This window comes from Phyllobates terribilis, unplaced genomic scaffold (genome assembly GCF_046119375.1).
Source record: "Phyllobates terribilis strain yellow unplaced genomic scaffold, ASM4611937v1 Scaffold_84__1_contigs__length_6523798, whole genome shotgun sequence".
NCBI classification, from domain to species: domain Eukaryota; kingdom Metazoa; phylum Chordata; class Amphibia; order Anura; family Dendrobatidae; genus Phyllobates; species Phyllobates terribilis.
Genome location: NW_027362844.1, coordinates 791,454 through 1,932,095, shown reverse-complemented (window position 1 = coordinate 1,932,095; position 1,140,642 = coordinate 791,454). Strand labels below are relative to the sequence as shown.

General features: G+C 46.0%; 294 non-coding genes and 26 pseudogenes across 294 annotated transcripts; all 320 read right to left on the bottom strand.

Annotated features, from left to right (window-relative positions):
• Positions 1-538,276: 538,276 nt before the first annotated feature.
• LOC141197558 (U2 spliceosomal RNA) lies at positions 538,277-538,467 on the bottom strand. Its single transcript, XR_012269805.1, has one exon. It is a non-coding gene; the product is annotated as a U2 spliceosomal RNA (small nuclear RNA).
• A 6,097-nt stretch (positions 538,468-544,564) lies between these two features.
• Positions 544,565-544,749, bottom strand: LOC141197552 (U2 spliceosomal RNA). Its single transcript, XR_012269801.1, has one exon. It is a non-coding gene; the product is annotated as a U2 spliceosomal RNA (small nuclear RNA).
• A 6,470-nt stretch (positions 544,750-551,219) lies between these two features.
• LOC141197478 (U2 spliceosomal RNA) lies at positions 551,220-551,410 on the bottom strand. The gene has a single exon (XR_012269730.1). It is a non-coding gene; the product is annotated as a U2 spliceosomal RNA (small nuclear RNA).
• A 1,115-nt stretch (positions 551,411-552,525) lies between these two features.
• LOC141197477 (U2 spliceosomal RNA) lies at positions 552,526-552,716 on the bottom strand. The gene has a single exon (XR_012269729.1). It is a non-coding gene; the product is annotated as a U2 spliceosomal RNA (small nuclear RNA).
• Positions 552,717-553,831: 1,115 nt separating this feature from the next.
• LOC141197476 (U2 spliceosomal RNA) lies at positions 553,832-554,022 on the bottom strand. Its single transcript, XR_012269728.1, has one exon. It is a non-coding gene; the product is annotated as a U2 spliceosomal RNA (small nuclear RNA).
• Positions 554,023-555,137: 1,115 nt separating this feature from the next.
• LOC141197475 (U2 spliceosomal RNA) lies at positions 555,138-555,328 on the bottom strand. Its single transcript, XR_012269727.1, has one exon. It is a non-coding gene; the product is annotated as a U2 spliceosomal RNA (small nuclear RNA).
• Positions 555,329-556,443: 1,115 nt separating this feature from the next.
• On the bottom strand, positions 556,444-556,634 carry LOC141197535 (U2 spliceosomal RNA). The gene has a single exon (XR_012269785.1). It is a non-coding gene; the product is annotated as a U2 spliceosomal RNA (small nuclear RNA).
• A 1,115-nt stretch (positions 556,635-557,749) lies between these two features.
• Positions 557,750-557,940, bottom strand: LOC141197474 (U2 spliceosomal RNA). Its single transcript, XR_012269726.1, has one exon. It is a non-coding gene; the product is annotated as a U2 spliceosomal RNA (small nuclear RNA).
• Positions 557,941-559,055: 1,115 nt separating this feature from the next.
• Positions 559,056-559,246, bottom strand: LOC141197516 (U2 spliceosomal RNA). The gene has a single exon (XR_012269766.1). It is a non-coding gene; the product is annotated as a U2 spliceosomal RNA (small nuclear RNA).
• Positions 559,247-560,361: 1,115 nt separating this feature from the next.
• LOC141197472 (U2 spliceosomal RNA) lies at positions 560,362-560,552 on the bottom strand. The gene has a single exon (XR_012269725.1). It is a non-coding gene; the product is annotated as a U2 spliceosomal RNA (small nuclear RNA).
• Positions 560,553-561,667: 1,115 nt separating this feature from the next.
• On the bottom strand, positions 561,668-561,858 carry LOC141197471 (U2 spliceosomal RNA). Its single transcript, XR_012269724.1, has one exon. It is a non-coding gene; the product is annotated as a U2 spliceosomal RNA (small nuclear RNA).
• Positions 561,859-562,973: 1,115 nt separating this feature from the next.
• Positions 562,974-563,164, bottom strand: LOC141197469 (U2 spliceosomal RNA). The gene has a single exon (XR_012269722.1). It is a non-coding gene; the product is annotated as a U2 spliceosomal RNA (small nuclear RNA).
• Positions 563,165-564,279: 1,115 nt separating this feature from the next.
• Positions 564,280-564,470, bottom strand: LOC141197468 (U2 spliceosomal RNA). Its single transcript, XR_012269721.1, has one exon. It is a non-coding gene; the product is annotated as a U2 spliceosomal RNA (small nuclear RNA).
• A 1,115-nt stretch (positions 564,471-565,585) lies between these two features.
• Positions 565,586-565,776, bottom strand: LOC141197467 (U2 spliceosomal RNA). The gene has a single exon (XR_012269720.1). It is a non-coding gene; the product is annotated as a U2 spliceosomal RNA (small nuclear RNA).
• A 1,112-nt stretch (positions 565,777-566,888) lies between these two features.
• Positions 566,889-567,079, bottom strand: LOC141197466 (U2 spliceosomal RNA). Its single transcript, XR_012269719.1, has one exon. It is a non-coding gene; the product is annotated as a U2 spliceosomal RNA (small nuclear RNA).
• Positions 567,080-568,194: 1,115 nt separating this feature from the next.
• Positions 568,195-568,385, bottom strand: LOC141197465 (U2 spliceosomal RNA). Its single transcript, XR_012269718.1, has one exon. It is a non-coding gene; the product is annotated as a U2 spliceosomal RNA (small nuclear RNA).
• A 1,115-nt stretch (positions 568,386-569,500) lies between these two features.
• LOC141197543 (U2 spliceosomal RNA) lies at positions 569,501-569,687 on the bottom strand. The gene has a single exon (XR_012269793.1). It is a non-coding gene; the product is annotated as a U2 spliceosomal RNA (small nuclear RNA).
• Positions 569,688-572,096: 2,409 nt separating this feature from the next.
• Positions 572,097-572,287, bottom strand: LOC141197464 (U2 spliceosomal RNA). The gene has a single exon (XR_012269717.1). It is a non-coding gene; the product is annotated as a U2 spliceosomal RNA (small nuclear RNA).
• A 1,115-nt stretch (positions 572,288-573,402) lies between these two features.
• Positions 573,403-573,593, bottom strand: LOC141197463 (U2 spliceosomal RNA). The gene has a single exon (XR_012269716.1). It is a non-coding gene; the product is annotated as a U2 spliceosomal RNA (small nuclear RNA).
• Positions 573,594-574,708: 1,115 nt separating this feature from the next.
• On the bottom strand, positions 574,709-574,899 carry LOC141197462 (U2 spliceosomal RNA). Its single transcript, XR_012269715.1, has one exon. It is a non-coding gene; the product is annotated as a U2 spliceosomal RNA (small nuclear RNA).
• A 1,115-nt stretch (positions 574,900-576,014) lies between these two features.
• On the bottom strand, positions 576,015-576,205 carry LOC141197461 (U2 spliceosomal RNA). The gene has a single exon (XR_012269714.1). It is a non-coding gene; the product is annotated as a U2 spliceosomal RNA (small nuclear RNA).
• Positions 576,206-577,320: 1,115 nt separating this feature from the next.
• Positions 577,321-577,511, bottom strand: LOC141197524 (U2 spliceosomal RNA). The gene has a single exon (XR_012269774.1). It is a non-coding gene; the product is annotated as a U2 spliceosomal RNA (small nuclear RNA).
• A 1,115-nt stretch (positions 577,512-578,626) lies between these two features.
• Positions 578,627-578,817, bottom strand: LOC141197460 (U2 spliceosomal RNA). Its single transcript, XR_012269713.1, has one exon. It is a non-coding gene; the product is annotated as a U2 spliceosomal RNA (small nuclear RNA).
• Positions 578,818-579,932: 1,115 nt separating this feature from the next.
• LOC141197542 (U2 spliceosomal RNA) lies at positions 579,933-580,119 on the bottom strand. The gene has a single exon (XR_012269792.1). It is a non-coding gene; the product is annotated as a U2 spliceosomal RNA (small nuclear RNA).
• A 2,412-nt stretch (positions 580,120-582,531) lies between these two features.
• LOC141197458 (U2 spliceosomal RNA) lies at positions 582,532-582,722 on the bottom strand. Its single transcript, XR_012269711.1, has one exon. It is a non-coding gene; the product is annotated as a U2 spliceosomal RNA (small nuclear RNA).
• A 1,115-nt stretch (positions 582,723-583,837) lies between these two features.
• Positions 583,838-584,028, bottom strand: LOC141197456 (U2 spliceosomal RNA). Its single transcript, XR_012269710.1, has one exon. It is a non-coding gene; the product is annotated as a U2 spliceosomal RNA (small nuclear RNA).
• A 1,115-nt stretch (positions 584,029-585,143) lies between these two features.
• Positions 585,144-585,334, bottom strand: LOC141197455 (U2 spliceosomal RNA). The gene has a single exon (XR_012269709.1). It is a non-coding gene; the product is annotated as a U2 spliceosomal RNA (small nuclear RNA).
• A 1,115-nt stretch (positions 585,335-586,449) lies between these two features.
• On the bottom strand, positions 586,450-586,640 carry LOC141197454 (U2 spliceosomal RNA). The gene has a single exon (XR_012269708.1). It is a non-coding gene; the product is annotated as a U2 spliceosomal RNA (small nuclear RNA).
• Positions 586,641-587,755: 1,115 nt separating this feature from the next.
• Positions 587,756-587,946, bottom strand: LOC141197453 (U2 spliceosomal RNA). Its single transcript, XR_012269707.1, has one exon. It is a non-coding gene; the product is annotated as a U2 spliceosomal RNA (small nuclear RNA).
• A 1,115-nt stretch (positions 587,947-589,061) lies between these two features.
• Positions 589,062-589,252, bottom strand: LOC141197452 (U2 spliceosomal RNA). The gene has a single exon (XR_012269706.1). It is a non-coding gene; the product is annotated as a U2 spliceosomal RNA (small nuclear RNA).
• Positions 589,253-590,370: 1,118 nt separating this feature from the next.
• Positions 590,371-590,561, bottom strand: LOC141197451 (U2 spliceosomal RNA). The gene has a single exon (XR_012269705.1). It is a non-coding gene; the product is annotated as a U2 spliceosomal RNA (small nuclear RNA).
• A 1,115-nt stretch (positions 590,562-591,676) lies between these two features.
• Positions 591,677-591,867, bottom strand: LOC141197450 (U2 spliceosomal RNA). Its single transcript, XR_012269704.1, has one exon. It is a non-coding gene; the product is annotated as a U2 spliceosomal RNA (small nuclear RNA).
• Positions 591,868-592,982: 1,115 nt separating this feature from the next.
• LOC141197578 (U2 spliceosomal RNA) lies at positions 592,983-593,168 on the bottom strand. The gene has a single exon (XR_012269817.1). It is a non-coding gene; the product is annotated as a U2 spliceosomal RNA (small nuclear RNA).
• Positions 593,169-596,121: 2,953 nt separating this feature from the next.
• LOC141197449 (U2 spliceosomal RNA) lies at positions 596,122-596,312 on the bottom strand. The gene has a single exon (XR_012269703.1). It is a non-coding gene; the product is annotated as a U2 spliceosomal RNA (small nuclear RNA).
• Positions 596,313-603,475: 7,163 nt separating this feature from the next.
• Positions 603,476-603,666, bottom strand: LOC141197448 (U2 spliceosomal RNA). Its single transcript, XR_012269702.1, has one exon. It is a non-coding gene; the product is annotated as a U2 spliceosomal RNA (small nuclear RNA).
• A 1,115-nt stretch (positions 603,667-604,781) lies between these two features.
• On the bottom strand, positions 604,782-604,972 carry LOC141197446 (U2 spliceosomal RNA). Its single transcript, XR_012269700.1, has one exon. It is a non-coding gene; the product is annotated as a U2 spliceosomal RNA (small nuclear RNA).
• A 1,115-nt stretch (positions 604,973-606,087) lies between these two features.
• LOC141197563 (U2 spliceosomal RNA) lies at positions 606,088-606,274 on the bottom strand. Its single transcript, XR_012269809.1, has one exon. It is a non-coding gene; the product is annotated as a U2 spliceosomal RNA (small nuclear RNA).
• Positions 606,275-612,466: 6,192 nt separating this feature from the next.
• LOC141197445 (U2 spliceosomal RNA) lies at positions 612,467-612,657 on the bottom strand. The gene has a single exon (XR_012269699.1). It is a non-coding gene; the product is annotated as a U2 spliceosomal RNA (small nuclear RNA).
• Positions 612,658-613,775: 1,118 nt separating this feature from the next.
• Positions 613,776-613,955, bottom strand: LOC141197566 (U2 spliceosomal RNA; annotated as a pseudogene).
• A 794-nt stretch (positions 613,956-614,749) lies between these two features.
• Positions 614,750-614,841, bottom strand: LOC141197601 (U2 spliceosomal RNA; annotated as a pseudogene).
• Positions 614,842-615,956: 1,115 nt separating this feature from the next.
• LOC141197444 (U2 spliceosomal RNA) lies at positions 615,957-616,147 on the bottom strand. Its single transcript, XR_012269698.1, has one exon. It is a non-coding gene; the product is annotated as a U2 spliceosomal RNA (small nuclear RNA).
• Positions 616,148-617,262: 1,115 nt separating this feature from the next.
• LOC141197443 (U2 spliceosomal RNA) lies at positions 617,263-617,453 on the bottom strand. Its single transcript, XR_012269697.1, has one exon. It is a non-coding gene; the product is annotated as a U2 spliceosomal RNA (small nuclear RNA).
• A 1,115-nt stretch (positions 617,454-618,568) lies between these two features.
• Positions 618,569-618,759, bottom strand: LOC141197442 (U2 spliceosomal RNA). The gene has a single exon (XR_012269696.1). It is a non-coding gene; the product is annotated as a U2 spliceosomal RNA (small nuclear RNA).
• A 1,115-nt stretch (positions 618,760-619,874) lies between these two features.
• LOC141197440 (U2 spliceosomal RNA) lies at positions 619,875-620,065 on the bottom strand. Its single transcript, XR_012269695.1, has one exon. It is a non-coding gene; the product is annotated as a U2 spliceosomal RNA (small nuclear RNA).
• Positions 620,066-621,180: 1,115 nt separating this feature from the next.
• LOC141197439 (U2 spliceosomal RNA) lies at positions 621,181-621,371 on the bottom strand. The gene has a single exon (XR_012269694.1). It is a non-coding gene; the product is annotated as a U2 spliceosomal RNA (small nuclear RNA).
• A 1,115-nt stretch (positions 621,372-622,486) lies between these two features.
• Positions 622,487-622,677, bottom strand: LOC141197438 (U2 spliceosomal RNA). Its single transcript, XR_012269693.1, has one exon. It is a non-coding gene; the product is annotated as a U2 spliceosomal RNA (small nuclear RNA).
• A 1,115-nt stretch (positions 622,678-623,792) lies between these two features.
• LOC141197437 (U2 spliceosomal RNA) lies at positions 623,793-623,983 on the bottom strand. The gene has a single exon (XR_012269692.1). It is a non-coding gene; the product is annotated as a U2 spliceosomal RNA (small nuclear RNA).
• Positions 623,984-625,098: 1,115 nt separating this feature from the next.
• On the bottom strand, positions 625,099-625,289 carry LOC141197436 (U2 spliceosomal RNA). The gene has a single exon (XR_012269691.1). It is a non-coding gene; the product is annotated as a U2 spliceosomal RNA (small nuclear RNA).
• Positions 625,290-632,433: 7,144 nt separating this feature from the next.
• Positions 632,434-632,624, bottom strand: LOC141197434 (U2 spliceosomal RNA). The gene has a single exon (XR_012269689.1). It is a non-coding gene; the product is annotated as a U2 spliceosomal RNA (small nuclear RNA).
• A 1,115-nt stretch (positions 632,625-633,739) lies between these two features.
• On the bottom strand, positions 633,740-633,918 carry LOC141197561 (U2 spliceosomal RNA; annotated as a pseudogene).
• A 789-nt stretch (positions 633,919-634,707) lies between these two features.
• LOC141197600 (U2 spliceosomal RNA) lies at positions 634,708-634,799 on the bottom strand (annotated as a pseudogene).
• A 1,115-nt stretch (positions 634,800-635,914) lies between these two features.
• On the bottom strand, positions 635,915-636,093 carry LOC141197548 (U2 spliceosomal RNA; annotated as a pseudogene).
• A 789-nt stretch (positions 636,094-636,882) lies between these two features.
• Positions 636,883-636,974, bottom strand: LOC141197599 (U2 spliceosomal RNA; annotated as a pseudogene).
• Positions 636,975-638,089: 1,115 nt separating this feature from the next.
• On the bottom strand, positions 638,090-638,280 carry LOC141197433 (U2 spliceosomal RNA). Its single transcript, XR_012269688.1, has one exon. It is a non-coding gene; the product is annotated as a U2 spliceosomal RNA (small nuclear RNA).
• Positions 638,281-639,395: 1,115 nt separating this feature from the next.
• On the bottom strand, positions 639,396-639,586 carry LOC141197432 (U2 spliceosomal RNA). The gene has a single exon (XR_012269687.1). It is a non-coding gene; the product is annotated as a U2 spliceosomal RNA (small nuclear RNA).
• Positions 639,587-640,704: 1,118 nt separating this feature from the next.
• On the bottom strand, positions 640,705-640,895 carry LOC141197431 (U2 spliceosomal RNA). The gene has a single exon (XR_012269686.1). It is a non-coding gene; the product is annotated as a U2 spliceosomal RNA (small nuclear RNA).
• A 1,115-nt stretch (positions 640,896-642,010) lies between these two features.
• LOC141197572 (U2 spliceosomal RNA) lies at positions 642,011-642,211 on the bottom strand (annotated as a pseudogene).
• A 6,155-nt stretch (positions 642,212-648,366) lies between these two features.
• Positions 648,367-648,557, bottom strand: LOC141197430 (U2 spliceosomal RNA). The gene has a single exon (XR_012269685.1). It is a non-coding gene; the product is annotated as a U2 spliceosomal RNA (small nuclear RNA).
• Positions 648,558-649,670: 1,113 nt separating this feature from the next.
• On the bottom strand, positions 649,671-649,861 carry LOC141197429 (U2 spliceosomal RNA). The gene has a single exon (XR_012269684.1). It is a non-coding gene; the product is annotated as a U2 spliceosomal RNA (small nuclear RNA).
• Positions 649,862-650,976: 1,115 nt separating this feature from the next.
• Positions 650,977-651,167, bottom strand: LOC141197428 (U2 spliceosomal RNA). The gene has a single exon (XR_012269683.1). It is a non-coding gene; the product is annotated as a U2 spliceosomal RNA (small nuclear RNA).
• Positions 651,168-652,282: 1,115 nt separating this feature from the next.
• Positions 652,283-652,465, bottom strand: LOC141197584 (U2 spliceosomal RNA). Its single transcript, XR_012269822.1, has one exon. It is a non-coding gene; the product is annotated as a U2 spliceosomal RNA (small nuclear RNA).
• A 794-nt stretch (positions 652,466-653,259) lies between these two features.
• LOC141197598 (U2 spliceosomal RNA) lies at positions 653,260-653,351 on the bottom strand (annotated as a pseudogene).
• Positions 653,352-654,466: 1,115 nt separating this feature from the next.
• On the bottom strand, positions 654,467-654,657 carry LOC141197427 (U2 spliceosomal RNA). Its single transcript, XR_012269682.1, has one exon. It is a non-coding gene; the product is annotated as a U2 spliceosomal RNA (small nuclear RNA).
• A 1,115-nt stretch (positions 654,658-655,772) lies between these two features.
• LOC141197583 (U2 spliceosomal RNA) lies at positions 655,773-655,955 on the bottom strand. Its single transcript, XR_012269821.1, has one exon. It is a non-coding gene; the product is annotated as a U2 spliceosomal RNA (small nuclear RNA).
• A 794-nt stretch (positions 655,956-656,749) lies between these two features.
• LOC141197597 (U2 spliceosomal RNA) lies at positions 656,750-656,841 on the bottom strand (annotated as a pseudogene).
• A 1,112-nt stretch (positions 656,842-657,953) lies between these two features.
• Positions 657,954-658,144, bottom strand: LOC141197426 (U2 spliceosomal RNA). Its single transcript, XR_012269681.1, has one exon. It is a non-coding gene; the product is annotated as a U2 spliceosomal RNA (small nuclear RNA).
• Positions 658,145-659,259: 1,115 nt separating this feature from the next.
• On the bottom strand, positions 659,260-659,452 carry LOC141197564 (U2 spliceosomal RNA). The gene has a single exon (XR_012269810.1). It is a non-coding gene; the product is annotated as a U2 spliceosomal RNA (small nuclear RNA).
• A 2,118-nt stretch (positions 659,453-661,570) lies between these two features.
• On the bottom strand, positions 661,571-661,761 carry LOC141197424 (U2 spliceosomal RNA). The gene has a single exon (XR_012269680.1). It is a non-coding gene; the product is annotated as a U2 spliceosomal RNA (small nuclear RNA).
• A 1,114-nt stretch (positions 661,762-662,875) lies between these two features.
• Positions 662,876-663,066, bottom strand: LOC141197511 (U2 spliceosomal RNA). The gene has a single exon (XR_012269762.1). It is a non-coding gene; the product is annotated as a U2 spliceosomal RNA (small nuclear RNA).
• A 1,115-nt stretch (positions 663,067-664,181) lies between these two features.
• LOC141197580 (U2 spliceosomal RNA) lies at positions 664,182-664,371 on the bottom strand. The gene has a single exon (XR_012269819.1). It is a non-coding gene; the product is annotated as a U2 spliceosomal RNA (small nuclear RNA).
• A 2,950-nt stretch (positions 664,372-667,321) lies between these two features.
• On the bottom strand, positions 667,322-667,512 carry LOC141197422 (U2 spliceosomal RNA). The gene has a single exon (XR_012269678.1). It is a non-coding gene; the product is annotated as a U2 spliceosomal RNA (small nuclear RNA).
• A 1,112-nt stretch (positions 667,513-668,624) lies between these two features.
• On the bottom strand, positions 668,625-668,815 carry LOC141197421 (U2 spliceosomal RNA). The gene has a single exon (XR_012269677.1). It is a non-coding gene; the product is annotated as a U2 spliceosomal RNA (small nuclear RNA).
• A 1,115-nt stretch (positions 668,816-669,930) lies between these two features.
• LOC141197522 (U2 spliceosomal RNA) lies at positions 669,931-670,121 on the bottom strand. The gene has a single exon (XR_012269772.1). It is a non-coding gene; the product is annotated as a U2 spliceosomal RNA (small nuclear RNA).
• Positions 670,122-671,236: 1,115 nt separating this feature from the next.
• On the bottom strand, positions 671,237-671,427 carry LOC141197521 (U2 spliceosomal RNA). The gene has a single exon (XR_012269771.1). It is a non-coding gene; the product is annotated as a U2 spliceosomal RNA (small nuclear RNA).
• Positions 671,428-672,542: 1,115 nt separating this feature from the next.
• On the bottom strand, positions 672,543-672,733 carry LOC141197525 (U2 spliceosomal RNA). The gene has a single exon (XR_012269775.1). It is a non-coding gene; the product is annotated as a U2 spliceosomal RNA (small nuclear RNA).
• A 1,115-nt stretch (positions 672,734-673,848) lies between these two features.
• LOC141197520 (U2 spliceosomal RNA) lies at positions 673,849-674,039 on the bottom strand. The gene has a single exon (XR_012269770.1). It is a non-coding gene; the product is annotated as a U2 spliceosomal RNA (small nuclear RNA).
• A 1,115-nt stretch (positions 674,040-675,154) lies between these two features.
• LOC141197559 (U2 spliceosomal RNA) lies at positions 675,155-675,344 on the bottom strand. The gene has a single exon (XR_012269806.1). It is a non-coding gene; the product is annotated as a U2 spliceosomal RNA (small nuclear RNA).
• Positions 675,345-681,519: 6,175 nt separating this feature from the next.
• LOC141197519 (U2 spliceosomal RNA) lies at positions 681,520-681,710 on the bottom strand. The gene has a single exon (XR_012269769.1). It is a non-coding gene; the product is annotated as a U2 spliceosomal RNA (small nuclear RNA).
• Positions 681,711-682,825: 1,115 nt separating this feature from the next.
• Positions 682,826-683,016, bottom strand: LOC141197420 (U2 spliceosomal RNA). The gene has a single exon (XR_012269676.1). It is a non-coding gene; the product is annotated as a U2 spliceosomal RNA (small nuclear RNA).
• Positions 683,017-684,131: 1,115 nt separating this feature from the next.
• Positions 684,132-684,322, bottom strand: LOC141197419 (U2 spliceosomal RNA). The gene has a single exon (XR_012269675.1). It is a non-coding gene; the product is annotated as a U2 spliceosomal RNA (small nuclear RNA).
• Positions 684,323-685,437: 1,115 nt separating this feature from the next.
• LOC141197418 (U2 spliceosomal RNA) lies at positions 685,438-685,628 on the bottom strand. The gene has a single exon (XR_012269674.1). It is a non-coding gene; the product is annotated as a U2 spliceosomal RNA (small nuclear RNA).
• A 1,112-nt stretch (positions 685,629-686,740) lies between these two features.
• Positions 686,741-686,931, bottom strand: LOC141197417 (U2 spliceosomal RNA). The gene has a single exon (XR_012269673.1). It is a non-coding gene; the product is annotated as a U2 spliceosomal RNA (small nuclear RNA).
• A 1,115-nt stretch (positions 686,932-688,046) lies between these two features.
• Positions 688,047-688,237, bottom strand: LOC141197416 (U2 spliceosomal RNA). The gene has a single exon (XR_012269672.1). It is a non-coding gene; the product is annotated as a U2 spliceosomal RNA (small nuclear RNA).
• Positions 688,238-689,355: 1,118 nt separating this feature from the next.
• LOC141197415 (U2 spliceosomal RNA) lies at positions 689,356-689,546 on the bottom strand. Its single transcript, XR_012269671.1, has one exon. It is a non-coding gene; the product is annotated as a U2 spliceosomal RNA (small nuclear RNA).
• Positions 689,547-690,661: 1,115 nt separating this feature from the next.
• Positions 690,662-690,852, bottom strand: LOC141197414 (U2 spliceosomal RNA). Its single transcript, XR_012269670.1, has one exon. It is a non-coding gene; the product is annotated as a U2 spliceosomal RNA (small nuclear RNA).
• Positions 690,853-691,967: 1,115 nt separating this feature from the next.
• LOC141197413 (U2 spliceosomal RNA) lies at positions 691,968-692,158 on the bottom strand. The gene has a single exon (XR_012269669.1). It is a non-coding gene; the product is annotated as a U2 spliceosomal RNA (small nuclear RNA).
• Positions 692,159-693,273: 1,115 nt separating this feature from the next.
• On the bottom strand, positions 693,274-693,464 carry LOC141197495 (U2 spliceosomal RNA). Its single transcript, XR_012269746.1, has one exon. It is a non-coding gene; the product is annotated as a U2 spliceosomal RNA (small nuclear RNA).
• Positions 693,465-694,573: 1,109 nt separating this feature from the next.
• Positions 694,574-694,764, bottom strand: LOC141197411 (U2 spliceosomal RNA). Its single transcript, XR_012269667.1, has one exon. It is a non-coding gene; the product is annotated as a U2 spliceosomal RNA (small nuclear RNA).
• Positions 694,765-695,880: 1,116 nt separating this feature from the next.
• Positions 695,881-696,071, bottom strand: LOC141197410 (U2 spliceosomal RNA). Its single transcript, XR_012269666.1, has one exon. It is a non-coding gene; the product is annotated as a U2 spliceosomal RNA (small nuclear RNA).
• A 1,115-nt stretch (positions 696,072-697,186) lies between these two features.
• LOC141197493 (U2 spliceosomal RNA) lies at positions 697,187-697,377 on the bottom strand. The gene has a single exon (XR_012269744.1). It is a non-coding gene; the product is annotated as a U2 spliceosomal RNA (small nuclear RNA).
• Positions 697,378-698,492: 1,115 nt separating this feature from the next.
• LOC141197560 (U2 spliceosomal RNA) lies at positions 698,493-698,680 on the bottom strand. The gene has a single exon (XR_012269807.1). It is a non-coding gene; the product is annotated as a U2 spliceosomal RNA (small nuclear RNA).
• A 6,192-nt stretch (positions 698,681-704,872) lies between these two features.
• LOC141197408 (U2 spliceosomal RNA) lies at positions 704,873-705,063 on the bottom strand. The gene has a single exon (XR_012269665.1). It is a non-coding gene; the product is annotated as a U2 spliceosomal RNA (small nuclear RNA).
• A 1,112-nt stretch (positions 705,064-706,175) lies between these two features.
• On the bottom strand, positions 706,176-706,366 carry LOC141197407 (U2 spliceosomal RNA). The gene has a single exon (XR_012269664.1). It is a non-coding gene; the product is annotated as a U2 spliceosomal RNA (small nuclear RNA).
• Positions 706,367-707,481: 1,115 nt separating this feature from the next.
• LOC141197576 (U2 spliceosomal RNA) lies at positions 707,482-707,710 on the bottom strand (annotated as a pseudogene).
• Positions 707,711-708,470: 760 nt separating this feature from the next.
• Positions 708,471-708,562, bottom strand: LOC141197593 (U2 spliceosomal RNA; annotated as a pseudogene).
• A 1,115-nt stretch (positions 708,563-709,677) lies between these two features.
• LOC141197406 (U2 spliceosomal RNA) lies at positions 709,678-709,868 on the bottom strand. The gene has a single exon (XR_012269663.1). It is a non-coding gene; the product is annotated as a U2 spliceosomal RNA (small nuclear RNA).
• A 1,115-nt stretch (positions 709,869-710,983) lies between these two features.
• Positions 710,984-711,174, bottom strand: LOC141197404 (U2 spliceosomal RNA). The gene has a single exon (XR_012269661.1). It is a non-coding gene; the product is annotated as a U2 spliceosomal RNA (small nuclear RNA).
• Positions 711,175-712,289: 1,115 nt separating this feature from the next.
• Positions 712,290-712,480, bottom strand: LOC141197403 (U2 spliceosomal RNA). The gene has a single exon (XR_012269660.1). It is a non-coding gene; the product is annotated as a U2 spliceosomal RNA (small nuclear RNA).
• A 1,115-nt stretch (positions 712,481-713,595) lies between these two features.
• LOC141197581 (U2 spliceosomal RNA) lies at positions 713,596-713,798 on the bottom strand (annotated as a pseudogene).
• A 2,443-nt stretch (positions 713,799-716,241) lies between these two features.
• Positions 716,242-716,432, bottom strand: LOC141197402 (U2 spliceosomal RNA). The gene has a single exon (XR_012269659.1). It is a non-coding gene; the product is annotated as a U2 spliceosomal RNA (small nuclear RNA).
• Positions 716,433-717,547: 1,115 nt separating this feature from the next.
• Positions 717,548-717,738, bottom strand: LOC141197401 (U2 spliceosomal RNA). The gene has a single exon (XR_012269658.1). It is a non-coding gene; the product is annotated as a U2 spliceosomal RNA (small nuclear RNA).
• Positions 717,739-718,853: 1,115 nt separating this feature from the next.
• LOC141197570 (U2 spliceosomal RNA) lies at positions 718,854-719,033 on the bottom strand (annotated as a pseudogene).
• A 794-nt stretch (positions 719,034-719,827) lies between these two features.
• LOC141197595 (U2 spliceosomal RNA) lies at positions 719,828-719,919 on the bottom strand (annotated as a pseudogene).
• Positions 719,920-721,034: 1,115 nt separating this feature from the next.
• On the bottom strand, positions 721,035-721,225 carry LOC141197526 (U2 spliceosomal RNA). The gene has a single exon (XR_012269776.1). It is a non-coding gene; the product is annotated as a U2 spliceosomal RNA (small nuclear RNA).
• A 1,115-nt stretch (positions 721,226-722,340) lies between these two features.
• LOC141197400 (U2 spliceosomal RNA) lies at positions 722,341-722,531 on the bottom strand. Its single transcript, XR_012269657.1, has one exon. It is a non-coding gene; the product is annotated as a U2 spliceosomal RNA (small nuclear RNA).
• A 1,115-nt stretch (positions 722,532-723,646) lies between these two features.
• LOC141197398 (U2 spliceosomal RNA) lies at positions 723,647-723,837 on the bottom strand. Its single transcript, XR_012269655.1, has one exon. It is a non-coding gene; the product is annotated as a U2 spliceosomal RNA (small nuclear RNA).
• Positions 723,838-724,953: 1,116 nt separating this feature from the next.
• On the bottom strand, positions 724,954-725,144 carry LOC141197397 (U2 spliceosomal RNA). Its single transcript, XR_012269654.1, has one exon. It is a non-coding gene; the product is annotated as a U2 spliceosomal RNA (small nuclear RNA).
• A 1,115-nt stretch (positions 725,145-726,259) lies between these two features.
• On the bottom strand, positions 726,260-726,450 carry LOC141197396 (U2 spliceosomal RNA). The gene has a single exon (XR_012269653.1). It is a non-coding gene; the product is annotated as a U2 spliceosomal RNA (small nuclear RNA).
• Positions 726,451-727,565: 1,115 nt separating this feature from the next.
• On the bottom strand, positions 727,566-727,756 carry LOC141197523 (U2 spliceosomal RNA). The gene has a single exon (XR_012269773.1). It is a non-coding gene; the product is annotated as a U2 spliceosomal RNA (small nuclear RNA).
• Positions 727,757-728,871: 1,115 nt separating this feature from the next.
• LOC141197395 (U2 spliceosomal RNA) lies at positions 728,872-729,062 on the bottom strand. Its single transcript, XR_012269652.1, has one exon. It is a non-coding gene; the product is annotated as a U2 spliceosomal RNA (small nuclear RNA).
• Positions 729,063-730,180: 1,118 nt separating this feature from the next.
• On the bottom strand, positions 730,181-730,371 carry LOC141197394 (U2 spliceosomal RNA). Its single transcript, XR_012269651.1, has one exon. It is a non-coding gene; the product is annotated as a U2 spliceosomal RNA (small nuclear RNA).
• Positions 730,372-731,489: 1,118 nt separating this feature from the next.
• On the bottom strand, positions 731,490-731,671 carry LOC141197544 (U2 spliceosomal RNA). The gene has a single exon (XR_012269794.1). It is a non-coding gene; the product is annotated as a U2 spliceosomal RNA (small nuclear RNA).
• A 524-nt stretch (positions 731,672-732,195) lies between these two features.
• On the bottom strand, positions 732,196-732,311 carry LOC141197589 (U2 spliceosomal RNA; annotated as a pseudogene).
• Positions 732,312-733,426: 1,115 nt separating this feature from the next.
• LOC141197392 (U2 spliceosomal RNA) lies at positions 733,427-733,617 on the bottom strand. The gene has a single exon (XR_012269650.1). It is a non-coding gene; the product is annotated as a U2 spliceosomal RNA (small nuclear RNA).
• A 1,115-nt stretch (positions 733,618-734,732) lies between these two features.
• Positions 734,733-734,923, bottom strand: LOC141197391 (U2 spliceosomal RNA). Its single transcript, XR_012269649.1, has one exon. It is a non-coding gene; the product is annotated as a U2 spliceosomal RNA (small nuclear RNA).
• Positions 734,924-736,038: 1,115 nt separating this feature from the next.
• Positions 736,039-736,229, bottom strand: LOC141197390 (U2 spliceosomal RNA). Its single transcript, XR_012269648.1, has one exon. It is a non-coding gene; the product is annotated as a U2 spliceosomal RNA (small nuclear RNA).
• Positions 736,230-737,344: 1,115 nt separating this feature from the next.
• LOC141197389 (U2 spliceosomal RNA) lies at positions 737,345-737,535 on the bottom strand. Its single transcript, XR_012269647.1, has one exon. It is a non-coding gene; the product is annotated as a U2 spliceosomal RNA (small nuclear RNA).
• Positions 737,536-738,650: 1,115 nt separating this feature from the next.
• On the bottom strand, positions 738,651-738,841 carry LOC141197388 (U2 spliceosomal RNA). The gene has a single exon (XR_012269646.1). It is a non-coding gene; the product is annotated as a U2 spliceosomal RNA (small nuclear RNA).
• A 1,115-nt stretch (positions 738,842-739,956) lies between these two features.
• LOC141197386 (U2 spliceosomal RNA) lies at positions 739,957-740,147 on the bottom strand. Its single transcript, XR_012269643.1, has one exon. It is a non-coding gene; the product is annotated as a U2 spliceosomal RNA (small nuclear RNA).
• Positions 740,148-741,262: 1,115 nt separating this feature from the next.
• Positions 741,263-741,453, bottom strand: LOC141197533 (U2 spliceosomal RNA). Its single transcript, XR_012269783.1, has one exon. It is a non-coding gene; the product is annotated as a U2 spliceosomal RNA (small nuclear RNA).
• A 1,115-nt stretch (positions 741,454-742,568) lies between these two features.
• On the bottom strand, positions 742,569-742,759 carry LOC141197385 (U2 spliceosomal RNA). The gene has a single exon (XR_012269642.1). It is a non-coding gene; the product is annotated as a U2 spliceosomal RNA (small nuclear RNA).
• A 1,115-nt stretch (positions 742,760-743,874) lies between these two features.
• Positions 743,875-744,065, bottom strand: LOC141197384 (U2 spliceosomal RNA). Its single transcript, XR_012269641.1, has one exon. It is a non-coding gene; the product is annotated as a U2 spliceosomal RNA (small nuclear RNA).
• A 1,115-nt stretch (positions 744,066-745,180) lies between these two features.
• LOC141197383 (U2 spliceosomal RNA) lies at positions 745,181-745,371 on the bottom strand. The gene has a single exon (XR_012269640.1). It is a non-coding gene; the product is annotated as a U2 spliceosomal RNA (small nuclear RNA).
• Positions 745,372-746,486: 1,115 nt separating this feature from the next.
• Positions 746,487-746,677, bottom strand: LOC141197487 (U2 spliceosomal RNA). The gene has a single exon (XR_012269739.1). It is a non-coding gene; the product is annotated as a U2 spliceosomal RNA (small nuclear RNA).
• Positions 746,678-747,792: 1,115 nt separating this feature from the next.
• On the bottom strand, positions 747,793-747,983 carry LOC141197382 (U2 spliceosomal RNA). Its single transcript, XR_012269638.1, has one exon. It is a non-coding gene; the product is annotated as a U2 spliceosomal RNA (small nuclear RNA).
• Positions 747,984-749,098: 1,115 nt separating this feature from the next.
• Positions 749,099-749,289, bottom strand: LOC141197381 (U2 spliceosomal RNA). Its single transcript, XR_012269637.1, has one exon. It is a non-coding gene; the product is annotated as a U2 spliceosomal RNA (small nuclear RNA).
• Positions 749,290-750,404: 1,115 nt separating this feature from the next.
• On the bottom strand, positions 750,405-750,595 carry LOC141197501 (U2 spliceosomal RNA). The gene has a single exon (XR_012269752.1). It is a non-coding gene; the product is annotated as a U2 spliceosomal RNA (small nuclear RNA).
• Positions 750,596-751,710: 1,115 nt separating this feature from the next.
• On the bottom strand, positions 751,711-751,901 carry LOC141197380 (U2 spliceosomal RNA). Its single transcript, XR_012269636.1, has one exon. It is a non-coding gene; the product is annotated as a U2 spliceosomal RNA (small nuclear RNA).
• Positions 751,902-753,016: 1,115 nt separating this feature from the next.
• Positions 753,017-753,207, bottom strand: LOC141197488 (U2 spliceosomal RNA). The gene has a single exon (XR_012269740.1). It is a non-coding gene; the product is annotated as a U2 spliceosomal RNA (small nuclear RNA).
• A 1,115-nt stretch (positions 753,208-754,322) lies between these two features.
• On the bottom strand, positions 754,323-754,513 carry LOC141197379 (U2 spliceosomal RNA). The gene has a single exon (XR_012269635.1). It is a non-coding gene; the product is annotated as a U2 spliceosomal RNA (small nuclear RNA).
• A 1,115-nt stretch (positions 754,514-755,628) lies between these two features.
• On the bottom strand, positions 755,629-755,825 carry LOC141197565 (U2 spliceosomal RNA). Its single transcript, XR_012269811.1, has one exon. It is a non-coding gene; the product is annotated as a U2 spliceosomal RNA (small nuclear RNA).
• Positions 755,826-758,260: 2,435 nt separating this feature from the next.
• Positions 758,261-758,451, bottom strand: LOC141197378 (U2 spliceosomal RNA). The gene has a single exon (XR_012269634.1). It is a non-coding gene; the product is annotated as a U2 spliceosomal RNA (small nuclear RNA).
• Positions 758,452-759,566: 1,115 nt separating this feature from the next.
• Positions 759,567-759,757, bottom strand: LOC141197377 (U2 spliceosomal RNA). The gene has a single exon (XR_012269632.1). It is a non-coding gene; the product is annotated as a U2 spliceosomal RNA (small nuclear RNA).
• A 1,115-nt stretch (positions 759,758-760,872) lies between these two features.
• LOC141197375 (U2 spliceosomal RNA) lies at positions 760,873-761,063 on the bottom strand. The gene has a single exon (XR_012269630.1). It is a non-coding gene; the product is annotated as a U2 spliceosomal RNA (small nuclear RNA).
• Positions 761,064-762,178: 1,115 nt separating this feature from the next.
• On the bottom strand, positions 762,179-762,369 carry LOC141197374 (U2 spliceosomal RNA). Its single transcript, XR_012269629.1, has one exon. It is a non-coding gene; the product is annotated as a U2 spliceosomal RNA (small nuclear RNA).
• A 1,115-nt stretch (positions 762,370-763,484) lies between these two features.
• Positions 763,485-763,675, bottom strand: LOC141197500 (U2 spliceosomal RNA). The gene has a single exon (XR_012269751.1). It is a non-coding gene; the product is annotated as a U2 spliceosomal RNA (small nuclear RNA).
• A 1,115-nt stretch (positions 763,676-764,790) lies between these two features.
• Positions 764,791-764,981, bottom strand: LOC141197532 (U2 spliceosomal RNA). Its single transcript, XR_012269782.1, has one exon. It is a non-coding gene; the product is annotated as a U2 spliceosomal RNA (small nuclear RNA).
• Positions 764,982-766,096: 1,115 nt separating this feature from the next.
• Positions 766,097-766,287, bottom strand: LOC141197373 (U2 spliceosomal RNA). The gene has a single exon (XR_012269628.1). It is a non-coding gene; the product is annotated as a U2 spliceosomal RNA (small nuclear RNA).
• Positions 766,288-767,402: 1,115 nt separating this feature from the next.
• On the bottom strand, positions 767,403-767,593 carry LOC141197372 (U2 spliceosomal RNA). The gene has a single exon (XR_012269626.1). It is a non-coding gene; the product is annotated as a U2 spliceosomal RNA (small nuclear RNA).
• A 1,115-nt stretch (positions 767,594-768,708) lies between these two features.
• Positions 768,709-768,899, bottom strand: LOC141197371 (U2 spliceosomal RNA). The gene has a single exon (XR_012269625.1). It is a non-coding gene; the product is annotated as a U2 spliceosomal RNA (small nuclear RNA).
• Positions 768,900-770,014: 1,115 nt separating this feature from the next.
• LOC141197370 (U2 spliceosomal RNA) lies at positions 770,015-770,205 on the bottom strand. Its single transcript, XR_012269624.1, has one exon. It is a non-coding gene; the product is annotated as a U2 spliceosomal RNA (small nuclear RNA).
• A 1,115-nt stretch (positions 770,206-771,320) lies between these two features.
• On the bottom strand, positions 771,321-771,511 carry LOC141197369 (U2 spliceosomal RNA). The gene has a single exon (XR_012269623.1). It is a non-coding gene; the product is annotated as a U2 spliceosomal RNA (small nuclear RNA).
• A 1,115-nt stretch (positions 771,512-772,626) lies between these two features.
• On the bottom strand, positions 772,627-772,817 carry LOC141197368 (U2 spliceosomal RNA). Its single transcript, XR_012269622.1, has one exon. It is a non-coding gene; the product is annotated as a U2 spliceosomal RNA (small nuclear RNA).
• A 1,115-nt stretch (positions 772,818-773,932) lies between these two features.
• Positions 773,933-774,123, bottom strand: LOC141197367 (U2 spliceosomal RNA). The gene has a single exon (XR_012269621.1). It is a non-coding gene; the product is annotated as a U2 spliceosomal RNA (small nuclear RNA).
• A 1,115-nt stretch (positions 774,124-775,238) lies between these two features.
• On the bottom strand, positions 775,239-775,429 carry LOC141197366 (U2 spliceosomal RNA). Its single transcript, XR_012269620.1, has one exon. It is a non-coding gene; the product is annotated as a U2 spliceosomal RNA (small nuclear RNA).
• A 1,115-nt stretch (positions 775,430-776,544) lies between these two features.
• LOC141197364 (U2 spliceosomal RNA) lies at positions 776,545-776,735 on the bottom strand. Its single transcript, XR_012269618.1, has one exon. It is a non-coding gene; the product is annotated as a U2 spliceosomal RNA (small nuclear RNA).
• A 1,115-nt stretch (positions 776,736-777,850) lies between these two features.
• LOC141197363 (U2 spliceosomal RNA) lies at positions 777,851-778,041 on the bottom strand. The gene has a single exon (XR_012269617.1). It is a non-coding gene; the product is annotated as a U2 spliceosomal RNA (small nuclear RNA).
• Positions 778,042-779,156: 1,115 nt separating this feature from the next.
• Positions 779,157-779,339, bottom strand: LOC141197546 (U2 spliceosomal RNA). Its single transcript, XR_012269796.1, has one exon. It is a non-coding gene; the product is annotated as a U2 spliceosomal RNA (small nuclear RNA).
• Positions 779,340-781,332: 1,993 nt separating this feature from the next.
• LOC141197485 (U2 spliceosomal RNA) lies at positions 781,333-781,523 on the bottom strand. Its single transcript, XR_012269737.1, has one exon. It is a non-coding gene; the product is annotated as a U2 spliceosomal RNA (small nuclear RNA).
• A 1,115-nt stretch (positions 781,524-782,638) lies between these two features.
• Positions 782,639-782,829, bottom strand: LOC141197362 (U2 spliceosomal RNA). Its single transcript, XR_012269616.1, has one exon. It is a non-coding gene; the product is annotated as a U2 spliceosomal RNA (small nuclear RNA).
• A 1,115-nt stretch (positions 782,830-783,944) lies between these two features.
• Positions 783,945-784,135, bottom strand: LOC141197361 (U2 spliceosomal RNA). The gene has a single exon (XR_012269615.1). It is a non-coding gene; the product is annotated as a U2 spliceosomal RNA (small nuclear RNA).
• A 1,115-nt stretch (positions 784,136-785,250) lies between these two features.
• Positions 785,251-785,433, bottom strand: LOC141197545 (U2 spliceosomal RNA). Its single transcript, XR_012269795.1, has one exon. It is a non-coding gene; the product is annotated as a U2 spliceosomal RNA (small nuclear RNA).
• A 1,993-nt stretch (positions 785,434-787,426) lies between these two features.
• On the bottom strand, positions 787,427-787,617 carry LOC141197360 (U2 spliceosomal RNA). The gene has a single exon (XR_012269614.1). It is a non-coding gene; the product is annotated as a U2 spliceosomal RNA (small nuclear RNA).
• Positions 787,618-788,731: 1,114 nt separating this feature from the next.
• Positions 788,732-788,922, bottom strand: LOC141197359 (U2 spliceosomal RNA). Its single transcript, XR_012269613.1, has one exon. It is a non-coding gene; the product is annotated as a U2 spliceosomal RNA (small nuclear RNA).
• A 1,115-nt stretch (positions 788,923-790,037) lies between these two features.
• On the bottom strand, positions 790,038-790,228 carry LOC141197358 (U2 spliceosomal RNA). The gene has a single exon (XR_012269612.1). It is a non-coding gene; the product is annotated as a U2 spliceosomal RNA (small nuclear RNA).
• Positions 790,229-791,343: 1,115 nt separating this feature from the next.
• Positions 791,344-791,534, bottom strand: LOC141197357 (U2 spliceosomal RNA). The gene has a single exon (XR_012269611.1). It is a non-coding gene; the product is annotated as a U2 spliceosomal RNA (small nuclear RNA).
• Positions 791,535-792,648: 1,114 nt separating this feature from the next.
• Positions 792,649-792,839, bottom strand: LOC141197356 (U2 spliceosomal RNA). The gene has a single exon (XR_012269610.1). It is a non-coding gene; the product is annotated as a U2 spliceosomal RNA (small nuclear RNA).
• Positions 792,840-793,954: 1,115 nt separating this feature from the next.
• Positions 793,955-794,145, bottom strand: LOC141197355 (U2 spliceosomal RNA). The gene has a single exon (XR_012269609.1). It is a non-coding gene; the product is annotated as a U2 spliceosomal RNA (small nuclear RNA).
• Positions 794,146-795,260: 1,115 nt separating this feature from the next.
• LOC141197353 (U2 spliceosomal RNA) lies at positions 795,261-795,451 on the bottom strand. Its single transcript, XR_012269607.1, has one exon. It is a non-coding gene; the product is annotated as a U2 spliceosomal RNA (small nuclear RNA).
• Positions 795,452-796,566: 1,115 nt separating this feature from the next.
• On the bottom strand, positions 796,567-796,757 carry LOC141197352 (U2 spliceosomal RNA). Its single transcript, XR_012269606.1, has one exon. It is a non-coding gene; the product is annotated as a U2 spliceosomal RNA (small nuclear RNA).
• Positions 796,758-797,871: 1,114 nt separating this feature from the next.
• Positions 797,872-798,062, bottom strand: LOC141197405 (U2 spliceosomal RNA). The gene has a single exon (XR_012269662.1). It is a non-coding gene; the product is annotated as a U2 spliceosomal RNA (small nuclear RNA).
• A 1,115-nt stretch (positions 798,063-799,177) lies between these two features.
• LOC141197351 (U2 spliceosomal RNA) lies at positions 799,178-799,368 on the bottom strand. The gene has a single exon (XR_012269605.1). It is a non-coding gene; the product is annotated as a U2 spliceosomal RNA (small nuclear RNA).
• A 1,112-nt stretch (positions 799,369-800,480) lies between these two features.
• LOC141197350 (U2 spliceosomal RNA) lies at positions 800,481-800,671 on the bottom strand. The gene has a single exon (XR_012269604.1). It is a non-coding gene; the product is annotated as a U2 spliceosomal RNA (small nuclear RNA).
• Positions 800,672-801,786: 1,115 nt separating this feature from the next.
• On the bottom strand, positions 801,787-801,977 carry LOC141197528 (U2 spliceosomal RNA). The gene has a single exon (XR_012269778.1). It is a non-coding gene; the product is annotated as a U2 spliceosomal RNA (small nuclear RNA).
• A 1,115-nt stretch (positions 801,978-803,092) lies between these two features.
• Positions 803,093-803,283, bottom strand: LOC141197349 (U2 spliceosomal RNA). Its single transcript, XR_012269603.1, has one exon. It is a non-coding gene; the product is annotated as a U2 spliceosomal RNA (small nuclear RNA).
• Positions 803,284-804,400: 1,117 nt separating this feature from the next.
• On the bottom strand, positions 804,401-804,591 carry LOC141197527 (U2 spliceosomal RNA). Its single transcript, XR_012269777.1, has one exon. It is a non-coding gene; the product is annotated as a U2 spliceosomal RNA (small nuclear RNA).
• A 1,112-nt stretch (positions 804,592-805,703) lies between these two features.
• On the bottom strand, positions 805,704-805,894 carry LOC141197348 (U2 spliceosomal RNA). Its single transcript, XR_012269602.1, has one exon. It is a non-coding gene; the product is annotated as a U2 spliceosomal RNA (small nuclear RNA).
• A 1,112-nt stretch (positions 805,895-807,006) lies between these two features.
• On the bottom strand, positions 807,007-807,197 carry LOC141197347 (U2 spliceosomal RNA). Its single transcript, XR_012269601.1, has one exon. It is a non-coding gene; the product is annotated as a U2 spliceosomal RNA (small nuclear RNA).
• Positions 807,198-808,312: 1,115 nt separating this feature from the next.
• Positions 808,313-808,503, bottom strand: LOC141197346 (U2 spliceosomal RNA). The gene has a single exon (XR_012269600.1). It is a non-coding gene; the product is annotated as a U2 spliceosomal RNA (small nuclear RNA).
• A 1,115-nt stretch (positions 808,504-809,618) lies between these two features.
• LOC141197534 (U2 spliceosomal RNA) lies at positions 809,619-809,809 on the bottom strand. The gene has a single exon (XR_012269784.1). It is a non-coding gene; the product is annotated as a U2 spliceosomal RNA (small nuclear RNA).
• Positions 809,810-810,924: 1,115 nt separating this feature from the next.
• Positions 810,925-811,115, bottom strand: LOC141197345 (U2 spliceosomal RNA). Its single transcript, XR_012269599.1, has one exon. It is a non-coding gene; the product is annotated as a U2 spliceosomal RNA (small nuclear RNA).
• Positions 811,116-812,230: 1,115 nt separating this feature from the next.
• On the bottom strand, positions 812,231-812,415 carry LOC141197582 (U2 spliceosomal RNA). The gene has a single exon (XR_012269820.1). It is a non-coding gene; the product is annotated as a U2 spliceosomal RNA (small nuclear RNA).
• Positions 812,416-818,805: 6,390 nt separating this feature from the next.
• Positions 818,806-818,996, bottom strand: LOC141197512 (U2 spliceosomal RNA). Its single transcript, XR_012269763.1, has one exon. It is a non-coding gene; the product is annotated as a U2 spliceosomal RNA (small nuclear RNA).
• Positions 818,997-820,111: 1,115 nt separating this feature from the next.
• LOC141197344 (U2 spliceosomal RNA) lies at positions 820,112-820,302 on the bottom strand. The gene has a single exon (XR_012269598.1). It is a non-coding gene; the product is annotated as a U2 spliceosomal RNA (small nuclear RNA).
• A 1,115-nt stretch (positions 820,303-821,417) lies between these two features.
• LOC141197491 (U2 spliceosomal RNA) lies at positions 821,418-821,608 on the bottom strand. The gene has a single exon (XR_012269742.1). It is a non-coding gene; the product is annotated as a U2 spliceosomal RNA (small nuclear RNA).
• A 1,112-nt stretch (positions 821,609-822,720) lies between these two features.
• On the bottom strand, positions 822,721-822,935 carry LOC141197556 (U2 spliceosomal RNA; annotated as a pseudogene).
• A 6,376-nt stretch (positions 822,936-829,311) lies between these two features.
• LOC141197342 (U2 spliceosomal RNA) lies at positions 829,312-829,502 on the bottom strand. Its single transcript, XR_012269596.1, has one exon. It is a non-coding gene; the product is annotated as a U2 spliceosomal RNA (small nuclear RNA).
• Positions 829,503-830,617: 1,115 nt separating this feature from the next.
• Positions 830,618-830,808, bottom strand: LOC141197341 (U2 spliceosomal RNA). The gene has a single exon (XR_012269595.1). It is a non-coding gene; the product is annotated as a U2 spliceosomal RNA (small nuclear RNA).
• Positions 830,809-831,923: 1,115 nt separating this feature from the next.
• LOC141197340 (U2 spliceosomal RNA) lies at positions 831,924-832,114 on the bottom strand. Its single transcript, XR_012269594.1, has one exon. It is a non-coding gene; the product is annotated as a U2 spliceosomal RNA (small nuclear RNA).
• A 1,115-nt stretch (positions 832,115-833,229) lies between these two features.
• Positions 833,230-833,420, bottom strand: LOC141197339 (U2 spliceosomal RNA). Its single transcript, XR_012269593.1, has one exon. It is a non-coding gene; the product is annotated as a U2 spliceosomal RNA (small nuclear RNA).
• Positions 833,421-834,535: 1,115 nt separating this feature from the next.
• Positions 834,536-834,726, bottom strand: LOC141197338 (U2 spliceosomal RNA). Its single transcript, XR_012269592.1, has one exon. It is a non-coding gene; the product is annotated as a U2 spliceosomal RNA (small nuclear RNA).
• Positions 834,727-835,841: 1,115 nt separating this feature from the next.
• On the bottom strand, positions 835,842-836,026 carry LOC141197550 (U2 spliceosomal RNA). The gene has a single exon (XR_012269799.1). It is a non-coding gene; the product is annotated as a U2 spliceosomal RNA (small nuclear RNA).
• A 524-nt stretch (positions 836,027-836,550) lies between these two features.
• LOC141197591 (U2 spliceosomal RNA) lies at positions 836,551-836,666 on the bottom strand (annotated as a pseudogene).
• Positions 836,667-837,781: 1,115 nt separating this feature from the next.
• Positions 837,782-837,972, bottom strand: LOC141197337 (U2 spliceosomal RNA). Its single transcript, XR_012269591.1, has one exon. It is a non-coding gene; the product is annotated as a U2 spliceosomal RNA (small nuclear RNA).
• Positions 837,973-839,084: 1,112 nt separating this feature from the next.
• LOC141197513 (U2 spliceosomal RNA) lies at positions 839,085-839,275 on the bottom strand. Its single transcript, XR_012269764.1, has one exon. It is a non-coding gene; the product is annotated as a U2 spliceosomal RNA (small nuclear RNA).
• Positions 839,276-840,390: 1,115 nt separating this feature from the next.
• Positions 840,391-840,581, bottom strand: LOC141197336 (U2 spliceosomal RNA). Its single transcript, XR_012269590.1, has one exon. It is a non-coding gene; the product is annotated as a U2 spliceosomal RNA (small nuclear RNA).
• Positions 840,582-841,696: 1,115 nt separating this feature from the next.
• On the bottom strand, positions 841,697-841,887 carry LOC141197335 (U2 spliceosomal RNA). Its single transcript, XR_012269589.1, has one exon. It is a non-coding gene; the product is annotated as a U2 spliceosomal RNA (small nuclear RNA).
• Positions 841,888-843,002: 1,115 nt separating this feature from the next.
• Positions 843,003-843,193, bottom strand: LOC141197334 (U2 spliceosomal RNA). The gene has a single exon (XR_012269588.1). It is a non-coding gene; the product is annotated as a U2 spliceosomal RNA (small nuclear RNA).
• Positions 843,194-844,308: 1,115 nt separating this feature from the next.
• On the bottom strand, positions 844,309-844,500 carry LOC141197567 (U2 spliceosomal RNA). The gene has a single exon (XR_012269812.1). It is a non-coding gene; the product is annotated as a U2 spliceosomal RNA (small nuclear RNA).
• Positions 844,501-850,570: 6,070 nt separating this feature from the next.
• LOC141197333 (U2 spliceosomal RNA) lies at positions 850,571-850,761 on the bottom strand. Its single transcript, XR_012269587.1, has one exon. It is a non-coding gene; the product is annotated as a U2 spliceosomal RNA (small nuclear RNA).
• Positions 850,762-851,876: 1,115 nt separating this feature from the next.
• On the bottom strand, positions 851,877-852,067 carry LOC141197330 (U2 spliceosomal RNA). Its single transcript, XR_012269585.1, has one exon. It is a non-coding gene; the product is annotated as a U2 spliceosomal RNA (small nuclear RNA).
• Positions 852,068-853,182: 1,115 nt separating this feature from the next.
• Positions 853,183-853,373, bottom strand: LOC141197329 (U2 spliceosomal RNA). The gene has a single exon (XR_012269584.1). It is a non-coding gene; the product is annotated as a U2 spliceosomal RNA (small nuclear RNA).
• Positions 853,374-859,062: 5,689 nt separating this feature from the next.
• LOC141197328 (U2 spliceosomal RNA) lies at positions 859,063-859,253 on the bottom strand. The gene has a single exon (XR_012269583.1). It is a non-coding gene; the product is annotated as a U2 spliceosomal RNA (small nuclear RNA).
• Positions 859,254-860,368: 1,115 nt separating this feature from the next.
• On the bottom strand, positions 860,369-860,559 carry LOC141197327 (U2 spliceosomal RNA). The gene has a single exon (XR_012269582.1). It is a non-coding gene; the product is annotated as a U2 spliceosomal RNA (small nuclear RNA).
• A 1,115-nt stretch (positions 860,560-861,674) lies between these two features.
• On the bottom strand, positions 861,675-861,865 carry LOC141197480 (U2 spliceosomal RNA). The gene has a single exon (XR_012269732.1). It is a non-coding gene; the product is annotated as a U2 spliceosomal RNA (small nuclear RNA).
• Positions 861,866-862,980: 1,115 nt separating this feature from the next.
• On the bottom strand, positions 862,981-863,171 carry LOC141197579 (U2 spliceosomal RNA). Its single transcript, XR_012269818.1, has one exon. It is a non-coding gene; the product is annotated as a U2 spliceosomal RNA (small nuclear RNA).
• A 2,602-nt stretch (positions 863,172-865,773) lies between these two features.
• Positions 865,774-865,964, bottom strand: LOC141197326 (U2 spliceosomal RNA). The gene has a single exon (XR_012269581.1). It is a non-coding gene; the product is annotated as a U2 spliceosomal RNA (small nuclear RNA).
• A 1,115-nt stretch (positions 865,965-867,079) lies between these two features.
• On the bottom strand, positions 867,080-867,270 carry LOC141197325 (U2 spliceosomal RNA). The gene has a single exon (XR_012269580.1). It is a non-coding gene; the product is annotated as a U2 spliceosomal RNA (small nuclear RNA).
• A 1,118-nt stretch (positions 867,271-868,388) lies between these two features.
• Positions 868,389-868,586, bottom strand: LOC141197569 (U2 spliceosomal RNA). Its single transcript, XR_012269814.1, has one exon. It is a non-coding gene; the product is annotated as a U2 spliceosomal RNA (small nuclear RNA).
• An 11,135-nt stretch (positions 868,587-879,721) lies between these two features.
• LOC141197324 (U2 spliceosomal RNA) lies at positions 879,722-879,912 on the bottom strand. The gene has a single exon (XR_012269579.1). It is a non-coding gene; the product is annotated as a U2 spliceosomal RNA (small nuclear RNA).
• A 1,115-nt stretch (positions 879,913-881,027) lies between these two features.
• LOC141197541 (U2 spliceosomal RNA) lies at positions 881,028-881,214 on the bottom strand. The gene has a single exon (XR_012269791.1). It is a non-coding gene; the product is annotated as a U2 spliceosomal RNA (small nuclear RNA).
• A 2,412-nt stretch (positions 881,215-883,626) lies between these two features.
• On the bottom strand, positions 883,627-883,817 carry LOC141197323 (U2 spliceosomal RNA). The gene has a single exon (XR_012269578.1). It is a non-coding gene; the product is annotated as a U2 spliceosomal RNA (small nuclear RNA).
• Positions 883,818-884,932: 1,115 nt separating this feature from the next.
• On the bottom strand, positions 884,933-885,123 carry LOC141197490 (U2 spliceosomal RNA). The gene has a single exon (XR_012269741.1). It is a non-coding gene; the product is annotated as a U2 spliceosomal RNA (small nuclear RNA).
• A 1,115-nt stretch (positions 885,124-886,238) lies between these two features.
• Positions 886,239-886,429, bottom strand: LOC141197322 (U2 spliceosomal RNA). Its single transcript, XR_012269577.1, has one exon. It is a non-coding gene; the product is annotated as a U2 spliceosomal RNA (small nuclear RNA).
• A 1,115-nt stretch (positions 886,430-887,544) lies between these two features.
• LOC141197483 (U2 spliceosomal RNA) lies at positions 887,545-887,735 on the bottom strand. The gene has a single exon (XR_012269735.1). It is a non-coding gene; the product is annotated as a U2 spliceosomal RNA (small nuclear RNA).
• A 1,118-nt stretch (positions 887,736-888,853) lies between these two features.
• Positions 888,854-889,044, bottom strand: LOC141197321 (U2 spliceosomal RNA). The gene has a single exon (XR_012269576.1). It is a non-coding gene; the product is annotated as a U2 spliceosomal RNA (small nuclear RNA).
• A 1,115-nt stretch (positions 889,045-890,159) lies between these two features.
• LOC141197319 (U2 spliceosomal RNA) lies at positions 890,160-890,350 on the bottom strand. Its single transcript, XR_012269574.1, has one exon. It is a non-coding gene; the product is annotated as a U2 spliceosomal RNA (small nuclear RNA).
• A 1,118-nt stretch (positions 890,351-891,468) lies between these two features.
• On the bottom strand, positions 891,469-891,659 carry LOC141197318 (U2 spliceosomal RNA). The gene has a single exon (XR_012269573.1). It is a non-coding gene; the product is annotated as a U2 spliceosomal RNA (small nuclear RNA).
• A 1,115-nt stretch (positions 891,660-892,774) lies between these two features.
• Positions 892,775-892,965, bottom strand: LOC141197317 (U2 spliceosomal RNA). The gene has a single exon (XR_012269572.1). It is a non-coding gene; the product is annotated as a U2 spliceosomal RNA (small nuclear RNA).
• A 1,115-nt stretch (positions 892,966-894,080) lies between these two features.
• LOC141197316 (U2 spliceosomal RNA) lies at positions 894,081-894,271 on the bottom strand. Its single transcript, XR_012269571.1, has one exon. It is a non-coding gene; the product is annotated as a U2 spliceosomal RNA (small nuclear RNA).
• A 6,134-nt stretch (positions 894,272-900,405) lies between these two features.
• LOC141197315 (U2 spliceosomal RNA) lies at positions 900,406-900,596 on the bottom strand. The gene has a single exon (XR_012269570.1). It is a non-coding gene; the product is annotated as a U2 spliceosomal RNA (small nuclear RNA).
• Positions 900,597-901,714: 1,118 nt separating this feature from the next.
• LOC141197314 (U2 spliceosomal RNA) lies at positions 901,715-901,905 on the bottom strand. The gene has a single exon (XR_012269569.1). It is a non-coding gene; the product is annotated as a U2 spliceosomal RNA (small nuclear RNA).
• Positions 901,906-903,019: 1,114 nt separating this feature from the next.
• On the bottom strand, positions 903,020-903,210 carry LOC141197313 (U2 spliceosomal RNA). The gene has a single exon (XR_012269568.1). It is a non-coding gene; the product is annotated as a U2 spliceosomal RNA (small nuclear RNA).
• A 1,115-nt stretch (positions 903,211-904,325) lies between these two features.
• On the bottom strand, positions 904,326-904,516 carry LOC141197312 (U2 spliceosomal RNA). The gene has a single exon (XR_012269567.1). It is a non-coding gene; the product is annotated as a U2 spliceosomal RNA (small nuclear RNA).
• A 1,115-nt stretch (positions 904,517-905,631) lies between these two features.
• Positions 905,632-905,818, bottom strand: LOC141197539 (U2 spliceosomal RNA). The gene has a single exon (XR_012269789.1). It is a non-coding gene; the product is annotated as a U2 spliceosomal RNA (small nuclear RNA).
• A 2,412-nt stretch (positions 905,819-908,230) lies between these two features.
• LOC141197311 (U2 spliceosomal RNA) lies at positions 908,231-908,421 on the bottom strand. The gene has a single exon (XR_012269566.1). It is a non-coding gene; the product is annotated as a U2 spliceosomal RNA (small nuclear RNA).
• Positions 908,422-909,536: 1,115 nt separating this feature from the next.
• Positions 909,537-909,723, bottom strand: LOC141197538 (U2 spliceosomal RNA). Its single transcript, XR_012269788.1, has one exon. It is a non-coding gene; the product is annotated as a U2 spliceosomal RNA (small nuclear RNA).
• Positions 909,724-912,135: 2,412 nt separating this feature from the next.
• On the bottom strand, positions 912,136-912,326 carry LOC141197310 (U2 spliceosomal RNA). The gene has a single exon (XR_012269565.1). It is a non-coding gene; the product is annotated as a U2 spliceosomal RNA (small nuclear RNA).
• A 1,118-nt stretch (positions 912,327-913,444) lies between these two features.
• LOC141197479 (U2 spliceosomal RNA) lies at positions 913,445-913,635 on the bottom strand. The gene has a single exon (XR_012269731.1). It is a non-coding gene; the product is annotated as a U2 spliceosomal RNA (small nuclear RNA).
• Positions 913,636-914,750: 1,115 nt separating this feature from the next.
• On the bottom strand, positions 914,751-914,941 carry LOC141197308 (U2 spliceosomal RNA). The gene has a single exon (XR_012269563.1). It is a non-coding gene; the product is annotated as a U2 spliceosomal RNA (small nuclear RNA).
• A 1,115-nt stretch (positions 914,942-916,056) lies between these two features.
• LOC141197307 (U2 spliceosomal RNA) lies at positions 916,057-916,247 on the bottom strand. The gene has a single exon (XR_012269562.1). It is a non-coding gene; the product is annotated as a U2 spliceosomal RNA (small nuclear RNA).
• Positions 916,248-917,362: 1,115 nt separating this feature from the next.
• Positions 917,363-917,553, bottom strand: LOC141197499 (U2 spliceosomal RNA). Its single transcript, XR_012269750.1, has one exon. It is a non-coding gene; the product is annotated as a U2 spliceosomal RNA (small nuclear RNA).
• Positions 917,554-918,668: 1,115 nt separating this feature from the next.
• Positions 918,669-918,859, bottom strand: LOC141197306 (U2 spliceosomal RNA). Its single transcript, XR_012269561.1, has one exon. It is a non-coding gene; the product is annotated as a U2 spliceosomal RNA (small nuclear RNA).
• A 1,115-nt stretch (positions 918,860-919,974) lies between these two features.
• On the bottom strand, positions 919,975-920,165 carry LOC141197305 (U2 spliceosomal RNA). The gene has a single exon (XR_012269560.1). It is a non-coding gene; the product is annotated as a U2 spliceosomal RNA (small nuclear RNA).
• Positions 920,166-921,280: 1,115 nt separating this feature from the next.
• Positions 921,281-921,471, bottom strand: LOC141197304 (U2 spliceosomal RNA). Its single transcript, XR_012269559.1, has one exon. It is a non-coding gene; the product is annotated as a U2 spliceosomal RNA (small nuclear RNA).
• A 1,115-nt stretch (positions 921,472-922,586) lies between these two features.
• Positions 922,587-922,777, bottom strand: LOC141197303 (U2 spliceosomal RNA). The gene has a single exon (XR_012269558.1). It is a non-coding gene; the product is annotated as a U2 spliceosomal RNA (small nuclear RNA).
• A 1,115-nt stretch (positions 922,778-923,892) lies between these two features.
• LOC141197302 (U2 spliceosomal RNA) lies at positions 923,893-924,083 on the bottom strand. The gene has a single exon (XR_012269557.1). It is a non-coding gene; the product is annotated as a U2 spliceosomal RNA (small nuclear RNA).
• Positions 924,084-925,198: 1,115 nt separating this feature from the next.
• Positions 925,199-925,424, bottom strand: LOC141197557 (U2 spliceosomal RNA; annotated as a pseudogene).
• Positions 925,425-931,808: 6,384 nt separating this feature from the next.
• LOC141197291 (U2 spliceosomal RNA) lies at positions 931,809-931,999 on the bottom strand. The gene has a single exon (XR_012269547.1). It is a non-coding gene; the product is annotated as a U2 spliceosomal RNA (small nuclear RNA).
• A 1,119-nt stretch (positions 932,000-933,118) lies between these two features.
• Positions 933,119-933,307, bottom strand: LOC141197568 (U2 spliceosomal RNA). Its single transcript, XR_012269813.1, has one exon. It is a non-coding gene; the product is annotated as a U2 spliceosomal RNA (small nuclear RNA).
• A 794-nt stretch (positions 933,308-934,101) lies between these two features.
• Positions 934,102-934,193, bottom strand: LOC141197594 (U2 spliceosomal RNA; annotated as a pseudogene).
• Positions 934,194-935,311: 1,118 nt separating this feature from the next.
• Positions 935,312-935,502, bottom strand: LOC141197497 (U2 spliceosomal RNA). The gene has a single exon (XR_012269748.1). It is a non-coding gene; the product is annotated as a U2 spliceosomal RNA (small nuclear RNA).
• A 1,115-nt stretch (positions 935,503-936,617) lies between these two features.
• Positions 936,618-936,808, bottom strand: LOC141197301 (U2 spliceosomal RNA). Its single transcript, XR_012269556.1, has one exon. It is a non-coding gene; the product is annotated as a U2 spliceosomal RNA (small nuclear RNA).
• A 1,115-nt stretch (positions 936,809-937,923) lies between these two features.
• On the bottom strand, positions 937,924-938,114 carry LOC141197492 (U2 spliceosomal RNA). Its single transcript, XR_012269743.1, has one exon. It is a non-coding gene; the product is annotated as a U2 spliceosomal RNA (small nuclear RNA).
• Positions 938,115-939,229: 1,115 nt separating this feature from the next.
• Positions 939,230-939,420, bottom strand: LOC141197510 (U2 spliceosomal RNA). Its single transcript, XR_012269761.1, has one exon. It is a non-coding gene; the product is annotated as a U2 spliceosomal RNA (small nuclear RNA).
• A 1,118-nt stretch (positions 939,421-940,538) lies between these two features.
• On the bottom strand, positions 940,539-940,729 carry LOC141197300 (U2 spliceosomal RNA). The gene has a single exon (XR_012269555.1). It is a non-coding gene; the product is annotated as a U2 spliceosomal RNA (small nuclear RNA).
• Positions 940,730-941,844: 1,115 nt separating this feature from the next.
• Positions 941,845-942,035, bottom strand: LOC141197299 (U2 spliceosomal RNA). Its single transcript, XR_012269554.1, has one exon. It is a non-coding gene; the product is annotated as a U2 spliceosomal RNA (small nuclear RNA).
• Positions 942,036-943,150: 1,115 nt separating this feature from the next.
• LOC141197297 (U2 spliceosomal RNA) lies at positions 943,151-943,341 on the bottom strand. Its single transcript, XR_012269552.1, has one exon. It is a non-coding gene; the product is annotated as a U2 spliceosomal RNA (small nuclear RNA).
• A 1,118-nt stretch (positions 943,342-944,459) lies between these two features.
• LOC141197295 (U2 spliceosomal RNA) lies at positions 944,460-944,650 on the bottom strand. Its single transcript, XR_012269551.1, has one exon. It is a non-coding gene; the product is annotated as a U2 spliceosomal RNA (small nuclear RNA).
• Positions 944,651-945,765: 1,115 nt separating this feature from the next.
• Positions 945,766-945,956, bottom strand: LOC141197294 (U2 spliceosomal RNA). Its single transcript, XR_012269550.1, has one exon. It is a non-coding gene; the product is annotated as a U2 spliceosomal RNA (small nuclear RNA).
• Positions 945,957-947,071: 1,115 nt separating this feature from the next.
• On the bottom strand, positions 947,072-947,262 carry LOC141197509 (U2 spliceosomal RNA). The gene has a single exon (XR_012269760.1). It is a non-coding gene; the product is annotated as a U2 spliceosomal RNA (small nuclear RNA).
• Positions 947,263-948,377: 1,115 nt separating this feature from the next.
• LOC141197531 (U2 spliceosomal RNA) lies at positions 948,378-948,568 on the bottom strand. Its single transcript, XR_012269781.1, has one exon. It is a non-coding gene; the product is annotated as a U2 spliceosomal RNA (small nuclear RNA).
• Positions 948,569-949,683: 1,115 nt separating this feature from the next.
• LOC141197293 (U2 spliceosomal RNA) lies at positions 949,684-949,874 on the bottom strand. The gene has a single exon (XR_012269549.1). It is a non-coding gene; the product is annotated as a U2 spliceosomal RNA (small nuclear RNA).
• A 1,115-nt stretch (positions 949,875-950,989) lies between these two features.
• Positions 950,990-951,180, bottom strand: LOC141197508 (U2 spliceosomal RNA). Its single transcript, XR_012269759.1, has one exon. It is a non-coding gene; the product is annotated as a U2 spliceosomal RNA (small nuclear RNA).
• A 1,115-nt stretch (positions 951,181-952,295) lies between these two features.
• LOC141197292 (U2 spliceosomal RNA) lies at positions 952,296-952,486 on the bottom strand. Its single transcript, XR_012269548.1, has one exon. It is a non-coding gene; the product is annotated as a U2 spliceosomal RNA (small nuclear RNA).
• Positions 952,487-953,601: 1,115 nt separating this feature from the next.
• Positions 953,602-953,792, bottom strand: LOC141197507 (U2 spliceosomal RNA). The gene has a single exon (XR_012269758.1). It is a non-coding gene; the product is annotated as a U2 spliceosomal RNA (small nuclear RNA).
• A 1,115-nt stretch (positions 953,793-954,907) lies between these two features.
• LOC141197621 (U2 spliceosomal RNA) lies at positions 954,908-955,098 on the bottom strand. The gene has a single exon (XR_012269844.1). It is a non-coding gene; the product is annotated as a U2 spliceosomal RNA (small nuclear RNA).
• Positions 955,099-956,213: 1,115 nt separating this feature from the next.
• Positions 956,214-956,404, bottom strand: LOC141197506 (U2 spliceosomal RNA). Its single transcript, XR_012269757.1, has one exon. It is a non-coding gene; the product is annotated as a U2 spliceosomal RNA (small nuclear RNA).
• Positions 956,405-957,519: 1,115 nt separating this feature from the next.
• Positions 957,520-957,710, bottom strand: LOC141197530 (U2 spliceosomal RNA). Its single transcript, XR_012269780.1, has one exon. It is a non-coding gene; the product is annotated as a U2 spliceosomal RNA (small nuclear RNA).
• A 1,115-nt stretch (positions 957,711-958,825) lies between these two features.
• LOC141197620 (U2 spliceosomal RNA) lies at positions 958,826-959,016 on the bottom strand. Its single transcript, XR_012269843.1, has one exon. It is a non-coding gene; the product is annotated as a U2 spliceosomal RNA (small nuclear RNA).
• Positions 959,017-960,131: 1,115 nt separating this feature from the next.
• Positions 960,132-960,322, bottom strand: LOC141197504 (U2 spliceosomal RNA). Its single transcript, XR_012269755.1, has one exon. It is a non-coding gene; the product is annotated as a U2 spliceosomal RNA (small nuclear RNA).
• A 1,115-nt stretch (positions 960,323-961,437) lies between these two features.
• LOC141197619 (U2 spliceosomal RNA) lies at positions 961,438-961,628 on the bottom strand. The gene has a single exon (XR_012269842.1). It is a non-coding gene; the product is annotated as a U2 spliceosomal RNA (small nuclear RNA).
• A 1,115-nt stretch (positions 961,629-962,743) lies between these two features.
• LOC141197503 (U2 spliceosomal RNA) lies at positions 962,744-962,934 on the bottom strand. The gene has a single exon (XR_012269754.1). It is a non-coding gene; the product is annotated as a U2 spliceosomal RNA (small nuclear RNA).
• Positions 962,935-964,049: 1,115 nt separating this feature from the next.
• LOC141197486 (U2 spliceosomal RNA) lies at positions 964,050-964,240 on the bottom strand. Its single transcript, XR_012269738.1, has one exon. It is a non-coding gene; the product is annotated as a U2 spliceosomal RNA (small nuclear RNA).
• A 1,115-nt stretch (positions 964,241-965,355) lies between these two features.
• On the bottom strand, positions 965,356-965,546 carry LOC141197502 (U2 spliceosomal RNA). The gene has a single exon (XR_012269753.1). It is a non-coding gene; the product is annotated as a U2 spliceosomal RNA (small nuclear RNA).
• A 1,115-nt stretch (positions 965,547-966,661) lies between these two features.
• Positions 966,662-966,850, bottom strand: LOC141197547 (U2 spliceosomal RNA). The gene has a single exon (XR_012269797.1). It is a non-coding gene; the product is annotated as a U2 spliceosomal RNA (small nuclear RNA).
• Positions 966,851-967,375: 525 nt separating this feature from the next.
• On the bottom strand, positions 967,376-967,491 carry LOC141197592 (U2 spliceosomal RNA; annotated as a pseudogene).
• Positions 967,492-968,606: 1,115 nt separating this feature from the next.
• On the bottom strand, positions 968,607-968,797 carry LOC141197496 (U2 spliceosomal RNA). Its single transcript, XR_012269747.1, has one exon. It is a non-coding gene; the product is annotated as a U2 spliceosomal RNA (small nuclear RNA).
• A 1,114-nt stretch (positions 968,798-969,911) lies between these two features.
• On the bottom strand, positions 969,912-970,102 carry LOC141197618 (U2 spliceosomal RNA). Its single transcript, XR_012269841.1, has one exon. It is a non-coding gene; the product is annotated as a U2 spliceosomal RNA (small nuclear RNA).
• A 1,115-nt stretch (positions 970,103-971,217) lies between these two features.
• Positions 971,218-971,408, bottom strand: LOC141197617 (U2 spliceosomal RNA). The gene has a single exon (XR_012269840.1). It is a non-coding gene; the product is annotated as a U2 spliceosomal RNA (small nuclear RNA).
• Positions 971,409-972,517: 1,109 nt separating this feature from the next.
• LOC141197481 (U2 spliceosomal RNA) lies at positions 972,518-972,708 on the bottom strand. The gene has a single exon (XR_012269733.1). It is a non-coding gene; the product is annotated as a U2 spliceosomal RNA (small nuclear RNA).
• Positions 972,709-973,823: 1,115 nt separating this feature from the next.
• Positions 973,824-974,014, bottom strand: LOC141197615 (U2 spliceosomal RNA). Its single transcript, XR_012269838.1, has one exon. It is a non-coding gene; the product is annotated as a U2 spliceosomal RNA (small nuclear RNA).
• Positions 974,015-975,129: 1,115 nt separating this feature from the next.
• LOC141197614 (U2 spliceosomal RNA) lies at positions 975,130-975,320 on the bottom strand. Its single transcript, XR_012269837.1, has one exon. It is a non-coding gene; the product is annotated as a U2 spliceosomal RNA (small nuclear RNA).
• A 1,115-nt stretch (positions 975,321-976,435) lies between these two features.
• LOC141197555 (U2 spliceosomal RNA) lies at positions 976,436-976,631 on the bottom strand. The gene has a single exon (XR_012269804.1). It is a non-coding gene; the product is annotated as a U2 spliceosomal RNA (small nuclear RNA).
• Positions 976,632-977,556: 925 nt separating this feature from the next.
• Positions 977,557-977,688, bottom strand: LOC141197588 (U2 spliceosomal RNA; annotated as a pseudogene).
• Positions 977,689-978,803: 1,115 nt separating this feature from the next.
• LOC141197613 (U2 spliceosomal RNA) lies at positions 978,804-978,994 on the bottom strand. The gene has a single exon (XR_012269836.1). It is a non-coding gene; the product is annotated as a U2 spliceosomal RNA (small nuclear RNA).
• A 1,115-nt stretch (positions 978,995-980,109) lies between these two features.
• Positions 980,110-980,300, bottom strand: LOC141197612 (U2 spliceosomal RNA). Its single transcript, XR_012269835.1, has one exon. It is a non-coding gene; the product is annotated as a U2 spliceosomal RNA (small nuclear RNA).
• A 1,109-nt stretch (positions 980,301-981,409) lies between these two features.
• LOC141197611 (U2 spliceosomal RNA) lies at positions 981,410-981,600 on the bottom strand. Its single transcript, XR_012269834.1, has one exon. It is a non-coding gene; the product is annotated as a U2 spliceosomal RNA (small nuclear RNA).
• Positions 981,601-982,715: 1,115 nt separating this feature from the next.
• Positions 982,716-982,906, bottom strand: LOC141197610 (U2 spliceosomal RNA). Its single transcript, XR_012269833.1, has one exon. It is a non-coding gene; the product is annotated as a U2 spliceosomal RNA (small nuclear RNA).
• Positions 982,907-984,021: 1,115 nt separating this feature from the next.
• Positions 984,022-984,217, bottom strand: LOC141197554 (U2 spliceosomal RNA). The gene has a single exon (XR_012269803.1). It is a non-coding gene; the product is annotated as a U2 spliceosomal RNA (small nuclear RNA).
• Positions 984,218-985,142: 925 nt separating this feature from the next.
• On the bottom strand, positions 985,143-985,274 carry LOC141197587 (U2 spliceosomal RNA; annotated as a pseudogene).
• A 1,115-nt stretch (positions 985,275-986,389) lies between these two features.
• On the bottom strand, positions 986,390-986,580 carry LOC141197609 (U2 spliceosomal RNA). Its single transcript, XR_012269832.1, has one exon. It is a non-coding gene; the product is annotated as a U2 spliceosomal RNA (small nuclear RNA).
• Positions 986,581-987,695: 1,115 nt separating this feature from the next.
• Positions 987,696-987,886, bottom strand: LOC141197608 (U2 spliceosomal RNA). Its single transcript, XR_012269831.1, has one exon. It is a non-coding gene; the product is annotated as a U2 spliceosomal RNA (small nuclear RNA).
• A 1,109-nt stretch (positions 987,887-988,995) lies between these two features.
• On the bottom strand, positions 988,996-989,186 carry LOC141197607 (U2 spliceosomal RNA). The gene has a single exon (XR_012269830.1). It is a non-coding gene; the product is annotated as a U2 spliceosomal RNA (small nuclear RNA).
• A 1,115-nt stretch (positions 989,187-990,301) lies between these two features.
• Positions 990,302-990,492, bottom strand: LOC141197606 (U2 spliceosomal RNA). Its single transcript, XR_012269829.1, has one exon. It is a non-coding gene; the product is annotated as a U2 spliceosomal RNA (small nuclear RNA).
• Positions 990,493-991,604: 1,112 nt separating this feature from the next.
• LOC141197604 (U2 spliceosomal RNA) lies at positions 991,605-991,795 on the bottom strand. Its single transcript, XR_012269827.1, has one exon. It is a non-coding gene; the product is annotated as a U2 spliceosomal RNA (small nuclear RNA).
• A 1,115-nt stretch (positions 991,796-992,910) lies between these two features.
• On the bottom strand, positions 992,911-993,106 carry LOC141197553 (U2 spliceosomal RNA). The gene has a single exon (XR_012269802.1). It is a non-coding gene; the product is annotated as a U2 spliceosomal RNA (small nuclear RNA).
• Positions 993,107-994,031: 925 nt separating this feature from the next.
• Positions 994,032-994,163, bottom strand: LOC141197586 (U2 spliceosomal RNA; annotated as a pseudogene).
• Positions 994,164-995,278: 1,115 nt separating this feature from the next.
• On the bottom strand, positions 995,279-995,469 carry LOC141197603 (U2 spliceosomal RNA). The gene has a single exon (XR_012269826.1). It is a non-coding gene; the product is annotated as a U2 spliceosomal RNA (small nuclear RNA).
• A 1,115-nt stretch (positions 995,470-996,584) lies between these two features.
• Positions 996,585-996,791, bottom strand: LOC141197575 (U2 spliceosomal RNA; annotated as a pseudogene).
• A 6,155-nt stretch (positions 996,792-1,002,946) lies between these two features.
• LOC141197514 (U2 spliceosomal RNA) lies at positions 1,002,947-1,003,137 on the bottom strand. Its single transcript, XR_012269765.1, has one exon. It is a non-coding gene; the product is annotated as a U2 spliceosomal RNA (small nuclear RNA).
• Positions 1,003,138-1,004,252: 1,115 nt separating this feature from the next.
• Positions 1,004,253-1,004,443, bottom strand: LOC141197602 (U2 spliceosomal RNA). The gene has a single exon (XR_012269825.1). It is a non-coding gene; the product is annotated as a U2 spliceosomal RNA (small nuclear RNA).
• A 1,115-nt stretch (positions 1,004,444-1,005,558) lies between these two features.
• Positions 1,005,559-1,005,749, bottom strand: LOC141197537 (U2 spliceosomal RNA). The gene has a single exon (XR_012269787.1). It is a non-coding gene; the product is annotated as a U2 spliceosomal RNA (small nuclear RNA).
• Positions 1,005,750-1,006,864: 1,115 nt separating this feature from the next.
• On the bottom strand, positions 1,006,865-1,007,055 carry LOC141197596 (U2 spliceosomal RNA). The gene has a single exon (XR_012269824.1). It is a non-coding gene; the product is annotated as a U2 spliceosomal RNA (small nuclear RNA).
• A 1,115-nt stretch (positions 1,007,056-1,008,170) lies between these two features.
• LOC141197585 (U2 spliceosomal RNA) lies at positions 1,008,171-1,008,361 on the bottom strand. The gene has a single exon (XR_012269823.1). It is a non-coding gene; the product is annotated as a U2 spliceosomal RNA (small nuclear RNA).
• Positions 1,008,362-1,009,479: 1,118 nt separating this feature from the next.
• Positions 1,009,480-1,009,670, bottom strand: LOC141197536 (U2 spliceosomal RNA). Its single transcript, XR_012269786.1, has one exon. It is a non-coding gene; the product is annotated as a U2 spliceosomal RNA (small nuclear RNA).
• Positions 1,009,671-1,010,785: 1,115 nt separating this feature from the next.
• On the bottom strand, positions 1,010,786-1,010,976 carry LOC141197574 (U2 spliceosomal RNA). The gene has a single exon (XR_012269815.1). It is a non-coding gene; the product is annotated as a U2 spliceosomal RNA (small nuclear RNA).
• Positions 1,010,977-1,012,091: 1,115 nt separating this feature from the next.
• Positions 1,012,092-1,012,282, bottom strand: LOC141197562 (U2 spliceosomal RNA). The gene has a single exon (XR_012269808.1). It is a non-coding gene; the product is annotated as a U2 spliceosomal RNA (small nuclear RNA).
• Positions 1,012,283-1,013,397: 1,115 nt separating this feature from the next.
• On the bottom strand, positions 1,013,398-1,013,588 carry LOC141197551 (U2 spliceosomal RNA). Its single transcript, XR_012269800.1, has one exon. It is a non-coding gene; the product is annotated as a U2 spliceosomal RNA (small nuclear RNA).
• Positions 1,013,589-1,014,703: 1,115 nt separating this feature from the next.
• Positions 1,014,704-1,014,894, bottom strand: LOC141197540 (U2 spliceosomal RNA). The gene has a single exon (XR_012269790.1). It is a non-coding gene; the product is annotated as a U2 spliceosomal RNA (small nuclear RNA).
• A 1,115-nt stretch (positions 1,014,895-1,016,009) lies between these two features.
• On the bottom strand, positions 1,016,010-1,016,200 carry LOC141197529 (U2 spliceosomal RNA). The gene has a single exon (XR_012269779.1). It is a non-coding gene; the product is annotated as a U2 spliceosomal RNA (small nuclear RNA).
• Positions 1,016,201-1,017,315: 1,115 nt separating this feature from the next.
• Positions 1,017,316-1,017,501, bottom strand: LOC141197577 (U2 spliceosomal RNA). Its single transcript, XR_012269816.1, has one exon. It is a non-coding gene; the product is annotated as a U2 spliceosomal RNA (small nuclear RNA).
• Positions 1,017,502-1,020,100: 2,599 nt separating this feature from the next.
• On the bottom strand, positions 1,020,101-1,020,291 carry LOC141197517 (U2 spliceosomal RNA). The gene has a single exon (XR_012269767.1). It is a non-coding gene; the product is annotated as a U2 spliceosomal RNA (small nuclear RNA).
• A 1,115-nt stretch (positions 1,020,292-1,021,406) lies between these two features.
• On the bottom strand, positions 1,021,407-1,021,597 carry LOC141197505 (U2 spliceosomal RNA). The gene has a single exon (XR_012269756.1). It is a non-coding gene; the product is annotated as a U2 spliceosomal RNA (small nuclear RNA).
• Positions 1,021,598-1,022,712: 1,115 nt separating this feature from the next.
• Positions 1,022,713-1,022,903, bottom strand: LOC141197494 (U2 spliceosomal RNA). Its single transcript, XR_012269745.1, has one exon. It is a non-coding gene; the product is annotated as a U2 spliceosomal RNA (small nuclear RNA).
• A 1,115-nt stretch (positions 1,022,904-1,024,018) lies between these two features.
• Positions 1,024,019-1,024,209, bottom strand: LOC141197482 (U2 spliceosomal RNA). The gene has a single exon (XR_012269734.1). It is a non-coding gene; the product is annotated as a U2 spliceosomal RNA (small nuclear RNA).
• A 1,115-nt stretch (positions 1,024,210-1,025,324) lies between these two features.
• LOC141197470 (U2 spliceosomal RNA) lies at positions 1,025,325-1,025,515 on the bottom strand. The gene has a single exon (XR_012269723.1). It is a non-coding gene; the product is annotated as a U2 spliceosomal RNA (small nuclear RNA).
• A 1,115-nt stretch (positions 1,025,516-1,026,630) lies between these two features.
• Positions 1,026,631-1,026,821, bottom strand: LOC141197459 (U2 spliceosomal RNA). The gene has a single exon (XR_012269712.1). It is a non-coding gene; the product is annotated as a U2 spliceosomal RNA (small nuclear RNA).
• Positions 1,026,822-1,027,936: 1,115 nt separating this feature from the next.
• On the bottom strand, positions 1,027,937-1,028,127 carry LOC141197447 (U2 spliceosomal RNA). The gene has a single exon (XR_012269701.1). It is a non-coding gene; the product is annotated as a U2 spliceosomal RNA (small nuclear RNA).
• Positions 1,028,128-1,029,242: 1,115 nt separating this feature from the next.
• Positions 1,029,243-1,029,433, bottom strand: LOC141197518 (U2 spliceosomal RNA). Its single transcript, XR_012269768.1, has one exon. It is a non-coding gene; the product is annotated as a U2 spliceosomal RNA (small nuclear RNA).
• A 1,115-nt stretch (positions 1,029,434-1,030,548) lies between these two features.
• LOC141197549 (U2 spliceosomal RNA) lies at positions 1,030,549-1,030,730 on the bottom strand. Its single transcript, XR_012269798.1, has one exon. It is a non-coding gene; the product is annotated as a U2 spliceosomal RNA (small nuclear RNA).
• Positions 1,030,731-1,031,254: 524 nt separating this feature from the next.
• LOC141197590 (U2 spliceosomal RNA) lies at positions 1,031,255-1,031,370 on the bottom strand (annotated as a pseudogene).
• Positions 1,031,371-1,032,485: 1,115 nt separating this feature from the next.
• LOC141197435 (U2 spliceosomal RNA) lies at positions 1,032,486-1,032,676 on the bottom strand. The gene has a single exon (XR_012269690.1). It is a non-coding gene; the product is annotated as a U2 spliceosomal RNA (small nuclear RNA).
• Positions 1,032,677-1,034,989: 2,313 nt separating this feature from the next.
• On the bottom strand, positions 1,034,990-1,035,180 carry LOC141197484 (U2 spliceosomal RNA). Its single transcript, XR_012269736.1, has one exon. It is a non-coding gene; the product is annotated as a U2 spliceosomal RNA (small nuclear RNA).
• Positions 1,035,181-1,036,295: 1,115 nt separating this feature from the next.
• LOC141197573 (U2 spliceosomal RNA) lies at positions 1,036,296-1,036,498 on the bottom strand (annotated as a pseudogene).
• Positions 1,036,499-1,042,653: 6,155 nt separating this feature from the next.
• On the bottom strand, positions 1,042,654-1,042,844 carry LOC141197423 (U2 spliceosomal RNA). Its single transcript, XR_012269679.1, has one exon. It is a non-coding gene; the product is annotated as a U2 spliceosomal RNA (small nuclear RNA).
• Positions 1,042,845-1,043,959: 1,115 nt separating this feature from the next.
• On the bottom strand, positions 1,043,960-1,044,150 carry LOC141197412 (U2 spliceosomal RNA). The gene has a single exon (XR_012269668.1). It is a non-coding gene; the product is annotated as a U2 spliceosomal RNA (small nuclear RNA).
• A 1,115-nt stretch (positions 1,044,151-1,045,265) lies between these two features.
• Positions 1,045,266-1,045,456, bottom strand: LOC141197399 (U2 spliceosomal RNA). Its single transcript, XR_012269656.1, has one exon. It is a non-coding gene; the product is annotated as a U2 spliceosomal RNA (small nuclear RNA).
• Positions 1,045,457-1,046,571: 1,115 nt separating this feature from the next.
• Positions 1,046,572-1,046,762, bottom strand: LOC141197387 (U2 spliceosomal RNA). Its single transcript, XR_012269644.1, has one exon. It is a non-coding gene; the product is annotated as a U2 spliceosomal RNA (small nuclear RNA).
• A 1,115-nt stretch (positions 1,046,763-1,047,877) lies between these two features.
• On the bottom strand, positions 1,047,878-1,048,068 carry LOC141197376 (U2 spliceosomal RNA). The gene has a single exon (XR_012269631.1). It is a non-coding gene; the product is annotated as a U2 spliceosomal RNA (small nuclear RNA).
• Positions 1,048,069-1,049,183: 1,115 nt separating this feature from the next.
• On the bottom strand, positions 1,049,184-1,049,374 carry LOC141197365 (U2 spliceosomal RNA). The gene has a single exon (XR_012269619.1). It is a non-coding gene; the product is annotated as a U2 spliceosomal RNA (small nuclear RNA).
• A 1,115-nt stretch (positions 1,049,375-1,050,489) lies between these two features.
• LOC141197354 (U2 spliceosomal RNA) lies at positions 1,050,490-1,050,680 on the bottom strand. Its single transcript, XR_012269608.1, has one exon. It is a non-coding gene; the product is annotated as a U2 spliceosomal RNA (small nuclear RNA).
• A 1,112-nt stretch (positions 1,050,681-1,051,792) lies between these two features.
• Positions 1,051,793-1,051,983, bottom strand: LOC141197343 (U2 spliceosomal RNA). Its single transcript, XR_012269597.1, has one exon. It is a non-coding gene; the product is annotated as a U2 spliceosomal RNA (small nuclear RNA).
• A 1,115-nt stretch (positions 1,051,984-1,053,098) lies between these two features.
• On the bottom strand, positions 1,053,099-1,053,289 carry LOC141197331 (U2 spliceosomal RNA). The gene has a single exon (XR_012269586.1). It is a non-coding gene; the product is annotated as a U2 spliceosomal RNA (small nuclear RNA).
• Positions 1,053,290-1,054,404: 1,115 nt separating this feature from the next.
• On the bottom strand, positions 1,054,405-1,054,595 carry LOC141197320 (U2 spliceosomal RNA). Its single transcript, XR_012269575.1, has one exon. It is a non-coding gene; the product is annotated as a U2 spliceosomal RNA (small nuclear RNA).
• A 1,115-nt stretch (positions 1,054,596-1,055,710) lies between these two features.
• LOC141197309 (U2 spliceosomal RNA) lies at positions 1,055,711-1,055,901 on the bottom strand. Its single transcript, XR_012269564.1, has one exon. It is a non-coding gene; the product is annotated as a U2 spliceosomal RNA (small nuclear RNA).
• Positions 1,055,902-1,057,016: 1,115 nt separating this feature from the next.
• Positions 1,057,017-1,057,207, bottom strand: LOC141197298 (U2 spliceosomal RNA). Its single transcript, XR_012269553.1, has one exon. It is a non-coding gene; the product is annotated as a U2 spliceosomal RNA (small nuclear RNA).
• Positions 1,057,208-1,058,322: 1,115 nt separating this feature from the next.
• On the bottom strand, positions 1,058,323-1,058,513 carry LOC141197616 (U2 spliceosomal RNA). Its single transcript, XR_012269839.1, has one exon. It is a non-coding gene; the product is annotated as a U2 spliceosomal RNA (small nuclear RNA).
• A 1,115-nt stretch (positions 1,058,514-1,059,628) lies between these two features.
• LOC141197605 (U2 spliceosomal RNA) lies at positions 1,059,629-1,059,819 on the bottom strand. The gene has a single exon (XR_012269828.1). It is a non-coding gene; the product is annotated as a U2 spliceosomal RNA (small nuclear RNA).
• Positions 1,059,820-1,060,934: 1,115 nt separating this feature from the next.
• On the bottom strand, positions 1,060,935-1,061,125 carry LOC141197498 (U2 spliceosomal RNA). The gene has a single exon (XR_012269749.1). It is a non-coding gene; the product is annotated as a U2 spliceosomal RNA (small nuclear RNA).
• Between the last annotated feature and the right edge of the window lie 79,517 nt (positions 1,061,126-1,140,642).

The following is a 1,140,642-nucleotide window of genomic DNA, read 5'->3' as shown; positions in this document are numbered from 1 at the left end:
ACTTTGAAGGTCCCAGTACTTCATTCATTACATAGTCAGCTTATTGATTTCACTGGATACTGTGCAGTACCTCCTGTTTCCTTTGGTGGCAGTGCAGGAGAATTAAATGCTTGTTGCCAGATTTTTCAACAAATGGCTTATCGCTGAGATTGCCAGCAACAGATCATCCTTTAGTCGGCATATTGGGGCCCTTCTAACAAAAAGACATTAACTAATACAGACATTCCTTTTAAGTACAGAGCATATGCCAGTATACTATCTGCAAAGTAAAAAATAAATAAATTCTTAAGTGCTTAAAAGGAACGTGTCCTCTGTTGTTTAACCCCTATCTGCCCTACATGTATAGTGCATGTTGGGTGCGAGTGTGTGGAGTGGACTCTGCAACTCCACCCGCAATATACCTGCAGATTCCAGCTGTGTTATACTGCCGGTATTTGTCTGTAAAAGCCGCTATTAGAGCAGCTCTGGTTGCTGCTGTTAACCCCTTAGATGCTGCAGTAAATCCCTGACCGTGGTAGTTAAGGTGCGATGTCCCAGAGGTTCACCATTTTGGATGCCCATGGGATGTTGCCTTCCACCCCCCTTCACTAAGTGAAAGTGCTGCTTATGGATTTCAGTGGCAACCATGAGCCTGCTGACCGCCCCCATGGCTGCCATGTTGGTACATGAAAAAGTGGGATTGAAACATCGTATATAACCCAAAACATGTTATTAATGAAAACCTCAGCAATTAACAAGCCCTCATAAAGCTCTATCGACCGAATCGCTGAAATATTTTCACCATCAAAATAAAACTATACAAGTTTGATATCTGGTTTTTCAAGTTTGCTCGACATGAAGAATCATGTTCACAGGTCATTTTCACTGCACAATGAAACCTTAGAAACAAAACCCAAAAACAATGAAAAACGCAATCCCATTTAACTTCGCTTGGAATTTTTGTTCCAGTTTTCCAGTATATTGTAGGGTAAAAAAAACAGCCCTCATACAGCTATGTCACACGAAAGGGGAGAAAGAAGGAGAGGAACAAAGAAAAAGCCCAAAAACTAAAACTGTCCATGGTGAGAAAGGATTACATTAAATTTACTTTAAATGTCATTTTTTTAGAATTTCACTTTTTAACATCACAATCAAAAAAACCAATCCTGAAGTCTTACAATTTTCACACTGGCCACTAGTCCTAAGAATAGACTCATTGTGAAGGAAGGGTGAGGAGGTGAGCTGTGACTATCATTTCTTGTGAATGGTGGCTACTTTATCTGCTTTATATAGAGGTGTCATCTTTCATTGTCATTTTCAGTCATGATAATAAAACTGCTGAAAAATCTTCTGCATACAACAGGAAATATGAAACTAATTTTGGCCAGGGTGATAATTGCAGGATCTGTGGGTGTGTTTTTTTAGTTTAGATGGTTACTATAGTGAAAAAAAATAAAAAAATAAATAAATTTCATGTAAAAAGGTAATTTAAACAATTGGTTATTGTTTGATAACACATTCTCTTTAACTGCTCTTCTCTAATAAGATGGCAATATTGCACCGCTGCAAAAATAGGAAGAAGTAGTTTGTCAATTTTAAAGCTGCTTCTTGGAAACTAATGACTTAGTCATTGATATAACATCCTGAAAAAATGACTGTTCACTGTCTGTTTCTGAGAAATTAATTCAAAGGTCACAACCGATATGGCTGCACTTCCTATTATCACTTTTGGAAAGACAGACAGTGGATAATGATTATTTCTATTGTATATGATCTACGGTATATTCTGATTTGCTGAAAGTGAGATAAGTGACAAGTCTATTGGAAGTAGCAATCCTAAAAGTCAATATCGACCCTTTAACGAGCCTTGTCACATGACTTGGGATAAAAGGCAAACCAGAATCTCAATTTGCAGCCACGGTGTTTCAGGGTATTGCTCCTCGTCAGTACAAAGCATGAGATCCGATTTGACTGTATGAGAGGCTTCTCACTGGGATCTAAAGGGTCATTTTTCTCCTTGTGGAGATTGACATGCCTGGCATGCCAGTGTATATATAGATACTCGGCACTCAAATATTCATAATGATAATGCAATTCTTTATTTCATAAAGAAATCCCAAAATTCAATGTAACGTTTCAGCCTTATGCAAAAGGCCTTTTTCAAACACTGAGACATAAATGAAACAGATAAAGAAATCAATATTACAAAATTAACACCACAATAGAATTTTTTATTTTAATTTTTTTATTATAAGAAAATAACATCCTGTTGTATTGTTGAAATCACTGAGATTTATTTAAATATAAAGACATTATTATATAATGTCAAATTAATGTGGGAATTCACTTACTTCATTCAAAATAAATTACAATATGACCAATTACATTTCAATATCTCATATACAGTTGAAACCAGAAGTTTCCATACACTATATAAAAAGACACACAGTATATGCATGTTTCACTCAATATCTGACATGAAATCAGAATAAACCTTTCCTGTTTTAGGTCAATTAGGATTACCATCATTTGTAATATTTGCCAAATGCCAGAATAAGGAGAGAGCGAGAATGCAGTAAGTAATAAAAATGCTTAAAACAAAGTCAAAGCTTTCCATCCATTTCATTAGTATTTGGTACCATTGTCCTTAAAGTGAATGACTTGGGTGAAACATTTGGGATTTCCTCCCACAAGCTTCTCACAATATAAGGCTATGTGCCCACGCTGCGGAAATGAAGCAGAAAATTTCTGCTTCATTTCCGCACGTCCTCTCCCGGAAAAACACATGCGGAATTCCACGCACGTTTATCCTGCGTTTTCCACATGCGGAATTCCACGCGCGTTTATCCTGCGTTTATCGCGCGTTTTCCACATGCGGAATTCCACGCGGGTTTATCCTGCGTTTATCGCGCGTTTTCCACATGTGGAATTGCCTTGCGTTTTTTATTGCATTGCAAAGGTAATTCCGCTTGCGGAAACGCAAAATTAATTGACATGCTGTGGATTATTGCGCGCATCAAAAACGCTGCGGAAAAATCTGCAGCATGGGCATAGAACTTGCGGATTCCCCTTGGGGACCATGGGGGGCAGATTACCTAGCGTTTCACAAGCGTTTACCCTGAGGAAAGTCCGCAGCATATACGCTTGTAAAACGCTACGTGGGCACATACTCTTAGGTCGGAATTTGGGCCCATTTCTCCTGACACAACTGGTGTAACTGATCCAGGTTTGTAGGTCGTCTTGCTCGCACCGGCCTTTTCAGCTTTGCCCATACATTTTCAATAGGACTAAGATCAGGGCTTGGTGATGGCCGCTCCAAAACATTGACTTTGTTATCCTTAACCCCTTATTGACCAATAGACGTCTTTTTACTGGTCTGCAATATAAGAGACTAGCGTTCCCCGACAGGTGACTATCCTGTAGCGGTCACCTGTACATTATAGCTGACAACTTGCTGCATCAGCCATGATCAGTGTTGGCACAGACCATGGACGTTTAACCCCTTTGATTCTGTTGTCAATAGTGATTATAGAATCGAAATAGTTAACACAGTGTGGGGGCTTCATTTTAACTTTATCGGCACCTTGATATCTTGATTGTGTGGTCCTGATGTTTGCCTTGGCAGTTCATGGCCAAATAACTACCTTTAAAGTATGCCGGCTATAATTGCCTGTTCAGAAGTTATCAAAATCTAGATTGTAAAAATAAACTTATTCATTCTTGTCATTCCACTTTCCATTACTTCCTGAAAAGAACCAGAAGGGTTAATGAACTATATGAAAGCAATTTTAAATACGTTGAGGGGTGCAGTGTTTAACCCCTTTACCCCCGAGGGTGGTTTGCACGTTAATGACCAGGCCAATTTTTACAATTCTGACCACTGTCAATTTATGAAGTAATTACTCTGGAACGCTTCAACTGATCCCCCTGATTCTGAGACTGTTTTTTCGTGACATATTGTACTTCATGATTTTGGTAAAATTTCTTCGATATCACTTGCGTTTATTTGTGAAAAAAACGAAAATTTTGAAAATTTTGCAATTTTCAAAATTTTAATTTTTATGCCCTTAAATCAGAGAGATATGTCACACAAAAGAGTTAATAAATAACATTTCCCACATGTCTACTTTACATCAGCACAATTTTGGAACCAAATTTTTTTTTTGTTAGGGAGCTATAAGGGTTAAAAGTTGACCAGCGATTTCTCATTTTTCCAACAAAATTTACAAAACCATTTTTTTAGGGACCACATCATATTTGAAGTCACTTTGAGGGGTCTTTATGACAGAAAATACTCAAAAGTGACACCATTCTAAAAACTGCACCCCTCAAGGTGCTCAAAACCACATTCAAGAACTTTATTAACCCTTCAGGTGCTTCACAGGAATTTTTGGAATGTGGAAGAAAAAAATTAACATTTTACTTTTTTCACAAAAATATTACTTTAGACCCAATTTTTTTTTATTTTTGCAGGGGTAACAGGAAAAAATGAACCCCTAAATTTTTTGTGCAATTTCTCTTGAGCGCGCTGATACCCCATATGTGAGGGAAAACCACTGTTTGGGCGCACTGCAGGGTTCGGAAGGGAACGAGCGCCATTAGACTTTTTGAATGTAAAATTTGCTTGAATAATTAGCGGACGCCATGTTGCATTTGGGGAGCCCCTGATGTGCCTATACAATGGAAACCCCCCCACAAGTGCCACCATTTTGGAAACTAGACACCTTAGGGAACTTATCTAGATGTGTGGTGAGCACCTTGCACCCCCAGGTGCTTCACAGAAGTTTATAATATTGAGCCGTAAAAATAAAATTTTCACATTTTTCCCACAAAAAATGTATTTCATCCCCTAATTTTGCATTATCATAAGGATAACAGGAGAAATTGCACCATTAAATTTGCTGTGCAATTTCTCCTGAGTATGCCGATACCCCATATGTGGGGGAAAACCACTATTTGGGTACACTGCAGGGTTCGGAAGGGAAGGAGCGCCATTTGACTTTTTGAATGTAAAATTTGTTTGAATAATTAGCGGACGCCATGTCGCATTTGGGGAGTCCCTGATGTGCCTAAACAGTGGAAACCCCCCACAAGTGCCACCATTTTGGAAACTAGACCCCTTAGGGAACTTATCTAGATGTGTGGTGAGCACATTGGGAGACATAATAAACAAATCAGTAGCAGGTGAAGAATTGGTTTTATTTATTTTTTAAGCCGTTCCTCGTGCGGTATAAGTGAAGAGATTACTTTATTCTTCGGGTCGGTGCGATTACAGAGATACCAGATTTATATCGGGTTTTTATGACTGACAGCTGTAACACACTAAAAGACGTTTTTTTTTGTAAAATCTAGTTTTTGCGTCGCCATATTTTGAGAGCTATAATTTTTCCATATTTGGGCCGACAGAGTCATGTGTCATGCTCCGTTTTTTATTTATTTTTATTACGTTGTGCACAGAAGGAGTTAATTAGTGTGACAGTTTTATAGCTCGGGTTGTTTCAGATGCAGCGATACCAAATATGTGTACTTTTTTTGTTTTTGCATAAATATACGGATTTATCGGTTTAATATTTTATTTATTTATTTTGTGATTTTTTTTTTTTAGTAGTTTGAAAACATTTTTTGTTACTTTTTTTTTACATTTTTACTTAGTACCTGTATGGGACATTAATTTTTATTTTTCTGATCACTGATCTCATGTAATGTAATAGACATATATTACATTACATGAGATCTTTGCTGACTGTTTCACAGTCAGTGTCTCCTGCCAGGCTTCAGCTGCAGGCTGAGCCTGGCAGGACACCATATATGGCAGATCTGGAGGCGGTCATGTGACCTCCAGCTGCCATAGCAACGTCAGGTCTTGGAAGGTATCAGGGGTCGTCGGAGAGGTAAGTAGAAGACCCCCTTCTCCTCCTGCTGTCTTCTATATGCCGCGATCACTATAGATCGCGGCATATAGAAGACAGCAAAGGGTTAACATCACTGGGACATGATCCAATCAGGTCCCGATCATGTTCCCTGTCAGAGCTATCGCTCTGCACCGCACCCGTAGCGCTTGCAGGACCCTCGGGGTGCTGAGCACTGCGGGACCACCCACCGTTTTTAAGCGTCCGCGCTGCACAGAGCCCTGGCAGCGCCGACGTTTATCTACAGTGGGCGGTCGGGAAGTGGTTAAATTTAAAAAAAAAAGTTTTCACAAAGTAAAATAGAGAGTTACCTTTTTATTATCATCTAGGACTGTGTTCATACTTTCTAACCCTAGCGTATCAATAGGTCCATCAAAGATAACCCATTTTCTTTCCGGGGTCTCAGATAACGCAAACTCCCGGAAAGTATTAGCGACTATCCCATCGGTCCACTGCAAATGAAGAGAGGCATCAATAAAATTGCTCTTCCCATAAAATCCAATACAATCCCACAATTGAAAGGATTATTAAAGGGAACGCCTGGGATTATGATATTGATGATACACATGTATTGACTACACGTGGCCCCTATTGAAGTGAATGTGCCGGCACCGGGAGAGACCGCAAGTAAGTGATTTGCATATATGCGGTCACATGCCAACTAGAAGTGCGTGACCTCACTCAAAGCAAGTGTATTGAGTGAGGCCAGACACAGTCTAGTCAGAATGTGGCTGGAAGTATGCAAATTTATGCTAATTTCTGGCATAAATAATACAATTTGTTGCTTCCATGTCTGATGAGGAAAATAAAATTTTTGTGCAAACAGGGAGTAAGTCATAATAAAATGATTGCCCGGCAATGTATGGCTGGGGTCTATGTCTCTGAAGGAACCCCTTCTACCATGTCCATAAGCCATAAAAGGGGAGATTTTCCCATTTTCAGCAAAGATATTAGTATTATAAACAATAATTCCAATCATAGACGAACCTCATGTGACACTGGATCAAACTGCCCGAACAGCTGCCCCATGGTGATGGCTTTAGGGTTCACTGTCCGGTAAATCACTTTTTCTTCTTCGCACCCTCGCTCACTCATAAGAGACAGCGTATCAGCGAGGACGTGGAGGACCTTCGTTTTTCCAGAGAACGGCTCTCCAACCAACATAAAACTGTACGGGATAAACAAAATGCAGCATGGTCCATTGTATAAAATGGAAACAGCGAAGAATAAATCCCCCGTCCCATGGACTTCTGTAGTTCCAGCTTACCCGTGTCTGACAATCATCATCTCATACGTCTGGATCATGTCCTCCAGGAAGACCTTCTCGGGCTGGATGTTGTGTCCAGCACAGCTCTCCTGTGCGCATTCCAGTAAATCCTGAGCAAAAGGAAGGTAAAATATTTCATCAGTCTGTTTACAGTGGATCCAATTAGAGGTGGGAGAATACATTTTCAGGACCCAGATCAGTATTCTGTGGCCGCTGGACGGGACTCCTGAGAGCCGCCTCTTAGCTGCCGGCATCCCCGGCTCCTCTTCTGATTATATGGCCTGGTGTACATCATGCTGCAACCATAACGTCATGCCAGGCCGGCTAATCTGAAGAAGAGCCGGGGGGCAGGAAGAAATAAGGTGGCTCTCAGGGGTCTCATTCAGTGCCCACCACTGACCTGATGTCACGCACAGTGTAGGAAAGACAAAGTGCGACACAAAGGGGAAGGGAGCCCAGACACTAGGGAAAGAGGGAAATGGAAACCTCCTAGGCTGATCTGCAGTCACCCTGTCTCCCCTACCGACTCTATATTGGTTCCTCACCAATTGCCGCACAGGAACCTATCCCTGTATTTCCTTAGCGCTTGGCCCTGGATAGGGAAAGGGGGGTGAGCACTAGTCGATCCCCACTGACAACTAAAGACAGCAAGGGGAGACAGACACAGGGGAAGTAGCTTAGCTAGAGTCGACTTCAGAAAGATGGCACACACATCCTCTTAGCACCAGAGAGGAAGTAAGAACTGCACTTGCTCCAAGCCTTCACAAGGGGTCATGTGAATATCACTGGCACCTCTGTGTAGCAACCAGGAAGTATTTAAACACCAAGGCCTGATTGTCAATTAGAACAGGAGGGAGGTAGCCGCTGGGTCCTACAGTGAGACCGCTAAGAAGATGTGGCAGAGGAAATAAAATGCATAATTATATGCTTAATTGTAAAACACTGGGCAAAACTGTAACTGAAAAAGACCTGGGTGTATTGGTGGACGACAAGCTCACGTTTAGTGGCCAGTGTCAGGCAGCTGCTCATGAGGAGAACATAATTTTACCTCTATACAAGTCACTAGTGCGACCACACTTAGAATACTGTGTACAGTTCTGGTCTCCGGTGTATAAGAAAGACATAGCTGAACTAGAGCGGGTGCAGAGAAGAGCGACCAAGGTTATTAGAGGACTGGGGGGTCTGCAATACCAAGACAGGTTATTACACTTGGGGTTATTTACTGTGGAAAAAAGAAGGCTTAGAGGTGATCTTATTACTATGTACAAGTATATGAGGGGACAGTACAAAGACCTTTCTACTGATCTTTTTACTCTGAGGCCTGAGACGGGGACAAGGGGGCATCTTCTACGTCTGGAAGAAAGAAGGTTTAATCATAATCACAGACGGGGATTCTTTACTGTAAGAGCAGTGAGACTATGGAGCTCTCTGCCGCATGATATTGTAATGAGGGATTCACTGTTAAAATTTAAGAAGGGCGTAGATGCCTTTCTTGAAAAGTATAATATTACAGGTTATAAATACTAGATTCCTTGATAGGGCGTTGATCCAGGGAACTAGTCTGATTGTCGTATGGAGTCGGGAAGGATTTTTTTTCCCCAACGTGGAGCTTGGTGTTTGCCACATGGTTTTTTTTTGCCTTCCTCTGGATCAACATGTTAGGCTATGGGTTGAACTAGATGGACTTAGTCTTCCTTCAACCTTAAAAACTATGTTACTATGTCTGTAATGCCAAACGAAGGGATCTCCTGCAACCAACTGCAGGGCGACTGTCTGTCACATCTGACGCACCCATGACACCTGGCCATTGGATCAGTCTCCTGCGAATCGACTCATTCATCTAAAAAAAAAAAGTCTCCATAACCTACAACTAAACTAGCGATAAATCACTCACAGATGTTTTAACCATTTTTTTTTCTACATCAAATCATCTTGCATTGGAGGTATAGGTGAGCCCCCTTACCTCTGGTGCCCCTGTGCAGCTGCCCAGGTTGCACTAATGGGACCGGACGATGAGTAACAAGGTCATGTAACCCAATTCCAAAGCAGTGGATCAGGATCGGGTGATTTCAATGGGATTGGTCTACCATCTACTGTGTATGGGGGCCTCATGACAGATTATGTTGGGGGACATAAAAATCGGGCGATTGGAATTTAATCACCCGATCCTTACTTTCTGGCCCTGAAATTAGCAGCTGCCATAAGATTCTGGCAGCGACTCTGTCATAGAGAACAGAGGAGGGAGCATTCCTGAATATGGGGGAGCCGGGAAAGATAACGGTCATCTAAATGATAGCTGGCCCGCTATATAGGACCTATCACTTGCCATTAATATGCAGTTTTATTACCTGGTGTAAATGCCGCCGTTCTCCTGAATCCGGTGTTTTTCTTTTGCTCCTGCGCCTCTCCATTCCTGAGATATAGCCTCTTTATAGAAATCTAGTTCATAATTTTTAATAGCCAATTGGGCGTGGTCATCAAGTCCTCTCTGTGGGAGTCTTCAGGAAGGCCTTGCCCAGTTGGCTTAAAGGGCTAGAGGAGAGTGACAGATGTCAGGAACGGAGAGGAGCAGGAAGAAAAGAAAAACAATGCCGGAGTCAGGAGAACAGCGGCATTTACAGATTTATGGCGAGGGACAAGTCCTCTTTAAGTCTTGGAAAACCCCTTTAAGACACTATTATATTTTAATACCTTATAGTCGGCTTTCGGAAGTTGAATGCCAGGGAACAGGTCGCTGGTAATCCCATTGAACAGAGGAATATCATGAGACAAAAATTTGGGTTCGTTTACATCCTTAATTGACGGCAAGAGCTAAATAGAATGAAAAAGGATTAAATTATAAAATAATTCATATACAATATGACATGAAACAATATTAAAAGTGAGGAACCCCATTACAAAGGAGCCGTCAGTTCTTGTGGTATGTCTGTATTAGTAAAGAATAGTATTCTCCAAAAAATAAGTATGAAACCTCTTTTCCTAAAACTCTACATTGTATCGTCCCTCTGTTATACCTCCTGGAAATGTATGTGTAAATGATATATAATGTATATATAATCTATATAGGGGACAACCCTATACAATCTGACTGTGCCCAAACAGTGGTGACATTGTCAGACTGTGTAGGGGACTCGTTATTGACAGATTTCAATTAATTCCTACATTTCCAGGAATGATAAAAGAGGAATGGAACGCTGCTGAGTTGCACTAAAATATGCTGCAGAATTGTTTTTCCATAGGGAATACATGTGGCCTCTGTGTTGCACTGTTAATTGCCGGCTGCAGAATGAGTTAAGTGAGATACTGTCAGTGAACTCGCTTTTGCTGGCTGACAGGGAGTTTGTAAATGTTTTATCTGTCTTTTTCTGAGCTCCTCTCAGTTTATTTATGACCACAGACCTTATCAAAATTGAATGTGCAGGGAATCAAAAAGCCGGTGAAAGCCAAGCGATGCAACATTTTTAATAAAACCCAATTGTTAAAATGATTTTTAGCCTAAAATACATGTGTTTAAGTTAAAAATCAAAACTGTCCCATAAGATGAACAAGCTACGTGTTTAACAACTATAGTTTTGACACTTTTGCACAGATGAGATCTAACAAGCCAGGAACAGTAATGTGCAGAAATTATTTGTAAGTCTCTGTCTGCTACTATAAAATCATACAGATCTAATTTTTGTGATCCAAATGCTTCTCGGTAAGATGGTAATGCTATCCTATACGAGATGTAAAGCGACCAACAGTTCAGAACTTACAAGAATATCTTCATTTTCATGGGGGAATTTCAGCTTCAGATTGCCAGCAGCGGTCAGCACAGCCTTTACTGCACGCATCCCATAATCATAATGGAACTGGACAAGAGCGGCTCCGAGCACAGCCGGTAAGTCATTACCATCTTCACCGAGAGAGGTTTAGCGTGCAGAAAACCGTAAGAATAAAGGCAGATCTCCGCAATCAGAGCATAGTTGGGGACCATCATTGCTACAGTCCGGAAAAGAACCTGAAATGCGCAAACCAGATGGGTCAGTCAACAAATGAAACTAAATTACTGTAAACTAGGCATAGAGCCGGGGAACCCATTATGTCCATTTACACTATCCTCCACCCCAGACCTAAAAGTGATGTGTCTATTCCACATCAGAGGAAAGACAGTCAAAGTGTGGTTAAAGGGGTATTCCCATCTCCAAGATCCTGTCCCAATATGTAATAGGTGTAATAATAATAATGTTTGCAAATATCTCCAATTAGAAATGTAGTATAGTTCTTCTGATTAGCTATGTTGCTTACCCCCATGTGCAGGACATTGCAGTAGCTTAGGTATCCATGGTTACGACCACTCATAGTAACAGTTAGTTACTTGCTAGTGGTCGTAACCATGGATACCTAAGCTACTGCTATGCCCTGCACATGGGTTAAGCGACATAGCTAATCAGAAGAACTATACTACATTTCCAATTGGAGGTATTTGCTATTAATATTATTATTACACCCATTACATATTGGGATAGAATCTTGGAGATGGGAATACTCCTTTAACACTTTCCAAATCTCTCTCCACACCTCTACTGTGTCCATTTTGGAAAATAGGAGAACGGGACATCAATATTAAGGAGCTTGCAGAAATGAGGGCATCCGGTCTTGTGATTATACATAGGAAATGTACAATCTCATATAGGTTTGGGGGAGAATAATCCCTTTGATGAAATCTTATGTTTCTTTTGTAAACCTAGTATTTACTTGAAAGTTTGTGAACCCCTCAAAAATTTCTGTATTACTGCATAAATTTGACTTAAAGCTACATCAGTCTGTGAGGTCACAAAGGAACTCAAGGTAACCTCTAAGCAACTAAAGGCCTCTCCTCACATTAGCTAATGTAATTGTTCATGAGTCCACCATCAGAAGGACAATGAACAACAATGGCGAGCATGGCAGGATTGCAAGGAGAAAGGCAATGCGATTTAAAATGTCACTGCTAAAACTCACCTGGGCACATCAATAGGTAACTGGAATAATGCTTTGTGGAAGGATGAGGCCAAGATAGAGATTTTAAGTGAGAAGCTATATGTTTGCAGAAAGAAAATACTGCATTACAGCATAAGAAACCTCCTATCATCTATGAAACACAAAGATGGTAATCGTAACATGCTTTGGGCCTGTTTTGCTGCACTTGGCCAAGGACGGCTGCCATCATTGATGGAACAATGAATTCTAAAATCTATCAGCAAATGCTAAAGGAAAATATCAGGATATCAGTTCATGTACTGAATCTCAAGAAAACGTGGGTCATGCAGCAAGACAATGGCCCAAAGACACAAGTCGTTCTACAAAAGAATGGTTGAATAAACATAAAGTTTTGGAATGGCCGAGTCATAGTCCTGAGCTTAATCCTATAGAAATGTTGTGGAAGGACCCGATGCAAGGCACTGGGACTCTTTACCTTGAGGTTATCCGGCAGCTCAGAACGTCCCGCGTAGCCAGGATTCATGGTAATGGCTACGAAGTAATTTGGGTTAAGCTTCAGTTCTGTTCCTTCGAAGTTGAACATGTCCATCTTCATCTGGATGGCTCTCTGGGTGCGGAGAATCTGTTGGGCCACCACGGACAACACCTCCAGCTCAATACGGTTAAACTCATCAAAACACGCCCATGCTCCCGATGATGCCAGCCCTTGGAAAAACTAAAAAAAAAGTATATACCCAATACAGACCAAAAGTTTGGACACACCTTCTCATTTAAAGATTTTCTGTATTTTCATGACTATGAAAATTGTACATTCACACTGAAGGCATCAAATTATTAATTAACACATGTGGAATTATATACTTAACAAAAAAGTGTGAAACAACTGAAAATATGTCTTATATTCTAGGTTCTTCAAAGTAGCCACCTTTTGCTTTGATGATTGCTTTGCACACTCTTGGCATTCTCTTGATGAGCTTCAAGAGGTAGTCACTGGAAATGGTCTTCCAACAATCTTGAAGGAGTTCCCAGAGATGCTTAGCACTTGTTGGCCCTTTTGCCTTCACTCTGCGGTCCAGCTCACCCCAAACCATCTCGATTGGGTTCAGGTCTGGTGACTGTGGAGGCCAGGTCATCTGGCGTAGCACCCCATCACTCTCCTTCTTGGTCAAATAGCCCTTACACAGCATGGAGGTGTGTTTGGGGTCATTGTCCTGTTGAAAAATAAATGATGGTCCAACTAAATGCAAACCGGATGGAATAGCTTGCCGCTGCAAGATGCTGTGGTAGCCATGCTGGTTCAGTATGCCTTCAAATTTGAATACATCCCCAACAGTGTCACCAGCAAAGCACCCCCACACCATCACACCTCCTCCTCCATGCTTCACTGTGGGAACCAGGCATGTAGAGTCCATCCGTTCACCTTTTCTGCGTCGCACAAAGACACGGTGGCTGGAACCAAAGATCTCAAATTTGGACTCATCAGACCAAAGCACAGATTTCCACTGGTCTAATGTCCATTCCTTGTGTTCTTTAGCCCAAACAAGTCTCTTCTGCTTGTTGCCTGTCCTTAGCAGTGGTTTCCTAGCAGCTATTTTACCATGAAGGCCTGCTGTACAAAGTCTCCTCTTAACAGTTGTTGTAGAGATGTGTCTGCTGCTAGAACTCTGTGTGGCATTGACCTGGTCTCTAATCTGAGCTGCTGTTAACCTGCGACTTTTAAGAACCAAGAATATAAGACATATTTTCAGTTGTTTCACACTTTTTTTTTAAGTATATAATTCCACATGTGTTAATTCTTAGTTTTGATGCCTTCAGTGCGAATGTACAATTTTCATAGTCATGAAAATACGGAAAAATCTTTAAATGAGAAGGTGTGTCCAAACTTTTGGTCTGTACTATATAATCAAAAGATGTCAGCAGAACATCGGTTGGAGTCAGTTTATTATCTGCAATGGAGCAGCTTAACATTGTATGTACCTTTGACATTGCTATGTAGTCCAAACCATCAGAGCAGTTAAAGACCACACACTGCACGGCCAGCGCCTTGGCCAAATCTTTGGTGGTCTCAGTTTTTCCTGTGCCGGCCGGACCTTCTGGAGCTCCACCAAGATTTAGATAAAAAGCACCGATCTACCAATGAAACATGAAAGAACTGGTATGAAATATCAATAAACTTTCTAATAAGTTTCATGCATCATACAAAAGTCAAAAAGATTTCTGAGCATAACCCATCACATCATAGCAGAGTCCGCTAGCATCTGTCAGTGAGCGGAGTGATGACCAGGCGTGGGGAGTCGCCCAGGTACTCATAGGCGGACTTCACATTGCAGTTGATGATTCGCACTCTCGCATTCTCATTCTCCCAGTAATAGCGGAGTTGGGCAAGCCACTGGAAGTCTGTTTCATGAGAAACTCCTGAGCAATGTAGGAAAAGATAGTCAACCTCTAAGACACTGCAGAATCACAAGGGAGAGTTTCTAAAGGGAAGGTAAATGCACATACATTATAGGACAAAACTCCTAGTCACCGAATTCTGCTTTTTTCATTTAGTCCCATTGCCCACGGTGTATAACATCCGGACTCTCAGCCCCCAGTTTATAAAATCCGGCCTCTCGCCTCCCCCGGTGTATAACATCTGTCCCCTCGCTCCCTCCCCCTGGTGTATAACATCCGGCCTCTCGCCTCCCCCGGTGTATAATATCCGTCCCCTCAACCCCACTGTATAACATCCAACCTCAAGCCCTCCTTTGCATAACATCCGGCCCCCAGCCCCGGTGTATAACATCTGCACCCTCGCTCCCTCCCCCTGGTGTATAATATCCGTCCCCTCGCCCACGATGTATAATATCCATCCCCTCGCTCCCTCCCCCTGGTGTATAACATCCGTCCCCTCGCCCCCCGCCAGTGTATAAAATCCATCCCCTCAACCCCACTGTATAACATCCAACCCCAAGCCCTCCTTTGCATAACATCCGGCCCCCAGCCCCGGTGTATAACATCTGCACCCTCGCTCCCTCCCCCTGGTGTATAATATCCGTCCCCTCGCCCACGGTGTATAATATCCGTCCCCTCGCCCACGGTGTATAATATCCGTCCCCTCGCCCACGGTGTATAATATCCGTCCCCTCGCCCACGGTGTATAATATCCGTCCCCTCGCCCACGGTGTATAACAACCGTCCCCTCGCCCACGGTGTATAACAACCGTCCCCTCGCCCACGGTGTATAACATCCGTCCCCTCGCCCACGGTGTATAACATCCGTCCCCTCGCCCACGGTGTATAACATCCGTCCCCTCGCCCACGGTGTATAACATCCGTCCCCTCGCCCACGGTGTATAACAACCGTCCCCTCGCCCACGGTGTATAACAACCGTCCCCTCGCCCACGGTGTATAACAACCGTCCCCTCGCCCACGGTGTATAACAACCGTCCCCTCGCCCACGGTGTATAATATCCGTCCCCTGACCCCTGGTGTATAATATCCGTCCCCTCGCCCACGGTGTATAATATCCGTCCCCTCGCCCACGGTGTATAATATCCGTCCCCTCGCCCACGGTGTATAATATCCGTCCCCTCGCCCACGGTGTATAATATCCGTCCCCTCGCCCACGGTGTATAATATCCGTCCCCTCGCCCACGGTGTATAATATCCGTCCCCTCCCTCCCGGTGTATAACAACCGTCCCCTCGCCCACGGTGTATAATATCCGTCCCCTCGCCCCTGGTGTATAATATCCGTCCCCTCGCCCCTGGTATATAATATCCGTCCCCTCGCCCCTGGTGTATAATATCCGTCCCCTCGCCCCTGGTGTATAATATCCGTCCCCTCGCCCCTGGTGTATAATATCCGTCCCCTCGCCCCTGGTGTATAATATCCGTCCCCTCGCCCCTGGTGTATAATGTCCGTCCCCTCGCCCCTGGTGTATAATATCCGTCCCCTCGCCCCTGGTGTATAATATCCGTCCCCTCGCCCCTGGTGTATAATATCCGTCCCCTCGCCCCTGGTGTATAATATCCGTCCCCTCGCCCCTGGTGTATAATATCCGTCCCCTCGCCCCTGGTGTATAATATCCGTCCCCTCGCCCCTGGTGTATAATATCCGGCCCCTCGCCCCTGGTGTATAATATCCGGCCCCTCGCCCCGGTGTATAATATCCGTCCCCTCACCCCGGTGTATAATATCCGTCCCCTCACCCCGGTGTATAATATCCGTCCCCTCACCCCGGTGTATAATATCCGTCCCCTCGCCCCTTAGTGTATAACATACAGCCCTCGGACTTGTATAACATCTAGCCCCTTGTACCCCCAGTGTATAACATCTGGCCCCTCGGCCTTGTATAACATTAAGACTCTCGCCCCCAACCAGTGTATAACATCAATCCCCTCGACCATGGTGTATAATATCCGTCCCCTCGCCCCTCAGTGTATAACATCTAGCCCCTCGTACCCCTAGGGTATAACATCTGGCCCCTCGGCCTTGTATAACATTAAGACTCTCGCCCCCACCAGTGTATAACATCAATCCCCTCGCCCCCCCGGTGTATAACATCCGCCCTCCCATGCTGTGTGCTGTTACTAACATATGACAGAACGGCTGGTGGTGCAGAGCTCTCTGATACCAGCGCGGTCCTGTAATAGGAGCCACCGGGGTAACAAGTCTGGATATTACATTTCTTCCCTCCTAAATCTTCCCACATCACATGTGAGTGATATTATTAAGGAGTAGAAGGAACTGCAGCAACTCAGGAGACCCCGGAACATTACAGAGCAGGGTCACTGAGTGCTGAGGAGCAGAGGGCAGAACGCTTTCCTGACTCCATTGGTAACAACATCACCACAAACACTGCGCCCCCGCCAGGAACTTCATGGCCGAGCAGCTGCATGCAGCCTTACATCACCAAGCACGATGCCGAGCGTCAGATGGAGTGGTGTGAAGCCACCACCACAGGACTCTGGAGGAGACCTGTTCTGTGCAGTGACGGATCACACTTCTCTATCTGGCATCTGATGGACGAGTCTGGATTTGGTGAATGCCAGGAGAACGTTACCCTATTAACTGCATTATGCCCGCTGTACAGTTTGCTGGTGGGGGTATGGCCTTGTTTTTAGGGGTTGGTCTAGGCCCCTTAGTTCCAGTGAAAAGATATCTTAATGCTTCAGCACAAGACATTTTAAACAATTGTAGCTTCCAACCCTAAGGGAATAGAAGAGCAGAACTGTTTCACACACGTTCTCAACCTCAACCCCACTAAACACCTTTAGGATGATTAATTAGAAAAAATACTGCACAATGGCAGCATAAATATGTCACCGCAACATAGGGAAGAACAATGTCAGTCACACATCAATTACATTGCCATATGTCTGCTCAGGCTTAGAATGGCTGACCATTCGGAGAATTACATAATACCTACAAAGAAACCGAACAAAAGGTCATTAAAGGAATTGAAATAAAAACCCTTTATTAGTACATCCATGGTTATGGAAGGACACCGCACAGAGGAGGGCACACACACCATTGATAGAAAATATTACAAACCGCACCTAGGCCATCCAAACCACTGACTATAAAGAATATCAATTGTGGCAATGAGTCATATACGGGGATGCCGACACCTACAGATGCAAAAACATTCCTATACAGTTATATGAAAAAGTTTGGGCACCCCTATTAATCTTAAGCTTATTGTTTTATAAAAATTGGTGTTTTTGCAACAGCTATTTCAGTTTGATATATGTAATAACTGTTGGACACAGTAATGTTTCTGCCTTGAAACGAGGTTTATTGTACTAACAGAAAATGTGCAATCTGCATTCAAACAAAATTTGACAGGTGCATAAGTATGGGCACCCTTATCATTTTCTTGTTTTAAATCCTCCTACCTACTTTTTACTGACTTACTAAAGCACTTTTTTTGGTTTTGTAACCTCATTGAGCTTTGAAGTTTATAGCCAGGTGTATGCAATCATGAGAAAAGCTACTTAAAGTGGCCACTTGCAAGTTGTTCTCCTGTTTGAATCTCCTCTGAAGAGTGGCATCATGGGCTCCTCAAAACAACTGTCAAATGATCTGAAAACAAAGATTAATCAACATAGCTGTTCAGGGGAAGGATACAAAAAGCTGTCTCAGAGATTTAACCTGTCAGTTTCCACTGTGAGGAACATAGTAAGGAAATGGAAGAACACAGGGACAGTTCTTGTTAAGGCCAGAAGTGGCAGGCCAAGAAAAACATCAGAAAGGCAGAGAAGAAGAATGGTGAGATCAGTCAAGAACAATCCTCAGACCACCTCCAGAGAGCTGCAGCATCAACTTGCTGCAGATGGTGTCACTGTGCATCGGTCAACTATACAACGCACTTTGCACAAGGAGAAGCTGTATGGGAGAGTGATGCGAAAGAAGTCGTTTCTGCAAGCACGCCACAAACAGTCGGCTGAGGTATGCAAAAGCACATTTGGAGAAGCCAATTTCCTTTTGGAAGAAGGTCCTGTGGACTGATGAAACCAAGGTTGAGTTGTTTGGTCATACAAAAAGGCGTTATGCATGGCGGCAAAAAAACACAGCATTCCAAGAAAAACACTTGCTACCCACAGTAAAATTTGGTGGAGGTTCCATCGTGCTTTGGGGCTGTGTGGCCAATGCTGGCACCGGGAATCTTGTTAAAGTCGAAGGACGCATGGATTCCACTCAGTATCAGCAGATTCTTGACAATAATGTTCAAGAATCAGTGACAAAGTTGAAGTTACGCAGGGGATGGATCTTTCAGCAAGACAATGATCCAAAACACCGCTCCAAATCTACTCAGGCATTCATGCAGAGGAACAATTACAATGTTCTGGAATGGCCATCCCAGTCCCCAGACCTGAATATCATTGAACATCTGTGGGATCATTTGAAGAGGGCTGTCCATGCTCAGCGACCATCAAACTTAACTGAACTGGAATTGTTTTGTAAAGAGGAATGGTCAAAAATACCTTCATCCAGGATCCAGGAACTCATTAAAAGCTACAGGAAGCGACTAGAGGCTGTTATTTTTGCAAAAGGAGGATCTACTAAATATTAATGTCACTTTTCTGGTGAGGTGCCCATACTTATGCACCTGTCAAATTTTGTTTGAATGCAGATTGCATATTTTCTGTTAGTACAATAAACCTCATTTAAAGGCAGAAACATTACTGTGTCCAACAGTTATTACATATATCAAACTGAAATAGCTGTTGCAAAAACACCAATTTTTATAAAACATTAAGCTTCAGATTAATAGGGGTGCCCAAACTTTTTCATATAACTGTATGTTGTAATTATTTTTTTAATATGAACTATTGGCACAATAGTCAATGAATGCCTGAGTAGATTTGGAGCCGTGTTTTGGATCATTGTCTTGCTGAAAGATCCATCCCCTGCGTAACTTCAACTTTATCACTGATTCTTGAACATTATTGTCAAGAATCTGCTGATACTGAGTGGAATCCATGCGTCCCCATCCATCCATCCTGGGTAGGTGTATATGCCCCGCCATCCATCCATCCTGGGTAGGTGTAGATGCCTCTCCATCCATCCATCCTGGGTAGGTGTACATGCCCCTCCATCCATCCTGGGTAGGTGTATATGCTTCGCCATCCATCCATCTTGGGTAGGAGTAGATGCCCCGCCATCCATCCATCTTGGGAAGGAGTAGATGCCCCTCCATCCATCCATCCTGGGTAGGTGTAGTTGCCCCTCCATCCATCCTGGGTAGGTGTATATGGTCCTCCATCCATCCATTCTGGGTAGGTGTATATGCCCCTCCATTCATCCATTCTGGGTAGGTGTATATGCCCCTCCATCCATCCATTCTGGGTAGGCATAGATGCCCCTCCATCCATCCATCCATTCTGGGTAGGTGTATATGCCCCTCCATCCATTCTGGGTAGGCGTAGATGCCCCTCCATCCATCCATTCTAGGTAGGCGTAGATGACCCTCCATCCATTCATCCTGGGTAGGTGTAGATGCCCCTCCATCCATCCATCCTGGGTAAGGTGTAGATGCCCCTCCATCCATCCATCCTGGGTAGGTGTAGATGCCCCTCCATCCATCCATACATCCTGGGTAGGTGTAGATGCCCCTCCATCCATCCACCCATCCTGGGTAGGTGTAGATACCCAGGATGAATGGATGGATGGAGGGGCATCTACACCTACCCAGGATGGATGGATGGACAGGCATCTACACTTACCCAGGATGAATGGATGGATGGAGGGGCAAGTGTAGATGCCCCTCCATCCATCCATCCTGGGTAGGGGTAGATGCCCCTCCATCCATCCATCCTGGGTAGGTGTATATGCCCCTCCATCCATCCATTCTGGGTAGGTGTATATGCCCCTCCATCCATCCATCCTGGGTAGGCGTAGATACCTTTCCATCCATCTATCCTGGGTAGGTGTATATGCACCTCCATCCATCCATTCTGGGTTTGCGTAGATGCACCTCCATCCATCCTGGGTAGTCTATTCTGGTAGGTGTATATGCCCCTCCATCCATCCATCCATCCTGGGTAGGAGTATTTGCACCTCCATCCATCCTGGGTAGGTGTATATGCCCCTCCATCCATCCTGGGTAGGTGTATTTCACCCTCCATCCATCCATCCATCCATCCTGGGTAGGTGTATATGACCCTTCATCCATCCATCCATCCATTCTGGGTAGGCATAGATGCCCCTCCATCCATCCATCCATCCTGCGCAGTCTATTCTGGTAGGTGTATATGCCCCTCTATCCATCCATCCTGGGTAGGTGTAGATGCCCCTCCATTCGTCCATTCTCGGTAGGTGTAGATGCCCCTCCATTCGTCCATTCTCGGTAGGTGTAGATGCCCCTCCATCCATCCATAGTAGGTGTAGATACCACTCCATCCATCCATCCTGGGTAGGTGTATATGCCCCTCCATTCATCCTGGGTAGGAGTATTTGCCCCTCCATCCATAGTGGGTAGGTGTATATGCCCCTCCATCCATCCATCCTGGGTAGGTGAATATGCCCGCCCTTCCATCCATCCTGGGTAGGTGTATCGGCCTCTCCATCCATCCTGGGTAGCTGTATATGCCCCTCCATCCATCCATCCAGAGTAGGTGTATATGCCCCTCCATCCATCCATCCTGAGTAGGTGTATATGCCCATCCATCCATCCTGGGTAGGTGTATATGCCCCTCCATCCATCCACTCTGGGTAGGTGTAGATGCCTCTCCATCCATCAATCCATCCTGGGTAGGTGTATATGCCCCTCCATCCATCCATTCTGGGTAGGCGTAGATGCGCCTCCATCTATTCATCCTGGGTAGGTGTAGATGCCCCTCCATCCATCCATCCTGGGTAGGTGTAGATGCCCCTCCATCCATCCATTCATCCTGGGTAAGTGTAGATGCCCCTCCATCCATCCATCCTGGGTAGGGGTAGATGCCCCTCCATCCATCCATTCTGGGTAGGTGTATATGCCCCTCCATCCATCCATTCTGGGTAGGTGTATATGCCCCTCCATCCATCCATCCTGGGTAGGCGTAGATACCTTTCCATCCATCCATCCTGGGTAGGTGTATATGCACCTCCATCCATCCATCCATCCATCCAATCTGGGTAGGTGTATATGCCCCTTCATCCATCCATTCTGGGTTTGCGTAGATGCACCTCCATCCATCCTGGGTAGTCTATTCTGGTAGGTGTATATGCCCCTCCATCCATCCATCCTGGGTAGGAGTATTTGCCCCTTCATCCATCCATCCATCCTGGGTAGGTGTAGATGCCCCTCCATCCATCCACCCATCCTGGGTAGGAGTAGATGCCCTTCCATCCATCCATTCATCGTGAGTAAGTGTAGATGCCCCTCCATCCATCCATCGTGGGTAGGGGTAGATGCCCCTCCATCCATCCAATCTGGGTAGGTGCATATGCCCCTTCATCCATCCATTCTGGGTTTGCATAGATGCACCTCCATCCATCCTGGGTAGTCTATTCTGGTAGGTGTATATGCCCCTCATTCCATCCATCCTGGGTAGGCGTAGATACCTCTCCATCCATCCATCCTGGGTAGGTGTATATGCACCTCCATCCATCCAATCTGGGTAAGCATAGATGCCCCTCCATCCATCCATCCTGAGCAGTCTATTCTGATAGGTGTATATGCCCCTCCATCCATCAATCCATCCTGGGTAGGTGTAGATGCCCCTCCATCCATCCATGGTAGATGCGAATACCCCTCCATCCATTCTTCCATCCATCCATCCTGGGTAGGTGTATATGCCCCTCCATTCATCCTGGGTAGGTGTATATGCCCCTCCATCCATCCAGTGTAGGAGTATTTGCCCCTCCATCCATCCTGGGTAGGTGTATATGCCCCTCCATCCATCCATCCTGGGTAGGTGTATATGCCCATCCATCCATCCTGGGTAGGTGTATATGCCCCTCCATCCATCCTGGGTAGGTGTATCGGCCCCTCCATCCATCCATCCATCCTGAGTAGCTGTATATGCCCCTCCAGCCATCCTGGGTAGGTGTATATGCCCCTTCATCCATTCTGGGTAGGTGTAGATGCCCCTCCATCCATCCTGGGTAGTCTATTCTGGTAGGTGTAGATGCCCCCTCCATCCATCCATCCTGGGTAGGTGTATATGCCCCTTCATCCATCCATCCATCCATCCTGGGTAGGTGTAAATGCCCCTCCATCCATCCTGAGTAGGTGTATTTCCCCCTCCATCCATCCATCCTGGGTGAGTGTATATGACCCTTCATCCATCCATCCATTCTGGGTAGGCGTAGATGCCCCTCCATCCTGCGCAGTCTATTCTGGTAGGTGTATATGCCCCTCTATCCATCCATCCTGGGTAGGTGTATATGCCCCTCCATCCATCCATTCTCGGTAGGTGTAGATGCCCCTCCATTCGTCCATTCTCGGTAGGTGTAGATGCCCCTCCATCCATCAATCCATCCTGGGTAGGTGTAGATGCCCCTCCATCCATCCATAGTAGGTGTAGATACCACTCCATCCATCCTTCCATCCATCCATTCTGGGTAGGTGTATATGCCCCTCCATCCATCCTGGGTAGGTGTATATGCCCCTACATTCATCCTGGGTAGGAGTATTTGCCCCTCCATCCATAGTGGGTAGGTGTATATGCCCCTCCATCCATCCATCCTGGGTAGGTGAATATGCCCTTCCATCCATCCTGGGTAGGTGTATCGGCCTCTCCATCCATCCTGGGTAGCTGTATATGCCCTCCATCCATCCATCCTGAGTAGGTGTATATGCCCCTCCATCCATCCATCCTGAGTAGGTGTATATGCCCATCCATCCATCCTGGTAGGTGTATATGCCCCTCCATCCATCCACTCTGGGTAGGTGTATATGCCCCTCCATCCATCCATCCTGGGTAGGTCTAGATGCCCCTCCATCCATCCACCCATCCTGGGTAGGTGTAGATGCCCTTCCATCCATCCATTCATCCTGGGTAGGTGTAGATGCCCCTCCATCCATCCACCCATCCTGGGTAGGTGTAGATGCCCTTCCATCCATCCATTCATCCTGAGTAAGTGTAGATGCCCCTCCATCCATCCATCGTGGGTAGGGGTAGATGCCCCTCCATCCATCCATTCTGGGTAGGTGTATATGCCCCTCATTCCATCCATCCTGGGTAGGCGTAGATACCTCTCCATCCATCCATCCTGGGTAGGTGTATATGCACCTCCATCCATCCAATCTGGGTAAGCATAGATGCCCCTCCATCCATCCATCCATCCTGAGCAGTCTATTCTGGTAGGTGTATATGCCCCTCCATCCATCCACTCTGGGTAGGTGTAGATGCCCCTCCATCCATCAATCCATCCTGGGTAGGTGTAGATGCCCCTCCATCCATCCATGGTAGATGCGAATACCCCTCCATCCATTCTTTCATCCATCCATCCTGGGTAGGTGTATATGCCCCTCCATTCATCCTGGGTAGGTGTATATGCCCCTCCATTCATCCTGGGTAGGTGTATATGCCCCTCCATCCATCCATCCTGGGTAGGTGTATATGCCCCTCCATCCATCCATCCTGGGTAGGTGTATATGCCCATCCATCCATCCATCCTGGGTAGGTGTATATGCCCATCCATCCATCCATCCTGGTTAAGTGTAGATGCCCCTCCATCCATCCATCCATCCTGGGTAGGTGTATATGCCCCTCCATCCATCCTGGGTAGGTGTATCGGCCCCTCCATCCATCCTGGGTAGGTGTATCGGCCCCTCCATCCATCCATCCTGAGTAGCTGTATATGCCCCTCCAGCCATCCTGGGTAGGTGTATATGCCCCTTCATCCATTCTGGGTAGGTGTATATGCCCCTCCATCCAACCTGGTTAGGTGTAGATGCCCCCTCCATTCATCCATCCTGGTTAGGTGTAGATGCCCCTCAATCCATTCATACATCCTGGGTAGTCTATTCTGCTAGGTGTATATGCCCCTCCATCCATCCTGGTTAGGTGTAGATGCCCCTCCATCCATCCATCCTGGTTAAGTGTAGATGCCCCTCCATCCATCCATCCATCCTGGGTAGGTGTAGATGCCCCTCCATCCATCCATCCTGGTTAAGTGTAGATGCCCCTCCATCCATCCATCCATCCTGGGTAGGTGTATATGCCCCTCCATCCATCAATCCATCCTGGGTAGGTGTAGATGCCCCTCCATCCATCCATGGTAGATGCGAATACCCCTCCATCCATTCTTCCATCCATCCATCCTGGGTAGGTGTATATGCCCCTCCATCCATCCTGGGTAGGTGTATATGCCCCTCCGTCCATCCAGTGTAGGAGTATTTGCCCCTCCATCCATCCTGGGTAGGTGTATATGCCCCTCCATCCATCCATCCTGGGTAGGTGTATATGCCCTTCCATCCTGGGTAGGTGTATATTCCCCTCCATCCATCCTGGGTAGGTGTATCGGCCCCTCCAGCCATCCTGGGTAGGTGTATCGGCCCCTCCAGCCATCCTGGGTAGGTGTATATGCCCCCTCCATCCATCCAGTGTAGGAGTATTTGCCCCTCCATCCATCCTGGGTAGGTGTATATGCCCCTCCATCCATCCATCCTGGGTAGGTGTATATGCACCTCCATCCATCCAATCTGGGTAAGCATAGATGCCCCTCCATCCATCCATCCATCCTGGGTAGGTGTATATGCCCTTCCATCCTGGGTAGGTGTAGATTCCCCTCCATCCATCCTGGGTAGGTGTATCAGCCCCTCCATCCATCCATCCTGGGTAGCTGTATATGCCCCTCCAGCCATCCTGGGTAGGTGTATATGCCCCTTCATCCATTCTGGGTAGGTGTAGATGCCCCTCCATCCATCCTGGGTAGTCTATTCTGGTAGGTGTATATGCCCCTCCATCCAACCTGGTTAGGTGTAGATGCCCCCTCCATTCATCCATCCTGGTTTGGTGTAGATGCCCCTCCATCCATCCATCCATCCATCCTGGGTAGTCTATTCTGGTAGGTGTATATGCCACTCCATCCAACCTGGTTAGGTGTAGATGCCCCCTCCATCCATCCATCCTGGGTAGGTGTATATGCCCCTTCATCCATCCATCCTGGGTAGGTGTAAATGCCCCTCCATCCATCCATCCTGGGTAGGTGTAAATGCCCCTCCATCCATCCATGCTGGGTAGGTTTATATGCCCCTGACTAGCCCAGGGGAATGGGTATGACTCGGTACCCGGGCCTTTAGGGATGTCGCGGTGGTCGGCTCCCGGGCCCGTACCCTGGGGTCGCTCCTTTAAAAGGGTTGGTGATTTGTGAAGTTTATAAAAGAGTTTGTGACGCCACCTGTGGTTTCTGGTGAGGATCACCAGCGCTGCGCAGTCCACTGAGGCCGGTGATAAGGCAGCTCGATGGTATAGCTTCCCACAGGTGGAGCTAGGCCTCAGGGCAGCGTATGGACGGGGAAAGCAGGACGGAGAGACCCAGCCGGGTCAGAGCAAGAACAGGGACAGACACGATTGTCACTTCAGTACCTTTTACTGATGGAAATTCAGGCACGTCCCAGAGCACTGTAGGGTGAAGGGTGCACGTCAGGATCCTCCCCAATGAGCGGGTTTTGGGCCTCCTGTTTCTTGCCTCTGCGTAGTAAGTTTCTGACCTTCCTGGAGCAAGGCCTAACTTTGTCTCTGTCCTGCGCTGGCTGACCTTGTGGTAGGGCCTTTCTTGGATTACACGCTCCCGACTTAAGGGGCCTATGTGTCTCCTGGCTCTATTATGTATCAGCACTTTTGCAATACTGGGACTTGTAGTTCTCCAGGGATTCTGGTTATATCTTACTGGGTCGTGGAGATCCCGGTAAGCTTCGGACCCGATGTCCGGTAACTGCTTCTTCGGGGTGAGCTAGTTAAGCTCCTCTGCCCCCTATGTATTAACTCTCCACTCGCCTTCGGCCTACTCGGGCCCTCACTAGGCTATACACACTAACGGCAGCTTGCCGCGCTTCACCGATCTTATGGCGCCGGCACACCTAAAGCTCACCTCTCTGAGCTACAACTGAGTCTAGAACGTGCTCCACTGCAGACTGACCTCTCTCAGGCTTTTGCACTGCAGGAACTCTCTCAACAGGTTTGCTTTCTGTCGACTCCAGTCTAGACTAACTGCTGCCTGGCTCCACCTTCCCTTATATATCTATCCCTAACGGGCTCCCTCTGATGGTCTGAGGTGGAAGGTGGAGATGTGTGAATGGTTATGGGGGCCTCTTGTGGAGGAATCCATCAATACACCCTGCTAAGATCTGTGATACCAAGCGCAGCTAGGCGTCACACACCCCCCATCCATCCTGGGTAGATGTATATGCCACTCCATCCATCCCGGTCAGTATATGCCCCCCTCCATCCATCCATCCTGGTGGGTATATGCCCCCCCACCATCCATCCTGGTGGGTATATGCCCCCCCCTCCATCCATCCTGGTGAGTATATGCCCCCCCCCCCATCCATCCTGGTGAGTATATGCCCCCCCCCCTCCATCCATCCTGGTGAGTATATGCCCCCCCCCCTCCATCCATCCTGGTGAGTATATGCCCCCCCCCCCTCCATCCATCCTGGTGAGTATATGCCCCCCCCCCCTCCATCCATCCTGGTGAGTATATGCCCCCCCCCTCCATCCATCCTGGTGAGTATATGCCCCCCCCCCTCCATCCATCCTGGTGAGTATATGCCCCCCCCCTCCATCCATCCTGGTGAGTATATGCCCCCCCCCTCCATCCATCCTGGTGGGTATATGCCTCCTCCTCCATCCTGGTGGGTATATGCCCCCATATATTCAATGCGAAGGTAAAAAAAACAAAACAAACGCTTCTACTCACCTTCCACATTCCCACGCAGCGCTGTGTCTGTGTTGCCTGAAGATGTCGGCGGTGATAACAGCTGAGAGGCTGAGATCACCGCACGGCGCCGCTGCAGATACTCACTCGGGACGTCCACTCCTAGGCATTTCCTCCCCGGCAGTTCCTGTCATGGCATGCTCTGACTGAGCAGTGCGTGCGACGACAGGGGGAATGTACAGCTTACACTGCAGGCTCCACAAAGATGGCTGCAATCTCCTCCCACGGCTGCGACCTGAACAGCCAAGGGGGCGTGCCCAGGTCACAGCTAGAGGCAGGAGGAGCGGCCTGTAATGTTAGAGAAAGGGTCGGTGACAGACTACTGTCTCTTATGGCCAGGGCTGCCGTAAATGAGGTGTGTAAGAGCGCTTCTTACACACCCCCCAAATAAAAATGGCAGCCCCTAGTGGCCAATGTAAAAATAAATAAAAAACTAATAAAGTGGTACATTTAATTTTGTATTAAAAATAATTGATTACATAATTATTAATACAAAACATAAAATCGTGGCCCCTTCCCTGTAAGAATAGCACATGGCTCTTTTCACGTCTGGTTATTCTTCTAGCAGGTAGAATATGCTCCGTTATAGACCGTGGACAGGTTTACAGCTCTATTTATTGTGGACGATTGATCTGCAAATCAGAACGGAGACCGGTCCGATTTTCATCCGATTTGTAGATAAAGATCATCTATTGAAGTCAACGAGTCTGTCAGAAAAATGGCCAGAACCAACCATGTTGCCTGTACTGCTTGTTTTCCAGTGTCTATAGGCCGGGCAAGCGAGGCGAGGAAACCTTTAGCTTTTTACTTTACATATAAAAAAATATGCCCCACTGAGGAGAAAAACTGACACTGACCAAAATCAGATGAAAATTAGAAAAAAAACACTGATTAAAACCTGACATGTGAACGGGGCCTTAATCAGATGTCAGCAGGGTCGGACTGGGGTGTCTGGGGCCCACAGGGGACACTGACTCTATGGGCCACCTCCAGCAATATGCAGATCTCTCTTCTCTGCTCTCCCTGTTATACTGGAGCAGTGACTGGCGGCTCCTCACATCTACTCTGCACAGACTACAACAGGGATGGACAATTTCTGTAGTTTGCATGAAAGAGCTTCTTTGGTTAAAACAAGTCATCACAGATTCATGGGCTACACAGGATAGGTGATCACTTATTGATTGGAAGAATGGGGAAGTTTTATCCCTGACAGGACACTTATCCCCATTTTAAAATGCAGCGACAGGTGGGACGTCTGACCACAGCCTCATTCTTTCTCTTGGGGGCTTCCAAAAAAGAGCAGCGCTCACAGCCCCTGAGGGAATGAATGGATCAGTGGTCGAGTCGCACATGAGCTCCAGTGTAATGGGGAGAAAAGCTCCACAGTCTGCCGATCGCTGCAGGTCCCAGTAGTCAGACCCCCACCAATCAATAAGTTATCACTTATCCTGTGGAGAGGGGATTACTTGTTCTCCCCGGAGAACCCCTGTGAGTGCATCTCTGACGCTCTGCTCCAAGTATTTCATCTCTAAGGCCACAGCCCCACTATCAGTATTCAGTCAGGATTTTTTCTCAGGAGTGGGAGCCAAAACCAGGTGAGGAACAATCAGAGAAAAGGTAGAATAGAAACAAGTCACCAATTCTGTATTTATCACCCACTCCTGCTTTTGGCTCTCACTACTGAGAAAAAATACTGACCAAATACTGATAGTGAAGCCGTGGCCTCATGGAAAAAAATCTTTTCCTAGTTAATCTCAGCGAGAACAAATGACCGCCATACACAACATAATCCACTATAACAACACCAATAATATCACATACAAAAGGGACAAATCACCACACCATGACCAGACCACATATTACCACCACATAGTGACCAAATAATACACTACTGATCAGGAATACAAACCACAATACTAACAACACTGTCACTATACATATGAGCTCTGTATATAGTGTCAGTGTACAGGTAATACAGTGATCCCCAGTGACATTATAAACAGGATCTCTGTATATAGTGTCAGTGTACATGTAATACAGTGATCACCGGTGACATTATACACAGGAGCTCTGTATGTAGTGTACAGGTAATACAGTTATCACGAGTGACATTATACACAGGAGCTCTGTATATAGTGTATAGGTAATACACTGGTCACCAGTGACATACACAGGAGCTCTGTATATACTATATAGTGTAAGTGTACAGTAATACACTGACTCACCAGTGATGTCTCTAGGTGAAGTTCTTCATCTTCGCTTTTCCTCATCTGGCACAGTCCACCATCACTTCTTCCAGCCAGGAATCATCTCTGCAGAAAATAACACACAGTTATCAATAACTGATCTCTTTTAGAGCACATTCCCACTTTTCCCCAGGCTTCTACACTACACCAGTTTAAGAAATAAAGCGACATAGTGGCGCCCTGCACAGTAACAGGACCCCCCTTTTGTCCCCTCTTACGGAAAACAGTTTCCTAAAAATAAAATTATATTACAGAAGTAATAATGTCCCTAATTGGACTCTAAAGTAATAATGTTCCCCACTCGCCATCATAAACTAATAAAGTTCCTCAATCTGGCCCCTAAACAGTAATAAAGTCCCTTGTCCAGCGTGGCCCCCCATCTATCCATCCTGACCCCCCCCCCCCATATATCCATTCTGGTCTCCATGTGTCCAGCCTGCCCCTCCCATATATCCATCCGGGCCTCCATGTGTCCAGCCTGCCCCCCTTCATATATCCATCCTGTCCCACTCATATATGCATCCCACCCCACCCCATATATCTATCCAGGACCCCATGTGTCCAGCTTGCCGCCCTTCACCTCCATGTGTCCATCCAGGTCCCCATGTGTCCAGCTTGCTGCCCTTCACCTATATGTGTCCATCCAGGTCCCAATGTGTCCAGCTTGCCCCCCTTCACCTCCATGTGTCCATCCAGGTCCCCAACTTGGCCCCCTTCACCACAATGTGTCCCCTTATGCGTCCATCCAGCCCCCCCCCCTTCAGCCCCGTGCCTCCATCCATATGTCTCCCCATGCGTCCAACCAGCCCCCCCCTTTCAGCCCCATGCCTCCATCCATATGTCTCCCCATGGGTCCAGCCAGCCCCATGTCCCCATCCATGTCTCCATGGGTCCAGCCAGCCCCCCCTTCAGCCCCGTGCCTCCATCCATATGTCTCCCCATGGGTCTAGCCAGCCCCCCCTTCAGCCCCATGTCCCCATCCATGTCCCCATGGGTCCAGCCAGCCCCCCCTTCAGCCCCATGCCTCCATCCATATGTCTCCCCATGGGTCTAGCCAGCCCCCCCTTCAGCCCCATGTCCCCATCCATGTCCCCATGGGTCCAGCCAGCCCCCTCCCCTTCAGCCCCATGTCCCCATGGGTCCATCCAGCCCCCCCTTCAGACCCATGTCCCCATCCATGTCCCCATGGGTCCAGCCAGCCCCCCCTTCAGCCCCATGTCCCCATCCATGTCCCCAGGGGTCCAGCCAGCCAGCCCCATGTCCCCAGGGGTCCAGCCAGCCCCCCCCCCCCTTCAGCCCCATGTCCCCATGGGTCTAGCCAGCCCCCCCTTCAGCCCCATGTCCCCATCCATGTTCCCATGGGCCCAGCCAGCCCCCTCCCCTTCAGCCCCATGTCCCCATGGGTCCAGCCAGCCCCCCCTTCAGCCCCATGTCCCCATCCATGTCCCCATGGGTCCAACCAGCCCCCCCCTTCAGCCCCATGTCCCCATCCATGTCCCCATGTGACCAGCCTGCGACCCCTCCATATATGGATGATGACCAATGCTGGGAACACTCACCCAGAAAAACGTGGATATTGCACTTGACTTGAAGTTGAAGCAGGGAGAGCTGTAGCCAGACCTGCAGCCTTGTTTCCAGGGTGATGGTGAGAGAGCAGAGTGCTGGTCACCGCATACTCAGCCCAGGAGCCGGCTTAAAAGGCAAGAGAGCAGGAGAGAAGAGGGCGGTGCGCGGTGCTGGTGCGGTGTTCCATACCCGGACGGGAGCCGGTGTTACAAGGCCAATTCCAAGGGAGCAGGAGCCGGGACTGGAGAGCAGAGCGCGGCGTCGGCGTATCAAAAGCCGGCAGGGGAGCAGGGAGAGGAGAGCGCGACGTCAGCGTGTCACCTGACAACACACCACTGCCAGCCACCAGCGGCAAAGCAGAGCGCGGTGCGTGTCACCGCCCACCAAGAACACGTCCTCAGTCATGTGACTATGCGCGTCACCCGCTGTCACCACTGAATAGTATGAGCGCCGCACGCGACGCTACATTTCCTTCGGCTGCGCTTTTAAAGGGCCCGCACTTTTTAAGAGCCTCCGCTACCAATTCTCTCACTCTCTCATCGGGGCCCACCGGGAATTTTTCCAGCTATCACACCAGGCCAGTCCTACCCTGCGCGCTGGCATCGGGGCCCCCTCCTCAAATACTTACCTCTCCCGTTCCCAGCAACTCCTGTGTCTTCAGCGTCTTCGGAGTCTGTCGTCACTACCGTGCGCCCTCTGTCTTATCTAGCAATCCATAAGTATAATGCAATCTATAGGGCCATTATACAGCATGGAGCAATCTATGGGGCCATGATACAGCATGGAGCAATCTATGGGGCTATTATACAGCATGGAGCAATCTATAGGGCCATTATACTTATGGAGCAATCTATAGGGCCATTATACTTATGGAGCAATCTATAGGGCCATTATACTTATGGAGCAATCTATAGGGCCATTATACTTATGGAGCAATCTATAGGGCCATTATACTTATGGAGCAATCTATAGGGCCATTATACTTATGGAGCAATCTATAGGGCCATTATACTTATGGAGCAATCTATAGGGCCATTATACTTATGGGGCCATTATGCAGTATGGAGCAATCTATGGGGCCATTATGCAGCATGGAGCAATTTATAGGGCCATTACAGCATGGAACAATCTATGGGGCCATTATACTTATGGAGCAATCTATGGGGCCATTATACAGCATGGAGCAATCTATGGGGCCATTATACAGCATGGAGCAATCTATGGGGCCATTATACAGCATGGAGCAATCTATGGGGCCATTATACAGCATGGAGCAATCTATGGGGCAATTATACAGCATGGAGCAATCTATGGGGCCATTATACAGTAGGGAGCAATCTATGGGGCCATTATACAGCAGGGAGCAATCTATGGGGCCATTAGACTAATGGAGCAATCTATAGGGCCATTACAGCATGGAGCAATCTATGGGGCCATTATACAGCATGGAGCAATCTATAGGGCCATTACAGCATGGAGCAATGTATAGGGCCATTACAGCATGGAGCAATCTATGGGGCCATTACACAGCATGGAGCAATCTATAGGGCCATTACGACATGGAGCAATGTATAGGGCCATTACAGCATGGAGCAATCTATGGGGCCATTAAACAGCATTGAGCAATCTATGGGGCCATTATACAGCATGGATCAATCTATGGGCCCATTATACTTATGGAGCAATCTATAGGGCCATTACAGCATGGAGCAATCTATGGGGCCATTATACTTATGGAGAAATCTATGGGGCCATTACAGCATGGAGCAATCTATGGGGCCATTATACTTATGGAGCAATCTATGGGGCCATTATACTTATGGAGCAATCTATGGGGCCATTATACAGTAGGGAGCAATCTATGGGACCATTATACAGCATGGGGCAATCAATGGGGCCATTATACAGCATGGAGCAATCTATGGGACCTTTATACTTATGGAGCAATCTATAGGGCCATTACAGCATGGAGCAATCTATGAGGCCATTATACAGCATCGAGCAATCTATGGGTCCATTATACAGCATGGAGCAATCTATGGGGCCATTATCCTTATGGAGCAATCTATGGAGCCATTACAACATGGAGCAATCTATGGAGCCATTACAGCATGGAGCAATCTATGGGGCCATTATACTTATGGAGCAATCTATGGGACCATTACAGCATGGAGCAATCTATGGGGCCATTATACAGCATGGAGCAATCTATGGGGCCATTATACAGCATGGAGCAATCTATAGGGCCATTACACTTATGGAGCAATCTATAGGGCCATTACAGCATGGAGAAATCTATGGGGCCATTATACAGTATGGAGCAATCTATGTAGCCATTATGCAGTATGGAGCAATCTATTTGGCCATTATGCAGCATGGCGCAATCTATAGGGCCATTACAGCATGGAGCAATCTATGGGGCAATTATGCTTATGCAGCAATCTATGGGGCCATTATACAGCATGGAGCAATCTATGGGGCCATTATACAGCATGGAGCAATCTATGGGGCCATTATACAGCATGGAGCAATCTATGGGGCCATTATACAGCATGGAGCAATCTATAGGGCCATTACAGCATGGAGCAATTTATAGGGCCATTACCGCGTGGAGCAATCTATGGGGCCATTATCCTTATGGAGCAATCTATAGGGCCATTACAGCATGGAGCAATCTATAGGGCCATTACAGCATGGAGCAATCTATAGGGCCATTACAGCATGGAGCAATCTATAGGGCCATTACAGCATGGAGTAATCTATGGGGCCATTATACAGTAGCGAGCAATCTATGGGGCCATTATACTTATGGAGCAATCTATAGGGCCATTACAGCATGCAGCAATCTATGGGGCCATTATACAGCATGGAGCAATCTGTGGAGCCATTATACTTATGGAGCAATCTATGGGGCCATTATGGAGCATGGAGCAATCTATAGGGCCATTACAGCATGGAGCAATCTATGGGGCCATTATACTTAGGGAGCAATCTATGGGGCCATTATACAGCATGGAGCAATCTATGGGGCCATTATACTTATGGAGCAATCTATAGGGCCATTACAGCATGCAGCAATCTATGGGGCCATTATACAGCATGGAGCAATCTGTGGAGCCATTATACTTATGGAGCAATCTATGGGGCCATTATGGAGCATGGAGCAATCTATAGGGCCATTACAGCATGGAGCAATCTATGGGGCCATTATACTTATGGAGCAATCTATGGGGCCATTATACAGTAGGGAGCAATCTATGGGACCATTATACAGCATGGGGCAATCAATGGGGCCATTATACAGCATGGAGCAATCTATGGGACCTTTATACTTATGGAGCAATCTATGGGGCCATTACAGCATGGAGCAATCTATGGGGCCATTACAGCATGGAGCAATCTATGGGGCCATTACCGCATGGAGCAATCTATGGGGCCATTACCGCATGGAGCAATCTATGGGGCCATTACCGCATGGAGCAATCTATGGGGCCATTACCGCATGGAGCAATCTATGGGGCCATTACCGCATGGAGCAATCTATGAGGCCATTATACTTATGGAGCAATCTATAGGGCCATTATACTTATGGAGCAATCTATAGGGCCATTATACTTATGGAGCAATCTATAGGGCCATTATACTTATGGGGCCATTATACAGTATGGAGCAATCTATGGGGCCATTATGCAGCATGGAGCAATTTATAGGGCCATTACAGCATGGAACAATCTATGGGGCCATTATACTTATGGAGCAATCTATGGGGCCATTATACAGCATGGAGCAATCTATGGGGCCATTATACAGCATGGAGCAATCTATGGGGCCATTATACAGCATGGAGCAATCTATGGGGCCATTATACAGCATGGAGCAATCTATGGGGCCATTATACAGCATGGAGCAATCTATGGGGCCATTATACAGCATGGAGCAATCTATGGGGCCATTATACAGTAGGGAGCAATCTATGGGGCCATTATACAGTAGGGAGCAATCTATGGGGCCATTATACAGTAGGGAGCAATCTATGGGGCCATTATACAGCAGGGAGCAATCTATGGGGCCATTAGACTAATGGAGCAATCTATAGGGCCATTACAGCATGGAGCAATCTATGGGGCCATTATACAGCATGGAGCAATCTATAGGGCCATTACAGCATGGAGCAATGTATAGGGCCATTACAGCATGGAGCAATCTATGGGGCCATTACACAGCATGGAGCAATCTATAGGGCCATTACGACATGGAGCAATGTATAGGGCCATTACAGCATGGAGCAATCTATGGGGCCATTAAACAGCATGGAGCAATCTATGGGGCCATTATACAGCATGGATCAATCTATGGGCCCATTATACTTATGGAGCAATCTATAGGGCCATTAGAGCATGGAGCAATCTATGGGGCCATTATACAGCATGGAGCAATCTATAGGGCCATTACAGCATGGAGCAATTTATGGGGCCATTACCGCGTGGAGCAATCTATGGGGCCATTATCCTTATGGAGCAATCTATAGGGCCATTACAGCATGGAGCAATCTATAGGGCCATTACAGCATGGAGCAATCTATGGGGCCATTACAGCATGGAGTAATCTATGGGGCCATTATACAGTAGCGAGCAATCTATGGGGCCATTATACTTATGGAGCAATCTATAGGGCCATTACAGCATGCAGCAATCTATGGGGCCATTATACAGCATGGAGCAATCTGTGGAGCCATTATACTTATGGAGCAATCTATGGGGCCATTATGGAGCATGGAGCAATCTATAGGGCCATTACAGCATGGAGCAATCTATGGGGCCATTATACTTATGGAGCAATCTATGGGGCCATTATACAGCATGGAGCAATCTATGGGGCCATTATACTTATGGAGCAATCTATAGGGCCATTACAGCATGCAGCAATCTATGGGGCCATTATGCAGCATGGAGCAATCTGTGGAGCCATTATACTTATGGAGCAATCTATGGGGCCATTATGGAGCATGGAGCAATCTATAGGGCCATTACAGCATGGAGCAATCTATGGGGCCATTATACTTATGGAGCAATCTATGGGGCCATTATACAGTAGGGAGCAATCTATGGGACCATTATACAGCATGGGGCAGTCAATGGGGCCATTATACAGCATGGAGCAATCTATGGGACCTTTATACTTATGGAGCAATCTATGGGGCCATTACAGCATGGAGCAATCTATGGGGCCATTACCGCATGGAGCAATCTATAGGGCCATTATACTTATGGAGCAATCTATAGGGCCATTATACTTATGGGGCCATTATACAGTATGGAGCAATCTATGGGGCCATTATGCTGCATGGAGCAATTTATAGGGCCATTACAGCATGGAGCAATCTATGGGGCCATTATACAGCATGGAGCAATCTATGGGGCCATTATACAGCATGGAGCAATCTATGGGGCCATTATACAGCATGGAGCAATCTATGGGGCCATTATACAGCATGGAGCAATCTATGGGGCCATTATACAGCATGGAGCAATCTATGGGGCCATTATACAGCAGGGAGCAATCTATGGGGCCATTATACAGTAGGGAGCAATCTATGGGGCCATTATACAGCAGGGAGCAATCTATGGGGCCATTAGACTAATGGAGCAATCTATAGGGCCATTACAGCATGGAGAAATCTATGGGGCCATTATACAGCATGGAGCAATCTATAGGGCCATTACAGCATGGAGCAATGTATAGGGCCATTACAGCATGGAGCAATCTATGGGGCCATTACACAGCATGGAGCAATCTATAGGGCCATTACGACATGGAGCAATGTATAGGGCCATTACAGCATGGAGCAATCTATGGGGCCATTAAACAGCATGGAGCAATCTATGGGGCCATTATACAGCATGGATCAATCTATGGGCCCATTATACTTATGGAGCAATCTATAGGGCCATTAGAGCATGGAGCAATCTATGGGGCCATTATACTTATGGAGCAATCTATGGGGCCATTATACTTATGGAGCAATCTATGGGGCCATTATACTTATGGAGCAATCTATAGGGCCATTATACTTATGGAGCAATCTATGGGGCCATTATACAGTAGGGAGCAATCTATGGGACCATTATACAGCATGGGGCAATCAATGGGGCCATTATACAGAATGGAGCAATCTATGGGACCTTTATACTTATGGAGCAATCTATAGGGCCATTACAGCATGGAGCAATCTATGGGGCCATTATACAGCATCGAGCAATCTATGGGTCCATTATACAGCATGGAGCAATCTATGGGGCCATTATCCTTATGGAGCAATCTATGGAGCCATTACAACATGGAGCAATCTATGGAGCCATTACAGCATGGAGCAATCTATGGGGCCATTATACTTATGGAGCAATCTATGGGACCATTACAGCATGGAGCAATCTATGGGGCCATTATACAGCATGGAGCAATCTATGGGGCCATTATACAGCATGGAGCAATCTATAGGGCCATTACACTTATGGAGCAATCTATAGGGCCATTACAGCATGGAGAAATATATGGGGCCATTATACAGTATGGAGCAATCTATTTGGCCATTATGCAGCATGGCGCAATCTATAGGGCCATTACAGCATGGAGCAATCTATGGGGCCATTATGCTTATGCAGCAATCTATGGGGCCATTATACAGCATGGAGCAATCTATGGGGCCATTATACAGCATGGAGCAATCTATGGGGCCATTATACAGCATGGAGCAATCTATGGGGCCATTATACAGCATGGAGCAATCTATAGGGCCATTACAGCATGGAGCAATTTATGGGGCCATTATCCTTATGGAGCAATCTATGGGGCCATTATCCTTATGGAGCAATCTATAGGGCCATTACAGCATGGAGCAATCTATAGGGCCATTACAGCATGGAGCAATCTATGGGGCCATTACAGCATGGAGCAATCTATGGGGTCATTATACAGTAGCGAGCAATCTATGGGGCCATTATACTTATGGAGCAATCTATAGGGCCATTACAGCATGCAGCAATCTATGGGGCCATTATACAGCATGGAGCAATCTGTGGAGCCATTATACTTATGGAGCAATCTATGGGGCCATTATGGAGCATGGAGCAATCTATAGGGCCATTACAGCATGGAGCAATCTATGGGGCCATTATACAGCATGGAGCAATCTATGGGGCCATTATACAGCATGGAGCAATCTATGGGGCCATTCTACAGCATGGAGCAATCTATTGGGCCATTCTACAGCATGGAGCAATCTATGGGGCCATTCTACAGCATGGAGCAATCTATGGGGCCATTCTACAGCATGGAGCAATCTATGGGGCCATTCTACAGCATGGAGCAATCTATGGGGCCATTCTACAGCATGGTGCAATCTATGGGGCCATTCTACAGCATGGAGCAATCTATGGGGCCATTCTACAGCATGGAGCAATCTATGGGGCCATTCTACAGCATGGAGCAATCTATGGGGCCATTCTACAGCATGGAGCAATCTATGGGGCCATTCTACAGCATGGAGCAATCTATGGGGCCATTCTACTTATGGAGCAATCTATGGGGCCATTATACAGCATTGGGCAATCTATGGGGCCATTATACAGCATTGGGCAATCTATGGGGCCATTATACAGCATGGAGCAATCTATGGGGCCATTATACTTATGGAGCAATCTATAGGGCCATTACATCATGGAGCAATCTATGGGGCCATTATACTTATGGAGAAATCTATAGGGCCATTACAGCATGGAGAAATCTATGGGGCCATTATACAGTATGGAGCAATCTATTTGGCCATTATGCAGCATGGCGCAATCTATAGGGCCATTATGCAGCATGGCGCAATCTATAGGGCCATTACAGCATGGAGCAATCTATGGGGCCATTATGCTTATGCAGCAATCTATGGGGCCATTATACAGCATGGAGCAATCTATGGGGCCATAATACAGCATGGAGCAATCTATAGGGCCATTACAGCATGGAGCAATCTATGGGGGCCATTATACAGCATGGAGCAATCTATGGGGCCATTACAGCATGGAGCAATCTATGGGGCCATTACAGCATGGAGCAATCTATGGGGCCATTACAGCATGGAGCAATCTATGGGGCCATTACAGCATGGAGCAATCTATGGGGCCATTACAGCATGGAGCAATCTATGGGGCCATTATACAGTATGAAGCAAACTATGGGGCCATTACAGCATGGAGCAATCTATAGGGCCATTACAGCATGCAGCAATATATGGGGCCATTATACAGTATGGAGCAGTCTATGGGGCCATTATACAGTAGGGAGCAATATATGGGGCCATTATACTTATGGAGCAATCTATAGGGCCATTATACTTATGGAGCAATCTATAGGGCCATTATACTTATGGAGCAATCTATAGGGCCATTATACTTATGGAGCAATCTATGGGGCCATTATACAGTATGGAGCAATCTATGGAGCCATTATACAGTATGGAGCAATCTATGGGGCCATTATGCAGCATGGAGCAATTTATAGGGCCATTACAGCATGGAACAATCTATGGGGCCATTATACTTATGGAGCAATCTATGGGGCCATTATACAGCATGGAGCAATCTATGGGGCCATTATACAGCATGGAGCAATCTATGGGGCCATTATACAGCATGGAGCAATCTATGGGGCCATTATACAGTAGGGAGCAATCTATGGGGCCATTATACAGCATGGAGCAATCTATGGGGCCATTAGTCTAATGGAGCAATCTATAGGGCCATTACAGCATGGAGCAATCTATGGGGCCATTATACAGCATGGAGCAATCTATAGGGCCATTACAGCATGGAGCAATGTATAGGGCCATTACAGCATGGAGCAATCTATGGGGCCATTATACAGCATGGAGCAATCTATAGGGCCATTACGACATGGAGCAATGTATAGGGCCATTACAGCATGGAGCAATCTATGGGCCCATTATACTTATGGAGCAATCTGTAGGGCCATTATACTTATGGAGCAATCTATGGGGCCATTATACTTATGGAGAAATCTATGGGGCCATTACAGCATGGAGCAATCTATGGGGCCATTATACTTATGGAGCAATCTATGGGGCCATTACAGCATGGAGCAATCTATGGGGCCATTACCGCATGGAGCAATCTATGGGGCCATTACCGCATGGAGCAATCTATAGGGCCATTATACTTATGGAGCAATCTATGGGGCCATTATACAGTAGGGAGCAATCTATGGGACCATTATACAGCATGGGGCAATCAATGGGGCCATTATACAGCATGGAGCAATCTATGGGACCTTTATACTTATGGAGCAATCTATAGGGCCATTACAGCATGGAGCAATCTATGGGGCCATTATACAGCATCGAGCAATCTATGGGGCCATTATACAGCATGGAGCAATCTATGGGGCCATTATCCTTATGGAGCAATCTATGGAGCCATTACAACATGGAGCAATCTATGGGGCCATTATCCTTATGGAGCAATCTATGGAGCCATTACAACATGGAGCAATCTATGGAGCCATAATACAGCATGGAGCAATCTATGGAGCCATAATACAGCATGGAGCAATCTATGGGTCCATTATACAGTAGGGAGCAATCTATGGGGCCATTATACAGTAGGGAGCAATCTATGGGGCCATTATACAGTAGGGAGCAATCTATAGGGCCATTACAGCATGCAGCAATCTATGGGGCCATTATACAGTATGGAGAAATCTATGGGGCCATTATACAGCATGAAGCAATCTATGGGGCCATTATACAGCATGGAGCAATCTATGGGGCCATTATACAGCATGGAGCAATCTATGGGGCCATTATACAGCATGGAGCAATCTATGGGGCCATTATACTTATGGAGCAATCTATGGGGCCATTATACAGTATGGAGCAATCTATAGGGACATTCTACATATGCACTTGTTCTCTTCTCAAATAGGACACTAGTCCCCCAAGAAAAGACCTGAAGCGAGTATTTCAACCATAAAATCCATATTTTATTGACACATTAAAAATGAAGTGAAATAAAACAAATCACAGTGCTTCAAAAATACGAATGGGCAGATATTTGTATTAAATCCTACTGGTACTCAAGGTATAATGTGATCCGGTTTGCAGCATGAAGCTCACAATCGTTGCCTATTGCTGTCCCCACATAATGAAATATGTAATGATAATCAATATTACTTATAGCATATTTCTGTCCCCACATACTACAATAAATTGTGCAGTGATAATCACTATTGATATAACACGAGACTAAAATGCTGTTAATTACACACATGAAGGGGCTGCTGTGGTTAAGGTTATGAACCCATGGGGAGGTGTCCCGAAAGAATAAAGCATGGAAACCAACTGTCCGCAACAATGCAGCACAAAGTGGAGCCAAAAGTAAGAAGGAACCGAATGAAATACCCGAGTCAGTGTAATAATGCTGTCGCCCATCCGTGACCCCGACGTACGTTTCGAATATTCTTCTTCTTCAACTCCCTGAAGAACAATATTCGAAACCTACGTCGGGGTCACGGATGGGCGACAGCATTATTACACTGACTCAGGTATTTCATTCGGTTCCTTCTTACTTTTGGCTCCACTTTGTGCTGCATTGTTGCGGACAGTTGGTTTCCATGCTTTATTCTGTCGGGACACCTCCCCATGGGTTCATAACCTTAACCACAGCAGCCCCTTCATGTGTGTAATTAACAGCATTTTAGTCTCGTGTTATATCAATAGTGATTATCACTGCACAATTTATTGTAGTATGTGGGGACAGAAATATGCTATAAGTAATATTGATTATCATTACATATTTCATTATGTGGGGACAGCAATAGGCAACGATTGTGAGCTTCATGCTGCAAACCGGATCACATTATACCTTGAGTACCAGTAGAATTTAATACAAATATCTGCCCATTCGTATTTTTGAAGCACTGTGATTTGTTTTATTTCACTTCATTTTTAATATGTGTCAATAAAATATGGATTTTATGGTTGAAATACTCGCTTCAGGTCTTTTCTTGGGGGACTAGTGTCCTATTTGAGAAGAGAACAAGTGCATATGGTATATGAGTTTAACAACCGATAATAATTTTCAGGATTCCATGTGTGGAACTGTGTTGGTAAGGGACATTATACAGTATGGAGCAATCTATGGAGCCATTATGCAATATGGAGCAATCTATGGGGCCATTATGGAGCAATCTATAGGGCTATTATACTTATGGAGCAATCTATGGGGCCATTTTACAGCATGGATCAATCTATGGGGCCATTATACTTATGGAGCAATCTATGGGGCCATTACAGCATGGATCAATCTATGGGGCCATTATACTTATGGAGCAATCTATAGGGTCATTATACTTATGGAGCAATCTATGGGGCCATTATACAGTATGGAGCAATCTATGGGGCCATTATACAGCATGGAGCAATCTATGGGGCCATTATGAAGCATGGAGCAATTTATAGGGCCATTACAGCATGGAGCAATCTATGGGGCCATTATACTTATGGAGCAATCTATGGGGCCATTATACAGCATGGAACAATCTATGGGGCCATTATACAGCAGGGGTCAATCTATGGGGCCATTATACAGCATGGGCCAATCTATGGGGCCATTATACAGCATGGAGCAATCTATGGGGCCATTATACAGCATGGAGCAATCTATAGGGCCATTACATCATGGAGCAATCTATGGGGCCATTATACTTATGGAGCAATCTATAGGGCCATTACAGCATGGAGCAATCTATGGGGCCATTACAGCATGGAGCAATCTATGAGGCCATTACAGCATGGAGCAATCTATGCGGCCATTATACTAATGGACCAATCTATAGGGCCATTATACTTATGGAGCAATCTATGGGGCCATCATACAGTATGGAGCAATCTATGGAGCCATTATGCAGTATGGAGCAATCTATGGGGCCATTACAGCATGGAGCAATCTATGGGGCCATTATACTTATGGAGCAATCTATGGGACCATTACAGCATGGAGCAATCTATGGGGCCATTATACAGCATGGAGCAATCTATGGGGCCATTATACAGCATGGGGCAATCTATGGGGCCATTATACAGCATGGAGCAATCTATAGGGCCATTACACTTATGGAGCAATCTATAGGGCCATTACAGCATGGAGCAATTTATGGGGCCATTATTCAGCATGGGGCAATCTATGGGGCCATTATACAGTATGGAGCAATCTATGGAGCCATTATGCAGTATGGAGCAATCTATTTGGCCATTATGCAGCATGGCGCAATCTATAGGGCCATTATACTTATGCAGCAATCTATGGGGCCATTATACAGCATGGAGCAATCTATGGGGCCATTATACAGCATGGAGCAATCTATGGGGCCATTATACAGCATGGAGCAATCTATAGGGCCATTACAGCATGGAGCAATTTATGGGGCCATTACCGCGTGGAGCAATCTATGGGGCCATTATCCTTATGGAGCAATCTATAGGGCCGTTACAGCATGGAGCAATCTATAGGGCCATTACAGCATGGAGCAATCTATGGGGCCATTATACTTATGGAGCAATCTATGGGGCCATTATACTTATGGAGCAATCTATGGGGCCATTATACTTATGGAGCAATCTATGGGGCCATTACAGCATGGAGCAATCTATGGGGCCATTATACAGTAGGGAGCAATCTATGGGGCCATTACAGCATGGAGCAATCTATGGGGCCATTATACAGTAGCGAGCAATCTATGGGGCCATTATACTTATGGAGCAATCTATAGGGCCATTACAGCATGCAGCAATCTATGGGGCCATTATACAGCATGGAGCAATCTGTGGAGCCATTATACTTATGGAGCAATCTATGGGGCCATTATGGAGCATGGAGCAATCTATAGGGCCATTACAGCATGGAGCAATCTATGGGGCCATTATACTTAGGGAGCAATCTATGGGGCCATTATACAGCATGGAACAATCTATGGGGCCATTATACAGCAGGGAGCAATCTAGGGGGCCATTATTCAGCATGGAGCAATCTATGGGGCCATTATACTTATGGAGCAATCTATAGGGCCATTACATCATGGAGCAATCTATGGGGCCATTATACTTATGGAGCAATCTATAGCGCCATTACAGCATGGAGCAATCTATGGGGCCATTACAGCATGGAGCAATCTATGCGGCCATTACAGCATGGAGCAATCTATAGGGCCATTATAATTATGGAGCAATCTATAGGGCCATTATAATTATGGAGCAATCTATAGGGACATTATACTGTATGGAGCAATCTATGGGGCCATTATGGAGCAATCTATATGGCCATTATACTTATGGAGCAATCTATGGGGCCATTATACAGCATGGAGCAATCTATGGGGCCATTATACTTATGGAGCAATCTATAGGGCCATTACAGCATAGAGCAATCTATGGGGCCATTTTACTTATGGAGCAATCTATGGGGCCATTACAGCATGGATCAATCTATGGGGCCATTATACTTATGGAGCAATCTATGGAGCCATTATGCAGCATGGAGCAATCTATGGAGCCATTATGAAGCATGGAGCAATTTATAGGGCCATTACAGCATGGAGCAATTTATAGGGCCATTACAGCATGGAGCAATCTATGGGGCCATTATACTTATGGAGCAATCTATGGGGCCAGTATACAGCATGGAACAATCTATGGGGCCATTATACAGCAGGGGTCAATCTATGGGGTCATTATACAGCATGGGCCAATCTATGGGACCATTATACAGCATGGGCCAATCTATGGGACCATTATACAGCATGGAGCAATCTATGGGGCCATTATACAGCATGGAGCAATCTATAGGGCGATTACATCATGGAGCAATCTATGGGGCCATTATACTTATGGAGCAATCTATAGGGCCATTACAGCATGGAGCAATCTATGGGGCCATTACAGCATAGAGCAATCTATGAGGCCATTACAGCATGGAGCAATCTATAGGGCCATTACATCATGGAGCAATCTATGGGGCCATTATACTTATGGAGCAATCTATGGGGCCATTACAGCATGGAGCAATCTATGAGGCCATTACAGCATGGAGCAATCTATGCGGCCATTATACTAATGGAGCAATCTATAGGGCCATTATACTAATGGAGCAATCTATGGGGCCATTATACTTATGGAGAAATCTATGGGGCCATCATACAGTATGGAGCAATCTATGGAGCCATTATGCAGTATGGAGCAATCTATGGGGCCATTACAGCATGGAGCAATCTATGGGGCCATTATACAGCATGGAGCAATCTATGGGGCCATTATACAGCATGGGGCAATCTATGGGGCAATCTATGGGGCCATTATACAGCATGGAGCAATCTATAGGGCCATTACACTTATGGAGCAATCTATAGGGCCATTACAGCATGGAGAAATCTATGGGGCCATTATACAGTATGGAGCAATCTATGGAGCCATTATACAGTATGGAGCAATCTATTTGGACATTATGCAGCATGGCGCAATCTATAGGGCCATTACAGCATGGAGCAATCTATGGGGCCATTATACTTATGGAGCAATCTATGGGGCCATTATACAGCATGGAGCAATCTATGGGGCCATTATACAGCATGGAGCAATCTCTGGGGCCATTATACAGCATGGAGCAATCTATGGGGCCATTACAGCGTGGAGCAATTTATGGGGCCATTATCCTTATGGAGCAATCTATAGGGCCATTACAGCATGGAGCAATCTATGGGGCCATTATACTTATGGAGCAATCTATGGGGCCATTATACTTATGGAGCAATCTATGGGGTGTAGCGCCGGCGTCCCTGCCCTCTGCTAGGCAGGGACGCTGTTCCCCTCACCTCCCTGCTCCGTGCCCGGCGTCCTCCTCCCGCTCTGCTGGCAGCGCGCGCTCCTTCCCGGCCACTGTGCTTAGGGCGCGCGCTCTCCCTCCCTCTTAAAGGGGCTGCGCGCGCCGTCCTAAGGAGTCCCCGGCCAATGGCCGGAGGACTTCACCATATATAAGGCACCTCCTCCAAAATGGAGGTGCCCGAGCAATGTTGTTGCACTGTTCTACTCTGCTTCAGCCCTCAGGTCCCGTTGCCAGTTACCTGCCAGTTACCTGCCAGAGTCCTGCCAGAGTCCTGCCAGAGTCCTGCCAGAGTCCTGCCAGAGTCCTGCCAGTTATTCCTGCCAGTTATTCCTGCCAGTTATTCCTGCCAGTTATTCCTGCTACCTGCTTGCTAGCCTGAGGTCCGACGGTCTGCCTTACAACTCCTGTCAGTCTGTCTAAGGACCAGCTTGCCCGCTCACCTGGGAGCGCACATCAGCTACCTGCCTGCTTGCTAGACTGAGGTCCGACGGTCTGCCTTTCTACTCCTGTCAGTCTGTCTATGGACCAGCTTGCCCGCTCACCTGGGAGCGCTCCTCCGCTACCTGCCTGCTTGCCTGCCCGGAGGCTCCGCCGTCACGTGCTGTGACCACCAGCTATTCCAGAGACTCTTGCCCGCTCACCTGGGAGCGCTTCTCCGCTACCTGCCTGCTTGCCTGCCCGGAGGCTCCGCCGTCACATGCTGTGACCACCAGCTATTCCAGAGACTCTTGTCCGCTCACCTGGGAGCGCTTCTCCGCTACCTGCCTGCTTGCCTACCTGGAGGCTTCGCCGTCACGTGCTGTGACCACCTGCTATTCCAGAGACTCTCGCTTGCTCACCTGGGAGCACACATCCTCCATCTGCCTTGCTTGCCTACCTGGAGGCTCCGCCGTCGCGTGCTGTGACCACCTGCTATTCCAGAGACTCTCGCTTGCTCACCTGGGAGCACACATCCTCCATCTGCCTTGCTAGCCTACCTGGAGGTTCAGCCATCACAGGTCGTACCAGCCCGTTCACCCAGAGACTGCCCCGGTCACTTGCCGTGACCTCCAGCCCGTTCACCCAGAGACTGCACCGGTCACTTGCCGTGACCTCCAGCCCGTTCACCCAGAGACTGTCCCGATCACTTGCCGTGACCTCCTGCCCGTTCACCCAGAGACTGTCCCGGTCACCTGCTGTGACTGCCTGCCTGGTCGCCACCCGCTCCCTTACAAGGACCGCCCCCTTGTATAGTAGCTCAGAGGTTCCGCCTCCCAGACCCGTTACATGGGGCCATTACAGCATGGAGCAATCTATGGGGCCATTATACAGTAGCGAGCAATCTATGGGGCCATTATACTTATGGAGCAATCTATAGGGCCATTACAGCATGCAGCAATCTATGGGGCCATTATACAGCATGGAGCAATCTGTGGAGCCATTATACTTATGGAGCAATCTATGGGGCCATTATGGAGCAATCTATAGGGCCATTACAGCATGGAGCAATCTATGGGGCCATTATACAGTAGCGAGCAATCTATGGGGCCATTATACTTATGGAGCAATCTATAGGGCCATTACAGCATGCAGCAATCTGTGGGGCCATTATACAGCATGGAGCAATCTGTGGAGCCATTATACTTATGGAGCAATCTATGGGGCCATTATGGAGCATGGAGCAATCTATAGGGCCATTACAGCATGGAGCAATCTATGGGGCCATTATACTTATGGAGCAATCTATGGGGCCATTATACAGCATGGAACAATCTATGGGGCCATTATACAGCAGGGAGCAATCTAGGGGGCCATTATACAGCATGGGGCAATCTATGGGGCCATTATACTTATGGAGCAATCTATGGGGCCATTATACTTATGGAGCAATCTATAGCGCCATTACAGCATGGAGCAATCTATGGGGCCATTACAGCATGGAGCAATCTATGCAGCCATTACAGCATGGAGCAATCTATAGGGCCATTATAATTATGGAGCAATCTATAGGGCCATTATAATTATGGAGCAATCTATAGGGCCATTATAATTATGGAGCAATCTATAGGGCCATTATACTTATGGAGCAATCTATAGGGCCATTATACTTATGGAGAAATCTATGGGGCCATTATACAGTATGAAGCAATCTATGGAGCCATTATGCAGTATGGAGCAATCTATGGGGCCATTATGCAGCATGGAGCAATCTATAGGGCCATTACAGCATGGAGCAATCTATGGGGCCATTATACTTATGGAGCACTCTATGGGACCATTACAGCGTGGAGCAATCTATGGGGCCATTATACAGCATGGAGCAATCTATGGGGCCATTATACAGCATGGGGCAATCTATGGGGCCATTACACTTATGGAGTAATCTATAGGGCCATTACAGCATGAAGCAATTTATGGGGCCATTATACAGCATGGAGCAATGTATAGGGCCATTACAGCATGGAGCAATGTATAGGGCCATTACAGCATGGAGCAATCTATGGGGCCATTACAGCATGGAGCAATCTATGGGGCCATTACAGCATGGAGCAATCTATGGGGCCATTATACAGTATGGAGCAATCTATGGGGCCATTATACAGCATGGAGCAATCTATGGGGCCATTATACAGCATGGAGCAATCTATGGGGCCATTACAGCATGGAGCAATCTATGGGGCCATTATACTTATGGAGCAATCTATAGGGCCATTACAGCATGGAGCAATCTATGGGGCCATTATACAGCATGGAGTAATCTATGGGGCCATTATACTTATGGAGCAATCTATAGGGCCATTATACTTATGGATCAATCTATAGGGCCATCATACTTATGGAGCAATCTATAGGGTCATTATACTTATGGAGCAATCTATAGAGTCATTATACTTATGGAGGAATCTATGGGGCCATTATGCAGTATGGAGCAATCTATGGGGCCATTAGGCAGCATGGAGCAATCTATAGGGCCATTATGCAGCATGGAGCAATCTATAGGGCCATTACAGCATGGAGCATTCTATGGGGCCATTATACTTATGGAACAATCTATGGGACCATTACAGCATGGAGCAATCTATGGGGCCATTATACAGCATGGAGCAATCTATGGGGCCATTATGCAGCATAGGGCAATCTATGGGGCCATTAGGCAGCATGGAGCAATCTATAGGGCCATTATGCAGCATGGAGCAATCTATAGGGCCATTACAGCATGGAGCAATCTATAGGGCCATTACACTCATGGAGCAATCTATAGGGCCATTACACTCATGGAGCAATCTATGGGGCCATTATACAGCATGGAGCAATCTTTAGGGCCATTACAGCATGGAGAAATCTATGGGGCCATTATACAGTATGGAGCAATCTATGGGACCATTATGCAGCATGGAGCAATCTATGGGACCATTATGCAGCATGGAGCAATCTATGGGACCATTATGCAGCATGGAGCAATCTATGGGACCATTATACTTATGGAGCAATCGATAGGGCCATTATACTTATGGAGCAATCTATAGGGCCATTATACTTATGGAGCAATCTATAGGGCCATTATACTTATGGAGCAATCTATAGGGCCATTATACTTATGGAGCAATCTATAGGGCCATTATACTTATGGAGCAATCTATAGGGCCATTATACTTATGGAGCAATCTATAGGGCCATTATACTTATGGAGCAATCTATAGGGCCATTATACTTATGGAGAAATCTATAGGGCCATTATACTTATGGAGCAATCTATGGGGCCATTACAGCATGGCACAATCTATGGGGCCATTATACAGCATGGAGCAATCTATGGGGTCATTATACAGTAGGGAGCAATCTATGGGGCCATTATACAGTAGGGAGCAATCTATGGGGCCATTATACAGCATGGATCAGTCTATGGGGCCATTATCCTTATGGAGCAATCTATAGGGCCATTACAGCATGGAGCAATCTATGGGGCCATTATACTTATGGAGCAATCTATGGGGCCATTACAGCATGGAGCAATCTATGGGGCCATTATACAGCATGGAGCAATCTATGGGGCCATTATACAGCAGGGAGCAATCTATGGGGCCATTATACTTATGGAGCAATCTATAGGGCCATTACAGCATGGAGCAATCTATGGGGCCATTATACAGTAGGGAGCAATCTATGGGGCCATTATACTTATGGAGCAATCTATAGGGCCATTACAGCATGCAGCAATCTATGGGGCCATTATACAGCATGGAGCAATCTGTGGAGCCATTATACTTATGGAGCAATCTATGGGGCCATTATGGAGCATGGAGCAATCTAGGGGGCCATTATACAGCATGGGGCAATCTATGGGGCCGTTATTCAGCATGGAGCAATCTATGGGGCCATTATACTTATGGAGCAATCTATGGGGCAATTATACTTATGGAGCAATCTATAGGGCCATTACACTTATGGAGCAATCTATAGGGCCATTATACTTATGGAGAAATCTATAGGGCCATTATGCAGTATGGAGCAATCTATGGAGCCATTATGCAGTATGGAGCAATCTATGGGGCCATTACAGCATGGAGCAATCTATGGGGCCATTATACTTACGGAGCAATCTATGGGGCCATTATACTTATGGAGCAATCTATGGGGCCATTATACAGCGTGGAGCAATCTATGGGGCCATTATACAGCATGTGGCAATCTATGGGGCCATTATACAGCATGGAGCAATCTATGGGGCCATTATACTTATGGAGCAATCTATGGGACCATTACAGCATGGAGCAATCTATGGGGCCATTATACAGCATGGGGCAATATATGGGGCCATTATACAGCATGGAGCAATCTATGGGGCCATTATACTTATGGAGCAATCTATGGGGCCATTACAGCATGGCGCAATCTATGGGGCCATTATACAGCATGGAGCAATCTATAGGGCCATTACACTTATGGAGCAATCTATAGGGCCATTATACTTATGGAGAAATCTATAGGGCCATTATGCAGTATGGAGCAATCTATGGAGCCATTATGCAGTATGGAGCAATCTATGGGGCCATTACAGCATGGAGCAATCTATGGGGCCATTATACTTATGGAGCAATCTATGGGGCCATTATACTTATGGAGCAATCTATGGGGCCATTATACAGCATGGAGCAATCTATGGGGCCATTATACAGCATGGGGCAATCTATGGGGCCATTATACAGCATGGAGCAATCTATGGGGCCATTATACTTATGGAGCAATCTATGGGACCATTACAGCATGGAGCAATCTATGGGGCCATTATACAGCATGGGGCAATATATGGGGCCATTATACAGCATGGAGCAATCTATGGGGCCATTATACTTATGGAGCAATCTATGGGGCCATTACAGCATGGCGCAATCTATGGGGCCATTATACAGCATGGAGCAATCTATGGGGCCATTATACTCATGGAGAAATCTATAGGGCCATTATACTCCTGGAGCAATCTGTGGAGCCATTATACTTATGGAGCAATCTATGGGGCCATTATGGAGCATGGAGCAATCTATAGGGCCATTACAGCATGGAGCAATCTATAGGGCCATTATACTTATGGAGCCATCTATGGGGCCAGTATACAGCAATCTATGGGGCCATTATACAGCATGGAACAATCTATGGGGCCATTATACAGCAGGGAGCAATCTAGGGGGCCATTATACAGCATGGGGCAATCTAGGGGGCCATTATTCAGCATGGAGCAATCTATGGGGCCATTATACTTATGGAGCAATCTATAGGGCCATTACAGCATGGAGCAATCTATGCGGCCATTATACTTATGGAGCAATCTATAGGGCCATTATACTTATGGAGCAATCTATAGGGCCATTATACTTATGGAGAAATCTATGGGGCCATTATACTTATGGAGAAATCTATGGGGCCATTATGCAGCATGGAGCAATCTATAGGGCCATTACAGCATGGAGCAATGTATAGGGCCATTACAGCATGGAGCAATCTATGGGGCCATTATACTTATGGAGCAATCTATGGGACCATTACAGCGTGGAGCAATCTATGGGGCCATTATACAGCATGGAGCAATCTATGGGGCCATTATACAGCATGGAGCAATCTATGGGGCCATTACACTTATGGAGCAATCTATAGGGCCATTACAGCATGGAGAAATCTATGGGGCCATTATACAGTATGGAGCAATCTATGGAGCCATTATGCAGTATGGAGCAATCTATTTGGACATTATGCAGCATGGCGCAATCTATAGGGCCATTACAGCATGGAGCAATCTATGGGGCCATTATACTTATGGAGCAATCTATGGGGCCATTATACAGCATGGAGCAATCTATGGGGCCATTATACAGCATGGAGCAATCTATAGGGCCATTACAGCATGGAGCAATTTATGGGGCCATTACCGCGTGGAGCAATCTATGGGGCCATTATCCTTATGGAGCAATCTATAGGGCCATTACAGCATGGAGCAATCTATGGGGCCATTATACTTATGGAGCAATCTATGGAGTGTAGCGCCGGCGTCCCTGCCCTCTGCTAGGCAGGGACGCTGTTCCCCTCACCTCCCTGCTCCGTGCCCGGCGTCCTCCTCCCGCTCTGCTGGCAGCGCGCGCTCCTTCCCGGCCACTGTGCTTAGGGCGCGCGCTCTCCCTCCCTCTTAAAGGGGCCGCGCGCGCCGTCCTAAGGAGTCCCCGGCCAATGGCCGGAGGACTTCACCATATATAAGGCACCTCCTCCAAAATGGAGGTGCCCGAGCAATGTTGTTGCACTGTTCTACTCTGCTTCAGCCCTCAGGTCCCGTTGCCAGTTACCTGCCAGAGTCCTGCCAGAGTCCTGCCAGTTTCCTGCCAGTTTCCTGCTACCTGCTTGCTAGCCTGAGGTCCGACGGTCTGCCTTACAACTCCTGTCAGTCTGTCTAAGGACCAGCTTGCCCGCTCACCTGGGAGCGCACATCAGCTACCTGCCTGTTTGCTAGACTGAGGTCCGACGGTCTGCCTTTCTACTCCTGTCAGTCTGTCTATGGACCAGCTTGCCCGCTCACCTGGGAGCGCTCCTCCGCTACCTGCCTGCTTGCCTGCCCGGAGGCTCCGCCGTCACGTGCTGTGACCACCAGCTATTCCAGAGACTCTTGCCCGCTCACCTGGGAGCGCTTCTCCGCTACCTGCCTGCTTGCCTGCCCGGAGGCTCCGCCGTCACGTGCTGTGACCACCAGCTATTCCAGAGACTCTTGCCCGCTCACCTGGGAGCGCTTCTCCGCTACCTGCCTGCTTGCCTACCTGGAGGCTTCGCCGTCACGTGCTGTGACCACCTGCTATTCCAGAGACTCTCGCTTGCTCACCTGGGAGCACACATCCTCCATCTGCCTTGCTTGCCTACCTGGAGGCTCCGCCGTCACGTGCTGTGACCACCTGCTATTCCAGAGACTCTCGCTTGCTCACCTGGGAGCACACATCCTCCATCTGCCTTGCTAGCCTACCTGGAGGTTCAGCCATCAGAGGTCGTACCAGCCCGTTCACCCAGAGACTGCCCCGGTCACTTGCCGTGACCTCCAGCCCGTTCACCCAGAGACTGCCCCGGTCACTTGCCGTGACCTCCAGCCCGTTCACCCAGAGACTGCCCCGGTCACTTGCCGTGACCTCCAGCCCGTTCACCCAGAGACTGTCCCGGTCACCTGCTGTGACTGCCTGCCTGGTCGCCACCCGCTCCCTTACAAGGACCGCCCCCTTGTATAGTAGCTCAGAGGTTCCGCCTCCCAGACCCGTTACATGGGGCCATTACAGCATGAAGCAATCTATGGGGCCATTATACAGCATGGAGCAATCTGTGGAGCCATTATACTTATGGAGCAATCTATGGGGCCATTATGGAGCATGGAGCAATCTATAGGGCCATTACAGCATGGAGCAATCTATGGGGCCATTATACAGTAGCGAGCAATCTATGGGGCCATTATACTTATGGAGCAATCTATAGGGCCATTACAGCATGCAGCAATCTGTGGAGCCATTATACTTATGGAGCAATCTATGGGGCCATTATGGAGCATGGAGCAATCTATAGGGCCATTACAGCATGGAGCAATCTATGGGGCCATTATACAGCATGGAACAATCTATGGGGCCATTATACAGCAGGGAGCAATCTAGGGGGCCATTATACAGCATGGGGCAATCTAGGGGGCCATTATACAGCATGGAGCAATCTATGGGGCCATTATACTTATGGAGCAATCTATGGGGCCATTATACTTATGGAGCAATCTATAGGGCCATTTCATCATGGAGCAATCTATGGGGCCATTATACTTATGGAGCAATCTATAGCGCCATTACAGCATGGAGCAATCTATGGGGCCATTACAGCATGGAGCAATCTATGGGGCCATTACAGCATGGAGCAATCTATGCGGCCATTACAGCATGGAGCAATCTATGCGGCCATTACAGCATGGAGCAATCTATAGGGCCATTATAATTATGGAGCAATCTATAGGGCCATTATAATTATGGAGCAATCTATAGGGCCATTATACTTATGGAGAAATCTATGGGGCCATTATACAGTATGAAGCAATCTATGGAGCCATTATGCAGTATGGAGCAATCTATGGGGCCATTATGCAGCATGGAGCAATCTATGGGGCCATTATACTTATGGAGCACTCTATGGGACCATTACAGCGTGGAGCAATCTATGGGGCCATTATACAGCATGGAGCAATCTATAGGGCCATTATACAGCATGGGGCAATCTATAGGGCCATTACAGCATGAAGCAATCTATGGGGCCATTATACAGCATGGAGCAATCTATAGGGCCATTACAGCATGGAGCAATCTATGGGGCCATTACAGCATGGAGCAATCTATGGGGCCATTACAGCATGGAGCAATCTATGGGGCCATTACAGCATGGAGCAATCTATGGGGCCATTACAGCATGGAGCAATCTATGGGGCCATTACAGCATGGAGCAATCTATGGGGCCATTATACAGTATGGAGCAATCTATGGGGCCATTATACAGCATGGAGCAATCTATGGGGCCATTATACAGCATGGAGCAATCTATGGGGCCATTATACTTATGGAGCAATCTATAGGGCCATTACAGCATGGAGCAATCTATGGGGCCATTATACAGCATGGAGTAATCTATGGGGCCATTATACTTATGGAGCAATCTATAGGGCCATTATACTTATGGATCAATCTATAGGGCCATCATACTTATGGAGCAATCTATAGGGTCATTATACTTATGGAGCAATCTATGGGGCCATTATACTTATGGAGCAATCTATAGGGCCATTATGCAGCATGGAGCAATCTATGGGGCCATTATGCAGCATGGAGCAATCTATGGGGCCATTATGCAGCATGGAGCAATCTATGGGGCCATTATACTGCATGGAACAATCTATGGGACCATTATACAGCATGGGGCAATCTATGGGGCCATTATACAGCATGGAGCAATCTATGGGGCCATTATACTTATGGAGCAATCTATAGGGCCATTACAGCATGGAGCAATCTATGGGGCCATTACAGCATGGAGCAATCTATGAGACCATTACAGCATGGAGCAATCTATGCGGCCATTATACTAATGGAGCAATCTATAGGGCCATTATACTTATGGAGCAATCTATGGGGCCATTATACTTATGGAGCAATCTATGGGGCCATCATACAGTATGGAGCAATCTATGGAGCCATTATGCAGTATGGAGCAATCTATGGGGCCATTAGGCAGCATGGAGCAATCTATAGGGCCATTATGCAGCATGGAGCAATCTATAGGGCCATTACAGCATGGAGCAATCTATGGGGCCATTATACTTATGGAACAATCTATGGGACCATTACAGCATGGAGCAATCTATGGGGCCATTATACAGCATGGAGCAATCTATGGGGCCATTATACAGCATGGAGTAATCTATGGGGCCATTATACTTATGGAGCAATCTATAGGGCCATTATACTTATGGATCAATCTATAGGGCCATCATACTTATGGAGCAATCTATAGGGTCATTATACTTCTGGAGCAATCTATAGGGTCATTATACTTATGGAGCAATCTATGGGGCCATTATACAGTATGGAGCAATCTATAGGGCCATTATGCAGCATGGAGCAATCTATAGGGCCATTATGCAGCATGGAGCAATCTATGGGGCCATTATGCAGCATGGAGCAATTTATAGGGCCATTACAGCATGGAGCAATCTATGGGGCCATTATACTGCATGGAACAATCTATGGGGCCATTATACAGCAGGGGTCAATCTATGGAGCCATTATACAGCATGGGGCAATCTATGGGGCCATTATACAGCATGGAGCAATCTATGGGGCCATTATACTTATGGAGCAATCTATAGGGCCATTACAGCATGGAGCAATCTATGGGGCCATTACAGCATGGAGCAATCTATGAGACCATTACAGCATGGAGCAATCTATGCGGCCATTATACTAATGGAGCAATCTATAGGGCCATTATACTTATGGAGCAATCTATGGGGCCATTATACTTATGGAGCAATCTATGGGGCCATCATACAGTATGGAGCAATCTATGGAGCCATTATGCAGTATGGAGCAATCTATGGGGCCATTAGGCAGCATGGAGCAATCTATAGGGCCATTATGCAGCATGGAGCAATCTATAGGGCCATTACAGCATGGAGCAATCTATGGGGCCATTATACTTATGGAACAATCTATGGGACCATTACAGCATGGAGCAATCTATGGGGCCATTATACAGCATGGAGCAATCTATGGGGCCATTATACAGCATGGAGTAATCTATGGGGCCATTATACTTATGGAGCAATCTATAGGGCCATTATACTTATGGATCAATCTATAGGGCCATCATACTTATGGAGCAATCTATAGGGTCATTATACTTCTGGAGCAATCTATAGGGTCATTATACTTATGGAGCAATCTATGGGGCCATTATACAGTATGGAGCAATCTATAGGGCCATTATGCAGCATGGAGCAATCTATAGGGCCATTATGCAGCATGGAGCAATCTATAGGGCCATTATGCAGCATGGAGCAATCTATGGGGCCATTATGCAGCATGGAGCAATTTATAGGGCCATTACAGCATGGAGCAATCTATGGGGCCATTATACTGCATGGAACAATCTATGGGGCCATTATACAGCAGGGGTCAATCTATGGGGCCATTATACAGCATGGGGCAATCTATGGGGCCATTATACAGCATGGAGCAATCTATGGGGCCATTATACTTATGGAGCAATCTATAGGGCCATTACAGCATGGAGCAATCTATGAGACCATTACAGCATGGAGCAATCTATGCGGCCATTATACTAATGGAGCAATCTATAGGGCCATTATACTTATGGAGCAATCTATGGGGCCATCATACAGTATGGAGCAATCTATGGAGCCATTATGCAGTATGGAGCAATCTATGGGGCCATTAGGCAGCATGGAGCAATCTATAGGGCCATTACAGCATGGAGCAATCTATGGGGCCATTATACTAATGGAACAATCTATGGGACCATTACAGCATGGAGAAATCTATGGGGCCATTATACAGCATGGAGCAATCTATGGGGCCATTATACAGCATGGAGCAATCTATGGGGCCATTATACAGCATGGAGCAATCTATGGGGCCATTATACAGCATAGGGCAATCTATGGGGCCATTATACAGCATGGAGCAATCTATAGGGCCATTACACTCATGGAGCAATCTATAGGGCCATTACAGCATGGAGCAATCTATGGGGCCATTATACAGCATGGAGCAATCTTTAGGGCCATTACACTTATGGAGCAATCTATAGGGCCATTACAGCATGGAGAAATCTATGGGGCCATTATACAGTATGGAGCAATCTATGGGGCCATTATACAGCATGGAGCAATCTGTGGAGCCATTATACTTATGGAGCAATCTATGGGGCCATTATGGAGCATGGAGCAATCTAGGGGGCCATTATACAGCATGGAGCAATCTATGGGGCCATTATAGTTAAGGAGCAATCTATAGGGCCATTATACTTATGGAGCAATCTATGGGGCCATTATACTTATGGAGCAATCTATAGGGCCATTATACTTATGGAGCAATCTATAGGGCCATTATACTTATGGAGCAATCTATAGGGCCATTATACAGCATGGAGCAATCTATGGGGCCATTATACTTATGGAGCAATCTATGGGGCCATTACAGCGTGGAGCAATCTATGGGGCCATTATACAGCATGGAGCAATCTATGGGGCCATTATACAGCATGGGGCAATCTATGGGGCCATTATACAGCATGGAGCAATCTATTGGGCCATTATACTTATGGAGCAATCTATGGGACCATTACAGCATGGAGCAATCTATGGGGCCATTATACAGCATGGGGCAATATATGGGGCCATTATACAGCATGGAGCAATCTATGGGGCCATTATACAGCATGGAGCAATCTATAGGGCCATTATACTTATGGAGCAATCTATGGGGCCATTACAGCATGGCGCAATCTATGGGGCCATTATACAGCATGGCGCAATCTATAGGGCCATTATACTTATGGAGCAATCTATGGGGCCATTATACAGTATGGAGCAATCTATGGGGCCATTATACAGCATGGAGCAATCTATGGGGCCATTATACAGCATGGAGCAATCTATAGGGCCATTATACTTATGGAGCAATCTATGGGGCCATTATACAGTATGGAGCAATCTATGGGGCCATTACAGCATGGAGCAATGTATAGGGCCATTACAGCATGGAGCAATCTATGGGGCCATTATACTTATGGAGCAATCTATGGGACCATTGCAGCATGGAGCAATCTATGGGGCCATTATCCAGCATGGAGCAATCTATGGGGCCATTATACAGCATGGAGCAATCTATGGGCCAATTATACTTATGGAGCAATCTATAGGGCCATTACAGCATGGAGCAATCTATGGGGCCATTATACTTATGGAGCAATCTATGGGGCCATTACAGCATGGCGCAATCTATGGGGCCATTATACAGCATGGAGCAATCTATGGGGCCATTATACTTATGGAGCAATCTATAGGGCCATTATACTTATGGATTAATCTATGGGGCCATTATACTTATGGAGCAATCTATGGGGCCATTACCGCATGGAGGAATCTATAGGGCCATTATACTTATGGATTAATCTATGGGGCCATTATACTTATGGAGCAATCTATAGGGCCATTATACTTATGGAGCAATCTATGGGGCCATTATACAGTATGGAGCAATCTATGGAGCCATTATGCAGTATGGAGCAATCTATGGGGCCATTATGCAGCATGGAGCATTCAATGGGGCCATTATGCAGCATGGAGCAATGAATGGGACCATTACAGCGTGGAGCAATCTATGGGGCCATTATACAGCATGGAGCAATCTATGGGGCCATTATACAGCATGGAGCAATCTATGGGGCCATTATACAGCATGGAGCAATCTATGGGGCCATTATACAGCATGGGGCAATCTATGGGGCCATTATACAGCATGGAGCAATCTATGGGGCCATTACACTTATGGTGCAATCTATAGGGCCATTACTGCATGAAGCAATCTATGGGGCCATTATACAGCATGGAGCAATCTATGGGGCCATTATAATTATGGAGCAATCTATAGGGCCATTATACTTATGGAGCAATCTATGGGGCCATTATACAGTATGGAGCAATCTATAGGGCCATTACATCATGGAGCAATCTATGGGGCCATTACAGCATGGAGCAATCTATGGGGCCATTATACAGCATGGAGCAATCTATGGGGCCATTATACAGCATGGAGCAATCTATGGGGCCACTATACAGCATGGAGCAATCTATGGGGCCATTATACAGCATGGAGCAATCTTTGGGCCATTATACAGCATAGAGCAATCTATGGGACCATTACAGCATGGAGCAATCTATAGGGCCATTACAGCATGGAGCAATCTATGGAGCCATTATACTTATGGAGCAATCTATGGGGCCATTACAGCATGGCGCAATCTATGGGGCCATTATACAGCATGGAGCAATCTATGGGGCCATTATACTTATGGAGCAATCTATAGGGCCATTATACTTATGGAGCAATCTATGGGGCCATTATACTTATGGAGCAATCTATGGGGCCATTACAGCATGGCGCAATTTATGGGGCCATTACCGCATGGAGCAATCTATTGGGCCATTATACTTATGGAGCAATCTATAGGGCCATTAGACTCATGGAGCAATCTATAGGGCCATTACAGCATGGCGCAATCTATGGGGCCATTATACAGCATGGAGCAATCTATGGGGCCATTATACAGTAGGGAGCAATCTATGGGGCCATTATACAGCATGGGGTAATCTATGGGGCCATTATACAGCATGGAGCAATCTATGGGGCCATTATCCTTATGGAGCAATCTATTGGGCCATTACAGCATGGAGCAATCTATGGGGTCATTATACTTATGGAGCAATCTATAGGGCCATTACATAATGGAGCAATCTATGGGGCCATTATACAGAAGGGAGCAATCTATGGGGCCATTATACTTATGGAGCAATCTATAGGGCCATTACAGCATGCAGCAAGCTATGGGGCCATTATACAGTATGGAGCAATCTATGGGGCCATTATGCAGCATGGAGCGATCTCTAGGGCCATTATACAGCATGGAACAATCTATGGGGCCATTATACAGCATGGAACAATCTAGGGGGCCATTATACAGCAGGGAGCAATCTAGGGGGCCATTATACAGCAGGGAGCAATCTATGGGGCCATTATTCAGCATGGAGCAATCTATGGGGCCATTATACTTATGGAGCAATCTATAGGGCCATTACAGCATGGAGCAATCTATGGGGCCATTACAGCATGGAGCAATCTATGCGGCCATTACAGCATGGAGCAATCTATGCGGCCATTACAGCATGGAGCAATCTATGCGGCCATTACAGCATGGAGCAATCTATGCGGCCATTACAGCATGGAGCAATCTATGCGGCCATTACAGCATGGAGCAATCTATGCGGCCATTACAGCATGGAGCAATCTATGCGGCCATTATACTTATGGAGCACTCTATGGGACCATTACAGCGTGGAGCAATCTATGGGGCCATTATACAGCATGGAGCAATCTATGGGGCCATTATACAGCATGGAGCAATCTATGTGCCAATTATACTTATGGAGCAATCTATAGGGCCATTACACTTATGGAGCAATCTATGGGGCCATTACAGCATGGAGCAATCTATGGGGCCATTACAGCATGGAGCAATCTATGGGGCCATTACAGCATGGAGCAATCTATGGGGCCATTACAGCATGGAGCAATCTATGGGGCCATTACAGCATGGAGCAATCTATGGGGCCATTATACAGTATGGAGCAATCTATGGGGCCATTTTACAGTATGGAGCAATCTATGGGGCCATTACACAGTATGGAGCAATCTATGGGGCCATTATACAGCATGGAGCAATCTATGGGGCCATTATACAGCATGGAGCAATCTATAGGGCCATTACAGCATGGAGCAATCTATGGGGCCATTATACTTATGGAGTAATCTATGGGGCCATTATACAGCATGGAGTAATCTATAGGGTCATTATACTTATGGAGCAATCTATAGAGTCATTATACTTATGGAGCAATCTATGGGGCCATTATACTTATGGAGCAATCTATAGGGCCATTATGCAGCATGGAGCAATCTATAGAGCCATTATGCAGCATGGAGCAATCTATGGGGCCATTATGCAGCATGGAGCAATTTATAGGGCCATTACAGCATGGAGCAATCTATGGGGCCATTATACTGCATGGAACAATCTATGGGGCCATTATACAGCAGGGGTCAATCTATGGGGCCATTATACAGCATGGGGCAATCTATGGGGCCATTATACAGCATGGAGCAATCTATGGGGCCATTATACTTATGGAGCAATCTATGGGGCCATTACAGCATGGAGCAATCTATGAGACCATTACAGCATGGAGCAATCTATGCGGCCATTATACTAATGGAGCAATCTATAGGGCCATTATACTTATGGAGCAATCTATGGGGCCATTATACTTATGGAGCAATCTATGGGGCCATCATACAGTATGGAGCAATCTATGGAGCCATTATGCAGTATGGAGCAATCTATGGGGCCATTAGGCAGCATGGAGCAATCTATAGGGCCATTATGCAGCATGGAGCAATCTATAGGGCCATTACAGCATGGAGCAATCTATGGGGCCATTATACTTATGGAGCAATCTATAGGGCCATTATACTTATGGATCAATCTATAGGGCCATTATACTTATGGAACAATCTATGGGACCATTACAGCATGGAGCAATCTATGGGGCCATTATACAGCATGGAGCAATCTATGGGGCCATTATACAGCATGGAGTAATCTATGGGGCCATTATACTTATGGAGCAATCTATAGGGCCATTATACTTATGGATCAATCTATAGGGCCATCATACTTATGGAGCAATCTATAGGGTCATTATACTTATGGAGCAATCTATGGGGCCATTATACAGTATGGAGCAATCTATAGGGCCATTATGCAGCATGGAGCAATCTATAGGGCCATTATGCAGCATGGAGCAATCTATGGGGCCATTATGCAGCATGGAGCAATTTATAGGGCCATTACAGCATGGAGCAATCTATGGGGTCATTATACTGCATGGAACAATCTATGGGGCCATTATACAGCAGGGGTCAATCTATGGGGCCATTATACAGCATGGGGCAATCTATGGGGCCATTATACAGCATGGAGCAATCTATGGGGCCATTATACAGCATGGAGCAATCTATGGGGCCATTATACAGCATGGAGCAATCTATGGGGCCATTATACAGCATGGAGCAATCTATGGGGCCATTATACTTATGGAGCAATCTATAGGGCCATTACAGCATGGAGCAATCTATGGGGCCATTACAGCATGGAGCAATCTATGAGACCATTACAGCATGGAGCAATCTATGCGGCCATTATACTAATGGAGCAATCTATGGGGCCATTATACTTATGGAGCAATCTATGGGGCCATTATACTTATGGAGCAATCTATGGGGCCATCATACAGTATGGAGCAATCTATGGAGCCATTATGCAGTATGGAGCAATCTATGGGGCCATTAGGCAGCATGGAGCAATCTATGGGGCCATTAGGCAGCATGGAGCAATCTATAGGGCCATTACAGCATGGAGCAATCTATGGGGCCATTATACTTATGGAACAATCTATGGGACCATTACAGCATGGAGCAATCTATGGGGCCATTATACAGCATGGAGCAATCTATGGGGCCATTATACAGCATAGGGCAATCTATGGGGCCATTATACAGCATGGAGCAATCTATAGGGCCATTACACTCATGGAGCAATCTATAGGGCCATTACAGCATGGAGCAATCTATGGGGCCATTATACAGCATGGAGCAATCTTTAGGGCCATTACACTTATGGAGCAATCTATAGGGCCATTACAGCATGGAGAAATCTATGGGGCCATTATACAGTATGGAGCAATCTATGGGGCCATTATACAGCATGGTGCAATCTGTGGAGCCATTATACTTATGGAGCAATCTATGGGGCCATTATGGAGCATGGAGCAATCTAGGGGGCCATTATTCAGCATGGAGCAATCTATGGGGCCATTATAGTTATGGAGCAATCTATAGGGCCATTATACTTATGGAGCAATCTATGGGGCCATTATACTTATGGAGCAATCTATAGGGCCATTACACTTATGGAGCAATCTATAGGGCCATTATGCAGTATGGAGCAATCTATGGAGCCATTATGCAGTATGGAGCAATCTATGGGGCCATTACAGCATGGAGCAATCTATGGGGCCATTATACTTATGGAGCAATCTATGGGGCCATTATACTTATGGAGCAATCTATGGGGCCATTATACTTATGGAGCAATCTATGGGGCCATTATACAGCGTGGAGCAATCTATGGGGCCATTATACAGCATGGAGCAATCTATGGGGCCATTATACAGCATGGGGCAATCTATGGGGCCATTATACAGCATGGAGCAATCTATGGGGCCATTATACTTATGGAGCAATCTATGGGACCATTACAGCATGGAGCAATCTATGGGGCCATTATACAGCATGGGGCAATATATGGGGCCATTATACAGCATGGAGCAATCTATAGGGCCATTATACAGCATGGAGCAATCTATAGGGCCATTATACTTATGGAGCAATCTATGGGGCCATTACAGCATGGCGCAATCTATGGGGCCATTATACAGCATGGAGCAATCTATGGGGCCATTATACTCATGGAGAAATCTATAGGGCCATTATACTTATGGAGCAATCTATGGGGCCATTATGGAGCATGGAGCAATCTATGGGGCCATTATACTTATGGAGCCATCTATGGGGCCAGTATACAGCAATCTATGGGGCCATTATACAGCATGGAACAATCTATGGGGCCATTATACAGCATGGGGCAATCTATGGGGCCATTATTCAGCATGGGGCAATCTATGGGGCCATTATTCAGCATGGAGCAATCTATAGGGCCATTATACTTATGGAGCAATCTGTAGGGCCATTATACTTATGGAGCAATCTATGGGGCCATTATACTTATGGAGCAATCTATGGGGCCATTATGGAGCATGGAGCAATCTATGGGGCCATTATACAGCATGGAGCAATCTTTGGGCCATTATACAGCATGGAGCAATCTATGGGACCATTACAGCATGGAGCAATCTATAGGGCCATTACAGCATGGAGCAATCTATAGGGCCATTATACTTATGGAGTAATCTATGGGGCCATTACAGCATGGCGCAATCTATGGGGCCATTATACAGCATGGCGCAATCTATGGGGCCATTATACAGCATGGAGCAATCTATGGGGCCATTATACAGCATGGAGCAATCCATGGGGCCATTACAGCATGGAGCAATCTATGGGGCCATTATACAGTATGGAGCAATCTATGGGGCCATTATACAGTATGGAGCAATCTATGGGGCCATTATACAGTATGGAGCAATCTATGGGGCCATTATACAGTATGGAGCAATCTATGGGGCCATTATACTTATGGAGCAATCTATGGGGCCATTACAGCATGGAGCAATCTATGGGGCCATTATACAGCATGGAGCAATCTATGGGGCCATTATACAGCATGGAGCAATCCATGGGGCCATTATACAGTATGGAGCAATCTATGGGGCCATTATACAGTATGGAGCAATCTATGGGGCCATTATACAGTATGGAGCAATCTATGGGGCCATTATACAGTATGGAGCAATCTATGGGGCCATTATACTCATGGAGCAATCTATGGGGCCATTACAGCATGGAGCAATCTATGGGGCCATTATACAGCATGGAGTAATCTATGGGGCCATTATACTTATGGAGCAATCTATAGGGCCATTATACTTATGGATCAATCTATAGGGCCATCATACTTATGGAGCAATCTATAGGGTCCATTATACTTATGGAGCAATCTATAGGGCCATTATGCAGCATGGAGCAATCTATAGAGCCATTATGCAGCATGGAGCAATCTATGGGGCCATTATGCAGCATGGAGCAATTTATAGGGCCATTACAGCATGGAGCAATCTATGGGGCCATTATACTGCATGGAACAATCTATGGGGCCATTATACAGCAGGGGTCAATCTATGGGGCCATTATACAGCATGGGGCAATCTATGGGGCCATTATACTTATGGAGCAATCTATGGGGCCATTACAGCATGGAGCAATCTATGAGACCATTACAGCATGGAGCAATCTATGCGGCCATTATACTTATGGAGCAATCTATAGGGCCATTATACTTATGGAGCAATCTATGGGGCCATTATACTTATGGAGCAATCTATGGGGCCATCATACAGTATGGAGCAATCTATGGAGCCATTATGCAGTATGGAGCAATCTATGGGGCCATTAGGCAGCATGGAGCAATCTATAGGGCCATTATGCAGCATGGAGCAATCTATAGGGCCATTACAGCATGGAGCAATCTATGGGGCCATTATACTTATGGAACAATCTATGGGACCATTACAGCATGGAGCAATCTATGGGGCCATTATACAGCATGGAGTAATCTATGGGGCCATTATACTTATGGAGCAATCTATAGGGCCATTATACTTATGGATCAATCTATAGGGCCATCATACTTATGGAGCAATCTATAGGGTCCATTATACTTATGGAGCAATCTATGGGGCCATTATACAGTATGGAGCAATCTATAGGGCCATTATGCAGCATGGAGCAATCTATAGGGCCATTATGCAGCATGGAGCAATCTATGGGGCCATTATGCAGCATGGAGCAATTTATAGGGCCATTACAGCATGGAGCAATCTATGGGGCCATTATACTGCATGGAACAATCTATGGGGCCATTATACAGCAGAGGTCAATCTATGGGGCCATTATACAGCATGGGGCAATCTATGGGGCCATTATACAGCATGGAGCAATCTATGGGGCCATTATACAGCATGGAGCAATCTATGGGGCCATTATACAGCATGGAGCAATCTATGGGGCCATTATACAGCATGGAGCAATCTATGGGGCCATTATACAGCATGGAGCAATCTATGGGGCCATTATACTTATGGAGCAATCTATAGGGCCATTACAGCATGGAGCAATCTATGAGACCATTACAGCATGGAGCAATCTATGCGGCCATTATACTAATGGAGCAATCTATAGGGCCATTATACTTATGGAGCAATCTATAGGGCCATTATACTTATGGAGCAATCTATGGGGCCATCATACAGTATGGAGCAATCTATGGAGCCATTATGCAGTATGGAGTAATCTATGGGGCCATTAGGCAGCATGGAGCAATCTATGGGGCCATTAGGCAGCATGGAGCAATCTATAGGGCCATTACAGCATGGAGCAATCTATGGGGCCATTATACTTATGGAACAATCTATGGGACCATTACAGCATGGAGCAATCTATGGGGCCATTATACAGCATGGAGCAATCTTTAGGGCCATTACACTTATGGAGCAATCTATAGGGCCATTACAGCATGGAGAAATCTATGGGGCCATTATACAGTATGGATCAATCTATGGGGCCATTATACAGCATGGAGCAATCTGTGGAGCCATTATACTTATGGAGCAATCTATGGGGCCATTATGGAGCATGGAGCAATCTAGGGGGCCATTATACAGCATGGGGCAATCTATGGGGCCGTTATTCAGCATGGAGCAATCTATGGGGCCATTATAGTTATGGAGCAATCTATAGGGCCATTATACTTATGGAGCAATCTATGGGGCCATTATACTTATGGAGCAATCTATAGGGCCATTACACTTATGGAGCAATCTATAGGGCCATTATACTTATGGAGAAATCTATGGGGCCATTATGCAGTATGGAGCAATCTATGGAGCCATTATGCAGTATGGAGCAATCTATGGGGCCATTATGCAGTATGGAGCAATCTATGGGGCCATTATACTTATGGAGCAATCTATGGGGCCATTATACTTATGGAGCAATCTATGGGGCCATTATACTTATGGAGCAATCTATGGGGCCATTATACAGCGTGGAGCAATCTATGGGGCCATTATACAGCATGGAGCAATCTATGGGGCCATTATACAGCATGGGGCAATCTATGGGGCCATTATACAGCATGGAGCAATCTATGGGGCCATTATACAGCATGGAGCAATCTATGGGACCATTACAGCATGGAGCAATCTATGGGGCCATTATACAGCATGGGGCAATCTATGGGGCCATTATACAGCATGGAGCAATCTATGGGGCCATTATACTCATGGAGAAATCTATAGGGCCATTATACTTATGGAGCAATCTATGGGGCCATTATGGAGCATGGAGCAATCTATGGGGCCATTATACTTATGGAGCCATCTATGAGGCCAGTATACAGCAATCTATGGGGCCATTATACAGCATGGAACAATCTATGGGGCCATTATACAGCAGGGAGCAATCTAGGGGGCCATTATACAGCATGGGGCAATCTATGGGGCCATTATTCAGCATGGAGCAATCTATGGGGCCATTATACTTATAGAGCAATCTATAGGGCCATTACAGCATGGAGCAATCTATGCGGCCATTATACTTATGGAGCAATCTATAGGGCCATTATACTTATGGAGCAATCTATAGGGCCATTATACTTATGGAGAAATCTATGGGGCCATTATACTTATGGAGCAATCTATGGGGCCATTATGGAGCATGGAGCAATCTATGCGGCCATTATACTTATGGAGCAATCTATGGGGCCATTATACTTATGGAGCAATCTATAGGGCCATTATACTTATGGAGCAATCTATAGGGCCATTATACTTATGGAGAAATCTATGGGGCCATTATACTTATGGAGAAATCTATGGGGCCATTATGCAGCATGGAGCAATCTATAGGGCCATTACAGCATGGAGCAATGTATAGGGCCATTACAGCATGGAGCAATCTATGGGGCCATTATACTTATGGAGCAATCTATGGGACCATTACAGCGTGGAGCAATCTATGGGGCCATTATACAGCATGGAGCAATCTATGGGGCTATTATACAGCATGGGGCAATCTATAGGGCCATTATACTTATGGAGCAATCTATAGGGCCATTACAGCATGCAGCAATCTATGGGGCCATTATACAGCATGGAGCAATCTGTGGAGCCATTATACTTAAGGAGCCATCTATGGGGCATTATACAGCAATCTATGGGGCCATTATACTTATGGAGCAATCTGTGGAGCCATTATACTTATGGAGCAATCTATGGGGCCATTATACAACATGGAGCAATCTATGGGGCCATTATACTTATGGAGCCATCTATGGGGCATTATACAGCAATCTATGGGGCCATTATACAGCATGGAACAATCTATGGGGCCATTATACAGCAGGGAGCAATCTAGGGGGCCATTATACAGCATGGGGCAATCTATGGGACCATTATTCAGCATGGAGCAATCTATGGGGCCATTATACTTATGGAGCAATCTATAGGGCCATTACAGCATGGAGCAATCTATGGGGCCATTACAGCATGGAGCAATCTATGAGGCCATTACAGCATGGAGCAATCTATGCGGCCATTATACTTATGGAGCAATCTATAGGGCCATTATACTTATGGAGCAATCTATAGGGCCATTATACTTATGGAGCAATCTATAGGGCCATTATACTTATGGAGAAATCTATGGGGCCATTATACAGTATGGAGCAATCTATGGAGCCATTATGCAGTATGGAGCAATCTATGGGGCCATTATGCAGCATGGAGCAATCTATAGGGCCATTATACTTATGGAGAAATCTATGGGGCCATTATACTTATGGAGAAATCTATGGGGCCATTATGCAGCATGGAGCAATCTATAGGGCCATTACAGCATGGAGCAATGTATAGGGCCATTACAGCATGGAGCAATCTATGGGGCCATTATACTTATGGAGCAATCTATGGGACCATTACAGCGTGGAGCAATCTATGGGGCCATTATACAGCATGGAGCAATCTATGGGGCTATTATACAGCATGGGGCAATCTATAGGGCCATTATACTTATGGAGCAATCTATAGGGCCATTACAGCATGCAGCAATCTATGGGGCCATTATACAGCATGGAGCAATCTGTGGAGCCATTATACTTAAGGAGCCATCTATGGGGCATTATACAGCAATCTATGGGGCCATTATACTTATGGAGCAATCTGTGGAGCCATTATACTTATGGAGCAATCTATGGGGCCATTATACAACATGGAGCAATCTATGGGGCCATTATACTTATGGAGCCATCTATGGGGCATTATACAGCAATCTATGGGGCCATTATACAGCATGGAACAATCTATGGGGCCATTATACAGCAGGGAGCAATCTAGGGGGCCATTATACAGCATGGGGCAATCTATGGGACCATTATTCAGCATGGAGCAATCTATGGGGCCATTATACTTATGGAGCAATCTATAGGGCCATTACAGCATGGAGCAATCTATGGGGCCATTACAGCATGGAGCAATCTATGAGGCCATTACAGCATGGAGCAATCTATGCGGCCATTATACTTATGGAGCAATCTATAGGGCCATTATACTTATGGAGCAATCTATAGGGCCATTATACTTATGGAGCAATCTATAGGGCCATTATACTTATGGAGAAATCTATGGGGCCATTATACAGTATGGAGCAATCTATGGAGCCATTATGCAGTATGGAGCAATCTATGGGGCCATTATGCAGCATGGAGCAATCTATAGGGCCATTACAGCATGGAGCAATCTATAGGGCCATTACAGCATGGAGCAATCTATGGGGCCATTATACTTATGGAGCAATCTATGGGACTATTACAGCGTGGAGCAATCTATGGGGCCATTATACAGCATGGAGCAATCTATGGGGCCATTATACAGCATGGGGCAATCTATGGGGCCATTATACAGCATGGGGCAATCTATGGGGCCATTATACAGCATGGGGCAATCTATGGGGCCATTACACTTATGGAGCAATCTAAAGGGCCATTACAGCATGAAGCAATCTATGGGGCCATTATACAGCATGGAGAAATCTATGGGGCCATTATACTTATGGAGCAATCTATAGGGCCATTACACTTATGGAGCAATCTATGGGGCCATTATACAGTATGGAGCAATCTATGGGGCCATTATACAGTATGGAGCAATCTATGGGGCCATTACAGCATGGAGCAATGTAAAGGGCCATTACAGCATGGAGCAATCTATGGGGCCATTATACTTATGGAGCAATCTATGGGACCATTGCAGCATGGAGCAATCTATGGGGCCATTATCCAGCATGGAGCAATCTATGGGGCCATTATACAGCATGGAGCAATCTATGGGCCAATTATACTTCTGGAGCAATCTATAGGGCCATTACAGCATGGAGCAATCTATGGGGCCATTATACTTATGGAGCAATCTATGGGGCCATTACAGCATGGCGCAATCTATGGGGCCATTATACAGCATGGAGCAATCTATGGGGCCATTATACTTATGGAGCAATCTATAGGGCCATTACAGCATGGAGCAATCTATGGGGCCATTATACTTATGGAGCAATCTATAGGGCCATTACAGCATGGAGCAATCTATGGGGCCATTATACTTATGGAGCAATCTATGGGACTATTACAGCGTGGAGCAATCTATGGGGCCATTATACAGCATGGAGCAATCTATGGGGCCATTATACAGCATGGGGCAATCTATGGGGCCATTATACAGCATGGGGCAATCTATGGGGCCATTATACAGCATGGGGCAATCTATGGGGCCATTACACTTATGGAGCAATCTAAAGGGCCATTACAGCATGAAGCAATCTATGGGGCCATTATACAGCATGGAGCAATCTATGGGGCCATTATACTTATGGAGCAATCTATAGGGCCATTATACTTATGGAGCAATCTATAGGGCCATTATACTTATGGAGCAATCTATGGGGCCATTATACAGTATGGAGCAATCTATGGGGCCATTATACAGTATGGAGCAATCTATGGGGCCATTACAGCATGGAGCAATGTATAGGGCCATTACAGCATGGAGCAATCTATGGGGCCATTATACTTATGGAGCAATCTATGGGACCATTGCAGCATGGAGCAATCTATGGGGCCATTATCCAGCATGGAGCAATCTATGGGGCCATTATACAGCTTTGAGCAATCTATGGGCCAATTATACTTATGGAGCAATCTATAGGGCCATTACAGCATGGAGCAATCTATGGGGCCATTATACTTATGGAGCAATCTATGGGGCCATTACAGCATGGCGCAATCTATGGGGCCATTATACAGCATGGAGCAATCTATGGGGCCATTATACAGCATGGAGCAATCTATGGGGCCATTATACTTATGGAGCAATCTATGGGGCCATTATACTTATGGCGCAATCTATGGGGCCATTACCGCATGGAGCAATCTATAGGGCCATTAGACTCATGGAGCAATCTATAGGGTCATTATACTTATGGAGCAATCTATAGGGCCATTATACAGTATGGAGCAATCTATGAAACCATTATGCAGCATGGAGCAATCTATAGGGTCATTATACTTATGGAGCAATCTATGGGGCCATTATACAGTATGGAGCAATCTATGAAACCATTATGCAGCATGGAGCAATCTATGGGGCCATTATGCAGCATGGAGCAATCAATGGGGCCATTATACAGCATGGAGCAATCTATGGGGCCATTATACAGCATGGAGCAATCTATGGGGCCATTATACAGCATGGAGCAATCTATGGGGCCATTATACAGCATGGGGCAATCTATGGGGCCATTATACAGCATGGAGCAATCTATGGGGCCATTACACTTATGGTGCAATCTATAGGGCCATTACACTTATGGTGCAATCTATAGGGCCATTACTGCATGAAGCAATCTATGGGGCCATTATACAGCATGGAGCAATCTATGGGGCCATTATAATTATGGAGCAATCTATAGGGCCATTATACTTATGGAGCAATCTATGGGGCCATTATACAGTATGGAGCAATCTATAGGGCCATTACATCATGGAGCAATCTATGGGGCCATTACAGCATGGAGCAATCTATGGGGCCATTATACAGCATGGAGCAATCTATGGGGCCATTATACAGCATGGAGCAATCTATGGGGCCATTATACAGCATGGAGCAATCTATGGGGCCATTATACAGCATGGAGCAATCTATGGGGCCATTATACAGCATGGAGCAATCTATGGGGCCATTATACAGCATGGAGCAATCTATGGGGCCATTATACAGCATGGAGCAATCTATGGGGCCATTATACAGCATGGAGCAATCTTGGGGCCATTATACAGCATGGAGCAATCTATGGGACCATTACAGCATGGAACAATCTATAGGGCCATTACAGCATGGAGCAATCTATGGGGCTTTATACTTATGGAGCAATCTATGGGGCCATTACAGCATGGCGCAATCTATGGGGCCATTATACAGCATGGAGCAATCTATGGGGCCATTATACAGCATGGAGCAATCTATGGGGCCATTATACTTATGGAGCAATCTATGGGGCCATTATACTTATGGAGCAATCTATGGGGCCATTACAGCATGGCGCAATTTATGGGGCCATTACCGCATGAAGCAATCTATTGGGCCATTATACTTATGGAGCAATCTATGGGGCCATTATACAGCATGGAGCAATCTATGGGGCCATTATACAGTAGGGAGCAATCTATGGGGCCATTATACAGCATGGGGTAATCTATTGGGCCATTACAGCATGGAGCAATCTATGGGGTCATTATACTTATGGAGCAATCTATAGGGCCATTACAGCATGGAGCAATCTATGGGGCCATTATACAGAAGGGAGCAATCTATGGGGCCATTATACTTATGGAGCAATCTATAGGGCCATTACAGCATGCAGCAAGCTATGGGGCCATTATACAGTATGGAGCAATCTATGGGGCCATTATGCAGCATGGAACAATCTCTAGGGCCATTACAGCATGGAGCAATCTATGGGGCCATTATACAGCATGGAGCAATCTATGGGGCCATTATACAGCATGGTGCAATCTATGTGGCCATTATACAGCATGGAGCAATCTATGGGGCCATTATACAGCATGGAGCAATCTATAGGGCCATTACAGCATGGAGCAATCTAAGGGGCCATTATACAGCATGGAGCTATCTATAGGGCCATTACAGCATGGAGCAATCTATGGGGCCATTATACTTATGGAGCAATATATGGGACCATTACAGCATGGAGCAATCTATGGGGCCATTATACAGCATGGAGCAATCTATGGGGCCATTATACAGCATGGAGCAATCTATGGGCCCATTATATTTATGGAGCAATCTATAGCGCCATTACAGCATGGAGCAATCTATGGGGCCATTATACTTATGGAGCAATCTATGGGGCCATTACAGCATGGCGCAATCTATGGGGCCATTACCGCATGGAGCAATCTATGGGGCTATTATACTTATGGAGCAATCTATGGGGCCATTACAGCATGGCACAATCTATGGGGCCATTATACAACATGGAGCAATCTATGGGGCCATTATACTTATGGAGCAATCTATAGGGCCATTACAGCATGGAGCAATCTATGGGGCCATTATACTTATGGAGCAATCTATGGGGCCATTACCGCATGGAGCAATCTATGGGGCCATTATACAGTATGGAGCAATCTATAGGGCCATTAGACTCATGGAGCAATCTATAGGGCCATTAGACTTATGGAGCAATCTATGGGGCCATTACAGCATGGCGCAATCTATTGGGCCATTATACAGAATGGAGCAATCTATAGGGCCATTATACAGTAGGGAGCAATCTATGGGGCCATTGTACAGCATGGGTAAATCTATGGGGCCATTATACAGCATTGAGCAATCTATGGGGCCATTATCCTTATGGAGCAATCTATAGGGCCATTACAGCATGGAGCAATCTATGGGGCCATTATACTTATGGAGCAATCTATAGGGCCATTACAGCATGGAGCAATCTATAGGGCCATTACAGCATGCAGCAATCTATGGGGCCATTATACAGCATGGAGCAATCTATGGAGCCATTATACAGCATGGAGCAATCTATGGGGCCATTATACTTATGGAGCAATCTTTAGGGCCATTACAGCATGGAGCAATCTATGGGGCCATTATACTTAAGAAGCAATCTATAGTTCCATTATACTTATGGAGCAATCTATAGGGCCATTATACTTATGGAGCAATCTATGGGGCCATTATACTTATGGAGCAATCTATGGGGCCATTATACTTATGGAGCAATCTATGGGGCCATTATGGAGCATGGAGCAATCTATAGGGCAATTACAGCATGGAGCAATCTATGGGGCCATTATACAGTATGGAGCAATCTATGGGGCCATTATACTTATGGAGCAATCTATGGGGCCATTATACAGCATGGAGCAATCTATAGGGCCATTACAGCATGGAGCAATGTATAGGGCCATTACAGCATGGAGCAATCTATGGGGCCATTACAGCATGGAGCAATCTATGGGGCCATTACAGCATGGAGCAATCTATGGGGCCATTACAGCATGGAGCAATCTATGGGGCCATTATACAGTATGGAGCAATCTATGGGGCCATTATACAGCATGGAGCAATCTATGGGGCCATTATACAGCATGGAGCAATCTATAGGGCCATTACAGCATGGAGCAATCTATGGGGCCATTATACTTATGGAGCAATCTATAGGGCCATTACAGCATGGAGCAATCTATGGGGCCATTATACAGCATGGAGCAATCTATAGGGCCATTACAGCATGGAGCAATCTATGGGGCCATTATACAGCATGGAGTAATCTATGGGGCCATTATACTTATGGATCAATCTATAGGGCCATCATACTTATGGAGCAATCTATAGGGTCATTATACTTATGGAGCAATCTATGGGGCCATTATACAGTATGGAGCAATCTATAGGGCCATTATGCAGCATGGAGCAATCTATAGGGCCATTATGCAGCATGGAGCAATCTATAGGGCCATTATGCAGCATGGAGCAATCTATGGGGCCATTATGCAGCATGGAGCAATTTATAGGGCCATTACAGCATGGAGCAATCTATGGGGCCATTATACTGCATGGAACAATCTATGGGGCCATTATACAGCAGGGGTCAATCTATGGGGCCATTATACAGCAGGGGTCAATCTATGGGGCCATTATACAGCATGGGGCAATCTATGGGGCCATTATACAGCATGGAGCAATCTATGGGGCCATTACAGCATGGAGCAATCTATGGGGCCATTACAGCATGGAGCAATCTATGGGGCCATTACAGCATGGAGCAATCTATGGGGCCATTACAGCATGGAGCAATCTATGCGGCCATTATACTAATGGAGCAATCTATAGGGCCATTATACTTATGGAGCAATCTATGGGGCCATTATACTTATGGAGCAATCTATGGGGCCATCATACTTATGGAGCAATCTATGGGGCCATCATACAGTATGGAGCAATCTATGGAGCCATTATGCAGTATGGAGCAATCTATGGGGCCATTAGGCAGCATGGAGCAATCTATAGGGCCATTATGCAGCATGGAGCAATCTATAGGGCCATTACAGCATGGAGCAATCTATGGGGCCATTATACTTATGGAACAATCTATGGGACCATTACAGCATGGAGCAATCTATGGGGCCATTATACAGCATGGAGCAATCTATGGGGCCATTATACAGTATGGAGTAATCTATGGGGCCATTATACTTATGGAGCAATCTATAGGGCCATTATACTTATGGAGCAATCTATAGGGCCATCATACTTATGGAGCAATCTATAGGGTCATTATACTTATGGAGCAATCTATAGGGTCATTATACAGTATGGAGCAATCTATAGGGCCATTATGCAGCATGGAGCAATCTATAGGGCCATTATGCAGCATGGAGCAATCTATAGGGCCATTATGCAGCATGGAGCAATCTATGGGGCCATTATGCAGCATGGAGCAATTTATAGGGCCATTACAGCATGGAACAATCTATGGGGCCATTGTACAGCAGGGGTCAATCTATGGGGCCATTATACAGCATGGGGCAATCTATGGGGCCATTATACAGCATGGAGCAATCTATGGGGCCATTATACTTATGGATCAATCTATAGGGCCATTACAGCATGGAGCAATCTATGGGGCCATTACAGCATGGAGCAATCTATGAGACCATTACAGCATGGAGCAGTCTATGCGGCCATTATACAGCATGGAGCAATCTATGGGGCCATTATACAGCATAGGGCAATCTATGGGGCCATTATACAGCATGGAGCAATCTATAGGGCCATTACACTTATGGAGCAATCTATAGGGCCATTACAGCATGGAGAAATCTATGGGGCCATTATACAGTATAGAGCAATCTATGGGACCATTATACAGCATGGAGCAATCTATGGGGTCATTATACAGTAGGGAGCAATCTATGGGGCCATTATACAGTAGGGAGCAATCTATGGGGCCATTATACAGCATGGATCAATCTATGGGGCCATTATACAGCATGGATCAATCTATAGGGCCATTACTACATGGAGCAATCTATGGGGCCATTATACAGCATGGAGCAATTTATAGGGCCATTACAGCATGGAGCAATCTATGGGGCCATTATACTGCATGGAACAATCTATGGGGCCATTACAGCATGGAGCAATCTATGGGGCCATTATACTGCATGGAACAATCTATGGGGCCGTTATACAGCAGGGATCAATCTATGGGGCCATTATACAGCAGGGGTCAATCTATGGGGCCATTATACAGCATGGGGCAATCTATGGGGCCATTATACAGCATGGAGCAATCTATGGGGCCATTACAGCATGGAGCAATCTATGGGGCCATTACAGCATGGAGCAATCTATGGGGCCATTACAGCATGGAGCAATCTATGCGGCCATTATACTAATGGAGCAATCTATAGGGCCATTATACTTATGGAGCAATCTATGGGGCCATTATACTTATGGAGCAATCTATGGGGCCATTATACTTATGGAGCAATCTATGGGGCCATCATACAGTATGGAGCAATCTATGGAGCCATTATGCAGTATGGAGCAATCTATGGGGCCATTAGGCAGCATGGAGCAATCTATAGGGCCATTATGCAGCATGGAGCAATCTATAGGGCCATTACAGCATGGAGCAATCTATGGGGCCATTATACTTATGGAACAATCTATGGGACCATTACAGCATGGAGCAATCTATGGGGCCATTATACAGCATGGAGCAATCTATGGGGCCATTATACAGCATGGAGTAATCTATGGGGCCATTATACTTATGGAGCAATCTGTAGGGCCATTATACTTATGGATCAATCTATAGGGCCATCATACATATGGAGCAATCTATAGGGTCATTATACAGTATGGAGCAATCTATAGGGCCATTATGCAGCATGGAGCAATCTATAGGGCCATTATGCAGCATGGAGCAATCTATAGGGCCATTATGCAGCATGGAGCAATCTATGGGGCCATTATGCAGCATGGAGCAATTTATAGGGCCATTACAGCATGGAGCAATCTATGGGGCCATTATACTGCATGGAACAATCTATGGGGCCATTATACAGCAGGGGTCAATCTATGGGGCCATTATACAGCATGGGGCAATCTATGGGGCCATTATACAGCATGGAGCAATCTATGGGGCCATTATACTTATGGATCAATCTATAGGGCCATTACAGCATGGAGCAATCTATGGGGCCATTACAGCATGGAGCAATCTATGAGACCATTACAGCATGGAGCAGTCTATGCGGCCATTATACAGCATGGAGCAATCTATGGGGCCATTATACAGCATAGGGCAATCTATGGGGCCATTATACAGCATGGAGCAATCTATAGGGCCATTACACTTATGGAGCAATCTATAGGGCCATTACAGCATGGAGAAATCTATGGGGCCATTATAGAGTATAGAGCAATCTATGGGACCATTATACAGCATGGAGCAATCTATGGGGTCATTATACAGTAGGGAGCAATCTATGGGGCCATTATACAGTAGGGAGCAATCTATGGGGCCATTATACAGCATGGATCAATCTATGGGGCCATTATACAGCATGGGGCAATCTATGGAGCCGTTATTCAGCATGGAGCAATCTATGGGGCCATTATACTTATGGAGCAATCTATAGGGCCATTACACTTATGGAGCAATCTATAGGGCCATTATACTTATGGAGAAATCTATGGGGCCATTATACTTATGGAGAAATCTATGGGGCCATTATACAGTATGGAGCAATCTATGGAGCCATTATGCAGTATGGAGCAATCTATGGGGCCATTACAGCATGGAGCAATCTATGGGGCCATTATACTTATGGAGCAATCTATGGGGCCATTATACTTATGGAGAAATCTATGGGGCCATTATACAGCATGGAGCAATCTATGGGGCCATTATACAGCATGGGGCAATCTATGGGGCCATTATACAGCATGGAGCAATCTATGGGGCCATTATACTTATGGAGCAATCTATGGGACCATTACAGCATGGAGCAATCTATGGGGCCATTATACAGCATGGGGCAATCTATGGGGCCATTATACAGCATGGAGCAATCTATAGGGCCATTATACTTATGGAGCAATCTATGGGGCCATTACAGCATGGCGCAATCTATGGGGCCATTATACAGCATGGAGCAATCTATGGGGCCATTATACTCATGGAGAAATCTATAGGGCCATTATACTTATGGAGCAATCTGTGGAGCCATTATACTTATGGAGCAATCTATGGGGCCATTATGGAGCATGGAGCAATCTATAGGGCCATTACAGCATGAAGCAATCTATGGGGCCATTATACTTATGGAGCAATCTATAGGGCCATTACAGCATGGAGCAATCTATGCGGCCATTATACTTATGGAGCAATCTATAGGGCCATTACAGCATGGAGCAATCTATGCGGCCATTATACTTATGGAGCAATCTATAGGGCCATTATACTTATGGAGCAATCTATAGGGCCATTATACTTATGGAGCAATCTATAGGGCCATTATACTTATGGAGCAATCTATAGGGCCATTATACTTATGGAGCAATCTATAGGGCCATTATACTTATGGAGCAATCTATAGGGCCATTATACTTATGGAGAAATCTATGGGGCCATTACAGCATGGAGCAATCTATGGAGCCATTATACAGTATGGAGCAATCTATGGGGCTATTATGCAGCATGGAGCAATCTATAGGGCCATTACAGCATGGAGCAATCTATAGGGCCATTACAGCATGGAGCAATCTATGGGGCCATTATACTTGTGGCGCAATCTATGGGGCCATTACCGCATGGAGCAATCTATAGGGCCATTAGACTCATGGAGCAATCTATAGGGTCATTATACTTATGGAGCAATCTATAGGGCCATTATACTTATGGAGCAATCTATGGGGCCATTATACAGTATGGAGCAATCTATGGAGCCATTATGCAGTATGGAGCAATCTATGGAGCCATTATGCAGTATGGAGCAATCTATGGGGCCATTATGCAGCATGGAGCAATCAATGGGACCATTTCAGCGTGGAGCAATCTATGGGGCCATTATACAGCATGGAGCAATCTATGGGGCCATTATACAGCATGGAGCAATCTATGGGGCCATTATACAGCATGGAGCAATCTATGGGGCCATTATACAGCATGGGGCAATCTATGGGGCCATTATACAGCATGGAGCAATCTATGGGGCCATTACACTTATGGTGCAATCTATAGGGCCATTACTGCATGAAGCAATCTATGGGGCCATTATACAGCATGGAGCAATCTATGGGGCCATTATAATTATGGAGCAATCTATGGGGCCATTACAGCATGGAGCAATCTATGGGGCCATTATACAGCATGGAGCAATCTATGGGGCCATTATACAGCATGGAGCAATCTATGGGGCCATTATACAGCATGGAGCAATCTATGGGGCCATTATACAGCATGGAGCAATCTATGGGGCCATTATACAGCATGGAGCAATCTTTGGGCCATTATACAGCATGGAGCAATCTATGGGGCCATTACAGCATGGAGCAATCTATGGGGCCATTATACTTATGGAGCAATCTATGGGGCCATTACAGCATGGCGCAATCTATGGGGCCATTATACAGCATGGAGCAATCTATGGGGCCATTATACAGCATGGAGCAATCTATGGGGCCATTATACTTATGGAGCAATCTATGGGGCCATTATACTTATGGAGCAATCTATGGGGCCATTACAGCATGGCGCAATTTATGGGGCCATTACCGCATGGAGCAATCTATAGGGCCATTATACTTATGGAGCAATCTATGGGGCCATTACAGCATGGCGCAATCTATGGGGCCATTATACAGCATGGAGCAATCTATGGGGCCATTATACAGTAGGGAGCAATCTATGGGGCCATTATACAGCATTGGGTAATCTATGGGGCCATTATACAGCATGGAGCAATCTATGGGGCCATTATCCTTATGGAGCAATCTATTGGGTCATTACAGCATGGAGCAATCTATGGGGTCATTATACTTATGGAGCAATCTATAGGGCCATTACAGCATGGAGCAATCTATGGGGCCATTATACAGAAGGGAGCAATCTATGGGGCCATTATACTTATGGAGCAATCTATAGGGCCATTACAGCATGCAGCAAGCTATGGGGCCATTATACAGCATGGAGCAATCTATGGGGCCATTATACAGCATGGAGCAATCTATAGGGCCATTACAGCATGGAGCAATCTATGGGGCCATTATACAGCATGGAGCTATCTATAGGGACATTACAGCATGGAGCAATGTATACGGCCATTACAGCATGGAGCAATCTATGGGGTCATTATACTTATGGAGCAATATATGGGACCATTACCGCATGGAGCAATCTATGGGGCCATTATACAGCATGGAGCAATCTATGGGGCCATTATACAGCATGGAGCAATCTATGGGCCCATTATATTTATGGAGCAATGTATAGCGCCATTACAGCATGGAGCAATCTATGGGGCCATTATACTTATGGAGCAATCTATGGGGCCATTACAGCATGGCGCAATCTATGGGGCCATTACCGCATGGAGCAATCTATGGGGCTATTATACTTATGGAGCAATCTATGGGGCCATTACAGCATGGCGCAATCTATGGGGCCATTATACAGCATGGAGCAATCTATGGGGCCATTATACTTATGGAGCAATCTATGGGGCCATTACAGCATGGAGCAATCTATGGGGCCATTATACTTATGGAGCAATCTATGGGGCCATTATACTTATGGAGCAATCTATGGGGCCATTACCGCATGGAGCAATCTATGGGGCCATTATACAGTATGGAGCAATCTATAGGGCCATTAGACTCATGGAGCAATCTATAGGGCCATTATACTTATGGAGCAATGTATGGGGCCATTACAGCATGGCGCAATCTATTGGGCCATTATACAGAATGGAGCAATCTATAGGGCCATTACACAGTAGGGAGCAATCTATAGGGCCATTGTACAGCATGGGTTAATCTATGGGGCCATTATACAGCATGGAGCAATCTATGGGGCCATTATACAGCATGGAGCAATCTATAGGACCATTACAGCATGGAGCAATCTATGGGGCGATTATACTTATGGAGCAATCTATAGGGCCATTACAGCATGGAGCAATCTATGGGGCCATTATACAGTAGGGAGCAATCTATGGGGCCATTATACTTATGGAGCAATCTATAGGGCCATTACAGCATGCAGCAATCTATGGGGCCATTGTACAGCATGGGTTAATCTATGGGGCCATTATACAGCATGGAGCAATCTATGGGGCCATTATCCTTATGGAGCAATCTATAGGGCCATTACAGCATGGAGCAATCTATGGGGCCATTATACTTATGGAGCAATCTATAGGGCCATTACAGCATGGAGCAATCTATGGGGCCATTATACAGTAGGGAGCAATCTATGGGGCCATTATACTTATGGAGCAATCTATAGGGCCATTACAGCATGCAGCAATCTATGGGGCCATTATACAGCATGGAGCAATCTATGGAGCCATTATACAGCATGGAGCAATCTATGGGGCCATTATACTTATGGAGCAATCTTTAGGGCCATTACAGCATGGAGCAATCTATGGGGCCATTATACTTATGGAGCAATCTATAGGGCCATTATACTTATGGAGCAATCTATAGGGCCATTATACTTATGGAGCAATCTATGGGGCCATTATACTTATGGAGCAATCTATGGGGCCATTATACTTATGGAGCAATCTATGGGGCCATTATACTTATGGAGCAATCTATAGGGCCATTATGGAGAATGGAGCAATCTATAGGGCAATTACAGCATGGAGCAATCTATGGGGCCATTATACAGTATGGAGCAATCTATGGGGCCATTATACTTATGGAGCAATCTATGGGGCAATTGTACAGCATGGGGCAATCTATGGGGCCATTATAAAGCATTGAGCAATCTATAGGGCCATTACAGCATGGAGTAATCTATGCAGCCATTATACTTTTGGAGCAATCTATAGGGCCATTATACTTATGGAGCAATCTATGGGGCCATTATACATATGGAGCAATCTATGGGGCCATTACAGCATGGCGCAATTTATGGTGCCATTACCGCATGGAGCAATCTATAGGGCCATTATACTTATGGAGCAATCTATGGGGCCATTATACTTATGGAGCAATCTATGGGGCCATTACAGCATGCCGCAATCTATGGGGCCATTATACAGCATGGAGCAATCTATGGGGCCATTATACAGTAGGGAGCAATCTATGGGGCCATTATACAGCATGGGGTAATCTATGGGGCCATTATACAGCATGGAGCAATCTATGGGGCCATTATACAGCATGGAGCAATCTATGGGGCCATTACAGCATGGAGCAATGTATGGGGCCATTATACTTATGGAGCAATCTATAGGGCCATTACAGCATGGAGCAATCTATGGGGCCATTATACAGAAGGGAGCAATCTATGGGGCCATTATACTTATGGAGCAATCTATAGGGCCATTACAGCAGGGAGCAATCTATGGGGCCATTATACAGCAGGGAGCAATCTATGGGGCCATTATACAGCAGGGAGCAATCTATGGGGCCATTACAGCATGGGGTAATCTATGCAGCCATTATACTTTTGGAGCAATCTATAGGGCCATTATACTTATGGAGCAATCTATGGAGCCATTATACAGTATGGAGCAATCTATGGGGCCATTATACTTATGGAGCAATCTATGGGGCCATTATACAGCATGGTGCAATCTATGGGGTCATTATCCTTATGGAGCAATCTATAGGGCCATTACAGCATGGAGCAATCTATGGTGCCATTATACTTATGGTGCCATCTATAGGGCCATTATACTTATGGAGCAATCTATGGGGCCATTATACTTATGGAGCAATCTATGGGGCCATTATACTTATGGAGCAATCTATGGGGCCATTATACTTATGGAGCAATCTATGGGGCCATTATACTTATGGAGCAATCTATGGGGCCATTATACTTATGGAGCAATCTATGGGGCCATTATACTTATGGAGCAATCTATGGGGCCATTATACTTATGGAGCAATCTATGGGGCCATTATACTTATGGAGCAATCTATAGGGCCATTACAGCATGGAGCAATCTATGGGGCCATTATACAGTATGGAACAATCTTTGGGGCCATTATACAGTAGGGAGCAATCTATGGGGCCATTATGCAGCATGAAGCAATCTATGGGGCCATTACAGCATGGAGCAATATATGGGGCCATTATACAGCATGGAGCAATATATGGGGCCATTATACAGCATGGAGCAATCTATGGGTCCATTATACAGTAGGGAGAAATCTATGGGACCATTATACAGCATGGGGCAATCTATGGGGCCATTATACAGCATGGAGCAATCTATGGGGCCATTATACAGCATGGAGCAATCTATAGGGCCATTATAGCATTGAGCAATATATGGGGCCATTATACAGTATGGAGCAGTCTATGGGACCATTACAGCATGGAGCAATCTATGGGGCCATTATACCTATGGAGCAATCTATAGGGCCATTACAGTATGGCGCAATCTATAGGGCCATTACAGCATGGAGCAAGCTATAGGGCCATTACAGCATGGAGCAAGCTATAGGGCCATTACAGCATGGAGCAATCTATGGGGCCATTATACAGTATGGAGCAATCTATGGGGCCATTACAGCATGGAGAAATCTATGGGGCCATTATACAGTATGGAGCCATTATACAGTATGGAGCAATCTATGGGGCCATTATGCAGTATGGAGCCATTATGCAGCATGGAGCAATCTATGGGGTCATTATGCAGCATGGAGCAATCTATGGGGTCATTATGCAGCATGGAGCAATCTATGGGGTCATTATGCAGCATGGAGCAATCTATGGGGTCATTATGCAGCATGGAGCAATCTATGGAGCCATTATACAGTATGGAGCAATCTATGGAGCCATTATACAGTATGGAGCACTATATGGGGCCATAATACAGTATGGAGCACTATATGGGGCCATTATACAGTATGCAGCACTATATGGGGCCATTATACAGTATGCAGCATCATGTGGGGCCATTATACAGTATGGAGTTATATATGGGGCCATTATACAGTATGCAGCATCATGTGGGGCCATTATAGTATGGAGCAATCTAGGGGGCCATTACAGTGTGGAGCAATCTATGGGGCCATTACAGCATGGAGCAATCTATGGGGCCATTTCAGTATGGAACAATCTATGGGGCCCATTATACTGTATGGAGGTTTATGTGGGGCCCATTATTCTGTATGGAGGACTATGTGGGGCCATTATTCTGTATAGAGGACTATGTAGGGCCCATTACATTTTATAGAGGACTTTGTGGTGCCCATAATTCTGTATGGGGGACTATGTGGGGGCCGGGAATTGGATGTTTCGCCCCCAGCAGTTCGCCCCCAGCAATTCGCCCCCGGGTACATTTCGCCCCCGCACAGTTCGCCCCCAGGATGTTTCGCCCCCAGCAGTTCGCCCCGAACATTTCGCCCCCAGCTTTTCATCCCTGGATGTTTTGTCTCTAGCAATTTGCTCCTGGATCTTTCGCATACGGGAAAGACCTGCCTGAACTGAACTTTGGCAGGTTCGCTTATCACTAATAATACACCATATGAGTCTAAGATATAGAATTTTGATCAAATGATTTTTTTTTATTCTAAAACATTGTTTTCTAGATAAGTCATTTTACAAACAGACAGGAAAATAGTAGGATTTCATTGGTTACTAAGGAGGTCATGCCCCCTTGGTAGCAGAACGGATCCTGGCTCCCTGTGATAAATTCAGGGCTGCTTGTTCACAGCCCTCTGCAAAGCTCCCCTTCACCCTCCGCTCATGTGCTCTGTCCTGGACAAGAGGAGGGCTCCCCCCCGCCTGTGTAAAGCCGTTACAGGACGGAACACATGGGGGGGGGCTCTGCAGAAGGCTGTAAACCAGCAGCCCTTTATACATCATAGGGAATCTATTGTTACGGTAGTTGCATGCTCCTGTGCAGCCACAGCCTCTAGAATCCATCCACAAGTTCTGCTACTAAGGAGAAACAACCTCCTTAGCCACCACTGAAATCCTGCAGCACATGGAGCTTTAACTTGGAGGAGACTTTTCACACAGAAGTGAAGCTGCTGGAAGGTCTCCTTTGGAAATGAATATCATGGGCACAGGTACTATAACAGAACTTATGTTTTTTGGAGAGTTATGCTTTAACTGTATATATCAAAACTGTTGTAACAAGAAACATAAAAAGGTATAGAGGGGAAGGATTAGAGAAAAAGAGAAAAGACAAATTACAGGTTATAATGCTTGAATGATTTTACAGCTAAAAACACTGCTCTCAAAACATACAATATGTGACCATGAACTAAAATCCAAAGCTGTAGGCAATGCCTCTCAGATAATCCATCACGCTTCTATTATTGAAATCTTGCTCGATACGTTTAACCCTTGCTGAAATTGCAGCATACTTTTTGTTTCTTGCAGCGATGGGATTTCCTGCTATTATCTGAATAATTTCAAAACTATGGAGCTCTTGCTGATGTTTCAGACAGTTAATGAACCGGTATATATTTTGGAAAAGAGTACCACATGTTTCTCGAAAGCTACGGTGCCATCCTTCGACATCATTATTTGTTCGCTGTTGATCATTCAATGTTCGTTCATACACATTCCAGAGTTGAACTGGAAACAAAGGTGCTTGACGTCCTCTGCGATTCATTCGACCGATATTAGCTGTCTTCAAAATAGTTGGCGATAGGTATTGCTTCTTGTGGAAAGTCAGGATCTTCCACCAATTCTTCAAATGATTGCACAACATTCTGTGGTGGTATAAAGGCCAGGGCAGGTATCATGCGTATCCAACGGGCAAATTCATGGTCACCTTGGTATTGCATCTTGAGTCCTTCATTTTGAACTTTACGCCAAACCGACTGTGATAGGTGGAAAAAGCAACCAGTCTTCTCAAGGTTGGGGAATTCACTTTCAAATGCCTGTATTGCAGCTAGTTCAAAATCCAACATCAGGTTGTCTGGCTGCCGTCCAGGCTGCAAGTTCTTCAGCTCTTGCAGCAACCTCTGGTATGTAGAACAGCTCTGGTCTGTCAGCAAGGTGCACACTAGCAGAACAACAAGGCCGCTATGGACTACATGGATTGTGTACAGCTGCTTAAACAAGGCTGGTGTAGTGAAAAACATGCCATCAGCAAACCACTCTTTAGTTTGTGCCAATAGATGGAGATTGTCTCTTGTTCCAAATATCAACATACGGCTGTGTCCATTTCCTAATTTAAAATGAAAGTATTAGTAGAGGAAATAACAGAAAAAGTGTAACAAGCATCAAACAGATAATTTTGGGATGAATTCACAAAAAAAAATATCCTAATCAGAAGCCTCTGTTCATATCTCACATTAAAAACTCACATTTTGCTCCAGATTTTCTGATTTCATAACTGAAGCAAAATCTAGTGTAAAGGGGCCAACCAATACTTTTTGACAACATATATTGTCCCAGTGGAAAATGATATATTTTTATTTAAAAAAAAATGATGCATAATGGAATTGTTTTAATACAATGTTAAATAGTTAAGTAGCTTACCAGAGTCATGCAGAAGGTACTGCTGCTGGACACCATCAATACTGATCTCCTGAAACTCCTGGGGGATAACAAGTTGATCAAGGGTTTGAGGGAACCTTGGAATATTGCCAAGCTGCCTTGCTAATCGTATTGTTCTCTTCAGTGATGCTTTCCTTGGGAGAAGTGCTACAACATTAGAATGGGCTCCTGAAACGACGTCTGTGAGAATCTGTTGTGGTGTCTCCCGTGTTGTCCTTGCCCTGGTGACTGCCACATTAACAAGTCGGATTGCTTCAGGTCTTGCAGCTGGTGCTGCGTGACTGTGAAGATTGACTACTTTCACAACTTTGCCAGATTCTTCATTGGTCCAAACACGTCCCATGCAAGTCGACCGTTTTTCACATACCCAGATGGAATGGACATCATCAGCGGTTCGTTTGGAAAATAAGTAAATGTGATTCTCATGGACCAACTTCCTCCTTCCACGTTTGGACAGAACTGAATTCATATAGTTGTAGAAAGTGAATTGCTGTGGAAGCTGACTGATTTTTTGTGGCAGTACACTTCTCTCTTTGTGGAGATTTCAGACACTGCTATATTCTGATGTACAAATGGAATAAAAGCTAGTCTAATGTAACTTGCTGGACACCTGACCTGCTACTTGTTACATCTGCAACAAAACTTGCAACAAAGCAGGCCCATGCTGGGTCAGGTAAAAGTTGAAAATTATTTTGATTTTAGGCCTCTTGCACACTGTAATTTTAGAGTGGTTTCACACTTGTGTTTGGGGCCGCCAGAGGTCGATCCGCTCTGGATCTGACATCCAGCTGACCCCGGGGCAATGCTGGCATTCTGCTTGCATTGCCCATAGATGTGAACGGCTGGGTTCCGCGATCTGCAGCCGCCCGTTCGCTTTCGTAATACCGCATTCCGCTATCAGTGTCAGAACAAAAAGAAAAGCATTTTCTTCTTTTCATTCCGCTGCAGGTTAGCGGAACGGCGGCATTACAGAAGCGAACGGGAGGCCTGTAGTACATATGTAGTGGAAGTGTGAAAGCACCCTTATGCTGCCACTGTTTTAGAACTCCAAAGCACGTGCTTTACTAGCATTTTTGAGAGCACTTTTGTGAGCGCTCTCGGTAATGACCCATAAGATACAGGCTATTGATGAACGCTAAGTGCTCAAAAATAGCTCCTGTAATAAAATAAAAAGAGCTGGCCGAAACAACACCTCGCTTTTCCAGCCATTGACTTATATATTCAAAATTGGCAATCTTCTTAGCAATTTTCCAGTGCTTAGCACTTGGGAAAGTGCCTACTGTGAAAGAGGTCATAGGGCTAAAACACAAGGCCGAAATTCCCTGCCTAATTTGGGGCCAAAACATCTGGGGGCAAAAAGCTGGGGGCGAAATGTTCGGGGGCGAAACATCCTGGGGGCGAAATGTGCGGGGGCGAAATGTACCTGGGGGCAAACTGCTGGGGGCGAAACTTCCTAGAACCGTTTGAGGGTACCGTTGAATCGCTCACACAAACCATTGGTTTGGGGATGATACGTGCTCGATACCAGATGCTGCACCTGCATTTTCTTACATAGGGCCTCCATTAAGCAACACATGAACTGGGTCCCCTGGTCGGTAAGCATCTCACTGGGGAAGCCTACTCGCGAAAAGATGGCCAAGAGGGCGTCCGACACCTTATCCGCCCTAATTGAGGACAGGGCTACTGCCTCCGGATACTGGGTAGCATAGTCTATCACAGTAAGGATGAAACGTTTTCCAGAGCTGCTGGGTATGGCCAGTGGTCCCACAATGTCCACAACAATCCTCTGGAAAGGCTCCTCTATCACTGGCAAAGATATCAGGGGGGGCATTGGGAGCCGGCCCTGACTTTCCCACTCTGACATGTGGTACAGGAGTGACAGTAGTTCACCACATCTGTCCTCATTTTGGGCCAATAAAAGTAGTGAGACAGCCGGGTCTTGGTTTTGCTGACCCCCAAGTGTCCAGCAAGTGGAATCTCATGGGCGATCTGCAACAACTCACCCCTGAATTGGTAGGGGACGACCAGCTGTCTTCCCCTCAGCCACTCCTGTTGGGGTGTACAGGGAACTGTCTCCCAGTACAACCTCCTATGGTCCCACAATACCCTCTCCTTATCCGACTCGGAGGTGGGTTTCTCAGCGAGGCTCCTTAACGCCTCTAGGCTAGCATCTGAGTGCAGAGCTGCTTGAAACTCCTGGCTGGAGGAAGCCAGAAGTGAGGTTAAGGCCACGTCCTCACTGGGACCGGCTCTGGGTCCCTAACTGATTCCGTTATTCCTCTGTCCGAGGAGGGTCCAGAAGGCAGGGCGTTACTTGCGTTCTGGGCACTCTAACTGCGGGTAACAGCGGCTATATAGGCCGTCTCCCCGGGGAATAACACCGTCCCATCAGCCTGCGCGGCTATGCGTGCCACTTCCCCTTCCTCCCCATTACCTCAGGCGCAGTGCTACTTATGGGGCAGCTAGCATCAGCCAGATCACCGTCTGTTGTGACACTGGTCGCTGGCACAGCACCACCTGCTTCATGGTCCCCGTGCCTCTCTCCATTACCCATAGCACTGACACTTGCTCCTGCTAGGGGATCTTCAGCAATATCACCCTGCAGCGTGACATGGCTGAGTTCTCCTGTACCTTCAAATACATCATCATCAGGTAAAGCTTTGACATTCACATTATCAGCATTAACCTTAACAACTGTATCAGATCGGGCAGGGGTGTCAGGGATATAATAAGCAAATATCCTCCCCAAATCAGATCCCAACAAAACATTTGCAGGCAGGTTTTCAGATACTCCCACTTCCTTCACCCCACTCCCCGCACCCTAATCAATAAAAACCTGGGCAAGGGGCATCGGACACCACCAATCCCGGTGACAGTCAGGGTCTTTCCTGGAATAAGCTCTTCAGCGGACTCCATTTCGGGTCGGATGAGGGTTCGTTCGGCCCCAGTGTCCTTGAGGCCTACAGTGACAGTATCCACCACAGTGACAGACTGCAAGTTTTCACAGGCCCTCCCAACCGGCCCACCCACCAAAAGAATTGATGCATTAGGCCCTGGGACCTTGGATGGGGGGTTCTTCCTCTGCTTCTCTGGGCAAGTGGCGCTGAAATGACAAGTCTGGTTGCAGAAATAACACTTGCGGGCATCAGATGCAGGCCGGGCGTTGGTAACGGGGACAAGGCCTCCAGAAGGTCGGATGCTGGGGCAGGGATGGCGGTTGATGGCTTACCCCCTTTCCAGCTGGCAACGCCTGGCTTCCGCACCTCCGGTTGGCCTTGTAGGTGTCTGCGATCTGCGCTGCTTTATTGGCATCTGGTGGCTCCCGATCCATTACCTCAGTCGGACACAGATGCAGGAACTGGTCTTTCACCATCAGGTCCTTTAACTGCTCAAAGGTGGTCGCTGACAGTCCTTGGATCCACTGCTTGAAGTTGGTTCTGAGCCCATGCACCACATCGCTGTAACTGTCGTGCGGTCCACGTTGGAGGTTCCAGAACTTTTTACAGTACACCTCAGGAGTCAGTTGGAACCTCTGGATTAGGGCCTGCTTAATGGCATCATAGTTCCCATCTAGGCCCTGAGGAAGAGCCACAAACACATCCAGAGCTTTGCCTCGCAGCCCTGCAGTTAAGTACCGGGCCCACTGGTCCACAGGCAGCTGGTACTGTCTGCAAGTCTTTTCAAAACCCCTCAGAAAGGTGTCTAGGTCGCTGTCCTTTAACATCACAGGAAAATGCTCTGGACGGGGTTTAAACAGGGTCGCATTGTTGGTCTCACCGTTCCGTGAGGTGGATGGTGAGATCCTGAGCTGGGCCATCTGCAGTTCATGGGCCTTCTGAGCTTGGGCCTGCCGCTCGGCTCTCTCTGCCTCTGACTGGGCTTGGGCCTCCGCTCGTCAGCCTCCTGGTGCTGCTGAATTACTTTCAGCCGTCCTTCATGATCCTCTGCAGGAAGTTGCTGTAGAGCCATCTGCAGATAAGGGTCCAGGCTGCCCTGGTCGCTGACGCGGCATGCGTCTACAGGTGGGACCCCTGCAGCAGTACTGTCCATATCTTGGCTGACCCCTGGCCCTGCTGAGGTCTGGAGAAGGGCTTGCTCTGCCTCCAGTTGCGCCAGCGCAGCAGCCATTTGTTCTTTGTTTTTGCCGAGGGGGTCCATGCCTTTGGTTATACATATTCCAATAAGAGTGTCCATTTTCTGCTGGCTGTACCAGAACTCCCCAACAATGACCTTGATCACCAAAATACAAATAGAAAGAAAAAACGAAGAAGGGTAGGGGTGACTGCTGCACATACAGTATTGTCTCAGATCTAATAAACACTGAGTTCAATCTTCAAAACTTTTGTGCAGGGTCCAGGTAAGAACCGTGCAAGTTTTTAGTGAGAGGAATGATTGCTCAAACCAGATCACTAATGTCCTATGATCCCACCGCTTGCCACCAATTGTCAGGAAAACTTGGTCAGACCTTGCAGCACTCTGGCACCCCCTTATCCTGCTGGTGAAACACGGTATTGACCGAGGATAAGCAACAGGGCGCAGCTGCTCTCATTTATGTCGACTATTGCGGCACGTGATGTGACAGGATGTATATATACCACCAGTTCCGTCCAGGAACGTATATATACCTCAATCCCACCACCCTCAACCACAATATCACATAAATACACCGTATGCTGCCACCACCGATCTCTTAACAGGTGGATCGGGTACCCGTTCGGTAACGTGAATTAGCGGGTGAGGAACGGGTTTGCTCAACATAGGACAAGAAGAACGAAGCTAGTAAATAATAATTTACTCCTGAAAGTTGGCAGTGTTTGCAAAAGATATACAAGATATTATAAAAGACAATTTACATATATGCACAAAACAGTTATTAAAATAAAAGGGGTAAATAATAGCAAAACCTGCGCCACGAGGTGATGGTCTCAGATTCTGTGGGGGGGACGGCTCCCCGGAAATTAGGTGTGATTCCTCCACGCAGCTAGGAGTGCTTGCATCTGACGTCCCTGGGTCGGAATGAGCCAACATGGACGTTCTGGTTTTTAGTAAGGAGGCAAAACACTAGGACACACCCATGTTGTTTACCTCACACGGGGGCTCGGTTTTGTGAACCCACCCAGCTGCACAAGACATAAAAATCCTTCATCTTCCATATCTTGGTATGGGGGGGCCCACATCCAAGATGGATACATCATGTTTGCCGTCACCAATATTCACGGAGATTGATATCAAATTTGATATTTCTATGATGTTCAGAAGCTCAGAACCCATTTCCTAGGTTTCTGGTGGTTTCCCAGTTATGAAAGATACATCATAACTGGAAAAAGGTGAGCATCCCAAAAATGTGGTCCATGTGTTTGTGACAGTCATGTGCATTGTTAACCCCTTAACATTTGACGTACTAATACGCGTCTGTGCCCTGGGACTTAAGAGCCAGACCCGTATTAGTACGTCATGGCGATCGCGCGCGCATACAGGCTGTGCGGGCGCGATCGCCGCCGGGTGTCAACTGATTGTCACAGCTGACACCCGGTACTATGTGCAGGGAGCGGTCACGCACCGCTCCCAGCACATTAACCCCCGCGATGCTGCGATCGAAGTCGATCGCAGCATTGCGGTGGCAAGGGGAGGTGATCGCAGATACTCACCTCCTCTTCCGGCTTCCAGCGCTGTCTGCCGTGGCTTCCAGGATGTTGCCATGATGACCCGATGTTGTCATGACAACATCCGGGTCACCAGACAGCAGGAAGATTTTTTGGACATGCGCAGTGCATCTCCAAAAATCTTCTCCCTGTCCAGCGCTGACAGCCTGCATGACACAGGGATGGTGCTGCATTCCTGTGCCATGCAGGCGATCAGAGAAAAAAAAGTGAAAGTCCCATAGTGGGACAAAGTAATAAAGTATAAAAACTATCAGAAAGTGAAAAAAAAAATAAAAAAAATTGTAAAAATATATATATAAAAAAAAAAAAATAAAAAAAAAATAATCCACCAAAAATAAAAATATAATGTACCCATCAATGATTATTATATATATATAAAAAAAAAAAAAAATAATAAAAGTACACATATTTGGTATCGCCACGTCCGGAACAACCAGACCTATAAAACTGTCTCACTAGTTAACCCCTTCAGTGAACACGTTAAAAAATAAAAATAAAAAACGAAGCAAAAAACAATGCTTTATCACCATACCGCCAAACAAAAAATGGAATAACACGCGATCAAAAAGACCAATATAAATAAAAATGGTACCGCTGAAAAAGTCATCTCGTCCCGCAAAAAACAAGCTGCCATACAGCTCCATCAGCCAAAAAATAAAAAAGTTATAGCTCTCAGAATCAAGCTATGCTAAAAAATAATAAAAGCAATTTTATAGAAAAAATTATGTAAAAGTGCAAAACATAGAAATACGATATAAATGTGGTACCGCTGTAAACGTACTGACCCGAAGAATAAAGCTGCCTTATCAATTTTACCACACGCGGAACAGAATAAAAAAAAAACAAAAAAAACAATTCCTGAATTGTTGTTTTTTGTTTATTCTGCCTCCAAAAATCGGAATAGAAAGCGATCAAAAAATGTCACGTGCCTGAAAATGGCACCAATAACAACGTCAACTCATCCCGCAAAAAAAAAGCCGTCAAATGACTGTCTGCCAAAATCTGGAAAAATTATAGCTCTCAAAATATGACGATGCAAAAACTAGATTTTACAAAAAATGCGTCTTTTAGTGTGTGACAGCTGTCAGTCATAAAAACCCCATATGATTCTGGTATCTCTGTAATCACACCGACCTGAAGAATAAGGTCATCTAATCACTTATACTGCATGAGGAACGGCGTAAAAAATAAACTCTCGAGTTGGGTTAGGGTTGTGCTACGGTTAGGGTTGTGCTACGGTTAGGGTTGTGATGGGGTTGGGATTTTTTTCAAAAGTAAGAAAAAAAGATGACGATATGGCGACTAGTGTTGAGCGCAAGTGCTCGCTACTTGAGTTTGCATCGGGTGTTCTGGTATGCATTGAGTATCGTGGGTATTTGAGTGACATGCTCGAGTCTCCGCCCCATATGCTTCACGGCCCAAAAAACTTTGCGGGGATTGCCTGCCATGCACGAGCGATCCCTGCATGTTTTTTTTTGGGTGTCTAATAACCGTGAAACATCCGGACGGGGACTCGAGGATTTCACTCAAGCACACGCAGTACATGGTGCATACCTGAGTACCCGATGCAAACTCAAGTAGCGAGCACTTGCGCTCAAGACTAATGACAACTTATTCAATATGATGACCTAATGTTATCAAATTCTGTGTCGTACCTCCAAATGCAACATGGTGTCCACTAACAAATTGTCGGCTCAAATTGTTAGCGGACACCATGTTGCATTTGGAGAGTCCCTGTGTGCCCAAACATTGGAGCTCCCCCACAAGTGACCCCATTTTGGAAACTAGACCCCCCAAGGCACCTATCTAGATGCATAGTGAGCACTTGGAACCCTTAGGTGCTTCACAAATTGATTCGTAAAAATGGAAAAGTATTTTTTTTCCACTTTTTCATTTTTACGAATCAATTTGTGAAGCACCTGGGGGTTCCAACTGCTCACTATGCATCTAGATAGGTGCCTTAGGGGGTCTAGTTTCCAAAATGGGGTCACTTTGTGGGGGAGCTCCAATGTTTGGGCACATCAGGGGCTCTCCAAACACAATATGGCGTCCGCTAATTATTCAAGCAAATTTTACAATCAAAAAGTCAAATGGCGCTCCTTCCCTTCCGAGCCCTGCCGTGAGCCCAAACAGTGTTTTTTCCCCACATATGGGGTATCTGCGTGCCCAGGGGAAATTGCACAACAAATTTTATGTAGATACAAGTCTGTACATCAGTACAGGGGAGAACACAAGAGCGGTGTATGATCCGAGCTGCGGTAATACATTATACCTGTATAACAATTGGCGCAGGCTTTGGCACTTTCCGGTCTCCTTTCAGAGGCTGCCCGTTCTTCTGGGTCATCACTTGCTTGTTGCCATTTCCTAGAGCTTTTCTTGATGTTTTCCCACATGATACAGAACCGCGCACTTTGTCCTGGTGGCTTTTGACAAGTGACTTTACTTTAAGGAAATATAGATCATGTGAGGACGGTTCCTGAGCCAACCATGTGGAGCATCAATGGGCATGAAAGTGAAAGATTGCCAACACCAAAGCTGCAGAGGCAAAAGTCTTCCAATACACAAGGAACAGAATTATGCCCACCTGGATGTCAGGTGTACTAGTAATCCCAGCACCCAGCCCTCATGCCCAAAAGGACTACGTCATTTCAGCACTAGAAGTATTTCACGTGTCAAAACCCCACTGAAGTGGCACTTTAACCCCTTACCAACATGATTTGCAGTTACATCATATGCCAGCTCTGACTTCTTGTCTGGAAGATGATGGCTGTGATATTTAGCCATCATCTGCCTTTAATAGCCACATGTAGAGCAGAGCTCCACCTGTTAGAGATGGACAGCAGCATTAACAGCGAACTGAGAAGGGAGTCATGCCATGTGCCCAACTGTGCCCCTGTAACACGATCGTGGGATGCCATCACTGCCAGGAAGGAGTCTGCTGAAAAGACCCATGCCTGTCATGACAGATCTGTGAATGCTGGCTATATACTGCAGTATTGCTGTACATAACACAAGAAACCAGATGATTGCATGTTCACGTCCCCTAAGGCTATGTGCCCACGATGCAGAAATGCTCCGGATTTTTCCTGAGCCTTTCTGCATCTCTCCTGGCAGATAAAACGCATGCGGATTGTACATGCGAATAGTACATGCGGATAGTACATGCGTTTTTCCTGCCAGGGACATGCGGATGTGAAGCGTTCTTCACATGCATTTCTGCATGCGGGTTGACAAGCGCTTTTCAAGCGATTTTAGCATCACTTGGAAAGTGCTTGTCAACTTGGTCACACTATATAAATCCATGCAAATGGAGTGTGACCCGAGAGAATGTCAAAAAAATAAAAAATAAATCTATACTTACCTTGCGATGGCCCCCGGAGTCTTGCTTCACTCGGTGCTGACTGCCGGCAGATCGCGGTACAGTGCACTGAAGGACCTGCCGACGTCAGCGTCGCGTGACCAGTCACAAGAATATGACGTCAGCGCAGGTCCTTCAGTCCATCGCGATTTGCCGGCATGAGAGGAGGAGCGCAACGGGGGCCGCCAGAAGGTAAGTATCATATTTATTTTTTATTTTATTCTTTTTTTCACAGTTTCTATGGTACCTGGGTCTGGAGGAGAGTCTTCTCTCCTCTAGACCTGGGTACCATCCGCACATTGGAACACGTGAATTGCGCATCTACAAATACAGTGATGCGTAGTCCATGCGTTCTAATGCAAGTCAATGGCGTATTGCAAATGTGGTGCCAATATTCAAAAAGGGGACAAAAACTGAACTTGGAAATTATAGGCCAGTAAGCTTAACCTCTACTGTGGGTAAAATCCTGGAGGGTTTCCTAAGATATGCTATGATAGAGTATCTGAAGAAGAATAACCTCATGACCCAATATCAACATGGGTTTATGAGGGACCGTTCCTGTCAAACTAATCTGATCAGTTTTTATGAGGAGGCAAGTTCTGGACTGGACCAAGGAAATGCAGTGAATGTTGTGTATATGGACTTTTCAAAAGCTTTTGATACGGTTCCACACAAAAGGTTGATACATAAAATGAGAACATTGGGGATAGGGGAAAATATATGTATGTGGGTTAAGAATTGGCTCAGTGATAGGAAACAAAGGGTGGTTATTAATGGAAAACACTCAGACTGGGTCTCAGTTAACAGTGGGGTACCACAGGGGTCAGTATTGGGCCCCCTTCTTTTTAACATTTATTAATGACCTTGTAGGGGGCATATAGAGTAATATTTCAATATTTGCAGATGACACTAAACTCTGCAGGGTAATCAATACAGAGGAGGACAATTTTATATTACAGGAGGATCTGTGTAAACTAGAAGCTTGGGCTGATAAATGGCAAATGAGCTTTAATGGGGATAAATGTAAGGTAATGCACTTGGGCAGAGGAAATAAAATGTATAATTATATGCTTAATTGTAAAACACTGTGCAAAACTGGAACTGAAAAAGACCTGGGTGTATTGGTGGACGACAAGCTCACGTTTAGTGGCCAGTGTCAGGCAGCTGCTGCAAAGGCAAATAAAATAATGGGATGCATTAAAAGAGGCATAGATGCTCATGAGGAGAACATAATTTTACCTCTATACAAGTCACTAGTGCGACCACACTTAGAATACTGTGTACTGGTCTCCGGTATATAAGAAAGACATGGCTGAACTAGAGCGGGTGCAGAGAAGAGCGACCAAGGTTATTAGAGGACTGGGGGGTCTGCAATACCAAGACAAGTTATTACACTTGGGGTTATTTACTGTGGAAAAAAGAAGGCTTAGAGGTGATCTTATTACTATGTACAAGTATATGAGGGGACAGTACAAAGACCTTTCTACTGATCTTTTTACTCTGAGGCCTGAGACGGGGACAAGGGGGCATCTTCTACGTCTGGAGGAAAGAAGGTTTAATCATAATCACAGACGGGGATTCTTTACTGTAAGAGCAGTGAGACTATGGAGCTCTCTGCCGCATGATGTTGTAACGAGTGATTCACTATTAAAATTTAAGAAGGGCATGGATGCCTTTCTTGAAAAGTATAATATTGCAGGTTATAAATACTAGATTCCTTGATAGGGCGTCGATCCAGGGAACTAGTCTGATTGTCGTATGGAGTCGGGAAGGAATTTTTTTCCCCAATGTGGAGCTTGGTGTTTGCCACATGGTTTTTTTTTGCCTTCCTCTGGATCAACATGTTAGGCTATGGGTTGAACTAGATGGACTTAGTCTTCCTTCAACCTTAAAAACTATGTTACTATATAATGGTGGCGAAAACGCAGCACTTCCGCAAAATAATTGGTAGTGCTGTTTTTTTTTCCGCAATGATAATCCGCAGCGGAAATTTCCACAGCATGTGCACAGCACATGCGGATCATCATTGGGGAACATGGCAGGCCTTCTACCATGCGTTTTTTAAGCATTTCTGCAGCGTTTTTGTCGCTGCGGAAACACTTAAAAAGGAATCGTGGGCACACAGCCTAAGGGGACAAAAAGGAAAAAGTTTAATCTGAATATTCAAATCACTCCTGCCCCTCTATGACCCATTTTAAAATAAAACATATGGGCGTTATCCAATCAAAATATAAAAATAATTAACCTGATCAGTGAATGGCATAAAAACAAAAACCCTCATATGGCTGTATTGACAGAAAAATAAAGCTACTGCTCTTAGAAGAATAAGAAAAATGCAGAGCCGGGAAATAACATGGTCAGGAAGGGGTTAAATTCTGCCACTTCTATAGAAAATTGAACCCATTTCGCTGACTGCCTTCAATGGCAGCCAAATAAGGCAGAGGGTTAGAGGAATACCAACCTTATATTGTAGACTTCTAGGATGCTTAAGAAGTGGACAATCCCTTTAAGCTACATTGTGCAGACAAAGCCATGGCAGTGTAGAAGGCCGACAAGATCTCAGTGGAAAGGCTGCAGGTTTGCGTCTGCATTAGGCAAGTTATAGAGGTAGAAGTGTTGGGACCTTGTTGCTGTGCAGGTAGAATCTGGAGCCTCGGCAGCGTCCTGCGGAGCCCATACTACAGGGAGGAGGCGCAGCGCCATGTGTAGTAATCTGAGCAGGATAGTCAGTGTTCAGCCAGCACTGATGGAGACTGACACCCCAACTCATTACCCAATACATGACCGGCTTAAAGACCCTCTCCCATCAGAGCTTATCCTCTTACTATATTGTAATCAGATTATACAGCACTGCACTTACAGCTGCTCATTATACCTTTCTACTGGGCTAATTATTCTCTTTTCTCTGCTCTATGTAGAATTAGCTGGGTCCTCTCCTGACCCAGCCGCTCTCATCCCCCTGCCAGGGACTTTTGCAGTGACTTATGACTCCTACAAGGAAAACTGACCTCCTGTTTCTACATACAGCTTATAAATATTAGCAAAAATGTCCAATCACATTGTAAATATAACGACATCCAAAAATGTGTGCGTCCAATGGACATTCCACACGGACAGTGTAGAGCAGGGGTCTCAAACTCGGCTGGGTATATGGGCCGCATATGGAAAAAATTGGAATTTGGGGGGCCGCATTCTTTGCAGGTCAAAGTGACATTTTTAGTGATGCCATTTTTTTTGTATACACCGTCTGAACATTTTTGCTGTGTTTATTTTATTTTTTTATAGCTTGGGTCGTTACGGATGTGGCGATAATAAATGTGCACTTTTTGTGTTTACTTTAGTTTATATATTTAGTTTATATATAAAGCAGCATTTTTAGTGGCAAAATATTTTTTCATGCTTTATTTTTATTTTTACAATTTTGTTTCCCTCTTTTGGCCACAGAGTAATATAGTTTCAGAATTAGCACCATATATAGTAATTCTGGCAAACATCTAGTAATTTGCCCCATCCTGGTCCCCACCTTGTAGTAATATGCCCCATCCTGGTGGTCCCCATCTTGAAGTAACGTGCCCCATCATGGTGGTCCCCATCTTGCAGTGATGTGGCCCATCCTGGTGGTCCCCATCTTGCAGTAACGTGGCCCATCCTGGTGGTCCCCATCTTGCAGTAATATGCCCCATACTTGTGGTCCCCATCTTGTAGTAATGTGCCCCATCCAGGTCCCCATCTAGTAGAATTGTCCTCTGCGCTGTTCTTCACACACATAAAAAAGTAAAAAAAAAAAAAAAAAAAAAAAAAAGATTCCTTTCACCTGTCCCCCGTTCCCTCTGCTTCCTTTGTGCACATGTGGTCCGTGGGCCGCATGTTTGAGACCTGTGGTGTAGACGGTTATGTAAAAGAATGGGAAGCCACTAGGTGGCAGCACAACGTCACATAACAGGATTTTTTATCCAGATGGCTGTGAATCTACTAGTCATTAGGTTACCTGACTCAAGTAATCATTCATAGATCTCCACAGCCAAATGTAGATGTATTGAAGTAGAACAGTGAGAGCAGAACCAGTTAGGCTTGTATTTTACCAGTGAGATTCAGAAACACAATTTAAACTTCCTTGACATTACAATAATAAATACCAACCAAGGCCGGTTACCACAACACTGAAAACTGACAGCCACAAGTGGGTTACTATCCTGGCAGAGCTACCATCCGGCTCCCCTACATAGAGGAATACCGAAAAGCCAATATATACGCCTAAGGAGAAATTGCTCAACGGTGAATGAGTACATGATAAAATCGAGGGAATTACAAAAACGCTTCCTACAAAAGGGATATCCTAAAAAAGTGCTAGGCCAACGCCCTTACAAGAGACAGAAATTCTCTATTGACCCCTAAAGCACGAGAACAACAAGATAATGAGATCCATCTAATAGGAACCTACGACGACCGAAATCAGGGGGTGATGAACATACTCTATGATCTTTGGGCAATTTTGAGATCAGATAAAGATCTGCAAGATGTGGTCCCTGAGAGCCCCAGGGTCACATACAGGAGAGGCAGGAACCTTAGAGATCACCTTGTGCGCAGCCACTTTGTGGAGGACAACACGGGCAAAACAACGTGGCTGAGCAGTGACACCACGGGGACTTATAGATGTGGTGACTGCAAAGCCTGCAAATACATCTGTAAAAGCAAGAAATGTATCAGTGCCACAACCAAACTAGAAGACCAAAATCACGAATTCACAAACCGCAAGACGCAAGGAGTAATCTATATGGCAACTCGCCAATGTCCGATGAACTACATCGGCAAAACCAAAAGAGTTCCGGAGACGGATATTGCACCATATCGGTTATGTCAGACGTAGGGAGGACACAACTCTCTCGAGACACATGCTTGAGAAACACACCTTGGACCCGTTTTCTTTATACTTTCAAGCCATCGAAGTAGTACGCCCCCCGAGAGGAGGTAATTGGAACCAACTGCTGCTTCAGAAAGAAAGTAGATGGATCCATAGAATGAAATCCTATAACCCACACTACATAAATGAAACATTGTCCTTCTCATGTTTCATTGACACATAATAACATTTTCACCCCCTATGAAACCTCTTGAACCTCGCTAGACCTAAAAACTCTCTAAAATATAATATGTAGAATCCAGTCCATGTTCTTCATAATGGATATTGGTCCACATAACTATCAAATCAGAGCCATATAGGACCAAAACTATTAAAGTTATTATACTTTAAAATAACAAAATGACCTCTTGAACAAATTGAACTTTGATAACAATTTGGACAAATTTCATCAGAATTTCTTCCTTTGTTTTTAGATTATAAAATACTCATCTGAAGACTTAATAATACAGATACATCGATACAATCAGACACACTGATACAATCAGAATAAAAGTCATCCCAATGTCTATTATTATGGACATATTGATACGATCAAATGAAATGAACTTTGAGGAAATAGACGTCCGCAAGCGTTTGCTGGTGCGGAAGCAGTGACATAGCCAGATGGCATTTGTCACGATGAAAGGAAGTTCTGCATCGATCTAAGTGTAGGTGGGACGAGGTAGCACATGAAACAGGCAGATCTGTCTGTAAACCAAACAAATGACAAACTACGAACAAACACTATTAACAACTCATATCGCAACAAACTCGTAGAGACTACATTATAAGATGCAATGCAATATACCAGTCTCCTTCCCTAGATATAAAAGACATATTAATACTGTGAGATCGCAGTGCAGCCAAGACATCTCTGTGAGAAAAAGATCCTACTGGAAGAATGAGACGAGTCCCTGCATGATTATATGATCGCAACATGATACGCCTGCAACGCACCCTAGTCACTCGATTGGATGACAGAAGGGGGGCGCACAAGAGGGGGCACCAACTTTCCTATAAAGTCACGCTGGTTTAGCCGCCAGACGCTGCCGGCAACCCTGCCGATAGTACGATAAGTTTATTACAAAACTATCAAACCAAAAAAGATCATAGACTGTGAGCCCCTGATGACCATGAGAGTCTCATAAGAATGATGAAACGCGTAGGGCTGAGCATTTCTATAGAAAGTCCTACAAGAGATGATTAGCCAGGCTACCTCAATATAAAGCTCCTAGATCAGGAGAAACAAGCACCGCACCGGTATATGACGGCAGCACTATAAAGCCGTTCTGAAGAGAATAGCACAGGACATGGTAAAATGAAGATTATTAATGCCATTATCAGACTGCAGACTCACAATGAGGAGAAATGAGATGGCATGATTTCTAATAGCCAGAGGCTAAATTGAAAAGGGAGTTATACATATAAATAAAGAGATACCCCTAGGAATTGTGACTAATCCCTGGCCTCCCAACAAGACAATATATATAAATGGTTAGCCGGTGAGATAAATTAAAACCATACACAATAGTCCTATGTTTAGGATAATTTTAGGAAATTTGTCACGGATTTTGGACACTTAAAAAAAAATCCTTTTTAAAATATTGAATAAAGGTTATTTTTTATATTTTACTCCCATTGGATTTGACTGTGAAATACTGCAGAATTATCTTGGATCATATTTATACTATATAAAACAGTGAGGGGTCAATATTGGTTTAGTAGTTTCCATATTACTCTGGATAGGCTTCTCAGTGTCTGCGGCATGGCAGGCTGGATGGCAGCGTTCTGCTACGATCCAGCCTGCCATCTCAATGTAGCAGAGCTGGAGCCGTCGTGGGAACCATGGAAAGGTAAAGATGAGGTTTGTTAATTATTTTACTTCTATTGCAGGAGACATTGGCTTCAGCTGGAATGGGCGTGATGGTAAGTATGGTTTAATTTAGGATATTAAAGTATTGTGTGTTTATTTCAATTAAAAGATTTTATTCTGGGTGTTGGTGTTTTATTCACTTTCACTATGGGGTTAGTAATGGGCGCGTCTTATAGACACCTCCTCATTACTAACCTGGGCTTGATGTCAGCTGGCATTATAAGCTGACATCAACCCCAGCCCTATTACTCCAGTGCCACCGCTACAGGGCAGTGGGAGAGCGAGGCTAAGTGCCAGAATTGGCGCATCCTATGGATGTGTCATTTCTCGGGCGGCTGACGGCTGGTGTTTCTAGCCTGTGAGGCGGCCAATATTCATGGCACCCTTCCTGGGCTATTAATATCAGCCCCCAGCTGTCTGCCTAGCCTTTGCTAGCTATTAAAATAGGGGGAACCCACGTCATTTTTTTTTGGGTCCCCCATTTTAAGATGGCGGATACACAGGTGCAAAATACTGATGAAACAATCACTCACAACCTACAATTTCATGGAGGGGGTGACTGCCTAGTATTAGAATTGCACAAAGATAGGCTTGTATAGGGTGCTGTTCACACTAGGGTAGTGCACAGTATCCGGCCCTGGGCACGGAGCGGGTCTGGGCCATGGCTGCACCCCATCGACAACATAGGACCCGGCTCCGAGTCCCCCATCCCCCAGGGTAGGGCTTCCAGCGTCACACATCTGCTATCTTTATGTGGGCCTGCTGCATCCTGGTAGTGCATTTGGCTTTGAAGATCAGGCCAGGTAAACACTGCTGCCCTTTCCTTACCCCCAGCATAGTGAGCGGGGGTGAGGAGCAAGGGGGAATATGTGTGTGGAAATATAAGGAACAGGGGGGTAATGTGTCAGGAGACAGAGTAGGGGGAGAAAAGTTTGTGCGGGCACATAATAGAGACTGGGTAATGTGGAGAAAGGGTTAACATGAAGAGACAGTGTGAGGGCATACCAAAGAGGAGACAGTACATGTACTGATGGTGGTTCTGGTGATGTTGTACTGTACTGATGAGGGTTGTGATGCTGTATTTCTGCATACTGCTGGTAGTTCTATTGATGTATTTTTGTGCAGTTATTGGTTCTGATCCTGTACACATGGAACAGTCCATAACTTGTAAGATTACATGATACATGGCCATGTTAATAAAGTGTTGTGCTGTCTGAGAAGAGTTACTGTTTTTATTTGTTTTAGGAAAATTAAAGGGTTAGATCAAGTTTGTGATGAAAGTCTGCAATCACTGACAGCATACCTCTGAATTTTCACCGTGTGCATGTGCACTGCATGCGGTCAGGATTCTCTGGTGCTAGTGGTGAGAGCAGGAAGTCTTGAAACCACAATTATGCGAATTGCATACACATGATCACATGCCGACTAGACATGCATGGCCTCATTCTATACAAATTACTTGAGTGAGGCTGGTCACGTTTAGTTGGAATGTGGCCAGAAGTATGAAAATCTCATACTTGCACGCACATGACCTTTCAGGATTCTCCTGTACTGGAGGAAAGGTGAAAGTGTGCAGTGCATGCGCTGCGAGTATTCAGAAGTCTGCAGTCACCTAGAGTTCTTCCGACTTTAATCACAAACCTGGACAACCCTTTTAATTATACAATTAAGTACTGTAGCATGCCCAATCCTAAGAGTGTGTAATATACTCAATGTCAGGATTCAGCTCTGCTAGCTGGGTCCAGCAGACACCACATGACCACTCGTATGTGATTTTCATACTTACGGTTATGTGACAACTAGCCTTTAATCCTGCTTCTCTTTATGAAATAGGAGCTGTAGTTTTTGACTGAAATTGAGAGAATTAGGAAGAGTAGCTAGTCACGTGACTGTCAAAAAGCAAATCGTATATGAGCGTTCACATGACTACTATTCAAACTGCATGAGCGGTGTGTGTGGGGGGCGCCAAACTGAATTCCTGCTCCGGGTGCCGGAAAACAGATCTGCCTCTGTGCTAAGCTTGCAGATATGGTCAGAAGGTTCTGTAAGACATTGCTCTATAGATCAGATATTCTTCCAGAAACAAACCGCCTGGAAGCCTCCTTGTCAGATTTATGCTTAAGAACTAATTATATTTTACTTTAAATATTTCTAATAAAGAAAATAATCAATACAGTAATTATAATCCATAATATTCCAATATGTTCTATTACTTGTGATACGTCTGATATAGTCTAGCTTTATTAAATCATGTTTTGTTTCTGTAAAGGAAATCGAGGCTGAGCCTGCAGATATTGTTAGAAAGTTCTGTACCATGTTATTCTATAGATAAAATGTACTCACAGAAACCAGGCGTCTGGAGGTCTCCTGCAACAGACTTATCCTTGAGAACTAAGAATTGTAATGTTTAATCTGAACATGCATGGAAACTTTGTTACTGTGAGCCAGAACTTTGGTTTAGATACTGCACTCTTCTGTAACAGAGTAGCTCCCTCTCTCATTCATAGGGGTCCTGTATACACAATTTATGTCTCATCTCCATCTCTGAACTGTAACTATTATTCAAAATACATTTTTCTCTCATTCTAATCACCTGTGAATATGGATGTTTTGCTTGGAATACAGATTTCCATGTCATTTCATTATATTGTCTGGGCGTGCGTGGAAACTCCATGCAGGAGAGAAATTTACATTTATATACTTCACCCTTTTGCAAGAAGGCCGACCCACTGCTCATTCCTAGAGGTTTCTGTAGAAGTGTTTTTTATATCTCAGCCTTATCTATACTTTTTTTAATTGCAAGTTTATTCTAAATTAACCTCCATTTTATTCAATTACCTATGAAGACCTGGTTTGTCCAGAAGTCTGCACCGACTTCTGCTCTCAAGCTCATCCAGTGGCCAGTATCATTACGGCATGGCATCCAGTGGCCAGTATCATTACGGCATGGCATCCAGTGGCCAGTATCATTACGGCATGGCATCCAGTGGCCAGTATCATTACGGCATGGCATCCAGTGGCCAGTATCATTACGGCATGGCATCCAGTGGCCAGTATCATTACGGCATGGCATCCAGTGGCCAGTATCATTACGGCATGGCATCCAGTGGCCAGTATCATTACGGCATGGCATCCAGTGGCCAGTATCATTACGGCATGGCATCCAGTGGCCAGTATCATTACGGCATGGCATCCAGTGGCCAGTATCATTACGGCATGGCATCCAGTGGCCAGTATCATTACGGCATGGCATCCAGTGGCCAGTATCATTACGGCATGGCATCCAGTGGCCAGTATCATTACGGTATGGCATCCAGTGGCCAGTATCATTACGGTATGGCATCCAGTGGCCAGTATCATTACGGTATGGCATCCAGTGGCCAGTATCATTACGGTATGGCATCCAGTGGCCAGTATCATTATGGTAGGGCATCCAGTGGCCAGTATCATTATGGTAGGGCATCCAGTGGCCAGTATCATTATGGTATGGCATCCAGTGGCCAGTATCATTATGGTATGGCATCCAGTGGCCATCATCATTATTATACACACTATAAGCCTCCCAATTGGCATCAAGATAACAGAACAGTAGTGTTGCGCAGACGTGCGCTTGGATAAGGTGTCATCTGAGCATGCTCGGGTGCTAACAGATTATCTTTTGCGTGCTCTAATAATATGTTCACACCGCCACGGCTGCACACAAACTGGCAAGCCCTGCATGTATTGCGGCGGTCTAACAGCCGTGAGACATGCAGCCGCGGTGACGCAAACATATTTTTCAAGCACGCCGAAGATACTCTTAGCACCCGAGAATACTCGGATAACGCCTTATCGGAGCACGTTAGCTTATCACTACAGAACAGATCTGAACAGTGCTCAGGATTCTCCTCACCTAGCACCCTGCCGAGAATAATAAATGCCTGTAGCCAATTTCCAAAAGTCCCTCCTACATTGCTCACCATCCACCTCCCTATGCTTTTTCCCTGCTCCCACATTTCAGTGACGAAACACTCAAGTGGCAGTAAAGTAGATATAGCTGCAGTTTTCCTTTTCCAAATATTTTTAACTTCCATTTTTTAAATGAGGCCCTAATGGTCCTTGAAAGCATACACACACTCTCCCAAGTCAGACTTTGTTGCAGACGGACAAGCCTATTTTTGGTAACAGTCTCTGCTGCCACTGGCCAAGTCCCAACACATCCTTCTGCATCATCAACCCTAACAGACCATGCTGCTACAGGCCCCTCACACTGTGGTCCCAACTGCAACACCCGGTGGCCTAAAAGATGTACCCAGGTTACCGTACGTGAGGTGTGAAAGCGTGTAACTGGCATGTCTCACCGGAGGTCATCACCACAACCCACTAATGGTCCATCCTAACTGGCTCTGGGCACTCTGAGGACCTGATGCAAAGTATCTTCTGGATTAACGACCTCTGATGAAGCCTGCAATAATGAAAAATAATAATAATAAAAAAGTAAACGCTGCATTGCACCGAATGACCAGCAGGTGGCAATGAAGTCACAACATTAACTAGCCCCCTATTGTAGAAAACCTAAACACCATCAGGAGGTGCTGAGGCTTCATGAGAACGCGCCACCCCCAAACTTAAAAGGCTTTTCCACTATTCAGACAACTTCTCAATCACTGTTTCCCCTGAGTAAAATAATAACTATTCTACTCTGTGCCATTCCAGCAGTGTCAGCACTGGCTCTCCCGGGGTCCGCGATCCCTGCGGCCAATCAGAGGTGTCTTCACTCTCTCGTACTTTGGAGGAATTGACCGCTGCAGCTGCTCTCCCACTTCCTCCAGATGTCAATGATGTCTGTAGGAGAGGAAAGTGAAGCCAGCGCTGAATGTCACGCCAAAGATGGCTGCCCTCCTATTATATAAATCTCACTAGAACTCCACCACCAGCCTATCACATTCCTAGTTCCACATCCAACCTCCATATCAAACCCTGTAACAAACCCTTCATTACCTGGTCTTGTCAGGACCTCAATAAACCCAGCCTTTTTGAGGCCTAGTTCTGTACGGCCATTAATAATGCACTGGTGTAAATAATGTGTGTGAGGTAAATTGTGTGGAAAACCGGATTGTAATCAAGCAATGATTTCTTCAATTGGACTGCAATGTCCTGAACCATACGACTTGTACCAGTCATGTGACTTATGCTGCCCCAGGACTCCAGCCATATTGGCCAAAGCTGTGATATCACAGAGGCACATACCAGCATGTGGAAGCATGGCGACATAGCGATGACATCACAATGGCAGGTGCCAGAATGTGGAATCCATGACAGCGATGACATCACAATGGCAGGTGCCGGAATGTGGAATCCATGACAGCGATGACATCACAATGGCAGGTGCCGGAATGTGGAATCCATGACAGCGATGACATCACAATGGCAGGTGCCGGAATGTGGAATCCATGACAGCGATGACATCACAATGGCAGGTGCCGGAATGTGGAATCCATGACAGCGATGACATCACAATGGCAGGCGCCTACATACACAGGAGCGCAGGTGAGAGGAGACACACGGGAGCTCACAAACCACAAGGAAGGCAAGAAGAATCGATTGGAGAATAGGGACAGGAGAAGCCAAGAAGAACAGAATAACCCGCTTCTTAGCCTTCACTGAGCCATGACAAGACTGAGCGGATGGAAGCGGAGGAGGAGACCCAGGACCCCGTCACATCCACCTGACTGATGAGAAAGGTGAGAAATTATGTAGATTATGTAGCAGCATTACAACTATTCTCGTTACCCATAGCAACCAGTCAGAGCTCAGCTTTTATTAAAGGGGTATTCCCATCTCCAAAATCCTCTTCCAATATGTAGTAGGTGTAATAATAATAATATTAGATATCCATGCTTACAACCACCAGTTATCTAGTGGCTAGTGGTCGTAACCATGGATACCTAAGGTCCTGCAATGCCTGCACATGAGGGAAGAGACACAGCGAAGCAGAAAAACTATTCTACATTTCTAATTGGAGGTTTTTGCTAATATTATTATTACACCTACTACATATTGGGATAGGATCTTGGAGATGGGAATACCCTTTTAATCTCTGATTGCTATGGGTAACTAGGAGAGTTTGTTGCTCAGCTTTGATAAGGGATGACAGATTTTACTACACTAAGTGGATATCATTGGTGCTACCAGTGCAGCTGCACAGGGGGCTAATAGGTTAGGGGGTCACTCACCTTCATTTTGTTAATTCTGTGTATTGCTGTAGCAGTGCTGTGCGCGTATATTGATGCTGTGGGGCAGGGGCGTACATAGAAATCATCGGGCCCATAGCAGAAGTTTGAGTTGAGGCCTCCCCCTTCAAAAGATATTTAAAAAAAAATTATATTTGTTGGTGTCACAGAAGAGCAGATCTCACAACTTTCCAGCCTTTACATAGTAATTTTCCACCTGCTGAAGTCCTAGATTCCCCTCTCATTGCCACCATAACGTATGATGCCAACAAAAGTGCCCCCCAAACACAGTATGATACCCCCCATGGTGAATTCCTCTACCTTAACCTCCACATGTACAGTAGGGTCATCAAACTGTGCCCCCCCCCCCTCAACTCCCAAGGCAAAGTAAGGTGACCACAGCACAGTAATCCCCCAACTGTGACCCCCACACAGCCCTCCATGCAGTGTAATGGGCCTACATACAGTATAATGGCCCCACACTGTATAATAGTCTGCACTAGCCCTCCAAACAGTATGATGGACACCACATAGGTCAGAGTAATATTCAGCTCACCCTTGAAGGATTCCCAGCGGGTTCCATATAACGAAGCACAGGATCCAGACTCCGCCAGATGTAGATGCGAGGTGCACGAATTGAAGTGAATATCCAAATCCAGTACAAAAAAAGTCTTTATAAGAACGATTGAAACAATGGCATTGTTGTGACACACCATTTAGGTGTAGTTGGGGGTTTGGAAGGTGCACAAAATATGAGTCTAAGAACATGCAGAGTGTTCGAAACGCGTTCGGTGTTGCACATTTTCTGCACCTTCCAAACCCCCAACTACAGCTAAATGGTGTCACAACAATCCATTTGTTTTCTTACTGGAGCTGGATATTCACTTCAATCCAAGCATGATGGACCCCACACAAACCTTAACACTGTATAATTGCTTGCATACTGTATAATGGCCCCACACATAACCCTTCAAATATTATAATGGCCCCCCCACATAACCATTCACATATTATAATGGCCCCACATAGTATAACACGCCACCATAATCCTCCATACAATAAAATACTCACTATAGTCCTCCACAGAGGATAATTCACTTCCCCATGGTCCTCCTCACAGAATAATACACTCCCCATGGTCCTCCACACAGTAATATGCACCCGCCCATAGGGTAAAACGCAAACCCCCCCCGCCCATAAGGTAAAACTCAACCCCCCCCCCCTCCATAGGGTGAAACGCAACCCCACCTCCCCATAGGGTGAAACGCAAACCCCCGCCCATAGGGTAAAACACAACCCCACCCCCCATAGGGTAAAACGCAGCCCACAGTTTTCCAGTATTATGGGCACCACGTACTCACTGATTTTTTTTTTAAGAAAAATACAATACTCACCGCTCCTTGTTCCCCCACTGCTTCAGTCTCTGCAGCGCATATACTCACCTCAGCAGCTACACTATCTGACACAGCATGGAGTGCGATGAAGTGTCATCATCGTGCCCGCTGTGTCAGATGCAGGAGGGAGGGAGCATTAAATGCTGCCGTTCAGTCAATACCATGGTTAATCACTAACAGGGGCAATTAAGTGTCCTGGTAGCTACTTCACTCATGTACCTCTTCCCATCGCCCCATAGAAGTGATTGCTGAAGATTTACCATGGCAGTCAGGGGCCTTAAAGAAGGATTCAATCACTGCCATCTTAGTACTCCTATAAAGCTCGGCTTCACAAGAGAATGTCAATTAAACTACATGCATATACTGCAATAAAGAAAATTACAAAATATAGTATAAGGGGTTAAATGATCACATAAGTCCACCAAGTTAACTTAAAAATAAAGTAAAAATTGAAAAAGTTTTGAAAAATATGAACGTTTAAATTATACTTCAACCGTTATGTTAAAATACCCCCCAAAACATAAAATGAAATGCTCTTCTTCTCAAAAAAACACAATCAAAAGCAATGACATTTAATGCAACCCAAAAAGGTATCAAAAACGGGTCAATTCACTTGTATTGAGAGAGGCCGAACACATCCAGTCGGCACGTGATAGCGTGTATGCAAATTGCAATCTTGCGGCGCCAGTACTAGAGAAATTCTGACCGCTCGCACACTGTGCACTTTAAGGAGCCACAAGTCTGACTGCAGATGGCGCCCCAAACCTGGGCAAACCTTTTAATATACCCCAAAATTGTATCAATAAAAGCTACGCAAAATCACACCGTCACAAAGGTCCATCAACAGAAAAAAAAATGTAAAAAGGTCTCAGAATATGGTGACCCAAACCAATTTCTTTAGTGTTGTTACATAGTTGTTTAACCACCGTGGGAGATAAAACACCTTGAGTTTGGTATTGCGGTTATCTCAATGACCTGGAGAATTATATTATATTCTAAAAACAAATCCTTACAAGACAATAGTGGAATTGCTTTTCTCTCATTATTTCATCCCAACACAGATTTTGTTTCTCTCCACATTTCAGACATATGATAAATATATAGTTGTATAGTTTGTTTTTATCTTAGTGGTGAAAACATTTTATTTTATTTCATTTTGCAACAAACAAAATTCCTGGTTTCCCATTATTTTCTGTGTTGCCAAATATTTTCCTATTGGTAAAGCAAAATGAGGATTTAATTTGTGTGAGTGAAGCTCATGTTTTTAAAGACAAGTTTGGAGAACAAAGAAGATTTTGATTCTTTTTTAAAATCATTATTTGGGTATGTTATATGGTTATTAAAGGGGTAAATACTTGTTATGGTGCTAATATTATGGGTTCAATAATTTAACATTTTTATATGGCGATTTGATTAAATGATACTTAAGCATCTTAAATTTTTATACCGTTGAAATCGGATCGGGGCCCGTCTGCCCACCGGGACAGGCGATCGGGGCCCGTCTGCCCACCGGGACAGGCGATCGGGGCCCGTCTGCCCACCGGGACAGGCGATCGGGGCCCGTCTGCCCACCGGGACAGGCGATCGGGGCCCGTCTGCCCACCGGGACAGGCGATCGGGGCCCGTCTGCCCACCGGGACAGGCGATCGGGGCCCGTCTGCCCACCGGGACAGGCGATCGGGGCCCGTCTGCCCACCGGGACAGGCGATCGGGGCCCGTCTGCCCACCGGGACAGGCGATCGGGGCCCGTCTGCCCACCGGGACAGGCGATCGGGGCCCGTCTGCCCACCGGGACAGGCGATCGGGGCCCGTCTGCCCACCGGGACAGGCGATCGGGGCCCGTCTGCCCACCGGGACAGGCGATCGGGGCCCGTCTGCCCACCGGGACAGGCGATCGGGGCCCGTCTGCCCACCGGGACAGGCGATCGGGGCCCGTCTGCCCACCGGGACAGGCGATCGGGGCCCGTCTGCCCACCGGGACAGGCGATCGGGGCCCGTCTGCCCACCGGGACAGGCGATCGAACTACCCCTGGTGGGCGCTTCTAGAACTACCCACAGTGTAGTGTGTGGTTCTAATACTGTTCCAGTTGGGCTCTTCTAGAAGTACTCTTAGTGTGCGGTTCTAGAACTACCCCTGATGCAGGTGTGCAGTTCTAGAACTACCCCTGGTGGGCGCTTCTAGAACTACCCGCAGTGTAGTGTGCGGTTCTACTACTGTTCCAGGTGGGCGCTTCTAGAACTACATCTTGTGGGCGCTTCTAGAAGTACTCTTATTGTGCGGTTCTAGAACTACCCCTGGTGCAGGTGGGCGGTTCTAGAACTACCTCTAGTGTGCAGTTCTCGAACTACTGCTAACATGCAGTTCTAGAACTACCCCTGGTGCCCGTGGGGGCTTCTAGAACTACCCCTGGTGGGCGCTACTAGAACTACCCCTGGTGGGCACTACTAGAAGTACTCAGTGTGCAGTTCTAGAACTACCCCGGTGCCTTGAGCGGTACTAGAACTACTCCTGGTGCGCAGTTCTAGAACTTCTTCTAGTGTGCGGTTCTAATACTGCTCCTGGTGGGTGCTTTTAGAACTTCCCCTGGTGGGCGGTTCTAGAAGTACTCCTAGTATGCAGCTCTAGAACTACCCCTGGTGACGGTGGGTGCTTCTGGAACTACCCCTGGTGGGTGGTTCTGAAACTACCCCTGGTGCCGTGAGTGGTTCTAGAACTTCAACTAGTGTGCAGTTCTAATAATTCTCCTGGTAGGTGGTTCTAGAAGTACTCTAGTGAGCAGTTCTAGAAATACCAGTGTGTCGGTGGGCTCTTCTAGAACTACTCCTAGTGTGCAGTTCTAGAACTACCCCCTCGTGGGCGCTTCTAGAACTACCCCCTCGTGGGCGCTTCTAGAACTACCCCTCGTGGGCGCTTCTAGAACTACCCCTCGTGGGCGCTTCTAGAAGTACTCTTAGTGTGCAGTTCTAGAACTACCCGCAGTGCCATGAGTGGTTCTCGAACTTCTAGTGTGCAGTTCTAATACTGCTCATGGTGGACGCTTTTAGAACCATCAGTGGTGGGTGCTTCTAGAGGTACTCTTAGTGTGCAGTTCTAGAACTACACCTGGTGTCTGTGGGCAGTTCTAGAGCTACATCTGGTGGGCGGTTATAGAACTACCCCTGGTGCCGTGAGCAGTTCTAGAACTTCTTTTAGTGTGCGGTTCTGATACTGCTCCTGGTGGGCGCTTTTAGAACTTCCCCTGGTGGGCGGTTCTAGAAGTACTCCTAGTATGCAGTTCTAGAACTACCCCTGGCGCCGGTGGGCGCTTCTAGAACTACCCCTGGTAGGCGGTTCTAGATCTACACCTGGTGCCGGTGGACGGTTCTAGAACCACTCCTAGTGTGCAGCTCTAGAACTACCCCTGGGGGTGCTTCTAGAACTACACCTAGTGCCGGTGAGCGGTTCTGAAACTACTCCCGGTGGGCACTTCTAGAACTACCCCTCACGGGCACTTCTAGAAGTACTCCTAGTGTGCAGTTCTAGAACTACCCGCAGTGCCGTGAGCAGTTCTAGAACTTCTAGTGTGCAGTTCTAATACTGCTCCTGGTGGGCGCTTTTAGAACTACCCCCGGTGCCGATGGGTGCTTCTAGAACTACCCCTGGTGGGCGCTTCTAGAACTACACCTAGTGCCGGTTCTGAAACTACCCCCGGTGGGCGCTTCTAGAAGTACTCTTAGGGTGCAGTTCTAGAACTACCCGCAGTGCCATGTGCAGTTCTAGAACTTCTAGTGTGCAGTTCTAGACCTACTCCCGGTGCCGATGGGCGCTTCTAGAACTACCCCTGGTGCCGGTGAGCGGTTCTGAAACTACTCCCGGTGGGCACTTCTAGAACGACCCCTCGTGGGCGCTTCTAGAACTACACCTAGTGCCGGTGAGCGGTTCTGAAACTACCCCCGCTGGGCGCTTCTAGAAGTACTCTTAGGGTGCAGTTCTAGAACTACTTCCGGTGCCGATGGACAGTTCTAGAACTACCCCTGGTGGGCGCTTCTAGAAGTACTCCTAGTGTCCCATTCTAGAACTACCCCTGGTGCCGTGAGCGGTTCTAGAACTTCTAGTGTGCAGTTCTAATACTGCTCCTGGTGAGCGCTTTTAGACCTACCCTTGGTGGGCGGTTCTAGAAGTACTCCTAGTGTGCAGTACTAGGACTACCCCTGGTGCCGGTGTGCGCTTCTAGAACTACCCCTGGTGCCATGATCGGTTGTAGAACGTCTTCTAGATTGCGGTTCCAATACTGCTCCTGGTGAGCGCTTTTAGACCTACCCTTGGTGGGCGGTTCTAGAAGTACTCCTAGTGTGCAGTACTAGGACTACCCCTGGTGCCGGTGTGCGCTTCTAGAACTACCCCTGGTGCCATGATCGGTTGTAGAACTTCTTCTAGATTGCGGTTCTAATACTGCTCCTGGTGGGCGCTTCTAATACTATCACTGGTGGGCAGTTCTAGTACTACTCATTGTGCTGGTGGGCACTTCTAGGACTACCCCTGGTGGGCGGTCATAGAACTACCTCTGGTGCTGGTGGACGGTCATAGAACTACCCCTAGTGGGCGCTTCTAGAACTACCCCTGGTGGGCGCTTCTAGAACTACCCCTGGTGGGCGCTTCTAGAACTACCCGCAGTGTAGTGTGTGGTTCTAATACTGTTCCAGGTGGGCGCTTCTAGAACTACATCTTGTGGGTGCTTCTATAAGTACTCAGTGTGCGATTCTAGAACTACCCCTGGTGCAGGTGGGCGGTTCTAGAACTACCTCTAGTGTGCAGTTCTCGAACTACTGCTAACATGCAGTTTTAGAACTACCCTTGGTGCCCGTGGGGGGGTTCTAGAGCTACCCCTGGTGGGCGCTACTAGAACTACCCCTGGTGGGTGCTTCTAGAAGTACTCAGTGTGCAGTTCTAGAACTACCCTGGTGCCGTGAGCGGTACTAGAACTACCCCTGGTGGGCGGTTCTAGAACTACCCCTGGTGGGTGGTTCTGAAACTACCCCTGGTGCCGTGAGTGGTTCTAGAACTTCAACTAGTGTGCAGTTCTAATAATGCTCCTGGTAGCTAGCAGTTCTAGAAATACCCCTGGTGCCGGTGGGCTCTTCTAGAACTACTCCTAGTGTGCAGTTCTAGAACTACCCCCTCGTGGGGGCTTCTAGAACTACCCCCTCGTGGGGGCTTCTAGAACTACCCCCTCGTGGGGGCTTCTAGAACTACCCCCTCGTGGGGGCTTCTAGAACTACCCCTCGTGGGCGCTTCTAGAACTACCCCTCGTGGGCGCTTCTAGAACTACCCCTCGTGGGCGCTTCTAGAACTACCCCTCGTGGGCGCTTCTAGAACTACCCCCTCGTGGGCGCTTCTAGAACTACCCCCTCGTGGGCGCTTCTAGAACTACCCCTCGTGGGCGCTTCTAGAACTACCCCTCGTGGGCGCTTCTAGAACTACCCCTCGTGGGCGCTTCTAGAACTACCCCTCGTGGGCGCTTCTAGAACTACCCCTCGTGGGCGCTTCTAGAACTACACCTAGTGCCGGTGAGCGGTTCTGAAGCTACCTCCGGTGGGCGCTTTAAAACGTACTCTTAGTGTGCAGTTCTAGAACTACACCTGATGTCTGTGGGCGGTTCTAGAGCTACATCTGGTGGGTGGTTATAGAACTACCCCTGGTGCCGTGAGCAGTTCTAGAACTTCTTCTAGTGTGCGATTCTAATACTGCTCCTGGTGGTCGCTTTTAGAACTTCCCCTGGTGGGCGCTTCTAGAACTACCCCTGGTGCCGGTGGGCGCTTCTAGAACTACCCCTGGTAGACTGTTCTAGATCTACACCTGGTGCCGGTGAACGGTTCTAGAACTACCCCCTGGTGGGTGGTTCTGAAACTACCCCCTGGTGCTGTGAGTGGTTCTAGAACTTCTACTAGTTTGCAGTTCTAATAATGCTCCTGGTAGGTGGTTCTAGAAGTACTCTAGTGAGCAGTTCTAGAAATACCCCTGGTGCCGGTGGGCTCTTCTAGAACTACTCCTAGTGTGCAGCTCTAGAACTACCCCTGGGGGTGCTTCTAGAACTACCACTCGTGGGCGCTTCTAGAACTACACCTAGTGCCGGTGAGCGGTTCTGAAACTACCCCCGGTGGGCGCTTCTAGAAGTACTCATAGTGTGCAGTTCTAGAACTACCCGCAGTGCCGTGAGCAGTTCTAGAACTTCTAGTGTGCAGTTCTAAAAACTACGGCCTCGTGTGCAGTTCTAAAAACTACGCCCTGGTGGGCAGTTCTAAGAACTACGCCCTGGTGGGCAGTTCTAAGAACTACGCCCTGGTGGGCAGTTCTAAGAACTACGCCCTGGTGGGCAGTTCTAAGAACTACCCCCTCGTGGGCGCTTCTAGAACTACCCCCTCGTGGGCGCTTCTAGAACTACCCCCTCGTGGGCGCTTCTAGAACTACCCCCTCGTGGGCGCTTCTAGAACTACCCCCTCGTGGGCGCTTCTAGAACTACCCCCTCGTGGGCGCTTCTAGAACTACCCCCTCGTGGGCGCTTCTAGAACTACCCCCTCGTGGGCGCTTCTAGAACTACCCCCTCGTGGGCGCTTCTAGAACTACACCTAGTGCCGGTGAGCGGTTCTGAAGCTACCTCCGGTGGGCGCTTTAAAACGTACTCTTAGTGTGCAGTTCTAGAACTACACCTGATGTCTGTGGGCGGTTCTAGAGCTACATCTGGTGGGTGGTTATAGAACTACCCCTGGTGCCGTGAGCAGTTCTAGAACTTCTTCTAGTGTGCGGTTCTAATACTGCTCCTGGTGGGCGCTTCTAGAACTACCCCTGGTGCCGGTGGGCGCTTCTAGAACTACCCCTGGTAGACTGTTCTAGATCTACACCTGGTGCCGGTCAACGGTTCTAGAACTACCCCCTGGTGCTGTGAGTGGTTCTAGAACTTCTACTAGTGTGCAGTTCTAATAATGCTCCTGGTAGGTGGTTCTAGAAGTACTCTAGTGAGCAGTTCTAGAAATACCCCTGGTGCCGGTGGGCTCTTCTAGAACTACCCCTGGGGGTGCTTCTAGAACTACCACTCGTGGGCGCTTCTAGAACTACACCTAGTGCCGGTGAGCGGTTCTGAAACTACTCCCGGTGGGCACTTCTAGAACTACACCTAGTGCCGGTGAGCGGTTCTGAAACTACCCCCGGTGGGCGCTTCTAGAAGTACTCATAGTGTGCAGTTCTAGAACTACCCGCAGTGCCATGTGCAGTTCTAGAACTTCTAGTGTGCAGTTCTAGAACTACGCCCTGGTGGGCGCTTCTAGAACTACGCCCTGGTGGGCGCTTCTAGAACTACGCCCTGGTGGGCGCTTCTAGAACTACGCCCTGGTGGGCGCTTCTAGAACTACGCCCTGGTGGGCGCTTCTAGAACTACGCCCTGGTGGGCGCTTCTAGAACTACGCCCTGGTGGGCGCTTCTAGAACTACGCCCTGGTGGGCGCTTCTAGAACTACGCCCTGGTGGGCGCTTCTAGAACTACGCCCTGGTGCCGGTGAGCGGTTCTGAAACTACTCCCGGTGGGCACTTCTAGAACTACACCTAGTGCCGGTGAGCGGTCCTGAAACTACCCCCGTTGGGCGCTTCTAGAAGTACTCTTAGTGTGCAGTTCTAGAACTACCCCCGATGCCGATGGGCGCTTCTAGAGCTACCCCTGGTGGGCGCCTCTAGAAGTACTCCTAGTGTCCAGTTCTAGAACTACCCCTGGTGACGTAAGCGGTTCTAGAACTTCTAGTGTGCGGTTCTAATACTGCTCCTGGTGGGCGCTTTTAGACCTACCCTTGGTGGGCGGTTCTAGAAGTACTCCTAGTGTGCAGTACTAGAACTACCCCTGGTGCCGGTGTGCGCTTCTAGAACTACCCCTGGTGCCATGATCGGTTGTAGAACTTCTTCTAGATTGCGGTTCTAATACTGCTCCTGGTGGGCGCTTCTAATACTATCACTGGTGGGCAGTTCTAGTACTACCCATTGTGCTGGTGGGCACTTCAAGAACTATCCCTGGTGGGTGGTTCTGAAACTACTGGTGCCGATGGGCGCTTCTAGAAAAAACCCTGGTGGGCAATCATAGAACTACCCCTGGTGGGCGATTATAAAACTACCCGCAGTGTAGTGTACGGTTCTAATACTGTTCCAGGTGGGCGCTTCTAGAAGTACTCTTAGTGTGCCGTTCTAGAACTACCCCAAGTGCCGTGAGCGGTTCTAGAACTTCTAGTGTGCCGTTCTAATACTGCCCCTAGTGGGCGCTTTTAGACCTACCCTTGGTGGGTGGTTCTAGAAGTACTCCTAGTGTGCAGTACTAGAACTACCCCTGGTGCCATAATCGGTTCTAGAAATTCTTCTAGATTGCGGTTCTAATACTACCCATTGTGCTGGCGGGCGCTTCTAGACCCACCCCTGGCGGGCGCTTCTAGACCCACCCCTAGTGCCGGTGAGCGGTTCTGAAACTACCCCCGCTGGGCGCTTCTAGAAGTACTCTTAGTGTGCAGTTTTAGAACTACTCCCGGTGCCGATGGACGGTTCTAGAACTACCCCCGGTGTCGGTGGGCGCTTCTAGAGCTACCCCTGGTGGGCGCTTCTAGAAGTACTCCTAGTGTCCCATTCTAGAACTACCCCTGGTGCCATGATCGGTTGTAGAACTTCTTCTAGATTGCGGTTCTAATACTGCTCCTGGTGGGCGCTTCTAGAACTACCCCTGGTGGGTGGTTCTGAAACTACTGGTGCCGATGGGCGCTTCTAGAAAAACCCTTGGTGGGCGGTCATAGAACTACCCCTGGAGGGCGGTCCTAATACTGCTCCTGGTGGGCGCTTCTAGAAGTACGCCCTGGTGGGCGCTTCTAGAAGTACGCCCTGGTGGGCGCTTCTAGAAGTACGCCCTGGTGGGCGCTTCTAGAACTACGCCCTGGTGGGCGCTTCTAGAACTACGCCCTGGTGGGCGCTTCTAGAACTACGCCCTGGTGGGCGCTTCTAGAACTACGCCCTGGTGGGCGCTTCTAGAACTACGCCCTGGTGGGCGCTTCTAGAACTACGCCCTGGTGGGCGCTTCTAGAACTACGCCCTGGTGGGCGCTTCTAGAACTACGCCCTGGTGGGCGCTTCTAGAACTACGCCCTGGTGGGCGCTTCTAGAACTACGCCCTGGTGGGCGCTTCTAGAACTACGCCCTGGTGGGCGCTTCTAGAACTACGCCCTGGTGGGCGCTTCTAGAACTACGCCCTGGTGGGCGCTTCTAGAACTACGCCCTGGTGGGCGCTTCTAGAACTACGCCCTGGTGGGCGCTTCTAGAACTACGCCCTGGTGGGCGCTCCTAGAACTACGCCCTGGTGGGCGCTTCTAGAACTACGCCCTGGTGGGCGCTTCTAGAACTACGCCCTGGTGGGCGCTTCTAGAACTACGCCCTGGTGGGCGCTTCTAGAACTACGCCCTGGTGGGCGCTTCTAGAACTACACCTAGTGCCGGTGAGCGGTCCTGAAACTACCCCCGTTGGGCGCTTCTAGAAGTACTCTTAGTGTGCAGTTCTAGAACTACCCCCGATGCCGATGGGCGCTTCTAGAGCTACCCCTGGTGGGCGCCTCTAGAAGTACTCCTAGTGTCCAGTTCTAGAACTACCCCTGGTGATGTAAGTGGTTCTAGAACTTCTAGTGTGCGGTTCTAATACTGCTCCTGGTGGGCGCTTTTAGACCTACCCTTGGTGGGCGGTTCTAGAAGTACTCCTAGTGTGCAGTACTAGAACTACCCCTGGTGCCGGTGTGCGCTTCTAGAACTACCCCTGGTGCCATGATCGGTTGTAGAACTTCTTCTAGATTGCGGTTCTAATACTGCTCCTGGTGGGCGCTTCTAATACTATCACTGGTGGGCAGTTCTAGTACTACTCATTGTGCTGGTGGGCACTTCTAGGACTACCCCTGGTGGGTGGTTCTGAAACTACTGGTGCCGATAGGCGCTTCTAGAAAAAACCCTGGTGGGCGATTATAAAACTACCCGCAGTGTAGTGTACGGTTCTAATACTGTTCCAGGTGGGCGCTTCTAGAAGTACTCTTAGTGTGCCGTTCTAGAACTACCCCAAGTGCCGTGAGCGGTTCTAGAACTTCTAGTGTGCCGTTCTAATACTGCCCCTAGTGGGCGCTTTTAGACCTACCCTTGGTGGGCGGTTCTAGAAGTACTCCTAGTGTGCAGTACTAGAACTACCCCTGGTGCCATAATCGGTTCTAGAAATTCTTCTAGATTGCGGTTCTAATACTACCCATTGTGCTGGCGGGCGCTTCTAGACCCACCCCTGGCGGGCGCTTCTAGACCCACCCCTAGTGCCGGTGAGCGGTTCTGAAACTACCCCCGCTGGGCGCTTCTAGAAGTACTCTTAGTGTGCAGTTTTAGAACTACTCCCGGTGCCGATGGACGGTTCTAGAACTACCCCCGGTGTCGGTGGGCGCTTCTAGAGCTACCCCTGGTGGGCGCTTCTAGAAGTACTCCTAGTGTCCCGTTCTAGAACTACCCCTGGTGCCTTGAGCGGTTCTAGAACTACCCCTGGTGCCATGATCGGTTGTAGAACTTCTTCTAGATTGCGGTTCTAATACTGCTCCTGGTGGGCGCTTCTAATACCATCACTGGTGGGCAGTTCTAGAACTACCCCTGGTGGGCGCTTCTAGAACTACCCGCAGTGTAGTGTGTGGTTCTAATTCTGTTCCAGGTGGGCGCTTCTAGAACTACATCTCTTGGGCGCTTCTAGAAGTACTCAGTGTGCGATTCTAGAACTACCCCTGGTGCAGGTGGGCGGCTCTAGAACTACTGCTAATATGCAGTTCTAGAACTACCCGCAGTGTAGTGTGCGGTTCTAATACTGTTCCAGGTGGGCGCTTCTAGAACTACATCTTGTGGGTGCTTCTATAAGTACTCAGTGTGCGATTCTAGAACTACCCCTGGTGCAGGTGGGCGGTTCTAGAACTACCTCTAGTGTGCAGTTCTCGAACTACTGCTAACATGCAGTTTTAGAACTACCCCTGGTGCCTGTGGGGGGGTTCTAGAGCTACCCCTGGTGGGCGCTACTAGAACTACCCCTGGTGGGTGCTTCTAGAAGTACTCAGTGTGCAGTTCTAGAACTACCCTGGTGCCGTGAGCGGTTCTAGAACTACCCCTGGTGCCGTGAGTGGTTCTAGAACTTCAACTAGTGTGCAGTTCTAATAATGCTCCTGGTAGCTAGCAGTTCTAGAACTGCTCCTGGTAGCTAGCAGTTCTAGAACTACCCCCTCGTGGGCAGTTCTAGAACTGCTCCTGGTAGCTAGCAGTTCTAGAACTACCCCCTCGTGGGCAGTTCTAGAACTACCCCCTCGTGGGCGCTTCTAGAACTACCCCCTCGTGGGCGCTTCTAGAACTACCCCCTCGTGGGCGCTTCTAGAACTACCCCCTCGTGGGCGCTTCTAGAACTACCCCCTCGTGGGCGCTTCTAGAACTACCCCCTCGTGGGCGCTTCTAGAACTACCCCCTCGTGGGCGCTTCTAGAACTACCCCCTCGTGGGCGCTTCTAGAACTACCCCCTCGTGGGCGCTTCTAGAACTACCCCCTCGTGGGCGCTTCTAGAACTACCCCCTCGTGGGCGCTTCTAGAACTACCCCCTCGTGGGCGCTTCTAGAACTACCCCCTCGTGGGCGCTTCTAGAACTACCCCCTCGTGGGCGCTTCTAGAACTACCCCCTCGTGGGCGCTTCTAGAACTACCCCCTCGTGGGCGCTTCTAGAACTACCCCCTCGTGGGCGCTTCTAGAACTACCCCCTCGTGGGCGCTTCTAGAACTACCCCCTCGTGGGCGCTTCTAGAACTACCCCCTCGTGGGCGCTTCTAGAACTACCCCCTCGTGGGCGCTTCTAGAACTACCCCCTCGTGGGCGCTTCTAGAACTACCCCCTCGTGGGCGCTTCTAGAACTACCCCCTCGTGGGCGCTTCTAGAACTACCCCCTCGTGGGCGCTTCTAGAACTACCCCCTCGTGGGCGCTTCTAGAACTACCCCCTCGTGGGCGCTTCTAGAACTACCCCCTCGTGGGCGCTTCTAGAACTACCCCCTCGTGGGCGCTTCTAGAACTACACCTAGTGCCGGTGAGCGGTTCTGAAACTACTCCCGGTGGGCACTTCTAGAACTACACCTAGTGCCGGTGAGCGGTTCTGAAACTACCCCCGGTGGGCGCTTCTAGAAGTACTCATAGTGTGCAGTTCTAGAACTACCCGCAGTGCCATGTGCAGTTCTAGAACTTCTAGTGTGCAGTTCTAAAACTGCTCCTGGTGGGCGCTTCTAGAACTACGCCCTGGTGGGCGCTTCTAGAACTACGCCCTGGTGGGCGCTTCTAGAACTACGCCCTGGTGGGCGCTTCTAGAACTACGCCCTGGTGGGCGCTTCTAGAACTACGCCCTGGTGGGCGCTTCTAGAACTACGCCCTGGTGGGCGCTTCTAGAACTACGCCCTGGTGCCGGTGAGCGGTTCTGAAACTACTCCCGGTGGGCACTTCTAGAACTACACCTAGTGCCGGTGAGCGGTCCTGAAACTACCCCCGTTGGGCGCTTCTAGAAGTACTCTTAGTGTGCAGTTCTAGAACTACCCCCGATGCCGATGGGCGCTTCTAGAGCTACCCCTGGTGGGCGCCTCTAGAAGTACTCCTAGTGTCCAGTTCTAGAACTACCCCTGGTGACGTAAGCGGTTCTAGAACTTCTAGTGTGCGGTTCTAATACTGCTCCTGGTGGGCGCTTTTAGACCTACCCTTGGTGGACGGTTCTAGAAGTACTCCTAGTGTGCAGTACTAGAACTACCCCTGGTGCCGGTGTGCGCTTCTAGAACTACCCCTGGTGCCATGATCGGTTGTAGAACTTCTTCTAGATTGCGGTTCTAATACTGCTCCTGGTGGGCGCTTCTAATACTATCACTGGTGGGCAGTTCTAGTACTACCCATTGTGCTGGTGGGCACTTCAAGAACTATCCCTGGTGGGTGGTTCTGAAACTACTGGTGCCGATGGGCGCTTCTAGAAAAAACCCTGGTGGGCAATCATAGAACTACCCCTGGTGGGCGATTATAAAACTACCCGCAGTGTAGTGTACGGTTCTAATACTGTTCCAGGTGGGCGCTTCTAGAAGTACTCTTAGTGTGCCGTTCTAGAACTACCCCAAGTGCCGTGAGCGGTTCTAGAACTTCTAGTGTGCCGTTCTAATACTGCCCCTAGTGGGCGCTTTTAGACCTACCCTTGGTGGGTGGTTCTAGAAGTACTCCTAGTGTTCAGTACTAGAACTACCCCTGGTGCCATAATCGGTTCTAGAAATTCTTCTAGATTGCGGTTCTAATACTACCCATTGTGCTGGCGGGCGCTTCTAGACCCACCCCTGGCGGGCGCTTCTATACCCACCCCTAGTGCCGGTGAGCGGTTCTGAAACTACCCCCGCTGGGCGCTTCTAGAAGTACTCTTAGTGTGCAGTTTTAGAACTACTCCCGGTGCCGATGGACGGTTCTAGAACTACCCCCGGTGTCGGTGGGCGCTTCTAGAGCTACCCCTGGTGGGCGCTTCTAGAAGTACTCCTAGTGTCCCATTCTAGAACTACCCCTGGTGCCATGATCGGTTGTAGAACTTCTTCTAGATTGCGGTTCTAATACTGCTCCTGGTGGGCGCTTCTAATACTATCACTGGTGGGCAGTTCTAGAACTACCCCTGGTGGGTGGTTCTGAAACTACTGGTGCCGATGGGCGCTTCTAGAAAAACCCTTGGTGGGCGGTCATAGAACTACCTCTGGTGCTGGTGGACGGTCATAGAACTACGCCCTGGTGGGCGCTTCTAGAACTACGCCCTGGTGGGCGCTTCTAGAACTACGCCCTGGTGGGCGCTTCTAGAACTACGCCCTGGTGGGCGCTTCTAGAACTACGCCCTGGTGGGCGCTTCTAGAACTACGCCCTGGTGGGCGCTTCTAGAACTACACCTAGTGCCGGTGAGCGGTCCTGAAACTACCCCCGTTGGGCGCTTCTAGAAGTACTCTTAGTGTGCAGTTCTAGAACTACCCCCGATGCCGATGGGCGCTTCTAGAGCTACCCCTGGTGGGCGCCTCTAGAAGTACTCCTAGTGTCCAGTTCTAGAACTATCCCTGGTGACGTAAGCGGTTCTAGAACTTCTAGTGTGCGGTTCTAATACTGCTCCTGGTGGGCGCTTTTAGACCTACCCTTGGTGGGCGGTTCTAGAAGTACTCCTAGTGTGCAGTACTAGAACTACCCCTGGTGCCGGTGTGCGCTTCTAGAACTACCCCTGGTGCCATGATCGGTTGTAGAACTTCTTCTAGATTGCGGTTCTAATACTGCTCCTGGTGGGCGCTTCTAATACTATCACTGGTGGGCAGTTCTAGTACTACTCATTGTGCTGGTGGGCACTTCTAGGACTACCCCTGGTGGGTGGTTCTGAAACTACTGGTGCCGATAGGCGCTTCTAGAAAAAACCCTGGTGGGCGATTATAAAACTACCCACAGTGTAGTGTACGGTTCTAATACTGTTCCAGGTGGGCGCTTCTAGAAGTACTCTTAGTGTGCCGTTCTAGAACTACCCCAAGTGCCGTGAGCGGTTCTAGAACTTCTAGTGTGCCGTTCTAATACTGCCCCTAGTGGGCGCTTTTAGACCTACCCTTGGTGGGCGGTTCTAGAAGTACTCCTAGTGTGCAGTACTAGAACTACCCCTGGTGCCATAATCGGTTCTAGAAATTCTTCTAGATTGCGGTTCTAATACTACCCATTGTGCTGGCGGGCGCTTCTAGACCCACCCCTGGCGGGCGCTTCTAGACCCACCCCTAGTGCCGGTGAGCGGTTCTGAAACTACCCCCGCTGGGCGCTTCTAGAAGTACTCTTAGTGTGCAGTTTTAGAACTACTCCCGGTGCCGATGGACGGTTCTAGAACTACCCCCGGTGTCGGTGGGCGCTTCTAGAGCTACCCCTGGTGGGCGCTTCTAGAAGTACTCCTAGTGTCCCGTTCTAGAACTACCCCTGGTGCCTTGAGCGGTTCTAGAACTACCCCTGGTGCCATGATCGGTTGTAGAACTTCTTCTAGATTGCGGTTCTAATACTGCTCCTGGTGGGCGCTTCTAATACCATCACTGGTGGGCAGTTCTAGAACTACCCCTGGTGGGCGCTTCTAGAACTACCCGCAGTGTAGTGTGTGGTTCTAATTCTGTTCCAGGTGGGCGCTTCTAGAACTACATCTCTTGGGCGCTTCTAGAAGTACTCAGTGTGCGATTCTAGAACTACCCCTGGTGCAGGTGGGCGGCTCTAGAACTACTGCTAATATGCAGTTCTAGAACTACCCGCAGTGTAGTGTGCGGTTCTAATACTGTTCCAGGTGGGCGCTTCTAGAACTACATCTTGTGGGTGCTTCTATAAGTACTCAGTGTGCGATTCTAGAACTACCCCTGGTGCAGGTGGGCGGTTCTAGAACTACCTCTAGTGTGCAGTTCTCGAACTACTGCTAACATGCAGTTTTAGAACTACCCCTGGTGCCCGTGGGGGGGTTCTAGAGCTACCCCTGGTGGGTGCTTCTAGAAGTACTCAGTGTGCAGTTCTAGAACTACCCTGGTGCCGTGAGTGGTTCTAGAACTTCAACTAGTGTGCAGTTCTAATAATGCTCCTGGTAGCTAGCAGTTCTAGAACTGCTCCTGGTAGCTAGCGCTTCTAGAACTGCCCCCTCGTGGGCGCTTCTAGAACTGCCCCCTCGTGGGCGCTTCTAGAACTGCCCCCTCGTGGGCGCTTCTAGAACTGCCCCCTCGTGGGCGCTTCTAGAACTGCCCCCTCGTGGGCGCTTCTAGAACTGCCCCCTCGTGGGCGCTTCTAGAACTGCCCCCTCGTGGGCGCTTCTAGAACTGCCCCCTCGTGGGCGCTTCTAGAACTGCCCCCTCGTGGGCGCTTCTAGAACTGCCCCCTCGTGGGCGCTTCTAGAACTGCCCCCTCGTGGGCGCTTCTAGAACTGCCCCCTCGTGGGCGCTTCTAGAACTGCCCCCTCGTGGGCGCTTCTAGAACTGCCCCCTCGTGGGCGCTTCTAGAACTGCCCCCTCGTGGGCGCTTCTAGAACTGCCCCCTCGTGGGCGCTTCTAGAACTGCCCCCTCGTGGGCGCTTCTAGAACTGCCCCCTCGTGGGCGCTTCTAGAACTACCCCCTCGTGGGCGCTTCTAGAACTACCCCCTCGTGGGCGCTTCTAGAACTACCCCCTCGTGGGCGCTTCTAGAACTACCCCCTCGTGGGCGCTTCTAGAACTACCCCCCCGTGGGCGCTTCTAGAACTACCCCCCCCCCGTGGGCGCTTCTAGAACTACCCCCCCGTGGGCGCTTCTAGAACTACCCCCCCGTGGGCGCTTCTAGAACTACCCCCCCCGTGGGCGCTTCTAGAACTACCCCCTCGTGGGCGCTTCTAGAACTACCCCCTCGTGGGCGCTTCTAGAACTACCCCCTCGTGGGCGCTTCTAGAACTACACCTAGTGCCGGTGAGCGGTTCTGAAGCTACCTCCGGTGGGCGCTTTAAAACGTACTCTTAGTGTGCAGTTCTAGAACTACACCTGATGTCTGTGGGCGGTTCTAGAGCTACATCTGGTGGGTGGTTATAGAACTACCCCTGGTGCCGTGAGCAGTTCTAGAACTTCTTCTAGTGTGCGGTTCTAATACTGCTCCTGGTGGGCGCTTCTAGAACTACCCCTGGTGCCGGTGGGCGCTTCTAGAACTACCCCTGGTAGACTGTTCTAGATCTACACCTGGTGCCGGTCAACGGTTCTAGAACTACCCCCTGGTGCTGTGAGTGGTTCTAGAACTTCTACTAGTGTGCAGTTCTAATAATGCTCCTGGTAGGTGGTTCTAGAAGTACTCTAGTGAGCAGTTCTAGAAATACCCCTGGTGCCGGTGGGCTCTTCTAGAACTACCCCTGGGGGTGCTTCTAGAACTACCACTCGTGGGCGCTTCTAGAACTACACCTAGTGCCGGTGAGCGGTTCTGAAACTACTCCCGGTGGGCACTTCTAGAACTACACCTAGTGCCGGTGAGCGGTTCTGAAACTACCCCCGGTGGGCGCTTCTAGAAGTACTCATAGTGTGCAGTTCTAGAACTACCCGCAGTGCCATGTGCAGTTCTAGAACTTCTAGTGTGCAGTTCTAAAACTGCTCCTGGTGGGCGCTTCTAGAACTACGCCCTGGTGGGCGCTTCTAGAACTACGCCCTGGTGGGCGCTTCTAGAACTACGCCCTGGTGGGCGCTTCTAGAACTACGCCCCGGTGGGCGCTTCTAGAACTACGCCCCGGTGGGCGCTTCTAGAACTACGCCCCGGTGGGCGCTTCTAGAACTACGCCCCGGTGGGCGCTTCTAGAACTACGCCCCGGTGGGCGCTTCTAGAACTACGCCCCGATGGGCGCTTCTAGAACTACGCCCCGGTGGGCGCTTCTAGAACTACGCCCCGGTGGGCGCTTCTAGAACTACGCCCTGGTGGGCGCTTCTAGAACTACGCCCTGGTGGGCGCTTCTAGAACTACGCCCTGGTGCCGGTGAGCGGTTCTGAAACTACTCCCGGTGGGCACTTCTAGAACTACACCTAGTGCCGGTGAGCGGTCCTGAAACTACCCCCGTTGGGCGCTTCTAGAAGTACTCTTAGTGTGCAGTTCTAGAACTACCCCCGATGCCGATGGGCGCTTCTAGAGCTACCCCTGGTGGGCGCCTCTAGAACTACTCCTAGTGTCCAGTTCTAGAACTACCCCTGGTGACGTAAGCGGTTCTAGAACTTCTAGTGTGCGGTTCTAATACTGCTCCTGGTGGGCGCTTTTAGACCTACCCTTGGTGGGCGGTTCTAGAAGTACTCCTAGTGTGCAGTACTAGAACTACCCCTGGTGCCGGTGTGCGCTTCTAGAACTACCCCTGGTGCCATGATCGGTTGTAGAACTTCTTCTAGATTGCGGTTCTAATACTGCTCCTGGTGGGCGCTTCTAATACTATCACTGGTGGGCAGTTCTAGTACTACCCATTGTGCTGGTGGGCACTTCAAGAACTATCCCTGGTGGGTGGTTCTGAAACTACTGGTGCCGATGGGCGCTTCTAGAAAAAACCCTGGTGGGCAATCATAGAACTACCCCTGGTGGGCGATTATAAAACTACCCGCAGTGTAGTGTACGGTTCTAATACTGTTCCAGGTGGGCGCTTCTAGAAGTACTCTTAGTGTGCCGTTCTAGAACTACCCCTGGTGCCATAATCGGTTCTAGAAATTCTTCTAGATTGCGGTTCTAATACTACCCATTGTGCTGGCGGGCGCTTCTAGACCCACCCCTGGCGGGCGCTTCTAGACCCACCCCTAGTGCCGGTGAGCGGTTCTGAAACTACCCCCGCTGGGCGCTTCTAGAAGTACTCTTAGTGTGCAGTTTTAGAACTACTCCCGGTGCCGATGGACGGTTCTAGAACTACCCCCGGTGTCGGTGGGCGCTTCTAGAGCTACCCCTGGTGGGCGCTTCTAGAAGTACTCCTAGTGTCCCGTTCTAGAACTACCCCTGGTGCCATGATCGGTTGTAGAACTTCTTCTAGATTGCGGTTCTAATACTGCTCCTGGTGGGCGCTTCTAATACTATCACTGGTGGGCAGTTCTAGAACTACCCCTGGTGGGTGGTTCTGAAACTACTGGTGCCGATGGGCGCTTCTAGAAAAACCCTTGGTGGGCGGTCATAGAACTACCTCTGGTGCTGGTGGACGGTCATAGAACTACCCCTGGTGGGCGCTTCTAGAACTAAACGCAGTGTAGTGTGCGGTTCTAATACTGTTCCAGGTGGGCGCTTCTAGAACTACCCCAGGTGGGCGCTTCTAGAACTACCCCAGGTGGGCGCTTCTAGAACTACCCCTGGTGGGCGCTTCTAGAACTACCCCTGGTGGGCGCTTCTAGAACTACCCCTGGTGGGCGCTTCTAGAACTACCCCTGGTGGGCGCTTCTAGAACTACCCCTGGTGGGCGCTTCTAGAACTACCCCTGGAGGGCGGTCCTAATACTGCTCCTGGTGGGCGCTTTTAGAACTACCCCTGGTGGGCGGTTCTAATACTGTTCCTGGTGGGCGATTCTAGAACTACCTCTAATGTGCAGTTCTAGAACTACTGCTAATATGCAGTTCTAGAACTACCCCTTGTGCCCGTGGGGGTTCTAGAACTACCCATAGAGAGCGCTTCTAGAACTACCCCTGGTGGGCGATTCTAGAACTTCACCTGGTGTCTGTGGGCGGTTCTAGAGCTACACCTGGTGGGCGGTTATAGAACTACCCCTGGCGCCGTGAGCAGTTCTAGAACTTCTTTTAGTGTGCGGTTCTAATACTGCTCCTGGTGGGCGCTTTTAGAACTACCCCTGGTAGGCGGTTCTAGATCTACACCTAGTGCCGGTGGACGGTTCTAGAACTACCCCTGGTGGGTGGTTCTGAAACTACCCCTGGTGCTGTGAGTGGTTCTAGAACTTCTACTAGTGTGCAGTTCTAATAATGCTCCTGGTAGGTGGTTCTAGAAGTACTCTAGTGAGCAGTTCTAGAAATACCCCTGGTGCCGGTGGGCACTTCTAGAACTACCCCTCGTGCCGGTGAGCGGTTCTGAAACTACCCCTGGTGGGCGCTTCTAGAACTACACCGGTAGGCGCTTCTAGAGGTACTCTTAGTGTGCAGTTCTAGACATACTCCCGGTGCCGATGGACAGTTCTAGAACTACCCCCGGTGCCGATGGGCGCTTCTAGAGCTACACCCGGTGGGTGCTTCTAGAACTACCCCTCGTGGGCGCTTCTAGAATTAACCCTCATGGGCGTTTCTAGAACTACCCCTCATGGGCGCTTCTAGAAGTACTCCTAGTGTGCAGTTCTAGAACTACCCGCAGTGCCGTGAGCAGTTCTAGAACTTCTAGTGTGCGGTTCTAATACTGCTCCTGGTGGGCATTTATAGAACAACCCCCGGTGCCGACGGGCGCTTGTAAAACTACCCCCGGTGCAGTGAGCGGTTCTAGAACTTAGTGTGCGGTTCTAATACTGCTCCTGGTGGGCACTTCTAGAACTACCCCTGGTGTCTGTAGGCGCTACTAGAACTACCTCTGGTGGGTGCCTTGAGTAGTTCTAGAACTTCTAGTGTGCAGTTGTAATACTGCTCCTGGTGGGTGCTTCTAGAACCACCCCCTGGTGCCGTGAGTGGTTCTAGAACTTCTAGTGTGCAGTTCTAATACTACCCCTGGTGAGCAGTTCTAGAACTACCCCTCGTCGGCGCTTCTAGAAGTACTCCTAGTGTCCAGTTCTAGAACTACCCCCAGTGCTGTGAGCGATTCTAGAACTTCCGGTGGGCGCTTTTAGAACTACCCTTGGTGGGTGGTTCTAGAAGTCCTCCTAGTGTGCAGTACTAGAACTACCCCTGATGCCGATGTGCTCTTCTATAACTACCCTTGGAGGGCGGTTCTAGAACTACCCCTGGTGCCATGATCGGTTCTAGAACTTCTTCAAGTGTGCGGTTCTAATACTGCTCTTGGTGGGCGCTTCTAGAACTACCCCTGGTGGGCGGTTCTAGAACTACTCCTGGTAGTATACATCTATTCTATATTTTTCGATTTTAACTATTGTATGTACATTGGTGTGAGTGCCTGTCTCTAGGGTGTCTTACTTAACCTTGTATTTATTATAGGTTTTTTAATTTCCTATTTATGCATAATTTGACAATTTTGTTTGGTTGTTCTTGATTGGTTCTTTGACATTCCTAGTTTGCCTATGGGGTCAATGCACCAAAATGAGTCATCTAGCGTCAATGATCTTTAACCACCTTCACTGCACATGTCAGTGTTGTGCCCTTCTCCCCCCCACCCCCCAAATCGCTGCAAAGTCCCACCTGTATACTGGAACCCAAGACCACAAGATTACATGCTGGATCTCTGGCACTCGTGATGTCATGTGCAGGGGCCTTGGGAGCCTCCGAACACCACACTGACATCTGTCTGCTCTCCTCCACAACTGAGCAACATCAGAAACCCAGCTAACAGACATTGCTGTCACTGCAAACACTCATTGGATTAACTGACACGATGTCAGCAAGTTGCTGAAGATCTGGATACTGCAGCCATGAGATCTGTGACAGCATTAGGCAGATGGGACACTGCAGCTAATAGAGAGTAAGAGTGCAACAGAGATGGCCCTAAACTGTATTTAAAGGGTGTCAGGAAAACTTAGTCAGACTTTGCAGCCCTCTGGCGCCCCCTTATCCTGCAGATCAAACACGGTATTGACTGAGGATAAGCAACAGGGCGCAGCTGCTCATTTATGTCGACTATTGTGGCACGTGATGTGACAGGACGTATATATACCACCAGTTCCGTCCAGGAACGTATATATACCTCAATCCCACCACCCTCAACCACAATATCACATAAATACACCGTATGCTGCCACCACCGATCTCTTAACAGGTGGATCGGGTACCCGTTAGGTAACGTGAATTAGCGGGTGAGGAACGTGTTTGCTCAACATAGGACAAGAAGAATGAAGCTGGTAAATAATAATTTACTCCCGAAAGTTGGCAGTGTTTACAAAAGATATACAAGATATTATAAAAGAGACAATTTACATATATGCATAAAACAGTTATTAAAATAAAAGGGGTAAATAATAGCAAAACCTGCGCCACGAGGTGATGGTCTCAGATTCTGTGGCGGGGACGGCTCCCCGGAAATTAGGTGCGATTCCTCCACGCAGCGAGGAGTGCTTGCATCTGACGTCCCTGGGTTGGAATGAGCCAACATGGACATTCTGGTTTTTAGTAAGGAGGCAAAACACTAGGACACACCCATGTTGTTTACCTCACACGGGGGCTCTGTTTTGTGAACCCACCCAGCTGCACAAGACATAAAAATCCTTCATCTTCCATATCTTGGTATGGGGGAGCCCCACATCCAAGATGAATACATCATTTTTTTTTATTTTTTTTTAAGGTTGAAGGAAGACTAAGTCCATCTAGTTCAACCCATAGCCTAACATGTTGATCCAGAGGAAGGCAAAAAAAAAACCATGTGGAAAACACTAAGCTCCACATTGGGGAAAAAAATTCCTTCCCGACTCCATACGACAATCAGACTAGTTCCCTGGATCAACGCCCTATCAAGGAATCTAGTATTTATAACCTATAATATTATACTTTTCAAGAAAGGCATCCATGCCCTTCTTAAATTTAAAAAGTGAATCACTCGTTACAACATCATGCGGCAGAGAGTTCCATAGTCTCACTGCTCTTACAGTAAAGAATCCCCGTCTGTGATTATGATTAAACCTTCTTTCCTCCAGACGTAGAAGATGCCCCCTTGTCCCCGTCTCTGGTCTCAGAGTAAAAAGATCAGTAGAAAGGTCTTTGTACTGTCCCCTCATATACTTGTACATAGTAATAAGATCACCTCTAAGCCTTCTTTTTTCCACAGTAAATAACCCCAAGTGTAATAACCTGTCTTGGTATTGCAGACCCCCCAGTCCTCTAATAACCTTGGTCGCTCTTCTCTGCACCCACTCTAGTTCAGCTATGTCTTTCTTATACACCGGAGACCAGAACTGTACACAGTATTCTAAGTGTGGTCGCACTAGTGACTTGTATAGAAGTAAAATTATGTTCTCCTCATGAGCATCTATGCCTCTTTTAATGCATCCCATTATTTTATTTGCCTTTGCAGCAGCTGCCTGACACAGGCCACTAAACGTGAGCTTGTCGTCTACCAATACACCCAGGTCTTTTTCAGTTACAGTTTTGCCCAGTGTTTTACAATTAAGCATATAATTATACATTTTATTTCCTCTGCCCAAGTGCATTACCTTACATTTATCCCCATTAAAGCTCGTTTGCCATTTATCAGCCGAAGCTTCTAGTTTACATAGATCCTCCTGTAATATAAAATTGTCCTCCTCTGTATTGATTACCCTGCAGAGTTTAGTGTCATCTGCAAAAATTGAAATATTACTCTGTATGCCCCCTACAAGGTCATTAATAAATATGTTAAAAAGAAGGGGGCCCAATACTGACCCCTCTGGTACCCCACTGTTAACTGAGACCCAGTCTGAGTGTTTTCCATTAATAACCACCCTTTGTTTCCTATCACTGAGCCAATTCTTAACCCACATACATATATTTTCCCCCATCCCAATTTTTCTCATTTTATGTATCAACCTTTTGTGTGGAACCGTATCAAAAGCTTTTGAAAAGTCCATATACACAACATCCACTGCATTTCCTTGGTCCAGTCCCGAACTTGCCTCCTCAAAAACTGATCAGATTAGTTTGACAGGAACGGTCCCTCGTAAACCCATGTTGATATTGGGTCATGAGGTTATTCTTCTTCAGATACTCTATTATAGCATCTCTTAGGAAACCCTCCAGGATTTTACACACGGTAGAGGTTAAGCTTACTGGCCTATAAATTTCCAAGTTCAGTTTTTGTCCCCTTTTTGAATATTGGCACCACATTTGCTATACGCCAGTCGTGTGGTACAGACCCTGTTATTATTGAATCTTTAAAGATTAAAAATAATGGTCTATGATGTTACTTAATTCCTGCAGTACTCGCGGGTGTATCCCACCTGGGCCCGGGGATTTGTCAACTTTAGTGATTTTTAGATGCCGCCGTACTTCCTGCTGGGTTAAGCAAGTGACATTTAATGGAGAATTTTTGTTATCACTAATCATGTTTTCTGTCATGCGATTTTCTTGTGTAAATACGGTTGAAAAAAAAAATCATTTAGCATATTGGCTTTTTCCTCATCCACCATTTCACCCAGACTATTTTTAAGGGGGGCAACACTTATTTTTCAGTTGTTTACTATTTATGTAGTTAAAGAATATTTTGGGGTTATTTTTACTTTCTCTGGTAATGATTCTCTCTGCCTCAATATTTGCCGCCTTGATTTGCTTTTTACATAATTTATTTAATTTTCTATATTTATTTAATGCCTCATCACTACCTACATGCTTTAGTTCTCTAAATGCTTTCTTTTTGTCACTTATTGCGCCCCTTACAGCTCTATTTAGCCATAGTGGTTTCCTCCTATTTCTAGCATGTTTATTCCCAAAGGGTATATATTGTGCACAGGTACTATTCAGGATGTTAATAAATGTCTCCCATTTGCTTTGTGCAGCTTTATATCTCAGGATATTGTCCCAGTTTATTGCACTAAGATCATCTCTCAACCGTTGGAAATTAGCCTTCCTGAAGTTTAGTGTCCTTGTAACCCCTCTACTACACATCTTATTAAAGGTTACATGAAAATGTATTATTTTGTGATCACTATTACCTAAGTGACCCCCAACTCGTATATTTGATATGCGGTCTGGCCTATTGGTTAATATTAGGTCTAGCAGTGCCCCCCCTTCTTGTTGGGTCCTGAACCAGTTGTGAAAGGTAATTGTCTCTCATAGTTGTCAAAAACCTATTACCTTTGCTTGAACTACACGTTTCTGTCCCCCAACGTATTTCAGGGTAGTTGAAGTCTCCCATAATAATGACTTCTCCTTGAGTCGCTGCTTCATCTATTTGCTTTACGAGGATATTCTCCGCTACTTCCATTATTTTTGGAGACTTATAACAAACCCCTATCAGTAATTTATTATTTTTTCCCCCTTCCCTTATCTCCACCCACAGGGACTCTACATTTTCATTAGATTCACATATATCCTCCCGCAAGACAGGTTTTAAGGATGATTTTACATATAAACACCCCCCCCCCCCTCGCTTGTTTGTACGGTCATTTCTGAACAGACTATAGCCCTGTAAATTAGCTGCCCAGTCATGGCTCTCGTCCAGCCACGTCTCAGATATTCCTACCATGTCATAATTATTTTCCAACAAAATTAATTCTAATTTCTCCATTTTGTTGGTGAGGCTTCTGGCATTAGTGTACATGCATTTTATGTATCTCTCTGTACCTCTATTCCTTCTTACTTTATTGACTGTTCTAACCCCACCCCCAATTTCTTTATTTGTGCCCAGGTCACTATCTGCACTATCTTCCCCACCTATAAAATGAATACCCTCCCCCCACAATCCCTAGTTTTAACACTCCTCCAACCTTCTAGCCATTTTCTCCCCCAGCACAGCTGCACCCTCCCCATTAAGGTGCAGCCGGTCCCTAGCGTAGAGTCTGTAGCCAACTGAGAAGTCGGCCCAGTTCTCCAGGAACCCAAATCCCTCCTTCCTACACCAGTTCTTGAGCCACTTATTTATCTCCCTAATCTCCCATTGCCTCTCTGGCGTGGCACGTGGTACCGGTAGTATTTCAGAGAATACCACCTTGGAGGTCCTTGCTTTCAGCTTGCAGCCTAATTCCCTGAAATCATCTTTAAGGACCTTCCACCTACCTCTAACTTTGTCATTTGTGCCAATGTGCACCATGACCGCTGGGTCCTCACCAGCCCCTCCCAGTAATCTGTCAACCTGATCAGCGATGTGCAGGACTTGAGCGCCAGGTAGGCAGCACACTGTTTGATGATCCCTGTCTGTGACAGATTGCCCTATCTGTTCCCCTAATAATTGAGTCCCCCACTACCTGCACCTGCCTGGCCTGCCCTACTCTCCTATTTCCCTCTTTACTGGAGCTGACACTCCTCCGGCTTTCAGGAGACATGCCTTGCTGCAGCAGTGCTACCCCTGTACCATCACTTCCCTCATCTGCCAACTTTGCAAACTTATTGGGGTGTGCCAGATCAGGACTAGCCTCCCTTGCACTCTTCCCTCTAGCCCCCCCTTCTAACTGTCACCCATCTAATGGCCTCACTGTCCTGCAGCTCCAGACTACCACCCTCCCCCACATCTACCCCAGTGAGCTGCTGCTCAGTGAGCAGCAGACTCCTTTCCATGTTGTCAATGGATCTCAGTGTTGCCAGCTGCTCATTTAGATCCAGTATCTGGGCTTCCAAACGCACAACGTGCTCACATCTCGCGCAGCAGTAAACAACCCCGACCGGCTGTTCAAGGATTGCATACATGTGGCAAGATGTACACTGGATAGCATTGTCAATAATGGAGCTCATTTCCTAATGGGGATTGCAATAGACAGAATGTTAAGTAAAAAGAAAAGCAAAGAATTAATGAAATACAGACAGCAATTCAGTCCAAAGTCCTCCCTTCCAAACTTCCTGAATCCAAGTCACTGAAAAATAAGTCACACACTTACTTTCGTTCGCACTTACGCTCTGGTCACACTCAGCTCGTTCACACTCGCAAATTAAGAGATTTAAAGAGGTTTTGTTTGTTTTTTTTCCCCCTTTTCCAGCAATGCACCCTTCACCTCAATGCACTTCCAAAGGCAAGTTTGCAGCCACCAATATTGACAGAGATTGATATCAAATATGATATTTCTATGACGTTCAGAAGTCCAGAAACCATTTCCTAGGTTTCTGCTGGTTTCCCAGTTATGAAAGATACACCATCATAACTGGAAAAAGGCGAGCATCCCAAAAATGTGGTCCATGTGTTTGTGACAGTCATGTGCATTATTAAACTTGACATTAAAGGTTTGTACAGTTACACAATCGGGCTTTGGAGGGGAAATCCAGTGTAAACCAGTATTCTTGCCCTGGGCTGAGGTTTATGGCGGTTAGAAAAATTCCTTGTTTGGGGGAAGCAAGAGTAGAGTTCTATGGAGGTCCCTTCCAAGTGAACAGGGGGCGGAGATTTAAGACATCTCTGGCTGTCCTTTCAACATTTTTAAAACTAGGACAAAAATACATTTTGCCTGACAAAGGGAATGTCACCAGGTTTATTGCCACCTGATCTGAGCACAGCACAACGTGGGGACAAAGATCCCCAATTCCAGCGACGTGTTGCTCTCTGGGCTGACTGATGTAGTTTTGATAAGTGATCCTCCACCAGCAGGAGACTGCCACCAGAGGACTAGTAAAGCTGCTGCCATGAAGTCCAACCCTGTCCCCACAACTGATGAATAGCTCTGTACACTGTGCATTGGTAGCTTTCTGCCTATCAGTGGTGTGGGTGGGGTTATACAGAGCCCAGCATTCAGAGAATTTGTAGATCTGCAGCAGACACAGTTAGGGTATGTGCCCACGTAGCGTTTTTCAAGCGGATATGCTGCAGAATTTCCGCAGCGTAAAGGCTTGTTTAACGCTATGTTATCCGCCCCCCATGGTCCCCAATGTGATTACGCAAGTTCAATGCCCATGCCGCAGTTTTTTCCGCAGCGTTTTTGCTGCGGGGAAAAATCCGCAGCATGTTCATTCATTTTGCGTTTCCGCAAGCGGAATTGCCTTTGCAGTGCAATTAAAAACTCAAGGCAATTCCGCATGCGTTTATCTGGGAGAGGACATGCAGAAATGAAGCAGAAAATTTCTGCTTCATTTCCACAGCATGGGAACCTAGCCTTACTCTGAACTGCACCAAGCGATCCATCACTGTAATCAGGGTCTCTGCCCCTAAATCACCCTGCTCTCAGATGGGGCAGCAAAATCCTGGTGACAAATTCACTAACCCCATCCAGCTTCAGATGCAAGTATTAGAATTGATTCTGATGTTCAAAATTAAATGTAATGGCCAGTGGCTAATGGCAGGCAATAGGTACAGCAAAGTGTGGAAAAGTTACCTGCAGGATTGTAGGGAACAAACTTCTCAGTGTCGGGGTACTGCTGCTCGTCTGTCTTATCAGAAGTGCCAGAAACCTAGTGGGGAACAGGAACCAGGTCACAAGCTTAATTTATCCAGGGTTTACCATTAGGTTCTCCATATAGGATCTGAAAAGTAGTGTTGAGCCACCCCTGTAGTGTTCGAGTTCGGTTCGTCGAACACCCGTATGTTCGCCGAACACCTTCGAACACTGTTAAAACCAATGGCAGGCAAACAAAAACACATAGAAAACACCTTCAAAAGGTGTCCAAAAGCTGACAAACTGCTCAGAAGACACAACTAACACATGGAAAAGTGACAAATACATATAGTCATGCGAAAAGAAAAGAGGTGGAGGAGTAAAAGGAGGGGGAGACACAGAAATAGGCATGTCATGCCCTTCTAATGCCCAAAAAATGCGAAGCTAACACAGCCAGTCCGTTCCTGCCCGTGCGACCTCCGTGTCACCGGGTTTGTGCCAGAGCTGCAGTGGACCCTGACGGCCAGCCCCCCTCTCCCAATACTGGTGCCTGTCCGCTGGTGGGTCGAGCGAGCCCCCCTGCGGTGGAGGCAGGTCTAAGCTTTTTTAATTTAAATTGTCTCTGTAATTTGAATGAGTACACTTTAAATCCTTTTACAAGGATCTATTGGAGGGCAAGTCTGATGCCAGCAGCCGCGGGAATTCCAGCTCTAGTAGCGTCCACTAAAGCTGCGGCAGTTAAAAAGCTTTTATAAGATCGAGCTCGGCGGTCCACCGCAAGGCGTCCTACCGCCAGTCCCAGGCCCTGTGCCTTGGGGTGCCTCCCCGATGCTCTTCACTGAGTGTCCCGGGGGCCCGAGGCATTTCCTTTGAAAAAATTAAGTGTCCAAACTACAGGTGGTGCAGCTTGATTAACAGTTGGGACAATCTGCTGACTAGCAGACACTGCTACTAGGTCCAAAGTATTTCCTGGGCTAGATGCAGTTAAAAATTTGTAATTAGATACTCTCGTTGGATGCTGAGAAAGCATTCCATAGAGTCTCCTGGCACGCCATATATTATTCTCTTAAAAAGCTTGGGGTAGGGGTCTAGGGGACCCTTTTATAGGCAAAATCACGGCCCTGTATAGCAATACGTCACCTAGGCTGAAGATGAATGGAACATTTTCATCACCTTTCATAATCACCAATGGGACAAGGCAGGGATGTCCTCTGTCCCCTCTCTTATACATCCTAGTGATGGAGCACCTGCTCTCATCAATTCGCCATAACCCCAATATTAGGTGGATTGAGGTGGCAGGCACAAAGTACAAGTGCTCTGCATTTGCTGATGATGTCCTAGTATATATCACTCAATCACATATATCCATCCCTGCTGTTATGGCTGAAATAGATCACTTTGTTACATAGTCAAATTTTAAAATTAATGCAGCGAAGTCTGAGGCCCTCGATGACTCCCTCCCCAAATCCATACAGGATTCCATCCAGTCCAACTTTCCCTTTGCCTGGCCCTCACAGGGTATCAAATACTTTGGAATTCGTATTCATAGAGACCTCTCCCGTCTAACCATCCAAAACCTGACAAATTCAATGGACGAGAGAGTTCAGAAGCTCCTTTCGAACAAGGGGTCCTATGTGCAAATGTAGCATCACCTAGAATAAAGTTTTGAGTTGAAAACTGTTTGATTTCAGTTTGTAATAACCTGCTAATGCTTATAATTTCAAAAATGACCATTTTTTGTTCTTTATTAAAATGAAAAGGTTGATCGAAGAGTGTGGGGGATCTAAGAGTGTGGCAACCCAGTAGTCAGGATTATTTTGAATTCTGACAATCTAAGGGTCATGTTGCAGGTAGTGCAGCAAGAAGGCACTCCTGTGTCTTGCGCATCTAGGAGCCCCAATATTATTTTCCGGGCTAGATGCAGCAAAAAATTATTATTAATTTGAAAGCTGGTGGAGCTTAGTATAGATGGCCTAATAGAATCAGTACTGCAAACTGCTACAAGGCCCAAATTATTTTCCAGCCAAGATACAGATAAACATGATTAGTAATTTGAAAGCTTAAAACGGTTGGTGAGGTGATTTTAACAAATCCTCAAGCTTTACTCTCCCCAGGATGACACAGGGGTAGAAAAGTCGTTCCGGATCCATGATTTGTTCATCTTTATGAACGCGAGTCGGTCTACATTATCAGTGGAGAGCCCCGTGCGCTTATCTGTCAGCACACCACCAGCAGCGCTGAGCACACATTCAGACAGAACGCTGGCTGCGGGGCATGACAAGATCTCCAAGGCGTAAGTGTTGAGCTCCGGCCATTTATTCAGATTGAAAGCCCAAAAAGAGCAAGGGTCCAGTGACACAGTCATGGCTTCAATGTTTACTTAGAGATACTCCTGTACCATCGTCTCTAGGCGTTGACTATGTCAGACTTCTTGTCTCCTGTGGCCTTGCAAAGGATGGGCTAAAAAAGTGGTGAAATGATTCCGCAAAATTGATGTTACCAGCAGATACTGTGTCTGTTACGTTTTGAGTGCTGAACACTCGACGGTCCCACGGTTGGCAAGTTGGAACTGTGAGATTCACTACGTGCACCACTAGTGTTTTGTAGAAAAGCACATGTAAGATTCTGAAACAGTCTCTGCTGATACTCCTGCATGCGTGCATCTCTTTCTATGGCAGGAATAATTTCTGCAAATTTACTTTTGAACCGGGGATCTAAGAGTGTGGCAACCCAGTAGTCAGGATTATTTCTAATTCTCACAATTCGAGGGTCATGTTGCAGGTAGTGCAGCAAGAAGGCACTGATGTGTCTTGCGCATCCAGGAGCACCAAGTCCCTGTTGTGTTGGTGGCGAGGTAACAATAATGCTTCCTTCCTCTGCCCTCTCTCCCCAACCTCGCACAACAGAAATGTGATCAAGGTCTCCCTCATCTGATGAGTCTTCCATCAGTTCGTCCTCCACTTCTTCCTGGGCTCCTGCACCTTCCTCACTAGTTTGGCTGCTACCATGCACCCTGGTAAAACCATCTCCCTCACCCTCACATGCCTGCCGCCTTGGTGCTGCCGACCGTCTGGACCTTGCAGATGTTAGCCCTTCCGCATACAACTCCTCCTCCTCTACTTCCTCCACCTCCTCTTGTGCCACCACCTGACTCCGAATTCTGTTTAACATGTGCTCCAGCATGTAAATCACCGGAATAGTCATGCTGATAATGGCATCGTCAGCACTAAACATCTTCATCGCCATTTCAAAACTGTGCAGAAGGGTGCATAGGTCCCTGATCTGAGACCACTCCTCCAGCGTGATTTGCCCCACCTCTGGATCTCGTTGGCCCAGGCTATACATCAGAACGTATTGCACCAGGGCTTGTCGGTGCTGCCACAGTCGCTGCAACATGTGCAGAGTTGAATTCCACCGGGTAGGCACATCGCATTTTAGCCGGTGAAGTGGCAGGCCCAACGGCTTCTGTAGAGATGTAAGTCGCTGAGCTGCGGGATGCGAATGGCGGAAGTGAGCACACAGCGACCGTGCCCTCTGCAGAAGGCCATCTAGTCCGGGATAGTGGGCTAAAAATTGCTGGACAACCAGGTTCAACACGTGAGCCATACAAGGCACGTGTGTGACATTGCCCCGGCGAAGGGCCGCACCCAGGTTTGCAGAATTGGCGCACACGGCCTTCCCTGGTTTCAGGTCCAGTGGAGACAACCATTCATGAAACTGGTTCTCCAGAGCTGACCACAACTCCTCAGCTGTGTGACATTTTAAAGTAAAAACCGCCTGATGACGTTGAGCCCTGCTGCCAGCATAGTAAGGAGGTGTGCAGGATCCCTTCTGCGCAGTTAGAAAGCTTGTGGCATGACCAGACAGGCTTTGGGTGCAGGTGGAGGACCGAGAGGAGGTTGAGGAGGCAGAAGCAGTGGAGGAACTTCGAGATAAAGAGGATTGACGCACAACTCGTGGGGACGGCAAGACTTGGACAGCAGCCCCTTGTTCTGCTGTCACCATAGTTACCCAGTGCTCAGTCAGCGACATGTAACGCCCCTGTCCATGCCTACTCGTCCAAGTGTCTGTGGTGAAATGCACCCTGTCACACACACAGTTTCTCAAAGAAGCGGTGATGTTGTATGCGACATGCTGGTGGAGGAGCGCAGGCCCACCTTTCTTTGAGAAGTAGTGCCGACTGGGCATCGGGTACTGGGGCACTGCGACGGACATAAGGTCTCGAAAATCCTCTGTGTCCACCAGGCGGAAAGGCAGCATTTCTGTAGCCAAAAGCTTACAGATGGTGAAATTCAACCTCTTAGCTTTCTCATGGCTAGGAGGAAATGGTCTTTTACTTGTCCACATCTGAGGGCCCGAGGGCTGGTTGTTGTGCTTAGACGGGTTGAGAAGGGTGTCCCCGGCAAACTGCCGGTCTGTGATGAAGATGCAGGTGGACATGTTAGGTTGCCTTGATCCAGAGGTGGTGCTATCGATGTCGGACAGCGCTGAACACCAGCTGGTGTTTCCACCTCCAAAGAAAATGATGACCTGCCAATCACGCTGGCTGTTGCGGGTAAAGAGGTGGCAGGTCTGCGTCCCAAAACAGGTGTGACTGCTGTCCCCCCAGTCACAGAGGATGAAGAGGCCACAGATGCACAAGATGTGGCAGACGGTGGTTGGCCCGGCCGGCTAGGCCGCATTTTAGCACAGTGAGCTTCCCACTGCAACTTATGCTTCATATCCATGTGCCGGTTCATGCATGAAGTACTCAAACTATGTATTTTCTGGCCTCTACTTAGCTTTTGCTGACAAATGTTACAGATAACACAAGTTGGGTCATCCTTATCGATCTGAAAAAATGCCCAGGCTATGCAAGGCTTAGCACCCATGCGACCTGAAGAGCCACCACGACTTGTGGTCAGAGGCAGAGTTGTGTTTGAGGATGCAGTTGTTGACGTGCTTCCAGTACTATGTCTCTGTCCAGGAAGGCGCAACCTGACGTCGTCACTAGCATCCTCCTCCACCTCCTCTGCTGACCTCATCTCTTGGCTGACTGTGGGTTGACAGTAAGTGGGATCTCCAACCTCATCATCATCACCCTGAGTGTTATCACACCCGTCGTCCTCAGAGCCAACCTCTTCCTGCCCTGACAAAAAACTAAAGTTGTCGCTCCAATCAGGTATTTGAGTCTCATCATAGTCTTCCTCATTGTCTCCACCAACAGGAGTTACAGTTTGGGAACGAGGGTCTACATTATGGTCAGAACCTTCTGTGTCTTGTCCTGGATCCGACTCAAAGATTCTGGGCATCAGTGCAGATCATTTCCTCGTCTGGATTTACAGAAGCTCTGGAGCCGACCTCTGATTCCTAGGCTATAGTATGAGTAAACAGCTCTGCAGACTCAACCATCTGTTCTACCCCATACTCAGACGGGCAGCTGGAGACTTGGGAGCTGTGAGGAAGCAAGTGCGATTGGGGTGACACCTCTGAGGACTGGAGTATTTGTGATGTTGAAGTTGAGGTGGAGGAGAGCCCACTTGAAGGAGCACTTGATATCTGTTGAAGCACATGCTGTTTTTGTGCCTCATCTGGAATTTGTAGCGATTGGCATGGCCGTAAGAAAGGGATCTTATCACATTGTCCGCTAAAAGAAGTAGACATCTTAGTTTGGCTGGAAGATGGTCTTTCTTATGCAGATGTTACTGTTGCTTTTACACCTACCCCACGGGCACAACCTTTTTTTCCCTTCCCAACATGCCTATTCCCCTTTCCACCAGCAGCAGGCCTTTTTCCACTCATTTTGGTGGTTAACTAATTGACAACTCTGGAGTTGTTTGCACAAAAACAATGAATGGGAACCAAGCAGAGCTGAGTGGCCAAACTGTGGTATTAGCCCAAAAGTATTGGCTGGGCTAGATGCAGATAAAAATTATTTTGAATTTCCAACCTGGTGTAGGCAAGTATAGATGGACTAATAGAATGATGCTATGCCCAAAAGGTTTTCCTTCACTAGGTGCAGTAAAAAAAAATTGTATTCTATACACAGGTGGTGTAGCTTGCAACACAGATAGGCTACTCCACTGACTAACACACTGCAAGAGGCCAAAAAGGATTTGCTTTGCTAGATTTAGCCAAATGCTGTGAAAAAAACTTGCACAGCACTGGCACAGACCTGCCTGGCAAAAAGTGATAGGAACTGATATAATCTAGCCCTCAAAAGGACTGCAATCACAACTATTCCCTACTCCCAAGCTATCTGTAGATTTGTACGAAAATTGGCTTGAAATTAACACTGAAAGTATAGCGCACACAGCAACAGCGGTGCAGTCTAACACGCAGCTGCAGCAGTGAAAAAATGGTGGTGACGGGGAAAATGGCTGGGTCTTATAGGGCAAGGACATGTGACATACACTGCCAATGACACATGCCCTTGCTTGTGTGAAAAAAAGCAGTTCGCTCCGTGTGTGCGCTGCTGATAGGCTGACAGATTGCACCTCCCCACTGCAAATGCGGGAAAGAGAAAAAAAAATGGAGATCTTCATTATTTATTCAGAGATCCATCCCCTGTCCCTCCCCCCGCTGTACACTCAAACTCCGTATTAACATTAATTTTCAGCATTACTGAGAAAAAATCCAATTATGATTTTGGTGCACGAACAGTTATCAAACATAACCTCGAACAGCAGAATTATTTTCAAATTGTTCGTGTTCGCCGAACGGCTCGAACACCGCCCAAAACAGCTCGAATTTGAGATTGGCGAACAGTTCGAGTCGAACACCGCTCATCTCTACTGAAAAGGAGTCAGCCAAGTCCTTGTGGCATAGCTGTGGCCTGGCCATACACTGTTTGGCTAGCAGCCATCTCTCCCAACATACAGATGAGTTCTCATGTGTTCTGTGGGGAGGAGGGTAATCTGCTGCCTCTAAGCAATTTGTGCCTAGAGAACAAGGAGCAGGTATTTGAACTGAACATTTGTTAGGGCAGCTAGATTAGCCAGATATTAGCCCACTTTAATCAAACAGAAAACAATGGGACTTGTAATTGTGGTGCCCCTGATGGTTCAGTCACCACAGAGATAGTGCACCTCACCCAGAGGTGGTGTGGTGTCTCCTTCTCTCAGGTGAGGAGGTCGTGCTGCCCAGAACCCCAACACCCGCATTCAACACTACACTGCTCCAGGCCGGCTGGAGGGGCAACATGCATGAGCGCAACTGCTGAGCCCTGTCCCAGGCTGGAGTAGGGGGAACCCAGAGGTAGGGGGAACCAGTAGTGGATGTGGGTGGAGGAAATAGTTTAAGGGAGCACTATAGTAGTAGGTATATAAAGGGAAGCCATTTTAGGGTGGCAGGAGAGTTCGGTAGAGGAGTCAGTGGAGAACAGTCAGGGATCAGTGTCTCTTTAGGAGCTCTGCTCCACAAGCAGGGCCCAGTGCTAGAGGCCCAGGAGGGGAGCAGAGGAGTAGGCTCCGATCTAAGGAAGGGATCCTAAGGGGTACGGCGAGTGCAGGATGGCACCCGTATGCCCCGCATCTGTCAGAAGACCGGGATCGTAAGCAGCAGGAAGGGGACTGGCCCCTGGTCCAGCCATGTAACTCCAGGTCTTGGCTGGGAAAACCGGAGGCTTCTGGCTTATATAGTCAGTTGCCGAAGCCTCATTCTAATCCCCGTGAGGGACAAGCAGGTCCGGGAACTCCAACGTACAGGAGGGGCTTCAGAGCACCCAAATGGGATTGAGAGTGAGAAGCACAGGGCAGGAGGGAGAAAGACCCAGCGTGAAGACTGTCTAGCTAGGAACACAGAAAGTGGAGTTCTGTCAGGTGCTCCTAATCTACCTGAGGAAGTGCTGAACCCCTGCCTGGTGAACGCAGTGCGATGTGGGAGGCCGACAACTGTACAGTGCACCAATGGAACTGTCATAAGAACTGTGAGTAAAGACTCGGATGACTGCACCGCACTGCCTCCGTCCATTCTTTATCTGCGCCATCTTTCCCTCCCTGCACTACAACGCCTAGCGCAACTTTCACCGCCTTACACCGCCCTGGAGCAAGCTCTATCTGTGGAGAGCCACACCATCCCTGCTGCCGTAACACCAGCTCCAGAGGACTGCTCCGCAGCGGCAGCTCCCTTTGGCTGCATTCCACAGGTGGCGTCACAAACCCTTTCCCCAGATCCTCCAATATCTTCCCCTTTTTACTGACCGCCCTGGGTCACGGACCGGGCCAGCCACGGTGATATCCCCTATACCGGCATCCATAGGCCCAGCTGCCAGGGGGCACGTCAGCTCTGGAGTCACGAACAGGATACGTGACCAACCCGTTATCGGTGGGTGAAGTGTGCCTAAAGAACTGTGTAATGATACTGAATGTGGTGCCCGCCCCAGAAGAACAGGCGCCATTATGTGCGTGATCAAAGACAACAGTATGGAACCTCCCATCGTGGGCCGGGTCCCAGAATGGCGCCAAAAGCATACCCTGCCCCTTGCAACTGTGACTGTCCACATAGATGTGTCCGTCAAGGCAGGGAGACCGTCACAAGGAGTGACCGACAGCAGATTGCCATGGGACCGCCCCCGAAAGAGGAGGAGGAGTAGAGAAGGAATGGAGACAGAGTGTGGTCTTAACCAGTCTAGACGGACCGCACCCGGCAGCCAGCATGGACGGAAGCCAGGATCAAGCCTCCGCCTCTGGCCTGCTGCCGTGGCAAGCGACCCCCCTCACCCTGGAGGGAGAAGCCAGTAAGTTATCCCCGGAGGATGCGGAGTTCCTCCAGAGTGAGATTCTGGAGCTGAGCCAACAAGTGGAACGGGCCCAGCAAGCAGCGGTTACCAAGTGGAGGAGCGAGCTGTTGGAGAAGTTTGCAGCACGGCGTAGAGCAGCACAGGATGCCAGCAGCGGCACCCCAGGAGAGCCCGCTGAATACCAGGAAGCCGTGTGCAGCACATGAGCAGGTGGGAAGAAATCCCCTGTCCCGGGCGCTGCAAGCGCCGACCTGCTCCTGGGCCTCCTACACCAACACTCTCCGTACCCCGCCATGCCCTCCCTGGAGCAGCTGCTCAGCCCGGAACCTCCACCCCCGGGCACTGACTGAGGACCTTCCACTTGTTGCCCTCCCGGAACCTCCATTCCCGGGCACTGAAGTCAGGAACCTTCTGCTGGGTTCCCTCGCGGAGCCTCCACCTCCGGCACCTGAGTGGGTGTACGGCGCGCCGGGCTTCGATTGGTCCGCCAGGTTTGAGGACCAGTAGCCGTGTGCGCTAGTGTTGATCGAGCACTAAAATGCTCGGGTGCTCAAATCTCGGGCCGAGCTCGCCGTGATACTCGGGTGCTCGACCCGAGCAACGAGCCCAATGTTAGTCTATGGGAGACCTGAGCATTTTTGGCGCGGCACTGACGGCAGTCTTTTAAAAGCCTAACAAGTGCCCAAAACGATAGTGACAGTGCTCAAATGACATGGGGACAGCATGGGGATCGCCCCAGGAAGCATTTCTGATGCCCAGGTCACTGCTGTCAACAACGTGGTCAGAGGTATTAAGCCACTTTTAAGGGCTCACAATAAAACATTCAAAAATGAAACTGAAACTGCTTTCCTGTGAAATATGTTAAGGAACTTCCTTTCCAGGGTAAAGACTTGTGTATAAGGTAAAATAAATAACCCCCCCCACAAAAAAAATACTCCTCCACACCTTGGGCTATGTTAACAAGAAGCATTTTTTATGCGTTTTTGCACTTTTGTATTGCTTTCAACCGTGACAAATGCATTCACCGGGAAATGTCATTTTAACATTTTACAACCTTATCTGACCATGTGCTGTGTGACACATGCATACAGTGCTGAAAATACATGGGAACAGCATGGGGAATACCCCTGGAAGCATCTCTGCCACCCAGGTCACTGCCTAAAAGTGTGCCCATCAGAAGTGATCCTTGCCGCGTCAGAAGATGCAGACTTGCAACTATCCCCGTGCAAGTTCTTGTCCCAGAGCACTGTTCAATTGTACCTTCCCCATTCCTTGCAATGCAAGCGCAAGTATGCAGCCTGCCACCCATCCACCCCCAGGCTACAATACCATACTGCTTGCTTTCACTTGAAATTGGGCCTTTTAGGCATATGGAGGCGAAATCTGGCCACCACGTCATGGCTGCGTTGGCAGCCTGGAATCCATACTCAGTCCCCAGCCGCCAGGCAGCCGGGCGTCCACACTCGGTCCCCAGCTGCCAGGGTGCGGCCGGGTGTCCACACTGGGTCCCCAGCCGCCCCGCGGCCGGGTGTCCACACACGGTCCCCAGCCGCCTGGGGGCAGCCGGGTGTCCATAAACGGTCCCCAGCCGCCCCTATTTCTCCTGTCAACTTCCCCCCACACACTTTTCTTAGCCCAGCCTGCTTTAGGGCAGCATTGGACGAGACCACCAGAGAACCAGACTCCTCTGGTGGGCCCTGGCTTCTCCATCAGGGGAGTTGAGAGTGCCAAGGTGAGGAGCATGATGATGATGATAGAAGTTAGCATCTGCTTTGTTTTCTTGGAATGCAAGCATAAGTGTGCAGCCTGCCACCCACCCACCCCCAGGCTGCAATGCCATACTGCTAGCTTGCACTTGAAATGGGGTCTTTTAGTTTGGAGGAGGCCGAAGCTGGCCACTACCTCATGGATGCTTCGGCAGCGAGGTATTCATACTCAGTCCCCAGCCGCCCCTATTTGTCCCTGTGTGCCTTATACATAAGATTAAGCGCGTATACCAAAACATTACCTGTGCCCTCCCCAGTGCATTTAGTGGGAAGGACAGCCTATTCCGCTGTAGTGTGTGCATGCCAAACCCCTGTTCATGGTACATGCGAAGATGCCTCCCACCCTGCACCTGTCGTTGCAGACTTGCAACTATACCCGTTCAAGTCCTTGTCCCAGGGCAGTGTTCAATTGTACCTATCCCATTCCTTGCAATGCAAGCGCAAGTATGCAGCCTGCCACCCACCCACCCCCAGGCTGCAATACCATACTGCTTGCTTGCATAAACGGTCCCCAGCCGCCCCTATTTCTCCTGTCAACTTCCCCCCACACACTTTTCTTAGCCCGGCCTGCTTTAGGGCAGCATTGGACAAGACAACCAGAGAACCAGACTCCTCTGGTGGGCCCTGGCTTCTCTATCAGGGGAGTTGAGAGTGCCAAGGTGAGGACCATGATGATGATGATGATACAAGTTAGCATCTGCTTTGTTTTCTTGGAATGCAAGCGCATGTATGTAGTAGCGGCTAGGCCTGAGGTGGTCAGCATTTTGGCGCATATCCTACCTCCTCCGAGGATTTCTGGATGTTTTCCTGCTACTATCACAGTTCTATAACTCCCATTAAAAGCTTCAGATTATAAATGATGGATGAGGTAGTGGCAAAGGAGAAGGAGCAGGAGGAACAGGGACCATTCACATCAATATCAGGCCAGTCAACCACATATGTCTTGTAGGATATGTTTCTGTAACAAAAAGGAGCAGTTCGGCTACACAGTTATAGGGCATACAGTGAGTGCAATGCCTACCAAAAATTTTGAGGCACTCCAATGCCCCTTGGAAATGACATGGAGGTCAGAGGTCCTTAACTAAACCGTTTTTTCCATTTATACCAACTGGGTCTCCTGTACACTGTTGGCCTAAGCAGTGAATGTAAGGCTTTCCAAAAATTATGAGGAACTTGCAATGCCCCTTACAAGAGCCATGCAGTACAGCATATTACAAACATAAGTCCCATTATTGGGGAGTGGGTCTCCCATATTATTTGCTTATGCCTTCCAAGCAAAAGCTTCAAAAAATTAGGAGGAAATGCAGTGCCCGTTCGAAGACTCATGGAGGTCCCAGTAGCTTAACAAGACGCTTTTAATGCCCGTCAGAAGAGACGTGGAGGTTAGAGTGGTATAACAAGATGCTTTTAATGCCCCTTACAAGAGCCAGACAGTACAGCATCTTAAAAATATTATTCCTATTATTGGGGAGTGGGTCTCCCACAGTCTTTGCTTATGCCTTCCAAGCAAAAGCTGACAAAAATAAGGACGGAGGAACTTGCAATAATGGAAACACAGACCACGGTCACCCTGGTGGTATAGTGGTGGTGGAGGCTGAGGATAAGGAGAAGAACATAAAACAGCCGAAATGAGGAAGCGTATACCCATGTGTGGGTGTGAAGTGGTGCATGGGAATACACCTCCCGAAATAACACCGTGGATTTGACTTTATGTTACTCTGCTGTCATTTGGTGGTGATGAGAAGTCTGGCCCAATCTAGCCCTTGTTCATTTTGATAAGGGTCAGCTTGTCAGTTGACAGGAGAGTGCTTATCAGTTATAATTCCCCCAGCGGCACTAAAAACAAAGCTCCAATAACATGCTAGCGGCAGGGCAGGCCAGGACCTCCAAGGCGTACAGAGCGAGTTCATTCCAAGTGTCCAGCTTGGATACCCAATAATTAAAAGGCATGGAGGACGCTGGTACAGTCGGCAAGGTACTCCCTCACCATCTTTTGAAACTTTCCACTCCTTGTGAGAGTACCCCGCGCCTCAGGGTCTGAGAAAACTGTCTCAGAACGTTGACAGTGTTCCCCTGCCTCTACTAGATTGGAGTTGCCTCTCTCTCGCTTGTACGCTTTGGTTGGTCAACGAACTGTGACCTCTGCCACTAGCGTGTTCAGATAGGAATTTTTTTTAACAGTTCTGCAGCAAGGGCCTTCTGGTACAGGCCCATTTTTGTAGACCTCTCCACCTCAGGAATAAGACCGTGAAAGTTCTCCTTGTAGCGGGGGTCTACAAGTGTCACCAACCAGTAATGACTGTCACCCAACATTTTGACAATGCGAGGGTCACAGTTAAGGCAGCGCAACATAAAGTCAGCCATGCGTGCTAGACTGGTAACGGGCAAGATTTCCTTGTCCTCACCAAGATGACGACTGACCATGCTCTCCTCCTCCCCCCTGTCCTCCGGCCACCCACGCTGAACCGACAGTATGACACTTGTACAGGTACTACCATCTACAGCGCTTGATAACAGCTCCTGTTCCTCCTCCTCCTCCTCCTCTCCCTCTGTCCCCCAGTGCACGTTGGGATGAGATGAGGCTGGGCTGTGTGTAATCGCCCACTACGGCTTCTTGATCCATTTCATCATACTCTGGCTGCAATGCCTCCTCTTTAATTCTCTGCAGAGAGCGTTGCAAAAGACAGACAAGTGGGATGCTGACACTAACGATGGCGTCATCGCCACTCACCATCTTGGTGGCCTCCTCAAAGTTTGTCAGGATGGTACATATGTCAGACATCCAGGTCCACTCCTGAGGTCTTATGTGTGGAGTCTGACCTGAACATAGACGGCCTTGTTGCATCTGGTACACCACAACTGCTCTCTTCTGCTCACAAATCCTTTGCAACATGTGGAGGGTAGAGTTCCAACGTGTGGGGACATCACACACCAGTCAGTGTGCCGGAAGCTGCAAACGCTGCTGCAACACAGCAAGGGCGGCGGAAGCTGTAGCAGACTTGCGAAAATGAGCTGACAGGCTGCGTACTTTCACGAGCAGATCTGGCAACTCGGGGTATGATTTAAGAAACCGCTGAACCACGAGGTTAAGCACATGAGCCAGGCATGGTACGTGTGTGATCTCGCCTCGCCTCAGAGCCGCCACCAGGTTAAGGCCATTGTCACACACGACCATGCCGGGATGTAGGTTCAGCAGTCTCAGCCACAGATCTGCCTGCTCTTTCACAGATGTCCACAACTCACAAGCAGTGTGAGGTTTATCACCTAAGCTTATGAGTTTCAGCACAGCCTGTTGCCGCTTGGCGGAAGCAGTACTGCAGTGCTTCCAGCTTGTAACTGATGTGGTGATATCTGAGATGGAGGCTGAGGAGGAGGCTGAGGAGGATGCGCAGGACCTATACACTGTGGGGGCAACTATGACTGACATAGGGCCCGCAATCCTCGGTGTGAGGAGGACGTGTTCCGTCCCAAGGTCCGACTGGGTCCCGGCTTCCACTATGTTTACCCAGTGTGCCGTCAGAGAGATGTACCGTCCCTGGCCACAAGCACTTGTCCACGTGTCCGTTGTCAGGTGGACTCTCCCAGTAACTGCGTTGTTGAGGGCACGGCAGATGCTTTGGGACACGTGCTTGTGTAGTGCAGGGATGGCACACCGGGCAAAATAGTGTCGGCTGGGGACAGAGTACCGAGGGACGGCCACCGCCATAAGATTGCGGAAGGATTCCGTCTCCACCAGCCTAAAAGGCAGCATTTCCAACGCAAGCAGTCGTGAAATGTGCGAATTTAGGACTGTGGCCTGTGAGGAGTTACCTGCGAATTTCCGCTTTCGTTCAAAAGGTCTGGGATATGGACAACTGAACGCTGCGGTGGGACGTGGACGTGGATGCTGTTTCTTGAGAAACTGCCATAACAAGTGAAGACTGAGAGGAGGGGGAATCTTTACATGCAGTATGGACAGGGGATTGCCTTGCACACACAACAGGGGGTTCTATTGCACGCACAACAGTGGAAGAAGCAGTGGTGACACCCGCCGACACTGGTCGTGGACCCTGGGTTTCGCCCCACAAAGTCGGGTGCTTTGCTGCCATGTGCCTGATCATGCTGGTGGTGGTCAGGCTGGTAGTTTTGTCTCCCCTGCTGATGCTCGCATGGCAGGTGGAACATATGGCCTTTTTGGGGTTATCAGCAGAGTCTTTAAAAAAATTCCAGACTCTGGAAGACCTAAAGCTTGTACTGGCAACGTCCCTCGTGTTGGTGTTACGGGGAACGGTTGCCCGCCTTCTGTCTGCGGCCACCACACTGCTTCTTCCTGCCTGTTGGGGTACTCTGCCTCCCAACCCCTGTGTGCTGCTGACCTCGCTCTGCATGTCCTCCTGCCACGTTGGGTCAGTTACTAGATCATCCACCACCTCCTCCTCTTCCACTTGCACACCACGATGCTCCTCCTCACTTCCTGGCAATTGTGTCTCGCCATCGTCCACCTCTTGTGACAAATTGCCAGCGTCGACTTCCTCTGGCCGTGGCTGTTCAAATATTTGGGCATCGCTACATGGGATCTCCTCTTCCACCACTTCAAGCGTATCAGGCGAGGGGCACAAATATGGAAATGGACCAGTGAACAGCTCTTCAGAGTGTCCAAGTGTAGGATCAATTGCTGTCTGACGACACTCAGCATGGTGGGAGGAAGGAGCATCAGGGTGAGGAGGAGTATGCGGTCGAGACTCACGGCTACTAAGAGCTGACCGTGTGGAAGACAGAGCGGAGGTGGTGGTGCCCATGTAACTGGAAGTATTATCTGCTATCCAATTAATAACCTGTGCACACTGATCAGTTCTCAATACTGGTGTTGTTCTGTGCTTCCCTAATAATTCGGTCAAGAAGTGGGAGCGAGAAGATGTGGCGTTGGTTGTGGCACGTTTTCACCTTGGCCACGGCCCCGTCCTCTGCACGAACCATCACCAGAACGTCCAGTTCCACGTCCCTTGCCACACACCTTGCCCATTGTAAAGGAAGTAAAATAGCTTACACTCACACTATCAATGGACAAAGGGTAATAAAAAGTAGATTAGAACCGTGGAAGAGGAAAACCACAGTTCTATTTCTCTGGCCTACACCCGACTCTTTTAAACAATCTGAACAATCAGGGAGGAACTATTACTGTTTTTCTTTACGTAAAAAATACCAAAACCTGAATAATAGAGATTTTTTACCGTGGGATGGCAAAACCACAGTTATTGTTTACTGGGGTATACCAGACTTTTTAAAATAGATATAATTGCGGCTGAACAGTGAGCGACACACTCAAACCATGTTTTTTTTTTAGATACAAATGGGCCAAAGTGGATAATACAGAGGTTTGAACCGTGGAAGTGCAAAACACTTCTGTTTCTCTAGCCTACACCTGACTATTTTCAACAGATATATTTGTGTCTGAAAAATCAGACACGCTTTTTTTTTTGGGGGGGGGGGGGGGGACAAAAGGTTAATAAGATGGGTATTTGTACAGTGTGAAGGAGGGAAAAAAAAAAAAAAAGGATTTTTCCTGTCCCCTGAGACCTGGAGCTAAGTCCAGCAATTTCAGCAACAGGAGCACACAGGACTGTAATGCAGCGTTTGCTGGTATAACCACTGTGTCTCCTATACAGCCTGCCTGCCTGGTATCTGGGATGGATATTAGTCCTGAGAAGGACTGTTTGTTTGATCTGGCAGCCTTTACAGACCCTACACTAACTATTTCGCAGTTTATAGCTCTCCCTAAATCAGCAGCGCTGTCTCTACACTGTCTGATCCGGAGCGACTGTGTCCAAGATGGCGGCGCCCGGTTTTAAATACTCGAGGTGACGCTGTGCGGCCAACCAATCACTGTAATGCCCACAAACAACATGGCTGCGGCATTACAGTGACTGGCTGGCAATCCCTGCATGTTCATTGGCTCTGTAAAGAGCGCCAAACATACAGGGCGGAGACCCGAGCTCCCGCCCGAGTAACCCGGAAATGCTCGGTGCTCTCCGAACATCCCGAGTAGTGAGATGCTCGGGCGAGTACTGAGCAGTGTCGAGCATGCTCGCTCAACACTAAAAATGACCTCTTGAACAAATTGAAGTTTAATAACAATAGGACAAATTTCATCAGAATTTCTTCCTTTGTTTTTATATTATAAAATACTCATCTGAAGACTTAATAATACAGATACATCGATACAATCAGAATAAAAGTCATCCCAATGTCTATTATGGACATATTGATACGATCAAATGAAATGAACTTTGAGGAAATAGACGTCCGCAAGCGTTTGCTGGTGCGGAAGCAGTGACATAGCCAGATGGCATTTGTCACGATGAAAGGAAGTTCTGCATCGATCTAAGTGTAGGTGGGACGAGGTAGCACATGAAACAGGCAGTTCTGTCTGTAAACAAAACAAATGACAAACTACGAACAAACACTATTAACAACTCATATCGCAACAAACTCGTAGAGACGACATTATAAGATGCAATGCAATATACCAGTCTCCTTCCCTAGATATAAAAGACATATTAATACTGTGAGATCGCAGTGCAGCCAAGACATCTCTGTGAGAAAAAATTCCTACTGGAAGAATGAGACGAGTCCCTGCATGATTATATGATCGCAACATGATACGCCTGCAACGCACCCTAGTCACTCGATTGGATGACAGAAGGGGGAGCGCACAAGAGGGGGCACCAACTTTCCTATAAAGTCACGCTGGTTTAGCCGCCAGACGCTGCCGGCAACCCTGCCGATAAGTTTATTACAAAACCATCGTACTATCAAACCAAAAAAGATCATAGACTGAGCCCCTGATGACCATGAGAGTCTCATATAAGAATGATGAAACGCGTAGGGCTGAGCATTTCTATAGAAAGTACTACAAGAGATGATTAGCCAGGCTACCTCAATATAAAGCTCCTAGATCAGGAGAAACAAGCACCGCACCTGGATATGACGGCAGCACTATAAAGCCGTTCTGAAGAGAATAGCACAGGACATGGTAAAATGAAGATTATTAATGCCATTATCAGACTGCAGACTCACAATGAGGAGAAATGAGATGGCATGATTTCTAATAGCCAGAGGCTAAATTGAAAAGGGAGTTATACATATAAATAAAGAGATACCCCTAGGAATTGTGACTAATCCCTGGCCTCCCAACAAGACCATATATATAAATGGTTAGCCGGTGAGATAAATTAAAACCATACACAATAGTCCTATGTTTAGGATAATTTTAGGAAATTTGTGACGGATTTTGGACACTTAAAATCTTTTTAAAATATTGAATAAAGGTTATTTTTTATATTTTACTCCCATTGGATTTGACTGTGAAATACTGCAGAATTATCTTGGAGCATATTTATACTACACTGCTCAAAAAAATAAAGGAGACACTCAAATAACACCTCCTAGATCTGAATGAATGAAATATTCTCATTGAATACTTAGTTCTGTACAAAGTTGAATGTGCTGACAACAAAATCACACAAAAATCATCAATGGAAATCAAATTTATTAACCAATAGAGGCCTGGATATGGAGTCACCCCCAAAATTAAAGTGGAAAAACACACTACAGGCTGATCCAACTTTGATGTAATGTCCTTAAAACAAGTCAAAATGAGGCTCAGTATTGTGTGTGGCCTCCACGTGCCTGTATGACCTCCCTACAACGCCTGGGCATGCTACTGATGAGGTTGCGGATGGTCTCCTGTGGGATCTCCTCCCAGACCTGGACTAAAGCATCCTCCAACTCCTGGACAGTCTGTGGTGCAACGTGACGTTGGTGGATGGAGCCAGACATGATGTCCCAGATGTGCTCAATCTGATTCCGGTCTGGGGAATGAGCGGGCCAGTCCATAGCTTCAATGCCTTCATCTTGCAGGAACTGCTGACACTCCAGCCACATGAGGTCTGGCATTGTCCTGCATTAGGTTTCACCCAGGGCACCAGCATAAGGTCTCACAAGGGGTCTGAGGATCTCATCTCGGTACCTAATGGCGGTCAGGCTACCTCTGGCGAGCACATGGAGGGCTGGTAGGTCCTTTCACAAGCATTTTGGTCGTACTATCACTTCTGGTCGGCCTGGGCTTGCGTCATTGTCATGCACCAGCTGTGCCAAGGCCTGCATTTTGTCATGGAAGCGTAAGACATTCAATGACTGACACTCCAGGGGAGGCCAAGTCCCCTTCCCAGACCTCCTTCACCAGAGCCAGGCGCCCCGCGCACGCCAGTCGTACAGGAGCTCAAAAGGGAGAACCCCGTTGAGGCCCGTGGAACCTCCCGGTAGGCAAGGAGCAGGTGTGGGAGGTACCGCGCCCAGTCGTGCCCCTAGGAGTCAACCAACATCTTAAGCATCTGCTTCAGAGTGCCAGTTCGCACAGGCCATTGGTCTGTGGGTGGTATGGGCTGGTCACCAGATTTTGCACCTGTATTTGCTTACAGAGGGTCTCCATCAGCTGCGACATGAACTGGGTTCCCCGGTCGGTGAGCATTTCCTGGGGAAAACACACTCGGGAGAACATCTTCAGTAAGGCGATAGCCACCTTGTCTGCCCGAATGGATGACAAGGCTACCGCTTCCGGGTACCGGGTGGCATAGTCTACTACCATCAGTATGAAGAGTTTCCTTGAGCTGCTGGGAGTGGCCATCGGGCCAGCCAAATCCACAGCCACCCTCCTGAAAGGCTCTTCGATGATGGGCAGAGTTACCAGTGGGGCTTTGGGCCACCGCCCCACCTTCCCCACCCTCTGACAGGTGTAACACGAACGGCAGTAGACAGTTACCTCAGCCCCCAACCTTGGCCATTAGAAATGCTGGGCTAGCCTGGCCTTGGTCTTATGGATCCCTAGATGTCCAGCCATCGGAATTTCGTGTGCCATCTGCAACAAACTCCACCCTGAACGGATAGGGTACCACTAACTGTCGATCCCTGGGCCACGCCTCCGGTGAGCCTCGCTGGACTGCTACCCGGTATAGCCATCCTTGGTCCCAGACCACCCACTGGAGGACCGAGTTCGAGGGAGGCTGTGCCGCCCGCTCCTCACGAGGCTTCAGGCTGTCAGTCTCTAACGCCACCTGAAACCCCTGACTGGACATGGCCAGAATAGACAAACCTGCCACGTCTCCTGGCCTCCGTCTGACCCGGCAGCCACTTGGTCGGAAGGGGAGAAGCCGTCGGACTCCCGAGGGGCCACTAGGGCCCGGGTGCCGCCACTGCAAGCAACAGTGGCTACGGCCGCTGAGACCACGGGTAGCGCCCGTTTCTCCTCTGCTTCTGACCAAGCATCTGGTCTAAAAGGACTACCCTGGCCCTCTAACATCCTGGTTGTGGAGGAACCCTACCATGCGGCCTTACCTGGGAGCCCTATCTCTCCTGGAACTGCCCCGCCCTCCATGGCATGCTCCCCCTCTGCAGCTGTTTGCCCCTTGTCTGCCCCCTCTGCAACAACCTCACAGGACAAATTTCTCCAGCCTGCCGTATGGCCACATTCTGAGGCCTCATCACAGCTGACTTGATTGATCTTGTCCCCCATGGGGAGAGAGGTGTTAGGGGCTCAGGGTGGTAGTTGTGGTGAGGGGCTGCTGTGTTCCCACACTCTGGCTCCCTGATAAAGACACATGTCCCAATTCTCCTGTGCTCTGCATGTGGTGTGTAACACTCACGTTTTGGTCGCAGATCTCTGCTGTCTTCGGTTCTTCCACCTCAGGAACCACCGCACACACATTAGGGAACTTCCACTCCATTTTATAAAAAAGAACTTTACTTGAACGTTTGAATACAACTTCATACAGCATGCAGAATTGATCACATACACCTTGGCGATGGACAGCGCCGGCTTGATGCCTCCAATCCCGGAGCCGGCGAAAGTTTTATCAGGTATCAAATCCTAGGGTGACACAAGTTCGGGCCGCACAAGGGTCATCTCAGCACCGGTGTCTCACAGTCCCATTGCTCTGGCGTGGCCTATGGTAACAGTCTGAAAGTTGTCAAGGGACCTCCCACCACCCCCACTCACACACAAAACAGTGGACAGATTCTGGGACGAGGATCAACTGCTCTCATTAGGGCCCACATGTGATCGACCCAGCAGTCTGCAGGACACCACTGCATACTCTGGAGCTTCTTCCGGTATGACTCAGGAGTCAAGTTGTACTGCCAGACCAGAGCCTGCTTGAAGTCCTCATAGCTCAGGGTGGTCTCACTGTGCAAGTACCCAAAGATTTCCAGGGCCTTACCCCTAAGCTGAGGGGTTAGGAACCGGACCCACTGTTCCTCAGGCAGATGGTACTGATGGCAGTTTTTTTCAAATGCCAGCAAGAAAGTGTCCAAGCCCCCTCCTTTGTGCAGAAGGGAGAAGTCATTCGTCCATAGCTTCGGGACTCGGATCTCAGGGGACTTGCGACTGGCTGGGGCCTGCAGTTGGAGCTGGAACACATCTTTCTGGTGCTCGTGCTCCCGCTGACGTTCTGCCATGAGGGTCTCATAGGTGGCCCTGTCTCCAACCTGGAGACTCGCTAGGGAAACTTGTATGAGGGGGTCAGGTGGTGGGTAGCCCACTGCGGGACCGACCACTGGTGAATCTCTCTCTGGGGGGCCTAAGTTGGACTCCCCTTCTCTTAGAGTAACGTGGTCTTCCACCTCCTCAACACCATATGGTGCATTGGCCATCTCCTTGGTTTTGGCCCTGGTGCCACTGGCCATCCTTGCACTCTATGGTCAGTGACACCGAACTGCCACCTGATGCACCCACACACCCCTTACAGTATTTGCACTCGGACTGTCTAGTGCTGAGCTGATCTTAAGTGTCTGAGTATGCGTTACACACACACACACTATTATCTTGATCCCACCACTTGCCACCAATGCAAAGAAATTGGCAGCAGGAGGGACCCCACAGAATCCTACCACTGTCGGAACTGATGAATCCACACCCCACCACCTGCCTGACGTCACAATTACGTGAGACGGAGCATGTGGTACGGATCTGTCATTTGCACCATCGTGACATTCCGCACCCCCTCGAGGACGTGTAAGGTCAGATTGGTACAGTTCTACACAGACAATGGGACCTCTGCTTATAAAATATATAATTCCCGGCATGACTATATTCTCAACTACAGCTGGAACTTTTATGCTGAAAGGGGCCCTGCCCACACATTCCCCTGTCATGACTTCACTGTGGGCTTGGCACCACTTCATGGTTTTATTAAGATCTCCAACTTCCACAATAACTCCTCGCTGGTTGATCGCCGAAGTTTCCATGTAATATCACATTTCTTATTACAAATTTACCTTTCTTTAGAGACTAGAGGAGGTGAGTGAGGGGCAGGAGGCCGCGATAAGCGGCCCTACTGAACCCAAGTGTGTACTGTACTGTATTGTATTTGTATCTGTATTGTAATTGTATTGTATTCCCTAGTCCATATTTAATTGATCACCCCCGTCCATATTTAAATTGATTCCCCTGAACACCCCCGTCCATATTTAACTGATCCCTCTGACCACATTAAATTGACCCCCCGTCCTCATTTAATTGATCCCCGACCACCCCCCGTCCATATTAAAGTGATCCCCCTGACCACATTTAAATGATTGACCCCCCCAGCCCATAATTGAGTGATCCCCCTTGTCCTATTTAATAGATTCCCCTTGTCCACTTTTACTCATCCCCAGTCCCTATCTATTTGCCTTATCCCCCACCATATTTAATTAACCCCTGTCCATAATTGATTGATTCCCCAGACCACAATTAATTATTTCCCCAGTCCATATTTATTGATATTATTGATCCCCAGTCCTTAGTTAATTGACCCACCGTCCATACCTATTTATTTGCTTTACCCCCCATCCTATTTAATTAAACCCCCTGTCCATAATTAATTGATTCCCTAGTCCACAATTAATTATTTCCCCAGTTCATACTTATTGATCCCAGTCCATAGTTAATTGACACACCGTCCATACTTAATTAATCCACCTGACCCACTCAGCTGATTCCCCGTCCATACTTAATTGATACTTAATTGATCCCCCGTCCATACTTAACTGATCCCGCGCCGATATCTAATCAATACACTTGCACATCCCTAATTGATCCCAGTCCATACACCTATATATAAATAATTGTGTTTTGTACTTGTACATATATACTGACTGTATCCCCATATTTAGAATGACGTCCATGTTGGCCGGAGCCGTGCAGTGTACATCTTGCGCAATGTATGCATTCCCTGAGCTACCGCTTAGGGATCCATACTGCTGCGAGAGATGTGAGCATATCGTGCACTTGGAAGCCCAAATCCTGGATCTAAGTGCTCAGATAGCGGTACTGAGGAGCATCGACAACATGGAACGGAGTTTGCTGCTCACCGAGCAGACACTCAATGGGTCAACACTGGGGGTGGAGCTTAGTGGGGAAGCGCAGGCTGAACAGGCAGGGAGCTGGGTAACAGTTAGAAGGGATAGAGGGAAGAAGTATAGGAAGGCTGGTTCAGAACCGGCATTATTGGAGCACGACAGATCCTCTGACCGCCGGGGGAGTGTATGCTCCAGTAATGAGGGGGAGGGGGGAAGTGTAGGGCAGGCTAGACAGGTCCTGGTAGTGGGTGACTATTATTAGGGGGACAGACAGGGCAATCTGTCACAAAGACCGGGATCGCCGAACGGTGTGCTGCCTCCCTGGCGCTGGAGTCCGGCACATCGCGGATCGGGTTGACAGGTTACTGGGTGGGGCTGGCGAAGACCCAGCGGTCATGGTCCACATTGGCACCAATGACAAAGTGAGTGGTAGATGGAGGGTCCTTAAAAATGATTTCAGGGATCTAGGTAGGAAGCTTAGGGCAAGGACCTCCAAGGTAGTTTTCTCAGAAATACTACCAATCCCGCGAGCCACACAGGAGCGCCAACGGGAGGTTAGGGAGGTGAATAAGTGGCTAAAGAGTTGGTGCAAGGCAGAAGGGTTTGGGTTCATGGAGAACTGGGCCGACTTCGCTGTCGGCTACAGGCTCTACCGTAGGGACGGGCTGCACCTCAATGGGGAGGGTGCAGCGGTGCTGGGGAAGAAGATGGCTAATAGGTTGGAGGAGTTTTTAAACTAGAGACAGGGGGGGGGGGAACAAGGAAATAGGTGGGATGTGAGGCAAGCAAGGGGGAAGGGGAGAAGTGAATATAATGAGGGTGGAGAGGGGGGTGGGGATAGTACAGTTAGATCGTTAGAGAAGAATAGGATGCTAAATAACCCCAAAGTTTTATCTTGCATGCTGACCAACGCAAGAAGCCTGACCAATAAGGCGGATGAGCTGCAGGCGCTTATATCGGAGGAGAGGTATGACATCGTAGGTATAACAGAGACTTGGCTAGACGATAGCTACGACTGGGTGGTAAATTTATTAGATTATAGTTTATTTAGAAGGGACCGGAAACAGGGGAAGGGCGGAGGAGTCTGCTTATATGTAAGGTCACGTCTAAAGCCCAGACTAAGGGAAGATATAGGAGAGGGAGAAGAGGGGGGTCGAGTCCATGTGGGTAGAGATAGAGGGGGCAAAAAATAATAATAAAATATTACTAGGGGTCTGCTATAAGCCACCCAATATAACAGAGGAGAATGAGAAACTGCTATTAGGACAAATAGACAAAGTAGCAAAACCTAATGAGGTGATTGTAATGGGGGACTTCAACTACCCGGATATTGACTGGGAAACAGAAACCTGTAGATCGCAGAAAGGAAAAAGGTTCTTGACAAATATAAAGGATAATTATCTCTCCCAACTAGTGCAGGAACCAACGAGAGGGAAGGCAGTGTTGGACTTAATATTGACTAATAGGCCTGATAGAATAACTGAGGTACAGGTAGGGGGGCACCTAGGTAATAGCGATCATAATATTATCAATTTCAAAATGCCCTTCAGTAGGGTTATCAATAAGGGAACAACTAAAACATTAAACTTTAGGAGGGCGAAGTTTGATCAGCTGAAAGAAAACCTTCAACTTATAGACTGGGACAAAGTTCTTAATCAAAGGAATACGAATAGTAAATGGGAAACCTTCAAAAGAATTCTGAATACTCAGTGCGAGAGGTATATACCGTATGGGAATAAAAGGGCCAGAAATAAGAGGAAACCAATATGGTTGAATAAGAACGTAAAAGGGGCGTTAAATAGCAAAAAAGAAGCATTCAAGAGATTAAAACAGGAAAACAGCAAGGAGGCACTAATGTGTTACAAGGAAAAAACGAGAACCTGCAAAAAACAAAAAAATAGCAAAGGAGGAAACAGAGAGACGTATTGCTAGGGAAAGTAGATCAAATCCCAAACTGTTCTTTACGTATATAAATAGTAAAAGGATTAAATCGGATAATATTGGACCGATAAAAAGTGATGAAGGCAAAAATCATAGAGAAAGATAAGGATAAAGCTAATCTATTAAATAAATTTTTTTCGTCAACTTCCACAAAGGAAAAAGAACTAACAGGCGAAATGAGAAGTGACAAACTTAATCCTCCACCAAGTATGACAAATCTAACCCAAGCTGGGGTACAGAAACGCCTCAGTAACATTAAAATAAACAAATCACCAGGACCTGATGGCATACACCCACGGGTACTAGGGGAACTAAGTAATGTGATAGACAGACCGTTATATCTTATATTTAAGGACTCTGTTGAGACTGGGTCTGTGCCACTTGATTGGCGACAGGCGAATGTAGTGCCAATATTCAAAAAGGGAGCGAAAAGTGACACCGGAAACTATCGGCCGGTGAGTCTGACGTCCGTTGTGGGCAAAATTTTTGAAGGCTTTATTAATGAGGCAATTACGGAGCATCTTGATGCTAATAATCTATTAACCCCGAACCAACATGGATTCATGAGGAATCGCTCCTGCCAAACAAACCTGATTGACTTCTACGAGGAGGTTAGCTCTCGAGTAGATCAGGGGGAACCAGTGGATGTCGTGTATCTAGACTTCTCAAAAGCGTTCGATAGCGTGCCACATAATAGGTTGGTATACAAAATGAGAATGATGGGGCTGGGGGAAAATGTCTGCAAGTGGGTAGCTAACTGGCTAAAGGATAGAAGGCAGAGGGTGGTTATAAATGGAATATGCTCAGAATGGGTAAGCGTCACTAGTGGGGTACCACAGGGGTCTGTACTAGGCCCAATGTTATTTAATATCTTTATTAACGACATAGTCAACGGGATAAATAGTAAAATATCAATATTTGCAGATGACACAAAGTTATGTAAAACAATTAATACAAAAGAGGACAGTGCAGACCTACAGAGGGATTTGGATAAGCTGGGTAGGTGGAGCATTAAATGGCAAATGAGGTTTAACGAGGAGAAATGTAAGGTCATACATATGGGAAGGAAAAATGGAAATCACCAGTACTCACTGAATGGGAAATCATTGGGGAATTTAGTGATGGAGAAGGACTTGGGCATCTTGATTGATAGCAAACTAAATTGGAGTGCCCAAAGTCAGGCCGCTGCTGTAAGGGCAAACAGGGTAATGGGATGTATCAGAAGAGGTATAGCTGCAAAGGATGAGAACATTGTTCTTCCACTGTACAAAGCACTGGTCAGACCACACTTGGAATACTGTGCTCAGTTATGGGCCCCAATATATAGAAAGGATATAAATGAGCTTGAAAAGGTACAAAGGAGGGCAACAACATTAATAAAGGGAATGGAGGGACTGCAATACCCAGAGAGGTTGGCAAAACTAGGACTATTCAGCCTGGAAAAGAGAAGGTTGAGGGGGGACATAATAAATGTGTACAAATATGTTAGGGGACAGTATAGAGACCTTGGCCGGGATTTGTTCAAAAGGAGGGATATTACAGTAACAAGAGGGCATTCACTAAGACTGGAAGAGAAAAGGTTTCAGCACCAGCATAGGAAGGGGTTCTTTACGGTAAGAGCAGTGAGAATATGGAATTCACTGAGTGAGGAGACGGTAATGTCGGATTCACTACACCAGTTCAAGCGGGGACTGGATGCATTTCTAGATACCAGGCAGATTTCAGCATATACTTAAAAATAAAATAAAATAGTAGGTTGATACAGGGATTTATTCTGACTGCTGGTTTCAGAGTCGGGAGGGAATTTTTCCTCAGGTGAAGATTGGCCAAATCATTTGGGGTTTTTGCCCTCCTCTGGATCAACCTTAGCAATTACAGAACTAACAGGTCGAACTTGATGGACGCAAGTCTTTATTCGGCTTTACTAACTATGTACTATGTAGACATGACATATCTTCGGTTGGTCATTCCTGCCTTCTTGCATCATAGCGCACCCGTACTGTTCTCAGATAAGGAAAAATATGTATATTGTTCCTTAGCTAACCCTGCCACTAAAAATATGTATCCTATCACAATCAGCGTTATAGAAACTCCGATATTCCATATTTCATTTCAGTGCCTACCAGACTGCAGCTTGAATACATGTGCAAATGGAGATGAGCTAAGCTTCAAAGGAATTCTAGGAGCTGTATCCTTTTCACCCAGGTTTCAATTCATCACTCCTGTCTCCATTTTATATGGTGATTAGCCTGAACACTTGGTGGATCCTGCTATTTGCATATGGGCAATTGGGAAGAGTGTAAGCTCTTGCTCCTTTGACAAATGGTAGATAGGGGAGGAGGGAAGAGTGAGTGGGATTTCGGAGGGGGAGAAAGATTCTCAATATTTCTATGACCGTGACATTTCCCATTCTCTTGGGATCTCGAAAATCTAGATTATGAATAACTAGGACATGCTATAATTCAATACCGAGTTATGGGAATACTGTATCTGACACAAAGGGCATGCTGCATGGCTGGGGTCCAAAGGGGGTCTTGCTGTGGCAGCTTCTTGGCTGAGAGCTGCTGTGAGACATTTGTCACTCGCTGTCTCTCTGCCCCCTCCCTTCTTAGCTGCAGAAGTGTCCAGTTACAACTGTATGCTGTAGACCTCTACAATCCCGCCAAACAGGGCACAATGATTGACATGGGGTTAAATTTTCAATATTCTTCTCAAGGCAAAATCACATTAAAAAAAGATGGCATCACTTGCTAACTTCTGTGATCAACCAGTGAGAAGTTATTGCAGAAATTATAGATTTCATAAAACCATGATGGACAGATATGAGCTCACGTGAGGTCATCACAGGGGAGTGTGTGGGCAGGGCCACCCCTTCAGCATAAAAGATCCAGCTGAAAATGGGTCTATACTCATGCCGTGAGATACATATTTGTAAGCACAGGTCCTGCTCCATAACAGTCCATTGGAGCACCTCTCCTCCAGGTAAATTGAATAGTCTCTGATCCGTCTATTAAGTTCTTCCATTAATACCTTTTATTTTGTGTAACTGTATATGTATTGTACTGTCCCTCTTTGTAAAATCCTTTGTATATTTTTTCATAAACCCTGCCTCCTTTTGGATTAAATATAAAATGTATTAGTCCTGTTTCTTCTGTTCTGTAATCGTTCCTCCCCCGAAGCCATACGCTACCAGAAAGCAGGAGTCCGATCAGGCCTGTATTTAGAACTGATCGGTGGTGGCAGTGAATACTATTAATTGGGTTATCGTGAAGCTGGCAATGATCGTATGGGGGCATATACACATTCAATGCGTTGAAATTCGGAGGCGTGTACGCCATACGCTCACGGCTTGCTTGCCGGTAACTACATAGTGAGTAATCAGGATAGTCTGTGTGTGCAAATCCCTGACAAATTGGTGGCAGCGGTGGGATATTGTAAGATCTCGCCGATGCCTTCCCCCATAGTTCACTATCCAGCTACATCTAATTTTCCTACTTGTCAACTGGGCATTCTGCATATGGGCTGCTTAGATTGCCCTCTTTTGTCCTATTGCAAAAGAGGAGGTGAGAGGGGTGAAGGAATGCTCCTTTACTAGTGGCTTCAGAAATTGCAATATTTTCTATGACACGGTGCAATACCACATTATTATGCTATATAGTGAAAATACCAGTTTCCTTCAAAGCTCTGATTCAGATCAGTTCAAATATAGTCGAGACAGGGACCTTCAGCATGCCACCAGCTTTCATTTTAACTCATCGGCCTCATCCCAGAGCGCCAATGGGAGCCAGCGGCATTTAAATGGTTAACAGCTGCGGCCAAAACAAAGCTCTGACTGCGACTGTTAGAGATAAAATGTCAGCTATATAGAAAGGGTTGTCCACTACTCAAACAGCTCTCAATCACAATATTTCCTACATATAAAACAGCTATAATCACCTTTTGTGCTGTTGCTGTTCTACCCAAGTCTGCGCTTAGTCTCCCAGGACTCGAGTGACCTCATATCACGCAGTCAGTAGCCATTTCACTCTCACTTCCTTCAGACGAAAGGGACACCCTAAAGAAGTGTAATCTGCTGCTGCTCTCTGGCTGTCAGTTCTGTTCAAAGGATGAGAGAGTGATGCAGTTGTAGCGCCCAGAGGGTTCGGTCGCTACAGGGGTATTGCACCTTAATCAGAGGTGTGATATTCCACTCCCAGGTAAGGATGGAGTATGGACCAAGGCTCAGTTAGCTGCATACACACACTCCTCATTTCCGGGGGACAGTTCGCAGATGCTCCCATTTATTGCAGGCACAACTGACCATGTCCCTGGCTGGAGTGGGGAGGGGGGAGAGAACCCGGTGATGCAGGAGCAGAAGGGGACGGTTTCTGGAGCATAGGAAGGAGCTCATTGGTTGCAGGTCACCTGAGCTCAGACACAGTGAAGCAGATAAAAGGTGGGGGCCATCTTAGGAGAGTGTTCAGTCGGTTAGTTCAGAGAGGGAATAAGTTCAGCCAGAGAGGGCCGACAGGGAGCTGAGGCTCAGCTTGGGCTCAGCTCCACGAGGCAGGCCTAGAGAAGAGGCCGGGGCCAGGAAGGAGAAGAGGAGAAGGAGAAGGAAGGAAGAAAGGTGGAGAGAAAGAGGAGTAGAAAGGCTCCAGAAACAAGAAGGCAGAAGGGACCCTGAGAGAGAGAGAACTACATAACCGGACACTGGGATCCGAGGCTGTCAGGGTTGCAAGCCCGGCAGCAGATAACCTACCTGCGAGGGATTTTAGATCCCTGGGCCTGAGAAGCCTGGAGGCTCCGCCACACAGAGGGACTGGTACAGCACAGAGAAGCAACAGGTACCTAAGGCCCGAGTCGCAAGCCATACAGGCGTAGTACACGGCCAGCTCAGGGACGTGGGCTATCACACCACTAAAGGGGGAGATAGTCAGCAAGGGCAGAGAGAACGGTAGGCCTACCCACTCACCCTGACCAGTGGGGCTCGCCTGAATGTTCTCAGACACCCAGGCCCATTCCTACCCTGTACTCCTGTTGGGTCATAAGTACCACCTACAATAAAGACCCTGGACTGTTTGAAGTAGACTCTGGACCTTTATTATTGCGGCCTGCACCATCACCCCCAGCATCCTATTACCTGCTCTGAGGCTACACTCTTCCCGTGGGGAGTTATCCTATCCCTGTGCTGCATATCTACATCAGCCTCAGCGGTCTGCCTTGCAGCGGCGGTCCTCCCTGACCGCAATCCACGGGTGGCGTAGTCTGACATTCAAAACCCTACAAATAGATTGTCACAACATTTGGTCTGACCACCCTGAGCCACGGGATCAGGTTGCCACTACTACCCCCATCATCACACTGAAGCCCGGTTCCAAGTGCCCCACGGCCCAGGGGGTGAGTCACAGTCACTGATTGGCTGCAGGGATCCTATGATTAGTCATGCATGTGACTCGCCCCCTGAGCCGTGGGGTACCCGGAACTAGGCCTTCTAGTGTACGGTGCTGATGGGGGTAGTAGTGGCAACCCGATCCCGTGGCTCAGGGTGGTCAGACCAAATGCTGTGGCAGTCTATTTATAGTTTTGTGAATGTCCGACTACGCCACCCGTGGATTGCGGTCAGAGATAACCGCCGCTGCGAGGCAGACCGCTGAGGCTGGTATTAGTGTGCAGCACAGGGATAGGATAACTCCCCATGGGAAAAGTGTAGCCTCAGGGCAGTGAAAGTGAATGCTGGGGGTGATGGTGCAGGCGCAGCATAAATGACACAGAGTCCAATGATGCAGTCCAGGGTGTTTTACTCACAGTTGATATCCAAGTCACTTCTGTCAGCAAGGACTGCCCGAGCCGTGCTGTGTCCACCAGGTGAGGAGCTCGGTCAACCCCCAGGCAATTCAGGAGTATGGCACAGGACCCCCTTCTGTCCTTTCTCTGGCCTCTCGTGCCCCACCAGTGTCCTGACTTCTGTCCGGCTACCGCGGACCGTGTCGGGTAAGCATTGGCCTTCACTTCCCGCTATCCTATATGGTGCCTCCCTAGCAGGTTTAGCGGGGGGGTCGCACCAATAAATGGTCACAACCTCCGGTTCTTGGCTGAGGGTAGATTCGCCTCCACCAACTTAGGGATCCGGTACCTTTCCACGGCCTGACCCTTTCACCCGGTATAATGGGGTTTGCAATGGTTGCTGGCCGTTCTGCACTCTTAGGATCCCTCCTGCCTTCTTGTTTCTGGAGCCCTTCCACTCCTCTGTCTCTTCTCCTTCCTTCCTTCTTCTCTTCTTCTCTCTGGCCCCGGCCTTCTCTCTAGGCCTGCCTCATGGAGCTGAGCTCAGGCTGAGCTGCTGCTCCCTGTCAGCTCTCTCTCTTACTACTCCTACTATTCTCCTAGACTTGAGATGGCTCCCACCTTATATCTGCTTCTCTGTGCTGAGCTCAGGTGACCTGCACCCAATGCGCTCCTTCCTATGCTCCAGAAACCGTCCCCTTCTGCTCCTACACCACTGGGTTCTCTACCCCCTCCCCACTCCAGCCAGGGACATGGTCAGTTGTGCCTGCAAAAATGGGAGCACCATCGAGCTTTCCCCCGGAAATGGGGAGTGTGTGCAGCTAACTGAGCCCTGGTCCACACTCCATCCTTACCTGGGAGTGGAATATCACACCTCTGGTTGAGGTGCAATACCCCTGTAGCAACCGAACCCTCGGGGTGCTACACATGCCCCAGGAGACCAGACACAGACATCACTGGAATGGCGTTGGCTGCAGGGTTCCCGTGATATGTCATGCATGCTCCAGGAGACCAGACATAGACATCACTGGAATGGCGTCGGCTGCAGGGTTCCCGTGATATGTCATGCATGCTCAAGGAGACCAGACGCCGACATCACTGGAATGGCGCCCGCACCAGAGGAGAGCATAGCTGCTATTTCACATGATTGAAACCGTAATTAAGAAGGGGTTGTCTGAGTAATGGACAACCCCTTTATTTCAGTCTGCATCAGACACGTGTGGAAGGAGTTCAGCTCCTGAGCCGCCTCCACATGCGTTCACCTCAGCGCGGACGTACAGTTACGCCCATATATGCAAAGGGGTCAAATTCATATAAAACATTAAATGTTATTCTGAATTTATCTGCCTTTCATTCATTTCTAACAGTAAATCCTCATAGTAGTTGGTGCTCAGTTTTTCAGATTCAGAGCTCCAAATTTTCATAAGCAAAATTAAAGGGGAGGCATCATAAAAAAAGTTTTCTTTAAATGCATTCAAAAAAGTTGGCAATATTTTCCCATATCAAAATTTATATTTAAAATTAGAAATCTTAGAATTTTTTACACTGACCTCTGAGGCTATTCTATGTTCATATGTCCTGTTCTTTCAGGAAATCTACATTTACAGCAATAAACTCACTTAGACACTATGGGCCTCATTCAAATCCAGAATACTAGTGTAAAAAGCTTTGAAAAGTCACAAAGTTTTAGCGCAACTCGAAGCTGGGCTGAAATTGTGACTTTTTAGCGTTCACACTCCATTTTCACCCAGCCCTGATAAAGTGGGCACCAGCAAAATTTTATAAGCTGTGGCATTCTCTGTGCGACATATCTTACTCCAGTCACTGACTGGAGTAAGATTATTGGCAAGGCACACATGGAGACACACAAGGCGCTCGCTAGTTCTCTGATAGTCCTGATTCATTGACCTCTGCATGACTCTAGCACACCGACCTCATCAAGATTAGCATGAACACCACCGGTCTGAAGTCAGGGCCTCTGTTTTGCATTGAAGCGTCCAATGAGCTTGTACAAAGATCATTGGGTGAAGGGGAGTAAGGTCAGGTGTGACATCAACTGTGATTGGTGGAACCTGCGTTATCAGCTGTATGTTACCGGTCATTGTAATCCGGCCTCTGATAAAAAGCTTTGCTGAAAATTCTTCCAGAAAGGACAGAAGTAAATGTCTAAAATAGCCCTGGTGGCCAGTGTGAAAACTGCAAGATTGTGAGAAGAAAGTATGAAAACATTAAAAAAACACTCGGAAAACAAACTAATTTAAACATTTTCTGATGACTAGATCTGAGCGAATCCATTCAACGGGAATCAAGTTCATGTTGAATTTTTGTGCCTAAAATGAATGTCACCTTTTCAGACATTGCAGAAGATTGCATCAGTCAGAGAAGACGGGCTTTCCCAGAATGCCTTGCTGCCATCATATTAGGTCTCATCTGCATTGCACGCACGAGTTGTAGCAGTTTTAATGGATAGAACGTGTACTCAATGTATGGTGCTATTCACACGCCAGTGTTTTTACACACCCCTTGTGTCCATACAGAACACACAGAGCCATGTCCATTTTTTTTCCGGCAGCACGGATGACACGGAGGTCCAATAGTGGTCTATGGGTCGGTCAGTGTGCCATCAGTGTCCTGTGCAAGTTTAACATTGTATAGGAGAAGCTTTGTAATTTCTTTATCCATCGGTGAAAAACACTGATCGAAAACTGAGGACACCGGTACCATTTTTTCACGTACAGGTTTAAACCCTGCACATGTGAATGAGGCCTAACATAGTATAGATCAGACAATTAAGAAGGACTATTATAGCAAGTATAAAAGCAGAAGCAGGAAAGGAAGCAGCCATTTTGTGGTGAACCTGGATAGAGAAAAGTACATCACAGCTCACAGCCTAGCCATAGAAATAGGGAGAGAAAGCCATGAAACATGATAGAAAACAGACAGAGAGAGAGGGCGACATCAATGCAGTGAAGGGGATTAGTGTGTTAAGGAAAAAAGGGAATGGCGTCATACATGTTTTTCAGGGCAAGTAGAGGCTTTGGAAGACATTTGCAGAGAATGGAATTTCCTGGGAAAACTCTGCAAATGTAAGTTTCAAAAGTCTTGCTCATCTTTACTGATCGGTCATTATCCATTGGTGGCAGTTTTACCTATAGTATGTTCCCCTCCATACAGGGCAGTAACTCCCCTGTGGGCCTCATTGTTCCAGTTACCTTACACATCTTCCTTCCGTGTAGTGCACATTCCCATCATCTTCATGCTTTCCCATCCTGCACAGCCGGCTGCAGCGGAGGAGGATCAGGACAAATTCCTATCCTCCTCCTTGAGGGATAAGAGGGAATGTGGAGCCATCACCCTGCTCCATGCTGCTCTACTCCTCCAAGCTAATTACTCTAAAGGCAAACCTGTGACTGAGCTTTATATTAACTCTTCTCCTCCCGCCTTCTGGATGCTACATAGCTAATCTGTTGGGTTAACCCTGTAGTGTGTAAAGTGCTGAATTATACAACAGTGATATGTCTTCTACTCACAAAAATGGTGTAAGTGTGATGAGTGTTTTTGATCAGTTTCATCACAGTTTGGTCAGGGTTCATTAGCTTTTCTCAGCTGAAAATAAAACTGATGAATGTTTCTCCCCCTTCTCATAACCAACAGTCCATTTCATGACTGGCACACAGATGACATCCAAATGCTGTCCACATTTTTTGCGGCCTAATAGACTTGCATTGGTGATACTGTATATAATTTTGTGTGGACCACTTAGGCCTCATTCAGACATCAGGTTTTTTCATGTACGAGAAAAATGGAGCGAGTTTAATCAGTGATTTTTACCTTAGGTTGGTCAGAATTACATCAGTACTTTTCCCATCGGTCAGTCAAAAACGGACAAACTTCATCCGAGTTCTGGCCCATCTTTTAACAGACCCGGACACTTTCATTGATGAATTTGATCTGACACTTGAATCAATATAAAACATATCTCAATGAAAAATCATGGACATGTGAGCATCCCCATAGACTGTCATAGGTACACATGCTACCTGTGAAAAAAATAAAAAATAGCACAGAAACTAACAGGTGAATGAGCCCCAAGACTGTGAAAATACACTGGCATGTAAACAGGCCCATAGACATGGGTGTACATAGAAATCATGGGATCCCATAGCAGAAGTGCTAGTTGCCCCCCACCCAACAAAAAAAATAACATTCGACGGGGTCACAGAAGAGCATATCTCACAACTTTCCAGCCTTTAGAAAGTAATTTTCCTCCTACTGAAGCCCCAGATTCCTCTTTCATTGCATGTTTAAAGTATGATACCAACAAAAGTGCCCAACAAACACAGTATGTGAATTCTTTCACAGTACCCTGGACATGCACATAATGATGACCCTACTGTACTCGACTTCAACTCCCCCGGCAAAGTATGGTGACCGTGACACAGTGTGATCCCCCAGCTTTGGCCCCCACACAGCCCTCTATAAAGTATAATAGGTCATCATACAGTATAATGGCCCCACACCTCGCCATGCTGTATAATGGCCCCCACTAGCTCTCCAAACAGTACAACCAAACAGTGCAATGACCCCCACGGCCCTCCACATGGTATGATGGTCCCCACTCAAACCTTCACACTGTATAATTGCTTGCATACAGTATATTGGCCCTCACATAGCCCTCAACAAAGTATAAAGGCTCCCACATAGCCCTCGAAATATTATAATAGCCCCCACATAGCCCACTATATACTATAATGGGCCCCATATTCCTCCATATTGTATAATGCAAAATCATAATCTTTTATATAGTGTGCTGAACCCTATAGTCCTCCATATAGTATCATGCACTCCCCATAGTCTTCCATATAGTATAATGCACTCCCCATAGTCCTGCATATAGTATAATGCAATCCACATAGTCCTCCATACAGTATAATGCACCCCATATTCCTCCATATACTATAATGCACTTCCCATAATCCTCCATATAGTATAATGCACTCCCCATTGTTCTCCATATAGCATAATGCACTCTCCATAGTCCTCCATATAGCATAATGCACTCCTCCATATAGTAAAATGCACTCCTCATAGTGCTCCATACAGTAAGATGCACTCCTCATAGTCCTCCATATAGTATAATACACTCCCCATAGTCCTCCATACAGTATATGGCACTGCCGATAGTCCTCCATGTAGTATAATGCACTCCCCATAATCCGCCATATAGTATAATGCACTCCCATAGTCCTCCATATAGTATAACACACTCCCCATAGTCCTCCATATAGTATAATGCACTCCCCATGGTCCTATATAGTCCATACAGTATAATGCACTCCTCATAGTCCTCTATACAGTACTATGACCACCACAATGTGTTCATTGATTTAAAAAAAAAATACTCACCTCTCCTCCATGTTCTCCGCTGCTCAGGTCTATGCAGCAAGCATTCTGAAGTGCCTGCACATCTCAGGGCAGTGGATGCCATGTAATGATGTCATAGGGCCCGCTGTACTGAGACGTCAGATGCTGAGGAAGAATGACGAAGTAGGAAGTCACAGGCCCCATAGTACTCGCGTGGCCTATGTTCCAACAGTGAGCTTTTGGTTTGCTTTTGACACTAATTATTTTCTGTGGCAAAAACTGAGTGTTTTACAATTCAAGCAAAGTGGATGGAATTTATAGAAACCTCATGGCCACTGTGCTTTAATTTTATTCAGCGTAAACTGAGCTGCGGTGTGTGTATCAAATCCACATCATGTCAATTTCTCTTGTGAGTATGCTGAGTTTTATGTGTGCATTTTCCCCATAGATTTTCATTAGATGCCGAAAATCTGCAGGTAAAAACGCACATACATAGTCCTGCATATAGTATAGTGCAATCCACATAGTCCTCCATACTGTATAATGCACTCCACATAGACCTCTATATAGTATAATGCACCCCATATTCCGCCATATAGTATAATGCACTCCCCATAGTCCTCCACATAGTATAATGCACTCCCATAGTCCTCCACGTAGTGTAATGCACTCCCCATAGTCCTCAATGTAGTATAATGCACTTCCATAGTCCTCCATATTGTATAATGCACTACCCATAGCCCTCCATACAGTATAATGCACTACCCATAGTCCTCCATATAGTATAATACACTCCCCATAGTCCTCCATATAGTATAATGCACCTCCATTGTCCTCCATACAGTATAATGAATTCCCCATGGTCCTCTATACATTACTATGACTACCAAAATGTGCTCATTGATTTAAAAAAAAAAAATACTCACCTCTCCTCCTTGTTCCCCGCTGCTCCGGTCTATGCAGCAAGCATTCTGAAGCGCCTGCACATCTCAGGGCAGTGGGTGCCATGTAGTGATGTCATCAGGCCCGCTGTGCTGAGACGTCAGACGCTGAGGAAGAATGATAGAGGAGGAAGTCACAGGCCCCATAGTACTCTTGTGGGTTATGTTCCCACAATGAGCTTTCGGTTTGTTTTTGACAATATTTATTTGCTGTGGCAAAAACAGAGTGTTTTGCAGTTCAAGCAAAGTGGATGGGATTTTATAGAAACCTCATGGCCACTGTGCTTTAAAGGGGTTGTCCACTACTTTCACATTGATGCCATATCCATAGGATAGGGCATCAATTTATGTTTGCCCGGGGTCCCGCACACAGCATCCCCGCCATCAGCTGTTATCGGTGCCGGCGGTGGCCGCCGGCCGGAAGTGCTTACCTTCCGGTGACTCGTCGCCATGTTGTAGTGGTCGGCACTTGTTAGTGCACATCAAACTGCCACTCAATTGAATGGGAGGCGGATGTGCAGTACCCCGCGGCGGCCACTACAGATGGATGGCCAAACACCGCAGGCAAGTACTTCCGGCCGGTGGCCGCCGCCGCCAGCACCGATAACTTCTGATCGGCAGGGGTGCTGCGTGCAGGACCCCGGCCGATCATACATTGATGCCCTATCTTATGGATATGACTCGCCCCCTGGGCCGTGGGTTACCCGGAACCGGGCAATAGGGCAATAATGGGGGTAGTAGTGGCAACCCGGTCCATGGCTCAGGGTGGTCATACCAAATGTTGTGGCAGTCTATTTGTAGGGTTTTAAATGTCCGACTACGCCACCCGTGGATTGCGGTCAGGGTTAACCGCCGCTGCAGTGCAGACCGCTGGGGCAGATGTAGGTGTGCAGCACTAAGTAGTATAACTCCGCACGGGAGGAGTGTGGCCCCAGGGCAGTATATAGATGGATGATGGAGGGGATGATTCTGACCGCAATAGCCAGGAAACGGAGGCCTCTTAAACAGTTCAGGGTCTTTATTAGAACAGGTGAGACGACCCAAAAACAGTCCCGGCTAGGAGGGGGCCTGGATGTCTGAGAACAAGTGGGAAGCTGGCCCTGGTCAGGGTGAGGGTGAAGGCCTACCATGCTCTCTGCGCTCTTTCTGGCTATTTCCCTCCTTGTGGTGTAACAGCCCACGTTCCTGAGCTCACCGTGTCTTCTCGCCCGTATGGCTTGCAACTTGGGTCCCTTTCTACTCTTGGCCTGGTGCAGCTTTGCTGGTCCCTTCTGCTGTGGCGGAACCTCCGGGCTTCTTAGGCCAAGGAACATACAGTCCCCTGCGGGCTGGTTATTTGCTGTAGGACTTGGATTCCTAACAGCCTCGGACACCAAGTCCGGTAGATCAGTTTCTCTCTCAGCCAGGACAGGCTCTCCTCGCCTTCCGTCCCTGGCTCGTGGCTCCTCTACTGCCACACGACCTCCTCAGCTTCAGCTGAACTGGCTCTCCCTTCTCTGGGACACCTCTCACTCCAGAGACAGGTCGTCCAGAACTCTCTAACCCTGCCCCCAGTTCCAGCTTTTATAGGGTCAGCCTGCTCCCCCTACTGACTTGGGACAGGAGGTGCTGCATGCTAATGGTCCCTGACCAGAGAACCTCCCCCTTGCTCTCAGACACAGCTTTATTATACATTTGTGGCATCCAGGCCAGGGTGACACATTCCCCCCTAGTAAAACTTAGTACTCCGGGACTAACAGGAAACACAAATATAGGTTATAAACAACAACATAACATATGTACAAGTGCATTTTGTCCTTAAGGAAACGGCGCTTCCGCGACCGGGTGTCCATTTCACCCAACAAGGCGAAGTCTTTGAGCGATGTGGGGACCTGTCCAAAGCAAACCCCAAACGTTGGGCGTGGCTGCAAGGCAAAACTACCTACTTTGGACCACACGGGGCCACGCCAGACAGGTTTTTCTTCCGTGGCCGTCTTCGCAAGAGGCACCAACTGCAACTATCTACATGATAGTTCCGGTTATTCATCGTCCATAACCTGTCAGTCCATGAGCTAGAAAAACTAGAAAAACATAATTAATAACCAGGGTACAACATAACACATTAAATACATACATTATCCACTTAGATCTTCCAGCGAGCTGGCATTTGCCCCTTAGTGCTTCGGGTTGACCTACGTAACCCACTGTCTGGTGGTGGTCTAACCTGGTTTTTCTCACTAGCGCTCAGGGTGCAGTCACTGGCTAAACTTACAGGCAGGGCAGGCAGCTGTCTGCGGGTCCTCTGGCTTACCGCAGGCATGGCAGGCTCACTGTCAGCAGAGGGTTGACTCTCCTGGGCTGCTGGTACAGGCCCTTCTGCCTCTGGAACTGCTTGTTCTTCTCCACCTTCCTGCTCTGGTGTAGGTTGTTGCTGAGCCGGTTGCAGGAAATGCAGGACGGGTACCACTATGGCACCGTTTATTCGAGTCCAGGACTGAGGGAATTCTCCGAGAATGGTGCTGATCATTTCTTCCTTGTCCTCTGCGGGTTCAAGGTCACTTTGATCCTCTTCTGCACTACGGAGTTGCTCGGGGCACATTTTTAGGTGGTCTCTGGAGACGGTACTAGTGGTTTCTCCTCCATCCTTAGTGACCACGCACACCTTCGGGTTGTCGTGATCAGACTGCAGTACTGTGTAGGGTTCCCTTTCCCACTGGTCATCCAGCTTATGTAGCCTTCTCTTTCGCTTCAGAACCTGCTCACCAGGTTCCAGGGGACAAGCAGGGATGTGTTGGTTGAAGAGCCTCTCTTGCTTTTGTCTCGCCTGGGCCAGGCTCTTCTCCATACTCTCCTGTACCTTCTTGTACTGCAGTCGCCTTTCCGTATCCCAGTCCGCATCTGGGGAGGTGTCCTTGGGTGTTAGGACTCCCATCTCCAGGTCTATGGGCAGCTTACCTGGTCTGGCTCTCATCAGGTAAGCCGGGGTGCAGTTTGTAGCATTCACCGGGATATGGTTGTATAAGTCTATCAGGTCCGGCAGTTTTTCTGGCCACAGGCTGCATTCCTCCAGGGGCAACGTCTTCATGAGATCAATGACTATATTGTTCATTTTCTCACACATCCTGTTGGTTTGTGGGTGGTAAGGCGTTGTCCGAATCTTCTTACAGCCATAGAGGTTGCAGAACTCTTGGAAGATTTTGGCCTCGAATCCAGGACCTTGGTCTGTCAGGACCTGTTCTGGATACCCGTGTGGGTGGCAGAAGGTTTGCTGGAAGGCTCTGGCCGCCGTTTGAGCTGTCAAGTCTTTTACCGGGACCACCACTAGAAATCGGGAATAGTGGTCCATGATTGTCAGGGCATAAACGTATCCTGACCGGCTTGGAGCCAATTTGACGTGGTCCAGAGCTACCAGATCAAGAGGCTGCTTGGTGACGATGGGCCTCAAGGGTGTCTTCTGGCTGGTGCGGTCCTTCCTCCTTAGATTACAAGGGCCACAGTCTCTGCACCACTTCTCTACAGCCCCTCTCATGCTGATCCAGAAGAACCGTCCTCTTAGCAGGAACTCCAGTTTCTTCCAGCCGAAGTGCCCCGCTCTGTCATGGTAAGCCTCCAGGACCATAGCTGCATCTCGCCTTGGGACGACTTGCCAGGTCAGCTCGTGCGTCCGGTGGTTGACGAGTCTTCTGCACAGCTTACCTTCATAGAGGAACAGCCTGCTCTTCTCTTTCCATAGCTGCTTGGCTTCCTCTGGGGCATCCGGATCTAGACGGACGTCTTCTCGGGTCAGCAGGTCTTTCACCATGCGGACTGCAGGGTCACTATCTTGGGTCTTGGCCCAGCTGTGGTGAGGTAGGGGATTGATCATGATGGTTGTTAAGTCTTCCTCCTTCACGCGGTGGGAATATTGAGTGGCCCCATACCGGTGGAATGCAGGGAGCTGTTATGAACTGCTACAAACACTAAGGAAAGAAAGGAAAACTGTCCCTACCATAGGACTAAGCTGATTCCCTACGATGCAGTGGGGGACCTGTTCCTTGTGAACAGACCCGCCTAAGTCCCCGGCTAGTCCGAACGCTGACCTATAGATATAAGGGAGGGGTCCCTACAAGAACTAAGGACTGGGATATAGTTGGACACCTCCTAGCACAAATTGTAGCAGAGCAAAGACAAACAAACAAACAGAAGTACTAGTGGTCAAAAGACCAAGCAAACTACAGAGTAAGGTACAAGGCACCTGGCTAGCTTAAGAGTAAATGTAACACTGAAGTCCTGCAAGGCCAGGAGGGCGGAGCTGGATTATATAGGCAAAAAGTCATGTGACCAGCAAAATAGAAAAAACTAACAGGAGGGTTCTAACAGTACCCCCTCTTCAATGAGGATCCTCCGGATCCTCCAGGCCCAGGTCTATCAGGAAACCTCCTGTGAAACGCTCCGACAAGTCTAGGAGCAGAGACATCATCCGCCCTTACCCAGGAGTTATCCTCGGGACCGAAACCCTTCCAAGCGACGAGATACTGCAATCTCCCTCTATGCCATCTAGAATTAAGAATGCGAGAAATTTCATATTCACCTTCTTCCTCCACCGGAGGAACAGAGACAGTGGCGTCCCTATCAGAAACATCAGCTTTTTTCAATAAGGAAACATGAAACACCGGATTAATCTTCCAGGAGGTAGGAACCTCCAACCTAACAGCAGATTGGTTAACTACCTGAAGCACCTTAAACGGACCTACAAACTTCGGGCCCAATTTCTTAGAAGGAATCCTCAACCGCAGATTCCTAGAGGACAACCAAACCATGTCACCAACAGTAAACAAAACCTCTTGACGTTTCCTGTCAAAGTACCTCTTGGATTTTTTGTTGGCCTCTTGAAGGTTACGACGTACATCAGTCCAAACTCTCTCCAAATCATCGGAAAAATTCTCCTCCTCCGGCACAGCCGATACCAATTTGGAGAATGACCCAAACGACGGATGTCTCCCAGTACAACAAAAAAAAGGAGAACACCCAGCAGAAGAGGATGTATGGTTGTTAAGAGCAAATTCAGCCAGTGGCAGAAACTCAGACCACCCCTCTTGATTGTCAGCCACAAAACAACGCAAAAACTGTTCAACATCGTGGTTCTTTCTTTCTGTCTGTCCATTAGACTCAGGATGATAACCAGACGAAAATGACAAATGGACTCCCAACCTGTCACAAAAGGCACGCCAAAAACGAGCCACGAACTGAGGTCCCCTATCGGAAACAATGTCGGAAGGAACGCCATGGAGCCTGACAATTTCTTTAACAAAAGCCTTAGCGAGTGTCCTGGCGAAGGGCAGTTTGATGAAGGGAACCAAGTGACACATCTTGCTAAAACGGTCCACGACCACCCAGATAACAGTGAAACCCTCAGAGGCAGGAAGGTCAGTAATAAAATCCATAGCAAGATGCGTCCAAGAAGCACTAGGAACCTCCAGAGGGCAAAGCAACCCCGCAGCAGGAGCATGTGAAGACTTAGATCTAGCACACACAGTACATTGACGCACCCACTTAATGACTTCCTTCTGCCATCCAGGCCACCAAAAACTGCGACCTACAAGTCTCTTAGTCTCCGAAATTCCTGGATGACCTGCCAACCGAGACTTATGACACTCCACAAACAAATCTCTCATAAAGTTCCTAGGCACAAACAACCTTCCATGGGGAGTGTTAGATGGGGCATACTCCTGGGCTTTCAGAATCCCATCTTCCAAAACGGAGTCCAATGCTGCTATCACAACACCTTCCTGTAAAATGCTCTCCTCCTCCTCGCTACCAACCATGGGAGAAAAACTGAGAGATAAAGCATCAGCTTTTACATTCTTGGTACACGGGATGTAAGTAACAGAAAAATTAAACCGCGAAAAAAAAAGTGCCCACCTAGCTTGACGGGCATTCAAGCGCTTGGCAGCATCAAGATAGATCAGATTCTTACGATCAGTAAAAACCTGAATGGTAAATTTAGCACCTTCCAAGAGATGACGCCAATGTTCAAATGCGAGTTTAATCGCCAGCAATTCCCGATTACCGACATCGTAATTAAGTTCGGTCTCAGAAAATTTTTTTGAAAAAAAAAGCACAGGGATGTACTCCATCCTTGTTTTCCTGAGACAAAACAGCACCGACCCCCACCGAAGAAGCATCAACCTCGACCAAAAAAGGCTTGGTCTCATCAGGCTGCATAAGGATGGGGGCAGAACTGAACCTCTCCTTGAGATACACAAAAGCTTCAATGGCCTCAGTAGTCCACTGAACCGTATTCGCACCTTTCCTGGTGAGATCGGTCAGCGGCTTAAGAATTATAGAAAAATTCTTAATGAATTTTCTGCAATAATTGGCGAAACCCAAAAATCTCTGTATTGGTTTCAAACTAATAGGCCTAGGCCATTCCTGCACCGCCTGAACCTTCACCGGATCCATCTCAAAGCCCTCACTGGAGATAATGTAGCCCAAAAAACTAATTCTCTGCACAGCGAACTCACATTTCTCCAGCTTAGCAAAAAGTGAATTGTCGCTTAACAACTGCAATACCTCACGTGCGCTCTGCCAATGAGACTCCAGATCCGGCGCAAAAATCAAAATGTCATCCAAATACAACACCACATTCTTACCGATCAACGGTCTTAGGATGTCATTAATAAGGTTCTGAAAAAAAGCTGGTGCGTTGGTTCGACCAAAGGGCATAACCAGATTCTCAAAATGACCCACTGGAGTGTTAAAAGCAGTTTTCCACTCATCACCTTCCTTCATACGTAACAAATTGTATGCCCCCCGGAGATCAATCTTAGAGAACCACTTGGCCCCCACTAACTGGTTGAACAAGTCAGGAATTAATGGCAGTGAATAGGAATTGCGTACTGTAATTTTATTAATTTCGCGAAAGTCCAGACATGGACGTAAACCGCCGTCCTTTTTTTTTCCAAAAAAAAATCCAACAACCACAGGTGACTTAGAAGGTCTAATGTGACCGGCGGCCAAGCTTGTCTGTATGTATTCCTCCAAGGCCTTTCTCTCAGGGATAGTAAGATTAAATAAGCGACTCTTGGGAAGAGTTGCTCCAGGGACAAACTCAATAGTACAATCATAGTCCCTATGAGGAGGCAAAACTTGCAACTCCTCCTCTGAAAAAACCTTCCAAAAATCCTGAATAGGTACAGGTAATTCCCCTCTTTCCACAGCAGCAATGCGACCGTTACAACATCTATCATAACACTTAGGACTCCAAGACTTAATTTCATTGGTAGACCAGTCCAGTACAGGATTGTGCAATTTTAACCAAGGTAACCCCAAAACCACTGGAGCAGGCAAATTATTTAACCGGTTCCCGACCGCCCACTGTAGATAAACGTCGGCGCTTGCTGGGCTCTGTGCAGCGCCGACGTTTAAAAACGGTGGGTGGTCTCGCAGCGCTCAGGACCCCCAGGGTCCTGCAAGCGCTGCGATTCCGGTGCAGAGCGTTAGCTCTGACAGGGGACATCATCGGGACCTGATTGGATCAGGTCCCAGTGATGTTAACCCTTTGCTATGTTCTATATGCCGCGATCTATAGTGATCGCGGCATATAGAAGATAGACAGAGGAGAGGGGGTCGTCTTACTTACCTCTCCGACGACCCCTGATACCTTCCAGGACCTGGGGTAGCTATGGCAGCTGGAGGTCACATGACCACCTCCAGATCTGCCATATATGGTGTCCTGCCTGGCTCAGCCTGCAGCTGAAGCCTGGCAGGAGACACGGTGTGAAACAGTCAGCAAAGATCTCATGTAATGTAATACATGTCTATTACATTACATGAGATCAGTGATCAGAAAAATAAAAATTAATGTCCCATACAAGGACTAAGTAAAAATGTAAAAAAAAAGTTAAAAAAAAGTTTTTAAACTGTTAAAAAAAATCACAAAATAAATAAAAAATAAATAAAATATTAAACCAATAAATCCGTATATTTTTACAAAACCAAAAAAAGTACACATATTTGGTATCACCGCGTCCGAAACAACCCAAGCTATAAAAGTGTCACACTAATTAACTCCTTCTGTGCACACCGTAATAAAAATAAATAAAAAATGTGGCAAAAAAATATGCTTTTTCATCATATCGCCAAACAAAAAGTGGAAAAAAATGCGATCAAAAAGCAAAATAGAAATAAAAATGGTACCGCTGAAAACGTCATCTTGTTCCGCAAAAAAAAAGCCGCCATACAGCTCCATCAGCCGAAAAATAAAAAAGTTATAGCGCTCAGAATAAAGCATAAAATTGTTTTATTGTGTAAAAGCGCCAAAAAATAAAAAAAATACAGTAAGTGTAGCATCGCTGTAAATGTACTGACCCGAAGAATAACGCTGCCTGATCACTTTTACCACACGCAGAACGGCATAAAAAAAACCCCTCAAAAAACAATTCCTGAATTGTTGGTTTTTGTTAATTTTACCTCCCAAAAAACGGAATAGAAAGCGATCAAAAAATGTCACGTACCCAAAAATGGTACCAATAAAAATGTCAACTCGTCCCGCAAAAAACAAGCCATCACATGACTCTGTCAGCCAAAATATGGAAAAATTATAGCTCTCAAAATAGGTGATGCAAAAACTAGATTTTGCAAAAAAAAGCGTCTTTTAGTCTGTGACAGCTGTCAATCATAAAAACCCGATATGATTCTGGTATCGCTGTAATCACACCGACCCGAAGAATAAAGTAATCTAATCAGTTATATCACACGAGGAAAGGAGTAAAAAATAAATAAAACCAATTCTTCACCGGCTACTGATTTGTTTATTATGTCTCCCAAAGATCGCAGTAAGGCTCTGCCCACATTTATCCTGCGCTCTGCGCTGAGCGCTTACACAAGAGTTTCCGTGTAAATCTCTGAAATACGTGATTCAGACAAAACCCATGACGGAAGATTCCCTCTAATGAGGCAGATATAGGCCACTGTGGATGCCGTCTGGCCTGGGATCCCACGGTGTCATTTGTTTTAGGCGTGCATAAAAGTGCGGTTGGCCACAGTTTTGTGCACTTCTGAAAAAAAGGACACCGCTAAACAGAGGCCAGACGGAGTCCAGAGTAACTCTGCTGCCTCATTATAGTGAATGGATCCCGCAGGGGTTTCATCTGAATTACATCACTTGGAAATTTAGATGGAAACCCCGATGTAAGTGCTCAGCCTAGAGCGCCGGATAAATGTTACGTAAAATGTTCCCAATAAAAGCTTCAACTCAGTCCTCAAAAAAAGCTAGTCCCCACTCAGGTCCGTCATCTGTTAAAAATATAAGGGACTTCCAAGTTACTGGTAGCAGAAAGGCTCTGGAAAAGCGAAATGGCCCTTGCCCCCCAAAAGAAATTCAGAAAATGTTGTGCTCCCAAATTCAAATGCCTATTCTACAATAATTTGTTCTCCAATTGTCAAATAGCACTCCGTCCCCCCAGATCTCGCCGTATGGCTGAGCGGTACAATACAGCCACATATGGGGTATTGCCACTTTTAGTAGAAATTGTGTGACACATTTCGGCACCATTTTTACCCATTGCCCTGTGTGAAAATGTAAAATCTGAGGGTAAAACATTTTTTTGTGGTAAAAATATAATTATGCTTTTTTCACTGCCCAATGGTATAAATTTAAAAATTAAAAAATACTCACTACTTCCCTAGATTAATTCCTTGAGAGATGTAGTTTACAAAATGGGGTCACTTGTGGGGGTTTCTGCTGTTTTGGCATGTCAGCGACTCTTCAAATGTGACATGGTGTCTGCCACCTATCCCAGCCAACATAGCGCTCCTTTCTCTTCCGAACCCTGCCGTACACCAAAGCAGTGGTTTTCCCCCACATATGGGGTATCGGCGTACTCAGTGCAATTTATCCTGTTACCCTTATGATAATGCAAAATTAGGGAATGAAAAACATTTTTTGTGGGAAAAATGTGAAAATTGTATTTTTACGGCTCAATATTATAAACTTCTGTGAAGCACTTGGGGTGCAAGGTGCTCACCACACATCTAGATAAGTTTCCTAAGGGGTCTAGTTTCCAAAATGGTGGCACTTGTGGGGGGTTTCCACTGTTTAGGCACATTAGGGGACCCCCAAATGCGACATGGCGTCCGCTAATTATTCAAACAAATTTTCCATTCAAAAAGTCAAATGGCGCTCCTTCCCTTTCAAACCCTGCCATGCGCCCAAACAGTAATTTGCCTCCACATATGGGGTATCGGCGTGTTCAGGAGAAATTGCACAACAAATTTCATGGTGCAATTTATCCTATTACCCTTATGATAATGCAAAATTAAGGGATGAAAAACGGTTTTGTGGGAAAAATGTGAAAATTTTATTTTTACAGCTCAATATTATAAACTTCTGTGAAGCACCTTGGGGTTCAAGGTGCTCACCACACATCTAGATAAGTTCCCTAAGGGGTCTAGTATCCAAAATGGTGTCACTTGTGGGGGGTTTCCACTGTTTAGGCACATCAGGGGCTCCCCAAATGCAACATGGCGTCCGCTAATTATTCAAACAAATTTTACATTCAAAAAGTCAAATGGAGCTCCTTCCCTTTCAAACCCTGCCGTGCGCCCAAACAGTGGTTTGCCTCCACATATGGGGTATCGGCGTGTTCAGGAGAAACTGCACAATAAATTTCATGTTGCAATTTATCCTATTACCCTTATGATAATGCAAAATTAAGGGATATAAAACGGTTTTGTGGGAAAAATGTGAAAATTTTATTTTTACAGCTCAATATTATAAACTTCTGTGAAGCACCTTGGGGTTCAAGGTGCTCACCACACATCTAGATAAGTTCCCTAAGGGGTCTAGTTTCCAAAATGGTGTCACTTGTGGGAGGTTTCCTCTGTTTAGGAACATCAGGGGCTCTCCAAACGCAACATGGCGTCTGCTAATTATTCAGACAAATTTTACATTCAAAAAGTCTAATGGCGCTCCTTCCCTTCCGAGCCCTGCAGTGCGCCCAAACAGTGGTTTTCCCTCACATATGGGGTATCAGCGCGCTCAAGAGAAATTGCACAAAAAATTTTGGGGTCCATTTTTTCCTGTTACCCCTGTGAAAATAAAAAAAATTAGGTCTAAAGTAACATTTTTGTGAAAAAAGTTAAATGTTAATTTTTTTCTTCCACATTCCAAAAATTCCTGTGAAGCACCTGAAGGGTTAATAAAGTTCTTGAATGTGGTTTTGAGCACCTTGAGGGGTGCAGTTTTTAGAATGGTGTCACTTTTGGGTATTTTCTGTCATAAAGACCCCTCAAAGTGACTTCAAATATGATATGGTCCCTAAAAAAATGTTTTTGTAAATTTTGTTGGAAAAATGAGAAATCGCTGGTCAACTTTTAACCCTTATAGCTCCCTAACAAAAAAAAAATTTTGGTTCCAAAATTGTGCTGATGTAAAGTAGACATGTGGGAAATGTTATTTATTAACTATTTTGTGTGACATATCTCTCTGATTTAAGGGCATGAAAATTCAAAGTTTGAAAATTGCAAAATTTTCAAAATTTTTGCCAAATTTCCGATTTTTTCACAAATAAACACAAGTGATATCAAAGAAATTTTACCACTATCATGAAGTACAATATGTCACGAAAAAACAATCTCAGAATCAGGGGAATCCGTTGAAGCGTTCCAGAGTAATTACTTCATAAAGTGACAGTGGTCAGAATTGAAAAAATTGGCCCGGTCACGAAGGCAAAAACAGGCTCTGGAGCGAAGTGGTTAAAACATTATCTTTCTTATTATTCTAACATTTGGCAAATATTAAAAATTATGGTAATCCTAATTGACCTAAAACGGGAAAGGTTTATTCTTATTTCATGTCAGATTTTGAGAAAAACATGCATATGTGTCTTTTTATATAGTGTATGTAAACTTCTGGTTTCAACTGTATATATGTATATATGTGCACATCTCATTGCTATAGCAAATCAGTGGGAGTCATCAACAGTGATAAAATAATAGAAAAAAAGGAAGAAAATTGAATCCTTAGAGGAAAAGTAAGATGATTTGTCTAAAAAATGCCAGTGTAAGGAGGCTCGTAAGCTCCCCGGGGAGCCATTGCATGGTTTATAAGCCTCCTTACTCTGGCATTTCACTCTCCTCACTAGGATCTAAGGGGTAAAGTTTTTCCTTCTGAAGTCTCTCACACAGCTAAATCAGATCTCATGCTTTGCACTGCTGAGGGGCAACACCCCGAAACACCATGGCTGCAAATTGAGATTCTAGTTTCCCATTTATCCTAAATCATGTGGAAAGGCTTGTTAAAAGGTTGATATTGACTTTTAGGATTGCTACTTCCAATAGGTTGCACTGGAAGAGACAGTTTGCAAGTTTTGGGTAGAATTTCTCTTCAATAAAAATACTTTTTGATTACACCAGTGATTTTTTTCCTTTCTTACAGACTGGACCAGTCATTGGGGAAGCCCTCGCTGTTTCTTTCTGGATAGATTCCACTTCCTACCACTATGAAATGGAATAAATGCTATGTTTTAGAGAAATTAACAATAGTAATGGTAATAATCTGACACCATATGATGGCAAATCCAAGCAACATGCCGTCATTTGTAACAATGGGAAAGCCTTTTTTTAAGAGGTTGTCCAGAATAAGGATGCCATATTTCATCGCTTTGTGGAAAAATAGGTAAATCGTTTCTCATGTTATATTCTCTGAACTGTAAATCGTAAACAGTTTCACAAATTTGGTTGAATGCCAGTGGACCCAAAAAATGCTAATTTCTAATAGTAAATTTAAAAATGACTTTTTTTTACTTTTATTTATTTCCAGATAAAGTGAAAGATCGAGGCTCTAATACAATTGGGTCAAGATTGAACCGTGTCGAGGACAAGGTAAGAAAATAAGATAAAACCATATATATTTATATTATGCACAGCTACTACTTACACATACACACATGGAGTACAGGATATACAGACAATTACCACATACTACATACAGAATATTCCTCACTCTCTGAAAAAGTGTAAAATACATAATGGTGCATCCAGACACCAATTCTACAGCGCTGCTCATACACTGCAAAGAGTCTAAATACCTGTGGTCATCTGTGACTTGCACACACAAGTTAAGGTGGCCACACACAATAACTGAAAGTTGATTGCTGGTTCGGCCGTGCACTACCTCTCCCAACTCTCATACACGAGAAGGTTTGGCTTGGTTAAATGTTCATGTGTTTTCAAAGCGGAGAACTGTGAAAATCACTGCCAAACGGCTCTGGCAGCAGCTTATCACCTGAATAACAAAAGGGTCAGGCATTAAGGGTCAGGCAGTTTGAATTTTACCTCCTCTGACCTCATCTGTCAGGGAAGAGTCTGGATGTCCCCTTAGACTATTAGCTTAGTCTATTGTGTATGGAGGCTTAAAGGGGTTTTCCATTACTCAGACAACTCCTTCTCAATCCATATGTGTGTCCCCCAGTAAAATAATAACACCTATACTCACCTCCAGTGCCAGCACTATTCCAGCGGTGTCTGCACTGGCTCTCCTGGGGATTGCGTGTGTCATGGGTGTGTCAGAAGTGACAGACAGTCATCCTGCAGTTGGTTGCAGGAGATCTCTTCATTTGGCCCTACAGACAACTTCTTAGAATATGTATCTCTAGGACCCAGGGGCTAGCTTCCTCGGGCTAATTAACACCCTGGCCTGGATGTATAAATACCTGTTGTGAGCCAGAGGGAGGTGCCAGCGATATTCATTGCCCCTTGTGAAGGCTTGAGCAAGAGCAGTACTTCTATCTCTCTGGTGCTAGAGAACGTGTGCGCATTTGTCTGGAGTCGAGTAAAGCTAAGCGATTTTCCCTTGTTTGTCCCCCCTTGTTGTCTTTAGTGTTCAGTGGGGATCAACTAGTGCTCATCCTTTCTGTTCCCTAGCCTGAGCCTAATGCCAGGGATAGACAGGCTGAGGTATGCGTGCGGCGATTGGTGAAGAACCAATAAAGGGACATTAGTGGAGACAGGGTGACACTAGATCAGCCTAGGAGTTCTCCACTCCCCACTTTCCCTAGTCTGGGTTCCCTTTCCGTTTTCCCTTTGTGTTGCACTTAGTCTTTCCCACACCTTGCGTGACAGCATGACATTATGTCTCATGATTCCTAGGGGCAATCAGTGCTGACTTTACTCTCCCCGCCTTTGGCCAACTTGCATACATCCAGAGGAAGTGAGAGATGTTGCTGCTCTTACTTCCTCCGGATGTACAGGTATGTGCTATAACTGGAGGCAGGAAGAGTGAAGCCAGCGCTGATTGGCAGCAGGGATCACTTGACATAACAATGTCACGTGATCCCAAGGAGAGCCAATGCCGACACGGCTGGAATACTGGAAGGGAGTATAGGTGTTATTATTTTACTGAGGGCAAAAATATATATATGGAGAAGGAGATGTCCGAGTAGTAGAAAACCCCTTTAAGTGTTGGCTACTACTTTCATGGATGTGGACAGAAAGCTCTTTCTGAGTTCATTAAGTAGTTCAATCTGACAAAGGTTTCCAATAGAGTTGGTGCGAGTCAATTCGCAGGACCCAGTCCATCAGCCACATCCATAATCTGTGACGGCTGCATCGGAGCCCTGAGAACCACCTCCTACATCCCGGCATCCACAGCTGTTCTACTGATTAGCCGGCCTGATGCAATGTCACATATGCATCATGCTGTAACCATAAAGATGCAGCTAATCAGAAGAGAAGCAGGGATCTTGGAAGGTAGAAGGCAGGTCTTGAGGCTCCTGTCCAGCATCCAAAGATTACTGACGTGGCTGATGGACCCAGTGCTGCGAAACGAATCGCACCAACTATAGTTTTCAATTAAAACAACAATGTCTAAATGGCTAACCAATATTGCATTAAAGGATCAATCTACTTTATTTCTCCCCAAAACTGTGCCTCTCTTGTCCATGGGGTGTGTCTGGTATTGCAACTCAGTGCCCCATTGATTTGGTTAGGGATAAGCTACAATATCAGGCAGCGCTCATGGGTAGTGTAAAATGTGTATGGAGTGTGGTCTGTATCTATGCTATTTTCTTGTTTGAATTTTTTTTTATATATTTGTAGGTAACTCAAATGGATCATAAACTCAATCTCATAACCGATATGATTCACCACCTGATAGCAAACCAACAAAGCGGTCAGTCTACCAACAGAACACCGCACCGGAGCAACTCTCTGAACGACGGGAGCAACCTCTCCAGTACTCTGCCTACCTACCAACAGTTAACAGTGCCAAGACGAAACCAAGATAATGCATCTTGATGAACAAACACAAACTCGTTCTTCTACTGTCCTCAATGCAGATATTCATTATTTTAATGAATGCATTTATAAGCAGAAAGTAAAATGAATGATGAAATTAGACTGAGTATCGAGTAAGTGTGTAACACTGTAAAGGACGTCTTGTCTATTCTCTGTAGATCCTATCAGGGTTCATTGAAGGTTTCTTAGAGGAAGGGACATGGAACATATGTGTATTGCTCCATGTAGAAACATGCAAGAAAGCATCTGATACATTGATGAATCCTTTCTCAGGAAGATTGTAGCTCATCGGCCTGTGGGATCGTAAATCGCTACGGGTCGTGCTGTAAAACTGGCAATACAACTGAACAATTACCCTGATTTTTTTTATTGTATTAAAATACACTTTTTACATTGATTTTCAATTTTTGGGGGCCTAAAATGAAAATTCATTTGAGAAAAATAGAAATAAATATTGTACTGTAGATAATTACACTTCTTTTTTTTTACAATGTATTTTTGGTAAAAATGGTATTAAAGAGTTAATTTTTCTTTATGATTTCTGATCACAATTTTTTTTTTCTGGAATATTTTTTGACATCTGATCAAATGTATTGTATTTTCTCAAAAATGTTGATATTTGCACATTGATTGGTTTAAAACAGTGATGGCGAATCTTTTAGAGACCGAGTGCCCAAACTGCAATCCAAAACCCACTTATTTATCGCCAAGTGCCAACACGGCAATTTATCCTAAATATTGAGGTTTTACTGATACAAACAACTGATACAAAGAGCAGGCGAGGGCAGCATAGAGTAGCCACAGACAGGAGCAGGGGTAAGAGACTGCAGAAATAAAGAATGTGCTCGCCCACATCCTGGTATATATGCTGGCCCTCCCCTCAATCCTGGTATATATGCTGGCCCTCCCCTCAATCCTGGTATATGTGCTGGCCCTCCCCTCAATCCTGGTATATATGCTGGCCCTCCCCTCAATCCTGGTATATGTGCTGGCCCCCCCCTCAATCCTGGTATATATGCTGGCCCTCCCCTCAATCCTGGTATATATGCTGGCCCTCCCCTCAATCCTGATATATATGTTGGCCCCCCCTCAATCCTGGTATATATGCTGCCCCCCCCTCAATCCTGGTATATGTGCTGGCCCTCCCCTCAATCCTGGTATATATGCTGGCCCTCCCGTCAATCCTGGTATATATGCAGGCCCTCCCCTCAATCCTGGTATATATGCCGGCCCTCCCCTCAATCCTGGTATATATGCTGGCCCTCCCCTGAATCCTGGTATATATGCTGGCCCTCCCTTCAATCCTGGTATATATGCTGGCCCTCCCCTCAATCCTGGTATATATGCTGGCCCTCCCTTCAATCCTGGTATATATGCTGGCCCTCTCTTCAATCCTGGTATATATGCTGGCCCTCTCCTCAATCCTGGTATATATGCTGCCCCTCCCCTCAATCCTGGTATATATGCTGCCCCCCTCAATCCTGGTATATATGCTGGCCCTCCCCTCAATCCTGGTATATATGGTGGGCCTCCCCTCAATCCTGGTATATATGCTGGCCCTCCCTTCAATCCTGGTATATATGCTGGCCCTCCCCTCAATCCTGGTATATATGCTGGCCCTCCCTTCAATCCTGGTATATATGCTGGCCCTCCCCTCAATCCTGGTATATATGCTGGCCCTCCCTTTAATCCTGGTATATATGCTGGCCCTCTCTTCAATCCTGGTATATATGCTGGCCCTCTCCTCAATCCTGGTATATATGCTGGCCCTCCCCTCAATCCTGGTATATATGCTGGCCCTCCCCTCAATCCTGGTATAAATGCTGGCCCTCCCCTCAATCCTGGTATATATGCTGCCCTCCCCTCAATCCTGGTATATATGCTGGCCCTCCCCTCAATCCTGGTATATATGCTGGCCCTCCCCTCAATCCTGGTATATATGCTGCCCTCCCCTCAATCCTGGTATATATGCTGGCCCTCCCCTCAATCCTGGTGTATATGCTGGCCCTCCCCTCAATCCTGGTATATATGCTGGCCCTCCCCTCAATCCTGGTATATATGCTGGCCCTCCCCTCAATCCTGGTATATATGCTGGCCCTCCCCTCAATCCTGGTATATATGCTGGCCCTCCCCTCAATCCTGGTATATATGCTGGCCCTCTCTTAAATCCTGGTATATATGCTGGCCCTCTCCTCAATCCTGGTATATATGCTGGCCCTCCCCTCAATCCTGGTATATATGCTGGCCCTCCCCTCAATCCTGGTATAAATGCTGCCCTCCCCTCAATCCTGGTATATATGCTGGCCCTCCCTTCAATCCTGGTATATATGCTGGCCCTCCCCTCAATCCTGGTATATATGCTGGCCCTCCCTTCAATCCTGGTATATATGCTGGCCCTCTCTTCAATCCTGGTATATATGCTGGCCCTCTCCTCAATCCTGGTATATATGCTGGCCCTCCCCTCAATCCTGGTATATATGCTGGCCCTCCCGTCAATCCTGGTATAAATGCTGGCCCTCCCCTCAATCCTGGTATATATGCTGCCCTCCCCTCAATCCTGGTATATATGCTGGCCCTCCCCTCAATCCTGGTATATATGCTGGCCCTCCCCTCAATCCTGGTATATATGCTGCCCTCCCCTCAATCCTGGTATATATGCTGGCCCTCCCTTCAATCCTGGTATATATGCTGGCCCTCCCCTCAATCCTGGTATATATGCTGGCCCTCCCCTCAATCCTGGTATATATGCTGGCCCTCCCCTCAATCCTGGTATATATGCTGGCCCTCCCTTCAATCCTGGTATATATGCTGGCCCTCTCCTCAATCCTGGTATATATGCTGGCCCTCCCCTCAATCCTGGTATATATGCTGGCCCTCCCCTCAATCCTGGTATAAATGCTGGCCCTCCCCTCAATCCTGGTATATATGCTGCCCTCCCCTCAATCCTGGTATATATGCTGGCCCTCCCCTCAATCCTGGTATATATGCTGGCCCTCCCCTCAATCCTGGTGTATATGCTGGCCCTCCCCTCAATACTGGTATATATGCTGGCCCTCCCCTCAATCCTCGTATATATGCTGGCCCTCCCCTCAATCCTCGTATATATGCTGGCCCTCCCCTCAATCCTGGTATATATGCTGGCCCTCCCCTCAATCCTGGTATATATGCTGGCCCTCTCTTCAATCCTGGTATATATGCTGGCCCTCTCCTCAATCCTGGTATATATGCTGGCCCTCCCCTCAATCCTGGTATATATGCTGGCCCTCCCCTCAATCCTGGTATAAATTCTGGCCCTCCCCTCAATCCTGGTATATATGCTGCCCTCCCCTCAATCCTGGTATATATGCTGGCCCTCCCCTCAATCCTGGTATATATGCTGGCCCTCCCCTCAATCCTGTATATATGCTGCCCTCCCCTCAATCCTGGTATATATGCTGGCCCTCCCCTCAATCCTGGTGTATATGCTGGCCCTCCTCTCAATCCTGGTATATATGCTGGCCCTCCCCTCAATCCTGGTATATATGCTGGCCCTCCCCTCAATCCTGGTATATATGCTGGCCCTCCCTTCAATCCTGGTATATATGCTGGCCCTCTCCTCAATCCTGATATATATGCTGGCCCTCCCCTCAATCCTGGTATATATGCTGGCCCTCCCTTCAATCCTGGTATATATGCTGGCCCTCTCCTCAATCCTGGTATATATGCTGGCCCTCCCCTCAATCCTGGTATATATGCTGGCCCTCCCCTCAATCCTGGTATATATGCTGGCCCTCCCCTCAATCCTGGTATAAATGCTGGCCCTCCCCTCAATCCTGGTATACATGCTCCCTCTCCCCCCCAGCCATTGTGCATCCCATATTAAAAAAAAAAAAAAAACACATAATAAACCCTCCTCCTCACCTTCCTTCTTCTCCCGCGCAGCATCCTCTCCTGTAGTCGGCACATCTAGCTGAAGTGTATTGCAGCGCACGTACTAGCCAGGTCCGTGCGCGCTGCAGTACACGCTGCTGGCCAATCAGAGGCCAGCGACCGCTGGCCTCTGATTGGCCAGCCGACGTCATGCTGGCCTCTAATTTGCCGGCAGCCGCTTCTGATTGTCCGGAAGTCGCTAGCCTCTGATTGGCCGGCCAACGTCATGCTGGTCTCTGATTGGCCAGAAGCCGCAGGCCTCTGATTGGCCGGCCGAATTCATGCTGGCCTCTGATTGGAAGGAAGCCGCTGGCCTCTGATTGACCGGCCGACGTCATGCTGGCCTCTGATTGGCCGGCAGCCGCTGGCCTCTGATTGGCCGGCAGCGTGTATTGCAGCGTACGGGCCTGGCTAGTTCGTGCGCTGCAATACACTTCAGCTCGATGTGTTTCCGTCCGAGAGAGATCGCACATCTAGCTGCAGTAGCGGAGCTGGTGCCGGCACTCGGCGGCTCAGAGTTCTCCCCGCCGGCCCGATCCAGTAGCGCTAGTGCTGCGGCCATGGTGCCCCCCAGGAGGGCTCTGCTGCCCCCTCTGCACGCTGCCATAGGTTCCCAGCACTGGTGTAAAGCATTTCTTCTTTTACAGCTGACGACCCAAAATTGGGGATTTTCTGAAAAAAAAAATAAAATGGCCAGTATGCATTATATATGGTGGAAGTGAGAATGTATCATCTGGATAAGGGGGTGGTCTTCACAGAGGGGTCTATGGAGAGATGTCTCTTTATAAGGAGCACATAGCATGGAATACCGGGGGGAAGCCTTCTGGCTCCTTATGTTGCTCCAGTCCGGAATGCTCCACTATGGTCCATCCTTCTATAGTTCTTCTCTTACACTTTCTGCTGGTCGGTATATGGACGTATTCGCTCTATGCTGACAGGCGCTCCCTTAGTATAGCCCATGTAATGCACGGCACCACAATGTTGTAGGTTCTGACTACTGTGTAAAAAAACACCCACCCAGAGACCTGCCATAATCTTATAGTCTGGGTGTGAATATGCTGTAGGTAGAGCTACACTTTTGTTGTGGAAATTTTGGTAATTTTATTTACCTTTTTGCATTTAGGCTATGTGCCCACAATGCAGAAATGAAGCAGAAAATTTCTGCAGCATTTCTGCATCTCCCTGGCAGAAAAAACGCATGCAGATTGACAAGCGCTTTCCAGGCGATTTTAGCATCACTTGGAAAGTGCTTGACAACTAGGTCACACTGTATAAATTCATGGAAACAGCATGGATTTATATAGTGTGAACCGTAAAAATGAAAACAAATAAAGCTATACTCACCCCTGATGCCCGACGTGGCTGCAGCGCTGCTTCCTGTCTGGTTCCTGGATGCCGGCATATCGCGAGACAGAGCGGTGAAGGGCCTGCGGTCACATGACTGTGACGTCACCGCAGGTCCTCAAGCGATGCCGGCATTCAGAGAGAGCCGCCGGACAGGTGAATATAAACTTTATTTGTTTTTTTATTCTTTTTTTACAGGTACAATGGTACCCAGGTCTGGATCAGAGTCTCCTCTCCTCCAGAACTGGGTACCATCCGCACATAGAGACGCATAGAAGCCGCTTGTAAAAATGTACAGTCGCGGTTTCTATGCGTCTCAATGCAAGTCAATGGCGGGAGTTTCGCTGCGCTTCTGCAAAATTAAATGACATGCTGCGGATTTTTGTACGCAGCATAAACGCTGCGGAAAAATCCGAAACATGTGCATAGAACATGCGGAATCCCCTTGGGGACCATGGGGTGCGGATTACCTAGCGTTTCACAAGCGTTTATGCTGCGGAAATTCCGCAGCATAAACGCTTGAAAAACGCTACGTGGGCACCCAGCCTTACCCGAATGAGGCTTGTGAGAAATCCTTAAATATGCTGCAGATTTCTCCTGTATGATGCTGCCCAATCATAAGCAAGCAGCAACACTCAAAGAAAAGAAGAACACGCCCCCACCATAGCTCAAAGCGGGTTTCTTAGGGTATAAAGCTACGTTCTCACTATGAGTTTTTAGTGAGTTTTTACGCTGCATATTTTAGAAATAATGCAAGTAACCTATCTTAATGGGTGCAGAAATTCTGCAACATCAAAAACTCACCAAAAGCTCATCGTGGGAACCTAGCCTAAGATGTGTAATGATGGAGAGTCCTGATCTCCTGGTCTAACCTTCTGCATGATTAGAAAGCAGAGGTAACAGCTCTTAGACAAGGAAGGAGCCGCACAGCTGAGTTTCTCTGTGTCACATTACAAACCCTTTTATTGACTCTCCTGATTATGGAGTGTGCCAGTATCACACTTATGTCTTCTGTGCTCAAGCAACTTGTATTCTTTCTGCAGTGATATTAGGCTGTTATTACACCTCACACAGGAGCAGTGTGTTCTGGGTTACTTCTATGGTGAAATGCAATGACAGTCTGCTCTAATCTCACTGCAGAATGAGTACAAGTTGAGCACAACGGATCTAAGTGTGATACTGACACTGTGCTCTCATTTCTGGACAGGCAGTTTGGAATAGGTGCAGAACAGCAGAGGTGAGAGTGCCATAAGAGGAGGAAAGCTGTTAGAAAGGTTTGTAATGTTGCACAACTAAACTCTCTTGTGCTGCCCCTTCACCCACAGAGACCTTAACTGAAAGGTATTAGTCAGTTGTGTGCTCTAATCATGCAGGAGGTTAGCCCAGGAGACCAGGTCTGTATCCTTACATCTTAGACACTGAGAAATCTGCTCTAAGCTATGGTGGGGATGTGATCATCTTTCTTTTCAGTGTTGTCGTCTGCTTATAATTGGTCAGCATCATGCAGGGAGAAGAATTTCGCACCCCCAGTGAAAACTCTGATAACATCTACTTGGACTTAATTTTTTTTAACTCATTAGGCGCCAAATACTTTCATTGCTAATATCTCTGCAAATGAAAGATAAAATAGAAAGAGCATGGATGAGATACCAGGACACTGTGTGTGGCACTTTATTATTATTATTTATTATTCTAGCTCCATTTATTCCATGGTGCTTTACATGTGAAAAAGGGGGTATACATAGCAAACACAATTGCAAAAATCTTGAACAAAAACGCAATGGCAAACTGGTACTGGAGGAGAGAGAACCCTACCTGCGATGTCTCACAATCTTCAAGGGATGGGTGAGGATACAGTAGGTGAGGGTAGAGCTGGTCATGCAGCGGTGTGGTGGAGCAATGATTACTGCAGGTTGTAGGCTTTTCGGAAGAGGTGGGTTTTCAGGTTCCTTTAGAAGGTTTCCACGGTAGGCGAGAGTCTGATGTTTTGGGGTAGAGAGTTCTAGAGTAGGGGGGATGCACGGGAGAAATCTTGTATGCAATTGTGAGAAGAAACGATAAGAGGGGAGTAGAGAAGGAGATCTTGTGAGGATCGTAGGTTGCGTGTAGGTGTGTACCGGGAGACTAGGTCACAGATGTATGGAGGAGACAGGTAGTGGATGGCTTGGTATGCCACGGTTAGGGTTTTGAACTGGAGTCTCTGGGCAATGAGGAGTCAGTGAAGCATTTGACAGAGAGGAGAGGCCGGGGAGTAGGCGGAAGGCAGGTGGATTAGTCGGGCAGCAGAGTTTAGGATAGATTGGAGGGGTACGGGAGTGTTAGCGGGGAGGCCACAGAGCAGGAGGTTGTAGTAGTCGAGGCGGGAGATGATGAGGGCGTGCACTAGTGTTTTTGCAGATTCATGGTTGAGGAATATGCGGATCCATGTTTTTGAGTTGGAGTCGGCAGGAGGAGGAAAGGGCTTTGATATGTGGCTTGAAGGAGAGGTTAGAGTCCAGGGTTACTCTGATGCAGCGAGCTTGTGGGACTGGGGAAAGTGGACAGCCATTGATTTTGATGGATAGGTCAGATGGGGAGGCTGAGTGAAATGGGGGAAAGATGATGAATTCTGTTTTATCCATGTTAAGTTTTAGAAATCTAGCAGAGAAGAAGGATGAGATAGCGAACAGACATTTTGGGGTTCTGGTTAGTAAGGAGGTGATATCAGGTCCAGAGAGGTAAATCTGTATGTCGTTAGCATAGAGATGATACTGAAAGCCGTGGGACTCTATGAGCTGTCCCAGGCCGAAGGTGTAGATGGAGAAGAGCAGGGGTCCTATGACTTAACCTTGGGGAACACTGACAGATAGGATGCGAGATGAGGAGGTGGTGTGTGAGTGAGAAACACTGAAGGTTCTGTCTGTTAAGTATGAGTAGATCCAAGATTATTATGATCTGCAACATAAACTAGGGAAAGAAGGGGAGAGCTGTCCCCACAGTAAGACTAAGCTGAGTCCCTACGTTGTAGCAGGCAACCTGTTCCTTGTGAACAGACCCGCCTTCGTCCTCGGCTAGTCTGAACGGAGACCTATAGAGAAAGGAAGGGGTCCCTAAAAGAACTAAGGACTGGGACAAAAATGGGACACCTCCTAACAGAAGTTGTTGCAGAGCAAAAGAAAAACTGACAAAAGTACTAGAGGTCCAGAGGACCAAGCAAACTAGAGATAGATAGGCACAAAAGCACCTGGCTAGAAAGACAGTCTAAACAACACTGAAGTCTAGCAAGGCCAGAAGGGTGGAGCTGGAATAAATAGGAAGATGGTCACGTGACCGCAAAACACAAGATAGAAACAAAAACAAACAGGAGGGTTCTAACAGTACCCCCTCTTTTATGAGGATCCTCCGGATCCTCCAGGCCCAGGCCTATCTGGAAATCTCCTGTGGAAAGCTCTGACAAGTCTAGGGGCAGAGACATCATCCGCCTTAACCCAGGAGTTATTCCTCGGGACCGAAACCTTTCCAAGCAACGAGATACTGCAATCTCCCTCTATGCTCTCTGGAATTCAGGATACGAGAAATTTCATATTCGCCGTCTTCCACTACCGGAGGAACTGTGACAGTGGCCTCCCTATCCGATACATCAGCCTTTTTCAACAAGGAAACATGAAACACAGGATTAATCTTCCAGGAGGAGGGAACCTCCAACCTAACAGCAGACTGGTTAACCACCTGAAGCACCTTAAAAGGCCCCACAAACTTCGGACCCAATTTTTTAGAGGAAATCCTCAATCGCAGATTCTTTGAGGACAACCAAACCATGTCACCCACAGTAAACAAAACCTCTTTACATTTCCTGTTAAAATACTTCTTGGACTTTTTGTTAGCCTCTTGAAGGTTACAACGTACATTAGTCCAAACTCTCTCCAAGTCACCGGAAAAATTCTACTCCTCCGGCACCGCCGACCGCAATTTGGAGAACGAACCAAAAGACGGATGTCTCCCAGTACAACAAAAAAAGAACACCCAGCAGAGGAGGATGTATGGTTGTTAAGAGCAAATTCTGCGAGTGGCAGAAACTCAGACCACCCCTCTTGATTGTCTGCCACAAATCAACGCAAAAACTGTTCCACATCCTGGTTCTTTCTTTCAGTCTGTCCATTAGACTCAGGATGATAACCAGACGAAAATGACAAATGGACTCCCAACCTGTCACAAAAAGCACGCCAAAAGCGAGCCACAAACTGAGGTCTCCTATCAGAAACAATGTTGGTGGGAACGCCATGGTGCCTGACAATTTCCTTAACAAACGCCTTAGCGAGTGTCTTAGCGCAGGGTAGCTTAATGAATGGAACCAAATGACACATCTTGCTAAAACGGTCCACGACCACCCAGATGTCAGTGAAACCCTCGGACACAGGAAGGTCAGTAATAAAATCCATTGCCAAATGCGTCCAAGGCGCACTAGGAACCTCCAGAGGTCAAAGCAACCCCGCAGCAGGGGTATGGGAAGCCTTTGACCTAGCACACACCGTACACTGACGCACCCACTTGATGACTTCCTTCTGCCACCCGGGCCACCAAAAACTGCGACTGATAAGTCTCTTAGTCCCAGAAATTCCTGGATGACCTGCCAACCAAGACTCATGATACCCCACAAACAAATCTCTCCTAGAGGTTCTAGGCACAAACAATCTCCCATGAGGAGTGTTAGATGGGGCATCCTCTTGGGCTTTCAGAATCCCTTCTTCCAAAACAGAGTCTAATGCTGCTACCACAACTCCTTCCTGTAAAATGCTCTCCTCCTCCTCGGTACCAACCATGGGGGAAAAGCTGCGAGATAAAGCATTGGCTTTAACATTCCTAGTACCAGGGATATAGGTAACAGAAAAATTAAACCGAGAAAAAAAAAGTGCCCACCTAGCTTGACGGGCATTCAAGCGTTTGGCAGCATCCAAGATAGATCAAATTCTTATGATCTGTGAACAGGAAATTTAGCACTTTCCAAGAAATGATGCCAATGTTCAAACGCAAGTTTAATAGCCAACAATTCCCGATTACCAACATCGTAATTAAGTTCGGTTTCTGAAAATTTTTTTGAAAAAAAATCACAGGGATGTACTCCATCCTTGTTCTCCTGAGACAAAACTGCACCGACCCCCACCGAAGAAGCATCAACCTCGACCAAAAAAGGCTTGGTCTCATCAGGCTGCATAAGGATGGGTGCAGAACTGAACCTCTCCTTGAGATACACAAAAGCTTCAATGGCCTCAGTAGTCCACTGGACCGTATTCGCACCTTTCCTGGTGAGATCAGTCAGTGGCTTAACAATTATAGAAAAATTCTTAATGAATTTCCTGTAATAATTGGCGAAACCCAAAAATCTCTGTATCGATTTCAAACCAATAGGCCTAGGCCATTCCTGCACAGCCTGAACTTTCACCGGGTCCATCTCAAAGCCCTCGCTGGAGATAATGTAGCCCAAAAAACTAATTCTCTGCACAGCGAACTCACATTTCTCCAGCTTAGCAAAAAGCGAATTATCACTCAATAACTGCAACACCTCACGTACGCTCTGCCAATGGGAATCCAGATCTGGTGAATAAATCAGAATGTCATCCAAATACACAACCACATTCTTGCCAATCAAAGGTCTCAGGATGTCATTAATAAGGTTCTGAAAAAACGCGGGTGCATTGGTAAGACTGAAGGGCATCACCAGATTCACAAAATGACCTACCGGAGTGTTAAAAGCAGTTTTCCATTCATCACCCTCCTTCATTCGTAACAAATTGTATGCCCCCCGGAGATCAATTTTATAGAACCACTTGGTCCCCACTAACTGGTTAAACAAGTCTGGAATTAACGGCAATGGGTAGGAATTGCGTACGGTTATCTTATTAATTTCACGAAAGTCCAGACATGGACGTAAACCACCGTCTTTTTTTTTAACAAAGAAAAATCCAACGGCCACAGGCGACTTAGAAGGTCTAATGTGACCAGCAGCCAAGCTCGTCTGTATGTATTCCTCCAAGGCCTTTCTTTCAGGGATAGTCAGATTTAATAAGCGACTCTTGGGAAGAGTAGCTCCAGAAACAAACTCAATGGTGCAATCATAGTCCCTATGAGGAGGTAAAACTTGCGACTCCTCCTCTGAAAAAACCTTCCAAAAATCCTGAATAGGTACAGGTAATTCCCCTTTTTCCACAGCCGCAATGTGACCATTACAACATTTATCATAGCACTTAGGACTCCAAGACTTAATCTCATTAGTAGATCAGTCCAGTAAAGGATTGTGCAGTTTTAACCAAGGCAAACCTGCACATGCGGATTTCAATTGGGGAACATTGCTGCCCTTCTACCATGCGTTTTTCATGCGTTTCCGCGGCGTTTACGCAACTGCAAAAACGCCGCGGAAACGCATGAAAAACGCATCATGTGAACTCAGCCTCAGGCTATGTGCCCACGTTGCAGAAATGAAGCAGAAAATTTCTGCTTCATTTCTGCAAGTCCTCTCCCGGAAAAACGCATGCGGAATTCCGCACGCGTTTATCGCGCGTTTTTCATGCGTTTATCTCGCGTTTTCCACATGCGGAATTGCCTTGCGTTTTTAATGCATTGCACAAGGCAATTCCGCTTGCGGAAACGCAAAATTAATTGACATGCTGCGGATTTTTGAACGCAGCATAAAAGCTGCGGAAAAATCCGCAGCATGTGCATAGAACTTGCGGAATCCCCTTGGGGACCATGGGGTGCGGATTACCATGCGTTTTACAAGCATTTCCGCTGCGGAAATTCCGCATCAAAAACGCTTGTAATCCGCAACGTGGGCACGCAGCCTAAAAGCAAAAGTATAAATACTAATTATTTATCAAAGCTGGACAAAATCTAGAAACCATATAATAAAACTGGCATAAAATATAGTGCTGAACAAGAGTTTAGGGGGAGATGTACAACTGGCACTGGCCTTTAAAAGGGATTGTGTAATCGCACAAAACTAGCAAAAATGTAAAGTGCCTGTAAAACAAGGAACGTGCAATTTACCTCTTAGTAAAAATCCTATTCTTTCTCAAGAACGAGAGGAATTTTAATTTCATGATTTTTTTTTAATCAAATAATTTTTATTGAAAAACTCCAAATACAAATTTTCCATCTTTCAAATAACATACATGACATAGTAATTCCATAGTATAAAACATGAACAAAGTATCTGAACTTCAATTCCCTAACCCACCCTAAACCCAAATCCCAACACTCCAGAGAGAACCATTTTAGAGCAGTTCTAGAATAACGGACTACAGCATTCGTAGAAGGGGGAAGAAGATAAAAAAGTGACTAACAAAGGGATAGCAGCGTTTTAATTTTATCATTTACTGCTTGATGCCTGAGCCGGGAAGTGCACGCTTGAAAACTGTTGCAGGCTGCTGTAATCACAGGACACAAGCAAACAGCATGGCATTTCCTATCAGCAGGGAGGAAGTAAAGGGAACAGTAATGAAAGTCTCCTCCTACTCCGCTCCATAATGAAATGAACAGTGTGCATCCTACAAATGCGATGCATACAGCAAACAATTCATTTTCCATACACAGGTTGTGAGTTGACCACTGGATATATACATGTGTATAACTAATTACCAGAACTGGAAATCGAAAAAAAAGACGAGCAAGTTTGGGGTGAATCCTGCCTTCATTACTGCACAGCCGCTCATAGAGGGATCGGTGCTAGGAACAGCAGGAGTGCCGGCGATGTTCACAGATTTACCTGCTGCGGGACTGAAGGAGTCTGATAGTGTTCGGCTCTAAGCTTTTTACCTTGTTTACGACAGGAATAATTGAAAGCTGTGCTTCAAAGGCGAGGAAGAAGTTGGTCACTGTCTGCGCTTGAATACCCTTAAGAGGGGAAAAAAATATATATATACATATATACAAATACTGAAACATCTAAATGCATTAGAACATCAAACCTGGTGAAGCGGTAAATGACTTGTCCTCCAGGGATACAGGCTACTGTCATTCAGTAATTATTTAATAGGAATTTTACATTTTATGTGATCACCACGCTAGAATGTAAATGATGAAAACACAACACAACTCCTCACCATATGAAGATATTTTGTGTTTTAGGCTATGTGCCCACGATGCAGAAATGAAGCAGAAAATTTCTGCAGCATTTCTGCATCTCCCTGGCAGAAAAAAACGCATGCAGATTGTACATGCAGATTGTGCATGCGTTTTTCCTGCAGAATACATGCGGATCCACATGCGGATTCACATGCATTTCCGCAGATTGACAAGCACTTTCCAGGCGATTAGCATCACTTGGAAAGTGCTTGACAACTAGGTCACACTGTATAAATCCATGGAAACAGCATGGATTTATACAGTGTGAACCGCAAAAATTAAAACAAATAAAGCTATACTCACCCCCGAGGCCCCGGCGTGGCTGCAGCGCTGCTTCCTGGCTGGTTCCCGGCTGCCGGCATATCGCGAGACAGAGTGGTGAAGGGCCTGCGGTCACATGACTGTGACGTCACCGAAGGTCCTTCAGCGCTGCTGGCATTCAGAGAGAAGACGCCGGACAGGTGAATATAAACTTTATTTGTTATTTTATTCTTTTTTTTACAGGTACAATGGTACCCAGGTCTGGATCAGAGTCTCCTCTCCTCCAGAACTGGGTACCATCCGCACTTAGAGACGCATAGAAGCCGCTTGTAAAAATGTACAGTCGCGGTTTCTGTGCGTCTCAATGCAAGTCTCAATGCAAGTCAATGGCGGGAATTCCGCTGCGCTTCCGCAAAATTAAATGACATGCTGCGGATTTTTGTACGCAGCATAAACGCTGCGGAAAAATCCGCAGCATGTGCATAGAACATGCGGAATCCCCTTGGGGACCATGGGGTGCGGATTACCTAGCGTTTTACAAGCGTTTCCGCTGCGGAAATTCCGCAGCATAAACGCTTGAAAAACGCTACGTGGGCACACAGCCTTATAGAACAGCATTTCTGTGGAATAACACGACTGATTTACTGTGTATGCACCATAGCCTTCATTTGATGTCACTTACTGTCACCTGTCACCTTGCCCCAACTCTGCAATCCCCAATATCAGTCCATGACCTCAATGGGGTCACTATAAAATTCTAAAGGGGACTGGTCATGTCTTTATTAGAAAATAGATAAACTTAGGATAGAAACAATATGAGCATATACCCTGCTATAAGTAAGTAAAAAGCAATAGTGAATATATATAATATAGGGTACTTAGTAAACATGGTTTTTGATTTAAAAAAAGCCATCCCACCCACACCAAGGTGTACCCAGTCAGTTATGTGAAATATATAATAAAATACACTTTAGTACAATATTAGTGTTTTGTCCCTTTAAATCTGCTGCTACTTCTGTCACCATGGTAACTGCATTCATACTCGGCCAATAGGATTGCTCGGTTTGAATTTGGGAAAAAAAAAAGAGTCCTATATCGTCTGTTTGTTCCTTCTCATCTGAGTGTGAAGACAGACACCTGCGATCAGCGAGAGATTATAGGTATAAGACGTGATATAATATAACGGACGGAGCCACATCCCATCACACGCACTCAGCGACCACAACTGACAGGAGTCAGCACATTTACCAGACAATAAGTTATTATTCCCCAACACATAATACGCTGAGACACCAGTGGGGGGCGCCGCACTCGTTACATCTCCCATCTGGATGGATCCAGCGACGAGATCCTGATATTTCCCCCCAGCTCCGCTCCTCCATAGGGAATGGCCCAGATGCACGCAGAACGGACCGAAGTGTAATACTGCTAGAACTCTGCATGATATCACATCCTCCATATATACCACATAATAAAGGGGTGCTCCCACTGGGACAGGTCATCACCTATCCAGAGATCAGTGATAACTTGTTCCAACTAGACATCCCCTTTAATGGAAGAGATCACATCTCTAACAGTCAATACGCTATTCATTCCCAATCTTCCCTGGCCCCAGTAATGCCCCTGAGTATATCGCCAATATGAGCCAATCATCAAACCCTCTGCTGACTGTCCCCGATGTTTTATAGAGTTTGGAGACGTTGCTACAAGAGAAGATATCAGCGGACACCATGGGGGTGGAGTATTCTGCCAGCGATGGAGCAGGTAGTATCCACCAGTCTGTGATATCTGACCTTCCTCCATATTCTGCTCTTACATGCGTTTCTTCAGCTTTACCCCTTCCCGACATAACCAATTTATGTTTTTTTTCTGTTTTTTCCTCCGCTTTTTCCAACTTTTCTAACTTTTTGATATCTGTCCACATAGTGTGAGGTCTTGTTATTTTGTAGGATGAGCTGTCCTTATAAATGACACCATTCATTTACCACATAGTCCTAGAAAACGGGAAAAACATTTCAAGTGCAGTAAAAGTGCGAAAAAAAAAGCCTGACATTGTTTTTTCTGGGAACGGTTTTAACGGCGCACATTGTGTGGTAAAAATGACCTGGTAATAGGATCCTACTCCTCAGTGTGATTACAGCAAGACCAAACTTCTCCAATAGTTTTGGCAAAAGAAAAAAACTTTTTTTTGATGCTGTCACCATTTTTTCTGAGACCCGAAACATTTTCAGTTTCCGGGTTGATGGAGCTGTGTGGGGGCTTATTTTATGAAGGGCAAGAGGACTTTATTGATAACATTTTGGGACACATATGTCATGGTCATCGCTTCTTACAGGATTTTCTGCAGTATTGAGGCGAACGAAAAAATGCAATTTTGTCTTTTTGAATTTTTTTCTGGGTTCACTGATGTTTTTTTTTTTTTATATTTTGATAGATTGTATTTCTCTGAAAGAGACCAAACCACAAAATGTGTATATTTTTATTATCTTTATTTTTAGTGGGAGGTGAGTTGAACGTGTGGGGTTTTAATAAATATATATATACTTTTTTTCACTGTATTCGTATACATCATCTGATTGCTTGTGCTATATACAGCGATACCACAGTAATGCTCCATATAGCAAAACCACGGTCTTCTTTACAGCCCAAATGAAGCTTTATGATGACAGGCACGGAGGCTTCAGCAGACCCCCGGATGTCATAGCAGTCCATCGGCGCCCTATGATCGCGTCACAGGAGCGCCGGTGGGCGTATGGAACGACGCGTCCCAATGCTGGCGCGCTGTTAATGCTGCTGTTAGAGATTGACAGCAGCACTGAACAGGTTAACAGTGGTGGGCAGATCTTCGCTCCACTCGCAGCTGTTAGAGGCAGGTCCTGGTTGTTTGTCACAGCCATTATCTGCCATGTACGGGGCGAACTGACCCTGCTCCATACACCCGCTACTGACTTATACCATACATGTACGGCAGATGTTGGTAAGGAGTTAAAGCGGTTGTCCAGCTTTGGGGCCATTTTTTTTTACTTTAATGCAAGTATTTGGGGCTAAAATTGATTTCTGTAATTGAGTTTCATTAAAAATGTTGCCTTCTGTAGCATCTGTGCTGCACTGTCTATTGCTGGCTGCAAAATTAGCTAACTGAGAATCTATCAGTGAGCTCCTTAGTCTTAAGGGAGAGTTTGTAGATCTTTAATCTGTTTTTTTTTTCCTGAGTGCCTATTAGCTGATCTATGCCCAAAGAAAACACAAAACTTGAATGTGCAGGGAAACAATAAGTCTGTAATAGCCGGTGAAAAACACTTAATGAAACCTAAATGTAAAAAATTACTTTTAGTAGTAAATACATGGACATGAGAAAATATACACTGCTCAAAAAAATAAAGGGAGCACTTAAACAACAGAATATAACTCCAAGTAAATCAAACTGCTGTGAAATCAAACTGTCCACTTAGGAAGCAACACAGATTGACAATCAATTTCACATGCTGTTGTGCAAATGGAAGACAATAGAGGGAAATTATTGGCAATTATCAAGACACACTCAATAAAGGAGTGGTTCTGCAGGTGGAGACCACAGACCATATCTCAGTACCAATGCTTTCTGGCTGATGTTTTGGTCACTTTTGAATGTTGGTTGTGCTTTCACACTCGTGGTAGCATGAAACGGACTCTACAACCCACAGAAGTTGCTCAGGTAGTGCAGCTCATCCAGGATGGCACATCAATGCGAGCTGTGGCAAGAAGGTTTGCTGCGTCTGTCAGCGTAGTTCCAGAGGCTGGAGGCGCTACCAGGAGACAGGCCAGTACACCAGGAGACGTGGAGGGAGCCATAGGAGGGCAACAACCCAGCAGCAGGACCCCTACCTCCGCCTTTGTGCAAGGAGGAACAGGAGGAGCACTTCCAGAGCCATGCAAAATGACCTACAGCAGGCCACAAATGTGCATGTGTCTGCATAAACTGTTAGAAACCGACTCCATGAGAGTGGGATGAGGGCCAGACGTCCACAGATGGGGGTTGTGCCCAATGCCAGACCTCATGTGGCTGGAGAGTGTCAGCAGTTCCTGCAAGATGAAGGCATTGAAGCTATGGACTGGCCCGCCCGTTCCCCAGACCTGAATCCCATTGAGCACATCTGGGACATCATGTCTCACTCCATCCACCAACGTCACATTGCACCACAGACTGTCCAGGAGTTGGTGGATGCTTTAGTCCAGGTCTGGGAGGAGATCCCACAGGAGACCATCCGCAACCTCATCAGAAGCATGTCCAGGCATTGTAGGGAGGTTATACAGGCACGTGGAGGCCACACACAATACTGAGCCTCATTTTGACTTGTTTTAAGGACATTTCATCAAAATTGGATCAGCCTGTAGTGTGTTTTTCCACTTTAATTTTGGGGGTGACTCCAAATCCAGGCCTCCATTGGTTAATACATTTGATTTCTATTGATGATTTTTGTGTGATTTTGCTGTCAGCACATTCAACTTTGTACAGAACAAAGTATTCAATGAGAATATTTCATTCATTCAGATCTAGGATGTGTTATTTGAGTGTTCCCTTTATTTTTTTGAGCAGTGTGTATATATAATATAAACAATTACTGCAGCTTTAATGCTATTTATTACGTCTCAGGAGGAGGACGGAAGAGGAAGAGGACGGAAGAGGCGGAGGACGGAAGAGATGGAGGACGGAAGAGGCGGAGGATGGAAGAGAAGGAGGACAGAAGAGGAGGAGGACGGAAAAGGAGGAGGACGGAAGAGGAGGAGGATGGAAGAGAAGGAGGACGGAAGAGGCGGAGGATGGAAGAGGCGGAGGATGGAAGAGGCGGAGGACAAAAGAGGCAGAGGACGGAAGAGGGGGAGGACGGAAGAGAAGGAGGACCGAAGAGGAGGAGGACGGAAGATGAGGAGGACGGAAGAGGAGGAGGACGTAAGAGGAAGAGGACGGAAGAGGAGGAGGACGGAAGAGGCGGAGGACAGAAAAGGCGGAGGAAGGAAGAGGCGGAGGACAGAAGAGGCGGAGGACGGAAGAGGCGGAGGACAGAAGAGGAGGAGGACGGAAGAGAAGGAGGACGGAAGAGGAGGAGGATGGAAGAGGAGGAGGACGGAAGAGGAGGAGGACGTAAGAGGAAGAGGACGGAAGAGGAGGAGGACGGAAGTGGAGGAGGATGGAAGAGGAGGAGGACAGAATAGGAGGAGGAGGACAGAACTGCACCTTAAGATCCCTAGGGGGAAAGGGATGGTAGTAATATAGTGGTAGTATATCCATATTAGTGTAATATGAGTAATAATACTAGTGATAATAGTAAGAAAGTAATAAAATAACAGTAGTAATAGTAGTAGGTAGAATAGCAGTGTGATCCAGGGTCCTAGGACTGATCGCCTTTTCTCGGGGTCAAGAAGGAATTTTTCCCCTGTGACACAAATTGGCTGAAGGTGTCCTGGGGTTTTTGCCTTCTTCTGGATCAACACTGTAGGTATAGGGCAGTATTAGTAGTGATAGGAAAGAAGAATAATACTGTAATAAGATAGCACAATGTAATAATAACCATATCAAATAGATTTATAAAAACAAATTAAAATAACTCCAGTAGTACAATAATTAGTGTAATATTATATAACTTCTAATAACATTATTAGGTTTGATCCAGGGTCCTAGGACTGATCGCCTTTTGCCGGGGTCAAGAAGGAATTTTTCCCCTGTGACACAAATTGGCTGAAGGTGTCCTGGGGTTTTTGCCTTCTTCTGGATCAACACTGTAGGTTTAGGGCAGTATTAGTAGTGAAAGGAAAGAAGAATAATACTGTAATAAGATAGCACAATGTAATAATAACCATATCAAATAGATTTATAAAAACAAATTAAAATAACTCCAGTAGTACAATAATTAGTGTAATATTATATAACTTGTAATAACATTATTAGGTTTGATCCAGGGTCCTAGGACTGATCGCCTTTTGCCGGGGTCAAGAAGGAATTTTTCCCCTATGACACAAATTGGCTGAAGGTGTCCTGGGGTTTTTGCCTTCTTCTGGATCAACAGCTTTAGGCATAGGGATTTTAGTAATACCATTATTAGAATCACAAGATTAATAAAAAAAAATTAGAATTACATTTTTTTTAATTAGTTTTATAACAGTTACAATTAATTGCATTAATGCAATAATAATAAATAGTAAAAATGGTGGTAATAATAATAATACAAAAAACTAGTCCCAGTTAGTAAGTTAGTGTAATGTTAGTGTAGGGACCCATCTGAAGAGGTCGCCTTGACGTTGGCAGATGGGCTCGCACAATTTGCTCAAAATGTGCGCTAAGAACCTCATATTTCTATGTACAGGAGATCTAGCAGTAATACCATTCAGGAGATAGATATCTGTGTACACACATTTTGTTATATACTTTTGTGCAGCACACAGGGCAGGCATACAGGTACAGGGCGAGAGTGTTACAGTGATATTATAACTCGGCCTTAAGGATAAAATGCTGATAACTACAGATCCTGGAAACACATCCGAAACTAGACCTTGTAAGTAACTGGTTCCCAGCTAGTGGTAAATATGTACAGGGCAGTCCGGTACCAAGACCTGCTCTATAGGACACATTATCATCAGGCAGGTCCTTACAAGATCTGCGGCAGAAGTGTGGCTGTGTAACACAGTCCTGCTCCTGCCTCAGCTGCCCACAGTGGAGCCAACCTTGATCCTGGCAGCTTAATCCATTGTATGACACAGTAGGGGGCTTCCACAGCATTTAGGCACTTTAGACAGGAGAGGGAGGCATGATCATGGTGCCAATGAGTTTCTATGGCAGCTGAGATCTAACAATGGACCCCATGACGGCCATCTTACTGCTCCTATTAGACCCCGGCTGAGGAAAGGTCTATGAGGACACCGGTCAGACTTATGTCGCCTGCTCTGCACATATTAGAAATACCTAGGGCTGATTAGTTTGCCATTTGTAAATCTGATCCAGCAGCGCTGGGCTACCACTGACGTGATCAGGGCTGTTGAGCTCCTAGATTGGGCAGAGGAGCTCAGTATTCAGCAGGAGCTGGCCGAGGAGAGCAGAGCAACTTGCATGGGGCTGCTGCACAAGAAGCAACTCACAAGGTGGAGATTTACCCGGAGACGCTGTGCTCGGGCTGTGATCTGCTGTGCAGGCTGCATAGTAGATGCCTCGAAGGACCCTAACTTCACCCCTAACAGGCACAGCAGAGCTCGGACGGCTGCAAGTGAACGGAGAGCGGCTGATTAGTAACTGCTGCATCTCCTGCAGCTCAGATAAGATCCGCACAGAGCGGGGGTTCAGTAATGATGAATATGGGAAGTGTCCGCCCCTCACATGCCCTATATGCGGCCTCCAGAGGTAAAGTCTCCCCTGTAACCAGCGCCTCCTCCCACCTTCTCTGCTGGCATGCTCCATTACTTAAAGGGGATGTCGGAAGAAAACAAGTTATCACTTATCCACAGGCTCGGTGATCACTTACTGATCGTGGGGTCTGACCGCTGCGAGCCATCGTCTGATCGGGAAGGAATGGAAAGTCAGGGATCAACTGCAGCTCCATTCATTCTCTATGGGGCTCCGGAAAAGCCGAGCTCAGCGCTTGAATGCCACATAGGGAATGAATGGAGCGGATCCTGGAGTAATAACATGTCCTCCTCTCCTCAGCTTTCTGTCTGTGTAAGTGGCTCAGCCCTTGTCTCCCCTTCTGCTCCGGCTTCTGTGCTGGTCCTTGTGAGGAAGAGGAAACCCTCTGCCCTTCTGCTCCGGCTTCTGTGCTGGTCCCTGTGAGGAAGAGGAAACCCTCTGCCCTTCTGCTCCGGCTTCTGTGCTGGTCCCTGTGAGGAAGAGGAAACCCTCTGCCCTTCTGCTCTCAGTCCTCTGCGACTTTTCACAATCGCTCAGTGCACCCATTATATGTAATAAGGATCATTCTTCATCCCTTGTACAGCTTTCATCCCCCCCAGTCTGACCAGCGGACAAGATAATAAACATGTGAGTGGAAGGTTCACAATTATTAGATGTGTTGTGAATAGTCTCCACAGCATTATCCGGAGAAAACTGCAGGGTGACCGCTTGTGAAACCAGCACAAAATCCAGTGGACTGCGCTTCCCTGCCCCCCGCCGGTCTCTGTATCCTGGCATTCAGCTATTCCATTTGGTGCTTATTCTGGAAGGAAAACAAAAATGTGATGTTCTTACACAGACGCCTGAAGACGCAGCTTTTCATCATCCATGTTGGGCTGTTGTATGACGTGTGGATTACTCTGCTTGCTGGATTCTTGCATTACCACAAACACTGCCTTTATTTTGTGATTTCTGTGCCGCTTCCCACTTCTATTGGCAGTGTGATATATCAGCACGTGAGGGCTGCCACAATCATGTGTCAATAGGTTATTGCTGGAGGCCGTGATATAGAGACCATCCTGGACCAGGGAGGAGTTGGTACAGAAGCACCTAGACAGGGGGGTATAGGGGCTTCATTTCAATTTTAAACTTAGCTGGATTGTGTTTAGCTACAAGAATGGAAAGTAAAATAATAAAATCTTTATTTTTTTTTTCTATTTGGCAAAATCGTCCATCAGAGGTTTGGCCACTACCGAAAAGTTTTTGATGAACTTACAGTAGTAGCTGGCGAAACCCAAAAAACTTTGTAACGCCTTTAAGTCTTGAATATAATACCAATCCAGTACCGTCCGGACTTTGGCCAGATCCATGCAAAAACGGTGAATGATAAGAACTAACCCTGAATGGAGAACATACATTTCTCTGGTTTGACAAATAATTTATTATCTTTGAGTATCTGTAAGACCTGCCTGACATGTACCTGATGTGACTGGAGGTAAATAAATTAATATGTAATCAAGATTGGTTTGTTGTGATCTACCTGCCAGATGACTAAAAATGTCACTAACAGTGTTGAAAGAAAGCGGGAGCATTAGTCAACCCAAATGTCATCACAAGCTTTTCATAGTGCCCCTCAGGAGTATTGAAGGCCATCTTCCACTCATCTCCTCAATGTGAAAATCAAGGCGGGGGCGCAACCCCCAGTCTTTTTTTTTGACAAATAAAAACCCCACTGCAACGGGAGATGAAGAACGTCTTATATGGCCCAATGGTAGACTGACTGACCATGCTGTTCTGAACTGCCACCCTAAGATGGCTTCCCATTATATACCTACTGTATAAGTGCTCCCTCTAACGGCTTCCTCCACCCACACCCACTACTGGTTCCCCCTACCTTTGGGTTCCCCCCACTCCAGCCAGGGACAGGGCTCAGCAGCTGCACTCTGCATGTTGGATGCAGGTGTTTTGGGGGGTTCCGTGCAGCACTCCCATCTTACCTGAGTGAAGGGAGACACCACACCTCTGGGAGAGGTGCAGTACCGCTGTGGCGACTGAACACTCAGGGGCGCCACATTCCCCCCCCCGGTAAAACACAGCACGTCCGCGGGCTGGAACAGAGCAAAACCAGGCATAACTGACATGCAAAATTTTTAAGATGCATCCGCATATAAGACCATAAAACAACATTTCTTCCCTTTATGGGAGGCACATTTCTTTTAATGTTACTGGTTACATTATAAAACATCATAAGAGCATTGTCATATAAAACAATTTTCAAGACAGTTCCAGCACCAGGGTGCAACAGTAGCAGCATGAGGGACCCGTCCACAAACCCTCAACGTAGGCCCTGGGCATGGCTGCAGGGCATAGACGATCCAATCCTGGACCTCGTCTTCCGCCACGCCAAACGAGTTTTTGTTCTGAGGTATATTTGTAATTATAAAACCAATAGGATGCACTTTAAGAAGTGCTAAACTATGTACAATGTCAACGTCCGGCTTCTCACAGTCCTCAGCCTGTCAGTCTCTGTACCCTGACGGGTAACTGGGTAGCAAACATGAAGTCAACTGCACCCTTCCGGGCAACTTATGTACAGTCCAGTTAACTAAAACAGTTTAACAGTGGGGCCCCCTCCGGGGGAACCCCTGGTTTCTGCAGGCTGACCCAGCCTGGTCATCAGCCTCAGGCTGCAGGGGGACCAGGGATGAAGCAGCGCCAGCCACATTTGGGAAAGGGACATCACTCCTACCTGCTCCCGCGACTGCGTCAGCTCGGCCTGACACCTCCCGGTCTTTACGCAGCTTCTCTCCACCTCCTCTCCTCTTTCGGGGGCGGTCCCATGGCACTTTGCTGTCGGTCACTCCCTGTGTCGGCCTCCCCGCTTTGACGGACACATCTATGCGGACAGTCACTGTTGCAAGGGGCAGGGCCTGCTTTTGGCGCCATTCTGGGACTCGGCCCACGACGGGAGGTTCCATTCTGTTGTTCTTTAGCACGCACATAATGGTGCCCGCTCTTCTGGGGCGGGCGCCACATTCAAGGCAGAAAACACTTCTTTAGGCGCACATTACCCGCAGATGGCGGGCTGGTCACATATCCTGTTCGTGACGCCAAGTGGTGACTCGCTGCCCCCTGGGCCGCGGGGCACACGGCAGCCGGGCCTTATGGCTGCTTTGGGGAATATCACGGTGGCTGGCCTGGGGCGGTCAGTTCAAAAGGGATTATTTATAGGATTTGTCGTGAAGCCACCTGTGGTGTCTGGTGAGGATCACCAGTGCTGCAACAGTCCTCTGAGGCAGATGTTAGGGCAGCTAGAGATGGAACGGCTCCCCACAGGTGGAGCGGGCCTCAGGGCAGTGTAAATTGATGGAGGGTGCGCTGGGCGTTATAGTGCAGGGAGGGAAATGACACCAGTGAAGGAATAGACGGAGGCAACTCAGTGCAGTCGTCCAAGATTTTTATTCACAGTTCTTCAGGAAACACACAAGTGCACGTTACAGGTGAAGACCTCCCACGTTGCGCCGTGGTCACCCTGGCAGGGGTTCAATCCTTCCTCAGGAAGTTTAGGAATGCTTGGCAGAACCCCACTTTCTCGTGTTCCTACTTTGACCGTCTTCACACTAGGTCCTTCTCCCTGCTGCCCTGCGCTGCCCACTCTCAATCCCGCTCGGGTATGCTGAAGTCCTTCCTATACGTCGGATCCGGGACCAACCTCACCCCCTGGAGATTAGAATGCAGCAACCGATCCCTGTCTTCTGACAGATGCGGGGTGTACGGGTGCTGTCCTCCACGCGCCGTACCCCTGGGATCCCTTCTTAGAATGGAGTCTACTCCCTGCTCCCCTCCGGGGCCTCTATCCCGGGCCCTTCTTGTGGAGCAGAGCTCCTGCTGAGCCTCTGCTCCCAGACAGTCCTCACTGACCGTCTGTACTGTACTGACTGACCATTCTGTTCTGAACTGCCACCCTAAGATTGCTTCCCATTATATACCTACTGTGTGCTCCTTCTAACTGCTTCCTCCACCCACACCCACTACTGGTTCCCCCTACCTTTGGGTTTCCCCCACTCCAGCCAGGGACAGGGCTCAGCAGCTGCGCTCTGCATGTTGCCCTTCCAGCCGGTCTGAAGCAGTGTAATGTTGGATGCAGGTGTTTTGGGGGGTTCTCTGCAGCACTCCCATCTTACCTGAGTGAAGGGAGACACCACACCTCTGGGTGAGGTGCAGTACCTCTGTGGCGACTGAACCCTCAGGGGCGCCACATGCCCACGATGCAGAAATGCTCCGGATTTTTCCTGAGTGTTTCTGCATCTCCCTGGCAGAAAAAACGCATGCAGATTTTACATGCGTTTTTCCTGCCAGGGACAAACGTAAGTGAAGCGTTTTTCACATGCATGTCCGCATGCGGGTTGTCAACTGCTTTCCAAGCGATTTTAGCATCACTTGGAAAGTGCTTGACAACTTGGTCACGCTATATAAATCCTTGCAACCGGCATGTATTTATATAGTGTGACCAAGTTAATAGTTGAAAAAAAGAATAAAAATGGTAAAAAAAGAAAAATAGAATTAGACTTACCGGTAATTCTGTTTCTAAGACCCTCCACGACAGCACACCTGGAGGTAGCCTCCCCATCCTAATTAGGGACAGGAAAACAAGATGTTAAATAGCCCCTCTCTGCTACAATCCCCAGTGTTTTCAAAGGACCACACAGTATGAATGCTCTAAATATTTATTAACACTAAGGATTTTTCCAATCAATAAAGAGATGGAGGGAACTACCCATGCTGTTGTGGAGGGTCTTAGAAACCGAATTACTGGTAAGTCTAATTCTATTTTCTCCAATCCCCTCCATGACAGCACACCTGGAGTAATACCAAAGAATGAATTTTAGGGAGCGACAACAGCCTGAAGGACTTTCCTTCCAAATGCTAAGTCTCTATTAGATATTACATCTAGTCTATAATGCTTAGCAAAGGTATGGACAGACGACCATGTAGCTGCCCGGCAAATCTGCTCAATGGATGCACTAGCTTTTTCCGCCCAGGAGACCGACATAGCACTAGTAGAAAGAGCTTTCAAGGATTCCAGAGGAGGCAAATCTTGAACTATGTATGTTTCACAAATTGCTTTCTTAATCCAATTTGCTAGCGTATTTTTGCAATTTGCTTTCCTTTATTGGGGCCTCCATATTGGACAAATAGGTTCTGATCCTTCCTCCAGGTTTCAGTCTGCCTCAAATAGCGGATTATAGTCCTTCTTACATCCAACGCGTGGAATTCTTCTTCCTTGCTATTTGATGGATTTTGACAGAATGACGGAAGAATTATGGGCTGAGACATATGAAAATTAGACGACACTTTAGGTAGAAAAGAAGGATCCAACTGGAGGATGATCCTGTCCTCCAAAATACGACAATAAGTCTCTCTGATAGACAGGGCTTGGATTTTACTCACTCTTCTGGCTGTAGTCAGAGCTACAAGCAATGCCGCTTTCCAAGACAATTTGTCTATGTGTGCCTCGGCTATTGGCTCGAAAGGATGCATAGTTAGACCTCTAAGAACTACGTTGAGATCCCAAGGTGGAACTATTTTAGCTCTTGTTGGATTAATCCGAGAAGCAGCTATCATGAACCTCTTAATCCATCTGTTTTGGGCCAAATCAGCATCAAAATAGGAACATAAAGGCGAGACTTGGACCTTCAGCGTGCTTGGTCTTAATCCTTTAGACAGACCGTTCTGTAGGAAATCCAAGATTCTGGCCACGTCAGGCCGAAAGGGATCTAATGGACGAGGCTCATACCATAGCTTGAAAGCTTTCTAGATTTTTCCATAGATGGAATTTGTGACTGGTTTTCTGCTTTTCTGCAGTGTATGTGACTCGCCCCCAGGGGTGTCGCAGGGCACCCGGCAGCCGGGCCTAAGACTGCCTGCGGGGATTATCGCGGTGGCTGGCCCAGGGCGGTCAGTGCCAAAAGGAATTATTTGTAGGGAATTTGTCGTGACGCCACCTGTGGTGTCTGGTGAGGATCACCAGCGCTGCAACAGTCCTCTGAGGCAGATGTCAGGACAGCTTGAGATGGAACGGCTCCCCACAGGTGCAGCAGGCCTCAGGGCAGTATAAATGATGCAGGTTGCGCTGAGCGTTGTGGTGCAGGGAAAGCGATGGCACAGCAGGAGTAACGGACAGAGACAGGGGATTTGCTTCATTACCTTTACTGGTACAGCTGTTAGGTACGGTCCAGGGTACTCCAGATGAAGGGCGCACTTTTGGACTTCTCCCCAGGGAGCGGGTATAGGGCCTCCTGATCCGTGTCTGTCCCTATGTATGCTCCTGGCCAGCCTGCAACTGGGCATAGCTTATGTGTCCTGCTTTTACTTCACCAGATGCTCAGAAACAGGACCTCTGGTTGGTAACCACTTTCCCTGGACGTCGGGGCCTTCGTGGTTCCTGATCCTGTGTGTGTCTAGCCTTCAGGTTTGCCAGGGACTTGTAGTCCTCCTGGGATTCCGGTTATCCCCACTGGGTGTAAAGGGTCCCTGTAGGTGCGGACCCGGTGTCCGGTAGATATAACGGGGTGAGCTTATTGTGCTCCTCTGCCCCCTTGGTTTCACTCCCCTTTTTCTCCTTGCCGTCGGCCACACTCGGGGCCCTCACTACTAGGCAGCTGACGTGCTGCGTCTTCACCGCTATCTGAGCGTCGGCACGTTCTCAGGCTCTCTCTCTATCTGGGCTCCCTCTGCTGGTATGAGTTGGAAGGTAGAGGTGTTTGTATGTAGTGAGGGCCTCTTGTGGAGAAATCCATCCATGCACCCTTCTGGGTTCTGTGGCACCAATGCACAGCAGGGCGCCACATTTGGATCACCTGTACTGAGAAGCCTCTGGCTTTTCAGAGGGCGGTCTCAGAAGCCAAGCAGCTAGAGCCAAATTCTGAGGGGCCGGATGGAAAATCTGGCCCTAATGCAGCAGATCGTGGATTCGAGGAAGCATCAATGGATCATCCATTCTTAGACTGCTCAATGTTCCGAACCATGCTCTTTTTGGCCACATTGGAGCTATTAGGATAGTCTTGACCCCTTCCGACCTGATTTTTTGTAAAGTCCTTGGTATTAACAGAATCAGCGGAAAAGCATTAGCGAGCCCAACTTTCCAAGGGTGAGCGAATGCATCTATCCCTGTTGCTGAATCCTCGGGTTTCAAAGAGAAAAAGGCTCTTACTTTTGCGTTTTCCTGGTTCGCAAACAGGTCCACATCTGGGTATTCCCACTTTTGAACAATCATCTGAAATATCTTCGAGTTCATGCTCCACTCCCCTGGATGAATGTCTTTTCTGCTCAGAAGATCTGCATGATAGTTGTCGGAGCCCCTCAGATGCAGAGCCGATAAGGATAGTAGATTATGCTCCGCCCAGTGGAAGATCCTTTCGGAGATCATCTGTAACCTCCTGTTTCTTGTACTTTCCTGATGTCTCAAGTGGGCTACAGTTGTCATATTGTCCGAGTAGACTCTGACATGCGACCCCTGAAGCACAGTAGTGGCTGCCCATAGGGTTTCTTCCACCACTTTCATTTCTCTTAAGTTTGAGTACTGCTCTGCTATTTCTTGCGACCAGACCCCTTGGAAGGCCACGTGGGAGACTACTGCTCCCATCCCCTTTTGCTTGCGTCTGTTTTGACGGATAACAAGGGAAGTTGAATCCATGCTGAACTTTTCTCCAGATTTCCTGGACAGAGCCACCAATTTAAAGATGCTTTCACCTTCTCTGGCAGATGAATTCTGTTGGAGAGGGAACTTGGAGATCTGTCCCAACAGGAAAGGATGTAGTTTTGAAGGACCCTTGAATGCGCTTGAGCCCAAGGTACCGCCTGAATAGATGAGGTCATGGACCCGAGGACGGACATGGCGAATCTTAATGACACTCCGCTCTGGTTCTTTAGTGCATAAACTTTCGACCTCAACTGAATCTGCTTCTCTTTTGGCAGAAAAGAGGCTTGTTGCTGAGAATCCAGGAGAATTCCCAAGGAGGTCTTCCTGGTGGAGGGAATCAGATCTGACTTTTGGTAGTTTATCAACCATCCCAAGGATTCCAGGATCTGGAGGGTCATCTGGAGGTCTCTTTCCAAACTTGAAACCGAGGGAACCATCACCAAAAAATTGTCTAAATATGGGACGATGCAGATATTCAGTTTCCTTAGATAAACCTACTACCTCTGCCATGATCTTTGTAAACAGGCGGGGTGCTGACGAAATGCCGAAGGGGAGTACATTGAATTGAAAATGAAGTACCTCTCGGTTCTGAGTTACAGCAAATCTGAGAAATTTTCTGTAATCCGGATGAATTGGCACGTGGTAGTAAGCCTCTGGCTGGTCTACTGTTGCCACGACAAATCCTTTTCCAATCAATAAGCTGCCATTGAGGAAGGAAGCTCGCAATTCTGCCTCCTACCTTCTTGGCGTCATTGTCTGTCCTGCCTAGAACCTTGAAAGATATTCCTACCTCTTCCCCCTTTTGTGTAACTCCAGCGACCAGTTTTACCCTTGCCTCTGTACTGAAATGCTTGCTGCTGTTGTTGTTGAGGGAGAAGAAATGGTCTCTTTCTGAAACTTTTTGGATTCTTTGGCTCTGGCAGAGACTTCTTCTTGTCGGATGCTTTCTCCAACAACTCGTCTAGGACCGCCCCAAACATATACTCTCCTTTAAATGGAATGGAACAAAGCTTAGATTTTGATGCGTTGTCCCCACTCCACATCTTCAACCACAAAGCTCTTCTCGTAGAATTTGATAATGCTGCCAATCTTGCCGCAATCTTGACCGACTCCGCCAAGGCATCCGCTAGGAATCCAGTGGCCTTCTGCAGAAAAGGAAGAGATGCTAGGAGGTCCTCTTGAGTGGTACCTTTCCAGAGATGTTCCTCTAGTTGTTGGAGCCAGAGGAACATGGAACGAGCTACACAAGTTGAAGCGATATTAGTCTTCAGTGAAGCCGCCGATGTTTCCCATGCTTTCCTTAGAAGGCTTTCCATCTTCCTATCCATAGGATCTTTGAGCTGTGACGAGTCTTCAAAGGGAAGGGTTGTTTTCTTCGCAACCCTTGCCACCTGTACATCAACCTTCGGGACTTCCATCCATAGCTTAGCCGCCTTTTCATCTAGAGGGAATCTATCCTTCATTTCTCCTGCCATACTAAGCCTTTTCTCAGGTGACTCCCATTCATCCAAAATAAGACTCCAAATGTTGTCATGCACAGGGAACACTACCTTCTTCTTGGATTTCAGACCGCCAAACATTTCATCCTGAACTGTACTGGTTTCCTTCTCCTCTTCCACCTGCATCGTGTCTCTCACCTGCGACAACAATTCCTCCATATTCTCAGACGAAAAGTAATATTTCCTATCTTCCTCATGATCTTCACTTAGGACCCCTTCTTCCGGTTCCTCCATAGACCCTAATTCTGAATCAGAGGTCTCCCTAACCGTATATTTTCTCCTTTTGGGGGGAGATGGACCTTCAGCTCTGGCTTGTGAGAAGGAGGCTAGGGAAGATTGTATTTCCTGCCGAACCATTCCCCTGACTTCTTCCATAAGGGAAGGCTGTTCTTCCTTCACAATGTTGTCAGTGCATTTCCAGCAGAGGGGTTTCTTATGCCCTGAAGCTAGCTTTTTTATACAGATGGCACATTTGCGAACTGTAGTGCTTTCTCCCACTGTCGGTGCAGGATCCTTGTCTCCCTAAATTAAAAATAAAAAAAGGGGAGATTTAAAATATATTTAGGATCCTGCTCAAAAGAGAGTGGGGAATAACCTAGGACCTAGTACTTACTGGGGCCGGGTTAGCGCTGGGCTCTGCAGACGCAGGCTTTGGAACAGCACCCTCCATAGTAGCAGAATATTCTGTCCTACCTTAATGGAGTCTTCTCATCTGGGTCTTTTATAGGGGAGACCGAGATCCAGTGCCAAATTTTCACCTATCTAGTGAAGGATCCTCATTTTCAGGGCAAACCGCGGCTTCTCCTTTTGAATTTCCCGCCGCAGCCCCATGCGTTCCACGGTGGAACGCACCAGAAGTGACGTCCCGCTGGCCAAAAGCCTGACTTCCGGCACGCCGCCATGGAGGACAGAGGAGACTCCGGCCGGGGAGCAACAGGAGGCCCCCAGCCCCCAAAACCCTACTCGGCTTTACACGCAGGCGAGTGTGTGTGGGGGGGGTCCCGCTCTCAAGGAGACACGGGAGCTGCAAAGGAAGGAAGGTCGGAGGCGATCGCTCCCTGCAGCCCGGCAGGTAAATTTAATAGGGCCCTGCTTGCCGGCCGCAGGCACCCCAGGTAACCTCTTCATCCCATAGGGACAGGAAAACACTGGGGATTGTTGGGGGAAGGGGCTATTTAACCTCTTGTTTTCCTGTCCCTAATTAGGATGGGGATGCTACCTCCAGGTGTGCTGTCATGGAGGGGATTGGAGAAAATAATATTATACTTACCTTCTGATGGCCCCCGGTCTTTTCTCCACTGTGTCTGGTCTCTTGTATGGCTCGCGGTGGAGTGAAAGGACCTTCCATGACATCATTTAGTTATGTGACAGGTCATGCGACCGCCGTGACCTGTTGAACATCCGCAACAAGAGCACAGAGAAACAAATCAAGAAGAAACGTCACACTCACCGCAGTGTTGCTCAGGTTCAGGAGATACTTCTTTCCCTCGTAAGTGTAAAACAGAGACGCAGTCAGGGCCTTCACCGTAATCCCGCACTCCCTCTCCACCTGCAGCTTGTCCAGAACTTGCTTGTTGGAGGAGGCTTTTGGAATACAACCTGAGGGAAGGAGCGAGACACCAGAATCCACACAGTTAGATCGTAGTGGCAGTGTCTCCCTCCATACTAGTCTGTCAATGGTAGCTTGTTTCTGTGTTTTATATATGTATTTTAGGTGTGTAAACCCTCTTCATGTGTACAGCAGCCTGGAATAAACGCTGCTTAAAAAATAAATAATAGAGTAAGGCCTCATTCAGACTTTCATCAGCTTTGTTTTGCATCCGAGAAACTCTAAACTTTGATTTGGATCAAAATTCGACAGGTCAACGTGTTTCAGTGAAAAATACGCGGTCCACAGAAATATGTGAACAGCCCTAGACTATAATAGATATGAGCTCTGTGAAAAACATGGATCGAGCTCGTACGAAATCCAACATTTCATTCTATAAATCTACATAAATTAAGTAACGTGCCAAATTGCTTTTTTTTTGGTTTATGTTTTGCGTGTACGGAGGGAAAGTTCCCAGTGCTAGTGTCTAGCTCACTGATTTTCCTTGCTTGGTGCCTGACGTCCCAAAAAACTGACAGTGAGCTATCAATCAAGATACAGAGGCTGGTGCTGGGCAGGGAAGCAACCTTGGAAGGCTGAGGCTTGGTTAGTGCTCCGTTACACCCAGAGCACTCAGAAATGCAGCAACAGATAAAAGATATAGAGGTGTCTATGGATTTAGCTTTCCAAATCCTGCATGGTCATGAATGGGAATTGGAGGGAGGGGTATATCTGATGGATTCCCTTAAATTGTTAATTGGCAATTGCAGTTCACATAGTTGCATATTACTTAATCATTAGAGCTACAAAAAATTGCACTTCAAGCACCAGTAAAACAGAGGCCAAAAAAGATTCCTTAGAGGCATCTGATCACTATTAGTGATGATCGAGCGTGTTCTATCAACCCCTTCGGCAAGCACGCTCGGGTGCTCGCCGAGTATTTTGGCATGCTCGGCATTTCTTTTAAGGTCGCCGTGCCTGCAAGTATCACGGCTGTTAGCGTGCTCGCTGAATGGGTTCATAGAACACGCTCGATCATCACTAGTCACTATACATTAGTATACAATAAAAAAACACATATCACATAGTGAATAACACAGACACTATTCAATACAGCAGGGTTGAGGTGTACTTTGTGGGACAAAATTACAGCATTTTTGAAAGACGCCATTCACTTTACTGTGCAACATATAGAAAAAAAAGGGCAATGAATTCCAAATAAAGTGAAATGGTGCAGAAGAAAACAAAAACATGTTACTGCTTTTAAAAAATTCTAAACTTTGCAAACAAATTGTTTGGCTTGTGTTCCAATTTTCTAAGACCGTTTTTAATACCATTTTGGGGTACAACTTTTTGATTGCTCCATCAAATGAATAGTCGTAAGTTACTTACCGGTAACGGGATTTTTCAGAGACCATGACAGCACCACGAGAGAGGGGATCCGCCCACCAAGGAGAGGAAACATACAGGCTTAAAAGGGCGCCACCTCTCTCCCGCCTCAGTTTGGATTACAGAGCATTGAGAGGACCGCCAGGTTAATAAACACAGCAAACAATCACAAAATTGCCATACCAGACGAAACCTACTGAGTGTGAGATTATAATTAATAAAACGGGAGTGTTCCCACAAACGTGAAAGGAGGGAATATAAGGGTGCTGTCATGGTCTCCGAAAAATCCCATTACCGGTATGTAATTTAATATTTTATCGGTCGACCATGACAGCACCACGAGAGAATTACAGAGATGAAGTAATCTATTGAAGGACCACAGCCTGGAACACTCTTCTCCCAAAGGTGAGGTCAGCCGATACACCCATATCTAACCTATCGTGTCTATGAAATGTAGAGGGACAGGACCAGGTAGCAGCCTTAAATATGTCTTCTATCGAGACACCTGTCTTCTCAGCCCAGGAGGTCGCCACAGCCCGGGTGGAATGAGCCTTCAGCCCTTCTGGCCCTTCCTCGCCGCTAGATGTACAGACCAAAAGTTTGGACACACCTTCTCATTTAAAGATTTTTCTGTATTTTCATGACTATGAAAATTGTACATTCACACTGAAGGCATCAAAACTATGAATTAACACATGTGGAATTATATACTTAACAAAAAAGTGTGAAACAGCTGAAAATATGTCTTATATTCTAGGTTCTTCAAAATAGCCACCTTTTGCTTTGATGACTGCTTTGCACACTCTTGGCATTCTCTTGATGAGCTTCAAGAGATAGTCACTGGAAATGGTTTTCACTTCACAGGTATGTCTTGTCAGGTTTAATAAGTGGGATTTCTTGCCTTATAAATGGGGTTGGGACCATCAGTTGTGTTGTGCAGAAGTCTGGTGGATACACAGCTGATAGTCCTACTGAACAGACTGTTAGAATGTGTATTATGGCAAGAAAAAAGCAGCTAAGTAAAGAAAAATGAGTGTCCATCATTACTTTAAGAAATGAAGGTCAGTCAGTCCGAAAAATTGGGAAAACTTTGAAAGTGTCCCCAAGTGCAGTTGCAAAAACCATCAAGCGCTACAAAGAAACTGGCTCACATCAGGACCGCCCCAGGAAAGGAAGACCAAGAGTCACCTCTGCTTCTGAGGATAAGTTTATCCGCGTCACCAGCCTCAATAATCGCAGTTTAACAGCAGCTCAGATTAGAGACCAGGTCAATGCCACACAGAGTTCTAGCAGCAGACACATCTCTTCAACAACTGTTAAGAGGAGACTTTGTACAGCAGGCCTTCATGGTAAAATAGCTGCTAGGAAACCACTGCTAAGGACAGGCAACAAGCAGAAGAGACTTGTTTGGGGTAAAGAACACAAGGAATGGACATTAGACCAGTGGAAATCTGTGCTTTGGTCTGATGAGTCCAAATTTGAGATCTTTGGTTCCAACCACCGTGTCTTTGTGCGACGCAGAAAAGGTGAACGGATGGACTCTACATGCCTGGTTCCCACCGTGAAGCATGGAGGAGGAGGTGTGATGGTGTGGGGGTGCTTTGCTGGTGACACTGTTGGGGATTTATTCAAAATTGAAGGCATACTGAACCAGCATGGCTACCACAGCATCTTGCAGCAGCATGCTATTCCATCCGCTTTGCGTTTAGTTGGACCATCATTTATTTTTCAACAGGACAATGACCCCAAACACACCTCCAGGCTGTGTAAGGGCTATTTGACCAAGAAGGAGAGTGATGGGGGACTACGCCAGATAACCTGGCCTCCACAGTCACCAGACCTGAACCCAATCGAGATGGTTTGGGGTGAGCTGGACCGCAGAGTGAAGGCAAAAGGGCCAACAAGTGCTAAGCATCTCTGGGAACTCCTTCAAGATTGTTGGAAGACCATTTCCGGTGACTACCTCTTGAAGCTCATCAAGAGAATGCCAAGAGTGTGCAAAGCAATCATTAAAGCAAAAGGTGGCTACTTTGAAGAACCTAGAATATAAGACATATTTTCAGTTGTTTCACACTTTTTTGTTAAGTATATAATTCCACATGTGTTAATTCATAGTTTTGATGCCTTCAGTGTGAATGTACAATTTCCATAGTCATGAAAATACAGAAAAATCTTTAAATGCGAAGGTGTGTCCAAACTTTTGGTCTATACTGTATATGATAGAGAAATGGCCTCCCAATTCCATCTAGCTATGGTGGACTTCGTGACCTTAGACCGTTCCTAGTCCCTTGGTAGGATATAAACAATGAGTTATCTTTCCTAAAGCTTTTGGTAACTGAATGTTACCTAACCAGACATCTCCTCACTTCTAACGTATGTAACTCCACCTCTTTCTGGTTACTAGGATGTGGACAAAAGGAGGGTAGGAGGACTTCCTGAAGTCTGTTGAAACGAGTAGCTACCTTAGGGAGAGAGAGTGATTTTTAGACCAGATCCTGCCTATCATCCAGAATTTGAGTAAACGGCGAGGCCATAGACAGGGCCTGGATGTCACTAATGCTCCTGGCCGAGGTTAAAGATATTAAAGCGGTCTTAAGAGAGAGGGATTTAAGGGTTGCTGACTATTAGCTCAAACAGCGAGATAGTCAAGGCCTTTAGAACCAAATTTAAATACCAGGGAACCAAGCTGCTTTTAATAATGAGTCTAGATCTAAAAGCTGCCTTAATGAACCGAGAAACCCAGTAGTTACAAGCTACATCACAGCTATATAGGGCACCCAAGGCAGAAATCTGTACTTTAAGGGTGCTGGTGGATAACCCTAGTTCAAGACTTTTTTGTAAAAACTCCAAAGATTTGTCCTATTGGCACCCCCTCCCCATGAACCCCAGAACCAGAGAAAGACAAAAACTTTCTCCAACTTGTGGCATAAATCTGGGTTGTAACAGGTTTTCTCCTGTGCAGAATGGTTACTAGACCTTTGGAAAAACCTTTCTGATTTGGCAGTGTCCTTTCAAGTTCCACACCGTCAAGTGGAGGCCAGTTGCTTGAGGATGGAATATCGGACCCCGGAGAAGGAGATATGGAATCTCTGGAAGAACCCAAGGATCGTAGATGGACACCCTCCTGGGCCAAAAGGGTGCGATCAGCAGAACCCTGGCCTTGTCCTCCCTGATCTTTCTTATTACCATGAGAAGAACAGCCAACCAGGGGGGGAGGAGTCATACGCCAGGCTGAAATACCAACGAATCAGGAAAGCGTCCACAGCTAGGGGATTTAGGGAACACAAGATCTTTGTCTTCCGATTTAGTTTTGTGGCAAACGGATCTACCTGACCGGAGGCCCCCCCATCTTCGGCTATTTGGGTAAAAATTCCTTGATTTAGTTCCCATTCCCCTTGCATCAGAGGATAGCAGCTTGGGAAATCTGCTCTCATGTTTTCTTTTTCCCTTATATAGAGGGCCATCAGGGAAAGGAGGTGACTTTCTGTAATCTGGAAGAGATGATCTGTCACTCTCATCAGCGATCTTGACCATGTATCCCCCTGGTGGTTCACATATGCTACCGCAACTAGATTATCCAAGAGGATCTTTACATTCTGGCCTTGAAGGAAAGGTAAGAAATTATTCACCGCCTTGTCTACCGCCAGAAGTTCTTTTGCATTGGAGGAGAGACCCTTTTCGATATCTGACCAGGTCCCCTGGGCTACCATATCTCCCAGATGGGCTCCCCACCCTCTCGGACTCGCATCTGTGGTAATTGTTCTAGTGACCCTAAGTACCCAGGGAACCCCTCGAGATAGGTTAGGCTCATCCTGCCACCACTATAAAGATTTTACTGACTGGGGTGATAAGGACATCTTCCCTTCCAAGTGCCCCTTAAGAGAAACTTCATTATGTAGCACATCCCACTGTAGAACTGTGGCGCCCCTGAAGATTCGACCGACACAGGGATGCTGCACTTCTGTAATGGAGTGTAGTGTTCCTCCTCCGAGGTAAGAACAGCGTGATGGTCGGGACCCAACCTTTGCATCCAACACCACATTTCTCCACCAGAGGGGGCTAGTATGCACCAGGTGCTGCCCTCCTGGTTACAGGGAGACTGGGGAACCAAGAGTGAGGGGAACCAGTTAGTGGGTGAGGGTGGAGGACTTACAATTTAGTGACACTTTAAATTTCATATTTAATAAAAAGCCATCTTTGGTTTTGGTCTTTGTGCTGTTAATTACTGTGAGGTATTGTGATCTCCCACCCTGAACGTGGATCCCGTGTGAACCTACAGTGGATGGAGACACAGCCCTCATACCCCAGCCTTGGAACGAGGGGCAGGTTGCAGACGAGGAATGTCTCAACCCGGTCAAGGACCACGACCAAGAAGGCCCGGAGCTAAAGAGTGTAGCTCCACAGCAAATGGATCCCGGGGAGGATGCAGACGGAGCAGTGTACGCCACCTGTCCTCACCACCTGATATATTCAGAGGGAGTCCAGCTGCAAGAGGGGTACCGGCCCCCGACACCCGACCTTGCTACTCCATGTCCTGGTTGGTTAAGCCCGGTAGGCCCAGAGGATCCCATCGGGTATCGGAAGGAGCAGAGCTGCCACCCGTGCCCTTGTTCTGAGAGGAGTTCAGAGGGAGATCCGGCCTATCTACACACACACAGACAGGAGAGGATACGGTCTGTAGTTCAGGAACACTCAGGTGCGGGGTCCCGATTGAATGCTGGACTTGCTCGGAGGTTGTCGGACCCCGGTCCCTGGTGACCGCAGGACTCCGTGGGGAGCAGGGAGTCGCCTTCCTTCTGCCATCTCTAATGTGAGTAAAGCCTTGGAAATTCATCCCTATGGCCTCCGGACTGTTCATTACGCGCCATTCCGTGCGACGCCGCGTCCCTACTGCCGCACTACTACCCCCCCTTTATCCTGCTTTACCGGCCCTGAGGCCGCGCTCCGCCTGTAGGGAGCGGCGAGAACTTTAGCCGTCATGACTCCAGGCCTCAGCGGACTGTAGTTGCGCTGGTGGCGCATCACCAGACACCACAGGTGGCGTAGTCGACAATTACCACTCAACCCGGAAAGCCCTAGCATCATTTTCAATGTGACGGCCCTGGGCAAGGAACGGGTCCAGGCCACGACTGCACCCCTGTTCTCAACATCTGACCCGACTCCGAGTACCCCCATCTTCCCAGGGCAGGGCTGAGAGCGTCACATCACCATGTGTAGGGGTGGATTCAGTGAGGAGAAGTGAGAGGAGCAGGGGCTCTGCAGGAGCTCTGCTCGGCAGGCAGGCTCGGCCTGTCATGCCCAAGAAGGAGAGAGGAGTGGGAGCTAGGGAGGAAGGCTCCAGTAACTTAAGGGATCCCAGGGGGTACGGTGAGTGCAGGACGGCACCCGTACGCCCGAATCTGCCAGGTGTCAGAGGGATCAGGCTGCAAGAAGGGAACCGGTCCCTGGACTAGCCGAGTTACTTCAGGTCTCGGCTGGAAAACTTTCATTGTGCAGTTGCCACAACCTCACCTAAGCTGCCGTGAAGGGCACCAAGCAAGGTCCGGGAACTTCAAGTTGCCCAGAGGGATCTCAAGGTAACAGATCGGCACTTTGTGTGGCGGGGCGCATGGCAGGAGGGAGAAGACCCACCGCGGGAAGTCAGCTAAGAAAGGAACATACAGAAAGGGGGTCCCGTTAAGTGCTCTTGAAGTACGTGGGAGACTGCTGAGCCCCTGCCTGGTAAACGCAGCGCGACATGGGAGGCTGACACCTGTACAGTGCACCTGAGGAAGCTAAAGAACTATGAGTAAACTCGGATGACTGCACCCCACTGTTTCTGTCAGTTATTTCTACAACGCTATCGCTCCTGTACTACAACGCCCAGCATCACCATCTGCATCTACACTGCCCTGGAGCTGTGCTCTGCCTGTGGAGAGCCATGCCAACCCAGCTGCCCTAACATCTGCTTCAGAGGTCTGCAGCAGCGCCGGTACTCATTACCGGGAACCACAGGTGGCGTCACGAGACAAAACTGTTAACAAACCCTTTTTTTTTAAAGAGTGACCCCAGGGTACGGGCCCGTGACATCCGAAGAAGGCAAAGGCCCGGGTACCGAGTCACCCATATTCCCCCTGGGCGAGTCATACTACACCACACAGGAGAGCCGACAGATCCTCTATATACTACACCACACAGGAGAGCTGACAGATCCTCTATATACTACACCACACAGGAGAGCTGACAGATCCTCTATATACTACACCACACAGGAGAGCTGACAGATCCTCTATATACTACACCACACAGGAGAGCTGACAGATCCTCTATATACTACACCACACAGGAGAGCCGACAGATCCTCTATATACTACACCACACAGGAGAGCTGACAGATCCTCTATATACTACACCACACAGGAGAGCTGACAGATCCTCTATATACTACACCACACAGGAGAGCTGACAGATCCTCTATATACTACACCACACAGGAGAGCTGACAGATCCTCTATATACTACACCACACAGGACAGATCCTCTATATACTACACCATACAGGAGAGCTGACAGATCCTCTATATACTACACAATACAGGAGAGCTGACAGATCCTCTATATACTACACCACACAGGAGAGCTGACACATCCTCTATATACTACACCACACAGGAGAGACGACAGATCCTCTATATACTACACCACACAGGAGAGCCGACAGATCCTCTATATACTACACCACACAGGAGAGCTGACAGATCCTCTATATACTACACCACACAGGAGAGCTGACACATCCTCTATATACTACACCACACAGGAGAGCTGACACATCCTCTATATACTACACCACACAGGAGAGCTGACAGATCCTCTATATACTACACCACACAGGAGAGCCGACAGATCCTCTATATACTACACCACACAGGAGAGCTGACAGATCCTCTATATACTACACAATACAGGAGAGCTGACAGATCCTCTATATACTACACCACACAGGAGAGCTGACAGATCCTCTATATACTACACCACACAGGACAGATCCTCTATACACTACACCACACAGGAGAGCTGACACATCCTCTATATACTACACAATACAGGAGAGCTGACAGATCCTCTATATACTACACCACACAGGAGAGCTGACACATCCTCTATATACTACACCACACAGGAGAGCTGACACATCCTCTATATACTACACCACAAAGGAGAGCCGACAGATCCTCTATATACTACACCACACAGGAGAGCTGACAGATCCACTATATACTACACCACACAGGAGAGCTGACAGATCCTCTATATACTACACCACACAGGAGAGCCGACAGATCCTCTATATACTACACCACACAGGAGAGCTGACACATCCTCTATATACTACACAATACAGGAGAGCTGACAGATCCACTATATACTACACCACACAGGAGAGCTGACACATCCTCTATATACTACACCACACAGGAGAGCTGACAGATCCTCTATATACTACACCACACAGGAGAGCTGACAGATCCTCTATATACTACACCACACAGGACAGATCCTCTATATACTACACCACACAGGAGAGCCGACAGATCCTCTATATACTACACAATACAGGAGAGCTGAAAGATCCACTATATACTACACCACACAGGAGAGCTGACAGATCCTCTATATACTACACAATACAGGAGAGCTGAAAGATCCACTATATACTACACCACACAGGAGAGCTGACAGATCCTCTATATACTACACAATACAGGAGAGCTGAAAGATCCACTATATACTACACCACACAGGAGAGCTGACAGATCCTCTATATACTACACCACACAGGAGAGCCGACAGATCCTCTATATACTACACAATACAGGAGAGCTGAAAGATCCACTATATACTACACCACACAGGAGAGCTGACACATCCTCTATATACTACACAATACAGGAGAGCTGAAAGATCCACTATATACTACACCACACAGGAGAGCTGACAGATCCTCTATATACTACACCACACAGGAGAGCCGACAGATCCTCTATATACTACACCACACAGGAGAGCTGACAGATCCACTATATACTACACCACACAGGAGAGCTGACAGATCCTCTATATACTACACCACACAGGAGAGCCGACAGATCCTCTGTATACTACACCACACAGGAGAGCTGACATATCCTCTATATACTACACCACACAGGAGAGCTGACAGATCCTCTATATACTACACCACACAGGAGAGCTGACAGATCCTCTATACACTACACCACACAGGAAAGCTGACAGATCCTCTATATGCTACATCACATAGGAGAGCTGACAGATCCTCAATATACTACATCACACAGGAGAGCTGATAGATCCTCTATATACTACACAATACAGGAGAGCTGACAGATCCACTATATACTACACCACACAGGAGAGCTGACAGATCCTCTATATACTACACCACACAGGAGAGCTGACAGATCCTCTATATACTACACCACACAGGAGAGCTGACACATCCTCTATATACTACACCACACAGGAGAGCTGACAGATCCTCTATATACTACACCACACAGGAGAGCTGACAGATCCTCTATATACTACACCACACAGGAGAGCTGACACATCCTCTATATACTACACCACACAGGAGAGCTGACAGATCCTCTATATACTACACCACACAGGAGAGCTGACAGATCCTCTATATACTACACCACACAGGAGAGCCGACAGATCCTCTATATACTACACCACACAGGAGAGCTGACAGATCCTCTATATACTACACCACACAGGAGAGCTGACACATCCTCTATATACTACACCACACAGGAGAGCTGACAGATCCTCTATATACTACACCACACAGGAGAGCCGACAGATCCTCTATATACTACACCACACAGGAGAGCTGACACATCCTCTATATACTACACCACACAGGAGAGCTGACAGATCCTCTATATACTACACCACACAGGAGAGCTGACAGATCATCTATATATTACACCACACAGGACAGCTGACAGATGCTCTATATACTACACCACACAGGAGAGCTCACAGATCCTCTATATACTACACCACACAGGAGAGCTGACACATCCTCTATATACTACACCACACAGGAGAGCTGACACATCCTCTATATACTACACCACACAGGAGAGCTAACAGATCCTCTATATACTACACCACACAGGAGAGCTGACAGATCCACTATATACTACACCACACAGGAGAGCTGACAGATCATCCATATACTACACCACACAGGAGAGCCTAGAGATCCACTATATACTACACCACACAGGAAAGCTGACAGATCCACTATATACTACATCACATAGGAGAGCTGACAGATCCTCTATATACTACATCACACAGGAGAGCTGACAGATCCTCTATATACTACACCACACAGGAGAGCTGACAGATCCTCTATATACTACACCACACAGGAGAGCTGACAGAGCCTCTATATACTACACCAGACAGGAGAGGTGACAGATCCTCTATATACTACACCACACAGGAGAGCTGACAGATCCTCTATATACTACACCACACAGGAGAGCTGACAGATCCTCTATACACTACACCACACAGGAAAGCTGACAGATGCTCTATATGCTACATCACATAGGAGAGCTGACAGATCCTCAATATACTACATCACACAGGAGAGCTGACAGATCCTCTATATACTACACCACACAGGAGAGCTGACAGATCCTCTATATACTACACCAGACAGGAGAGGTGATAGATCCTCTATATACTACACCACACAGGAGAGCTGACAGATCCTCTATATACTACACCACACAGGAGAGCTGACAGATCCTCTATACACTACACCACACAGGAGAGCTGACAGAACCTTTATATACTACACCACACAGGAGAGCTGACAGATCCTCTATATACTACATCACACAGGAGAACTGACAGATCCTCTATATACTACATCACACAGGAGAGCTGACAGATCCTCTATGTACTGCACCACACAGGAGAGCTGACAGATCCTCTATATACTACACCACACAGGAGAGCTGACACATCCTCTATATACTACACCACACAGGAGAGCTAACAGATCCTCTATATACTACACCACACAGGAGAGCTGACAGATCCACTATATACTACACCACACAGGAGAGCTGACAGATCATCCATATACTACACCACACAGGAGAGCCTAGAGATCCACTATATACTACACCACACAGGAAAGCTGACAGATCCACTATATACTACATCACATAGGAGAGCTGACAGATCCTCTATATACTACATCACACAGGAGAGCTGACAGATCCTCTATATACTACACCACACAGGAGAGCTGACAGATCCTCTATATACTACACCACACAGGAGAGCTGACAGAGCCTCTATATACTACACCAGACAGGAGAGGTGACAGATCCTCTATATACTACACCACACAGGAGAGCTGACAGATCCTCTATATACTACACCACACAGGAGAGCTGACAGATCCTCTATACACTACACCACACAGGAAAGCTGACAGATGCTCTATATGCTACATCACATAGGAGAGCTGACAGATCCTCAATATACTACATCACACAGGAGAGCTGACAGATCCTCTATATACTACACCACACAGGAGAGCTGACAGATCCTCTATATACTACACCAGACAGGAGAGGTGATAGATCCTCTATATACTACACCACACAGGAGAGCTGACAGATCCTCTATATACTACACCACACAGGAGAGCTGACAGATCCTCTATACACTACACCACACAGGAGAGCTGACAGAACCTTTATATACTACACCACACAGGAGAGCTGACAGATCCTCTATATACTACATCACACAGGAGAACTGACAGATCCTCTATATACTACATCACACAGGAGAGCTGACAGATCCTCTATGTACTACACCACACAGGAGAGCTGACAGATCCTCTATATACTACACCACACAGGAGAGCTGACAGATCCTCTATATACTACACCACACAGGAAAGCTGACAGATCCTCTATATACTACACCACACAGGAGAGCTGACAGATCCTCTATATATTACACCACACAGGAGAGCTGACAGATCCTCTATATACTACACCACACAGGAGAGCTGACAGATCATCTATATATTACACCACACAGTAGAGCAGACAGATCCTCTATACACTACACCACATAGGAGAGCTGGCAGATCCTCTATATATTGCACCACACAGGAGAGTCGACAGATACACTATATACTACACCACACAGGAGAGCTGACAGATCCTCTATATACTACACCACACAGGAGAGCTGACAGATCCTCTATATACTACACCACACAGGAGAGCTGACAGATCCTCTATATATTACACCGCACAGGAGATCTGACAGATCCTCTATATACTACACCACACAGCAGAGCTGACAGATCCTCTATATACTACACCACACAGGAAAGCTGACAGATCCTCTAAATACTACAACACACAGGAGAGCTGATAGATCCTGTATATACTACACCACACAAGAGAGCTGACAGATCCTCTATATACTACACAATACAGGAGAGCTGACAGATCCACTATATACTACACCGCACAGGAGAGCTGACACATCCTCTATATACTACACCACACAGGAGAGCTGATAGATCCTGTATATACTACACCACACAGGAGAGCTGACAGATCCTCTATATACTACACCACACAGGAGAGCTGACAGATCCTCTATATACTACACCACACAGGAGAGCTGACAGATCCTCTATACACTACATTACACGGGAGAGCCGACAGATCCACTATATACTACACCACACAGGAGAGCTGACAGATCCTCTATATACTACACCACACAGGAGAGCCGACAGATCCTCTATATACTACACCACACAGGAGAGCTGACACATCCTCTATATACTACACAATACAGGAGAGCTGACAGATCCACTATATACTACACCACACAGGAGAGCTGACACATCCTCTATATACTACACCACACAGGAGAGCCGACAGATCGTCTATATACTACACCACACAGGAGAGCAGACAGATCCTCTATGTACTACACCACACAGGAGAGCTGACAGATCCTCTATATACTACACCACACAGGAGAGCTGACAGATCCTCTATATACTACACCACACAGGAAAGCTGACAGATCCACTATATACTACACCACACAGGAGAGCTGACAGATCCTCTATATACTACACAACACAGGAGAGCTGACAGATCCACTATATACTACACAACACAGGAGAGCTGACAGATCCACTATATACTACACCACACAGGAGAGCCGAGAGATCCTCTACATACTACACCATACAGGAGAGCTGACAGATCCTCTATATACTACACAACACAGGAGAGCTGACAGATCGACTATATACTACACCACACAGGAGAGCTGACAGATCCTCTATATATTACACAACACAGGAGAGCTGACAGATCCACTATATACTACACCACACAGGAGAGCTGACAGATCCTCTATATACTACACAACACACGAGAGCTGACAGATCCACTATATACTACACAACCCAGGAGAGCTGACAGATCCACTATATACTACACCACACAGGAGAGCTGACAGATCATCTATATACTACACCACACAGGAGAGCTGAGAGATCCACTATATACTACACCACACAGGAGAGCTGAGAGATCCTCTATATACTACACCACACAGGAGAGCTGACAGATCCACTATATACTACACCACACAGGAGAGCTGACAGATCATCCATATACTACACCACACAGGAGAGCCGAGAGATCCACTATATACTACACCACACAGGAAAGCTGACAGATCCACTATATACTACATCACATAGGAGAGCTGACAGATCCTCTATATACTACATCACACAGGAGAGCTGACAGATCCTCTATATACTACACCACACAGGAGAGCTGACAGATCCTCTATATACTACACCACACAGGAGAGCTGACAGATCCTCTATATACTACACCAGACAGGAGAGGTGACAGATCCTCTATATACTACACCACACAGGAGAGCTGACAGATCCTCTATATACTACACCACACAGGAGAGCTGACAGATCCTCTATACACTACACCACACAGGAAAGCTGACAGATGCTCTATATGCTACATCACATAGGAGAGCTGACAGATCCTCAATATACTACATCACACAGGAGAGCTGACAGATCCTCTATATACTACACCACACAGGAGAGCTGACAGATCCTCTATATACTACACCAGACAGGAGAGGTGACAGATCCTCTATATACTACACCACACAGGAGAGCTGACAGATCCTCTATATACTACACCACACAGGAGAGCTGACAGATCCTCTATACACTACACCACACAGGAGAGCTGACAGAACCTCTATATACTACACCACACAGGAGAGCTGACAGATCCTCTATATACTACATCACACAGGAGAACTGACAGATCCTCTATATACTACATCACACAGGAGAGCTGACAGATCCTCTATGTACTACACCACACAGGAGAGCTGACAGATCCTCTATATACTACACCACACAGGAGAGCTGACAGATCCTCTATATACTACACCACACAGGAAAGCTGACAGATCCTCTATATACTACACCACACAGGAGAGCTGACAGATCCTCTATATATTACACCACACAGGAGAGCTGACAGATCCTCTATATACTACACCACACAGGAGAGCTGACAGATCATCTATATATTACACCACACAGTAGAGCCGACAGATCCTCTATACACTACACCACATAGGAGAGCTGGCAGATCCTCTATATATTGCACCACACAGGAGAGTCGACAGATACACTATATACTACACCACACAGGAGAGCTGACAGATCCTCTATATACTACACCACACAGGAGAGCTGACAGATCCTCTATATACTACACCACACAGGAGAGCTGACAGATCCTCTATATATTACACCGCACAGGAGATCTGACAGATCCTCTATATACTACACCACACAGCAGAGCTGACAGATCCTCTATATACTACACCACACAGGAAAGCTGACAGATCCTCTAAATACTACACCACACAGGAGAGCTGATAGATCCTGTATATACTACACCACACAAGAGAGCTGACAGATCCTCTATATACTACACCACACAGGAGAGCTGACAGATCCTCTATACACTAAACCACACAGGAGAGCTGATAAATCCTGTATATACTACACCACACAGGAGAGCTGATAGATCCTGTATATACTACACCACACAGGAGAGCTGACAGATCCTCTATATACTACACCACACAGGAGAGCTGACAGATCCTCTATATACTACACCACACAGGAGAGCTGACAGATCCTCTATATACTACACCACACAGGAGAGCTGACAGATCCTCTATATACTACACCACACAGGAGAGCTGACAGATCCTCAATATACTACACCACACAGGAGAGCAGGCAGATACTCTATATACTACACCACACAGGAGAGCTAATAGATCATCTATATATTACATCACACAGGAGAGCCAACAGATACTCTATATACTACAGAACACAGTAGAGATGACAGATCCTCTATATACTACACCACACAGGAGAGCTGACAGATCCACTATATACTACACCACAAAGGAGAAATGTCAGATCCTCTATATACTACACCACAAAGGAGAACTGTCAGATCCTCTATATACTACACCACACAGGAGAGCTGACAGATCCTCTATATATTACACCACAGAGGAGAGCTGACAGATCCTCTATATACTACACCACACAGGAGAGCTGACAGATCCTCTATATACTACAACACACAGGAGAGCTGACAGATCCTCTATATAATACACCACACAGGAGAGCTGACAGATCCTCTATATACTACACCACACAGGAGAGCTTACAGATCCTCTATGTACTACACCACACAGGAGAGCTGACAGATCCACTATATAGTACACCACAACGGAGAGCTGACAGATCCTCTATATACTACACCACACAGGAGAGCGGGCAGATACTCTATATACTACACCACACAGGAGAGCTGACAGATCATCTATATATTACACCACACAGGAGAGCTGACAGATCCACTATATACTACACCACACAGGAGAGCTGACAGATCCTCTATATACTACACTACGCAGGAGAGCTGACAGATCCACTATATACTACAACACACAGGAGAGCTGACAGAACCTCTATATACTACACCACACAGGAGAGCCGACAGATCCTGTATATACTACACCACACAGGAGAGCTGACACATCCTCTATATACTACACCACACAGGAGAGCTGACAGATCCTCTATATACTACACCACACAGGAGAGCCGACAGATCCTCTACACACTACACCACATAGGAGAGCTGGCAGATCCTCTATATATTACACTACACAGGAGAACCGACAGATCCACTATATTCTACACCACACAGGACAGCTGACAGATCCTCTATATACTACACCTCACAGGAGAGCTGACAGATCCTCTATATACTACACCACACAGGAGAGCTGACAGATCCTCTATATACTACACCACACAGGAGAGATGACAGATCCTCTATATACTACACCACACAGTAGAGATGACAGATCCTCTATATACTACACCATACAGGAGAGCTGACAGATCCTCTATATACTACACCACACAGGAGAGCCGACAGATCCTCTATATACTACACCACACAGGAGAGCTGACACATCCTCTATATACTACACAATACAGGAGAGCTGACAGATCCACTATATACTACACCACACAGGAGAGCTGACAGATCCACTATATACTACACCACAAAGGAGAACTGTCAGATCCTCTATATACTACACCACACAGGAGAGCTGACAGATCCTCTATATACTACACCACACAGGAGAGCTGACACATCCTCTATATACTACACCACAGAGGAGAGCTGACAGATCCTCTATATACTACACCACACAGGAGAGCTGACACATTGTCACGGGTGTGTTGCCACGAAGATCGTCACGAGTACACAGCCTGACTTCTCGCAGCTGACTTGTTGGTGCTTTGTGTTTCTCGGCAGTGAGGGAGTTAATTCTCTCTCTCTCTCTGGGCTAGATGAGGTCCAGCCTCGCCCAGCTGCAATCAATACTTCTGTAGTGAGACTCCTTCATATACCTGCTGGTCTGTTTGGGAGGTGTCGGTGAAAGCATTTCATTCAGACTGACAGAGCGGATCGTGGTGTTTGGAGTTGCTGAGATAAGTGTATTTGGAAGTGTTTTTTCCCTTTCCTCGCTTTATCATTTATCTCCTTTCCCGTTGGTTTTCCCTCTGTTGTAGTTGAGAAGTTGTTTGTATGCAAGGTGGTTTTGGTTTTTCCCTTGTACTGTCTCGTTCGTCTAAATACTGTGTTTGGGCATATTATTTCTTGTTCCCTTTGGTTGTGATCGGGGTCCTTCTCAGGACTAGATTACTGAGGTGCAGGGATCTTCAGGAGGTAGGGGTTACGCTGGCGGCCTGGACCTCTGTACCTTTAACAGTACCTCCAGGTTGAGGGATTAGTCAGGGCCCCAGCTTAGGGTCAGCTTAGGCCCCCTACCTCCAGTATACAGAGACAGCGTGACATTTTCACCGACCCACTTAGTTTTTCTCCAGCTACTATGGATCCAGTAGCCGGTCTAGCTCGGCAATTGCAGAGTTTGTCCATGGAGCTGGCGGACGTTAGGTCCAAGGTTTGGCATCCTCAGGAGCAAGCCGGACCAGAACCTAAAGTAGCTCTCCCTGATAGGTTCACTGGGGGGCGGGACAAGTTTTTTGTTTTTCGGGAGGCATGTAAATTGTACTTTCGGCTGCGGCCTCGGTCATCGGGGAGTGAAGAACAAAGGGTGGGAATTGTCATCTCGCTCCTACAAGGGGACCCACAATCTTGGGCGTTCTCTCTTCCCCCGGGTTCCCCGGCTCTCCAGTCAGTGGATAGGTTTTTCGCTGCCCTGGGACTCGTATATGATGACCCAGATCGGATCTCCCTTGCTGAGTCTAAGTTACGTAGGATCCAGCAGGGAGATCGTCCGGCGGAGGAATTCTGTTCGGAGTTCCGTAGGTGGGCCACGGACACCCAGTGGAATGACCCGGCTCTTAGGAGCCAGTTTTGTCATGGTTTATCCGGCAAATTACAGGATGTGTTGGCACAGTATGACTCTCCCGTGTCTCTGGAAGCCGCTATGGCCCTCGCTATTCGCGTGGACAGACGGCTTCGGGAGAGGTGCGGGATAACTCTACCCCCTGTGATGACTCCACCTCCTACAAGGTCCCCTCATATGGTGGTTCCCCTGGTCAGTCCAGAGGAGCCTATGCAATTAGGAGGGACATCATTTCGGGGGAGGGGACCGGTGGTGCGCCATAAGGCAGGAAGGTGTTTCTTCTGCGGGAGAAAGGGACATTTTATTGGGGGGTGTCCATCCCGTCCCTTGCAGAGTGAAGAGTCGTCGGAAAACTGTTGATCCCAGGTTGTGTGGTGGACGGCAATCTGGGAGTAGGTATTTCGTCCCTAGGTTCGTCTCAGTTTCTCGTACCGGCGGAGGTGGTGGTGGGTACTAGAACTGAGAGGATATCTGTTCTTCTGGATAGTGGGGCCGGGGCTAATCTGGTTGATGCTCGGTTTGCCCGGGTTCAAGGTATGCGGTTGAGTGAGTTGGCTAAACCCATCCCCATATTCTCGATCGATGCCAGGCCTCTCGGGCAGGGAAGTTTTTTGCAAGTTGTGCATGACGTAAAACTTCAAGTGGGGGCAATACATAAAGAACTGTTGTCTTGCTACGTGTTGGAGGGTCTTCCCACTCCTATTGTGTTGGGCCTTCCTTGGTTAGCTAAGCATAACCTGGTTATTAATTGGCAAACCAGGGAGATAAGCCAATGGAGTAAATTCTGTAATAAAAACTGCATGAACACGGTCATTGGTGCGGTTACTCCTTGGGTCTTACCTCCATTTCTGGCGGACTTTGAGGATGTATTCTCGGAGAAAGGGTGTCAGGAACTACCTCCTCATCGCGTGTATGACTGTTCTGTAAAACTGCTCCCTGAGGCCAAGTTACCTAAAGCTAGGTTGTATAACCTTTCTGGTCCTGAGAGGCAGGCCATGAAGGATTATATCTCAGAAAGTCTGGCTAAGGGGCATATTAGACCTTCATCTTCACCGGTGGCTGCGGGGTTCTTCTTTGTTAAGAAGAAAGATGGAGGCCTACGCCCTTGCCTGGATTTCCGTGAACTTAATCGGATTACGGTCCGAGATCCGTATCCGCTCCCACTTATTCCCGATCTCTTTAATCAGATTGTGGGCGCCAAATGGTTTTCTAAGTTGGATCTCAGGGGGGCGTACAATCTGATTAGGATGAAGGAGGGGGATGAGTGGAAGACGGCGTTTAACACTCCGGAGGGGCATTATGAGAACCTTGTCATGCCATTCGGTCTGACTAATGCCCCGGCGGTGTTCCAACACTTTGTTAATGACATTTTTCGCCGCTTGGTGGGACAGTTTGTTGTCATATATCTGGATGATATCCTAATTTACTCGCCGGATCTGGTGTCTCATCAGGAGCACGTTAGGCAGGTGTTACAGATCTTGCGGGATAATAAACTGTATGCCAAGTGGGAAAAGTGTGTGTTCGCCGTACAGGAACTCCAGTTTTTAGGCTTCCTGGTTTCAGCGTCCGGTTTTCGTATGGACCCTGGGAAAGTGCGGGCAGTTCTTGAGTGGGATCGGCCAGAGAATCTTAAGGCACTACAACGTTTCCTGGGGTTTGCTAATTATTACCGGAAGTTCATTCGTAATTTCTCGTCCATGGTTAAGCCTCTCACTGACATGACTAAAAAGGGGACGGATTTTTCTAGGTGGTCTGACAAGGCTTGTCAAGCATTCTCCTCTTTGAAAAAATGTTTTGCCTCGGCGCCCATACTCATTCAACCTGATGCGTCTCAGCCATTCATTGTAGAGGTAGACGCTTCCGAGGTAGGGGTGGGAGCAGTATTGTCACAGGGTTCGTCCCCTGGTAAGTGGCATCCGTGCGCCTTTTTCTCTAAAAAATTGTCGTCCGCTGAGAGGAATTACGATGTCGGCAATAGGGAACTCTTGGCCATTAAGTTAGCTTTTGAGGAGTGGCGCCATTTTCTGGAGGGGGCTGTTCATCCGGTCACCGTCATCACCGATCACAAGAACCTGCTATATCTGGAGTCCGCGAAACGTCTGAATCCCAGACAAGCTAGGTGGTCATTGTTTTTTACCAGGTTTAATTTTGTCGTTACATATCGTCCTGGGTCAAAAAATGTAAAGGCGGATGCCTTATCTCGTAGTTTCCCGGGGGCCGGGAATACGGACGACCCGATTCCTATCCTTCAGGAGGGGGTGGTGGTTTCGGCAGTATGCTCTGAGCTGGAGGAGGAGGTATTGGAGGCTCAGGGGGACGCCCCTGTTGGACCTCCAGGGAGATTGTTTGTTCCAGATCAGTTGCGACAAAAGGTGATCGAGGCACACCATAACTCAGTTTTTGCAGGACACCCGGGGAGTAAAGCTACTGTGGATCTCCTCTCGCGTCGGTTTTGGTGGCCTAATTTACATAAGGAGGTGGTAACTTTTGTCGCGTCCTGTGGGGTTTGTGCGCGCTCTAAGACCTCACATACCCGTCCGTCTGGGGCCCTCTTACCTTTGAAGATCCCGGAGCGTCCTTGGACTCATCTGTCTATGGACTTTATTACGGACCTCCCTCCGTCTTCGGGTAAAACGGTCATACTCGTTGTAGTGGACAGGTTCAGCAAGATGGCACATTTTATCGCTCTTCCGGCTCTCCCTAATGCTAAAACTCTTGCGCAGGTGTTCATTGGGGAGATTGTGAGGTTTCACGGGGTACCCTCCGAGGTGGTGTCTGATCGGGGGTCTCAGTTTGTGTCTAAGTTCTGGAAGGCGTTTTGTGCACGGCGGGGGATGCAGTTGTCATTCTCATCGGCTTTTCATCCTCAGACCAATGGTCAGACGAAACGTATGAACCAGAGCTTGGAGACATATCTCCGGTGTTTTGTGTCAGAGAACCAGGAGGACTGGGCTTCTTTCTTACCTCTGGCAGAGTTTGCTCTTAATAATAGGCGGAGCGAGTCCACTGGTAAGTCCCCGTTTTTTGGGGCATATGGTTTTCACCCCCAGTTTTGTACTTTCAGTGGGGGGGGCTCTTCGGGGGTTCCTGAGGAGGAACGATTTTCCTCATCACTCGCTTCAGTATGGAGAGGGGTGCTGAAGAATCTGAATACTATGGGGAACCGATACAAACGTATGGCTGATAGGAGGAGAGTGTCTGGTCCGGACCTAAGTGTGAACGATCGGGTATGGTTGTCTACCAGGAATATAAAACTTAAGGTTCCCTCCTGGAAACTGGGTCCCAGGTTCATCGGGCCGTACAGAATCAGTTCTATTATTAATCCGGTGGCATTCCGTCTTGACCTCCCCCCTACGTTTAAAATTCACAACGTGTTTCACAGATCATTGCTTAAGAGGTATGTGGCGCCGGTGGTACCGTCACTTTTACCTCCCCCTCCAGTGGTTGTCAATGGTAACTTGGAGTTCCAGGTATCGAGGGTCATTGATTCACGCTTTAATCGCTGGTCCCTTCAGTACCTGGTTCATTGGAAGGGGTATGGTCCTGAGGAGAGGATGTGGGTTCCTGCGTCGGATATTAACGCAGACCGATTAGTTCGGGCTTTCCACACGACTCACCCGGATAAACCTGGCCCTGAGGGTCCGGAGGCCCCTCGTAGAAGGGGGGGTACTGTCACGGGTGTGTTGCCACGAAGATCGTCACGAGTACACAGCCTGACTTCTCGCAGCTGACTTGTTGGTGCTTTGTGTTTCTCGGCAGTGAGGGAGTTAATTCTCTCTCTCTCTCTGGGCTAGATGAGGTCCAGCCTCGCCCAGCTGCAATCAATACTTCTGTAGTGAGACTCCTTCATATACCTGCTGGTCTGTTTGGGAGGTGTCGGTGAAAGCATTTCATTCAGACTGACAGAGCGGATCGTGGTGTTTGGAGTTGCTGAGATAAGTGTATTTGGAAGTGTTTTTTCCCTTTCCTCGCTTTATCATTTATCTCCTTTCCCGTTGGTTTTCCCTCTGTTGTAGTTGAGAAGTTGTTTGTATGCAAGGTGGTTTTGGTTTTTCCCTTGTACTGTCTCGTTCGTCTAAATACTGTGTTTGGGCATATTATTTCTTGTTCCCTTTGGTTGTGATCGGGGTCCTTCTCAGGACTAGATTACTGAGGTGCAGGGATCTTCAGGAGGTAGGGGTTACGCTGGCGGCCTGGACCTCTGTACCTTTAACAGTACCTCCAGGTTGAGGGATTAGTCAGGGCCCCAGCTTAGGGTCAGCTTAGGCCCCCTACCTCCAGTATACAGAGACAGTGTGACACACATCCTCTATATACTACACCACACAGGAGAGCTGACACATCCTCTATATACTACACCACACAGGAGAGCTGACAGATCCTCTATATACTACACCACACAGTAGAGCTGACAGATCCTCAATATACTACACCAGACAGGAGAGCTGACAGATCCTCCATATACTACACTACACAGGAGAGCTGACAGATCCACTATATACTACACCACACAGGAGAGCTGACAGATCCTCTATATACTACACCACACAGGAGAGCTGACAGATACTCTATATACTACACCACCCAGGAGAGCTGACAGATCCTCTATATACTACACCACACAGGAGAGCTGACAGATCCTCTATATACTACACCACACAGGAGAGCTTACAGATCCTCCATATACTACACCACACAGGAGAGCTGATAGATCATCTATATATTACATCACACAGGAGAGCCGACAGATACTCTATATACTACACCATACAAGAGAGATGACAGATCCTCTATATACTACACCACACAGGAGAGCCGACAGATCCTCTATATACTACACCACACAGGAGAGCTGACAGATCCTCTATATACTACACCACACAGGAGAGCTGACAGATCCTCTATATACTATACCACACAGGAGAGCTGACAGATCCACTATATACTACACCACACAGGAGAGCTGACAGATCCTCTATATACTACACCACACAGGAGAGCCGATCGATACTCTATGTACTACACCATACAAGAGAGATGACAGATCCTCTATATACTACACCACACAGGAGAGCCGACAGATCCTCTATATACTACACCACACAGGAGAGCTGACAGATCCTCTATATACTACACCACACAGGAGAGCTGACAGATCCTCTATATACTATACCACACAGGAGAGCTGACAGATCCACTATATACTACACCACACAGGAGAGCTGACAGATCCTCTATATACTTCACCACACAGGAGAGCTGACAGATCCTCTATATACTACACCACACAGGAGAGCCGTCAGATCCTCTATATACTACACCACACAGGAGAGCTGACAGATCCTCTATATACTACACCACACAGGAGAGCTGACAGATCCACTATTTACTACACCACACAGGAGAGCTGACAGATCCTCTATATACTACACCTCACAGGAGAGCCGACAGATAATCTATATACTTCACCACACAGGAGAGCTGACAGATCCTCTCTATACTATACCACACAGGAGAGCTGACAGATACTCTATAAACTACACCACACAGGAGAGCTGACAGATCCTCTATATATTACACCACACAGTAGAGCTGACAGATCCTCTATATACTACACCACACAGGAGAGCTGACAGATCCTCTATATATTACACCACACAGGAGAGCTGACAGATCCTCTATACACTACACCACATAAGAGAGCTGGCAGATCCTCTATATATTACACCACACAGGAGAGCCGACAGAGCCACTATATACTACACCACACAGGACAGCTGACAGATCCTCTATATACTACACCACACAGGAGAGCTGACAGATCCTCTATATACTACACCACACAGGAGAGCTGACAGATCCTCTATACACTACACCACACAGGAAAGCTAATAGATCATCTATATATTACATCACACAGGAGAGCCAACAGATACTCTATATACTACACCACACAGGAGAGCTGACAGATCCTCTATATACTACACCACACAGGAGAGCTGACAGATCCACTATATACTACACCACACAGGAGAGCTGACAGATCCTCTATATACTACACCACACAGGAGAGCTGACAGATCCTCTATATACTACACCACACAGGAGAGCTGACACATCCTCTATATACTACACCACACAGGAGAGCTGACAGATCCTCTATATACTACACCACACAGGAGAGCTGACAGATACTCTATATACTACACCACACAGGAGAGCCGAGAGATCCTCTATATACTACACCACACAGGAGAGCTGACAGATACTCTATATATTACACCACACAGGACAGATCCTCTATATACTACACCACACAGGAGAGCTGACAGATCCTCTATATACTACACCACACAGGAGAGCTGACAGATCCTCAATATACTACACCACACAGGAGAGCCGACAGATCCTCTATATACTACACCATACAGGAGAGCTGACAGATCCTCTATATATTACACCACACAGGACAGATCCTCTATATACTACACCACACAGGAGAGCTGACAGATCCTCTCTATACTACACCACACAGGAGAGCTGACAGATCCTCTATACACTACACCACACAGGAGAGCTGACAGATCCTCTATATACTACACCACACAGGAGAGCTGACAGATCCTCTATATACTACACCACACAGGAGAGCTGACAGATCATCTGTATACTACACCCCACAGGAGAGCTGACAGATCCTCTATATACTACACCACACAGGAGAGCTGACAGATCCACTATATACTACACCACACAGGAGAGCTGACAGATCCTCTATATACTACACCACACAGGAGAGCTGACAGATCCTCTATATACTACACTACACAGGAGAGCTGACACATCCTCTATATTCTACACCACACAGGAGAGCTGACAGATCCTCTATATACTACACCACACAGGAAAGCTGACAGATCCAATATATACTACACCACACAGGAGAGCTGACAGATCCTCTATATACTACACCATACAGGAGAGCTGACAGATCCTCTATATACTACACCACACAGGAGAGCTGACAGATACTCTATAAACTACACCACACGGGAGAGCTGACAGATCCACTATATACTACACCACACAGGAGAGCTGACAGATCCTCTATATGCTACACCACACAGGAGAGCCGACAGATCCTCTATACACTACACCACACAGGAGAGCTGACAGATCCTCTATATACTACACCACACAGGAGAGCTGACAGATACTCTATATACTACACCACCCAGGAGAGCTGACAGATCCTCTATATACTAAACCACACAGGAGAGCTGACAGATCCTCTATATACTACACCACACAGGAGAGCTGACATATTCTCTTTATACTACACCACACAGGAGAGCTGACAGATACTCTATATACTACACCACACAGGAGAGCTGACAGATCCTCTATATACTACACCACACAGGAGAGCTGACAGATCCTCTATATACTACACCACACAGGAGAGTTTACAGATCCTCCATATACTACACCACACAGGAGAGCTGATAGATCATCTATATATTACATCACACAGGAGAGCCGACAGATACTCTATATACTACACCATACAAGAGAGATGACAGATCCTCTATATACTACACCACACAGGAGAGCCGACAGATCCTCTATATACTACACCACACAGGAGAGCTGACAGATCCTCTATATACTACACCACACAGGAGAGCTGACAGATCCTCTATATACTATACCACACAGGAGAGCTGACAGATCCTCTATATACTACACAACACAGGAGAGCTGACAGATCCTCTATATACTTCACCACACAGGAGAGCTGACAGATCCTATATATACTACACCACACAGGAGAGCCGTCGGATCCTCTATATACTACACCACACAGGAGAGGTGACAGATCCTCTATATACTACACCACACAGGAGAGCCGACAGATACTCTATGTGCTACACCATACAAGAGAGATGACAGATCCTCTATATACTACACCACACAGGAGAGCCGACAGATCCTCTATATACTACACCACACAGGAGAGCTGACAGATCCTCTATATACTACACCACACAGGAGAGCTGACAGATCCTCTATATACTATACCACACAGGAGAGCTGACAGATCCACTATATACTACACCACACAGGAGAGCTGACAGATCCTCTATATACTTCACCACACAGGAGAGCTGACAGATCCTCTATATACTACACCACACAGGAGAGCCGTCAGATCCTCTATATACTACACCACACAGGAGAGCTGACAGATCCTCTATATACTACACCACACAGGAGAGCTGACAGATCCACTATTTACTACACCACACAGGAGAGCTGACAGATCCTCTATATACTACACCTCACAGGAGAGCCGACAGATAATCTATATACTTCACCACACAGGAGAGCTGACAGATCCTCTCTATACTATACCACACAGGAGAGCTGACAGATACTCTATAAACTACACCACACAGGAGAGCTGACAGATCCTCTATATATTACACCACACAGTAGAGCTGACAGATCCTCTATATACTACACCACACAGGAGAGCTGACAGATCCTCTATATATTACACCACACAGGAGAGCTGACAGATCCTCTATACACTACACCACATAAGAGAGCTGGCAGATCCTCTATATATTACACCACACAGGAGAGCCGACAGAGCCACTATATACTACACCACACAGGACAGCTGACAGATCCTCTATATACTACACCACACAGGAGAGCTGACAGATCCTCTATATACTACACCACACAGGAGAGCTGACAGATCCTCTATACACTACACCACACAGGAAAGCTAATAGATCATCTATATATTACATCACACAGGAGAGCCAACAGATACTCTATATACTACACCACACAGGAGAGCTGACAGATCCTCTATATACTACACCACACAGGAGAGCTGACAGATCCACTATATACTACACCACACAGGAGAGCTGACAGATCCTCTATATACTACACCACACAGGAGAGCTGACAGATCCTCTATATACTACACCACACAGGAGAGCTGACACATCCTCTATATACTACACCACACAGGAGAGCTGACAGATCCTCTATATACTACACCACACAGGAGAGCTGACAGATACTCTATATACTACACCACACAGGAGAGCCGAGAGATCCTCTATATACTACACCACACAGGAGAGCTGACAGATACTCTATATATTACACCACACAGGACAGATCCTCTATATACTACACCACACAGGAGAGCTGACAGATCCTCTATATACTACACCACACAGGAGAGCTGACAGATCCTCAATATACTACACCACACAGGAGAGCCGACAGATCCTCTATATACTACACCATACAGGAGAGCTGACAGATCCTCTATATATTACACCACACAGGACAGATCCTCTATATACTACACCACACAGGAGAGCTGACAGATCCTCTCTATACTACACCACACAGGAGAGCTGACAGATCCTCTATACACTACACCACACAGGAGAGCTGACAGATCCTCTATATACTACACCACACAGGAGAGCTGACAGATCCTCTATATACTACACCACACAGGAGAGCTGACAGATCATCTGTATACTACACCCCACAGGAGAGCTGACAGATCCTCTATATACTACACCACACAGGAGAGCTGACAGATCCACTATATACTACACCACACAGGAGAGCTGACAGATCCTCTATATACTACACCACACAGGAGAGCTGACAGATCCTCTATATACTACACTACACAGGAGAGCTGACACATCCTCTATATTCTACACCACACAGGAGAGCTGACAGATCCTCTATATACTACACCACACAGGAAAGCTGAAAGATCCAATATATACTACACCACACAGGAGAGCTGACAGATCCTCTATATACTACACCATACAGGAGAGCTGACAGATCCTCTATATACTACACCACACAGGAGAGCTGACAGATACTCTATAAACTACACCACACGGGAGAGCTGACAGATCCACTATATACTACACCACACAGGAGAGCTGACAGATCCTCTATATGCTACACCACACAGGAGAGCCGACAGATCCTCTATACACTACACCACACAGGAGAGCTGACAGATCCTCTATATACTACACCACACAGGAGAGCTGACAGATACTCTATATACTACACCACCCAGGAGAGCTGACAGATCCTCTATATACTACACCACACAGGAGAGCTGACAGATCCTCTATATACTACACCACACAGGAGAGCTGACATATTCTCTTTATACTACACCACACAGGAGAGCTGACAGATACTCTATATACTACACCACACAGGAGAGCTGACAGATCCTCTATATACTACACCACACAGGAGAGCTGACAGATCCTCTATATACTACACCACACAGGAGAGTTTACAGATCCTCCATATACTACACCACACAGGAGAGCTGATAGATCATCTATATATTACATCACACAGGAGAGCCGACAGATACTCTATATACTACACCATACAAGAGAGATGACAGATCCTCTATATACTACACCACACAGGAGAGCCGACAGATCCTCTATATACTACACCACACAGGAGAGCTGACAGATCCTCTATATACTACACCACACAGGAGAGCTGACAGATCCTCTATATACTATACCACACAGGAGAGCTGACAGATCCTCTATATACTACACAACACAGGAGAGCTGACAGATCCTCTATATACTTCACCACACAGGAGAGCTGACAGATCCTATATATACTACACCACACAGGAGAGCCGTCGGATCCTCTATATACTACACCACACAGGAGAGCCGTCGGATCCTCTATATACTACACCACACAGGAGAGCTGACAGATCCACTATTTAGTACACCACACAGGAGAGCTGACAGATCCTCTATATACTACACCTCACAGGAGAGCCGACAGATCCTCTATATACTACACAATACAGGAAAGCTGACAGATCCACTATATACTACACCACACAGGAGAGCTGACAGATCCTCTATATACTACACCACACAGGAGAGCCGACAGATACTCTATATACTACACCATACAAGAGAGCCGACAGATCCTCTATATACTACACCACACAGGAGAGCTGACAGATCCTCTATATACTACACCACACAGGAGAGCTGACAGATCCTCTATATACTATACCACACAGGAGAGCTCACAGATCCACTATATACTACACCACACAGGAGAGCTGACAGATCCTCTATATACTTCACCACACAGGAGAGCTGACAGATCCTCTATATACTACACCACACAGGAGAGCCGTCAGATCCTTTATATACTACACCACACAGGAGAGCTGACAGATCCACTATTTACTACACCACACAGGAGAGCTGACAGATCCTCTATATACTACACCTCAAAGGAGAGCCGACAGATAATCTATATACTTCACCACACAGGAGAGCTGACAGATCCTCTATATACTACACCACACAGGAGAGCTGACAGATACTCTATAAACTACACCACACAGGAGAGCTGACAGATCCTCTATATATTACACCACACAGTAGAGCTGACAGATCCTCTATATACTACACCACACAGGAGAGCTGACAGATCCTCTATATATTACACCACACAGGAGAGCTGACAGATCCTCTATACACTACACCACATAAGAGAGCTGGCAGATCCTCTATATATTACACCACACAGGAGAGCCGACAGAGCCACTATATACTACACCACACAGGACAGCTGACAGATCCTCTATATACTACACCACACAGGAGAGCTGACAGATCCTCTATATACTACACCACACAGGAGAGCTGACAGATCCTCTATATACTACACCACACAGGAGAGCTGACAGATCCTCTATATACTACACCACACAGGAGAGCTGACAGATCCTCTATATACTACACCACACAGGAGAGCTGACAGATCATCTATATACTACAACACACAGGAGAGCTGACAGATCCTCTATATACTACACTACACAGGAGAGCTGACACATCCTCTATATACTACACCACACAGGAGAGCTGACAGATCCTCTATATACTACACCACACAGGAGAGCTGACAGATCCAATATATACTACACCACACAGGAGAGCTGACAGATCCTCTATATACTACACCATACAGGAGAGCTGACAGATCCTCTATATACTACACCACACAGGAGAGCTGACAGATACTCTATAAACTACAGCACACAGGAGAGCTGACAGATCCACTATATACTACACCACACAGGAGAGCTGACAGATCCTTTATATGCTACACCACACAGGAGAGCCGACAGATCCTCTATACACTACACCACATAGGAGAGCTGGCAGATCCTCTATATATTACACCACACAGGAGAGCTGACAGATCCTCTATATACTACAACATACAGGAGAGCTGACAGATCCTCTATATACTACACCACACAGGAGAGCTGACAGATCCTCTATATACTACACCACACAGTAGAGCTGACAGATCCACTATATACTACACCACACAGGAGAGCTGACAGATCCTCTATATACTACACCACACTGGAGAGCTGACAGATCCTCTATATACTACACCACACAGGAGAGCTGACAGATCCTCTATATACTACACCACACAGGAGAGCTGACAGATCCTCTATATACTACACCACACAGGAGAGCCGACAGATCCTCTATATACTACACCACACAGGAGAGCTGACAGATCCTCTATATACTACACCACACAGTAGAGCTGACAGATCCTCTATATACTACACCCCACAGGAGAGCTGACAGATCCTCTATATACTACAGCAGAGAGGAGGGCTGACAGATCCTCTATACACTACACCACAAAGGAGAGCTGACAGATCCTCTATATACTACACCACACAGGAGAGCTGACAGATCCTCTATATACTACACCACACAGGAGAGCTGACAGATCCTCTATATACTACACCACACAGGAGAGCTGACAGATCCTCTATATACTACAGCACACAGGAGGGCTGACAGATCCTCTATACACTACACCACAAAGGAGAGCTGACAGATCCTCTATATACTACACCACACAGGAGAGCTGACAGATCCTCTATATACTACACCACACAGGAGAGCTGACAGATCCACTATATACTACACCACACAGGAGAGCTGACAGATCCACTGTATACTACACCACACAGGAGAGCTGACAGATCCTCTATATACTACACCACACAGGAGAGCTGACAGATCCTCTATATACTACACCACACAGTAGAGCTGACAGATCCACTATATACTACACCACACAGGAGAGCTGACAGATCCTCTATATACTACACCACACAGGAGAGCTGACAGATCCTCTATATACTACACCACACAGGAGAGCCGACAGATCCTCTATATACTACACCACACGGGAAAGCTGACAGATCCTCTATATACTACAGCACACAGGAGGGCTGACAGATCCTCTATACACTACACCACAAAGGAGAGCTGACAGATCCTCTATATACTACACCACACAGGAGAGCTGACAGAGCCTCTATATACTACACCACACAGGAGAGCTGACAGATCCACTATATACTACACCACACAGGAGAGCTGACAGATCCTCTATATACTACACCACACAGGAGAGCTGACAGAGCCTCTATATACTACACCACACAGGAGAGCTGACAGATCCACTATATACTACACCACACAGGAGAGCTGACAGATCCACTATATACTACACCACACAGGAGAGCTGACAGATCCTCTATATACTACACCACACAGGAGAGCTGACAGATCCTCTATATACTACACCACACAGGAGAGCTGACAGATCCTCTATATACTACACCACAAAGGAGAGCTGACAGATACTCTATATACTACACCACACAGGAGAGCTGACAGATCCACTATATACTACACCACACAGGAGAGCTGACAGATCCTCTATATACTACACCACACAGGAGAGCTGACAGATCCTCTATATACTACACTACACAGGAGAGCTGACAGATCCTCTATATACTACACCACACAGGAGAGCTGACAGATCATCTGTATACTACACCCCACAGGAGAGCTGACAGATCCTCTATATACTACACCACACAGGAGAGCTGACAGATCCACTATATACTACACCACACAGGAGAGCTGACAGATCCTCTATATACTACACCACACAGGAGAGCTGACAGATCATCTATATACTACAACACACAGGAGAGCTGACAGATCCTCTATATACTACACTACACAGGAGAGCTGACACATCCTCTATATACTACACCACACAGGAGAGCTGACAGATCCTCTATATACTACACCACACAGGAGAGCTGACAGATCCAATATATACTACACCACACAGGAGAGCTGACAGATCCTCTATATACTACACCATACAGGAGAGCTGACAGATCCTCTATATACTACACCACACAGGAGAGCTGACAGATACTCTATAAACTACAGCACACAGGAGAGCTGACAGATCCACTATATACTACACCACACAGGAGAGCTGACAGATCCTTTATATGCTACACCACACAGGAGAGCCGACAGATCCTCTATACACTACACCACATAGGAGAGCTGGCAGATCCTCTATATATTACACCACACAGGAGAGCTGACAGATCCTCTATATACTACAACATACAGGAGAGCTGACAGATCCTCTATATACTACACCACACAGGAGAGCTGACAGATCCTCTATATACTACACCACACAGTAGAGCTGACAGATCCACTATATACTACACCACACAGGAGAGCTGACAGATCCTCTATATACTACACCACACTGGAGAGCTGACAGATCCTCTATATACTACACCACACAGGAGAGCTGACAGATCCTCTATATACTACACCACACAGGAGAGCTGACAGATCCTCTATATACTACACCACACAGGAGAGCCGACAGATCCTCTATATACTACACCACACAGGAGAGCTGACAGATCCTCTATATACTACACCACACAGTAGAGCTGACAGATCCTCTATATACTACACCCTACAGGAGAGCTGACAGATCCTCTATATACTACAGCAGAGAGGAGGGCTGACAGATCCTCTATACACTACACCACAAAGGAGAGCTGACAGATCCTCTATATACTACACCACACAGGAGAGCTGACAGATCCTCTATATACTACACCACACAGGAGAGCTGACAGATCCTCTATATACTACACCACACAGGAGAGCTGACAGATCCTCTATATACTACAGCACACAGGAGGGCTGACAGATCCTCTATACACTACACCACAAAGGAGAGCTGACAGATCCTCTATATACTACACCACACAGGAGAGCTGACAGATCCTCTATATACTACACCACACAGGAGAGCTGACAGATCATCTATATACTACACCACACAGGAGAGCTGACAGATCCTCTATATACTACACCACACAGGAGAGCCAACAGATCCTCTATATACTACACCACACAGGAGAGCTGACAGATCCTCTATATACTACACCACACAGGAGAGCTGACAGATCCTCTATATACTACACCACACAGTAGAGCTGACAGATCCACTATATACTACACCACACAGGAGAGCTGACAGATCCTCTATATACTACACCACACAGGAGAGCTGACAGATCCTCTATATACTACACCACACAGGAGAGCCGACAGATCCTCTATATACTACACCACACGGGAAAGCTGACAGATCCTCTATATACTACAGCACACAGGAGGGCTGACAGATCCTCTATACACTACACCACAAAGGAGAGCTGACAGATCCTCTATATACTACACCACACAGGAGAGCTGACAGAGCCTCTATATACTACACCACACAGGAGAGCTGACAGATCCACTATATACTACACCACACAGGAGAGCTGACAGATCCTCTATATACTACACCACACAGGAGAGCTGACAGAGCCTCTATATACTACACCACACAGGAGAGCTGACAGATCCACTATATACTACACCACACAGGAGAGCTGACAGATCCACTATATACTACACCACACAGGAGAGCTGACAGATCCTCTATATACTACACCACACAGGAGAGCTGACAGATCCTCTATATACTACACCACACAGGAGAGCTGACAGATCCTCTATATACTACACCACAAAGGAGAGCTGACAGATACTCTATATACTACACCACACAGGAGAGCTGACAGATCCACTATATACTACACCACACAGGAGAGCTGACAGATCCTCTATATACTACACCACACAGGAGAGCTGACAGATCCTCTATATACTACACTACACAGGAGAGCTGACAGATCCTCTATATACTACACCACACAGGAGAGCTGACAGAGCCTCTATATACTACACCACACAGGAGAGCTGACAGATCCACTATATACTACACCACACAGGAGAGCTGACAGATCCACTATATACTACACCACACAGGAGAGCTGACAGATCCTCTATATACTACACCACACAGGAGAGCTGACAGATCCTCTATATACTACACCACACAGGAGAGCTGACACATCCTCTATATACTACACCACACAGGAGAGCTGACAGATCCTCTATATACTACACCACACAGGAGAGCGGGCAGATCCTCTATATACTACCTGTGAAGCACCTGAAGGGTTAATAAACTTCTTGAATATGGTTTGAGTACCTTGAGGGGTGCAGTTTTTAGAATGGTGTCACTTTTGGGTATTTTCTGTGATAAAGGCCTTTTAAAGTCACTTAAAATGTGATGCGGTCCCTAAAAAAATGGTTTTGTAAATTTTGTTGGAAAAATTAGAAATCGCTGGTCAAATTTTAACCCTTATAGCTCTCTAATAAAAAAAAAGTAGACATGTGGAAATGTTATTTATTAACTATTTTGTGTGACATCTCTCTGATTTAAGGGCATAAAAATTCAAATTTTGAAAATTGCTAAAGTTTCAAAATTTTTGCAGATTTCCTTTTTTTTCACAAATAAACGCAAGTGTTATCGAAGAAGTTTAACCACAATCATGAAGTACAATATGTCAAGAAAAAAGAATCTCAGAATCAGGGGGATCCATTGAAGCGATCCAGAGTAATTACCTCATAAAGTGACAGTGGTCAGATTTGTAAAAATTGTCCCGGTCATTAATGTGTAAACCACCTTAGGTTGTAAAGGGGTTAAGCATTATATATGGGGATTGGAAGAAAATAAGAATTGTCCTTTATTAGAATGCATATAGAATAAATGTCCATCAAAAATAAAATAAAACCTGGTGAAAAAAAAGCTGGTGAAGTTTGAAGGATTGCTGTATGCAATTAGGCTACTTTCCCTGCATCTTTGACAGTGATTTAATAGCGCTATACCGCTGTTTTGCGCATGCGCTGATGATTCTAAGATGTTTCCCTTACGAAGAAAACGCTGGGAAGCTTCATAGCATGCTCGCGCATGCGCAAAGTGTTTGTTTTCCACTACCTTTCTGTTTTGACATGCGCATTGTACCCAGCAGGACGCCGATGTTGGCGCTTTTTTCACAAATTGTATGGGGTGAGTCATCAAGTGATCAATCATATAAAGCTGTTCTTAAATAATAATAATGACTCTTTTCATGTATTTTGTATGTTATCTTCACAGCACAGGCACTATAATGAACTTTAACTTGATTGTATATACTTGAATTGCCATTCACTCCTTGTATATCGTATCTCCATTATATGATATGCTCCTATTTGTATAATTACTGTTAACACTATTTGTAATTGTTATACTATATAAGGTTCACTATGTTCACTTTGTTAATACTTGAGAAGCTCACACCTGTCTGTCTGTCTGTCTATCTATCTGCCTATCTATCTGCCTATCACTCTCTCATTATGACATCAGGGTAAAATCTACAGTAAGTCACAGTGATGTGATGACATCATCACATTCTATATCCCAGTGTTACAGCCCAAGGGAAATCACTGCCTCACAGACTTACAAGGGTGAGGGAGTACCTTTTGTTTTTCGTGACGAACGAAGCAAAAATTTATTCTAAAATGGAGAGAAGACGAGCCCAAAGAGATCGGGTTCTGAGAGAAAGGAGAGGAATAAATGAAGAGCAGGTATTGTTGTTCGCTTTAGGGCGAAAAGACATTAATCTACCGGACATGGACCCTGACGCCTCAGAAATGGCGTCCAAACGACAACATTTAGAGAAAATGAGAAAGTCCAAAAGACAAGAGATCCTTATGACGCGCCCCCTGGGCCATATTCTTTAGGGGGAATATCCGGAGCCGGATCAGATGGGAGTTGTAGTCTTCCGAGTGGCTGTGACCCGGTCCGTGCCCAGGGTGTCAAACTCAGTTGTATGTGGCAGTCCTACAGATGTTATTAAGTTCTTTATTGTCGACTACGCCACCCGTTGTATTGCGGTCACTATGGCCGCCGCTGCAGCAGGGTCCGCTGAGGCTGATGGTGTTGGTGCAGCTTTTGGTGGTATAACCCCCAACGGGTGGGGTATAGCCTCAGGGGGTCAGGTGCAGAGGATGGGGGTTGTGGTGGTGCAGCATAGGTGTTAAATGAAGACAGAGTCGGGTTGTGCAGTTTAGGGTATTTACTCACTGCTGATGTTCCGGTCACTCCAGCTTCAAGTGACCACCCGAGCCGTGCTGCATCCACCAGGTCCTGGATCCAGCCAACCCCCAAGTGAGTCCGGAGCGTGACCCTGAGCTCTCCTTCTGTCCTTTCTCTGGCCGTCCCCACTAGTGATCCACCCAGGTCCAGCTCCCTCGGGCCTTCTGTTGGGAGACCCTTGGCCTTGGGTTCCCTGACCCTCCACGTGGTATGCCTTCGGGGTGGATGTGGTGGGTGGCCGTGGCAGACGCTGCCCACGGCCTCCGGTCTCTGGCTAGGGTGTGCTTTTGCCCCCACCAGCTTGGGTTCCGGTACCCTGATGCCGACTCTTCACCCGGGGATTGAAGTTGGGTTCTCAGAGTCCTCTCTTCTGTTTCCTCTGGGTCTTTCTTCTCTGCTCCACTCTCTCTCTGCAGGCTCATCTGGACCTCTGCTTCTTCTCTGACAGACTGACCGCTCTGCAAAGACTGACTGACCCTGTTCTTTGATGGTGCCCACCTTATATACACCCTCTATGTGTGAGCTCAGGTGACCAGCACCCAATGAGCTCCTATCTTTACCCAGGCTGCTCCCCCTATCTGCCCCTACACTACTTGGGATGTTCCACCCCCCTCCCACTCCAGCCAGGAACAGACTCGGTCGTACCTGCACATTTCTAAGTGGGAGTACCGTCGGTCTGCTCCTCGGAAATGGGATGTGTGTAGTGCATGCAGCCTACCGAGCTCAGGTCCACACTCCATCCTTACCCGGGAGTGGAATATCACACCTCTGGGTTGAGGTGCAATACCCCTGTAGCAGCCGAATCCTCAGGGTGCTACATTCCCCCCTGGTAAATCACAGCACGTCCTCGGGCTGTAAGACATAACACCAAAAACATACAAATTTTTGCATAAACATATAAAACATATAAAACAACATATATTAGCATAAAACTTTTCATATAAAACATTCTCGTCGCCTCTGGCTCCTCCTCCGGTCACTGTGCAACGTGTGACCGGGTAAAGTGCGACAGTCTCTCTAGACAAATGGTTTTCCTATAAAACTGGTAGGGGGCGCTTTAGGACGCGCAACTATATACAAATGGTAGTGGCCGCTCTCAGTCCTCGGCCAGGTATTAGGGAGGAATGACCGCTCTCAGTCCTCGGTCAGTGGGATTAAGGGAAAAACGGGTAACAGTTCACACTTGCTGGTCCCAACGGGGACTATATTAGCAACAGTAACAGTTTCAGTTCACGGTGCCCCGACGGGCAACTATATACAACTTCTGCTTCGCTGTACTTAGCGACGGCGTCCTCCTGCTCTTTCTTTATGGTTACCTCTAACTCTAGTTTCAGACCCGTCCGGGTCCTCTTGTTCTTCCTCCTCACACCGCAGCTCTTCCTCCGTCAGGCGATGCACATGGAGGGCGTAGGGACCTTTGGCACACTTGTGCCGGGTGAAGGTGACCTCATCCCCGATGTAAAGGTCACGACCTCTGTGTCCCTCCGGTAGGTGGGACTCAACGTCTCTCCTGGTCACGAAGACGTCGCCTAGGGTGCGGTGGTCTCGGATGAAGCCCCACCCATGCTGCATGTTAAACTTTATCACAGTCCCGGTGGTGCGGGGACTATGCGCTGCACGGGGGTCTCTCCTGGCCCGGCTCTTCTGCTCCGCGCTCCTTACTTGAGCTTGCTGTTCCCGGACCCGCCTCTCTCTCCGCTCCCTCTCGAAGTCCTCGAGCTGTTGGCGGCAGCACTCAGCACGCTCCGCTGCAGCTGCCCGAGTCTCTTGAGTGAACCCCATAAGATCTTCTCCGGTGGGGTCCCACTCAAACTGCGCTTCTGCTAGCGGGGGCGAGATCCTCTTTACGGGCTTTGGAGCCGGGATCAGGGGTTCATCCAGGGGTCTCTCTCTCCGGAGTCGGGGATGGTGAAACTCCGGTGGCCCTATAAATGGCTGCCCATCCGGGCACGTATGCTGGGCGTACAGGTCCTCTCCCAGATGCGGCACTCTTGGTCTTATGGGCGCGGTGGTGTTAGCGCCCGGGTTGCCCGGGCCTTGCGGCCAGGCCTGGGCTATCTGGAAGGTAAAGGGCACCGTAAGGACGGCGGCGCCCTGGGCTACTTGGCCCTGCGACCAGGCCGGGGGCTCCGCGGAGGTAGGGGGCGCTGTTGGTATTGCGGCGCCCGGGGGTACTAGGCCTTGCGACCAGGCTGGTGGTACTTCCTGCTTGGTCACGCTCGGGGTCGAGGCGTGTGACGTCACAGGGGTCGCGGCTCCCGTTTGAGGCCTAGTCTGCGGCGGTGACGTTGCAGCGACGGGCACGGCAGGATAGACTTCGGGCTCTGCGACGGGGAGCTGGGGCAGGTGCGCGGTTTCCCGGTTTGGGGTATAGACGTCCCCTTTACCTGCCTCCACTCGTTCGGCTCCCTTCTCGGCGCCGTCTCCGGCCTTCAATCCTCCCGCGCCATCCTCAGAGGCGGTCTGTTTCCTCGTCTCGGGTGGCGTGCTCCGCTGACAGGTCTCGGTCTGCTGGGCCATCTCACGGCTCCACTCCGCCAACGTCTCTCGCTGCACCCGGGCCATCCTCCTTGCGAGGCCCTCCAGAGCGGTCTGTGCACACTCCCGGTCTCGGGGGAGCTGTGCTAGGACCTCCACTAGGCCTAGTGGGGTCGTTGTTTCCAGCAGGCTCCTGACCAACGGGTCGGTGCTGCTCTGCTCTCCTACAGTCGTCTCCAGCAGGCTCCTGGCCAGCGGGCCGGTGCTGCTCTGCTCTCCCTCCTCTGTTTCTAGCAGGCTCCTGGCCAACGGGCCGGTGCTGCTCTGCTTTCTCGCCATCTCCGGGTAAGCTCCTCCGATATTCTTCTCCAGGCTTCTTGCCTCCGGGTGCGCTCGCTCCAGACTGCTCCAAGCGACACCCATCTTTGCTCTCTTCTTTCGTCTCCTCCCACCTCGAGGGCGGTCCCGGGGCCACTTGGTGACTGTCAGCTCCAGGGGCTGTTCTTTCACGCTGACAGACACCTCTAGCATCACAGTCTCTGTTGGTGGGGGCGGTTTCCACTTTTGGCGCCATTTTCGGTCCTGGCCCACGATGGGAGGCGGCCTCTCACCACCCTCTGGCACGCCCATAATGGCGTCCGCTCTTCCAAGGCGGGAAACCTTTGGAAATGGCGGGAATCGCTTCCCAGTGGCGGGAAACTCTGCAGATGGCGGGAAAAAGCTGTTAATGGCGGACAACCGGCTGGAATCGACTGGTGATGGGGTCCGATGGCGGGGACCCTCCGGAACCGGCAGGAGACTTCTTTTTGAGGTAAACTCATTCTTTTCTTCAGGCACGCAGTACCCGGTTGTTGTGGGCACGTAATCCTGCCGACTACGCCAAAGTTGACGCGCCCCCTGGGCCATATTCTTTAGGGGGAATATCCGGAGCCGGATCAGATGGGAGTTGTAGTCTTCCGAGTGGCTGTGACCCGGTCCGTGCCCAGGGTGTCAAACTCAGTTGTATGTGGCAGTCCTACAGATGTTATTAAGTTCTTTATTGTCGACTACGCCACCCGTTGTATTGCGGTCACTATGGCCGCCGCTGCAGCAGGGTCCGCTGAGGCTGATGGTGTTGGTGCAGCTTTTGGTGGTATAACCCCCAACGGGTGGGGTATAGCCTCAGGGGGTCAGGTGCAGAGGATGGGGGTTGTGGTGGTGCAGCATAGGTGTTAAATGAAGACAGAGTCGGGTTGTGCAGTTTAGGGTATTTACTCACTGCTGATGTTCCGGTCACTCCAGCTTCAAGTGACCACCCGAGCCGTGCTGCATCCACCAGGTCCTGGATCCAGCCAACCCCCAAGCGAGTCCGGAGCGTGACCCTGAGCTCTCCTTCTGTCCTTTCTCTGGCCGTCCCCACTAGTGATCCACCCAGGTCCAGCTCCCTCGGGCCTTCTGTTGGGAGACCCTTGGCCTTGGGTTCCCTGACCCTCCACGTGGTATGCCTTCGGGGTGGATGTGGTGGGTGGCCGTGGCAGACGCTGCCCACGGCCTCCGGTCTCTGGCTAGGGTGTGCTTTTGCCCCCACCAGCTTGGGTTCCGGTACCCTGATGCCGACTCTTCACCCGGGGATTGAATTTGGGTTCTCAGAGTCCTCTCTTCTGTTTCCTCTGGGTCTTTCTTCTCTGCTCCACTCTCTCTCTGCAGGCTCATCTGGACCTCTGCTTCTTCTCTGACAGACTGACCGCTCTGCAAAGACTGACTGACCCTGTTCTTTGATGGTGCCCACCTTATATACACCCTCTATGTGTGAGCTCAGGTGACCAGCACCCAATGAGCTCCTATCTTTACCCAGGCTGCTCCCCCTATCTGCCCCTACACTACTTGGGATGTTCCACCCCCCTCCCACTCCAGCCAGGAACAGACTCGGTCGTACCTGCACATTTCTAAGTGGGAGTACCGTCGGTCTGCTCCTCGGAAATGGGATGTGTGTAGTGCATGCAGCCTACCGAGCTCAGGTCCACACTCCATCCTTACCCGGGAGTGGAATATCACACCTCTGGGTTGAGGTGCAATACCCCTGTAGCAGCCGAATCCTCAGGGTGCTACACTTACACAGAGAAGGAACATGGAGAACCTCATGGCGTCTGACTCTGCTGCCTCCGCTGAGCTTCAGAGGGCCTTTATTATCTCCTTGAAAAAAATCGGAGATCTGGTCCCTGAAATAAGGAGGAGGAATAAAGAAGCCATCCTCAATAAGCAGAGAAACATCAGTGCAGAGATAGAGCTGGAGGAAGTTCTCCAAGAAACTCCAAGGCAGGTCTCATCCAAGGCTGAAAGCCAAGACACCCTGAACCTGCAAAGAGCTGCAGCCAAGAAAAGAATGAGGAACAGCAGAGACTGGGTTGTCCAATGCAGGAGACATCTGAGATATGCTACACCCATCATTAATGGGAATGGTGCCCTATGGAGGTCCCACTCATCAACCAAAACCATCTCCATCCTGGATTTTCTGTTCCATCTGAGTGTTTCTTCACCAGACAGATCAATGGATAAAGATGAACCAGGTAAGAAATAAACTTACTCAGTATAATAAGACTGGGGGTGAGGGGGATTATACTCCTAATATTATGTACAGGCCTCAATTATAAATGCTGACTAATGGAAGAACTGTCCTTGTTGCCCATAGCAACCAGTCACCTTTCAGTGTTCTATAGAATGTTGAGAAATAGAATCTGTGCTGTGAATCGTTGCTATGGGCAACAGGGTCAGTTTTGCTATTAGAGAGTTTTGATAAATGAAGGACCAAATATTAGACATTTCCTGCTCATTTACATAGTTTTGTTTAAAATTATAATATATGCGCTGGAGCTATATCTATTAACCCCCCTTTGACCGGAAAAACTTTCGCTTTTTTTCTTCCTTCTTCGAAAAGCCATAACTTTTCTTTTATTTGCATGTGAGCTTGCTTTTTTAGTGGACCGAGCTGCAGTTTTGAAGAACACTATTTATTTTGTCTTTCAATTATTTAGAAAAGAGGGGAAAAAAATCAAAGAGTGGTAAAATTGTGGGACGGGGGGAGGGATTCCGACATTGTTCTTTTCTATTGTGTTCATTGTGTGGTAAAAATGACCTCATAAAGTAATTCTCCATGTCAGAGACCATTGTGGTAATGCTGAACATGCATGGGTTTCCTTTTTACATAAGTGGTGGAAGAAAATTAAAAATGTAATAAAAAACATTGATTTGTGTCTCCATATTCTGAGACATTGTAACTTTGTGATTGTGATACCTCAATGGCGCAGTGTAAAGGCTTCTTTATTGTGTATGAAGCTGTAGCTTTTAATGATCCTTTCTTGGGTAGACAGGACATTACGATATCTTTTTATTGCTATTGTTAGATTTTTTTTTTTCTCATTTTAGTATTTACTGTTTGGGAAAATTATTTTTATATTTTTGTATAACGGACTTATACTAATGCCGTGATCCCAGTTATGCTTATTTTTCATTTTTTATTATTATTATTATTCATTAGGAAAGTTGTTTCATTCAAATTATATTTTTAAATAATTTTTTGGGTTTATTAATTTTTTTTAATTTATTTAATTTTTTAGTCTCCTTAGAAGACTTGAACCTGCAATTTTTTGATCGCTTGTACTACAAGTGCTTCTCACTAAATTAGAATATCATCAAAAAGTAAATTTATTTTTAGTTCTTCAATACAAAAAGTGAAACTCATATATTATATAGAGTCATTACAAACAGAGTGATCTATTTCAAGTGTTTATTTCTGTTAATGTTGATGATTATGGCTTACAGCCAATGAAAACACAAAAGTCATTATCTCAGTAAATTAGAATATTTTATAACACCAGTTTGAAAAATGATTTTAAAATCTGAAATGTATGTTCAGTAAATGAACTCAATACTTGGTCGGGGCGCCTTTTGCATCAATTACTGCATCAATGCCGCGTGGCATGGAGGCGATCAGCCTGTGGCACTGCTGTGGTGTTATGGAAGCCCAGGTTGCTTTGATAGCAGCCTTCAGCTCGTCTGCATTGTTGGGTCTAGTGTCTCTTATCTTCCTCTTGACAATACCCTATAGATTCTCTATGGGGTTAAGGTCAGGCAAGTTTGCTGGCCAATCAAGCACAGTGATAGTGTTGTTTTTAAACCAGGTATTATTTTTGTATTGAAGAACTGAAATAAATTAACTTTTTGATGATATTCTAATTTAGTGAGAAGCACCTGTATGTGCTGTAATGGAACTGTATCGCTGTATATGGCTATATTATATGTTATCATAAGAAATTAAACCAGGCTGGTCTAAACAGGAGGACAAAAGTGAAAGATATGGGTTTTCAGTAGGTCCAGATAGTCATTACAGTTAATTAACCTCTTGCAATTGTGACCTGGTGGGGGCTAATGGGTGCTGGTAGCAAATTGGCAATCACTTCATTTAAATACCACTGTCAGCATTGAAACGGTTAAGCCGCAGTAATCAGAGTGTGCTCCAGTCGCTGTATTTATTGGCACGTGGCAGCTATGTAATACAGCCGGTATCAGCCTGGTAAAATGCAGGCTCAGCGACTGAGCCCGCTCCATACACTTACCACACAACATGACAAACATTTCCATTATGTCTTCTCAAAGAGACTAACAAATCTTGTATCATCTCAGCAGGTGGAAGCCTTATGATGCCCTCTGACATAGCAGACATGCCAGCACATGCTGATGCCAGATCCCTTCTTTTACCCCAGAGAGAACTGGTTAAAATGGAAAATCCTGTTGACCTGTGCAGCCTTGAATTCCACAAAGATCTTGGAGTGGGAGGCTTTGGAAAGGTAAGTGTGAATTTCTCCTTCTCTGTGTTCCTCAATGTATCCTGCACCAGATACACAGGAGGATATACATATTCATTACAGGATGTTCATATGTAATGGTGATTGGGATAAACCAGTGATCCATTACACAGATCCCTATAATAGATGGGAGTTTGGTCTGATCTCCTTTGATTTTTCTCCAGGTCCTCTTGGCATCAGATCCGGTCAGCGGAGAACTGCTGGCTATTAAAATGATGGACAAGAGTCGTATTGATGAGGACACAATCTCTACAGAATTAGACATCCTCTGTATGGCCACTGGCTGCCGCTTCCTAACATCTCTGCGGGGGTTTATGGAAACACCATTAGAATATATATTAGCCATGGAGTATATGGCCGGAGGAGATCTGTTTCACCACCTGGCTCCATCTAATTCATTTGATATGGAAATGACGCGCCCCTGGGCCTGTGTCGCGCTGCGGTGCGCACGCGGGAGCTTACCCGGAGCCGGATCCGTGGAGGGTTGTAATCTCGTGGCGGTGACCCGGTCCGTGCCCAGGGAGTCAAACTAGACGGCAGTCTATTAGTAGTAAATAGTTGATGACTACGCCACCCGTTGAGTGCAGCCAGGAAGCTGCTGCTGCAGGGCAGACCGCTGAGGCCGGTGGTAGGATTGTGCAGCGTGATAGTATAACCCCCAACGGGAGGGGTATGGCCTCAGGGCAGCCGACGTGGATGATGGGGGGTAGCAGGAACCACTCAGAGACGGTACGGTGTAGTTCAGGGTCTTTACTGGTAACAACGACAGACCCTCCCGGAGTACTTGCTAGCAAACGGGGCCTGGTCAGTCTTTGAGCAGATGGGATCTCCCCTGGCCAGGCGTAGTTGTAGGCCTCCCAAACTGACTGTACTCTTCTGGCTACCTTGCTAGAAGCTGATGTAAGTAGCCCACGTCCCTGAGTGTACCGTGTGGTGCTCACCCGTATGGCCGGTGACTCGGGGCCTTCTAATGGCTTCCGCTCCACGATGGCGGTGCTGGTCCCACGCGTGTGACCGTGCCTTCGGGCTTCTGGGCCAGAGGACCTGAAATCCCCTGCCCGACGGATTCTGCTGCTGGGTAGGAGTTAGTCCCCACAGCCTCGGACTCCGGGTCCGGTAAAGAATCTTCTTAGTCAGGGCGAGCTCTGTAGCTGCCAGCCCCTGACTCCTTGTAACTCTGCTGTTTCCTATGCTGCTTCTCTTCTCCACTCTCCTTGTCTGACTCACCCTGCCTCAGCCCCGGGTTTATACAGGGGAAGTTCTTCCCCTCCCAAGACTGGGCAGGAGGTGTGGCATGCACAGGATCCCTGACCAAAGGACCTCCCACCTGCTCTCAGACATAATATCTCTATCACTGTGGCAACCAGACCCCTGGGGTGTCACATTCCCCCCTAGTGAAATTTAGTACTCCGGGACTAAACACATTTAGAAAAACATAACAAAGTATAACAATAACAATACTATAAGAAAAACACATAAGATGGTTACGGCGTGTCCGCAACCGGATGCAGTCTTTGAAGAAAAGCAAAGGTGTCCATTTCACCAACACAGGGAGACGTAACCAGGTAGGGGTCTGTCCTACCCCGAGTCCTTAACAGTCTCTAGTCCATCCTGGGTTACGCTCCAACTATATACAAGGATTCCCGGTAAATCCACCAAGGTTTCCTAAAAATAACTAGAAACACAAAATTATACACAAGCAACAAGACACAGAAAAACATAAATAAAACTATTTTTACACTTCAAATTCTCCAGCGTGCGGGTAACTGGCCTCTAGTGGCCCTAGTGGACCTACGGAGCTGACTGTCTGGCCCTGAACTACAGGGTGTAGGAGCTGTCAAGGGTAAACTGGGCAGCTGTCTACCGGCTCTTTGTCTCACTAGGGGTACGGCAGGCTCACTATAAGCAGAGGGTTGATTCTCCTGTTCTACTCGTGTGGAGTCTTCTGCCTCCTGGACCGGCTGTTCTTCCAGCTCTACCCGTTGCTCCGTAGGTTCTTGGGATGATGGTTGGAGGAACGTGAGTACGGGTACCACAACTGCACCATTGACTTGAGTCCAAGACCGAGGGAAGTCCCCGAGCACGGTACTAACCATATCTTCCCTTTCTCCCACGGGTCGATGGTCTTCTTGTTCCTCTTCAGGGTTCCTCAGTTGTTCGGGACACTTCTTCAGGTGGTCCCGGGATACAATGGCTGTGGTTTCCCCTCCGTCTTTACTGATGGTACAGACCTTCGGGTTCTCGTGGCTTGAGGGCAGTACGGTGTACGGGTCCTTCTCCCACTGGTCATCCAACTTGTGGAGCCGTCTTTTCCTCTTCAAGACCTGCTCTCCGGGTACCAGGGGAACAGCGGGAGCATACTGGTTGTAAGTCTTCTCTTGTCTTTCCCTAGCCTGACAGAGACTTCGCTCCACGCTCTCTTGTACTCTCCGGTACTGCTGCTGCCTCTCTGTGTCCCAGTCTGTTTCTGGTGAAGTGTCCTCAGGGGTCAGGACTCCCATTTCCAGGTCAACAGGTAACTTACCAGGTCTTGCCCTCATTAGGTAAGCCGGGGTACAGTTGGTGGAACCTACCGGGATGTGGTTGTATAGGTCCACCAGATCGGGCAACTTTTCAGGCCACAGACTGCGTTCTTCCAGGGGCAACGTTTTTAGAAGATCCATTACCACCTGGTTCATTTTTTCACAAAGTCCATTAGTCTGCGGATGGTAGGGTGTCGTCCTTATCTTCCGGCAGCCATACAGATTGCAGAATTCCTGAAAGACCTCCGCTTCAAAGGCAGGTCCCTGGTCCGTCAGCACTTGGTCCGGGTACCCGTGTGGACGGCAGAAGTGCTGCTGGAAGGCTCTAGCTGCTGTTTGAGCCGTTAAGTCCTTGACGGGGACGACAACCAAGAACCGGGAGTAATGATCCACGATGGTTAACGCGTAGACGTAGCCACTTCTGCTTGGGGTCAGTTTTACATGATCCAAGGCTACCAGTTCCAACGGTTGCCGGGTGACGATGGACTGCAGGGGAGTCTTCTGGCTGGCCCGGTCCTTCCTTCTCAGATTGCACGGGCCACAGTCTCTGCACCACTTCTCGATGGTTCCCCTCATGCCTACCCAGTGGAACCGCTCGCGCAGCAGGAACTCCAGCTTTTTCCACCCGAAGTGTCCAGCTCCGTCGTGGTATGCCTCCATCACCATGGCTGCGTCTCTTCGTGGCACCACTACTTGCCAGAGTAGTTCATGCGTCCGGGAGTTGACCATTCTGCGGCACAACTTCCCCTTGTAAAGGAATAGTCGACTCTTCTCCGCCCATAGTTGTTTGGCTTCCTCCGGAGCGTCTGGTTCAAGGCGAGCCTCCGGCCGAGTCAGCATCTCCTTCACTAGTCGGACGGCAGGGTCGCTGTCTTGCGTTTCCGCCCAGTTGTAGTGGGGTAAGGGGTTCAACGTAGCAGCCTGCTTACCCCTTACCCGGTGGGAATACTGGATAGTCCCATGACGGTGGAACGCAGGGAGTTCAACTTCTTCCAGTCCCTCCGGATCTTCTCCTTCGTCCGGCAGGTTGGGCATCCTGGACAGGGCATCCGCGTTAGTATTGGAGCGTCCTGCCCGGTATTTGATTGTGAACTCGTAGTTGGACAGACGGGCCATCCACCTCTGCTCCAGGGCACCGAGTCTTGCCGTGTCCAGGTGTATCAACGGGTTGTTATCTGTGTATACGGTGAACCGGGAAGAAGCGAGGTAATGCCTAAAGCGCTCGGTGACTGCCCATACCACGGCCAGGAACTCTAGCTTAAATGAGCTGTAATTCTCGGGGTTCCTTTCGGTGGGTCGCAGTTTTCGGCTGGCATAGGAGATTACTCGTTCTCTCCCCTGCTGAATCTGGGACAGTACGGCTCCTAGCCCGATGTTACTGGCGTCGGTGTAGAGGATGAAGGGCTGGCTATAGTCCGGGTACGCCAAGATTTCATCCCCCGTGAGGGCCATCTTCAGCTGGCGGAAGGACTCTTCTTCTAGCTCTTCCCATTTGAAGGGCGGCTTCTGGTTCTTGGCCTTCCGGGACTGGCCTATCAGGAGGTCCTGCATAGGCGCTGCCTTTTTGGTGAAACCGGGAATAAACCTTCGGTAGTAGCCTACCAACCCTAGGAACTGCCGCACTTCTTTTACGCTGGAGGGGCTTGGCCATCCCTTAATTGCGGTGATCTTATCGGGGTCGGGAGCCACTCCGTCAGCGCTCACCACGTGTCCCAGGTATTGCACCTTTGGTTTCAGGAGGTGACACTTGGAGGGTTTCACCTTTAGGCCGTAACTCGCCAGAGCTTCGAACACCTCCGCCAGGTGTTTCAGGTGGTCCTCATAAGTTTTGGAGTATACGATGACATCGTCCAGGTACAACAGGACCGTCTCGAAGTTTCTGTGGCCCAGACAGCACTCCATTAATCGTTGGAAGGTTCCTGGGGCGTTGCAGAGTCCGAACGGCATGCAGGTGAACTCGCTAAGTCCCATCGGGGTGGTGAATGCGGTCTTCTCCCGGTCCGCCTCTGCTACAGGAACCTGCCAGTACCCGCTAGTGAGATCCAAGGTAGAGAAGAAGTTAGCAGATCTTAAAGCAGCCAATGACTCCTCTATCCTTGGTAAGGGGTACGCATCCTTGTGTGTGATACGGTTGATTTTCCGGTAATCTACACACATCCTCATGGTGTTGTCTTTCTTTTTGACTAAAACTAGTGGGGCTGCCCAGGGGCTACAGCTATCCCGGATTACCCCAGCCTCCTTCATGTCTCGAAGCATCCCCTTGGCGTGTTGGTAGTGTGCAGGGGGTACGGGTCGATACCTCTCTTTTATGGGAGGATGATCTCCCGTGGGGATGCGGTGTTCTACCCCCTTGACCCGCCCAAAGTCTAACGGGTGTTTACTAAACACTCTCTCGTACTCTTGAACCACCCGATAGACTCCTTGTTTCTGATGTGAGGGAGTGGAATCAGTACCCAAATGTAGTTGCTGACACCAGTCCTCCATGTCTTTCTTAGAGCCGTTACCTTCCTCCGGGTGAGATGGAGGCAAGGGTTCCACAGATTGTATAGAATTTTGATTAGTGGTATATAATTTGGCTAGCGTGGCATACCGGGGCAGGTACACTTCCCTCTCCCCGATATTTATTATGCGAATGGGCACCCTCCCATGGCGTACATTGACCACCCCCCGTGCTGTCAAAATGGTGGGCCTACTGTCTGAGTAAATTGGTTCTACCATTGCCTGGTAATCTCTTCCTCTCAGACCAATAGCTGCCCGGCACCAAATCATCATTTCACTTTTTGGGGGCATGGCAATAGGAAAAGGGTCACACATTCTTACGCTACCAATCTCACCGCCGGAGAGTTCCACTTGTTGCCGTTGCATCAGTGCCCGGATCTCTTTCTGGAGCACCCGCTGCTCGCCGGAGCTGGCGTTCTTGGCAACCTGCTGTAAAAGGAAAATCACCTCTGCAAGACAATTTTCAATTACGTTAGTTCCTAGAGTTATTTTTGGGTGACTCTCATGTTTATCAATATCTACAATGATCAGTCCCTGTGCGGCCAGTTCGACTCTACCGATTTTGAGGGCCACCTCTTTAAATCCGATCTGTGGCACGGGCTGGCCATTGCTGGCGATGATACTCAAGTCGTCGTCAGGGTAGTGATAATATCCGAGTCATTCCAGTACTGCTTGAAGAGCACGTACGGGATGGTGGTGACCTGTGACCCGGTATCCAGTAGGGCACTCATGGGAATGCCATCCAGTACCACAGGCAAGACTGGACGTCCTCCCACATATCTGTCGCGCCAGTTCGATGGGCCTGGTGATCTTTTTCCTGGGGGTTGGCCCTCTACCCCAGGTTGTGCCCGTTTAAAGAACAGTACCTTTCCATATGTCCGGATTGATTGCAGCGGCGGCAGATGGGTCGTCCGTCCTCGCTGTATCGGTCACTGGGTCTTCCTCTGGCCGGTGGGGTCCTCCTTGGTCGACGCCACGGGATGTCCTCCGGTCCGGATGCCAGCTGGATCTTCCCTGGGGTGGAAACCTGTAAAGACTGCACAGTTCGGGTTAGCGCAGCAACGCTCTTAGCTAGCTCTTGGACCTGATGGTGTAGGTCTGGAGCCGGGTCATTGTCCAAAGCCTGCGCATCAGCTCCCACAGGCCCTGCTGACAAGGGTGCCGCCTCCTGGTAGTAAGTGGTAGTGGGGCGTCTGTGGGTCACAACGCCACCTGGTGTCGGTTCTCGGAGCACCCGGATGGCTCTGTCCTTGAACTGTGCAAAGTCCAGATGGGGATCCTGTAAGGCCATTGCCCGCAACTGGGTTCGGTGGGCATTGCAATATAAACCCTCTATAAATTGTTCAGTCAACAGCCTGTCCTCGTTTCCCACCCCATCAGGGTCGGTCTGCTTTATGGCCCTCAGGGCCTCTTGTAGGTTTAGTGCATAGTCCCTTATACTCTCATGCGCTCGCTGCTTGCACCCGTAGAATCTAAGCTTAATCTCGGCTGAGGTGCGGGTATCAAAGGTGTCCTTCAGCCGGGTTAATATCCCTGCGACAGTCTTCCTCCCAGGTGGCCAGGATTTTACTTCCCTTTTGGCTGCCCCGGTTAGTTGGGCCACCAGGATGCTCACTTTTTGCTCTTCTGTGAGGGGGTACACCTGGAAGAGGCTATCCAGCTTTTCTCTAAAGTCATGCAGGGTATGTGACTCCCCTGAGTACTGGGGTAGCCAAGCTGCTCCCGGGATATAGGGCATGGTGAAGGGCATAACTGCAGCAGCGGTAGCGCTGGCGGGGGTTGGGGCAGTGAAGCTCTCCTCCGTATCCGACATCTTCCTCCCCCCTAGTGGACCGTGGCCTACCTTGCGATGATCCTCTTCCGTAGGCCGCGGCTCCGCAGTGGATCGTCAGGGTTGAGGACCTTCCGTCGCGCTCCTGTGACGTCGGCGTCTGCTGGGCTCCTTCCAGGACCTTACGCAACGTCCGGACGTGAGGCGGGGCTTCAGTTCTCGCGCGCTTTCAGAGTCCACGCCCCTCTTCTTCCCGCGCGGCGTCCCCAAGATGGCGTCCAACGGCGGGAAAACTCCACGGATGGCGGGAAGAAGGCCGAAGATGGCGCCGGATGGCGGGAAACTTCACCGATGGCGGAAAGAAGGTAGAAGATGGCGCCGGATGGCGGGAAACCTCCACGGATAGCGGGAATCTTCACCACTGGTAAGTTTGAACAGTCTTTGCTTTTCAGGCACGCAGTACCCGGTGGTTGCGGGCACGAGATCCTGCCGACTACGCCAATTTTGACGCGCCCCTGGGCCTGTGTCGCGCTGCGGTGCGCACGCGGGAGCTTACCCGGAGCCGGATCCGTGGAGGGTTGTAATCTCGTGGCGGTGACCCGGTCCGTGCCCAGGGAGTCAAACTAGACGGCAGTCTATTAGTAGTAAATAGTTGATGACTACGCCACCCGTTGAGTGCAGCCAGGAAGCTGCTGCTGCAGGGCAGACCGCTGAGGCCGGTGGTAGGATTGTGCAGCGTGATAGTATAACCCCCAACGGGAGGGGTATGGCCTCAGGGCAGCCGACGTGGATGATGGGGGGTAGCAGGAACCACTCAGAGACGGTACGGTGTAGTTCAGGGTCTTTACTGGTAACAACGACAGACCCTCCCGGAGTACTTGCTAGCAAACGGGGCCTGGTCAGTCTTTGAGCAGATGGGATCTCCCCTGGCCAGGCGTAGTTGTAGGCCTCCCAAACTGACTGTACTCTTCTGGCTACCTTGCTAGAAGCTGATGTAAGTAGCCCACGTCCCTGAGTGTACCGTGTGGTGCTCACCCGTATGGCCGGTGACTCGGGGCCTTCTAATGGCTTCCGCTCCACGATGGCGGTGCTGGTCCCACGCGTGTGACCGTGCCTTCGGGCTTCTGGGCCAGAGGACCTGAAATCCCCTGCCCGACGGATTCTGCTGCTGGGTAAGAGTTAGTCCCCACAGCCTCGGACTCCGGGTCCGGTAAAGAATCTTCTTAGTCAGGGCGAGCTCTGTAGCTGCCAGCCCCTGACTCCTTGTAACTCTGCTGTTTCCTATGCTGCTTCTCTTCTCCACTCTCCTTGTCTGACTCACCCTGCCTCAGCCCCGGGTTTATACAGGGGAAGTTCTTCCCCTCCCAAGACTGGGCAGGAGGTGTGGCATGCACAGGATCCCTGACCAAAGGACCTCCCACCTGCTCTCAGACATAATATCTCTATCACTGTGGCAACCAGACCCCTGGGGTGTCACAGAAACATCAAGGTAAACTTCTAACAGCCAAATCCTAATAATCTGCTGCCCGTACATTGTAGTCCTAGAGTGTATGTAACCACTGATCCATCCTCTACTTTCTACTCCACAGACTCTTTGCGGCAGAAATGGTTTGCGGACTCCAGTTCCTCCATGAACATGGCGTGATACATTGGTAATCAGTTCATCTTCATAAATCTCTGTTGTCTCCTTACATATCTATTGTATAAAGTTATTTTCATGAATTATCCTCACAATCAGTATCTGCTCCTTCTCCCTTCAGTGACCTGAAGCCACAGAACATTCTCATCGATGACATGGGACATATAAAAATCTCTGACTTTGGCTTATCAGTCATGAATATGGGCGAGGATGACCTATTAGAAGAACAAGTTGGCACTCAGGGTTACATCGCACCTGAGGTAAAAAACATCCCAGTGTGATTGATGGCGATAGTAGGACTGAGTATTAATCTGAGTATCCTGCTCATATCTAATCACAGACTGGTCCTCATGGCCTCTGTGTGTAAATCCCCTCCCCGGTATATTCACCTCATCTCCTATATTATGTTCCCACAGATAATGGATGGAGAAGCCTTCAATCATCTGGCAGATTCCTTTTCATTTGGTGTCATCCTGTACATGATGATTGTGGGGAGCCAACCGTTCTATGGCAGCGGCACACTGGAGGAATACCACCGGTCTCTGCAGGAGGACGTCCCAGATATTCCAGACTGGATGCCCAACGATGCCCTTGACATCCTAGAAGGCGTAAGTAGGATCAGAGAAAGAAGGAAGATGAAGGACTATAAGGAAAGCTATAAGATATGATGTGGAGAGTCCATGGACATTGTGTAATAACGTATCAGTAATAATCCGTAATATAATGATTAATGGTCTCTCTCATTTTCCAGCTTCTTTGCAAATCTCCATCTGCCCGGTATGCTATATCATCCTTCATCCGAGAGCGCCCATTCTTCTACCCTATATACTGGTTCGACGTGGAGTCCGGCGAAGCCGACCCACCATTCCGATGGGGCGATGATGTAAGTATAGCACATAGGGACATCCATAGTGTTATCAATGCTCAGTAACACACACATCCACTATACACCTTATCATTATATCCCCCCGGTATACATTATATATGTGAGGAGACGATTCTCAGATGTGTATATTTCTCGTCTTAAAATGGAGAATAGCGGCGCACACCATATCAAATTACTTCTTTATTAATGTCCTTTAAAACATATCAGCAGGGAGAGAGAGAAGGAGCAGGTGTGGCTGGTCAGACAGACCCGACAATATGTTTTAAAGCACATTAATGAAAAAGTAATTTTATACGGTGAGTGACGCTTTTCTCTATTTTTGGACAGCAATTGTTTCCCCAGTCTGGGGTGTATTTAGCTGAGCACTACTGTGGTCCACGAACCCTTTCTTAATTGTGCAACTCGCAACATTGTACTCAGACTTTATGATAGTGCAGAATCGCCTAACTTTCTTTATTTTGAATATATTTCTCTCCTTACAGGAGGATTAGGCTGATATAAATCAGCCCCATTCCAGTAACATCTAGGAATGAAGCTTTCCATTAATCGGATGAGACAATTACACTGGACTTTCTTATTTACCGGACTGTGACAAACTTACCGATCTTCCACCACATAACATCAACGTAGATTCGAGCACCAAACATCCAGGGATTCATTCCGATCGCCATATTTGGGGTCAGGAAGGATTTTTTTTCCCTTGATATGAGGATAATCGAACAACGAGTCCTCAGGGTTATTTTTCGCCTTCCTCTGGATCAACATAGCAAGTAATTAAAGGCTGAAATTGAAGGATTTCTTTCAGCCATACTTCTATGTCACCATCTGGACGACTCATCTACAATGTGGTGGTAAGGAGACGACTATCAGATATGGACAGACAGAAGGCAGCCGCTGCTCCTTCTCCTACCAGACAGGAAAAAAAGAAGGTAGCGGCTGCTCCTTCACCTACCGGATATGGACAGACAGAAGAAAGCGGCTGCTCCTTCTTATAATTGGCCAAGTAAAGAGAGATGGAAGCGGCTGCTCCTTCTCATACTTGGCCATGTAGCGACAGAATGAAGCGGCTGCTTCTTCTACTACCTGGCTGTGGACAGAGAGAAGAAGCGGCTGCTCCTTCATCTACCTAGCCATGGTGAAACAGAAGGCCGTATGGTTGATCGCAGTGCTGTAGGAATCCAGGAAAACTCCAACTGCATAGATCACACATTCCTGCTCTTCTCCTCTCCGTCATGTGTGATCCAGACCTGAATGTCCAAAAACAGCTCAAGTGCAACCAAAGGCCTGAAGAGCGGAATCATCATCTGCTCCTTTCTATAGAAAGTGACTGTATCTACAGACTTTCTTTTTTCATCTTTGCATATTATTAACAACTTATATGCACAAATATATATATTGAACATCTATGGTGTTTCTGGTTAGATTATTCTTATATACAGAACTGCTTGTTGGTATGTTTAATAATATCATAATTGAGCGAACCTTTCAAGGGTTGGTTTGGTTCTGCTCGGCGAACTTACCGATGTTCGTCGAACGGTTCGACGAACATATCCGAATCCCATTGCATTCAATGGGAGGCAAAACCAAACGCATACACAACACGTTCAAAGGGACCGAAAAGCTGCCAAAACAGCTCAAATTATGGGCAGACACCAGGAAAAGTGGCATCAATTGACCCACAGTACAAATTTTATAATGGCACAGCAGCAGTCAGCCATGGGCCATGCATGAGGTATCAGGGTATGGGCCAGCATTTATAGCTTTGAATTTAACTTCAAATTAAGACGGGGTGGGTGAGGGATCGGTGTAGGCCTGCTGTGCTGGGAGCCCTGATACCACATGCAACAGTTCAACCTGCTTTTCTGGTCACCCACACTCAGGTGGCACAAACATCAGTTTCATAGACTACTATTGATAGAAAAATGTAAGGATAGTAACACAGGTAGTTGACTGAAAGTAAGTGCACGCCTTCCGATCTGAGAGCCCTAGCGCTACAGGCAACACACATGAAGGAGATCCAAAGAGGAGTCTCCAGATTTAAAAAAATTAAAGGCAGACACCACCAAAGTGGCATCAATTTCACCAGAGTAAAAATAGTATAATGGGGACCGACACCTCTTCCACTACAGGAAACCCAGCAGATGGAAACCCAACTTGGAGTCTCCATGTTTTGAAAAAATAGGGGCAGACACCAACAAAGTGACATCAATTTCACCAAAGTAGAAATAGTATAATGGGGACCTACTCCCCTTGCACTACAGGAAACACACCAGATGGACACTAGAGATGAGGAAACTTTCAAAGTTCGGTTCTGCTTGGCGAACTTCCCGATGTTCGCTGAACGGTTCGCCGAGCAAATCCGAATCCCATTGCATTCAATGAAAGGTAAAACCAAAAGCATACACAACACCTTCAAAGGGACCCAAAAGCTGCCAAAACAGCTCAAATTAGCTGCAGACACCAGGAAAATTGACCCACAGTACAAATAGTATAATTATTATTATTTATTATTACAGCGCCATTTATTCCATGGAGCTTTACATGTGAAAAGGGCTATACATAGCAAACAACAAGTACAATAATCTTGAACAAAAAAAAGAGTCACCGACTGGTACAAGAGGAGAGCGGACCATGCAAGCGAAGGCTCACAAACAATCTACTAGGAATGGGTGAGGATACAGAAGGTGATGGGGGACTTCAACTACCCCGATATAGACTGGGAAACCGAAAGCTGTAGATCTCAGAAAGGAAACAGGTTTCTGTCAATTATCAAAGACAATTATTTGTCACAACTTGTGCAGGAACCAACTAGAGGGACGGCCCTTTTAGACTTAATATTAACTAACAGGCCAGACAGAATAACTGAGGTGCAGGTCGGGGGGCACCTGGGAAATAGTGACCACAACATTATACAATTCCACATGTGCTTCAGTAGGGTGCCCAGCAAGGGAGTCACAAAAACACTGAACTTCAGGAGGGCAAAGTTTGATCAGCTAAGAGATGCCCTTCACCTTATAGACTGGGATAGTATCTTTAGTAATAGGAGCACGGATAGAAAATGGGACATTTTCAAAACAGTTCTACATAGTCACTGTAGAAGGTACATACCTTATGGGAATAACAGGGCTAGGAATAGGAGGAAGCCAATGTGGCTAAATAAGGAAGTCAAGAGGGCAATGAAAAACAAAAAAAGGGCTTTCGGTAAACTTAAACAAGAAGGCAGCGAGGAAGCGCTAATATCTTATAGGGAAAAAAACAAAATCTGTAAGAAACAAATAAGAATAGCAAAAGAGGAGACAGAGAGACTAATTGCCAAGGAAAGTAAAACGAATCCCAAACTGTTCTTTAACTATATAAACAGTAAAAGGATTAAAACTGATGGCGTTGGCCCATTGAAAAATAAGCTGGGTAAAATCATAGAGGGCGATGAGGGTAAAGCAAACCTACTCAATAGCTTCTTCTCCACTGTTTTCACAAAAGAAAACAATTTATCAGAGGAAATGCAGAGTGATAAAGTAAATCCTCCGCTAAATATCACCCACCTAACCCAGGGGGAAGTTCAGAAACGCCTAAATAATATCAAAATAGACAAGTCACCAGGCCCAGATGACATACACCCCCGGGTACTAAAAGAATTAAGTAATGAGATAGACAGACCGCTGTATCTTATATTCAAGCACTCTTTATGGACAGGGACTGTCCCACTAGACTGGCGCCAAGCAAATGTGGTACCAATATTCAAAAAGGGGTCTAAAAGTGACCCTGGGAACTATAGACCAGTCAGCTTAACGTCTGTTGTGGGTAAATTGTTTGAAGGATTTCTTAGAGATGCTATTGTAGAATATCTTAATGATAATAACTGTCTAACTCCATATCAACATGGATTCATGAGGGATCGCTCCTGCCAAACAAACCTGATCGCCTTCTACGAGGAGGTGAGCTCACAGCTGGACCGGGGAGAGTCAGTGGACTCTCTTGACTTCTCCAAAGCGTTTGATACCGTGCCACACAAAAGGTTGGTATAAAAATGAGAATGCTTGGTCTGGGGGATAATGTGTGCAAGTGGGTAAATAGCTGGCTGAGTGATAGAAAGCAGAGGGTGGTTATCAATGGAGTAAGCTCAGGGTGTGTCAGGGTTACTAGCGGGGTGCCTCAAGGGTCTGTCTTGGGCCCTATATTATTTAATATATTTATTAATGATCTAGTGGAAGGGTTGCATAGTAAAATAGCAATATTTGCAGATGATACTAAACTTTGTAAAGTAGTTAATACAGATGAGGACAAGGCACAGCTACAGGAGGATTTAGATAAATTGGGGAGTTGGGCCAAAAAATGGCAAATGGGGTTCAATGCCGATAAATGTAAGGTCATGCACATGGGAAAGAAAAACAGCAGTCACCCATACATATTAAATGGGAAACCGTTGGGGAAATCTGACATGGAGAAGGACCTGGGCGTCTTGGTTAACAGCAAATTAAATTGGAGTGCCCAGTGTCAGGCAGCAGCTGCGAAGGCAAATAGAGTCATGGCATGCATCAGAAGAGGAATAGGGGCATATGATGAGAACATTGTTCTTCCTCTGTATAAAGCGCTGGTAAGGCCGCACTTAGAATATTGTGCACAGTTCTGGGCTCCGGTGCTCAGGAAAGACATATTGGAGCTAGAGAGGGTACAAAGGAGGGCGACTAAGGTAATAAAGGGAATGGAGGGACTAGAATACCCAGAGAGGTTGTCAAAATTAGGCCTATTTACATTGGAAAAGAGAAGGCTTAGGGGAGACCTCATAAACATGTATAAATACATCAGGGGGCAGTACAGAGATCTCTCCCATGACCTGTTTATACCAAGGATGGTGACAAAGACGAGGGGGCACACTATGCGTCTGGAGGAAAGGAGGTTCCTGCACCAGCATAGAAGGGGATTCTTTATGGTCAGAGCCGTGAGACTCTGGAACTCTCTGGGAGAGGAAGTGGTGATGTCCAACTCACTTAAAGAGTTCAAGAGAGGCCTGGACGCCTTTCTTGAGAACAATAAAATTACATCTTATGCTTAGTTAATTAATCCAGGGATTTAATCTTACTGCCAGATTGGTGTCGGGAAGTGAATTTTTCCTCAGTGATGTAAATTGGCCTATACCTCATGGTTTTTTGTTGCCTTCCCCTGGATCAACGCTGCGGAATAGCTGCAGTGCACAAGAAATAGGCTGAACTGGATGGACACTTGTCTTTTTTCGGCCTTATAAACTATGTAACTATGTAACTATGTAACTATGTAAGATCAGAGTCAAGTTTGTAGGACTGGGGAGAGTGGGTAGCCATTGACTTTGATGGATAGGTCAGCTGAAGGGGTTGAATGAGATGGTGGAAAGATAATTGTGACATGCAGAAGCAGTGCTGTTGCTTCCAAAGCATCCAGCAACTGTTACAAATAACACAAGCACAGGAGACAGGAAGTGTTGTGCTTCAGAAGCATCCAGCAACTAGAGGGCTTAACACGGTCACAGGAGACAGGGAGTGTTTTAGCAGAGCCCCAGGGGGACTGTGGTGAACTTGTTATTGTAGTCTGGCTCAAGCCGAAGAGAGAGGTGGTGTGTATCTGACAGAAGGCAACTAAACAGGATTGAAGAGAAGACTGAAGGCAGATGAGAGGGGTGTCGGTACAGGGGTAGCACTGCTGCAGCAAGGCATGTCCCCTGAAAGCCGGAGGAGTGTCAGCTCCAGTAAGGGGGCAAATAGGAGAGCAGGGCAAGTCAGGCAGGTGCTGGTAGTGGGGGACTCAATTATTAGGGGAACAGATAGGGCAATCTGTCACAAAGACAGGGATCGTCGAACAGTGTGCTGCCTACCTGGCGCTCGAGTCCGGCACATCGCTGATCGGGTTGACAGATTACTGGGAGGGGCTGGTGAGGACCCAGCGGTCATGGTGCACATTGGCACAAATGACAAAGTTAGAGGTAGGTGGAAGGTCCTTAAAGATGATTTCAGGGAATTAGGCTGCAAGCTTAGAGCAAGGACCTCCAAGGTGGTATTCTCGGAAATACTACCTGTACCATGTGCCACGCCAGAGAGGCAACGGGAGATTAGGGAGAAAAATAAGTGGCTCAAGAACTGGTGTAGGAAGGAGGGATTTGGGTTCCTGGAGAACTGGGCCGACTACGCTAGGGAACGGCTGCACCTCAATGGGGAGGGTGCAGCTGTGCTGGGGAGAAAATGGCTAGAAGGTTGGAGGAGTGATTAAACTAGGGATTGGGGGGAGGGTGTTCATTTTATAGCTGGGGAAGATAGTGCAGAGAATGACCTGGGCACAAATAAAGAAATTGGGGGTGGGGTTAGAACAGTCAATAAAGTAAGAAGGAATAGAGGTACAGAGAGATACATAAAATGCATGTACACTAATGCCAGAAGCCTCACCAACAAAATGGAGGAATTAGAATTAATTTTGTTGGAAAATAATTATGACATGGTGGGGATATCTGAGACATGGCTGGACGAGAGCCATGACTGGGCAGTTAACTTACAGGGCTATAGTCTGTTCTGAAATGACCGTACAAACAAGCGAGGGGGGTGTGTGTTTATATGTAAAATCATCCTTAAAACCCATCTTGCGGGAGAATATATGTGAATATAATGAAAATGTAGAGTCCCTGTGGGTGGAGATAAGGGGAAGGGGAAAAAATAATAAATTACTTATTTCTTATAATATTTCTTATAATCTCCAAAAATAATGGAAGCAGTGGAGAATATCCTTGTAAAGCAAATAGATGAAGTAGCGACTCAAGGAGAACTCATTATTATGGGGGACTTCAACTACCCTGAAATACATTGGGGGACAGAAACCTGTAGTTCAAGCAAAGGTAATAGGTTTTTGACTACTATGAGAGACAATTACCTTTCACAACTGGTTAAGGAACAAACAAGAAGGGGGGCACTGCTAGACCTAATATTTACCAACAAACCAGACCGCATATCAAATATACGAGTTGGGGGTCACTTGGGTAATAGTGATTACAAAATAATAAGTTTTCATGTAACCTTTAATAAGATGGGTAGTAGAGGGGTTACAAGGACACTAAACTTCAGGAAGGCAAATTTCCAACGGTTGAGAGATGATCTTAGTGCAATATACTGGGACGATATCCTGAGACATAAAGCTACACAAAGCAAATGGGAGACATTTATTAGCATCCTGAATAGGACCGTTGCACAATGTATACCCTATGGGAATAAACATGCTAGAAATAGGAGGAAACCACTATGGCTAAATAGAGCTGTAAGGGGCGCAATAAGTGACAAAAAGAAAGCATTTAGAGAACTAAAGCTAGTAGGTAGTGATGAGGCATTAAATAAATATAGAAAATTAAATAAATTCTGTAAAAACCAAATCAAGGCAGCAAAGATTGAGACAGAGAGAATCATTGCCAGATAAAGTAAAAATAATCCCAAAATATTCTTTAACTACACAAATAGTAAAAAACTAAAAAATGATAGTGTTGGTCCCCTTAAAAATAGTCTGGGTGAAATGGTGGATGAGGATGAGGAAAAAGCCAATATGCTAAATGATTTTTTTCAACCGTATTTACACAAGAAAATCGCATGACAGAAAACATGATAAGTCAGTGATAACAAAAATTCTCCATTAAATGTCACTTGCTTAACCCAGCAGGAAGTACGGCGGCGTCTAAAAATCACTAAAGTTGACAAATCCCCGGGCCCGGATGGGATACACCCACGAGAACTGCAGGAATTAAGTAACGTCATAGATAGACCATTATTTTTAATCTTTAAAGATTCCATAATAACAGGGTCTGTACCACAGGACTGGCGTATAGCAAATGTGGTGCCAATATTCAAAAAGGGGACAAAAACTGAACTTGGAAGTTATAGGCCAGTAAGCTTAACCTCTACTGTGTGTAAAATCCTGGAGGGTTTCCTAAGAGGTGCTATACTAGAGTATCTGAGGAGGAATAACTTCATGACCCAATATCAACATGGGTTTACGAGGGACCGTTCCTGTCAAACTAATCTGATCAGTTTTTATGAGGAGGCAAGTTCCGGACTGGACCAAGGAAATGAAGTGAATGTTGTGTATATGGACTTTTCAAAAGCTTTTGATACAGTTCCACACAAAAGATTGATACATAAAATGAGAACAATGGGGATAGGGGAAAATATATGTAAGTGGGTTAAGAATTGGCTCAGTGATAGGAAACAAAGGGTGGTTATTAATGGAACGCACTCAGACTGGGTCTCAGTTAACAGTGGGGTACCACAGGGGTCAGTATTGGGCCCCCTTCTTTTTAACATATTTATTAATGACTTTTTAGAGGGCATACAGAGTAATATTTCAATATTTGCAGATGACACTAAACTCTACAGGGTAATCAATACAGAGGAGGGTAATTTTATATTACAGGAGGATCTGTGTAAACTAGAACCTTGGGCTGATAAATGGCAAATGAGCTTTAATGGGGATAAATGTAAGGTAATGCACTGGGACAGAGGAAATAAATTGTATAATTATATGCTTAATTGAAAAACACTGTGCAAAACTGGAACTGAAAAAGACCTGGGTGTATTGGTGGACGACAAGCTCACGTTTAGTGGCCAGTGTCAGGCAGCTGCTGCAAAGGCAAATAAAATAATGGGATGCATTAAAAGAGGCATAGATGCTCATGAGGAGAACATAATTTTACCTCTATACAAGTCACTAGTGCGACCACACTTAGAATACTGTGTACAGTTCTGGTCTCCGGTGTATAAGAAAGACATAGCTGAACTAGAGCGGGTGCAGAGAAGAGCGACCAAGGTTATTAGAGGACTGGGGGGTCTGCTATACCAAGACAGGTTATTACACTTGGGGTTATTTACTGAGGAAAAACTAAGGCTTAGGGGTGATCTTATTACTATGTACAAGTATATGAGGGGACAGTACAAAGACCTTTCTACTGATCTTTTTACTCTGAGGCCTGAGACGGGGACAAGGGGGCATCTTCTATGTCTGGAGGAAAGAAGGTTTAATAATAATCACAGACGCGGATTCTTTACTGTAAGAGCAGAGAGACTATGGAACTCTCTGCCGCATGATGTTGTAATGAGTGATTCACTATTAAAATTTAAGAAGGGCATGGATGCCTTTCTTGAAAAGTATAATATTACAGGTTATACAGTGGTGGCCAAAAGTATTGGCACCCCTGCAATTCTGTCAGATAATACTCAGTTTCTTCCTGAAAATGATTGCAATCACAAATTCTTTGTTATTATTCTCTTCATTTAATTTGCTTGCAAGGAAAAAACACAAAAGAGAATGAAGCAAAAATCAAATCATTGATCATTTCACACAAAACTCCAAAAATGGGCCAGACAAAAGTATTAGCACCCTCAGCCTAATACTTGGTTGCACAACCTTTAGCCAAAATAACTGCGAACAACCGCTTCCGGTAACCATCAATGAGTTTCTTACAATGCTCTGCTGAAATTGTAGACCATTCTTCTTTGGCAAACTGCTCCAGGTCCCTGATATTTGAAGGGTACCTTCTCCAAACTGCCATTTTGAGATCTCTCCACAGGTGTTCTATGGGATTCAGGTCTGGACTCATTGCTGGCCACCTTAGAAGTCTCCAGTGCTTTCTCTCAAACCATTTTATAGTGCTTTTGGAAGTGTGTTTTGGGTCATTGTCCTGCTGGAAGACCCATGACCTGTGAGGGAGACCCAGCTTTCTCACACTGGGCGCTACATTATGCTGCAAAATTTGTTGGTAGTCTTCAGACTTCATAATGACATGCACACGGTCAAGCTGTCCAGTGCCAGAGGCAGCAAAGCAACCCCAAAACATCAGGGAACCTCCGCCATGTTTGACTGTAGGGACCGTGTTCTTTTCTTTGAATACCTATTTTTTTTCCTGTACACTCTATGTTGATGCTTTTTGCCAAAAAGCTCTACTTTTGTCTCATCTGACCAGAGAACATTCTTCCAAAATGTTTTAGGCTTTCTCAGGTAAGTTTTGGCAAACTCCAGCCTGGCTTTTTTATGTCTCGGGGTAAGAAGTGGGGTCTTCCTGGGTATCCTACCATACAGTCCCTTTTCATTCAGACGCCGACGGATAGTACGTGTTGACACTGTTGTACCCTCGGACTGCAGGGCAGCTTGAACTTGTTTGGATGTCAGTCGAGGTTCTTTATTCACCATCCGCACAATCTTGCGTTGAAATCTCTCGTCAATTTTTCTTTTCCGTCCACATCTAGGGAGGTTAGCCACAGTGCCATGGGCTTTAAACTTCTTGATGACACTGCGCACGGAAGACACAGGAACATTCAGGTCTTTGGAGATGGACTTGTAGCCTTGAGATTGCTCATGCTTCCTCACAATTTGGTTTCTCAAGTCCTCAGACAGTTCTTTGGTCTTCTTTCTTTTCTCCATGCTCAATGTGGTACACACAAGGACACAGGACAGAGGTTGAGTCAACTTTAATCCATGTTAACTGGCTGCAAGTGTGATTTAGTTATTGCCAACACCTGTTAGGTGCCACAGGTAAGTTACAGGTGCTGTTAATTACATGAATTAGAGAAGCATCACATGATTTTTGAAACAGTGCCAATACTTTTGTCCACCCCCTTTTTTAGGTTTGGTGTGGAATTATATCCAATTTGGCTTTAGGACAATTCTTTTTGTGTTTTTTCATTGAAGACAAATTAAATGAAGATAATAATGCCAAAGAATTTGTGATTGCAATCATTTTCAGGAAGAAACTGAGTATTATCTGACAGAATTACAGGGGTGCCAATACTTCTGGCCACCACTGTAGTATATAATGGCCGACATATATTGCTCAATATAGTATCATGGCCCCATCTACTATATAATTGGCTTATCCCGTCTGTCTGTCCGTCCAGGAATTGCCGGCCGGACCAATCAGCGAAGCGGGATTTCAGAACAAGATGGCGGCCGTTAGCTCCATACTGTATATACTGGGCCCCATATATTGCTCCATACAGTATATTCTGGGCCCTATATATTGCTTCATACAGTATAATGGCCCCATATAGTATATAATGGCAGACATATATTGCTCCATACAGTATCATGGCCCCATATAGTATATAATAGGCCCCATATATTGCTCCATACAGTATATAATGGGCCCCATATATTGCTCCACACAGTATATAATAGGCCCCATATATTGCTCCACACAGTATATAATAGGCCCCATATATTGCTCCACACAGTATATAATGGGACCCATATATTGCTCCATACAGTATATAATAGGCCCCATATATTGCTCCACACAGTGTATAATAGGCCCCATATATTGCTCCACACAGTATATAATGGGACCCATATATTGCTCCATACAGTATATAATAGGCCCCATATATTGCTCCACACAGTGTATCATGGGCCCCATATATTGCTCCATACAGTATATACTGAGCCCCATATATTGCTGCACAGTATAATTTCCCCTTATAATATATAAAGGGCCACATTTTTTGCTTCATACTGTATATACTGGGCCCCATATATTGCTTCATACAGTATACACTTGGCCCCATATATTGCTCCATACTGTATATACTGGGCCCCATATATTGCTCCATACAGTACTTACTGGGCCCCATAAATTGCTGCACAGTATAATGGCCCCATATAGTATATAATAGGCCCCATATATTGCTCCATACAGTATATACTGGACCCCATATATTGCTCCATACAGTATATACTGAGCCCCATATATTGCTGCACAGTATAATTTCCCCTTATAATATATAAAGGGCCACATTTTTTGCTTCATACTGTATATACTGGGCCCCATATATTGCTCCATACAGTACTTACTGGGCCCCATAAATTGCTGCACAGTATAATGGCCCCATATAGTATAAAATAGGCCCGATATATTGCTCCATATAGTATAATGGCCACATATAGTACATAATGGGCCCTATATATTGCTCCATACAGTATATACTGGGAACATTGCTGCACAGTATAATGGCCCCATATAGTATATAATGGGCTCCATAAATTGCTAAACAGTATAATGGACCCAATATAATATATAAGGGGCCCCATATATTGCTCCATACAGCATAATGGCCCCATGTAGTATAATGACCATATATAGTATATAATAGGCCCCATATATTGCTCCATACAGTATAATGGCCACATATAGTATATAATGGGCCCCATATATTGCTCCATACAGTATATAATGAGCCCCATATATTGCTCCATACAGCATAATGGCCCCATATAGTGCTCCATACAGTATAATGACCACATATAGTATCTAATAGGCCCCATATAGTGCTCCATACAGTATAATGGTCCCCATATATTGCTCCATACAGTATATACTGGGCCCCATATATTGCTCCATACAGTATATACTGGGCCCCAGATATTGATCCACAGTATAATGACCCCATATAGAATATAACGGGCCCCATATATTGATGCATACAGTATAATGGCTCCATATATTATATAATGGGCCCCATATATTGCTCCATACAGTATATACTGAGCCCCATATATTGCTCCATACAGTAAAATGGCCACGTATAGTATATAATAGGCCCCATATATTGCTCCATACAGTATAATGGCCCCATATAGTATATAATGGGCCCCATATATTGCTCCCATACAGTATATACTGAACCCCATATACAGTTATATGAAAAAGTTTGGGCACCCCTATTAATCTTAAGCTTAATGTTTTATAAAAATTGGTGTTTTTGCAACAGCTATTTCAGTTTGATATATGTAATAACTGTTGGACACCGTAACGTTTCTGCCTTGAAATGAGGTTTATTGTACTAACAGAAAATGTGCAATCTGCATTCAAACAAAATTTGACTGATGCATAAGTATGGGCACCTCACCAGAAAAGTGACATTAATATTTAGTAGATCCTCCTTTTGCAAAAATAACAGCCTCTAGTCGCTTCCTGTAGCTTTTAATGAGTTCCTGGATCCTGGATGAAGGTATTTTTGACCATTCCTCTTTACAAAACAATTCCAGTTCAGTTAAGTTTGATGGTCGCCGAGCACGGACAGCCCTCTTCAAATGACCCCACAGATGTTCAATGATATTCAGGTCTGGGGACTGGGATGACCATTCCAGAACATTGTAATTGTTCCTCTGCATGAATGCCTGAGTAGATTTGGAGCGGTGTTTTGGATCATTGTCTTGCTGAAAGATCCATCCCCTGCGTAACTTCAACTTTATCACTGATTCTTGAACATTATTGTCAAGAATCTGCTGATACTGAGTGAAATTCATGCGTCCCTCAACTTTAACAAGATTGCCGGTGCCGGCATTGGCCACACAGCCCCAAAGCATGATGGAACCTCCACCAAATTTTACTGTGGGTAGCAAGTGTTTTCTTGGAATGCTATGTTTTTTTGCCGCCATGCATAACGCCTTTTTGTATGACCAAACAACTCAATCTTGGTTTCATCAGTCCAAAGGACCTTCTTCCAAAAAGAAATTGGCTTCTCCAACTGTGCTTTTGCATACCTCAGCCGACTGTTTGTGGTGTGCTTGCAGAAATGGCTTCTTTCGCATCACTCTCCCATACAGCTTCTCCTTGTGCAAAGTGCGTTGTATAGTTGACCGATGCACAGTGACACCATCTGCAGCAAGTTGATGCTGCAGCTCTCTGGAGGTGGTCTGAGGATTGTCCTTGACTGATCTCACCATTCTTCTTCTCTGCCTTTCTGATGTTTTTCTTGGCCTGCCACTTCTGGCCTTAACAAGAACTGTCCCTGTGTTCTTCCATTTCCTTACTATGTTCCTCACAGTGGAAACTGACAGGTTAAATCTCTGAGACAGCTTTTTGTATCCTTCCCCTGAACAACTATGTTGAATAATCTTTGTTTTCAGATCATTTGACAGTTGCTTTGAGGAGCCCATGATGCCACTCTTCAGAGGAGATTCAAACAGGAGAACAACTTGCAAGTGGCCACTTTAAGTAGCCTTTCTCATGATTGCAAACACCTGGCTATGAAGTTCAAAGCTCAATAAGGTTACAAAACCAATAAAAGTGCTTTAGTAAGTCAGTAAAAGGTAGGTAGGAGTATTTAAACCAAGAAAATGATAAGGGTGCCCATACTTATGCACCTGTCAAATTTTGTTTGAATGCAGATTGCACATTTTCTGTTAGTATAATAAATCTCATTTCAAGGTAGAAACATTACTGTGTCCAACAGTTATTACATATATCAAACTGAAATAGCTGTTTCAAAAACACCAATTTTTATAAAACATTAAGCTTAAGATTAATAGGAGTGCCCATACTTTTTCATATAACTGTATTGCTGCACAGTATAATGGCCCCATATAGCATATAATGGGCCCCATATATTGCTCCATACAGTATAATGGCCCCATATAGTGTATAATGTGCCACATATTTTGCTCCATACTGTATATACTAGGCACCATAAATTGCTCAATACAATATAATGGCCCCATATAGTATATAATAGGCCCCATATAGTGCTCCAAACAGTAGAATGGGCCCCATATATTGCTCCTCACAGTATATACTGGACCCCATATAATGCTCCATTAAGTATAATGGCCCCATATAGTATATAATGGGCCCCACATATTGCTCCATACAGTATAATGGCCCAATATAGTGCTCCATACAGTATATACTGGACCCCATATATTGCTACATAAAGTATAATGGCCCCATATAGTATATAATGAGCCCCATATATTGTTCCATACAGTATACTGGCCACATATATTTCTCCATACAGTATAATAGCCCCTTATAGTATATAATAGGCCCCACATATTACTCCATACAGTATAATAGCCCCATATATTGCTACATACAGTATATGATGGGCCCCATATATTTCTCCATAGAGTATATAATGGGCCCCATATATTGCTCCATAAAGTATATACTGAGCCCCATTTAATGATCCATACACTATAATGGCCTCATATAGTATATAATACGCACCATATATTGCTCTATACAGTATAATGGCCCCATATAGTATATAATAGGCCCCTTATATTGCTCCATACAGTATATAATGGGCCCCATATCTTGCTTCATACAGTATAATGGCCCCATATAGTATATAATTGGCCCCATGTATTGCTCCATACAGTATAATGACCTTATATAGTATATAATGGGCCCCATATATTGCTCCATACAGTATAATGGCCCCATATAGTATATAATGGGCCCTATATATTGTTCCATACAGTATATACTGGGTCCTCTAAATTGCTCCAAACAATATAAAGGCCCCATGTAGTATATAATGGGCCCAATGTACTGCTCCACACATTATATACTGGGCCCCATAAATTGTTCCATACAATTTAATTGCCCCATATAGTATATAATGGGCTCCATGTTTTGCTCTATGCGGAATATTCTGGGCCCCATAAATTGTTCCATACAGTATAATAGCCCCATATAGTATATAATGGCCTACATATATTGCTCCATACAGTATCATGGCCCCATATACCATATAAGAGGCCCCATATATTGCTCCACACAGTATATAAAGGGCCCCATATATTGCTCCATACAGTATATACTGAGCCCCATATATTGCTGCACAGTATAATTTCCCCTTATAATATATAAGGGCCACATTTTTTGCTCCATACTGTATATAATGGGCCCCATATATTGCTCCATACAGTATATACTGGGCCCCATATATTGCTCCATACAGTATATACTGGGCCCCATATTTTGCTCCATACAGTACAAACTGGGCCCCATATATTGCTCTATACTGTATATACTGGGCCCCATATATTGCTCCATACAGTACAAACTGGGCCCCATATATTGCTCCATACAGTACTTACTGGGCCCCATATATTGCTGCACAGTATAATGGCCCCATATATTGCTCCATACAGTATAATGGCCCCATATAGTGTATACTGTGCCACATATTTTGCTCCAAACTGTATATACTGGGTACCATAAATTGCTCAATACAGTATAATGGCCCCATATAGTGCTCCATACAGTATAATGGGCCCCATATATTGCTCCATACAGTATATACTGGACCCCATATATTGCTCCATAAAGCATAATGGCCCCATATAGTATATAATGGACCCCATATATTGCTCCATACGGTATAATAGCCCCTTATAGTATATAATTGGGCCCCACATATTGCTCCATACAGTATAATGGCCCAATATAGTGCTCTATACAGTATATACTGGACCCCATATATTGCTCTATAAAGTATAAAGGCCGCATATAGTATATAATGAGCCCCATATATTGTTCCATACAGTATAATGGCCACATATATTTCTCCATACAGTATAACCCCCTCATATAGTATATGATAGGCTCCATATATTGCTCCATAGAGTATATACTGGGCCCCATATATTGCTCCATACAGTATAATGGCCCCATATATTATATAATGGGCCCAATATATTGCTCCATAGAGTATATACTAGGCCCATATATTGCTCCATACAGTATAATGGCCCCATATATTATATAATGGGCCCAATATATTGCTCCATACAGTATATACTGGGCCCTAGATACTGTTCCATACAGTATAATGGTCACATATAGTATATAATAGGTCCCATATATTGCTCCATACAGTGTAATGGCCATATATAGTATATAATAGGCCCCATATATTGCTCCATACAGTGTAATGGCCACATATAGTATATAATAGGCCCCAAATATTGCTCCATACAGTATATACTGGGCCCCATATATTGCTGCAAAGTATAATGGCCCCATGTAATATATAAAGGGCCACATTTTTTGCTCAATACTGTATATACTGGGCCCCAATATATTGCTAAATACAGTATATACTGGGCCCCATATACAATATAATTGCTCCATATAGTATATAATGGGCTCCATAAATTGCTCCATACAGTATAATGGACCCATATATTATACAATGGGCCCAATATATTGCTCCATACAGTATATACTGGGCCCCATATATTGCTCCATAATGTATATACTGGGCCCAATATATTGCTCCATACACTTCTTACTGTGCCCCTTATATTGCTGCACAGTATTATGGCCCCATATAGTATAAAATAAGCCCGATATATTGTTCCATATAGTATAATGGCCACTTATAGTATATAATGGGCCCCATATATTGCTCCATATAGTATATACTGGGCCCCATATATTGCTGCACAGTATAATGGCCCCATATAGTATATAATAGGCTCCATAAATTGCTAAATACAGTAAAATGGCCCCATATAATATATAATGGGCCCCATATATTGCTCCATACAGCATAATGGCCCCATATAGTGCTCCATATAGTATAATGACCACATATAGTATATAATAGGCCCCATATATTGCTCCATACAGTATAATGGCCACATATAGCATATATTGGGCCCCATATATTGCTCCATACAGTATATAATGGGCCCCATATATTGCTCCATACAGCATAATGGCCACATATAGTGCTCCATACAGTATAATGACCACATATAGTATATAATAGGCCCCATATATTGCTCCAAACAGTATATACTGGGCCCCATATATTGCTCCATACAGTATATACTGGGCCCAGATATTAATCCACAGTATAATGGCCCCATATAGAATATAATGGGCCCCATATATTGATGCATACAGTATAATGGCTCCATATATTATATAATGGGCCCGATATATTGCTCCATACAGTAAAATGGCCACATATAGTATATAATAGGCCCCATTTATTGCTCCATACAGTATAATGGCCCCATATAGTATATAATGGGCCCCATATATTGCTCCATACATTATATACTGAGCCCTATATATTGCTGCACAGTATAATGCCCCATATAGTAAATAATGGCCCCATATATTGCTCCATACAGTGTAATGGCCCCATATAGTGTATAATGTGCCACATATTTTGCTCCATACTGTATATCCTGGGCACCATAAATTACTAAATACAGTATAATGGCCCAATATAGTGCTCCATACAGTATAATGACCACATATAGTATATAATAGGCCCCATATAATGCTCCATACAGTATAATGGGCCCCATATATTGCTCCATACAGCATACACTGGACCTCATATATTGCTCCATAAAGTATAATGGTGCCATATAGTATATAATGGACCCCATATAGTGCTCCATACAGTATATACTGGATCCATATATTGCTCCATAAAGTATAATGGCCCCATATAGTATATAATGATCCCCATATATTGTTCCATACAGTATAATGGCCACATATATCTCTCCATACAGTATAATAGCCCCTTATAGTACATAATAGGCCCCACATATTGCTCCATACAGTATAATGGCCTCATATATTGCTACATACAGTATATAATGGGCCCCATATATTGCTCCATACAGTATATAATGGGCCCCATATATTGCTCCATACAGTATATACTGAGCCCCATTTATTGCTCCATACACTATAATGGCCCCATATAGTATATAATAGGCCCCTTATATTGCTCCATACAGCATATAATTGGCCCCATATCTTGTCCATACAGTATATTGGCCCCATATAGTATATAATGGGCCCTATATAGTATATAATGGGCCCCATGTATTGCTCTATACAGTATAATGGCCCCATATAGTATATAATTGGCCCCATGTATTGCTCCATACAGTATAATGGCCCCATATATTGCTCCATACAGTATAATGGCCCCATATAGTATATAATGGGCCCTATATATTGTTCCACACAGTATATACTGGGTCCTCTAAATAACTCCAAACAATATAAAGGCCCCATGTAGTATATAATGGGCCCAATGTATTGCTCCTCACAGTATATACTGGGCCCAATAAATTGTTCCATACAATATAATTGCCCCATATAGTATATAATGGGCTCCATGTATTGCTCTATACAGTATATACTGGGCCCCATAAATTGTTCCATACAGTATATTATCTCCATATAGTATATAATGGGCCCCATATATTGCTCCATACAGTATAATGGCTCCATATAGTATATACTGGGCCTCATATACAGTATTGCTCCATACAGTATAATGGCCCCATAAAGTATATAATGGGCCTCATATAATGCTCCATACAGTATATACTGTGTCCCATATATTGCTTCATACAGTACAATGGCCCCATATATAGTATATAATGGCCGACATATATTGCTCCATACAGTATTATGGCCCCATATAGCATATAATAGGCCCCATATATTGCTCCACACAGTATATAATGGGCCCCATATATTGCTCCATACAGAATATACTGAGCCCCATTTATTGCTGCACAGTATAATTTCCCCTTATAATATATAAAGGGACACATTTTTGCCTCCATACTGTATATATTGGGCCCCATAAATTGTTCCATACAGTATATTATCTCCATATAGTATATAATGGGCCCCATATATTGCTCTTTATAGTATAATGGCCCCATAGAGTATATAATGGGATTCATATAATGCTCCATACAGTATATACTGTGTCCCATATATTGCTTCATACAGTACAATGGCCCCATATAGTATATAATGGCCGACATATATTGCTCCATACAGTATTATGGCCCCATATAGCATATAATAGGCCCCATATATTGCTCCACATAGTATATAATGGGCCCCATATATTGCTCCATACAGTATATACTGAGCCCCATTTATTGCTGCACAGTATAATTTCCACTTATAATATATAAAGGGACACATTTTTGGCTCCATACTGTATATACTGGGTCCCATATTTTGCTCCATACAGTATATACTTGGCCCCATATATTGCTCCATACTGTATATACTGGGCCCCATATATTGCTCCATACAGTACTTACTGGTCCCCATATATTGCTGCACAGTATAATGGCCCCATATAGTATTTAATGGGCTCCATAAATTGTAAAATACAGTATAATGGCCCCATATAATATATAATGGGCCCCATATATTGCTCCTTACAGCATAATAGCCCCATATAGTGTTCCATACGGTATAATGACCACATATAGTATATAATGGGCCCCATATATTGCTCCATACAGTATATAATGGGCCCCATATATTGCTCCATACAGTATATACTGAGCCCCATTTATTGCTCCATACACTATAATGGCCCCATATAGTATATAATAGGCCCCTTATATTGCTCCATACAGTATATAATTGGCCCTATATCTTGTCCATACAGTATATTGGCCCCATATAGTATATAATGGGCCCTATATAGTATATAATGGGCCCCATGTATTGCTCCATACAGTATAATGGCCCCATATAGTATAGAATTGGCCCCATGTATTGCTCCATACAGTATAATGGTCCCATATATTGCTCCATACAGTATAATGGCCCCATATAGTATATAATGGGCCCTATATATTGTTCCACACAGTATATACTGGGTCCTCTAAATAGCTCCAAACAATATAAAGGCCCCATGTAGTATATAATGGGCCCAATGTATTGCTCCTCACAGTATATACTGGGCCCAATAAATTGTTCCATACAATATAATTGCCCCATATAGTATATAATGGGCTCCATGTATTGCTCTATACAGTATATACTGGGCCCCATAAATTGTTCCATACAGTATATTATCTCCATATAGTATATAATGGGCCCCATATATTGCTCCATACAGTATAATGGCTCCATATAGTATATACTGGGCCCCATACACAGTATTGCTCCATACAGTATAATGGCCCCATAGAATATATAATGGGCCTCATATAATGCTCCATACAGTATATACTGTGTCCCATATATTGCTTCATACAGTACAATGGCCCCATATAGTATATAATGGCCAACATATATTGCTCCATACAGTATTATGGCCCCATATAGCATATAATAGGCCCCATATAATGCTCCACACAGTATATAATGGGCCCCATATATTGCTCCATACAGTATATACTGGGCCCCATATATTGCTGCACAGTATAATTTCCCCTTATAATATATAAAGGGACACATTTTTGGCTCCATACAGTATATACTGGGCCCCATAAATTGTTCCATACAGTATATTATCTCCATATAGTATATAATGGGCCCCATATATTGCTCCATACAGTATAATGGCTCCATATAGTATATACTGGGCCCCATATACAGTATTGCTCCATACAGTATAATGGCCCCATAGAGTATATAATGGGCCTCATATAATGCTCCATGCAGTATATACTGTGTCCCATATATTGCTTCATACAGTACAATGGCCCCATATAGTATATAATGGCCGACATATATTGCTCCATACAGTATTATGGCCCCATATAGCATATAATAGGCCCCATATATTGCTCCACACAGTATATAATGGGCCCCATATATTGCTCCATACAGTATATACTGAGCCCCATTTATTGCTACACAGTATAATTTCCCCTTACAATATATAAAGGGACACATTTTTGGCTCCATACTGTATATACTGGTCCCATATTTTGCTCCATACAGTATATACTTGGCCTCATATATTGCTCCATACTGTATATACTGGGCCCCATATATTGCTCCATACAGTACTTACTGGTCCCCATATATTGCTGCACAGTATAATGGCCCCATATAGTATTTAATGGGCTCCATAAATTGTAAAATACAGTATAATGGCCCCATATAATATATAATGGGCCCCATATAATGCTCCATACAGTATATACTGTGTCCCATATATTGCTTCATACAGTACAATGGCCCCATATAGTATATAATGGCTGACATATATTGCTCCATACAGTATTATGGCCCCATATAGCATATAATAGGCCCCATATATTGCTCCACACAGTATATAATGGGCCCCATATATTGCTCCATACAGTATATACTGAGTCCCATTTATTGCTGCACAGTATAATTTCCCCTTATAATATATAAAGGGACACATTTTTGGCTCCATACTGTATATATTGGGCCCCATAAATTGTTCCATACAGTATATTATCTCCATATAGTATATAATGGGCCCCATATATTGCTCCATAAAGTATAATGGCCCCATAGAGTATATAATGGGCCTCATATAATGCTCCATACAGTATATACTGTGTCCCATATATTGCTTCATACAGTACAATGGCCCATATAGTATATAATGGCCGACATATATTGCTCCATACAGTATTATGGCCCCATGTAGCATATAATAGGCCCCATATATTGCTCCACATAGTATGTAATGGGCCCCATATATTGCTCCATACAGTATATACTGAGCCCCATTTATTGCTGCACAGTATAATTTCCCTTTATAATATATAAAGGGACACATTTTTGGCTCCATACTGTATATACTGGGTCCCATATTTTCCTCCATACAGTATATACTTGGCCCCATATATTGCTCCATACTGTATATACTGGGCCCCATATATTGCTCCATACAGTACTTACTGGTCCCCATATATTGCTGCACAGTATAATGGCCCCATATAGTATTTAATGGGCTCCATAAATTGTAAAATACAGTATAATGGCCCCATATATTATATAATGGGCCCCATATATTGCTCCTTACAGCATAATAGCCCCATATAGTGTTCCATACGGTATAATGACCACATATAGTATATAATAGGCCCCATATATTGCTCCATACAGTATAATGACCACATATAGTATATAATGGGCCCCATATATTGCTCCATACAGTATATAATGGGCCCCATACATTGCTCCATACAGCATAATGGACCCATATAGTGCTCCAAACAGTATAATGACCACATATAGTATATAATAGGTCCCATATAGTGCTCCATACAGTATATACTGGGCCCCATATATTGCTCCATACAGTATATACTGGACCACATATAGTATATAATAGGCCCCACATAGTGCTCCATACAGTATATACTGGACCCCATATATTGCTCCATACAGTATAATGGCCCCATATAGTATATTATGGGCCCCATATATTGCTCCATACAGTATATACTGAGCCCCAGATATTGCTCCACAGTATAATGGCCCCTTATAATATATAAATGGCCATTTTTTTGCTCAATACTGTATATACTGGGCCTCATATATTGCTCCATACAGTATATACTGGGCCCCATATATTGCTCCATACAGTATAATGGCCCCATATAGTATATAATAGGCCCCATATATTGCTCCATACAGTATAATGGTCCCATATATTACTTCATACAGTATAATAGGCCCCCATATATTGCTCCATACAGTATAATTGTCCCATATATTGCTTCATACAGTATAATAGGCCCCATATATTGCTCCATACAGTATAATGGTCCCATATATTGCTTCATACAGTATAATAGGCCCCATATATTGCTCCATACAGTATAATGGTCCCATATATTGCTGCACAGTAAAATGGCCCCATATAGTATATAATGTGCCACATATTTTGCTCCATACTGTATATACTGGGCACCATAAATTGCTCAATACAGTATAAGGGCCTCATATAGTATATAATGGGCCCCATATATTGCTCCATACAGTATAATGGCCCCATATATTGCCCAGGGGAGGAAATTGTGCAACCCACCTCGGGGTCCTGGGATCCCCCAGTACCCCTGGAACACTTGTGTGCTGAAGATATAGCGGTAGCAAAACAAATGCTGAGAGAATAGTGTCATGTGTTCTCCAAAGATGACTCTGATATGACTCTGATATAGGCAGTATCCCGTCATTGCATTTGAAAATCAATTTGAAAGACACGACCCCAGTAACCAGAAGTGACATGTCTGTGCTAAAACCATTACATTGTGAAGTGAAAGAATATTCACAAGATCTCATCAAGAGAGGTTGGGTCCAAAAGTCGAAGTCATCTTATTCCTCTCCAATTTTCTGTGTTAGGAAGAAGGATGGTACGTTGTGACTCTGTTGTGATTACTGGGAGCTAAACCGAAAGTCAGTACCTGATCGACACCCGATACCAAAGATCCAAGATATGACGGATAGCCAATCAAGAAGCACCTGGTTCTCTGTCCTCGATCAGAGTAAGGCATACCACCAAAGGTTTGTCGAAGAGTCCAGTAGACCTTTGACAGCATTCATCACACCGTGGAGATTATATGAGTGGATCTGCATACCGTTTGGACTCAGTTCAGCTCCAGCATAATTTCAGATGAGCATGGAGTCATGTTTAGAAGGATTGAGGGACGATATCTGCCAGCCGTACTTGGATGACAATGTGGTACACAGCAAAACCTTCCGGGAGCATGTTGAACACGTGAGGACCGTATTTCAACGATATCAACAACATGGAGTTAAGTTGACCCCAAAGAAGTGTGAACTGTTCAAAAGACAAGTCCGCTTTCTAGGGAAAATTGTGTCCAGAGAAGGATATACCATGGACCCAGCAGAAATCGCTCCTGTACTAACCTTAAAAGACAGGCAGCCCTCGACCGTCGGGGAGTTGATGCAGATATTAGGATTCCTCTCCTACTATCATACTTACGTTCGGAACTTCTCCAGGATTGTCGCCGTACTATACCTCCTCTTGGGGGGGATAACAGAGACAACAACACTCACGGAGAAAAAGAAGAACGCGGGTAGGACATGGCTTAAAAGAAAGAACGCTGTTTCATCCCATCAGCCCATTCTCTGGACAGCCGACCACCAGGAGGTATTGGAAAAACTAGTAGACTACCTGGTAAAACCTTGGGATATCCTGATTTCAATTTACCATTTGTTCTTCATTGTAACGCTTCTCAAGTTGGACTGGGAGCTGCCCTGTATCAGCATCAAGATGGAAAAATGAGAGTGATCGGTTACGGTTCTAGAACGTTGACAGATGTCGAGAAGAAATACCATCTACATTCCAGAAAATTGGAGTTCCTGGCATTGAAATGGGCTATCTGAGAACGATTTAGAGATTAGTTCTACTAGAGGAAAGAGTTTGAGGTATGCACTGACAAAAACCCTTTGACCTATGTCCTTACTACAGCCAAACTGATTGCAACGGGTCAGAAATGGGTTGCTGAACTAGCTGACTTCAATTTCAGCATCAAGTACAGGCCAAAAAAATGCAATGTGGATGCTGACGGATTGTCAAGAATGCCACTAGAGCCTGAGGAGTTCATGCAAGAATGCTCGGAGGAAGTCAGTCTGGAAGCAATTGAGATCAGTACCCAAGCAGTACAAGCTTATCAGGAGGAAGACACACAATTATGGTATCCGTTGATGGTGGAAAACACCATAAAAACGAGAGCACAAGATCACCCCCGGTCTATTCAACAATTACCAAAACAGCAGCACAACGGGAAGATTAGATAATTGGTAGAATACTACTTTATGTGGACCAAAATCGGTTTCCAAGTAAACGAGAGAGAGCCAATGAGTCATCAGCAGTATCTGTTTTAATTAAAGAGTGGACGAAGCTCTACCTCACTGAAGACGGTATCCTGTATCGTAAAGGAGGACAAAAACGGCAGTTGGTACTACCCAGAGTATTCCATAGGTTGGTCTTCAAAGCACTCCATGAAAACATGGGACACCTGGGAGTGGAAAGGACAACCAACTTGATCCATGAACGTTTCTTCTGGCCGTACATACAGAGAGGTATTGAGAGGTACGTGACCAGGGAGTGTGCGTGTCTGAAACACATCAACACATCAACCCGGGCACCTATGGGAAACATCCAAACTACATATCCATTTGAGATGGTCTCAATAGACTTTCTACATCTCGAGACGTGCAAGGGTGGTTACTAATACATCTTGGTGGTGATGGACCATTTTACACGATTTGCTCAAGCATATGCCACCACCAATACATCGGGTCGAACAGCGGCAGAGAAGATCTTCAATGATTTTGCTGTGAGGTTTGGGTTCACTACAAGGTTACGCCACGGCCAAGAAAGAGAATTTGAGAACCAGCTCTTTGCCAAGCTCGGAAAGTACTGTAGAATTCAGAGATCCCACAAAACGCCCTATCACTCAGAAGGTAATGGACAAGTGGAATGTTTTAACCAAACATTATTGTCAATGTTGCGCACTTTAACTGCTGATGAGAAGAAAGACTGGAAGAGTTCTCTGTCAAAAGTGGTACATGCCTATAACTGTGCAAAGTCCAACGGGTTGCTCACCCTTTTTCCTATTGCATGGACGGTCGCCAAGACTGCCAATCGACATCATGTTCCATACTCCGGTGTCAGAGACTTACAGATTGTATCAGGAGTACGTTCGGAAATGGAAGGAACGGATGGCAGGGGCATACAATATAGCGCCCAAAGTAGTTACGCAAGGACTGAGCAAGAGTAATGAGTACTATGATCGAAAATGTTATGGAGCAGAATTGGCACCAGGAAGCCAGGTGCTAGTCAAGAAAGTACGTGAGAAAGGCGGTCCAGGAAAACGTTCGTACTGGGAAGACGAGGTGTATGTGGTCGTAAGAAGAAAAGCTGATGACAGCCCAGTGTATGAAATCCGATTGGAAATGGGAGACAAGAAAACCAGAATAGTCCATCGGAATTTACTACTACCCTGTGACTATCTCCCACCACAACAAGACTTCCCAGAAGTAGACTGACATCGTCCGAGATTGACTAAAAGACCGCCACAGACTGAAGCTCCGGAGGTGAATAGTGACCTTGAAAGTTCCGATGGAGAAGAACACACCATTGTATCTCTCGGACCAGCAAGGAGAGGGCTGTACCATCCTCAGGAGAGTTAACTAAACCCTGAGGCTCCAGAGTTCGTACCAAAGAGTATAGATGAAGTCCAATTCAGATCTGATGATCGCACACTGGCTCCTGAAGAGACCGATAGAGACTCAGGAGGAGCAAAATTACCAGACTGTGCGGAAACAAGCGACTCAGGAGAAGTACAGGAACTTACAGAGGCAGCTCCATGAGGATGCACGGGAAATGAGTGCGGCGGAAGAAACTTCTGTGACCGAAGAACCCGTGGTCTCTGAGGAACAACCCACCAGGAGGATGTCGACGCGAGAAGTGAGGAAGCCCATGATGCTGACGTATGAGACACTTGCTGAACCGAGTCAAGTGTCAAGGACTGTCGACTGGAAACAGGTATCTCTGCCTGTGGACTAGGTAAGCCCACTTGAGTGGTATTCACCAACGTGAGGCAGTATTGAAGATGTTGCCTGGTGGAAAGACTTGTTTTCATGCTTTGATTTTCCTTAAAAGACTTTGTAGAAACAAAGAACTGTTAAAGCATAGAGAGAGAGAGCTGGTTGAAGACGTACGAAAAGCTCCAGCTGAAGAGATGCTGAGTGTTTTAATTGTGTTAATTGTTTATTTCTTATAGGCATCCTACAAGAAAAAGGTTATAAGATTAAGTTGTTATCAATGTTTATGAACGTTATACTAATTTCACAATGCCAATTTGCATATAAAGTTATTCAACTTTCACCACTGTCTCAGAATTGGTTAGATTGATCAATTAAGACGAATGTCGAGGACGACATTCAAAAAGGAGGGAAATGTGTGGCATGCAGAAGTAGGGCTGTTGCTTTAAAAGCATTCAACAACTATTAGAAGTAACACAGGTACATGAGACAGGAAGTGTTGTGCTCCAGAAGCATCCAGCAACTAGAGGGTTTAACACAGTCACAGGAGAAGGGGAGTGTTTTAGCAGAGCCCCAGGGGGATTGTGGGGAAGTTGTGTACTGTCTGGCTGGAGCCAAAGAGAAAGGTGGTGTGTGTGTTCTGTATCTCACAGAAGCACCACTGCAAGTGAAAAGGATTCAAGTCAGGAGTGAAGCTAAGCACAGGTCAGGAAGAGTTCCTGAACTAACAGTGCAGAGTATTGTCAGGCAGACAGATAAGGACTGTAAGAAATGGTGTCACAGGGATCATCTCCCTCAGCAAACCCATCCCCCCTCCTCCATCTCCCTCTGCTGTAAAGAATGCTGTGTTCATTAATGTGCCTTTGCATTAGAACTGTGCTGTTCTGTACTACTGGGAAGACTGTGCACTGCTGTGCTGCTAAGGAAACTGTATTGTTTGTTACTGGAGTCTGTTGCTTATAAGACTTAACTTGCACTGGCTGTGCGGTTTCTTATTAAAAGCTACTGTTCTACCGTTTATAAGGACTCTTGTCAAGTGTGTCTGGTCACCAAGTGAAACAACCTACGTGTTTGTGCCTGAGGGTCAATACCCCTGTGTGCCTGAGAGAAGCTGCAGCACATGGTCTATGGTCTCCCTGAGTAACTGTTCCCCCAGGATGTAACCTGTTTCGCCCCTACCTGAACCTAGAGGCGTGCGTGTAACATGTATATGTTAAAGGGTGAGAATTTCCAACAATCCCATGTCTCAAACAATATTTAATACTAAGTTCTATATGGCATGTGATACTGAATATGTTATCTATGTTTTACAATGCCCATGTAAACTGTTATATGTGGGGAAAACAACTTGGGATTTTAAAACTAGAATAAACCACCATCGATATACAATTAGGAAAAAGAAATTAGATTTACCTATGTGAAAGCATTTTGTGGAATTGGGACAAAAATGGAAGGATCTTATGTAAGCACTTTATATATGTAATTTTTATGATGTGCTGGAATGTTTATTTATTGATATCATTGCTGCACCTATTTAATATATCAATATATACCATTGCACTGCTTGAGAAAGTTCCACACTTGGAACGAAACGTTGCCTTTTCACTATACTGTATATATATGTACAGTATATACTGTATATATATATACACCTATATTAAAAATCAGGATGGTGGGCCATCCAAATCTTGCACCGGGGCCCAACTGCCTCCAATCACACCACTGTTTAGGGCCACACTGGCATCAACTATAAATCACAAGGTGCTTGAACATTATATTGCTTTTTGGGTGGTTTAGTGGAACAATTGTTATGTGGACTGATGGCAATTATATGGAGCCTGGTAACCACAGTATATAATTAATAGGAGGGGAAGGACATCTCATAATGTGAGTCAAATCATTCTGTATTTGCACAAGCTATTAAAATGTAAAAAACACATTTATGTATCTACAAGTGACATGGACGCCAGAACCCATCATATATAAAATTAGATGAAGGCCCACCATACTGGCTCCATTTATGTGGCTTAGCAGAGCTGATTGTGGACAAATCTCTTGGTTTGCTTACAGGAACGTTTTACCAAAAGACAGAGGCAAGCTTGTGAGGAGCCATAGCACTCCGCAAAGGAAGGGCGGCAGCACCTCCTTATAAATTAAGCACCACTAGAATCAAATCAAATGGCACAGTTTAAACTCACCTGAGGGCGATAAAAAGATGTTCCTCTACCGAAATACAACGCCTAATTGTTGTGTTTAGGAACTAAAGGCCAGGATGAAGCTCCTCCAACAGGCGATCAATGGTTACAAGGTGCATGCGGCAAAATGAGAACAATTTGTCAGGGTTGCGCTGTAGCTCCCCATACAGCCAGTAAGAAGTGGCCTTTAGAGACCTGTTGGCTAAGCAGAGGATAAACCCATAGATTGAAACGCCTCCTTTGATCCACATCACTCTGCGTAGATCTCCAAATCACCTTGACACCACCCAGGTCTGAAGAACCCGCTCACCAGGGGTGAAGGATAAATTAGCCATATTGAGAGCTTGGTCAATACATCAGACCAACAATGAGTATTCACTCTGGGATATCCCAGCAAAATGGATGTGGTCTAATCCTATGACCTTATTGGGGTTGTTTTTATAGGGTTAGGATCATAGAGGACCTTCATTTTATAGGAAATTGAAGCAAAACAGACTAGAAAATTAGACTAGAAAAATTGCACTCAGGGATACTGGAGGCTGTGACTCTGTTCACTCATGTGTTCAGGCTAATGAGGAAAGGGCTTTACATGACAGTAGATAAAGCTGAAGTCTTTCTGTAAAGCTGAAATCCCCCAGCATTCCCTGCCACTTCAGTGTCTGTGCGGAGCTTACTCTGATCATTTGCATTAATGAGATGTCATCAGCCTCCGTACATTCATCTGATATAGGAATAACAAAATACCTTTCTGCGTTACAAGAGCTCATCTGATTGGGAGCCATCAATCCATCCAGCTTTCTGATTGTTTCCAAAACTTACCAGCAGAATTATAAATGCAGTTATTCACGTTTGAATCATCATCATAATAATAATAGAATGTGCTACAGTGGTTTCTACCTCTATTTCCTTGGTCCATTTTGTCGACCGAAGGACTTGCCAGTTTTTTACAATAGTATCAGCAGGAAATTATCATTAGATGACTAGTAAACCTGTTGCCAGGTAATCCAACATAGCCCCCACCACTGATTGGCAGCTTTCTGCCTATGCACAGTGTAGACAGGAAGCTGCCAATCAGTGGTGTGGGTGGTGATATACAGAGCTCAGCATTCAGAGAACCGCTAGATCTGCCGCAGATAAAACAGTGATGTTATTAAGTAGTAGCAATAAAATACAGCACTCCTGGTAATTGTAGGTCCCCGGATAGGATCCCAATCCGTATCAATCAAATAGTAGAAAGAATCCGTCACTCTGAGGTGAGTAGAGTGAAAAACGTGAATCTTTTATTGCAGTGGTCCATATGGACAGTGTGTATTACATGTAACGTTTCCATCATCAAAGACCTTTGTCAAACATATACTGTAGAGGCAACTGAATCGCCCTCCCTGGGCTATGGGGGATACTCGGAGCCGGGCCTTGCAGATGTCGCGGGGATGCAGTCGTGGCCTTGGCCCGTTCCGTGCCCAGGGCTGTCACATGAAAAATATGGGCAATTGGATGAGTGGTTGTTTGACTTCGCCACCTGTGGTTTCTGGTGAAGGCCACGAGCGCTGCAACAGTCCTCTGAGGCTGATGTTATGGCAGCTCGGTTTGGTACTACTCCCCACAGGCGGAGTAGGCCTCAGGGCAGTGATCAATGAACGATCTGTGTGGAGGTATGGTGGGTGCAGTGCCGCGCAGGAATAAACAAGCGGAGGCGGTGGATGAAGTCATCCTGGTCTTTACTCACTTTAGATGTACTTTCAGCCGCAAAGCTTCTCTCTGCTACACACGGCGTACTGCGGCCACCGGGTAGGGGGTTCAGCACTTCCCAGGTAGATCAAGGGCACCTGTCAAGACCCCGCTGGTGTGTTCCTCTCCTTTTTCTCTCCTCCCGCTTGTGTTCCTCCCTGGGATCCACTAAGCCGCCGGGCTTTTCCAACAGTGACGTGAAGTACACAGTCAGATATCGGGAGCCGGTCACCCCTCTTGCAGAAGGAATCCCTCTGGCTAAGCCAGAGTGAAGAATACAGGTGGCGACTCCGCTCCGTCCGTATTCCCCTGGGATCCTTTTGCCTGTGGAGCCTATCTCCTCTGCTCCCCTCCAAGGCCTTCTTAGAACAGGACCCTGACCGGGCAGAGAAACTGGTTAACCCTGACCCGCTCCTCGTCTCAAGGCCAGAGAACGAGGACCGTGAATCTTCAGCCAGCTGCAGACTCTTGCTGGACCCTGACAGAAGACCACAATCAAAAGACCTTGAACTAAAGATGGCCATTTATTATATATGGTTCTATAAGTGCTTCCTGTAAGTGTTTCCTCCACCCTCACCCACTACTTGGTTCCCCCTATCTTTGGTTACCCCCCATCTCCTCTATCCCGGGCCAGGGCAGCACCCTGGTCCATTTAGGCCCCCTACAGGACAGGAGTGGTGTAGTGTTGAGTGCGAAGTGGGGTTCTGAGTGATGCTCCATCCTTACCTGGGAGAGGAGATACCACATCTCTATCTGACGTGCAGTACCCCTGTGGCGACTGAACCCTCAGGGGCGCCACACAACAAATAAAAAAACAAAAGACTTAACATGAGAAATATAATACAGAACATGAAACTATAAAGATAGATATGACGTAATGCTTAAGTGAGGACCACAAGATCTGGCAGATACAGACACCAAGTCTATGAGCAATGGTGAAAAATATATATGTATTGCAGTTTGTAAGAGCCACCAAACAATATACATGAAGACCAGGGTTGGAGGTAGGCAGGTCCCTAACTCCAAAATATATATAGTGTAGAAGATACTATGTCTCTATGGGGAAATAAATATGCAGGGTACAACGCAAAATAGAAATAAGCAATACTTAACATGGGACTATAAAAAATGAAACAGATGGTACATAGAAGGTGGGGGGATTGAATGGTGGTCACAAAGAAGCCCCAAGTCCAAAGTCCACTGGAGAGTCCTGATCTAGAACTAATTTATCCCAAACTGTAAAATAAGATACAAAGCGGAACCTTATCATATACAGTACAGACCAAAAGTTTGGACACACCTTCTCATTGAAAGATTTTTCTGTATTTTCATGACTATGAAAATTTTACATTCACACTGAAGGCATCAAAACTATGAATTAACACATGTGGAATTATATACTTAACAAAACAGTGTGAAACCACTGAAAATATGTCTTATATTCTAGGTTCTTCAAAGTAACCACCTTTTGCTTTGATGACCGCTTTGCACACTCTTGGCATTCTCTTGATGAGCTTCAAGAGGTAGTCACCGGAAATGGTCTTAGAACAATCTTGAAGGAGTTCCCAGAGATGCTTAGCACTTGTTGGCCCTTTTGCCTTCACTCTGCGGTCCAGCTCACCCCAAACCATCTCGATTGGGTTCAGGTCTGGTGACTGTGGAGGCCAGGTCATCTGGCGTAGCACCCCATCGCTCTCCCTCTTGGTCAAATAGCCCTTACACAGCCTGGAGGTGTGTTTGGGGTCATTGTCCTGTTGAAAAATAAATGATTGTCCAACTAAGCGCAAACCGGATAGAATAGCATGCCATTGCAAGATGCTGTGGTAGCCATGCTGGTTCAGTATGCCTTCAATTTTGAATAAATCCCCAACAGTGTCACCAGCAAAGCACCCCCACACCATCACACCTCCTCCTCCATGCTTCACGGTGGGAACCAGGCATGTAGAGTCCATCCGTTCACCTTTTCTGCGTCGCACAAAGACACGGTGGTTGGAACCAAAGATCTCAAATTTGGACTCATCAGACCAAAGCACAGATTTCCACTGGTCTAATGTCCATTCCTTGTGTTCTTTAGCCCAAACAAGTCTCTTCTGCTTGTTGCCTGTCCTTAGCAGTGGTTTCCTAGCAGCTATTTTACCATGAAGGCCTGCTGCACAAAGTCTCCTCTTAACAGTTGTTGAAGAGATGTGTCTGCTGCTAGAACTCTGTGTGGCATTGACCTGGTCTCTAATCTGAGCTGCTGTTAACTTGCGATTTCTGAGGCTGGTGACTCGGATAAACTTATCCTCAGAAGCAGAGGTGACTCTTGGTCTTCCTTTCCTGGGGCGGTCCTCATGTGAGCCAGTTTCTTTGTAGCGTTTGATGGTTTTTGCAACTGCACTTGGGGACACTTTCAAAGTTTTCCCAATTTTTCGCACTGACTGACCTTCATTTCTTAAAGCAATGATGGCCACTCGTTTTTGCTTAGCTGCTTTTTTCTTGCCATAATACAAATTCTAACAGTCTATTCAGTAGGACTATCAGCTGTGTATCCACCAGACTTCTGCACAACACAACTGATGGTCCCAACGCCATTTAAAAGGCAAGAAATCCCACTTATTAAACCTGACAGGGCACACCTGTGAAGTGAAAACCATTTCCGGTGACTACCTCTTGAAGCTCATCAAGAGAATGCCAAGAGTGTGCAAAGCAGTCATCAAAGCAAAAGGTGGCTACTTTGAAGAACCTAGAATATAAGACATATTTTCAGTTGTTTCACATTTTTTTGTTAAGTATATAATTCCACATGTGTTAATTCATAGTTTTGATGCCTTCAGTGTGAATGTACAATTTTCATAGTCATGAAAATACAGAAAAATCTTTAAATGAGAAGGTGTGTCCAAACTTTTGGTCTGTACTGTATGTCAGGCCACTAACGGATGGAGCAGAACATGAGGAATGGGTGGGAAAGCAGGAGGGGTAGTTTTATTGTCATAAAAAAACAGAAGAGAGAAAGAGGTGGAAAATGAAACCATGCTAGGAGCAGATAAAAAGTGTAGAGGAAGGGAAAAAAACATAGGAAAAGACTGAATAAGAGGAAAGAAAAATAAAATAAAAATGAAAATGAAAAAAAATAAAGGAAAAAATAAAATTAATAAAAAATAAAATAAAATAAAAAAATAAAGATGAAAAAAGGGGAAAAATAAAGATAAAAGATGAAAAATAAAGAAAAATAATGAAAAATGAACCATAAGGAATAAAAAATAATAGGTTATTCAGAAAGAATAAATAATAATAATCAAAGAAATTAAAAAATATGTAGCAGCCCGATGTGCTCCAGGTTCCTAAATACATGGGATGATGAGATTCCTGATATAAAATGGATCAAGAAGACTGTCCTCCTGTCTTGAATAATAAATACTTTGATCTCTGTAATATTCACATAATTCCGATACTTCAATGTCCTATATATTAATACTAGATGGTGGCCCGATTCTAACGCATCGGGTATTCTACAATATGTACGCGGCCGACCGGGTGCATTCAGCAGAGCGTTGTTTAAATTTGGCGCCAAAATCGCTGATTGGTCGCGGCCGGCAACCGCGACCAATCAGCAAAACGGTGTTTAAATTTGGCGGCAATATCGGTGATTGGTTGCGGGTGGCGGCCGCGACCATTCAGCGAACTGTGTTAGTGAGGACCAGAGAGCTTGTTTAAATTTGGCGCTAAAATCGCTGATTAGTCGCGACCGAGACCAATCAGCAAAACGGTGTTTAAATTTGGCGCCAATATCGCTGACTGGTCGCGGCCAGCGGTCGCGACCAATCAGCAGAGCGGGGTTTAGATTTGGCGCCAATAATGCTGATTGGTGGCGACTGCGACCAATCAGCAGAGCGGTGTTTAAATTTGGCGCCAATCTCCCTGATTGTTCGCTGCTGGCGGCCGCGACCAATCAGCAGAGCGTTGTTTAAATTTGGCGCCAATCTCGCTGATTGGTAGCGGCCGCGACCAATCAGCAGAGCGGTGTTTAAATCAACGAACCGTATTACTGAGGACCGGGCAGCGTCGCCGTCCCTCCCTTCACACTTGCCGTCGGGAGATCAGCGGCCCAAGCCGCTGATCTCCCGACAGTAGCCGCATGGAGGTCAGCGGCGCCGCCCGTCGGGGTACTTGTGCTGCCAGCAGCGGGGAGATGAGCAGCTAGCGCCGCTCATCTCCCGGCTGCATCGCCGCTGACTTCCGTCCGGCAGATGAGCCGCTAACGGCCGCCATCTTTTTCTGAAATCCCGCGTCGCTGATTGGCCCAATCAGCGACGCGGGATTTCCTGGACAGACAGACAGGATAAGACGATTATATATATTAAATATTTTACTGTATTGCAGTTATCTATTGTTAAACGTGTGATACAATACCTGCAACATTGTTTTAAAATGGATATTTACTGATGTTTATAACAGGATTCGGATTTCTATTTTATTGCTGTATGTTTGTAACATTTATTATAAAGAATTCTTCAAGAAACGAGTTTAAAAAAAACAATAATAATTCTGCACACATAGATATTCTCATAAGAAAGACAAAACCTCACTTTTATTTTCCTAAATATTCAGGGTTCAGGTTTATTAACGTTTTAAATTGACCGACTGCACTGGAGTTGTTCAATATTAAAATGAATAATCAAAAATGCAAATTGAGCACACAGTGCATATATATATATATTTATTTATTTATAAGCAAAAGTTTGGTTCAGCATCCTCCAAATTTGATATCTATCTATCTATCTAATCCAAAAATATGGAGGCAGCACACAGTTGAAGAAATTTTTTTTTTTATTATTTAATAGCCCATGTGGCGACGTTTCGGTCCAGTATTGTGCACCTTTCTGAAGCTACATGGGCTATTACATAATATAAATTTTTCTACTTCATCTGTGTGCTGCCTCCATATTTTTGGATTATATAAGAGGACTGGTATATAACAGGGGGCTTTTCACCTAAACTTTTTGCTTGTGCTGTTTTTTATCTTTTTTCTTATCTATCTATCTATCTATCTATCTATCTATCTCATTGTGAGGTGAGATCAGAATGAAAATGATGTCACAAGTGATGTGATGACATCACCGCATTCTATATCCCAGTGTTCCGGCCTAAGGGAAATCACTGCCTTACAGACTCCCAAGGGTGAGGCAGCCCCTTTTGTTTTTCGTCACGAACGAAGCAAAAATTGATTATAAAATGGATAAAGAGAGAAGAAGAGCCCATAGAGATCGGGTTCTCAGTGAGAGGAGAGGATTAAATGAAGAGCAGGTACCATTGTTCGCTATTGGGCGAAAAGGCTTTATACTACCGGACGTGGACACTGACGCCTCAGAAATGGCGTCCAAACGTCAAACTCTGGACAAAATGAGAAAGACCAAAAGACATGAGATCCTTACAGAGAGAAGGAAAATGGAGACCCTCATGGAGTCTCACTCTGCTGCCTCCGCTGAGCTTCAGAGGGCCATACTTATCGCCTTGAAAAAACTCGGAGATCTGGTCCCTGAAATACGGAGGAGGAACAAAGATGTCATCCTCAATAAGAGGAGAAACATCAGCGCAGAGTTAGAGCTGGAAGAGGTTCTCCAAGAGACACCGAGACAAGTGACATCCTCCAGATCTGAAAGTCTGGAGGCACCGAAACTACAAAGAGTGGCAGCCCAGAAGAGGATCAGGAACAGCAGAGACTGGGTTGTCCAATGTAGAAGACGTCTCATCTACGCTAAATCCATTATAAATGGGAATGGAGCATTACGGAGGTCGAGGTCATCAGCTGAAAACATCTCCATCCCAGAGAACAAACAGCTGAGTGTTTCTCCACCAAACACATCACTGGATACAGATGGACCAGGTAAGATGGATCTGCTCAGTGTAATAAGACTGGGGGTGAGGAGGATTATACTCCTAATATTATGTACTGGCATCAATTATCAAAAGTGCAGAAAAACTGTCCTTGTTGCCCATAGCAACCAATCACAATGCGGCTTTCATTGTTCCATAGAATGTTAAGAGATGGAATCTATGTTGTGATTCGTTGCTATGGACAACAGGGACAGTTTTGCTATTGGACAGTTTTGATAAATGAGAGCCCAAATATTAGACATTTCCTGCTCATTTACATAATGCCATTTAAAATTATAATATTTTCTCTGGAGCTACATTTGTTAACCCCTTATTGACCAGGCAACCTTTTTTTTTCTCTCCCTCCTTTGAAAACCCATAACTATTTATTTATTAATTTTTCTGGCAATGTAGCTGTATGTGGACTTGTTTTTTTAGTGGCCGAGCTGTAGTTTTGAACATTATTTATTTTACCATTCAATGTTCTGGAACACGGGGAAAAAGATTTAATCTGTGGTAAAATTGTGGAAAAAAAGTGATTCCAACATTGTTTTTTTCTAGATGTTCATTGAGTGGTAAAAATGACCTGACAAAATGATTCTCCATGTCAGTTACAGCTATGATACTGCTGAACTTGCATAGGGGTTTCTAAAAAATATTAAGAATTTTATTTAAACAAATGCTTTGTGTGGCCATGTTCTGAGACATTGGAACTGTGTGATTGTGATCGCTGGATGGAGATGTGTGAGGGCTTGATGATTTTTTGCGTGGTGAACTGTAGCTTTTATTGATACCTTTCCTGGGTAGACAGGACATTGTGATATCTTTTTATTGCAATTTTTTAGGTGGATACAGCGCCCCCCAAAAATGCAATTCTAATGTTTAATTTTTTTATCATGTTAGTGTTCACTGTTTGCAATATTTAATTTTATATTTTTGTAAATCGGACTTATGCGGATACAAGATGTGCTTATAAATATGATTATAATTATGTCAATTTGGTGATTCAAATATTTTTTACATTTTCCCTTTTTTAAACTATTTTTTTTATTTACTTCACTTTTTAGTTTCCTTGGGGGACTTAAACCTGTGATTTTCTGATCGCTTGTACTGTATACTGTGGTAGAACTGTATATAGATAAATTGACATTCTCGTATGAAATTAAGCCAGGCTGGTCTTAACACTAGGCCAAAAGTGACAGACTGGGGCTTTCAGCAGTAGGCCCAGGTAGTCATTTTAAACAATTGACCCCCTGCAATAGTGTCCTGGGGGGTTAATAGGTGCTGGTGCACTCAAATCGGCAATAGCTTCATTTAAATATCACTGTCAGCATTGAAATGGTTAAACTACAGTAATTGGAGTGTGCTCCAGTCGCTGCAGTTATAGGCAAGTGTCAGCTATGTAATACAGCCAGCATCTGCCTGATATGGTGCATGCTCAGCTAATGAGCCCGCTTCATACATTTTATGCACAACATGACAAACATTTCCATTATGTGTTCGCAAAGGGTTTAATAAATCTTGTATTTTCTCAGCAGATGGAGGCCTTATGATACCCCCTGACATAGAAGACATGCCAGCAGAAGACCCCGGTGATGCTAGAATCTGTATTTCACCCCTGAGAGAAGTGGTCAACACTAATAATACTATTGACTTTGACAGCCTTGACTTCCAGAAAGTTCTTGGAAAGGGAGGCTTCGGAAATGTAAGTGTGAATTTATCCTCCACCATGTTCATCAATGTATCCTGCACCAGATGCACAGGAGGGTTGTACATATTCATTACAGGATTCTCATATGTAATGATATATGAGATAAACTAGTGAACTACTACACACTAATAGATGGGAGTTTGGTCTGATCTGTTGTGATTTTTCTCCAGGTCATCTTGGCATTAGATCTGGTTAATGAAGGACTTCAGGCCATTAAAATCATGGACAGAAGTTATTGTAGAGAGGACATATTCTCTACAGAGCTAGAAGTCCTGAGAATGGCTGCCGGGTGCCCCTACCTAATGACTATGCGGGCGTTTATGGAATCACCATTGGAGTATGTGATAGCCATGGACTATATGGCCGGAGGAGACCTGTTTGACCACATGGCAGATTCAATGCTGTTTAACACAAGGACAACAAGGTAAATGTCTTATACTGAATATTAATAATCCGTTGCCCTCGCACTGTAGTCCTAGAGCAATGGACAACGACAACAGGAGAAAATAATGACATGAAAAGGACACATGTGTGATCTCCTCATGTTCTCTGTATGATTGTGCATGTAACCACTGATCCATCCTTTCTACTCCACAGACTCTTTGCGGCAGAGATGGTGTGCGGACTCCAGTTCCTGCATGAACGCGGCATCATACATCGGTAATCATTTCACCTTCATAAATCTGTCACCTGTGACTCTCTGTTGTCTCCTTACATATCTATTGTAGAAAGTTCTTTCCATGAATTGTCCTCACAATCAGTGTCTGCTCCTTCTCCCTGCAGTGACCTGAAGCCAGATAATATCCTCCTCCAAGACACCGGACACATCAAAATCTCCGACTTTGGCTTAGCAGCCATGAATGTATTTGAGGATGGCATAGTGAAGAACAAGGTTGGCACTAAGGGTTACATAGCGCCCGAGGTAAGGAACATCTCTGTGTGATTGATGCCAATAGTAGGATTGAGGGATAATCTGATCCCAATGTATCCTGCTGATATCTAATCACAGACCGGTCCTCATAGTCTCTGTGTGTAAATCCCCTTCCCGGTATATTAAGCTCCTCTCCAATCTCATGTTTCCACAGATAATGGACAGTAAAGGCTACAACCATCTGGCAGACTCCTTTTCCTTCGGCGTCATCTTATATATAATGAGTGTAGGTGACCAGCCATTCTATTGCAAAGGCACAATGGATGAATACCACCAGTCTCTGCGTGATGACATCCCTTATTTTCCACCTGGGATCTGCTGTCATACCATGGACATCATAAAAGGGGTGAGTAAGATCAGATGGATAAGTATGATGGGGGGATTACTAAAAGAGATAGAAGATAAGATGGGAATAGTCCATAGACATTGTGTAAAAACTTGTCAGTAATAATACATAATATAATGACTAATGGTCTCTATCATTTTCTAGCTTCTCTGCAAATCTCCATCTGCCCGATCTGCCATTACATCATCCATCAGATCGCATCCGTTTTTCTATTCTATAGACTGGAGCGATGTGGAGTCCGGCAGAGCCGACCCACCATTCCCATATTGCTATGTAAGTACAACACATACAGACATCCATAGTGTTATCACTACCCAATAACACACTTACCCACTATACACCTTATCGCTATATCCCCCTAGTACTGTATATACTGTATGTGAGGGGCTGATTCTCAGACGTGTATATTTCTCTTCTTCCAGCAGGAGTATTAGGCTGATAAAAATCAGCCCCATTCCAGCAACATCCAGGAATGAAGATTTACATTAATCGGATGAGACAATTACACTGGACTTTCTTATTTACCAGACTGTGACAAACCTACCAAGCTTCCACCACATAACATCCAAGTAGATTTGAGCACCAAACATCCAGGGATTTATTCCGATCGCCATATTTGGGGTCAGGAAGGAATTTTTTTCCCTTGATATGAGGATGATCCAGCAACGAGTCCTCAGGGTTATTTTTCGCCTTCCTCTGGATCAACATAGCAAGTAATTAAAGGCTGAAATTGAAGGACTTCTTTCAGCCATACTTGCTATGTCACCATCTGGACGACTCATCTACAATGTGGTGGTAAGGAGACGACTACAAGATATGGACATAAAGAAGGAAGCGGCTGCTCCTTCTCCTACTTGGCCATGTACAGACACAAGGAAGCGGCTGCTCCTTCTCCTACTTGGCCATGTACAGACAGAAGGAAGCGGCTGCTCCTTCCTCTACCAGGCCATGGTCAGACAGAAGGAAGCGGCTGCTCCTTCACCTTCCTGACCATGGTCAGACAGAAGGCCATATGGCTAATCGCGATGCTGAAGGAATCCAGGAAAACTCCAACTATACAGATCACAAGTCACACATTCCTGCTCTTCTCCTCTCTCATGTGTGATCCAGACCTGGATGTCCAAAAGCGGCAAAAGTGTAAGCCGAGGCCTGAGGAGCAGAATCATCTGCTCCTTTCTATAGAAAGTCACTGTATCTACACACTTTCTTTTATCATCATTGCAAATTTGTAACAACTTTATTGCACAAATATATATATATATATGTATATATAAAACATCTAAGTGTCTTTTGTGCGTTTGGTTAAATTCTTCTCATATACAGACCTGCTTTTTGTTATTTTTATTAATATCATGATAAGGACAAGGTATTTTGGTGCCTTAGGCAAATGAAGCCTATGGTGACCCCCACCAAAGGAATAGGCAAGAAACTGAGGTAACAGGACCCCTAATACTGCACCTCCTCCCTCCGATCAGTCCGATAATAATCTCTGACGACCACTTCCACTCAAATTATTACTTTTCTCACCAAAAAAATACCAGCACAAGTAAAAAAAATGTGGCGTACTTTAGGGATGAGGCTTAAAAGGGAGCGCAATGTCAAAGTTCTATATAGAATCGTTCATTGTTTGTGGACCAATTACACATTACAAGGGACAAATAGCGTTATTCATCCCTGACATTCTATATTTTAAATGTCCTACCCAAGGATAGTGATGGAAACTAATATAGCTGTTAGTATAATGGAGGCCGTGGGTTTCAATTAAGGTCATGTGACAGATGCAACTTGTAACAAAACTGATGGCGTTTCTAGTGCCGTATTCCTGTGTGGCGCCATCCTGTAACAGAGAACACACCGGAAGTAGCCTGCGTCTTGTTGGAGTTACCGGCAGGGGAGGGAGCTGCTTATGTGACACCCCAGGGGTCTGGTTGCCACAGTGATAGAGATATTATGTCTGAGAGCAGGTGGGAGGTCCTTTGGTCAGGGATCCTGTGCATGCCACACCTCCTGCCCAGTCTTGGGAGGGGAAGAACTTCCCCTGTATAAACCCGGGGCTGAGGCAGGGTGAGTCAGACAAGGAGAGTGGAGAAGAGAAGCAGCATAGGAAACAGCAGAGTTACAAGGAGTCAGGGGCTGGCAGCTACAGAGCTCGCCCTGACTAAGAAGATTCTTTACCGGACCCGGAGTCCGAGGCTGTGGGGACTAACTCCTACCCAGCAGCAGAATCCGTCGGGCAGGGGATTTCAGGTCCTCTGGCCCAGAAGCCCGAAGGCACGGTCACACGTGTGGGACCAGCACCGCCATCGTGGAGCGGAAGCCATTAGAAGGCCCCGAGTCACCGGCCATACGGGTGATCACCACACGGTACACTCAGGGACGTGGGCTACTTACATCAGCTTCTAGCAAGGTAGCCAGAAGAGTACAGTCAGTTTGGGAGGCCTACAACTACGCCTGGCCAGGGGAGATCCCATCTGCTCAAAGACTGACCAGGCCCCGTTTGCTAGCAAGTACTCCGGGAGGGTCTGTCGTTGTTACCAGTAAAGACCCTGAACTACACCGTACCGTCTCTGAGTGGTTCCTGCTACCCCCATCATCCACGTCGGCTGCCCTGAGGCCATACCCCTCCCGTTGGGGGTTATACTATCACGCTGCACAATCCTACCACCGGCCTCAGCGGTCTGCCCTGCAGCAGCAGCTTCCTGGCTGCACTCAACGGGTGGCGTAGTCATCAACTATTTACTACTAAGAGACTGCCGTCTAGTTTGACTCCCTGGGCACGGACCGGGTCACCGCCACGAGATTACAACCCTCCACGGATCCGGGTCCGGGTAAGCTCCCGCGTGCGCACCGCAGCGCGACACAGGCCCAGGGGCGCGTCAACTTTGGCGTAGTCGGCAGGATTTCGTGCCCGCAACCACCGGGTACTGCGTGCCTGAAAAGCAAAGACTGTTCAAACTTACCAGTGGTGAAGGTTTCCCGCCATCCGGCGCCATCTTCTACTTTCTTCCCGCCATCCGCGAAGTTTTCCCGCCATCCGGCGCCATCTTCGACCTTCTTCCCGCCATCCGTGGAGTTTTCCCGCCATTGGACGCCATCTTGAGGACGCCGCGCGGGAAGAAGAGGGGCGTGGACTCCGAAAGCGCGCGAGAACTGAAGCCCCGCCTCACGTCCGGACGTTGCGTAAGGTCCTGGAAGGAGCCCAGCAGACGCCGACGTCACAGGAGCGCGACGGAAGGTCCTCAACCCTGACGATCCACTGCGGAGCCGCGGCCTACGGAAGAGGATCATCGCAAGGTAGGCCACGGTCCACTAGGGGGGAGGAAGATGTCGGATACGGAGGAGAGCTTCACTGCCTCAACCCCCGCCAGCGCTACCGCTGCTGCAGTTATGCCCTTCACCATGCCCTATATCCCGTGAGCAGCTTGGCTACCCCAGTACTCAGGGGAGTCACATACCCTGCATGACTTTAGAGAAAAGCTGGATAGCCTCTTCCAGGTGTACCCCCTCACAGAAGAGCAAAAAGTGAGCATCCTGGTGGCCCAACTAACCGGGGCAGCCAAAAGGGAAGTAAAATCCTGGCCACCTGGGAGGAAGACTGTCGCAGGGATACTAACCCGGCTGAAGGACACCTTTGATACCCGCACCTCAGCCGAGATTAAGCTTAGATTCTACGGGTGCAAGCAGCGAGCGCATGAGAGTATAAGGGACTATGCACTAAACCTACAAGAGGCCCTGAGGGCCATAAAGCAGACCGACCCTGATGGGGTGGGAAACGAGGACAGGCTGTTGACTGAACAATTTATAGAGGGTTTATATTGCAATGCCCACCGAACCCAGTTGCGGGCAATGGCCTTACAGGATCCCCATCTGGACTTTGCACAGTTCAAGGACAGAGCCATCCGGGTGCTCCGAGAACCGGCACCAGGTGGCGTTGTGACCCACAGATGCCCCACTACCACTTACTACCAGGAGGCGGCGCCCTTGTCAGCAGGGCCTGTGGGAGCTGATGCGCAGGCTTTGGACAATGACCCGGCTCCAGACCTACACCATCAGGTCCAAGAGCTAGCTAAGAGCGTTGCTGCGCTAACCCGAACTGTGCAGTCTTTACAGGTTTCCACCCCAGGGAAGATCCAGCTGGCATCCGGACCGGAGGACATCCCGTGGCGTCGACCAAGGAGGACCCCACCGGCCAGAGGAAGACCCAGTGACCGATACAGTGAGGACGGACGACCCATCTGCCGCCGCTGCAATCAACCCGGACATATGGCAAGGTACTGTTCTTTAAACGGGCACAACCTGGGGTAGAGGGCCAACCCCCAGGAAAAAGATCACCAGGCCCATCGAACTGGCGCGACAGATATGTGGGAGGACGTCCAGTCTTGCCTGTGGTACTGGATGGCATTCCCATGAGTGCCCTACTGGACACCGGGTCACAGGTCACCACCATCCCGTACGTGCTCTTCAAGCAGTACTGGAATGACTCGGATATTACCCGCTACCCCGACGACGACTTGAGTATCATCGCCAGCAATGGTCAGCCCGTGCCACAGATCGGATTTAAAGAGGTGACCATCAAAATTGGTAGAGTCGAACTGGCCGCACAGGGACTGATCATTGTAGATATCGATAAACATGAGAGTCACCCAAAAATAACTCTAGGAACTAATGTAATTGAAAATTGTCTTGCAGAGGTGATTTTCCTTTTACAGCAGGTTGCCAAGAATGCCAGCTCCGGCGAGCAGCGGGTGCTCCAGAAAGAGATCCGGGCACTGATGCAACGGCAACAAGTGGAACTCTCCGGCGGTGAGATTGGTAGCGTAAGAATGTGTGACCCTTTTCCTATTGCCATGCCCCCAAAAAGTGAAATGATGATTTGGTGCCGGGCAGCTATTGGTCTGAGAGGTAGAGATTACCAGGCAATGGTAGAACCAGTTTACTCAGACAGTAGGCCCACCATTTTGACAGCACGGGGGGTGGTCAATGTACGCCATGGGAGGGTGCCCATTCGCATAATAAATATCGGGGAGAGGGAAGTGTACCTGCCCCGGTATGCCACGCTAGCCAAATTATATACCACTAATCAAAGTTCTATACAATCTGTGGAACCCTTGCCTCCATCTCACCCGGAGGAAGGTAACGGCTCTAAGAAAGACATGGAGGACTGGTGTCAGCAACTACATTTGGGTACTGACTCCACTCCCTCACATCAGAAACAAGGAGTCTATCGGGTGGTTCAAGAGTATGAGAGAGTGTTTAGTAAACACCCGTTAGACTTCGGGCGAGTCAAGGGGGTAGAACATCGCATCCCCACGGGAGATCATCCTCCCATAAAAGAGAGGTATCGACCCGTACCCCCTGCACATTACCAACACGCCAAGGGGATGCTTAGAGATATGAAGGAGGCTGGGGTAATCCGGGATAGTTGTAGCCCCTGGGCAGCCCCATTAGTTTTAGTCAAAAAGAAAGACAACACCATGAGGATGTGTGTAGATTACCGGAAAATCAACCGTATCACACACAAGGATGCGTACCCCTTACCAAGGATAGAGGAGTCATTGGCTGCTTTAAGATCTGCTAACTTCTTCTCTACCTTGGATCTCACTAGCGGGTACTGGCAGGTTCCTGTAGCAGAGGCGGACCGGGAGAAGACCGCATTCACCACCCCGATGGGACTTAGCGAGTTCACCTGCATGCCGTTCGGACTCTGCAACGCACCAGGAACCTTCCAACGCCTAATGGAGTGTTGTCTGGGCCACAGAAACTTCGAGACGGTCCTGTTGTACCTGGACGATGTCATCGTATATTCCAAGACGTATGAGGACCACCTGAAACACCTGGCGGAAGTGTTCGAGGCTCTGGCGAGTTACGGCCTAAAGGTGAAACCCTCCAAGTGTCACCTCCTGAAACCAAAGGTGCAGTACCTGGGACACGTGGTGAGCGCTGACGGAGTGGCTCCCGACCCCGATAAGATCACCGCAATTAAGGGATGGCCAAGCCCCTCCAGCGTAAAAGAAGTGCGGCAGTTCCTCGGGTTGGTAGGCTACTACCGAAGGTTTATTCCCGGTTTCACCAAAAAGGCAGCACCTATGCAGGACCTCCTGATAGGCCAGTCCCGGAAGGCCAAGAACCAGAAGCCGCCCTTCAAATGGGAAGAGCTGGAAGAAGAGTCCTTCCGCCAGCTGAAGATGGCCCTCACGGGGGACGAAATCCTGGCGTACCCGGATTATAGCCAGCCCTTTATCCTCTACACCGACGCCAGTAACATCGGGCTAGGAGCCGTACTGTCCCAGATCCAGCAGGGGAAGGAACGAGTAATCGCCTACGCCAGCCGAAAACTGCGACCCACCGAAAGGAACCCCGAGAATTACAGCTCATTTAAGTTAGAGTTCCTGGCCGTAGTATGGGCAATCACTGAGCGCTTTAAGCATTACCTCGCTTCTTCCCGGTTCACCGTGTACACGGATAACAACCCGCTGACACACCTGGACACGGCAAGACTCGGTGCCCTGGAGCAGAGGTGGATGGCCCGTCTGTCCAACTACGAGTTCACAATTAAATACCGGGCAGGACGCTCCAATACCAATGCGGACGCCCTGTCCAGGATGCCCAACCTGCCGGACGGAGGAGAAGATCCGGAGGGACTGGAAGAAGTTGAACTCCCTGCGTTCCACCGTCATGGGACTATTCAGTATTCCCACCGGGTAAGGAGTAAGCAGGCTGCTACGTTGAACCCCTTACCCCACTACAACTGGGCGGAAACGCAAGACAGCGACCCTGCCGTCCGACTGGTGAAGGAGATGCTGACTCGGCCGGAGGCTCGCCTTGAACCAGACGCTCCGGAGGAAGCCAAACAACTATGGGCAGAGAAGAGTCGACTGTTCCTTTACAAAGGGAAGTTGTGCCGCAGAATGGTTAACTCCCGGACGCATGAATTACTCTGGCAAGTAGTGGTGCCACGAAGAGACGCAGCCATGGTGATGGAGGCATACCACGACGGAGCTGGACACTTTGGGTGGAAAAAGCTGGAGTTCCTGCTGCGCGAGCGGTTCCACTGGGTAGGCATGAGGGGAACCATCGAGAAGTGGTGCAGAGATTGTGGCCCGTGCAACCTGAGAAGGAAGGACCGAGCCAGCCAGAAGACTCCCCTGCAGTCCATCGTCACCCGGCAACCGTTGGAACTGGTAGCCTTGGATCATGTAAAACTGACCCCAAGCAGAAGTGGCTACGTCTACGCGTTAACCATCGTGGATCATTACTCCCGGTTCTTGGTTGTCGTCCCCGTCAAGGACTTAACGGCTCAAACAGCAGCTAGAGCCTTCCAGCAGCACTTCTGCCGTCCACACGGGTACCCGGACCAAGTGCTGACGGACCAGGGACCTGCCTTTGAAGCGGAGGTCTTTCAGGAATTCTGCAATCTGTATGGCTGCCGGAAGATAAGGACGACACCCTACCATCCGCAGACTAATGGACTTTGTGAAAAAATGAACCAGGTGGTAATGGATCTTCTAAAAACGTTGCCCCTGGAAGAACGCAGTCTGTGGCCTGAAAAGTTGCCCGATCTGGTGGACCTATACAACCACATCCCGGTAGGTTCCACCAACTGTACCCCGGCTTACCTAATGAGGGCAAGACCTGGTAAGTTACCTGTTGACCTGGAAATGGGAGTCCTGACCCCCGAGGACACTTCACCAGAAACAGACTGGGACACAGAGAGGCAGCAGCAGTACCGGAGAGTACAGGAGAGCGTGGAGCGAAGTCTCTGTCAGGCTAGGGAAAGACAAGAGAAAACTTACAACCAGTATGCTCCCGCTGTTCCCCTGGTACCCGGAGAGCAGGTCTTGAAGAGGAAGAGACGGCTCCACAAGTTGGACGACCAGTGGGAGAAGGACCCGTACACCGTACTGCCCTCAAGCCACGAGAACCCGAAGGTCTGTACCATCAGTAAAGACGGAGGGGAAACCACAGGCATTGTATCCCAGGACCACCTGAAGAAGTGTCCCGAACAACTGAGGAACCCTGAAGAGGAACAAGAAGACCATCGACCCGTGGAAGAAAGGGAAGATATGGTTAGTACCGTGCTCGGGGACTTTCCTCAGTCTTGGACTCAAGTCAATGGTGCAGTTGTGGTACCCGTACTCACCTTCCTCCAACCATCATCCCAAGAACCTACGGAGCAACGGGTAGAGCTGGAAGAACAGCCGGTCCAGGAGGCAGAAGACTCCACACAAGCAGAACAGGAGAATCAACCCTCTGCTTATAGTGAGCCTGCCGTACCCCTAGTGAGACAAAGAGCCGGTAGACAGCTGCCCAGTTTACCCTTGACAGCTCCTACACCCTGTAGTTCAGGGCCAGACAGTCAGCTCCGTAGGTCCACTCGGGCCACTAGAGGCCAGTTACCCGCACGCTGGAGAATTTAAAGTGTATAAATTGTTTTATTTATGTTTTTCTGTGTCTTGTTGCTTGTGTATAATTTTGTGTTTCTAGTTATTTTTAGGAAACCTTGGTGGATTTACCGGGAATCCTTGTATATAGTTGGAGCGTAACCCAGGATGGACTAGAGACTGTTAAGGACTCGGGGTAGGACAGACCCCTACCTGGTTACGTCTCCCTGTGTTGGTGAAATGGACACCTTTGCTTTTCTTCAAAGACTGCATCCGGTTGCGGACACGCCGTAACCATCTTATGTGTTTTTCTTATAGTATTGTTATTGTTATACTTTGTTATGTTTTTCTAAATGTGTTTAGTCCCGGAGTACTAAATTTCACTAGGGGGGAATGTGACACCCCAGGGGTCTGGTTGCCACAGTGATAGAGATATTATGTCTGAGAGCAGGTGGGAGGTCCTTTGGTCAGGGATCCTGTGCATGCCACACCTCCTGCCCAGTCTTGGGAGGGGAAGAACTTCCCCTGTATAAACCCGGGGCTGAGGCAGGGTGAGTCAGACAAGGAGAGTGGAGAAGAGAAGCAGCATAGGAAACAGCAGAGTTACAAGGAGTCAGGGGCTGGCAGCTACAGAGCTCGCCCTGACTAAGAAGATTCTTTACCGGACCCGGAGTCCGAGGCTGTGGGGACTAACTCCTACCCAGCAGCAGAATCCGTCGGGCAGGGGATTTCAGGTCCTCTGGCCCAGAAGCCCGAAGGCACGGTCACACGTGTGGGACCAGCACCGCCATCGTGGAGCGGAAGCCATTAGAAGGCCCCGAGTCACCGGCCATACGGGTGATCACCACACGGTACACTCAGGGACGTGGGCTACTTACATCAGCTTCTAGCAAGGTAGCCAGAAGAGTACAGTCAGTTTGGGAGGCCTACAACTACGCCTGGCCAGGGGAGATCCCATCTGCTCAAAGACTGACCAGGCCCCGTTTGCTAGCAAGTACTCCGGGAGGGTCTGTCGTTGTTACCAGTAAAGACCCTGAACTACACCGTACCGTCTCTGAGTGGTTCCTGCTACCCCCATCATCCACGTCGGCTGCCCTGAGGCCATACCCCTCCCGTTGGGGGTTATACTATCACGCTGCACAATCCTACCACCGGCCTCAGCGGTCTGCCCTGCAGCAGCAGCTTCCTGGCTGCACTCAACGGGTGGCGTAGTCATCAACTATTTACTACTAATAGACTGCCGTCTAGTTTGACTCCCTGGGCACGGACCGGGTCACCGCCACGAGATTACAACCCTCCACGGATCCGGCTCCGGGTAAGCTCCCGCGTGCGCACCGCAGCGCGACACAGGCCCAGGGGCGCGTCACTTACAGCTCTTTTGCTCCTGTCCTGGGCAGCGCTCAGATTGTCTTAAAGAGGCAAATACAATTCAGTGCAGAGAGGGAGCGACAGGCGGTGAGCGGTGTTAGTGACTCACTGAATGCCTGTGACTGGAGGAAGGGGCCGAAACAATGTCATTTTTTTTTTAAACTGAGCCCCCTCGGGGAGACAAGGGGTAGCGCCCTAGGCTAGTGCCTACCCTGCCTACCTGTCGAACCAGCCCTTATTATGAATCATGTTTGATAATTTTTTTGTGATCTTTATTAATTCATTCTTCATTCACTTTTTTCCTAATAAATACTATAATCAATGTAGTCTTGACCTATATTTATATCTGTATATGGGCACTTTGTGGTAGTAACAAATCCACATTGTATCAATTTTTCAAAGACCCCGGTGCTGTCATCTTTTTCATATGTTTTTATTATTTTCGAGGAGCTTTTCCACCCTAATGGCAATGTGCCCAGGGCATTCTGGTTAATACCAGATGAAGGGGAACGCAGTCTCCATTATTTGATTGGACTACACATGATAGGATGAGATACACAGCTCAGCAGACTGTATTATTTGATTGAACTGCACATGATAGGATTAGATACACAGCTTAAAGGGAAACCGTGACCAGAAATAACGCTATTAGCCTGCACATATGGGGTTAATCTGCAGGATAACAGCGTTATTATGCTGCCCGGCGCCTGCACTCAGCCAAATACGTGCAGAATCAAAGCTTTCCTGTATTATAAAAACACATTTAAAATACAGCTTCAACATCTGCACCAAAAACACATCAAATAAGGGAGAAAATTCATAAAAAAGGCAGCGAAAATGCAATAATGAGTATTTACTCTCTGTGTGAACTCGGCCTTAAAGACACCAAAAAAGCCAGATGTCATATAGTGATGCTTATGTAAAAATGAAAGAGTTCTGACTAATGTGGCGTCCCTGCAGGTCCAGTTGCCACAGAGGTACTGCATCTCACCCAGAGGTGTGGTACCCCACTCTTAGGTAAGGATGGAGTACTACCCAGGACCCACACATCTACATCCAACACTACACCACGCCAGACCAGCAGGCGGTGCAATATGCACTTGTTCACTGCGGAGCCCTGTCCCTGGCTGGAAGGGGGGGAACCAAGAGAGGGGGAACCATGTAGTTTGTGTGGATGGAGGAAGAAGTTCAGTAGAGCACAGACTTGGAGTCAGGAGAAAGAGTTGAGTGGAGAGGAGTCTGTGAGAGCTCAGGAGGAGCTCTGCTCAGGAGAGCAAGGAGGAGAGAGAGAGAGAGGAAAGAAGAGAGGAGCAGCGAGGAGGGTTCCAGGAAGACAGAAGGGATCCCAGAGGCACGGCGAGTGCAGAGGCAACCCGTGACCCCGAATTCACGCTGACGTGGAGGGATCAGGCTGCAGAAGGGGACCGGCCCCAAACTAGTTGAGAACAACCACTCTCAGCTAGCCAACCGGAGGCAGCAGCATTTTCAAGGTGTTGCAGCCAAAATCCACAATTACATCGCCGAAAAGGTGGCCGCATAGGGTCCAGGGGACTGAGAGCACGTCGCCCGACAAGACCCGAGGCCACTAGCTTGGGACACTGATTGTGAGGTGCAGGGCAGGAGGGTGAGAGCCAGCGCAGTGAGACGACCGAAAAAGGTACATAGAACGGGGTCCCGTGTAAGTGCTCCTGAGATACCTGAGGGTTTGCTGGACCCCTACCCCGGAGGACACAGGACGATGTTACACACCGGTAACTGTAACCTGGAGTCTTGAACAACTGTGAGTAAAACCTGAAGACCCACTGTGTCCTTGAATAATTGATGCGCCATCAACTGCCCTGCACTACACTGCACCGACAACATCTACCTCATAAAATCACCATCTACACTGCCCTGGAGCTAAGCTCTGCCTGTGGAGAACTGAACCAACTTTGCTGCGTCACCATCGGCTCCAGTGGATCTGCACCGCAGCGGTAGCCCTATATAGCCGCATACCACAGGTGGCGTCACAAAATATTATTCTCCAAAAACTTTATTCCCGTTTTACTTTTCCTTTAATTGACCGCTCTGGGTCGCGGACCGGGTCACCGCCACCATGACATCCCCAGCATCGACCGACCCGGCTACCGAGTACCCCACGGCCCAGGGGGCGCTTTAGATACAACTAAAAATGACAAAAATAAATCCAAGTCCCAATTTGAGATGAGCGGATCGATTTGCAAGACTCCGGTTCATGTTCCAGGGCAGTGGCACCTGGCAGGTAGACGGGAGGCCTGCGGATCTCTTACATTCGGAGTCTCTAGGACAGCCTTTGATTTGTCATGACTGTTATGACATCATCAGTCTGTAAAAAGTTGACTGTAAAAGTTTGAAGTTGTGAAATAGGACCTGCTGTACTATGAATGTTATGTGTTGTATTTAAGTTGATTTTCTCCCCTAGAATTAATGCAATCTTTTCCACTCTGATTCCTGCAGAATTTTAGAGAAAAACCTCCTTATAAATTGGAGTTGTATATACAGTTGACACCAGAAGTTTACATACACTATATAAAAAGACACATATGCATGTTTTTCTCAATATATAACTTGAAATCAGAATAAACCTTTCCCATTTTAGGTCAATTAGGATTACCATAATTTTTAATATTTGCCAAAATGCCAGAATAATGAGAGAGAGAGAATGTTTTAAGGCATTTTTATTACTTACTACAAAGTCAAAAGTTTACATACATTTCATTAGTATTTGGTGCCATTGCCCTTAAACTGAATGACTTGGATCTGACTTCCACAAGCTTCTCACAATAGTTGGTCGGAATTCGGGCCCATTCCTCCTGACAAAACTGGTGTAACTGATCCAGGTTTGTAGGTCGCCTTGCTCACACCTGCGTTTTCAGCTTTGCCCATAAATTTTCAATAGGATTGAGATGAGGGTTCTGTAATGGCCACTTCAAAACATTGACTTTGTTATCCTTAAGCCACTTTGTTAGCATTTTGGCAGTATGTTTCTGTAACATACCTGGCGGCGTCCTTGCATAGTGGTCCATCTCCCACTGTGCAAGAGCGCGCACTTGATCTCCAGTCCAGTCTGCTAGCCTGGCTTCCCTCCATGCTGTTTGCTTGCCTCTGTGTCTGCTGCTTAAGGGCGGCGCCCGATCACTTCCTGTTTCTTGTACCTGCTGCAGGCACACCCCTTGTGTGTTCTCAGCCTATTGCTGTCTGTCATCTGCTATTTAACCCAGCTACTCCAATGAATCCCTGCCTGAGCATTGTGTTTCATTCAGTGTGGTCTTTCACTCTGATTGTGCCAGGTCCCCTTCTGTGTTCTCTTGTCTGCCTATCCTGGAGGCTGTATTTCCAGGCCTGTCTGAACACGCTCCTTGCCTGTTCGTCTCGCCTTCTAGGGGCCGCATACCTAGACCCGCTCCTGTATCTTGTCTGTCCTGTCTGAACACGCTCCTGGCCTGTTCCTCCCACCTTCTAGGGGCTGCATTCCTAGACCCGCTCCTGTATCTTGCTACTGTGTCTGTTCTTGTCTGTATACTCTTCTAGCCTGTTTTCCCGTGTTTCTCTACGTCCGTACCTTTCCTTTTTCTGCACAGTCTGAACTCGTACCTAACTCCTGCTTGTTGTCACTGTACTCCCGGTTGTGAGTTTGTGGTCCACTCGCTACTTCACTGCAAGTACCCTGTGGGTATCTGGTTCTGCCTTTCCCTTCCTGTCTGTTCCGTGTGAACAGAGCCCTGTTCTAGCCTGCTCTGCCTTTGCTCACTGCTCCGGCGGTTCTAGCCTGCTCTGCCTTTGCTCACCGCTCCGGCGGTTCTAGCCTGCTCTGCCTTTGCTCACCGCTCCGGCGAATCTAGCCTGCTCTGCCTTTGCTCACTGCTCTGGCGGTTCTAGCCTGCTCTGCCTTTGCTCACCGCTCCGGCGGTTCTAGCCTGCTCTGCCTTTGCTCACCGCTCCGGCGGTTCTAGCCTGCTCTGCCTTTGCTCACCGCTCCAGCGGTTCTAGCCTGCTCTGCCTTTGCTCACCGCTCCGGCGGTTCTAGCCTGCTCTGCCTTTGCTCACCGCTCTGGCGGTTCTAGTCTGCTCTGCCTTTGCTCACCGCTCTGGCGGTTCTAGCCTGCTCTGCCTTTGCTCACCGCTCTGGCGGTTCTAGCCTGCTCTGCCTTTGCTCACCGCTCCGGCGGATCTAGCCTGCTCTGCCTTTGCTCACCGCTCCGGCGGTTCTAGCCTGCTCTGCCTTTGCTCACCGCTCCGGCGGTTCTAGCCTGCTCTGCCTTTGCTCACCGCTCTGGCGGTTCTAGCCTGCTCTGCTCTTGCTCACCGCTCCGGCGGTTCTAGCCTGCTCTGCTCTTGCTCGCCGCTCCTGGCGGTTCTAGCCTGCTCTGCTCTTGCTCGCCGCTCCAGGCAGCCTTGTCCTGCTCTGCTCTTGCTCCGAGCGGCCTTGTCTTGCTCTGCTCTTGCTCGCCGCTCCGGGCGGCCTTGTCTTGCTCTGTTCTTGCTCGCCGCTCCAGGCGGCCTCGTCCTGCTCTGCTCTTGCTCACCGCTCCGGGCGGCCTCGTCCTGCTCTGCTCTTGCTCCGGGCGGCCTTGTCCTGCTCTGCTCTTGCTCGCTGCTCCGGGCGGCCTTGTCCTGCTCTGCTCTTGCTCGCCGCTCCAGGCGGCCTCGTCCTGCTCTGCTCTTGCTCGCCGCTCCGGGCGGCCTCGTCCTGCTCTGCTCTCGCTCGCCGCTTTAGGCGGTCTCGTCCTGCCCTGCTCTCGCTCGCCTCTCTGGGCGGCCTCACTCTGCTGTGTTTGTCCGCCACATCTGTGGTTCTGTTCCTGAGTCCCACTGTGTACTGGGTCCTATCCCGCCTGTGTTCCTACCTGCTAGCGCCTCCCTGTCTGCACTCTAGCCGTGCTTGCCTGTACCCCCCTGCCTGCATACCCGCCTGCCTGCATACCAGTCGTGCCTGCCTATACCCACCAGTCTGTGTGCCAGCCTAACCTGTCTGTTCCTGTATTCCCCTGTGTGGGTCAACAGCTGTGTCCGGGGTCTGTCCTGGAGTAGCACCTGGTCCCTCTGCTCGGTTCCTCCTTGGTGCACTGGCATCGTATGCCGTCGTGCGACCCTGGTCGGATCGGGTGAATACCTAGTTACGCCCCTCCAGGCATTCACTCTCCGGCATGGTCCAGTGGAATCGCACGCACACGCCGCTCAGCCCGGGCGTGTGCATTACAGTTTCAGGTCATTGTCCATTTGGAAGACGCATTTCTTACCAAGCTTTAACTTCCTAGCTGATGTCTTGAGATGTTGCTTCAGTATTGTCACATGATCTTCTTTTCTCATGATGCCATCTATTTTGTGAAGGGCACCAGACCCTCCTGCAGCAAAACAACCCCACAACATGATGATGCCACCCCCGTATTTCACAGTTGGGATGGTATTCTTAGGCTTCCAAGCTTCTCCCTTTTTCCTCCAAACTTAACGATGGTCATTATGCCCAAAAAGTTCAATTTTAGTTTCTTCAGACCACAGGACAAGTTTCCAAAAATTAAGGTCTTTGTTCCTGTGTACATTTACAAATATTAATCTGGTTTCTTTATGTTTCTTTTGGAGTAATGACTTCTTCCTGGCAGCATGGACTTTCAGCCTATGTTGATACAGTACTCGTTTCACTGTGGATATTGACACAATCTTATCAGCTTCTGCCATCATCTTCACAAGGTCTTTTGCTTTTGTCCTTGGATTTATATTCACATGTTGGACCAAAGCACGTTCATGTCTGGGACACAGAACCCATTACCTTCCTGAGCAGTATGAATGCTGGACATTCCCATCTTGTTTGTACTTATGTATAATTGTTTGTACAGATGAGCGAGGCACCTTCAGGTATCTTGAAATTGTACCCAAGGATGAGCCAGACTTGTGAAAGTCCACATTTCTCTTCCTGATATCTTGGCTGATTTCTTTACACTTTCCCATGATGCTACACAAAAAAGAAGTGTGTTTCAGGTGTGCATTAAAATACATTCACATCCAAATTGTTTTTGCTCTTAATCCTGATTATTTATATCTATAATGCCACTGCTTAAAACCGTGGTCAGACGTGATATGATATTACTTCTGTAATAATCGCGACATTTTTTGGAGCATGCCAAATTTTACCCTCCATTTAAAGTCTGCAAGTTATGTGTTGTTCAACATATTCACACTTGGTCGCTGACCAATGCCACATCTATAAGGCCACTGCCTAAAACCATGGTCATCAGACATTATCCGATATTACTGCTGTAATAATCATGACATTTTTTGGAGCATGCCAAATTTTACCCTCCATTTAAAGTCTGCCAGCTGTGTGTTATTCATGCTATTCACACTTGGTCTATGACCAATACCACATATATAAGGCCACTGCCTAAAACCGTGGTCATCAGACGTCATCTGATATTACTGCAGTAATCATGACATTTTTTGGAGCGTGCCAAATATTACCCTCCATTTAAAGTCTGCCAGTTGTGTGTTGTTCATCCTATTCACACTTGATCGCTGACCAATACCACATCTATAAGGCCACTGCCTAAAACCGTGGTCATCAGACGTCATCTGATATTACTGCAGTAATCATGACATTTTTTGGAGTGTGCCAAATATTACCCTCCATTTAAAGTCTGCCAGTTGTGTGTTGTTCATCCTATTCACACTTGGTCGCTGACCAATACCACATTTATAAGGCCACTGCCTAAAACCGTAGTCATCAGACGTTATCCGATATTACTGAGGAGATAATCGTGACATTTTTTGGAGCAAGCTACATATTACCCTCCATTTAAAGTCTGCCAGTTGTGTGTTGTTCATCCTATTCACACTTGATCGCTGACCAATACCACATCTATAAGGCCATTGCCTAAAATCCTGGTCATCAGACGTGATCCGATATTACTGCAGTTATAATCGTGACATTTTTTGGAGCGGGCCAAAAATTACACTCCATTTAAAATGGGCAAAACGCTTGGCAAGGGACAGTGAAGTGGACGTAATGGTGATGGTGCACGCAAAGGCCTATGCCGTGGGCAAGCTGAAATTATGTCTGCTGAGTGAGCACAACAAGCACCCACATCATGGTCACCCTATCTTCCTGTCCCACTTTGTAGGGGGCAGCGGAACCCCACTCTTAAAGCCAGAGCAGTGTGAAAAGGTTGTTGGTTGGATAGCATATAATGCTTCCAGTCACTTTGCCACCACCACCACCGTCTTTCACACTGTCCAGTCTCAGTAGCCATGAGTATGGACTACATATTCCTCACCCTGATCCTCCTTACTCCCACTATGCCGAGTGCCCAGAGACAACTGATCCCACACTTGAACGCTCAGAAGAGCTGTTTACTTTCCCATTTATAGATTTGGGCCTCTCTCCTGGTCCGTTTCAAGTGGGGCAAGAAGAGATCACATGTAGCTATGCCCAAATATTTGAGCAGCCATGGTTACATAAAGGCAACGGTCGAAAAGTGCAATTACTGTCGCAAGAGGTGGATGATGATGATGAGACACAATTGCCAGCGAGTCAGAAGGAGGCCCAGGGTGCATACGGGGAAGACGAGGTGGGACATTAACATGAGGAAAGTTGCCAGTCCAACTGTTAGGTCTTCCAGAGTCTGGCTCTTTTTTAAAAACTGTCCAGTTAACCCAAAAAAAGGCTATTTGCAAAATCTGCCATGCCAGCATCATCAGGGGCAGCAAAACTACCAGCCTGACCACCACCAGCAAGCTCAGGCACATGACAGCAAAGCACCCGACTAGTAATGTCAGAGTCCAGAAACAGTGTCTAAGGGTGACAATACTGCCTGTACCGCTGTTGTGCGTGCACACCAATCCTCTGTCCATGGTGCAGGCAAAGATGCCTCCCGCCCTGCACCTGTAGTTTGACACTCACAACCACCACCATCAGCAACCACGTGCACATCCTTGTCCCAGGGCTGCATTCATTTGTCCCTGCCCCAGTCCTTTGAACGCAAGCGCAAATACGCAGCCAACCACTCACAGGCCATAGCACTAAACTGCCACATTTCTAAAATGCTTGCACTTTAAATATTGTCTTTTAGGCTCGTGGAGACACAATCTTTCTTCAACCTCATGGTGGCGGCCATCCCTCAGTACTCGGTTTCCAGCTGCCACTATTTCTCCCTGTGTGGTGTCCCTGCCTTACACAAGCACGTGTCCCAGATCATTAGCCGTGCCCTCAACAATGCAGTTACAGGGAAGGTCCACCTAACCACGGACACATGGACAAGTGCTTGTGGCCAGGAACGATACATCTCGCTGATGGCACACTGGGTTAATAGGGGAAGCCGGGACCCAGTCGGACGGAACACATCCTCCTGACGCTAAGGATTGTGGGCCCTGGGTCAATCAGGGTTGCCCCTACATTATAAAGCTCCTGCACCTCCTCCTCCTCTTCAGCCTCCATCTCCGAAATTACCACATCAGTAGGAAGCTGGAAGCACTGCAGTACTGCCTCGGCCAAGTGGCAACAGGCTGTGCTGAAGCTGATATGCTTATGGGACAAACCGCACACCTCTATGGTGTTGTTGACAGCTTTAACAGAGCAGGCAGAACTCTGTCTGTCACCGCTGCACCTACAGCCAGGCATGGTGAGAAAACCGGAGAAAACACGAGTAGTATAGCAAAGAACAAAATATATTTATTTATAATTAATCAACATGATAATAAAGGGTTACACAAAAAAGATAGTGGTAAGGCAAGAGGATCTAAAAAGGCAGTGCCAGACACAGTGACCCATGGCAGTAAAACTGCGAGGCAGTCCCAGATAAAAGGGCATCATCAAGTGTACAAGCATCAGGACACACCAAATAACAGTACATAATAGCAATACATGATTACAATAAATAACCCTCAATAGGGCACAAGTCAAAAGAAGGACCATATAGCATACACAGGTCTCAAGAGGTAATGGCTATATATGGAAATAGTATAATGTCAAGAACAGAAGTGCTGACTGCTAGGCGCCCATAAGATGCATGGGAACACAGGAAAATGCCCAAAGAGATGGAGAGAATCACTCACCCAGATAAATGACACCGGGTGACGGAAAGCCCGCAGACTGCCAGAGGGATCACAGAGGGTGCCGGCAGGTGAAAGCGCGCCCCGACGCGCGTTTCGCTCTTCTTTTTCAAGAGGCGCTGTTTAGTGTACCTGACAGGACCTGAATATATACACCCACCGCTGGTCACGTGATGGGTAGGGACGCGATTCATTGGTGTGGGACGGCGCGTGTCCTCGAAGCCGCGCCCCCCGCCGCACGCATCACAGCCACCAAAACCCGAGCGCGCGCCCGGGGGCGTGCCTAGGAAACGCCCCCAGGAGCGCGCCCGGGGCATGAGGCAGCCAGACACGGGCGCAGGAAAGCCCAGGATCAGGGGACACGCGCACCACCAATGGATAAGTGAGGATAACAAGGTGGAATATGCATAAAAGACAGAGAGCATGAAATACAAAAAACATCAAATAGGGTAGAATACTCACTGTCACAATACAGTAGATATAACAGATGACTGGGGCATCAATATACAAAGGATCCAAAAACAGTCACATGCGTGATTGAGAAAATTCCCAAAGTGGGTATAGATCACAGAGTATGTACATGGATACAATTCAACATAGAACCGCATTCCCCCAAAAAACAGGAAAGATGATAGTCATCAGAGGGCTCTTGAGAGATGCTCCAAGTTGTCAGCTGTAGGATATCTCGAGCAATAAATAAGACAAGGTCCATAAGGTGCACATAGTAAAGGGTTCATAGCCATAAGTCTAAAAGCATAAAAAAAGAAAAATAAGGAAAGCAGAATAAAAAAACAGGCTAAAAACTGAGGCACAAACTACAGATCGGAGAAGGTCAGCGCTGAGGGAGAGCATCACCAAGCAAAAGGGCCCAATCATAAAAATGAAGAAAAATTCAAATTTTCATTAAGGCCGCGCGGTACCAGGGTATCCAGGATGCTGATCCATCTGGCCTCTTTTTGTGCAAGGCACAATTTGTAATCACCCCCCCGAGAGCCCAGATGCACCACGTCAATCCCACGCACCATAAGACTGCGCGGGTCGCAGTCATGGGCTAGTTTGAAATGCCGTGGTAAGGTTCTGAGCTCTCGGGGGTCCGACACAGATCTAGCTGCGCTAATGTCCCGAACATGCTCCCGCACCCGAGTCCTCAGTTCCCTTGTAGTGAGACCTACGTAAATTTTATGACAACCACACGTGGCATAATAAACCACGTGTGTTGTACTACAGGAAATATATCTGAGGATTCGGTATGTCCGGGAGCCTTCTGAATTCATGAAAGAGGAACAGCGGAGCACATTAGCGCAAGCTACACAATGGCCACATGGATAGGATCCAACCCTGGGACCGCGCGACCCAAAATGATTAAGTACTGGTGGGACGTAATGACTGGAGGTGAGTAAATCACCAAGACTCCTGGCTCGTCTGGCAGTCATAAGTGGAGATTGTCCCACAACATCCCTCAGTGAAGGCTCCGCCCCAAGAACACTCCAATGTCACGAGAGGACCCGCCTCATAGAGTCCCACTCATGATTATAAGTGGAAATGAAGCGGGTCCTCCCAGGATACTCAGTCGGTGGCGATCTCGGAGGGGGGTATAATAGACTGCTGCGGGGGGTGCTGCGGGCCCTACCATAGCCACGGCCGATACAACGGTTACTATAGCCTCTTTGTCTGAAGCGTTGTGTCAAGACTGCCGCCTGCTTATCAAAGCTGGCCTCCGTCGAGCAAATACGCCTGATCCTAAGGAATTGTCCGACCGGGACGGCCCTGATGGTAGAAGGGGTATGGCCCGAGGCCGCGTGTACCAAGGAGTTCACAGCCGTGGGCTTCCTGTAGACGTCAGTCTGAATGAGGGAGTGCGAGTCCACCATCAGAGTGACGTCCAGGAAGTCCAAACGTGTGAGGCTGTGGGTATACGTTAGTTTGATACCCCACTCATTGATGTTAAGCCGCCCCATGAAGTCATCAAGCTCCTCCGTCGACCCCCGCCAAAAGAATAAAATATCATCGATGTACCTGAGCCATGCCACGACCCGGTCAGCGCCCCGGACACCATCGTCCCCAAAAATAGCCCTCTCCCAAGCGCCAAGGAAGAGGTTTGCATACGATGGTGCACAGGCCGCCCCCATGGCCGTGCCACGACGCTGCAGGTACACTGTGTCTTTAAAAAGAAAATAATTATGGCAGAGGATAAAACGGAGGAGCTCTAAGATGAATTCCCGTGAGGGGCCGTCCAGGTCGGAACCTCCAAGAAAGAGCTCGACTGAGGTCAACCCAAGATTATGATCAATGCAGGTGTACAAACTCTCAACATCGGCCGTGACCATAATAGTGCCGGGTTCCAAAGAGATGCCATCAACCCTAGTAAGGACGTCCGTCGTGTCCCGCACATAAGAGGGGAGGGTCCCAACGAGTGGTCTAAGGTGACTATCGACATATTGAGATATTGGACCGCAGAGACCTCCCAAACCGGACACGATCGGACGTCCAGGAGGATTAGTGGCATCTTTATGTACTTTGGGAAGTAGATAAAAAGTAGCAGTTTTAGGAAACCGTACAGTCAAAGCCCCCACAGTCTTCTTGTCTATGATACCCCTCTCGCAGGCCCGGGCCAGAATACCTTGCAGGGTGGCAGAGAAGGAGGCAGTGGGGTTATATGACAACTTGGAATAAGTGTCCTTGTCTCTTAACTGTCTCAAGGCCTCCCTCTCATATTTGTGGTGGGGCCACAGGACAATGTTTCCTCCCTTATCAGCCGGCTTAATGACTGTATCCTTCAGTGTTTGTAGTTGTTGTATCGCCACACGTTGGGCAGAGGTAAGATTATCTACCCTTCTTCGTGTGGAAAGTTTTTTGAAATCCTCCGCCACTAGTTTCACAAAAATTTCCACCGCCGGACATATAGACAAGGGAGGAAACCTTGTTGACTTCGGGTTCCTAGCCTGTGGTAACCCACCTGTGGGAGGAGTTGTTTGTTCAGCCAAGAGATCCTCCAGATGTTGCAAAGCCTCCTCCTCCGTCACCGCCGGGGCCTGATCACCATCCGACCTGAAATGGAGTTTTTTTAAAATCAGTTTCCGAGCAAACAGGTGGAGGTCCTTGAGGGCCGTAAAGTAATCGAATGAACAAGTTGGAGAGAATGATAGGCCCATACCAAGGACCTCCATCTGCGTCCCGGTTAAAACGTGACTCGTAAGGTTCATGATACGGAGCCCCCCACAGGGATCACCAACCTGAAACGGAACAGTCTGTTTCCTTCGATTATTCGATCTCGTTTGGATATATCCGGTAGATCGAGCAGCGGAGACCCCCTGAGAATCCACGTTAATGACAGGTAATTGGCCCTCACTCGAGGTTCCCGAGGCAATCGAAGTGGACCTTGATCGTGCAAGGGAGTTATTACGAGATCTCGATCTTATGTTAATAGTCGGTGACCTCCACCGGTACACTTTATGGTTGGACTTATCCAGTGTATCGCGTGATACACTGGATTTTTTATTCTGCTTTCCTTATTTTTCTTTTTTTATGCTTTTAGACTTATGGCTATGAACCCTTTACTATGTGCACCTTATGGACCTTGTCTTATTTATTGCTCGAGATATCCTACAGCTGACAACTTGGAGCATCTCTCAAGAGCCCTCTGATGACTATCATCTTTCCTGTTTTTTGGGGGAATGCGGTTCTATGTTGAATTGTATCCATGTACATACTCTGTGATCTATACCCACTTTGGGAATTTTCTCAATCACGCATGTGACTGTTTTTGGATCCTTTGTATATTGATGCCCCAGTCATCTGTTATATCTACTGTATTGTGACAGTGAGTATTCTACCCTATTTGATGTTTTTTGTATTTCATGCTCTCTGTCTTTTATGCATATTCCACCTTGTTATCCTCACTTATCCATTGGTGGTGCGCGTGTCCCCTGATCCTGGGCTTTCCTGCGCCCGTGTCTGGCTGCCTCATGCCCCGGGCGCGCTCCTGGGGGCGTTTCCTAGGCACGCCCCCGGGCGCGCGCTCGGGTTTTGGTGGCTGTGATGCGTGCGGCGGGGGGCGCGGCTTCGAGGACACGCGCCGTCCCACACCAATGAATCGCGTCCCTACCCATCACGTGACCAGCGGTGGGCGTATATATTCAGGTCCTGTCAGGTACACTAAACAGCGCCTCTTGAAAAAGAAGAGCGAAACGCGCGTCGGGGCGCGCTTTCACCTGCCGGCACCCTCTGTGATCCCTCTGGCAGTCTGCGGGCTTTCCGTCACCCGGTGTCATTTATCTGGGTGAGTGATTCTCTCCATCTCTTTGGGCATTTTCCTGTGTTCCCATGCATCTTATGGGCGCCTAGCAGTCAGCACTTCTGTTCTTGACATTATACTATTTCCATATATAGCCATTACCTCTTGAGACCTGTGTATGCTATATGGTCCTTCTTTTGACTTGTGCCCTATTGAGGGTTATTTATTGTAATCATGTATTGCTATTATGTACTGTTATTTGGTGTGTCCTGATGCTTGTACACTTGATGATGCCCTTTTATCTGGGACTGCCTCGCAGTTTTACTGCCATGGGTCACTGTGTCTGGCACTGCCTTTTTAGATCCTCTTGCCTTACCACTATCTTTTTTGTGTAACCCTTTATTATCATGTTGATTAATTATAAATAAATATATTTTGTTCTTTGCTATACTACTCGTGTTTTCTCCGGTTTTCTTATATTGTTTGAGAGTAGGCAATTTGAACTTGGTGCCGGACAACATGTCTTAGCACCATGTTCTACACCATAGTATTTATCTGGCCAGCTTTGTTTTCATGTATGCTTTTCTGTATTTTTACAGCTCCTACTTGGCCCATAATGGACTTTCGTGCGCGAGATACCACTTGGCTCGCGCAGTTAGATGAGTTATCTGGCAATGGGGGTATGGCGGTGCCGGATGCGGATCGTACGCTGAGGGAGAGCATTGCCAGTTTTAAGGCCCTAGTCAAACGGAGATGTCGCACCTGGTGGAACCACGCTTTCCTCACTAAATATATTGAGAAAGCTTTGATTCCTAGGGGTTTGAGGATACAGATCTTTCCCTCTTTTAAAATAGAAGATGAACACTTTAAAGATAACTGGGAATCCCTGGCAAACGAGTGTTCACTTGGCTTCTTGGGCCTTCTCAGGGAGCAAAGTGATAAATCCCTCAGGGATTTGGAAACAGAGATTGACCTCCTACAGGTGCAACTGAAGAAGGACTTACCCAGTGACGATCTGAAGAAACTTCAGGAGGAAATTGATTCTGATTGTCAGAAACTTGTCAAAGAGATTCAGGCTCTGAAAACAAAAAAATTTCAACGCGATACACTGGATAAGTCCAACCATAAAGTGTACCGGTGGAGGTCACCGACTATTAACATAAGATCGAGATCTCGTAATAACTCCCTTGCACGATCAAGGTCCACTTCGATTGCCTCGGGAACCTCGAGTGAGGGCCAATTACCTGTCATTAACGTGGATTCTCAGGGGGTCTCCGCTGCTCGATCTACCGGATATATCCAAACGAGACCGAATAATCGAAGGAAACAGACTGTTCCGTTTCAGGTTGGTGATCCCTGTGGGGGGCTCCGTATCATGAACCTTACGAGTCACGTTTTAACCGGGACGCAGATGGAGGTCCTTGGTATGGGCCTATCATTCTCTCCAACTTGTTCATTCGATTACTTTACGGCCCTCAAGGACCTCCACCTGTTTGCTCGGAAACTGATTTTAAAAAAACTCCATTTCAGGTCGGATGGTGATCAGGCCCCGGCGGTGACGGAGGAGGAGGCTTTGCAACATCTGGAGGATCTCTTGGCTGAACAAACAACTCCTCCCACAGGTGGGTTACCACAGGCTAGGAACCCGAAGTCAACAAGGTTTCCTCCCTTGTCTATATGTCCGGCGGTGGAAATTTTTGTGAAACTAGTGGCGGAGGATTTCAAAAAACTTTCCACACGAAGAAGGGTAGATAATCTTACCTCTGCCCAACGTGTGGCGATACAACAACTACAAACACTGAAGGATACAGTCATTAAGCCGGCTGATAAGGGAGGAAACATTGTCCTGTGGCCCCACCACAAATATGAGAGGGAGGCCTTGAGACAGTTAAGAGACAAGGACACTTATTCCAAGTTGTCATATAACCCCACTGCCTCCTTCTCTGCCACCCTGCAAGGTATTCTGGCCCGGGCCTGCGGGAGGGGTATCATAGACAAGAAGACTGTGGGGGCTTTGACTGTACGGTTTCCTAAAACTGCTACTTTTTATCTACTTCCCAAAGTACATAAAGATGCCACTAATCCTCCTGGACGTCCGATCGTGTCCGGTTTGGGAGGTCTCTGCGGTCCAATATCTCAATATGTCGATAGTCACCTTAGACCACTCGTTGGGACCCTCCCCTCTTATGTGCGGGACACGACGGACGTCCTTACTAGGGTTGATGGCATCTCTTTGGAACCCGGCACTATTATGGTCACGGCCGATGTTGAGAGTTTGTACACCTGCATTGATCATAATCTTGGGTTGACCTCAGTCGAGCTCTTTCTTGGAGGTTCCGACCTGGACGGCCCCTCACGGGAATTCATCTTAGAGCTCCTCCGTTTTATCCTCTGCCATAATTATTTTCTTTTTAAAGACACAGTGTACCTGCAGCGTCGTGGCACGGCCATGGGGGCGGCCTGTGCACCATCGTATGCAAACCTCTTCCTTGGCGCTTGGGAGAGGGCTATTTTTGGGGACGATGGTGTCCGGGGCGCTGACCGGGTCGTGGCATGGCTCAGGTACATCGATGATATTTTATTCTTTTGGCGGGGGTCGACGGAGGAGCTTGATGACTTCATGGGGCGGCTTAACATCAATGAGTGGGGTATCAAACTAACGTATACCCACAGCCTCACACGTTTGGACTTCCTGGACGTCACTCTGATGGTGGACTCGCACTCCCTCATTCAGACTGACGTCTACAGGAAGCCCACGGCTGTGAACTCCTTGGTACACGCGGCCTCGGGCCATACCCCTTCTACCATCAGGGCCGTCCCGGTCGGACAATTCCTTAGGATCAGGCGTATTTGCTCGACGGAGGCCAGCTTTGATAAGCAGGCGGCAGTCTTGACACAACGCTTCAGACAAAGAGGCTATAGTAACCGTTGTATCGGCCGTGGCTATGGTAGGGCCCGCAGCACCCCCCGCAGCAGTCTATTATACCCCCCTCCGAGATCGCCACCGACTGAGTATCCTGGGAGGACCCGCTTCATTTCCACTTATAATCATGAGTGGGACTCTATGAGGCGGGTCCTCTCGCGACATTGGAGTGTTCTTGGGGCGGAGCCTTCACTGAGGGATGTTGTGGGACAATCTCCACTTATGACTGCCAGACGAGCCAGGAGTCTTGGTGATTTACTCACCTCCAGTCATTACGTCCCACCAGTACTTAATCATTTTGGGTCGCGCGGTCCCAGGGTTGGATCCTATCCATGTGGCCATTGTGTAGCTTGCGCTAATGTGCTCCGCTGTTCCTCTTTCATGAATTCAGAAGGCTCCCGGACATACCGAATCCTCAGATATATTTCCTGTAGTACAACACACGTGGTTTATTATGCCACGTGTGGTTGTCATAAAATTTACGTAGGTCTCACTACAAGGGAACTGAGGACTCGGGTGCGGGAGCATGTTCGGGACATTAGCGCAGCTAGATCTGTATCGGACCCCCGAGAGCTCAGAACCTTACCACGGCATTTCAAACTAGCCCATGACTGCGACCCGCGCAGTCTTATGGTGCGTGGGATTGACGTGGTGCATCTGGGCTCTCGGGGGGGTGATTACAAATTGTGCCTTGCACAAAAAGAGGCCAGATGGATCAGCATCCTGGATACCCTGGTACCGCGCGGCCTTAATGAAAATTTGAATTTTTCTTCATTTTTATGATTGGGCCCTTTTGCTTGGTGATGCTCTCCCTCAGCGCTGACCTTCTCCGATCTGTAGTTTGTGCCTCAGTTTTTAGCCTGTTTTTTATCCTGCTTTCCTTATTTTTCTTTTTTTATGCTTTTAGACTTATGGCTATGAACCCTTTACTATGTGCACCTTATGGACCTTGTCTTATTTATTGCTCGAGATATCCTACAGCTGACAACTTGGAGCATCTCTCAAGAGCCCTCTGATGACTATCATCTTTCCTGTTTTTTGGGGGAATGCGGTTCTATGTTGAATTGTATCCATGTACATACTCTGTGATCTATACCCACTTTGGGAATTTTCTCAATCACGCATGTGACTGTTTTTGGATCCTTTGTATATTGATGCCCCAGTCATCTGTTATATCTACTGTATTGTGACAGTGAGTATTCTACCCTATTTGATGTTTTTTGTATTTCATGCTCTCTGTCTTTTATGCATATTCCACCTTGTTATCCTCACTTATCCATTGGTGGTGCGCGTGTCCCCTGATCCTGGGCTTTCCTGCGCCCGTGTCTGGCTGCCTCATGCCCCGGGCGCGCTCCTGGGGGCGTTTCCTAGGCACGCCCCCGGGCGCGCGCTCGGGTTTTGGTGGCTGTGATGCGTGCGGCGGGGGGCGCGGCTTCGAGGACACGCGCCGTCCCACACCAATGAATCGCGTCCCTACCCATCACGTGACCAGCGGTGGGCGTATATATTCAGGTCCTGTCAGGTACACTAAACAGCGCCTCTTGAAAAAGAAGAGCGAAACGCGCGTCGGGGCGCGCTTTCACCTGCCGGCACCCTCTGTGATCCCTCTGGCAGTCTGCGGGCTTTCCGTCACCCGGTGTCATTTATCTGGGTGAGTGATTCTCTCCATCTCTTTGGGCATTTTCCTGTGTTCCCATGCATCTTATGGGCGCCTAGCAGTCAGCACTTCTGTTCTTGACATTATACTATTTCCATATATAGCCATTACCTCTTGAGACCTGTGTATGCTATATGGTCCTTCTTTTGACTTGTGCCCTATTGAGGGTTATTTATTGTAATCATGTATTGCTATTATGTACTGTTATTTGGTGTGTCCTGATGCTTGTACACTTGATGATGCCCTTTTATCTGGGACTGCCTCGCAGTTTTACTGCCATGGGTCACTGTGTCTGGCACTGCCTTTTTAGATCCTCTTGCCTTACCACTATCTTTTTTGTGTAACCCTTTATTATCATGTTGATTAATTATAAATAAATATATTTTGTTCTTTGCTATACTACTCGTGTTTTCTCCGGTTTTCTTATATTGTTTGAGAGTAGGCAATTTGAACTTGGTGCCGGACAACATGTCTTAGCACCATGTTCTACACCATAGTATTTATCTGGCCAGCTTTGTTTTCAGCCAGGCATGGTGGTGTGTGACAATGGCCAGAACCTGGTGGTGGCTCTGAAGCTTGGCAACCTCGCACAAGTACCATGCCTGGTCCATGTGCTCAACCTAGTGATTCAGCGGTTTTTCAAAACTTACCCGGATCTGCCGGAGCTGGTTGTCAAAGTACGCCGTCAGTCTGCCCATTTCGGAAAGTCAGCTACAGCTTCCACCACCCTCGCTGTGCTTCAGCAGCGCTTGCAGCTTCCAGCTCATCAACTGGTGTGTGATGTCACCATACAGTAGAACTCAACCTTGCATATGTTGGGGAGGATTTGTGAGCAGCAGAGGGCAGTCGTTGAGTACCAGCTTCAATACGCCTGTCGGTATTCAAGTCAGCCTCCACACATAAGAGCTGATGAGTGGGCATAAATGTCTGACATCTGTGCCATCCTCCAAAACTTTGAGGACTCCATCAAGATGGTGAGCGGCGATGACGTCACCATCCTTCTTCTCTGTCTAATGAAACGCTTGTTGCTCACAATTAAAGAGGAGGCATTGCAGGCGGAGCATGATATGGAGCAAGGAACTATACAGGTTGATGCTACACAGCCTAGCCTCATCTCATCTCAATGCAGGTTGGGTGATAATGAGGAGAAGGAGGAACAGGAGGAGGAACAGGAGCTGGTTTCATGCGCTACAGATGTTACTACCCACACAACATTCATACCGCCTGGTCAGCGTGGATGGCGTGAGGAGAGGGAGAATGAAGAGGTGGAAAGGTGGAGGATGAGGAGGAGGAAAGCATGGACAGTCGTCCTCTTTGTCAGGAAAGGGAAGTCTTGGCTGTTGGCAGTCTGGCTGTTAGAATCTATGTTGTTTTACTATTGGCCATCTTGTTGTGGTTTGCTGGCTTCTAGTCTTTTCCTCTGGTGCTGGGTGTCTTGGTCACGTGATCTCTTCACTCTTTATTACTTAGCACCTGTCTCCCATTCCATGCTGCACATCAGTGTTGTTACGCTTGTGCTCTGGCTAAGTAGCCTTGTTAAGTTCTTTGTGCTTTGGACAATTGATTGCTTGGGACTTCTTGTTCCACCAGTTTTGTTCCCTTTTATCTTCGTTTCTGCAACTAACTTTTCTGTTAGGAGGTCTCCAGTTTTGCTCCCAGTCCTTAGATCTTTTAGGGACCCCTTTTCCCCTTCCTTCATGTCTTCGTTTGAGTTCAGTGCAGGAGTTTAGGTGCGGCTATTCATAATAGGGCACCCACTCCAGCGTAGGGTTAAGCTGAGTCTCAGTGAAGGGACAGCTTTTCCCTCCTATTCCTTAGTTCTAAGTTGCAGTACATAACAGTATGTCCCGCCCTGTTTAAAAAAAAAAAAGTTTTGTTTTTTTTTCTCCTCTCCTCTTCCTGGGTTATCTTCAGTATGTGTACCATCCAGGAGCTTGCTCAATGCTTGAAAGGATTGACTCTGGAGGTTGCCGATCTTCAGCAGTACATGAGTAAATACCCTGCAGAATGCTATGAAGAACTTAAGGTAGGATTACCTGAGTGTTTCTCGGGTAAACAACAGAATTTTTTTTCATTTAAAAACGCTTGTTTGTTGTATTTTCGGCTCAGACCTAAATCTTCTGGGAGTGAACTACAGTGTGTAGGCATTATTATTAGTGATGAGCGAGCACTAAAATGCTTGGGTACTCGTTGCTCGGGTCGAGCACATTGTAATACTCGGGTGCTCGACCCGAGCAACGAGCCCAATGTAAGTCTATGGGAAACTCGAGCATTTTTCAGGCGGCTCCACCCGGCGGTCTGCAGAGGGCCTAAAAATTTCCCAAATCGATGGGAACAGTGCCCAAATGACATGGGAACAGCATGGGGAAGACCCCTGGAAGCATTTCTGACTCCCAAGTCACTGCTGTCAACAACGTTGTCAGAGTATTACGCCACTTTTACGGACTCACAATAAAACATACAAAAACAAAACCAAAATGGATTTTCCTGGGAAATATATTAAGGAACATCCTTTCCAGGGTAATGACTTGTATATATGGCAAAATAAATAACCAAAACCAAAAATACTCCTCCACACATTGGGCTATGTTCACACGTAGTTTTTGATGCGATTTTGCACTTCTGCATTGCTTTCAGCAAAGACAAATGCATACACTGGGAAATGTCATTTTAACATTTTACAACCTTATCTGGCCATGTGGTGTGTGACACATCATCAGACACATGCATACAGTGCTGAAAAGACATGGGACCAGCATGGGGAAGACCTCTGGAACCATTTCTGACTCCCAGGTCACTGCCTAAAAGTGTGCCCATCATAAGTGATTCTTGGCGCATGCGAAGATGCCTCCCGCCATGCACCTGTCGTTGCAGACATCACCGTCCACGTCCTTGTCCCAGTGCAGCATTCAGTTTTCCCTACCCCATTCCTTGGAATGCAAGCGCAAGTATGCAGGCAGCCACCCACCCACAGGCTGCAATACTATACTGCCAAATTTTTGACAGCTGCTTGCACTTGAAATGTGGCCTTTTAGGCTCGTGGAGGCGGAAGCTTTTCATAACCTCATGCCTGCGGCGGCCGGGTGTCCATACTCGGTCCCCAGCCGCCACTGTTTCTCCCGGTGTCGTCTCCGCCTTCCACAAGCATGGGTCCCACAACATTACCAGTGCCCTCCCCAGTGCACTTACTGGGAAGGACCGCCTAACCACAAACACGTGGACAGGTGAATGTGGCCAGGGACGGTATGGAGCCACTCCACAGCTTTTTTTGCTGAGAGTTGTATTTAGCTCGGCGAAAGGTCTGGCATAGAGGGAAACCATATCTATTCTGGGTGTCATTTCTCCGTCACCAGGTTCCGGACATTGACACACACGACCATGCCTGGCTGTATGTTCAGCGGTGAGAGCCACAGATCAGACTGCTGTGTTACAGCTTTCAACAACTCTGCAGCGCTGGGCGGTTTGTCAATTAAGTATTAAGCATGTTATCTTCAGCACAGCCTGTTGCTGCTTGGCCAAGACAGTGCTGCAGTGCTGTCAGCTTGTGACTGATGTGGTCATTTCGGAGATAGTGGAGGAGGTGCATGAGCTGAACAATGTGATTACATTGTTGCTAAATTGGTGACGCTGCTTTTTATACTAAAGAAAGATCCTATTGTTTTGTTTTTTTTTATGTATTTTTTTAAGACAAATGCATTCACCGGGAAATGGCATTTTAACATTTTACAACCTTAGCTGGTAATGTGGTGTGTGACACATCATCAGACACTTCCTGTTTTATTTATGATGGAGGGACTCTGAAAGTCATAAAGCCTATTTTTATAGGGACATCAGACGGCCCTTACTATTCTTAAAAGGCCAGCAGTCGGCCCTAGCTATTGTTAGAGAGCCATCAGCCGGCTATGCTTTGTTGTTCCCATTATTAACAAGTGGGTCTCCTATACTGTTATAGCTTATCCAGTGACTGCAAGGGCTGCCAGAAATTTGGATGCAACCCAATACCCCTTTGAAGAGACATAGAGGAGGGTCTCAGTAAAAAAATGTTCCCATTATAAAGGATCGGGTCTCCTATAAGTGGTAATGCCCATGCTGTGACTGCAAGGGCTGCCAAAATTTGGGAAAAACCCCATTAAGAATTTAAAGACACATAGAGCAGGGCCACAGTAACAAGGTACGACATGTTCCCATTAGAAAGGAGAGGGTCTGCTATACAGTTATAGGGTATGCAATGAGTCCAATGGCTGACAATTTTAGGAAAAAACCCACTAAGAATTTAAAGACACACAGAGCAGGGCCACAGTAACAAGGTACGACTTGTTCCCATTAGAAAGGAGAGAGTCTGCTATACAGTTATAGGGTATGCAGTGAGTCCAGCAGCTGACAATTTTAGGAAAAACCCCACTAAGAATTTAAAGACACATGGAGCAGGGCCACAGTAACAAGTACGACATGTTCCCATTAGAAAAGAGAGAGTCTGCTATACAGTTATAGGGTATGCAGTGAGTCCAACGGCTGACAATTTTAGGAAAAACCCCACTAAGAATTTATAGACACATGGCCCCGGAGCTGGGCTCACTGAGTGACAGGACACCGCTCCTGAGCTCAGCTCCGGGGCCCGCTCGCTGGTGCGGCTCATTATCCCTGGCTCCTCAGCATCAGCGGTCAGAGAATTAAAGCTAGGGACACATAGGACATGTGAGTATAAGGATTTTATTATTTTATTCTTATTTTTACAGGTGGACACTGCGGGAGCAGACACTACTACCCTCATCATTGTCTCCTGCTGGTGCTGATCGCAGCACCGGTAGGAACCATGATGAGGGCAGTGTTCAGCACCCCGCGCATGGGAACAGTGCTAACTGTACAGTGATTCCCAGGCACCGTTCCGTGTGATCTTGATGCTGCTCAGGGGTGGCACATGGTTGCCACATGTGACACACAGGGAAACATGAGACACGGATATCTCTGGTACCGGTTTATACCGAAATATACGGACATGTGAAACCGGCCTAAATCGGCTGCGAAAAATCCTCCGAATAAACAAACTGCTCAATCGTCAGGTGAAATGATCTTTTGGGATGCACACAACATTATCATTCTTGGCACAAGACTTGTGCTGCCGAGAACAATGACAGCCAATGAACAATCGTCTAATACAGATCATTCAGAGTGTATCTGAAGCGCAGTATTCCTGTGTAAATTGTCTATTAACCCCTTAGTGACTGAGACAATTTGGACATTAATGACCAGGCCAAATTTTTGAATTCTGACCAGTGTCACTTCATGTGGTAATAACTCTGGAATGCTTCAATGGATCCCGCTGATTCTGAGACTGTTTTTAGTGACATATTGTATTTCATGATAGTGGTAAAAAATTTTGATACGACAATTTGGTGAAAATGTTGAAAATTTTGCAATTTTCAAACTTCTAATTCCTATGCCTTTAAACCAGAGAGTTATGTCACACAAAATAGTTAATAAATAACATTTCCCATATGTTTACTTTACAACAGCACAATTTTTATAACATATTTTTTTTTTGTTAGGAAGTTAGAAGGTTTAAATGTTGACCAGTGATTTCTAATTTTTCCAACAAAATTTACAAAACTATTTTTATAGGGACCACATCACATTTGAAGTGACTTTGGGAGGCCGATATGACAGAAAATACCCAAAAGTGACACCATTCTAAAACCTGCACCCCTCCAAGTCCTCAAAACCGCATTCAAGAAGTTTATTAACCCTTCAGGTGCTTCACAGGAACTAAAGCAATGTGGAAGCAAAAATGAAAATTTTTTCATAAAAATTTTACTATAGCCCCAAATTTTTTATTTTCACAAGGGTAACAGGATAAAATGGACCACAAAATTTGTTGTGCAATTTCTACTGAGCATGTTGATTCCCCATATGTGGGGGAAAACTATTGTTTGGGCACACAACAAGGCTTGGAAGGGAAGGAGCACCGTTTTGACTTTTTGAACGCAAAAAAGACTGAATCAAGAGTGGATGCCATGTCACATTTGGAGAGCCCCTGACATGAAAAACAGCAGAAACCCCCACAAGTGACAGCATTTTGGAAACTAGCCCCCTCAAGGAATAACACATTTAGATGTGAGAACAAATTTTTTTTTTTTTTTTTTACAAAAACACTGTTTTAGCACCAAATTTGGACCGAACAATTTGTTCTGCAATTTCTCCCGCATGTGGCAGCATTCTATATGTGGATATACACTACTGTTTGAGCACCCGGCAGGGATCAGATGGGAAGGAGCGCTACTTGGCTTTTAGAACGCAGATTCCTTTTGAATAGATTATGGGCTCCATTAGTTTAGCCCCTGAGGTGCCAAAACAGCAGAACCCCCACCCCCAGGTCACCCCATATTGGAAACTCCACTACCTAAGGAATTCATCTAGGGGTGTAGTGAGATTTTGAACTCATGGATGCCTCACAGAATTTTATAACATTGAGACATGGAAATTTGTTCTCAGTAGCGATCTGGGAGTCAGAGATGCTTCCAGGGGTCTTCTCCATGCTGTTCTCCTTCCATTCAGCACTTTTACCATCCATTTCATCATTTTCAGTGCCCCCCAGACCTCCTTGTAGGGTCTTCTGGAAAAATGCTTTGATTTCTCATTGACGCTCATTATACTCGTTACTTGAAATGAGCATCCAAGCATTAGAAATTGTTTAGGTCGAGTAACGAGCATCTGAGCATTTTAGTGCTCACTCATCTCTAATTTTTACCTGTGGATTTTCAGCATTTTATGCAATGCAATGCAATTCTGACTTTAAACTCTGAATGTCCACAAGAAAATTGACATGTTGAGGATTTCAAACACACACGGCTGGTCAGTTTACGCTATGTAAAAAAAAATTAAACAGTGGACCCCAGGATGGGGGACATTATACAAGGAAGGGGCCTAAGATGGGGGTTATTATACCAGCAAGGAGCCCAGGATGGGGGACATTACACCAGGAAGGGGTTAAGGATCGGGATTATTATACCAAGATGGAGGTCATTATACCAGGAATGGGCACAGTATACCAGGAAGGGGTCCAGGATGGGAGAAATTATACTAGGAAGGGGCTGGGAATTCTGGGACATGGTTATACAATGGAGGACATTATAACAGGAAAGGGTCCATGATGGTGTCAGGATGGTGTACAATATTACAGTAAGGGGCCCAGTACAGGAGACATTACACCAGGAAGCCCCCATGATGGGGGACATTATACCAGGATGGGTGACATTGTTACACGAAGGTACCAGAATGTGGAACATTATTACAATAAGGGGTCAAGGACAGGGGACATTATACCAGGAAGAGGCTCAGGATGGGGGACATTATTACTGGAAAGGGCTCAGGATGGAGGACATTTTACCAGAAAGAGTACAGGACAGGGGACATTATACAACCCCTGGCAAAAATTATGCTTGGTCTGAAAAAAATTACCCTTACTGAGTACCACATTTTTAATCTTGATTTCTTTTAGTGTTTCTTAAAGCCCTAAAGTTGCCATTTGAAATGACTTTAGTTTTGTGCCATGTCTGTGATCTGCTTTTTTTCAACAACATTAAACAACTGAATGAACATCCTCCGAGCCCGGTGATTCCATAATTTTTTCCAGGGGTTGTAATAGGAAGAGGCAAAGGATGGAGGAAATTATACCAGGAAGAGGTGTAGGTGGAGGTGACGCGCCCCCTGGGCCGTGGGGTACCAGGTGCTGGGCCTATGGATGCCGGTATGGGGGATATCACGGTGGCTGGCCCGGTCCGTGACCCAGGGTGGTCAGTAAAAGGGGGAATATGTATAGGGGATTTGGAAAGTTCTGGAGCCGTCCTCTGGAGCTGGTGTTACGGCAGCAGGGATGGTGTGGCTCTCCACAGGTAGAGCTAGCTCCAGGGCAGCGTGAGGTGTAATGGATAGTGGTGCAGGGAGAGACGGCAGGATGGTCCCGGAGGAAAGAAGGACACTCACACGGGGGTAAGCTTCTGTACCTTTACTGGTGATGTTGCAGGCACGGTCCAGGGTACTCCGGACAAGGGCGCACTTTTGGACTCTCCCTAGTGAGCGGGTATAGGGCCTCCTGATCCGTGGCTTTACTCGCTAAGCTTCTGACCTGCCTGGAGCTAGGCCTAGCTTGGTTGCTGTCTCTCTTTTGCACCTGCTGACCTGGTGGTAGGGCCTACTCTTGCAGATCACTCTCCCTGGATGCTGGGGCCTCCGTGACTCCTAGCCCTGGTACTGCAATCAGTATTTGGTGAACCTGGGACCTGTAGTCCTCCAGGGGTTCCGGTGGTTCCTACTGGGTATTGAGGGTCCCTGTAGGCGCGGACCCGGTGTCCGGTATATATCTCGGGGTGAGCCTGGTAAGCTCCTTTGCCCCCTTGGCTACTTCCTCCTTCTCCTCTATCCTTCGGCCACACTCAGGGCCCTCACTAGGCCTTCACACGTGCTGTAGGCCTTGGCTCGCTAAGCACAGCAGCCAGCTTGCTGCCTCTTCGCTGCTCTCTGAGCGTCAGCACGCTCTCTGCTCAACTCTGAGCTCTGTCCCTCTCTGTGTCTGAGAGACTCACTAACTAGACTGAGCTGCCTGGCTCCACCCTCCCTTTATATATCCCTGAAGGACTCCCTCTGGTGGTCTGAGGTGGTAGGGTGGAGGTGTGTGAATGTGTGAGGGCCTCTTGTGGAGAAGTCCATCCATGCACCCTTCTGGGTTCTGTGGCACCAGTGCACAGCAGGGCGCCACAGAGGGACATTATTACAGGATGGTGGTCAAGATGGGGGACAATATTAAAGAAAGCGGCCAGGATGGGGAATATTGCAAAATCATTGCAAAATGAGCAGAAATGCAGACATGCATTGCACACTTAGGTATAGTTGTGAGAAGAACCAAATTTGTTTATATTATGTGATGTATTGGAATTTATGAATGTGTCTATCATAATGCAATGGCAATCTGAACTGTGGGTACAGTATAGAAAGTATAGAGTAGTAAAGGCACAGACAAGTGATGCGAACAAAGGATGATTATTTCCTCCATCAACAGATGACTTATGAAATAATAATAATAATAATGAAACAATTTATATAACATAACCATTATATCCCTAAATGTATTACACTGTAGTAAAACAGATAACCTTTCCTAAGGCTAGGGTCAAACAAGCATATATGTCTCATCCAAGGGAATTGGGTCGATTAGACAAATCACACTCTGATAAAACTCTAATTAGAGTTTTATCAGAGCATGATCATAGTGTGTTCCGATTCTGTTAGATGAGAAGATGGAGAACAAAATTTCTCCATCTTCTCCATTATGTCAGTCCATGAAAATCGGACTGCACTCAAATGTAATCTGAGTGCAGTCCAATATTTTCCTTCGACTCATAGACTTGCATTGCCAAGTGCGCTCCGAATTTTGGATCAAACTAGTACATGCTGCAATTGTTTTCCTCGGACCAGCTCTGTCTGAGAAAAAAATCTGACATTTGCACAGCCCTATACAATAATAATGATCTAAGTGCGATCCTATGTTTTGTTGGATCACTCTAGGACTGATAATACGGTTGTCTGCTCAAGCCCTTAGAATAGGTCATCAATGTAAGAGTGATTGGGGTCTGACACACAGAAGCCCCACACAGGGCCAATTGTAGCTTTTCTGCAATCTAAAGGTCCGTTTACATGAACTGGCCAGTGGCACTATATGAACGCTGATCAATAAACTAAGTATCAATGGTTGTTTCAGTGGCAGTTTACGCAGGCAGACCAAAGCAAGCGATGAAAACTGAGTGATCGATCATAGTTCTCGGCAGTGTGAGACCTGTTTATCCAGGACGATGCCAAGCTGAGAATGATGATCTTTTGTTTTGCACAAAATATAATTTCCCCCGATGAATGAGTGTTTTACTGATTTATGGAATGATTGGCAGCCTGATTACACGTCAAGATAACAGTGAAACCAGCGTTTTGAACAATGCTTGCTCCTTACTAAGTGGTTTGTCCCTCACTTAGGGGCATCTCCATTTATACTGTGATTGATTCTTATAATTGTTATTATTGTTTTTGCCGTTTTCATTTAAGGTATTTATTTCTATCATAATTCTGGATGATTACATCGATATGAAATGTTTTGCTGTAGTTTAATCATGGTTCTTTGAATTTCCCCATCATGTCTGGTGTAAGTAGTGACATTTGTTGTCCTATATTGCAGCCCTGTCTGCCTGTGAGATGGAAGCTGAGAGGAAGCTGCAGACGTGTCAGTTATAAGCGCACACAGCTCTGCAGTGAGATCAGGAGAGCAGAGAGCGGCCATCACACATCACACTGGGAACTCCCCTTCATGTGAGATAAGGAGGCAGAGTTATCTTCCAGGCAGCGTCGTCCCCAGAGCCAGGAAGAGGTCATTTACATAAAGTGATAAAAGATGATTTATCAGCAACAAGGCATCAGATATGAGGCATACAGGCATCACTCTCCTCTGCAGTCCATAACCTATATGCCCATATTAATAGTTTACAGCAGGCCAGAATTGCTAATCTGGCGCACCGGGCATTTTCCCAGTGGTCCACGGATGTGTGCATTGTAGTAGGCCACGGGGCCCGCTGATCCGGCCACCGGCCCGCTGATCCGGCCACCGACCCGCTTTTCTGGCCGCTGGCCCCTTAAATCTGGAGGCACAGCCGTGATTGGGGCGCTCTGCGCCTGCACGCAGGGTTCACTATTTGAACCGCTGCATGCGTCACATATAAGAACACATCAGCGTTCTCTGTGGGAGGAGAGCGCGATCCTCTCTCCCGCCTTTACAACACCGGCTGCAGCTGTTGGTGCAGCGCAGCCCGGTGCCGTACCGAATCAGGAAGCGGATCTCTGCAGCTCTGCTCCTACCTGGGTGAGTACAGTGGCATGATGATGTATGCTGTTGTTTAGCCAGTAAAAAACATGTTTCTGGTACCCAGGGGTGGGGGGTGGGGGATGACCTCTGGGGCTGGGGGCTTACATATGGGGCTAGGGGCTGACCTCTGGGACTGGGGGATTACTTATGGGTCTGGGGGATGACCTCTGAGGCTGGGGGCTTACTTATGGGGCTAGGGGCTGACCTCTGGGGCTGGGGGATTACTTATGGGGCTGGGGGCTGACTACTAACTTCCGGGGCTGACTGATGTGTTTATGGATCTGTGATACATATTCAGCAGTTGCTGTGTGTCCTATGTGATGTATATGTGTCTCCTGTGATGTGTGTTTCATAATATAGTATAATGTGGTCTTAATTATAATGTAAAGTTGTGTATATACAGTACAGACCAAAAGTTTGGACACACCTTCTCATTTAAAGATCTTTCTGTATTTTCATGACTATGAAAATTGTACATTCACACTGAAGGCATCAAAACTATGAATTAACACATGTGGAATTATATACTTAACAAAAAAGTGTGAAACAACTGAAAATATGTCTTATATTCTAGGTCCTTCAAAGTAGCCACCTTTTGCTTTGACGACTGCTTTGCACACTCTTGTCATTCTCTTGATGAGCTTCAAGAGGTAGTCACCGGAAATGGTTTTCACTTCACAGGTGTGCCCTGTCAGGTTTAATAAGTGGGATTTCTTGCCTTATAAATGGGATTGGGACCATCAGTTGTGTTGTGCAGAAGTCTGGTGGATATGTGTCACCCTGGCCTGGATGCCACAAGTGTAATTAAAGCTGTGTCTGAGAGCAAGGGGGAGGTTCTTTAGTCAGGGGAACATTAGCATGCAGTACCTCCTGTCTCAGGCCAGTAGGGGGAGCAGGCTGCCCCTATAAAAAGCTGTTACTGGGGGCAGGGTTAGAGAGAACTGGATGGCCTGTCTCAGCACTGAGACTTGTCCCAGAGCAGAGCAGGGACAGAAAGTTGTATTGCACCTAAGAGGAAGTGTGGCAGGAGGAGAGCCACAAGCCAGAGACAAGAGGCGAAGAGAGCCTGTCTTGGCAGATAAAAGACTTACTTTACCAGACTTTGGTGTCTGAGGCTGGGAGGATTCTACATCCTCCAGCAGATAACCAGTCCGCAAGGGACTGTATATTCCTTGGCCTAAGAAGACTGGAGGCCCTGCCACAACCGAAGGGACCAGTAAAGCCGTACAAGGCTGGGAGCAGAAAGGAACCCACGTCGCAGGCCAAACAGGTGAGAATACACGGAAAGCTCGGAAACGTGGGCTGATACCCTATAACGAGGAGATAGCCAGAAGGAGCGCAGAAAGCACGGTAGGCCTACACCCTCACCCTGACCAGGGCCAATTTCCCCGTTGCTCTCAGACATCCAGGTCCCCTCCTAGCTGGGACTGTTTATGAGTCAGTTTACCTGTTTCAGTAAAGACCCTGGACTGCAACCTATTGTCTGTGTGCTCCTTTGCGCCTCCAGCACTACCAGTACTGGGACTCTCACCACCATCACTCCCACCATCCACTACACTGCCCTGGGCCGCACTCTTCCCGTGGGGAGTCACACCATCCCAGCTGCACACATCATCAGCCCCAGCGGTCTGCCTTGCAGCGGCGGTTCCTAATGACCGCAAATCCACGGGTGGCGTAGTCGGACATAATCAACAACACATAACGGACTACCACTGGCCTGACCACCCTGAGCCACGGAACCGGGTTGCCACTACTACTCCCATCGTTCCCCCTATTGCCCGGATCCGAGTGCCCCACGGCCCAGGGGGCAAGTCAGATACACAGCTGATAGTCCTACTGAATAGACTGTTAGAATTTGTATTATGGCAAGAAAAAAGCAGCTAAGTAAAGAAAAACGAGTGGCCATCATTACTTTAAGAAATGAAGGTCAGTCAGTCCGAAAAATTGGGAAAACTTTGAAAGTGTCCCCAAGTGCAGTTGCAAAAAACATCAAGCGCTACAAAGAAACTGGTTCATATGAGGACCGCCCCAGGAAAGGAAGACCAAGAGTCACCTCTGCTTCTGAGGATAAGTTTATCCAAGTCACCAGCCTCAGAAATCGCAGGTTAACAGCAGCTCAGATTAGAGACCAGTTCAACGCCACACAGAGTTCTAGCAGCAGACACATCTCTTCAACAACTGTTAAGAGGAGACTTTGTGCAGCAGGCCTTCATGGTAAAATAGCTGCTAGGAAACCACTGCTAATGACAGGCAACAAGCAGAATAGACTTGTTTGGGCTAAAGAACACAAGGAATGGACATTAGACCAGTGGAAATATGTGCTTTGGTCTGATGAGTCCAAATTTGAGATCTTTGGTTCCAACCACCGTGTCTTTGTGCGACGCAGAAAAGGTGAACGGATGGACTCTACATGCCTGGTTCCCACCGTGAAGCATGGAGGAGGAGGTGTGATGGTGTGGGGGTGCTTTGCTGGTGACACTGTTGGGGATTTATTCAAAATTGAAGGCATACTGAACCTGCATGGCTACCACAGCATCTTGCAGCGGCATGCTATTCCATCCGGTTTTCGTTTAGTTGGACCATCATTTATTTTTCAACAGGGCAATGACCCCAACACACCTCCAGGCTGTGTAAGGGCTATTTGACCAAGAAGGAGAGTGATGGGGTGCTACGCCAGATGACCTGGCCTCCACAGTCACCAGACCTGAACCCAATCGAGATGGTTTGGGGTGAGCTGGACCGCAGAGTGAAGGCAAAAGGGCCAACAAGTGCTAAGCATCTCTGGGAACTCCTTCAAGATTGTTGGAAGACCATTTCCGGTGACTTCCTCTTGAAGCTCATCAAGAGAATGCCAAGAGTGTGCAAAGCAGACATCAAAGCAAAAGATGGCTACTTTGAAGAACCTAGAATATAAAACATATTTTCAGTTGTTTCACACTTTTTTGTTAAGTATATAATTCCACATGTGTTATTTCATAGTTTTGATGCCTTCAGTGTGAATGTACAATTTTCATAGTCATGAAAATACAGAAAAATCTTTAAATGAGGTGTGTCCAAACTTTTGGTCTGTACTGTATAGTGTAGAGATGTTTATATGGTATGGTGCTGTGTTCATAGTGTAGTATATAGTTTAGAATCCACACTATATACACAGGCACATCCCTACACTATATAATATATATAGTATATAAACAGCTCGACTCTATATTCTTTTGCACAGTATATAGTGTGGAGCTGGGTATATAATTGATTGTAGAATATATTGTGGAGCTGTGTATGATTTGTATACTTCCCCTGCCCTGTATACATGGTGTCATTCTCAGTATCTGCTCTTATTATGTTTGCGTGTGTGTGTACATATGTAGCACCCCGAGGACTCGGCTGCTACAGGGGTATTGCACCTCGAACCAGAGGTGTGGTATTCCACTCCCGGGTAAGGATGGAGTGTGGGACAGAGCTCAGATAGCTGCATGCACTACACTCACCCCATTTCCGGGGTACAGAACAACGGTACTCCCACCAGATAGATGTGCAGGTATGACAGCGTCTGTCCCTGGCTGGAGTGGGGGGGGGGAGGAACATCCCAGTGGTGTAGGAGCAGACAGGGGAGGGACTCTGGGCATAGGTAGGAGCCCATTGGTTGCATTGTCACCAGGGCTCGGGTGTCAGAGGGAGTATATAAGGTGGGCACCATCTTAAGACAGGGTCTGTTCAGCCTGGAGGAGTGGAGAGAGGAGCTCAGCCAGAGAGGGCTGAGGGGGAGCTGTGGCTCCGTCTGGGCCCAGCTCCAGAGCTAGGCCTGAAGCAGAGAGGAGAGAGGAGGAAGAGGAGAAACGCGAAGAAAGGCCCAGAGACGCAAGCATGGAGGGAACCCTGAGATCCCACGAGTGAACTAAAACGGGTGAAGGGTTGGCAGAGAAGGGTACCGGATCCCAAACTGGTGGAGGTCAATCATCCTTAGCCAGGAACCGGAGGTCGTGGTCAAGCTTTGGCACGACCCCTTGCCACATCCACCAGGAAGGCACGCCACATAGGGTCAGGAAAGCCAGAGAGAGGTTTTGCCCCATAAGGCCCGAGGAAGCCGGACATAGGTGGGTCCCTGGTGAGGACGGCCAGTAGGAAGGAAGAGAGGAGAGCTCTGGACCACGCTCTGGAATCGCCTGGGAGTTGGCCGAGTCCCTGACCTGGTGGACGCAGCACGGCTCGGGTGGTCCTACTGTGCACAAGGATCTGATAAAGAACTGTGAGTAAAGCTTTTGAAACTGCACTACCAGACTCCGTGTTTCGTCGTCGCACCTGCACCACCAGTACTGGGACATCCGCACCATCACCCCCATCATCAACTCTACAATAGCTGCCCTGAGGCAATACTCCTCCCGTGGGGAGTCATCCCATCTACAGCTGCACAAACAACATCAGCCTCAGCGGTCTGCCCTGCAGCGGCGGTTTCATAACCGCAATCCACGGGTGGCGTAGTCGAACATTCTAACATCTACTGCTAAATTCCGCCACTTAGTTTGACACCCTGGGCACGGACCGGGTCACCGCCACGAGGACTACTACCCCTATCGGATCCGGCTCCGGGTAAGCCCCCGTGCGCGCGATGCCGCACGACTCAGGCCCAGGGGCGCGTCAACTTTGGCGTAGTCGGCAGGATCACGTGCCCGCAACCACCGGGTACTGCGTGCCTGAAGAAAAGTTCACATGTACCGTAAGAAGAAGTCTCCCGCCAATTCCAGAGGGTCCCCGCCATCGGACGCCATCTCGGGTCGTTTCCCGCCGTTTGCCCGCCATCTGCAGCCTTTGCCCGCCATTTACGGAGTTTCCCGCCATAAGGAGACGATTCCCGCCATCTGAGACGATTTCCCGCCCTGGCAGAGCGGACTCCATTATGGGCGTGCCAGAGGATGGCAAAAGACCACCTCCCATCGTGGGCCAGGTCCAAGAATGGCGCCAAAAGTGGAAACCTCCCCCACCAGCAGAGACTGCAATGATAGAGATGTCCATCAGCGTTAGGGGGCTGCCCTTGGAACTGACTGTCACCAAGTTGCCCCGGGACCACCCTCAATGGGGGCGGATAGGGAACAAAACAGAGAGGATGGGTGCGGCCTGGAGGAGTTTGGACAGATCGCACCCGGAGATGGAGGAAGAGTCTAGCAGCACCGACCCTGTGGTCCGGAACCTGTTGCAGGCTGCCACCCCAGAAGGCCTGGTGGAGATCCTGGCACAGCTCCCCAGAGATCGGAAGCGTGCACAGACCGCGCTGGAGGCCTTGGCCCGGAAGATGGCCCAGGTACAGCAAGAAGCGCTGGCCGAGTGGAGGAGAGAGATGGTCCAGCAGGCTGGAACCCGCCAGCAGAAGACGCCACCCGCAACGTGGAGCATGTCTGCCCCTGAGGATGGTACAGGAGGAACGGAGGCCGGAGACGACGCCACGGAGGGAGCCGCAGAGATGGAAGCAGGTAATGGGGACGTCATCACCCCGTGCCCAGTAGCCGCAAGCCTGCCCCAGCTCCCCGTCGCAGAGCCCGAAGTTCCACTCACCGCGCCCGTTGCTGCACCGCCGCTGCTCCCGACTAGGCCTCGAGCGGCAGGAGCCGCGGTCGCGCCCTCTGTTACGCCACGCCCCTTGACCCTGAGCGCGGCAAAAGAGGAAGTGCCCCCGGCCTGGTCGCAGGGCCGAGTACCCCCGGGCGCCGCAGTCTCCACAGCGCCCTCTACCTCCACAGCGCCACTGGCCTGGTCGCGAGGCTTAGTGGATCCGGGCGCCGCTGCCCCTCCAGCGTCCTCTTTCCCAAAAGTGCCATACTTGAACCCAGACAGGATGCCTACGGCCTGGACGCAAGGCCGAGTACCTCCGGGCGCCGCTGCCCCCACAGCGCCCCCGACCTCCACAGTGCTGCCCCTGGGCGAAGATCTGTTTGCGCAACATACCAGCCCGGACGGGCTGCCCTTCGTATGGCCACCGGAGTACGTCAACCCCCGACTCCGGAAGGAACGACCCCTGTGCGAGCCATTGATCCCGGCACCGGCACCAGCCAACATTGTCCCACTCCCGTTGGAGGAGGCCCAATTTGCATGGGACCCCACCGGTGAAAACCTCATGGGGTTCACCCAAGAGACCCGGGCGGACGCAGCCCGGCGTGAGGAGTGCTGCCGTCAGCAGTTAGAGGTCTTCGGGAGAGAACGGCGAGAGAGGCGAATCCGCGAGGAACGGCTGCAGGTCCAAAGCGCGGAGCAGAAACGCCGGGCCCGACGAAACCCCCGTGCGGCCCACGGTCCCCGCGCCAACGGGACCGTAATAAAGTTCCAGTTGGAGCACGGCTGGGGCTTTATACGAGACCACCGGACCCCCGGCGACGTCTTTGTCACCCGCAAGAATGTCGAGAGCCACCTGCCGGAGGGACACCGAGGTCGTGACCTTTACCCGGGTGATGAGGTCACCTTTACCCGGCATCAGTGTGCCAAAGGACCATACGCCCTTCACGTGCACCGGTTGACGGAGAAGGAGATACAGGATGAGGAAGATCAAGAGGACCCGGACGGGTCTGAAGACTACCCTCAGGAGGAGACAAGGAGAGGACACCGCTACTGAAGGGAAGTAGCATAAACAAAGGAGTTGTATATAGTTACCCCTCAGGGTACCAGAACTGTTACAAGAACTGTTATGTGAACTGCTGCTAATTGAAGTGTGGTCCCCGTTGGGACTAGTGTGGAGTTATCAAAAGGAACTGTTACCTGTGTGCCCCTATCCCTAACCAGGCTGAAGACTGTGAGCAGCCATTTTTCTTATTCCCCACTGGCCGAGGACTGAGAGCGGCCACCCTGTAAATAGTTGCGCTTCCTAAGGCGCCCCCTACTGGTTTTATAGAAGGACAGCGTTTCTACTTTAGAGCTAGTGACTGTTGCCCTTTACCTGGTCATAAGTTGCACGGTGACCAGAGATCAAGGACGTGTTGATCAAGAACGTTTTATATGAAGGAGTTTTATATTGAAAGTTTATGCTGCTAAGACTATAATATAAGAAGTTACCTGTAATGTTATGTTTTCTGATAATGTTTTTATAATGTTTTATATGTTAGTGTGTACTTTAAAATTTTTGTATGTCTAAATTGTTTTACTCTTTTCCAGCCCGAGGACGTGCTGTGATTTACCAAGGGGGAATGTAGCACCCCGAGGACTCGGCTGCTACAGGGGTATTGCACCTCGAACCAGAGGTGTGGTATTCCACTCCCGGGTAAGGATGGAGTGTGGGACAGAGCTCAGATAGCTGCATGCACTACACTCACCCCATTTCCGGGGGACAGAACAGCGGTACTCCCACCAGATAGATGTGCAGGTACGACAGCGTCTGTCCCTGGCTGGAGTGGGGGGGGGGAGGAACATCCCAGTGGTGTAGGAGCAGACAGGGGAGGGACTCTGGGCATAGGTAGGAGCCCATTGGTTGCATTGTCACCAGGGCTCGGGTGTCAGAGGGAGTATATAAGGTGGGCACCATCTTAAGACAGGGTCTGTTCAGCCTGGAGGAGTGGAGAGAGGAGCTCAGCCAGAGAGGGCTGAGGGGGAGCTGTGGCTCCGTCTGGGCCCAGCTCCAGAGCTAGGCCTGAAGCAGAGAGGAGAGAGGAGGAAGAGGAGAAACGCGAAGAAAGGCCCAGAGACGCAAGCATGGAGGGAACCCTGAGATCCCACGAGTGAACTAAAACGGGTGAAGGGTTGGCAGAGAAGGGTACCGGATCCCAAACTGGTGGAGGTCAATCATCCTTAGCCAGGAACCGGAGGTCGTGGTCAAGCTTTGGCACGACCCCTTGCCGCATCCACCAGGAAGGCACGCCACATAGGGTCAGGAAAGCCAGAGAGAGGTTTTGCCCCATAAGGCCCGAGGAAGCCGGACATAGGTGGGTCCCTGGTGAGGACGGCCAGTAGGAAGGAAGAGAGGGGAGCTCTGGACCACGCTCTGGAATCGCCTGGGAGTTGGCCGAGTCCCTGACCTGGTGGACGCAGCACGGCTCGGGTGGTCCTACTGTGCACAAGGATCTGATAAAGAACTGTGAGTAAAGCTTTTGAAACTGCACTACCAGACTCCGTGTTTCGTCGTCGCACCTGCACCACCAGTACTGGGACATCCGCACCATCACCCCCATCATCAACTCTACAATAGCTGCCCTGAGGCAATACTCCTCCCGTGGGGAGTCATCCCATCTACAGCTGCACAAACAACATCAGCCTCAGCGGTCTGCCCTGCAGCGGCGGTTTCATAACCGCAATCCACGGGTGGCGTAGTCGAACATTCTAACATCTACTGCTAAATTCCGCCACTTAGTTTGACACCCTGGGCACGGACCGGGTCACCGCCACGAGGACTACTACCCCTATCGGATCCGGCTCCGGGTAAGCCCCCGTGCGCGCGATGCCGCACGACTCAGGCCCAGGGGCGCGTCACATACATACACGCATAATATAATAATATATATATCTCAACAATCTGATTAATTGTCAAAAAATGGAGGACTCTTCTTTATTAGCCCATGTGGTTATGTTTCGGATTCATGTTCTGTTATGGAACTGAATTGTCGTCATAGAGGCTGGCATCTGCAGGGTACAAATGTATATATACAATGCACAGTACCACTCATCCTGTCCTGTATATATACAATGCACAGTACCACTCCTCCTGTCCTGTATATATACACTGCACAGTACCACTCCTCCTGTCCTGTATATATACACTGCACAGCACCACTCCTCCTGTCCTGTATATATACACTGCACAGTACCACTCCTCCTGTCCTGTACATATACACTGCACAGTACCACTCCTCCTGTCCTGTATATATACACAGCACAGCACCACTCCTCCTGTCCTGTATATATACACTGCACAGTACCACTCCTCCTGTCCTGTATATATACACTGCACAGTACCGCTCCTCCTGTCCTGTATATATACACTGCACAGCACCACTCCTCCTGTCCTGTATATATACACTGCACAGTACCACTCCTCCTGTCCTGTATATATACCCTGCACAGTACTACTCCTCCTGTCCTCTATATATACACTGCACAGTACCGCTCCTCCTGTCCTGTATATATACACTGCACAGCACCACTCCTCCTGTCATGTATATATACACTGCACAGTACCACTTCTCCTGTCCTGTATATATACAATGCACAGTACCACTTCTCATGTCCTGTATATATACAATACACAGTACCACTCCTCCTGTCCTGTATATATACACTGCACAGTACCACTCCTCCTGTCCTGTATATATACACTGCACAGCACCACTCCTCCTGTCCTGTATATATACACTGCACAGTACCACTCCTCCTGTCCTGTACATATACACTGCACAGTACCGCTCCTCCTGTCCTGTATATATACACTGCACAGCACCACTCCTCCTGTCATGTATATATACACTGCACAGTACCACTTCTCCTGTCCTGTATATATACACTGCACAGCACCACTCCTCCTGTCCTGTATATATACACTGCACAGCACCATTTCTCCTGTCCTGTATATATACACTGCACAGTACCACTTCTCCTGTCCTGTATATATACACTGCACAGAACCACTCCTCCTGTCCTGTATATATACACTGCACAGTACCACTCCTCCTGTCCTGTACATATACACTGCACAGTACCACTCCTCCTGTCCTGTATATATACAGTGCACAGTACCACTCCTCCTGTCTTGTATATATACACTGCACAGCACCACTCCTCCTGTCCTGTATATACACTGCACAGTACCACTCCTCCTGTCCTGTATATATACACTGCACAGCACCACTCCTCCTGTCCTGTATATATACACTGCACAGCACCACTCCTCCTGTCCTGTATATATACACTGCACAGCACCACTCCTCCTGTCCTGTATATATACACTGCACAGCCCCACTCCTCCTGTCCTGTATATATACACTGCACAGCACCACTCCTCCTGTCCTGTATATATACACTGCACAGCACCACTCCTCCTGTCCTGTATATATACACTGCACAGCACCACTCCTCCTGTCCTGTATATATACACTGCACAGTACCACTCCTCCTGTCCTGTATATATACACAGCACAGCACCACTCCTCCTGTCCTGTATATATACACTGCACAGCACCACTCCTCCTGTCCTGTATATATACACAGCACAGCACCACTCCTCCTGTCCTGTATATATACACTGCACAGCACCACTCCTCCTGTCCTGTATATATACACAGCACAGCACCACTCCTCCTGTCCTGTGCATATACACTGCACAGCACCACTTCTCCTGTCCTGTATATATACACTGCAGGTCTTTTTTTTATTGATAGAATAAGTACAGTACATGACAGAACAATAATACATTACAGGACACCAAACATATGAACAAAACAAGACGACAAATCACAGAAAATGGAAACAAAATAAATCCCCCCAGGAATATATACATATACAAGAAATAAATATTATAAAACCTATAAAACCTCCGGCCCAGCTTCATTCATACTACTATATACAATCCCACACAACGCTCACACTGTCCTATATACACATAAAACACCGTCCTATATACAAGATTATATACAATAAAACGCTAGAAACACAAAACACTAAACCTAATATAACGTATATACAACCGGAAACTAACACTAACCTACTAGTCCCACTGCCTGACCTTACAGTCACACCCTTACCGCACCTCATTTACACCACAGAAAACCAAAAATAACAATATATACAATAGTGACATGAACAATTTTAAACCTTTTTTTGTTTTGTATATTTTTTTTTTTTGTATTTTTTTTTTTATATTTTTTTTGTAATTTTTTAATATATATATAAAACACACACCTACACTAACTATCCCGCCACCCCTGATCCAGCTCTGGCCACAAAGTTCAGGATTACTCCGAGCTAGGATCAGACCCCAAAGTTTTTCCCCAGGCGGGGCCTGGACCAGGCCAGATCAGTCCTCTTATCACCGCTGATGAAGAACTTCCCCAAATCCCCCACCCAACCTATCTAAAACCCCCTATTATACATTATATACAATATATACAGAACACAACCTACACACTCACCATCCAAGGCTCAAGTTCGATGCCGGCAAACCTTCTATTCAGGAGACAGAAATACAAAACAAAAATCTAGGGTGGAAAGACATCAGCCCACCACCAGGATATAGGAGTACTACCGGACTAAGGCACCCTGAAGGAAAAGCCCCTCCAGAGACGGGCCGCCCTCCGGGCACCCAGTCTTTCATACTCCAGAGAATGTACCTTCACCAGGTCACCTAGGATGTTCCTACAGACTTCATCTACATGGAGGATTTTACTCTGCGTCGAAACTAAAACTCGTGCGTTCCACGTGAAATACCTGACCACTGCGCTGACTATGAATAAAGTGTCTCGGTCCCTTCTCCCAAGGTCTCCGAACGCTCCATAGGCCCACCCGGGGTAGGACAGAGTAGCCAGCCGCAGCCAACCAATGGAAGTCCCCACCCTGTTGTACACCTCTGTATTAAAGGGACAATGAAGCAGGAAGTGCTCCATGCTTTCCAGCACGTTAGCACAAGCCTGACGGGGGCAATTCCTGTCCTCGGAGCTCCTGTACTTCAAATTGTCCCTCACATACAGCTTACCATGGAAGCAGCGCCAAGTCAAGTCCCAGTACTTCTCGGGGATCCTGCTAGAATTTAACAAACTCAACCCAACCTCCAGATCCCGACTTGGGCAGTCTTTGAGGGCCAATGGACTCTGAAAATGAGAAACCAAGACCCTCATATCGAGGAGTTTCCTCGGGAGGGACCTCACCTCCCACATTCCCAGACCCCACCGGCGGATTATTTTCAGAACCGGGGTAACATAAGCCGGGAGATGCCCGTGTGGTGTGCGAAGATCCTTCAATCTTCCCCCTGTCTCCCATTCCTGGAAGAAAGGCTGAAACCATCCCTTGCAGGAGAATACCCACGGAGGAGCCCTCTCTTTCCAGAGGTTTGACACGTTCACTTTCAAGAAGGTGTTCACTAGGAACACCACGGGGTTCACTATATTCAAACCCCCTAGTCTCCTCGTGTGGTAAGTGACCTCCCGCTTGACTAGGTTCAGTCTGTTACCCCATAACATCTGGAAGAACAGACTGTAGACCCATGTCCAGAGAGGCTCTGGCAAGACACAGACGCTGCCCAGGTAGATTAGCAAGGGGAGCAGGAAAGCTTTGCACAGGCCAACCCTTTCCCTCAGGGTCAAAGAACATCCCCTCCATTGGTCCACTCTTTGGGCGACACCTTTGATTCTGCCTTCCCAGTTTTTCGTGGAGTAATCACCCTGGCCGAATTCGATGCCCAGGACTTTGGCATGTTCTTGGGGTTCGGGGAGGGTGTCCGGAAGATCAAACCCGGGATCTCCGCCTCCCAGCCAGAGACTCTCACACTTATCCTGGTTGACCTTGGACCCGGATGCTCCGAGTAGCGCTCCACTCGCTGCCTCCCCTTGCGAAGAAACAAATACGGTGACATCGTCCGCGTAGGCCACCACCCTCAGGATAGCCTCCGGTGCCGCCCCGCCCATCCGCACCCCCGCCAACGGTCCACAATCGATCCTTCTGAGGAAGGGATCGATTGCAAACGCGTAAAGCAAAGGGCTAAGAGGGCAGCCCTGACGGACACCGGATCCTACCCCGAAAGGTCGTCCAATCCACCCATTCACCAGAGGGAAAGTCTCAGCCCCTGCATATAAGGTCTTAAGCCTGTCCACAAACCCTCCAGGCAGACCATACCTCAAAAGAGTGGACCAGAGGTACTCGTGGTTAACCCGATCAAAGGCTTTTGCCTGATCCAAGGTCAGCAAGAACCCCTTCCAGAGGCCCGCCCTGCCTTGCTCCACGGCCTCTCGGACACCTAGAACAGCACTAAAAGTGCTACGGCCAGGAACGCAACAGTGCTGAACCTCCGAAAGGAGCCGGGGTGCAAACTTCACCAGCCTGTTGAAAAGTATCTTAGCCAAAATCTTCCTGTCCACATTGAGAAGTGCTATGGGACGCCAGTTCTCAATGCGTGACGGATCCTTACCCTTTGACAAAATGATCAAAGCTGACCTCCTTAACGATCTCGGCAGTGTGCCCGAGGAGAGACACTCGTTAAGCACCTGAGTCAAGAGGGGGACCAAAGAGTCCCAAAGGGTCCTAAAGAACTCGGATGTTAAGCCATCCGGACCTGGCGACTTTTTGGGCCTAAGCCCATCGATCGCCAGTCTCACTTCCTCTTCTTTGATCGCTTCTGCCAAATCGCCCAGCGAGAGGTCAGCCCCTGGCTCAGGAACAGATTCAGTCAGGAAAGCCGACATCCCGTCACGATCAAGCTCCCTCTTTCCCAAGAGGTGCGAGTAGTAGGAACTGACGACCTCCAAGATCACTGACCTGGACCTTCTCAGGGACCCCATACTGTCCACCAGCCCCGTCACTATCTTACTATTCACTGCCATCTTACAGTTTCTGTAAGGGTCGGGCGAGCAGTACTTCCCGTAGTCCCTCTCGAAAACCATAGATGCGTGCCTATCGTACTGACACCTCTTCAGCAAGGACTTCACTCTGGAGATCTCCTCGCGGCTACCTCCAGTCAAAACAAGATGCTCGAGTTTCCTCCTCAGGCTCTGATACAGGCGATCCCTGTTCAGGCTTCTGAAGTTTGAGAGCTGCCGGAAGAATCTCGCCACCCGATTTTTGAACATCTCCCACCACTCTGACTTAGTGTTACTTAGGCCCAGCAATGGTACCTGGCTCTGAAATAATTCCTCAAAAGAACGTCTTACAGCTTCTTCCTCAAGGAGTGACGAATTCAGCTTCCAATAACCTCTTCCCATCCGAGGAGTCTCTGTAACGTTCAGAGAAAACATAATCAAACAGTGATCGGAGAACTCCACCTCTACAACCGACAACGGTGAAGAGACGGCCTCCTCCTTCAAATAAAACCTGTCTAGCCTAGACCTGCACTGACTACCTCTAGAAAAGGTGAATCCCGTGTTGCCCGGGTTGTGCCGGATGTGGACATCCACCAGGCGAGCCTCACTCACTATCCTGTTTAACGCGACCCAGTCATAAGACAGCCGGTCTCCGGAACCTCCTCTATCACAGGATCTCGTGACATTGTTGAAATCCCCTCCGAAGACCACCTGCCGACTCGAAAATAAAAAAGGTTTGATCTTCAGGAAGAGACATTTGCGGTCCCACTTGGACTGGGGACCATAGATGTTAATGAGCCGAAGCTCTTGTCCCCCCATGGAGACATCTAGGATCAAGCATCTCCCCATTTCTAATTTGATCACTCGTCTGCATTCAACCGCTGCGGTCTTAAAAAGGACCGCCACCCCGCTATACGGCTCGGCCGCAAGAGACCAGTAGAAGGGCCCATGCCTCCACTCCCGCCTTGCTTTATGCAAGGTTGATATATCGGTCAACCTGGTCTCCTGCAAAAATAAAATGTCGGCGTCAAGTTGGCCGAGAAAATGAAAGGCCGTGTACCTTGCCACATCTGACTTTATGCTGCAAACATTAATAGTTGCCAACGTCAACGGGGTGGGTGCCGCCATCATGAATGGTTGAATTAGATAGCCTTTTTCTTCCCACCACTGACAGTCCCAACCTCTTCCTCCGATAATGACGGGTTTTTAGTGCGCTTAAGACAAACAGACTCGTCCATTCTCTCCTTACATACATTCTTGCCCCCGTCTGGTGGTCCTGGGTTAGTCGTCCCCCCAGAGGGCTTTGTATTTGCCCCCGAGAGGAAGACCCAGCCATCTCCTGAGCCCCAACCACCTTGTCCGCAACCTCCGGCCCCGGGTCCCCATTTCCCCCCTGCAGAGGGAGGTCCTGGAGAGCCCCGAACCGGTTGGAGAGATCCACCAGAGGGGGGGCGGCTGAACCCTCCAATGGCGCTTGGATCACGGCCAGAGAGTCAGAGGGGTCGCACTCCAAAGAGGCAGCTCGAGACCTGGTCCCCCTCCTACCTCTGGCCGTTTTCCTGTTACCCTTTTTCTTTTTCTGTGACCACTCCCCCTCTCCCTCATCTAGACTGTCACCAGAAGAGGGTTCCTGGGAAGACGTGGCGTCCTCTCGCTCTTCCCTTTCAAGTCTCTTGACCTCCTCGCTCAATTCACTGTCTTTAGGATCCTCAGCTGCAAGTGAAGTACCTGGGTCAGAGTTTAGGGACATTACTCCCTGCCCCCTGTCCCCACGGCGCTGCTCCTGCCGCCTGATGGTGGATGGCGGCAGCTTGCTCCTCACCGGTTCCCTGCCTCCCCGCCTCTACTGGTCCCTTCACCGGCAAGATTAGTCCTGGCTTTCGCCTGTCCCGCACTCGCCGCTTTCAGGACAGCATTGGCGAAGGAACGTGGAGAGCGACTGAACGGGTGACCGAGGTCACCACACAAGTTACACCTAATCCTGCGACAGGCAGCAGCAAGATGACCAAGGTCCCCACACAGTGCGCATTTCAGGGTGGTACATTGCGCACTGAAGTGTGTGGGGCTACCGCACCTGTGACAGACCTTAGGCTGCCCCCGGTAGAAAATCAAGATCCTATCCCTCCCCAAAAAGGTTGAGGAGGGGATATGGGTAATAGTGTTTCCCGAAACCTTCAATCTCACCATGAAGGTCCAGGCTCCTGACCAGTTACTATGGCCATTCAGATTCTTTTCGGGAATATTGGTGACCTCTCCGTATCGACTCACCCAGGTCGTAATGTCCATACAGGAAAGCGACTCGTTACTAGTCAAAATGGTCACTTTCCTGACTGAATCTTGGCGGGTTATTGCCAGGGGAAAGAGACCATGCCATTCGGGGCGACTCCGAGCCAGCTCATGGCGAGACCAGAAAAGCTCAAGGCCCTCCGGTCTCACGAAGCTGACATCGAAGTAGGAGGTCCCGTAGGGATGGATCAAGGCAAAGATGTCATATGCCGCAAAGCCCATCCCCAGCAGGAGCTCAACCACCTTCCACCTATCAGGACAGGCATCCTTGCTTACCCACTGGAGACGGACCACGTTCCTATGGTTACTCCTCTGCCCCATTGTCGACAGAGACCAGACAGTCTCTGCCCCTCTATCTCGGAAGGCTGAAAGACCATGTCTCTCTATCCAGAAAGACAGATCAACCTCCCTCCCCTCTATAGTGATGGAGCTCTCCCCTCTCCTCAGGGCGTCCAGGAGCTGCTGTTGCAAGTCACCATCCCCAGGGCCACCAGACGAGGGCGCACTACTACCCCCAGCACTGACAGCTCCTGAATAGCTTTTGGCTGAAGCCCCCGCCAATGCTGGGGGGGGCAGCGGGACCAGCACCTACTTTCCCCCCACCAACACCAGTGCTGCTCCCACCATTCACTTCACTACTACTCCCACCATTCGCAGGACCATTACTCCCATCATTCACTCCACTACTTCTCCCACCATTTGCTGCATCACTACTCCCACCATTCATTCCACCACTACCCCCACCATTTGCTACACCACTACTCCCACCATTCCCACTACTCCCAGCATTCATTCCACCACTACCCCCACCATTTGCTACACCACTACTCCCACCATTCCCACTACTCCCACCATTCACTCCACCACTACTCCCACCATCTGCTCCACCATTACTCCCACCATCTGCTCCACCACTACTCCCATCATTCACTACACCACTACTTCCATTCCCTTTACTTGTCACCCCATTACCTCTGCTGTTCTCTGCACCTTCCACAGTCACCTCCATTCCTTCCTCCCTTGTGTCTGGTGTCTCTGCACTCACACCTGCTGGGCCGGGGGAGGGGAGCACTTCCAGAGACTCCTTTCCTTGCAGCACCACACCCTTTTCCCTTTGGTTGCTGCTGGCTTTCTGCAGGTCGTCTCCTGGAGCGCCCTGCCCCCCTACTGCAGCATTTTGGTCCTTGTGCTGGGCAGACTGTTTGTTGGGCACCGCTGCCCGCCCTGCACCCACAGACTTTGGGGTCTTAGTGTCCTTTTTGGGCGCTGGGGCACACTGCCCCCCTGTCGCAGCAGTGTGCCCAGTGTTCCTCGCAGATGTGTTTTTCACATCCCTCCCGGCCCCCCCAGCCCCGGTGATAACTGGCTTAGCCGCAGAGGGCAGGGAGGGAAACTCCACAGAGCTTCCTATGTCCGGCGCTGTGAGTACCTCCACAGCCTCGCCCTCTGCACTGTTCCCTGCACAGATGGCAGCATCGCCGGACATCCTTCTCCTCTCCCCACCTTGCCTCTGCCTCGAGCCCACTGCAGAGCCCGTGTCTTTAGGTTTGGTGGGGTTTAAACAGAAGGTGGCAGGCTCAACATCAGACATTGGTACATACTTGTAACTCACCACCTCCTGTGCGGCTCCTCCGGTCTTCCTCTTCCTCCTCTTGGTCTCCTCCACTGGTTTGTTCTCACCGAAGGAAAACCGCGTCAGGTCCACTGGAAACTCCAGCAGTCGGATCTCCCTCAGCAATCCTCCTTCCTCCTCCTCCCCCAACACTCCAGCCTCTGCTGTCGGAGTCCTCTGCCCTGCAGGTAGACCACTTGGGCTCCGGCTCTGCCCCTCACTGGCTCCAGCAACTGAAACTCCAGTCACCTCTTCATCCTCCTCCTCCTCTTCACTAAGGACGCCGGTTGGCGGTTCTCCTGAGGTGTTTAACCCCTTCATTTCTGAGAACCACCGCTGGTTCTTAAACCTTTCCAGGAAGGGACCTGCGCTTTTCTCAATCCCCTCCCGGAGGAGCACTAACCTGACCATCTCATCTCTGAGGGCTTTAAACCTCTGGGAGGTCGCGGGTCTTTCCTTGTTGGACGCCCGGGTGTTCAGGACCCAGGCCTCCCTCAGCTCCTCTTTCAGCTGGGTTAGTGCTTTGCCGGCGTCCTCGTACTCTCGCAACATGGCGACCACTCGGGAGGAGAAGGAACTTGTGGACTCGCAAGAGCTCATCTCCCCCCAGGATCTTGCTGGGCTCTTGTTCCTGGGGTCTGGGGTGCCCCGGTCTCCCTCTCTGGGCGGGCGGTGAACAGTCTCGGGGTTGGAGTAGGTGGATGTACTCTTCCTCACCCTTCCCGATCTCCTCACTCCCTTCTGGGCCGGTTGTTGAGGCTCCTTCTCCCCCGCCGGCATAGACCGGGGGATAGGAGGCTGGGAAGCCATGCTGGCCTCCCAGTAGGCCTGCCTCTCCCTAGGGAGAAGAGAGGCAGACGACGACCCTCCTCCTGGAAGTGCTTGAGCTCAGGAGGCAGGTGCTACTCTCAGCACCACTCCTCCTGTCCTGTGTACTGTATATATACACTGCAAAGTACCAATTCTCCTGTAAACAGTATATACACTGCACAGTACCTGTATATATACATATATACAGTATATATACAGTCCTGTATATATACAGTCCTGTATATATACCTGTATATATACAGTATATATAGACTGTATATATACAGTCCTGAATACAGTCCTGTATATATACACTGTACATATACACTATATATATACACAGTCCTGTATATATACACTGCACAGTCCCATTTCTCCTTTCCTGTATATACTGTATACTGCACAGTACCACTTCTCCTGTCCTGTGTATATATGACTCGCACCCTGGGCCGTGGGGCACTCAGAACCGGGCAATAGGGAGACGATGGGGGTAGTAGTGGCGACCCGGTCCCGTGGCTCAGGGTGGTCAGACCAGTGGCAGTCTTTTAGATGTTTTAGATAATGTCCGACTACGCCACCCGTGGATTGCGGTTATTAGGAACCGCCGCTGCAGGGCAGACCGCTGGGGCCGATGATGTATGCAGCTGGGATGGTGTGACTCCCCACGGGAAGAGTGCGGCCCCAGGGCAGTGTAGTGGATGGTGGGAGTGATGGTGGTGAGAGTCCCAGTACCGGTAATGCCGGAGGAGTGAAAAAGCACACAGACAACGTACTGCAGTCCAGGGTCTTTACTCACGGTTAATATCCAAGTCACTTCTGCGGGGAATGACTGCCCAAGCAGTGCTGCGTCCACCAGGTGAGGGGCTCGGTCAACCCCCAGACAGCTCAGGAGTATGGCTCAAGACCCCCTTTTGTCCTTTCTCTGGCCTGCCTCACCAGTGACCCACTTTTGTCCAGCTACCGCGGACTTGTGCGGTTAAACGTGGGCCCCGTCCTCCGCTGTCCTATATGGTGCCTTCCTAGCAGGTTTGATGAGGTGTCGCACCAATAAATGATCACGACCTCCGGTCTTTGGCTGAGGGTTGTTTCTCCTCCACCAACTTGGGATCTGGTACCCTTAATCTGCCTGACCCTTCACCCTGGATTCTCGTGGGTTCTTAGGGTCCCTTCCACCTTCTTGTTCCTGAGCCCTTCTGTTTCTCTCTCTCTCTCTTCTTCTCCTTTTCTGTTCCTTTCTCGTGGAGCTGGGATGAGACGTAATCTCAGCTCCACTTCACCTCCTCTCTCTCTCTCTCCACTCTCCTCCTCGGCCTCTCACTAGGCCCACTCTGGAGTAGAGCTCCTACAGAGCCTCTACTACCTGTCTTCTCTTCTCTGGACAGAACCTAGATCTAAGATGGTGCCCACCTTTTATACCTCCCTCTAGCCATGAGCCCAGGGGACCAGCAACCAATGAGCTCCTATCTACGCTCAGGAACCAACCCCTATCTGCCCCTACAGCACTGGGTGTTCCACCCCCCTCCCCACTCCAGACAGGGACATAGTTGGTCGTGCCTGCACTTCTGTCTAGTGGGAGCACCGCTGAGCTGTCCCTCGGAAATGGGGTGTGTGTGCTGTATGCAGCTAACTGAGCCCTGGTCCATACTCCATCCTTACCCGGGAGTGGAATATCACACCTCTGGTCTGAGGTGCAATACCCCTGTAGCGGCCGAACCCTCGGGGCGCTACATATACACTGCACAGTACCAATTCTCCTGTATATATACACTGCACAGTACCACTTCTCCTGTATATATACACTCCACAGTCGCACTTCTCCTGTCCTGTATATATATACTGCACAGTACCACTTCTCCTGTCGTGTAAATATACACTGCACAGTACCACTTCTTGTTTCCTGTATATATACACTGCACAGCACCACTCCTCCTGTCCTGTATATATACACTGCACAGTACCACTTCTCCTGTCCTGTATATATATACTGCACAGTACCACTTCTCCTGTCGTGTAAATATACACTGCACAGTACCACTTCTTGTTTCCTGTATATATACACTGCACAGCACCACTCCTCCTGTCCTGTATATATACACTGCACAGTACCACTTCTCCTTTCCTGTATATATATATACTGCACAGTACCACTTCTCCTGTCCTGTGTATATACACTGCACAGTACCACTTCTCCTGTATATATACACTGCACAGTCCCACTTCTCCTTTCCTGTATATATATACTGCACAGTACCACTTCTCCTGTCGTGTAAATATACACTGCACAGTACCACTTCTTGTTTCCTGTATATATACACTGCACAGCACCACTCCTCCTGTCCTGTATATATACACTGCACAGTACCACTTCTCCTTTCCTGCACAGTACCACTTCTCCTGTCCTGTGTATATACACTGCACAGTACCACTTCTCCTGTTTATATACACTGCACAGTCCCACTTCTCCTTTCCTGTATATATATATACTGCACAGTACCACTTCTCCTGTCGTGTATATATACACTGCACAGTACCACTTCTTGTTTCCTGTATATACATATACACTGCACAGTACCACTTTTTGTGTCCTGTTGTCGTGAGGCAACATTAGACTTTGGTTGGGTTAATATTGGTTTATTATTTTCAATATTCCTATGATAAAATAAGAATAAATATTGGAAAACTAATTTAAACATCCCAAGTATCCCCTATCCTGAGAACTTTCCAATCACTGGGGGTCCGTCCACTGAGACCCCCATAATCCCGAGATCCAGAGCTCTGAAGAGCACCATGTTAGTGGGGCTATGGTGGATCATACACACTGCTGCACTATTCACATGTGGCTCATCAAATAACTCCTTAAAGGGAGTGATGAGGGGCACGACTAAGTAAAGCCAAATTTACTGATCTGGGGTAATGAGTGTTACAGTATGTGGGCTGGTGGGGTTTGTCTTGCAGGGCTGCTTTTTTGTCCCAGTCCGGCCCTGGTTTACAGAGATCAAATGGAGTTTTTTAAATTAATTTTCTCATTGTAATATTAATAGAATTCATATGAAATGAAGTGAAATATGTTGCAAAAGTTATTTTTATTATTGAAAAAAATATAAGATACTGATATTCAACTGTGAACTGGATACAAGGCACAAGATAAATGCATGAATACAGTGCAGGTTGGATTACTTTGCCTTATTTCGGCTTTGTGGAATTAAGTTCATAAAATAAGCACCTAAAAGAAGAAATCACACTAACAAACATGTGATGGGGCATCTCCTTAATGTCCAAAAGTGATCTGGTTTCCCAATAGTATATATTTTCAACCAGTTTATTTTTTAGAGAAATAACTAGTGCCTGATCCTTCTTCTGGAGGGATTGAAATGCCAGATCCTTCATTTTGATCAATTATTGTGTGCCAGATCCTTCTTCTGGAGGGATTGAAATGCCAGATTCTTCATTTTGATCAATTATTTTGTGCCAGATCCTTCTTCTGGAGGGATGACAATACCAGATCTTTCATCTTGACCGATTATAGTGCCAGATCCTTCTTCTGGAGTGATGATTATGCCAGATCCTTCATCTTGACCAATTGTTGCACCAGATCCTTCTTCTGGAGTGATGACAATGCCAGATCCTTCATCTTGACCAACTATTGCGCCAGATCCTTCTTCTGGAGTGATGACAATGCCAGATCCTTCATCTTGACTGATTATTGTGCCAGATCCTTCTTCTGGAGTGATGATAATGCCAGATCCTTCATCTTGACCGATTATGTCGCCAGATCCTTCTTCTGGAGTGATCACAATGCCAGATCCCTCATCTTGACCGATTATAGCGCCAGATCCTTCTTCTGGAGTGATGATAATGCCAGATCCTTCATCTTGACCGATTACAGAGCCAGATCCTTATTCTGGAGTGAGGACAATGCCAGATCCCTGATCTTGACCGATTACAGAGCCAGATCCTTCTGGAGTGATGACAATGCCAGATCCTTCATCTTGACCGATTATTGTGACAAATTCCTCGCCAGATCCTAATCCAGATCCTTCAAAAACTAAAAAATTCAATAGTTAGCAGCCATCAATTTCATAATTAGTTACTAAACAGCAAAAAAATATTAAAACTACAAAAGAACAAGCAGATTAGTATCCAAGAGCAGCTTTGTGTGTTAAGGAACACAACGCGCTGGGGTTTATTCACGTGGGAAGAATTAGATTATAAAACAGCTCAATTGGGGATATTTATTAAAATTATCAGAGAGAGGGCATGAATTTACTAGTCTTTAAAAATGTCACTAATTGCAGCAAATGTATCACATTGGTGTATGTGCAACCATGGTAGAAATGCAAAAATTCAGCCATTTTGTTCCTTATGCCACTTCATAGATAGTGTGCACATGAACATCAAGTTAATATATATCACATTATAAATTTGTAATTACTTGTTAAATTATTACATTTGTTCTTAGCAGTAAACTATAATATATACAGTAATTATGTTTAGAATACTCTAAATATTATAATATATACTATTACGATTACAATACAGTTATATGAAAAAGTTTGGGCACCCCTATTAATCTTAAGCTTAATGTTTTATAAAAATTTGTGTTTTTGCAACTGCTATTTCAGTTTGATATATGTAATAACTGTTGGACACAGTAATGTTTCTGCCTTGAAATGAGGTTTATTGTACTAACAGAAAATGTGCAATCTGCATTCAAACAAAATTTGACAGGTGCATAAGTATGGGCACCCTTATCATTTTCTTGTTTTAAATACTCCTACCTACATTTTACTGACTTACTAAAGCACTATTTTTGGTTTTGTAACCTCATTGAGCTTTGAACTTCAAAGCCAGGTGTATGCAATCATGAGAAAAGCTACTTAAAGTGGCCACTTGCAAGTTGTTCTCCTGTTTGAATCTCCTCTGAAGAGTGGCATCATAGGCTCCTCAAAACAAATGTCAAATGATCTGAAAACAAAGATTATTCAACATAGTTGTTCAGGGGAAGGATACAAAAAGCAGTCTCTGAGATTTAACCTGTCAGTTTCCACTGTGAGGAACATAGTAAGGAAATGGAAGAACACAGGGACAGTTCTTGTTAAGGCCAGAAGTGGAAGGCCAAGAAAAACATCAGAAAGGCAGAGAAGAAGAATGGTGAGATCAGTCAAGGACAATCCTCAGACCACCTCCAGAGAGCTGCAGCATCAACTTGCTGCAGATGGTGTCACTGTGCATCGGTCAACTATACAACGCACTTTGCACAAGGAGAAGCTGTATGGGAGAGTGATGCGAAAGAAGCCGTTTCTGCAAGCACGCCACAAACAGAGTCGGCTGAGGTATGCAAAAGCACATTTGGAGAAGCCAATTTCTTTTTGGAAGAAGGTCCTGTGGACCGATGAAACCAAGATTGAGTTGTTTGGTCATACAAAAAGGCGTTATGCATGGCGGCAAAAAAACACAGCATTCCAAGAAAAACACTTGCTACCCACAGTAAAATTTGGTGGAGGTTCCATCATGTTCATTGAACATCTGTGGGATCATTTGAAGGGGGCTGTCCATGCTCGGCGACCATCAAACTTAACTGAACTGGAAATGTTTTGTAAAGAGGAATGGTCAAAAATACCTTCATCCAGGATCCAGGAACTCATTAAAAGCTACAGGAAGCGACTAGAAGCTGTTATTTTTGCAAAAGGAGGATCTACTAAATATTAATGTCACTTTTCTGGTGAGGTGCCCATACTTATGCACATGTCAAATTTTGTTTGAATGCAGATTGCACATTTTCTGTTAGTACAATAAACCTCATTTCAAGGCAGAAACATTACTGTGTCCAACAGTTATTCCATATATCAAACTGAAATAGCTGTTGCAAAAACATCAATTTTTATAAAACAATAAGCTTAAGATTAATAGGGGTGCCCAAACTTTTTCATATAACTGTATATACTATTACTATTACCTATGGTAATGACCAATAGAATTATTGGAAAATAAGTTACACAATGTAAACTATCTACATTATGTGGAGGGCGACAATCGCAGAAGCCGTTCTTGTAGCAAGATTCATCAACAGATAGAAATATTTAACTGCTTGGTGTGTCCAAGAATGCTATCACACATAAAGCCACATAATGCCGCCTAAGCTGTGTCCAAAGTAAGGTCTACCCAGGGATTCCCCATAGAAGAGTCTGTAATTAATAGTGGAATTAAATGAACACATTGATGTTGGATTTATATTCTTACAGGATTACAACAATAGAGCATAAGATATTACCATACAAATATTACATATAATAAGAAGCAGTAAGAAGTCAGACAATAGATACATATAATGGAACATTGTGCATTTGAGTGTTTAATTAATTGAAGACATTGATGTTGGCTTTAGATTCTTACAGGATTAAACCACTAGAGCATAAGATATTATGATATAACTATTACATATACTAAGAAGCTGTAAGAAATCAGACAATAGATAAAGGAACTGGACTTACGAGTGGCAGAAAATATGGGAGTCACGCAGCAGAGGAGGAGAAGGTAAGTGGCCTGCATGGTGGTCCTCGCTTCTGTATGACTACAGGTAAGAAGTGAGGAGCAGATGGAAGAGGCCTCTTTATATAGGACTGGGACACTACATTTGGGGGAGGGGTCAGTGGTAATAGCTCCGCCCCCTTGTATCTAATGTAAATGACACTAATGGTTATGTGACACCCCAGGGGTCTGGTTGCCACAGTGATAGAGATATTACGTCTGAGAGCAGGTGGGAGGTCTCTTGGTCAGGGATCCTATGCATGCCACACCTCCTGCCCAGTCCTGGGAGGGGAAGAACTTCCCCTATATAAACCTAGGGCTGAGGCAGGGTTAGGGAGTAGAGAAGAAGTAGAGACAGAGAAGCAGCATAGGAAGAAACAACAGGAGCTCTGTGGGAGCAGTGTTACAAAGAGTCAGGGGCTGACAGCTGCAGAGCTCGCCCTGACTGAGAAGTTATCACCGGACCCAGAGTCCGAGGCTGTGGGGACTAACTCCTATCCAGCAGCAGAAACCGACCGGCAGGGGATTGCAGGTCCTCTGGCCCAGAAACCCGAAGGCACAGTCACACGCGTGGGACCAGCACCGCCGTCGTGGAGCGAAAGCTACTAGAAGGCCCCGAGTCACCGGCCATACGGGTGAGCACCACACGGTACACTCAGGGACGTGGGCTACTTATACCCGCCTCTAGCAAGGTAGCCAGAAGAGTATCGTTAGTTTGGGAGGCCTACAACTCCGCCTGGCCAGGGGAGATCCCATCTGCTCAAGGACTGACCAGGCCCCAATCGCTAGCCAGTACTCCGGGAGGGTCTATCTTTGTCACCAGTAAAGACCCTGAACTACACCGTACCGTCTCCGAGTGGTTCCTGCTACCCCCATCATCCACGTCGGCTGCCCTGAGGCCATACCCCTCCTGTTGGGGGTTATACTATCACGCTGCACAATCCTACCACCGGCCTCAGCGGTCTGCCCTGCAGCAGCAGCTCCTCAGCTGTACTCAACGGATGGCGTAGTCGTCCAACATCTACCGCTAATACAGCGCCACTTAGTCTGACTCCCTGGGCACGGATCGGATCACCGCCACGAGACTACAACCCTCAAGAGATCCGGCTCCGGGTAAGCTCCCGCGTGCGCAACGCAGCGCGACACAGGCCCAGGGGCGCGTCAACTTTTGGCGTAGTCGGCAGGATTTCGTGCCCGCAACCACCGGGTACTGCGTGCCTGAAAAAGACTGTTCAAACTTACCTGTGGTGAAGATTCCCGCCATCCGGCGCCATCTTCCGCTTCCTTCCCGCCATCGGTGGAGTTTTCCCGCCATCCGGCGCCATCTTCGGCCTTCTTCCCGCCATATGTGGAGTTTTCCCGCCATTGGACGCCATCTTGAGGACGCCGCGCGGGAAGAAGAGGGGCGTGGACTCCGAAAGCGCGCGAGAACTGAAGCCCCGCCTCACGTCCGGACGTTGCGTAAGGTCCTGGAAGGAGCCCAGCAGACGCCGACGTCACAGGAGCGCGACGGAAGGTCCTCAACCCTGACGATCCACTGCGGAGCCGCGGCCTACGGAAGAGGATCATCGCAAGGTAGGCCACGGTCCACTAGGGGGGAGAAGGATGTCGGATACGGAGCAGAGCTTCACCGCTTCAACCCCCGCCAGCGCCACCGCTGTTGCGGTCATGCCTTTCACCATGCCCTATATCCCGGGGGCAGCCTGGCTACCCCAGTACTCAGGGGAGTCACATACCCTGCATGACTTTAGAGAAAAGCTGGATAGCCTCTTCCAGGTGTACCCCCTCACAGAGGAGCAAAAAGTGAGCATCCTGGTGGCCCAATTAACCGGAGCAGCCCAAAGGGAGGTAAAGTCCTGGCCACCTGGGGGGAGGACTGTCGCAGGGATACTAACCCGGCTGAGGGACACCTTTGATACCCGCACCTCAGCCGAGATCAAGCTTAGATTCTACGGGTGCAAACAGCGGGCACATGAGAGTATAAGGGACTATGCCCTGAACCTACAAGAGGCCCTGAGGGCCATTAAGCAGACCGACCCTGACGGCGTGGGAGACGAGGACAGGCTGTTGACTGAACAATTTATAGAGGGTTTATATTGCAATGCCCACCGAACCCAGTTGTGGGCAATGGCCTTACAGGACCCTCATCTGGGATTTGCACAGTTCAAGGACAGAGCCATCCGGGTGCTTCGAGAACCGGCACCAGGTGGCGTTGTGACCCCCAGACGCCCCACTACCACTTACCACCAGGAGGCGGCGCCCTTGTCGGCAGGGCCTGTGGGAGCTGATGCCCAGGCTTTGAACAATGACCCGGCTCCAGACCTGCACCATCAGGTCCAAGAGCTAGCTAAAAGCGTTGCTGCGCTAACCCGAACTGTGCAGTCTTTACAGGTTTCCACTCCAGGGAAGATCCAGCTGGCATCCGGACCGGAGGACATCCCGTGGCGTCGACCAAGGAGGACCCCACCGGCCAGAGGAAGACCCAGCGACCGATACAACGAGGACGGACGACCCATCTGCCGCCGCTGCAATCAACCCGGACATATGGCAAGGTACTGTCCTTTAAACTGGCACAACCTGGGGTAGAGGGCCAACCCCCAGGAAAAAGATCACCAGGCCCATCGAACTGGCGCGACAAATATGTGGGAGGACGTCCAGTCTTACCCGTGGTACTGGATGGCATTCCTATGAGTGCCCTACTGGACACCGGGTCACAGGTCACCACCATCCCGTACGTGCTCTTCAAGCAGTACTGGAATGACTCGGATATCACCCGCTACCCTGACGACGACTTGAGTATCATCGCCAGCAATGGTCAGCCCGTGCCACAGATTGGATTTAAAGAGGTGACCATTAAAATCGGTAGAGTCGAACTGGCAGCACAGGGACTGATCATTGTAGACATTGACAAACACGAGAGTCACCCAAAGATAACTCTAGGAACTAATGTAATTGAAAATTGTCTTGCAGAGGTGATTTTCCTTTTACAGCAGGTTGCCAAGAACGCCAGCTCCGGCCAGCAGCGAGTGCTCCAGAAAGAGATCCGGGCACTGATGCGACGGCAACAGCTAGAACTCTCCGGTGGTGAGATTGGTAGCGTGCGAATGTGTGACCCTTTCCCTATTGCCATGCCCCCGAAAAGTGAAATGATGATTTGGTGCCGGGCAGCTATTGGTCTGAGAGGTAGAGATTACCAGGCAATGGTAGAACCAGTTTACTCAGACAGTAGGCCCACCATTTTGACAGCACGGGGGGTGGTCAATGTACGCCATGGGAGGGTGCCCGTTCGCATAATAAATATCGGGAAGAGGGAAGTGTACCTGCCCCGGTATGCCACGCTAGCCAAATTGTATACCATCAATCAAGATTCCATACAGTCCGTAGAACCCTTGCCTCCATCTTCCCCGGAGGAAGGTAACGGCTCTCAGAAAACAATGGAGAGCTGGTGTCAGCAACTACATTTGGGTACTGACTCCACTCCCTCACACCAGAAACAGGGAGTCTATCGGGTGGTGCAAGAGTACGAGAGAGTGTTTAGTAAACACCCGTTAGACTTCGGGCGAGTCAAGGGGGTAGAACACCACATCCCCACGGGAGACCATCCTCCCATAAAAGAGAGGTATCGACCCGTACCCCCTGCACACTACCAACACGCCAAGGGGATGCTTAGAGACATGAAGGAGGCTGGGGTGATCAGGGATAGCTGTAGCCCCTGGGCAGCTCCACTAGTCTTAGTCAAAAAGAAAGACAACACCATGAGGATGTGTGTAGATTACCGGAAAATCAACCGTATCACACACAAGGATGCGTACCCCTTACCAAGGATAGAGGAGTCTTTGGCTGCTTTAAGATCTGCTAACTTCTTCTCTACCTTGGATCTCACTAGTGGGTACTGGCAGGTTCCTGTAGCAGAGGCGGACCGGGAGAAGACCGCATTCACCACCCCGATGGGACTTAGCGAGTTTACCTGCATGCCGTTCGGACTCTGCAATGCACCAGGAACCTTCCAGCGATTAATGGAGTGTTGTCTGGGCCACAGAAACTTTGAGACGGTCCTGTTGTACCTGGACGATGTCATCGTATATTCCAAGACGTATGAGGACCACCTGAAACACCTGGCGGAAGTGTTCGAAGCTCTGGCAAGCTACGGCCTAAAGGTGAAACCCTCCAAGTGTCACCTCCTGAAACCAAAGGTGCAGTACCTGGGACACGTGGTGAGCGCTGATGGAGTGGCTCCCGACCCTGATAAGATCACCGCAATTAAGGAATGGCCAAGTCCCTCCAGTGTAAAGGAAGTGCGGCAGTTCCTCGGGTTGGTAGGCTATTACCGCAGATTCATTCCCGGTTTCACCAAAAAGGCAGCTCCTATGCAGGACCTCCTGATAGGCCAGTCCCGGAAGGGCAAGAACCAGAAGCCGCCCTTCAAATGGGAGAAGTTAGAAGAAGAGTCCTTCCGCCAGCTGAAGATGGCCCTCACGGGGGATGAAATCCTGGCGTACCCTGATTACAGCCAGCCCTTTATCCTCTACACCGACGCAAGTAACATCGGGCTAGGAGCCGTACTGTCCCAGATCCAGCAGGGGAAAGAACGAGTAATCGCTTACGCTAGCCGAAAACTGCGACCCACCGAAAGAAACCCTGAGAATTACAGCTCATTTAAGCTAGAGTTCCTGGCAGTGGTGTGGGCAGTCACCGAACGCTTTAAGCACTACCTCGCTTCTTCCCGGTTCACCGTGTACACGGATAACAACCCGTTGACACACCTGGACACGGCAAGACTCGGTGCCCTAGAGCAGAGATGGATGGCCCGTCTGTCCAACTACGAGTTCACAATCAAATGCCGGGCAGGACGCTCCAATACCAACGCGGACGCCCTGTCCAGGATGCCAAACCTACCGGACGTAGGAGAAGATCCAGAGGGACTGGAAGAAGTCGAACTCCCCGCGTTCCACCGTCATGGGACTATCCAGTATTCCCATCGGGTAAGGAGTAAGCAAGCCGCTACGTTTAACCCCTTGCCTCACTACGACTGGGAGGAAACGCAAGACAGTGACCCTGCCGTCCGGCTGGTAAAAGAGATGCTGACTCGGCCAGAGGCTCGCCTTGACCCAGACGCTCCGGAGGAAGCCAAGCAACTGTGGGCTGAGAAGAGTCGACTGTTCCTTTACAAGGGGAAGTTGTGCCGCAGAATGGTTAACTCCCGGACGCATGAACTAATCTGGCAAGTAGTGGTGCCACGGAGAGACGCAGCCATGGTGATGGAGGCATACCACGACGGGGCTGGACACTTCAGATGGAAGAAGCTGGAGTTCCTGCTGCGTGGGCGGTTCCACTGGGTAGGCATGAGGGGAACCATCGAGAGGTGGTGCAGAGACTGTGGCCCGTGCAACCTAAGAAGGAAGGACCGTGCTAGCCAGAAGACTCCCCTGCAGTCCATCGTCACCCGGCAGCCGTTGGAACTGGTAGCCTTGGATCATGTAAAACTGACCCCAAGCAGAAGTGGCTACGTCTACGCGTTAACCATTGTGGATCATTACTCCCGGTTCTTGGTTGTCGTCCCCGTCAAGGACTTAACGGCTCAAACAGCAGCTAGAGCCTTCCAGCAGCACTTCTGCCGTCCACACGGGTACCCGGACCAAGTGCTGACGGACCAGGGACCTGCCTTTGAAGCGGAGGTCTTCCAGGAATTCTGCAATCTGTATGGCTGCCGGAAGATAAGGACGACACCCTATCATCCGCAAACTAATGGACTTTGTGAGAAAATGAACCAGGTGGTAATGGATCTCCTGAAAACGTTGCCCCTGGAAGAACGCAGTCTGTGGCCTGAGAAGCTGCCCGATCTGGTGGACCTATACAACCACATCCCGGTAGGTTCCACCAACTGTACCCCAGCTTACCTAATGAGGGCGAGACCTGGTAAGTTACCTGTTGACCTGGAAATGGGAGTCCTGACACCCGAGGACACTTCACCAGAAGCAGACTGGGACACAGAGAGGCAGCAGCAGTACCGGAAAGTACAGGAGAGCGTGGAGCGAAGTCTCTGTCAGGCTAGGGAAAGACAAGAGAAAACTTACAACCAGTATGCTCCCGCTGTTCCCCTGGTACCCGGAGAGCAGGTCTTGAAGAGGAAAAGACGGCTCCACAAGTTGGACGACCAGTGGGAGAAGGACCCGTACACCGTACTGCCCTCAAGCCACGAGAACCCGAAAGTCTGTACCATCAGTAAAGACGGAGGGGAGACCATAGCCATTGTATCCCGGGATCACGTGAAGAAGTGTCCTGAACAGCTACGGAACCCTGAAGAGGAACAAGAAGACCATCGACCCATAGAGGAAAGGGAAGATATGGTTAGTACTGTGCTCGGAGACTTCCCTCGGTCCTGGACTCAAGTCAATGGTGCAGTTGTGGTACCCATCCTCACGTTCCTCCAACCAGCATCCCAAGTGCCTACGGAGCAACAGGTAGAGCTGGAAGAGCAGCCGGTCCAGGAGGCAGAAGACTCCACACAAGCACAACAGGAGGATCAACCCTCTGCTTATAGTGAGCCTGCCGTACCCCTAGTGAGCCAAAGAGCCGGTAGACAGCTGCCCAGTTTACCCTTGACAGCTCCTACACCCTGTAGTTCAGGGCTAGACAGTCAGCTCCGTAGGTCCACTAGGGCCACTAGAGGCCAGTTACCCGCACGTTGGAGGATCTAAGTGTTTAAGTTATTTTATTAATGTTTGTCTGTTATTGTTGCTTGTGTATAATTTTGTGTTTCTAGTTATTTACAGGAGTCTTTGGTGGATTTACCGGGAATCCTTTGTGTATAGTTGGAGCGTAACCCAGGACGGACTAAAGACTGTTAAGGACTCGGGGCAGGACAGACCCCTACCTGGTTACGTCTCCCTGTTTTGGTGAAATGGACACCTTTGTTTTCTTCAAAACTGCACCCGGTTGCGGACACGCCGTAACCATCTTTATGTGTTTTTCTTATTGTATTATTATTGTTTATACCTTGTTATGTTTTTCTAAAAATATGTTTAGTCCCGGAGTACTAAATTTCACTAGGGGGGAATGTGACACCCCAGGGGTCTGGTTGCCACAGTGATAGAGATATTACGTCTGAGAGCAGGTGGGAGGTCTCTTGGTCAGGGATCCTATGCATGCCACACCTCCTGCCCAGTCCTGGGAGGGGAAGAACTTCCCCTATATAAACCTAGGGCTGAGGCAGGGTTAGGGAGTAGAGAAGAAGTAGAGACAGAGAAGCAGCATAGGAAGAAACAACAGGAGCTCTGTGGGAGCAGTGTTACAAAGAGTCAGGGGCTGGCAGCTGCAGAGCTCGCCCTGACTGAGAAGTTATCACCGGACCCGGAGTCCGAGGCTGTGGGGACTAACTCCTATCCAGCAGCAGAAACCGACCGGCAGGGGATTGCAGGTCCTCTGGCCCAGAAACCCGAAGGCACGGTCACACGCGTGGGACCAGCACCGCCGTCGTGGAGCGAAAGCTACTAGAAGGCCCCGAGTCACCGGCCATACGGGTGAGCACCACACGGTACACTCAGGGACGTGGGCTACTTATACCCGCCTCTAGCAAGGTAGCCAGAAGAGTATCGTTAGTTTGGGAGGCCTACAACTCCGCCTGGCCAGGGGAGATCCCATCTGCTCAAGGACTGACCAGGCCCCAATCGCTAGCCAGTACTCCGGGAGGGTCTATCTTTGTCACCAGTAAAGACCCTGAACTACACCGTACCGTCTCCGAGTGGTTCCTGCTACCCCCATCATCCACGTCGGCTGCCCTGAGGCCATACCCCTCCCGTTGGGGGTTATACTATCACGCTGCACAATCCTACCACCGGCCTCAGCGGTCTGCCCTGCAGCAGCAGCTCCTCAGCTGTACTCAACGGGTGGCGTAGTCGTCCAACATCTACCGCTAATACAGCGCCACTTAGTCTGACTCCCTGGGCACGGACCGGATCACCGCCACGAGACTACAACCCTCAAGAGATCCGGCTCCGGGTAAGCTCCCGCGTGCGCAACGCAGCGCGACACAGGCCCAGGGGCGCGTCAGTTACATAGTAACATCAGATCTGGTGGTTACACTTCACATTACACATCGTCATAGATTATTTTATTTAAGTAGTAATTTATATTATTTATATTGTTGGTGACTTTTGTAAGTTTCTTCTGTTTTCTTCTGAATATACGGAGATGTATTGTGTAGCTCCAGCAATGTAATGATCTGTATAATTTGATTACTTTAACAAATATATATATTAGACTAAAAAGCATCAGGGCCCCTGCACACTATAGTATTACAGATCTGTACAATACAGCGACGTCCATAGAAAGTAATAACCAATCCTGAATCTGAAGCCTCATTCCTATATTACTATACACTGCAAAATACAATCCTATAACACTACAATCCTATCCACTCCATAATGGATAATGTCTACTGTATATATCCCCTAAGACAGACAGATTTCCCCACTATGTATAACAATGCGGATAAGGTGAACGATACAAAATCCATGGAAAATAACAATCTTTATTAGAGCATAAAAATATATAGATATACAATTAGAAGTGATACTGCACAAAGATTAGGAGGAGGAGGAGGATTGCAGCCCAGTTATAGTATAACAGAAGTAATGTGCATTTTATCCATAGTGGGCATAAACCAAAGTGGGACTAAGTAACCAAAATCATAAGTGCCCACTAGGTACACAATGAGAAAGATCAATCAAATGTGATCAAGTGGAAATGATGGAGATCGGGCAGCCACCCACAGCTTGATGCGTGTTTCACCTATCGCTTCCTCAGGGGGTGCGTTGTCATATACTGCAAAACAAAAGCCCAATAATTGCAAAATATCCTACTAATACTTCCATTCTATTAGTCCAAAAAGTAAAAAGCCTATTTGGTACAATACTTCTATTCAACAAACACTCAATCAGGTCAAAGAAGTATAGATGCACAAGTTTGATAAAAAGATTTGGAACTTTTATTGAATTATTTAAAAGAAATTTATAAAACACACATAAAGGGGAAGTGAACCAATGAAGGTGCCTGCAGTGCTAGTAACAAGGGTAGTCAATCATTTATTCTGTTTAACAAGACTTACAAAAGGAGATCATATCAATGAACCCAGTGATAAATACATGAAGAATTAAATAAATAAATAAGTAAAAGGATCAGTATCCAAAATTCATTCATCTAGTAAGCATTAGTGGATAACAAGTACATACCTTAAAGTATCCAGCATAGATAAATGTAGTCAAAATGCCATGAAAGTATATATCTATAAATATGTCAATAGGTCATATAGAGAGAAGCCATAAAGCCCACAAGTGGTAGACAAGTGTCAATATAGGGCAAAGTCAATCATGGCCCACAAAATACAGATGGTATCACCAAGCATAGAAATAAACAAATGGAATCATCAGGCATAGAGATAAACAGAATGTAAATAAAGACAATACAACCTTTCAACTGCAGGTAAGGACAGCTGTATTGTCTTTATTTACATTCTGTTTATCTCTATGCTTGGTGTTAAGTGTGTAAAGTGAGGGATCCTTTAAGCTTGGCCATGGACCCCCCGGGGCTCCCCGGAGCCCCGGGGCCCCGGGCGGTAGCCCAGATTGCCCTCATTATAATCTGCCTATGGTCCTAAGTGTTCCCCGGATAGTGGCCCCGGAGCTGCGCTCACTGAGTGACAGGACACCGCTCCTGAGCTCAGCTTCGGGGCCCGCTCGCCGGAGCGGCTCATTCTCCTCGGCTCCTCAGCGTCAGCGGTCAGAGAATTACAGCTAGGGACACATAGGACATGTGAGTATAAGGATTTTATTATTTTCTTCTTATTTTACAATGGATCCCACTGATTCTGAGATTGTGTTTAGTGACATATTGTACTTCATGATAGTGGTAACCAATTTTGATACGACAATTTGGTGAAAATTTTGATAATTTTGCAATTTTCAAACTTTTAATTCCAGAGAGTTATGTCACACAAAATAGTTAATAAATAACATTTCTCATATGTTTACTTTACATCAGCACAATTTTTAAAACATTTTTTTTGTTAGGAAGTTAGAAGGTTTAAAAGTTGACCAGCGATTTCTTATTTTTCCAACAAAATTTACAAAACCATTTTTTTAGGGACCACATCACATTTGAAGTGACTTTGAGGGGCCTTTATGACAGAAAATACCCAAAAGGAACTAAAGCAATGTGGAAAGAAAAATGAACATTTTACTTTTTTTCACAAAAATTTTACTATAGCCCCAATTTTTTTATTTTCACAAGGGTAACAAGATAAAATGAACCACAAAATTTGTTGTGTAATTTCTACTGAGCATGTTGATACCCCATATGTGGGGGAAAACTATTGTTTGGGCACATGACAGGGGTCATGAGGGAAGGAGCACCGTTTCGACTTTTTGAACGCAAAAAAGACTGAATGCCATATCACCATATTAAAATGAATGCCGTAATGCCATTATGAAAACAAAATGCCATATGAAAAAAGTGGATGCCATATCACATTTGGAGAGCCCCTGACATGCGAAAACAGCAGAAACCCCCCACAAGTGATAGCGTGACGTCTCTTACTCGAAAAAGCCCTTTTCTTTACCCTGGGAGATGGGGGACTCGGAGTCGGGTCCTGTGATGGAGAGATGGGGTGCAGCCGTGGCCCGGACCCGACCCGTGCTCAGGGCCGTCACATTAAATGAGATGGTGTGGGCTTATCCGGGTTGAGTGGCTGATTTACGACTACGCCACCTGTGGCACCTGGTGAAGGCCACCAGCGCCGCTGCAGTCCGCTGAGGCATAGTGTTACGGCGGCCAGAGTTATTACTACTCCCCACAGGCGGAGCAAGGCCTCAGGGCAGAGGGACAGGAACGATGGAGGGGGTAGTAGTGGAGGAAGAACGGATGCCACGTCGCACGGTGTAGCGCAGAATAAACAGTCCGGAGGCCATAGGGGTGAACTTCCAAGGCTTTACTCACATTAGAGATGGCAGAAGGAAGGCGACTCCCTGATCCCCACGGAGTCCTGCAGTCACCAGGGATGGGGGTTCGACAACCTCCGAGCAAGTCCAGCATTCAATCGGGACCCCGCACCAGAGTGTTCCTGAACTACAGACCGTATCCTCTCCTGTCTGTGTGTGTAGGTAGGCCGGGTCTCCCTCTGAACTCCTCTCAGAACAAGGGCACGGGTGGCAGCTCCGCTCCTTCCGATACCCGATGGGATCCTCTGGGCCTACCAGGCTTTACCAACCAGGACATGGAGAAGCAAGGTCGGGTGTCGGGGCCGGTACCCCTCTTGCAGCCGGACTCCCTCTGAATATATCAGATGGTGAGGACAGGTGGCGTACACTGCTCCGTCTGCATCCTCCCCGGGATCCATTAGCTGTGGAGCTACACTCTTAAGCTCCGGGCCTTCTTGGTCGTGGTCCTTGACCGGGTTGAGACATTCCTCGTCTGCAACCTGCCCCCCGTCTCAAGGCTGGGGTATGAGGGCTGTGTCTCCATCCACTGCAGGTCCACACAGGATCCACGTTCAGGGTGGGAGATCACAATACCTCACAGTAATTAACAGCACAAAGACCAAAACCAAAGATGGCTTTTTATTAAATATGAAATTTAAAGTGTCACTAAATTGTAAGTCCTCAACCCTCACCCACTAACTGGTTCCCCTCACTCTTGGTTCCCCAGTCTCCCTGTAACCAGGAGGGCAGCACCTGGTGCATACTAGCCCCCCTGGTGGAGAAATGTGGTGTTGGATGCAAAGGTTGGGTCCCGACCATCACGCTGTTCTTACCTCGGAGGAGGAACACTACACTCCATTACAGAAGTGCAGCATCCCTGTGGCGGTCGAACCTTCAGGGGCGCCACAGTTCTACAGTGGGATCTGCTACATAATGAAGTTTCTCTTAAGGGGCACTTGGAAGATGTCCTTATCACCCCGGTCAGTAAAATCTTTATAGTGGTGGCAGGATGAGCCTAACCTATCTCGAGGGGTTCCCTGGGTACTTAGGGTCACTAGAACAATTACCACAGATGCGAGTCCGAGAGGGTGGGGAGCCCATCTGGGAGATATGGTAGCCCAGGGGACCTGGTCAGATATTGAAAAGGGTCTCTCCTCCAATTCAAAAGAACTTCTGGCGGTAGACAAGGCGGTGAATAATTTCTTACCTTTCCTTCAGGGCCAGAATGTAAAGATCCTCTTGGATAATCTAGTTGCGGTAGCATATGTGAACCACCAGGGGGATACATGGTCAAGATCGCTGATGAGAGTGACAGATCATCTCTTCCAGATTACAGAAAGTCACCTCCTTTCCCTGATGGCCCTCCATATAATGGAAAAAGAAAACATGAGAGCAGATTTCCTAAGCTGCTATCCTCTGATGCAAGGGGAATGGGAACTAAATCAAGGAATTTTTACCCAAATAGCCGAAGATGGGGGGGCCTCCGGTCAGGTAGATCCGTTTGCCACAAAACTAAATCGGAAGACAAAGATCTTGTGTTCCCTAAATCCCCTAGCTGTGGACGCTTTCCTGATACGTTGGTATTTCAGCCTGGCGTATGACTCCTCCCCCCCTGGTTGGCTGTTCTTCTCATGGTAATAAGAAAGATCAGGGAGGAGAAGGCCAGGGTTCTGCTGATCGCACCCTTTTGGCCCAGGAGGCCCTGGTTCTCATGCCTGAGGAACATGTCCATCTCTGATCCTTGGGTTCTTCCAGAGATTCCATATCTCCTTCTCTGGGGTCCGATATTCCATCCTCAAGCAACTGGCCTCCACTTGACGGTGTGGAACTTGAAAGGACACTGCCAAATCAGAAAGGTTTTTCCAAAGGTCTAGTAACCATCCTGCACAGCAGAAAACCTGTTACAACCCAGATTTATGCCACAAGTTGGAGAAAGTTTTTGTCTTTCTCTGGTTCTGGGGTTGATGGGGAAGGGGTGCCAATAGGACAAATCTTTGGAGTTTTTACAAAAAGGTCTTGAACTAGGGTTATCCACCAGCACCCTTAAAGTACAGATTTCTGCCTTGGGTGCCCTATATAGCTGTGATGTAGCTTGTAGCTACTGGGTTTCTCGGTTCATTAAGGCAGCTTTTAGATCTAGACTCATTATTAAAAGCAGCTTGGTTCCCTGGGATTTAAATTTGGTTCTAAAGGCCTTGACTAGCTCGCCGTTTGAGCTAATAGTCAGCAACTCTTAAATCCCTCTCTCTTAAGACCGCTTTAATATCTTTAACCTCGGCCAGGAGCATTAGTGACATCCAGACCCTGTCTATGGCCTCGCCGTTTACTCAAATTCTGGATGATAGGCAGGATCTGGTCTAAAAATCACTCTCTCTCCCTAAGGTAGCTACTCGTTTCCACAGACTTCAGGAAGTCCTCCTACCCTCCTTTTGTCCACATCCTAGTAACCAGAAAGAGGTGGAGTTACATACGTTAGAAGTGAGGAGATGTGTGGTTAGGTACCATTCAGTTACCAAAAGCTTTAGGAAAGATAACTCGTTGTTTATATCCTACCAAGGGGCTAGGAACGGTCTAAGGTCACGAAGTCCACCATAGCTAGATGGAATTAGGAGGCCATTTCTCTATCATATACAGTATAGACCAAAAGTTTGGACACACCTTCGCAATTAAAGATTTTACTGTATTTTCTTGACTATGGAAATTGTACATTCACACTGAAGGCATCAAAACTATGAATTAACACATGTGGAATTATATATTTAACAAAAAAGTGTGAAACAACTGGGTTCAGGTCTGGTGACTGTGAAGGCCAGGTTATCTGGCGTAGCACCCCATCACTCTCCTTCTTGGTCAAATAGCCCTTACACAGCCTGGAGGTGTGTTTGGGGTCATTGTCCTGTTGAAAAATAAATGATGGTCCAACTAAACGCAAACCAGATGGAATAGCATGCCGCTGCAAGATGCTGTGGTAGCCATGCTGGTTCAGTATGCCTTCAATTTTGAATAAATCCCCAACCGTGTCACCAGCAAAGCACCCCCACACCATCACACCTCCTCCTCCATGCTTCACGGTGGGAACCAGGCATGTAGAGTCCATCCGTTCACCTTTTCTGCGTCGCACAAAGACACGGTGGTTGGAACCAAAGATCTCAAATTTGGACTCATCAGACCAAAGCACAGATTTCCACTGGTCTAATGTCCATTCCTTGTGTTCTTTAGCCCAAGCAAGTCTCTTCTGCTTGTTGCCCGTCCTTAGCAGTGGTTTCCTAGCAGCTATTTTACCATGAAGGCCTGCTGCACAAAGTCTCCTCTTAACAGTTGTTGAAGAGATGTGTCTGCTGCTAGAACTCTGTGTGGCATTGAACTGGTCTCTAATCTGAGCTGCTGTTAAACTGCGATTTCTGAAGCTGGTGACTCAGATAAACTTATCCTCAGAAGCAGAGGTGACTCTTGGTCTTCCTTTCCTGGGGCGGTCCTCATGTGAGCCAGTTTCTTTGTAGCGCTTGATGGTTTTTGCAACTGCACTTGGGGACACTTTCAAAGTTTTCCCAATTTTTCGGACTGACTGACCTTCATTTCTTAAAGTAATGATGGCCACTCGTTTTTCTTTACTTAGCTGCTTTTTTCTTGCCATAATACAAATTCTAACAGTCTGTTCAGTAGGACTATCAGCTGTGTATCCACCAGACTTCTGCACAACACAACTGATGGTCCCAACCCCATTTATAAGGCAAGAAATCCCACTTATTAAACCTGACAAGGCATACCTGTGAAGTGAAAACAATTTCCGGTGACTACCTCTTGAAGCTCATCAAGAGAATGCTAAGAGTGTGCAAAGCAGTCATCAAAGCAAAAGGTGGCTACTTTGAAGAACCTAGAATATAAGACATATTTTCAGTTGTTTCACACTTTTTTGTTAAGTATATAATTCCACATGTGTTAATTCATAGTTTTGATGCCTTCAGTGTGAATGTACAATTTTCATAGTCATGAAAATACAGAAGAATCTTTAAATGAGAAGATGTGTCCAAACTTTTGGTCTGTACATCTAGCGGCGAGGAAGTGCCAGAAGGGCTGAAGGCTCATCCCACCCCACCCCTCCTGGGCTGAGAAGACAGGTGTCTCGATAGAAGACATATGTAAGGCTGCTACCTGGTCCTGTCCCTCTACATTCCATAGACACGATAGGTTAGATATGGGTGTATCGGCTGACCTCACCTTTGGGAGAAGAGTGTTCCAGGCTGTGGTCCTTCAATAGATTACTTCATCTCTGTAATTCTCTCGTGGTGCTGTCATGGTCGACCGATAAAATCTTAAATTACATACCGGTAATGGAATTTTTCGGAGACCATGACAGCACCCTTATATTTCCTCCTTTCACGTTTGTGGGAACACTCCCCTTTTATTAATTATAATATCACACTCAATAGGTGTCGTCTGGTATGGCAATTTTGTGATTGTTTGCTGTGTTTATTAACCTGGCAGTCCTCTCAATGCTCTGTAATCCCAACTGAGGCGGGAGAGAGGTGGCGCCCTTTTAAGCCTGTAGGTTTCCTCTCCTTGGTGGGCGGATCCCCTCTCTCGTGGTGCTGTCTCTGAAAAATCCCGTTACCGGTAAGTAACTTACGACTATACATTTGATGGAGCAATCAAAAAGTTGTACCCCAAAATGGTATTAAAAACGGTCTTAGAAAATTGAAACACAAGCCAAACAATTTGTTTGCAAAGTTTAGAATTTTTTAAAAGCAGTAAAATGTTTTCGTTTTCTTCTGCACCATTTCACTTTATTTGGAATTCATTGCCCTTTTTTTTCTATATGTTGCACAGTAAAGTGAATGGCGTCTTTCAAAAATGCTGTAATTTTGTCCCACAAAGTACACCTCAACCCTGCTGTATTGAATAGTGTCTGTGATATTCACTATGTGATATGTGTTTTTTTATTGTATACTAATGTATAGTGACTAGTGATGATTGAGCGTGTTCTATGAACCCATTCAGCGAGCACACTGTCTAACAGCCGTGACACTTGCAGGCACGGCGACCTTAAAAGAAATGCCGAGCATGCCAAAATACTCGGCGAGCACCTGAGCGTGCTCGCCGAAGGGGTTGATAGAACACGCTCGATCATCACTAATAGTGACCAGATGCCTCTAAGGAATCTTTTTTGGCCTCTGTTTTACTGGTGCTTGAAGTGCAAATTTTTGTAGCTCTAATGATTAAGTAATATGCAACTATGTGAACTGCAATTGCCAATTAACAATTTAAGGGTATCCATCAGATATACCCCTCCCTCCAATTCCCATTCATGACCATGCAGGATTTGGAAAGCTAAATCCATAGACACCTCTATATCTTTTATCTGTTGCTGCATTTCTGAGTGCTCTGGGTGTAACGGAGCACCAACCAAGCCTCAGCCTTCCAAGGTTGCTTCCCTGCCCAGCACCAGCCTCTTTATCTTGATTGATAGCTCACTGTCAGTTTTTTGGGACGTCAGGCACCAAGCAAGGAAAATCAGTGAGCTAGACACTAGCACTGGGAACTTTCCCTCCGTACATAAACAAAACATAAACCAAAAAAAAAGCAATTTGGCACGTTACTTAATTTATGTAGATTTATAGAATGAAATGTTGGATTTCGTACGAGCTCGATCCATGTTTTTCACAGAGCTCATATCTATTATCGTCTAGGGCTGTTCACATATTTCTGTGGACCGTGTATTTTTCACCGAAACACGTTGACCTGTCGGACTTTGATCCAAATCAAAGTTTAGAGCTTCTCGGATGCAAAACAAAGCTGATGAAAGTCTGAATGAGGCCTTACTCTATTATTTATTTTTTAAGCAGCGTTCATTCCAGGCTGCTGTACACATGAAGAGGGTTTACACACCTAAAATACATATATAAAACACAGAAACAAGCTACCATTGACAGACTAGTATGGAGGGAGACACTGCCACTACGATCTAACAGTGTGGATTCTGGTGTCTCGCTCCTTCCCTCAGGTTGTATGCCAAAAGTCTCCTCCAATAAGCAAGTTCTGGACAAGCTGCAGGTGGAGAGGGAGTGCGGGATTACGGTGAAGGCCCTGACTGCGTCTCTGTTTTACACTTACGAGGGAAAGAAGTATCTCCTGAACCTGATCAACACTCCGGTGAGTGTGACGTTTCTTCTTGATTTGTTTCTCTGTGGTCTTGTTGCGGATGTTCAACTGGTCACGGCGGTCGCGTGACCTGTCACATAACTAAATGATGTCATGGAAGGTCCTTTCACACCACCGCGAGCCGTACAAGAGACCGGACGCAGTGGAGAAAAGACCGGGGGCCATCAGAAGGTAAGTATAATGTTATTTTCTCCAATCCCCTCCATGACAGCACACCTGGAGGTAGCCTCCCCATCCTAATTAGGGACAGGAAAACAAGAGGTTAAATAGCCCCTTCCCGCTACAATCCCCAGTGTTTTCCTGTTCCTATGGGATGAAGAGGTTACCTGGGGTGCCTACAGCCGGCAAGCAGGGCCCTATTAAATTTACCTGCCGGGCTGCAGGGAGCGATCGCCTCCGACCTTCCTTCCTTTGCAGCTCCCGTGTCTCCTTGAGAGCGAGACCCCCCCCACACACACTCGCCTGCGTGTAAAGCCGAGTAGGGTTTTGGGGGCTGGGGGCCTCCTGTAGCTCCCCGGCCGGAGTCTCCTCTGTCCTCCATGGCGGCGTGCCGGAAGTCAGGCTTTTGGCCAGCGGGACGTCACTTCTGGTGCGTTCCACCGTGGAACGCATGGGGCCGCGGGGGAAATTCAAAAGGAGAAGCCGCGGTTTGCCCTGAAAATGAGGATCCTTCACCAGATAGGTGAAAATTTGGCACTGGATCTCGGTCTCCCCTATAAAAGACCCAGATGAGAAGACTCCATTAAGGTAGGACAGAATATTCTGCTACTATGGAGGGTGCTGTTCCAAAGCCTGCGTCTGCAGAGCCCAGCGCTAACCCGGCCCCAGTAAGTACTAGGTCCTAGGTTATTCCCCACTCTCTTTTGAGCAGGATCCTAAATATATTTTAAATCTCCCCTTTTTTTATTTTTAATTTAGGGAGACAAGGATCCGGCACCGACAGTGGGAGAAAGCACTACAGTTCGCAAATGTGCCATCTGTATAAAAAAGCTGGCTTCAGGGCATAAGAAACCTCTATGCTGGAAATGCACTGACAACATTATGAAGGAAGAACAGCCTTCCCTTATGGAAGAAGTCAGGGGAATGGTTCGGCAGGAAATACAATCTTCCCTAGCCTCCTTCTCACAAGCCAGAGCTGAAGGTCCATCTCCCCCCAAAAGGAGAAAATATACGGTTAGGGAGACCTCTGATTCAGAATTAGGGTCTATGGAGGAACTGGAAGAAGGGGTCCTAAGTGAAGATCATGAGGAAGATAGGAAATATTACTTTTCGTCTGAGAATATGGAGGAATTGTTGTCGCAGGTGAGAGACACGATGCAGGTGGAAGAGGAGAAGGAAACCCGTACAGTTCAGGATGAAATGTTTGGCGGTCTGAAATCCAAGAAGAAGGTAGTGTTCCCTGTGCATGACAACATTTGGAGTCTTATTTTGGATGAATGGGAGTCACCTGAGAAAAGGCTTAGTATGGCAGGAGAAATGAAGGATAGATTCCCTCTAGATGAAAAGGCGGCTAAGCTATGGATGGAAGTCCCGAAGGTTGATGTACAGGTGGCAAGGGTTGCGAAGAAAACAACTCTTCCCTTTGAAGACTCGTCACAGCTCAAAAATCCTATGGATAGGAAGATGGACAGCCTTCTAAGGAAGGCATGGGAAACATCGGCGGCTTCACTGAAGACTAATATCGCTTCAACTTGTGTAGCTCGTTCCATGTTCCTCTGGCTCCAACAACTAGAGGAACATCTCTGGAAAGGTACCACTCAAGAGGACCTCCTAGCATCTCTTCCTTTTCTGCAGAAGGCCACTGGATTCCTAGCGGATGCCTTGGCGGAGTCGGTCAAGATTGCGGCAAGATCGGCAGCATTATCAAATTCTATGAGAAGAGCTCTGTGGTTGAAGATGTGGAGTGGGGACAACGCATCAAAATCTAAGCTTTGTTCCATTCCATTTAAAGGAGAGTATATGTTTGGGGCGGTGCTAGACGAGTTGTTGGAGAAAGCATCCGACAAGAAGAAGTCTCTGCCAGAGCCAAAGAATCCAAAAAGTTTCAGAAAGAGACCATTTCTTCTCCCTCAACAACAACAGCAGCAAGCATTTCAGTACAGAGGCAAGGGTAAAACTGGTCGCTGGAGTTACACAAAAGGGGGAAGAGGTAGGAATATCTTTCAAGGTTCTAGGCAGGACAGACAATGACGCCAAGAAGGTAGGAGGCAGAATTGTGAGCTTCCTTCCTCAATGGCAGCTTATTGATTGGAAAAGGATTTGTCGTGGCAACAGTAGACCAGCCAGAGGCTTACTACCACGTGCCAATTCATCCGGATTACAGAAAATTTCTCAGATTTGCTGTAACTCAGAACCGAGAGGTACTTCATTTTCAATTCAATGTACTCCCCTTCGGCATTTCGTTAGCACCCCGCCTGTTTACAAAGATCATGGCAGAGGTAGTAGGTTTATCTAAGGAAACTGAATATCTGCATCGTCCCATATTTAGACAATTTTTTGGTGATGGTTCCCTCGGTTTCAAGTTTGGAAAGAGACCTCCAGATGACCCTCCAGATCCTGGAATCCTTGGGATGGTTGATAAACTACCAAAAGTCAGATCTGATTCCCTCCACCAGGAAGACCTCCTTGGGAATTCTCCTGGATTCTCAGCAACAAGCCTCTTTTCTGCCAAAAGAGAAGCAGATTCAGTTGAGGTCGAAAGTTTATGCACTAAAGAACCAGAGAGGAGTGTCATTAAGATTCGCCATGTCCGTCCTCGGGTCCATGACCTCATTTATTTAGGCGGTACCTTGGGCTCAAGCGCATTCAAGGGTCCTTCAAAACTACATCCTTTCCTGTTGGGACAGATCTCCAAGTTCCCTCTCCAACAGAATTCATCTGCCAGAGAAGGTGAAAGCATCTTTAAATTGGTGGCTCTGTCCAGGAAATCTGGAGAAAAGTTCAGCATGGATTCAACTTCCCTTGTTATCCGTCAAAACAGACGCAAGCAAAAGAGGATGGGGAGCAGTAGTCTTGGCCTTCCAAGGGGTCTGGTCGCAAGAAATAGCAGAGCAGTACTAAAACTTAAGAGAAATGAAAGTGGTGGAAGAAACCCTATGGGCAGCCACTACTGTGCTTCAGGGGTCGAATGTCAGAGTCTACTTGGACAATATGACAACTATAGCCCACTTGAGACATCAGGGAAGTACAAGAAACAGGAGGTTACAGATGATCTCCGAAAGGATCTTCCACTGGGCGGAGCATAATCTACTATCCTTATCGGCTCTGCATCTGAGGGGCTCCGACAACTATCATGCAGATCTTCTGACCAGAAAATACATTCATCCAGGGGAGTGGAGCATGAACTCGAAGATATTTCAGATGATTGTTCAAAAGTGGGAATACCCAGATGTGGACCTGTTTGCGAACCAGGAAAACGCAAAAGTAAGAGCCTTTTTCTCTTTGAAACCCGAGGATTCAGCAACAGGGATAGATGCATTCGCTCACCCTTGGAAAGTTGGGCTCGCTAATGCTTTTCCCCTGATTCTGTTAATACCAAGGACTTTACAAAATATCAGGTCGGAAGGGCTCAAGACTATCCTAATAGCTCCAATGTGGCCAAAAAAAGCATGGTTCAGAACATTGAGCAGTCTAAGAATGGATGATCCATTGATGCTTCCTCGAATCCACGATCTGCTGCATTAGGGCCAGATTTTCCATCCGGCCCCTCAGAATTTGGCTCTAGCAGCTTGGCTTCTGAGACCGCCCTCTGAAAAGCCAGAGGCTTCTCAGTACAGGTGATCCAAATGTGGCGCCCTGCTGTGCATTGGTGCCACAGAACCCAGAAGGGTGCATGGATGGATTTCTCCACAAGAGGCCCTCACTAGATACAAACACCTCTACCTTCCAACTCATACCAGCAGAGGGAGCCCAGATAGGGATATATATAGGGAAGGTGGAGCCAGGCAGCTCAGTTGATTAGTGAGTGCTCAGAGTCAGAGCAGAGCAGGCAGGCTGAGAGAGAGCCTGAGAGCGTGCCGACACTCAGCGGTGAAGACGCAGCACGTCAGCTGCCTAGTAGTGAGGGCCCCGAGTGTGGCCGACGGCAAGGAGAAAAAGGGGAGTTAAACCAAGGGGGCAGAGGAGCACAATAAGCTCACCCCATTATATCTACTGGACACCGGATCCGCGCCTACAGGGACCCTTTACACCCAGTGGGGATAACCGGAACCCCAGGAGGACTACAAGTCCCTGACAAACCTGAAGGCTAGACACACACAGGATCAGTAACCACGAAGGCCTCGACGTCCAGGGAAAGTGGTTACCAACCAGAGGTCCTATTTCTGAGCATCTGGTGAAGTAAAAGCAGGACACATAAGCTAGGCCCAGTTGCAGGCTGGCCAGGAGCATACATAGGGACAGACATGGATCAGGAGGCCCTATACCTGCTCCCTGGGGAGAAGTCCAAAAGTGCGCCCTTCATCTGGAGTACCCTGGACCGTACCTAACAGCTGTACCAGTAAAGGAAATGAAGCAAATCCCCTGTCTCTGTCCGTTACTCCTGCTGTGCCATCGCTTTCCCTGCACCACAATGCTCAGCGCAACCTGCATCATTTATACTGCCCTGAGGCCTGCTCCACCTGTGGGGAGCCGTTCCATCTCAAGCTGTCCTGACATCTGCCTCAGAGGACTGTTGCAGCGCTGGTGATCCTCACCAGACACCACAGGTGCCGTCACAACAAATTCCCTACAAATAATTCCTTTTGGCACTGACCGCCCTGGGCCAGCCACCGCGATAATCCCCGCAGGCAGTCTTAGGCCCGGCTGCCGGGTGCCCCGCGACACCCCTGGGGGCGAGTCACATACACTGCAGAAAAGCAGAAAACCAGTCACAATTTCCATCTATGGAAAAATCTAGAAAGCTTTCAAGCTATGGTATGAGCCTCGTCCATTAGATCCCTTTCGGCCTGACGTGGCCAGAATCTTGGATTTCCTACAGAACGGTCTGTCTAAAGGATTAAGACCAAGCACGCTGAAGGTCCAAGTCTCGCCTTTAAGTTCCTATTTTGATGCTGATTTGTCCCAAAACAGATGGATTAAGAGGTTCATGATAGCTGCTTCTTGGATTAATCCAACAAGAGCTAAAATAGTTCCACCTTGGGATCTCAACGTAGTTCTTAGAGGCCTAACTATGCATCCTTTCGAGCCAATAGCCGAGGCACACATAGACAAATTGTCTTGGAAAGCGGCATTGCTTATAGCTCTGACTACAGCCAGAAGAGTGAGTGAAATCCAAGCCCTGTCTATCAGAGAGACTTATTGTCGTATTTTGGAGGACAGGATCATCCTCCAGTTGGATCCTTCTTTTCTACCTAAAGTGTCGTCTAATTTTCATATGTCTCAGCCAATAATTCTTCCGTCATTCTGTCAAAATCCATCAAATAGCAAGGAAGAAGAATTCCACGCGTTGGATGCAAGAAGGACTATAATCCGCTATTTGAGGCAGACTGAAACCTGGAGGAAGGATCAGAACCTATTTGTCCAATATGGAAGCCCCAATAAAGGAAAGAAAATTGCAAAAATATGCTAGCAAATTGGATTAAGAAAGCAATTTGTGAAACATACATAGTTCAAGATTTGCCTCCTCTGAAATCCTTGAAAGCTCTTTCTACTAGAGCTATGTGGGTCTCCTGGGCAGAAAAAGCTAGTGCATCCATTGAGCAGATTTGCCGGGCAGCTACATGGTCGTCTGTCCATACCTTTGCTAAGCATTATAGACTAGATGTAATATCTAATAGAGACTTAGCATTTGGAAGGAAAGTCCTTCAGGCTGTTGTCGCTCCCTAAAATTCATTCTTTGGTATTACTCCAGGTGTGCTGTCATGGAGGGGATTGGAGAAGATAGAATTAGACTTACCAGTAATTCGGTTTCTAAGACCCTCCACAACAGCATGGGTAGTTCCCTCCATTTCTTTGATTGGAAAAATCCTTAGTGTTAATAAATATTTAGAGCATTCATACTGTGTGGTCCTTTGAAAACACTGGGGATTGTAGCAGGGAGGGGCTATTTAACATCTTGTTTTCCTGTCCCTAATTAGGATGGGGAGGCTACCTCCAGGTGTGCTGTCGTGGAGGGTCTTAGAAACAGAATTACCGGTAAGTCTAATTCTATTTTTTTTTTTTTACCATTTTTATTCTTTTTTTCAACTATTAACTTGTTCACACTATATAAATACATGCCGGTTGCAAGGATTTATATAGTGTGACCAAGTTGTCAAGCACTTTCCAAGTGATGCTAAAATCGCTTGGAAAGCGGTTGACAACCCGCATGCGGACATGCATGTGAAAAATGCTTCACTTACGTTTGTCCCTGGCAGGAAAAACGCATGTAAAATCTGCATGCGTTTTTTCTGCCAGGGAGATGCAGAAACACTCAGGAAAAATCCGGAGCATTTCTGCATCGTGGGCATGTGGCGCCCCTGAGGGTTCAGTCGCCACAGAGGTACTGCACCTCACCCAGAGGTGTGGTGTCTCCCTTCACTCAGGTAAGATGGGAGTGCTGCAGAGAACCCCCCAAAACACCTGCATCCAACATTACACTGCTTCAGACCGGCTGGAAGGGCAACATGCAGAGCGCAGCTGCTGAGCCCTGTCCCTGGCTGGAGTGGGGGAAACCCAAAGGTAGGGGGAACCAGTAGTGGGTGTGGGTGGAGGAAGCAGTTAGAAGGAGCACACAGTAGGTATATAATGGGAAGCAATCTTAGGGTGGCAGTTCAGAACAGAATGGTCAGTCAGTACAGTACAGACGGTCAGTGAGGACTGTCTGGGAGCAGAGGCTCAGCAGGAGCTCTGCTCCACAAGAAGGGCCCGGGATAGAGGCCCCGGAGGGGAGAAGGGAGTAGGCTCCATTCTAAGAAGGGATCCCAGGGGTACGGCGCGTGCAGGACAGCACCCATACGCCCCGCATCTGTCAGAAGACAGAGGGATCGGTTGCCCCATTCTAATCTCCAGGGGGTCAGGTTGGTCCCGGATCCGACGTACAGGAAGGACTTCAGCATACCCGAGCGGGATTGAGAGTGGGCAGCGCAGGGCAGCAGGGAGAAGGACCTAGTGTGAAGACGGTCAAAGTAGGAACACGAGAAAGTGGGGTTCTGCCAAGCATTCCTAAACATCCTGAGGAAGGATTGAACCCCTGCCAGGGTGAACACGGCGCAACGTGGGAGGCCTTCACCTGTAACTTGCACTTTTGTGTTTCCTAAAGAACTGTGAATTAAAATCTTGGACGACTGCACTGAGTTGCCTCCGTCTATTCCTTCACTGGTGCCATTTCCCTCCCTGCACTACAACGCCCAGCGCACCCTCCATCTATTTACACTGCCCTGAGGCCCGCTCCACCTGTGGGGAGCCGTTCCATCTCTAGCTGCCCTAACATCTGCCTCAGAGGACTGTTGCAGCGCTGGTGATCCTCACCAGACACCACAGGTGGCTTCACGACAAATCCTATAAATAATCCCTTTTGCACTGACCGCCCCGGGCCAGCCACCGTGATATTCCCCAAAGCAGCCATACGGCCCGGCTGCCGTGTGCCCCGCGGCCCAGGGGGCAGCGAGTCACCACTTGGCGTCACGAACAGGATACGTGACCAGCCTGCCATCTGCGGGTAATGTGCGCCTAAAGAAGTGTTTTCTGCCTTGAATGTGGCGCCCGCCCCAGAAGAACGGGCGCCATTATGTGCGTGCTAAAGAACAACAGAATGGAACCTCCCGTCGTGGGCCGGGTCCCAGAATGGCTCCAAAAGCAGGCCCTGCCCCTTGCAACAGTGACTGTCCGCATAGATGTGTCCGTCAAAGCGGGGAGGCCGACACAGGGAGTGACCGACAGCAAAGTGCCATGGGACCGCCACCGAAAGAGGAGAGGCGGTGGAGAGAAGCTGCGTAAAGACCGGGAGGTGTCAGGCCGAGCTGACGCAGTCGCGGGAGCAGGTCGGAGTGATGTCCCTGTCCCAAATGCGGCTGGCGCTGCTCCATCCCTGGTCCCCCTGCAGCCTGAGGCTGATGACCAGGCTGGGTCAGCCTGCAGAAACCAGGGGTTCCCCCGGAGGGGGCCCCACTGTTAAACTGTTTTAGTTAACTGGACTGTACATAAGTTGCCCGGAAGGGTGCAGTTGACTTCATGTTTGCTACCCAGTTACCCGTCAGGGTACAGAGACTGACAGGCTGAGAACTGTGAGAAGCCGGACGTTGACATTGTACTTAGTTTAGCACTTCTTAAAGTGCATCCTATTGGTTTTATAATTACAAATATACCTCAGAACAAAAACCCGTTTGGCGTGGCGGAAGACGAGGTCCAGGATTGGATCGTCTATGCCCTGCAGCCATGCCCAGGGCCTACGTTGAGGGTTTGTGGACGGGTCCCTCATGCTGCTACTGTTGCACCCTGGTGCTGGAACTGTCTTGAAAATTGTTTTATATGACAATACTCTTATGATGTTTTATAATGTAACCAGTAACGTTAAAAGAAATGTGCCTCCCATAAAGGGAAGAAATGTTGCTTTATGGTCAAATATGCTGATGCATCTTAAAAATTTTGCATGTCAGTTATGCCTGGTTTTGCTCTGTTCCAGCCCGCGGACGTGCTGTGTTTTACCGGGGGGGGGGAATGTGGCGCCCCTGAGTGTTCAGTCGCCACAGTGGTACTGCACCTCACCCAGAGGTGTGGTGTCTCCCTTCACTCAGGTAAGATGGGAGTGCTGCACAGAACCCCCCAAAACACCTGCATCCAACATGCAGAGTGCAGCTGCTGAGCCCTGTCCCTGGCTGGAGTGGGGGGAACCCAAAGGTAGGGGGAACCAGTAGTGGGTGTGGGTGGAGGAAGCCGTTAGAGGGAGCACTTATACAGTAGGTATATAATGGGAAGCCATCTTAGGGTGGCAGTTCAGAACAGAATGGTCAGTCAGTCTACCATTGGGCCCTATAAGACGTTCTTCATCTCCCGTTGCAGTGGGGTTTTTATTTGTCAAAAAAAAAGACTGGGGGTTGCGCCCCCGCCTTGATTTTCGCGAGTTTAATCGGATCACGGTCTGGGATGCATATCCTCTCCCTCTCATCCCCGACCTCTTTAGAAAAAAATTTGGCTCCTACGATTTGATTAAACTAGACCTCAGGGGGGCTTATAATCTCATTCACATTGAGGAGATGAGTGGAAGATGGCCTTCAATACTCCTGAGGGGCACTATGAAAAGCTTGTGATGGCATTTGGGTTGACTAATGCTCCCGCTTTCTTTCAACACTGTTAGTGACATTTTTAGTCATCTGGCAGGTAGATCACAACAAACCAATCTTGATGACATATTAATTTACTTACCTCCAGTCACATCAGGTACATATCAGGCAGGTCTTACAGATACTCAAAGATAATAAATTATTTGTCAAACCAGAGAAATGTATGTTCTCCATTCAGGGTTAGTTCTTATCATTCACTGTTTTTGCATGGATCTGGCCAAAGTCCGGACGGTACTGGATTGGTATTATATTCAAGACTTAAAGGCATTACAAAGTTTTTTGGGTTTCGCCAGCTACTACTGTAAGTTCATCAAAAACTTTTCGGTAGTGGCCAAACCTCTGATGGACGATTTTGCCAAATAGAAAAAAAAAATTAAGATTTTATTATTTTACTTTCCATTCTTGTAGCTAAACACAATCCAGCTAAGTTTAAAATTGAAATGAAGCCCCTGTACCCCCCTCTCTAGGTGCTTCTGTACCAAGTCTTCCCTGGTCCAGGATGGTCTCTATATCACAGGCTCCAGCAATAACCTATTGACACATGATTGTGGCAGCCCTCACGTGCTGATATATCACAGTGCCAATAGATGTGGGAAGCGGCACAGAAATCACAAAATAAAGGCAGTGTTTGTGGTAATGCAAGAATCCAGCAAGCAGAGTAATCCACACGTCATACAACAGCCCAAAATGGATGATGAAAAGCTGCGTCTTCAGGCGTCTGTGTAAGAACATCACATTTTTGTTTTCCTTCCAGAATAAGCACCAAATGGAATAGCTGAATGCCAGGATACAGAGACCGGCGGGGGGCAGGGAAGCGCTGTCCGCTGGATTTTGCGCTGGTTTCACAAGCGGTCACCCTGCAGTTTTCTCCGGATAATGCTGTGGAGACTTTTCACAACACATCTAATAATTGTGAACCTTCCACTCACATGTTTATTATCTTGTCCGCTGGTCAGACTGGGGGGGATGAAAGCTGGACAAGGGATGAAGAATGATCCTTATTACATATAATGGGTGCACTGAGCGATTGTGAAAAGTCGCAGAGGAATGAGAGCAGAAGGGCAGAGGGTTTCCTCTTCCTCACAGGGACCAGCACAGAAGCCGGAGCAGAAGGGCAGAGGGTTTCCTCTTCCTCACAAGGACCAGCACAGAAGCCGGAGCAGAAGGGGAGACAAGGGCTGAGCCACTTACACAGACAGAAAGCTGAGGAGAGGAGGGCATGTTATTACTCCAGGATCCGCTCCATTCATTCCCTATGTGACATTCAAGCGCTGAGCTCGGCTTTTCCGGAGCCCCATAGAGAATGAATGGAGCAGCAGTTGATCCCTGACTTTCCACTCCTTCCCGATCAGACGATGGCTCGCAGCGGTCAGACCCCACGATCAGTAAGTGATCACCGAGCCTGTGGATAAGTGATAACTTGTTTTCTACAGACATCCCCTTTAAGTAATGGAGCATGCCAGCAGAGAAGGTGGGAGGAGGCGCTGGTTACAGGGGAAACTTTACCTCTGGAGGCCGCATTTAGGACATGTGAGGGGCGGACACTTCCCATATTCATCATTACTGAACCCCCGCTCTGTGCGGCTCTTATCTGAGCTGCAGGAGACGCAGCAGTTACTAATCAGCCGCTCTCTGTTCACTTGCAGCCGTCCGAGCTCTGCTGTGCCTGTTAGGGGTGAAGTTCGGGTCCTTCGAGGCATCTACTATGCAGCCTGCACAGCAGATCACAGCCCGAGCACAGCGTCTCCGGGTAAATCTCCACCTTGTGAGTTGCTTCTTGTGCAGCAGCCCCATGCAAGTTGCTCTGCTCTCCTCGGCCAGCTCCTGCTGAATACTGAGCTCCTCTGCCCAATCTAGGAGCTCAATAGCCCTGATCACGTAAGTGGTAGCCCAGCGCTGCTGGATCAGATTTACAAATGGCAAACTAATCAGCCCTAGGTATTTCTAATATGTGCAGAGCAGGCGACATAAGTCTGACCGGTGTCCTCATAGACCTTTCCTCAGCCGGGGTCTAATAGGAGCAGTAAAATGGCCGTCATGGGGTCCATTGTTAGATCTCAGCTGCCATAGAAACTCATTGGCACCATGATCATGCCTCCTTCTCCTGTCTAAAATGCCTAAATGCTGTGGAAGCCCCCTACTGTGTCATACAATGGATTAAGCTGCCAGGATCAAGGTTGGCTCCACTGTGGGCAGCTGAGGCAGGAGCAGGACTGTGTTACACAGCCACACTTCTGCCGCAGATCTTGTAAGGACCTGCCTGATGATAATGTGTCCTATAGAGCAGGTCTTGGTACCGGACTGCCCTGTACATATTTACCACTAGCTGGGAACCAGTTACTTACAAGGTCTAGTTTCGAATGTGTTTCCAGGATCTGTAGTTATCAGCATTTTATCCTTAAGGCCGAGTTATAATATCACTGTAACACTCTCGCCCTGTACCTGTATACCTGCCCTGTGTGCTGCACAAAAGTATATAACAAAATATGTGTACACAGATATCTCCTGAATGGTATTACTGCTAGATCTCCTGTACATAGAAATATGAGGTTCTTAGCGCACATTTTGAGCAAATTGTGCGAGCCCATCTGCCAACGTCAAGGCGACCTCTTCAGATGGGTCCCTACACTAACATTACACTAACTTACTAACTGGGACTAGTTTTTTGTATTATTATTATTACCACCATTTTTACTATTTATTATTATTGCATTAATGCAATTAATTGTAACTGTTATAAAACGAATTAAAAAAATGTAATTCTAATTTTTTTTTATTAATCTTGTGATTCTAATAATGGTATTACTAAAATCCCTATGCCTAAAGCTGTTGATCCAGAAGAAGGCAAAAACCCCAGGACACCTTCAGCCAATTTGTGTCACAGGGGAAAAATTCCTTCTTGACCCCGGGAAAAGGCGATCAGTCCTAGGACCCTGGATCAAACCTAATAATGTTATTACAAGTTATCTAATATTACACTAATTACTGTACTACTGGAGTTATTTTAATTTGTTTTTATAAATCTATTTGATATGGTTATTATTACATTGTGCTATCTTATTACAGTATTATTCTTCTTTCCTTTCACTACTAATACTGCCCTATACCTACAGTGTTGATCCAGAAGAAGGCAAAAACCCCAGGACACCTTCAGCCAATTTGTGTCACAGGGGAAAAATTCCTTCTTGACCCCGGGAAAAGGCGATCAGTCCTAGGACCCTGGATCAAACCTATTAATGTTATTACAAGTTATATAATATTACACTAATTATTGTACTACTGGAGTTATTTTAATTTGTTTTTATAAATCTATTTGATATGGTTATTATTACATTGTGCTATCTTATTACAGTATTATTCTTCTTTCCTATCACTACTAATACTGCCCTATACCTACAGTGTTGATCCAGAAGAAGGCAAAAACCCCAGGACACCTTCAGCCAATTTGTGTCACAGGGGAAAAATTCCTTCTTGACCCCGAGAAAAGGCGATCAGTCCTAGGACCCTGGATCACACTGCTATTCTACCTACTACTATTACTACTGTTATTTTATTACTTTCTTACTATTATCACTAGTATTATTACTCATATTACACTAATACGGATATACTACCACTATATTACTACCATCCCTTTCCCCCTAGGGATCTTAAGGTGCAGTTCTGTCCTCCTCCTCCTATTCTGTCCTCCTCCTCTTCCATCCTCCTCCACTTTCGTCCTCCTCCTCTTCCATCCTCTTCGTCTTCCGTCCTCCTCCTCTTCTGTCCTCCTCCTCTTCCGTCCTCCTCCTCTTCCGTCCTCCTTCTCTTCCGTCCTCCTCCTCTTCTGTCCTCCGCCTCTTTCGTCCTCTTCCTCTTCCGTCCTCTTCCTCTTACGTCCTCCTCCTCTTCGTTCCTCCTCATCTTCCGTGCTCCTCCTCTTCCGTCCTCCTTCTCTTCCGTTCTCCGCCTCTTCCGTCCTCCGCCTCTTCTGTCCTCTGCCTCTTCCATCCTCCGCCTCTTCCGTCCTCCGCCTCTTCCGTCCTCCTTCTCTTCCATCCTCCTCCTCTTCCGTCCTCCTCCTTTTCCGTCCTCCTCCTCTTCTGTCCTCCTCCTCTTCCGTCCTCCGCCTCTTCCGTCCTCCATCTCTTCCGTCCTCCGCCTCTTCCGTCCTCTTCCTCTTCCGTCCTCCTCCTGAGACGTAATAAATAGCATTAAAGCTGCAGTAATTATTTATATTATATATACACACTGCTCAAAAAAATAAAGGGAACACTCAAATAACACATCCTAGATCTGAATGAATGAAATATTCTCATTGAATACTTTGTTCTGTACAAAGTTGAATGTGTTGACAACAAAATCACACAAAAATCATCAATGGAAATCAAATTTATTAACCAATGGAGGCCTGGATTCGGAGTCACCCCCAAAATTAAAGTGGAAAAACACACTACAGGCTGATCCAACTTTGATGTAATGTCCTTGAAACAAGTCAAAATGAGGCTCAGTATTGTGTGTGGCCTCCACGTGCCTGTATAACCTCCCTACAATGCCTGGACATGCTCCTGATGAGGTTGCGGATGGTCTCCTGTGGGATCTCCTCCCAGACCTGGACTAAAGCATCCACCAACTCCTGGACAGTCTGTGGTGCTACGTGACGTTGGTGGATGGAGTGAGACATGATGTCCCAGATGTGCTCAATGGGATTCAGGTCTGGGGAACGGGTGGGCTAGTCCATAGCTTCAATGCCTTCATCTTGCAGGAACTGCTGACATACTCCAGCCACATGAGGTCTGGCATTGGGCACAACCCCCATCTGTGGACGTCTGGCCCTCATCCCACTCTCATGGAGTCGGTTTCTAACCGTTTATGCAGACACATGCACATTTGTGGCCTGCTGGAGGTCATTTTACATGGCTCTGGAAGTGCTCCTCCTGTTCCTCCTTGCACAAAGGCAGAGGTAGGGGTCCTGCTGCTGGGTTGTTGCCCTGCTATGGCCCCCTCCACGTCTCCTGGTGTACTGGCATGTCTCCTGGTAGCGCCTCCAGCCTCTGGACACTACGCTGACAGACGCAGCAAACCTTCTTGCCACAGCTCGCAATGATGTGCCATCCTGGATGAGCTGCACTACCTGAGCAACTTCTGTGGGTTGTAGAGTCCGTCTCATGCTACCACGAGTGTGAAAGCACAACCAACATTCAAAAGTGACCAAAACATCAGCCAGAAAGAATTGGTACTGAGATGTGGTCTGTGGTCTCCACCTGCAGAACCACTCCTTTATTGAGTGTGTCTTGATAATTGCCAATAATTTCCATCTATTGTCTTCCATTTGCACAACAGCATGTGAAATTGATTGTCAATCAGTGTTGCTTCCTAAGTGGACAGTTTGATTTCACAGAAGTTTGATTTACTTGGAGTTATATTCTGTTGTTTAAGTGTTCCCTTTATTTTTTTGAGCAGTGTATATTTTCTCATGTCATGTATTTACTACTAAAAGTAATTTTTACATTTAGGTTTCATTAAGTGTTTTACACCGACTATTACAGACTTATTGTTTCCCTGCACATTCAAGTTTTGTGTTTTCTTTGGGCATAGATCAGCTAATAGGCACTCAGGAAAAAAAAACAGATTAAAGATCTACAAACTCTCCCTTAAGACTAAGGAGCTCACTGATAGATTCTCAGTTAGCTAATTTTGCAGCCAGCAATAGACAGTGCAGCACAGATGCTACAGAAGGCAACATTTTTAATGAAACTCAATTACAGAAATCGATTTTAGCCCCAAATACTTGCATTAAAGTAAAAAAAATGGCCCCAAAGCTGGACAACCGCTTTAACTCCTTACCAACATCTGCCGTACATGTATGGTATAAGTCAGTAGCGGGTGTATGGAGCAGGGTCAGCTTGCCCCGTACATGGCAGATAATGGCTGTGACAAACAACCAGGACCTGCCTCTAACAGCTGCGAGTGGAGCGAAGATCTGCCCACCACTGTTAACCTGTTCAGTGCTGCTGTCAATCTCTAACAGCAGCATTAACAGCGCGCCAGCATTGGGACGCGTCGTTCCATACGCCCACCGGCTCTCCTGTGACGCGATCATAGGGCGCCGATGGACTGCTATGACATCCGGGGGTCTGCTGAAGCCTCCGTGCCTGTCATCATAAAGCTTCATTTGGGCTGTAAAGAAGACCGTGGTTTTGCTATATGGAGCATTACTGTGGTATCGCTGTATATAGCACAAGCAATCAGATGATGTATACAAATACAGTGAAAAAAAGTATATATATATTTATTAAAACCCCACACGTTCAACTCACCTCCCACTAAAAATAAAGATAATAAAAATATACACATTTTGTGGTATGGTCTCTTTCAGAGAAATACAATCTATCAAAATATAAAAAAAAAAACGATCAGTGAACACAGAAAAAAATTCAAAAAGACAAAATTGCATTTTTTCGTTCGCCTCAATACTGCAGAAAATCCTGTAAGAAGCGATGACCATGACATATGTGTCCCAAAATGTTATCAATAAAGTCCTCTTGCCCTTCAAAAAATAAGTCCCCACACAGCTCCATCAACCCGGAAACTGAAAATGTTACGGGTCTCAGAAAAAATGGTGACAGCATCAAAAAAAAGTTTTTTTCTTTTGCCAAAACTATTGGAGAAGTTTGGTCTTGCTGTAATCACACTGAGGATAGGATCCTATTACCAGGTCATTTTTACCACACAATGTGCGCCGTTAAAACCGTTCCCAGAAAAACAATGTCAGGCTTTTTTTTTCGCACTTTTACTGCACTTGAAATGTTTTTCCCGTTTTCTAGTACTATGTGGTAAATGAATGGTGTCATTTATAAGGACAGCTCATCCTACAAAATAACAAGACCTCACACTATGTGGACAGATATCAAAAAGTTAGAAAAGTTGGAAAAAGCGGAGGAAAAAACAGAAAAAAAACATAAATTGGTTATGTCGGGAAGGGGTAAAGCTGAAGAAACGCATGTAAGAGCAGAATATGGAGGAAGGCCAGATATCACAGACTGGTGGATACTACCTGCTCCATCGCTGGCAGAATACTCCACCCCCATGGTGTCCGCTGATATCTTCTCTTGTAGCAACGTCTCCAAACTCTATAAAACATCGGGAACAGTCAGCAGAGGGTTTGATGATTGGCTCATATTGGCGATATACTCAGGGGCATTACTGGGGCCAGGGAAGATTGGGAATGAATAGCGTATTGACTGTTAGAGATGTGATCTCTTCCATTAAAGGGGATGTCTAGTTGGAACAAGTTATCACTGATCTCTGGATAGGTGATGACCTGTCCCAGTGGGAGCACCCCTTTATTATGTGGTATATATGGAGGATGTGATATCATGCAGAGTTCTAGCAGTATTACACTTCGGTCCGTTCTGCGTGCATCTGGGCCATTCCCTATGGAGGAGCGGAGCTGGGGGGAAATATCAGGATCTCGTCGCTGGATCCATCCAGATGGGAGATGTAACGAGTGCGGCGCCCCCCACTGGTGTCTCAGCGTATTATGTGTTGGGGAATAATAACTTATTGTCTGGTAAATGTGCTGATTCCTGTGAGTTGTGGTCGCTGAGTGCGTGTGATGGGATGTGGCTCCGTCCGTTATATTATATCACGTCTTATACCTATAATCTCTCGCTGATCGCAGGTGTCTGTCTTCACACTCAGATGAGAAGGAACAAACTGACGATATAGGACTTTTTTTTTTTTTTTTCCAAATTCAAACCGAGCAATCCTATTGGCTGAGTATGAATGCAGTTACCATGGTGACAGAAGTAGCAGCAGATTTAAAGGGACAAAACACTAATATTGTACTAAAGTGTATTTTATTATATATTTCACATAACTGACTGGGTACACCTTGGTGTGGGTGGGATGGCTTTTTTTAAATCAAAAACCATGTTTACTAAGTACCCTATATTATATATATTCACTATTGCTTTTTACTTACTTATAGCAGGGTATATGCTCATATTGTTTCTATCCTAAGTTTGTCTATTTTCTAATAGAGACATGACCAGTCCTCTTTAGAATTTTATAGTGACCCCATTGAGGTCATGGACTGATATTGGGGATTGCAGAGTTAGGGCAAGGTGACAGGTGACAGTAAGTGACATCAAATGAAGGCTATGGTGCATACACAGTAAATCAGTCGTGTTATTCCACAGAAATGCTGTTCTATAAGGCTGTGTGCCCACGTAGCGTTTTTCAAGCGTTTATGCTGCGGAATTTCCGCAGCGGAAACGCTTGTAAAACGCTAGGTAATCCGCACCCCATGGTCCCCAAGGGGATTCCGCATGTTCTATGCACATGCTGCGGATTTTTCCGCAGCGTTTATGCTGCGTACAAAAATCCGCAGCATGTCATTTAATTTTGCGGAAGCGCAGCGGAATTCCCGCCATTGACTTGCATTGAGACGCACAGAAACCGCGACTGTACATTTTTACAAGCGGCTTCTATGCGTCTCTAAGTGTGGATGGTACCCAGTTCTGGAGGAGAGGAGACTCTGATCCAGACCTGGGTACCATTGTACCTGTAAAAAAAAGAATAAAATAACAAATAAAGTTTATATTCACCTGTCCGGCGTCTTCTCTCTGAATGCCAGCAGCGCTGAAGGACCTTCGGTGACGTCACAGTCATGTGACCGCAGGCCCTTCACCGCTCTGTCTCGCGATATGCCGGCAGCCGGGAACCAGCCAGGAAGCAGCGCTGCAGCCACGCCGGGGCCTCGGGGGTGAGTATAGCTTTATTTGTTTTAATTTTTACGGTTCACACTGTATAAATCCATGCTGTTTCCATGGATTTATATAGTGTGACCTAGTTGTCAAGCAGTTTCCAAGTGATGCTAATCGCCTGGAAAGTGCTTGTCAATCTGCATGCAGAAATGCATGTAAATCCGCATGTGGATCCGCATGTATTCTGCAGGAAAAACGCATGCACAATCTGCATGCGTTTTTTTCTGCCAGGGAGATGCAGAAATGCTGCAGAAATTTTCTGCTTCATTTCTGCATTGTGGGCACATAGCCTAAGGCTATGTGCCCACGTTGCATTTATGAAGCAGAAAATTTCTGCTGCATAAATGCAAGTCCTCTCCCGGAAAAACGCATGCGGAATTCCGCACGCGTTTATCGCGCATTTTTCGCGCGTTTATCACGCGTTTTCCACATGCGGAATTGCCTTGCGTTTTTTATGCATTGGACAAAGGCAATTCCGCTGCACTTCCGCAAAATTAAATGACATGCTGCGGATTTTTGAACGCGGCATAAACGCTGCGGAAAAATCCGCAGCATGTGCATAGAACTTGCGGAATCCCATTGGGGAACATGGGGTGCGGATATACATGCGTTTTTCAAGCGTTTACGCTGCGGAAAATCCGCAGCATATACGCTTGAAAAATGCTACGTGGGCACACAGCCTAAAACACAAAATATCTTCATATGGTGAGGAGTTGTGTTGTGTTTTCATCATTTATATTCTAGCGTGGTGATCACATAAAATGTAAAATTCCTATGAAATAATTACTGAATGACAGTAGCCTGTATCCCTGGAGGACAAGTCATTTACCGCTTCACCAGGTTTGATGTTATAATGCATTTAGATGTTTCAGTATTTGTATATATGTATATATATATTTTTTCCCCCCTTAAGGGTATTCAAGCGCAGACGGTGACCAATTTCTTCCTCGCCTTTGAAGCACAGCTTTCAATTATTCCTGTCGTAAACAAGGTAAAAAGCTTAGAGCCGAACACTATCAGACTCCTTCAGTCCCGCAGCAGGTAAATCTGTGAACATCGCCGGCACTCCTGCTGTTCCTAGTACAGATCCCTCTATGAGCGGCTGTGCAGTAATGAAGGCAGGATTCACCCCAAACTTGCTCGTCGTTTTTTTCGATTTCCAGTTCTGGTAATTAGTTATACACATGTGTATATCCAGTGGTCAACTCAAAACCTGTGTATGGAAAATGAATTGTTTGCTGTATGCATCGCATTTGTAGGATGCACACTGTTCATTTCATTATGGAGCGGAGTAGGAGGAGACTTTCATTACTGTTCCCTTTACTTCCTCCCTGCTGATAGGAAATGCCATGCTGTTTGCTTGTGTCCTGTGATTACAGCAGCCTGCAACAGTTTTCAAGCGTGCACTTCCCGTCTCAGGCATCAAGCAGTAAATGATAAAATTAAAACGCTGCTATCCCTTTGTTAGTCACTTTTTTATCTTCTTCCCCCTTCTACGAATGCTGTAGTCCGTTATTCTAGAACTGCTCTGAAAATGGTTCTCTCTGGAGTGTTGGGATTTGGGTTTAGGGTGGGTTAGGGAATTGAAGTTCAGATACTTTGTTCATGTTTTATACTATGGAATTACTATGTCATGTATGTTATTTGAAAGATGGAAAATTTGTATTTGGAGTTTTTCAATAAAAATTATTTGATTAAAAAAAAATCATGAAATTAAAATTCCTCCCGTTCTTGAGAAAGAATAGGATTTTTACTAAGAGGTAAATTGCACGTTCCTTGTTTTACAGGCACTTTACATTTTTGCTAGTTTTGTGCGATTACACAATCCCTTTCAAAGGCCAGTGCCAGTTGTACATCTCTCCCTAAACTCTTGCTCAGCACTATATTTTATGCCAGTTTTATTATATGGTTTCTAGATTTTGTCCAGCTTTGATAAATAATTAGTATTTATACTTTTGCTTTTAGGCTGCGTGCCCACGTTGCGGATTACAAGCGTTTTTGATGCGGAATTTCCGCAGCGGAAATACTTGTAAAACGCATGGTAATCCGCACCCCATGGTCCCCAAGGGGATTCCGCAAGTTCTATGCACATGCTGCGGATTTTTCCGCAGCTTTTATGCTGCGTTCAAAAATCCGCAGCATGTCAATTAATTTTGCGTTTCCGCAAGCGGAATTGCCTTGTGCAATGCATTAAAAACGCAAGGCAATTCCGCATGTGGAATACGTGAGATAAACGTACGAAAAACGCGCGATAAATGCGTGCGGAATTCCGCATGCGTTTTTCCGGGAGAGGACTTGCAGAAATGAAGCAGAAATTTTCTGCTTCATTTCTGCAACGTGGGCACATAGCCTGAGGCTGAGTTCACACGATGCGTTTTTCATGCGTTTCCGCGGCATTTTTGCAGTTGCGGAAACGCCGCGGAAACGCATGAAAAACGCATGGTAGAAGGGCAGCAATGTTCCCCAATTGAAATCCGCATGTGTAGGTTTGCCTTGGTTAAAACTGCACAATCCTTTACTGGACTGGTCTACTAATGAGATTAAGTCTTGGAGTCCTAAGTGCTATGATAAATGTTGTAATGGTCGCATTGCGGCTGTGGAAAAAGGGGAATTATCTGTACCTATTCAGGATTTTTGGAAGGTTTTTTCAGAGGAGGAGTCGCAAGTTTTACCTCCTCATAGGGACTATGATTGCACCATTGAGTTTGTTTCTGGAGCTACTCTTCCCAAGAGTCGCTTATTAAATCTGACTATCCCTGAAAGAAAGGCCTTGGAGGAATACATACAGACGAGCTTGGCTGCTGGTCACATCAGACCTTCTAAGTCGCCTGTGGCCGTTGGATTTTTCTTTGTTAAAAAAAAAGACGGTGGTTTACGTCCATGTCTGAACTTTCGTGAAATTAATAAGATTACCGTACGCAATTCCTACCCATTGCCGTTAATTCCAGACTTGTTTAACCAGTTAGTGGGGACCAAGTGGTTCTATAAAATTGATCTCCGGGGGGCATACAATTTGTTACGAATGAAGGAGGGTGATGAATGGAAAACTGCTTTTAACACTCCGGTAGGTCATTTTGTGAATCTGGTGATGCCCTTCGGTCTTACCAATGCACCCGCGTTTTTTCAGAACCTTATTAATGACATCCTGAGACCTTTGATTGGCAAGAATGTGGTTGTGTATTTGGATGACATTCTGATTTATTCACCAGATCTGGATTCCCATTGGCAGAGCGTACGTGAGGTGTTGCAGTTATTGAGTGATAATTCACTTTTTGCTAAGCTGGAGAAATGTGAGTTCACTGTGCAGAGAATTAGTTTTTTGGGCTACATTATCTCCAGCGAGGGCTTTGAGATGGACCCGGTGAAAGTTCAGGCTGTGCAGGAATGGCCTAGGCCTATTGGTTTGAAATCGATACAGAGATTTTTGGGTTTCGCCAGTTATTACAGGAAATTCATTAAGAATTTTTCTATAATTGTTAAGCCACTGACTGATCTCACCAGGAAAGGTGCGAATACGGTCCAGTGGACTACTGAGGCCATTGAAGCTTTTGTGTATCTCAAGGAGAGGTTCAGTTCTGCCCCTACCCTTATGCAGCCTGACGAGACCAAGCCTTTTTTGGTCGAGGTTGATGCTTCTTCGGTGGGGGTCAGTGCAGTTTTGTCTCAGGAGAACAAGGATGGAGTACATCCCTGTGATTTTTTTTCAAAAAAATTTTCAGAAACCGAACTTAATTACGATGTTGGTAATCGGGAATTGTTGGCTATTAAACTTGCGTTTGAACATTGGCATCATTTCTTGGAAAGTGCTACATTTCCTGTTCAGGTTTTCACAGATCATAAGAATTTGATCTATCTGGATGCTGCCAAACGCTTGAATGCCCGTCAAGCTAGGTGGGCACTTTTTTTTTCTCGGTTTAATTTTTCTGTTACCTATATCCCTGGTACTAGGAATGTTAAAGCCGATGCTTTATCTCGCAGCTTTTCCCCCATGGTTGGTACCGAGGAGGAGGAGAGCATTTTACAGGAAGGAGTTGTGGTAGCAGCATTAGACTCTGTTTTGGAAGAAGGGATTCTGAAAGCCCAAGAGGATGCCCCATCTAACACTCCTCATGGGAGATTGTTTGTGCCTAGAACCTCTAGGAGAGATTTGTTTGTGGGGTATCATGAGTCTCAGTTGGCAGGTCATCCAGGAATTTCTGGGACTAAGAGACTTATCAGTCGCAGTTTTTGGTGGCCCGGGTGGCAGAAGGAAGTCATCAAGCGGGTGCGTCAGTGTACGGTGTGTGCTAGGTCAAAGGCTTCCCATACCCCTGCTGCGGGGTTGCTTTGACCTCTGGAGGTTCCTAGTGCGCCTTGGACGCATTTGGCAATGGATTTTATTACTGACCTTCCTGTGTCCGAGGGTTTCACTGACATCTGGGTGGTCATGGACCGTTTTAGCAAGATGTGTCATTTGGTTCCATTCATTAAGCTACCCTGCGCTAAGACACTCGCTAAGGCGTTTGTTAAGGAAATTGTCAGGCACCATGGCGTTATCACCGACATTGTTTCTGATAGGAGACCTCAGTTTGTGGCTCGCTTTTGGTGTGCTTTTTATGACAGGTTGGGAGTTCATTTGTCATTTTCGTCTGGTTATCATCCTGAGTCTAATGGACAGACTGAAAGAAAGAACCAGGATGTGGAACAGTTTTTGCGCTGATTTGTGGCAGACAATCAAGAGAGGTGGTCTGAGTTTCTGCCACTCGCAGAATTTGCTCTTAACAACCATACATCCTCCTCTGCTGGGTGTTCTTTTTTTGTTGTACTGGGAGACATCCGTCTTTTGGTTCGTTCTCCAAATTGCGGTCGGCGGTGCCGGAGGAGGAGAATTTTTCCGGTGATTTGGAGTTTGGACTAATGTACGTTGTAACCTTCAAGAGGCTAACAAAAAGTCCAAGAAGTATTTTAACAGGAAATGTAAAGAGGTTTTGTTTACTGTGGGTGACATGGTTTGGTTGTCCTCAAAGAATCTGCGATTGAGGATTTCCTCTAAAAAATTGGGTCCGAAGTTTGTGGGGCCTTTTAAGGTGCTTCAGGTGGTTAACCAGTCTGCTATTAGGTTGGAGGTTCCCTCCTCCTGGAAGATTAATCCTGTGTTTCATGTTTCTTTGTTGAAAAAGGCTGATGTATCGGATAGGGAGGCCACTGTCACAGTTCCTCCGGTGGTGGAAGACGGCGAATATGAAATTTCTCGTATCCTGAATTCCAGAGAGCATAGAGGGAGATTGCAGTATCTCGTCGCTTGGAAAGGTTTCGGTCCCGAGGAATAACTCCTGGGTTAAGGCGGATGATGTCTCTGCCCCTAGACTTGTCAGAGCTTTCCACAGGAGATTTCCAGATAGGCCTGGGCCTGGAGGATCCGGAGGATCCTCATAAAAGAGGGGGTACTGTTAGAACCCTCCTGTTTGTTTTTGTTTCTATCTTGTGTTTTGCGGTCACGTGACCATCTTCCTATTTATTCCAGCTCCGCCCTTCTGGCCTTGCTAGACTTCAGTGTTGTTTAGACTGTCTTTCTAGCCAGGTGCTTTTGTGCCTATCTATCTCTAGTTTGCTTGGTCCTCTGGACCTCTAGTACTTTTGTCAGTTTTTCTTTTGCTCTGCAACAACTTCTGTTAGGAGGTGTCCCATTTTTGTCCCAGTCCTTAGTTCTTTTAGGGACCCCTTCCTTTCTCTATAGGTCTCCGTTCAGACTAGCCGAGGACGAAGGCGGGTCTGTTCACAAGGAACAGGTTGCCTGCTACAACGTAGGGACTCAGCTTAGTCTTACTGTGGGGACAGCTCTCCCCTTCTTTCCCTAGTTTATGTTGCAGATCATAATAATCTTGGATCTACTCATACTTAACAGACAGAACCTTCAGTGTTTCTCACTCACACACCACCTCCTCATCTCGCATCCTATCTGTCAGTGTTCCCCAAGGTTAAGTCATAGGACCCCTGCTCTTCTCCATCTACACCTTCGACCTGGGACAGCTCATAGAGTCCCACGGCTTTCAGTATCATCTCTATGCTAACGACACACAGATTTACCTCTCTGGACCTGATATCACCTCCTTACTAACCAGAACCCCAAAATGTCTGTTCGCTATCTCATCCTTCTTCTCTGCTAGATTTCTAAAACTTAACATGGATAAAACAGAATTCATCATCTTTCCCCCATTTCACTCAGCCTCCCCATCTGACCTATCCATCAAAATCAATGGCTGTCCACTTTCCCCAGTCCCACAAGCTCGCTGCATCAGAGTAACCCTGGACTCTAACCTCTCCTTCAAGCCACATATCAAAGCCCTTTCCTCCTCCTGCCGACTCCAACTCAAAAACATGGATCCGCATATTCCTCAACCAAGAATCTGCAAAAACACTAGTGCACGCCCTCATCATCTCCCGCCTCGACTACTACAACCTCCTGCTCTGTGGCCTCCCCGCTAACACTCCCGTACCCCTCCAATCTATTATAAACTCTGCTGCCCGACTAATCCACCTGCCTTCCGCCTACTCCCCGGCCTCTCCTCTCTGTCAAATGGCTCACCGACTCCCCATTGCCCAGAGACTCCAGTTCAAAACCCTAACCGTGGCATACCAAGCCATCCACTACCTGTCTCCTCCATACATCTGTGACCTAGTCTCCCGGTACACACCTACACGCAACCTACGATCCTCACAAGATCTCCTTCTCTACTCCCCTCTTATCGTTTCTTCTCACAATTGCATACAAGATTTCTCCCGTGCATCCCCCCTACTCTAGAACTCTCTACCCCAAAACATCAGACTCTCATCAGACTCTCGCCTACCGTGGAAACCTTCTAAAGGAACCTGAAAACCCACCTCTTCCGAAAAGCCTACAACCTGCAGTAATCATTGCTCCACCACACCGCTGCATGACCAGCTCTACCCTCACCTACTGTATCCTCACCCATCCCTTGAAGATTGTGAGACATCGCAGGTAGGGTTCTCTCTCCTCCAGTACCAGTTTGCCATTGCGTTTTTGTTCAAGATTTTTGCAATTGTGTTTGCTATGTATACCCCCTTTTTCACATGTAAAGCACCATGGAATAAATGGAGCTAGAATAATAAATAATAATAATAATAAAGTGCCACACACAGTGTCCTGGTATCTCATCCATGCTCTTTCTATTTTATCTTTCATTTGCAGAGATATTAGCAATGAAAGTATTTGGCGCCTAATGAGTTAAAAAAAATTAAGTCCAAGTAGATGTTATCAGAGATTTCACTGGGGGTGCGAAATTCTTCTCCCTGCATGATGCTGACCAATTATAAGCAGACGACAACACTGAAAAGAAAGATGATCACATCCCCACCATAGCTTAGAGCAGATTTCTCAGTGTCTAAGATGTAAGGATACAGACCTGGTCTCCTGGGCTAACCTCCTGCATGATTAGAGCACACAACTGACTAATACCTTTCAGTTAAGGTCTCTGTGGGTGAAGGGGCAGCACAAGAGAGTTTAGTTGTGCAACATTACAAACCTTTCTAACAGCTTTCCTCCTCTTATGGCACTCTCACCTCTGCTGTTCTGCGCCTATCCCAAACTGCCTGTCCAGAAATGAGAGCACAGTGTCAGTATCACACTTAGATCCGTTGTGCTCAACTTGTACTCATTCTGCAGTGAGATTAGAGCAGACTGTCATTGCATTTCACCATAGAAGTAACCCAGAACACACTGCTCCTCTGTGAGGTGTAATAACAGCCTAATATCACTGCAGAAAGAATACAAGTTGCTTGAGCACAGAAGACATAAGTGTGATACTGGCACACTCCATAATCAGGAGAGTCAATAAAAGGGTTTGTAATGTGACACAGAGAAACTCAGCTGTGCGGCTCCTTCCTTGTCTAAGAGCTGTTACCTCTGCTTTCTAATCATGCAGAAGGTTAGACCAGGAGATCAGGACTCTCCATCATTACACATCTTAGGCTAGGTTCCCACGATGAGCTTTTGGTGAGTTTTTGATGTTGCAGAATTTCTGCACCCATTAAGATAGGTTACTTGCATTATTTCTAAAATATGCAGCGTAAAAACTCACTAAAAACTCATAGTGAGAACGTAGCTTTATACCCTAAGAAACCCGCTTTGAGCTATGGTGGGGGCGTGTTCTTCTTTTCTTTGAGTGTTGCTGCTTGCTTATGATTGGTCAGCATCATACAGGAGAAATCTGCAGCATATTTAAGGATTTCTCACAAGCCTCATTCGGGTAAGGCTGAGTGCCCACGTAGCGTTTTTCAAGCGTTTATGCTGCGGAATTTCCGCAGCATAAACGCTTGTGAAACGCTAGGTAATCCGCACCCCATGGTCCCCAAGGGGATTCCGCATGTTCTATGCACATGCTGCGGATTTTTCCGCAGCGTTTATGCTGCGTACAAAAATCTGCAGCATGTCATTTAATTTTGCAGAAGCGCAGCGGAAGCCCCGCCATTGACTTGCATTGAGACGCATAGAAACCGCGACTGTACATTTTTACAAGCGGCTTCTATGCGTCTCTATGTGCGGATGGTACCCAGTTCTGGAGAAGAGGAGACTCTCATCCAGACCTGGGTACCATTGTACCTGTAAAAAAAGAATAAAAAAACAAATAAAGTTTATATTCACCTGTCCGGCGGCTTCTCTCTGAATGCCGGCATCGCTTGAGGACCTGCGGTGACGTCACAGTCATGTGACCGCAGGCCCTTCACCGCTCTGTCTCGCGATATGCCGGCATCCAGGAACCAGACAGGAAGCAGCGCTGCAGCCACGTCGGGCATCAGGGGTGAGTATAGCTTTATTTGTTTTCATTTTTACGGTTCACACTATATAAATCCATGCTGTTTCCATGAATTTATACAGTGTGACCTAGTTGTCAAGCACTTTCCAAGTGATGCTAAAATCGCCTGGAAAGCGCTTGTCAATCTGCATGAGTTTTTTCTGCCAGGGAGATGCAGAAATGCTGCAGAAATTTTCTGCTTCATTTCTGCATCGTGGGCACATAGCCTAAATGCAAAAAGGTAAATAAAATTACCAAAATTTCCACAACAAAAGTGTAGCTCTACCTACAGCGTATTCACACCCAGACTATAAGATTATGGCCGGTCTCTGGGTGGGTGTTTTTTTACACAGTAGTCAGAACCTACAACATTGTGGTGCCGTTCATTACATGGGCTATACTAAGGGAGTGCCTGTCAGCATAGAGCGAATACGTCCATATACCGACCAGCAGAAAGTGTAAGAGAGGAACTATAGAAGGATGGACCATAGTGGAGCATTCCGGACTGGTGCAACATAAGGAGCCAGAAGGCTTCCCCCCGGTATTCCATGCTATGTGCTTCTTATAAAGTGACATCTCTCCATAGACCCCTCTGTGAAGACCACCCCCTTATCCAGATGATACATTCTCACTTCCACCATATATAATGCAGACTGGCCATTTTTTATTTTTTTTTCAGAAAATCCCCAATTTTGGGTCGTCAGCTGTAAAAGAAGAAATGCTTTACACCAGTGCTGGGAACCTATGGCAGCGTGCAGAGGGGGCAGCAGAGCCCTCCTGGGGGGCACCATGGCCGCAGCACTAGCGCTACTGGATAGGGCCGGCGGGGGAGAACTCTGAGCCGCCGAGTGCCGGCACCAGCTCCGCTACTGCAGCTAGATGTGCGATCTCTCTCGGACGGAAACACATCGAGCTGGAGTGTATTGCAGCGCACGAACTAGCCAGGCCTGTGCGCGGCAATACACGCTGCCGGCCAATCAGAGGCCAGCGGCTGCCGCCCAATCAGAGGCCAGCATGACGTCGGCCGGTCAATCAGAGGCCAGCATCACGCCTGCCGGTCAATCAGAGGCCAGCATGAATTCGGCCGGACAATCAGAGGCTAGCGGCTTCCGGACAATCAGAAGCGGCTGCCGGCCAATCAGAGGCCAGCATGACGTCGACCGGTCAATCAGAGGCCAGCGTCTGCCGGCCAATCAGAGGCCAGCATGACGTCGACCGGCCAATCAGAGGCCAGCGGCTTCCTTCCAATCAGAGGCCAGCATGAATTCGGCCGGCCAATTAGAGGCCTGCGGCTTCTGACCAATCAGAGACCAGCATGACGTTGGCCGGACAATCAGAGGCTAGTGGCTTCCGGACAATCAGAAGCGGCTGCCGGCAAATCAGAGGCCAGCATGACGTCGGCTGGCCAATCAGAGGCCAGCGGCCACTGGCCTCTGATTGGCCGGCAGCGTGTACTGCAGCGCGCACGGGCCTGGCTAGTACGTGCGCGGCAATACACTTCAGCTAGATGTGCCGACTACAGGAGAGGACGCTGCGCGGGAGAAGAAGGAAGGTGAGGAGGAGGGTTTATTATGTGTTTTTTTTTTTTTTTAATATGGGATGCACAATGGCTGGGGGGGGGGGGAGGAGCATATATACCAGGATTGAGGGGAGGGCCAGCATATATACCAGGATTGAGGGGAGGCCCACCATATATACCAGGATTGAGGGGAGGGCCAGCATATATACCAGGATTGAGGGGGGGCAGCATATATACCAGGATTGAGGGGAGGGCCAGCATATATACCAGGATTGAGGGGAGGGCCAGCATATATACCAGGATTGAGGGGGGGCAGCATATATACCAGGATTGAGGGGAGGGCCAGCATATATACCAGGATTGAGGGGAGGGCCAGCATATATACCAGGATTGAGGGGAGGGCCAGCATATATACCAGGATTGAGGGGAGGACCACCATATATACCAGGATTGAGGGGAGGGCCAGCATATATACCAGGATTGAGGGGGGGCAGCATATATACCAGGATTGAGGGGAGGGCCAGCATATATACCAGGATTGAGGGGAGGGCCAGCATATATACCAGGATTGAGGGGAGGGCCAGCATATATACCAGGATTGAGGAGAGGCCCACCATATATACCAGGATTGAGGGGAGGGCCAGCATATATACCAGGATTGAGGGGGGGCAGCATATATACCAGGATTGAGGAGAGGGCCAGCATATATACCAGGATTGAGGGGAGGGGCAGCATATATACCAGGATTGAGGGGAGGGCCAGCATATATACCAGGATTGAGGGGGTGGCCAGCATATATACCAGGATTGAGGGGAGGGGCAGCATATATACCAGGATTGAGGGGAGGGCCAGCATATATACCAGGATTGAGGGGAGGGCCAGCATATATACCAGGATTGAGGGGAGGGCCAGCATATATACCAGGATTGAGGGGAGGGCCAGCATATATACCAGGATTGAGGGGGGGGGCCAGCATATATACCAGGATTGAGGGGAGGGCCAGCATATATACCAGGATTGAGGGGGGGCCAGCATATATACCAGGATTGAGGGGAGGGCCAGCATATATACCAGGATTGAGGGGAGGGCCAGCATATATACCAGGATGTGGGTGAGCACATTCTTTATTTCTGCAGTCTCTTACCCCTGCTCCTGTCTGTGGCTGCTCTATGCTGCCCTCGTCTGCTCTTTGTATCAGTTGTTTGTATCAGTAAAACCTCAATATTTAGGATAAATTGCCGTGTTGGCACTTGGCCATAAATAAGTGGGTTTTGGAATGCAGTTTGGGCACTCGGTCTCTAAAAGATTCGCCATCACTGCTTTAAACCAATCAATGTGCAAATATCAACATTTTTGAGAAAATACAATACATTTGATCAGATGTCAAAAAATATTCCAGAAAAAAAAAATTGTGATCAGAAATCCTAAAGAAAAATTAACTCTTTAATACCATTTTTACCAAAAATACATTGTAAAAAAAAAGAAGTGTAATTTTCTACAGTACAATATTTATTTCTATTTTTCTCAAAAGAATTGTCATTTTAGGCCCCCAAGAATTGAAAATCAATGTAAAAAGTGTATTTTAATACAATAAAAAAATCAGGGTAAGTGTTCAGTTGTATTGCCAGTTTTACAGCACGACCCGTAGCGATTTACGATCCCACAGGCCGATGAGCTACAATCTTCCTGAGAAAGGATTCATCAATGTATCAGATGCTTTCTTGCATGTTTCTACATGGAGCAATACACATATGTTCCATGTCCCTTCCTCTAAGAAACCTTCAATGAACCCTGATAGGATCTACAGAGAATAGACAAGACGTCCTTTACAGTGTTACACACTTACTCGATACTCAGTCTAATTTCATCATTCATTTTACTTTCTGCTTATAAATGCATTCATTAAAATAATGAATATCTGCATTGAGGACAGTAGAAGAACGAGTTTGTGTTTGTTCATCAAGATGCATTATCTTGGTCTCGTCTTGGCACTGTTAACTGTTGGTAGGCAGAGTACTGGAGAGGTTGCTCCCGTCGTTCAGAGAGTTGCTCCGGTGCGGTGTTCTGTTTGTAGACTGACCGCTTTGTTGGTTTGCTATCAGGTGGTGAATCATATCGGTTATGAGATTGAGTTTATGATCCATTTGAGTTACCTACAAATGTATAAAAAAAAATTCAAACAAAGAGAATAGCATAGATACAGACCACACTCCATACACATTTCACACTACCCATGAGCGCTGCCTGATATTGTAGCTTATCCCTAACCAAATCAATGGGGCACTGAGTTGCAATACCAGACACACCCCATGGACAAGAGAGGCACAGTTTTGGGGAGAAATAAAGTAGATAGATCCTTTAATGCAATATTGGTTAGCCATTTAGACATTGTTGTTTTAATTGAAAACTAGAGTTGGTGCGATTCGTTTCGCAGCACTGGGTCCATCGGCCACGTCAGTAATCTTTGGATGCTGGACAGGAGCCTCAAGACCTGCCTTCTACCTTCCAAGATTCCCTGCTTCTCTTCTGATTAGCTGCATCTTTATGGTTACAGCATGATGCATATGTGACATTGCATCAGGCCGGCTAATCAGTAGAACAGCAGTGGATGCCGGGATGTAGGAGGTGGTTCTCAGGGCTCCGATGCAGCGGTCACAGATTATGGATGTGGCTGATGGACTGGGTCCTGCGAATTGACTCGCACCAACTCTGTTGGAAACCTTTGTCAGATTGAACTGCTTAATGAACTCAGAAAGAGCTTTCTGTCCACATCCATGAAAGTAGTAGCCAACAGTTAAAGGGGTTTTCTACTACTCGGACATCTCCTTCTCCATATATATATTTTTGCCCTCAGTAAAATAATAACACCTATACTCCCTTCCAGTGTTCCAGCCGTGTCGGCATTGGCTCTCCTTGGGATCACGTGACATTGTTATGTCAAGTGATCCCTGCTGCCAATCAGCGCTGGCTTCACTCTTCCTGCCTCCAGTTATAGCACATACCTGTACATCCGGAGGAAGTAAGAGCAGCAACATCTCTCACTTCCTCTGGATGTATGCAAGTTGGCCAAAGGCGGGGAGAGTAAAGTCAGCACTGATTGCCCCTAGGAATCATGAGACATAATGTCATGCTGTCACGCAAGGTGTGTGAAAGACTAAGTGCAACACAAAGGTAAAACGGAAAGGGAACCCAGACTAGGGAAAGTGGGGAGTGGAGAACTCCTAGGCTGATCTAGTGTCACCCTGTCTCCACTAATGTCCCTTTATTGGTTCTTCACCAATTGCCGCACGCATACCTCAGCCTGTCTATCCCTGGCATTAGGCTCAGGCTAGGGAACAGAAAGGATGAGCACTAGTTGATCCCCACTGAACACTAAAGACAACAAGGGGGGACAAACAAGGGAAAATCGCTTAGCTTTACTCGACTCCAGACAAATGCGCACACGTTCTCTAGCACCAGAGAGATAGAAGTACTGCTCTTGCTCAAGCCTTCACAAGGGGTAATGAATATCGCCGGCACTTCCCTCTGGCTCACAACAGGTATTTATACATCCAGGCCAGGGTGTTAATTAGCCCGAGGAAGCTAGCCCCTGCGTCCTAGAGATACATATTCTAAGAAGTTGTCTGTAAGGCCAAATGAAGAGATCTCCTGCAACCAACTGCAGGATGACTGTCTGTCACTTCTGACACACCCATGACACACGCAATCCCCAGGAGAGCCAGTGCAGACACCGCTGGAATAGTGCTGGCACTGGAGGTGAGTATAGGTGTTATTATTTTACTGGGGGACACACATATGGATTGAGAAGGAGTTGTCTGAGTAATGGAAAACCCCTTTAAGCCTCCATACACAATAGACTAAGCTAATAGTCTAAGGGGACATCCAGACTCTTCCCTGACAGATGAGGTCAGAGGAGGTAAAATTCAAACTGCCTGACCCTTAATGCCCGACCCTTTTGTTATTCAGGTGATAAGCTGCTGCCAGAGCCGTTTGGCAGTGATTTTCATAGTTCTCCACTTTGAAAACACATGAACATTTAACCAAGCCAAACCTTCTCGTGTATGAGAGTTGGGAGAGGTAGTGGACGGCCGAACCAGCAATCAACGTTCAGTTATTGTGTGTGGCCACCTTAACTTGTGTGTGCAAGTCACAGATGACCACAGGTATTTAGACTCTTTGCAGTGTATGAGCAGCGCTGTAGAATTGGTGTCTGGATGCACCATTATGTATTTTACACTTTTTCAGAGAGTGAGGAATATTCTGTATGTAGTATGTGGTAATTGTCTGTATATCCTGTACTCCATGTGTGTATGTGTAAGTAGTAGCTGTGCATAATATAAATATATATGGTTTTATCTTATTTTCTTACCTTGTCCTCGACACGGTTCAATCTTGACCCAATTGTATTAGAGCCTCGATCTTTCACTTTATCTGGAAATAAATAAAAGTAAAAAAAAGTCATTTTTAAATTTACTATTAGAAATTAGCATTTTTTGGTTCCACTGGCATTCAACCAAATTTGTGAAACCGTTTACGATTTACAGTTCAGAGAATATAACATGAGAAACAATTTACCTATTCTTCCACAAAGCGATGAAATATGGCATCCTTATTCTGGACAACCTCTTAAAAAAAAGGCTTTCCCATTGTTACAAATAACGGCATATTGCTTGGATTTGCCATCATATGGTGTCAGATTATTACCATTACTATTGTTAATTTCTCTAAAACATAGCATTTATTCCATTTCATAGTGGTAGGAAGTGGAATCTATCCAGAAAGAAACAGCGAGGGCTTCCCCAATGACTGGTCCAGTCTGTAAGAAAGGAAAAAAATCACTGGTGTAATCAAAAAGTATTTTTATTGAAGAGAAATTAATCCTAAAACTTGCAAACTGTCTCTTCCAGTGCAACCTATTAGAAGTAGCAATCCTAAAAGTCAATATCAACCTTTTAACAAGCCTTGCCACATGATTTAGGATAAATGGCAAACTAGAATGTCAATTTGCAGCCATGGTGTTTCGGGGTGTTGCCCCTCAGCAGTGCAAAGCATGAGATCTGATTTAGCTGTGTGAGAGACTTCAGAAGGAAAAACTTTACCCCTTAGATCCCAGTGAGGAGAGTGAAATGCCAGAGTAAGGAGGCTTATAAACCATGCAATGGCTCCCCGGGGAGCTTATGAGCCTCCTTACACTGGCATTTTTTAGACAAATTATCTTACTTTTCCTCTAAGGATTCAATTTTCTTCCTTTTTTCTATTACTTTATCACTGTTGATGACTCCCACTGATTTGCTATAGCAATGAGATGTGCACATTTGAAACCAGAAGTTTACATACACTATATAAAAAGACACATATGCATGTTTTTCTCAATATCTGACATGAAATAAGTATAAACCTTTCCCGTTTTAGGTCAATTAGGATTACCATCATTTTTAATATTTGCCAAATGCCAGAATAATGAGAGAGAGATAATGTTTTAAGGCATTTTTATTACTTACTGCAAAGTCAAAAGTTTACATACACTAAGATTACTATGTATTTAAACAATTCTCGACTGCCCATATGATGATGCCATGTGTTTGGAAGCTTCTAATAGTTTTTTGGGCAACATCTGAGTTAATTAGAGACACACCTGTGGATGTATTTTAATGCACACCTGAAACACACTGCTTCTATGTGTAGCATCATGGGAAAGTGTAAAGAAATCAGCCAAGATATCAGGAAGAGAATTGTAGACTTGCACAAGTCTGGCTTATCCTTAGGTACAATTTCAAGATATCTGAAGGTGCCTCGTTCATCTGTACAAACAATTATATGCAAGTACAAACAAGATTGGAATGTCCAGCCATCATACCACTCAGGAAAGAGACGGGTTCTGTGTCCCAGAGATGAACGTGCTTTGGTCCGACATGTGCATATCAACCCCAGGACAAAAGCAAAAGACCTTGTGAAGAGGATGGCAGAAGCTAGTAAGATTGTCAGAGTGACAATTCACAGTGAAACGAGTACTGTATCAACATGGGCTGAAAGACCACTCTGCCAGGAAGAAGCCATTAATCCAAAAGAAACATAAAAAAGCCAGATTAATGTTTGCAAATGCACACAGGAACAAAGACCTTAATTTTTGGAGACATGTCCTGTGGTCTGATGAAACTAGAATTGAACTTTTTGTGCATAATGACCATCGTTAAGTTTAGAGGAAAAAGGGAGAAGCTTAGAAGCCTAAGAACACCATCCCAACTGTGAAACACGGGGGCAGCAGCATCATGTTGTGGGGTTCCTTTGCTGCAAGAGGGACTTGGTGCACATCACAAAATAGATGGCTTCATGAGAAAAGAAGATTATGTGGCAATACTGAAGCAACATCTCAAGATATCAGCCAGGAAGTTAAAGCTTGAGCAGAAATAGGTCCTCCAAATGGACAATGACCCGAAGCATACTGCCAAAATGGTAACAAAGTGGCTTAACCCCTTCATGACCAAACCAATTTTTTTTAAATCTGACCAGTGTCACTTTATATAGTAATAACTCTGGAATTCTTCAACATATCCCATAGCTTTCGAGACTGTTTTTTGTGATGCATGATACTTTATAATAATGGTAAATTTAGGCTGATATGGTTTGCGTTTATTTATAAAAATATCAGAAACTTGGCAAAAATGTTTTAAAAATTGCACTTTTCAAACTTTGATTGATTATGCCTTTAATCCCAATAGTCATACCACACAAAAACAGTAATAAATAACATTTCCCTCATGTCTGCTTTACATCAGCACCATTTGTAAAATGTTGTTTTATTTTGTTAGCATTTTAGAAGATTTAAAAATGTAGCAGTTATTTTTCATTTTTTTCAAGGAAATTTACAAAACTTATTTTTATAGGGACCTGTTCAGTTTTGAAGTGACTTTGAGGCTGCGTGCCCACTGTGCGTTTTTCAAGCGTTTTTGCTGCGGAATTTTCGAAGCGAAAACGCTTAAACGCTTGGTAATGCGTGCCCCATGGTCCTCACTGATAACCCGCATGTGCTGTGTGTTGGTATATGCAACAGTTGTGGACTTCTTTGTTTGTGTGAAGGAGGAGTTTATGCTGATCTGACAGTAGATGGCGATGTTGTGTAAAGTTTCCTTGTTTACTGTATTGTGAAAGAAAAAAAGTCTCTCTTGTATTTTCTATTTTGTTCTTACTTCCTGATGCAGTACTGTGTGACTGTGCGTTTTTTCCTTTACCTCATGTTCTGAGAAGTAAAAGCTTGTTATCCCATGTAATCTGCTTTGTGAAGTTTTATACTGCAACTGTGGGTATCCAGAAGCTGTGCAACACTGTGCACATGCTGCGGAAATTTACGCTGCGGATTATCATTGCGGAAAAATCTGAAGCATACCCATTAATTTTGGATAAATTTTGGACTGAAGGCATCAAAACTATGAATTAACACATGTGGAATTATATACTTAACAAAAAGTGTGAAACAACTGAAAATATGTCTTATATTCTAGGTTCTTCAAAGTAGCCACCTTTTGCTTTGATGACTGCTTTGCACACTCTTGGCATTCTCTTGATGAGCTTTAAGAAGTAGTCACCGGAAATGGTTTTCACTTCACAGGTGTGCCCTGTCAGGTTTAATAAGTGGAATTTCTTGCCTTATAAATTAGGTTGGGAGCATCAGTTGTGCAGAAGTCAGGTGGATACACAGCTGAGAGTCCTACTGAATAGACTGTTAGAATTTGTATTATGGCAAGAAAAAAGCAGCTAATTATAGAAAAAATGAGTGGCCATCATTACTTTAAGAAATAAATGTCAGTCAGTCCGAAAAATTGGGCAAACTTTGAAAGTGTCCCCAAGTGAAGTTGCAAAAACCATCAAGCGCTACAAAGAAACTGGCTCACATGAGGACCGCCCCAAGAAAGGAAGACCAAGAGTCACCTCTGCTTCTGAGGATAAGTTTATCCGAGTCACCAGCCTCAGAAATCGCAGGTTAATAGCAGCTCAGATTAGAGACTAGGTCAATGCCACACAGAGTTCTAGCAGAAAGAGAGAAGGACATTGAGTTTAGCGATAAAAAACATAATTTTTATTAATTCAATTTCTTAAAAACTTGCATACATAATTTAACATACAGTTTAAGATGTAAAGATGGGTACCCAGTGAGGGCTGAAGTGCCCAGGCGCACAGCACATACACAGGTCGCAGAGATCAGCTGCATTTATTGGACAAAAATGGGGCAGTACTTATAGCAGGCGCTTTGCAGAGAGAAAAAAAAGGGGAAGGGGGGGGTTAAACATATATTGGTAGTCCATACAATATTACGTGCAGAGGTCCATGTAATAATCTCCCCAATGAATCATAAAGTGCAGGTGTCTTGCGCAAAGAAAAATAAATAATAATAGTAGTAATCCATTCAATGTTCCATGCAAAAGCTCTATGCAATAGATTACCCAGTAGATTGTATAATCACAGTCCCTGCAATAATGTGCCACTAATGACAGGTGAGATACCTATACATGGGAGCCCTCAGTAAAGAATGTATTAGGCATGCCATAAAAGCATGAATATAAGAGGAGCTTCCCCAAAAAGTAGAGAGAGAAACAGTCAGAAACAATGCATACCCATGTGTGTGCAGCCCGCACCAGGTCGTCAGCCTATCCCCGAACCCACGCTCTCGCCGTATGGCTTCCTCAGAGTTCTAGCAGCAGACACATCTCTACAACAACTGTTAAGAGGAGACTTTGTGCAGCAGGCCTTCATGGTAAAATAGCTGCTAGGAAACCACTGCTAAGGACAGGCAACAAGCCGAAGAGACTTGTTTGGGCTAAAGAACACAAGGAATGGACATTAGACCAGTGGAAATCTGTGCTTTGGTCTGATGAGTCCAAATTTGAGATCTTTGGTTCCAACCACCGTGTCTTTGTGTGATGCAGAAAAGGTGAACGGATGGACTCTACATGCCTGGTTCCCACCGTGAAGCATGGAGGAGGAGGTGTGATGGTGTGGGGGTGCTTTGCTGGTGACACTGTTGGGGATTTATTCAAAATTGAAGGCATACTGAACCAGCAGGGCTACCACAGCATCTTGCAGCGGCATGCTATTCCATCCGGTTTGCGTTCAGTTGGACCATCATTTATTTTTGAACAAGACAATGACCCCAAACACACCTGCAGGCTGTGTAAGGGCTATTTGACCAAAATGAGAGTGATGGGGTGCTACGCCAGATGACCTGGCCTCCACAGTCACCAGACCTGAACCCAATCGAGATGGTTTGGGGTGAGCTGGACCGCAGAGTGAAGGCAAAAGGGCCAACAAGTTCTAAGCATCTCTTGGAACTCCTTCAAGATTGTTGGAAGACCATTTCCGGTGACTACCTCTTGAAGCTCATCAAGAGAATGCCAAGAGTGTGCAAAGCAGTTATCAAAGCTAAAGGTGGCTACTTTGAAGAACCTAGAATATAAGACATATTTTCAGTTGTTTCCCAAATTTTTTGTGTTAAGTATATAATTCCACCTGTGTTAATTCATAGTCTTGATGCCTTCAGTGTGAATGTACAATTTTCATAGTCATGAAAATACAGAACAATCTTTAAATGAGAAGGTGTATCCAAACTTTTGGTCTGTACTATATATATATATATATATATATATATATATATATATATATATATTATTTAGAATCATTTATTTTTATTTCAGACATGTAGTTCATACACATTCTAAAATATGTAGATCTATATTCTTTCTATTTGAACAAAGGAAATGTTTGATGCCTAAAAGGAGTTTTCATAAGTGATCTCTTGAGCAGCTCAGAGCTATGCAGTCTCCTTACTTCCTGATTTCTGGCAGGACGGGCTCTTCTCCCTGAGTGATAGCTCTGATGAGCAAGCACACAGCCACAGACAGTGAGAGCCTAGATACTGGGTGCAGGAATTGTGATTCTACAGGATGGATAAGAGCATCTCGTCAAAAGCCTAAAGGGAGAAGGCAGGGAGCAGCTAACTGGTGTATAGAAATGAATGGGCTGGACAGAGATAACGGTATGTTAGGAATTAACTTTTCTCCTGGAATGTGACTACTGCACACTCTCTACCAAGGTCTACTAGTGGCTGAACTCCATGGAAATGAGCTTTACACTATGTAAGATAAAAGCTCTCATTGCAGGAGAATGACAGCAGATAGAAAAAGCAAGTCAGTGGCAAACTTGCGCATTTTTATGCTGTTTAACTAATTAAAGCAACTTAGTAACTTGAGAATACCTGTTTATTGACAAAGGTGTTATGAGACTTAATGAGGTTGTCTGGTTTAGAAACCACTTGCACATACTTGGGGCACTATACAGGTTAATAGTGGGGATTCTCCGTTGTAAACCTGAACCCATTTTATGCAGACTAGAGAGCAGTTACATGGAGTCATTCCCACTTTGAAGGTCCCAGGACTTCATTCATTACATAGTCAGCTTATTGATTTCACTGGATACTGTGCAGTACCTCCTGTTTCCTTTGGTGGCAGTGCAGGAGAATTAAATGCTTGTTGCCAGATTTTTCAACAAATGGCTTATCGCTGAGATTGCCAGCAACAGATCATCCTTTAGTCAGCATATTGGGGCCCTTCTAACAAAAAGACATTGACTAATGCAGACATTCCTTTTAAGTACAGAGCACATGCCAGTATACTATCTGCAAAGTAAAAAATAAATAAATTCTTAAGTGCTTAAAAGGAACGTGTCCTCTGTTGTTTAACCCCTATCTGCCCTACATGTATAGTGCATGTTGGGTGCGAGTGTGTGGAGTGGACTCTGCAACTCCACCCGCAATATACCTGCAGATTCCAGCTGTGTTATACTGCCGGTATTTGTCTGTAAAAGCCGCTATTAGAGCAGCTCTGGTTGCTGCTGTTAACCCCTTAGATGCTGCAGTAAATCCCTGACCGTGGTAGTTAAGGTGCGATGTCCCAGAGGTTCACCATTTTGGATGCCCATGGGATGTTGCCTTCCACCCCCCTTCACTAAGTGAAAGTGCTGCTTATGGATTTCAGTGGCAACCATGAGCCTGCTGACCGCCCCCATGGCTGCCATGTTGGTACATGAAAAAGTGGGATTGAAACATCGTATATAACCCAAAAAATGTTATTAATGAAAACCTCAGCAATTAACAAGCCCTCATAAAGCTCTATCGACCGAATCTCTGAAATGTTTTCACCATCAAAATAAAACTATACAAGTTTGATATCTGGTTTTTCAAGTTTGCTCGACGTGAAGAATCATGTTCACAGGTCATTTTCACTGCACAATGAAACCTTAGAAACAAAACCCAAAAACAATGAAAAACGCAATCCCATTTAACTTCACTTGGAATTTTTGTTCCAGTTTTCCAGTATATTGTAGGGTAAAAAAAAACAGCCCTCATACAGCTATGTCACACGAAAGGGGAGAAAGAAGGAGAGGAACAAAGAAAAAGCCCAAAAACTAAAACTGTCCATGGTGAGAAGGGATTACATTAAATTTACTTTAAATGTCATTTTTTTAGAATTTCACTTTTTAACATCACAATCAAAAAAAACAATCCTGAAGTCTTACAATTTTCACACTGGCCACTAGTCCTAAGAATAGACTCATTGTGAAGGAAGGGTGAGGAGGTGAGCTGTGACTATCATTTCTTGTGAATGGTGGCTACTTTATCTGCTTTATATAGAGGTGTCATCTTTCATTGTCATTTTCACTGATGATAATAAAACTGCTGAAAAATCTTCTGCATACAACAGGAAATATGAAACTAATTTTGGCCAGGGTGATAATTGCAGGATCTGTGGGTGTGTTTTTTTAGTTTAGATGGTTACTATAGTGAAAAAAAAGTTAAAAAAAATAATAAATTTCATGTAAAAAGGTAATTTAAACAATTGGTTATTGTTTGATAACACATTCTCTTTAACTGCTCTTCTCTAATAAGATGGCAATATTGCACCGCTGCAAAAATAGGAAGAAGTAGTTTGTCAATTTTAAAGCAGCTTCTTGGAAACTAATGACTTAGTCATTGATATAACATCCTGACAAAATGACTGTTCACTGTCTGTTTCTGAGAAATTAATTCAAAGGTCACAACCGATATGGCTGCACTTCCTATTATCACTTTTGGAAAGACAGACAGTGGATAATGATTATTTCTATTATATAAGATCTACGGTATATTCTGATTTGCTAAAAGTGAGATAAGTGACAAGTCTATTGGAAGTAGCAATCCTAAAAGTCAATATCGACCCTTTAACGAGCCTTGTCACATGACTTGGGATAAAAGCCAAACCAGAATCTCAATTTGCAGCCACGGTGTTTCAGGGTATTGCTCCTCGTCAGTACAAAGCATGAGATCCGATTTGACTGTATGAGAGGCTTCTCACTGGGATCTAAAGGGTCATTTTTCTCCTAGTGGAGATTGACATGCCTGGCATGCCAGTGTATATATAGATACTCGGCACTCAAATATTCATAATGATAATGCAATTCTTTATTTCATAAAGAAATCCCAAAATTCAATGTAACATTTCAGCCTTATGCAAAAGGCCTTTTTCAAACACTGAGACATAAATGAAACAGATAAAGAAATCAATATTACAAAATTAACACCACAATAGAATTTTTTATTTTAATTTTTTTATTATAAGAAAATAACATCCTGTTGTATTGTTGAAATCACTTGAGATTTATTTAAATATAAAGACATTATTATATAATGTCAAATTAATGTGGGAATTCATTTACTTCATGCAAAATAAATTACAATATGACCAATTACATTTCAATATCTCATATACAGTTGAAACCAGAAGTTTCCATACACTATATAAAAAGACATACAGTATATGCATGTGACGCGCCCCCTGGGACATATTCCTTTTTGAGGGGAATACCCGGCACCGGATCAGATGGGGGGGGTTGTAGTCTCCGAGCGGCTGTGACCCGGTCCCGTGCCCAGGGCGTCAAGCTCAGTGTGATGTGGCAGTTCTACAGATGTTACTAAAGTTCTTTTGTGTCGACTACGCCACCCGTTGGGATGCGGTCACTGTGGCCGCCGCTGCAGCAGGGTCCGCTGAGGCTGATGGTGGGTGCGCAGCTTGGTGGGATAACCCCCAACGGGAGGGGTATAGCCTCAGGGGGTCAGGTGCAGAGGATGGGGGTTGTGGTGGTGCGGTGCAGCCAGCAATGAAGACAGACTCGGGTTGTGCAGTTAAGGGAGTTTACTTACTGCTGATGTTTCGGTCACTCCAGCTGCTAGTGACCACCCGAGCCGTGCTGCGTCCACCAGGTCCTGGATCCAGCCAACCCCCAAACAAGTCCGGAGCGTGGCCCTGAGCTCTCCCTCTGTCCTTTCTTCAGCCGTCCCCACCAGGGATTCACCTAGGTCCAGCTCCCTCGGGCCTTCTTTTGGGACACCCTTGGCCCTGGGTTCCCTGACCCTGCATGTAGTGTGCCTTCGGGGTGAATGTAGTGGGTGACCGTGACAGACACTGCCCACGGTCTCCGGTCTCTGGCTGGGGAATGTCTTTACCCCCACCAGCTTGGGTTCCGGTACCCTGATGCTGACTCCTCACCCGGTGTTCTAATTTGGGTTCTTGGGTCCCTTCAGTCTTCCCCCTCTGGGTCTTTCTCTGCTCCACTCTCTCTCTCCAGGGCTCTGCTCTTCTTCCTGATTCTGACAGACTGACCCTGATCTCAGTTGGTGCCCACCTTATATACACCCTCTATGTGTGAGCTCAGGTGACCAGCACCCAATGAGCTCCTAACACTACCCAGACTGCTCCCCCTATCTGCCCCTACACTACATGGGATGTACCACCCCCCTCCCACTCCAGCCAGGAACAGGCTCGGTTGTACCTGCACATTTCTAAGTGGGAGTACCGTCGGCCTGCTCCTCTGGAATGGGATGTATGTAGTGCACGCAGTCTATCTGAGCTCAGTTCCACACTCCATCCTTACCCGGGAGTGGAATATCACACCTCTGGGTTGAGGTGCAATACCCCTGTAGCAGCCGAATCCTCAGGGTGCTACACATGTTTCTCTCCATATCTGACATGAAATCAGAATAAACCTTTCCTGTTTTAGGTCAATTAGGATTACCATCATTTTTAATATTTGCCAAATCCCAGAATAATGAGAGAGCGAGAATGCAGTAAGTAATAAAAATGCTTAAAACAAAGTCAAAACTTTCCATCCATTTCAGTAGTATTTGGTACAATTGTCCTTAACCCCTTAAGCCCCGCGGGTGGTTTGCACGTTAATGACCAGGCCAATTTTTACAATTCTGACCACTGTCACTTTATGAGGTAATTACTCTGGAACGCTTCAACGGATCCCCCTGATTCTGAGAATGTTTTTTCGTGACATATTGTACTTCATGATTGTGGAAAAATTTCTTCGATATCACTTGCGTTTATTTGTGAAAAAAACGGAAATTTGGCGAAAATTTTGAAAATTTTGCAATTTTCAAAATTTGAATTTTTAAGCCCTGAAATCAGAGCGATATGTCACACAAAAGAGTTAATAAATAACATTTCCCACATGTCTACTTTACATCAGCACAATTTTGGAACCAAAATTTTTTTTTGTTAGGGAGCTATAAGGGTTAAAAGGTGACCAGTGATTTCTCATTTTTCCAACAAAATTTATAAAACCATTTTTTTTAGGGACCACATCACATTTGAAGTCACTTGGAGAGGTCTTTATGACAGAAAATACCCAAAAGTGACACCATTCTAAAAACTGCACCCCTCAAGGTGCTCAAAACCACATTCAAGAACTTTATTAACCCTTCAGGTGCTTCACAGGAATTTTTTGAATGTGGAAGAAAAAAATGAACATTTAACTTTTTTCACAAAAATGTTACTTTAGACCCAATTTTTTTTATTTTCACATGGGTAACAAGAAAAAATGGACCCCAAAATTTGTTGTGCAATTTCCCCTGGGCACGCAGATACCCAATATTTGGGGAAGAAACACTGTTTGGGCGCACGGCAGGGCTCGGAAGGGAAGGAGCGCCATTTGACTTTTTGATTGTAAAATTTGCTTGAATAATTAGCGGACGCCATGTTGTGTTTGGAGAGCCCCTGTGTGCCCAAACTTTGGAGCTCCCCCACAAGTGACCCCATTTTGGAAACTAGACCCCCCAAGGCACCTTTCTAGATGCATAGTGAGCACTTGGAACCCCCAGGTGCTTCACAAATTGATTCGTAATAATGAAAAAGTGAAAAAAAAAACACTTTTTCATTTTTACGAATCAATTTGTGAAGCACCTAGGGGTTCCAAGTGCTCACTATGCATCTAGATAGGTGCCTTGGGGGGTCTAGTTTCCAAAATGGGGTCACTTGTGGGGGAGCTCCAATGTTTGGGCACACAGGGACTCTCTAAATGCAACATGGTATCCGCTAACAAATTGAATGGAAAATCGGCTCAAATTGTTAGCGGACACCACATTGCGTTTGGAGAGCCCCTCTGTGTCCAAACTTTGGAGCTCCCCCACAAGTGACCCCATTTTGGAAACTAGACCCCCCAAGGCACCTTTCTAGATGCATAGTGAGCACTTGGAACCCCCAGGTGCTTCACAAATTGATTCGTAATAATGAAAAAGTGAAAAAAAAAAACACTTTTTCATTTTACGAATCAATTTGTGAAGCACCTAGGGGTTCCAAGTGCTCACTATGCATCTAGATAGGTGCCTTGGGGGGTCTAGTTTCCAAAATGGGGTCACTTGTGGGGGAGCTCCAATGTTTGGGCACACAGGGACTCTCTAAATGCAACATGGTATCCGCTAACAAATTGAATGGAAAATCGGCTCAAATTGTTAGTGGACACCACATTGCGTTTGGAGAGCCCCTCTGTGCCCAAACTTTGGAGCTCCCCCACAAGTGACCCCATTTTGGAAACTAGACCCCCCAAGGCACCTTTCTAGATGCATAGTGAGCACTTGGAACCCCCAGGTGCTTCACAAATTGATTCGTAATAATGAAAAAGTGAAAAAAAAAACACTTTTCCATTTTTATGAATCAATTTGTGAAGCACCTGGGGTTCCAAGTGCTCACTATGCATCTAGATAGGTGCTTTGGGGGGTCTAGTTTCCAAAATGGGGTCACTTGTGGGGGAGCTCCAATGTTTGGGCACACAGGGACTCTCCAAATGCAACATGATATCCGCTAACAATTTGAGCCGACAATTTGTTAGCGGATATCATGTTGCATTTGGAGAGTCCCTGTGTGCCCAAACATTGGAGCTCCCCCACAAGTGACCCCATTTTGGAAACTAGACCCCCCAAGGCACCTATCTAGATTCACAGTGAGCACTTGGAACCCCAGGTGCTTCACAAATTGATTCATAAAAATGAAAAAGTGTTTTTTTTTTCACTTTTTCATTATTACGAATCAATTTGTGAAGCACCTGGGGGTTCCAAGTGCTCACTATGCATCTAGAAAGGTGCCTTGGGGGGTCTAGTTTCCAAAATGGGGTCACTTGTGGGGGAGCTCCAAAGTTTGGGCACAGAGGGGCTCTCCAAACGCAATGTGGTGTCCGCTAACAATTTGAGACGATTTTCCATTCAATTTGTTAGCGGATACCATGTTGCATTTAGAGAGTCCCTGTGTGCCCAAACATTGGAGCTCCCCCACAAGTGACCCCATTTTGGAAACTAGACCCCCCAAGGCACCTATTTAGATTCATAGTGAGCACTTGGAACCCCAGGTGCTTCACAAATTGATTCATAAAAATGAAAAAGTGTTTTTTTTTCACTTTTTCATTTTTATGAATCAATTTGTGAAGCACCTGGGGGTTCCAAGTGCTCACTATGCATCTAGATAGGTGCCTTGGGGGGTCTAGTTTCCAAAATGGGGTCACTTGTGGGGGAGCTCCAATGTTTGGGCACACAGGGGCTCTCCAAACGCAACATGGCGTCCGCTAACAATTTGAGCCGATTTTCCATTCAATTTGTTAGCGGACACCATGTCGCGTTTGGAGAGCCCGTGATGTGCCTAAACAGTGGAGCTCCCCCACAAGTGTCCCCATTTTGGAAACTATACCCCTCAAGGATTTTATTAAGGTGTATAGTGAACATTTTGAACCCAGAGGTACGGCACAGAATTTGTTTACATTAGGTCATCATATTGAATAAGTTGTCATTATTCTTGAGCGCAAGTGTTCGCTACTTGAGTTTGCATCGGGTACTCAGGTATGCACCATGTACAGCGTGTGCTCGAGTGACATGCTCAAGTCCCTGCTCCGCATGTTTCACGGTTATTAGACACCCAAAAAAAAACATGCGGGGATCGCTCGTGCATGGCAGGCAATCCCCGTAAAGTTTTTTGGCCGCAAAGCATATGGGACAGAGACTCGAGCATGTCACTCAAATACCCACGATACTCAATGCATACCAGAGCACCCGATGCAAACTCAAGTAGCGAGCACTTGCTCTCAACACTAGTCGCCATATCGTCATCTTTTTTTCTTACTTTTGAAAAAAATCCCAACCCCAGCCCTAGCCCTAGCACAACCCTAGCCCCAGCACAACCCTAGCCCCAGCACAACCCTAGCCCCAGCACAACCCTAGCCCCAGCCCTAACCCTAGCCCAATCCTAACCCAAGAGTTTATTTTTTACGCCGTTCCTTGTGCGGTATAAGTGATTAGACGACTTTATTCTTCAGGTCGGTGTGATTACAGCAATGCCAGAATCATATGGGGTTTTTATGACTGACAGCTGTCACACACTAAAAGACGCATTTTTTGTAAAATCTAGTTTTTGCATCGCCATATTTTGAGAGCTATAATTTTTCCAGATTTTGGCAGACAGTCATGTGACGGCTCGTTTTTTGCGGGATGACTTGACGTTGTTATTGGTGCCATTTTCAGGCACGTGACATTTTTTGATCGCTTTCTATTCCGATTTTTGGGAGGCAGAATAAACAAAAACCAACAATTCAGGAATTGTTTTTTTTTTTTTTATTATTCTGTTCCGCGTGTGGTAAAATTGATGAGGTAGCTTTATTCTTCGGGTCAGTACGTTTACAGCGGTACCACATTTGTATCATTTTTCTATGTTTTGGCGCTTATACACAATAAAAGCTATTTTATAGAAAAAAATATTTTTTAGTATCACTTTATTCTGAGAGCTATAACTTTTTTATTTTTCGGCTGATGGAGCTGTGTGGCAGCTTGTTTTTTGCGGGACGAGATGACGTTTTCAGCGGTATCATTTTCATTTATATGCATCTTTTTGATCGCGTGTTATTCCACTTTTTGTTTGGCGGTATGGTGATAAAGCATTGTTTTTTGCTTCGTTTTTTTTATTTTTTTTTTTACCGTGTTCACTGAAGGGGTTAACTAGTGGGACAGTTTTATAGGTCAGGTTGTTCCGGACGCGGCGATACCAAATATGTGTACTTTTATTGTTTTTTTTAAATTTTTTTTATAATAATATTTATTGATGGGTACATTATATTTTTATTTTTGGTGTATTATTTTTTTTATTTTTTTATAATATTTTTGCACTTTTTTTTTTTTTCCACTTTCACACAGTTTATACACTTTATTACTTTGTCCCACTCTGGGACTTTCACTTTTTTTTTTCTGATCGTCTGCATGGCACAGGAATGGAGCACCATCCCTATGCCATGAAGGCTGTCAGAAGTGCACAGTGTGAAGATTGCTTGGAGATGCACTGCGCATGTCCAAGCAATCTTCCTGCTGTCTGGTGACCCGGATGTTGTCATGACGACATCGGGTCGTCATGGCAACACCCGGGAAGCCTTTGCAGACTGCGCTGGAAGCCGGAAGAGGAGGTGAGTATCGCCGATCACCTCCCCTTGCCCCCGCAATGCCGCGATCGAATTCGATCGCAGCATCGCGGGGGTTAATGTGCTGGGAGCGGTGCAGGACCGCTCCCTGCACATAGTACCGGGTGTCAGCTGTGACAATCAGCTGACACCCGGCGGCGATCGCGCCAGCACAGCCTGTGTGCGGGCGCGATCGCGATGACGTACTAATACGGGTCTGGCTCTTAAGTCCCAGGGCACAGACGCGTATTAGTACGTCAGATGTTATTAAGGGGTTAAAGTGAATGACTTGGGTGAAACATTTGGGATTTCCTCCCACAAGCTTCTCACAATATAAGGCTATGTGCCCACGCTGCGGAAATGAAGCAGAAAATTTCTGCTTCATTTCCGCATGTCCTCTCCCGGAAAAACGCATGCGGAATTCCACACGGGTTTATCCTGCGTTTATCGCGCGTTTTCCACATGCGGAATTCCACGCTCGTTTATCCTGCGTTTATCGCGCGTTTTCCACATGCGGAATTCCACGCGGGTCTATCCTGCGTTTATCGCGCGTTTTCCACATGCGGAATTCCACTCGCGTTTATCCTGCGTTTAGTGCGCGTTTTCCACATGCGGAATTCCACGCGGGTTTATCCTGCGTTTATTGCGCGTTTTCCACATGCGGAATTCCACGCGGGTTTATCCTGCGTTTATCGCGCGTTTTCCACATGCGGAATTCCACGCTCGTTTATCCTGCGTTTATCGCGCGTTTTCCACATGCGGAATTCCACGCGGGTGTATCCTGCGTTTATTGCGCGTCTTCCACATGCGGAATTCCACGCGGGTTTATCCTGCGTTTATCGCGCGTTTTCCAAAAGCGGAATTCCACGCTCGTTTATCCTGCGTTTATCGCGTGTTTTCCACATGCGGAATTGCCTTGCGTTTTTTATTGCATTGCAAAGGTAATTCCGCTTACGGAAACGCAAAATTAATTGACATGCTGTGGATTATTGCGCGCATCAAAAACGCTGCCGAAAAATCCGCAGCATGGGCATAGAACTTGCGGATTCCCCTTGGGGACCATGGGGGGCAGATTACCTAGCGTTTCACAAGCGTTTACCCTGAGGAAAGCCCGCAGCATATACGCTTGTAAAACGCTACGTGGGCACATACTCTGAGGTCGGAATTTGGGCCCATTTCTCCTGACACAACTGGTGTAACTGATCCTGGTTTGTAGGTCGTCTTGCTCGCACCGGCCTTTTCAGCTTTGCCCATACATTTTCAATAGGACTAAGATCAGGGCTTTGTGATGGCCGCTCCAAAACATTGACTTTGTTATCCTTAACCCCTTATTGACCAATAGACGTCTTTTTACTGATCTGCAATATAAGAGACTAGCGTTCCCCGACAGGTGACTATCCTGTAGCTGTCACCTGTACATTATAGCTGACAACTTGCTGCATCAGCCATGATCAGTGTTGGCACAGACCATGGACGTTTAACCCCTTCGATTCTGTTGTCAATAGTGATTATAGAATCTAAATAGTTAACACAGTGTGGGGGCTTCCTTTTAACTTTATCGGCACCTTGATATCTTGATTGTGTGGTCCTGATGTTTGCCTTGGCAGTTCATGGCCAAATAACTACCTTTAAGCCCCCGTCTCACATAGCGATATCGCTAGCGATATTGCTGCTGAGTCACGGTTTTGGTGACTCACCAGCGACCTCACCAGCGATGTCGCTGTGTGTGACACTTTGCAACGATCAGGCCCCTGCTGTGAGGTCGCTGATCGTTGCAAAGTGTCCTGGACCATTTTTTGGTCGTTGGCCTCCCGCTGGCCAGCACACATCGCTGTGTGTGACCAGCGGGACCAACGATCTGGCTGGTAACTATGGTAAACATCGGGTTACTAGGGGCACGCGCGCACTTAGTAACCCGCTGTTTACCATGGATACCACTCTGCTACGGTGCACGGAGGCTCCCGCGCACCGTAGCAGAGTGGTATCCATGGTAAACAGCGGGTTACTAGGGGCACACGCGCACTTAGTAACCCGATGTTTACCATAGTTACCAGCCTGCTCCTGCTTGCAGCAGGCTGGTAACGGGAGCAGGACATCGTGGAACGATTCTTTCCACGATATCGCTGCTCCCCTGATCGCTGGTGAGATTGCCTGTTTGACAGCTCACCAGCGATGTATTAGCGATGCAGCAACGATCCCTGACAGGTCGTATCGTTGTCGGGATCGCTGCTGCATCGCTTAGTGTGACGGGGCCCTTAAAGTGTGCCGGCTATAATTGCCTGTTCAGAAGTTATCAAAATCTAGATTGTAAAAATAAACTTTTTCATTCTTGTCATTCCACTTTCCATTACTTCCTGAAAAGAACCAGAAGGGTTAATGAACTATATGAAAGCAATTTTAACCCCTTTAGAGCCCATGCCGAATTAGTACACACATTTGGCCTCCCCCCCGGTTCAGTGAGGGCTGCTGCGCTGAGCCCTCACTGAACCGAGCACATGTCAGCTGATTCTTACAGCTGACATGTGCCCACAACAGCCGCGGGTGTAATCACGATCCACCCGCGGCTGTTAACATGTTAAATGCCGCTGTCAATCTCCGACAGCGTCATTTAACGCGCGCTTCCTGGAAGCGCGTCCTAAGCCCCGCCCACCGGCAACCCCGTCACGTGATCGCGGGTCACCGATGGGTGGGCATGACAACCCAGGGTCTGCAGCAGACGCCTGTGGTTGTCATGATCTGGTCGCTATGAGCGCCACCTAGTGGTCGGCGCTCATAGCACAAGACCAATTCTGCTATATGCAGGGGATCTGCTGATCCCCTGTATGTAGCAGACACAATCGGATAGTTGCTGCTTCTAGTCTCCTATGGAGACTATTGAAGCAAGCAAAAAGTGAAAAAAAAAAGTTTTTAAAAATAAAAAAAATTAAAAAAATATAAAAGTTTAAATCGCCCCCCTTTCGCCCCATTCAAAATAAAATAATAATAAAAAAAATCCACACACACATATTTGGTATCACCGCGTTCAGAATCGCCCGATCTATCAATATAAAAAAAGAATTAATCCAATCGGTAAACGGCGTAACGAGAGAAAAATTCTAAACGCCAGAATTACGTTTTTTGGTCCCCGCAACATTGCAATAAAATGCAATAATGGGCGATCAAAATATCGTATCTACCCCAAAATGGTATCAATAAAAAGTTCAGCTCGGTGCGCAAAAAATAAGCCCTCACCCAGCCCCAGATCCCAAAAAATGGAGACGCTACGGGTCTTAGAAAATGGCGCTATTTTTTTTTTAACAAATTGTGGAATTTTTTTTCACCACTTAAATAAACAATAACCTATACATGTTTGGTGTCTACGAACTCGTAATGACCTGTAGAATAAGAAGGGCAGGTCAGTTTTAGCATTCAGTGAACGTGGTAAAAAAAATAAATAAAAAACAACTGTCGTATTGCACTTTTTTTGCAATTTCACCGCACTTGGAATTTTTTTCCCATTTTCCCGTACACGATATGGTAAAACTAGTAATGGCGTTGAAAAGTACAACTCGTCCCGCAAAAAATAAGCCCTCACATGGCCATATTGACCAAACAATAAAAACACTATGACTCTAGGAACAAGGGGAGCAAAAAATGAAAATGCAAAAACGGAAAATGCTCCGGGGCTTAAGGGGTTAAATACGTTGAGGGGTGCAGTGTTTAACCCCTTTACAACCCAAGGTGGTTTGCACGTTAATGACCAGGCCAATTTTTACAATTCTGACCACTGTCACTTTATGAGGTAATTACTCTGGAACGCTTCAACGGATCCCCCTGATTCTGAGATTGTTTTTTCGTGACATATTGTACTTCATGATTGTGGTAAAATTTCTTCGATATCACTTGCGTTTATTTGTGAAAAAAATGGAAATTTGGTGAAAATTTTGAAAATTTAGCAATTTTCAAAATTTGAATTTTTATGCCCTTAAATCAGAGAGATATGTCACACAAAAGAGTTAATAAATTACATTTCCCACATGTCTACTTTACATCAGCACAATTTTGGAACCAAAATTATTTTTTGTTAGGGAGCTATAAGGGTTAAAAGTTGACCAGCGATTTCTCATTTTTCCAACAAAATTTACAAAACCATTTTTTTAGGGACCACATCACATTTGAAGTCACTTTGAGGGGTCTTTATGACAGAAAATACCCAAAAGTGACACCATTCTAAAAACTGCACCCCTCAAGGTGCTCAAAACCACATTCAAGAACTTTTTTAACCCTTCAGGTGCTTCACAGGAGGTTTTGGAATGTGTAAGAAAAAAATGAACATTTAACTTTTTTCACAAAAATGTTACTTTAGACCCAATTTTTTTTATTTTCGCAGGGGTAACAGGAAAAAATAGACCCCAAAATTTGTTGTGCAATTTGCCCTGGGCATGCAGATACCCCATATGTGGGGAAAAAACACTGTTTGGGCGCACGGCAGGGCTCGGAAGGGAAGGAGTTCCATTTGACTTTTTGATTGTAAAATTTGCTTGAATAATTAGCGGACGCCATGTTGCGTTTGGGGAGCCCCTGATGTGCTTAAACAGTGGAAACCCCCCACAAGTGACACCATTTTGGAAACTATACCCCTCAAGGATTTTATTAAGGTGTATAGTGAACATTTTGAACCCAGAGGTACGACACAGAATTTGATAACATTAGGTCATCATATTGAATAAGTTGTCATTACTCTTGAGCGCAAGTGTTCGCTACTTGAGTTTGCATCGGGTACTCAGGTATGCACCATGTATCACGGGTGCTCAAGTGAAATGCTCGAGTCCCCGCCCGCATGTTTCACGGTTATTAGACCCCCCAAAAAAAACATGCGGGGATTGCTCGTGCATGGCAGGCAATCCCCGCGAGGTTTTTTTGGCCGCGAAGCATATGGGGCGGGGACTCGAGCACCCGCGATACTCAATGCATACCCGAGCACCCGATGCAAACTCAAGTAGCGAGCACTTGCGCTCAACACTAGTTGCCATATCGTCATCTTTTTTTTTTTTCTTTTTCTTTACTTTTGAAAAAAAAAAAACCCCAACCCTAACATTAGCACAACCCCAACCCCAGCCCTAGCGTTTATTTTTTACGCCGTTCCTCGTGCGGTATAAGTGATGAGATTACTTTATTCTTCGGGTCGGTGTGATTACAGCGATACCAGAATCATATGGGGTTTTTATGATTGACAGCTGTCACACACTAAAAGACACATATTTTGTAAAATCTAGTTTTTGCATTGCCATATTTTGGCCGACAGTCATGTGACGGCTTGTTTTTTGCGGGGTGAGTTGACGTTGTTATTGGTACCATTTTCAGGCATGTGACATTTTTTGATCGCTTTCTATTCCAGCTTTTGGGAGACAGAATAAATGAAAACCAACAATTCAGGAATTGTTTTTTTTGTTTTTTTTTATTCTGCTCCGGGTGTGGTAAAATTGATAAGGTAGCTTTATTCTTCGGGTCAGTACGTTTACAGCGGTACCACATTTATATCGTTTTTTATGTTTTGGCGCTTTTACACAATAAAAGCTATTTTATAGAAAAAAATATTTTTTTGCATTGCTTTATTCTGAGAGCTGTAACTTTTTGATTTTTCGGCTGATGGAGCTGTATGGCGGCCTGTTTTTTGCGGGACGAGATGACGTTTTCAGCGGTACCATTTTTATTTATATTCGTCTTTTTGATCGCGTGTTATTCCATTTTTTGTTTGGCGGTATGATGATAAAGCATTATTTTTTGCTTTGTTTTTTATTTTTACCGTGTTCACTGAAGGAGTTAACTAGTGGAACAGTTTTATAGGCCAGGTCGTTACGGACGCGGCGATACCAAATATGTGTACTTTGATTGTTTTTTTGTTTTTTTTTCATAATATTTATTGATGGGTACATTATATTTTTATTTTTAGTGGATTATTTTTTTTAATTTTTTTTTTATATTTTTACAATTTTTTTTTTTTTTTTTTTCACTTTCTGGGAGTTTTTACACTTTTTTACTTTGTCCCACTGTGGGACTTTCACTTTTTTTATTCTGATCGCCTGCACAGCATAGGGATGGAGCACCATCCCTGTGCCATGCAGGCTGTCAGCGCTGGACAGGGAGAAGATAGTTTGGAGATGCACTGCACATGTCCAAACAATCTTACTGCTGTCTGGTGACCCGTATGTTGTCATGACGACATCGGGTCGTCATGGCAACAACCGGGAAGCCGCGGCAGACAGCCCTGGAGGCCGGAAGAGGAGGTGAGTATACTGATCACCTCCCCTTGCCTCCGCAATGCTACGATTGACTTCGATCGCAGCATTGCGGGGGATAATGTGCTGGGAGCGGTGCGGGACCGCTCCCTGCACATAGTACCGGGTGTCAGCTGTGACAATCAGCTGACACCCGGCGGCGATCGCGCCCGCACAGCCTGTGTGCGCGCGCGATCGCGATGACGTACTAATACGGATCAGGCTCTTAAAGCCCAGGGCATAGACGCGTATTAGTACGTCATGGGCTTTAAAGGGGTTAAAATGGTAACACTTTTGGGTGGTTTCCAACATATAAGACTCGCAGGCTAAGTGCCCACGAAGCAAAAATGCTCCAGATTTTTTCTGTATCTCCCTGGCAGGAAAAATGCATGCGGATTTTACATGCGTTTTTCCCGCCAGGTTGAATCGTTTGTCAAGCGTTTTTGCATGCATTTTTGCATGCGGGTTATCAAGCGCTTTTCCAAGCGATTTTAGCATCACTTGGAAAAGTGCTTGACAACTTGGTCACACTATATAAATCCATGCAACTGGCATGGATTTATATAGTGTGACCAAGTTAATAGTTAAAAAAAGAATAAAAATGGTAAACAAAAAAAACATTCTACTCGCCTTCCGATGGCCCCCGGTCTCCTTCTCCGGTGCGTCCGGTGTCTTGGGCGGCTCGCGATGGTGTAAAAGGACTTTCCATGACGTCATTTAGTCATGTGACAGGTCAAGCGACCGCCGACATCAGCGGTCACGTGACCTGTCACATGACTAAATGACGTCATGGAAGGTCCTTTTACATCACCACGAGCCGCCGAAGACACCGGACGCACCATACAGGAGACCGGGGGCCATGAGAAGGTAAGTATAATGTTATTTTTTATTTTATTCTTTTTTAACTACAGGTACTATGGTACCCGGGTCTGGAGGAGAGTCTCCTCTTCTCCAGACCCGGGTACCATCCCCACATTGAATTACTTAATATCCCCATGTGTACATGTAGTCATTAAGATATTATGCAATTCAATGGAAGTCAATGGCGGCAATTACGCCGCGTTTCCGCAAAATTAATGGATATGCTTCAGATTTTTCCGCAATGATAATCCGCAGTGTAAATTTCTGCAGCATGTGCACAGTGTTGCATAGCTTCTGGATACCGACAGTTGCAGTATAAAACTTCACAGAGCAGATTACAGGGGATAACAAGCTTTTACTTCTCAGAACATGAGGTAAAGGAAAAAACGCACAGTCACACAGTACTGCATCAGGAAGTAAGAACAAAATAGAAAATACAAGAGAGACTTTTTTTCTTTTACAATACAGTAAACAAGGAAACTTTACACAACATCGCCATCTACTGTCAGATCAGCATAAAGTCCTCCTTCACACAAACAAAGAAGTCCACAACTGTTGCATATACCAACACACAGCACATGCGGGTTATCATTGAGGACCATGGGGCACGCATTACCAAGCGTTTAAGCGTTTTCGCTTTGAAAATTCCGCAGCAAAAACGCTTGAAAAATGCACAGTGGGCACGCAGCCTCAAAGTCACTTCAAAACTGAACAGGTCCCTATAAAAATAAGTTTTGTAAATTTCCTTGAAAAAATGAAAAATAACTGCTACATTTTTAAATCTTCTAAAATGCTAATAAAATAAAACAACATTTTACAAATGGTGCTGATGTAAAGCAGACATGAGGGAAATGTTATTTATTACTGTTTTTGTGTGGTATGACTATTGGGATTAAAGGCATAATCAATCATAGTTTGAAAAGTGCAATTTTTAAGACATTTTTGCCAAGTTTCTGATATTTTTATAAATAAACGCAAACCATATCAGCCTAAATTTACCATTATTATAAAGTATCATGTGTCACAAAAAACAGTCTCAAAAGCTATGGGATATGTTATTCCAGAGTTATTACTACATAAAGTGACACTGGTCAGATTTAAAAAAAATGGTTTGGTCATGAAGGGGTTAAGCCACTTTGTTACCATTTTGGCTGTATGCTTCGGGTCATTGTCCATTTGGAGGACCTATTTCTGCTCAAGCTTTAACTTCCTGGCTGATGTCTTGAGATGTTGCTTCAGTATTGCCACATAATCTTCTTTTCTCATGAAGCCACCTACGGATTTTGTGATGTGCACCAAGTTCCTCTTGCAGCAAAGCAACCCCACAACATGATGCTGCCACCCCCGTGTTTCACAGTTGGGATGGCGTTCTTAGGCTTCTAAGCTTCTCCCTTTTTCCTCCAAACTTAACGATGGTCATTATGCACAAAAAGTTCAATTCTAGTTTCATCAGACCACAGGACATGTCTCCAAAATTTAAGGTCTTTGTTCCTGTGTGCATTTGCAAACATTAATCTGGATTTTTTATGTTTCTTTTGGAGTAATGGCTTCTTCCTGGCAGAGTGGTCTTTCAGCCCATGTTGATACAGTACTCATTTCACTGTGAATTGTCACTCTGACAATCTTACTAGCTTCTGCCATCCTCTTCACAAGGTCTTTTGCTTTTGTCCTGGGGTTGATATGCACATGTCGGACCAAAGCACGTTCATCTCTGGGACACAGAACCCGTCTCCTTCCTGAGTGGTATGATGGCTGGACATTCCAATCTTGTTTGAACTTGCATATAATTGTTTGTACAGATGAACGAGGCACCTTCAGATATCTTGAAATTGTACCCAAGGATGAGCCAGAATTGTGCAAGCCCACAATTGTCTTCCTGATATCTTGGCTGATTTATTTACACTTTCCCATGATGCTACACAAAGAAGCAGTGTGTTTCAGGTATGCATTAAAATACATCCACAGGTGTGTCTCTAATTAACTCAGATGTTGCCCAAAAAACTATTAGAAGCTTCCAAACACATGGCATCATCATATGGGCAGTCGAGAATTGTTTAATCACTTTGCGCCAGAGCCTGTTTTTGCCTTCATGACCAGGCCAATTTTTTCAATTCTGACCACTGTCAATTTATGAAGTAATTACTCTGGAACGCTTCAACGGATCCCGCTGATTCTGAGACTGTTTTTTCGTGACATATTGTACTTCATGATAGTGGTGAAATTTCTTCGATATCACTTGCGTTTATTTGTGTAAAAATCGGAAATGTGGCGAAAATTTTGAAAATTTTGCAATTTTCAAACTTTGAATTTTCATGCCCTTAAATCAGAGAGATATGCCACACAAAATAGTTAATAAATAACATTTCTCACATGTCTACTTTACATCAGCACAATTTTGGAACCCAAATTTTTTTTTGTTAGGGAGCTATAAGGGTTAAAAGTTGACCAGCGATTTCTCATTTTTCCAAAATTTACAAAACCATTTTTTTAGGGACCACATCATATTTGAAGTCACTTTGAGGGGTCTTTATGACAGAAAATACCCAAAAGTGACACCATTCTAAAAACTGCACCCCTCAAGGTGCTCAAAACCACATTTAAGAACTTTATTAACCCTTCAGGTGCTTCACAGGAGGTTTTGGAATGTGGAAGAAAAAAATTAACATTTAACTTTTTTCACAAAAATGTTACTTTAGGACCAATTTTTTTTGTTTTCGCAGGGGTAACAGGAAAAAATGAACCCCAAAATTTTTTGTGCAATTTCTCTTGAGTGCGCTGATACCCCATATGTGAGGGAAAACCACTGTTTGGGCGCACTGCAGGATTCGGAAGGGAAGGAGTGCCATTAGACTTTTTGAATGCAAAATGTATTTGAATAATTAGCAGACACCATGTTGCGTTTGGAGAGCTCCTGATGTGCCTAAACAGTGGAAACTCCCCACAAGTGACACCATTTTGGAAACTAGACCCCTTAGGGAACTTATCTAGATGTGTGGTGAGCACCTTGAACCCCAAGGTGCTTCACAGAAGTTTATAATATTGAGCTGTAAAAATAAAATTTTCACATTTTTCCTACAAAAATGTTTTTCATCCCCTAATTTTGCATTATTATAAGGGTAATAGAATAAATTGCACCATGAAATTTATTGTGCAATTTCTCCTGAACACGCCGATACCCCATATGTTGGGGAAAACCACTGTTTGGGCGCACCGCAGGGTTTGGAAGGGAAGGAGCGCCATTTGACTTTTTGAATGTAAAATTTGCTTGAATAATTAGCGGACACCATGTTGCATTTGGGGAGCCCCTAATGTGCCTAAACAGTGGAAACCCCCCACAAGTGACACCATTTTGGAAACTAGACCCCTTAAGGAACTTATCTAGATGTGTGGTGAGCACGTTGGGAGACATAATAAACAAATCAGTAGCAGGTGAAGAATTGGTTTTATTTATTTTTTACGCCGTTCCTCATGCGGTATAAGTGATCAGATTACTTTATTCTTTGAGTCGGTGCGATTACAGAGATACCAGATTCATATCGGGTTTTTATGATTGACAGCTGTCACACACTAAGAGACGCTTTTTTTTGCAAAATCTAGTTTTTTGCATCGCCATATTTTGAGAGCTATAATTTTTCCATATTTTGGCTGACAGACTCATGTGATGGCTTGTTTTTTACGGGACGAGTTCACATTTTTATTGCTACCATTTTTGGGTACGTGACATTTTTTGATCGCTTTCTATTTCGTTTTTTGGGAGGTAAAATTAACAAAAACCAACAATTCAGGAATTGTTTTTTGAGGTTTTTTTTATGCCGTTCTGCGTGTGGTAAAAGTGATAAGGCAGCATTATTCTTCAGGTCAGTATGTTTACAGCGATACTACACTTACTGTATATTTTTTTATGTTTTGGCGCTTTTACACAATAAAACAATTTTATAGAAAAAATATATTTTTTTCATTGCTTTATTCTGAGAGCTATAACTTTTTTATTTTTCGGCTGATGGAGCTCTATGGCGGGTTTTTTTTGCGGAACAAGATGACGTTTTCAGCGTTACCATTTTTATTTCCATTTTGCTTTTTGATCGCATTTTTTTCCACTTTTTGTTTGGCGATATGAGGAAAAAGCATAGTTTTTTGCTCCGTTTTTTATTTATTTTTATTATGGTGTGCACAGAAGGAGTTAATTAGTGTGACAGTTTTATAGTTCGGGTTGTTTCGGATGCGGCGATACCAAATATGTGTACTTTTTTTGTTTTTGCATAAATATACGGATTTATCGGTTTAATGTTTTATTTATTTATTTTTATTTATTTTGTGATTTTTTTTTTAGTAGTTTGAAAACATTTTTTTTACTTTTTTTACATTTTTACTTAGTCTCTGTATGGTACATTAATTTTTATTTTTCTGATCACTGATCTCATGTAATGTAATAGACATATATTACATTACATGAGATCTTTGCTGACTGTTTCACAGTCAGTGTCTCCTGCCAGGCTTCAGCTGCAGGCTGAGCCTGGCAGGACACCGTATATGGCAGATCTGGAGGCGGTCATGTGACCTCCAGCTGCCATAGCAACGCCAGGTCCTGGAAGGTATCAGGGGTCGTCGGAGAGGTAAGTAGACGACCCCCTCTCCTCCTGCTGTCTTCTATATGCCGCGATCACTATAGATCGCGGCATGTAGAAGACAGCAAAGGGTTAACATCACTGGGACCTGATCCAATCAGGTCCCGATGATGTTCCCTGTCAGAGCTATCGCTCTGCACCGCACCCTTAGCGCTTGCAGGACCCTCGGGGTCCTGAGCGCTGCGGGACCACCCACCGTTTTTAAGCGTCCGCGCTGCACAGAGCCCAGGCAGCGTGGACGTTTATCTACAGTGGGCGGTCGGGAAGCGGTTAAATAAAAAAAAGTTTTTACAAAGTAAAATAGAGAGTTACCTTTTTATTATCATCTAGGACTGTGTTCATACTTTCTATCCCTAGCGTATCAATAGGTCCATCAAAGATAACCCATTTTCTTTCCGGGGTCTCAGATAACGCAAACTCCCGGAAAGTATTAGCGACTATCCCATCGGTCCACTGCAAATGAAGAGAGGCATCAATAAAATTGCTCTTCCCATAAAATCCAATACAATCCCACAATTGAAAGGATTATTAAAGGGAATGCCTGGGATTATGATATTGATGATACACATGTATTGACTACACGTGGCCCCTATTGATGTGAACGTGCCTGCACCGGGAGAGACCGCAAGTAAGTGATTTGCATATATGCGGTCACATGCCAACTAGAAGTGCGTGACCTCACTCAAAGCAAGTGTATTGAGTGAGGCCAGACACAGTCTAGTCAGAATGTGGCTGGAAGTATGCAAACTTATGCTAATTTCTGGCATAAATAATACAATTTGTTTTTTATATGTCTGATGGGGAAAATAAAACAGTTTCCAATTTTTGTGCAAACAGGGAGTAAGTCATAATAAAATGATTGCCCAGCAATGTATGACTGGGGTCTTTGTCTCTGAAGGAACCCCTTCTACCATGTCCATAAGCCATAAAAGGGCTTTTTCCCATTTTCAGCAAAGATATTAGAATTATCTATATATATAATCGTCTTATCCCGTCTTTCTGTCTGTCTGTCTGTCCAGGAAATCCCGCGTCGCTGATTGGTCCGGCCGCGGCCAATCAGCGACGCGGGATTTGAGAAAAAGATGGCGGCCGTTAGCGGCTCATCTGCAGGACGGAGGTCAGCGGCGATGCAGCAGGGAGATGACCATCGCAAGGCGCTCATCTCCCGGCCGCTAGCTGAACGGAGGACCGGGGATGCTTCTGCTGCGAGCAGCCGCGCATCTCCCGGCTTCTCGCAGCGGAAGTAGCCGCACAAGCAGCGCCGCTCCCCGGTCCTCACTAATACGATGCTGATTGGTCGACGCCCGCCACCAATCAGCGATATGGAAGGAAAATTTAAACGCCGCTCTGCTACTTGGTCGCGGTGGCCGGCCGCGACCAATCAGCATTATTGGTGCCACATTTAAACCCCGCTCTGCTGATTGGTCGCGGTGGCCGGGCGTGACCAATCAGCGATATGGGCGGCAAATTTAAACGCCGCTCTGCTGATTGGTCAATTTAAACACCGCTCTGCTGATTGGTCGCGGCTGCCGGCCCCGACCAATCAGCGATTTTGGCCCCAAATTTAAACACCGCTCTGCTGATTGGTCGCGACCGCAACCAATCAGCATTATTGGCGCCAAATTTAAATCCCGCTCTGCTGATTGTTCGCGGTCGCGACCAATCAGCGATTTTGGTGCCAAATTTAAACACCCCTCTGCTGATTGGTCGCGTTTGCAGGCCGCAACCAATCAGCATTATTGGCGCCAAATTTAAACATCGCTTTGCTGATTGGTCGCGGTCGCGACTAATCAGTGATTTTGGCGCCAAATTTAAACACGCTCTCCAGTCCTCACTAACACGGTTCGCTGATTGGTCGTGGCCGCCGCCCGCGACCAATCACCGATGTTGCTGCCAAATTTAAACACCGCTTTGCTGATTGGTCGCGGTTGCCGGCCGCGACCAATCAGCGATTTTGGCGCCAAATTTAAACACCGCTCTGCTAATTGCGCCCGGTCGGCCGCATACATATTCTAGAATACCCGATGCGTTAGAATCGGGCCACCATCTAGTAAACAATAATTCCAATCATAGACGAACCTCATGTGACACTGGATCAAACTGCCCGAACAGCTGCCCCATGGTGATGGCTTTAGGGTTCACTGTCCGGTAAATCACTTTTTCTTCTTCGCACCCTCGCTCATTCATAAGAGACAGCGTATCAGCGAGGACGTGGAGGACCTTCGTTTTTCCAGAGAACGGCTCTCCAACCAACATACAACTGTACGGGATAAACAAAATGCAGCATGGTCCATTGTATAAAATGGAAACAGCGAATAATAAATCCCCCGTCCCATGGACTTCTGTAGTTCCAGCTTACCCGTGTCTGACAATCATCATCTCATACGTCTGGATCATTTCCTCCAGAAAGACCTTCTCGGGTTGGATGTTGTGTCCAGCACAGCTCTCCTGTGCGCATTCCAGTAAATCCTGAGCAAAAGGAAGGTAAAATATTTCATCAGTCTGTTTACAGTGGATCCAATTAGAGGTGGGAGAATACATTTTCAGGATCCAGATCAGTATTCTGTGGCCGCTGGACAGGACCGCTGAGAGCCGCCTCTTAGCTGCCGGCATCCCCGGCTCCTCTTCTGATTATATGGCCTGGTGTACATCATGCTGCAACCATAACGTCATGCCAGGCCGGCTAATCTGAAGAAGAGCCGGGGGGCAGGAAGAAATAAGGTGGCTCTCAGGGGTCTCATTCAGTGCCCACCACTGACCTGATGTCACGCACAGTGTAGGAAAGACAAAGTGCGACTCAAAGGGATGAGGGGAAGGGAGCCCAGATACTAGGGAAAGGGGGAAATGGAAACCTCCTAGGCTGATCTGCAATCACCCTGTCTCCCCTACCCACTCTATATTGGTTCCTCACCAATTGCCGCACAGGAACCTATCCCTGTATTTCCTTAGCGCTTGACCCTGGATAGGGAAGGGGGGTGAGCACTATTCGATCCCCACTGACAACTAAAGACAGCAAGGGGAGACAGACACAGGGGAAGTAGCTTAGCTTGAGTCGACTTCAGAGAGATGGCACACACATCTTCTTAGCACCAGAGAGGAAGTAAGAGCTGCACTTGCTCCAAGCCTTCACAAGGGGTCATGTGAATATCACTGGCACCTCTGTGTAGCAACCTGGAAGTATTTAAACACCCAGGCCTGATTGTCAATTAGAGCAGGAGGGAGGTAGCCGCTGGGTCCTACAGTGAGACCGCTAAGAAGATGTCTGTAATGCCAAACGAAGGGATCTCCTGCAACTAACTGCAGGGCGACTGTCTGTCACATCTGACGCACCCATGACACCTGGCCATTGGATCAGTCTCCTGCGAATCGATTCATTCATCTAAAAAAAAATGTCTCCATAACCTACAACTAAACTAGCGATAAATCACTCACAGATGTTTTAACCATTTGTTTTCTACATCAGATCATCCTGCATTGGAGGTATAAGTGAGCCCCCTTATCTCTGGTGCCCCTGTGCAGCTGCCCAGGTTGCACTAATGGGACCGGACGATGAGTGACAAAGTCATGTAACTTAATTCCAAAGCAGTGGATCAGGATCGGGTGATTTCAATGGGATTGGTCTACCATCTACTGTGTATGGGGGCCTCATGACAGATTATGTTGGGGGACATAAAAATCGGGCGGATGGAATTTAATCACCCGATCCTTACTTTCTGACCCTGAAATTAGCAGCTGCCATAAGATTCTGGCAGCGACTCTGTCATAGAGAAAACAGGAGCGAGCATTGCTGAATATGGGGGAGTCGGGAAAGATAACTGTCATCCAAATGATAGCTGGCCAGCTATATAGGACCTATCACTTGCCATTAATATGCAAGAGGACTTGTCCCTCGCCATAAATATGTAAATGCCGCTGTTCTCCTGAATCCGGTGTTGTTTTTCTTTTGCTCCTGCGCCTCTCCATTCCTGAGATATAGCCTCTTTATAGAAATCTAGTTAATAATTTTTAATAGCCAAGTGGGCGTGGTCATCAAGTCCTCTCTGTCGGAGTCTTCAGGAAGGCCTTGCCCAGTTGGCTTAAAGGGCTAGAGGAGAGTGACAGATGTCAGGAACGGAGAGGAGCAGGAAGAAAAGAAAAACAATGCCGGAGTCAGGAGAACAGCGGCATTTACATATTTATGGCGAGGGACAAGTCCTCTTTAAGTCTTGGAAAACCCCTTTAAGACACTATTATATTTTAATACCTTATAGTCGGCTTTCGGAAGTTGAATGCCAGGGAACAGGTCGCTGGTAATCCCATTGAACAGAGGAATATCATGAGACAAAAATTTGGGTTCGTTTACATCCTTAATTGACCGCAAGAGCTAAATAGAATGAAAAAGGATTAAATGATAAAATAATTCATATACAATATGACATGAAACAATATTAAAAGTGAAGAACCCCATTACAAAGGAGCCGTCAGTTCTTGTGGTATGTCTGTATTAGTAAAGAATAGTATTCTCCAAAAAATAAGTATGAAACCTCTTTTCCTAAAACTCTACATTGTATCGTCCCTCTGTTATACCTCCTGGAAATGTATGTGTAAATGATATATAATGTATATATAATCTATATAGGGGACAACCCTATACAATCTGACTGTGCCCAAACAGCGGTGACATTTTCAGACTGTGTAGGGTACTCGTTATTGACAGATTTCAATTAATTCCTACATTTCCAGGAATGATAAAAGAGGAATGGAACGCTGCTGAGTTGCACTAAAATATGCTGCAGAATTGTTTTTCCATAGGGAATACATGTGGCCTCTGTGTTGCACTGTTAATTGCCGGCTGCAGAATGAGTTAAGTGAGATACTGTCAGTGAACTCGTTTTTGCTGGCTGACGGGGAGTTTGTAAATGTTTAGAGGTTTAGCGTGCAGAAAACCGTAAGAATAAAGGCAGATCTCCACAATCAGAGCATAGTTGGGGACCATCATTGCTACAGTCCGGAAAAGAACCTGAAATGCGCAAACCAGATGGGTCAGTCTACAAATGAAACTAAATTACTGTAAACTAGGCATAGAGCCGGGGAACCCATTATGTCCATTTACACTATCCTCCACCCCAGACCTAAAAGTGATGTGTCTATTCCACATCAGAGGAAAGTCAGTCAAAGTGTGGTTAAAGGGGTATTCCCATCTCCAAGATCCTGTCCCAATATGTAATAGGTATAATAATAATGTTTGCAAATATCTCCAATTAGAAATGTAGTATAGTTTTTCTGATTAGCTATGTTTCTTACCCCCATGTGCAGGACATTGCAGTAGCTTAGGTATCCATGGTTACGACCACTCATAGTAACAGTTAGTTACTTGCTAGTGGTCGTAACCATGGATACCTAAGCTACTGCTATGCCCTGCACATGGGTTAAGCAACATAGCTAATCAGAAGAACTATACTACATTTCCAATTGGAGGTATTTGCTATTAATATTATTATTACACCTATTACATATTGGGATAGAATCTTGGAGATGGGGATACTCCTTTAACACTTTCCAAATCTCTCTCCACACCTCTGCTGTGTCCATTTTGGAAAATAGGAGAATGGGACATCAATATTAAGGAGCTTGCAAAAATGAGGGCATCAGGTGTTTTGATTATACATAGGAAATGTACAATCTCATATAGGTTTGGGGGAGAATAATCCCTTTGATGAAATCTTATGTTTCTTTTGTAAACCTAGTATTTACTTGAAAGTTTGTGAACCCCTCAAAAATTTCTGTATTACTGCATAAATTTGACTTAACCGCTTCGCGACGGCCCACTGTAGATAAACGTCGGTGCTGCCTGGGCTCTGTGCAGCGCCGACGTTTAAAAACGGTGGGTGGTCCCGCAGCGCTCAGGACCCTGAGGGTCCTGCAAGCGCTGCGGGAGCGGTGCAGAGCGATAGCTCTGACAGGGAACATCATCGGGACCTGATTGGATTAGGTCCCAGTGATGTTAATGACGCACCCCCTGGGCCTGTGTTGTGCAGGGGAACCCGGAACCGGGCCTGTTGTAGAATGCTGGGGGTTGTAGTCTCCGTGTGGCGGTGACCCGGTCCGTGCCCAGGGTGGTCAAACCAGTGGCAGTCTTAATGTATAGCAAATGTCCGACTACGCCACCCGTGGATTGCGGTCAGTGGGGACCGCCGCCGCGCTGCAGACCGCTGAGGCTGATGTTGTTTGCGCAGCTGAGTATGGGATAACTCCCCACGGGAGAAGTATTGCCTCAGGGCAGCTAATGTGAGAGATGATGGGAGTGATGGTGTGAGCGTCCCAGTGCTAATGGTGCTGGTGCGGCGAGGAACCACAGAGACGTGCGGTTGCAGTTTTCAATGCTTTACTCACAGTTGTTGTTCATGTCAATGCTGCAGGCGATGACTGCCCGAGCCGCGCTGCGTCCACCAGGCAAGGGACTCGGTCAACTCCCAGGTAATTCCAGAGTGTGGTTCAGAGCTCCCTTCTCTACCTTTCTCTGGCCGTCCCCACCAGTGACCCACCTTTGTCCAGCTTCCTCGGGCCTTCTGTTGGCGAAACCTCTCCCGGTTTCCCTGACCCTATACGGTATGCCTTTCTGGTGGATGTAGTGAGGGGTCGCACCAAGATGTGGTAACAACCTCCGGTCTTTGGCTGAGGAATCTGTTGCCTCCACCAATTTGGGTTCCGGTACCCTGTTCTGCCAACCCTTCACCCTGTATCTCCTCTGGGCATATGGGGTTCCTTCGGTCCTCGTGTCTCTGGGCCTTTCTCTGTGTTCCTTGCTTCCTTTCTCCTCTGTTCCAGTTCCTTTCTTACTTTCCTTTACTTCTCCTCTCTCTTTCTGCTGTTTCTGGCCTCCACTCCAGGCCTGCCTCTGGAGCTGGGCCCAGACTGAGCCACAGCTCCCTGTCAGCCCTCTCTGGCTGAACTCCTGTCTTCTTCTCCTCCTCTCTGAACTGAACCGGACTGAACTCGACTCTGTTCTAAGATGGTGCCCACCTTATATACCTCCTTCTGACACCCGAGCCCAGGTGACTAGCAACCAATGGGCTCCTACCTATGCCCAGAGACCCACCCCTATCTGCTTCTACACCACTGGGTATGCCACCCCCTCCCCACTCCAGCCAGGGACAGATGCTGTCGTGCCTGCACTTCTATCTTGTGGGAGCACCGTTGAGCTGTCCCTCGGAAATGGGGTGTGTGTGGTGCATGCAGCTACTGAGTCCTGGTCCACAATCCATCCTTACCCGGGATTGGAATACCACACCTCTGGTTTGAGGTGCAATACCCCTGTAGCAGCCGAGCCCTCGGGGTGCTACATTCCGCCCCTGGTAAATCACAGCACGTCCACGGGCTGGAAAAGAGCAAAACAATTTAAACATTCAAATTTTTAGAATGCATTCGTATATAAGACAATAACTATAAACCCATCCCTTTATGGGAGGCACTTTTCTCTTTTAACGTTGCTGGTACTCTTTTTCTTTTCTTTAACATTCTTCTGTCACTAGCTATGGTCAAAACTACCGGAACTCTTTTAGCATATAAAACATCACATGAAACATTTGCATTATTATTCTAGCAGCATATAAAACTTTTCAATATAAAACTTTTTCAAGTAGAATATTCTTGAGCTCTGGCCGCTATGCAACTTGCGACCAGGAAAAGGTGCAACAGTCCATTTAATCTGCCTTGAGGTAGACGTTGCGGTTTTTGTATAAAACCAGTAGGGGGCGCTTTAGGAAGCGCAACTATATACAAGGGTGGCCGCTCTCAGTCCTCGACCAGTGGGGATAGGGGATTGGCTGCTCACAGTCCTCAGCCTGTTTAGGGATTAGGGGCACACAGATAACAGTCCTTTAACAGTTCCACATTAGTTCCAACGGGGACCACACTCCACTCAGCAACAGTTTCTATACCCTTACGGGTAACTATATACAGTTCCATTTTACCGTTTACTGGTAACGGTATCCTCCTGATGCTCTTCCTCATAGTCTTCAGATCTGTCCGGATCCTCAGGGTAGTCCATGTCTGGGCGGTACCGCAGCTCCTCCTCTGTTAGACGGTGGACATGGAGGGCATACAGTCCCTTGGTGCCCTTGTGTAGCAGGCCTTGCGACGGGGCCTGGAGAGAGCCGCTGTTGACGACGCCCGGGATCAGAGGGTGCGACTTTGGGCCTTTGCGCTGGCTGGTGGTGGCAGCGACCAGAGCTGGAGGGCTCGGCAGCAGGGCTTGTTGCGGGGTCTGGAGCAGGTCGGTGTTTGCAGCGCCCGGGATCGGCGGCTCCACCAGGGGGCTCGGGAGCAGGCTGACGCTGGCAGCGTCCGGGACAGGGAGACTCCTCTTACCTGCTCCCGCGACCGCTCCTGCATCACGCGTCTTCTCCTGGCGCTGGTCGGGGCCCACGACGGCTTGGGCACTGCCGATGCTGGGCAGCTTGGTCTGCTGCCGGTCCGCCATCTTGCTCTCCGTTCCTGGTGTCCTCCTCCCCCCTGGTGGACCGTGGCCTACCTTGCGTTGATCTTCCTCCGTAGGCTGCGGCTCCACAGTCGATCGTCGGGGTTGAGGACCTTGCGTCGCGCTCCTGTGATGTCAGCGTCGCTCCCTCTCCCTTTCTGGACCTTACGCAGCGTCGGTGCGTGGGGCGGAGCTTCAGATCTCGCGCGCTTTCGGCGTCCACGCCCCTCTTCTTCCCGCGCGGCGTCCCGAAGATGGCGCCCGATGGTGGGAAAATGACTGCGGATGGCGGGAAGACGGTGGGAAACGACCCAAGATGGCGTCCGATGGTGGGAAACGGTCCAAGATGGCTTCTGATGGCGGGAATCTGCTCCGGATGGCGGGAAACTTCGGGAAATGGCGGGAGACTTCTTTTCCAGGTACATGTACAATTTTCTTCAGGCACGCGATACCCGTTTGTGGCTGGTTGGTCTCGATCCTGCCGACTACGCCAAAGTTGACGTGCCCCCTGGGCCTGTGTTGTGCAGGGGAACCCGGAACCGGGCCTGTTGTAGAATGCTGGGGGTTGTAGTCTCCGTGTGGCGGTGACCCGGTCCGTGCCCAGGGTGGTCAAACCAGTGGCAGTCTTAATGTATAGCAAATGTCCGACTACGCCACCCGTGGATTGCGGTCAGTGGGGACCGCCGCCGCGCTGCAGACCGCTGAGGCTGATGTTGTTTGCGCAGCTGAGTATGGGATAACTCCCCACGGGAGAAGTATTGCCTCAGGGCAGCTAATGTGAGAGATGATGGGAGTGATGGTGTGAGCGTCCCAGTGCTAATGGTGCTGGTGCGGCGAGGAACCACAGAGACGTGCGGTTGCAGTTTTCAATGTTTTACTCACAGTTGTTGTTCATGTCAATGCTGCAGGCGATGACTGCCCGAGCCGCGCTGCGTCCACCAGGCAAGGGACTCGGTCAACTCCCAGGTAATTCCAGAGTGTGGTTCAGAGTTCCCTTCTCTACCTTTCTCTGGCCGTCCCCACCAGTGACCCACCTTTGTCCAGCTTCCTCGGGCCTTCTGTTGGCGAAACCTCTCCCGGTTTCCCTGACCCTATACGGTATGCTTTTCTGGTGGATGTAGTGAGGGGTCGCACCAAGATGTGGTAACAACCTCCGGTCTTTGGCTGAGGAATCTGTTGCCTCCACCAATTTGGGTTGCGGTACCCTGTTCTGCCAACCCTTCACCCTGTATCTCCTCTGGGCATATGGGGTTCCTTCGGTCCTCGTGTCTCTAGGCCTTTCTCTGTGTTCCTTGCTTCCTTTCTCCTCTGTTCCAGTTCCTTTCTTACTTTCCTTTCCTTCTCCCCTCTCTTTCTGCTGTTTCTGGCCTCCACTCCAGGCCTGCCTCTGGAGCTGGGCCCAGACTGAGCCACAGCTCCCTGTCAGCCCTCTCTGGCTGAACTCCTGTCTTCTTCTCCTCCTCTCTGAACTGAACCGGACTGAACTCGACTCTGTTCTAAGATGGTGCCCACCTTATATACCTCCTTCTGACACCCGAGCCCAGGTGACTAGCAACCAATGGGCTACTACCTATGCCCAGAGACCCACCCCTATCTGCTCCTACACCACTGGGTATTCCACCCCCTCCCCACTCCAGCCAGGGACAGATGCTGTCGTGCCTGCACTTCTATCTTGTGGGAGCACCGTTGAGCTGTCCCTCGGAAATGGGGTGTGTGTGGTGCATGCAGCTACTGAGTCCTGGTCCACAATCCATCCTTACCCGAAGATGGAATATCACACCTCTGGTTTGAGGTGCAATACCCCTGTAGCAGCCGAGCCCTCGGGGTGCTACATTAACCCTTTGCTGTCTTCTATATGCCGCGATCTATAGTGATCGCGGCATATAGAAGACAGCAGGAAGAGAGGGGGTTGTATACTTACCTCTCCGAAGACCCCTGATACTTCCAGGACCTGACGTTGCTATGGCAGCTGGAGGTCACAGGACCGCCTCCAGATCTGCCATATATGGTGTCCTGCCTGACTCAGCCTGCAGCAGAAGCCTGGCAGGAGACACTGACTGTGAAACAGTCAGCAGAGATCTCATGTAATGTAATATATCAGAATATATCAGTGATCAGAAAAATAAAAATTAATGTCCCATACAGGGACTAAGTAAAAATGTAAAAAAAAAGTAAAAAAAATGTTTTGAAATTGTTAAAAAAAAAAATCACAAAATAAATTAAAATAAATAAATAAAATATTAAACCGATAAATCTGTATATTTATGCAAAAACAAAAAAAGTACACATATTTGGTATCGCCGTGTCCGAAACAACCCGAGCTATAAAACTGTCACACTAATTAACTCCTTCTATGCACACCGTAATTAAAAATAAATAAAAAACGGAGCAAAAAACTATGCTTTTTCCTCATATCGCCAAACAAAAAGTGGAAAAAAATGCGATCAAAAAGCAAAATGGAAATAAAAATGGTAACGCTGAAAACGTCATCTTGTTCCACAAAAAAAAAGCCGCCATACAGCTCCATTAGCCGAAAAACAAAAAAGTTATAGCGCTCAGAATAAAGTGATGCAAAAAAAATATTTTTTCTATAAAATTGTTTTATTGTGTAAAAGCGCCAAAACATAAAAAAAATATACAGTACGTGTAGTATCGCTGTAAACGTACTGACCCGAAGAATAATGCTGCCTTATCACTTTTACCACACGCAGAACGGCATAAAAAAACCCTCAAAAAATAATGAATTGTTGGTTTTTGTTAATTTTACCTCCCAAAAAATGGAATAGAAAGTGATCAAAAAATGTCACGTTCCCAAAAATGGTAGCAATAAAAATGTCAACTCGTCCCGCAAAAAACAAGCCGTCACATGACTCTGTCAGCCGAAATATGGAAAAATTATAGCTCTCAAAATATGGCGATGCAAAAACTAGATTTTGCAAAAAAAAGCGTCTTTTAGTGTGTGACAGCTGTCAATCATAAAAACCCGATATGAATCTGGTATCTCTGTAATCACACCGACCCGAAGAATAAAGTAATCTCATCACTTATACCGCATGAGGAACGGCGTAAAAAATAAATAAAACCAATTCTTCACCAGCTACTGATTTGTTTATTATGTCTCCCAATGTGCTCACCACACATCTAGATAAGTTCCCTAAGGTGTCTAGTTTACATAATGGTGTCACTTGTGGGGGGTTTCCACTGTTTAGGCACATTAGGGGCTCCCCAAATGCGACATGGCGTCCTCTAATTATTCAAACAAATTTTACATTCAAAAAGTCAAATGGCGCTCCTTCCCTTCCGAACCCTGCGGTGTACCCAAATAGTGGTTTTCCCCCACATATGGGGTATCAGCGCGCTCAAGAGAAATTGCACAGCAAATTTCATGGTGCAATTTCTCCTGTTACCCTTATGATAATGCAAAATTAGGGGATGAAAAACATTTTTTGTGGGAAAAATGTGAAAATTTTATTTTTACGGCTCAATATTATAAACTTCTGTGAAGCACCTGGGGGTGCAAGGTGCTCACCACACATCTAGATAAGTTCCCTAAGGGGTCTAGTTTCCAAAATGGGGTCACTTGTGGGGGGTTTCCACTGTTTAGGCGCATTAGGGGCTCTCCAAAAGCAACATGGTGTCTGTTAATTATTCAAGCAAATTTTACATTCAAAAAGTCAAATGGCGCTCCTTCCCTTCCGAACCCTGCCGTGCGCCCAAACAGTGGTTTTCCCCCACATATGGGGTATCAGCGTGCTCAGGAGGAATTGCACAAACAATTGCATGGAGCAATTTCTCCTGTTACCCTTATGAAAATGCAAAATTGGAGTCTGAAAAACATTTTTGTTGCAAAAATGTGAAAATTTTATTTTTACGGCTCAATGTTCCATACTTCTGTGAAGCACCTGGGGGTTCAAGGTGCTCACCACACATCTAGATAAGTTCCCTGAGGGGTCTAGTTTACAAAATGGTGTCACTTGTGGGGGGTTTCCACTGTTTAGGCGCATCAGGGGCTCCCCAAACGCAACATGGCGTCTGCTAATTATTCAAGCAAAGTTTACATTCAAAAAGTCAAATGGCGCTCCTTCCCCTCCGAACCCTGCCGTGCGCCCAAACAGTGGTTTTCCCTTACATATGGGGCATCAGCGCGCTCAAGAGAAATTGCACAAAAAATGTTGGGGTTCATTTTTTCCTGTTACCCCTGCGAAAATAACAAAAATTGGGTCTAAAGTAACATTTTTGTGAAAAAAGTTAAATGTTAATTTTTTTCTTCCACATTCCAAAAATTCCTGTGAAGCACCTGAAGGGTTAATAAAGTTCTTCAAAGTGGTCTTGAGCACCTTGAGGGGTGCAGTTTTTAGAATGGTGTCACTTTTGGGTATTTTCTGTCATAAAGACCCCTCAAAGTGACTTCAAATATGATGTGGTCCCTAAAAAAATGTTTTTTAAATTTTGTTGGAAAAATGAGAAATCGCTGGTCAACTTTTAACCCTTATAGCTCCCTAACAAAAAAAAATTTGGGTTCCAAAATTGTGCTGATGTAAAGTAGACATGTGGGAAATGTTATTTATTAACTATTTTGTGCAACGTATCTCTCTGATTTAAGGGCATGAAAATTCTAAGTTTGAAAATTGCAAAATTTTCAACATTTTCGCCAAATTTCCGATTTTTTCACAAATAAACGCACGTGATATCGATGAAATTTTACCACTATCATGAAGTACAATATGTCACGAAAAAACATTCTCAGAATCAGGGGAATCCGTTGAAGCGTTCCAGAGTAATTACCTCATAAAGTGACAGTGGTCAGAATTGAAAAAATTGGCCCGGTCACGAAGGCAAAAACAGGCTCTGGCGCGAAGTGGTTAAAGCTACATCAGTCTGTGAGGTCACAAAGGAGCTCAAGGTAACCTCTAAGCAACTAAGGGCCTCTCCTCACATTAGCTAATGTAATTGTTCATGAGTCCACCATCAGAAGGACAATGAACAACAATGGCGAGCATGGCAGGATTGCAAGGAGAAAGGCAATGCGATTTAAAATGTCACTGCTAAAACTCACCTGGGCACATCAATAGGTAACTGGAATAATGCTTTGTGGAAGGATGAGGCCAAGATAGAGATTTTAAGTGAGAAGCTATATGCTTGCAGAAAGAAAATACTGCATTACAGCATAAGAACCTCCTATCATCTATGAAACACAAAGATGGTAATCGTAACATGCTTTGGGCCTGTTTTGCTGCACTTGGCCAAGGACGGCTGCCATCATTGATGGAACAATGAATTCTAAAATCTATCAGCAAATGCTAAAGGAAAATATCAGGATATCAGTTCATGTACTGAATCTCAAGAAAACGTGGGTCATGCAGCAAGACAATGGCCCAAAGACACAAGTCGTTCTACAAAAGAATGGTTGAATAAACATAAAGTTTTGGAATGGCCGAGTCATAGTCCTGAGCTGAATCCTATAGAAATGTTGTGGAAGGGCCCGATGCAAGGCACTGGGACTCTTTACCTTGAGGTTATCGGGCAGCTCAGAACGTCCCGCGTAGCCAGAATTCATGGTAATGGCTACGAAGCAATTTGGGTTAAGCTTCAGTTCTGTTCCTTCGAAGTTGAACATGTCCATCTTCGTCTGGATGGCTCTCTGGATGCGGAGAATCTGTTGGGCCACCACGGACAACACCTCCAGCTCAATACGGTTAAACTCATCAAAACACGCCCAATCTCCCGATGATGCCAGCCCTTTGAAAAACTAAAAAAAAAGTATATACAGTACAGACCAAAAGTTTGGACACACCTTCTCACTTAAAGATTTTCTGTATTTTCATGACTGAAAATTGTACATTCACACTGAAGGCATCAAACTATGAATTAACACATGTGGAAAAATATATACTTAACAAAAAAGTGTGAAACAACTGAAAATATGTCTTATATTCTAGGTTCTTCAAAGTAGCCATCTTTTGCTTTGATGTCTGCTTTGCACACTCTTGGCATTCTCTTGATGAGCTTCAAGAGGTAGTCACCGGAAATGGTCTTCCAACAATCTTGAAGGAGTTCCCAGAGATGCTTAGCACTTGTTGGCCCTTTGCCTTCACTCTGCGGTCCAGCTCACCCCAAACCATCTCGATTGGGTTCAGGTCTGGTGACTGTGGAGGCCAGGTCATCTGGCGTAGCACCCCATCACTCTCCTTCTTGGTCAAATAGCCCTTACACAGCCTGGAGGTGTGTTGGGGTCATTGTCCTTTTGAAAAATAAATGATGGTCCAACTAAACGCAAACTGGATGGAATAGCATGCCGCTGCAAGATGCTGTGGTAGCCATGCTGGTTCAGTATGCCTTCAATTTTGAATAAATCCCAAACAGTGTCACCAGCAAAGCACCCCCACACCATCACACCTGCTCCTCCATGCTTCACGGTGGGAACCAGGCATGTAGAGTCCATCCGTTCACCTTTTCTGCGTCGCACAAAGACACGGTGGCTGGAACCAAAGATCTCAAATTTGGACTCATCAGACCAAAGCACAGATTTCCACTAGTCTAATGTCCATTCTTTGTGTTCTTTAGCCCAAACAAGTCTCTTCTGCTTGTTGCCTGTCCTTAGCAGTGGTTTCCTAGCAGCTATTTTACCATGAAGGCCTGCTGCACAAAGTCTCCTCTTAACAGTTGTTGTAGAGATGTGTCTGCTGATAGGACTCTGTGTGGCATTGACCTGGTCTCTAATCTGAGCTGCTGTTAACCTGCGACTTTTAAGAACCAAGAATATAAGACATATTTTCTGTTTCACACTTTTTTGTTAAGTATATAAATTCCACATGTGTTAATTCATAGTTTTGATGCCTTCAGTGCGAATTTACAATTTTCTTAGTCATGAAAATACAGAAAAATCTTTAAATGAGAAGGTGTGTCCAAACTTTTGGTCTGTACTATATAATCAAAAGGTGTCAGCAGAACATCGGTTGGAGTCAGTTTATTATCTGCAATGGAGCAGCTTAACATTGTATGTACCTTTGACATTGCTATGCAGTCCAAACCATCAGAGCAGTTAAAGACCACACACTGCACGGCCAGCGCCTTGGCCAAATCTTTGGTGGTCTCAGTTTTTCCTGTGCCGGCCGGACCTTCTGGAGCTCCACCAAGATTTAGATAAAAAGCACCGATCTACCAATGAAACATGAAAGAACTGGTATGAAATATCAATAAACTTTCTAATAAGTTTCATGCATCATACAAAAGTCAAAAAGATTTCTGAGCATAACCCATCACATCATAGCAGAGTCCGCTAGCATCTCTCAGTGAGCGGAGTGATGACCAGGCGTGGGGAGTTGCCCAGGTACTCATAGGCGGACTTCACATTGCAGTTGATGATTCGCACTCTCGCATTCTCATTCTCCCAGTAATAGCGGAGTTGGGCAAGCCACTGGAAGTCTGTTTCATGAGAAACTCCTGAGCAATGTAGGAAAAGATAGTCAACCTCTAAGACACTGCAGAATCACAAGGGAGAGTTTCTAAAGGGAAGGCAAATGCACATACATTATAGGACAAAACTCCTAGTCACCGAATTCTGCGTTTTTCATTTAGTCCCATTGCCCACGGTGTATAACATCCGGACTCTCAGCCCCCAGTTTATAAAATCCGGCCTCTCGCCTCCCCCGGTGTATAATGACGCGCCCCCTGGGCCATATTCTTTAGTGGGAATATCCGGAGCCGGATCAGATGGGGGTTGTAGTCTTCCGAGTGGCTGTGACCCGGTCCGTGCCCAGGGTGTCAAACTCAGTTGTATGTGGCAGTCCTACAGATGTTATAAGTTATTTATTGTCGACTACGCCACCCGTTGTATTGCGGTCACTATGGCCGCCGCTGCAGCAGGGTCCGCTGAGGCTGATGGTGTAGGTGCAGCTTTTGGTGGTGTAACCCCCAACGGGTGGGGTATAGCCTCAGGGGGTCAGGTGCAGAGGATGGGGGTTGTGGTGGTGCAGCATAGGTGTTAAAGGACGACAGAGTCGGGTTGTGCAGTTCAGGGTATTTACTCACTGCTGATGTTCCGGTCACTCCAGCTTCAAGTGACCTCCCGAGCCGTGCTGCGTCCACCAGGCCCTGGATCCAGCCAACCCCCAAGCGAGTCCGGAGCGTGACCCTGAGCTCTCCTTCTGTCCTTTCTCTGGCCGTCCCCACTATTGATCCACCCAGGTCCAGCTCCCTCGGGCCTTCTGTTGGGTGACCCTTGGCCTTGGGTTCCCTGACCCTCCACGTGGTATGCCTTTGTGGTGGATGTGGTGGGTGGCCGTGGCAGACGCTGCCCACGGTCTCCGGTCTCTGGCTGGGGAGTGTTTTTGCCCCCACCAGCTTGGGTTCCGGTACCCTGATGCCGACTCTTCACCCGGGGATTTAATTTGGGGTCTTAGAGTCCTTTCTTCTGCTTTCCCCTCTGGGTCTCTCTTTCTCCTCTCTCACTCTGGGTCTCTCTTCTCCTCCGCTCGCTGACTTTCTCTCTGCAACGTACCCTGTTCTTAGTTGGTGCCCACCTTATATACACCCTCTATGTGTGAGCTCAGGTGACCAGCACCCAATGAGCTCCTATCTTTACCCAGGCTGCTCCCCCTATCTGCCCCTACACTACTTGGGATGTTCCACCCCCCTCCCACTCCAGCCAGGAACAGACTCGGTCGTACCTGCACATTTCTAAGTGGGAGTACCGTCGGCCTGTTCCTCGGAAATGGGATGTGTGTAGTGCATGCAGCCTACCGAGCTCAGATCCACACTCCCTCCTTACCCGGGAGTGGAATATCACACCTCTGGGTTGAGGTGCAATACCCCTGTAGCAGCCGAATCCTCAGGGTGCTACATTCCCCCCTGGTAAATCACAGCACGTCCTCGGGCTGTAAGAGAAAAACAACACCAAACATACATTTTTTTTTTTTTTTCATAAACATAAACATAATAAAACATCATATAAAACTTTTCATATAAACATTCTCGTCGTCTCTTGTTTCTCCTCCGGTCACTGTGCAACGTGTGACCGGGTAAAGTGCGACAGTCTCTCTGGAAAACTGGTTGTCCCTATAAAACCGGTAGGGGGCGCTTTAGGACGCGCAACTATTTACAGGGATTTGGCCGCTCTCAGTCCTCGGCCAGTTAAGGAGGGAAAGGGAATGGCTGCTCACAGTCCTCAGCCTGTGGGATTAAGGGTAAACGGGTAAACAGTTCACTCAGCTGGTCCCAACGGGGACTATATTTGCAGTAACAGTTTCTTTATACCCCGATCGGGTAACTATTTACAGCACCTACTCCGCTGTACTCAACAACGTCTTCCTCCTGCTCCTTCTTTGGGGATCTCAGCTTCAGACCCGTCCGGATCCTCTTGCTCTTCCTCCTCACATCGCAGCTCCTCCTCTGTCAGGCGATGCACATGGAGGGCGTAAGGTCCTTTGGCACACTTGTGCCGGGTAAAGGTGACCTCGTCCCCGATGTAAAGGTCACGACCTCTGTGTCCCTCCGGTAGGTGGGACTCAACGTCTCTTCTGGTTACGAAGACGTCGCCTAGGGTGTTGTGGTCTCTGATGAAGCCCCACCCATGCTGCATGTTGAACTTAATTACAGTCCCGGTGGTGCGGGGACTGTGCGCTGCACGGGGGTCTCTCCTGGCCCGGCTCTTCTGCTCCACGCTCCTTACTTGAGCTTGCTGTTCCCGGACCCGCCTCTCTCTCCGCTCCCTCGCAAACTCCTCGAGCTGTTGGCGGCAGCACTCAGCACGCTCCGCTGCAGCTGCCCGAGTCTCTTGAGTGAACCCCATGAGATCTTCTCCGGTGGGGTCCCACTCGAACTGCGCTTCTGCTAGCGGGGGCGAGATCCTTATCACGGGCTTCGGAGCCGGAATCAGGGGTGCACACATGGCCCCAACTCTCCTCTGGTGCTCCAGTTCATAATATCTCTGGGGCCAGATGAAAGGCTGTCCGTCCGGCCACGTGTGCTGGGCAAACAAGTCCTCTCCCAGACGCGGCACCCTTGGTTTTACGGGTGCGGGCGCGGTGGTGGTGGCGCCCGGGTTGCCCAGGCCTTGCGGCCAGGCCTGGGGCACCTGGAAGGTGAAGGGCACCGTCAGGACGGCGGCGCCCTGGGCTACTTGGCCTTGCGGCCAGGCCGGAGGCTCCGCGGAGGTAGGGGGCGCTGTTGGTGATGCGACGCCCGGGAATTCTAGGCCCTGCGACCAGGCTGGTGTTACTTCCTGTTTTGCCACGCTCGGGGTCGGTGCGCATGGCGTCACAGGGGTCGCGGCGGCGGCTTCCGGTTGGGGCCTAGTCTGCGTCGGTGACATGGCGTTTTCGGGCACAGCAGGGGGACTTTCGGGCTCTGCGACGGGGAGCTGGGGCAGGTAAGCGGTGTCCTGGTTTGGGGTATAGACGTCCCCTTTACCTGCCTCCATGCGTTCGGCTCCCTTCTCGGCGCCGTCTCCGGCCTTGGGTCCTCCCGCGCCATCCTCAGAGGCGGTCTGTCTCCTCATCTTGGCTGGCGTGCTCCGGGTCTTGGTTTGCTGGGCCATCTCTCGGCTCCACTCCGCCAATGTCTCTCGCTGTACCCGGGCCATCCTCCGTGCGAGGCCCTCCAGGGCAGTCTGTGCACACTCCCGGTCTCGGGGGAGCTGTGCGAGGACCTCCACTAGGCCTAGTGGGGTCGTGGTTTCCAGCAGGCTCCTGACCAACGGGTCGGTGCTGCTCTGCTCTTCTTCCAGCAGGCTCCTGGCCAGCGGGCCGGTGCTGCTCTGCTCTCTGGCCATCTCCGGGTGAGCTTCTCCGCTACTCCTCTCCAGGCTTCTTGCCTCCGGGTGCGCTCGCTCCAGACTGCTCCAGGCGGCACCCATCTTTGTTCTCTCCTTTCGTCTCCTCCCCCTTCGAGAGCGGTCCCGGGGCCACTTGGTGACTGTCAGCTCCAGGGGCAGTTCTTTCACGCTGACAGACACCTCTAGCATCACAGTCTCTGTTGGTGGGGGCGGTTTCCATTTTTGGCGCCATTTTCGGTCCTGGCCCACGATGGGAGGTGGCCTCTTGCCATCCTCTGGCACGCCCATAATGGCGTCCGCTCTTCCAAGGCGGGAAACCTTTGGAAATGGCGGGAATCGCTTCCCAGTGGCGGGAAACTCTGCAGATGGCGGGAAAAAGCTGTTAATGGCGGACAACCGGCGGGAATCGACTGGTGATGGGGTCCGATGGCGGGGACCCTCCGGAACCGGCAGGAGACTTCTTTTTGAGGTAAACTCGTTCTTTTCTTCAGGCACGCAGTACCCGGTTGTTGTGGGCACGTAATCCTGCCGACTACGCCAAAGTTGACGCGCCCCCTGGGCCATATTCTTTAGTGGGAATATCCGGAGCCGGATCAGATGGGGGTTGTAGTCTTCCGAGTGGCTGTGACCCGGTCCGTGCCCAGGGTGTCAAACTCAGTTGTATGTGGCAGTCCTACAGATGTTATAAGTTCTTTATTGTCGACTACGCCACCCGTTGTATTGCGGTCACTATGGCCGCCGCTGCAGCAGGGTCCGCTGAGGCTGATGGTGTAGGTGCAGCTTTTGGTGGTGTAACCCCCAACGGGTGGGGTATAGCCTCAGGGGGTCAGGTGCAGAGGATGGGGGTTGTGGTGGTGCAGCATAGGTGTTAAAGGACGACAGAGTCGGGTTGTGCAGTTCAGGGTATTTACTCACTGCTGATGTTCCGGTCACTCCAGCTTCAAGTGACCTCCCGAGCCGTGCTGCGTCCACCAGGCCCTGGATCCAGCCAACCCCCAAGCGAGTCCGGAGCGTGACCCTGAGCTCTCCTTCTGTCCTTTCTCTGGCCGTCCCCACTATTGATCCACCCAGGTCCAGCTCCCTCGGGCCTTCTGTTGGGTGACCCTTGGCCTTGGGTTCCCTGACCCTCCACGTGGTATGCCTTTGTGGTGGATGTGGTGGGTGGCCGTGGCAGACGCTGCCCACGGTCTCCGGTCTCTGGCTGGGGAGTGTTTTTGCCCCCACCAGCTTGGGTTCCGGTACCCTGATGCCGACTCTTCACCCGGGGATTTAATTTGGGGTCTTAGAGTCCTTTCTTCTGCTTTCCCCTCTGGGTCTCTCTTTCTCCTCTCTCACTCTGGGTCTCTCTTCTCCTCCGCTCGCTGACTTTCTCTCTGCAACTGACCCTGTTCTTAGTTGGTGCCCACCTTATATACACCCTCTATGTGTGAGCTCAGGTGACCAGCACCCAATGAGCTCCTATCTTTACCCAGGCTGCTCCCCCTATCTGCCCCTACACTACTTGGGATGTTCCACCCCCCTCCCACTCCAGCCAGGAACAGACTCGGTCGTACCTGCACATTTCTAAGTGGGAGTACCGTCGGCCTGTTCCTCGGAAATGGGATGTGTGTAGTGCATGCAGCATACCGAGCTCAGATCCACACTCCCTCCTTACCCGGGAGTGGAATATCACACCTCTGGGTTGAGGTGCAATACCCCTGTAGCAGCCGAATCCTCAGGGTGCTACATATAACATCCGCCCCTCGCCCCTAGTTTAGTATAACATCCGTCCCCTCGCCCCCCCCGCCAGTGTATAAAATACATCCCCTCAACCCCACTGTATAACATCCAACCCCAAGCCCTCCATTGCATAACATCCGACCCCCAGGGTATAACATCCGGCCCCCAGCCCTGGTGTATAACATCTGTACCCTCGCTCCCTCCCTCTGGTGTATAACATCCGGCCTCTCGCCCCCCGGTGTATAATATCCGTCCCCTCGCTCCCAGTGTATAACAACCATCCCCTCGCCCACGGTGTATAATATCCATCCCCTCGCTCCCAGTGTATAACAACCATCCCCTCGCCCCTGGTGTATAATATCCGTCCCCTCGCCCCGGTGTATAATATCCGTCCCCTCGCCCCTGGTGTATAATATCCGCCCCCTCGCCCCGGTGTATAACATCTGGCCCCTCGGCCTTGTTGTATAACATTAAGACTCTCGCCCCCCACCAGTGTATAACATCAATCCCCTCGCCCCTGGTGTATAATATCCATCCCCTCGCCCCTGGTGTATAATATCCATCCCCTCGCCCCTGGTGTATAATATCCGTCCCCTTGCCCCTCAGTGTATAACATCCAGCCCTCGGACATGTATAACATCTAGCCCCTCATACCCCTAGGGTATAACATCTGGCCCCTCGGCCTTGTATAACATTAAGACTCTCGCCCCCCACCAGTGTATAATATCAATCCCCACGCCCCCCGGTGTATAACATCCGCCCTCCCATGCTGTGTGCTGTTACTAACATATGATAGAACGGCTGGTGGTGCAGAGCTCTCTGATACCAGCGCGGTCCTGTAATAGGAGCCACCGGGGTAACAAGTCTGGATATTAAATTTCTCCCCTCCTAAATCTTCCCCCATCACAAGTGAGTGATATTATTAAGGAGTAGAAGGAACTGCAGCAACTGAGTGCTGAGGAGCAGAGGGCAGAACGCTTTCCTGACTCCATTGGTAACAACATCACCACAAACACTGCGTCCCCGCCAGGAGCTTTATGGCCGAGCAGCTGCATGCAGCCTTACATCACCAAGCACGATGCCGAGCGTCAGATGGAGTGGTGTGAAGCCGCCATCAAAGGACTCTGGAGGAGACCTGTTCTGTGCAGTGACGGATCACACTTCTCTATCTGGCATCTGATGGACGAGTCTGGATTTGGTGAATGCCAGGAGAACGTTACCCTATTAACTGCATTGTGCCCGCTGTACAGTTTGCTGGTGGGGGTATGGCCTTGTTTTTAGGGGTTGGTCTAGGCCCCTTAGTTCCAGTGAAAAGATATCTTAATGCGTCAGCACAAGACATTTTAAACAATTGTAGCTTCCAACCCTAAGGGAATAGAAGAGCAGAACTGTTTCACACACGTTCTCAACCTCAACCCCACTAAACACCTTTAGGATGATTAATTAGAAAAAATACTGCACAATGGCAGCATAAATATGTCACCGCAACATAGGGAAGAACAATGTCAGTCACACATCAATTACATTGCCATATGTCTGCTCAGGCTTAGAATGGCTGACCATTCAGAGAATTACATAATACCTACAAAGAAGCCGAACAAAAGGTCATTAAAGGAATTGACATAAAAACCCTTTATTAGTACATCCATGGTTATGGAAGGACACTGCACAGAGGAGGGCACACACACCATTGATAGAAAATATTACACACCGCACCTAGGCCATCCAAAACACTGACTATAAAGAATATCAATTGTGGTAATGAGTCATATACAGGGGATGCCGACACCTACAGATGCCAAAACATTCCTATATAGTGACCACCATCTCAATATGCAGAAATGACTACTGCCCCATAGACGTCATTGTAAGTACACCCCAAGATTGCTTTACTGTGACAAGATTAATTGTGTCCTATGAAAACTCAAAGAAAAGAGGGGGGAATATAACATAGATATGGAAAGAAGATAGGAATGGGGTGAAATGTATGAAGGTGCTCTGCATATTGAGCTGTGATATCTGTAGAGGGACGGACTCCATATTAACATCCTGTATATGGATTTAGAATAGGAGGCCATAAAAGCCCCTGTAGGTGTAATGTGGAGGGGGCACAATACCTTTCTCCATGTAGTGTATGATAAATAGAACATGGTATTGGAAAGTTTGGTGCCAGCCATGATGTTTGCACAAACCTGTTTGGATCATTTCCATGCCCACGTCACGAGCGTGCCCCTCTATGGTGACGAGAGCCCCCAATGTGCTGCGAGTCTGCTGGGACAATTTGCCTCCTCGCACAAGCTCCACAATATCATTTAGCTGGAGCTGCAGATTATCATAGGAGTTTTTCAGGCCCTACAAGAAGGATGTAACGGTGAAATCATCTGCAGAAACATTCATAGAACATACATATTGCAAGGGGGCTGAAATCTATACAGATTATAAGCTGCAGACTAGATTGAGAACTCCACAATATGCAGGCACTTTTTAATGTACACAACAATTTTACAACATATCTTTATAGAAGTTGGAGATCTGGATTGAACCCAGAGCTCCAAATACCCAGATGTACCTCTATAAAACCCTGCCACAAACAGCATGGAAAACTCAATGCAGATGGATTCATTTTATGCTGGTATTATGGGAAATCCCATACAATGTCTTCCCTTATTGGTAGATATGACGAGAGTAGAGATGAGCGAATGGATTTGCAGGACTCTGGTCCAACAGTCGGGTCAGTATTCTACGGCCGCAGGACCGGAGCCCCGTGAACCGGCATCTCCGGCTCCTCTTTTGATGTCGATGTCATAGTTGTGGTGTGAGGCACAAATGACATCACGCCTGGCCGGCTAATCAAAAGAGGAGCCAGGGATGCCGGCATGTAAGAGGCGGTTAGCAAGGCTCCCATCCAACAGCCAGAGACTACTAACCTGCTCTCTTAGACCAAGGTCCTGCAAATTTAGTTGCTCATCTCTAGACAAGATGCATGAATCAATGCAAAATCCCAACAATACTATGGAGCCTTTTGGGTACCTTCAAGATATTGAGCCGCTGTACAACTGCAACCCCCAGGAGAAGACCCCTGGGCAAGAACAGTACATGGACTCTTTGCAGTCTAATAACGTACTGTGAAAGAAGCTACTTGCATCTTTTGATGTGAATGTGGGTCCCCTTACCTCTGTTGCACCAATGGTATATCCGCCCCTGGAAACTCCTATAAGCTGCATCCCTGGGTATGACAGTCTATTAGCAGGAGAACACCTGAAGTCTGTCTATGAATGTATATATATGTATTTCTCCCAGAAAATTATTACAATTACACATGTTTTGTTGTTCACATGTTTAGTTAATTTGTGTGTATTGGAACAACACAAAAAGAAGATATTGGTCAACAATTTTGGTTCTCAAGTCCTCAGACAGTTCTCTTCTCCTCTTTCTGTTCTCCCTACTTAGTGTGGCACGTAACAACGCAAAGATTGAGTCAACTTTTCCCCTTTGTATCGGGTTTCAGGTGTGATTTTCATATTGCCCACACCTTTTACTTGCCACAGGTGAGTTTGAACGAGCATCACATGCTTGAAACAAAATTGTTTACCCACAATTTTGGAAAGATGCCAACAATTTTGTCCGGCCCATTTTTGGGGTTTTGTGTGAAATTATATCCAATTTGCCTTTTTTTCCTGTTTTTTTGTGTTGTTCCAATACACACAAAGGAAATAAACATGTGTATAACAAAAAATACACATGCAATTTCAATAATTTTATGGAAAAATACTTCAAGGGTGCACACACTTCCGGCCATGACTTTATAGTGAAGCCACCTTGATCAGTAAAGGAGCTTATGCCGTACCTCTGGGCCACTGCCGATAGCTTCATGCTCTTCACTGGTCCAGAACATCTGAGACACACAGAGCACGACCTGTCCCGGCCATTCCCTCACCCAGTCTTTTCTTGCAGTCTCAGGGTATGCCTTTTAAAAAACAAACTTAAATTACGTTGACAGAAGCATTTAAGAGAGGGACAACCTTACTAGTATTATCTAGCAAATTCATTTCTACCGATTGCAGGTAGAAGATCTGCTACCTGGCTCTATAGCAAGAGATACATCATCCACAAATCATTCACTGCTGCCAAATAATCTTATACAAATATAAAAGTACTAGATTAGTTCCAATTAATGCTTTTGGTCTGTAGGTAGATCCGTACCATTCGTGACCGAGCAATAACATCATGCATGCTCCTTAACATGACATCTTCCCCTTGGATGAGCCACTTCTCCACGGCCCCCCGAGCCTCGGAGGTGGAGATGGTCTGGATGAGCTCTACGCGTTCCCCCTCGGTGCTGTACATGGCTTTGATGTCCAGGTTAGGAAGGAACTCCAGCTTTGCGATGCCTTCAAAGCCCTTCTTTAGATGTGGTTGGACCCGAGAGGATCTTTAGTCTCAGAGAGAATTTCTAGCATTTCGTCGTTGGACAGGAAGAAAAAGCTAAAGCGAAAATGCACAATATGATAAAGATGTCATTAAAGTATTGGGTCAGGCGCCATTTGTATCAGTGTCTATGTGAGAAAATAGAAAAGCAAAGCTTTCAAGCAAAGATTCAGTCCCCATACACATTGGATTAAAATAGTTTAAACCTGACGATTGCAGCAGGACCGGCCTACCCACTGATGTGTATGGGGGTCTCCTGACTCTCCCCCGATAGAGGATGTCAGGGCCAGAAGGATCGGGCAGATGGGATTTCAATACCCGGTCTTTTGGTTCTCAGGGGAGATAACCCGCTGCCGGAGGTGTCCAGTACCGACTTTCTCCTCTCTCCCCATTAAAAACACATGACTGTTCAGCAGAATATGTGGGAGTCAGGAGAAGTAGCCAAATAACCATTCAGACGACGGGTATCTCATATCTCATGCGTATGGCTAGCTTAAAGGGGCTATCCAGCTTTGGGAACTTTTTTTATTTAACTGAAATGGGTATTCCCATCTCCAGGATTCTACCCCAATATGTAGTAGGTGTAATAATAATAATATTAGCAAATAGCTCCAATTAGAAGTGTAGTATAGTTCTTCTGATTTGCTTTGTCGCTTACCCCATGTGCAGGGCATTGCAGTAGCTTAGGTTACGACCACTAGCAAATAACTGTCACTATATGAGTGGTCGTAACCATGGATACCGAAGCTGGGGAAAGCGACATAGCGAATCAGAAGAACTATACTACATTTCTAATTGGAGGTATTTGCTAATATTATTATTATTACTACGCCTACTACATATTGGGATAGGATCTTGGAGATGGGAATACCCATTTAATTGCGAGTATTTGCGACAATTCAGTTTCATTAAAAATGTTGCACCGTTCGGCTTTTTGTTTCCTTTGATGTGATCTGTGGTCATAAATCGGCTAAGAGGAGCTGAAAAAAGACAGATTAAAAATAAGTCCAATAGCCAGCGCAACACAGAGCCAATAGAAGGCAAACAGTGCAAAATTATTAATGAAATCCAATTACAAAAATGATTTCAATGGTTTAAATAAGAAAAAAAAAATTTCTTTAAGGAGTATATAGAATCATTGCAACAAGTGAAAGGACTATACCGTGGGAAAAAAGCCTCTTCTTCTCCAGATAGGCATTCAGCCCTTTCATGATTTTATCCAGAAGCACATTGCTGTCCTGAAGTTTTTCCAGAAGTCCGGTCAGAGAAGTGGCGCTTAAAACCTAAAACAAAGTAGATAGCCCATAAGTAAGATTCCATTATATAGTTATAGAGACTGAAAAAAGGTCACATTCATTGACTATTGTGCCAATAGTTCATATTAAAAAAAAAATTAGAACCTATTTGGATAGAAAATAGAAGATGCGGGAGGCTGGAGTCCAGGCAGTGCGGAGCCCCATAACCCGGGATCCTTGTGATGGAAGCATCAGGACACGGACTCTTGGAAAACATCAATCCTGGATGCAAGATGACCGTGCTTTCTTGTATCAGTCCACCATGAAGCATCCATTTACCTTCGGGTCTTTAACGCAATGTTTCATGATCTCTCTCCAGTTTCTGTCCACAGTCTGGAATAAGCGTCCTTCTTCAGGCATTTGCTGCATGATGTCCTCAGAAGAGAAGATGGGGTCTAGATAAAGCCACTGGGCCGGCACCTTCAGCCATTGCTTAAAGGAGGAGAGCAAAAAGTTAATTACACATAAAATGAAAATGATAGAAAAAAATGCTATCATTTTAGAAGATAAATTATCAATAGATATGAATTCTGAATTGTTGGACATTTGTAGGGAAAGTTTGGTGAGACTCCTTGATACCATCCCCTTTACATGTAAGCTGGAGCCGCATGTAACTTTAGCCTCGGAGATCCTAATGAAACCTTAGCTTCTGCTAATAAGCAAGTGAACATTTTATACCTTGATTTCTTTCTCATAGGGCTTGATGAAAGGCGATCCCCTCATTGTCTGAGTCTTCACAATTTGGTCATCCAGAGTGGTTTGGATTTCATCCACTGCTGATAGAATAGAAACGCCAGATTCTCGATAGGGACTGGTATTAAAGGCTATGGAGTCCCACATTTCTTCCATGGTATGCATCGCTTTCTACAGGGAAAACTCCTAATAAGAAAACACAGAAACTTTTCACTAGTAGCTAATTCCTCTTTGTTCCGACAAGGATGGGGGGGAGCACATACAAGGATGGGGGGCAGCATATATACAAGGATGGGGGAGCAGCATATATACAAGGATGGGAGAGCAGCATATATACAAGGATAGGGAAGCAGCATATATACAAGGATGGGGGAGAAGCATATATACAAGGATGGGGAAGCAGCATATATACAAGGATGGGGGAGCAGCATATATACAAGGATGGGGGGGAGCACATACAAGGATGGGGGGCAGCATATATACAAGGATGGGGAAGCAGGATATATACAAGGATGGTGGGGAGCACATACAAGGATGGGGGGCAGCATATATACAAGGATGAGCAAACATATACCAGGATGGAAGGGGGAGCATATTTTTTCTTTCTGCAGTCTCATACCCCTGCTCCTGTTTGTGGCTGCTTTCGGTTCCCCTCGCCTGCTCTATGTATGAGTTGTTTTTCTAAACTAAAACCTCAGTATTCTGGTTAAATGACCGTGTTGGCACTATGGGATAAATAAGTGGGTTTTGGGTTGCAGTTTGGGCTCTCGGTCTGTAAAAGGTTCGCCATCACTGACCTAGGATATTTTGGAGATATTGTCACTGCAGTATTCAGGTGTCACCATCTAGAGGTCGAAATGCAAATTACTACATGGATTCTTAAATTAAGAAATAGGGAGTCATATAGCAAGAGTGATTTGTATCATACTATCAAAAAATACTGCATCTTTTTGTAAAAGCATCTCAAATACAGTACTGTGCAAAAGTTTTAGGCAGGTGTGGAAAATATGCCGCAGAGTAAAAAGCTTTAAAAATAGAAGTGATAATAGTTTATTTTTAAGAACAGTTATTAGGCTATGTTCACATGCTGCATTTTTTCAACCCTTTGCATAACTAATAATCTTTATAATAATAATAATCTTTTTATTTATATAGCACCAAAATATTCTGCAGCTCTTTACAATTCAGACAATTTACAGACATTATGGGCGCTGTCCCCATCAGGGCTCACAATCTACATTCCCTATCAGTATGTCTGATACAAATGGAAGCAAGGGGACCCTCTGGGTTCTGTTATAGGGCGGAAAATAATACTCCAATATTTGCAGTGGGTTTTTCTGCTGCAATTACTGAACATGTGCACATACCCTTATGACGTTTCTTTATATTTTAGTGGTTAAAAAAAAATCAGAACCTTAAATTGTTTGTTCCTCCATATTCTGAGACCTGCATCTTTTCGCTCATGGAGATAAGTGAGGTCTTGGTTATTTTTCGCTGGGAGCTGATGCTTTTAACCCCTTCACCACCTTGGGTTTTTCCTTTTTTGCGTTTTCGTTTTTTGCTCCCCTTCTTCCCAGAGCCATAACTTTTTTTTTCTTCTTCATGTTTTACATATTGTCTGAATAATTTAATATTTCGATAGATCGGACTTTTTAGTCATGACGATATCAATTTTTTTTTTTACATTTTTCCATTTTTGAATGGGGACAAAGGAGGTGCAGTTTTTTATACATTTTTATTTTTTAAATGGAACCTATCATGTGAAAAACGCTATCAACCTGCAGATGTGGGGTTACTCTGAACTTGCTCGGCGCCCGCACTTTGAGCCCCGCTGCCAGGAGGAAGCTTTATTCCTCCCGGCATTGGTGTAACCGCACCCCCCGGCATTGATTGACAGCAGCTCAGCAGTACGACCGGACGACAGTCAGTGCTGGAGGCGCCACTCTCTATGTACAGAGCAGTGACTGTACCCGCGCCACCGCATCTATGACTGGAAGCTGACCGCTGCCAGGAGGAATACACATAATTTCCTCCCGGCAGCGGGGCTCTAAATGCCAGGGCCAGACAGGTTCAGAACGCTATTAACCTGCAGATTAACCCTGTTTTTTCACGTGACAGGTTCCCATCTTTTTATTTCTACTTTTTTTGTACCACTAGGGGATCTCAACCTGCAATTGTTCGATTGCTTACACTATACTTACCGGCTGCCATGGTAATGTGGCGCCCCTGTGGGTCCAGTTGCTACAGAGGTACTGCATCTCACCCAGAGGTGTGGTACTTCACACTCAGGTATGGACGGAGTACTACCCGGGACCCACATACCCACATCCAATACTCTCCACTACAGTAGGGAAGGGAAGATTGATCCTAAGGGAGAGCAGTCCTTGGTCCCTAGCTGGAGGGTGGAACCAGGTAGAGGAGGTGGGTGGAGGAAGAATTTCAGGGGAGCACAGACAGAAAGAGTATAAGAGACAAGGGGAACCATCTAGAAGCGGACAGTACAGAGAGGAGCTCAGTTGGGAGTGGGAGCTCAGGAGGAGCTCCGCTCAGGAGAGCAAGGAAGGAGAGAGAGGAGTCGGACCTAGTAAGAGAGGCCCAAGAGGAGAGTGAGAGAAGACGGGAGCAGCGAGAGAAAGGCACCAGAGACAGAGGGGATCCCAGGGGCACGGTGAGTGCAGAAAGCCACCCATGCGCCCGAATTCATGCTGACGTGGAGGGATCAGGCCGCAGATGGGTACCGGCCCCAGACTAGTGGAGAACAACCAGGTTCAGCTAGCCAACCGGAGGCTGCAGCATTTGCAAGGTGTTGCAGCCAAAATTCACAATTATATCGCTGAAAAGGTGGCCACATAGGGTACAGGAGATTGCAAGTTGCCCGACAAGGCCCGAGGCCACTGGCTTGGGACACTGATTGTGAGGCGCAGGGTAGGAGGGTGAGAACCAGTGCCGTGAGATGACCAGGAAAGGTACATAGAACGGGGTCCCGTCCAAGTGCTCCTGAGGTACCTTAGAGTTTTCAGGATCACTACCCCGGAGGACACAGGGCGACGTGGGAAGTTGCACACTGGTGACTGTAACCTGAGGAACTTAACAACTGTGAGTAAAACCTGAAGACTGCACCCCACTGCGTCCTTGAATAATTGCTGCGCCATCACCTGCATTACACCGCACCAACAACATCTACCTTCAAAATTCATCTTATTCTGCCCTGGGGCTAAGCTCTGCCTGTGGAGAGCTGAACCAACTCTGCTGTTTCACCTTCAGCTCCAGTGGATCTGCACCACAGCAGCGGCCCCATATAGCCGCATACCACAGGTGGCGTCACAAACATTATCTCTAAAAAACTTTATTCCCCTTTTACTTTTCCTTTAATTTGACCACCCGGGGCCACGGACCGGGTCACTGCCACCGTGACATCCCCAGCACCAACCGGCCCAGCTACCGAGTACCCCACAGCCCCAGGGGGCGTGTCAGTAACCCATCAGCTCCCTGCAATCGCCATTCAGTGATTGACAAAGGCATTTAGATGGATAAACCTCAGCGATCGGAGCGAGCTCTGGTTGCTGCAGTTACAGGCAGTTTTTGGCTGTGTAGCACAGCCGGCATCTGCTACATATGATGTGAGCTCTACTACTGAGTCGGTTTCATACAGGCCTTAGAGACCTGGGACAAAACTACATCATGGGTTTAAGGGAACCTGTCATGTAAAATAACACTATTAACCTGCAGATATGGGGTAAATCTGCAAGTAATAGCATTGTGACACTGTGCGGTGCCTGCACTGAGAGCCCCGCTGCCAGGAGGAAATTAACTTTATGTCACCCAGCAGCCTCTCTCTGTCAGTCACAGGGGCGGCGCCTGCGCGGTTTCAATCACCGCTCTGTGTATAGTGAGCGGCAGCTGTAGAAAACCCAATATCCAAATGCCATTTTATGGGAATCTGAAGTTCTGTATTCTCATCCATTAGTCAGAATGGAGGCGACCACCAAACAGCGTCTCCTGACCTGGAGGACCCAACACTTCCATGATTTCCAGGTACAGCCCAGTGATTACAGAGAATCATGTGTAATACTTCATTTCTCCTTTGGAGGCGCTGTAGGGAAATGCAGCACCTGCTGCTGGGTACTCGCTTACTGCAGAAGGGATCAGTTTGGTCTTTATCCGCAGCACATTGGGGTTTCACCTCTGACCCATATGGAGAAACCTTACATGAGACCGTACGACCCCATCAAGACTCAGGGGCGAAACCCACATTCACTACATGGACGACCGATGGAATAAAGACAAGAACAACGATGTAGGGGGTTAACGAAAGATTTTATTTATAGATGGGGTTATTATATGTTATAGTATCATGTATATGTGTAAATTATTCTTCTATCAGAATAATCCTATTTATGGGCCGCGTTGATCCAGAGGAAGGCGAAAACCCCCTGTGAGGAATAAGCCAATTGTCCTCATATCAGGGGGGAAAATTCCTTCCTGACCCCAAATATGGCGATCAGAATAAATCCCAGGATCAAGGGCTTAGACCGAAATTAAATGAATTTCTAAAAAATGTATTAGACTATTTATCTTTTCCTTATTTAAGTTCAGAGCTACGGTATATATTATACATTATCTGAAAATCTGCCTATACTTTAAAATGTTTTTATGTATTTATAATAAGCCATTAATCTGGGAATTACTTATATAACGGTCAGTTTATATCTATTTAAGGCCGTGTTGATCCAGAAGAAGGTGAAAAATTCCTTCCTGATACCAAATATGACGATCGGGATGAATCCCAGGATCAAGGGCTCATAGCTAATGTGTGATACGGAAGTGTACATTTTTTATTTAAATATTTAATTATTTTCAATTTTTGGGCTAATTTATTTTTATATTTATTTTAACTAATTTTTCTTAAACCAAAAAATAAATTATTTTTTTTTATATTTTTTCATTATAAATATAAGAACCTACTTATTTCTTCTATTTTACTAAACCTATCTATGGGCCGTGTTGATCCAGAGGAAGGCGAAAACCCCACGTGAGAAATGGGCCAATTATTCTCATGACGGGGGAAAAATTCCTTCCTGACCCCAAATATGGCGATCAGATTAAATCCCAGGATCAAAGGCTCGTACCTCCCTGTGTGTAATGGAAGTGAGATTTTTAAAAAATATATTTACATTTTTTAATTGTTATATATTTAGACTAAAAATGTTTTTGGTTTGTGTAAAATAAACTATTTTTGAATTTTATTTTTTTTTACTTATTTTTTTGCACTACTTATGTGTGAATCTACTTATTGATATATTACTAAAACTATTTAAGGCCGTGTAGATCCAGAGGAAGGCGAAAACCCCCTATGAGGAATGGGCCAATTATCCTCATATTAGGGGGGAAAATTCCTTCCTGACCCCAAATATGGCGATCAGATTAAATCCCAGGATCAAGAGCCGAAATCTCTATCTACGTCCTATGTGTCTATGTGTGTGTGCCTATACCTGTAGTGTAGTGTAGGGTCTACACCTATCATGTACTGTGGATGTGACGGATGATGGGTGCAGTACTTACCCGGCCTGCGCTGAGGTAAGTTCAGGGATAATGGCCTATATTATACTATTGTTCCTGAACTCACCAGATGGAAACTTAGCACAGGCCGCTCCTGGGGCGCAGAAGACCTTCGGGCTGGAGGGATCTCAGATGCCAGCCATGGATTGGAGGAGGCCAAGTCAAGGGCCTGGTGCAGCGACACGATGGCAGTGGTCCGACATGAAGGTGTTAATGAGAGACATGATGTTCTAGGGCAGCCGAGGTGACAAACAGCAGCAGAGACGTGAGGTACGGGTCAGGAGGCAAGAAGTTCTGGGCAGTTGGCACGGGTTCATCCTGCAAGACATAAGGAGGAAGACATTTCAATAACTTCTATCTCCTGGATCTTCTGTTATCTTAGAGGAATGGTCATTATAATGAACCATTCCCCTATGTAACATCAGATATAATGTACACATCTAATGATCGGTGTCCTGTGTGTACAGCGGTCACTCACCAGATGGTCGTGGATTCTTTCACAGCCCAGATATTCTCATCCACCTAAGAATGACAGAGACATAGTCATTGACAGAAACAGTGGGAGAAGACAAAGATGGTCATAATGGCCCCAAGGTGAGAAGAACATTTGATGGGATTTATCCTCACAGAGGATGATCTTACCGGGCCCAGCTTGATGACACATAATTGAATCCGGCCACGGGGTTAAAGGCTTTCTTATCCTCCGGCCACTGCAGATGATGGTTCTCCAGAACTGGCCTGAATGGTATAAATGGCGGCTTTGCTCTCCTTTTCTCTAGATCCTCCCAGCCGATGTTGGTAAAGAATGGATGCTCTCTGATGTTCCCGCACACATCCAATCGTTTCTCAGGATTTTTGCACAGCAGCTTCTTGATAAGATCTTTGAAGTCAGCATCAAGCCAAGATGGAATTTCAGGCTCTCCTCTGGTTATCGCTGTGTAAGCCATTTTGCTGACAGAGCCGGTGTAAAATGGGGAGCATCCTGTTGCCATCTTGGACACCACAATCCCCAGGCTCCACCAATCCACTGCTGTGCCATATCCTTTTTTGAGAAGCACCTCAGGAGCCCAGGAAAGTTGGGGGCAATTTTTTGAGCATGTAGAGGGGACAGAGAGAAGGAGGAAAGTTGTGCTTACCGGTGGACGATGTTGTGTCCGTGGAGGAACTGGAGACCACATACAATCTCTGCTGTGTAGAATCTGATGGAGAGAACAGAGTGTAGTATCAATGTCATCGCTGATACCTCCTTCCCTCCTGGGCTACATGACCTGCCAGTCCTCTCCCAGCTACATCTCCACCTCTGCTTTTATTTTCACCCCTCTGCTTTTATTTTCACCCCTCTGCTCTCTTTTTTCGTATATCTTCCTCATACTCACCTTACGCTGTCGATGTTCAGGCAGCCGCACATGTCAATCAAAGCCTCGAGGCTGCCGCCGGACAGATACTCCGTGATGAAATACGCCAGCTTCCGAGACTGCTGTGCGGCATAGAGGTGACATAAGAATGGGCAGTCTCGGGCCGCCAGGAGTATCCGCCGCTCTCTCATAAGGATGTTTTCCTTCACCTTCTTTTTCTTGATCATTTTTACAGCCATAAAGATGTTTCGGCTGGGGACTGATGTCAGGACCACCTGAAGAAAGAAATAGGGAATGCTTAGAAAATGTGTATGGGAGGTGAACAGCTGGTTTATCACTGCACAAGAAACGGGTGGGCTGAGTGGTGTGTGAGTCTGATGGTAATGGGGCGCCCCTGAGGGTTCTGTCGCCACAGGGGTACTGCATCTCTTTAATGAGGTGTGGTATCTCCTCTCCGAGGTAAGGATGGAGCACCTGTCAGGACCCCACCTCTGCATTCAACACTACACCTCTCCCACCTGTAGGGTTCTTATATGCACCAGGGTGCTACCCCAGCCAGGATAAGAGGAGATGGGCGGAACCAAAGATAGGGGGAACCTAGTAGTGGGTGAGGGTGGAGGACACACCAGGAGGTTACACTTGCTAATACATATTTAATAAACGGCCATCTTAGGTTCAAGGTCTTTTGATTGAGATCTTCATCACTGAACTTGGCTTTCTGCTAGAACCTGCAGCTGTTGAAGATACACGGTCCTCGTACTCTGGCCTTGAGGCGAGGAGCGGGTTAGAGTTAACGACTGTCTCTACCCGGTCAAGGTCCCTACCTAAGAAGGCCTGGAGGGGAGCGGAGGAGTAAAGCTCCACAAGCAAAAGGATCCCAGGGAATTTGGACGGAGCGGTTTACGCCACCTGTACTCTTCATTCTGGCCTAGTCAGAGGGACTCCTGCTGCAAGAGGGGACCGGCCCCCGTTATCTGACTTTGTTACTTCACGTCCTAGTCAGAAAAGCTCCGGAGGCTTGGTGGATCCCACCGGGTAACAGACGGAGCGGAGTCGCCACCCGTACCCTTGTTCTGTGAGTAACCAGAGGGAGACCCAGCCTTACTACACGCACCACACACGAACAGGAGAGGACCTAGTGGGAGTTTCTAGGAACACTCTGGTGCTGGGGTTCCTGATTGATGCACCCGAACTACCCGGAGAGTGCCGAACCCCCTTTCCTGGTGGCCGCAGCGCGCCGTGAGGAGCAAGGAGAAGCCTTGCAGCTGACCATTGACAACATGAGTAAACCTTGGAAGACTGCATCCATTGCCTCCAGTCCTTTATTCTAGCGCGACACCACACCACAACATACAACCCACTACTACTCTCCTGATCCCTCTTCGCTGCCCTGAGGCCCTGCTCCGCCTGTGGGGAGTAGTACCATCTGCTGCTGCCACGACATCCCGCCTCAGAGGACTGCTGCAGCGCTGTTGGCAATCACCGGACACCACAGGTGGCGTAGTCGAGTACGTTTCCATCATCCCTCCTAGCCCATATTTTTATGTGACAACCCTGGGCACGGAGCGGGCCTAGGTCACGACTGCATCCACCCTACACGGAGGCCCGGCTCCAGTAACCTGGACCTTATAGCTGAGCAAAGCTAATCTATCGGCATAATGCACTATCTGCTCCATGAATGCTCTATGGAGAGGTCTTAAAGGGTATTCCATTATCACCATATGGGAACAAATAGGACAAACACTGGATGGCACTTTCAGCTGGTTGGAGTCAGTATTGGTCTTATATCAATGTGCAACTGATTTAAAGTTTACTGAAACATAGAGGGAAATGTATATATTGTATCCTGATAGGAGCATATATGTGTGGCGCCCCATAGGTACTGCATCTCACCCAGAGGTGTGGTATCCCACTCTCAGGTAAGGATGGAGAACTGCCCGGGACCCACACACTTGCATCCATTACACTCCACTTCAGAGGGAAGGGCGAGATTGCTCCTAAGGGAGAGCACAGTCCCTGGTCTCTAGCTGGAGGGTGGAACCATGTAGTGGGTGTGGGTGGAAGAAGTAGTTTAGGGGAGCACTTCAGTAGGTGTATAAAAAGGGGAGCCATCTTGAGAGAGTGTGGTCAGTCTGAGAGAGAGATAGTTGGGAGCAGGAGCTCTGGAGGAATTCTGCTCAGGAGGAGAGGAGGAAGGAGCGGGCCTAGTCTGGGAGGCCCAGGAGAACAGACTGAGAGAGAGGATGGGAGCAGAGGGAAGGCTCCAAGAGGAACAGAGGGGATCCCAGGGGCACGGGAAGTGCGGATGCCACCCGTGCGCCCGAATTTACCAGGAAGTGGAGGGATCAGGCCGCAGAGGGGACCGGCCCCTAACTAGTGGAGAACTACAAATCTCAGCTAGAAACCAGAGGCTGCTGTACTTGCAAGGTGCAGCTGCCAACCACCACAAATACATCGCCGAAAAGGTGGTCACAGAAGGTCCAGGGGACTGCAGGTCGCCCGACAAGATCCGAGGCTACCGGCTTGGGGCACTGATTGTGAGGCGCAGGGCAGGAGGGTGAGAGCCAGCGCAGGAAGACGACCAAGGAAGGCACATAGAACGGGGTCCCGTTTAAGTACTCCTGAAAAAAGAAGGCACATAGAACGGGGTCCCGTTTAAGTACTCCTGAAAAAGGAAGGCACATAGAACGGGGTCCCGTTTTAGTACTTCGTTTAAGTACTCCTGAAAGAGGGATTGCTGAACCCCTTCCTTGGTGAACGCAGGGCGACGTGGGTGGTTATAAGTTGGCAGTTGTAACCAGGAGCAGCGTGATAACTGAGTAAAATCTGAAGACAGCACCCCACTGTGTCCTTGAATAACCATCACCAGCCCTGCACTACACAGCACCAGCAACATCTACCTCATAAAATCACTATATCCTGCCCTGGAGCATAGCTCTACCTGTGGAGAGCTGAACCAACTCTGCTGCATCACCATTAGCTCCAAGGGATCTGCACCGCAGCGGCGGCTCCATATAGCCGCATACCACAGGTTGCGTCATGAACATTAAACTATAAAAACTATAATCGCCTTTTATTGACCGGCCTGGGTCACGGATCGGGTCACTGCCACTGTGACATCCCCTGCACCGACCGGCCCGGCACCGTGCACCCCACGGCCCAGGGGGCGCGTCATATGGACCAGGGCATGGACGGAAATAAACCTTGTCCCCCCAACTCCCCACAGATGTGATCCCAGAGATCAGCTCTTCAATGAATCAGAATACCCATTTATAGAATAGATGAGCTAATATGTGAAATAATCATGGGCTCAGGGGAGCGTCTGGATGTTTTTTCAGTCATCCCATAGAAGAGCACTTCAATGAATATATATCTACAGAACAGGGCCAACCCCAGGTTTTCATGGGCACCGGGTGAAAAAGTCTAAGTGGGCCCCTTTAACACATACCACCATTCATGATGCACAGATACGGTAGAGAAATATAGGTATAGTACAATGCCAAAGATTTCACTTACATGAGTGATATCTATTGTAAATTCTACATAACTCAGAAACCGGCGAATCCTCGCAACGCACAGTGCAGACTGGACAGTATAGCACTCCATACAGTATTATAGGCACCACATAGTCCTTCATACAGTATTATGGAACCAACATAGTCCTCCATACAGTATTATGGGCACCACATAGTCCTCCATACAGAATAATGGGACCCACGTAGTCCTCCATACAGTATTATAGGCACCACATAGTCCTCCATACAGTATAATGGCCCCACATAGTCCTCCATACAGTATTATGGGCACCACATAGTCCTCCATACAGAATAATGGGCCCCACGTAGCCCTCATACAGTATTATAGGCACCACATAGTCCTCCATACAGTATAATAGCCCCACATAGTCCTCCATACAGTATTATGGGCACCACATAGTCCTCCATACAGTATTATGGGCACCACATAGTCCTGCATACAGAATGATGGGCCCCATATAATGCTCCATACAGAATAATGGGTACCATATATTGCTCCATACAGTATGGGCCCAATATAATACTCCATATAGAATGGGCACCATGTAATGCTCCATACATAATGGGCCCCATATTTTGCTCCATACATAAAAAAAATCAAATACTCACCTCTCCTCACTGGCCGCTGCTCTGCTTCGGACTCCTCAGTGTTAGCATCTTCTGGGTCTGAGCACTTCTCAGTACAGAGGGTGCTTCTGTAGTGACGTCATCGCTCCCTCTGTCCTATGACAATGTGGCGCCCCTGAGGGTTCGACTGCCACAGGGATACTGCACTTCTTTAATGGAGTGTAGTGTTCCTCCTCTGAGGTAAGAACAGTGTGATGGTCAGGACCCCACCTCCACATCCAACACCACGCTTCTCCCACCAGAGGGGGCTAGAATGCACTAGGTGCTTCCCTCTTGGGTACTCGGGAGACTGGGGAACCAAGAGATAGGGGAACCATTTAGTGGGTGAGGGTGGAAGACTCACATTTTAGTGACAATAATTCATATTTAATACACAGCCATCTTGGTTATTTGTCGTCGTCTTTTGGCAGTCTGTCCTTTGCAATGGTTCTTTGACTGTCCTCTACTGTGATCTCCCACCCTGAGCGTGGATCCTGTGTGGACCTGCAGCTGATGGAGACACAGCTCTCATACCTTGGCCTTGTGTCGAGGGGCAGGTTGCAGATAATGTATGTCTCAACCCGGTCAAGGACCATGACCAAGAAGGCCCGGAGCTTAAGAGTGTAGCTCCACCGCAAATGGATCCCAGGGAGGATGCAGACGGAGCGGTGTACGCCACCTGTCCTCGCTATGCTGATCTATTCAGAGGGATTCCGGCTGCAAGAGGGGTACCGACACCCGACCTTGCTACTCCACGTCCTGGTCGGGAAAGCCCGGTAGGCCCTGAGGATCCCACCAGTTAATGGAAAGAGCGAAGCTGCCACCCGTACCCTGTTTCTGAGAGGAGTTCAGAGGGAGACCTGGCCTATCTACACACGCAGACAGGAATGGACCCAGTCTGAAGTCTAGGAACACTCTGGTGTGGGGTCCTGATTAAACACTTGTATTACTCGGAGGTGGTTGGACCCTCGTTCCTGGTGACCGCAGAACTCCGCGAGGAGCAGGGAGAAGCATTGCAGCTGTACTCTTCAACATGAGTAAAAACCCTGGAAGTTAACCCCTATGGCCTCCGGACTCTTTATTCTGCACTACTCCGCACTACACGGCACAAGAACTCCTAGACTACTACCCCCTCCATCCTGTCTCTCTGCCCTGAGGCCCTGCTCCACCTGTGGGGAGTAGTAACAACGACGGCTGCCGTAACATCCCGCCTCAGAGGACTGCAGCAGCGCTGGTGGCCTTCACCAGGTGCCACAGGTGGCGTAGTGGAGATCAGCCACTCAACCCGGATAAGCCCGTACCATCCCTTTTTAATGTGACGGCCCTGGGCACGGAGCGGGTCCGGGCCACGGCTGCACCCCATCTACAACATAGGATCCTGCTCCAAGTCCCCCATCTCCCAGGGTAGGGCTTTCGTGAGGCGTCACAACATCACAGAGTCAGAAGACGCCGAAGACACCGGAGCTGTGGTGGAACAGGGAGAGGTAAGTATTGCAAGTGCCGGGGCCCTGAGCAAGCGGGGGGGCCCCTCTCACAGGCTCTGGCACCAAACTCTGCTTACTCACAGGCAGGAGCGGGCTGGGCCTGGGGGAAGAGGGGCAAATGCCCCCCGGCCCGTTCCCCAGCAGAGGCTTTGAGCCGTCGGCTGCCAAGAAGACAGCAGCCAGCACTTTAATTGTATATAAGTGCTGGTCCGGCCATCCCTGTATTGCCGGCTGTGTGACCCTATCTCTTGAACTCAGTAGCACGCCGGCCTGCTGGGTCTTCACCGGAGAGAGGTCAGCAGGGCCAGGGCAGGAGGTCAGGGCTGGATCCTGAGTGTCTTGTGTCAGCGATGCTCTGAGGTCTCATGAGTTATTACTGCAGCTACATCAGGTCGCGCTGTCTGTAGCCAGATCTGCAGGAAAGTCCCAGAGCCACTGCAGACTGTATACATACTCCAACACTGACTGCTCCTGAGCCTGGATCCAGGACATCATACATTATATATACTGCTATACATGATAATATGTGATGTTCTGTAGCCAGGTCCAGGTGTAATCAGTAAGGGTGTATTCACACTGCGTTCTGGCGCTCGTTCATTGGTCCCGCTGGGGCCTACTTCCGAATCCCCAGCAAAACGTGATTCGGGCGTATGCGCCGACGGGGCTTTTGACTATAATGGTGGCGACAGAAGAGCGAACATGTGCTCTGACAAGGGTCATTTTTGGACATGTGCCTCTACTGGAGACGGACACTCAGAAGCACGTGTTACTATCTGCCTCCAGTAGGCGTACGAGCCCAAAAATGATGCACGGTGGGGATGTGGGAGGGGGGAGGTTCAGTCATAAGCCCCAAAGGAAACAGCAAACTTGTGCCAGAACACAGTGTGAATGCACCCCACATATAACGCTGTGTATGTGTGCACATAATTTAGGACATCAGTACATATATTAGCATACTAGATGGTGGCACGATTCTAACGCATCGGGTATTCTAGAACATGTATGTGGCCGACCAGGCGCAATCAGAGCAGTGTTCACATTTGGCACCAAAATCGCTGATTGGTCGTGGCCCCGGCCGCGACCAATCAGCAGAGCGGTGTTTAAATATGGCGCCAATATCGCTGATTGGTCGCGACCGCGACCAATCAGCAGAGCGGTGTTTAAACTTGGCGCCAATCCGCAGAGCGGTGTTTAAATTTGGCGCCAATCAGCAGAGCGGTGTTTAGATTTGACGCCGGCTGCGAACAATCAGCGAACCGTATTACTGAGGACCAGGCAGCGGCACCGTCCCTCCCTTCACACTTGCCGTCGGGAGATTAGCGGGCCAAGCTTCTGATCTCCCGACGGTAGCCGCATGGGGGTCAGCGGCGCTGCAGGTCGGGGTACTTACGCTGCTAGCAGCCGTGAGATGAGCTGCTGTATATTATACTATGTGTACAGACATCTGATGGTATATACAGGATAGTATGTGACTGCTGTATATTATACTATGAGTACAGACATCTGATGGTATGTACAGGATAGTATGTGACTGCTGTATATTATACTATGTGTACAGACATCTGATGGTATATACAGGATAATATGTGACTGCTGTATATTATACTATGTGTACAGACATCTGATGGTATATACAGGATAATATGTGACTGCTGTATATTATACCATGTGTACAGACATCAGATGATATATACAGGATAGTATGTGACTGCTGTATATTATACTATGAGTACAGACATCAGATGGTATATACAGGATAGTATGTGACTGCTGTATATTATACTATGTGTACAGACATCTGATGGTATATACAGGATAATATGTGACTACTGTATATTATACTATGTGTACAGACATCTGATGGTATATACAGGATAGTATGTGACTGCTGTATATTATACTATGTGTACAGACATCAGATGGTATATACAGGATAATATGTGACTGCTGTGTATTATACTATGTGTACAGACATCTGATGGTATATACAGGATAGTATGTGACTGCTGTATATTATACTATGAGTACAGACATCTGATGGTATATACAGGATAGTATGTGACTGCTGTATATTATACTATGTGTACAGACATCAGATGGTATATACAGGATAGTATGTGACTGCTGTTTATTATACTATCAGATGTCTGTACTCATAGTATAATATACAGCAGTCACATATTATCCTGTATATACCATCAGATGTCTGTACACATAGTATAATATACAGCAGTCACATATTATCCTGTATATACCATCAGATGTCAGTACACATGGTATAATATACAGCAGTCACATACTATCCTGTATATACCATCAGATGTCTGTACACATAGTATAATACACAGCAGTCACATACTATCCTGTATATACCATCAGATGTCTGTACACATAGTATAATATACAGCAGTCACATATTATTCTGTATATACCATCAGATGTCAGTACACATGGTATAATATACAGCAGTCACATACTATCCTGTATATACCATCAGATGTCTGTACACATAGTATAATATACAGCAGTCACATACTATCCTGTATATACCATCAGATGTCTGTACACATAGTATAATATACAGCAGTCACATATTATCCTGTATATACCATCAGATGTCTGTACACATAGTATAATATACAGCAGTCACATACTATCCGGTATATACCATCAGATGTCAGTACACATGGTATAATATACAGCAGTCACATACTTTCCTGTATATGCCATCAGATGTCTGTACACATAGTATAATATACAGCAGTCACATACTATCCTGTATATACCATCAGATGTCTGTACACATAGTATAATATACAGCAGTCACATACTATCCTGTATATACCATCTGATGTCTGTACACATAGTATAATATACAGCAGTCACATACTATCCTGTATATACCATCAGATGTCTGTACACATAGTATAATATACAGCAGACACATACTATCCTGTATATACCATCAGATGTCTGTACACATAGTATAATATACAGCAGTCACATACTATCCTGTATATACCATCAGATGTCTGTACACATAGTATAATATACAGCAGTCACATACTATCCTGTATATACCATCAGATGTCTGTACACATAGTATAATATACAGCAGTCACATACTATTCTGTATATACCATCAGATGTCTGTACACATAGTATAATATACAGCAGTCACATATTATCCTGTATAGGTGGACGGTTTTGTCTATTTTACAATAGAGGCAAGAATATATTAATCCTTTCCTCATAGATTGTAAGCTTGCGAGCAGGGTCCTCTCTTCTCCTGGTATCTGTTGATTTATGTGATCATCGTTATTTTGTATTGTCTTTTATTTTCTGAACAAGTCCCCTCTAAAATGTAAAGTGCTGCGGAATATGTTGGTGCTATAAAAATAAAAAATATTATTATTATATTATTAATCAATTCTGAAGACATGATGCAATTTACCAGCCGCATACTTTTGTTTCTAACACACTTTTCAGAGCTCATCTTCCTGTAGTCCCTCTGTCACTGCAGATTGCTGAATCGTGATAGAGCGCTGTGCACACAGTGTCACGATTCCTTCGTATTTCCAGTGTAGTGATCGCAAGTATGAGTTTGCATAGTTATGGTCGCATGCCGATTAGTCTCAGACACCTCTCTGAGCAGCTCACTGATAGAAGTGGATGAGAATCTAGTCGGCATTTGACCACAACTATCCCATCATTTCTCCGGCTTTATGTTTTTAAAGTCTTGTACCTTCTGCTCCCTTTATGAAATAGCCATAGGTAAATACAAAAAAGATGAGCCGCTCCTGTGTGCTTGCCCCCTAGGCCAAAATTTGCCATCCAGCCCCACAGGTCTCACAGTGTGCCAGTGTCCTAACGGTGAGTGTGCTCCCCCGCTTCCTCAGGGCCCTGGTGCTTTCCCGGGTGTGCCGGCTGGTGATGCCGACCCTGCTGCAGAAGACAACGGATGGAGATAACATGGCAAGTATAGGTGATAAAGAAAAATATATAAAAACTTACTTGGCCAAAACTGCCCCTACCCAAGATATCATGGATGGTAAAATTGCTGATGTTAAGCCTGGGGTAGGGGCTGGATGTTCTGGGGTCCCTGCTGCATCCAGGTGTTGGCTGTTCATCCTCCAGTCCATTGCCTTTGGCCTCTCTCCTCTTCTTTGTGATATTCTTGAATCCAGAAGTATCACTGTCCTCTTCTCTCGTCCTCTTGTCTTCTCTCTGCTTCTCGCTTTCTCTGTGTCCAGTAGACGCCATTTGCAGTAATATCTTCCAGTCTGTAGACTTCCGTCCGATCTCTTCAGCCGACAGTTGAAAGTAAACGGCAGTTGGTCGTGTGCAGGCAGCGGCTCATGGCCCGCTCTGCCCGATACACTGATGTGGGCATCATGGGTGACAGTTTAGGGTCCAGAGGAACGGCACAGAACTTCATGGCGGCTTCTAGTGCTGTTTTTTTTTATTTCATAATACATTCTTTTTATTCACATTATACAGACAGATAATAATAAGTCAAAAATACATTAAAAAACCTAACATACTATAAAATACCAGCTCTTCCCATTACCAATGTAATTCTAGGGTTTCCATATATTTAAAAAAATCATTACTTTTATCTTTCATGTTATAATACTATTTCTCATATATCATGGTTACTAGGGATGATATTTTTAAAATATTTAGAAACCCATGTATCATTTCCATTACACTTCACAAATACTTGGCACTTTGTGTTGTTGTATCACATAAAATCCCAATAAAATACATTTAAGTTTGTGGATGTAACATGGAAAAATATGGAAAAGTTCACAGGGTATGAATACTTTATCAAAGCCATTTTCTGCAATTTAATAATTGTTTTCATTCCATATTTCCTCTGTTACATTGAGTCTTTTCTACTTATTGAGTATTTTTTACTATCCTTGTATGTCTCCTGGGAACCCCTGCTCTTATTTGGAGTATGGGGGGGGTTGTCCTTTCCGTCCATGACTTGGGACATGGATTGGTCATTTTGCACACGTTGATGTGTTTTTTAGATTTTTGTGATCTGTGGATTTGTTCTGCTTTTCTGTTGATAGCGTTGACAATAAAGATATCCTATTATATATTTGGATGTCCGATCCTTTGTTTTTCTTGTTGACAATATTGTAACTGTGCATTTTTGGCTGCCACTCTGGTCTTTATTTAGGTTGCACCCTCCCAAGAACCAACAAAAATACAACCAATTAACTTAAAGTGAATGTGTCACTGGGTTTTTGCTGCCCCATCTGAGAGCAGCATGATGTAGGGGCTGAGACCCTGATTCCAGTGATATATCACTTAATGGGCTGCTTGCTGCAGTTTTTATGAAATCACAGTTTTCCCTGCAGCAGATCTAGCTGATCTAAAAATGCAGAGCTCTGTATAACCCTGCCCATATCACTGATTGGCACATTTATGTGTACACTGTGCATAGGCAGAAAGCTGCCAATCAGTGGTGGGGGGGCGAGGTTATATAGAGCTCATGAATATGGAGGACTACCTGGCAGCAGGATTAGTAGTCGTCTAGTGATAATTTCCTGTTGAAAAAACAGTGATTTTATCAAAACTATGGCAAGCAGCCCAATAAGTGACACATCACTGCAATCAGAGTCTCTACATTATGCTGCTCTCAGATTCAGTAACAAAAACCTGGTGACAGATTCCCTTTAACCTATTAATAAAAAAAGACTAGACAAGGTTAGTTTGGATAAAGAATAGGTTACTTAAAACATAAATTAATAAGTCAATAAATATTAAAAACCATGGAATAAATTAATCAGTCAGTAATCAAATAAATAATCAACTGTGACTATCAAAAATGGACCTAGTCCTCCCAGCCTTAGCCAACTGATAGGCATCGCAACAAAAAGCGGGTGGGTGGCCAACGCTGGTGACTTGCTGTGCACGGACTACCCCGGACTTTGGTGAAACTGGGCCTTTTATGCAGAAATATTCCGGCGCTAGCATTAGTTCTCCCATCAGGATAAAGATGCATCTTCCTGCGCAAACAACAGAATCTTCTAGAACTTGCTGGTAGAGGATCACAGCTGAGACAACAGTGACTCTGAAATGATAAGTACCATTGCCGAAAAGAGTAGGAGGAGAAAGAAGAACGGAAAGGGGAGCACAAATACAGCCAAAGTATAGCCAAAATTCTTACCTACAGAACAAATATTCTACTGGGCCTGTAAAACTATGTGTTCCCCCCGCTAACCTCTCTGGGGGCCCTGCCTTGACATTAGTGTCTTACCAGACATTGCTCCTTATCTGAATAATCTGTTCACACTATGTTTTTGCCTATTTGACACTACAGACAAAGGACCACCTATTACCAGGTCCTAGAGGGTCCTGTCCCAACTTCTACTACCTCATCTGAAAGAATCCACTTAATGAGTTGGATTTATACTACTTAAGAAGTTGTCTACTACTTTTACATTGATGCCGTATCCTACAAAACTAGTGGACAACCCCTTTAAATATAAGGACTTCTATATGTGCCTTTTTAATGGACATTAACCCCTTTATGACATAGGGCATATTAGTACGTATCTGTGCCCTGGGACTTATGGACCAGATACGTATTAATACGCCCTGGAGAATTCGCCCGTACACAGGCTGTGCGGGCGCGATCGCCCCCGGGTGACAGCTGATTGTCACAGCTGACACCCGGGGCTATGTGCAGGGAGCGGTCCCGGTCCAGCTCTGAGGTGGCTACGATAGAGGAGAGCATGGCTTCTCTATCCTCATCTCAGTTGCCTCTGGAACCATGTCTTACCCTGCTTCAACATGTGACCTAGTGAATAATATTGGCCTCACTATGTGTACACCTGATATGCCCAAACAAATCCATCACAGCTGTGCCAGGTGCTGTCTAATCCTAGTGTGCATGGTATGAGCTGATCAGTCAACTGATTGGCTGCAGCAGTCACATGTGGTACGGTCATGACGCAGTGGCATACCGCTAACAGCAGATAAACATATGGCTGCTATGAGGCCCATGAATCTGAGGGATCTTGGGTAATCATACTGTTTGTGGACCATCATACTATTTGGAGGGCTAGGTGGGGGCCATCATACTATTTGGAGGGCTATGTGGGGACCATCATACTATTTGGAGGGCTATGTGGGGACCATCATACTATTTGGAGGGCTATATGGGGGCCGACATACTATTTGGAGGGCTATGTGGGGGCGGTCATACTATCTGGTTGGCTATGTGGGGGCAGTCATACTATTTGAAGGCCATCATGCTATTTGGAATGCTATGTAGAGGCCATCATACAATTTGGAGGACCATCCGTCTCATTTCAGTGACTTTTTGATTATCAATCTACATCATGTGTTGGATTATATATATCTTACTCTAATGGTCTCTTTATTACTAATCTATATCATGTGTTGGATCGGTCCTAGAGTACTTTGTCTTTTTGCCCACCACTAATGTATCTGCGCCATTATGGTTTATATGTAAGTCATTTTTTTAACTTTGGATAATAATAAACTTTGTATTTTTAATATTACTATGTTCTTGTACGTCATTCTCTTTATATGAATCATTATTTGAGACGTTGAACAGACTCTGTTTTTCTGATATGTGACCTATATTGTCAAATTACTTTGCCTCATAAAGACTACAAGGTAGACAGACACGGGGGAAAGTAGCTTAGCTTTAGCCGACTTCGTAGAGATAACGCCAGGCGTCCTCCTACCACCACAGAGGAAGTTAGCAGTGTGAGAGCTGCAAGCATTCACAAGGAAACGTGACTATCACCGGCCCCTCCCTGCTGCAAAGTGAAACTATTTAAACACCCAGGCCAGGGTGTCAATTAGCTGGTGGGAGGTAGCCGATGGGTCTTAGAGGGAAACAGCTAAGAAAGTGTCTGTATTGCCAAACGAAGAGATCTTCTGCAACCAACTGCAGGGCAACTGTCTGTTACATTTGACATACCCATGACACTAGCGCCACCTATTGTAAGTATTAATTTCAAAAGTCAATATCGATTCTTTAAAGGGTATTGTCACATGACTTAGGATAAAAAGGCCAAACCTGAAACTCCATTTTCAGGACACGTGTTTAAGGATGTTTTGTCCCTCATCAGTGCAAGACAGGAGAGAACTTGCTTGTATGGGTGAGTGACCTCTGACAGGGGATCCAAGGGATACATTTTCTCTTTGTGGAGAAGTTACCTACTTTGCTAAGTTAGCTACTTGGCAACCCCTTTTGAATTCCTATGTTTACCCTCAGTTAAAATAACAAAACTTATACTTACCACCGGCGCCGTTCCTACGGTGTCCCTTCCAGTGCTCCCTGCGATCCCTTTGGCCAATCAGCGGTGGCTTCACTTTCCTCTGCTATGGATAGAATTGACATCCAGGGGAAGTGAAAGAGCAGCAGCAACTCTCACTTACTCCGAATGTCTTGATTTGTATGAAGGAGGGAAAAGTGAAGCAGTGCTGATTGGCTGCAGGGATTGCGTGATATAACAATGTCACACAAGCCCCGGGAGAGCCAGTGCCTACACCGCTGGAACAGCGGCGGCACTGGAAGTGAGTGTTATTATTTTACTGGGAGACACATAGGGATTGAGAAGAGGTTGTCCGAGTAGTGGACAACCCCTTTAAATTCCCAGTGGAGATCTGCATATGACTTATATTTTTTGCTTGCAGCAGTAAATCCCTTTAAGAAGATTATGATTTTACACTGTAAGTTTTCTAATAATTCAGAATGATTCCTAAAATATCTTATGTCCTAGGCGCTGGGTACTATCCATCTGCTGAGCCTTTGTGCTATGACCTAGGACAGTGCTGGCGAACCTATGGCACGCGTGCCAGAGAGGGCACGCAGAGCCCTCCCTAAAGGGCACGAGCGCCATTGCCTCAGCACTAGGACCGGGCCTGGCGGGTAATTACTTGGAGCCCCCCGACTTCAGCTAGATGTGCGTTCTCTGACACACATCTAGCTGAAGTGTATTGCAGTGCACGAACTTGCCAAACCCGTGCGCGGCCATACACTCTGCCAGCAGGCGGCGTCAGCGTACAAGCGACTGGGCGCATGGCAGTGACGTCATGCGCCCCGTCTATAGGACGCTGAAATCAGCTGCCGGCTACAGGAGAGGACGCGGCGTGGGAGAGGAAGGAAGGTGAGTAGGAGAGTTTATTATGTTTGTCTGTTTTTACTACGCGATGAGCAGCTGCGCAAATACAAGGATGGGGGAGCATATTCATGGGTGGGCATGTACCAGGATGAAGGATGGGAGACGACAACATATCTACAAGGATGGGGGGCAGCATATACACAAGGATGGGGGGGCAGCATATATACAAGGATGGGGGAGAAACATATATACAAGGATGGGGGAGCAGCATATCTACAAGGATGGGGGGCAGCATATATACAAGGATGGGGGAGCAACATATCTACAAGGATGGGGGAGCAACATATATACAAGGATGGGGGAGCAACATATATACAAGGATGGGGGAGCAACGTATATACAAGGATAGGGGAGCAGCATATATACAAGGATAGGGGAGCAGCATATATACAAGGATGGGGGAGCAGCATATATACAAGGATGGGGGAGCAGCGTATATACAAGGATGGGGGAGCAGCATATATACAAGGATGGGGGAGCAGCATATCTACAAGGATGGGGGGCAGCATATCTACAAGGATGGGGGAGCAACATATATACAAGGATGAGGGAGCAGCATATATACAAGGATGGGGGAGCAACATATATACAAGGATGGGGGAGCAGCATATATACAAGGATGGGGGAGCAGCATATATACAAGGATGGGGAAGCAGGATATATACAAGGATGGGGGAGCAGCATATATACAAGGATGGGGGAGCAGCATATATACAAGGATGGGGGGGCAGCATATATACAAGGATGGGGGAGAAACATATATACAAGGATGGGGGAGCAGCATATCTACAAGGATGGGGGGCAGCATATATACAAGGATGGGGGAGCAACATATCTACAAGGATGGGGGAGCAACATATATACAAGGATGGGGGAGCAACATATATACAAGGATGGGGGAGCAACGTATATACAAGGATAGGGGAGCAGCATATATACAAGGATAGCGGAGAAGCATATATACAAGGATTGGGGAGCAGCATATATACAAGGATGGGGGAGCAGCATATATACAAGGATGGGGGAGCAGCGTATATACAAGGATGGGGGAGCAGCATATATACAAGGATGGGGGAGCAGCATATCTACAAGGATGGGGGGCAGCATATCTACAAGGATGGGGGAGCAACATATATACAAGGATGAGGGAGCAGCATATATACAAGGATGGGGGAGCAACATATATACAAGGATGGGGGAGCAGCATATATACAAGGATGGGGGAGCAGCATATATACAAGGATGGGGGAGCAAGATATATACAAGGATGGGGGAGCAGCATATATACAAGGATGGGGGAGAAACATATCTACAAGGATGGGGGAGCAACATATCTACAAGGATGGGGAAGCAGGATATATACAAGGATGGGGGAGCAGCATATATACAAGGATGGGGGAGCAGCATATATACAAGGATGGGGGAGCAGCATATCTACAAGGATGGGGGAGAAATGAGATGGAGGGAGGGAGATGAAAAGGAAGAGAGGGGGGAGGAAACAAAAAATGGAAAAATACATATAAATGCATGAGGACACATACAACAAAACAGATAATAACAATGACACCATGATAAATAAACCGATATACTGTTGCAAGTCGCTCCTCCATAAATGGTTGTTCATTTTTTTCTTTTTTGATTTATTTAAGGATTTTTTTTGGAATTTTTTCCTAATGTTCGGATATCAGATGCTTCAGAACTCTCCTAAACAACGATCGATTGAATATTTGTATACGTTATGGAGGAGCGACTTGCAACAGTATATCGGTTTATTTATCATGGCGTCGTTGTTATTATCTATTTTGTTGTATGAGTCCTCATGTATTTATATGTATTTTTCCATTTTTTGTTTCCTCCCCCCTCTCTTCCTTTTCATCTCCCTCTCATGTCTGTATACTCATTTCTTATCCCTCGTATATGTGGCCGGATCTATTCACATTCCCCTTTATTCTTGTACTGCATGACAGTCTTTATTAGTACGGAGCGGTACTTCTTTAGAGTGCTGTATGGGGAACCGTCCTCGGAGTCGTACTGTGCACGTGTGCGGGGGATTCACTCCCCCTGCTCTCGCGTCGCCCATCTCTATGGCGCCGATGCGCTTCCCGGATGTAGTCTTTTGACACTTCCGGGTCACGCCGACGTCATGATGGGCGGTGCGGGACCTCGGGGGGCGTTGACTCTCCCAGTGTACGCGCCGCTCGTACCTCTCCGCTGACGGTCATCCTGAACTGTCACATGACCACACATGTGATATATTGAAGGGGCGGAGTTATACATTTAAAAAGGTCCTTGTACCCTTGTTATCTACGCCTCTTGATAAAGCACCCGCGAAACGCGCGTCGAGGCAGCCTCTCTTGACAGACACTGGCCCTCGCTTGTCTCTAGTCACGTGTGATACCTTGGGGTGAGTTTACTTTTACCATGTACTTGATATTTATTGGAATAATGATGCAACTGTGCAGGACTATGGTATATGTACTCCCCATATAATAAGTGTCACACTCTTTGAGGCAGCCCTTTTCTGGTAGATATTGGCCCTCATCTGTCCCTAGCTAGGTGTGATACTTTGGGCTGAGTTACCCCTATTATGCATTTGATACACACTGCAGCAATAGAAACATTGTGCAGGATTATGGTATTTGTGCCCTCTATACATTAAGTGTCACATTATTATTTTTTATTTTGCTCTATCTCACGACTTATTATTTTTGCTTCTTGGATCTGTTTGTCAGCACCTTACTGTCTTATTTATATATGGACTTTAAAAATGAAATTATAATAAACTTTTGTATGCCATTATACTTGTGTTTCTCCTGGTTTATTATTTTAATCCAATGTATATGGGGACTGAATCTTTACTTTAAAGCTTTGTTTTTCTATTTTCTCACATAGACACTAATACAAATGGCGCCTGACCCAATACTTTAATGACATTTTTATCATATTGTGCATTTTCGCTTTAGCTTTTTCTTCCTGTCCAAAGACGAAATGCTAGAAATTCTCTCTGAGACTAAAGATCCTCTGCGGTTCCAACCACATCTAAAGAAGGGCTTTGAAGGCATCGCAAAGCTGGAGTTCCTTCCTAACCTGGACATCAAAGCCATGTACAGCACCGAGGGGGAACGTGTAGAGCTCATCCAGACCATCTCCACCTCCGAGGCTCGGGGGGCCGTGGAGAAGTGGCTCATCCAAGGGGAAGATGTCATGTTAAGGAGCATGCATGATGTTATTGCTCGGTCACGAATGGTACGGATCTACCTACAGACCAAAAGCATTAATTGGAACTAATCTAGTACTTTTATATTTGTATAAGATTATTTGGCAGCAGTGAATGATTTGTGGATGATGTATCTCATTGCTATAGAGCCAGGTAGCAGATCTTCTACCTGCAATCGGTAGAAATGAATTTGCTAGATAATACTAGTAAGGTTGTCCCTCTCTTAAATGCTTCTGTCAACGTAATTTAACTTTGTTTTTAAAAAGGCATACCCTGAGACTGCAAGAAAAGACTGGGTGAGGGAATGGCCGGGACAGGTCGTGCTCTGTGTGTCTCAGATGTTCTGGACAAGTGAAGTGCATGAAGCTATCGGCAGTGGCCCAGAGGTACGGCATAAGCTCCTTTACTGATCAAGGTTGCTTCACTATAAACAGTCATGGCCGGAAGTGTTGGCACCCTTGAAGTTGTTCCAGAAAATGAAGTATTTTTCCATGAAATTATTGCAATTGCATGTGTATTTTTGGTTATACACATGTTTATTTCCTTTGTGTGTATTGGAACAACACAAAAAAAAACAGAGATAAAAAAGGCAAATTGGATATAATTTCACACAAAACCCCAAAAATGGGCCGGACAAAATTGTTGGCATCTTTCCAAAATTGTGGGTAAACAATTTTGTTTCAAGCATGTGATGCTCTTTCAAACTCACCTGTGGCAAGTAAAAGGTGTGGGCAATATGAAAACCACACCTGAAACCCGATACAAAGGGGAAAAGTTGACTCAATCTTTGTGTTGTTACATGCCACACTAAGCAGGGAGAACAGAAAGAGGAGAAGAGAACTGTCTGAGGACTTGAGAACCAAAATTGTTGACCAATATCTTCTTTTTGTGTTGTTCCAATACACACAAATGAAATAAACATGTGAACAACAAGATGTGTAATTGTAATAATTTTCTGGGAGAAATACATATATACATTCATAGACAGACTTCATGAGTTCTCCTGCTAATAGACTGTCATACCTAGGGACGCAGCTTATAGGAGTTTCCAGGGGCGGATATACCACTGGTGCAACAGAGGTAAGGGGACCCACATTCACATCAAAAGATGCAAGTAGCTTCTTTCACAGTACGTTGTTAGACTGCGAAGAGCCCATGTACTGTTCTTGCCCAGGGGTCTTCTCCTGGGGGTTGCAGTTGTACAGCGGCTCAATATCTTGAAGGTACCCAAAAGGCTCCATAGTATTGTTGGGATTTTGCATTGATTCATGCATCTTGTCTAGAGATGAGCAACTAAATTTGCAGGACCTTGGTCTAAGAGAGCAGGTTAGTAGTCTGTGGCTGTTGGATGGGAGCCTTGCTAACCGCCTCTTACATGCCGGCATCCCTGGCTCCTCTTTTGATTAGCCGGCCAGGCGTGATGTCATTTGTGCCTCACATCACAGCTATGACATCGACATCAAAAGAGGAGCCGGAGATGCCGGTTCATGGAGCTCCAGTCCTGCGGCCGAGGAATACTGACCCGACTGTTGGACCAGAGTCCTGCAAATCCATTCGCTCATCTCTACTCTCGTCATATCTACCAATAAGGGAAGACATTGTATGGGATTTCCCATAATACCAGCATAAAATGAATCCATCTGCATTGAGTTTTCCATGCTGTTTGTGGCAGGGTTTTATAGAGGTACATCTGGGTATTTGGAGCTCTGGGTTCAATCCAGATCTCCAACTTCTATAAAGATATGTTGTAAAATTGTTGTGTACATTATAAAGTGCCTGCATATTGTGGAGTTCTCAATCTAGTCTGCAGCTTATAATCTGTATAGATTTCAGCGCCCTTGCAATATGTATGTTCTATGAATGTTTCTGCAGATGATTTTGTGGCACCCCAGGGGTCTGGTTTCCACAGTAACGGCAATGTTATGTCTGAGAGCAGGTGGGAGGTCTCTTGGTCAGGAATCCTATGCATGCCACACCTCCTGCCCAGTCCTGGGAGGGGAAGAACTTCCCCTATAAAAACCTGGGGCTGAGGCAGGGTGAGTGAGTAGAGAAGAAGTAGAGACAGAGAAGCAGATATAGGAAAAGAACATCAGGAGCTCTGTGGGAACAGTACTACAAGGAGTCAGGGGCTGGCAGCTGCAGAGCTCGCCCTGACTGAGAAGTTATCACCGGACCCGGAGTCCGAGGCTGTGGGGACTAACTCTTATCCAGCAGCAGAAACCAACCGGCAGGGGATTGCAGGTCCTCTGGCCCAGAAACCCGAAGGCACGCGTGGGACCAGCACCGCCGTCGTGGAGCGGAAGCTACTAGAAAGCCCGAGTCACCGGCCATATGGGTGAGCACCACACGGTACACTCAGGGACGTGGTCTACTTATACCCGCTTCTAGCAAGGTAGCCAGAAGAGTATCGTTAGTTTGGGAGGCCTACAACTCCGCCTGGCCAAGGGAGATCCCATCTGCTCAAGGACTGACCAGGACCCAATCGCTAGCCAGTACTCCGGGAGGGTCTATCTTTGTCACCAGTAAAGACCCTGAACTACACCGTACCGTCTCCGAGTGGTTCCTGCTACCCCCATCATCCACGTCGGCTGCCCTGAGGCCATACCCCTCCCGTTGGGGGTTATAGTATCACGCTGCACAATCCTACCACCGGCCTCAGCGGTCTGCCCTGCAGCAGCAGCTCCTTAGCTGTACTCAACGGGTGGCGTAGTCGTCCAACATCTACCGCTAATACAGCGCCACTTAGTCTGACTCCCTGGGCACGGACCGGGTCACCGCCACGAGACTACAACCCTCAACAGATCCGGCTCCGGGTAAGCTCCCGCGTGCGCAACGCTGCGCGACACAGGCCCAGGGGCGCGTCAACTTTTGGCGTAGTCGGGAGGATTTCGTGCCGGCAACCACCGGGTACTGCGTGCCTGAAAAAGACTGTTCAAACTTACCTGTGGTGAAGATTCCCGCCATCCGGCGCCATCTTCCGCTTTCTTCCCGCCATCGGTGGAGTTTTCCCGCCATCCGGCGCCATCTTCGGCCTTCTTCCCGCCATCCGTGGAGTTTTCCCGCCATTGGACGTCATCTTGAGGACGCCGCGTGGGAAGAAGAGGGGCGTGGACTCCGAAAGCGCACGAGAACTGAAGCCCCGCCTCACGTCCGGACGCTGCGTAAGGTCCTGGAAGGAGCCCAGCAGACGCCGACGTCACAGGAGCGCGACGGAAGGTCCTCAACCCTGACGATCCACTGTGGAGCCGCGGCCTACGGAAGAGGATCATCGCAAGGTAGGCCACGGTCCACTAGGGGGGAGAAGGATGTCGGATACGGAGGAGAGCTTCACCGCTCCAACCCCCGCCAGCGCCACCGCTGTTGCGGTCATGCCTTTCACCATGCCCTATATCCCGGGGGCAGCCTGGCTACCCCAGTACTCAGGGGAGTCACATACCCTGCAGGACTTTAGAGAAAAGCTGGATAGCCTCTTCCAGGTGTACCCCCTCACAGAAGAGCAAAAAGTGAGCATCCTGGTGGCCCAATTAACCGGGGCAGCCCAAAGGGAGGTAAAGTCCTGGCCACCTGGGGGGAGGACTGTCGCAGGGATACTAACCCGGCTGAGGGACACCTTTGATACCCGCACCTCAGCCGAGATCAAGCTTAGATTCTACGGGTGCAAACAGCGGGCACATGAGAGTATAAGGGACTATGCCCTGAACCTACAAGAGGCCCTGAGAGCCGTTAAACAGACCGACCCTGACGGCGTGGGAGACGAGGACAGGCTGTTGACTGAACAATTTATAGAGGGTTTATATTGCAATGCCCACCGAACCCAGTTGCGGGCAATGGCCTTACAGGACCCTCATCTGGGATTTGCACAGTTCAAGGACAGAGCCATCCGGGTGCTCCGAGAACCGGCACCGGGTGGCGTTGTGACCCACAGGCGCCCAGCTATCACTTACCACCAGGAGGCGGCGCCCTTGTCGGCAGGGCCTGTGGGGGCTGATGCGCAGGCTTTGAACAATGACCCGGCTCCAGACCTGCACCATCAGGTCCAAGAGCTAGCTAAAAGCGTTGCTGCGCTAACCCGAACTGTGCAGTCTTTACAGGTTTCCACTCCAGGGAAGATCCAGCTGGCATCCGGACCGGAGGACATCCCGTGGCTTCGACCAAGGAGGACCCCACCGGCCAGAGGAAGACCCAGCGACCGATACAACGAGGACGGACGACCCATCTGCCGCCGCTGCAATCAACCCGGACATATGGCAAGGTACTGTCCTTTAAACTGACACAACCTGGGGTAGAGGGCCAACCCCCAGGAAAAAGATCACCAGGCCCATCGAACTGGCGCGACAAATATGTGGGAGGATGTCCAGTGTTGCCTGTGGTACTGGATGGCATCCCTATGAGTGCCCTACTGGACACCGGGTCACAGGTCACCACCATCCCGTACGTGCTCTTCAAGCAGTACTGGAATGACTCGGATATAACCCGCTACCCTGACGACGACTTGAGTATTATCGCCAGCAATGGTCAACCTGTGCCGCAGATCGGATTTAAAGAGATGACCATCAAAATCGGTAGAGTCGAACTGGCAGCACAGGGACTGATCATTGTAGACATTGACAAACACGAGAGTCACCCAAAGATAACTCTAGGAACTAATGTAATTGAAAATTGTCTTGCAGAGGTGATTTTCCTTTTACAGCAGGTTGCCAAGAACGCCAGCTCCGGCCAGCAGCGAGTGCTCCAGAAAGAGATCCGGGCACTGATGCGACGGCAACAGCTAGAACTCTCCGGTGGTGAGATTGGTAGCGTAAGAATGTGTGACCCTTTCCCTATTGCCATGCCCCCAAAAAGTGAAATGATGATTTGGTGCCGGGCAGCTATTGGTCCGAGAGGTAGAGATTACCAGGCAATGGTAGAACCAGTTTACTCAGACCGTAGGCCCACCATTTTGACAGCACGGGGGGTGGTTAATGTACGCCATGGGAGGGTGCCCGTTCGCCTAATAAATATCGGGAAGAGGGAAGTATACCTACCCCGGTATGCCACGCTAGCCAAATTATATACCATCAACCAAAACTCTATACAGTCTGTGGAACCCTTGCCTCCATCTCACCCGGAGGAAGGTAACGGCTCTAAGAAAGTAATGGAGGATTGGTGTCAGCAACTACACTTGGGAACTGACTCCACTCCCTCCCACCAGAAACAGGGAGTCTACCGGGTGGTTCAAGAGTATGAGAGAGTGTTTAGTAAACACCCGTTAGACTTCGGGCGAGTCAAGGGGTAGAACACCACATCCTCACGGGAGATCATCCTCCCATAAAAGAGAGGTATCGACCCGTACCCCCTGCACATTACCAACACGCCAAGGGGATGCTTAGAGACATGAAGGAGGCTGGGGTAATCCGGGATAGCTGTAGCCCCTGGGCAGCCCCACTAGTTTTAGTCAAAAAGAAAGACAACACTATGAGGATGTGTGTAGATTACCGGAAAATCAACCGTATCACACACAAGGATGCGTACCCTTTACCAAGGATAGAGGAGTCTTTGGCTGCTTTAAGATCTGCTAACTTCTTCTCTACCTTGGATCTCACTAGCGGGTACTGGCAGGTTCCTGTAGCAGAAGCGGACCGGGAGAAGACCGCATTCACCACCCCGATGGGACTTAGCGAGTTTACCTGCATGCCGTTTGGACTTTGTAACGCACCAGGAACCTTCCAACGATTAATGGAGTGCTGTCTGGGACACAGAAACTTCGAGACGGTCCTGTTGTACCTGGACGATGTCATCGTATATTCCAAGACTTATGAGGACCACCTGAAACATCTGGCGGAAGTGTTCGAAGCCCTGGCAAGTTACGGCCTGAAGGTGAAACCCTCTAAGTGTCACCTCCTGAAGCCAAAGGTGCAGTACCTGGGACACGTGGTGAGCGCTGACGGAGTGGCTCCCGACCCTGATAAGATCACCGCAATTAAGGAATGCCCAAGTCCCTCCAGTGTAAAGGAAGTGCGGCAGTTCCTCGGGTTGGTAGGCTATTACCGCAGATTCATCCCCGGTTTCACCAAAAAGGCAGCTCCTATGCAGGACCTCCTGATAGGCCAGTCCCGGAAGGCCAAGAGCCAGAAGCCGCCCTTCAGATGGCAGAAATTAGAAGAAGAGTCCTTCCGCCAGCTGAAGATGGCCCTCACGGGGGATGAAATCCTGGCGTACCCTGATTACAGCCAGCCCTTTATCCTCTACACCGACGCAAGTAACATCGGGCTAGGAGCTGTGCTGTCCCAGATCCAGCAGGGGAAAGAACGAGTAATCGCTTACGCCAGCCGAAAACTGCGACCCACCGAGAGAAACCCTGAGAATTACAGCTCATTTAAGCTAGAGTTCCTGGCAGTGGTGTGGGCAGTCACCGAACGCTTTAAGCACTACCTCGCTTCTTCCCGGTTCATCGTGTACACGGATAACAACCCGTTGACACACCTGGACACAGCAAGACTCGGTGCCCTAGAGCAGAGATGGATGGCCCGTCTGTCCAGATACGAGTTCACAATCAAATACCGGGCAGGACGCTCCAATACCAACGCGGACGCCCTGTCCAGGATGCCAAATCTACCGGACGTAGGAGAAGATTCAGAGGGACTGGAAGAAGTCGAACTCCCCGCGGTCCACCGTCATGGGACTATCCAGTATTCCCACCGGGTAAGGAGTAAGCAAGCCGCTACGTTTAATCCCTTGCCTCATTACAACTGGGCGGAAACGCAAGACAGTGACCCTGCCGTCCGGCTGGTAAAGGAGATGCTGACTCGGCCAGAGGCTCGCCTTGACCCAGACGCTCCGGAGGAAGCCAAGCAACTGTGGGCTGAGAAGAGTCGACTGTTCCTTTATAAGGGGAAGTTGTGCCGCCGAATGGTTAACTCCCGGACGCATGAACTAATCTGGCAAGTAGTGGTGCCACGAAGAGACGCAGCCATGGTGATGGAGGCATACCACGACGGGGCTGGACACTTCGGATGGAAGAAGCTGGAGTTCCTGCTGCGCGGGCGGTTCCTCTGGGTAGGCATGAGGGGAACCATCGAGAGGTGGTGCAGAGACTGTGGCCCGTGCAACCTAAGAAGGAAGGACCGTGCCAGCCAGAAGACTCCCCTGCAGTCCATCGTCACCTGGCAGCCGTTGGAACTGGTAGCCTTGGATCATGTAAAACTGACCCCAAGCAGAAGTGGCTACGTCTACGCGCTAACCATCGTGGATCATTACTCCCGGTTCTTGGTTGTCGTCCCCGTCAAGGACTTAACGGCTCAAACAGCAGCTAGAGCCTTCCAGCAGCACTTCTGCCGTCCACATGGGTACCCGGACCAAGTGCTGACGGACCAGGGACCTGCCTTTGAAGCGGAGGTCTTCCAGGAATTCTGCAATCTGTATGGCTGCCGGAAGATAAGGACGACACCCTATCATCCGCAAACTAATGGACTTCGTGAGAAAATGAACCAGGTGGTAATGGATCTTCTGAAAACGTTGCCCCTGGAAGAACGCAGTCTGTGGCCTGAGAAGCTGCCCGATCTAGTGGACCTATACAACCACATCCCGGTAGGTTCCACCAACTGTACCCCGGCTTACCTAATGAGGGCGAGACCTGGTAAGTTACCTGTTGACCTGGAAATGGGAGTCCTGACACCCGAGGACACTTCACCAGAAGCAGACTGGGACACAGAGAGGCAGCAGCAGTACCAGAAAGTACAGGAGAGTGTGGAGCAAAGTCTCTGTCAAGCTAGGGAAAGACAAGAGAAAACTTACAACCAGTATGCTCCCGCTGTTCCCCTGGTACCCGGAGAGCAGGTCTTGAAGAGGAAAAGACGGCTCCACAAGTTGGACGACCAGTGGGAGAAGGACCCATACACCGTACTGCCCTCAAGCCACGAGAACCCGAAGGTCTGTACCATCAGTAAAGACGGAGGGGAGACCATAGCCATTGTATCCCGGGATCACCTGAAAAAGTGTCCTGAACAGCTACGGAACCCTGAAGAGGAACAAGAAGACCATCGACCCGTAGAGGAAAGGGAAGATATGGTTAGTACTGTGCTCGGAGACTTCCCTCGGTCTTGGACTCAAGTCAATGGTGCAGTTGTGGTACCCGTACTCACCTTCCTCCAACCATCATCCCAAGCACCTACGGAGCAACAGGTAGAGCTGGAAGAACAGCCGGTCCAGGAGGCAGAAGACCCCACACCAGCAGACCAGGAGGATCAACCCTCTGCTTATAGTGAGCCTGCCATACCTCTAGTGAGCCAAAGGGCCCGTGGACAGCTGCCCAGTTTACCCTTGACAGCTCCTACACCCTGTAGTTCAGGGCCAGACAGTCAGCTCCGTAGGTCCACTAGGGCCACTAGAGGCCAGTTACCCGCACGTTGGAGGATTTGAAGTGTATAAATTGTTTTATTTGTGGTTACTTGTTTATTGTTGCTTGTGTATAATTATGTGTTTCTAGTTATTTTTAGGAGTCCTTGGTGGATTTACCGGGAATCCTTTGTGTATAGTTGGAGCGTAACCCAGGACGGACTAAAGACTGTTAAGGACTCGTGGCAGGACAGACCCCTACCTGGTTACGTCTCCTTGTTTTGGTGAAATGGACACCTTGCTTTTCTTCAAAGACTGCAGCCGGTTACGGACACGCCGTGACCATCTTTATGTGTTTTTCTTATTGTATTATTATTGTTATACCTTGTTATGTTTTTCTAGAAATATGTTTAGTCCCGGAGTACTAAATTTCACTAGGGGGGAATGTGGCACCCCAGGGGTCTGGTTTCCACAGTAACGGCAATGTTATGTCTGAGAGCAGGTGGGAGGTCTCTTGGTCAGTAATCCTATGCATGCCACACCTCCTGCCCAGTCCTGGGAGGGGAAGAACTTCCCCTATAAAAACTTGGGGCTGAGGCAGGGTGAGTGAGTAGAGAAGAAGTAGAGACAGAGAAACAGATATAGGAAAAGAACATCAGGAGCTCTGTGGGAACAGTACTACAAGGAGTCAGGGGCTGGCAGCTGCAGAGCTCGCCCTGACTGAGAAGTTATCACCGGACCCGGAGTCCGAGGCTGTGGGGACTAACACTTATCCAGCAGCAGAAACCGACCGGCAGGGGATTGCAGGTCCTCTGGCCCAGAAACCCGAAGGCACGGTCACACGCGTGGGACCAGCACCGCCGTCGTGGAGCAGAAGCTTCTAGAAGGCCCCGAGTCACCGGCCATACGGGTGAGCACCACACGGTACACTCAGGGACGTGGGCTACTTATACCCGCTTCTAGCAAGGTAGCCAGAAGAGTCTCGTTAGTTTGGGAGGCCTACAACTCCGCCTGGCCAAGGGAGATCCCATCTGCTCAAGGACTGACCAGGCCCCAATCGCTAGCCAGTACTCCGGGAGGGTCTATCTTTGTCACCAGTAAAGACCCTGAACTACACCGTACCGTCTCCGAGTGGTTCCTGCTACCCCCATCATCCACGTCGGCTGCCCTGAGGCCATACCCCTCCCGTTGGGGGTTATACTATCACGCTGCACAATCCTACCACCGGCCTCAGCGGTCTGACCTGCAGCAGCAGCTCCTTAGCTGTACTCAACGGGTGGCGTAGTCGTCCAACATCTACCGCTAATACAGCGCCACTTAGTCTGACTCCCTGGGCACGGACCGGGTCACCGCCACGAGACTACAACCCTCAACAGATCCGGCTCCGGGTAAGCTCCCGCGTGCGCAACGCTGCGCGACACAGGCCCAGGGGCGCGTCAATTTCACCGTTACATCCTTCTTGTAGGGCCTGAAAAACTCCTATGATAATCTGCAGCTCCAGCTAAATGATATTGTGGAGCTTGTGCGAGGAGGCAAATTGTTCCAGCAGCCTCGCACCACATTGGGGGCTCTCGTCACCATAGAGGGGCACGCTCGTGACGTGGTCATGGAAATGATCCAAACAGGTTTGCGCAAACATCATGGCTGGCACCAAACTTTCCAATACCATGTTCTATTTATTATACACTACATGGAGAAAGGTATTGTGCCCCCTCCACATTACACCTACAGGGGCTTTTATGGCCCCCTATTCTAAATCCATATACAGGATGTTAATATGGAGTCCGTCCCTCTACAGATATCACAGCTCAATATGCAGAGCACCTTCATACATTTCACCCCATTCCTATGTTCTTTCCATATCTATGTTATATTCCCCCCTCTTTTCTTTGAGTTTTCATAGGACACAATTGATCTTGTCACAGTAAAGCAATCTTGGGGTGTACTTACAATGACGTCTATGGGGCAGTAGTCATTTCTGCATATTGAGATGGTGGTCCCTATATAGGAATGTTTTGGCATCTGTATGTGTCGGCGTCCCCTGTATATGACTCATTGCCACAATTGATATTCTTTATAGTCAGTGGTTTGGATGGCCTAGGTGCGGTGTGTAATATTTTCTATCAATGGTGTGTGTGCCCTCCTCTGTGCAGTGTCCTTCCATAACCATGGATGTACTAATAAAGGGTTTTTATGTCAATTCCTTTAATGACCTTTTGTTCGGTTTCTTTGTAGGTATTATGTAATTCTCTGAATGGTCAGCCATTCTAAGCCTGAGCAGACATATGGCAATGTAATTGATGTGTGACTGACATTGTTCTTCCCTATGTTGCGGTGACATATTTATGCTGCCATTGTGCAGTATTTTTTCTAATAAATCATCCTAAAGGTGTTTAGTGGGGTTGAGGTTGAGAACGTGTGTGAAACAGTTCTGCTCTTCTATTCCCTTAGGGTTGGAAGCTACAATTGTTTAAAATGTCTTGTGCTGAAGCATTAAGATATCTTTTCACTGGAACTAAGGGGCCTAGACCAACCCCTAAAAACAAGGCCATACCTCCACCAGCAAACTGTACAGCGGGCACAATGCAGTTAATAGGGTAACGTTCTCCTGGCATTCACCAAATCCAGACTCGTCCATCAGATGCCAGATAGAGAAGTGTGATCCGTCACTGCACAGAACAGGTCTCCTCCAGAGTCCTGTGGTGGCGGCTTCACACCACTCCATCTGACGCTCGGCATCGTGCTTGGTGATGTAAGGCTGCATGCAGCTGCTCGGCCATAAAGCTCCTGGCGGGGACGCAGTGTTTGTGGTGATGTTGTTACCAATGGAGTCAGGAGAGCGTTCTGCCCTCTGCTCCTCAGCACTCAGTGACCCCGCTCTGTAATGTTCCGGGGTCTCCTGAGTTGCTGCAGTTCCTTCTACTCCTTAATAATATCACTCACATGTGATGGGGGAAGATTTAGGAGGGAAGAAATGTAATATCCAGACTTGTTACCCCGGTGGCTCCTATTACAGGACCGCGCTGGTATCAGAGAGCTCTGCACCACCAGCCGTTCTGTCATATGTTAGTAACAGCACACAGCATGGGAGGGCGGATGTTATACACCGGGGGGCGTGGGGATTGATGTTATACACTGGTGGGGGCGAGAGTCTTAATGTTATACAAGGCCGAGGGGCCAGATGTTATACCCTAGGGGTACGAGGGGCTAGATGTTATACATGTCCGAGGGCTGCATGTTATACACTGAGGGGCAAGGGGACGGATATTATACACCAGGGGCGAGGGGACGGATATTATACACCAGGGGCGAGGGGATTGATGTTATACACTGGTGGGGGGCGAGAGTCTTAATGTTATACAACAAGGCCGAGGGGCCAGATGTTATACACTGAGGGGCGAGGGGACGGATATTATACACCGGGGCGAGGGGATGGATATTATACACCAGGGGCGAGGGGACGGATATTATACACCGGGGCGAGGGGACGGATAATATACACCAGGGGCGAGGGGATGGATATTATACACCAGGGGCGAGGGGATTGATGTTATACACTGGTGGGGGGCGAGAGTCTTAATGTTATACAACAAGGCCGAGGGGCCAGATGTTATACACTGGGGGTACAAGGGGCTAGATGTTATACAAGTCCGAGGGCTGGATGTTATACACTGAGGGGCGAGGGGACGGATATTATACACCAGGGGCGAGGGGACGGATATTATACACCGGGGTGAGGGGACGGATATTATACACCAGGGGCGAGGGGACGGATATTATACACCAGGGGCGAGGGGACGGATATTATACACCGGGGCGAGGGGACGGATATTATACACCAGGGGCGAGGGGACGGATATTATACACCGTGGGCGAGGGGATGGTTGTTATACACTGGGAGCGAGGGGACGGATATTATACACCGGGGGGGCGAGAGGCCGGATGTTATACACCAGGGGGAGGGAGCGAGGGTACAGATGTTATACACCGGGGCTGGGGGGCCGGATGTTATACCCTGGGGGTCGGATGTTATGCAAAGGAGGGCTTGGGGTTGGATGTTATACAGTGGGGTTGAGGGGATGGATTTTATACACTGGCGGGGGGGCGAGGGGACGGATGTTATACTAAACTAGGGGCAAGGGGCGGATGTTATACATCGGGGGAGGCGAGAGGCCGGATTTTATAAACTGGGGGCTGAGAGTCCGGATGTTATACACCGTGGGCAATGGGACTAAATGAAAAAAGCAGAATTCGGTGACTAGGAGTTTTGTCCTATAATGTCTGTGCATTTGCCTTCTCTTTAGAAACTCTCCCTTGTGATTCTGCAGTGTCTTAGAGGTTGACTATCTTTTCCTACATTGCTCAGGAGTTTCTCATGAAACAGACTTCCAGTGGCTTGCCCAACTCCGCTATTACTGGGAGAATGAGAATGCGAGAGTGCGAATCATCAACTGCAATGTGAAGTCCACCTATGAGTACCTGGGCGACTCCCCACGCCTGGTCATCACTCCGCTCACTGACAGATGCTAGCGGACTCTGCTATGATGTGATGGGTTATGCTCAGAAATCTTTTTGACTTTTGTATGATGCATGAAACTTATTAGAAAGTTTATTGATATTTCATACCAGTTCTTTCATGTTTCATTGGTAGATCGGTGCTTTTTATCTAAATCTTGGTGGAGCTCCAGAAGGTCCGGCCGGCACAGGAAAAACTGAGACCACCAAAGATTTGGCCAAGGCGCTGGCCGTGCAGTGTGTGGTCTTTAACTGCTCTGATGGTTTGGACTACATAGCAATGTGAAAGGTACATACAATGTTAAGCTGCTCCATTGCAGATAATAAACTGACTCCAACCGATGTTCTGCTGACACCTTTTGATTATATAATACAGACCAAAAGTTTGGACACACCTTCTCATTTAAAGATTTTTCCGTATTTTAATGACTAAGAAAATTGTACATTCGCACTGAAGGCATCAAAACTATGAATTAACACATGTGGAATTATATACTTAACAAAAAAGTGTTAAACAACAGAAAATATGTCTTATATTCTTAGTTCTTAAAAGTCGCAGGTTAACAGCAGCTCAGATTAGAGACCAGGTCAATGCCACACAGAGTTCTAGCAGCAGACACATCTCTACAACAACTGTTAAGAGGAGACTTTGTGCAGCAGGCCTTCATGGTAAAATAGCTGCTAGGAAACCACTGCTAAGGACAGGCAACAAGCAGAAGAGACTTGTTTGGGCTAAAGAACACAAGGAATGGACATTAGAGCAGTGGAAATCTGTGCTTTGGTCTGATGAGTCCAAATTTGAGATCTTTGGTTCCAGCCACCGTGTCTTTGTGCGACGCAGAAAAGGTGAACGGATGGACTCTACATGCCTGGTTCCCACCGTGAAGCATGGAGGTGTGATGGTGTAGGGGTGCTTTGCTGGTGACACTGTTTGGGATTTATTCAAAATTGAAGGCATACTGAACCAGCATGGCTACCACAGCATCTTGCAGCGGCATGCTATTCCATCCAGTTTGCATTTAATTGGACCATCATTTATTTTTCAAAAGGACAATGACCCCAACACACCTCCAGGCTGTGTAAGGGCTATTTGACCAAGAAGGAGAGTGATGGGGTGCTACGCCAGATGACCTGGCCTCCACAGTCACCAGACCTGAACCCAATCGAGATGGTTTGGGGTGAGCTGGACCGCAGAGTGAAGGCAAAAGGGCCAACAAGTGCTAAGCATCTCTGGGAACTCCTTCAAGATTGTTGGAAGACCATTTCAGGTGACTACCTCTTGAAGATCATCAAGAGAATGCCAAGAGTGTGCAAAGCGGTCATCAAAGCGAAAGGTGGCTACTTTGAAGAACCTAGAATATAAGGCATATTTTCAGTTGTTTCACACTTTTTTGTTAAGTATATATTTTTTCACATAGTTAATTCATAGTTTTGATGCCTTCAGTGTGAATGTGCAATTTTCATAGTCATGAAAATACAGAAAATCTTTAAATGAGAAGGTGTGTCCAAACTTTTGGTCTGTACTGTATATACTTTTTTTTAGTTTTTCAAAGGGCTGGCATCATCGGGAGCATGGGCGTGTTTTGATGAGTTTAACCGTATTGAGCTGGAGGTGTTGTCCGTGGTGGCCCAACAGATTCTCCGCATCCAGAGAGCCATCCAGACGAAGATGGACATGTTCAACTTCGAAGGAACAGAACTGAAGCTTAACCCAAATTGCTTCGTAGCCATTACCATGAATCCTGGCTACGCCGGACGTTCTGAGCTGCCGGATAACCTCAAGGTAAAGAGTCCCAGTGCTTTGCATCGGGTCCTTCCACAACATTTCTATAGGATTCAGCTCAGGACTATGACTCGGCCATTCCAAAACTTTATGTTTATTCAACCATTCTTTTGTAGAACGACTTGTGTCTTTGGGCCATTGTCTTGCTGCATGACCCACGTTTTCTTGAGATTCAGTACATGAACTGATATCCTGATATTTTCCTTTAGCATTTGCTGATAGATTTTAGAATTCATTGTTCCATCAATGATGGCAGCCGTCCTTGGCCAAGTGCAGCAAAACAGGCCCAAAGCATGTTACGATTACCATCTTTGTGTTTCATAGATGATAGGAGGTTCTTATGCTGTAATGCAGTATTTTCTTTCTGCAAACATATAGCTTTTCACTTAAAATCTCTATCTTGGCCTCATCCTTCCACAAAGCATTATTCCAGTTACCTATTGATGTGCCCAGGTGAGTTTTAGCAGTGACATTTTAAATCGCATTGCCGTTCTCATTGCAATCCTGCCATGCTCGCCATTGTTGTTCATTGTCCTTCTGATGGTGGACTCATGAACAATTACATTAGCTAATGTGAGGAGAGGCCTTTAGTTGCTTAGAGGTTACCTTGAGTTCCTTTGTGACCTCACAGACTGATGTAGCTTTAACCACTTCGCTCCAGAGCCTGTTTTTGCCTTCGTGACCGGGCCAATTTTTTCAATTCTGACCACTGTCACTTTATGAGGTAATTACTCTGGAACGCTTCAACGGATTCCCCTGATTCTGAGACTGTTTTTTCGTGACATATTGTACTTCATGATAGTGGTAAAATTTCTTCGATATCACTTGCGTTTATTTGTGAAAAAATCGGAAATTTGGTGAAAATTTTGAAAATTTTGCAATTTTCAAACTTTGAATTTTCATGCCCTTAAATCAGAGAGATATGTCACACAAAATAGTTAATAAATAACATTTCCCACATGTCTACTTTACATCAGCACAATTTTGGAACGAAAATTTTTTTTTGTTAGGGAGCTATAAGGGTTAAAATTTGACCAGCGATTTCTCATTTTTCCAGCAAAATTTACAAAAACATTTTTTTAGGGACCACATCATATTTGAAGTCACTTTGAGGGGTCTTTATGACAGAAAATACCCAAAAGTGACACCATTCTAAAAACTGCACCCCTCAAGTTGCTCAAGACCACATTGAAGAACTTTATTAACCCTTCAGGTGCTTCACAGGAATTTTTGGAATGTGGAAGAAAAAAATTAACATTTAACTTTTTTCACAAAAATGTTACTTTAGACCCAATTTTTTTTATTTTCGCAGGGGTAACAGGAAAAAATGAACCCCAACATTTTTTGTGCAATTTCTCTTGAGCGCGTTGATACCCCACCAGTTTGTAAACTAGACCCCTCAGGGAACTTATCTAGATGTGTGGTGAGCACCTTGAACCCCCAGGTGCTTCACAGAAGTATGGAACATTGAGCCGTAAATATAAAATTTTCACATTTTTGCAACAAAAATGTTTTTCAGCCTCCAATTTTGCATTTTCATAAGGGTAACAGGAGAAATTGCTCCATGCAATTGTTTGTGCAATTCCTCCTGAGCACGCTGATACCCCATATGTGGGGGAAAACCACTGTTTGGGCGCACGGCAGGGCTCGGAAGGGAAGGCGTGCCATTTGACTTTTTGAATGTAAAATTTGCTTGAATAATTAACAGACACCATGTTGCTTTTGGAGAGCCCCTAATGCGCCTAAACAGTGGAAACCCCCCACAAGTGACCCCATTTTTGAAACTAGACCCCTTAGGGAACTTATCTAGATGTGTGGTGAGCACCTTGCACCCCCAGGTGCTTCACAGAAGTTTATAATATTGAGCCGTAAAAATAAAATTTTCACATTTTTCCCACAAAAAATGTTTTTCATCCCCTAATTTTGCATTATCATAAGGGTAACAGGAGAAATTGCACCATTAAATTTGCTGTGCAATTTCTCCTGAGTATGTCGATACCCCATATGTGGGGGAAAACCACTATTTGGGTACACTGCAGGGTTCGGAAGGGAAGGAGCACCATTTGACTTTTTGAATGTAAAATTTGTTTGAATAATTAGCGGACACCATGTTGCATTTGGAGAGCTCCTGATGTGCCTAAACAGTGGAAACCCCCCACAAGTGATACCATTATGTAAACTAGACCCCTTAGGGAACTTATCTAGATGTGTGGTGAGCACATTGGGAGACATAATAAACAAATCAGTAGCAGGTGAAGAATTGGTTTTATTTTTTACGCCATTCCTCGTGCGGTATAAGTGATGAGATTACTTTATTCTTTGGGTCGGTGCGATTACAGAGATACCAGATTTATATCGGGTTTTTATGATTGACAGCTGTCACTCACTAAAAGACGCTTTTTTTTTGCAAAATCTAGTTTTTGCATCGCCATATTTTGAGAGCTATAATTTTTCCATATTTCGGCTGACAGAGTCATGTGACGGCTTGTTTTTTGCGGGACGAGTTGACATTTTTATTGTTACCATTTTTGGGTACGTGACATTTTTTGATCGCTTTCTATTCCATTTTTTGGGAGGTAAAATTAACAAAAACCAACAATTCATTGTTTTTTGAGTTTTTTTTTATGCCGTTCTGCGTGTGGTAAAAGTGATAAGGCAGCATTATTCTTCGGGTCAGTACGTTTACAGCGATACTACACGTACTGTATATTTTTTTTATGTTTTGGCGCTTTTACACAATAAAACAATTTTATAGAAAAAATATTTTTTTTGCATCACTTTATTCTGAGCGCTATAACATTTTTATTTTTCGGCTAATGGAGCTGTATGGCGGCTTTTTTTTTGTGGAACAAGATGACGTTTTCAGCGGTACCATTTTTATTTCCATTTTGCTTTTTGATCGCATTTTTTTCCACTTTTTGTTTGGCGATATGAGGAAAAAGCATAGTTTTTTGCTCCGTTTTTTATTTATTTTTAATTACGGTGTGCACAGAAGGAGTTAATTAGTGTGACAGTTTTATAGCTCGGGTTGTTTCGGACACGGCGATACCAAATATGTGTACTTTTTTTGTTTTTGCATAAATATACGGATTTATCGGTTTAATATTTTCTTTATTTATTTTTATTTATTTTGTGAATTTTTTTTAACAATTTCAAAACATTTTTTTTACTTTTTTTTTACATTTTTACTTAGTCCCTGTATGGGACATTAATTTTTATATTTCTGATCACTGATCTCATGTAATGTAATAGACATATATTACATTACATGAGATCTTTGCTGACTGTTTCACAGTCAGAGTCTCCTGCCAGGCTTCTGCTGCAGGCTGAGCCAGGCAGGACACCATATATGGCAGATCTGGAGGCGGTCATGTGACCTCCAGCTGCCATAGCAACGTCAGGTCCTGGAAGTATCAGGGGTCTTCGGAGAGGTAAGTATACGACTCCCTCTCCTCCTGCTGTCTTCTATATGCCGCGATCACTATAGATCGCGGCATATAGAAGACAGCAAAGGGTTAACATCACTGGGACCTGATCCAATCAGGTCCCGATGATGTTCCCTGTCAGAGCTATCGCTCTGCACCGCTCCCCCAGAACTTGCAGGACCCTCGGGGTCCTGAGCGCTGCGGGACCACTCACCGTTTTTAAACGTCGGCGCTGCACAGAGCCCAGGCAGCGCCGACGTTTATCTACAGTGGGCCGTCGCGAAGCGGTTAAGTCAAACTTATGCAGTAATACAGAAATTTTTGAGGGGTTCACAAACTTTCAAGTAAATACTAGGTTTACAAAAGAAACATAAGATTTCATCAAAGGGATTATTCTCCCCCAAACCTCTATGAGATTGTACAATTCCAATGTATAATCACAACACCTGATGCCCTCATTTCTGCAAGCTCCTTAATATTGATGTCCCATTCTCCTATTTTCCAAAATGGACACAGTAGAGGTGTGGAGAGAGATTTGGAAAGTGTTAAAGGAGTATTCCCATCTCCAAGATTCTATCCCAAATATGTAATAGGTGTAATAATAATATTAATAGCAAATACCTCCAATTGGAAATGTAGTATAGTTCTTCTGATTAGCTATGTTGCTTAACCCATGTGCAGGGCATAGCAGTAGCTTAGGTATCCATGGTTACGACCACTAGCAAGTAACTAACTGTTACTATGAGTGGTCGTAACCATGGATACCTAAGCTACTGCAATGTCCTGCACATGGGGGTAAGAAACATAGCTAATCAGAAGAACTATACTACATTTCTAATTGGAGATATTTGCAAACATTAATATTATTATACCTATTACATATTGGGACAGGATCTTGGAGATGGGAATACCCCTTTAACCACACTTTGACTGACTTTCCTCTGATGTGGAATAGACACATCACTTTTAGGTCTGGGGTGGAGGATAGTGTAAATGGACATAATGGGTTCCCCGGCTCTATGCCTGGTTTACAGTAATTTAGTTTCATTTGTTGACTGACCCATCTGGTTTGCGCATTTCAGGTTCTTTTCCGGACTGTAGCAATGATGGCCCCCAACTATGCTCTGATTGTGGAGATCTGCCTTTATTCTTATGGTTTTCTGCACGCTAAACCTCTAAACATTTACAAACTCCCCGTCAGCCAGCAAAAACGAGTTCACTGACAGTATCTCACTTAACTCATTCTGCAGCCGGCAATTAACAGTGCAACACAGAGGCCACATGTATTCCCTATGGAAAAACAATTCTGCAGCATATTTTAGTGCAACTCAGCAGCGTTCCATTCCTCCTTTATCATTCCTGGAAATGTAGGAATTAATTGAAATCTGTCAATAACGAGTACCCTACACAGTCTGACAATGTCACCACTGTTTGGGCACAGTCAGATTGTATAGGGTTGTCCCCTATATAGATTATATATATGACGCGCCCCCTGGGCCATGTTCAGGGGATACCCGGAGCCGGATCTGGATAGGGGTAGTAGTCCTTGTGGCGGTGACCCGGTCCGTGCCCAGGGTGTCAAACTAGGAGGCAGTATATTAGCAGTAGATGTAGGACGACTACGCCACCCGTTGAATGCAGCTATGGAGCTGCCGCTGCAGGGCAGACCGCTGAGGCCGGTGGAAGGATGGTGCAGCGTGGATGGTATAACCCCCAACGGGAGGGGTATGGCCTCAGGGCAGCCGACGTGGATGATGGGGGTAGCAGGAACCACTCAGAGACGATGCGGTGTAGTTCAGGGTCTTTACTGGTGACAAAGATAGACCCTCCCGGAGTACTTGCTAGCGATCGGGGCCTGGTCAGTCCTTGAGCAGATGGGATTTCCCCTGGCCAGGCGGAGTTGTAGGCCTTCCCAACTAACTGTACTCTTCTGGCTACCTTGCTAGAGGCGGGTAAAAGTAGCCCACGTCCCTGAGTGTACCGTGTGGTGCTCACCCGTATGGCCGGTGACTCGGGGCCTTCTAATGGCTTCCGCTCCACGACGGCGGTGCTGGTCCCACGCGTGTGACCGTGCCTTCGGGTTTCTGGGCCAGAGGACCTGCAATCCCCTGCCGGTCGGTTTCTGCTGCTGGGTAAAGATTAGTCCCCACAGCCTCGGACTCCGGGTCCGGTGATAACTTCTCAGTCAGGGCGAGCTCTGCAGCTGCCAGCCCCTGACTCCTTGTAGCACTGCTCCCACAGAGCTCCTGTTGTTTCTTCCTATGGCTGCTTCTCTTCTCTCTACTCTAGTCTCTAACCCTGCCTCAGCCCCAGGTTTATATAGGGGAAGTTCTTCCCCTCCCAGGACTGGGCAGGAGGTGTGGCATGCATAGGATTCCTGACCAAGAGACCTCCCACCTGCTCTCAGACATAATATTGCTATTATTGTGGAGACCAGACCCCTGGGGTGCCACATTCCCCCCTAGTGAAATTTAGTACTCCGGGACTAAACATATTTTTGTATACATAACAGGGTATAACAACAACAATAAAATACATTAAATGGTCACGGCGTGTCCGCAACCGGGTGCAGTCTTTGAAGAAAACAAAGGTGTCCATTTCACCAAAACAGGGAGACGTAACCAGGTAGGGGTCTGTCCTGCCCCGAGTCCTTAACAGTCTTTAGTCCGTCCTGGGTTACGCTCCAACTATACACAAAGGATTCCCGGTAAATCCACCAAAGACTCCTATAAATAACTAGAAACACAAAATTATACACAAGCAACAATAAACAGGTAAACATTAATAAAACAGCTTAAACACTTAGATCCTCCACCATACGGGCAACTGGCCTCTAGTGACCCTAGTGGACCTACGGAGCTGGCTGACTGGTCCTCAGCTACAGGGTATAGGAGCTGTCAAGGGTAAACTGGGCAGCCGTCTACGGACTCTTTGGGTCACTAGGGGTATGGCAGGCTCACTATAAGCAGAGGGTTGATCCTCCTGATCTGTTTGTGTGGAGTCTTCTGCCTCCTGGACCGGCTGTTCTTCCAGCTCTACCGGTTGCTCCGTAAGTACTTGGGATGCTGGTTGGAAGAACGTGAGGACGGGTACCACAACTGCACCATTGACTTGAGTCCAGGACCGAGGGAAGTCTCCGAGCACAGTACTAACCATATCTTCCCTTTCCTCTACGGGTCGAGGGTCTTCTTGTTCCTCTTCAGGGTTCCGTAGCTGTTCGGGACACTTCTTCAGGTGATCCCGGGATACAATGGCTGTGGTTTCCCCTCCGTCTTTGCTGATGGTACAGACCTTCGGGTTGTCGTGGCTTGAGGGCAGTACGGTGTATGGGTCCTTCTCTCACTGGTCGTCCAACTTGTGGAGCCGTCTTTTCCTCTTCAAGACCTACTCTCCGGGCACCAGGGGAACAGCGGGAGCATACTGGTTGTAAGTTTTCTCTTGTCTTTCCCTAGCTTGACAGAGACTACGCTCCACGCTCTCCTGTACTTTCCGGTACTGCTGCTGCCTCTCTGTATCCCAGTCTGCTTCTGGTGAAGTGTCCTCGGGTGTCAGGACTCCCATCTCCAGGTCAACAGGTAGCTTACCAGGTCTTGCCCTCATCAGGTAAGCCGGGGTACAGTTGGTGGAACCTACCGGGATGTGGTTGTATAGGTCCACTAGGTCGGGCAGCCTCTCGGGCCACAGACTGCGTTCTTCCAGGGGCAATGTTTTCAGAAGATCTATCACCACCTGGTTCATTTTCTCACAAAGTCCATTAGTTTGCGGATGATAGGGTGTCGTCCTTATCTTCCGGCAGCCATACAGAGTGCAGAATTCTTGGAAGACCTCCGCTTCAAAGGCAGGTCCTTGATCCGTCAACACTTGGTCCGGGTACCCGTGTGGACGGCAGAAATGCTGCTGGAAGGCTCTAGCTGCTGTTCGAGCTGTTAAGTCCTTGACGGGGACGACAACCAAGAACCGGGAGTAGTGATCCACGATGGTTAGCGCGTAGACGTAGCCACTTCTTCTTGGGGTCAGTTTTACATGATCCAAGGCTACCAGTTCCAACGGCTGCCGGGTGACGATGGACTGCAGGGGAGTCTTCTGGCTGGCACGGTCCTTCCTTCTTAGGTTGCACGGGCCACAGTCTCTGCACCACCTCTCGATGGTTCCCCTCATGCCTACCCAATGGAACCGCCCGCGCAGCAGGAACTCCAGCTTCTTCCATCCGAAGTGCCCAGCTCCGTCGTGGTATGCCTCCATCACCATAGCTGCGTCTCTTCTTGGCACCACTACTTGCCAGATTAGTTCATGCGTCCGGGAGTTAACCATTCTGCGGCACAACTTCCCCTTGTAAAGGAACAGTCGACTCTTCTCAGCCCACAGTTGCTTGGCTTCCTCCGGAGCGTCTGGGTCAAGGCGTGCATCTGGCCGAGTCAGCATCTCCTTTACCAGTCGGACGGCAGGGTCACTGTCTTGCGTCTCCGCCCAGTTGTAATGAGGTAAAGGGTTGAACGTAGCGGATTTACTCCTTACACGGTGGGAATACTGGATAGTCCCATGACGGTGGAATGCGGGGAGTTCAACTTCTTCCAGTCCCTCTGAATCTTCCCCTACGTCCGGTAGATTTGGCATCCTGGACAGGGCGTCCGCGTTGGTATTGGAGCGTCCTGCCCGGTACCTGATTGTGAACTCATAGTTGGACAAGCGGGCCATCCATCTTTGCTCTAGGGCACCGAGTCTTGCAGTGTCCAGGTGTGTCAACGGGTTGTTATCCGTGTACACGGTGAACCGGGAAGAAGCGAGGTAGTGCTTAAAGCGTTCGGTGACTGCCCACACCACTGCCAGGAACTCTAGCTTAAATGAGCTGTAATTTTCAGGGTTTCTTTCGGTGGGTCGCAGTTTTCGGCTGGCGTAAGCAATTACCCGTTCTTTCCCCTGCTGGATCTGGGACAGTACGGCTCCTAGCCCGATGTTACTGGCGTCGGTGTAGATGATAAAGGGCTGGCTATAATCAGGGTATGCCAGGATTTCATCCCCAGTGAGGGCCATCTTCAGCTGGCGGAAGGACTCTTCTTCTAGCTTCTCCCATCTGAAGGGTGGCTTCTGGTTCTTGGCCTTCCTGGACTGGCCTATCAGGAGGTCCTGCATAGGAGCTGCCTTTTTGGTGAAACCGGGAATAAACCTTCGGTAGTAGCCTACCAACCCGAGGAACTGCCTCACTTCCTTTACGCTGGAGGGGCTTGGCCATTCCTTAATTGCGGTGATCTTATCAGGGTCGGGAGCCACTCCGTCAGCACTCACCACGTGTCCCAGGTACTGCACCTTTGGCTTCAGGAGGTGACATTTAGAGGGTTTCACCTTCAGGCCGTATCTTGCCAGGGTTTCGAACACTTCCGCCAGGTGTTTCAGGTGGTCCTCATAAGTCTTGGAATATACGATGACATCGTCCAGGTACAACAGGACCGTCTCGAAGTTTCTGTGTACCAGACAGCACTTCATTAATCGTTGGAAGGTTCCTGGTGCATTGCAGAGTCCGAACTGCATACAAGTAAACTCGCTGAGTCCCATCGGGGTGGTGAATGCGGTTTTCTCCCGGTCCGCCTCTGCTACAGGAACCTGCCAGTACCCGCTAGTGAGATCCAAGGTAGAGAAGAAGTTAGCAGATCTTAAAGCAGCCAAAGACTCCTCTATCCTTGGTAAGGGGTACGCATCCTTGTGTGTGATACGGTTGATTTTCCGGTAATCTACACACATCCTCATGGTGTTGTCTTTCTTTTTGACTAAGACTAGTGGGGCTGCCCAGGGGCTACAGCTATCCCTGATTACCCCAGCCTCCTTCATGTCTCTAAGCATCCCCTTGGCGTGTTGGTAGTGTGCAGGGGGTTCGGGTCGATACCTCTCTTTTATGGGAGGATGGTCTCCCGTGGGGATGTGGTGTTCTACCCCCTTGACTCGCCCGAAGTCTAACGGGTGTTTACTAAACACTCTCTCGTACTCTTGAACCACCCGGTAGACTCCCTGTTTCTGGTGGGAGGGAGTGGAGTCAGTACCCAAATGTAGTTGCTGACACCAATCCTCCATTATTTTCTTAGAGCCGTTACCTTCCTCCGGGTGAGATGGAGGCAAGGGTTCCACAGACTCTATAGAGTTTTGGTTGATGGTATATAATTTGGCTAGCGTGGCATACCGGGGCAGGTATACTTCCCTTTTCCCGATATTTATTATGCGAACGGGCACCCTCCCATGGCGTACATCAACTACCCCCCGGGCTGTGAAAATGGTGGGCCTACTGTCTGAATAGACTGGTTCTACCATTGCCTGGTAATCTCTACCTCTCAGACCAATAGCTGCCCGGCACCAAATCATCATTTCACTTTTCGGGGGCACAGCAATAGGGAAAGGGTCACACATTCTTACGCTACCAATCTCACCGCCGGAGAGTTCCACCTGTTGCCGTCGCATCAGTGCCCGGATCTCTTTCTGGAGCACTCGCTGCTGGCCGGAGCTGGCGTTCTTGGCAACCTGCTGTAAAATGAAAATCACCTCTGCAAGACAATTTTCAATCACATTAGTTCCTAAAGTTATCTTTGGGTGACTCTCGCGCTTGTCAATGTCTACAATGATCAGTCCCTGTGCTGCCAGTTCGACTCTACCGATTTTAATGGTCATCTCTTTAAATCCGATCTGCGGCACGGGTTGACCATTGCTGGCGATGATACTCAAGTCGTCGTCAGGGTAGCGGGTTATATCCGAGTCATTCCAGTACTGCTTGAAGAGCACGTACGGGATGGTGGTGACCTGTGACCCGGTGTCCAGTAGGGCACTCATAGGAATGCCATCCAGTACCACAGGCAAGACTGGACGTCCTCCTACATATTTGTCGCGCCAGTTCGATGGGCCTGGTGATCTTTTTCCTGGGGGTTTGCCCTCTACCCCAGGTTGTGCCAGTTTAAAGGACAGCACCTTGCCATATGTCCGGGTTGATTGCAGCGGCGGCAGATGCGTTGTCTGTCCTCGTTGTACCGGTCGCTGGGTCTTCCTCTGGCCGGTGGGGTCCTCTTTGGTCGACGCCACGGGATGTCCTCCGGTCCGGATGCCAGCTGGATCTTCCCTGGAGTGGAAACCTGTAAAGACTGCACAGTTCGGGTTAGCGCAGCAACGCTTTTAGCTAGCTCTTGGACCTGATGGTGCAGGTCTGGAGCCGGGTCATTGTTCAAAGCCTGCGCATCAGCTCCCACTGGCCCTGCCGACAAGGGTGTCGCCTCCTGGTGGTAAGCGGTAGCAGGACGCCTGTGGGCCACAACGCCACCCGGTGCCGGTTCTCGGAGCACCCGGATGGCTCTGTCCTTGAACTGTGCAAAGTCCAGATGAGGATCCTGTAAGGCTATGGCCCGCAACTGGGTTCGGTGGACATTGCAATATAGTCCCTCTATAAATTGTTCGGTCAACAGCCTGTCCTCGTTTCCCACGCTGTCAGGGTCGGTCTGCTTAATGGCTCTCAGGGCCTCTTGTAGGTTGAGTGCATAGTCCCTTATACTCTCATGTGCTCGCTGCTTGCACCCATAGAATCTAAGCTTAATCTCGGCTGAGGTGCGGGTATCAAAGGTGTCCCTCAGCCGGGTTAGTATCCCTGCGACAGTCCTCCTCCCAGGTGGCCAGGACTTTACCTCCCTTTGGGCTGCCCCGGTTAGTTGGGCCACCAGGATGCTCACTTTTTGCTCTTCTGTGAGGGGGTACACCTGGAAGAGGCTATCCAGCTTCTCTCTAAAGTCATTCAGGGTATGTGACTCCCCTGAGTATTGGGGTAGCCAGGCTGCTCCCGGGATATAGGGCATGGTGAAAGGCATGACTGCAGCAGCGCTGGCGCTGGCGGGGGTTGAGGCAGTGAAGCTCTCCTCCGTATCCGACATCTTCCTCCCCCCTAGTGGACCGAGGCCTACCTTGCGATGATCCTCTTCCGTAGGTCGCGGTTCCGCAGTGGATCGTCAGGGTTGAGGACCTTCCGTCGCGCGCCTGTGACGTCAGCGTCTGCTGGGCTCCTTCCAGGACCTTACGCGACGTCCGGACGTGAGGCGGGGCTTCAGTTCTCGCGCGCTTTCGGAGTCCACGCCCCTCTTCTTCCCGCGCGGCGTCTTCAAGATGGCGTCCAACGGCGGGAAAACTCCACGGATGGCGGGAAGAAGGCTGAAGATGGCGCCGGATGGCGGGAAAACTTCACGGATGGCGGGAAGAAGGCTGAAAATGGCGCCGGATGGCGGGAATCTTCACCGATGGCGGGAAGAAGGCTGAAGATGGCGCCGGATGGCGGGAATCTTTACCACAGGTAAGTTTTAAAAGTCTCTTTTTCAGGCACGCAGTACCCGGTGGTTGCGGGCACGAAATCCTGCCGACTACGCCAAAAGTTGACGCGCCCCCTGGGCCATGTTCAGGGGATACCCGGAGCCGGATCTGGATAGGGGTAGTAGTCCTTGTGGCGGTGACCCGGTCCGTGCCCAGGGTGTCAAACTAGGAGGCAGTATATTAGCAGTAGATGTAGGACGACTACGCCACCCGTTGAATGCAGCTATGGAGCTGCCGCTGCAGGGCAGACCGCTGAGGCCGGTGGAAGGATGGTGCAGCGTGGATGGTATAACCCCCAACGGGAGGGGTATGGCCTCAGGGCAGCCGACATGGATGATGGGGGTAGCAGGAACCACTCAGAGACGATGCGGTGTAGTTCAGGGTCTTTACTGGTGACAAAGATAGACCCTCCCGGAGTACTTGCTAGCGATCGGGGCCTGGTCAGTCCTTGAGCAGATGGGATTTCCCCTGGCCAGGCGGAGTTGTAGGCCTTCCCAACTAACTGTACTCTTCTGGCTACCTTGCTAGAGGCGGGTAAAAGTAGCCCACGTCCCTGAGTGTACCGTGTGGTGCTCACCCGTATGGCCGGTGACTCGGGGCCTTCTAATGGCTTCCGCTCAACGATGGCGGTGCTGGTCCCACGCGTGTGACCGTGCCTTCAGGTTTCTGGGCCAGAGGACCTGCAATCCCCTGCCGGTCGTTTTCTGCTGCTGGGTAAAGATTAGTCCCCACAGCCTCGGACTCCGGGTCCGGTGATAACTTCTCAGTCAGGGCGAGCTCTGCAGCTGCCAGCCCCTGACTCCTTGTAGCACTGCTCCCACAGAGCTCCTGTTGTTTCTTCCTATGGCTGCTTCTCTTCTCTCTACTCTAGTCTCTAACCCTGCCTCAGCCCCAGGTTTATATAGGGGAAGTTCTTCCCCTCCCAGGACTGGGCAGGAGGTGTGGCATGCATAGGATTCCTGACCAAGAGACCTCCCACCTGCTCTCAGACATAATATTGCTATTATTGTGGAGACCAGACCCCTGGGGTGCCACATATACATTATATATCATTTACACATACATTTCCAGGAGGTATAACAGAGGGACGATACAATGTAGCGTTTTAGGAAAAGAGGTTTCATACTTATTTTTTGGAGAATACTATTCTTTACTAATACAGACATACCACAAGAACTGACTGCTCCTTTGTAATGGGGTTCTTCACTTTTAATATTGTTTCATGTCATATTGTATATGAATTATTTTATCATTTAATCCTTTTTCATTCTATTTAGCTCTTGCGGTCAATTAAGGATGTAAACGAACCCAAATTTTTGTCTCATGATATTCCTCTGTTCAATAGGATTACCAGCGACCTGTTCCCTGGCATTCAACTTCCGGAAGCCGACTATAAGGTATTAAAATATAATAGTGTCTTAAAGGGGTTTTCCAAGACTTAAAGAGGACTTGTCCCTCGCCATAAATATGTAAATGCCGCTGTTCTCCTGACTCCGGCATTGTTTTTCTTTTCTTCCTGCTCCTCTCCGTTCCTGACATCTGTCACTCTCCTCTAGCCCTTTAAGCCAACTGGGCAAGGCCTTCCTGAAGACTCCCACAGAGAGGACTTGATGACCACGCCCACTTGGCTATTAAAAATTATGAACTAGATTTCTATAAAGCGGCTATATCTCAGGAATGGAGAGACGCAGGAGCAAAAGAAAAACAACACCGAATTCAGGAGAACAGCGGCATTTACACCAGGTAATAAAATTGCATATTAATGGCAAGTGATAGGTCCTATATAGCGGGCCAGCTATCATTAGGATGACAGTTATCTTTCCCGGCTCCCCCATATTCAGGAATGCTCATTCCTGTTTTCTCTAAGACAGAGTCGCTGCCAGAATCTTATGTCAGCTGCTAATTTCAGGGTCAGAAAGTAAGGATTGGGTGATTAAATTCCAACCGCCCGATTTTTATGTCCCCCAACATAATCTGTCATGAGGCCCCCATACACAGTAGAGGGTAGACCAATCCCATTGAAATCACCCGATCCTGGTCCACTGCTTTGGAATTGTGTTACATGACCTTGTCACTCATCGTCCGGTCCCATTAGTGCAACCTGGGCAGCTGCACAGGGGCACCAGAGGTAAGGGGGCTCACGTATACCTCCAATGCAGGATGATCTGATGTAGAAAAAAAATGGTTAAAACATCTGAGAGTGATTTATCGCTAGTTTAGTTGTAGGTTATGGAGACATTTTTTTTTAGATGAATGAATCGATTCGCAGGAGACTGATCCAATGGCCAGGTGTCATGGGTGCGTCAGATGTGACAGACAGTCGCCCTGCAGTTGGTTGCAGGAGATCCCTTCGTTTGGCATTACGGACATCTTCTTAGCGGTCTCACTGTAGGACCCAGCGGCTACCTCCCTCCTGTTCTAATTGACAATCAGGCCTGGGTGTTTAAATATTTCCAGGTTGCTACACAGAGGTGCCATTGATATTCACATGACCCCTTGTGAAGGCTTGGAGCAAGTGCAGTTCTTACTTCCTCTCTGGTGCTAAGAGGATGTGTGTGCCATCTCTCTGAAGTCGACTCAAGCTAAGCTACTTCCCCTGTGTCTGTCTCCCCTTGCTGTCTTTAGTTGTCAGTGGGGATCGACTAGTGCTCACCCCCCTTCCCTATCCAGGGTCAAGCGCTAAGGAAATACAGGGATAGGTTCCTGTGCGGCAATTGGTGAGGAACCAATATAGAGTCGGTAGGGGAGACAGGGTGATTGCAGATCAGCCTAGGAGGTCTCCATTTCCCCCTTTCCCTAGTATCTGGGCTCCCTTCCCCTCATCCCTTTGTGTCGCACTTTGTCTTTCCTACACTGTGCGTGACATCAGGTCAGTGGTGGGCACTAAATGAGACCCCTGAGAGCCACCTTATTTCTTCCTGCCCCCCGTCTCTTCTTCAGATTAGCCGGCCTGGCATGACGTTATGGTTGCAGCATGATGTACACCAGGCCATATAATCAGAAGAGGAGCCGGGGATGCCGGCAGCTAAGAGGCGGCTCTCATGGGTCCTGTCCAGCGGCCACAGAATACTGATCTGGTTCCTGAAAATGTATTCTCCCACCTCTAATTGGATCCACTGTAAACAGACTGATGAAATATTTTACCTTCCTTTTGCTCAGGATTTACTGGAATGCGCACAGGAGAGCTGTGCTGGACACAACATCCAGCCCGAGAAGGTCTTCCTGGAGGAAATGATCCAGACGTATGAGATGATGATTGTCAGAAACGGGTAAGCTGTAACTACAGAAGTCCATGGGACGGGGGATTTATTCTTCGCTGTTTCCATTTTATACAATGGACCATGCTGCATTTTGTTTATCCCGTACAGTTTTATGTTGGTTGGAGAGCCGTTCTCTGGAAAAACGAAGGTCCTCCACGTCCTCGCTGATACGCTGTCTCTTATGAATGAGCGAGGGTGCGAAGAAGAAAAAGTGATTTACCGGACAGTGAACCCTAAAGCCATCACCATGGGGCAGCTGTTCGGGCAGTTTGATCCAGTGTCACATGAGGTTTGTCTATGATTGGAATTATTGTTTACTAGATGGTGGCCCGATTCTAACGCATTGTGTATTCTAGAATATGACAAAATCCGACAAACAAGCAAAATGAACAAAAAGCATTGAATTCAATTCTTTCTGATTTTAGAAACTGCATTAAAGAAGGGGTGCACCGGTCCTGGAGATACTGCAATACCAGGTCAATGCGTGGAGTGGACAGAGCAAGCTCTTTTTCCATCTCCCTGTTCTAAAAATCCATTTAATATATGGTCCCCAGATAGGGGACGTATCAGATATTAAACTGATAAGAACAGATTTTTTTTTTTTTTTTTATACCATTCAGTAAAATTTTTCAAGCAACAATCAATAGTATAAAAACTCATACTACGTTGCCCAGTCTTACATCATAATGGTACTTTCTTTATTTCATATTTATAACTTTATACTGAAACAGTTGTAAGACCTTTTGAATGGACAAAAACTATAAAAACATACCATTGTCATAAAAAATGACAGATCACAACACTTAAACAAGGACTTACTGGTACTTTACCAGTGACCTCCATTTTTTGACTTTCCAAAAACCTTCTGAATCAGAGCCACCACCGCCACGGCTATCCCATAAATAAACTATGTATAACCTTGACAAAACCATCCTAACACAATTATTAACTGAGATTATTTTCCTTTTAAATAAACACAAATTCCTAACGTCCCACAGACTTTCTATTACACATGCCATTATCAACCACAACAATCTCTCTTTCACCCGGCTACTTGCACCCATCCCAAACATTACCACTCTCCAATTTATAAAATTCACGCCCGCTAGTTCCTTGCATAAACCACCCACTCCCTTCCAAACACTCTGAGCATAATCACAATTCCAAACCAAATGCATAACAGTTTCACTCGCCCCACATCCATCCCTCGGACATACCTCTGTTCTAATCAGATCCCTCCTCTTCTGTACCTCTCTCACAGGCAAAATCTCATGCAAACTCATCCATACGATATCACGCTGCCTATTCGATATTCCTTTTATACTCAGGTTCCTCCATACACACAACGCTTCACTCGATCTCAAGCCCCTAATGTTACATTCAAACTCTCTAACTCGCATCCTTCTCCTTACATTCCTTATCACTTTGAAATCACCCATAGGAACATCCAACAAATCATGCTTGACAACAAATTTTTCAACAAACTCATACCACACTGGACATTTAAACGAAACAGGCACTCTTGCATCCCTTCTCATCCATTTCAACCCAAACAACATCCATCCAGCCATATATTTAATCATATAAGCCGTCTTGTTATCCCTACCTAACAGAACAACCACTGTTTTAATAAAATTTAAACCAAGACAAATTTCAAAATTTGGGAAATCCATTCCCCCATGTTCACGTAACTTACACAAATATTCCCTTTTAAGTTTTTCCATCTTACTTCCCCAATAAAACGTAAAAATTAGCTTCTCAATCCGCCTAAAACCCCTATAAGGGGCTGGAAAAACCACTGACACAAAAAGTAACATAGGAAGAATCACTGACTTAATAATAAGGACTTTGCCTGACAATGTCAAGTCCCGCAACCTCCAAAAATTTAACTTCTGTTCAATCCTCTTACCGCATTCATCCCATCTCTCATTCCCTTTCAGATCTTTGTTAAACCACACCCCCAAAACCTTAATAGCACCTTCTTCACATATCACACCATGCATCCTAACACTCGAATCCCCGAAACACTTAAAGCTACACTTCCCCCAATTCACCCTAAAACCAGATGCACCACAAAAGAAATCTAAAAGCAACCTTGCTCGATTCATAGCAGCCATATTATCACTCACCACAACAACATCGTCCATATACCCCATTACCTTTACAGTCTTTCCACCACTCCCTGGGATCAGAAGACCATTCATCACTTTCTCTTTCCGAATCATGCACAACAGGGGCTCAATCACACTTATAAACAGGACAGGGGACAACGGACACCCCTGCCTGACCCCTGATTTTATGCACACCTTCTCACTCAAACATCCATTCACTAACACTTCACTCACCACACCATCATACAAACACCTTATGGCATTCACAAAAACACTAGGAAAACCCATCCTAACTAACACCTCAAACATAAACGCATGCGACACTCTATCAAAAGCTTTCTCAAAATCCACACAAAAAACCATACATTTCCCCTTCCTAAACATACAATCTCCAATTACGTCCCTCAACAACAAGAGGTTATCAGTCATACACCTACCTGGCACCGCGCACACTTGATCATCACCAACCACACTTCCAATCACCCCACGCATACGGTTAGCCAGAATTTTGCTAAAGACTTTATAATCTGCATTGAGTAATGTAATCGGCCTCCAATTACGCAAATTCTTTTTCTCACCCTTCTTATATAGTAAAACAACTACTCCTTCTTTCATGGAATTACAAAGTACACCATTCATCCACATATATTGACATACCTCCACAAAATCAACACCAATCACATCCCATGCTTTTACATAAAACTCCACAGGCAACCCATCTTTCCCAGGTGTTTTATTCTTTTTCGCACCATCCACCGCCTTTTTAACCTCATCAAAAACAATATCTTCACTCAAACACTCACGTTCCCCTGATTCAAGCTGACTCTCCAACATACCTAACACATGCTTTTTCAAACCCCCATCCACCCATTTAGACTCAAATAAACTACTATAGAAACTATGTACCTCATCCAACACTTCCCTTCCAACCACAGTCATACCATTATCATTTACAACCTCATCCAACTCATCTTTTTTACTGCACATTTTTTTAAAAAAGTACCTCATACACTTCTCATCCATATCCAAATGCTCAACTCTCGTCCTAAAAATAATTTCCTTCCCACGCTTTTCCAAAACACGCTTCATCTCATCTCTCGCTCCTCTGAGTTGATCACTAACATCAATTCCTTTCATACTCATTTTATGTAACCACTCAATCCTCATATTTAAATCTTTAAATCTGCCTCTTTCAATTGCTGCTTTTTTATAACCCCACCTCCTAAAAAAAATCTTAATTTCCACTTTCACCCAATCCCACCATACAGTCACATCCACAAAATTATTTTTCCTAGACCTCCACCATTCATACTTACTTTCGAAGTCTCTCATAACCCTAACATCCTCTAACAACCTAACATTTAGCTTCCATACCCCAACACCATGCACCATTTTTTTATCACCTTCAAACATACCCCACAAACATTCATGGTCTGTGAAAGAAAAAACATGCTGTTTAAAAAATTTACACACCAAACCTCTATTTGTATACAGCATGCGGTCAATCCTGGACACTATTCCTCCCCTATCAGCTCTATATGTGGCCGGTGGTGGCTTACTCAAAAATTCCGCTGCATCTAAAAAAGAAAAATCAGATGTAATTTGATTAAGGACCTTACCCGTGACATCAATTTCCCCTTCAGAAACACAATTGAAATCACCAACTAATAATATTGGAATCCTTCCAGGCAAAAATAAACGTATTTTCTCTAATAGTGCTAACCTATCCCCTTTGTTAATTGGACAATACACGTTAACAATTTTCACCCTCCACCCTCTCCCCTTAACCACTGCCATTATACAACGACCTGGCTCCACCACCATATAATTTTCAAAACTTAAATCCCTATTCCCCAACAAAATCCCCACACCATCATTTTTGTTTGTCATTGAACCTGACCAAATGCTATACCCATATACCCAGTCCTTTTCAGGAGGTGACTCTTCAATTCCGCACTCTTGCAGATAGTAAATATTTGCTCCAAGATTTTTTAGTTCTTCCAGTATAGCCAATCTTCTAGGCTTAGATTTTATAAGCCTTACATTTATTGACAGTACACTACAGCCCACGTTGGAGCCCATTTTTTAACCATATTCGGTAAAAAAGAACATACCCCCCACCGAAGAGTCAACCTTTCTCGTCTTGAAACTCGATTCCTGATGTTAAGCAGAGAATGCTGGCCCCCTCCTCCAAAAAAGACCTCCTAGGAGAGGCACTGTAGCTCTCGGGATAGCTCCTATCACTTAAGGGGCTGATGCTCCCAATACTGGCAGGTGAAAAATCTGGCCGGAACTTCTTTGCAGAAGACACATCAGAATCCTCATCAGGGGGCCTCACCACAGCCCCGGTGAAGTCACCCTGGCCACCACCACCTTCATGAATTGCCTCTGAGCTTTCCAAAGCCAACACCGGCGTTGTGGAGAGTGAACCGCTCACTTCTCCCTCACCACTCACATCAAGCAGAATTGACATATCTGCAGGCTCTATCTCAACAGCGCTTCCACCAGCAGGATCGGGTGCTTGCTCCATCTCTTCCATGAAGTCCCTTACTGCCTCGATCGCCTCACCAATAGTGGCGGCAGTAGTAGGACGTGGGGACACGGCCTCTGCATATGACCTGGAACGATGGGGACAGTCCTTGAAAGCGTGTCCCTCCTCGCCACATGCATTACAAACCATGGAGTTAGTACACTCCATTGCCAGATGACCCTCTTTATTGCATTTCCCACAAAACTTCTGCACCGTGCAGTCCTCTTGGTAGTGTCCAAAGGATTTACACTTCCTGCAAAAACGCGGAGCACCAGGAAAATACATATACCCTCTATCCCTCCCGATGGCAAAACTGAGGGGAGGGTAGTGGATACCCCCAGGTCCCTGGGGGTCCTCCTGGAACCGTACAAAAAATTTGTGTTTGCCAGTCCACAAGCCCACCTCATTCCTCACCTTGTGTGAGTAGGACACATAGCTGCAATGACGGTTCAGGAATCTAGTAATGTCCTCCACATCCACAAGGGGGTTGTGCATAAACACAAGAACTGGCACTTCCCCCTTAGTATACAATACCGTGAATGTAAGCCCATCAAGAGCCGGATGATCCAAGGCTTGCTGATCCTTTAGAGTCTTGAAAAGATTCTGGCAAGCTGCCATACGATGAAGGACTAAAACGTACCGGCCATTCTTTGGGAACTCCTGTAGGCAAATGATGTCTCCACGACCAACATTCAAAATCTTGAAGATGACGACTTCCACCAAGAACCGCAGGTTAAAGAAATTCCTCCTCGACTCCTCAATATCAATGCGAAAAGCATTTTTGACCCGAATATCATCGGTCCCGGCATAGCGAATCTTGACGCCCATTATCACCTCTCATTTCCTCTGGACCCCCCCCAATAGCAGCAGGCAGCTTAAGCCACCTAAGTGGCGATGCTGCAAGGCCGAGGGGGAGACACTATAGGATCCTTCTGATCAGATACAAGATCTAAGCCAAAAGGCCGAGAAGCGATAACCAGAATTGGTTTCGGACTACGGTGCCACCCAAGGATCCTGAAAAGTCCATTTGTGGAGATGGCCACCTGGACTCCCGTTAAGAAGACATGCTGTCAACCTCTAGATCCCTCACATGCCTGCACTTTTCAGCTTGCTGCTGCTGCAATCCACGCGTTTTAGATCTGCATAACTCCACCTCTTTTAGCACAGCACCCTCACCCCCGGCTGTTCCCACCCGCCTCAACACCGTTGGAAGGGAGGAGAACCAATTAAGGCGGGGGGGGGGGTGGAACGAGCAGCTGTCTACACTTAGCAGGAGGGTTGCTGATTACTTACCTTTCCTGCTGCTGCTGCTGGCTGTCCAGCAGCAGACTGAAGGTGGCTGCTGCTGTGCGCAGGTATATAAAGGCTCAGAGCCTATTATGACATGCGCAGCCAGCGTTCCATTGCCACATTCCATCTACTGCAGGCGGGATACCTGGATGGCTGAATGTCACTGAGAAGCTCACAGAGACCGCCATAAGCAACAGTTTAAAAGAATGCCACAGACTAATCAACCAAACTTTTTGGGTTGGTTTCTCTTTTATAGTCTGCAGGCATTAAATGAAAGAAGTCAGTGTTCCAGCAGAGGGAGACAACGTTTCACAAAAGGCATTGTAGCAAACCAAAAAAGAAATTTTAAGCGCAGCAGAGTAACCAGCTCACATACCTGTTAGCTCAGGTGAGTTTAAAAGGCTGCTGTTGATAACAAGGGCATTTGCTAAATAGATGGTGTGTGTGCAACAATATACTGAAAGGTCAATTATATTGTGCAGCTTATCTCACCACCTGTAGTTATTTAGGTGAAAGCTCCAAAATGCTTGCCTAATATGTCTGTTTATCCAAAAGGAAGTAAAGAGGGAGAGCTAGATAGATAGCATTGCATTACATTACATGGCAATGCAATGCACAGTTGCTGAAGTTGAACCAAAATGAGCTTGTCATCTGGCTTCTGCAACTTTTAACATGAAAAATCCAATGAGGAGAAGAAAAGCAAAGCCAAAGAGTCCATCCCAAAATCCGACAAACAAGCAAAATGAACAAAAAACATTGAATTCAATTCTTTCTGATTTTAGAAACTGCATTAAAGAAGGGGTGCACCGGTCCTGGAGATACTGCAATACCAGGTCAATGCGTGGAGTGGACAGAGCAAGCTCTTTTTCCATCTCCCTGTTCTAAAAATCCATTTAATATATGGTCCCCAGATAGGGGACGTATCAGATATTAAACTGATAAGAACAGATTTTTTTAATTTGGCTATCCCCTCACAGGGATAAAACCAGTTTTATTTAAAAATTACACAGATGTACAGAAATAAAAGCAACATTTTACATCATTACAAATTTTTATACATTGTCTCGAAACATACGAGACTTAAAAACATAAATTATTCAAATAGGATAGAAATTTGCATATATTCAAATTAATAAAATGTTACAAAAATTCAAAATGTGTTCCATACATTGACATCCCATTTTAGGGAGATATTTGGATTATTTTTTTTATCTAATAAAAAATATACATACATTTCACTTAAACAAAAACTAAAAACATCATTTAAAGACAATTCATCATGATTAAAAATTAAAATATTTCGGGCTTTCCAGAGAGCTATTTTGGCGCAATTTATTGTCTTCCATGCCATAATTTTTTGGTCTTCTGTTGGGCATTCCATAAGTCCATAAAGTATTGTGGCGTAGTTAAAGTCTTTGAGGTCTGCCACTTTTTCCATCAGAGGGAGCAATTTTCTCCAGAACGCTTTTGCAAAAGGACAAGTCCATAGTAGATGTTTCACTGATTCCTCCTCTTGACATCCGCTTCTTGGGCAAATGGCAGACCTCACGAGTCCTCTTCTATGTTGGAATGCCCGGCACGGAAGACATTGGTGTGCGCAGCTCCAAGCCAAATCTTTCTGTATATTAAAAAGATATTTTGCATTAATGACTTTCCATATATTCAATATTTGTTCATCATCATAGCGCTCAATGTTACATAACTCTTCATTTTTACAAAGACTTTTAATTAATTTCTTACTATTTTGTAGATCTCCCGCTTCTTTACCCCCTAAATTAAAATGAATCACTATTTTTTCTAAAATTAAATAATGCGTTGGCAGTTTAAAAGCATATGGAGATGATAAAACCGTTTCAAACCACCCAAACTTTCTCATAAAAAAACCAGTGTTATAACGCATAAAAAAGGACCAATAGTGATTTTTAAAAAGGGCATTAAAACAGAAGCAAAAAAATTTAATTAAAAGGAACCTACTAAAATCTGGAAAGTCTTTCTCACCTTTGAGCTTTGGTTTTGTTACAATTTCTCTTTTTAATTTCTCCATCTTAGAACTCCAGAAAAAAGTAAAACATGCTTTAGTGATCTTTTTTAAAATATTTACAGGGGGAGGGAAAACCAAACTCAAATACAATAAAAGAGGCAAAATGACCATTTTTATAATTAATACTTTACCCTCCATCGTTAATTTTCTCATATTCCACATACATATTTTCGTATTCACTTTCTGAGCTACCGCCTCCCAGTTATTTAGACCATTATTGGATTCACAGAAAGAAATACCTAAAATATTAATAGAGTCAGTTATTGGAATAAAAACATCGTGTAAAATCATCTCCCCAATATTTAAAATACTACTCTTATTAAAATTAACCTTAAAACCAGAAGCTGTACAAAAGGATTGGATCTGTTTGAGTGAGTTTTGTAGTGATGGTGCATCTCGGCAAAGGACCGCCACATCGTCCATGTAACCCACCACTTTTGCTTCTGTTCCTTTGCTTCCAGGTAGAGGGATACCACATATTTGTCTATCTCTACGGATTGCACATAAAAGTGGCTCAAGAGCACAAATAAAAAGTAGTGGGGACAGGGGGCACCCCTGTTTTACCCCTGATTTTAAAAAAACATCTTGTGTCTTGAAACCATTTACTAAAATCTTACTTGTGCAGTCCTTATAAAACGCTTTAAGAGATAATAAAAACCTTTCTGGTATGCCCATTTTTTCTAAAACCTTAAAAAGATAAAAATGAGAAATCTGATCAAAAGCTTTTTCGAAGTCAATTGATAAAATTGCCATCTTCCCTTTTCTGTTTTTAATGTCTTCAATACAGTCTTTAACAAGGTTTAGATTGTCCCAGATACTGCGCTCAGGCACACCACATACTTGGTTTGAGTGGATTATTTTTCCTATAATTTTTTTAAGGCGGTTTGCACAAATTTTTGCCATTATTTTATAGTCACAGTTTAGTAGGGTTATAGGTCTCCAGTTTTTTAAGTCTGTCTTATCACCTTTCTTATATAATAATGAGACCTCCCCTTTTTTCCAGGATTTTAATAAAACCTTATCATTAAAAACTTCAGTAAAAACATAAAACAGATCCTCTTTTAAAATATCATAAAATTTTACATAAAACTCTATAGGAATACCGTCTGATCCAGGGACTTTTCCAATTTTAAAACTTTTTATGGTTTGTAAAATTTCTTCTTCTGTTATGTTTTGTGATAAAAACTCTTGGGAGGCGGTATCTAAAACAGATGTTATTTCTTCTAGAGAATTTTGCATTATATTTTCATCTATTCTTTTATCATTAAAAAGATTAAAATAGTAACCATGTACCTTTTCCAAAATTTTTCCCATATTTTTCTCTCCATCTATATCTTCAATTACTGTTTTTTTCTCTCTAATTTTTTTTAAAAAATATCTAGAACATTTTTCGTCTTCCTCCACGCGTTTTATTCTGGAGCGGAAAATGAGCTCTTTCCCTTTTTGTTCTAGTGATTTTGTTATTTCTTCTTTCAGTATTTTAATATCTTTTTCTACTTCTAGACCATTTTCTCTAAGTTTATATAAGGTCTGTAACCGGGTATTTAAATTATTATATAATTCTAGCTTTTCTTTTGCTTTATATATGCTTTTCTTAATAAAAAAATCTTTTATTTTTTTTTTCATTTTATCCCACCAGGCACTTATAGGGACATTTACATCTTTCTTCCTCCTGCAGTTTTTATAAAATTCAATAAAATCCGATAAAATCTTAGAATCATTTAAAAGGGATACATTCATTTTCCAAGTTTTTTTCCCACATTTTTTATTAGCATTAATTTTTACACTAAAAGATAAAAATTTATGATCTGAGAAGATATTATCGTGGGTTTCACATTTATCAGGTAAAATTTGTTCTGAACCGAATATAAAATCTATTCTTGAACTGCAATTTAAATTGCTCCAGGTAAAGCCGGCTTCTACTGAACTAGTCTTGTTGCATTCTTTATAAATATCAACAAGTCTAAAATCACTTAAAATATTACTTAACATACCGGTAGTTTTGTCATAGTTTCTACTTACGGCTGTAGAGCGCCGACTTTCACCCTTTAAAATACAATTAAAATCACCTGCCAAGATAAAAGGTTCAGAGGTATTAATAAATAATGGTAAAATCTCTAACATGTCAGCTCTTTCATTTTTATCTGGGGACCCATAAAAATTTAAAAATTGCCATTTTACACCATTAATAAAAGCTTTAACTAATAACATACGATCTGGTAAAATCTCTTGGATAAAATCAATTTGAACGTTTCCCTTAAAAAGTATAGCTATCCCTGCTGATCCGGTAACATTTGACCCGGACCACACTGATGGGCCACATTTCCAATCCTCTTTGTATTTTTTGTAGGATACTGTGTGCGGGATATTGCATTCCTGTAAAAAGAAGACGGAAGCCGTAAGACAAGTTAAAAAATTAAATAATGTTACTCTTCTGGTTTTTGATTTTAGACCCCTCACATTGAGGGAAATGCCCTTAAGTTCTGCCATTGGAGGAAAGTAAAAAAATTATATAAAACAGAAATACGGAACTTACTTCCTATCCGCTGAACCGGCCAGACCACTTACGCTCGAGCTACTTCCCTCGTCCGAATTTATCGTAAGTAAGGACTCCATGGAGGAGGAACTTGACTCACCAAGACAATGACCCAACGCTACATGTGAGTAGCTTGGGAGACAACTAAGAGGAACAGCACCCTGGGTCTCCATGGGCTGGCCATTCAGATCCTTATCAGGTGGGTCCCCAGGTGGCTCCCCTGCACCCAGGGGAGGCCGACACACAGGGGAAGGTTGGGTACAAGGCAATGTACCCGAGCTCACGGAGCTGGCAAGGCCCGGCTCCCCACCGGGGTCAGCAGGGTCCGGGACTTTTGGGGGACCAACGTCCACCTCCCCACCAGGAGATGTGTCCATCTGATCCCCATCAGCCGCTCCATTCGAACCATCTTTCTTCCCTCTTTTCTTTTTATGGGGACCCACCGTAGTCCAGTTAGCCTCAGACTCAGGCCCAGGAAACCCAGTTTTTGCCTCGGGCTCGGTGTCAACCTTCTGCCGGTCTCTTTTGGTTTTACCGATCATGCCCTTTTGTTCCTTTTCTGCCTTTCTTTTAGCCTCCCTGTTGTCTTGGTGCCAACTTTTCCTCACTGCTTGGGAGTTACCCTTCATTACCTCTGAGCTTTCCTCATCACTCGAATTGCCCTCTTTGCTCGCTGAGGCTCCAGGTTGTTGTTCCTCCTCCTGAGGGGTGGTCTGACCTGTTGGTTCATTTTCGGATGTCCTGGCCTTTTCCTTCCGTCTCTGTTCGGCCTCCCAGAACCTATGTGGGCATGAAAAATAAAAATGACCAGGTTTTTGGCAGAAATTACATTTTTTATCATGAGGACATTCTTTGGTGTCATGTTCTGTACTAGCACAGTTTCTACAGGTTGCCTCACAGTCATCCTTAAAATGGCCATATTTTCCACAGTTTCTACAAAAGGGTGGCATACCAGAAAAAAAGAAGTCTCCATTTGAGGAACCTATTTTAAAACGTGCAGGAGGGAGTTTCACACCGCCTGGGAAATTAGGGTCTCTTTCACATGTTACTAGAAATTTCCATTTGGACGTCCATATGTGAAACTCATTAAGTACTTTCCCTATACATTTTACACTTTTAAAGTACATTGAAAGAAAACATGTTAGTTCCACTGAAGTAACGAAAGGAGAAAATACTTTAAGGATTACCATTTTTACCTCATCCAGGACGTGCTCGATAACTTGTATTCCTTTTAGAATAGGATTGTTTTTTGCCTTTCTGGCTCTTACCAGGACATCCTGAAAAATGCCTTCCCCGGTGAAGGTGATGTCATAATCGCCACGCCTCGGATAATCCTGGATAGAGAGAATCTCGTTCTTCTGCACATGAAAGAGCCCTTCAAGCACGTCCTGGACTACGTACCACAATTTCCTTTCATCACTTCCGCCCTCTGTGAAATGAATACGGATAGTGTTTTTAAGCCTCGCATAGTGAGGCACGAGGTTGGGGTCAACCTCCATGGTAACGCAACAAGAAAAAGCAAATCGCAAACCGCTTGCAATCTGCGCCTTTCAGAGTTCTGTAAACAGAAACACCTGAGAGGCTGGGGGGGATCGCAACCCGTTACCCTGGGACTAAGCCCTCTCCCAATAGCAGCAGGCAGGGGAGCCCACCGAAGTGGGTCACCCTGCAAGGCCGAGGAGAGGGGTACCCGAGTACCTTCTGAACCACAGTCGCCTGTACAAGACACTTGACCGCAGCCAAAAGGCCGAGAAGCGATAACCAGAATTGGTTTCAAACTACGGAGCCACCCAAGGATCCTGAAAAGTCCATTTGTGGAGATGAGCTCCTGGACTCCCGTTAAGAAGACATGTTGTCAACCTCTAGATCCCTTACATGCCTGCACTTTTCGGCTTGCTGCTGCTGCAATCCACGCGTTTTAGATCTGCATAACTCCACCTCTTTAAACACAGCACCTTCACCCCCTGCTGTTCCCACCCGCCTCAACACCGTTGGAAGGGAGGAGAACCAATTAAGGCGGGGGGTGGGGTGGAACGAGCAGCTGTCTACCCTTAGCAGGAGGGCTCCTGATTACATACCTCTCCTGCTGCTGCTGCTGCTGGCTGTCCAGCAGCAGACTGAAGGTGGCTGCTGCTGTGCACAGGTATATAAAGGCTCAGAGCCTATTATGACACGCGCAGCCAGCGTTCCATTGCCACATTCCATCTACTGCAGGCAGGATACCTGGCTGGCTGAATGTCGCTGAGAAGCTCACAGAGACCGCCATAAGCAACAGTTTAACAGAATGCCACAGACTAATCAACCAAACTTTTTGGGTTGGGTTCTCTTTTATAGTCTGCAGGCATTAAATGAAAGAAGTCAGTGTTCCAGCAGAAGGAGACAACGTTTCAGAAAAGGCATTGTAGCAAACCAAAAAAGAAATTTTAAGCGCAGCAGAGTAACCAGCGCACATACCTGTTAGCTCAGGTGAGTTTAAAAGGCTGCTGTTGATAACAAGGGCATTTGCTAAATAGATGGTGTATGTGCAACAATATACTGAAAGGTCAATTATATTGTGCAGCTTATCTCACCACCTGTAGTTATTTAGGTGAAAGCTCCAAAATGCTTGCCTAATATGTCTGTTTATCCAAAAGGAAGTAAAAAGGGAGAGCTAGAAAGATAGCATTGCATCACATTACATGGCAATGCAATGCACAGTTGCTGAAGTTGAACCAAAATGAGCTTGTAATCTGGCTTCTGCAACTTTGAACATGAAAAATCCAATGAGGAGAAGAAAAGCAAAGCCAAAGAGTCCATCCCAAAATCCGACAAACAAGCAAAATGAACAAAAAACATTGAATTCAATTCTTTCTGATTTTAGAAACTGCATTAAAGAAGGGGTGCACCGGTCCTGGAGATACTGCAATACCAGGTCAATGCGTGGAGTGGACAGAGCAAGCTCTTTTTCCATCTCCCTGTTCTAAAAATCCATTTAATATATGGTCCCCAGATAGGGGACGTATCAGATATTAAACTGATAAGAACAGATACTACACTTGATCTTAGCCAAAAGGCCGAGAAGCGATAACCAGAATTGGTTTCAAACTACGGAGCCACCCAAGGATCCTGAAAAGTCCATTTGTGGAGATGAGCTCCTGGACTCCCGTTAAGAAGACATGTTGTCAACCTCTAGATCCCTTACATGCCTGCACTTTTCGGCTTGCTGCTGCTGCAATCCACGCGTTTTAGATCTGCATAACTCCACCTCTTTAAACACAGCACCTTCACCCCCTGCTGTTCCCACCCGCCTCAACACAGTTGGAAGGGAGGAGAACCAATTAAGGCGGGGGGTGGGGTGGAACGAGCAGCTGTCTACCCTTAGCAGGAGGGCTCCTGATTACATACCTCTCCTGCTGCTGCTGCTGCTGGCTGTCCAGCAGCAGACTGAAGGTGGCTGCTGCTGTGCACAGGTATATAAAGGCTCAGAGCCTATTATGACACGCGCAGCCAGCGTTCCATTGCCACATTCCATCTACTGCAGGCAGGATACCTGGCTGGCTGAATGTCGCTGAGAAGCTCACAGAGACCGCCATAAGCAACAGTTTAACAGAATGCCACAGACTAATCAACCAAACTTTTTGGGTTGGGTTCTCTTTTATAGTCTGCAGGCATTAAATGAAAGAAGTCAGTGTTCCAGCAGAAGGAGACAACGTTTCAGAAAAGGCATTGTAGCAAACCAAAAAAGAAATTTTAAGCGCAGCAGAGTAACCAGCGCACATACCTGTTAGCTCAGGTGAGTTTAAAAGGCTGCTGTTGATAACAAGGGCATTTGCTAAATAGATGGTGTGTGTGCAACAATATACTGAAAGGTCAATTATATTGTGCAGCTTATCTCACCACCTGTAGTTATTTAGGTGAAAGCTCCAAAATGCTTGCCTAATATGTCTGTTTATCCAAAAGGAAGTAAAAAGGGAGAGCTAGAAAGATAGCATTGCATCACATTACATGGCAATGCAATGCACAGTTGCTGAAGTTGAACCAAAATGAGCTTGTAATCTGGCTTCTGCAACTTTGAACATGAAAAATCCAATGAGGAGAAGAAAAGCAAAGCCAAAGAGTCCATCCCAAAATCCGACAAACAAGCAAAATGAACAAAAAACATTGAATTCAATTCTTTCTGATTTTAGAAACTGCATTAAAGAAGGGGTGCACCGGTCCTGGAGATACTGCAATACCAGGTCAATGCGTGGAGTGGACAGAGCAAGCTCTTTTTCCATCTCCCTGTTCTAAAAATCCATTTAATATATGGTCCCCAGATAGGGGACGTATCAGATATTAAACTGATAAGAACAGATACTACACTTGATCTTAGCCAAAAGGCCGAGAAGCGATAACCAGAATTGGTTTCAAACTACGGAGCCACCCAAGGATCCTGAAAAGTCCATTTGTGGAGATGAGCTCCTGGACTCCCGTTAAGAAGACATGTTGTCAACCTCTAGATCCCTTACATGCCTGCACTTTTCGGCTTGCTGCTGCTGCAATCCACGCGTTTTAGATCTGCATAACTCCACCTCTTTAAACACAGCACCTTCACCCCCTGCTGTTCCCACCCGCCTCAACACCGTTGGAAGGGAGGAGAACCAATTAAGGCGGGGGGTGGGGTGGAACGAGCAGCTGTCTACCCTTAGCAGGAGGGCTCCTGATTACATACCTCTCCTGCTGCTGCTGCTGCTGGCTGTCCAGCAGCAGACTGAAGGTGGCTGCTGCTGTGCACAGGTATATAAAGGCTCAGAGCCTATTATGACACGCGCAGCCAGCGTTCCATTGCCACATTCCATCTACTGCAGGCAGGATACCTGGCTGGCTGAATGTCGCTGAGAAGCTCACAGAGACCGCCATAAGCAACAGTTTAACAGAATGCCACAGACTAATCAACCAAACTTTTTGGGTTGGGTTCTCTTTTATAGTCTGCAGGCATTAAATGAAAGAAGTCAGTGTTCCAGCAGAAGGAGACAACGTTTCAGAAAAGGCATTGTAGCAAACCAAAAAAGAAATTTTAAGCGCAGCAGAGTAACCAGCGCACATACCTGTTAGCTCAGGTGAGTTTAAAAGGCTGCTGTTGATAACAAGGGCATTTGCTAAATAGATGGTGTGTGTGCAACAATATACTGAAAGGTCAATTATATTGTGCAGCTTATCTCACCACCTGTAGTTATTTAGGTGAAAGCTCCAAAATGCTTGCCTAATATGTCTGTTTATCCAAAAGGAAGTAAAAAGGGAGAGCTAGAAAGATAGCATTGCATCACATTACATGGCAATGCAATGCACAGTTGCTGAAGTTGAACCAAAATGAGCTTGTAATCTGGCTTCTGCAACTTTGAACATGAAAAATCCAATGAGGAGAAGAAAAGCAAAGCCAAAGAGTCCATCCCAAAATCCGACAAACAAGCAAAATGAACAAAAAACATTGAATTCAATTCTTTCTGATTTTAGAAACTGCATTAAAGAAGGGGTGCACCGGTCCTGGAGATACTGCAATACCAGGTCAATGCGTGGAGTGGACAGAGCAAGCTCTTTTTCCATCTCCCTGTTCTAAAAATCCATTTAATATATGGTCCCCAGATAGGGGACGTATCAGATATTAAACTGATAAGAACAGATACTACACTTGATCTTAGCCAAAAGGCCGAGAAGCGATAACCAGAATTGGTTTCAAACTACGGAGCCACCCAAGGATCCTGAAAAGTCCATTTGTGGAGATGAGCTCCTGGACTCCCGTTAAGAAGACATGTTGTCAACCTCTAGATCCCTTACATGCCTGCACTTTTCGGCTTGCTGCTGCTGCAATCCACGCGTTTTAGATCTGCATAACTCCACCTCTTTAAACACAGCACCTTCACCCCCTGCTGTTCCCACCCGCCTCAACACCGTTGGAAGGGAGGAGAACCAATTAAGGCGGGGGGTGGGGTGGAACGAGCAGCTGTCTACCCTTAGCAGGAGGGCTCCTGATTACATACCTCTCCTGCTGCTGCTGCTGCTGGCTGTCCAGCAGCAGACTGAAGGTGGCTGCTGCTGTGCACAGGTATATAAAGGCTCAGAGCCTATTATGACACGCGCAGCCAGCGTTCCATTGCCACATTCCATCTACTGCAGGCAGGATACCTGGCTGGCTGAATGTCGCTGAGAAGCTCACAGAGACCGCCATAAGCAACAGTTTAACAGAATGCCACAGACTAATCAACCAAACTTTTTGGGTTGGGTTCTCTTTTATAGTCTGCAGGCATTAAATGAAAGAAGTCAGTGTTCCAGCAGAAGGAGACAACGTTTCAGAAAAGGCATTGTAGCAAACCAAAAAAGAAATTTTAAGCGCAGCAGAGTAACCAGCGCACATACCTGTTAGCTCAGGTGAGTTTAAAAGGCTGCTGTTGATAACAAGGGCATTTGCTAAATAGATGGTGTGTGTGCAACAATATACTGAAAGGTCAATTATATTGTGCAGCTTATCTCACCACCTGTAGTTATTTAGGTGAAAGCTCCAAAATGCTTGCCTAATATGTCTGTTTATCCAAAAGGAAGTAAAAAGGGAGAGCTAGAAAGATAGCATTGCATCACATTACATGGCAATGCAATGCACAGTTGCTGAAGTTGAACCAAAATGAGCTTGTAATCTGGCTTCTGCAACTTTGAACATGAAAAATCCAATGAGGAGAAGAAAAGCAAAGCCAAAGAGTCCATCCCAAAATCCGACAAACAAGCAAAATGAACAAAAAACATTGAATTCAATTCTTTCTGATTTTAGAAACTGCATTAAAGAAGGGGTGCACCGGTCCTGGAGATACTGCAATACCAGGTCAATGCGTGGAGTGGACAGAGCAAGCTCTTTTTCCATCTCCCTGTTCTAAAAATCCATTTAATATATGGTCCCCAGATAGGGGACGTATCAGATATTAAACTGATAAGAACAGATACTACACTTGATCTTAGCCAAAAGGCCGAGAAGCGATAACCAGAATTGGTTTCAAACTACGGAGCCACCCAAGGATCCTGAAAAGTCCATTTGTGGAGATGAGCTCCTGGACTCCCGTTAAGAAGACATGTTGTCAACCTCTAGATCCCTTACATGCCTGCACTTTTCGGCTTGCTGCTGCTGCAATCCACGCGTTTTAGATCTGCATAACTCCACCTCTTTAAACACAGCACCTTCACCCCCTGCTGTTCCCACCCGCCTCAACACCGTTGGAAGGGAGGAGAACCAATTAAGGCGGGGGGTGGGGTGGAACGAGCAGCTGTCTACCCTTAGCAGGAGGGCTCCTGATTACATACCTCTCCTGCTGCTGCTGCTGCTGGCTGTCCAGCAGCAGACTGAAGGTGGCTGCTGCTGTGCACAGGTATATAAAGGCTCAGAGCCTATTATGACACGCGCAGCCAGCGTTCCATTGCCACATTCCATCTACTGCAGGCAGGATACCTGGCTGGCTGAATGTCGCTGAGAAGCTCACAGAGACCGCCATAAGCAACAGTTTAACAGAATGCCACAGACTAATCAACCAAACTTTTTGGGTTGGGTTCTCTTTTATAGTCTGCAGGCATTAAATGAAAGAAGTCAGTGTTCCAGCAGAAGGAGACAACGTTTAAGAAAAGGCATTGTAGCAAACCAAAAAAGAAATTTTAAGCGCAGCAGAGTAACCAGCGCACATACCTGTTAGCTCAGGTGAGTTTAAAAGGCTGCTGTTGATAACAAGGGCATTTGCTAAATAGATGGTGTGTGTGCAACAATATACTGAAAGGTCAATTATATTGTGCAGCTTATCTCACCACCTGTAGTTATTTAGGTGAAAGCTCCAAAATGCTTGCCTAATATGTCTGTTTATCCAAAAGGAAGTAAAAAGGGAGAGCTAGAAAGATAGCATTGCATCACATTACATGGCAATGCAATGCACAGTTGCTGAAGTTGAACCAAAATGAGCTTGTAATCTGGCTTCTGCAACTTTGAACATGAAAAATCCAATGAGGAGAAGAAAAGCAAAGCCAAAGAGTCCATCCCAAAATCCGACAAACAAGCAAAATGAACAAAAAACATTGAATTCAATTCTTTCTGATTTTAGAAACTGCATTAAAGAAGGGGTGCACCGGTCATGGAGATACTGCAATACCAGGTCAATGCGTGGAGTGGACAGAGCAAGCTCTTTTTCCATCTCCCTGTTCTAAAAATCCATTTAATATATGGTCCCCAGATAGGGGACGTATCAGATATTAAACTGATAAGAACAGATACTACACTTCATCTTAGCCAAAAGGCCGAGAAGCGATAACCAGAATTGGTTTCAAACTACGGAGCCACCCAAGGATCCTGAAAAGTCCATTTGTGGAGATGAGCTCCTGGACTCCCGTTAAGAAGACATGTTGTCAACCTCTAGATCCCTTACATGCCTGCACTTTTCGGCTTGCTGCTGCTGCAATCCACGCGTTTTAGATCTGCATAACTCCACCTCTTTAAACACAGCACCTTCACCCCCTGCTGTTCCCACCCGCCTCAACACCGTTGGAAGGGAGGAGAACCAATTAAGGCGGGGGGTGGGGTGGAACGAGCAGCTGTCTACCCTTAGCAGGAGGGCTCCTGATTACATACCTCTCCTGCTGCTGCTGCTGCTGGCTGTCCAGCAGCAGACTGAAGGTGGCTGCTGCTGTGCACAGGTATATAAAGGCTCAGAGCCTATTATGACACACGCAGCCAGCGTTCCATTGCCACATTCCATCTACTGCAGGCAGGATACCTGGCTGGCTGAATGTCGCTGAGAAGCTCACAGAGACCGCCATAAGCAACAGTTTAACAGAATGCCACAGACTAATCAACCAAACTTTTTGGGTTGGGTTCTCTTTTATAGTCTGCAGGCATTAAATGAAAGAAGTCAGTGTTCCAGCAGAAGGAGACAACGTTTCAGAAAAGGCATTGTAGCAAACCAAAAAAGAAATTTTAAGCGCAGCAGAGTGACCAGCGCACATACCTGTTAGCTCAGGTGAGTTTAAAAGGCTGCTGTTGATAACAAGGGCATTTGCTAAATAGATGGTGTGTGTGCAACAATATACTGAAAGGTCAATTATATTGTGCAGCTTATCTCACCACCTGTAGTTATTTAGGTGAAAGCTCCAAAATGCTTGCCTAATATGTCTGTTTATCCAAAAGGAAGTAAAAAGGGAGAGCTAGAAAGATAGCATTGCATCACATTACATGGCAATGCAATGCACAGTTGCTGAAGTTGAACCAAAATGAGCTTGTAATCTGGCTTCTGCAACTTTGAACATGAAAAATCCAATGAGGAGAAGAAAAGCAAAGCCAAAGAGTCCATCCCAAAATCCGACAAACAAGCAAAATGAACAAAAAACATTGAATTCAATTCTTTCTGATTTTAGAAACTGCATTAAAGAAGGGGTGCACCGGTCCTGGAGATACTGCAATACCAGGTCAATGCGTGGAGTGGACAGAGCAAGCTCTTTTTCCATCTCCCTGTTCTAAAAATCCATTTAATATATGGTCCCCAGATAGGGGACGTATCAGATATTAAACTGATAAGAACAGATACTACACTTGATCTTAGCCAAAAGGCCGAGAAGCGATAACCAGAATTGGTTTCAAACTACGGAGCCACCCAAGGATCCTGAAAAGTCCATTTGTGGAGATGAGCTCCTGGACTCCCGTTAAGAAGACATGTTGTCAACCTCTAGATCCCTTACATGCCTGCACTTTTCGGCTTGCTGCTGCTGCAATCCACGCGTTTTAGATCTGCATAACTCCACCTCTTTAAACACAGCACCTTCACCCCCTGCTGTTCCCACCCGCCTCAACACCGTTGGAAGGGAGGAGAACCAATTAAGGCGGGGGGTGGGGTGGAACGAGCAGCTGTCTACCCTTAGCAGGAGGGCTCCTGATTACATACCTCTCCTGCTGCTGCTGCTGCTGGCTGTCCAGCAGCAGACTGAAGGTGGCTGCTGCTGTGCACAGGTATATAAAGGCTCAGAGCCTATTATGACACGCGCAGCCAGCGTTCCATTGCCACATTCCATCTACTGCAGGCAGGATACCTGGCTGGCTGAATGTCGCTGAGAAGCTCACAGAGACCGCCATAAGCAACAGTTTAACAGAATGCCACAGACTAATCAACCAAACTTTTTGGGTTGGGTTCTCTTTTATAGTCTGCAGGCATTAAATGAAAGAAGTCAGTGTTCCAGCAGAGGGAGACAACGTTTCAGAAAAGGCATTGTAGCAAACCAAAAAAGAAATTTTAAGCGCAGCAGAGTAACCAGCGCACATACCTGTTAGCTCAGGTGAGTTTAAAAGGCTGCTGTTGATAACAAGGGCATTTGCTAAATAGATGGTGTGTGTGCAACAATATACTGAAAGGTCAATTATATTGTGCAGCTTATCTCACCACCTGTAGTTATTTAGGTGAAAGCTCCAAAATGCTTGCCTAATATGTCTGTTTATCCAAAAGGAAGTAAAAAGGGAGAGCTAGAAAGATAGCATTGCATCACATTACATGGCAATGCAATGCACAGTTGCTGAAGTTGAACCAAAATGAGCTTGTAATCTGGCTTCTGCAACTTTGAACATGAAAAATCCAATGAGGAGAAGAAAAGCAAAGCCAAAGAGTCCATCCCAAAATCCGACAAACAAGCAAAATGAACAAAAAACATTGAATTCAATTCTTTCTGATTTTAGAAACTGCATTAAAGAAGGGGTGCACCGGTCCTGGAGATACTGCAATACCAGGTCAATGCGTGGAGTGGACAGAGCAAGCTCTTTTTCCATCTCCCTGTTCTAAAAATCCATTTAATATATGGTCCCCAGATAGGGGACGTATCAGATATTAAACTGAAAAGAACAGATACTACACTTGATCTTAGCCAAAAGGCCGAGAAGCGATAACCAGAATTGGTTTCAAACTACGGAGCCACCCAAGGATCCTGAAAAGTCCATTTGTGGAGATGAGCTCCTGGACTCCCGTTAAGAAGACATGTTGTCAACCTCTAGATCCCTTACATGCCTGCACTTTTCGGCTTGCTGCTGCTGCAATCCACGCGTTTTAGATCTGCATAACTCCACCTCTTTAAACACAGCACCTTCACCCCCTGCTGTTCCCACCCGCCTCAACACCGTTGGAAGGGAGGAGAACCAATTAAGGCGGGGGGTGGGGTGGAACGAGCAGCTGTCTACCCTTAGCAGGAGGGCTCCTGATTACATACCTCTCCTGCTGCTGCTGCTGCTGGCTGTCCAGCAGCAGACTGAAGGTGGCTGCTGCTGTGCACAGGTATATAAAGGCTCAGAGCCTATTATGACACGCGCAGCCAGCGTTCCATTGCCACATTCCATCTACTGCAGGCAGGATACCTGGCTGGCTGAATGTCGCTGAGAAGCTCACAGAGACCGCCATAAGCAACAGTTTAACAGAATGAAACAGACTAATCAACCAAACTTTTTGGGTTGGGTTCTCTTTTATAGTCTGCAGGCATTAAATGAAAGAAGTCAGTGTTCCAGCAGAAGGAGACAACGTTTCAGAAAAGGCATTGTAGCAAACCAAAAAAGAAATTTTAAGCGCAGCAGAGTAACCAGCGCACATACCTGTTAGCTCAGGTGAGTTTAAAAGGCTGCTGTTGATAACAAGGGCATTTGCTAAATAGATGGTGTGTGTGCAACAATATACTGAAAGGTCAATTATATTGTGCAGCTTATCTCACCACCTGTAGTTATTTAGGTGAAAGCTCCAAAATGCTTGCCTAATATGTCTGTTTATCCAAAAGGAAGTAAAAAGGGAGAGCTAGAAAGATAGCATTGCATCACATTACATGGCAATGCAATGCACAGTTGCTGAAGTTGAACCAAAATGAGCTTGTAATCTGGCTTCTGCAACTTTGAACATGAAAAATCCAATGAGGAGAAGAAAAGCAAAGCCAAAGAGTCCATCCCAAAATCCGACAAACAAGCAAAATGAACAAAAAACATTGAATTCAATTCTTTCTGATTTTAGAAACTGCATTAAAGAAGGGGTGCACCGGTCCTGGAGATACTGCAATACCAGGTCAATGCGTGGAGTGGACAGAGCAAGCTCTTTTTCCATCTCCCTGTTCTAAAAATCCATTTAATATATGGTCCCCAGATAGGGGACGTATCAGATATTAAACTGATAAGAACAGATACTACACTTGATCTTAGCCAAAAGGCCGAGAAGCGATAACCAGAATTGGTTTCAAACTACGGAGCCACCCAAAGATCCTGAAAAGTCCATTTGTGGAGATGAGCTCCTGGACTCCCGTTAAGAAGACATGTTGTCAACCTCTAGATCCCTTACATGCCTGCACTTTTCGGCTTGCTGCTGCTGCAATCCACGCGTTTTAGATCTGCATAACTCCACCTCTTTAAACACAGCACCTTCACCCCCTGCTGTTCCCACCCGCCTCAACACCGTTGGAAGGGAGGAGAACCAATTAAGGCGGGGGGTGGGGTGGAACGAGCAGCTGTCTACCCTTAGCAGGAGGGCTCCTGATTACATACCTCTCCTGCTGCTGCTGCTGCTGGCTGTCCAGCAGCAGACTGAAGGTGGCTGCTGCTGTGCACAGGTATATAAAGGCTCAGAGCCTATTATGACATGCGCAGCCAGCGTTCCATTGCCACATTCCATCTACTGCAGGCAGGATACCTGGCTGGCTGAATGTCGCTGAGAAGCTCACAGAGACCGCCATAAGCAACAGTTTAACAGAATGCCACAGACTAATCAACCAAACTTTTTGGGTTGGGTTCTCTTTTATAGTCTGCAGGCATTAAATGAAAGAAGTCAGTGTTCCAGCAGAAGGAGACAACGTTTCAGAAAAGGCATTGTAGCAAACCAAAAAAGAAATTTTAAGCGCAGCAGAGTAACCAGCGCACATACCTGTTAGCTCAGGTGAGTTTAAAAGGCTGCTGTTGATAACAAGGGCATTTGCTAAATAGATGGTGTGTGTGCAACAATATACTGAAAGGTCAATTATATTGTGCAGCTTATCTCACCACCTGTAGTTATTTAGGTGAAAGCTCCAAAATGCTTGCCTAATATGTCTGTTTATCCAAAAGGAAGTAAAAAGGGAGAGCTAGAAAGATAGCATTGCATCACATTACATGGCAATGCAATGCACAGTTGCTGAAGTTGAACCAAAATGAGCTTGTAATCTGGCTTCTGCAACTTTGAACATGAAAAATCCAATGAGGAGAAGAAAAGCAAAGCCAAAGAGTCCATCCCAAAATCCGACAAACAAGCAAAATGAACAAAAAACATTGAATTCAATTCTTTCTGATTTTAGAAACTGCATTAAAGAAGGGGTGCACCGGTCCTGGAGATACTGCAATACCAGGTCAATGCGTGGAGTGGACAGAGCAAGCTCTTTTTCCATCTCCCTGTTCTAAAAATCCATTTAATATATGGTCCCCAGATAGGGGACGTATCAGATATTAAACTGATAAGAACAGATACTACACTTGATCTTAGCCAAAAGGCCGAGAAGCGATAACCAGAATTGGTTTCAAACTACGGAGCCACCCAAGGATCCTGAAAAGTCCATTTGTGGAGATGAGCTCCTGGACTCCCGTTAAGAAGACATGTTGTCAACCTCTAGATCCCTTACATGCCTGCACTTTTCGGCTTGCTGCTGCTGCAATCCACGCGTTTTAGATCTGCATAACTCCACCTCTTTAAACACAGCACCTTCACCCCCTGCTGTTCCCACCCGCCTCAACACCGTTGGAAGGGAGGAGAACCAATTAAGGCGGGGGGTGGGGTGGAACGAGCAGCTGTCTACCCTTAGCAGGAGGGCTCCTGATTACATACCTCTCCTGCTGCTGCTGCTGCTGGCTGTCCAGCAGCAGACTGAAGGTGGCTGCTGCTGTGCACAGGTATATAAAGGCTCAGAGCCTATTATGACACGCGCAGCCAGCGTTCCATTGCCACATTCCATCTACTGCAGGCAGGATACCTGGCTGGCTGAATGTCGCTGAGAAGCTCACAGAGACCGCCATAAGCAACAGTTTAACAGAATGCCACAGACTAATCAACCAAACTTTTTGGGTTGGGTTCTCTTTTATAGTCTGCAGGCATTAAATGAAAGAAGTCAGTGTTCCAGCAGAAGGAGACAACGTTTCAGAAAAGGCATTGTAGCAAACCAAAAAAGAAATTTTAAGCGCAGCAGAGTAACCAGCGCACATACCTGTTAGCTCAGGTGAGTTTAAAAGGCTGCTGTTGATAACAAGGGCATTTGCTAAATAGATGGTGTGTGTGCAACAATATACTGAAAGGTCAATTATATTGTGCAGCTTATCTCACCACCTGTAGTTATTTAGGTGAAAGCTCCAAAATGCTTGCCTAATATGTCTGTTTATCCAAAAGGAAGTAAAAAGGGAGAGCTAGAAAGATAGCATTGCATCACATTACATGGCAATGCAATGCACAGTTGCTGAAGTTGAACCAAAATGAGCTTGTAATCTGGCTTCTGCAACTTTGAACATGAAAAATCCAATGAGGAGAAGAAAAGCAAAGCCAAAGAGTCCATCCCAAAATCCGACAAACAAGCAAAATGAACAAAAAACATTGAATTCAATTCTTTCTGATTTTAGAAACTGCATTAAAGAAGGGGTGCACCGGTCCTGGAGATACTGCAATACCAGGTCAATGCGTGGAGTGGACAGAGCAAGCTCTTTTTCCATCTCCCTGTTCTAAAAATCCATTTAATATATGGTCCCCAGATAGGGGACGTATCAGATATTAAACTGATAAGAACAGATACTACACTTGATCTTAGCCAAAAGGCCGAGAAGCGATAACCAGAATTGGTTTCAAACTACGGAGCCACCCAAGGATCCTGAAAAGTCCATTTGTGGAGATGAGCTCCTGGACTCCCGTTAAGAAGACATGTTGTCAACCTCTAGATCCCTTACATGCCTGCACTTTTCGGCTTGCTGCTGCTGCAATCCACGCGTTTTAGATCTGCATAACTCCACCTCTTTAAACACAGCACCTTCACCCCCTGCTGTTCCCACCCGCCTCAACACCGTTGGAAGGGAGGAGAACCAATTAAGGCGGGGGGTGGGGTGGAACGAGCAGCTGTCTACCCTTAGCAGGAGGGCTCCTGATTACATACCTCTCCTGCTGCTGCTGCTGCTGGCTGTCCAGCAGCAGACTGAAGGTGGCTGCTGCTGTGCACAGGTATATAAAGGCTCAGAGCCTATTATGACACGCGCAGCCAGCGTTCCATTGCCACATTCCATCTACTGCAGGCAGGATACCTGGCTGGCTGAATGTCGCTGAGAAGCTCACAGAGACCGCCATAAGCAACAGTTTAACAGAATGCCACAGACTAATCAACCAAACTTTTTGGGTTGGGTTCTCTTTTATAGTCTGCAGGCATTAAATGAAAGAAGTCAGTGTTCCAGCAGAAGGAGACAACGTTTCAGAAAAGGCATTGTAGCAAACCAAAAAAGAAATTTTAAGCGCAGCAGAGTAACCAGCGCACATACCTGTTAGCTCAGGTGAGTTTAAAAGGCTGCTGTTGATAACAAGGGCATTTGCTAAATAGATGGTGTGTGTGCAACAATATACTGAAAGGTCAATTATATTGTGCAGCTTATCTCACCACCTGTAGTTATTTAGGTGAAAGCTCCAAAATGCTTGCCTAATATGTCTGTTTATCCAAAAGGAAGTAAAAAGGGAGAGCTAGAAAGATAGCATTGCATCACATTACATGGCAATGCAATGCACAGTTGCTGAAGTTGAACCAAAATGAGCTTGTAATCTGGCTTCTGCAACTTTGAACATGAAAAATCCAATGAGGAGAAGAAAAGCAAAGCCAAAGAGTCCATCCCAAAATCCGACAAACAAGCAAAATGAACAAAAAACATTGAATTCAATTCTTTCTGATTTTAGAAACTGCATTAAAGAAGGGGTGCACCGGTCCTGGAGATACTGCAATACCAGGTCAATGCGTGGAGTGGACAGAGCAAGCTCTTTTTCCATCTCCCTGTTCTAAAAATCCATTTAATATATGGTCCCCAGATAGGGGACGTATCAGATATTAAACTGATAAGAACAGATACTACACTTGATCTTAGCCAAAAGGCCGAGAAGCGATAACCAGAATTGGTTTCAAACTACGGAGCCACCCAAGGATCCTGAAAAGTCCATTTGTGGAGATGAGCTCCTGGACTCCCGTTAAGAAGACATGTTGTCAACCTCTAGATCCCTTACATGCCTGCACTTTTCGGCTTGCTGCTGCTGCAATCCACGCGTTTTAGATCTGCATAACTCCACCTCTTTAAACACAGCACCTTCACCCCCTGCTGTTCCCACCCGCCTCAACACCGTTGGAAGGGAGGAGAACCAATTAAGGCGGGGGGTGGGGTGGAACGAGCAGCTGTCTACCCTTAGCAGGAGGGCTCCTGATTACATACCTCTCCTGCTGCTGCTGCTGCTGGCTGTCCAGCAGCAGACTGAAGGTGGCTGCTGCTGTGCACAGGTATATAAAGGCTCAGAGCCTATTATGACACGCGCAGCCAGCGTTCCATTGCCACATTCCATCTACTGCAGGCAGGATACCTGGCTGGCTGAATGTCGCTGAGAAGCTCACAGAGACCGCCATAAGCAACAGTTTAACAGAATGCCACAGACTAATCAACCAAACTTTTTGGGTTGGGTTCTCTTTTATAGTCTGCAGGCATTAAATGAAAGAAGTCAGTGTTCCAGCAGAAGGAGACAACGTTTCAGAAAAGGCATTGTAGCAAACCAAAAAAGAAATTTTAAGCGCAGCAGAGTAACCAGCGCACATACCTGTTAGCTCAGGTGAGTTTAAAAGGCTGCTGTTGATAACAAGGGCATTTGCTAAATAGATGGTGTGTGTGCAACAATATACTGAAAGGTCAATTATATTGTGCAGCTTATCTCACCACCTGTAGTTATTTAGGTGAAAGCTCCAAAATGCTTGCCTAATATGTCTGTTTATCCAAAAGGAAGTAAAAAGGGAGAGCTAGAAAGATAGCATTGCATCACATTACATGGCAATGCAATGCACAGTTGCTGAAGTTGAACCAAAATGAGCTTGTAATCTGGCTTCTGCAACTTTGAACATGAAAAATCCAATGAGGAGAAGAAAAGCAAAGCCAAAGAGTCCATCCCAAAATCCGACAAACAAGCAAAATGAACAAAAAACATTGAATTCAATTCTTTCTGATTTTAGAAACTGCATTAAAGAAGGGGTGCACCGGTCCTGGAGATACTGCAATACCAGGTCAATGCGTGGAGTGGACAGAGCAAGCTCTTTTTCCATCTCCCTGTTCTAAAAATCCATTTAATATATGGTCCCCAGATAGGGGACGTATCAGATATTAAACTGATAAGAACAGATACTACACTTGATCTTAGCCAAAAGGCCGAGAAGCGATAACCAGAATTGGTTTCAAACTACGGAGCCACCCAAGGATCCTGAAAAGTCCATTTGTGGAGATGAGCTCCTGGACTCCCGTTAAGAAGACATGTTGTCAACCTCTAGATCCCTTACATGCCTGCACTTTTCGGCTTGCTGCTGCTGCAATCCACGCGTTTTAGATCTGCATAACTCCACCTCTTTAAACACAGCACCTTCACCCCCTGCTGTTCCCACCCGCCTCAACACCGTTGGAAGGGAGGAGAACCAATTAAGGCGGGGGGTGGGGTGGAACGAGCAGCTGTCTACCCTTAGCAGGAGGGCTCCTGATTACATACCTCTCCTGCTGCTGCTGCTGGCTGTCCAGCAGCAGACTGAAGGTGGCTGCTGCTGTGCACAGGTATATAAAGGCTCAGAGCCTATTATGACACGCGCAGCCAGCGTTCCATTGCCACATTCCATCTACTGCAGGCAGGATACCTGGCTGGCTGAATGTCGCTGAGAAGCTCACAGAGACCGCCATAAGCAACAGTTTAACAGAATGCCACAGACTAATCAACCAAACTTTTTGGGTTGGGTTCTCTTTTATAGTCTGCAGGCATTAAATGAAAGAAGTCAGTGTTCCAGCAGAAGGAGACAACGTTTCAGAAAAGGCATTGTAGCAAACCAAAAAAGAAATTTTAAGCGCAGCAGAGTAACCAGCGCACATACCTGTTAGCTCAGGTGAGTTTAAAAGGCTGCTGTTGATAACAAGGGCATTTGCTAAATAGATGGTGTGTGTGCAACAATATACTGAAAGGTCAATTATATTGTGCAGCTTATCTCACCACCTGTAGTTATTTAGGTGAAAGCTCCAAAATGCTTGCCTAATATGTCTGTTTATCCAAAAGGAAGTAAAAAGGGAGAGCTAGAAAGATAGCATTGCATCACATTACATGGCAATGCAATGCACAGTTGCTGAAGTTGAACCAAAATGAGCTTGTAATCTGGCTTCTGCAACTTTGAACATGAAAAATCCAATGAGGAGAAGAAAAGCAAAGCCAAAGAGTCCATCCCAAAATCCGACAAACAAGCAAAATGAACAAAAAACATTGAATTCAATTCTTTCTGATTTTAGAAACTGCATTAAAGAAGGGGTGCACCGGTCCTGGAGATACTGCAATACCAGGTCAATGCGTGGAGTGGACAGAGCAAGCTCTTTTTCCATCTCCCTGTTCTAAAAATCCATTTAATATATGGTCCCCAGATAGGGGACGTATCAGATATTAAACTGATAAGAACAGATACTACACTTGATCTTAGCCAAAAGGCCGAGAAGCGATAACCAGAATTGGTTTCAAACTACGGAGCCACCCAAGGATCCTGAAAAGTCCATTTGTGGAGATGAGCTCCTGGACTCCCGTTAAGAAGACATGTTGTCAACCTCTAGATCCCTTACATGCCTGCACTTTTCGGCTTGCTGCTGCTGCAATCCACGCGTTTTAGATCTGCATAACTCCACCTCTTTAAACACAGCACCTTCACCCCCTGCTGTTCCCACCCGCCTCAACACCGTTGGAAGGGAGGAGAACCAATTAAGGCGGGGGGTGGGGTGGAACGAGCAGCTGTCTACCCTTAGCAGGAGGGCTCCTGATTACATACCTCTCCTGCTGCTGCTGCTGCTGGCTGTCCAGCAGCAGACTGAAGGTGGCTGCTGCTGTGCACAGGTATATAAAGGCTCAGAGCCTATTATGACACGCGCAGCCAGCGTTCCATTGCCACATTCCATCTACTGCAGGCAGGATACCTGGCTGGCTGAATGTCGCTGAGAAGCTCACAGAGACCGCCATAAGCAACAGTTTAACAGAATGCCACAGACTAATCAACCAAACTTTTTGGGTTGGGTTCTCTTTTATAGTCTGCAGGCATTAAATGAAAGAAGTCAGTGTTCCAGCAGAAGGAGACAACGTTTCAGAAAAGGCATTGTAGCAAACCAAAAAAGAAATTTTAAGCGCAGCAGAGTAACCAGCGCACATACCTGTTAGCTCAGGTGAGTTTAAAAGGCTGCTGTTGATAACAAGGGCATTTGCTAAATAGATGGTGTGTGTGCAACAATATACTGAAAGGTCAATTATATTGTGCAGCTTATCTCACCACCTGTAGTTATTTAGGTGAAAGCTCCAAAATGCTTGCCTAATATGTCTGTTTATCCAAAAGGAAGTAAAAAGGGAGAGCTAGAAAGATAGCATTGCATCACATTACATGGCAATGCAATGCACAGTTGCTGAAGTTGAACCAAAATGAGCTTGTAATCTGGCTTCTGCAACTTTGAACATGAAAAATCCAATGAGGAGAAGAAAAGCAAAGCCAAAGAGTCCATCCCAAAATCCGACAAACAAGCAAAATGAACAAAAAACATTGAATTCAATTCTTTCTGATTTTAGAAACTGCATTAAAGAAGGGGTGCACCGGTCCTGGAGATACTGCAATACCAGGTCAATGCGTGGAGTGGACAGAGCAAGCTCTTTTTCCATCTCCCTGTTCTAAAAATCCATTTAATATATGGTCCCCAGATAGGGGACGTATCAGATATTAAACTGATAAGAACAGATACTACACTTGATCTTAGCCAAAAGGCCGAGAAGCGATAACCAGAATTGGTTTCAAACTACGGAGCCACCCAAGGATCCTGAAAAGTCCATTTGTGGAGATGAGCTCCTGGACTCCCGTTAAGAAGACATGTTGTCAACCTCTAGATCCCTTACATGCCTGCACTTTTCGGCTTGCTGCTGCTGCAATCCACGCGTTTTAGATCTGCATAACTCCACCTCTTTAAACACAGCACCTTCACCCCCTGCTGTTCCCACCCGCCTCAACACCGTTGGAAGGGAGGAGAACCAATTAAGGCGGGGGGTGGGGTGGAACGAGCAGCTGTCTACCCTTAGCAGGAGGGCTCCTGATTACATACCTCTCCTGCTGCTGCTGCTGCTGGCTGTCCAGCAGCAGACTGAAGGTGGCTGCTGCTGTGCACAGGTATATAAAGGCTCAGAGCCTATTATGACACGCGCAGCCAGCGTTCCATTGCCACATTCCATCTACTGCAGGCAGGATACCTGGCTGGCTGAATGTCGCTGAGAAGCTCACAGAGACCGCCATAAGCAACAGTTTAACAGAATGCCACAGACTAATCAACCAAACTTTTTGGGTTGGGTTCTCTTTTATAGTCTGCAGGCATTAAATGAAAGAAGTCAGTGTTCCAGCAGAAGGAGACAACGTTTCAGAAAAGGCATTGTAGCAAACCAAAAAAGAAATTTTAAGCGCAGCAGAGTAACCAGCGCACATACCTGTTAGCTCAGGTGAGTTTAAAAGGCTGCTGTTGATAACAAGGGCATTTGCTAAATAGATGGTGTGTGTGCAACAATATACTGAAAGGTCAATTATATTGTGCAGCTTATCTCACCACCTGTAGTTATTTAGGTGAAAGCTCCAAAATGCTTGCCTAATATGTCTGTTTATCCAAAAGGAAGTAAAAAGGGAGAGCTAGAAAGATAGCATTGCATCACATTACATGGCAATGCAATGCACAGTTGCTGAAGTTGAACCAAAATGAGCTTGTAATCTGGCTTCTGCAACTTTGAACATGAAAAATCCAATGAGGAGAAGAAAAGCAAAGCCAAAGAGTCCATCCCAAAATCCGACAAACAAGCAAAATGAACAAAAAACATTGAATTCAATTCTTTCTGATTTTAGAAACTGCATTAAAGAAGGGGTGCACCGGTCCTGGAGATACTGCAATACCAGGTCAATGCGTGGAGTGGACAGAGCAAGCTCTTTTTCCATCTCCCTGTTCTAAAAATCCATTTAATATATGGTCCCCAGATAGGGGACGTATCAGATATTAAACTGATAAGAACAGATTTTTTTAATTGAATGCGTCAGAAGACGCGACATAAATTAAATTCCATTTGCATTGATAACCAAAAAAATGTCGCCTACGCCTTCATCATCCGAATTCAACTTTTTGTTTTTTTTAAGAAAATTTAATGATAATTAATAAATAAAACATAACATAACATATCCTTACATCAACAACAAAAAACTTCCAACAAAAACATCAACTCAACATTTTTCTTCTTCCACGTTTCTTCTTCCTCCATGACATGTCCAACAATTTCCAGTCAAAACCTTGCAGCAAAATCTTTTCATCTTCTTCAGCTTCAGCACTGGTATCAACACAATCCTGCATTACTTTCTCTTTTCCCTTATCATCCACCTTCCTTTTTTCCTTAACGTCTTTACTTCTAGGTACTCTCTCCAGTCTGCAAAACATAGAGTCCCCAACTCCTGAGAATTCCTGCTTCTCTCCCACAAACTCCTTCTTATTTTCAACTACTTGTATATCTTTGTCTTCTTTCTCTTTACAATCTTCAAACGATTCTTCAAATATCTTTTTCCCTTTCTCCTCTTTTTTCCCACCTTCCTCATAACAAAATCCAGGTTTCCCATTATCAATTCTTCTTTTACCATTTTCCACATAACTGAATCCACATTTACCATTTATAACAATCCTTCCTAAACTTAGTTCATTTTGTCCATTTTCCCAAACTAGGAAACTTCTCTTCCCATTCCAGACTCCCACTTTATTTAAGTAGTCCTTCTGGAATTTTACCAAAATACTCCATGGCTTCAAAAACTCCATCACTTCCTCCATCTCTACAAAGGGGTCATCCATACAGATAACCACCTTTTTCGGCCTTCCAGCAAAAAGAGCATTAACTCCAATTTCTTTTCCTTCCCAATTCTTGAGAAGACAAATACACTTTTCTTCAGACTTCAGTGTTACGTCAAATACCTTTTTAAACTTGATTTCTTGCATACAAAAAATGTCCTCTTCAATGATCGTCCCATACTTGAACAGAATATCCAAGATCTGATTCTCCTCCAACGAAAAATCCTCTAACTCCGTCTTCACATAGAACCGTAAACAGTTCCTCTTCCTCGTCAACTCCATCTTCTTCCTCCAAAAGAACTGCCCCCCACAGCTATGTGTGGTGACACGATGATCGCCTCTCGTTGCCCAGGGACTAATCCGACTCCCCAATAGCAGCAGGAGGGTGAAGCCCTGCCGTTAGACAAAGCGATCCCCCCAGGCCAAGGAGCCGGGTACCCTGGGCACCTCCTAGCCAAGGCCAAGGCAGCAACTGGTAGATCACTGCACCTGATCTTAGCCAAAAGGCCGAGAAGCGATAACCAGAATTGGTTTCAAACTACGGAGCCACCCAAGGATCCTGAAAAGTCCATTTGTGGAGATGAGCTCCTGGACTCCCGTTAAGAAGACATATTGTCAACCTCTAGATCCCTTACATGCCTGCACTTTTCGGCTTGCTGCTGCTGCAATCCACGCGTTTTAGATCTGCATAACTCCACCTCTTTAAACACAGCACCTTCACCCCCTGCTGTTCCCACCCGCCTCAACACCGTTGGAAGGGAGGAGAACCAATTAAGGCGGGGGGTGGGGTGGAACGAGCAGCTGTCTACCCTTAGCAGGAGGGCTCCTGATTACATACCTCTCCTGCTGCTGCTGCTGGCTGTCCAGCAGCAGACTGAAGGTGGCTGCTGCTGTGCACAGGTATATAAAGGCTCAGAGCCTATTATGACACGCGCAGCCAGCGTTCCATTGCCACATTCCATCTACTGCAGGCAGGATACCTGGCTGGCTGAATGTCGCTGAGAAGCTCACAGAGACCGCCATAAGCAACAGTTTAACAGAATGCCACAGACTAATCAACCAAACTTTTTGGGTTGGGTTCTCTTTTATAGTCTGCAGGCATTAAATGAAAGAAGTCAGTGTTCCAGCAGAAGGAGACAACGTTTCAGAAAAGGCATTGTAGCAAACCAAAAAAGAAATTTTAAGCGCAGCAGAGTAACCAGCGCACATACCTGTTAGCTCAGGTGAGTTTAAAAGGCTGCTGTTGATAACAAGGGCATTTGCTAAATAGATGGTGTGTGTGCAACAATATACTGAAAGGTCAATTATATTGTGCAGCTTATCTCACCACCTGTAGTTATTTAGGTGAAAGCTCCAAAATGCTTGCCTAATATGTCTGTTTATCCAAAAGGAAGTAAAAAGGGAGAGCTAGAAAGATAGCATTGCATCACATTACATGGCAATGCAATGCACAGTTGCTGAAGTTGAACCAAAATGAGCTTGTAATCTGGCTTCTGCAACTTTGAACATGAAAAATCCAATGAGGAGAAGAAAAGCAAAGCCAAAGAGTCCATCCCAAAATCCGACAAACAAGCAAAATGAACAAAAAACATTGAATTCAATTCTTTCTGATTTTAGAAACTGCATTAAAGAAGGGGTGCACCGGTCCTGGAGATACTGCAATACCAGGTCAATGCGTGGAGTGGACAGAGCAAGCTCTTTTTCCATCTCCCTGTTCTAAAAATCCATTTAATATATGGTCCCCAGATAGGGGACGTATCAGATATTAAACTGATAAGAACAGATACTACACTTGATCTTAGCCAAAAGGCCGAGAAGCGATAACCAGAATTGGTTTCAAACTACGGAGCCACCCAAGGATCCTGAAAAGTCCATTTGTGGAGATGAGCTCCTGGACTCCCGTTAAGAAGACATGTTGTCAACCTCTAGATCCCTTACATGCCTGCACTTTTCGGCTTGCTGCTGCTGCAATCCACGCGTTTTAGATCTGCATAACTCCACCTCTTTAAACACAGCACCTTCACCCCCTGCTGTTCCCACCCGCCTCAACACCGTTGGAAGGGAGGAGAACCAATTAAGGCGGGGGGTGGGGTGGAACAAGCAGCTGTCTACCCTTAGCAGGAGGGCTCCTGATTACATACCTCTCCTGCTGCTGCTGCTGCTGGCTGTCCAGCAGCAGACTGAAGGTGGCTGCTGCTGTGCACAGGTATATAAAGGCTCAGAGCCTATTATGACACGCGCAGCCAGCGTTCCATTGCCACATTCCATCTACTGCAGGCAGGATACCTGGCTGGCTGAATGTCGCTGAGAAGCTCACAGAGACCGCCATAAGCAACAGTTTAACAGAATGCCACAGACTAATCAACCAAACTTTTTGGGTTGGGTTCTCTTTTATAGTCTGCAGGCATTAAATGAAAGAAGTCAGTGTTCCAGCAGAAGGAGACAACGTTTCAGAAAAGGCATTGTAGCAAACCAAAAAAGAAATTTTAAGCGCAGCAGAGTAACCAGCGCACATACCTGTTAGCTCAGGTGAGTTTAAAAGGCTGCTGTTGATAACAAGGGCATTTGCTAAATAGATGGTGTGTGTGCAACAATATACTGAAAGGTCAATTATATTGTGCAGCTTATCTCACCACCTGTAGTTATTTAGGTGAAAGCTCCAAAATGCTTGCCTAATATGTCTGTTTATCCAAAAGGAAGTAAAAAGGGAGAGCTAGAAAGATAGCATTGCATCACATTACATGGCAATGCAATGCACAGTTGCTGAAGTTGAACCAAAATGAGCTTGTAATCTGGCTTCTGCAACTTTGAACATGAAAAATCCAATGAGGAGAAGAAAAGCAAAGCCAAAGAGTCCATCCCAAAATCCGACAAACAAGCAAAATGAACAAAAAACATTGAATTCAATTCTTTCTGATTTTAGAAACTGCATTAAAGAAGGGGTGCACCGGTCCTGGAGATACTGCAATACCAGGTCAATGCGTGGAGTGGACAGAGCAAGCTCTTTTTCCATCTCCCTGTTCTAAAAATCCATTTAATATATGGTCCCCAGATAGGGGACGTATCAGATATTAAACTGATAAGAACAGATACTACACTTGATCTTAGCCAAAAGGCCGAGAAGCGATAACCAGAATTGGTTTCAAACTACGGAGCCACCCAAGGATCCTGAAAAGTCCATTTGTGGAGATGAGCTCCTGGACTCCCGTTAAGAAGACATGTTGTCAACCTCTAGATCCCTTACATGCCTGCACTTTTCGGCTTGCTGCTGCTGCAATCCACGCGTTTTAGATCTGCATAACTCCACCTCTTTAAACACAGCACCTTCACCCCCTGCTGTTCCCACCCGCCTCAACACCGTTGGAAGGGAGGAGAACCAATTAAGGCGGGGGGTGGGGTGGAACGAGCAGCTGTCTACCCTTAGCAGGAGGGCTCCTGATTACATACCTCTCCTGCTGCTGCTGCTGCTGGCTGTCCAGCAGCAGACTGAAGGTGGCTGCTGCTGTGCACAGGTATATAAAGGCTCAGAGCCTATTATGACACGCGCAGCCAGCGTTCCATTGCCACATTCCATCTACTGCAGGCAGGATACCTGGCTGGCTGAATGTCGCTGAGAAGCTCACAGAGACCGCCATAAGCAACAGTTTAACAGAATGCCACAGACTAATCAACCAAACTTTTTGGGTTGGGTTCTCTTTTATAGTCTGCAGGCATTAAATGAAAGAAGTCAGTGTTCCAGCAGAAGGAGACAACGTTTCAGAAAAGGCATTGTAGCAAACCAAAAAAGAAATTTTAAGCGCAGCAGAGTAACCAGCGCACATACCTGTTAGCTCAGGTGAGTTTAAAAGGCTGCTGTTGATAACAAGGGCATTTGCTAAATAGATGGTGTGTGTGCAACAATATACTGAAAGGTCAATTATATTGTGCAGCTTATCTCACCACCTGTAGTTATTTAGGTGAAAGCTCCAAAATGCTTGCCTAATATGTCTGTTTATCCAAAAGGAAGTAAAAAGGGAGAGCTAGAAAGATAGCATTGCATCACATTACATGGCAATGCAATGCACAGTTGCTGAAGTTGAACCAAAATGAGCTTGTAATCTGGCTTCTGCAACTTTGAACATGAAAAATCCAATGAGGAGAAGAAAAGCAAAGCCAAAGAGTCCATCCCAAAATCCGACAAACAAGCAAAATGAACAAAAAACATTGAATTCAATTCTTTCTGATTTTAGAAACTGCATTAAAGAAGGGGTGCACCGGTCCTGGAGATACTGCAATACCAGGTCAATGCGTGGAGTGGACAGAGCAAGCTCTTTTTCCATCTCCCTGTTCTAAAAATCCATTTAATATATGGTCCCCAGATAGGGGACGTATCAGATATTAAACTGATAAGAACAGATACTACACTTGATCTTAGCCAAAAGGCCGAGAAGCGATAACCAGAATTGGTTTCAAACTACGGAGCCACCCAAGGATCCTGAAAAGTCCATTTGTGGAGATGAGCTCCTGGACTCCCGTTAAGAAGACATGTTGTCAACCTCTAGATCCCTTACATGCCTGCACTTTTCGGCTTGCTGCTGCTGCAATCCACGCGTTTTAGATCTGCATAACTCCACCTCTTTAAACACAGCACCTTCACCCCCTGCTGTTCCCACCCGCCTCAACACCGTTGGAAGGGAGGAGAACCAATTAAGGCGGGGGGTGGGGTGGAACGAGCAGCTGTCTACCCTTAGCAGGAGGGCTCCTGATTACATACCTCTCCTGCTGCTGCTGCTGCTGGCTGTCCAGCAGCAGACTGAAGGTGGCTGCTGCTGTGCACAGGTATATAAAGGCTCAGAGCCTATTATGACACGCGCAGCCAGCGTTCCATTGCCACATTCCATCTACTGCAGGCAGGATACCTGGCTGGCTGAATGTCGCTGAGAAGCTCACAGAGACCGCCATAAGCAACAGTTTAACAGAATGCCACAGACTAATCAACCAAACTTTTTGGGTTGGGTTCTCTTTTATAGTCTGCAGGCATTAAATGAAAGAAGTCAGTGTTCCAGCAGAAGGAGACAACGTTTCAGAAAAGGCATTGTAGCAAACCAAAAAAGAAATTTTAAGCGCAGCAGAGTAACCAGCGCACATACCTGTTAGCTCAGGTGAGTTTAAAAGGCTGCTGTTGATAACAAGGGCATTTGCTAAATAGATGGTGTGTGTGCAACAATATACTGAAAGGTCAATTATATTGTGCAGCTTATCTCACCACCTGTAGTTATTTAGGTGAAAGCTCCAAAATGCTTGCCTAATATGTCTGTTTATCCAAAAGGAAGTAAAAAGGGAGAGCTAGAAAGATAGCATTGCATCACATTACATGGCAATGCAATGCACAGTTGCTGAAGTTGAACCAAAATGAGCTTGTAATCTGGCTTCTGCAACTTTGAACATGAAAAATCCAATGAGGAGAAGAAAAGCAAAGCCAAAGAGTCCATCCCAAAATCCGACAAACAAGCAAAATGAACAAAAAACATTGAATTCAATTCTTTCTGATTTTAGAAACTGCATTAAAGAAGGGGTGCACCGGTCCTGGAGATACTGCAATACCAGGTCAATGCGTGGAGTGGACAGAGCAAGCTCTTTTTCCATCTCCCTGTTCTAAAAATCCATTTAATATATGGTCCCCAGATAGGGGACGTATCAGATATTAAACTGATAAGAACAGATACTACACTTGATCTTAGCCAAAAGGCCGAGAAGCGATAACCAGAATTGGTTTCAAACTACGGAGCCACCCAAGGATCCTGAAAAGTCCATTTGTGGAGATGAGCTCCTGGACTCCCGTTAAGAAGACATGTTGTCAACCTCTAGATCCCTTACATGCCTGCACTTTTCGGCTTGCTGCTGCTGCAATCCACGCGTTTTAGATCTGCATAACTCCACCTCTTTAAACACAGCACCTTCACCCCCTGCTGTTCCCACCCGCCTCAACACCGTTGGAAGGGAGGAGAACCAATTAAGGCGGGGGGTGGGGTGGAACGAGCAGCTGTCTACCCTTAGCAGGAGGGCTCCTGATTACATACCTCTCCTGCTGCTGCTGCTGCTGGCTGTCCAGCAGCAGACTGAAGGTGGCTGCTGCTGTGCACAGGTATATAAAGGCTCAGAGCCTATTATGACACGCGCAGCCAGCGTTCCATTGCCACATTCCATCTACTGCAGGCAGGATACCTGGCTGGCTGAATGTCGCTGAGAAGCTCACAGAGACCGCCATAAGCAACAGTTTAACAGAATGCCACAGACTAATCAACCAAACTTTTTGGGTTGGGTTCTCTTTTATAGTCTGCAGGCATTAAATGAAAGAAGTCAGTGTTCCAGCAGAAGGAGACAACGTTTCAGAAAAGGCATTGTAGCAAACCAAAAAAGAAATTTTAAGCGCAGCAGAGTAACCAGCGCACATACCTGTTAGCTCAGGTGAGTTTAAAAGGCTGCTGTTGATAACAAGGGCATTTGCTAAATAGATGGTGTGTGTGCAACAATATACTGAAAGGTCAATTATATTGTGCAGCTTATCTCACCACCTGTAGTTATTTAGGTGAAAGCTCCAAAATGCTTGCCTAATATGTCTGTTTATCCAAAAGGAAGTAAAAAGGGAGAGCTAGAAAGATAGCATTGCATCACATTACATGGCAATGCAATGCACAGTTGCTGAAGTTGAACCAAAATGAGCTTGTAATCTGGCTTCTGCAACTTTGAACATGAAAAATCCAATGAGGAGAAGAAAAGCAAAGCCAAAGAGTCCATCCCAAAATCCGACAAACAAGCAAAATGAACAAAAAACATTGAATTCAATTCTTTCTGATTTTAGAAACTGCATTAAAGAAGGGGTGCACCGGTCCTGGAGATACTGCAATACCAGGTCAATGCGTGGAGTGGACAGAGCAAGCTCTTTTTCCATCTCCCTGTTCTAAAAATCCATTTAATATATGGTCCCCAGATAGGGGACGTATCAGATATTAAACTGATAAGAACAGATACTACACTTTATCTTAGCCAAAAGGCCGAGAAGCGATAACCAGAATTGGTTTCAAACTACGGAGCCACCCAAGGATCCTGAAAAGTCCATTTGTGGAGATGAGCTCCTGGACTCCCGTTAAGAAGACATGTTGTCAACCTCTAGATCCCTTACATGCCTGCACTTTTCGGCTTGCTGCTGCTGCAATCCACGCGTTTTAGATCTGCATAACTCCACCTCTTTAAACACAGCACCTTCACCCCCTGCTGTTCCCACCCGCCTCAACACCGTTGGAAGGGAGGAGAACCAATTAAGGCGGGGGGTGGGGTGGAACGAGCAGCTGTCTACCCTTAGCAGGAGGGCTCCTGATTACATACCTCTCCTGCTGCTGCTGCTGCTGGCTGTCCAGCAGCAGACTGAAGGTGCCTGCTGCTGTGCACAGGTATATAAAGGCTCAGAGCCTATTATGACACGCGCAGCCAGCGTTCCATTGCCACATTCCATCTACTGCAGGCAGGATACCTGGCTGGCTGAATGTCGCTGAGAAGCTCACAGAGACCGCCATAAGCAACAGTTTAACAGAATGCCACAGACTAATCAACCAAACTTTTTGGGTTGGGTTCTCTTTTATAGTCTGCAGGCATTAAATGAAAGAAGTCAGTGTTCCAGCAGAAGGAGACAACGTTTCAGAAAAGGCATTGTAGCAAACCAAAAAAGAAATTTTAAGCGCAGCAGAGTAACCAGCGCACATACCTGTTAGCTCAGGTGAGTTTAAAAGGCTGCTGTTGATAACAAGGGCATTTGCTAAATAGATGGTGTGTGTGCAACAATATACTGAAAGGTCAATTATATTGTGCAGCTTATCTCACCACCTGTAGTTATTTAGGTGAAAGCTCCAAAATGCTTGCCTAATATGTCTGTTTATCCAAAAGGAAGTAAAAAGGGAGAGCTAGAAAGATAGCATTGCATCACATTACATGGCAATGCAATGCACAGTTGCTGAAGTTGAACCAAAATGAGCTTGTAATCTGGCTTCTGCAACTTTGAACATGAAAAATCCAATGAGGAGAAGAAAAGCAAAGCCAAAGAGTCCATCCCAAAATCCGACAAACAAGCAAAATGAACAAAAAACATTGAATTCAATTCTTTCTGATTTTAGAAACTGCATTAAAGAAGGGGTGCACCGGTCCTGGAGATACTGCAATACCAGGTCAATGCGTGGAGTGGACAGAGCAAGCTCTTTTTCCATCTCCCTGTTCTAAAAATCCATTTAATATATGGTCCCCAGATAGGGGACGTATCAGATATTAAACTGATAAGAACAGATACTACACTTGATCTTAGCCAAAAGGCCGAGAAGCGATAACCAGAATTGGTTTCAAACTACGGAGCCACCCAAGGATCCTGAAAAGTCCATTTGTGGAGATGAGCTCCTGGACTCCCGTTAAGAAGACATGTTGTCAACCTCTAGATCCCTTACATGCCTGCACTTTTCGGCTTGCTGCTGCTGCAATCCACGCGTTTTAGATCTGCATAACTCCACCTCTTTAAACACAGCACCTTCACCCCCTGCTGTTCCCACCCGCCTCAACACCGTTGGAAGGGAGGAGAACCAATTAAGGCGGGGGGTGGGGTGGAACGAGCAGCTGTCTACCCTTAGCAGGAGGGCTCCTGATTACATACCTCTCCTGCTGCTGCTGCTGCTGGCTGTCCAGCAGCAGACTGAAGGTGGCTGCTGCTGTGCACAGGTATATAAAGGCTCAGAGCCTATTATGACACGCGCAGCCAGCGTTCCATTGCCACATTCCATCTACTGCAGGCAGGATACCTGACTGGCTGAATGTCGCTGAGAAGCTCACAGAGACCGCCATAAGCAACAGTTTAACAGAATGCCACAGACTAATCAACCAAACTTTTTGGGTTGGGTTCTCTTTTATAGTCTGCAGGCATTAAATGAAAGAAGTCAGTGTTCCAGCAGAAGGAGACAACGTTTCAGAAAAGGCATTGTAGCAAACCAAAAAAGAAATTTTAAGCGCAGCAGAGTAACCAGCGCACATACCTGTTAGCTCAGGTGAGTTTAAAAGGCTGCTGTTGATAACAAGGGCATTTGCTAAATAGATGGTGTGTGTGCAACAATATACTGAAAGGTCAATTATATTGTGCAGCTTATCTCACCACCTGTAGTTATTTAGGTGAAAGCTCCAAAATGCTTGCCTAATATGTCTGTTTATCCAAAAGGAAGTAAAAAGGGAGAGCTAGAAAGATAGCATTGCATCACATTACATGGCAATGCAATGCACAGTTGCTGAAGTTGAACCAAAATGAGCTTGTAATCTGGCTTCTGCAACTTTGAACATGAAAAATCCAATGAGGAGAAGAAAAGCAAAGCCAAAGAGTCCATCCCAAAATCCGACAAACAAGCAAAATGAACAAAAAACATTGAATTCAATTCTTTCTGATTTTAGAAACTGCATTAAAGAAGGGGTGCACCGGTCCTGGAGATACTGCAATACCAGGTCAATGCGTGGAGTGGACAGAGCAAGCTCTTTTTCCATCTCCCTGTTCTAAAAATCCATTTAATATATGGTCCCCAGATAGGGGACGTATCAGATATTAAACTGATAAGAACAGATTTTTTTAATTGAATGCGTCAGAAGACGCGACATAAATTAAATTCCATTTGCATGGATAACCAAAAAAATGTCGCCTACGCCTTCATCATCCGAATTCAACTTTTTGTTTTTTTTAAGAAAATTTAATGATAATTAATAAATAAAACATAACATAACATATCCTTACATCAACAACAAAAAACTTCCAACAAAAACATCAACTCAACATTTTTCTTCTTCCACGTTTCTTCTTCCTCCATGACATGTCCAACAATTTCCAGTCAAAACCTTGCAGCAAAATCTTTTCATCTTCTTCAGCTTCAGCACTGGTATCAACACAATCCTGCATTACTTTCTCTTTTCCCTTATCATCCACCTTCCTTTTTTCCTTAACGTCTTTACTTCTAGGTACTCTCTCCAGTCTGCAAAACATAGAGTCCCCAACTCCTGAGAATTCCTGCTTCTCTCCCACAAACTCCTTCTTATTTTCAACTACTTGTATATCTTTGTCTTCTTTCTCTTTACAATCTTCAAACGATTCTTCAAATATCTTTTTCCCTTTCTCCTCTTTTTTCCCACCTTCCTCATAACAAAATCCAGGTTTCCCATTATCAATTCTTCTTTTACCATTTTCCACATAACTGAATCCACATTTACCATTTATAACAATCCTTCCTAAACTTAGTTCATTTTGTCCATTTTCCCAAACTAGGAAACTTCTCTTCCCATTCCAGACTCCCACTTTATTTAAGTAGTCCTTCTGGAATTTTACCAAAATACTCCATGGCTTCAAAAACTCCATCACTTCCTCCATCTCTACAAAGGGGTCATCCATACAGATAACCACCTTTTTCGGCCTTCCAGCAAAAAGAGCATTAACTCCAATTTCTTTTCCTTCCCAATTCTTGAGAAGACAAATACACTTTTCTTCAGACTTCAGTGTTACGTCAAATACCTTTTTAAACTTGATTTCTTGCATACAAAAAATGTCCTCTTCAATGATCGTCCCATACTTGAACAGAATATCCAAGATCTGATTCTCCTCCAACGAAAAATCCTCTAACTCCGTCTTCACATAGAACCGTAAACAGTTCCTCTTCCTCGTCAACTCCATCTTCTTCCTCCAAAAGAACTGCCCCCCACAGCTATGTGTGGTGACACGATGATCGCCTCTCGTTGCCCAGGGACTAATCCGACTCCCCAATAGCAGCAGGAGGGTGAAGCCCTGCCGTTAGACAAAGCGATCCCCCCAGGCCAAGGAGCCGGGTACCCTGGGCACCTCCTAGCCAAGGCCAAGGCAGCAACTGGTAGATCACTGCACCTGATCTTAGCCAAAAGGCCGAGAAGCGATAACCAGAATTGGTTTCAAACTACGGAGCCACCCAAGGATCCTGAAAAGTCCATTTGTGGAGATGAGCTCCTGGACTCCCGTTAAGAAGACATATTGTCAACCTCTAGATCCCTTACATGCCTGCACTTTTCGGCTTGCTGCTGCTGCAATCCACGCGTTTTAGATCTGCATAACTCCACCTCTTTAAACACAGCACCTTCACCCCCTGCTGTTCCCACCCGCCTCAACACCGTTGGAAGGGAGGAGAACCAATTAAGGCGGGGGGTGGGGTGGAACGAGCAGCTGTCTACCCTTAGCAGGAGGGCTCCTGATTACATACCTCTCCTGCTGCTGCTGCTGCTGGCTGTCCAGCAGCAGACTGAAGGTGGCTGCTGCTGTGCACAGGTATATAAAGGCTCAGAGCCTATTATGACACGCGCAGCCAGCGTTCCATTACCACATTCCATCTACTGCAGGCAGGATACCTGGCTGGCTGAATGTCGCTGAGAAGCTCACAGAGACCGCCATAAGCAACAGTTTAACAGAATGCCACAGACTAATCAACCAAACTTTTTGGGTTGGGTTCTCTTTTATAGTCTGCAGGCATTAAATGAAAGAAGTCAGTGTTCCAGCAGAAGGAGACAACGTTTCAGAAAAGGCATTGTAGCAAACCAAAAAAGAAATTTTAAGCGCAGCAGAGTAACCAGCGCACATACCTGTTAGCTCAGGTGAGTTTAAAAGGCTGCTGTTGATAACAAGGGCATTTGCTAAATAGATGGTGTGTGTGCAACAATATACTGAAAGGTCAATTATATTGTGCAGCTTATCTCACCACCTGTAGTTATTTAGGTGAAAGCTCCAAAATGCTTGCCTAATATGTCTGTTTATCCAAAAGGAAGTAAAAAGGGAGAGCTAGAAAGATAGCATTGCATCACATTACATGGCAATGCAATGCACAGTTGCTGAAGTTGAACCAAAATGAGCTTGTAATCTGGCTTCTGCAACTTTGAACATGAAAAATCCAATGAGGAGAAGAAAAGCAAAGCCAAAGAGTCCATCCCAAAATCCGACAAACAAGCAAAATGAACAAAAAACATTGAATTCAATTCTTTCTGATTTTAGAAACTGCATTAAAGAAGGGGTGCACCGGTCCTGGAGATACTGCAATACCAGGTCAATGCGTGGAGTGGACAGAGCAAGCTCTTTTTCCATCTCCCTGTTCTAAAAATCCATTTAATATATGGTCCCCAGATAGGGGACGTATCAGATATTAAACTGATAAGAACAGATACTACACTTGATCTTAGCCAAAAGGCCGAGAAGCGATAACCAGAATTGGTTTCAAACTACGGAGCCACCCAAGGATCCTGAAAAGTCCATTTGTGGAGATGAGCTCCTGGACTCCCGTTAAGAAGACATGTTGTCAACCTCTAGATCCCTTACATGCCTGCACTTTTCGGCTTGCTGCTGCTGCAATCCACGCGTTTTAGATCTGCATAACTCCACCTCTTTAAACACAGCACCTTCACCCCCTGCTGTTCCCACCCGCCTCAACACCGTTGGAAGGGAGGAGAACCAATTAAGGCGGGGGGTGGGGTGGAACGAGCAGCTGTCTACCCTTAGCAGGAGGGCTCCTGATTACATACCTCTCCTGCTGCTGCTGCTGCTGGCTGTCCAGCAGCAGACTGAAGGTGGCTGCTGCTGTGCACAGGTATATAAAGGCTCAGAGCCTATTATGACACGCGCAGCCAGCGTTCCATTGCCACATTCCATCTACTGCAGGCAGGATACCTGGCTGGCTGAATGTCGCTGAGAAGCTCACAGAGACCGCCATAAGCAACAGTTTAGCAGAATGCCACAGACTAATCAACCAAACTTTTTGGGTTGGGTTCTCTTTTATAGTCTGCAGGCATTAAATGAAAGAAGTCAGTGTTCCAGCAGAAGGAGACAACGTTTCAGAAAAGGCATTGTAGCAAACCAAAAAAGAAATTTTAAGCGCAGCAGAGTAACCAGCGCACATACCTGTTAGCTCAGGTGAGTTTAAAAGGCTGCTGTTGATAACAAGGGCATTTGCTAAATAGATGGTGTGTGTGCAACAATATACTGAAAGGTCAATTATATTGTGCAGCTTATCTCACCACCTGTAGTTATTTAGGTGAAAGCTCCAAAATGCTTGCCTAATATGTCTGTTTATCCAAAAGGAAGTAAAAAGGGAGAGCTAGAAAGATAGCATTGCATCACATTACATGGCAATGCAATGCACAGTTGCTGAAGTTGAACCAAAATGAGCTTGTAATCTGGCTTCTGCAACTTTGAACATGAAAAATCCAATGAGGAGAAGAAAAGCAAAGCCAAAGAGTCCATCCCAAAATCCGACAAACAAGCAAAATGAACAAAAAACATTGAATTCAATTCTTTCTGATTTTAGAAACTGCATTAAAGAAGGGGTGCACCGGTCCTGGAGATACTGCAATACCAGGTCAATGCGTGGAGTGGACAGAGCAAGCTCTTTTTCCATCTCCCTGTTCTAAAAATCCATTTAATATATGGTCCCCAGATAGGGGACGTATCAGATATTAAACTGATAAGAACAGATACTACACTTGATCTTAGCCAAAAGGCCGAGAAGCGATAACCAGAATTGGTTTCAAACTACGGAGCCACCCAAGGATCCTGAAAAGTCCATTTGTGGAGATGAGCTCCTGGACTCCCGTTAAGAAGACATGTTGTCAACCTCTAGATCCCTTACATGCCTGCACTTTTCGGCTTGCTGCTGCTGCAATCCACGCGTTTTAGATCTGCATAACTCCACCTCTTTAAACACAGCACCTTCACCCCCTGCTGTTCCCACCCGCCTCAACACCGTTGGAAGGGAGGAGAACCAATTAAGGCGGGGGGTGGGGTGGAACGAGCAGCTGTCTACCCTTAGCAGGAGGGCTCCTGATTACATACCTCTCCTGCTGCTGCTGCTGCTGGCTGTCCAGCAGCAGACTGAAGGTGGCTGCTGCTGTGCACAGGTATATAAAGGCTCAGAGCCTATTATGACACGCGCAGCCAGCGTTCCATTGCCACATTCCATCTACTGCAGGCAGGATACCTGGCTGGCTGAATGTCGCTGAGAAGCTCACAGAGACCGCCATAAGCAACAGTTTAACAGAATGCCACAGACTAATCAACCAAACTTTTTGGGTTGGGTTCTCTTTTATAGTCTGCAGGCATTAAATGAAAGAAGTCAGTGTTCCAGCAGAAGGAGACAACGTTTCAGAAAAGGCATTGTAGCAAACCAAAAAAGAAATTTTAAGCGCAGCAGAGTAACCAGCGCACATACCTGTTAGCTCAGGTGAGTTTAAAAGGCTGCTGTTGATAACAAGGGCATTTGCTAAATAGATGGTGTGTGTGCAACAATATACTGAAAGGTCAATTATATTGTGCAGCTTATCTCACCACCTGTAGTTATTTAGGTGAAAGCTCCAAAATGCTTGCCTAATATGTCTGTTTATCCAAAAGGAAGTAAAAAGGGAGAGCTAGAAAGATAGCATTGCATCACATTACATGGCAATGCAATGCACAGTTGCTGAAGTTGAACCAAAATGAGCTTGTAATCTGGCTTCTGCAACTTTGAACATGAAAAATCCAATGAGGAGAAGAAAAGCAAAGCCAAAGAGTCCATCCCAAAATCCGACAAACAAGCAAAATGAACAAAAAACATTGAATTCAATTCTTTCTGATTTTAGAAACTGCATTAAAGAAGGGGTGCACCGGTCCTGGAGATACTGCAATACCAGGTCAATGCGTGGAGTGGACAGAGCAAGCTCTTTTTCCATCTCCCTGTTCTAAAAATCCATTTAATATATGGTCCCCAGATAGGGGACGTATCAGATATTAAACTGATAAGAACAGATACTACACTTGATCTTAGCCAAAAGGCCGAGAAGCGATAACCAGAATTGGTTTCAAACTACGGAGCCACCCAAGGATCCTGAAAAGTCCATTTGTGGAGATGAGCTCCTGGACTCCCGTTAAGAAGACATGTTGTCAACCTCTAGATCCCTTACATGCCTGCACTTTTCGGCTTGCTGCTGCTGCAATCCACGCGTTTTAGATCTGCATAACTCCACCTCTTTAAACACAGCACCTTCACCCCCTGCTGTTCCCACCCGCCTCAACACCGTTGGAAGGGAGGAGAACCAATTAAGGCGGGGGGTGGGGTGGAACGAGCAGCTGTCTACCCTTAGCAGGAGGGCTCCTGATTACATACCTCTCCTGCTGCTGCTGCTGCTGGCTGTCCAGCAGCAGACTGAAGGTGGCTGCTGCTGTGCACAGGTATATAAAGGCTCAGAGCCTATTATGACACGCGCAGCCAGCGTTCCATTGCCACATTCCATCTACTGCAGGCAGGATACCTGGCTGGCTGAATGTCGCTGAGAAGCTCACAGAGACCGCCATAAGCAACAGTTTAACAGAATGCCACAGACTAATCAACCAAACTTTTTGGGTTGGGTTCTCTTTTATAGTCTGCAGGCATTAAATGAAAGAAGTCAGTGTTCCAGCAGAAGGAGACAACGTTTCAGAAAAGGCATTGTAGCAAACCAAAAAAGAAATTTTAAGCGCAGCAGAGTAACCAGCGCACATACCTGTTAGCTCAGGTGAGTTTAAAAGGCTGCTGTTGATAACAAGGGCATTTGCTAAATAGATGGTGTATGTGCAACAATATACTGAAAGGTCAATTATATTGTGCAGCTTATCTCACCACCTGTAGTTATTTAGGTGAAAGCTCCAAAATGCTTGCCTAATATGTCTGTTTATCCAAAAGGAAGTAAAAAGGGAGAGCTAGAAAGATAGCATTGCATCACATTACATGGCAATGCAATGCACAGTTGCTGAAGTTGAACCAAAATGAGCTTGTAATCTGGCTTCTGCAACTTTGAACATGAAAAATCCAATGAGGAGAAGAAAAGCAAAGCCAAAGAGTCCATCCCAAAATCCGACAAACAAGCAAAATGAACAAAAAACATTGAATTCAATTCTTTCTGATTTTAGAAACTGCATTAAAGAAGGGGTGCACCGGTCCTGGAGATACTGCAATACCAGGTCAATGCGTGGAGTGGACAGAGCAAGCTCTTTTTCCATCTCCCTGTTCTAAAAATCCATTTAATATATGGTCCCCAGATAGGGGACGTATCAGATATTAAACTGATAAGAACAGATACTACACTTGATCTTAGCCAAAAGGCCGAGAAGCGATAACCAGAATTGGTTTCAAACTACGGAGCCACCCAAGGATCCTGAAAAGTCCATTTGTGGAGATGAGCTCCTGGACTCCCGTTAAGAAGACATGTTGTCAACCTCTAGATCTCTTACATGCCTGCACTTTTCGGCTTGCTGCTGCTGCAATCCACGCGTTTTAGATCTGCATAACTCCACCTCTTTAAACACAGCACCTTCACCCCCTGCTGTTCCCACCCGCCTCAACACCGTTGGAAGGGAGGAGAACCAATTAAGGCGGGGGGTGGGGTGGAACGAGCAGCTGTCTACCCTTAGCAGGAGGGCTCCTGATTACATACCTCTCCTGCTGCTGCTGCTGCTGGCTGTCCAGCAGCAGACTGAAGGTGGCTGCTGCTGTGCACAGGTATATAAAGGCTCAGAGCCTATTATGACACGCGCAGCCAGCGTTCCATTGCCACATTCCATCTACTGCAGGCAGGATACCTGGCTGGCTGAATGTCGCTGAGAAGCTCACAGAGACCGCCATAAGCAACAGTTTAACAGAATGCCACAGACTAATCAACCAAACTTTTTGGGTTGGTTTCTCTTTTATAGTCTGCAGGCATTAAATGAAAGAAGTCAGTGTTCCAGCAGAAGGAGACAACGTTTCAGAAAAGGCATTGTAGCAAACCAAAAAAGAAATTTTAAGCGCAGCAGAGTAACCAGCGCACATACCTGTTAGCTCAGGTGAGTTTAAAAGGCTGCTGTTGATAACAAGGGCATTTGCTAAATAGATGGTGTGTGTGCAACAATATACTGAAAGGTCAATTATATTGTGCAGCTTATCTCACCACCTGTAGTTATTTAGGTGAAAGCTCCAAAATGCTTGCCTAATATGTCTGTTTATCCAAAAGGAAGTAAAAAGGGAGAGCTAGAAAGATAGCATTGCATCACATTACATGGCAATGCAATGCACAGTTGCTGAAGTTGAACCAAAATGAGCTTGTAATCTGGCTTCTGCAACTTTGAACATGAAAAATCCAATGAGGAGAAGAAAAGCAAAGCCAAAGAGTCCATCCCAAAATCCGACAAACAAGCAAAATGAACAAAAAACATTGAATTCAATTCTTTCTGATTTTAGAAACTGCATTAAAGAAGGGGTGCACCGGTCCTGGAGATACTGCAATACCAGGTCAATGCGTGGAGTGGACAGAGCAAGCTCTTTTTCCATCTCCCTGTTCTAAAAATCCATTTAATATATGGTCCCCAGATAGGGGACGTATCAGATATTAAACTGATAAGAACAGATACTACACTTGATCTTAGCCAAAAGGCCGAGAAGCGATAACCAGAATTGGTTTCAAACTACGGAGCCACCCAAGGATCCTGAAAAGTCCATTTGTGGAGATGAGCTCCTGGACTCCCGTTAAGAAGACATGTTGTCAACCTCTAGATCCCTTACATGCCTGCACTTTTCGGCTTGCTGCTGCTGCAATCCACGCGTTTTAGATCTGCATAACTCCACCTCTTTAAACACAGCACCTTCACCCCCTGCTGTTCCCACCCGCCTCAACACCGTCGGAAGGGAGGAGAACCAATTAAGGCGGGGGGTGGGGTGGAACGAGCAGCTGTCTACCCTTAGCAGGAGGGCTCCTGATTACATACCTCTCCTGCTGCTGCTGCTGCTGGCTGTCCAGCAGCAGACTGAAGGTGGCTGCTGCTGTGCACAGGTATATAAAGGCTCAGAGCCTATTATGACACGCGCAGCCAGCGTTCCATTGCCACATTCCATCTACTGCAGGCAGGATACCTGGCTGGCTGAATGTCGCTGAGAAGCTCACAGAGACGGCCATAAGCAACAGTTTAACAGAATGCCACAGACTAATCAACCAAACTTTTTGGGTTGGGTTCTCTTTTATAGTCTGCAGGCATTAAATGAAAGAAGTCAGTGTTCCAGCAGAAGGAGACAACGTTTCAGAAAAGGCATTGTAGCAAACCAAAAAAGAAATTTTAAGCGCAGCAGAGTAACCAGCGCACATACCTGTTAGCTCAGGTGAGTTTAAAAGGCTGCTGTTGATAACAAGGGCATTTGCTAAATAGATGGTGTGTGTGCAACAATATACTGAAAGGTCAATTATATTGTGCAGCTTATCTCACCACCTGTAGTTATTTAGGTGAAAGCTCCAAAATGCTTGCCTAATATGTCTGTTTATCCAAAAGGAAGTAAAAAGGGAGAGCTAGAAAGATAGCATTGCATCACATTACATGGCAATGCAATGCACAGTTGCTGAAGTTGAACCAAAATGAGCTTGTAATCTGGCTTCTGCAACTTTGAACATGAAAAATCCAATGAGGAGAAGAAAAGCAAAGCCAAAGAGTCCATCCCAAAATCCGACAAACAAGCAAAATGAACAAAAAACATTGAATTCAATTCTTTCTGATTTTAGAAACTGCATTAAAGAAGGGGTGCACCGGTCCTGGAGATACTGCAATACCAGGTCAATGCGTGGAGTGGACAGAGCAAGCTCTTTTTCCATCTCCCTGTTCTAAAAATCCATTTAATATATGGTCCCCAGATAGGGGACGTATCAGATATTAAACTGATAAGAACAGATACTACACTTGATCTTAGCCAAAAGGCCGAGAAGCGATAACCAGAATTGGTTTCAAACTACGGAGCCACCCAAGGATCCTGAAAAGTCCATTTGTGGAGATGAGCTCCTGGACTCCCGTTAAGAAGACATGTTGTCAACCTCTAGATCCCTTACATGCCTGCACTTTTCGGCTTGCTGCTGCTGCAATCCACGCGTTTTAGATCTGCATAACTCCACCTCTTTAAACACAGCACCTTCACCCCCTGCTGTTCCCACCCGCCTCAACACCGTTGGAAGGGAGGAGAACCAATTAAGGCGGGGGGTGGGGTGGAACGAGCAGCTGTCTACCCTTAGCAGGAGGGCTCCTGATTACATACCTCTCCTGCTGCTGCTGCTGCTGCTGGCTGTCCAGCAGCAGACTGAAGGTGGCTGCTGCTGTGCACAGGTATATAAAGGCTCAGAGCCTATTATGACACGCGCAGCCAGCGTTCCATTGCCACATTCCATCTACTGCAGGCAGGATACCTGACTGGCTGAATGTCGCTGAGAAGCTCACAGAGACCGCCATAAGCAACAGTTTAACAGAATGCCACAGACTAATCAACCAAACTTTTTGGGTTGGGTTCTCTTTTATAGTCTGCAGGCATTAAATGAAAGAAGTCAGTGTTCCAGCAGAAGGAGACAACGTTTCAGAAAAGGCATTGTAGCAAACCAAAAAAGAAATTTTAAGCGCAGCAGAGTAACCAGCGCACATACCTGTTAGCTCAGGTGAGTTTAAAAGGCTGCTGTTGATAACAAGGGCATTTGCTAAATAGATGGTGTGTGTGCAACAATATACTGAAAGGTCAATTATATTGTGCAGCTTATCTCACCACCTGTAGTTATTTAGGTGAAAGCTCCAAAATGCTTGCCTAATATGTCTGTTTATCCAAAAGGAAGTAAAAAGGGAGAGCTAGAAAGATAGCATTGCATCACATTACATGGCAATGCAATGCACAGTTGCTGAAGTTGAACCAAAATGAGCTTGTAATCTGGCTTCTGCAACTTTGAACATGAAAAATCCAATGAGGAGAAGAAAAGCAAAGCCAAAGAGTCCATCCCAAAATCCGACAAACAAGCAAAATGAACAAAAAACATTGAATTCAATTCTTTCTGATTTTAGAAACTGCATTAAAGAAGGGGTGCACCGGTCCTGGAGATACTGCAATACCAGGTCAATGCGTGGAGTGGACAGAGCAAGCTCTTTTTCCATCTCCCTGTTCTAAAAATCCATTTAATATATGGTCCCCAGATAGGGGACGTATCAGATATTAAACTGATAAGAACAGATACTACACTTGATCTTAGCCAAAAGGCCGAGAAGCGATAACCAGAATTGGTTTCAAACTACGGAGCCACCCAAGGATCCTGAAAAGTCCATTTGTGGAGATGAGCTCCTGGACTCCCGTTAAGAAGACATGTTGTCAACCTCTAGATCCCTTACATGCCTGCACTTTTCGGCTTGCTGCTGCTGCAATCCACGCGTTTTAGATCTGCATAACTCCACCTCTTTAAACACAGCACCTTCACCCCCTGCTGTTCCCACCCGCCTCAACACCGTTGGAAGGGAGGAGAACCAATTAAGGCGGGGGGTGGGGTGGAACGAGCAGCTGTCTACCCTTAGCAGGAGGGCTGCTGATTACATACCTCTCCTGCTGCTGCTGCTGCTGGCTGTCCAGCAGCAGACTGAAGGTGGCTGCTGCTGTGCACAGGTATATAAAGGCTCAGAGCCTATTATGACACGCGCAGCCAGCGTTCCATTGCCACATTCCATCTACTGCAGGCAGGATACCTGGCTGGCTGAATGTCGCTGAGAAGCTCACAGAGACCGCCATAAGCAACAGTTTAACAGAATGCCACAGACTAATCAACCAAACTTTTTGGGTTGGGTTCTCTTTTATAGTCTGCAGGCATTAAATGAAAGAAGTCAGTGTTCCAGCAGAAGGAGACAACGTTTCAGAAAAGGCATTGTAGCAAACCAAAAAAGAAATTTTAAGCGCAGCAGAGTAACCAGCGCACATACCTGTTAGCTCAGGTGAGTTTAAAAGGCTGCTGTTGATAACAAGGGCATTTGCTAAATAGATGGTGTGTGTGCAACAATATACTGAAAGGTCAATTATATTGTGCAGCTTATCTCACCACCTGTAGTTATTTAGGTGAAAGCTCCAAAATGCTTGCCTAATATGTCTGTTTATCCAAAAGGAAGTAAAAAGGGAGAGCTAGAAAGATAGCATTGCATCACATTACATGGCAATGCAATGCACAGTTGCTGAAGTTGAACCAAAATGAGCTTGTAATCTGGCTTCTGCAACTTTGAACATGAAAAATCCAATGAGGAGAAGAAAAGCAAAGCCAAAGAGTCCATCCCAAAATCTGACAAACAAGCAAAATGAACAAAAAACATTGAATTCAATTCTTTCTGATTTTAGAAACTGCATTAAAGAAGGGGTGCACCGGTCCTGGAGATACTGCAATACCAGGTCAATGCGTGGAGTGGACAGAGCAAGCTCTTTTTCCATCTCCCTGTTCTAAAAATCCATTTAATATATGGTCCCCAGATAGGGGACGTATCAGATATTAAACTGATAAGAACAGATACTACACTTGATCTTAGCCAAAAGGCCGAGAAGCGATAACCAGAATTGGTTTCAAACTACGGAGCCACCCAAGGATCCTGAAAAGTCCATTTGTGGAGATGAGCTCCTGGACTCCCGTTAAGAAGACATGTTGTCAACCTCTAGATCCCTTACATGCCTGCACTTTTCGGCTTGCTGCTGCTGCAATCCACGCGTTTTAGATCTGCATAACTCCACCTCTTTAAACACAGCACCTTCACCCCCTGCTGTTCCCACCCGCCTCAACACCGTTGGAAGGGAGGAGAACCAATTAAGGCGGGGGGTGGGGTGGAACGAGCAGCTGTCTACCCTTAGCAGGAGGGCTCCTGATTACATACCTCTCCTGCTGCTGCTGCTGCTGGCTGTCCAGCAGCAGACTGAAGGTGGCTGCTGCTGTGCACAGGTATATAAAGGCTCAGAGCCTATTATGACACGCGCAGCCAGCGTTCCATTGCCACATTCCATCTACTGCAGGCAGGATACCTGGCTGGCTGAATGTCGCTGAGAAGCTCACAGAGACCGCCATAAGCAACAGTTTAACAGAATGCCACAGACTAATCAACCAAACTTTTTGGGTTGGGTTCTCTTTTATAGTCTGCAGGCATTAAATGAAAGAAGTCAGTGTTCCAGCAGAAGGAGACAACGTTTCAGAAAAGGCATTGTAGCAAACCAAAAAAGAAATTTTAAGCGCAGCAGAGTAACCAGCGCACATACCTGTTAGCTCAGGTGAGTTTAAAAGGCTGCTGTTGATAACAAGGGCATTTGCTAAATAGATGGTGTGTGTGCAACAATATACTGAAAGGTCAATTATATTGTGCAGCTTATCTCACCACCTGTAGTTATTTAGGTGAAAGCTCCAAAATGCTTGCCTAATATGTCTGTTTATCCAAAAGGAAGTAAAAAGGGAGAGCTAGAAAGATAGCATTGCATCACATTACATGGCAATGCAATGCACAGTTGCTGAAGTTGAACCAAAATGAGCTTGTAATCTGGCTTCTGCAACTTTGAACATGAAAAATCCAATGAGGAGAAGAAAAGCAAAGCCAAAGAGTCCATCCCAAAATCCGACAAACAAGCAAAATGAACAAAAAACATTGAATTCAATTCTTTCTGATTTTAGAAACTGCATTAAAGAAGGGGTGCACCGGTCCTGGAGATACTGCAATACCAGGTCAATGCGTGGAGTGGACAGAGCAAGCTCTTTTTCCATCTCCCTGTTCTAAAAATCCATTTAATATATGGTCCCCAGATAGGGGACGTATCAGATATTAAACTGATAAGAACAGATTTTTTTTTTTTTTTTTTTTTTTCCACTCAGATTACAAGTCCCATATTTACCATTTCATGCTTTGCAATGATTTCCAAATGGTATTAGGTTGTTATCCATCATTGTGGGTCATATATCCATTTTTCCAATCTTATTTTATATATATACGTTTATATTATCACAATACAGTTATTCCATATTCTTTACATCACAACATTACAATCTTTACCATTACGATTTAAGGCAACATTCCTCTCTTCAGGCCATATGCTGCCAAGGCATTCAAAAGCCTTCCATCCAGAAACCGACCATCCCAAGCTTCTTCTACCTCTTTAGCCAACGACTGAGGTATTCTGTAAGTTGAAAAAAAACGATGCATATCGCTATAAATGTTATTCCACACTTTGCGCCTTAGACTAGCCTGACTCCCCCCTTCACAACTCTTTAGCATTTTCAACACTTCTTGTCTCTCCTCCATCTCCCTCATATTTTTTTCTGAAACATCCTTTGCTTTACTAGAGTCCTTCCCAGATGACAAAACTCCTTCAATTTCTTCTCTGGCTTCACATGCGACATCCTCTCTTTCTTCTTCACTAGTTTCTTCACCCTCCTCCTCCTCTTCCATATTACTTACAGCACCTTCCTTTTCATCCTGACTGGAGGACTCACTTTCCTCCTGATCTTCTGACTCCCTATCCACCTCCACTTCTTCTTCCAAGCTAGTATTTTCAATCTCAACGTCTGTGATATCACTCTCAGTATCTTCTTCCATATGATCACCTTCTTTTCTTATATCTCTTATTTGTTCCTCCTTCTTTTGAGATATGTTCTCTTCCGTTTCATCATGGGGGGCAGCTTCAGACTCTTCTTCTTTTCCATCTTCCTTGTCAACTGACTTCTCCTCCCTTTTATTGACAGGACAGCAATCATATAAATGACCACTGCCACCACATAGATTACATTTCTTACTTTTTTCACAATTCTCTGCCTTATGTCCCACTTCTTCACACTTGGCACACCACTGTAATGTACAGGAATCCTTTTCATGGCCATACTGTTTACAACGCCTACAAAACTTCGGCATACCTGTAAAGAACATATCTCCATTAACTGTCCCGATTTTGAATCTACTTGGTGGGAGTACCACAACACCATCCGAACTTTCCTTGAACTTGACCAGGAACCTCCACCTCGTGGTCCAAAAACCATATCGGTTAAACATTTTGCCAGCAGAACTCACTTTCTCACAGTACCGGGATAAAAAGGTCATGATCTCTTCTTCCAATATGAAAGGACTATACATCCTTATTACTATTAGCCTTTCCTTCCTAGGAAAATGCGACACAAAAAAAACACCTTCAAGTATCGAATCTTCCTTCACTAGATCCATTCTCTTCCAAAAGTCAGAAAAGATATCTTCTGAACAAAAAATAACATCATATATCCCTCTCTTCGGGAACTCCAACATAGACAAAACTTGTTCCATTTGAACTTCCAATAGTCCAAACAAAATCTTCTCTACCAAAAAAAACAAGCCAGACTTCTTCTTCTCTGGATCCAAAAAAATAAACCGCACTGCATTCTTCAATCTTGCAAAAACTGGGACCTCTTCACAGGTCAGCATATTTGGGCTTCTCCCGTCCATATCTTCACACCAAAGGTGGCAAAAATCCTCCTCGCCTACTTAAAAAAAGCAGGCAGGCTGATCGCCCCTCGTTGCCCCGGGACTAATCCGGCTCCCCAAAAGCAGCAAGGGGGTGAAGCCGCACTGCTACATGCAGCGATCCCCCGAGGCCAAGGAGCCGGGTACCCAAGGCACCTCTCAGCCAAGACCAAGGCAGCAACCGGTAGATCACTGCACTTGATCTTAGCCAAAAGGCCGAGAAGCGATAACCAGAATTGGTTTCAAACTACGGAGCCACCCAAGGATCCTGAAAAGTCCATTTGTGGAGATGAGCTCCTGGACTCCCGTTAAGAAGACATGTTGTCAACCTCTAGATCCCTTACATGCCTGCACTTTTCGGCTTGCTGCTGCTGCAATCCACGCATTTTAGATCTGCATAACTCCACCTCTTTAAACACAGCACCTTCACCCCCTGCTGTTCCCACCCGCCTCAACACCGTTGGAAGGGAGGAGAACCAATTAAGGCGGGGGGTGGGGTGGAACGAGCAGCTGTCTACCCTTAGCAGGAGGGCTCCTGATTACATACCTCTCCTGCTGCTGCTGCTGCTGGCTGTCCAGCAGCAGACTGAAGGTGGCTGCTGCTGTGCACAGGTATATAAAGGCTCAGAGCCTATTATGACACGCGCAGCCAGCGTTCCATTGCCACATTCCATCTACTGCAGGCAGGATACCTGGCTGGCTGAATGTCGCTGAGAAGCTCACAGAGACCGCCATAAGCAACAGTTTAACAGAATGCCACAGACTAATCAACCAAACTTTTTGGGTTGGGTTCTCTTTTATAGTCTGCAGGCATTAAATGAAAGAAGTCAGTGTTCCAGCAGAAGGAGACAACGTTTCAGAAAAGGCATTGTAGCAAACCAAAAAAGAAATTTTAAGCGCAGCAGAGTAACCAGCGCACATACCTGTTAGCTCAGGTGAGTTTAAAAGGCTGCTGTTGATAACAAGGGCATTTGCTAAATAGATGGTGTGTGTGCAACAATATACTGAAAGGTCAATTATATTGTGCAGCTTATCTCACCACCTGTAGTTATTTAGGTGAAAGCTCCAAAATGCTTGCCTAATATGTCTGTTTATCCAAAAGGAAGTAAAAAGGGAGAGCTAGAAAGATAGCATTGCATCACATTACATGGCAATGCAATGCACAGTTGCTGAAGTTGAACCAAAATGAGCTTGTAATCTGGCTTCTGCAACTTTGAACATGAAAAATCCAATGAGGAGAAGAAAAGCAAAGCCAAAGAGTCCATCCCAAAATCCGACAAACAAGCAAAATGAACAAAAAACATTGAATTCAATTCTTTCTGATTTTAGAAACTGCATTAAAGAAGGGGTGCACCGGTCCTGGAGATACTGCAATACCAGGTCAATGCGTGGAGTGGACAGAGCAAGCTCTTTTTCCATCTCCCTGTTCTAAAAATCCATTTAATATATGGTCCCCAGATAGGGGACGTATCAGATATTAAACTGATAAGAACAGATACTACACTTGATCTTAGCCAAAAGGCCGAGAAGCGATAACCAGAATTGGTTTCAAACTACGGAGCCACCCAAGGATCCTGAAAAGTCCATTTGTGGAGATGAGCTCCTGGACTCCCGTTAAGAAGACATGTTGTCAACCTCTAGATCCCTTACATGCCTGCACTTTTCGGCTTGCTGCTGCTGCAATCCACGCGTTTTAGATCTGCATAACTCCACCTCTTTAAACACAGCACCTTCACCCCCTGCTGTTCCCACCCGCCTCAACACCGTTGGAAGGGAGGAGAACCAATTAAGGCGGGGGTGGGGTGGAACGAGCAGCTGTCTACCCTTAGCAGGAAGGCTCCTGATTACATACCTCTCCTGCTGCTGCTGCTGCTGGCTGTCCAGCAGCAGACTGAAGGTGGCTGCTGCTGTGCACAGGTATATAAAGGCTTAGAGCCTATTATGACACGCGCAGCCAGCGTTCCATTGCCACATTCCATCTACTGCAGGCAGGATACCTGGCTGGCTGAATGTCGCTGAGAAGCTCACAGAGACCGCCATAAGCAACAGTTTAACAGAATGCCACAGACTAATCAACCAAACTTTTTGGGTTGGGTTCTCTTTTATAGTCTGCAGGCATTAAATGAAAGAAGTCAGTGTTCCAGCAGAAGGAGACAACGTTTCAGAAAAGGCATTGTAGCAAACCAAAAAAGAAATTTTAAGCGCAGCAGAGTAACCAGCGCACATACCTGTTAGCTCAGGTGAGTTTAACCCCTTAATAACATCTGACGTACTAATACGCGTCTGTGCCCTGGGACTTAAGAGCCAGACCCGTATTAGTACGTCATCGCGATCGCGCCCGCACACAGGCTGTGCGGGCGCGATCGCCGCCGGGTGTCAGCTGATTGTCACAGCTGACACCCGGTACTATGTGCAGGGAGCGGTCACGCACCGCTCCCAGCACATTAACCCCCGCGATGCTGCGATCGAAGTCGATCGAAGTCGATCGCGGCATTGCGGGGGCAAGGGGAGGTGATCGGCGATACTCACCTCCTCTTCCGGCTTCCAGCGCAGTCTGCAAAGGCTTCCCGGGTGTTGCCATGACGACCCGATGTCGTCATGACAACATCCGGGTCACCAGAGAGCAGGAAGATTGCTTGGACATGCGCAGTGCATCTCCAAGCAATCTTCACACTGTGCATTTCTGACAGCTTGCATGGCATAGGGATGGTGCTCCATTCCTGTGCCATGCAGGCGATCAGAAAAAAAAAAGTGAAAGTCCCAGAGTGGGACAAAGTAATAAAGTGTATAAACTGTGTGAAAGTGGAAAAAAAAAAAAAAAAAATGTGCAAAAATATTATAAAAAAATAAAAAAATTAATACACCAAAAATAAAAATATAATGTACCCATCAATAAATATTATTATAAAAAAAATAAAAAAAAAACAATAAAAGTACACATATTTGGTATCGCCGCGTCCGGAATAACCTGACTTATAAAACTGTCCCACTAGTTAACCCCTTCAGTGAACACGGTAAAAAAAAAAAAAAAAAAAACAAGCAAAAAACAATGCTTTATCACCATACCGCCAAACAAAAAGTGGAATAACACGCGATCAAAAAGACGCATATAAATAAAAATGATACCGCTGAAAACGTCATCTCGTCCCGCAAAAAACAAGCCGCCATATAGCTCCATCAGCCGAAAAATAAAAAAGTTATAGCTCTCAGAATAAAGCGATACTAAAAAATATTTTTTTCTATAAAATAGCTTTTATTGTGTATAAGCGCCAAAACATAGAAAAATGATACAAATGTGGTACCGCTGTAAACGTACTGACCCGAAGAGTAAAGCTGCCTCATCAATTTTACCACACGCGGAACAGAATAAAAAAAAAAAAAAAAACAATTCCTGAATTGTTGGTTTTTGTTTATTCTGCCTCCCAAAAATCGGAATAGAAAGCGATCAAAAAATGTCACGTGCCTGAAAATGGCACCAATAACAACGTCAAGTCATCCTGCAAAAAACGAGCCGTCACATGACTGTCTGCCAAAATCTGGAAAAATTATAGCTCTCAAAATATGGCGATGCAAAAACTAGATTTTACAAAAAATGCGTCTTTTAGTGTGTGACAGCTGTCAGTCATAAAAACCCCATATGATTCTGGCATTGCTGTAATCACACCGACCCGAAGAATAAAGTCGTCTAATCACTTATACCGCACAAGGAACGGCGTCAAAAATAAACTCTTGAGTTAGGATTGGGCTAGGGTTAGGGCTGGGTTTGGGGCTAGGGCTGTGCTGGGGCTAGGGTTGTGCTGGGGCTAGGGTTGTGCTGGGGCTAGGGTTGTGCTGGGGCTAGGGTTGTGCTGGGGCTAGGGTTGTGCTAGGGTTAGGGCTGGGGTTGGGATTTTTTTCAAAAGTAAGAAAAAAAGATGACGATATGGCGACTAGTGTTGAGAGCAAGTGCTCGCTACTTGAGTTTGCATCGGGTGCTCTGGTATGCATTTAGTATCGTGGGTATTTGAGTGACATGCTCGAGTCTCTGCCCCATATGCTTCGCGGCCAAAAAACTTTATGGGGATTGCCTGCCATGCACGAGCGATCCCCGCATGTTTTTTTTTGGGTGTCTAATAACCGTGAAACATGCGGAGCAGGGACTCGAGCATGTCACTCGAGCACACGCTGTACATGGTGCATACCTGAGTACCCGATGCAAACTCAAGTAGCGAGCACTTGCGCTCAAGAATAATGAAAACTTATTCAATATGATGACCTAATGTAAACAAATAATGTGCCGTACCTCTGGGTTCAAAATGTTCACTATACACCTTAATAAAATCTTTGAGGGGTATAGTTTCCAAAATGGGGACACTTGTGGGGGAGCTCCACTGTTTAGGCACATCACGGGCTCTCCAAACGCGACATGGTGTCCGCTAACAAATTGAATGGAAAATCGGCTCAAATTGTTAGCGGACGCCATGTTGCGTTTGGAGAGCCCCTGTGTGTCCAAACATTGGAGCTCCCCCACAAGTGACCCCATTTTGGAAACTAGACCCCCCAAGGCACCTATCTAGATGCATAGTGAGCACTTAGAACCCCCATGTGCTTCACAAATTGATTCGTAAAAATGAAAAAGTGAAAATAAAACACTTTTTCATTTTTATGAATCAATTTGTGAAGCACCTGGGGTTCCAAGTGCTCACTATGAATCTAGATAGGTGCCTTGGGGGGTCTAGTTTCCAAAATGGGGTCACTTGTGGGGGAGCTCCAATGTTTGGGCACACAGGGACTCTCTAAATGCAACATGGTATCCGCTAACAAATTGAATGGAAAATCGGCTCAAATTGTTAGCGGACACCACATTGCGTTTGGAGAGCCCCTCTGTGCCCAAACTTTGGAGCTCCCCCACAAGTGACCCCATTTTGGAAACTAGACCCCCCAAGGCACCTTTCTAGATGCATAGTGAGCACTTGGAACCCCCAGGTGCTTCACAAATTGATTCGTAAAAATGAAAAAGTGAAAAAAAAAACACTTTTTCATTTTTATGAATCAATTTGTGAAGCACCTGGGGTTCCAAGTGCTCACTATGAATCTAGATAGGTGCCTTGGGGGGTCTAGTTTCCAAAATGGGGTCACTTGTGGGGGAGCTCCAATGTTTGGGCACACAGGGACTTTCTAAATGCAACATGGTATCCGCTAACAAATTGAATGGAAAATCGGCTCAAATTGTTAGCGGACACCACATTGCGTTTGGAGAGCCCCTCTGTGCCCAAACTTTGGAGCTCCCCCACAAGTGACCCCATTTTGGAAACTAGACCCCCCAAGGCACCTTTCTAGATGCATAGTGAGCACTTGGAACCCCCAGGTGCTTCACAAATTGATTCGTAAAAATGAAAAAGTGAAAAAAAAAACACTTTTTCATTTTTATGAATCAATTTGTGAAGAACCTGGGGTTCCAAGTGCTCACTATGAATCTAGATAGGTGCCTTGGGGGGTCTAGTTTCCAAAATGGGGTCACTTGTGGGGGAGCTCCAATGTTTGGGCACACAGGGACTCTCCAAATGCAACATGATACCCGCTAACAAATTGTCGGCTCAAATTGTTAGCGGATATCATGTTGCATTTGGAGAGTCCCTGTGTGCCCAAACATTGGAGCTCCTCCACAAGTGACCCCATTTTGGAAACTAGACCCCCCAAGGCACCTATCTAGATGCATAGTGAGCACTTGGAACCCCTAGGTGCTTCACAAATTAATTCGTAAAAATGAAAAAGTGTTTTTTTTTTCACTTTTTCATTATTACGAATCAATTTGTGAAGCACCTGGGGGTTCCAAGTGCTCACTATGCATCTAGAAAGGTGCCTTGGGGGGTCTAGTTTCCAAAATGGGGTCACTTGTGGGGGAGCTCCAAAGTTTGGGCACAGAGGGGCTCTCCAAACGCAATGTGGCGTCCGCTAACAATTTGAGCCGATTTTCCATTCAATTTGTTAGCGGATACCATGTTGCATTTAGAGAGTCCCTGTGTGCCCAAACATTGGAGCTCCCCCACAAGTGACCCCATTTTGGAAACTAGACCCCCCAAGGCACCTATCTAGATGCATAGTGAGCACTTGGAACCCCTAGGTGCTTCACAAATTGATTCGTAAAAATGAAAAAGTGTTTTTTTTTTTCACTTTTTAATTATTACGAATCAATTTGTGAAGCACCTGGGGGTTCCAAGTGCTCACTATGCATCTAGAAAGGTGCCTTGGGGGGTCTAGTTTCCAAAATGGGGTCACTTGTGGGGGAGCTCCAAAGTTTGGGCACAGAGAAGCTCTCCAAACGCAATGTGGTGTCCGCTAACAATTTGAGCCGATTTTCCATTCAATTTGTTAGCGGATACCATGTTGCATTTAGAGAGTCCCTGTGTGCCCAAACATTGGAGCTCTCCCACAAGTGACCCCATTTTGGAAACTAGACCCCCCAAGGCACCTATCTAGATGCATAGTGAGCAGTTGGAACCCCCAGGTGCTTCACAAATTGATTCATAAAAATGAAAAAGTGTTTTTTTTTTCACTTTTTCATTGTTACGAATCAATTTGTGAAGCACCTGAGGGTTCCAAGTGCTCACTATGCATCTAGATAGGTGCCTTGGGGGGTCTAGTTTCCAAAATGGGGTCACTTGTGGGGGAGCTCCAATGTTTGGGCACACAGCAGCTCTCCAAACGCAACATGGTGTCGCTAACAATTTGAGCCAATTTTGCGTTAAATTTGTTAGCGGACACCATGTTGCATTTAGAGAGCCGCTGTGTGCCCAAATATTGGAGCTCCCCCACAAGTGACCCCATTTTGGAAACTAGACCACCCAAGGCACCTATCTAGATGCATAGTGAGCACTTGGAACCCTCAGGTGCTTCACAAATTGATTCATACAAATGAAAAAGTGTTTTTTTTTTCACTTTTTCATTGTTACGAATCAATTTGTGAAGCACCTGGGGGTTCCAAGTGCTCACTATGCATCTAGATAGGTGCCTTGGGGGGTCTAGTTTCCAAAATGGAGTCACTTGTGGGGGAGCTCCAATGTTTGGGCACACAGGGACTCTCTAAATGCAACATGGTGTCCTCTAACAAATTTAACGGAAAATCGGCTCAAATTGTTAGCGACACCATGTTGCGTTTGGAGAGCCGCTGTGTGCCCAAACATTGGAGCTCCCCCACAAGTGACCCCATTTTGGAAACTAGACCCCCCAAGGCACCTATCTAGATGCATTGTGAGCACTTGGAACACTCAGGTGCTTCACAAATTGATTCATAAAAATGAAAAAGTGTTTTTTTTTTTCACTTTTTCATTGTTACGAATCAATTTGTGAAGCACCTGGGGGTTCCAAGTGCTCACTATGCATCTAGAAAGGTGCCTTGGTGGGTCTAGTTTCCAAAATGGGGTCATTTGTGGGGGAGCTCCAAAGTTTGGGCACACATGGGCTCTCCAAACACAACATGGCGTCCGCTAATTATTCAAGCAAATTTTACAATCAAAAAGTCAAATAGCGCTCCTTCCCTTCCGAGCCCTGCCGTGCGCCCAAACAGTATTTTTTCCCCAAATATTGGGTATCTGCGTGCCCAGGGGAAATTGCACAACAAATTTTGGGGTCCATTTTTTCTTGTTACCCCTGTGAAAATAAAAAAAATTGGGTCTAAATTAACATTTTTGTGAAAAAAGTTAAATGTTCATTTTTTTCTTCCACATTCAAAAAATTCCTGTGAAGCACCTGAAGGGTTAATAAAGTTCTTGAATGTGGTTTTGAGCACCTTGAGGGGTGCAGTTTTTAGAATGGTGTCACTTTTGGGTATTTTCTGTCATAAAGACCTCTCAAAGTGACTTCAAATGTGATGTGGTCCCTAAAAAAATGGTTTTGTAAATTTTGCTGGAAAAATGAGAAATCGCTGGTCAACTTTTAACCCTTATAGCTCCCTAACAAAAAAAAATTTTGGTTCCAAAATTGTGCTGATGTAAAGTAGACATGTGGGAAATGTTATTTATTAACTCTTTTGTGTGACATATCGCTCTGATTTCAGGGCTTAAAAATTCAAATTTTGAAAATTGCAAAATTTTCAAAATTTTCGCCAAATTTCCGTTTTTTTCACAAATAAACGCAAGTGATATCGAAGAAATTTTTCCACAATCATGAAGTACAATATGTCACGAAAAAACAATCTCAGAATCAGGGGGATCCGTTGAAGCGTTCGAGAGTAATTACCTCATAAAGTGACAGTGGTCAGAATTGTAAAAATTGGCCCGGTCATTAACGTGCAAACCACCCGCGGGGCTTAAGGGGTTAAAAGGCTGCTGTTGATAACAAGGGCATTTGCTAAATAGATGGTGTGTGTGCAACAATATACTGAAAGGTCAATTATATTGTGCAGCTTATCTCACCACCTGTAGTTATTTAGGTGAAAGCTCCAAAATGCTTGCCTAATATGTCTGTTTATCCAAAAGGAAGTAAAAAGGGAGAGCTAGAAAGATAGCATTGCATCACATTACATGGCAATGCAATGCACAGTTGCTGAAGTTGAACCAAAATGAGCTTGTAATCTGGCTTCTGCAACTTTGAACATGAAAAATCCAATGAGGAGAAGAAAAGCAAAGCCAAAGAGTCCATCCCAAAATCCGACAAACAAGCAAAATGAACAAAAAACATTGAATTCAATTCTTTCTGATTTTAGAAACTGCATTAAAGAAGGGGTGCACCGGTCCTGGAGATACTGCAATACCAGGTCAATGCGTGGAGTGGACAGAGCAAGCTCTTTTTCCATCTCCCTGTTCTAAAAATCCATTTAATATATGGTCCCCAGATAGGGGACGTATCAGATATTAAACTGATAAGAACAGATACTACACTTGATCTTAGCCAAAAGGCCGAGAAGCGATAACCAGAATTGGTTTCAAACTACGGAGCCACCCAAGGATCCTGAAAAGTCCATTTGTGGAGATGAGCTCCTGGACTCCCGTTAAGAAGACATGTTGTCAACCTCTAGATCCCTTACATGCCTGCACTTTTCGGCTTGCTGCTGCTGCAATCCACGCGTTTTAGATCTGCATAACTCCACCTCTTTAAACACAGCACCTTCACCCCCTGCTGTTCCCACCCACCTCAACACCGTTGGAAGGGAGGAGAACCAATTAAGGCGGGGGGTGGGGTGGAACGAGCAGCTGTCTACCCTTAGCAGGAGGGCTCCTGATTACATACCTCTCCTGCTGCTGCTGCTGCTGGCTGTCCAGCAGCAGACTGAAGGTGGCTGCTGCTGTGCACAGGTATATAAAGGCTCAGAGCCTATTATGACACGCGCAGCCAGCGTTCCATTGCCACATTCCATCTACTGCAGGCAGGATACCTGGCTGGCTGAATGTCGCTGAGAAGCTCACAGAGACCGCCATAAGCAACAGTTTAACAGAATGCCACAGACTAATCAACCAAACTTTTTGGGTTGGGTTCTCTTTTATAGTCTGCAGGCATTAAATGAAAGAAGTCAGTGTTCCAGCAGAAGGAGACAACGTTTCAGAAAAGGCATTGTAGCAAACCAAAAAAGAAATTTTAAGCGCAGCAGAGTAACCAGCGCACATACCTGTTAGCTCAGGTGAGTTTAAAAGGCTGCTGTTGATAACAAGGGCATTTGCTAAATAGATGGTGTGTGTGCAACAATATACTGAAAGGTCAATTATATTGTGCAGCTTATCTCACCACCTGTAGTTATTTAGGTGAAAGCTCCAAAATGCTTGCCTAATATGTCTGTTTATCCAAAAGGAAGTAAAAAGGGAGAGCTAGAAAGATAGCATTGCATCACATTACATGGCAATGCAATGCACAGTTGCTGAAGTTGAACCAAAATGAGCTTGTAATCTGGCTTCTGCAACTTTGAACATGAAAAATCCAATGAGGAGAAGAAAAGCAAAGCCAAAGAGTCCATCCCAAAATCCGACAAACAAGCAAAATGAACAAAAAACATTGAATTCAATTCTTTCTGATTTTAGAAACTGCATTAAAGAAGGGGTGCACCGGTCCTGGAGATACTGCAATACCAGGTCAATGCGTGGAGTGGACAGAGCAAGCTCTTTTTCCATCTCCCTGTTCTAAAAATCCATTTAATATATGGTCCCCAGATAGGGGACGTATCAGATATTAAACTGATAAGAACAGATACTACACTTGATCTTAGCCAAAAGGCCGAGAAGCGATAACCAGAATTGGTTTCAAACTACGGAGCCACCCAAGGATCCTGAAAAGTCCATTTGTGGAGATGAGCTCCTGGACTCCCGTTAAGAAGACATGTTGTCAACCTCTAGATCCCTTACATGCCTGCACTTTTCGGCTTGCTGCTGCTGCAATCCACGCGTTTTAGATCTGCATAACTCCACCTCTTTAAACACAGCACCTTCACCCCCTGCTGTTCCCACCCGCCTCAACACCGTTGGAAGGGAGGAGAACCAATTAAGGCGGGGGGTGGGGTGGAACGAGCAGCTGTCTACCCTTAGCAGGAGGGCTCCTGATTACATACCTCTCCTGCTGCTGCTGCTGCTGGCTGTCCAGCAGCAGACTGAAGGTGGCTGCTGCTGTGCACAGGTATATAAAGGCTCAGAGCCTATTATGACACGCGCAGCCAGCGTTCCATTGCCACATTCCATCTACTGCAGGCAGGATACCTGGCTGGCTGAATGTCGCTGAGAAGCTCACAGAGACCGCCATAAGCAACAGTTTAACAGAATGCCACAGACTAATCAACCAAACTTTTTGGGTTGGGTTCTCTTTTATAGTCTGCAGGCATTAAATGAAAGAAGTCAGTGTTCCAGCAGAAGGAGACAACGTTTCAGAAAAGGCATTGTAGCAAACCAAAAAAGAAATTTTAAGCGCAGCAGAGTAACCAGCGCACATACCTGTTAGCTCAGGTGAGTTTAAAAGGCTGCTGTTGATAACAAGGGCATTTGCTAAATAGATGGTGTGTGTGCAACAATATACTGAAAGGTCAATTATATTGTGCAGCTTATCTCACCACCTGTAGTTATTTAGGTGAAAGCTCCAAAATGCTTGCCTAATATGTCTGTTTATCCAAAAGGAAGTAAAAAGGGAGAGCTAGAAAGATAGCATTGCATCACATTACATGGCAATGCAATGCACAGTTGCTGAAGTTGAACCAAAATGAGCTTGTAATCTGGCTTCTGCAACTTTGAACATGAAAAATCCAATGAGGAGAAGAAAAGCAAAGCCAAAGAGTCCATCCCAAAATCCGACAAACAAGCAAAATGAACAAAAAACATTGAATTCAATTCTTTCTGATTTTAGAAACTGCATTAAAGAAGGGGTGCACCGGTCCTGGAGATACTGCAATACCAGGTCAATGCGTGGAGTGGACAGAGCAAGCTCTTTTTCCATCTCCCTGTTCTAAAAATCCATTTAATATATGGTCCCCAGATAGGGGACGTATCAGATATTAAACTGATAAGAACAGATTTTTTTTTTTTTTTTTTTTTTTCCAAATCAGATAGGCCGGAGCATAAGCTCAATCAAATCGACTTACAAAAGCCTTTCATTGACACTTAGCCTTTCATCACACTTGGTATATAATCAAAAATAAAACCAAACCTTATCATCAGGTACATTATACACTACTAATTAAACTTTACCAAAAACCTCCACTTTTTAAACTTCCAGATCCCTTCAGCATCTATAATACTTCCACGTTCCTGATCCCAGAGGTATATTACATACATACGTGACAGAATCAATCTCAAACATTCATTAACTGACATTTTCTTCCTTTTAAAAACTAACAAATTCCTCGCATCCCACAAACTTTCAATTACACACACCACCAACAACCATAAAATCCTATCCTTAATTCTACTACATGCACCCATCCCAAACATAGCAAGTTTCCAATTTACATACTTTACACCCACCAATTCCTTGCAAAGTCCCCCTATACCCTTCCATACATCATATGCAAAATCACAATCCCATACCATATGTCTAACATGCTCTCTCAAACCACATCCATCCCTCGGGCATACCTCAGATTTAACTAAATCCCTCTTCTTTTGCACATCTCTAACAGGCAAAATGTCATGCAATATCATCCAAGCGATATCTCTCTGTCTGTTAGTCAAACCATCTATACTTAATTTTCTCCACATCTCGGTTACTTCCTCCCCTCTCAACCCATTGATATTACATACCACCTCACGCTCACGCACCATCCTAATGACTTTCTTCTTTTGCCTAAAATCACTCATGTTAACGGACAACAAATCATACTTCCTTACAAATTTCTCAACACAACCATACCATACAGGACACTTAAAAGCAACAGGCACTCTAGCATCCCTTTTGACCCACTTTAAGCCATAAAGCATCCATCCAGCCGAATACTTCATCATATAAGCACACTTATTACTTTTCCCTAGAACCACCACCACCATTTTCACGTAACTAATCCCTAAAAAGAAATCAATATTTGGAAAATCCAAACCACCATTTACACATAACTTATAGACATATTCCCGTTTCAATTTCTCCATGCGACTTCCCCAAAGAAAATTAAAGATGAATTTCTCAGTTTTCCTAATTTTCTTAAAAGCAGCAGGATATACATTCGCAACAAACAACAAAATAGGCAAAATAACCGCCTTAATAATCAGAACTTTCCCAGTCAGAGTTAATTCTCTCATTCGCCAAAAATTCAACTTGCGCACCACTCTCACCCCACAATGTTCCCAACTCTCATTTCCTTTCAAATCATCATTAAACTTAATCCCAAGCACCTTTATTGCACCATCCTCACACCTCACACCATCCATCCGTACATTCCTCTCACCAAAACATTTAAAGGAACTCTTAGTCCAATTGACCTTAAAAGCTGAGACACTACAAAACAAACTTAATATCAACCTTACCCTACTCATCGCAGCCATATTCCCACTCACAATCACTACATCATCCATGTAACCTAGAATTCTCACATCCTTTCCATTACTCCCAGGAATCATCACACCTCTCATAACCTTATCCTTCCTAACCATACACATCAACACTTCAATCACACTAATAAACAAAAAAGGGGACATAGGGCACCCCTGACGCACTCCTGATTTAATTCTCACTTTCTCACTCAACCACCCATTCACCAAAAATTCACTTGAAACATTACAATACAAACTCCTAACACAGTTTACAAAATTCCTGGAATAACCCATCTTAGACAAAACCTTAAACATAAAGCTATGTGACACACGGTCAAAAGCTTTTTCAAAATCAACCGAAAACAACAAACATTTCTGCTTACGACTCATACAATCCCCAATCACATCACGCAACAACACCAAATTTTCAGTCATACTTCTCCCAGGCACTGCACACACTTGATCTTCATCCACCACACCGCCAATCACTTCCCGCATCCGGCTAGCCAACAATTTACTAAACACCTTATAGTCTGCATTCAAAAGGGTGATTGGCCTCCAATTCCCCAAATCCTTTTTATCACCTTTCTTATGAACCAAAACCACCACCCCATCTCTCATAGATTCACTCAACATATTCTCCGTGAACATATACTGGCACACCTCCAATAAGTCATTTCCCATCGTGTCCCATTCCTTAACATATAACTCCACGGGCAGTCCATCCTTCCCAGGTGTTTTATTCTTACTCGCAGACATCACCACTTTTTTAACTTCATCCAACACAATTACATCATCCAATATTTCACGTTCATCCTCACCCAAACAACCTTCTAAACACCCCAAAGCATCAGTCAACATCCTATCATCAACCCATTTTTCCCCATACAACTCCTTATAAAACAACACCACCTCCTGCATCACATCCTTCCCACTCACACACACCCCATCGCCATTCACCACCTCATCCATATCTACTTTCTTCCCAAAAACTTTTTTGAAAAAAAACCTTGTGCATTTCTCATTTTTCTCCAAATGTTCAATCTTAGAACGGTAAATAATTTCTTTCCCTTTACCCTCAATATATTTCTTAATCTCTTCTTTCACTTGACACATCAAAACATCCACATCCACTCCAATCATCCTTAACTTCCTCAGCCACTCCAGTCTAGAGCTTAAATCATTAAATTTTGCTCTATTCATTGCTGCTTTCCTCCTGCCCCTTTTTCTAAAGAAAAAAACAATCTCACTCTTCATCCAGTCCCACCACTCAAGCACATTCCTGAAATCACTTTTTTTATCCCTCCACCTAACATACATTCGCCTAAAATCACGCATGATCCTATTATCTTCCAGCAAACGCACATTAAGTTTCCACACGCCACCACCATATACAAAGGAAATCTTACCTTCTAGACGTGCCCTCAAACACACATGGTCAGAGAAGGGAACATCTTCCTGCTGGAAATTCCTACAAATAACATTTTGTGAAGAAAAGAAGATACGGTCTATTCTAGACTCTATGCCTCCCCTGTCGGCCTTATAGGTCGCAGGAGGTGGATTACCTAAAAAAACTTCCGCAGCATCCTGTAAGGAAAAATCCGCCACAAGACTCTTGAGTCTTTTACCTGTAACATCCATCTTATCCCCCTCCGTCACACAATTGAAATCTCCAACAAAAATTATTGGCATTTTGCCAGATAAAAAAAAACATAATTTCTCAAAAATTTCCAGCCTCTCCCCTTTATCTATTGGTGCATACATATTTACCACCCTAACCCTCCACCCCCTACAATTTAACTCACATATTACACACCTCCCCGCCTCCACCACCATGTAACTTTCTATCTTAACACTATAACCCTTCACCAAAACACCTACCCCACAATTTTTATTACATACAGAACCAGACCACACACTTTGACCTAAAGGCCATGCATTTTCACTTAAGGGATCGGAGATCGCACACTCCTGCACACAGTATACGTCCGCATCCAAGTTGCTCAAGTAGTCCAAAATTGCCACTCTTCTCGACTCAGATTTAATCAGCCGAACATTTAGCGACAAGATGCTGAGAGCAACTTGGGCACCCATCTATTAATTTGATGTGGCAGGTCACGACAACATGCCCACCTGTACATCATCCTAACCCTTCTGGGGGTAGGACGCTGGACGTGCAGATATCGTAGTTTGTGCCTTCCCCCAAAAAAGACACATCTTGGGGATCGGATGCAGTAGGGTACACCCGGGCTGGACTCACACTGCAGTCACTTAAAGGGGAAAAGGATGGTTCAGTTTTCTTCTTTTTCTTCACTGAAGCGCCTCCATCTTCATCTGAACTATAATCCCGCCGCTGGGGGTCAAAGTCCCCCTGACATCCCTCCTCCTCAAGGTCAGAAACGACATCGCTCCAGGCCACATGCGGTGTTCTGGTCAGATCAGACTCCTCTTCCCCCTGCAATGTAACCATCATGTCTGGAATTTCAGCCTCCAGATCCTCCACCGGGGCCACTTCCATGCCTATGCGATCATCAGTTATCGTCTCAGACTCACTGACATCTGAAGCCACAGACGCGGCCCTCTGCACCGGTGGCTCAGGTGCCAGCTCCATATTTCCTCTTACATTCACACGAACCAGTTCTGGAAAAGCAACCCGAGCCTCCTCCTCATCCAGGAAAGCCAGAGTAGATATCGGAGCAGTCGGAGTTGGAGCAGTCGGAGTTGTAGCTGTGGGTGCAGGAGATTCATTTCTTCTCCTTCCCCTTCCCGCTGCCCCCGCATATGAACCAGGATGGAATATACAGTCTCTGAAGGCATGCCCCTTCTCTCCGCAGAGGTTACAGACTATTTCATTTTTGCAATTATTGGAAGAATGACCCACCTCATTGCACTTCCTGCAAATAATCTGTCTGATGTCGCATGCTTCCTGAGTATGGCCATACCTCCTACAATGACGACAAAACCTGGGCGCATTGGGGAAGAACAGGTAACCCCGCTCACTCCCAATGGAAAAATTTGATGGAGGATAATGTATACCCCCTGGTTCATCAGGACTTTCCCGGAACTTGACCATGAAACGATATTTACCGGTCCATAGTTCCTCCTCATTCATGACTTTTACTGCCACCTTGGTAATATAGCAGTGCCTATTTAGAAAGGCATAAATCAAAGCCAAGTCCACATGTGGGTTGTACATGAAAACAGTCAGAGGTACCTCTTTGGAGCAATACAAGATGACAAAAGTCAGCCCATCCAAATATTGATTGTCCAGATTCTTTTTCAAACAATCATAGAAATTGTTGCAAACAGCCATAGAAGTAAATACAAGATTATACTTGCTTTTGAATTGCTGGAGGCACAAGATTTCTTCCTTCTTCACTTCAAGGAGTCCAAACAAAATCTCCTTCACCACGAAGCTGAGGGTAAAGATTCCTTCTTTGCCTTCTTCCACATCAATCTGGATTCCAAACTTCACTCGAGCCTCACCGGGCCCAGCGTATCGAATGCGTCCCATTATCGCTAGTCGTGTCTACTGGCCAACTCCTTATAGCAGCAAGTGGCTTAAGCCATAAAATGGCGATGCCACAGGGCCAAGAGTTAACGCACAGACAGCCAAATGACTAGACCCATTACAGATCTGAGCCAAAAGGCCGAGAAGCGATAACCAGAATTGGTTTCAAACTACGGAGCCACCCAAGGATCCTGAAAAGTCCATTTGTGGAGATGAGCTCCTGGACTCCCGTTAAGAAGACATGTTGTCAACCTCTAGATCCCTTACATGCCTGCACTTTTCGGCTTGCTGCTGCTGCAATCCACGCGTTTTAGATCTGCATAACTCCACCTCTTTAAACACAGCACCTTCACCCCCTGCTGTTCCCACCCGCCTCAACACCGTTGGAAGGGAGGAGAACCAATTAAGGCGGGGGGTGGGGTGGAACGAGCAGCTGTCTACCCTTAGCAGGAGGGCTCCTGATTACATACCTCTCCTGCTGCTGCTGCTGCTGGCTGTCCAGCAGCAGACTGAAGGTGGCTGCTGCTGTGCACAGGTATATAAAGGCTCAGAGCCTATTATGACACGCGCAGCCAGCGTTCCATTGCCACATTCCATCTACTGCAGGCAGGATACCTGGCTGGCTGAATGTCGCTGAGAAGCTCACAGAGACCGCCATAAGCAACAGTTTAACAGAATGCCACAGACTAATCAACCAAACTTTTTGGGTTGGGTTCTCTTTTATAGTCTGCAGGCATTAAATGAAAGAAGTCAGTGTTCCAGCAGAAGGAGACAACGTTTCAGAAAAGGCATTGTAGCAAACCAAAAAAGAAATTTTAAGCGCAGCAGAGTAACCAGCGCACATACCTGTTAGCTCAGGTGAGTTTAAAAGGCTGCTGTTGATAACAAGGGCATTTGCTAAATAGATGGTGTGTGTGCAACAATATACTGAAAGGTCAATTATATTGTGCAGCTTATCTCACCACCTGTAGTTATTTAGGTGAAAGCTCCAAAATGCTTGCCTAATATGTCTGTTTATCCAAAAGGAAGTAAAAAGGGAGAGCTAGAAAGATAGCATTGCATCATATTACATGGCAATGCAATGCACAGTTGCTGAAGTTGAACCAAAATGAGCTTGTAATCTGGCTTCTGCAACTTTGAACATGAAAAATCCAATGAGGAGAAGAAAAGCAAAGCCAAAGAGTCCATACCAAAATCCGACAAACAAGCAAAATGAACAAAAAACTTTGAATTCAATTCTTTCTGATTTTAGAAACTGCATTAAAGAAGGGGTGCACCGGTCCTGGAGATACTGCAATACCAGGTCAATGCGTGGAGTGGACAGAGCAAGCTCTTTTTCCATCTCCCTGTTCTAAAAATCCATTTAATATATGGTCCCCAGATAGGGGACGTATCAGATATTAAACTGATAAGAACAGATACTACACTTGATCTTAGCCAAAAGGCCGAGAAGCGATAACCAGAATTGGTTTCAAACTACGGAGCCACCCAAGGATCCTGAAAAGTCCATTTGTGGAGATGAGCTCCTGGACTCCCGTTAAGAAGACATGTTGTCAACCTCTAGATCCCTTACATGCCTGCACTTTTCGGCTTGCTGCTGCTGCAATCCACGCGTTTTAGATCTGCATAACTCCACCTCTTTAAACACAGCACCTTCACCCCCTGCTGTTCCCACCCGCCTCAACACCGTTGGAAGGGAGGAGAACCAATTAAGGCGGGGGGTGGGGTGGAACGAGCAGCTGTCTACCCTTAGCAGGAGGGCTCCTGATTACATACCTCTCCTGCTGCTGCTGCTGCTGCTGGCTGTCCAGCAGCAGACTGAAGGTGGCTGCTGCTGTGCACAGGTATATAAAGGCTCAGAGCCTATTATGACACGCGCAGCCAGCGTTCCATTGCCACATTCCATCTACTGCAGGCAGGATACCTGGCTGGCTGAATGTCGCTGAGAAGCTCACAGAGACCGCCATAAGCAACAGTTTAACAGAATGCCACAGACTAATCAACCAAACTTTTTGGGTTGGGTTCTCTTTTATAGTCTGCAGGCATTAAATGAAAGAAGTCAGTGTTCCAGCAGAAGGAGACAACGTTTCAGAAAAGGCATTGTAGCAAACCAAAAAAGAAATTTTAAGCGCAGCAGAGTAACCAGCGCACATACCTGTTAGCTCAGGTGAGTTTAAAAGGCTGCTGTTGATAACAAGGGCATTTGCTAAATAGATGGTGTGTGTGCAACAATATACTGAAAGGTCAATTATATTGTGCAGCTTATCTCACCACCTGTAGTTATTTAGGTGAAAGCTCCAAAATGCTTGCCTAATATGTCTGTTTATCCAAAAGGAAGTAAAAAGGGAGAGCTAGAAAGATAGCATTGCATCACATTACATGGCAATGCAATGCACAGTTGCTGAAGTTGAACCAAAATGAGCTTGTAATCTGGCTTCTGCAACTTTGAACATGAAAAATCCAATGAGGAGAAGAAAAGCAAAGCCAAAGAGTCCATCCCAAAATCCGACAAACAAGCAAAATGAACAAAAAACATTGAATTCAATTCTTTCTGATTTTAGAAACTGCATTAAAGAAGGGGTGCACCGGTCCTGGAGATACTGCAATACCAGGTCAATGCGTGGAGTGGACAGAGCAAGCTCTTTTTCCATCTCCCTGTTCTAAAAATCCATTTAATATATGGTCCCCAGATAGGGGACGTATCAGATATTAAACTGATAAGAACAGATTTTTTTTTTTTTTTTGAAAGCCCGAATTCGTGTACAAAACCCGAGTGCGCTTAAAAAAGTGACAAGTGCCACAAAAAAAGTGCACTAGGATGCTGGTCTTCTTGAAACCCTCTCCAAAAGGAGAAGGGTCCCCCAAACCATTCCCCGTCCCTCCGAGCCAAAAGGCCACAGCGAGGAACAGGGACAAAAAGCCACCTCCAGCCGAAGCCAGAGGCGACCCAATCTTACCCCCAGCACCTGCCCGAGTTCTCACCCGAGCAAGGCACTGGGAGCCAAAGACTGTGCTCCCCTCCCGGAAGAGGGGAGCCAACAACGCTCTCCTCCCGAAAGAGGAGAGCCAGGGGGGTTCAGGGGGGAGCGGAACCTGATGGCCACACACTCCCCCCCTAGACCTGCCAAGAGAGGAACCCGTAAGGGAACCGCATCCCGACAAAATCCTAGTAGGACGTGACACACGTGAATAAGTGGACACACAGTGACAAAGAAATTAAATAAATAGTGAAGGTTTCACAGTATAATACTGCCCGGACCTTCGACCGGGAATTGAAAAATTCCCCATCCTAAGGCCAGAAGGCCCGGAATAAGGGTGTGTGCGAAGAAAGAAAATTTGAAGTGCTTGTGCAAATGTGCAATAAACTCAAGTGGGGTTCCCAATCCCAGTGAGTTAAGGCACCCCAGGGTCACCACTCCTGGGGCACTTCACACTTCGGGCTTTCGATCTTCCCCGGCCCAATGGCGTCGATCCTGGGGGGCCATGCTTTCCACCAGATGACTATATTAGCCACCTGGCGTACTAACAAGCGCCTAAACCCCAGTGTGCATAATGTATCAATCTACTAGGGCGGCCAACATCCAAAACCGCCTTTTCGAAAGATACTACACTTGATCTTAGCCAAAAGGCCGAGAAGCGATAACCAGAATTGGTTTCAAACTACGGAGCCACCCAAGGATCCTGAAAAGTCCATTTGTGGAGATGAGCTCCTGGACTCCCGTTAAGAAGACATGTTGTCAACCTCTAGATCCCTTACATGCCTGCACTTTTCGGCTTGCTGCTGCTGCAATCCACGCGTTTTAGATCTGCATAACTCCACCTCTTTAAACACAGCACCTTCACCCCCTGCTGTTCCCACCCGCCTCAACACCGTTGGAAGGGAGGAGAACCAATTAAGGCGGGGGGTGGGGTGGAACGAGCAGCTGTCTACCCTTAGCAGGAGGGCTCCTGATTACATACCTCTCCTGCTGCTGCTGCTGCTGGCTGTCCAGCAGCAGACTGAAGGTGGCTGCTGCTGTGCACAGGTATATAAAGGCTCAGAGCCTATTATGACACGCGCAGCCAGCGTTCCATTGCCACATTCCATCTACTGCAGGCAGGATACCTGGCTGGCTGAATGTCGCTGAGAAGCTCACAGAGACCGCCATAAGCAACAGTTTAACAGAATGCCACAGACTAATCAACCAAACTTTTTGGGTTGGGTTCTCTTTTATAGTCTGCAGGCATTAAATGAAAGAAGTCAGTGTTCCAGCAGAAGGAGACAACGTTTCAGAAAAGGCATTGTAGCAAACCAAAAAAGAAATTTTAAGCGCAGCAGAGTAACCAGCGCACATACCTGTTAGCTCAGGTGAGTTTAAAAGGCTGCTGTTGATAACAAGGGCATTTGCTAAATAGATGGTGTGTGTGCAACAATATACTGAAAGGTCAATTATATTGTGCAGCTTATCTCACCACCTGTAGTTATTTAGGTGAAAGCTCCAAAATGCTTGCCTAATATGTCTGTTTATCCAAAAGGAAGTAAAAAGGGAGAGCTAGAAAGATAGCATTGCATCACATTACATGGCAATGCAATGCACAGTTGCTGAAGTTGAACCAAAATGAGCTTGTAATCTGGCTTCTGCAACTTTGAACATGAAAAATCCAATGAGGAGAAGAAAAGCAAAGCCAAAGAGTCCATCCCAAAATCCGACAAACAAGCAAAATGAACAAAAAACATTGAATTCAATTCTTTCTGATTTTAGAAACTGCATTAAAGAAGGGGTGCACCGGTCCTGGAGATACTGCAATACCAGGTCAATGCGTGGAGTGGACAGAGCAAGCTCTTTTTCCATCTCCCTGTTCTAAAAATCCATTTAATATATGGTCCCCAGATAGGGGACGTATCAGATATTAAACTGATAAGAACAGATACTACACTTGATCTTAGCCAAAAGGCCGAGAAGCGATAACCAGAATTGGTTTCAAACTACGGAGCCACCCAAGGATCCTGAAAAGTCCATTTGTGGAGATGAGCTCCTGGACTCCCGTTAAGAAGACATGTTGTCAACCTCTAGATCCCTTACATGCCTGCACTTTTCGGCTTGCTGCTGCTGCAATCCACGCGTTTTAGATCTGCATAACTCCACCTCTTTAAACACAGCACCTTCACCCCCTGCTGTTCCCACCCGCCTCAACACCGTTGGAAGGGAGGAGAACCAATTAAGGCGGGGGGTGGGGTGGAACGAGCAGCTGTCTACCCTTAGCAGGAGGGCTCCTGATTACATACCTCTCCTGCTGCTGCTGCTGCTGGCTGTCCAGCAGCAGACTGAAGGTGGCTGCTGCTGTGCACAGGTATATAAAGGCTCAGAGCCTATTATGACACGCGCAGCCAGCGTTCCATTGCCACATTCCATCTACTGCAGGCAGGATACCTGGCTGGCTGAATGTCGCTGAGAAGCTCACAGAGACCGCCATAAGCAACAGTTTAACAGAATGCCACAGACTAATCAACCAAACTTTTTGGGTTGGGTTCTCTTTTATAGTCTGCAGGCATTAAATGAAAGAAGTCAGTGTTCCAGCAGAAGGAGACAACGTTTCAGAAAAGGCATTGTAGCAAACCAAAAAAGAAATTTTAAGCGCAGCAGAGTAACCAGCGCACATACCTGTTAGCTCAGGTGAGTTTAAAAGGCTGCTGTTGATAACAAGGGCATTTGCTAAATAGATGGTGTGTGTGCAACAATATACTGAAAGGTCAATTATATTGTGCAGCTTATCTCACCACCTGTAGTTATTTAGGTGAAAGCTCCAAAATGCTTGCCTAATATGTCTGTTTATCCAAAAGGAAGTAAAAAGGGAGAGCTAGAAAGATAGCATTGCATCACATTACATGGCAATGCAATGCACAGTTGCTGAAGTTGAACCAAAATGAGCTTGTAATCTGGCTTCTGCAACTTTGAACATGAAAAATCCAATGAGGAGAAGAAAAGCAAAGCCAAAGAGTCCATCCCAAAATCCGACAAACAAGCAAAATGAACAAAAAACATTGAATTCAATTCTTTCTGATTTTAGAAACTGCATTAAAGAAGGGGTGCACCGGTCCTGGAGATACTGCAATACCAGGTCAATGCGTGGAGTGGACAGAGCAAGCTCTTTTTCCATCTCCCTGTTCTAAAAATCCATTTAATATATGGTCCCCAGATAGGGGACGTATCAGATATTAAACTGATAAGAACAGATACTACACTTGATCTTAGCCAAAAGGCCGAGAAGCGATAACCAGAATTGGTTTCAAACTACGGAGCCACCCAAGGATCCTGAAAAGTCCATTTGTGGAGATGAGCTCCTGGACTCCCGTTAAGAAGACATGTTGTCAACCTCTAGATCCCTTACATGCCTGCACTTTTCGGCTTGCTGCTGCTGCAATCCACGCGTTTTAGATCTGCATAACTCCACCTCTTTAAACACAGCACCTTCACCCCCTGCTGTTCCCACCCGCCTCAACACCGTTGGAAGGGAGGAGAACCAATTAAGGCGGGGGGTGGGGTGGAACGAGCAGCTGTCTACCCTTAGCAGGAGGGCTCCTGATTACATACCTCTCCTGCTGCTGCTGCTGCTGGCTGTCCAGCAGCAGACTGAAGGTGGCTGCTGCTGTGCACAGGTATATAAAGGCTCAGAGCCTATTATGACACGCGCAGCCAGCGTTCCATTGCCACATTCCATCTACTGCAGGCAGGATACCTGGCTGGCTGAATGTCGCTGAGAAGCTCACAGAGACCGCCATAAGCAACAGTTTAACAGAATGCCACAGACTAATCAACCAAACTTTTTGGGTTGGGTTCTCTTTTATAGTCTGCAGGCATTAAATGAAAGAAGTCAGTGTTCCAGCAGAAGGAGACAACGTTTCAGAAAAGGCATTGTAGCAAACCAAAAAAGACATTTTAAGTGCAGCAGAGTAACCAGCGCACATACCTGTTAGCTCAGGTGAGTTTAAAAGGCTGCTGTTGATAACAAGGGCATTTGCTAAATAGATGGTGTGTGTGCAACAATATACTGAAAGGTCAATTATATTGTGCAGCTTATCTCACCACCTGTAGTTATTTAGGTGAAAGCTCCAAAATGCTTGCCTAATATGTCTGTTTATCCAAAAGGAAGTAAAAAGGGAGAGCTAGAAAGATAGCATTGCATCACATTACATGGCAATGCAATGCACAGTTGCTGAAGTTGAACCAAAATGAGCTTGTAATCTGGCTTCTGCAACTTTGAACATGAAAAATCCAATGAGGAGAAGAAAAGCAAAGCCAAAGAGTCCATCCCAAAATCCGACAAACAAGCAAAATGAACAAAAAACATTGAATTCAATTCTTTCTGATTTTAGAAACTGCATTAAAGAAGGGGTGCACCGGTCCTGGAGATACTGCAATACCAGGTCAATGCGTGGAGTGGACAGAGCAAGCTCTTTTTCCATCTCCCTGTTCTAAAAATCCATTTAATATATGGTCCCCAGATAGGGGACGTATCAGATATTAAACTGATAAGAACAGATACTACACTTGATCTTAGCCAAAAGGCCGAGAAGCGATAACCAGAATTGGTTTCAAACTACGGAGCCACCCAAGGATCCTGAAAAGTCCATTTGTGGAGATGAGCTCCTGGACTCCCGTTAAGAAGACATGTTGTCAACCTCTAGATCCCTTACATGCTTGCACTTTTCGGCTTGCTGCTGCTGCAATCCACGCGTTTTAGATCTGCATAACTCCACCCCTTTAAACACAGCACCTTCACCCCCTGCTGTTCCCACCCGCCTCAACACCGTTGGAAGGGAGGAGAACCAATTAAGGCGGGGGGTGGGGTGGAACGAGCAGCTGTCTACCCTTAGCAGGAGGGCTCCTGATTACATACCTCTCCTGCTGCTGCTGCTGCTGGCTGTCCAGCAGCAGACTGAAGGTGGCTGCTGCTGTGCACAGGTATATAAAGGCTCAGAGCCTATTATGACACGCGCAGCCAGCGTTCCATTGCCACATTCCATCTACTGCAGGCAGGATACCTGGCTGGCTGAATGTCGCTGAGAAGCTCACAGAGACCGCCATAAGCAACAGTTTAACAGAATGCCACAGACTAATCAACCAAACTTTTTGGGTTGGGTTCTCTTTTATAGTCTGCAGGCATTAAATGAAAGAAGTCAGTGTTCCAGCAGAAGGAGACAACGTTTCAGAAAAGGCATTGTAGCAAACCAAAAAAGAAATTTTAAGCGCAGCAGAGTAACCAGCGCACATACCTGTTAGCTCAGGTGAGTTTAAAAGGCTGCTGTTGATAACAAGGGCATTTGCTAAATAGATGGTGTGTGTGCAACAATATACTGAAAGGTCAATTATATTGTGCAGCTTATCTCACCACCTGTAGTTATTTAGGTGAAAGCTCCAAAATGCTTGCCTAATATGTCTGTTTATCCAAAAGGAAGTAAAAAGGGAGAGCTAGAAAGATAGCATTGCATCACATTACATGGCAATGCAATGCACAGTTGCTGAAGTTGAACCAAAATGAGCTTGTAATCTGGCTTCTGCAACTTTGAACATGAAAAATCCAATGAGGAGAAGAAAAGCAAAGCCAAAGAGTCCATCCCAAAATCCGACAAACAAGCAAAATGAACAAAAAACATTGAATTCAATTCTTTCTGATTTTAGAAACTGCATTAAAGAAGGGGTGCACCGGTCCTGGAGATACTGCAATACCAGGTCAATGCGTGGAGTGGACAGAGCAAGCTCTTTTTCCATCTCCCTGTTCTAAAAATCCATTTAATATATGGTCCCCAGATAGGGGACGTATCAGATATTAAACTGATAAGAACAGATACTACACTTGATCTTAGCCAAAAGGCCGAGAAGCGATAACCAGAATTGGTTTCAAACTACGGAGCCACCCAAGGATCCTGAAAAGTCCATTTGTGGAGATGAGCTCCTGGACTCCCGTTAAGAAGACATGTTGTCAACCTCTAGATCCCTTACATGCCTGCACTTTTCGGCTTGCTGCTGCTGCAATCCACGCGTTTTAGATCTGCATAACTCCACCTCTTTAAACACAGCACCTTCACCCCCTGCTGTTCCCACCCGCCTCAACACCGTTGGAAGGGAGGAGAACCAATTAAGGCGGGGGGTGGGGTGGAACGAGCAGCTGTCTACCCTTAGCAGGAGGGCTCCTGATTACATACCTCTCCTGCTGCTGCTGCTGCTGGCTGTCCAGCAGCAGACTGAAGGTGGCTGCTGCTGTGCACAGGTATATAAAGGCTCAGAGCCTATTATGACACGCGCAGCCAGCGTTCCATTGCCACATTCCATCTACTGCAGGCAGGATACCTGGCTGGCTGAATGTCGCTGAGAAGCTCACAGAGACCGCCATAAGCAACAGTTTAACAGAATGCCACAGACTAATCAACCAAACTTTTTGGGTTGGGTTCTCTTTTATAGTCTGCAGGCATTAAATGAAAGAAGTCAGTGTTCCAGCAGAAGGAGACAACGTTTCAGAAAAGGCATTGTAGCAAACCAAAAAAGACATTTTAAGTGCAGCAGAGTAACCAGCGCACATACCTGTTAGCTCAGGTGAGTTTAAAAGGCTGCTGTTGATAACAAGGGCATTTGCTAAATAGATGGTGTGTGTGCAACAATATACTGAAAGGTCAATTATATTGTGCAGCTTATCTCACCACCTGTAGTTATTTAGGTGAAAGCTCCAAAATGCTTGCCTAATATGTCTGTTTATCCAAAAGGAAGTAAAAAGGGAGAGCTAGAAAGATAGCATTGCATCACATTACATGGCAATGCAATGCACAGTTGCTGAAGTTGAACCAAAATGAGCTTGTAATCTGGCTTCTGCAACTTTGAACATGAAAAATCCAATGAGGAGAAGAAAAGCAAAGCCAAAGAGTCCATCCCAAAATCCGACAAACAAGCAAAATGAACAAAAAACATTGAATTCAATTCTTTCTGATTTTAGAAACTGCATTAAAGAAGGGGTGCACCGGTCCTGGAGATACTGCAATACCAGGTCAATGCGTGGAGTGGACAGAGCAAGCTCTTTTTCCATCTCCCTGTTCTAAAAATCCATTTAATATATGGTCCCCAGATAGGGGACGTATCAGATATTAAACTGATAAGAACAGATACTACACTTGATCTTAGCCAAAAGGCCGAGAAGCGATAACCAGAATTGGTTTCAAACTACGGAGCCACCCAAGGATCCTGAAAAGTCCATTTGTGGAGATGAGCTCCTGGACTCCCGTTAAGAAGACATGTTGTCAACCTCTAGATCCCTTACATGCTTGCACTTTTCGGCTTGCTGCTGCTGCAATCCACGCGTTTTAGATCTGCATAACTCCACCCCTTTAAACACAGCACCTTCACCCCCTGCTGTTCCCACCCGCCTCAACACCGTTGGAAGGGAGGAGAACCAATTAAGGCGGGGGGTGGGGTGGAACGAGCAGCTGTCTACCCTTAGCAGGAGGGCTCCTGATTACATACCTCTCCTGCTGCTGCTGCTGCTGGCTGTCCAGCAGCAGACTGAAGGTGGCTGCTGCTGTGCACAGGTATATAAAGGCTCAGAGCCTATTATGACACGCGCAGCCAGCGTTCCATTGCCACATTCCATCTACTGCAGGCAGGATACCTGGCTGGCTGAATGTCGCTGAGAAGCTCACAGAGACCGCCATAAGCAACAGTTTAACAGAATGCCACAGACTAATCAACCAAACTTTTTGGGTTGGGTTCTCTTTTATAGTCTGCAGGCATTAAATGAAAGAAGTCAGTGTTCCAGCAGAAGGAGACAACGTTTCAGAAAAGGCATTGTAGCAAACCAAAAAAGAAATTTTAAGCGCAGCAGAGTAACCAGCGCACATACCTGTTAGCTCAGGTGAGTTTAAAAGGCTGCTGTTGATAACAAGGGCATTTGCTAAATAGATGGTGTGTGTGCAACAATATACTGAAAGGTCAATTATATTGTGCAGCTTATCTCACCACCTGTAGTTATTTAGGTGAAAGCTCCAAAATGCTTGCCTAATATGTCTGTTTATCCAAAAGGAAGTAAAAAGGGAGAGCTAGAAAGATAGCATTGCATCACATTACATGGCAATGCAATGCACAGTTGCTGAAGTTGAACCAAAATGAGCTTGTAATCTGGCTTCTGCAACTTTGAACATGAAAAATCCAATGAGGAGAAGAAAAGCAAAGCCAAAGAGTCCATCCCAAAATCCGACAAACAAGCAAAATGAACAAAAAACATTGAATTCAATTCTTTCTGATTTTAGAAACTGCATTAAAGAAGGGGTGCACCGGTCCTGGAGATACTGCAATACCAGGTCAATGCGTGGAGTGGACAGAGCAAGCTCTTTTTCCATCTCCCTGTTCTAAAAATCCATTTAATATATGGTCCCCAGATAGGGGACGTATCAGATATTAAACTGATAAGAACAGATACTACACTTGATCTTAGCCAAAAGGCCGAGAAGCGATAACCAGAATTGGTTTCAAACTACGGAGCCACCCAAGGATCCTGAAAAGTCCATTTGTGGAGATGAGCTCCTGGACTCCCGTTAAGAAGACATGTTGTCAACCTCTAGATCCCTTACATGCCTGCACTTTTCGGCTTGCTGCTGCTGCAATCCACGCGTTTTAGATCTGCATAACTCCACCTCTTTAAACACAGCACCTTCACCCCCTGCTGTTCCCACCCGCCTCAACACCGTTGGAAGGGAGGAGAACCAATTAAGGCGGGGGGTGGGGTGGAACGAGCAGCTGTCTACCCTTAGCAGGAGGGCTCCTGATTACATACCTCTCCTGCTGCTGCTGCTGCTGGCTGTCCAGCAGCAGACTGAAGGTGGCTGCTGCTGTGCACAGGTATATAAAGGCTCAGAGCCTATTATGACACGCGCAGCCAGCGTTCCATTGCCACATTCCATCTACTGCAGGCAGGATACCTGGCTGGCTGAATGTCGCTGAGAAGCTCACAGAGACCGCCATAAGCAACAGTTTAACAGAATGCCACAGACTAATCAACCAAACTTTTTGGGTTGGGTTCTCTTTTATAGTCTGCAGGAATTAAATGAAAGAAGTCAGTGTTCCAGCAGAAGGAGACAACGTTTCAGAAAAGGCATTGTAGCAAACCAAAAAAGAAATTTTAAGCGCAGCAGAGTAACCAGCGCACATACCTGTTAGCTCAGGTGAGTTTAAAAGGCTGCTGTTGATAACAAGGGCATTTGCTAAATAGATGGTGTGTGTGCAACAATATACTGAAAGGTCAATTATATTGTGCAGCTTATCTCACCACCTGTAGTTATTTAGGTGAAAGCTCCAAAATGCTTGCCTAATATGTCTGTTTATCCAAAAGGAAGTAAAAAGGGAGAGCTAGAAAGATAGCATTGCATCACATTACATGGCAATGCAATGCACAGTTGCTGAAGTTGAACCAAAATGAGCTTGTAATCTGGCTTCTGCAACTTTGAACATGAAAAATCCAATGAGGAGAAGAAAAGCAAAGCCAAAGAGTCCATCCCAAAATCCGACAAACAAGCAAAATGAACAAAAAACATTGAATTCAATTCTTTCTGATTTTAGAAACTGCATTAAAGAAGGGGTGCACCGGTCCTGGAGATACTGCAATACCAGGTCAATGCGTGGAGTGGACAGAGCAAGCTCTTTTTCCATCTCCCTGTTCTAAAAATCCATTTAATATATGGTCCCCAGATAGGGGACGTATCAGATATTAAACTGATAAGAACAGATACTACACTTGATCTTAGCCAAAAGGCCGAGAAGCGATAACCAGAATTGGTTTCAAACTACGGAGCCACCCAAGGATCCTGAAAAGTCCATTTGTGGAGATGAGCTCCTGGACTCCCGTTAAGAAGACATGTTGTCAACCTCTAGATCCCTTACATGCCTGCACTTTTCGGCTTGCTGCTGCTGCAATCCACGCGTTTTAGATCTGCATAACTCCACCTCTTTAAACACAGCACCTTCACCCCCTGCTGTTCCCACCCGCCTCAACACCGTTGGAAGGGAGGAGAACCAATTAAGGCGGGGGGTGGGGTGGAACGAGCAGCTGTCTACCCTTAGCAGGAGGGCTCCTGATTACATACCTCTCCTGCTGCTGCTGCTGCTGGCTGTCCAGCAGCAGACTGAAGGTGGCTGCTGCTGTGCACAGGTATATAAAGGCTCAGAGCCTATTATGACACGCGCAGCCAGCGTTCCATTGCCACATTCCATCTACTGCAGGCAGGATACCTGGCTGGCTGAATGTCGCTGAGAAGCTCACAGAGACCGCCATAAGCAACAGTTTAACAGAATGCCACAGACTAATCAACCAAACTTTTTGGGTTGGGTTCTCTTTTATAGTCTGCAGGCATTAAATGAAAGAAGTCAGTGTTCCAGCAGAAGGAGACAACGTTTCAGAAAAGGCATTGTAGCAAACCAAAAAAGAAATTTTAAGCGCAGCAGAGTAACCAGCGCACATACCTGTTAGCTCAGGTGAGTTTAAAAGGCTGCTGTTGATAACAAGGGCATTTGCTAAATAGATGGTGTGTGTGCAACAATATACTGAAAGGTCAATTATATTGTGCAGCTTATCTCACCACCTGTAGTTATTTAGGTGAAAGCTCCAAAATGCTTGCCTAATATGTCTGTTTATCCAAAAGGAAGTAAAAAGGGAGAGCTAGAAAGATAGCATTGCATCACATTACATGGCAATGCAATGCACAGTTGCTGAAGTTGAACCAAAATGAGCTTGTAATCTGGCTTCTGCAACTTTGAACATGAAAAATCCAATGAGGAGAAGAAAAGCAAAGCCAAAGAGTCCATCCCAAAATCCGACAAACAAGCAAAATGAACAAAAAACATTGAATTCAATTCTTTCTGATTTTAGAAACTGCATTAAAGAAGGGGTGCACCGGTCCTGGAGATACTGCAATACCAGGTCAATGCGTGGAGTGGACAGAGCAAGCTCTTTTTCCATCTCCCTGTTCTAAAAATCCATTTAATATATGGTCCCCAGATAGGGGACGTATCAGATATTAAACTGATAAGAACAGATACTACACTTGATCTTAGCCAAAAGGCCGAGAAGCGATAACCAGAATTGGTTTCAAACTACGGAGCCACCCAAGGATCCTGAAAAGTCCATTTGTGGAGATGAGCTCCTGGACTCCCGTTAAGAAGACATGTTGTCAACCTCTAGATCCCTTACATGCCTGCACTTTTCGGCTTGCTGCTGCTGCAATCCACGCGTTTTAGATCTGCATAACTCCACCTCTTTAAACACAGCACCTTCACCCCCTGCTGTTCCCACCCGCCTCAACACCGTTGGAAGGGAGGAGAACCAATTAAGGCGGGGGGTGGGGTGGAACGAGCAGCTGTCTACCCTTAGCAGGAGGGCTCCTGATTACATACCTCTCCTGCTGCTGCTGCTGCTGGCTGTCCAGCAGCAGACTGAAGGTGGCTGCTGCTGTGCACAGGTATATAAAGGCTCAGAGCCTATTATGACACGCGCAGCCAGCGTTCCATTGCCACATTCCATCTACTGCAGGCAGGATACCTGGCTGGCTGAATGTCGCTGAGAAGCTCACAGAGACCGCCATAAGCAACAGTTTAACAGAATGCCACAGACTAATCAACCAAACTTTTTGGGTTGGGTTCTCTTTTATAGTCTGCAGGCATTAAATGAAAGAAGTCAGTGTTCCAGCAGAAGGAGACAACGTTTCAGAAAAGGCATTGTAGCAAACCAAAAAAGAAATTTTAAGCGCAGCAGAGTAACCAGCGCACATACCTGTTAGCTCAGGTGAGTTTAACCCCTTAATAACATCTGACGTACTAATACGCGTCTGTGCCCTGGGACTTAAGAGCCAGACCCGTATTAGTACGTCATCGCGATCGCGCCCGCACACAGGCTGTGCGGGCGCGATCGCCGCCGGGTGTCAGCTGATTGTCACAGCTGACACCCGGTACTATGTGCAGGGAGCGGTCACGCACCGCTCCCAGCACATTAACCCCCGCGATGCTGCGATCGAAGTCGATCGAAGTCGATCGCGGCATTGCGGGGGCAAGGGGAGGTGATCGGCGATACTCACCTCCTCTTCCGGCTTCCAGCGCAGTCTGCAAAGGCTTCCCGGGTGTTGCCATGACGACCCGATGTCGTCATGACAACATCCGGGTCACCAGAGAGCAGGAAGATTGCTTGGACATGCGCAGTGCATCTCCAAGCAATCTTCACACTGTGCATTTCTGACAGCTTGCATGGCATAGGGATGGTGCTCCATTCCTGTGCCATGCAGGCGATCAGAAAAAAAAAAGTGAAAGTCCCAGAGTGGGACAAAGTAATAAAGTGTATAAACTGTGTGAAAGTGGAAAAAAAAAAAAAAAAATGTGCAAAAATATTATAAAAAAATAAAAAAATTAATACACCAAAAATAAAAATATAATGTACCCATCAATAAATATGATTATAAAAAAAATAAAAAAAAAACAATAAAAGTACACATATTTGGTATCGCCGCGTCCGGAATAACCTGACTTATAAAACTGTCCCACTAGTTAACCCCTTCAGTGAACACGGTAAAAAAAAAAAAAAAAAACCAAGCAAAAAACAATGCTTTATCACCATACCGCCAAACAAAAAGTGGAATAACACGCGATCAAAAAGACGCATATAAATAAAAATGATACCGCTGAAAACGTCATCTCGTCCCGCAAAAAACAAGCCGCCATATAGCTCCATCAGCCGAAAAATAAAAAAGTTATAGCTCTCAGAATAAAGCGATACTAAAAAATATTTTTTTCTATAAAATAGCTTTTATTGTGTATAAGCGCCAAAACATAGAAAAATGATACAAATGTGGTACCGCTGTAAACGTACTGACCCGAAGAGTAAAGCTGCCTCATCAATTTTACCACACGCGGAACAGAATAAAAAAAAAAAAAAAAACAATTCCTGAATTGTTGGTTTTTGTTTATTCTGCCTCCCAAAAATCGGAATAGAAAGCGATCAAAAAATGTCACGTGCCTGAAAATGGCACCAATAACAACGTCAAGTCATCCTGCAAAAAACGAGCCATCACATGACTGTCTGCCAAAATCTGGAAAAATTATAGCTCTCAAAATATGGCGATGCAAAAACTAGATTTTACAAAAAATGCGTCTTTTAGTGTGTGACAGCTGTCAGTCATAAAAACCCCATATGATTCTGGCATTGCTGTAATCACACCGACCCGAAGAATAAAGTCGTCTAATCACTTATACCGCACAAGGAACGGCGTCAAAAATAAACTCTTGAGTTAGGATTGGGCTAGGGTTAGGGCTGGGTTTGGGGCTAGGGCTGTGCTGGGGCTAGGGTTGTGCTGGGGCTAGGGTTGTGCTGGGGCTAGGGTTGTGCTGGGGCTAGGGTTGTGCTAGGGTTAGGGCTGGGGTTGGGATTTTTTTCAAAAGTAAGAAAAAAAGATGACGATATGGCGACTAGTGTTGAGAGCAAGTGCTCGCTACTTGAGTTTGCATCGGGTGCTCTGGTATGCATTTAGTATCGTGGGTATTTGAGTGACATGCTCGAGTCTCTGCCCCATATGCTTCGCGGCCAAAAAACTTTATGGGGATTGCCTGCCATGCACGAGCGATCCCCGCATGTTTTTTTTTGGGTGTCTAATAACCGTGAAACATGCGGAGCAGGGACTCGAGCATGTCACTCGAGCACACGCTGTACATGGTGCATACCTGAGTACCCGATGCAAACTCAAGTAGCGAGCACTTGCGCTCAAGAATAATGAAAACTTATTCAATATGATGACCTAATGTAAACAAATAATGTGCCGTACCTCTGGGTTCAAAATGTTCACTATACACCTTAATAAAATCTTTGAGGGGTATAGTTTCCAAAATGGGGACACTTGTGGGGGAGCTCCACTGTTTAGGCACATCACGGGCTCTCCAAACGCGACATGGTGTCCGCTAACAAATTGAATGGAAAATCGGCTCAAATTGTTAGCGGACGCCATGTTGCGTTTGGAGAGCCCCTGTGTGTCCAAACATTGGAGCTCCCCCACAAGTGACCCCATTTTGGAAACTAGACCCCCCAAGGCACCTATCTAGATGCATAGTGAGCACTTAGAACCCCCATGTGCTTCACAAATTGATTCGTAAAAATGAAAAAGTGAAAATAAAACACTTTTTCATTTTTATGAATCAATTTGTGAAGCACCTGGGGTTCCAAGTGCTCACTATGAATCTAGATAGGTGCCTTGGGGGGTCTAGTTTCCAAAATGGGGTCACTTGTGGGGGAGCTCCAATGTTTGGGCACACAGGGACTCTCTAAATGCAACATGGTATCCGCTAACAAATTGAATGGAAAATCGGCTCAAATTGTTAGCGGACACCACATTGCGTTTGGAGAGCCCCTCTGTGCCCAAACTTTGGAGCTCCCCCACAAGTGACCCCATTTTGGAAACTAGACCCCCCAAGGCACCTTTCTAGATGCATAGTGAGCACTTGGAACCCCCAGTTGCTTCACAAATTGATTCGTAAAAATGAAAAAGTGAAAAAAAAAACACTTTTTCATTTTTATGAATCAATTTGTGAAGCACCTGGGGTTCCAAGTGCTCACTATGAATCTAGATAGGTGCCTTGGGGGGTCTAGTTTCCAAAATGGGGTCACTTGTGGGGGAGCTCCAATGTTTGGGCACACAGGGACTCTCTAAATGCAACATGGTATCCGCTAACAAATTGAATGGAAAATCGGCTCAAATTGTTAGCGGACACCACATTGCGTTTGGAGAGCCCCTCTGTGCCCAAACTTTGGAGCTCCCCCACAAGTGACCCCATTTTGGAAACTAGACCCCCCAAGGCACCTTTCTAGATGCATAGTGAGCACTTGGAACCCCCAGGTGCTTCACAAATTGATTCGTAAAAATGAAAAAGTGAAAAAAAAAACACTTTTTCATTTTTATGAATCAATTTGTGAAGAACCTGGGGTTCCAAGTGCTCACTATGAATCTAGATAGGTGCCTTGGGGGGTCTAGTTTCCAAAATGGGGTCACTTGTGGGGGAGCTCCAATGTTTGGGCACACAGGGACTCTCCAAATGCAACATGATACCCGCTAACAAATTGTCGGCTCAAATTGTTAGCGGATATCATGTTGCATTTGGAGAGTCCCTGTGTGCCCAAACATTGGAGCTCCTCCACAAGTGACCCCATTTTGGAAACTAGACCCCCCAAGGCACCTATCTAGATGCATAGTGAGCACTTGGAACCCCTAGGTGCTTCACAAATTAATTCGTAAAAATGAAAAAGTGTTTTTTTTTTCACTTTTTCATTATTACGAATCAATTTGTGAAGCACCTGGGGGTTCCAAGTGCTCACTATGCATCTAGAAAGGTGCCTTGGGGGGTCTAGTTTCCAAAATGGGGTCACTTGTGGGGGAGCTCCAAAGTTTGGGCACAGAGGGGCTCTCCAAACGCAATGTGGCGTCCGCTAACAATTTGAGCCGATTTTCCATTCAATTTGTTAGCGGATACCATGTTGCATTTAGAGAGTCCCTGTGTGCCCAAACATTGGAGCTCCCCCACAAGTGACCCCATTTTGGAAACTAGACCCCCCAAGGCACCTATCTAGATGCATAGTGAGCACTTGGAACCCCTAGGTGCTTCACAAATTGATTCGTAAAAATGAAAAAGTGTTTTTTTTTTTCACTTTTTAATTATTACGAATCAATTTGTGAAGCACCTGGGGGTTCCAAGTGCTCACTATGCATCTAGAAAGGTGCCTTGGGGGGTCTAGTTTCCAAAATGGGGTCACTTGTGGGGGAGCTCCAAAGTTTGGGCACAGAGAAGCTCTCCAAACGCAATGTGGTGTCCGCTAACAATTTGAGCCGATTTTCCATTCAATTTGTTAGCGGATACCATGTTGCATTTAGAGAGTCCCTGTGTGCCCAAACATTGGAGCTCTCCCACAAGTGACCCCATTTTGGAAACTAGACCCCCCAAGGCACCTATCTAGATGCATAGTGAGCAGTTGGAACCCCCAGGTGCTTCACAAATTGATTCATAAAAATGAAAAAGTGTTTTTTTTTTCACTTTTTCATTGTTACGAATCAATTTGTGAAGCACCTGGGGGTTCCAAGTGCTCACTATGCATCTAGATAGGTGCCTTGGGGGGTCTAGTTTCCAAAATGGGGTCACTTGTGGGGGAGCTCCAATGTTTGGGCACACAGCAGCTCTCCAAACGCAACATGGTGTCGCTAACAATTTGAGCCAATTTTGCGTTAAATTTGTTAGCGGACACCATGTTGCATTTAGAGAGCCGCTGTGTGCCCAAATATTGGAGCTCCCCCACAAGTGACCCCATTTTGGAAACTAGACCACCCAAGGCACCTATCTAGATGCATAGTGAGCACTTGGAACCCTCAGGTGCTTCACAAATTGATTCATACAAATGAAAAAGTGTTTTTTTTTTCACTTTTTCATTGTTACGAATCAATTTGTGAAGCACCTGGGGGTTCCAAGTGCTCACTATGCATCTAGATAGGTGCCTTGGGGGGTCTAGTTTCCAAAATGGAGTCACTTGTGGGGGAGCTCCAATGTTTGGGCACACAGGGACTCTCTAAATGCAACATGGTGTCCTCTAACAAATTTAACGGAAAATCGGCTCAAATTGTTAGCGACACCATGTTGCGTTTGGAGAGCCGCTGTGTGCCCAAACATTGGAGCTCCCCCACAAGTGACCCCATTTTGGAAACTAGACCCCCCAAGGCACCTATCTAGATGCATTGTGAGCACTTGGAACACTCAGGTGCTTCACAAATTGATTCATAAAAATGAAAAAGTGTTTTTTTTTTCACTTTTTCATTGTTACGAATCAATTTGTGAAGCACCTGGGGGTTCCAAGTGCTCACTATGCATCTAGAAAGGTGCCTTGGTGGGTCTAGTTTCCAAAATGGGGTCACTTGTGGGGGAGCTCCAAAGTTTGGGCACACATGGGCTCTCCAAACACAACATGGCGTCCGCTAATTATTCAAGCAAATTTTACAATCAAAAAGTCAAATAGCGCTCCTTCCCTTCCGAGCCCTGCCGTGCGCCCAAACAGTATTTTTTCCCCAAATATTGGGTATCTGCGTGCCCAGGGGAAATTGCACAACAAATTTTGGGGTCCATTTTTTCTTGTTACCCCTGTGAAAATAAAAAAAATTGGGTCTAAATTAACATTTTTGTGAAAAAAGTTAAATGTTCATTTTTTTCTTCCACATTCAAAAAATTCCTGTGAAGCACCTGAAGGGTTAATAAAGTTCTTGAATGTGGTTTTGAGCACCTTGAGGGGTGCAGTTTTTAGAATGGTGTCACTTTTGGGTATTTTCTGTCATAAAGACCTCTCAAAGTGACTTCAAATGTGATGTGGTCCCTAAAAAAATGGTTTTGTAAATTTTGTTGGAAAAATGAGAAATCGCTGGTCAACTTTTAACCCTTATAGCTCCCTAACAAAAAAAAATTTTGGTTCCAAAATTGTGCTGATGTAAAGTAGACATGTGGGAAATGTTATTTATTAACTCTTTTGTGTGACATATCGCTCTGATTTCAGGGCTTAAAAATTCAAATTTTGAAAATTGCAAAATTTTCAAAATTTTCGCCAAATTTCCGTTTTTTTCACAAATAAACGCAAGTGATATCGAAGAAATTTTTCCACAATCATGAAGTACAATATGTCACGAAAAAACAATCTCAGAATCAGGGGGATCCGTTGAAGCGTTCGAGAGTAATTACCTCATAAAGTGACAGTGGTCAGAATTGTAAAAATTGGCCCGGTCATTAACGTGCAAACCACCCGCGGGGCTTAAGGGGTTAAAAGGCTGCTGTTGATAACAAGGGCATTTGCTAAATAGATGGTGTGTGTGCAACAATATACTGAAAGGTCAATTATATTGTGCAGCTTATCTCACCACCTGTAGTTATTTAGGTGAAAGCTCCAAAATGCTTGCCTAATATGTCTGTTTATCCAAAAGGAAGTAAAAAGGGAGAGCTAGAAAGATAGCATTGCATCATATTACATGGCAATGCAATGCACAGTTGCTGAAGTTGAACCAAAATGAGCTTGTAATCTGGCTTCTGCAACTTTGAACATGAAAAATCCAATGAGGAGAAGAAAAGCAAAGCCAAAGAGTCCATCCCAAAATCCGACAAACAAGCAAAATGAACAAAAAACATTGAATTCAATTCTTTCTGATTTTAGAAACTGCATTAAAGAAGGGGTGCACCGGTCCTGGAGATACTGCAATACCAGGTCAATGCGTGGAGTGGACAGAGCAAGCTCTTTTTCCATCTCCCTGTTCTAAAAATCCATTTAATATATGGTCCCCAGATAGGGGACGTATCAGATATTAAACTGATAAGAACAGATACTACACTTGATCTTAGCCAAAAGGCCGAGAAGCGATAACCAGAATTGGTTTCAAACTACGGAGCCACCCAAGGATCCTGAAAAGTCCATTTGTGGAGATGAGCTCCTGGACTCCCGTTAAGAAGACATGTTGTCAACCTCTAGATCCCTTACATGCCTGCACTTTTCGGCTTGCTGCTGCTGCAATCCACGCGTTTTAGATCTGCATAACTCCACCTCTTTAAACACAGCACCTTCACCCCCTGCTGTTCCCACCCGCCTCAACACCGTTGGAAGGGAGGAGAACCAATTAAGGCGGGGGGTGGGGTGGAACGAGCAGCTGTCTACCCTTAGCAGGAGGGCTCCTGATTACATACCTCTCCTGCTGCTGCTGCTGCTGGCTGTCCAGCAGCAGACTGAAGGTGGCTGCTGCTGTGCACAGGTATATAAAGGCTCAGAGCCTATTATGACACGCGCAGCCAGCGTTCCATTGCCACATTCCATCTACTGCAGGCAGGATACCTGGCTGGCTGAATGTCGCTGAGAAGCTCACAGAGACCGCCATAAGCAACAGTTTAACAGAATGCCACAGACTAATCAACCAAACTTTTTGGGTTGGGTTCTCTTTTATAGTCTGCAGGCATTAAATGAAAGAAGTCAGTGTTCCAGCAGAAGGAGACAACGTTTCAGAAAAGGCATTGTAGCAAACCAAAAAAGAAATTTTAAGCGCAGCAGAGTAACCAGCGCACATACCTGTTAGCTCAGGTGAGTTTAAAAGGCTGCTGTTGATAACAAGGGCATTTGCTAAATAGATGGTGTGTGTGCAACAATATACTGAAAGGTCAATTATATTGTGCAGCTTATCTCACCACCTGTAGTTATTTAGGTGAAAGCTCCAAAATGCTTGCCTAATATGTCTGTTTATCCAAAAGGAAGTAAAAAGGGAGAGCTAGAAAGATAGCATTGCATCACATTACATGGCAATGCAATGCACAGTTGCTGAAGTTGAACCAAAATGAGCTTGTAATCTGGCTTCTGCAACTTTGAACATGAAAAATCCAATGAGGAGAAGAAAAGCAAAGCCAAAGAGTCCATCCCAAAATCCGACAAACAAGCAAAATGAACAAAAAACATTGAATTCAATTCTTTCTGATTTTAGAAACTGCATTAAAGAAGGGGTGCACCGGTCCTGGAGATACTGCAATACCAGGTCAATGCGTGGAGTGGACAGAGCAAGCTCTTTTTCCATCTCCCTGTTCTAAAAATCCATTTAATATATGGTCCCCAGATAGGGGACGTATCAGATATTTAACTGATAAGAACAGATTTTTTTATCGAAAGCCCGAATTCGTGTACAAAACCCGAGTGCGCTTAAAAAAGTGACAAGTGCCACAAAAAAAGTGCACTAGGATGCTGGTCTTCTTGAAACCCTCTCCAAAAGGAGAAGGGTCCCCCAAACCATTCCCCGTCCCTCCGAGCCAAAAGGCCACAGCGAGGAACAGGGACAAAAAGCCACCTCCAGCCGAAGCCAGAGGCGACCCAATCTTACCCCCAGCACCTGCCCGAGTTCTCACCCGAGCAAGGCACTGGGAGCCAAAGACTGTGCTCCCCTCCCGGAAGAGGGGAGCCAACAACGCTCTCCTCCCGAAAGAGGAGAGCCAGGGGGGTTCAGGGGGGAGCGGAACCTGATGGCCACACACTCCCCCCCTAGACCTGCCAAGAGAGGAACCCGTAAGGGAACCGCATCCCGACAAAATCCTAGTAGGACGTGACACACGTGAATAAGTGGACACACAGTGACAAAGAAATTAAATAAATAGTGAAGGTTTCACAGTATAATACTGCCCGGACCTTCGACCGGGAATTGAAAAATTCCCCATCCTAAGGCCAGAAGGCCCGGAATAAGGGTGTGTGCGAAGAAAGAAAATTTGAAGTGCTTGTGCAAATGTGCCATAAACTCAAGTGGGGTTCCCAATCCCAGTGAGTTAAGGCACCCCAGGGTCACCACTCCTGGGGCACTTCACACTTCGGGCTTTCGATCTTCCCCGGCCCAACGGCGTCGATCCTGGGGGGCCATGCTTTCCACCAGATGACTATATTAGCCACCTGGCGTACTAACAAGCGCCTAAACCCCAGTGTGCATAATGTATCAATCTACTAGGGCGGCCAACATCCAAAACCGCCTTTTCGAAAGATACTACACTTGATCTTAGCCAAAAGGCCGAGAAGCGATAACCAGAATTGGTTTCAAACTACGGAGCCACCCAAGGATCCTGAAAAGTCCATTTGTGGAGATGAGCTCCTGGACTCCCGTTAAGAAGACATGTTGTCAACCTCTAGATCCCTTACATGCCTGCACTTTTCGGCTTGCTGCTGCTGCAATCCACGCGTTTTAGATCTGCATAACTCCACCTCTTTAAACACAGCACCTTCACCCCCTGCTGTTCCCACCCGCCTCAACACCGTTGGAAGGGAGGAGAACCAATTAAGGCGGGGGGTGGGGTGGAACGAGCAGCTGTCTACCCTTAGCAGGAGGGCTCCTGATTACATACCTCTCCTGCTGCTGCTGCTGCTGGCTGTCCAGCAGCAGACTGAAGGTGGCTGCTGCTGTGCACAGGTATATAAAGGCTCAGAGCCTATTATGACACGCGCAGCCAGCGTTCCATTGCCACATTCCATCTACTGCAGGCAGGATACCTGGCTGGCTGAATGTCGCTGAGAAGCTCACAGAGACCGCCATAAGCAACAGTTTAACAGAATGCCACAGACTAATCAACCAAACTTTTTGGGTTGGGTTCTCTTTTATAGTCTGCAGGCATTAAATGAAAGAAGTCAGTGTTCCAGCAGAAGGAGACAACGTTTCAGAAAAGGCATTGTAGCAAACCAAAAAAGAAATTTTAAGCGCAGCAGAGTAACCAGCGCACATACCTGTTAGCTCAGGTGAGTTTAAAAGGCTGCTGTTGATAACAAGGGCATTTGCTAAATAGATGGTGTGTGTGCAACAATATACTGAAAGGTCAATTATATTGTGCAGCTTATCTCACCACCTGTAGTTATTTAGGTGAAAGCTCCAAAATGCTTGCCTAATATGTCTGTTTATCCAAAAGGAAGTAAAAAGGGAGAGCTAGAAAGATAGCATTGCATCACATTACATGGCAATGCAATGCACAGTTGCTGAAGTTGAACCAAAATGAGCTTGTAATCTGGCTTCTGCAACTTTGAACATGAAAAATCCAATGAGGAGAAGAAAAGCAAAGCCAAAGAGTCCATCCCAAAATCCGACAAACAAGCAAAATGAACAAAAAACATTGAATTCAATTCTTTCTGATTTTAGAAACTGCATTAAAGAAGGGGTGCACCGGTCCTGGAGATACTGCAATACCAGGTCAATGCGTGGAGTGGACAGAGCAAGCTCTTTTTCCATCTCCCTGTTCTAAAAATCCATTTAATATATGGTCCCCAGATAGGGGACGTATCAGATATTAAACTGATAAGAACAGATTTTTTTATCGAAAGCCCGAATTCGTGTACAAAACCCGAGTGCGCTTAAAAAAGTGACAAGTGCCACAAAAAAAGTGCACTAGGATGCTGGTCTTCTTGAAACCCTCTCCAAAAGGAGAAGGGTCCCCCAAACCATTCCCCGTCCCTCCGAGCCAAAAGGCCACAGCGAGGAACAGGGACAAAAAGCCACCTCCAGCCGAAGCCAGAGGCGACCCAATCTTACCCCCAGCACCTGCCCGAGTTCTCACCCGAGCAAGGCACTGGGAGCCAAAGACTGTGCTCCCCTCCCGGAAGAGGGGAGCCAACAACGCTCTCCTCCCGAAAGAGGAGAGCCAGGGGGGTTCAGGGGGGAGCGGAACCTGATGGCCACACACTCCCCCCCTAGACCTGCCAAGAGAGGAACCCGTAAGGGAACCGCATCCCGACAAAATCCTAGTAGGACGTGACACACGTGAATAAGTGGACACACAGTGACAAAGAAATTAAATAAATAGTGAAGGTTTCACAGTATAATACTGCCCGGACCTTCGACCGGGAATTGAAAAATTCCCCATCCTAAGGCCAGAAGGCCCGGAATAAGGGTGTGTGCGAAGAAAGAAAATTTGAAGTGCTTGTGCAAATGTGCCATAAACTCAAGTGGGGTTCCCAATCCCAGTGAGTTAAGGCACCCCAGGGTCACCACTCCTGGGGCACTTCACACTTCGGGCTTTCGATCTTCCCCGGCCCAACGGCGTCGATCCTGGGGGGCCATGCTTTCCACCAGATGACTATATTAGCCACCTGGCGTACTAACAAGCGCCTAAACCCCAGTGTGCATAATGTATCAATCTACTAGGGCGGCCAACATCCAAAACCGCCTTTTCGAAAGATACTACACTTGATCTTAGCCAAAAGGCCGAGAAGCGATAACCAGAATTGGTTTCAAACTACGGAGCCACCCAAGGATCCTGAAAAGTCCATTTGTGGAGATGAGCTCCTGGACTCCCGTTAAGAAGACATGTTGTCAACCTCTAGATCCCTTACATGCCTGCACTTTTCGGCTTGCTGCTGCTGCAATCCACGCGTTTTAGATCTGCATAACTCCACCTCTTTAAACACAGCACCTTCACCCCCTGCTGTTCCCACCCGCCTCAACACCGTTGGAAGGGAGGAGAACCAATTAAGGCGGGGGGTGGGGTGGAACGAGCAGCTGTCTACCCTTAGCAGGAGGGCTCCTGATTACATACCTCTCCTGCTGCTGCTGCTGCTGGCTGTCCAGCAGCAGACTGAAGGTGGCTGCTGCTGTGCACAGGTATATAAAGGCTCAGAGCCTATTATGACACGCGCAGCCAGCGTTCCATTGCCACATTCCATCTACTGCAGGCAGGATACCTGGCTGGCTGAATGTCGCTGAGAAGCTCACAGAGACCGCCATAAGCAACAGTTTAACAGAATGCCACAGACTAATCAACCAAACTTTTTGGGTTGGGTTCTCTTTTATAGTCTGCAGGCATTAAATGAAAGAAGTCAGTGTTCCAGCAGAAGGAGACAACGTTTCAGAAAAGGCATTGTAGCAAACCAAAAAAGAAATTTTAAGCGCAGCAGAGTAACCAGCGCACATACCTGTTAGCTCAGGTGAGTTTAAAAGGCTGCTGTTGATAACAAGGGCATTTGCTAAATAGATGGTGTGTGTGCAACAATATACTGAAAGGTCAATTATATTGTGCAGCTTATCTCACCACCTGTAGTTATTTAGGTGAAAGCTCCAAAATGCTTGCCTAATATGTCTGTTTATCCAAAAGGAAGTAAAAAGGGAGAGCTAGAAAGATAGCATTGCATCACATTACATGGCAATGCAATGCACAGTTGCTGAAGTTGAACCAAAATGAGCTTGTAATCTGGCTTCTGCAACTTTGAACATGAAAAATCCAATGAGGAGAAGAAAAGCAAAGCCAAAGAGTCCATCCCAAAATCCGACAAACAAGCAAAATGAACAAAAAACATTGAATTCAATTCTTTCTGATTTTAGAAACTGCATTAAAGAAGGGGTGCACCGGTCCTGGAGATACTGCAATACCAGGTCAATGCGTGGAGTGGACAGAGCAAGCTCTTTTTCCATCTCCCTGTTCTAAAAATCCATTTAATATATGGTCCCCAGATAGGGGACGTATCAGATATTAAACTGATAAGAACAGATACTACACTTGATCTTAGCCAAAAGGCCGAGAAGCGATAACCAGAATTGGTTTCAAACTACGGAGCCACCCAAGGATCCTGAAAAGTCCATTTGTGGAGATGAGCTCCTGGACTCCCGTTAAGAAGACATGTTGTCAACCTCTAGATCCCTTACATGCCTGCACTTTTCGGCTTGCTGCTGCTGCAATCCACGCGTTTTAGATCTGCATAACTCCACCTCTTTAAACACAGCACCTTCACCCCCTGCTGTTCCCACCCGCCTCAACACCGTTGGAAGGGAGGAGAACCAATTAAGGCGGGGGGTGGGGTGGAACGAGCAGCTGTCTACCCTTAGCAGGAGGGCTCCTGATTACATACCTCTCCTGCTGCTGCTGCTGCTGGCTGTCCAGCAGCAGACTGAAGGTGGCTGCTGCTGTGCACAGGTATATAAAGGCTCAGAGCCTATTATGACACGCGCAGCCAGCGTTCCATTGCCACATTCCATCTACTGCAGGCAGGATACCTGGCTGGCTGAATGTCGCTGAGAAGCTCACAGAGACCGCCATAAGCAACAGTTTAACAGAATGCCACAGACTAATCAACCAAACTTTTTGGGTTGGGTTCTCTTTTATAGTCTGCAGGCATTAAATGAAAGAAGTCAGTGTTCCAGCAGAAGGAGACAACGTTTCAGAAAAGGCATTGTAGCAAACCAAAAAAGAAATTTTAAGCGCAGCAGAGTAACCAGCGCACATACCTGTTAGCTCAGGTGAGTTTAAAAGGCTGCTGTTGATAACAAGGGCATTTGCTAAATAGATGGTGTGTGTGCAACAATATACTGAAAGGTCAATTATATTGTGCAGCTTATCTCACCACCTGTAGTTATTTAGGTGAAAGCTCCAAAATGCTTGCCTAATATGTCTGTTTATCCAAAAGGAAGTAAAAAGGGAGAGCTAGAAAGATAGCATTGCATCACATTACATGGCAATGCAATGCACAGTTGCTGAAGTTGAACCAAAATGAGCTTGTAATCTGGCTTCTGCAACTTTGAACATGAAAAATCCAATGAGGAGAAGAAAAGCAAAGCCAAAGAGTCCATCCCAAAATCCGACAAACAAGCAAAATGAACAAAAAACATTGAATTCAATTCTTTCTGATTTTAGAAACTGCATTAAAGAAGGGGTGCACCGGTCCTGGAGATACTGCAATACCAGGTCAATGCGTGGAGTGGACAGAGCAAGCTCTTTTTCCATCTCCCTGTTCTAAAAATCCATTTAATATATGGTCCCCAGATAGGGGACGTATCAGATATTAAACTGATAAGAACAGATACTACACTTGATCTTAGCCAAAAGGCCGAGAAGCGATAACCAGAATTGGTTTCAAACTACGGAGCCACCCAAGGATCCTGAAAAGTCCATTTGTGGAGATGAGCTCCTGGACTCCCGTTAAGAAGACATGTTGTCAACCTCTAGATCCCTTACATGCCTGCACTTTTCGGCTTGCTGCTGCTGCAATCCACGCGTTTTAGATCTGCATAACTCCACCTCTTTAAACACAGCACCTTCACCCCCTGCTGTTCCCACCCGCCTCAACACCGTTGGAAGGGAGGAGAACCAATTAAGGCGGGGGGTGGGGTGGAACGAGCAGCTGTCTACCCTTAGCAGGAGGGCTCCTGATTACATACCTCTCCTGCTGCTGCTGCTGCTGCTGGCTGTCCAGCAGCAGACTGAAGGTGGCTGCTGCTGTGCACAGGTATATAAAGGCTCAGAGCCTATTATGACACGCGCAGCCAGCGTTCCATTGCCACATTCCATCTACTGCAGGCAGGATACCTGGCTGGCTGAATGTCGCTGAGAAGCTCACAGAGACCGCCATAAGCAACAGTTTAACAGAATGCCACAGACTAATCAACCAAACTTTTTGGGTTGGGTTCTCTTTTATAGTCTGCAGGCATTAAATGAAAGAAGTCAGTGTTCCAGCAGAAGGAGACAACGTTTCAGAAAAGGCATTGTAGCAAACCAAAAAAGAAATTTTAAGCGCAGCAGAGTAACCAGCGCACATACCTGTTAGCTCAGGTGAGTTTAAAAGGCTGCTGTTGATAACAAGGGCATTTGCTAAATAGATGGTGTGTGTGCAACAATATACTGAAAGGTCAATTATATTGTGCAGCTTATCTCACCACCTGTAGTTATTTAGGTGAAAGCTCCAAAATGCTTGCCTAATATGTCTGTTTATCCAAAAGGAAGTAAAAAGGGAGAGCTAGAAAGATAGCATTGCATCACATTACATGGCAATGCAATGCACAGTTGCTGAAGTTGAACCAAAATGAGCTTGTAATCTGGCTTCTGCAACTTTGAACATGAAAAATCCAATGAGGAGAAGAAAAGCAAAGCCAAAGAGTCCATCCCAAAATCCGACAAACAAGCAAAATGAACAAAAAACATTGAATTCAATTCTTTCTGATTTTAGAAACTGCATTAAAGAAGGGGTGCACCGGTCCTGGAGATACTGCAATACCAGGTCAATGCGTGGAGTGGACAGAGCAAGCTCTTTTTCCATCTCCCTGTTCTAAAAATCCATTTAATATATGGTCCCCAGATAGGGGACGTATCAGATATTAAACTGATAAGAACAGATACTACACTTGATCTTAGCCAAAAGGCCGAGAAGCGATAACCAGAATTGGTTTCAAACTACGGAGCCACCCAAGGATCCTGAAAAGTCCATTTGTGGAGATGAGCTCCTGGACTCCCGTTAAGAAGACATGTTGTCAACCTCTAGATCCCTTACATGCCTGCACTTTTCGGCTTGCTGCTGCTGCAATCCACGCGTTTTAGATCTGCATAACTCCACCTCTTTAAACACAGCACCTTCACCCCCTGCTGTTCCCACCCGCCTCAACACCGTTGGAAGGGAGGAGAACCAATTAAGGCGGGGGGTGGGGTGGAACGAGCAGCTGTCTACCCTTAGCAGGAGGGCTCCTGATTACATACCTCTCCTGCTGCTGCTGCTGCTGGCAGTCCAGCAGCAGACTGAAGGTGGCTGCAGCTGTGCACAGGTATATAAAGGCTCAGAGCCTATTATGACACGCGCAGCCAGCGTTCCATTGCCACATTCCATCTACTGCAGGCAGGATACCTGGCTGGCTGAATGTCGCTGAGAAGCTCACAGAGACCGCCATAAGCAACAGTTTAACAGAATGCCACAGACTAATCAACCAAACTTTTTGGGTTGGGTTCTCTTTTATAGTCTGCAGGCATTAAATGAAAGAAGTCAGTGTTCCAGCAGAAGGAGACAACGTTTCAGAAAAGGCATTGTAGCAAACCAAAAAAGAAATTTTAAGCGCAGCAGAGTAACCAGCGCACATACCTGTTAGCTCAGGTGAGTTTAAAAGGCTGCTGTTGATAACAAGGGCATTTGCTAAATAGATGGTGTGTGTGCAACAATATACTGAAAGGTCAATTATATTGTGCAGCTTATCTCACCACCTGTAGTTATTTAGGTGAAAGCTCCAAAATGCTTGCCTAATATGTCTGTTTATCCAAAAGGAAGTAAAAAGGGAGAGCTAGAAAGATAGCATTGCATCACATTACATGGCAATGCAATGCACAGTTGCTGAAGTTGAACCAAAATGAGCTTGTAATCTGGCTTCTGCAACTTTGAACATGAAAAATCCAATGAGGAGAAGAAAAGCAAAGCCAAAGAGTCCATCCCAAAATCCGACAAACAAGCAAAATGAACAAAAAACATTGAATTCAATTCTTTCTGATTTTAGAAACTGCATTAAAGAAGGGGTGCACCGGTCCTGGAGATACTGCAATACCAGGTCAATGCGTGGAGTGGACAGAGCAAGCTCTTTTTCCATCTCCCTGTTCTAAAAATCCATTTAATATATGGTCCCCAGATAGGGGACGTATCAGATATTAAACTGATAAGAACAGATTTTTTTTTTTTTTTTTTTTTTTTTTTTTTCTCCTCAGACGAGGAAATTCCACAGTCTATGGAAACCAGACAAAGGAAAATTCCATCAAAACAGCTGCGTCAAATCCAATACGCAATTTGCTGTCCCCATCATCATCGGAAATATTTATTTCATATTTCAAAACAACAATAACAAAAATCAAGAGGTACTAACAATATATCTCCACTTTTTAACTTTCCATATTCCCTCCGCATCCACTTCCCCTCTCCTCTTTTTGTCCCATAGGAAACACACATACATCTTCCCCAAAATCACCTTCACACTATCCTTTACAGCAATTTCCTTCCTTTTAAACACATACACATTCCTCACATCCCATAACACTTCCTTTATACATGCAAGCATCAACCACAAGACTCTTTCCTTCGTCCCATCACATATTCCCAAACCAAACATAAACAACTCAAAAGACAACAAATTCACACCACACAATTCTTTACACAAAGGCCCCATTCTCCCAATCACATCTCTAGCATACTGGCAATTCCAAAAAACATGCAACACACTTTCCCTTCCACCACAGCCATTTCTTGGACACATTTCACTCCTCACCAAACCTCTATTCCTCTGAAATTCTCTCACAGGTAATACTCCATGTAAAGACTGCCACACAACTTCACTCTGTTTGTTGGTCATACCACTCATCCGCACTTTCTTCCAAACCTTCTGCACATCACCACCCCTAACCATATTTATTCCACATTCTACCTCTCTACATTCAATCATCCTATACACAGCCTTCTTATTCTCCAGCAATCTCACATCTGCATCACACAGTTCATACCTCACCAAAAACTTATAAACCCACACATACCATACAGGCACCTCAAAAGCAATCGGACATCGCAAATCCCTTTCTTGCCACTTTAAACGAAACAAATACGCTCCAAATAAATACCTACACATAGATGAAAACTTTCCATCCGCCCTAATCACTTTCAAAACAAACACAACGATATTCACACCAAAAAACACGTCCAAATTCGGAAAACCCAAACCACCTTTTTCCACTCTTTTAACCAAAATTTCTCTCCTAGCTCTCTCCATTTTCGAGTTCCACAAAAAAACAAATAAAATTCTATTCAAGCTTCTCATACACATATATCCTGGTGGAAATACTACCGCAATATATAAAAATATTGGCAACACCACACTCTTAACAATTAAAATCTTCCCAAAAAAGGATAAACTCCTCAATTTCCAAAAATTCAACTTCTGCTCAACTTTTCCTTTCGCATCATCCCAACTTTCTTTCCCATCCAAACTCTCTGAAAACTTCACACCCAAAACTTTAATAGGTCCATTCACTACATTCACACCTACATCCCTACTTAAACTTCCGCCTCCAAAACCCTTACACTCACTCTTTTCCCAATTCACTTTAAACGCAGATGCACCACAAAAAATAGACACTAACAACTTCACCCGCCTCACCGAACATTCAGAATCACATAATACACACACGTCATCCATATAACCACTCACCTTCCATTCTTTTCCTCCACCTCCCGGCACTTGCACACCACGAATTACCTTATCTTTCCTCAGCATACACAACAATGGCTCAATTGCACAAATAAATGCTACAGGGGACAAAGGACACCCCTGTCGCACACCCGAAAACACATTCACTTTCCTACCCACATACCCATTCATTAAAACACAGCTATAAACACCCGCATACAAACTTCTCACTCGCCCAACAAAATCAGCCGGAAAACCCATTTTTAACAACACTCTGAACAAAAAACCATGCGACAACCTATCATAAGCCTTTTCAAAATCCAAACTTAACAAAAATACACTCTTCTTACGACCCATGCAATCCCATAGACAATCTCTTAACATACACACACACTCATGAATCCGCCTCCCAGGTACCGCACAACACTGCTCATCCCCAATCACACTCTCTATCACATCACGCATCCTATTAGCCATAAGTTTTGCATAGATTTTATAATCACAATTAAGTAACGTTATTGGCCTCCAATTCCTCAGACTTTTCAAATCCCCTTTCTTAGGAATTAACACAACCATACCTGCACGCATACTCTCAGCCACCTCCATGTTTCCCCACATATACTTACATACATCCACAAAGTCCTTACCAATCACACCCCACATCACACGATAAAATTCTACTGGGAGGCCATCCTCCCCCGGCGTCTTATTCAAAGCCATACTACACATAACCTTCCATACCTCATCACCAGTCACCTCACCCATCACTCTCTCTCTTTCTGCTTCACTCAACTTACTCTCTAACACACTCAAAACATCATTCTCCAAACATTCATCCCTCTGTTTCACTGCATACAGATCCTCATAAAACTTAGCCACCTCTTCACACATATCCTCTCCACTCACCTCACTTCCATCTGCTCCATACACCACGCTCATACTCTGTTTCTTTCCAAAAACTTTTTTAAAGAAAAACCGAGAACATTTCTCATCCTGCTCCATCTTATCAATCTTTGCCCTAAACACTATGCTTCTCCCTCTCTCCAACAAAAACTCACTAATCTCCTTTTTTACCTCTAAAATATCCTCCTCCACCTCAACTCCTCCTTCCCTTAACTTATACAAAACGCTCAACCGCGCGTTCAGTTTAACAAAACTCTCTCTTTTAATTGCTGCATACTTGTATCCTAAATTTTTAAAGAACATTTTTGTTTGTTTCTTCACCCAGTCCCACCACTCACAAACATTCCTGAACTCATTTTTATGCTTACACCATTCTTCATACCGCCTTTCATACTCCTTTCTCACATCTTCATTCTCTAACAGTTTAACATTTAACTTCCACAATCCTCTCCCAAACACTCCATCAACTTTTATATCCAACTCACACAACATACACACATGATCTGAAAAAAGAACGTTTTCCTGCCTATAATTAACAGAAACCATATTTTTAGAAATAAAACAATAATCCAATCTGGATTGTACCCTACCACTCTCAGAAAAGAAAGTGTTCAACAAAGGATTCATGTTACACACGCGCTGCATATCACACAACCCAAAATCATTCACTAACTCCAATAATGCTTTCCCAGACACATCCACATTCACTCTCCCCACATCACAGTTCATATCACCCACAATTACCACAGGTATTCTTCCTGGAACAAAAAGCTTAATTTTTTCAAATAAATTTTTGCGCTCATTTTTTTCAACTGGCGCATAAACATTAATAACACAAAACTTTACATTCTTGTATACAAAATTAGCAAGGATACATCTCCCCACCTCAATAACCAAATAATCACTCAAAACAACCTCCCTTCCTTTAACCAAAATACCCACACCATCATTCTTATTACATGCACTCCCCGACCACACAGACGCTCCATAAGACCATTCATCCCCTTTCACACCATCCACTACCCCACATTCTTGTAAACAAAAAATAGATGCATTTTGCATAGCTAAAAACTCAAAAATAGCAGCTCTTCTTACTTTACTTTTAAACACTCTTACGTTTTGGGACACTATGGTAAATCCCATAATACTTCTACTCCTTCACCAATTACACAAAGAAATAGCCTTTGGCCTAAACCAAAGCTCACAAGAGGACAAAAAGAAAAAACATTTACAATATTATATGGTGACACTATCCAGCACCACCACTATCCTCCTCCGCCATCAGAACAGAACAGCTGGTTTCCGACCCGCTGGCTTCACCAGCCACACTCCTCATTCTGGCAGTTCTGATCTTCCTCTGAGGCTCACTAAAATCTGCATCATCACTGCCCCCACCATCCTCCCTACGACTCTTCTTTGCACCCCTATCATCCTCCGAAGAAAAATCTTCAATGTTTTCAGGACCCGAAGGGTGTTCAGGACTGTCGGGTTCCGAGATTTGCACTTCACATCCTGTTGCGTCCATTGCCTCTCCAAAAGTCATCATCTCAGGCAGCTCTGCTTCCACCACTTTCCTAGATATTCTCGCAGACACTGCCTTTTTCTCCACCTTTGCCACTTCCCTCCAGAACTCCTTTTCTTCCCTCCGCTTCTTCCTCATTTCTTCAGCAGAAGAAGAACATGGTCTCAGGGACACCTCCTCTGGCGCCGTAGAGGGAGAGGCTCTACCAGTTTCCCGCCTCCTTCCCTCTCTCTCCTCCCTCTCCAATCTTTCCAGCACTTTCAGTGCGCTTGCCATCTGCCTCCTCTCCAGCTCCTCCTCCTTCTGTTCTTTATCAGAACGTCTAGGTGCACTCATAGGACAGTCCTTATACATGTGATCACTACTCCCACAGACATCACAGGACTTGGCCTCTGGACACTGGTTGGCCATATGCCCCTCCTTTCTGCAATTTCGGCAACACTGCCCTTTAAGGCATGTTACCATGGTATGTCCGAAAGAAAAGCATCTACGGCAAAACATGGGCTGGCCTGGGTAAAAGAGGAAACCTCTATGGCCTGCAACGGAAAAATTTGATGGAGGGTGTCTAAAGCCCCCCACACTGTCAGGATCCCTTTTCAATTTCACACGGAATTTATACTGGCAGTTAAAGATTCCTAGACAATTGACTTGCTTCACTCCCTTCCGCACATATTCACAGTAGCGAGAGAGGAAGCACTCCAGCAGCTCAGGGTCTGTAAAAGGGTTATAGACAGTCACAGTCACCTCCTTTTCTTGCAGACCAAACAAAGGTTCCCATCTAACTCCTTCCAAGCAGGGGTCACTAGAGTGACCACGGAGCCATTCAAAGACATTAAGGCAAACATCCTGGTCCATAAAGGTAACGTCATAATTACCTTGACGTGAAAATTCGTTGACACTGAAGATCTCAGAACGTCTTGCTCCAGCTTTGCCTTCAACGATGTCTTGAGCAATGAAAACCACGTTGTTCTTGTTCTGGTCAGATGGATCCACGGACAAACGGATGGTGTTCTTCACAAAAGACATCTTGGATTCTGTCGGTATGGAATACCACAGGAAAAAGCAGAAAATCCTCCACAAAAGGGTCCGGATTCCTCCAGGAGACTCGCACCAATCAAGGTACAGTCATACGATCTTAGCCAAAAGGCCGAGAAGCGATAACCAGAATTGGTTTCAAACTACGGAGCCACCCAAGGATCCTGAAAAGTCCATTTGTGGAGATGAGCTCCTGGACTCCCGTTAAGAAGACATGTTGTCAACCTCTAGATCTCTTACATGCCTGCACTTTTCGGCTTGCTGCTGCTGCGATCCACGCGTTTTAGATCTGCATAACTCCACCTCTTTAAACACAGCACCTTCACCCCCTGCTGTTCCCACCCGCCTCAACACTGTTGGAAGGGAGGAGAACCAATTAAGGCGGGGGGTGGGGTGGAACGAGCAGCTGTCTACCCTTAGCAGGAGGGCTCCTGATTACATACCTCTCCTGCTGCTGCTGCTGCTGGCTGTCCAGCAGCAGACTGAAGGTGGCTGCTGCTGTGCACAGGTATATAAAGGCTCAGAGCCTATTATGACACGCGCAGCCAGCGTTCCATTGCCACATTCCATCTACTGCAGGCAGGATACCTGGCTGGCTGAATGTCGCTGAGAAGCTCACAGAGACCGCCATAAGCAACAGTTTAACAGAATGCCACAGACTAATCAACCAAACTTTTTGGGTTGGGTTCTCTTTTATAGTCTGCAGGCATTAAATGAAAGAAGTCAGTGTTCCAGTAGAAGGAGACAACGTTTCAGAAAAGGCATTGTAGCAAACCAAAAAAGAAATTTTAAGCGCAGCAGAGTAACCAGCGCACATACCTGTTAGCTCAGGTGAGTTTAAAAGGCTGCTGTTGATAACAAGGGCATTTGCTAAATAGATGGTGTGTGTGCAACAATATACTGAAAGGTCAATTATATTGTGCAGCTTATCTCACCACCTGTAGTTATTTAGGTGAAAGCTCCAAAATGCTTGCCTAATATGTCTGTTTATCCAAAAGGAAGTAAAAAGGGAGAGCTAGAAAGATAGCATTGCATCACATTACATGGCAATGCAATGCACAGTTGCTGAAGTTGAACCAAAATGAGCTTGTAATCTGGCTTCTGCAACTTTGAACATGAAAAATCCAATGAGGAGAAGAAAAGCAAAGCCAAAGAGTCCATCCCAAAATCCGACAAACAAGCAAAATGAACAAAAAACATTGAATTCAATTCTTTCTGATTTTAGAAACTGCATTAAAGAAGGGGTGCACCGGTCCTGGAGATACTGCAATACCAGGTCAATGCGTGGAGTGGACAGAGCAAGCTCTTTTTCCATCTCCCTGTTCTAAAAATCCATTTAATATATGGTCCCCAGATAGGGGACGTATCAGATATTAAACTGATAAGAACAGATACTACACTTGATCTTAGCCAAAAGGCCGAGAAGCGATAACCAGAATTGGTTTCAAACTAGGGAGCCACCCAAGGATCCTGAAAAGTCCATTTGTGGAGATGAGCTCCTGGACTCCCGTTAAGAAGACATGTTGTCAACCTCTAGATCCCTTACATGCCTGCACTTTTCGGCTTGCTGCTGCTGCGATCCACGCGTTTTAGATCTGCATAACTCCACCTATTTAAACACAGCACCTTCACCCCCTGCTGTTCCCACCCGCCTCAACACCGTTGGAAGGGAGGAGAACCAATTAAGGCGGGGGGTGGGGTGGAACGAGCAGCTGTCTACCCTTAGCAGGAGGGCTCCTGATTACATACCTCTCCTGCTGCTGCTGCTGCTGGCTGTCCAGCAGCAGACTGAAGGTGGCTGCTGCTGTGCACAGGTATATAAAGGCTCAGAGCCTATTATGACACGCGCAGCCAGCGTTCCATTGCCACATTCCATCTACTGCAGGCAGGATACCTGGCTGGCTGAATGTCGCTGAGAAGCTCACAGAGACCGCCATAAGCAACAGTTTAACAGAATGCCACAGACTAATCAACCAAACTTTTTGGGTTGGGTTCTCTTTTATAGTCTGCAGGCATTAAATGAAAGAAGTCAGTGTTCCAGCAGAAGGAGACAACGTTTCAGAAAAGGCATTGTAGCAAACCAAAAAAGAAATTTTAAGCGCAGCAGAGTAACCAGCGCACATACCTGTTAGCTCAGGTGAGTTTAAAAGGCTGCTGTTGATAACAAGGGCATTTGCTAAATAGATGGTGTGTGCAACAATATACTGAAAGGTCAATTATATTGTGCAGCTTATCTCACCACCTGTAGTTATTTAGGTGAAAGCTCCAAAATGCTTGCCTAATATGTCTGTTTATCCAAAAGGAAGTAAAAAGGGAAAGCTAGAAAGATAGCATTGCATCACATTACATGGCAATGCAATGCACAGTTGCTGAAGTTGAACCAAAATGAGCTTGTAATCTGGCTTCTGCAACTTTGAACATGAAAAATCCAATGAGGAGAAGAAAAGCAAAGCCAAAGAGTCCATCCCAAAATCCGACAAACAAGCAAAATGAACAAAAAACATTGAATTCAATTCTTTCTGATTTTAGAAACTGCATTAAAGAAGGGGTGCACCGGTCCTGGAGATACTGCAATACCAGGTCAATGCGTGGAGTGGACAGAGCAAGCTCTTTTTCCATCTCCCTGTTCTAAAAATCCATTTAATATATGGTCCCCAGATAGGGGACGTATCAGATATTAAACTGATAAGAACAGATACTACACTTGATCTTAGCCAAAAGGCCGAGAAGCGATAACCAGAATTGGTTTCAAACTACGGAGCCACCCAAGGATCCTGAAAAGTCCATTTGTGGAGATGAGCTCCTGGACTCCCGTTAAGATGACATGTTGTCAACCTCTAGATCCCTTACATGCCTGCACTTTTCGGCTTGCTGCTGCTGCAATCCACGCGTTTTAGATCTGCATAACTCCACCTCTTTAAACACAGCACCTTCACCCCCTGCTGTTCCCACCCGCCTCAACACCGTTGGAAGGGAGGAGAACCAATTAAGGCGGGGGGTGGGGTGGAACGAGCAGCTGTCTACCCTTAGCAGGAGGGCTCCTGAATACATACCTCTCCTGCTGCTGCTGCTGCTGGCTGTCCAGCAGCAGACTGAAGGTGGCTGCTGCTGTGCACAGGTATATAAAGGCTCAGAGCCTATTATGACACGCGCAGCCAGCGTTCCATTGCCACATTCCATCTACTGCAGGCAGGATACCTGGCTGGCTGAATGTCGCTGAGAAGCTCACAGAGACCGCCATAAGCAACAGTTTAACAGAATGCCACAGACTAATCAACCAAACTTTTTGGGTTGGGTTCTCTTTTATAGTCTGCAGGCATTAAATGAAAGAAGTCAGTGTTCCAGCAGAAGGAGACAACGTTTCAGAAAAGGCATTGTAGCAAACCAAAAAAGAAATTTTAAGCGCAGCAGAGTAACCAGCGCACATACCTGTTAGCTCAGGTGAGTTTAAAAGGCTGCTGTTGATAACAAGGGCATTTGCTAAATAGATGGTGTGTGTGCAACAATATACTGAAAGGTCAATTATATTGTGCAGCTTATCTCACCACCTGTAGTTATTTAGGTGAAAGCTCCAAAATGCTTGCCTAATATGTCTGTTTATCCAAAAGGAAGTAAAAAGGGAGAGCTAGAAAGATAGCATTGCATCACATTACATGGCAATGCAATGCACAGTTGCTGAAGTTGAACCAAAATGAGCTTGTAATCTGGCTTCTGCAACTTTGAACATGAAAAATCCAATGAGGAGAAGAAAAGCAAAGCCAAAGAGTCCATCCCAAAATCCGACAAACAAGCAAAATGAACAAAAAACATTGAATTCAATTCTTTCTGATTTTAGAAACTGCATTAAAGAAGGGGTGCACCGGTCCTGGAGATACTGCAATACCAGGTCAATGCGTGGAGTGGACAGAGCAAGCTCTTTTTCCATCTCCCTGTTCTAAAAATCCATTTAATATATGGTCCCCAGATAGGGGACGTATCAGATATTAAACTGATAAGAACAGATACTACACTTGATCTTAGCCAAAAGGCCGAGAAGCGATAACCAGAATTGGTTTCAAACTAGGGAGCCACCCAAGGATCCTGAAAAGTCCATTTGTGGAGATGAGCTCCTGGACTCCCGTTAAGAAGACATGTTGTCAACCTCTAGATCCCTTACATGCCTGCACTTTTCGGCTTGCTGCTGCTGCAATCCACGCGTTTTAGATCTGCATAACTCCACCTCTTTAAACACAGCACCTTCACCCCCTGCTGTTCCCACCCGCCTCAACACCGTTGGAAGGGAGGAGAACCAATTAAGGCGGGGGGTGGGGTGGAACGAGCAGCTGTCTACCCTTAGCAGGAGGGCTCCTGATTACATACCTCTCCTGCTGCTGCTGCTGCTGGCTGTCCAGCAGCAGACTGAAGGTGGCTGCTGCTGTGCACAGGTATATAAAGGCTCAGAGCCTATTATGACACGCGCAGCCAGCGTTCCATTGCCACATTCCATCTACTGCAGGCAGGATACCTGGCTGGCTGAATGTCGCTGAGAAGCTCACAGAGACCGCCATAAGCAACAGTTTAACAGAATGCCACAGACTAATCAACCAAACTTTTTGGGTTGGGTTCTCTTTTATAGTCTGCAGGCATTAAATGAAAGAAGTCAGTGTTCCAGCAGAAGGAGACAACGTTTCAGAAAAGGCATTGTAGCAAACCAAAAAAGAAATTTTAAGCGCAGCAGAGTAACCAGCGCACATACCTGTTAGCTCAGGTGAGTTTAAAAGGCTGCTGTTGATAACAAGGGCATTTGCTAAATAGATGGTGTGTGTGCAACAATATACTGAAAGGTCAATTATATTGTGCAGCTTATCTCACCACCTGTAGTTATTTAGGTGAAAGCTCCAAAATGCTTGCCTAATATGTCTGTTTATCCAAAAGGAAGTAAAAAGGGAGAGCTAGAAAGATAGCATTGCATCACATTACATGGCAATGCAATGCACAGTTGCTGAAGTTGAACCAAAATGAGCTTGTAATCTGGCTTCTGCAACTTTGAACATGAAAAATCCAATGAGGAGAAGAAAAGCAAAGCCAAAGAGTCCATCCCAAAATCCGACAAACAAGCAAAATGAACAAAAAACATTGAATTCAATTCTTTCTGATTTTAGAAACTGCATTAAAGAAGGGGTGCACCGGTCCTGGAGATACTGCAATACCAGGTCAATGCGTGGAGTGGACAGACCAAGCTCTTTTTCCATCTCCCTGTTCTAAAAATCCATTTAATATATGGTCCCCAGATAGGGGACGTATCAGATATTAAACTGATAAGAACAGATTTTTTTTTTTTTTTTATCGAAAGCCCGAATTCGTGTACAAAACCCGAGTGCGCTTAAAAAAGTGACAAGTGCCACAAAAAAAGTGCACTAGGATGCTGGTCTTCTTGAAACCCTCTCCAAAAGGAGAAGGGTCCCCCAAACCATTCCCCGTCCCTCCGAGCCAGAAGGCCACAGTGAGGAACAGGGACAAATAGCCACCTCCAGCCGGAGCCAGAGGCGACCCAATCTTACCCCCAGCACCTGCCCGAGTTCTCACCCGAGCAAGGCACTGGGAGCCAAAGACTGTGCTCCCCTCCCGGAAGAGGGGAGCCAACAACGCTCTCCTCCCGAAAGAGGAGAGCCAGGGGGGTTCAGGGGGGAGCGGAACCTGATGGCCACACACTCCCCCCCTAGACCTGCCAAGAGAGGAACCCGTAAGGGAACCGCATCCCGACAAAATCCTAGTAGGACGTGACACACGTGAATAAGTGGACACACAGTGACAAAGAAATTAAATAAATAGTGAAGGTTTCACAGTATAATACTGCCCGGACCTTCGACCGGGAATTGAAAAATTCCCCATCCTAAGGCCAGAAGGCCCGGAATAAGGGTGTGTGCGAAGAAAGAAAATTTAAAGTGCTTGTGCAAATGTGCCATAAACTCAAGTGGGGTTCCCAATCCCAGTGAGTTAAGGCACCCCAGGGTCACCACTCCTGGGGCACTTCACACTTCGGGCTTTCGATCTTCCCCGGCCCAATGGCGTCGATCCTGGGGGGCCATGCTTTCCACCAGATGACTATATTAGCCACCTGGCGTACTAACAAGCGCCTAAACCCCAGTGTGCATAATGTATCAATCTACTAGGGCGGCCAACATCCAAAACCGCCTTTTCGAAAGATACTACACTTGATCTTAGCCAAAAGGCCGAGAAGCGATAACCAGAATTGGTTTCAAACTACGGAGCCACCCAAGGATCCTGAAAAGTCCATTTGTGGAGATGAGCTCCTGGACTCCCGTTAAGAAGACATGTTGTCAACCTCTAGATCCCTTACATGCCTGCACTTTTCGGCTTGCTGCTGCTGCAATCCACGCGTTTTAGATCTGCATAACTCCACCTCTTTAAACACAGCACCTTCACCCCCTGCTGTTCCCACCCGCCTCAACACCGTTGGAAGGGAGGAGAACCAATTAAGGCGGGGGGTGGGGTGGAACGAGCAGCTGTCTACCCTTAGCAGGAGGGCTCCTGATTACATACCTCTCCTGCTGCTGCTGCTGCTGGCTGTCCAGCAGCAGACTGAAGGTGGCTGCTGCTGTGCACAGGTATATAAAGGCTCAGAGCCTATTATGACACGCGCAGCCAGCGTTCCATTGCCACATTCCATCTACTGCAGGCAGGATACCTGGCTGGCTGAATGTCGCTGAGAAGCTCACAGAGACCGCCATAAGCAACAGTTTAACAGAATGCCACAGACTAATCAACCAAACTTTTTGGGTTGGGTTCTCTTTTATAGTCTGCAGGCATTAAATGAAAGAAGTCAGTGTTCCAGCAGAAGGAGACAACGTTTCAGAAAAGGCATTGTAGCAAACCAAAAAAGAAATTTTAAGCGCAGCAGAGTAACCAGCGCACATACCTGTTAGCTCAGGTGAGTTTAAAAGGCTGCTGTTGATAACAAGGGCATTTGCTAAATAGATGGTGTGTGTGCAACAATATACTGAAAGGTCAATTATATTGTGCAGCTTATCTCACCACCTGTAGTTATTTAGGTGAAAGCTCCAAAATGCTTGCCTAATATGTCTGTTTATCCAAAAGGAAGTAAAAAGGGAGAGCTAGAAAGATAGCATTGCATCACATTACATGGCAATGCAATGCACAGTTGCTGAAGTTGAACCAAAATGAGCTTGTAATCTGGCTTCTGCAACTTTGAACATGAAAAATCCAATGAGGAGAAGAAAAGCAAAGCCAAAGAGTCCATCCCAAAATCCGACAAACAAGCAAAATGAACAAAAAACATTGAATTCAATTCTTTCTGATTTTAGAAACTGCATTAAAGAAGGGGTGCACCGGTCCTGGAGATACTGCAATACCAGGTCAATGCGTGGAGTGGACAGAGCAAGCTCTTTTTCCATCTCCCTGTTCTAAAAATCCATTTAATATATGGTCCCCAGATAGGGGACGTATCAGATATTAAACTGATAAGAACAGATACTACACTTGATCTTAGCCAAAAGGCCGAGAAGCGATAACCAGAATTGGTTTCAAACTAGGGAGCCACCCAAGGATCCTGAAAAGTCCATTTGTGGAGATGAGCTCCTGGACTCCCGTTAAGAAGACATGTTGTCAACCTCTAGATCCCTTACATGCCTGCACTTTTCGGCTTGCTGCTGCTGCAATCCACGCGTTTTAGATCTGCATAACTCCACCTCTTTAAACACAGCACCTTCACCCCCTGCTGTTCCCACCCGCCTCAACACCGTTGGAAGGGAGGAGAACCAATTAAGGCGGGGGGTGGGGTGGAACGAGCAGCTGTCTACCCTTAGCAGGAGGGCTCCTGATTACATACCTCTCCTGCTGCTGCTGCTGCTGGCTGTCCAGCAGCAGACTGAAGGTGGCTGCTGCTGTGCACAGGTATATAAAGGCTCAGAGCCTATTATGACACGCGCAGCCAGCGTTCCATTGCCACATTCCATCTACTGCAGGCAGGATACCTGGCTGGCTGAATGTCGCTGAGAAGCTCACAGAGACCGCCATAAGCAACAGTTTAACAGAATGCCACAGACTAATCAACCAAACTTTTTGGGTTGGGTTCTCTTTTATAGTCTGCAGGCATTAAATGAAAGAAGTCAGTGTTCCAGCAGAAGGAGACAACGTTTCAGAAAAGGCATTGTAGCAAACCAAAAAAGAAATTTTAAGCGCAGCAGAGTAACCAGCGCACATACCTGTTAGCTCAGGTGAGTTTAAAAGGCTGCTGTTGATAACAAGGGCATTTGCTAAATAGATGGTGTGTGTGCAACAATATACTGAAAGGTCAATTATATTGTGCAGCTTATCTCACCACCTGTAGTTATTTAGGTGAAAGCTCCAAAATGCTTGCCTAATATGTCTGTTTATCCAAAAGGAAGTAAAAAGGGAGAGCTAGAAAGATAGCATTGCATCACATTACATGGCAATGCAATGCACAGTTGCTGAAGTTGAACCAAAATGAGCTTGTAATCTGGCTTCTGCAACTTTGAACATGAAAAATCCAATGAGGAGAAGAAAAGCAAAGCCAAAGAGTCCATCCCAAAATCCGACAAACAAGCAAAATGAACAAAAAACATTGAATTCAATTCTTTCTGATTTTAGAAACTGCATTAAAGAAGGGGTGCACCGGTCCTGGAGATACTGCAATACCAGGTCAATGCGTGGAGTGGACAGACCAAGCTCTTTTTCCATCTCCCTGTTCTAAAAATCCATTTAATATATGGTCCCCAGATAGGGGACGTATCAGATATTAAACTGATAAGAACAGATTTTTTTTTTTTTTTTATCGAAAGCCCGAATTCGTGTACAAAACCCGAGTGCGCTTAAAAAAGTGACAAGTGCCACAAAAAAAGTGCACTAGGATGCTGGTCTTCTTGAAACCCTCTCCAAAAGGAGAAGGGTCCCCCAAACCATTCCCCGTCCCTCCGAGCCAGAAGGCCACAGTGAGGAACAGGGACAAATAGCCACCTCCAGCCGGAGCCAGAGGCGACCCAATCTTACCCCCAGCACCTGCCCGAGTTCTCACCCGAGCAAGGCACTGGGAGCCAAAGACTGTGCTCCCCTCCCGGAAGAGGGGAGCCAACAACGCTCTCCTCCCGAAAGAGGAGAGCCAGGGGGGTTCAGGGGGGAGCGGAACCTGATGGCCACACACTCCCCCCCTAGACCTGCCAAGAGAGGAACCCGTAAGGGAACCGCATCCCGACAAAATCCTAGTAGGACGTGACACACGTGAATAAGTGGACACACAGTGACAAAGAAATTAAATAAATAGTGAAGGTTTCACAGTATAATACTGCCCGGACCTTCGACCGGGAATTGAAAAATTCCCCATCCTAAGGCCAGAAGGCCCGGAATAAGGGTGTGTGCGAAGAAAGAAAATTTAAAGTGCTTGTGCAAATGTGCCATAAACTCAAGTGGGGTTCCCAATCCCAGTGAGTTAAGGCACCCCAGGGTCACCACTCCTGGGGCACTTCACACTTCGGGCTTTCGATCTTCCCCGGCCCAATGGCGTCGATCCTGGGGGGCCATGCTTTCCACCAGATGACTATATTAGCCACCTGGCGTACTAACAAGCGCCTAAACCCCAGTGTGCATAATGTATCAATCTACTAGGGCGGCCAACATCCAAAACCGCCTTTTCGAAAGATACTACACTTGATCTTAGCCAAAAGGCCGAGAAGCGATAACCAGAATTGGTTTCAAACTACGGAGCCACCCAAGGATCCTGAAAAGTCCATTTGTGGAGATGAGCTCCTGGACTCCCGTTAAGAAGACATGTTGTCAACCTCTAGATCCCTTACATGCCTGCACTTTTCGGCTTGCTGCTGCTGCAATCCACGCGTTTTAGATCTGCATAACTCCACCTCTTTAAACACAGCACCTTCACCCCCTGCTGTTCCCACCCGCCTCAACACCGTTGGAAGGGAGGAGAACCAATTAAGGCGGGGGGTGGGGTGGAACGAGCAGCTGTCTACCCTTAGCAGGAGGGCTCCTGATTACATACCTCTCCTGCTGCTGCTGCTGGCTGTCCAGCAGCAGACTGAAGGTGGCTGCTGCTGTGCACAGGTATATAAAGGCTCAGAGCCTATTATGACACGCGCAGCCAGCGTTCCATTGCCACATTCCATCTACTGCAGGCAGGATACCTGGCTGGCTGAATGTCGCTGAGAAGCTCACAGAGACCGCCATAAGCAACAGTTTAACAGAATGCCACAGACTAATCAACCAAACTTTTTGGGTTGGGTTCTCTTTTATAGTCTGCAGGCATTAAATGAAAGAAGTCAGTGTTCCAGCAGAAGGAGACAACGTTTCAGAAAAGGCATTGTAGCAAACCAAAAAAGAAATTTTAAGCGCAGCAGAGTAACCAGCGCACATACCTGTTAGCTCAGGTGAGTTTAAAAGGCTGCTGTTGATAACAAGGGCATTTGCTAAATAGATGGTGTGTGTGCAACAATATACTGAAAGGTCAATTATATTGTGCAGCTTATCTCACCACCTGTAGTTATTTAGGTGAAAGCTCCAAAATGCTTGCCTAATATGTCTGTTTATCCAAAAGGAAGTAAAAAGGGAGAGCTAGAAAGATAGCATTGCATCACATTACATGGCAATGCAATGCACAGTTGCTGAAGTTGAACCAAAATGAGCTTGTAATCTGGCTTCTGCAACTTTGAACATGAAAAATCCAATGAGGAGAAGAAAAGCAAAGCTAAAGAGTCCATCCCAAAATCCGACAAACAAGCAAAATGAACAAAAAACATTGAATTCAATTCTTTCTGATTTTAGAAACTGCATTAAAGAAGGGGTGCACCGGTCCTGGAGATACTGCAATACCAGGTCAATGCGTGGAGTGGACAGAGCAAGCTCTTTTTCCATCTCCCTGTTCTAAAAATCCATTTAATATATGGTCCCCAGATAGGGGACGTATCAGATATTAAACTGATAAGAACAGATACTACACTTGATCTTAGCCAAAAGGCCGAGAAGCGATAACCAGAATTGGTTTCAAACTACGGAGCCACCCAAGGATCCTGAAAAGTCCATTTGTGGAGATGAGCTCCTGGACTCCCGTTAAGAAGACATGTTGTCAACCTCTAGATCCCTTACATGCCGGCACTTTTCGGCTTGCTGCTGCTGCAATCCACGCGTTTTAGATCTGCATAACTCCACCTCTTTAAACACAGCACCTTCACCCCCTGCTGTTCCCACCCGCCTCAACACCGTTGGAAGGGAGGAGAACCAATTAAGGCGGGGGGTGGGGTGGAACGAGCAGCTGTCTACCCTTAGCAGGAGGGCTCCTGATTACATACCTCTCCTGCTGCTGCTGCTGCTGGCTGTCCAGCAGCAGACTGAAGGTGGCTGCTGCTGTGCACAGGTATATAAAGGCTCAGAGCCTATTATGACACGCGCAGCCAGCGTTCCATTGCCACATTCCATCTACTGCAGGCAGGATACCTGGCTGGCTGAATGTCGCTGAGAAGCTCACAGAGACCGCCATAAGCAACAGTTTAACAGAATGCCACAGACTAATCAACCAAACATTTTGGATTGGGTTCTCTTTTATAGTCTGCAGGCATTAAATGAAAGAAGTCAGTGTTCCAGCAGAAGGAGACAACGTTTCAGAAAAGGCATTGTAGCAAACCAAAAAAGAATTTTTAAGCGCAGCAGAGTAACCAGCGCACATACCTGTTAGCTCAGGTGAGTTTAAAAGGCTGCTGTTGATAACAAGGGCATTTGCTAAATAGATGGTGTGTGTGCAACAATATACTGAAAGGTCAATTATATTGTGCAGCTTATCTCACCACCTGTAGTTATTTAGGTGAAAGCTCCAAAATGCTTGCCTAATATGTCTGTTTATCCAAAAGGAAGTAAAAAGGGAGAGCTAGAAAGATAGCATTGCATCACATTACATGGCAATGCAATGCACAGTTGCTGAAGTTGAACCAAAATGAGCTTGTAATCTGGCTTCTGCAACTTTGAACATGAAAAATCCAATGAGGAGAAGAAAAGCAAAGCCAAAGAGTCCATCCCAAAATCTGACAAACAAGCAAAATGAACAAAAAACATTGAATTCAATTCTTTCTGATTTTAGAAACTGCATTAAAGAAGGGGTGCACCGGTCCTGGAGATACTGCAATACCAGGTCAATGCGTGGAGTGGACAGAGCAAGCTCTTTTTCCATCTCCCTGTTCTAAAAATCCATTTAATATATGGTCCCCAGATAGGGGACGTATCAGATATTAAACTGATAAGAACAGATTTTTTTTTTTTTTTTTTTTTCCAAACACTCAGAAATTAAGTTTTATAATCTTAAATCATATATCACTAAACTCAAGATTTTAGTTCCATCATCGTGTTTAGATATTATATTTATATTTTTTCATTTGAATTAATATATATAAAGTTAAACATAACAATTCCTTTACAGTTTCAACTGTTTCCAAACAAATCACAACTGACATTACTTCACCCGGTTTCCCAAACTAAATATCCCCTTTTTCCCTTTTACTTTCCTCCCAACAAAACCCCTTAACTTCTTTTCTTCCTCCTCATGCTCTAACCGCATTATGCAAATTTTCTTCTCCTGTTGTCCACACCAAAAAACGTCTCTTTCCGTTCCAAATACCAACTTTGTTCCTGTATAATTTCTGAAACTTTACCATCTTACATTTAGATTCCAAAAAAAACATTATCTCCTCTATTTCCACAAACGGATTGTCCATGTAAATTATCACACTCTTCGGTTTCCCCATGAATGATGAACTTACTCCAATTTTCCCAGAATCCTCTTCACTCCAGCATTTGAAAAAATGAATGCACTTTTCCTCAGAAACTAGAGTCACATCACAAACTTTACCTTGCTTTATTTCTTGCATACAGTAGATATCCTTCTCCAAAACTTCATGTTTCCTCAAAATTTCCAGAATCCATTTTTCTTCCAAAAAAGTTTCTTCCGTCTCCCGTTTCACAAAAAAACGTAAGCATCTCTTCTTTTTCCAAAACTCCATCTCAACAATCCGTTTTCCTTCCGTTTTTCCTTTTAATCCTCCAAATGTTGCTACCACAGCTATGTGTGGTGACAGTTGCCCCCCACAGCTATGTGTGGTGACAAGGTGATCGCCTCTCGTTGCCCAGGGACTAATCCGACTCCCTAATAGCAGCAGGGGGGTTTAGCTCCACCGATGAGTGTAGCGATCCCCCCAGGCCAAGGAGCCGGGTACCCCAAGCACCTCCCAGTCAAGACCAAGGCAGCAACCGCTAGATCACTGCACTTGATCTTAGCCAAAAGGCCGAGAAGCAATAACCAGAATTGGTTTCAAACTACGGAGCCACCCAAGGATCCTGAAAAGTCCATTTGTGGAGATGAGCTCCTGGACTCCCGTTAAGAAGACATGTTGTCAACCTCTAGATCCCTTACATGCCTGCACTTTTCGGCTTGCTGCTGCTGCAATCCACGCGTTTTAGATCTGCATAACTCCACCTCTTTAAACACAGCACCTTCACCCCCTGCTGTTCCCACCCGCCTCAACACCGTTGGAAGGGAGGAGAACCAATTAAGGCGGGGGGTGGGGTGGAACGAGCAGCTGTCTACCCTTAGCAGGAGGGCTCCTGATTACATACCTCTCCTGCTGCTGCTGCTGCTGGCTGTCCAGCAGCAGACTGAAGGTGGCTGCTGCTGTGCACAGGTATATAAATGCTCAGAGCCTATTATGACACGCGCAGCCAGCGTTCCATTGCCACATTCCATCTACTGCAGGCAGGATACCTGGCTGGCTGAATGTCGCTGAGAAGCTCACAGAGACCGCCATAAGCAACAGTTTAACAGAATGCCACAGACTAATCAACCAAACTTTTTGGGTTGGGTTCTCTTTTATAGTCTGCAGGCATTAAATGAAAGAAGTCAGTGTTCCAGCAGAAGGAGACAACGTTTCAGAAAAGGCATTGTAGCAAACCAAAAAAGAAATTTTAAGCGCAGCAGAGTAACCAGCGCACATACCTGTTAGCTCAGGTGAGTTTAAAAGGCTGCTGTTGATAACAAGGGCATTTGCTAAATAGATGGTGTGTGTGCAACAATATACTGAAAGGTCAATTATATTGTGCAGCTTATCTCACCACCTGTAGTTATTTAGGTGAAAGCTCCAAAATGCTTGCCTAATATGTCTGTTTATCCAAAAGGAAGTAAAAAGGGAGAGCTAGAAAGATAGCATTGCATCACATTACATGGCAATGCAATGCACAGTTGCTGAAGTTGAACCAAAATGAGCTTGTAATCTGGCTTCTGCAACTTTGAACATGAAAAATCCAATGAGGAGAAGAAAAGCAAAGCCAAAGAGTCCATCCCAAAATCCGACAAACAAGCAAAATGAACAAAAAACATTGAATTCAATTCTTTCTGATTTTAGAAACTGCATTAAAGAAGGGGTGCACCGGTCCTGGAGATACTGCAATACCAGGTCAATGCGTGGAGTGGACAGAGCAAGCTCTTTTTCCATCTCCCTGTTCTAAAAATCCATTTAATATATGGTCCCCAGATAGGGGACGTATCAGATATTAAACTGATAAGAACAGATACTACACTTGATCTTAGCCAAAAGGCCGAGAAGCGATAACCAGAATTGGTTTCAAACTACGGAGCCACCCAAGGATCCTGAAAAGTCCATTTGTGGAGATGAGCTCCTGGACTCCCGTTAAGAAGACATGTTGTCAACCTCTAGATCCCTTACATGCCTGCACTTTTCGGCTTGCTGCTGCTGCAATCCACGCGTTTTAGATCTGCATAACTCCACCTCTTTAAACACAGCACCTTCACCCCCTGCTGTTCCCACCCGCCTCAACACCGTTGGAAGGGAGGAGAACCAATTAAGGCGGGGGTGGGGTGGAACGAGCAGCTGTCTACCCTTAGCAGGAGGGCTCCTGATTACATACCTCTCCTGCTGCTGCTGCTGCTGGCTGTCCAGCAGCAGACTGAAGGTGGCTGCTGCTGTGCACAGGTATATAAAGGCTTAGAGCCTATTATGACATGCGCAGCCAGCGTTCCATTGCCACATTCCATCTACTGCAGGCAGGATACCTGGCTGGCTGAATGTCGCTGAGAAGCTCACAGAGACCGCCATAAGCAACAGTTTAACAGAATGCCACAGACTAATCAACCAAACTTTTTGGGTTGGGTTCTCTTTTATAGTCTGCAGGCATTAAATGAAAGAAGTCAGTGTTCCAGCAGAAGGAGACAACGTTTCAGAAAAGGCATTGTAGCAAACCAAAAAAGAAATTTTAAGCGCAGCAGAGTAACCAGCGCACATACCTGTTAGCTCAGGTGAGTTTAAAAGGCTGCTGTTGATAACAAGGGCATTTGCTAAATAGATGGTGTGTGTGCAACAATATACTGAAAGGTCAATTATATTGTGCAGCTTATCTCACCACCTGTAGTTATTTAGGTGAAAGCTCCAAAATGCTTGCCTAATATGTCTGTTTATCCAAAAGGAAGTAAAAAGGGAGAGCTAGAAAGATAGCATTGCATCACATTACATGGCAATGCAATGCACAGTTGCTGAAGTTGAACCAAAATGAGCTTGTAATCTGGCTTCTGCAACTTTGAACATGAAAAATCCAATGAGGAGAAGAAAAGCAAAGCCAAAGAGTCCATCCCAAAATCCGACAAACAAGCAAAATGAACAAAAAACATTGAATTCAATTCTTTCTGATTTTAGAAACTGCATTAAAGAAGGGGTGCACCGGTCCTGGAGATACTGCAATACCAGGTCAATGCGTGGAGTGGACAGAGCAAGCTCTTTTTCCATCTCCCTGTTCTAAAAATCCATTTAATATATGGTCCCCAGATAGGGGATGTATCAGATATTAAACTGATAAGAACAGATACTACACTTGATCTTAGCCAAAAGGCCGAGAAGCGATAACCAGAATTGGTTTCAAACTAGGGAGCCACCCAAGGATCCTGAAAAGTCCATTTGTGGAGATGAGCTCCTGGACTCCCGTTAAGAAGACATGTTGTCAACCTCTAGATCCCTTACATGCCTGCACTTTTCGGCTTGCTGCTGCTGCAATCCACGCGTTTTAGATCTGCATAACTCCACCTCTTTAAACACAGCACCTTCACCCCCTGCTGTTCCCACCCGCCTCAACACCGTTGGAAGGGAGGAGAACCAATTAAGGCGGGGGGTGGGGTGGAACGAGCAGCTGTCTACCCTTAGCAGGAGGGCTCCTGATTACATACCTCTCCTGCTGCTGCTGCTGCTGGCTGTCCAGCAGCAGACTGAAGGTGGCTGCTGCTGTGCACAGGTATATAAAGGCTCAGAGCCTATTATGACACGCGCAGCCAGCGTTCCATTGCCACATTCCATCTACTGCAGGCAGGATACCTGGCTGGCTGAATGTCGCTGAGAAGCTCACAGAGACCGCCATAAGCAACAGTTTAACAGAATGCCACAGACTAATCAACCAAACTTTTTGGGTTGGGTTCTCTTTTATAGTCTGCAGGCATTAAATGAAAGAAGTCAGTGTTCCAGCAGAAGGAGACAACGTTTCAGAAAAGGCATTGTAGCAAACCAAAAAAGAAATTTTAAGCGCAGCAGAGTAACCAGCGCACATACCTGTTAGCTCAGGTGAGTTTAAAAGGCTGCTGTTGATAACAAGGGCATTTGCTAAATAGATGGTGTGTGTGCAACAATATACTGAAAGGTCAATTATATTGTGCAGCTTATCTCACCACCTGTAGTTATTTAGGTGAAAGCTCCAAAATGCTTGCCTAATATGTCTGTTTATCCAAAAGGAAGTAAAAAGGGAGAGCTAGAAAGATAGCATTGCATCACATTACATGGCAATGCAATGCACAGTTGCTGAAGTTGAACCAAAATGAGCTTGTAATCTGGCTTCTGCAACTTTGAACATGAAAAATCCAATGAGGAGAAGAAAAGCAAAGCCAAAGAGTCCATCCCAAAATCCGACAAACAAGCAAAATGAACAAAAAACATTGAATTCAATTCTTTCTGATTTTAGAAACTGCATTAAAGAAGGGGTGCACCGGTCCTGGAGATACTGCAATACCAGGTCAATGCGTGGAGTGGACAGAGCAAGCTCTTTTTCCATCTCCCTGTTCTAAAAATCCATTTAATATATGGTCCCCAGATAGGGGACGTATCAGATATTAAACTGATAAGAACAGATTTTTTTTTTTTTTTTTTTTTTTTTTTCCACTCAGATTACAAGTCCCATATTTACCATTTCATGCTTTGCAATGATTTCCAAATGGTATTAGGTTGTTATCCATCATTGTGGGTCATATATCCATTTTTCCAATCTTATTTTATATATATACGTTTATATTATCACAATACAGTTATTCCATATTCTTTACATCACAACATTACAATCTTTACCATTACGATTTAAGGCAACATTCCTCTCTTCAGGCCATATGCTGCCAAGGCATTCAAAAGCCTTCCATCCAGAAACCGACCATCCCAAGCTTCTTCTACCTCTTTAGCCAACGACTGAGGTATTCTGTAAGTTGAAAAAAAACGATGCATATCGCTATAAATGTTATTCCACACTTTGCGCCTTAGACTAGCCTGACTCCCCCCTTCACAACTCTTTAGCATTTTCAACACTTCTTGTCTCTCCTCCATCTCCCTCATATTTTTTTCTGAAACATCCTTTGCTTTACTAGAGTCCTTCCCAGATGACAAAACTCCTTCAATTTCTTCTCTGGCTTCACATGCGACATCCTCTCTTTCTTCTTCACTAGTTTCTTCACCCTCCTCCTCCTCTTCCATATTACTTACAGCACCTTCCTTTTCATCCTGACTGGAGGACTCACTTTCCTCCTGATCTTCTGACTCCCTATCCACCTCCACTTCTTCTTCCAAGCTAGTATTTTCAATCTCAACGTCTGTGATATCACTCTCAGTATCTTCTTCCATATGATCACCTTCTTTTCTTATATCTCTTATTTGTTCCTCCTTCTTTTGAGATATGTTCTCTTCCGTTTCATCATGGGGGGCAGCTTCAGACTCTTCTTCTTTTCCATCTTCCTTGTCAACTGACTTCTCCTCCCTTTTATTGACAGGACAGCAATCATATAAATGACCACTGCCACCACATAGATTACATTTCTTACTTTTTTCACAATTCTCTGCCTTATGTCCCACTTCTTCACACTTGGCACACCACTGTAATGTACAGGAATCCTTTTCATGGCCATACTGTTTACAACGCCTACAAAACTTCGGCATACCTGTAAAGAACATATCTCCATTAACTGTCCCGATTTTGAATCTACTTGGTGGGAGTACCACAACACCATCCGAACTTTCCTTGAACTTGACCAGGAACCTCCACCTCGTGGTCCAAAAACCATATCGGTTAAACATTTTGCCAGCAGAACTCACTTTCTCACAGTACCGGGATAAAAAGGTCATGATCTCTTCTTCCAATATGAAAGGACTATACATCCTTATTACTATTAGCCTTTCCTTCCTAGGAAAATGCGACACAAAAAAAACACCTTCAAGTATCGAATCTTCCTTCACTAGATCCATTCTCTTCCAAAAGTCAGAAAAGATATCTTCTGAACAAAAAATAACATCATATATCCCTCTCTTCGGGAACTCCAACATAGACAAAACTTGTTCCATTTGAACTTCCAATAGTCCAAACAAAATCTTCTCTACCAAAAAAAACAAGCCAGACTTCTTCTTCTCTGGATCCAAAAAAATAAACCGCACTGCATTCTTCAATCTTGCAAAAACTGGGACCTCTTCACAGGTCAGCATATTTGGGCTTCTCCCGTCCATATCTTCACACCAAAGGTGGCAAAAATCCTCCTCGCCTACTTAAAAAAAGCAGGCAGGCTGATCGCCCCTCGTTGCCCCGGGACTAATCCGGCTCCCCAAAAGCAGCAAGGGGGTGAAGCCGCATTGCTACATGCAGCGATCCCCCGAGGCCAAGGAGCCGGGTACCCAAGGCACCTCTCAGCCAAGACCAAGGCAGCAACCGGTAGATCACTGCACTTGATCTTAGCCAAAAGGCCGAGAAGCGATAACCAGAATTGGTTTCAAACTACGGAGCCACCCAAGGATCCTGAAAAGTCCATTTGTGGAGATGAGCTCCTGGACTCCCCTTAAGAAGACATGTTGTCAACCTCTAGATCCCTTACATGCCTGCACTTTTCGGCTTGCTGCTGCTGCAATCCACGCGTTTTAGATCTGCATAACTCCACCTCTTTAAACACAGCACCTTCACCCCCTGCTGTTCCCACCCGCCTCAACACCGTTGGAAGGGAGGAGAACCAATTAAGGCGGGGGGTGGGGTGGAACGAGCAGCTGTCTACCCTTAGCAGGAGGGCTCCTGATTACATACCTCTCCTGCTGCTGCTGCTGGCTGTCCAGCAGCAGACTGAAGGTGGCTGCTGCTGTGCACAGGTATATAAAGGCTCAGAGCCTATTATGACACGCGCAGCCAGCGTTCCATTGCCACATTCCATCTACTGCAGGCAGGATACCTGGCTGGCTGAATGTCGCTGAGAAGCTCACAGAGACCGCCATAAGCAACAGTTTAACAGAATGCCACAGACTAATCAACCAAACTTTTTGGGTTGGGTTCTCTTTTATAGTCTGCAGGCATTAAATGAAAGAAGTCAGTGTTCCAGCAGAAGGAGACAACGTTTCAGAAAAGGCATTGTAGCAAACCAAAAAAGAAATTTTAAGCGCAGCAGAGCAACCAGCGCACATACCTGCTAGCTCAGGTGAGTTTAAAAGGCTGCTGTTGATAACAAGGGCATTTGCTAAATAGATGGTGTGTGTGCAACAATATACTGAAAGGTCAATTATATTGTGCAGCTTATCTCACCACCTGTAGTTATTTAGGTGAAAGCTCCAAAATGCTTGCCTAATATGTCTGTTTATCCAAAAGGAAGTAAAAAGGGAGAGCTAGAAAGATAGCATTGCATCACATTACATGGCAATGCAATGCACAGTTGCTGAAGTTGAACCAAAATGAGCTTGTAATCTGGCTTCTGCAACTTTGAACATGAAAAATCCAATGAGGAGAAGAAAAGCAAAGCCAAAGAGTCCATCCCAAAATCCGACAAACAAGCAAAATGAACAAAAAACATTGAATTCAATTCTTTCTGATTTTAGAAACTGCATTAAAGAAGGGGTGCACCGGTCCTGGAGATACTGCAATACCAGGTCAATGCGTGGAGTGGACAGAGCAAGCTCTTTTTCCATCTCCCTGTTCTAAAAATCCATTTAATATATGGTCCCCAGATAGGGGACGTATCAGATATTAAACTGATAAGAACAGATACTACACTTGATCTTAGCCAAAAGGCCGAGAAGCGATAACCAGAATTGGTTTCAAACTACGGAGCCACCCAAGGATCCTGAAAAGTCCATTTGTGGAGATGAGCTCCTGGACTCCCGTTAAGAAGACATGTTGTCAACCTCTAGATCCCTTACATGCCTGCACTTTTCGGCTTGCTGCTGCTGCAATCCACGCGTTTTAGATCTGCATAACTCCACCTCTTTAAACACAGCAAGTTCACCCCCTGCTGTTCCCACCCGCCTCAACACCGTTGGAAGGGAGGAGAACCAATTAAGGCGGGGGGTGGGGTGGAACGAGCAGCTGTCTACCCCTAGCAGGAGGGCTCCTGATTACATACCTCTCCTGCTGCTGCTGCTGGCTGTCCAGCAGCAGACTGAAGGTGGCTGCTGCTGTGCACAGGTATATAAAGGCTCAGAGCCTATTATGACACGCGCAGCCAGCGTTCCATTGCCACATTCCATCTACTGCAGGCAGGATACCTGGCTGGCTGAATGTCGCTGAGAAGCTCACAGAGACCGCCATAAGCAACAGTTTAACAGAATGCCACAGACTAATCAACCAAACTTTTTGGGTTGGGTTCTCTTTTATAGTCTGCAGGCATTAAATGAAAGAAGTCAGTGTTCCAGCAGAAGGAGACAACGTTTCAGAAAAGGCATTGTAGCAAACCAAAAAAGAAATTTTAAGCGCAGCAGAGTAACCAGCGCACATACCTGTTAGCTCTGGTGAGTTTAAAAGGCTGCTGTTGATAACAAGGGCATTTGCTAAATAGATGGTGTGTGTGCAACAATATACTGAAAGGTCAATTATATTGTGCAGCTTATCTCACCACCTGTAGTTATTTAGGTGAAAGCTCCAAAATGCTTGCCTAATATGTCTGTTTATCCAAAAGGAAGTAAAAAGGGAGAGCTAGAAAGATAGCATTGCATCACATTACATGGCAATGCAATGCACAGTTGTTGAAGTTGAACCAAAATGAGCTTGTAATCTGGCTTCTGCAACTTTGAACATGAAAAATCCAATGAGGAGAAGAAAAGCGAAGCCAAAGAGTCCATCCCAAAATCCGACAAACAAGCAAAATGAACAAAAAACATTGAATTCAATTCTTTCTGATTTTAGAAACTGCATTAAAGAAGGGGTGCACCGGTCCTGGAGATACTGCAATACCAGGTCAATGCGTGGAGTGGACAGAGCAAGCTCTTTTTCCATCTCCCTGTTCTAAAAATCCATTTAATATATGGTCCCCAGATAGGGGACGTATCAGATATTAAACTGATAAGAACAGATACTACACTTGATCTTAGCCAAAAGGCCGAGAAGCGATAACCAGAATTGGTTTCAAACTACGGAGCCACCCAAGGATCCTGAAAAGTCCATTTGTGGAGATGAGCTCCTGGACTCCCGTTAAGAAGACATGTTGTCAACCTCTAGATCCCTTACATGCCTGCACTTTTCGGCTTGCTGCTGCTGCAATCCACACGTTTTAGATCTGCATAACTCCACCTCTTTAAACACAGCACCTTCACCCCCTGCTGTTCCCACCCGCCTCAACACCGTTGGAAGGGAGGAGAACCAATTAAGGCGGGGGGTGGGGTGGAACGAGCAGCTGTCTACCCTTAGCAGGAGGGCTCCTGATTATATACCTCTCCTGCTGCTGCTGCTGCTGGCTGTCCAGCAGCAGACTGAAGGTGGCTGCTGCTGTGCACAGGTATATAAATGCTCAGAGCCTATTATGACACGCGCAGCCAGCGTTCCATTGCCACATTCCATCTACTGCAGGCAGGATACCTGGCTGGCTGAATGTCGCTGAGAAGCTCACAGAGACCGCCATAAGCAACAGTTTAACAGAATGCCACAGACTAATCAACCAAACTTTTTGGGTTGGGTTCTCTTTTATAGTCTGCAGGCATTAAATGAAAGAAGTCAGTGTTCCAGCAGAAGGAGACAACGTTTCAGAAAAGGCATTGTAGCAAACCAAAAAAGAAATTTTAAGCGCAGCAGAGTAACCAGCGCACATACCTGTTAGCTCAGGTGAGTTTAAAAGGCTGCTGTTGATAACAAGGGCATTTGCTAAATAGATGGTGTGTGTGCAACAATATACTGAAAGGTCAATTATATTGTGCAGCTTATCTCACCACCTGTAGTTATTTAGGTGAAAGCTCCAAAATGCTTGCCTAATATGTCTGTTTATCCAAAAGGAAGTAAAAAGGGAGAGCTAGAAAGATAGCATTGCATCACATTACATGGCAATGCAATGCACAGTTGCTGAAGTTGAACCAAAATGAGCTTGTAATCTGGCTTCTGCAACTTTGAACATGAAAAATCCAATGAGGAGAAGAAAAGCAAAGCCAAAGAGTCCATCCCAAAATCCGACAAACAAGCAAAATGAACAAAAAACATTGAATTCAATTCTTTCTGATTTTAGAAACTGCATTAAAGAAGGGGTGCACCGGTCCTGGAGATACTGCAATACCAGGTCAATGCGTGGAGTGGACAGAGCAAGCTCTTTTTCCATCTCCCTGTTCTAAAAATCCATTTAATATATGGTCCCCAGATAGGGGACGTATCAGATATTAAACTGATAAGAACAGATACTACACTTGATCTTAGCCAAAAGGCCGGGAAGCGATAACCAGAATTGGTTTCAAACTACGGAGCCACCCAAGGATCCTGAAAAGTCCATTTGTGGAGATGAGCTCCTGGACTCCCGTTAAGAAGACATGTTGTCAACCTCTAGATCCCTTACATGCCTGCACTTTTCGGCTTGCTGCTGCTGCAATCCACGCGTTTTAGATCTGCATAACTCCACCTCTTTAAACACAGCACCTTCACCCCCTGCTGTTCCCACCCGCCTCAACACCGTTGGAAGGGAGGAGAACCAATTAAGGCGGGGGGTGGGGTGGAACGAGCAGCTGTCTACCCTTAGCAGGAGGGCTCCTGATTACATACCTCTCCTGCTGCTGCTGCTGCTGGCTGTCCAGCAGCAGACTGAAGGTGGCTGCTGCTGTGCACAGGTATATAAAGGCTCAGAGCCTATTATGACACGCGCAGCCAGCGTTCCATTGCCACATTCCATCTACTGCAGGCAGGATACCTGGCTGGCTGAATGTCGCTGAGAAGCTCACAGAGACCGCCATAAGCAACAGTTTAACAGAATGCCACAGACTAATCAACCAAACTTTTTGGGTTGGGTTCTCTTTTATAGTCTGCAGGCATTAAATGAAAGAAGTCAGTGTTCCAGCAGAAGGAGACAACGTTTCAGAAAAGGCATTGTAGCAAACCAAAAAAGAAATTTTAAGCGCAGCAGAGTAACCAGCGCACATACCTGTTAGCTCAGGTGAGTTTAAAAGGCTGCTGTTGATAACAAGGGCATTTGCTAAATAGATGGTGTGTGTGCAACAATATACTGAAAGGTCAATTATATTGTGCAGCTTATCTCACCACCTGTAGTTATTTAGGTGAAAGCTCCAAAATGCTTGCCTAATATGTCTGTTTATCCAAAAGGAAGTAAAAAGGGAGAGCTAGAAAGATAGCATTGCATCACATTACATGGCAATGCAATGCACAGTTGCTGAAGTTGAACCAAAATGAGCTTGTAATCTGGCTTCTGCAACTTTGAACATGAAAAATCCAATGAGGAGAAGAAAAGCAAAGCCAAAGAGTCCATCCCAAAATCCGACAAACAAGCAAAATGAACAAAAAACATTGAATTCAATTCTTTCTGATTTTAGAAACTGCATTAAAGAAGGGGTGCACCGGTCCTGGAGATACTGCAATACCAGGTCAATGCGTGGAGTGGACAGAGCAAGCTCTTTTTCCATCTCCCTGTTCTAAAAATCCATTTAATATATGGTCCCCAGATAGGGGACGTATCAGATATTAAACTGATAAGAACAGATACTACACTTGATCTTAGCCAAAAGGCCGGGAAGCGATAACCAGAATTGGTTTCAAACTACGGAGCCACCCAAGGATCCTGAAAAGTCCATTTGTGGAGATGAGCTCCTGGACTCCCGTTAAGAAGACATGTTGTCAACCTCTAGATCCCTTACATGCCTGCACTTTTCGGCTTGCTGCTGCTGCAATCCACACGTTTTAGATCTGCATAACTCCACCTCTTTAAACACAGCACCTTCACCCCCTGCTGTTCCCACCCGCCTCAACACCGTTGGAAGGGAGGAGAACCAATTAAGGCGGGGGGTGGGGTGGAACGAGCAGCTGTCTACCCTTAGCAGGAGGGCTCCTGATTATATACCTCTCCTGCTGCTGCTGCTGCTGGCTGTCCAGCAGCAGACTGAAGGTGGCTGCTGCTGTGCACAGGTATATAAATGCTCAGAGCCTATTATGACACGCGCAGCCAGCGTTCCATTGCCACATTCCATCTACTGCAGGCAGGATACCTGGCTGGCTGAATGTCGCTGAGAAGCTCACAGAGACCGCCATAAGCAACAGTTTAACAGAATGCCACAGACTAATCAACCAAACTTTTTGGGTTGGGTTCTCTTTTATAGTCTGCAGGCATTAAATGAAAGAAGTCAGTGTTCCAGCAGAAGGAGACAACGTTTCAGAAAAGGCATTGTAGCAAACCAAAAAAGAAATTTTAAGCGCAGCAGAGTAACCAGCGCACATACCTGTTAGCTCAGGCGAGTTTAAAAGGCTGCTGTTGATAACAAGGGCATTTGCTAAATAGATGGTGTGTGTGCAACAATATACTGAAAGGTCAATTATATTGTGCAGCTTATCTCACCACCTGTAGTTATTTAGGTGAAAGCTCCAAAATGCTTGCCTAATATGTCTGTTTATCCAAAAGGAAGTAAAAAGGGAGAGCTAGAAAGATAGCATTGCATCACATTACATGGCAATGCAATGCACAGTTGCTGAAGTTGAACCAAAATGAGCTTGTAATCTGGCTTCTGCAACTTTGAACATGAAAAATCCAATGAGGAGAAGAAAAGCAAAGCCAAAGAGTCCATCCCAAAATCCGACAAACAAGCAAAATGAACAAAAAACATTGAATTCAATTCTTTCTGATTTTAGAAACTGCATTAAAGAAGGGGTGCACCGGTCCTGGAGATACTGCAATACCAGGTCAATGCGTGGAGTGGACAGAGCAAGCTCTTTTTCCATCTCCCTGTTCTAAAAATCCATTTAATATATGGTCCCCAGATAGGGGACGTATCAGATATTAAACTGATAAGAACAGATACTACACTTGATCTTAGCCAAAAGGCCGGGAAGCAATAACCAGAATTGGTTTCAAACTACGGAGCCACCCAAGGATCCTGAAAAGTCCATTTGTGGAGATGAGCTCCTGGACTCCCGTTAAGAAGACATGTTGTCAACCTCTAGATCCCTTACATGCCTGCACTTTTCGGCTTGCTGCTGCTGCAATCCACACGTTTTAGATCTGCATAACTCCACCTCTTTAAACACAGCACCTTCACCCCCTGCTGTTCCCACCCGCCTCAACACCGTTGGAAGGGAGGAGAACCAATTAAGGCGGGGGGTGGGGTGGAACGAGCAGCTGTCTACCCTTAGCAGGAGGGCTCCTGATTATATACCTCTCCTGCTGCTGCTGCTGCTGGCTGTCCAGCAGCAGACTGAAGGTGGCTGCTGCTGTGCACAGGTATATAAATGCTCAGAGCCTATTATGACACGCGCAGCCAGCGTTCCATTGCCACATTCTATCTACTGCAGGCAGGATACCTGGCTGGCTGAATGTCGCTGAGAAGCTCACAGAGACCGCCATAAGCAACAGTTTAACAGAATGCCACAGACTAATCAACCAAACTTTTTGGGTTGGGTTCTCTTTTATAGTCTGCAGGCATTAAATGAAAGAAGTCAGTGTTCCAGCAGAAGGAGACAACGTTTCAGAAAAGGCATTGTAGCAAACCAAAAAAGAAATTTTAAGCGCAGCAGAGTAACCAGCGCACATACCTGTTAGCTCAGGTGAGTTTAAAAGGCTGCTGTTGATAACAAGGGCATTTGCTAAATAGATGGTGTGTGTGCAACAATATACTGAAAGGTCAATTATATTGTGCAGCTTATCTCACCACCTGTAGTTATTTAGGTGAAAGCTCCAAAATGCTTGCCTAATATGTCTGTTTATCCAAAAGGAAGTAAAAAGGGAGAGCTAGAAAGATAGCATTGCATCACATTACATGGCAATGCAATGCACAGTTGCTGAAGTTGAACCAAAATGAGCTTGTAATCTGGCTTCTGCAACTTTGAACATGAAAAATCCAATGAGGAGAAGAAAAGCAAAGCCAAAGAGTCCATCCCAAAATCCGACAAACAAGCAAAATGAACAAAAAACATTGAATTCAATTCTTTCTGATTTTAGAAACTGCATTAAAGAAGGGGTGCACCGGTCCTGGAGATACTGCAATACCAGGTCAATGCGTGGAGTGGACAGAGCAAGCTCTTTTTCCATCTCCCTGTTCTAAAAATCCATTTAATATATGGTCCCCAGATAGGGGACGTATCAGATATTAAACTGATAAGAACAGATACTACACTTGATCTTAGCCAAAAGGCCGGGAAGCGATAACCAGAATTGGTTTCAAACTACGGAGCCACCCAAGGATCCTGAAAAGTCCATTTGTGGAGATGAGCTCCTGGACTCCCGTTAAGAAGACATGTTGTCAACCTCTAGATCCCTTACATGCCTGCACTTTTCGGCTTGCTGCTGCTGCAATCCACGCGTTTTAGATCTGCATAACTCCACCTCTTTAAACACAGCACCTTCACCCCCTGCTGTTCCCACCCGCCTCAACACCGTTGGAAGGGAGGAGAACCAATTAAGGCGGGGGGTGGGGTGGAACGAGCAGCTGTCTACCCTTAGCAGGAGGGCTCCTGATTACATACCTCTCCTGCTGCTGCTGCTGCTGGCTGTCCAGCAGCAGACTGAAGGTGGCTGCTGCTGTGCACAGGTATATAAAGGCTCAGAGCCTATTATGACACGCGCAGCCAGCGTTCCATTGCCACATTCCATCTACTGCAGGCAGGATACCTGGCTGGCTGAATGTCGCTGAGAAGCTCACAGAGACCGCCATAAGCAACAGTTTAACAGAATGCCACAGACTAATCAACCAAACTTTTTGGGTTGGGTTCTCTTTTATAGTCTGCAGGCATTAAATGAAAGAAGTCAGTGTTCCAGCAGAAGGAGACAACGTTTCAGAAAAGGCATTGTAGCAAACCAAAAAAGAAATTTTAAGCGCAGCAGAGTAACCAGCGCACATACCTGTTAGCTCAGGTGAGTTTAAAAGGCTGCTGTTGATAACAAGGGCATTTGCTAAATAGATGGTGTGTGTGCAACAATATACTGAAAGGTCAATTATATTGTGCAGCTTATCTCACCACCTGTAGTTATTTAGGTGAAAGCTCCAAAATGCTTGCCTAATATGTCTGTTTATCCAAAAGGAAGTAAAAAGGGAGAGCTAGAAAGATAGCATTGCATCACATTACATGGCAATGCAATGCACAGTTGCTGAAGTTGAACCAAAATGAGCTTGTAATCTGGCTTCTGCAACTTTGAACATGAAAAATCCAATGAGGAGAAGAAAAGCAAAGCCAAAGAGTCCATCCCAAAATCCGACAAACAAGCAAAATGAACAAAAAACATTGAATTCAATTCTTTCTGATTTTAGAAACTGCATTAAAGAAGGGGTGCACCGGTCCTGGAGATACTGCAATACCAGGTCAATGCGTGGAGTGGACAGAGCAAGCTCTTTTTCCATCTCCCTGTTCTAAAAATCCATTTAATATATGGTCCCCAGATAGGGGACGTATCAGATATTAAACTGATAAGAACAGATCAGGTTTCAACATATTTTATTAAGTGCGTAAAAGATGGTTTACAATCAAAAACAACAACACAAACAGTACATTATTAAAACACAGAATTCCACCCATAAAAACCCCATATACGATTGGCATCCCTTCTCCCAATACATTTGACATCCCTCAAGTAATAAATATACATCTGGCTAAAAGCAATTTTAAGACAATCCTTCACAGAAATAGCATCACGTTTAAAAAGTAAAATATTGCGTGCCTTCCAAAGGGCGTCTTTAAAACAGTTAATCATACACCAACATATACAATACTGTTGAGGGGTCGGACATTTAAAAAGGCCATATAAAACATATTCATGGTTAAAATCTCTTAAACCGCAAGTCCATTTTAAAAGAATCCCAACTTTGTGCCAAAGTTCCTGTGCAAATGGGCAATTCCACATAAGGTGCAAGGTGGTTTCGTCATTAACACATGAGTCTCTGGGGCATTTTGCTCTGGCCACCAGGCCTCTCCTGTGTTGAAACTCTCTGGTGGGGAGGCACTGGTGGACCACCATCCATGCGATATCCTTATGTCCATTTGCTAAGAATTTCCCGAAGACATTCTTCCAAACTTGCTTCGACCTCTCTTCTGAGAAATTTACTATGGGGGTCACATCTTCATTCCTCCTCAGAAAAGATAAAAGCTTCTTGCGGTCTTTAAAAATGTCCATATTAAAATCACCAAGGCTATAAAATCGAACAGTCTTTTCTAAGATTGCTTGGTGTTTGGGGGGGCATAGTAAAACAGGGGAATTCAACGACAACTTAAACCATCTTTTAAAAATCATCCCACAAGTATATTTTAAAAAATAACTTAGCGCACTATTACCATTAAAATGTTTGAAACAAAAGCAGAAATAATTTAAATACAAATAAATATGTAAGTCGGGGACATCCCTTCCGCCGTTCATTTTATTCTTCCTCATTATTTCTCGCCTTAATTTTTCCATTTTGGAGTTCCATAAAAACATAAAGATCATCCTAGTCATTTTTTTAATTAAAACATCAGAGGGGGGGTACACCATAGCTATATACAGTATGAGGGGTAACAACACTGATTTTATAATTAAAATTTTCCCCTCCATTGTTAGGGACCTCAAACCCCAAAATGATATTTTCTTTGACATTTTTTCTATGACATTCTCCCAGCTTTGAGTTCCCACATTCTCCTCGTTAAAAACAACTCCAAGAATTTTTACATTGTCTCGTTTTATAGTGAGCTGCGGGAGTTGGGCGGTGTCCCAGGATCCCAAAGTCAGACATTCAGATTTATTTAAATTAAGTTTAAAACCGGATGCCTGGGAAAAAAAATCAATGCGCAACACCGCCCTCCGGAGGGAAGCAGGGTCCACGCACACAACCGTCACGTCATCCATGTAGCCAAAGACTCTCACATCACTGCCACCTCCGCCAGGAACAGGAACCCCTCTAATCACTTTGTCTTTTCTTATTGCGCTCAGCAGGGGCTCCATGGCGCAGATGAACAGGATGGGCGACAAGGGGCATCCCTGCTTCACTCCGGACTCAAGGGGAACTCCATCTGTTAAAAAGCCATTAAGAGAAATTTGACTAAAACAATTTTTATATAAAATCTTAATACAATTTAAAAGCATATTAGGGATACCCATTCTTTTTAAAACTCTAAAAAGAAATCTATGAGAGACTCTATCGAAAGCTTTTTCAAAATCTAGGGCTAAAAGGGCTACATTTTGACCCCGGTCTCTGGAATACCAAATTACATCCCTTAATACGTTTAAAACCTCTGAAATACTTCTGCCTGGTACACTACAAACCTGCTCAGGCTGGATTAGTTTGGCAATGACATTCCTGAGCCGGTTTGCAACCACCTTAGCAAGTACCTTGTAATCAACGTTTAGGAGAGTTATGGGTCTCCAATTCGCTAGAGCACTGCGATCACCTTTTTTATATATCAAAGACACCACTCCTCTCCTCCACGAAAATGGCAACTGTTCAGAAATAAAAACTTCTTTAAAAAGCATAAAAAGGTCCTCTTTTAAAATGTCCCAAAAAGTAAGATAAAACTCTACAGGTAGTCCATCACACCCAGGTGCTTTGCCCTTAGAGAAACTTTTAAAAACATAAAATAATTCCTCTAAAACAATATCGCGTTCTAAAAACTCCTGGTCTGTAAAATTTAACTTAAAATCGAGATCATTAAGAGCATCAGATAAAAAGGACTCATCTATACACTTTTTACTAAAAAGATGCTTATAAAAGTTAAAAGTAGCATTCAACATTCCCTGCATAGATGTTTCACCCTCTAGATTTGTGATCACTTCTCTTTTATCCATGACTTTTTTGAAGAAGAAGCGAGAGCACTTCTCCCCCTCCTCCAAGTGCTGCACTCTAGAGTTAAAAATAATCTCTTTCCCCTTTGTGTCTATGCAGTTCTGGATTTCAGTTTTTAGGCTAGCAATATCATCTCCCACCTCCACCCCTAGCTCTTTGAATTTAAAAAGTGTTTGTAGTTTGGTGTTAAGATCACTAAAACATCTTTTTTTCTCTCTAGCTTTACGTCTCCCTGCTTTTATAAAAAACATTCTGACTTTTTTTTTCAAATTTTCCCACCAGGTTACCATAGGGGCATCAGAAGGTTTTTGTCGCCGCCAGGCTTGATAGGCTTTACCAAAGTCTTGTCGAATCAGAGGGTCCTCCAGCAGGTAAGTACTTAGACGCCAGAGGCCCCTGTTGACCCTCTGTTCATCCCGGTATTCTAGGTGCACCTCCAAGCCCTTATGGTCAGAAAATATATTTGATGTTAAAACACATTTTACAGGGTTAAAATCATCTGATAGGAAAATAAAATCGATCCTGGAGGACACCCCTCTTCCGGACCACGTATAACCAGGGTCCGTCGGCAGGAGTGACCTCCACGCATCGCATAATTTAAAATCAGTTATAAAATCTTTCAATAGATGACATGACTTATCCAATTTGCGTAAAGGGTCACCCCCCGCTCGTTGTTCACTAGCACAAAGACAATTAAAATCACCCCCTACGATCAGGGGAGATGACCCAGTACAGTACAATGGCAATATCCCAAATAAATTAATTCTCTCTTGCTTATCAGGGGGAGCATAAATATTCATTACACGTAGGGTAAAACCATTAAATTTAAAATGCACTAAAACCACTCTGCCTGGTACTATTTCTGTGACAGCATTTACAGTAATATTTCTCCCACGACAGAGGAAGCCCACCCCCGCTGACTTGTTGTCATTGGAGCCAGACCAGATGGAGGGCCCCAGTCTCCAATCTGTCTTGATGTCATTATAATTTAGTGCATGTTGTATCCCGCATTCCTGTAATAAACAAATGTCAAAGTCAGCGGTTTCTAAATACTTGAATAGAGCAGCCCTACGAACTGGGCTCTTTAATGACCTCACATTCAGTGAGACAAGTCTTAATGTCGGCATTCATAGGTCAGGGTGGTGGATCTTCCATGAGGACACCTGACTCAAAGCCCTGTATGTCAAATTGCTCCAGGACATCCGGGCTAGAGGACCCAAACGACTCGATATTCTGTGAGCCGGCGGTTGCCCCCTCGTAGGTCACGGTTCCCAGCCACATTCCAGGAGACGCTGGGGCTTCGACATTCCGTCTCTTTTTCGGGGCAGACTCCACCAGGTCACTGGTACAGTCCTCCTCTTCCTCCACCTCCTCCAGCGGGAGAGACTGGTCCATCAGGATAAGATCACCAACACCGATTCCCTGATGTTCGCCACCTAGAAGCAAAGCCCCCTCATCTGGCTGGCTAATCGCCCTGGAAGATCCTGAGGCCATCGCTGCGTGGTCCCCTGTAGCCAACCGCACAGGGGCACCACCCTCCAGCCCAACAGGATCGGTATCGGGAACCATCGACAAGGAGGATACCCTCCCAGAAGGAGGACCCCTCCGCTCCGGTCCATGCGAGGTCCGCCCATCGTTAAGGGACTTCGATGCAGGGGCCGCCCCAGAGGGGCCTCCGGCTCCCTGCTCCATCCCAGCCTTCTCGCCCTTCGAACCGCCCTCCGACGCCGGCCCGCCAGTGAAGACCGGCGGGCGCATCGGCTCAGCTGCAGAAGATGCAGCTTCTGCGTAGGTCCTGGTCCTGGTCCTGTTGGGGCATCCTCGGAACATGTGCCCCGCCTCACCACAAAGATTGCATTTCCTCCCAACGGGACAGTCCTTCATTAAATGTCCGTAACAGCTGCAATTATTGCAGCGGTCTACTTTCCTGCCCGTGCAGGACGTTTGGGTATGACCCATTTGTCCACAGTTCCTGCAACATACCGGCATTCCAGGGTAAAATAAGTAGCCTCTGCTCTTACCGATCACAAATGTTGAGGGAGGGTGTAGCATTCCTCCCACTCCGCTTGGGTCCCTCTTTAGACGGGCCATGTACCTCCTCTTGCCGCACCAGAAGCCTACCGCGTTCTTCACAGTGCCCAGGTATCTCAGATCGTCACAATAACGGATAAGGTAGGTCGAGATGTCTGCAGCTTCCACAAAGGGGTTCGGGAAATGCACCACGATAGGGATCTCGTCATAGGCATACAAGAGACAAAAGGTTAGTCCATCCAATTCATCCAAGTAGTTTTTCTCATTTACCTTTTGTACGAGTTGGTGACAGCATCCCTGGCTCTTGAAGGTGATGGTGTAAGTCCCCTTGTACTCATTGTCCTGGAAGCAGAATATGTCTTCCCGCCGAAACTCCAGAACTCCAAGCAGAATCCTATGGCAGATGTAATACAAATTCTTCTCCGTCCTCGATCCTGCTCCAACTTCAATCCTCACGGTGTTCCGCATCCGGGCATCACCCGATGAATATGTGAGCGTTGCCGGCATCCTTCACTCAGGAACGTACCGACTCTTCTCTCTGAAAGGCGCAAGCCTTCATGGGATCCCTTCTCGTTGCTCCCGGACTAATCCTTCCTCCCAATAGCAGCAGGGGGGTTAAGTCCCTCCGAAAAGGAACGATCCCCCCAGGCCGAGAGAAAGGGTACCAAGAGCACCTCACAGGCAAGACCACACAGGTAAACCTGATAGATCGTGCCAAAAGGCCGAGAAGCGATAACCAGAATTGGTTTCAAACTACGGAGCCACCCAAGGATCCTGAAAAGTCCATTTGTGGAGATGAGCTCCTGGACTCCCGTTAAGAAGACATGTTGTCAACCTCTAGATCCCTTACATGCCTGCACTTTTCGGCTTGCTGCTGCTGCAATCCACACGTTTTAGAACTGCATAACTCCACCTCTTTAAACACAGCACCTTCACCCCCTGCTGTTCCCACCCGCCTCAACACCGTTGGAAGGGAGGAGAACCAATTAAGGCGGGGGGTGGGGTGGAACGAGCAGCTGTCTACCCTTAGCAGGAGGGCTCCTGATTATATACCTCTCCTGCTGCTGCTGCTGCTGGCTGTCCAGCAGCAGACTGAAGGTGGCTGCTGCTGTGCACAGGTATATAAATGCTCAGAGCCTATTATGACACGCGCAGCCAGCGTTCCATTGCCACATTCCATCTACTGCAGGCAGGATACCTGGCTGGCTGAATGTCGCTGAGAAGCTCACAGAGACCGCCATAAGCAACAGTTTAACAGAATGCCACAGACTAATCAACCAAACTTTTTGGGTTGGGTTCTCTTTTATAGTCTGCAGGCATTAAATGAAAGAAGTCAGTGTTCCAGCAGAAGGAGACAACGTTTCAGAAAAGGCATTGTAGCAAACCAAAAAAGAAATTTTAAGCGCAGCAGAGTAACCAGCGCACATACCTGTTAGCTCAGGTGAGTTTAAAAGGCTGCTGTTGATAACAAGGGCATTTGCTAAATAGATGGTGTGTGTGCAACAATATACTGAAAGGTCAATTATATTGTGCAGCTTATCTCACCACCTGTAGTTATTTAGGTGAAAGCTCCAAAATGCTTGCCTAATATGTCTGTTTATCCAAAAGGAAGTAAAAAGGGAGAGCTAGAAAGATAGCATTGCATCACATTACATGGCAATGCAATGCACAGTTGCTGAAGTTGAACCAAAATGAGCTTGTAATCTGGCTTCTGCAACTTTGAACATGAAAAATCCAATGAGGAGAAGAAAAGCAAAGCCAAAGAGTCCATCCCAAAATCCGACAAACAAGCAAAATGAACAAAAAACATTGAATTCAATTCTTTCTGATTTTAGAAACTGCATTAAAGAAGGGGTGCACCGGTCCTGGAGATACTGCAATACCAGGTCAATGCGTGGAGTGGACAGAGCAAGCTCTTTTTCCATCTCCCTGTTCTAAAAATCCATTTAATATATGGTCCCCAGATAGGGGACGTATCAGATATTAAACTGATAAGAACAGATACTACACTTGATCTTAGCCAAAAGGCCGGGAAGCGATAACCAGAATTGGTTTCAAACTACGGAGCCACCCAAGGATCCTGAAAAGTCCATTTGTGGAGATGAGCTCCTGGACTCCCGTTAAGAAGACATATTGTCAACCTCTAGATCCCTTACATGCCTGCACTTTTCGGCTTGCTGCTGCTGCAATCCACGCGTTTTAGATCTGCATAACTCCACCTCTTTAAACACAGCACCTTCACCCCCTGCTGTTCCCACCCGCCTCAACACCGTTGGAAGGGAGGAGAACCAATTAAGGCGGGGGGTGGGGTGGAACGAGCAGCTGTCTACCCTTAGCAGGAGGGCTCCTGATTACATACCTCTCCTGCTGCTGCTGCTGCTGGCTGTCCAGCAGCAGACTGAAGGTGGCTGCTGCTGTGCACAGGTATATAAAGGCTCAGAGCCTATTATGACACGCGCAGCCAGCGTTCCATTGCCACATTCCATCTACTGCAGGCAGGATACCTGGCTGGCTGAATGTCGCTGAGAAGCTCACAGAGACCGCCATAAGCAACAGTTTAACAGAATGCCACAGACTAATCAACCAAACTTTTTGGGTTGGGTTCTCTTTTATAGTCTGCAGGCATTAAATGAAAGAAGTCAGTGTTCCAGCAGAAGGAGACAACGTTTCAGAAAAGGCATTGTAGCAAACCAAAAAAGAAATTTTAAGCGCAGCAGAGTAACCAGCGCACATACCTGTTAGCTCAGGTGAGTTTAAAAGGCTGCTGTTGATAACAAGGGCATTTGCTAAATAGATGGTGTGTGTGCAACAATATACTGAAAGGTCAATTATATTGTGCAGCTTATCTCACCACCTGTAGTTATTTAGGTGAAAGCTCCAAAATGCTTGCCTAATATGTCTGTTTATCCAAAAGGAAGTAAAAAGGGAGAGCTAGAAAGATAGCATTGCATCACATTACATGGCAATGCAATGCACAGTTGCTGAAGTTGAACCAAAATGAGCTTGTAATCTGGCTTCTGCAACTTTGAACATGAAAAATCCAATGAGGAGAAGAAAAGCAAAGCCAAAGAGTCCATCCCAAAATCCGACAAACAAGCAAAATGAACAAAAAACATTGAATTCAATTCTTTCTGATTTTAGAAACTTCATTAAAGAAGGGGTGCACCGGTCCTGGAGATACTGCAATACCAGGTCAATGCGTGGAGTGGACAGAGCAAGCTCTTTTTCCATCTCCCTGTTCTAAAAATCCATTTAATATATGGTCCCCAGATAGGGGACGTATCAGATATTAAACTGATAAGAACAGATACTACACTTGATCTTAGCCAAAAGGCCGAGAAGCGATAACCAGAATTGGTTTCAAACTACGGAGCCACCCAAGGATCCTGAAAAGTCCATTTGTGGAGATGAGCTCCTGGACTCCCGTTAAGAAGACATGTTGTCAACCTCTAGATCCCTTACATGCCTGCACTTTTCGGCTTGCTGCTGCTGCAATCCACGCGTTTTAGATCTGCATAACTCCACCTCTTTAAACACAGCACCTTCACCCCCTGCTGTTCCCACCCGCCTCAACACCGTTGGAAGGGAGGAGAACCAATTAAGGCGGGGGGTGGGGTGGAACGAGCAGCTGTTTACCCTTAGCAGGAGGGCTCCTGATTACATACCTCTCCTGCTGCTGCTGCTGCTGGCTGTCCAGCAGCAGACTGAAGGTGGCTGCTGCTGTGCACAGGTATATAAAGGCTCAGAGCCTATTATGACATGCGCAGCCAGCGTTCCATTGCCACATTCCATCTACTGCAGGCAGGATACCTGGCTGGCTGAATGTCGCTGAGAAGCTCACAGAGACCGCCATAAGCAACAGTTTAACAGAATGCCACAGACTAATCAACCAAACTTTTTGGGTTGGGTTCTCTTTTATAGTCTGCAGGCATTAAATGAAAGAAGTCAGTGTTCCAGCAGAAGGAGACAACGTTTCAGAAAAGGCATTGTAGCAAACCAAAAAAGAAATTTTAAGCGCAGCAGAGTAACCAGCGCACATACCTGTTAGCTCAGGTGAGTTTAAAAGGCTGCTGTTGATAACAAGGGCATTTGCTAAATAGATGGTGTGTGTGCAACAATATACTGAAAGGTCAATTATATTGTGCAGCTTATCTCACCACCTGTAGTTATTTAGGTGAAAGCTCCAAAATGCTTGCCTAATATGTCTGTTTATCCAAAAGGAAGTAAAAAGGGAGAGCTAGAAAGATAGCATTGCATCACATTACATGGCAATGCAATGCACAGTTGCTGAAGTTGAACCAAAATGAGCTTGTAATCTGGCTTCTGCAACTTTGAACATGAAAAATCCAATGAGGAGAAGAAAAGCAAAGCCAAAGAGTCCATCCCAAAATCCGACAAACAAGCAAAATGAACAAAAAACATTGAATTCAATTCTTTCTGATTTTAGAAACTGCATTAAAGAAGGGGTGCACCGGTCCTGGAGATACTGCAATACCAGGTCAATGCGTGGAGTGGACAGAGCAAGCTCTTTTTCCATCTCCCTGTTCTAAAAATCCATTTAATATATGGTCCCCAGATAGGGGACGTATCAGATATTAAACTGATAAGAACAGATACTACACTTGATCTTAGCCAAAAGGCCGAGAAGCGATAACCAGAATTGGTTTCAAACGACGGAGCCACCCAAGGATCCTGAAAAGTCCATTTGTGGAGATGAGCTCCTGGACTCCCGTTAAGAAGACATGTTGTCAACCTCTAGATCCCTTACATGCCTGCACTTTTCGGCTTGCTGCTGCTGCAATCCACGCGTTTTAGATCTGCATAACTCCACCTCTTTAAACACAGCACCTTCACCCCCTGCTGTTCCCACCCGCCTCAACACCGTTGGAAGGGAGGAGAACCAATTAAGGCGGGGGGTGGGGTGGAACGAGCAGCTGTCTACCCTTAGCAGGAGGGCTCCTGATTACATACCTCTCCTGCTGCTGCTGCTGCTGGCTGTCCAGCAGCAGACTGAAGGTGGCTGCTGCTGTGCACAGGTATATAAAGGCTCAGAGCCTATTATGACACGCGCAGCCAGCGTTCCATTGCCACATTCCATCTACTGCAGGCAGGATACCTGGCTGGCTGAATGTCGCTGAGAAGCTCACAGAGACCGCCATAAGCAACAGTTTAACAGAATGCCACAGACTAATCAACCAAACTTTTTGGGTTGGGTTCTCTTTTATAGTCTGCAGGCATTAAATGAAAGAAGTCAGTGTTCCAGCAGAAGGAGACAACGTTTCAGAAAAGGCATTGTAGCAAACCAAAAAAGAAATTTTAAGCGCAGCAGAGTAACCAGCGCACATACCTGTTAGCTCAGGTGAGTTTAAAAGGCTGCTGTTGATAACAAGGGCATTTGCTAAATAGATGGTGTGTGTGCAACAATATACTGAAAGGTCAATTATATTGTGCAGCTTATCTCACCACCTGTAGTTATTTAGGTGAAAGCTCCAAAATGCTTGCCTAATATGTCTGTTTATCCAAAAGGAAGTAAAAAGGGAGAGCTAGAAAGATAGCATTGCATCACATTACATGGCAATGCAATGCACAGTTGCTGAAGTTGAACCAAAATGAGCTTGTAATCTGGCTTCTGCAACTTTGAACATGAAAAATCCAATGAGGAGAAGAAAAGCAAAGCCAAAGAGTCCATCCCAAAATCTGACAAACAAGCAAAATGAACAAAAAACATTGAATTCAATTCTTTCTGATTTTAGAAACTGCATTAAAGAAGGGGTGCACCGGTCCTGGAGATACTGCAATACCAGGTCAATGCGTGGAGTGGACAGAGCAAGCTCTTTTTCCATCTCCCTGTTCTAAAAATCCATTTAATATATGGTCCCCAGATAGGGGACGTATCAGATATTAAACTGATAAGAACAGATACTACACTTGATCTTAGCCAAAAGGCCGAGAAGCGATAACCAGAATTGGTTTCAAACTACGGAGCCACCCAAGGATCCTGAAAAGTCCATTTGTGGAGATGAGCTCCTGGACTCCCGTTAAGAAGACATGTTGTCAACCTCTAGATCCCTTACATGCCTGCACTTTTCGGCTTGCTGCTGCTGCAATCCACGCGTTTTAGATCTGCATAACTCCACCTCTTTAAACACAGCACCTTCACCCCCTGCTGTTCCCACCCGCCTCAACACCGTTGGAAGGGAGGAGAACCAATTAAGGCGGGGGGTGGGGTGGAACGAGCAGCTGTCTACCCTTAGCAGGAGGGCTCCTGATTACATACCTCTCCTGCTGCTGCTGCTGGCTGTCCAGCAGCAGACTGAAGGTGGCTGCTGCTGTGCACAGGTATATAAAGGCTCAGAGCCTATTATGACACGCGCAGCCAGCGTTCCATTGCCACATTCCATCTACTGCAGGCAGGATACCTGGCTGGCTGAATGTCGCTGAGAAGCTCACAGAGACCGCCATAAGCAACAGTTTAACAGAATGCCACAGACTAATCAACCAAACTTTTTGGGTTGGGTTCTCTTTTATAGTCTGCAGGCATTAAATGAAAGAAGTCAGTGTTCCAGCAGAAGGAGACAACGTTTCAGAAAAGGCATTGTAGCAAACCAAAAAAGAAATTTTAAGCGCAGCAGAGTAACCAGCGCACATACCTGTTAGCTCAGGTGAGTTTAAAAGGCTGCTGTTGATAACAAGGGCATTTGCTAAATAGATGGTGTGTGTGCAACAATATACTGAAAGGTCAATTATATTGTGCAGCTTATCTCACCACCTGTAGTTATTTAGGTGAAAGCTCCAAAATGCTTGCCTAATATGTCTGTTTATCCAAAAGGAAGTAAAAAGGGAGAGCTAGAAAGATAGCATTGCATCACATTACATGGCAATGCAATGCACAGTTGCTGAAGTTGAACCAAAATGAGCTTGTAATCTGGCTTCTGCAACTTTGAACATGAAAAATCCAATGAGGAGAAGAAAAGCAAAGCCAAAGAGTCCATCCCAAAATCCGACAAACAAGCAAAATGAACAAAAAACATTGAATTCAATTCTTTCTGATTTTAGAAACTGCATTAAAGAAGGGGTGCACCGGTCCTGGAGATACTGCAATACCAGGTCAATGCGTGGAGTGGACAGAGCAAGCTCTTTTTCCATCTCCCTGTTCTAAAAATCCATTTAATATATGGTCCCCAGATAGGGGACGTATCAGATATTAAACTGATAAGAACAGATACTACACTTGATCTTAGCCAAAAGGCCGAGAAGCGATAACCAGAATTGGTTTCAAACTACGGAGCCACCCAAGAATCCTGAAAAGTCCATTTGTGGAGATGAGCTCCTGGACTCCCGTTAAGAAGACATGTTGTCAACCTCTAGATCCCTTACATGCCTGCACTTTTCGGCTTGCTGCTGCTGCAATCCACGCGTTTTAGATCTGCATAACTCCACCTCTTTAAACACAGCACCTTCACCCCCTGCTGTTCCCACCCGCCTCAACACCGTTGGAAGGGAGGAGAACCAATTAAGGCGGGGGGTGGGGTGTAACGAGCAGCTTTCTACCCTTAGCAGGAGGGCTCCTGATTACATACCTCTCCTGCTGCTGCTGCTGCTGGCTGTCCAGCAGCAGACTGAAGGTGGCTGCTGCTGTGCACAGGTATATAAAGGCTCAGAGCCTATTATGACACGCGCAGCCAGCGTTCCATTGCCACATTCCATCTACTGCAGGCAGGATACCTGGCTGGCTGAATGTCGCTGAGAAGCTCACAGAGACCGCCATAAGCAACAGTTTAACAGAATGCCACAGACTAATCAACCAAACTTTTTGGGTTGGGTTCTCTTTTATAGTCTGCAGGCATTAAATGAAAGAAGTCAGTGTTCCAGCAGAAGGAGACAACGTTTCAGAAAAGGCATTGTAGCAAACCAAAAAAGAAATTTTAAGCGCAGCAGAGTAACCAGCGCACATACCTGTTAGCTCAGGTGAGTTTAAAAGGCTGCTGTTGATAACAAGGGCATTTGCTAAATAGATGGTGTGTGTGCAACAATATACTGAAAGGTCAATTATATTGTGCAGCTTATCTCACCACCTGTAGTTATTTAGGTGAAAGCTCCAAAATGCTTGCCTAATATGTCTGTTTATCCAAAAGGAAGTAAAAAGGGAGAGCTAGAAAGATAGCATTGCATCACATTACATGGCAATGCAATGCACAGTTGCTGAAGTTGAACCAAAATGAGCTTGTAATCTGGCTTCTGCAACTTTGAACATGAAAAATCCAATGAGGAGAAGAAAAGCAAAGCCAAAGAGTCCATCCCAAAATCCGACAAACAAGCAAAATGAACAAAAAACATTGAATTCAATTCTTTCTGATTTTAGAAACTGCATTAAAGAAGGGGTGCACCGGTCCTGGAGATACTGCAATACCAGGTCAATGCGTGGAGTGGACAGAGCAAGCTCTTTTTCCATCTCCCTGTTCTAAAAATCCATTTAATATATGGTCCCCAGATAGGGGACGTATCAGATATTAAACTGATAAGAACAGATACTACACTTGATCTTAGCCAAAAGGCCGAGAAGCGATAACCAGAATTGGTTTCAAACTACGGAGCCACCCAAGGATCCTGAAAAGTCCATTTGTGGAGATGAGCTCCTGGACTCCCGTTAAGAAGACATGTTGTCAACCTCTAGATCCCTTACATGCCTGCACTTTTCGGCTTGCTGCTGCTGCAATCCACGCGTTTTAGATCTGCATAACTCCACCTCTTTAAACACAGCACCTTCACCCCCTGCTGTTCCCACCCGCCTCAACACCGTTGGAAGGGAGGAGAACCAATTAAGGCGGGGGGTGGGGTGGAACGAGCAGCTGTCTACCCTTAGCAGGAGGGCTCCTGATTACATACCTCTCCTGCTGCTGCTGCTGCTGCTGGCTGTCCAGCAGCAGACTGAAGGTGGCTGCTGCTGTGCACAGGTATATAAAGGCTCAGAGCCTATTATGACACGCGCAGCCAGCGTTCCATTGCCACATTCCATCTACTGCAGGCAGGATACCTGGCTGGCTGAATGTCGCTGAGAAGCTCACAGAGACCGCCATAAGCAACAGTTTAACAGAATGCCACAGACTAATCAACCAAACTTTTTGGGTTGGGTTCTCTTTTATAGTCTGCAGGCATTAAATGAAAGAAGTCAGTGTTCCAGCAGAAGGAGACAACGTTTCAGAAAAGGCATTGTAGCAAACCAAAAAAGAAATTTTAAGCGCAGCAGAGTAACCAGCGCACATACCTGTTAGCTCAGGTGAGTTTAAAAGGCTGCTGTTGATAACAAGGGCATTTGCTAAATAGATGGTGTGTGTGCAACAATATACTGAAAGGTCAATTATATTGTGCAGCTTATCTCACCACCTGTAGTTATTTAGGTGAAAGCTCCAAAATGCTTGCCTAATATGTCTGTTTATCCAAAAGGAAGTAAAAAGGGAGAGCTAGAAAGATAGCATTGCATCACATTACATGGCAATGCAATGCACAGTTGCTGAAGTTGAACCAAAATGAGCTTGTAATCTGGCTTCTGCAACTTTGAACATGAAAAATCCAATGAGGAGAAGAAAAGCAAAGCCAAAGAGTCCATCCCAAAATCCGACAAACAAGCAAAATGAACAAAAAACATTGAATTCAATTCTTTCTGATTTTAGAAACTGCATTAAAGAAGGGGTGCACCGGTCCTGGAGATACTGCAATACCAGGTCAATGCGTGGAGTGGACAGAGCAAGCTCTTTTTCCATCTCCCTGTTCTAAAAATCCATTTAATATATGGTCCCCAGATAGGGGACGTATCAGATATTAAACTGATAAGAACAGATACTACACTTGATCTTAGCCAAAAGGCCGAGAAGCGATAACCAGAATTGGTTTCAAACTACGGAGCCACCCAAGGATCCTGAAAAGTCCATTTGTGGAGATGAGCTCCTGGACTCCCGTTAAGAAGACATGTTGTCAACCTCTAGATCCCTTACATGCCTGCACTTTTCGGCTTGCTGCTGCTGCAATCCACGCGTTTTAGATCTGCATAACTCCACCTCTTTAAACACAGCACCTTCACCCCCTGCTGTTCCCACCCGCCTCAACACCGTTGGAAGGGAGGAGAACCAATTAAGGCGGGGGGTGGGGTGGAACGAGCAGCTGTCTACCCTTAGCAGGAGGGCTCCTGATTACATACCTCTCCTGCTGCTGCTGCTGCTGGCTGTCCAGCAGCAGACTGAAGGTGGCTGCTGCTGTGCACAGGTATATAAAGGCTCAGAGCCTATTATGACACGCGCAGCCAGCGCTCCATTGCCACATTCCATCTACTGCAGGCAGGATACCTGGCTGGCTGAATGTCGCTGAGAAGCTCACAGAGACCGCCATAAGCAACAGTTTAACAGAATGCCACAGACTAATCAACCAAACTTTTTGGGTTGGGTTCTCTTTTATAGTCTGCAGGCATTAAATGAAAGAAGTCAGTGTTCCAGCAGAAGGAGACAACGTTTCAGAAAAGGCATTGTAGCAAACCAAAAAAGAAATTTTAAGCGCAGCAGAGTAACCAGCGCACATACCTGTTAGCTCAGGTGAGTTTAAAAGGCTGCTGTTGATAACAAGGGCATTTGCTAAATAGATGGTGTGTGTGCAACAATATACTGAAAGGTCAATTATATTGTGCAGCTTATCTCACCACCTGTAGTTATTTAGGTGAAAGCTCCAAAATGCTTGCCTAATATGTCTGTTTATCCAAAAGGAAGTAAAAAGGGAGAGCTAGAAAGATAGCATCGCATCACATTACATGGCAATGCAATGCACAGTTGCTGAAGTTGAACCAAAATGAGCTTGTAATCTGGCTTCTGCAACTTTGAACATGAAAAATCCAATGAGGAGAAGAAAAGCAAAGCCAAAGAGTCCATCCCAAAATCCGACAAACAAGCAAAATGAACAAAAAACATTGAATTCAATTCTTTCTGATTTTAGAAACTGCATTAAAGAAGGGGTGCACCGGTCCTGGAGATACTGCAATACCAGGTCAATGCGTGGAGTGGACAGAGCAAGCTCTTTTTCCATCTCCCTGTTCTAAAAATCCATTTAATATATGGTCCCCAGATAGGGGACGTATCAGATATTAAACTGATAAGAACAGATACTACACTTGATCTTAGCCAAAAGGCCGAGAAGCGATAACCAGAATTGGTTTCAAACTACGGAGCCACCCAAGGATCCTGAAAAGTCCATTTGTGGAGATGAGCTCCTGGACTCCCGTTAAGAAGACATGTTGTCAACCTCTAGATCCCTTACATGCCTGCACTTTTCGGCTTGCTGCTGCTGCAATCCACGCGTTTTAGATCTGCATAACTCCACCTCTTTAAACACAGCACCTTCACCCCCTGCTGTTCCCACCCGCCTCAACACCGTTGGAAGGGAGGAGAACCAATTAAGGCGGGGGGTGGGGTGGAACGAGCAGCTGTCTACCCTTAGCAGGAGGGCTCCTGATTACATACCTCTCCTGCTGCTGCTGCTGCTGGCTGTCCAGCAGCAGACTGAAGGTGGCTGCTGCTGTGCACAGGTATATAAAGGCTCAGAGCCTATTATGACACGCGCAGCCAGCGTTCCATTGCCACATTCCATCTACTGCAGGCAGGATACCTGGCTGGCTGAATGTCGCTGAGAAGCTCACAGAGACCGCCATAAGCAACAGTTTAACAGAATGCCACAGACTAATCAACCAAACTTTTTGGGTTGGGTTCTCTTTTATAGTCTGCAGGCATTAAATGAAAGAAGTCAGTGTTCCAGCAGAAGGAGACAACGTTTCAGAAAAGGCATTGTAGCAAACCAAAAAAGAAATTTTAAGCGCAGCAGAGTAACCAGCGCACATACCTGTTAGCTCAGGTGAGTTTAAAAGGCTGCTGTTGATAACAAGGGTATTTGCTAAATAGATGGTGTGTGTGCAACAATATACTGAAAGGTCAATTATATTGTGCAGCTTATCTCACCACCTGTAGTTATTTAGGTGAAAGCTCCAAAATGCTTGCCTAATATGTCTGTTTATCCAAAAGGAAGTAAAAAGGGAGAGCTAGAAAGATAGCATTGCATCACATTACATGGCAATGCAATGCACAGTTGCTGAAGTTGAACCAAAATGAGCTTGTAATCTGGCTTCTGCAACTTTGAACATGAAAAATCCAATGAGGAGAAGAAAAGCAAAGCCAAAGAGTCCATCCCAAAATCCGACAAACAAGCAAAATGAACAAAAAACATTGAATTCAATTCTTTCTGATTTTAGAAACTGCATTAAAGAAGGGGTGCACCGGTCCTGGAGATACTGCAATACCAGGTCAATGCGTGGAGTGGACAGAGCAAGCTCTTTTTCCATCTCCCTGTTCTAAAAATCCATTTAATATATGGTCCCCAGATAGGGGACGTATCAGATATTAAACTGATAAGAACAGATACTACACTTGATCTTAGCCAAAAGGCCGAGAAGCGATAACCAGAATTGGTTTCAAACTACGGAGCCACCCAAGGATCCTGAAAAGTCCATTTGTGGAGATGAGCTCCTGGACTCCCGTTAAGAAGACATGTTGTCAACCTCTAGATCCCTTACATGCCTGCACTTTTCGGCTTGCTGCTGCTGCAATCCACGCGTTTTAGATCTGCATAACTCCACCTCTTTAAACACAGCACCTTCACCCCCTGCTGTTCCCACCCGCCTCAACACCGTTGGAAGGGAGGAGAACCAATTAAGGCGGGGGGTGGGGTGGAACGAGCAGCTGTCTACCCTTAGCAGGAGGGCTCCTGATTACATACCTCTCCTGCTGCTGCTGCTGCTGGCTGTCCAGCAGCAGACTGAAGGTGGCTGCTGCTGTGCACAGGTATATAAAGGCTCAGAGCCTATTATGACACGCGCAGCCAGCGTTCCATTGCCACATTCCATCTACTGCAGGCAGGATACCTGGCTGGCTGAATGTCGCTGAGAAGCTCACAGAGACCGCCATAAGCAACAGTTTAACAGAATGCCACAGACTAATCAACCAAACTTTTTGGGTTGGGTTCTCTTTTATAGTCTGCAGGCATTAAATGAAAGAAGTCAGTGTTCCAGCAGAAGGAGACAACGTTTCAGAAAAGGCATTGTAGCAAACCAAAAAAGAAATTTTAAGCGCAGCAGAGTAACCAGCGCACATACCTGTTAGCTCAGGTGAGTTTAAAAGGCTGCTGTTGATAACAAGGGCATTTGCTAAATAGATGGTGTGTGTGCAACAATATACTGAAAGGTCAATTATATTGTGCAGCTTATCTCACCACCTGTAGTTATTTAGGTGAAAGCTCCAAAATGCTTGCCTAATATGTCTGTTTATCCAAAAGGAAGTAAAAAGGGAGAGCTAGAAAGATAGCATTGCATCACATTACATGGCAATGCAATGCACAGTTGCTGAAGTTGAACCAAAATGAGCTTGTAATCTGGCTTCTGCAACTTTGAACATGAAAAATCCAATGAGGAGAAGAAAAGCAAAGCCAAAGAGTCCATCCCAAAATCCGACAAACAAGCAAAATGAACAAAAAACATTGAATTCAATTCTTTCTGATTTTAGAAACTGCATTAAAGAAGGGGTGCACCGGTCCTGGAGATACTGCAATACCAGGTCAATGCGTGGAGTGGACAGAGCAAGCTCTTTTTCCATCTCCCTGTTCTAAAAATCCATTTAATATATGGTCCCCAGATAGGGGACGTATCAGATATTAAACTGATAAGAACAGATACTACACTTGATCTCAGCCAAAAGGCCGAGAAGCGATAACCAGAATTGGTTTCAAACTACGGAGCCACCCAAGGATCCTGAAAAGTCCATTTGTGGAGATGAGCTCCTGGACTCCCGTTAAGAAGACATGTTGTCAACCTCTAGATCCCTTACATGCCTGCACTTTTCGGCTTGCTGCTGCTGCAATCCACGCGTTTTAGATCTGCATAACTCCACCTCTTTAAACACAGCACCTTCACCCCCTGCTGTTCCCACCCGCCTCAACACCGTTGGAAGGGAGGAGAACCAATTAAGGCGGGGGGTGGGGTGGAACGAGCAGCTGTCTACCCTTAGCAGGAGGGCTCCTGATTACATACCTCTCCTGCTGCTGCTGGCTGTCCAGCAGCAGACTGAAGGTGGCTGCTGCTGTGCACAGGTATATAAAGGCTCAGAGCCTATTATGACACGCGCAGCCAGCGTTCCATTGCCACATTCCATCTACTGCAGGCAGGATACCTGGCTGGCTGAATGTCGCTGAGAAGCTCACAGAGACCGCCATAAGCAACAGTTTAACAGAATGCCACAGACTAATCAACCAAACTTTTTGGGTTGGGTTCTCTTTTATAGTCTGCAGGCATTAAATGAAAGAAGTCAGTGTTCCAGCAGAAGGAGACAACGTTTCAGAAAAGGCATTGTAGCAAACCAAAAAAGAAATTTTAAGCGCAGCAGAGTAACCAGCGCACATACCTGTTAGCTCAGGTGAGTTTAAAAGGCTGCTGTTGATAACAAGGGCATTTGCTAAATAGATGGTGTGTGTGCAACAATATACTGAAAGGTCAATTATATTGTGCAGCTTATCTCACCACCTGTAGTTATTTAGGTGAAAGCTCCAAAATGCTTGCCTAATATGTCTGTTTATCCAAAAGGAAGTAAAAAGGGAGAGCTAGAAAGATAGCATTGCATCACATTACATGGCAATGCAATGCACAGTTGCTGAAGTTGAACCAAAATGAGCTTGTAATCTGGCTTCTGCAACTTTGAACATGAAAAATCCAATGAGGAGAAGAAAAGCAAAGCCAAAGAGTCCATCCCAAAATCTGACAAACAAGCAAAATGAACAAAAAACATTGAATTCAATTCTTTCTGATTTTAGAAACTGCATTAAAGAAGGGGTGCACCGGTCCTGGAGATACTGCAATACCAGGTCAATGCGTGGAGTGGACAGAGCAAGCTCTTTTTCCATCTCCCTGTTCTAAAAATCCATTTAATATATGGTCCCCAGATAGGGGACGTATCAGATATTAAACTGATAAGAACAGATACTACACTTGATCTTAGCCAAAAGGCCGAGAAGCGATAACCAGAATTGGTTTCAAACTACGGAGCCACCCAAGGATCCTGAAAAGTCCATTTGTGGAGATGAGCTCCTGGACTCCCGTTAAGAAGACATGTTGTCAACCTCTAGATCCCTTACATGCCTGCACTTTTCGGCTTGCTGCTGCTGCAATCCACGCGTTTTAGATCTGCATAACTCCACCTCTTTAAACACAGCACCTTCACCCCCTGCTGTTCCCACCCGCCTCAACACCGTTGGAAGGGAGGAGAACCAATTAAGGCGGGGGGGTGGGGTGGAACGAGCAGCTGTCTACCCTTAGCAGGAGGGCTCCTGATTACATACCTCTCCTGCTGCTGCTGCTGCTGGCTGTCCAGCAGCAGTCTGAAGGTGGCTGCTGCTGTGCACAGGTATATAAAGGCTCAGAGCCTATTATGACACGCGCAGCCAGCGTTCCATTGCCACATTCCATCTACTGCAGGCAGGATACCTGGCTGGCTGAATGTCGCTGAGAAGCTCACAGAGACCGCCATAAGCAACAGTTTAACAGAATGCCACAGACTAATCAACCAAACTTTTTGGGTTGGGTTCTCTTTTATAGTCTGCAGGCATTAAATGAAAGAAGTCAGTGTTCCAGCAGAAGGAGACAACGTTTCAGAAAAGGCATTGTAGCAAACCAAAAAAGAAATTTTAAGTGCAGCAGAGTAACCAGCGCACATACCTGTTAGCTCAGGTGAGTTTAAAAGGCTGCTGTTGATAACAAGGGCATTTGCTAAATAGATGGTGTGTGTGCAACAATATACTGAAAGGTCAATTATATTGTGCAGCTTATCTCACCACCTGTAGTTATTTAGGTGAAAGCTCCAAAATGCTTGCCTAATATGTCTGTTTATCCAAAAGGAAGTAAAAAGGGAGAGCTAGAAAGATAGCATTGCATCACATTACATGGCAATGCAATGCACAGTTGCTGAAGTTGAACCAAAATGAGCTTGTAATCTGGCTTCTGCAACTTTGAACATGAAAAATCCAATGAGGAGAAGAAAAGCAAAGCCAAAGAGTCCATCCCAAAATCCGACAAACAAGCAAAATGAACAAAAAACATTGAATTCAATTCTTTCTGATTTTAGAAACTGCATTAAAGAAGGGGTGCACCGGTCCTGGAGATACTGCAATACCAGGTCAATGCGTGGAGTGGACAGAGCAAGCTCTTTTTCCATCTCCCTGTTCTAAAAATCCATTTAATATATGGTCCCCAGATAGGGGACGTATCAGATATTAAACTGATAAGAACAGATACTACACTTGATCTTAGCCAAAAGGCCGAGAAGCGATAACCAGAATTGGTTTCAAACTACGGAGCCACCCAAGGATCCTGAAAAGTCCATTTGTGGAGATGAGCTCCTGGACTCCCGTTAAGAAGACATGTTGTCAACCTCTAGATCCCTTACATGCCTGCACTTTTCGGCTTGCTGCTGCTGCAATCCACGCGTTTTAGATCTGCATAACTCCACCTCTTTAAACACAGCACCTTCACCCCCTGCTGTTCCCACCCGCCTCAACACCGTTGGAAGGGAGGAGAACCAATTAAGGCGGGGGGTGGGGTGGAACGAGCAGCTGTCTACCCTTAGCAGGAGGGCTCCTGATTACATACCTCTCCTGCTGCTGCTGCTGCTGGCTGTCCAGCAGCAGACTGAAGGTGGCTGCTGCTGTGCACAGGTATATAAAGGCTCAAAGCCTATTATGACACGCGCAGCCAGCGTTCCATTGCCACATTCCATCTACTGCAGGCAGGATACCTGGCTGGCTGAATGTCGCTGAGAAGCTCACAGAGACCGCCATAAGCAACAGTTTAACAGAATGCCACAGACTAATCAACCAAACTTTTTGGGTTGGGTTCTCTTTTATAGTCTGCAGGCATTAAATGAAAGAAGTCAGTGTTCCAGCAGAAGGAGACAACGTTTCAGAAAAGGCATTGTAGCAAACCAAAAAAGAAATTTTAAGCGCAGCAGAGTAACCAGCGCACATACCTGTTAGCTCAGGTGAGTTTAAAAGGCTGCTGTTGATAACAAGGGCATTTGCTAAATAGATGGTGTGTGTGCAACAATATACTGAAAGGTCAATTATATTGTGCAGCTTATCTCACCACCTGTAGTTATTTAGGTGAAAGCTCCAAAATGCTTGCCTAATATGTCTGTTTATCCAAAAGGAAGTAAAAAGGGAGAGCTAGAAAGATAGCATTGCATCACATTACATGGCAATGCAATGCACAGTTGCTGAAGTTGAACCAAAATGAGCTTGTAATCTGGCTTCTGCAACTTTGAACATGAAAAATCCAATGAGGAGAAGAAAAGCAAAGCCAAAGAGTCCATCCCAAAATCCGACAAACAAGCAAAATGAACAAAAAACATTGAATTCAATTCTTTCTGATTTTAGAAACTGCATTAAAGAAGGGGTGCACCGGTCCTGGAGATACTGCAAAACCAGGTCAATGCGTGGAGTGGACAGAGCAAGCTCTTTTTACATCTCCCTGTTCTAAAAATCCATTTAATATATGGTCCCCAGATAGGGGACGTATCAGATATTAAACTGATAAGAACAGATACTACACTTGATCTTAGCCAAAAGGCCGAGAAGCGATAACCAGAATTGGTTTCAAACTACGGAGCCACCCAAGGATCCTGAAAAGTCCATTTGTGGAGATGAGCTCCTGGACTCCCGTTAAGAAGACATGTTGTCAACCTCTAGATCCCTTACATGCCTGCACTTTTCGGCTTGCTGCTGCTGCAATCCACGCGTTTTAGATCTGCATAACTCCACCTCTTTAAACACAGCACCTTCACCCCCTGCTGTTCCCACCCGCCTCAACACCGTTGGAAGGGAGGAGAACCAATTAAGGCGGGGGGTGGGGTGGAACGAGCAGCTGTCTACCCTTAGCAGGAGGGCTCCTGATTACATACCTCTCCTGCTGCTGCTGCTGCTGGCTGTCCAGCAGCAGACTGAAGGTGGCTGCTGCTGTGCACAGGTATATAAAGGCTCAGAGCCTATTATGACACGCGCAGCCAGCGTTCCATTGCCACATTCCATCTACTGCAGGCAGGATACCTGGCTGGCTGAATGTCGCTGAGAAGCTCACAGAGACCGCCATAAGCAACAGTTTAACAGAATGCCACAGACTAATCAACCAAACTTTTTGGGTTGGGTTCTCTTTTATAGTCTGCAGGCATTAAATGAAAGAAGTCAGTGTTCCAGCAGAAGGAGACAACGTTTCAGAAAAGGCATTGTAGCAAACCAAAAAAGAAATTTTAAGCGCAGCAGAGTAACCAGCGCACATACCTGTTAGCTCAGGTGAGTTTAAAAGGCTGCTGTTGATAACAAGGGCATTTGCTAAATAGATGGTGTGTGTGCAACAATATACTGAAAGGTCAATTATATTGTGCAGCTTATCTCACCACCTGTAGTTATTTAGGTGAAAGCTCCAAAATGCTTGCCTAATATGTCTGTTTATCCAAAAGGAAGTAAAAAGGGAGAGCTAGAAAGATAGCATTGCATCACATTACATGGCAATGCAATGCACAGTTGCTGAAGTTGAACCAAAATGAGCTTGTAATCTGGCTTCTGCAACTTTGAACATGAAAAATCCAATGAGGAGAAGAAAAGCAAAGCCAAAGAGTCCATCCCAAAATCCGACAAACAAGCAAAATGAACAAAAAACATTGAATTCAATTCTTTCTGATTTTAGAAACTGCATTAAAGAAGGGGTGCACCGGTCCTGGAGATACTGCAATACCAGGTCAATGCGTGGAGTGGACAGAGCAAGCTCTTTTTCCATCTCCCTGTTCTAAAAATCCATTTAATATATGGTCCCCAGATAGGGGACGTATCAGATATTAAACTGATAAGAACAGATTTTTTTTTTTTTTTTTTTTTTAACCAAATCAGATAGGCCGGAGCATAAGCTCAATCAAATCGACTTACAAAAGCCTTTCATTGACACTTAGCCTTTCATCACACTTGGTATATAATCAAAAATAAAACCAAACCTTATCATCAGGTACATTATACACTACGAATTAAACTTTACCAAAAACCTCCACTTTTTAAACTTCCAGATCCCTTCAGCATCTATAATACTTCCACGTTCCTGATCCCAGAGGTATATTACATACATACGTGACAGAATCAATCTCAAACATTCATTAACTGACATTTTCTTCCGTTTAAAAACTAACAAATTCCTCGCATCCCACAAACTTTCAATTACACACACCACCAACAACCATAAAATCCTATCCTTAATTCTACTACATGCACCCATCCCAAACATAGCAAGTTTCCAATTAACATACTTTACACCCACCAATTCCTTGCAAAGTCCCCCTATACCCTTCCATACATCATATGCAAAATCACAATCCCATACCATATGTCTAACATGCTCTCTCAAACCACATCCATCCCTCGGGCATACCTCAGATTTAACTAAATCCCTCTTCTTTTGCACATCTCTAACAGGCAAAATGTCATGCAATATCATCCAAGCGATATCTCTCTGTCTGTTAGTCACACCATCTATACTTAATTTTCTCCACATCTCGGTTACTTCCTCCCCTCTCAACTCATTGATATTACATACCACCTCACGCTCACGCACCATCCTAATGACTTTCTTCTTTTGCCTAAAATCACTCATGTTAACGGACAACAAATCATACTTCCTTACAAATTTCTCAACACAACCATACCATACAGGACACTTAAAAGCAACAGGCACTCTAGCATCCCTTTTGACCCACTTTAAGCCATAAAGCATCCATCCAGCCGAATACTTCATCATATAAGCACACTTATTACTTTTCCCTAGAACCACCACCACCATTTTCACGTAACCAATCCCTAAAAAGAAATCAATATTTGGAAAATCCAAACCACCATTTACACATAACTTATAGACATATTCCCGTTTCAATTTCTCCATGCGACTTCCCCAAAGAAAATTAAAGATGAATTTCTCAGTTTTCCTAATTTTCTTAAAAGCAGCAGGATATACATTCGCAACAAACAACAAAATAGGCAAAATAACCGCCTTAATAATCAGAACTTTCCCAGTCAGAGTTAATTCTCTCATTCGCCAAAAATTCAACTTGCGCACCACTCTCACCCCACAATCTTCCCAACTCTCATTTCCTTTCAAATCATCATTAAACTTAATCCCAAGCACCTTTATTGCACCATCCTCACACCTCACACCATCCATCCGTACATTCCTCTCACCAAAACATTTAAAGGAACTCTTAGTCCAATTGACCTTAAAAGCTGAGACACTACAAAACAAACTTAATATCAACCTTACCCTACTCATCGCAGCCATATTCCCACTCACAATCACTACATCATCCATGTAACCTAGAATTCTCACATCCTTTCCATTACTCCCAGGAATCATCACACCTCTCATAACCTTATCCTTCCTAACCATACACATCAACACTTCAATCACACTAATAAACAAAAAAGGGGACATAGGGCACCCCTGACGCACTCCTGATTTAATTCTCACTTTCTCACTTAACCACCCATTCACCAAAAATTCACTTGAAACATTACAATACAAACTCCTAACACAGTTTACAAAATTCCTGGAATAACCCATCTTAGACAAAACCTTAAACATAAAGCTATGTGACACACGGTCAAAAGCTTTTTCAAAATCAACCGAAAACAACAAACATTTCTGCTTACGACTCATACAATCCCCAATCACATCACGCAACAACACCAAATTTTCAGTCATACTTCTCCCAGGCACTGCACACACTTGATCTTCATCCACCACACCGCCAATCACTTCCCGCATCCGGCTAGCCAACAATTTACTAAACACCTTATAGTCTGCATTCAAAAGGGTGATTGGCCTCCAATTCCCCAAATCCTTTTTATCACCTTTCTTATGAACCAAAACCACCACCCCATCTCTCATAGATTCACTCAACATATTCTCCGTGAACATATACTGGCACACCTCCAATAAGTCATTTCCCATCGTGTCCCATTCCTTAACATATAACTCCACGGGCAGTCCATCCTTCCCAGGTGTTTTATTCTTACTCGCAGACATCACCACTTTTTTAACTTCATCCAACACAATTACATCATCCAATATTTCACGTTCATCCTCACCCAAACAACCTTCTAAACACCCCAAAGCATCAGTCAACATCCTATCATCAACCCATTTTTCCCCATACAACTCCTTATAAAACAACACCACCTCCTGCATCACATCCTTCCCACTCACACACACCCCATCACCATTCACCACCTCATCCATATCTACTTTCTTCCCAAAAACTTTTTTGAAAAAAAACCTTGTGCATTTCTCATTTTTCTCCAAATGTTCAATCTTAGAACGGTAAATAATTTCTTTCCCTTTACCCTCAATATATTTCTTAATCTCTTCTTTCACTTGACACATCAAAACATCCACATCCACTCCAATCATCCTTAACTTCCTCAGCCACTCCAGTCTAGAGCTTAAATCATTAAATTTTGCTCTATTCATTGCTGCTTTCCTCCTGCCCCTTTTTCTAAAGAAAAAAACAATCTCACTCTTCATCCAGTCCCACCACTCAAGCACATTCCTGAAATCACTTTTTTTATCCCTCCACCTAACATACATTCGCCTAAAATCACGCATGATCCTATTATCTTCCAGCAAACGCACATTAAGTTTCCACACGCCACCACCATATACAAAGGAAATCTTACCTTCTAGACGTGCCCTCAAACACACATGGTCAGAGAAGGGAACATCTTCCTGCCGGAAATTCCTACAAATAACATTTTGTGAAGAAAAGAAGATACGGTCTATTCTAGACTCTATGCCTCCCCTGTCGGCCTTATAGGTCGCAGGAGGTGGATTACCTAAAAAAACTTCCGCAGCATCCTGTAAGGAAAAATCCGCCACAAGACTCTTGAGTCTTTTACCTGTAACATCCATCTTATCCCCCTCCGTCACACAATTGAAATCTCCAACAAAAATTATTGGCATTTTGCCAGATAAAAAAAAACATAATTTCTCAAAAATTTCCAGCCTCTCCCCTTTATCTATTGGTGCATACATATTTACCACCCTAACCCTCCACCCCCTACAATTTAACTTACATATTACACACCTCCCCGCCTCCACCACCATGTAACTTTCTATCTTAACACTATAACCCTTCACCAAAACACCTACCCCACAATTTTTATTACATACAGAACCAGACCACACACTTTGACCTAAAGGCCATGCATTTTCACTTAAGGGATCGGAGATCCCACACTCCTGGACACAGTATACGTCCGCATCCAAGTTGCTCAAGTAGTCCAAAATTGCCACTCTTCTCGACTCAGATTTAATCAGCCGAACATTTAGCGACAAGATGCTGAGAGCAACTGGGGCACCCATCTATTAATTTGATGTGGCAGGTCACGACAACATGCCCACCTGTACATCATCCTAACCCTTCTGGGGGTAGGACGCTGGACGTGCAGATATCGTAGTTTGTGCCTTCCCCCAAAAAAGACACATCTTGGGGATCGGATGCAGTAGGGTACACCCGGGCTGGACTCACACTGCAGTCACTTAAAGGGGAAAAGGATGGTTCAGTTTTCTTCTTTTTCTTCACTGAAGCGCCTCCATCTTCATCTGAACTATAATCCCGCCGCTGGGGGTCAAAGTCCCCCTGACCTCCCTCCTCCTCAAGGTCAGAAACGACATCGCTCCAGGCCACATGCGGTGTTCTGGTCAGATCAGACTCCTCTTCCCCCTGCATTGTAACCATCATGTCTGGAATTTCAGCCTCCAGATCCTCCACCGTGGCCACTTCCATGCCTATACGATCATCAGTTATCGTCTCAGACTCACTGACATCTGAAGCCACAGACGCGGCCCTCTGCACCGGTGGCTCAGGTGCCAGCTCCATATTTCCTCTTACATTCACACGAACCAGTTCTGGAAAAGCAACCCGAGCCTCCTCCTCATCCAGGAAAGCCAGAGTAGATATCGGAGCAGTCGGAGTTGGAGCAGTCGGAGTTGTAGCTGTGGGTGCAGGAGATTCATTTCTTCTCCTTCCCCTTCCCGCTGCCCCCGCATATGAACCAGGATGGAATATACAGTCTCTGAAGGCATGCCCCTTCTCTCCGCAGAGGTTACAGACTATTTCATTTTTGCAATTATTGGAAGAATGACCCACCTCATTGCACTTCCTGCAAATAATCTGTCTGATGTCGCATGCTTCCTGAGTATGGCCATACCTCCTACAATGACGACAAAACCTGGGCGCATTGGGGAAGAACAGGTAACCCCGCTCACTCCCAATGGAAAAATTTGATGGAGGATAATGTATACCCCCTGGTTCATCAGGACTTTCCCGGAACTTGACCATGAAACGATATTTACCGGTCCATAGTTCCTCCTCATTCATGACTTTTACTGCCACCTTGGTAATATAGCAGTGCCTATTTAGAAAGGCATAAATCAAAGCCAAGTCCACATGTGGGTTGTACATGAAAACAGTCAGAGGTACCTCTTTGGAGCAATACAAGATGACAAAAGTCAGCCCATCCAAATATTGATTGTCCAGATTCTTTTTCAAACAATCATAGAAATTGTTGCAAACAGCCATAGAAGTAAATACAAGATTATACTTGCTTTTGAATTGCTGGAGGCACAAGATTTCTTCCTTCTTCACTTCAAGGAGTCCAAACAAAATCTCCTTCACCACGAAGCTGAGGGTAAAGATTCCTTCTTTGCCTTCTTCCACATCAATCTGGATTCCAAACTTCACTCGAGCCTCACCGGGCCCAGCGTATCGAATGCGTCCCATTATCGCTAGTCGTGTCTACTGGCCAACTCCTTATAGCAGCAAGTGGCTTAAGCCATAAAATGGCGATGCCACAGGGCCAAGAGTTAACGCACAGACAGCCAAATGACTAGACCCATTACAGATCTGAGCCAAAAGGCCGAGAAGCGATAACCAGAATTGGTTTCAAACTACGGAGCCACCCAAGGATCCTGAAAAGTCCATTTGTGGAGATGAGCTCCTGGACTCCCGTTAAGAAGATATCTTGTCAACCTCTAGATCCCTTACATGCCTGCACTTTTCGGCTTGCTGCTGCTGCAATCCACGCGTTTTAGATCTGCATAACTCCACCTCTTTAAACACAGCACCTTCACCCCCTGCTGTTCCCACCCGCCTCAACACCGTTGGAAGGGAGGAGAACCAATTAAGGCGGGGGGTGGGGTGGAACGAGCAGCTGTCTACCCTTAGCAGGAGGGCTCCTGATTACATACCTCTCCTGCTGCTGCTGCTGCTGGCTGTCCAGCAGCAGACTGAAGGTGGCTGCTGCTGTGCACAGGTATATAAAGGCTCAGAGCCTATTATGACACGCGCAGCCAGCGTTCCATTGCCACATTCCATCTACTGCAGGCAGGATACCTGGCTGGCTGAATGTCGCTGAGAAGCTCACAGAGACCGCCATAAGCAACAGTTTAACAGAATGCCACAGACTAATCAACCAAACTTTTTGGGTTGGGTTCTCTTTTATAGTCTGCAGGCATTAAATGAAAGAAGTCAGTGTTCCAGCAGAAGGAGACAACGTTTCAGAAAAGGCATTGTAGCAAACCAAAAAAGAAATTTTAAGCGCAGCAGAGTAACCAGCGCACATACCTGTTAGCTCAGGTGAGTTTAAAAGGCTGCTGTTGATAACAAGGGCATTTGCTAAATAGATGGTGTGTGTGCAACAATATACTGAAAGGTCAATTATATTGTGCAGCTTATCTCACCACCTGTAGTTATTTAGGTGAAAGCTCCAAAATGCTTGCCTAATATGTCTGTTTATCCAAAAGGATGTAAAAAGGGAGAGCTAGAAAGATAGCATTGCATCACATTACATGGCAATGCAATGCACAGTTGCTGAAGTTGAACCAAAATGAGCTTGTAATCTGGCTTCTGCAACTTTGAACATGAAAAATCCAATGAGGAGAAGAAAAGCAAAGCCAAAGAGTCCATCCCAAAATCAGACAAACAAGCAAAATGAACAAAAAACATTGAATTCAATTCTTTCTGATTTTAGAAACTGCATTAAAGAAGGGGTGCACCGGTCCTGGAGATACTGCAATACCAGGTCAATGCGTGGAGTGGACAGAGCAAGCTCTTTTTCCATCTCCCTGTTCTAAAAATCCATTTAATATATGGTCCCCAGATAGGGGACGTATCAGATATTAAACTGATAAGAACAGATACTACACTTGATCTTAGCCAAAAGGCCGAGAAGCGATAACCAGAATTGGTTTCAAACTACGGAGCCACCCAAGGATCCTGAAAAGTCCATTTGTGGAGATGAGCTCCTGGACTCCCGTTAAGAAGACATGTTGTCAACCTCTAGATCCCTTACATGCCTGCACTTTTCGGCTTGCTGCTGCTGCAATCCACGCGTTTGAGATCTGCATAACTCCACCTCTTTAAACACAGCACCTTCACCCCCTGCTGTTCCCACCCGCCTCAACACCGTTGGAAGGGAGGAGAACCAATTAAGGCGGGGGGTGGGGTGGAACGAGCAGCTGTCTACCCTTAGCAGGAGGGCTCCTGATTACATACCTCTCCTGCTGCTGCTGCTGGCTGTCCAGCAGCAGACTGAAGGTGGCTGCTGCTGTGCACAGGTATATAAAGGCTCAGAGCCTATTATGACACGCGCAGCCAGCGTTCCATTGCCACATTCCATCTACTGCAGGCAGGATACCTGGCTGGCTGAATGTCGCTGAGAAGCTCACAGAGACCGCCATAAGCAACAGATTAACAGAATGCCACAGACTAATCAACCAAACTTTTTGGGTTGGGTTCTCTTTTATAGTCTGCAGGCATTAAATGAAAGAAGTCAGTGTTCCAGCAGAAGGAGACAACGTTTCAGAAAAGGCATTGTAGCAAACCAAAAAAGAAATTTTAAGCGCAGCAGAGTAACCAGCGCACATACCTGTTAGCTCAGGTGAGTTTAAAAGGCTGCTGTTGATAACAAGGGCATTTGCTAAATAGATGGTGTGTGTGCAACAATATACTGAAAGGTCAATTATATTGTGCAGCTTATCTCACCACCTGTAGTTATTTAGGTGAAAGCTCCAAAATGCTTGCCTAATATGTCTGTTTATCCAAAAGGAAGTAAAAAGGGAGAGCTAGAAAGATAGCATTGCATCACATTACATGGCAATGCAATGCACAGTTGCTGAAGTTGAACCAAAATGAGCTTGTAATCTGGCTTCTGCAACTTTGAACATGAAAAATCCAATGAGGAGAAGAAAAGCAAAGCCAAAGAGTCCATCCCAAAATCCGACAAACAAGCAAAATGAACAAAAAACATTGAATTCAATTCTTTCTGATTTTAGAAACTGCATTAAAGAAGGGGTGCACCGGTCCTGGAGATACTGCAATACCAGGTCAATGCGTGGAGTGGACAGAGCAAGCTCTTTTTCCATCTCCCTGTTCTAAAAATCCATTTAATATATGGTCCCCAGATAGGGGACGTATCAGATATTAAACTGATAAGAACAGATACTACACTTGATCTTAGCCAAAAGGCCGAGAAGCGATAACCAGAATTGGTTTCAAACTACGGAGCCACCCAAGGATCCTGAAAAGTCCATTTGTGGAGATGAGCTCCTGGACTCCCGTTAAGAAGACATGTTGTCAACCTCTAGATCCCTTACATGCCTGCACTTTTCGGCTTGCTGCTGCTGCAATCCACGCGTTTTAGATCTGCATAACTCCACCTCTTTAAACACAGCACCTTCACCCCCTGCTGTTCCCACCCGCCTCAACACCGTTGGAAGGGAGGAGAACCAATTAAGACGGGGGGTGGGGTGGAACGAGCAGCTGTCTACCCTTAGCAGGAGGGCTCCTGATTACATACCTCTCCTGCTGCTGCTGCTGCTGGCTGTCCAGCAGCAGACTGAAGGTGGCTGCTGCTGTGCACAGGTATATAAAGGCTCAGAGCCTATTATGACACGCGCAGCCAGCGTTCCATTGCCACATTCCATCTACTGCAGGCAGGATACCTGGCTGGCTGAATGTCGCTGAGAAGCTCACAGAGACCGCCATAAGCAACAGTTTAACAGAATGCCACAGACTAATCAACCAAACTTTTTGGGTTGGGTTCTCTTTTATAGTCTGCAGGCATTAAATGAAAGAAGTCAGTGTTCCAGCAGAAGGAGACAACGTTTCAGAAAAGGCATTGTAGCAAACCAAAAAAGAAATTTTAAGCGCAGCAGAGTAACCAGCGCACATACCTGTTAGCTCAGGTGAGTTTAAAAGGCTGCTGTTGATAACAAGGGCATTTGCTAAATAGATGGTGTGTGTGCAACAATATACTGAAAGGTCAATTATATTGTGCAGCTTATCTCACCACCTGTAGTTATTTAGGTGAAAGCTCCAAAATGCTTGCCTAATATGTCTGTTTATCCAAAAGGAAGTAAAAAGGGAGAGCTAGAAAGATAGCATTGCATCACATTACATGGCAATGCAATGCACAGTTGCTGAAGTTGAACCAAAATGAGCTTGTAATCTGGCTTCTGCAACTTTGAACATGAAAAATCCAATGAGGAGAAGAAAAGCAAAGCCAAAGAGTCCATCCCAAAATCCGACAAACAAGCAAAATGAACAAAAAACATTGAATTCAATTCTTTCTGATTTTAGAAACTGCATTAAAGAAGGGGTGCACCGGTCCTGGAGATACTGCAATACCAGGTCAATGCGTGGAGTGGACAGAGCAAGCTCTTTTTCCATCTCCCTGTTCTAAAAATCCATTTAATATATGGTCCCCAGATAGGGGACGTATCAGATATTAAACTGATAAGAACAGATTTTTTTTTTTTTTTTTTTCTTTTTTTTTTTTTTAGCCCGAATTCGTGTACAAAACCCGAGTGCGCTTAAAAAAGTGACAAGTGCCACAAAAAAAGTGCACTAGGATGCTGGTCTTCTTGAAACCCTCTCCAAAAGGAGAAGGGTCCCCCAAACCATTCCCCGTCCCTCCGAGCCAAAAGGCCACAGCGAGGAACAGGGACAAAAAGCCACCTCCAGCCGAAGCCAGAGGCGACCCAATCTTACCCCCAGCACCTGCCCGAGTTCTCACCCGAGCAAGGCACTGGGAGCCAAAGACTGTGCTCCCCTCCCGGAAGAGGGGAGCCAACAACGCTCTCCTCCCGAAAGAGGAGAGCCAGGGGGGTTCAGGGGGGAGCGGAACCTGATGGCCACACACTCCCCCCCTAGACCTGCCAAGAGAGGAACCCGTAAGGGAACCGCATCCCAACAAAATCCTAGTAGGACGTGACACACGTGAATAAGTGGACACACAGTGACAAAGAAATTAAATAAATAGTGAAGGTTTCACAGTATAATACTGCCCGGACCTTCGACCGGGAATTGAAAAATTCCCCATCCTAAGGCCAGAAGGCCCGGAATAAGGGTGTGTGCGAAGAAAGAAAATTTGAAGTGCTTGTGCAAATGTGCCATAAACTCAAGTGGGGTTCCCAATCCCAGTGAGTTAAGGCACCCCAGGGTCACCACTCCTGGGGCACTTCACACTTCGGGCTTTCGATCTTCCCCGGCCCAATGGCGTCGATCCTGGGGGGCCATGCTTTCCACCAGATGACTATATTAGCCACCTGGCGTACTAACAAGCGCCTAAACCCCAGTGTGCATAATGTATCAATCTACTAGGGCGGCCAACATCCAAAACCGCCTTTTCAAAAGATACTACACTTGATCTTAGCCAAAAGGCCGAGAAGCGATAACCAGAATTGGTTTCAAACTACGGAGCCACCCAAGGATCCTGAAAAGTCCATTTGTGGAGATGAGCTCCTGGACTCCCGTTAAGAAGACATGTTGTCAACCTCTAGATCCCTTACATGCCTGCACTTTTCGGCTTGCTGCTGCTGCAATCCACGCGTTTTAGATCTGCATAACTCCACCTCTTTAAACACAGCACCTTCACCCCCTGCTGTTCCCACCCGCCTCAACACCGTTGGAAGGGAGGAGAACCAATTAAGGCGGGGGGTGGGGTGGAACGAGCAGCTGTCTACCCTTAGCAGGAGGGCTCCTGATTACATACCTCTCCTGCTGCTGCTGCTGCTGGCTGTCCAGCAGCAGACTGAAGGTGGCTGCTGCTGTGCACAGGTATATAAAGGCTCAGAGCCTATTATGACACGCGCAGCCAGCGTTCCATTGCCACATTCCATCTACTGCAGGCAGGATACCTGGCTGGCTGAATGTCGCTGAGAAGCTCACAGAGACCGCCATAAGCAACAGTTTAACAGAATGCCACAGACTAATCAACCAAACTTTTTGGGTTGGGTTCTCTTTTATAGTCTGCAGGCATTAAATGAAAGAAGTCAGTGTTCCAGCAGAAGGAGACAACGTTTCAGAAGAGGCATTGTAGCAAACCAAAAAAGAAATTTTAAGCGCAGCAGAGTAACCAGCGCACATACCTGTTAGCTCAGGTGAGTTTAAAAGGCTGCTGTTGATAACAAGGGCATTTGCTAAATAGATGGTGTGTGTGCAACAATATACTGAAAGGTCAATTATATTGTGCAGCTTATCTCACCACCTGTAGTTATTTAGGTGAAAGCTCCAAAATGCTTGCCTAATATGTCTGTTTATCCAAAAGGAAGTAAAAAGGGAGAGCTAGAAAGATAGCATTGCATCACATTACATGGCAATGCAATGCACAGTTGCTGAAGTTGAACCAAAATGAGCTTGTAATCTGGCTTCTGCAACTTTGAACATGAAAAATCCAATGAGGAGAAGAAAAGCAAAGCCAAAGAGTCCATCCCAAAATCAGACAAACAAGCAAAATGAACAAAAAACATTGAATTCAATTCTTTCTGATTTTAGAAACTGCATTAAAGAAGGGGTGCACCGGTCCTGGAGATACTGCAATACCAGGTCAATGCGTGGAGTGGACAGAGCAAGCTCTTTTTCCATCTCCCTGTTCTAAAAATCCATTTAATATATGGTCCCCAGATAGGGGACGTATCAGATATTAAACTGATAAGAACAGATACTACACTTGATCTTAGCCAAAAGGCCGAGAAGCGATAACCAGAATTGGTTTCAAACTACGGAGCCACCCAAGGATCCTGAAAAGTCCATTTGTGGAGATGAGCTCCTGGACTCCCGTTAAGAAGACATGTTGTCAACCTCTAGATCCCTTACATGCCTGCACTTTTCGGCTTGCTGCTGCTGCAATCCACGCGTTTTAGATCTGCATAACTCCACCTCTTTAAACACAGCACCTTCACCCCCTGCTGTTCCCACCCGCCTCAACACCGTTGGAAGGGAGGAGAACCAATTAAGGCGGGGGGTGGGGTGGAACGAGCAGCTGTCTACCCTTAGCAGGAGGGCTCCTGATTACATACCTCTCCTGCTGCTGCTGCTGCTGGCTGTCCAGCAGCAGACTGAAGGTGGCTGCTGCTGTGCACAGGTATATAAAGGCTCAGAGCCTATTATGACACGCGCAGCCAGCGTTCCATTGCCACATTCCATCTACTGCAGGCAGGATACCTGGCTGGCTGAATGTCGCTGAGAAGCTCACAGAGACCGCCATAAGCAACAGTTTAACAGAATGCCACAGACTAATCAACCAAACTTTTTGGGTTGGGTTCTCTTTTATAGTCTGCAGGCATTAAATGAAAGAAGTCAGTGTTCCAGCAGAAGGAGACAACGTTTCAGAAAAGGCATTGTAGCAAACCAAAAAAGAAATTTTAAGCGCAGCAGAGTAACCAGCGCACATACCTGTTAGCTCAGGTGAGTTTAAAAGGCTGCTGTTGATAACAAGGGCATTTGCTAAATAGATGGTGTGTGTGCAACAATATACTGAAAGGTCAATTATATTGTGCAGCTTATCTCACCACCTGTAGTTATTTAGGTGAAAGCTCCAAAATGCTTGCCTAATATGTCTGTTTATCCAAAAGGAAGTAAAAAGGGAGAGCTAGAAAGATAGCATTGCATCACATTACATGGCAATGCAATGCACAGTTGCTGAAGTTGAACCAAAATGAGCTTGTAATCTGGCTTCTGCAACTTTGAACATGAAAAATCCAATGAGGAGAAGAAAAGCAAAGCCAAAGAGTCCATCCCAAAATCCGACAAACAAGCAAAATGAACAAAAAACATTGAATTCAATTCTTTCTGATTTTAGAAACTGCATTAAAGAAGGGGTGCACCGGTCCTGGAGATACTGCAATACCAGGTCAATGCGTGGAGTGGACAGAGCAAGCTCTTTTTCCATCTCCCTGTTCTAAAAATCCATTTAATATATGGTCCCCAGATAGGGGACGTATCAGATATTAAACTGATAAGAACAGATACTACACTTGATCTTAGCCAAAAGGCCGAGAAGCGATAACCAGAATTGGTTTCAAACTACGGAGCCACCCAAGGATCCTGAAAAGTCCATTTGTGGAGATGAGCTCCTGGACTCCCGTTAAGAAGACATGTTGTCAACCTCTAGATCCCTTACATGCCTGCACTTTTCGGCTTGCTGCTGCTGCAATCCACGCGTTTTAGATCTGCATAACTCCACCTCTTTAAACACAGCACCTTCACCCCCTGCTGTTCCCACCCGCCTCAACACCGTTGGAAGGGAGGAGAACCAATTAAGGCGGGGGGTGGGGTGGAACGAGCAGCTGTCTACCCTTAGCAGGAGGGCTCCTGATTACATACCTCTCCTGCTGCTGCTGCTGCTGGCTGTCCAGCAGCAGACTGAAGGTGGCTGCTGCTGTGCACAGGTATATAAAGGCTCAGAGCCTATTATGACACGCGCAGCCAGCGTTCCATTGCCACATTCCATCTACTGCAGGCAGGATACCTGGCTGGCTGAATGTCGCTGAGAAGCTCACAGAGACCGCCATAAGCAACAGTTTAACAGAATGCCACAGACTAATCAACCAAACTTTTTGGGTTGGGTTCTCTTTTATAGTCTGCAGGCATTAAATGAAAGAAGTCAGTGTTCCAGCAGAAGGAGACAACGTTTCAGAAAAGGCATTGTAGCAAACCAAAAAAGAAATTTTAAGCGCAGCAGAGTAACCAGCGCACATACCTGTTAGCTCAGGTGAGTTTAAAAGGCTGCTGTTGATAACAAGGGCATTTGCTAAATAGATGGTGTGTGTGCAACAATATACTGAAAGGTCAATTATATTGTGCAGCTTATCTCACCACCTGTAGTTATTTAGGTGAAAGCTCCAAAATGCTTGCCTAATATGTCTGTTTATCCAAAAGGAAGTAAAAAGGGAGAGCTAGAAAGATAGCATTGCATCACATTACATGGCAATGCAATGCACAGTTGCTGAAGTTGAACCAAAATGAGCTTGTAATCTGGCTTCTGCAACTTTGAACATGAAAAATCCAATGAGGAGAAGAAAAGCAAAGCCAAAGAGTCCATCCCAAAATCCGACAAACAAGCAAAATGAACAAAAAACATTGAATTCAATTCTTTCTGATTTTAGAAACTGCATTAAAGAAGGGGTGCACCGGTCCTGGAGATACTGCAATACCAGGTCAATGCGTGGAGTGGACAGAGCAAGCTCTTTTTCCATCTCCCTGTTCTAAAAATCCATTTAATATATGGTCCCCAGATAGGGGACGTATCAGATATTAAACTGATAAGAACAGATACTACACTTGATCTTAGCCAAAAGGCCGAGAAGCGATAACCAGAATTGGTTTCAAACTACGGAGCCACCCAAGGATCCTGAAAAGTCCATTTGTGGAGATGAGCTCCTGGACTCCCGTTAAGAAGACATGTTGTCAACCTCTAGATCCCTTACATGCCTGCACTTTTCGGCTTGCTGCTGCTGCAATCCACGCGTTTTAGATCTGCATAACTCCACCTCTTTAAACACAGCACCTTCACCCCCTGCTGTTCCCACCCGCCTCAACACCGTTGGAAGGGAGGAGAACCAATTAAGGCGGGGGGTGGGGTGGAACGAGCAGCTGTCTACCCTTAGCAGGAGGGCTCCTGATTACATACCTCTCCTGCTGCTGCTGCTGCTGGCTGTCCAGCAGCAGACTGAAGGTGGCTGCTGCTGTGCACAGGTATATAAAGGCTCAGAGCCTATTATGACACGCGCAGCCAGCGTTCCATTGCCACATTCCATCTACTGCAGGCAGGATACCTGGCTGGCTGAATGTCGCTGAGAAGCTCACAGAGACCGCCATAAGCAACAGTTTAACAGAATGCCACAGACTAATCAACCAAACTTTTTGGGTTGGGTTCTCTTTTATAGTCTGCAGGCATTAAATGAAAGAAGTCAGTGTTCCAGCAGAAGGAGACAACGTTTCAGAAAAGGCATTGTAGCAAACCAAAAAAGAAATTTTAAGCGCAGCAGAGTAACCAGCGCACATACCTGTTAGCTCAGGTGAGTTTAAAAGGCTGCTGTTGATAACAAGGGCATTTGCTAAATAGATGGTGTGTGTGCAACAATATACTGAAAGGTCAATTATATTGTGCAGCTTATCTCACCACCTGTAGTTATTTAGGTGAAAGCTCCAAAATGCTTGCCTAATATGTCTGTTTATCCAAAAGGAAGTAAAAAGGGAGAGCTAGAAAGATAGCATTGCATCACATTACATGGCAATGCAATGCACAGTTGCTGAAGTTGAACCAAAATGAGCTTGTAATCTGGCTTCTGCAACTTTGAACATGAAAAATCCAATGAGGAGAAGAAAAGCAAAGCCAAAGAGTCCATCCCAAAATCCGACAAACAAGCAAAATGAACAAAAAACATTGAATTCAATTCTTTCTGATTTTAGAAACTGCATTAAAGAAGGGGTGCACCGGTCCTGGAGATACTGCAATACCAGGTCAATGCGTGGAGTGGACAGAGCAAGCTCTTTTTCCATCTCCCTGTTCTAATAATCCATTTAATATATGGTCCCCAGATAGGGGACGTATCAGATATTAAACTGATAAGAACAGATTTTTTTTTTTTTTTTTTTTTTTTTTGTTCCAAACACTCAGAAATTAAGTTTTATAATCTTAAATCATATATCACCAAACTCAAGATTTTAGTTCCATCATCGTGTTTAGATATTATATTTATATTTTTTAATTTGAATTAATATATATAAAGTTAAACATAACAATTCCTTTGCAGTTTCAACAGTTTCCAAACAAATCACAACTGACATTACTTCACCCGGTTTCCCAAACTAAATATCCCCTTTTTCTCTTTTACTTTCCTCCCAACAAAACCCCTTAACTTCTTTTCTTCCTCCTCATGCTCTAACCGCATCTGTTCCCAATCATACTCTTCCTCATCATCTCTGAAAGTCACCACCTTCTCCAACACTTTACCCTTTTCCTCTTTTACTTCTTTCTTTTCACCAGATACTTTCCTTGATCCACAATTTTCCTGTACCGTTACCTTTTTCTTCAATTTCACCTTTAAACTTTCAACTTCTTTTCCCTGCTTATTCTCCTCTATAATTATCGCATCAACTTCCTTCTTCATTTTATCACCAATATCTTCCTTTTGTCCTCCAAAGTTCTTTTCAAAAGTTCCTTTGCTGCTTTCCATGTAACAATACCCAGAACTCCCGTTTAACATAATCCTCCCATTATGCAAATTTTCTTCTCCTGTTGTCCACACCAAAAAACGTCTCTTTCCGTTCCAAATACCAACTTTGTTCCTGTATAATTTCTGAAACTTTACCATCTTACATTTAGATTCCAAAAAAACCATTATCTCCTCTATTTCCACAAACGGATTGTCCATGTAAATTATCACACTCTTCGGTTTCCCCATGAATGATGCACTTACTCCAATTTTCCCAGAATCCTCTTCACTCCAGCCTTTGAAAAAATGAATGCACTTTTCCTCAGAAACTAGAATCACATCACAAACTTTACCTTGCTTTATTTCTTGCATACAGTAGATATCCTTCTCCAAAACTTCATATTTCCTCAAAATTTCCAGAATCCATTTTTCTTCCAAAAAAGTTTCTTCCGTCTCCCGTTTCACAAAAAAACGTAAGCATCTCTTCTTTTTCCAAAACTCCATCTCAACGATCCGTTTTCCTTCCGTTTTTTCCTTTTAATCCTCCAAATGTTGCCACCACAGCTATGTGTGGCGACAGTTGCCCCCCACAGCTATGTGTGGTGACAAGGTGATCGCCTCTCGTTGCCCAGGGACTAATCCGACTCCCTAATAGCAGCAGGGGGGTTTAGCTCCACCGATAAGTGTAGCGATCCCCCCAGGCCAAGGAGTCGGGTACCCCAAGCGCCTCCCAGCCAAGACCAAGGCAAAAACCGCTAGATCACTGCACTTGATCTTAGCCAAAAGGCCGAGAAGCGATAACCAGAATTGGTTTCAAACTACGGAGCCACCCAAGGATCCTGAAAAGTCCATTTGTGGAGATGAGCTCCTGGACTCCCGTTAAGAAGACATGTTGTCAACCTCTAGATCCCTTACATGCCTGCACTTTTCGGCTTGCTGCTGCTGCAATCCACGCGTTTTAGATCTGCATAACTCCACCTCTTTAAACACAGCACCTTCACCCCCTGCTGTTCCCACCCGCCTCAACACCGTTGGAAGGGAGGAGAACCAATTAAGGCGGGGGGTGGGGTGGAACGAGCAGCTGTCTACCCTTAGCAGGAGGGCTCCTGATTACATACCTCTCCTGCTGCTGCTGCTGCTGGCTGTCCAGCAGCAGACTGAAGGTGGCTGCTGCTGTGCACAGGTATATAAAGGCTCAGAGCCTATTATGACACGCGCAGCCAGCGTTCCATTGCCACATTCCATCTACTGCAGGCAGGATACCTGGCTGGCTGAATGTCGCTGAGAAGCTCACAGAGACCGCCATAAGCAACAGTTTAACAGAATGCCACAGACTAATCAACCAAACTTTTTGGGTTGGGTTCTCTTTTATAGTCTGCAGGCATTAAATGAAAGAAGTCAGTGTTCCAGCAGAAGGAGACAACGTTTCAGAAAAGGCATTGTAGCAAACCAAAAAAGAAATTTTAAGCGCAGCAGAGTAACCAGCGCACATACCTGTTAGCTCAGGTGAGTTTAAAAGGCTGCTGTTGATAACAAGGGCATTTGCTAAATAGATGGTGTGTGTGCAACAATATACTGAAAGGTCAATTATATTGTGCAGCTTATCTCACCACCTGTAGTTATTTAGGTGAAAGCTCCAAAATGCTTGCCTAATATGTCTGTTTATCCAAAAGGAAGTAAAAAGGGAGAGCTAGAAAGATAGCATTGCATCACATTACATGGCAATGCAATGCACAGTTGCTGAAGTTGAACCAAAATGAGCTTGTAATCTGGCTTCTGCAACTTTGAACATGAAAAATCCAATGAGGAAAAGAAAAGCAAAGCCAAAGAGTCCATCCCAAAATCCGACAAACAAGCAAAATGAACAAAAAACATTGAATTCAATTCTTTCTGATTTTAGAAACTGCATTAAAGAAGGGGTGCACCGGTCCTGGAGATACTGCAATACCAGGTCAATGCGTGGAGTGGACAGAGCAAGCTCTTTTTCCATCTCCCTGTTCTAAAAATCCATTTAATATATGGTCCCCAGATAGGGGACGTATCAGATATTAAACTGATAAGAACAGATACTACACTTGATCTTAGCCAAAAGGCCGAGAAGCGATAACCAGAATTGGTTTCAAACTACGGAGCCACCCAAGGATCCTGAAAAGTCCATTTGTGGAGATGAGCTCCTGGACTCCCGTTAAGAAGACATGTTGTCAACCTCTAGATCCCTTACATGCCTGCACTTTTCGGCTTGCTGCTGCTGCAATCCACGCGTTTTAGATCTGCATAACTCCACCTCTTTAAACACAGCACCTTCACCCCCTGCTGTTCCCACCCGCCTCAACACTGTTGGAAGGGAGGAGAACCAATTAAGGCGGGGGGTGGGGTGGAACGAGCAGCTGTCTACCCTTAGCAGGAGGGCTCCTGATTACATACCTCTCCTGCTGCTGCTGCTGCTGGCTGTCCAGCAGCAGACTGAAGGTGGCTGCTGCTGTGCACAGGTATATAAAGGCTCAGAGCCTATTATGACATGCGCAGCCAGCGTTCCATTGCCACATTCCATCTACTGCAGGCAGGATACCTGGCTGGCTGAATGTCGCTGAGAAGCTCACAGAGACCGCCATAAGCAACAGTTTAACAGAATGCCACAGACTAATCAACCAAACTTTTTGGGTTGGGTTCTCTTTTATAGTCTGCAGGCATTAAATGAAAGAAGTCAGTGTTCCAGCAGAAGGAGACAACGTTTCAGAAAAGGCATTGTAGCAAACCAAAAAAGAAATTTTAAGCGCAGCAGAGTAACCAGCGCACATACCTGTTAGCTCAGGTGAGTTTAAAAGGCTGCTGTTGATAACAAGGGCATTTGCTAAATAGATGGTGTGTGTGCAACAATATACTGAAAGGTCAATTATATTGTGCAGCTTATCTCACCACCTGTAGTTATTTAGGTGAAAGCTCCAAAATGCTTGCCTAATATGTCTGTTTATCCAAAAGGAAGTAAAAAGGGAGAGCTAGAAAGATAGCATTGCATCACATTACATGGCAATGCAATGCACAGTTGCTGAAGTTGAACCAAAATGAGCTTGTAATCTGGCTTCTGCAACTTTGAACATGAAAAATCCAATGAGGAGAAGAAAAGCAAAGCCAAAGAGTCCATCCCAAAATCCGACAAACAAGCAAAATGAACAAAAAACATTGAATTCAATTCTTTCTGATTTTAGAAACTGCATTAAAGAAGGGGTGCACCGGTCCTGGAGATACTGCAATACCAGGTCAATGCGTGGAGTGGACAGAGCAAGCTCTTTTTCCATCTCCCTGTTCTAAAAATCCATTTAATATATGGTCCCCAGATAGGGGACGTATCAGATATTAAACTGATAAGAACAGATACTACACTTGATCTTAGCCAAAAGGCCGAGAAGCGATAACCAGAATTGGTTTCAAACTACGGAGCCACCCAAGGATCCTGAAAAGTCCATTTGTGGAGATGAGCTCCTGGACTCCCGTTAAGAAGACATGTTGTCAACCTCTAGATCCCTTACATGCCTGCACTTTTCGGCTTGCTGCTGCTGCAATCCACGCGTTTTAGATCTGCATAACTCCACCTCTTTAAACACAGCACCTTCACCCCCTGCTGTTCCCACCCGCCTCAACACCGTTGGAAGGGAGGAGAACCAATTAAGGCGGGGGGTGGGGTGGAACGAGCAGCTGTCTACCCTTAGCAGGAGGGCTCCTGATTACATACCTCTCCTGCTGCTGCTGCTGCTGGCTGTCCAGCAGCAGACTGAAGGTGGCTGCTGCTGTGCACAGGTATATAAAGGCTCAGAGCCTATTATGACACGCGCAGCCAGCGTTCCATTGCCACATTCCATCTACTGCAGGCAGGATACCTGGCTGGCTGAATGTCGCTGAGAAGCTCACAGAGACCGCCATAAGCAACAGTTTAACAGAATGCCACAGACTAATCAACCAAACTTTTTGGGTTGGGTTCTCTTTTATAGTCTGCAGGCATTAAATGAAAGAAGTCAGTGTTCCAGCAGAAGGAGACAACGTTTCAGAAAAGGCATTGTAGCAAACCAAAAAAGAAATTTTAAGCGCAGCAGAGTAACCAGCGCACATACCTGTTAGCTCAGGTGAGTTTAAAAGGCTGCTGTTGATAACAAGGGCATTTGCTAAATAGATGGTGTGTGTGCAACAATATACTGAAAGGTCAATTATATTGTGCAGCTTATCTCACCACCTGTAGTTATTTAGGTGAAAGCTCCAAAATGCTTGCCTAATATGTCTGTTTATCCAAAAGGAAGTAAAAAGGGAGAGCTAGAAAGATAGCATTGCATCACATTACATGGCAATGCAATGCACAGTTGCTGAAGTTGAACCAAAATGAGCTTGTAATCTGGCTTCTGCAACTTTGAACATGAAAAATCCAATGAGGAGAAGAAAAGCAAAGCCAAAGAGTCCATCCCAAAATCCGACAAACAAGCAAAATGAACAAAAAACATTGAATTCAATTCTTTCTGATTTTAGAAACTGCATTAAAGAAGGGGTGCACCGGTCCTGGAGATACTGCAATACCAGGTCAATGCGTGGAGTGGACAGAGCAAGCTCTTTTTCCATCTCCCTGTTCTAAAAATCCATTTAATATATGGTCCCCAGATAGGGGACGTATCAGATATTAAACTGATAAGAACAGATTTTTTTTTTTTTTGTGAAAGCCCGAATTCGTGTACAAAACCCGAGTGCGCTTAAAAAAGTGACAAGTGCCACAAAAAAAGTGCACTAGGATGCTGGTCTTCTTGAAACCCTCTCCAAAAGGAGAAGGGTCCCCCAAACCATTCCCCGTCCCTCCGAGCCAAAAGGCCACAGCGAGGAACAGGGACAAAAAGCCACCTCCAGCCGAAGCCAGAGGCGACCCAATCTTACCCCCAGCACCTGCCCGAGTTCTCACCCGAGCAAGGCACTGGGAGCCAAAGACTGTGCTCGCCTCCCGGAAGAGGGGAGCCAACAACGCTCTCCTCCCGAAAGAGGAGAGCCAGGGGGGTTCAGGGGGGAGCGGAACCTGATGGCCACACACTCCCCCCCTAGACCTGCCAAGAGAGGAACCCGTAAGGGAACCGCATCCCGACAAAATCCTAGTAGGACGTGACACACGTGAATAAGTGGACACACAGTGACAAAGAAATTAAATAAATAGTGAAGGTTTCACAGTATAATACTGCCCGGACCTTCGACCGGGAATTGAAAAATTCCCCATCCTAAGGCCAGAAGGCCCGGAATAAGGGTGTGTGCGAAGAAAGAAAATTTGAAGTGCTTGTGCAAATGTGCCATAAACTCAAGTGGGGTTCCCAATCCCAGTGAGTTAAGGCACCCCAGGGTCACCACTCCTGGGGCACTTCACACTTCGGGCTTTCGATCTTCCCCGGCCCAATGGCGTCGATCCTGGGGGGCCATGCTTTCCACCAGATGACTATATTAGCCACCTGGCGTACTAACAAGCGCCTAAACCCCAGTGTGCATAATGTATCAATCTACTAGGGCGGCCAACATCCAAAACCGCCTTTTCGAAAGATACTACACTTGATCTTAGCCAAAAGGCCGAGAAGCGATAACCAGAATTGGTTTCAAACTACGGAGCCACCCAAGGATCCTGAAAAGTCCATTTGTGGAGATGAGCTCCTGGACTCCCGTTAAGAAGACATGTTGTCAACCTCTAGATCCCTTACATGCCTGCACTTTTCGGCTTGCTGCTGCTGCAATCCACGCGTTTTAGATCTGCATAACTCCACCTCTTTAAACACAGCACCTTCACCCCCTGCTGTTCCCACCCGCCTCAACACCGTTGGAAGGGAGGAGAACCAATTAAGGCGGGGGGTGGGGTGGAACGAGCAGCTGTCTACCCTTAGCAGGAGGGCTCCTGATTACATACCTCTCCTGCTGCTGCTGCTGCTGGCTGTCCAGCAGCAGACTGAAGGTGGCTGCTGCTGTGCACAGGTATATAAAGGCTCAGAGCCTATTATGACACGCGCAGCCAGCGTTCCATTGCCACATTCCATCTACTGCAGGCAGGATACCTGGCTGGCTGAATGTCGCTGAGAAGCTCACAGAGACCGCCATAAGCAACAGTTTAACAGAATGCCACAGACTAATCAACCAAACTTTTTGGGTTGGGTTCTCTTTTATAGTCTGCAGGCATTAAATGAAAGAAGTCAGTGTTCCAGCAGAAGGAGACAACGTTTCAGAAAAGGCATTGTAGCAAACCAAAAAAGAAATTTTAAGCGCAGCAGAGTAACCAGCGCACATACCTGTTAGCTCAGGTGAGTTTAAAAGGCTGCTGTTGATAACAAGGGCATTTGCTAAATAGATGGTGTGTGTGCAACAATATACTGAAAGGTCAATTATATTGTGCAGCTTATCTCACCACCTGTAGTTATTTAGGTGAAAGCTCCAAAATGCTTGCCTAATATGTCTGTTTATCCAAAAGGAAGTAAAAAGGGAGAGCTAGAAAGATAGCATTGCATCACATTACATGGCAATGCAATGCACAGTTGCTGAAGTTGAACCAAAATGAGCTTGTAATCTGGCTTCTGCAACTTTGAACATGAAAAATCCAATGAGGAGAAGAAAAGCAAAGCCAAAGAGTCCATCCCAAAATCCGACAAACAAGCAAAATGAACAAAAAACATTGAATTCAATTCTTTCTGATTTTAGAAACTGCATTAAAGAAGGGGTGCACCTGTCCTGGAGATACTGCAATACCAGGTCAATGCGTGGAGTGGACAGAGCAAGCTCATTTTCCATCTCCCTGTTCTAAAAATCCATTTAATATATGGTCCCCAGATAGGGGACGTATCAGATATTAAACTGATAAGAACAGATACTACACTTGATCTTAGCCAAAAGGCCGAGAAGCGATAACCAGAATTGGTTTCAAACTACGGAGCCACCCAAGGATCCTGAAAAGTCCATTTGTGGAGATGAGCTCCTGGACTCCCGTTAAGAAGACATGTTGTCAACCTCTAGATCCCTTACATGCCTGCACTTTTCGGCTTGCTGCTGCTGCAATCCACGCGTTTTAGATCTGCATAACTCCACCTCTTTAAACACAGCACCTTCACCCCCTGCTGTTCCCACCCGCCTCAACACCGTTGGAAGGGAGGAGAACCAATTAAGGCGGGGGGTGGGGTGGAACGAGCAGCTGTCTACCCTTAGCAGGAGGGCTCCTGATTACATACCTCTCCTGCTGCTGCTGCTGCTGGCTGTCCAGCAGCAGACTGAAGGTGGCTGCTGCTGTGCACAGGTATATAAAGGCTCAGAGCCTATTATGACACGCGCAGCCAGCGTTCCATTGCCACATTCCATCTACTGCAGGCAGGATACCTGGCTGGCTGAATGTCGCTGAGAAGCTCACAGAGACCGCCATAAGCAACAGTTTAACAGAATGCCACAGACTAATCAACCAAACTTTTTGGGTTGGGTTCTCTTTTATAGTCTGCAGGCATTAAATGAAAGAAGTCAGTGTTCCAGCAGAAGGAGACAACGTTTCAGAAAAGGCATTGTAGCAAACCAAAAAAGAAATTTTAAGCGCAGCAGAGTAACCAGCGCACATACCTGTTAGCTCAGGTGAGTTTAAAAGGCTGCTGTTGATAACAAGGGCATTTGCTAAATAGATGGTGTGTGTGCAACAATATACTGAAAGGTCAATTATATTGTGCAGCTTATCTCACCACCTGTAGTTATTTAGGTGAAAGCTCCAAAATGCTTGCCTAATATGTCTGTTTATCCAAAAGGAAGTAAAAAGGGAGAGCTAGAAAGATAGCATTGCATCACATTACATGGCAATGCAATGCACAGTTGCTGAAGTTGAACCAAAATGAGCTTGTAATCTGGCTTCTGCAACTTTGAACATGAAAAATCCAATGAGGAAAAGAAAAGCAAAGCCAAAGAGTCCATCCCAAAATCCGACAAACAAGCAAAATGAACAAAAAACATTGAATTCAATTCTTTCTGATTTTAGAAACTGCATTAAAGAAGGGGTGCACCGGTCCTGGAGATACTGCAATACCAGGTCAATGCGTGGAGTGGACAGAGCAAGCTCTTTTTCCATCTCCCTGTTCTAAAAATCCATTTAATATATGGTCCCCAGATAGGGGACGTATCAGATATTAAACTGATAAGAACAGATACTACACTTGATCTTAGCCAAAAGGCCGAGAAGCGATAACCAGAATTGGTTTCAAACTACGGAGCCACCCAAGGATCCTGAAAAGTCCATTTGTGGAGATGAGCTCCTGGACTCCCGTTAAGAAGACATGTTGTCAACCTCTAGATCCCTTACATGCCTGCACTTTTCGGCTTGCTGCTGCTGCAATCCACGCGTTTTAGATCTGCATAACTCCACCTCTTTAAACACAGCACCTTCACCCCCTGCTGTTCCCACCCGCCTCAACACCGTTGGAAGGGAGGAGAACCAATTAAGGCGGGGGGTGGGGTGGAACGAGCAGCTGTCTACCCTTAGCAGGAGGGCTCCTGATTACATACCTCTCCTGCTGCTGCTGCTGCTGGCTGTCCAGCAGCAGACTGAAGGTGGCTGCTGCTGTGCACAGGTATATAAAGGCTCAGAGCCTATTATGACACGCGCAGCCAGCGTTCCATTGCCACATTCCATCTACTGCAGGCAGGATACCTGGCTGGCTGAATGTCGCTGAGAAGCTCACAGAGACCGCCATAAGCAACAGTTTAACAGAATGCCACAGACTAATCAACCAAACTTTTTGGGTTGGGTTCTCTTTTATAGTCTGCAGGCATTAAATGAAAGAAGTCAGTGTTCCAGCAGAAGGAGACAACGTTTCAGAAAAGGCATTGTAGCAAACCAAAAAAGAAATTTTAAGCGCAGCAGAGTAACCAGCGCACATACCTGTTAGCTCAGGTGAGTTTAAAAGGCTGCTGTTGATAACAAGGGCATTTGCTAAATAGATGGTGTGTGTGCAACAATATACTGAAAGGTCAATTATATTGTGCAGCTTATCTCACCACCTGTAGTTATTTAGGTGAAAGCTCCAAAATGCTTGCCTAATATGTCTGTTTATCCAAAAGGAAGTAAAAAGGGAGAGCTAGAAAGATAGCATTGCATCACATTACATGGCAATGCAATGCACAGTTGCTGAAGTTGAACCAAAATGAGCTTGTAATCTGGCTTCTGCAACTTTGAACATGAAAAATCCAATGAGGAGAAGAAAAGCAAAGCCAAAGAGTCCATCCCAAAATCCGACAAACAAGCAAAATGAACAAAAAACATTGAATTCAATTCTTTCTGATTTTAGAAACTGCATTAAAGAAGGGGTGCACCGGTCCTGGAGATACTGCAATACCAGGTCAATGCGTGGAGTGGACAGAGCAAGCTCTTTTTCCATCTCCCTGTTCTAAAAATCCATTTAATATATGGTCCCCAGATAGGGGACGTATCAGATATTAAACTGATAAGAACAGATACTACACTTGATCTTAGCCAAAAGGCCGAGAAGCGATAACCAGAATTGGTTTCAAACTACGGAGCCACCCAAGGATCCTGAAAAGTCCATTTGTGGAGATGAGCTCCTGGACTCCCGTTAAGAAGACATGTTGTCAACCTCTAGATCCCTTACATGCCTGCACTTTTCGGCTTGCTGCTGCTGCAATCCATGCGTTTTAGATCTGCATAACTCCACCTCTTTAAACACAGCACCTTCACCCCCTGCTGTTCCCACCCGCCTCAACACCGTTGGAAGGGAGGAGAACCAATTAAGGCGGGGGGTGGGGTGGAACGAGCAGCTGTCTACCCTTAGCAGGAGGGCTCCTGATTACATACCTCTCCTGCTGCTGCTGCTGCTGCTGGCTGTCCAGCAGCAGACTGAAGGTGGCTGCTGCTGTGCACAGGTATATAAAGGCTCAGAGCCTATTATGACACGCGCAGCCAGCGTTCCATTGCCACATTCCATCTACTGCAGGCAGGATACCTGGCTGGCTGAATGTCGCTGAGAAGCTCACAGAGACCGCCATAAGCAACAGTTTAACAGAATGCCACAGACTAATCAACCAAACTTTTTGGGTTGGGTTCTCTTTTATAGTCTGCAGGCATTAAATGAAAGAAGTCAGTGTTCCAGCAGAAGGAGACAACGTTTCAGAAAAGGCATTGTAGCAAACCAAAAAAGAAATTTTAAGCGCAGCAGAGTAACCAGCGCACATACCTGTTAGCTCAGGTGAGTTTAAAAGGCTGCTGTTGATAACAAGGGCATTTGCTAAATAGATGGTGTGTGCAACAATATACTGAAAGGTCAATTATATTGTGCAGCTTATCTCACCACCTGTAGTTATTTAGGTGAAAGCTCCAAAATGCTTGCCTAATATGTCTGTTTATCCAAAAGGAAGTAAAAAGGGAGAGCTAGAAAGATAGCATTGCATCACATTACATGGCAATGCAATGCACAGTTGCTGAAGTTGAACCAAAATGAGCTTGTAATCTGGCTTCTGCAACTTTGAACATGAAAAATCCAATGAGGAGAAGAAAAGCAAAGCCAAAGAGTCCATCCCAAAATCCGACAAACAAGCAAAATGAACAAAAAACATTGAATTCAATTCTTTCTGATTTTAGAAACTGCATTAAAGAAGGGGTGCACCGGTCCTGGAGATACTGCAATACCAGGTCAATGCGTGGAGTGGACAGAGCAAGCTCTTTTTCCATCTCCCTGTTCTAAAAATCCATTTAATATATGGTCCCCAGATAGGGGACGTATCAGATATTAAACTGATAAGAACAGATACTACACTTGATCTTAGCCAAAAGGCCGAGAAGCGATAACCAGAATTGGTTTCAAACTACGGAGCCACCCAAGGATCCTGAAAAGTCCATTTGTGGAGATGAGCTCCTGGACTCCCGTTAAGAAGACATGTTGTCAACCTCTAGATCCCTTACATGCCTGCACTTTTCGGCTTGCTGCTGCTGCAATCCACGCGTTTTAGATCTGCATAACTCCACCTCTTTAAACACAGCACCTTCACCCCCTGCTGTTCCCACCCGCCTCAACACCGTTGGAAGGGAGGAGAACCAATTAAGGCGGGGGGTGGGGTGGAACGAGCAGCTGTCTACCCTTAGCAGGAGGGCTCCTGATTACATACCTCTCCTGCTGCTGCTGCTGCTGGCTGTCCAGCAGCAGACTGAAGGTGGCTGCTGCTGTGCACAGGTATATAAAGGCTCAGAGCCTATTATGACACGCGCAGCCAGCGTTCCATTGCCACATTCCATCTACTGCAGGCAGGATACCTGGCTGGCTGAATGTCGCTGAGAAGCTCACAGAGACCGCCATAAGCAACAGTTTAACAGAATGCCACAGACTAATCAACCAAACTTTTTGGGTTGGGTTCTCTTTTATAGTCTGCAGGCATTAAATGAAAGAAGTCAGTGTTCCAGCAGAAGGAGACAACGTTTCAGAAAAGGCATTGTAGCAAACCAAAAAAGAAATTTTAAGCGCAGCAGAGTAACCAGCGCACATACCTGTTAGCTCAGGTGAGTTTAAAAGGCTGCTGTTGATAACAAGGGCATTTGCTAAATAGATGGTGTGTGTGCAACAATATACTGAAAGGTCAATTATATTGTGCAGCTTATCTCACCACCTGTAGTTATTTAGGTGAAAGCTCCAAAATGCTTGCCTAATATGTCTGTTTATCCAAAAGGAAGTAAAAAGGGAGAGCTAGAAAGATAGCATTGCATCACATTACATGGCAATGCAATGCACAGTTGCTGAAGTTGAACCAAAATGAGCTTGTAATCTGGCTTCTGCAACTTTGAACATGAAAAATCCAATGAGGAGAAGAAAAGCAAAGCCAAAGAGTCCATCCCAAAATCCGACAAACAAGCAAAATGAACAAAAAACATTGAATTCAATTCTTTCTGATTTTAGAAACTGCATTAAAGAAGGGGTGCACCGGTCCTGGAGATACTGCAATACCAGGTCAATGCGTGGAGTGGACAGAGCAAGCTCTTTTTCCATCTCCCTGTTCTAAAAATCCATTTAATATATGGTCCCCAGATAGGGGACGTATCAGATATTAAACTGATAAGAACAGATACTACACTTGATCTTAGCCAAAAGGCCGAGAAGCGATAACCAGAATTGGTTTCAAACTACGGAGCCACCCAAGGATCCTGAAAAGTCCATTTGTGGAGATGAGCTCCTGGACTCCCGTTAAGAAGACATGTTGTCAACCTCTAGATCCCTTACATGCCTGCACTTTTCGGCTTGCTGCTGCTGCAATCCACGCGTTTTAGATCTGCATAACTCCACCTCTTTAAACACAGCACCTTCACCCCCTGCTGTTCCCACCCGCCTCAACACCATTGGAAGGGAGGAGAACCAATTAAGGCGGGGGGTGGGGTGGAACGAGCAGCTGTCTACCCTTAGCAGGAGGGCTCCTGATTACATACCTCTCCTGCTGCTGCTGCTGCTGGCTGTCCAGCAGCAGACTGAAGGTGGCTGCTGCTGTGCACAGGTATATAAAGGCTCAGAGCCTATTATGACACGCGCAGCCAGCGTTCCATTGCCACATTCCATCTACTGCAGGCAGGATACCTGGCTGGCTGAATGTCGCTGAGAAGCTCACAGAGACCGCCATAAGCAACAGTTTAACAGAATGCCACAGACTAATCAACCAAACTTTTTGGGTTGGGTTCTCTTTTATAGTCTGCAGGCATTAAATGAAAGAAGTCAGTGTTCCAGCAGAAGGAGACAACGTTTCAGAAAAGGCATTGTAGCAAACCAAAAAAGAAATTTTAAGCGCAGCAGAGTAACCAGCGCACATACCTGTTAGCTCAGGTGAGTTTAAAAGGCTGCTGTTGATAACAAGGGCATTTGCTAAATAGATGGTGTGTGTGCAACAATATACTGAAAGGTCAATTATATTGTGCAGCTTATCTCACCACCTGTAGTTATTTAGGTGAAAGCTCCAAAATGCTTGCCTAATATGTCTGTTTATCCAAAAGGAAGTAAAAAGGGAGAGCTAGAAAGATAGCATTGCATCACATTACATGGCAATGCAATGCACAGTTGCTGATGTTGAACCAAAATGAGCTTGTAATCTGGCTTCTGCAACTTTGAACATGAAAAATCCAAGGAGGAGAAGAAAAGCAAAGCCAAAGAGTCCATCCCAAAATCCGACAAACAAGCAAAATGAACAAAAAACATTGAATTCAATTCTTTCTGATTTTAGAAACTGCATTAAAGAAGGGGTGCACCGGTCCTGGAGATACTGCAATTCCAGGTCAATGCGTGGAGTGGACAGAGCAAGCTCTTTTACCATCTCCCTGTTCTAAAAATCCATTTAATATATGGTCCCCAGATAGGGGACGTATCAGATATTAAACTGATAAGAACAGATACTACACTTGATCTTAGCCAAAAGGCCGAGAAGCGATAACCAGAATTGGTTTCAAACTACGGAGCCACCCAAGGATCCTGAAAAGTCCATTTGTGGAGATGAGCTCCTGGACTCCCGTTAAGAAGACATGTTGTCAACCTCTAGATCCCTTACATGCCTGCACTTTTCGGCTTGCTGCTGCTGCAATCCACGCGTTTTAGATCTGCATAACTCCACCTCTTTAAACACAGCACCTTCACCCCCTGCTGTTCCCACCCGCCTCAACACCGTTGGAAGGGAGGAGAACCAATTAAGGCGGGGGGTGGGGTGGAACGAGCAGCTGTCTACCCTTAGCAGGAGGGCTCCTGATTACATACCTCTCCTGCTGCTGCTGCTGCTGGCTGTCCAGCAGCAGACTGAAGGTGGCTGCTGCTGTGCACAGGTATATAAAGGCTCAGAGCCTATTATGACACGCGCAGCCAGCGTTCCATTGCCACATTCCATCTACTGCAGGCAGGATACCTGGCTGGCTGAATGTCGCTGAGAAGCTCACAGAGACCGCCATAAGCAACAGTTTAACAGAATGCCACAGACTAATCAACCAAACTTTTTGGGTTGGGTTCTCTTTTATAGTCTGCAGGCATTAAATGAAAGAAGTCAGTGTTCCAGCAGAAGGAGACAACGTTTCAGAAAAGGCATTGTAGCAAACCAAAAAAGAAATTTTAAGCGCAGCAGAGTAACCAGCGCACATACCTGTTAGCTCAGGTGAGTTTAAAAGGCTGCTGTTGATAACAAGGGCATTTGCTAAATAGATGGTGTGTGTGCAACAATATACTGAAAGGTCAATTATATTGTGCAGCTTATCTCACCACCTGTAGTTATTTAGGTGAAAGCTCCAAAATGCTTGCCTAATATGTCTGTTTATCCAAAAGGAAGTAAAAAGGGAGAGCTAGAAAGATAGCATTGCATCACATTACATGGCAATGCAATGCACAGTTGCTGAAGTTGAACCAAAATGAGCTTGTAATCTGGCTTCTGCAACTTTGAACATGAAAAATCCAATGAGGAGAAGAAAAGCAAAGCCAAAGAGTCCATCCCAAAATCCGACAAACAAGCAAAATGAACAAAAAACATTGAATTCAATTCTTTCTGATTTTAGAAACTGCATTAAAGAAGGGGTGCACCGGTCCTGGAGATACTGCAATACCAGGTCAATGCGTGGAGTGGACAGAGCAAGCTCTTTTTCCATCTCCCTGTTCTAAAAATCCATTTAATATATGGTCCCCAGATAGGGGACGTATCAGATATTAAACTGATAAGAACAGATACTACACTTGATCTTAGCCAAAAGGCCGAGAAGCGATAACCAGAATTGGTTTCAAACTACGGAGCCACCCAAGGATCCTGAAAAGTCCATTTGTGGAGATGAGCTCCTGGACTCCCGTTAAGAAGACATGTTGTCAACCTCTAGATCCCTTACATGCCTGCACTTTTCGGCTTGCTGCTGCTGCAATCCACGCGTTTTAGATCTGCATAACTCCACCTCTTTAAACACAGCACCTTCACCCCCTGCTGTTCCCACCCGCCTCAACACCGTTGGAAGGGAGGAGAACCAATTAAGGCGGGGGGTGGGGTGGAACGAGCAGCTGTCTACCCTTAGCAGGAGGGCTCCTGATTACATACCTCTCCTGCTGCTGCTGCTGCTGCTGGCTGTCCAGCAGCAGACTGAAGGTGGCTGCTGCTGTGCACAGGTATATAAAGGCTCAGAGCCTATTATGACACGCGCAGCCAGCGTTCCATTGCCACATTCCATCTACTGCAGGCAGGATACCTGGCTGGCTGAATGTCGCTGAGAAGCTCACAGAGACCGCCATAAGCAACAGTTTAACAGAATGCCACAGACTAATCAACCAAACTTTTTGGGTTGGGTTCTCTTTTATAGTCTGCAGGCATTAAATGAAAGAAGTCAGTGTTCCAGCAGAAGGAGACAACGTTTCAGAAAAGGCATTGTAGCAAACCAAAAAAGAAATTTTAAGCGCAGCAGAGTAACCAGTGCACATACCTGTTAGCTCAGGTGAGTTTAAAAGGCTGCTGTTGATAACAAGGGCATTTGCTAAATAGATGGTGTGTGTGCAACAATATACTGAAAGGTCAATTATATTGTGCAGCTTATCTCACCACCTGTAGTTATTTAGGTGAAAGCTCCAAAATGCTTGCCTAATATGTCTGTTTATCCAAAAGGAAGTAAAAAGGGAGAGCTAGAAAGATAGCATTGCATCACATTACATGGCAATGCAATGCACAGTTGCTGAAGTTGAACCAAAATGAGCTTGTAATCTGGCTTCTGCAACTTTGAACATGAAAAATCCAATGAGGAGAAGAAAAGCAAAGCCAAAGAGTCCATCCCAAAATCCGACAAACAAGCAAAATGAACAAAAAACATTGAATTCAATTCTTTCTGATTTTAGAAACTGCATTAAAGAAGGGGTGCACCGGTCCTGGAGATACTGCAATACCAGGTCAATGCGTGGAGTGGACAGAGCAAGCTCTTTTTCCATCTCCCTGTTCTAAAAATCCATTTAATATATGGTCCCCAGATAGGGGACGTATCAGATATTAAACTGATAAGAACAGATACTACACTTGATCTTAGCCAAAAGGCCGAGAAGCGATAACCAGAATTGGTTTCAAACTACGGAGCCACCCAAGGATCCTGAAAAGTCCATTTGTGGAGATGAGCTCCTGGACTCCCGTTAAGAAGACATGTTGTCAACCTCTAGATCCCTTACATGCCTGCACTTTTCGGCTTGCTGCTGCTGCAATCCACGCGTTTTAGATCTGCATAACTCCACCTCTTTAAACACAGCACCTTCACCCCCTGCTGTTCCCACCCGCCTCAACACCGTTGGAAGGGAGGAGAACCAATTAAGGCGGGGGGTGGGGTGGAACGAGCAGCTGTCTACCCTTAGCAGGAGGGCTCCTGATTACATACCTCTCCTGCTGCTGCTGCTGCTGCTGGCTGTCCAGCAGCAGACTGAAGGTGGCTGCTGCTGTGCACAGGTATATAAAGGCTCAGAGCCTATTATGACACGCGCAGCCAGCGTTCCATTGCCACATTCCATCTACTGCAGGCAGGATACCTGGCTGGCTGAATGTCGCTGAGAAGCTCACAGAGACCGCCATAAGCAACAGTTTAACAGAATGCCACAGACTAATCAACCAAACTTTTTGGGTTGGGTTCTCTTTTATAGTCTGCAGGCATTAAATGAAAGAAGTCAGTGTTCCAGCAGAAGGAGACAACGTTTCAGAAAAGGCATTGTAGCAAACCAAAAAAGAAATTTTAAGCGCAGCAGAGTAACCAGTGCACATACCTGTTAGCTCAGGTGAGTTTAAAAGGCTGCTGTTGATAACAAGGGCATTTGCTAAATAGATGGTGTGTGTGCAACAATATACTGAAAGGTCAATTATATTGTGCAGCTTATCTCACCACCTGTAGTTATTTAGGTGAAAGCTCCAAAATGCTTGCCTAATATGTCTGTTTATCCAAAAGGAAGTAAAAAGGGAGAGCTAGAAAGATAGCATTGCATCACATTACATGGCAATGCAATGCACAGTTGCTGAAGTTGAACCAAAATGAGCTTGTAATCTGGCTTCTGCAACTTTGAACATGAAAAATCCAATGAGGAGAAGAAAAGCAAAGCCAAAGAGTCCATCCCAAAATCCGACAAACAAGCAAAATGAACAAAAAACATTGAATTCAATTCTTTCTGATTTTAGAAACTGCATTAAAGAAGGGGTGCACCGGTCCTGGAGATACTGCAATACCAGGTCAATGCGTGGAGTGGACAGAGCAAGCTCTTTTTCCATCTCCCTGTTCTAAAAATCCATTTAATATATGGTCCCCAGATAGGGGACGTATCAGATATGAAACTGATAAGAACAGATTTTTTGATTGAAGCTGCATCCAAGGCACTGAAAAATGTGACCGAAGTCACACCAAAACAGCGCACGAGGCGAGGATTCATGTGGACCCTTCCCGGAGGAGAGGGTCCCCAATAAACCATCCCCATCCCTCCGAGCCAGAAGGCCACAGCGAGGGTCAGGGATCTCCGATGCTCTCCCTAGCCGAAGCCGGAGAAGAGCCGTTTTCGTGCTCCCAGCTTCCATCTAGGCTGCCACCCTAGTGGAGCTGGAGCCTGTGTTGGTTTCTCAGCCCAAAGCTGACCGGACCTCCGACCGGGTTTATAAAAATTCCCCTTCCTAGCCCGGAGGCCAGGAATAGGGGGGGTTGCTCAGAAAGTATGATTGGCAAAGGTGCGGCGTGCTACGAAGCCAAGTCTTTCTGGGGTTCCCAGTCCCAGTAAGCTTGGACTCCCACCAGGGCGCCTACTCTTGGGGCACATTGCTCCAAAGCCCTCACACTTACCCAGCCTAGTGACTTCGATCCTGGAGGGCCATGTTTTCCATCAGATAACTCTATGAGCCACCTGGCGTACTAACAAGTGCACCAAACCAGTGTGTAATATGCATCAATTTACTAGGGCAGCCCAAGGACAAAACTGCCTTTTCAAAAGATACTACACTTGATCTTAGCCAAAAGGCCGAGAAGCGATAACCAGAATTGGTTTCAAACTACGGAGCCACCCAAGGATCCTGAAAAGTCCATTTGTGGAGATGAGCTCCTGGACTCCCGTTAAGAAGACATGTTGTCAACCTCTAGATCCCTTACATGCCTGCACTTTTCGGCTTGCTGCTGCTGCAATCCACTCGTTTTAGATCTGCATAACTCCACCTCTTTAAACACAGCACCTTCACCCCCTGCTGTTCCCACCCGCCTCAACACCGTTGGAAGGGAGGAGAACCAATTAAGGCGGGGGGTGGGGTGGAACGAGCAGCTGTCTACCCTTAGCAGGAGGGCTCCTGATTACATACCTCTCCTGCTGCTGCTGCTGCTGGCTGTCCAGCAGCAGACTGAAGGTGGCTGCTGCTGTGCACAGGTATATAAAGGCTCAGAGCCTATTATGACACGCGCAGCCAGCGTTCCATTGCCACATTCCATCTACTGCAGGCAGGATACCTGGCTGGCTGAATGTCGCTGAGAAGCTCACAGAGACCGCCATAAGCAACAGTTTAACAGAATGCCACAGACTAATCAACCAAACTTTTTGGGTTGGGTTCTCTTTTATAGTCTGCAGGCATTAAATGAAAGAAGTCAGTGTTCCAGCAGAAGGAGACAACGTTTCAGAAAAGGCATTGTAGCAAACCAAAAAAGAAATTTTAAGCGCAGCAGAGTAACCAGCGCACATACCTGTTAGCTCAGGTGAGTTTAAAAGGCTGCTGTTGATAACAAGGGCATTTGCTAAATAGATGGTGTGTGTGCAACAATATACTGAAAGGTCAATTATATTGTGCAGCTTATCTCACCACCTGTAGTTATTTAGGTGAAAGCTCCAAAATGCTTGCCTAATATGTCTGTTTATCCAAAAGGAAGTAAAAAGGGAGAGCTAGAAAGATAGCATTGCATCACATTACATGGCAATGCAATGCACAGTTGCTGAAGTTGAACCAAAATGAGCTTGTAATCTGGCTTCTGCAACTTTGAACATGAAAAATCCAATGAGGAGAAGAAAAGCAAAGCCAAAGAGTCCATCCCAAAATCCGACAAACAAGCAAAATGAACAAAAAACATTGAATTCAATTCTTTCTGATTTTAGAAACTGCATTAAAGAAGGGGTGCACCGGTCCTGGAGATACTGCAATACCAGGTCAATGCGTGGAGTGGACAGAGCAAGCTCTTTTTCCATCTCCCTGTTCTAAAAATCCATTTAATATATGGTCCCCAGATAGGGGACGTATCAGATATTAAACTGATAAGAACAGATACTACACTTGATCTTAGCCAAAAGGCCGAGAAGCGATAACCAGAATTGGTTTCAAACTACGGAGCCACCCAAGGATCCTGAAAAGTCCATTTGTGGAGATGAGCTCCTGGACTCCCGTTAAGAAGACATGTTGTCAACCACTAGATCCCTTACATGCCTGCACTTTTCGGCTTGCTGCTGCTGCAATCCACGCGTTTTAGATCTGCATAACTCCACCTCTTTAAACACAGCACCTTCACCCCCTGCTGTTCCCACCCGCCTCAACACCGTTGGAAGGGAGGAGAACCAATTAAGGCGGGGGGTGGGGTGGAACGAGCAGCTGTCTACCCTTAGCAGGAGGGCTCCTGATTACATACCTCTCCTGCTGCTGCTGCTGCTGGCTGTCCAGCAGCAGACTGAAGGTGGCTGCTGCTGTGCACAGGTATATAAAGGCTCAGAGCCTATTATGACACGCGCAGCCAGCGTTCCATTGCCACATTCCATCTACTGCAGGCAGGATACCTGGCTGGCTGAATGTCGCTGAGAAGCTCACAGAGACCGCCATAAGCAACAGTTTAACAGAATGCCACAGACTAATCAACCAAACTTTTTGGGTTGGGTTCTCTTTTATAGTCTGCAGGCATTAAATGAAAGAAGTCAGTGTTCCAGCAGAAGGAGACAACGTTTCAGAAAAGGCATTGTAGCAAACCAAAAAAGAAATTTTAAGCGCAGCAGAGTAACCAGCGCACATACCTGTTAGCTCAGGTGAGTTTAAAAGGCTGCTGTTGATAACAAGGGCATTTGCTAAATAGATGGTGTGTGTGCAACAATATACTGAAAGGTCAATTATATTGTGCAGCTTATCTCACCACCTGTAGTTATTTAGGTGAAAGCTCCAAAATGCTTGCCTAATATGTCTGTTTATCCAAAAGGAAGTAAAAAGGGAGAGCTGGAAAGATAGCATTGCATCACATTACATGGCAATGCAATGCACAGTTGCTGAAGTTGAACCAAAATGAGCTTGTAATCTGGCTTCTGCAACTTTGAACATGAAAAATCCAATGAGGAGAAGAAAAGCAAAGCCAAAGAGTCCATCCCAAAATCCGACAAACAAGCAAAATGAACAAAAAACATTGAATTCAATTCTTTCTGATTTTAGAAACTGCATTAAAGAAGGGGTGCACCGGTCCTGGAGATACTGCAATACCAGGTCAATGCGTGGAGTGGACAGAGCAAGCTCTTTTTCCATCTCCCTGTTCTAAAAATCCATTTAATATATGGTCCCCAGATAGGGGACGTATCAGATATTAAACTGATAAGAACAGATACTACACTTGATCTTAGCCAAAAGGCCGAGAAGCGATAACCAGAATTGGTTTCAAACTACGGAGCCACCCAAGGATCCTGAAAAGTCCATTTGTGGAGATGAGCTCCTGGACTCCCGTTAAGAAGACATGTTGTCAACCTCTAGATCCCTTACATGCCTACACTTTTCGGCTTGCTGCTGCTGCAATCCACGCGTTTTAGATCTGCATAACTCCACCTCTTTAAACACAGCACCTTCACCCCCTGCTGTTCCCACCCGCCTCAACACCGTTGGAAGGGAGGAGAACCAATTAAGGCGGGGGGTGGGGTGGAACGAGCAGCTGTCTACCCTTAGCAGGTGGGCTCCTGATTACATACCTCTCCTGCTGCTGCTGCTGCTGGCTGTCCAGCAGCAGACTGAAGGTGGCTGCTGCTGTGCACAGGTATATAAAGGCTCAGAGCCTATTATGACACGCGCAGCCAGCGTTCCATTGCCACATTCCATCTACTGCAGGCAGGATACCTGGCTGGCTGAATGTCGCTGAGAAGCTCACAGAGACCGCCATAAGCAACAGTTTAACAGAATGCCACAGACTAATCAACCAAACTTTTTGGGTTGGGTTCTCTTTTATAGTCTGCAGGCATTAAATGAAAGAAGTCAGTGTTCCAGCAGAAGGAGACAACGTTTCAGAAAAGGCATTGTAGCAAACCAAAAAAGAAATTTTAAGCGCAGCAGAGTAACCAGCGCACATACCTGTTAGCTCAGGTGAGTTTAAAAGGCTGCTGTTGATAACAAGGGCATTTGCTAAATAGATGGTGTGTGTGCAACAATATACTGAAAGGTCAATTATATTGTGCAGCTTATCTCACCACCTGTAGTTATTTAGGTGAAATCTCCAAAATGCTTGCCTAATATGTCTGTTTATCCAAAAGGAAGTAAAAAGGGAGAGCTAGAAAGATAGCATTGCATCACATTACATGGCAATGCAATGCACAGTTGCTGAAGTTGAACCAAAATGAGCTTGTAATCTGGCTTCTGCAACTTTGAACATGAAAAATCCAATGAGGAGAAGAAAAGCAAAGCCAAAGAGTCCATCCCAAAATCCGACAAACAAGCAAAATGAACAAAAAACATTGAATTCAATTCTTTCTGATTTTAGAAACTGCATTAAAGAAGGGGTGCACCGGTCCTGGAGATACTGCAATACCAGGTCAATGCGTGGAGTGGACAGAGCAAGCTCTTTTTCCATCTCCCTGTTCTAAAAATCCATTTAATATATGGTCCCCAGATAGGGGACGTATCAGATATTAAACTGATAAGAACAGATACTACACTTGATCTTAGCCAAAAGGCCGAGAAGCGATAACCAGAATTGGTTTCAAACTACGGAGCCACCCAAGGATCCTGAAAAGTACATTTGTGGAGATGAGCTCCTGGACTCCCGTTAAGAAGACATGTTGTCAACCTCTAGATCCCTTACATGCCTGCACTTTTCGGCTTGCTGCTGCTGCAATCCACGCGTTTTAGTTCTGCATAACTCCACCTCTTTAAACACAGCACCTTCACCCCCTGCTGTTCCCACCCGCCTCAACACCGTTGGAAGGGAGGAGAACCAATTAAGGCGGGGGGTGGGGTGGAACGAGCAGCTGTCTACCCTTAGCAGGAGGGCTCCTGATTACATACCTCTCCTGCTGCTGCTGCTGCTGGCTGTCCAGCAGCAGACTGAAGGTGGCTGCTGCTGTGCACAGGTATATAAAGGCTCAGAGCCTATTATGACACGCGCAGCCAGCGTTCCATTGCCACATTCCATCTACTGCAGGCAGGATACCTGGCTGGCTGAATGTCGCTGAGAAGCTCACAGAGACCGCCATAAGCAACAGTTTAACAGAATGCCACAGACTAATCAACCAAACTTTTTGGGTTGGGTTCTCTTTTATAGTCTGCAGGCATTAAATGAAAGAAGTCAGTGTTCCAGCAGAAGGAGACAACGTTTCAGAAAAGGCATTGTAGCAAACCAAAAAAGAAATTTTAAGCGCAGCAGAGTAACCAGCGCACATACCTGTTAGCTCAGGTGAGTTTAAAAGGCTGCTGTTGATAACAAGGGCATTTGCTAAATAGATGGTGTGTGTGCAACAATATACTGAAAGGTCAATTATATTGTGCAGCTTATCTCACCACCTGTAGTTATTTAGGTGAAATCTCCAAAATGCTTGCCTAATATGTCTGTTTATCCAAAAGGAAGTAAAAAGGGAGAGCTAGAAAGATAGCATTGCATCACATTACATGGCAATGCAATGCACAGTTGCTGAAGTTGAACCAAAATGAGCTTGTAATCTGGCTTCTGCAACTTTGAACATGAAAAATCCAATGAGGAGAAGAAAAGCAAAGCCAAAGAGTCCATCCCAAAATCCGACAAACAAGCAAAATGAACAAAAAACATTGAATTCAATTCTTTCTGATTTTAGAAACTGCATTAAAGAAGGGGTGCACCGGTCCTGGAGATACTGCAATACCAGGTCAATGCGTGGAGTGGACAGAGCAAGCTCTTTTTCCATCTCCCTGTTCTAAAAATCCATTTAATATATGGTCCCCAGATAGGGGACGTATCAGATATTAAACTGATAAGAACAGATACTACACTTGATCTTAGCCAAAAGGCCGAGAAGCGATAACCAGAATTGGTTTCAAACTACGGAGCCACCCAAGGATCCTGAAAAGTACATTTGTGGAGATGAGCTCCTGGACTCCCGTTAAGAAGACATGTTGTCAACCTCTAGATCCCTTACATGCCTGCACTTTTCGGCTTGCTGCTGCTGCAATCGACGCATTTTAGTTCTGCATAACTCCACCTCTTTAAACACAGCACCTTCACCCCCTGCTGTTCCCACCCGCCTCAACACCGTTGGAAGGGAGGAGAACCAATTAAGGCGGGGGGTGGGGTGGAACGAGCTGCTGTCTACCCTTAGCAGGAGGGCTCCTGATTACATACCTCTCCTGCTGCTGCTGCTGCTGGCTGTCCAGCAGCAGACTGAAGGTGGCTGCTGCTGTGCACAGGTATATAAAGGCTCAGAGCCTATTATGACACGCGCAGCCAGCGTTCCATTGCCACATTCCATCTACTGCAGGCAGGATACCTGGCTGGCTGAATGTCGCTGAGAAGCTCACAGAGACCGCCATAAGCAACAGTTTAACAGAATGCCACAGACTAATCAACCAAACTTTTTTGGTTGGGTACTCTTTTATAGTCTGCAGGCATTAAATGAAAGAAGTCAGTGTTCCAGCAGAAGGAGACAACGTTTCAGAAAAGGCATTGTAGCAAACCAAAAAAGAAATTTTAAGCGCAGCAGAGTAACCAGCGCACATACCTGTTAGCTCAGGTGAGTTTAAAAGGCTGCTGTTGATAACAAGGGCATTTGCTAAATAGATGGTGTGTGTGCAACAATATACTGAAAGGTCAATTATATTGTGCAGCTTATCTCACCACCTGTAGTTATTTAGGTGAAAGCTCCAAAATGCTTGCCTAATATGTCTGTTTATCCAAAAGGAAGTAAAAAGGGAGAGCTAGAAAGATAGCATTGCATCACATTACATGGCAATGCAATGCACAGTTGCTGAAGTTGAACCAAAATGAGCTTGTAATCTGGCTTCTGCAACTTTGAACATGAAAAATCCAATGAGGAGAAGAAAAGCAAAGCCAAAGAGTCCATCCCAAAATCCGACAAACAAGCAAAATGAACAAAAAACATTGAATTCAATTCTTTCTGATTTTAGAAACTGCATTAAAGAAGGGGTGCACCGGTCCTGGAGATACTGCAATACCAGGTCAATGCGTGGAGTGGACAGAGCAAGCTCTTTTTCCATCTCCCTGTTCTAAAAATCCATTTAATATATGGTCCCCAGATAGGGGACGTATCAGATATTAAACTGATAAGAACAGATACTACACTTGATCTTAGCCAAAAGGCCGAGAAGCGATAACCAGAATTGGTTTCAAACTACGGAGCCACCCAAGGATCCTGAAAAGTCCATTTGTGGAGATGAGCTCCTGGACTCCCGTTAAGAAGACATGTTGTCAACCTCTAGATCCCTTACATGCCTGCACTTTTCGGCTTGCTGCTGCTGCAATCCACGCGTTTTAGATCTGCATAACTCCACCTCTTTAAACACAGCACCTTCACCCCCTGCTGTTCCCACCCGCCTCAACACCGTTGGAAGGGAGGAGAACCAATTAAGGCGGGGGGTGGGGTGGAACGAGCAGCTGTCTACCCTTAGCAGGAGGGCTCCTGATTACATACCTCTCCTGCTGCTGCTGCTGCTGGCTGTCCAGCAGCAGACTGAAGGTGGCTGCTGCTGTGCACAGGTATATAAAGGCTCAGAGCCTATTATGACACGCGCAGCCAGCGTTCCATTGCCACATTCCATCTACTGCAGGCAGGATACCTGGCTGGCTGAATGTCGCTGAGAAGCTCACAGAGACCGCCATAAGCAACAGTTTAACAGAATGCCACAGACTAATCAACCAAACTTTTTGGGTTGGGTTCTCTTTTATAGTCTGCAGGCATTAAATGAAAGAAGTCAGTGTTCCAGCAGAAGGAGACAACGTTTCAGAAAAGGCATTGTAGCAAACCAAAAAAGAAATTTTAAGCGCAGCAGAGTAACCAGCGCACATACCTGTTAGCTCAGGTGAGTTTAAAAGGCTGCTGTTGATAACAAGGGCATTTGCTAAATAGATGGTGTGTGTGCAACAATATACTGAAAGGTCAATTATATTGTGCAGCTTATCTCACCACCTGTAGTTATTTAGGTGAAAGCTCCAAAATGCTTGCCTAATATGTCTGTTTATCCAAAAGGAAGTAAAAAGGGAGAGCTAGAAAGATAGCATTGCATCACATTACATGGCAATGCAATGCACAGTTGCTGAAGTTGAACCAAAATGAGCTTGTAATCTGGCTTCTGCAACTTTGAACATGAAAAATCCAATGAGGAGAAGAAAAGCAAAGCCAAAGAGTCCATCCCAAAATCCGACAAACAAGCAAAATGAACAAAAAACATTGAATTCAATTCTTTCTGATTTTAGAAACTGCATTAAAGAAGGGGTGCACCGGTCCTGGAGATACTGCAATACCAGGTCAATGCGTGGAGTGGACAGAGCAAGCTCTTTTTCCATCTCCCTGTTCTAAAAATCCATTTAATATATGGTCCCCAGATAGGGGACGTATCAGATATTAAACTGATAAGAACAGATACTACACTTGATCTTAGCCAAAAGGCCGAGAAGCGATAACCAGAATTGGTTTCAAACTACGGAGCCACCCAAGGATCCTGAAAAGTCCATTTGTGGAGATGAGCTCCTGGACTCCCGTTAAGAAGACATGTTGTCAACCTCTAGATCCCTTACATGCCTGCACTTTTCGGCTTGCTGCTGCTGCAATCCACGCGTTTTAGATCTGCATAACTCCACCTCTTTAAACACAGCACCTTCACCCCCTGCTGTTCCCACCCGCCTCAACACCGTTGGAAGGGAGGAGAACCAATTAAGGCGGGGGGTGGGGTGGAACGAGCAGCTGTCTACCCTTAGCAGGAGGGCTCCTGATTACATACCTCTCCTGCTGCTGCTGCTGCTGGCTGTCCAGCAGCAGACTGAAGGTGGCTGCTGCTGTGCACAGGTATATAAAGGCTCAGAGCCTATTATGACACGCGCAGCCAGCGTTCCATTGCCACATTCCATCTACTGCAGGCAGGATACCTGGCTGGCTGAATGTCGCTGAGAAGCTCACAGAGACCGCCATAAGCAACAGTTTAACAGAATGCCACAGACTAATCAACCAAACTTTTTGGGTTGGGTTCTCTTTTATAGTCTGCAGGCATTAAATGAAAGAAGTCAGTGTTCCAGCAGAAGGAGACAACGTTTCAGAAAAGGCATTGTAGCAAACCAAAAAAGAAATTTTAAGCGCAGCAGAGTAACCAGCGCACATACCTGTTAGCTCAGGTGAGTTTAAAAGGCTGCTGTTGATAACAAGGGCATTTGCTAAATAGATGGTGTGTGTGCAACAATATACTGAAAGGTCAATTATATTGTGCAGCTTATCTCACCACCTGTAGTTATTTAGGTGAAAGCTCCAAAATGCTTGCCTAATATGTCTGTTTATCCAAAAGGAAGTAAAAAGGGAGAGCTAGAAAGATAGCATTGCATCACATTACATGGCAATGCAATGCACAGTTGCTGAAGTTGAACCAAAATGAGCTTGTAATCTGGCTTCTGCAACTTTGAACATGAAAAATCCAATGAGGAGAAGAAAAGCAAAGCCAAAGAGTCCATCCCAAAATCCGACAAACAAGCAAAATGAACAAAAAACATTGAATTCAATTCTTTCTGATTTTAGAAACTGCATTAAAGAAGGGGTGCACCGGTCCTGGAGATACTGCAATACCAGGTCAATGCGTGGAGTGGACAGAGCAAGCTCTTTTTCCATCTCCCTGTTCTAAAAATCCATTTAATATATGGTCCCCAGATAGGGGACGTATCTGATATTAAACTGATAAGAACAGATACTACACTTGATCTTAGCCAAAAGGCCGAGAAGCGATAACCAGAATTGGTTTCAAACTACGGAGCCACCCAAGGATCCTGAAAAGTCCATTTGTGGAGATGAGCTCCTGGACTCCCGTTAAGAAGACATGTTGTCAACCTCTAGATCCCTTACATGCCTGCACTTTTCGGCTTGCTGCTGCTGCAATCCACGCGTTTTAGATCTGCATAACTCCACCTCTTTAAACACAGCACCTTCACCCCCTGCTGTTCCCACCCGCCTCAACACCGTTGGAAGGGAGGAGAACCAATTAAGGCGGGGGGTGGGGTGGAACGAGCAGCTGTCTACCCTTAGCAGGAGGGCTCCTGATTACATACCTCTCCTGCTGCTGCTGCTGCTGGCTGTCCAGCAGCAGACTGAAGGTGGCTGCTGCTGTGCACAGGTATATAAAGGCTCAGAGCCTATTATGACACGCGCAGCCAGCGTTCCATTGCCACATTCCATCTACTGCAGGCAGGATACCTGGCTGGCTGAATGTCGCTGAGAAGCTCACAGAGACCGCCATAAGCAACAGTTTAACAGAATGCCACAGACTAATCAACCAAACTTTTTGGGTTGGGTTCTCTTTTATAGTCTGCAGGCATTAAATGAAAGAAGTCAGTGTTCCAGCAGAAGGAGACAACGTTTCAGAAAAGGCATTGTAGCAAACCAAAAAAGAAATTTTAAGCGCAGCAGAGTAACCAGCGCACATACCTGTTAGCTCAGGTGAGTTTAAAAGGCTGCTGTTGATAACAAGGGCATTTGCTAAATAGATGGTGTGTGTGCAACAATATACTGAAAGGTCAATTATATTGTGCAGCTTATCTCACCACCTGTAGTTATTTAGGTGAAAGCTCCAAAATGCTTGCCTAATATGTCTGTTTATCCAAAAGGAAGTAAAAAGGGAGAGCTAGAAAGATAGCATTGCATCACATTACATGGCAATGCAATGCACAGTTGCTGAAGTTGAACCAAAATGAGCTTGTAATCTGGCTTCTGCAACTTTGAACATGAAAAATCCAATGAGGAGAAGAAAAGCAAAGCCAAAGAGTCCATCCCAAAATCCGACAAACAAGCAAAATGAACAAAAAACATTGAATTCAATTCTTTCTGATTTTAGAAACTGCATTAAAGAAGGGGTGCACCGGTCCTGGAGATACTGCAATACCAGGTCAATGCGTGGAGTGGACAGAGCAAGCTCTTTTTCCATCTCCCTGTTCTAAAAATCCATTTAATATATGGTCCCCAGATAGGGGACGTATCAGATATTAAACTGATAAGAACAGATACTACACTTGATCTTAGCCAAAAGGCCGAGAAGCGATAACCAGAATTGGTTTCAAACTACGGAGCCACCCAAGGATCCTGAAAAGTCCATTTGTGGAGATGAGCTCCTGGACTCCCGTTAAGAAGACATGTTGTCAACCTCTAGATCCCTTACATGCCTGCACTTTTCGGCTTGCTGCTGCTGCAATCCACGCGTTTTAGATCTGCATAACTCCACCTCTTTAAACACAGCACCTTCACCCCCTGCTGTTCCCACCCGCCTCAACACCGTTGGAAGGGAGGAGAACCAATTAAGGCGGGGGGTGGGGTGGAACGAGCAGCTGTCTACCCTTAGCAGGAGGGCTCCTGATTACATACCTCTCCTGCTGCTGCTGCTGCTGGCTGTCCAGCAGCAGACTGAAGGTGGCTGCTGCTGTGCACAGGTATATAAAGGCTCAGAGCCTATTATGACACGCGCAGCCAGCGTTCCATTGCCACATTCCATCTACTGCAGGCAGGATACCTGGCTGGCTGAATGTCGCTGAGAAGCTCACAGAGACCGCCATAAGCAACAGTTTAACAGAATGCCACAGACTAATCAACCAAACTTTTTGGGTTGGGTTCTCTTTTATAGTCTGCAGGCATTAAATGAAAGAAGTCAGTGTTCCAGCAGAAGGAGACAACGTTTCAGAAAAGGCATTGTAGCAAACCAAAAAAGAAATTTTAAGCGCAGCAGAGTAACCAGCGCACATACCTGTTAGCTCAGGTGAGTTTAAAAGGCTGCTGTTGATAACAAGGGCATTTGCTAAATAGATGGTGTGTGTGCAACAATATACTGAAAGGTCAATTATATTGTGCAGCTTATCTCACCACCTGTAGTTATTTAGGTGAAAGCTCCAAAATGCTTGCCTAATATGTCTGTTTATCCAAAAGGAAGTAAAAAGGGAGAGCTAGAAAGATAGCATTGCATCACATTACATGGCAATGCAATGCACAGTTGCTGAAGTTGAACCAAAATGAGCTTGTAATCTGGCTTCTGCAACTTTGAACATGAAAAATCCAATGAGGAGAAGAAAAGCAAAGCCAAAGAGTCCATCCCAAAATCCGACAAACAAGCAAAATGAACAAAAAACATTGAATTCAATTCTTTCTGATTTTAGAAACTGCATTAAAGAAGGGGTGCACCGGTCCTGGAGATACTGCAATACCAGGTCAATGCGTGGAGTGGACAGAGCAAGCTCTTTTTCCATCTCCCTGTTCTAAAAATCCATTTAATATATGGTCCCCAGATAGGGGACGTATCAGATATTAAACTGATAAGAACAGATACTACACTTGATCTTAGCCAAAAGGCCGAGAAGCGATAACCAGAATTGGTTTCAAACTACGGAGCCACCCAAGGATCCTGAAAAGTCCATTTGTGGAGATGAGCTCCTGGACTCCCGTTAAGAAGACATGTTGTCAACCTCTAGATCCCTTACATGCCTGCACTTTTCGGCTTGCTGCTGCTGCAATCCACGCGTTTTAGATCTGCATAACTCCACCTCTTTAAACACAGCACCTTCACCCCCTGCTGTTCCCACCCGCCTCAACACCGTTGGAAGGGAGGAGAACCAATTAAGGCGGGGGGTGGGGTGGAACGAGCAGCTGTCTACCCTTAGCAGGAGGGCTCCTGATTACATACCTCTCCTGCTGCTGCTGCTGCTGGCTGTCCAGCAGCAGACTGAAGGTGGCTGCTGCTGTGCACAGGTATATAAAGGCTCAGAGCCTATTATGACACGCGCAGCCAGCGTTCCATTGCCACATTCCATCTACTGCAGGCAGGATACCTGGCTGGCTGAATGTCGCTGAGAAGCTCACAGAGACCGCCATAAGCAACAGTTTAACAGAATGCCACAGACTAATCAACCAAACTTTTTGGGTTGGGTTCTCTTTTATAGTCTGCAGGCATTAAATGAAAGAAGTCAGTGTTCCAGCAGAAGGAGACAACGTTTCAGAAAAGGCATTGTAGCAAACCAAAAAAGAAATTTTAAGCGCAGCAGAGTAACCAGCGCACATACCTGTTAGCTCAGGTGAGTTTAAAAGGCTGCTGTTGATAACAAGGGCATTTGCTAAATAGATGGTGTGTGTGCAACAATATACTGAAAGGTCAATTATATTGTGCAGCTTATCTCACCACCTGTAGTTATTTAGGTGAAAGCTCCAAAATGCTTGCCTAATATGTCTGTTTATCCAAAAGGAAGTAAAAAGGGAGAGCTAGAAAGATAGCATTGCATCACATTACATGGCAATGCAATGCACAGTTGCTGAAGTTGAACCAAAATGAGCTTGTAATCTGGCTTCTGCAACTTTGAACATGAAAAATCCAATGAGGAGAAGAAAAGCAAAGCCAAAGAGTCCATCCCAAAATCCGACAAACAAGCAAAATGAACAAAAAACATTGAATTCAATTCTTTCTGATTTTAGAAACTGCATTAAAGAAGGGGTGCACCGGTCCTGGAGATACTGCAATACCAGGTCAATGCGTGGAGTGGACAGAGCAAGCTCTTTTTCCATCTCCCTGTTCTAAAAATCCATTTAATATATGGTCCCCAGATAGGGGACGTATCAGATATTAAACTGATAAGAACAGATACTACACTTGATCTTAGCCAAAAGGCCGAGAAGCGATAACCAGAATTGGTTTCAAACTACGGAGCCACCCAAGGATCCTGAAAAGTCCATTTGTGGAGATGAGCTCCTGGACTCCCGTTAAGAAGACATGTTGTCAACCTCTAGATCCCTTACATGCCTGCACTTTTCGGCTTGCTGCTGCTGCAATCCACGCGTTTTAGATCTGCATAACTCCACCTCTTTAAACACAGCACCTTCACCCCCTGCTGTTCCCACCCGCCTCAACACCGTTGGAAGGGAGGAGAACCAATTAAGGCGGGGGGTGGGGTGGAACGAGCAGCTGTCTACCCTTAGCAGGAGGGCTCCTGATTACATACCTCTCCTGCTGCTGCTGCTGCTGGCTGTCCAGCAGCAGACTGAAGGTGGCTGCTGCTGTGCACAGGTATATAAAGGCTCAGAGCCTATTATGACACGCGCAGCCAGCGTTCCATTGCCACATTCCATCTACTGCAGGCAGGATACCTGGCTGGCTGAATGTCGCTGAGAAGCTCACAGAGACCGCCATAAGCAACAGTTTAACAGAATGCCACAGACTAATCAACCAAACTTTTTGGGTTGGGTTCTCTTTTATAGTCTGCAGGCATTAAATGAAAGAAGTCAGTGTTCCAGCAGAAGGAGACAACGTTTCAGAAAAGGCATTGTAGCAAACCAAAAAAGAAATTTTAAGCGCAGCAGAGTAACCAGCGCACATACCTGTTAGCTCAGGTGAGTTTAAAAGGCTGCTGTTGATAACAAGGGCATTTGCTAAATAGATGGTGTGTGTGCAACAATATACTGAAAGGTCAATTATATTGTGCAGCTTATCTCACCACCTGTAGTTATTTAGGTGAAAGCTCCAAAATGCTTGCCTAATATGTCTGTTTATCCAAAAGGAAGTAAAAAGGGAGAGCTAGAAAGATAGCATTGCATCACATTACATGGCAATGCAATGCACAGTTGCTGAAGTTGAACCAAAATGAGCTTGTAATCTGGCTTCTGCAACTTTGAACATGAAAAATCCAATGAGGAGAAGAAAAGCAAAGCCAAAGAGTCCATCCCAAAATCCGACAAACAAGCAAAATGAACAAAAAACATTGAATTCAATTCTTTCTGATTTTAGAAACTGCATTAAAGAAGGGGTGCACCGGTCCTGGAGATACTGCAATACCAGGTCAATGCCTGGAGTGGACAGAGCAAGCTCTTTTTCCATCTCCCTGTTCTAAAAATCCATTTAATATATGGTCCCCAGATAGGGGACGTATCAGATATTAAACTGATAAGAACAGATACTACACTTGATCTTAGCCAAAAGGCCGAGAAGCGATAACCAGAATTGGTTTCAAACTACGGAGCCACCCAAGGATCCTGAAAAGTTCATTTGTGGAGATGAGCTCCTGGACTCCCGTTAAGAAGACATGTTGTCAACCTCTAGATCCCTTACATGCCTGCACTTTTCGGCTTGCTGCTGCTGCAATCCACGCGTTTTAGATCTGCATAACTCCACCTCTTTAAACACAGCACCTTCACCCCCTGCTGTTCCCACCCGCCTCAACACCGTTGGAAGGGAGGAGAACCAATTAAGGCGGGGGGTGGGGTGGAACGAGCAGCTGTCTACCCTTAGCAGGAGGGCTCCTGATTACATACCTCTCCTGCTGCTGCTGCTGCTGGCTGTCCAGCAGCAGACTGAAGGTGGCTGCTGCTGTGCACAGGTATATAAAGGCTCAGAGCCTATTATGACACGCGCAGCCAGCGTTCCATTGCCACATTCCATCTACTGCAGGCAGGATACCTGGCTGGCTGAATGTCGCTGAGAAGCTCACAGAGACCGCCATAAGCAACAGTTTAACAGAATGCCACAGACTAATCAACCAAACTTTTTGGGTTGGGTTCTCTTTTATAGTCTGCAGGCATTAAATGAAAGAAGTCAGTGTTCCAGCAGAAGGAGACAACGTTTCAGAAAAGGCATTGTAGCAAACCAAAAAAGAAATTTTAAGCGCAGCAGAGTAACCAGCGCACATACCTGTTAGCTCAGGTGAGTTTAAAAGGCTGCTGTTGATAACAAGGGCATTTGCTAAATAGATGGTGTGTGTGCAACAATATACTGAAAGGTCAATTATATTGTGCAGCTTATCTCACCACCTGTAGTTATTTAGGTGAAAGCTCCAAAATGCTTGCCTAATATGTCTGTTTATCCAAAAGGAAGTAAAAAGGGAGAGCTAGAAAGATAGCATTGCATCACATTACATGGCAATGCAATGCACAGTTGCTGAAGTTGAACCAAAATGAGCTTGTAATCTGGCTTCTGCAACTTTGAACATGAAAAATCCAATGAGGAGAAGAAAAGCAAAGCCAAAGAGTCCATCCCAAAATCCGACAAACAAGCAAAATGAACAAAAAACATTGAATTCAATTCTTTCTGATTTTAGAAACTGCATTAAAGAAGGGGTGCACCGGTCCTGGAGATACTGCAATACCAGGTCAATGCGTGGAGTGGACAGAGCAAGCTCTTTTTCCATCTCCCTGTTCTAAAAATCCATTTAATATATGGTCCCCAGATAGGGGACGTATCAGATATTAAACTGATAAGAACAGATACTACACTTGATCTTAGCCAAAAGGCCGAGAAGCGATAACCAGAATTGGTTTCAAACTACGGAGCCACCCAAGGATCCTGAAAAGTCCATTTGTGGAGATGAGCTCCTGGACTCCCGTTAAGAAGACATGTTGTCAACCTCTAGATCCCTTACATGCCTGCACTTTTCGGCTTGCTGCTGCTGCAATCCACGCGTTTTAGATCTGCATAACTCCACCTCTTTAAACACAGCACCTTCACCCCCTGCTGTTCCCACCCGCCTCAACACCGTTGGAAGGGAGGAGAACCAATTAAGGCGGGGGGTGGGGTGGAACGAGCAGCTGTCTACCCTTAGCAGGAGGGCTCCTGATTACATACCTCTCCTGCTGCTGCTGCTGCTGGCTGTCCAGCAGCAGACTGAAGGTGGCTGCTGCTGTGCACAGGTATATAAAGGCTCAGAGCCTATTATGACACGCGCAGCCAGCGTTCCATTGCCACATTCCATCTACTGCAGGCAGAATACCTGGCTGGCTGAATGTCGCTGAGAAGCTCACAGAGACCGCCATAAGCAACAGTTTAACAGAATGCCACAGACTAATCAACCAAACTTTTTGGGTTGGGTTCTCTTTTATAGTCTGCAGGCATTAAATGAAAGAAGTCAGTGTTCCAGCAGAAGGAGACAACGTTTCAGAAAAGGCATTGTAGCAAACCAAAAAAGAAATTTTAAGCGCAGCAGAGTAACCAGCGCACATACCTGTTAGCTCAGGTGAGTTTAAAAGGCTGCTGTTGATAACAAGGGCATTTGCTAAATAGATGGTGTGTGTGCAACAATATACTGAAAGGTCAATTATATTGTGCAGCTTATCTCACCACCTGTAGTTATTTAGGTGAAAGCTCCAAAATGCTTGCCTAATATGTCTGTTTATCCAAAAGGAAGTAAAAAGGGAGAGCTAGAAAGATAGCATTGCATCACATTACATGGCAATGCAATGCACAGTTGCTGAAGTTGAACCAAAATGAGCTTGTAATCTGGCTTCTGCAACTTTGAACATGAAAAATCCAATGAGGAGAAGAAAAGCAAAGCCAAAGAGTCCATCCCAAAATCCGACAAACAAGCAAAATGAACAAAAAACATTGAATTCAATTCTTTCTGATTTTAGAAACTGCATTAAAGAAGGGGTGCACCGGTCCTGGAGATACTGCAATACCAGGTCAATGCGTGGAGTGGACAGAGCAAGCTCTTTTTCCATCTCCCTGTTCTAAAAATCCATTTAATATATGGTCCCCAGATAGGGGACGTATCAGATATTAAACTGATAAGAACAGATACTACACTTGATCTTAGCCAAAAGGCCGAGAAGCGATAACCAGAATTGGTTTCAAACTACGGAGCCACCCAAGGATCCTGAAAAGTCCATTTGTGGAGATGAGCTCCTGGACTCCCGTTAAGAAGACATGTTGTCAACCTCTAGATCCCTTACATGCCTGCACTTTTCGGCTTGCTGCTGCTGCAATCCACGCGTTTTAGATCTGCATAACTCCACCTCTTTAAACACAGCACCTTCACCCCCTGCTGTTCCCACCCGCCTCAACACCGTTGGAAGGGAGGAGAACCAATTAAGGCGGGGGGTGGGGTGGAACGAGCAGCTGTCTACCCTTAGCAGGAGGGCTCCTGATTACATACCTCTCCTGCTGCTGCTGCTGCTGGCTGTCCAGCAGCAGACTGAAGGTGGCTGCTGCTGTGCACAGGTATATAAAGGCTCAGAGCCTATTATGACACGCGCAGCCAGCGTTCCATTGCCACATTCCATCTACTGCAGGCAGGATACCTGGCTGGCTGAATGTCGCTGAGAAGCTCACAGAGACCGCCATAAGCAACAGTTTAACAGAATGCCACAGACTAATCAACCAAACTTTTTGGGTTGGGTACTCTTTTATAGTCTGCAGGCATTAAATGAAAGAAGTCAGTGTTCCAGCAGAAGGAGACAACGTTTCAGAAAAGGCATTGTAGCAAACCAAAAAAGAAATTTTAAGCGCAGCAGAGTAACCAGCGCACATACCTGTTAGCTCAGGTGAGTTTAAAAGGCTGCTGTTGATAACAAGGGCATTTGCTAAATAGATGGTGTGTGTGCAACAATATACTGAAAGGTCAATTATATTGTGCAGCTTATCTCACCACCTGTAGTTATTTAGGTGAAAGCTCCAAAATGCTTGCCTAATATGTCTGTTTATCCAAAAGGAAGTAAAAAGGGAGAGCTAGAAAGATAGCATTGCATCACATTACATGGCAATGCAATGCACAGTTGCTGAAGTTGAACCAAAATGAGCTTGTAATCTGGCTTCTGCAACTTTGAACATGAAAAATCCAATGAGGAGAAGAAAAGCAAAGCCAAAGAGTCCATCCCAAAATCCGACAAACAAGCAAAATGAACAAAAAACATTGAATTCAATTCTTTCTGATTTTAGAAACTGCATTAAAGAAGGGGTGCACCGGTCCTGGAGATACTGCAATACCAGGTCAATGCGTGGAGTGGACAGAGCAAGCTCTTTTTCTATCTCCCTGTTCTAAAAATCCATTTAATATATGGTCCCCAGATAGGGGACGTATCAGATATTAAACTGATAAGAACAGATACTACACTTGATCTTAGCCAAAAGGCCGAGAAGCGATAACCAGAATTGGTTTCAAACTACGGAGCCACCCAAGGATCCTGAAAAGTCCATTTGTGGAGATGAGCTCCTGGACTCCCGTTAAGAAGACATGTTGTCAACCTCTAGATCCCTTACATGCCTGCACTTTTCGGCTTGCTGCTGCTGCAATCCACGCGTTTTAGATCTGCATAACTCCACCTCTTTAAACACAGCACCTTCACCCCCTGCTGTTCCCACCCGCCTCAACACCGTTGGAAGGGAGGAGAACCAATTAAGGCGGGGGGTGGGGTGGAACGAGCAGCTGTCTACCCTTAGCAGGAGGGCTCCTGATTACATACCTCTCCTGCTGCTGCTGCTGCTGGCTGTCCAGCAGCAGACTGAAGGTGGCTGCTGCTGTGCACAGGTATATAAAGGCTCAGAGCCTATTATGACATGCGCAGCCAGCGTTCCATTGCCACATTCCATCTACTGCAGGCAGGATACCTGGCTGGCTGAATGTCGCTGAGAAGCTCACAGAGACCGCCATAAGCAACAGTTTAACAGAATGCCACAGACTAATCAACCAAACTTTTTGGGTTGGGTTCTCTTTTATAGTCTGCAGGCATTAAATGAAAGAAGTCAGTGTTCCAGCAGAAGGAGACAACGTTTCAGAAAAGGCATTGTAGCAAACCAAAAAAGAAATTTTAAGCGCAGCAGAGTAACCAGCGCACATACCTGTTAGCTCAGGTGAGTTTAAAAGGCTGCTGTTGATAACAAGGGCATTTGCTAAATAGATGGTGTGTGTGCAACAATATACTGAAAGGTCAATTATATTGTGCAGCTTATCTCACCACCTGTAGTTATTTAGGTGAAAGCTCCAAAATGCTTGCCTAATATGTCTGTTTATCCAAAAGGAAGTAAAAAGGGAGAGCTAGAAAGATAGCATTGCATCACATTACATGGCAATGCAATGCACAGTTGCTGAAGTTGAACCAAAATGAGCTTGTAATCTGGCTTCTGCAACTTTGAACATGAAAAATCCAATGAGGAGAAGAAAAGCAAAGCCAAAGAGTCCATCCCAAAATCCGACAAACAAGCAAAATGAACAAAAAACATTGAATTCAATTCTTTCTGATTTTAGAAACTGCATTAAAGAAGGGGTGCACCGGTCCTGGAGATACTGCAATACCAGGTCAATGCGTGGAGTGGACAGAGCAAGCTCTTTTTCCATCTCCCTGTTCTAAAAATCCATTTAATATATGGTCCCCAGATAGGGGACGTATCAGATATTAAACTGATAAGAACAGATACTACACTTGATCTTAGCCAAAAGGCCGAGAAGCGATAACCAGAATTGGTTTCAAACTACGGAGCCACCCAAGGATCCTGAAAAGTCCATTTGTGGAGATGAGCTCCTGGACTCCCGTTAAGAAGACATGTTGTCAACCTCTAGATCCCTTACATGCCTGCACTTTTCGGCTTGCTGCTGCTGCAATCCACGCGTTTTAGATCTGCATAACTCCACCTCTTTAAACACAGCACCTTCACCCCCTGCTGTTCCCACCCGCCTCAACACCGTTGGAAGGGAGGAGAACCAATTAAGGCGGGGGGTGGGGTGGAACGAGCAGCTGTCTACCCTTAGCAGGAGGGCTCCTGATTACATACCTCTCCTGCTGCTGCTGCTGCTGGCTGTCCAGCAGCAGACTGAAGGTGGCTGCTGCTGTGCACAGGTATATAAAGGCTCAGAGCCTATTATGACACGCGCAGCCAGCGTTCCATTGCCACATTCCATCTACTGCAGGCAGGATACCTGGCTGGCTGAATGTCGCTGAGAAGCTCACAGAGACCGCCATAAGCAACAGTTTAACAGAATGCCACAGACTAATCAACCAAACTTTTTGGGTTGGGTTCTCTTTTATAGTCTGCAGGCATTAAATGAAAGAAGTCAGTGTTCCAGCAGAAGGAGACAACGTTTCAGAAAAGGCATTGTAGCAAACCAAAAAAGAAATTTTAAGCGCAGCAGAGTAACCAGCGCACATACCTGTTAGCTCAGGTGAGTTTAAAAGGCTGCTGTTGATAACAAGGGCATTTGCTAAATAGATGGTGTGTGTGCAACAATATACTGAAAGGTCAATTATATTGTGCAGCTTATCTCACCACCTGTAGTTATTTAGGTGAAAGCTCCAAAATGCTTGCCTAATATGTCTGTTTATCCAAAAGGAAGTAAAAAGGGAGAGCTAGAAAGATAGCATTGCATCACATTACATGGCAATGCAATGCACAGTTGCTGAAGTTGAACCAAAATGAGCTTGTAATCTGGCTTCTGCAACTTTGAACATGAAAAATCCAATGAGGAGAAGAAAAGCAAAGCCAAAGAGTCCATCCCAAAATCCGACAAACAAGCAAAATGAACAAAAAACATTGAATTCAATTCTTTCTGATTTTAGAAACTGCATTAAAGAAGGGGTGCACCGGTCCTGGAGATACTGCAATACCAGGTCAATGCGTGGAGTGGACAGAGCAAGCTCTTTTTCCATCTCCCTGTTCTAAAAATCCATTTAATATATAGTCCCCAGAGAGGGGACGTATCAGATATTAAACTGATAAGAACAGATACTACACTTGATCTTAGCCAAAAGGCCGAGAAGCGATAACCAGAATTGGTTTCAAACTACGGAGCCACCCAAGGATCCTGAAAAGTCCATTTGTGGAGATGAGCTCCTGGACTCCCGTTAAGAAGACATGTTGTCAACCTCTAGATCCCTTACATGCCTGCACTTTTCGGCTTGCTGCTGCTGCAATCCACGCGTTTTAGATCTGCATAACTCCACCTCTTTAAACACAGCACCTTCACCCCCTGCTGTTCCCACCCGCCTCAACACCGTTGGAAGGGAGGAGAACCAATTAAGGCGGGGGGTGGGGTGGAACGAGCAGCTGTCTACCCTTAGCAGGAGGGCTCCTGATTACATACCTCTCCTGCTGCTGCTGCTGCTGGCTGTCCAGCAGCAGACTGAAGGTGGCTGCTGCTGTGCACAGGTATATAAAGGCTCAGAGCCTATTATGACACGCGCAGCCAGCGTTCCATTGCCACATTCCATCTACTGCAGGCAGGATACCTGGCTGGCTGAATGTCGCTGAGAAGCTCACAGAGACCGCCATAAGCAACAGTTTAACAGAATGCCACAGACTAATCAACCAAACTTTTTGGGTTGGGTTCTCTTTTATAGTCTGCAGGCATTAAATGAAAGAAGTCAGTGTTCCAGCAGAAGGAGACAACGTTTCAGAAAAGGCATTGTAGCAAACCAAAAAAGAAATTTTAAGCGCAGCAGAGTAACCAGCGCACATACCTGTTAGCTCAGGTGAGTTTAAAAGGCTGCTGTTGATAACAAGGGCATTTGCTAAATAGATGGTGTGTGTGCAACAATATACTGAAAGGTCAATTATATTGTGCAGCTTATCTCACCACCTGTAGTTATTTAGGTGAAAGCTCCAAAATGCTTGCCTAATATGTCTGTTTATCCAAAAGGAAGTAAAAAGGGAGAGCTAGAAAGATAGCATTGCATCACATTACATGGCAATGCAATGCACAGTTGCTGAAGTTGAACCAAAATGAGCTTGTAATCTGGCTTCTGCAACTTTGAACATGAAAAATCCAATGAGGAGAAGAAAAGCAAAGCCAAAGAGTCCATCCCAAAATCCGACAAACAAGCAAAATGAACAAAAAACATTGAATTCAATTCTTTCTGATTTTAGAAACTGCATTAAAGAAGGGGTGCACCGGTCCTGGAGATACTGCAATACCAGGTCAATGCGTGGAGTGGACAGAGCAAGCTCTTTTTCCATCTCCCTGTTCTAAAAATCCATTTAATATATGGTCCCCAGATAGGGGACGTATCAGATATTAAACTGATAAGAACAGATACTACACTTGATCTTAGCCAAAAGGCCGAGAAGCGATAACCAGAATTGGTTTCAAACTACGGAGCCACCCAAGGATCCTGAAAAGTCCATTTGTGGAGATGAGCTCCTGGACTCCCGTTAAGAAGACATGTTGTCAACCTCTAGATCCCTTACATGCCTGCACTTTTCGGCTTGCTGCTGCTGCAATCCACGCGTTTTAGATCTGCATAACTCCACCTCTTTAAACACAGCACCTTCACCCCCTGCTGTTCCCACCCGCCTCAACACCGTTGGAAGGGAGGAGAACCAATTAAGGCGGGGGGTGGGGTGGAACGAGCAGCTGTCTACCCTTAGCAGGAGGGCTCCTGATTACATACCTCTCCTGCTGCTGCTGCTGCTGGCTGTCCAGCAGCAGACTGAAGGTGGCTGCTGCTGTGCACAGGTATATAAAGGCTCAGAGCCTATTATGACACGCGCAGCCAGCGTTCCATTGCCACATTCCATCTACTGCAGGCAGGATACCTGGCTGGCTGAATGTCGCTGAGAAGCTCACAGAGACTGCCATAAGCAACAGTTTAACAGAATGCCACAGACTAATCAACCAAACTTTTTGGGTTGGGTTCTCTTTTATAGTCTGCAGGCATTAAATGAAAGAAGTCAGTGTTCCAGCAGAAGGAGACAACGTTTCAGAAAAGGCATTGTAGCAAACCAAAAAAGAAATTTTAAGCGCAGCAGAGTAACCAGCGCACATACCTGTTAGCTCAGGTGAGTTTAAAAGGCTGCTGTTGATAACAAGGGCATTTGCTAAATAGATGGTGTGTGTGCAACAATATACTGAAAGGTCAATTATATTGTGCAGCTTATCTCACCACCTGTAGTTATTTAGGTGAAAGCTCCAAAATGCTTGCCTAATATGTCTGTTTATCCAAAAGGAAGTAAAAAGGGAGAGCTAGAAAGATAGCATTGCATCACATTACATGGCAATGCAATGCACAGTTGCTGAAGTTGAACCAAAATGAGCTTGTAATCTGGCTTCTGCAACTTTGAACATGAAAAATCCAATGAGGAGAAGAAAAGCAAAGCCAAAGAGTCCATCCCAAAATCCGACAAACAAGCAAAATGAACAAAAAACATTGAATTCAATTCTTTCTGATTTTAGAAACTGCATTAAAGAAGGGGTGCACCGGTCCTGGAGATACTGCAATACCAGGTCAATGCGTGGAGTGGACAGAGCAAGCTCTTTTTCCATCTCCCTGTTCTAAAAATCCATTTAATATATGGTCCCCAGATAGGGGACGTATCAGATATTAAACTGATAAGAACAGATTTTTTTTTTTTTTTTTTTTTTTTTCCAAACACTCAGAAATTAAGTTTTATAATCTTAAATCATATATCACTAAACTCAAGATTTTAGTTCCATCATCGTGTTTAGATATTATATTTATATTTTTTCATTTGAATTAATATATATAAAGTTAAACATAACAATTCCTTTACAGTTTCAACAGTTTCCAAACAAATCACAACTGACATTACTTCACCCGGTTTCCCAAACTAAATATCCCCTTTTTCCCTTTTACTTTCCTCCCAACAAAACCCCTTAACTTCTTTTCTTCCTCCTCATGCTCTAACCGCATCTGTTCCCAATCATACTCTTCCTCATCATCTCTGAAAGTCACCACCTTCTCCAAAACTTTACCCTTTTCCTCTTTTACTTCTTTCTTTTCACCAGATACTTTCCTTGATCCACAATTTTCCTGTACCGTTACCTTTTTCTTCACCTTTAAACTTTCAACTTCTTTTCCCTGCTTATTCTCCTCTATAATTATCGCATCAACTTCCTTCTTCATTTTATCACCAATATCTTCCTTTTGTCCTCCAAAGTTCTTTTCAAAAGTTCCTTTGCTGCTTTCCATGTAACAATACCCAGAACTCCCGTTTACCATAATCCTCCCATTATGCAAATTTTCTTCTCCTGTTGTCCACACCAAAAAACGTCTCTTTCCGTTCCAAATACCAACTTTGTTCCTGTATAATTTCTGAAACTTTACCATCTTACATTTAGATTCCAAAAAAACCATTATCTCCTCTATTTCCACAAACGGATTGTCCATGTAAATTATCACACTCTTCGGTTTCCCCATGAATGATGCACTTACTCCAATTTTCCCAGAATCCTCTTCACTCCAGCCTTTGAAAAAATGAATGCACTTTTCCTCAGAAACTAGAGTCACATCACAAACTTTACCTTGCTTTATTTCTTGCATACAGTAGATATCCTTCTCCAAAACTTCATGTTTCCTCAAAATTTCCAGAATCCATTTTTCTTCCAAAAAAGTTTCTTCCGTCTCCCGTTTCACAAAAAAACGTAAGCATCTCTTCTTTTTCCAAAACTCCATCTCAACGATCCGTTTTCCTTCCGTTTTTCCTTTTAATCCTCCAAATGTTGCCACCACAGCTATGTGTGGCGACAGTTGCTCCCCACAGCTATGTGTGGTGACAAGGTGATCGCCTCTCGTTGCCCAGGGACTAATCCGACTCCCTAATAGCAGCAGGGGGGTTTAGCTCCACCGATGAGTGTAGCGATCCCCCCAGGCCAAGGAGCCGGGTACCCCAAGCACCTCCCAGCCAAGACCAAGGCAGCAACCGCTAGATCACTGCACTTGATCTTAGCCAAAAGGCCGAGAAGCGATAACCAGAATTGGTTTCAAACTACGGAGCCACCCAAGGATCCTGAAAAGTCCATTTGTGGAGATGAGCTCCTGGACTCCCGTTAAGAAGACATGTTGTCAACCTCTAGATCCCTTACATGCCTGCACTTTTCGGCTTGCTGCTGCTGCAATCCACGCGTTTTAGATCTGCATAACTCCACCTCTTTAAACACAGCACCTTCACCCCCTGCTGTTCCCACCCGCCTCAACACCGTTGGAAGGGAGGAGAACCAATTAAGGCGGGGGGTGGGGTGGAACGAGCAGCTGTCTACCCTTAGCAGGAGGGCTCCTGATTACATACCTCTCCTGCTGCTGCTGCTGGCTGTCCAGCAGCAGACTGAAGGTGGCTGCTGCTGTGCACAGGTATATAAAGGCTCAGAGCCTATTATGACACGCGCAGCCAGCGTTCCATTGCCACATTCCATCTACTGCAGGCAGGATACCTGGCTGGCTGAATGTCGCTGAGAAGCTCACAGAGACCGCCATAAGCAACAGTTTAACAGAATGCCACAGACTAATCAACCAAACTTTTTGGGTTGGGTTCTCTTTTATAGTCTGCAGGCATTAAATGAAAGAAGTCAGTGTTCCAGCAGAAGGAGACAACGTTTCAGAAAAGGCATTGTAGCAAACCAAAAAAGAAATTTTAAGCGCAGCAGAGTAACCAGCGCACATACCTGTTAGCTCAGGTGAGTTTAAAAGGCTGCTGTTGATAACAAGGGCATTTGCTAAATAGATGGTGTGTGTGCAACAATATACTGAAAGGTCAATTATATTGTGCAGCTTATCTCACCACCTGTAGTTATTTAGGTGAAAGCTCCAAAATGCTTGCCTAATATGTCTGTTTATCCAAAAGGAAGTAAAAAGGGAGAGCTAGAAAGATAGCATTGCATCACATTACATGGCAATGCAATGCACAGTTGCTGAAGTTGAACCAAAATGAGCTTGTAATCTGGCTTCTGCAACTTTGAACATGAAAAATCCAATGAGGAGAAGAAAAGCAAAGCCAAAGAGTCCATCCCAAAATCCGACAAACAAGCAAAATGAACAAAAAACATTGAATTCAATTCTTTCTGATTTTAGAAACTGCATTAAAGAAGGGGTGCACCGGTCCTGGAGATACTGCAATACCAGGTCAATGCGTGGAGTGGACAGAGCAAGCTCTTTTTCCATCTCCCTGTTCTAAAAATCCATTTAATATATGGTCCCCAGATAGGGGACGTATCAGATATTAAACTGATAAGAACAGATACTACACTTGATCTTAGCCAAAAGGCCGAGAAGCGATAACCAGAATTGGTTTCAAACTACGGAGCCACCCAAGGATCCTGAAAAGTCCATTTGTGGAGATGAGCTCCTGGACTCCCGTTAAGAAGACATGTTGTCAACCTCTAGATCCCTTACATGCCTGCACTTTTCGGCTTGCTGCTGCTGCAATCCACGCGTTTTAGATCTGCATAACTCCACCTCTTTAAACACAGCACCTTCACCCCCTGCTGTTCCCACCCGCCTCAACACCGTTGGAAGGGAGGAGAACCAATTAAGGCGGGGGGTGGGGTGGAACGAGCAGCTGTCTACCCTTAGCAGGAGGGCTCCTGATTACATACCTCTCCTGCTGCTGCTGCTGCTGGCTGTCCAGCAGCAGACTGAAGGTGGCTGCTGCTGTGCACAGGTATATAAAGGCTCAGAGCCTATTATGACACGCGCAGCCAGCGTTCCATTGCCACATTCCATCTACTGCAGGCAGGATACCTGGCTGGCTGAATGTCGCTGAGAAGCTCACAGAGACCGTCATAAGCAACAGTTTAACAGAATGCCACAGACTAATCAACCAAACTTTTTGGGTTGGGTTCTCTTTTATAGTCTGCAGGCATTAAATGAAAGAAGTCAGTGTTCCAGCAGAAGGAGACAACGTTTCAGAAAAGGCATTGTAGCAAACCAAAAAAGAAATTTTAAGCGCAGCAGAGTAACCAGCGCACATACCTGTTAGCTCAGGTGAGTTTAAAAGGCTGCTGTTGATAACAAGGGCATTTGCTAAATAGATGGTGTGTGTGCAACAATATACTGAAAGGTCAATTATATTGTGCAGCTTATCTCACCACCTGTAGTTATTTAGGTGAAAGCTCCAAAATGCTTGCCTAATATGTCTGTTTATCCAAAAGGAAGTAAAAAGGGAGAGCTAGAAAGATAGCATTGCATCACATTACATGGCAATGCAATGCACAGTTGCTGAAGTTGAACCAAAATGAGCTTGTAATCTGGCTTCTGCAACTTTGAACATGAAAAATCCAATGAGGAGAAGAAAAGCAAAGCCAAAGAGTCCATCCCAAAATCCGACAAACAAGCAAAATGAACAAAAAACATTGAATTCAATTCTTTCTGATTTTAGAAACTGCATTAAAGAAGGGGTGCACCGGTCCTGGAGATACTGCAATACCAGGTCAATGCGTGGAGTGGACAGAGCAAGCTCTTTTTCCATCTCCCTGTTCTAAAAATCCATTTAATATATGGTCCCCAGATAGGGGACGTATCAGATATTAAACTGATAAGAACAGATACTACACTTGATCTTAGCCAAAAGGCCGAGAAGCGATAACCAGAATTGGTTTCAAACTACGGAGCCACCCAAGGATCCTGAAAAGTCCATTTGTGGAGATGAGCTCCTGGACTCCCGTTAAGAAGACATGTTGTCAACCTCTAGATCCCTTACATGCCTGCACTTTTCGGCTTGCTGCTGCTGCAATCCACGCGTTTTAGATCTGCATAACTCCACCTCTTTAAACACAGCACCTTCACCCCCTGCTGTTCCCACCCGCCTCAACACCGTTGGAAGGGAGGAGAACCAATTAAGGCGGGGGGTGGGGTGGAACGAGCAGCTGTCTACCCTTAGCAGGAGGGCTCCTGATTACATACCTCTCCTGCTGCTGCTGCTGCTGGCTGTCCAGCAGCAGACTGAAGGTGGCTGCTGCTGTGCACAGGTATATAAAGGCTCAGAGCCTATTATGACACGCGCAGCCAGCGTTCCATTGCCACATTCCATCTACTGCAGGCAGGATACCTGGCTGGCTGAATGTCGCTGAGAAGCTCACAGAGACCGCCATAAGCAACAGTTTAACAGAATGCCACAGACTAATCAACCAAACTTTTTGGGTTGGGTTCTCTTTTATAGTCTGCAGGCATTAAATGAAAGAAGTCAGTGTTCCAGCAGAAGGAGACAACGTTTCAGAAAAGGCATTGTAGCAAACCAAAAAAGAAATTTTAAGCGCAGCAGAGTAACCAGCGCACATACCTGTTAGCTCAGGTGAGTTTAAAAGGCTGCTGTTGATAACAAGGGCATTTGCTAAATAGATGGTGTGTGTGCAACAATATACTGAAAGGTCAATTATATTGTGCAGCTTATCTCACCACCTGTAGTTATTTAGGTGAAAGCTCCAAAATGCTTGCCTAATATGTCTGTTTATCCAAAAGGAAGTAAAAAGGGAGAGCTAGAAAGATAGCATTGCATCACATTACATGGCAATGCAATGCACAGTTGCTGAAGTTGAACCAAAATGAGCTTGTAATCTGGCTTCTGCAACTTTGAACATGAAAAATCCAATGAGGAGAAGAAAAGCAAAGCCAAAGAGTCCATCCCAAAATCCGACAAACAAGCAAAATGAACAAAAAACATTGAATTCAATTCTTTCTGATTTTAGAAACTGCATTAAAGAAGGGGTGCACCGGTCCTGGAGATACTGCAATACCAGGTCAATGCGTGGAGTGGACAGAGCAAGCTCTTTTTCCATCTCCCTGTTCTAAAAATCCATTTAATATATGGTCCCCAGATAGGGGACGTATCAGATATTAAACTGATAAGAACAGATACTACACTTGATCTTAGCCAAAAGGCCGAGAAGCGATAACCAGAATTGGTTTCAAACTACGGAGCCACCCAAGGATCCTGAAAAGTCCATTTGTGGAGATGAGCTCCTGGACTCCCGTTAAGAAGACATGTTGTCAACCTCTAGATCCCTTACATGCCTGCACTTTTCGGCTTGCTGCTGCTGCAATCCACGCGTTTTAGATCTGCATAACTCCACCTCTTTAAACACAGCACCTTCACCCCCTGCTGTTCCCACCCGCCTCAACACCGTTGGAAGGGAGGAGAACCAATTAAGGCGGGGGGTGGGGTGGAACGAGCAGCTGTCTACCCTTAGCAGGAGGGCTCCTGATTACATACCTCTCCTGCTGCTGCTGCTGCTGGCTGTCCAGCAGCAGACTGAAGGTGGCTGCTGCTGTGCACAGGTATATAAAGGCTCAGAGCCTATTATGACACGCGCAGCCAGCGTTCCATTGCCACATTCCATCTACTGCAGGCAGGATACCTGGCTGGCTGAATGTCGCTGAGAAGCTCACAGAGACCGCCATAAGCAACAGTTTAACAGAATGCCACAGACTAATCAACCAAACTTTTTGGGTTGGGTTCTCTTTTATAGTCTGCAGGCACTAAATGAAAGAAGTCAGTGTTCCAGCAGAAGGAGACAACGTTTCAGAAAAGGCATTGTAGCAAACCAAAAAAGAAATTTTAAGCGCAGCAGAGTAACCAGCGCACATACCTGTTAGCTCAGGTGAGTTTAAAAGGCTGCTGTTGATAACAAGGGCATTTGCTAAATAGATGGTGTGTGTGCAACAATATACTGAAAGGTCAATTATATTGTGCAGCTTATCTCACCACCTGTAGTTATTTAGGTGAAAGCTCCAAAATGCTTGCCTAATATGTCTGTTTATCCAAAAGGAAGTAAAAAGGGAGAGCTAGAAAGATAGCATTGCATCACATTACATGGCAATGCAATGCACAGTTGCTGAAGTTGAACCAAAATGAGCTTGTAATCTGGCTTCTGCAACTTTGAACATGAAAAATCCAATGAGGAGAAGAAAAGCAAAGCCAAAGAGTCCATCCCAAAATCCGACAAACAAGCAAAATGAACAAAAAACATTGAATTCAATTCTTTCTGATTTTAGAAACTGCATTAAAGAAGGGGTGCACCGGTCCTGGAGATACTGCAATACCAGGTCAATGCGTGGAGTGGACAGAGCAAGCTCTTTTTCCATCTCCCTGTTCTAAAAATCCATTTAATATATGGTCCCCAGATAGGGGACGTATCAGATATTAAACTGATAAGAACAGATACTACACTTGATCTTAGCCAAAAGGCCGAGAAGCGATAACCAGAATTGGTTTCAAACTACGGAGCCACCCAAGGATCCTGAAAAGTCCATTTGTGGAGATGAGATCCTGGACTCCCGTTAAGAAGACATGTTGTCAACCTCTAGATCCCTTACATGCCTGCACTTTTCGGCTTGCTGCTGCTGCAATCCACGCGTTTTAGATCTGCATAACTCCACCTCTTTAAACACAGCACCTTCACCCCCTGCTGTTCCCACCCGCCTCAACACCGTTGGAAGGGAGGAGAACCAATTAAGGCGGGGGGTGGGGTGGAACGAGCAGCTGTCTACCCTTAGCAGGAGGGCTCCTGATTACATACCTCTCCTGCTGCTGCTGCTGCTGGCTGTCCAGCAGCAGACTGAAGGTGGCTGCTGCTGTGCACAGGTATATAAAGGCTCAGAGCCTATTATGACACGCGCAGCCAGCGTTCCATTGCCACATTCCATCTACTGCAGGCAGGATACTTGGCTGGCTGAATGTCGCTGAGAAGCTCACAGAGACCGCCATAAGCAACAGTTTAACAGAATGCCACAGACTAATCAACCAAACTTTTTGGGTTGGGTTCTGTTTTATAGTCTGCAGGCACTAAATGAAAGAAGTCAGTGTTCCAGCAGAAGGAGACAACGTTTCAGAAAAGGCATTGTAGCAAACCAAAAAAGAAATTTTAAGCGCAGCAGAGTAACCAGCGCACATACCTGTTAGCTCAGGTGAGTTTAAAAGGCTGCTGTTGATAACAAGGGCATTTGCTAAATAGATGGTGTGTGTGCAACAATATACTGAAAGGTCAATTATATTGTGCAGCTTATCTCACCACCTGTAGTTATTTAGGTGAAAGCTCCAAAATGCTTGCCTAATATGTCTGTTTATCCAAAAGGAAGTAAAAAGGGAGAGCTAGAAAGATAGCATTGCATCACATTACATGGCAATGCAATGCACAGTTGCTGAAGTTGAACCAAAATGAGCTTGTAATCTGGCTTCTGCAACTTTGAACATGAAAAATCCAATGAGGAGAAGAAAAGCAAAGCCAAAGAGTCCATCCCAAAATCCGACAAACAAGCAAAATGAACAAAAAACATTGAATTCAATTCTTTCTGATTTTAGAAACTGCATTAAAGAAGGGGTGCACCGGTCCTGGAGATACTGCAATACCAGGTCAATGCGTGGAGTGGACAGAGCAAGCTCTTTTTCCATCTCCCTGTTCTAAAAATCCATTTAATATATGGTCCCCAGATAGGAGACGTATCAGATATTAAACTGATAAGAACAGATACTACACTTGATCTTAGCCAAAAGGCCGAGAAGCGATAACCAGAATTGGTTTCAAACTACGGAGCCACCCAAGGATCCTGAAAAGTCCATTTGTGGAGATGAGCTCCTGGACTCCCGTTAAGAAGACATGTTGTCAACCTCTAGATCCCTTACATGCCTGCACTTTTCGGCTTGCTGCTGCTGCAATCCACGCGTTTTAGATCTGCATAACTCCACCTCTTTAAACACAGCACCTTCACCCCCTGCTGTTCCCACCCGCCTCAACACCGTTGGAAGGGAGGAGAACCAATTAAGGCGGGGGGTGGGGTGGAACGAGCAGCTGTCTACCCTTAGCAGGAGGGCTCCTGATTACATACCTCTCCTGCTGCTGCTGCTGCTGGCTGTCCAGCAGCAGACTGAAGGTGGCTGCTGCTGTGCACAGGTATATAAAGGCTCAGAGCCTATTATGACACGCGCAGCCAGCGTTCCATTGCCACATTCCATCTACTGCAGGCAGTATACCTGGCTGGCTGAATGTCGCTGAGAAGCTCACAGAGACCGCCATAAGCAACAGTTTAACAGAATGCCACAGACTAATCAACCAAACTTTTTGGGTTGGGTTCTCTTTTATAGTCTGCAGGCATTAAATGAAAGAAGTCAGTGTTCCAGCAGAAGGAGACAACGTTTCAGAAAAGGCATTGTAGCAAACCAAAAAAGAAATTTTAAGCGCAGCAGAGTAACCAGCGCACATACCTGTTAGCTCAGGTGAGTTTAAAAGGCTGCTGTTGATAACAAGGGCATTTGCTAAATAGATGGTGTGTGTGCAACAATATACTGAAAGGTCAATTATATTGTGCAGCTTATCTCACCACCTGTAGTTATTTAGGTGAAAGCTCCAAAATGCTTGCCTAATATGTCTGTTTATCCAAAAGGAAGTAAAAAGGGAGAGCTAGAAAGATAGCATTGCATCACATTACATGGCAATGCAATGCACAGTTGCTGAAGTTGAACCAAAATGAGCTTGTAATCTGGCTTCTGCAACTTTGAACATGAAAAATCCAATGAGGAGAAGAAAAGCAAAGCCAAAGAGTCCATCCCAAAATCCGACAAACAAGCAAAATGAACAAAAAACATTGAATTCAATTCTTTCTGATTTTAGAAACTGCATTAAAGAAGGGGTGCACCGGTCCTGGAGATACTGCAATACCAGGTCAATGCGTGGAGTGGACAGAGGAAGCTCTTTTTCCATCTCCCTGTTCTAAAAATCCATTTAATATATGGTCCCCAGATAGGGGACGTATCAGATATTAAACTGATAAGAACAGATACTACACTTGATCTTAGCCAAAAGGCCGAGAAGCGATAACCAGAATTGGTTTCAAACTACGGAGCCACCCAAGGATCCTGAAAAGTCCATTTGTGGAGATGAGCTCCTGGACTCCCGTTAAGAAGACATGTTGTCAACCTCTAGATCCCTTACATGCCTGCACTTTTCGGCTTGCTGCTGCTGCAATCCACGCGTTTTAGATCTGCATAACTCCACCTCTTTAAACACAGCACCTTCACCCCCTGCTGTTCCCACCCGCCTCAACACCGTTGGAAGGGAGGAGAACCAATTAAGGCGGGGGGTGGGGTGGAACGAGCAGCTGTCTACCCTTAGCAGGAGGGCTCCTGATTACATACCTCTCCTGCTGCTGCTGCTGCTGGCTGTCCAGCAGCAGACTGAAGGTGGCTGCTGCTGTGCACAGGTATATAAAGGCTCAGAGCCTATTATGACACGCGCAGCCAGCGTTCCATTGCCACATTCCATCTACTGCAGGCAGGATACCTGGCTGGCTGAATGTCGCTGAGAAGCTCACAGAGACCGCCATAAGCAACAGTTTAACAGAATGCCACAGACTAATCAACCAAACTTTTTGGGTTGGGTTCTCTTTTATAGTCTGCAGGCATTAAATGAAAGAAGTCAGTGTTCCAGCAGAGGGAGACAACGTTTCAGAAAAGGCATTGTAGCAAACCAAAAAATAAATTTTAAGCGCAGCAGAGTAACCAGCGCACATACCTGTTAGCTCAGGTGAGTTTAAAAGGCTGCTGTTGATAACAAGGGCATTTGCTAAATAGATGGTGTGTGTGCAACAATATACTGAAAGGTCAATTATATTGTGCAGCTTATCTCACCACCTGTAGTTATTTAGGTGAAAGCTCCAAAATGCTTGCCTAATATGTCTGTTTATCCAAAAGGAAGTAAAAAGGGAGAGCTAGAAAGATAGCATTGCATCACATTACATGGCAATGCAATGCACAGTTGCTGAAGTTGAACCAAAATGAGCTTGTAATCTGGCTTCTGCAACTTTGAACATGAAAAATCCAATGAGGAGAAGAAAAGCAAAGCCAAAGAGTCCATCCCAAAATCCGACAAACAAGCAAAATGAACAAAAAACATTGAATTCAATTCTTTCTGATTTTAGAAACTGCATTAAAGAAGGGGTGCACCGGTCCTGGAGATACTGCAATACCAGGTCAATGCGTGGAGTGGACAGAGCAAGCTCTTTTTCCATCTCCCTGTTCTAAAAATCCATTTAATATATGGTCCCCAGATAGGGGACGTATCAGATATTAAACTGATAAGAACAGATACTACACTTGATCTTAGCCAAAAGGCCGAGAAGCGATAACCAGAATTGGTTTCAAACTACGGAGCCACCCAAGGATCCTGAAAAGTCCATTTGTGGAGATGAGCTCCTGGACTCCCGTTAAGAAGACATGTTGTCAACCTCTAGATCCCTTACATGCCTGCACTTTTCGGCTTGCTGCTGCTGCAATCCACGCGTTTTAGATCTGCATAACTCCACCTCTTTAAACACAGCACCTTCACCCCCTGCTGTTCCCACCCGCCTCAACACCGTTGGAAGGGAGGAGAACCAATTAAGGCGCGGGGTGGGGTGGAACGAGCAGCTGTCTACCCTTAGCAGGAGGGCTCCTGATTACATACCTCTCCTGCTGCTGCTGCTGCTGGCTGTCCAGCAGCAGACTGAAGGTGGCTGCTGCTGTGCACAGGTATATAAAGGCTCAGAGCCTATTATGACACGCGCAGCCAGCGTTCCATTGCCACATTCCATCTACTGCAGGCAGGATACCTGGCTGGCTGAATGTCGCTGAGAAGCTCACAGAGACCGCCATAAGCAACAGTTTAACAGAATGCCACAGACTAATCAACCAAACTTTTTGGGTTGGGTTCTCTTTTATAGTCTGCAGGCATTAAATGAAAGAAGTCAGTGTTCCAGCAGAAGGAGACAACGTTTCAGAAAAGGCATTGTAGCAAACCAAAAAATAAATTTTAAGCGCAGCAGAGTAACCAGCGCACATACCTGTTAGCTCAGGTGAGTTTATAAGGCTGCTGTTGATAACAAGGGCATTTGCTAAATAGATGGTGTGTGTGCAACAATATACTGAAAGGTCAATTATATTGTGCAGCTTATCTCACCACCTGTAGTTATTTAGGTGAAAGCTCCAAAATGCTTGCCTAATATGTCTGTTTATCCAAAAGGAAGTAAAAAGGGAGAGCTAGAAAGATAGCATTGCATCACATTACATGGCAATGCAATGCACAGTTGCTGAAGTTGAACCAAAATGAGCTTGTAATCTGGCTTCTGCAACTTTGAACATGAAAAATCCAATGAGGAGAAGAAAAGCAAAGCCAAAGAGTCCATCCCAAAATCCGACAAACAAGCAAAATGAACAAAAAACATTGAATTCAATTCTTTCTGATTTTAGAAACTGCATTAAAGAAGGGGTGCACCGGTCCTGGAGATACTGCAATACCAGGTCAATGCGTGGAGTGGACAGAGCAAGCTCTTTTTCCATCTCCCTGTTCTAAAAATCCATTTAATATATGGTCCCCAGATAGGGGACGTATCAGATATTAAACTGATAAGAACAGATACTACACTTGATCTTAGCCAAAAGGCCGAGAAGCGATAACCAGAATTGGTTTCAAACTACGGAGCCACCCAAGGATCCTGAAAAGTCCATTTGTGGAGATGAGCTCCTGGACTCCCGTTAAGAAGACATGTTGTCATCCTCTAGATCCCTTACATGCCTGCACTTTTCGGCTTGCTGCTGCTGCAATCCACGCGTTTTAGATCTGCATAACTCCACCTCTTTAAACACAGCACCTTCACCCCCTGCTGTTCCCACCCGCCTCAACACCGTTGGAAGGGAGGAGAACCAATTAAGGCGGGGGGTGGGGTGGAACGAGCAGCTGTCTACCCTTAGCAGGAGGGCTCCTGATTACATACCTCTCCTGCTGCTGCTGCTGCTGGCTGTCCAGCAGCAGACTGAAGGTGGCTGCTGCTGTGCACAGGTATATAAAGGCTCAGAGCCTATTATGACACGCGCAGCCAGCGTTCCATTGCCACATTCCATCTACTGCAGGCAGGATACCTGGCTGGCTGAATGTCGCTGAGAAGCTCACAGAGACCGCCATAAGCAACAGTTTAACAGAATGCCACAGACTAATCAACCAAACTTTTTGGGTTGGGTTCTCTTTTATAGTCTGCAGGCATTAAATGAAAGAAGTCAGTGTTCCAGCAGAAGGAGACAACGTTTCAGAAAAGGCATTGTAGCAAACCAAAAAAGAAATTTTAAGCGCAGCAGAGTAACCAGCGCACATACCTGTTAGCTCAGGTGAGTTTAAAAGGCTGCTGTTGATAACAAGGGCATTTGCTAAATAGATGTTGTGTGTGCCACAATATACTGAAAGGTCAATTATATTGTGCAGCTTATCTCACCACCTGTAGTTATTTAGGTGAAAGCTCCAAAATGCTTGCCTAATATGTCTGTTTATCCAAAAGGAAGTAAAAAGGGAGAGCTAGAAAGATAGCATTGCATCACATTACATGGCAATGCAATGCACAGTTGCTGAAGTTGAACCAAAATGAGCTTGTAATCTGGCTTCTGCAACTTTGAACATGAAAAATCCAATGAGGAGAAGAAAAGCAAAGCCAAAGAGTCCATCCCAAAATCCGACAAACAAGCAAAATGAACAAAAAACATTGAATTCAATTCTTTCTGATTTTAGAAACTGCATTAAAGAAGGGGTGCACCGGTCCTGGAGATACTGCAATACCAGGTCAATGCGTGGAGTGGACAGAGCAAGCTCTTTTTCCATCTCCCTGTTCTAAAAATCCATTTAATATATGGTCCCCAGATAGGGGACGTATCAGATATTAAACTGATAAGAACAGATACTACACTTGATCTTAGCCAAAAGGCCGAGAAGCGATAACCAGAATTGGTTTCAAACTACGGAGCCACCCAAGGATCCTGAAAAGTCCATTTGTGGAGATGAGCTCCTGGACTCCCGTTAAGAAGACATGTTGTCAACCTCTAGATCCCTTACATGCCTCCACTTTTCGGCTTGCTGCTGCTGCAATCCACGCGTTTTAGATCTGCATAACTCCACCTCTTTAAACACAGCACCTTCACCCCCTGCTGTTCCCACCCGCCTCAACACCGTTGGAAGGGAGGAGAACCAATTAAGGCGGGGGGTGGGGTGGAACGAGCAGCTGTCTACCCTTAGCAGGAGGGCTCCTGATTACATACCTCTCCTGCTGCTGCTGCTGCTGGCTGTCCAGCAGCAGACTGAAGGTGGCTGCTGCTGTGCACAGGTATATAAAGGCTCAGAGCCTATTATGACACGCGCAGCCAGCGTTCCATTGCCACATTCCATCTACTGCAGGCAGGATACCTGGCTGGCTGAATGTCGCTGAGAAGCTCACAGAGACCGCCATAAGCAACAGTTTAACAGAATGCCACAGACTAATCAACCAAACTTTTTGGGTTGGGTTCTCTTTTATAGTCTGCAGGCATTAAATGAAAGAAGTCAGTGTTCCAGCAGAAGGAGACAACGTTTCAGAAAAGGCATTGTAGCAAACCAAAAAAGAAATTTTAAGCGCAGCAGAGTAACCAGCGCACATACCTGTTAGCTCAGGTGAGTTTAAAAGGCTGCTGTTGATAACAAGGGCATTTGCTAAATAGATGGTGTGTGTGCAACAATATACTGAAAGGTCAATTATATTGTGCAGCTTATCTCACCACCTGTAGTTATTTAGGTGAAAGCTCCAAAATGCTTGCCTAATATGTCTGTTTATCCAAAAGGAAGTAAAAAGGGAGAGCTAGAAAGATAGCATTGCATCACATTACATGGCAATGCAATGCACAGTTGCTGAAGTTGAACCAAAATGAGCTTGTAATCTGGCTTCTGCAACTTTGAACATGAAAAATCCAATGAGGAGAAGAAAAGCAAAGCCAAAGAGTCCATCCCAAACTCCGACAAACAAGCAAAATGAACAAAAAACATTGAATTCAATTCTTTCTGATTTTAGAAACTGCATTAAAGAAGGGGTGCACCGGTCCTGGAGATACTGCAATACCAGGTCAATGCGTGGAGTGGACAGAGCAAGCTCTTTTTCCATCTCCCTGTTCTAAAAATCCATTTAATATATGGTCCCCAGATAGGGGACGTATCAGATATTAAACTGATAAGAACAGATACTACACTTGATCTTAGCCAAAAGGCCGAGAAGCGATAACCAGAATTGGTTTCAAACTACGGAGCCACCCAAGGATCCTGAAAAGTCCATTTGTGGAGATGAGCTCCTGGACTCCCGTTAAGAAGACATGTTGTCAACCTCTAGATCCCTTACATGCCTGCACTTTTCGGCTTGCTGCTGCTGCAATCCACGCGTTTTAGATCTGCATAACTCCACCTCTTTAAACACAGCACCTTCACCCCCTGCTGTTCCCACCCGCCTCAACACCGTTGGAAGGGAGGAGAACCAATTAAGGCGGGGGGTGGGGTGGAACGAGCAGCTGTCTACCCTTAGCAGGAGGGCTCCTGATTACATACCTCTCCTGCTGCTGCTGCTGCTGGCTGTCCAGCAGCAGACTGAAGGTGGCTGCTGCTGTGCACAGGTATATAAAGGCTCAGAGCCTATTATGACACGCGCAGCCAGCGTTCCATTGCCACATTCCATCTACTGCAGGCAGGATACCTGGCTGGCTGAATGTCGCTGAGAAGCTCACAGAGACCGCCATAAGCAACAGTTTAACAGAATGCCACAGACTAATCAACCAAACTTTTTGGGTTGGGTTCTCTTTTATAGTCTGCAGGCATTAAATGAAAGAAGTCAGTGTTCCAGCAGAAGGAGACAACGTTTCAGAAAAGGCATTGTAGCAAACCAAAAAAGAAATTTTAAGCGCAGCAGAGTAACCAGCGCACATACCTGTTAGCTCAGGTGAGTTTAAAAGGCTGCTGTTGATAACAAGGGCATTTGCTAAATAGATGGTGTGTGTGCAACAATATACTGAAAGGTCAATTATATTGTGCAGCTTATCTCACCACCTGTAGTTATTTAGGTGAAAGCTCCAAAATGCTTGCCTAATATGTCTGTTTATCCAAAAGGAAGTAAAAAGGGAGAGCTAGAAAGATAGCATTGCATCACATTACATGGCAATGCAATGCACAGTTGCTGAAGTTGAACCAAAATGAGCTTGTAATCTGGCTTCTGCAACTTTGAACATGAAAAATCCAATGAGGAGAAGAAAAGCAAAGCCAAAGAGTCCATCCCAAAATCCGACAAACAAGCAAAATGAACAAAGAACATTGAATTCAATTCTTTCTGATTTTAGAAACTGCATTAAAGAAGGGGTGCACCGGTCCTGGAGATACTGCAATACCAGGTCAATGCGTGGAGTGGACAGAGCAAGCTCTTTTTCCATCTCCCTGTTCTAAAAATCCATTTAATATATGGTCCCCAGATAGGGGACGTATCAGATATTAAACTGATAAGAACAGATACTACACTTGATCTTAGCCAAAAGGCCGAGAAGCGATAACCAGAATTGGTTTCAAACTACGGAGCCACCCAAGGATCCTGAAAAGTCCATTTGTGGAGATGAGCTCCTGGACTCCCGTTAAGAAGACATGTTGTCAACCTCTAGATCCCTTACATGCCTGCACTTTTCGGCTTGCTGCTGCTGCAATCCACGCGTTTTAGATCTGCATAACTCCACCTCTTTAAACACAGCACCTTCACCCCCTGCTGTTCCCACCCGCCTCAACACCGTTGGAAGGGAGGAGAACCAATTAAGGCGGGGGGTGGGGTGGAACGAGCAGCTGTCTACCCTTAGCAGGAGGGCTCCTGATTACATACCTCTCCTGCTGCTGCTGCTGCTGGCTGTCCAGCAGCAGACTGAAGGTGGCTGCTGCTGTGCACAGGTATATAAAGGCTCAGAGCCTATTATGACACGCGCAGCCAGCGTTCCATTGCCACATTCCATCTACTGCAGGCAGGATACCTGGCTGGCTGAATGTCGCTGAGAAGCTCACAGAGACCGCCATAAGCAACAGTTTAACAGAATGCCACAGACTAATCAACCAAACTTTTTGGGTTGGGTTCTCTTTTATAGTCTGCAGGCATTAAATGAAAGAAGTCAGTGTTCCAGCAGAAGGAGACAACGTTTCAGAAAAGGCATTGTAGCAAACCAAAAAAGAAATTTTAAGTGCAGCAGAGTAACCAGCGCACATACCTGTTAGCTCAGGTGAGTTTAAAAGGCTGCTGTTGATAACAAGGGCATTTGCTAAATAGATGGTGTGTGTGCAACAATATACTGAAAGGTCAATTATATTGTGCAGCTTATCTCACCACCTGTAGTTATTTAGGTGAAAGCTCCAAAATGCTTGCCTAATATGTCTGTTTATCCAAAAGGAAGTAAAAAGGGAGAGCTAGAAAGATAGCATTGCATCACATTACATGGCAATGCAATGCACAGTTGCTGAAGTTGAACCAAAATGAGCTTGTAATCTGGCTTCTGCAACTTTGAACATGAAAAATCCAATGAGGAGAAGAAAAGCAAAGCCAAAGAGTCCATCCCAAAATCCGACAAACAAGCAAAATGAACAAAAAACATTGAATTCAATTCTTTCTGATTTTAGAAACTGCATTAAAGAAGGGGTGCACCGGTCCTGGAGATACTGCAATACCAGGTCAATGCGTGGAGTGGACAGAGCAAGCTCTTTTTCCATCTCCCTGTTCTAAAAATCCATTTAATATATGGTCCCCAGATAGGGGACGTATCAGATATTAAACTGATAAGAACAGATACTACACTTGATCTTAGCCAAAAGGCCGAGAAGCGATAACCAGAATTGGTTTCAAACTACGGAGCCACCCAAGGATCCTGAAAAGTCCATTTGTGGAGATGAGCTCCTGGACTCCCGTTAAGAAGACATGTTGTCAACCTCTAGATCCCTTACATGCCTGCACTTTTCGGCTTGCTGCTGCTGCAATCCACGCGTTTTAGATCTGCATAACTCCACCTCTTTAAACACAGCACCTTCACCCCCTGCTGTTCCCACCCGCCTCAACACCGTTGGAAGGGAGGAGAACCAATTAAGGCGGGGGGTGGGGTGGAACGAGCAGCTGTCTACCCTTAGCAGGAGGGCTCCTGATTACATACCTCTCCTGCTGCTGCTGCTGCTGGCTGTCCAGCAGCAGACTGAAGGTGGCTGCTGCTGTGCACAGGTATATAAAGGCTCAGAGCCTATTATGACACGCGCAGCCAGCGTTCCATTGCCACATTCCATCTACTGCAGGCAGGATACCTGGCTGGCTGAATGTCGCTGAGAAGCTCACAGAGACCGCCATAAGCAACAGTTTAACAGAATGCCACAGACTAATCAACCAAACTTTTTGGGTTGGGTTCTCTTTTATAGTCTGCAGGCATTAAATGAAAGAAGTCAGTGTTCCAGCAGAAGGAGACAACGTTTCAGAAAAGGCATTGTAGCAAACCAAAAAAGAAATTTTAAGCGCAGCAGAGTAACCAGCGCACATACCTGTTAGCTCAGGTGAGTTTAAAAGGCTGCTGTTGATAACAAGGGCATTTGCTAAATAGATGGTGTGTGTGCAACAATATACTGAAAGGTCAATTATATTGTGCAGCTTATCTCACCACCTGTAGTTATTTAGGTGAAAGCTCCAAAATGCTTGCCTAATATGTCTGTTTATCCAAAAGGAAGTAAAAAGGGAGAGCTAGAAAGATAGCATTGCATCACATTACATGGCAATGCAATGCACAGTTGCTGAAGTTGAACCAAAATGAGCTTGTAATCTGGCTTCTGCAACTTTGAACATGAAAAATCCAATGAGGAGAAGAAAAGCAAAGCCAAAGAGTCCATCCCAAAATCCGACAAACAAGCAAAATGAACAAAAAACATTGAATTCAATTCTTTCTGATTTTAGAAACTGCATTAAAGAAGGGGTGCACCGGTCCTGGAGATACTGCAATACCAGGTCAATGCGTGGAGTGGACAGAGCAAGCTCTTTTTCCATCTCCCTGTTCTAAAAATCCATTTAATATATGGTCCCCAGATAGGGGACGTATCAGATATTAAACTGATAAGAACAGATACTACACTTGATCTTAGCCAAAAGGCCGAGAAGCGATAACCAGAATTGGTTTCAAACTACGGAGCCACCCAAGGATCCTGAAAAGTCCATTTGTGGAGATGAGCTCCTGGACTCCCGTTAAGAAGACATGTTGTCAACCTCTAGATCCCTTACATGCCTGCACTTTTCGGCTTGCTGCTGCTGCAATCCACGCGTTTTAGATCTGCATAACTCCACCTCTTTAAACACAGCACCTTCACCCCCTGCTGTTCCCACCCGCCTCAACACCGTTGGAAGGGAGGAGAACCAATTAAGGCGGGGGGTGGGGTGGAACGAGCAGCTGTCTACCCTTAGCAGGAGGGCTCCTGATTACATACCTCTCCTGCTGCTGCTGCTGCTGGCTGTCCAGCAGCAGACTGAAGGTGGCTGCTGCTGTGCACAGGTATATAAAGGCTCAGAGCCTATTATGACACGCGCAGCCAGCGTTCCATTGCCACATTCCATCTACTGCAGGCAGGATACCTGGCTGGCTGAATGTCGCTGAGAAGCTCACAGAGACCGCCATAAGCAACAGTTTAACAGAATGCCACAGACTAATCAACCAAACTTTTTGGGTTGGGTTCTCTTTTATAGTCTGCAGGCATTAAATGAAAGAAGTCAGTGTTCCAGCAGAAGGAGACAACGTTTCAGAAAAGGCATTGTAGCAAACCAAAAAAGAAATTTTAAGCGCAGCAGAGTAACCAGCGCACATACCTGTTAGCTCAGGTGAGTTTAAAAGGCTGCTGTTGATAACAAGGGCATTTGCTAAATAGATGGTGTGTGTGCAACAATATACTGAAAGGTCAATTATATTGTGCAGCTTATCTCACCACCTGTAGTTATTTAGGTGAAAGCTCCAAAATGCTTGCCTAATATGTCTGTTTATCCAAAAGGAAGTAAAAAGGGAGAGCTAGAAAGATAGCATTGCATCACATTACATGGCAATGCAATGCACAGTTGCTGAAGTTGAACCAAAATGAGCTTGTAATCTGGCTTCTGCAACTTTGAACATGAAAAATCCAATGAGGAGAAGAAAAGCAAAGCCAAAGAGTCCATCCCAAAATCCGACAAACAAGCAAAATGAACAAAAAACATTGAATTCAATTCTTTCTGATTTTAGAAACTGCATTAAAGAAGGGGTGCACCGGTCCTGGAGATACTGCAATACCAGGTCAATGCGTGGAGTGGACAGAGCAAGCTCTTTTTCCATCTCCCTGTTCTAAAAATCCATTTAATATATGGTCCCCAGATAGGGGACGTATCAGATATTAAACTGATAAGAACAGATACTACACTTGATCTTAGCCAAAAGGCCGAGAAGCGATAACCAGAATTGGTTTCAAACTACGGAGCCACCCAAGGATCCTGGAAAGTCCATTTGTGGAGATGAGCTCCTGGACTCCCGTTAAGAAGACATGTTGTCAACCTCTAGATCCCTTACATGCCTGCACTTTTCGGCTTGCTGCTGCTGCAATCCACGCGTTTTAGATCTGCATAACTCCACCTCTTTAAACACAGCACCTTCACCCCCTGCTGTTCCCACCCGCCTCAACACCGTTGGAAGGGAGGAGAACCAATTAAGGCGGGGGGTGGGGTGGAACGAGCAGCTGTCTACCCTTAGCAGGAGGGCTCCTGATTACATACCTCTCCTGCTGCTGCTGCTGCTGGCTGTCCAGCAGCAGACTGAAGGTGGCTGCTGCTGTGCACAGGTATATAAAGGCTCAGAGCCTATTATGACACGCGCAGCCAGCGTTCCATTGCCACATTCCATCTACTGCAGGCAGGATACCTGGCTGGCTGAATGTCGCTGAGAAGCTCACAGAGACCGCCATAAGCAACAGTTTAACAGAATGCCACAGACTAATCAACCAAACTTTTTGGGTTGGGTTCTCTTTTATAGTCTGCAGGCATTAAATGAAAGAAGTCAGTGTTCCAGCAGAAGGAGACAACGTTTCAGAAAAGGCATTGTAGCAAACCAAAAAAGAAATTTTAAGCGCAGCAGAGTAACCAGCGCACATACCTGTTAGCTCAGGTGAGTTTAAAAGGCTGCTGTTGATAACAAGGGCATTTGCTAAATAGATGGTGTGCGTGCAACAATATACTGAAAGGTCAATTATATTGTGCAGCTTATCTCACCACCTGTAGTTATTTAGGTGAAAGCTCCAAAATGCTTGCCTAATATGTCTGTTTATCCAAAAGGAAGTAAAAAGGGAGAGCTAGAAAGATAGCATTGCATCACATTACATGGCAATGCAATGCACAGTTGCTGAAGTTGAACCAAAATGAGCTTGTAATCTGGCTTCTGCAACTTTGAACATGAAAAATCCAATGAGGAGAAGAAAAGCAAAGCCAAAGAGTCCATCCCAAAATCCGACAAACAAGCAAAATGAACAAAAAACATTGAATTCAATTCTTTCTGATTTTAGAAACTGCATTAAAGAAGGGGTGCACCGGTCCTGGAGATACTGCAATACCAGGTCAATGCGTGGAGTGGACAGAGCAAGCTCTTTTTCCATCTCCCTGTTCTAAAAATCCATTTAATATATGGTCCCCAGATAGGGGACGTATCAGATATTAAACTGATAAGAACAGATACTACACTTGATCTTAGCCAAAAGGCCGAGAAGCGATAACCAGAATTGGTTTCAAACTACGGAGCCACCCAAGGATCCTGAAAAGTCCATTTGTGGAGATGAGCTCCTGGACTCCCGTTAAGAAGACATGTTGTCAACCTCTAGATCCCTTACATGCCTGCACTTTTCGGCTTGCTGCTGCTGCAATCCACGCGTTTTAGATCTGCATAACTCCACCTCTTTAAACACAGCACCTTCACCCCCTGCTGTTCCCACCCGCCTCAACACCGTTGGAAGGGAGGAGAACCAATTAAGGCGGAGGGTGGGGTGGAACGAGCAGCTGTCTACCCTTAGCAGGAGGGCTCCTGATTACATACCTCTCCTGCTGCTGCTGCTGCTGGCTGTCCAGCAGCAGACTGAAGGTGGCTGCTGCTGTGCACAGGTATATAAAGGCTCAGAGCCTATTATGACACGCGCAGCCAGCGTTCCATTGCCACATTCCATCTACTGCAGGCAGGATACCTGGCTGGCTGAATGTCGCTGAGAAGCTCACAGAGACCGCCATAAGCAACAGTTTAACAGAATGCCACAGACTAATCAACCAAACTTTTTGGGTTGGGTTCTCTTTTATAGTCTGCAGGCATTAAATGAAAGAAGTCAGTGTTCCAGCAGAAGGAGACAACGTTTCAGAAAAGGCATTGTAGCAAACCAAAAAAGAAATTTTAAGCGCAGCAGAGTAACCAGCGCACATACCTGTTAGCTCAGGTGAGTTTAAAAGGCTGCTGTTGATAACAAGGGCATTTGCTAAATAGATGGTGTGCGTGCAACAATATACTGAAAGGTCAATTATATTGTGCAGCTTATCTCACCACCTGTAGTTATTTAGGTGAAAGCTCCAAAATGCTTGCCTAATATGTCTGTTTATCCAAAAGGAAGTAAAAAGGGAGAGCTAGAAAGATAGCATTGCATCACATTACATGGCAATGCAATGCACAGTTGCTGAAGTTGAACCAAAATGAGCTTGTAATCTGGCTTCTGCAACTTTGAACATGAAAAATCCAATGAGGAGAAGAAAAGCAAAGCCAAAGAGTCCATCCCAAAATCCGACAAACAAGCAAAATGAACAAAAAACATTGAATTCAATTCTTTCTGATTTTAGAAACTGCATTAAAGAAGGGGTGCACCGGTCCTGGAGATACTGCAATACCAGGTCAATGCGTGGAGTGGACAGAGCAAGCTCTTTTTCCATCTCCCTGTTCTAAAAATCCATTTAATATATGGTCCCCAGATAGGGGACGTATCAGATATTAAACTGATAAGAACAGATACTACACTTGATCTTAGCCAAAAGGCCGAGAAGCGATAACCAGAATTGGTTTCAAACTACGGAGCCACCCAAGGATCCTGAAAAGTCCATTTGTGGAGATGAGCTCCTGGACTCCCGTTAAGAAGACATGTTGTCAACCTCTAGATCCCTTACATGCCTGCACTTTTCGGCTTGCTGCTGCTGCAATCCACGCGTTTTAGATCTGCATAACTCCACCTCTTTAAACACAGCACCTTCACCCCCTGCTGTTCCCACCCGCCTCAACACCGTTGGAAGGGAGGAGAACCAATTAAGGCGGAGGGTGGGGTGGAACGAGCAGCTGTCTACCCTTAGAAGGAGGGCTCCTGATTACATACCTCTCCTGCTGCTGCTGCTGCTGGCTGTCCAGCAGCAGACTGAAGGTGGCTGCTGCTGTGCACAGGTATATAAAGGCTCAGAGCCTATTATGACACGCGCAGCCAGCGTTCCATTGCCACATTCCATCTACTGCAGGCAGGATACCTGGCTGGCTGAATGTCGCTGAGAAGCTCACAGAGACCGGCATAAGCAACAGTTTAACAGAATGCCACAGACTAATCAACCAAACTTTTTGGGTTGGGTTCTCTTTTATAGTCTGCAGGCATTAAATGAAAGAAGTCAGTGTTCCAGCAGAAGGAGACAACGTTTCAGAAAAGGCATTGTAGCAAACCAAAAAAGAAATTTTAAGCGCAGCAGAGTAACCAGCGCACATACCTGTTAGCTCAGGTGAGTTTAAAAGGCTGCTGTTGATAACAAGGGCATTTGCTAAATAGATGGTGTGTGTGCAACAATATACTGAAAGGTCAATTATATTGTGCAGCTTATCTCACCACCTGTAGTTATTTAGGTGAAAGCTCCAAAATGCTTGCCTAATATGTCTGTTTATCCAAAAGGAAGTAAAAAGGGAGAGCTAGAAAGATAGCATTGCATCACATTACATGGCAATGCAATGCACAGTTGCTGAAGTTGAACCAAAATGAGCTTGTAATCTGGCTTCTGCAACTTTGAACATGAAAAATCCAATGAGGAGAAGAAAAGCAAAGCCAAAGAGTCCATCCCAAAATCCGACAAACAAGCAAAATGAACAAAAAACATTGAATTCAATTCTTTCTGATTTTAGAAACTGCATTAAAGAAGGGGTGCACCGGTCCTGGAGATACTGCAATACCAGGTCAATGCGTGGAGTGGACAGAGCAAGCTCTTTTTCCATCTCCCTGTTCTAAAAATCCATTTAATATATGGTCCCCAGATAGGGGACGTATCAGATATTAAACTGATAAGAACAGATTTTTTTTTTTATCGAAAGCCCGAATTCGTGTACAAAACCCGAGTGCGCTTAAAAAAGTGACAAGTGCCACAAAAAAAGTGCACTAGGATGCTGGTCTTCTTGAAACCCTCTCCAAAAGGAGAAGGGTCCCCCAAACCATTCCCCGTCCCTCCGAGCCAAAAGGCCACAGCGAGGAACAGGGACAAAAAGCCACCTCCAACCGAAGCCAGAGGCGACCCAATCTTACCCCCAGCACCTGCCCGAGTTCTCACCCGAGCAAGGCACTGGGAGCCAAAGACTGTGCTCCCCTCCCGGAAGAGGGGAGCCAACAACGCTCTCCTCCCGAAAGAGGAGAGCCAGGGGGTTTCAGGGGGGAGCGGAACCTGATGGCCACACACTCCCCCCCTAGACCTGCCAAGAGAGGAACCCGTAAGGGAACCGCATCCCGACAAAATCCTAGTAGGACGTGACACACGTGAATAAGTGGACACACAGTGACAAAGAAATTAAATAAATAGTGAAGGTTTCACAGTATAATACTGCCCGGACCTTCGACCGGGAATTGAAAAATTCCCCATCCTAAGGCCAGAAGGCCCGGAATAAGGGTGTGTGCGAAGAAAGAAAATTTGAAGTGCTTGTGCAAATGTGCCATAAACTCAAGTGGGGTTCCCAATCCCAGTGAGTTAAGGCACCCCAGGGTCACCACTCCTGGGGCACTTCACACTTCGGGCTTTCGATCTTCCCCGGCCCAATGGCGTCGATCCTGGGGGGCCATGCTTTCCACCAGATGACTATATTAGCCACCTGGCGTACTAACAAGCGCCTAAACCCCAGTGTGCATAATGTATCAATCTACTAGGGCGGCCAACATCCAAAACCGCCTTTTCGAAAGACACTACACTTGATCTTAGCCAAAAGGCCGAGAAGCGATAACCAGAATTGGTTTCAAACTACGGAGCCACCCAAGGATCCTGAAAAGTCCATTTGTGGAGATGAGCTCCTGGACTCCCGTTAAGAAGACATGTTGTCAACCTCTAGATCCCTTACATGCCTGCACTTTTCGGCTTGCTGCTGCTGCAATCCACGCGTTTTAGATCTGCATAACTCCACCTCTTTAAACACAGCACCTTCACCCCCTGCTGTTCCCACCCGCCTCAACACCGTTGGAAGGGAGGAGAACCAATTAAGGCGGGGGGTGGGGTGGAACGAGCAGCTGTCTACCCTTAGCAGGAGGGCTCCTGATTACATACCTCTCCTGCTGCTGCTGCTGGCTGTCCAGCAGCAGACTGAAGGTGGCTGCTGCTGTGCACAGGTATATAAAGGCTCAGAGCCTATTATGACACGCGCAGCCAGCGTTCCATTGCCACATTCCATCTACTGCAGGCAGGATACCTGGCTGGCTGAATGTCGCTGAGAAGCTCACAGAGACCGCCATAAGCAACAGTTTAACAGAATGCCACAGACTAATCAACCAAACTTTTTGGGTTGGGTTCTCTTTTATAGTCTGCAGGCATTAAATGAAAGAAGTCAGTGTTCCAGCAGAAGGAGACAACGTTTCAGAAAAGGCATTGTAGCAAACCAAAAAAGAAATTTTAAGCGCAGCAGAGTAACCAGCGCACATACCTGTTAGCTCAGGTGAGTTTAAAAGGCTGCTGTTGATAACAAGGGCATTTGCTAAATAGATGGTGTGTGTGCAACAATATACTGAAAGGTCAATTATATTGTGCAGCTTATCTCACCACCTGTAGTTATTTAGGTGAAAGCTCCAAAATGCTTGCCTAATATGTCTGTTTATCCAAAAGGAAGTAAAAAGGGAGAGCTAGAAAGATAGCATTGCATCACATTACATGGCAATGCAATGCACAGTTGCTGAAGTTGAACCAAAATGAGCTTGTAATCTGGCTTCTGCAACTTTGAACATGAAAAATCCAATGAGGAGAAGAAAAGCAAAGCCAAAGAGTCCATCCCAAAATCCGACAAACAAGCAAAATGAACAAAAAACATTGAATTCAATTCTTTCTGATTTTAGAAACTGCATTAAAGAAGGTGTGCACCGGTCCTGGAGATACTGCAATACCAGGTCAATGCGTGGAGTGGACAGAGCAAGCTCTTTTTCCATCTCCCTGTTCTAAAAATCCATTTAATATATGGTCCCCAGATAGGGGACGTATCAGATATTAAACTGATAAGAACAGATACTACACTTGATCTTAGCCAAAAGGCCGAGAAGCGATAACCAGAATTGGTTTCAAACTACGGAGCCACCCAAGGATCCTGAAAAGTCCATTTGTGGAGATGAGCTCCTGGACTCCCGTTAAGAAGACATGTTGTCAACCTCTAGATCCCTTACATGCCTGCACTTTTCGGCTTGCTGCTGCTGCAATCCACGCGTTTTAGATCTGCATAACTCCACCTCTTTAAACACAGCACCTTCACCCCCTGCTGTTCCCACCCGCCTCAACACCGTTGGAAGGGAGGAGAACCAATTAAGGCGGGGGGTGGGGTGGAACGAGCAGCTGTCTACCCTTAGCAGGAGGGCTCCTGATTACATACCTCTCCTGCTGCTGCTGCTGCTGGCTGTCCAGCAGCAGACTGAAGGTGGCTGCTGCTGTGCACAGGTATATAAAGGCTCAGAGCCTATTATGACACGCGCAGCCAGCGTTCCATTGCCACATTCCATCTACTGCAGGCAGGATACCTGGCTGGCTGAATGTCGCTGAGAAGCTCACAGAGACCGCCATAAGCAACAGTTTAACAGAATGCCACAGACTAATCAACCAAACTTTTTGGGTTGGGTTCTCTTTTATAGTCTGCAGGCATTAAATGAAAGAAGTCAGTGTTCCAGCAGAAGGAGACAACGTTTCAGAAAAGGCATTGTAGCAAACCAAAAAAGAAATTTTAAGCGCAGCAGAGTAACCAGCGCACATACCTGTTAGCTCAGGTGAGTTTAAAAGGCTGCTGTTGATAACAAGGGCATTTGCTAAATAGATGGTGTGCGTGCAACAATATACTGAAAGGTCAATTATATTGTGCAGCTTATCTCACCACCTGTAGTTATTTAGGTGAAAGCTCCAAAATGCTTGCCTAATATGTCTGTTTATCCAAAAGGAAGTAAAAAGGGAGAGCTAGAAAGATAGCATTGCATCACATTACATGGCAATGCAATGCACAGTTGCTGAAGTTGAACCAAAATGAGCTTGTAATCTGGCTTCTGCAACTTTGAACATGAAAAATCCAATGAGGAGAAGAAAAGCAAAGCCAAAGAGTCCATCCCAAAATCCGACAAACAAGCAAAATGAACAAAAAACATTGAATTCAATTCTTTCTGATTTTAGAAACTGCATTAAAGAAGGGGTGCACCGGTCCTGGAGATACTGCAATACCAGGTCAATGCGTGGAGTGGACAGAGCAAGCTCTTTTTCCATCTCCCTGTTCTAAAAATCCATTTAATATATGGTCCCCAGATAGGGGACGTATCAGATATTAAACTGATAAGAACAGATACTACACTTGATCTTAGCCAAAAGGCCGAGAAGCGATAACCAGAATTGGTTTCAAACTACGGAGCCACCCAAGGATCCTGAAAAGTCCATTTGTGGAGATGAGCTCCTGGACTCCCGTTAAGAAGACATGTTGTCAACCTCTAGATCCCTTACATGCCTGCACTTTTCGGCTTGCTGCTGCTGCAATCCACGCGTTTTAGATCTGCATAACTCCACCTCTTTAAACACAGCACCTTCACCCCCTGCTGTTCCCACCCGCCTCAACACCGTTGGAAGGGAGGAGAACCAATTAAGGCGGAGGGTGGGGTGGAACGAGCAGCTGTCTACCCTTAGCAGGAGGGCTCCTGATTACATACCTCTCCTGCTGCTGCTGCTGCTGGCTGTCCAGCAGCAGACTGAAGGTGGCTGCTGCTGTGCACAGGTATATAAAGGCTCAGAGCCTATTATGACACGCGCAGCCAGCGTTCCATTGCCACATTCCATCTACTGCAGGCAGGATACCTGGCTGGCTGAATGTCGCTGAGAAGCTCACAGAGACCGCCATAAGCAACAGTTTAACAGAATGCCACAGACTAATCAACCAAACTTTTTGGGTTGGGTTCTCTTTTATAGTCTGCAGGCATTAAATGAAAGAAGTCAGTGTTCCAGCAGAAGGAGACAACGTTTCAGAAAAGGCATTGTAGCAAACCAAAAAAGAAATTTTAAGCGCAGCAGAGTAACCAGCGCACATACCTGTTAGCTCAGGTGAGTTTAAAAGGCTGCTGTTGATAACAAGGGCATTTGCTAAATAGATGGTGTGCGTGCAACAATATACTGAAAGGTCAATTATATTGTGCAGCTTATCTCACCACCTGTAGTTATTTAGGTGAAAGCTCCAAAATGCTTGCCTAATATGTCTGTTTATCCAAAAGGAAGTAAAAAGGGAGAGCTAGAAAGATAGCATTGCATCACATTACATGGCAATGCAATGCACAGTTGCTGAAGTTGAACCAAAATGAGCTTGTAATCTGGCTTCTGCAACTTTGAACATGAAAAATCCAATGAGGAGAAGAAAAGCAAAGCCAAAGAGTCCATCCCAAAATCCGACAAACAAGCAAAATGAACAAAAAACATTGAATTCAATTCTTTCTGATTTTAGAAACTGCATTAAAGAAGGGGTGCACCGGTCCTGGAGATACTGCAATACCAGGTCAATGCGTGGAGTGGACAGAGCAAGCTCTTTTTCCATCTCCCTGTTCTAAAAATCCATTTAATATATGGTCCCCAGATAGGGGACGTATCAGATATTAAACTGATAAGAACAGATACTACACTTGATCTTAGCCAAAAGGCCGAGAAGCGATAACCAGAATTGGTTTCAAACTACGGAGCCACCCAAGGATCCTGAAAAGTCCATTTGTGGAGATGAGCTCCTGGACTCCCGTTAAGAAGACATGTTGTCAACCTCTAGATCCCTTACATGCCTGCACTTTTCGGCTTGCTGCTGCTGCAATCCACGCGTTTTAGATCTGCATAACTCCACCTCTTTAAACACAGCACCTTCACCCCCTGCTGTTCCCACCCGCCTCAACACCGTTGGAAGGGAGGAGAACCAATTAAGGCGGAGGGTGGGGTGGAACGAGCAGCTGTCTACCCTTAGAAGGAGGGCTCCTGATTACATACCTCTCCTGCTGCTGCTGCTGCTGGCTGTCCAGCAGCAGACTGAAGGTGGCTGCTGCTGTGCACAGGTATATAAAGGCTCAGAGCCTATTATGACACGCGCAGCCAGCGTTCCATTGCCACATTCCATCTACTGCAGGCAGGATACCTGGCTGGCTGAATGTCGCTGAGAAGCTCACAGAGACCGGCATAAGCAACAGTTTAACAGAATGCCACAGACTAATCAACCAAACTTTTTGGGTTGGGTTCTCTTTTATAGTCTGCAGGCATTAAATGAAAGAAGTCAGTGTTCCAGCAGAAGGAGACAACGTTTCAGAAAAGGCATTGTAGCAAACCAAAAAAGAAATTTTAAGCGCAGCAGAGTAACCAGCGCACATACCTGTTAGCTCAGGTGAGTTTAAAAGGCTGCTGTTGATAACAAGGGCATTTGCTAAATAGATGGTGTGTGTGCAACAATATACTGAAAGGTCAATTATATTGTGCAGCTTATCTCACCACCTGTAGTTATTTAGGTGAAAGCTCCAAAATGCTTGCCTAATATGTCTGTTTATCCAAAAGGAAGTAAAAAGGGAGAGCTAGAAAGATAGCATTGCATCACATTACATGGCAATGCAATGCACAGTTGCTGAAGTTGAACCAAAATGAGCTTGTAATCTGGCTTCTGCAACTTTGAACATGAAAAATCCAATGAGGAGAAGAAAAGCAAAGCCAAAGAGTCCATCCCAAAATCCGACAAACAAGCAAAATGAACAAAAAACATTGAATTCAATTCTTTCTGATTTTAGAAACTGCATTAAAGAAGGGGTGCACCGGTCCTGGAGATACTGCAATACCAGGTCAATGCGTGGAGTGGACAGAGCAAGCTCTTTTTCCATCTCCCTGTTCTAAAAATCCATTTAATATATGGTCCCCAGATAGGGGACGTATCAGATATTAAACTGATAAGAACAGATTTTTTTTTTTATCGAAAGCCCGAATTCGTGTACAAAACCCGAGTGCGCTTAAAAAAGTGACAAGTGCCACAAAAAAAGTGCACTAGGATGCTGGTCTTCTTGAAACCCTCTCCAAAAGGAGAAGGGTCCCCCAAACCATTCCCCGTCCCTCCGAGCCAAAAGGCCACAGCGAGGAACAGGGACAAAAAGCCACCTCCAACCGAAGCCAGAGGCGACCCAATCTTACCCCCAGCACCTGCCCGAGTTCTCACCCGAGCAAGGCACTGGGAGCCAAAGACTGTGCTCCCCTCCCGGAAGAGGGGAGCCAACAACGCTCTCCTCCCGAAAGAGGAGAGCCAGGGGGTTTCAGGGGGGAGCGGAACCTGATGGCCACACACTCCCCCCCTAGACCTGCCAAGAGAGGAACCCGTAAGGGAACCGCATCCCGACAAAATCCTAGTAGGACGTGACACACGTGAATAAGTGGACACACAGTGACAAAGAAATTAAATAAATAGTGAAGGTTTCACAGTATAATACTGCCCGGACCTTCGACCGGGAATTGAAAAATTCCCCATCCTAAGGCCAGAAGGCCCGGAATAAGGGTGTGTGCGAAGAAAGAAAATTTGAAGTGCTTGTGCAAATGTGCCATAAACTCAAGTGGGGTTCCCAATCCCAGTGAGTTAAGGCACCCCAGGGTCACCACTCCTGGGGCACTTCACACTTCGGGCTTTCGATCTTCCCCGGCCCAATGGCGTCGATCCTGGGGGGCCATGCTTTCCACCAGATGACTATATTAGCCACCTGGCGTACTAACAAGCGCCTAAACCCCAGTGTGCATAATGTATCAATCTACTAGGGCGGCCAACATCCAAAACCGCCTTTTCGAAAGACACTACACTTGATCTTAGCCAAAAGGCCGAGAAGCGATAACCAGAATTGGTTTCAAACTACGGAGCCACCCAAGGATCCTGAAAAGTCCATTTGTGGAGATGAGCTCCTGGACTCCCGTTAAGAAGACATGTTGTCAACCTCTAGATCCCTTACATGCCTGCACTTTTCGGCTTGCTGCTGCTGCAATCCACGCGTTTTAGATCTGCATAACTCCACCTCTTTAAACACAGCACCTTCACCCCCTGCTGTTCCCACCCGCCTCAACACCGTTGGAAGGGAGGAGAACCAATTAAGGCGGGGGGTGGGGTGGAACGAGCAGCTGTCTACCCTTAGCAGGAGGGCTCCTGATTACATACCTCTCCTGCTGCTGCTGCTGGCTGTCCAGCAGCAGACTGAAGGTGGCTGCTGCTGTGCACAGGTATATAAAGGCTCAGAGCCTATTATGACACGCGCAGCCAGCGTTCCATTGCCACATTCCATCTACTGCAGGCAGGATACCTGGCTGGCTGAATGTCGCTGAGAAGCTCACAGAGACCGCCATAAGCAACAGTTTAACAGAATGCCACAGACTAATCAACCAAACTTTTTGGGTTGGGTTCTCTTTTATAGTCTGCAGGCATTAAATGAAAGAAGTCAGTGTTCCAGCAGAAGGAGACAACGTTTCAGAAAAGGCATTGTAGCAAACCAAAAAAGAAATTTTAAGCGCAGCAGAGTAACCAGCGCACATACCTGTTAGCTCAGGTGAGTTTAAAAGGCTGCTGTTGATAACAAGGGCATTTGCTAAATAGATGGTGTGTGTGCAACAATATACTGAAAGGTCAATTATATTGTGCAGCTTATCTCACCACCTGTAGTTATTTAGGTGAAAGCTCCAAAATGCTTGCCTAATATGTCTGTTTATCCAAAAGGAAGTAAAAAGGGAGAGCTAGAAAGATAGCATTGCATCACATTACATGGCAATGCAATGCACAGTTGCTGAAGTTGAACCAAAATGAGCTTGTAATCTGGCTTCTGCAACTTTGAACATGAAAAATCCAATGAGGAGAAGAAAAGCAAAGCCAAAGAGTCTATCCCAAAATCCGACAAACAAGCAAAATGAACAAAAAACATTGAATTCAATTCTTTCTGATTTTAGAAACTGCATTAAAGAAGGGGTGCACCGGTCCTGGAGATACTGCAATACCAGGTCAATGCGTGGAGTGGACAGAGCAAGCTCTTTTTCCATCTCCCTGTTCTAAAAATCCATTTAATATATGGTCCCCAGATAGGGGACGTATCAGATATTAAACTGATAAGAACAGATACTACACTTGATCTTAGCCAAAAGGCCGAGAAGCGATAACCAGAATTGGTTTCAAACTACGGAGCCACCCAAGGATCCTGAAAAGTCCATTTGTGGAGATGAGCTCCTGGACTCCCGTTAAGAAGACATGTTGTCAACCTCTAGATCCCTTACATGCCTGCACTTTTCGGCTTGCTGCTGCTGCAATCCACGCGTTTTAGATCTGCATAACTCCACCTCTTTAAACACAGCACCTTCACCCCCTGCTGTTCCCACCCGCCTCAACACCGTTGGAAGGGAGGAGAACCAATTAAGGCGGGGGTGGGGTGGAACGAGCAGCTGTCTACCCTTAGCAGGAGGGCTCCTGATTACATACCTCTCCTGCTGCTGCTGCTGCTGGCTGTCCAGCAGCAGACTGAAGGTGGCTGCTGCTGTGCACAGGTATATAAAGGCTCAGAGCCTATTATGACACGCGCAGCCAGCGTTCCATTGCCACATTCCATCTACTGCAGGCAGGATACCTGGCTGGCTGAATGTCGCTGAGAAGCTCACAGAGACCGCCATAAGCAACAGTTTAACAGAATGCCACAGACTAATCAACCAAACTTTTTGGGTTGGGTTCTCTTTTATAGTCTGCAGGCATTAAATGAAAGAAGTCAGTGTTCCAGCAGAAGGAGACAACGTTTCAGAAAAGGCATTGTAGCAAACCAAAAAAGAAATTTTAAGCGCAGCAGAGTAACCAGCGCACATACCTGTTAGCTCAGGTGAGTTTAAAAGGCTGCTGTTGATAACAAGGGCATTTGCTAAATAGATGGTGTGTGTGCAACAATATACTGAAAGGTCAATTATATTGTGCAGCTTATCTCACCACCTGTAGTTATTTAGGTGAAAGCTCCAAAATGCTTGCCTAATATGTCTGTTTATCCAAAAGGAAGTAAAAAGGGAGAGCTAGAAAGATAGCATTGCATCACATTACATGGCAATGCAATGCACAGTTGCTGAAGTTGAACCAAAATGAGCTTGTAATCTGGCTTCTGCAACTTTGAACATGAAAAATCCAATGAGGAGAAGAAAAGCAAAGCCAAAGAGTCCATCCCAAAATCCGACAAACAAGCAAAATGAACAAAAAACATTGAATTCAATTCTTTCTGATTTTAGAAACTGCATTAAAGAAGGGGTGCACCGGTCCTGGAGATACTGCAATACCAGGTCAATGCGTGGAGTGGACAGAGCAAGCTCTTTTTCCATCTCCCTGTTCTAAAAATCCATTTAATATATGGTCCCCAGATAGGGGACGTATCAGATATTAAACTGATAAGAACAGATACTACACTTGATCTTAGCCAAAAGGCCGAGAAGCGATAACCAGAATTGGTTTCAAACTACGGAGCCACCCAAGGATCCTGAAAAGTCCATTTGTGGAGATGAGCTCCTGGACTCCCGTTAAGGAGACATGTTGTCAACCTCTAGATCCCTTACATGCCTGCACTTTTCGGCTTGCTGCTGCTGCAATCCACGCGTTTTAGATCTGCATAACTCCACCTCTTTAAACACAGCACCTTCACCCCCTGCTGTTCCCACCCGCCTCAACACCGTTGGAAGGGAGGAGAACCAATTAAGGCGGGGGGTGGGGTGGAACGAGCAGCTGTCTACCCTTAGCAGGAGGGCTCCTGATTACATACCTCTCCTGCTGCTGCTGCTGCTGGCTGTCCAGCAGCAGACTGAAGGTGGCTGCTGCTGTGCACAGGTATATAAAGGCTCAGAGCCTATTATGACACGCGCAGCCAGCGTTCCATTGCCACATTCCATCTACTGCAGGCAGGATACCTGGCTGGCTGAATGTCGCTGAGAAGCTCACAGAGACCGCCATAAGCAACAGTTTAACAGAATGCCACAGACTAATCAACCAAACTTTTTGGGTTGGGTTCTCTTTTATAGTCTGCAGGCATTAAATGAAAGAAGTCAGTGTTCCAGCAGAAGGAGACAACGTTTCAGAAAAGGCATTGTAGCAAACCAAAAAAGAAATTTTAAGCGCAGCAGAGTAACCAGCGCACATACCTGTTAGCTCAGGTGAGTTTAAAAGGCTGCTGTTGATAACAAGGGCATTTGCTAAATAGATGGTGTGTGTGCAACAATATACTGAAAGGTCAATTATATTGTGCAGCTTATCTCACCACCTGTAGTTATTTAGGTGAAAGCTCCAAAATGCTTGCCTAATATGTCTGTTTATCCAAAAGGAAGTAAAAAGGGAGAGCTAGAAAGATAGCATTGCATCACATTACATGGCAATGCAATGCACAGTTGCTGAAGTTGAACCAAAATGAGCTTGTAATCTGGCTTCTGCAACTTTGAACATGAAAAATCCAATGAGGAGAAGAAAAGCAAAGCCAAAGAGTCCATCCCAAAATCCGACAAACAAGCAAAATGAACAAAAAACATTGAATTCAATTCTTTCTGATTTTAGAAACTGCATTAAAGAAGGGGTGCACCGGTCCTGGAGATACTGCAATACCAGGTCAATGCGTGGAGTGGACAGAGCAAGCTCTTTTTCCATCTCCCTGTTCTAAAAATCCATTTAATATATGGTCCCCAGATAGGGGACGTATCAGATATTAAACTGATAAGAACAGATACTACACTTGATCTTAGCCAAAAGGCCGAGAAGCGATAACCAGAATTGGTTTCAAACTACGGAGCCACCCAAGGATCCTGAAAAGTCCATTTGTGGAGATGAGCTCCTGGACTCCCGTTAAGAAGACATGTTGTCAACCTCTAGATCCCTTACATGCCTGCACTTTTCGGCTTGCTGCTGCTGCAATCCACGCGTTTTAGATCTGCATAACTCCACCTCTTTAAACACAGCACCTTCACCCCCTGCTGTTCCCACCCGCCTCAACACCGTTGGAAGGGAGGAGAACCAATTAAGGCGGGGGGTGGGGTGGAACGAGCAGCTGTCTACCCTTAGCAGGAGGGCTCCTGATTACATACCTCTCCTGCTGCTGCTGCTGCTGGCTGTCCAGCAGCAGACTGAAGGTGGCTGCTGCTGTGCACAGGTATATAAAGGCTCAGAGCCTATTATGACACGCGCAGCCAGCGTTCCATTGCCACATTCCATCTACTGCAGGCAGGATACCTGGCTGGCTGAATGTCGCTGAGAAGCTCACAGAGACCGCCATAAGCAACAGTTTAACAGAATACCACAGACTAATCAACCAAACTTTTTGGGTTGGGTTCTCTTTTATAGTCTGCAGGCATTAAATGAAAGAAGTCAGTGTTCCAGCAGAAGGAGACAACGTTTCAGAAAAGGCATTGTAGCAAACCAAAAAAGAAATTTTAAGCGCAGCAGAGTAACCAGCGCACATACCTGTTAGCTCAGGTGAGTTTAAAAGGCTGCTGTTGATAACAAGGGCATTTGCTAAATAGATGGTGTGTGTGCAACAATATACTGAAAGGTCAATTATATTGTGCAGCTTATCTCACCACCTGTAGTTATTTAGGTGAAAGCTCCAAAATGCTTGCCTAATATGTCTGTTTATCCAAAAGGAAGTAAAAAGGGAGAGCTAGAAAGATAGCATTGCATCACATTACATGGCAATGCAATGCACAGTTGCTGAAGTTGAACCAAAATGAGCTTGTAATCTGGCTTCTGCAACTTTGAACATGAAAAATCCAATGAGGAGAAGAAAAGCAAAGCCAAAGAGTCCATCCCAAAATCCGACAAACAAGCAAAATGAACAAAAAACATTGAATTCAATTCTTTCTGATTTTAGAAACTGCATTAAAGAAGGGGTGCACCGGTCCTGGAGATACTGCAATACCAGGTCAATGCGTGGAGTGGACAGAGCAAGCTCTTTTTCCATCTCCCTGTTCTAAAAATCCATTTAATATATGGTCCCCAGATAGGGGACGTATCAGATATTAAACTGATAAGAACAGATACTACACTTGATCTTAGCCAAAAGGCCGAGAAGCGATAACCAGAATTGGTTTCAAACTACGGAGCCACCCAAGGATCCTGAAAAGTCCATTTGTGGAGATGAGCTCCTGGACTCCCGTTAAGAAGACATGTTGTCAACCTCTAGATCCCTTACATGCCTGCACTTTTCGGCTTGCTGCTGCTGCAATCCACGCGTTTTAGATCTGCATAACTCCACCTCTTTAAACACAGCACCTTCACCCCCTGCTGTTCCCACCCGCCTCAACACCGTTGGAAGGGAGGAGAACCAATTAAGGCGGGGGTGGGGTGGAACGAGCAGCTGTCTACCCTTAGCAGGAGGGCTCCTGATTACATACCTCTCCTGCTGCTGCTGCTGCTGGCTGTCCAGCAGCAGACTGAAGGTGGCTGCTGCTGTGCACAGGTATATAAAGGCTCAGAGCCTATTATGACACGCGCAGCCAGCGTTCCATTGCCACATTCCATCTACTGCAGGCAGGATACCTGGCTGGCTGAATGTCGCTGAGAAGCTCACAGAGACCGCCATAAGCAACAGTTTAACAGAATGCCACAGACTAATCAACCAAACTTTTTGGGTTGGGTTCTCTTTTATAGTCTGCAGGCATTAAATGAAAGAAGTCAGTGTTCCAGCAGAAGGAGACAACGTTTCAGAAAAGGCATTGTAGCAAACCAAAAAAGAAATTTTAAGCGCAGCAGAGTAACCAGCGCACATACCTGTTAGCTCAGGTGAGTTTAAAAGGCTGCTGTTGATAACAAGGGCATTTGCTAAATAGATGGTGTGTGTGCAACAATATACTGAAAGGTCAATTATATTGTGCAGCTTATCTCACCACCTGTAGTTATTTAGGTGAAAGCTCCAAAATGCTTGCCTAATATGTCTGTTTATCCAAAAGGAAGTAAAAAGGGAGAGCTAGAAAGATAGCATTGCATCACATTACATGGCAATGCAATGCACAGTTGCTGAAGTTGAACCAAAATGAGCTTGTAATCTGGCTTCTGCAACTTTGAACATGAAAAATCCAATGAGGAGAAGAAAAGCAAAGCCAAAGAGTCCATCCCAAAATCCGACAAACAAGCAAAATGAACAAAAAACATTGAATTCAATTCTTTCTGATTTTAGAAACTGCATTAAAGAAGGGGTGCACCGGTCCTGGAGATACTGCAATACCAGGTCAATGCGTGGAGTGGACAGAGCAAGCTCTTTTTCCATCTCCCTGTTCTAAAAATCCATTTAATATATGGTCCCCAGATAGGGGACGTATCAGATATTAAACTGATAAGAACAGATACTACACTTGATCTTAGCCAAAAGGCCGAGAAGCGATAACCAGAATTGGTTTCAAACTACGGAGCCACCCAAGGATCCTGAAAAGTCCATTTGTGGAGATGAGCTCCTGGACTCCCGTTAAGGAGACATGTTGTCAACCTCTAGATCCCTTACATGCCTGCACTTTTCGGCTTGCTGCTGCTGCAATCCACGCGTTTTAGATCTGCATAACTCCACCTCTTTAAACACAGCACCTTCACCCCCTGCTGTTCCCACCCGCCTCAACACCGTTGGAAGGGAGGAGAACCAATTAAGGCGGGGGGTGGGGTGGAACGAGCAGCTGTCTACCCTTAGCAGGAGGGCTCCTGATTACATACCTCTCCTGCTGCTGCTGCTGCTGGCTGTCCAGCAGCAGACTGAAGGTGGCTGCTGCTGTGCACAGGTATATAAAGGCTCAGAGCCTATTATGACACGCGCAGCCAGCGTTCCATTGCCACATTCCATCTACTGCAGGCAGGATACCTGGCTGGCTGAATGTCGCTGAGAAGCTCACAGAGACCGCCATAAGCAACAGTTTAACAGAATGCCACAGACTAATCAACCAAACTTTTTGGGTTGGGTTCTCTTTTATAGTCTGCAGGCATTAAATGAAAGAAGTCAGTGTTCCAGCAGAAGGAGACAACGTTTCAGAAAAGGCATTGTAGCAAACCAAAAAAGAAATTTTAAGCGCAGCAGAGTAACCAGCGCACATACCTGTTAGCTCAGGTGAGTTTAAAAGGCTGCTGTTGATAACAAGGGCATTTGCTAAATAGATGGTGTGTGTGCAACAATATACTGAAAGGTCAATTATATTGTGCAGCTTATCTCACCACCTGTAGTTATTTAGGTGAAAGCTCCAAAATGCTTGCCTAATATGTCTGTTTATCCAAAAGGAAGTAAAAAGGGAGAGCTAGAAAGATAGCATTGCATCACATTACATGGCAATGCAATGCACAGTTGCTGAAGTTGAACCAAAATGAGCTTGTAATCTGGCTTCTGCAACTTTGAACATGAAAAATCCAATGAGGAGAAGAAAAGCAAAGCCAAAGAGTCCATCCCAAAATCCGACAAACAAGCAAAATGAACAAAAAACATTGAATTCAATTCTTTCTGATTTTAGAAACTGCATTAAAGAAGGGGTGCACCGGTCCTGGAGATACTGCAATACCAGGTCAATGCGTGGAGTGGACAGAGCAAGCTCTTTTTCCATCTCCCTGTTCTAAAAATCCATTTAATATATGGTCCCCAGATAGGGGACGTATCAGATATTAAACTGATAAGAACAGATACTACACTTGATCTTAGCCAAAAGGCCGAGAAGCGATAACCAGAATTGGTTTCAAACTACGGAGCCACCCAAGGATCCTGAAAAGTCCATTTGTGGAGATGAGCTCCTGGACTCCCGTTAAGAAGACATGTTGTCAACCTCTAGATCCCTTACATGCCTGCACTTTTCGGCTTGCTGCTGCTGCAATCCACGCGTTTTAGATCTGCATAACTCCACCTCTTTAAACACAGCACCTTCACCCCCTGCTGTTCCCACCCGCCTCAACACCGTTGGAAGGGAGGAGAACCAATTAAGGCGGGGGGTGGGGTGGAACGAGCAGCTGTCTACCCTTAGCAGGAGGGCTCCTGATTACATACCTCTCCTGCTGCTGCTGCTGCTGGCTGTCCAGCAGCAGACTGAAGGTGGCTGCTGCTGTGCACAGGTATATAAAGGCTCAGAGCCTATTATGACACGCGCAGCCAGCGTTCCATTGCCACATTCCATCTACTGCAGGCAGGATACCTGGCTGGCTGAATGTCGCTGAGAAGCTCACAGAGACCGCCATAAGCAACAGTTTAACAGAATACCACAGACTAATCAACCAAACTTTTTGGGTTGGGTTCTCTTTTATAGTCTGCAGGCATTAAATGAAAGAAGTCAGTGTTCCAGCAGAAGGAGACAACGTTTCAGAAAAGGCATTGTAGCAAACCAAAAAAGAAATTTTAAGCGCAGCAGAGTAACCAGCGCACATACCTGTTAGCTCAGGTGAGTTTAAAAGGCTGCTGTTGATAACAAGGGCATTTGCTAAATAGATGGTGTGTGTGCAACAATATACTGAAAGGTCAATTATATTGTGCAGCTTATCTCACCACCTGTAGTTATTTAGGTGAAAGCTCCAAAATGCTTGCCTAATATGTCTGTTTATCCAAAAGGAAGTAAAAAGGGAGAGCTAGAAAGATAGCATTGCATCACATTACATGGCAATGCAATGCACAGTTGCTGAAGTTGAACCAAAATGAGCTTGTAATCTGGCTTCTGCAACTTTGAACATGAAAAATCCAATGAGGAGAAGAAAAGCAAAGCCAAAGAGTCCATCCCAAAATCCGACAAACAAGCAAAATGAACAAAAAACATTGAATTCAATTCTTTCTGATTTTAGAAACTGCATTAAAGAAGGGGTGCACCGGTCCTGGAGATACTGCAATACCAGGTCAATGCGTGGAGTGGACAGAGCAAGCTCTTTTTCCATCTCCCTGTTCTAAAAATCCATTTAATATATGGTCCCCAGATAGGGGACGTATCAGATATTAAACTGATAAGAACAGATACTACACTTGATCTTAGCCAAAAGGCCGAGAAGCGATAACCAGAATTGGTTTCAAACTACGGAGCCACCCAAGGATCCTGAAAAGTCCATTTGTGGAGATGAGCTCCTGGACTCCCGTTAAGAAGACATGTTGTCAACCTCTAGATCCCTTACATGCCTGCACTTTTCGGCTTGCTGCTGCTGCAATCCACGCGTTTTAGATCTGCATAACTCCACCTCTTTAAACACAGCACCTTCACCCCCTGCTGTTCCCACCCGCCTCAACACCGTTGGAAGGGAGGAGAACCAATTAAGGCGGGGGGTGGGGTGGAACGAGCAGCTGTCTACCCTTAGCAGGAGGGCTCCTGATTACATACCTCTCCTGCTGCTGCTGCTGCTGGCTGTCCAGCAGCAGACTGAAGGTGGCTGCTGCTGTGCACAGGTATATAAAGGCTCAGAGCCTATTATGACACGCGCAGCCAGCGTTCCATTGCCACATTCCATCTACTGCAGGCAGGATACCTGGCTGGCTGAATGTCGCTGAGAAGCTCACAGAGACCGCCATAAGCAACAGTTTAACAGAATGCCACAGACTAATCAACCAAACTTTTTGGGTTGGGTTCTCTTTTATAGTCTGCAGGCATTAAATGAAAGAAGTCAGTGTTCCAGCAGAAGGAGACAACGTTTCAGAAAAGGCATTGTAGCAAACCAAAAAAGAAATTTTAAGCGCAGCAGAGTAACCAGCGCACATACCTGTTAGCTCAGGTGAGTTTAAAAGGCTGCTGTTGATAACAAGGGCATTTGCTAAATAGATGGTGTGTGTGCAACAATATACTGAAAGGTCAATTATATTGTGCAGCTTATCTCACCACCTGTAGTTATTTAGGTGAAAGCTCCAAAATGCTTGCCTAATATGTCTGTTTATCCAAAAGGAAGTAAAAAGGGAGAGCTAGAAAGATAGCATTGCATCACATTACATGGCAATGCAATGCACAGTTGCTGAAGTTGAACCAAAATGAGCTTGTAATCTGGCTTCTGCAACTTTGAACATGAAAAATCCAATGAGGAGAAGAAAAGCAAAGCCAAAGAGTCCATCCCAAAATCCGACAAACAAGCAAAATGAACAGAAAACATTGAATTCAATTCTTTCTGATTTTAGAAACTGCATTAAAGAAGGGGTGCACCGGTCCTGGAGATACTGCAATACCAGGTCAATGCGTGGAGTGGACAGAGCAAGCTCTTTTTCCATCTCCCTGTTCTAAAAATCCATTTAATATATGGTCCCCAGATAGGGGACGTATCAGATATTAAACTGATAAGAACAGATACTACACTTGATCTTAGCCAAAAGGCCGAGAAGCGATAACCAGAATTGGTTTCAAACTACGGAGCCACCCAAGGATCCTGAAAAGTCCATTTGTGGAGATGAGCTCCTGGACTCCCGTTAAGAAGACATGTTGTCAACCTCTAGATCCCTTACATGCCTGCACTTTTCGGCTTGCTGCTGCTGCAATCCACGCGTTTTAGATCTGCATAACTCCACCTCTTTAAACACAGCACCTTCACCCCCTGCTGTTCCCACCCGCCTCAACACCGTTGGAAGGGAGGAGAACCAATTAAGGCGGGGGGTGGGGTGGAACGAGCAGCTGTCTACCCTTAGCAGGAGGGCTCCTGATTACATACCTCTCCTGCTGCTGCTGCTGCTGGCTGTCCAGCAGCAGACTGAAGGTGGCTGCTGCTGTGCACAGGTATATAAAGGCTCAGAGCCTATTATGACACGCGCAGCCAGCGTTCCATTGCCACATTCCATCTACTGCAGGCAGGATACCTGGCTGGCTGAATGTCGCTGAGAAGCTCACAGAGACCGCCATAAGCAACAGTTTAACAGAATGCCACAGACTAATCAACCAAACTTTTAGGTTGGGTTCTCTTTTATAGTCTGCAGGCATTAAATGAAAGAAGTCAGTGTTCCAGCAGAAGGAGACAACGTTTCAGAAAAGGCATTGTAGCAAACCAAAAAAGAAATTTTAAGCGCAGCAGAGTAACCAGCGCACATACCTGTTAGCTCAGGTGAGTTTAAAAGGCTGCTGTTGATAACAAGGGCATTTGCTAAATAGATGGTGTGTGTGCAACAATATACTGAAAGGTCAATTATATTGTGCAGCTTATCTCACCACCTGTAGTTATTTAGGTGAAAGCTCCAAAATGCTTGCCTAATATGTCTGTTTATCCAAAAGGAAGTAAAAAGGGAGAGCTAGAAAGATAGCATTGCATCACATTACATGGCAATGCAATGCACAGTTGCTGAAGTTGAACCAAAATGAGCTTGTAATCTGGCTTCTGCAACTTTGAACATGAAAAATCCAATGAGGAGAAGAAAAGCAAAGCCAAAGAGTCCATCCCAAAATCCGACAAACAAGCAAAATGAACAAAAAACATTGAATTCAATTCTTTCTGATTTTAGAAACTGCATTAAAGAAGGGGTGCACCGGTCCTGGAGATACTGCAATACCAGGTCAATGCGTGGAGTGGACAGAGCAAGCTCTATTTCCATCTCCCTGTTCTAAAAATCCATTTAATATATGGTCCCCAGATAGGGGACGTATCAGATATTAAACTGATAAGAACAGATACTACACTTGATCTTAGCCAAAAGGCCGAGAAGCGATAACCAGAATTGGTTTCAAACTACGGAGCCACCCAAGGATCCTGAAAAGTCCATTTGTGGAGATGAGCTCCTGGACTCCCGTTAAGAAGACATGTTGTCAACCTCTAGATCCCTTACATGCCTGCACTTTTCGGCTTGCTGCTGCTGCAATCCACGCGTTTTAGATCTGCATAACTCCACCTCTTTAAACACAGCACCTTCACCCCCTGCTGTTCCCACCCGCCTCAACACCGTTGGAAGGGAGGAGAACCAATTAAGGCGGGGGGTGGGGTGGAACGAGCAGCTGTCTACCCTTAGCAGGAGGGCTCCTGATTACATACCTCTCCTGCTGCTGCTGCTGCTGGCTGTCCAGCAGCAGACTGAAGGTGGCTGCTGCTGTGCACAGGTATATAAAGGCTCAGAGCCTATTATGACACGCGCAGCCAGCGTTCCATTGCCACATTCCATCTACTGCAGGCAGGATACCTGGCTGGCTGAATGTCGCTGAGAAGCTCACAGAGACCGCCATAAGCAACAGTTTAACAGAATGCCACAGACTAATCAACCAAACTTTTTGGGTTGGGTTCTCTTTTATAGTCTGCAGGCATTAAATGAAAGAAGTCAGTGTTCCAGCAGAAGGAGACAACGTTTCAGAAAAGGCATTGTAGCAAACCAAAAAAGAAATTTTAAGCGCAGCAGAGTAACCAGCGCACATACCTGTTAGCTCAGGTCAGTTTAAAAGGCTGCTGTTGATAACAAGGGCATTTGCTAAATAGATGGTGTGCGTGCAACAATATACTGAAAGGTCAATTATATTGTGCAGCTTATCTCACCACCTGTAGTTATTTAGGTGAAAGCTCCAAAATGCTTGCCTAATATGTCTGTTTATCCAAAAGGAAGTAAAAAGGGAGAGCTAGAAAGATAGCATTGCATCACATTACATGGCAATGCAATGCACAGTTGCTGAAGTTGAACCAAAATGAGCTTGTAATCTGGCTTCTGCAACTTTGAACATGAAAAATCCAATGAGGAGAAGAAAAGCAAAGCCAAAGAGTCCATCCCAAAATCCGACAAACAAGCAAAATGAACAAAAAACATTGAATTCAATTCTTTCTGATTTTAGAAACTGCATTAAAGAAGGGGTGCACCGGTCCTGGAGATACTGCAATACCAGGTCAATGCGTGGAGTGGACAGAGCAAGCTCTTTTTCCATCTCCCTGTTCTAAAAATCCATTTAATATATGGTCCCCAGATAGGGGACGTATCAGATATTAAACTGATAAGAACAGATACTACACTTGATCTTAGCCAAAAGGCCGAGAAGCGATAACCAGAATTGGTTTCAAACTACGGAGCCACCCAAGGATCCTGAAAAGTCCATTTGTGGAGATGAGCTCCTGGACTCCCGTTAAGAAGACATGTTGTCAACCTCTAGATCCCTTACATGCCTGCACTTTTCGGCTTGCTGCTGCTGCAATCCACGCGTTTTAGATCTGCATAACTCCACCTCTTTAAACACAGCACCTTCACCCCCTGCTGTTCCCACCCGCCTCAACACCGTTGGAAGGGAGGAGAACCAATTAAGGCGGGGGGTGGGGTGGAACGAGCAGCTGTCTACCCTTAGCAGGAGGGCTCCTGATTACATACCTCTCCTGCTGCTGCTGCTGGCTGTCCAGCAGCAGACTGAAGGTGGCTGCTGCTGTGCACAGGTATATAAAGGCTCAGAGCCTATTATGACACGCGCAGCCAGCGTTCCATTGCCACATTCCATCTACTGCAGGCAGGATACCTGGCTGGCTGAATGTCGCTGAGAAGCTCACAGAGACCGCCATAAGCAACAGTTTAACAGAATGCCACAGACTAATCAACCAAACTTTTTGGGTTGGGTTCTCTTTTATAGTCTGCAGGCATTAAATGAAAGAAGTCAGTGTTCCAGCAGAAGGAGACAACGTTTCAGAAAAGGCATTGTAGCAAACCAAAAAAGAAATTTTAAGCGCAGCAGAGTAACCAGCGCACATACCTGTTAGCTCAGGTGAGTTTAAAAGGCTGCTGTTGATAACAAGGGCATTTGCTAAATAGATGGTGTGTGTGCAACAATATACTGAAAGGTCAATTATATTGTGCAGCTTATCTCACCACCTGTAGTTATTTAGGTGAAAGCTCCAAAATGCTTGCCTAATATGTCTGTTTATCCAAAAGGAAGTAAAAAGGGAGAGCTAGAAAGATAGCATTGCATCACATTACATGGCAATGCAATGCACAGTTGCTGAAGTTGAACCAAAATGAGCTTGTAATCTGGCTTCTGCAACTTTGAACATGAAAAATCCAATGAGGAGAAGAAAAGCAAAGCCAAAGAGTCCATCCCAAAATCCGACAAACAAGCAAAATGAACAAAAAACATTGAATTCAATTCTTTCTGATTTTAGAAACTGCATTAAAGAAGGGGTGCACCGGTCCTGGAGATACTGCAATACCAGGTCAATGCGTGGAGTGGACAGAGCAAGCTCTTTTTCCATCTCCCTGTTCTAAAAATCCATTTAATATATGGTCCCCAGATAGGGGACGTATCAGATATTAAACTGATAAGAACAGATACTACACTTGATCTTAGCCAAAAGGCCGAGAAGCGATAACCAGAATTGGTTTCAAACTACGGAGCCACCCAAGGATCCTGAAAAGTCCATTTGTGGAGATGAGCTCCTGGACTCCCGTTAAGAAGACATGTTGTCAACCTCTAGATCCCTTACATGCCTGCACTTTTCGGCTTGCTGCTGCTGCAATCCACGCGTTTTAGATCTGCATAACTCCACCTCTTTAAACACAGCACCTTCACCCCCTGCTGTTCCCACCCGCCTCAACACCGTTGGAAGGGAGGAGAACCAATTAAGGCGGGGGGTGGGGTGGAACGAGCAGCTGTCTACCCTTAGCAGGAGGGCTCCTGATTACATACCTCTCCTGCTGCTGCTGCTGCTGGCTGTCCAGCAGCAGACTGAAGGTGGCTGCTGCTGTGCACAGGTATATAAAGGCTCAGAGCCTATTATGACACACGCAGCCAGCGTTCCATTGCCACATTCCATCTACTGCAGGCAGGATACCTGGCTGGCTGAATGTCGCTGAGAAGCTCACAGAGACCGCCATAAGCAACAGTTTAACAGAATACCACAGACTAATCAACCAAACTTTTTGGGTTGGGTTCTCTTTTATAGTCTGCAGGCATTAAATGAAAGAAGTCAGTGTTCCAGCAGAAGGAGACAGCGTTTCAGAAAAGGCATTGTAGCAAACCAAAAAAGAAATTTTAAGCGCAGCAGAGTAACCAGCGCACATACCTGTTAGCTCAGGTGAGTTTAAAAGGCTGCTGTTGATAACAAGGGCATTTGCTAAATAGATGGTGTGTGTGCAACAATATACTGAAAGGTCAATTATATTGTGCAGCTTATCTCACCACCTGTAGTTATTTAGGTGAAAGCTCCAAAATGCTTGCCTAATATGTCTGTTTATCCAAAAGGAAGTAAAAAGGGAGAGCTAGAAAGATAGCATTGCATCACATTACATGGCAATGCAATGCACAGTTGCTGAAGTTGAACCAAAATGAGCTTGTAATCTGGCTTCTGCAACTTTGAACATGAAAAATCCAATGAGGAGAAGAAAAGCAAAGCCAAAGAGTCCATCCCAAAATCCGACAAACAAGCAAAATGAACAAAAAACATTGAATTCAATTCTTTCTGATTTTAGAAACTGCATTAAAGAAGGGGTGCACCGGTCCTGGAGATACTGCAATACCAGGTCAATGCGTGGAGTGGACAGAGCAAGCTCTTTTTCCATCTCCCTGTTCTAAAAATCCATTTAATATATGGTGCCCAGATAGGGGACGTATCAGATATTAAACTGATAAGAACAGATACTACACTTGATCTTAGCCAAAAGGCCGAGAAGCGATAACCAGAATTGGTTTCAAACTACGGAGCCACCCAAGGATCCTGAAAAGTCCATTTGTGGAGATGAGCTCCTGGACTCCCGTTAAGAAGACATGTTGTCAACCTCTATATCCCTTACATGCCTGCACTTTTCGGCTTGCTGCTGCTGCAATCCACGCGTTTTAGATCTGCATAACTCCACCTCTTTAAACACAGCACCTTCACCCCCTGCTGTTCCCACCCGCCTCAACACCGTTGGAAGGGAGGAGAACCAATTAAGGCGGGGGGTGGGGTGGAACGAGCAGCTGTCTACCCTTAGCAGGAAGGCTCCTGATTACATACCTCTCCTGCTGCTGCTGCTGCTGGCTGTCCAGCAGCAGACTGAAGGTGGCTGCTGCTGTGCACAGGTATATAAAGGCTCAGAGCCTATTATGACACGCGCAGCCAGCGTTCCATTGCCACATTCCATCTACTGCAGGCAGGATACCTGGCTGGCTGAATGTCGCTGAGAAGCTCACAGAGACCGCCATAAGCAACAGTTTAACAGAATGCCACAGACTAATCAACCAAACTTTTTGGGTTGGGTTCTCTTTTATAGTCTGCAGGCATTAAATGAAAGAAGTCAGTGTTCCAGCAGAAGGAGACAACGTTTCAGAAAAGGCATTGTAGCAAACCAAAAAAGAAATTTTAAGCGCAGCAGAGTAACCAGCGCACATACCTGTTAGCTCAGGTGAGTTTAAAAGGCTGCTGTTGATAACAAGGGCATTTGCTAAATAGATGGTGTGTGTGCAACAATATACTGAAAGGTCAATTATATTGTGCAGCTTATCTCACCACCTGTAGTTATTTAGGTGAAAGCTCCAAAATGCTTGCCTAATATGTCTGTTTATCCAAAAGGAAGTAAAAAGGGAGAGCTAGAAAGATAGCATTGCATCACATTACATGGCAATGCAATGCACAGTTGCTGAAGTTGAACCAAAATGAGCTTGTAATCTGGCTTCTGCAACTTTGAACATGAAAAATCCAATGAGGAGAAGAAAAGCAAAGCCAAAGAGTCCATCCCAAAATCCGACAAACAAGCAAAATGAACAAAAAACATTGAATTCAATTCTTTCTGATTTTAGAAACTGCATTAAAGAAGGGGTGCACCGGTCCTGGAGATACTGCAATACCAGGTCAATGCGTGGAGTGGACAGAGCAAGCTCTTTTTCCATCTCCCTGTTCTAAAAATCCATTTAATATATGGTCCCCAGATAGGGGACGTATCAGATATTAAACTGATAAGAACAGATACTACACTTGATCTTAGCCAAAAGGCCGAGAAGCGATAACCAGAATTGGTTTCAAACTACGGAGCCACCCAAGGATCCTGAAAAGTCCATTTGTGGAGATGAGCTCCTGGACTCCCGTTAAGAAGACATGTTGTCAACCTCTAGATCCCTTACATGCCTGCACTTTTCGGCTTGCTGCTGCTGCAATCCACGCGTTTTAGATCTGCATAACTCCACCTCTTTAAACACAGCACCTTCACCCCCTGCTGTTCCCACCCGCCTCAACACCGTTGGAAGGGAGGAGAACCAATTAAGGCGGGGGGTGGGGTGGAACGAGCAGCTGTCTACCCTTAGCAGGAGGGCTCCTGATTACATATCTCTCCTGCTGCTGCTGCTGCTGCTGGCTGTCCAGCAGCAGACTGAAGGTGGCTGCTGCTGTGCACAGGTATATAAAGGCTCAGAGCCTATTATGACACGCGCAGCCAGCGTTCCATTGCCACATTCCATCTACTGCAGGCAGGATACCTGGCTGGCTGAATGTCGCTGAGAAGCTCACAGAGACCGCCATAAGCAACAGTTTAACAGAATGCCACAGACTAATCAACCAAACTTTTTGGGTTGGGTTCTCTTTTATAGTCTGCAGGCATTAAATGAAAGAAGTCAGTGTTCCAGCAGAAGGAGACAGCGTTTCAGAAAAGGCATTGTAGCAAACCAAAAAAGAAATTTTAAGCGCAGCAGAGTAACCAGCGCACATACCTGTTAGCTCAGGTGAGTTTAAAAGGCTGCTGTTGATAACAAGGGCATTTGCTAAATAGATGGTGTGTGTGCAACAATATACTGAAAGGTCAATTATATTGTGCAGCTTATCTCACCACCTGTAGTTATTTAGGTGAAAGCTCCAAAATGCTTGCCTAATATGTCTGTTTATCCAAAAGGAAGTAAAAAGGAGAGCTAGAAAGATAGCATTGCATCACATTACATGGCAATGCAATGCACAGTTGCTGAAGTTGAACCAAAATGAGCTTGTAATCTGGCTTCTGCAACTTTGAACATGAAAAATCCAATGAGGAGAAGAAAAGCAAAGCCAAAGAGTCCATCCCAAAATCCGACAAACAAGCAAAATGAACAAAAAACATTGAATTCAATTCTTTCTGATTTTAGAAACTGCATTAAAGAAGGGGTGCACCGGTCCTGGAGATACTGCAATACCAGGTCAATGCGTGGAGTGGACAGAGCAAGCTCTTTTTCCATCTCCCTGTTCTAAAAATCCATTTAATATATGGTGCCCAGATAGGGGACGTATCAGATATTAAACTGATAAGAACAGATACTACACTTGATCTTAGCCAAAAGGCCGAGAAGCGATAACCAGAATTGGTTTCAAACTACGGAGCCACCCAAGGATCCTGAAAAGTCCATTTGTGGAGATGAGCTCCTGGACTCCCGTTAAGAAGACATGTTGTCAACCTCTAGATCCCTTACATGCCTGCACTTTTCGGCTTGCTGCTGCTGCAATCCACGCGTTTTAGATCTGCATAACTCCACCTCTTTAAACACAGCACCTTCACCCCCTGCTGTTCCCACCCGCCTCAACACCGTTGGAAGGGAGGAGAACCAATTAAGGCGGGGGGTGGGGTGGAACGAGCAGCTGTCTACCCTTAGCAGGAAGGCTCCTGATTACATACCTCTCCTGCTGCTGCTGCTGGCTGTCCAGCAGCAGACTGAAGGTGGCTGCTGCTGTGCACAGGTATATAAAGGCTCAGAGCCTATTATGACACGCGCAGCCAGCGTTCCATTGCCACATTCCATCTACTGCAGGCAGGATACCTGGCTGGCTGAATGTCGCTGAGAAGCTCACAGAGACCGCCATAAGCAACAGTTTAACAGAATGCCACAGACTAATCAACCAAACTTTTTGGGTTGGGTTCTCTTTTATAGTCTGCAGGCATTAAATGAAAGAAGTCAGTGTTCCAGCAGAAGGAGACAACGTTTCAGAAAAGGCATTGTAGCAAACCAAAAAAGAAATTTTAAGCGCAGCAGAGTAACCAGCGCACATACCTGTTAGCTCAGGTCAGTTTAAAAGGCTGCTGTTGATAACAAGGGCATTTGCTAAATAGATGGTGTGTGTGCAACAATATACTGAAAGGTCAATTATATTGTGCAGCTTATCTCACCACCTGTAGTTATTTAGGTGAAAGCTCCAAAATGCTTGCCTAATATGTCTGTTTATCCAAAAGGAAGTAAAAAGGGAGAGCTAGAAAGATAGCATTGCATCACATTACATGGCAATGCAATGCACAGTTGCTGAAGTTGAACCAAAATGAGCTTGTAATCTGGCTTCTGCAACTTTGAACATGAAAAATCCAATGAGGAGAAGAAAAGCAAAGCCAAAGAGTCCATCCCAAAATCCGACAAACAAGCAAAATGAACAAAAAACATTGAATTCAATTCTTTCTGATTTTAGAAACTGCATTAAAGAAGGGGTGCACCGGTCCTGGAGATACTGCAATACCAGGTCAATGCGTGGAGTGGACAGAGCAAGCTCTTTTTCCATCTCCCTGTTCTAAAAATCCATTTAATATATGGTCCCCAGATAGGGGACGTATCAGATATTAAACTGATAAGAACAGATACTACACTTGATCTTAGCCAAAAGGCCGAGAAGCGATAACCAGAATTGGTTTCAAACTACGGAGCCACCCAAGGATCCTGAAAAGTCCATTTGTGGAGATGAGCTCCTGGACTCCCGTTAAGAAGACATGTTGTCAACCTCTAGATCCCTTACATGCCTGCACTTTTCGGCTTGCTGCTGCTGCAATCCACGCGTTTTAGATCTGCATAACTCCACCTCTTTAAACACAGCACCTTCACCCCCTGCTGTTCCCACCCGCCTCAACACCGTTGGAAGGGAGGAGAACCAATTAAGGCGGGGGGTGGGGTGGAACGAGCAGCTGTCTACCCTTAGCAGGAGGGCTCCTGATTACATACCTCTCCTGCTGCTGCTGCTGGCTGTCCAGCAGCAGACTGAAGGTGGCTGCTGCTGTGCACAGGTATATAAAGGCTCAGAGCCTATTATGACACGCGCAGCCAGCGTTCCATTGCCACATTCCATCTACTGCAGGCAGGATACCTGGCTGGCTGAATGTCGCTGAGAAGCTCACAGAGACCGCCATAAGCAACAGTTTAACAGAATGCCACAGACTAATCAACCAAACTTTTTGGGTTGGGTTCTCTTTTATAGTCTGCAGGCATTAAATGAAAGAAGTCAGTGTTCCAGCAGAAGGAGACAACGTTTCAGAAAAGGCATTGTAGCAAACCAAAAAAGAAATTTTAAGCGCAGCAGAGTAACCAGCGCACATACCTGTTAGCTCAGGTGAGTTTAAAAGGCTGCTGTTGATAACAAGGGCATTTGCTAAATAGATGGTGTGTGTGCAACAATATACTGAAAGGTCAATTATATTGTGCAGCTTATCTCACCACCTGTAGTTATTTAGGTGAAAGCTCCAAAATGCTTGCCTAATATGTCTGTTTATCCAAAAGGAAGTAAAAAGGGAGAGCTAGAAAGATAGCATTGCATCACATTACATGGCAATGCAATGCACAGTTGCTGAAGTTGAACCAAAATGAGCTTGTAATCTGGCTTCTGCAACTTTGAACATGAAAAATCCAATGAGGAGAAGAAAAGCAAAGCCAAAGAGTCCATCCCAAAATCCGACAAACAAGCAAAATGAACAAAAAACATTGAATTCAATTCTTTCTGATTTTAGAAACTGCATTAAAGAAGGGGTGCACCGGTCCTGGAGATACTGCAATACCAGGTCAATGCGTGGAGTGGACAGAGCAAGCTCTTTTTCCATCTCCCTGTTCTAAAAATCCATTTAATATATGGTCCCCAGATAGGGGACGTATCAGATATTAAACTGATAAGAACAGATACTACACTTGATCTTAGCCAAAAGGCCGAGAAGCGATAACCAGAATTGGTTTCAAACTACGGAGCCACCCAAGGATCCTGAAAAGTCCATTTGTGGAGATGAGCTCCTGGACTCCCGTTAAGAAGACATGTTGTCAACCTCTAGATCCCTTACATGCCTGCACTTTTCGGCTTGCTGCTGCTGCAATCCACGCGTTTTAGATCTGCATAACTCCACCTCTTTAAACACAGCACCTTCACCCCCTGCTGTTCCCACCCGCCTCAACACCGTTGGAAGGGAGGAGAACCAATTAAGGCGGGGGGTGGGGTGGAACGAGCAGCTGTCTACCCTTAGCAGGAGGGCTCCTGATTACATACCTCTCCTGCTGCTGCTGCTGCTGGCTGTCCAGCAGCAGACTGAAGGTGGCTGCTGCTGTGCACAGGTATATAAAGGCTCAGAGCCTATTATGACACGCGCAGCCAGCGTTCCATTGCCACATTCCATCTACTGCAGGCAGGATACCTGGCTGGCTGAATGTCGCTGAGAAGCTCACAGAGACCGCCATAAGCAACAGTTTAACAGAATGCCACAGACTAATCAACCAAACTTTTTGGGTTGGGTTCTCTTTTATAGTCTGCAGGCATTAAATGAAAGAAGTCAGTGTTCCAGCAGAAGGAGACAACGTTTCAGAAAAGGCATTGTAGCAAACCAAAAAAGAAATTTTAAGCGCAGCAGAGTAACCAGCGCACATACCTGTTAGCTCAGGTGAGTTTAAAAGGCTGCTGTTGATAACAAGGGCATTTGCTAAATAGATGGTGTGTGTGCAACAATATACTGAAAGGTCAATTATATTGTGCAGCTTATCTCACCACCTGTAGTTATTTAGGTGAAAGCTCCAAAATGCTTGCCTAATATGTCTGTTTATCCAAAAGGAAGTAAAAAGGGAGAGCTAGAAAGATAGCATTGCATCACATTACATGGCAATGCAATGCACAGTTGCTGAAGTTGAACCAAAATGAGCTTGTAATCTGGCTTCTGCAACTTTGAACATGAAAAATCCAATGAGGAGAAGAAAAGCAAAGCCAAAGAGTCCATCCCAAAATCCGACAAACAAGCAAAATGAACAAAAAACATTGAATTCAATTCTTTCTGATTTTAGAAACTGCATTAAAGAAGGGGTGCACCGGTCCTGGAGATACTGCAATACCAGGTCAATGCGTGGAGTGGACAGAGCAAGCTCTTTTTCCATCTCCCTGTTCTAAAAATCCATTTAATATATGGTCCCCAGATAGGGGACGTATCAGATATTAAACTGATAAGAACAGATACTACACTTGATCTTAGCCAAAAGGCCGAGAAGCGATAACCAGAATTGGTTTCAAACTACGGAGCCACCCAAGGATCCTGAAAAGTCCATTTGTGGAGATGAGCTCCTGGACTCCCGTTAAGAAGACATGTTGTCAACCTCTAGATCCCTTACATGCCTGCACTTTTCGGCTTGCTGCTGCTGCAATCCACGCGTTTTAGATCTGCATAACTCCACCTCTTTAAACACAGCACCTTCACCCCCTGCTGTTCCCACCCGCCTCGACACCGTTGGAAGGGAGGAGAACCAATTAAGGCGGGGGGTGGGGTGGAACGAGCAGCTGTCTACCCTTAGCAGGAGGGCTCCTGATTACATACCTCTCCTGCTGCTGCTGCTGCTGGCTGTCCAGCAGCAGACTGAAGGTGGCTGCTGCTGTGCACAGGTATATAAAGGCTCAGAGCCTATTATGACACGCGCAGCCAGCGTTCCATTGCCACATTCCATCTACTGCAGGCAGGATACCTGGCTGGCTGAATGTCGCTGAGAAGCTCACAGAGACCGCCATAAGCAACAGTTTAACAGAATGCCACAGACTAATCAACCAAACTTTTTGGGTTGGGTTCTCTTTTATAGTCTGCAGGCATTAAATGAAAGAAGTCAGTGTTCCAGCAGAAGGAGACAACGTTTCAGAAAAGGCATTGTAGCAAACCAAAAAAGAAATTTTAAGCGCAGCAGAGTAACCAGCGCACATACCTGTTAGCTCAGGTGAGTTTAAAAGGCTGCTGTTGATAACAAGGGCATTTGCTAAATAGATGGTGTGTGTGCAACAATATACTGAAAGGTCAATTATATTGTGCAGCTTATCTCACCACCTGTAGTTATTTAGGTGAAAGCTCCAAAATGCTTGCCTAATATGTCTGTTTATCCAAAAGGAAGTAAAAAGGGAGAGCTAGAAAGATAGCATTGCATCACATTACATGGCAATGCAATGCACAGTTGCTGAAGTTGAACCAAAATGAGCTTGTAATCTGGCTTCTGCAACTTTGAACATGAAAAATCCAATGAGGAGAAGAAAAGCAAAGCCAAAGAGTCCATCCCAAAATCCGACAAACAAGCAAAATGAACAAAAAACATTGAATTCAATTCTTTCTGATTTTAGAAACTGCATTAAAGAAGGGGTGCACCGGTCCTGGAGATACTGCAATACCAGGTCAATGCGTGGAGTGGACAGAGCAAGCTCTTTTTCCATCTCCCTGTTCTAAAAATCCATTTAATATATGGTCCACAGATAGGGGACGTATCAGATATTAAACTGATAAGAACAGATACTACACCTGATCTTAGCCAAAAGGCCGAGAAGCGATAACCAGAATTGGTTTCAAACTACGGAGCCACCCAAGGATCCTGAAAAGTCCATTTGTGGAGATGAGCTCCTGGACTCCCGTTAAGAAGACATGTTGTCAACCTCTAGATCCCTTACATGCCTGCACTTTTCGGCTTGCTGCTGCTGCAATCCATGCGTTTTAGATCTGCATAACTCCACCTCTTTAAACACAGCACCTTCACCCCCTGCTGTTCCCACCCGCCTCAACACCGTTGGAAGGGAGGAGAACCAATTAAGGCGGGGGGTGGGGTGGAACGAGCAGCTGTCTACCCTTAGCTGGAGGGCTCCTGATTACATACCTCTCCTGCTGCTGCTGCTGCTGGCTGTCCAGCAGCAGACTGAAGGTGGCTGCTGCTGTGCACAGGTATATAAAGGCTCAGAGCCTATTATGACACGCGCAGCCAGCGTTCCATTGCCACATTCCATCTACTGCAGGCAGGATACCTGGCTGGCTGAATGTCGCTGAGAAGCTCACAGAGACCGCCATAAGCAACAGTTTAACAGAATGCCACAGACTAATCAACCAAACTTTTTGGGTTGGGTTCTCTTTTATAGTCTGCAGGCATTAAATGAAAGAAGTCAGTGTTCCAGCAGAAGGAGACAACGTTTCAGAAAAGGCATTGTAGCAAACCAAAAAAGAAATTTTAAGCGCAGCAGAGTAACCAGCGCACATACCTGTTAGCTCAGGTGAGTTTAAAAGGCTGCTGTTGATAACAAGGGCATTTGCTAAATAGATGGTGTGTGTGCAACAATATACTGAAAGGTCAATTATATTGTGCAGCTTATCTCACCACCTGTAGTTATTTAGGTGAAAGCTCCAAAATGCTTGCCTAATATGTCTGTTTATCCAAAAGGAAGTAAAAAGGGAGAGCTAGAAAGATAGCATTGCATCACATTACATGGCAATGCAATGCACAGTTGCTGAAGTTGAACCAAAATGAGCTTGTAATCTGGCTTCTGCAACTTTGAACATGAAAAATCCAATGAGGAGAAGAAAAGCAAAGCCAAAGAGTCCATCCCAAAATCCGACAAACAAGCAAAATGAACAAAAAACATTGAATTCAATTCTTTCTGATTTTAGAAACTGCATTAAAGAAGGGGTGCACCGGTCCTGGAGATACTGCAATACCAGGTCAATGCGTGGAGTGGACAGAGCAAGCTCTTTTTCCATCTCCCTGTTCTAAAAATCCATTTAATATATGGTCCCCAGATAGGGGACGTATCAGATATTAAACTGATAAGAACAGATACTACACTTGATCTTAGCCAAAAGGCCGAGAAGCGATAACCAGAATTGGTTTCAAACTACGGAGCCACCCAAGGATCCTGAAAAGTCCATTTGTGGAGATGAGCTCCTGGACTCCCGTTAAGAAGACATGTTGTCAACCTCTAGATCCCTTACATGCCTGCACTTTTCGGCTTGCTGCTGCTGCAATCCACGCGTTTTAGATCTGCATAACTCCACCTCTTTAAACACAGCACCTTCACCCCCTGCTGTTCCCACCCGCCTCAACACCGTTGGAAGGGAGGAGAACCAATTAAGGCGGGGGGTGGGGTGGAACGAGCAGCTGTCTACCCTTAGCAGGAGGGCTCCTGATTACATACCTCTCCTGCTGCTGCTGCTGCTGGCTGTCCAGCAGCAGACTGAAGGTGGCTGCTGCTGTGCACAGGTATATAAAGGCTCAGAGCCTATTATGACACGCGCAGCCAGCGTTCCATTGCCACATTCCATCTACTGCAGGCAGGATACCTGGCTGGCTGAATGTCGCTGAGAAGCTCACAGAGACCGCCATAAGCAACAGTTTAACAGAATGCCACAGACTAATCAACCAAACTTTTTGGGTTGGGTTCTCTTTTATAGTCTGCAGGCATTAAATGAAAGAAGTCAGTGTTCCAGCAGAAGGAGACAACGTTTCAGAAAAGGCATTGTAGCAAACCAAAAAAGAAATTTTAAGCGCAGCAGAGTAACCAGCGCACATACCTGTTAGCTCAGGTGAGTTTAAAAGGCTGCTGTTGATAACAAGGGCATTTGCTAAATAGATGGTGTGTGTGCAACAATATACTGAAAGGTCAATTATATTGTGCAGCTTATCTCACCACCTGTAGTTATTTAGGTGAAAGCTCCAAAATGCTTGCCTAATATGTCTGTTTATCCAAAAGGAAGTAAAAAGGGAGAGCTAGAAAGATAGCATTGCATCACATTACATGGCAATGCAATGCACAGTTGCTGAAGTTGAACCAAAATGAGCTTGTAATCTGGCTTCTGCAACTTTGAACATGAAAAATCCAATGAGGAGAAGAAAAGCAAAGCCAAAGAGTCCATCCCAAAATCCGACAAACAAGCAAAATGAACAAAAAACATTGAATTCAATTCTTTCTGATTTTAGAAACTGCATTAAAGAAGGGGTGCACCGGTCCTGGAGATACTGCAATACCAGGTCAATGCGTGGAGTGGACAGAGCAAGCTCTTTTTCCATCTCCCTGTTCTAAAAATCCATTTAATATATGGTCCCCAGATAGGGGCGTATCAGATATTAAACTGATAAGAACAGATTTTTTTAATTTGGCTATCCCCTGCAGAGGGATAAAACCGTTTATTAAAACTTTAACAAATTACAAGCATAATTACACAAATACCAAACGTTAAAAGACAAATGAAATTTACAAAACAAAAAAATACAAAGATTTTAAATAATTAGGTTCCATTGGTCAACAAGCCATTTTTTGGAAATATGTACATTCTTCTTTTTGTCAATTAAATAATAAGTATACATTTCACATAAACATAAACTTAAAACATCATTCACTGATAAAACATCTTGTTTAAAAATAGCAATGTTGCGCGCTTTCCAGAGAGATGACTTGGCGCAGTTCACTGTCTTCCAAGCCATTGTGTACTGGTCCATTGTGGGGCATTCCATAAGTCCGTATAGCACAGTTTTATATGTAAAGTCCTTGAGGTCTGCCACCCTTTCCAGTAGGGGGAGCAGTCTTCTCCAGAAATCCTTTGCAAAATTACATGTCCATAATAGATGTTCCACCGTTTCCTCGTCTTGGCATCCGGCTCTTGGGCAGATGGCAGACCTCACAAATCCTCTTCTGTATTGGAATGCCCGGCAAGGAAGACAGCGGTGCATGCAACTCCAAGCCAGATCTCTATGTTCATTAAAAAGATAAAAAACGTTAATCATTTTCCAGATAGACATAGATTTGTCATCATCATATCTGTCAACATTACATATTTCCTCACTTTTACGTATTTCTTTAATTAGTTTCTTACTATTTCTTAATTCCTCTATTTTCTTAGTCCCTAAATTAAAATCGGACACTATTTTCCTTAAAATCTCATAATGCGTCGACAAATTAAAAGCATGGGGCACAGATATATTAACTTCATACCATCCAAACTTTCTCATAAAAAATCCTGTATTAAAACGCATAAAAAAGGACCAATAGTGATTCTTAAAAAGGGCATTAAAACAGTAAACGAACAGATGGATTAAAAGAAACCTATTAAAATCTGGAAAATCTTTACCACCTTTTACTTTTGATTTCATCACGATTTCTCTTTTCAGCTTTTCCATTTTTGAGTTCCAAAAGAAGGTAAAACAGGTTTTGGTTATCTTTTTTAAAACATTAACAGGCGGGGGGAAAACCATGCTAAGATACAATAAAAGAGGTAAAATCACCATCTTTAAAACCAATACTTTACCCTCCATTGTAAGTCTCCTCATGTTCCACATACATATTTTCGTATTTACTTTCTGTATAACTGTTTCCCAACTATTATAACCATCATTATTTTCAGTGAATGATATACCTAAAATGGAAATGGATTCGGAGACATTAATTGGTACATCAGGTAAAATCATCCCCCCAACACTTAAAATGTTACACTTATTAAAATTGATTTTAAAACCAGAAGCTAGACAAAAGGATTGCACTTGATGGAGAGTGGCCGTAAGTGATGGTGCATCTGTACACAAGACCGCCACGTCATCCATGTAGCCTACAACCTTGGCCTCCAAACCACCGCTTCCAGGCAGAGGGACACCGCATATCTGTTTATTTTGGCGTATTGCACATAACATTGGTTCCAGTGCACAGATAAACAGCAGGGGGGACAGAGGGCATCCCTGTTTCACCCCTGACCGTAAAAATACCTCTTGTGTCTTAAAACCATTCACTAAAATCTTACTTGTACAATCCTTGTAAAATGCTTTAAGCGATAGTAAAAACCCTTCTGGTATGCCCATTTTCTCTAAAACTTTAAAAAGATAAAAGTGTGAGACACGGTCAAATGCTTTTTCAAAATCAATAGATAAAATCGCCATTTTCCCCTTTCTGTCTTTCACATCCTCAATACAGTCTTTCACTAAATTCAGATTGTCCCATATACTGCGCCCCGGCACCCCACACACTTGATTAGAATGAATAACTTTGCTGATGACTTCTTTTAGACGATTTGCACAAATTTTAGCCATTATTTTATAGTCACAATTTAAAAGTGTTATTGGTCTCCAGTTTTCTAATTTTGATTTATCGCCTTTTTTGTATAGGAGGGAGACTTCACCTTTCTTCCAGGAATTTAATAAAACCTTATTATTAAAAACCTCAGTAAACAAATAAAACAAATCATCTTTTAAAATATCATAAAAACATACATAAAATTCTATTGGGATGCCATCAGGACCAGGGACCTTTCCAGTTTTAAAACTTTTAATAGTTTTTAACACTTCTTGTTCCGTTAAAACTTGGGATAAAAACTCTTGGGATGCGGGATCTAAAACAGCTGTTAGTCCTTGCAGCGAATCATCCATTAATTTATTATCTATATTTTTTCCATTAAAAAGATTAGAAAAAAAAACCTCAACTTTACCCAGCATATTTTTTATATTATTCTCACCATCTATATGGTCAATTATCACTTTTTCTTTTTTATTTTTCCTAAAAAAATATCTGGAACACTTTTCATTTTCTTCTATATGTTGTACTCTAGAACGAAAAATTATCTCTTTTCCTTTTTGTTCTAGCCATTTTGAAATCTCTTCTTTTAAGTTTGAAATATCAACTTGTACATCTATCCCATTGTCTCTGAGCTTAAATAATGTTTGTAGGCGGGTATTTAAAATTCTATATTCTTCATATTTTTCATTGGCTCTACATATACTCTTTTTAATAAAAAAGTCTTTTATTTTTACTTTCATTCTATCCCACCATACACTCATAGTCTCACTTGTTTTTTTCCCTTTTCTACATTTCCTATAAAACTCAATAAAATCTGATAAAATCTGCGGGTCGGTTAAAAGGGATACGTTCATTTTCCAGCTTTTCTTACCACATTTTTTGTTGTCATTTACTTTTATGGTAAAGGATAAAAGTTTATGGTCTGAAAATATATTAGTTAAAACTTCACATTTGGCAGGTATTGTTTTATCTGAACCAAAAATAAAATCAATCCTAGAGCTACAATTAGAATTGCTCCAAGTGAAACCGGCGTCCTCTGTGCTGTCACTATGACACTCTTTATATATGTCTATCAATTTAGCATCTTTGACTATATCATGTAGCATACCTGAGGTTTTATCGTAGTTCCTGCTTACAGAGCTGGAGCGCCGGTTTTCACCTTTTAAAACACAATTAAAATCCCCTGCTAAGATAAAAGGTTCAGAGTTATTAATAAATAATGGTAAAAGATCAAGCATTTCGGCTCTTTCATTTTTCTCTGGGGATCCATAAAAATTTAAAAACTGCCATCTAATACCATCAATAAAAGCTTTCACTAATAAAATACGACCTGGTAAAATTTCCTGAATAAAATCAATTAAAACGTTCCCTTTAAAAAGTATGGCTACACCCGCTGATCCTGCAGCATTCGATCCGGACCAGACAGATGGCCCACACTTCCACTCATCTTTATATTTTTGATATGACATTTCATGTGGGATATTACATTCTTGCAGAAAAAATACAGATGCAGTAAAACACGTAAAAAAATTAAAAAGAGCAGATCTTCTCGTGTTAGATTTTATGCCTCTCACGTTGAGGGAAATACCTTTGAGTTCAGCCATCATTAGAAAATGTAGAAATTTTACTTAGGTAACTAAGAGCAACGGATTTACCTGTCCGATGAACCTGATCAGACCACTGGGCTTGCGCCTCCCTCCTCATCTGATAGTATCGTCACGAGAGTCTCCGTGGAGGAGGAAAGATTACCACATTTATATAAACCCGACGCTACACTGGCATAGCTCGGAGGGCTGGCTGGCAGAACCCGCTGGGTCTCCATTGGCTGGCCATGCAGTTCCTCATCAGGTGGGTCCCCGAGGGGTTCCGCCGCCCCTGTTTGACCTGTAGAAGGTCGTCCTATAGGAGGAGGTTGCGCACAAGGCAGAGCCTCTGACTCTTCAGAGGCAGCAAGATCCCGGTCCCCACCTGTAGCAGCGGAGACCGAAACCCCTGAGGGTCCAGCGTCCACGTCCCCTTCTGGAGAAGTGTCCATCTGTTCACCTCCTGCTGCCTCCTCCGAACCACCCTTTTTCTTTTTCTTAGGACCCACCTTTATCCACTCAGCGCCCTCAGCACTAGGAGACCCAGACTGGGCATGGGCTTCTGTGTCGGCCTTTTGCCGGTCCCTTTTGACCTTACCAGTAGTGCCCTTCTGCTCCTTCTCAGCCCTCCTTTTGGACTCCCGCAGGTCCTGCAGCCAGGTTTTGGGATTTGGTATTTTACCTGTCATAGACTCTGGAGACACTTCACTATTTGGTACGCCCTTATTGTCTCCAGAGGCTCCAGGTTGTTGTTCCTCCTCCTGAGGGGTGGTCTGATCTTTTGGTCCTTGGTCGGACGTCTTGGACTTCCCCTTTTGCTCATCTTCCCGAAATCTGTGAGGGCAAGAAAAATAAAAGTGACCTGGAGTCTGGCAAAAACTGCATTTCTTTTCCTTAGGGCATTCTTTTGTCTCATGTTCTTCACTAGCACAATTTCTACATGATACATGACAGTTTTCTTTTGAATGACCATAGCGCCCACAATTTCTGCAATATACTGGCATCCCAGAAAAGAAGAAATCCCCATTTGTTTGCCCAATTTTGAAACGGGCAGGGGGGAGCCGTATACCACCTGGTGTATTTGGATCTCTTGTACACTTCACAAGGAATTTCCACTTAGATGTCCATATGTTATATTCGTTTAATATCTTCCCAATACATTTAACACTTTTAAAATAAATTGCTAGAAATGACATTACTTCTGGAGCAGAAACAAAGGGCGAAAATATTTTTACAATAACCAGTCTTACCTCATCCAGGACGTGCTCAACAATTTGTATCCCTTTCAAAACAGGACTATTTTCAACTTTTTTTAACTTTTCTAGTACATCTCTAAAAATACCTTCTCCGGTGAATGTGATGTCATAGTCACCTCTTCTGGGATAATCCTGGATGGAGAGAATTTCATTCCTTTGTACGCCAAGAAGGTTCCTGAGCACGTCCTGGACTACATACCCTAATTTCCTCATATCCGAGCCACCCGCCGTGAAGTGAACTCGGATAGAGTTTTTTAGCCTTGCATAAAGAGGCACGAGGTTAGGGTCAACCTCCATGGAAAAACGCAACAAGGTTGCAAATTGCAGCCGCTTGCAATCTGCGCTCCCAGTGTTCTTGCAGCGAAAAACACCTGGAAGCTGGGGGATCGCAACTCGTTACCCTGGGACTAAGCCCTCTCCCTAATAGCAGCAAGCAGGTTAAGTCCACCAAAGTGGACGATCCTGCCAGGCCAAGGAGAGGGGTACCCGAGTGCCCTTCAACCACAATCTCCTGCAATAAAGCACTTGATCTTAGCCAAAAGGCCGAGAAGCGATAACCAGAATTGGTTTCAAACTACGGAGCCACCCAAGGATCCTGAAAAGTCCATTTGTGGAGATGAGCTCCTGGACTCCCGTTAAGAAGACATGTTGTCAACCTCTAGATCCCTTACATGCCTGCACTTTTCGGCTTGCTGCTGCTGCAATCCACGCGTTTTAGATCTGCATAACTCCACCTCTTTAAACACAGCACCTTCACCCCCTGCTGTTCCCACCCGCCTCAACACCGTTGGAAGGGAGGAGAACCAATTAAGGCGGGGGGTGGGGTGGAACGAGCAGCTGTCTACCCTTAGCAGGAGGGCTCCTGATTACATACCTCTCCTGCTGCTGCTGCTGCTGGCTGTCCAGCAGCAGACTGAAGGTGGCTGCTGCTGTGCACAGGTATATAAAGGCTCAGAGCCTATTATGACACGCGCAGCCAGCGTTCCATTGCCACATTCCATCTACTGCAGGCAGGATACCTGGCTGGCTGAATGTCGCTGAGAAGCTCACAGAGACCGCCATAAGCAACAGTTTAACAGAATGCCACAGACTAATCAACCAAACTTTTTGGGTTGGGTTCTCTTTTATAGTCTGCAGGCATTAAATGAAAGAAGTCAGTGTTCCAGCAGAAGGAGACAACGTTTCAGAAAAGGCATTGTAGCAAACCAAAAAAGAAATTTTAAGCGCAGCACAGTAACCAGCGCACATACCTGTTAGCTCAGGTGAGTTTAAAAGGCTGCTGTTGATAACAAGGGCATTTGCTAAATAGATGGTGTGTGTGCAACAATATACTGAAAGGTCAATTATATTGTGCAGCTTATCTCACCACCTGTAGTTATTTAGGTGAAAGCTCCAAAATGCTTGCCTAATATGTCTGTTTATCCAAAAGGAAGTAAAAAGGGAGAGCTAGAAAGATAGCATTGCATCACATTACATGGCAATGCAATGCACAGTTGCTGAAGTTGAACCAAAATGAGCTTGTAATCTGGCTTCTGCAACTTTGAACATGAAAAATCCAATGAGGAGAAGAAAAGCAAAGCCAAAGAGTCCATCCCAAAATCCGACAAACAAGCAAAATGAACAAAAAACATTGAATTCAATTCTTTCTGATTTTAGAAACTGCATTAAAGAAGGGGTGCACCGGTCCTGGAGATACTGCAATACCAGGTCAATGCGTGGAGTGGACAGAGCAAGCTCTTTTTCCATCTCCCTGTTCTAAAAATCCATTTAATATATGGTCCCCAGATAGGGGACGTATCAAATATTAAACTGATAAGAACAGATACTACACTTGATCTTAGCCAAAAGGCCGAGAAGCGATAACCAGAATTGGTTTCAAACTACGGAGCCACCCAAGGATCCTGAAAAGTCCATTTGTGGAGATGAGCTCCTGGACTCCCGTTAAGAAGACATATTGTCAACCTCTAGATCCCTTACATGCCTGCACTTTTCGGCTTGCTGCTGCTGCAATCCACGCGTTTTAGATCTGCATAACTCCACCTCTTTAAACACAGCACCTTCACCCCCTGCTGTTCCCACCCGACTCAACACCGTTGGAAGGGAGGAGAACCAATTAAGGCGGGGGGTGGGGTGGAACGAGCAGCTGTCTACCCTTAGCAGGAGGGCTCCTGATTACATACCTCTCCTGCTGCTGCTGCTGCTGGCTGTCCAGTAGCAGACTGAAGGTGGCTGCTGCTGTGCACAGGTATATAAAGGCTCAGAGCCTATTATGACACGCGCAGCCAGCGTTCCATTGCCACATTCCATCTACTGCAGGCAGGATACCTGGCTGGCTGAATGTCGCTGAGAAGCTCACAGAGACCGCCATAAGCAACAGTTTAACAGAATGCCACAGACTAATCAACCAAACTTTTTGGGTTGGGTTCTCTTTTATAGTCTGCAGGCATTAAATGAAAGAAGTCAGTGTTCCAGCAGAAGGAGACAACGTTTCAGAAAAGGCATTGTAGCAAACCAAAAAAGAAATTTTAAGCGCAGCAGAGTAACCAGCGCACATACCTGTTAGCTCAGGTGAGTTTAAAAGGCTGCTGTTGATAACAAGGGCATTTGCTAAATAGATGGTGTGTGTGCAACAATATACTGAAAGGTCAATTATATTGTGCAGCTTATCTCACCACCTGTAGTTATTTAGGTGAAAGCTCCAAAATGCTTGCCTAATATGTCTGTTTATCCAAAAGGAAGTAAAAAGGGAGAGCTAGAAAGATAGCATTGCATCACATTACATGGCAATGCAATGCACAGTTGCTGAAGTTGAACCAAAATGAGCTTGTAATCTGGCTTCTGCAACTTTGAACATGAAAAATCCAATGAGGAGAAGAAAAGCAAAGCCAAAGAGTCCATCCCAAAATCCGACAAACAAGCAAAATGAACAAAAAACATTGAATTCAATTCTTTCTGATTTTAGAAACTGCATTAAAGAAGGGGTGCACCGGTCCTGGAGATACTGCAATACCAGGTCAATGCGTGGAGTGGACAGAGCAAGCTCTTTTTCCATCTCCCTGTTCTAAAAATCCATTTAATATATGGTCCCCAGATAGGGGACGTATCAGATATTAAACTGATAAGAACAGATACTACACTTGATCTTAGCCAAAAGGCCGAGAAGCGATAACCAGAATTGGTTTCAAACTACGGAGCCACCCAAGGATCCTGAAAAGTCCATTTGTGGAGATGAGCTCCTGGACTCCCGTTAAGAAGACATGTTGTCAACCTCTAGATCCCTTACATGCCTGCACTTTTCGGCTTGCTGCTGCTGCAATCCACGCGTTTTAGATCTGCATAACTCCACCTCTTTAAACACAGCACCTTCACCCCCTGCTGTTCCCACCCGCCTCAACACCGTTGGAAGGGAGGAGAACCAATTAAGGCGGGGGGTGGGGTGGAACGAGCAGCTGTCTACCCTTAGCAGGAGGGCTCCTGATTACATACCTCTCCTGCTGCTGCTGCTGCTGGCTGTCCAGCAGCAGACTGAAGGTGGCTGCTGCTGTGCACAGGTATATAAAGGCTCAGAGCCTATTATGACACGCGCAGCCAGCGTTCCATTGCCACATTCCATCTACTGCAGGCAGGATACCTGGCTGGCTGAATGTCGCTGAGAAGCTCACAGAGACCGCCATAAGCAACAGTTTAACAGAATGCCACAGACTAATCAACCAAACTTTTTGGGTTGGGTTCTCTTTTATAGTCTGCAGGCATTAAATGAAAGAAGTCAGTGTTCCAGCAGAAGGAGACAACGTTTCAGAAAAGGCATTGTAGCAAACCAAAAAAGAAATTTTAAGCGCAGCAGAGTAACCAGCGCACATACCTGTTAGCTCAGGTGAGTTTAAAAGGCTGCTGTTGATAACAAGGGCATTTGCTAAATAGATGGTGTGTGTGCAACAATATACTGAAAGGTCAATTATATTGTGCAGCTTATCTCACCACCTGTAGTTATTTAGGTGAAAGCTCCAAAATGCTTGCCTAATATGTCTGTTTATCCAAAAGGAAGTAAAAAGGGAGAGCTAGAAAGATAGCATTGCATCACATTACATGGCAATGCAATGCACAGTTGCTGAAGTTGAACCAAAATGAGCTTGTAATCTGGCTTCTGCAACTTTGAACATGAAAAATCCAATGAGGAGAAGAAAAGCAAAGCCAAAGAGTCCATCCCAAAATCCGACAAACAAGCAAAATGAACAAAAAACATTGAATTCAATTCTTTCTGATTTTAGAAACTGCATTAAAGAAGGGGTGCACCGGTCCTGGAGATACTGCAATACCAGGTCAATGCGTGGAGTGGACAGAGCAAGCTCATTTTCCATCTCCCTGTTCTAAAAATCCATTTAATATATGGTCCCCAGATAGGGGACGTATCAGATATTAAACTGATAAGAACAGATACTACACTTGATCTTAGCCAAAAGGCCGAGAAGCGATAACCAGAATTGGTTTCAAACTACGGAGCCACCCAAGGATCCTGAAAAGTCCATTTGTGGAGATGAGCTCCTGGACTCCCGTTAAGAAGACATGTTGTCAACCTCTAGATCCCTTACATGCCTGCACTTTTCGGCTTGCTGCTGCTGCAATCCACGCGTTTTAGATCTGCATAACTCCACCTCTTTAAACACAGCACCTTCACCCCCTGCTGTTCCCACCCGCCTCAACACCGTTGGAAGGGAGGAGAACCAATTAAGGCGGGGGGTGGGGTGGAACGAGCAGCTGTCTACCCTTAGCAGGAGGGCTCCTGATTACATACCTCTCCTGCTGCTGCTGCTGGCTGTCCAGCAGCAGACTGAAGGTGGCTGCTGCTGTGCACAGGTATATAAAGGCTCAGAGCCTATTATGACACGCGCAGCCAGCGTTCCATTGCCACATTCCATCTACTGCAGGCAGGATACCTGGCTGGCTGAATGTCGCTGAGAAGCTCACAGAGACCGCCATAAGCAACAGTTTAACAGAATGCCACAGACTAATCAACCAAACTTTTTGGGTTGGGTTCTCTTTTATAGTCTGCAGGCACTAAATGAAAGAAGTCAGTGTTCCAGTAGAAGGAGACAACGTTTCAGAAAAGGCATTGTAGCAAACCAAAAAAGAAATTTTAAGCGCAGCAGAGTAACCAGCGCACATACCTGTTAGCTCAGGTGAGTTTAAAAGGCTGCTGTTGATAACAAGGGCATTTGCTAAATAGATGGTGTGTGTGCAACAATATACTGAAAGGTCAATTATATTGTGCAGCTTATCTCACCACCTGTAGTTATTTAGGTGAAAGCTCCAAAATGCTTGCCTAATATGTCTGTTTATCCAAAAGGAAGTAAAAAGGGAGAGCTAGAAAGATAGCATTGCATCACATTACATGGCAATGCAATGCACAGTTGCTGAAGTTGAACCAAAATGAGCTTGTAATCTGGCTTCTGCAACTTTGAACATGAAAAATCCAATGAGGAGAAGAAAAGCAAAGCCAAAGAGTCCATCCCAAAATCCGACAAACAAGCAAAATGAACAAAAAACATTGAATTCAATTCTTTCTGATTTTAGAAACTGCATTAAAGAAGGGGTGCACCGGTCCTGGAGATACTGCAATACCAGGTCAATGCGTGGAGTGGACAGAGCAAGCTCTTTTTCCATCTCCCTGTTCTAAAAATCCATTTAATATATGGTCCCCAGATAGGGGACGTATCAGATATTAAACTGATAAGAACAGATTTTTTTTTTTTTTTTTTTTTTTTACACTCAGATTACAAAGTCTTACATCTTTAAAAGCAAAAACCAAGACTCAAATCCATCATCGTGTGTTTTTTTTTTTTTTTTTTTTTTATATATATATATATATATATATATACATATATATTTCCTTCTTTCCTTTTTCTTAACTTTCTTTTTAACTTTTTTTTTTTTCCTGTAATTAATATTTGTATTTTTCCAGAAAAAGATTTTCAATGACAACAAAGGCTACACAGTAAGTATATTCCATTCATTTTGCTTCCACAATACATCTGCTTTTCTTATGCCCAAAACCATTTTGTCCTTCCAAAAATACATAAATAAATAACTTAGACACAACTTAATACACTGTTCAACAGACACTTCATTATGTTTAAAAATCAAAATGTTTCTCACCTTCCAAATTGCCATCTTTACACATGTTATTATCACCCACACCACCTTAAAATCTTCTTCCTTTACACCCATCCCATAGAACACCCTGTTAAAATCTAAAAAATTAACATTACTCACAGCTTTAATCAGATTGCACATTTTCCTCCAGACTTTTTGTGCAAACTCGCAATTCCAGAATACGTGCATAGGAGTCTCACTACCTCCACATCTCTGTCTTGGACATTTTTCAAAACGAACAAGACCACGTCTATGCTGAAATTCTCGTGTCGGTAAGCAATCCTTTATTATACACCATAACAAATCTTTATGTTCATTTGATAAGAACACATAGTTTACATTCAGCCAAATCCTGTCCACTATCTTTGGCATAAAGTGCTCCACTGGACTAGTGTTTAACCTTCCTTCCAAGACTTGTAATATCTTTTTATGACACCTCAGTACCTTAAGATCAAAACCTTTTAGATCATAATCTCTCAAAATCTTTTCCAGCACAACATAGTTACTTGGGGGTAAAAATCTATAAGGTCTATTCATTCTCATGTCCACCCACTTATATTTTCTTATATAGAAACCCAAATTATAAATAGAAAAGGCTTTAAGCTTCGATTCTGACCCTAATAAAATATTTATGCAGTTTGCCATATACTTTGCATATAAAAAGGCTTTGATATCAGGATAACCTTTACCACCTTTCTTTTTTGGCTTATACAATTCTTCGCGCTTAACCCTTTCCATTTTTGATCTCCATAAAAAATTAAAACATACTTTAATAATTTTTTTCATCGCATTGACAGGTGGAATAAAAATGGTTGCAACATATAAAATCATTGGGAGTAAAACCTGCTTGATAATTAAAATCTTCCCTTCCAACGTTAGCTCTCTCAGATTCCAAAAAGACACCTTTTTCCTAACCCTCTCCAACAGTGATTCCCAATTTTTTACATTTCCACACTCTTCCGAAAAATAGATGCCTAAAATCTTTGCTTCAAAGACTCTCAATAATTTACAATCGGATTCTAAGATAAAACCGCCCATCGTTAAAACACCAGATTTCTCCAAATTGATCTTAAAACCTGATGCCGCCCCAAACCATTCAACCGTTCTTAAAACCCTATTCATACTTCTTAAATCTTTTACAAAAACAGTCACATCATCCATAAAAGCCACCACTTTAACCTGCTCTCCCCAACTCCCAGGAATAAAAAAACCATTAATCACTTTGTCTTTCCTAAAAGCAGTTAAAAGAGGCTCAATCGCACAGATAAAAAGAATAGGGGATAAGGGGCATCCCTGTTTCACCCCACAATTAATCTTTACACTTCCAGATAAAAACCCATTTACAGATACTTTACTAAAACATGCTTGATACAAGGATTTAATACGTTTACTAAAATCATCCGGGCAACCCATTCTCCTTAAAACATCGAATAAAAAATCATGGGCGACTCTATCATAAGCCTTTTCAAAATCCAGAGTAATTAACGCCATCTTCTGTCTTCTATCGGAAACATCCCATATTATGTCTCTAATTAAAATCAACGAGTCACTGATCTTCCGCGTTGGAACTGCACACGTTTGGTCTATATCTATCACCGAACTCACCACTTTCTTTAATCTATTTGCCAACAGCTTCGCATAAACTTTATAATCTGTATTTAAAAGAGTAATCGGTCTCCAGTTTTTTAGCAATTCTCTATCACCTCTTTTGTATAATAAAACAATTACCCCCTCCAACCATGACTCCGGGACACGACATAAAGACTCAACTTTTAAAAACATTTCATAAAATTCATTCCCCACAATATCCCATAATATTTTATAAAACTCAATGGGTAACCCATCCGACCCTGGTGTCTTACCGTTTTGCAATGTATTAACTGTATTAAAAACTTCTTCTTTTGAAATACCCTCTGATAATAATAATTTATTTTCCTTAGTAAAACATTTATCCAACCCTCCTAAAAAATGCTCCTTCAAAGACCTATCTGTATTTTTTGCTGAAAACAGGTTATCATAAAATTCTTTCACTTTCATCTTTTTCCCCTCCAAACTCCTTTCCCCCTCTAAAACCCCCATAAAGGCCTTTTTCTCACAGATTTTTTTAAAAAAGAATTTAGTACATTTCTCGTCTTCCTCCAACACCTTCACACGAGAATTAAAGATAATTTCTTTTCCTTTTTCTCTCAGACATTTTTGAATTTTTTCCTTCGTCACCATAATTTCCTCCTCCACATTAACTCCATTATTCCTAAACTGATACAGACACTGTAGATTTGCATTAAGGTTATTGTATGACTGTCGCTTATCCGCAGCTTTCCTCTTGCCTACTTCCATAAAGAATAATTTAACTTCCTTTTTCATGTAGTCCCACCATTTAAAAGTAGAGTCAAAACATTTCTTTTCTAATTTCAGTTTCTCAAAGAAAAATTTAAAATCCTCCCTTACCTCCTTATGCTGTAACAATGATACATTCAGTTTCCAATGAGACGGCCTTTTTCCCTCATCCGCCTCTACCATCAGTGTACATTCAATTATTCTATGATCAGAAAAAGGTGCTTTATGCGTTTTAAAATTAGAACAAGTAAAATCCTTGGATATAAACAAATAATCTATTCTCGAGGAACAACCTCTTCCTTCCCAAGTAATTTCATACTCCTTCTTCTGCCCGTCCAACCACCAAGCATCTTTTAGGTTAAAAGAAGATAAAATACCCTTGAGACAAGAAACCGAACCATCTTTTACATTATTTAGTTGACAATTAAAATCTCCCCCTAAAATTACTGGAACTACACCTGGGATAAAAAGCTGCAAAATTTCAAACAAATGTAACCTTAAAACTTTTTCTGTATTGGCATAAATATTAAAACATCTATATTTCTTCCCATTCCTTTCTACATCCACTCTTAGAATCCTACCGGGGTATATTTCTTCGTAGTTGGTAATCTCCCATTCCCTGGAACATATAAAACCAACCCCATCACTTCTGAATTCATTCCCGCCTGAAAAACATAAATTACCCTTCCATATACCCCGTAAAAAATCATAATTTAACTTCTTTGACAAATTACATTCTTGAAGAAATACAAAATCAAAATTTTCATTATTAAAATAGTCATAAATCACAGTTCTTTTATATAAGTCATTGAAACCCTGAACATTCAGGGAAGCCGCCCTGATCATCTTTTAGTGACTGGCACCGGGCTATCTCCCCCGCCCTCATCGGATTGCAAAGCACTTTCATCGATACTCAGCCCTTCCGACTCTGATGTACTGGAAATGTCAAAATCCTTTTCACAAGCAAATACTTTTACTACACATGGCCCTACACCACGCTCTTTATCATCTACACTTCTTTTCAAAATTTTTGATGAATCCATCCTTTCCTGACCACAGGGTATACTCTGAGATAAAAACCCCCTAGGGGAAGGCCCTATTACAGGCAGGCTTTGACTTTTCTCTACCACCACCTTTCCCCCTGCGCCTCCCTTTTTTACTTCACCCCCTTGTTCTTTTATATTACTCTCTTTGCTTGGTGGAGGGACTCTCTGCATTAATTGTCCCACACCCACCAGCACAGACTTCAATTCTTCAATCCTCCGTTCTTCATTCTTCTTTTCTTCTTTCTTCTTTTCTTCTTTCTTCTGCTCTTCCTTCTCCCGACCTTCTTTCTTCTGCTCTTCTCTGTTCTTATCTTCTTCTAACTCCTTCTCCTTCTTCCTTTCTTCCATCTTTCTTTTCTCATCCTCCTCCGACCTCCTCCCTCTCTCTTCTTTCTTTCTCTTCTCTTCTTCCGGTGTTTTCTTCTTCTTTACTTTTCTCACCTCCTCCATTTCCTGCTCATCAGTTCTCTTTTCACTTGCTTCCTCACCATCCTCGGCTTCATTCTGCCGATGTTCTGATGAAGTATCCATCTCCTCCTCGCCTCCTTTCTTCTTATTTGGACATGCATCCTCCTGATGAGCTGAACCGGGACACCTACAACACTTTTTGCACACAATATCCAAATGTCCATATTTACGGCACCCATAACAATAATTAGGCATACCCGAAAAAAACAGATATCCACGGCTACGATTAACATAGACATTTGGTGGTGGTCTAAGTACCCCACCTTCTTCTTCTGGGTCCTTCTTGAAGGCTACCAGAAAAACCCTTTTTCCGTTCCACACTCCGAACCTAGTTTCCCCACGTTTTCTTGGGATAACTTTCTCACAATATGCACTTAGATAGTTTATTACTTCACTATCAGTAACAAATGGACTGAACAAATGTATTGTTAGCAGTTTCATGGAGAACTGAAAGGAGGGAATCACTCTCACTCCAACAAAAAGCTCGTTCTCCCTATTAACTTCATAGAGAGTATAGGCTCTTTCACACTGAGAGTTTCCCATTAAAGTTAAATCATATATCCCTCTCGAAAAAAAGGATTGAAAACAAAAAAGTTCCTCCTTTTCAATCTTCAGAAATTTACAAATCTCTCTGAAGATAAACTCGGAATCCTTTTCCTGCCGATAACCAGGAGCCACCAACAAACGGAGTGTATCCTTCAAAGGATAATCCTCTGAAAAATAGTCATTGGACTTGTTCTCCCGATTTTCCCTCCTACCTCCAAATGGCCTCTTCGATTCCATATTCTTTTCCTCCTTCTTTTTCCACAGATGATCAGGAAAAAAAACGACACAGCAGATCGCAGCTCCACCCGGATTTCAATCCTCTTCGTCCTACCGACCTCCACACCACGAAAAAGAACCATCCTCCAGGAAGAAAAGGCAAATCTAGACTTTGCTCCACACCCAATAGCAGCAGCTGGACCAAGATCCAGAAGGCCGAGTGCAAAGATCCACCTAGATCACCTTGGCCAAATGACGCAACCCACTACAGATCGCAGCCAAAAGGCCGAGAAGCGATAACCAGAATTGGTTTCAAACTACGGAGCCACCCAAGGATCCTGAAAAGTCCATTTGTGGAGATGAGCTCCTGGACTCCCGTTAAGAAGACATGTTGTCAACCTCTAGATCCCTTACATGCCTGCACTTTTCGGCTTGCTGCTGCTGCAATCCACGCGTTTTAGATCTGCATAACTCCACCTCTTTAAACACAGCACCTTCACCCCCTGCTGTTCCCACCCGCCTCAACACCGTTGGAAGGGAGGAGAACCAATTAAGGCGGGGGGTGGGGTGGAACGAGCAGCTGTCTACCCTTAGCAGGAGGGCTCCTGATTACATACCTCTCCTGCTGCTGCTGCTGCTGGCTGTCCAGCAGCAGACTGAAGGTGGCTGCTGCTGTGCACAGGTATATAAAGGCTCAGAGCCTATTATGACACGCGCAGCCAGCGTTCCATTGCCACATTCCATCTACTGCAGGCAGGATACCTGGCTGGCTGAATGTCGCTGAGAAGCTCACAGAGACCGCCATAAGCAACAGTTTAACAGAATGCCACAGACTAATCAACCAAACTTTTTGGGTTGGGTTCTCTTTTATAGTCTGCAGGCATTAAATGAAAGAAGTCAGTGTTCCAGCAGAAGGAGACAACGTTTCAGAAAAGGCATTGTAGCAAACCAAAAAAGAAATTTTAAGCGCAGCAGAGTAACCAGCGCACATACCTGTTAGCTCAGGTGAGTTTAAAAGGCTGCTGTTGATAACAAGGGCATTTGCTAAATAGATGGTGTGTGTGCAACAATATACTGAAAGGTCAATTATATTGTGCAGCTTATCTCACCACCTGTAGTTATTTAGGTGAAAGCTCCAAAATGCTTGCCTAATATGTCTGTTTATCCAAAAGGAAGTAAAAAGGGAGAGCTAGAAAGATAGCATTGCATCACATTACATGGCAATGCAATGCACAGTTGCTGAAGTTGAACCAAAATGAGCTTGTAATCTGGCTTCTGCAACTTTGAACATGAAAAATCCAATGAGGAGAAGAAAAGCAAAGCCAAAGAGTCCATCCCAAAATCCGACAAACAAGCAAAATGAACAAAAAACATTGAATTCAATTCTTCCTGATTTTAGAAACTGCATTAAAGAAGGGGTGCACCGGTCCTGGAGATACTGCAATACCAGGTCAATGCGTGGAGTGGACAGAGCAAGCTCTTTTTCCATCTCCCTGTTCTAAAAATCCATTTAATATATGGTCCCCAGATAGGGGACGTATCAGATATTAAACTGATAAGAACAGATACTACACTTGATCTTAGCCAAAAGGCCGAGAAGCGATAACCAGAATTGGTTTCAAACTACGGAGCCACCCAAGGATCCTGAAAAGTCCATTTGTGGAGATGAGCTCCTGGACTCCCGTTAAGAAGACATGTTGTCAACCTCTAGATCCCTTACATGCCTGCACTTTTCGGCTTGCTGCTGCTGCAATCCACGCGTTTTAGATCTGCATAACTCCACCTCTTTAAACACAGCACCTTCACCCCCTGCTGTTCCCACCCGCCTCAACACCGTTGGAAGGGAGGAGAACCAATTAAGGCGGGGGGTGGGGTGGAACGAGCAGCTGTCTACCCTTAGCAGGAGGGCTCCTGATTACATACCTCTCCTGCTGCTGCAGCTGCTGGCTGTCCAGCAGCAGACTGAAGGTGGCTGCTGCTGTGCACAGGTATATAAAGGCTCAGAGCCTATTATGACACGCGCAGCCAGCGTTCCATTGCCACATTCCATCTACTGCAGGCAGGATACCTGGCTGGCTGAATGTCGCTGAGAAGCTCACAGAGACCGCCATAAGCAACAGTTTAACAGAATGCCACAGACTAATCAACCAAACTTTTTGGGTTGGGTTCTCTTTTATAGTCTGCAGGCATTAAATGAAAGAAGTCAGTGTTCCAGCAGAAGGAGACAACGTTTCAGAAAAGGCATTGTAGCAAACCAAAAAAGAAATTTTAAGCGCAGCAGAGTAACCAGCGCACATACCTGTTAGCTCAGGTGAGTTTAAAAGGCTGCTGTTGATAACAAGGGCATTTGCTAAATAGATGGTGTGTGTGCAACAATATACTGAAAGGTCAATTATATTGTGCAGCTTATCTCACCACCTGTAGTTATTTAGGTGAAAGCTCCAAAATGCTTGCCTAATATGTCTGTTTATCCAAAAGGAAGTAAAAAGGGAGAGCTAGAAAGATAGCATTGCATCACATTACATGGCAATGCAATGCACAGTTGCTGAAGTTGAACCAAAATGAGCTTGTAATCTGGCTTCTGCAACTTTGAACATGAAAAATCCAATGAGGAGAAGAAAAGCAAAGCCAAAGAGTCCATCCCAAAATCCGACAAACAAGCAAAATGAACAAAAAACATTGAATTCAATTCTTTCTGATTTTAGAAACTGCATTAAAGAAGGGGTGCACCGGTCCTGGAGATACTGCAATACCAGGTCAATGCGTGGAGTGGACAGAGCAAGCTCTTTTTCCATCTCCCTGTTCTAAAAATCCATTTAATATATGGTCCCCAGATAGGGGACGTATCAGATATTAAACTGATAAGAACAGATACTACACTTGATCTTAGCCAAAAGGCCGAGAAGCGATAACCAGAATTGGTTTCAAACTACGGAGCCACCCAAGGATCCTGAAAAGTCCATTTGTGGAGATGAGCTCCTGGACTCCCGTTAAGAAGACATGTTGTCAACCTGTAGATCCCTTACATGCCTGCACTTTTCGGCTTGCTGCTGCTGCAATCCACGCGTTTTAGATCTGCATAACTCCACCTCTTTAAACACAGCACCTTCACCCCCTGCTGTTCCCACCCGCCTCAACACCGTTGGAAGGGAGGAGAACCAATTAAGGCGGGGGGTGGGGTGGAACGAGCAGCTGTCTACCCTTAGCAGGAGGGCTCCTGATTACATACCTCTCCTGCTGCTGCTGCTGCTGGCTGTCCAGCAGCAGACTGAAGGTGGCTGCTGCTGTGCACAGGTATATAAAGGCTCAGAGCCTATTATGACACGCGCAGCCAGCGTTCCATTGCCACATTCCATCTACTGCAGGCAGGATACCTGGCTGGCTGAATGTCGCTGAGAAGCTCACAGAGACCGCCATAAGCAACAGTTTAACAGAATGCCACAGACTAATCAACCAAACTTTTTGGGTTGGGTTCTCTTTTATAGTCTGCAGGCATTAAATGAAAGAAGTCAGTGTTCCAGCAGAAGGAGACAACGTTTCAGAAAAGGCATTGTAGCAAACCAAAAAAGAAATTTTAAGCGCAGCAGAGTAACCAGCGCACATACCTGTTAGCTCAGGTGAGTTTAAAAGGCTGCTGTTGATAACAAGGGCATTTGCTAAATAGATGGTGTGTGTGCAACAATATACTGAAAGGTCAATTATATTGTGCAGCTTATCTCACCACCTGTAGTTATTTAGGTGAAAGCTCCAAAATGCTTGCCTAATATGTCTGTTTATCCAAAAGGAAGTAAAAAGGGAGAGCTAGAAAGATAGCATTGCATCACATTACATGGCAATGCAATGCACAGTTGCTGAAGTTGAACCAAAATGAGCTTGTAATCTGGCTTCTGCAACTTTGAACATGAAAAATCCAATGAGGAGAAGAAAAGCAAAGCCAAAGAGTCCATCCCAAAATCCGACAAACAAGCAAAATGAACAAAAAACATTGAATTCAATTCTTTCTGATTTTAGAAACTGCATTAAAGAAGGGGTGCACCGGTCCTGGAGATACTGCAATACCAGGTCAATGCGTGGAGTGGACAGAGCAAGCTCTTTTTCCATCTCCCTGTTCTAAAAATCCATTTAATATATGGTCCCCAGATAGGGGACGTATCAGATATTAAACTGATAAGAACAGATACTACACTTGATCTTAGCCAAAAGGCCGAGAAGCGATAACCAGAATTGGTTTCAAACTACGGAGCCACCCAAGGATCCTGAAAAGTCCATTTGTGGAGATGAGCTCCTGGACTCCCGTTAAGAAGACATGTTGTCAACCTCTAGATCCCTTACATGCCTGCACTTTTCGGCTTGCTGCTGCTGCAATCCACGCGTTTTAGATCTGCATAACTCCACCTCTTTAAACACAGCACCTTCACCCCCTGCTGTTCCCACCCGCCTCAACACCGTTGGAAGGGAGGAGAACCAATTAAGGCGGGGGGTGGGGTGGAACGAGCAGCTGTCTACCCTTAGCAGGAGGGCTCCTGATTACATACCTCTCCTGCTGCTGCTGCTGCTGGCTGTCCAGCAGCAGACTGAAGGTGGCTGCTGCTGTGCACAGGTATATAAAGGCTCAGAGCCTATTATGACACGCGCAGCCAGCGTTCCATTGCCACATTCCATCTACTGCAGGCAGGATACCTGGCTGGCTGAATGTCGCTGAGAAGCTCACAGAGACCGCCATAAGCAACAGTTTAACAGAATGCCACAGACTAATCAACCAAACTTTTTGGGTTGGGTTCTCTTTTATAGTCTGCAGGCATTAAATGAAAGAAGTCAGTGTTCCAGCAGAAGGAGACAACGTTTCAGAAAAGGCATTGTAGCAAACCAAAAAAGAAATTTTAAGCGCAGCAGAGTAACCAGCGCACATACCTGTTAGCTCAGGTGAGTTTAAAAGGCTGCTGTTGATAACAAGGGCATTTGCTAAATAGATGGTGTGTGTGCAACAATATACTGAAAGGTCAATTATATTGTGCAGCTTATCTCACCACCTGTAGTTATTTAGGTGAAAGCTCCAAAATGCTTGCCTAATATGTCTGTTTATCCAAAAGGAAGTAAAAAGGGAGAGCTAGAAAGATAGCATTGCATCACATTACATGGCAATGCAATGCACAGTTGCTGAAGTTGAACCAAAATGAGCTTGTAATCTGGCTTCTGCAACTTTGAACATGAAAAATCCAATGAGGAGAAGAAAAGCAAAGCCAAAGAGTCCATCCCAAAATCCGACAAACAAGCAAAATGAACAAAAAACATTGAATTCAATTCTTTCTGATTTTAGAAACTGCATTAAAGAAGGGGTGCACCGGTCCTGGAGATACTGCAATACCAGGTCAATGCGTGGAGTGGACAGAGCAAGCTCTTTTTCCATCTCCCTGTTCTAAAAATCCATTTAATATATGGTCCCCAGATAGGGGACGTATCAGATATTAAACTGATAAGAACAGATACTACACTTGATCTTAGCCAAAAGGCCGAGAAGCGATAACCAGAATTGGTTTCAAACTACGGAGCCACCCAAGGATCCTGAAAAGTCCATTTGTGGAGATGAGCTCCTGGACTCCCGTTAAGAAGACATGTTGTCAACCTCTAGATCCCTTACATGCCTGCACTTTTCGGCTTGCTGCTGCTGCAATCCACGCGTTTTAGATCTGCATAACTCCACCTCTTTAAACACAGCACCTTCACCCCCTGCTGTTCCCACCCGCCTCAACACCGTTGGAAGGGAGGAGAACCAATTAAGGCGGGGGGTGGGGTGGAACGAGCAGCTGTCTACCCTTAGCAGGAGGGCTCCTGATTACATACCTCTCCTGCTGCTGCTGCTGCTGGCTGTCCAGCAGCAGACTGAAGGTGGCTGCTGCTGTGCACAGGTATATAAAGGCTCAGAGCCTATTATGACACGCGCAGCCAGCGTTCCATTGCCACATTCCATCTACTGCAGGCAGGATACCTGGCTGGCTGAATGTCGCTGAGAAGCTCACAGAGACCGCCATAAGCAACAGTTTAACAGAATGCCACAGACTAATCAACCAAACTTTTTGGGTTGGGTTCTCTTTTATAGTCTGCAGGCATTAAATGAAAGAAGTCAGTGTTCCAGCAGAAGGAGACAACGTTTCAGAAAAGGCATTGTAGCAAACCAAAAAAGAAATTTTAAGCGCAGCAGAGTAACCAGCGCACATACCTGTTAGCTCAGGTGAGTTTAAAAGGCTGCTGTTGATAACAAGGGCATTTGCTAAATAGATGGTGTGTGTGCAACAATATACTGAAAGGTCAATTATATTGTGCAGCTTATCTCACCACCTGTAGTTATTTAGGTGAAAGCTCCAAAATGCTTGCCTAATATGTCTGTTTATCCAAAAGGAAGTAAAAAGGGAGAGCTAGAAAGATAGCATTGCATCACATTACATGGCAATGCAATGCACAGTTGCTGAAGTTGAACCAAAATGAGCTTGTAATCTGGCTTCTGCAACTTTGAACATGAAAAATCCAATGAGGAGAAGAAAAGCAAAGCCAAAGAGTCCATCCCAAAATCCGACAAACAAGCAAAATGAACAAAAAACATTGAATTCAATTCTTTCTGATTTTAGAAACTGCATTAAAGAAGGGGTGCACCGGTCCTGGAGATACTGCAATACCAGGTCAATGCGTGGAGTGGACAGAGCAAGCTCTTTTTCCATCTCCCTGTTCTAAAAATCCATTTAATATATGGTCCCCAGATAGGGGACGTATCAGATATTAAACTGATAAGAACAGATACTACACTTGATCTTAGCCAAAAGGCCGAGAAGCGATAACCAGAATTGGTTTCAAACTACGGAGCCACCCAAGGATCCTGAAAAGTCCATTTGTGGAGATGAGCTCCTGGACTCCCGTTAAGAAGACATGTTGTCAACCTCTAGATCCCTTACATGCCTGCACTTTTCGGCTTGCTGCTGCTGCAATCCACGCGTTTTAGATCTGCATAACTCCACCTCTTTAAACACAGCACCTTCACCCCCTGCTGTTCCCACCCGCCTCAACACCGTTGGAAGGGAGGAGAACCAATTAAGGCGGGGGGTGGGGTGGAACGAGCAGCTGTCTACCCTTAGCAGGAGGGCTACTGATTACATACCTCTCCTGCTGCTGCTGCTGCTGGCTGTCCAGCAGCAGACTGAAGGTGGCTGCTGCTGTGCACAGGTATATAAAGGCTCAGAGCCTATTATGACACGCGCAGCCAGCGTTCCATTGCCACATTCCATCTACTGCAGGCAGGATACCTGGCTGGCTGAATGTCGCTGAGAAGCTCACAGAGACCGCCATAAGCAACAGTTTAACAGAATGCCACAGACTAATCAACCAAACTTTTTGGGTTGGGTTCTCTTTTATAGTCTGCAGGCATTAAATGAAAGAAGTCAGTGTTCCAGCAGAAGGAGACAACGTTTCAGAAAAGGCATTGTAGCAAACCAAAAAAGAAATTTTAAGCGCAGCAGAGTAACCAGCGCACATACCTGTTAGCTCAGGTGAGTTTAAAAGGCTGCTGTTGATAACAAGGGCATTTGCTAAATAGATGGTGTGTGTGCAACAATATACTGAAAGGTCAATTATATTGTGCAGCTTATCTCACCACCTGTAGTTATTTAGGTGAAAGCTCCAAAATGCTTGCCTAATATGTCTGTTTATCCAAAAGGAAGTAAAAAGGGAGAGCTAGAAAGATAGCATTGCATCACATTACATGGCAATGCAATGCACAGTTGCTGAAGTTGAACCAAAATGAGCTTGTAATCTGGCTTCTGCAACTTTGAACATGAAAAATCCAATGAGGAGAAGAAAAGCAAAGCCAAAGAGTCCATCCCAAAATCCGACAAACAAGCAAAATGAACAAAAAACATTGAATTCAATTCTTTCTGATTTTAGAAACTGCATTAAAGAAGGAGTGCACCGGTCCTGGAGATACTGCAATACCAGGTCAATGCGTGGAGTGGACAGAGCAAGCTCTTTTTCCATCTCCCTGTTCTAAAAATCCATTTAATATATGGTCCCCAGATAGGGTACGTATCAGATATTAAACTGATAAGAACAGATTTTTTTTTGATTGAAGCTGCATCCAAGGCACTGAAAAATGTGACCGAAGTCACACCAAAACAGCGCACGAGGCGAGGATTCATGTGGACCCTTCCCGGAGGAGAGGGTCCCCAATAAACCATCCCCATCCCTCCGAGCCAGAAGGCCACAGCGAGGGTCAGGGATCTCCGATGCTCTCCCTAGCCGAAGCCGGAGAAGAGCCGTTTTCGTGCTCCCAGCTTCCATCTAGGCTGCCACCCTAGTGGAGCTGGAGCCTGTGTTGGTTTCTCAGCCCAAAGCTGACCGGACCTCCGACCGGGTTTATAAAAATTCCCCTTCCTAGCCCGGAGGCCAGGAATAGGGGGGGTTGCTCAGAAAGTATGATTGGCAAAGGTGCGGCGTGCTACGAAGCCAAGTCTTTCTGGGGTTCAGAGTCCCAGTAAGCTTGGACTCCCACCAGGGCGCCTACTCCTGGGGCACATTGCTCCAAAGCCCTCACACTTACCCATCCTAGTGACTTCGATCCTGGAGGGCCATGTTTTCCATCAGATAACTCTATGAGCCACCTGGCGTACTAACAAGTGCACCAAACCAGTGTGTAATATGCATCAATTTACTAGCGCAGCCCAAGGACAAAACTGCCTTTTCAAAAGATACTACACTTGATCTTAGCCAAAAGGCCGAGAAGCGATAACCAGAATTGGTTTCAAACTACGGAGCCACCCAAGGATCCTGAAAAGTCCATTTGTGGAGATGAGCTCCTGGACTCCCGTTAAGAAGACATGTTGTCAACCTCTAGATCCCTTACATGCCTGCACTTTTCGGCTTGCTGCTGCTGCAATCCACGCGTTTTAGATCTGCATAACTCCACCTCTTTAAACACAGCACCTTCACCCCCTGCTGTTCCCACCCGCCTCAACACCGTTGGAAGGGAGGAGAACCAATTAAGGCGGGGGGTGGGGTGGAACGAGCAGCTGTCTACCCTTAGCAGGAGGGCTCCTGATTACATACCTCTCCTGCTGCTGCTGCTGCTGGCTGTCCAGCAGCAGACTGAAGGTGGCTGCTGCTGTGCACAGGTATATAAAGGCTCAGAGCCTATTATGACACGCGCAGCCAGCGTTCCATTGCCACATTCCATCTACTGCAGGCAGGATACCTGGCTGGCTGAATGTCGCTGAGAAGCTCACAGAGACCGCCATAAGCAACAGTTTAACAGAATGCCACAGACTAATCAACCAAACTTTTTGGGTTGGGTTCTCTTTTATAGTCTGCAGGCATTAAATGAAAGAAGTCAGTGTTCCAGCAGAAGGAGACAACGTTTCAGAAAAGGCATTGTAGCAAACCAAAAAAGAAATTTTAAGCGCAGCAGAGTAACCAGCGCACATACCTGTTAGCTCAGGTGAGTTTAAAAGGCTGCTGTTGATAACAAGGGCATTTGCTAAATAGATGGTGTGTGTGCAACAATATACTGAAAGGTCAATTATATTGTGCAGCTTATCTCACCACCTGTAGTTATTTAGGTGAAAGCTCCAAAATGCTTGCCTAATATGTCTGTTTATCCAAAAGGAAGTAAAAAGGGAGAGCTAGAAAGATAGCATTGCATCACATTACATGGCAATGCAATGCACAGTTGCTGAAGTTGAACCAAAATGAGCTTGTAATCTGGCTTCTGCAACTTTGAACATGAAAAATCCAATGAGGAGAAGAAAAGCAAAGCCAAAGAGTCCATCCCAAAATCCGACAAACAAGCAAAATGAACAAAAAACATTGAATTCAATTCTTTCTGATTTTAGAAACTGCATTAAAGAAGGGGTGCACCGGTCCTGGAGATACTGCAATACCAGGTCAATGCGTGGAGTGGACAGAGCAAGCTCTTTTTCCATCTCCCTGTTCTAAAAATCCATTTAATATATGGTCCCCAGATAGGGGACGTATCAGATATTAAACTGATAAGAACAGATACTACACTTGATCTTAGCCAAAAGGCCGAGAAGCGATAACCAGAATTGGTTTCAAACTACGGAGCCACCCAAGGATCCTGAAAAGTCCATTTGTGGAGATGAGCTCCTGGACTCCCGTTAAGAAGACATGTTGTCAACCTCTAGATCCCTTACATGCCTGCACTTTTCGGCTTGCTGCTGCTGCAATCCACGCGTTTTAGATCTGCATAACTCCACCTCTTTAAACACAGCACCTTCACCCCCTGCTGTTCCCACCCGCCTCAACACCGTTGGAAGGGAGGAGAACCAATTAAGGCGGGGGGTGGGGTGGAACGAGCAGCTGTCTACCCTTAGCAGGAGGGCTCCTGATTACATACCTCTCCTGCTGCTGCTGCTGGCTGTCCAGCAGCAGACTGAAGGTGGCTGCTGCTGTGCACAGGTATATAAAGGCTCAGAGCCTATTATGACACGCGCAGCCAGCGTTCCATTGCCACATTCCATCTACTGCAGGCAGGATGCCTGGCTGGCTGAATGTCGCTGAGAAGCTCACAGAGACCGCCATAAGCAACAGTTTAACAGAATGCCACAGACTAATCAACCAAACTTTTTGGGTTGGGTTCTCTTTTATAGTCTGCAGGCATTAAATGAAAGAAGTCAGTGTTCCAGCAGAAGGAGACAACGTTTCAGAAAAGGCATTGTAGCAAACCAAAAAAGAAATTTTAAGCGCAGCAGAGTAACCAGCGCACATACCTGTTAGCTCAGGTGAGTTTAAAAGGCTGCTGTTGATAACAAGGGCATTTGCTAAATAGATGGTGTGTGTGCAACAATATACTGAAAGGTCAATTATATTGTGCAGCTTATCTCACCACCTGTAGTTATTTAGGTGAAAGCTCCAAAATGCTTGCCTAATATGTCTGTTTATCCAAAAGGAAGTAAAAAGGGAGAGCTAGAAAGATAGCATTGCATCACATTACATGGCAATGCAATGCACAGTTGCTGAAGTTGAACCAAAATGAGCTTGTAATCTGGCTTCTGCAACTTTGAACATGAAAAATCCAATGAGGAGAAGAAAAGCAAAGCCAAAGAGTCCATCCCAAAATCCGACAAACAAGCAAAATGAACAAAAAACATTGAATTCAATTCTTTCTGATTTTAGAAACTGCATTAAAGAAGGGGTGCACCGGTTCTGGAGATACTGCAATACCAGGTCAATGCGTGGAGTGGACAGAGCAAGCTCTTTTTCCATCTCCCTGTTCTAAAAATCCATTTAATATATGGTCCCCAGATAGGGGACGTATCAGATATTAAACTGATAAGAACAGATACTACACTTGATCTTAGCCAAAAGGCCGAGAAGCGATAACCAGAATTGGTTTCAAACTACGGAGCCACCCAAGGATCCTGAAAAGTCCATTTGTGGAGATGAGCTCCTGGACTCCCGTTAAGAAGACATGTTGTCAACCTCTAGATCCCTTACATGCCTGCACTTTTCGGCTTGCTGCTGCTGCAATCCACGCGTTTTAGATCTGCATAACTCCACCTCTTTAAACACAGCACCTTCACCCCCTGCTGTTACCACCCGCCTCAACACCGTTGGAAGGGAGGAGAACCAATTAAGGCAGGGGGTGGGGTGGAACGAGCAGCTGTCTACCCTTAGCAGGAGGGCTCCTGATTACATACCTCTCCTGCTGCTGCTGCTGCTGGCTGTCCAGCAGCAGACTGAAGGTGGCTGCTGCTGTGCACAGGTATATAAAGGCTCAGAGCCTATTATGACACGCGCAGCCAGCGTTCCATTGCCACATTCCATCTACTGCAGGCAGGATACCTGGCTGGCTGAATGTCGCTGAGAAGCTCACAGAGACCGCCATAAGCAACAGTTTAACAGAATGCCACAGACTAATCAACCAAACTTTTTGGGTTGGGTTCTCTTTTATAGTCTGCAGGCATTAAATGAAAGAAGTCAGTGTTCCAGCAGAAGGAGACAACGTTTCAGAAAAGGCATTGTAGCAAACCAAAAAAGAAATTTTAAGCGCAGCAGAGTAACCAGCGCACATACCTGTTAGCTCAGGTGAGTTTAAAAGGCTGCTGTTGATAACAAGGGCATTTGCTAAATAGATGGTGTGTGTGCAACAATATACTGAAAGGTCAATTATATTGTGCAGCTTATCTCACCACCTGTAGTTATTTAGGTGAAAGCTCCAAAATGCTTGCCTAATATGTCTGTTTATCCAAAAGGAAGTAAAAAGGGAGAGCTAGAAAGATAGCATTGCATCACATTACATGGCAATGCAATGCACAGTTGCTGAAGTTGAACCAAAATGAGCTTGTAATCTGGCTTCTGCAACTTTGAACATGAAAAATCCAATGAGGAGAAGAAAAGCAAAGCCAAAGAGTCCATCCCAAAATCCGACAAACAAGCAAAATGAACAAAAAACATTGAATTCAATTCTTTCTGATTTTAGAAACTGCATTAAAGAAGGGGTGCACCGGTCCTGGAGATACTGCAATACCAGGTCAATGCGTGGAGTGGACAGAGCAAGCTCTTTTTCCATCTCCCTGTTCTAAAAATCCATTTAATATATGGTCCCCAGATAGGGGACGTATCAGATATTAAACTGATAAGAACAGATACTACACTTGATCTTAGCCAAAAGGCCGAGAAGCGATAACCAGAATTGGTTTCAAACTACGGAGCCACCCAAGGATCCTGAAAAGTCCATTTGTGGAGATGAGCTCCTGGACTCCCGTTAAGAAGACATGTTGTCAACCTCTAGATCCCTTACATGCCTGCACTTTTCGGCTTGCTGCTGCTGCAATCCATGCGTTTTAGATCTGCATAACTCCACCTCTTTAAACACAGCACCTTCACCCCCTGCTGTTCCCACCCGCCTCAACACCGTTGGAAGGGAGGAGAACCAATTAAGGCGGGGGGTGGGGTGGAACGAGCAGCTGTCTACCCATAGCAGGAGGGCTCCTGATTACATACCTCTCCTGCTGCTGCTGCTGCTGGCTGTCCAGCAGCAGACTGAAGGTGGCTGCTGCTGTGCAAAGGTATATAAAGGCTCAGAGCCTATTATGACACGCGCAGCCAGCGTTCCATTGCCACATTCCATCTACTGCAGGCAGGATAACTGGCTGGCTGAATGTCGCTGAGAAGCTCACAGAGACCGCCATAAGCAACAGTTTAACAGAATGCCACAGACTAATCAACCAAACTTTTTGGGTTGGGTTCTCTTTTATAGTCTGCAGGCATTAAATGAAAGAAGTCAGTGTTCCAGCAGAAGGAGACAACGTTTCAGAAAAGGCATTGTAGCAAACCAAAAAAGAAATTTTAAGCGCAGCAGAGTAACCAGCGCACATACCTGTTAGCTCAGGTGAGTTTAAAAGGCTGCTGTTGATAACAAGGGCATTTGCTAAATAGATGGTGTGTGTGCAACAATATACTGAAAGGTCAATTATATTGTGCAGCTTATCTCACCACCTGTAGTTATTTAGGTGAAAGCTCCAAAATGCTTGCCTAATATGTCTGTTTATCCAAAAGGAAGTAAAAAGGGAGAGCTAGAAAGATAGCATTGCATCACATTACATGGCAATGCAATGCACAGTTGCTGAAGTTGAACCAAAATGAGCTTGTAATCTGGCTTCTGCAACTTTGAACATGAAAAATCCAATGAGGAGAAGAAAAGCAAAGCCAAAGAGTCCATCCCAAAATCCGACAAACAAGCAAAATGAACAAAAAACATTGAATTCAATTCTTTCTGATTTTAGAAACTGCATTAAAGAAGGGGTGCACCGGTCCTGGAGATACTGCAATACCAGGTCAATGCGTGGAGTGGACAGAGCAAGCTCTTTTTCCATCTCCCTGTTCTAAAAATCCATTTAATATATGGTCCCCAGATAGGGGACGTATCAGATATTAAACTGATAAGAACAGATACTACACTTGATCTTAGCCAAAAGGCCGAGAAGCGATAACCAGAATTGGTTTCAAACTACGGAGCCACCCAAGGATCCTGAAAAGTCCATTTGTGGAGATGAGCTCCTGGACTCCCGTTAAGAAGACATGTTGTCAACCTCTAGATCCCTTACATGCCTGCACTTTTCGGCTTGCTGCTGCTGCAATCCACGCGTTTTAGATCTGCATAACTCCACCTCTTTAAACACAGCACCTTCACCCCCTGCTGTTCCCACCCGCCTCAACACCGTTGGAAGGGAGGAGAACCAATTAAGGCGGGGGGTGGGGTGGAACGAGCAGCTGTCTACCCTTAGCAGGAGGGCTCCTGATTACATACCTCTCCTGCTGCTGCTGCTGCTGGCTGTCCAGCAGCAGACTGAAGGTGGCTGCTGCTGTGCACAGGTATATAAAGGCTCAGAGCCTATTATGACACGCGCAGCCAGCGTTCCATTGCCACATTCCATCTACTGCAGGCAGGATACCTGGCTGGCTGAATGTCGCTGAGAAGCTCACAGAGACCGCCATAAGCAACAGTTTAACAGAATGCCACAGACTAATCAACCAAACTTTTTGGGTTGGGTTCTCTTTTATAGTCTGCAGGCATTAAATGAAAGAAGTCAGTGTTCCAGCAGAAGGAGACAACGTTTCAGAAAAGGCATTGTAGCAAACCAAAAAAGAAATTTTAAGCGCAGCAGAGTAACCAGCGCACATACCTGTTAGCTCAGGTGAGTTTAAAAGGCTGCTGTTGATAACAAGGGCATTTGCTAAATAGATGGTGTGTGTGCAACAATATACTGAAAGGTCAATTATATTGTGCAGCTTATCTCACCACCTGTAGTTATTTAGGTGAAAGCTCCAAAATGCTTGCCTAATATGTCTGTTTATCCAAAAGGAAGTAAAAAGGGAGAGCTAGAAAGATAGCATTGCATCACATTACATGGCAATGCAATGCACAGTTGCTGAAGTTGAACCAAAATGAGCTTGTAATCTGGCTTCTGCAACTTTGAACATGAAAAATCCAATGAGGAGAAGAAAAGCAAAGCCAAAGAGTCCATCCCAAAATCCGACAAACAAGCAAAATGAACAAAAAACATTGAATTCAATTCTTTCTGATTTTAGAAACTGCATTAAAGAAGGGGTGCACCGGTCCTGGAGATACTGCAATACCAGGTCAATGCGTGGAGTGGACAGAGCAAGCTCTTTTTCCATCTCCCTGTTCTAAAAATCCATTTAATATATGGTCCCCAGATAGGGGACGTATCAGATATTAAACTGATAAGAACAGATACTACACTTGATCTTAGCCAAAAGGCCGAGAAGCGATAACCAGAATTGGTTTCAAACTACGGAGCCACCCAAGGATCCTGAAAAGTCCATTTGTGGAGATGAGCTCCTGGACTCCCGTTAAGAAGACATGTTGTCAACCTCTAGATCCCTTACATGCCTGCACTTTTCGGCTTGCTGCTGCTGCAATCCACGCGTTTTAGATCTGCATAACTCCACCTCTTTAAACACAGCACCTTCACCCCCTGCTGTTCCCACCCGCCTCAACACCGTTGGAAGGGAGGAGAACCAATTAAGGCGGGGGGTGGGGTGGAATGAGCAGCTGTCTACCCTTAGCAGGAGGGCTCCTGATTACATACCTCTCCTGCTGCTGCTGCTGCTGGCTGTCCAGCAGCAGACTGAAGGTGGCTGCTGCTGTGCACAGGTATATAAAGGCTCAGAGCCTATTATGACACGCGCAGCCAGCGTTCCATTGCCACATTCCATCTACTGCAGGCAGGATACATGGCTGGCTGAATGTCGCTGAGAAGCTCACAGAGACCGCCATAAGCAACAGTTTAACAGAATGCCACAGACTAATCAACCAAACTTTTTGGGTTGGGTTCTCTTTTATAGTCTGCAGGCATTAAATGAAAGAAGTCAGTGTTCCAGCAGAAGGAGACAACGTTTCAGAAAAGGCATTGTAGCAAACCAAAAAAGAAATTTTAAGCGCAGCAGAGTAACCAGCGCACATACCTGTTAGCTCAGGTGAGTTTAAAAGGCTGCTGTTGATAACAAGGGCATTTGCTAAATAGATGGTGTGTGTGCAACAATATACTGAAAGGTCAATTATATTGTGCAGCTTATCTAACCACCTGTAGTTATTTAGGTGAAAGCTCCAAAATGCTTGCCTAATATGTCTGTTTATCCAAAAGGAAGTAAAAAGGGAGAGCTAGAAAGATAGCATTGCATCACATTACATGGCAATGCAATGCACAGTTGCTGAAGTTGAACCAAAATGAGCTTGTAATCTGGCTTCTGCAACTTTGAACATGAAAAATCCAATGAGGAGAAGAAAAGCAAAGCCAAAGAGTCCATCCCAAAATCCGACAAACAAGCAAAATGAACAAAAAACATTGAATTCAATTCTTTCTGATTTTAGAAACTGCATTAAAGAAGGGGTGCACCGGTCCTGGAGATACTGCAATACCAGGTCAATGCGTGGAGTGGACAGAGCAAGCTCTTTTTCCATCTCCCTGTTCTAAAAATCCATTTAATATATGGTCCCCAGATAGGGGACGTATCAGATATTAAACTGATAAGAACAGATTTTTTTTTTTCCTCAGATTAAGACCCACATTAATTTATGCATCATAGCGCATATTCACATAACGGGTTCTCAAATCATCATTCGGAAAAACAAAAACAAAATCCCAAAAAACACAACCCTGCAATTAACTGTTACTTACTGTAAGAAGTCCAATGTGAAAAGTTCCAGAGTGCCTCTGCTTCTGTCTCACCATACTTCTTTTTATCCAATAAATAGGCATAAAACAGTCTAGCAAGAAAAATCTTTCTGCATTCCATGGGGGAAAAAACAATCTTTTTAAAAATCACCAAATTCCGAACGTCCCATAAAACCTCTTTATATATGACAAAAATAATCCAGCTTGCCCGCTTCCTTTGCGAGTACTTAAAATCTTGACCTATTAAAATCCTTTCAAAATCGAAACAATGAAAACCAACTAAAGCAACAAACATACGTGACAACAAGGTAAAAACTTTTTTAGCAAAAAAACAGTCCCAAAAAATATGCTGTATTGTTTCCACCTTATTGCAACCTTCCCTAGGACATAGTTCTTGAACCTTTATCCCCCGGTCATTCAAAAAAGCTCTTGTTGGCAAGCATCCATGCAACGCCATCCAGGTTACATCCTTCTGTCTGTTGCTGATTCCACGCATGAAAAAAAGCTTCCACACCTGTCCAGACTGTGCATTATTACAAAACGGCACATCACATAACATCTCCTTCTTCTTAATACCTGAGACAATCAGTTTTTTGTCCGGTCTAACCATGGAGCTTATCCCATTTTGATCATAGAAGGACCTAAGCACCACATAAAAAAACGGTATCACAAACGAAACTGGTTTTCTTAAATCCTTCTCACACCAGCTCCATTTCTGGAAAAGCCGTCCTGCTAAATATTTGCACATGTCCGCAGTCCTGTTATTGCACTGGGATAATTTATAAATGTTCAAAAAATAATGCATTCTTAAAAATAAGTCAATGTTAGGAAAATCACAACCCCCATTTTCCACAGAACACATAACCATTCCTCTTCTTAGTTTCTCCATTTTGGATCCCCAAAAAAACACAAACAGTTTCCTTGTCACTCTCTTTGTCCAAAGCACAGCAGGTGGGAAAATCAAAGCAGTGTACAGCAGAAGCGGGAGAATCACAGACTTGATTACCAGCACTTTCCCTCTCAGCGACAGGTTCCTTAGTTTCCAAAAGTTCAACTTCTGATCCATTTTGTCTTCTAGAATCTTCAGGCTGCTTTTCCCTTTCAGTTCCTTCTCAAAGATGACACCAAGAACCTCAATTTCCTCCCTACTCTCCACTCCTGCCACGTTAACCTCAACCTGCCTCCCAAAGTTACAAAGCTGGCACTTTCCCCAATTCACCGCCATACCAGCCACACAACAAAAAATCCTTACGTGCAAATTCACTCTATTGAGATCCGCCTGTGAACCACAAGTAAAAACAATATCATCCATATAACTTAAAGACTTGACTGGACCCCCGGATCCCCCAGGAATAAAAACACCAGCCACACACTTGTCAACTTGCACACTTTTTAAAAGGGCCTCCACCACACAGATAAAAAGAATTGGTGACAGGGGACAACCCTGCCTAACTCCCGATAAAATATTAAAACTGGAACTCACATGCCCATTAACTAAAATCTGGCTACTGACCCCACAATAAAAACTCTTAATGACCATCAATAATTTATCCGGAACACCAAGGTGACTTAAAGCAGAGAACAAAAATCTATGTGATATTTTATCAAAGGCTTTCTCCAGGTCCACCGACTGTAACAAAAGAGCATTCTTATTCAAATTAGCCTGATAAATTAAGTCTCTTAGAAGCAGCAAATTATCTGAAATTTTCCTACCAGGCACTGCACATGCCTGATACTCCCCCACCATATCACCTATCACATCTGCCAGTCTACCAGCCACAATTTTAGAAATAATTTTGTAATCACTGTTTAACAATGTTATGGGCCTCCAATTTTTAATATCCCTCATGTCCCCTTTCTTATGAATCAGCGTAACAATCCCCCTACGCATAGAAACCGATAAAATCCCATGAGTAAAACCATATTGCACCACCCGGGAAAACTCCACACCTATAATATCCCAAAATCTAACATAAAATTCAGCAGGAAGACCATCACAGCCTGGCGTCTTGCCTTTCGCCAAGCCATCCACTGCCCGTCTAATTTCATCTTTCCCAACCTCCTCACTTAAAAACCCAATTTTCTCCTCAGGAATATTATTAGTTAATACTTTGCAATAATCATTAATTTCCGCATCACTGGCTCTACTATCGTTAGAGAAGAGTGTTTCATAAAAGGAAAGAATACTGCCAATCATCTCATCCCCAGATACCTCCCCTGCAGGAGAAAAAACAAACTTAAAAACCCCTTTAGGTTTAAAACATTTTTTAAAAAAGTATCTCGAACATTGCTCATTTTCCTCCATGTGCTTTATTTTTGCCTTAAACATAATAGTCTTCCCTTTTTCAATAAGTATCTTCTTCAGTTCGTCCTTCAAATCTGCAATCTCTTTATCCACCTCCATCCCCGCTCTCTTAAACTTATGGAGTACTTCCAATTTTGAAATAACAGCAGCATCATGATCCCTTTTGGCTTTCGCTCTCCTAAAACACACCCCTTTAAAATAACATGCAAATTTCTCCTTAGCCCAGTCCCACCACTCTAGCAAATCTTTAAAAAGGTGCTGTTCAGACACACAAGACAAAAACACTTTATTAAAACCAACCTTAACACTCTCCTCTTCCAGCAGGCTTACGTTCAGCTTCCAGAGTCCCTTTCCAAAAGCCAGGGACTCAGCTATACACAGATCTACCACTATCATCTTGTGGTCAGAAAAAGTCGTCATCACGTGGTTGCACTTGGCCACCTTAATCCCTTCAGACATAAAAACATAGTCAATTCGGGAAACACTACGTCCACTGTCTGATATGTATGTGAACTTATCACTTGGCCCAACCATCAGACCAGCATCCGTGTAGCGTAAATCCTGCACAATCTGATTTAAAATATTAGACGTAACATCAGTCCTACCTTCCGTAGAGCTCTTACGATCTTTTGCGGATCTGACACAATTAAAATCTCCAGCCACTATAGTGAAGTCTCTGCCTGGTAAAAACAACTTTAGAGACTCCAAAAACCCAACTCTTGCTTGTTTATCAGCAGGGGCATAAACATTAAAAACCCGTACCCGCTGACCTAAAAAATCCACTAATAAAAACAAACATCTCCCAGGTATGATTACTTTAAACTCTAAAACCTTTAGACTGGAATTACACAGTAAAATGCCCACCCCTTCATTCCTGTTTTCTGAGCATGGGGACCAAAAAGATTGCCCCTTATTCCACTCACTCTCATGCGGGGCAGATTTAATTACACATTCCTGCAGACAGACAATATCTGCATTCACACTCTCAATGTACTCCAGTATCCCTGCTCTCCTACAAGCAGAACCAATCCCTCGTACATTCAGAGAAGCAACACACAACGCCATCATAACAACAGGAAAAAATCTCCACCATACCCGATCCATCATGAACCAGGAGAAAACCCACTCCTGCCACCCACTTTTCTACGTATATCAGGCGACTCAGAACTCGAGTCCCTGTTAGAATAACCTGGTCTTAGGGAGACTGGATCTTCCTGCCCCCCAGACCAACACCCCTCCACCTTACTTCTTTTAATCACGGAGGCATAACTCTCCTCCTTGCCATCATCTTCCTCCTCATTTTCACTCCAATCACTGTTAACCCTATCACGCTGCTGAGGGGTTATAGTTCCATCCGAATCAGAATCCTCCTCCTCCAAAACCTCCATTTCCTCACCCCCATCTCTTCCCAAAACAGGATTCACTGACTCCGCCATATTAGACAAATCCATCCCATCACCCGGGCCATGCACATCAGCTACTTTGTTTATTACTTCCAGCCCCTCCCTCAAACCAACTTTCTTCTGGCTCCGCCCCTTTTCCTCCATCTTGGGCACCGCATGGTCTCTTCCCCTACCACCATCTTGTTTTTGGCTTTCCCCCTCTGAGTCTGAGCCTTCGCCCTCCTCCCCACTTTCCTGCCGAGTCTTCTTCTGCCTCTCTTCAGCGTCCACCTGTGACCTAGGAATCTGAGCCCACAATCTACATTTCCTTGCAAGGTGATCTGCATGTCCACATAAATCACACACCTTATTCATTGGGCAACCACTTGCAACATGCCCAGATTTCCCACAACCTCTACAAACATCACCTTGCACTGGACAATCTTTCTGAACATGTCCAAACTCATGACACTTCCTACAATATTCCATCTGTCCATTATAAAAACAAAATCCCCTTTCTCCTCCGATAGAAAACTGTCCAGGAATGCTCTTGGCACCCCCAATAGCTCTATCATCCGGTCTCAGTTTTACAACATATCTCCTCTTGCCATTTAGATAATTGTATTTGTTCTTCATTCTTCCCAAAAATTTAACCTCACTACAATACCGAGCTAAAAAATTGGAAACAGTCTCATCCGGAACTTTAGGGTTATACATGTGCACAACCACATACTTATATGTCTGCTGGAACAGAGGTTCCAGTGCAATAAACTCTAGGCATTTCAATTCCTTTTCTTCCTTCATTCGTACCAACTCCATGTAGACTCTCTGGCAAATACTCAAAGAAACAAAAGTGATATCATAAATTCCTTGTTTCTGAAAATCCTGCAGTGCCAATACATCCGTTACCTTCAAGCCATTAATGTTCTTCAAGACATCAACGCAAACTTGGTCCAAACCGATTTCTCCTTCATGACCTGCAGCCACCTTCAGACAGACCGAGTCCTCTAATCCACGTGTTTTCTCCACCATTTTTACAGCAGATAAACACAATCGCCGCTCAATCGCACACTAGGGCCCCACAAGGGGGAACCCCAGTCACAACTGCCCTCCAAACAACACCAGCAGCAGAAAACCACCACTGATCTTGCCAAAAGGCCGAGAAGCGATAACCAGAATTGGTTTCAAACTACGGAGCCACCCAAGGATCCTGAAAAGTCCATTTGTGGAGATGAGCTCCTGGACTCCCGTTAAGAAGACATGTTGTCAACCTCTAGATCCCTTACATGCCTGCACTTTTCGGCTTGCTGCTGCTGCAATCCACGCGTTTTAGATCTGCATAACTCCACCTCTTTAAACACAGCACCTTCACCCCCTGCTGTTCCCACCCGCCTCAACACCGTTGGAAGGGAGGAGAACCAATTAAGGCGGGGGGTGGGGTGGAACGAGCAGCTGTCTACCCTTAGCAGGAGGGCTCCTGATTACATACCTCTCCTGCTGCTGCTGCTGCTGGCTGTCCAGCAGCAGACTGAAGGTGGCTGCTGCTGTGCACAGGTATATAAAGGCTCAGAGCCTATTATGACACGCGCAGCCAGCGTTCCATTGCCACATTCCATCTACTGCAGGCAGGATACCTGGCTGGCTGAATGTCGCTGAGAAGCTCACAGAGACCGCCATAAGCAACAGTTTAACAGAATGCCACAGACTAATCAACCAAACTTTTTGGGTTGGGTTCTCTTTTATAGTCTGCAGGCATTAAATGAAAGAAGTCAGTGTTCCAGCAGAAGGAGACAACGTTTCAGAAAAGGCATTGTAGCAAACCAAAAAAGAAATTTTAAGCGCAGCAGAGTAACCAGCGCACATACCTGTTAGCTCAGGTGAGTTTAAAAGGCTGCTGTTGATAACAAGGGCATTTGCTAAATAGATGGTGTGTGTGCAACAATATACTGAAAGGTCAATTATATTGTGCAGCTTATCTCACCACCTGTAGTTATTTAGGTGAAAGCTCCAAAATGCTTGCCTAATATGTCTGTTTATCCAAAAGGAAGTAAAAAGGGAGAGCTAGAAAGATAGCATTGCATCACATTACATGGCAATGCAATGCACAGTTGCTGAAGTTGAACCAAAATGAGCTTGTAATCTGGCTTCTGCAACTTTGAACATGAAAAATCCAATGAGGAGAAGAAAAGCAAAGCCAAAGAGTCCATCCCAAAATCCGACAAACAAGCAAAATGAACAAAAAACATTGAATTCAATTCTTTCTGATTTTAGAAACTGCATTAAAGAAGGGGTGCACCGGTCCTGGAGATACTGCAATACCAGGTCAATGCGTGGAGTGGACAGAGCAAGCTCTTTTTCCATCTCCCTGTTCTAAAAATCCATTTAATATATGGTCCCCAGATAGGGGACGTATCAGATATTAAACTGATAAGAACAGATACTACACTTGATCTTAGCCAAAAGGCCGAGAAGCGATAACCAGAATTGGTTTCAAACTACGGAGCCACCCAAGGATCCTGAAAAGTCCATTTGTGGAGATGAGCTCCTGGACTCCCGTTAAGAAGACATGTTGTCAACCTCTAGATCCCTTACATGCCTGCACTTTTCGGCTTGCTGCTGCTGCAATCCACGCGTTTTAGATCTGCATAACTCCACCTCTTTAAACACAGCACCTTCACCCCCTGCTGTTCCCACCCGCCTCAACACCGTTGGAAGGGAGGAGAACCAATTAAGGCGGGGGGTGGGGTGGAACGAGCAGCTGTCTACCCTTAGCAGGAGGGCTCCTGATTACATACCTCTCCTGCTGCTGCTGCTGCTGGCTGTCCAGCAGCAGACTGAAGGTGGCTGCTGCTGTGCACAGGTATATAAAGGCTCAGAGCCTATTATGACACGCGCAGCCAGCGTTCCATTGCCACATTCCATCTACTGCAGGCAGGATACCTGGCTGGCTGAATGTCGCTGAGAAGCTCACAGAGACCGCCATAAGCAACAGTTTAACAGAATGCCACAGACTAATCAACCAAACTTTTTGGGTTGGGTTCTCTTTTATAGTCTGCAGGCATTAAATGAAAGAAGTCAGTGTTCCAGCAGAAGGAGACAATGTTTCAGAAAAGGCATTGTAGCAAACCAAAAAAGAAATTTTAAGCGCAGCAGAGTAACCAGCGCACATACCTGTTAGCTCAGGTGAGTTTAAAAGGCTGCTGTTGATAACAAGGGCATTTGCTAAATAGATGGTGAGTGTGCAACAATATACTGAAAGGTCAATTATATTGTGCAGCTTATCTCACCACCTGTAGTTATTTAGGTGAAAGCTCCAAAATGCTTGCCTAATATGTCTGTTTATCCAAAAGGAAGTAAAAAGGGAGAGCTAGAAAGATAGCATTGCATCACATTACATGGCAATGCAATGCACAGTTGCTGAAGTTGAACCAAAATGAGCTTGTAATCTGGCTTCTGCAACTTTGAACATGAAAAATCCAATGAGGAGAAGAAAAGCAAAGCCAAAGAGTCCATCCCAAAATCCGACAAACAAGCAAAATGAACAAAAAACATTGAATTCAATTCTTTCTGATTTTAGAAACTGCATTAAAGAAGGGGTGCACCGGTCCTGGAGATACTGCAATACCAGGTCAATGCGTGGAGTGGACAGAGCAAGCTCTTTTTCCATCTCCCTGTTCTAAAAATCCATTTAATATATGGTCCCCAGATAGGGGACGTATCAGATATTAAACTGATAAGAACAGATACTACACTTGATCTTAGCCAAAAGGCCGAGAAGCGATAACCAGAATTGGTTTCAAACTACGGAGCCACCCAAGGATCCTGAAAAGTCCATTTGTGGAGATGAGCTCCTGGACTCCCGTTAAGAAGACATGTTGTCAACCTCTAGATCCCTTACATGCCTGCACTTTTCGGCTTGCTGCTGCTGCAATCCACGCGTTTTAGATCTGCATAACTCCACCTCTTTAAACACAGCACCTTCACCCCCTGCTGTTCCCACCCGCCTCAACACCGTTGGAAGGGAGGAGAACCAATTAAGGCGGGGGGTGGGGTGGAACGAGCAGCTGTCTACCCTTAGCAGGAGGGCTCCTGATTACATACCTCTCCTGCTGCTGCTGCTGCTGGCTGTCCAGCAGCAGACTGAAGGTGGCTGCTGCTGTGCACAGGTATATAAAGGCTCAGAGCCTATTATGACACGCGCAGCCAGCGTTCCATTGCCACATTCCATCTACTGCAGGCAGGATACCTGGCTGGCTGAATGTCGCTGAGAAGCTCACAGAGACCGCCATAAGCAACAGTTTAACAGCATGCCACAGACTAATCAACCAAACTTTTTGGGTTGGGTTCTCTTTTATAGTCTGCAGGCATTAAATGAAAGAAGTCAGTGTTCCAGCAGAAGGAGACAACGTTTCAGAAAAGGCATTGTAGCAAACCAAAAAAGAAATTTTAAGCGCAGCAGAGTAACCAGCGCACATACCTGTTAGCTCAGGTGAGTTTAAAAGGCTGCTGTTGATAACAAGGGCATTTGCTAAATAGATGGTGTGTGTGCAACAATATACTGAAAGGTCAATTATATTGTGCAGCTTATCTCACCACCTGTAGTTATTTAGGTGAAAGCTCCAAAATGCTTGCCTAATATGTCTGTTTATCCAAAAGGAAGTAAAAAGGGAGAGCTAGAAAGATAGCATTGCATCACATTACATGGCAATGCAATGCACAGTTGCTGAAGTTGAACCAAAATGAGCTTGTAATCTGGCTTCTGCAACTTTGAACATGAAAAATCCAATGAGGAGAAGAAAAGCAAAGCCAAAGAGTCCATCCCAAAATCCGACAAACAAGCAAAATGAACAAAAAACATTGAATTCAATTCTTTCTGATTTTAGAAACTGCATTAAAGAAGGGGTGCACCGGTCCTGGAGATACTGCAATACCAGGTCAATGCGTGGAGTGGACAGAGCAAGCTCTTTTTCCATCTCCCTGTTCTAAAAATCCATTTAATATATGGTCCCCAGATAGGGGACGTATCAGATATTAAACTGATAAGAACAGATACTACACTTGATCTTAGCCAAAAGGCCGAGAAGCGATAACCAGAATTGGTTTCAAACTACGGAGCCACCCAAGGATCCTGAAAAGTCCATTTGTGGAGATGAGCTCCTGGACTCCCGTTAAGAAGACATGTTGTCAACCTCTAGATCCCTTACATGCCTGCACTTTTCGGCTTGCTGCTGCTGCAATCCACGCGTTTTAGATCTGCATAACTCCACCTCTTTAAACACAGCACCTTCACCCCCTGCTGTTCCCACCCGCCTCAACACCGTTGGAAGGGAGGAGAACCAATTAAGGCGGGGGGTGGGGTGGAACGAGCAGCTGTCTACCCTTAGCAGGAGGGCTCCTGATTACATACCTCTCCTGCTGCTGCTGCTGCTGGCTGTCCAGCAGCAGACTGAAGGTGGCTGCTGCTGTGCACAGGTATATAAAGGCTCAGAGCCTATTATGACACGCGCAGCCAGCGTTCCATTGCCACATTCCATCTACTGCAGGCAGGATACCTGGCTGGCTGAATGTCGCTGAGAAGCTCACAGAGACCGCCATAAGCAACAGTTTAACAGAATGCCACAGACTAATCAACCAAACTTTTTGGGTTGGGTTCTCTTTTATAGTCTGCAGGCATTAAATGAAAGAAGTCAGTGTTCCAGCAGAAGGAGACAACGTTTCAGAAAAGGCATTGTAGCAAACCAAAAAAGAAATTTTAAGCGCAGCAGAGTAACCAGCGCACATACCTGTTAGCTCAGGTGAGTTTAAAAGGCTGCTGTTGATAACAAGGGCATTTGCTAAATAGATGTCACGGGTGTGTTGCCACGAAGATCGTCACGAGTACACAGCCTGACTTCTCGCAGCTGACTTGTTGGTGCTTTGTGTTTTCTCGGCAGTGTAGGAGTTAATTCTCTCTCTCTCTGGGCTAGCTGAGGTCCAGCCTCGCCCAGCTGCAATCAATGCTTCTTTAGTGAGACTCCTTTATATTCCTGCAGGTCTGTTTGGGAGGTGTCGGTGAAAGCTTTTCATTCAGACTTACAGAGCGGATCGTGGTGTTTGGAGTTGCTGAGATAAGTGTATTTGGAAGTGTTTTTTCCCTTTCCTCGCTTTATCATTTATCTCCTTTCCCGTTGGTGTTCCCTCTGTTGTAGTTGTGTAGAAGTTGTATGCAAGGTGGTTTTGGTTTTTCCCTTGTACTGTCTCGTTCGTCTAAATACTGTGTGTGGGCATATTATTTCTGGTTCCCAATTGTTGTGATCGGGGTCCTTCTCAGGACTAGATTACTTAGGTGCAGGGATCCTCAGGAGGTAGGGGTTACGCTGGCGGCCTGGACCTCTGTACCTTTAACAGTACCTCCAGGGTGAGGGATTAGTCAGGGCCCCAGCTTAGGGTCAGCTTAGGCCCCCTACCTCCAGTATTCTGTGACAGTGTGACATTTTCACCGACCAACTTAGTTTTTCTCCAGCTACCATGGATCCAGTAGCCGGTCTAGCTCGGCAGTTGCAGAGTTTGTCCATGGGGCTGGCGGACGTTAGGTCCAAGGTTTTGCATCCTCTGGAGCAAGCCGGACCAGAACCTAAAGTAGCTCTCCCTGACAGGTTCACTGGGGGGCGGGACAAGTTTTTTGTTTTCCGGGAGGCATGCAAATTGTACTTTCGATGCCAGGCCTCTCGGTCAGGGAAGATTTTTGCAAGCTGTGCATGGCGTAAAACTTCAAGTGGGGGCAATACATAAAGAACTGTTGTCTTGCTACGTGTTGGAGGGTCTTCCCACTCCTATAGTGTTGGGCCTTCCTTGGTTAGCTAAGCATAACCCGGTTATTAATTGGCAAACCAGAGAGATCAGCCAATGGAGTAAATTCTGTAATAAAAACTGCATGAACACGGTCATCGGTGCGGTTACTCCTTGGGTCTTACCTCCATTTCTGGCGGACTTTGAGGATGTATTCTCGGAGAATGGGTGTCAGGAACTACCTCCTCATCGCGAGTATGACTGTTCTGTAAAACTGCTCCCTGAGGCCAAGTTACCTAAAGCTAGGTTGTATAACCTTTCTGGTCCTGAGAGGCAGGCCATGAAGGATTATATTTCTGAAAGTCTGGCTAAGGGGCATATTAGACCTTCATCTTCACCGGTGGCCGCGGGGTTCTTCTTTGTTAAGAAGAAAGATGGAGGCCTACGCCCTTGCCTGGATTTCCGTGAACTTAATCGGATTACGGTCCGAGATCCGTATCCGCTCCCACTTATTCCCGATCTCTTTAATCAGATCGTGGGCGCCAAATGGTTCTCTAAGTTGGATCTCAGGGGGGCGTACAATCTGATTAGGATGAAGGAGGGGGATGAGTGGAAGACGGCTTTTAACACTCCGGAGGGGCATTATGAGAACCTTGTCATGCCATTCGGTCTGACTAATGCCCCGGCGGTGTTTCAACACTTTGTTAATGATATTTTTCGCCACCTGGTGGGACAGTTTGTTGTCATATATCTGGATGATATCTTAATTTACTCGCCGGATCTGGTGTCTCATCAGGAGCACGTTAGACAGGTGTTACAGATCTTGCGGGATAATAAACTGTATGCCAAGTGGGAAAAGTGTGTGTTCGCCGTACAGGAACTCCAGTTTTTAGGCTTCCTGGTTTCAGCGTCCGGTTTTCGTATGGACCCTGGGAAAGTGCGGGCAGTTCTTGAGTGGGATCGGCCGGAGAATCTTAAGGCACTACAACGTTTCCTGGGGTTTGCTAACTATTACCGGAAGTTCATTCGTAATTTCTCGTCCATGGTTAAGCCTCTCACAGACATGACTAAAAAGGGGACGGATTTTTCTAGGTGGTCTGACAAGGCTTGTCAAGCATTCTCCTCCTTGAAAAAATGTTTTGCCTCGGCACCTATACTCATTCAACCTGATGCGTCTCAGCCATTCTTTGTAGAGGTAGACGCTTCCGAGGTAGGGGTGGGAGCAGTATTGTCACAGGGTTCGTCCCCTGGTAAGTGGCATCCGTGCGCCTTTTTCTCTAAAAAATTGTCGTCCGCTGAGAGGAATTACGATGTCGGCAATAGGGAACTCTTGGCCATTAAGTTAGCTTTTGAGGAGTGGCGCCATATTTTGGAGGGGGCAGTTCATCCGGTCACCGTCATCACCGATCATAAGAACCTGCTATATCTGGAGTCCGCTAAACGTCTGAATCCCAGACAAGCTAGGTGGTCATTGTTTTTTACCAGGTTTAATTTCGTCGTTACATATCGTCCTGGGTCTAAAAATGTAAAGGCGGATGCCTTATCTCGTAGTTTCCCTGGGGCCGGGAATACGGACGACCCGATTCCTATTCTTCAGGAGGGGGTGGTGGTTTCGGCAGTATGCTCTGAGCTGGAGGAGGAGATATTGGAGGCTCAGGGGGACGCCCCTGTTGGACCTCCGGGGAGACTGTTCGTTCCAGATCAGTTGCGACAAAAGGTGATCGAGGCACACCATAACTCAGTTTTTGCAGGACACCCGGGGAGTAAAGCAACTGTGGATCTCCTCTCGCGTCGGTTTTGGTGGCCTAACTTACATAAAGAGGTGGTAACTTTTGTCGCGTCCTGTGGGGTTTGTGCGCGCTCTAAGACCTCACATACCCGTCCGTCTGGGGCCCTTTTACCTTTGAAGATCCCGGAGCGTCCTTGGACTCATCTGTCTATGGACTTTATTACGGACCTCCCTCCGTCTTCGGGTAAAACGGTCATACTCGTTGTAGTGGACAGGTTCAGCAAGATGGCACATTTCATCGCTCTTCCGGCTCTCCCTAATGCTAAAACTCTTGCGCAGGTGTTCATTGGGGAGATTGTGAGGCTTCACGGGGTACCCTCCGAGGTGGTGTCTGATCGGGGGTCTCAGTTTGTGTCCAAGTTCTGGAGGGCGTTTTGTGCACGGCGGGGGATGCATTTGTCATTCTCGTCGGCTTTTCATCCTCAGACCAATGGTCAGACGGAACGTATGAACCAGAGCTTGGAGACATATCTTCGGTGTTTTGTGTCAGAGAACCAGGAGGACTGGGCTTCTTTCCTACCTCTGGCAGAGTTTGCTCTCAATAATAGGCGGAGCGAGTCCACTGGTAAGTCCCCGTTTTTTGGGGCATATGGTTTTCACCCCCAGTTTTGTACTTTCACTAGGGGGGGCTCTTCGGGAGTTCCGGAGGAGGAACGATTTTCCTCATCTCTCGCTTCAGTATGGAGAGGGGTGCTGAAGAATCTGAATACTATGGGGAACCGATACAAACGTATGGCTGATAGGAGGAGAGTGTCTGGTCCGGACCTAAGTGTGAACGATCAGGTATGGTTGTCTACCAGGAATATTAAACTTAAGGTTCCCTCCTGGAAACTGGGTCCCAGGTTCATCGGGCCGTACAGAATCAGTTCTGTTATTAATCCGGTGGCATTCCGTCTTGACCTCCCCCCTACGTTTAAAATTCACAACGTGTTTCACAGATCATTGCTTAAGAGGTATGTGGCGCCGGTGGTACCGTCACCTTTACCTCCCCCTCCTGTGGTTGTCAATGGTAACTTGGAGTTCCAGGTATCGAGGGTCATTGATTCACGCTTTAATCGCCGGTCCCTTCAGTACTTGGTTCATTGGAAGGGGTATGGTCCTGAGGAGAGGATGTGGGTTCCTGCGTCGGATATTAACGCAGACCGATTAGTTCGAGCCTTCCACACGACTCACCCGGATAAACCTGGCCCTGAGGGTCCGGAGGCCCCTCGTAGAAGGGGGGGTACTGTCACGGGTGTGTTGCCACGAAGATCGTCACGAGTACACAGCCTGACTTCTCGCAGCTGACTTGTTGGTGCTTTGTGTTTTCTCGGCAGTGTAGGAGTTAATTCTCTCTCTCTCTGGGCTAGCTGAGGTCCAGCCTCGCCCAGCTGCAATCAGTGCTTCTTTAGTGAGACTCCTTTATATTCCTGCAGGTCTGTTTGGGAGGTGTCGGTGAAAGCTTTTCATTCAGACTTACAGAGCGGATCGTGGTGTTTGGAGTTGCTGAGATAAGTGTATTTGGAAGTGTTTTTTCCCTTTCCTCGCTTTATCATTTATCTCCTTTCCCGTTGGTGTTCCCTCTGTTGTAGTTGTGTAGAAGTTGTATGCAAGGTGGTTTTGGTTTTTCCCTTGTACTGTCTCGTTCGTCTAAATACTGTGTGTGGGCATATTATTTCTGGTTCCCAATTGTTGTGATCGGGGTCCTTCTCAGGACTAGATTACTTAGGTGCAGGGATCCTCAGGAGGTAGGGGTTACGCTGGCGGCCTGGACCTCTGTACCTTTAACAGTACCTCCAGGGTGAGGGATTAGTCAGGGCCCCAGCTTAGGGTCAGCTTAGGCCCCCTACCTCCAGTATTCTGTGACAGTGTGACAATAGATGGTGTGTGTGCAACAATATACTGAAAGGTCAATTATATTGTGCAGCTTATCTCACCACCTGTAGTTATTTAGGTGAAAGCTCCAAAATGCTTGCCTAATATGTCTGTTTATCCAAAAGGAAGTAAAAAGGGAGAGCTAGAAAGATAGCATTGCATCACATTACATGGCAATGCAATGCACAGTTGCTGAAGTTGAACCAAAATGAGCTTGTAATCTGGCTTCTGCAACTTTGAACATGAAAAATCCAATGAGGAGAAGAAAAGCAAAGCCAAAGAGTCCATCCCAAAATCCGACAAACAAGCAAAATGAACAAAAAACATTGAATTCAATTCTTTCTGATTTTAGAAACTGCATTAAAGAAGGGGTGCACCGGTCCTGGAGATACTGCAATACCAGGTCAATGCGTGGAGTGGACAGAGCAAGCTCTTTTTCCATCTCCCTGTTCTAAAAATCCATTTAATATATGGTCCCCAGATAGGGGACGTATCAGATATTAAACTGATAAGAACAGATACTACACTTGATCTTAGCCAAAAGGCCGAGAAGCGATAACCAGAATTGGTTTCAAACTACGGAGCCACCCAAGGATCCTGAAAAGTCCATTTGTGGAGATGAGCTCCTGGACTCCCGTTAAGAAGACATGTTGTCAACCTCTAGATCCCTTACATGCCTGCACTTTTCGGCTTGCTGCTGCTGCAATCCACGCGTTTTAGATCTGCATAACTCCACCTCTTTAAACACAGCACCTTCACCCCCTGCTGTTCCCACCCGCCTCAACACCGTTGGAAGGGAGGAGAACCAATTAAGGCGGGGGGTGGGGTGGAACGAGCAGCTGTCTACCCTTAGCAGGAGGGCTCCTGATTACATACCTCTCCTGCTGCTGCTGCTGCTGGCTGTCCAGCAGCAGACTGAAGGTGGCTGCTGCTGTGCACAGGTATATAAAGGCTCAGAGCCTATTATGACACGCGCAGCCAGCGTTCCATTGCCACATTCCATCTACTGCAGGCAGGATACCTGGCTGGCTGAATGTCGCTGAGAAGCTCACAGAGACCGCCATAAGCAACAGTTTAACAGAATGCCACAGACTAATCAACCAAACTTTTTGGGTTGGGTTCTCTTTTATAGTCTGCAGGCATTAAATGAAAGAAGTCAGTGTTCCAGCAGAAGGAGACAACGTTTCAGAAAAGGCATTGTAGCAAACCAAAAAAGAAATTTTAAGCGCAGCAGAGTAACCAGCGCACATACCTGTTAGCTCAGGTGAGTTTAAAAGGCTGCTGTTGATAACAAGGGCATTTGCTAAATAGATGGTGTGTGTGCAACAATATACTGAAAGGTCAATTATATTGTGCAGCTTATCTCACCACCTGTAGTTATTTAGGTGAAAGCTCCAAAATGCTTGCCTAATATGTCTGTTTATCCAAAAGGAAGTAAAAAGGGAGAGCTAGAAAGATAGCATTGCATCACATTACATGGCAATGCAATGCACAGTTGCTGAAGTTGAACCAAAATGAGCTTGTAATCTGGCTTCTGCAACTTTGAACATGAAAAATCCAATGAGGAGAAGAAAAGCAAAGCCAAAGAGTCCATCCCAAAATCCGACAAACAAGCAAAATGAACAAAAAACATTGAATTCAATTCTTTCTGATTTTAGAAACTGCATTAAAGAAGGGGTGCACCGGTCCTGGAGATACTGCAATACCAGGTCAATGCGTGGAGTGGACAGAGCAAGCTCTTTTTCCATCTCCCTGTTCTAAAAATCCATTTAATATATGGTCCCCAGATAGGGGACGTATCAGATATTAAACTGATAAGAACAGATACTACACTTGATCTTAGCCAAAAGGCCGAGAAGCGATAACCAGAATTGGTTTCAAACTACGGAGCCACCCAAGGATCCTGAAAAGTCCATTTGTGGAGATGAGCTCCTGGACTCCCGTTAAGAAGACATGTTGTCAACCTCTAGATCCCTTACATGCCTGCACTTTTCGGCTTGCTGCTGCTGCAATCCACGCGTTTTAGATCTGCATAACTCCACCTCTTTAAACACAGCACCTTCACCCCCTGCTGTTCCCACCCGCCTCAACACCGTTGGAAGGGAGGAGAACCAATTAAGGCGGGGGGTGGGGTGGAACGAGCAGCTGTCTACCCTTAGCAGGAGGGCTCCTGATTACATACCTCTCCTGCTGCTGCTGCTGCTGGCTGTCCAGCAGCAGACTGAAGGTGGCTGCTGCTGTGCACAGGTATATAAAGGCTCAGAGCCTATTATGACACGCGCAGCCAGCGTTCCATTGCCACATTCCATCTACTGCAGGCAGGATACCTGGCTGGCTGAATGTCGCTGAGAAGCTCACAGAGACCGCCATAAGCAACAGTTTAACAGAATGCCACAGACTAATCAACCAAACTTTTTGGGTTGGGTTCTCTTTTATAGTCTGCAGGCATTAAATGAAAGAAGTCAGTGTTCCAGCAGAAGGAGACAACGTTTCAGAAAAGGCATTGTAGCAAACCAAAAAAGAAATTTTAAGCGCAGCAGAGTAACCAGCGCACATACCTGTTAGCTCAGGTGAGTTTAAAAGGCTGCTGTTGATAACAAGGGCATTTGCTAAATAGATGGTGTGTGTGCAACAATATACTGAAAGGTCAATTATATTGTGCAGCTTATCTCACCACCTGTAGTTATTTAGGTGAAAGCTCCAAAATGCTTGCCTAATATGTCTGTTTATCCAAAAGGAAGTAAAAAGGGAGAGCTAGAAAGATAGCATTGCATCACATTACATGGCAATGCAATGCACAGTTGCTGAAGTTGAACCAAAATGAGCTTGTAATCTGGCTTCTGCAACTTTGAACATGAAAAATCCAATGAGGAGAAGAAAAGCAAAGCCAAAGAGTCCATCCCAAAATCCGACAAACAAGCAAAATGAACAAAAAACATTGAATTCAATTCTTTCTGATTTTAGAAACTGCATTAAAGAAGGGGTGCACCGGTCCTGGAGATACTGCAATACCAGGTCAATGCGTGGAGTGGACAGAGCAAGCTCTTTTTCCATCTCCCTGTTCTAAAAATCCATTTAATAAATGGTCCCCAGATAGGGGACGTATCAGATATTAAACTGATAAGAACAGATACTACACTTGATCTTAGCCAAAAGGCCGAGAAGCGATAACCAGAATTGGTTTCAAACTACGGAGCCACCCAAGGATCCTGAAAAGTCCATTTGTGGAGATGAGCTCCTGGACTCCCGTTAAGAAGACATGTTGTCAACCTCTAGATCCCTTACATGCCTGCACTTTTCGGCTTGCTGCTGCTGCAATCCACGCGTTTTAGATCTGCATAACTCCACCTCTTTAAACACAGCACCTTCACCCCCTGCTGTTCCCACCCGCCTCAACACCGTTGGAAGGGAGGAGAACCAATTAAGGCGGGGGGTGGGGTGGAACGAGCAGCTGTCTACCCTTAGCAGGAGGGCTCCTGATTACATACCTCTCCTGCTGCTGCTGCTGCTGGCTGTCCAGCAGCAGACTGAAGGTGGCTGCTGCTGTGCACAGGTATATAAAGGCTCAGAGCCTATTATGACACGCGCAGCCAGCGTTCCATTGCCACATTCCATCTACTGCAGGCAGGATACCTGGCTGGCTGAATGTCGCTGAGAAGCTCACAGAGACCGCCATAAGCAACAGTTTAACAGAATGCCACAGACTAATCAACCAAACTTTTTGGGTTGGGTTCTCTTTTATAGTCTGCAGGCATTAAATGAAAGAAGTCAGTGTTCCAGCAGAAGGAGACAACGTTTCAGAAAAGGCATTGTAGCAAACCAAAAAAGAAATTTTAAGCGCAGCAGAGTAACCAGCGCACATACCTGTTAGCTCAGGTGAGTTTAAAAGGCTGCTGTTGATAACAAGGGCATTTGCTAAATAGATGGTGTGTGTGCAACAATATACTGAAAGGTCAATTATATTGTGCAGCTTATCTCACCACCTGTAGTTATTTAGGTGAAAGCTCCAAAATGCTTGCCTAATATGTCTGTTTATCCAAAAGGAAGTAAAAAGGGAGAGCTAGAAAGATAGCATTGCATCACATTACATGGCAATGCAATGCACAGTTGCTGAAGTTGAACCAAAATGAGCTTGTAATCTGGCTTCTGCAACTTTGAACATGAAAAATCCAATGAGGAGAAGAAAAGCAAAGCCAAAGAGTCCATCCCAAAATCCGACAAACAAGCAAAATGAACAAAAAACATTGAATTCAATTCTTTCTGATTTTAGAAACTGCATTAAAGAAGGGGTGCACCGGTCCTGGAGATACTGCAATACCAGGTCAATGCGTGGAGTGGACAGAGCAAGCTCTTTTTCCATCTCCCTGTTCTAAAAATCCATTTAATATATGGTCCCCAGATAGGGGACGTATCAGATATTAAACTGATAAGAACAGATTTTTTTTTTTTTTTTTTTTTTTCCATAACACTCAGATTACAAGTACCATCTCGATTCCATACTTCTGAAAACGGTGATGGACCAAATCCATCATCGTGTCATTTTAAAACAAAAAAACATTATTTAATGCATATACAAAAAAAACAAAACAACAACCAGTATTTCCTCTCAGACACATAATATATAGAGGAAGGAAACAAAACACATTACTGCATTCCTCCCTTCAACGCATAATATGTTAGATACTCCAACAGTCCTTTCTCTTGCGAGAAAGATTCAAAGTTTGTATTCACATAATCTATCCATGTCCTTCCCACCTTATAGGTTTCAAAAAACCTCTCTTTATTTGCCTTCACACTTGCGATTACCTTTGGAAAAAAAGCTTCAAAACACACACCACTTCCCTTCATTTCCGCAATTCCTTTTTTAACTTTGTCCATTTCTTTATCAGCTTCCTCCTCTTCTGTTTGCCTCTGAACCTCTACCGTCTTCTTTTTTTCTTTCTTTTCCGCCTTTGCACTTTCCATCTTCTCCTTATTACTCTTTCTCTTTGGGCATTCCTTAAACCTATGCCCAATTTCCATACACAGGTTACACTTATTCCTTTCTACTGGACATGATTTAGAAACATGTCCTTCCGCTTTACACTTCCAACACTTTTCTGCAGTACAGTCTTCACGTTTATGACCATATACCTCACAAATTGAACAAAAGGAATCCATCCCATTAAAGAATAAATTCCCACTTACTTTACCAAGCTTAAACCTTTGAGGCGGGTAGGAAAAACTCCTATCCTTGTTCATGTTAAATTCCACAAAAAATTTCCACTTTCCCGTCCATACTCCGAATTCATTCATTACTTTACCTTTTGATACTACAGACTTGGCAAAACCACTCAAAAACGTGACAATGTCCTCTTCTGGAACCAGTGGTGAAAACATCTTCACTGTCACCATCTTTTCACTACTAAATACGTGACGTTGAAACCGAATTCCAACAAACTTCTCATGTCTCAATTCATCAAAAGAATCCATATAGTTCTCCAAAATCTTCCTAGACTCAAAAAACACGTCATAGACACCCTTTTGGGGATAATCCATAACTGCCACGATGTCTTCTTTTTTCACCTTTGCGACACCCAAGATGATCTCCTTCATAATAAACCGAAAGTCCTTAACCTTCTGACAGTCTCTCCGGACAAAAATCCGGAAAGCGGTCTCCACACGTGCATGTTCTGGAACCTCCAACTTCGGCCACAACTCCGCCTCTGTTGCCATGATTCTCCAACAGAATTAGCGTAATCTCCACTCCAACACACAGAAGGAGCGAGTATGATCGCTTCCCGTTGTCTGGGGACTAAGCCGACACGCCTATAGCAGCAAGGGGGTGAAGTCCCCACAATTAAGTAAGGACGATCCCCCAAGGCCGACGAGCCAGGTACCCCAGACACCTCCAACCAAAACCAAGGCAGCAATCGCTAAATCACTGCACTTGATCTTAGCCAAAAGGCCGAGAAGCGATAACCAGAATTGGTTTCAAACTACGGAGCCACCCAAGGATCCTGAAAAGTCCATTTGTGGAGATGAGCTCCTGGACTCCCGTTAAGAAGACATGTTGTCAACCTCTAGATCCCTTACATGCCTGCACTTTTCGGCTTGCTGCTGCTGCAATCCACGCGTTTTAGATCTGCATAACTCCACCTCTTTAAACACAGCACCTTCACCCCCTGCTGTTCCCACCCGCCTCAACACCGTTGGAAGGGAGGAGAACCAATTAAGGCGGCGGGTGGGGTGGAACGAGCAGCTGTCTACCCTTAGCAGGAGGGCTCCTGATTACATACCTCTCCTGCTGCTGCTGCTGCTGCTGGCTGTCCAGCAGCAGACTGAAGGTGGCTGCTGCTGTGCACAGGTATATAAAGGCTCAGAGCCTATTATGACACGCGCAGCCAGCGTTCCATTGCCACATTCCATCTACTGCAGGCAGGATACCTGGCTGGCTGAATGTCGCTGAGAAGCTCACAGAGACCGCCATAAGCAACAGTTTAACAGAATGCCACAGACTAATCAACCAAACTTTTTGGGTTGGGTTCTCTTTTATAGTCTGCAGGCATTAAATGAAAGAAGTCAGTGTTCCAGCAGAAGGAGACAACGTTTCAGAAAAGGCATTGTAGCAAACCAAAAAAGAAATTTTAAGCGCAGCAGAGTAACCAGCGCACATACCTGTTAGCTCAGGTGAGTTTAAAAGGCTGCTGTTGATAACAAGGGCATTTGCTAAATAGATGGTGTGTGTGCAACAATATACTGAAAGGTCAATTATATTGTGCAGCTTATCTCACCACCTGTAGTTATTTAGGTGAAAGCTCCAAAATGCTTGCCTAATATGTCTGTTTATCCAAAAGGAAGTAAAAAGGGAGAGCTAGAAAGATAGCATTGCATCACATTACATGGCAATGCAATGCACAGTTGCTGAAGTTGAACCAAAATGAGCTTGTAATCTGGCTTCTGCAACTTTGAACATGAAAAATCCAATGAGGAGAAGAAAAGCAAAGCCAAAGAGTCCATCCCAAAATCCGACAAACAAGCAAAATGAACAAAAAACATTGAATTCAATTCTTTCTGATTTTAGAAACTGCATTAAAGAAGGGGTGCACCGGTCCTGGAGATACTGCAATACCAGGTCAATGCGTGGAGTGGACAGAGCAAGCTCTTTTTCCATCTCCCTGTTCTAAAAATCCATTTAATATATGGTCCCCAGATAGGGGACGTATCAGATATTAAACTGATAAGAACAGATACTACACTTGATCTTAGCCAAAAGGCCGAGAAGCGATAACCAGAATTGGTTTCAAACTACGGAGCCACCCAAGGATCCTGAAAAGTCCATTTGTGGAGATGAGCTCCTGGACTCCCGTTAAAAAGACATGTTGTCAACCTCTAGATCCCTTACATGCCTGCACTTTTCGGCTTGCTGCTGCTGCAATCCACGCGTTTTAGATCTGCATAACTCCACCTCTTTAAACACAGCACCTTCACCCCCTGCTGTTCCCACCCGCCTCAACACCGTTGGAAGGGAGGAGAACCAATTAAGGCGGCGGGTGGGGTGGAACGAGCAGCTGTCTACCCTTAGCAGGAGGGCTCCTGATTACATACCTCTCCTGCTGCTGCTGCTGCTGGCTGTCCAGCAGCAGACTGAAGGTGGCTGCTGCTGTGCACAGGTATATAAAGGCTCAGAGCCTATTATGACACGCGCAGCCAGCGTTCCATTGCCACATTCCATCTACTGCAGGCAGGATACCTGGCTGGCTGAATGTCGCTGAGAAGCTCACAGAGACCGCCATAAGCAACAGTTTAACAGAATGCCACAGACTAATCAACCAAACTTTTTGGGTTGGGTTCTCTTTTATAGTCTGCAGGCATTAAATGAAAGAAGTCAGTGTTCCAGCAGAAGGAGACAACGTTTCAGAAAAGGCATTGTAGCAAACCAAAAAAGAAATTTTAAGCGCAGCAGAGTAACCAGCGCACATACCTGTTAGCTCAGGTGAGTTTAAAAGGCTGCTGTTGATAACAAGGGCATTTGCTAAATAGATGGTGTGTGTGCAACAATATACTGAAAGGTCAATTATATTGTGCAGCTTATCTCACCACCTGTAGTTATTTAGGTGAAAGCTCCAAAATGCTTGCCTAATATGTCTGTTTATCCAAAAGGAAGTAAAAAGGGAGAGCTAGAAAGATAGCATTGCATCACATTACATGGCAATGCAATGCACAGTTGCTGAAGTTGAACCAAAATGAGCTTGTAATCTGGCTTCTGCAACTTTGAACATGAAAAATCCAATGAGGAGAAGAAAAGCAAAGCCAAAGAGTCCATCCCAAAATCCGACAAACAAGCAAAATGAACAAAAAACATTGAATTCAATTCTTTCTGATTTTAGAAACTGCATTAAAGAAGGGGTGCACCGGTCCTGGAGATACTGCAATACCAGGTCAATGCGTGGAGTGGACAGAGCAAGCTCTTTTTCCATCTCCCTGTTCTAAAAATCCATTTAATATATGGTCCCCAGATAGGGGACGTATCAGATATTAAACTGATAAGAACAGATACTACACTTGATCTTAGCCAAAAGGCCGAGAAGCGATAACCAGAATTGGTTTCAAACTACGGAGCCACCCAAGGATCCTGAAAAGTCCATTTGTGGAGATGAGCTCCTGGACTCCCGTTAAGAAGACATGTTGTCAACCTCTAGATCCCTTACATGCCTGCACTTTTCGGCTTGCTGCTGCTGCAATCCACGCGTTTTAGATCTGCATAACTCCACCTCTTTAAACACAGCACCTTCACCCCCTGCTGTTCCCACCCGCCTCAACACCGTTGGAAGGGAGGAGAACCAATTAAGGCGGCGGGTGGGGTGGAACGAGCAGCTGTCTACCCTTAGCAGGAGGGCTCCTGATTACATACCTCTCCTGCTGCTGCTGCTGCTGCTGGCTGTCCAGCAGCAGACTGAAGGTGGCTGCTGCTGTGCACAGGTATATAAAGGCTCAGAGCCTATTATGACACGCGCAGCCAGCGTTCCATTGCCACATTCCATCTACTGCAGGCAGGATACCTGGCTGGCTGAATGTCGCTGAGAAGCTCACAGAGACCGCCATAAGCAACAGTTTAACAGAATGCCACAGACTAATCAACCAAACTTTTTGGGTTGGGTTCTCTTTTATAGTCTGCAGGCATTAAATGAAAGAAGTCAGTGTTCCAGCAGAAGGAGACAACGTTTCAGAAAAGGCATTGTAGCAAACCAAAAAAGAAATTTTAAGCGCAGCAGAGTAACCAGCGCACATACCTGTTAGCTCAGGTGAGTTTAAAAGGCTGCTGTTGATAACAAGGGCATTTGCTAAATAGATGGTGTGTGTGCAACAATATACTGAAAGGTCAATTATATTGTGCAGCTTATCTCACCACCTGTAGTTATTTAGGTGAAAGCTCCAAAATGCTTGCCTAATATGTCTGTTTATCCAAAAGGAAGTAAAAAGGGAGAGCTAGAAAGATAGCATTGCATCACATTACATGGCAATGCAATGCACAGTTGCTGAAGTTGAACCAAAATGAGCTTGTAATCTGGCTTCTGCAACTTTGAACATGAAAAATCCAATGAGGAGAAGAAAAGCAAAGCCAAAGAGTCCATCCCAAAATCCGACAAACAAGCAAAATGAACAAAAAACATTGAATTCAATTCTTTCTGATTTTAGAAACTGCATTAAAGAAGGGGTGCACCGGTCCTGGAGATACTGCAATACCAGGTCAATGCGTGGAGTGGACAGAGCAAGCTCTTTTTCCATCTCCCTGTTCTAAAAATCCATTTAATATATGGTCCCCAGATAGGGGACGTATCAGATATTAAACTGATAAGAACAGATTTTTTTTTTTTTTTTTTTTTTTTTTTCTCCTCAGACGAGGAAATTCCACAGTCTATGGAAACCAGACAAAGGAAAATTCCATCAAAACAGCTGCGTCAAATCCCATACTCAATTTGCTGTCCCCATCATCATCGGAAATATTTATTTCATATTTCAAAACAACAATAACAAAAATCAAGAGGTACTAACAATATATCTCCACTTTTTAACTTTCCATATTCCCTCCGCATCCACTTCCCCTCTCCTCTTTTTGTCCCATAGGAAACACACATACATCTTCCCCAAAATCACCTTCACACTATCCTTTACAGCAATTTCCTTCCTTTTAAACACATACACATTCCTCACATCCCATAACACTTCCTTTATACATGCAAGCATCAACCACAAGACTCTTTCCTTCGTCCCATCACATATTCCCAAACCAAACATAAACAACTCAAAAGACAACAAATTCACACCACACAATTCTTTACACAAAGGCCCCATTCTCCCAATCACATCTCTAGCATACTGGCAATTCCAAAAAACATGCAACACACTTTCCCTTCCACCACAGCCATTTCTTGGACACATTTCACTCCTCACCAAACCTCTATTCCTCTGAAACTCTCTCACAGGTAATACTCCATGTAAAGACTGCCACACAACTTCACTCTGTTTGTTGGTCATACCACTCATCCGCACTTTCTTCCAAACCTTCTGCACATCACCACCCCTAACCATATTTATTCCACATTCTACCTCTCTACATTCAATCATCCTATACACAGCCTTCTTATTCTCCAGCAATCTCACATCTGCATCACACAGTTCATACCTCACCAAAAACTTATAAACCCACACATACCATACAGGCACCTCAAAAGCAATCGGACATCGCAAATCCCTTTCTTGCCACTTTAAACGAAACAAATACGCTCCAAATAAATACCTACACATAGATGAAAACTTTCCATCCGCCCTAATCACTTTCAAAACAAACACAACGATATTCACACCAAAAAACACGTCCAAATTCGGAAAACCCAAACCACCTTTTTCCACTCTTTTAACCAAAATTTCTCTCCTAGCTCTCTCCATTTTCGAGTTCCACAAAAAAACAAATAAAATTCTATTCAAGCTTCTCATACACATATATCCTGGTGGAAATACTACCGCAATATATAAAAATATTGGCAACACCACACTCTTAACAATTAAAATCTTCCCAAAAAAGGATAAACTCCTCAATTTCCAAAAATTCAACTTCTGCTCAACTTTTCCTTTCGCATCATCCCAACTTTCTTTCCCATCCAAACTCTCTGAAAACTTCACACCCAAAACTTTAATAGGTCCATTCACTACATTCACACCTACATCCCTACTTAAACCTCCGCCTCCAAAACCCTTACACTCACTCTTTTCCCAATTCACTTTAAACGCAGATGCACCACAAAAAATAGACACTAACAACTTCACCCGCCTCACCGAACATTCAGAATCACATAATACACACACGTCATCCATATAACCACTCACCTTCCATTCTTTTCCTCCACCTCCCGGCACTTGCACACCACGAATTACCTTATCTTTCCTCAGCATACACAACAATGGCTCAATTGCACAAATAAATGCTACAGGGGACAAAGGACACCCCTGTCGCACACCCGAAAACACATTCACTTTCCTACCCACATACCCATTCATTAAAACACAGCTATAAACACCCGCATACAAACTTCTCACTCGCCCAACAAAATCAGCCGGAAAACCCATTTTTAACAACACTCTGAACAAAAAACCATGCGACAACCTATCATAAGCCTTTTCAAAATCCAAACTTAACAAAAATACACTCTTCTTACGACCCATGCAATCCCATAGACAATCTCTTAACATACACACACACTCATGAATCCGCCTCCCAGGTACCGCACAACACTGCTCATTGTTAGAACCTTGCTGTTAGGTTTTTTTTCCTTTGCTGGTCACATGACCTTGTTGGCCTATTTAATCCTGCTCCGCCCTTCTGGCTTTGCTGGACTTCATTGTATATTTACTTTCTAGCTAGCCTGTGCTCTGTATCTAACTCTGTTAGTTTGCTTGGTCTACGGACCTTTAGGTTCTATCTATTTTGTTTGTTCGTCTGTCTGCTGCTATTTCTGTTAGGAGGTGTCCCATATTCCTCCCAGTCCTTAGTACTTGTAGGGATTCCCTCCCCAAATCTATAGGTCTCCGTACAGACTAGATTAGGACTTTAGCAGGTCTGATCGCAGGATCAGGTTCCCTGTTACATCGTAGGGATTCAGCTGAGTCTTATAGTAGGGACAGATCTCCTCTCTTTCCTTAGCTTTGGTAGCAGAACATAACAGTAAGTCCAGCCTGTAAATTCTCTAAGGAAAGATTTTTTTTTGTTCCATCATGGTGTCGGTTCAGGATTTGGCTAAACACCTGCAGGGACTCTCTCTGGAAGTGGCCGAGCTCCATCAGCACGTGAGTAACTGTCCTGGAGCATATTTCTTGGAGCCTAAGGTATGTTTGCCGGATTTATTTTTTGGTGAACATCGAGAATTTTTTTCATTTAAAAATGCTTGCTTATTGTATTTTCGTTTGAGACCCAAGTCCTCTGGGGATGAATCCCAGCGCGTAGGGTTCATAATGTCACTTTTGCGCAAAGAGCCTCAGGAGTGGGCCTTTTCTTTGCAACCTAGTGATACATGCTTCAGATCAGTGGATAGTTTTTTTTCTGCTTTAGGACTATTATATGATGATCCTGACCGTGTGGCATCAGCTGAGACTGAGTTGAGACGTTTAAAACAAGGATCAGGTAATATGGAAAAATATTGTACACATTTTCGTCGTTGGTCCACTCAAACAGGGTGGAACGATTCTGCTCTGAAAAGTCTATTTCTTGCTGGGCTCAGTGAAAAGGTTAAAGACCTGCTAATTGCTTATCCTACACCTGAGGATTTGCAACAGGCTATGCAATTAGCTATACGGGTGGACAGAAGACTGCGTGCTAGGGTTAATGAGAGCAAATCCTCTGCTATGTCAGTTTCTGGTTATGATAATGTGTGTACTAACAGTGGTGAACCGATGGAGATTGGATCGGTGGCACCTCGCTCTCAAGAAAAACACCGTCGTTTTTCAGAAGGCTTGTGTTTCTATTGTGGAAAATCTGGTCATTTGATTAAAGGCTGTGAGCTTCGTATGAAGAAAGAAAAAAAAAATGGTCAGTCACGCCCGTATTGCCTGTTTAAATTCCAAGGGTATATTTTTAGCTGCTTCCACGATTGCTCAGGAAAAATTAATGGAATTTCGGGTGTTTGTTGATTGCGGGTCTACACTGAATGTTATTGATGGGGGATTCGTGGAAAAACTCAATTTAAAACCTGAACCTTTATCATCCCCCATTGCTGTGGTTTCTGTGGATGGCTCCCCTTTGAAGAATATTACTCTCAAGGTCAGTGAATTTCCTCTCACTATTAATGGTGTTCACCATGAGAAATTGGATTTGGTAGTGTTGAATAACTTGCCTTCTCCAGTAATATTGGGTTTGCCCTGGTTAAAATTTCACAATCCTGTACTGGATTGGTCTACCAGTGAAATTAAATCCTGGAGCCATAAATGTTATGACAAGTGTTGTAACGGGCGTATTGCAGCTTTGGATAGGGGAGAATTGCCTGTTCCTATTCAGGATTTTTGGAGAGTTTTTTCTGAGAAAGAATCGCAGGTTTTGCCTCCCCATAGAGACTATGATTGTTCTATTGAATTTGTCCCTGGAGCGACTCTTCCTAAAAGTCGTTTATTTAACCTTACTATTCCTGAGAGGAAGGCTTTGGAGGAATACATACAGACAAGTTTGGCCGCCGGTCACATTAGGCCCTCTAAGTCTCCTGTGGCGGTTGGATTTTTTTTTGTAAAAAAAAAGGACGGCGGTTTACGTCCTTGTCTGGATTTTCGTGAGATTAACAAAATTACGGTACGCAATCCTTACCCACTGCCATTGATTCCTGATCTGTTTAACCAGTTATTGGGGGCCAAGTGGTTCTCTAAAATTGACCTTAAGGGGGCATACAATCTGTTGCGCATGAAGGAGGGTGATGAATGGAAGACTGCTTTTAACACTCCTGTGGGTCATTTTGAGAATCTGGTTATGCCTTTTGGTCTTACTAATGCTCCTGCATTTTTTCAGAATCTGATTAATGACATCCTTAGACCTTTGATCGGTAAAAATGTGGTTGTGTATTTGGATGACATTTTGATTTATTCGCCAGATCTGGAGTCTCATTGGCGGAGCGTGCGTGAGGTATTACAGTTATTAATGGACAATTCGCTTTTTGCTAAGCTGGAGAAATGTGAGTTCGCTGTACAGAGAATTAGTTTTTTGGGCTACATTATCTCCAGCAAAGGTTTTGAGATGGATCCGGTTAAGGTTCAGGCTGTGCAGGAATGGCCTAGGCCTATTGGTTTGAAATCAATACAGAGGTTTTTGGGTTTCGCCAATTACTATAGAAAATTCATAAAAAATTTTTCTAGTATTGTCAAACCTCTGACTGATCTCACCAGGAAAGGTGCTGATGCGGTTCAGTGGTCTTCTGAGGCCATTGAAGCTTTTGTGTATCTCAAGGAGAGGTTCACCTCTGCTCCCATCCTTATGCAGCCTGATGTTACTAGGCCGTTTTTGGTTGAGGTTGATGCTTCCTCTGTGGGGGTTGGCGCAGTATTGTCTCAGGATAACGGGGATGGATTACATCCCTGTGCATTTTTTTCAAAAAAATTTTCGGAGACTGAATTGAATTACGATATTGGTAATCGGGAATTATTGGCTATTAAACTCGCATTTGAACACTGGCGCCACTTCTTGGAAGGTGCGGAATTTCCCGTTCAGGTTCTTACGGATCATAAAAATCTGATATATCTTGACGCTGCCAAGCGCCTGAATGCCCGTCAGGCTAGGTGGGCACTGTTTTTCTCGCGGTTTAATTTCTCCGTTACTTACATCCCTGGTACTAAGAATGTTAAGGCGGATGCCTTGTCTCGCAGTTTTTCTCCCATAGTCGGTGCTGAGAAAGAGGAAAACATTTTACAAGAAGGTGTTGTGATAGCTGCTTTAGACTCCGTTTTGGAAGATGAGATTCTTAAAGCTCAGGAGAATGCCCCATCTAACACTCCTCATGGGAGGTTGTTTGTGCCTGGGACCTTTAGGAGAGATTTGTTTGTTGAGTGTCACGAATCTCGGTTGGCAGGTCATCCCGGAATCTCTGAGACCAAGAGACTGGTGGGTCGCAGTTTTTGGTGGCCTGGATGGCAGAAGGAAGTCATTAAGTGGGTGCGCCAATGTACTATATGTGCTAGATCTAAGTCCTCACATACTCCTGCTGCGGGGTTGCTTTGTCCTTTGGAGGTCCCCAGTGCTCCTTGGACACATTTGGCTATGGACTTTATAACTGACCTTCCCCCCTCTGAGGGTTTTACTGTCATCTGGGTGGTCGTGGACCGTTTTAGCAAGATGTGTCACTTGGTTCCCTTCGTCAAACTGCCCTGCGCTAAAACTCTCGCTAAGGCCTTTGTCAAGGAAATTGTCAGACTTCATGGCGTTCCTACTGACATTGTTTCTGATAGGGGTCCTCAGTTCGTGGCTCGTTTTTGGCGTGCCTTTTGTGACAGGTTGGGAATTCATTTGTCGTTTTCGTCCGGATATCATCCTGAATCTAATGGCCAGACAGAAAGGAAAAACCAGGATGTTGAGCAGTTCTTGCGTTGTTTTGTGGCAGACAATCAAGAGGGGTGGTCTGAGTTTCTGCCACTTGCCGAATTTGCTCTGAACAATCATACATCTTCTTCTGCTGGTTGTTCGCCTTTTTTTTGTTGTTTTGGGAGACATCCGTCGTTTGGGTCGTTCTCCAAGTTGGGATCTGCCGTGCCTGAGGAGGAGAATTTTTCCGGTGATTTGGAAAGAGTTTGGACGGATGTGCGTGGTAATCTTCAGGAGGCCAACAGAAAATCTAAAGACTACTTTGATAGGAAACGACAGGAGGTTTTGTTCGCTGTTGGTGACATGGTTTGGTTGTCCTCTAGGAATCTGCGGTTGAGGATTCCTTCTAAGAAATTGGGTCCCAAGTTTGTAGGGCCCTTTAAGGTGCTTCAGGTTGTCAACCAATCTGCTGTTAGGTTGGAGGTTCCTACCTCCTGGAGAATTAATCCGGTCTTTCATGTCTCTCTGTTAAAAAAAGCTGTTGTGTCGGATGGTGACGCCTCTGCCTCTGTTCCTCCGGTGGTGGAGGACGGGGAATATGAAATTTCTCGCATCCTTGACTCTAGACGGTATAGAGGTAGTTTGCAGTATCTTGTGGCCTGGAAAGGTTTCGGACCCGAGGATAACTCTTGGGTGAGGTCAGATGATGTTTCCGCGTCCAGACTTATCAGAGCGTTTCACAGGAGATTTCCTGATAAGCCTGGTCCTAGGGGATCCGGAGGATCCTCTTAGAAGGGGGGGTACTGTTAGAACCTTGCTGTTAGGTTTTTTTTCCTTTGCTGGTCACATGACCTTGTTGGCCTATTTAATCCTGCTCCGCCCTTCTGGCTTTGCTGGACTTCATTGTATATTTACTTTCTAGCTAGCCTGTGCTCTGTATCTAACTCTGTTAGTTTGCTTGGTCTACGGACCTTTAGGTTCTATCTATTTTGTTTGTTCGTCTGTCTGCTGCTATTTCTGTTAGGAGGTGTCCCATATTCCTCCCAGTCCTTAGTACTTGTAGGGATTCCCTCCCCAAATCTATAGGTCTCCGTACAGACTAGATTAGGACTTTAGCAGGTCTGATCGCAGGATCAGGTTCCCTGTTACATCGTAGGGATTCAGCTGAGTCTTATAGTAGGGACAGATCTCCTCTCTTTCCTTAGCTTTGGTAGCAGAACATAACACTCATCCCCAATCACACTCTCTATCACATCACGCATCCTATTAGCCATAAGTTTTGCGTAGATTTTATAATCACAATTAAGTAACGTTATTGGCCTCCAATTCCTCAGACTTTTCAAATCCCCTTTCTTAGGAATTAACACAACCATACCTGCACGCATACTCTCAGTCACCTCCATGTTTCCCCACATATACTTACATACATCCACAAAGTCCTTATCAATCACACCCCACATCACACGATAAAATTCTACTGGGAGGCCATCCTCCCCCGGCGTCTTATTCAAAGCCATACTACACATAACCTTCCATACCTCATCACCAGTCACCTCACCCATCACTCTCTCTCTTTCTGCTTCACTCAACTTACTCTCTAACACACTCAAAACATCATTCTCCAAACATTCATCCCTCTGTTTCACTGCATACAGATCCTCATAAAACTTAGCCACCTCTTCACACATATCCTCTCCACTCACCTCACTTCCATCTGCTCCATACACCACGCTCATACTCTGTTTCTTTCCAAACACTTTTTTAAAGAAAAACCGAGAACATTTCTCATCCTGCTCCATCTTATCAATCTTTGCCCTAAACACTATGCTTCTCCCTCTCTCCAACAAAAACTCACTAATCTCCTTTTTTACCTCTAAAATATCCTCCTCCACCTCAACTCCTCCTTCCCTTAACTTATACAAAACGCTCAACCGCGCGTTCAGTTTAACAAAACTCTCTCTTTTAATTGCTGCATACTTGTATCCTAAATTTTTAAAGAACATTTTTGTTTGTTTCTTCACCCAGTCCCACCACTCACAAACATTCCCAAACTCATTTTTATGCTTACACCATTCTTCATACCGCCTTTCATACTCCTTTCTCACATCTTCATTCTCTAACAGTTTAACATTTAACTTCCACAATCCTCTCCCAAACACTCCATCAACTTTTATATCCAACTCACACAACATACACACATGATCTGAAAAAAGAACGTTTTCCTGCCTATAATTAACAGAAACCATATTTTTAGAAATAAAACAATAATCCAATCTGGATTGTACCCTACCACTCTCAGAAAAGAAAGTGTTCAACAAAGGATTCATGTTACACACGCGCTGCATATCACACAACCCAAAATCATTCACTAACTCCAATAATGCTTTCCCAGACACATCCACATTCACTCTCCCCACATCACAGTTCATATCACCCACAATTACCACAGGTATTCTTCCTGGAACAAAAAGCTTAATTTTTTCAAATAAATTTTTGCGCTCATTTTTTTCAACTGGCGCATAAACATTAATAACACAAAACTTTACATTCTTGTATACAAAATTAGCAAGGATACATCTCCCCACCTCAATAACCAAATAATCACTCAAAACAACCTCCCTTCCTTTAACCAAAATACCCACACCATCATTCTTATTACATGCACTCCCCGACCACACAGACGCTCCATAAGACCATTCATCCCCTTTCACACCATCCACTACCCCACATTCTTGTAAACAAAAAATAGATGCATTTTGCATAGCTAAAAACTCAAAAATAGCAGCTCTTCTTACTTTACTTTTAAACACTCTTACGTTTTGGGACACTATGGTAAATCCCATAATACTTCTACTCCTTCACCAATTACACAAAGAAATAGCCTTTGGCCTAAACCAAAGCTCACAAGAGGACAAAAAGAAAAAACATTTACAATATTATATGGTGACACTATCCAGCACCACCACTATCCTCCTCCGCCATCAGAACAGAACAGCTGGTTTCCGACCCGCTGGCTTCACCAGCCACACTCCTCATTCTGGCAGTTCTGATCTTCCTCTGAGGCTCACTAAAATCTGCATCATCACTGCCCCCACCATCCTCCCTACGACTCTTCTTTGCACCCCTATCATCCTCCGAAGAAAAATCTTCAATGTTTTCAGGACCCGAAGGGTGTTCAGGACTGTCGGGTTCCGAGATTTGCACTTCACATCCTGTTGCGTCCATTGCCTCTCCAAAAGTCATCATCTCAGGCAGCTCTGCTTCCACCACTTTCCTAGATATTCTCGCAGACACTGCCTTTTTCTCCACCTTTGCCACTTCCCTCCAGAACTCCTTTTCTTCCCTCCGCTTCTTCCTCATTTCTTCAGCAGAAGAAGAACATGGTCTCAGGGACACCTCCTCTGGCGCCGTAGAGGGAGAGGCTCTACCAGTTTCCCGCCTCCTTCCCTCTCTCTCCTCCCTCTCCAATCTTTCCAGCACTTTCAGTGCGCTTGCCATCTGCCTCCTCTCCAGCTCCTCCTCCTTCTGTTCTTTATCAGAACGTCTAGGTGCACTCATAGGACAGTCCTTATACATGTGATCACTACTCCCACAGACATCACAGGACTTGGCCTCTGGACACTGGTTGGCCATATGCCCCTCCTTTCTGCAATTTCGGCAACACTGCCCTTTAAGGCATGTTACCATGGTATGTCCGAAAGAAAAGCATCTACGGCAAAACATGGGCTGGCCTGGGTAAAAGAGGAAACCTCTATGGCCTGCAACGGAAAAATTTGATGGAGGGTGTCTAAAGCCCCCCACACTGTCAGGATCCCTTTTCAATTTCACACGGAATTTATACTGACAGTTAAAGATTCCTAGACAATTGACTTGCTTCACTCCCTTCCGCACATATTCACAGTAGCGAGAGAGGAAGCACTCCAGCAGCTCAGGGTCTGTAAAAGGGTTATAGACAGTCACAGTCACCTCCTTTTCTTGCAGACCAAACAAAGGTTCCCATCTAACTCCTTCCAAGCAGGGGTCACTAGAGTGACCACGGAGCCATTCAAAGACATTAAGGCAAACATCCTGGTCCATAAAGGTAACGTCATAATTACCTTGACGTGAAAATTCATTGACACTGAAGATCTCAGAACGTCTTGCTCCAGCTTTGCCTTCAACGATGTCTTGGACAATGAAAACCACGTTGTTCTTGTTCTGGTCAGATGGATCCACGGACAAACGGATGGTGTTCTTCACAAAAGACATCTTGGATTCTGTCGGTATGGAATACCACAGGAAAAAGCAGAAAATCCTCCACAAAAGGGTCCGGATTCCTCCAGGAGACTCGCACCAATCAAGGTACAGTCATACGATCGCAGCCAAAAGGCCGAGAAGCGATAACCAGAATTGGTTTCAAACTACGGAGCCACCCAAGGATCCTGAAAAGTCCATTTGTGGAGATGAGCTCCTGGACTCCCGTTAAGAAGACATGTTGTCAACCTCTAGATCCCTTACATGCCTGCACTTTTCGGCTTGCTGCTGCTGCAATCCACGCGTTTTAGATCTGCATAACTCCACCTCTTTAAACACAGCACCTTCACCCCCTGCTGTTCCCACCCGCCTCAACACCGTTGGAAGGGAGGAGAACCAATTAAGGCGGGGGGTGGGGTGGAACGAGCAGCTGTCTACCCTTAGCAGGAGGGCTCCTGATTACATACCTCTCCTGCTGCTGCTGCTGCTGGCTGTCCAGCAGCAGACTGAAGGTGGCTGCTGCTGTGCACAGGTATATAAAGGCTCAGAGCCTATTATGACACGCGCAGCCAGCGTTCCATTGCCACATTCCATCTACTGCAGGCAGGATACCTGGCTGGCTGAATGTCGCTGAGAAGCTCACAGAGACCGCCATAAGCAACAGTTTAACAGAATGCCACAGACTAATCAACCAAACTTTTTGGGTTGGGTTCTCTTTTATAGTCTGCAGGCATTAAATGAAAGAAGTCAGTGTTCCAGCAGAAGGAGACAACGTTTCAGAAAAGGCATTGTAGCAAACCAAAAAAGAAATTTTAAGCGCAGCAGAGTAACCAGCGCACATACCTGTTAGCTCAGGTGAGTTTAAAAGGCTGCTGTTGATAACAAGGGCATTTGCTAAATAGATGGTGTGTGTGCAACAATATACTGAAAGGTCAATTATATTGTGCAGCTTATCTCACCACCTGTAGTTATTTAGGTGAAAGCTCCAAAATGCTTGCCTAATATGTCTGTTTATCCAAAAGGAAGTAAAAAGGGAGAGCTAGAAAGATAGCATTGCATCACATTACATGGCAATGCAATGCACAGTTGCTGAAGTTGAACCAAAATGAGCTTGTAATCTGGCTTCTGCAACTTTGAACATGAAAAATCCAATGAGGAGAAGAAAAGCAAAGCCAAAGAGTCCATCCCAAAATCCGACAAACAAGCAAAATGAACAAAAAACATTGAATTCAATTCTTTCTGATTTTAGAAACTGCATTAAAGAAGGGGTGCACCGGTCCTGGAGATACTGCAATACCAGGTCAATGCGTGGAGTGGACAGAGCAAGCTCTTTTTCCATCTCCCTGTTCTAAAAATCCATTTAATATATGGTCCCCAGATAGGGGACGTATCAGATATTAAACTGATAAGAACAGATACTACACTTGATCTTAGCCAAAAGGCCGAGAAGCGATAACCAGAATTGGTTTCAAACTACGGAGCCACCCAAGGATCCTGAAAAGTCCATTTGTGGAGATGAGCTCCTGGACTCCCGTTAAGAAGACATGTTGTCAACCTCTAGATCCCTTACATGCCTGCACTTTTCGGCTTGCTGCTGCTGCAATCCACGCGTTTTAGATCTGCATAACTCCACCTCTTTAAACACAGCACCTTCACCCCCTGCTGTTCCCACCCGCCTCAACACCGTTGGAAGGGAGGAGAACCAATTAAGGCGGGGGGTGGGGTGGAACGAGCAGCTGTCTACCCTTAGCAGGAGGGCTCCTGATTACATACCTCTCCTGCTGCTGCTGCTGCTGGCTGTCCAGCAGCAGACTGAAGGTGGCTGCTGCTGTGCACAGGTATATAAAGGCTCAGAGCCTATTATGACACGCGCAGCCAGCGTTCCATTGCCACATTCCATCTACTGCAGGCAGGATACCTGGCTGGCTGAATGTCGCTGAGAAGCTCACAGAGACCGCCATAAGCAACAGTTTAACAGAATGCCACAGACTAATCAACCAAACTTTTTGGGTTGGGTTCTCTTTTATAGTCTGCAGGCATTAAATGAAAGAAGTCAGTGTTCCAGCAGAAGGAGACAACGTTTCAGAAAAGGCATTGTAGCAAACCAAAAAAGAAATTTTAAGCGCAGCAGAGTAACCAGCGCACATACCTGTTAGCTCAGGTGAGTTTAAAAGGCTGCTGTTGATAACAAGGGCATTTGCTAAATAGATGGTGTGTGTGCAACAATATACTGAAAGGTCAATTATATTGTGCAGCTTATCTCACCACCTGTAGTTATTTAGGTGAAAGCTCCAAAATGCTTGCCTAATATGTCTGTTTATCCAAAAGGAAGTAAAAAGGGAGAGCTAGAAAGATAGCATTGCATCACATTACATGGCAATGCAATGCACAGTTGCTGAAGTTGAACCAAAATGAGCTTGTAATCTGGCTTCTGCAACTTTGAACATGAAAAATCCAATGAGGAGAAGAAAAGCAAAGCCAAAGAGTCCATCCCAAAATCCGACAAACAAGCAAAATGAACAAAAAACATTGAATTCAATTCTTTCTGATTTTAGAAACTGCATTAAAGAAGGGGTGCACCGGTCCTGGAGATACTGCAATACCAGGTCAATGCGTGGAGTGGACAGAGCAAGCTCTTTTTCCATCTCCCTGTTCTAAAAATCCATTTAATATATGGTCCCCAGATAGGGGACGTATCAGATATTAAACTGATAAGAACAGATTTTTTTAATTGAATGCGTCAGAAGACGCGACATAAATTAAATTCCATTTGCATGGATAACCAAAAAAATGTCGCCTACGCCTTCATCATCCGAATTCAACTTTTTGTTTTTTTTAAGAAAATTTAATGATAATTAATAAATAAAACATAACATAACATATCCTTACATCAACAACAAAAAACTTCCAACAAAAACATCAACTCAACATTTTTCTTCTTCCACGTTTCTTCTTCCTCCATGACATGTCCAACAATTTCCAGTCAAAACCTTGCAGCAAAATCTTTTCATCTTCTTCAGCTTCAGCACTGGTATCAACACAATCCTGCATTACTTTCTCTTTTCCCTTATCATCCACCTTCCTTTTTTCCTTAACGTCTTTACTTCTAGGTACTCTCTCCAGTCTGCAAAACATAGAGTCCCCAACTCCTGAGAACTCCTGCTTCTCTCCCACAAACTCCTTCTTATTTTCAACTACTTGTATATCTTTGTCTTCTTTCTCTTTACAATCTTCAAACGATTCTTCAAATATCTTTTTCCCTTTCTCCTCTTTTTTCCCACCTTCCTCATAACAAAATCCAGGTTTCCCATTATCAATTCTTCTTTTACCATTTTCCACATAACTGAATCCACATTTACCATTTATAACAATCCTTCCTAAACTTAGTTCATTTTGTCCATTTTCCCAAACTAGGAAACTTCTCTTCCCATTCCAGACTCCCACTTTATTTAAGTAGTCCTTCTGGAATTTTACCAAAATACTCCATGGCTTCAAAAACTCCATCACTTCCTCCATCTCTACAAAGGGGTCATCCATACAGATAACCACCTTTTTCGGCCTTCCAGCAAAAAGAGCATTAACTCCAATTTCTTTTCCTTCCCAATTCTTGAGAAGACAAATACACTTTTCTTCAGACTTCAGTGTTACGTCAAATACCTTTTTAAACTTGATTTCTTGCATACAAAAAATGTCCTCTTCAATGATCGTCCCATACTTGAACAGAATATCCAAGATCTGATTCTCCTCCAACGAAAAATCCTCTAACTCCGTCTTCACATAGAACCGTAAACAGTTCCTCTTCCTCGTCAACTCCATCTTCTTCCTCCAAAAGAACTGCCCCCCACAGCTATGTGTGGTGACACGATGATCGCCTCTCGTTGCCCAGGGACTAATCCGACTCCCCAATAGCAGCAGGAGGGTGAAGCCCTGCCGTTAGACAAAGCGATCCCCCCAGGCCAAGGAGCCGGGTACCCTGGGCACCTCCTAGCCAAGGCCAAGGCAGCAACTGGTAGATCACTGCACCTGATCTTAGCCAAAAGGCCGAGAAGCGATAACCAGAATTGGTTTCAAACTACGGAGCCACCCAAGGATCCTGAAAAGTCCATTTGTGGAGATGAGCTCCTGGACTCCCGTTAAGAAGACATGTTGTCAACCTCTAGATCCCTTACATGCCTGCACTTTTCGGCTTGCTGCTGCTGCAATCCACGCGTTTTAGATCTGCATAACTCCACCTCTTTAAACACAGCACCTTCACCCCCTGCTGTTCCCACCCGCCTCAACACCGTTGGAAGGGAGGAGAACCAATTAAGGCGAGGGGTGGGGTGGAACGAGCAGCTGTCTACCCTTAGCAGGAGGGCTCCTGATTACATACCTCTCCTGCTGCTGCTGCTGCTGGCTGTCCAGCAGCAGACTGAAGGTGGCTGCTGCTGTGCACAGGTATATAAAGGCTCAGAGCCTATTATGACACGCGCAGCCAGCGTTCCATTGCCACATTCCATCTACTGCAGGCAGGATACCTGGCTGGCTGAATGTCGCTGAGAAGCTCACAGAGACCGCCATAAGCAACAGTTTAACAGAATGCCACAGACTAATCAACCAAACTTTTTGGGTTGGGTTCTCTTTTATAGTCTGCAGGCATTAAATGAAAGAAGTCAGTGTTCCAGCAGAAGGAGACAACGTTTCAGAAAAGGCATTGTAGCAAACCAAAAAAGAAATTTTAAGCGCAGCAGAGTAACCAGCGCACATACCTGTTAGCTCAGGTGAGTTTAAAAGGCTGCTGTTGATAACAAGGGCATTTGCTAAATAGATGGTGTGTGTGCAACAATATACTGAAAGGTCAATTATATTGTGCAGCTTATCTCACCACCTGTAGTTATTTAGGTGAAAGCTCCAAAATGCTTGCCTAATATGTCTGTTTATCCAAAAGGAAGTAAAAAGGGAGAGCTAGAAAGATAGCATTGCATCACATTACATGGCAATGCAATGCACAGTTGCTGAAGTTGAACCAAAATGAGCTTGTAATCTGGCTTCTGCAACTTTGAACATGAAAAATCCAATGAGGAGAAGAAAAGCAAAGCCAAAGAGTCCATCCCAAAATCCGACAAACAAGCAAAATGAACAAAAAACATTGAATTCAATTCTTTCTGATTTTAGAAACTGCATTAAAGAAGGGGTGCACCGGTCCTGGAGATACTGCAATACCAGGTCAATGCGTGGAGTGGACAGAGCAAGCTCTTTTTCCATCTCCCTGTTCTAAAAATCCATTTAATATATGGTCCCCAGATAGGGGACGTATCAGATATTAAACTGATAAGAACAGATACTACACTTGATCTTAGCCAAAAGGCCGAGAAGCGATAACCAGAATTGGTTTCAAACTACGGAGCCACCCAAGGATCCTGAAAAGTCCATTTGTGGAGATGAGCTCCTGGACTCCCGTTAAGAAGACATGTTGTCAACCTCTAGATCCCTTACATGCCTGCACTTTTCGGCTTGCTGCTGCTGCAATCCACGCGTTTTAGATCTGCATAACTCCACCTCTTTAAACACAGCACCTTCACCCCCTGCTGTTCCCACCCGCCTCAACACCGTTGGAAGGGAGGAGAACCAATTAAGGCGGGGGGTGGGGTGGAACGAGCAGCTGTCTACCCTTAGCAGGAGGGCTCCTGATTACATACCTCTCCTGCTGCTGCTGCTGCTGGCTGTCCAGCAGCAGACTGAAGGTGGCTGCTGCTGTGCACAGGTATATAAAGGCTCAGAGCCTATTATGACACGCGCAGCCAGCGTTCCATTGCCACATTCCATCTACTGCAGGCAGGATACCTGGCTGGCTGAATGTCGCTGAGAAGCTCACAGAGACCGCCATAAGCAACAGTTTAACAGAATGCCACAGACTAATCAACCAAACTTTTTGGGTTGGGTTCTCTTTTATAGTCTGCAGGCATTAAATGAAAGAAGTCAGTGTTCCAGCAGAAGGAGACAACGTTTCAGAAAAGGCATTGTAGCAAACCAAAAAAGAAATTTTAAGCGCAGCAGAGTAACCAGCGCACATACCTGTTAGCTCAGGTGAGTTTAAAAGGCTGCTGTTGATAACAAGGGCATTTGCTAAATAGATGGTGTGTGTGCAACAATATACTGAAAGGTCAATTATATTGTGCAGCTTATCTCACCACCTGTAGTTATTTAGGTGAAAGCTCCAAAATGCTTGCCTAATATGTCTGTTTATCCAAAAGGAAGTAAAAAGGGAGAGCTAGAAAGATAGCATTGCATCACATTACATGGCAATGCAATGCACAGTTGCTGAAGTTGAACCAAAATGAGCTTGTAATCTGGCTTCTGCAACTTTGAACATGAAAAATCCAATGAGGAGAAGAAAAGCAAAGCCAAAGAGTCCATCCCAAAATCCGACAAACAAGCAAAATGAACAAAAAACATTGAATTCAATTCTTTCTGATTTTAGAAACTGCATTAAAGAAGGGGTGCACCGGTCCTGGAGATACTGCAATACCAGGTCAATGCGTGGAGTGGACAGAGCAAGCTCTTTTTCCATCTCCCTGTTCTAAAAATCCATTTAATATATGGTCCCCAGATAGGGGACGTATCAGATATTAAACTGATAAGAACAGATACTACACTTGATCTTAGCCAAAAGGCCGAGAAGCGAAAACCAGAATTGGTTTCAAACTACGGAGCCACCCAAGGATCCTGAAAAGTCCATTTGTGGAGATGAGCTCCTGGACTCCCGTTAAGAAGACATGTTGTCAACCTCTAGATCCCTTACATGCCTGCACTTTTCGGCTTGCTGCTGCTGCAATCCACGCGTTTTAGATCTGCATAACTCCACCTCTTTAAACACAGCACCTTCACCCCCTGCTGTTCCCACCCGCCTCAACACCGTTGGAAGGGAGGAGAACCAATTAAGGCGGGGGGTGGGGTGGAACGAGCAGCTGTCTACCCTTAGCAGGAGGGCTCCTGATTACATACCTCTCCTGCTGCTGCTGCTGCTGGCTGTCCAGCAGCAGACTGAAGGTGGCTGCTGCTGTGCACAGGTATATAAAGGCTCAGAGCCTATTATGACACGCGCAGCCAGCGTTCCATTGCCACATTCCATCTACTGCAGGCAGGATACCTGGCTGGCTGAATGTCGCTGAGAAGCTCACAGAGACCGCCATAAGCAACAGTTTAACAGAATGCCACAGACTAATCAACCAAACTTTTTGGGTTGGGTTCTCTTTTATAGTCTGCAGGCATTAAATGAAAGAAGTCAGTGTTCCAGCAGAAGGAGACAACGTTTCAGAAAAGGCATTGTAGCAAACCAAAAAAGAAATTTTAAGCGCAGCAGAGTAACCAGCGCACATACCTGTTAGCTCAGGTGAGTTTAAAAGGCTGCTGTTGATAACAAGGGCATTTGCTAAATAGATGGTGTGTGTGCAACAATATACTGAAAGGTCAATTATATTGTGCAGCTTATCTCACCACCTGTAGTTATTTAGGTGAAAGCTCCAAAATGCTTGCCTAATATGTCTGTTTATCCAAAAGGAAGTAAAAAGGGAGAGCTAGAAAGATAGCATTGCATCACATTACATGGCAATGCAATGCACAGTTGCTGAAGTTGAACCAAAATGAGCTTGTAATCTGGCTTCTGCAACTTTGAACATGAAAAATCCAATGAGGAGAAGAAAAGCAAAGCCAAAGAGTCCATCCCAAAATCCGACAAACAAGCAAAATGAACAAAAAACATTGAATTCAATTCTTTCTGATTTTAGAAACTGCATTAAAGAAGGGGTGCACCGGTCCTGGAGATACTGCAATACCAGGTCAATGCGTGGAGTGGACAGAGCAAGCTCTTTTTCCATCTCCCTGTTCTAAAAATCCATTTAATATATGGTCCCCAGATAGGGGACGTATCAGATATTAAACTGATAAGAACAGATACTACACTTGATCTTAGCCAAAAGGCCGAGAAGCGATAACCAGAATTGGTTTCAAACTACGGAGCCACCCAAGGATCCTGAAAAGTCCATTTGTGGAGATGAGCTCCTGGACTCCCGTTAAGAAGACATGTTGTCAACCTCTAGATCCCTTACATGCCTGCACTTTTCGGCTTGCTGCTGCTGCAATCCACGCGTTTTAGATCTGCATAACTCCACCTCTTTAAACACAGCACCTTCACCCCCTGCTGTTCCCACCCGCCTCAACACCGTTGGAAGGGAGGAGAACCAATTAAGGCGGGGGGTGGGGTGGAACGAGCAGCTGTCTACCCTTAGCAGGAGGGCTCCTGATTACATACCTCTCCTGCTGCTGCTGCTGCTGGCTGTCCAGCAGCAGACTGAAGGTGGCTGCTGCTGTGCACAGGTATATAAAGGCTCAGAGCCTATTATGACACGCGCAGCCAGCGTTCCATTGCCACATTCCATCTACTGCAGGCAGGATGCCTGGCTGGCTGAATGTCGCTGAGAAGCTCACAGAGACCGCCATAAGCAACAGTTTAACAGAATGCCACAGACTAATCAGCCAAACTTTTTGGGTTGGGTTCTCTTTTATAGTCTGCAGGCATTAAATGAAAGAAGTCAGTGTTCCAGCAGAAGGAGACAACATTTCAGAAAAGGCATTGTAGCAAACCAAAAAAGAAATTTTAAGCGCAGCAGAGTAACCAGCGCACATACCTGTTAGCTCAGGTGAGTTTAAAAGGCTGCTGTTGATAACAAGGGCATTTGCTAAATAGATGGTGTGTGTGCAACAATATACTGAAAGGAAAATTATATTGTGCAGCTTATCTCACCACCTGTAGTTATTTAGGTGAAAGCTCCAAAATGCTTGCCTAATATGTCTGTTTATCCAAAAGGAAGTAAAAAGGGAGAGCTAGAAAGACAGCATTGCATCACATTACATGGCAATGCAATGCACAGTTGCTGAAGTTGAACCAAAATGAGCTTGTAATCTGGCTTCTGCAACTTTGAACATGAAAAATCCAATGAGGAGAAGAAAAGCAAAGCCAAAGAGTCCATCCCAAAATCCGACAAACAAGCAAAATGAACAAAAAACATTGAATTCAATTCTTTCTGATTTTAGAAACTGCATTAAAGAAGGGGTGCACCGGTCCTGGAGATACTGCAATACCAGGTCAATGCGTGGAGTGGACAGAGCAAGCTCTTTTTCCATCTCCCTGTTCTAAAAATCCATTTAATATATGGTCCCCAGATAGGGGACGTATCAGATATTAAACTGATAAGAACAGATACTACACTTGATCTTAGCCAAAAGGCCGAGAAGTGATAACCAGAATTGGTTTCAAACTACGGAGCCACCCAAGGATCCTGAAAAGTCCATTTGTGGAGATGAGCTCCTGGACTCCCGTTAAGAAGACATGTTGTCAACCTCTAGATCCCTTACATGCCTGCACTTTTCGGCTTGCTGCTGCTGCAATCCACGCGTTTTAGATCTGCATAACTCCACCTCTTTAAACACAGCACCTTCACCCCCTGCTGTTCCCACCCGCCTCAACACCGTTGGAAGGGAGGAGAACCAATTAAGGCGGGGGGTGGGGTGGAACGAGCAGCTGTCTACCCTTAGCAGGAGGGCTCCTGATTACATACCTCTCCTGCTGCTGCTGCTGCTGCTGGCTGTCCAGCAGCAGACTGAAGGTGGCTGCTGCTGTGCACAGGTATATAAAGGCTCAGAGCCTATTATGACACGCGCAGCCAGCGTTCCATTGCCACATTCCATCTACTGCAGGCAGGATACCTGGCTGGCTGAATGTCGCTGAGAAGCTCACAGAGACCGCCATAAGCAACAGTTTAACAGAATGCCACAGACTAATCAACCAAACTTTTTGGGTTGGGTTCTCTTTTATAGTCTGCAGGCATTAAATGAAAGAAGTCAGTGTTCCAGCAGAAGGAGACAACGTTTCAGAAAAGGCATTGTAGCAAACCAAAAAAGAAATTTTAAGCGCAGCAGAGTAACCAGCGCACATACCTGTTAGCTCAGGTGAGTTTAAAAGGCTGCTGTTGATAACAAGGGCATTTGCTAAATAGATGGTGTGTGTGCAACAATATACTGAAAGGTCAATTATATTGTGCAGCTTATCTCACCACCTGTAGTTATTTAGGTGAAAGCTCCAAAATGCTTGCCTAATATGTCTGTTTATCCAAAAGGAAGTAAAAAGGGAGAGCTAGAAAGATAGCATTGTATCACATTACATGGCAATGCAATGCACAGTTGCTGAAGTTGAACCAAAATGAGCTTGTAATCTGGCTTCTGCAACTTTGAACATGAAAAATCCAATGAGGAGAAGAAAAGCAAAGCCAAAGAGTCCATCCCAAAATCCGACAAACAAGCAAAATGAACAAAAAACATTGAATTCAATTCTTTCTGATTTTAGAAACTGCATTAAAGAAGGGGTGCACCGGTCCTGGAGATACTGCAATACCAGGTCAATGCGTGGAGTGGACAGAGCAAGCTCTTTTTCCATCTCCCTGTTCTAAAAATCCATTTAATATATGGTCCCCAGATAGGGGACGTATCAGATATTAAACTGATAAGAACAGATACTACACTTGATCTTAGCCAAAAGGCCGAGAAGCGATAACCAGAATTGGTTTCAAACTACGGAGCCACCCAAGGATCCTGAAAAGTCCATTTGTGGAGATGAGCTCCTGGACTCCCGTTAAGAAGACATGTTGTCAACCTCTAGATCCCTTACATGCCTGCACTTTTCGGCTTGCTGCTGCTGCAATCCACGCGTTTTAGATCTGCATAACTCCACCTCTTTAAACACAGCACCTTCACCCCCTGCTGTTCCCACCCGCCTCAACACCGTTGGAAGGGAGGAGAACCAATTAAGGCGGGGGGTGGGGTGGAACGAGCAGCTGTCTACCCTTAGCAGGAGGGCTCCTGATTACATACCTCTCCTGCTGCTGCTGCTGCTGGCTGTCCAGCAGCAGACTGAAGGTGGCTGCTGCTGTGCACAGGTATATAAAGGCTCAGAGCCTATTATGACACGCGCAGCCAGCGTTCCATTGCCACATTCCATCTACTGCAGGCAGGATACCTGGCTGGCTGAATGTCGCTGAGAAGCTCACAGAGACCGCCATAAGCAACAGTTTAACAGAATGCCACAGACTAATCAACCAAACTTTTTGGGTTGGGTTCTCTTTTATAGTCTGCAGGCATTAAATGAAAGAAGTCAGTGTTCCAGCAGAAGGAGACAACGTTTCAGAAAAGGCATTGTAGCAAACCAAAAAAGAAATTTTAAGCGCAGCAGAGTAACCAGCGCACATACCTGTTAGCTCAGGTGAGTTTAAAAGGCTGCTGTTGATAACAAGGGCATTTGCTAAATAGATGGTGTGTGTGCAACAATATACTGAAAGGTCAATTATATTGTGCAGCTTATCTCACCACCTGTAGTTATTTAGGTGAAAGCTCCAAAATGCTTGCCTAATATGTCTGTTTATCCAAAAGGAAGTAAAAAGGGAGAGCTAGAAAGATAGCATTGCATCACATTACATGGCAATGCAATGCACAGTTGCTGAAGTTGAACCAAAATGAGCTTGTAATCTGGCTTCTGCAACTTTGAACATGAAAAATCCAATGAGGAGAAGAAAAGCAAAGCCAAAGAGTCCATCCCAAAATCCGACAAACAAGCAAAATGAACAAAAAACATTGAATTCAATTCTTTCTGATTTTAGAAACTGCATTAAAGAAGGGGTGCACCGGTCCTGGAGATACTGCAATACCAGGTCAATGCGTGGAGTGGACAGAGCAAGCTCTTTTTCCATCTCCCTGTTCTAAAAATCCATTTAATATATGGTCCCCAGATAGGGGACGTATCAGATATTAAACTGATAAGAACAGATACTACACTTGATCTTAGCCAAAAGGCCGAGAAGCGATAACCAGAATTGGTTTCAAACTACGGAGCCACCCAAGGATCCTGAAAAGTCCATTTGTGGAGATGAGCTCCTGGACTCCCGTTAAGAAGACATGTTGTCAACCTCTAGATCCCTTACATGCCTGCACTTTTCGGCTTGCTGCTGCTGCAATCCACGCGTTTTAGATCTGCATAACTCCACCTCTTTAAACACAGCACCTTCACCCCCTGCTGTTCCCACCCGCCTCAACACCGTTGGAAGGGAGGAGAACCAATTAAGGCGGGGGGTGGGGTGGAACGAGCAGCTGTCTACCCTTAGCAGGAGGGCTCCTGATTACATACCTCTGCTGCTGCTGCTGCTGCTGCTGGCTGTCCAGCAGCAGACTGAAGGTGGCTGCTGCTGTGCACAGGTATATAAAGGCTCAGAGCCTATTATGACACGCGCAGCCAGCGTTCCATTGCCACATTCCATCTACTGCAGGCAGGATACCTGGCTGGCTGAATGTCGCTGAGAAGCTCACAGAGACCGCCATAAGCAACAGTTTAACAGAATGCCACAGACTAATCAACCAAACTTTTTGGGTTGGGTTCTCTTTTATAGTCTGCAGGCATTAAATGAAAGAAGTCAGTGTTCCAGCAGAAGGAGACAACGTTTCAGAAAAGGCATTGTAGCAAACCAAAAAAGAAATTTTAAGCGCAGCAGAGTAACCAGCGCACATACCTGTTAGCTCAGGTGAGTTTAAAAGGCTGCTGTTGATAACAAGGGCATTTGCTAAATAGATGGTGGGTGTGCAACAATATACTGAAAGGTCAATTACATTGTGCAGCTTATCTCACCACCTGTAGTTATTTAGGTGAAAGCTCCAAAATGCTTGCCTAATATGTCTGTTTATCCAAAAGGAAGTAAAAAGGGAGAGCTAGAAAGATAGCATTGCATCACATTACATGGCAATGCAATGCACAGTTGCTGAAGTTGAACCAAAATGAGCTTGTAATCTGGCTTCTGCAACTTTGAACATGAAAAATCCAATGAGGAGAAGAAAAGCAAAGCCAAAGAGTCCATCCCAAAATCCGACAAACAAGCAAAATGAACAAAAAACATTGAATTCAATTCTTTCTGATTTTAGAAACTGCATTAAAGAAGGGGTGCACCGGTCCTGGAGATACTGCAATACCAGGTCAATGCGTGGAGTGGACAGAGCAAGCTCTTTTTCCATCTCCCTGTTCTAAAAATCCATTTAATATATGGTCCCCAGATAGGGGACGTATCAGATATTAAACTGATAAGAACAGATACTACACTTGATCTTAGCCAAAAGGCCGAGAAGCGATAACCAGAATTGGTTTCAAACTACGGAGCCACCCAAGGATCCTGAAAAGTCCATTTGTGGAGATGAGCTCCTGGACTCCCGTTAAGAAGACATGTTGTCAACCTCTAGATCCCTTACATGCCTGCACTTTTCGGCTTGCTGCTGCTGCAATCCACGCGTTTTAGATCTGCATAACTCCACCTCTTTAAACACAGCACCTTCACCCCCTGCTGTTCCCACCCGCCTCAACACCGTTGGAAGGGAGGAGAACCAATTAAGGCGGGGGGTGGGGTGGAACGAGCAGCTGTCTACCCTTAGCAGGAGGGCTCCTGATTACATACCTCTCCTGCTGCTGCTGCTGCTGGCTGTCCAGCAGCAGACTGAAGGTGGCTGCTGCTGTGCACAGGTATATAAAGGCTCAGAGCCTATTATGACACGCGCAGCCAGCGTTCCATTGCCACATTCCATCTACTGCAGGCAGGATACCTGGCTGGCTGAATGTCGCTGAGAAGCTCACAGAGACCGCCATAAGCAACAGCTTAACAGAATGCCACAGACTAATCAACCAAACTTTTTGGGTTGGGTTCTCTTTTATAGTCTGCAGGCATTAAATGAAAGAAGTCAGTGTTCCAGCAGAAGGAGACAACGTTTCAGAAAAGGCATTGTAGCAAACCAAAAAAGAAATTTTAAGCGCAGCAGAGTAACCAGCGCACATACCTGTTAGCTCAGGTGAGTTTAAAAGGCTGCTGTTGATAACAAGGGCATTTGCTAAATAGATGGTGTGTGTGCAACAATATACTGAAAGGTCAATTATATTGTGCAGCTTATCTCACCACCTGTAGTTATTTAGGTGAAAGCTCCAAAATGCTTGCCTAATATGTCTGTTTATCCAAAAGGAAGTAAAAAGGGAGAGCTAGAAAGATAGCATTGCATCACATTACATGGCAATGCAATGCACAGTTGCTGAAGTTGAACCAAAATGAGCTTGTAATCTGGCTTCTGCAACTTTGAACATGAAAAATCCAATGAGGAGAAGAAAAGCAAAGCCAAAGAGTCCATCCCAAAATCCGACAAACAAGCAAAATGAACAAAAAACATTGAATTCAATTCTTTCTGATTTTAGAAACTGCATTAAAGAAGGGGTGCACCGGTCCTGGAGATACTGCAATACCAGGTCAATGCGTGGAGTGGACAGAGCAAGCTCTTTTTCCATCTCCCTGTTCTAAAAATCCATTTAATATATGGTCCCCAGATAGGGGACGTATCAGATATTAAACTGATAAGAACAGATACTACACTTGATCTTAGCCAAAAGGCCGAGAAGCGATAACCAGAATTGGTTTCAAACTACGGAGCCACCCAAGGATCCTGAAAAGTCCATTTGTGGAGATGAGCTCCTGGACTCCCGTTAAGAAGACATGTTGTCAACCTCTAGATCCCTTACATGCCTGCACTTTTCGGCTTGCTGCTGCTGCAATCCACGCGTTTTAGATCTGCATAACTCCACCTCTTTAAACACAGCACCTTCACCCCCTGCTGTTCCCACCCGCCTCAACACCGTTGGAAGGGAGGAGAACCAATTAAGGCGGGGGGTGGGGTGGAACGAGCAGCTGTCTACCCTTAGCAGGAGGGCTCCTGATTACATACCTCTCCTGCTGCTGCTGCTGCTGGCTGTCCAGCAGCAGACTGAAGGTGGCTGCTGCTGTGCACAGGTATATAAAGGCTCAGAGCCTATTATGACACGCGCAGCCAGCGTTCCATTGCCACATTCCATCTACTGCAGGCAGGATACCTGGCTGGCTGAATGTCGCTGAGAAGCTCACAGAGACCGCCATAAGCAACAGTTTAACAGAATGCCACAGACTAATCAACCAAACTTTTTGGGTTGGGTTCTCTTTTATAGTCTGCAGGCATTAAATGAAAGAAGTCAGTGTTCCAGCAGAAGGAGACAACGTTTCAGAAAAGGCATTGTAGCAAACCAAAAAAGAAATTTTAAGCGCAGCAGAGTAACCAGCGCACATACCTGTTAGCTCAGGTGAGTTTAAAAGGCTGCTGTTGATAACAAGGGCATTTGCTAAATAGATGGTGTGTGTGCAACAATATACTGAAAGGTCAATTATATTGTGCAGCTTATCTCACCACCTGTAGTTATTTAGGTGAAAGCTCCAAAATGCTTGCCTAATATGTCTGTTTATCCAAAAGGAAGTAAAAAGGGAGAGCTAGAAAGATAGCATTGCATCACATTACATGGCAATGCAATGCACAGTTGCTGAAGTTGAACCAAAATGAGCTTGTAATCTGGCTTCTGCAACTTTGAACATGAAAAATCCAATGAGGAGAAGAAAAGCAAAGCCAAAGAGTCCATCCCAAAATCCGACAAACAAGCAAAATGAACAAAAAACATTGAATTCAATTCTTTCTGATTTTAGAAACTGCATTAAAGAAGGGGTGCACCGGTCCTGGAGATACTGCAATACCAGGTCAATGCGTGGAGTGGACAGAGCAAGCTCTTTTTCCATCTCCCTGTTCTAAAAATCCATTTAATATATGGTCCCCAGATAGGGGACGTATCAGATATTAAACTGATAAGAACAGATACTACACTTGATCTTAGCCAAAAGGCCGAGAAGCGATAACCAGAATTGGTTTCAAACTACGGAGCCACCCAAGGATCCTGAAAAGTCCATTTGTGGAGATGAGCTCCTGGACTCCCGTTAAGAAGACATGTTGTCAACCTCTAGATCCCTTACATGCCTGCACTTTTCGGCTTGCTGCTGCTGCAATCCACGCGTTTTAGATCTGCATAACTCCACCTCTTTAAACACAGCACCTTCACCCCCTGCTGTTCCCACCCGCCTCAACACCGTTGGAAGGGAGGAGAACCAATTAAGGCGGGGGGTGGGGTGGAACGAGCAGCTGTCTACCCTTAGCAGGAGGGCTCCTGATTACATACCTCTCCTGCTGCTGCTGGCTGTCCAGCAGCAGACTGAAGGTGGCTGCTGCTGTGCACAGGTATATAAAGGCTCAGAGCCTATTATGACACGCGCAGCCAGCGTTCCATTGCCACATTCCATCTACTGCAGGCAGGATACCTGGCTGGCTGAATGTCGCTGAGAAGCTCACAGAGACCGCCATAAGCAACAGTTTAACAGAATGCCACAGACTAATCAACCAAACTTTTTGGGTTGGGTTCTCTTTTATAGTCTGCAGGCATTAAATGAAAGAAGTCAGTGTTCCAGCAGAAGGAGACAACGTTTCAGAAAAGGCATTGTAGCAAACCAAAAAAGAAATTTTAAGCGCAGCAGAGTAACCAGCGCACATACCTGTTAGCTCAGGTGAGTTTAAAAGGCTGCTGTTGATAACAAGGGCATTTGCTAAATAGATGGTGTGTGTGCAACAATATACTGAAAGGTCAATTATATTGTGCAGCTTATCTCACCACCTGTAGTTATTTAGGTGAAAGCTCCAAAATGCTTGCCTAATATGTCTGTTTATCCAAAAGGAAGTAAAAAGGGAGAGCTAGAAAGATAGTGACGCGCCCCCTGGGCCATATTCTTTATGGGAATATCCGGAGCTGGATCAGATGGGGGTTGTAGTCTCTGAGTGGCTATGACCCGGTCCGTGCCCAGGGTGTCAAACTCAGTTGTATGTGGCAGTCCTACAGATGTTAATAAGTTCTTAATGTCGACTACGCCACCCGTTGTATTGCGGTCACTATGGCCGCCGCTGCAGCAGCGTCCGCTGAGGCTGATGGTGTAGGTGCAGCTTGTGATGGTATAACCCCCAACGGGAGGGGTATAGCCTCAGAGGGGACAGGTGCAGAGGATGGGGGTTGTGGTGGTGCAGTGCAGACGGCAGTGAAGACAGAGTCGGGTTGTGCAGTTAAGGGTGTTTACTTACTGCAGATGTTGTACTGGTCACTCCAGCTTCGAGTGACCACCCGAGCCGTGCTGCGTCCACCAGGTCCTGGATCCAGCCAACCCCCAAACAAGTCCGGAGCGTGGCCCTGAGCTCTCCTTCTGTCCCGTTCTCTGGCCGTCCCCACCAGTGATCCACCTAGGTCCAGCTCCCTCGGGCCTTCTGTTGGGACACCCTTGGCCCTGGGTTCCCTGACCCTTCATGTGGTGTGCCTTCGGGGTGGATGTGGTGGGTGACCGTGGCAAACGCTGCCCACGGTCTCCGGTCTCTGGCTGGGGAATGTTTTTACCCCCACCAGCTTGGGTTCCGGTACCCTGATACCGACTCTTCACCCGGGGATTTTAGTTGGGATCTTAGAGTCCTCTCTTCTGTTCCTCTGGGTCTCTCTCTTTTCTCCCTTGCTGCAGGCTGACTTCCTCTCTGCTTGCTGTCTGCTCCTCTGCAGCTGTCTTGCTGTCTCCAACTGACTTGTTCTCTGCATCTGACCCTGTTCTTTGTTGGTGCCCACCTTATATACACCCTCTATGTGTGAGCTCAGGTGACCAGCACCCAATGAGCTCCTATCTTTACCCAGGCTGCTCCCCCTATCTGCCCCTACACTACATGGGATGTACCACCCCCCTCCCACTCCAGCCAGGAACAGACTCGGTCGTACCTGCACATTTCTAAGTGGGAGTACCGTCGGCCTGTTCCCCGGAAATGGGATGTGTGTAGTGCATGCAGCCTACCGAGCTCAGTTCCACACTCCATCCTTACCCGGGAGTGGAATATCACACCTCTGGGTTGAGGTGCAATACCCCTGTAGCAGCCGAATCCTCAGGGTGCTACATTCCCCCCTGGTAAATCACAGCACGTCCTCGGGCTGTAAGACATAAAACAACACCAAAACATACAATTTTTTTCTTTTCATATAAACATAATAAAACATATAAAACATTATATATATATAAAACTTTTCATATAAACATTCTCGTCGTCTCTTGTTTCAGGTTCCTCCTCCGGACACTGTGCAACGTGTGTCCGGGAAAAGTGCGACAGTCTCTTAGAAAAATGGTTTTTCCTCTAAACCCGGTAGGGGGCGCTTTAGGAAGCGCAACTATATACAGGGAAGTTGGCCGCTCTCAGTCCTCGGCCAGGTAGAGGGAAGGGAATGGCTGCTCACAGTCCTCAGCCTGTGGGATTAAGGGGTTAACGGGTAAACAGTTCACTCAGCTGGTCCCAACGGGGACTATATATATGTTGCACTCAGCTGGTCCCAACGGGGACTATATATATGTTGCAACAGTCTCTTTGATACCCGGTCGGGTAACTATTTACATCACTGCTCTGCCGCACTCAACGGCGTCTTCCTCCTGCTCTTTGCTTATAGCTGGTTGTAACTTCAGACCCGTCCGGGTCCTCTTGCTCCTCCTCCTCGCACCGCAACTCCTCCTCCGTCAGGCGGTGTACGTGGAGGGCGTAAGGTCCTTTGGCACACTTGTGCCGGGTGAAGGTGACCTCGTCTCCGATGTAGAGGTCACGACCTCTGTGCCCCTCCGGCAGATGGGACTCCACGTCTCTGCGCGTGACAAAGACGTCGCCGGGGGTGTTGTTGTCTCTAATGAAGCCCCACCCATGCTGCTGGTTGAACTTTATTACAGTCCCGGTGGTACGGGGACTGTGCGCTGCACGGGGGTCCCTCCTGGTCCGGCTCTTCTGCTCGGCGCTCCTTATTTGGGCCTGTTGTTCTCGGACCCGCCTCTCTCTCCGCTCCCTTGCGAACTCCTCGAGCTGCTGTCGGCAACACTCAGCACGCTCCGCTGCAGCTGCCCGGGTTTCCTGAGTGAACCCCATTAGGTCTTCTCTGGTGGGGTCCCACTCAAACTGCGCTTCCGCTAGCGGGGGCGAGATCCTTATTACGGGCTTCGGAGCCGGAATCAGGGGTGCACACATGGCCCCAACCCTCCTCTGGTGCTCCAGTTCGTAATACTTCTGGGGCCAGATGAAAGGCTGCCCGTCCGGCCACGTGTGCTGGGCAAACAAGTCCTCTCCCAGACGCGGCACCCTTGGTTTTACGGGCGCGGGCGCGGTGGTGGTGGCGCCCGGGTTGCCCAGGCCTTGCGGCCAGGCCTGGGGCACCTGGAAGGTGAAGGGCACCGTTAATACGGCGGCGCCCTGGGCTACCTGGCCTTGCGACCAGGCCGGAGGCTCCGCGGAGGTAGGGGGCGCTGTTGGTGATGCGGCGCCCGGGGGTACTAGGCCTTGCGACCAGGCTGGTGGTATTTCCTGCTTTGTCACGCTCCGGGTCGAGGCGCGTGACGTCACAGGGGTCGCTGCGGCGGCTTCCGGTCGGGGCCTAGTCCATAGCGGTGACATGGCGGCTACGGGCACAGCAGGGGGACTTTCGGGCTCTGCGACGGGGAGCTGGGGCAGGTGGGCGGTTTCACGGCTTGGGGTATAGGCGTCCCCTTTACCTGCCTCCATGCGTTCGGCTCCCTTCTCGGCGCCGTCTCCGACCTTGGGTCCTCCCGCGCCATCCTCAGAGGCGGTCTGTCTCCTCATCTTGGCTGGCGTGCTCCGGGCCTTGGTTTGCTGGGCCATCTCTCGGCTCCATTCCGCCAATATCTCGCGCTGTACCCGGGCCATCCTCCGTGCGAGGCCCTCCAGGGCAGTCTGTGCACACTCCCGGTCTCGGGGGAGCTGTGCAAGGACCTCCACTAGGCCTAGTGGGGTCGTGGTGTCTAGCAGGCTCCTGACCAACGGGTCGGTGCTGCTCTGCTCTTCCTCCAGCAGGCTCCTGGCCAGCGGGCCGGTGCTGCTCTGCTCTCCTTCCTCGGTCTTTAGCAGACTCCTGGCCAGCGGGCCGGTGCTGTTCTGCTTTCTCTCCATATCCGGGTAAGCTTCTCCGCTACTCCTCGTTAGACTTCTTGCCTCCGGGTGCGCTCGCTCCAGACTGCTCCAGGCGGTACCCATCTTCGTTCTTTTCTTTCGTCTCCTCCCACTTCGAGGGCGGTCCCGGGGCCACTGGGTGACTGTCAGCTCCAGGGGCGGTTCTTTCACGCTGACAGACACCTCTAGCATCACAGTCTCTGTTGGTGGGGGCGGTTTCCACTTTTGGCGCCATTTTCTGTCCTGGCCCACGATGGGAGGCGGCCTCTTGCCCTCCTTTGGCACGCCCATAATGGCGTCCGCTGCTCTTCCAAGGCGGGAAATCTTCGGATTTGGCGGGAAGCGTCGCCCAGTGGCGGGAAACCCTGCAGATGGCGGGAACAAGCTGGAAATGGCGGACAATCGGCGGGAAACGACCTGTGATGGGGTCCGATGGCGTGGACCCTCCGGAACCGGCGGGAGACTTCTTTCTGAGGTAAACTTGCACTTTTCTTCAGGCACGCAGTACCCGGGTGTTGCGGGCACGTAATCCTGCCGACTACGCCAAAGTTGACGCGCCCCCTGGGCCATATTCTTTATGGGAATATCCGGAGCCGGATCAGATGGGGGTTGTAGTCTCCGAGTGGCTATGACCCGGTCCGTGCCCAGGGTGTCAAACTCAGTTGTATGTGGCAGTCCTACAGATGTTAATAAGTTCTTAATGTCGACTACGCCACCCGTTGTATTGCGGTCACTATGGCCGCCGCTGCAGCAGGGTCCGCTGAGGCTGATGGTGTAGGTGCAGCTTGTGATGGTATAACCCCCAACGGGAGGGGTATAGCCTCAGAGGGGACAGGTGCAGAGGATGGGGGTTGTGGTGGTGCAGTGCAGACGGCAGTGAAGACAGAGTCGGGTTGTGCAGTTAAGGGTGTTTACTTACTGCAGATGTTGTACTGGTCACTCCAGCTTCGAGTGACCACCCGAGCCGTGCTGCGTCCACCAGGTCCTGGATCCAGCCAACCCCCAAACAAGTCCGGAGCGTGGCCCTGAGCTCTCCTTCTGTCCCGTTCTCTGGCCGTCCCCACCAGTGATCCACCTAGGTCCAGCTCCCTCGGGCCTTCTGTTGGGACACCCTTGGCCCTGGGTTCCCTGACCCTTCATGTGGTGTGCCTTCGGGGTGGATGTGGTGGGTGACCGTGGCAAACGCTGCCCACGGTCTCCGGTCTCTGGCTGGGGAATGTTTTTACCCCCACCAGCTTGGGTTCCGGTACCCTGATGCCGACTCTTCACCCGGGGATTTTAGTTGGGATCTTAGAGTCCTCTCTTCTGTTCCTCTGGGTCTCTCTCTTTTCTCCCTTGCTGCAGGCTGACTTCCTCTCTGCTTGCTGTCTGCTCCTCTGCAGCTGTCTTGCTGTCTCCAACTGACTTGTTCTCTGCATCTGACCCTGTTCTTTGTTGGTGCCCACCTTATATACACCCTCTATGTGTGAGCTCAGGTGACCAGCACCCAATGAGCTCCTATCTTTACCCAGGCTGCTCCCCCTATCTGCCCCTACACTACATGGGATGTACCACCCCCCTCCCACTCCAGCCAGGAACAGACTCGGTCGTACCTGCACATTTCTAAGTGGGAGTACCGTCGGCCTGTTCCCCGGAAATGGGATGTGTGTAGTGCATGCAGCCTACCGAGCTCAGTTCCACACTCCATCCTTACCCGGGAGTGGAATATCACACCTCTGGGTTGAGGTGCAATACCCCTGTAGCAGCCGAATCCTCAGGGTGCTACAATAGCATTGCATCACATTACATGGCAATGCAATGCACAGTTGCTGAAGTTGAACCAAAATGAGCTTGTAATCTGGCTTCTGCAACTTTGAACATGAAAAATCCAATGAGGAGAAGAAAAGCAAAGCCAAAGAGTCCATCCCAAAATCCGACAAACAAGCAAAATGAACAAAAAACATTGAATTCAATTCTTTCTGATTTTAGAAACTGCATTAAAGAAGGGGTGCACCGGTCCTGGAGATACTGCAATACCAGGTCAATGCGTGGAGTGGACAGAGCAAGCTCTTTTTCCATCTCCCTGTTCTAAAAATCCATTTAATATATGGTCCCCAGATAGGGGACGTATCAGATATTAAACTGATAAGAACAGATACTACACTTGATCTTAGCCAAAAGGCCGAGAAGCGATAACCAGAATTGGTTTCAAACTACGGAGCCACCCAAGGATCCTGAAAAGTCCATTTGTGGAGATGAGCTCCTGGACTCCCGTTAAGAAGACATGTTGTCAACCTCTAGATCCCTTACATGCCTGCACTTTTCGGCTTGCTGCTGCTGCAATCCACGCGTTTTAGATCTGCATAACTCCACCTCTTTAAACACAGCACCTTCACCCCCTGCTGTTCCCACCCGCCTCAACACCGTTGGAAGGGAGGAGAACCAATTAAGGCGGGGGGTGGGGTGGAACGAGCAGCTGTCTACCCTTAGCAGGAGGGCTCCTGATTACATACCTCTCCTGCTGCTGCTGCTGCTGCTGGCTGTCCAGCAGCAGACTGAAGGTGGCTGCTGCTGTGCACAGGTATATAAAGGCTCAGAGCCTATTATGACACGCGCAGCCAGCGTTCCATTGCCACATTCCATCTACTGCAGGCAGGATACCTGGCTGGCTGAATGTCGCTGAGAAGCTCACAGAGACCGCCATAAGCAACAGTTTAACAGAATGCCACAGACTAATCAACCAAACTTTTTGGGTTGGGTTCTCTTTTATAGTCTGCAGGCATTAAATGAAAGAAGTCAGTGTTCCAGCAGAAGGAGACAACGTTTCAGAAAAGGCATTGTAGCAAACCAAAAAAGAAATTTTAAGCGCAGCAGAGTAACCAGCGCACATACCTGTTAGCTCAGGTGAGTTTAAAAGGCTGCTGTTGATAACAAGGGCATTTGCTAAATAGATGGTGTGTGTGCAACAATATACTGAAAGGTCAATTATATTGTGCAGCTTATCTCACCACCTGTAGTTATTTAGGTGAAAGCTCCAAAATGCTTGCCTAATATGTCTGTTTATCCAAAAGGAAGTAAAAAGGGAGAGCTAGAAAGATAGCATTGCATCACATTACATGGCAATGCAATGCACAGTTGCTGAAGTTGAACCAAAATGAGCTTGTAATCTGGCTTCTGCAACTTTGAACATGAAAAATCCAATGAGGAGAAGAAAAGCAAAGCCAAAGAGTCCATCCCAAAATCCGACAAACAAGCAAAATGAACAAAAAACATTGAATTCAATTCTTTCTGATTTTAGAAACTGCATTAAAGAAGGGGTGCACCGGTCCTGGAGATACTGCAATACCAGGTCAATGCGTGGAGTGGACAGAGCAAGCTCTTTTTCCATCTCCCTGTTCTAAAAATCCATTTAATATATGGTCCCCAGATAGGGGACGTATCAGATATTAAACTGATAAGAACAGATACTACACTTGATCTTAGCCAAAAGGCCGAGAAGCGATAACCAGAATTGGTTTCAAACTACGGAGCCACCCAAGGATCCTGAAAAGTCCATTTGTGGAGATGAGCTCCTGGACTCCCGTTAAGAAGACATGTTGTCAACCTCTAGATCCCTTACATGCCTGCACTTTTCGGCTTGCTGCTGCTGCAATCCACGCGTTTTAGATCTGCATAACTCCACCTCTTTAAACACAGCACCTTCACCCCCTGCTGTTCCCACCCGCCTCAACACCGTTGAAGGGAGGAGAACCAATTAAGGCGGGGGGTGGGGTGGAACGAGCAGCTGTCTACCCTTAGCAGGAGGGCTCCTGATTACATACCTCTCCTGCTGCTGCTGCTGCTGGCTGTCCAGCAGCAGACTGAAGGTGGCTGCTGCTGTGCACAGGTATATAAAGGCTCAGAGCCTATTATGACACGCGCAGCCAGCGTTCCATTGCCACATTCCATCTACTGCAGGCAGGAGACCTGGCTGGCTGAATGTCGCTGAGAAGCTCACAGAGACCGCCATAAGCAACAGTTTAACAGAATGCCACAGACTAATCAACCAAACTTTTTGGGTTGGGTTCTCTTTTATAGTCTGCAGGCATTAAATGAAAGAAGTCAGTGTTCCAGCAGAAGGAGACAACGTTTCAGAAAAGGCATTGTAGCAAACCAAAAAAGAAATTTTAAGCGCAGCAGAGTAACCAGCGCACATACCTGTTAGCTCAGGTGAGTTTAAAAGGCTGCTGTTGATAACAAGGGCATTTGCTAAATAGATGGTGTGTGTGCAACAATATACTGAAAGGTCAATTATATTGTGCAGCTTATCTCACCACCTGTAGTTATTTAGGTGAAAGCTCCAAAATGCTTGCCTAATATGTCTGTTTATCCAAAAGGAAGTAAAAAGGGAGAGCTAGAAAGATAGCATTGCATCACATTACATGGCAATGCAATGCACAGTTGCTGAAGTTGAACCAAAATGAGCTTGTAATCTGGCTTCTGCAACTTTGAACATGAAAAATCCAATGAGGAGAAGAAAAGCAAAGCCAAAGAGTCCATCCCAAAATCCGACAAACAAGCAAAATGAACAAAAAACATTGAATTCAATTCTTTCTGATTTTAGAAACTGCATTAAAGAAGGGGTGCACCGGTCCTGGAGATACTGCAATACCAGGTCAATGCGTGGAGTGGACAGAGCAAGCTCTTTTTCCATCTCCCTGTTCTAAAAATCCATTTAATATATGGTCCCCAGATAGGGGACGTATCAGATATTAAACTGATAAGAACAGATACTACACTTGATCTTAGCCAAAAGGCCGAGAAGCGATAACCAGAATTGGTTTCAAACTACGGAGCCACCCAAGGATCCTGAAAAGTCCATTTGTGGAGATGAGCTCCTGGACTCCCGTTAAGAAGACATGTTGTCAACCTCTAGATCCCTTACATGCCTGCACTTTTTGGCTTGCTGCTGCTGCAATCCACGCGTTTTAGATCTGCATAACTCCACCTCTTTAAACACAGCACCTTCACCCCCTGCTGTTCCCACCCGCCTCAACACCGTTGGAAGGGAGGAGAACCAATTAAGGCGGGGGGTGGGGTGGAACGAGCAGCTGTCTACCCTTAGCAGGAGGGCTCCTGATTACATACCTCTCCTGCTGCTGCTGCTGCTGGCTGTCCAACAGCAGACTGAAGGTGGCTGCTGCTGTGCACAGGTATATAAAGGCTCAGAGCCTATTATGACACGCGCAGCCAGCGTTCCATTGCCACATTCCATCTACTGCAGGCAGGATACCTGACTGGCTGAATGTCGCTGAGAAGCTCACAGAGACCGCCATAAGCAACAGTTTAACAGAATGCCACAGACTAATCAACCAAACTTTTTGGGTTGGGTTCTCTTTTATAGTCTGCAGGCATTAAATGAAAGAAGTCAGTGTTCCAGCAGAAGGAGACAACGTTTCAGAAAAGGCATTGTAGCAAACCAAAAAAGAAATTTTAAGCGCATCAGAGTAACCAGCGCACATACCTGTTAGCTCAGGTGAGTTTAAAAGGCTGCTGTTGATAACAAGGGCATTTGCTAAATAGATGGTGTGTGTGCAACAATATACTGAAAGGTCAATTATATTGTGCAGCTTATCTCACCACCTGTAGTTATTTAGGTGAAAGCTCCAAAATGCTTGCCTAATATGTCTGTTTATCCAAAAGGAAGTAAAAAGGGAGAGCTAGAAAGATAGCATTGCATCACATTACATGGCAATGCAATGCACAGTTGCTGAAGTTGAACCAAAATGAGCTTGTAATCTGGCTTCTGCAACTTTGAACATGAAAAATCCAATGAGGAGAAGAAAAGCAAAGCCAAAGAGTCCATCCCAAAATCCGACAAACAAGCAAAATGAACAAAAAACATTGAATTCAATTCTTTCTGATTTTAGAAACTGCATTAAAGAAGGGGTGCACCGGTCCTGGAGATACTGCAATACCAGGTCAATGCGTGGAGTGGACAGAGCAAGCTCTTTTTCCATCTCCCTGTTCTAAAAATCCATTTAATATATGGTCCCCAGATAGGGGACGTATCAGATATTAAACTGATAAGAACAGATACTACACTTGATCTTAGCCAAAAGGCCGAGAAGCGATAACCAGAATTGGTTTCAAACTACGGAGCCACCCAAGGATCCTGAAAAGTCCATTTGTGGAGATGAGCTCCTGGACTCCCGTTAAGAAGACATGTTGTCAACCTCTAGATCCCTTACATGCCTGCACTTTTCGGCTTGCTGCTGCTGCAATCCACGCGTTTTAGATCTGCATAACTCCACCTCTTTAAACACAGCACCTTCACCCCCTGCTGTTCCCACCCGCCTCAACACCGTTGGAAGGGAGGAGAACCAATTAAGGCGGGGGGTGGGGTGGAACGAGCAGCTGTCTACCCTTAGCAGGAGGGCTCCTGATTACATACCTCTCCTGCTGCTGCTGCTGCTGGCTGTCCAACAGCAGACTGAAGGTGGCTGCTGCTGTGCACAGGTATATAAAGGCTCAGAGCCTATTATGACACGCGCAGCCAGCGTTCCATTGCCACATTCCATCTACTGCAGGCAGGATACCTGACTGGCTGAATGTCGCTGAGAAGCTCACAGAGACCGCCATAAGCAACAGTTTAACAGAATGCCACAGACTAATCAACCAAACTTTTTGGGTTGGGTTCTCTTTTATAGTCTGCAGGCATTAAATGAAAGAAGTCAGTGTTCCAGCAGAAGGAGACAACGTTTCAGAAAAGGCATTGTAGCAAACCAAAAAAGAAATTTTAAGCGCATCAGAGTAACCAGCGCACATACCTGTTAGCTCAGGTGAGTTTAAAAGGCTGCTGTTGATAACAAGGGCATTTGCTAAATAGATGGTGTGTGTGCAACAATATACTGAAAGGTCAATTATATTGTGCAGCTTATCTCACCACCTGTAGTTATTTAGGTGAAAGCTCCAAAATGCTTGCCTAATATGTCTGTTTATCCAAAAGGAAGTAAAAAGGGAGAGCTAGAAAGATAGCATTGCATCACATTACATGGCAATGCAATGCACAGTTGCTGAAGTTGAACCAAAATGAGCTTGTAATCTGGCTTCTGCAACTTTGAACATGAAAAATCCAATGAGGAGAAGAAAAGCAAAGCCAAAGAGTCCATCCCAAAATCCGACAAACAAGCAAAATGAACAAAAAACATTGAATTCAATTCTTTCTGATTTTAGAAACTGCATTAAAGAAGGGGTGCACCGGTCCTGGAGATACTGCAATACCAGGTCAATGCGTGGAGTGGACAGAGCAAGCTCTTTTTCCATCTCCCTGTTCTAAAAATCCATTTAATATATGGTCCCCAGATAGGGGACGTATCAGATATTAAACTGATAAGAACAGATTTTTTTAATTGAATGCGTCAGAAGACGCGACATAAATTAAATTCCATTTGCATGGATAACCAAAAAAATGTCGCCTACGCCTTCATCATCCGAATTCAACTTTTTGTTTTTTTTAAGAAAATTTAATGATAATTAATAAATAAAACATAACATAACATATCCTTACATCAACAACAAAAAACTTCCAACAAAAACATCAACTCAACATTTTTCTTCTTCCACGTTTCTTCTTCCTCCATGACATGTCCAACAATTTCCAGTCAAAACCTTGCAGCAAAATCTTTTCATCTTCTTCAGCTTCAGCACTGGTATCAACACAATCCTGCATTACTTTCTCTTTTCCCTTATCATCCACCTTCCTTTTTTCCTTAACGTCTTTACTTCTAGGTACTCTCTCCAGTCTGCAAAACATAGATTCCCCAACTCCTGAGAATTCCTGCTTCTCTCCCACAAACTCCTTCTTATTTTCAACTACTTGTATATCTTTGTCTTCTTTCTCTTTACAATCTTCAAACGATTCTTCAAATATCTTTTTCCCTTTCTCCTCTTTTTTCCCACCTTCCTCATAACAAAATCCAGGTTTCCCATTATCAATTCTTCTTTTACCATTTTCCACATAACTGAATCCACATTTACCATTTATAACAATCCTTCCTAAACTTAGTTCATTTTGTCCATTTTCCCAAACTAGGAAACTTCTCTTCCCATTCCAGACTCCCACTTTATTTAAGTAGTCCTTCTGGAATTTTACCAAAATACTCCATGGCTTCAAAAACTCCATCACTTCCTCCATCTCTACAAAGGGGTCATCCATACAGATAACCACCTTTTTCGGCCTTCCAGCAAAAAGAGCATTAACTCCAATTTCTTTTCCTTCCCAATTCTTGAGAAGACAAATACACTTTTCTTCAGACTTCAGTGTTACGTCAAATACCTTTTTAAACTTAATTTCTTGCATACAAAAAATGTCCTCTTCAATGATCGTCCCATACTTGAACAGAATATCCAAGATCTGATTCTCCTCCAACGAAAAATCCTCTAACTCCGTCTTCACATAGAACCGTAAACAGTTCCTCTTCCTCGTCAACTCCATATTCTTCCTCCAAAAGAACTGCCCCCCACAGCTATGTGTGGTGACACGATGATCGCCTCTCGTTGCCCAGGGACTAATCCGACTCCCCAATAGCAGCAGGAGGGTGAAGCCCTGCCGTTAGACAAAGCGATCCCCCCAGGCCAAGGAGCCGGGTACCCTGGGCACCTCCTAGCCAAGGCCAAGGCAGCAACTGGTAGATCACTGCACCTGATCTTAGCCAAAAGGCCGAGAAGCGATAACCAGAATTGGTTTCAAACTACAGAGCCACCCAAGGATCCTGAAAAGTCCATTTGTGGAGATGAGCTCCTGGACTCCCGTTAAGAAGACATATTGTCAACCTCTAGATCCCTTACATGCCTGCACTTTTCGGCTTGCTGCTGCTGCAATCCACGCGTTTTAGATCTGCATAACTCCACCTCTTTAAACACAGCACCTTCACCCCCTGCTGTTCCCACCCGCCTCAACACCGTTGGAAGGGAGGAGAACCAATTAAGGCGGGGGGTGGGGTGGAACGAGCAGCTGTCTACCCTTAGCAGGAGGGCTCCTGATTACATACCTCTCCTGCTGCTGCTGCTGCTGGCTGTCCAGCAGCAGACTGAAGGTGGCTGCTGCTGTGCACAGGTATATAAAGGCTCAGAGCCTATTATGACACGCGCAGCCAGCGTTCCATTGCCACATTCCATCTACTGCAGGCAGGATACCTGGCTGGCTGAATGTCGCTGAGAAGCTCACAGAGACCGCCATAAGCAACAGTTTAACAGAATGCCACAGACTAATCAACCAAACTTTTTGGGTTGGGTTCTCTTTTATAGTCTGCAGGCATTAAATGAAAGAAGTCAGTGTTCCAGCAGAAGGAGACAACGTTTCAGAAAAGGCATTGTAGCAAACCAAAAAAGAAATTTTAAGCGCAGCAGAGTAACCAGCGCACATACCTGTTAGCTCAGGTGAGTTTAAAAGGCTGCTGTTGATAACAAGGGCATTTGCTAAATAGATGGTGTGTGTGCAACAATATACTGAAAGGTCAATTATATTGTGCAGCTTATCTCACCACCTGTAGTTATTTAGGTGAAAGCTCCAAAATGCTTGCCTAATATGTCTGTTTATCCAAAAGGAAGTAAAAAGGGAGAGCTAGAAAGATAGCATTGCATCACATTACATGGCAATGCAATGCACAGTTGCTGAAGTTGAACCAAAATGAGCTTGTAATCTGGCTTCTGCAACTTTGAACATGAAAAATCCAATGAGGAGAAGAAAAGCAAAGCCAAAGAGTCCATCCCAAAATCCGACAAACAAGCAAAATGAACAAAAAACATTGAATTCAATTCTTTCTGATTTTAGAAACTGCATTAAAGAAGGGGTGCACCGGTCCTGGAGATACTGCAATACCAGGTCAATGCGTGGAGTGGACAGAGCAAGCTCTTTTTCCATCTCCCTGTTCTAAAAATCCATTTAATATATGGTCCCCAGATAGGGGACGTATCAGATATTAAACTGATAAGAACAGATACTACACTTGATCTTAGCCAAAAGGCCGAGAAGCGATAACCAGAATTGGTTTCAAACTACGGAGCCACCCAAGGATCCTGAAAAGTCCATTTGTGGAGATGAGCTCCTGGACTCCCGTTAAGAAGACATGTTGTCAACCTCTAGATCCCTTACATGCCTGCACTTTTCGGCTTGCTGCTGCTGCAATCCACGCGTTTTAGATCTGCATAACTCCACCTCTTTAAACACAGCACCTTCACCCCCTGCTGTTCCCACCCGCCTCAACACCGTTGGAAGGGAGGAGAACCAATTAAGGCGGGGGGTGGGGTGGAACGAGCAGCTGTCTACCCTTAGCAGGAGGGCTCCTGATTACATACCTCTCCTGCTGCTGCTGCTGCTGGCTGTCCAGCAGCAGACTGAAGGTGGCTGCTGCTGTGCACAGGTATATAAAGGCTCAGAGCCTATTATGACACGCGCAGCCAGCGTTCCATTGCCACATTCCATCTACTGCAGGCAGGATACCTGGCTGGCTGAATGTCGCTGAGAAGCTCACAGAGACCGCCATAAGCAACAGTTTAACAGAATGCCACAGACTAATCAACCAAACTTTTTGGGTTGGGTTCTCTTTTATAGTCTGCAGGCATTAAATGAAAGAAGTCAGTGTTCCAGCAGAAGGAGACAACGTTTCAGAAAAGGCATTGTAGCAAACCAAAAAAGAAATTTTAAGCGCAGCAGAGTAACCAGCGCACATACCTGTTAGCTCAGGTGAGTTTAAAAGGCTGCTGTTGATAACAAGGGCATTTGCTAAATAGATAGTGTGTGTGCAACAATATACTGAAAGGTCAATTATATTGTGCAGCTTATCTCACCACCTGTAGTTATTTAGGTGAAAGCTCCAAAATGCTTGCCTAATATGTCTGTTTTTCCAAAAGGAAGTAAAAAGGGAGAGCTAGAAAGATAGCATTGCATCACATTACATGGCAATGCAATGCACAGTTGCTGAAGTTGAACCAAAATGAGCTTGTAATCTGGCTTCTGCAACTTTGAACATGAAAAATCCAATGAGGAGAAGAAAAGCAAAGCCAAAGAGTCCATCCCCAAATCCGACAAACAAGCAAAATGAACAAAAAACATTGAATTCAATTCTTTCTGATTTTAGAAACTGCATTAAAGAAGGGGTGCACCGGTCCTGGAGATACTGCAATACCAGGTCAATGCGTGGAGTGGACAGAGCAAGCTCTTTTTCCATCTCCCTGTTCTAAAAATCCATTTAATATATGGTCCCCAGATAGGGGACGTATCAGATATTAAACTGATAAGAACAGATTTTTTTAATTGAATGCGTCAGAAGACGCGACATAAATTAAATTCCATTTGCATGGATAACCAAAAAAATGTCGCCTACGCCTTCATCATCCGAATTCAACTTTTTGTTTTTTTTAAGAAAATTTAATGATAATTAATAAATAAAACATAACATAACATATCCTTACATCAACAACAAAAAACTTCCAACAAAAACATCAACTCAACATTTTTCTTCTTCCATGTTTCTTCTTCCTCCATGACATGTCCAACAATTTCCAGTCAAAACCTTGCAGCAAAATCTTTTCATCTTCTTCAGCTTCAGCACTGGTATCAACACAATCCTGCATTACTTTCTCTTTTCCCTTATCATCCACCTTCCTTTTTTCCTTAACGTCTTTACTTCTAGGTACTCTCTCCAGTCTGCAAAACATAGATTCCCCAACTCCTGAGAATTCCTGCTTCTCTCCCACAAACTCCTTCTTATTTTCAACTACTTGTATATCTTTGTCTTCTTTCTCTTTACAATCTTCAAACGATTCTTCAAATATCTTTTTCCCTTTCTCCTCTTTTTTCCCACCTTCCTCATAACAAAATCCAGGTTTCCCATTATCAATTCTTCTTTTACCATTTTCCACATAACTGAATCCACATTTACCATTTATAACAATCCTTCCTAAACTTAGTTCATTTTGTCCATTTTCCCAAACTAGGAAACTTCTCTTCCCATTCCAGACTCCCACTTTATTTAAGTAGTCCTTCTGGAATTTTACCAAAATACTCCATGGCTTCAAAAACTCCATCACTTCCTCCATCTCTACAAAGGGGTCATCCATACAGATAACCACCTTTTTCGGCCTTCCAGCAAAAAGAGCATTAACTCCAATTTCTTTTCCTTCCCAATTCTTGAGAAGACAAATACACTTTTCTTCAGACTTCAGTGTTACGTCAAATACCTTTTTAAACTTGATTTCTTGCATACAAAAAATGTCCTCTTCAATGATCGTCCCATACTTGAACAGAATATCCAAGATCTGATTCTCCTCCAACGAAAAATCCTCTAACTCCGTCTTCACATAGAACCGTAAACAGTTCCTCTTCCTCGTCAACTCCATCTTCTTCCTCCAAAAGAACTGCCCCCCACAGCTATGTGTGGTGACACGATGATCGCCTCTCGTTGCCCAGGGACTAATCCGACTCCCCAATAGCAGCAGGAGGGTGAAGCCCTGCCGTTAGACAAAGCGATCCCCCCAGGCCAAGGAGCCGGGTACCCTGGGCACCTCCTAGCCAAGGCCAAGGCAGCAACTGGTAGATCACTGCACCTGATCTTAGCCAAAAGGCCGAGAAGCGATAACCAGAATTGGTTTCAAACTACGGAGCCACCCAAGGATCCTGAAAAGTCCATTTGTGGAGATGAGCTCCTGGACTCCCGTTAAGAAGACATATTGTCAACCTCTAGATCCCTTACATGCCTGCACTTTTCGGCTTGCTGCTGCTGCAATCCACGCGTTTTAGATCTGCATAACTCCACCTCTTTAAACACAGCACCTTCACCCCCTTCTGTTCCCACCCGCCTCAACACCGTTGGAAGGGAGGAGAACCAATTAAGGCGGGGGGTGGGGTGGAACGAGCAGCTGTCTACCCTTAGCAGGAGGGCTCCTGATTACATACCTCTCCTGCTGCTGCTGCTGCTGGCTGTCCAGCAGCAGACTGAAGGTGGCTGCTGCTGTGCACAGGTATATAAAGGCTCAGAGCCTATTATGACACGCGCAGCCAGAGTTCCATTGCCACATTCCATCTACTGCAGGCAGGATACCTGGCTGGCTGAATGTCGCTGAGAAGCTCACAGAGACCGCCATAAGCAACAGTTTAACAGAATGCCACAGACTAATCAACCAAACTTTTTGGGTTGGGTTCTCTTTTATAGTCTGCAGGCATTAAATGAAAGAAGTCAGTGTTCCAGCAGAAGGAGACAACGTTTCAGAAAAGGCATTGTAGCAAACCAAAAAAGAAATTTTAAGCGCAGCAGAGTAACCAGCGCACATACCTGTTAGCTCAGGTGAGTTTAAAAGGCTGCTGTTGATAACAAGGGCATTTGCTAAATAGATGGTGTGTGTGCAACAATATACTGAAAGGTCAATTATATTGTGCAGCTTATCTCACCACCTGTAGTTATTTAGGTGAAAGCTCCAAAATGCTTGCCTAATATGTCTGTTTATCCAAAAGGAAGTAAAAAGGGAGAGCTAGAAAGATAGCATTGCATCACATTACATGGCAATGCAATGCACAGTTGCTGAAGTTGAACCAAAATGAGCTTGTAATCTGGCTTCTGCAACTTTGAACATGAAAAATCCAATGAGGAGAAGAAAAGCAAAGCCAAAGAGTCCATCCCAAAATCCGACAAACAAGCAAAATGAACAAAAAACATTGAATTCAATTCTTTCTGATTTTAGAAACTGCATTAAAGAAGGGGTGCACCGGTCCTGGAGATACTGCAATACCAGGTCAATGCGTGGAGTGGACAGAGCAAGCTCTTTTTCCATCTCCCTGTTCTAAAAATCCATTTAATATATGGTCCCCAGATAGGGGACGTATCAGATATTAAACTGATAAGAACAGATACTACACTTGATCTTAGCCAAAAGGCCGAGAAGCGATAACCAGAATTGGTTTCAAACTACGGAGCCACCCAAGGATCCTGAAAAGTCCATTTGTGGAGATGAGCTCCTGGACTCCCGTTAAGAAGACATGTTGTCAACCTCTAGATCCCCTACATGCCTGCACTTTTCGGCTTGCTGCTGCTGCAATCCACGCGTTTTAGATCTGCATAACTCCACCTCTTTAAACACAGCACCTTCACCCCCTGCTGTTCCCACCCGCCTCAACACCGTTGGAAGGGAGGAGAACCAATTAAGGCGGGGGGTGGGGTGGAACGAGCAGCTGTCTACCCTTAGCAGGAGGGCTGCTGATTACATACCTCTCCTGCTGCTGCTGCTGCTGCTGGCTGTCCAGCAGCAGACTGAAGGTGGCTGCTGCTGTGCACAGGTATATAAAGGCTCAGAGCCTATTATGACACGCGCAGCCAGCGTTCCATTGCCACATTCCATCTACTGCAGGCAGGATACCTGGCTGGCTGAATGTCGCTGAGAAGCTCACAGAGACCGCCATAAGCAACAGTTTAACAGAATGCCACAGACTAATCAACCAAACTTTTTGGGTTGGGTTCTCTTTTATAGTCTGCAGGCATTAAATGAAAGAAGTCAGTGTTCCAGCAGAGGGAGACAACGTTTCAGAAAAGGCATTGTAGCAAACCAAAAAAGAAATTTTAAGCGCAGCAGAGTAACCAGCGCACATACCTGTTAGCTCAGGTGAGTTTAAAAGGCTGCTGTTGATAACAAGGGCATTTGCTAAATAGATGGTGTGTGTGCAACAATATACTGAAAGGTCAATTATATTGTGCAGCTTATCTCACCACCTGTAGTTATTTAGGTGAAAGCTCCAAAATGCTTGCCTAATATGTCTGTTTATCCAAAAGGAAGTAAAAAGGGAGAGCTAGAAAGATAGCATTGCATCACATTACGTGGCAATGCAATGCACAGTTGCTGAAGTTGAACCAAAATGAGCTTGTAATCTGGCTTCTGCAACTTTGAACATGAAAAATCCAATGAGGAGAAGAAAAGCAAAGCCAAAGAGTCCATCCCCAAATCCGACAAACAAGCAAAATGAACAAAAAACATTGAATTCAATTCTTTCTGATTTTAGAAACTGCATTAAAGAAGGGGTGCACCGGTCCTGGAGATACTGCAATACCAGGTCAATGCGTGGAGTGGACAGAGCAAGCTCTTTTTCCATCTCCCTATTCTAAAAATCCATTTAATATATGGTCCCCAGATAGGGGACGTATCAGATATTAAACTGATAAGAACAGATACTACACTTGATCTTAGCCAAAAGGCCGAGAAGCGATAACCAGAATTGGTTTCAAACTACGGAGCCACCCAAGGATCCTGAAAAGTCCATTTGTGGAGATGAGCTCCTGGACTCCCGTTAAGAAGACATGTTGTCAACCTCTAGATCCCTTACATGCCTGCACTTTTCGGCTTGCTGCTGCTGCAATCCACGCGTTTTAGATCTGCATAACTCCACCTCTTTAAACACAGCACCTTCACCCCCTGCTGTTCCCACCCGCCTCAACACCGTTGGAAGGGAGGAGAACCAATTAAGGCGGGGGGTGGGGTGGAACGAGCAGCTGTCTACCCTTAGCAGGAGGGCTCCTGATTACATACCTCTCCTGCTGCTGCTGCTGCTGGCTGTCCAGCAGCAGACTGAAGGTGGCTGCTGCTGTGCACAGGTATATAAAGGCTCAGAGCCTATTATGACATGCGCAGCCAGCGTTCCATTGCCACATTCCATCTACTGCAGGCAGGATACCTGGCTGGCTGAATGTCGCTGAGAAGCTCACAGAGACCGCCATAAGCAACAGTTTAACAGAATGCCACAGACTAATCAACCAAACTTTTTGGGTTGGGTTCTCTTTTATAGTCTGCAGGCATTAAATGAAAGAAGTCAGTGTTCCAGCAGAAGGAGACAACGTTTCAGAAAAGGCATTGTAGCAAACCAAAAAAGAAATTTTAAGCGCAGCAGAGTAACCAGCGCACATACCTGTTAGCTCAGGTGAGTTTAAAAGGCTGCTGTTGATAACAAGGGCATTTGCTAAATAGATGGTGTGTGTGCAACAATATACTGAAAGGTCAATTATATTGTGCAGCTTATCTCACCACCTGTAGTTATTTAGGTGAAAGCTCCAAAATGCTTGCCTAATATGTCTGTTTATCCAAAAGGAAGTAAAAAGGGAGAGCTAGAAAGATAGCATTGCATCACATTACATGGCAATGCAATGCACAGTTGCTGAAGTTGAACCAAAATGAGCTTGTAATCTGGCTTCTGCAACTTTGAACATGAAAAATCCAATGAGGAGAAGAAAAGCAAAGCCAAAGAGTCCATCCCAAAATCCGACAAACAAGCAAAATGAACAAAAAACATTGAATTCAATTCTTTCTGATTTTAGAAACTGCATTAAAGAAGGGGTGCACCGGTCCTGGAGATACTGCAATACCAGGTCAATGCGTGGAGTGGACAGAGCAAGCTCTTTTTCCATCTCCCTGTTCTAAAAATCCATTTAATATATGGTCCCCAGATAGGGGACGTATCAGATATTAAACTGATAAGAACAGATACTACACTTGATCTTAGCCAAAAGGCCGAGAAGCGATAACCAGAATTGGTTTCAAACTACGGAGCCACCCAAGGATCCTGAAAAGTCAATTTGTGGAGATGAGCTCCTGGACTCCCGTTAAGAAGACATGTTGTCAACCTCTAGATCCCTTACATGCCTGCACTTTTCGGCTTGCTGCTGCTGCAATCCACGCGTTTTAGATCTGCATAACTCCACCTCTTTAAACACAGCACTTTCACCCCCTGCTGTTCCCACCCGCCTCAACACCGTTGGAAGGGAGGAGAACCAATTAAGGCGGGGGGTGGGGTGGAACGAGCAGCTGTCTACCCTTAGCAGGAGGGCTCCTGATTACATACCTCTCCTGCTGCTGCTGCTGCTGGCTGTCCAGCAGCAGACTGAAGGTGGCTGCTGCTGTGCACAGGTATATAAAGGCTCTGAGCCTATTATGACACGCGCAGCCAGCGTTCCATTGCCACATTCCATCTACTGCAGGCAGGATACCTGGCTGGCTGAATGTCGCTGAGAAGCTCACAGAGACCGCCATAAGCAACAGTTTAACAGAATGCCACAGACTAATCAACCAAACTTTTTGGGTTGGGTTCTCTTTTATAGTCTGCAGGCATTAAATGAAAGAAGTCAGTGTTCCAGCAGAAGGAGACAACGTTTCAGAAAAGGCATTGTAGCAAACCAAAAAAGAAATTTTAAGCGCAGCAGAGTAACCAGCGCACATACCTGTTAGCTCAGGTGAGTTTAAAAGGCTGCTGTTGATAACAAGGGCATTTGCTAAATAGATGGTGTGTGTGCAACAATATACTGAAAGGTCAATTATATTGTGCAGCTTATCTCACCACCTGTAGTTATTTAGGTGAAAGCTCCAAAATGCTTGCCTAATATGTCTGTTTATCCAAAAGGAAGTAAAAAGGGAGAGCTAGAAAGATAGCATTGCATCACATTACATGGCAATGCAATGCACAGTTGCTGAAGTTGAACCAAAATGAGCTTGTAATCTGGCTTCTGCAACTTTGAACATGAAAAATCCAATGAGGAGAAGAAAAGCAAAGCCAAAGAGTCCATCCCAAAATCCGACAAACAAGCAAAATGAACAAAAAACATTGAATTCAATTCTTTCTGATTTTAGAAACTGCATTAAAGAAGGGGTGCACCGGTCCTGGAGATACTGCAATACCAGGTCAATGCGTGGAGTGGACAGAGCAAGCTCTTTTTCCATCTCCCTGTTCTAAAAATCCATTTAATATATGGTCCCCAGATAGGGGACGTATCAGATATTAAACTGATAAGAACAGATACTACACTTGATCTTAGCCAAAAGGCCGAGAAGCGATAACCAGAATTGGTTTCAAACTACGGAGCCACCCAAGGATCCTGAAAAGTCCATTTGTGGAGATGAGCTCCTGGACTCCCGTTAAGAAGACATGTTGTCAACCTCTAGATCCCTTACATGCCTGCACTTTTCGGCTTGCTGCTGCTGCAATCCACGCGTTTTAGATCTGCATAACTCCACCTCTTTAAACACAGCACCTTCACCCCCTGCTGTTCCCACCCGCCTCAACACCGTTGGAAGGGAGGAGAACCAATTAAGGCGGGGGGTGGGGTGGAACGAGCAGCTGTCTACCCTTAGCAGGAGGGCTCCTGATTACATACCTCTCCTGCTGCTGCTGCTGCTGGCTGTCCAGCAGCAGACTGAAGGTGGCTGCTGCTGTGCACAGGTATATAAAGGCTCAGAGCCTATTATGACACGCGCAGCCAGCGTTCCATTGCCACATTCCATCTACTGCAGGCAGGATACCTGGCTGGCTGAATGTCGCTGAGAAGCTCACAGAGACCGCCATAAGCAACAGTTTAACAGAATGCCACAGACTAATCAACCAAACTTTTTGGGTTGGGTTCTCTTTTATAGTCTGCAGGCATTAAATGAAAGAAGTCAGTGTTCCAGCAGAAGGAGACAACGTTTCAGAAAAGGCATTGTAGCAAACCAAAAAAGAAATTTTAAGCGCAGCAGAGTAACCAGCGCACATACCTGTTAGCTCAGGTGAGTTTAAAAGGCTGCTGTTGATAACAAGGGCATTTGCTAAATAGATGGTGTGTGTGCAACAATATACTGAAAGGTCAATTATATTGTGCAGCTTATCTCACCACCTGTAGTTATTTAGGTGAAAGCTCCAAAATGCTTGCCTAATATGTCTGTTTATCCAAAAGGAAGTAAAAAGGGAGAGCTAGAAAGATAGCATTGCATCACATTACATGGCAATGCAATGCACAGTTGCTGAAGTTGAACCAAAATGAGCTTGTAATCTGGCTTCTGCAACTTTGAACATGAAAAATCCAATGAGGAGAAGAAAAGCAAAGCCAAAGAGTCCATCCCAAAATCCGACAAACAAGCAAAATGAACAAAAAACATTGAATTCAATTCTTTCTGATTTTAGAAACTGCATTAAAGAAGGGGTGCACCGGTCCTGGAGATACTGCAATACCAGGTCAATGCGTGGAGTGGACAGAGCAAGCTCTTTTTCCATCTCCCTGTTCTAAAAATCCATTTAATATATGGTCCCCAGATAGGAGACGTATCAGATATTAAACTGATAAGAACAGATACTACACTTGATCTTAGCCAAAAGGCCGAGAAGCGATAACCAGAATTGGTTTCAAACTACGGAGCCACCCAAGGATCCTGAAAAGTCCATTTGTGGAGATGAGCTCCTGGACTCCCGTTAAGAAGACATGTTGTCAACCTCTAGATCCCTTACATGCCTGCACTTTTCGGCTTGCTGCTGCTGCAATCCACGCGTTTTAGATCTGCATAACTCCACCTCTTTAAACACAGCACCTTCACCCCCTGCTGTTCCCACCCGCCTCAACACCGTTGGAAGGGAGGAGAACCAATTAAGGCGGGGGGTGGGGTGGAACGAGCAGCTGTCTACCCTTAGCAGGAGGGCTCCTGATTACATACCTCTCCTGCTGCTGCTGCTGCTGGCTGTCCAGCAGCAGACTGAAGGTGGCTGCTGCTGTGCACAGGTATATAAAGGCTCAGAGCCTATTATGACACACGCAGCCAGCGTTCCATTGCCACATTCCATCTACTGCAGGCAGGATACCTGGCTGGCTGAATGTCGCTGAGAAGCTCACAGAGACCGCCATAAGCAACAGTTTAACAGAATGCCACAGACTAATCAACCAAACTTTTTGGGTTGGGTTCTCTTTTATAGTCTGCAGGCATTAAATGAAAGAAGTCAGTGTTCCAGCAGAAGGAGACAACGTTTCAGAAAAGGCATTGTAGCAAACCAAAAAAGAAATTTTAAGCGCAGCAGAGTAACCAGCGCACATACCTGTTAGCTCAGGTGAGTTTAAAAGGCTGCTGTTGATAACAAGGGCATTTGCTAAATAGATGGTGTGTGTGCAACAATATACTGAAAGGTCAATTATATTGTGCAGCTTATCTCACCACCTGTAGTTATTTAGGTGAAAGCTCCAAAATGCTTGCCTAATATGTCTGTTTATCCAAAAGGAAGTAAAAAGGGAGAGCTAGAAAGATAGCATTGCATCACATTACATGGCAATGCAATGCACAGTTGCTGAAGTTGAACCAAAATGAGCTTGTAATCTGGCTTCTGCAACTTTGAACATGAAAAATCCAATGAGGAGAAGAAAAGCAAAGCCAAAGAGTCCATCCCAAAATCCGACAAACAAGCAAAATGAACAAAAAACATTGAATTCAATTCTTTCTGATTTTAGAAACTGCATTAAAGAAGGGGTGCACCGGTCCTGGAGATACTGCAATACCAGGTCAATGCGTGGAGTGGACAGAGCAAGCTCTTTTTCCATCTCCCTGTTCTAAAAATCCATTTAATATATGGTCCCCAGATAGGGGACGTATCAGATATTAAACTGATAAGAACAGATACTACACTTGATCTTAGCCAAAAGGCCGAGAAGCGATAACCAGAATTGGTTTCAAACTACGGAGCCACCCAAGGATCCTGAAAAGTCCATTTGTGGAGATGAGCTCCTGGACTCCCGTTAAGAAGACATGTTGTCAACCTCTAGATCCCTTACATGCCTGCACTTTTCGGCTTGCTGCTGCTGCAATCCACGCGTTTTAGATCTGCATAACTCCACCTCTTTAAACACAGCACCTTCACCCCCTGCTGTTCCCACCCGCCTCAACACCGTTGGAAGGGAGGAGAACCAATTAAGGCGGGGGGTGGGGTGGAACGAGCAGCTGTCTACCCTTAGCAGGAGGGCTCCTGATTACATACCTCTCCTGCTGCTGCTGCTGCTGGCTGTCCAGCAGCAGACTGAAGGTGGCTGCTGCTGTGCACAGGTATATAAAGGCTCAGAGCCTATTATGACACGCGCAGCCAGCGTTCCATTGCCACATTCCATCTACTGCAGGCAGGATACCTGGCTGGCTGAATGTCGCTGAGAAGCTCACAGAGACCGCCATAAGCAACAGTTTAACAGAATGCCACAGACTAATCAACCAAACTTTTTGGGTTGGGTTCTCTTTTATAGTCTGCAGGCATTAAATGAAAGAAGTCAGTGTTCCAGCAGAAGGAGACAACGTTTCAGAAAAGGCATTGTAGCAAACCAAAAAAGAAATTTTAAGCGCAGCAGAGTAACCAGCGCACATACCTGTTAGCTCAGGTGAGTTTAAAAGGCTGCTGTTGATAACAAGGGCATTTGCTAAATAGATGGTGTGTGTGCAACAATATACTGAAAGGTCAATTATATTGTGCAGCTTATCTCACCACCTGTAGTTATTTAGGTGAAAGCTCCAAAATGCTTGCCTAATATGTCTGTTTATCCAAAAGGAAGTAAAAAGGGAGAGCTAGAAAGATAGCATTGCATCACATTACATGGCAATGCAATGCACAGTTGCTGAAGTTGAACCAAAATGAGCTTGTAATCTGGCTTCTGCAACTTTGAACATGAAAAATCCAATGAGGAGAAGAAAAGCAAAGCCAAAGAGTCCATCCCAAAATCCGACAAACAAGCAAAATGAACAAAAAACATTGAATTCAATTCTTTCTGATTTTAGAAACTGCATTAAAGAAGGGGTGCACCGGTCCTGGAGATACTGCAATACCAGGTCAATGCGTGGAGTGGACAGAGCAAGCTCTTTTTCCATCTCCCTGTTCTAAAAATCCATTTAATATATGGTCCCCAGATAGGGGACGTATCAGATATTAAACTGATAAGAACAGATACTACACTTGATCTTAGCCAAAAGGCCGAGAAGCGATAACCAGAATTGGTTTCAAACTACGGAGCCACCCAAGGATCCTGAAAAGTCCATTTGTGGAGATGAGCTCCTGGACTCCCGTTAAGAAGACATGTTGTCAACCTCTAGATCCCTTACATGCCTGCACTTTTCGGCTTGCTGCTGCTGCAATCCACGCGTTTTAGATCTGCATAACTCCACCTCTTTAAACACAGCACCTTCACCCCCTGCTGTTCCCACCCGCCTCAACACCGTTGGAAGGGAGGAGAACCAATTAAGGCGGGGGGTGGGGTGGAACGAGCAGCTGTCTACCCTTAGCAGGAGGGCTCCTGATTACATACCTCTCCTGCTGCTGCTGCTGCTGGCTGTCCAGCAGCAGACTGAAGGTGGCTGCTGCTGTGCACAGGTATATAAAGGCTCAGAGCCTATTATGACACGCGCAGCCAGCGTTCCATTGCCACATTCCATCTACTGCAGGCAGGATACCTGGCTGGCTGAATGTCGCTGAGAAGCTCACAGAGACCGCCATAAGCAACAGTTTAACAGAATGCCACAGACTAATCAACCAAACTTTTTGGGTTGGGTTCTCTTTTATAGTCTGCAGGCATTAAATGAAAGAAGTCAGTGTTCCAGCAGAAGGAGACAACGTTTCAGAAAAGGCATTGTAGCAAACCAAAAAAGAAATTTTAAGCGCAGCAGAGTAACCAGCGCACATACCTGTTAGCTCAGGTGAGTTTAAAAGGCTGCTGTTGATAACAAGGGCATTTGCTAAATAGATGGTGTGTGTGCAACAATATACTGAAAGGTCAATTATATTGTGCAGCTTATCTCACCACCTGTAGTTATTTAGGTGAAAGCTCCAAAATGCTTGCCTAATATGTCTGTTTATCCAAAAGGAAGTAAAAAGGGAGAGCTAGAAAGATAGCATTGCATCACATTACATGGCAATGCAATGCACAGTTGCTGAAGTTGAACCAAAATGAGCTTGTAATCTGGCTTCTGCAACTTTGAACATGAAAAATCCAATGAGGAGAAGAAAAGCAAAGCCAAAGAGTCCATCCCAAAATCCGACAAACAAGCAAAATGAACAAAAAACATTGAATTCAATTCTTTCTGATTTTAGAAACTGCATTAAAGAAGGGGTGCACCGGTCCTGGAGATACTGCAATACCAGGTCAATGCGTGGAGTGGACAGAGCAAGCTCTTTTTCCATCTCCCTGTTCTAAAAATCCATTTAATATATGGTCCCCAGATAGGGGACGTATCAGATATTAAACTGATAAGAACAGATACTACACTTGATCTTAGCCAAAAGGCCGAGAAGCGATAACCAGAATTGGTTTCAAACTACGGAGCCACCCAAGGATCCTGAAAAGTCCATTTGTGGAGATGAGCTCCTGGACTCCCGTTAAGAAGACATGTTGTCAACCTCTAGATCCCTTACATGCCTGCACTTTTCGGCTTGCTGCTGCTGCAATCCACGCGTTTTAGATCTGCATAACTCCACCTCTTTAAACACAGCACCTTCACCCCCTGCTGTTCCCACCCGCCTCAACACCGTTGGAAGGGAGGAGAACCAATTAAGGCGGGGGGTGGGGTGGAACGAGCAGCTGTCTACCCTTAGCAGGAGGGCTCCTGATTACATACCTCTCCTGCTGCTGCTGCTGCTGGCTGTCCAGCAGCAGACTGAAGGTGGCTGCTGCTGTGCACAGGTATATAAAGGCTCAGAGCCTATTATGACACGCGCAGCCAGCGTTCCATTGCCACATTCCATCTACTGCAGGCAGGATACCTGGCTGGCTGAATGTCGCTGAGAAGCTCACAGAGACCGCCATAAGCAACAGTTTAACAGAATGCCACAGACTAATCAACCAAACTTTTTGGGTTGGGTTCTCTTTTATAGTCTGCAGGCATTAAATGAAAGAAGTCAGTGTTCCAGCAGAAGGAGACAACGTTTCAGAAAAGGCATTGTAGCAAACCAAAAAAGAAATTTTAAGCGCAGCAGAGTAACCAGCGCACATACCTGTTAGCTCAGGTGAGTTTAAAAGGCTGCTGTTGATAACAAGGGCATTTGCTAAATAGATGGTGTGTGTGCAACAATATACTGAAAGGTCAATTATATTGTGCAGCTTATCTCACCACCTGTAGTTATTTAGGTGAAAGCTCCAAAATGCTTGCCTAATATGTCTGTTTATCCAAAAGGAAGTAAAAAGGGAGAGCTAGAAAGATAGCATTGCATCACATTACATGGCAATGCAATGCACAGTTGCTGAAGTTGAACCAAAATGAGCTTGTAATCTGGCTTCTGCAACTTTGAACATGAAAAATCCAATGAGGAGAAGAAAAGCAAAGCCAAAGAGTCCATCCCAAAATCCGACAAACAAGCAAAATGAACAAAAAACATTGAATTCAATTCTTTCTGATTTTAGAAACTGCATTAAAGAAGGGGTGCACCGGTCCTGGAGATACTGCAATACCAGGTCAATGCGTGGAGTGGACAGAGCAAGCTCTTTTTCCATCTCCCTGTTCTAAAAATCCATTTAATATATGGTCCCCAGATAGGGGACGTATCAGATATTAAACTGATAAGAACAGATACTACACTTGATCTTAGCCAAAAGGCCGAGAAGCGATAACCAGAATTGGTTTCAAACTACGGAGCCACCCAAGGATCCTGAAAAGTCCATTTGTGGAGATGAGCTCCTGGACTCCCGTTAAGAAGACATGTTGTCAACCTCTAGATCCCTTACATGCCTGCACTTTTCGGCTTGCTGCTGATGCAATCCACGCGTTTTAGATCTGCATAACTCCACCTCTTTAAACACAGCACCTTCACCCCCTGCTGTTCCCACCCGCCTCAACACCGTTGGAAGGGAGGAGAACCAATTAAGGCGGGGGGTGGGGTGGAACGAGCAGCTGTCTACCCTTAGCAGGAGGGCTCCTGATTACATACCTCTCCTGCTGCTGCTGCTGCTGGCTGTCCAGCAGCAGACTGAAGGTGGCTGCTGCTGTGCACAGGTATATAAAGGCTCAGAGCCTATTATGACACGCGCAGCCAGCGTTCCATTGCCACATTCCATCTACTGCAGGCAGGATACCTGGCTGGCTGAATGTCGCTGAGAAGCTCACAGAGACCGCCATAAGCAACAGTTTAACAGAATGCCACAGACTAATCAACCAAACTTTTTGGGTTGGGTTCTCTTTTATAGTCTGCAGGCATTAAATGAAAGAAGTCAGTGTTCCAGCAGAAGGAGACAACGTTTCAGAAAAGGCATTGTAGCAAACCAAAAAAGAAATTTTAAGCGCAGCAGAGTAACCAGCGCACATACCTGTTAGCTCAGGTGAGTTTAAAAGGCTGCTGTTGATAACAAGGGCATTTGCTAAATAGATGGTGTGTGTGCAACAATATACTGAAAGGTCAATTATATTGTGCAGCTTATCTCACCACCTGTAGTTATTTAGGTGAAAGCTCCAAAATGCTTGCCTAATATGTCTGTTTATCCAAAAGGAAGTAAAAAGGGAGAGCTAGAAAGATAGCATTGCATCACATTACATGGCAATGCAATGCACAGTTGCTGAAGTTGAACCAAAATGAGCTTGTAATCTGGCTTCTGCAACTTTGAACATGAAAAATCCAATGAGGAGAAGAAAAGCAAAGCCAAAGAGTCCATCCCAAAATCCGACAAACAAGCAAAATGAACAAAAAACATTGAATTCAATTCTTTCTGATTTTAGAAACTGCATTAAAGAAGGGGTGCACCGGTCCTGGAGATACTGCAATACCAGGTCAATGCGTGGAGTGGACAGAGCAAGCTCTTTTTCCATCTCCCTGTTCTAAAAATCCATTTAATATATGGTCCCCAGATAGGGGACGTATCAGATATTAAACTGATAAGAACAGATACTACACTTGATCTTAGCCAAAAGGCCGAGAAGCGATAACCAGAATTGGTTTCAAACTACGGAGCCACCCAAGGATCCTGAAAAGTCCATTTGTGGAGATGAGCTCCTGGACTCCCGTTAAGAAGACATGTTGTCAACCTCTAGATCCCTTACATGCCTGCACTTTTCGGCTTGCTGCTGCTGCAATCCACGCGTTTTAGATCTGCATAACTCCACCTCTTTAAACACAGCACCTTCACCCCCTGCTGTTCCCACCCGCCTCAACACCATTGGAAGGGAGGAGAACCAATTAAGGCGGGGGGTGGGGTGGAACGAGCAGCTGTCTACCCTTAGCAGGAGGGCTCCTGATTACATACCTCTCCTGCTGCTGCTGCTGCTGGCTGTCCAGCAGCAGACTGAAGGTGGCTGCTGCTGTGCACAGGTATATAAAGGCTCAGAGCCTATTATGACACGCGCAGCCAGCGTTCCATTGCCACATTCCATCTACTGCAGGCAGGATACCTGGCTGGCTGAATGTCGCTGAGAAGCTCACAGAGACCGCCATAAGCAACAGTTTAACAGAATGCCACAGACTAATCAACCAAACTTTTTGGGTTGGGTTCTCTTTTATAGTCTGCAGGCATTAAATGAAAGAAGTCAGTGTTCCAGCAGAAGGAGACAACGTTTCAGAAAAGGCATTGTAGCAAACCAAAAAAGAAATTTTAAGCGCAGCAGAGTAACCAGCGCACATACCTGTTAGCTCAGGTGAGTTTAAAAGGCTGCTGTTGATAACAAGGGCATTTGCTAAATAGATGGTGTGTGTGCAACAATATACTGAAAGGTCAATTATATTGTGCAGCTTATCTCACCACCTGTAGTTATTTAGGTGAAAGCTCCAAAATGCTTGCCTAATATGTCTGTTTATCCAAAAGGAAGTAAAAAGGGAGAGCTAGAAAGATAGCATTGCATCACATTACATGGCAATGCAATGCACAGTTGCTGAAGTTGAACCAAAATGAGCTTGTAATCTGGCTTCTGCAACTTTGAACATGAAAAATCCAATGAGTAGAAGAAAAGCAAAGCCAAAGAGTCCATCCCAAAATCCGACAAACAAGCAAAATGAACAAAAAACATTGAATTCAATTCTTTCTGATTTTAGAAACTGCATTAAAGAAGGGGTGCACCGGTCCTGGAGATACTGCAATACCAGGTCAATGCGTGGAGTGGACAGAGCAAGCTCTTTTTCCATCTCCCTGTTCTAAAAATCCATTTAATATATGGTCCCCAGATAGGGGACGTATCAGATATTAAACTGATAAGAACAGATTTTTTTTTTTTTTTTTTTTTTTTTTTTTTTTTACACTCAGATTACAAAGTCTTGGAATCAACAAAAAGATAAGAAGACTCAAATCCATCATCGTGCATTCTAACAATTTTAATACTTCTCCAAATCTTTTATTTTCTTTTTCTTTTATATATATATATTTATTTATTTTTTCCCTCTTTTTTTTTTTTTTTAAAAATTATATAGTTTTGGCTATTTTTTTTTGTTTGTTTTTGTTCTTCTTTTTTTGTTTTTCCACAGGTTTTCAAAAAATCAAATCTTACAAGGTAAGTTCATTCCATTTACATTGTTTCCATTTCTCATTTGCTTTCACCTTGCCAAGCGTCATTTTGTCCCTCCAGAAATACATGTACAAATAACTTAGACATAATTTAATACACTGGTCGACTGTTACTTCCTTATGTTTAAACACTAAAATGTTCCTTGCTTTCCACAATGCCGCCTTCACACATGCAATAATAATCCATACAATTTTAAAATCCTCCTCTCTTATCCCCATCCCATAAAATACTCTGTTAAAATCCAAAAAATTAACAGTACTCACAGCTCTCACTATATTGCACACTTTCCTCCATATTGTCTGTGCAAAATTACAATTCCAGAAGATGTGCATGGGTGTTTCACTATTCCCACACCTGGATCTTGGGCACACTTCAGATCTTACCAACCCACGCCTGTGTTGGAACTCACGGGTTGGCAGGCAGTCTTTTACTATACACCAGAGTAAATCCCTGTGTTCATTAGATAACACACTATAATTTACATTCATCCAGATTCTTTCCACAATTTTGAATGAAAAATGTTCCACAGGACTGATACCTATTCTCTCTTCCAGGATTTTTAGGATTTTTTTATGGCATTTAAGAACATTTATTTCGACCATCTTAAGTTTAAAATCTCTTAAAATTTTTCCTAAAACAATATAATTTCCTGGAGGTAAAAACCTATAAGGCCTATTTAGAGACATCTCCAACCATTTATAATTTCTAATATAGAAACCTAAATTATATATAGAAAACAACTTTAGCTTAGAGCCTGGTCCTAATAAAGTGCATACACAGTTCGCTACATACTTTGCATATAAAAAGGACCTAATATCCGGAAAACCTTTCCCACCTTTTTTCTTTGATTTATATATCTCCTCTCTCTTTACTCTTTCCATCTTGGATCTCCATAAAAAATTAAAACATACCTTAATAACTCTCTTCATGATATTATTTTGGGGGATAAAAACTGTTGAGACATATAAAAACATTGGGAGTAAAACCTGTCTAATAATTAAAATTTTTCCTTCCAGGGTAAGATCTCTCAACTGCCAGAAAGTAATCTTTTTCTTAACTCTTTCCAGCAGAGACTCCCAATTTCTTACATTACCACCTGACTCTGAGAAATAAATACCTAAAATTTTTACTTCATTCATTCTTGTTAATTTACACTCAGAATCTACAATAAAATCACCAACAGTTAAAATACCAGATTTTTCCATGTTAATTTTAAAACCCGATGCGCCCCCAAACCAATCCACTGTTCTTATGGCTCTGTTCATGCTTCTAGTGTCTTTAACTAAAACCGTCACATCATCCATATATGCCACCACTTTAACTTGTTCATTGCAACTCCCGGGAATAAAAAAACCATTGATTACCTTATCTCTCCTAAAAGCTGCTAAAAGTGGTTCAATTGCACAAATAAAAAGAATAGGGGATAAGGGACACCCCTGTTTAACGCCACAGTTTATTTTTACATTATCAGATAAAAAACCATTAATAGATATTTTGCTAAAACATGATTTGTAAAGAGATTTAATACGTTTGCTAAAAACATCCGGGCATCCCATTTTCTCTAAAACTGCAAATAAAAAATCATGGGCAACTCTATCGTACGCTTTTTCAAAATCCAAAGTAATTAGAGCAAGCTTTTGTTTTCTGTCTAAAACATCCCATAAAACATCCCTGATTAAAATCAATGAGTCGCTGATTCTCCGATTTGGCACTGCACACGTCTGATCCACTTCTATTACTGAGCCGATTACCTTTTTTAATCTATTTGCTAGTAACTTTGCATATACCTTACAGTCCGTATTTAAAAGGGTTATTGGTCTCCAATTTTTAATCAGTTCTTTATTTCCTTTCTTAAATAATAAAACAATAAGACCCTCCCACCACGACTCTGGGACACTAAAAGATGCTTCTGCTTCTAAAATTACTTCATAAAAATCCTCACCCATGATCTCCCATAAACACTTGTAAAATTCAACAGGTAGTCCATCTGCTCCTGGCGTTTTGTTATTTTGTAGCGTATTAATTGTATTAAAAACTTCCTCTTTAGTAAAATTCCCTATTAAAAAAGATTTATCTTCCGCATTAAAATTTTTTTCCAGTCCTTCTAAAAAATGTTTTTTTAGAGACACATCCGTGTTTTTAACAGAAAATAAATCATCATAAAATTCTTTTGCTTTCATCTTCTTCCCCTCCAAACTTGTTTCTCCTTCCAAAACCTTCATATAATCCTTCTTGTCACATATTTTTTTAAAAAAGAATTTTGTGCATTTTTCATCCTCGTCTAAAACTTTTACTCGGGAATTAAAAATAATTTCTTTACCTTTTTCTTTCAGGCAGTTTTGGATCTTTTCTTTTGTTGTTCGGATCGCCTCCTGCAGATCACATCCGTTATTTTCGAGGTGAAAAAAACATTGCAGTTTAGCATTAAGATCATTATAAAAAATACGTTTTGCAGCAGCTTTCTTCTTTCCTTCTTTAATAAAAAATATTTTTACCTCCTTCTTGACAAAATCCCACCAATTAAAAATAGATTTAAAAAACGTTTTTTTTAGCTTCAGTTTTTCATACAGCTTTTTAAAACCTTCCATAACCACCTCGTCTTGTAGTAGGGATACATTAAATTTCCAGTGTGACGGTCTTTTATCCACATCTGATTCTATTTTAAAACTACATTCTATTATTTTATGATCTGAAAAAGGTGTTGAATGCGTTTTAAAACCTGAGCATGTTAGGGCTTGAGATATAAAAATATAATCTATTCTGGATGAAACACCTCTCCCCACCCAAGTGACTTCATGCTCCTTTTTTTGTCCATCTAATGCCCATGTATCTTTAAGATTAAAAGCTGCTAAAATATTTCTAAGACATGAAGCTGACCCATCTTTTACATTTTTTAAATGACAATTAAAATCCCCACCTAAAACTAATGGATCTACTCCAGGTAAAAACAGCTGCAACAGTTCAAACAAATGTAATCTCAAGGCTTTTTCTGCATTTGCATACACATTAAAACACCTCACTTTCTTCCCATTTTTCTGCACATCAATTCTTAAAATCCTCCCAGGGTATATCTCTTCATAATTTACAATCTCCCAATCTTTAGAGCATAAAAACCCCACACCATCACTTTTTGACTCGTTCCCACCAGAAAAGCATAAGTTACCCTTCCATATACCCTGTAAATATTCATAGCTTATTTTTTTTGTCAAATTACATTCTTGTAGAAAGATAAAATCAATATTTTCATTATTTAAAAAATCATATAAAGCAGTTCTCTTATATAGGTCGTTAAACCCCTGAACATTCAGGGACATTGAGCGGATCATCTTCTAACATTTAGTGCAGGGCTCTTCCCTCCGCCCTCATTCTCTACTGCCGGAGAAGATGGGTCTACCTCCAGATCTGATACATCCGAAGATGACACACTCCCCAGCAGACTTGTTGCTTCTAATGCCTTTACTTTCCCACCACATGGTATTCCTTCATTATCACTTCTATCCACACTTCTTTTTAGAGATTTTTCTGTGCAGTCCATTTGTACCTGCGCGCAAGGTAAGCTCTGCGACAGGGAATTAGTAGGAGTGGACTCCACTACTTCTGGAATATCACTTTCCCCTCCACAACTACTCCCTTTACTTAGTGGAGAAATTTCTTGCAACATTTGACTCTTCTCTTCTCTCTTCTGATCTTCTTTCTTCTGTTCTTCTATCTTCTTCTTTTCATTCTTATCTTCTTTCTTCTTATCTTCTTTCTTCTGCTCTTCTCTCTTTTTCCTTTCCATCTGTTTCTTTATCTCCATGGCCCTTTTTTCTATGTCCTCTATCCTCTTCTGTTTTTCCTCTTCCTTCTTTCTCTTCCTTTCTTCCAACTTCCTTTCCTCTTCTTCTTGTGATTTTTTAACCCGTTCCTCCTTCTTCTTCTCCTTCATTGCCCGTCCCTCCTCTTCCTCTTTTCTCTTTCTTTCTGTCTCCTCCTTCTCACTCCTTTCTTTCTCCTCTTCCCCTTTTTCCTCTTCAGCAGCAATGCCTGCTTCCACATCGTCTTTAGCTTCTTGTTGCTGTTCTTCAGGCGATGTGTCCATCTCCTCTACATCCTTTTTCTTATTTTTAGGGCACTCATCCATCTGGTGAGGAGTACCCATGCAACTAAAACACTTGTTACATTCTGCATCCAGATGTCCATATTTTTTACACACACGGCAGTAGTGTGGCATCCCTGGGAAGAATAAATAACCGCGGCTATGGTTGATATAAACCTGCGGCGGAGGTCTGGACACGCCCCCCTCCTCATTCGGGTTCTTCCTAAATGATACCACATACACACGTTTCCCGTTCCACACTCCAAACTGTGTTTCCCCGCGTCTCTTAGGGATGATTTTGTCACAATACATTGATAGGTAACTTTCAACCTCAGAGTCTGTAATAAATGGACTAAACAAATGAATCGTCAGTACTTTCATTGAAAACTGAAAAGAGGGGATTACTTTCACCCCCTCCAGCTCTACCTTCTCTTTATTTACTTCATAAAGAGCGTAGGCACTTTCACACTGCGAGGCTTTATTAAGCGTAACATCATAAAGTCCTCGAGAAAAAAAAGATTGAAAGCAAAAAAGATGCTCCTTGTCGATCTTCAAGAGCTTACAAATAACATTGAAAATAAATTGAGAATCTTTCACCTGCCGGTGGTCAGGAGCAACCACGAACCTGATGGTGTCCTTCAGCGGATGCTCCTCCGAGAAATAATCATTCGGGTTGCTTGCTTGATTCTCCTTCCTTCCTCCAGGGTTTCTCCTTGTCTCCATGATTTTCCTCTTCTTTTCCAGATACCAAGGAAAATATCACACACGGATCGCAGCCTCCATGAAGTTCGTCCTCCCTCCAACACACCGTCCTCCGCAAAGAAAAGGCACTGCAGCTTTAGCACCGATTCCCAAAAGCAGCACTGGATATCTCCAAAGGCCAAGAATCGGTTCTGCCACCACAGTAACCTTCAGCCCAATGTCACAACCCACTACAGATCGTGCCAAAAGGCCGAGAAGCGATAACCAGAATTGGTTTCAAACTACGGAGCCACCCAAGGATCCTGAAAAGTCCATTTGTGGAGATGAGCTCCTGGACTCCCGTTAAGAAGACATGTTGTCAACCTCTAGATCCCTTACATGCCTGCACTTTTCGGCTTGCTGCTGCTGCAATCCACGCGTTTTAGATCTGCATAACTCCACCTCTTTAAACACAGCACCTTCACCCCCTGCTGTTCCCACCCGCCTCAACACCGTTGGAAGGGAGGAGAACCAATTAAGGCGGGGGGTGGGGTGGAACGAGCAGCTGTCTACCCTTAGCAGGAGGGCTCCTGATTACATACCTCTCCTGCTGCTGCTGCTGCTGGCTGTCCAGCAGCAGACTGAAGGTGGCTGCTGCTGTGCACAGGTATATAAAGGCTCAGAGCCTATTATGACACGCGCAGCCAGCGTTCCATTGCCACATTCCATCTACTGCAGGCAGGATACCTGGCTGGCTGAATGTCGCTGAGAAGCTCACAGAGACCGCCATAAGCAACAGTTTAACAGAATGCCACAGACTAATCAACCAAACTTTTTGGGTTGGGTTCTCTTTTATAGTCTGCAGGCATTAAATGAAAGAAGTCAGTGTTCCAGCAGAAGGAGACAACGTTTCAGAAAAGGCATTGTAGCAAACCAAAAAAGAAATTTTAAGCGCAGCAGAGTAACCAGCGCACATACCTGTTAGCTCAGGTGAGTTTAAAAGGCTGCTGTTGATAACAAGGGCATTTGCTAAATAGATGGTGTGTGTGCAACAATATACTGAAAGGTCAATTATATTGTGCAGCTTATCTCACCACCTGTAGTTATTTAGGTGAAAGCTCCAAAATGCTTGCCTAATATGTCTGTTTATCCAAAAGGAAGTAAAAAGGGAGAGCTAGAAAGATAGCATTGCATCACATTACATGGCAATGCAATGCACAGTTGCTGAAGTTGAACCAAAATGAGCTTGTAATCTGGCTTCTGCAACTTTGAACATGAAAAATCCAATGAGGAGAAGAAAAGCAAAGCCAAAGAGTCCATCCCAAAATCCGACAAACAAGCAAAATGAACAAAAAACATTGAATTCAATTCTTTCTGATTTTAGAAACTGCATTAAAGAAGGGGTGCACTGGTCCTGGAGATACTGCAATACCAGGTCAATGCGTGGAGTGGACAGAGCAAGCTCTTTTTCCATCTCCCTGTTCTAAAAATCCATTTAATATATGGTCCCCAGATAGGGGACGTATCAGATATTAAACTGATAAGAACAGATACTACACTTGATCTTAGCCAAAAGGCCGAGAAGCGATAACCAGAATTGGTTTCAAACTACGGAGCCACCCAAGGATCCTGAAAAGTCCATTTGTGGAGATGAGCTCCTGGACTCCCGTTAAGAAGACATGTTGTCAACCTCTAGATCCCTTACATGCCTGCACTTTTCGGCTTGCTGCTGCTGCAATCCACGCGTTTTAGATCTGCATAACTCCACCTCTTTAAACACAGCACCTTCACCCCCTGCTGTTCCCACCCGCCTCAACACCGTTGGAAGGGAGGAGAACCAATTAAGGCGGGGGGTGGGGTGGAACGAGCAGCTGTCTACACTTAGCAGGAGGGCTCCTGATTACATACCTCTCCTGCTGCTGCTGCTGCTGCTGGCTGTCCAGCAGCAGACTGAAGGTGGCTGCTGCTGTGCACAGGTATATAAAGGCTCAGAGCCTATTATGACACGCGCAGCCAGCGTTCCATTGCCACATTCCATCTACTGCAGGCAGGATACCTGGCTGGCTGAATGTCGCTGAGAAGCTCACAGAGACCGCCATAAGCAACAGTTTAACAGAATGCCACAGACTAATCAACCAAACTTTTTGGGGTTGGGTTCTCTTTTATAGTCTGCAGGCATTAAATGAAAGAAGTCAGTGTTCCAGCAGAAGGAGACAACGTTTCAGAAAAGGCATTGTAGCAAACCAAAAAAGAAATTTTAAGCGCAGCAGAGTAACCAGCGCACATACCTGTTAGCTCAGGTGAGTTTAAAAGGCTGCTGTTGATAACAAGGGCATTTGCTAAATAGATGGTGTGTGTGCAACAATATACTGAAAGGTCAATTATATTGTGCAGCTTATCTCACCACCTGTAGTTATTTAGGTGAAAGCTCCAAAATGCTTGCCTAATATGTCTGTTTATCCAAAAGGAAGTAAAAAGGGAGAGCTAGAAAGATAGCATTGCATCACATTACATGGCAATGCAATGCACAGTTGCTGAAGTTGAACCAAAATGAGCTTGTAATCTGGCTTCTGCAACTTTGAACATGAAAAATCCAATGAGGAGAAGAAAAGCAAAGCCAAAGAGTCCATCCCAAAATCCGACAAACAAGCAAAATGAACAAAAAACATTGAATTCAATTCTTTCTGATTTTAGAAACTGCATTAAAGAAGGGGTGCACTGGTCCTGGAGATACTGCAATACCAGGTCAATGCGTGGAGTGGACAGAGCAAGCTCTTTTTCCATCTCCCTGTTCTAAAAATCCATTTAATATATGGTCCCCAGATAGGGGACGTATCAGATATTAAACTGATAAGAACAGATTTTTTTTTTTTTTTTTTTTTTTTTGAAAGCCCGAATTCGTGTACAAAACCCGAGTGCGCTTAAAAAAGTGACAAGTGCCACAAAAAAAGTGCACTAGGATGCTGGTCTTCTTGAAACCCTCTCCAAAAGGAGAAGGGTCCCCCAAACCATTCCCCATCCCTCCGAGCCAAAAGGCCACAGCGAGGAACAGGGACAAAAAGCCACCTCCAGCCGAAGCCAGAGGCGACCCAATCTTACCCCCAGCACCTGCCCGAGTTCTCACCCGAGCAAGGCACTGGGAGCCAAAGACTGTGCTCCCCTCCCGGAAGAGGGGAGCCAACAACGCTCTCCTCCCGAAAGAGGAGAGCCAGGGGGGTTCAGGGGGGAGCGGAACCTGATGGCCACACACTCCCCCCCTAGACCTGCCAAGAGAGGAACCCGTAAGGGAACCGCATCCCGACAAAATCCTAGTAGGACGTGACACACGTGAATAAGCGGACACACAGTGACAAAGAAATTAAATAAATAGTGAAGGTTTCACAGTATAATACTGCCCGGACCTTCGACCGGGAATTGAAAAATTCCCCATCCTAAGGCCAGAAGGCCCGGAATAAGGGTGTGTGCGAAGAAAGAAAATTTGAAGTGCTTGTGCAAATGTGCCATAAACTCAAGTGGGGTTCCCAATCCCAGTGAGTTAAGGCACCCCAGGGTCACCACTCCTGGGGCACTTCACACTTCGGGCTTTCGATCTTCCCCGGCCCAATGGCGTCGATCCTGGGGGGCCATGCTTTCCACCAGATGACTATATTAGCCACCTGGCGTACTAACAAGCGCCTAAACCCCAGTGTGCATAATGTATCAATCTACTAGGGCGGCCAACATCCAAAACCACCTTTTCGAAAGATACTACACTTGATCTTAGCCAAAAGGCCGAGAAGCGATAACCAGAATTGGTTTCAAACTACGGAGCCACCCAAGGATCCTGAAAAGTCCATTTGTGGAGATGAGCTCCTGGACTCCCGTTAAGAAGACATGTTGTCAACCTCTAGATCCCTTACATGCCTGCACTTTTCGGCTTGCTGCTGCTGCAATCCACGCGTTTTAGATCTGCATAACTCCACCTCTTTAAACACAGCACCTTCACCCCCTGCTGTTCCCACCCGCCTCAACACCGTTGGAAGGGAGGAGAACCAATTAAGGCGGGGGGTGGGGTGGAACGAGCAGCTGTCTACCCTTAGCAGGAGGGCTCCTGATTACATACCTCTCCTGCTGCTGCTGCTGCTGCTGGCTGTCCAGCAGCAGACTGAAGGTGGCTGCTGCTGTGCACAGGTATATAAAGGCTCAGAGCCTATTATGACACGCGCAGCCAGCGTTCCATTGCCACATTCCATCTACTGCAGGCAGGATACCTGGCTGGCTGAATGTCGCTGAGAAGCTCACAGAGACCGCCATAAGCAACAGTTTAACAGAATGCCACAGACTAATCAACCAAACTTTTTGGGTTGGGTTCTCTTTTATAGTCTGCAGGCATTAAATGAAAGAAGTCAGTGTTCCAGCAGAAGGAGACAACGTTTCAGAAAAGGCATTGTAGCAAACCAAAAAAGAAATTTTAAGCGCAGCAGAGTAACCAGCGCACATACCTGTTAGCTCAGGTGAGTTTAAAAGGCTGCTGTTTATAACAAGGGCTTTTGCTAAATAGATGGTGTGTGTGCAACAATATACTGAAAGGTCAATTATATTGTGCAGCTTATCTCACCACCTGTAGTTATTTAGGTGAAAGCTCCAAAATGCTTGCCTAATATGTCTGTTTATCCAAAAGGAAGTAAAAAGGGAGAGCTAGAAAGATAGCACTGCATCACATTACATGGCAATGCAATGCACAGTTGCTGAAGTTAAACCAAAATGAGCTTGTAATCTGGCTTCTGCAACTTTGAACATGAAAAATCCAATGAGGAGAAGAAAAGCAAAGCCAAAGAGTCCATCCCAAAATCCGACAAACAAGCAAAATGAACAAAAAACATTGAATTCAATTCTTTCTGATTTTAGAAACTGCATTAAAGAAGGGGTGCACCGGTCCTGGAGATACTGCAATACCAAGTCAATGCGTGGAGTGGACAGAGCAAGCTCTTTTTCCATCTCCCTGTTCTAAAAATCCATTTAATATATGGTCCCCAGATAGGGGACGTATCAGATATTAAACTGATAAGAACAGATACTACACTTGATCTTAGCCAAAAGGCCGAGAAGCGATAACCAGAATTGGTTTCAAACTACGGAGCCACCCAAGGATCCTGAAAAGTCCATTTGTGGAGATGAGCTCCTGGACTCCCGTTAAGAAGACATGTTGTCAACCTCTAGATCCCTTACATGCCTGCACTTTTCGGCTTGCTGCTGCTGCAATCCACGCGTTTTAGATCTGCATAACTCCACCTCTTTAAACACAGCACCTTCACCCCCTGCTGTTCCCACCCGCCTCAACACCGTTGGAAGGGAGGAGAACCAATTAAGGCGGGGGGTGGGGTGGAACGAGCAGCTGTCTACCCTTAGCAGGAGGGCTCCTGATTACATACCTCTCCTGCTGCTGCTGCTGCTGGCTGTCCAGCAGCAGACTGAAGGTGGCTGCTGCTGTGCACAGGTATATAAAGGCTCAGAGCCTATTATGACACGCGCAGCCAGCGTTCCATTGCCACATTCCATCTACTGCAGGCAGGATACCTGGCTGGCTGAATGTCGCTGAGAAGCTCACAGAGACCGCCATAAGCAACAGTTTAACAGAATGCCACAGACTAATCAACCAAACTTTTTGGGTTGGGTTCTCTTTTATAGTCTGCAGGCATTAAATGAAAGAAGTCAGTGTTCCAGCAGAAGGAGACAACGTTTCAGAAAAGGCATTGTAGCAAACCAAAAAAGAAATTTTAAGCGCAGCAGAGTAACCAGCGCACATACCTGTTAGCTCAGGTGAGTTTAAAAGGCTGCTGTTGATAACAAGGGCATTTGCTAAATAGATGGTGTGTGTGCAACAATATACTGAAAGGTCAATTATATTGTGCAGCTTATCTCACCACCTGTAGTTATTTAGGTGAAAGCTCCAAAATGCTTGCCTAATATGTCTGTTTATCCAAAAGGAAGTAAAAAGGGAGAGCTAGAAAGATAGCATTGCATCACATTACATGGCAATGCAATGCACAGTTGCTGAAGTTGAACCAAAATGAGCTTGTAATCTGGCTTCTGCAACTTTGAACATGAAAAATCCAATGAGGAGAAGAAAAGCAAAGCCAAAGAGTCCATCCCAAAATCCGACAAACAAGCAAAATGAACAAAAAACATTGAATTCAATTCTTTCTGATTTTAGAAACTGCATTAAAGAAGGGGTGCACCGGTCCTGGAGATACTGCAATACCAGGTCAATGCGTGGAGTGGACAGAGCAAGCTCTTTTTCCATCTCCCTGTTCTAAAAATCCATTTAATATATGGTCCCCAGATAGGGGACGTATCAGATATTAAACTGATAAGAACAGATACTACACTTGATCTTAGCCAAAAGGCCGAGAAGCGATAACCAGAATTGGTTTCAAACTACGGAGCCACCCAAGGATCCTGAAAAGTCCATTTGTGGAGATGAGCTCCTGGACTCCCGTTAAGAAGACATGTTGTCAACCTCTAGATCCCTTACATGCCTGCACTTTTCGGCTTGCTGCTGCTGCAATCCACGCGTTTTAGATCTGCATAACTCCACCTCTTTAAACACAGCACCTTCACCCCCTGCTGTTCCCACCCGCCTCAACACCGTTGGAAGGGAGGAGAACCAATTAAGGCGGGGGGTGGGGTGGAACGAGCAGCTGTCTACCCTTAGCAGGAGGGCTCCTGATTACATACCTCTCCTGCTGCTGCTGCTGCTGGCTGTCCAGCAGCAGACTGAAGGTGGCTGCTGCTGTGCACAGGTATATAAAGGCTCAGAGCCTATTATGACACGCGCAGCCAGCGTTCCATTGCCACATTCCATCTACTGCAGACAGGATACCTGGCTGGCTGAATGTCGCTGAGAAGCTCACAGAGACCGCCATAAGCAACAGTTTAACAGAATGCCACAGACTAATCAACCAAACTTTTTGGGTTGGGTTCTCTTTTATAGTCTGCAGGCATTAAATGAAAGAAGTCAGTGTTCCAGCAGAAGGAGACAACGTTTCAGAAAAGGCATTGTAGCAAACCAAAAAAGAAATTTTAAGCGCAGCAGAGTAACCAGCGCACATACCTGTTAGCTCAGGTGAGTTTAAAAGGCTGCTGTTGATAACAAGGGCATTTGCTAAATAGATGGTGTGTGTGCAACAATATACTGAAAGGTCAATTATATTGTGCAGCTTATCTCACCACCTGTAGTTATTTAGGTGAAAGCTCCAAAATGCTTGCCTAATATGTCTGTTTATCCAAAAGGAAGTAAAAAGGGAGAGCTAGAAAGATAGCATTGCATCACATTACATGGCAATGCAATGCACAGTTGCTGAAGTTGAACCAAAATGAGCTTGTAATCTGGCTTCTGCAACTTTGAACATGAAAAATCCAATGAGGAGAAGAAAAGCAAAGCCAAAGAGTCCATCCCAAAATCCGACAAACAAGCAAAATGAACAAAAAACATTGAATTCAATTCTTTCTGATTTTAGAAACTGCATTAAAGAAGGGGTGCACCGGTCCTGGAGATACTGCAATACCAGGTCAATGCGTGGAGTGGACAGAGCAAGCTCTTTTTCCATCTCCCTGTTCTAAAAATCCATTTAATATATGGTCCCCAGATAGGGAACGTATCAGATATTAAACTGATAAGAACAGATACTACACTTGATCTTAGCCAAAAGGCCGAGAAGCGATAACCAGAATTGGTTTCAAACTACGGAGCCACCCAAGGATCCTGAAAAGTCCATTTGTGGAGATGAGCTCCTGGACTCCCGTTAAGAAGACATGTTGTCAACCTCTAGATCCCTTACATGCCTGCACTTTTCGGCTTGCTGCTGCTGCAATCCACGCGTTTTAGATCTGCATAACTCCACCTCTTTAAACACAGCACCTTCACCCCCTGCTGTTCCCACCCGCCTCAACACCGTTGGAAGGGAGGAGAACCAATTAAGGCGGGGGGTGGGGTGGAACGAGCAGCTGTCTACCCTTAGCAGGAGGGCTCCTGATTACATACCTCTCCTGCTGCTGCTGCTGCTGGCTGTCCAGCAGCAGACTGAAGGTGGCTGCTGCTGTGCACAGGTATATAAAGGCTCAGAGCCTATTATGACACGCGCAGCCAGCGTTCCATTGCCACATTCCATCTACTGCAGGCAGGATACCTGGCTGGCTGAATGTCGCTGAGAAGCTCACAGAGACCGCCATAAGCAACAGTTTAACAGAATGCCACAGACTAATCAACCAAACTTTTTGGGTTGGGTTCTCTTTTATAGTCTGCAGGCATTAAATGAAAGAAGTCAGTGTTCCAGCAGAAGGAGACAACGTTTCAGAAAAGGCATTGTAGCAAACCAAAAAAGAAATTTTAAGCGCAGCAGAGTAACCAGCGCACATACCTGTTAGCTCAGGTGAGTTTAAAAGGCTGCTGTTGATAACAAGGGCATTTGCTAAATAGATGGTGTGTGTGCAACAATATACTGAAAGGTCAATTATATTGTGCAGCTTATCTCACCACCTGTAGTTATTTAGGTGAAAGCTCCAAAATGCTTGCCTAATATGTCTGTTTATCCAAAAGGAAGTAAAAAGGGAGAGCTAGAAAGATAGCATTGCATCACATTACATGGCAATGCAATGCACAGTTGCTGAAGTTGAACCAAAATGAGCTTGTAATCTGGCTTCTGCAACTTTGAACATGAAAAATCCAATGAGGAGAAGAAAAGCAAAGCCAAAGAGTCCATCCCAAAATCCGACAAACAAGCAAAATGAACAAAAAACATTGAATTCAATTCTTTCTGATTTTAGAAACTGCATTAAAGAAGGGGTGCACCGGTCCTGGAGATACTGCAATACCAGGTCAATGCGTGGAGTGGACAGAGCAAGCTCTTTTTCCATCTCCCTGTTCTAAAAATCCATTTAATATATGGTCCCCAGATAGGGGATGTATCAGATATTAAACTGATAAGAACAGATACTACACTTGATCTTAGCCAAAAGGCCGAGAAGCGATAACCAGAATTGGTTTCAAACTACGGAGCCACCCAAGGATCCTGAAAAGTCCATTTGTGGAGATGAGCTCCTGGACTCCCGTTAAGAAGACATGTTGTCAACCTCTAGATCCCTTACATGCCTGCACTTTTCGGCTTGCTGCTGCTGCAATCCACGCGTTTTAGATCTGCATAACTCCACCTCTTTAAACACAGCACCTTCACCCCCTGCTGTTCCCACCCGCCTCAACACCGTTGGAAGGGAGGAGAACCAATTAAGGCGGGGGGTGGGGTGGAACGAGCAGCTGTCTACCCTTAGCAGGAGGGCTCCTGATTACATACCTCTCCTGCTGCTGCTGCTGCTGCTGGCTGTCCAGCAGCAGACTGAAGGTGGCTGCTGCTGTGCACAGGTATATAAAGGCTCAGAGCCTATTATGACACGCGCAGCCAGCGTTCCATTGCCACATTCCATCTACTGCAGGCAGGATACCTGGCTGGCTGAATGTCGCTGAGAAGCTCACAGAGACCGCCATAAGCAACAGTTTAACAGAATGCCACAGACTAATCAACCAAACTTTTTGGGTTGGGTTCTCTTTTATAGTCTGCAGGCATTAAATGAAAGAAGTCAGTGTTCCAGCAGAAGGAGACAACGTTTCAGAAAAGGCATTGTAGCAAACCAAAAAAGAAATTTTAAGCGCAGCAGAGTAACCAGCGCACATACCTGTTAGCTCAGGTGAGTTTAAAAGGCTGCTGTTTATAACAAGGGCTTTTGCTAAATAGATGGTGTGTGTGCAACAATATACTGAAAGGTCAATTATATTGTGCAGCTTATCTCACCACCTGTAGTTATTTAGGTGAAAGCTCCAAAATGCTTGCCTAATATGTCTGTTTATCCAAAAGGAAGTAAAAAGGGAGAGCTAGAAAGATAGCATTGCATCACATTACATGGCAATGCAATGCACAGTTGCTGAAGTTAAACCAAAATGAGCTTGTAATCTGGCTTCTGCAACTTTGAACATGAAAAATCCAATGAGGAGAAGAAAAGCAAAGCCAAAGAGTCCATCCCAAAATCCGACAAACAAGCAAAATGAACAAAAAACATTGAATTCAATTCTTTCTGATTTTAGAAACTGCATTAAAGAAGGGGTGCACCGGTCCTGGAGATACTGCAATACCAGGTCAATGCGTGGAGTGGACAGAGCAAGCTCTTTTTCCATCTCCCTGTTCTAAAAATCCATTTAATATATGGTCCCCAGATAGGGGACGTATCAGATATTAAACTGATAAGAACAGATACTACACTTGATCTTAGCCAAAAGGCCGAGAAGCGATAACCAGAATTGGTTTCAAACTACGGAGCCACCCAAGGATCCTGAAAAGTCCATTTGTGGAGATGAGCTCCTGGACTCCCGTTAAGAAGACATGTTGTCAACCTCTAGATCCCTTACATGCCTGCACTTTTCGGCTTGCTGCTGCTGCAATCCACGCGTTTTAGATCTGCATAACTCCACCTCTTTAAACACAGCACCTTCACCCCCTGCTGTTCCCACCCGCCTCAACACCGTTGGAAGGGAGGAGAACCAATTAAGGCGGGGGGTGGGGTGGAACGAGCAGCTGTCTACCCTTAGCAGGAGGGCTCCTGATTACATACCTCTCCTGCTGCTGCTGCTGCTGGCTGTCCAGCAGCAGACTGAAGGTGGCTGCTGCTGTGCACAGGTATATAAAGGCTCAGAGCCTATTATGACACGCGCAGCCAGCGTTCCATTGCCACATTCCATCTACTGCAGGCAGGATACCTGGCTGGCTGAATGTCGCTGAGAAGCTCACAGAGACCGCCATAAGCAACAGTTTAACAGAATGCCACAGACTACTCAACCAAACTTTTTGGGTTGGGTTCTCTTTTATAGTCTGCAGGCATTAAATGAAAGAAGTCAGTGTTCCAGCAGAAGGAGACAACGTTTCAGAAAAGGCATTGTAGCAAACCAAAAAAGAAATTTTAAGCGCAGCAGAGTAACCAGCGCACATACCTGTTAGCTCAGGTGAGTTTAAAAGGCTGCTGTTGATAACAAGGGCATTTGCTAAATAGATGGTGTGTGTGCAACAATATACTGAAAGGTCAATTATATTGTGCAGCTTATCTCACCACCTGTAGTTATTTAGGTGAAAGCTCCAAAATGCTTGCCTAATATGTCTGTTTATCCAAAAGGAAGTAAAAAGGGAGAGCTAGAAAGATAGCATTGCATCACATTACATGGCAATGCAATGCACAGTTGCTGAAGTTGAACCAAAATGAGCTTGTAATCTGGCTTCTGCAACTTTGAACATGAAAAATCCAATGAGGAGAAGAAAAGCAAAGCCAAAGAGTCCATCCCCAAATCCGACAAACAAGCAAAATGAACAAAAAACATTGAATTCAATTCTTTCTGATTTTAGAAACTGCATTAAAGAAGGGGTGCACCGGTCCTGGAGATACTGCAATACCAGGTCAATGCGTGGAGTGGACAGAGCAAGCTCTTTTTCCATCTCCCTGTTCTAAAAATCCATTTAATATATGGTCCCCAGATAGGGGACGTATCAGATATTAAACTGATAAGAACAGATACTACACTTGATCTTAGCCAAAAGGCCGAGAAGCGATAACCAGAATTGGTTTCAAACTACGGAGCCACCCAAGGATCCTGAAAAGTCCATTTGTGGAGATGAGCTCCTGGACTCCCGTTAAGAAGACATGTTGTCAACCTCTAGATCCCTTACATGCCTGCACTTTTCGGCTTGCTGCTGCTGCAATCCACGCGTTTTAGATCTGCATAACTCCACCTCTTTAAACACAGCACCTTCACCCCCTGCTGTTCCCACCCGCCTCAACACCGTTGGAAGGGAGGAGAACCAATTAAGGCGGGGGGTGGGGTGGAACGAGCAGCTGTCTACCCTTAGCAGGAGGGCTCCTGATTACATACCTCTCCTGCTGCTGCTGCTGCTGGCTGTCCAGCAGCAGACTGAAGGTGGCTGCTGCTGTGCACAGGTATATAAAGGCTCAGAGCCTATTATGACACGCGCAGCCAGCGTTCCATTGCCACATTCCATCTACTGCAGGCAGGATACCTGGCTGGCTGAATGTCGCTGAGAAGCTCACAGAGACCGCCATAAGCAACAGTTTAACAGAATGCCACAGACTACTCAACCAAACTTTTTGGGTTGGGTTCTCTTTTATAGTCTGCAGGCATTAAATGAAAGAAGTCAGTGTTCCAGCAGAAGGAGACAACGTTTCAGAAAAGGCATTGTAGCAAACCAAAAAAGAAATTTTAAGCGCAGCAGAGTAACCAGCGCACATACCTGTTAGCTCAGGTGAGTTTAAAAGGCTGCTGTTGATAACAAGGGCATTTGCTAAATAGATGGTGTGTGTGCAACAATATACTGAAAGGTCAATTATATTGTGCAGCTTATCTCACCACCTGTAGTTATTTAGGTGAAAGCTCCAAAATGCTTGCCTAATATGTCTGTTTATCCAAAAGGAAGTAAAAAGGGAGAGCTAGAAAGATAGCATTGCATCACATTACATGGCAATGCAATGCACAGTTGCTGAAGTTGAACCAAAATGAGCTTGTAATCTGGCTTCTGCAACTTTGAACATGAAAAATCCAATGAGGAGAAGAAAAGCAAAGCCAAAGAGTCCATCCCCAAATCCGACAAACAAGCAAAATGAACAAAAAACATTGAATTCAATTCTTTCTGATTTTAGAAACTGCATTAAAGAAGGGGTGCACCGGTCCTGGAGATACTGCAATACCAGGTCAATGCGTGGAGTGGACAGAGCAAGCTCTTTTTCCATCTCCCTGTTCTAAAAATCCATTTAATATATGGTCCCCAGATAGGGGACGTATCAGATATTAAACTGATAAGAACAGATACTACACTTGATCTTAGCCAAAAGGCCGAGAAGCGATAACCAGAATTGGTTTCAAACTACGGAGCCACCCAAGGATCCTGAAAAGTCCATTTGTGGAGATGAGCTCCTGGACTCCCGTTAAGAAGACATGTTGTCAACCTCTAGATCCCTTACATGCCTGCACTTTTCGGCTTGCTGCTGCTGCAATCCACGCGTTTTAGATCTGCATAACTCCACCTCTTTAAACACAGCACCTTCACCCCCTGCTGTTCCCACCCGCCTCAACACCATTGGAAGGGAGGAGAACCAATTAAGGCGGGGGGTGGGGTGGAACGAGCAGCTGTCTACCCTTAGCAGGAGGGCTCCTGATTACATACCTCTCCTGCTGCTGCTGCTGCTGCTGGCTGTCCAGCAGCAGACTGAAGGTGGCTGCTGCTGTGCACAGGTATATAAAGGCTCAGAGCCTATTATGACACGCGCAGCCAGCGTTCCATTGCCACATTCCATCTACTGCAGGCAGGATACCTGGCTGGCTGAATGTCGCTGAGAAGCTCACAGAGACCGCCATAAGCAACAGTTTAACAGAATGCCACAGACTAATCAACCAAACTTTTTGGGTTGGGTTCTCTTTTATAGTCTGCAGGCATTAAATGAAAGAAGTCAGTGTTCCAGCAGAAGGAGACAACGTTTCAGAAAAGGCATTGTAGCAAACCAAAAAAGAAATTTTAAGCGCAGCAGAGTAACCAGCGCACATACCTGTTAGCTCAGGTGAGTTTAAAAGGCTGCTGTTTATAACAAGGGCTTTTGCTAAATAGATGGTGTGTGTGCAACAATATACTGAAAGGTCAATTATATTGTGCAGCTTATCTCACCACCTGTAGTTATTTAGGTGAAAGCTCCAAAATGCTTGCCTAATATGTCTGTTTATCCAAAAGGAAGTAAAAAGGGAGAGCTAGAAAGATAGCATTGCATCACATTACATGGCAATGCAATGCACAGTTGCTGAAGTTAAACCAAAATGAGCTTGTAATCTGGCTTCTGCAACTTTGAACATGAAAAATCCAATGAGGAGAAGAAAAGCAAAGCCAAAGAGTCCATCCCAAAATCCGACAAACAAGCAAAATGAACAAAAAACATTGAATTCAATTCTTTCTGATTTTAGAAACTGCATTAAAGAAGGGGTGCACCGGTCCTGGAGATACTGCAATACCAGGTCAATGCGTGGAGTGGACAGAGCAAGCTCTTTTTCCATCTCCCTGTTCTAAAAATCCATTTAATATATGGTCCCCAGATAGGGGACGTATCAGATATTAAACTGATAAGAACAGATACTACACTTGATCTTAGCCAAAAGGCCGAGAAGCGATAACCAGAATTGGTTTCAAACTACGGAGCCACCCAAGGATCCTGAAAAGTCCATTTGTGGAGATGAGCTCCTGGACTCCCGTTAAGAAGACATGTTGTCAACCTCTAGATCCCTTACATGCCTGCACTTTTCGGCTTGCTGCTGCTGCAATCCACGCGTTTTAGATCTGCATAACTCCACCTCTTTAAACACAGCACCTTCACCCCCTGCTGTTCCCACCCGCCTCAACACCGTTGGAAGGGAGGAGAACCAATTAAGGCGGGGGGTGGGGTGGAACGAGCAGCTGTCTACCCTTAGCAGGAGGGCTCCTGATTACATACCTCTCCTGCTGCTGCTGCTGCTGGCTGTCCAGCAGCAGACTGAAGGTGGCTGCTGCTGTGCACAGGTATATAAAGGCTCAGAGCCTATTATGACACGCGCAGCCAGCGTTCCATTGCCACATTCCATCTACTGCAGGCAGGATACCTGGCTGGCTGAATGTCGCTGAGAAGCTCACAGAGACCGCCATAAGCAACAGTTTAACAGAATGCCACAGAATAATCAACCAAACTTTTTGGGTTGGGTTCTCTTTTATAGTCTGCAGGCATTAAATGAAAGAAGTCAGTGTTCCAGCAGAAGGAGACAACGTTTCAGAAAAGGCATTGTAGCAAACCAAAAAAGAAATTTTAAGCGCAGCAGAGTAACCAGCGCACATACCTGTTAGCTCAGGTGAGTTTAAAAGGCTGCTGTTGATAACAAGGGCATTTGCTAAATAGATGGTGTGTGTGCAACAATATACTGAAAGGTCAATTATATTGTGCAGCTTATCTCACCACCTGTAGTTATTTAGGTGAAAGCTCCAAAATGCTTGCCTAATATGTCTGTTTATCCAAAAGGAAGTAAAAAGGGAGAGCTAGAAAGATAGCATTGCATCACATTACATGGCAATGCAATGCACAGTTGCTGAAGTTGAACCAAAATGAGCTTGTAATCTGGCTTCTGCAACTTTGAACATGAAAAATCCAATGAGGAGAAGAAAAGCAAAGCCAAAGAGTCCATCCCAAAATCCGACAAACAAGCAAAATGAACAAAAAACATTGAATTCAATTCTTTCTGATTTTAGAAACTGCATTAAAGAAGGGGTGCACCGGTCCTGGAGATACTGCAATACCAGGTCAATGCGTGGAGTGGACAGAGCAAGCTCTTTTTCCATCTCCCTGTTCTAAAAATCCATTTAATATATGGTCCCCAGATAGGGGACGTATCAGATATTAAACTGATAAGAACAGATACTACACTTGATCTTAGCCAAAAGGCCGAGAAGCGATAACCAGAATTGGTTTCAAACTACGGAGCCACCCAAGGATCCTGAAAAGTCCATTTGTGGAGATGAGCTCCTGGACTCCCGTTAAGAAGACATGTTGTCAACCTCTAGATCCCTTACATGCCTGCACTTTTCGGCTTGCTGATGCTGCAATCCACGCGTTTTAGATCTGCATAACTCCACCTCTTTAAACACAGCACCTTCACCCCCTGCTGTTCCCACCCGCCTCAACACCGTTGGAAGGGAGGAGAACCAATTAAGGCGGGGGGTGGGGTGGAACGAGCAGCTGTCTACCCTTAGCAGGAGGGCTCCTGATTACATACCTCTCCTGCTGCTGCTGCTGCTGGCTGTCCAGCAGCAGACTGAAGGTGGCTGCTGCTGTGCACAGGTATATAAAGGCTCAGAGCCTATTATGACACGCGTAGCCAGCGTTCCATTGCCACATTCCATCTACTGCAGGCAGGATACCTGGCTGGCTGAATGTCGCTGAGAAGCTCACAGAGACCGCCATAAGCAACAGTTTAACAGAATGCCACAGACTAATCAACCAAACTTTTTGGGTTGGGTTCTCTTTTATAGTCTGCAGGCATTAAATGAAAGAAGTCAGTGTTCCAGCAGAAGGAGACAACGTTTCAGAAAAGGCATTGTAGCAAACCAAAAAATAAATTTTAAGCGCAGCAGAGTAACCAGCGCACATACCTGTTAGCTCAGGTGAGTTTAAAAGGCTGCTGTTGATAACAAGGGCATTTGCTAAATAGATGGTGTGTGTGCAACAATATACTGAAAGGTCAATTATATTGTGCAGCTTATCTCACCACCTGTAGTTATTTAGGTGAAAGCTCCAAAATGCTTGCCTAATATGTCTGTTTATCCAAAAGGAAGTAAAAAGGGAGAGCTAGAAAGATAGCATTGCATCACATTACATGGCAATGCAATGCACAGTTGCTGAAGTTGAACCAAAATGAGCTTGTAATCTGGCTTCTGCAACTTTGAACATGAAAAATCCAATGAGGAGAAGAAAAGCAAAGCCAAAGAGTCCATCCCAAAATCCGACAAACAAGCAAAATGAACAAAAAACATTGAATTCAATTCTTTCTGATTTTAGAAACTGCATTAAAGAAGGGGTGCACCGGTCCTGGAGATACTGCAATACCAGGTCAATGCGTGGAGTGGACAGAGCAAGCTCTTTTTCCATCTCCCTGTTCTAAAAATCCATTTAATATATGGTCCCCAGATAGGGGATGTATCAGATATTAAACTGATAAGAACAGATACTACACTTGATCTTAGCCAAAAGGCCGAGAAGCGATAACCAGAATTGGTTTCAAACTACGGAGCCACCCAAGGATCCTGAAAAGTCCATTTGTGGAGATGAGCTCCTGGACTCCCGTTAAGAAGACATGTTGTCAACCTCTAGATCCCTTACATGCCTGCACTTTTCGGCTTGCTGCTGCTGCAATCCACGCGTTTTAGATCTGCATAACTCCACCTCTTTAAACACAGCACCTTCACCCCCTGCTGTTCCCACCCGCCTCAACACCGTTGGAAGGGAGGAGAACCAATTAAGGCGGGGGGTGGGGTGGAACGAGCAGCTGTCTACCCTTAGCAGGAGGGCTCCTGATTACATACCTCTCCTGCTGCTGCTGCTGCTGGCTGTCCAGCAGCAGACTGAAGGTGGCTGCTGCTGTGCACAGGTATATAAAGGCTCAGAGCCTATTATGACACGCGCAGCCAGCGTTCCATTGCCACATTCCATCTACTGCAGGCAGGATACCTGGCTGGCTGAATGTCGCTGAGAAGCTCACAGAGACCGCCATAAGCAACAGTTTAACAGAATGCCACAGACTAATCAACCAAACTTTTTGGGTTGGGTTCTCTTTTATAGTCTGCAGGCATTAAATGAAAGAAGTCAGTGTTCCAGCAGAAGGAGACAACGTTTCAGAAAAGGCATTGTAGCAAACCAAAAAAGAAATTTTAAGCGCAGCAGAGTAACCAGCGCACATACCTGTTAGCTCAGGTGAGTTTAAAAGGCTGCTGTTGATAACAAGGGCATTTGCTAAATAGATGGTGTGTGTGCAACAATATACTGAAAGGTCAATTATATTGTGCAGCTTATCTCACCACCTGTAGTTATTTAGGTGAAAGCTCCAAAATGCTTGCCTAATATGTCTGTTTATCCAAAAGGAAGTAAAAAGGGAGAGCTAGAAAGATAGCATTGCATCACATTACATGGCAATGCAATGCACAGTTGCTGAAGTTGAACCAAAATGAGCTTGTAATCTGGCTTCTGCAACTTTGAACATGAAAAATCCAATGAGGAGAAGAAAAGCAAAGCCAAAGAGTCCATCCCAAAATCCGACAAACAAGCAAAATGAACAAAAAACATTGAATTCAATTCTTTCTGATTTTAGAAACTGCATTAAAGAAGGGGTGCACCGGTCCTGGAGATACTGCAATACCAGGTCAATGTGTGGAGTGGACAGAGCAAGCTCTTTTTCCATCTCCCTGTTCTAAAAATCCATTTAATATATGGTCCCCAGATAGGGGATGTATCAGATATTAAACTGATAAGAACAGATACTACACTTGATCTTAGCCAAAAGGCCGAGAAGCGATAACCAGAATTGGTTTCAAACTACGGAGCCACCCAAGGATCCTGAAAAGTCCATTTGTGGAGATGAGCTCCTGGACTCCCGTTAAGAAGACATGTTGTCAACCTCTAGATCCCTTACATGCCTGCACTTTTCGGCTTGCTGCTGCTGCAATCCACGCGTTTTAGATCTGCATAACTCCACCTCTTTAAACACAGCACCTTCACCCCCTGCTGTTCCCACCCGCCTCAACACCGTTGGAAGGGAGGAGAACCAATTAAGGCGGGGGGTGGGGTGGAACGAGCAGCTGTCTACCCTTAGCAGGAGGGCTCCTGATTACATACCTCTCCTGCTGCTGCTGCTGCTGGCTGTCCAGCAGCAGACTGAAGGTGGCTGCTGCTGTGCACAGGTATATAAAGGCTCAGAGCCTATTATGACACGCGCAGCCAGCGTTCCATTGCCACATTCCATCTACTGCAGGCAGGATACCTGGCTGGCTGAATGTCGCTGAGAAGCTCACAGAGACCGCCATAAGCAACAGTTTAACAGAATGCCACAGACTAATCAACCAAACTTTTTGGGTTGGGTTCTCTTTTATAGTCTGCAGGCATTAAATGAAAGAAGTCAGTGTTCCAGCAGAAGGAGACAACGTTTCAGAAAAGGCATTGTAGCAAACCAAAAAAGAAATTTTAAGCGCAGCAGAGTAACCAGCGCACATACCTGTTAGCTCAGGTGAGTTTAAAAGGCTGCTGTTGATAACAAGGGCATTTGCTAAATAGATGGTGTGTGTGCAACAATATACTGAAAGGTCAATTATATTGTGCAGCTTATCTCACCACCTGTAGTTATTTAGGTGAAAGCTCCAAAATGCTTGCCTAATATGTCTGTTTATCCAAAAGGAAGTAAAAAGGGAGAGCTAGAAAGATAGCATTGCATCACATTACATGGCAATGCATTGCACAGTTGCTGAAGTTGAACCAAAATGAGCTTGTAATCTGGCTTCTGCAACTTTGAACATGAAAAATCCAATGAGGAGAAGAAAAGCAAAGCCAAAGAGTGCATCCCAAAATCCGACAAACAAGCAAAATGAACAAAAAACATTGAATTCAATTCTTTCTGATTTTAGAAACTGCATTAAAGAAGGGGTGCACCGGTCCTGGAGATACTGCAATACCAGGTCAATGCGTGGAGTGGACAGAGCAAGCTCTTTTTCCATCTCCCTGTTCTAAAAATCCATTTAATATATGGTCCCCAGATAGGGGACGTATCAGATATTAAACTGATAAGAACAGATACTACACTTGATCTTAGCCAAAAGGCCGAGAAGCGATAACCAGAATTGGTTTCAAACTACGGAGCCACCCAAGGATCCTGAAAAGTCCATTTGTGGAGATGAGCTCCTGGACTCCCGTTAAGAAGACATGTTGTCAACCTCTAGATCCCTTACATGCCTGCACTTTTCGGCTTGCTGCTGCTGCAATCCACGCGTTTTAGATCTGCATAACTCCACCTCTTTAAACACAGCACCTTCACCCCCTGCTGTTCCCACCCGCCTCAACACCGTTGGAAGGGAGGAGAACCAATTAAGGCGGGGGGTGGGGTGGAATGAGCAGCTGTCTACCCTTAGCAGGAGGGCTCCTGATTACATACCTCTCCTGCTGCTGCTGCTGCTGGCTGTCCAGCAGCAGACTGAAGGTGGCTGCTGCTGTGCACAGGTATATAAAGGCTCAGAGCCTATTATGACACGCGCAGCCAGCGTTCCATTGCCACATTCCATCTACTGCAGGCAGGATACCTGGCTGGCTGAATGTCGCTGAGAAGCTCACAGAGACCGCCATAAGCAACAGTTTAACAGAATGCCACAGACTAATCAACCAAACTTTTTGGGTTGGGTTCTCTTTTATAGTCTGCAGGCATTAAATGAAAGAAGTCAGTGTTCCAGCAGAAGGAGACAACGTTTCAGAAAAGGCATTGTAGCAAACCAAAAAAGAAATTTTAAGCGCAGCAGAGTAACCAGCGCACATACCTGTTAGCTCAGGTGAGTTTAAAAGGCTGCTGTTGATAACAAGGGCATTTGCTAAATAGATGGTGTGTGTGCAACAATATACTGAAAGGTCAATTATATTGTGCAGCTTATCTCACCACCTGTAGTTATTTAGGTGAAAGCTCCAAAATGCTTGCCTAATATGTCTGTTTATCCAAAAGGAAGTAAAAAGGGAGAGCTAGAAAGATAGCATTGCATCACATTACATGGCAATGCAATGCACAGTTGCTGAAGTTGAACCAAAATGAGCTTGTAATCTGGCTTCTGCAACTTTGAACATGAAAAATCCAATGAGGAGAAGAAAAGCAAAGCCAAAGAGTCCATCCCAAAATCCGACAAACAAGCAAAATGAACAAAAAACATTGAATTCAATTCTTTCTGATTTTAGAAACTGCATTAAAGAAGGGGTGCACCGGTCCTGGAGATACTGCAATACCAGGTCAATGCGTGGAGTGGACAGAGCAAGCTCTTTTTCCATCTCCCTGTTCTAAAAATCCATTTAATATATGGTCCCCAGATAGGGGATGTATCAGATATTAAACTGATAAGAACAGATACTACACTTGATCTTAGCCAAAAGGCCGAGAAGCGATAACCAGAATTGGTTTCAAACTACGGAGCCACCCAAGGATCCTGAAAAGTCCATTTGTGGAGATGAGCTCCTGGACTCCCGTTAAGAAGACATGTTGTCAACCTCTAGATCCCTTACATGCCTGCACTTTTCGGCTTGCTGCTGCTGCAATCCACGCGTTTTAGATCTGCATAACTCCACCTCTTTAAACACAGCACCTTCACCCCCTGCTGTTCCCACCCGCCTCAACACCGTTGGAAGGGAGGAGAACCAATTAAGGCGGGGGGTGGGGTGGAACGAGCAGCTGTCTACCCTTAGCAGGAGGGCTCCTGATTACATACCTCTCCTGCTGCTGCTGCTGCTGGCTGTCCAGCAGCAGACTGAAGGTGGCTGCTGCTGTGCACAGGTATATAAAGGCTCAGAGCCTATTATGACACGCGCAGCCAGCGTTCCATTGCCACATTCCATCTACTGCAGGCAGGATACCTGGCTGGCTGAATGTCGCTGAGAAGCTCACAGAGACCGCCATAAGCAACAGTTTAACAGAATGCCACAGACTAATCAACCAAACTTTTTGGGTTGGGTTCTCTTTTATAGTCTGCAGGCATTAAATGAAAGAAGTCAGTGTTCCAGCAGAAGGAGACAACGTTTCAGAAAAGGCATTGTAGCAAACCAAAAAAGAAATTTTAAGCGCAGCAGAGTAACCAGCGCACATACCTGTTAGCTCAGGTGAGTTTAAAAGGCTGCTGTTGATAACAAGGGCATTTGCTAAATAGATGGTGTGTGTGCAACAATATACTGAAAGGTCAATTATATTGTGCAGCTTATCTCACCACCTGTAGTTATTTAGGTGAAAGCTCCAAAATGCTTGCCTAATATGTCTGTTTATCCAAAAGGAAGTAAAAAGGGAGAGCTAGAAAGATAGCATTGCATCACATTACATGGCAATGCAATGCACAGTTGCTGAAGTTGAACCAAAATGAGCTTGTAATCTGGCTTCTGCAACTTTGAACATGAAAAATCCAATGAGGAGAAGAAAAGCAAAGCCAAAGAGTGCATCCCAAAATCCGACAAACAAGCAAAATGAACAAAAAACATTGAATTCAATTCTTTCTGATTTTAGAAACTGCATTAAAGAAGGGGTGCACCGGTCCTGGAGATACTGCAATACCAGGTCAATGCGTGGAGTGGACAGAGCAAGCTCTTTTTCCATCTCCCTGTTCTAAAAATCCATTTAATATATGGTCCCCAGATAGGGGACGTATCAGATATTAAACTGATAAGAACAGATACTACACTTGATCTTAGCCAAAAGGCCGAGAAGCGATAACCAGAATTGGTTTCAAACTACGGAGCCACCCAAGGATCCTGAAAAGTCCATTTGTGGAGATGAGCTCCTGGACTCCCGTTAAGAAGACATGTTGTCAACCTCTAGATCCCTTACATGCCTGCACTTTTCGGCTTGCTGCTGCTGCAATCCACGCGTTTTAGATCTGCATAACTCCACCTCTTTAAACACAGCACCTTCACCCCCTGCTGTTCCCACCCGCCTCAACACCGTTGGAAGGGAGGAGAACCAATTAAGGCGGGGGGTGGGGTGGAATGAGCAGCTGTCTACCCTTAGCAGGAGGGCTCCTGATTACATACCTCTCCTGCTGCTGCTGCTGCTGGCTGTCCAGCAGCAGACTGAAGGTGGCTGCTGCTGTGCACAGGTATATAAAGGCTCAGAGCCTATTATGACACGCGCAGCCAGCGTTCCATTGCCACATTCCATCTACTGCAGGCAGGATACCTGGCTGGCTGAATGTCGCTGAGAAGCTCACAGAGACCGCCATAAGCAACAGTTTAACAGAATGCCACAGACTAATCAACCAAACTTTTTGGGTTGGGTTCTCTTTTATAGTCTGCAGGCATTAAATGAAAGAAGTCAGTGTTCCAGCAGAAGGAGACAACGTTTCAGAAAAGGCATTGTAGCAAACCAAAAAAGAAATTTTAAGCGCAGCAGAGTAACCAGCGCACATACCTGTTAGCTCAGGTGAGTTTAAAAGGCTGCTGTTGATAACAAGGGCATTTGCTAAATAGATGGTGTGTGTGCAACAATATACTGAAAGGTCAATTATATTGTGCAGCTTATCTCACCACCTGTAGTTATTTAGGTGAAAGCTCCAAAATGCTTGCCTAATATGTCTGTTTATCCAAAAGGAAGTAAAAAGGGAGAGCTAGAAAGATAGCATTGCATCACATTACATGGCAATGCAATGCACAGTTGCTGAAGTTGAACCAAAATGAGCTTGTAATCTGGCTTCTGCAACTTTGAACATGAAAAATCCAATGAGGAGAAGAAAAGCAAAGCCAAAGAGTCCATCCCAAAATCCGACAAACAAGCAAAATGAACAAAAAACATTGAATTCAATTCTTTCTGATTTTAGAAACTGCATTAAAGAAGGGGTGCACCGGTCCTGGAGATACTGCAATACCAGGTCAATGCGTGGAGTGGACAGAGCAAGCTCTTTTTCCATCTCCCTGTTCTAAAAATCCATTTAATATATGGTCCCCAGATAGGGGATGTATCAGATATTAAACTGATAAGAACAGATACTACACTTGATCTTAGCCAAAAGGCCGAGAAGCGATAACCAGAATTGGTTTCAAACTACGGAGCCACCCAAGGATCCTGAAAAGTCCATTTGTGGAGATGAGCTCCTGGACTCCCGTTAAGAAGACATGTTGTCAACCTCTAGATCCCTTACATGCCTGCACTTTTCGGCTTGCTGCTGCTGCAATCCACGCGTTTTAGATCTGCATAACTCCACCTCTTTAAACACAGCACCTTCACCCCCTGCTGTTCCCACCCGCCTCAACACCGTTGGAAGGGAGGAGAACCAATTAAGGCGGGGGGTGGGGTGGAACGAGCAGCTGTCTACCCTTAGCAGGAGGGCTCCTGATTACATACCTCTCCTGCTGCTGCTGCTGCTGGCTGTCCAGCAGCAGACTGAAGGTGGCTGCTGCTGTGCACAGGTATATAAAGGCTCAGAGCCTATTATGACACGCGCAGCCAGCATTCCATTGCCACATTCCATCTACTGCAGGCAGGATACCTGGCTGGCTGAATGTCGCTGAGAAGCTCACAGAGACTGCCATAAGCAACAGTTTAACAGAATGCCACAGACTAATCAACCAAACTTTTTGGGTTGGGTTCTCTTTTATAGTCTGCAGGCATTAAATGAAAGAAGTCAGTGTTCCAGCAGAAGGAGACAACGTTTCAGAAAAGGCATTGTAGCAAACCAAAAAAGAAATTTTAAGCGCAGCAGAGTAACCAGCGCACATACCTGTTAGCTCAGGTGAGTTTAAAAGGCTGCTGTTGATAACAAGGGCATTTGCTAAATAGATGGTGTGTGTGCAACAATATACTGAAAGGTCAATTATATTGTGCAGCTTATCTCACCACCTGTAGTTATTTAGGTGAAAGCTCCAAAATGCTTGCCTAATATGTCTGTTTATCCAAAAGGAAGTAAAAAGGGAGAGCTAGAAAGATAGCATTGCATCACATTACATGGCAATGCAATGCACAGTTGCTGAAGTTGAACCAAAATGAGCTTGTAATCTGGCTTCTGCAACTTTGAACATGAAAAATCCAATGAGGAGAAGAAAAGCAAAGCCAAAGAGTCCATCCCAAAATCCGACAAACAAGCAAAATGAACAAAAAACATTGAATTCAATTCTTTCTGATTTTAGAAACTGCATTAAAGAAGGGGTGCACCGGTCCTGGAGATACTGCAATACCAGGTCAATGCGTGGAGTGGACAGAGCAAGCTCTTTTTCCATCTCCCTGTTCTAAAAATCCATTTAATATATGGTCCCCAGATAGGGGACGTATCAGATATTAAACTGATAAGAACAGATACTACACTTGATCTTAGCCAAAAGGCCGAGAAGCGATAACCAGAATTGGTTTCAAACTACGGAGCCACCCAAGGATCCTGAAAAGTCCATTTGTGGAGATGAGCTCCTGGACTCCCGTTAAGAAGACATGTTGTCAACCTCTAGATCCCTTACATGCCTGCACTTTTCGGCTTGCTGCTGCTGCAATCCACGCGTTTTAGATCTGCATAACTCCACCTCTTTAAACACAGCACCTTCACCCCCTGCTGTTCCCACCCGCCTCAACACCGTTGGAAGGGAGGAGAACCAATTAAGGCGGGGGGTGGGGTGGAACGAGCAGCTGTCTACCCTTAGCAGGAGGGCTCCTGATTACATACCTCTCCTGCTGCTGCTGCTGCTGGCTGTCCAGCAGCAGACTGAAGGTGGCTGCTGCTGTGCACAGGTATATAAAGGCTCAGAGCCTATTATGACACGCGCAGCCAGCGTTCCATTGCCACATTCCATCTACTGCAGGCAGGATACCTGGCTGGCTGAATGTCGCTGAGAAGCTCACAGAGACCGCCATAAGCAACAGTTTAACAGAATGCCACAGACTAATCAACCAAACTTTTTGGGTTGGGTTCTCTTTTATAGTCTGCAGGCATTAAATGAAAGAAGTCAGTGTTCCAGCAGAAGGAGACAACGTTTCAGAAAAGGCATTGTAGCAAACCAAAAAAGAAATTTTAAGCGCAGCAGAGTAACCAGCGCACATACCTGTTAGCTCAGGTGAGTTTAAAAGGCTGCTGTTGATAACAAGGGCATTTGCTAAATAGATGGTGTGTGTGCAACAATATACTGAAAGGTCAATTATATTGTGCAGCTTATCTCACCACCTGTAGTTATTTAGGTGAAAGCTCCAAAATGCTTGCCTAATATGTCTGTTTATTCAAAAGGAAGTAAAAAGGGAGAGCTAGAAAGATAGCATTGCATCACATTACATGGCAATGCAATGCACAGTTGCTGAAGTTGAACCAAAATGAGCTTGTAATCTGGCTTCTGCAACTTTGAACATGAAAAATCCAATGAGGAGAAGAAAAGCAAAGCCAAAGAGTCCATCCCAAAATCCGACAAACAAGCAAAATGAACAAAAAACATTGAATTCAATTCTTTCTGATTTTAGAAACTGCATTAAAGAAGGGGTGCACCGGTCCTGGAGATACTGCAATACCAGGTCAATGCGTGGAGTGGACAGAGCAAGCTCTTTTTCCATCTCCCTGTTCTAAAAATCCATTTAATATATGGTCCCCAGATAGGGGATGTATCAGATATTAAACTGATAAGAACAGATACTACACTTGATCTTAGCCAAAAGGCCGAGAAGCGATAACCAGAATTGGTTTCAAACTACGGAGCCACCCAAGGATCCTGAAAAGTCCATTTGTGGAGATGAGCTCCTGGACTCCCGTTAAGAAGACATGTTGTCAACCTCTAGATCCCTTACATGCCTGCACTTTTCGGCTTGCTGCTGCTGCAATCCACGCGTTTTAGATCTGCATAACTCCACCTCTTTAAACACAGCACCTTCACCCCCTGCTGTTCCCACCCGCCTCAACACCGTTGGAAGGGAGGAGAACCAATTAAGGCGGGGGGTGGGGTGGAACGAGCAGCTGTCTACCCTTAGCAGGAGGGCTCCTGATTACATACCTCTCCTGCTGCTGCTGCTGCTGGCTGTCCAGCAGCAGACTGAAGGTGGCTGCTGCTGTGCACAGGTATATAAAGGCTCAGAGCCTATTATGACACGCGCAGCCAGCGTTCCATTGCCACATTCCATCTACTGCAGGCAGGATACCTGGCTGGCTGAATGTCGCTGAGAAGCTCACAGAGACCGCCATAAGCAACAGTTTAACAGAATGCCACAGACTAATCAACCAAACTTTTTGGGTTGGGTTCTCTTTTATAGTCTGCAGGCATTAAATGAAAGAAGTCAGTGTTCCAGCAGAAGGAGACAACGTTTCAGAAAAGGCATTGTAGCAAACCAAAAAAGAAATTTTAAGCGCAGCAGAGTAACCAGCGCACATACCTGTTAGCTCAGGTGAGTTTAAAAGGCTGCTGTTGATAACAAGGGCATTTGCTAAATAGATGGTGTGTGTGCAACAATATACTGAAAGGTCAATTATATTGTGCAGCTTATCTCACCACCTGTAGTTATTTAGGTGAAAGCTCCAAAATGCTTGCCTAATATGTCTGTTTATCCAAAAGGAAGTAAAAAGGGAGAGCTAGAAAGATAGCATTGCATCACATTACATGGCAATGCAATGCACAGTTGCTGAAGTTGAACCAAAATGAGCTTGTAATCTGGCTTCTGCAACTTTGAACATGAAAAATCCAATGAGGAGAAGAAAAGCAAAGCCAAAGAGTCCATCCCAAAATCCGACAAACAAGCAAAATGAACAAAAAACATTGAATTCAATTCTTTCTGATTTTAGAAACTGCATTAAAGAAGGGGTGCACCGGTCCTGGAGATACTGCAATACCAGGTCAATGTGTGGAGTGGACAGAGCAAGCTCTTTTTCCATCTCCCTGTTCTAAAAATCCATTTAATATATGGTCCCCAGATAGGGGATGTATCAGATATTAAACTGATAAGAACAGATACTACACTTGATCTTAGCCAAAAGGCCGAGAAGCGATAACCAGAATTGGTTTCAAACTACGGAGCCACCCAAGGATCCTGAAAAGTCCATTTGTGGAGATGAGCTCCTGGACTCCCGTTAAGAAGACATGTTGTCAACCTCTAGATCCCTTACATGCCTGCACTTTTCGGCTTGCTGCTGCTGCAATCCACGCGTTTTAGATCTGCATAACTCCACCTCTTTAAACACAGCACCTTCACCCCCTGCTGTTCCCACCCGCCTCAACACCGTTGGAAGGGAGGAGAACCAATTAAGGCGGGGGGTGGGGTGGAACGAGCAGCTGTCTACCCTTAGCAGGAGGGCTCCTGATTACATACCTCTCCTGCTGCTGCTGCTGCTGGCTGTCCAGCAGCAGACTGAAGGTGGCTGCTGCTGTGCACAGGTATATAAAGGCTCAGAGCCTATTATGACACGCGCAGCCAGCGTTCCATTGCCACATTCCATCTACTGCAGGCAGGATACCTGGCTGGCTGAATGTCGCTGAGAAGCTCACAGAGACCGCCATAAGCAACAGTTTAACAGAATGCCACAGACTAATCAACCAAACTTTTTGGGTTGGGTTCTCTTTTATAGTCTGCAGGCATTAAATGAAAGAAGTCAGTGTTCCAGCAGAAGGAGACAACGTTTCAGAAAAGGCATTGTAGCAAACCAAAAAAGAAATTTTAAGCGCAGCAGAGTAACCAGCGCACATACCTGTTAGCTCAGGTGAGTTTAAAAGGCTGCTGTTGATAACAAGGGCATTTGCTAAATAGATGGTGTGTGTGCAACAATATACTGAAAGGTCAATTATATTGTGCAGCTTATCTCACCACCTGTAGTTATTTAGGTGAAAGCTCCAAAATGCTTGCCTAATATGTCTGTTTATCCAAAAGGAAGTAAAAAGGGAGAGCTAGAAAGATAGCATTGCATCACATTACATGGCAATGCATTGCACAGTTGCTGAAGTTGAACCAAAATGAGCTTGTAATCTGGCTTCTGCAACTTTGAACATGAAAAATCCAATGAGGAGAAGAAAAGCAAAGCCAAAGAGTGCATCCCAAAATCCGACAAACAAGCAAAATGAACAAAAAACATTGAATTCAATTCTTTCTGATTTTAGAAACTGCATTAAAGAAGGGGTGCACCGGTCCTGGAGATACTGCAATACCAGGTCAATGCGTGGAGTGGACAGAGCAAGCTCTTTTTCCATCTCCCTGTTCTAAAAATCCATTTAATATATGGTCCCCAGATAGGGGACGTATCAGATATTAAACTGATAAGAACAGATACTACACTTGATCTTAGCCAAAAGGCCGAGAAGCGATAACCAGAATTGGTTTCAAACTACGGAGCCACCCAAGGATCCTGAAAAGTCCATTTGTGGAGATGAGCTCCTGGACTCCCGTTAAGAAGACATGTTGTCAACCTCTAGATCCCTTACATGCCTGCACTTTTCGGCTTGCTGCTGCTGCAATCCACGCGTTTTAGATCTGCATAACTCCACCTCTTTAAACACAGCACCTTCACCCCCTGCTGTTCCCACCCGCCTCAACACCGTTGGAAGGGAGGAGAACCAATTAAGGCGGGGGGTGGGGTGGAATGAGCAGCTGTCTACCCTTAGCAGGAGGGCTCCTGATTACATACCTCTCCTGCTGCTGCTGCTGCTGGCTGTCCAGCAGCAGACTGAAGGTGGCTGCTGCTGTGCACAGGTATATAAAGGCTCAGAGCCTATTATGACACGCGCAGCCAGCGTTCCATTGCCACATTCCATCTACTGCAGGCAGGATACCTGGCTGGCTGAATGTCGCTGAGAAGCTCACAGAGACCGCCATAAGCAACAGTTTAACAGAATGCCACAGACTAATCAACCAAACTTTTTGGGTTGGGTTCTCTTTTATAGTCTGCAGGCATTAAATGAAAGAAGTCAGTGTTCCAGCAGAAGGAGACAACGTTTCAGAAAAGGCATTGTAGCAAACCAAAAAAGAAATTTTAAGCGCAGCAGAGTAACCAGCGCACATACCTGTTAGCTCAGGTGAGTTTAAAAGGCTGCTGTTGATAACAAGGGCATTTGCTAAATAGATGGTGTGTGTGCAACAATATACTGAAAGGTCAATTATATTGTGCAGCTTATCTCACCACCTGTAGTTATTTAGGTGAAAGCTCCAAAATGCTTGCCTAATATGTCTGTTTATCCAAAAGGAAGTAAAAAGGGAGAGCTAGAAAGATAGCATTGCATCACATTACATGGCAATGCAATGCACAGTTGCTGAAGTTGAACCAAAATGAGCTTGTAATCTGGCTTCTGCAACTTTGAACATGAAAAATCCAATGAGGAGAAGAAAAGCAAAGCCAAAGAGTCCATCCCAAAATCCGACAAACAAGCAAAATGAACAAAAAACATTGAATTCAATTCTTTCTGATTTTAGAAACTGCATTAAAGAAGGGGTGCACCGGTCCTGGAGATACTGCAATACCAGGTCAATGCGTGGAGTGGACAGAGCAAGCTCTTTTTCCATCTCCCTGTTCTAAAAATCCATTTAATATATGGTCCCCAGATAGGGGATGTATCAGATATTAAACTGATAAGAACAGATACTACACTTGATCTTAGCCAAAAGGCCGAGAAGCGATAACCAGAATTGGTTTCAAACTACGGAGCCACCCAAGGATCCTGAAAAGTCCATTTGTGGAGATGAGCTCCTGGACTCCCGTTAAGAAGACATGTTGTCAACCTCTAGATCCCTTACATGCCTGCACTTTTCGGCTTGCTGCTGCTGCAATCCACGCGTTTTAGATCTGCATAACTCCACCTCTTTAAACACAGCACCTTCACCCCCTGCTGTTCCCACCCGCCTCAACACCGTTGGAAGGGAGGAGAACCAATTAAGGCGGGGGGTGGGGTGGAACGAGCAGCTGTCTACCCTTAGCAGGAGGGCTCCTGATTACATACCTCTCCTGCTGCTGCTGCTGCTGGCTGTCCAGCAGCAGACTGAAGGTGGCTGCTGCTGTGCACAGGTATATAAAGGCTCAGAGCCTATTATGACACGCGCAGCCAGCGTTCCATTGCCACATTCCATCTACTGCAGGCAGGATACCTGGCTGGCTGAATGTCGCTGAGAAGCTCACAGAGACCGCCATAAGCAACAGTTTAACAGAATGCCACAGACTAATCAACCAAACTTTTTGGGTTGGGTTCTCTTTTATAGTCTGCAGGCATTAAATGAAAGAAGTCAGTGTTCCAGCAGAAGGAGACAACGTTTCAGAAAAGGCATTGTAGCAAACCAAAAAAGAAATTTTAAGCGCAGCAGAGTAACCAGCGCACATACCTGTTAGCTCAGGTGAGTTTAAAAGGCTGCTGTTGATAACAAGGGCATTTGCTAAATAGATGGTGTGTGTGCAACAATATACTGAAAGGTCAATTATATTGTGCAGCTTATCTCACCACCTGTAGTTATTTAGGTGAAAGCTCCAAAATGCTTGCCTAATATGTCTGTTTATCCAAAAGGAAGTAAAAAGGGAGAGCTAGAAAGATAGCATTGCATCACATTACATGGCAATGCAATGCACAGTTGCTGAAGTTGAACCAAAATGAGCTTGTAATCTGGCTTCTGCAACTTTGAACATGAAAAATCCAATGAGGAGAAGAAAAGCAAAGCCAAAGAGTCCATCCCAAAATCCGACAAACAAGCAAAATGAACAAAAAACATTGAATTCAATTCTTTCTGATTTTAGAAACTGCATTAAAGAAGGGGTGCACCGGTCCTGGAGATACTGCAATACCAGGTCAATGCGTGGAGTGGACAGAGCAAGCTCTTTTTCCATCTCCCTGTTCTAAAAATCCATTTAATATATGGTCCCCAGATAGGGGACGTATCAGATATTAAACTGATAAGAACAGATACTACACTTGATCTTAGCCAAAAGGCCGAGAAGCGATAACCAGAATTGGTTTCAAACTACGGAGCCACCCAAGGATCCTGAAAAGTCCATTTGTGGAGATGAGCTCCTGGACTCCCGTTAAGAAGACATGTTGTCAACCTCTAGATCCCTTACATGCCTGCACTTTTCGGCTTGCTGCTGCTGCAATCCACGCGTTTTAGATCTGCATAACTCCACCTCTTTAAACACAGCACCTTCACCCCCTGCTGTTCCCACCCGCCTCAACACCGTTGGAAGGGAGGAGAACCAATTAAGGCGGGGGGTGGGGTGGAATGAGCAGCTGTCTACCCTTAGCAGGAGGGCTCCTGATTACATACCTCTCCTGCTGCTGCTGCTGCTGGCTGTCCAGCAGCAGACTGAAGGTGGCTGCTGCTGTGCACAGGTATATAAAGGCTCAGAGCCTATTATGACACGCGCAGCCAGCGTTCCATTGCCACATTCCATCTACTGCAGGCAGGATACCTGGCTGGCTGAATGTCTCTGAGAAGCTCACAGAGACCGCCATAAGCAACAGTTTAACAGAATGCCACAGACTAATCAACCAAACTTTTTGGGTTGGGTTCTCTTTTATAGTCTGCAGGCATTAAATGAAAGAAGTCAGTGTTCCAGCAGAAGGAGACAACGTTTCAGAAAAGGCATTGTAGCAAACCAAAAAAGAAATTTTAAGCGCAGCAGAGTAACCAGCGCACATACCTGTTAGCTCAGGTGAGTTTAAAAGGCTGCTGTTGATAACAAGGGCATTTGCTAAATAGATGGTGTGTGTGCAACAATATACTGAAAGGTCAATTATATTGTGCAGCTTATCTCACCACCTGTAGTTATTTAGGTGAAAGCTCCAAAATGCTTGCCTAATATGTCTGTTTATCCAAAAGGAAGTAAAAAGGGAGAGCTAGAAAGATAGCATTGCATCACATTACATGGCAATGCAATGCACAGTTGCTGAAGTTGAACCAAAATGAGCTTGTAATCTGGCTTCTGCAACTTTGAACATGAAAAATCCAATGAGGAGAAGAAAAGCAAAGCCAAAGAGTCCATCCCAAAATCCGACAAACAAGCAAAATGAACAAAAAACATTGAATTCAATTCTTTCTGATTTTAGAAACTGCATTAAAGAAGGGGTGCACCGGTCCTGGAGATACTGCAATACCAGGTCAATGCGTGGAGTGGACAGAGCAAGCTCTTTTTCCATCTCCCTGTTCTAAAAATCCATTTAATATATGGTCCCCAGATAGGGGATGTATCAGATATTAAACTGATAAGAACAGATACTACACTTGATCTTAGCCAAAAGGCCGAGAAGCGATAACCAGAATTGGTTTCAAACTACGGAGCCACCCAAGGATCCTGAAAAGTCCATTTGTGGAGATGAGCTCCTGGACTCCCGTTAAGAAGACATGTTGTCAACCTCTAGATCCCTTACATGCCTGCACTTTTCGGCTTGCTGCTGCTGCAATCCACGCGTTTTAGATCTGCATAACTCCACCTCTTTAAACACAGCACCTTCACCCCCTGCTGTTCCCACCCGCCTCAACACCGTTGGAAGGGAGGAGAACCAATTAAGGCGGGGGGTGGGGTGGAACGAGCAGCTGTCTACCCTTAGCAGGAGGGCTCCTGATTACATACCTCTCCTGCTGCTGCTGCTGCTGGCTGTCCAGCAGCAGACTGAAGGTGGCTGCTGCTGTGCACAGGTATATAAAGGCTCAGAGCCTATTATGACACGCGCAGCCAGCATTCCATTGCCACATTCCATCTACTGCAGGCAGGATACCTGGCTGGCTGAATGTCGCTGAGAAGCTCACAGAGACTGCCATAAGCAACAGTTTAACAGAATGCCACAGACTAATCAACCAAACTTTTTGGGTTGGGTTCTCTTTTATAGTCTGCAGGCATTAAATGAAAGAAGTCAGTGTTCCAGCAGAAGGAGACAACGTTTCAGAAAAGGCATTGTAGCAAACCAAAAAAGAAATTTTAAGCGCAGCAGAGTAACCAGCGCACATACCTGTTAGCTCAGGTGAGTTTAAAAGGCTGCTGTTGATAACAAGGGCATTTGCTAAATAGATGGTGTGTGTGCAACAATATACTGAAAGGTCAATTATATTGTGCAGCTTATCTCACCACCTGTAGTTATTTAGGTGAAAGCTCCAAAATGCTTGCCTAATATGTCTGTTTATCCAAAAGGAAGTAAAAAGGGAGAGCTAGAAAGATAGCATTGCATCACATTACATGGCAATGCAATGCACAGTTGCTGAAGTTGAACCAAAATGAGCTTGTAATCTGGCTTCTGCAACTTTGAACATGAAAAATCCAATGAGGAGAAGAAAAGCAAAGCCAAAGAGTCCATCCCAAAATCCGACAAACAAGCAAAATGAACAAAAAACATTGAATTCAATTCTTTCTGATTTTAGAAACTGCATTAAAGAAGGGGTGCACCAGTCCTGGAGATACTGCAATACCAGGTCAATGCGTGGAGTGGACAGAGCAAGCTCTTTTTCCATCTCCCTGTTCTAAAAATCCATTTAATATATGGTCCCCAGATAGGGGACGTATCAGATATTAAACTGATAAGAACAGATACTACACTTGATCTTAGCCAAAAGGCCGAGAAGCGATAACCAGAATTGGTTTCAAACTACGGAGCCACCCAAGGATCCTGAAAAGTCCATTTGTGGAGATGAGCTCCTGGACTCCCGTTAAGAAGACATGTTGTCAACCTCTAGATCCCTTACATGCCTGCACTTTTCGGCTTGCTGCTGCTGCAATCCACGCGTTTTAGATCTGCATAACTCCACCTCTTTAAACACAGCACCTTCACCCCCTGCTGTTCCCACCCGCCTCAACACCGTTGGAAGGGAGGAGAACCAATTAAGGCGGGGGGTGGGGTGGAACGAGCAGCTGTCTACCCTTAGCAGGAGGGCTCCTGATTACATACCTCTCCTGCTGCTGCTGCTGCTGGCTGTCCAGCAGCAGACTGAAGGTGGCTGCTGCTGTGCACAGGTATATAAAGGCTCAGAGCCTATTATGACACGCGCAGCCAGCGTTCCATTGCCACATTCCATCTACTGCAGGCAGGATACCTGGCTGGCTGAATGTCGCTGAGAAGCTCACAGAGACCGCCATAAGCAACAGTTTAACAGAATGCCACAGACTAATCAACCAAACTTTTTGGGTTGGGTTCTCTTTTATAGTCTGCAGGCATTAAATGAAAGAAGTCAGTGTTCCAGCAGAAGGAGACAACGTTTCAGAAAAGGCATTGTAGCAAACCAAAAAAGAAATTTTAAGCGCAGCAGAGTAACCAGCGCACATACCTGTTAGCTCAGGTGAGTTTAAAAGGCTGCTGTTGATAACAAGGGCATTTGCTAAATAGATGGTGTGTGTGCAACAATATACTGAAAGGTCAATTATATTGTGCAGCTTATCTCACCACCTGTAGTTATTTAGGTGAAAGCTCCAAAATGCTTGCCTAATATGTCTGTTTATTCAAAAGGAAGTAAAAAGGGAGAGCTAGAAAGATAGCATTGCATCACATTACATGGCAATGCAATGCACAGTTGCTGAAGTTGAACCAAAATGAGCTTGTAATCTGGCTTCTGCAACTTTGAACATGAAAAATCCAATGAGGAGAAGAAAAGCAAAGCCAAAGAGTCCATCCCAAAATCCGACAAACAAGCAAAATGAACAAAAAACATTGAATTCAATTCTTTCTGATTTTAGAAACTGCATTAAAGAAGGGGTGCACCGGTCCTGGAGATACTGCAATACCAGGTCAATGCGTGGAGTGGACAGAGCAAGCTCTTTTTCCATCTCCCTGTTCTAAAAATCCATTTAATATATGGTCCCCAGATAGGGGATGTATCAGATATTAAACTGATAAGAACAGATACTACACTTGATCTTAGCCAAAAGGCCGAGAAGCGATAACCAGAATTGGTTTCAAACTACGGAGCCACCCAAGGATCCTGAAAAGTCCATTTGTGGAGATGAGCTCCTGGACTCCCGTTAAGAAGACATGTTGTCAACCTCTAGATCCCTTACATGCCTGCACTTTTCGGCTTGCTGCTGCTGCAATCCACGCGTTTTAGATCTGCATAACTCCACCTCTTTAAACACAGCACCTTCACCCCCTGCTGTTCCCACCCGCCTCAACACCGTTGGAAGGAAGGAGAACCAATTAAGGCGGGGGGTGGGGTGGAACGAGCAGCTGTCTACCCTTAGCAGGAGGGCTCCTGATTACATACCTCTCCTGCTGCTGCTGCTGCTGGCTGTCCAGCAGCAGACTGAAGGTGGCTGCTGCTGTGCACAGGTATATAAAGGCTCAGAGCCTATTATGACACGCGCAGCCAGCGTTCCATTGCCACATTCCATCTACTGCAGGCAGGATACCTGGCTGGCTGAATGTCGCTGAGAAGCTCACAGAGACCGCCATAAGCAACAGTTTAACAGAATGCCACAGACTAATCAACCAAACTTTTTGGGTTGGGTTCTCTTTTATAGTCTGCAGGCATTAAATGAAAGAAGTCAGTGTTCCAGCAGAAGGAGACAACGTTTCAGAAAAGGCATTGTAGCAAACCAAAAAAGAAATTTTAAGCGCAGCAGAGTAACCAGCGCACATACCTGTTAGCTCAGGTGAGTTTAAAAGGCTGCTGTTGATAACAAGGGCATTTGCTAAATAGATGGTGTGTGTGCAACAATATACTGAAAGGTCAATTATATTGTGCAGCTTATCTCACCACCTGTAGTTATTTAGGTGAAAGCTCCAAAATGCTTGCCTAATATGTCTGTTTATCCAAAAGGAAGTAAAAAGGGAGAGCTAGAAAGATAGCATTGCATCACATTACATGGCAATGCAATGCACAGTTGCTGAAGTTGAACCAAAATGAGCTTGTAATCTGGCTTCTGCAACTTTGAACATGAAAAATCCAATGAGGAGAAGAAAAGCAAAGCCAAAGAGTCCATCCCAAAATCCGACAAACAAGCAAAATGAACAAAAAACATTGAATTCAATTCTTTCTGATTTTAGAAACTGCATTAAAGAAGGGGTGCACCGGTCCTGGAGATACTGCAATACCAGGTCAATGCGTGGAGTGGACAGAGCAAGCTCTTTTTCCATCTCCCTGTTCTAAAAATCCATTTAATATATGGTCCCCAGATAGGGGACGTATCAGATATTAAACTGATAAGAACAGATTTTTTTTTTTTTGATTGAAGCTGCATCCAAGGCACTGAAAAATGTGACCGAAGTCACACCAAAACAGCGCACGAGGCGAGGATTCATGTGGACCCTTCCCGGAGGAGAGGGTCCCCAATAAACCATCCCCATCCCTCCGAGCCAGAAGGCCACAGCGAGGGTCGGGGATCTCCGATGCTCTCTCTTGCCGAAGCCAGAGAAGAGCCGTTTTCATGCTCCCAGCGTCCAGCTAGGCTGCCACCCTAGTGGAGCTGGAGCCTGTGTTGGTTTCTCAGCCCAAAGCTGACCGGACCTCCGACCGGGTTTATAAAAATTCCCCTTCCTAGCCCGGAGGCCAGGAATAGGGGGTGTTGCTCAGAAAGTATGATTGGCAAAGGTGCGGCGTGCTACGAAGCCCAAGTCTTTCTGGGGTTCCCAGTCCCAGTAAGCTTGGACTCCCACCAGGGCGCCTACTCCTGGGGCACATTGCTCCAAAGCCCTCACACTTACCCAGCCTAGTGACTTCGATCCTGGAGGGCCATGTTTTCCATCAGATGACTCTATGAGCCACCTGGCGTACTAACAAGTGCACCAAACCAGTGTGTAATGTGCATCAATTTACTAGAGCAGCCCAAGGACAAAACCGCCTTTTCAAAAGATACTACACTTGATCTTAGCCAAAAGGCCGAGAAGCGATAACCAGAATTGGTTTCAAACTACGGAGCCACCCAAGGATCCTGAAAAGTCCATTTGTGGAGATGAGCTCCTGGACTCCCGTTAAGAAGACATGTTGTCAACCTCTAGATCCCTTACATGCCTGCACTTTTCGGCTTGCTGCTGCTGCAATCCACGCGTTTTAGATCTGCATAACTCCACCTCTTTAAACACAGCACCTTCACCCCCTGCTGTTCCCACCCGCCTCAACACCGTTGGAAGGGAGGAGAACCAATTAAGGCGGGGGGTGGGGTGGAACGAGCAGCTGTCTACCCTTAGCAGGAGGGCTCCTGATTACATACCTCTCCTGCTGCTGCTGCTGCTGGCTGTCCAGCAGCAGACTGAAGGTGGCTGCTGCTGTGCACAGGTATATAAAGGCTCAGAGCCTATTATGACACGCGCAGCCAGCGTTCCATTGCCACATTCCATCTACTGCAGGCAGGATACCTGGCTGGCTGAATGTCGCTGAGAAGCTCACAGAGACCGCCATAAGCAACAGTTTAACAGAATGCCACAGACTAATCAACCAAACTTTTTGGGTTGGGTTCTCTTTTATAGTCTGCAGGCATTAAATGAAAGAAGTCAGTGTTCCAGCAGAAGGAGACAACGTTTCAGAAAAGGCATTGTAGCAAACCAAAAAAGAAATTTTAAGCGCAGCAGAGTAACCAGCGCACATACCTGTTAGCTCAGGTGAGTTTAAAAGGCTGCTGTTGATAACAAGGGCATTTGCTAAATAGATGGTGTGTGTGCAACAATATACTGAAAGGTCAATTATATTGTGCAGCTTATCTCACCACCTGTAGTTATTTAGGTAAAAGCTCCAAAATGCTTGCCTAATATGTCTGTTTATCCAAAAGGAAGTAAAAAGGGAGAGCTAGAAAGATAGCATTGCATCACATTACATGGCAATGCAATGCACAGTTGCTGAAGTTGAACCAAAATGAGCTTGTAATCTGGCTTCTGCAACTTTGAACATGAAAAATCCAATGAGGAGAAGAAAAGCAAAGCCAAAGAGTCCATCCCAAAATCCGACAAACAAGCAAAATGAACAAAAAACATTGAATTCAATTCTTTCTGATTTTAGAAACTGCATTAAAGAAGGGGTACACCGGTCCTGGAGATACTGCAATACCAGGTCAATGCGTGGAGTGGACAGAGCAAGCTCTTTTTCCATCTCCCTGTTCTAAAAATCCATTTAATATATGGTCCCCAGATAGGGGACGTATCAGATATTAAACTGATAAGAACAGATACTACACTTGATCTTAGCCAAAAGGCCGAGAAGCGATAACCAGAATTGGTTTCAAACTACGGAGCCACCCAAGGATCCTGAAAAGTCCATTTGTGGAGATGAGCTCCTGGACTCCCGTTAAGAAGACATGTTGTCAACCTCTAGATCCCTTACATGCCTGCACTTTTCGGCTTGCTGCTGCTGCAATCCACGCGTTTTAGATCTGCATAACTCCACCTCTTTAAACACAGCACCTTCACCCCTGCTGTTCCCACCCGCCTCAACACCGTTGGAAGGGAGGAGAACCAATTAAGGCGGGGGGTGGGGTGGAACGAGCAGCTGTCTACCCTTAGCAGGAGGGCTCCTGATTACATACCTCTCCTGCTGCTGCTGCTGCTGGCTGTCCAGCAGCAGACTGAAGGTGGCTGCTGCTGTGCACAGGTATATAAAGGCTCAGAGCCTATTATGACACGCGCAGCCAGCGTTCCATTGCCACATTCCATCTACTGCAGGCAGGATACCTGGCTGGCTGAATGTCGCTGAGAAGCTCACAGAGACCGCCATAAGCAACAGTTTAACAGAATGCCACAGACTAATCAACCAAACTTTTTGGGTTGGGTTCTCTTTTATAGTCTGCAGGCATTAAATGAAAGAAGTCAGTGTTCCAGCAGAAGGAGACAACGTTTCAGAAAAGGCATTGTAGCAAACCAAAAAAGAAATTTTAAGCGCAGCAGAGTAACCAGCGCACATACCTGTTAGCTCAGGTGAGTTTAAAAGGCTGCTGTTGATAACAAGGGCATTTGCTAAATAGATGGTGTGTGTGCAACAATATACTGAAAGGTCAATTATATTGTGCAGCTTATCTCACCACCTGTAGTTATTTAGGTGAAAGCTCCAAAATGCTTGCCTAATATGTCTGTTTATCCAAAAGGAAGTAAAAAGGGAGAGCTAGAAAAATAGCATTGCATCACATTACATGGCAATGCAATGCACAGTTGCTGAAGTTGAACCAAAATGAGCTTGTAATCTGGCTTCTGCAACTTTGAACATGAAAAATCCAATGAGGAGAAGAAAAGCAAAGCCAAAGAGTCCATCCCAAAATCCGACAAACAAGCAAAATGAACAAAAAACATTGAATTCAATTCTTTCTGATTTTAGAAACTGCATTAAAGAAGGGGTGCACCGGTCCTGGAGATACTGCAATACCAGGTCAATGCGTGGAGTGGACAGAGCAAGCTCTTTTTCCATCTCCCTGTTCTAAAAATCCATTTAATATATGGTCCCCAGATAGGGGACGTATCAGATATTAAACTGATAAGAACAGATACTACACTTGATCTTAGCCAAAAGGCCGAGAAGCGATAACCAGAATTGGTTTCAAACTACGGAGCCACCCAAGGATCCTGAAAAGTCCATTTGTGGAGATGAGCTCCTGGACTCCCGTTAAGAAGACATGTTGTCAACCTCTAGATCCCTTACATGCCTGCACTTTTCGGCTTGCTGCTGCTGCAATCCACGCGTTTTAGATCTGCATAACTCCACCTCTTTAAACACAGCACCTTCACCCCCTGCTGTTCCCACCCGCCTCAACACCGTTGGAAGGGAGGAGAACCAATTAAGGCGGGGGGTGGGGTGGAACGAGCAGCTGTCTACCCTTAGCAGGAGGGCTCCTGATTACATACCTCTCCTGCTGCTGCTGCTGCTGGCTGTCCAGCAGCAGACTGAAGGTGGCTGCTGCTGTGCACAGGTATATAAAGGCTCAGAGCCTATTATGACACGCGCAGCCAGCGTTCCATTGCCACATTCCATCTACTGCAGGCAGGATACCTGGCTGGCTGAATGTCGCTGAGAAGCTGACAGAGACCGCCATAAGCAACAGTTTAACAGAATGCCACAGACTAATCAACCAAACTTTTTGGGTTGGGTTCTCTTTTATAGTCTGCAGGCATTAAATGAAAGAAGTCAGTGTTCCAGCAGAAGGAGACAACGTTTCAGAAAAGGCATTGTAGCAAACCAAAAAATAAATTTTAAGCGCAGCAGAGTAACCAGCGCACATACCTGTTAGCTCAGGTGAGTTTAAAAGGCTGCTGTTGATAACAAGGGCATTTGCTAAATAGATGGTGTGTGTGCAACAATATACTGAAAGGTCAATTATATTGTGCAGCTTATCTCACCACCTGTAGTTATTTAGGTGAAAGCTCCAAAATGCTTGCCTAATATGTCTGTTTATCCAAAAGGAAGTAAAAAGGGAGAGCTAGAAAGATAGCATTGCATCACATTACATGGCAATGCAATGCACAGTTGCTGAAGTTGAACCAAAATGAGCTTGTAATCTGGCTTCTGCAACTTTGAACATGAAAAATCCAATGAGGAGAAGAAAAGCAAAGCCAAAGAGTCCATCCCAAAATCCGACAAACAAGCAAAATGAACAAAAAACATTGAATTCAATTCTTTCTGATTTTAGAAACTGCATTAAAGAAGGGGTGCACCGGTCCTGGAGATACTGCAATACCAGGTCAATGCGTGGAGTGGACAGAGCAAGCTCTTTTTCCATCTCCCTGTTCTAAAAATCCATTTAATATATGGTCCCCAGATAGGGGACGTATCAGATATTAAACTGATAAGAACAGATACTACACTTGATCTTAGCCAAAAGGCCGAGAAGCGATAACCAGAATTGGTTTCAAACTACGGAGCCACCCAAGGATCCTGAAAAGTCCATTTGTGGAGATGAGCTCCTGGACTCCCGTTAAGAAGACATGTTGTCAACCTCTAGATCCCTTACATGCCTGCACTTTTCGGCTTGCTGCTGCTGCAATCCACGCGTTTTAGATCTGCATAACTCCACCTCTTTAAACACAGCACCTTCACCCCCTGCTGTTCCCACCCGCCTCAACACCGTTGGAAGGGAGGAGAACCAATTAAGGCGGGGGGTGGGGTGGAACGAGCAGCTGTCTACCCTTAGCAGGAGGGCTCCTGATTACATACCTCTCCTGCTGCTGCTGGCTGTCCAGCAGCAGACTGAAGGTGGCTGCTGCTGTGCACAGGTATATAAAGGCTCAGAGCCTATTATGACACGCGCAGCCAGCGTTCCATTGCCACATTCCATCTACTGCAGGCAGGATACCTGGCTGGCTGAATGTCGCTGAGAAGCTCACAGAGACCGCCATAAGCAACAGTTTAACAGAATGCCACAGACTAATCAACCAAACTTTTTGGGTTGGGTTCTCTTTTATAGTCTGCAGGCATTAAATGAAAGAAGTCAGTGTTCCAGCAGAAGGAGACAACGTTTCAGAAAAGGCATTGTAGCAAACCAAAAAAGAAATTTTAAGCGCAGCAGAGTAACCAGCGCACATACCTGTTAGCTCAGGTGAGTTTAAAAGGCTGCTGTTGATAACAAGGGCATTTGCTAAATAGATGGTGTGTGTGCAACAATATACTGAAAGGTCAATTATATTGTGCAGCTTATCTCACCACCTGTAGTTATTTAGGTGAAAGCTCCAAAATGCTTGCCTAATATGTCTGTTTATCCAAAAGGAAGTAAAAAGGGAGAGCTAGAAAGATAGCATTGCATCACATTACATGGCAATGCAATGCACAGTTGCTGAAGTTGAACCAAAATGAGCTTGTAATCTGGCTTCTGCAACTTTGAACATGAAAAATCCAATGAGGAGAAGAAAAGCAAAGCCAAAGAGTCCATCCCAAAATCCGACAAACAAGCAAAATGAACAAAAAACATTGAATTCAATTCTTTCTGATTTTAGAAACTGCATTAAAGAAGGGGTGCACCGGTCCTGGAGATACTGCAATACCAGGTCAATGCATGGAGTGGACAGAGCAAGCTCTTTTTCCATCTCCCTGTTCTAAAAATCCATTTAATATATGGTCCCCAGATAGGGGACGTATCAGATATTAAACTGATAAGAACAGATACTACACTTGATCTTAGCCAAAAGGCCGAGAAGCGATAACCAGAATTGGTTTCAAACTACGGAGCCACCCAAGGATCCTGAAAAGTCCATTTGTGGAGATGAGCTCCTGGACTCCCGTTAAGAAGACATGTTGTCAACCTCTAGATCCCTTACATGCCTGCACTTTTCGGCTTGCTGCTGCTGCAATCCACGCGTTTTAGATCTGCATAACTCCACCTCTTTAAACACAGCACCTTCACCCCCTGCTGTTCCCACCCGCCTCAACACCGTTGGAAGGGAGGAGAACCAATTAAGGCGGGGGGTGGGGTGGAACGAGCAGCTGTCTACCCTTAGCAGGAGGGCTCCTGATTACATACCTCTCCTGCTGCTGCTGCTGCTGGCTGTCCAGCAGCAGACTGAAGGTGGCTGCTGCTGTGCACAGGTATATAAAGGCTCAGAGCCTATTATGACACGCGCAGCCAGTGTTCCATTGCCACATTCCATCTACTGCAGGCAGGATACCTGGCTGGCTGAATGTCGCTGAGAAGCTCACAGAGACCGCCATAAGCAACAGTTTAACAGAATGCCACAGACTAATCAACCAAACTTTTTGGGTTGGGTTCTCTTTTATAGTCTGCAGGCATTAAATGAAAGAAGTCAGTGTTCCAGCAGAAGGAGACAACGTTTCAGAAAAGGCATTGTAGCAAACCAAAAAAGAAATTTTAAGCGCAGCAGAGTAACCAGCGCACATACCTGTTAGCTCAGGTGAGTTTAAAAGGCTGCTGTTGATAACAAGGGCATTTGCTAAATAGATGGTGTGTGTGCAACAATATACTGAAAGGTCAATTATATTGTGCAGCTTATCTCACCACCTGTAGTTATTTAGGTGAAAGCTCCAAAATGCTTGCCTAATATGTCTGTTTATCCAAAAGGAAGTAAAAAGGGAGAGCTAGAAAGATAGCATTGCATCACATTACATGGCAATGCAATGCACAGTTGCTGAAATTGAACCAAAATGAGCTTGTAATCTGGCTTCTGCAACTTTGAACATGAAAAATCCAATGAGGAGAAGAAAAGCAAAGCCAAAGAGTCCATCCCAAAATCCGACAAACAAGCAAAATGAACAAAAAACATTGAATTCAATTCTTTCTGATTTTAGAAACTGCATTAAAGAAGGGGTGCACCGGTCCTGGAGATACTGCAATACCAGGTCAATGCGTGGAGTGGACAGAGCAAGCTCTTTTTCCATCTCCCTGTTCTAAAAATCCATTTAATATATGGTCCCCAGATAGGGGACGTATCAGATATTAAACTGATAAGAACAGATACTACACTTGATCTTAGCCAAAAGGCCGAGAAGCGATAACCAGAATTGGTTTCAAACTACGGAGCCACCCAATGATCCTGAAAAGTCCATTTGTGGAGATGAGCTCCTGGACTCCCGTTAAGAAGACATGTTGTCAACCTCTAGATCCCTTACATGCCTGCACTTTTCGGCTTGCTGCTGCTGCAATCCACGCGTTTTAGATCTGCATAACTCCACCTCTTTAAACACAGCACCTTCACCCCCTGCTGTTCCCACCCGCCTCAACACCGTTGGAAGGGAGGAGAACCAATTAAGGCGGGGGGTGGGGTGGAACGAGCAGCTGTCTACCCTTAGCAGGAGGGCTCCTGATTACATACCTCTCCTGCTGCTGCTGCTGCTGGCTGTCCAGCAGCAGACTGAAGGTGGCTGCTGCTGTGCACAGGTATATAAAGGCTCAGAGCCTATTATGACACGCGCAGTCAGCGTTCCATTGCCACATTCCATCTACTGCAGGCAGGATACCTGGCTGGCTGAATGTCGCTGAGAAGCTCACAGAGACCGCCATAAGCAACAGTTTAACAGAATGCCACAGACTAATCAACCAAACTTTTTGGGTTGGGTTCTCTTTTATAGTCTGCAGGCATTAAATGAAAGAAGTCAGTGTTCCAGCAGAAGGAGACAACGTTTCAGAAAAGGCATTGTAGCAAACCAAAAAAGAAATTTTAAGCGCAGCAGAGTAACCAGCGCACATACCTGTTAGCTCAGGTGAGTTTAAAAGGCTGCTGTTGATAACAAGGGCATTTGCTAAATAGATGGTGTGTGTGCAACAATATACTGAAAGGTCAATTATATTGTGCAGCTTATCTCACCACCTGTAGTTATTTAGGTGAAAGCTCCAAAATGCTTGCCTAATATGTCTGTTTATCCAAAAGGAAGTAAAAAGGGAGAGCTAGAAAGATAGCATTGCATCACATTACATGGCAATGCAATGCACAGTTGCTGAAGTTGAACCAAAATGAGCTTGTAATCTGGCTTCTGCAACTTTGAACATGAAAAATCCAATGAGGAGAAGAAAAGCAAAGCCAAAGAGTCCATCCCAAAATCCGACAAACAAGCAAAATGAACAAAAAACATTGAATTCAATTCTTTCTGATTTTAGAAACTGCATTAAAGAAGGGGTGCACCGGTCCTGGAGATACTGCAATACCAGGTCAATGCGTGGAGTGGACAGAGCAAGCTCTTTTTCCATCTCCCTGTTCTAAAAATCCATTTAATATATGGTCCCCAGATAGGGGACGTATCAGATATTAAACTGATAAGAACAGATACTACACTTGATCTTAGCCAAAAGGCCGAGAAGCGATAACCAGAATTGGTTTCAAACTACGGAGCCACCCAAGGATCCTGAAAAGTCCATTTGTGGAGATGAGCTCCTGGACTCCCGTTAAGAAGACATGTTGTCAACCTCTAGATCCCTTACATGCCTGCACTTTTCGGCTTGCTGCTGCTGCAATCCACGCGTTTTAGATCTGCATAACTCCACCTCTTTAAACACAGCACCTTCACCCCCTGCTGTTCCCACCCGCCTCAACACCGTTGGAAGGGAGGAGAACCAATTAAGGCGGGGGGTGGGGTGGAACGAGCAGCTGTCTACCCTTAGCAGGAGGGCTCCTGATTACATACCTCTCCTGCTGCTGCTGCTGCTGGCTGTCCAGCAGCAGACTGAAGGTGGCTGCTGCTGTGCACAGGTATATAAAGGCTCAGAGCCTATTATGACACGCGCAGCCAGCGTTCCATTGCCACATTCCATCTACTGCAGGCAGGATACCTGGCTGGCTGAATGTCGCTGAGAAGCTCACAGAGACCGCCATAAGCAACAGTTTAACAGAATGCCACAGACTAATCAACCAAACTTTTTGGGTTGGGTTCTCTTTTATAGTCTGCAGGCATTAAATGAAAGAAGTCAGTGTTCCAGCAGAAGGAGACAACGTTTCAGAAAAGGCATTGTAGCAAACCAAAAAAGAAATTTTAAGCGCAGCAGAGTAACCAGCGCACATACCTGTTAGCTCAGGTGAGTTTAAAAGGCTGCTGTTGATAACAAGGGCATTTGCTAAATAGATGGTGTGTGTGCAACAATATACTGAAAGGTCAATTATATTGTGCAGCTTATCTCACCACCTGTAGTTATTTAGGTGAAAGCTCCAAAATGCTTGCCTAATATGTCTGTTTATCCAAAAGGAAGTAAAAAGGGAGAGCTAGAAAGATAGCATTGCATCACATTACATGGCAATGCAATGCACAGTTGCTGAAGTTGAACCAAAATGAGCTTGTAATCTGGCTTCTGCAACTTTGAACATGAAAAATCCAATGAGGAGAAGAAAAGCAAAGCCAAAGAGTCCATCCCAAAATCCGACAAACAAGCAAAATGAACAAAAAACATTGAATTCAATTCTTTCTGATTTTAGAAACTTCATTAAAGAAGGGGTGCACCGGTCCTGGAGATACTGCAATACCAGGTCAATGCGTGGAGTGGACAGAGCAAGCTCTTTTTCTATCTCCCTGTTCTAAAAATCCATTTAATATATGGTCCCCAGATAGGGGACGTATCAGATATTAAACTGATAAGAACAGATTTTTTTTTGATTGAATATATCTTTTATTAGCACAAAAAATAAGTTAACAGACAGTGTACAGTGCCGCAGCCCAGTACACACAGAATTCTACATCATATTTACATAGCATGAGGATACGACGCACTAACTAGACACATCACACCCCTATGCTACACAAAACACTCAATCTGAAAGAAAAAGCATGTCAATCAATACAGTACGACGAACCGTGATAAGGGATGGGGATTGAGAAAAAGGGGATGGGGAGGGGAAAATCACAGGCCCGAAGCTTTATTGAAAGACAAGACACATAAGGGGAGAGGGGGAGGAGGGGTTTAGTCCTCGTCCTCGTCCTCCGGACCGTCCATGATGGAATAGTCTCTGAGCAGGCTGTGGATCAGCCTGCGGCAGTCCTGGATGGACATCCTCTCCCTCCTCAAGATGAGCCGGTTCCTGGCGACCCAAACGGCATCCTTGAAGCAGTTCATAAGGCGCCAAGCCTCCTGGATGGCTCCGATTGTATGAACCCCAGGGAAGAGTCCGTAAAGCACAGAATGGTGCGATAGGCTCGCCCTGGGGACAGAGTTCCTCAGGTCGTCCTCAAGTGCAGTCAATAGGCGCTGTGCAAATCCGCAGTCCCAAAAAGTGTGCAAAGATGTTTCCTCCACGAAGGGGCACCTTGGGCAGTACCGGGTCTTGCACAGGTTCCGGGCATGCATGAATGACCGGACGGGCAGTCCGCCCTGAATCGCCATCCACGACAAGTCCTTGTGCCCGTTGGTCAGCCTGTCAGACGACACATTTGTCCACACAGTCTCCAGCGTGTCCTGGTGAAGTCCTGTGATGTTCTCCACGTCATCCTTGGCTCTGATTAGCTTGTGGATAGTTTTGGGCTTCCACAAGTCGGGCTTGAGTCCCTCCAGTTGATGCTCCCCCACAAATCGAACGACGTCTCCGTAGAACCATGGCGTCGTCCAGTTGTAGGGGAAGGAGCTGTCCCACTTGTCCCAGCCGAGTCGCCTCCAAAGAGGAAGCAGGAAGAAGCGAGACATGGACCTGCCCGCGGAGCCATTCAGAACAGATACTACACTTGATCTTAGCCAAAAGGCCGAGAAGCGATAACCAGAATTGGTTTCAAACTACGGAGCCACCCAAGGATCCTGAAAAGTCCATTTGTGGAGATGAGCTCCTGGACTCCCGTTAAGAAGACATGTTGTCAACCTCTAGATCCCTTACATGCCTGCACTTTTCGGCTTGCTGCTGCTGCAATCCACGCGTTTTAGATCTGCATAACTCCACCTCTTTAAACACAGCACCTTCACCCCCTGCTGTTCCCACCCGCCTCAACACCGTTGGAAGGGAGGAGAACCAATTAAGGCGGGGGGTGGGGTGGAACGAGCAGCTGTCTACCCTTAGCAGGAGGGCTCCTGATTACATACCTCTCCTGCTGCTGCTGCTGCTGGCTGTCCAGCAGCAGACTGAAGGTGGCTGCTGCTGTGCACAGGTATATAAAGGCTCAGAGCCTATTATGACACGCGCAGCCAGCGTTCCATTGCCACATTCCATCTACTGCAGGCAGGATACCTGGCTGGCTGAATGTCGCTGAGAAGCTCACAGAGACCGCCATAAGCAACAGTTTAACAGAATGCCACAGACTAATCAACCAAACTTTTTGGGTTGGGTTCTCTTTTATAGTCTGCAGGCATTAAATGAAAGAAGTCAGTGTTCCAGCAGAAGGAGACAACGTTTCAGAAAAGGCATTGTAGCAAACCAAAAAAGAAATTTTAAGCGCAGCAGAGTAACCAGCGCACATACCTGTTAGCTCAGGTGAGTTTAAAAGGCTGCTGTTGATAACAAGGGCATTTGCTAAATAGATGGTGTGTGTGCAACAATATACTGAAAGGTCAATTATATTGTGCAGCTTATCTCACCACCTGTAGTTATTTAGGTGAAAGCTCCAAAATGCTTGCCTAATATGTCTGTTTATCCAAAAGGAAGTAAAAAGGGAGAGCTAGAAAGATAGCATTGCATCACATTACATGGCAATGCAATGCACAGTTGCTGAAGTTGAACCAAAATGAGCTTGTAATCTGGCTTCTGCAACTTTGAACATGAAAAATCCAATGAGGAGAAGAAAAGCAAAGCCAAAGAGTCCATCCCAAAATCCGACAAACAAGCAAAATGAACAAAAAACATTGAATTCAATTCTTTCTGATTTTAGAAACTGCATTAAAGAAGGGGTGCACCGGTCCTGGAGATACTGCAATACCAGGTCAATGCGTGGAGTGGACAGAGCAAGCTCTTTTTCCATCTCCCTGTTCTAAAAATCCATTTAATATATGGTCCCCAGATAGGGGACGTATCAGATATTAAACTGATAAGAACAGATACTACACTTGATCTTAGCCAAAAGGCCGAGAAGCGATAACCAGAATTGGTTTCAAACTACGGAGCCACCCAAGGATCCTGAAAAGTCCATTTGTGGAGATGAGCTCCTGGACTCCCGTTAAGAAGACATGTTGTCAACCTCTAGATCCCTTACATGCCTGCACTTTTCGGCTTGCTGCTGCTGCAATCCACGCGTTTTAGATCTGCATAACTCCACCTCTTTAAACACAGCACCTTCACCCCCTGCTGTTCCCACCCGCCTCAACACCGTTGGAAGGGAGGAGAACCAATTAAGGCGGGGGGTGGGGTGGAACGAGCAGCTGTCTACCCTTAGCAGGAGGGCTCCTGATTACATACCTCTCCTGCTGCTGCTGCTGCTGGCTGTCCAGCAGCAGACTGAAGGTGGCTGCTGCTGTGCACAGGTATATAAAGGCTCAGAGCCTATTATGACACGCGCAGCCAGCGTTCCATTGCCACATTCCATCTACTGCAGGCAGGATACCTGGCTGGCTGAATGTCGCTGAGAAGCTGACAGAGACCGCCATAAGCAACAGTTTAACAGAATGCCACAGACTAATCAACCAAACTTTTTGGGTTGGGTTCTCTTTTATAGTCTGCAGGCATTAAATGAAAGAAGTCAGTGTTCCAGCAGAAGGAGACAACGTTTCAGAAAAGGCATTGTAGCAAACCAAAAAAGAAATTTTAAGCGCAGCAGAGTAACCAGCGCACATACCTGTTAGCTCAGGTGAGTTTAAAAGGCTGCTGTTGATAACAAGGGCATTTGCTAAATAGATGGTGTGTGTGCAACAATATACTGAAAGGTCAATTATATTGTGCAGCTTATCTCACCACCTGTAGTTATTTAGGTGAAAGCTCCAAAATGCTTGCCTAATATGTCTGTTTATCCAAAAGGAAGTAAAAAGGGAGAGCTAGAAAGATAGCATTGCATCACATTACATGGCAATGCAATGCACAGTTGCTGAAGTTGAACCAAAATGAGCTTGTAATCTGGCTTCTGCAACTTTGAACATGAAAAATCCAATGAGGAGAAGAAAAGCAAAGCCAAAGAGTCCATCCCAAAATCCGACAAACAAGCAAAATGAACAAAAAACATTGAATTCAATTCTTTCTGATTTTAGAAACTGCATTAAAGAAGGGGTGCACCGGTCCTGGAGATACTGCAATACCAGGTCAATGCGTGGAGTGGACAGAGCAAGCTCTTTTTCCATCTCCCTGTTCTAAAAATCCATTTAATATATGGTCCCCAGATAGGGGACGTATCAGATATTAAACTGATAAGAACAGATACTACACTTGATCTTAGCCAAAAGGCCGAGAAGCGATAACCAGAATTGGTTTCAAACTACGGAGCCACCCAAGGATCCTGAAAAGTCCATTTGTGGAGATGAGCTCCTGGACTCCCGTTAAGAAGACATGTTGTCAACCTCTAGATCCCTTACATGCCTGCACTTTTCGGCTTGCTGCTGCTGCAATCCACGCGTTTTAGATCTGCATAACTCCACCTCTTTAAACACAGCACCTTCACCCCCTGCTGTTCCCACCCGCCTCAACACCGTTGGAAGGGAGGAGAACCAATTAAGGCGGGGGGTGGGGTGGAACGAGCAGCTGTCTACCCTTAGCAGGAGGGCTCCTGATTACATACCTCTCCTGCTGCTGCTGGCTGTCCAGCAGCAGACTGAAGGTGGCTGCTGCTGTGCACAGGTATATAAAGGCTCAGAGCCTATTATGACACGCGCAGCCAGCGTTCCATTGCCACATTCCATCTACTGCAGGCAGGATACCTGGCTGGCTGAATGTCGCTGAGAAGCTCACAGAGACCGCCATAAGCAACAGTTTAACAGAATGCCACAGACTAATCAACCAAACTTTTTGGGTTGGGTTCTCTTTTATAGTCTGCAGGCATTAAATGAAAGAAGTCAGTGTTCCAGCAGAAGGAGACAACGTTTCAGAAAAGGCATTGTAGCAAACCAAAAAAGAAATTTTAAGCGCAGCAGAGTAACCAGCGCACATACCTGTTAGCTCAGGTGAGTTTAAAAGGCTGCTGTTGATAACAAGGGCATTTGCTAAATAGATGGTGTGTGTGCAACAATATACTGAAAGGTCAATTATATTGTGCAGCTTATCTCACCACCTGTAGTTATTTAGGTGAAAGCTCCAAAATGCTTGCCTAATATGTCTGTTTATCCAAAAGGAAGTAAAAAGGGAGAGCTAGAAAGATAGCATTGCATCACATTACATGGCAATGCAATGCACAGTTGCTGAAATTGAACCAAAATGAGCTTGTAATCTGGCTTCTGCAACTTTGAACATGAAAAATCCAATGAGGAGAAGAAAAGCAAAGCCAAAGAGTCCATCCCAAAATCCGACAAACAAGCAAAATGAACAAAAAACATTGAATTCAATTCTTTCTGATTTTAGAAACTGCATTAAAGAAGGGGTGCACCGGTCCTGGAGATACTGCAATACCAGGTCAATGCGTGGAGTGGACAGAGCAAGCTCTTTTTCCATCTCCCTGTTCTAAAAATCCATTTAATATATGGTCCCCAGATAGGGGACGTATCAGATATTAAACTGATAAGAACAGATACTACACTTGATCTTAGCCAAAAGGCCGAGAAGCGATAACCAGAATTGGTTTCAAACTACGGAGCCACCCAATGATCCTGAAAAGTCCATTTGTGGAGATGAGCTCCTGGACTCCCGTTAAGAAGACATGTTGTCAACCTCTAGATCCCTTACATGCCTGCACTTTTCGGCTTGCTGCTGCTGCAATCCACGCGTTTTAGATCTGCATAACTCCACCTCTTTAAACACAGCACCTTCACCCCCTGCTGTTCCCACCCGCCTCAACACCGTTGGAAGGGAGGAGAACCAATTAAGGCGGGGGGTGGGGTGGAACGAGCAGCTGTCTACCCTTAGCAGGAGGGCTCCTGATTACATACCTCTCCTGCTGCTGCTGCTGCTGGCTGTCCAGCAGCAGACTGAAGGTGGCTGCTGCTGTGCACAGGTATATAAAGGCTCAGAGCCTATTATGACACGCGCAGTCAGCGTTCCATTGCCACATTCCATCTACTGCAGGCAGGATACCTGGCTGGCTGAATGTCGCTGAGAAGCTCACAGAGACCGCCATAAGCAACAGTTTAACAGAATGCCACAGACTAATCAACCAAACTTTTTGGGTTGGGTTCTCTTTTATAGTCTGCAGGCATTAAATGAAAGAAGTCAGTGTTCCAGCAGAAGGAGACAACGTTTCAGAAAAGGCATTGTAGCAAACCAAAAAAGAAATTTTAAGCGCAGCAGAGTAACCAGCGCACATACCTGTTAGCTCAGGTGAGTTTAAAAGGCTGCTGTTGATAACAAGGGCATTTGCTAAATAGATGGTGTGTGTGCAACAATATACTGAAAGGTCAATTATATTGTGCAGCTTATCTCACCACCTGTAGTTATTTAGGTGAAAGCTCCAAAATGCTTGCCTAATATGTCTGTTTATCCAAAAGGAAGTAAAAAGGGAGAGCTAGAAAGATAGCATTGCATCACATTACATGGCAATGCAATGCACAGTTGCTGAAGTTGAACCAAAATGAGCTTGTAATCTGGCTTCTGCAACTTTGAACATGAAAAATCCAATGAGGAGAAGAAAAGCAAAGCCAAAGAGTCCATCCCAAAATCCGACAAACAAGCAAAATGAACAAAAAACATTGAATTCAATTCTTTCTGATTTTAGAAACTGCATTAAAGAAGGGGTGCACCGGTCCTGGAGATACTGCAATACCAGGTCAATGCGTGGAGTGGACAGAGCAAGCTCTTTTTCCATCTCCCTGTTCTAAAAATCCATTTAATATATGGTCCCCAGATAGGGGACGTATCAGATATTAAACTGATAAGAACAGATACTACACTTGATCTTAGCCAAAAGGCCGAGAAGCGATAACCAGAATTGGTTTCAAACTACGGAGCCACCCAAGGATCCTGAAAAGTCCATTTGTGGAGATGAGCTCCTGGACTCCCGTTAAGAAGACATGTTGTCAACCTCTAGATCCCTTACATGCCTGCACTTTTCGGCTTGCTGCTGCTGCAATCCACGCGTTTTAGATCTGCATAACTCCACCTCTTTAAACACAGCACCTTCACCCCCTGCTGTTCCCACCCGCCTCAACACCGTTGGAAGGGAGGAGAACCAATTAAGGCGGGGGGTGGGGTGGAACGAGCAGCTGTCTACCCTTAGCAGGAGGGCTCCTGATTACATACCTCTCCTGCTGCTGCTGCTGCTGGCTGTCCAGCAGCAGACTGAAGGTGGCTGCTGCTGTGCACAGGTATATAAAGGCTCAGAGCCTATTATGACACGCGCAGCCAGCGTTCCATTGCCACATTCCATCTACTGCAGGCAGGATACCTGGCTGGCTGAATGTCGCTGAGAAGCTCACAGAGACCGCCATAAGCAACAGTTTAACAGAATGCCACAGACTAATCAACCAAACTTTTTGGGTTGGGTTCTCTTTTATAGTCTGCAGGCATTAAATGAAAGAAGTCAGTGTTCCAGCAGAAGGAGACAACGTTTCAGAAAAGGCATTGTAGCAAACCAAAAAAGAAATTTTAAGCGCAGCAGAGTAACCAGCGCACATACCTGTTAGCTCAGGTGAGTTTAAAAGGCTGCTGTTGATAACAAGGGCATTTGCTAAATAGATGGTGTGTGTGCAACAATATACTGAAAGGTCAATTATATTGTGCAGCTTATCTCACCACCTGTAGTTATTTAGGTGAAAGCTCCAAAATGCTTGCCTAATATGTCTGTTTATCCAAAAGGAAGTAAAAAGGGAGAGCTAGAAAGATAGCATTGCATCACATTACATGGCAATGCAATGCACAGTTGCTGAAGTTGAACCAAAATGAGCTTGTAATCTGGCTTCTGCAACTTTGAACATGAAAAATCCAATGAGGAGAAGAAAAGCAAAGCCAAAGAGTCCATCCCAAAATCCGACAAACAAGCAAAATGAACAAAAAACATTGAATTCAATTCTTTCTGATTTTAGAAACTTCATTAAAGAAGGGGTGCACCGGTCCTGGAGATACTGCAATACCAGGTCAATGCGTGGAGTGGACAGAGCAAGCTCTTTTTCTATCTCCCTGTTCTAAAAATCCATTTAATATATGGTCCCCAGATAGGGGACGTATCAGATATTAAACTGATAAGAACAGATTTTTTTTTGATTGAATATATCTTTTATTAGCACAAAAAATAAGTTAACAGACAGTGTACAGTGCCGCAGCCCAGTACACACAGAATTCTACATCATATTTACATAGCATGAGGATACGACGCACTAACTAGACACATCACACCCCTATGCTACACAAAACACTCAATCTGAAAGAAAAAGCATGTCAATCAATACAGTACGACGAACCGTGATAAGGGATGGGGATTGAGAAAAAGGGGATGGGGAGGGGAAAATCACAGGCCCGAAGCTTTATTGAAAGACAAGACACATAAGGGGAGAGGGGGAGGAGGGGTTTAGTCCTCGTCCTCGTCCTCCGGACCGTCCATGATGGAATAGTCTCTGAGCAGGCTGTGGATCAGCCTGCGGCAGTCCTGGATGGACATCCTCTCCCTCCTCAAGATGAGCCGGTTCCTGGCGACCCAAACGGCATCCTTGAAGCAGTTCATAAGGCGCCAAGCCTCCTGGATGGCTCCGATTGTATGAACCCCAGGGAAGAGTCCGTAAAGCACAGAATGGTGCGATAGGCTCGCCCTGGGGACAGAGTTCCTCAGGTCGTCCTCAAGTGCAGTCAATAGGCGCTGTGCAAATCCGCAGTCCCAAAAAGTGTGCAAAGATGTTTCCTCCACGAAGGGGCACCTTGGGCAGTACCGGGTCTTGCACAGGTTCCGGGCATGCATGAATGACCGGACGGGCAGTCCGCCCTGAATCGCCATCCACGACAAGTCCTTGTGCCCGTTGGTCAGCCTGTCAGACGACACATTTGTCCACACAGTCTCCAGCGTGTCCTGGTGAAGTCCTGTGATGTTCTCCACGTCATCCTTGGCTCTGATTAGCTTGTGGATAGTTTTGGGCTTCCACAAGTCGGGCTTGAGTCCCTCCAGTTGATGCTCCCCCACAAATCGAACGACGTCTCCGTAGAACCATGGCGTCGTCCAGTTGTAGGGGAAGGAGCTGTCCCACTTGTCCCAGCCGAGTCGCCTCCAAAGAGGAAGCAGGAAGAAGCGAGACATGGACCTGCCCGCGGAGCCATTCAGAACAGATACTACACTTGATCTTAGCCAAAAGGCCGAGAAGCGATAACCAGAATTGGTTTCAAACTACGGAGCCACCCAAGGATCCTGAAAAGTCCATTTGTGGAGATGAGCTCCTGGACTCCCGTTAAGAAGACATGTTGTCAACCTCTAGATCCCTTACATGCCTGCACTTTTCGGCTTGCTGCTGCTGCAATCCACGCGTTTTAGATCTGCATAACTCCACCTCTTTAAACACAGCACCTTCACCCCCTGCTGTTCCCACCCGCCTCAACACCGTTGGAAGGGAGGAGAACCAATTAAGGCGGGGGGTGGGGTGGAACGAGCAGCTGTCTACCCTTAGCAGGAGGGCTCCTGATTACATACCTCTCCTGCTGCTGCTGCTGCTGGCTGTCCAGCAGCAGACTGAAGGTGGCTGCTGCTGTGCACAGGTATATAAAGGCTCAGAGCCTATTATGACACGCGCAGCCAGCGTTCCATTGCCACATTCCATCTACTGCAGGCAGGATACCTGGCTGGCTGAATGTCGCTGAGAAGCTCACAGAGACCGCCATAAGCAACAGTTTAACAGAATGCCACAGACTAATCAACCAAACTTTTTGGGTTGGGTTCTCTTTTATAGTCTGCAGGCATTAAATGAAAGAAGTCAGTGTTCCAGCAGAAGGAGACAACGTTTCAGAAAAGGCATTGTAGCAAACCAAAAAAGAAATTTTAAGCGCAGCAGAGTAACCAGCGCACATACCTGTTAGCTCAGGTGAGTTTAAAAGGCTGCTGTTGATAACAAGGGCATTTGCTAAATAGATGGTGTGTGTGCAACAATATACTGAAAGGTCAATTATATTGTGCAGCTTATCTCACCACCTGTAGTTATTTAGGTGAAAGCTCCAAAATGCTTGCCTAATATGTCTGTTTATCCAAAAGGAAGTAAAAAGGGAGAGCTAGAAAGATAGCATTGCATCACATTACATGGCAATGCAATGCACAGTTGCTGAAGTTGAACCAAAATGAGCTTGTAATCTGGCTTCTGCAACTTTGAACATGAAAAATCCAATGAGGAGAAGAAAAGCAAAGCCAAAGAGTCCATCCCAAAATCCGACAAACAAGCAAAATGAACAAAAAACATTGAATTCAATTCTTTCTGATTTTAGAAACTGCATTAAAGAAGGGGTGCACCGGTCCTGGAGATACTGCAATACCAGGTCAATGCGTGGAGTGGACAGAGCAAGCTCTTTTTCCATCTCCCTGTTCTAAAAATCCATTTAATATATGGTCCCCAGATAGGGGACGTATCAGATATTAAACTGATAAGAACAGATACTACACTTGATCTTAGCCAAAAGGCCGAGAAGCGATAACCAGAATTGGTTTCAAACTACGGAGCCACCCAAGGATCCTGAAAAGTCCATTTGTGGAGATGAGCTCCTGGACTCCCGTTAAGAAGACATGTTGTCAACCTCTAGATCCCTTACATGCCTGCACTTTTCGGCTTGCTGCTGCTGCAATCCACGCGTTTTAGATCTGCATAACTCCACCTCTTTAAACACAGCACCTTCACCCCCTGCTGTTCCCACCCGCCTCAACACCGTTGGAAGGGAGGAGAACCAATTAAGGCGGGGGGTGGGGTGGAACGAGCAGCTGTCTACCCTTAGCAGGAGGGCTCCTGATTACATACCTCTCCTGCTGCTGCTGCTGCTGGCTGTCCAGCAGCAGACTGAAGGTGGCTGCTGCTGTGCACAGGTATATAAAGGCTCAGAGCCTATTATGACACGCGCAGCCAGCGTTCCATTGCCACATTCCATCTACTGCAGGCAGGATACCTGGCTGGCTGAATGTCGCTGAGAAGCTGACAGAGACCGCCATAAGCAACAGTTTAACAGAATGCCACAGACTAATCAACCAAACTTTTTGGGTTGGGTTCTCTTTTATAGTCTGCAGGCATTAAATGAAAGAAGTCAGTGTTCCAGCAGAAGGAGACAACGTTTCAGAAAAGGCATTGTAGCAAACCAAAAAAGAAATTTTAAGCGCAGCAGAGTAACCAGCGCACATACCTGTTAGCTCAGGTGAGTTTAAAAGGCTGCTGTTGATAACAAGGGCATTTGCTAAATAGATGGTGTGTGTGCAACAATATACTGAAAGGTCAATTATATTGTGCAGCTTATCTCACCACCTGTAGTTATTTAGGTGAAAGCTCCAAAATGCTTGCCTAATATGTCTGTTTATCCAAAAGGAAGTAAAAAGGGAGAGCTAGAAAGATAGCATTGCATCACATTACATGGCAATGCAATGCACAGTTGCTGAAGTTGAACCAAAATGAGCTTGTAATCTGGCTTCTGCAACTTTGAACATGAAAAATCCAATGAGGAGAAGAAAAGCAAAGCCAAAGAGTCCATCCCAAAATCCGACAAACAAGCAAAATGAACAAAAAACATTGAATTCAATTCTTTCTGATTTTAGAAACTGCATTAAAGAAGGGGTGCACCGGTCCTGGAGATACTGCAATACCAGGTCAATGCGTGGAGTGGACAGAGCAAGCTCTTTTTCCATCTCCCTGTTCTAAAAATCCATTTAATATATGGTCCCCAGATAGGGGACGTATCAGATATTAAACTGATAAGAACAGATACTACACTTGATCTTAGCCAAAAGGCCGAGAAGCGATAACCAGAATTGGTTTCAAACTACGGAGCCACCCAAGGATCCTGAAAAGTCCATTTGTGGAGATGAGCTCCTGGACTCCCGTTAAGAAGACATGTTGTCAACCTCTAGATCCCTTACATGCCTGCACTTTTCGGCTTGCTGCTGCTGCAATCCACGCGTTTTAGATCTGCATAACTCCACCTCTTTAAACACAGCACCTTCACCCCCTGCTGTTCCCACCCGCCTCAACACCGTTGGAAGGGAGGAGAACCAATTAAGGCGGGGGGTGGGGTGGAACGAGCAGCTGTCTACCCTTAGCAGGAGGGCTCCTGATTACATACCTCTCCTGCTGCTGCTGGCTGTCCAGCAGCAGACTGAAGGTGGCTGCTGCTGTGCACAGGTATATAAAGGCTCAGAGCCTATTATGACACGCGCAGCCAGCGTTCCATTGCCACATTCCATCTACTGCAGGCAGGATACCTGGCTGGCTGAATGTCGCTGAGAAGCTCACAGAGACCGCCATAAGCAACAGTTTAACAGAATGCCACAGACTAATCAACCAAACTTTTTGGGTTGGGTTCTCTTTTATAGTCTGCAGGCATTAAATGAAAGAAGTCAGTGTTCCAGCAGAAGGAGACAACGTTTCAGAAAAGGCATTGTAGCAAACCAAAAAAGAAATTTTAAGCGCAGCAGAGTAACCAGCGCACATACCTGTTAGCTCAGGTGAGTTTAAAAGGCTGCTGTTGATAACAAGGGCATTTGCTAAATAGATGGTGTGTGTGCAACAATATACTGAAAGGTCAATTATATTGTGCAGCTTATCTCACCACCTGTAGTTATTTAGGTGAAAGCTCCAAAATGCTTGCCTAATATGTCTGTTTATCCAAAAGGAAGTAAAAAGGGAGAGCTAGAAAGATAGCATTGCATCACATTACATGGCAATGCAATGCACAGTTGCTGAAATTGAACCAAAATGAGCTTGTAATCTGGCTTCTGCAACTTTGAACATGAAAAATCCAATGAGGAGAAGAAAAGCAAAGCCAAAGAGTCCATCCCAAAATCCGACAAACAAGCAAAATGAACAAAAAACATTGAATTCAATTCTTTCTGATTTTAGAAACTGCATTAAAGAAGGGGTGCACCGGTCCTGGAGATACTGCAATACCAGGTCAATGCGTGGAGTGGACAGAGCAAGCTCTTTTTCCATCTCCCTGTTCTAAAAATCCATTTAATATATGGTCCCCAGATAGGGGACGTATCAGATATTAAACTGATAAGAACAGATACTACACTTGATCTTAGCCAAAAGGCCGAGAAGCGATAACCAGAATTGGTTTCAAACTACGGAGCCACCCAATGATCCTGAAAAGTCCATTTGTGGAGATGAGCTCCTGGACTCCCGTTAAGAAGACATGTTGTCAACCTCTAGATCCCTTACATGCCTGCACTTTTCGGCTTGCTGCTGCTGCAATCCACGCGTTTTAGATCTGCATAACTCCACCTCTTTAAACACAGCACCTTCACCCCCTGCTGTTCCCACCCGCCTCAACACCGTTGGAAGGGAGGAGAACCAATTAAGGCGGGGGGTGGGGTGGAACGAGCAGCTGTCTACCCTTAGCAGGAGGGCTCCTGATTACATACCTCTCCTGCTGCTGCTGCTGCTGGCTGTCCAGCAGCAGACTGAAGGTGGCTGCTGCTGTGCACAGGTATATAAAGGCTCAGAGCCTATTATGACACGCGCAGTCAGCGTTCCATTGCCACATTCCATCTACTGCAGGCAGGATACCTGGCTGGCTGAATGTCGCTGAGAAGCTCACAGAGACCGCCATAAGCAACAGTTTAACAGAATGCCACAGACTAATCAACCAAACTTTTTGGGTTGGGTTCTCTTTTATAGTCTGCAGGCATTAAATGAAAGAAGTCAGTGTTCCAGCAGAAGGAGACAACGTTTCAGAAAAGGCATTGTAGCAAACCAAAAAAGAAATTTTAAGCGCAGCAGAGTAACCAGCGCACATACCTGTTAGCTCAGGTGAGTTTAAAAGGCTGCTGTTGATAACAAGGGCATTTGCTAAATAGATGGTGTGTGTGCAACAATATACTGAAAGGTAAATTATATTGTGCAGCTTATCTCACCACCTGTAGTTATTTAGGTGAAAGCTCCAAAATGCTTGCCTAATATGTCTGTTTATCCAAAAGGAAGTAAAAAGGGAGAGCTAGAAAGATAGCATTGCATCACATTACATGGCAATGCAATGCACAGTTGCTGAAGTTGAACCAAAATGAGCTTGTAATCTGGCTTCTGCAACTTTGAACATGAAAAATCCAATGAGGAGAAGAAAAGCAAAGCCAAAGAGTCCATCCCAAAATCCGACAAACAAGCAAAATGAACAAAAAACATTGAATTCAATTCTTTCTGATTTTAGAAACTGCATTAAAGAAGGGGTGCACCGGTCCTGGAGATACTGCAATACCAGGTCAATGCGTGGAGTGGACAGAGCAAGCTCTTTTTCCATCTCCCTGTTCTAAAAATCCATTTAATATATGGTCCCCAGATAGGGGACGTATCAGATATTAAACTGATAAGAACAGATACTACACTTGATCTTAGCCAAAAGGCCGAGAAGCGATAACCAGAATTGGTTTCAAACTACGGAGCCACCCAAGGATCCTGAAAAGTCCATTTGTGGAGATGAGCTCCTGGACTCCCGTTAAGAAGACATGTTGTCAACCTCTAGATCCCTTACATGCCTGCACTTTTCGGCTTGCTGCTGCTGCAATCCACGCGTTTTAGATCTGCATAACTCCACCTCTTTAAACACAGCACCTTCACCCCCTGCTGTTCCCACCCGCCTCAACACCGTTGGAAGGGAGGAGAACCAATTAAGGCGGGGGGTGGGGTGGAACGAGCAGCTGTCTACCCTTAGCAGGAGGGCTCCTGATTACATACCTCTCCTGCTGCTGCTGCTGGCTGTCCAGCAGCAGACTGAAGGTGGCTGCTGCTGTGCACAGGTATATAAAGGCTCAGAGCCTATTATGACATGCGCAGCCAGCGTTCCATTGCCACATTCCATCTACTGCAGGCAGGATACCTGGCTGGCTGAATGTCGCTGAGAAGCTCACAGAGACCGCCATAAGCAACAGTTTAACAGAATGCCACAGACTAATCAACCAAACTTTTTGGGTTGGGTTCTCTTTTATAGTCTGCAGGCATTAAATGAAAGAAGTCAGTGTTCCAGCAGAAGGAGACAACGTTTCAGAAAAGGCATTGTAGCAAACCAAAAAAGAAATTTTAAGCGCAGCAGAGTAACCAGCGCACATACCTGTTAGCTCAGGTGAGTTTAAAAGGCTGCTGTTGATAACAAGGGCATTTGCTAAATAGATGGTGTGTGTGCAACAATATACTGAAAGGTCAATTATATTGTGCAGCTTATCTCACCACCTGTAGTTATTTAGGTGAAAGCTCCAAAATGCTTGCCTAATATGTCTGTTTATCCAAAAGGAAGTAAAAAGGGAGAGCTAGAAAGATAGCATTGCATCACATTACATGGCAATGCAATGCACAGTTGCTGAAGTTGAACCAAAATGAGCTTGTAATCTGGCTTCTGCAACTTTGAACATGAAAAATCCAATGAGGAGAAGAAAAGCAAAGCCAAAGAGTCCATCCCAAAATCCGACAAACAAGCAAAATGAACAAAAAACATTGAATTCAATTCTTTCTGATTTTAGAAACTGCATTAAAGAAGGGGTGCACCGGTCCTGGAGATACTGCAATACCAGGTCAATGCGTGGAGTGGACAGAGCAAGCTCTTTTTCCATCTCCCTGTTCTAAAAATCCATTTAATATATGGTCCCCAGATAGGGGACGTATCAGATATTAAACTGATAAGAACAGATACTACACTTGATCTTAGCCAAAAGGCCGAGAAGCGATAACCAGAATTGGTTTCAAACTACGGAGCCACCCAAGGATCCTGAAAAGTCCATTTGTGGAGATGAGCTCCTGGACTCCCGTTAAGAAGACATGTTGTCAACCTCTAGATCCCTTACATGCCTGCACTTTTCGGCTTGCTGCTGCTGCAATCCACGCGTTTTAGATCTGCATAACTCCACCTCTTTAAACACAGCACCTTCACCCCCTGCTGTTCCCACCCGCCTCAACACCGTTGGAAGGGAGGAGAACCAATTAAGGCGGGGGGTGGGGTGGAACGAGCAGCTGTCTACCCTTAGCAGGAGGGCTCCTGATTACATACCTCTCCTGCTGCTGCTGCTGCTGGCTGTCCAGCAGCAGACTGAAGGTGGCTGCTGCTGTGCACAGGTATATAAAGGCTCAGAGCCTATTATGACACGCGCAGCCAGCGTTCCATTGCCACATTCCATCTACTGCAGGCAGGATACCTGGCTGGCTGAATGTCGCTGAGAAGCTCACAGAGACCGCCATAAGCAACAGTTTAACAGAATGCCACAGACTAATCAACCAAACTTTTTGGGTTGGGTTCTCTTTTATAGTCTGCAGGCATTAAATGAAAGAAGTCAGTGTTCCAGCAGAAGGAGACAACGTTTCAGAAAAGGCATTGTAGCAAACCAAAAAAGAAATTTTAAGCGCAGCAGAGTAACCAGCGCACATACCTGTTAGCTCAGGTGAGTTTAAAAGGCTGCTGTTGATAACAAGGGCATTTGCTAAATAGATGGTGTGTGTGCAACAATATACTGAAAGGTCAATTATATTGTGCAGCTTATCTCACCACCTGTAGTTATTTAGGTGAAAGCTCCAAAATGCTTGCCTAATATGTCTGTTTATCCAAAAGGAAGTAAAAAGGGAGAGCTAGAAAGATAGCATTGCATCACATTACATGGCAATGCAATGCACAGTTGCTGAAGTTGAACCAAAATGAGCTTGTAATCTGGCTTCTGCAACTTTGAACATGAAAAATCCAATGAGGAGAAGAAAAGCAAAGCCAAAGAGTCCATCCCAAAATCCGACAAACAAGCAAAATGAACAAAAAACATTGAATTCAATTCTTTCTGATTTTAGAAACTTCATTAAAGAAGGGGTGCACCGGTCCTGGAGATACTGCAATACCAGGTCAATGCGTGGAGTGGACAGAGCAAGCTCTTTTTCTATCTCCCTGTTCTAAAAATCCATTTAATATATGGTCCCCAGATAGGGGACGTATCAGATATTAAACTGATAAGAACAGATTTTTTTTTGATTGAATATATCTTTTATTAGCACAAAAAATAAGTTAACAGACAGTGTACAGTGCCGCAGCCCAGTACACACAGAATTCTACATCATATTTACATAGCATGAGGATACGACGCACTAACTAGACACATCACACCCCTATGCTACACAAAACACTCAATCTGAAAGAAAAAGCATGTCAATCAATACAGTACGACGAACCGTGATAAGGGATGGGGATTGAGAAAAAGGGGATGGGGAGGGGAAAATCACAGGCCCGAAGCTTTATTGAAAGACAAGACACATAAGGGGAGAGGGGGAGGAGGGGTTTAGTCCTCGTCCTCGTCCTCCGGACCGTCCATGATGGAATAGTCTCTGAGCAGGCTGTGGATCAGCCTGCGGCAGTCCTGGATGGACATCCTCTCCCTCCTCAAGATGAGCCGGTTCCTGGCGACCCAAACGGCATCCTTGAAGCAGTTCATAAGGCGCCAAGCCTCCTGGATGGCTCCGACGGTATGAACCCCAGGGAAGAGTCCGTAAAGCACAGAATGGTGCGATAGGCTCGCCCTGGGGACAGAGTTCCTCAGGTCGTCCTCAAGTGCAGTCAATAGGCGCTGTGCAAATCCGCAGTCCCAAAAAGTGTGCAAAGATGTTTCCTCCACGAAGGGGCACCTTGGGCAGTACCGGGTCTTGCACAGGTTCCGGGCATGCATGAATGACCGGACGGGCAGTCCGCCCTGAATCGCCATCCACGACAAGTCCTTGTGCCCGTTGGTCAGCCTGTCAGACGACACATTTGTCCACACAGTCTCCAGCGTGTCCTGGTGAAGTCCTGTGATGTTCTCCACGTCATCCTTGGCTCTGATTAGCTTGTGGATAGTTTTGGGCTTCCACAAGTCGGGCTTGAGTCCCTCCAGTTGATGCTCCCCCACAAATCGAACGACGTCTCCGTAGAACCATGGCGTCGTCCAGTTGTAGGGGAAGGAGCTGTCCCACTTGTCCCAGCCGAGTCGCCTCCAAAGAGGAAGCAGGAAGAAGCGAGACATGGACCTGCCCGCGGAGCCATTCAGAACAGATACTACACTTGATCTTAGCCAAAAGGCCGAGAAGCGATAACCAGAATTGGTTTCAAACTACGGAGCCACCCAAGGATCCTGAAAAGTCCATTTGTGGAGATGAGCTCCTGGACTCCCGTTAAGAAGACATGTTGTCAACCTCTAGATCAATTACATGCCTGCACTTTTCGGCTTGCTGCTGCTGCAATCCACGCGTTTTAGATCTGCATAACTCCACCTCTTTAAACACAGCACCTTCACCCCCTGCTGTTCCCACCCGCCTCAACACCGTTGGAAGGGAGGAGAACCAATTAAGGCGGGGGGTGGGGTGGAACGAGCAGCTGTCTACCCTTAGCAGGAGGGCTCCTGATTACATACCTCTCCTGCTGCTGCTGCTGCTGGCTGTCCAGCAGCAGACTGAAGGTGGCTGCTGCTGTGCACAGGTATATAAAGGCTCAGAGCCTATTATGACACGCGCAGCCAGCGTTCCATTGCCACATTCCATCTACTGCAGGCAGGATACCTGGCTGGCTGAATGTCGCTGAGACGCTCACAGAGACCGCCATAAGCAACAGTTTAACAGAATGCCACAGACTAATCAACCAAACTTTTTGGGTTGGGTTCTCTTTTATAGTCTGCAGGCATTAAATGAAAGAAGTCAGTGTTCCAGCAGAAGGAGACAACGTTTCAGAAAAGGCATTGTAGCAAACCAAAAAAGAAATTTTAAGCGCAGCAGAGTAACCAGCGCACATACCTGTTAGCTCAGGTGAGTTTAAAAGGCTGCTGTTGATAACAAGGGCATTTGCTAAATAGATGGTGTGTGTGCAACAATATACTGAAAGGTCAATTATATTGTGCAGCTTATCTCACCACCTGTAGTTATTTAGGTGAAAGCTCCAAAATGCTTGCCTAATATGTCTGTTTATCCAAAAGGAAGTAAAAAGGGAGAGCTAGAAAGATAGCATTGCATCACATTACATGGCAATGCAATGCACAGTTGCTGAAGTTGAACCAAAATGAGCTTGTAATCTGGCTTCTGCAACTTTGAACATGAAAAATCCAATGAGGAGAAGAAAAGCAAAGCCAAAGAGTCCATCCCAAAATCCGACAAACAAGCAAAATGAACAAAAAACATTGAATTCAATTCTTTCTGATTTTAGAAACTGCATTAAAGAAGGGGTGCACCGGTCCTGGAGATACTGCAATACCAGGTCAATGCGTGGAGTGGACAGAGCAAGCTCTTTTTCCATCTCCCTGTTCTAAAAATCCATTTAATATATGGTCCCCAGATAGGGGACGTATCAGATATTAAACTGATAAGAACAGATACTACACTTGATCTTAGCCAAAAGGCCGAGAAGCGATAACCAGAATTGGTTTCAAACTACGGAGCCACCCAAGGATCCTGAAAAGTCCATTTGTGGAGATGAGCTCCTGGACTCCCGTTAAGAAGACATGTTGTCAACCTCTAAATCCCTTACATGCCTGCACTTTTCGGCTTGCTGCTGCTGCAATCCACGCGTTTTAGATCTGCATAACTCCACCTCTTTAAACACAGCACCTTCACCCCCTGCTGTTCCCACCCGCCTCAACACCGTTGGAAGGGAGGAGAACCAATTAAGGCGGGGGGTGGGGTGGAACGAGCAGCTGTCTACCCTTAGCAGGAGGGCTCCTGATTACATACCTCTCCTGCTGCTGCTGCTGCTGGCTGTCCAGCAGCAGACTGAAGGTGGCTGCTGCTGTGCACAGGTATATAAAGGCTCAGAGCCTATTATGACACGCGCAGCCAGCGTTCCATTGCCACATTCCATCTACTGCAGGCAGGATACCTGGCTGGCTGAATGTCGCTGAGAAGCTCACAGAGACCGCCATAAGCAACAGTTTAACAGAATGCCACAGACTAATCAACCAAACTTTTTGGGTTGGGTTCTCTTTTATAGTCTGCAGGCATTAAATGAAAGAAGTCAGTGTTCCAGCAGAAGGAGACAACGTTTCAGAAAAGGCATTGTAGCAAACCAAAAAAGAAATTTTAAGCGCAGCAGAGTAACCAGCGCACATACCTGTTAGCTCAGGTGAGTTTAAAAGGCTGCTGTTGATAACAAGGGCATTTGCTAAATAGATGGTGTGTGTGCAACAATATACTGAAAGGTCAATTATATTGTGCAGCTTATCTCACCACCTGTAGTTATTTAGGTGAAAGCTCCAAAATGCTTGCCTAATATGTCTGTTTATCCAAAAGGAAGTAAAAAGGGAGAGCTAGAAAGATAGCATTGCATCACATTACATGGCAATGCAATGCACAGTTGCTGAAGTTGAACCAAAATGAGCTTGTAATCTGGCTTCTGCAACTTTGAACATGAAAAATCCAATGAGGAGAAGAAAAGCAAAGCCAAAGAGTCCATCCCCAAATCCGACAAACAAGCAAAATGAACAAAAAACATTGAATTCAATTCTTTCTGATTTTAGAAACTGCATTAAAGAAGGGGTGCACCGGTCCTGGAGATACTGCAATACCAGGTCAATGCGTGGAGTGGACAGAGCAAGCTCTTTTTCCATCTCCCTGTTCTAAAAATCCATTTAATATATGGTCCCCAGATAGGGGACGTATCAGATATTAAACTGATAAGAACAGATTTTTTTTTTTTTTTTTTTTTTTTTTTTTCTTTTTTCTCCTCAGACGAGGAAATTCCACAGTCTATGGAAACCAGACAAAGGAAAATTCCATCAAAACAGCTGCGTCAAATCCAATACGCAATTTGCTGTCCCCATCATCATCGGAAATATTTATTTCATATTTCAAAACAACAATAACAAAAATCAAGAGGTACTAACAATATATCTCCACTTTTTAACTTTCCATATTCCCTCCGCATCCACTTCCCCTCTCCTCTTTTTGTCCCATAGGAAACACACATACATCTTCCCCAAAATCACCTTCACACTATCCTTTACAGCAATTTCCTTCCTTTTAAACACATACACATTCCTCACATCCCATAACACTTCCTTTATACATGCAAGCATCAACCACAAGACTCTTTCCTTCGTCCCATCACATATTCCCAAACCAAACATAAACAACTCAAAAGACAACAAATTCACACCACACAATTCTTTACACAAAGGCCCCATTCTCCCAATCACATCTCTAGCATACTGGCAATTCCAAAAAACATGCAACACACTTTCCCTTCCACCACAGCCATTTCTTGGACACATTTCACTCCTCACCAAACCTCTATTCCTCTGAAACTCTCTCACAGGTAATACTCCATGTAAAGACTGCCACACAACTTCACTCTGTTTGTTGGTCATACCACTCATCCGCACTTTCTTCCAAACCTTCTGCACATCACCACCCCTAACCATATTTATTCCACATTCTACCTCTCTACATTCAATCATCCTATACACAGCCTTCTTATTCTCCAGCAATCTCACATCTGCATCACACAGTTCATACCTCACCAAAAACTTATAAACCCACACATACCATACAGGCACCTCAAAAGCAATCGGACATCGCAAATCCCTTTCTTGCCACTTTAAACGAAACAAATACGCTCCAAATAAATACCTACACATAGATGAAAACTTTCCATCCGCCCTAATCACTTTCAAAACAAACACAACGATATTCACACCAAAAAACACGTCCAAATTCGGAAAACCCAAACCACCTTTTTCCACTCTTTTAACCAAAATTTCTCTCCTAGCTCTCTCCATTTTCGAGTTCCACAAAAAAACAAATAAAATTCTATTCAAGCTTCTCATACACATATATCCTGGTGGAAATACTACCGCAATATATAAAAATATTGGCAACACCACACTCTTAACAATTAAAATCTTCCCAAAAAAGGATAAACTCCTCAATTTCCAAAAATTCAACTTCTGCTCAACTTTTCCTTTCGCATCATCCCAACTTTCTTTCCCATCCAAACTCTCTGAAAACTTCACACCCAAAACTTTAATAGGTCCATTCACTACATTCACACCTACATCCCTACTTAAACTTCCGCCTCCAAAACCCTTACACTCACTCTTTTCCCAATTCACTTTAAACGCAGATGCACCACAAAAAATAGACACTAACAACTTCACCCGCCTCACCGAACATTCAGAATCACATAATACACACACGTCATCCATATAACCACTCACCTTCCATTCTTTTCCTCCACCTCCCGGCACTTGCACACCACGAATTACCTTATCTTTCCTCAGCATACACAACAATGGCTCAATTGCACAAATAAATGCTACAGGGGACAAAGGACACCCCTGTCGCACACCCGAAAACACATTCACTTTCCTACCCACATACCCATTCATTAAAACACAGCTATAAACACCCGCATACAAACTTCTCACTCGCCCAACAAAATCAGCCGGAAAACCCATTTTTAACAACACTCTGAACAAAAAACCATGCGACAACCTATCATAAGCCTTTTCAAAATCCAAACTTAACAAAAATACACTCTTCTTACGACCCATGCAATCCCATAGACAATCTCTTAACATACACACACACTCATGAATCCGCCTCCCAGGTACCGCACAACACTGCTCATCCCCAATCACACTCTCTATCACATCACGCATCCTATTAGCCATAAGTTTTGCATAGATTTTATAATCACAATTAAGTAACGTTATTGGCCTCCAATTCCTCAGACTTTTCAAATCCCCTTTCTTAGGAATTAACACAACCATACCTGCACGCATACTCTCAGCCACCTCCATGTTTCCCCACATATACTTACATACATCCACAAAGTCCTTACCAATCACACCCCACATCACACGATAAAATTCTACTGGGAGGCCATCCTCCCCCGGCGTCTTATTCAAAGCCATACTACACATAACCTTCCATACCTCATCACCAGTCACCTCACCCATCACTCTCTCTCTTTCTGCTTCACTCAACTTACTCTCTAACACACTCAAAACATCATTCTCCAAACATTCATCCCTCTGTTTCACTGCATACAGATCCTCATAAAACTTAGCCACCTCTTCACACATATCCTCTCCACTCACCTCACTTCCATCTGCTCCATACACCACGCTCATACTCTGTTTCTTTCCAAAAACTTTTTTAAAGAAAAACCGAGAACATTTCTCATCCTGCTCCATCTTATCAATCTTTGCCCTAAACACTATGCTTCTCCCTCTCTCCAACAAAAACTCACTAATCTCCTTTTTTACCTCTAAAATATCCTCCTCCACCTCAACTCCTCCTTCCCTTAACTTATACAAAACGCTCAACCGCGCGTTCAGTTTAACAAAACTCTCTCTTTTAATTGCTGCATACTTGTATCCTAAATTTTTAAAGAACATTTTTGTTTGTTTCTTCACCCAGTCCCACCACTCACAAACATTCCCAAACTCATTTTTATGCTTACACCATTCTTCATACCGCCTTTCATACTCCTTTCTCACATCTTCATTCTCTAACAGTTTAACATTTAACTTCCACAATCCTCTCCCAAACACTCCATCAACTTTTATATCCAACTCACACAACATACACACATGATCTGAAAAAAGAACGTTTTCCTGCCTATAATTAACAGAAACCATATTTTTAGAAATAAAACAATAATCCAATCTGGATTGTACCCTACCACTCTCAGAAAAGAAAGTGTTCAACAAAGGATTCATGTTACACACGCGCTGCATATCACACAACCCAAAATCATTCACTAACTCCAATAATGCTTTCCCAGACACATCCACATTCACTCTCCCCACATCACAGTTCATATCACCCACAATTACCACAGGTATTCTTCCTGGAACAAAAAGCTTAATTTTTTCAAATAAATTTTTGCGCTCATTTTTTTCAACTGGCGCATAAACATTAATAACACAAAACTTTACATTCTTGTATACAAAATTAGCAAGGATACATCTCCCCACCTCAATAACCAAATAATCACTCAAAACAACCTCCCTTCCTTTAACCAAAATACCCACACCATCATTCTTATTACATGCACTCCCCGACCACACAGACGCTCCATAAGACCATTCATCCCCTTTCACACCATCCACTACCCCACATTCTTGTAAACAAAAAATAGATGCATTTTGCATAGCTAAAAACTCAAAAATAGCAGCTCTTCTTACTTTACTTTTAAACACTCTTACGTTTTGGGACACTATGGTAAATCCCATAATACTTCTACTCCTTCACCAATTACACAAAGAAATAGCCTTTGGCCTAAACCAAAGCTCACAAGAGGACAAAAAGAAAAAACATTTACAATATTATATGGTGACACTATCCAGCACCACCACTATCCTCCTCCGCCATCAGAACAGAACAGCTGGTTTCCGACCCGCTGGCTTCACCAGCCACACTCCTCATTCTGGCAGTTCTGATCTTCCTCTGAGGCTCACTAAAAACTGCATCATCACTGCCCCCACCATCCTCCCTACGACTCTTCTTTGCACCCCTATCATCCTCCGAAGAAAAATCTTCAATGTTTTCAGGACCCGAAGGGTGTTCAGGACTGTCGGGTTCCGAGATTTGCACTTCACATCCTGTTGCGTCCATTGCCTCTCCAAAAGTCATCATCTCAGGCAGCTCTGCTTCCACCACTTTCCTAGATATTCTCGCAGACACTGCCTTTTTCTCCACCTTTGCCACTTCCCTCCAGAACTCCTTTTCTTCCCTCCGCTTCTTCCTCATTTCTTCAGCAGAAGAAGAACATGGTCTCAGGGACACCTCCTCTGGCGCCGTAGAGGGAGAGGCTCTACCAGTTTCCCGCCTCCTTCCCTCTCTCTCCTCCCTCTCCAATCCTTCCAGCACTTTCAGTGCGCTTGCCATCTGCCTCCTCTCCAGCTCCTCCTCCTTCTGTTCTTTATCAGAACGTCTAGGTGCACTCATAGGACAGTCCTTATACATGTGATCACTACTCCCACAGACATCACAGGACTTGGCCTCTGGACACTGGTTGGCCATATGCCCCTCCTTTCTGCAATTTCGGCAACACTGCCCTTTAAGGCATGTTACCATGGTATGTCCGAAAGAAAAGCATCTGCGGCAAAACATGGGCTGGCCTGGGTAAAAGAGGAAACCTCTATGGCCTGCAACGGAAAAATTTGATGGAGGGTGTCTAAAGCCCCCCACACTGTCAGGATCCCTTTTCAATTTCACACGGAATTTATACTGACAGTTAAAGATTCCTAGACAATTGACTTGCTTCACTCCCTTCCGCACATATTCACAGTAGCGAGAGAGGAAGCACTCCAGCAGCTCAGGGTCTGTAAAAGGGTTATAGACAGTCACAGTCACCTCCTTTTCTTGCAGACCAAACAAAGGTTCCCATCTAACTCCTTCCAAGCAGGGGTCACTAGAGTGACCACGGAGCCATTCAAAGACATTAAGGCAAACATCCTGGTCCATAAAGGTAACGTCATAATTACCTTGACGTGAAAATTCGTTGACACTGAAGATCTCAGAACGTCTTGCTCCAGCTTTGCCTTCAACGATGTCTTGGACAATGAAAACCACGTTGTTCTTGTTCTGGTCAGATGGATCCACGGACAAACGGATGGTGTTCTTCACAAAAGACATCTTGGATTCTGTCGGTATGGAATACCACAGGAAAAAGCAGAAAATCCTCCACAAAAGGGTCCGGATTCCTCCAGGAGACTCGCACCAATCAAGGTACAGTCATACGATCGCAGCCAAAAGGCCGAGAAGCGATAACCAGAATTGGTTTCAAACTACGGAGCCACCCAAGGATCCTGAAAAGTCCATTTGTGGAGATGAGCTCCTGGACTCCCGTTAAGAAGACATGTTGTCAACCTCTAGATCCCTTACATGCCTGCACTTTTCGGCTTGCTGCTGCTGCAATCCACGCGTTTTAGATCTGCATAACTCCACCTCTTTAAACACAGCACCTTCACCCCCTGCTGTTCCCACCCGCCTCAACACCGTTGGAAGGGAGGAGAACCAATTAAGGCGGGGGGTGGGGTGGAACGAGCAGCTGTCTACCCTTAGCAGGAGGGCTCCTGATTACATACCTCTCCTGCTGCTGCTGCTGCTGGCTGTCCAGCAGCAGACTGAAGGTGGCTGCTGCTGTGCACAGGTATATAAAGGCTCAGAGCCTATTATGACACGCGCAGCCAGCGTTCCATTGCCACATTCCATCTACTGCAGGCAGGATACCTGGCTGGCTGAATGTCGCTGAGAAGCTCACAGAGACCGCCATAAGCAACAGTTTAACAGAATGCCACAGACTAATCAACCAAACTTTTTGGGTTGGGTTCTCTTTTATAGTCTGCAGGCATTAAATGAAAGAAGTCAGTGTTCCAGCAGAAGGAGACAACGTTTCAGAAAAGGCATTGTAGCAAACCAAAAAAGAAATTTTAAGCGCAGCAGAGTAACCAGCGCACATACCTGTTAGCTCAGGTGAGTTTAAAAGGCTGCTGTTGATAACAAGGGCATTTGCTAAATAGATGGTGTGTGTGCAACAATATACTGAAAGGTCAATTATATTGTGCAGCTTATCTCACCACCTGTAGTTATTTAGGTGAAAGCTCCAAAATGCTTGCCTAATATGTCTGTTTATCCAAAAGGAAGTAAAAAGGGAGAGCTAGAAAGATAGCATTGCATCACATTACATGGCAATGCAATGCACAGTTGCTGAAGTTGAACCAAAATGAGCTTGTAATCTGGCTTCTGCAACTTTGAACATGAAAAATCCAATGAGGAGAAGAAAAGCAAAGCCAAAGAGTCCATCCCCAAATCCGACAAACAAGCAAAATGAACAAAAAACATTGAATTCAATTCTTTCTGATTTTAGAAACTGCATTAAAGAAGGGGTGCACCGGTCCTGGAGATACTGCAATACCAGGTCAATGCGTGGAGTGGACAGAGCAAGCTCTTTTTCCATCTCCCTGTTCTAAAAATCCATTTAATATATGGTTCCCAGATAGGGGACGTATCAGATATTAAACTGATAAGAACAGATACTACACTTGATCTTAGCCAAAAGGCCGAGAAGCGATAACCAGAATTGGTTTCAAACTACGGAGCCACCCAAGGATCCTGAAAAGTCCATTTGTGGAGATGAGCTCCTGGACTCCCGTTAAGAAGACATGTTGTCAACCTCTAGATCCCTTACATGCCTGCACTTTTCGGCTTGCTGCTGCTGCAATCCACGCGTTTTAGATCTGCATAACTCCACCTCTTTAAACACAGCACCTTCACCCCCTGCTGTTCCCACCCGCCTCAACACCGTTGGAAGGGAGGAGAACCAATTAAGGCGGGGGGTGGGGTGGAACGAGCAGCTGTCTACCCTTAGCAGGAGGGCTCCTGATTACATACCTCTCCTGCTGCTGCTGCTGCTGGCTGTCCAGCAGCAGACTGAAGGTGGCTGCTGCTGTGCACAGGTATATAAAGGCTCAGAGCCTATTATGACACGCGCAGCCAGCGTTCCATTGCCACATTCCATCTACTGCAGGCAGGATACCTGGCTGGCTGAATGTCGCTGAGAAGCTCACAGAGACCGCCATAAGCAACAGTTTAACAGAATGCCACAGACTAATCAACCAAACTTTTTGGGTTGGGTTCTCTTTTATAGTCTGCAGGCATTAAATGAAAGAAGTCAGTGTTCCAGCAGAAGGAGACAACGTTTCAGAAAAGGCATTGTAGCAAACCAAAAAAGAAATTTTAAGCGCAGCAGAGTAACCAGCGCACATACCTGTTAGCTCAGGTGAGTTTAAAAGGCTGCTGTTGATAACAAGGGCATTTGCTAAATAGATGGTGTGTGTGCAACAATATACTGAAAGGTCAATTATATTGTGCAGCTTATCTCACCACCTGTAGTTATTTAGGTGAAAGCTCCAAAATGCTTGCCTAATATGTCTGTTTATCCAAAAGGAAGTAAAAAGGGAGAGCTAGAAAGATAGCATTGCATCACATTACATGGCAATGCAATGCACAGTTGCTGAAGTTGAACCAAAATGAGCTTGTAATCTGGCTTCTGCAACTTTGAACATGAAAAATCCAATGAGGAGAAGAAAAGCAAAGCCAAAGAGTCCATCCCCAAATCCGACAAACAAGCAAAATGAACAAAAAACATTGAATTCAATTCTTTCTGATTTTAGAAACTGCATTAAAGAAGGGGTGCACCGGTCCTGGAGATACTGCAATACCAGGTCAATGCGTGGAGTGGACAGAGCAAGCTCTTTTTCCATCTCCCTGTTCTAAAAATCCATTTAATATATGGTCCCCAGATAGGGGACGTATCAGATATTAAACTGATAAGAACAGATACTACACTTGATCTTAGCCAAAAGGCCGAGAAGCGATAACCAGAATTGGTTTCAAACTACGGAGCCACCCAAGGATCCTGAAAAGTCCATTTGTGGAGATGAGCTCCTGGACTCCCGTTAAGAAGACATGTTGTCAACCTCTAGATCCCTTACATGCCTGCACTTTTCGGCTTGCTGCTGCTGCAATCCACGCGTTTTAGATCTGCATAACTCCACCTCTTTAAACACAGCACCTTCACCCCCTGCTGTTCCCACCCGCCTCAACACCGTTGGAAGGGAGGAGAACCAATTAAGGCGGGGGGTGGGGTGGAACGAGCAGCTGTCTACCCTTAGCAGGAGGGCTCCTGATTACATACCTCTCCTGCTGCTGCTGCTGCTGGCTGTCCAGCAGCAGACTGAAGGTGGCTGCTGCTGTGCACAGGTATATAAAGGCTCAGAGCCTATTATGACACGCGCAGCCAGCGTTCCATTGCCACATTCCATCTACTGCAGGCAGGATACCTGGCTGGCTGAATGTCGCTGAGAAGCTCACAGAGACCGCCATAAGCAACAGTTTAACAGAATGCCACAGACTAATCAACCAAACTTTTTGGGTTGGGTTCTCTTTTATAGTCTGCAGGCATTAAATGAAAGAAGTCAGTGTTCCAGCAGAAGGAGACAACGTTTCAGAAAAGGCATTGTAGCAAACCAAAAAAGAAATTTTAAGCGCAGCAGAGTAACCAGCGCACATACCTGTTAGCTCAGGTGAGTTTAAAAGGCTGCTGTTGATAACAAGGGCATTTGCTAAATAGATGGTGTGTGTGCAACAATATACTGAAAGGTCAATTATATTGTGCAGCTTATCTCACCACCTGTAGTTATTTAGGTGAAAGCTCCAAAATGCTTGCCTAATATGTCTGTTTATCCAAAAGGAAGTAAAAAGGGAGAGCCAGAAAGATAGCATTGCATCACATTAAATGGCAATGCAATGCACAGTTGCTGAAGTTGAACCAAAATGAGCTTGTAATCTGGCTTCTGCAACTTTGAACATGAAAAATCCAATGAGGAGAAGAAAAGCAAAGCCAAAGAGTCCATCCCCAAATCCGACAAACAAGCAAAATGAACAAAAAACATTGAATTCAATTCTTTCTGATTTTAGAAACTGCATTAAAGAAGGGGTGCACCGGTCCTGGAGATACTGCAATACTAGGTCAATGCGTGGAGTGGACAGAGCAAGCTCTTTTTCCATCTCCCTGTTCTAAAAATCCATTTAATATATGGTCCCCAGATAGGGGACGTATCAGATATTAAACGGATAAGAACAGATACTACACTTGATCTTAGCCAAAAGGCCGAGAAGCGATAACCAGAATTGGTTTCAAACTACGGAGCCACCCAAGGATCCTGAAAAGTCCATTTGTGGAGATGAGCTCCTGGACTCCCGTTAAGAAGACATGTTGTCAACCTCTAGATCCCTTACATGCCTGCACTTTTCGGCTTGCTGCTGCTGCAATCCACGCGTTTTAGATCTGCATAACTCCACCTCTTTAAACACAGCACCTTCACCCCCTGCTGTTCCCACCCGCCTCAACACCGTTGGAAGGGAGGAGAACCAATTAAGGCGGGGGGTGGGGTGGAACGAGCAGCTGTCTACCCTTAGCAGGAGGGCTCCTGATTACATACCTCTCCTGCTGCTGCTGCTGCTGGCTGTCCAGCAGCAGACTGAAGGTGGCTGCTGCTGTGCACAGGTATATAAAGGCTCAGAGCCTATTATGACACGCACAGCCAGCGTTCCATTGCCACATTCCATCTACTGCAGGCAGGATACCTGGCTGGCTGAATGTCGCTGAGAAGCTCACAGAGACCGCCATAAGCAACAGTTTAACAGAATGCCACAGACTAATCAACCAAACTTTTTGGGTTGGGTTCTCTTTTATAGTCTGCAGGCATTAAATGAAAGAAGTCAGTGTTCCAGCAGAAGGAGACAACGTTTCAGAAAAGGCATTGTAGCAAACCAAAAAAGAAATTTTAAGCGCAGCAGAGTAACCAGCGCACATACCTGTTAGCTCAGGTGAGTTTAAAAGGCTGCTGTTGATAACAAGGGCATTTGCTAAATAGATGGTGTGTGTGCAACAATATACTGAAAGGTCAATTATATTGTGCAGCTTATCTCACCACCTGTAGTTATTTAGGTGAAAGCTCCAAAATGCTTGCCTAATATGTCTGTTTATCCAAAAGGAAGTAAAAAGGGAGAGCTAGAAAGATAGCATTGCATCACATTACATGGCAATGCAATGCACAGTTGCTGAAGTTGAACCAAAATGAGCTTGTAATCTGGCTTCTGCAACTTTGAACATGAAAAATCCAATGAGGAGAAGAAAAGCAAAGCCAAAGAGTCCATCCCCAAATCCGACAAACAAGCAAAATGAACAAAAAACATTGAATTCAATTCTTTCTGATTTTAGAAACTGCATTAAAGAAGGGGTGCACCGGTCCTGGAGATACTGCAATACCAGGTCAATGCGTGGAGTGGACAGAGCAAGCTCTTTTTCCATCTCCCTGTTCTAAAAATCCATTTAATATATGGTCCCCAGATAGGGGACGTATCAGATATTAAACTGATAAGAACAGATACTACACTTGATCTTAGCCAAAAGGCCGAGAAGCGATAACCAGAATTGGTTTCAAACTACGGAGCCACCCAAGGATCCTGAAAAGTCCATTTGTGGAGATGAGCTCCTGGACTCCCGTTAAGAAGACATGTTGTCAACCTCTAGATCCCTTACATGCCTGCACTTTTCGGCTTGCTGCTGCTGCAATCCACGCGTTTTAGATCTGCATAACTCCACCTCTTTAAACACAGCACCTTCACCCCCTGCTGTTCCCACCCGCCTCAACACCGTTGGAAGGGAGGAGAACCAATTAAGGCGGGGGGTGGGGTGGAACGAGCAGCTGTCTACCCTTAGCAGGAGGGCTCCTGATTACATACCTCTCCTGCTGCTGCTGCTGCTGGCTGTCCAGCAGCAGACTGAAGGTGGCTGCTGCTGTGCACAGGTATATAAAGGCTCAGAGCCTATTATGACACGCGCAGCCAGCGTTCCATTGCCACATTCCATCTACTGCAGGCAGGATACCTGGCTGGCTGAATGTCGCTGAGAAGCTCACAGAGACCGCCATAAGCAACAGTTTAACAGAATGCCACAGACTAATCAACCAAACTTTTTGGGTTGGGTTCTCTTTTATAGTCTGCAGGCATTAAATGAAAGAAGTCAGTGTTCCAGCAGAAGGAGACAACGTTTCAGAAAAGGCATTGTAGCAAACCAAAAAAGAAATTTTAAGCGCAGCAGAGTAACCAGCGCACATACCTGTTAGCTCAGGTGAGTTTAAAAGGCTGCTGTTGATAACAAGGGCATTTGCTAAATAGATGGTGTGTGTGCAACAATATACTGAAAGGTCAATTATATTGTGCAGCTTATCTCACCACCTGTAGTTATTTAGGTGAAAGCTCCAAAATGCTTGCCTAATATGTCTGTTTATCCAAAAGGAAGTAAAAAGGGAGAGCTAGAAAGATAGCATTGCATCACATTACATGGCAATGCAATGCACAGTTGCTGAAGTTGAACCAAAATGAGCTTGTAATCTGGCTTCTGCAACTTTGAACATGAAAAATCCAATGAGGAGAAGAAAAGCAAAGCCAAAGAGTCCATCCCCAAATCCGACAAACAAGCAAAATGAACAAAAAACATTGAATTCAATTCTTTCTGATTTTAGAAACTGCATTAAAGAAGGGGTGCACCGGTCCTGGAGATACTGCAATACCAGGTCAATGCGTGGAGTGGACAGAGCAAGCTCTTTTTCCATCTCCCTGTTCTAAAAATCCATTTAATATATGGTCCCCAGATAGGGGACGTATCAGATATTAAACTGATAAGAACAGATACTACACTTGATCTTAGCCAAAAGGCCGAGAAGCGATAACCAGAATTGGTTTCAAACTACGGAGCCACCCAAGGATCCTGAAAAGTCCATTTGTGGAGATGAGCTCCTGGACTCCCGTTAAGAAGACATGTTGTCAACCTCTAGATCCCTTACATGCCTGCACTTTTCGGCTTGCTGCTGCTGCAATCCACGCGTTTTAGATCTGCATAACTCCACCTCTTTAAACACAGCACCTTCACCCCCTGCTGTTCCCACCCGCCTCAACACCGTTGGAAGGGAGGAGAACCAATTAAGGCGGGGGGTGGGGTGGAACGAGCAGCTGTCTACCCTTAGCAGGAGGGCTCCTGATTACATACCTCTCCTGCTGCTGCTGCTGCTGCTGGCTGTCCAGCAGCAGACTGAAGGTGGCTGCTGCTGTGCACAGGTATATAAAGGCTCAGAGCCTATTATGACACGCGCAGCCAGCGTTCCATTGCCACATTCCATCTACTGCAGGCAGGATACCTGGCTGGCTGAATGTCGCTGAGAAGCTCACAGAGACCGCCATAAGCAACAGTTTAACAGAATGCCACAGACTAATCAACCAAACTTTTTGGGTTGGGTTCTCTTTTATAGTCTGCAGGCATTAAATGAAAGAAGTCAGTGTTCCAGCAGAAGGAGACAACGTTTCAGAAAAGGCATTGTAGCAAACCAAAAAAGAAATTTTAAGCGCAGCAGAGTAACCAGCGCACATACCTGTTAGCTCAGGTGAGTTTAAAAGGCTGCTGTTGATAACAAGGGCATTTGCTAAATAGATGGTGTGTGTGCAACAATATACTGAAAGGTCAATTATATTGTGCAGCTTATCTCACCACCTGTAGTTATTTAGGTGAAAGCTCCAAAATGCTTGCCTAATATGTCTGTTTATCCAAAAAGAAGTAAAAAGGGAGAGCCAGAAAGATAGCATTGCATCACATTAAATGGCAATGCAATGCACAGTTGCTGAAGTTGAACCAAAATGAGCTTGTAATCTGGCTTCTGCAACTTTGAACATGAAAAATCCAATGAGGAGAAGAAAAGCAAAGCCAAAGAGTCCATCCCCAAATCCGACAAACAAGCAAAATGAACAAAAAACATTGAATTCAATTCTTTCTGATTTTAGAAACTGCATTAAAGAAGGGGTGCACCGGTCCTGGAGATACTGCAATACTAGGTCAATGCGTGGAGTGGACAGAGCAAGCTCTTTTTCCATCTCCCTGTTCTAAAAATCCATTTAATATATGGTCCCCAGATAGGGGACGTATCAGATATTAAACGGATAAGAACAGATACTACACTTGATCTTAGCCAAAAGGCCGAGAAGCGATAACCAGAATTGGTTTCAAACTACGGAGCCACCCAAGGATCCTGAAAAGTCCATTTGTGGAGATGAGCTCCTGGACTCCCGTTAAGAAGACATGTTGTCAACCTCTAGATCCCTTACATGCCTGCACTTTTCGGCTTGCTGCTGCTGCAATCCACGCGTTTTAGATCTGCATAACTCCACCTCTTTAAACACAGCACCTTCACCCCCTGCTGTTCCCACCCGCCTCAACACCGTTGGAAGGGAGGAGAACCAATTAAGGCGGGGGGTGGGGTGGAACGAGCAGCTGTCTACCCTTAGCAGGAGGGCTCCTGATTACATACCTCTCCTGCTGCTGCTGCTGCTGGCTGTCCAGCAGCAGACTGAAGGTGGCTGCTGCTGTGCACAGGTATATAAAGGCTCAGAGCCTATTATGACACGCGCAGCCAGCGTTCCATTGCCACATTCCATCTACTGCAGGCAGGATACCTGGCTGGCTGAATGTCGCTGAGAAGCTCACAGAGACCGCCATAAGCAACAGTTTAACAGAATGCCACAGACTAATCAACCAAACTTTTTGGGTTGGGTTCTCTTTTATAGTCTGCAGGCATTAAATGAAAGAAGTCAGTGTTCCAGCAGAAGGAGACAACGTTTCAGAAAAGGCATTGTAGCAAACCAAAAAAGAAATTTTAAGCGCAGCAGAGTAACCAGCGCACATACCTGTTAGCTCAGGTGAGTTTAAAAGGCTGCTGTTGATAACAAGGGCATTTGCTAAATAGATGGTGTGTGTGCAACAATATACTGAAAGGTCAATTATATTGTGCAGCTTATCTCACCACCTGTAGTTATTTAGGTGAAAGCTCCAAAATGCTTGCCTAATATGTCTGTTTATCCAAAAGGAAGTAAAAAGGGAGAGCTAGAAAGATAGCATTGCATCACATTACATGGCAATGCAATGCACAGTTGCTGAAGTTGAACCAAAATGAGCTTGTAATCTGGCTTCTGCAACTTTGAACATGAAAAATCCAATGAGGAGAAGAAAAGCAAAGCCAAAGAGTCCATCCCCAAATCCGACAAACAAGCAAAATGAACAAAAAACATTGAATTCAATTCTTTCTGATTTTAGAAACTGCATTAAAGAAGGGGTGCACCGGTCCTGGAGATACTGCAATACCAGGTCAATGCGTGGAGTGGACAGAGCAAGCTCTTTTTCCATCTCCCTGTTCTAAAAATCCATTTAATATATGGTCCCCAGATAGGGGACGTATCAGATATTAAACTGATAAGAACAGATACTACACTTGATCTTAGCCAAAAGGCCGAGAAGCGATAACCAGAATTGGTTTCAAACTACGGAGCCACCCAAGGATCCTGAAAAGTCCATTTGTGGAGATGAGCTCCTGGACTCCCGTTAAGAAGACATGTTGTCAACCTCTAGATCCCTTACATGCCTGCACTTTTCGGCTTGCTGCTGCTGCAATCCACGCGTTTTAGATCTGCATAACTCCACCTCTTTAAACACAGCACCTTCACCCCCTGCTGTTCCCACCCGCCTCAACACCGTTGGAAGGGAGGAGAACCAATTAAGGCGGGGGGTGGGGTGGAACGAGCAGCTGTCTACCCTTAGCAGGAGGGCTCCTGATTACATACCTCTCCTGCTGCTGCTGCTGCTGGCTGTCCAGCAGCAAACTGAAGGTGGCTGCTGCTGTGCACAGGTATATAAAGGCTCAGAGCCTATTATGACACGCGCAGCCAGCGTTCCATTGCCACATTCCATCTACTGCAGGCAGGATACCTGGCTGGCTGAATGTCGCTGAGAAGCTCACAGAGACCGCCATAAGCAACAGTTTAACAGAATGCCACAGACTAATCAACCAAACTTTTTGGGTTGGGTTCTCTTTTATAGTCTGCAGGCATTAAATGAAAGAAGTCAGTGTTCCAGCAGAAGGAGACAACGTTTCAGAAAAGGCATTGTAGCAAACCAAAAAAGAAATTTTAAGCGCAGCAGAGTAACCAGCGCACATACCTGTTAGCTCAGGTGAGTTTAAAAGGCTGCTGTTGATAACAAGGGCATTTGCTAAATAGATGGTGTGTGTGCAACAATATACTGAAAGGTCAATTATATTGTGCAGCTTATCTCACCACCTGTAGTTATTTAGGTGAAAGCTCCAAAATGCTTGCCTAATATGTCTGTTTATCCAAAAGGAAGTAAAAAGGGAGAGCTAGAAAGATAGCATTGCATCACATTACATGGCAATGCAATGCACAGTTGCTGAAGTTGAACCAAAATGAGCTTGTAATCTGGCTTCTGCAACTTTGAACATGAAAAATCCAATGAGGAGAAGAAAAGCAAAGCCAAAGAGTCCATCCCCAAATCCGACAAACAAGCAAAATGAACAAAAAACATTGAATTCAATTCTTTCTGATTTTAGAAACTGCATTAAAGAAGGGGTGCACCGGTCCTGGAGATACTGCAATACCAGGTCAATGCGTGGAGTGGACAGAGCAAGCTCTTTTTCCATCTCCCTGTTCTAAAAATCCATTTAATATATGGTCCCCAGATAGGGGACGTATCAGATATTAAACTGATAAGAACAGATACTACACTTGATCTTAGCCAAAAGGCCGAGAAGCGATAACCAGAATTGGTTTCAAACTACGGAGCCACCCAAGGATCCTGAAAAGTCCATTTGTGGAGATGAGCTCCTGGACTCCCGTTAAGAAGACATGTTGTCAACCTCTAGATCCCTTACATGCCTGCACTTTTCGGCTTGCTGCTGCTGCAATCCACGCGTTTTAGATCTGCATAACTCCACCTCTTTAAACACAGCACCTTCACCCCCTGCTGTTCCCACCCGCCTCAACACCGTTGGAAGGGAGGAGAACCAATTAAGGCGGGGGGTGGGGTGGAACGAGCAGCTGTCTACCCTTAGCAGGAGGGCTCCTGATTACATACCTCTCCTGCTGCTGCTGCTGCTGGCTGTCCAGCAGCAGACTGAAGGTGGCTGCTGCTGTGCACAGGTATATAAAGGCTCAGAGCCTATTATGACACGCGCAGCCAGCGTTCCATTGCCACATTCCATCTACTGCAGGCAGGATACCTGGCTGGCTGAATGTCGCTGAGAAGCTCACAGAGACCGCCATAAGCAACAGTTTAACAGAATGCCACAGACTAATCAACCAAACTTTTTGGGTTGGGTTCTCTTTTATAGTCTGCAGGCATTAAATGAAAGAAGTCAGTGTTCCAGCAGAAGGAGACAACGTTTCAGAAAAGGCATTGTAGCAAACCAAAAAAGAAATTTTAAGCGCAGCAGAGTAACCAGCGCACATACCTGTTAGCTCAGGTGAGTTTAAAAGGCTGCTGTTGATAACAAGGGCATTTGCTAAATAGATGGTGTGTGTGCAACAATATACTGAAAGGTCAATTATATTGTGCAGCTTATCTCACCACCTGTAGTTATTTAGGTGAAAGCTCCAAAATGCTTGCCTAATATGTCTGTTTATCCAAAAGGAAGTAAAAAGGGAGAGCTAGAAAGATAGCATTGCATCACATTACATGGCAATGCAATGCACAGTTGCTGAAGTTGAACCAAAATGAGCTTGTAATCTGGCTTCTGCAACTTTGAACATGAAAAATCCAATGAGGAGAAGAAAAGCAAAGCCAAAGAGTCCATCCCCAAATCCGACAAACAAGCAAAATGAACAAAAAACATTGAATTCAATTCTTTCTGATTTTAGAAACTGCATTAAAGAAGGGGTGCACCGGTCCTGGAGATACTGCAATACCAGGTCAATGCGTGGAGTGGACAGAGCAAGCTCTTTTTCCATCTCCCTGTTCTAAAAATCCATTTAATATATGGTCCCCAGATAGGGGACGTATCAGATATTAAACTGATAAGAACAGATACTACACTTGATCTTAGCCAAAAGGCCGAGAAGCGATAACCAGAATTGGTTTCAAACTACGGAGCCACCCAAGGATCCTGAAAAGTCCATTTGTGGAGATGAGCTCCTGGACTCCCGTTAAGAAGACATGTTGTCAACCTCTAGATCCCTTACATGCCTGCACTTTTCGGCTTGCTGCTGCTGCAATCCACGCGTTTTAGATCTGCATAACTCCACCTCTTTAAACACAGCACCTTCACCCCCTGCTGTTCCCACCCGCCTCAACACCCTTGGAAGGGAGGAGAACCAATTAAGGCGGGGGGTGGGGTGGAACGAGCAGCTGTCTACCCTTAGCAGGAGGGCTCCTGATTACATACCTCTCCTGCTGCTGCTGCTGCTGGCTGTCCAGCAGCAGACTGAAGGTGGCTGCTGCTGTGCACAGGTATATAAAGGCTCAGAGCCTATTATGACACGCGCAGCCAGCGTTCCATTGCCACATTCCATCTACTGCAGGCAGGATACCTGGCTGGCTGAATGTCGCTGAGAAGCTCACAGAGACCGCCATAAGCAACAGTTTAACAGAATGCCACAGACTAATCAACCAAACTTTTTGGGTTGGGTTCTCTTTTATAGTCTGCAGGCATTAAATGAAAGAAGTCAGTGTTCCAGCAGAAGGAGACAACGTTTCAGAAAAGGCATTGTAGCAAACCAAAAAAGAAATTTTAAGCGCAGCAGAGTAACCAGCGCACATACCTGTTAGCTCAGGTGAGTTTAAAAGGCTGCTGTTGATAACAAGGGCATTTGCTAAATAGATGGTGTGTGTGCAACAATATACTGAAAGGTCAATTATATTGTGCAGCTTATCTCACCACCTGTAGTTATTTAGGTGAAAGCTCCAAAATGCTTGCCTAATATGTCTGTTTATCCAAAAGGAAGTAAAAAGGGAGAGCTAGAAAGATAGCATTGCATCACATTACATGGCAATGCAATGCACAGTTGCTGAAGTTGAACCAAAATGAGCTTGTAATCTGGCTTCTGCAACTTTGAACATGAAAAATCCAATGAGGAGAAGAAAAGCAAAGCCAAAGAGTCCATCCCCAAATCCGACAAACAAGCAAAATGAACAAAAAACATTGAATTCAATTCTTTCTGATTTTAGAAACTGCATTAAAGAAGGGGTGCACCGGTCCTGGAGATACTGCAATACCAGGTCAATGCGTGGAGTGGACAGAGCAAGCTCTTTTTCCATCTCCCTGTTCTAAAAATCCATTTAATATATGGTCCCCAGATAGGGGACGTATCAGATATTAAACTGATAAGAACAGATACTACACTTGATCTTAGCCAAAAGGCCGAGAAGCGATAACCAGAATTGGTTTCAAACTACGGAGCCACCCAAGGATCCTGAAAAGTCCATTTGTGGAGATGAGCTCCTGGACTCCCGTTAAGAAGACATGTTGTCAACCTCTAGATCCCTTACATGCCTGCACTTTTCGGCTTGCTGCTGCTGCAATCCACGCGTTTTAGATCTGCATAACTCCACCTCTTTAAACACAGCACCTTCACCCCCTGCTGTTCCCACCCGCCTCAACACCGTTGGAAGGGAGGAGAACCAATTAAGGCGGGGGGTGGGGTGGAACGAGCAGCTGTCTACCCTTAGCAGGAGGGCTCCTGATTACATACCTCTCCTGCTGCTGCTGCTGCTGGCTGTCCAGCAGCAGACTGAAGGTGGCTGCTGCTGTGCACAGGTATATAAAGGCTCAGAGCCTATTATGACACGCGCAGCCAGCGTTCCATTGCCACATTCCATCTACTGCAGGCAGGATACCTGGCTGGCTGAATGTCGCTGAGAAGCTCACAGAGACCGCCATAAGCAACAGTTTAACAGAATGCCACAGACTAATCAACCAAACTTTTTGGGTTGGGTTCTCTTTTATAGTCTGCAGGCATTAAATGAAAGAAGTCAGTGTTCCAGCAGAAGGAGACAACGTTTCAGAAAAGGCATTGTAGCAAACCAAAAAAGAAATTTTAAGCGCAGCAGAGTAACCAGCGCACATACCTGTTAGCTCAGGTGAGTTTAAAAGGCTGCTGTTGATAACAAGGGCATTTGCTAAATAGATGGTGTGTGTGCAACAATATACTGAAAGGTCAATTATATTGTGCAGCTTATCTCACCACCTGTAGTTATTTAGGTGAAAGCTCCAAAATGCTTGCCTAATATGTCTGTTTATCCAAAAGGAAGTAAAAAGGGAGAGCTAGAAAGATAGCATTGCATCACATTACATGGCAATGCAATGCACAGTTGCTGAAGTTGAACCAAAATGAGCTTGTAATCTGGCTTCTGCAACTTTGAACATGAAAAATCCAATGAGGAGAAGAAAAGCAAAGCCAAAGAGTCCATCCCCAAATCCGACAAACAAGCAAAATGAACAAAAAACATTGAATTCAATTCTTTCTGATTTTAGAAACTGCATTAAAGAAGGGGTGCACCGGTCCTGGAGATACTGCAATACCAGGTCAATGCGTGGAGTGGACAGAGCAAGCTCTTTTTCCATCTCCCTGTTCTAAAAATCCATTTAATATATGGTCCCCAGATAGGGGACGTATCAGATATTAAACTGATAAGAACAGATACTACACTTGATCTTAGCCAAAAGGCCGAGAAGCGATAACCAGAATTGGTTTCAAACTACGGAGCCACCCAAGGATCCTGAAAAGTCCATTTGTGGAGATGAGCTCCTGGACTCCCGTTAAGAAGACATGTTGTCAACCTCTAGATCCCTTACATGCCTGCACTTTTCGGCTTGCTGCTGCTGCAATCCACGCGTTTTAGATCTGCATAACTCCACCTCTTTAAACACAGCACCTTCACCCCCTGCTGTTCCCACCCGCCTCAACACCCTTGGAAGGGAGGAGAACCAATTAAGGCGGGGGGTGGGGTGGAACGAGCAGCTGTCTACCCTTAGCAGGAGGGCTCCTGATTACATACCTCTCCTGCTGCTGCTGCTGCTGGCTGTCCAGCAGCAGACTGAAGGTGGCTGCTGCTGTGCACAGGTATATAAAGGCTCAGAGCCTATTATGACACGCGCAGCCAGCGTTCCATTGCCACATTCCATCTACTGCAGGCAGGATACCTGGCTGGCTGAATGTCGCTGAGAAGCTCACAGAGACCGCCATAAGCAACAGTTTAACAGAATGCCACAGACTAATCAACCAAACTTTTTGGGTTGGGTTCTCTTTTATAGTCTGCAGGCATTAAATGAAAGAAGTCAGTGTTCCAGCAGAAGGAGACAACGTTTCAGAAAAGGCATTGTAGCAAACCAAAAAAGAAATTTTAAGCGCAGCAGAGTAACCAGCGCACATACCTGTTAGCTCAGGTGAGTTTAAAAGGCTGCTGTTGATAACAAGGGCATTTGCTAAATAGATGGTGTGTGTGCAACAATATACTGAAAGGTCAATTATATTGTGCAGCTTATCTCACCACCTGTAGTTATTTAGGTGAAAGCTCCAAAATGCTTGCCTAATATGTCTGTTTATCCAAAAGGAAGTAAAAAGGGAGAGCTAGAAAGATAGCATTGCATCACATTACATGGCAATGCAATGCACAGTTGCTGAAGTTGAACCAAAATGAGCTTGTAATCTGGCTTCTGCAACTTTGAACATGAAAAATCCAATGAGGAGAAGAAAAGCAAAGCCAAAGAGTCCATCCCCAAATCCGACAAACAAGCAAAATGAACAAAAAACATTGAATTCAATTCTTTCTGATTTTAGAAACTGCATTAAAGAAGGGGTGCACCGGTCCTGGAGATACTGCAATACCAGGTCAATGCGTGGAGTGGACAGAGCAAGCTCTTTTTCCATCTCCCTGTTCTAAAAATCCATTTAATATATGGTCCCCAGATAGGGGACGTATCAGATATTAAACTGATAAGAACAGATTTTTTTTTTTTTTTTTTTCTTAACACTCAGATTACAAGTACCATCTCGATTCCATACTTCTGAAAACGGTGATGGACCAAATCCATCATCGTGTCATTTTAAAACAAAAAAACATTATTTAATGCATATACAAAAAAAACAACACAACAACCAGTATTTCCTCTCAGACACATAATATATAGAGGAAGGAAACAAAACACATTACTGCATTCCTCCCTTCAACGCATAATATGTTAGATACTCCAACAGTCCTTTCTCTTGCGAGAAAGATTCAAAGTTTGTATTCACATAATCTATCCATGTCCTTCCCACCTTATAGGTTTCAAAAAACCTCTCTTTATTTGCCTTCACACTTGCGATTACCTTTGGAAAAAAAGCTTCAAAACACACACCACTTCCCTTCATTTCCGCAATTCCTTTTTTAACTTTGTCCATTTCTTTATCAGCTTCCTCCTCTTCTGTTTGCCTCTGAACCTCTACCGTCTTCTTTTTTTCTTTCTTTTCCGCCTTTGCACTTTCCATCTTCTCCTTATTACTCTTTCTCTTTGGGCATTCCTTAAACCTATGCCCAATTTCCATACACAGGTTACACTTATTCCTTTCTACTGGACATGATTTAGAAACATGTCCTTCCGCTTTACACTTCCAACACTTTTCTGCAGTACAGTCTTCACGTTTATGACCATATACCTCACAAATTGAACAAAAGGAATCCATCCCATTAAAGAATAAATTCCCACTTACTTTACCAAGCTTAAACCTTTGAGGCGGGTAGGAAAAACTCCTATCCTTGTTCATGTTAAATTCCACAAAAAATTTCCACTTTCCCGTCCATACTCCGAATTCATTCATTACTTTACCTTTTGATACTACAGACTTGGCAAAACCACTCAAAAACGTGACAATGTCCTCTTCTGGAACCAGTGGTGAAAACATTTTCACTGTCACCATCTTTTCACTACTAAATACGTGACGTTGAAACCGAATTCCAACAAACTTCTCATGTCTCAATTCATCAAAAGAATCCATATAGTTCTCCAAAATCTTCCTAGACTCAAAAAACACGTCATAGACACCCTTTTGGGGATAATCCATAACTGCCACGATGTCTTCTTTATTCACCTTTGCGACACCCAAGATGATCTCCTTCATAATAAACCGAAAGTCCTTAACCTTCTGACAGTCTCTCCGGACAAAAATCCGGAAAGCGGTCTCCACACGTGCATGTTCTGGAACCTCCAACTTCGGCCACAACTCCGCCTCTGTTGCCATGATTCTCCAACAGAATGAGCGTAATCTCCACTCCAACACACAGAAGGAGCGAGTATGATCACTTCCCGTTGTCTGGGGACTAAGCCGACACGCCTATAGCAGCAAGGGGGTGAAGTCCCCACAATTAGGTAAGGACGATCCCCCAAGGCCGACGAGCCAGGTACCCTAGACACCTCCAACCAAAACCAAGGCAGCAATCGCTAAATCACTGCACTTGATCTTAGCCAAAAGGCCGAGAAGCGATAACCAGAATTGGTTTCAAACTACGGAGCCACCCAAGGATCCTGAAAAGTCCATTTGTGGAGATGAGCTCCTGGACTCCCGTTAAGAAGACATGTTGTCAACCTCTAGATCCCTTACATGCCTGCACTTTTCGGCTTGCTGCTGCTGCAATCCACGCGTTTTAGATCTGCATAACTCCACCTCTTTAAACACAGCACCTTCACCCCCTGCTGTTCCCACCCGCCTCAACACCGTTGGAAGGGAGGAGAACCAATTAAGGCGGGGGGTGGGGTGGAACGAGCAGCTGTCTACCCTTAGCAGGAGGGCTCCTGATTACATACCTCTCCTGCTGCTGCTGCTGCTGGCTGTCCAGCAGCAGACTGAAGGTGGCTGCTGCTGTGCACAGGTATATAAAGGCTCAGAGCCTATTATGACACGCGCAGCCAGCGTTCCATTGCCACATTCCATCTACTGCAGGCAGGATACCTGGCTGACTGAATGTCGCTGAGAAGCTCACAGAGACCGCCATAAGCAACAGTTTAACAGAATGCCACAGACTAATCAACCAAACTTTTTGGGTTGGGTTCTCTTTTATAGTCTGCAGGCATTAAATGAAAGAAGTCAGTGTTCCAGCAGAAGGAGACAACGTTTCAGAAAAGGCATTGTAGCAAACCAAAAAAGAAATTTTAAGCGCAGCAGAGTAACCAGCGCACATACCTGTTAGCTCAGGTGAGTTTAAAAGGCTGCTGTTGATAACAAGGGCATTTGCTAAATAGATGGTGTGTGTGCAACAATATACTGAAAGGTCAATTATATTGTGCAGCTTATCTCACCACCTGTAGTTATTTAGGTGAAAGCTCCAAAATGCTTGCCTAATATGTCTGTTTATCCAAAAGGAAGTAAAAAGGGAGAGCTAGAAAGATAGCATTGCATCACATTACATGGCAATGCAATGCACAGTTGCTGAAGTTGAACCAAAATGAGCTTGTAATCTGGCTTCTGCAACTTTGAACATGAAAAATCCAATGAGGAGAAGAAAAGCAAAGCCAAAGAGTCCATCCCCAAATCCGACAAACAAGCAAAATGAACAAAAAACATTGAATTCAATTCTTTCTGATTTTAGAAACTGCATTAAAGAAGGGGTGCACCGGTCCTGGAGATACTGCAATACCAGGTCAATGCGTGGAGTGGACAGAGCAAGCTCTTTTTCCATCTCCCTGTTCTAAAAATCCATTTAATATATGGTCCCCAGATAGGGGACGTATCAGATATTAAACTGATAAGAACAGATACTACACTTGATCTTAGCCAAAAGGCCGAGAAGCGATAACCAGAATTGGTTTCAAACTACGGAGCCACCCAAGGATCCTGAAAAGTCCATTTGTGGAGATGAGCTCCTGGACTCCCGTTAAGAAGACATGTTGTCAACCTCTAGATCCCTTACATGCCTGCACTTTTCGGCTTGCTGCTGCTGCAATCCACGCGTTTTAGATCTGCATAACTCCACCTCTTTAAACACAGCACCTTCACCCCCTGCTGTTCCCACCCGCCTCAACACCGTTGGAAGGGAGGAGAACCAATTAAGGCGGGGGGTGGGGTGGAACGAGCAGCTGTCTACCCTTAGCAGGAGGGCTCCTGATTACATACCTCTCCTGCTGCTGCTGCTGCTGGCTGTCCAGCAGCAGACTGAAGGTGGCTGCTGCTGTGCACAGGTATATAAAGGCTCAGAGCCTATTATGACACGCGCAGCCAGCGTTCCATTGCCACATTCCATCTACTGCAGGCAGGATACCTGGCTGGCTGAATGTCGCTGAGAAGCTCACAGAGACCGCCATAAGCAACAGTTTAACAGAATGCCACAGACTAATCAACCAAACTTTTTGGGTTGGGTTCTCTTTTATAGTCTGCAGGCATTAAATGAAAGAAGTCAGTGTTCCAGCAGAAGGAGACAACGTTTCAGAAAAGGCATTGTAGCAAACCAAAAAAGAAATTTTAAGCGCAGCAGAGTAACCAGCGCACATACCTGTTAGCTCAGGTGAGTTTAAAAGGCTGCTGTTGATAACAAGGGCATTTGCTAAATAGATGGTGTGTGTGCAACAATATACTGAAAGGTCAATTATATTGTGCAGCTTATCTCACCACCTGTAGTTATTTAGGTGAAAGCTCCAAAATGCTTGCCTAATATGTCTGTTTATCCAAAAGGAAGTAAAAAGGGAGAGCTAGAAAGATAGCATTGCATCACATTACATGGCAATGCAATGCACAGTTGCTGAAGTTGAACCAAAATGAGCTTGTAATCTGGCTTCTGCAACTTTGAACATGAAAAATCCAATGAGGAGAAGAAAAGCAAAGCCAAAGAGTCCATCCCCAAATCCGACAAACAAGCAAAATGAACAAAAAACATTGAATTCAATTCTTTCTGATTTTAGAAACTGCATTAAAGAAGGGGTGCACCGGTCCTGGAGATACTGCAATACCAGGTCAATGCGTGGAGTGGACAGAGCAAGCTCTTTTTCCATCTCCCTGTTCTAAAAATCCATTTAATATATGGTCCCCAGATAGGGGACGTATCAGATATTAAACTGATAAGAACAGATACTACACTTGATCTTAGCCAAAAGGCCGAGAAGCGATAACCAGAATTGGTTTCAAACTACGGAGCCACCCAAGGATCCTGAAAAGTCCATTTGTGGAGATGAGCTCCTGGACTCCCGTTAAGAAGACATGTTGTCAACCTCTAGATCCCTTACATGCCTGCACTTTTCGGCTTGCTGCTGCTGCAATCCACGCGTTTTAGATCTGCATAACTCCACCTCTTTAAACACAGCACCTTCACCCCCTGCTGTTCCCACCCGCCTCAACACCGTTGGAAGGGAGGAGAACCAATTAAGGCGGGGGGTGGGGTGGAACGAGCAGCTGTCTACCCTTAGCAGGAGGGCTCCTGATTACATACCTCTCCTGCTGCTGCTGCTGCTGGCTGTCCAGCAGCAGACTGAAGGTGGCTGCTGCTGTGCACAGGTATATAAAGGCTCAGAGCCTATTATGACACGCGCAGCCAGCGTTCCATTGCCACATTCCATCTACTGCAGGCAGGATACCTGGCTGGCTGAATGTCGCTGAGAAGCTCACAGAGACCGCCATAAGCAACAGTTTAACAGAATGCCACAGACTAATCAACCAAACTTTTTGGGTTGGGTTCTCTTTTATAGTCTGCAGGCATTAAATGAAAGAAGTCAGTGTTCCAGCAGAAGGAGACAACGTTTCAGAAAAGGCATTGTAGCAAACCAAAAAAGAAATTTTAAGCGCAGCAGAGTAACCAGCGCACATACCTGTTAGCTCAGGTGAGTTTAAAAGGCTGCTGTTGATAACAAGGGCATTTGCTAAATAGATGGTGTGTGTGCAACAATATACTGAAAGGTCAATTATATTGTGCAGCTTATCTCACCACCTGTAGTTATTTAGGTGAAAGCTCCAAAATGCTTGCCTAATATGTCTGTTTATCCAAAAGGAAGTAAAAAGGGAGAGCTAGAAAGATAGCATTGCATCACATTACATGGCAATGCAATGCACAGTTGCTGAAGTTGAACCAAAATGAGCTTGTAATCTGGCTTCTGCAACTTTGAACATGAAAAATCCAATGAGGAGAAGAAAAGCAAAGCCAAAGAGTCCATCCCCAAATCCGACAAACAAGCAAAATGAACAAAAAACATTGAATTCAATTCTTTCTGATTTTAGAAACTGCATTAAAGAAGGGGTGCACCGGTCCTGGAGATACTGCAATACCAGGTCAATGCGTGGAGTGGACAGAGCAAGCTCTTTTTCCATCTCCCTGTTCTAAAAATCCATTTAATATATGGTCCCCAGATAGGGGACGTATCAGATATTAAACTGATAAGAACAGATACTACACTTGATCTTAGCCAAAAGGCCGAGAAGCGATAACCAGAATTGGTTTCAAACTACGGAGCCACCCAAGGATCCTGAAAAGTCCATTTGTGGAGATGAGCTCCTGGACTCCCGTTAAGAAGACATGTTGTCAACCTCTAGATCCCTTACATGCCTGCACTTTTCGGCTTGCTGCTGCTGCAATCCACGCGTTTTAGATCTGCATAACTCCACCTCTTTAAACACAGCACCTTCACCCCCTGCTGTTCCCACCCGCCTCAACACCGTTGGAAGGGAGGAGAACCAATTAAGGCGGGGGGTGGGGTGGAACGAGCAGCTGTCTACCCTTAGCAGGAGGGCTCCTGATTACATACCTCTCCTGCTGCTGCTGCTGCTGGCTGTCCAGCAGCAGACTGAAGGTGGCTGCTGCTGTGCACAGGTATATAAAGGCTCAGAGCCTATTATGACACGCGCAGCCAGCGTTCCATTGCCACATTCCATCTACTGCAGGCAGGATACCTGGCTGACTGAATGTCGCTGAGAAGCTCACAGAGACCGCCATAAGCAACAGTTTAACAGAATGCCACAGACTAATCAACCAAACTTTTTGGGTTGGGTTCTCTTTTATAGTCTGCAGGCATTAAATGAAAGAAGTCAGTGTTCCAGCAGAAGGAGACAACGTTTCAGAAAAGGCATTGTAGCAAACCAAAAAAGAAATTTTAAGCGCAGCAGAGTAACCAGCGCACATACCTGTTAGCTCAGGTGAGTTTAAAAGGCTGCTGTTGATAACAAGGGCATTTGCTAAATAGATGGTGTGTGTGCAACAATATACTGAAAGGTCAATTATATTGTGCAGCTTATCTCACCACCTGTAGTTATTTAGGTGAAAGCTCCAAAATGCTTGCCTAATATGTCTGTTTATCCAAAAGGAAGTAAAAAGGGAGAGCTAGAAAGATAGCATTGCATCACATTACATGGCAATGCAATGCACAGTTGCTGAAGTTGAACCAAAATGAGCTTGTAATCTGGCTTCTGCAACTTTGAACATGAAAAATCCAATGAGGAGAAGAAAAGCAAAGCCAAAGAGTCCATCCCCAAATCCGACAAACAAGCAAAATGAACAAAAAACATTGAATTCAATTCTTTCTGATTTTAGAAACTGCATTAAAGAAGGGGTGCACCGGTCCTGGAGATACTGCAATACCAGGTCAATGCGTGGAGTGGACAGAGCAAGCTCTTTTTCCATCTCCCTGTTCTAAAAATCCATTTAATATATGGTCCCCAGATAGGGGACGTATCAGATATTAAACTGATAAGAACAGATACTACACTTGATCTTAGCCAAAAGGCCGAGAAGCGATAACCAGAATTGGTTTCAAACTACGGAGCCACCCAAGGATCCTGAAAAGTCCATTTGTGGAGATGAGCTCCTGGACTCCCGTTAAGAAGACATGTTGTCAACCTCTAGATCCCTTACATGCCTGCACTTTTCGGCTTGCTGCTGCTGCAATCCACGCGTTTTAGATCTGCATAACTCCACCTCTTTAAACACAGCACCTTCACCCCCTGCTGTTCCCACCCGCCTCAACACCGTTGGAAGGGAGGAGAACCAATTAAGGCGGGGGGTGGGGTGGAACGAGCAGCTGTCTACCCTTAGCAGGAGGGCTCCTGATTACATACCTCTCCTGCTGCTGCTGCTGCTGGCTGTCCAGCAGCAGACTGAAGGTGGCTGCTGCTGTGCACAGGTATATAAAGGCTCAGAGCCTATTATGACACGCGCAGCCAGCGTTCCATTGCCACATTCCATCTACTGCAGGCAGGATACCTGGCTGGCTGAATGTCGCTGAGAAGCTCACAGAGACCGCCATAAGCAACAGTTTAACAGAATGCCACAGACTAATCAACCAAACTTTTTGGGTTGGGTTCTCTTTTATAGTCTGCAGGCATTAAATGAAAGAAGTCAGTGTTCCAGCAGAAGGAGACAACGTTTCAGAAAAGGCATTGTAGCAAACCAAAAAAGAAATTTTAAGCGCAGCAGAGTAACCAGCGCACATACCTGTTAGCTCAGGTGAGTTTAAAAGGCTGCTGTTGATAACAAGGGCATTTGCTAAATAGATGGTGTGTGTGCAACAATATACTGAAAGGTCAATTATATTGTGCAGCTTATCTCACCACCTGTAGTTATTTAGGTGAAAGCTCCAAAATGCTTGCCTAATATGTCTGTTTATCCAAAAGGAAGTAAAAAGGGAGAGCTAGAAAGATAGCATTGCATCACATTACATGGCAATGCAATGCACAGTTGCTGAAGTTGAACCAAAATGAGCTTGTAATCTGGCTTCTGCAACTTTGAACATGAAAAATCCAATGAGGAGAAGAAAAGCAAAGCCAAAGAGTCCATCCCCAAATCCGACAAACAAGCAAAATGAACAAAAAACATTGAATTCAATTCTTTCTGATTTTAGAAACTGCATTAAAGAAGGGGTGCACCGGTCCTGGAGATACTGCAATACCAGGTCAATGCGTGGAGTGGACAGAGCAAGCTCTTTTTCCATCTCCCTGTTCTAAAAATCCATTTAATATATGGTCCCCAGATAGGGGACGTATCAGATATTAAACTGATAAGAACAGATACTACACTTGATCTTAGCCAAAAGGCCGAGAAGCGATAACCAGAATTGGTTTCAAACTACGGAGCCACCCAAGGATCCTGAAAAGTCCATTTGTGGAGATGAGCTCCTGGACTCCCGTTAAGAAGACATGTTGTCAACCTCTAGATCCCTTACATGCCTGCACTTTTCGGCTTGCTGCTGCTGCAATCCACGCGTTTTAGATCTGCATAACTCCACCTCTTTAAACACAGCACCTTCACCCCCTGCTGTTCCCACCCGCCTCAACACCGTTGGAAGGGAGGAGAACCAATTAAGGCGGGGGGTGGGGTGGAACGAGCAGCTGTCTACCCTTAGCAGGAGGGCTCCTGATTACATACCTCTCCTGCTGCTGCTGCTGCTGGCTGTCCAGCAGCAGACTGAAGGTGGCTGCTGCTGTGCACAGGTATATAAAGGCTCAGAGCCTATTATGACACGCGCAGCCAGCGTTCCATTGCCACATTCCATCTACTGCAGGCAGGATACCTGGCTGGCTGAATGTCGCTGAGAAGCTCACAGAGACCGCCATAAGCAACAGTTTAACAGAATGCCACAGACTAATCAACCAAACTTTTTGGGTTGGGTTCTCTTTTATAGTCTGCAGGCATTAAATGAAAGAAGTCAGTGTTCCAGCAGAAGGAGACAACGTTTCAGAAAAGGCATTGTAGCAAACCAAAAAAGAAATTTTAAGCGCAGCAGAGTAACCAGCGCACATACCTGTTAGCTCAGGTGAGTTTAAAAGGCTGCTGTTGATAACAAGGGCATTTGCTAAATAGATGGTGTGTGTGCAACAATATACTGAAAGGTCAATTATATTGTGCAGCTTATCTCACCACCTGTAGTTATTTAGGTGGAAGCTCCAAAATGCTTGCCTAATATGTCTGTTTATCCAAAAGGAAGTAAAAAGGGAGAGCTAGAAAGATAGCATTGCATCACATTACATGGCAATGCAATGCACAGTTGCTGAAGTTGAACCAAAATGAGCTTGTAATCTGGCTTCTGCAACTTTGAACATGAAAAATCCAATGAGGAGAAGAAAAGCAAAGCCAAAGAGTCCATCCCCAAATCCGACAAACAAGCAAAATGAACAAAAAACATTGAATTCAATTCTTTCTGATTTTAGAAACTGCATTAAAGAAGGGGTGCACCGGTCCTGGAGATACTGCAATACCAGGTCAATGCGTGGAGTGGACAGAGCAAGCTCTTTTTCCATCTCCCTGTTCTAAAAATCCATTTAATATATGGTCCCCAGATAGGGGACGTATCAGATATTAAACTGATAAGAACAGATACTACACTTGATCTTAGCCAAAAGGCCGAGAAGCGATAACCAGAATTGGTTTCAAACTACGGAGCCACCCAAGGATCCTGAAAAGTCCATTTGTGGAGATGAGCTCCTGGACTCCCGTTAAGAAGACATGTTGTCAACCTCTAGATCCCTTACATGCCTGCACTTTTCGGCTTGCTGCTGCTGCAATCCACGCGTTTTAGATCTGCATAACTCCACCTCTTTAAACACAGCACCTTCACCCCCTGCTGTTCCCACCCGCCTCAACACCGTTGGAAGGGAGGAGAACCAATTAAGGCGGGGGGTGGGGTGGAACGAGCCGCTGTCTACCCTTTGCAGGAGGGCTCCTGATTACATACCTCTCCTGCTGCTGCTGCTGCTGGCTGTCCAGCAGCAGACTGAAGGTGGCTGCTGCTGTGCACAGGTATATAAAGGCTCAGAGCCTATTATGACACGCGCAGCCAGCGTTCCATTGCCACATTCCATCTACTGCAGGCAGGATACCTGGCTGGCTGAATGTCGCTGAGAAGCTCACAGAGACCGCCATAAGCAACAGTTTAACAGAATGCCACAGACTAATCAACCAAACTTTTTGGGTTGGGTTCTCTTTTATAGTCTGCAGGCATTAAATGAAAGAAGTCAGTGTTCCAGCAGAAGGAGACAACGTTTCAGAAAAGGCATTGTAGCAAACCAAAAAAGAAATTTTAAGCGCAGCAGAGTAACCAGCGCACATACCTGTTAGCTCAGGTGAGTTTAAAAGGCTGCTGTTGATAACAAGGGCATTTGCTAAATAGATGGTGTGTGTGCAACAATATACTGAAAGGTCAATTATATTGTGCAGCTTATCTCACCACCTGTAGTTATTTAGGTGGAAGCTCCAAAATGCTTGCCTAATATGTCTGTTTATCCAAAAGGAAGTAAAAAGGGAGAGCTAGAAAGATAGCATTGCATCACATTACATGGCAATGCAATGCACAGTTGCTGAAGTTGAACCAAAATGAGCTTGTAATCTGGCTTCTGCAACTTTGAACATGAAAAATCCAATGAGGAGAAGAAAAGCAAAGCCAAAGAGTCCATCCCCAAATCCGACAAACAAGCAAAATGAACAAAAAACATTGAATTCAATTCTTTCTGATTTTAGAAACTGCATTAAAGAAGGGGTGCACCGGTCCTGGAGATACTGCAATACCAGGTCAATGCGTGGAGTGGACAGAGCAAGCTCTTTTTCCATCTCCCTGTTCTAAAAATCCATTTAATATATGGTCCCCAGATAGGGGACGTATCAGATATTAAACTGATAAGAACAGATACTACACTTGATCTTAGCCAAAAGGCCGAGAAGCGATAACCAGAATTGGTTTCAAACTACGGAGCCACCCAAGGATCCTGAAAAGTCCATTTGTGGAGATGAGCTCCTGGACTCCCGTTAAGAAGACATGTTGTCAACCTCTAGATCCCTTACATGCCTGCACTTTTCGGCTTGCTGCTGCTGCAATCCACGCGTTTTAGATCTGCATAACTCCACCTCTTTAAACACAGCACCTTCACCCCCTGCTGTTCCCACCCGCCTCAACACCGTTGGAAGGGAGGAGAACCAATTAAGGCGGGGGGTGGGGTGGAACGAGCCGCTGTCTACCCTTTGCAGGAGGGCTCCTGATTACATACCTCTCCTGCTGCTGCTGCTGCTGGCTGTCCAGCAGCAGACTGAAGGTGGCTGCTGCTGTGCACAGGTATATAAAGGCTCAGAGCCTATTATGACACGCGCAGCCAGCGTTCCATTGCCACATTCCATCTACTGCAGGCAGGATACCTGGCTGGCTGAATGTCGCTGAGAAGCTCACAGAGACCGCCATAAGCAACAGTTTAACAGAATGCCACAGACTAATCAACCAAACTTTTTGGGTTGGGTTCTCTTTTATAGTCTGCAGGCATTAAATGAAAGAAGTCAGTGTTCCAGCAGAAGGAGACAACGTTTCAGAAAAGGCATTGTAGCAAACCAAAAAAGAAATTTTAAGCGCAGCAGAGTAACCAGCGCACATACCTGTTAGCTCAGGTGAGTTTAAAAGGCTGCTGTTGATAACAAGGGCATTTGCTAAATAGATGGTGTGTGTGCAACAATATACTGAAAGGTCAATTATATTGTGCAGCTTATCTCACCACCTGTAGTTATTTAGGTGAAAGCTCCAAAATGCTTGCCTAATATGTCTGTTTATCCAAAAGGAAGTAAAAAGGGAGAGCTAGAAAGATAGCATTGCATCACATTACATGGCAATGCAATGCACAGTTGCTGAAGTTGAACCAAAATGAGCTTGTAATCTGGCTTCTGCAACTTTGAACATGAAAAATCCAATGAGGAGAAGAAAAGCAAAGCCAAAGAGTCCATCCCCAAATCCGACAAACAAGCAAAATGAACAAAAAACATTGAATTCAATTCTTTCTGATTTTAGAAACTGCATTAAAGAAGGGGTGCACCGGTCCTGGAGATACTGCAATACCAGGTCAATGCGTGGAGTGGACAGAGCAAGCTCTTTTTCCATCTCCCTGTTCTAAAAATCCATTTAATATATGGTCCTCAGATAGGGGACGTATCAGATATTAAACTGATAAGAACAGATACTACACTTGATCTTAGCCAAAAGGCCGAGAAGCGATAACCAGAATTGGTTTCAAACTACGGAGCCACCCAAGGATCCTGAAAAGTCCATTTGTGGAGATGAGCTCCTGGACTCCCGTTAAGAAGACATGTTGTCAACCTCTAGATCCCTTACATGCCTGCACTTTTCGGCTTGCTGCTGCTGCAATCCACGCGTTTTAGATCTGCATAACTCCACCTCTTTAAACACAGCACCTTCACCCCCTGCTGTTCCCACCCGCCTCAACACCGTTGGAATTTAGGAGAACCAATTAAGGCGGGGGGTGGGGTGGAACGAGCAGCTGTCTACCCTTAGCAGGAGGGCTCCTGATTACATACCTCTTCTGCTGCTGCTGCTGCTGGCTGTCCAGCAGCAGACTGAAGGTGGCTGCTGCTGTGCACAGGTATATAAAGGCTCAGAGCCTATTATGACACGCGCAGCCAGCGTTCCATTGCCACATTCCATCTACTGCAGGCAGGATACCTGGCTGGCTGAATGTCGCTGAGAAGCTCACAGAGACCGCCATAAGCAACAGTTTAACAGAATGCCACAGACTAATCAACCAAACTTTTTGGGTTGGGTTCTCTTTTATAGTCTGCAGGCATTAAATGAAAGAAGTCAGTGTTCCAGCAGAAGGAGACAACGTTTCAGAAAAGGCATTGTAGCAAACCAAAAAAGAAATTTTAAGCGCAGCAGAGTAACCAGCGCACATACCTGTTAGCTCAGGTGAGTTTAAAAGGCTGCTGTTGATAACAAGGGCATTTGCTAAATAGATGGTGTGTGTGCAACAATATACTGAAAGGTCAATTATATTGTGCAGCTTATCTCACCACCTGTAGTTATTTAGGTGAAAGCTCCAAAATGCTTGCCTAATATGTCTGTTTATCCAAAAGGAAGTAAAAAGGGAGAGCTAGAAAGATAGCATTGCATCACATTACATGGCAATGCAATGCACAGTTGCTGAAGTTGAACCAAAATGAGCTTGTAATCTGGCTTCTGCAACTTTGAACATGAAAAATCCAATGAGGAGAAGAAAAGCAAAGCCAAAGAGTCCATCCCCAAATCCAACAAACAAGCAAAATGAACAAAAAACATTGAATTCAATTCTTTCTGATTTTAGAAACTGCATTAAAGAAGGGGTGCACCGGTCCTGGAGATACTGCAATACCAGGTCAATGCGTGGAGTGGACAGAGCAAGCTCTTTTTCCATCTCCCTGTTCTAAAAATCCATTTAATATATGGTCCCCAGATAGGGGACGTATCAGATATTAAACTGATAAGAAAAGATTTTTTGATTGAAGCTGCATCCAAGGCACTGAAAAATGTGACCGAAGTCACACCAAAACAGCGCACGAGGTGAGGATTCATGTGGACCCTTCCCGGAGGAGAGGGTTCCCAATAAACCATCCCCATCCCTCCGAGCCAGAAGGCCACAGCGAGGGTCAGGGATCTCCGATGCTCTCCTTAGCCGAAGCCGGAGAAGAGCCGTTTTCGTGCTCCCAGCTTCCATCTAGGCTGCCACCCTAGTGGAGCTGGAGCCTGTGTTGGTTTCTCAGCCCAAAGCTGACCGGACCTCCGACCGGGTTTATAAAAATTCCCCTTCCTAGCCCGGAGGCCAGGAATAGGGGGGGTTGCTCAGAAAGTATGATTGGCAAAGGTGCGGCGTGCTACGAAGCCAAGTCTTTCTGGGGTTCCCAGTCCCAGTAAGCTTGGACTCCCACCAGGGCGCCTACTCCTGGGGCACATTGCTCCAAAGCCCTCACACTTACCCAGCCTAGTGACTTCGATCCTGGAGGGCCATGTTTTCCATCAGATAACTGTATGAGCCACCTGGCGTACTAACAAGTGCACCAAACCAGTGTGTAATATGCATCAATTTACTAGGGCAGCCCAAGGACAAAACTGCCTTTTCAAAAGATACTACACTTGATCTTAGCCAAAAGGCCGAGAAGCGATAACCAGAATTGGTTTCAAACTACGGAGCCACCCAAGGATCCTGAAAAGTCCATTTGTGGAGATGAGCTCCTGGACTCCCGTTAAGAAGACATGTTGTCAACCTCTAGATCCCTTACATGCCTGCACTTTTCGGCTTGCTGCTGCTGCAATCCACGCGTTTTAGATCTGCATAACTCCACCTCTTTAAACACAGCACCTTCACCCCCTGCTGTTCCCACCCACCTCAACACCGTTGGAAGGGAGGAGAACCAATTAAGGCGGGGGGTGGGGTGGAACGAGCAGCTGTCTACCCTTAGCAGGAGGGCTCCTGATTACATACCTCTCCTGCTGCTGCTGCTGCTGGCTGTCCAGCAGCAGACTGAAGGTGGCTGCTGCTGTGCACAGGTATATAAAGGCTCAGAGCCTATTATGACACGCGCAGCCAGCGTTCCATTGCCACATTCCATCTACTGCAGGCAGGATACCTGGCTGGCTGAATGTCGCTGAGAAGCTCACAGAGACCGCCATAAGCAACAGTTTAACAGAATGCCACAGACTAATCAACCAAACTTTTTGGGTTGGGTTCTCTTTTATAGTCTGCAGGCATTAAATGAAAGAAGTCAGTGTTCCAGCAGAGGGAGACAACGTTTCAGAAAAGGCATTGTAGCAAACCAAAAAAGAAATTTTAAGCGCAGCAGAGTAACCAGCGCACATACCTGTTAGCTCAGGTGAGTTTAAAAGGCTGCTGTTGATAACAAGGGCATTTGCTAAATAGATGGTGTGTGTGCAACAATATACTGAAAGGTCAATTATATTGTGCAGCTTATCTCACCACCTGTAGTTATTTAGGTGAAAGCTCCAAAATGCTTGCCTAATATGTCTGTTTATCCAAAAGGAAGTAAAAAGGGAGAGCTAGAAAGATAGCATTGCATCACATTACATGGCAATGCAATGCACAGTTGCTGAAGTTGAACCAAAATGAGCTTGTAATCTGGCTTCTGCAACTTTGAACATGAAAAATCCAATGAGGAGAAGAAAAGCAAAGCCAAAGAGTCCATCCCCAAATCCGACAAACAAGCAAAATGAACAAAAAACATTGAATTCAATTCTTTCTGATTTTAGAAACTGCATTAAAGAAGGGGTGCACCGGTCCTGGAGATACTGCAATACCAGGTCAATGCGTGGAGTGGACAGAGCAAGCTCTTTTTCCATCTCCCTGTTCTAAAAATCCATTTAATATATGGTCCCCAGATAGGGGACGTATCAGATATTAAACTGATAAGAACAGATACTACACTTGATCTTAGCCAAAAGGCCGAGAAGCGATAACCAGAATTGGTTTCAAACTACGGAGCCACCCAAGGATCCTGAAAAGTCCATTTGTGGAGATGAGCTCCTGGACTCCCGTTAAGAAGACATGTTGTCAACCTCTAGATCCCTTACATGCCTGCACTTTTCGGCTTGCTGCTGCTGCAATCCACGCGTTTTAGATCTGCATAACTCCACCTCTTTAAACACAGCACCTTCACCCCCTGCTGTTCCCACCCGCCTCAACACCGTTGGAAGGGAGGAGAACCAATTAAGGCGGGGGGTGGGGTGGAACGAGCAGCTGTCTACCCTTAGCAGGAGGGCTCCTGATTACATACCTCTCCTGCTGCTGCTGCTGCTGGCTGTCCAGCAGCAGACTGAAGGTGGCTGCTGCTGTGCACAGGTATATAAAGGCTCAGAGCCTATTATGACACGCGCAGCCAGCGTTCCATTGCCACATTCCATCTACTGCAGGCAGGATACCTGGCTGGCTGAATGTCGCTGAGAAGCTCACAGAGACCGCCATAAGCAACAGTTTAACAGAATGCCACAGACTAATCAACCAAACTTTTTGGGTTGGGTTCTCTTTTATAGTCTGCAGGCATTAAATGAAAGAAGTCAGTGTTCCAGCAGAAGGAGACAACGTTTCAGAAAAGGCATTGTAGCAAACCAAAAAAGAAATTTTAAGCGCAGCAGAGTAACCAGCGCACATACCTGTTAGCTCAGGTGAGTTTAAAAGGCTGCTGTTGATAACAAGGGCATTTGCTAAATAGATGGTGTGTGTGCAACAATATACTGAAAGGTCAATTATATTGTGCAGCTTATCTCACCACCTGTAGTTATTTAGGTGAAAGCTCCAAAATGCTTGCCTAATATGTCTGTTTATCCAAAAGGAAGTAAAAAGGGAGAGCTAGAAAGATAGTGTAGCACCCTGAGGATTCGGCTGCTACAGGGGTATTGCACCTCAACCCAGAGGTGTGATATTCCACTCCCGGGCAAGGATGGAGTGTGGATCTGAGCTCGCTAGGCTGCATGCACTACACACATCCCATTTCCGAGGAGCAGACCGACGGTACTCCCACTTAGAAATGTGCAGGTACGACCGAGTCTGTTCCTGGCTGGAGTGGGAGGGGGGTGGAACATCCCATGTAGTGTAGGGGCAGATAGGGGGTGCAGTCTGGGTAGAGATAGGAGCTCATTGGGTGCTGGTCACCTGAGCTCACACATAGAGGGTGTATATAAGGTGGGCACCAACTAAGAACAGGGTCAGATGCAGAGAACAAGTCAGGAGCAGAGGAGAAGAAGGACCCAGAGTGAGAGAGGAGAAGAGAGAGAAAGACCCAGAGGGGGAAACAGCAGAGAGGACCCAAGAACCCAAATTAAAGCACCGGGTGAGGAGTCGGCATCAGGGTACCGGAACCCAAGCTGGTGGGGGTAAAAACATTCCCCAGCCAGAGACCGGAGACCGTGGGCAGCGTTTGCCACGGTCACCCACCACATCCACCCCGAAGGCACACCACATGAAGGGTCAGGGAACCCAGGGCCAAGGGTGTCCCAACAGAAGGCCCGAGGGAGCTGGACCTAGGTGGATCACTGGTGGGGACGGCCAGAGAACGGGACAGAAGGAGAGCTCAGGGCCACGCTCCGGACTTGTTTGGGGGTTGGCTGGATCCATGACCTGGTGGACGCAGCACGGCTCGGGTGGTCACTCGAAGCTGGAGTGACCAGTACAACATCTGCAGTAAGTAAACACCCTTAACTGCACAACCCGACTCTGTCTTCATTGCCGTCTGCACTGCACCACCACAACCCCCATCCTCTGCACCTGTCCCCTCTGAGGCTATACCCCTCCCGTTGGGGGTTATCCCACCAAGCTGCGCACCCACCATCAGCCTCAGCGGACCCTGCTGCAGCGGCGGCCACAGTGACCGCATCACAACGGGTGGCGTAGTCGACACAAAAGAACTCTTAATAACATCTGTAGGACTGCCACATAACACTGAGTTTGACGCCCTGGGCACGGGCCGGGTCACAGCCGCTCGGAGACTACAACCCCCCATCTGTTCCGGTGCCGGGTATTCCCCTCAAAAAGGAATATGTCCCAGGGGGCGCGTCAATAGCATTGCATCACATTACATGGCAATGCAATGCACAGTTGCTGAAGTTGAACCAAAATGAGCTTGTAATCTGGCTTCTGCAACTTTGAACATGAAAAATCCAATGAGGAGAAGAAAAGCAAAGCCAAAGAGTCCATCCCCAAATCCGACAAACAAGCAAAATGAACAAAAAACATTGAATTCAATTCTTTCTGATTTTAGAAACTGCATTAAAGAAGGGGTGCACCGGTCCTGGAGATACTGCAATACCAGGTCAATGCGTGGAGTGGACAGAGCAAGCTCTTTTTCCATCTCCCTGTTTTAAAAATCCATTTAATATATGGTCCCCAGATAGGGGACGTATCAGATATTAAACTGATAAGAACAGATACTACACTTGATCTTAGCCAAAAGGCCGAGAAGCGATAACCAGAATTGGTTTCAAACTACGGAGCCACCCAAGGATCCTGAAAAGTCCATTTGTGGAGATGAGCTCCTGGACTCCCGTTAAGAAGACATGTTGTCAACCTCTAGATCCCTTACATGCCTGCACTTTTCGGCTTGCTGCTGCTGCAATCCACGCGTTTTAGATCTGCATAACTCCACCTCTTTAAACACAGCACCTTCACCCCCTGCTGTTCCCACCCGCCTCAACACCGTTGGAAGGGAGGAGAACCAATTAAGGCGGGGGGTGGGGTGGAACGAGCAGCTGTCTACCCTTAGCAGGAGGGCTCCTGATTACATACCTCTCCTGCTGCTGCTGCTGCTGGCTGTCCAGCAGCAGACTGAAGGTGGCTGCTGCTGTGCACAGGTATATAAAGGCTCAGAGCCTATTATGACACGCGCAGCCAGCGTTCCATTGCCACATTCCATCTACTGCAGGCAGGATACCTGGCTGGCTGAATGTCGCTGAGAAGCTCACAGAGACCGCCATAAGCAACAGTTTAACAGAATGCCACAGACTAATCAACCAAACTTTTTGGGTTGGGGTCTCTTTTATAGTCTGCAGGCATTAAATGAAAGAAGTCAGTGTTCCAGCAGAAGGAGACAACGTTTCAGAAAAGGCATTGTAGCAAACCAAAAAAGAAATTTTAAGCGCAGCAGAGTAACCAGCGCACATACCTGTTAGCTCAGGTGAGTTTAAAAGGCTGCTGTTGATAACAAGGGCATTTGCTAAATAGATGGTGTGTGTGCAACAATATACTGAAAGGTCAATTATATTGTGCAGCTTATCTCACCACCTGTAGTTATTTAGGTGAAAGCTCCAAAATGCTTGCCTAATATGTCTGTTTATCCAAAAGGAAGTAAAAAGGGAGAGCTAGAAAGATAGCATTGCATCACATTACATGGCAATGCAATGCACAGTTGCTGAAGTTGAACCAAAATGAGCTTGTAATCTGGCTTCTGCAACTTTGAACATGAAAAATCCAATGAGGAGAAGAAAAGCAAAGCCAAAGAGTCCATCCCCAAATCCGACAAACAAGCAAAATGAACAAAAAACATTGAATTCAATTCTTTCTGATTTTAGAAACTGCATTAAAGAAGGGGTGCACCGGTCCTGGAGATACTGCAATACCAGGTCAATGCGTGGAGTGGACAGAGCAAGCTCTTTTTCCATCTCCCTGTTCTAAAAATCCATTTAATATATGGTCCCCAGATAGGGGACGTATCAGATATTAAACTGATAAGAACAGATTTTTTTTTTTTTTTTTTTTTTTTTTTTTTTTCTCCTCAGACGAGGAAATTCCACAGTCTATGAAAACCAGACAAAGGAAAATTCCATCAAAACAGCTGCGTCAAATCCAATACGCAATTTGCTGTCCCCATCATCATCGGAAATATTTATTTCATATTTCAAAACAACAATAACAAAAATCAAGAGGTACTAACAATATATCTCCACTTTTTAACTTTCCATATTCCCTCTGCATCCACTTCCCCTCTCCTCTTTTTGTCCCATAGGAAACACACATACATCTTCCCCAAAATCACCTTCACACTATCCTTTACAGCAATTTCCTTCCTTTTAAACACATACACATTCCTCACATCCCATAACACTTCCTTTATACATGCAAGCATCAACCACAAGACTCTTTCCTTCGTCCCATCACATATTCCCAAACCAAACATAAACAACTCAAAAGACAACAAATTCACACCACACAATTCTTTACACAAAGGCCCCATTCTCCCAATCACATCTCTAGCATACTGGCAATTCCAAAAAACATGCAACACACTTTCCCTTCCACCACAGCCATTTCTTGGACACATTTCACTCCTCACCAAACCTCTATTCCTCTGAAACTCTCTCACAGGTAATACTCCATGTAAAGACTGCCACACAACTTCACTCTCTTTGTTGGTCATACCACTCATCCGCACTTTCTTCCAAACCTTCTGCACATCACCACCCCTAACCATATTTATTCCACATTCTACCTCTCTACATTCAATCATCCTATACACAGCCTTCTTATTCTCCAGCAATCTCACATCTGCATCACACAGTTCATACCTCACCAAAAACTTATAAACCCACACATACCATACAGGCACCTCAAAAGCAATCGGACATCACAAATCCCTTTCTTGCCACTTTAAACGAAACAAATACGCTCCAAATAAATACCTACACATAGATGAAAACTTTCCATCCGCCCTAATCACTTTCAAAACAAACACAACGATATTCACACCAAAAAACACGTCCAAATTCGGAAAACCCAAACCACCTTTTTCCACTCTTTTAACCAAAATTTCTCTCCTAGCTCTCTCCATTTTCGAGTTCCACAAAAAAACAAATAAAATTCTATTCAAGCTTCTCATACACATATATCCTGGTGGAAATACTACCGCAATATATAAAAATATTGGCAACACCACACTCTTAACAATTAAAATCTTCCCAAAAAAGGATAAACTCCTCAATTTCCAAAAATTCAACTTCTGCTCAACTTTTCCTTTCGCATCATCCCAACTTTCTTTCCCATCCAAACTCTCTGAAAACTTCACACCCAAAACTTTAATAGGTCCATTCACTACATTCACACCTACATCCCTACTTAAACTTCCGCCTCCAAAACCCTTACACTCACTCTTTTCCCAATTCACTTTAAACGCAGATGCACCACAAAAAATAGACACTAACAACTTCACCCGCCTCACCGAACATTCAGAATCACATAATACACACACGTCATCCATATAACCACTCACTTTCCATTCTTTTCCTCCACCTCCCGGCACTTGCACACCACGAATTACCTTATCTTTCCTCAGCATACACAACAATGGCTCAATTGCACAAATAAATGCTACAGGGGACAAAGGACACCCCTGTCGCACACCCGAAAACACATTCACTTTCCTACCCACATACCCATTCATTAAAACACAGCTATAAACACCCGCATACAAACTTCTCACTCGCCCAACAAAATCAGCCGGAAAACCCATTTTTAACAACACTCTGAACAAAAAACCATGCGACAACCTATCATAAGCCTTTTCAAAATCCAAACTTAACAAAAATACACTCTTCTTACGACCCATGCAATCCCATAGACAATCTCTTAACATACACACACACTCATGAATCCGCCTCCCAGGTACCGCACAACACTGCTCATCCCCAATCACACTCTCTATCACATCACGCATCCTATTAGCCATAAGTTTTGCATAGATTTTATAATCACAATTAAGTAACGTTATTGGCCTCCAATTCCTCAGACTTTTCAAATCCCCTTTCTTAGGAATTAACACAACCATACCTGCACGCATACTCTCAGCCACCTCCATGTTTCCCCACATATACTTACATACATCCACAAAGTCCTTACCAATCACACCCCACATCACACGATAAAATTCTACTGGGAGGCCATCCTCCCCCGGCGTCTTATTCAAAGCCATACTACACATAACCTTCCATACCTCATCACCAGTCACCTCACCCATCACTCTCTCTCTTTCTGCTTCACTCAACTTACTCTCTAACACACTCAAAACATCATTCTCCAAACATTCATCCCTCTGTTTCACTGCATACAGATCCTCATAAAACTTAGCCACCTCTTCACACATATCCTCTCCACTCACCTCACTTCCATCTGCTCCATACACCACGCTCATACTCTGTTTCTTTCCAAAAACTTTTTTAAAGAAAAACCGAGAACATTTCTCATCCTGCTCCATCTTATCAATCTTTGCCCTAAACACTATGCTTCTCCCTCTCTCCAACAAAAACTCACTAATCTCCTTTTTTACCTCTAAAATATCCTCCTCCACCTCAACTCCTCCTTCCCTTAACTTATACAAAACGCTCAACCGCGCGTTCAGTTTAACAAAACTCTCTCTTTTAATTGCTGCATACTTGTATCCTAAATTTTTAAAGAACATTTTTGTTTGTTTCTTCACCCAGTCCCACCACTCACAAACATTCCCAAACTCATTTTTATGCTTACACCATTCTTCATACCGCCTTTCATACTCCTTTCTCACATCTTCATTCTCTAACAGTTTAACATTTAACTTCCACAATCCTCTCCCAAACACTCCATCAACTTTTATATCCAACTCACACAACATACACACATGATCTGAAAAAAGAACGTTTTCCTGCCTATAATTAACAGAAACCATATTTTTAGAAATAAAACAATAATCCAATCTGGATTGTACCCTACCACTCTCAGAAAAGAAAGTGTTCAACAAAGGATTCATGTTACACACGCGCTGCATATCACACAACCCAAAATCATTCACTAACTCCAATAATGCTTTCCCAGACACATCCACATTCACTCTCCCCACATCACAGTTCATATCACCCACAATTACCACAGGTATTCTTCCTGGAACAAAAAGCTTAATTTTTTCAAATAAATTTTTGCGCTCATTTTTTTCAACTGGCGCATAAACATTAATAACACAAAACTTTACATTCTTGTATACAAAATTAGCAAGGATACATCTCCCCACCTCAATAACCAAATAATCACTCAAAACAACCTCCCTTCCTTTAACCAAAATACCCACACCATCATTCTTATTACATGCACTCCCCGACCACACAGACGCTCCATAAGACCATTCATCCCCTTTCACACCATCCACTACCCCACATTCTTGTAAACAAAAAATAGATGCATTTTGCATAGCTAAAAACTCAAAAATAGCAGCTCTTCTTACTTTACTTTTAAACACTCTTACGTTTTGGGACACTATGGTAAATCCCATAATACTTCTACTCCTTCACCAATTACACAAAGAAATAGCCTTTGGCCTAAACCAAAGCTCACAAGAGGACAAAAAGAAAAAACATTTACAATATTATATGGTGACACTATCCAGCACCACCACTATCCTCCTCCGCCATCAGAACAGAACAGCTGGTTTCCGACCCGCTGGCTTCACCAGCCACACTCCTCATTCTGGCAGTTCTGATCTTCCTCTGAGGCCCACTAAAAACTGCATCATCACTGCCCCCACCATCCTCCCTACGACTCTTCTTTGCACCCCTATCATCCTCCGAAGAAAAATCTTCAATGTTTTCAGGACCCGAAGGGTGTTCAGGACTGTCGGGTTCCGAGATTTGCACTTCACATCCTGTTGCGTCCATTGCCTCTCCAAAAGTCATCATCTCAGGCAGCTCTGCTTCCACCACTTTCCTAGATATTCTCGCAGACACTGCCTTTTTCTCCACCTTTGCCACTTCCCTCCAGAACTCCTTTTCTTCCCTCCGCTTCTTCCTCATTTCTTCAGCAGAAGAAGAACATGGTCTCAGGGACACCTCCTCTGGCGCCGTAGAGGGAGAGGCTCTACCAGTTTCCCGCCTCCTTCCCTCTCTCTCCTCCCTCTCCAATCCTTCCAGCACTTTCAGTGCGCTTGCCATCTGCCTCCTCTCCAGCTCCTCCTCCTTCTGTTCTTTATCAGAACGTCTAGGTGCACTCATAGGACAGTCCTTATACATGTGATCACTACTCCCACAGACATCACAGGACTTGGCCTCTGGACACTGGTTGGCCATATGCCCCTCCTTTCTGCAATTTCGGCAACACTGCCCTTTAAGGCATGTTACCATGGTATGTCCGAAAGAAAAGCATCTACGGCAAAACATGGGCTGGCCTGGGTAAAAGAGGAAACCTCTATGGCCTGCAACGGAAAAATTTGATGGAGGGTGTCTAAAGCCCCCCACACTGTCAGGATCCCTTTTCAATTTCACACGGAATTTATACTGACAGTTAAAGATTCCTAGACAATTGACTTGCTTCACTCCCTTCCGCACATATTCACAGTAGCGAGAGAGGAAGCACTCCAGCAGCTCAGGGTCTGTAAAAGGGTTATAGACAGTCACAGTCACCTCCTTTTCTTGCAGACCAAACAAAGGTTCCCATCTAACTCCTTCCAAGCAGGGGTCACTAGAGTGACCACGGAGCCATTCAAAGACATTAAGGCAAACATCCTGGTCCATAAAGGTAACGTCATAATTACCTTGACGTGAAAATTCGTTGACACTGAAGATCTCAGAACGTCTTGCTCCAGCTTTGCCTTCAACGATGTCTTGGACAATGAAAACCACGTTGTTCTTGTTCTGGTCAGATGGATCCACGGACAAACGGATGGTGTTCTTCACAAAAGACATCTTGGATTCTGTCGGTATGGAATACCACAGGAAAAAGCAGAAAATCCTCCACAAAAGGGTCCGGATTCCTCCAGGAGACTCGCACCAATCAAGGTACAGTCATACGATCGCAGCCAAAAGGCCGAGAAGCGATAACCAGAATTGGTTTCAAACTACGGAGCCACCCAAGGATCCTGAAAAGTCCATTTGTGGAGATGAGCTCCTGGACTCCCGTTAAGAAGACATGTTGTCAACCTCTAGATCCCTTACATGCCTGCACTTTTCGGCTTGCTGCTGCTGCAATCCACGCGTTTTAGATCTGCATAACTCCACCTCTTTAAACACAGCACCTTCACCCCCTGCTGTTCCCACCCGCCTCAACACCGTTGGAAGGGAGGAGAACCAATTAAGGCGGGGGGTGGGGTGGAACGAGCAGCTGTCTACCCTTAGCAGGAGGGCTCCTGATTACATACCTCTCCTGCTGCTGCTGCTGCTGGCTGTCCAGCAGCAGACTGAAGGTGGCTGCTGCTGTGCACAGGTATATAAAGGCTCAGAGCCTATTATGACACGCGCAGCCAGCGTTCCATTGCCACATTCCATCTACTGCAGGCAGGATACCTGGCTGGCTGAATGTCGCTGAGAAGCTCACAGAGACCGCCATAAGCAACAGTTTAACAGAATGCCACAGACTAATCAACCAAACTTTTTGGGTTGGGTTCTCTTTTATAGTCTGCAGGCATTAAATGAAAGAAGTCAGTGTTCCAGCAGAAGGAGACAACGTTTCAGAAAAGGCATTGTAGCAAACCAAAAAAGAAATTTTAAGCGCAGCAGAGTAACCAGCGCACATACCTGTTAGCTCAGGTGAGTTTAAAAGGCTGCTGTTGATAACAAGGGCATTTGCTAAATAGATGGTGTGTGTGCAACAATATACTGAAAGGTCAATTATATTGTGCAGCTTATCTCACCACCTGTAGTTATTTAGGTGAAAGCTCCAAAATGCTTGCCTAATATGTCTGTTTATCCAAAAGGAAGTAAAAAGGGAGAGCTAGAAAGATAGCATTGCATCACATTACATGGCAATGCAATGCACAGTTGCTGAAGTTGAACCAAAATGAGCTTGTAATCTGGCTTCTGCAACTTTGAACATGAAAAATCCAATGAGGAGAAGAAAAGCAAAGCCAAAGAGTCCATCCCCAAATCCGACAAACAAGCAAAATGAACAAAAAACATTGAATTCAATTCTTTCTGATTTTAGAAACTGCATTAAAGAAGGGGTGCACCGGTCCTGGAGATACTGCAATACCAGGTCAATGCGTGGAGTGGACAGAGCAAGCTCTTTTTCCATCTCCCTGTTCTAAAAATCCATTTAATATATGGTCCCCAGATAGGGGACGTATCAGATATTAAACTGATAAGAACAGATACTACACTTGATCTTAGCCAAAAGGCCGAGAAGCGATAACCAGAATTGGTTTCAAACTACGGAGCCACCCAAGGATCCTGAAAAGTCCATTTGTGGAGATGAGCTCCTGGACTCCCGTTAAGAAGACATGTTGTCAACCTCTAGATCCCTTACATGCCTGCACTTTTCGGCTTGCTGCTGCTGCAATCCACGCGTTTTAGATCTGCATAACTCCACCTCTTTAAACACAGCACCTTCACCCTCTGCTGTTCCCACCCGCCTCAACACCGTTGGAAGGGAGGAGAACCAATTAAGGCGGGGGGTGGGGTGGAACGAGCAGCTGTCTACCCTTAGCAGGAGGGCTCCTGATTACATACCTCTCCTGCTGCTGCTGCTGCTGGCTGTCCAGCAGCAGACTGAAGGTGGCTGCTGCTGTGCACAGGTATATAAAGGCTCAGAGCCTATTATGACACGCGCAGCCAGCGTTCCATTGCCACATTCCATCTACTGCAGGCAGGATACCTGGCTGGCTGAATGTCGCTGAGAAGCTCACAGAGACCGCCATAAGCAACAGTTTAACAGAATGCCACAGACTAATCAACCAAACTTTTTGGGTTGGGTTCTCTTTTATAGTCTGCAGGCATTAAATGAAAGAAGTCAGTGTTCCAGCAGAAGGAGACAACGTTTCAGAAAAGGCATTGTAGCAAACCAAAAAAGAAATTTTAAGCGCAGCAGAGTAACCAGCGCACATACCTGTTAGCTCAGGTGAGTTTAAAAGGCTGCTGTTGATAACAAGGGCATTTGCTAAATAGATGGTGTGTGTGCAACAATATACTGAAAGGTCAATTATATTGTGCAGCTTATCTCACCACCTGTAGTTATTTAGGTGAAAGCTCCAAAATGCTTGCCTAATATGTCTGTTTATCCAAAAGGAAGTAAAAAGGGAGAGCTAGAAAGATAGCATTGCATCACATTACATGGCAATGCAATGCACAGTTGCTGAAGTTGAACCAAAATGAGCTTGTAATCTGGCTTCTGCAACTTTGAACATGAAAAATCCAATGAGGAGAAGAAAAGCAAAGCCAAAGAGTCCATCCCCAAATCCGACAAACAAGCAAAATGAACAAAAAACATTGAATTCAATTCTTTCTGATTTTAGAAACTGCATTAAAGAAGGGGTGCACCGGTCCTGGAGATACTGCAATACCAGGTCAATGCGTGGAGTGGACAGAGCAAGCTCTTTTTCCATCTCCCTGTTCTAAAAATCCATTTAATATATGGTCCCCAGATAGGGGACGTATCAGATATTAAACTGATAAGAACAGATACTACACTTGATCTTAGCCAAAAGGCCGAGAAGCGATAACCAGAATTGGTTTCAAACTACGGAGCCACCCAAGGATCCTGAAAAGTCCATTTGTGGAGATGAGCTCCTGGACTCCCGTTAAGAAGACATGTTGTCAACCTCTAGATCCCTTACATGCCTGCACTTTTCGGCTTGCTGCTGCTGCAATCCACGCGTTTTAGATCTGCATAACTCCACCTCTTTAAACACAGCACCTTCACCCCCTGCTGTTCCCACCCGCCTCAACACCGTTGGAAGGGAGGAGAACCAATTAAGGCGGGGGGTGGGGTGGAACGAGCAGCTGTCTACCCTTAGCAGGAGGGCTCCTGATTACATACCTCTCCTGCTGCTGCTGCTGCTGGCTGTCCAGCAGCAGACTGAAGGTGGCTGCTGCTGTGCACAGGTATATAAAGGCTCAGAGCCTATTATGACACGCACAGCCAGCGTTCCATTGCCACATTCCATCTACTGCAGGCAGGATACCTGGCTGGCTGAATGTCGCTGAGAAGCTCACAGAGACCGCCATAAGCAACAGTTTAACAGAATGCCACAGACTAATCAACCAAACTTTTTGGGTTGGGTTCTCTTTTATAGTCTGCAGGCATTAAATGAAAGAAGTCAGTGTTCCAGCAGAAGGAGACAACGTTTCAGAAAAGGCATTGTAGCAAACCAAAAAAGAAATTTTAAGCGCAGCAGAGTAACCAGCGCACATACCTGTTAGCTCAGGTGAGTTTAAAAGGCTGCTGTTGATAACAAGGGCATTTGCTAAATAGATGGTGTGTGTGCAACAATATACTGAAAGGTCAATTATATTGTGCAGCTTATCTCACCACCTGTAGTTATTTAGGTGAAAGCTCCAAAATGCTTGCCTAATATGTCTGTTTATCCAAAAGGAAGTAAAAAGGGAGAGCTAGAAAGATAGCATTGCATCACATTACATGGCAATGCAATGCACAGTTGCTGAAGTTGAACCAAAATGAGCTTGTAATCTGGCTTCTGCAACTTTGAACATGAAAAATCCAATGAGGAGAAGAAAAGCAAAGCCAAAGAGTCCATCCCCAAATCCGACAAACAAGCAAAATGAACAAAAAACATTGAATTCAATTCTTTCTGATTTTAGAAACTGCATTAAAGAAGGGGTGCACCGGTCCTGGAGATACTGCAATACCAGGTCAATGCGTGGAGTGGACAGAGCAAGCTCTTTTTCCATCTCCCTGTTCTAAAAATCCATTTAATATATGGTCCCCAGATAGGGGACGTATCAGATATTAAACTGATAAGAACAGATACTACACTTGATCTTAGCCAAAAGGCCGAGAAGCGATAACCAGAATTGGTTTCAAACTACGGAGCCACCCAAGGATCCTGAAAAGTCCATTTGTGGAGATGAGCTCCTGGACTCCCGTTAAGAAGACATGTTGTCAACCTCTAGATCCCTTACATGCCTGCACTTTTCGGCTTGCTGCTGCTGCAATCCACGCGTTTTAGATCTGCATAACTCCACCTCTTTAAACACAGCACCTTCACCCCCTGCTGTTCCCACCCGCCTCAACACCGTTGGAAGGGAGGAGAACCAATTAAGGCGGGGGGTGGGGTGGAACGAGCAGCTGTCTACCCTTAGCAGGAGGGCTCCTGATTACATACCTCTCCTGCTGCTGCTGCTGCTGGCTGTCCAGCAGCAGACTGAAGGTGGCTGCTGCTGTGCACAGGTATATAAAGGCTCAGAGCCTATTATGACACGCGCAGCCAGCGTTCCATTGCCACATTCCATCTACTGCAGGCAGGATACCTGGCTGGCTGAATGTCGCTGAGAAGCTCACAGAGACCGCCATAAGCAACAGTTTAACAGAATGCCACAGACTAATCAACCAAACTTTTTGGGTTGGGTTCTCTTTTATAGTCTGCAGGCATTAAATGAAAGAAGTCAGTGTTCCAGCAGAAGGAGACAACGTTTCAGAAAAGGCATTGTAGCAAACCAAAAAAGAAATTTTAAGCGCAGCAGAGTAACCAGCGCACATACCTGTTAGCTCAGGTGAGTTTAAAAGGCTGCTGTTGATAACAAGGGCATTTGCTAAATAGATGGTGTGTGTGCAACAATATACTGAAAGGTCAATTATATTGTGCAGCTTATCTCACCACCTGTAGTTATTTAGGTGAAAGCTCCAAAATGCTTGCCTAATATGTCTGTTTATCCAAAAGGAAGTAAAAAGGGAGAGCTAGAAAGATAGCATTGCATCACATTACATGGCAATGCAATGCACAGTTGCTGAAGTTGAACCAAAATGAGCTTGTAATCTGGCTTCTGCAACTTTGAACATGAAAAATCCAATGAGGAGAAGAAAAGCAAAGCCAAAGAGTCCATCCCCAAATCCAACAAACAAGCAAAATGAACAAAAAACATTGAATTCAATTCTTTCTGATTTTAGAAACTGCATTAAAGAAGGGGTGCACCGGTCCTGGAGATACTGCAATACCAGGTCAATGCGTGGAGTGGACAGAGCAAGCTCTTTTTCCATCTCCCTGTTCTAAAAATCCATTTAATATATGGTCCCCAGATAGGGGACGTATCAGATATTAAACTGATAAGAACAGATACTACACTTGATCTTAGCCAAAAGGCCGAGAAGCGATAACCAGAATTGGTTTCAAACTACGGAGCCACCCAAGGATCCTGAAAAGTCCATTTGTGGAGATGAGCTCCTGGACTCCCGTTAAGAAGACATGTTGTCAACCTCTAGATCCCTTACATGCCTGCACTTTTCGGCTTGCTGCTGCTGCAATCCACGCGTTTTAGATCTGCATAACTCCACCTCTTTAAACACAGCACCTTCACCCCCTGCTGTTCCCACCCGCCTCAACACCGTTGGAAGGGAGGAGAACCAATTAAGGCGGGGGGTGGGGTGGAACGAGCAGCTGTCTACCCTTAGCAGGAGGGCTCCTGATTACATACCTCTCCTGCTGCTGCTGCTGCTGGCTGTCCAGCAGCAGACTGAAGGTGGCTGCTGCTGTGCACAGGTATATAAAGGCTCAGAGCCTATTATGACACGCGCAGCCAGCGTTCCATTGCCACATTCCATCTACTGCAGGCAGGATACCTGGCTGGCTGAATGTCGCTGAGAAGCTCACAGAGACCGCCATAAGCAACAGTTTAACAGAATGCCACAGACTAATCAACCAAACTTTTTGGGTTGGGTTCTCTTTTATAGTCTGCAGGCATTAAATGAAAGAAGTCAGTGTTCCAGCAGAAGGAGACAACGTTTCAGAAAAGGCATTGTAGCAAACCAAAAAAGAAATTTTAAGCGCAGCAGAGTAACCAGCGCACATACCTGTTAGCTCAGGTGAGTTTAAAAGGCTGCTGTTGATAACAAGGGCATTTGCTAAATAGATGGTGTGTGTGCAACAATATACTGAAAGGTCAATTATATTGTGCAGCTTATCTCACCACCTGTAGTTATTTAGGTGAAAGCTCCAAAATGCTTGCCTAATATGTCTGTTTATCCAAAAGGAAGTAAAAAGGGAGAGCTAGAAAGATAGCATTGCATCACATTACATGGCAATGCAATGCACAGTTGCTGAAGTTGAACCAAAATGAGCTTGTAATCTGGCTTCTGCAACTTTGAACATGAAAAATCCAATGAGGAGAAGAAAAGCAAAGCCAAAGAGTCCATCCCCAAATCCGACAAACAAGCAAAATGAACAAAAAACATTGAATTCAATTCTTTCTGATTTTAGAAACTGCATTAAAGAAGGGGTGCACCGGTCCTGGAGATACTGCAATACCAGGTCAATGCGTGGAGTGGACAGAGCAAGCTCTTTTTCCATCTCCCTGTTCTAAAAATCCATTTAATATATGGTCCCCAGATAGGGGACGTATCAGATATTAAACTGATAAGAACAGATACTACACTTGATCTTAGCCAAAAGGCCGAGAAGCGATAACCAGAATTGGTTTCAAACTACGGAGCCACCCAAGGATCCTGAAAAGTCCATTTGTGGAGATGAGCTCCTGGACTCCCGTTAAGAAGACATGTTGTCAACCTCTAGATCCCTTACATGCCTGCACTTTTCGGCTTGCTGCTGCTGCAATCCACGCGTTTTAGATCTGCATAACTCCACCTCTTTAAACACAGCACCTTCACCCCCTGCTGTTCCCACCCGCCTCAACACCGTTGGAAGGGAGGAGAACCAATTAAGGCGGGGGGTGGGGTGGAACGAGCAGCTGTCTACCCTTAGCAGGAGGGCTCCTGATTACATACCTCTCCTGCTGCTGCTGCTGCTGGCTGTCCAGCAGCAGACTGAAGGTGGCTGCTGCTGTGCACAGGTATATAAAGGCTCAGAGCCTATTATGACACGCGCAGCCAGCGTTCCATTGCCACATTCCATCTACTGCAGGCAGGATACCTGGCTGGCTGAATGTCGCTGAGAAGCTCACAGAGACCGCCATAAGCAACAGTTTAACAGAATGCCACAGACTAATCAACCAAACTTTTTGGGTTGGGTTCTCTTTTATAGTCTGCAGGCATTAAATGAAAGAAGTCAGTGTTCCAGCAGAAGGAGACAACGTTTCAGAAAAGGCATTGTAGCAAACCAAAAAAGAAATTTTAAGTGCAGCAGAGTAACCAGCGCACATACCTGTTAGCTCAGGTGAGTTTAAAAGGCTGCTGTTGATAACAAGGGCATTTGCTAAATAGATGGTGTGTGTGCAACAATATACTGAAAGGTCAATTATATTGTGCAGCTTATCTCACCACCTGTAGTTATTTAGGTGAAAGCTCCAAAATGCTTGCCTAATATGTCTGTTTATCCAAAAGGAAGTAAAAAGGGAGAGCTAGAAAGATAGCATTGCATCACATTACATGGCAATGCAATGCACAGTTGCTGAAGTTGAACCAAAATGAGCTTGTAATCTGGCTTCTGCAACTTTGAACATGAAAAATCCAATGAGGAGAAGAAAAGCAAAGCCAAAGAGTATATCCCCAAATCCGACAAACAAGCAAAATGAACAAAAAACATTGAATTCAATTCTTTCTGATTTTAGAAACTGCATTAAAGAAGGGGTGCACCGGTCCTGGAGATACTGCAATACCAGGTCAATGCGTGGAGTGGACAGAGCAAGCTCTTTTTCCATCTCCCTGTTCTAAAAATCCATTTAATATATGGTCCCCAGATAGGGGACGTATCAGATATTAAACTGATAAGAACAGATACTACACTTGATCTTAGCCAAAAGGCCGAGAAGCGATAACCAGAATTGGTTTCAAACTACGGAGCCACCCAAGGATCCTGAAAAGTCCATTTGTGGAGATGAGCTCCTGGACTCCCGTTAAGAAGACATGTTGTCAACCTCTAGATCCCTTACATGCCTGCACTTTTCGGCTTGCTGCTGCTGCAATCCACGCGTTTTAGATCTGCATAACTCCACCTCTTTAAACACAGCACCTTCACCCCCTGCTGTTCCCACCCGCCTCAACACCGTTGGAAGGGAGGAGAACCAATTAAGGCGGGGGGTGGGGTGGAACGAGCAGCTGTCTACCCTTAGCAGGAGGGCTCCTGATTACATACCTCTCCTGCTGCTGCTGCTGCTGGCTGTCCAGCAGCAGACTGAAGGTGGCTGCTGCTGTGCACAGGTATATAAAGGCTCAGAGCCTATTATGACACGCGCAGCCAGCGTTCCATTGCCACATTCCATCTACTGCAGGCAGGATACCTGGCTGGCTGAATGTCGCTGAGAAGCTCACAGAGACCGCCATAAGCAACAGTTTAACAGAATGCCACAGACTAATCAACCAAACTTTTTGGGTTGGGTTCTCTTTTATAGTCTGCAGGCATTAAATGAAAGAAGTCAGTGTTCCAGCAGAAGGAGACAACGTTTCAGAAAAGGCATTGTAGCAAACCAAAAAAGAAATTTTAAGCGCAGCAGAGTAACCAGCGCACATACCTGTTAGCTCAGGTGAGTTTAAAAGGCTGCTGTTGATAACAAGGGCATTTGCTAAATAGATGGTGTGTGTGCAACAATATACTGAAAGGTCAATTATATTGTGCAGCTTATCTCACCACCTGTAGTTATTTAGGTGAAAGCTCCAAAATGCTTGCCTAATATGTCTGTTTATCCAAAAGGAAGTAAAAAGGGAGAGCTAGAAAGATAGCATTGCATCACATTACATGGCAATGCAATGCACAGTTGCTGAAGTTGAACCAAAATGAGCTTGTAATCTGGCTTCTGCAACTTTGAACATGAAAAATCCAATGAGGAGAAGAAAAGCAAAGCCAAAGAGTCCATCCCAAAATCCGACAAACAAGCAAAATGAACAAAAAACATTGAATTCAATTCTTTCTGATTTTAGAAACTGCATTAAAGAAGGGGTGCACCGGTCCTGGAGATACTGCAATACCAGGTCAATGCGTGGAGTGGACAGAGCAAGCTCTTTTTCCATCTCCCTGTTCTAAAAATCCATTTAATATATGGTCCCCAGATAGGGGACGTATCAGATATTAAACTGATAAGAACAGATACTACACTTGATCTTAGCCAAAAGGCCGAGAAGCGATAACCAGAATTGGTTTCAAACTACGGAGCCACCCAAGGATCCTGAAAAGTCCATTTGTGGAGATGAGCTCCTGGACTCCCGTTAAGAAGACATGTTGTCAACCTCTAGATCCCTTACATGCCTGCACTTTTCGGCTTGCTGCTGCTGCAATCCACGCGTTTTAGATCTGCATAACTCCACCTCTTTAAACACAGCACCTTCACCCCCTGCTGTTCCCACCCGCCTCAACACCGTTGGAAGGGAGGAGAACCAATTAAGGCGGGGGGTGGGGTGGAACGAGCAGCTGTCTACCCTTAGCAGGAGGGCTCCTGATTACATACCTCTCCTGCTGCTGCTGCTGGCTGTCCAGCAGCAGACTGAAGGTGGCTGCTGCTGTGCACAGGTATATAAAGGCTCAGAGCCTATTATGACACGCGCAGCCAGCGTTCCATTGCCACATTCCATCTACTGCAGGCAGGATACCTGGCTGGCTGAATGTCGCTGAGAAGCTCACAGAGACCGCCATAAGCAACAGTTTAACAGAATGCCACAGACTAATCAACCAAACTTTTTGGGTTGGGTTCTCTTTTATAGTCTGCAGGCATTAAATGAAAGAAGTCAGTGTTCCAGCAGAAGGAGACAACGTTTCAGAAAAGGCATTGTAGCAAACCAAAAAAGAAATTTTAAGCGCAGCAGAGTAACCAGCGCACATACCTGTTAGCTCAGGTGAGTTTAAAAGGCTGCTGTTGATAACAAGGGCATTTGCTAAATAGATGGTGTGTGTGCAACAATATACTGAAAGGTCAATTATATTGTGCAGCTTATCTCACCACCTGTAGTTATTTAGGTGAAAGCTCCAAAATGCTTGCCTAATATGTCTGTTTATCCAAAAGGAAGTAAAAAGGGAGAGCTAGAAAGATAGCATTGCATCACATTACATGGCAATGCAATGCACAGTTGCTGAAGTTGAACCAAAATGAGCTTGTAATCTGGCTTCTGCAACTTTGAACATGAAAAATCCAATGAGGAGAAGAAAAGCAAAGCCAAAGAGTCCATCCCCAAATCCGACAAACAAGCAAAATGAACAAAAAACATTGAATTCAATTCTTTCTGATTTTAGAAACTGCATTAAAGAAGGGGTGCACCGGTCCTGGAGATACTGCAATACCAGGTCAATGCGTGGAGTGGACAGAGCAAGCTCTTTTTCCATCTCCCTGTTCTAAAAATCCATTTAATATATGGTCCCCAGATAGGGGACGTATCAGATATTAAACTGATAAGAACAGATACTACACTTGATCTTAGCCAAAAGGCCGAGAAGCGATAACCAGAATTGGTTTCAAACTACGGAGCCACCCAAGGATCCTGAAAAGTCCATTTGTGGAGATGAGCTCCTGGACTCCCGTTAAGAAGACATGTTGTCAACCTCTAGATCCCTTACATGCCTGCACTTTTCGGCTTGCTGCTGCTGCAATCCACGCGTTTTAGATCTGCATAACTCCACCTCTTTAAACACAGCACCTTCACCCCCTGCTGTTCCCACCCGCCTCAACACCGTTGGAAGGGAGGAGAACCAATTAAGGCGGGGGGTGGGGTGGAACGAGCAGCTGTCTACCCTTAGCAGGAGGGCTCCTGATTACATACCTCTCCTGCTGCTGCTGCTGCTGGCTGTCCAGCAGCAGACTGAAGGTGGCTGCTGCTGTGCACAGGTATATAAAGGCTCAGAGCCTATTATGACACGCGCAGCCAGCGTTCCATTGCCACATTCCATCTACTGCAGGCAGGATACCTGGCTGGCTGAATGTCGCTGAGAAGCTCACAGAGACCGCCATAAGCAACAGTTTAACAGAATGCCACAGACTAATCAACCAAACTTTTTGGGTTGGGTTCTCTTTTATAGTCTGCAGGCATTAAATGAAAGAAGTCAGTGTTCCAGCAGAAGGAGACAACGTTTCAGAAAAGGCATTGTAGCAAACCAAAAAAGAAATTTTATGCGCAGCAGAGTAACCAGCGCACATACCTGTTAGCTCAGGTGAGTTTAAAAGGCTGCTGTTGATAACAAGGGCATTTGCTAAATAGATGGTGTGTGTGCAACAATATACTGAAAGGTCAATTATATTGTGCAGCTTATCTCACCACCTGTAGTTATTTAGGTGAAAGCTCCAAAATGCTTGCCTAATATGTCTGTTTATCCAAAAGGAAGTAAAAAGGGAGAGCTAGAAAGATAGCATTGCATCACATTACATGGCAATGCAATGCACAGTTGCTGAAGTTGAACCAAAATGAGCTTGTAATCTGGCTTCTGCAACTTTGAACATGAAAAATCCAATGAGGAGAAGAAAAGCAAAGCCAAAGAGTCCATCCCCAAATCCGACAAACAAGCAAAATGAACAAAAAACATTGAATTCAATTCTTTCTGATTTTAGAAACTGCATTAAAGAAGGGGTGCACCGGTCCTGGAGATACTGCAATACCAGGTCAATGCGTGGAGTGGACAGAGCAAGCTCTTTTTCCATCTCCCTGTTCTAAAAATCCATTTAATATATGGTCCCCAGATAGGGGACGTATCAGATATTAAACTGATAAGAACAGATACTACACTTGATCTTAGCCAAAAGGCCGAGAAGCGATAACCAGAATTGGTTTCAAACTACGGAGCCACCCAAGGATCCTGAAAAGTCCATTTGTGGAGATGAGCTCCTGGACTCCCGTTAAGAAGACATGTTGTCAACCTCTAGATCCCTTACATGCCTGCACTTTTCGGCTTGCTGCTGCTGCAATCCACGCGTTTTAGATCTGCATAACTCCACCTCTTTAAACACAGCACCTTCACCCCCTGCTGTTCCCACCCGCCTCAACACCGTTGGAAGGGAGGAGAACCAATTAAGGCGGGGGGTGGGGTGGAACGAGCAGCTGTCTACCCTTAGCAGGAGGGCTCCTGATTACATACCTCTCCTGCTGCTGCTGCTGCTGGCTGTCCAGCAGCAGACTGAAGGTGGCTGCTGCTGTGCACAGGTATATAAAGGCTCAGAGCCTATTATGACACGCGCAGCCAGCGTTCCATTGCCACATTCCATCTACTGCAGGCAGGATACCTGGCTGGCTGAATGTCGCTGAGAAGCTCACAGAGACCGCCATAAGCAACAGTTTAACAGAATGCCACAGACTAATCAACCAAACTTTTTGGGTTGGGTTCTCTTTTATAGTCTGCAGGCATTAAATGAAAGAAGTCAGTGTTCCAGCAGAAGGAGACAACGTTTCAGAAAAGGCATTGTAGCAAACCAAAAAAGAAATTTTAAGCGCAGCAGAGTAACCAGCGCACATACCTGTTAGCTCAGGTGAGTTTAAAAGGCTGCTGTTGATAACAAGGGCATTTGCTAAATAGATGGTGTGTGTGCAACAATATACTGAAAGGTCAATTATATTGTGCAGCTTATCTCACCACCTGTAGTTATTTAGGTGAAAGCTCCAAAATGCTTGCCTAATATGTCTGTTTATCCAAAAGGAAGTAAAAAGGGAGAGCTAGAAAGATAGCATTGCATCACATTACATGGCAATGCAATGCACAGTTGCTGAAGTTGAACCAAAATGAGCTTGTAATCTGGCTTCTGCAACTTTGAACATGAAAAATCCAATGAGGAGAAGAAAAGCAAAGCCAAAGAGTCCATCCCCAAATCTGACAAACAAGCAAAATGAACAAAAAACATTGAATTCAATTCTTTCTGATTTTAGAAACTGCATTAAAGAAGGGGTGCACCGGTCCTGGAGATACTGCAATACCAGGTCAATGCGTGGAGTGGACAGAGCAAGCTCTTTTTCCATCTCCCTGTTCTAAAAATCCATTTAATATATGGTCCCCAGATAGGGGACGTATCAGATATTAAACTGATAAGAACAGATACTACACTTGATCTTAGCCAAAAGGCCGAGAAGCGATAACCAGAATTGGTTTCAAACTACGGAGCCACCCAAGGATCCTGAAAAGTCCATTTGTGGAGATGAGCTCCTGGACTCCCGTTAAGAAGACATGTTGTCAACCTCTAGATCCCTTACATGCCTGCACTTTTCGGCTTGCTGCTGCTGCAATCCACGCATTTTAGATCTGCATAACTCCACCTCTTTAAACACAGCACCTTCACCCCCTGCTGTTCCCACCCGCCTCAACACCGTTGGAAGGGAGGAGAACCAATTAAGGCGGGGGGTGGGGTGGAACGAGCAGCTGTCTACCCTTAGCAGGAGGGCTCCTGATTACATACCTCTCCTGCTGCTGCTGCTGCTGGCTGTCCAGCAGCAGACTGAAGGTGGCTGCTGCTGTGCACAGGTATATAAAGGCTCAGAGCCTATTATGACACGCGCAGCCAGCGTTCCATTGCCACATTCCATCTACTGCAGGCAGGATACCTGGCTGGCTGAATGTCGCTGAGAAGCTCACAGAGACCGCCATAAGCAACAGTTTAACAGAATGCCACAGACTAATCAACCAAACTTTTTGGGTTGGGTTCTCTTTTATAGTCTGCAGGCATTAAATGAAAGAAGTCAGTGTTCCAGCAGAAGGAGACAACGTTTCAGAAAAGGCATTGTAGCAAACCAAAAAAGAAATTTTAAGCGCAGCAGAGTAACCAGCGCACATACCTGTTAGCTCAGGTGAGTTTAAAAGGCTGCTGTTGATAACAAGGGCATTTGCTAAATAGATGGTGTGTGTGCAACAATATACTGAAAGGTCAATTATATTGTGCAGCTTATCTCACCACCTGTAGTTATTTAGGTGAAAGCTCCAAAATGCTTGCCTAATATGTCTGTTTATCCAAAAGGAAGTAAAAAGGGAGAGCTAGAAAGATAGCATTGCATCACATTACATGGCAATGCAATGCACAGTTGCTGAAGTTGAACCAAAATGAGCTTGTAATCTGGCTTCTGCAACTTTGAACATGAAAAATCCAATGAGGAGAAGAAAAGCAAAGCCAAAGAGTCCATCCCCAAATCCGACAAACAAGCAAAATGAACAAAAAACATTGAATTCAATTCTTTCTGATTTTAGAAACTGCATTAAAGAAGGGGTGCACCGGTCCTGGAGATACTGCAATACCAGGTCAATGCGTGGAGTGGACAGAGCAAGCTCTTTTTCCATCTCCCTGTTCTAAAAATCCATTTAATATATGGTCCCCAGATAGGGGACGTATCAGATATTAAACTGATAAGAACAGATACTACACTTGATCTTAGCCAAAAGGCCGAGAAGCGATAACCAGAATTGGTTTCAAACTACGGAGCCACCCAAGGATCCTGAAAAGTCCATTTGTGGAGATGAGCTCCTGGACTCCCGTTAAGAAGACATGTTGTCAACCTCTAGATCCCTTACATGCCTGCACTTTTCGGCTTGCTGCTGCTGCAATCCACGCGTTTTAGATCTGCATAACTCCACCTCTTTAAACACAGCACCTTCACCCCCTGCTGTTCCCACCCGCCTCAACACCGTTGGAAGGGAGGAGAACCAATTAAGGCGGGGGGTGGGGTGGAACGAGCAGCTGTCTACCCTTAGCAGGAGGGCTCCTGATTACATACCTCTCCTGCTGCTGCTGCTGCTGGCTGTCCAGCAGCAGACTGAAGGTGGCTGCTGCTGTGCACAGGTATATAAAGGCTCAGAGCCTATTATGACACGCGCAGCCAGCGTTCCATTGCCACATTCCATCTACTGCAGGCAGGATACCTGGCTGGCTGAATGTCGCTGAGAAGCTCACAGAGACCGCCATAAGCAACAGTTTAACAGAATGCCACAGACTAATCAACCAAACTTTTTGGGTTGGGTTCTCTTTTATAGTCTGCAGGCATTAAATGAAAGAAGTCAGTGTTCCAGCAGAAGGAGACAACGTTTCAGAAAAGGCATTGTAGCAAACCAAAAAAGAAATTTTAAGCGCAGCAGAGTAACCAGCGCACATACCTGTTAGCTCAGGTGAGTTTAAAAGGCTGCTGTTGATAACAAGGGCATTTGCTAAATAGATGGTGTGTGTGCAACAATATACTGAAAGGTCAATTATATTGTGCAGCTTATCTCACCACCTGTAGTTATTTAGGTGAAAGCTCCAAAATGCTTGCCTAATATGTCTGTTTATCCAAAAGGAAGTAAAAAGGGAGAGCTAGAAAGATAGCATTGCATCACATTACATGGCAATGCAATGCACAGTTGCTGAAGTTGAACCAAAATGAGCTTGTAATCTGGCTTCTGCAACTTTGAACATGAAAAATCCAATGAGGAGAAGAAAAGCAAAGCCAAAGAGTCCATCCCCAAATCCGACAAACAAGCAAAATGAACAAAAAACATTGAATTCAATTCTTTCTGATTTTAGAAACTGCATTAAAGAAGGGGTGCACCGGTCCTGGAGATACTGCAATACCAGGTCAATGCGTGGAGTGGACAGAGCAAGCTCTTTTTCCATCTCCCTGTTCTAAAAATCCATTTAATATATGGTCCCCAGATAGGGGACGTATCAGATATTAAACTGATAAGAACAGATACTACACTTGATCTTAGCCAAAAGGCCGAGAAGCGATAACCAGAATTGGTTTCAAACTACGGAGCCACCCAAGGATCCTGAAAAGTCCATTTGTGGAGATGAGCTCCTGGACTCCCGTTAAGAAGACATGTTGTCAACCTCTAGATCCCTTACATGCCTGCACTTTTCGGCTTGCTGCTGCTGCAATCCACGCGTTTTAGATCTGCATAACTCCACCTCTTTAAACACAGCACCTTCACCCCCTGCTGTTCCCACCCGCCTCAACACCGTTGGAAGGGAGGAGAACCAATTAAGGCGGGGGGTGGGGTGGAACGAGCAGCTGTCTACCCTTAGCAGGAGGGCTCCTGATTACATACCTCTCCTGCTGCTGCTGCTGCTGGCTGTCCAGCAGCAGACTGAAGGTGGCTGCTGCTGTGCACAGGTATATAAAGGCTCAGAGCCTATTATGACACGCGCAGCCAGCGTTCCATTGCCACATTCCATCTACTGCAGGCAGGATACCTGGCTGGCTGAATGTCGCTGAGAAGCTCACAGAGACCGCCATAAGCAACAGTTTAACAGAATGCCACAGACTAATCAACCAAACTTTTTGGGTTGGGTTCTCTTTTATAGTCTGCAGGCATTAAATGAAAGAAGTCAGTGTTCCAGCAGAAGGAGACAACGTTTCAGAAAAGGCATTGTAGCAAACCAAAAAAGAAATTTTAAGCGCAGCAGAGTAACCAGCGCACATACCTGTTAGCTCAGGTGAGTTTAAAAGGCTGCTGTTGATAACAAGGGCATTTGCTAAATAGATGGTGTGTGTGCAACAATATACTGAAAGGTCAATTATATTGTGCAGCTTATCTCACCACCTGTAGTTATTTAGGTGAAAGCTCCAAAATGCTTGCCTAATATGTCTGTTTATCCAAAAGGAAGTAAAAAGGGAGAGCTAGAAAGATAGCATTGCATCACATTACATGGCAATGCAATGCACAGTTGCTGAAGTTGAACCAAAATGAGCTTGTAATCTGGCTTCTGCAACTTTGAACATGAAAAATCCAATGAGGAGAAGAAAAGCAAAGCCAAAGAGTCCATCCCCAAATCCGACAAACAAGCAAAATGAACAAAAAACATTGAATTCAATTCTTTCTGATTTTAGAAACTGCATTAAAGAAGGGGTGCACCGGTCCTGGAGATACTGCAATACCAGGTCAATGCGTGGAGTGGACAGAGCAAGCTCTTTTTCCATCTCCCTGTTCTAAAAATCCATTTAATATATGGTCCCCAGATAGGGGACGTATCAGATATTAAACTGATAAGAACAGATACTACACTTGATCTTAGCCAAAAGGCCGAGAAGCGATAACCAGAATTGGTTTCAAACTACGGAGCCACCCAAGGATCCTGAAAAGTCCATTTGTGGAGATGAGCTCCTGGACTCCCGTTAAGAAGACATGTTGTCAACCTCTAGATCCCTTACATGCCTGCACTTTTCGGCTTGCTGCTGCTGCAATCCATGCGTTTTAGATCTGCATAACTCCACCTCTTTAAACACAGCACCTTCACCCCCTGCTGTTCCCACCCGCCTCAACACCGTTGGAAGGGAGGAGAACCAATTAAGGCGTGGGGTGGGGTGGAACGAGCAGCTGTCTACCCTTAGCAGGAGGGCTCCTGATTACATACCTCTCCTGCTGCTGCTGCTGCTGGCTGTCCAGCAGCAGACTGAAGGTGGCTGCTGCTGTGCACAGGTATATAAAGGCTCAGAGCCTATTATGACACGCGCAGCCAGCGTTCCATTGCCACATTCCATCTACTGCAGGCATTATACCTGGCTGGCTGAATGTCGCTGAGAAGCTCACAGAGACCGCCATAAGCAACAGTTTAACAGAATGCCACAGACTAATCAACCAAACTTTTTGGGTTGGGTTCTCTTTTATAGTCTGCAGGCATTAAATGAAAGAAGTCAGTGTTCCAGCAGAAGGAGACAACGTTTCAGAAAAGGCATTGTAGCAAACCAAAAAAGAAATTTTAAGCGCAGCAGAGTAACCAGCGCACATACCTGTTAGCTCAGGTGAGTTTAAAAGGCTGCTGTTGATAACAAGGGCATTTGCTAAATAGATGGTGTGTGTGCAACAATATACTGAAAGGTCAATTATATTGTGCAGCTTATCTCACCACCTGTAGTTATTTAGGTGAAAGCTCCAAAATGCTTGCCTAATATGTCTGTTTATCCAAAAGGAAGTAAAAAGGGAGAGCTAGAAAGATAGCATTGCATCACATTACATGGCAATGCAATGCACAGTTGCTGAAGTTGAACCAAAATGAGCTTGTAATCTGGCTTCTGCAACTTTGAACATGAAAAATCCAATGAGGAGAAGAAAAGCAAAGCCAAAGAGTCCATCCCCAAATCTGACAAACAAGCAAAATGAACAAAAAACATTGAATTCAATTCTTTCTGATTTTAGAAACTGCATTAAAGAAGGGGTGCACCGGTCCTGGAGATACTGCAATACCAGGTCAATGCGTGGAGTGGACAGAGCAAGCTCTTTTTCCATCTCCCTGTTCTAAAAATCCATTTAATATATGGTCCCCAGATAGGGGACGTATCAGATATTAAACTGATAAGAACAGATACTACACTTGATCTTAGCCAAAAGGCCGAGAAGCGATAACCAGAATTGGTTTCAAACTACGGAGCCACCCAAGGATCCTGAAAAGTCCATTTGTGGAGATGAGCTCCTGGACTCCCGTTAAGAAGACATGTTGTCAACCTCTAGATCCCTTACATGCCTGCACTTTTCGGCTTGCTGCTGCTGCAATCCACGCATTTTAGATCTGCATAACTCCACCTCTTTAAACACAGCACCTTCACCCCCTGCTGTTCCCACCCGCCTCAACACCGTTGGAAGGGAGGAGAACCAATTAAGGCGGGGGGTGGGGTGGAACGAGCAGCTGTCTACCCTTAGCAGGAGGGCTCCTGATTACATACCTCTCCTGCTGCTGCTGCTGCTGGCTGTCCAGCAGCAGACTGAAGGTGGCTGCTGCTGTGCACAGGTATATAAAGGCTCAGAGCCTATTATGACACGCGCAGCCAGCGTTCCATTGCCACATTCCATCTACTGCAGGCAGGATACCTGGCTGGCTGAATGTCGCTGAGAAGCTCACAGAGACCGCCATAAGCAACAGTTTAACAGAATGCCACAGACTAATCAACCAAACTTTTTGGGTTGGGTTCTCTTTTATAGTCTGCAGGCATTAAATGAAAGAAGTCAGTGTTCCAGCAGAAGGAGACAACGTTTCAGAAAAGGCATTGTAGCAAACCAAAAAAGAAATTTTAAGCGCAGCAGAGTAACCAGCGCACATACCTGTTAGCTCAGGTGAGTTTAAAAGGCTGCTGTTGATAACAAGGGCATTTGCTAAATAGATGGTGTGTGTGCAACAATATACTGAAAGGTCAATTATATTGTGCAGCTTATCTCACCACCTGTAGTTATTTAGGTGAAAGCTCCAAAATGCTTGCCTAATATGTCTGTTTATCCAAAAGGAAGTAAAAAGGGAGAGCTAGAAAGATAGCATTGCATCACATTACATGGCAATGCAATGCACAGTTGCTGAAGTTGAACCAAAATGAGCTTGTAATCTGGCTTCTGCAACTTTGAACATGAAAAATCCAATGAGGAGAAGAAAAGCAAAGCCAAAGAGTCCATCCCCAAATCCGACAAACAAGCAAAATGAACAAAAAACATTGAATTCAATTCTTTCTGATTTTAGAAACTGCATTAAAGAAGGGGTGCACCGGTCCTGGAGATACTGCAATACCAGGTCAATGCGTGGAGTGGACAGAGCAAGCTCTTTTTCCATCTCCCTGTTCTAAAAATCCATTTAATATATGATCCCCAGATAGGGGACGTATCAGATATTAAACTGATAAGAACAGATACTACACTTGATCTTAGCCAAAAGGCCGAGAAGCGATAACCAGAATTGGTTTCAAACTACGGAGCCACCCAAGGATCCTGAAAAGTCCATTTGTGGAGATGAGCTCCTGGACTCCCGTTAAGAAGACATGTTGTCAACCTCTAGATCCCTTACATGCCTGCACTTTTCGGCTTGCTGCTGCTGCAATCCACGCGTTTTAGATCTGCATAACTCCACCTCTTTAACACTAGAACTACTGATGGAGTCATTTTGACTCCTTTCGTTTTTTATTTCTCTTCTGTGACTACATTTTTCAGAATTCCGGCTTGAAACTCGGTGACTTTTCCTCAAATATGATGTGAAAAAAGATTTTGTGAGAATAAATAATTTTGGTGAAAAATTTGCGCGTTTTTTTCAAAATTTACCAAGAACTTCTGAAGGGAGTCATTTTGACTCCCTACTATATTTTGAGGTCCTTTTGTCACTAAATGTTGCTATAAAGTTTTGTGCATAATTTTTTCACTCTGTCTTATTTACCCTGATGTTCATATAGATGTAGTTCAATTTACATGTCAACTTTTCACATTTTCCATGTGTTTTACCTGCTTGTATTACTGTGTAATGCTGAACAAAATAGCTTGTTTACTCTCGGCTCTTATCTTATGCTAATGAAGGGTGGTGTTTTTCTAAGGTCCTAGCAGGAGACAGTATTCTGGATAGTATCTTAACTTTCAGTTCAGCTGAAGAGACAAAGAGAACAGACACAGACATACGAGCTCTGAAGACTCATACAGGTATGAATTGTTATGAAATAGTTTAGCTGTCTGTCAACTGATTCAGCCCACCTACTTTTGAAGGTGGCAGAACAGTTATTATTTCTTTTAGTTTTCATTTCATTTCTATTTTTCAGCAGGGAACTATATAGAATTATGGAATTTGTGAGGAATATGGAGAGAAGACGTTTGATAAAGCCTCAGGATATTCTGGCTACTTTGCAATCCATACCGGAGGATGAATCGGAATCCGAATTGCAGGAACATGTATTTGATTCTGACAGTGATGAAGATTTCATTCCTCAGAACATATCAAGTGAATCTGAAGACTCAGAAGGAACAAATCCAGAAGGTAAGTAGTTATGTGTATTTATTTGTTCTTCCACACACTGAGTTAGGGCCTGTGCACACTAGCAGAATTCTGGCTGAATAGCCATCTGGATATTCTTGCCGCAATACAGGCCGTACCTGCCCGCTCATGCCTGAAGCTCCGCTCCGAACCCCGGGCTGGAGCCGCTGTCAGGGACAAAGCAGCGCTTGCTTACGCGCGAGCACGGCTCCGTCCCAGACAGCGGCTCCAGCCCGGGGTTCGGAGCGGAGCTTCAGGTATGAAACTCCGCTCTGTACCTGAGCGGGCAGGTACGGGCCGGATTGTGGTGAGAATATCCGGTCGGATATTCCGCCGCTAATCCAGCCAGTGTGCACGGACCCTTACAAAACAAAAATTCTAAATATTCATCAACTTTTTTCCAGATATTCCAAGCACATCAACTGGGGATCGGGCTCATGCAGTTATGTTGCCTCGTGACCATCCTCCTGGTCGTGGACAGAAAAAATCAGCAAAACGTCCCAGAAATGAAAGAACAACAGATAACGATGGCGGCGAAGGTAATGCAACAACAAACACCAGAGAAGGCGAATCTGAAGGAATACTAGTTTCAGCGGATGGTATTCAATGGAAACCTGTTGAAATTGGAGAACACTTGCCTGGTAGGCGTGACAGCCAAAATATTCTTCGAGAAGCACCTGGCCCTACAGGATACGCCAGAAGAAATATCATTATCGATAGTCCTTTGAGCGCATGGCGTTTATTTTTTGATTCATATATATTGACACATATAAAGAACTGTACGCTTGCAGAAGCATGCAGGAACAATAATTTACAGTTTACTCTATCTGATGAGGAGCTAGATGCATTCATTGCGATATTCTATGCTCGTGGAATATCTGGCACGAACCGTCACTCGATTAGCAGTATTTGGTGTAATGACTGGGGAATACCGTTTTGCAAAGCGACAATGTCTAGGGACCGCTTTGTTGAAATTATGAGGTTTCTCAGATTTGATGAGAAATCTACTCGATCGGAGAGACTGCAAATGGACAAGTTTGCTCTATTTTCTACTGTGTGGGACAGGTTTATTGAAAATTGTATTGCGTGTTACAAACCTGGCCCATACATAACGGTGGATGAGCAACTTTTCCCAAGCAAAACTAGGTGTCCATTCACGCAGTACATGCCTTCCAAACCAGATAAATATGGCCACAAATATTGGCTAGCTGTTGATAAGAGGAGCAAATATCTGGCAAATGGCTTCCCTTATCTAGGCAAAGATGACACACGCCGTGCTGAGGACCGTTTAGCTGACCATGTGGTAATGAAGTTATTGGACCCGTTTTTGAAAAAAGGTCGCAATGTTACAACCGATAATTATTTTACTTCAGTAAAATTAGCTAAACAGCTAAAAAGCAAAGGAACAACCATCGTGAGAACACTGAACAAGATAAGGCGAGAAGTGCCTAAAGAAATAAAATCCATGAAAGAGGAATTGTACAACACTAAAGTGTTTAGAAATGAAGACAATTTTACACTTACAGTATATCAAGGAAAGCCCAACAAAAATGTTGTCATTTTGAGTTCCGTCCATCCAGATGTTGTTGTTGCGTCTGATTCCGCTAAAAAAACTCCAGAAACGGTAAAGTTTTACAATGAAACAAAATATGGAGTAGATGTAGTGGATCAGATGGCACGAAAATATACCACACGAACATGCACAAGGAGATGGCCTGTTCATGCATTTGAAAATGCCTTAGACTTTGCGGGTATAAATGCATGGATAATATTCAAGGAGATTACCCACCAAAAAATGTCACGCAAGGCATTTTTGCAAACGCTTGTGAGAGAGTTGAGTGGTCCTTATGTCACAGATAGGGAAAAGGGTTCCACGTCCCAAGTTTCTACATGCTCAGAAGTGATGGTTCAAACAAAATTTTGCCAGATCAAAGAAAAGTGCAAGAAAAATAGATCTGTCGGAAATTGTAAGACTTGTGGTAAGTCTTTGTGTGGGCAATGTACTGCCATAAATCAAAGGCAATGCCTAAAATGCGAAACACCAAATGTTTAGAAGGTGAATTCTGCGCCATATTTTCATTTTTATGCTCCTCCACCTACATTTTCTCTGCTTTTTGTTCTTCAGTTGTTGTTTATATGTGTGCACTTGAATAAAAAAAAATGTTTGAAAAACGTCTATTATAATTATTGTTATTTTCTGTAGAAAAATAAGAAAAGCAGAAAAAAAACAATCAAAAGCATTACTGTTGGATCTCACAATAATAATACATTACAAAAAATATAATTATTAATAAATAACCACAAATGAAACTCTAAAAATAAACGAAAACAAGCAAGGAGTCAAAATGACTCCTTTCAGTAGTTCTAGGCGGGGTCACGAGTCCAGTAGTCCTAGTGTTAATTCATCTTGGTGTTCCATGCTCTTGCTGATTGCTTAAGACCATAGAGAGATTTTTGTAGTTTGCAAACAAGATTCTCTTCACCTCCTTTTACATAACCTTCAGGTTGAGTCATGTATAAGTCCTCCTCAATGTCACCATTTAAAAAGGCAGTTTTTATATCCAAATGTCTGACATACATCTTTTGTACAGCAGCTACAGCTAACAAAGCTCTGAACGTGGTCTGTTTAGCGACTGGAGCAAATGTAGCATCGTAATCTTCGCCATACTTTTGAGAATATCCTTTTGCGACCAACCTTGCTTTGAATCTGTGGACTTTACCTTCAGAGTCATATTTGGTTTTGAAGACCCACTTGCACTTGATTGCCTTTTTGCCCTGTGGTAGCTTGGTGAGTTTCCAAGTTTGGAGTTGATGAAGCGATTTGATTTCCTCATTAGCGGCATCGATCCACTTTGTTCTTTCATGGACAGGTAGTGCTTGCATTTCATCCCATGACTGCGGCTCTGATTCAGGTAGTGTCTTGACAATGTAGGATAGACGTTTAGCTGGTATACCTTTGTTTGATCTTGACGATCTCCTGATTTCAGATTCACCTGATTTTTCTGTTGTTCCTTCATTAGTTGAAGAATCCAGCCAGACCTCTACATCCTCTTTGTTGCTGTCTTGTAATTGTGACTTCAGCTGGACTACTGGCGTGTTGTCACAAAACTTAGGTGATACAAAGTTTTCATCAATCACTACATCTCTACTTATTGTGACCTTGTTTGTTTCTGGGTGTAGAATCCTATAACCTTTCTGGGTTTCGCTGTAGCCTACCAGGATACCTTCCTTAGCGTGAGATTCCCACTTAGTTCGCTTTTCTTTGGGAACATGTACAAATGCTTTACTTCCGAATATTCTTATGTGATGTAGTTTTGGCTTTCTGCTATTCCATTGCTCAAATGGAGTTTTCTCTGTAGCTTTACCTGGTAGTCTGTTCTGAAGATAGCAAGCTGTCATGATTGCTTCACCCCAATATGCTGTGGGCAGATTTGCATCAAATAACATGCTTCTTCCACTTTCACATAGTGTTCGGTTCCTTCTTTCCGCGACACCATTTTGCTCTGGGTTGTACAGTACAGTGGTCTGAAATAGGATTCCATTTTTCTTGAAAATGCTCTGTGTCTCATTACTTGTATATTCAGTCCCATTATCTGCACGTAGAATCTTTGGCATTCTTCCAAATTTATTATATACTTCAGCTAGGTATATTTCAAGTTTCTCTGGAACTTCCTTCTTGCTGTGAAGCAGGTGGACAACTGTATATCTTGAATGATCATCAATAAATGTGAGAAAATATCTCTTCTTCCCTGGAGTCAGAGTGCTCATTGGACCACAGACATCTGTGTGTATTAAATCTAGTGGCTGTGCTGTTGTTGTACTAATTCTCTTAGGAAAAGCTTTCCTAGACATTTTCCCTTTGATGCAGCTAGTACACTTCATTGTCTGGTTACATAGATCAATTGTAATATCCTCAGCTAGTTGCTTTTGGACTAACTTTCTTATTGCTTCTGGGTCTCTGTGTGCCAGACGCCTATGCCACACATGTATACAGTTTTTATGCTCTTCTTGTTGCGCTGTATACACACACTCTTTGCATTTCAGCTGATAAAGTTCATCTGTGATGTTTCCCTCTGCTAGTGAGTGGCCTTCCTTTGAGATGATGCAGTTATCATGCTTAAATGTAACTTCATTTCCTTGTTTTGTGAGTTTCTTCACAGATAGTAGATTACTTTCAAGACTAGGCACATACAGCACATCCTTTACTGGGATCTTCCTGCTTTGTGTTGGTGAGATTTGACAATCAATATAACCATCTCCTATGCCTTCTGAAGTCATGTACTGACCATTAGCCATAATCACTTTCTCTGATTTACTTTGGTCAAGCTTAGAAAAGAAGTCTCTGTTATTAGTCATGTGACTAGTTGCTCCAGAGTCTATACACCATGCATGCTTTGATGTATTTGCACTGACAGTAAATGCAGTTTCAGTATTCACAGAATCATTTTCTCCAGATACAGCACTTTTAACCCTTTGATGACTGCTTTGCTTTTTCAGCTGATTCATTCTAGCTTTCCAGACTCTGCAGTCAGCTTTCAAATGTCCTGATTTCTTGCAAACAAAACATTCACGTGTTTCTTTTGTGTGCTTCCTGTTATCAGTTAGGTTTTGTGTCTGTAAAGCAGATTCTGTGCTGCATATCCTACTGTTTATACCTTCTGCCTTTCGCTTATATTCATCTATGAGCTTCCTCCTGACATACTCCAGTGTAAGTGACGCGCCCCTGGGCCTGTGTCGCGCTGCGTTGCGCACGCGGGAGCTTACCCGGAGCCGGATCTGTTTAGGGTTGTAGTCTCGTGGCGGTGACCCGGTCCGTGCCCAGGGAGTCAAACTGGATGGCAGTCTGTTAGCGGTAGAAAATGGTTGATGACTACGCCACCCGTTGAATGCAGCCAGGGGGCTGCTGCTGCAGGGCAGACCGCTGAGGCCGGTGGAAGGATGGTGCAGCGTGATAGTATAACCCCCAACGGGAGGGGTATGGCCTCAGGGCAGCCGACGTGGATGATGGGGGTAGCAGGAACCACTCAGAGACGGTATGGTAGCGTTCAGGGTCTTTACTGGTAACAACGATAGACCCTCCCGGAGTACTTGCTAGCGAACGGGGCCTGGTCAGTCCTTGAGCAGATGGGATCTCCCCTGGCCAGGCGTAGTTGTAGGCCTCCCAAGCTGACTGTACTCTTCTGGCTACCTTGCTAGAAGCTGATGTAAGTAGCCCACGTCCCTGAGTGTACCGTGTGGTGCTCACCCGTATGGCCGGTGACTCGGGGCCTTCTAATGGCTTCCGCTCCACGATGGCAGTGCTGGTCCCACGCGTGTGACCGGGCCTTCGGGCTTCTGGGCCAGGGGACCTGAAATCCCCTGCCTGACGGATTCTGCTGCTGGGTAGAAGTTAGTCCCCACAGCCTCGGACTCCGGGTCCGGTAAAGAATCTTCTTAGTCAGGGCGAGCTCTTTAGCTGCCAGCCCCTGACTCCTTGTGACTCTGCTGCTTCCTATGCTGCTCTTGTCTCTACTCTTCCTGGACTCACTAACCCTGCCTCAGCCCCGGGTTTATACAGGGGAAGTTCTTCCCCTCCCAAGGCTGGGCAGGAGGTGTGGCATGCACAGGATCCCTGACCAAAGGACCTCCCACCTGCTCTCAGACGTAATATCTCTATCACTGTGACAACCAGACCCCTGGGGTGTCACACTCCCCCCTAGTGAAATTTAGTACTCCGGGACTAAACACTTTTTAGAAAAATATAACAAGGTATATCAAAGAACAATAAAATACAATAAGGAAACACAATAAGATGGTCACGGATGTCCGCAACCGGGTGCAGTCTTTGAAGAAAAGCAAAGGTGTCCATTTCACCAACACAGGGAGACGTAACCAGGTAGGGGTCTGTCCTACCCCGAGTCCTTAACAGTCTCTAGTCCATCCTGGGTTACGCTCCAACTATATACAAAGGATTCCCGGCAAATCCACCGAAGACTCCTAAAAACAACTAGAAACACAAAATTACACACAAGCAACAATAAACAGGTAAACATTGTAAAACAACTTAAACATTTAGATCCTCCAACGTGCGGGTAACTGGCCTCTAGTGGCCCTAGTGGACCTACGGAGCTGACTGTCTGGCCCTGAACTACAGGGTGTAGGAGCTGTCAAGGGTAAACTGGGCAGCTGTCTACCGGCTCTTTGTCTCACTAGGGGTACGGCAGGCTCACTATAAGCAGAGGGTGGATTCTCCTGTTCCGCTTGGGTGGAGTCTTCTGCCTCCTGGACCGGCTGCTCTTCCAGCTCTACCCGTTGCTCCGTAGGTTCTTGGGATGATGGTTGGAGGAAGGTGAGTACGGGTACCACAACTGCACCATTGACTTGAGTCCAAGACCGAGGGAAGTCCCCGAGCACGGTACTAACCATATCTTCCCTTTCTTCCACGGGTCGATGGTCTTCCTGTTCCTCCTCAGGGTTCCTCAGTTGTTCGGGGCACTTCTTCAGGTGGTCCCGGGATACAATGGCTGTGGTTTCCCCTCCGTCTTTACTGATGGTACAGACCTTCGGGTTCTCGTGGCTTGAGGGCAGTACGGTGTACGGGTCCTTCTCCCACTGGTCGTCCAACTTGTGGAGCCGTCTCTTCCTCTTCAAGACCTGCTCTCCGGGTACCAGGGGAACAGCGGGAGCATACTGGTTGTAAGTCTTCTCTTGTCTTTCCCTAGCCTGACAGAGACTTCGCTCCACGCTCTCCTGTACTTTCCGGTACTGCTGCTGCCTCTCTGTGTCCCAGTCTGTTTCTGGTGAAGTGTCCTCGGGCGTCAGGACTCCCATTTCCAGGTCAACAGGTAACTTACCAGGTCTTGCCCTCATTAGGTAAGCCGGGGTACAGTTGGTGGAACCTACCGGGATGTGGTTGTATAGGTCCACCAGATCGGGCAACTTCTCAGGCCACAGACTGCGTTCTTCCAGGGGCAACGTTTTTAGAAGATCCATTACCACCTGGTTCATTTTCTCACAAAGTCCATTAGTTTGCGGATGGTAGGGTGTCGTCCTTATCTTCCGGCAGCCATACAGATTGCAGAATTCCTGGAAGACCTCCGCTTCAAAGGCAGGTCCCTGGTCCGTCAGCACTTGGTCCGGGTACCCGTGTGGACGGCAAAAGTGCTGCTGGAAGGCTCTAGCTGCTGTTCGAGCCGTTAAGTCCTTGACGGGGACGACAACCAGAAACCGGGAGTAATGATCCACGATGGTTAACGCGTAGACGTAGCCACTTCTGCTGGGGGTCAGTTTTACATGATCCAAGGCTACCAGTTCCAACGGTTGCCGGGTGACGATGGACTGCAGGGGAGTCTTCTGGCTGGCCCGGTCCTTCCTTCTCAGATTGCACGGGCCACAGTCTCTGCACCACTTCTCGATGGTTCCCCTCATGCCTACCCAGTGGAACCGCTCGCGCAGCAGGAACTCCAGCTTTTTCCACCCGAAGTGTCCAGCTCCGTCGTGGTATGCCTCCATCACCATGGCTGCGTCTCTTCGTGGCACCACTACTTGCCAGAGTAGTTCATGCGTCCTGGAGTTAACCATTCTGCGGCACAACTTCCCCTTGTAAAGGAACAGTCGACTCTTCTCTGCCCATAGTTGTTTGGCTTCCTCTGGAGCGTCTGATTCCAGGCTAGCCTCCGGGCGAGTCAGCATCTCCTTCACCAGTCGGACGGCAGGGTCGCTGTCTTGCGTTTCCGCCCAGTTGTAGTGAGGTAAGGGGTTCAACGTAGCAGCCTGCTTACTCCTTACCTGGTGGGAATACTGGATAGTCCCATGACGGTGGAACGCAGGGAGTTCAACTTCTTCCAGTCCCTCCGGATCTTCTCCTCCGTCCGGCAGGTTGGGCATCCTGGACAGGGCGTCCGCGTTGGTATTGGAGCGCCCTGCCCGGTATTTAATTGTGAACTCGTAGTTGGACAGACGGGCCATCCACCTCTGCTCCAGGGCACCGAGTCTTGCCGTGTCCAGGTGTGTCAGCGGGTTGTTATCCGTGTATACGGTGAACCGGGAAGAAGCGAGGTAATGCTTAAAGCGCTCGGTGACTGCCCATACCACGGCCAGGAACTCTAGCTTAAATGAGCTATAATTCTCGGGATTCCTTTCGGTGGGTCGCAGTTTTCGGCTGGCATAGGCGATTACTCGCTCTTTCCCCTGCTGAATCTGGGACAGTACGGCTCCTAGCCCGACGTTACTGGCGTCGGTGTAGAGGATGAAGGGCTGGCTATAGTCCGGATACGCCAAGATTTCATCCCCCGTGAGGGCCATCTTCAGCTGGCGGAAGGACTCTTCCTCTAGCTCTTCCCATTTGAAGGGCGGCTTCTGGTTCTTGGCCTTCCGGGACTGGCCTATCAGGAGGTCCTGCATAGGCGCCGCCTTTTTGGTGAAACCGGGAATAAACCTTCGGTAGTAGCCTACCAACCCTAGGAACTGCCGCACTTCTTTTACGCTGGAAGGGCTTGGCCATCCTTTGATTGCGGTGATCTTATCGGGGTCGGGAGCCACTCCGTCAGCGCTCACCACGTGTCCCAGGTATTGCACCTTTGGTTTCAGGAGGTGACACTTGGAGGGTTTCACCTTTAGGCCGTAACTCGCCAGAGCTTCGAACACCTCCGCCAGGTGTTTCAGGTGGTCCTCATAAGTTTTGGAGTATACGATGACATCGTCCAGGTACAACAGGACCGTCTCGAAGTTTCTGTGGCCCAGACAGCACTCCATTAATCGTTGGAAGGTTCCTGGGGCGTTGCAGAGTCCGAACGGCATGCAGGTGAACTCGCTAAGTCCCATCGGGGTGGTGAATGCGGTCTTCTCCCGGTCCGCCTCTGCTACAGGAACCTGCCAGTACCCGCTAGTGAGATCCAAGGTAGAGAAGAAGTTAGCAGATCTTAAAGCAGCCAATGACTCCTCTATCCTTGGTAAGGGGTACGCATCCTTGTGTGTGATACGGTTGATTTTCCGGTAATCTACACACATCCTCATGGTGTTGTCTTTCTTTTTGACTAAAACTAGTGGGGCTGCCCAGGGGCTACAGCTATCCCGGATTACCCCAGCCTCCTTCATGTCTCTAAGCATCCCCTTGGCGTGTTGGTAATGTGCAGGGGGTACGGGTCGATACCTCTCTTTTATGGGAGGATGATCTCCCGTGGGGATGCGGTGTTCTACCCCCTTGACTCGCCCGAAGTCTAACGGGTGTTTACTAAACACTCTCTCATACTCTTGAACCACCCGATAGACTCCTTGTTTCTGGTGTGAGGGAGTGGAGTCAGTACCCAGATGTAGTTGCTGACACCAGTCCTCCATGTCTTTCTTAGAGCCGTTACCTTCCTCCGGGTGAGATGGAGGCAAGGGTTCCACAGATTGTATAGAATTTTGATTAGTGGTATATAATTTGGCTAGCGTGGCATACCGGGGCAGGTACACTTCCCTCTCCCCGATATTTATTATGCGAACGGGCACCCTCCCATGGCGTACATTGACCACCCCCCGTGCTGTCAAAATGGTGGGCCTACTGTCTGAGTAAACTGGTTCTACCATTGCCTGGTAATCTCTACCTCTCAGACCAATAGCTGCCCGGCACCAAATCATCATTTCACTTTTTGGGGGCATGGCAATAGGAAAAGGGTCACACATTCTTACGCTACCAATCTCACCGCCGGAGAGTTCCACTTGTTGCCGTTGCATCAGTGCCCGGATCTCTTTCTGGAGCACCCGCTGCTCGCCGGAGCTGGCATTCTTGGCAACCTGCTGTAAAAGGAAAATCACCTCTGCAAGACAATTTTCAATTACATTAGTTCCTAGAGTTATTTTTGGGTGACTCTCATGTTTGTCAATATCTACAATGATCAGTCCCTGTGCGGCCAGTTCGACTCTACCAATTTTGATGGTCACCTCTTTAAATCCGATCTGTGGCACGGGCTGACCATTGCTGGCGATGATACTCAAGTCGTCGTCAGGGTAGCGGGTAATATCCGAGTCATTCCAGTACTGCTTGAAGAGCACGTACGGGATGGTGGTGACCTGTGACCCGGTGTCCAGTAGGGCACTCATGGGAATGCCATCCAGTACCACAGGCAAGACTAGACGTCCTCCCACATATCTGTCGCGCCAGTTCGATGGGCCTGGTGATCTTTTTCCTGGGGGTTGGCCCTCTACCCCAGGTTGTGCCCGTTTAAAGAACAGTACCTTTCCATATGTCCGGGTTGATTGCAGCGGCGGCAGATGGGTCGTCCGTCCTCGCTGTATCGGTCACTGGGTCTTCCTCTGGCCGGTGGGGTCCTCCTTGGTCGACGCCACGGGATGTCCTCCGGTCCGGATGCCAGCTGGATCTTCCCTGGAGTGGAAACCTGTAAAGACTGCACAGTTCGGGTTAGCGCAGCAACGCTTTTAGCTAGCTCTTGGACCTGATGGTGTAGGTCTGGAGCCGGGTCATTGTCCAAAGCCTGCGCATCAGCTCCCACAGGCCCTGCTGACAAGGGCGCCGCCTCCTGGTAGTAAGTGGTAGTGGGGCGTCTGTGGGTCACAACGCCACCTGGTGCCGGTTCTCGGAGCACCCGGATGGCTCTGTCCTTGAACTGTGCAAATTCTAGATGAGGGTCCTGTAAGGCCATTGCCCGCAACTGGGTGCGGTGGGCATTGCAATATAAACCCTCTATAAATTGTTCGGTCAACAGCCTGTCCTCGTTTCCCACTCCATTAGGGTCGGTCTGCTTAATGGCCCTCAGGGCCTCTTGTAGGTTGAGTGCATAGTCCCTTATACTCTCATGCGCTCGCTGCTTGCACCCGTAGAATCTAAGTTTAATCTCGGCTGAGGTGCGGGTATCAAAAGTGTCCTTCAGCCGGGTTAGTATCCCTGCGACAGTCTTCCTCCCAGGTGGCCAGGATTTTACTTCCCTTTTGGCTGCCCCAGTTAGTTGGGCCACCAGGATGCTCACTTTTTGCTCTTCTGTGAGGGGGTACACCTGGAAGAGGCTATCCAGCTTTTCTCTAAAGTCATGCAGGGTATGTGACTCCCCTGAGTACTGGGGTAGCCAAGCTGCTCCCGGGATATAGGGCATGGTGAAGGGCATAACTGCAACAGCGGTAGCGCTGGCGGGGGTTGAGGCAGTGGAGCTCTCCTCCGTATCCGACATCTTCCTCCCCCCTAGTGGACCGTGGCCTACCTTGCGATGATCCTGTTCCGTAGGCCGCGGCTCCGCAGTGGATCGTCAGGGTTGAGGACCTTCCATCGCGCTCCTGTGACGTCGGCGTCTGCTGGGCTCCTTCCAGGACCTTACGCAACGTCCGGACGTGAGGCGGGGCTTCAGTTCTCGCGCGCTTTCGGAGTCCACGCCCCTCTTCTTCCCGCGCGGCGTCCTCAAGATGGCGTCCAATGGCGGGAAAACTCCACGGATGGCGGGAAGAAGGCTGAAGATGGCGCCGGATGGCGGGAAACTTCACCGATGGCGGGAAGAAGGCTGAAGATGGCGCCGGATGGCGGGAATCTTCACCGATGGCGGGAATCTTCACCACTGGTAAGTTTGAACAGTCTTTGCTTTTCAGGCACGCAGTACCCGGTGGTTGCGGGCACGTGATCCTGCCGACTACGCCAAAGTTGACGCGCCCCTGGGCCTGTGTCGCGCTGCGTTGCGCACGCGGGAGCTTACCCGGAGCCGGATCTGTTTAGGGTTGTAGTCTCGTGGCGGTGACCCGGTCCGTGCCCAGGGAGTCAAACTGGACGGCAGTCTGTTAGCAGTAGAAAATGGTTGATGACTACGCCACCCGTTGAATGCAGCCAGGGGGCTGCTGCTGCAGGGCAGACCGCTGAGGCCGGTGGAAGGATGGTGCAGCGTGATAGTATAACCCCCAACGGGAGGGGTATGGCCTCAGGGCAGCCGACGTGGATGATGGGGGTAGCAGGAACCACTCAGAGACGGTATGGTAGCGTTCAGGGTCTTTACTGGTAACAACGATAGACCCTCCCGGAGTACTTGCTAGCGAACGGGGCCTGGTCAGTCCTTGAGCAGATGGGATCTCCCCTGGCCAGGCGTAGTTGTAGGCCTCCCAAGCTGACTGTACTCTTCTGGCTACCTTGCTAGAAGCTGATGTAAGTAGCCCACGTCCCTGAGTGTACCGTGTGGTGCTCACCCGTATGGCCGGTGACTCGGGGCCTTCTAATGGCTTCCGCTCCACGATGGCAGTGCTGGTCCCACGCGTGTGACCGGGCCTTCGGGCTTCTGGGCCAGGGGACCTGAAATCCCCTGCCTGACGGATTCTGCTGCTGGGTAGAAGTTAGTCCCCACAGCCTCGGACTCCGGGTCCGGTAAAGAATCTTCTTAGTCAGGGCGAGCTCTTTAGCTGCCAGCCCCTGACTCCTTGTGACTCTGCTGCTTCCTATGCTGCTCTTGTCTCTACTCTTCCTGGACTCACTAACCCTGCCTCAGCCCCGGGTTTATACAGGGGAAGTTCTTCCCCTCCCAAGGCTGGGCAGGAGGTGTGGCATGCACAGGATCCCTGACCAAAGGACCTCCCACCTGCTCTCAGACGTAATATCTCTATCACTGTGACAACCAGACCCCTGGGGTGTCACATAAGCTCATCATCTGGACGCGCATCTAGTGCGGTTACAAGTGTATCATAGCTCTCTGGAAGGCCACTAAGCAGTAATGCGACCACATGGAAGTCCTTTAGATCTTCCCCAATGCCTCTCAGGCGTTCTACAACTTCCAGAACACTTCTTATGTAATCCTGCATATCATGGCCTTTCTGTAACTTAGACTGGTACAGCTTTCTCATGAGATAGAGCTTATTGCTTTAATTTATCCTCTCATGTACCTTTTGCAACTGCTCCCACATTTCCTTTGCAGTATTACATTTACACACATGCACAATCTGGTCATCATCTATACTGAGTGATATGGTACTTTGTGCTTTCTGATCCATCTCTGTCCACTCCTGTGGCACTGGGTCAGGTATAGGCTCCTGTGTGTATTTCCACGTACCTTCTCTTATCAGCAGCATTTTCACTTTGAATTTCCAGGATTGATAATTCTGGTTAGTGAGACTTGGCACTGTAAATTTCATGGAGCTGCTGCTGGTGGCCATCTTTGCTTCTTCTCAGTTTGCTGTCTTTCTTTCTTTTCTTTCCTCTGTGTTCTGGGGATCTGTGACTCTGGGAACTCTGGGGACTTTGGTACATCTGGTACATCTGGGCCCATAACCTGTTAGCAGAGTATTAATCCGCGTGACATCCAGAGTTTAGAACACAGAATGTAGGTTTATTCATATCCAGCATAGGCACAGCATGGAGTCTGGTGATACTGCAGCATGAGGAGAAACAAAACATATATCAACAATACAGGAAGAGAAGGAGGGGGCATCCTGTCTGTGTGAGTTTTTTTTTTTTAAAACACAACTTTGTTAACAACCTCACAATATGCACAACATATGAAACAGCACACAGTAGTTGTTGCAATACACATACAGATTAATATGTATTATTCCAACATTAATGACGGTTTCCTCTTATCTTTACTGCTGGTGAGTAGACAAGCCGGGACTAGGGTATTGGCTAAAAGTGGAAGTCCGGGCAGCCTGGAAGCAAGTAAAGAATCCTCCTTGCCAGGTGAAGTTGGAGGCCTTCCCTTTCCAATAAACTCTTTGGCTCTGCTACTTGTAGCTGTGCGGTGGCCCTCGTCCCTGAGTGCAACGGTTCTGTGCTCACCCGTATGGCAGGCAGCTCGGGCCTTGCTGGTGCGTTGCTCCCACGTGGCGGTGCTGGGCCCTGCAGTGCTGCTGAGCCTCCGGCCGTCTGATGGGGCCAGGAGACCTACAATCTCCTGCCCTCCGGTTTCTGCTGCTGGGCCTTCAGTGCCCCACAGCCTCGGACTCCGGTGTCCGGTTCTTCTGTGCTGGTCCTTCTGGGGTGAGCTGCCGCGCAGCTCCAGTCCCCAGCTCCTCTCTCTTCGACGTCCTGACTTCAACTCCTCACACTAGGTCTCACTAACCCCGCCTCCAGATCCCAGTTGCCAAGTGGAGGAACTCCCCTTGCTGGTCTTGAGCCAGGAAAGTGTTGCATGCTTAGCAAAACCTGATTAGGGGACCCCTGCTTACTTCCAGGCATGGCATAACCTCTTGTGAGGGAGGCAATGCCACTGTGGCAACCGGACCCCTGGGGTGCCACATTCCCCCCTAGTTAACTTCACTACTCCTGGACTGAGGATACCTTTAAAATTAACAATTAACAATTTAAACAGGTTACAACAGTCAAAAATTACAAAAACCCAACAAAATTTGAAAGCAGTCACTACGGCGCTTAGTCTTTACGCCACAATCCTGGTAACTGTAATTTGGCTGGTGGGAACTGCATCAACCCACTTTGTGTGTCGTCCCTGGGCATGGCTTCGGGGCACTCTTTCGTTGGGCCTGGTCTTCAGCCACGCCTGCGGTTTATTTTCTAGGCCTGTTAGTAACTATATCCAACATTGTCCTGACCACACCTAGTCCTGTGGTCCAATTGTCCATAAATTTAACAAATATACTTTTCCATTTTATTTAACGGGTACAACTATATACAACATACACTTTTATTCTCTTACACTTTAGTTTCTGCAGCGGGCATGGAGCTGACCTTTTGAACTTCTGGTCGATGTACGTAGTACGTTAGTTGTCACTACTCTACCCTGGTCCCTAGTGTCTACCCCTGGTGTGGTGGGTTCTGTGTGAACTACCCTACGGGTAGTTTGAGGTAACACAGGTAAGCTGGGTAATCTCCTACGAATTCTTTGGCTCACCCTGGGTACGACAGGTTCACTGCTAGCAGAGGGTAGATTCTCCTGGTCTGCTGATGATGAAACTTCTGTCTCTGGGACCGACTGGTCTTCCAGCTGTTCTGGAACTTCTGCAGCTTCCGGTGAGGCCGCTTGGAGAAAGGTAAGGACCGGTACTATAATTGCACTGTTCACCTGCATCCATGACCGGGGAAGTTTTCCGAGTACTGTTTGGACCACTTCCTCCACTCCTTCTGTGGGCTGAGTGTTGTCTTGATCTTCTTCTGTGTGTTTCAACTGTTCAGGACATATCTTCAAGTGATCTCTTGAGACTGCCGCTGAAGTTTCCCCTCCATCCTTACTGATGAGGCACACTTTGATGTTATCGTAATTGGAGGGTAGGACTGTGTATGGCTCTACCTCCCACTGGTCATCTAATTTGTGGAGTCATCTCTTTCTCTTAAGTACCTGTTCTCCAGGTGACAAGGGAACGGCAGGTGCGTGCTGATTATAAGTTTTCTCTTGCTTCTGTCTCACCTGGAACAAACTTCTCTCAACACACTCTTGCACCTTGCGGTATTGCTGCTGCCACTCGGTATCCCAATCCGCATCTGGTGATGTCGTCTCTGGTGTTAAGACTCCCATGTCTAAGTCGATGGGTAGCTTACCAGGTCTTGCTCTCATCAGGTAAGCGGATGTACAGTTGGTGGAGTTCACCGGGATGTGATTATATAGGTCCACCAAATCTGGCAACTTCTCTGGCCACAGGCTACGTTCTTCAAGGGGCAAAATCTTCAACAGGTCTATCACCACCTGGTTCATCTTTTTACACAACCCGTTAGTCTGGGGATGATACGGCGTCGTTCTGATTTTCTTGCAGCCATACAAGTTACAGAATTCCTGGAACACTTCTGCTTCAAAGGCTGGACCTTGGTCGGTAAGTACCCGTTCAGGGTAACCGTGCGGGCGACAAAAGTGCTGTTGGAACGCTTTGGCTTCCGTCTGAGCCGTCTGGTCTATCACTGGCTCTACTACCAAGAACCGGGAGTAGTGGTCTACTATTGTGAAAGCGTAGACATAGCCTGACCGGCTTGGGGCTAGCTTCACGTGGTCCAAGGCTACCAGTTCAAGTGGCTGTTTGCCGATTATGGGCTGCAGGGGAGCCCTCTTGCTGTCACGGTCTTTTCGTCTCAGGTTGCATGGACCACATTCTCGACACCATCTCTTAATTCCTTTCCTCATGCCAGCCCAGTAGAATCTCTCACGTAGCAGGACTTCCAACTTCTTGCACCCGAAGTGTCCTGCTCCATCGTGGTACGCTTCTACGACCATTAACGCATCCCGCCTCGGGACTACCACCTGCCAGACCAGTTCATGTGTCTGGGAGTTGATGCTTCTTCGACACAGCTTTCCTTCGTAGATGAACAGTTTGCCCTTCTCCTTCCACAACTGTTGGGTCTCCTGTGGAGCATCTGGATCAGGGTGCGAGTCAGCTTGCATCAGCAACTCCGTGACTAGGCGGACAGCGGGTCGCTATCCTGCGTCTCTGCCCATTCATGGTGGGGCAATGGGTTGAACATGGCCTCTCTGTTGGCGGGGCGCTTGTCCCTCACACAGTGGGAGCACTGGGTCACCCCATGACGATAGAAAGCGGGTATCTCTATCTTCTCCAGCTCTTCTGGGTCTTCTCCCCCATCTGGCAAGTTGGGCATCCTGGACATCGCATCAGCATTTGCATTTTTTTGCCCCGCCCGATACTTGATGGTAAACTCGTAGTTAGACAGTCGGGCCATCCATCGTTGTTCTAGGGCACCAAGCTTCGCAGTCTCCAGGTGCGTCAGCGGGTTGTTATCTGTGAAGACTGTAAATCTGGAGGAGGCGAGATAGTGTTTGAAGCGCTCTGTTACAGCCCAGACTATGGTGAGAAACTCCAACTTGAAGGAACTGTAGTTGTCAGGGTTCCTTTCCGTGGGCCAGAGCTTCCTGCTGGCGTATGCAATCACTCGCTCTCTGCCTTGCTGTACCTGGGACAGCACCGCTCCCAATCCCACGTTGCTGGCATCGGTATGAAATATAAAGGGTTGGCCATAGTCGGGGTAGGCCAGGACTTCATCTCCGGTCAGAGCCATCTTCAGTCGGGTGAAGATTCGTCTTCTGGTTTATCCCATTTGAACGGAGGTTTCGGGTTCTTGGCCTTTTTGGACTGGCCTACCAGGAGGTCCTGCATGGGTGCTGCTATCTTGGTGAAACCCTTGCTAAATCTTCTGTAGTAGCCTACCAGCCCGAGAAACTGCCGCACTTCCTTGATAGTGGAGGGTCTTGGCCAGTCCTTGATTACGGTGACTTTTTCAGGGTCTGGCGCTACACCTTCGGCTCTTACCACATGACCTAGGTACTGCACCTTGGGCTTCAACAGGTGGCATTTGGACGGCTTTACCTTCAGCCCAAAACCAGATAGGGCTTCGAACACCTCGGCCAGGTGCTCCAGGTGGTCTTCATATGTCTTTGAGTAGACAATTACGTCGTCCAGGTAGAGCAGGACAGTTTCGAAGTTCTTGTGTCCTAGGCAGAACTCCATTAACCGCTGGAAGGTTCCTGGGGCGTTGCAGAGCCCGAATGGCACGCAGTTGAACTCGCTGAGGCCCATTGGCGTGGTAAACGCAGTCTTTTCTTTGTCCGCCTCTGCCACAGGAACCTGCCAGTACCCACTGGTGAGATCCAAAGTGGAGAAATAATTAGCAGATCTTAGTGCAGCTAATGACTCCTCAATTCTGGGTAATGGGTAGGCATCATTATGTGTAATGCGGTTAATTTGCCTGTAATCAGCACACATCCTCATGGTACCATCCTTCTTTCTAACGAGAACTAATGGAGCTGCCCAGGGGCTACAACTATCTCTGATCACCCCAGCCTCCTTCATCTCCTGCAACATTCCTTTGGCACATTGATAGTGAGCTGGGGGTACAGGCCAGTACACGAGTCCTCATGAACAGTTGAACAGTTGCATTTAATGAAGCCACATGTGACGCGCCCACTGGGCCTTGGGGTACCCGGTGCCGGGCCGGTAGATGCTGGGGGATGTCACAGTGGCGGAGACCCGGTCCGTGACCCAGGGTGGTCAATAAAAGGGGTTTATTTATAGGGGATTTATAGTGTTTGTATAAAGTTTGTGACGCCACCTGTGGTATGCGGCTACAGGGAGCCGCCGCTGCGGAGCAGGTCCTCTGGAGCTGATGTTAGTGCAGCAGGGATTGTGTGGCTCTCCACGGGTAGAGCATAGCTCCAGGGCAGTGAGGATGTTATAGGTGGTGCTGGGCATTGTAGTGCAGGGGTTGATGGCACAGCAATAATCAGTCCACAACTTAATGACGGTTTCCTCTTATCTTTACTGATGGTGAGTAGACAAGCCTGGACTAGGGTACTGGCTAGAAGTGGAAGTCCGGGCAGCCTGGAAGCAAGTAAAGAATCCTCCTTGCCAGGTGAAGTTGGAGGCCTTCCCTTTCCACTAAACTCTATGGCCCTGCTGCTTGTAGCTGTGCGGTGGCCCTCGTCCCTGAGTGCAACGGTTCTGTGCTCACCCGTATGGCAGGCAGCTCGGGCCTTGATGGTGCGTCGCTCCCACGTGGCGGTGCTGGGCCCTGTAGTGCTGCTGAGCCTCCGGGCGTCTGATGGGGCCAGGAGACCTGCAATCTCGTGCCCTCCGGTTTCTGCTGCTGGGCCTTCAGTGCCCCACAGCCTCGGACTGTGGTGTCCGGTTCTTCTGTGCCGGTCCTTCTGGGGTGAGCTGCCGCGCAGCTCCAGTCCCCAGCTCCTCTCTCTTCGATGTCCTGACTTCAACTCCTCACACTAAGTCTCACTAACCCCGCCTCCAGATCCCAGGTGCCAAGGGGAGGAGCTCCCCTTGCTGGTCTGGAGCCAGGAACGTGTTGCGTGCTTAGCAAAACCTGATTAGGGGACCCCTACTTACTTCCAGGCATGGCATCACCTCTTGTGAGGGAGGCAATGCCACTGTGGCAACCGGACCCCTGGGGTGCCACACATGGCCAGTGCAATTTAAGTCTCTTGAGCAACAGATTCCAGTAACAAACAGTTTCATCTTAAAGGCACATTAACAAACAGTCTTTCTTACTAGCACAGTACATCACAGATCAAGTCTCTTTAGCAGCACACTTCTATGCCCCATAACAGTAATGATCCCACCAGCAGTCCCCGGTCCACTGTGTCATAGGCTTTAGCCTCTAGTGCAGTGAGGTACGAGTGATGGTTAGAACGCAAGGATGAGTCCGGTCCTCAGATGTGGTGTTCAATCCTTGCTTCTGCTAAACAACAGTTAACTCCTTTCTCCACTACTTTCTCTTGTAGATACCACTAGCAATTAAAAGGCAGTCACAGTGGGAGAGTCCCAGAACCCTCATCAGCCTGGTGAAGAGGTCTGTATCTTTTAAAGGGTTTGTCCACTACTTTCATATTGATGCCTTATCTGTAGAATAGGGCATCAATGTATGATCGTCTGGGGTCCTGCACCCGACACCCCTGCCGATCGGCTGTTATTGGTGGCGGCAGCCGCCGGCAGGAAGTGCTTACCTGGCCATCAAGTTACAGTGGCCAGTGCTTGTTACTGCACATCTGCCTTCTATTCAATTCAATGGGAGGTGGATGTGCAGTATCCTGCGGCGGCCACTACAGATGGACGGCCAAGCACCGCAGGTAAGCACTTCTGGCCGGCGGCGGCACCGATGACAGCTGATCAGCAGGGGTGCCGGGTACGGCATCACGGCCGATCATACATTGATGACCTATCTTTTGGATAGGGCATCAATGTGAAAGTAGTGGACAACTTCTTTAAGCTCGCTCTCCAGCTCAGAACTGACACTACCCAGTCTCACTGGGGCAGTCCTGACCACTCCCCTTAGCTGCACCCTGTTAACCCCCCTAGTTGCTGGATGCTTAAAGCGCACCTGCCAGCAGGATTGTGCTTAGTAAATTACATAGACTAACAGGTGGACTCCGTTACACTGAGTAAAATGATACCTTTCATGATGAAATCCGTCCAGCGGTTCTTTTATAATCTTTATTTTCAGTTCTGCCATAATGATATGCATGTGCTCTGGTGCTCTCATTATGTATTCATGTATTCCTATCTCTGGCCTCTGACAGGTCACTGTGCTTTCAGTGACCTGCCTACTATTTTAAATACTGACTGTGTAATTTCCCTGCCCATGTGAAATTTACATATCCCAAAATGGCCGCCCGATGCCCGTGCAGTAGCATCTTTCGGTTGCCGAGAGATGCTACTGCGCACATGCAGCGCCATATTTCTGCACCCACGCTCTTTTTCCAAAAGCAAAATGGTGCTTGTGCGTGCGCAGTAGTATCTCTTGGCAACCGATAGTTGCTACAGCGCATGCGTGGGTGTTGGGCGGACATTTTGGGATATGTAGATTTCACATGGGCAGAGAAATTACACAGCCAGTATTTAAAATAGTAGGCAGGTCATTGAAAGCACAGAGACTTGTCAGAGGCCAGAGATAGGAATACATGAATACAGAAGCAGAGCACCAGAGCACATGCATATCATTATGGCAGTACTGAAACTAAAGATTGTAAAAGAACCACTGGACGGATTTCATAATCAAAGGTATCATTGGCACCCACCTGACAGTGTATGTAGTTTACTAAGCACAATTCTGCTGACAGGTACGCTTATCAACACCTTATGTAATATCTACCTGTCACACTCTTCCCTCCTTTTTGAATGTCGTCCTCGACGTTTGCCTTCTACCTGGTTACCTTAACCAGCCTCTTGGAGTTGTGGTAGTTCTCCCCTAACTATCCTCAGATAGTGTTCCCCCAATACTGCCTCTTTACTTAAAGGTGAGTTGGTAATTAGGCACTATGGACCCCTTTAAGCAATTTACACATACAGCACACTTACCCTATCTACATCTCTTGTCAATCGGTCTCCTGCAAGAAATACACAGATTTAACCACAATTTTAACCAACAACTATTCTTCAGCTGGAGCTTTTTGCTCGTCTTCAACCGGCTCTCCCTAACTACCACTAAACATTTTTCAAATTCAAGTGCAAAAATGTTAAATATAGCATAGTCTTTGTAAAATATTTGGCATGAAATAGAACACATATATTCAACACAACCCATTTTCTTGAGAGAGTGCGCCACTTTAAGAACACAGTCCTTTGTTTCTTAAGGCACGGGGTCCTCGGTCCTTCTAGGTAAGGACCCTGGAACAGGCAAGGGAGACAGTCCTTTAAAACGGGGGCAGAAACAATGTCCGTTTCTTGTAAACATCTAAGGCACAGTCCATAAAGTGAAATTTGGAAAACAGTTCCTGGACAGGATATGGCACAGTCCATAAGTTGAGAGTGAAGACTCCCCAACTCGCTTGAGGTGCCCGCATATCCAGCAGAAAAGGACACAACAGGTGCAAATGAAAAAAATAAGGCAAAACCAAAAATAAATATCAACTTGTCCAGCTACTACCGTAGTTTTTAATATACCATAGGCCTATCCGGCCTTAACAGGGAAGCAGTAGCGGTCCTTCTACTGTGGTCACAGTCTCTGGTGGCTTTACCAGCCTTCAAGGAAAGAACACATCACATTACCTAGGCAGAGATGAGGAACTATCACTGGAACACGGCGTGCAACCAACACAACTCGGTGATTTTTTTTCTTTTTGAGAGAGAGCAACACTGTCCTAGTCCTTTTTATTCTTTGGTTGGCACCAGTCCACAGTAAATGGACACTGCGCGGCATTGATAGTGGGGAGTTGAACTGATGCTGGGAGGGGTTCCTCTCTTGCCACCCCAGCAGAAGTGGCCCCCTCCTTGGTTGTGGCCTGTGGGACAGGTTTGCTCTCCCAGTTGGGACGAATCCTGAAGCGGGGCCCAGTAGAGATGGGGAAGAATCCTCTCATTTGACACGAAGCTCTTGGTTCTTCTGCATCTGCCCAATCCTCGGGGTGGTACTACTCCATTTCAACTATGCGGGAGACTGAAATGGCGTACCAGCCCCGAGGTCCCCACATCTTTAAGAATCTGACCTTGTCTCCTGGCCAGAGACTCCGGGTCCGTCCTAGGGCATAATCCCTCTCCACCGACCTCCTGTTGACAAATATGTCCAGGCGAAGCCAAATCCCTTTAGCTGATAAAAATTTATGACCGTACCTCTGATCATCCGATCCTCCAGGCAGTCCCTTCCCGGGTACTTTCTCCACTCCTGGGCACACTCCTCCATCCGTCTCTTCTCCTGGATGATCTTTTCTTTCCATGCAGCCAGGCGTTGTTGGAAGTTGTATTCTTCCTGTTCTTCTTTGGAGATGATGGGCACAGGAACAGACCTTTCAGCCTGGCCAGGCTGAGCAACAACATCGGCAGGTGGTAGGATAGGTGCCCCCGGTGGAGTAGGTGGTAGGGTAGGTACTGGTTTCCTGGTGTTGATAGGCAAGGGGAACGCATATGACTCCTGTTTCCTCCAGGCCCCCATCCTTTCACCTCCTCTGGCTATCCAGGCTATATCATGTATTTCCCGGATCCATCCCCTCACTCCCCCATACTTGGGATTCACACAGTAGGCCCTAGGGGGTAAGAATGGACCCCGTGGAGGTGGCAGTTTGGTCATCCACTGCTCTCCAGGTAATGATAACAGAGAGTAATCCAACTCCTCTTCCTCCGCTGGCGGCTTTACGACCGGTCCCTGCTTGGTGGTGACCATCATATGGGTATGGAATGAGGCCGGGGGTTCCCTCACCCTTGCGCTGGGTGAGTGGCGGTCCGAGCGGATCATCACTACTGGTATCAGTTGGAGAGCGGGGGCTAGTGACTCACCGGCAGGAACACAGAGCGCCGCCATCTTCCTTCCGGTCCCGCTGTGCACGCTGGTCCCGACCAGAAGTCCCGTCCCTCTCGAGAGAGCGGAGGTCGGGGCGGACGTCACGGCCCCAGTGGTGGCTTCCAGTGCGGTGGGCCGGGTCACGGTCAGGGTACCTGTGGGCAGCAGGTCCTCCGGTGAGTCCGGTACTGGTCGGAATCGTTCTGGAACGAGCAGCGGTCCTTCAGGTGGGTCCGGTGCTGGGCAGGATTACGCGGTGGCCTGCGGCGGGATGACAGCCGGGGCTCCGGACATCGGCTCACGGTCCACAGTTGGTGGTGGGATGGGCACAGGGTCCGACGGCAGACCTCGGGGTCCCAACTCCTGCCTTCGGGCTGCCTCCGGATTCTGATGAGGCGGTGCGGCCGTGCCCTGGCCTGGCTGGGTATTGCCCGGTACCTCGCGGTTGTGGGTGAGGTGATGAAGGGCTGCGTCCTCCCCTGCTTCTCTTCTTGCTGCAGACTGCTGGGACATAGCACACCTTCCTAGCTCCGACATACTGGCAGGCACTATGACTCGCACTCTCCTCTCCTTTTCACTCCTGACCAGAATGGAGTTCTTCTGGCCAGAAGAGCTCCAGCTCACTCTTACTCCTCCTCCTCTGGGACAGTACCTCACTGGCCATTGGTCCAACATGCTGGTGGTTGGGGTGTCTTTTCTCTGAGGCCAGCCTTCCCCAGCTTGTTCCACTGCAGGAGGTTTGGCCCTGTTTGGCGCTCTTTTATCATATACTCCTACAAGATGGGATGTCCTTCTTCTTCCCCACTGTGCTTTTAACAAAAACAGACACCATTTTAACTGTACAACATGTGTCAAGTCTTGCATTTTGCAGGTGCCTGTTTCTCTGTATTTTATCTCCTTATTTCTTCCCAGTCATCACTGGCTGTCTTCCCTTTTCACTGGTATACCAGGGTTGAATTGAGGTGCTTTGCTGCTATGTTTTTCCAGACACTTTGCCTCTTCTCCCTCCTATACGCTAATTCCCGCTCAGGAAACCCCGTACGGGCCACCAATGTTACGTGCACACCGCTAGGTTTAGATAGCGGAGAGACAGGTTCATGAATTCTTTCGAATCCTGGGCGAACCGTTACTCAGGGTGACCATATACTGCAGTTTCTCTCAGTCATACAGGGGCATTCACCCTCAGGCACAGACATACAGCTGGATTCACTTGCTGACCAGACACATTTGACACGAGTCCTCATGAACAGTCGCATTTAATGAAGCCGCACGGCCAGTGCAATTTAAGTCCCTTGAGCAACAGGCTCCAGTAACAAATAGTTTCTTCTTAAAAGCACATTAATAAACAGTCTTTCTTACTAGTACAGTGCAGCACAGATCAAGTCTCTTTAGTAGCACACTTCTATACTCCCACAACAGCAATGCTCCCACCAGCAGTCCACGGTCCACAGTGTCACAGGCTTTACCTTCTAGTGTTGTGAGGTACGATGGGGCGATTAGAATGGAAGGATGAGTCCAGTCCTCAGATGTGGTGTTCAATCCTTGCTTTTGCTAAACAACAGTTTACTCCTTTCTCCACTACTTTCTACTATAGATACCACTAGCAACTAAATGGCAGTCACAGTGGGAGAGTCCCAGTATCCTCATCAGCCTGATGAAGAGGTCTGCATCCTTAAGGATATGTGCCCACGATGCCCAGCTCACGGTACACTACACCGAAGGACCTGCCGTCACATGACTATGATGTCAGCGCAGGTCCTTCAGTCCACCGCGATCTGCCGGCAAGTGAAGACGATCGCAGCGGGGGCCATCAGAAGGTAAGTATAATATATATTTTATTCTTTCTTTTACAGGTTCTATGGTACCTGGGTCTGGAGGAGAGTCTCCTGTCCTCCAGACCCTGGTACCATCCGCACACTGAAACGTTTGGACTCCGCATCTACAGATGTAGTGATGCGGATTCCATGCGTTCCAATGAAAGTCAGTGGCGGCAAAAACGCTGTGCTTCCGCAAAATATTTGGTAGTGCTGCGTTTTTTCCCACAATGATAACCCGCAGCGGAAATTTCCGCAGCATGTGCAAAGCACATGCGGATTACCATTGGGGAACATGGCAGGCTTTCTACCATGCATTTTTGCAGCGTTTTTGCCGCTGCGGAAACGCTTAAAAAACGCATCGTGGGCACACAGCCTTAAGCTGGCTCTCCAGCTCAGAACTGACACTACCCAGTCTCACTGGGGCAGGCCTGACCACTCACCTTAGCTGCACCCTGTTAACCACCCTAGTTGCTGGATGCTTAACAACATCTTATGTAACATCTACCCATCACAAGTTTACCAGTAATTCAATTTGCGTTGAATACATTTGCCGCAAATCACATTTTCTGGCCGAATTCAAGTGAATTTGTCTCATTGAATTTTAGCAGTTTGACGCATCTCTAGTAGAGAGATAAATAGACACTCAGACATGAAGTACAGACAGATAGATGATAATAGATAGATGGATAGATGGATATTTTCTTTGTTTTTGCAACTACCTTTTAATAGTTTCCTACAACTCTACTGTAGTTCTAATACAGTATAATATCCTCAAAGCCCCCAATACTCAGTATAATGCTCTCTACACCAGGATGTCCGCATAGCTCCCATATCTATATATATAATCGTCTTATCCCGTCTGTCTGTCTGTCTGTCTGTCCAGGAAATCCCGCGTCGCTCATTGGTCCGGCAGCGGCCAATCAGCGCCGGGGGATTTCTAAAAAAGGATGGCGGCCGTTAGCGGCTCATCTGTGGGACAGAGCTGAGCGGCGATGCAGCCGGGAGATGAGCACCGCGAGGCGCTCATCTCCCGGCCGGCAACAGCAGAAGGAACCCGACCGCCGGACCCATCTGCGGGACGGAGATGCAGCCGGGAGATGAGCGGCGCGGCCGCTATCAGCGGAAGGACCGCCGGCGCCGCTGACCTCCATGCGGAAGGGAGGACCGGGGAGCGGCGCTGCGGGTCGGGATACTTCTGCTGCGAGCGCCCGCGATGTCCCGGGTTCTCGCAGCGTAAGTAGCCGCACAGGCAGCGCCGCTCCCCGGTCCTCACCAAGACGATTCGATGATTGGTCGCGGTCTTCGGACCCGACCAATCACTGATCTTAGCGCAAAACTTAAACACTGCTGTGCTGATTGGTCGCCGACGCTGGCCGCGACCAATCACCGATTTGGGCGCCAAATTTAAATAGCGTCCGCGACCAATTGGATGTCAGCAACCACCGGCCGCGACCAATCTGCGCTTTTTGTGCCAAATTTAAACACCGCTCTGCTGATTGGTCGCAGCCGGCGACCAATCAGCGATTTTGGCGCCAAATTTAAACCTCGCTCTGCATCGCTCTGCTGATTGGTCGCGGTCGCCGGCCGCTAACAATCAGCGCTATTGTCGCCAAATTTAAACACCTCTTTGCTGATTGGTCGCGGTCGCAACTAATCAGCGATTTTGGTGCCAAATTTAAACACCGCACTGCTGATTGGTCGCGGCCGCCATCCGCGACCAATCAGCGAGATTGGCGCCAAATTTAAACAACGCTCTGCTGATTGGTCGCAGTCGCTGGCCTCGACCAATCAGCGATTTTGGCGCCAAATTTAAACAACACTCTGCTGTTTGGTCGCGGCCGGCGACCAATCAGCGATTTTGGCGCCAAATTTAAACCCCGCTCTGCATCGCTCTGCTGATTGGTCAAATTTAAACAACATTCTGCTGTTCGATCGCGGCCGGCGACCAATCAGCAGTATTGGCGCCAAATTTAAACACCGCTCTCCAGTCCTCACTAACATGGTTTGCTGATTGGTCGCGGCCGCCGCCCGCAACCAATCATCGATATTGTAGCCAAATATAAACACCGCTTTGCTGATTGGTCGCGGTTGCCGAACGCGACCAATCAGCGATTTTGGCCCCAAATTTAAACACAGCTCTGCTGATTGCGCCCGGTCGGCCGCATACTTATTCTAGAATACCCGATGCATTAGAATCGGGCCACCATCTAGTATACACTATAATGGCCCACATCTTCTGTGTACACAGTATAATACTCCTCACACTGTATGATAGCCAACTATACTAGTACTAACATTGTGTACTGCCCACAAAGCCCCCAATTCTAGCCGCAGAAGGCTTATTACGATCTGACTTTACAGGACGCAAAGGAATACGCCAAATTAAAAACCAAAATATTGGCACGCTCAGGAGTGACTATGTCTGTCAGAGCACAAAGGGTCCACCACTGGGCGTATGCTGGCGACAGATCTCCACGCTCATAGATGTTCGACTTGTTACATCTTGTACAAAAATGGCTGCAGCCAGTGTCTTCCTCTCCTGCCCAGATGGTTGAGCGTGTGGTGATGGACAGGTTCATCAATTCCCTAACCAGGCCGATGCAGACCTGGTTTGCCCAAGGTGACCCCCGGACGCAGACAATCTCGTAGGTCTGGTAGAAAGATACCAAGTGGTCGAAAAATCCCTGGGGAAACCCGACATAGCCACCTACCCTTACTGGAGTGCCCAAAAGGGGATAGGTTCACCATGGAAGGAATTCAGAGCTACAACTGATGGCATTCCATTTCCACTGAAGAGACTGCAAGGTCTGTTGTGAAGGATGTGATTTGTTGGCGATGTCGCAGTCCGGGACACGTAGCCGCCCAGTGTCATACATCTGCTGAGCCTAGGCAGATGATGTTCATACTATGCTTACCCAACATGCAGTGTGGACTGTCGACACGGCGAGGGGCCGCAGGGGTGTGCCATGTCCGTTAATGGAGTGATGGGCTGTTGGACTCCAGGAGTCTGGTGACCTTGATCAGGGATAGTGTTCTGGTTCTCATTTCCACTGTCGAAAGTAAGTTCCTGGCCAAGTGGCAGGGCCCATATGAGGTGGTGGAGAAACTCAGTTAAGTGAACTCCGAGTCCACCAGCATGGCTGAAGAAAGCCGCACCAAGTATACCATGTGAACTTGCTCAAGCTGTGGCGGAACCGGGAGCCTGTGGAAACTCCTTGCCTGGGAGCCACTCCCGAAGGCAAGGTGGAAGAGGTCACTATTTCAGAGACTCTATTGCCAGCCCAGAAGCAAGAGTGTCGAGAACTACTATAGTGGAATCGGGAGCTGTTCTCAGAGTTGACGGAGCATACTCAGGTGGTAGAGCATGACGAGTTAACAGAACCACATGTAAGAGTGAATCTGAAGCCGTATCAGGTTCCGGAAGCACGCCGGGAAATGATCTCGGCCGAGGTTAGACCTCGATGTGATAGAGGAGTCAAAGAGTGGGTGGTCGAGCCCAATCGTCCTCGTACCAAAACCCAACGGAGAGTGGAGGTTTTGTAATAACTAGCGCCGGCTGAATGAGGTGTCCAAGTGTGATGCGTACCCGATGCCCCGCGTTGACGAACTCATCGAAAGGCTTGGACCGGCGAGATACATCACCACTCTCGACCTGACGAAGGGCTATCGGCAGATCCCCATGTCCCAGGTGGCCAAGGAGAAGACGGTTTTCTCTACACCCAGATGGGTGCTTTCAATACACTTGGATGCCATTTGGGCTACAGGGGGCCTCAGCCACCTTCCAGAGGGCTATGGATCGGATCATAGCCCCACATAAGAAGTGTGCCGCAGCCTACCTTGACGACATTGTAGTTTTTAGCCCAGACTTTAGAACTAAACTACAGCCCATTCTGGATGCTCTAAGGAAGGCGGGATTTGCAATAAATCTGAAAAAATGCACCTTTGGAAAAGAGGAGGCCAAGTACTTGGGCTATGTCGTCGGGAGAGGCGAAATAAAGCCGCAAGTTAATAAAGTGGAGGCAATCCAGACCTGCCCGCAACTGCTCTCCAAGAAGCAAGTGAGAGCATTCCTGGGAATGGTGGGATATTACCGGCAGTTTAACCCAAATTTTGCCATGATGGCTGCACCACTGACGGATCTCCTAAAAGACACCAGGTCAACCATGGGGAAGTGGACGGAGAAAACAGAGACCACGTTCCAACTATTGAAGTCAGCACTGTGTAAACAACCGGTCCTGGTCGCACCAGACTTTAACCCCTTTACGACATAGGGCGTATTAGTACGTATCTGTGCCCTGGGCCTTATGGACCAGATACGTATTAATACGCCCTATCTTTAATGCGGCACCGCGACCGAAGTCGCGGTGATAGCATTAAAATTCCGGTGCCATCTTACCTTAGGTTAGATGGCGCCAGCATCTTAGGGGTGTCGCCGCCCCTTCACACCCACGATCGCTGTGATTGGCTGTTCAATTCTGAACAGCCAATCACAGCATTTCTCACTGTTTCCGGCAATCAGATTGCCGGAAACAGTGATGTGCAGCCTAGGATCGGTGCTCCTAAGAGCACTGATCCTAGGCTGTTGCCTAGTAACCCTGCCTGTCACCTCCCCATGACCCCCTGTGATGTCAAATAAGCCCCAGCCAGGTCTGATTGGAGCGATCGATGATGACATCGATCGCTCCAATCAGAGTACCTGAACACAGGTGACAGGGCGGTCACAGGGCGATGACCGGCTTGTGACCTGCCTGTCACCTCTTTGTGACCCCTTGTGATGCTGCCCAGGCCCCTGCCATCTCTGATTGGTGCGATCGATGTCATCATCGATCGCACCAATCAGAGTACCTGACCGGGAGGTGACCGGGTGGTGACCAGCCGGTGACCTGCCTGTCACCACCCTGTCACCCCCTTGTGACCGCCCTGCAGATCCTCACACTTGGTGAGGATTTCTACAGAGCGGTCACGTCTGATCTGCGCTGTGCTGGGCCTTGTAGTGCCACAGAATCTTCTGTTACACTACAAGACCTTTCTCCTACCTGCTCCAGTCACTGCTGCTGCTCCGGCATCCTGCTGCGGTCTCCAGGGTCCTGGATCTCCTGCTCCGGCATCCTGCTGCTGTCTCCAGGTTGCTGGGTCTCCAGCTTCGGCGTCCTGCTGCTGTCTCCAGGGTCCTGGGTCTCCAGCTCCTTATCCAGCTGCTGCGGATCCTGCTCCAGAGCCTCTTCCAGAACCTGCAGCTGATCCTGCTGAAAGAAGAACAGAGAAGACTTTGGTAAGTCCATCTCTGTTCTCCCCTCATTCACCCCTCTCCCCCCCTCCTCCCCCCCCCTCCTTTTACCCCCAATCCTCCTCCCCCCCAGTTTTTTTTTTTACGTGTGTCCTGCAGCGGCCGAGCGCTGAGCAGTGTCTATGTCACTGATCAACGTCCGTGCTCGCTGCTTTTCAGGACTTTTTCTTGCCCCTGTCAATTCTCCCGCCCCACCTTTGCACCACATCCGCGCACACACCCATCAGCTGCCGAGAGTTGATAGGTGACATAGTTCACCGATCCGCACTCGTGCTCGCTGTTTGCACCACCTACGGTAGTTCCTTTTTTTCTCTTTTTTTTTTCAGAAAAAAAAAATTCACACCAAGCACACTGACACACACACACTCTAAATAAAGTACTGACACACACGCACCACATACACGAGAAAAAAAAAATGTCCGGCTCATCCCAAACTTGCTATTCAGCGGAGGAGGCATACGCTATTGTTGCCTCCGACACTGAGACTGACAGCGAGGGCGAGGATCCCACATTTCTTTACTTTTCCGACGCCTCATCTTCCTCCTCTTCCTCCTCTTCTTCCTCCTCTTCCTCCTCAGGTGCTGCTGGACCGCCCCGCAGTCGTCGCAGGAGAGAAGATGTTCCAGCGCCCCCCACTACTGACCCCATATGGACCTCGCCCCCCGAAAATGTTGAGCCACTGATTCCTGATTTCGTGGCGGAATCAGGAATCAAGTTTGACACCACCGGCCTCACAGAAATAGACTTTTTCAAAGTCTTTTTCTCTGAGGATTTTATAAACCTCATGGTGGGCCAAACTAATTTGTATGCTCATCAATTTTTGGAACAAAACCCCTCTTCATCATTTTCTAACTGGTCTCCTGTAGACGCAGAAGAAATGATGAAGTTTTGGGGCCTGGTCCTTCATATGGGGATCCTGAAAAAAACAGAGGTTCGGCAATACTGGAGTGTTGACGTTTTGTATAACACTCCAGTGTTCCGAATGGTCATGACCCAGACACGTTTTGAGGCCATCCGCAAGTTCTTGCATTACCAAGATAATGCAATGTGTCCTGCATGCGATGACCCAAACTTTGATCGTGTTTTCAAAGTTCGGCCGGTCATCGAGCACTTCAACAAGTTTGGTGAAGTGCACGTGCCCCAAAGGGACATCTGCGTGGATGAGTCCTTAATTTCTTTTAAGGGGCGGCTTGGATTCCGGCAGTACCTGCCCAGTAAAAGGTCCAGGTACGGGATCAAGCTGTATAAACTTTGGGGGAGTACCTCAGGGTACACTCACAAGTTTAGAGTTTATGAAGGGAAGGACTCCTGGATTGAACCCGCTGAATGCCCCCCTGTTCTGGGACTGAGTGGGAAAATTGTGTGGGACTTGGTGCACCCACTGCTGGATAAAGGTTATCACCTGTACGTGGATAACTTTTATACAAGTAACCCGCTCTTCAAGTCCCTCTCTGCGCGACATACCGCAGCTTGCGGTACTGTCCGCAAAAATCAGAAAGGCCTCCCAAAGGCGCTAAGTGGGCAGCTGCTCAGAAGGGGTGAGAGCAGAGCCCAATGTAGCGACCACCTGTTGGTGGTCAAGTACAAGGACAAGAGGGATGTCCTTCTCTTGACCACCATACATGGTGATGGCAGCACCCTCAGCACTGTAAGAGGCTCCACTACACAGGTCGCCAAACCAGACTGTGTAGTGGGGTACAACAAGTACATGGGGGGAGTTGATCTCTCCGATCAAGTCCTCCAGCCGTACAGTGCTTTGAGAAAGGCCAAGGTATGGTATAAGAAGCCGGCCGTGCACATTGTTCAGATGGCAATGCACAACGCTTTCCTTCTGTCAAAATGTGCAGGCCAGACTTCTACGTCGTACCTTCACTTCCAGGAGACAGTTATCAAGGCCCTGATATTTGGCAGTGGTGGTGGAGCGGGCCCCTCTACTTCTGGAACTGAAGGACCTAGAATTGTACCTGGCCAGCATTTCCTGGGGCAGATCCCTCACAGCGGAAAAAAAGGTAAGTCACAAAAGAAGTGCCGAGTGTGTTACCGAAGGGGAATACGCAAGGACACCATTTACCAATGTGACACCTGCCCCGACAAACCTGGCCTCTGCATGAAAGACTGCTTCAAAAGGTACCATACTTCCATGGACTATTGAATTAATTTCTGATGTATGACAACCTGACAAACACTACACAGCTGACGTAATGTTCGTCAGGTTGTCATACTTCAGTTGTGTAGTGTTTGTCAGGTTGTCCTACACAACTGGCGCATAACACTACATTATAAAATTGACAAATCAGGTATCTTCCAAAAAGGGGGAACTTGTTGGGCATTTCCACTGTTTAGGCACATCAGGGGCTCTGAGAACGTGACATGACGCCCGCAGACCATTCCATCAAAGTCTGCATTCCAAAGCGTCACTCCTTCCCTTCCGAGCCCTGACATGCGCCCAAACAGTAGTTTTCTCCAATACATGGGGTATCAGCGTACTCAGAAGAAATTGCACAACAACTTTTGGGATCCAATCTCTCCTAGTACCCTTGTGAAAATAAAAATATTGCGGCTAAAAGAGCATTTTTGTGGAAAAAAAAAATATTTTTTTTCACGGCTCTACGTCATAAACCTTTGCCAAACACTTGGGGGTTCAAAGTGCTCACCACACATCTAGATAAGTTCCCTGAGGGGTCTAGTTTCCAAAATGGGGTCACTTGTGGGGGACATCCAATGTTTAGGCACACAGGGGCTCTCCAAACGCGACATGGTGTACGCTAACAAGTTGAAACCATGTCTCGTTTGGAGAGCCCCTGTGTTCCTAAACATTGGAGTTCCCCCACAAGTGACCCCATTTTGGAAACTAGACCCCCAAGGCACCTATCTAGATGCATATTGAGCACTTGGAACCCCCAGGTGCTTCACAAATTAATCCGTAAAAATAAAAAAGTGTTTTTTTTTCCACTTTTTCATTTTTACGAATCAATTTGTGAAGCACCTGGGTGTTCCAAGTGCTCACTATGCATCTAGATAGGTGCCTTGTGGGGTCTAGTTTCCAAAATGGGTTCACTTATGGGGGAGCCCCAATGTTTAGGCACACAGGGGCTCTCCAAACGCGACATGGCGTCCACTAATTATTCAAGCAAATATTCCAATCAAAAAGTCAAATGGCGCTCCTTCCCTTCCAAGCCCTGCCGTGAGCCCAAACAGTGTTTTTTCCCCACATATGGGGTATCTGCATGCCCAGGGGAAATTGCACAACAAATTTTGGGGTCCATTTTTTCTTGTTACCCCTGCAAAAATATAAAAATTGGGTCTAAACTAACATTTTTGTGAAAAAAGTTAAATGTTCATTTTTTTCTTCCACATTCCAAAAATTCCTGTGAAGCACTTGAAGGGTTAATAAAGTTCTTGAATGTGGTATTGAGCACCTTGAGGGGTGCAGTTTTTAGAATGGTGTCACTTTTGGGTATTTTCTGTCATAAAGACCTCTCAAAGTGACTGCAAATGTGATGTGGTCCCTAAAAAAATGGTTTTGTAAATTTTGTTGGAAAAATGAGAAATCACTGGTCAACTTTTAACCCTTATAGCTCCCTAACAAAAAAAAAATTTGGTTCCAAAATTGTGCTGATGTAAAGTAGACATGTGGGAAATGTTACTTATTAACTATTTTGTGTGACACATCTCTCTGATTTAAGGGCATAAAAATTAAAATTTTGAAAATTGCAAAATTTTCAAAATTTTCGCCAAATTTCCATTTTTTTCACAAATAAACGCAAGTGATATCGAATAAATTTTACCACAATCATGAAGTACAATATGTCACGAAAAAAGTGTCTCAGAATCAGGGGGATCCATTTAAGTTTTCCAGAGTAATTACCTCATAAAGTGACAGTGGTCAGAATTGTAAAAATTGGCCTGGTCATTAACGTGCAAATCACCCTCGGGGGTAAAGGGGTTAAGAAAGAGTTTGTGGTCCAGACAGACGCTTCAGAGCTTGGTCTAGGAGCTGTACTCTCTCAAGAGATAAATGGATAAATGGGGAAGAACATCCCATTCTCTATCTGAGCCGGAAGCTGTCCTCCTGCGAGAAAAACTACGCAATAGTAGAAAAGGAGTGTTTAGCCATAAAGTGGGCCGTAGATACATTAAGATACTACCTACTAGGCCGGAAGTTTAAGTTGGTGTCAGACCATGCCCCGTTGAGATGGTTGAGGGAAAAGAGGGGTACCAATGCCAGGGTAACTAGATGGTTCCTAGCTCTTCAGGACTTCAACTTTCACGTAGAGCATAGGCCTGGGAAGTTACATGGGAACGCTGATGCCCTTTCCCGTTTTAGGTCAATTAGGATTACCATAATTTTTAATATTTGCCAAATGCCAGAATAAGGAGAGAGAGAATGTATTAAGGCATTTAAAAAAACGGGAAAGGTTTATTCTGATTTCATGTCAGATATTGAGAGAAACATGCATATGTGTCTTTTTATATAGTGTATGTAAACTTCTGGTTTCAACTGTACATCTTGGGCCTCTTCCTTGTATAATGTGCTCTATTCTGCGCCCTTTCCTGGTATAATGTTCCCCATCCTGAGCACCTTCCTGGTATAATGCACTACATCATGAGCACCTCCTGGTATAATGCACTCCATCCTGGGCATCTTCCTGGAATAATGTACCCAATTCTCAGCACATTCCTGGTATAATGTACCCCATTCTGAGCACATTCCTGGTATAATGTCCCCCATCATGAACACATTCCTGGTATAATGTCCCCCATCCTGAGCCCTTTCCTGGTATAATGTTCCCCATCCTGGAACCCTTCCTGGTATAATGCACTCCATCCTGGGACCCTTCCTGGTATAAGCACCCATCAGCCCACGGGTGCTTTTAATTAGTGTTGGTTTCTACCTGCCCACTTAAATTTGTAGGTTTCTCTCCTAAGAGAGGCATGTTTGCCCATTTATATTGTAGGCTTATAGCCCAAGAGAGGCATTTTTAAGAGGTTAGTTAACCATCATGCGGAGGCTACCTTGTCGTGGTTGATGGGCATACATGAATTGGCCAATTTGTGCGCTAAGAGCCTTCATTTTTTGTAAGTACATTTTATTTAGCAATAATGCAGTTTAGCTCTTATGTTCTCAGTGTCAGCATATGTATTGTCCCTTGCAGTGTGTTGCTGTGCTTTCTTATTGTACCCTTCCTGGTATAATGTCCCCCATCCTGTGCCCCTTCCATTAATAATGTTTGCTGTTCTTCTCCAATACATTTAAAAATAAATAAATTATTCTTCTTCCCTTCCTCCACTCCCACAACTCGCAGCGTATTCTTCTATAGCACTTGAAGGAACTGGCATCTAACTTCGTCTTGCTGGCATGGTGCATGACGTCACGGTCATGTGCCGCCTGAGACTGGCACACCAACGTCAACAGCCGGCCTCTGATTGGCTGGCAGGGTGTATTGCAGTGCAGGGACACAGATGGTCTCTGCGTCTCAATACATTTCAGCTGAATGTGTGTCCTTGCATGCACCTCTAACTGAAATAGGTGCTGGTGGCGGCCGACCCCCCTCCTGCACGGGCCCGGTCGCACCCTCTGTGACCGATGTCGTTCCGCTACTGGAAGGGATATGCTGATGTTTACTATTGGATTCTATCATGTATGTGAGAATAAAAGGCTTCTTGAGATTGATGACACTGCCATATCTAGCAGCCAAGACTTCTCAATAATAGCGGACAATTGAGGCTGCTGGGATCTAGATCAATCACACAACGACACATGTACAATGCAATAGTGTTTTTATTAGCAAAATCATAAGAATCATTAACCTGAATTACATCGTGATTTACCAATAAAGAAGGTCAGCTCCTGATTTTACATAATGGAACATAATAGCCAAATTGTAAAATCCAGGACCTGGAGCATTTATTCAAGATTAATAGATTATTATTAAGTAAGTAAAATTGTGAAGGCTCCGGCTTATTTACGGATAATAATGGACTTTGAAGTGAAAAAACAAGATATATATGATGTTTAAGTCCTGGAATTCGGACATGTCCACATGTGTAATGGAGGCCTCCACCATCCAGGTGCCTAAACTGTAAACAGGAAAATTATGTGCAAATTAATCAATATGGCAAAAGTCTGAAATATTCTATCTGCTGACAAGAGCGGTTTATCTCCAGTTTACCCAGTACAGAGAAAATGCCGCCAGTGATCAGTAATGGCGCCATCATCCCATTCTCTCACACATTTACACTGCTGCACTGCCATCTAGTGATGAAAAAAAAAGTACTATACCAACACAGTTTATTGTCACTATTGGTGGGATCATATTATTAACACGGCTCATTATAGACTGCAGGTTATTTACAAGTTAATGAACGTTACAGAATATAATAACTAAACTATTGTACATGGCTTTATCAGTGAAGAAGGGTCCTTGTACATACCTCACAAATAAGAAAGAGAGCGAGTGTATATTGCTGGGACCCTAATCTCACCTGCTCCTTTATATGTGCTCACACAGAAATATTCTCCTAATGAAGCCATGCTGGTTCAGTATGCCTTCAATTTTGAATAAATCCCCAACAGTGTCACCAGCAAAGCACCCCCACACCATCACACCTCCTCCTCCATGCTTCACGGTGGTAATCAGGCATGTAGAGTCCATCCGTTCACCTTTTCTGCGTCGCATAAAGACACGGTGGTTGGAACCAAAGATCTCAAATTTAGACTCATCAGACCAAAGCACAGATTTCCACTGGTCTAATGTGCATTCCTTGTGTTCTTTAGCCCAAACAAGTCTCTTCTGCTTGTTGCCTGTCCTTAGCAGTGGTTTCCTAGCATCTATTTTACCATGAAGGCCTGCTGCACAAAGTCTCCTCTTAACAGTTGTTGTAGAGATGTGTCTGCTGCTAGAACTCTGTGTGGCATTGACCTAGTCTCTAATCTGAGCTGCTGTTAACCTGCAATTTCTGTGGCTGGTGACTCGGATAAACTTATCCTCAGAAGCAGAGGTGACTCTTGGTCTTCCTTTCCTGGGACGGTCCTCATGTGAGCCAGTTTCTTTGTAGCACTTGATGGTTTTTGCAACTGCACTTGGGGACACTTTCAAAGTTTTCCCAATTTTTCAAACTGACTGACCTTCATTTATTAAAGTAATGATGGCCACTCGTTTTTTTTTACTTAGCTGCTTTTTTCTTGCCCTAATACAAATTCTAACAGTCTATTCAGTAGGACTATCAGCTGTGTATCCACCAGACTTCTGCACAACACAACTGATGGTCCCAACCCCATTTATAAGGCAAGAAATCCCACTTACTAAACCTGACAGGGCACACCTGTGAAGTGAAAACCATTTCCGGTGACTACCTCTTGAAGCTCATCAAGAGAATGCCAAGAGTGTGCAAAGCAGTCATCAAAGCAAAAGGTGGTTACTATGAAAAACCTATAATATAAGACATAATTTCAGTTGTTTCCCACTTTTTTGTTAAGTATATAATTCCATGTGTTAATTCATAGTTTTGATGCCTTCAGTGTGAATGTACAATTTCCATAGTCATGAAAATACAGAAAAATCTTTAAATGAGAAGGTGTGTCCAAACTTTTGGTCTGTACTGTATATATATCAGCAGCCGCGTATATATATATATATATATATATATATATATATATATATATATATATATATACGCGGCTGCTGATGTTCTCGGCTGTCCCCATCAGTCCCATAGACACTGAATGGAGTGTGGCAGTGCGCATGCCTGGCAACGGCTCCATACTATTTCCTCCATAAGAGAGGATAGGGATCCCCACTCTAGTGATTGGTGGGGTTCCCAGTAACTACCATCACCGATCCTGCAGATCCTTTCTCCTGTCGATAGGTTTTTTATGTTTTACATGGTCCAATAGAGAGATCAGAGGTGCGATATAGTGAACTAACACATGCAAAGCCTAAATTATATAAAATGTGAAACCACCAGACTGTGACCGTAGCCAAACATCTTCTAACCTTCCTTACAATTCCTAAAATTGTTGACCAATGTTTTTCTTTAAAGGGGTTCTCCAACCATAGACACTTATGACATATATACTTCAAAAACTCTTACCAACACTTATCAACCATTTGCAGTCCAAAAAGACCCTCAGTGGCCAAGAAAGTAAGGAGAAAGTTTGGCCAGTTTTAATGGCCTGTCTCCAATAGGTGGATGTCCCCAGGTAAATATCATTACTGGCAGATAAACCCTTTTACCACTTTGAAAATCTAACACTCAGAGCAGCGATTCATCCGCAAAACAATTTTATATTACATCCATTTATAATCTACATAATAAATTGAGCAACTTTGTTACTAGATAGAATTGCTTGTCTTGCACTGGCCCTGAGTTATACCTTATTCTCTTCCATATCTCCATTGATCATTCTTAATTTTACTGCATAGCCTGCTTGTTCAGTGTCTGGACAGCAATTATGCTCTTTACTTTATTTGTATTCTTGGCATCATACAGTCATCTGATGTGTTTGAAGGGGCATCATTAAGTCAGTTATTAGGGGAAATAAAATTCAATGCTGGATCCCTGCGGATCCATTGCCATATGGCACCCCTGGATCCCATTGACGCAAGCCGCTGAGTGGTCTTCGAGGTCTGCATTGTTTGGATGGTAGGAATAGCGCTGCATGCTGCACCTTTTTTGCCATGAAAAGCAAATGAATGCATAATGGACCTCCCATGAACACAGCTGGCCATGGGAGGAAGCAAAAGAGTATACAGACAGGACAGCACAGGATGGCAGCTGATTCTGTGAGGTAAAACATTTCCCTGCCTGTTTAAAAACTTGTTTTACCTCACATAAAGAATCGGCTGTGATCCCCTGCTGTAATGTCTGTATACTCTTTTGCATCCTCCCCGTCCAGGAGATGAGGTATGTTCAGACCATGTTCCTGTATGGTCAGACGTTACACAGTACACAGCAGGGGCATATTTCTAAGATTATCTCAGCACAGGAACATTTTATTTAAACACATCCAATTGTGGAACTTATTATTATTCCAAGATCTATTGATTAAAATGAATTTTGTTTGTGGGAAAACCCCTTTAAATAATTGAAAGAGGGTTACAATTGCTCCTTTGAAACTTGATGCAGGTAATCTTATATGAGAGTAATGGCGTATTCACACATCTGTGTGTCATAGATCGTGATGCACAAGCTGTTTGCGAGTCTCCTGCTCCGATCTTTGACAGCCTCATATACGTCTATTAGGCCACATTGGCAGAAATGGAAGCTGGCACGTTTAGGTGGGCTGCACTGTGGGAATGAAGAGCCTTGGGATTCCCAAACGTTTTTTATTAATATCAATGCGTTTCTGCAATGGACCAGGGCCTTTCTCAAGGTATAAAAAAAACAAGCTCTTCACTCCCGCAGCACAGCCCACCTAAATGTGCCAGCTTCCATTTTTGCCATTCCACCTCTTGAAGAACCTTTCCTCCAGCCACAGGGCAGCAGCGGCTTTCTACACCATTATAGCTGTGGTGACTGCACACAACACCTCTAGGTGAGCGCTGCCATCAATTATCCCGACCCCTTATCAGACGCTATTGCCCTATTTTGTGAGCGCTCCTGTCCTTCTCCACAGCGTCTCTATTTGGCACCTTCACACGTTCAGTAAGTTTCATCAGTGACGTGTTTCTATTATACTTTTCCTCTAATTGTTCCACTCCTGGTTTGGGCTTCCTAATACTGAGGTAAAATACTGACCAAATTACTGAATGTATGAACATGGCCTTAAGCTCTTAAGTTCGGGTCAAGAGGCCAGCAACTAATCTTAGAATCATTTTGTGCTCAGACCATGACACGCCTTAATGTGTAGAGTCACTTTCATCTTACAACTAAATAAAAACTATGTATTGTTTTAAAGGGGTATGCTACCACTTATCAATTAGGAGAAGGCATCAATATAAGTCAGTAGTATCAGATTGATAGGTGTCCAAATCCTAACACCACCAATCAGCTGTTACCAGCTCCAGCATGGAATCAATGGGGTGGCAGAGTGTTGGAACTCTACCAATCTGATCTTGGTGGTCCATCCTAAGTATAAGTGATCAATATCATAACAGTGAACACCCCTTTTAACTTTTTTTTGCAAATACTTGCTTCTCTCATCCTGAAATGCAGCATGTTTTTGGATCAAATCACATGTGGCATTTTTGTTGCATACATTTTTTCGACTAAAATTCAATTCTTACATTTAAAGGGGTTGTCTCATCCTAAAGAGGACCTGTCACCAAATTTTTCATGTTTTTTTTTTCTATTTTATCTTTCATTTGCGGAGATATTAGCAATGAAAGTATTTGGCGCCAAATGAGTTAAAAAAATTAAGTCATAGAATCATAGAATGGTAGAGTTGGAAGGGACCTCCTGGGTCATCTGGTCCAACCCCCTGCTCAAAGCAGGATTCACTAGATCATCTCAGACAGATGTCTGTCCAGCCTCTGTTTGAAGACGTCCATTGAAGGGGAACTCACCACCTCTCGTGGCAGCCTGTTCCACTCATTAATCACCCTAACTGTCAAAAAGTTTTTTCTAATATCTAATCTGTGTCTCCTCCCATTTAGTTTCATCCCATTGCTTCTAGTCTTTCCTTGTGCAAATGAGAATAAAGATGATCCTTCTACAATGTGACAGCCCTTGACATATTTGTAGACAGCTATTAAGTCCAAGTAGATGTTATCAGAGTTTTCACTGGGGGTGCGAAATTCTTCTCCCTGCATGATGCTGACCAATTATAAGCAGACGACAGCACTGAAAAGAAAGATGATCACATCCCCACCATAGCTTAGAGCAGATTTCTCAGTGTCTAAGATGTAAGGATACAGACCTGGTCTCCTGGGCTAACCTCCTGCATGATTAGAGCACACAACTGACTAATACCTGTCAGTTAAGGTCTCTGTGGGTGAAGGGGCAGCACAAGAGAGTTTAGTTGTGCAACATTACAAACCTTTCTAACAGCTCTCCTCCTCTTATGGCACTCTCACCTCTGCTGTACTGCGCCTATCCCACACTGCCTGTCCAGAAATGAGAGCACAGTGTCAGTGTCACACTTAGATCCGTTGTGCTCAACTTGTACTCATTCTGCAGTGAGATTAGAGCAGACTGTCATTACATTTCACCATAGAAGTAACCCAGAACACACTGCTCCTGTGTGAGGTGTAATAACAGCCTAATATCACTGCAGAGAGAATACAAGTTGCTTTAGCACAGAAGACATAAGTGTGATACTGGTGACGCGCCCCCTGGGACATATTCCTTTTTGAGGGGAATACCCGGCACCGGATCAGATGGGGGGGGTTGTAGTCTCCGAGCGGCTGTGACCCGGTCCCGTGCCCAGGGCGTCAAGCTCAGTGTGATGTGGCAGTTCTACAGATGTTACTAAAGTTCTTTTGTGTCGACTACGCCACCCGTTGTGATGCGGTCACTGTGGCCGCCGCTGCAGCAGGGTCCGCTGAGGCTGATGGTGGGTGCGCAGCTTGGTGGGATAACCCCCAACGGGAGGGGTATAGCCTCAGAGGGGACAGGCGCAGAGGATGGGGGTTGTGGTGGTGTAGTGCAGACGGCAGTGAAGACAGAGTCGGGTTGTGCAGTTAAGGGTGTTTACTTACTGCAGATGTTGTACTGGTCACTCCAGCTGCTAGTGACCACCCGAGCCGTGCTGCGTCCACCAGGTCCTGGATCCAGCCAACCCCCAAACAAGTCCGGAGCGTGGCCCTGAGCTCTCCCTCTGTCCTTTCTTCAGCCGTCCCCACCAGTGATCCACCTAGGTCCAGCTCCCTCGGGCCTTCTGTTGGGACACCCTTGGCCCTGGGTTCCCTGACCCTTCATGTGGTGTGCCTTCGGGGTGAATGTGGTGGGTGACCGTGACAGACACTGCCCACGGTCTCCGGTCTCTGGCTGGGGATTGTTTTTACCCCCACCAGCTTGGGTTCCGGTACCCTGATGCTGACTCCTCACCCGGTGCTCTGATTTGGGTTCTTGGGTCCCTTCTCTTCTGTGCTCTGGGTCTTTCTCTTTTCTCCTCTCTCACTCTGGGTCTTGGTCTTTCTTCTCTCCTCTGCTCCTGACTTGTTCCCTGCAACTGACTGACCCTGATTCTAGTTGGTGCCCACCTTATATATCCCTCTATGTGTGAGCTCAGGTGACCAGCACCCAATGAGCTCCTATCTTTACCCAGGCTGCTCCCCCTATCTGCCCCTACACTACATGGGATGTTCCACCCCCCTCCCACTCCAGCCAGGAACAGACTCGGTCGTACCTGCACATTTCTAAGTGGGAGTACCGTCGGCCTGTTCCTCGGAAATGGGATGTATGTAGTGCATGCAGCCTACCGAGCTCAGTTCCACACTCCATCCTTACCCGGGAGTGGAATATCACACCTCTGGGTTGAGGTGCAATACCCCTGTAGCAGCCGAATCCTCAGGGTGCTACATTCCCCCCTGGTAAATCACAGCACGTCCTCGGGCTGTAAGACAAAAACACCAAAACATACAAAATTTTTTCATATAAACATTCTCGTCGTCTCTGGTTTCAGGTTCCTCCTCCGGACACTGTGCACCGTGTGTCCGGGAAAAGTGCGACAGTCTCTTAGAAAATCTGGTTTTCTATAAAACCGGTAGGGGGCGCTCTAGGAAGCGCAACTATTTACAAGGGAAGTTGGCCGCTCTCAGTCCTCGGCCAGGTAGAGGGAAGGGAATGGCTGCTCACAGTCCTCAGCCTGTGGGATTAAGGGGTTAACGGGTAAACAGTTCACTCAGCTGGTCCCAACGGGGACTATATATATATGTATCAACAGTTTCTTTGGTACCCGGTCGGGTAACTATTTACATCACTTGCTCTGCCGCACTCAACGGCGTCTTCCTCCTGCTCTTTGCTTACAGCTGGTTGTTACTTCAGACCCGTCCGGCCATGTGAGCTGGCTGAACAAGTCCTCCCCCAGGTGTGGCACCCTTGGTTTTACGGGCGCGGGCGCGGTGGTGGTGGCGCCCGGGTTGCCCAGGCCTTGCGGCCAGGCCTGGGGCACCTGGAAGGTGAAGGGCACCGTTAGGACGGCGGCGCCCTGGGCTACTTGGCCTTGCGGCCAGGCCGGAGGCTCCGCGGAGGTAGGGGGCGCTGTTGGTGATTCGGCGCCCGGGGGTACTAGGCCTTGCGACCAGGCTGGTGGTATTTCCTGCTTTGTCACGCTCCGGGTCGAGGCGCGTGACGTCACAGGGGTCGCTGCGGCGGCTTCCGGTCGGGGCCTAGTCCATAGCGGTGACATGGCGGCTACGGGCACAGCAGGGGGACTTTCGGGCTCTGCGACGGGGAGCTGGGGCAGGTTAGCGGTGTCACGGCTTGGGGTATAGGCGTCCCCTTTACCTGCCTCCATGCGTTCGGCTCCCTCCTCGGCGCCGTCTCCGGCCTTGGGTCCTCCCGCGCCATCCTCAGAGGCGGTCTCCTTCCTCATCTCGGCTGGCGTGCTCCGGGTCTTGGTTTCAGCTTGCGTCTTGGTTTCAGCTTGCTGGGCCATCTCCCGGCTCCACTCCGCCAATATCTCGCGCTGTACCCGGGCCATCCTCCGTGCGAGGCCCTCCAGGGCAGTCTGTGCACACTCCCGGTCTCGGGGGAGCTGTGCAGGGACCTCCACTAGGCCTAGTGGGGTCGTGGTGTCTAGCGGGCTCCTGACCAACGGGTCGGTGCTGCTCTGCTCTTCTTCCAGCAGGCTCCTGGCCAGCGGGCCGGTGCTGCTCTGCTCTCCTTCCTCGGTCTTTAGCAGACTCCTGGCCAGCGGGCCGGTGCTGTTCTGCTTTCTCTCCATATCCGGGTAAACTTCTCCGCTACTCCTCGTTAGACTTCTTGCCTCCGGGTGCGCTCGCTCCAGACTGCTCCAAGCGGCACCCATCTTTTCTCTTCTCTTTCGTCTCCTCCCACTTTGAGGGCGGTCCCGGGGCAACTCGGTGACTGTCAGCTCCAGGGGGAGTTCTTTCACGCTGACAGACACCTCCAGCATCACAGTCTCTGTTGGTGGGGGCGGTTTCCACTTTTGGCGCCATTTTCTGTCCTGGCCCACGATGGGAGGTGGCCTCTTGCCCTCCTTTGGCACGCCCATAATGGCGTCCGCTGCTCTTCCAAGGCGGGAAATCTGCGGTTTTGGCGGGAAGCGTCGCCCAGTGGCGGGAAACTCTGCAGATGGCGGGAACAAGTTGGAAATGGCGGACAATCGGCGGGAAACGACTGGTGATGGAGTCCGATGGCGTGGACCCTCCGGAACCGGCGGGAGACTTCTTTCTGAGGTAAACTTGCACTTTTCTTCAGGCACGCAGTACCCGGGTGTTGCGGGCACGTAATCCTGCCGACTACGCCAAAGTTGACGCGCCCCCTGGGACATATTCCTTTTTGAGGGGAATACCCGGCACCGGATCAGATGGGGGGGGTTGTAGTCTCCGAGCGGCTGTGACCCGGTCCCGTGCCCAGGGCGTCAAGCTCAGTGTGATGTGGCAGTTCTACAGATGTTACTAAAGTTCTTTTGTGTCGACTACGCCACCCGTTGTGATGCGGTCACTGTGGCCGCCGCTGCAGCAGGGTCCGCTGAGGCTGATGGTGGGTGCGCAGCTTGGTGGGATAACCCCCAACGGGAGGGGTATAGCCTCAGAGGGGACAGGCGCAGAGGATGGGGGTTGTGGTGGTGTAGTGCAGACGGCAGTGAAGACAGAGTCGGGTTGTGCAGTTAAGGGTGTTTACTTACTGCAGATGTTGTACTGGTCACTCCAGCTGCTAGTGACCACCCGAGCCGTGCTGCGTCCACCAGGTCCTGGATCCAGCCAACCCCCAAACAAGTCCGGAGCGTGGCCCTGAGCTCTCCCTCTGTCCTTTCTTCAGCCGTCCCCACCAGTGATCCACCTAGGTCCAGCTCCCTCGGGCCTTCTGTTGGGACACCCTTGGCCCTGGGTTCCCTGACCCTTCATGTGGTGTGCCTTCGGGGTGAATGTGGTGGGTGACCGTGACAGACACTGCCCACGGTCTCCGGTCTCTGGCTGGGGATTGTTTTTACCCCCACCAGCTTGGGTTCCGGTACCCTGATGCTGACTCCTCACCCGGTGCTCTGATTTGGGTTCTTGGGTCCCTTCTCTTCTGTGCTCTGGGTCTTTCTCTTTTCTCCTCTCTCACTCTGGGTCTTGGTCTTTCTTCTCTCCTCTGCTCCTGACTTGTTCCCTGCAACTGACTGACCCTGATTCTAGTTGGTGCCCACCTTATATATCCCTCTATGTGTGAGCTCAGGTGACCAGCACCCAATGAGCTCCTATCTTTACCCAGGCTGCTCCCCCTATCTGCCCCTACACTACATGGGATGTTCCACCCCCCTCCCACTCCAGCCAGGAACAGACTCGGTCGTACCTGCACATTTCTAAGTGGGAGTACCGTCGGCCTGTTCCTCGGAAATGGGATGTATGTAGTGCATGCAGCCTACCGAGCTCAGTTCCACACTCCATCCTTACCCGGGAGTGGAATATCACACCTCTGGGTTGAGGTGCAATACCCCTGTAGCAGCCGAATCCTCAGGGTGCTACATTCCCCCCTGGTAAATCACAGCACGTCCTCGGGCTGTAAGACAAAAACACCAAAACATACAAAATTTTTTCATATAAACATTCTCGTCGTCTCTGGTTTCAGGTTCCTCCTCCGGACACTGTGCACCGTGTGTCCGGGAAAAGTGCGACAGTCTCTTAGAAAATCTGGTTTTCTATAAAACCGGTAGGGGGCGCTCTAGGAAGCGCAACTATTTACAAGGGAAGTTGGCCGCTCTCAGTCCTCGGCCAGGTAGAGGGAAGGGAATGGCTGCTCACAGTCCTCAGCCTGTGGGATTAAGGGGTTAACGGGTAAACAGTTCACTCAGCTGGTCCCAACGGGGACTATATATATATGTATCAACAGTTTCTTTGGTACCCGGTCGGGTAACTATTTACATCACTTGCTCTGCCGCACTCAACGGCGTCTTCCTCCTGCTCTTTGCTTACAGCTGGTTGTTACTTCAGACCCGTCCGGCCATGTGAGCTGGCTGAACAAGTCCTCCCCCAGGTGTGGCACCCTTGGTTTTACGGGCGCGGGCGCGGTGGTGGTGGCGCCCGGGTTGCCCAGGCCTTGCGGCCAGGCCTGGGGCACCTGGAAGGTGAAGGGCACCGTTAGGACGGCGGCGCCCTGGGCTACTTGGCCTTGCGGCCAGGCCGGAGGCTCCGCGGAGGTAGGGGGCGCTGTTGGTGATTCGGCGCCCGGGGGTACTAGGCCTTGCGACCAGGCTGGTGGTATTTCCTGCTTTGTCACGCTCCGGGTCGAGGCGCGTGACGTCACAGGGGTCGCTGCGGCGGCTTCCGGTCGGGGCCTAGTCCATAGCGGTGACATGGCGGCTACGGGCACAGCAGGGGGACTTTCGGGCTCTGCGACGGGGAGCTGGGGCAGGTTAGCGGTGTCACGGCTTGGGGTATAGGCGTCCCCTTTACCTGCCTCCATGCGTTCGGCTCCCTCCTCGGCGCCGTCTCCGGCCTTGGGTCCTCCCGCGCCATCCTCAGAGGCGGTCTCCTTCCTCATCTCGGCTGGCGTGCTCCGGGTCTTGGTTTCAGCTTGCGTCTTGGTTTCAGCTTGCTGGGCCATCTCCCGGCTCCACTCCGCCAATATCTCGCGCTGTACCCGGGCCATCCTCCGTGCGAGGCCCTCCAGGGCAGTCTGTGCACACTCCCGGTCTCGGGGGAGCTGTGCAGGGACCTCCACTAGGCCTAGTGGGGTCGTGGTGTCTAGCGGGCTCCTGACCAACGGGTCGGTGCTGCTCTGCTCTTCTTCCAGCAGGCTCCTGGCCAGCGGGCCGGTGCTGCTCTGCTCTCCTTCCTCGGTCTTTAGCAGACTCCTGGCCAGCGGGCCGGTGCTGTTCTGCTTTCTCTCCATATCCGGGTAAACTTCTCCGCTACTCCTCGTTAGACTTCTTGCCTCCGGGTGCGCTCGCTCCAGACTGCTCCAAGCGGCACCCATCTTTTCTCTTCTCTTTCGTCTCCTCCCACTTTGAGGGCGGTCCCGGGGCAACTCGGTGACTGTCAGCTCCAGGGGGAGTTCTTTCACGCTGACAGACACCTCCAGCATCACAGTCTCTGTTGGTGGGGGCGGTTTCCACTTTTGGCGCCATTTTCTGTCCTGGCCCACGATGGGAGGTGGCCTCTTGCCCTCCTTTGGCACGCCCATAATGGCGTCCGCTGCTCTTCCAAGGCGGGAAATCTGCGGTTTTGGCGGGAAGCGTCGCCCAGTGGCGGGAAACTCTGCAGATGGCGGGAACAAGTTGGAAATGGCGGACAATCGGCGGGAAACGACTGGTGATGGAGTCCGATGGCGTGGACCCTCCGGAACCGGCGGGAGACTTCTTTCTGAGGTAAACTTGCACTTTTCTTCAGGCACGCAGTACCCGGGTGTTGCGGGCACGTAATCCTGCCGACTACGCCAAAGTTGACGCGCCCCCTGGGACATATTCCTTTTTGAGGGGAATACCCGGCACCGGATCAGATGGGGGGGGTTGTAGTCTCCGAGCGGCTGTGACCCGGTCCCGTGCCCAGGGCGTCAAGCTCAGTGTGATGTGGCAGTTCTACAGATGTTACTAAAGTTCTTTTGTGTCGACTACGCCACCCGTTGTGATGCGGTCACTGTGGCCGCCGCTGCAGCAGGGTCCGCTGAGGCTGATGGTGGGTGCGCAGCTTGGTGGGATAACCCCCAACGGGAGGGGTATAGCCTCAGAGGGGACAGGCGCAGAGGATGGGGGTTGTGGTGGTGTAGTGCAGACGGCAGTGAAGACAGAGTCGGGTTGTGCAGTTAAGGGTGTTTACTTACTGCAGATGTTGTACTGGTCACTCCAGCTGCTAGTGACCACCCGAGCCGTGCTGCGTCCACCAGGTCCTGGATCCAGCCAACCCCCAAACAAGTCCGGAGCGTGGCCCTGAGCTCTCCCTCTGTCCTTTCTTCAGCCGTCCCCACCAGTGATCCACCTAGGTCCAGCTCCCTCGGGCCTTCTGTTGGGACACCCTTGGCCCTGGGTTCCCTGACCCTTCATGTGGTGTGCCTTCGGGGTGAATGTGGTGGGTGACCGTGACAGACACTGCCCACGGTCTCCGGTCTCTGGCTGGGGATTGTTTTTACCCCCACCAGCTTGGGTTCCGGTACCCTGATGCTGACTCCTCACCCGGTGCTCTGATTTGGGTTCTTGGGTCCCTTCTCTTCTGTGCTCTGGGTCTTTCTCTTTTCTCCTCTCTCACTCTGGGTCTTGGTCTTTCTTCTCTCCTCTGCTCCTGACTTGTTCCCTGCAACTGACTGACCCTGATTCTAGTTGGTGCCCACCTTATATATCCCTCTATGTGTGAGCTCAGGTGACCAGCACCCAATGAGCTCCTATCTTTACCCAGGCTGCTCCCCCTATCTGCCCCTACACTACATGGGATGTTCCACCCCCCTCCCACTCCAGCCAGGAACAGACTCGGTCGTACCTGCACATTTCTAAGTGGGAGTACCGTCGGCCTGTTCCTCGGAAATGGGATGTATGTAGTGCATGCAGCCTACCGAGCTCAGTTCCACACTCCATCCTTACCCGGGAGTGGAATATCACACCTCTGGGTTGAGGTGCAATACCCCTGTAGCAGCCGAATCCTCAGGGTGCTACACTGGCACACTCCATAATCAGGAGAGTCAATAAAAGGGTTTGTAATGTGACACAGAGAAACTCAGCTGTGCGGCTCCTTCCTTGTCTTAGAGCTCTTATCTCTGCTTTCTAATCATGCAGAAGGTTAGACCAGGAGATCAGGACTCTCCATCATTATACATCTTAGGCTAGGTTCCCACGTTGAGCTTTTGGTGAGTTTTTGATGTTGTAGAATTTCTGCACCCATTAAGATAGGTTACTTGTATTATTTCTAAAATATGCAGCGAAAAAACTCACTAAAAACTTATTGTGAGAACGTAGCTTTATACCCTAAGAAACCCGCTTTGAGCTATGGTGGGGGCGTGTTCTTCTTTTCTTTGAGTGTTGCTGCTTGGTTATGATTGGTCAGCATCATACAGGAGAAATCTGCAGCATATTTAAGGATTTCTCACAAGCCTCATTCGGGTAAATGCAAAAAGGTAAATAAAATGACCAAAATTTCCACAACAAAAGTGTAGCTCTACCTACAGCGTATTCACACCCAGACTATAAGATTATGGCCGGTCTCTGGGTGGGTGTTTTTTTACACAGTAGTCAGAACCTACAACATTGTGGTGCTGTGCATTACATGGGCTATACTAAGGGAGCGCCTGTCAGCATAGAGCGAATACGTCCATATACCGACCAGCAGAAAGTGTAAGAGAAGAACTATAGAAGGATGGACCATAGTGGAGCATTCCGGACTGGAGCAACATAAGGAGCCAGAAGGCTTCCCCCCGGTATTCCATGCTATGTGCTCCTTATAAAGTGACATCTCTCCATAGACCCCTCTGTGAAGACCACCCCCTTATCCAGATGATACATTCTCACTTCCACCATATATAATGCAGACTGGCCATTTTTTTTTTTTTTTTTTCAGAAAATCACCAATTTTGGGTCGTCAGCTGTAAAAGAAGAAATGCTTTACACCAGTGCTGGGAACCTATGGCAGCGTGCAGAGGGGGCAGCAGAGCCCTCCTGGGGGGCACCATGGCCGCAGCACTAGCGCTACTTGATCGGGCCGGCGGGGGAGAACTCTGAGCCGCCGAGTGCCGGCACCAGCTCCGCTACTGCAGCTAGATGTGCGATCTCTCTCGGACGGAAACACATCGAGCTGAAGTGTATTGAAGCGCAAGTACTAGCCAGGCCCGTGCGCTGCAATACACGCTGCCGGCCAATCAGAATCCAGCGGCGGGCGGCCAATCAGAGGCGAACATGACTTCGGCCGGCCAATCAGCGGCTGCCGGCCAATCAGAGGCCAGCATGACTTCGGCCGGCCAATTAGAGGCCAGCGTCTGCTGGCCAATCGACGGGGCATGTGATGTTGGCCGGCAGCGTGTACTGCAGCGCGCTCGGGCCTGGCTAGTACGTGCGCTGCAATACACTTCAGCTAGATGTGCCGACCACAGGAGAGGACGCTGCGCGGGAGAAGAAGGAAGGTGAGGAGGAGGGTTTATTATGTTTTTTTTTTTGTTTGTTTTTTTTTTATTAATATGTGATGCACAGTGACTGGGGGGGGGGAGAGGGAGCATATATACCAGGATTGAGGGGAGGGCCAGCATATATACCAGGATTGAGGGGAGGGCCACCATATATACCAGGATTGAGGGGAGGGCCAGCATATATACCGGGATTGAGGGGAGGGCCAGCATATATACCAGGATTGAGGGGAGGGCCAGCATATATACCAGGATTGAGGGGAGGGCCAGCTTATATACCAGGATTGAGGGGAGGGCCAGCATATACATCAGGATTGAGGGGAGGGCCAGCATATATACCAGGATTGAGGGGAGGTCCAGCATATATACCAGGATTGAGGGGAGGGCCAGCATATATACCAGGATTGAGGGGAGGGCCAGCATATATACCAGGATTGAGGGGAGGGCCAGCATATATACCAGGATTGAGGGGAGGGCCAGCTTATATACCAGGATTGAGGGAAGGGCCTGCATATATACCAGGATTGAGGGGAGGACCAGCATATATGCCAGGATTGAGGGGAGAGCCAGCATATATACCAGGATTGAGGGGAGGGCCAGCATATATACCAGGATTGAGGGGAGGACCAGCATATATACCAGGATTGAGGGGAGGGCCAGCATATATACCAGGATTGAGGGGAGGGCCAGCATATACACCAGGATTGAGGGGAAGGCCACCATATATACCAGGATTGAGGGGAGGGCCAGCATATATACCAGGATTGAGGGGAAGGCCAGCATATATACCAGGATTGAGGGGAGGGCCACCATATATACCAGGATTGAAGGGAGGGCCAGCATATATACCAGGATTGAGGGGAGGGCCAGCATATATACCAGGATTGAGGGGAGGGCCAGCATATATACCAAGATTGAGGGGAGGGCCAGCATATATACCGGGATTGAGGGGAGGGCCAGCATATATACCGGGATTGAGGGGAGGGCCAGCATATATACCGGGATTGAGGGGAGGGCCAGCATATATACCAGGATTGAGGGGAGGGCCAACATATATACCAGGATTGAGGGGAGGGCCAGCATATATACCGGGATTGAGGGGAGGGCCAGCATATATACCGGGATTGAGGGGAGGGCCAGCATATATACCGGGATTGAGGGAAGGGCCAGCATATATACCAGGATTGAGGGGAGGGCCAGCATATATTCCAGGATTGAGGGGAGGGCCAGCATATATACCAGGATTGAGGGGAGGGCCAGCATATATACCAGGATTGAGGGGAGGGCCAGCATATATACCAGGATTGAGGGGAAGACCAGCATATATACCAGGATTGAGGGGAGGGCCAGCATATATACCAGGATTGAGGGGAGGGCCAGCATATATACCAGGATTGAGGGGGGGAGCATATATACCAGGATTGAGGGGAGGGCCAGCATATATACCAGGATTGAGGGGAGGGCCAGCATATATACCAGGATTGAGGGGAGGGCCAGCATATATACCAGGATTGAGGGGAGGACCAGCATATATACCAGGATTGAGGAGAGGGTTATTGTGTGTGGCCACCTTAACTTGTGTGTGCAAGTCACAGATGACCACAGGTATTTAGACTCTTTGCAGTGTATGAGCAGCACTGTAGAATTGGTGTCTGGATGCACCATTATGTATTTTACACTTTTTCAGAGAGTGAGAAATATTCTGTATGTAGTATGTGGTAATTGTATATCCTGTACTCCATGTGTGTATGTGTAAGTAGTAGCTGTGCATAATATAAATATATATGGTTTTATCTTTATTAAAGGCTATGGAGTCCCACATTTCTTCCATGGTATGCATCACCTTCTCCAGGGAAAACTCCTAATAAGAAAACACAGAAACTTTTCACTAGTAGCAGATTCCTCTTTGTTCCGACAAAGATGGGGGAGCAGCATATATACAAGGATGGGGGGCAGCATATCTACAAGGATGGGGGAGCAGCATATATACAAGGATGGGGGAGCAGAATATATACAAGGATGGGGGAGCAACATATATACAAGGATGGGGGAGCAGCATATATACAAGGATGGGGGAGCAGCATATATACAAGGATGGGGGAGCAGCATATATACAAGGATGGGGGAGCAGCATATATACAAGGATTTGGGGGAGCACATACAAGGATGGGGGAGAAGCATATATACAAGGATGGGGAAGCAGGATATATACAAGGATGGGGGAGCAGCATATAAACAAGGATGGGGAGCAGGATATATACAAGGATGGGGGGTAGCACATACAAGGATGGGGGAGAAGCATATATACAAGGATGGGCAAACATATACCAGGATGGAAGGGGGAGCATATTTTTTCTATCTGCAGTCTCATACCCCTGCTGCTGTTTGTGGCTGCTTTCGGTTCCCCTCGCCTGCTCTATGTATGAGTTGTTTTTCTAAACTAAAACCTCAGCATTCTGGTTAAATGACCGTGTTGGCACTATGGGATAAATAAGTGGGCTTTGGGTTGCAGTTTGGGCTCTCGGTCTGTAAAAGGTTCGCCATCACTAACCTAGGATATTTTGGAGATATTGTCACTGCAGTATTCAGGTGTCACCATCTAGAGGTCGAAATGCAAATTACTACATGGATTCTTAAATTAAGAAATAGGGAGTCACATAGCAAGAGTGATTTGTATCATACTATCAAAAAATACTGCATCTTTTTGTAAAAGCATCTCATATACAGTACAGTGCAAAAGTTTTAGGCAGGTGTGGAAAATATGCCGCAGAGTAAAAAGCTTTAAAAATAGAAGTGATAATAGTTTATTTTTAAGAACAGTTATTAGGCTATGTTCACATGCTGCGTTTTTTCAACCCTTTGCATAACTAATAATCTTTATAATAATAATAATCTTTTTATTTATATAGCGCCAACATATTCTGCAGCTCTTTACAATTCAGACAATTTACAGCCATTCTGGGCGCTGTCCCCATCAGGGCTCACAATCTACATTCCCTATCAGTATGTCTGATACAAATGGAAGCAAGGGGACCCTCTGGGTTCTGTTATAGGACGGAAAATAATACTCCAATATCATAGAATCATAGAATGGTAGAGTTGGAAGGGACCTCCTGGGTCATCTGGTCCAACCCCCTGCTCAAAGCAGGATTCACTAGATCAGGGGTCTCAAACTCGGCTGGGTATATGGGCCGCAAATGGAAAAAATTTGAATTTGGGGGGCCGCATTTTTTGTTCAATGTGACATTTTTAGTGATACCATTTTTTTTTGTATACACCTTTTGAACATTTTTGCCCTGTTTATTTTTTTATAGCTTGGGTCCTTATGGATGTGGCGATAATAAACGTGTACTTTTTTGTGTTTACTTTAGTTTACATATAAAATAGCATTTTTAGCGCCCAATATTTTTTCATGCTTTATTTTTATTTTTTTGATTTTTACAATTTTGTTTCCCCCAATTGACCACATACAGTAAAATTGTCTTACAATTAGCATCATATAGTAATAATGGCAAACATCTTGTAGTAATGTCCCCATCTTGTACTAATGTGCCCCAACCAGGTCCCTATCCTGTGGCTATTTGCCCCATCCAGGTCCCCATCCTGTGGCTATGTGCCCCATCCAGGTCCCCATCCTGTGGCAATGTTCCCGATCCAGGTCCCCATCTAGTGGCTCTGTGTCCCATCCAGGTCTCCATCTTGTGGCTATGTGCCCCATCCAGGTCCCCATCCTGTGGCTATGTTCCCCATCCAGGTCCCCATCTTGTGGCTATGTGCCCCATCCAGGTCCCCATCTTTTGGCTATGTGCCCCATCCAGGTCCCCATCTTGTGGCTATGTGCCACATCCAGGTCCCCATCTAGTGGCTATGTGCCCCATCCAGGTCCCCATCTTGTGGCTCTGTGTCCCATCCAGGTCTCCATCTTGTGGCTATGTGCCCCATCCAGGTCCCCATCCTGTGGCTATGTTCCCCATCCAGGTCTCCATCTTGTGGCTATGTGCCACATCCAGGTCCCCATCTAGTGGCTCTGTGCCCCATCCAGGTCCCCATCTTGTGGCTATGTGCCACATCCAGGTCCCCATCTAGTGGCTCTGTGCCCCATCCAGGTCCCCATCTTGTGGCTATGTGCCCCATCCAGGTCCCCATCTTGTGGCTATGTGCCACATCCAGGTCCCCATCTAGTGGCTCTGTGTCCCATCCAGGTCTCCATCTTGTGGCTATGTGCCCCATCCAGGTCCCCATCCTGTGGCTATGTTCCCCATCCAGGTCTCCATCTTGTGGCTATGTGCCCCATCTAGGTCCCCATCTTTTGGCTATGTGCCCCATCCAGGTCCCCATCTTGTGGCTATGTGCCACATCCAGGTCCCCATCTAGTGGCTCTGTGCCCCATCCAGGTCCACATCTTGAGGCTATGTGCCCCATCCAGGTCCCCATCTTGTGGCTATGTGCCCCATCCAGGTCCCCATCTTTTGGCTATGTGCCCCATCCAGGTCCCCTCTTGTGGCTATGTGCCCCCTGTGCTGTTCTTCACACACATAAAAAAAAAAAAAGATGATTCTCACCTGTCCTCCGTTCCCTCGGCGTCCTTCCTGCAGATGTGGCCGCAGGCACCACAGAGTCAGACCCTTTGACGATCCCGACCTGGTCCAGGAGGAGCCGCCGACAGCAGCGCTGCATTGCCGCACACAGACTGTCTCCCAGCACAGCATTTCCAATGCCAGCCGCCGGCCAATCAGAGGCCAGCAGCTGACATCAGCGTACGGCAATGACGTCATACTCACTGCGCCGACACGCAGATATCAGCTGCTGGCCTCTGATTGGTCAGCGGCTGTCATTGGAAATGCTGTGCTGGGAAACAGTCTCTGTGTGGCAATTCAGCGCTGCTGTCGGCGGCTCCTCCTGGACCTGCTCAGGATCATCAAGGGGTCTGTGCCTGCGGGCCGCATAAAGCAGCCTCAGGGGCCGCATGCGGCCCGCGGGCCGCGTGTTTGAGACCCCTGCACTAGATCATCTCAGACAGATGTCTGTCCAGCCTCTGTTTGAAGACGTCCATTGAAGGGGAACTCACCACCTCTCGTGGCAGCCTGTTCCACTCATTAATCACCCTAACTGTCAAAAAGTTTTTTTCTAATATCTAATCTGTGTCTCCTCCCATTTAGTTTCATCCCATTGCTTCTAGTCTTTCCTTGTGCAAATGAGAATAAAGATGATCCTTCTACAATGTGACAGCCCTTGACATATTTGTAGACAGCTATTAAGTCTCTTCTCAGTCTTCTTTTTTGCAAGCTAAACATTCCCAAATCCTGCAACCGTTCATCATAGGACATGGTTTGCAGACCAGTCACCATTCTGGTCACTCTTCTCTGAACTTGCTCCAGTTTGTCTATGTCTTTTTTAAAATGTGGTGCCCAAAACTGTACACAGTATTCCAGATGAGGTCTGACCAAAGAGGAGTAAAGACCGATAATGACTTCACGTGATCTAGACTGTATGCTTCTGTTAATACATCCCAGAATTGTATTTGCCTTTTTTGCTGCTGCATCACACTGTTGACTCATGTTCAGTCTATGATCTATTAGTATACCTAAGTCTTTTTCACATGTTGCTTAGCTCTATTCCTCCCATTCTGTATATGCTTTTTTCATTTTTATTGCCCAGATGTAGTACTTTGCATTTTTCCCTGTTAAAAACCATTCTGTTGGTTGCTGCCCACTGCTCCAGTTTATTTAGGTCTTTTTGAATCCTCTCTCTCTCTTCTCTAGTATTAGCTATCCCTCCTAGCTTTGTGTCATCAGCAAATTTAATCAGTTTACCCTCAATTCCTTCATCTAAATCATTGATAAAGATGTTGAACAATACAGGTCCCAGGACGGAGCCCTGTGGTACCCCACTTGAGACATTCATCCAGCTGGATGTGAAGCCATTTACAACCACCCTTTGAGTCCGATCACTAAGCCAGTTATGAATCCACCTAACAGTTGCCTGGTCCATTGCATACTTGGTCATTTTTTCAATAAGGATGGTGTGAGATACTTTGTCAAATGCTTTGCTGAAGTCAAGATATACTATATCTACAGCATTTCCCTGATCCACCCAGTCAGTGATTCTGTCATAGAAGGAAATTAAGTTAGTCTGACATGACTTGTTAGTTACAAACCCATGCTGACTCTGGTTAATCACTTCATTCTTATCCATGTACTTACATACATGTTGTTTAATAATTTGTTCAAAGATCTTTCCTGGTATAGAAGTCAGACTCACCGGCCTATAGTTCCCTGGGTCCACCTTCTTCCCCTTTTTGAAGATAGGAACAACATTTGCTCTTCTCCAGTCTTCTGGGACTTCTCCTGTTCTCCAAGAATTTTCAAAGATTATGGAGAGTGGTTCTAAAATTTCTTCTACGATCTCCTTCAGTACTCTGGGGTGTAATTCATCTGGACCTGGAGACTTGAACTCATTTATGTTAGCTAAATATTCCCTCACAATCTTTCTGTTTACAGATAACTTGGATTCCTCTATTCCTTTAAAAGGACAGTGAAGATCAGTTGATGTTACATTTTCTTTCTGAGAGAAAACAGATGCAAAATAGGAATTAAAAAGTTCGGCCTTCTCAACATCCTCTCTTACCATTTCTCCATTTTCATCCTGTAAAAATCCTATAGCATCTTTGACTTTTCTTTTACTTTTGACATACCCCCAAAATCCTTTTTTATTGCTTTTGACATCTCTTGCAAGCCTTAATTCATTGTCAGCTTTAGCTACCCTGATACGTGCCCTACAGGATCTGCAGACTGCATTATAATCTTCTTTAGATATGCCTCCCTCTTTCCATTTAATAAACATTTCTTTCTTTCTTTTTAGCATGTGTTTAAGTTCTGTGTTCATCCATCCTGGTTTCCTTAAATGCTTCCCATTCTTCCTACTTTTCGGGATTGTTAACGATTGTGCTTTGAGAATCTCATTTTTAAAAATTTCCCATCCTTCCTGGACATTTTTGTCCTTAAGGACATCCAGCCATTGGATCCCTCCTATTCTCTTTCTGAGTCTCTTAAAATCTGCCTTTCTAAAATCTAACCTTGAAGTTTGAGTCTTCACATGTCTTCCTCCTCTAGTTATCCAAAATTCTATAATAGCATGATCGCTGTCTCCTAGGGTCCCAGCCACCTTTACCTCCTCAACCATTTCCTCCCTGTTTATGAGGATTAGATCCAAAGTAGCAGATCCCCTTGTTTTCTCCCCTACCTTTTGGAAGATAAAGTTGTCAGCAAGAGAGGATAAGAATTTGCTTGACCTGTTAGTTTTACTTGAGAGAGATTCCCAACAAATGTCTGGATAGTTGAAATCTCCCATGACCACTACGTCATATTTTTTGGAGAACTTGGTCATTTGATACATAAAGAGTTCATCCATATCTTCAGCTTGCCCAGGTGGCCTGTAGTAAATGCCTACAATGGTGTCCTTTCCGTTGTTCTCTCCTTGTATTCTTACCCAAACAGTTTCCACAGAACTCCCAGTCTCTGAAGCTTCAATCTCTGTGCAGATATACGCTTTTCTAACATACAATGCAACACCTCCTCTTCGTTTATCAAGTCTGTTTCTTGCAAATAAGTTGTATCCTTTTAGCCTTTTATTCCAATCATGTGTATCGTCCCACCAAGTTTCAGTGATTCCAATGACATCATATTTCTTTTCCTGCATTAGTAGTTCCAATTCTCCTTGTTTGTTGCCCATGCTTTGTGCATTTATATAAAAACATTTTAGTTTCTGATTGGTTTCTCTTCCTCCCATATTTTTATTATTTAAATTGTTTTGTCTTTGTTCTTCCTTTCCACTTCCAGTAGCAGAGATCTCAATAGTATTTGTCAGCTGTATGGCTTTTTCTGGCCTTTTGCTTCCCTTCCCACATTGTTCTAGTTTAAAGCTCTTCTGATGAGTGTAGCAAGGCGACTTCCAAATACATGTTTTCCAGTCTTCGTAAGGTGCACCCCATCTCTAGCAAGTAGTGTTGAGCGATACCTTCCGATATCGGGAAATATCGGATCGGATTGGATCGGACCGATACCGAAAAAGTATCGGATATCGCCGATTCCGATACCGGAAACCAATGCAAGTCAATGGGACATAAATATCGGAATTAAAATAAACCCTTTCTTTCCTTGTAGGTTATTTCTACATGAAGGAAAACAACTAAGAATAATTTAGAATGTATTGGGGGAGGTGGGGGAGACAATAAAGGCATAGAGGTTTAGCCCAGTCAAATGGAATAGCAGGAATTACTATCTTTTTATTATGTTCTGAGTTACGGAAATATTAACTATGTTAAGTATTTTTATATTTTGTCAGATATTTATGTTTCACTACTTCCATGCTCTTCACCTTCTTTTTTACTTCTCCCACACTTTCTCCTTCATCATCCTCAGCATCTTTTTCATCCACTTCTTCTTCACCTTCTTCTTCTTCACCTTCTTCGTATTATTCTTTTTTTTACATTCTTCATATTCTACTTCTTCATCTTCTTCATATTCTTCTTCTTCATCATATTCTTATTTGTGACAGGCATTCCTGTAGTTGTTATCTATAAAAGGTTGGACATTACACCTTTCGTTCTGCCCGTCACAAAAGATTTACAACAGGATTTGTCCGCGTTCAGTTTGGCCTGCAGCAGCAGGTCTTTTCCAGGGGCACCACGAGGAGGAACGGACTCACCCCCATACACTGCTTAGTCATCTTCTGCTTATAATTTAGATATTATCTTTTGCTCTGATTTTTAGTCTTATGCTTAATGTTCTTCCGCTTTTTGTTCTGCAGCTTCTTGTATTTCTGCTTCTTGGTTTTCTGTCTCTTGTTCTTCTGTATCTTGGTGCTTGTCTTCTCTTCTTTGTCTTCTTGGTCAACTTCTTCAGGGTCATCTTCTTGGTCTTCTTCGGGGTGGTCTTCAGGGTCGTCGTCTTCGGGGGTCCTCGTCTTCGGGGTCCTCGTCTTCTTCGGGTTGGTCTTCTGGGTCCTCGTCTTCTTCGGGGTGGTCTTCAGGGTCCTCGTCTTCTTCGGGGTGGTCTTCAGGGTCCTTGTCTTCTTCGGGGTGGTCTTCAGGGTCCTCGTCTTCAGGGTCATTGTCTTCGGGGTCCTCGTCTTCTTAGGGTTGGTCTTCAGGGTCCTCGTCTTCAGGGTCCTCGTCAGGGAGATCCAGAGTGATTACCAAGAACCATTTCAAAAAGCTTGAACTTGGAAATGTAGCAGAAGGTACAAGAAAGCTGAGGAACTACCGAGGACCAGCTGACGGTACTGGAACCCGGATGGGTAGCAGAAGGTACAAGAGCCAATGGAACTACCGAGGACCAGCTGATGTTACTGGAACTCGGTTACTAAGCAGGAGGTACCTGTGCCAGAAAGCACTACCAAGGACCAGCAGACGTTGGTGGAACTTGGATACCGAGAAGGAGGCACCTAATCCAAAGGCACTGCCGAGAACCAGCTGACGGTACTGGAACCCGGATGGGTAGCAGAAGGTACCCATGTAAAAAAAAGTTCAAGGCCGCGAGCCGGCCGCAGTTACCAAAACCCACAGTCCTACAGGGGGTGCTTGTCCTATTGGCACTATGGAACCAGCCTTCATTGCCAGATCCCGCAGCCCACATAGGAGTCACCTAAACTGCAGGCACCATAGAGTCGGCTAACCCGACCGCAACACGACAGGACAACGCATTGGAGGCAAAGTGACGTTGACACTACCCGGAAACAGCTGGCGTGCTGGAACCAGGCTGGGCAGGAGGGAGTACCCGTGCCAAAGACACTGCCGAGAACCAGCTGACGGTACTGGAACCCGGATGGGTAGCAGAAGATACAAGAGCAAATGGAACTACCGAGGACCAGCTGACGGTACTGGAACCCGGATGGGTAGCAGAAGGTACAAGAGCCAATGGAACTGCCGAGAACCAGCTGGCGGTGCTGGAGCCCAGGGTAAATACTAAAAACAGAGGAGCCAGAGGTGTATTTGGAGGAGGTTTTAAATCCGTAGTACAGTTAATGTGGACAAAGCAGGAGAATTTGCCGGACACACAGCTGGGGATCAGCTGACGTTACTGAACCCCAATAACATGGTAGCAAGTGTTGACTGTGCAGACGGCACTTCCGAGCGCCAACTGGCGGTGTTGGAGCTCAGGGATAATACTGAAAACAGAGGAGCCAGAGGTGTATTTGGAGGAGGTTTTAAATCAGTAGTACAGTGGATGTGGACAGAGCAGGAGAAATTGCCGTCCGCACAGCAGGGGAACAGCTGACGTTACTGAACCCCAATAACACGGCAGCAAGTGTTGACTGTGCAGACGGCACTTCCGAGCGCCAACTGGCGGTGTTGGAGCTCAGGGATTACAGTTCAGGTGGTAGAAACATGAACAGAACAGGAGACCTGGATACTGTTGCCAACCAATTATTTATTCTGGAAGAGGACTGGCAAATTCATGAGAGATCCAGGCCTTGTTCATTTTGAGAAAAGTAAGCCGGTCAACGTTATCGGAGGATAGTCGCATGCGACGGTCTGTTAGTACACCACCTGCGGCACTAAAGACGCGTTCCGATAATACACTAGCAGCAGGGCAAGCTAGCACCTCCAGTGCATACTGACTAAGCTCTGGCCATGTATCCAGCTTACAGACCCAAAACTTGAAGGGAGAAGAGCCGTCTGGGAGTACACTAAGAGGGCAAGACATGTAGTCTGTCACCATCTGACGGAAATGTTGCCTCCTGCTGACAGGAGCCGTCTGTGATGGTGTAGACATTTGTGGCGGCGGGGACACAAAAATTTGCCACATTTCGGCCATACTGGTCTTGCCTTGTGCTGAGGCGCTGCTTCTGCTCCCTCTTTGTGCAGAGCTTCCTCCACTGCCTCGACGCACTGAGCTGCTTTGTAAAGCACTAGCAGCACTGCTCTCGGTTGGAATGGAGAACATGATGGAATGCACCAGTGCGTCTTGGTACTCCCGCATTTTACGCTCCCGGTTCAACGGTGTTATGAGGCTTTGTAAGTTGTTCCGGTAGCGAGGATCTAGGAGTGTGGACACCCAATAATCAGCCGTGTTGAGAATGTGGGCGATGCGGCGGTCGTTTCTCAGGCACTGCAGCATGAAATCAACCATGTGCTGCAGACTGCCAACTGGCCAAGAAACGCTGTCCCCTGCTTGTGGCGTGATCTCTGCCTGCTCTGCATCACCCCACCCTCGCTCTAGATACTGACTACTAGAGCATTGTGTACCTCCCTCCTCTGGACAGATGTCTTCCTCATCCATTGACTCCTCCTCATCCTCCTCACAAAGTGTCCCCTGCCTAGGCCTTTGTGAGGAACCACGTTGCGCAGACTGTAGAGAAGCAGATGGCATTTGTGACTCCTCATCCTCCACCTCTTCCAAAACCTCGTCCCTTAGTGCTTGCAGTGTTTTTTCAAGCAGGCAGATAAGGGGGATAGTCATGCTGACTAGTGCATCATCTGCACTCGCCATCCGCGTGGAATAATCGAAGGCACGCAAAACGTGGCAAATGTCCTTCATAGAGGCCCACTCAGTGGTGGTGAAGTGTGAACGGCGCGCACTGCGACTTGTTTGCGCCTGCTGCAGCTGGTACTCCATTACTGCTGCCTGCTGCTCACACAACCTCTCCAACATATGTAACGTTGAATTCCACCTGGTGGGTAGGTCACATATGATGCGATGTTCCGGAAGACATAATCGGCGCTGCAGAGCTGCAATGCGTGATCTTGCATTGCTGGAACGCCGCAAGTGAGCGCACTCTATGCGGACCTTGTGAAGCAGTGCATCAAGATCCGGATAGTCCCTCAAAAAACTCTGCACGACCAAGTTGAGCACATGTGCCAGACATGGGATGTGAGTGAGGTTGCCTAGGCCCAGAGCTGCCACCAGATTTCGGCCATTGTCACACACTACCATGCCTGGCTGGAGATTCGCTGGCACAAACCACACGTCACTCTGCTGCTTGATGGCATTCCAGAGCTCCTGCGCTGTGTGGCTTCGATTCCCCAAAGAAATTAATTTTAATACGGCCTGTTGACGTTTGGCCACGGCTGTGCTCATATCGGTCATCATAACAGGTAACCGTTCACGGGTCGATGTGGAGGTAGACCGTGACGGCTCCTGCAGCGCTGATTCAGAGGAACTGGAGTATGAGGAGGAGTCAATGTGTACAGACTGGATTCCTGCAATCCTTGGAGTTGGCAGAACACATACAGCGCCACTCTCAAGATCTGTACCCGGCTCCACAACATTTACCCAATGGGCAGTGAGGGAAAGGTATCGTCCCTGTCCATGCTTACTGGTCCACGCATCAGTGGTCAGGTGGACCTTGCTACTGACGGCGTTTTGTAGCGCATGTTTAATTTTTCCCTCCACATGATGTTGCAGGGCAGGGACGGCTTGCCTGCTGAAATAAAAGCGGCTGGGCACGTTGTATTGTGGGACTGCCAATGCCATAAAGTTACGGAATGTGTCAGTCTCCACCAGCCTGAATGATAGCATTTCAAGGGCCAGTAGTTTAGCAATGCCAGCATTCAGAGCCTGTGCTCGGGGGTGGTTTGCCGAGTATGGGCGCCTTTTCTCCCATGCCTGTGCTAACGATGGCTGTAGACTGGCCTGGGAGTGTGAGGATGACTGGGAAAGTGGTGCTGTGGGTGGAATTACACTGTGTCGCTGTACAACAGTGCCAGAGATTCTTCCATGGCGATCCTGTGAGGAAGCCGAACCAGCTGTGTGTGAGCTGGAGGAAGAGGCTACAACACGAGCTGAAGAGGTGGTAGGTGGCGCTGTAGGTTGGCCTAGGTCTTCAGTGTGTTTGTGTAACTCCACCACGTGCTTGGTCCGCACATGTTTCCACATATTTGTGGTATTGAGGTTGCTGACACTTTTCCCTCTTTTCACCTTCTGATTACACAGCTTGCATTTGACAAAGCAAATGTCATCTGCAACTGTGTCAAAAAAGGACCAGGCACTGCAAGTCTTGGGAGCGCCCGCTTTGGATTTTGGAAGAGCCATGCTCCTAATGGGTGCCGAAGTAGAGGCTACAGGCAACCAAGTCTGCCCCCTCCCTCTCCCTCCTTTTTGGGCCGTTCGGGGAATCTCTTCCTCAGAGCTGCTCCCACCACCTTCCTGTCCCTCACGCCATGATGGGTCAAGGACCTCATCATCTACACCACCCTCTTCAAACAACTGCTTCTCCTGGGTAGTCTCGACAGCACAGTACGCACCAGAAAGTGGCACCTGAGTCTCATCATCAGATGCGTACTGATGTGTGCTGCTGACCATAGGCACTGGCCCACCCGCCTCTTCAGATTCAGAGAGACAAAACTGTTGCGCATCACTGCATACTACCTCTTCTTCAAATTCTCGAATTCTGCTTGGCTGGCCCCCTCTTTCCAAGCCAAGAGATTCAGAGAACAGAAGTAGAGATGGCTCCTGTCCAGGGCTCTCTGACTGCCTGGGCAATTTGGCAGGTGGTGAAGAGACAGATGGGTGCTCTTCAGTGCTCAGGACCTGAGAGGATCTGGAACTAATTGAAGTCGATGCGTTAGCTGCCATCCATCCGACAACGGCTTCAATTTGGTCCTCGCGCAGCAGTGGGGTACGGCTAGCTCCTACAAAGCTGCGCATAAAGGACTGTTCCCTGGTAAAACTGGGGGATGCTGAGTCACTGGTGCCCGCAGCAGGCACAGAATCCCCACGTCCTCTCCCTGCAGGCACAGAATCCTCACGTCCTCTCCCTGCAGAAACTCCACGCCCACACCCACGACCACATGCCTTACTCCCTGCCTTCTTCATCTTGGTAGACTGATAAAGATAGGCAGAAAAGTACTAAGGGCTTAGTGTGCTTATTCCTGAACAGCTGCTAACAGGTATAAGAAACACTAATTTTATAAAGTGTGGACTAGACTTTCATATGAGCTAATGTGGCCTACACAACTGTAAAGTGGAGTGTTTGGTGAACTTTATTTAGGTTTTTTTTTTGTCACAAAAAGACACTAGATGTGCCTAAAGATGTAATAACGATAGTATCACAAACTTTTTGTAGCTATTACAATGTAGGAAGGTAACCTACAATGCAATAGATGAGGCTGCAAAAAATAGGCTAATACTAATCTGGCTGGGGCTGCAGGGCCCAAGGCTGCAGAAAGGCTCCTCTATCTACTCCTATATAGTGTGTTTGGAATCAATTTAGCTGAATACGGATGGAACCACCACACTAATAGGAGATATCAGGAAAAATTATGAATTGGCAATAAAGGACAATGTATGAGGCAGTGACACACACTGAGTGCACTACAACCAGACGGGGTTGAAGCACACACTACAGGGTGAGCTGCACTCACACACCAGACCTTGCAGACAGCGGTGAACAGTACAGATGCAGAGCACTGTGCACTAGCGCTGCAAGACGGAAAAAAATTTCTCTATCTACTCCTATATAGTGTGTTTGGAACCAATTTAGCTGAATACGGATGGAACCACCACACTAATAGGAGATATCAGGAAAAATTATGAATTGGCAAAAAACGACAATGTATGAGGCAGTGACACACACTGAGTGCACTACAACCAGACGGGGTTGAAGCACACACTACAGGGTGAGCTGCACTCACACACCAGACCTTGCAGACAGCGGTGAACAGTACAGATGCAGAGCACTGTGCACTAGCGCTGCAAGACCAAAAAAATTTCTCTATCTACTCCTATATAGTGTGTTTGGAACCAATTTAGCTGAATACGGATGGAACCACCACACTAATAGGAGATATCAGGAAAAATTATGAATTGGCAAAAAAGGACAATGTATGAGGCAGTGACACACACTGAGTGCACTACAACCAGACTTGGCTGAAGCACACACTACAGGGTGAGCTGCACTCACACACACAGACCTTGCAGACAGCGGTGAACAGCACAGGGAACTGTGCACTAGCACTGCAAGGCACAGTGATTTAGAAAGTAGCTTGGGTAAAGCAGTATAGAGCAAATAGGTAGCTAAAACTGTCCCTCAGAACAACAGCGTCCTATCCCTAACTGAATTCACAGCAGAGTGAGCTCAAAATGGCGGCGGTGGCTTTTATAGTGCATCATGACATCATTTCAGCAGCCAATCACAGCCATGCCATTAGTTAAGATGCCTACATGCCTAACAGGATGTGCCCACACTTCTTAGGATCCTCATTGGCTGAATAAAATGAAAATGTCTCATTGCATTATGGGAACTTCCGATTCCGGTATACGATATTGCAAAAGTATCGGAATTAAGTATCGGAATTCCGATACCGCGAATATCGGCCAATACCCGATATTTCAGTATCGGAATGCTCAACACTACTAGCAAGTAGTCCATCGTACAGGTAATTCATTCCGTGATCCAGAAATCAAAATCCTTGTTGACGGCACCATCGACGTAGCCAGTTGTTCACCTGTAGAATCTTATTCCACCTCATTGTTCCATGGCCATCCACTGGGAGGATGGATGAGAAGACCACCTGCGCTCCCAATTCTTTCACTTTCTTGCCTAAGTCTTCAAAGTCACTGCAGATGGTTTCCAGGTCCTTTCTTGCGGTGTCATTTGTCCCCACATGTATTAGCAGGAATGGGTAGTGATCTGTAGGTCTGAAGAGTCTTGATATCCTGTCAGACACATCTTTAATTTTTGCTCCTGGAAGACAGCACATTTCTCTTGAGGTTATGTCTGGTCTGCAGATAGCGGCCTCTGTTCCTCTTAACAGGGAATCCCCCATGACCACCACTCTCCGTTTTTTCTTCACAACATTCTTCTTTCTCCATCCAGGAGGATTCTGAGGGCTTACAAGGTTATTCATTGCTGGCAAAGTCTTATTTTGCTGTATTTCTTCATGGTTCTCCTGCGTGAGAGCCTGGTACTGGTTCCTGAGCAGTATGGGTGCTGACTGCCTCTCGATCCTCCTGCTTCTGTGGGTCACATGATTCCATTCCTCTGTTTCGTCAGGTGCAGTTCAAATTTCTTCTCTTTCTGAATCATGAAGAGATAATTCTGCTCTGTCTAAGAACTCTTCACCTTCCTTAATGATTTTCAAGGTAGTTAACCTCTCTTCTAGATTTCGCAACTTTTCCTCCAACAGGGACACAAGCTTGCATTTCTGGCATGTGAAGTTTGGCTTTTCCACTGGCAAGTCTGTGAACATGTAGCAGGATATGCAGCTCACCAAATGGCTCCTGGACTCTTCCATGTTCTTATTGTTAATGTTCTGAAAACAGTGAAAAAAGCTTAAAAAAAAAAAGCTTCAAAATGCTTTACCGATGTCCTCTTTTCAGCTCCAACAGCCAAAATCCAGTGTTCTTTGAGCTCGCGGAGACTCTTCACTTACCCCAAAATGCAGTGGGAATATGCAAATTATCTCCTCAGGACTCCTCCCCTGGTATTTGCAGTGGGTTTTTCTGCTGCAATTACTGAACATGTGCACATACCCTTATGACGTTTCTTTATATTTTAGTGGTTAAAAAAAAATTCAGAACCTTAAATTGTTTGTTCCTCCATATTCTGAGACCTGCATCTTTTCGCTCATGGAGTGGAGTGAGGTCTTGGTTATTTTTCGCTGGGAGCTGATGCTTTTAACCCCTTCACCACCTTGGGTTTTTCCATTTTTGCGTTTTCGTTTTTTGCTCCCCTTCTTCCCAGAGCCATAACTTTTTTTTCCTTCTTCATGTTTAACATATTGTCTGAATAATTTAATATTTCGATAGATCGGACTTTTTAGTCATGACGATATCAATTTTTTTTTCCATTTTTCCATTTTTGAATGGGGACAAAGGAGGTGCAGTTTTTTATACAGTTTTATTTTTTAAATGGAACCTATCATGTGAAAAACGCTATCAACCTGCAGATGTGGGGTTACTCTGAACTTGCTCGGCGCCCGCACTTTGAGCCCCGCTGCCAGGAGGAAGCTTTATTCCTCCCGGCATTGGTGTAACCGCACCCCCCGGCATTGATTGACAGCAGCTCAGCAGTACGACCGGACGACAGTCAGTGCTGGAGGCGCCACTCTCTATGTACAGAGCAGTGACTGAACCCGCGCCACCGCACCTATGACTGGAAGCTGACCGCTGCCAGGAGGAATACACATAATTTCCTCCCGGCAGCGGGGCTCTAAATGCCAGGGCCAGACAGGTTCAGAACGCTATCAACCTGCAGATGTGGGGTTACTCTGAACTTGCTTTGCGCCAGCACTTTGAGCCCCGCTGCCAGGAGGAAGCTTTATTCCTCCCGGCATTGGTGTAACCGCACCCCCCGGCATTGACTGACTGCAGCGCAGCAGTACGACCGGACGACAGTCAGTGCTGGAGGCGCCACTCTCTATGTACAGAGCAGTGACTGAACCCGCGCCACCGCACCTATGACTGGAAGCTGACCGCTGCCAGGAGGAATACACATAATTTCCTCCCGGCAGCGGGGCTCTAAGTGCCAGGGCCAGACAGGTTCAGAACGCTATTAACCTGCAGATTAACCCTGTTTTTTCACGTGACAGGTTCCCATTTTTTTATTTCTACTTTTCTTGTACCACTAGGGGATCTCAACCTGCAATTGTTCGATTGCTTACACTATACTTACCGGCTGCCATGGTAATGTGGCGCCCCTGCGGGTCCAGTTGCCACAGAGGTACTGCATCTCACCCAGAGGTGTGGTACTCCACACTCAGGTAAGGACGGAGTACTACCCGGGACCCACACACCCACATCCAATATTCTTCACTACAGTAGGGAAGGGCGAGATTGATCCTAAGGGAGAGCAGTCCCTGGTCCCTAGCTGGAGGTGGAACTAGGTACAGGAGGTGGGTGGAGGAAGAAGTTCAGGGGAGCACAGACAGAAAGAGTATAAAAGACAAGGGAAACCATCTAGAAGCGGACAGTACAGAGAGGAGCTCAGTTGGGAGTGGGAGCTCAGGAGAGCAAGGAAGGAGAGAGAGGAGTCGGACCTAGTAAGAGAAGCCCAGGAGGAGAGTGAGAGAAGATGGGAGCAGCGAGAGAAAGGCTCCAGAGACAGAGGGGATCCCAGGGGCACGGTGAGCGCAGGAAGCCACCCGTGCGCCCGAATTCATGCTGACGTGGAGGGATCAGGCCGCAGAGGGGTACCAGCCCCAGACTAGTGGAGAACAACCAGGCTCAGCTAGCCAACCGGAGGCTGCAGCATTTGCAAGGTGTCGCAGCCAATATTCACAATTATATCGCTGAAAAGGTGGCCACATAGGGTACAGGAGATTGCAAGTTGCCCGACAAGGCCCGAGGCCACTGGCTTGGGACACGGATTGTGAGGCGCAGGGTAGGAGGGTGAGAACCAGCGCTGTGAGACGACCAGGAAAGGTACATTGAACGGGGTCCCGTCCAAGTGCTCCTGAGGTACCTTAGAGTTTGCTGGATCACTACCCCGGAGGACACAGGGCGACATGGGAAATTGCACACTGGTGACTGTAACCTGAGGAACTTAACAACTGTGAGTAAAACCTGAAGACTGCACCCCACTGTGTCCTTGAATAATTGCTGCACCATCACCTGCATTACACCGCACCAACAACATCTACCTTCAAAATTCATCTTATTCTGCCCTGGGGCTAAGCTCTGCCTGTGGAGAGCTGAACCAACTCTGCTGCGTCACCTTCAGCTCCAGTGGATCTGCACCGCAGCGGCGGCCCCATATAGCCGCATACCACAGGTGGCGTCACAAACATTATCTCTAAAAAACTTTATTCCCCTTTTACTTTTCCTTTAATTTGACCACCCGGGGCCACGGACCGGGTCACTGCCACCGTGACATCCCCAGCACCAACCGGCCCAGCTACCGAGTACCCCACAGCCCCAGGGGGCGCGTCAGTAACCCATCAGCTCCCTGCAATCGCCATTCAGTGATTGACAAAGGCATTTAGATGGATAAACCTCAGCGATCGGAGCGAGCTCCGGTTGCTGCAGTTACAGGCAGTTTTTGGCTGTGTAGCACAGCCGGCATCTGCTACATATGATGTGAGCTTTACTACTGAGTTGGTTTCATACAGGCCTTAGAGACCTGGGACAAAACTACATCATGGGTTAAAGGGAACCTGTCATGTAAAATAACACTATTAACCTGCAGATATGGGATATGGGGTAAATCTGCAAGTAATAGCATTGTGACACTGTGCGGTGCCTGCACTGAGAGCCCCGCTGCCAGGAGGAAATTAACTTTATGTCACCCAGCAGCCTCTCTCTGTCAGTCACAGGGGCGGCGCCTGCGCGGTTTCAATCACTGCTCTGTGTATAGTGAGCGGCAGCTGTAGAAAACCCAATATCCAAATGCCATTTTATGGGAATCTGAAGTTCTGTATTCTCATCCATTAGTCAGAATGAAAACGACCACCAAACAGCGTCTCCTGCCCTGGAGGACCCAACACTTCCATGATTTCCAGGTACAGCCCAGTGATTACAGAGAATCACTTGTAATACTTCATTTCTCCTTTGGAGGCGCTGTAGGGAAATTCAGCACCTGCTGCCGGGTACTTGCTTACTGCAGAAGGGATCAGTTTGGTCTTTATCCGCAGCACATTGGGGTTTCACCTCTGACCCATATGGAGAAACCTTACATGAGACCGTACGACCCCATCAAGACTCAGGGGCGAAACCCACATTCACTACATGGACGACCGATGGAATAAAGACAAGAACAACGATGTAGGGGGTAAACGAAAGATTTTATTTATAGATGGGGTTATTATATGTTATAGTATCATGTATATGTGTAAATTATTCTTCTATCAGAATAATCCTATTTATGGGCCGCGTTGATCCAGAGGAAGGCGAAAACCCCCTGTGAGGAATAAGCCAATTGTCCTCATATCAGGGTGGAAAATTCCTTCCTGACCCCAAATATGGCGATCAGAATAAATCCCAGGATCAAGGGCTGAGACCGAAAATAAATTAATTTCTAAAAAATGTATTAAACTATTTATCTTTTCCTTATTTAAGTTCAGAGCTACGGTATATATTATACATTATCTGAAAATCTACCTATACTTTAAAATGTTTTTATGTATTTATAATAAGCCATTAATCTGGGAATTACTTATATAACTGTCAGTTTATATCTATTTAAGGCCGTGTTGATCCAGAAGAAGGTGAAAAATTCCTTCCTGATCCCAAATATGACGATCGGGGTGAATCCCAGGATCAAGGGCTCATAGCTAATGTGTGATACGTAAGTGTACATTTTTTATTTAAATATTTAATTATTTTAAATTTTTGGACTAATTTATTTTTATATTTATATTAAATAATTTTTCTTAAACCAAAAAATAAATTATTTTTTTAGATATTTTTTCATTATAAATATAAGAACCTACTTATTTCTTCTATTTTACTAAACCTATCTATGGGCCGTGTTGATCTAGAGGAAGGCGAAAACCCCACGTGAGAAATAGGCCAATTATTCTCATGACGGGGGAAAAATTCCTTCCTGACCCCAAATATGGCGATCAGATTAAATCCCAGGATCAAAGGCTCGTACCTCCCTGTGTGTAATGGAAGTGAGATTTTTTAAAAATATATTTACATTTTTTAATTGTTATATATTTAGACTAAAAATGTTTTTGGTTTGTGTAAAATAAACTATTTTTGAATTTATTTTTTTAAACTTATTTTTTTGCACTACTTATGTGTGAATCTACTTATTGATATATTACTAAACCTATTTAAGGCCGTGTAGATCCAGAGGAAGGCGAAAACCCCCTATGAGGAATGGGCCAATTATCCTCATATTAGGGGGGAAAATTCCTTCCTGACCCCAAATATGGCGATCAGATTAAATCCCAGGATCAAAAGCCGAAACTTCTATCTACGTCCTATGTGTCTATGTGTGTGTGCCTATACCTGTAGTGTAGTGTAGGGTCTACACCTATCATGTACTGTGGATGTGACGGATGATGGGTGCAGTACTTACCCGGCCTGCGCTGAGGTAAGTTCAGGGATAATGGCCTATATTATACTATTGTTCCTGAACTCACCAGATGGACACTTAGCACAGGCCGCTCCTGGGGCGCAGAACAGCTTCGGGCTGGAGAGATCTCAGATGCCAGCCATGGATTGGAGGAGGCCAAGTCAAGGGCCTGGTGCAGCGACACGATGGCAGTGGTCCGACATGAAGGTGTTAATGAGAGACATGATGTTCTAGGGCAGCCGAGGTGACAAACAGCAGCAGAGACGTGAGGTACGGGTCAGGAGGCAAGAAGTTCTGGGCAGTTGGCACGGGTTCATCCTGCAAGACATAAGGAGGAAGACATTTCAATAACTTCTATCTCCTGGATCTTCTGTTATCTTAGAGGAATGGTCATTATAATGAACCATTCCCCTATGTAACATCAGATATAATGTACACATCTAATGATCGGTGTCCTGTGTGTACAGCGGTCACTCACCAGATGGTCATGGATTCTTTCACAGCCCAGATATTCTCATCCACCTAAGAATGACAGAGACATAGTCATTGACAGAAACAGTGGGAGAAGACAAAGATGGTCATAATGGCCACAAGGTGAGAAGAACATTTGATGGGATTTATCCTCACAGAGGATGATCTTACCGGGCCCAGCTTGATGACACATAATTGAATCCGGCCACGGGGTTAAAGGCTTTCTTATCCTCCGGCCACTGCAGATGATGGTTCTCCAGAACTGGCCTGAATGGTATAAATGGCGGCTTTGCTCTCCTTTTCTCTAGATCCTCCCAGCCGATGTTGGTAAAGAATGGATGCTCTCTGATGTTCCCGCACACATCCAAGCGCTTCTCAGGATTTTTGCACAGCAGCTTCTTGATAAGATCTTTGAAGTCAGCATCAAGCCAAGATGGAATTTCAGGCTCTCCTCTGGTTATCGCTGTGTAAGCCATTTTGCTGACGGAGCCGGTGTAAAATGGGGAGCGTCCTGTTGCCATCTTGGACACCACAATCCCCAGGCTCCACCAATCCACTGCTGTGCCATATCCTTTTTTGAGAAGCACCTCAGGGGCCATGAAGTGGAAAGTGCCCGTCACTCCAGAGATGTTATTGGAGGAGGTGACCCCATCTTGGGCGAGCCCCAGGTCAACTACACGGATGTGGCCATCGGCATCCAACATGATGTTTACTGGCTTAATATCTCTGCAATGAAATAAGAAAACATAATAAGAAATCTGCCCCATGATACAGGAGATGGAAAATGGGTCACTGCAAGATCAGGTGGACTAGGCAGACAGGAGCCCAGGAAAGTTGGGGGCAATTTTTTGAGCATGTAGAGGGGACAGAGAGAAGGAGGAAAGTTGTGCTTACCGGTGGACGATGTTGTGTCTGTGGAGGAACTGGAGACCACATACAATCTCTGCTGTGTAGAATCTGATGGAGAGAACAGAGTGTAGTATCAATGTCATCGCTGATACCTCCTTCCCTCCTGGGCTACATGACCTGCCAGTCCTCTCCCAGCTACATTTCCACCTCTGCTTTTATTTTCACCCCTTTGCTCTCTTTTTCGCATATCTTCCTCATACTCACCTTACGCTGTCGATGTTCAGGCAGCCGCACATGTCAATCAAAGCCTCGAGGCTGCCGCCGGACAGATACTCCGTGATGAAATACGCCAGCTTCCGAGACTGCTGTGCGGCATAGAGGTGACATAAGAATGGGCAGTCTCGGGCCGCCAGGAGTATCCGCCGCTCTCTCATAAGGATGTTTTCCTTCACCTTCTTTTTCTTGATCATTTTTACAGCCATAAAGATGTTTCGGCTGGGGACTGATGTCAGGACCACCTGAAGAAAGAAATAGGGAATGCTTAGAAAATGTGTATGGGAGGTGAACAGCTGGTTTATCACTGCACAAGAAACGGGTGGGCTGAGTGGTGTGTGAGTCTGATGGTAATGGGGCTCCCCTGAGGGTTCTGTCACCACAGGGGTACTGCATCTCTTTAATGAGGTGTGGTATCTCCTCTCTGAGGTAAGGATGGAGCACCTGTCAGGACCCCACCTCTGCATTCAACACTACACCTCTCCCACCTGTAGGGTTCTTATATGCACCAGGGTGCTGCCCCAACCAGGATAAGAGGAGATGGGGGGGAACCAAAGATAGGGGGAACCTAGTAGTGGGTGAGGGTGAAGGACACACCAGGAGGTTACACTTGCTAATACATATTTAATAAACGGCCATCTTAGGTTCAAGGTCTTTTGATTGAGATCTTCATCGCTGAACTTGGCTTTCTGCTAGAACCTGCAGCTGTTGAAGATACACGGTCCTCGTACTCTGGCCTTGAGGCGAGGAGCGGGTTAGAGTTAATGGCTGTCTCTACCCGGTCAAGGTCCCTACCTAAGAAGGCCTGGAGGGGAGCGGAGGAGTAAAGCTCCACAGGCAAAAGGATCCCAGGGAATTCGGACGGAGCGGTTTACGCCACCTGTACTCCTCATTCTGGCCTAGTCAGAGGGACTCCTGCTGCAAGAGGGGACCGGCACCCGTTATCTGACTTTGTTACTTCACGTCCTAGTCAGAAAAGCTCCGGAGGCTTGGTGGATCCCACCGGGTAACAGACGGAGCGGAGTCGCCACCCGTACCCTTGTTCTGTGAGTAACCAGTGGGAGACCCAGCCTTACTACACGCTCCACACACGAACAGGAGAGGACCTAGTGGGAGTTTCTAGGAACACTCTGGTGCTGGGGTTCCTGATTGATGCACCCGAACTACCTGGAGAGTGCCGAACCCCCTTTCCTGGTGGCCGCAGCGCGACGTGAGGAGCAAGGAGAAGCCTTGCAGATGACCATTGACAACGTGAGTAAAGCTTGGAAGACTGCATCCATTGCCTCCAGTCCTTTATTCTAGCGCGACACCACACCACAACATACAACCCACTACTACTCTCCTGATCCCTCTTCGCTGCCCTGAGGCCCTGCTCCGCCTGTGGGGAGTAGTACCATCTGCTGCTGCCACGACATCCCGCCTCAGAGGACTGCTGCAGCGCTGTTGGCAATCACTGGACACCACAGGTGGCGTAGTCGAGTACCTTTCCATCATCCCTCCTAGCCCGTATTTTTATGTGACAACCCTGGGCACGGAGCGGGCCTAGGTCACAACTGCAACCACCCTACACGGAGGCCCGGCTCTGAGTACCCCAACTCTCAGGGTGGGCTAGCGAGCGAGTCCCCGTGAGGGGAGGCGTCACAATAACCTAAACCTTATAGCTGAGCAAAGCTAATCTATCGGCATAATGCATTATCTGCTCCATGAATGCTCTATGGAGAGGTCTTAAAGGGTATTCCATTATCACCATATGGGAACAAATAGGACAAACACTGGATGGCACTTTGAGCTGGTTGGAGTCAGTATTGGTCTTATATCAATGTGCAACTGATTTAAAGTTTACTGAAACATAGAGGGCAAAGTATATATTGTATCCTGATAGGAGCATATATGTGTGGCACCCCATAGGTACTGCATCTCACCCAGAGGTGTGGTATCCCACTCTCAGGTAAGGATGGAGTACTGCCCGGGACCCACACACTTGCATCCATTACACTCCACTTCAGAGGGAAGGGCGAGATTGCTCCTAAGGGAGAGCACAGTCCCTGGTCTCTAGCTGGAGGGTGGAACCATGTAGTGGGTGTGGGTGGAAGAACTAGTTTAGGGGAGCACTTCAGTAGGTGTATAAAAAGGGGAGCCATCTCGAGAGAGTGTGGTCAGTCTGAGAGAGAGATAGTTGGGAGCAGGAGCTCTGGAGGGACTCTGCTCAGGAGGAGAGGAGGAAGGAGCGGGTCTAGTCTGGGAGGCCCAGGAGAACAGACTGAGAGAGAGGATGGGAGCAGAGGGAAGGCTCCAAGAGGAACAGGGGGGATCCCAGGGGCACGGGAAGTGCGGATGCCACCCGTGCACGCGAATTTACCAGGAAGTGGAGGGATCAGGCCGCAGAGGGGGCCGGCCCCTAACTAGTGGAGAACTACAAATCTCAGCTAGAAACCAGAGGCTGCTGTACTTGCAAGGTGCAGCTGCCAACCACCACAATTACATTGCCGAAAAGGTGGTCACAGAAGGTCCAGGGGACTGCAGGTCGCCCGACAAGATCCGAGGCTACCGGCTTGGGGCACTGATTGTGAGGCGCAGGGCAGGAGGGTGAGAGCCAGTGCAGGAAGACGACCGAGGAAGGCACATAGAACGGGGTCCCGTTTAAGTACTCCGTTTAAGTACTCCTGAAAAAGGAAGGCACATAGAACGGGGTCCCGTTTTAGTACTTCGTTTAAGTACTCCTGAAAGAGGGATTGCTGAACCCCTTCCTTGGTGAACGCAGGGCGACGTGGGTGGTTATAAGCTGGCAGTTGTAACCAGGAGCAGCGTGATAACTGAGTAAAATCTGAAGACTGCACCCCACTGTGTCCTTGAATGACCATCACCAGCCCTGCACTACACAGCACCAGCAACATCTACCTCATAAAATCACTATATCCTGCCCTGGAGCATAGCTCTACCTGTGGAGAGCTGAACCAACTCTGCTGCATCACCATTAGCTCCAAGGGATCTGCACCGCAGCGGCGGCTCCATATAGCCGCATACCACAGGTTGCGTCATGAACATTAAACTATAAAAACTATAATCCCCTTTTATTGACCGGCCTGGGTCACGGACCGGGTCACTGCCACTGTGACATCCCCTGCACCGACCGGCCCGGCACCGTGCACCCCACGGCCCAGGGGGGCGCGTCATATGGACCAGGGCATGGACGGAAATAAACCTTGTCCCCACAGATGTGATCCCAGAGATCAGCTCTTTAATGAATCAGAATACCCATTTATAGAATAGATGAGCTAATATGTGAAATAATCATGGGCTCAGGGGAGCGTCTGGATGTTTTTTCAGTCATCCCATAGAAGAGCACTTCAATGAATATATATCTACAGAACAGGGCCAACCCCAGGTTTTCATGGGCACCGGGTGAAAAAGTCTAAGTGGGCCCCTTTAACACATACCACCATTCATGATGCACACATACGGTAGAGAACTATAGGTATAGTACAATGCCAAAGATTTCACTTACATGAGTGATATCTATTGTAAATTCTACAATAACTCAGAAACCGGCGAATCCTCGCAATGCACAGTGCAGACCGGACAGTATAGAACTCCATACAGTATTATAGGCACCACATAGTCCTTCATACGGTATTATGGAACCAACATAGTCCTCCATACAGTATTATGGGCACCACATAGTCCTCCATACAGAATAATGGGCCCTACGTAGTCCTCCATACAGTATTATGGCCCCTCATAGTCCTCCATACAGTATTATGGGCACCACATTGTCCTCCATACAGAATAATGGGCCCCACGTAGTCCTCCATACAGTATTATAGGCACCACATAGTCCTCCATACAGTATAATGGCCTCACATAGTCCTCCATACAGTATTATGGGCACCAGATAGTCCTCCATACAGTATTATGGGCACCAGATAGTCCTCCATACAGAATTATGGGCCCCATATAATGCTCCATACAGAATAATGGGTACCATATATTGCTCCATACAGTATGGGCCCAATATAATACTCCATATAGAATGGGCACCATGTAATGCTCCATACATAATGGGCCCCATATTTTGCTCCTTACATAAAAAAAATCAAATACTCACCTCTCCTCGCTGGCCGCTGCTCTGCTTCGGACTCCTCAGTGTTAGCGTCTTCTGGCTCTGAGCACTTCTCAGTACAGAGGGTGCTTCTGTAGTGACGTCATCGCTCCCTCTGTCCTATGACAATGTGGCGCCCCTGAGGGTTCGACTGCCACAGGGATACTGCACTTCTTTAATGGAGTGTAGTGTTCCTCCTCTGAGGTAAGAACAGTGTGATGGTCAGGACCCCACCTCCACATCCAACACCACACTTCTCCCACCAGAGGGGGCTAGAATGCACTAGGTGCTTCCCTCTTGGGTACTCGGGAGACTGGGGAACCAAGAGATAGGGGAACCATTTAGTGGGTGAGGGTGGAGGACTCACATTTTAGTGACAATAATTCATATTTAATACACAGCCATCTTGGTCATTGGTCGTCGTCTTTTGGCAGTCTGTCCTTTGCAATGGTTCTTTGACTGTCCTCTACTGTGATCTCCCACCCTGAGCGTGGATCCTGTGTGGACCTGCAGCTGATGGAGACACAGCTCTCGTACCTTGGCCTTGGGTCGAGGGGCAGGTTGCAGATAATGTATGTCTCAACCCGGTCAAGGACCATGACCAAGAAGGCCCGGAGCTTAAGAGTGTAGCTCCACCGCAAATGGATCCCAGGGAGGATGCAGACGGAGCGGTGTAAGCCACCTGTCCTCGCTATGCTGATCTATTCAGAGGGATTCCGGCTGCAAGAGGGGTACCGACACCCGACCTTGCTACTCCACGTCCTGGTCGGGAAAGCCCGGTAGGCCCTGAGGATCCCACCGGGTAATGGAAGGAGCGAAGCTGCCACCCGTACCCTGTTTCTGAGAGGAGTTCAGAGGGAGACCTGGCCTATCTACACACGCAGACAGGAATGGACCCAGTCTGAAGTCTAGGAACACTCTGGTGTGGGGTCCTGATTAAACACTTGTATTACTCGGAGGTGGTTGGACCTTCGTTCCTGGTGACCGCAGAACTCCGCGAGGAGCAGGGAGAAGCATTGCAGCTGTACTCTTCAACGTGAGTAAAAACCCTGGAAGTTAACCCCTATGGCCTCCGGACTCTTTATTCGGCACTACTCCGCACTACACGGCACAAGAACTCCTAGACTACTACCCCCTCCATCCTGTCTCTCTGCCCTGAGGCCCTGCTCCGCCTGTGGGGAGTAGTAACAACGACGGCTGCCGTAACATCCCTCCTCAGAGGACTGCAGCAGCGCTGGTGGCCTTCACCAGGTGCCACAGGTGGCGTAGTGGAGATCAGCCACTCAACCCGGATAAGCCCGTACCATCCCTTTTTAATGTGACGGCCCTGAGCACGAAGCGGGTCCGGGCCACGGCTGCACCCCATCTACAACATAGGACCCCATCTCCCAGGGTAGGGCTTTCGTGAGGCGTCACAACATCACAGAGTCAGAAGACGCCGAAGACACCGGAGCTGTGGTGGAACAGGGAGAGGTAAGTATTGCAAGTACCGGTGCCCTGAGCAAGCGGGGGGGCCCCTCTCACGGGCTTTGGCACCAAACTCCGCTTACTCACAGGCAGGAGTGGGCTGGGCCTGGGGGAAGAGGGGCAAATGCCCCCCGGGCCAGTTCCCCAGCAGAGGCTTTGAGCCGTCGGCTGCCAAGAAGACAGCAGCCAGCACTTTAATTGTATATAAGTGCTGGTCCGGCCATCCCTGTATTGCCGACTGTGTGACCCTATCTCTTGAACTCACTAGCACGCCGGCCTGCTGGGTCTTCACCGGAGAGAGGTCAGCAGGGCCAGGGCAGGAGGTCAGGGCTGGATCCTGAGTGTCTTGTGTCAGCGATGCTCTGAGGTCTCATGAGTTATTACTGCAGCTTCATCAGGTCGCGCTGCCTGTAGCCAGATCTGCAGGAAAGTCCCAGAGCCACTGCAGACTGTATACATACTC